The following is a 1,121,332-nucleotide window of genomic DNA, read 5'->3' as shown; positions in this document are numbered from 1 at the left end:
ACACAGCATTCATCTTAAAGAAATAGCACAGAGGCTTAATAAATATCCGAAGCCGTTCAGGCACACCTGGGGCCTCATGTATAACGCCGTGCGTAGAATTCACACTATAATATAGCGTACGGACAAAAGCGGAAATGTGCTTATGCACAAAAAATTCCAGATGCATAAATCTGTGCGTACGCAAACTTCCACGTTCTTCCGCTACATAAATCCCGGTCAGCATGAAAAGTAAAGCCCGTGCATGAACCTGCTGTCCCGTATCTGAAAAAGAAAGGGTAACCACACAGGAACAGTAGCACTGCTTTGACGCTGGGTGCCGCCAGCCTGCAATACCAAGCGGAGAACTTGCGTTCGCCATGGTATGAGGTACTGTGGAAATGTGCGCGGCTTTACGTCAAGTTTAGGTTTTATACATCGCGATTTGAACGTGGAAATCTTCTTACGCAACCGCAACGTTTATACAGGATGCCCCAGGAAACCAGAAAAACGTCAAGTGAACAACAAAATATACACTGAAATATAAGAATTGGTTTAGGATAAATACTGAGATGGTCAAGTACATAAAGAATGAACCAGAAGAAAAGGTCGATGTAACATACAAAATGAACTGAAGGACGACTAAAAGATGACTAAGAAGTCAGCAAATGTCCTACACATTCACAATGGACAGTCGTTAAAGGCACAGAAATTTCAAGGCTCATCACAAAAGGTATAAGAAGAACCAGAATATTAAATAACAGACTGTTATTCTATATAAATCATTTGGGTGTAAACCAATGAACCAATAAGAGTCAAATGTATGCATTGATTGACACTGTGTGTAAATTCAGTAGCTTATAAAATGAACCTCGATTCTTTGATTTCTCTCATCATTCTGACCAGGCTGGTTGCTTTTGATGAATGCTCCCTCTAAGGCATTTTGCCGAGGAGTCATTAAAAGATTCCACAAACAACTTTTCTCCTGCCTGATTACTGAATTGTCCTGTTAGAGGACGTGTCTTTCTTTAATAACATGTTAAATGTTGACCACAGTCTTCAGAGCCCTTCGCTTTTTTCACATTATGTTATTTGGCAGCCTTGTGTTAAAATCATTTAACTTCACCCATCCATCCATCCATTATCCAACCCGCTACTATATATACTAGCTACAGGGTCACGGGGGTCTGCTGGAGCCAATCCCAGCTAACACAGGGCACAAGGCAGGAAAGAAACCCCGAGCAGGGTGCCAGCCCACCGCAGGGCACACACACACACCAAGCACACACACTAGGGACGATTTAGGGTCGCCAATGCATCTAACCTGCATGTCTTTGGACTGTGGGAGGAAACCTGCAGAGCCATTTAACTTCAACTGTCCCCCAAATTGAGTAACACTCAATACCCCAGAATGACAAGCCGAAAACAGGCGTTTAATTAAAAATGAGCCCATCAAAGACAAGTAATAGAATCATTTTTAAATATGTGCCTTCTCTTGCTGTCCATGTACCTTCAGCGCCTTTCCTCGGTATCCACGTGTGTGTTTGAACGTCTCTTCACTGGCGCTTCCTCTCTCTCACACGCGTTCCCCTATGGCCTGCTTATTTTCATGGCACATTTCTTACCTCCTCTCTGGTTTCGTACCTTCTGAATTTGAAGGTGTCTTTTGCAGCCTTCCTCCTACGCCGTCTCTTCACCGCCACTCCATCTCTTGCACACATTCCCCTAAAACCTGCTTATTTTTCGAGGCACCTTTGTCACCTCCAGTTCGACTCAGGCGATTCTCTGCTGTGCCGTTTGTCCTCATGTGTCTCACACTCGCACTTCCACGGTCAGTCGTGTCACCAAAGCCAAACTGACCAATCAGATCACACTGAGGATTAGACACACAGATCTTAGTGTTTTGTTACAGATTAGATCATCACAGTAACTGCTGAGGACAGGTATTAGAATCATTTTTAAATATGTCCCATCTCTTGCTGTCTGTGTACCTTCAGCGCCTTTCCTCGGTATCCACGTGTGTGTCTGAACGTCTCTTCACTGGCGCTCCCTCTCATGAGTGTGTTCCTGTTATTTTTATGGTAAATGGTAAATGGCCTGTATTTGATATAGCGCCTACTAGAGTTCAAGAACCCCCCTAGGCGCTTCACAACACAACAGTCATTCACCCATTCACACACACATTCACACGCTGGTGATGATAAGCTACTTTGTAGCCACAGCTGCCCTGGGGTGCACTGACAGAGGCGAGCCTTTCTCTATGGTGCCTTTCTCACCTCCTGTCCAGTTTTATACTTTCCGTGTTTGAAGGTGAGTTCCTCAGCGTACCTCCTACGCCTTTACTAATGTCTCTTCACATGCACCGCCTGTCTCGAGTGCGTTCCCATTAAGCCTGTTTCTCAGACTCCGTCGTTATTTTTGAGGTGCCTTTCTCGCCTCCTGTCCAGTTGTAAACTTTTCATGTTTAAAGGCGACTCTGCCAGCATGCCTTCCAAGTCTTCACTAACGTCTCTTCACTGGTGCCCCCTCTCTCGAATGTGTTCCCGTGACGCCTGCTTTTCAGATTCTGTCGTTATTTTCGCGTCACCTTTCTCACCTCCTGTCTAGTTGTATACTTTACATGTTTGAAGGCGACTCTCCCAGCATGCCTTCCAAGCCGTTACTAATGACTCTTCACCGGTGCTCCATTTCTTGAGTGCGTTTCCGTAACGCCTGCATCTCAATTTCCGTCATTATTTTCAAGGCCCCTTTGTCCAGTTTCAAACATCCCATCTCTGAAGGCGACTCTCTCAGTGTGCCAACTATAGCCTTACTGACGTCTCTTCACCGGCGCTCCCTCTCTCGACCACATTCCTGTAAAGCCTACTTCTTATTGTCGAGGTGCCTTTCTCACCTCCCGTCTGGTTTTATATTTTCTGTACTCCTCACAGATACACTTCTTCTTTTGATCAAGTTGTCAAAGTCAGATTGCTCTGAGGGACTGGACACACAGACCTTAGTGTTTTGTTATACAGTAGATCATCACGGGTCCAGTCAAAGACATGTGACAGAGTCATTTCAAACTACGTGCCATCTCTTGCCCTACATGTACATTCATCGCCTTTCCTCTGTATCCACGTGTGTCTAAAGTGGCACTTCATCTTATCTCACATCCTGTCCAGTTGTATACTTTCCATCTCTGAAGGCGACTCTCTCAGTGTACCAACTATAGCCTTACTAACGTCTCTTCACCGGCGCTCCCTCTCTCGACCACATTCCCGTAAAGCCTACTTCTTATTGTCGAGGTGCCTTTCTCACCTCCCATCTGATTTTATACTTGTTGTCTCTGAATCTGACTCTCTCAGTGTGCCTACTATGCTTTTACTAATGTCTCTTTACCGGCGCTTCATCTCTCAAACAGGTTCCTGCAATGCCTGCTTTTAAGGACTCGTCCAATTTTTTTCAAGGCATCTTTCTCGTCTCACGTCTGGTGTTAAACTTTTCGTTTTTGATGGAGTTTCTCCTACACCTGTACTCCTCACAGACGCACTTCTTCTTTTGATCGAGTTGCCAAAGTCAAACTGACCAATCAGATTGCTCTGAGGGACTGGACACACAGACCTTAGTGTTTTGTTATACAGTAGATCATCACAGGACCACTCAAAAACACGTAACAGAGTCATTTCAAACTACATGCCATCTCTTGCCCTACATGCACATTCATCGCCTTTCCTCTGTATCCATGTGTGTCTAAACGGGTGCTTCATCTCATCTCACCACCTGTCCAGTTGTATTCTTTCCATGTTTGAAGACGACTCTCTCAGTGTGCCTACTATACCTTTGCTAACGTCTGTTCACCGGTGCTCTGTTTCTTCGGTGCGTTTCAGTTTTGCATGCTTCTCAATCTCCGTCATTACTTTGTCCAGTTTCAAACATCCCATCTCTGAAGGCGACTCTCTCAGTGTGCCAACTATAGCCTTACTGACGTCTCTTCACCAGCGCTCCCTCTCTCGACCACATTCCTGTAAAGCCTACTTCTTATTGTCGAGGTGCCTTTCTCACCTCCCGTCTGGTTTTATATTTTCTGTACTCCTCACAGACGCACTTCTTCTTTTGATCGCGTTTCCAAAGTCAAACTGACCAATCAGATTGCTCTGAGGGACTGGACACACAGACCTTAGTGTTTTGTTATACAGTAGATCGTCACGGGTCCAGTCAAAGACACGTGACAGAGTAATTTCAAACTACGTGCCATCTCTTGCCCTATGTGTACCTTCAGTGCCTATCCTCTGTATCCACGAGTGTCTAAACTGGCACTTCATCTTATCTCACCTCTTGTCCAGTTGTACACTTTCCATGTTTCTGTACTCCTCACAGATACACTTCTTCTTTTGATCAAGTTGTCAAAGTCAAACTGACCAATCGGATTGCTCTGAGGGACTGGACACACAGACCTTAGTGTTTTGTTAATTGGAGATTTCCCATTGGCTCAAGTCTTCAGACTCTTCACTCACTACTCCATTGAAGCCCCCTTTTGGCAACAATTCCAGCCTGGAGTTTTCTTTGGTTTGACGTGACAAGCTTTTCACGCCTGGATTTAAGAACTTTCTGCCATTCTTCTGTGAAGATGCTTAATTAAGCTTTATTAGTTTCATAGGAGGGTGGCACAGTGCCGCAGTGGGTAGCGCTGCTTCCTCACAGTTAGGGGGCCCGGGTTCACTTCCCGGGTCTTCCCTGTGTGGAGTTTGCATGTTCTCCCCGTGTCTGCGTGGGTTTCCTCCGGGTGCTCCAGTTTCCTCCAAAAGTCCAAAGACATGCAGGTTAAGCTCAATAGAAATCCTAAATTGTCCCTAGTGTGTGCTTGGTGTGTGTGCCCTGCAGTGGGTTGTTTCCTGTGTTGGCTGGGATTGGCTCCAGTGGACCCCCGTGACCCTGTAGCTAGGATATAGCGGGTTGGATAAAGGATGGATTTATGGTTTCATAGGAGCAGGTGCAGCTGGAGAGCACTTTGGAGGATCTCCTCCACTGCTACAATGGATTGACCTGCAAGCTTCCAGAAGGATCCTGGTTTGCAGTTAGGAAATATGAGTGCAGATTGCATTTAGCTCTAACACCAGTGTGAGGGCATGAGGTGGAGTCGGTGGTATGAATGTGCAGGTCGATGGTGCATGGAGCCCTGAGGAAGATCTGGAGTGCCGGTCAAGGAGTTTCGGCCACGGAATTACACTGAGGGAGCAATATGTGTAAGTTTCCACCGCAAAAACTTCTTAAAGTCTAAAATAAGTAATTAAATAAATAAATATAGCTTATCTGGGTGACTTTCATTTTTCGCAATTCCAAAATTGCTTGCACAACTAATTTTAGGGCAATTTTGCAGAACTGTTTGTGAAACTCAGCTTGGCTCTTATGCTGATCTCTGCAGGTCATGGTGACGTGATGTCCTGTTTTGTGTGTTGAACTCAAGTTTGTCTCCGCGGCTGTAACACCAAGGGAAACTCAAACATGTCTACGTCACCTGGAAATAAAGTCCAAGATCAAGTTAAGTTTGTTTTGGTTTTGTTGTTGGCTCATATATGTATATACAGTGCCCTCCATGATGTTTGGGACATGGGACAATGACACATTTATCATTGACTAGCAAAATACCCGCACTTCGCGGCGGTGAAGTACTGCATTAAAATTTTTATTAAGAAAAGTAAACCTTTTTTAAACTGAGGGACAATATACCAATAATGATTTGTTAAGGATCTCTTTGTATGCCACGTTGTCAGTTCGGCCCTCCGGTTGTAATATGACCAAGCTGTGCGCTGAGCTTACTCTGAGCATGTAACGTACAGTCGGCCATGTGAACAGTAATCTTGTCTCAAATCTCACAGCTTGGATTGCTGCTGTCGTAATCGGTTTGAGTTTCATGGTTTGTTTCAATTATGTTAGTATTTGCAGGATTTGTTGTGTTGAAGTGACATTCGGCATCTGTCAAGTGTTGTAAGCCCACAACCGGTTTCATCGATAACTTCACATCCAGCTTTTGAGAGTTTAAACATTCATAAACATCAAAGTGTCCACTACTCAAATCGTCACCTGTCAATCTAAGATGTTTAAGAGGCATTGGCGGTTGTCGAAAGGTGTAAAATATTTGGCCATTTCGGTAAGCTTGAAAGCGACAACCAAACAATTCAGCGGCAGCCATCAACTCACATGCAGATCCACAGGTGAAGGGCTTAAGCATTTCACTCTTCTAGTGCTCCTGTGTAGTCTAATTATCTCCTGTACCGTCATCAGTCCACACCTTGAACCTGTCCCAGTCATTCAATACATAAGACACAATGTTCCTCCGGATATCAAGAGTGAGCCTGATATGGCCGTGCAATATGTAACACAGAGAATGGAAAAGGCAGGCGCCATCTCCGGGCATGGAAACCACTCGGTAAGTGACAGTTGTTTGATCGATGGTGATCACCTCAATAGACATGTTAATGGGGGTACAGTTGGAACGATAAAGGAAATGGGGACCTGAACAATGTAAAGTAAGTCTAAAATACCTACACAATAACTATAATCGTAAGAACAATAAAACAGAAGAAGAGAAGCCGTGGATTAAATAAAAAGGCTGCAGTTATCAGCAGGGAGACGTGAATCCCGTGGCGAAGCAAGGAAGGGAATGTAGAGACTGGAGCGACGGACGGCGTTATATAGGCAGGCAGCCAACAACGTGGGAGGCGTGGGGATGGGGGACCCAACGCCGCCTCACACGATGACTGAGCTGCAGGCTATGGACGTATATATGTACGTAAGTAGGATTCAGTTAGCGTTGGGAATCCGCATACCAGATTTCTTGAAGATGGGCCCATAAGTAACAAAGACTGTTGAAAAGTTCAATATGGCGGCCGACAGTGGCATCATACCACCGAAATAAGTATGTACATTGGTTTCGGTTAGCTCAGGGAAGCCACCTACCAAATTTTGTGAAGATGGAGGCGTAAATAAGAAAATTCAACATGGCGGACGTTGTTGACCATTATGACCATTATGCGTAGAATTTCGAAATGAAACCTGCTTAACTGTTATAACAAATTTCAGCCTTCTACCTACACGGGAAGTTGGAGAATTAGTGACGTTGGAAAGTTCAATATGGCGGTTGACAGTGGCGTCATACCACCAAATAAGTATGCGTACATCGGTTTCGGTTAGCGCAGGGAAGCAGCCTACCAAATTTCGTGAAGATGGGGCCATGAATAAGAAAGTTAAACATGGCGGACGTTGTTGACCATTATGACCATTATGCGTAGAATTTCGAAATGAAACCTGCTTAACTTTTGTAAGTAAGCTGTAAGGAATGAGCCTGGCAAATTTCAGCCTTCTACCTACACGGGAAGTTGGAGAATTAGTGACGTTTGGAAAATTCAATATGGCGGCCGACAGCGGCATCATACCACCGAAATAAGTACGGACATCGGTTTCGGTTAGTGCAGGGAAGCCACCTACCAAATTTCGTGAAGATGGGGTCAGCCTTCTACCTACATGGGAAGTTTGAAAATTGGTGACATTGGAAAGTTCAATATGGCGGCCGACAGTGGCGTCATACCATCGAAATAAGTAAGTACAGCGTTTTCGGTTAGCGCAGGGAAGCCGCCTACCAAATTTCGTGAAGATGGGGCCATAAATAAAAAAGTTCAACATGGCGGACGTTGTCGACCGTTATCGACCGTTATGACCGTTACGTGTAGAATTTCGAAATGAAACCTGCCCAACTTTTGTAAGTAAGCTGTAAGGAATGAGCCTGTCAAATGTCAGCCTTCTACCTACACGGGAACTTGGAGAATTAGTGATGAGTCAGTGAGTCAGTCAGTCAGTCAGTCAGTGAGGGCTTTGCCTTTTATTATCATTGATTTCCCTGTCTACTCCAAAATTTTAAATTACAAATCCAACAATTCAGACATCGTCATTAAAGCTCACACTGCACACTTTCATTTCGGTCAGATAATACTTTATCTACACGGTCCCCCCCATTGCAGGGCACCATAACGTTTGGCACACAGCAGTGGCAGGTCTATTAAAGCCGTGGTCATATTTAGGACTTTGTCACATGTCCCTCACATGCAATGACTGTTTGAAGTATGTGATTCATAGATACCACCAGGTGCTGATGGTCTTCTCTAGTGATGCTCTGCCAAGCCGCTCATGCAGCCATCTTCAGCTCCTGCTTGTTTCGGGGGGCTTGTCCCCTTAAGTTTTCTCTTCAGCATATGGAAGGCCTGCTCAGTTGGATTGAAATCTGGTGACTGGTTTGGCCATTCAAGAATTTTCCATTTCTTAGCTTTGTTGTTTGGCCTCAGCAGTGTGTTTAGCTCGTCATCTTGGTGTAGGATGAAGCGCGGTCCAGTGAGCTTGGAGTCATTTACTGGACCTTGAGCAGATCAAATGTTTCTACACACCTCAGAATTTATTGTGCCACTGCCGTCAGCAGAGCCACCATCAAGTGTGCCAGGACCTGTGGCAGCCATACATGCCCAAGCCAGAGCACCCCCAGCACCGCCATATTTAAGGTGGTCTGCTCTGGATCTCAGGCAGTGCCTTTTGGTCTCCTGATATCACTCTGATGGAGGATCATCTTTGGCTCTTCTGTCCACAAGGACTTTTCCCAGAATTCTGCAGGCTCTTTAAAGTCCAGTTTTTGTGGTTTGCACCTTTCAGTGTGGTCTCCGTGTTTCTGTTCATGAAGTCTTCTGCTGACACGTCCACATCGGCCCCCTGAAGTCTGTTTCTGAGGCATTTGGGGCTCTTTCTTGACCATAGTGATGATTCTCCTGTCATCAGCAGTGGAGGGTCTGCCTTGGCCCACCAGTCCCTTTGTGATCACTGAACTCTCCATTGCGTTCTTTCTTCTTCGTGATATTCCAGACAGCTGATTTCGGTCATCCTAAGGTCTTAACGATGTCTCAGATGGTTTTATTCTTATGTGTCAGCCTCCTAATGCCTTCTTGGACTTTCGTTGGCACAGCTCTTGTCCTCATGTTGAACAATCCAAATCAGACAAAAAAAAGATCTCCTTAATATCTTTTTGGCTTCTCCAAGACCACAATGAGGAAAAAAAAACAACAAAATTGAGTCATTTTCTTTTGTCTCATGCTTCTCAGAAATTTTCTTCTGAGAAAAAAAAATCCCTCGGTGTCCTCACAAGGGTCTCCTCGTGAGGTCTCAGTAAAGTCACGCAGTGGGCTCAGGTTCTGCAAGTTGTGTCTTCACATTTCTTTTTTGAAATATGAAAGTACTTTCCTTGCATGCTCAGTAATATATGGTGAACTGTAGGGACAGTTGTTTGTGGTAATAAAACACATGACTGTGGTTGCAAAATTGCACTCCTTGTTTCTGAATAATAAATACTGTGAGCTGCTCTAATTTATATTGATGTTCACCCGTTCGGTCACACTCATTCTTGAAGAGATGGCAGGCAGAGTGGCATAGTGCTTACGTTGTTGGACTGTAAACCTTGAGGTTGTGGGCTTCGCTCGCCAACGCGCCCACCACTTTGCGTCTCTGCCACTCGCGTATGTGGATTTCACTTCCACCAAACAACCAGTCTTTTATTTCTCGCGGATACGCCTCTTCATTGGGAAGAAACACTCCTTTTCCCTGATGGCACCACGAATTAGACAATCTACATTTCTCTGACTTAAAGTTTAAAGCAGATATCTACAATATCTACATACTTCTGTCATATCACCTATGTCCATATATTTGATCTCTTTTTGCTTTTCCATTATTTCACTGAGTAATAATTTCCGCTCATTAGCGCTAATGCGATCTTTACTATCAGTTTTTTTGAGACTTTCGAATTTTAGTACTTTCATTATCTCTGACCTGCTCTGCATATGTATCATGCCAACCTTTTTGAACCTTTTTACGACGTTATACTTTGTCATCTACTCTTTGTCTTTTATTTCCGGCCCTGCTTGGAGCTGAGAGTGCAGGAACTGTGTCTGACAATAGCATTCACATGAATGAGAAGTGAGTGGACCGTGGGCGTGGCTCTAAATGTTTGAGAGGAGGGTGGGACTTGTCAAAATTTCTTGGCAAAAAGTCTCGTCTCACGGGACCTGAAATTATTGATTTCCTTTAATAATATATATATATATATATATACTGTATATACAGTGCATCTGGAAAGTATTCACAGCGCATCACTTTTTCCACATTTTGTTATTTTACAGCCTTATTCCAAAATGGATTAAATTCATTTTTTTCCTCAGAATTCTACACACAACACCCCATAATGACGTGAAAAATGTTTGCTTGGAGGTTTTTGCAAATTTATTAAAAAAAAAAAAACTGAGAAATCACATGTACATAAGTATTCACAGCCTTTTGCCATGAAGCTCCAAATTGAGCTCAGATCCATCCTGTTTCCCCTGATCATCCTTGAGATGTTTCTGCAGCTTCATTGGAGTCCACCTGTGATAAATTCAGTTGACTGGACATGATTTGGAAAAGGCACACACCTGTCTATAGAAGGTCCCACAGTTGACAGTTCATGTCAGAGCACAAACCAAGCATGAAGTCAAAGGAATTGTCTGTAGACCTCCGAGACAGGATTGTTACAGAAAAATTTCTGCTGCTTTGAAGGTCCCAATGAGCACAGTGGCCTCCATCATCCGTAAATTGAAGAAGTTCAAAACCACCAGGACTCTTCCTAGAGCTGGCCGGCCATCTAAACTGAGCTATCAGGGGAGAAGGGCCTTAGTCAGGTAGGTGACCAAGAACCTGATGGTCACTCTGTGAGAGCTCCAGAGGTCCTCTGTGAAGAGAGGAGAACCTTCCCGAAGGACAACCATCTCTGCAGCAATCCACAAATCAGGCCTATATGGTAGAGTGGCCAGACGGAAGCCACTTCTTAGTAAAAGGCACATGGCAGCCCACCTGGAGTTTGCCAAAAGGCACCTGAAGGACTCTCAGACCATGAGAAACAAAATTCTCTGGTCTGATGAGACAAAGATTGAACTCTTTGGTGTGAATGCCAGGCGTCACGTTTGGAGGAAACCAGGCACCGCTCATCACCAGGCCAATACCATCCCTACAGTGAAGCATGGTGGTGGCAACATCAGGAACTGGGAGACTAGTCAAGATAAAGGGAAAGATGACTGCAGCAATGCACAGAGACATCCTGGATGAAAACCTGCTCCAGAGCGCTCTTGACCTCAGACTGGGGCGACGGTTCATCTTTCAGCAGGACAACAACCCTAAGCACACAGCCAAGATATCAAAGGAGTGGCTTCAGGACAACTCTGTCCTTGAGTGGCCCAGACTTGAATCTGATTGAACATCACTGGAGAGATCATAAAATGTCTGTGCAGCGACGCTTCCCATCCAACCTGATGGAGCTTGAGAGGTGCTGCAAAGAGGAATGGGCGAAACTGGCCAAGGATAGGTGTGCCAAGCTTGTGGCATCATATTCAAAAAGACTTGAGGCTGGAATTGCTGCCAAAGGTGCATCGACAAAGTATTGAGCAAAGGCTGTGAATACTTAGGTACATGGGATTTCTCAGTTTTGTTATTTTTAATAAATTTGCAAAAACCTCAAGCAAACTTTTTTCACGTTGTCATTATGGGGTGTTGTGTGTAGAATTCTGAGGAAAAAAAATAATTTAATCCATTTTGGAATAAGGTTGTAACATAACAAAATGTAGAAAAAGTGATGCGCTGTGAATACTCTCCGGTTGCACTGTAGATATAGTGGGGAACAGACCAGACACAGACAGGGAGACATGATTTTTATCACCCAGCACACGTTTATTATACAATTAGTTACAACGGTGATCACGCACAACCCAGTACCGCAGCACCAATCACCCCAAAGTCCAGGCCCTCAACACAATTCCTTGTCTCTCTTCTGACCGCCTGCTCTCCTCTCCTTCCCTCCGAGCTCCGTCCTCTTCCACCCGACTCCAGCCATCAAATGGAGGGAGGCGGCCCCTTTTATAATCACCCAGATATGCTCCAGGTGTCCTCCGATTAGCTTCCGTCGGCACTCCCCAGTGTGGCGGAAGTACCGGCTGTGCGCCCTGAAGCACTCCGGGTGTCCCTGGTCTTCTTCCCCCCAGCACTTCCGGGTGTGGAGAAAGCACTGAGGGCCAGGGCTCCAAAGGCATTGGGGCGCCCCCTGGCAGTGACCATGGGTCCCTACAGGGCTGAGGTTCACAGCTCTGTACCCGTGGTCCCCATAGTCACCAGGGTGGTCACCCCCACGTGGTCTGGGGGAGGCGTAAGCCCTCCTCTGGTCCTCCTGGGCGTCTTAGCCGGGTACCACCCCAGCCACCTGTGACTATATATATATATATATAAATAAATGTATATAAATATATATAAAAAATAACAAAAGACACATACATTGTGTGGTTTTGCTTTGGGTGCAGAACTGAGAGACCTCAATAGTTTAGAAGTTTAGTAAATGTGGAGATAAACAGGCCTCAAAACTACCAAGTCCACTGGTTTGAGGGCAAGAATTAACAAGGCGGTATAATATATGCGTCAATGCCTCGGTGAAACAGGGGAGTGGCTCTTGGAAAGTGGGTGGAGCCAAAAGAGATGCCTCTGACAGAGACATCAGTTTATGGGCCTCAGAATATCAGAGGTTGCTGAATCTGTCCGAGGCTTCAGGCTGTCTCTCCTGCAGCTGGACTCGACTGGACCACATCGATAAACCTCCTCTTTGGCCTTCCTCTGTCCCTTTTGGCTGGCAGTTCCATCCTCAGCATTCTTTTCCCGATGTACCCAACATCTTTCTTCTGCGTGTGCCCAAACCATCTCATTTGATGATTATAAAAGAAATAAACAAAAAATTAAAAATAAGGAAGAAAAGTAGGAAGGCAAATAAAAAGACAGATCACAAAATGAAAATTGAGGCCAGGACCTTAGGAAGCCTTGACAGTTTCCAGCAGGTGTCACTATTGAGCTGGTGGCATCTTTCAGTGCCACATACAAGTAGGATGTGTAATCAAATGACAATTGTGACAATGCCAGTCTTGATTTGGCATGGCCTGGTGGTTCAGTAGTTAGTGGTGCTGCCTTAAGGATCCATTATCATTTTTCGGCCAGGATTCCTCCCCTGATTGGGGATCTAGTGTCTCTTTAACATCTGTTTTTTATGTTAACATTGTTGACTATTTAATTTCTTTATATCTACACATCTTCTTTTATTTGCCTTGTATTTCGTGGGTGGTCACCTGAACATCAACATCAAGGGACTTCCCTCGGCCCTATAATGGATGACTAAAATCCACAGTCCCCTGCAGTTCATTCTCCCGGATTGTGTTGCTCTTTTCAGTTCTTTGCAATTTACTGGATTTTGTGGTCTTTAGTTCTGATTTTTCCAAACATTCTTTAGATCTTGTATTGAGATGCTGATTGCTATTGGGATTACCTAATTAGAAGCACAGTGCTTATTTTTGTTTAACAGAGGCTTTTTGTTAAAATAAATCTTTTTATTTACACTCACTGGCCACTTTATTAGGTACATCTTGCTAGTACCCGGTTGGACACCCTTTTGCCTTCAGAACTGCCCTAATTCTTGGTGGCACAGATTCAACAAGGTGCTGGTAACATTCCTCAGGGATTGTGCTCCATGTTGGCATGATAGCCTCACACAGTTGCTGCGGATTTGTCAGCTGCACATCCATGATGTGAATCTCCTGTCCCACCACATCCCAAAGGTGCTCTACTGGATTGAGGTTTGTTGACTGTGGAGGCCATTTGGAGTCCAGTGAGCTCACTGGCATGTTCAGTAAACCAGTTTGAGATGATCTGAGCTTTGTGACATGGTGGGTTATCCTGCTGGAAGGAGCCTTCGGAAGACGGAGGTCATAAAGGGATGGACATCTTCAGTGACAATACTCAGGTAGGCCGTTGCATTTAAACGATGCTCAGTTTTGTACTAAGGGGCACAAAGTGTGCCAAGAAAATATCCCCCCACACCATTACACCACCAGCACCAGCCTGAACCATTGATATAAGGCAGGATGGATCTTTGCTATCATGTTGCTGACCCTGCCATCTGAATGTCACAGCAGAAATTGAGACACATCAGACCAGGAAACTTTTTTCCAGTTTCCTGTTGTACAAATTTTGCTGAGCCCGTGTGAACTGTAGCCTCAGTTGCCTGTTCTTAGCAGACAGGAGTGGCACCCGGTGGGGTCTCCTGCTGCTGCAGCCCACCTGCTTCAAGGTTTGAAGTGTTGTGTGTTCAGTTTACTTCACTTGTAATGAGTGCTTATTTGGGTTACTGTTGCCTTTCTGTCAGCTTGGACCAGTCTGGCCGTTCTCCTCTCACCTCTGGCATCATCAACAAGGAATTTTCAACCAGAGGACTGTGCTCGCTGGATATTTTCCCTTTTCCTAACCACTCTCTGTAAACCCTAGAGAGATGGTTGTGTGTGAAAATCCCAGTTGACCAGCAGTTTCTGAAATACTCAGACCAGCCTATCTGGCACCAACAACCATGCCACCATGTTCAAAGTCACTTCAGTCCCCTTTCTTCCCCATTCTGAAGCCCGGTTTGAACTTCTGCAGGTCGTCTTGACAATGTATAAAGGCCGAAATGCATGAGATTGGCTGATTAGATATTTGTGATAACAAGCAGTTGAACAGGTTGTTGGTGGGGAGCTTGTGCTGACTTTACAGCGCATTGCCGCACCCACCACACAATAAACCAATGTATTGGGACCCAAGTGCAGCGGGTGACACCTCAGCACCACACTGGAACAGTGGGAGGTTTTTTACGATAACTGGAGTGCCAATCCTGCTACCAACCCCGACGTTTTCCCTGTAAGTTGAAAAACCTGCGCACAGAGCTGAATGCAGATTAACGAAGCAGTTGCAGGGTAAGGGTGTACCTAATAAAGATAGACAGATAGAAGAGAAACTGAAGTGTTACCAGATGTTTACATCGCATTTAATATCAAGTCATCTGTATGTTGACCAGGTATGATGGTGCAGCTCGGGACTGACAACACATTATGGGATGGTCCCTGCCTAGAAAAATAGAAAGAAGGCAAATGTGCCATAGTATGTATAGAAAGATAGATAGATACTTTATTAACCCCAAGGGAAAATTCCCATACTCCAGCAGCAGCATACTGATTAAAAACAATATTAAATTAAAGAGTGATAACAATGCAGGTATAACAGACAATAACTTTGTATAATGTTAACGTTTACCCCCCTGGGTGGAATTGAAGAGTCGCATAGTGTGGGGTCTCCTCAGTCTGTCAGTGGAGCAGGATGGTGACAGCAGTCTGTCGCTGAAGCTGCTCCTCTGTCTGGAGATGATCCTGTTCAGTGGATTCTCCATGATTGACAGGAGTCTACTCAGCGCCCGTCGCTCTGCCACGGATGTCAAACTGTCCAGCTCCGTGCCTACAATACAGCCTGCCTTCCTCACCAGTTTGTCGAGACGTGAGGCATCCTTCTTCTTTATGCTGCCTCCCCAGCACACCACTGCGTAGAAGAGGGCGCTCGCCACAACCGTCTGATAGAACATCTGCAGTATCTTATTGCAGATGTTGAAGGACGCCAGCCTTCTAATGAAGTATAGTTGTCTCTGTCCTTTCTTACACAGGGCATCAGTATTGACAGTCAAGTCCAATTTATCATCCAGCTGCACTCCCAGGTATTTATAGGTCTGTACCCTCTGCTCACATTCACCTCTGATAATCAAGGGGTCCATGAGGGGCCTGGGCCTCCTAAAATCCACCACCAGCTCTTTGGTTTTGCTGGTGTTCAGGTGTAAGTGGTTTGAGTCGCACCATTTAACAAAGTCCTTGATTAGGTTCCTATACTCCTCCTCCTGCCCACTCCTGATGCAGCCCACCATAGCAGTGTCGTCAGTGAACGTTTGCACGTGGCAGGACTCCGAGTTGTATTGGAAGTCTGATGTATGTTGGCTGAACAGGACTGGAGAAAGTCCAGTCCCCTGCGGCACTCCTGTGCTGCTGACCACAATGTCAGACCTGCAGTTCCTGAGACGCACATACTGAGGTCTGTCTGTAAGAGAGTCCGCAATCCGTGCCACCAGGTGTGAATCAATTTCTGTCAGCTTGTCCCTAAGGAGCAGAGGTTGGATGGTGTTGAAGGTGCTAGAGAAGTTCAGAAACATAATTCTAACCGCACCACTGCCCCTGTCCAAGTGGGAGAAGGATCGGTGTAGCATGTAGATGATGGCATCCTCCGTTCCCACCTTCTCCTGGTATGACAACTGCAGAGGGTCGAGGGCGTGGCGGACCTGTGGCCTCAGGTGGTGACGCAGCAGCCGCTCCATGGTCGTCATCACATGTGACGTCAGAGCGACTGGCTGGAAGTCGTTCAGCTCACTAGGTAGGACGTGATACCTTTGGGACTGGGGTGATGAATCAATAAAGTGGCCACTGAGGGTATAAAGATTCTTCGGTTGCCCTTTTTGTGTCTAGCCAGAGTGTGATGGTGTTACCCACGTGTGACCATTTTGGGTATTTTCAAAGCTGTTACTTCTTAGGAACTCTCAAGTATATAACATTCAAAGTCCTGCTTTCTGATCCCATGGTGAGCTGCTGTCCTTTTCAAATTTGTACATTCTATCGGTATCTGCATTGGATTTTCTATTTCTCAACCCAAAGACACATGTGTAACATTAAATTGCAGTGTTAATTATAATTCGTTATTATTACAAATACATTTGGTTCCATTTGAATGGCATGTTTCCTGTGCAGAGCCGAGACCCACTTTCTGCCCTGCGCTGCTACCTTGGACTTCAGGACCCTGATCTTCAGTAAACAGCTTCTAAAACGGAAGTGTGAATGGTGTTAGTCATTTGCCTATGATCTCAACACCTTCATGCCATAATGCCCACACACAGATATTGTCATTCTCACCTTTGCATGTCTGCAGCCTTATTGCAGATGGAGGTGTAAAGACGTACCGGAAATGCTTCGACTCAGAGTAACTTGTGATGCTGCCGCCTGCAAGGACTGAAAAGGTTAACTTGCCGTGGTTCAAGATTTCCATTACGGCTGCCCTTCATCTGCCGCGCTCAATGGATTCCAATGTAGAGTTGAGTGTGCAAAACCTGAGAAGCCTTTCCTTGTAGTCAGCAATGCACTCGATGGACAGAGTTTTGTGAACACCTGACCATCACACCTATATGAGCTCTCGGGTCATTCCATTCCAAAACCATTAATAAGGAGTTGGTTCACCCAATAATGGCCTCCACTCTTCTTTCAGGGCAGCTGATGGAACGGTCCTTATAGATGACACTGCAGTTGTGACCCGCTGGGCTGGCTACTCTGAGCAGTTGTTCAAAGCTGATCCTCCAGCCAGGACGTTGGATATCTCTGAGTCTGCAGTTCTTGAGGCTGATCCTCCAATTAGCTGTGAACCACCCAATCTCACTGAGATGGCACAGGTGGTGAACCAGCTGAAGGGATCTGTGGTATCAGGGGTGAACTTCTCCAGGCTGGTGGTAAGTCTGTCCTCCTGGCATTGCAAGCAATCTTTGCTTCCATTTGGGAGACTGGTATCATCCCAACTGACTTGTCATCCCTATCTGGAAAGGGAAGCGTGATCACCTGGATTGGGGTAACTACAGGGGGATAACACTCTCTCTATGCCGGGTAAGGTCCTTGCTAGGGTCGTCCTCTATAGGATCCGTGAACACAAATAATTGGCAGAGTTCCTTTGCAGCCTTTGTCGATTTTCATAAAGCGCTTGACTCAGATGATCGAGCTGCCCTGTGGGGACATCCTGAGGGTTCGTGGGATCCCCTCGTGGTTGCTGGATATCATGGCCGGCCTGTACACTGGTACTGTGAGTGCTGTGCAGAGTTGAGGCAGACCCTCTGCATTTTTCCCAGTTGATTCTGGGGTTCATCAGGGGTGTGTTCTGGTCCTACTCTGTTCAATGATCACATGGACTGGGTGTTGGGCAAGGTCGTGGCAGGCCCGCCGCCAGAAATATTTGGGCCCCGGACAAATGGGTACGTGTGGGCCCCTCTGACTCCCCCCGGGTCCCCACATGCCAAAACCTTCAAATACAAAATGATCGAAATGTAGTTTATCCGACAGCGACAATGCTGCATTTATGAATACCATACTTGATGAGTTAAGCCTTCTCGCACATCAAAGTCTGACTGTGAGAAGGAAAGCCAGTGCTAATGGAAGCTCGTAGCAGAATTGAAACAATACATTAATGAGATAGGCCTATGTATTATCTAATGTGTAACGGTATACCAATGCAATGAATAGGAGTAACATCTGAACATTTTGATATATACTAACGGTTAGGGTTATCTACTGTACATGGTGTACAATCAGTATGGTAAGATTCTAAGTATTTATACATTAACATAGTTACTATATCAGTAAGGCCAGAGTAAGATCTGAATAATTTAGTATTTGTTTCTTGAAGTCTGACAAGAACAAGTTACTGCGATGAGGAGGGCCACCTTCTTATTTTCAAATTCGCAAAACCACATATGACTTCAATGAAGTTTATCTGACTCGCAAGTTCATGCTCAATTGAAACCATTGACAGTCCATTTAATCTTTCTTTGCTCATGGTAGAACGCAAATAGTTTTTTATAATAGCCAACTTGCTGAACGATCGTTCTCCTTGAGCCACCGACACAGGAAGACAACAGAAGATCCTCAGAGCAATACAGACTTCACTAAACATTCCTTCTAACCCGAGTGAATAAACTGAGTTCAAAATATCAAGTGGATCAGACAACGCAGAGGCAGACGCTTCCTTGACGTTGAACGTCGCACCGTATACATGCTTCAAGTGAGGCAACTCGTCTTTCAAAAGGCTGGTAAGATCACGTGGATATTTACAGTGGTGTGAAAAACTCTTTGCCCCCTTCCTGATTTCTTATTCTTTTGCATGTTTGTCACACAAAATGTTTCTGATCATCAAACACATTTAACAATTAGTCAAATATAACACAAGTAAACACAAAATGCAGTTTTTAAATGATGTTTTTATTATTTAGGAGAAAAAATCCAAACCTACATGGCCCTGTGTGACAAAGTAATTGCCCCCTTGTTCAAAAATAACCTAACTGTGGTGTATCACACCTGAGTTCAATTTCCGTAGCCACCCCAAGGCCTGATTACTGCCACACCTGTTTCAATCAAGAAATCACTTCAATAGGAGCTGCCTGACACAGAGAAGTAGACCAAAAGCACCTCAAAAGCTAGACATCATGCCAAGATCCAAAGAAATTCAGGAACAAATGAGAACAGAAGTCATTGAGATCTATCAGTCTGGTAAAGGTTATAAAGCCATTTCTAAAGCTTTGGGACTCCAGCGAACCACAGTGAGAGCCATTATCCACAAATGGCAAAAACATGGAACAGTGGTGAACCTTCCCAGGAGTTGCCGGCCGACGAAAATTACCCCAAGAGCGCAGAGACGACTCATCCGAGAGGTCACAAAAGACCCCAGGACAACGTCTAAAGAACCGCAGGCCTCACTTGCCTCAATTAAGGTCAGTGTTCACGACTCCACCATACGAAAGAGACTGGGCAAAAACGGCCTGCATGGCAGATTTCCAAGACGCAAACCACTGTTAAGCAAAAGAACATTAGGGCTCGTCTCAATTTTGCTAAGAAACATCTCAATGATTGCCAAGACTTTTGGGAAAATACCTTGTGGACTGATGAGACAGAAGTTGAACTTTTTGGAAGGCAAATGTCCCGTTACATCTGGCGTAAAAGGAACACAGCATTTCAGAAAAAGAACATCATACCAACAGTAAAATATGGTGATGGTAGTGTGATGGTCTGGGGTTGTTTTGCTGCTTCAGGACCTGGAAGGCTTGCTGTGATAGATGGAACCATGAATTCTACTGTCTACCAAAAAATCCTGAAGGAGAATGTCCGGCCATCTGTTCGTCAACTCAAGCTGAAGCGATCTTGGGTGCTGCAACAGGACAATGACCCAAAACACACCAGCAAATCCACCTCTGAATGGCTGAAGAAAAACAAAATGAAGACTCTGGAGTGGCCTAGTCAAAGTCCTGACCTGAATCCAATTGAGATGCTATGGCATGACCTTAAAAAGGCGCTTCATGCTAGAAAACCCTCAAATAAAGCTGAATTACAACAATTCTGCAAAGATGAGTGGGCCAAAATTCCCCCAGAGTGCCGTAAAAGACTCATTGCAAGTTATCGCAAACGCTTGATTGCAGTTATTGCTGCTAAGGGTGGCCAACCAGTTATTAGGTTCAGGGGGCAATTACTTTTACACACAGGGCCATGTAGGTTTGGATTTTTTTTCTCCCTAAATAATAAAAACCATCATTTAAAAACTGCATTTTGTGTTTACTTGTGTTATATTTGACATAATCCAAAATCAAATACAGTCAATTCCTGTTAATCGGACCACATCGGGACGCGATCATTTTGGTCCTAATAACCGGCTGGTCCGATTACACGAACATGCCCTATACATGTGCAACCAAGACGGGACGTGCTATAAGTAACATATTAAAATGTCATTATGACTTTTATTGTGCTGCACACGCGCATGGCGAACGTACAAACAAGAACTACGTACATTCTTCGAAACGATCTACACGACACTCAGCATGCGAAGCACAATAAAAAAGGTTACATTACAAAATTCCAGTCAGCATTTGAAGAACTTGTCTAGTGTGATCTGACACATTCTGTTTACGTACTGCACTTGTTTACGCTCGACTTCATGTCGCCGGCTACTGGGCGGTCCGTTTATAAGAAAGAAAGGGCAGGCAGGTTCACCCCCACTGGTTTGCACTTGGTACAAATTTTCCGACTTTCTGACCTTTGATAAAAGCATACATTTTCCTGGGGAGCCCAGGGATCCTCCCGATGTCGCTGACCCGCTTTACATCCGCTTTGTGCGGGCGACTTGTGGATTCTTTTTCTTATTCTCTGTCACGTTCTTTGGTCCGATTAAACTGAATTTAGGTCTAAATAAGCGAACAATATTAGACTTATGTAATATGATCTGTTTCGGTTCTTTAGGATTCGGTCCGAAAAAGCGGCTGGTCCGATTAACCGGTGGTCCAATTAACCGGAATCAGCTGTACAACACTTCTCTAGTAATCTTTTCTTCTGCTGGTTCCGCGACGCCTGCGGAATCATTGGACGTTTCGAAATCTGAGCGTAAACATCTTGGCCTCTTGCGGCGATGCCGCGCCGTCTTCAGTTCTGCAGGAATTCCTAATTAGAATTAGAACAATCTAGACGAGAACAGGCCAGCCAGTCCTATCAACTTATTTCTTCCAAAAAAACATCAAGTCGAGTTTTGAAAGTCCCTAACATCTTACTGTCTAGCACACTACTTGGTAGTTTATTCCAAGTGTCTATCGTTCTTTGTGTAAAGAAAAAACTTCCTAATATTTGTGAGAAATTTACTCTTAACAAGTTTCCAACTGTGTCCCCATGTTCTTGATGAACTCATTTTAAAGTCACCATCTTGATCCACTGCACTAATTCCCTTCATAATTTTAAACACTTCAATCATGTCTGCTCTTAATCTTCTTTTGCTTAAACTGTAAAGGCTCAGCTCTTTTAATCTTTCCTCATAATTCAACCCCTGTAGACCTGGAATCAGCCTAGTTGCTCTTCTCTGGACCTTCTCTTGTGCTGCTATGTCATCTTTGTAGCCTGGACACCAAAACTGCACACAGTACTCCAGATGAGGCCTCACCAGTGCATTATAAAGGTTGAGCAGAACCTCCTGTGACTTGTACTCCACATGTCAAGGCGCTATATAACCTGACATTCTGTTAGCCTTCTTAATGGCTTCTGAACCCTGTTGGGAAGTTGATAGCTTAGAGTCCACTATGACTCCTAAATCCTTCTCATAAGGTGTACTTTCGATTTTCCAACCGCCCATTGTGTATTCAAACCTAATATTTTTACTTCCTATGTGTAATTCTTTACATTAACTGACATTAAATTTCATCTGCCACAAATCTGCCCAAGCCTGTCTGCTATCCAAGTCCTTCTATAATGATATAACGGATTCCAAATTATCTGCTAATCCACCTATCTTGGTATCAAATGCAAACTTAACCAGCTTGTTACTTATATTCCTATCTAAATCATTTATATATATTAAAAATAGCAGCTGCCCCAGCACTGTCCCCTGCTGGTCACCACTCTTAACATCGGCCAGTTCTCATGAGGTTCCTCTCACCATCACCCTCTGCTTCCTGTGTCTGAGCCAATTCTGCACCCATCTAAAAACATCATCATTTTAACTTGATGCCCAACCTCTCATGTGGCACCTTATCAAATGCTTTCTGAAAGTCCAGATCAATAATCTCATCTGCTCCACTTTGATTGTCTCCTTTTGTTGCCTCATAGAATTCCAGCCTGTTAGTAAAACACGACCTCCCTCTTCTGAACCCATGCTGACTGTTCCTAATAACTCCTGTCCTTGCCATGTTTTGCTCAATCTTATCCTTAATAATTCCTTCCATTAATTTTCCTGTGATGCACATCAAGGTTACTGGCCTATAGTTGCTTGGATCTACCCTGTCACCCTTTTTATATAATGGGATGATATTTGCCATTTTCCAGTCCTTTGGAATCTCTCCAGTGCACAGTGACTTTACGCGTCAAGGGTTTATATCTGCACTCACTAGCCTCCTTAATAAGAAGGATAAATATTATTCTTTGGATGCATTCTGTGTTTCGGTGAAAAACGTGGCAATTTTCTCTTAACTGCAGTAAATCATTTGAGAGATTATTAATGTTACGTGACGCGATTTCAAGTGAGATTGCCTTTGATTGGAGTATCAGATTTCTTTCATTGATGCACGTCAATTTTTTTAGCCAGAATGCTGCCATCAACACTGCGGTGAAGGAGGAGAAATATGCTTTCAGTCCACGTGCTTCGCTTCTAATTTCATTTGTGTACTTTGTTGTGGACATCACTTTCTCTAGTACAGGAAGAATGCTGGCCAACTTCTGAGCAATTGGATGCACGGCATCAACTCTTGAACTCCAGCGTGTGTCACTCAGATTATGCAGAGAGCATTCCTGTTGCTTCCAGCCAGAGATTCCATCTTTCTGGACAAGAGCTGAATAATTTGTAGTATAGAGGCGATTCTTGCTTCCAAAAAATGTTATGGCATCTCTGCAACACGACGCAGCATTTACCCCGATCAGATTCAACGTGTGAGCTGCACACGGAGAGAATAGAGCACCCTCGTTCTTTTGTAGAATCCGCGCGTGAACACCTTTCACTTTTCCTGCCATGTTTGCGCCGTTGTCGAAGCCCTGTCCACGACATTCTGTAAGATCGATTCCATGCTCGTCTAAGCGTGAAAGGAGCGCTTCTGCAGTTTCTTCTCCTGTCTTCTGATTGCACGGGAAGAACTCCACAAATCTCTCCTGTATTGACTATTTGTTCTCATCGTTCTTATGGACGTATCGTAATATAAAAACATTTTGTTCTGTATGAGATACGTCAGATGTAGTATCACATATAATGGAAAAATAAATGGCCTCCCTTCTTTCAAGCAAAATCTTGCCTAGAACATGTTTTCCACATAAAGAAATGAATTCGTTTTGCGTCTGCCATGGCAAATAATGAGTTTGCATTCTTTCGCCACGCTCTTTCTTGTCTTTGACGCACACCAAGTGATGGTGCAGCAAAGGATCATAATGAGATATGAGTTCTAGTAACCCCAAAAAGTTTCCATTGTGAGGGTTTCCTATGTCTTGAGATTGTCCGCGAAAAGCGAGTCTTCTGGAAGCTAGAAACGATGTAACATCCAAGGGTCTACGTAATCAGGCATTGAACTTGTCGCTTTCAGTTTGGATTTGCTGTTGAAAGCTACTATCAACATCAAAAGAACCTGTAACTGATTTTTCCAAAAGCTTCCAAGCGACGTAAGAATCCGTATGCTGAGGATTTTTTTCATGATTCCGTAATCTTTCGTAAAGAAATCTCCACTGTTGTTTCTTTCGATCACAACCTTCTTGTCTTGCCAAAAGGCTAGTACAGACATGGTGGTCCAGACTTTTACCAGAAGAAAAGAGAAGGCACTTAATGCAGTATAGAAATTTTTTTGAGCTGCTCCAGACAAAGCGGCACGGTGGCGCAGTGGGTAGCGCTGCTGCCTCGCAGTAAAGAGACACGGGTTCGCCTCTCGGGTCCTCCCTGCGTGGAGTTTGCATGTTCTCCCCGTGTCTGCGTGGGTTTCCTCCCACAGTCCAAAGACATGCAGGTTAGGTTAATTGGCGATTCTAAACTGGCCCTTGTGTGTGCCCTGCGGTGGGTTGACACCCTGCCCGGGATTGGATTCCTGTGTTGGCTGGGATTGGTTCCCGTGACCCTGTGTTCGGATTTAGCAGGTTGAAGGATGGATGCTCCAGACATTCCAATCTCTAAGTAACTCTTCTCGACTATTGGACAACTGGGAATGTAACAACATTTATTTCTACATTTTCATACAAACAGTAGCTCAAAGTGCTTTACATATTAAAGAATCGAAAAATGAAAGACACAATTATAAAACAAAAAATCAACATTAATTAACATCGAATAAGAGTAAGGTTCAATGGCCAGGGGGGACAGAAAAAACAAAAAAACTCCAGACGGCTGGAGAAATAAATTAAAATCTGTAGGGATTCCAGACCATGAGACCACCCAGTCCCCTCTGGGCATTCTACCTAACATAAATGAAACAGTCCTCTTTGGATTTTGGATTCTCACGGAAGGGCTTGATGATGATGATGGTCACGTAGACTTCTGCCTTTTAATCCGTCCATCATTGTTGGAGCATCATGAAGCTTTGAGTAGGTGGAGGTGGCGCAGGTCACCACCACAAAGAAACCGGAAAAAGAAACAGAAAAGAGAGTAGGGGTCAGTACCGATTTTAGAGCCACCATGAATAGTTATTTTGAGGAAATTGAACATATAGAGTATCAGGATTAAGTTAAATTACGATTAAAATGAAGTTATAAAAAGGCCATGTTAAAGTAATGTGTTTTCAGCAGTGTTTTAAAGTGCTCTACTGTATCAGCCTGGTGAATTCCTACTGGCAGGCTATTCCAGATTTGAGGTGCATAGCAGCAGAAGGCCACCACTTCTTTTAAGTTTAGCTTTTGGAATTCTAAGGAAACACTCATTTGAGGATCTGAGGTTACGATTTGATAACAGACTTTTGGAAAACCTTTTGCCAGTGTAATCTGAAGGCATGTTTTTGATCATGTCTATTAACCGATTTTCAGTTTTTAACTTACATAAAACGATACACTGCCTGTCCCGGTCTTGCAAGTGTTCTGACCATCGCCCAGGATCGCCGCAGTTGCGAAATTCGTTTTCATGTTCGGCAAAATTATCAACATTATCATTTACCTCTCCTAGTCCTATAGCCCCGCTGCTAGTCCTATTGTCTCGACCTCAGTTGGAGTTGAAGATGTTTCATTTCCAGATCTGATATTTGCACAACCGTGTTCTTCATCTGCGGGCCGCAAATCTTCACGTGGCAATTCCTGGCGGGATGTTGATAGGAAAGGAAACATCGTCAGGTTCAGCAGAGGTATTAGGTTTAGGAGCATCACTGTGTTTAAAGAATTGGGCAATTCCATTTTTGCTTTTCAATTCTTTTTCCCATTTCTCCCTCTGTTTTTTTTTTTTTCCCGTCGCTTTTGAGAGCCAGACTTGTGTCGATTCATTGTATGTTCTATTTGATCTGTTTGGCAAATAATGATAACTTTATTATTCAAACGTGGGGATAAATAACAATTTATTTTAAAAAGATGTTAGCTCAACTAACCTTGCTGTATCAAACTTCAAAGTTTTCAAAAAATCCGGGTGATCCAGAATCTTTAGTGATACACGCAAAACCAACGCACACTCGTCACTGCTTTAAAAGTAACAATAAACAGCCAAGCGAATGAATGATCAAACTACGGAGACGGACTTCTGCTACACCATACACGTCAACATCCACCATAGTGCACAACAATATCGCTGTCGTCTGAGACAGAACAGCGCCTGTGTGTGTGAAACGGAAGTATTCAATTACAGCGGCGAAGTCAATCCATTATCCACGTATAACCCTGTACAACAAACATACGACTCAACGTCAAGCTCAAGGACGTCGGCGTCGGCTCTCCTTTGTCTTTGAGAAGCGTGCCGCTGCCGGCCCCCTTTGACAAGCGTGCTTCACACGACACGAGCACGATATCTACTTGCGTGGAGCGTGCGGCTATTAAAACACTCACTTGTATTGTTGTAAGCTAAATGATTTAACTTTTCTATTACATGTATCTTGAATAAGTGTCCTAATATATATCTACGCGCACAACATCAGCATGAAAAAAATCAAGCGTGAAGGGGCCCCCTTCCGTTAGGACCCCGGACCAGAGTCCCGTTTGTACCAAATCCCCCCCTGGCGGCGGACCTGGGGCCTCATGTATAAACAGTGCGTACGCACAGAAATGTTGCGTAAGAACTTTTCCACGTTCAAATCGCGATGTATAAAACCTACACTTGGCGTAAAGCCGCGCACTTTTCCACGGTACCTCATACCTTGTCGTACGCAAGTTCTCCGCTCGGTTTTGCAGACTGGCGGCACCCAGCATCAAAGCAATGCTACTGTTCCTGTGTGGTTACTCTTTATTTACCTGACGCGGCTTTATAAATACACTGAAACTAACCACATATTGTTTATTAGTGTAACGTATTTGATTGTAATTAACTTGTAACAATATAATGGTCCAGGGAATAGCCATAGTATTCCAAATACCAGAACTGCTTTAGCGTTGTTACTCTCACTTCTTCTTCTTCTTTCAGCTCCTCCCGTTACGAGTTGCCACAGCGGATCATCTTTTTCCATATTACTCTCACTGTACCACTCGGAGTATTTATATCACTGTATCTGAGTGTGAATCACAGCAGCAGTTGTTCGGAAAGAGAATTATCGGTATACAGCATCAGGCACACGCTACCTCAGCCACGGCAAAACGTTTTAAAGTCTTTCCTGTACGGACCTCGCGGTTCAGAAACAGTTTCATCCCAAGAACTATAAACGCACTCAATCAATTGCACCTTGTAGAACTGTTAGGACTTATAAGTACAATCACCTCACTGTAAACTTGCACTACAGTTATAATATCGCACAACCTGAGCCACTTTATAAAGCGCGTATTTACATATGATGACGATATCATTTTTAAGATGAAATGCAGCAAAATATGTTTATTATATTATACAGGTTAAACTTTAACTTTATTTAAATAATCTATATTCTTCACAGGGACTGGCGTGAAGGATAGAATAATTAAACATGTACTACAAAAATATTTCAATGTTCCTTAAACTTTTTAAAGAATCAGTGCTCTAAGTTTACAGATGGCTTAACTTCTATTACAGAGCTGATTGTGTGGCAATCGGTTACTTGGAGAAAGAAAAGCAAGGACTGCAGTGACGGCTACGCCAATACATATTGAATATAAAACAGAAAGAGAAAATAACGACACAGCTTAAAATGCAGCGGCAAATTTCGACAAAAGTTAAATGCTTGTGTCATGAGCACGAGGCGGCTATGCAGTGTCTATAACGGACGTGGCCATCCGCCGTGCATAAGCTACCTCACTGACATTGGCGGGCGAAGGAGCCACCGATTCTTTTTCTGCCCAGTGCCACCACAAACCTAGAGCCGCCCCTGATTGTACTGCTGCAATAAATAATTTCACCGATGGTCGTGCACAATCGCTGCGCTGTAAAACCCATGTTTAATAACGTGCTTTAACTCTTAATGATACCACGTATACATCTCAGTATTTTAGTTATTCAGAGAGCTGTAATATCACGAATGTAATGGACTCTGTGTCCAGTTGGAGGAAGAGAGCCGGTTTAAAAGCAAGTAGTGATTCCCACACATAGGCACATAGAAGATCAAATACAAAACAAAGCATTTAACGTGCTACTTTAATTACGATGTGATTTGAGAAACTGGTTAATTAAACGATTTTAAGATGACTGTGCCTTTTTTTTCTCTGTACCCTAAAAAGCTTTCATATGACACTCAGACGGTAGGCTACAGCTCGCCTTTTCACGGCGACTGATATTTGAGCTTTCAAGTTTCTCCAACACGCTATGGCACTCGATCAACTTCCTTTTGTTGACTATACCACGGTTTAATTAAACAAATAGTATATTTTTCCTTTGCCTCCACTTGGTATTCGCTGATATCGTTATATTTTCCCCTGTGCTTTTCCTATTGTCTTTTCACAGAAGGCTGAGCTTAAGGGCGATTTATATTGATTTGCATATTCAAAGAGGCGTAATTCTGGGAGGAGTTGGGCCGTTACATAAAGCGCGTGCACGAGCGTTAGTTTTCACGCTGATCGGGATTTATATAGCGGAAGGACGTGGAAGTTGGAGTACGCACAGATTCCTGCATCTGGATTTTTCTGTGCGTAAGCACATTTCGGCTTTTGTGCTTACGCCATGTTATAGTGCGAGTTCTACGCACGGCGTTATACATGAGGCCCCTGGTCATGGGGTCCAGCGGCTGGGGGGCATCTGTTGGTGAAGAAAGATTCACTGATCTTGACTTTGCTGACGATGCTGTGATCTTCCTGGAGTCAATGGAGGCTCTGATCGGGGCGCTCAAGAGACTGAGTGAGGGGTTTGAGTGTCTGGGGTTGTGAGTTTCCTGATTAAAAACCAATAGCCAGGTCTTTAATGACCTCTTGGGCACGACCATCAGCAGTGTGTCTGTCTGCAGAGAGAGTGCCGACCTCATCAAGAGGTTTACTTGCCTTGGTAGTGACATTCATGTCTCTGGTGACTCTTCCTGTGAAGTTAGTAGACGGATTGGGAGAGCATGGGTGGTCAGGAGGTCACCAGAAAGGGGTGTGTGGCGCGCCTGATATCTCTGCAAAAGGACAAAGGTCCAAGTCTTTAGAGTCCTGGTGCTTCCTGTCTTGCTATATGGTTGTGAGACATGGACGCTATCCAGTGACCTGAGACCAAGACTGGACTCCTTTGGTACTGTGTCTCTCCGGAAAATCCTTGGGTACCACTGGTGTGACTTTGTGTTGCTCATGGAGTCCTGAATGAGGCACATGACCTGCATTGCGAGGGAGCGTCAGTTATGGTGGGGCTATTTAAATAACACCGTTCTCTATTTGTGTGTTAACATAATGCCATTTTGTCTTATCTGTAATTTAGTGCCTTTCATACCCATCTATCATGTATTCAATGCCATTATCTATCTATCTATCTATCTATCTATCTATCTATCTATCTATCTATCTATCAGTTATATAGTGCCTTTCACTCTATATCTATCTATCTATCTATCTATCTATCTATCTATCTATCTATCTATCTATCTATCTATCTATCTATCAGTTATATAGTGCCTTTCACTCTATCTATCTATCTATTCTATCTATCTATCTATCTATCTATCTATCTATCTATCTATCTATCTATCTATCATACAGTGCCTTTCACTCTATCTATCTATCTATCTATCTATCTATCTATCTATCTATCTATCTATCTATCGATCTATCTATCTATCGTGGCAGATGGCCAGAGCCCTTGCCTGGCCAGGATGCCCAAAGTATGGAAGGACCGAGGAAAGGAGTATTGTCGGGACAGTTTCTTACCTGGGCCAATAGAGGGCAGCCCCCTTGGTTTTCAGTGGGGCCACGTGTTATGAGCATGGAGGCTGCCAGGGGGCGCATGGACCTTTCCAGAGTGTGGCCGGAATAAGCTCTCTAGGCACCTGGAGTCCTTACAGGTGGTTGCCCTATAAAGGGAGCCAGTCACCAGCACTCAATGGCCAGAGTCGGGAGGAAGAGGACAAAGCCTGAGGAGGAGTGGAGGCGGATGGACTGGCGACAGAGAAGGGAGTGGATTGTGTTGTGTATTGGTGATTTGTGCACTGTAAGTAAACTGTCTGCCTGTTGGTGTTGGGGTTGGCGTCACAATATATATAATTTTGTTTATGACACCAGGCATGGGCTAGCATTCCAGCTGGGACGGATCAAGGGTCCTTACTCTGCCAGGGGGCCAGTTGGCAGTGTTCCTGCGCTACAGTGCCTAATTGGATACCCTCAAGGCAGACTGAGAGTTGCAGTCCTGTTATACAGCCCTGCTATGTTCCATGGGTGTCACCAGGGGGACAGACCGTCCCTACTTTATGGAACCTCTGCCTGACCTGGAAGTGCTTCCTTACATGTAGTGCGGTAACACCAGAAGTACTCCTGGGTCTAAGATTAAAGAAGCCTCTCGACCTCATCCAGGCAAGTTGGAGTCAGGAGAGGAGCTGGACAACACTCACTTGGGTGGAGTGGAGGAATAAAAGAAGGAAAGTAAGAGTAAGCGAAGGAGTAATGGTGTTTATGCTGTGTTTGAGAATAACCTGTGTACGTATTTGTTAAAATAAATTATTTTTTGACCTCGGGCCTTGTGGTAGTGCCATTGTGTTTGGGGCTTGGGGGCTCAGTGGTGCTTCCTACAGGTCACAGAGGCACAGTCGGCAAGATTTTCCTGGCTGTCAGTTTGGCAGAAATCTTTTGTAGTGTCATGTGATCCTGTTCCTACCTCTCTAAAGAGCCCGGAATGCAAGATGACAATGCCATGATTCTCAGAGCAAATGGGTGAGCCACACTTTCCCTCCTGCTTCCATACACGCAGGGCAAGACCGCTGGTAAAATAAATCAGGTGTCATGACTGCTATAGTCTGTGGCATGGCTGGAGATACTGACCCTAAAAAACGAGTGGTGAAGCCCAGGGTGTAATAACTCTATCTTTTCTGTTGTTAGTAGACAAATTGAATGTTGTGCCCCCCCAGAGTACTTTCAGGATAGGACCCCTCGAGGTCATAAAGAATCGGCGCAACCTCATCGAGGTGACTTGGAGCTGAGAGAGTAGCTGGAGGAATAAAAGAAGGAAAAGAAGAGAAAGAAAAGGAGGAATTGCATTTGTGCTGTGTTTGTGAAGGTATTAAAACAAATTATTATTTGAACCAGGGACTTATGGTAGTCCCGTTATGTTTGGGGCCTGGGGGCTCAGTGGCGCTCCCTACAATTCACAATATAGATAGATTGATATGAGAGGCACTATATAATGGATAGATAGATGTGAAAGGCACTATATAATGGATGCATAGATAGATGAAAGGCACTATATTATAGGTAGATATGAAAGGCACTATATTATAGTTATATTAATTAGTCATTAGTTCCTGATGACAAAGTTCCTGTGGAGGGAAAACCTCTATTGTGTTATCTGTGAAGAATATTATTAGATTTTTATACTAAGCCAAATGTAAAACTACCCCATCTCCCCCACTTTTTTTTTTACATCTTCTGTACTTTAGAACATTAGAACAAATAAATTAACAACATGCCCAGAACTGTTATGACGCTGCTTTATTTGATTTATTTTATTTTATTTTAGGACGGGTCCCCATTTGATTTGCATTGCGCACGCCCTCTCTGCTCTCTAAAAATGACTTCTGATGACTGTCACTACCTGAGCAGCTCCGTAAAGTGTGCAATTAAATCGGCTTTCAATATGCATGCGGGCACAGATTGGGCAGGCAGTGCAGATCGGGTAGTGACAGGAGGGAACAAGAACACCATGCTTCCTGCTGCTGCTCCTACTGCACTCACTTCCTGCTCCTCCTACTTCCTGTCACATGCGGCAGCAGCAGGAGGAAGAGGAGGAGCTGCAGCATTAACTCTTCGTGTACAACCAGAAGAATTTGCCAAACGATTAGAAATGAACTGATGGTGCCAGAACAATTGTTTTAGGTCAAAAAAATGTATATAAGAAAGCAGGAAATTGTCAGTATCCAATCCAAATGGTTCATTTGAGACATAAAGAAAACTACAGAATACAAAAATGAAAAACAGCAGGATGGTTGACTCCTAAGAATCAGAGGCGATCTCAACTGAGGTAATCATCGGGTCAAGTTTTCTGGAATGTGGTGACCCACCTTTATTCACCATTAATTTTACAAGTCCAAAGTTAGTATGCATTTGTGAAAGAGCTTAATAATTAAAGATTAAAAGCTTCCAGCTCAACACCTACAGACCCCCTTGCATCAAGGGGTGTGTATATGATTAGCATATTTAAGACATTCATAATGAGCTGAACGTAAAGCTTCCCATCATCCTCCTCTGCTCCAAAATGGTACACATATTTTAGCAGATTTTGAAGATAATTGATAGAATACAAAGCTTTTCATTCATGAATTCTTGTCCAGCAGTGTTCTAATATTCTGAGCATGTTTTATACATTCATAATAAGCAGAGACCCCCACGGGGTTCATTGTACTTTGGCTGCTTCCTTCAGGTTCTTCTCCTAGAAAAGAAAAGAGACAGATAAAAGAAAAAATCATCTATAAATAGATAGACAGATAGATATGAAAGGCAATATATAATTAATAGATAGAAATGAAAGGCACTATATAATAGATAGGTAGATATGAAAGGCACTATATGATAGATAAATAGATATAGTATAGTAGGCAGGGTTAGATAGATAGATAGATATGAAAGGCACTATATAATAGATAGACAGATATGAAAGGAACCATATAATAGATAGATATGAAAGGCACTATATAATAGATAGGTAGATATGATAGGCACTATATAATAGATAGATATGAAAGGCACTATATGATAGATAAATAGATATAGTATAGTAGGCAGGATTAGATAGATAGATAGATATGAAAGGCACTATATAATAGGTAGATATGAAAGGCACTATATGATAGATAGATATAGTATTGTAGGCACGATTAGATAGATAGTATGGAAGAAAAAAAATGATATATTAGCATATTAGCATAAATAGCCATAAAAGTAATTAACAGCTTCTGAAACATTAGATTTAGCATAAAATAGAATGTCAACCAAATAAGATATGTCAAGAAAATAGTTAAATAAAAAATCAGTCATGTTACATTATTTTTTTAAGCTTGAAGCAGAATTGCTAGTGTGGGAAAGAGAAGACAGGATGACGTGTAGAAACTATCAGGACAGAAGAAGTGTCATGTACAACTGTTGTTTTAAGTCAGCTGAGAAACGATGTCAGTAAAAAATAAGCCCTAGTAGGCATGCAAGAAGCCAGCTGCAATAGAGAATCAGCAAAGATGGCAAAAAAGGCTTTGCTGCCAAGGTCAGAGATGATGTAATGTATGGAAAATAACAAAATATATTCTAGCATAAATAAGTTTAGAAAATTATACTAGCATTTAACCTTATTGCAGAAATTATATGTAAATGAAGCATGCCAAGCAAATGATTAAATAAAGGCATATGCCATATTTCTTTTCAATTAAAGCTTAGCTTTGGGCATCAGACAAACCAGCTTAAAAGTCCGAGAAAGAGGAAGTGACGAGAGGAAAGCCCATAAATAGAAGAAGAACATCTGTATTGGTCTTGGCCAGTGAAAGAAATAAGCAAAGATAGAAACTAAAAATGGACAATAGACAGTGAAAATAACAGAGGCCAGCTGCAGAGAAAGTCAGGAGATAATGATGGTTCCCATAAGAACCCGAGGTATTGGCTGGCCAGGTGCAGAAGGGAGTCAGAGAACAACAGCAAATGAGCTAATTGAGCGAGGTCGGAGTGATAAGAAATGATTATATAAACTTCGATTGCTGGACTGTTCGGGGCAAAGATCAATTTGGCTGTATTGGGTTGAGTCCGTGTTATTATTATTGTTGTTTTACTGAAATAAAGCTTAAAACTCTGTTTGCCTATCCTTAGTCCTAATAGCCTTCATTTTCAGGTAAAAAGCCTTCTGGTGACGATTTTTCACCACGACGATAGATAGATAGATAGATAGATAGATGTGAAAGGCACTATATAATAGATAGATAGATAGATAGATAGATGTGAAAGGCACTATATAATAGATAGGTAGATAGATAGGTATGAAAGGCACTATATAATAGATAGATATGAAAGGCACTATATAATTGATAGATAGATAGATAGGTATGAAAGGCACTATATAATAGATAGATATGAAAGGCACTATATAATTGATAGATAGATAGTGTTATAAGGCGCTATATAATGCCAGACCCGACACAGATTGGACACGGGAGGCACATGTAAAAGAAAAGACTTTTATTACTCTTCCACTGGAGGGCACGTCTTCCCCATACTCCCCCCAGCCACAACACAGTCCCAAACACCATTACAGCACAAGCACTCTTCTCTTCTCTTCCTTGGCACCACCACTCATCCCTCGCAACCTTGTCCTCCTCCTCCCGACTCTGGCCGATGAGTGGTGGTTGCTGGCTTCCTTTTATAGGTCACCTGGAAGTGCTCCACGTGTTTGATCACCAAGATCCGGCGGCACTTCCAGGTGTGATCAATCTGTTGCCCACACGGGCTCAGGAGTCCCAAACACAGCACCCCCTGGCGGTACCTGCGGGACCCAACAGGGCTGCCCCCAACTCCAGCTCCCAGGGAGTCCTGTGGGAAACTGAGGCACTACACCAGCCCAGGGGGCGGCCATCTAGTGTCCAGGGGGAGGTATTGCACTGTCCAGGGCTGAATACAGTGTGCAGGGGCGTCCCGACTGGGCATGGACGCCAGCCGCCTGTCACAACAGATAGATATGAAAGGCACTATATAATAGATAGATAGATAGATATGGATGCTGAAGTTTGCACCATGATTGTTTTATTTGTTTAACACAGTGGTTCTTAACCTGTGGGGCGGGCCCCCCTAAGGAGGCGCAAAGTAACAAAAAGGGGGGCGCGAAGATGTGAAAAAAATAAAACAAAAATCGAAAATATGAAAAATACATCAATTGAAACTAAAACAAATTAACTTAAACTACATTCTAATACTAGAAAAATAAATACAGTATAGAGTTAGATAAATGTCAGTAAAAGTTAAGTAGGTATAATAAAATATGCATCTATGATATATCATTAATTAAAAAAGAACAAATTGATATTAGTGGGCTCCTTTCAAAAAACGTTGGGGGCGATTAAAACTCTTATGAAAACTCGGGTTGCAAATACGTAAAGGTTGAGAAACGCTGGATTAACAGACGGAGAGAAATCATTTATTCCAATTAATTTGTGCCTTGAAGTTCAATTAATGAGAATAGGAAAGACACTATATAAATAAATTGTATTATTATTATTATTTATTATTATATTCAGTGTGTCCCTGTGGTCTGTATATTCAATACCTTTGTTTCCCTATTAATCTGCTCATGAAGTGTTATCCTTTCTGTGCCACCAGCACCCCATAGTATCAGCCATGACAACGCAACTTGTGAGCACTTAGTTACAATTAAAGGACAGACAGACAGTTACTTACTTTTTCAGTTTTAAAATTAGCCTCTTGAATTTCGGATCCAGGCAGTAGCTCTTTTCGTTTTTCAAGCGGACACTGCAACAGAACAATGGCACACATTGAAGTGAGGGTCTGCTGGCAGGCATTTCAACTGATAAATCTTTATTATAGCGCCTTTCAAAGCTCCTTACTGATATCACAAAATGTACAGGGTGACAAATGCGAATAACTAGAGGGCAGACAGGGTGGGTGTTGTCATTTGGGTCAAACAACCCAACTGAAGACATTTGGGCTGCTCAGATTCGGGACCCTGCTTTTCTTTTCTTTTCTTTTCTTTTCTTTTGTTTTCTCCTCTCTCTCTTTCTCTCTCCCTCCTGCTCTCCTGTATCTAGTCAGCCATATTGAGACAGAATAGCACCAGGTTTCAATACTCCATTCTAAGGTCAGATGGTAGCGAAGACAAAGCTGGAAAAACATTTTGTTCAGCACTAACCAGGCTTACATTCTGATGTGCTTGGCAAACAATCGCTACTGACTCTGTGTGCCCGTCTCAGCTGCTCACACTCTTTGTTTTAATATGACCGGGACAAGTTTACGGTCTTATCCCTCATATTAACTTTACAAGATATTTACCACAAAAAGTTTAAGAAGTGTGAAGTAGGAAAAAAAAAAAAGACTTCCTGGTGCTCACATCATTTCAACGTTGTCACAGGTGCTGGATGGTGGCAGGATTTCGATGGCTTTAATCTCCTTCGGTGCCACAAGTTTGTCTGACACATCAATGCACAAACAGCGACTGCGGTGTGTAATGTCTGTGAAGAGAGAAATCAGATGAAAAACAGACCTCTTTTAACTTGGCAGAAGTTCTTCCTTTGTTCTGCACTTAGAACCAGGGCTAAGCCCTGAAATTAATAATAATAATAATAATAATAATAATAATAATAATAATAAATATCAGTTTTGGGTGGCACGGTGGCGCAGTGGTAGAACTGCTACCTCACAGTTAGGAGACCCAGGTTCACTTCCCAGGTCCTCCCTGTGTGGAGTTTGCATGTTCTCCCCGTGTCTGTGTGGGTTTCCTCCCACAGTCCAAAGACATGCAGGTTAGGTGGATTGGCGATCCTAAATTGTCCCTAGTGTGTGTGTGTTTGGTGTGGGTGTGTGTGCCCTGTGGTGGGCTGGCACCCTGCCGGGGATTTGTTCCTGCCTTGTGCCCTGTGTTGGCTGGAATTGGCTCCAGCAGACCCCCGTGACCCTGTAGTTAGCATATAGCGGGCTGAATACTGGATGGATGGATATACAATAGATAGATAGGCACTATATAAAACAGACAGACAGACAGATACAGAAGACACTATAAAATACAAAGATTGATAGATAGGCACTTATAGGAGCACTTTGAGTAATGAGAAAAAACTATGTAAATTAAAGTATTATTATTATTATTATTATAGATAAATCTTTCAGAAAATCTCTATATAATTGATAGATATGAAAAGCACTATACAATAGATAGGAAAGGCACTATAAGAGAACTTTGAGCAATGAGAAAAGGCACTATGTAAATGTAAAATATTATTATTAATAATAATATTAATAGTATTCTATTATTTTATTATTATTTTTATGATTATTATTATTATAGATAGATCAGAAAGACACTATATATTCGATAGATATGAAAAGCATTATACAGTAGGTAGATGTGGAAGGCACTATATAATAGATAGATAGATAGATAGATAGATACAGAAGACCCTGTAAAATACAAAGATTGATATACAGGCACTATAGGAGCACTTTGAGTAATGAGAAAAGGCACTATGTAAATTAAAGTATTACTGTGTTAACTGGGATTGGCTCCAGTAGACTCCCATGATCCTGTAGTTAGGATAAAACGGGTTGGATAATGGATGGATGGATGGATGGATTATTATTATTATTATTATTATTATAGATAAATAGATCAGAAAGGTAGTATATAATCGATAGATATGAAAAGCACTACACAATAGATAGGAAAGGCATAATAGGAGCACTCTGAGTAGTGAGAAAAAGCACTATATAAATGTAAAGTATTATTATTAGGTACTATATAATAGATAGATAGATAGATAGATATGTTATTAATCCTAAAGGATTTTGCAGGGTTTCAGCAGCAGACAAAAAAGGTACAAATATCCATAATACAAAAATAATAATAGTCGTAAGTATGCTAACAAGGTACAAATCCACATACTGTGTAGTATGAATTATATGTACAGTATGTAGATTAAAAAAGTGTATTTCCCAAGTTTAAAGTGATTCGAATTGAACATACTTCTAAATAACATTTTCACAGTAGCAGATGTCACTGGCACAGTATCCTGCACATGGCGTCATTGTCTCTTAAGATGTCTGCTTGACCACCTCAGTAGGTGGCAGAACACAGGGGGCACAGCACTACCTCGGCCGAGGGGTGGCTCATTATTGAGCCTGATAGTTGAGGGTAGGAACGACCCTAATTTGACCTTAATTTATCCTCGGGGCAACACGGTTGTCTCAATCTGTTACTAAATGCAATCCTGAGGGGTGGCTGTCATCGTCCTGCACAGGACTGTCTTTACAGTGGCAAAGGTCCCTGGACAAAGTGGTGCGCTGGTGCCCCTATTTTCTAGACAAAACAGAAACATACATTGGCATCAGCAACATTGTAGGCCCCTACGTTCCTGGAGCCCCCGGCCAGTGCCCATTGTGCCCATACATTAAGATGGCCCTGTGTCGAGGATAGTCAGCAGCTTTCTGAGTGACCTCCGTTGTACCATTTCCATTATAACATACAAGCTAGAAAAATGGTGGTGAAGCAGACGTCGGTATTTCTCATAACTGACTGAGCAAAGTTCTGCATAGTTGAGTAGCCCCTTTGTTTTCTGCTTTTTATTGCAGTAACAAATGTGTCAGGAGTAGAAGTAGTCATTTATGTTTGAAAATGCTATGAAGTTAAAGTGAAAGTAGACGGGGAATTTTATACTCGAGCAGAAATATTCTCAAAGTGCACTGAGTATACACATACAGTAACGAATCATACAACGCTAGAAATGCCAAGCGCACAGGAATACAAGACAAGGCCTGCTAAAGGAGGTCTGAACCATCTAAACACACTTTGACACGTGCTACTCGTTTATTTAGAGCTTCTTCAAAGGCTGTGGCATGTTGTGGGCGCACTGCAAGTCATTCTGAGAGTGCGATAGAGAGAGAGCAATAAGAGCTCGACCGCAAGGAAACAGTAATATTAATAATAATAATAATAATGATAATACAAAGGTGACATCGTGACAGGCAGGTGAGCGGCCAGAGGAATAGTTGAAATTACAAGTTCTACCCGTCTAAGACAGTAACTTACATAGACCTCCGCCAACTCACTGTTAACGTTTGCAGTACACTAGCTGTTGGAATCTACGAGTATTCTGTAATGCATGTGATAAGGAAATACAGTACATTTGTCATTCAACTGCATATAACTGAGACATAGCTGCAGGACGGACACACAGATACACAGAGACACAAACACATGTTCTTTTTATTAAGGTGGTCTAGCTGGGCTACCCATCTAAGACAGGTTGAAATCCAAGACGTCAGCATTAATTTTTGCAGTGCGCCATGCGATGCATATGTCTGTTATTTGTCGTTTGGAATGGGATTTGCAAATGCAGTGCTAATGTTTATGATTAGCCATCTGTTGGAATGACAAATTCTATGCATTTTATTACTACAAATATTTGTGACGTGCCATCTGTTGGAATGACAAATGAGTGTCAAATTTTATGTATTTTATTACTACAAATATTTGCGACATGCCACCTGTTGGAATGAAAAAAACGATGCATTTTATTACTACAAATATTTTTGATGTGCCATCTGTTGGAATGACAAATGCTATTAATTTTATTACTACAAATATTTGTGGCATGCCCCCTGTTGGAATGACAAATGCTATGCATTTCATTACTACAAACATTTGTGACATTCCATCTGTTGGAATGACAAATGCATGACAAACAATATGCATTGTATTACTTATTTGTGATGTGCCACCTGTTGGAATGATAGAGACATAGCAACCTGGAAGGACACACAGTTGCACTGACACTTATCCTTTTATTATGGTGGCTATGTGTGACTATTTAGACTGTTTAATCTGGTTTTATTTTATTTCAGATTTCTGAATGAGGCAAAACAGACAGTTTGGAAAAAAAAAAAGATAGGAAGAGGACGATGATAAGGTATTAAATTTAACGTAATTCATATTCCACATTGATCAAACATCTATAAGTTAAATTAGATTTTGCGCTGTTTATGTATTCACCTTTATCCACTTCCATAACTGCAGTATTTTTAAAATGAGTGTTAAATGGGTACTTTAATTATCCTCCCCTCTTCTTCATCCTGGTCCAATATGTGTAATGGAAGTTTCTAATAAGCATCTCTTAGTCTGTGTGTGTTTGTGTGCCCCTTTAGCTAGGAGTCCATCAATGTTTCATTTAGCCCTACTTATTGCACATTTATGCCAAAGAAACATTTCGATTTCAGGATTAAAGATCCAAGTCAGTACAGACCGGACAGAGGACATCGACTTAAGAAATATCAAACAGTGGAGGACGACGTGTAAGGCAGTCACTGGCTGAGGTTCATGTTGCACATTTTATCAAACCGGATTTTGTTCTTTTGATGTTTTCCTCATTATCCATATTCGTGATTGTAATATTTCTAAAATTTCTGCTAAACTTCAAGTCTTGATTCTTCCTGCGTGATCTGCTTAATACTCACTGGGAACTGCAAGTAAAGCTTCACATAAAGTGGCGGTGTTTTTGATTTATTCTGTGCCCGTTCAAGCCCCCTTTTGACTCCCAGTGCCCGCGCGTTGCCCAGCTCACCTTTCGCGCTCGCCGTCATGCAGAGCACAGCCACAGCCATCAGCAGATTCGTCCCTTTGCTCAGCATCTCGCTACTTGTCACCAACCACTTCCTCCGATACAGAAGGTCGACAGTAAACGTGCCGGATTGTCTTCTCTTTATTTATATCCGAGTCTACCAGGGGGCCACAAAGAAAGGGGATTTTTTTTTTTTTTAACACAAAGAGCAAGTTTCTGATTAGTAATGGAATTTGAACAGTGAACATGCGGAGGATGAAAGGCTGCTTGTTTATTTTGTATTATTTGTTTAGGTTTTTCTTGCCCGGTCTTTACAAATTGCCAAAAATAGCATCACTGGGCAGGTTGGAGGACTTTGATGTTTTACTTGACAAACTGCAGCCCCTTTGTTCACTAACACGTTTCTCCATCTTTGTGTTTGAGCACACTGGGAAGCTTCCATTTATCTGTTTTAGTTGAACTATTACATCCTAACCAGTGGCTCACCAGAGTCCAGGTGGCAATCTGGGCACTCCTGGGGGTCACACTCAATGCCAACCTAAATGCCCAGCTCTATTTGTGAATGTACAGCATTGTCTCAGAGCTTAGGGTGCAATGAGTTTGAAGTCGTCCGGCTGACTCTGAGGGCAGTAGAATTTATTTAACTCACAAATTAAGGAGCTGCGGTGGGCTGGCGCCCTGCCCGGGGTTTGTTTCCTGCCTTGTGCCCTTTGTTGGCTGGGATTGGCTCTGGCAGGTCCCCGTGACCCTCTAGTTAGAATATAGCAGGTTGGATAATGGATGGATGGATGGACAAGGAGTTTCAGTAATGGCCTGCAATGGATTGGCATGCGATGTCGAGGCTGGCACCCACCTGTCCACCTAATGCTACTGAGAATATGACCTGGATAGGCGAGGTTGTATAACATAATGGCTGATCAACCAGTGACGTGTGGTGAGGTTCATGGCTGAGTGAGATTTACAAATATATGAACCCAAAAGAGTAGCATATTCACTATTTAGTTTGCAACGTGCACATTGACTTCTGGTTATGTTTCATATCTCATCAGCATTCTTTACACACACACAGGTAAGGCGCATATTTAGAAAGAACGTTACGTTTATATCGGAGAGAAGGCGCATTTACTCCTCGCCCTCCATGTGTTCTAAACTCACCGTCACAATTCCACAATTCACACTCACTAACTACAAATGAAAGTATAGAGTGGTGTACAAAAAAAAATGGATTTCAGTTTTAACCTTAGTTGAAATATTTAGTTGTTTCGAAAAGCTTTTAATTCTGATGCTTTAATCAGTTTTATTACAGACTGTTCAACAAAAGGATAACAAGAAAAATAAAAGAATATTTAATTTAAGGTCAAAACTTAGTTTTTAAATATTGGATTGTTTTTTTCTTGGTCTGATCCCATTTTTTTATAAGATAGAAAACGCTCTTACCTTTATTTGTGAATGAAGTCCATGCGCCTGTCCTTCTCCACGAAAATCTCCGTCACTCCGTTTCTTGTAAAAGTCCCTCCTCATTTTCCTTCAGTTTTAAAAATCTTAATCTTCCATTTTGGCAGTCAGTGGGAACAAAAAATAGAAATAAACGGACCGCTGCAGTGCACTTGACTTTCTGATCTCGCTAACTTATTGGTGTCTCTGCGTGGAAGAACAGCAGCAACGAGCACCTGTTGGGCTCACATGCGCCCCCTTCAGGGAGGCACGGTACTGTCTGCCTCACCTCGTGCCTTCTCACTGCAGTTATCTGTCCGATCAGCAAGATTAAATCTGTCAAACACATTCATTAAAGATATTAGAAAGTCAGTGTGTATAATAAACGTGTCTGCAAACTTTAGATTGGCGACTTACAGAGAGACAGTGACAGGCACGCGCCAATTACAGGCATCACCTCGGTGTGTGAGGAGAGTGCAGCCCGAGGTGAGGTGAGGCTCGTCACTGCTGCACCTCTTGTTTCTCCCCCGTATTTGAACAGGAAATGCGCAAATTAAGCGATTTTGACTATAAAAATGATCACAATTATTGGACTCATACAGAAAACACATTTATAGCACAGAACAGTGAACATATTTATTTTATGTTATCATTATTAGTTTTTTTTTTTACTTTTCATGGTGACAGCCTCACTTACCTCCCCTGACCGCACGTCCCCGTGATCAACTGATAACCATCCATCAGTTTGCGTAACCTCCTTAACCCTGTTACATGGTCATGGGGGCACTAGAGATGGGCACCGACCCTGAATCACTTTTTCTGCAGGGTCCCCAGTCCCTTTTCAGGGACCCATATTATCTGACAGCTCTATTAAAGTCATTATATTAAGGACTTTGTCACATATCCCTCACATGCAATGACTGCTTGACGTCTGCGATTCAGAAACATCGGCAGGTGCTGAGGGTCTTCTCTGGTGATGCTCTGTCAAGCCTCTAAATGCGACCATCTTCAGCTTCTGCTTGTTTTGGGGGGGCTTGTCCCCTTAAGGTTTCGCTTCAGCATATGGAAGGCCTGCTTGCTCAGTTGGATAGAAATCACGTGACTCGCTTAACCATACCAGAATTTTTAGCTTTGTGTCGCCTCAGCAGTATATTTGGCTCGTTATCTTGTTGTGAGATGAAGTGCCGTCCAAGGAGTTTGGAGGTCTTTACAGGAACCTGAGCAGATCGGATGTTGCTGTTGCTGATTGGTCGTTTGATCGCAATACCCTAACCCTAACCCTAACCCTAATACATTTGGTTTGATTAATGCGTGGTCTTGAATTAAAAATGCAGCCACTAAGCCAGGGGTTGTTAACCTGAGGTCCATGGATGCCTAGGGAGGTCCATGGATGGGTTTTGGGGGTCCGTGAGGATGAGATAAAACTCAATATACAGTATAACATTTACATTCACTATACAGCCTGGTACTGTTGATTTAGGGTAGATGTAATGTAGTAGTAGTAATAGTAGTAGATCTGTTTTAATTTAGTTCATAATTATAATGAGTGGCTGTTACTTTTTGCATAAAAAAGGAGAGTTTTTTTTGAGATTGTTTATTTTAAAGTTTAATAATACTTTGTGTGTGTCGTATATGTATGTGAAAAATCAAATCTTGATAAATAAAGTACATTATATCCATTGCATGCAAAATTGTGTTTATGTGAGTATATCTGGGGAAGGGTCCGTGACTTAAAAAAAGGTTAGAAATCACTGCACTAAGCAAAATGCAATATGTTTGTTTCGCTTTTATTTATGACACACCGATCTATAGATATAAATTATTATATGACACGAAAATTATGTGCTATACTGACCATAATCAGTTGGTCGATGTGCTTTTAATTACGAGACACTAAAACCGATCCAAAATGAAGTGCATTACAAGCATAGGCTGTAAGGGACGACAGGCATGGGCTGAGTTATTATCTGGCCGGGAGGCCAATGTAATTAAGGAACAGGGGCAGACATTGTTTTCGGAGCAGCGGCTCCACTGATATGCTAGATTGCAGCACAACCAGACCGGTACTCCCACACTTGCAAGGCATAATGGGAATTGTAGTCCCTTGTTGCAGCCTGGTTGGGTTCCGTGGGGACTGCCAGAGGGAATCTGTTGGGATTGATAATCTCTTTTGTACAAGATTTCCGATCGGCCTGAAAGTACTTCCATTGGGCTGTGCCCTTCCACAGGAAGTACTCCGGGTCCCAAGTTAAAAGGAGCCACTCTATCACTTCCAAGCGAGTCACAGCCGGGAGAGGATGCAGACAACACTCGCCTGGGTCATGAGAGGAAGAAGAAGAAGAAGAAGAATATATAATTGTGGTGGTTTATATGGATAAAGAACCCCATTGTAAGGTAACTGGGAATAATAAACCTTACGTTTTCACAGAGGACTTGTGTCTGTGCAGCTGTGGTTTGGGGCTCTCTGGCGCCCCCTGTGGTTAACATTGCATTGCAATTTAATTAACACATTGGATTGCATTTCATTTTGACACAAAGTCCATAGTTACCAGCCCGGTACACCACCAGCGCAGAATGTGGCAGAATGTAGTAGAGCAGTACTAAGAAAAAATTGAGTGTCACATGTCGAGAAGAGGGCGGCACGTTGGCGCAGTGGTTGCACTGCTGCCTCGCAGTTAGGAGACTCGGGTTCACTTCCCAGGTCCTCCCTGTGTGGAGTTTGCATGTTCTCCCCGTGTCTGCGTGGGTTTCCTCCCACAGTCCAAAGACATGCAGGTTAGGTGCATTGGTAATCCTAAATTGTCACTTGGTGTGTGGCTGTGTGTGCCCTGCAGTGGTGGGGTTTGTTTCCTGCCTTGTGCCCTGTGTTGGCTGGGATTGGCTCCAGCAGACCCCTGTGTCCCTGTAGTTAGGATATAGCGGGTTGGATAATGGATGGATGGATGGATATCGAGAAAAGGAGTGTTAAGAAATACTCAGTACGGGTTCAGACGGGGAACTGTGTGTCTCTCTAATATGCTGGAATTCTATGCAGAAGTGACAGAAGGAAACGACCAGAGAGGAGTATATGAGATTATTCATCTTGATTTTCAGAAGGGTTTCCTCCTGGTGCTCCAGTTTCCTCCCACAGTCCAAAGACATGCAGGTTAGATGCATTGGCGATTCTAAATTGTCTCTAGTGTGTGCTTGGTGTGTGTGTGCTCACCCTGAGGTGGGCTGGCGCCCTGCCCAGGGGTTTGTTTCCTGCCTTGCGCCCTGTGTTGGCTAGGATTGGCTTCAGCCGACCCACATGACCCTATGGTTGGGATATAGCGGGTTGGATAATGGATGGATGGATGAACTTTGAAAATACAGAGCTTGTCGTTTAATTTATATAACACACAAGGGAGCGCTGTGTTCAGTGCTGATCTCCATATTACAAAAAATAAAAGGCATAGCAGCACTCGAGGAAGTCCAGAGGAGCGCAAATAGGCTGATTCCAGGACAGAGAGGTGCAAGTTATCAGGAACGATTGAACAAGCAAAAGGAGATTTAAATAAATTTGTTAAAATAATGAAGGGAATTAGTCCAGTGGATCCCATCTGTTATTCATCAAGAGCAGCTTGTTTTTCACGCCATTATGAGTAAACTTGGCAAAGCTGAGTAAAGCTTTATTGGGCTGAATAGCCTGGTCTCGTCAGGACTTTTTCTCAGTGTTTCTGATAATCCTGACCGAAACCAACTGGGATGAAGAGGAGCCGTGATTGAAGTGTTTTAAATTATGGAAGGAATTAGTGCAGTGGATCCCAGCCGTTACGTTCAAATGAATTCTGTAACAAGAGTTGGATGTTTTAAGGTCCGATTTCTCACAAACGGTCAAATGTTTTTCTTTCATGCTAAGAATTACAGACACATGGAAGAAATGGCCGCATTGTGTGGTGGAGAGTCAGACTTGACTTGCTGTTATCTTAAACCAGGGGTGCCCACACTTTTTTGGCTTGCAAACTACTTTTAAAATGACCAGCTCGGAATGATCTACCTACATTAAAAATTATTATATATATATATATATATATATATATATATATATATATATATATATATAAACTGCTCAAAAATTAAAGGAACACTTTGAAAACACATCAGATCTCAATGGGAAAAGAAATCCTCCTGGATATCTATACTGATATAGACTGGGTAATGTGTTAGGAACGAAAGGATGCCACATCGTTTGATGGAAATGAAAATGATCAACCTACAGAGCCCTGAATTCAAAGACGCCCCAAAAATCAGAGTGAAAAAATGATGTGGCAGGCTAGTCCATTTTGCCAAAATTTAATTGCAGCAACTCAAATTGTACGCAGCACTTTGTATGGCCCCTGTGTTCTTGTATACATGCCTGACAACATCGGTGCATGCTTCTAATGAGATGACAGATGGTGTTGTGGGGATCTCCTCCCAGATCTGGACCAGGGCATCACTGAGCTCCTGGACAGTCTGAGGTGCAACCTGGTGGCATTGGATGGACCAAAACATAATGTCCCAGAGGTGTTCTATTGGATTTAGGTCAGGAAAGTGTGGTGGCCAGTCAATGGTATCAATTCCTTCATCCTCCAGGAACTGCCTGCATACTCTCACCACATGAGGCCAGGAATTGTCGTGCACCAGGAGCCACTGTACCAGCATAGGGTCTGACAATGGGTCCAAGGATTTCATCCTGATACCTAATGGCAGCCAAGGTGCCTTTGTCAAGCCTGTAGCGGTCTGTGTGACCCTCCATGGATATGCCTCCCCAGACAATCATTAACCCACCACCAAACTGCTCATGCTGAATGATGTTACAGGCAGCATAATGTTCTCCATGGCTTCTCCAGACCCTTTCACTTCTGTCACGTGCTCAGGGTGAACCTGCTCTCATCTGTAAAGCACAGGGCACCAGTGGTGCATCTGCCAATTCTGGTATTCTATGGCGAATGCCAATCGAGCTGCATGCTGCTGGGCAGTGAGCTCAGGGCCCATTAGAGGACATGGGGCCCTTGGGTCACCCTCATGAAGTCTTTCTGGTTGTTTGGTCAGAGACATTCACACCAGTGGCCTGCTGGAGGTCATTTTGTAGGGCTCTGGCAGTGCTCATCCTGTTCCTCCTTGCCCAAAGGAGCAGATACTGGTCCTGCTGATGGGTTATGGACCTTCTATGGCCCTCTCCAGCTCTCCTAGAGTAACTGCTTGTCTCCTAGAATCTCCTCCATGCCCTTGAGACTGTGCAGGGAGACACAGCAAACCTTCTGGCAATGACACGTATTGATGTGCCATCCTGGAGAAGTTGGACTACCTGTGCAACCTCTGTAGGGTCCAGGTATCGCCTCATGCTACCAGTAGTGACACTGACTGTAGCCAAATGCAAAACTAGTGAAGAAACAGTCAGAAAAGATGAGGAGGGAAAATGTCAGTGGCCTCCACCTGTTAAACCATTCCTGTTTTGGGGGTCATCTCATTGTTGCCCCTCCAGTGCATCTGTTGTTAATTTCATTAACACCACAGCAGCTGAAACTGATTAACAACCCCCTCTGCTACTTAACTGACCAGATTAATATCCCAGAAGTTTCATTGACTTTATGCTATACTCTGACTAAAAAGTGTTCCTTTAATTCTTTTGAGCAGTATATATATATCTATATCTATATATACACACACACACACACATAGCATTCAAAGTCTGAATCACAATCTGATTGTATGGGTGGTTACCTACCAGGTAACAGTGTGGTTGGTCTGCAAGTCGGCAGACATCCGCCATGGGTGCCCTCTCATTTGTGAGAAGCAGATCATAGAATGTTACATAGTTAACTGTCAAATAATGCAAAGAGTACGCGACACGTGTTTTGCCCTATTTTGGGCTCATCAGGCGTACACACTCCACTGTGCTCCTCATCGGGGATCGAACCTCGGACGTCAGACAAACGCACTTCAATTGTGACATTGTGAGAGAAAAATCCTCTTCCAATTCCACATCCAGCTCATACCCTCCTCAAACATTTTTTTAAATCCCTTCTTTAGTTGATATAAATTGGAAGGCTAACTCGATCACAGCCGGAGTTTTGCAGTACCTCGCGCGTTTGATTGTGCGTGCGGGATGACCAGTGTGTTAGAAGAAAAGAGATCTCAGACTGGCCTGTATGTCAATCAAGTGGCAAATGCCATAGGGAGGATATTTGATAGACTAACGTTTAAAAAAAATTTTTTTTTAATGCAACGCGATCTACCTGCACTACCTTTGCAATCTACTGGTCAATAGAGATCGACGCATTAGGCACCCCTGTCTTAGACCATCAAGATGAATGCGTTTGGGGGAGCTTGTTGGGCCGAGTGGCCTGTTGTCCTGAAGAGCGTATCCTATGATGTACCACAGCCCCAACCACGCTTGGTTCCTCACCTTATGGTGTGAAGATAGATAGGCTTTAGTCAAGCCTGAAATGGATTTAATGGAGGAATTATCATGTCCCTTCATTTTGGGGGAATGTATCTGTTGTGATGCGTGGCAACGGCCGGAACGCCAACTGTATGGGAGGACCAGGGGAGGGAGCATGGGCAGGGCAATACCTTTCCTGGGATGCTAGAGGGCAGCCCTTCTGGGGCTTCTGTGGCATCATGGATTCCTGCAAGGGCATGCTGGGAGTTGGAGTTTGGCATAGCCCTATCAGGTTCCATGGGGTCCACCAGGGGGAGCTGCACAGCCCTATTCTGGACCTGGGAGTGATTCCAGGTCCTATTAAAGAGCAACCTGGAACACTCCCAGGACCGTCATAAAGGGAGCCACCTCACTCCGTTCGGGGAGCCAGAGTCGGAAGGAGTGGAGAGGGAAGGGCAAAGAGAGGAAGAGAAGAAGTGTGCTGTGCTTTATATACTGCGCTGTGGGGTGCAGACAAAGGCGCTGCCCAGCTGTAAATAATACGTGTGTGCTGGACTTGAACCTGTGTCTGCTTGTCTGTGTCGGGTTACGGCAGCTGAACGTGCCCCCCGGTCGTCCACACTCTCACAGAGTTTATAAGAATGCGAAAATTTAAGATTCTTGCACTCCGGGGTAATTGAGTCCGGGAAAGTTTAGGTTGTGGATTTGCTTAGAATTGGTGAGCCCACGAAGTGCCGTTTTAGGAGTCAATTTTTGCAGCTCAGACACAAAACAGTTACCCACCATGGAGGGGCAACAGTCCATCACAGGGAGCACTTGGGCCAATTTAGTGTCCCTAATTAACCGAACACGCGTGTCTTTCTGACATACAGTAAGTGACATGGGGACAACGCAGAACACCCCTACGGACAGCGTCCAGACTAGGAATTAAACCCCAAGAGACAGCAGGCCCACCCAACATTCTGGCGCCACAGAAATCTCTCTTTTTTTTTTTTTTGTTTTAAATGCATATTGCATCTCTAATTAGAAGAGTTACAACATTTGAGTTGCTGTAGCGGTTAACACTTTGTCGTCTTGTAATTTCCCCAGGCTTTTGAGATGATCTGCTCATTTTCCATTTAACGCTCGCTTTTACGGCCTCCGCCAAAAAGGTGTGAAGTGAAATGAATTCACCTTCTGTGGTTTTCTTTTTTTGTTAGTCTCAAGAAGATAAAGCTCTTCACTTATCACTTCTAAAATGGTGCTATGATTCTAATCAAACTTTGGCTAATGTTACCAAAGAGCTTTCACGTGGGGATTATTTGAAGCGTATATTGAAAATTCCAACAGAATAGTAAGAAAAGTTAGCTCGCCTATGAAGAATGCACGTTCAGAGTCGCGAGCGATGGCTCATTGCCCCGTCGTGTCTTTCGTTATTCACTTCTTTCTGATTCTCGTCATGAATTCTGAAGGGGTGAGTGTAAATTTACAATTCTGAATCTTGAGATGTTTTCTCCTCATTTTGTGAGATTGTTGCAGTTCATACTAACCTCGTAACATCACAAGTAAGGTGAGAGGTGGAGAAAATGTGACACAGGGCAACAAAAAAATCTGGAGAAGAGAATGAAGCTGCTGCCCCTCTGGTCATACCAACACAGGGGGGGTTATTAGGTGGGGTTGGCCCACTTTCTCACCCACCTTGAACTGTTTCGACTCTGTTCTCCGTCTTCAATCGGCCAAAACAAACGCGCATCCTAAACTGACTCCTCACTCTACAGCTTGTCCCTCTCTACGAGACCACTTTAAAACCCACCTAACCCCTGGGAACATTTATGCATCTCGTTGTGAATTCTGAGGGGATTCGTGTAAATTTACAATTTACGAATCTTGAGACGTTTCTGTGCTTCTAACATCGTAACATCACCCATGAAGAGCAAAAACAGTTTTGTTTTTGCTTACAGCTGCATAAGATGGCCGCCATAAAGTTCATCTTGCAAATGTGAAACACGAAACTCACTAAAATAAATGTTTTTGGAGGTTTTTTTTTTTTAAAGTTATTTTGGGGTGGAAGGATAGGAATACCAGTCCACATCTCAAACCAACTGCCCCCTTTCTTGGCCGCCCACAAAAGCTACTGCTGCTGCGTCCTCACTGATTTTTTTTTTTCCATGCATCATTACCCGCCTGCACATTCACACCATTAGATCTTCCACGCACCACTCCTTTGGGGTCAGAAGTAAAAACCGTGGTAGAAATGAAATTGGAAATCTATATTAAAATAAAGAAATGTTGTCCTCAACTAGGACCTCTTTAAATCAGGAATCAGGCAGGAGGAAGCCCACTCAATGCGTCCTTTATTACTCTTCACCCTGTACAACACTCTACTAAGGGGCAATGCCCTGGGCAGAGGTTGGCAGTGAGTGGTCAAAGAATAAGAGCAGAGGTCAATATTTATAAACAAGTGAATTTACATACCGCGGTGGGTTGGCACCCTGCCCAGGATTGGTTCCTGCCTTGTGCCCTGTGTTGGCTGGGATTGGCTCCAGCAGACCCCCGTGGCCCTGTATTCGGATTCAGCGGGTTAGGAAATGGATGGATGGATGGATGAATTTACATAACAGTGCTGACTAATGCATTGTGGTCTATGGCTAGATTGTCATCCCGGCCAATACTCCCAGGCCACCAGATGGAGCTCTCCTTGCAGCATGGAGGTGCCCCCGATACCAGCAGGGAGTCATGGACGATGGAGTTTTCCTTTACAGCACTGCTGGATGCCATAGGGGCCAACAGAGGACTCTGCAGGGAGGCCCAGAGAGTCGTTTGTGCCCTATAACCTGGAAGTGCGTCTTAGTCACAGCGACAGGGGAGATGACGGAAGGGACTGGGCGGTCTCATGGTCTGGAATCCCTGCAGATTTTATTTTTTTCTCCGGCCGTCTGGAGTTTTTTTTGTTTTTTCTGTCCCCCCTGGCCATTGGACCTTACTCTTATTCGATGTTAATTAATGTTGACTTGTTTTATTTTCTTACTGTGTTTCTTATTTTTCTATTCTTCATTATGTAAAGCACTTTGAGCTACTGTTTGTATGAAAATGTGCTATATAAATACACTCACCTAAAGGATTATTAGGACCACCATACTAATACGGTGTTTGACCCCCTTTCGCCTTCAGAACTGCCTTCATTCTACGTGGCATTGATTCAACAAGGTGCTGAAAGCATTCTTTAGAAATGTTGGCCCATATTGATAGGATAGCATCTTGCAGTTGATGGAGATTTGTGGGATGCACATCCAGGGCATGAAGCTCCCGTTCCACCACATCCCAAAGATGCTCTATTGGGTTGAGATCTGGTGACTGTGGGGGCCATTTTAGTACAGTGAACTCATTGTCATGTTCAAGAAACCAATTTGAAATGATTCGAGCTTTGTGACATGGTGCATTATCCTGCTGGAAGTAGCCATCAGAGGATGGGTACATGGTGGTCATGAAGGGATGGACATGGTCAGAAACAATGCTCAGGTAGCCCGTGGCATTTAAACGATGCCCAATTGGCACTAAGGGGCCTAAAGTGTGCCAAGAAAACATCCCCCACACCATTACACCACCACCAGCAGCCTGCACAGTGGTAACAAGGCATGATGGATCCATGTTCTCAAATTCTGACTCTACCATTTGAATGTCTCAACAGAAATCGAGACTCATCAGACCAGGCAACATTTTTCCAGTCTTCAGCTGTCCAATTTTGGTGAGCTCGTGCAAATTGTAGCCTCTTTTTCCTATTTGTAGTGGAGATGAGTGGTACCCGGTGGGGTCTTCTGCTGTTGTAGCCCATCCTCCTCAAGGTTGTGCGTGTTGTGGCTTCACAAATGCTTTGCTGCATACCTCGGTTGTAACGAGTGGTTATTTCAGTCAAAGTTGCTCTTCTATCAGCTTGAATCAGTCGGCCCATTCTCCTCTGACCTCTAGCATCAACAAGGCATTTTCGCCCACAGGACTGCCGCATACTGGATGTTTTTCCCTTTTCACACCATTCTTTGTAAACCCTAGAAATGGTTGTGTGTGAAAATCCCAGTAACTGAGCAGATTGTGAAATACTCAGACCGGCCCGTCTGGCACCAACAACCATGCCACGCTCCAAATTGCTTAAATCACCTTTCTTTGCCATTCTGACATTCAGTTTGGAGTTCAGGAGATTGTCTTGACCAGGACCACACCCCCTGAATTGAAGCAACTGCCATGTGATTGGTTGATTAGATAATTGCATTAATGTGAAATTGAACAGGTCTTCCTAATAATCCTTTAGGTGAGTGTAAATGTTGTTGTTGTTGTTGTACTTCAGGGATTTATCTGACCAGGAAGTGATAAAGAGTCACATGGATGGAAGGATGGGAAACACTTCCGGGTCAGGGACTATAAAAGATTGGGAAAAACACTAGAGTGTTGAGCTGAGCTGGGTGGAAGGGTGGCAACACATCTGGGAGTGTGGAGGATTATTGATTATTGTATTATTGTGTGGATTTATGAGTACTGTGGAGAGGAGGGTGCTTTGTGCACTAATTTGCTTTTAATAAAGTCACCTTTTGGACTTTTACCTGGTGTCTGACGTATTGTCCAAGGGTTCAAGAGGACGATAGCGCCCTCTATCTGTCACAGCATACATTTACTCGTATTGGTTCGTTGGGTTACACACCCAAATAAAAGTCTCCTTTCTACTACACTCTTGGTCTTCTCATATCTCTCAGGTTCGGCTCTTACCCTTGAAATTTCTTCATATGTGAAAACCGTCCATTCTTACTGCGTGTAGGGCATCTGCTCCTTTCTAGTGCAGGGGTCCCCCAACTCTGATCCTGGTGGTCCGCAGTGGCTGCAAGATTTCATTCTAACCCTTTTCTTAATTAGTGACCCATTTTTGCTGCTAATTAACTCCTTTGGGATTCATTTTCAGTGACTCATTTTCAGAAGATTTGTTTCCCTGAATTTCTTCATCATTTCTCTGAATTGCTTCATTTCTTTCCTTAACTCTGTGAGAGCTAAATATTTTTTTCCAAAGAACATAGTCTCTGAAAAGCAGTGCGGTTTCACACAGAAATCAACATGAAACATCTGTTGCTTCATGCTGTGGCTGCCAGTTTGCCAAGAATGTGCGGCAGGCTTGCTGCCAGGCTGTCTTTGCGTGACTGGGGTGGCAGCAGCAGCAGCAGCAGCGGGGGTCACGGTTGCAGTGCCAATGTTAAGTGGCAGTCCTCCTGGTGAACATTGCTGTAGGCATGTCAGCCTACATGAACCTGTTCAGCACCACCACGATTAGCTAGGGGACCAGTCAGCTGAAGCTGGAACTTCATATTCGTTTTCAATCACTTGTATCAAAATCAGAGTCCGGCAAGTCATAGTCCAGTTCAGAGATAATAGGCAAAGCTTCGCCATTAGAGTATTTTGCTTTGCGCATTTGCTTTGATCTCTCGCCATTATGTCGTGCTATTTACATGGGCCCAGGAAATCTCAGTCAAACCAATGAAGCTAACTTTCCTTCTAGCAACGAGAGTCCAACTAAAAGGGTACAGTTGGTTCTGTCACCGTCTGCAGTTCGTCAACTCCTCCTTTTGACAGAAGTCAGCATCAGCCCTGAAAGACTTAAACGGCACCCAAATAGAAAAGAAATGTGAAGTGAGGCAACAAGAGAAGACCAACTGAATCAGGGCCTCAAACTCCAACCCTTATCACTCCAACCAGCTGCTTAATTAGGCGCCGATCCTTGCTAATTAAACCAGTTCTTTAATTCCATGGCTTGTGGCTGCTCTCATTGTCCAGAAGCAGACATTTCTGAAATTGTTGATTTTCTCATTCCTAAGAGCATATGTTAAACTCTTCATGTTTTGGCTCACTTTGTATCTCGTTATTTTTTGGCTGTTAATTAAGGAAAATGAAACAATTAAGGGGTCTGAGTCTACAAGAGCAAATCAAAAAAAATGAATTCAAAAGAAGTTAATTAGCAGCAAAACCAGGTCACTAATTAAGAAAAGGGTTAGAATGAAAACCTGCAGCCTGCAGTTGGGGACCCCTGTCCTAGTGCATCCAGTGTATGACATCAACCATCTTCGAGTAAATTCTTCTTCTTTGTTGTTCACTTGGCCCTTATCTGTTTTCCTGATATGCTTGATTAGGTTTCTGACATTTCTAAACCCTTTTATATGACTTCCAACATAGATTCTATATTTTAGTGTGGAAAGCATATCAAAACACTTTTGAAGAGACCTCATCTTGAGTCCTGGGTGCAGCTTTGGTCTCCATAAAGACATAGCAGCACAAGAGAAGGTCCAGAGAAGAGCGACTCGGCTGATTCCACGGCTACAGGGGATGAGTTAGGAGGAAAAATGAAAAGAGCTGAGTCTTTACAGTTTAAGGAAAAGGAGATGAAGAGGAGACCTGAGTGAAGTGTTTAAAACGATGAAGTGAATCAGTCCAGTGGATCGAGACGGTGACTTTAAAATGAGTTCATCAAGAACACGGGGACACAGTTGGAAACTTGTTAAAGGTACATTTTACACAAACGTTAGGAAGTCTTTCTTTACACAAAGAACACTTGGAATAAGCGACCAAGTACTGTGGTAGACAGGAGGACTTTAGGGACTTTAAAAACTCGACTTGATATTATGTAAGAAGAATTCAGTGGACAGGACTGGTGAGCTTTGTTGGGCTGAATGGCCTGTTCTTGTCTAAACCTTTGTAATATGCTAATAAACCCTGACAGTGTTCAGAAGCCGTTTAGAAGGCTAACAGACTGTCAGGTTATATAGCGCCTTGATGTGTGGAGTACAAGTCACAGGAGGTTCTGCTCAAGCTTTATAACACACTGGTGAGGCCTCATCTGGAGTCCTGGGTGCAGTTTTGGTCTTCATAAAGACATAACAGCACTAGAGAAGGTCCAGAGAAGAGTGACTCGGCTGATTCCACGGCTACAGGGGATGAGTTATAAGGAAAGATTAAAAGAGCTGAGCCTTTACAGTTTAAGGAAAAGGAGATGAAGAGGAGACCTGAGTGAAGTGTTTAAAATTATGAAGGGAATTAGTGCAATGGACTAAGATGGTGACTTTAAAATGAGTTCATCAAGAACATGGGGACACAGTTGGAAACTTGTTAAAGGTACATTTTACACAAACATTAGGAAGTCTTTCTTTACACAAAGAACACTTGGAATAAGCGACCAAGTACTGTGGTAGACAGGAGGACTTTAGGGACTTTCAAAACTCGACTTGATGTTATTTTACAAGACTTTAGTGGACAGGACTGGTGAACTTTGTTGGGCTGAATGGCCTGTTCTCGTCTAAAACTTTGATATCCTTCTATATAAAAGCGGTCGGGATTGTCCTTCCGTCCCGTGAGTGCTACGCAGGCGCCGAGTTTCACACACGCCCCCGTCCATTTTGCAAAGCACGATGGGATTTGTAGTTTCGTTTTTCCAGTTAAAAGATGATTTTCTACTCCAGACTGTGCGATATCTTCTTCTTCTTTCTTACTATATAAAAGCGGTCGGGATTGTCCTTCCGTCCCGTCAGTGGAAAGCGTAGCGGTATTCCAATTATCACAGACTTACTACTTGCAGCTAGCGGTACGACGCGACATGATGTGAGCCGAGTTCTGGTGCTCCCATCGTTCCCTTGCTTTTGTGTGCGATGCGCTGGAAAAATAGACAAAATCATGTCTCTGGAAATAATTAATGTTGATGGAGTACAAATGGGGGGTTTAAAAGGGCGACCTCAATATAGAAAAAAAGTTTAAATTTTATCACAAAAATAACAGAAACTACGAGTATTAAAGTAATACCACTCAAATGCAATATAACCAAATTAATGAGTTTGTATAAAATATCAAATTGATCTACATATTGAATTGCCTTAAGAAGTGGTCAACTTAAAAGTCGGTCGCCTTGAAAGGCGGGTCAGCCTAGTATTCTAATAAACCCTGACAGTGCTCAGAAGTCATTAAGAAGGCTAACAGAAGGTCAGGTTATATAGCGCCTTGATGTGTGGAGTACAAGTCACAGGAGGTTCTGCTCAGGCTTTATAACACACTGGTGAGGCCTCATCTGGAGTCATGTGTGCAGTTTTGGTCTCCATAAAGACATAGCAGCACTAGAGAAGGTCCAGAGAAGAGCAACTAGGCTGATTCAGAGTTACAGGCAATTAATTATGAGGAAGAGCTGAGCCTTTTCAGAGTAAGCATAAGAACAAGTGACCAAGTAGTGTGGTAGACAGCAGTGTTCATAAGACAATAAGAAGGCTAACAGACTGTCAGGTTATATAGCGCCTTGATATGTGCAGTACAAGTCACAGGAGGGTCTGCTCAGGCTTTTTAACACACTGGTGAGGCCTCATCTGGAGTACTGGGGGCAGTTTTGGTCTCCAGGCTACAATAAAGGACATAACAGCACAAGAGAAGGTCCAGAGAGTCCAGGGCTACAGGGGATGAGTTATGAGGAAAGATGAAAAGAGCTGAGCCTTTACAGAGATGAAGAGGTGACATGACTGAAGTGTTTAAAATGATGAAGTGAATTAGTCCAGTGGATCGAGACGGTGACATTAAAATGAGGTCATCAAGAACACGGGGACACAGTTGTGACTGTGAAGGGGAAATGTTCGCACAAACATTAGGAAGTTTTTCTTCATGGAGAATAAGCAACCAAGTAGTGTGGTGGACAGGAGGACCTTAGGGACTTTCAGAGCTCAACTTGATATTATTTTAGAAGAATTAAGTGGACAGGACTGGTGAGCTTTGTTGGGTTGAATGGCCTGTTCTTGTTTAGACTGTTCTAATGTTCTAATAAATCCAGGCAGTGTTCAGAGACCATTAAGAAGGCTAACATAGTGTCAGCTTTTATAGCGCCTTGATGTGTTCAAGGAGATTCTGCTCATGCTTTGTAACACACTGGTGAGGCCTCATCTGGTGTACTGGGTGCAGTTTGGCTCTCCAGTCTTCAAAAAGGACATAACAGCACAAGAGAAGGTCCAGAGAAGAGCGACTAGGCTGAGTCCAGGGCTACAGGGGATGAGTTATGAGGAAAGATTAAAAGAGCTGAGCCTTTACAGGAGATGAAGAGGAGGCCTGACTGAACGGTTTAAAATTATGAAGTGAATTAGTCCAGTGGATCGAGACGGTGACTTTAAAATGAGGTCATTATGAACACTGGGACACAGTTGGAAACTTGTGAAGGGGAAATTTCATACAAACATTAGGAAATTGAGAATCACAGACACATGGAATAAGTGACCAAGTCATGTGGTGGACAGAAGGACTTTAGGGACTTTCAAGACTCGACTTGATGTTATTTTGGAAGAAAAAAGTGGACAGAACTGGCGAGCTTTGTTGGGCTGAATGGCCTGTTCTCGTCTAGAGCTGGGGTAGGCAATGTCGGTCCTGGAGAGCCACAGTGGCTGCAGGTTTTTGTTCCAGCCCAGTTTCTTAATAAGAAGTCACTTATTGCTGATGAAGCACTTATTGATTAAGTGACATTTTAATGCTTCAATTTAGTGGTCTCGCTTGTTAAGGTTCTCCACCCTTAATTGCTTATTTCAATCTTATATTGCTGCATGGAGTGTTTTAATGGCTCCTTATTAGCAATACGATGTAAAAGACAAAGCAGCCAGCAGTTCTCCAGCTAACTCTTTTCAAATTACATCTGTTTGTGTTCATCATGCACTGTTTGATTTAATTAAACACTTAACAGAAAAATGCGATAGACTGAAAATGATCTGTTTTAGACTTCAAATCATTTGGATGTTATCCTTGAAAAGGAAAATATCTACAATATAATACACATTGAGCAAACTATCCATCCAACCCGCTATATCCTAAGGACAGGGTCGCCAGCCCTTTATTACAAAAGTAAAGTTGAGTAAATCGGACTCTAAATCTGCATGAATGAAAGGTAAAATACACTTCCGGTTAGCGGAAACAGAGCAAAAGTTGATAGAAATCTACATTTTGCACCTAATACTTTGTGGTCCCTGGCCGGGAGGACCAGAGGAGGGCTTGTGCCTCCTCCAGACTGCGAGGGGGCGTCCGTCCTGGTTATGTTGGGGACCTCGGGTAAAGGGCTTGGAAGCCCAGCCCTGTAGGGACCCGTGGCCACCGCCAGGTGGCGCCCCAGTGCCTGATTATCCCGGGAGCCCGGCACTTCCGCCACACCAGGAAGTGCCGGGGGGAAGACGACAGGGGACACCTGGACGGCTTCCGGGTGCGCAGCCGGCACTTCCCACACGGGGGTGTGTCCGGGAGATTGCCGGGAAGCAGCTGGAGCCCATCCGGGTTCCTATAAAAGGGGCCGCCTCCCTCCAGTGAGCAGTGGATGTCGGGTGGAAGAGGACAGAGCTGGAGAGAAGACTGGAGGTGGCCGGGAAAGAAAGGCACAGAGACTGTGAGCCCTGGACTTTGGGGAATCAGCGCAAGAGGCACTGGGGTTTTGGGTTGCACGTAATTTGTAAATAGTGTAAATAAATAGTGTGTGGTGGAACTGTGTTGTCCGTCTATGTGTGTCCGGGTCAAAGTTCACAAGTTGTATGCCAAATTTGGTTTACCAAAGTGAAAGAGTACTCAAGTTATCGTGTTTACACACACAGACACACAGACACACACACACAGACAGACATCATTCCAAAAATGGTATTTTCGAACTCAGGGAGGTCTAAAACGTCAAGATTCATCAACATCATGACATTGAATTTTTGGACGATTACGATACTTTACCTGTGCTTTATTTACGAGAAAGTAAAAATAGACAATGTGACTGAAACCCAGAGAAGAGGCTCGAATCAAACTCGAAAAATTAGGCAAGAAGTCAAAACCAGGCAAGACATGAAGACTGAATTAGGAAAAGGAGTTTTTTAAGGATTTACCTGCAGTTCAGATAAAGCCTGGTGAATTACGGTGAGCTTTTGTCTTGTTGTGCTGATTAACTCTAAGGTCACAATCCTGGGAGAGCGCGACCGTAATGTTGGTTATGCAAAATGGCGTTTAATAAGGAAAATGGTAAAAAGGACAAAAACCCTAGGAAAGAACGTGAATATTATGAGGATTCCTTCCTGTTTCCATCGACCTCTTGCTGAACGTCAAGGATGGTAAAAGATGTCTGTGTTATCTTTGGTGAAACGGGTTAATAATAGCGATTACATCAGGCACCCTAATTTTGTTCACTTCTGGCTTTGTTCTGAAAAAGTATTTGTTGTTTGGGGGCCTGACCGAGCTGGGACGCCTGGGAGGACTGGGAGGCAGTTTATACGTTCCCCTGGCCACGAGGAGGCAACCGCACTGGACAAGGAAGGGACCACGGGGACGGAGCAAGGAGGCTCAAATCCATTGGGTCCCGTGGCCGCCGCCATGGGGCGCCCCGAGCATAGTGGAGCCTGGGAGATCTACACTTCCGCCACATCTGGGATGGTGGAAGGAAGGACCTTTCACTTATGCCACACCAGGAAGTGACACCGGAAGAACGTCAGTGAGCACCTGGAGCACATCCGGGTGATTATAAAAGGGGGGCCGCCTTCCTGCAGTCGGGGAGCTGGAGGAAGAAGGGCGGCCCACGGACATTGTAAGGGTGTTTGGTTGCAGAGCAATGTATGCTGTGTGGGACTTTTGAGTTTATTAAACGTGTGTTTTATAAGGTACTGGGGTTTGTCTGATGGTGTTCAGGTGACCTCTCACAGGGGGTTTGTGTTGAAAAGTACACTTACTGGCCACTTTATTAGGTACACCTGCTCAACTGCTTGTTAGCTGAAACATCTAATCAGCCAATCGTATTGCAGCAACTCAATACATTTTGGCCTGTAGACATCGTCAAGATGACCTGCTGAATGTTGTCTTGTTTGTAACGTTGTCAAAACTCAATTTCTTTTCTTTATTGCTGTTCACTGAGTCTTGTTGAGTGGGTTAAACAAGGAACAGATTTTTATTTAGTACTGCTGCAGGTACGATAGCCGTATTCTGATTGTGCAGCTGCTCAGAGCTTAGTCAGACCCCTAGGGTACAGTGAATGGTTAGATTAAAAGAAAATATCCAGTGGATTCTGGGTGGTTGAATTCTTAGGTGCACTTCAGGGGCCTGGTGGCGCAGTGGGTAGCACTGCTGCCTCACAGTTAGGAGACCTGGGTTCGATTCCTGTGTGGAGTTTGTATGTTCTCCCCGTGTCTGCGTGGGTTTCCTCCAGGTGGTCCGGTTTCCTCCCAAACGCAATGACGATCCTAAATTGTCCCTGGTGTGTGTGTGTGTGTGTCCTGCGGGAGGCTGGCGCCCTGCCTGGGATTTGTTTCCTGCCTTGCACCCTGTGTTAGCTGGGATTGGCTCCAGCAGACCCCTGTGACCCTGTAGTTAGGATATAGCGGGTTGGATAATGACTGACTGACTGACTGACTTTATGGGCTTTTCCAACACAATGACTTCTATCTTTGTGTTGGTCTCCCACTCATTTTATTTAAATAGACATGTGGGACTTTTTTTTAATACAAGACTGAAACCAAACCGAGGTGAGCTGTGGTTTTGTTGAGTGGTTGTGTTACATAACTCTTGGGCTGGGGGACCCCCTGACTAAGACGGCGCCTTCTGTTTTTGACAGCCTGCTCTTTCATAAGATGTGTGATAACGAAAGAGTAAACTTGTGGCGATTACTCCTGCTGCTGTCTCTAACTGTATTACTTTTCATCATCGGGATTACGTCAGGGTTTTTCAGGTTCAATAGCCTCGCGCCAGCCACATTTGCATATTCCACCCATCCATCCATTATCCAACCTGCTATATCCTAACTAGCAGGCCAGCACACAGGCACAAGGCAAGAAACAAACCCCGGGCAGCGTGCCAGCCCACCGCAGAAGTCACGGGGTCACGGGCGTCTGCTGGAGCCAATCCCAGCCAGCACAGGGCACAAGGGGTCACGGGGTCTGCTGGAGAAAGCAAACCAAGGGGAAACAAACCCCGGGCAGGGTGCCAGCCCACCGCAGAAGTGATATCATCCATCCATCCATTATCAAACCCGCTATATCCTAATTACAGGGTCACGGGGGGTCTGCTGGAGCCAATCCCAGCCAGCACAGGGCACAAGGCAGGAACCATTTGTATATTTAGTATTATTTTCACAGGTCACTCTATGTGTGCTCTCAAGCGTCTACTGAGGTCGTATGTAACTGTACTATGTTTGGATCTGGATATGAACTTCATTAGAATGACGGACAACAGAGGACCAACTTAAACAAAGAGCCCAGAACTTGTCACGGTGGTTGTCATTGGTGCTTTTCTCTCTCTATAGGCTATTGTAGGCGTAGGTAGAGTTTCTAGCCACAGCTCATAAGGTTACTAAACAGACAGTTGTAATAATAAATATTAAATATTGTAACAATATTTTTTGTACCAGTATTAAATGGAGTTCCATCCATCTATTATCCAACCCGTTATATCCTAACACAGGGTCACGGGGGTCTGCTGGAGCCAATCCCCGCCAACACAGGGCAGAAGGCAGGAACAAACATGGGGCAGGGCACTAACCCACCGTAGGACACACACACACACATCAGGTACAATGTAGGATCACCAATCCACCTAACCTGCATGTCTTTGGACTGTGAGAGGAAACCCACGCAGACACGGGGAGAACATGCAAACTCCACACAGGGAGGACCCGGGAAGAGAACTCAGGGCTACTCACTGTGCCACCGTGCCGCCCATTAAATGGAGTTTTTAAGCAAATTGTTTAATGGAATCTTGGCAAGTGAGAGGATGCCTGAGGAGTGGAGAAAACGTGTACTGGTGCCGGTATTTAAGAATAAGGAGGAGCAGAGCTGCAGTAACTACAAAAGGATAAAATTGATGAGCCACGGCATGAAGTTATGGGAAAGAGTAGTAGAAGAAGGGAGGTGATGATTAGTGAGCAGCAGGATGGTTTTATGACAAGAAAAAGCACCACAGATGTCATGTTTGCTCTGAGGATGTTGATGGAGAAGTTTAGAGAAGGACAGAAGGAGTTGCATTGCGTCTTTGAGGACCTCGAGAAAGCAAATGACAGGGTGACTGAGAGGAGTTGTGGTATTGGATGAGGGAGTCGGGAGTGGCAGAGAAGTACGTAAGAGTTGTACAGGATATGTACAGGGGGAGTGTGACTGTGGTGAGGTCTGCGGTAGGAGTGACGGAGGTGGGATTACATCAGAGATCGGCTCTGAGCCCTTTCTTATTTGCAATGGTGATGGACAGGCTGACAGACGAGATTAGACAGGAGTACAAGTGGACTGTGATGTTTGCTGATGACATTGTGATCTGTAGCGATAGTAGGGAGCAGGTTGAGGAGACCCTGGAGAGGTGGAGATATGATAGGAGAGGAGAGGAATGAAGGTCAGTAGGACCACCAAGACAGAATACATGTGTGTGAATGAGAGGGAGGTCAGTGGAGTGGTGAGGATGAAGGAAATAGGGTTGGTTAAGGTGGAGGAGTTTAAATACTTGGGATCAACAGTACAGAGTGATGGGGAGTGAAGATGAGAGTGCAGGCAGGATGGAGTGATTGGTGACAGACGGGTATCAGCAAGAGTGAAAGGGTAGTGAGACCAGCTATGTTATATGGGCAGGAGACGGTGGCACAGGAGACAGAGCTGGAGGTGGCAGAGTTAAAGATGCTAAGATTTGCATTGGGTGTGATGAGGATGGACAGGATTAGGAATGAGGACATTAGAGGGTCAGCTCAAGTTGGACGGTTTGGAGACAAAGTCAGAGAGGTGAGATTGAGTTGGTCTGGACTTGTGCAGAGGAGAGATGAGGGGTATGTTGGGAGAAGGGTGCTTAGGATAGAGCTGCTAGGGGAAGAGGAGAAGAGGAAGGCCTAAGAGGAGGTTTATGGATGTGGCGAGAAAAGACATGCAGATGATGGGTGTGACAGAACAAGATGACGAAGACAGGAAGAGATGAAAAAGATCTGCTGTGCAAACCCCTAACGGGAGCAGCCAAAAGAAGAAGAAGAAGATCAAATGGGGTGGCCCGGTCATGACATCTGTAACTCGTCCACAAGTAGTTTAACACTTTATAGTTCCAAATTCTTCCATCACATATGGGTTCTGTATATCAGTCGTCTCTAAGCAACAACAGAGGATGGGTGTGGTTTGGGGGGGCCGGACAACTCCTAAGGGGTTGGGTCAGGGGCGGAGCTCATGGTGCCTTCCAGCTCCCATTTCTGCCTCAGAGCTCAGTTCTTCCTCCAACCCATGGATTTGAGCAGGAAAATGAAAAACGGAAACCGCAAGGAAAAATAAAATGACTGAGTAGACAAATTTATATTTGAAATCTTAATCTTCATCCAGCTTTAGTCATACAATGCATAGTGCATTCAACAGAAACCCAGAAAAGAGCAGTCTAGAGCAGACTGCTGGTGCCTCAGCCACCCATTTATACTTCTGTCTTTGAGAAGATTCAAGGGAATGATGTGCTCCGGGCCGACAGGCCCGACATTTACAAAACTAAGCATCGGTTTAACGCTCCACATTGTGCGGTTTGTACTCTTCAGCCTTCATATGAAGCTTCATTTAAAAAGCTTCTCAACTGCGGAATTAATGCTAAACCATAGATGCCTGATAAGGAAAACTGTGGAGATGATATCTCTGTGTTAACCGCAAAAAGGAAGACGGACGGGTTACTGAGAGACGCAAAGCAGCTTTCTAAAATGTAAAGCTTGTTGCCTTTGGCAGCTAAGGGGCGCCTGCTGCTTTGAATTGTTGTAGCCACAGCAGAAGTCATGTCTCGGGCATCAAGTCCAGTGAAGTCCTCACTTTCATGTCCCACCAACATGCAACACTTTTTACCTTTGAGAAGAATGTCCTCTTTGGGATAAAGCACTAATACCCGTTGTAGGTGGCCGTCCAGATTTCTTCAAACGTTCTTAGCCAACAAGAAAAAGTGGCTAGAATGGGTAGTGCCAACACCTCACTTCTTTAGAGCCCTGGGTTCAAATTCAAGCCTAGAGCTCCATGTGAATTTGTTGTTCTTCTTATGTCTCTGTTGTTTTTTTTCCAGAATGCCAGGTTTAATGGCGACTCTTGTTTTGTCCGGCGTTGATGTGCCCTCTCATACACTGAAATCCCCTCCAGTCCTGAACCAGGCATGTCCTGGTTTACATGCAGATATCTGAACTTTTCTTCAGATTCTCATTTCCAAAAGCTGAGGTTCTCATCTTCTTATTATCTGACAAGAGCTTGCTAGGCAAGGCTGCCAATAGGATGGCACAGGCCAGAGTTCACTCCACAGCAAAGTGTGGGCCACAACGGAAGTAGCTGAGGGGCCACTAGGGGACGCTACACTTCAGATCTATGCTGGAGAAAGAGAGAGAGAGAGACAGAAACCCAACTTGGAGGCATTTGTGCAGTTCTTTATCAGGGTCTCTGGCACTTGGCAGGGATGTTTGACCCTCCATCTGTAAAGAGCCTGATGCCAGGAAGGGAGAGTTACAGATGGCACCAACCCCTGGCCTTCAGAAAGCACACATATGGGACCATGCCTGTCCCAACAATCGGCCAGACACAGGAGATGTTGACTTGGCCAATTGAGGGTAACAGGCTATGGACAGGTTGACAGATGAGATTAGACAGGAGTCCCCTTGGACTGTGATGACATTGTGATCTGTAGTGAGAGTTGGGAGCAGGGAGAGGAGACCCTGGAGAGGTGGAGATATGAGAGGAGAGGAATGAAGGTCAGTAGGACCACCAAGACAGAATACATGTGTGTGAATGAGAGGGAGGTCAGTGGAATGGTGAGGATGAGGGAGTAGAGCTGGCGAAGGTGGAGGAGTTTAAATACTTGGGATCAACAGTACAGAGTAATGGGGAGTGTGGAAGAGCAGTGACGAAGAGAGTGCAGGCAGGGTGGAGTGGGTGGAGAAGAGTGTCAGGAGTGATTGGTGACAGACGGGTATCAGCAAGAGTGACAGCAAAGGTGTACAGGACGGTAGTGAGACCAGCTATGTTACATGGGCTGGAGACGGTGGCACAGGAGACACAGCTGGAGGTGGCAGAGTTAATGTCAGTGTCAATGTCAATGTATTTATATAGCACATTTAAAACGACATAGGAATGCTGTGGCCAAAGTGCTTTACAATAATAGAATAAAAGAAAAACATACACTTAACATGAATAACATAAATAGAAATGAAATAAATGAACATAAATAAAATAAATAATAAATAGAAGTAATGTTATATAATCACAATGTGTAAACCATCGGTATTACTGAAGGTCACAGAATGCCAGTGAATAGAAATGAGTCTTTAATCTCGTTTTGAATTGCAGACGACTCCTTTATGTGACGAGGTGAAGAGATTCACAGGCGAGGAGCAGCAGCAGCACAAGTCCTGTCTCTCCCCCTTAGTTTTACAACCAGAGACAACTGACCAGAAGATCTAAGCACTCTAGATGGCTGGTGTAACGCACACAATTCAGATGAATAGGCAGGAGCGAGCCCATGTAGAGATTTAAAAACTAGCAACAAGATTCAAAAACTGACAGGCAGCCAGTGTAAGGAAGCTAATGTTGGAGAAACAGAATCAGAGTTTCTTGCCCCAACCAGAAAGCGAGTGGCATCATTCTGGACCAACTGTAACCTGCGTATCAGCGATGTGCTAATCCCAGAATACAGAGAGTTGCAGTAATCGAGGCGAGAGAAGATAAAAGCATGAGTAGCTTTCTCAAGATCCCTAGAAGATATAAAAGGCTTGATCTTACCTAAAAGACGAAGCTGGAAAAAGCAACTCTTGACTACAGAATTAACGTGTTTCTCAAAAAGAGAGGTTACTGTCAACGATAACACCAAGATTGCAGACTTGAGGTTTGCAAAAGACAAAGAAAGAGCCGAGAAGTCCAAGACCAATTTGGGCTTCAACTGATGGACCGCTATCAGCACCTCCATTTTATTTTGATTCAGATCAAGAAATTTATTAGCCATCCAGGATCTTAGTTCAGACAGACAGCTGTGGAGTTGATTTATTGCAGAGTTTCAGACGGGAATATAAACCTGAGTATCATCAGCATAGCAGTGAAAAGAAATGTTAAATTTCCTAAAAAGTCACTCCAATAGGGTGAAGATATACAGAGAATTAAATAGGACCCAAAATGGATCCCTGAGGATCGCCACATTTAAGAGGAGCAGGAGACGAAAAAGAGGAATTTAAAGTCACTGAAAAGTGTCTACCAGTTAGATATCAACAACATTTATTTCTATAGCACATTTTCATACACACAGTAGCTCAAAGTGCTTTACATATTAAAGAATAGAAAAATGAAAGACACAATTATAAAACAAAATAAATCAACATTAATTAACATCGAATAAGAGTAAGGTTCAATGGCCAGGGGACAGAAAAACAAAAAAACTCCAGACGGCTGGAGAAAAATAAAATCTGTAGGGATTCCAGACCATGAGACCACCTGACCAGTCCCCTCTGGGCATTCTACCTAACATAAATGAAACAGTCCTCTTTGGATTTAGGGTTCTCACGGAAGGGCTTGATGATGATGATGGTCACGTAGACTTCTGCCTTTTAATCCGTCCATCATTGTTGGAGCATCATGAAGCTTTGAGTAGGTGGAGGTGGTGCAGGCCGCCACCACAAAGAAACCGGAAAAAGAAACAGAAAAGAGAGTAGGGTCAGTACGGATTTTAGAGCCACCATGAATAGTTATTATGATGAATTGAACATACAGAGTATCAGGATTAAGTTAAATTAAGATTAAAATGAAGTTATAAAAGGCCATGTTAAAGTAATGTGTTTTCAGCAGTGTTTTAAAGTGCTCTACTGTATCAGCCTGGTGAATTCCTATTGGCAGGCTATTCCAGATTTTAGGTGCATAACAGCAGAAGGCCGCCTCACCACTTCTTTTAAGTTTTGTTCTTGGAATTCTAAGGAGACACTCATTTGAGGATCTGAGGTTACGATTTGGAATATAAGGTGTCAGACATTCCGATATATAAGATGGGGAGATTATTTAAGGCTTTATAAACCATAAGCAGAATTTTAAAGTCAATCCTGAATGACACAGGTAACCAGTGTAGTGACATCAAAACTGGAGAAATGTGTTCTGATTTTCTTTTCCTAGTTAGGATTCTAGCAGCTGCATTCTGCACTGTTGCAAACGATTTATTCTTTTTGGGTAGTCCTGAGAGGAGTGCGTTACAGTAATCTAGTCGACTGAAAACAAACGCGTGAACTAATTTCTCAGCATCTTTCAGTGATATAAGAGGTCTAACTTTACTTATGTTTCTTAAGTGAAAAATGCTGTCCTAGTGATCTGATTAATATGATTTAAAATTCAGATTACAGTCAACAATCACCCCTAAGCTTTTTACCTCCGTCTTGACTTTTAATCCTAATGTATCCAGTTTATTTCTAATAGCCTCATTGTATCCATTATTGCTGATCACTAAGATTTCAGTTTTCTTTATTTAACTTGAGAAAATTACTATTCATCCATTCTGAGATACAAGTCAGACATTGTGTTAGTGAATCAATAGAATCGGGTCATCAGGTGCTATTGATAAGTACAGCTGTGTGTCATCAGCATAGCTGTGGTAGCTCACGTTGTGCCCTGAGATAATCTGACCTAACGGAAGCATGTAGATTGAGAAGAGCAGCGGACCCAGGATAGAGCCTTGTGGAACACCATATTGGATATCATGTGTCTTCGAGTTGTAATTCCCACAACTAACAAAAATTTTCTCCCTGTCAGGTAGGATTCAAACCAATTTAAGACCTGCCAGAGAGGCCCACCCATTGACTAAGGCGATTTCTAAGAATGTTGTGATCAATGGTGTCAAATGCAGCACTCAGATCTAAGAGGATGAGAACAGATAAATGGCCTCTGTCTGCATTTACCCGCAAATCATTTACTACTTTAACGAGTGCAGTTTCTGTGCTGTGATTTGTTCTAAAACCCGACTGAAATTTATCAAGAATAGCATGTTTATTGAGGTGGTCATTTAACTGCATAATGACTGCCTTCTCTAGAACTTTACTTAAGAAAGGCAGGTTAGAGATGGGTCTAAAATTTTCAAGAGCGAGGGTCAAGATTATGTTTCTTAAGTAGGGGTTTAACTACAGCAGTCTTAAGACAGTCTGGGAAGACCCCCGTATCTAATGACAAATTTACTATGTCAAGAACATTATCAATTAGCACGTCTGATACTTCTTTGAAAAACCTTGTTGGTATCGGGTCAAGGACGCAGGTGGAGGGTTTTAATTGAGAGATTATTTTCTTTAAATCAGGTAAATCTATCCTAGTGAAAGAGTTTAATTTGTTTATAACAGGATGCTGGGGTTTAGGAGGATCCTTAGTGTTGGAGGGATATACTATGTTATTTCTAATATCATTAATTTTTAATTATTAATATATGACCTGAACCAGTTAAGAGCGGCCCCTTTAAGCCCAACAAGATGTTCAAGCCATAACAGTAATATCTCATAGTCAATAGTGTCAAAGGCAGCGGACAGGTCAAGGAGGACGAGGACTGCAGTGTCACCGGAGTCACTAATAATAGAGATGTCATTGAATGCTTTAAGGAGGGCCGTCTCAACACCATGACAATGTCTAAAGCCAGATTGGTAGACCTCAAATAAATTATTGGAGTTAAGGTGATCAACCAATTGATTATAAATAATTCTTTCTAATATTTTATCCAGATCCTGCCCCAAGTGGAGGAGTTCAAGTATCTCGGGGTCTTGTTCACGAGTGAGGGAAGAATGGAGCGTGAGATCGACAGGCGGATCGGTGCGGCGTCCACAGTGATGCGGGCTCTGCATCGGTCTGTCGTGGTGAAAAAGTTGCTGAGCCGTAAAGCAAAGCTCTCAATTTACCAGTCGATCTACGTTCCTACCCTCACCTATGGTCATGAGCTATGGGTAGTGCCCGAAAGAACGAGATCGAGAATACAAGCGGCTGGAATGAGTTTCCTCCGCAGGGTGTCTGGGCTTTCCCTTAAAGATAGGGTGAGAAGCTCAGTCATCCGGGAGGGGCTCAGAGTAGAGCATCGAGAGGAGTCAGATGAGGTGGCTCGGGCATCTGATCAGGATGCCTCCTGGACGCCTCCCTCATGAGGTGTTCCGGGCACGTCCAACCGGGAGGATGCCTCAGGGAAGCACGCTGGAGAGGCTATGTCTCCCGGCTGGCCTGGGACCGCCTCGGGATTCCCCTGGAAGGGCTAGAAGAAGTGGCCGGGGAGAGAGAAGTCTGGGCATCTCTGCTCAAGCTGCTGCCTCTGCGATCTCGGATAAGCGGAAGAGGATGGATGGATAAATGGATAGATTTTAGCCAGAAATGGCAATTGGTATATCAGGCAAAAATTGACTAAAACTCCAGGATCTAATTCTGCCTTTTTTAGACAGGTTGGATAGATGACCCCTTAACACGCAGGTGTCGAACTCCGGTCCTAGAGGGCCGCAGCGGCTTCAGGTTTTCATTCTAACCATCTTTTTCATTAGTGAATAGTATTTGCTGCTAATTAACTTCTTTTGCCTTAATTTTAATTAAGTGGACTCTGACCCCTTTGTTGTTTCTTTTTTTTTTATTATTTTCCTTCATAATAGGGAGACACAAGACAAGCCGCTATATGACCAGTTCACCTGTGCCCATCACACAATATCTGAAAGTACAGAGAGCCCCGCCCGCCAACTCTAACAGAGCCCCGCCCACCAACTGTAAGACCATGAGATACTATGGGATACGCATGACAGGGCCAGGCCCGCCCACCAACTCTAACCCTCCTCCTGCGTCATGGGATACGCACGACAGAGCCCCGCCCGTCAACTCCTCTGATGACCAATGAAGAGCATTGCAAGAAGTACTTACTGCGGCAGGTAGGCCAATGTCATGTTCTTGGACGGGAATGGCGGTATCTTCTCGTAAAACTGAATGCGATGACTGTGCATGGGGTTTGCGAGTTGACACTGAAAGGAACTTGAATGAGTTTGTAAGGCTTCTTGAGAGCACGAGTTGTTTTGAAGCATTGCTGGCAATGTACACATTGCATAATTCACATAATGTGCGTTGAGATATCTCTGCAGTCGGAACGTTTTCGAACAAATCGTGCATTGAAAGACTTGTGTGGAATGCGTTTGTTCAGTGGAGTGTGTATTTAAATGTGCTTTGAGATATTTCCAGAGCGTGAAGGTTTTTGAGCAAATGTTGCGTTGAAATTCCGGTGTGAAATGCATTTGTAAACGTTTTTCAGTAAGAGGATAGTGGGAAGGTGACGTCACATCAGCGTGGCTGCAGTCAAATGTTGGTGTTAAATGGATTTGCACGTGGTTGAGGAGATCCGTCTCTGTAATGGCACTAGACTTTCTGTTACCAGCATTCACCGCAATGTACTGGAGTGTAAGACTATCACATCTGCTACCTCACAAACTGTCCTTATTCCCCGGATTTCCCTGACCCCATCAGATTCAAATTTGCCTTTTACTTTTACACGCAGACAACTTCCTGTTAGATTGGCGTTTGCAATGACAATTAATAAAGCACAGGGCAAGATTTTCAAAAAGATATGCCTGTATCTGCAAAAACCAGTTTTCAGTCACGGACAATTGTACGTTGCTCTCTCCAGAGTTCCATCTTTTCATTCACTCACAGTCGTATTCTCAAACCCTCCCTATTTGGACAACTGTGTCCTTCAGGAAGTGTTCACACATCAGTAAATAATTATTTGACGTATGCTGGCTAGTTATTATTATTAACACAGGGTGCAAGGCAGGAAACAAACTCCGGGCAGGGTGCCAGCCCACACACCAAGCCCAATTTAGGATTGCCAGTCCACCTAACCTGCATGTCTTTGGACTGTGGGAGGAAACTCACGGAGACACGGGGAGAACATGCAAACTCCACGCAGGGGAGGACCCGGGAAGTGAACCCGGGTCTCCTAACTGCAAGGCAGCAGCACTACCCACTGCGCCACCAATGAAAATAACAATCTCTTTAAATTGTATATCCGGTAAACAAAACCCGGGGGTGAGTGACCGAAGTAAAATTAAATGAATTAGTTAAATTGAAATTAGTTTTGAAACAGAGAGCAACACAATGTGGGTGTCCGGGGACGTCGCCACAAACCTACCTTTTGCGCATTGTATGATGCGAACGCGAAAAGATTATTGTAGACTCGGATATATTGCAGCTCGCGTATGCGGATTTCTCTTTCACCTAACAACAAATCTTTTAATTCTCGCGGATACGCCTCTTCATTGGGAAGCAACACTACTGTTCCCTGAAGGCAACACGAATTAGACGATCTGCATGTCTCCGACTTAAACTTTTAAGCTATACAATATCTACATACTTCTGTCATATCACCCATGTCCATATATTCGATCTCTTTTTGCTGCTCGTTATTTCACCGAGTAATAATTTCCATTTGTTTGTGCTAATGGGCTCTTTAGTTTCTATTTTTTTTATACTTTCGAATTTTACTACTTTCATTATCTCTAACCTGCACTGCATGTGAATCGCACCAACATCTTTATGAAGTCTTTTATTTCTGACCCCGATCGGACCGTTTTCAGTTCAGCTTGGTCCAGGCTGATTATTACTCTCCTTATTTTCAGAATTTGCACATAGCTGCTCTTTCTTTTTCGCTTAGCCATTGACGTGCCATCTAGAATGTATACAATTTTTAAGAGCTGGGAGCACATGAAGTGTCTCTGCCAAAAGCATTCCAACAACTGCAAGGTTAGATGTCCCTGATCTTGTTCTTGTTCTGTTTTTGTTTTTCGGAGTACTGCACCCTTCACCCATCCTTCTTCTGATACCAGCATAGGAGAGAGTTTCACCCCATCCACAATTACAGCAGCCCAGGTGAGCAGGGAGCTGAGGAGACGCCATGACTGCTGAAGGCCTGTGCGCTGGAGCTGGGGAGTCCTCTACAGCACATCTTCAACCTGAGCCTGGAACAGGGGAGAGTCCCGAGGCTTTGGAAAACATCACCCCAGTCCCAAAGGTATCACGTCCGAGTGAGCTAAATGACTTCCGGCATGTTGCGCTGACGCCACATGTGATGAAGACCATGGAGCGGCTGCTGCTTCACCACCTGAGGCACAGGTCCACCAGGTGGGTGGAGAAGGTGGGAGCGGAGGATGCCATCATCTACATGCTACACCGATCCCTCTCCCACCTGGACAGAGGCAGTGGTGCAGTAAGAATTATGTTTCTGGACTTCTCTAGCACCTTCAACACCATCCAACCTCTGCTCCTTAGAGACAAGCTGACTGAGATGGCAGTAGATTCATACCTGGTGGTATGGATCATTGACTATCTTACAGACAGACCTCAGTATGTGCGTCTCAGGAGCTGCAGGTCTGACATTGTGGTCAGCAACACAGGAGCGCCGCAGGTGACTGGACTTTCTCTGGTCCTGTTCAGCCAACATACATCGGACTTCCAATACAACTCGGAGTCCTGCCACGTGCAAAAGCTCACTGACGACACTGCTATGGTGGGCTGCATCAGGTGTGGGCAGGAGGAGGAGTATAGGAACCTAATCAAGGACTTTGTTAAATGGTGCGACTCAAACCACCTACACCTGAACACCAGCAAAACCAAGGAGCTGGTGGTGGATTTTAGGAGGCCCAGGACCCTCATGGACCCCGTGATCATCAGAGGTGACTGTGCAGAGGGTGCAGACCTATAAATACCTGAGAGTGCAGCTGGATGATAAACTGGACTGGACTGCCAATACTGATGATCTGTGCAAGAAAGGTCAGAGCCGACTATAGTTCATTAGAAGGCTGGCATCCTTCATCATCTGTAATAAGATGCTGCAGATGTTCTACCAGATGGTTGTGGCGAGTGCCCTCTACTATGCAGTGGTGTGCTGGGGAGTCAGCATAGAGAAGAAGGACGCCTCATGCCTGGACAAACTGGTGAAGAAGGCAGGCTCTATTGTAGGCACAGAGCTGGACAGTCTGACATCCGTGGCAGAGCGACGGGCGCTGAGCAGACTCCTGTCAATCATGGAGAATCAACTGCATCCACTGAACAGGATCATCTCCAGACAGAGGAGCAGCTTCAGTGACAGACTGCTGTCACCATCCTGCTCCTCTGACAGACTGAGACCCCACACTATGTGACACTTCAGTTCCACCCGGGAGGGTAAACGTTAAACATTATATAAAGTTATTGTGTGTTATACCTTCATTGTTATCACTCTTTAATATTGTTCTTATCAGTATGCTGCTGCTGGAGTATTGGAATTTCACCTTGGGATTAATAAAGTATCTATCTATCTATCTATCTATCTATCTATCTATCTATCTATCTATCTATCTATCTATCTATCTATCTATCTAAATAGTTTGTAAGTAGGGCATGACGTGCAAAAGTGACTGTCTCACAGGGTTTGCTTCCAAAGGTTGTAAAGTGTCTTTCTGAGAAGATCATGTCTCGACCCAAGATTTTTTATTATAATAAAATATATATATATATATATATATATATATATATATATCAATGTCTGTCTGTCCGCTTTTTACTAGAGAACTACTTAACGGATTTAGATGACGTTTTTTTCTATAATTTGCTTGAACATTCCTGCTGATTTTGCGTCTTCCCTCATCCTGCTGAGAATCACAGTTCGCTTACTGAGTGATATATTCGAGCTAATCCGAGACAGAGGCTGCGGGCCGAGGGGAGGGGGAAGCGTGACGTCAGGTTGGCAGGGCCCTTCTCGTTGTCCTTTATCACTAATATGAGAGCAGACTCGCCGGGGACGGCTAGTTGATATATAAAATCCAAAGTCTATATGTCTATCCTCTTTTCACGAGAGAACTACATAACGGATTTAGATCGGGCTTTTTTTTTCTAGAATTTGCTTGAACATTCCAGTTGGTTTTGTGACTTCTCTCATCCTGCTAAGAACCAGAGTTCGCTTGCACGAGACAGAGGCTGGGGGCCGAGGGGGAGCAGGAAGCGTGACGTCAGGAGTGGGGCGTGTTCTACTTCTTTGTTTTGTGCAACTGGCCTCCGCTTAGCTAGCGATACCTTTTTGTTTATTGATTTTTAAAGCTTGTCCCGTTTCACTACTATGCGGGCGGAGAACATAACATACTGTATACATGTTGTTTAAATAAATAAAAGTAAATTGAAACCTTAGCATAATAACAACATTCAATGAAACTTGGAATATGATTTTCTTTAAATAGGAATCTTTACCCACAATTCCTATCGACTGCATGCTCCTGTATGCAAATAATGCAATCTGCTTATCTAAAAAAACAAACACACAACTGCTTTAGCACGCCCAGAGCAAATCTCACAAATGTTGCTGAGCAATAGAGGACAATATTTGCTAAGTTTTAACTCAAGTTTTAATGGGTGTCCAATTTGGAGATGATCATAGTTTGGGTTAGATCAGCTTTTAGCAATTCACTCAGTGACTACATTCCAGTTGCCTCTTCTATGCTACAGTTTGAGGATTATTATTATTGGCATCGTCATCATTGTCGTTGTTGATCGTGTTATTGTTGGACTGTGTAGGTCGTCAGACGTTAAGACCGAACAACTCTAGTATGCAGAAATAACATAAAACAATATAGTCGGACATTCGCTTTGAGTCCGAGTGTTCGTAGGTCTGTATTGTTTCAAAAAATGTGGTTTCGCCCAAGGCCGTTTCTGGGCCATAGTGCCATGTGCATAGCGCAGACAGTGCAGATGAGGCGCACAACATAAATATTTCTTTGTGTTGGCCTCCGGACAAATATTTCTAAACAAAGTAAAGATAGGAATCTCGACATTGGGGTTGCAGTAGTGTACACTGACCACTAGAGGGCGACATAGACCGCCTATACTGTACCCAGAAACGGCCCTGGCTGCCACTGTCAGACACACCCACCACCACTACGTCATATGCTTCTGACGATAATAATGAAAACTTTTATTTATTTGCGCATTTATTTATTTATTTTATTTTGTCCGAAATATTCCTCCATACACTATGTCCTTCAGCACAAGTGCAAAACAGCCTGTGTATTTTAATATTCCGCAACTCATGAGGCGCTCGTAACAAAATAATGTTTCAATTTGCTGGTGTAAGTGTAGTAAGTTGCCAAGCGGTGTCATCCAAAGACACCAAGCTTTTATCATAGGAACAGCGATAGTCTGCAGATGGATACATGTCAGTGTTTTAAAGTGTTTTGCCCAGAGGGGACTGGGCGGTCTCTTGGTCTGGAACCCCTACAGATTTTATTTTTTTCTCCAGCTTTTGGAGTTTTTTGTTTTTCTGTCCACCCTGGCCATCGGACCTTACTCTTATTCTATGTTAATTAATGTTGACTTATGTTTATCTTTTATTGTGTCTTCTATTACTCTATTCATTTTGTAAAGCACTTTGAGCTACATTTTTTTTGTATGAATATGTGCTATATAAATAAATGTTGATTGATTGATTGATTGATAAACTGGTTGATTTTCGGTGTCTTGCAGAGACAAGAATAAGAGTTTGCGGAGAGCGATTTTTATCAACGATGGATTTCGTTTGGTAGCAACACCCTGAAAGTGGAACTTCGGGTTGTCAGCGTGACTGCGTTCCTAAATTAGCATCACCGAGCGCCGTTTTACGAATGTGAATGAAAGCAGATTAAAAGACGATCTATAGAGATGGATTATTCACGTACTTGTCAGGCATTCAGTTCAGATTGCCATCCATTCTGTCATCAATTTGAATTAGAATTTCAGGACTTTGAGGGCGGGCGGTATTGTGGCGCAGTGGGTAGCGCTGCTGCCTCGCAGTTAGTAGACCTGGGTCCAAAGACGTGCAGGTTGTGTGTGTGTGTGTGTGTGTGTGCGCGCGCGCGCCCTGCCCAGGGATTGGTTCCTGTCTGGGATTGGCTCCAGCAGACCCCGTGACCCTGTAGTTAGGATGTAGTGGGTTGGATAGTTGATGGATGGATGGATGGACTTTGAGGGCCGCGAGACAAAAGTTCCAATTTTGTTTTTCATCTCCTTTAGCTGTTAATGCGGACCACACGCCAAATGCTTTGCAGCTGAAAGTAACTGCACTCCTGGGCAGCAGGACAAATTGGAAAATTCAAAAGATGCTTTCCAAAGTTTCTTTTCATGATTTCTACAGACTGCACATTTCTTTGGATTATTTTTCCCCCAAGGCTTTGCAGACCCACTGGCATGGCATCATAATGAGACATCAAATTCAATTGTGCACAGGTCTTTTAACAAATGAAATTACTTCAAATCGTGTGTAGAAATACTCAAATCAGCAATTAATTAATCAATTAATTAATTAACTTAATTATTATTAGGCGCAGTGGTAGCGCTCCTGCCTCGCAGTAAGGAGACCCGGGTTTGCTTCCCGGGTCCTCCTTGCGTGGAGTTTGGATGTTCTCCCCGTGTCCCACAGTCCACAGACATGCAGGCTAGGTGCATTGGCAATCCTAAATTGTCCCTAGTGTGTGCTTGGTGTGTGGGTGTATGGATGTGCCCTGTGGTGGTCTGGTGCCCTGCCCGGATTTGTTCCTGCCTTGTGCCCTGTGCTGTCTGGGATTGGCTCTAGCAGACCCCTGTGACACTGTTAGGATATAGGACAATGACTGACTGACATTTTTCAATGGGCAGCACGGTGGCGCAGTGGGTAGTGCTGCTGCCTAAGGAGACCCGGGTTCGCTTCCCTGGTCCTCCCTGCGTGGACTTTGCATGTTCTCCCCGTGTCTGAGTGGGTTTCCTCCCACAGTCCAGTGACATGCAGGTCAGGTGCATTGACGATCCTAAATTATCCCGTGGTTGGTGTGTGTGTGTGCCCTGCGGTGGTCTGGCACCCTGCCCGCGGTGTTTCCTGCCTTGTTCCCTGTTTTGGCTGGGATAGGCTCTGGCAGACCCCCGTGACCCTGTAATTAGGATATAGCGTGTTGGATAATGGACGGAAAACAAAGAAAGTAAAATCCAGAACACAATTCCTTTTAATATAAAAACAATTATTTAATTGACCAACATTGGACAGAAGTACAAATTAATTCACATAAGCTAGGTGGAATATTCCAACTTATAAATAATGCCATCCATGTGGGAGAATCCACGCGTGTCAAACCTTTCCCGTCTGAAGGGGCGTCCACGTATCGCATTTCTATAATCACTCCCTTTCATTTCTTCTAGTCTAAGCCAAACCTGCTCACACTTTATTAATCGTTGTCACCACGTCCTCTACACTCAAGGAGTCGGTGGCAGGGATGAGACTCCATGGAGGCTCTTGGTCTTGTCACTACATCCCTGTGGAATTATTTTAAAGTCCTATGTTTGACCATCATGGTGGGAAGTTGATAAGAGGTTATAAACTAATAATAAATAAATAAACTTTCTCTTTGATTACGTCTTTTGCTTTTTTTCGGTCACACTCTGAAGTGCTTGTCTCGCATTCATTCATTCATTCATTCATTTCCAGATCCACTTATTCCAATCCACAAAGCTATGGAGCTCCCTACAAACATTAGACACAAGTCAGGAATCGCTGCCCACTGTTCCAGACCAGTTAAATGAACTGGATGGCAGAAGAAACCCATGCACATTGACTTCAAAGTCCTCCACAACTGGCAGGCCACAATGGCTCACCTTTGTTCTGAAATAAATTGAAATGTGGATGACCCTCCACCCTGATTAGGCACAAAATCATATCAGATGGGTGCCCCTCATGTGCCACGGGCTTCTGCTTAGTAGCACTTAAGTGATGGGTACCTGGTAAAGCACCTTGCGATGGGGTTCACTGCAAAAGGTTTTATATAAAATAAAGATGAATTAACCAGTGGGAGAGCTGAATTAAAACAAGTAAAGGACCCTTCTTGGACAGACTGATAGACAGATAGACAGATAGAGAGAGGGAAGAGTATGAAAAGCAGAAAAACAAGACCATGATGGACGAACAAGAAAGGCACTATATACAAAGGGTGTATGAAGAGCGTGACTAATCTATAGACATGAAAGGTGCTACACAACTATCTATCTGTTATTAGATAGATATGTAAAGCATTACTCACTATATGTAACAAACAGAAGACAATGTTTGACTGATAGATTGTTATGAAATTTGCTATGTAACGGATGTGAAATATATTTTATAATAGCTCTACTCTATACAGGCGATGGCACAGGGGTTGGCAATCTTTCAGTGGTGTTGTGCCGACCCTGTGTTAACAATGGCATTCCGCGTGCCGACATAATTCTACCAATTTTGTTACACTGTATATAGTACTAGCTGCGGCACGGTGGCGCAGTGGGTAGCGCCGCTGCCTCGCCGTTGGGAGACCCGGGTCCTTCGTGCGTGGAGTTTGCTTGTTCTCCCCGTGTCTGCGTTTGTTTTTTCTTAAAGACATGCAGGTTAGGTGTATTGGCAACTCTAAATTGTCCCTAACGCAGCGGTTCTCAAACTTTCGCATTTCGTGCCCCCCTTTTTACCTGGAATAATTTTGCGCCCCCTGCATAATATAAGATAGATGAGAATAACCCAGGATGCGACTAACAGAGGTATGACACTCGTGCGGTGTCGCGGTATCCTATCGTTTTTACTTCCATAAGATTTGCATGCGTTCGGCTAACTTCGATGAAATATTTGCAATTTATTTTTTTTTTTTTACTGTTAAAATGCCTTGTGTGGTTTTTGGTAGTAATTCTAATCCTAAAAAACAAAGAATAAATTATTTATTCTCATTTAATTATTTTTTATGTAAAGAAACGATTAAATATGTTTTAATTTTTAAAAATCTCGTAAACGAGGACACCGATGAAGTCAATCTGCGCAAGACGAACGTATTTTCGTCCGACAAATATTATACCGCTGTTAGTTGTATCATGAAAATAACCGAATACGCAGTAAATTATTGAACTCAATTTGGCAATATTGGCCACGCTGGTGCCGTCGCGCCGCATTATCACCTGACCTATTGTTACCCGAATGCTCGCGACAGACACCGATACGTCTCGAACTTTCTGGATTGAAAATACGCGACTATAAAAGCAGCAGCAGCAGCGTCGCCGCTCGTCATAGAAACAAACTTCAAATAGGAAAGGAGCGCAGAGTGTCAAACCAAACCTGGACAGGCTGTGTAGTTTAAAGCAGGTACATATTGGCCCCCCTTGTACAGCTTCAACAATAACCCCCCTAACACAGGGTGTCGTGCCCCACAGTTTGAGAACCGCTGCCCTAGTGCGTGCTTGGTGTGTGTGTGTCTGCCCTGCGGTGGGCTGGCGCCCTGCCCTGGGTTTGTTTCCTGCCTTGCGCACTGTGTTGGCTGGGATTGGCTCCAGCAGACCCCCGTGACCCTATAGTTAGGGTTGGATAATGGATGGATAGTACTAGCTGAAATACCCAGCATTGCCCGGGAGGAAAATAAAGTGTTTTTTTTAAATTGTTTGAGAAGAATATAATTTAAAAAAAAAACACAACTTTAAAAATAAAAATAAATTAATTAACAATGAAGACTCACGAATGTGCTTGTGTTGCGGTCTTGTATGTATGTTATCATCCAGTTGACACTCAGAACCGGCCAACTCGCTTTAACTTGAAAAGCAACAGGAGCGCAGTAGTGATGGGAAAACGGACCTTTGAGTCTCGTTCAGCAAAACGAACGAATCTTTTTCGAGTCATTTCGTTCAATTCTCTTTTCGGCTCAGACGGCATAGGTTAAGCGTATGAGGCTGTCACGTGATGAACGAACGACTCGAACCCGAAGACTCGAGAGATGAACTAATCAATTCTTTTTCGGCTCAGACTGAGTTGGTTAAGCTTATGGGGCTGTCACGTGATGAACGAACGACTCGAAAACCCGAAGACTCGAAACAGGTGAATCAATTCCAATACAGAAACTCTAGGAAGTTGCGCAAATGCGCATGCGCGACTGAACAAATCACTCCCACGAGACGACTCGTTCTTCCCGAGTCACATTAAAGATTCGTTCAAAATGAACGAATCGTTCAAGAATGACCCATCACTAGAGCGCAGTGCTGCTTAAATATAAAGAATGCTGGCAGTCACTTCCAGTTCGCCCTCTGGTGGTCGTTCAGAGTGTCAACCTTGATGATAACGTGCATACAAGACCGCAAGATTACCCCTCGCCCTACCCAGAAGGGTGTGGGTTAGGGTTGATTTCAGTATTTTTAGTCGACCAGTGAGAAACATGTGTACAAAGTTTCATGAAAATCGCTCCAGCCGTTCGGAAGTGATGCTGGAACACACATACCTGTACATACACACATTGACTTTTATAGATATAGATGAAAATGGGTCCGGTTTTAATGGGTTTCAAAAGTATTGAAGCCCATTATAACCGGATCTTATTTTATTACTCATTCAACATTTTAAAATACTGCAGCGTCCCAGCCAGGTTGAAGGCCTTCTGGAGTGACTGTTTGGTCTGATTGATGGAGGGCGGAGGACTGGCATCGGGGTTATGATTGATGCGGTAACAAGGGTGGGCGGCGGTACCCGGGACGGGAGGGAGAAGGGGCTGGAGGAAGGTTGTGTTGTGGGGTTACGAAGTCGCCGCTTTTGCTTTTCTTTAACGGCGTCTCTCAGGACCGCAAATATGAGAGAAACATAGGAGATTGTAAATGTTCGTTGTTTTGCTGTAACAACCCTTTGTTTTATTGTTCAAGTAAACTGTTTTGTGAGCTTTACTTTGTCCGCCTTTTTTTTTATTATTCTTCTTCGAACCTGACGCGGAGGTCGCTACAATATATAGGATCATATGTGAAAAGAATGTTTTGTCAATTTTTTTTTATAACTACATTCGGTGGCTTTATTTTTAATCATTTGACTAAAATAAGCAGTTTGTTTCTTAAAGCCAGAAAGTTCCCTTTTTATAGCTTCATTTTTCTCATCAGAGTTTTTAAACGTGGACTGCTGTTTGGTTTGATAACGTCTTTGTACACTTGATGTACGACACACACGTCACTTTCACAGCATAACGCACACACAGCACGATTCTTTTGTTGCGCAAATCCATGGAGCGAATATCAAGTTTTTGTCTCTTATGAGTCATTTTAGGGCAGTATATTACTTAGTAATAACGAGGTTCGTTTTAACGTACCACGGCCTGCACTGAACACATGCTTTCTCTACACGTGAGTCGCGTGCGCAAAACGTAGTTAAGGGCGCAAATGTGTGCGCTGAAATTAAAATGTATACAGTCAGTCAGTCAGTCATTATCAAACCCGCTATATCCTAACACAGGGTCACGGGGGTCTGCTGGAGCCAATCCCAGCCAGCACTGGGCGCAAGGCAGGAATAGATCCTGGGCAGGGCGCCAGCCCACCACTGTAAAATGTATTTACTATATTTCAATTCAATCAGTGTGCCATTGAAATCATTCTGCGTGCCACCCCGATAGCAGATGCTCTGAACTTGCGTTTCTGTGAGGTCTTCATGTGGAAGAAGAAGTGGATTACCTCCCCGAGGTAAAAGGGACACATCAGGAGGGACTGAGGTGATTGGGAAATTATAGAGAGAGAAGAGCTGCTCAGATTAAAATAGGCAGAAACTGAACAAATCACATAGAACCAGATAATATTTACCGCAGAGTTTTTACCTTGGTTAGTAAGAATAGATATAAACCCCTTGATGCATATTTTAAAAAGTCACTGCATACTGGGGAAAAAATCATAAATCATGGAGTTCTTAAGGAGGCCAGCGAGTACAGATATAAACCCTTGACACATATTTTTAGGAAGTCACCACGCATTGTGGAAATTGTGAAGGAATGGAAAATGGCAAATATTATAAAAAGGGTGACGCAGGCAGATCCAATAATAATAATAATAATAAAACATTTTATTTATATAGCGCCTTTCCCATTCAAGCATCTTTGGGCCAGTAAGCTTAATGTGCATCACAGATAAATTAATGAAAGGAATATAATTGAGGAAATTATTGAGCAAACGCATGGCAAGAATGGAAGTTTTACTGAATAGTCAGCATGGGGTCAGAAGAGGGAGGTCGTGTTTTACTAACAGGCTGGAATTCTATGAGGAGGCAACAAAAGGATACGATCAGAGTGGAGGAGATGAGATTATTGATCTGGACTTTCAGAAAGTATTTGATAAGGTGCCACATGAGAGGTTGGGCATCAAACTAAAAGAAGTGGTAGTTCAGGGTGATGTTTTTAGATGGGTGCAGAATTGGCTCAGACACAGGAAGTGGAGGGTGATGGTGTGAAGAACCTCATCAGAACTGGCCGATGTTAAGAGTGGTGACCAGCAGGGGGCAGTGCTGGGGGCGCTGCTATTTTTAATATATATAAAAATATATATTAAAAAAATACATAAATATAAAAAATATAAAATATATATATATTTTTATATATAAATGATTTAGATAGGAATATAAAGAACAAGCTGGTTAAGTTTGCAGGTGATACCAAGATAGATGGATGGGCAGATCATCTAGAATCCACTGAATCAAACAGAGGGACTTGGATGGCATACAGGCTTTGGGCACATTTGTGGCAGATTAAACTCAATGTCAGTAAATGTAAAGTATTACAGATAGGAAGTAAAAATGTTAGGTTTGATTACACAATGGGAGGTCTGAAAATTGAGAGTACACATTAGGAGAAGAATTTTGTGGACTTGTCACTATCAACTTCCAGACAGTGTTCAGAAACCATTAAGAAGGCTAACAGACTGTCAGGTTATATAGCGCCTTGATGTGTGGAGTTACAAGTCACAGGAGGTTCTGCTCAAGCTTTATAACACAATAGTGAGGCCTCATCTGGAGTCCTGGGTGCAGTTTTGGTCTCCACGCTACAAAAAAGGACATAACAGCACCAGAGGAGGTCCAGAGGAGAGCGACTCGGCTGATTCCAGGGCTACAGGGGATGAGTTATGAGGAAAGATTAAAAGAGCTGAGCCTTTACAGTTTAAGCAAAAGAAGATGAAGAGGAGACATGACTGAAAGGTTTAAAATGATGAAGGGAATTAGTCCAGTGGATCAAGACGGTGACATTAAAATTAATTCATCAAGAACACGGGGATACAGTTGGAAACTTGTTAAGGGGAAATTTCACACAAACATTAAGAATTTTTTCTTCACACAAAGAGCCACAGACACTTGAAATAAATGACCAAGTAGTGTGGCGGACAGGAGGACTTTAGGGACTTTCAAAACTTGATGTCAATGTGGAAGGATTACGTGGACAGGACTGACGAGCTTTGTTGGGCTGAATAGCCTGTTCTCGTCAAACATTTTTCTGATGTTCTAATATTCTAGCCCTGAATTGTATTCCATATTTGACTTTAAATTTGATTTGGCTTACAAGTTAATATTATACATTTCTTGCAGGTTCTGTAAAGTAGGGCAGCGCGGTGGCGCAGTGGGTAGCGCTGCCGCCTCGCAGTTAGGAGACCTGGGTTTGCTTCCCGGGTCCTTCCTGCGTGGAGTTTTGCATGTTCTCCCCGTGTCCTCCCACAGCCCAAAGAGATGCAGGTTAGGTGTATTGGCGATCCTACATTGTCCCTAGTGAGTGTGTGTGTGCCCTGCGGTGGGCTGGCACCCTACCCGGGGTTTGTTTCCTGCCTTGCGCCCTGTGTTGACTGGGATTGGCTCCAGCAGACCCCCCGTGACCCTGTAGTTAGGATATAGTGGGTTGGATAATGGATGGATGGTTCTGTAAAGTTTGAATTTCCCTTTGCAGACAAATAAAGTCATATCTCTCTTTCTAACTATGAAAATAAATTAAACTGACCGGCATGACAGATGATTTACTTCTATGTTGTAACCACCTTACAGTTTTGCACCCAGTATGCTGACCCTTAAAACACTGGACACTCACTGGTCACACTAAGCTTTTTTTTCCCCCCTAACATCGAGTTGTACCCATGAGGCCCGTCCCTGCCCCCCAAGTTTCTCATTTGATAACCAGTGTCCCAATGCAAGTGTGTCCTGTGATGAACTGGCATCCTTTTGTTCCAGTATGGCTGGGATGGACTGTTGCTCTTAGAATTGGTCTCAGTAAAATCGACAGGTGGGTGAAGGAATATCTTGACCAGATGTCATTACTGTGCTGAGCAGTAGGTGTCACTCTAGTCACACAGCACATTATCTTTATATCGACCAGAAAATCTCGTCTGTTGCCATAAAGTCCTACAAACCCCTTCTGGGACGAGGTCACCAACACAGTTCCTAGAGACAAAACAAAGTCCATCGCATTTGTGTCCATCCTGTTTGCGATGTGACCCAGATCTTCATTCCCTTTTTGGGTCCTTCAATCAGCTCACTGCCTGCAGTTGTCTCAGTTACAGTTCGGCAATGATCGGAAGCATGCAGGTCTGGAATCTTGTAGCCTTCCAGATATTCCTGCACCTCGGCGTCCAGTCAAACAGTACTTTATCCTCATCGGCGCCTGCTAGCGGACAGTCCTCGGTGCTTTCGGACTTACCAGAAGCAGTGCTCCCTTTCTTTATATTGGGAATCTTTAACTTTAGTAGACTCGTCGCAGTTCCAGCCATCACATCTTCAGAATTCCAGAGCTTATCCTTATGGTCGCCGATCTCCGGGCAACTGCTTTTCCGCTGTACGAGTCTGGGAGAGCCAAGCTGAGGGAAACTGTTTGTTCGTGGTAGGCCATCGTGGCTGCTTTTTTCTGACCTTGCTGTATGAGAGTTTAATTGGACTGCAGAAATGCCAACCTCCTGGACGGGGCAGCATCCCACCTCACTTCTCGGCTGTGGCCGTCTGCTCAGTCTGGATTTGCCCTCAACTTCTTTTAGGTGGAGCTTCTCCTGCTGTCCATAAAGCTGTTCCAGTGGGTCGGGATGAAAATGGCTGGAAGCTTTTATACCGTGGCTTACCTTCCCTGGGTGAGGCTCACTGGGACTGATGGACCCATCCTGATGACAGTGAATTATGGGGGTTAACGGTCGAGCCAGAAGAGGTAGCCTGGTTAAGCGCTGGCTGTGCTTTACCTGGTTGGTTTTATTGATGCTCTGCGTGTCCCGCGTGTGGCTCTGGAGGGCCGGAAACGTTGGAGTGGCGAGTTGACAGATGGACTGCAGGTAATCATCAGCAGACAGGGGATCGGGCCGGACGATCGCTGAGCTCGAAATGATTCGGTCCTGGAAAAGCTCCTCATATGCTTCACATATTGTGGGCAGATGCTTCTTGGATAGCAGCTGGGATCGAGGCCGCATGTCTGCAAGAAAAAAAAAATACACACGCAAAATCAAAAAATCTGAGTATCCACTAAAAGAGTGAAGATTTATAAAAGCAGACTTGAAGGAAGACCATGTGCGCATTTATGGTGTGACCACCAGCACCCCAAACTCCCAACACAAAGGCATGGACACAACTTCCAGTAATTGTGCGACACTCTCACACACAAGCGTTTCCCACACCATGAACTATAACTCTAACACTCAGTAACTCTGTCGTCTCTCCTCCGCTCCTCCAGGCAAACTTTGTCTTCGTCTTCCTTCCTCCTCTGGCTCCCCGTATTGAGACAGGCTGATCCTCTTATACAAAACCTGGAAGTACTTCCATTGTCCCGAGAGTCACAAACTAGGGCTCTCTAATCCCCGACCACAGAACCCAACAGGGCTGACTTAAAGAACTATGGTTCCCAATATGCCCTGTGGGTATCTGTAGTGGTAACCTTAACCCAGGGTTAATGCCACCTAGCATGTTGAGGGAGACAATGACCCGAATAATTTGTCTCCTCCTGTCCTTCTGTCATATTGGTGTAAAGGTCCTGCTACAGCTCCAGCTGGGATGCCAGTCCCAGCGTGAGGTCGTTCACAATGCCAACTCCTACCCATGCGTTCGCAACATTTTGGAGAAAGTGGGATTTGGCGACACCTTCAATAAAGTAGGGAAATGCAGCCAATCAAGCAAAATGACATCTCACGCCTATAATAATTCGCATCACCGAGGTATTATTATAATGTGCATTGACGTGACAAACATCAAACCCCAAAAGTGATGAATATGGTGGTACAAACTCTTATTTGACTTCTTTTTTAAGAGGGCCAATGCTGCGTATTTGCACTAATGATTGTCTTTGTTTCTTTGTCAGTTTATATTGGCTAGCCCACCGTGCATTCCTGCTGACCATCGAGGTGCCCCCATGCAGCCACTGCCGACAGAGACGCCGAACATGCACCAACGGCAGCCACAGCACATAGCAACAGATGTTTTATGTTGACTTATGTGTGAAACCGTTGCTTTGTGTGCTTTTCAGAAAACTACGTTATTCAGCCCTCAAAGAGTTAAGCAAAAGAAGATGAAGAGAAGTCCTGACTGAAGAGTTTAAAATTATGAAGGGAATCAGTGCAGTGGATCGAGACGGTGACATTAAAATGAGATCATCAAGAACACGGGGACACAGCTGGAAACTTGTTTGTGGGAAATTTCACACAAACATTAAGAAATTTTTCTTCACACAAACGACCGCAGACATGTGGAATAAGCGACTAAGTAGTGTGGTAGACAGTAGGACTTTAGGGTCCTTCCAAAACTTGATGTTAATGTGGAAGGATTACGTGGACCGGACTGACAAACTTTGTTGGGTTGAATGGCCTGTTCTCGTCAAATGTTTTTCTGATGTTCTAATATTCTAACCCTAAATTGTATTCTATACAATTGTATTCTAATTTACAAACCGGATTCCAAAAAAGTTGGGACACTAAACAAATTGTGAATAAAAACTGAATGCAATGATGTGGAGATGGCAAATGTCAATATTTTATTTGTAATAGAACGTAGATGACAGATCAAACGTTTAATCCAAGTAAATGTATCATTTTAAAGGAAAAATATGCTGATTCAAAATTTCACGGTGTTAACAAATCCCAAAAAAGTTGGGACAAGTAGCAATAAGAGGCTGGAAAAAGTAAATGTGAGCATAACGAAGAGTTGGAAGACCAATAAACACTAATTAGGTCAATTGGCAACATGATTGGGTATAACAAGAGCTTCTCAGAGTGGCAGTGTCTCTCAGAAGCCAAGATGGGTAGAGGATCACCAATTCCCACAATGTTGCGCAGAAAGATAGTGGAGCAATATCAGAAAGGTGTTACCCAGCGAAACATTGAAAAGACTGCATCTATCATCATCAACTGTGCATAACATCATCCGAAGATTCAGAGAATCTGGAACAATCTCTGTGCGTAAGGGTCAAGGCCGTAAAACCATACTGGATGCCCGTGATCTCCGGGCCCTTAAACGACACTGCACCACAAACAGGAATGCTACTGTAAAGGAAATCACAGAATGTGCTCAGGAATACTTCCAGAAACCATTGTCAGTGAACACAATCCACCGTGCCATCCGCCGTTGCCAGCTGAAACTCTACAGTGCAAAGAAGAAGCCATTTCTAAGCAAGATCCACAAGCTCAGGCGTTGTCACTGGGCCAGGGATCATTTAAAATGGAGTGTGGCAAAATGGAAGACTGTTCTGTGGTCAGGCGAGTCACGATTCAAAGTTCTTTTGGAAATCTGGGGCGCCATGTCATCCGGACCAAAGAGGACAAGGACAACCCAAGTTGTTATCAACGCTCAGTTCAGAAGCCTGCATCTCTGATGGTATGGGGTTGCATGAGTGCGCGTGGCATGGGCAGCTTGCATGTCTGGAAAGGCACCATCAATGCAGAAAAATATATTCAGGTTCTAGAACAACATATGCTCCCATCCAGACGTCATCTCTTTCAGGGAAGACCCTGCATTTTTCAACAAGATAATGCCAGACCACATTCTGCATCAATCACAACATCATGGCTGCGTGGGAGAAGGATCCGGGTACTGAAATGGCCAGTCTGCAGTCCAGATCTTTCACCTATAGAGAACATTTGGCGCATCATAAAGAGGAAGGTGCGACAAAGAAGGCCCAAGACGATTGAACAGTTAGAGGCCTGTATTAGACAAGAATGGGAGAGCATTCCTATTTCTAAACTTGAGAAACTGGTCTCCTCGGTCCCCAGACGTCTGTTGAGTGTTGTAAGAAGAAGGGAGATGCCACACAGTGGTGAAAATGGCCTTGTCCCAACTTTTTGGGATTTGTTGACACCATGAAATTCTGAATCAACATATTTTTCCCTTAAAATGATACATTTTCTCAAAACGTTTGTTCCGTGATTTATGTTCTATTCTGAATAAAATATTAGAAGTTGGCACCTCCACATCATTGCATTCAATTTTTATTCACAATTTGTATAGTGTCCCAACTTATAATATTATAAGTTTTAGGTAGTGGCATTTGGACAAGGTGTTTAGATAGATAGATAGATAGATAGATAGATAGATAGATGAAAGGCACTATATAATAGATAGATAGATAGATAGATAGATAGATAGATAGATAGATAGATAGATAGATAGATAGATGAAAGGCACTATATAATAGATAGATGAAAGGCACTATATAATAGATAGATAGATAGATAGATAGATAGATAGATAGATAGATAGATAGATAGATATGAAAGGTGCTATATGATAGATAGGAAATGAGCTATAGAACATAAATATGATAAGCTCCATATATAAAAATAGGCAGATGAGAAAAGAAAGAAATGTGAAATGAATGGCACTACTGTATATACCAAAGGATGGAAATTAAAGGGATGTGCATTTAGGACTGAAGTCAGAAAGCACTTCTTTATGCAAAGAGTTGTGGAAATTTGGAACAAACTACCGAGTTCATGGAGCTAAAGACGGAACCTGGACAACCTTTAAAGAAGGATCTGGATGAGATGTTGGGACAGCGTATCTACAGTATTAGCTAAACAAAAGAGCTACAAATTGACTCTCATTTGTCCAATTTCTTATGTTCTTATGAAGGGTAGCTTTTCCTTATATTGACCTGCTCCTGAAAACCAATGGATCCTCTATATTCCACAATAAATCTGATAAAAAGCCCCCCCCTTCATTCTCCATTTGTCCTCTGTCCACTATAGTTTAAAATAACAGGCGTGGGGCAGCTACACTGCTCTCAGTACCGGGTAAGGTCCTTGCTAGGGTTGTCCTCAATAGGATCCGTGATCACTTGCTCACCTACCAGTGACCGGAACAGTCTGGTTTTATGCCTAAGAAGTCTACCATCGACCGCATCCTGGCACTGAGGGTTCTCATGGGGCACAAACGCAAATATCGGCAGAGTTTCTTTGCAGCCTTTGTCGATTTTCGCAAAGTGTTCGACTCAGTTGATTGAGCTGCCCTGTGGAACATCCTGAGGGTTCACGGGATCCCCTCGAGGTTGCTGGATATCATGTTTTTCCCAGTTGATTCTGGGGTTCATCAGGGGTGTGTTCTGCTCCTACTCTGTTCAATGCTTGTATGGACTGGGTGGTGGGCAAGGTCGTGGGGTCCAGTGGCTGGGGGGTATCTGTTGGTGAAGAAAGATTCACGGATCTTGACTGACGATGCTGTGATCTTCATCTTCGAGTCAATGGAGGCTCTGATCGGGGCACTCGAAAGACTGAGTGAGGGGTTTGAGTGTCTGGGCTTGTGAGGGTCCTGATAAAAACCAACAGCCAGGCCTTTAATGACCCCGTGGGCACGGCCATCAGCAGTGTGTCTGTCTGCGGAGAGAATCTCGACCTCATCATTGAGAGGTTTACTTACCTCGGCAGTGACATTCATGTCTCTGGTGACTCTTCCTATGAAGTCAGTAGAAAGTTTGGGAAAGCATGGGGGGGGTCATGAGGTCACCAGAATGAGGTGTGTGGCGCTCCTGATATCTGCAAAAGGACGAAGGTCCATGTCTTTAGAGTCCTGGTGCTTCCTGTCTTGCTATACGGTTGTGAGACATGGATGCGATCCAGTGACCTGAGACGAAGACTAGACTCCTTTACTACTGTGTCTCTCCAGAAAATCCTTGGGTACCGTTGGTTTGACTTTGTGTTGCTCATGGAGTCCTGAATGAGGCACATGACCTGCATTGTGAGGGAGCGTCAGTTACGGCACTATGGCCATGTGGTGCATTTCCCCGAGGGTGATCCATCTCATAAGATCCTCATTGTTGGGGACCCAATTGGCTGGACCAGGCCAAGGGGTCATCCACATAAACACCTGGCTGCGGCAGATAGAGGGTCACTTCCGGAGAGTGGGACTGGACCATACGTCTGCCTGGGGGGTGAGGATCCCAAATTGTTTTGTCGTGTAGTGGGTGCGGCAACGCACTGTACCGGTGTATGCTCCTCAACTTGACTTGACTTGACTTAAACCATCGAGGTCTCTCAGTTCTGCATCCAAAGCAGTTGTCTTGGTGTCATATATCAGAAACAAATTGAACAAAAAATCTGAACATTTTGTATTTTATAATATACGTTTTATATCTGCGTTTGCCATGCCTCATTCACGCGATGGCACTTTTTAATGCGTTAGTTATATGCTGTACTCCATGGAGCAGTGGCTCTGTGGCTAAGGATCTACACTGGTAATCAGAACGCTGACCCCTTATAAAAATGGGAAATGCTAAGGAATAAGATGAAGAAGAATAAATGATATGCTGTAGTCAGCTACGATTAACATTACATGTTCTTATAGACTCTGAATCCAATAAATCATATCATTTGTGTACACAGTCAATATATGCAATGCTACGCGCCGGACATTAAGGAGCTCTTTAGAGTTCTGTCTTTGTGGTCCTCCTCTCTGTGTCATATCATTTTGTACACCAGTAATAATACAGTACTAATGTTAATACTTATATTAACAATGCATTTATTGTGGCAGAGTTTATGCTCCAGAGGAATGACACACTCGCCCTCAGAAGCACAAAGAAGTATAAAGTAATTGTTTGAGTCTGTTAGCCATTGAGGATGATGGCTCACGACTTCACAGCAAAGTACCAAGAGATGTTTATTACGTTAGCACGACAGTTTATCCTGGTGAAGCTGTTTTTTTTTTATTTATAATAACCCAGCTGTGTACACCCATGCTGTAAAATGCCTGGGCTCCTAGAAACTATTGAAATCGTGCTCACCCCCCTTCGTCATTCAGCGGCTAAGCGAGTTTCTCCCTCCTCAGAGGTTTCATTTTGCCGATGTGCTCACCTCACTTGTCTATCAATGGCTATAGCGAGTTGCTCTCTTTTTGGAGGTTTTGTTTTACTGATGTGCTCACCTCACTTGTCTATCAATGGCTATAGCGAGTTTCTCTCTTTTTGGAGGTTTTGTTTTACTGATGTGCTCACCTCACTTTTCTATCAGCGGCTAAACGAGTTTCTCTGTCCTCAGAGGTTTCTGATGTGCTCACCTCACTTTTCTATCAGGCCGATGTGCTCACCCTCCTTCGTTATTCAGCAGCTAAGCGAGTTTCTCTCTCCTCAGAGGTTTCATTTTACTGATGTGCTCACCTCACTTGTCTATCAGCGGTAAGTGAGTTTCTCTCTCCTGCGAGGTTTCGTTTTGCTGACACACTCACCTCGCTTGTGTATTAGTGACTAAGCGAGTTTGTCTTTCGTTGGCAATGGAGTTGCTTTCTTTCAGCTTTATGCTGTAGCCTCGCACTTTTTTCTTCTTCCAACTCGTTAACTTGGGGCCATCGTGCTGGCTCTTTGAGCTTCACGCTGTAGCCGCGCATTTCCGAGCCGGACAGACACACACTTCCACGCGTAGACGTTTATATATAAAATATTTTTTTGCACACATGTTCAGTTTGCCATCATTGCTATAATAGTACATTTAGCACAAAAGTGTACCGTTAACACTGGGGGTGGAGGGTTGGAAAGTGGGTGGAGTCAAAAGAGATGCAGCTGACAGGGACTTCATCTTAAGGGCCTCAGAATGTCTCAGGTTGCAGAATCTGTCCAAGTCCTAAAACTGTCCTGACTGCAGCTGGCCTCTATTGGGCTTTTTTCTGAAGTTACATAAGTCAACAACACCTCACTCTGCACAGGCACCTTCCCTACTAACAGTCCTGGTAACTCCTCATCAGCGGCCAAATAACGAGTCAAATGTAAAATGATTGACAGCTGGCCAGTAGGCGGAGCCTATCTCTGCCGTGGAATCATTCCTGGCCGGAAAGCCAGCGCATCCCTGGGCCATTCACACGGACAGATCTGGGGTTGTTGTTTATTGGGGAACAAAATCCATAAGCACAAGGGGTCTACGTCACCCGGACCCGACCCTATTCACTTTATTTGTTTTATGCCTGCTTTGCGTTTTCTCCCGTCATCTTTGCCCTTTTTCAGTGTCCACGTGCATTCCGTGTAGATTATTCCGAAAGAGCGCACGTCCCCTCTTATACCAGCTAGATAAATAAAGTCTCCGGGACATCAGACGCTTTCTAACTTTGTGACAGTGAAAGTTCAACCCAGTAACGACAGCGCTGGTGTTCCTCAAGCTCCTCAAGCCAAGGACGCACCAGCAAGCCGATCGCCGTAACGAATGAAAGCAAAAATGCGCTGCGCAGCCCGCTTTGTGAGCCGGGAGAGGGCAAGCGGAGGCGCCGTCCTACTTAATTTGAAGAACCCGCCTCCTGCCCTTACTGGCTTCTCGCATTGAAACGACACCATCCCGGACTGGGTCAAGTGATGATAACTGTCTTCTATTCTGCCTCTCCTTCGTTCTATTAGCAGTTCATTTCTTTGTGTGAAGAGCGCGAAGAAGCTCGCTGAACCAGCGTTTCCGTTGTTTTATTATCAGCGCGAGTCCGCTTATTATTAGTAACACCGGCCCGATTAATCAAATTGCACCGCTGTGAAACATTTCAAAGTACGCCTCACCTGAGTGATCCGTCCTGAAATGGTGCTGAGCGCGTAGCCTCCAGACGAGAAGCTTCTCCTCGGCGACGCTTAGCTACTCGAGTCCTTCAGGCAGCACCCAATCAGCTGCGCAATCACCGTCCTGTCTAAATATAGCCGTCTGGACACTTCCTGGCCGCGACTGCTGTCATTGGGTGATTGGCGTATCGATAGCCGGGAGGAGACGGGGACGAGCATCGCGGGCACGCATCAGCCTGCTGCTGGGGTCTCTGCCGTGTGCGGGGCTTTAAGCGAACAGAAATCTGTGCGAAGCGAGCTGGCGTCCAGATTCTCAACCAGCTTTAATGGGTACTATTATTAGCGGCAGAGTAAAAAAAAAAAATCAAAAGAGACAGAGGACAGGTATTATCTTAAAAGGAGAGCTAGACAGGAAAGGCAGTATATGTTTGATAGCTAGATAGCTAGATGGGAAAGGCACTACATAATATGTAGAAAGATAGGCAGATAGGAAAGGCACTATATAACAGATAAAAAAGCACTATAGCATAGTAGACCGACCTGAAAGGCACTATATAATGATAGATAAATATACAGATAGTTTAGAAAAGCACTTTATCATAGTAAACTGACATGAAAGGCACTATATTATATAAAGACACTGTACAGTAGATTGAGTGACATGAAAGACATTATATTTTATAAAGATGTTGGGGGGGATCAAATTTATATATGGAAATTTCTTTTTTAAATTTATAATTGATTTCCTATTTTTTGAAATCATATAAAAAGTTATCAAAAAAGATACTGCAGATTGATTGACTTGAAAGGAACCATATTATTTATGGTTTGATATCAAAGACAAAGATAGATAGATAGATAGATAGATAGATAGATAGATAACTATATCATAGCAGACAGACTTGAAAGGTACTGTATTATATATAGCTACTGTAGATTTATTGACATGAAAGACAATATATATGATTGATCTGAAATGCACTAATGATGAATAGATACGTATATAGACAGTTAAGAAAAACACTACATTATGTAATAGACTGACATGAAAGGCATTATACTATATATAGCTACTGTAGATTGATTGACATTAAGAGAACTATATTTTATATAGAGACTGTAGATTGATTGACCACAACAAGCTTTAGTTGTTACTGTTATTAGTGGTAGAGTTAATAAAATATCAAAGAGACAGAGGACAGGTATTATCTTTAAAAGAGAGCTAGACAGGAAAAGCACTAGACAGATAGATAGATAAATAGATAGATATGAAAGGCACTATATTATTAGATAGATAAATAAATAGATAGATATGAAAGGCACTATATTATTAGATAGATAGATATGAAAGGCACTATATTATTAGATAGATAAATATACAGTGACTTTCACATGTACCTATCTAACAGTTAGCTAGAACAATATGAAGGACATAGTATAAATGATAACCAGATAGGAAAGGTAGTATATGACTGGTAGAGAAATAGATATGAAAAATACTGTTTAACAGATAAATTAATATAAATAGATAGGTGGAAGGCACTAAAATCATAATAATAATGCATTTAATTTATTTGGTACCTATTATATTATAGATAGGTTGATGTGAAAGGCATTATATGATAGATTTGAAAGACACCCTACAAACAGATCAATAGATGTAAAATCTCTATAATAGATAGATAGGTAAAAGGCACTATATTATGCTAAAAATTAATAGATATAAACTGTATAAGGCATATAGGATGGATGGATATATAGATGGGCATGAAAGGCACTATATAACAGATGGATAGATAGATAGATAAATAGATAGGAACGGCACTCTATGGTCAGTAGATAAATTTTAAATGGTACAGATGAATAGAAATGAAATGTGTATAACAGATGTTTTAGTAAAGGGCACTATATTATAGGTAAATAGGTGGAAGAAGTTGCTATATGAGTGGTAGAAAAAAAAATAGATATTAAAGACACAGATCAATGGATAATAAGCATCTGTAATAGATAGTTAGATAAATAAGAAAGCTACTATATGATTGGAGAAATAGATGTGAAATGTTATAGATTAATAGATGTAAACATGTCTATAATTGTTAGACAGGTGAGAGGCACTATATTACACAAAGATATAAAATAAACTATAAAACAAATAGATACGTAGTTATAAAAGGCACCAAATTAGAGATTAATAGTTTGCAAAGTTCTATAATAGATATAGTTGGTGTAAGGCACTATATGATACATAGATAAGGAGCCATTACTCCACGTGAAAACTGGAAGAGATGCTACTATAGTATGCCAGTGAGCACCGGCCCAGTTCAAGCACTGGTTCGACTCCTTTGAGCCCCCGTGATTTCCACATTCCCCATTACTGTACGTGGTGATAATGTTAACTTTGAGCTCGACGTGTTTAAAGGCAGTGGAACAATAATCACAGTCGGGCAGGAGCGGCGTGGTCAGAGAGAAAATGGACCGATTGGAGAGTGCAACGGGCACGTCAATTCATTCTTACTTTAGGCCCGACACGTGTGATGCTCAAAATGGGCGGTTTGATAAAGGCACCTTGGTATGGGCGTGTCGTGATGTTGTGGGCGTTACGAGAGAGCAGAGGGTCATGACTGGCATTGTGGGCGTGCCTTAGGTGACTGTCATTGTAGGTACTGCAGGCTGCAGTTACAGTCTGTTGGGTTTTTGTCTGCAAGGCGCTACATGTTAGGCAAGTTGGCTGGAAGTGCTGCTTTGCTCCTGGTGAATTATTATTTTTATTTATTTATTTAATTTTTTTTTCTGGATTGATACTTGCATTTCTTTCATTCAGATATTACACAACTTGTGTCATCCGGCTGCACGCTGTGCTTATTACGAAATGCACATTGATGCAAATTTAGGTCTCATCAGAGACGCCTTTGTCGCAGTGCTTTTGCCCACATTTTGACTTAAGTAGCGGCTGATGGCTCCCGCACAAATGTGACTGCTGAAGTAGACAGACATGCGGATTAATGGTGTGTCATCCAACGCTGATTTTGTATTTATTGGCATCGCCATTTATACTTCCCCCTTGCGGTTTTCACACCGTTTTATCCATTTGCAGTTCTTAGTTTAATCTGCACTGATGGAGCTACAAGGGGTGGTCAATAATTTCTCTACCTGATTAGGAAAATAAAATCTGATGGACAAAGCCACCTCAGTCCTTTTCAGGGCCCCTTTGATTTCAACACCCTTGGCCTACTTTGCCTCCTTCTTGATCCACCAGCCAACCCTTTGCCGCCTCCTTGAGGTCAACAAGAAATCGTCATCCATGTAAGAAGTTCTTCAGGTCTAGAAATGAGAAAATAATCTTTGGGGACGGGGTCTGGACTGTACTGTGGGTGGTTAAGATCTATGAGGCCACCTTCCCTGATGGCAGTCTTTCGATTTTTGGGATTTGTGGGACGAGGTGTCATAGTGAAGCAGCAACATGTCCGTTTGTTTCTGTTTCAAGGCCTCATGTGAAAACGTCACTGTGGAAGTTTTGTGGCATGAATTCCAACAGCACCAACACTCTTTGTATCTCAGAAAGCCGTCACCACGACCTTTTAAAGCTGACTGCTGCACACAAAATTCCTTGGGCGATGGTCAGGGACCCCTTATGCTTCTTCTGTTGCATAAACTCTTGGCCATTTTAGGGTCACATTTCAGTGGGATTTTGTCTAAGAAGTTCCAAATTTCTTGTGACTGAATTTCCTGGTGGCAGCATATGGGGAATCCGTTGGGAACAGAGCTTTGATGTCGCCAGTGTATGGATGATTGTGGGAACTTGTGCCAGGTGAAATGCCAAGCTCATGGGTTAGGACGTTAATCTTGACATGACGATCTTCCATAATCATTGCCTCCATTTTATTTTTGTGAGGATGTGTCCACAGGCACAGGTCACCCCGTGTGGAGTGTCATCTTCACATTTCACATCACCTTACTGTATGAAGGTGCATCATCACCATGCACAGCATTCATGACACCCCTTTGGCTTCTTCTCTTTCTTTGCAAGGAGTCTAATGAAGGAACGATGCTCCCGATCTGTCAATTTCTTTGTAGGCTCGCAGGTAGCATACAGGTGTGGCATACCAAGACATGTCCTGATCTCCAGTGACAAGTTCAAATTTGTCACACAAAAATGCGAGGTCAGGTAGTTAAATTATTGAACACCCTTCATAATAAGCACAACAACAATAGAACATTCACCTTAATAAAAGGAAACATTTCTGTGTGTCTCTGTGTCTGTCTGGTTACCATGTCTCTCTGTCAATCCAACAGATGGAGCATCACAAACATTAATCATAATCAAATGCATTGTTCAAATGTTTGTGATGAGCCATCTGTTAGAATTACAAATGCAAAGCATAGTCTCTGTTATACACTAATTTGTATGGGATTCCTAAAGTACTCACACACTTCACACATATACACTAACCTAAAGGATTATTAGGACCACCATACTAATACGGTGTTTGACCCCCTTTCGCCTTCAGAACTGCCTTAATTCTACGTGGCATTGATTCAACAAGGTGCTGAAAGCATTCTTTAGAAATGTTGGCCCATATTGATAGGATAGCATCTTGCAGTTGATGGAGATTTGTGGGATGCACATCCAGGGCACGAAGCTCCCGTTCCACCACATCCCAAAGATGCTCTATTGGGTTGAGATCTGGTGACTGTGGGGGCCATTTTAGTACAGTGAACTCATTGTCATGTTCAAGAAACCAATTTGAAATGATTCGAGCTTTGTGACATGGTGCATTATCCTGCTGGAAGTAGCCATCAGAGGATGGGTACATGGTGGTCATGAAGGGATGGACATGGTCAGAAACAATGCTCAGGTAGCCGATGCCCAATTGGCACTAAGGGGCCTAAAGTGTGCCAACAAAACATCCCCCACACCATTACACCACCACCACCAGCCTGCACAGTGGTAACAAGGCATGATGGATCCATGTTCTCATTCTGTTTACGCCAAATTCTGACTCTACCATTTGAATGTCTCAACAGAAATCGAGACTCATCAGACCAGGCAACATTTTTCCAGTCTTCAACTGTCCAATTTTGGTGAGCTCGTGCAAATTGTAGCCTCTTTTTCCTATTTGTAGTGGAGATGAGTGGTACCCGGTGGGGTCTTCTGCTGTTGTAGCCCATCCGCCTCAAGGTTGTGCGTGTTGTGGCTTCACAAATGCTTTGCTGCATACCTCGGTTGTAACGAGTGGTAATTTCAGTCAAAGTTGCTCTTCTATCAGCTTGAATCAGTTGGCCCATTCATTCTCCTCTGACCTCTAGCATCAACAAGGCATTTTCGCCCACAGGACTGCCGCATACTGGATGTTTTTCCCGTTTCACACCATTCTTTGTAAACCCTAGAAATGGTTGTGCGTGAAAATCCCAGTAACTGAGCAGATTGTGAAATACTCAGACCGGCCCGTCTGGCACCAACAACCATGCCACGCTCAAAATTGTTTAAATCACCTTTCTTTGCCATTCTGACATTCAGTTTGGAGTTCAGGAGATTGTCTTGACCAGGACCACACCCCTAAATGCATTGAAGCAACTGCCATGTGATTGGCTGATTAGATAATTACATTAATGAGAAATTGAACAGGTGTTCCTAATAATCCTTTAGGTGAGTCTATACTGTCATAAAAGGACAAGTGTATGTATAACTGTGTGTCCTTCCGGTAGCTGTATCTCTGTCATTCCAACAGATGGTGCATCACAAACATTAATAATAATAAAAAGCATTGTTAAAAATGTTTGTGATGTGCCATCTGTTGGAATGACAATCAATCAATCAACATTTATTTATATAGCACATATTCATATAAAAAAATGTAGCTCAAAGTGCTTTACAAAATGAATAGAGAAATAGAAGACACAATAAAAAATAAACATAAGTCAACATTAATTAACATAGAATAAGTAAGGTCCGATGGCCAGGGTGGACAGAAAAACAAAAAAAACTCCATAGGCTGGAGAAAAAATAAAATCTGTAGGGGTTCCAGACCAAGAGACCGCCCAGTCCCCTCTGGGCAATCTACCTAACATAAGTCAAACAGTCCTCTTTGTATTTAGGGGTCTCATGGAAGGACCTGATGATGATGGTCACGTAGACTTCTGCAATGCATATGTCTCAGTTATACACTAATTGTTATGGGATTCCTAAAGTAGTCACACACTTGACACAAATACTGTATACTATTATACTATCATAAAAGGATGAATGTCTGTGTAATCGTGAGTCCTTCCAGTTGCTGTATCTCTGTCAATCCAACAGATGGTGCATCACAAACATTAATAATAATAAAATGTATTGTTAAAAATGTTTGTGATGTGCCATCTGTTGGAATGACAAATGCAATGCATATGTCTCAGTTATACACTAATTGGTATGGGATTTCTAAAGTAGTCACACACTTCACACATGTATACCATCATAAAAGGATACGTGTCTGTGTAACTGTGTGCCCTTCTGGTTGCTGTGTCTCTGTCATTCCAACAGATGGTTCATCACAAACATCTTTAGTAATAGAATGCAAGGCATTTTTCATTCCAACAGATGGCGCATCACACAAATTAACAGTGCTTTTGCATATCAATAATTTTAATTTTTTGTTCTGCACATTATGCACTATTTCATGATTACTGTGCTATGAAAAGTACATATTATCAGAAATAATGTTTTGATAATAAAGAATTATGTGCATCTCTACAGCCATCTCTAGTGAAAGATTACAGTTTTTTTTTGTGGCGGTGGGAACCTAATCTCCAGGTTCTCAAAAGTTCTTTGACATTTGCACTGTTTTCTAGTGATGTTACCCCCGTGAAAGTTGAGGATTTGACTGCAATAAGTAAAAACAATGATAATGAAACCCAGCACCCCACACTGGTACCCGCCAAATTTCCCAGAAAGCGACAGAGAGTTTGTTTCTCACGCCAAGGGTCACGTAAGGCATTTTCCCACCGCAGGAACTTTGTTTTCAGGAGTTAATGAGTTTGTGTACGACGTAAGCCACACAACAGGAACTTTATGCAAAATATATGATGTGCAAATAAGAGTGATGCGGCACAAAGTGGAACACTATTGGGATTTCACGGAGTTCCCCACACCCAGTTGCTTTGATGCAATGTATGGCACAGCTTACCAGGGAGGCAGCTATAAGAGTGACGTGGTGAGAAGTGCAGTGGCATACCAGAGTTAATGGGTGACTGCTGCTCCTTATTGCTTCAAAGTGATTGCAGTTTCACCCCTTTGGTGGTGGTGATGGGGGTGTTATTACTGCTTCAATGTGTGCCACACCAGGTGGCCAAAAAGAGTGAGGAAGTACGTCGCAACCCGGAGTTCACAGTGGAACCCCGAACTTATTTATTCCAAGCGATCTCGGTTTTCCATGGGGGGAGATGATTGCTTCAATGCAGTGTATGGCACGGCGCACCAGGGAGGTGGCTTTGAAGAGTGGAGCAATACCAGACATGACTGGGGGGACCCTGTACCTTACTGCTCTGAAGCAACTGTGCTTTCACAGGGTGAAATTAGTGCAGTGATGTGCTGTGTGATGAAGCCCACCAGGGACGAGGCTAGAAAGAATGATGAAGTGCAAAGGGCTCCATCTTTACCAAAAACAAAGCCCAAACTACTAACAGATTTGTAAATTGGCACCAGTACTTGTTTGTGGTGAACCACACAACACAATTCATCGCTCGAGGCCCACCCATGATAGTTCCTGATTGGATGAAAAGTTCATACCCTGGAGGAGGAGGAGCTAAAAGGTGCACTACAAATTCATGCACTGGGAATGGTACAAAAAGTTCCCGAGTTTCTTGAAAGTCCCCAGATCCTGAAAAAAGAGTACACCTATAGGAACTGGAGACACGGGCCATCAGGGTGCCATTTCAAGAAGGAGAGGGAGAAACGGAAAGGGTAAGAAACCCAATTCATGGACCAACCAGCACTCCTCAGTTCTTCACCAGCTGGACTACTTTAGTCCAAGTCTAAATAGTCTGAATATTTTATATGAAACTGGAAAACATAAAACTGGGATGTGCAGATATTGTTGTCAAGAAACAGTAAACCACATAAATAATAATAATAATAATAATAATAATAATAATATGTCTGAAATGTAAAGTGTATGAAAAACAGAGGAAGGAGTTGATGGGACAGAATAGCATAATTTAAGATGAGAGTTAAAAATGATGGGGCACGTTCACTATCTTCACTTCACTCTCCAGTTCAGTAGGTGGCGGTAATGCACCTGAAAGTTGGTCTGCCAACTGCCAAAAATATTGAAGAAGAGGAGGACAGGTGACCTGGTGGAGCTTTGTGTGGGTGCCGCTGCAGGTTGGAGCTGCTTTTTTCTTTTGTTTTTTTTTTCTATTCTTTGAAAGTTTCTGCATCTTTATTCTGTTCTTTTTGTCACTACCCTTATGGAGGGGTGGGGGGATCAGGTACTGAGTGTCTTGAGGGTGCCCGAGCCCCAAAAGGAAGGTCTCAAATTGCTTACTCTGCCGACATGGTGTGTGTGCTGGCTGTGAGCACATTTGATCTGCTTCAGGGATGAGCAATGCAATGGTTGTGTTTTTAGACTCCGCGGAGTTGTGAATGTGCTTGTGTAGCAGGGCATTGTCACCGGTGAATCTCTTGGTAGGTTTTGCTGCAAGGTGTTATATTAATATCATGGGGTGTGTTTTCAAAAGCATCAATGGCCGCCCTTTTTCTTTTGCCGTTCTTTACTGATGGCAAGTGTAATAACCAAAGGTTTTCTTTTATAATACATTTGTGGTTCATTGTAGCTATTGGAACACGACTTCACACCTCTGACTTGCAGGGAAAACTTGGGGGTTGGCGGCAGGATTGGCACTCCATCCACCATAAAAAGCCTCATCACACTGTTCCAGTGTGGTGCTGAGATGTCACCCACTGCACTCGGGTCCCAATCCAGGTTGTTCGTGATGTGCTGGGTGCGGCAACATATTGTAATCAGCGCTTGCTCCCATCCTTCACATCTTTTAAGTGTGTGTTACTTTTAAACTACCTTGTGATACTGCTGAGAGTAGAACTCATAGATGTTTTCATTTTTTAATGACTATATCAGAAATCACAAAAGCAATTCTTTCTTTAGATAGATAGGTAGACATGTGAAAAGCACTATATGATAGCTATATAGGTAATATCAAACAGTCAGATATGAAAGGCACTATAGGATGAATATATGTGAAAGGCACTATATGATAGATAGATAGATAGATAGATAGATAGATAGATAGATAGATAGATAGATAGATAGATAGACAGACAGATAGGAAAGGCACTATATGATAGATATGCAAGACATGCATAAGGCACTCTATCATAGATAATAATAATAATAATAATAATAATAATAATAATAATAATAATAATAATAATAATAATAATAATAATTCTTTGCATTTATATAGAACTTTTCTAGACAGATAGATAGATAGAACATGTCTTGCATTTCTATCTACCTATCATATGGTACCTTTCATATCTATCTATCTACACATGTTCTATCTATCTATCTATCTATCTATCTATCTATCATATAGTGCCTTTCCTATCTATCTATCTATCTATCTATCTATCTATCTATCTATCTATCTATCTATCTATCTATCTATCTATTATATAGTGCCTTTCCTATCTATCTATCTATCTATCTATCTATCTATCTATCTATCTATCTTTGTAATAAATAGATAGGAAAGGCACTATATAATAGATAGATAGATAGGTAATGTCAAAGGCACTATGTGAGGAATAGTTAAATAGGAAATATCAAATAGCTATGAAAGATATTTATACGGCTCTATATGATAGATAGATATGTCAAAGGCACTACATGGCAGATACATGTGAACATTACCAATATGATAGAAATATAGGTAACATCAAAGGTGCTATATGACAGATAGGTATGAATTATCAGATAGATACAAAAGGCACTATATGATAGATAGATATGAAAGCACTATATGATAGATGTGAAAGATATGTATAAGGCTTTATTATGATCGATACAGTATGTTAAAGTCACTATATGATAGATAAATGTGAACAGTGCTATACGATAGGTTGGTAAGAGTTATCAGATAGATATGTAAGGCACTATATGATAGGTAGATATGAAAGATATGTGTAAGGTGCTATATGATAGATAAATATGTGAAAGACATTATATGATAGATATATAGGTAGCAGACAAACAGGCAGGAAATATGAAATAGACAGATTTGAAATGCACTATACGATACTTAGATGTGAGAAACACTGTGTAATAAAGAGATAAGAAAGGCATTAAATACTGGATATAGATTGATAAACAATATGACAGGCACTATATACTAGATAGATAACGCTTTCAATTGCTCCATATCATGGAGAAGAGCTTCTTTAAGGCACCTTATTATACAGTTTGAACTTACACACCTAGGTGTCCTTTCTTTAACCACATGAATCGGTGTCACATGTTAAACTTTGTTCTGCTCATGTCAGTCGAGCTCCTTCACCCCTTGCCCACCCGCACAGTTCATCTTAAATCTGACTTACATTACTTACATTTCTAATCCGCATTCAATACCTGAACGTTCTTGTAGCCAATCTTCTAGTTATTTCATTGTAAAACCATGTACAAATTATTACTGTGACCAAGCAGAAAGTTCACTTTTCAAACACCGTATAGAATCCTTCAATTTTTACCTGAAAAACTTTCTCCAAGGCGCTGGTGCCCGCTGTCAGAAGGGATTGTTCAACAGCAACCCTGCCGGGGCCTCCAGTTGGCGAGCTCTTTTCTAGCTTGTTCAGTGTGAGTCGCTTCCCAGGCTAACAGCTGCCTTTATAGCCTGCGAGCCGAGCCGACCTTAATGAAGAGCCACGGGGGACGAAGGGGCGGAGGTTTGTGGTGGTGGTTTTGTCAGTGAGCCACGCTTTGGAGTTTCCTGGCTATTCTGCAGTCGTTATGAAAACAAAGCCAATCTCATTTGAAAAGAGTACAGGCAGGGCTTGTCCACTAGTGCCATGTCGTCATGTCGAAAGGTCTGTTAATGAATACGAGAAGAGAAAAAGAGCCAACTAGTCTGAGGCTGAACACTTTCACTTCAAGTGCCATCACTGACTGATGACTGGATGACTGGCTTTGAGCAACTCTGAAATAAATCAACTTTACTGGCTTGTGGTGCTCTGTGAGACTTTAAATGTGCTGTCATTGTTAATGATGAAAAGGCCGACCAGCACAGCAGCCACTATGTGAAAGTCAAATAGTCTCGTCTTCTTCTTTTTTGTGGGGTCCATGTGCTTAATTAACCTTCTCCACATACACCTCATTCCTCCCCAGTCAAGCCCGTTTTCCTTCAGATCTTCTTTTACTTTGTCCATCCATCTCTATATTGGCCTCCATTGCTCTCTCTTCCCCTGGACCTCCATTTCCATCACATCTCTGCCCACATATTCCTTGTCTCTCCTCACACCTCAGAACTTAGTAAGCAGCTCTGTGAGGGGAAAGCCCACTACAGAGACAGATCTGAGCACAAGTTACAGCAGAACAACAAAAAGGACGTCGTGGGACTTGACGAGGACTGTCACTGGCTACAAGCCGGGAACAAAGTACAGAGCTAATGATCTGAATGAGATCTTCAAGAGGTTTGACTTATTCTTGGCACTCCACCTGCCGCCAACCCTGCTAGCCTCTGTGTGTAAGCTGGGCAGTTTCTGGAAACCTAACTGCCATCTGCATCCTGCATGACCTTCTCCTCAATGACATCATATCTGTGGTCTCAAACCCCTTTCCACTTCCTGGACTGTTTACAATGATATCACATCTGTGGTCTCCAGCCCCCCTCCACTACCTGAACTGCGTGTCTCTGCTGATCAAGCGAGGAGAGTGCTGGGAAAACTTTGCATGAACAAGAGTGCCAGGCTGGATGGAATCAGCCCCATGGTGCTAAAAACTTGTGCCAGGCAGGTCTGTAGGGTCCTTCAGCAACTGTTCTCCCTTTCCTCGAGTTCGCAGAAGGTTCCCCAGCTGTGTAAAACATCCTGTGTTGTCCCAGTGTCCAATAAACAACATTGAAGTGATCCCAAGGAATTCAGACCAGTTGCTCTTGCTTCATACTTCATGAAGACTTTTGAGAAGGTGGTCCTAAAAAAGCTATGACCTCCTTTTTTCAGAACATCTGGATCCTCAGGCAGTTTGGCTATCAGGCACATATAGGAGTGAAAGATGTTCAGATCTCCATGATCCACAGAGCCACTTGGACTAAGCAGGCACTACAGTCAGGATCATGTTTTTTTTTTTTTTTTTTCCAGTTCCTTTAACACCATTCTGCCTTATTGACTGGAAAAAAAGCTCAAGGATTTGCATCTTGATGCCCCCAAAATCTCCTGGATCATGGAGAACCTGACCAGTTTGTGAGGCTCAGGGACTGTGTGTCAGAAATGGTGGTGTGTACCACTGGAGCATGTCAGGGAACTGTCCTGTTTCCCTTCCTGTTTAACCTCCACTCAACAGACTTCCAGTACAATACCAGTGCTTGCCATCTACAGACTTTTTCAGATTAGTCCTCCATCTTAGTCCGCATCAGTAATGGAGATGAATCAGAGTACAGGAATGCTATGGAGGACTATGTCTTGTGGTGCAGGGATAACAACCTGCAACTCCACATCAGCAAGACAGAAGAGCTGGTGGTGGACTTGTGGTGTGCCAAGAAGCCTCTGAGACCAATCACCATTCAGGGGGAGGACGTGGAATTGGTGCAGAGCCATAGGGACCTTTCACATAAACAACAAACTGGCCTGGTTTGACAACACAGTAACCCTAGGCAAGGAGGCACTTGCTAAGATGACTCAAGTCAGGCTGCTGGAAATGTTCTACCAGTCCATAGTAGCCAGTGTGGTGTTCCACGCTGTGGTCTCCTAGGGAAGCAACCTGAGCTCAAAAAGATGCACAAGTGCCTTCAGCTGGCGTAACTCGAGTTCGTGCCACTCTGGCCGGGGCGGGCCGGTGCTTCAATTTGCTGCCCTCCAACATATCTGAATATGTTAACCTATGTTAAGTGTGTGCCCTGTGGTGGGCTGGCACCCTGCCCAGGGTTTGTTTCCTGCCTTGCACCCTGTGTTGGCTGGGATTGGCTGCAGCAGACCCCTGTGGCCCTGTAGTTAGGATATAGCGGGTTGGATAATGGATGGATGGATGGATGGATGGATGGAAATAGGGCGGCACAGTGGCGCAGTGGTAGCGCTGCTGCCTCGCAGTTAGGAGACCCGGGTTTGCTTCCCGGGTCCTCCCTGCGTGGAGTTTGCATGTTCTCCCCGTGTCTGCGTGGGTTTCCTCCCACAATCCAAAGACATGCAGGTTAGGTGGATTGGCGATTCTAAATTGGCCCTAGTGTGTGCTTGGTGTGTGTCCTGTGGTGGGTTGGCACCCTGCCCAGGTTTGGTTCCTGCCTTGTGCCCTGTGTTGGCTGGGATTGGCTCCGGCAGACCCCTGTGACCCTGTATTCGGATTCAGCGGGTTAGAAAATGGATGGATGGATGGAAATAGAAAATTAAAATGACATATAGAGAAAAATGAAGATAAATTGTGCATAGATTTATTCATATATAGAGAAACCGCAGTAATTTTTCACATATAATTATTTATAAGCATCAACTAGACAAGAATATCGTATAGACGCACTGATAAGCCATGTTCTGATTATTAATTTAATATAATCACGCTGCGAAAACCAGAACCAGTGTGGCGTACGAGTGACAGGTGGGGATGTTTTCTGCGCAGATCAAGAACGCATTCAGATTGATAACAAATTCAAATTTAAAATAGTAAATCAGTGGTGTATCTTCCTAGAAATTATTATCGGTGTAATATTGATGTTTAATTTTTGTTACTGCCTCATAAATTTCAACTGCTGTGTCTGATGTCATCACAGCAGGACAGTCTGAAAATTCTTTTTTAAGCATTTGTGGATAAAAATCAGAGAATTTGACTTTTCTCAATTATGAGTGATATTTTTCCAAACCCTGCTGCTTGAACACGAATTGTACTGAGCCTTTTGGCCAATAATGCCGCCCCCAAAAATGTGCCACCTGGGGTGGAGCGCCCGCCCCTAGCTACGCCACTGAATGCCTGAACAAACTTATCAGGAAAGCCTGCTCCATCATAGGGAGAACCCTGGACACACTGGAAGCTGTTGTGGGAAAGAGGATGGTGGCAAAATTTGGATGCCATTGTGAAAAAAATCCCCTCCAGGAGGCGCTCTATTGCAGCACTTTAAGCCACAGGCTCATTCCACCACAATGTGCTCAGAAGCACCTTTGCGGGGCTTTTCTATCCACTTCTATTGGGTGACGCAATGCTTCCTCTCAATGTCCTAAATCACAGGTGTCAAACTCCGGTGATCATTAGTGATCAGTTTTTGCTGCTAATTAAGTTCTTTTGCTTTAGTTTTAATTAACTTGACTCAGGCCCCTTAGTTGTCTCTTTTTCCTTAAGTAGCAGCCAAACAATAATGAGACATCAAACAAGCCACCATATGAGCAGCTCACCTGCGCCCATCTCACAACATCTGAAAATAAAGAAAGGTGAAGGTCACCAAAGGATTTTGATGGTGTGCTTAGAAAAAAACAGAAAAATCAACAGATTTGGAAATGTCTGCAGATGTGGCAGAATGAGAGCAGCAACAGGCCACAGAATTAAATAACGGGCGTAATTAACAGCGAGAATCAGCTTCTCATTAAGAGACTGGTTGGAGTGAAATTGGTTGGAGTTTGAAATCCCAGTTTAGCTGGTCATCTGTTGGCTCGTTTCACGTCTCATTTCTGTTTGGCTGACATTTAATGAATAAATAAATCAATTCAGAGGACTGAATCCTTAAAACAGGGCTATTAAAATGAAGGGAAAAGAAATTAATTAGCAGTTAAAACTGGTCACTGATTAGGAAAAAGAGTTAGAATGAAAACCTGCAGTCACTGCGGCCCTCCAGGCCCGGAGTTTGACACCCCTGATCTAAATTAAATGCTGATAGGCTTTCAGTTAATTTTGTAATTTCTACACAATTATAGTACATTATTGATCTATTGGTCTTATGTGTCTGCATCCTTGTTTATTTGTGTTTCTGTTTCTGTGTTCATCTGAATTTCCCCTTGAAATTAACAAAGTTGATCTAATCTCGAATTCATGCCCCTTGAACCTACTGCACTTTCCAGTACTTTCTTAGATATCTGTCCCACTATTGTTGCCTCCGCATTGGCCTGATTAAGCGACTCTAGCCTGGTCATGACGGGGCTTTGGTTTCCCCGATGTGTGCGTCAATTTATCGTTGTTTTCACTCACTTCTTGCCCACCAAGTGAAGCTATCAGTCATTAGCATTACAGCACTAAATATCATTCACGTGGCCTGAGTGGGTGCAAGAAGGTCTCTGCCGCTGTTGCCAGTGGATGACAGAATAGGCCAATAACACCAATTTTCTTATTTTGTATTTTTATTATCATTTTTGATTATTTCACCCTTCTTCTTCATGTCCTGCCTATTTCTAATTTTTTCTTTCTAACGGTACCAGCCGGATGGACACACAGACCCTTGTCCTTTTATTAAGGTGGATTCATTTAGACCACATTGCTGATCTGTTTTCACTTTGACATCAACAAGTCTTGCATATCTATCATATAGTGCCTTTCCTATCTATCTATCTATCTATCTATCTATCTATCTATTAATCTATCTATCTATCTATCTATCTATCTTTCATCTATCTATCTATCTATCTATCTATCTATCTATCTATCTATCTATCTATCTATCTATCTATCTATATAGTGCCTTTCCTATCTATCTATCTATCTATCTATCTATCTATCTATCTATCTATCTATCTATCTATCTATCTATCTATCTATCTATATTATATAGTGCCTTTCATATCTATCTATCTATCTATCTATCTATCTATCTATCTATCTATCTATCTATCTATCTATCTATCTTTGTAATAGATAGATAGGAAAGGCACTATATAATAGATAGATAGATAGGTAATGTCAAAGGCACTATGTGAGGGATAGTTAAATAGGAAATACCAAATAGCTATGAAAGATATTTATACAGCTCTATATGATAGATAGATATGTCAAAGGCACTACATGGCAGATACACGTGAACATTACCAATATGATAGAAATATAGGTAACATCAAAGGCACTATATGACAGGTAGGTATGAATTATTCGATAGATATAAAAGGCACTATATGATAGATAGATATGTAAGGCACTATATGATAGGTAGACATGAAAGATATGTGTAAGGTGCTATATGATAGATAAATATGTGAAAGACATTATATGATAGATATATAGGTAGCAGACAAATAGGCAGAAAATATGAAATAGACAGATATGAAATGCACATATGACACTTAGAATGAAAACCTGCAGCCACTGCGGCCCTCCAGGCCCGGAGTTTGACACCCCTGATCTAAATTAAATGCTGATAGGCTTTCAGTTAGTTTTGTAATTTCTACACAATTATAGTACATTATTGATCTATTGGTCTTATGTGTCTGCATCCTTGTTTATTTGTGTTTCTGTTTCTGTGTTCATCTGAATTTCCCCTTGAAATTAACAAAGTTGATCTAATCTCGAATTCATACCCCTTGAACCTACTGCACTTTCCAGTACTTTCTTAGATATCTGTCCCACTATTGTTGCCTCCGCATTGGCCTGATTTAGCGACTCTAGCCTGGTCATGACGGGGCTTTGGTTTCCCCGATGTGTGCGTCAATTTATCGTTGTTTTCACTCATTTCTTGCCCACCAAGTGAAGCTATCAGTCATTAGCATTACAGCACTAAATATCATTCACGTGGCCTGAGTGGGTGCAAGAAGGTCTCTGCCACGCCGCTGTTGCCAGTGGATGACAGAATAGGCCAATAACACCAATTTTCTTATTTTGTATTTTTATTGTCATTTTTGATTATTTCACCCTTCTTCTTCATGTCCTGCCTATTTCTAATTTTTTCTTTCTAACGGTACCAGCCGGGTGGACACACAGACCCTTGTCCTTTTATTAAGGTGGATTCATTTAGACCACATTGCTGATCTGTTTTCACTTTGACATCAACAAGTCGTTTTCTGTTGGTCAGAGTTAAAATGGCCAAATTCAATCGACTGAGATTAATTGTTTTGCAATAATAAATTGTGAAGACTTTTTTCTAGGCACTGTAAGTGAGGTAAATTCATGAAAACGTTCAAGAAGTAGAAGAACATTCTAGCATGGCCCCACTGATCTTTTTTATGCAGGATGTTAAACAATGGTGCATTGCAAAATCGGAGGGACTCTGGCAAAAAAACGAAAGTGAAATCCCCCCAATCAATCGGTCTAATGTTAAACCTGACTGGAGTCATCGGATGATCGCAGGAAAAAACACAGCATCTCTGGTAAGACATTAACAAGCTTTGGAAGCAAATGTGACTGTCGGCCCTGTGCGTGGTTGTTCAGCCTTCATGGACGTGGCACAGGGAATTTCACAATTTGTGAATCATCAGGACTCTGAAAGATGTCTGGAATGCCTGGTGGTGGCATGTAGAGACCTGCTCACATACTTCTGAACTGCTAGACCATCTACCAGGAGAAAAGCTATGGCTCTTATGCTCTTGGTCTCTGACATTTAATAGTTAGTGATAAAGAAACATCACATTCCTGCAGTTCAAGGAGATGGACTTGTAATAAGCAGTGAGGGGTGGACTCACTTTTGTGAGTATCAAAATTAAATGGCATTAATGTTTCTAGCTTGTAAAGTTGAATTTATTTTAAGTGTATTTGGACATATCAAACTTTGCGCCCAATGCCCACTGTGGAGTGCATCCTTTCACCTGGCTGTACATCTCATGGAGGACCGAGTGTCGCTGTAAATGATTCCTCTGTGATCAGGCACATGATCCTCCAGTTGTAGCCTCTCCTGGCAGTGGAGAGTTTAAAACAGGAGATGGCACTGGATGGTGCCCACTCTCTCACATGCCCACATAGGGGTTGATTTGGAGTTGTCATTTATGTCATCTGTATGCTTTTTGCTGACACCGAGAGAACATGTAAACTCCACATACACAACAAACAAGGCAGCTATTTAAACGCAGAATTGTGGATTCATAAAGATTTGGTGCAGGCCTCTGTTCCACCATACTGCCCCTTTGGGAGCGAGGGTCTGTGAAATCAAGCCGGAAACTTGATAAATTAATTTTAAGCAACAAATGTCATTTCATTTTTTTATTTCTTTGCACTTTCTTTGCACAGAAGGCTGGTTTAGGAACCAAAAGCTGCTGAGTGAGAATTTAGGGAGAGGAGCTTGGTGGCTTATTTTCTGAACTTCTGAGAGTCCCAGGAGTTTCCCTTTGTGTGCCGTGGTGTCCATGGTGAGCCTGTGAACAAGCTGGCCTTCCACACTCAACCAATAAATTCCGGACTGACCCGGCTCTCTCAGTCTGCTTCTCCTCGACTCGCTTTGTTGTAGTTACCAGGCTGGATTTTTCTTGTAATTAAATCTGAGTGGCATCTTAATAGCTTTAGATGTTCTATTTTTTATTTTTTTTTCCACCTCAGCGGAAATATGGAGCCACAGCCTAAGATAATGATTAAAGAAAAACCTTTACGACCTCCTACAGTTATCAATCATGCTCCTCATGCACTTCCACTTTAAAATACTGAATTATAGTCCTTAATTAAAAAAACATTTATTTGCTGCTGTATGGCAGGTCAAGCGTTTTATCTCACCGTGGAGCTGCATTGGAGGGTTTTCGACGATGAACTGCCCATTTACACTCCCAAACAACATCTTAATGGGGTTCAAGTCAGGACTTTGCTCTAGGCCACTCCAATACCTTATCTATTGTGTCGGACAGCCGGGTCCCATGGCCAGCCGGGGCGCCTCTTCACTATATATTCAGGGGGAGCAGCCCTGGACGGTGCAATACCACTCCCTGGACGCTGGATTTCCACGGGCTGAGCCTGGCTGGACGAATCTTCAGCCCCACCCAGAAGTTCAACCAGAAACAGGTGATAATAATAATAATAATAATAATAATAATACATTTCATTTATATAGCGCCTTTCCCATGCTCCAGGCACTTACAGAATATAAGAAAGAATGGCAGAGTATACAGGATATAGCATTGTACATCAAGCGCTGGGTGGGCTATAAAAGGGGCCAACAACCACTCCTCCCTTCAAGCTTCGTCCTCCTCCTCCCGACTCAGGCCCCATGCAGCTCCCCCTGGTGGTCACCCCAGATCCCAACAGGGCTTTGGAGAACTCCATCTCACGTGGAGCCCTGCGGGAAGCTGAAGCACAACCCCAACCCTGTGCGGCCATCCAGCGTCCAGGAGGAGGTATTGCACCGTCCAGGGCTGCTCCCCCTGAAAATACAGTGAAGGGACGCCCTGGCTGGGCATATATATATATATATATATATATATATATATATATATATATATATATATATATTTTTTTTCAGCCATTCAGAGGTGGTCTTTCTCTTGTCTCTCCATTATATTAAAAAACCCTGGGGTGAGACGAGATTTTTACCAGGAGACACTTTCACAGTCCGCGAGACGAGACATTGTACCAAGAGATTTAAGCAGGCCCGGGGCCGGAAATAAAAGACAAAGAGTAGATGACAAAGTAGAACGTCATAAATAATTCAAAAACGTTGGCGCGATACACATGCAGAGCAGATTAGTGATAATCTATACTAATAAAAGGCAAAGCCCTCACTCACTCACTCACTAATTCTCCAAGTTCCCGTGTAGGTAGAAGGCTGAAATTTGTCAGGCTCATTCCTTACAGCTTACTTACAAAAGTTGGGCAGGTTTCATTTCGAAATTCATAACTCAAGTCATAACTGGAACCTATTTTTCTCCATATACTGTAATGGACGTTAGCTCGATGGCCGTGGGGGTGGAATTGCGTGTGACATCATCACGCCTCCCACGTAATCGCGTGAACTGACTGTGACCGCAGTACGTAGAAAAGAAGGAAGAGCCCCCAAAGAGCGCTGAAGAAAAACGCCGAATACTTTATTCGCGAGATACAAGTTTAATGAGAAGACACGAGGTATAAACGAGACTTTGGATCACTTTGTAACGGAGTTAAAATTGCTGTAGCGAGAAACTTTTAAGTGCCGGGTCTTAGCTAACATTAAATAAAGCCGTGGACATCGCAACATCACACAAGAGAGCAGCTCACGTGAACTTACTGAACGCAGTACGAGTGATCACTTCCATGCATCAAACCTGTTCAAAAAACGCATTACACAGTTGACAAGGTAGGAAAAGAATGTGCTCTGATCTGAGCTCCACAGCTAATGCGGTCTTGCGAAAGCAACTTCGTCACGCTGCCACCAAATACTCACAGAAAAATCCACAAGTTAATACAGACGCTGTCTCTAGAGTTTCTCCACACTCAATGTATTCCTCGCATCTCCGTTATACCCTCTGATCTCCCATTTCAATTCAAATGCCTCAAATTTCCAGTAAGGCTCTGCTTCGCGATGACAAGTAATAAGTCTCAGGGACAGACCCTACAAAAGGTTGCCATTGATTTGAGGCAACATTGCTTTCCTCCTGGACAAAACTATACGTTGCATTCTTAAAAGTAAGCTCAGTGCACAGCTTGGTCATATTACAACCGGACTGCTGAACTGACAACCTGGCATACAAAGAGGTCCTTAACAGATAGTTATTGGTATATTTTCCCTCAGTTTAAAAAGGTTTACTTTTCTTCTTAATAAAAATTTAAAAGCAGTTCTTCGCAGCACTGCGAGCTTGAGGATTTTGCTATATACAGTATATATATATATATATATATATATATATATGTATGTATGTATGTATGTATGTATGTATGTATGTATGTTTATATATATATGTAGATATGCATATATATGTAGATCTGTATATGTATGTATATATGTGTCTGTGTATATATATATATATATATATATGTATGTGTATGTGTGTTTATATGTATATTTATCTGTATGTATGTGTGTATATACACTCACCTAAAGGATTATTAGGACCACCATACTAATACGGTGTTTGACCCCCTTTCGCCTTCAGAACTGCCTTAATTCTACGTGGCATTGATTCAACAAGGTGCTGAAAGCATTCTTTACAAATATTGGCCTATATTGATAGGATAGCATCTTGCAGTTGATGGAGATTTGTGGGATGCACATCCAGGGCACGAAGCTCCCGTTCCACCACATCCCAAAGATGCTCTATTGGGTTGAGATCTGGTGACTGTGGGGGCCATTTTAGTACAGTGAACTCATTGTCATGTTCAAGAAACCAATCTGAAATGAGTCGAGCTTTGTGACATGGTGCATTATCCTGCTGGAAGTAGCCATCAGAGGATGGGTACATGGTGGTCATGAAGGGATGGACATGGTCAGAAACAATGCTCAGGTAGCCCGTGCCCAATTGGCACTAAGGGGCCTAAAGTGTGCCAAGAAAACATCCCCCACACCATTACACCACCACCACCAGCCTGCACAGTGGTAACAAGGCATGATGGATCCATGTTCTCATTCTGACTCTACCATTTGAATGTCTCAACAGAAATCGAGACTCATCAGACCAGGCAACATTTTTCCAGTCTTCAACTGTCCAATTTTGGTGAGCTCGTGCAAATTGTAGCCTCTTTTTCCTATTTGTAGTGGAGATGAGTGGTACCCGGTGGGGTCTTCTGCTGTTGTAGCCCATCCGCCTCAAGGTTGTGCGTGTTGTGGCTTCACAAATGCTTTGCTGCATACCTCGGTTGTAACGAGTGGTTATTTCAGTCAAAGTTGCTCTTCTATCAGCTTGAATCAGTCGGCCCATTCATTCTCCTCTGACCTCTAGCATCAACAAGGCATTTTAAGCCCACAGGACTGCCGCATACTGGATGTTTTTCCTTTTCACACCATTCTTTGTAAACCCTAGAAATGGTTGTGCGTGAAAATCCCAGTAACTGAGCAGATTGTGAAATACTCAGACCGGCCCGTCTGGCACTAACAACCATGCCACGCTCAAAATTGCTTAAATCCCCTTTCTTTGCCATTCTGACATTCAGTTTGGAGTTCAGGAGATTGTCTTGACCAGGACCACACCCCTAAATGAATTGAAGCAACTGCCATGTGATTGGTTGATTAGATAATTATATTCATGAGAAATTGAACTGGTGTTGCTAATAATCCTTCAGGTGAGTGTCTGTTGATATGTGTATATATATGTATATATATGTAGATGTGTATTTGTGTGTATGTGTAGATATGTGTATATGTAGATATGTATATGTATATATGTTTCTGTGTGTGTGTGTGTGTGTGTATATACAGTATATATATTACAGCAACACTCATAATAGTGACAAAACAATTACATTGACAATCATGTTACGTTACTTTTAAAATGTTTCCTTTTCTTTTTCATTACTTCTTTAACACACTACTTCTCCGCTGTGAAGCGTCAGTATTTTGCTAGTGGAAGTATAAAAAATCAAAAGTCTCAAAAAAATGGTAGTAAAGATCACATTAGTGCTAACAAACGGAAATTATTACTTGGTGAAGTAACGGAACAGTGAAAAGAGATCGAATATATTGTTTGGAATAGTCAGAGACTTGTAGATCGTCTAATTTGTGTCGCCAATGTTGCTTCCCAATGAAGAGGCCTATCTGTGAGAATTTAAAGATTTGTTGTTTGGTGAAAGTAAAAGCTGCAGTAGGCTGGCGCCCTGCCCGGGGTTTGTTTCCTGCCTTGTGCCCTGTGCTGGCTGGGATTGGCTCCAGTAGACCCCCGTGACCCTGTAGTTAGGATATAGCGGGTTGGATAATGGATAGATGGATGAAAGTGAAAGCCAAATACGTGAGCAGCAGAGACGTAAAGTTGCTGGCACGTGGCGCATGCCGGGGGGATGGAGAGTGAAGCGAGCAGGGGGCTAAGCCCCCTAGTCTTTTAGATTGTTGTCCGGTAGCACAACACAACTGTGCTTGAGCTTCAGGTCTCGGACTGATGATGATCCTTCAGTACTTTTCGGAAGAGAGCTGAATTTGTGCTTCCCTCGATTATGGCAAGCAGCAAATCATCCTCACGCCCCCACACTACAACCACCATGTTTGATAAGTGGGCATGGTTTTCTTATTTAGGAAAGTTGAGCTTTATGCCACAGGTCTCATGTCTTCCAAAAACTTCTACTTGAAATAAAGATCTGAAAAAGAAGGTGGGTAAGACTAATAAAACCAAATTGAATCGCAGGACGCAGGAGAACATGAGGGCAACCATTAAGAATGATATTAGGGGGGCTAAAAAAGCAGTTAGAGAGGAGATAAGAAGACCACCCAAAGAATTTTAACAGTAAAAGAACAGTCAATGAGGAGGTGATGTGCATCTGGAATAGTGAAGGGGAATTCAAAATACAGACAGCAGTGCTGTGCATGAACTCATTCAAAAGAGCGCCGCCATTGAACAAGCTCATTTTTCTAAGAACGGTGAACTTAACGCAACGTATTTGCAAGTGAAGAACTTGAACGTGAGCAAGTTCAGTTTTAGGTGACATTCTGGATCTGGTTTCGGTCCAGATGAAACGTTTTGCCTTAACCTGTAATGTAGGGATGGAGCTGAATCTGAATACGGTATTCAGATAAGCACAGATCGTCGATCTTTGCGAATATTTATTTCGTACAACGTTTTTTGTGCCATTTATTTGTATTTTGGAAGCAATAATGTCAGGTCAAATCGGCCCTGTCTGTGTCTGCCTGCTTGTGCTTAAGCTGCACCCCGACTGACACGAGCAGGCGGTGAAGCTCTGCTTTCGCTTTTAGGACAACGTTGGACTTCGCGAGGTCACTTTAGATTTTTCCCCATTGGACATGCGATACATGATGTGAATTTTGAGCGGCAGCGTAATTTGACCGCCATTGTAATCGGTTAGTTCACCTACACGCTGGTCCCACAGTCACCTTTTGTGTCACACAGTTGGAAACAGAGCAGTCATTTATATGGATACATACAACTATTTAATTTGTTTTTTGACAGAGAGATTATTAATATATATCAGCGTTTCTCAACCTTTAAGTATTTGCGACCCGAGTTTTCATAACAGTTTTAATCGCGCCCCCCTAACGTATTTTTGAAACCCTAATAAAATTTATTCCTATATTTTTTGCTGCCGATACACTGCTACAAGTTTTATTATACCTACTGTGGTCCATGGCCGGCTAATACCCCCAGGCCGCCAGTGGGAGCCCTCCCAGCAGCATGGAAGGTCTCCGAATTCCAGCAGAGCCTCATGGACATTGTAGTTTTTATGGACAGCCCTGCTGGATACCATGGGGGCCACCAGGAGCTGCTATAGGGAGGCTTGGGGAGTGTTATTTGCCCTTTTTCCCCCGGAAATACTTCCAAGTCACATGAACGGAAGGAATGATGTACTTCCGGGGTGAGAAAAAAAAAAGGACTTTTATCTGACCCGGAAGTGATTAGGAATTATGGACTGAAGGATGAGAAACACTTCCGGGTCAGGTACTATAAAAGGACCATGGGAACTCCCAGACGATGAGCTGAGTTGGGAGGCAGGGTGGCTAAACGTCTGGGAATTTGGAGGATTGGTTATTATTGAATTATTATTGTGTTATTTATGAGTGGTGTAGAGTGGAGGGTGCTTGGTGCACTTTATTATAATAATAAAAATATGTATTATTGCACTTTTACCTGGTGTTTAGCGTGGTACCTGAGAGTTCAAGGGAGTGATAGTGCCTTAACTTTTTTCGACATTTATCTAACTCTATATTTATTGTTCTAGTATCAGAATGTAGTTTAAGTTAATTTGTTTTGGCTTCAACAGATGTATTTTTCATACTTTCAATTCTTGTTTTCTTTTTTTCACATCTTTGCGAACCCTTTTTTGTTACTTCTGCGCGCCCCACAGGTTGATAACAGCCGGTATATATGGTTATACGTGTTTGTCCATCCATCCATTTTCCAACCCGCTGAATCCGAATACAGGGTCACGGGGGTCTGCTGGAGCCAATCCCAGCCAACACAGGGCACAAGGCAGGAACCAATCCAGGGCAGGGTGCCAACCCACCGCAGGACACACACACACCCACACACCAAGCACACACTAGGGCCAATTTAGAATCGCCAATCCACCTAACCTGCATGTCTTTGGATTGTGGGAGGAAACCCACGCAGACACGGGGAGAACATGCAAACTCCACGCAGGGAGGACCCGGGAAGCGAACCTGGGTCTCCTAACTGCGAGGCAGCAGCGCTACCACTGCGCCACCGTGCCACCCTATACGTGTTTGTTGCTGGGTATAATTCAGTAAAGTGTATTTAAATTTAAAAAAGTCTTCATAATTATGGTATTTTATTCAAGAACACTGTAATAGCCTAATATAAGGCAAGCAAAAGTGAAAAAAGTTAACTCACGGGTCATTTATTTTCACTCCGTAAAAAATACACAATGAACTGAACGTGAACGAGTTCAAAAGTGAAATGGTGAACTATGAAGGTGAATTGATTCATTTGAATCTGTGAGAACTGAACTTTGAGCGAGTCCTTGTGAGGTGTGAACTTGCACAACACTGACAGACAGTGAAGTAGCTGATGCTTTAAACTCATATTTTTTTGAGGTCTTCACGTAGGAGGAAGTGGATACCCCCCAGTGGTAAAAGGAGGTACTGAGGGATTTGGAAATTGTAGAGAGAGAAAAGAGCTGCTCAGATTAAATAGGCTGAAATCAAACAAATCGCCAGGACCAGATTATAGTGACCCTCAAGTTCTTAAGGAGGTTAGCGAGTACAGATATAAACCCTTGACACATATTTTTAGGAAGTCCCCACGCACTGGGGAAATTGCAAAGGACTATAAAATGAGAAATTTTATTTCATTATCTAATAAGTTTGACCGGGCAGATCCAAGTAACCATAGGCCAGTAAACTTAATATGTGTGTCCCAGATCAATTAATGGAAGGAATTATTAAGGAAAAGATTGAGCAGCACATGGCAAGAACAGGAGTTTGACGGAACAGTCAGTAGAAGAGGGAGGTTGTGTTTTACTGACATACTGGGATTCTATGAAGAAGCAACTAAAGAATATGACCAGAGTGGAGCAGATGATCATTTTTGCCAGGACTTGAAGAAAGCTTTTTGATGAGGTGCCACACGAGAGGTTGGGCATCAAACTGAAAGAGGAGGCAGTTCAGGGTGTGGTGTGTCGATGGGTGCAGAATTGGCTCAGACACAGGAAGCAGAGGGTGACGGTGTGACAAACGTCATCAGAGTTGGGTGACATTAAGACTGGTGTCCAGCAGGGGTCAGTATTGGGGCCACCAATACCATTTTTAATATTTTTAAATGACTTAGATAGGAATATGAGTAACAAGCTGGTTAAGTTTGCTGACGATACCAAGATAGGTGGATTGGCAGATAATTTGAAAATCCATTGAATCATCACATGAATCATACATGTCAGTAAATGTAAAGTGGTATATGTAGGAGGTCAAAATGTGAGATTTGATTACATAATGGGAGGTCTGCCTTAGGAGGAGAATTTAGGAGTCATAGTGGACATTAAGCTATCACTTGCCAGACAGTGTGCAGAAGTCATTAAGAAGGCTAACAGAATGTCAGGTTATATAGCGCCTTGATGTGTGGAGTACAAGTCACAGGAGGTTCTGCTCAGCTTTATAACACACTGGTGAGACCTCATCTGGAGTGCTGTGTTCAGGTTTGGTCTCCGTAAAGACATAACAGCACTGGAGAAGGTCCAGAGAAGAGCAACTTGGCTGATTTAGGACTACAGGGGATGAGTTACGAGGAAAGATGAAAACAGCTGAGCCTTTACAGAGATGGAGAGGAGACCTGACTGAAGTGTTTCAAATGATGAAGGGAATTAGACCAGTGGACCGAGACGGTGACTTTAAAACGAGTTCATCAAGAACACAGCTAGGAACTTGTTAAGGGGGAAATTTCGCACAAACATTAGGAAGTTTTCCTTATACAGGTGGTCCTCAGGTTATAACGTTTTGACATATGACATTTTGAGTTTACAACACTCACTCCCATAAAAAACGTAATAAAATTGAGACGTGAGTGGTTCGGCTTACATCGTTAGCTTCGTACTTACCGACTACCTGGGCGAACTACTTTGCCTGCGCGCAGCAGACGAATACGCAGTAACACGGCGGATGAGTGAGGGAGTTGGCAAACTACTGTGGCTGCGCGCGGAGAAAGCGTTCCATTTGTGTTGCTTTGTTTGCCGACTTTGTGACCCTTATCATGGCTCCTAAATGAAAGTCAGAGTCTTCAGAAGGTAGTGCTTCGAAGAAGAGGGAAGCCATCACGATGGACGTGAAATTAGACATTGTAAAGAGATCAGAAGGAATAAAGGTAAGGAATTTTTTTACACTCATTTTTTGTCATTTTTTCGGTTACTACAGTACAGCATGTTTATGTCCTTTTCCTTTTTCTGTGTTTTTATGTTATAGATTATGATTTTGAAAATGTGTTAGGATAGGTAAGTGACTTAGGCTAGGGTGTGTTTCGACTTACACCGAAATTCGGGTTACATCACTGTTGTAGAAACGGAACTGTGTCGTAACCCGAGGACCCCCTGTACAGAGAATCACAGACACAGGGAATAAGTGACCCAGTAGTGTGATGGACAGGAGGACTTTTGGGACCTTCAAAAATCAATCTGATGTTTAGTGGACAGGACTGGTGAGCTTTGTCAGTCTGAATGGCCTGTTCTCATCTTGATTGTTCTCATGATTTGACTCATCCATCCACAGAATATTATCCCAAAACTTTGTAGGCTGTTTTTGGCAAATATTACAAAAGCCATAATGTTCTTCATGTTTAGCAGTGGTTTTCACCTTGCCACTCTCCTTTGGATACCATTTTTGCCCAGTGTCTCTCTAATGGTGGAATCCTAAACACCGATATTAACTGAGCTGATAGAGCCTCGCAGTTACTGAACTGTTTATTAGGATTCTTGTGTGACTTCCCAGATTAATTTTCTATGCACTCTTAATGATATAATTATGTTAGGTCAGCCACTCCTGGGCAGATTTAGCACTCTTCTGAGTTTTCTTCACTTGTAGATGGTTTGCGGGTGTCACAAGGTATTGGAGATTTCCCGACTGATATACAATCGACTTCGTTTAAGTATACGGCCTACGGATGAGATCGCCATGTGCACTTAAGCGGAGCGTGTGCTTAATAGGAGTGCAACATGTCAGTTACCCGACCTGCTAGCCCAGGGGTCCTCAATCCCGGTCCTGGAGAGCCGCAGTGGCTGCAGGTTTTTGCTCCAACCCAGTTGCTTAATAAAAAGCACTTATTGCTAAAGTAACACTTCTGCTTCACTTTAGTGATTTTGAGCCCTTATTGCTTAATTTTGTCTTAAACAGCTATTTTAAATGCTCCTTATTATCGATAACATGCAAATGACAAGAGCGAGCAGCATTTCTCCATTTAGCTTCTTTACATTTACACCTGTGTGTATTTATCTGCACTATTGGGTTTAATGAAATACTTGGAAGAAAAATGAAGAGAAAAAAGTGAAGGACTGAGAACTACTCGTCCATTTTAGCCTTCAAATCATTTGCATGATAGAAAGGGAAAGAAAATCTAGGATATGAGAATGACCTGACATAGCAGAGTTCATTTAATTTAATAGCGTGTTAGTGCTTTATTGGCAAGAATTTCTTTCTAATTAAGCAACCAGGTCAGAACAATAACCTGCAGCCACTGCGGCTCTCTGCGACTGGGATTGAGGACCCCTGTGCTAGCCTAGTCAAACACAATAAAACATTCGTTAAAATAGACTATGGTGAAGAATAGAGTGGATACATGTAAAATACATACATACACATTAACTGTTCCGATATACATGTGCTGTATCTGTACGTCTTCAGCCTTCTCTATTCTTTTTCGTTTTCTGTCCGGATTGCCTTTGTTCTGCCAGTCTTGCAATATCGATTCCTTATTCTTGTAAATTCGGGGAAATCTGGCTAGGATGAATGGTATAATGTTTCACAACAGAGACCCGACTCTCTTTGTTATCAAGTCTGTTTAAGACATCGACACATTCAGCCAGAGACGATTTTTGAGCACGAGACGACAAAGTCGATGCCATAGTGGTGGCTCTGAGGTGAAGGATCTGTGCTGGGATCCAGAAGGTTGCTGGTTCGAATCCCCATTATTGCTAAAAAAGAGATCCTACTCTGCTGGGCCCTTGAGCAAGGCCCTTAACCTGTAATTGATCCAGGGGCACTGTACAATGGCTGACCCCAAGGGGTATGCGAAAACTAACAAATTTCTAATACAAGAAATTGTATAAGGTGAAATAAAGAACGAAAAAAAAAAAAAAAATAGTCAAAAGTCACGGCAGCTAACTTATCACGGTTGAGTTGTAAGGCTAATCCGTAATGTCATTCGTTTCGCTTAACGCGTTGGCAGTTCTGAGACGACATTCACATGTACATAAGAACACGCTGCTCGACTGACTACAGTGTACACTTAGTAACTGCATTGTAAACTGTTAGGCCTCAGTACAGTAGCGGGATTGGACATCAGCTCTTCAGCCGGGCTACTTCCATCATCACATGCTGATCACATATCAATCAGATCACTTGGACAGCACAGAAATACAGTGGTACCTCGGTATACGTCCTTAATCCGTTCCAGATCCTTTGACTTATACCAAACAGGACGTATATCAAACACATTTTTTCCATAAGAAATTAAGGGAAAATGATTAATCCGTTCCCATGAAAAAAAATCCTATTGTTATTGGCATATTATACATTGATGGGGTTGTATAAAATAATTTAAACACTGCTTAATACTAAAATACATAAAAACAAAAGCAATTAGATGAAATAAATGAAAATTTAACCTCAATTTACTTTTTAATAGCGTCTTTGTTTTTCACAATCGTAGATACCGTCGTTCTCGGTATACGGTATGCAGCAGCCGTCCCGGATACGCATGCCACCTTCATACTTTTCAACAATCGATTCCAATTTACGTGAAAAAACGCAAAATCACGTGAGAATTCACAGAGAGTTATAGCGCAGGTTGTTCACTGAATGCTAGCAACTGGCGCACTGATGCTCTTGGGCAGTCGTGGCTTTGTCTCGAGAGGGTAGCACACGAGTCGTATTCCAAACAAAGGTCGTATACCAAGCCAAAATTCTTCATGTCCAAACAGGATGTATATCAAGTTGGACTTATTCCAAAGCGGATGTATACCAAGGTACCACAGTATAGCAAAAGTTGGACCCCTTATAAGATTGCAAGATGCTGAGAAATGAGTTCATGCTTTTGTTTTCAGTCGACTAGATTACTGTAACGCACTCCTGTCAGGACCACCCAAAAAAAGACATCAATAAGTTACGAGAAAAGAAAATCCGAGCACATCACACCAGTCTGAGCATCGCTGCACTAGTTACCTGTGCCATTTAGAATTGACTTTAAAATCCTACTAATGATTTACAAAGTCTTCAATAATCTGCTCCATCCCATATCTCAGAATGTCTTACACCTTACACTCCAAATCGTAACCTTAGATCTTCAAATGAGTGTCTCCTTAGAATTCCAAAAGCTAAACTTAAAAGAAGTGGTGAGGCGGGCGGGCGGCCTTCTGCTGTTATGCACCTAAAATCTGGAATAGCCTGCCAATAGGAATTCGCCAGACTAATGCGTAAGAGCAGGGGTGTCGAACTCCAGGCCTGGAGGGCCGCAGCGGCTACAGGTTTTCATTCAGACCCCTTTCCTAATCAGTGACCTGTTTTCACTGCTAACTCACATTTTAATAGCCCTGTTTTTAAGGATTCAGTCCTCTGAATTGATTCGTTTCCTCATTTAAATGGCAGCCAAACAGAAATGAGACATGAACCGAGCCAACAGATGACCAGCTAAAATGGGGCTTCAAACTCCAACCAGTTTCTCAATGAGAAGGCAATTCTTGCTGTTAATTAAACTCGTTATTTAATTCCACGGCTTGTTGCTGCTCTCGTTCTGCCACAGCTGACATTTCCAAAACTGTTGATTTTCTGTTTTTCATATGAACGTCGTCAAAAGTGTTTTGGTGAGTTGAGAGATCGACCTTACTGAGACCTTCACGTTTCTTTATTTTCAGATATTGTGTGATGTGGCGGCTTGTTTTGTGTCTCATTATTGTTTGGCTGCTAATTAAGGAAAAAGAAACAACTAAAGGGCCTGAGTCAAGTTAATTAAAAGAAGTAATTAGCAGCAAAAACTGATCACTAATTAAGAAGATGGTTAGAATGAAAACCTGCAGCCACTGTGGCCCATCAGGACCGGAATTTGACATCCCTGCGGTAGAGCACTTTAAACAATTGCTGAAAACTCATTACTTTAACATGACTTTCCCATAACTTCATCTTAGTTTAATCCTGATGCTCTGTAAAATCAATTAATTATCATTAGCATTCCCGGTGGCTCCAAAATCCATACTAACCCCTGTTTTCTCTTCTGTTCTTTTTCCAGTTTTCTGTGGTGGTGATCTGCGCCACCACCACCTGATCAAAGCACCGTGATGTCCCTCCATTGATGGATTAGAGGCCAGAAGTTCACGTGACCGTCATCATCATCAAGTCCTTTAATGAGAACCCTGAATACCATGAGGACTGATTGAGGTCATTTATGTGAGGTAGAATGCCTAGAGGGGTCTGGGTGGTCTCGTGGCCTGGAACCCCTGCAGATTTTATTTTTTTCTCCAGCTGTCTGGAGTTTACTTTTTTGTTTTGTTTTTTCTGTCCTCCCTGGCCATCGGACCTGCCTTTTATTCTATGATAATTAATGTTCCCTAATTTTAATTATTTATTCTGTCTTTATCCCTTTCTTCATCATGTAAGGCACTTTGAGCTCCATTGTTTGTATGAAAATGTGCTATAGAAATAGATGTTGCTGTTGATTGCATCATTTGAGAGAGTCAACCAATATCATTGGATGTGAAGAGACCGTGCAGTTACCCGGAGTGAATCTGGCTGGAGAGAATAGCAATGGGATCAACAATGTACGTGCATTTAAGCGGATTGTGCGCTTATCTCTAGTGCGTTTGTCTGAAGTTATTGCCCATTTACTTGACTTTATACAAATAGTGACGCGCAGCTAAGCAGGGCATGCGCTAAACCGACGTGCACTTAAGTGGAGCTGACTGTATTTCAAAAATGTTTCTTCCCCAGATCTTCTGAAATTTCTTCTGATCGAGTCATGGTGTGCGGCTTGTTGGGAGCTGTTAGCCAACTTCACGTGGCTTCACAAGTTCTCTTGAAGTGATGTTTAAATTCAGTAGGGCCGGCAGCGATCAAGCTTGTTTGTTTCGAGTCGACTTTAATGAGTTGTCATTTCAATTTGGCTCAAGTGACCAAGGAGGTGATTACTTTATCACAATGGTGAAACAAGTTGGGTTAAACTTCTTATACTTCGATTAATCAATTGTTTAAAAACTGTGTGTCGAGTTTACTCAGGTTGTTTTTTTCTTCTATTATACTAAATTTGTTGGGAGATCCAAAACAATTAAGTGTTATGAATAAGCAAAAATAGAGGAAAGGGGGCACATACTTTTTCACAACCCTGTATCTTTGAGATGAGGAAATATCATTAGGGTGTCAGCTGAAAATCGCACGTTGGCACAGGGAGGTCATTCACGCTTCACGCTGTGACCGAGCTGAGATTCACGTCTTCATGCAACCCTACTATGAAAAGTAAAAATTCCAAAGCCCTTACAAATCGCTTTCGGCAGCTACAGGTTGTGTTTTTATCTGACTAGCTGGTGCCCCCCACACCTAACTCCACTGAATAGTAAGTTTTGTTTGGAGAAAAAAAAAATGTTATTTCGGCGGACAATTTAAAAACAGACCCTTCCCATAAAAGTTAGCGAACAGGAATGCCACAGAGAGACATTGGAACGGAGAAAGGAGCCGGCCAAAAAGACAGGGTGACATCAGTCAGGCGGTCTACCGCTGCAGACGTGAGTCACAGCTGGCATGGCTCCGAGAAATTACTGGAAATAAAAGGGACCAAGAGTGCCGAGGCGGAGCTCGCTTTTAATGGCTTGTAAAGTTTAGCCTGTAGAAGGTGGAAGCAGATGTCCCTAAGGGTTACTGGGAATGGAGACAAATGTGAATAAGGATTGGAAGGCAAGTGGAGTTTGGTTTCATTGATTCCGCTCCACCACATCTTTAATTTTTATTATCCTCATCATTTATTTTCAGTTTCATTATCCTTTAGCAGGACTACAGGGGATGAGTTATGAAGAAAGATTAAAAGAGCTGAGCCTTTACAGTTTAAGGAAAAGAAGATGAAGAGGAGACCTGACTGAAGTGTTTAAAATTATGAAGGGAATTAGTCCAGTGGATCGAGACGGTGACTTTAAAATGAAGAACACAGGGACACAGTTGGAAACCTGTTAAGGGGAAATTTCACACAAACATTAGGAAGCTTTTCTTCACACAGAGAACCACAGACACTTGGAATAAGCGACCAAGTAGTGTGGTGGACAAGAGGACTTTAGGAACCTTCTAAACCCGACTTGATGCTGTTTTAGAAGAGTTAAGTGGACAGGACTGGCAAGTTTTGCTAGTCTGAATGGCCTGTTCTCATCTTGATTGTTCTCTTGATTTGACTCATCAATCCACAGAATATTATCCCAAAACTTTGTAGGCAGTTTTTGGCCAATATTACACAGGCACATAATGTTATTCATGTTTAGCAGTGGTTTTCACCTTGCCACTCTCCTTTGGATACCATTTTTGCCCAGTGTCTCTCTAATGGTGGAATCCTAAACGCTGATATTAACTGAGCTGAGAGAGCCACACAGTTACTGAACTGTTTATTAGGATCCTTGTGTGACTTCCCAGATTAATTTTCTATGCACTCTTAATGATATAATTATGCTAGGCCAGCCACTCCTGGGCAGATTTAGCACTCTTCCGAGTTTTCTTCACTTGTAGATGGTTTGCGGGTGTCGCAAGGTATTGGAGATTTCCCGACTGATATACAATCGACTTCGTTTAAGTGTACGGCCTACGGATGAGATCGCCATGTGCACTTAAGTGTGTGCTTAATAGGAGTGCAACATGTCAGTCCTGAAAGTTAAACATTCAGTTACCCAACCTGCTAGCCTAGTCAAACACAATAAAACATTCGTTAAAATAGACTACGGTGAAGAATAGAGTGGATACATGTAAAATACATACATACACATTAACTGTTCCGATATACATGTGCTGTATCGGTACGTCTTCAGCCTTCTCTAGATTGTTCTAATGGACAGTGAAGGACACTCCAACCTTGACTACCCTCCAGTAAGTGATCGCTATTCTTCTACCCGGCCCTTTACTCACACATCCAAATGGCCTTTTAACTTTTCCTCTATCCCTTGCAGCTTGGTACATCTCGCCGAGATGCCTTGTCCTGTCCAACCTTGGACGACTCATGTAGTGCTCCACGAGCCCCCACCACAATGCCAAGGATGCACTCAGCTGTCTTGCCATTGCCTTCACCTCTTATTAGGACCACCTTCCAACTCTTAAGGTAAGTGCCACTCGTTACTATTCTACAAAAGAAAAAGGCTATAAATAATGGCATTAATTTGTGAGTATCGCCATCATTAGAGCCCCAAGTCATGTACTCCTGCCTATAAAGTCAGTCGGCCTTGTGCTTTATTAGCACCCGTTGCTCAAAAGCAATCAACACGGTACATGTACAGCAGGGGTCTCCAGCCCCTACTAGTAGCTCACAACCCCCCTCTTTCTAAGTAGCTCGCCAAAGGGTTAATGAATCCTACTTAAATTTGAAAACTTGATTAGTCAAATTAGGGGTCTTTCCAAAAAATCATATCATGATCCTTTTAATGCAAAATCACGATCCACAATCTGAATTGTGATCTATGTTTTCAATGGGGCAGACACTTAAGAGAATATCCGGACTCAAACTCATCAAGACCTAAGTAACACTTTATTTTAAATATCAAACAAAGGTGAATTCAATTGTTCTCCCGTTCGCTAGCTAAGCCGAGTTAAGGCACACGCCCCGAAGCTGACGAGTGAGTGAGGGAGGCCCCACCCCTCGGCCCATTGCGTGGATCTCGGATTCACATAAATAAATCGTAAACTATGATACATAGTGAAATGAGAGAAGTCACAAAATCAGCCGGAATGTTCAAGCAAATTATAGAGAAATCCTGATCTAAATCCGTGAAGTAGTTCTCTTGTGAAAAGCGGACAGACGTACAGACAGACAGACAGACAGTAGATTTTATACGTTTCTTACATAATACGTTACCGTGGCTGATCGTGTTTCTGTCCAGGATTTGAAATCACCTGTTAGCTCACAAACTGCTTGAACGATTGACCTGAAATTTGGTACACTTATACTACATATACTTGCAGCATAAATAAGAAGTACGCCTCACGCCTGGACAAACTGGTGAGGAAGGCAGGCTCTATTGTAGGCACGTAGCTGGACAGTCTGACATCCGTGGCAGAGCGACGGGCGCTGAGCAGACTCCTGTAAATCATGGAGAATCCACTGCATCCACTGAACAGGATCATCTCAAGACAGAGGAGCAGCTTCAGCGACAGACTGCTGTCACCATCCTGCTCCACTAACAGACACACTGAGGAGACCCCACACTATGCGACTCGGGGGGTAAATATTAACATTATACAAAGTTATTGTCTGTTATACCAGCATTGTTATCACTCTTTAATTTAATATTATTCTTTATTAGTATGCTGCTGCTGGAGTATGTGAATTTACTGTTAGGATTAATAAAGTATCTATCTATCTATCTATCTATCTATCTATCTATCTATCTATCTATCTATCTATCTATCTATCTATCTATCTATCTATCTATTTATTATATAGTGCCTTTCACATCTATCTATCTATCATCTATCTATCTATCTATCTATCTATCTATCTATCTATCTATCTATCTATTATGTAGTGTCTCACTATCTATCTATCTATCTATCTATCTATCTATCTATCTATCTATCTATCTATCTATCTATCTATCTATCTATCTATCTATCTATCTATCTACATGATGTCTTCTATTCGCTTTCAGGCTGATGATTGACCTCCAAGGTCATTCCTCTTTTTATTTTATTTTATTGTAGAATGAACTCCCAGCAGTGATCAGCAAGGCGGCCGTGCAGCACATGCGTATGGGCGTCGTTCTCATTCCCTCCCACCTTCGCTGTCACTTCCTCTACCTCTTCATATCTTAAATGATTCTTCAGGCAGATTGAACACTTAAGTGCCAGCTTAAGTGAAAAATGAAGAAAAACATACTAAGTAAGTGCAACACAAGCACTGACTTAATCAGTTTTAACGTGGAAAGAAGAGAAGAAGCGGGACGCTAGGGTGGAGACAAGAAGAGCTGCTCAGGAAACAGCAAACGTGTCAACCTCTGAGCAAATGAATGCTAAACGTACAGAGAAAGAGGAGGAAACTACTAGTCATGTGTTTTCACAGCACATTATCGTTATAGCAGTGCACCGTCACTGGTGTTATATATTAGTAAACCTTCAAAATAATGTGCAGTTAAAGTCTCAACAGCATTCTCAGAATTTCTGAAGCTTAGCAGACCCAGATAACTAGAAGAATCTTCACCAAGCGGCTCTGAAGATGTCTGCTTTGTTTGGGTCTCCATAGCTCTGTGAGTCTGACGTGAATGTCATGAAATCAAAGTTCAGAAGACGACTGACAGACGAACATTGAAACGACTCCAGAAGACTCCACTCCACATGACACCTCAGTGCCAGTCATCTGACTCACTAAAAAACACATCACACATGCAAATGGACTTGTGAATAAAGTGACATGTGACAAAATGACAAATGAATACGTTACATCTGTTGTGACAAACGTTCCAGGGACCTTGCCCCACCGGGATGCCGCAAGAAGGGAAGGACTGGGAGAAGGGCAGAATCTTCCCTGGAATGTAAGGGGACAGCCACCCTGGATTGTATGGGGGCCACACACCTGGGGAACCCAACCCTGTGGAGCGACGTGGCCAGCACCAGGGGACACCTGGACAGCTCCGGAACTGGGGTATGCATCACTTCCACCACACCCAGGTGCTGTATAAAAGAGGCCGCCTCACTCCACTCAGGAGCCGGAGTTGGGTGGAAGAGGACGGAGCTTGTGAGTGAGGAATTGGAGGCGGCAAAAGAGAGAGCGAAAAGAGAGCATTGTTATCGCTATTTTGTGCACTGTGTTGTTAGCCTGTGTGTTTTGGGACATTCTGTGTCTGCTTGTCCGTGTCCGGGTCTGAATCTCCACAATGGCATCCCAGATGGGACTCTCTGCCTGATACAAGGCAGGGGATCGTTGAAAAAATTAATTTTGTGGATGGCCTGACGCTACAGAGTGACACGCACATGCACGGCAACCGCTGCACGCGCTCTGCACGATCACCCTGTTCATCGCCGAACACCTGAGTGACTCAATGTTCTCCCTAATGGCAAAGAAGACATGCCAGGTGACGCCCGAAGACAACGGCCGTTTCCAAAAAGCCCGCCATTGAAAGGGCCGGATGGAGCGGCCGGATGAGAGCAGCAACCTCAGGAAGAAGGGATGCAAGATGAAGGTACCGACTGCAGGGAATGTTTGCCCTGGGGGAGTTTTAGGAGTGTTTAGGGAGACCTTACGGAGGCGTGCTGCTGGCCGTGATTCGGGACATTCTGTGTCTGGGTCCGAATCTCCACACTGTGAATTTGGAATTTCATTGGTTTTTTTTTGACAGCATTCCTGTTTTAATTCAGTAGTGTGGGGTACACTAGAAGATGCATACAGACATACAAAATACACTTGCAGGTAAACTCAATATTTTTTGTGATGTCAGTCAGTCAGACAGTCATCGTCCAACCCGCTATATCCTAACACGGGGTCACGGGGGTCTGCCGGAGCCAATCCCAGCCAGCACAGGGCGCAAGGCAGGAACAAATCCAGGGCAGGGTGCCAGCCCACCGCAGTTTTTTGTGATGTTTAAATGCAAAATGTGAGTTGTGGACACCAACATTTTGTAAATGTTCAGGCAAAACGAGCGTATTCAGTTTGTTTGGGTTGAAATAAGCTTAGAGACTAAACGTTAGAAAACATGAGGAGCTCTCAGCCATTTTCATTTTGTAAAAGTAGCTCTCAGAGGAAAAAAGGTTGGAGACCCCTGACGTACAGACTTCAATCGTAACATTTGTATGGATTTCTGTGAATTTCATTTAGAAGGGGAAAAATGGCAGAAATAGGAGGCTGAAGTCCAATTAAAGACACAGGTTCATGTTGCGTGGCTTTGACAACCAGCTCAAGATCAGAAAAAAACAGCACACCAGCTTACAATTGACTGAGGTTCATGGCTGTTGATGCCAGTCCTGCAAAATGGCTCTTTATTTCCTCTGAAAGAATCTTTTATTTCCCCCTCAACACAGAATGAAGTCTGTGATCACACCCTGGCTTGCCTCTGGCTCTGACATTTTCAGAAGACGCGTTTCATGGAAATGCTCTCAGCTTCAGGTTTCCTTTCTCAGAATTCATACGAACGAGGTGTTGATGAGGTGTCACCGATCGGAACATCCAAGAAACGGCGCAGCAGAAGGGCCTGATGAGTTTGAGAAGGAAACAAAGGGGTCTGCCCAGCTACGTATCTTGCATAAAGCCTTTCATAACTAGCTGTCTATTTTTCTGTTATGTTTCTTTTTTTCTTTCAGCCAGGGTTCTTTTCCTGGCTGGGGTTGAAATTTCTTGTTTTTGTTTGTTTTGTTCATTTTTTTTTTATGTAAGAATGAATGTGAAAAAATGTGGTTGCCCTTAGGTCACTTTAACTCACTATTTTTTCATATCTGTACCTCCTTTATCTAGCGTGTTCCCATAATGCCTGCTTCTCCTACGTGTTCCTTTTAGCTCCTTTTCTCTGTATCTTCACCTCTCTTTTCCAGTTCTCTTTTCTAACTTTCTATGATATAGTGCCTTATCTATCTATCTATCTATCTATCTATCTATCTATCTATCTATCTATCTATCTATCTATCTATTATATAGTGCCTTTCACATCTATCTATCTATCTATCTATCTATCTATCTATCTATCTATCTATCTATCTATCTATCTATCATATAGTGCCTTTCATATCTATCTATCTATCTATCTATCTATCTATCTATCTATCTATTATTCAAATGTGTAAATCAGATCAGGCATAAAGTGTAAGGTACAGTTATGTGTTTTATTTAGTGCCTTTCATATCTACAGTGCATTCTGTAATTGTGCGGAACAAAGACACATTTTTCCCTTGATTTTCTCCCTCTGCTCCACTGTTTGAGATTCCAGTTCAGATGCGATTGCAAACTAGTGCACATTTCAATCTTTAATTTGCATGCACTTCAGTCACACCATGTAGAAATGACAACCCTTTTTCTACACACACACACATATTAATATGTATGTATGTATTGTCGTGGATGCCAGGGGCGATGACCCGGCCGGGATGCCTTGGAAGACCGGAAGTGGGCGTGCGCCCATCTGGGACCACGTGGGGGCTGCCTTCCTGTTGCTTTGGGGGTCACGGGTACAGGGCATGGAAGCTCCACCCTGTAGGGGCCCCGATTCTTTGGGGACCTGTTGCCCCAGCACTTCCGCCACACCAGAAAGTGCTGGGGGGAAGACTTTGGGAGACACCCGAGGAGCTGCCGGAAGGACAGCCGGCACTTCCGCCATGCTGGGGCGTGGCCAAGGGAGGAACGCCGGGAACACCTGGGGCCCATCCAGGGACTGTATAAAAGGGGCCGTCTCCATTCATTCAGCACTAGAGTCGGGTGGAAGAAGGACAAAGCACAGAGGAGGTGTGGCGGCGGCCCGAAGAAAGGCACTTGTGTCCAGGACTTTGTATTGAGGTTTTGTGCACATGACTAGGTCTGAGTGACCATTGACTGAGGTCTTTGTGACCTGTGTAATTTGTAAATATTGCAAGTAATAAACGTGTGGTGGCGATTAAGAACATGTCCGCCTGTCTGTGTCCGGGTTGGCTCCACAGTATGTATGAATGTTCATGGGTTCATGGGAACTGGAGTCTGGATATACAATCCCATTGGGGTTCCAGGGTGCTGCAAGAAGGCACTGCATGGTGATAGGACTGCCCGGGGTCTCAAACAACCTGTAAGTGCTCTCCATAAGTAATGCCGGGCGACCAGAAGCCATTCCAGGTCCAGTATAAAAGGAGCCTGCTGCTTTACCTCACAGTGTCAGAGATGGGAGGAAGTGGGTGACAGTCAGCTGGAGACAGAAGGAGAGGAAAGAGCTTCATTGATTGTTATTGGCTGTGCTTTATTGTACAAAGTGCTTGGTGGATAAAAAATCCATGCTTTGAATCTGTGAGTGTTCTGGGTATTATTGAGTCTGGGATTTGGAGCTTGGTGGAGGCAATATGTATGTATGTATGTATGTATGTAAGTAAATATATATATATATACAGTACAGGCCAAAAGTTTGGACACAGCTCCTCATTCAACGTGTTCTCTTTATTTTCATGGTAGATTCTCACTGAAGGCATCAAAACTATGAATGAACACATGTGGAGTTCTGTACTTGACAGAAAAAGGTGAAATAACTGAAAACATGTTTTATATTCTAGTTTCTTCAAAATGGCCACCCTTTGCTCTGATTACTGCTTTGCACACTCTTGGCATTCTCTCGATGAGCTTCAACAGGTAGTCACCTGAAATGGTTTTCACTTCACAGGTGTGCCTTATCAGGTTATTTAGTGGAATTTCTTGCTTTATCAATGGGGTTGGCACCAGCAGTTGTGTTGTGCAGAAGTCCGGTTAGTTGGACGATCATTTATTTTTCAACAGGACAATGACCCCAAACACACCTCCAGGCTGTGTAAGGGCTATCTGACCAAGAAGGAGAGTGATGGAGTGCTGTAAACGGTCATGAAAATAAAGAAAACACAGGACTGAAGAAGGGTTGACAAGATGGCGGCTTTAAGGGATAGGACAGGAAGTGATGTAAGGGGACCAGACGTGATGTTTCTTCATTAGTCAGCCGTAACTGAAACTGATATTCTTCTAGGCGCCGGAACCGGAAGTGACGTCATCTGTTTTAAATCAGACAGGTTTTCCTGCAGCTGGAATGTAGAGATAACAAGAGAAGGTTTAGTGCGCCCGGCCAGCCCCTGGCCTGGTGTGAAATTACCTTTGCTTGGTCCATACAACATCTTCCTAATCGCATGTGTGTGACTATATATATATATAATATATGCAGAGAGAGGCAAAGCATTACAGTATATCAAGGTCAAAATATTTACCATCCCTGTGCACACTTTGTCGACTGTTACAGTGATGTTTCTGTCTGTGTGTCTTTAATGATGTGATTCTCCAGAGGATCTGATAAATCCAGGAGGAATCACTCACTTCACATCAAACTTAGCATAGTTATTAGCAATGGAAAGTGCTGGAGGCTCACTGACATTTCACCAGTAGATTTGAATGCTCATGTAGTGGTATACAGTATGCCAGGCCAGATTAAGACCCTCGGCTGCTCCTGGGTAAATGAGGTCCTTTATGAAGACACAATCATAAGTTTTAATAACGCTCTGGGTCATGTCATGCAGTGCCGTGTTTCTCACTTTTTTACTAATAGGGGAGCGTGGAGGGTGGTTAATGGAAAGGCCCTTTTCCGTCATGGCCCTGATGGTTGATGGTATGTGTCTACAAGGTGATGCAGTGAAAGTTACTCTTCAACAGGTCTGCACATTGTAGGACCCCCTGACGGCTTTTAGAGTGACGCCTGCTCACAAGGGAGGAAGTGCTAATGTGGATGAAATGTGACATAGTGCTCCACACTTGAAAATTCTACAAGAGACTCAAGTTTCCTAGAAGACTCCATTAGGGTTTTCTTTACAGAAGTGAGGGTCTTCTATTTTGTTTGTGCACATTTGTTTGATGACCGCAGTACAGTTGGATAAGGAGATCACATTTTCTCAACAAGATTTGGTTTTTCAGTTTCTTTCCCCAGGTGGCCTGTTGTATTTTGCAGTGCAGATCCAAAGGTAAAAGTCCCATTCTGGACGTCTCATTTCCTTTCGCAGATGCGCTCTATCTCTCTCTCTATCTCTCTCCCTCTCTCTCTCTCCCTCTCTCTCTCTCTCTCTCTCTCTCCCTCTCTCTCTTTCTCTCCTCTCTCTCTCGCTCTCTCTCTCTCGCTCTCTCTCTCTTTCTCTCTCTCTCTCTCTCTCTCTCTCTCTCTCTCTCTCTCTCTCTCTCTCTCTCTCTCTCTCTCTCTCTCTCTCTCTCTCTCTCTCTCTCTCTCTCTGTCTCTCTCTCTCTCTCTCCTCTCTCTCTCTCTCTCTCTCTCTCTCTCTCTCTCTCTCTCTCTCTCTCTCCCTCTCTCTCTCTCTCTTTCTCTCCCTCTCTCTCTCTCTCTTTCTCTCTCTCCCTCTCTATCTCGGTGTGTCTTTCTTTGCACGCTTTGCAGGTGATTGACGGTACGTTGCGTAAGGCACTTGGGGTGTCGAAATGCTGCAAGTGGCTGCTGCTTCTGCTGTTCGTCTTTTAAAACAAATCCACTTCTGAAGTGAGAAGCCACAACAAAGACCCCGGGGAAGGCCCAGTATAGCTACCCAGACTCCCATTGGAAATATTATTGTACACACGTGTCACGGAAAATTGCTCAGTAGTTTCAGTAAACATGAAAGCCACATTGTAGTCAGGGATTTACGTTTGCATCATTTTTCGACATTACATGCGGAGCTGTAATTTCTCGGGTTGATGTTGCCACTCAACGCCTTTGATTAACGTTCTTCTCCTCAACTGTTTTGTGAAGTCAGAAATTCAACATAAATTCAGTTCTGCCTCTTGTAACATAACTTTAGTAGGAAGAAGAGCCACATGCACTTCACAAGAGGTCACCCACCTGCAGCTAAGCGTGTTCAGGTCCGGCCAGACCTTGGATGGGTAGACCATCTTGGAATAGGCTTGGCTTGCTGCTGGAGGAGGTGTTGGTGAGGCCAGCAGGGGGCGCTTACCCTGTGGTCTGAATGTGGATCCCAGTGACCACCCAGTGCAGTGATAAGACTAAAACCGAGGTCCTGACTCTCTGTGGTCATAAGAGATCCTTGGTCATCCTTTGTAAAGAGGAGGGTGCATCCCGATGTCCTGGCTAAATTGCCCACCATGCCCTAGTCATTCTGGCCAGCTAATCATCCCTTGTCTCTAATTGGCTGACTATCTCTCACCCCCTCACCACAAAACAGCAAAAAAGTGTGTTGAGCATACCTGGTGCAAAAATGGCTGCCATTCCATCATCCAGGTGTATGCTACAGATCAGCGGTGACTCACGGAAGTGCTTCAGAAAGTGAGAAAAGCGCTATAAAATGTGTAGAATTATTATCATTATTGTTGTTGTTGCTTTAGTCATTATTATAATAACACAAGGATCAAACTACAAACCTCTACTGCAGTGGTGGCGAACCTATGGCACGCGTGCCAGATTCAGAGCCCTCTCTGTGGGTACGCACGCCGTCGCCCCCGGCACAGAGTTCGTTACTAGAAAGCCAGAGGGACACGGGGGCCTCCTCTCCACACGCGCCTGAGGACATTTCTCACATCACCCGCCCCTCTGCCCAGCAGCCCAATGGGAGAGCTTCCTCCCTGTCCTGTCTGGGGTAAGGCGGGCGGCTCACAGGCGGCGTGAGGGTGCGGTGCGGACGGCAGCCTGTTGAGTCTGGAGAAGGTGATTCCCGTGGTGGGGTTAGAAGGGATGTGGTGTAGCGCGTCCACTGCTCAAAATTAAAAAGGCCACTTTTAATAAATAATCGCTGCACTCGCAGTTTAGAGGGGCACATGGTGGTGCGGCCGGAGCACTTCCCGGGAGCTTTGTGATGCGGGCCTGTCCTCGCTTAAGTGCACAGGTGAGGAGTCGTCCGCCTCTGTGATTGTTGCTGCTAATTGACACATCCTGATCCACGTCCCCGTAATATATAATAGAAGCGCTAGAGAGAGAGACCGGAAATGGAGGTTAATGGGGAAGACCTGCGTGAAACACTTGAGAAGACAGAAGGGATGACAAAGAAGAGCACAGTTAGTTCGCAAAATGAAATCCTTAAAATGTGGAATTCTCGGCCAAATAGTTTTAAGTCATTGAAAGCACTTGAGATTGCTTTCCTTACTTTGTTTGTAGTACTAGGGTGTTGTACCGTGTTAGCCATTATGAATGTAGTGAAAAGTCAAGCAAAATGACCCCATTTATTGGCCAACTATAAAGATTACAATATGCAGGCTTTCGAGGCAACTCGGCCCCTTCTTCAGGCGAGATGGAATACAGAAACCGGAGTTCCCTGTGTTTATATACACACTAGGACAAGAAACAACAGTGCTAAATCTTTAAGTGAGACATCCATCCATCCATTCTCTAACCCGCTGAATCCAAACACAGGGTCATGGGGGTCTGCTGGAGCCAATCCCAGCCAACACAGGGCACAAGGCAGGAACCAATCCTGGGCAGGGTGCCAACCCACCGCATTAAGTGAGACATCTTAAATGTAAAAAATTAATAGACTCCTTCAGGCTAGGGTTCATTTAACATGAGAGAAGGACAATGTATGGTCAACGTCTTTGGATAAGATAACTGTCCGGCAAAGTCTAAAAGAAACTTAGGAAGAATATTCATCTTAACAATGTTAATTCTTCCAGCTAGAGTGAGATGGAGAGTTGACCATCTATGTAAGTCTTGCTTAATTGTTTCCATACAGACGGCAACATTTTTTTGATAAAGAGCTTTGTGTTTACTTGTGATGTTTACCCCGAGGTATTTAAACTGATCTGCAATGATAAAAGGTAGGGTGTCTAATCTAATATTATATGCTTGAGAATTCACTGGAAAGAGTACACTTTTATTCAGATTAATCCTGAGACCGGAGATCCTTTGAAATTCTGTAAGTGCTGTTAAGACTGAGTCTGATATATACAGTACCAAATCATCGGCATATAAAGAAATGTTCTGTTCCACTCCTTCTCTGATAATCCCCTTTATCTGATCAGCATTTCTACTGTGAACCGCCAGTGGTTCAATGGCTATTGCAAATAGCAGCGGTGACAAGGGGCATCCTTATCTGGTACCATGTTCTAGTTTAAAGTAGTCTGAACAAATGTTGTTAATACAAACTGAAGCTTCTGGATTGGTATACAGTAGTTTGATCCATTCACAAAGGTTCGGGCCAAACCCAAATTTCTCTAATGTAGTGAAAAGGTATTTCCATTCAATCCCGTCAAATGCTTTTTCTGCATCCAATGATAATAACATTTCTGGGGTGTTTGACTTTGTTGGTGAGTATATTACATTAAATAGGCGTCGAAGATTGGAAGGTAAGTGTCGACCCTTGATAAATCCAGTTTGATCTTGTGATATTACCAAAGGCACCACTTTCTCCATCCTTATAGCTGTAATTTTTGAGAGTATCTTAACATCATTATTCAGAAGTGAAATTGGTCTGTATGATGCACATTGTAATAAGTCCTTATTTTGTTTAGGAAAGATGGTGATTAATACTTGGCGAAAAGGTTTGAGGTAGAATTTGATTGTCTCTAGCTTCTGTAAATGCTGCTAAAAGGTGCTGCTAATTTTTATATATGATGAGTTTTTCAATACAATGTGGATCTGTAGACAGGGTGTCTGGGACAGTCCGAGAGATGGAAAACCACATTGTTGTTGTTGTTCTTCTATTGTCTGACCTCCTGGACAAGCCCCTTCCTGCCTAGAGTGAAAAGGGGAGTCATAGCCCACCATCTGAGTGTCATATGAAAGCTTATTAGGGTACAGAGAAAAAAAAAAAATAGGGACACAGTGGGAAAAAGCTCGAAATTTCCACTTCAATCACGTAGTTTATTTTGTCATTAAAGTAGAACATCATAAGCTTCATCTTTAAAGCATTTCATTTACTAGTTTCTCAAATCCCATCGTAGCACGTTAAATGCTTTGTATTGTATTTGTTCTTCTATGTGCTCTATGTGTGTGAATCACTACGTGCTTCTTAAACGGGCTTTCTCTTCCTCCGACAGGACACAGAATCCATTACATTCGTGATATTACAGCTCACTGAATAATTTAAATACTGACATGTATACGTGATATCATTTTCATGATGACAGAAATGAAAGCATGTTGTTAAACATGGGAACACGGTGGCGCAGTGATTGTTCCTGCCTCACGCAAGATGCTTACTGCGCGACCTTTGATGAAATCATTTATTGCAGCAGTCCTGTCTCTTTCAAACGTACTAACCTCAAATTTCTGTCCTTCCTTTTCTTTCTCCAAATACCCAATCGTCACACAATCGGCTCTGTAATAGACGTCAAGCCATCTGTAAGCTGACAACGCTGATTCTTCAAAACGTTTAAGGAACATTGAAATATCTTTGTAGTTCATGTTTAATTATTCTATCCATCCAGGGTCACGCCAGCCCCAGGAAGAATACAGCACGAGGCAGGAACAATCCGTGAATAGGGCACCAGATCGTCGCTACCGCTGTCCACCGTGTCCTCACGTGTTTAATTATTAGCGATAAAGATTATTTAAATTATGTTAACATTTTATCTGTATAATGTGTCAAACATGAGCGCATTGGGAGCAGTTGACGGATCCGACGCACAACGGCAAACAGCCGGCCGGGGGATGAAGGCGACGTACTAACCTTTCTCTCTTTGGTCTCATAGAAAAGACGAAGCGACGCCGCCATAAACTAGCCCGGAGTGAAAACAGAACAGCACTTCTCGGTTCCCTTCTTCCCTTTGGTCCCCCGATGATGACGTCAAGTTCCCATGCACCACCACACCTACCCAGCAGCCATCATGCCTGATTTCCAGTCCCTCCCTTTAAAACTGTCCCTCCAACCCTCCATTTTGTCTTGTAGTTGATTCATGGTTTTTGTTTGTGTGAAACGGCAAAGACCTTTATTTCATTTTGACAGTATACAGGGCTCACAACCCGAAAACTTTATGCGCTCTGTGTTGTCTTTCCTTAATAATAGTAATAAACATATTTTGCTCTGCGGTAAGCTGGCGCCATGCCCACGGTTTGTTTCCTGCCTTGTGCCCTGTTTTGGCTGGGATTGGCTCCAGCAGACCCCCATGACCCTGTAGTTAGGATATAGCGGGTTGGATAATGGATGGATGGACATATATTTTGCTGCATTTCATCTTAAAATGATATCGTCATCATCTGTAAATATGTGCCTTATAAAGTGGCTCAGGTTGTGTAATATTATAACTGTAGTACCAGTTTACTGTGAGGTGATTGTACTTATAAGTACCAACAGGAGCGCTTGATGGACTAATTGAGTGTGTTTAGAGTTCTTGGGATGAAACTGTTTCTGAACCGCGAGGTCCACACAGGAAAGGTTCTGAAGCATTTGTCATATGAGGGCAGTTCAAATAGACTGTGCGCGTGGCTGAGGCAGCGTGTGCTTGATGCTTTATCCCGATAATTCGACCAGCTGCTTGAGAGCTGTGATTCCACACTCTGATACAGTGATATAAATACTTGAGAGTAACAACGCTAAAACAGCTATGGTATTTTTAATAGTCTGGCTATTCCGTGGACCATTGTATTGTTACAGGTTAATTACAATCAGATGCATTAAACTAATAAACAATATGTGGCTAAATTTTAGTGTATCTGATAAAGCCACATCAGGGATGTAGATCTAAATAAGAAAGGGAAACCACACTGGAACAAAAACACTGCTCTGACGTTGGGTGCCGCCAGTCTGCAAAACTGAGCGGAGAACTTGCGTACGCCAAGGATTTAGCTAGCATGAAAAGGTGCGTGGCTTTACGCTAAGTTTAGGTTTTATACATCGCGATTTGAGTGTGGAAACGGGCGTAAGCAACATTTTTGTGTGTACGCATCGCTTATACATGAGGCCCCTGTACACTCATCCCCCTGTCATGCGTATTGTGCACCTTTTAAACCTGGGAGCTATCCGCGTGCGCGCACACGCTCACCTGATCACCAGATGGCGCTAGTTCTCGCCCATGCACACCTCTCAACACCCACACTGGTCCTCCTCAACTGCATCTCCTCAGCGAACAACAAAAGCAACAAAACATAAACCATCCCAAAAACAAATACAGCTTCAGAGACCCATTGTTGTGCCCTGTCTTGCTGCCTGGAATCCCCAGATCGCAAGCAAGCGTCTCCCGAGGACACGGACAAGCGGCCGCCAACAACATTTATTTCTATAGCACATTTTCATACAAACAGTAGCTCAAAGTGCTTTAAATAATGAAGAATAGAAAAATAAAAGACACCGTAAGAAAAATAAAATAAGTCAACATTAATTAACATAGAATAAGAGTAAGGTTCAATGGCCAGGGGGGACAGAAAAAACAAAAAACTCCAGACGGCTGGAGAAAAAATAAAATCTGTAGGGATTCAGACCATGAGACCGCCAAGTCCCCTCTGGACAATCTACCTAACATCAATGAAACAGTCCTCTTTGGATTTAGGGTTCTCACGGAAGGACTTGATGATGATGGTCACGTAGACTTCTGCCTTTTAATCCATCCATCATTGTTGGAGCATCATGAAGCTTTGAGTAGGTGGAGGTGGCGCAGGCCACCACCACAAAGAAACAGAAGAGAGAGTAGAGGTCAGTACGGATTTTAGAGCCACCATGAATAGTTATTATGATGAATTGAACATACAGAGTATCAGGATTAAGTTAAATTGAAGTTATAAAAGGCCATGTTAAAGTAATGTGTTTTCAGCAGTGTTTTAAAGTGCTCTACTGTATCAGCCTGGTGAATTCCTATTGGCAGGCTATTCCAGATTTTAGGTGCATAACAGCAGAAGGCCGCCTCACCACTTCTTTTAAGTTTTGTTCTTGGAATTCTAAGGAGACACTCATTTGAGGATCTGAGGTTACGATTTGGAATATAAGGTGTCAGACATTCCGATATATAAGATGGGGCGAGATTATTTAAGGCTTTATAAACCATAAGCAGAATTTTAAAGTCAATCCTGAATGACACAGGTAACCAGTGTAGTGACATCAAAACTGGAGAAATGTGTTCAGATTTTCTTTTCCTAGTTAGGATTCTAGCAGCTGCATTCTGCACTGTTGCAAGTGATTTATTCTTTTTGGGTAGTCCTGAGAGGAGTGCGTTACAGTAATCTAGTCGACTGAAAACAAAGCGTGAACTAATTTCTCAGCATCTTTCAGTGATATAAGAGGTCTAACTTTACTTATGTTTCTTAAGTGAAAAATGCTGTCCTAGTGATCTGATTAATATGTGATTTAAAATTCAGATTACAGTCAACAATCACCCTAAGCTTTTTCCCTCCGTCTTGACTTTTAATCCTAATGTATCCAGTTTATTTCTAATAGCCTCATTGTATCCATTATTGCTGATCACTAAGATTTCAGTTTTCTCTTTATTTAACTTGAGAAAGTTACTATTCATCCATTCTGAGATACAAGTCAGACATTGTGTTAGTGAATCAATAGAATCGGGGTCATCAGGTGCTATTGATAAGTACAGCTGTGTGTCATCAGCATAGCTGTGGTAGCTCACGTTGTGCCCTGAGATAATCTGACCTAACGGAAGCATGTAGATTGAGAAGAGCAGCGGACCCAGGATAGAGCCTTGTGGAACACCATATGGATATCATGTGTCTTGAGTTGTAATTCCCACAACTAACAAAATTTTCTCCCTGTCAGGTAGGATTCAAACCAATTTAAGACACTGCCAGAGAGGCCCACCCATTGACTAAGGCGATTTCTAAGAATATTGTGATCAATGGTGTCAAATGCAGCACTCAGATCTAAGAGGATGAGAACAGATAAATGGCCTCTGTCTGCATTTACCCGCAAGTCATTTACTACTTTAACGAGTGCAGTTTCTGTGCTGTGATTTGTTCTAAAACCTGACTGAAATTTATCAAGAATAGCAGGTTTATTGAGGTGGTCATTTAACTGCATAATGACTGCCTTCTCTAGAACTTTACTTAAGAAAGGCAGGTTAGAGATGGGTCTAAAATTTTCAAGAGCGAGGGTCAAGATTATGTTTCTTAAGTAGGGGTTTAACTACAGCAGTCTTAAGACAGTCTGGGAAGACCCCGTATCTAATGACAATTTACTATGTCAGAACATTATCAATTAACACGTCCTGATACTTCTTTGAAAAACCTTGTTGGTATCGGGTCAAGGACACAGGTGGAGGGTTTTAATTGAGAGATTATTTTTTGTAAATCAGGTAAATCTATCCTAGTGAAAGAGTTTAATTTGTTTATAACAGGATGCTGGGGTTTAGGAGGATCCTTAGTGTTGGAGGGATATACTATGTTATTTCTAATATCATTAATTTTTTGATTGAAAATACAGCGATAGCCTCACAGGTTTCACTGGAAGTACTTAGGAGGCATTCCTTTGAGTTACCTGGTTTAGTAGGCGATCAATTGTAGAAAATAAGACTCTGGGATTACTAGCATTGTTATTTATAATCTTGGAGAAATAGCAGCGCCTCTTAAGACGGACAGTGTTGTTGTATTCTGTTATTTTAACTTTTAATATTTCATAGAGGATAGTTAGTTTATTCTTCCTCCATTTACGTTCAGCTCTGCGGCATGTTCTCTTTAAATCAGACACTCTTTTGGGTCTGAACTCCCGGAAAGCCCGCCTAGGAGAGACGCCACCAACACCTTCCAAAATCCCCCCAAGACACGCCATCCAGCAACCGCTGACACCACAGCACACCCTCTCACGAGCAGGTATGTGCCATTTCTCCAAGTTTAATTTATAATACCGCGAATAAACCAGAAACTGTCCTGCCTGAAGTTCATAAGGCCTTCTGTATAACTACATTGTGCATCTTCACAGTCCTCTAGAGATTCCCACAGGGTTGCATTTCCAAAGTCCATCTCCCAAACACCACTGAGGTTATCCTGATTGGATTGCTATATAAGGACCACTGCCACCTGCTGTATGGGGAATGGAACAGCTCCCTAGTCTCTTCTTCTGTTTGTCCATTTATTAAAACATACTGGCTGGTGCCAAATTAATTTCTTAGTTTGCATCGTCATGCTGGCATTTCATCCGGGCAATGGAATGGCCTCTGATCTGGCCTGGATGCCCGTTCTCCTCCTATACAGGCCTTTCCTAAGATCTTTTCTGTATTGATCTGACCTGCAGTAACAACAACAACTCATTTCTAAGTACATATTTTTATCATTATATTATTACACCATCCTCATGGCACTGGGTGAATCTGAATCCCCCTGACAGAGAGGCATTCTATCTACTGCTGTTCCATTCCAGAGCCTAATGTGCTTTCCCAAAAGGCCAATTTACTGTAAGTTTGCAAATGTTGCCAGCAGCTTGTCTTTAGACCTGCATGAGAAAAAATGGCTTTCATGGAGACAATCCACACAAACAGGGGGAGAAGGTGCTGCAGAAATATCGATATTTATTTATGTCCGGTGTATTGTGATGTTTGCTTTAAGAGTGTTGATGGACAAGTACAGAGAAGGTCAGAAGGAATTGCATCGCGTGTTTGTGGACTTAGAGAAAGCGTAGGACAAGGTGCCAAGAGAGGAGCTCTGGTACTGTGTGAGGAAGTCGGGAGTAGCAGAAAAGTATGTGAGGGTGGTACAGGACATGCATGAGGACAGTGCGACGGTGGAGAGGTGTGCAATAGGAATGACAGCCTGGTTCAAGGTGACAGTGGGACTGCATCAAGGATCGGCTCTGAGCACTTTCCTGTTTTCAGTGGTGATGGACAGGTTGACAGATGAGGTCAGAGAGGAGTATCTGTGGACGATGATGTTTGCGGATAACATTGTGATCTGTAGTGAGAGCAGACAGCAGATAGATATATAGATAGATAGATAGATAGATAGATAGAAAGTGTTAGGGATGCCAGGGGCGGCAACCCAGCCAGGACGCCTTGGAGGACCAGAAGAGGGCGTGTGCCCACCTCGGACCACGTGGGGACCGCCACCCTGGTTGCTTTGGGGGCCACGGGTAGAGGGCTTGGAAGCCCAGCCCTGTTGGGGCCCGTGGTCACCGCCAGGGGGCGCCCCCATGCCTTTGGAGCCCTGGACCTCAGCACTTATGCCACACCAGGAAGTGCTGGGGGGAAGAGAAGCAAGGACATCCGTAGTGCTTCCGGGAGTACAGCCAGCACTTCCGCCACACTGGGGCGTGTCGGCGAGAGATTTCCGGGAAGCACCTGGAGCACATCCGGGTGAGGATAAAAGGGGCCGCCTCCCTTCATTTGAGGCTGGAGTCAGGTGAGGAGAGGACGAAGCAGGAGAAGCGAGAGTGGAGGCGGCCCAAAGAAGGAGAAAAGGCAAAGTGTGTGAGAGGCCTGGACTTTGGGGACTTGTGGGGTTTGTGGTGCACTTTAATAACTTGTGTAAATACTGTAAATAAACGTGTGGTGGTGGAATTTCAACATGTCTGCCTGTCTGTGTCCAGGGCTCGTTCACAATAGATAGATAGATAAGGCACCATATAATAGATAGATAGTCTCAATAATCAGATCCCAAGAATGGTCAAAAGACACAATACAGAAATCAAAAATCCAAAATCTCAATAATCAAAAAAGAAGAAATAAACACCAAAGAAGTCACAAATGCCAGTATATTCAATGAACCGCAAGGGACTGTGGGTTTTTCAGCCTTTATTGGATAATGATGGGCAGGTTGCGCCATCTCTTGGTGGCAAAGGTAAATAGACACATAGATCCTAAATGATCTACTCTGTAATAAAACACTAAGGTCTCTGTGTGTGTCCAGCCCTTGAAAAAAACTGCATTGGCCATTTTGGCTTTGGTGACACAACTGAAAGAGGAAGTGTGTCGTATCTCAGCCAGGGATTCTCTGCTGCCTGGGGTTCAAATTCATGATTTGTGTCTTTATGTTGATTATACAAATCATTCTTTTATTTTGGATAGATAGATAGATACTTTATTAATCCCAAGGGGAAATTCCCATACTCCAGCAGCAGCATACTGATAAGAACAATATTAAATTAAAGAGTGATAACAATGCAGGTATAACAGACAATAACTTTGTATTATGTTAACGTTTACCCCCCCAGGTGGAACTGAAGAGTCGCATAGTGTGGGGTCTCCTCAGTCTGTCAGTGGAGCAGGACGATGACAGCAGTCTGTCTCTGAAGCTGCTCCTCTGTCTGGAGATGATCCTGTTCAGTGGATGCAGTGGATTCTCCATGAATTACAGGAGTCTGCTCAGCGCCCATCGCTCTGCCACGGATGTCAGACTGTCCAGCTCTGTGCCTACAATAGAGTCTGCCTTCCTCACCAGTTTGTAGAGGTGTGAGGCGTCTTTCATCTTTATGCTGCCTCCCCAGCACACCACCGCGTAGAAGAGGGCGCTCGCCACAACCATCTGGTAGAACATCTGCAGCATCTTATTGCAGATGTTGAAGGACGCCAGCCTTCTAATGAAGTATAGTCGGCTCTGTCCTTTCTTACACAGATCATCAGTATTGGCAGTCCAGTCCAGTTTATCATCCAGCTGCACTCCCAGGTATTTATAGGTCTGCACCCTCTGCACAGTCACCTCCTTGGTTTTGCTGGTGTTCAGGTGTAAGTGGTTTGATTCGCACCATTTAACAAAGTCCTTGATTAGGTTCCTGTACTCCTCCTCCTGCCCACTCCTGATGCAGCCCACGATAGAGCTGAGGCTTACCTGGAGAGGTGGAGGTACACACTGGAGAGAAGGGGATTGAGAGTCAGTAGGAGTAAGATGGAGTACATTGTGTGTGAATGAGAGGGAAGATGGTGGAAGGGTGCGACTGCAAGGAGAAGAGGTGGTGAATGTAGTTGAATAAAATACTTGGGTTCAACAGTTTAAAGCAATGAAGAGTGCATCAGAGAGGTGAAGAAGAGAGTGCAGGCAGGGTGGACTAAGTGGAGAAGAGTGGCGGAGTGATTTATTTATATCTTCGATGGAGATTCCAGGGACGCACCCAGCCTTGGCCCAACCCACATACACTCACAGGCAGAGACACGAAACCAATGAATGAATGAATAAATAATATTTTAGATGGAAAACGCAAAACAAAGCAATAACAATCAGACAAACCTCCCTTTTCTCCTACAGCGATGCAATTATACCATAACAATGAACCACAACAAGAAACACTCACGACAACGTCCTTATACAGGCCAAGGTGGCAAAAGTGGATGAAATGGTTTGGTGTGAAGATGACAATGCTGAGAACAGTTTCTGTAATAACGGAGTGAAACAGTCCTACCGGTAGACCTGAGCGGCGATTTGCAGGATCGCTCCTTTTGAAGACGCACGACGATGAATCCACCACTATAACACACGACAGGGAGGCACGAGACAGTCCATTCATCCTAACGGGAAACGATCCAGGCCCACAATTGACTTTTCAGAGGATACGTCAGACAGGATACACAAAAAACACCGATCTCTCGTTGCTCCGCTAGGGACCCTCTTCCAACTTTCCCACAGGCCTTTCTCGGCCCCAGTAGCCCCTGCTTCCATTTCAATCATCAATGAGGGTAATCCCCCTTGGGGAAGAACTCCATTTCCCAGCAGCCCAAGGGGGATTACCCTCATTGGTTGACTGAAACGGAAGTACTGCTACAATGTGACATGGCGTTGAGTTTTAATTAGCTTTGCGTTAGGAGCCTCAATCAAATCCCGCATTTGTAGTCTGACTTCAGATTTGCTCTTTGGTTTTGTCATTTGGAGCGTTTCGCTCTCCTTGGCATGTGCCCGATGGCATCTTTAGCCTTTTTAATCGCATCCTGGTTATTTACCTCATTGGGCACAGCCCATAATGCTCAAAACAGTCAATTATGTTACCTTCTAAAACGCTAAATTAATTAGCATGTCATCAGATGAATACATTTCCTTCATGTGTTGTCATTATTTCTTAATTTTATAATTAATGTCTTGATTCGTTAATGACATTTTTAATTTTATAATTTCCTAATTACTGATTATGTTCTCGTTGTTTCGTTTGTTATTTTGTTCATTCTCTTTGTTTGCCGTTAATTATCTTATTGTGACTCATATTGAAATAATGACCATGACCCGGATTAATTAAATGCTCTTAGCAGCTGTCATTATTTCTTAATTTCAAAATTAATTACTCGATTTGTTAATTACTCCTTTAATTTTGTAATTTCTTAATTGTTGATTATGTTTCTTTTGTCAGTTTGTTAATTCTCTTCAGGTTGCTGTTGATTATCTAATTCTGATTGTTATTAGCGTGACATGACCCTGATTAATTAATTGTCCCCAGATGCAGTCATTATGTCTTAATTTCATTATTAATTTCTTAATTTTTTAAATACCAGTTATGTGCTCCTTATTTCTTTTTAGTTTGTCTATTCTCTTTTAGTTATTAATAATTATATTATTCTAATTTTTATTAATATGATTAGTGTGACCCTAGTTAATTATTTGCTGTCTTTATTTGTTAAATTCAGGATTATTATTATTATTTTATTTCTTAATCAGTATTTTAAAATTATTAAATGATGTACTCCTTGTTAATTCTTTTAAGATGGAGTTAATTATGCAATTGTGTTCCTTATTAAAGCAGCAGAGTGACCCTCGTTAATTAACTGCACTCTTGTACTGTCATTGTTTCCTGATTTCACAATTAATTTCTTAATTACATTTTTAATTTGATAGTTTAATTACTGTATTTACTGTAATTGCACTGTAATTACGACACTTTGTTTCTTTTATTCATGTGGTAATTCTCTTGTGGTGGTTGTTAATCATGTTATTTTGTTTATTGCTAAAATAATTGCCATGACCACTAATTTATTGCCCTCAGGCGCTGTAATTATTTCTCAATTTGGTCGTTTTTTAAATACTAATTATGAATTCCTTGGTTCTTTTGTTGGCTTGTTTTGTCTTATTGTGTTTTGTATTGAAATAATTAGCAGTGTCACCCTATTTAAATAACTGCCTTTAGATGCTGTCATTATTTCATAATTTCATAATTCATTTCTTGATTTTTAATTACATTTCTAAATGTATTGTTTCTTTAATTATTGATTGTTCACTCCTTGCTTTTTTTGTAAGTTTGTTCATTCTCTTTTGGATGATGCTAACATCTCTTGTCACTTTGTTTCTTATTCAAATCCATCCATCCATCTATTATGCAACCCGCTATATCCTAACTACAGGGTCACGCGGGTCTGCTGGAGCCAATCCCTACCAACACATGGCACAAGGCAGGAAACAAACCCCGGGCAGGGCGCCAGCCCACCGCAGTCTTATTAAAATAATTAGCACAACACTGCAGGTCATTTTGTAATTAAGAATTTAAAATTCTAAAATGTATAATTATTAAAAATATTGATTTTTGTTGTTGTTAGTCTCCATGTTAATTCTCTTTTGATTGTTGCTCTGTGATTTTGTTTCTCAGTAAAATAATGAGTGTGACCCATCAGGTCCTGTCATCATTATTTCTTAATTTCATACTTAATTCATTATAGAACTCCTTGTTTCTTTTGTAAGTTTTTTAAAATTCTCTTTTGGATTTTGTTAACAATCATTCAGTCAGTCATTTTCCAACCCGCTATATCCCAACACGGGGTCATGGGGGTCTGCTGGAGCCAATCCCAGCCAGCACAGGGCGCAAGGCAGGAACAAACCTTGGGCAGGGTGCCAGCCCACCACAGGGCACACACACACACCAAGCACACACTAGGGACAATTTAGGATCACCAATGCACCAAACCTGCATGTCTTTGGACTGTTGGAGGAAAACCACGCAGACACGGGGAGAAGATGCAGACTCCACGCAGGGAGGACCTGGGAAGTGAACCCGGGTCTCCTAACTGCGAGGCAGTGTTTTGCATTAGAACAATCTAGACGAGAACAGGCCATTCAGCCCAACAAAGCTCGCCAGTCCTATCCACTTGCTTCCTCCAAGAAAACATCAAGTCGAGTTTTGAAAGTCCCTAACGTCGTCTTACTGTCTACCACACTACTTGGTCGCTTATTCCAAGTGTCTATCGTTCTTTGTGTAACGAAAAACTTCCTAATGTTTGTGCGAAATTTACCCTTCACAAGTTTCCAACTGTGTCCCCGTGTTCTTGATGACCTCATTTGAAAGTCACCGTCTCGACCCACTGTACTAATTCCCTTCATAATTTTAAACACTTCAGTCATGTCTCCTCTTAATCTTCTTTTGCTTAAACTGTAAAGGCTCAGCTCTTTTAATCTTTCCTCATAATTCATCTCCTGTAGACCTGGAATCAGCCCAGTCGCTCTTCTCTGGACCTTCTCTAGTGCTGCTATGTCCTTTTTGTAGCCTGGAGACCAAAACTGCACACAAGACTCCAGATGAGGCCTCACCAGTGCATTATAAAGGTTGAGCATAACCTCCTGTGACTTGTACTCCACATGTCAAGGCGCTATATAACCTGACAGTCTGTTAGCCTTCTTCATGGCTTCTGAACACTGTTGGGAAGTTGATAGCTTGGAGTCCACTATGACTCCTAAATCCTTCTCATAAGGTGTACTCTCGATTTTCCGACCACCCATTGTGTATTCAAACCTAACATTTTAGCTTCCTATGTATAATTCTTTACATTAAATGACATTAAATTTCATCTTCCACAATCTGCCCAAGCCTGTCTGCTGTCCAAGTCCTTCTGTGTTGATATAACGGATTCCAAATTATCTGCTAATCCACCTATCTTGGTATCATCTGCAAACTTAACCAGCGTGTTACTTATATTCCTATCCAAATCATTTATATATATTAAAAATAGCAGCGGCCCAGCACTGCCCCCTGCTGGTCACCACTCTTAACATCGGCCAGTTCTGATGAGGTTCCTCACACCATCACCCTTTTGCTTCCTGTGTCTGAGCCAATTCTGCACCCATCTAAAAACATCACCCTGAACTCCCACTTCTTTTAACTTGATGCCCAACCTCTCATGTGGCACCTTATCAAATGCTTTCTGAAAGTCCAGATAAATAATCTCATCTGCTCCACTTTGATCGTATCCTTTTGTTGCCTCCTCATAGAATTCCAGCCTGTTAGTAAAACACGACCTCCCTCTTCTGACCCCATGCTGACTGTTCAGAATAACTCCTGTCCTTGCCATGTGTTGCTCAATCTTATCCTTAATAATCCCTTCCATTAATTTTCCTCTGATGCTTGTTAAGCTTACTGGCCTATAGTTGCTCGGATGCCCTGTCACCCTTTTTATATAATGGGATGATATTTGCCATTTTCCAGTCCTTCGGAATCTCTCCAGTGCACAGTGACTTCCTAAAAATATGTGTCAAGGGTTTATATCTGAACTCACTAGCCTCCTTAAGAACACGAGGATAAATATGATCTGGGCCTGGTGATTTGTTTGATTTTAGTAGCACTACCACTGTGCCACTGTGCCACCATAGCTGAATACTGTAATGATAAAATCCAGTGTAGGTTAACATTATTTTTATTAAATTCGCACACAAGTTTCTACAGTCCACACATACCGGCGGTAACAGTGTTTGATGTAACCGGCCCCACGTGGGTTTGGTCAGCCCTATAGGCCACACCCACCCCTAAAGCCGCCTCTGACTGGCTGTCAATCAAACAGTGTATACTGTTATAATGGTAGCCATGGGTGTCTCATCCAGGATGGTGGCTGGTATCTTTCCTGGAAGAGATGGAATAATAATAATAATAATAATAATAATAATCTATACTAGTAAAAGGCAAAGCCCTCACTCACTCTCTCACTGACTGACTCATCACTAATTCTCCAACTTCCCGTGTAGGTAGAAGGCTGAAATTTGGCAGGCTCATTCCTTACAGCTTCCTTACAAAAGTTGGGCAGGTTTCATTTCGAAATTCTACGCGTAACGGTCATAACTGGAACCTATTTTTCTCCATTTACTGTAATGGAGTTGAGCTCGAAAGCCGTGGGGGGCGGAGTTTCGTGTGACATCATCATGCCTCCTACGTAATCACGTGAACTGACTGTCAACGCAGTACATAGAAAACAAGGAAGAGCTCCAAAAAGCGCTGAAGAAAACATGCATTATATAATTGAGAAGGCAGTGAAACAATAAGAAGCGAGCGAATGACACATACAACCATATTCATGAGTGCTGCTACCTCGGAAAGAAAGCACGATGTAAACCTAAACTTTAAATTAAGTTCATAGACAGACTGCCGCTGGCGTTTGTCATGCCCACGGGTAATGCGGGATACAAGTTTAATGAGAGGACGCAGGATATAAACGAGAGTTTTGATCACTTGGTAACTAAGTTAAAATTGCAGGTGAAGGGCTGTGCTTATGAAAATTCTTATATATCGGAATGCCTGACACGTTATATTCCAAATCGTAACCTCAGATCCTCAAATGAGTGTCTCCTTAGAATTCCAAGAACAAAACTTAAAAGAAGTGGTGAGGCAGGCAGGCGGCCTTCTGCTGTTATGCACCTCAAATCTGGAATAGCCTGCCAATAGGAATTCGCCAGGCTGATACAGTAGAGCAGTTTAAAACACGGCTGAAAACACATTACTGTAACATGGCCTTTTTATAACTTCAATTTAATTTAATCCTGATACTCTGTATGTTCAATTCATCATAATAACTATTCATGGTGGCTCTAAAATCCGTACTGACCCCAACTCTCTCTTCTGTTTATTTCTCTGGCCTGCGCCACCACCACCTACTCAAAGCATCATGATGCACCAACAATGATGGACTGAAAGCCAGAAGTCTACGTGACCATCATCATCAAGTCCTTTCATGAAAACCCTAAATACAAAGAGGACAGTTTGACTTATGTTAGGTAGATTGCCCAGAGGGGACTGGGCGGTCTCGTGATCTGGAACCCCTACAGATTTTATTTTTTTCTCCAGCCGTGTGGAGTTTTTTTTTGTTTTTTCTGTCCACCCTGGCCATCGGACCTTACTCTTATTCGATGTTAATTAATGTTGACTTATGTTTATTTTTTATTGTGTCTTCTATTTTCTATTCATTTTGTAAAGCACTTTGAGCTACATTTTTTGTATGAATATGTGCTATATAAATAAATGTTGATTGATTGATTGATTGACTATATAATAGATAGATAGATAGATAGAAAAGGCACTATATGATAAATAGATAGATAGATATGAAAGACACTAAATAATAGATAGATAGATAGAATGAAAGGCACTATATAGTAGATAGATAGATAGAATGAAAGGCACTATATAAATAGATAGATAGATAGATAGATAGATAGATAGAATGAAAGGCACTATATGATAGATAGTGTGGCAGTAGGGGGCAGTAGTGCACCCCCGAACCCTCAGGTACGACTCCTGACACCAGGTAACAGTCCAAGACCTTTTTATTTTTCCCACAGTGCACCAAGCACCTTCCACACTACAAATAGACACACTCTAATAACCACTATCCACACAATAAGCTCTCCTCCTCGCCCAGACACTTTGCTCCTCTCCCACCCAGCACAGCTCAGTGTCTGGACTGAGGCAGCGTCCTTTTATAGCCCCTGACCCGGAGGTGTTCCTGTCCCAGCAGTCCACAGTTCCTTATTCCTTCCGGGTCAGGGCAATCAGTCCATTAGTTCAACCCGGGAGCACGCCATACCTTCCTGTCACGTGACCGTGACGTACTCCCGGGTCATAAGGCACAACAGAGCCCACAAGTCCCCCCACAGCGACTCCTGGTGGCGCCCAAGGTATCCAGCAGGGCTGCGTATAAACACCACAGAGTCCATAAGGCCCTGCTGGACCTCGGAGCACGATCCCGCTGTCTGGAGAGCTCCTCCTGTCGGCCTGGGGTGCGGACCGCCTCGAAGCCGGGCAGTCTTCCACAATAGATAGATAGATAGATAGATAGATAGATAGATAGATAGATAGAATGAAAGGCACTATATAATAGATAGATAGAATGAAAGGCACTATATAATAGATAGATAGATAGATAGATAGATAGAATGAAAGGCACTATATGATAGATAGATAGATAGATAGATAGATAGAATGAAAGGCACTATATGATAGATAGATAGATAGATAGATAGATAGATAGATAGATAGATAGAATGAAAGGCACTATATAATAGATAGATACAGTATATATTAGTAAACCTTCAAAATAATTTACAGTTAAAGTCTCAACAGCATTCTCAGAATTTCTGGAGCTTAGCAGACCCGGATAACTAGAAGAATCTTCACCAAACGGCTCTGAAGATGTCTGCTTTGTTTGGGTCTCCATAGCTCTGTGAGTCTGACGTGAATGTCATGAAATCAAAGTTCAGAAGACGACTGACAGACGAACATTGAAACGACTCCAGAAGACTCCACTCCACCAGACTCCACTCCACCAGACACCTCAGTGCCAGTCATCTGACTCACTAAAAAACACATCACACATGCAACTGGACATGTGAATAAAGTGACACAGTGACATGTGACAAAATGACAAATGAATAAGTCATATCTGTGTATTTGGAATTGCACTGTTTTGTTTTGATAGCATTAATGTTTTATTTCAATGGTGTGAGATACGCTAGAAAATGCATACAGACGTACAAAATGCACTTGCAGGTGAACTCAATATTTTTTGTGATATTTCAATGCAAAATGTGAGTTGTGGACACCAACATTTTATAAATGTTCAGGCAAAACAAGCGTATTCAGTTTGTTTGTGTTGAAATGAGCTATGAGAAGAAACGTTAGAACACATGAGGAGCTCTCGGCCATTTTCATGTTGTAAAAGTAGCTCTCAGGGGAAAACAGGTTGGAGACCCCTGCACTACACTAACGTCACTCTCAGCCATTGCGTTACCTGAGATGAGGTTCATCCAGTTATCTTCTGGGTTTGGGGGTACCAGATGATACAGAGTATATCTTTTGTTTGAACAAATAATAAACATGGGTTCATTTATTAGTATCAAGTTATCTTCCAGTGTTCTTGATGAATTTCTGTCTCCAAACAGCATGTGTGCAAATTCCCGTTTCTCCATTGGTGCAGATCTCCAGGGGTTTGGCCCACAGGACCTCCTTGGTGGCATGCAATGCAGCGCAGCTCCCTTACCATCAGAAGATGAAAAGCCACCAAGCGACTTGTAAACAACACCCGGCGTGGATTCCCCACAGGCGCTGCTCTTACACTCCTTTTTAACTCTTTTTTTGGGGGGGGGCGGGAGGATATTTATACATTTTTTCCTGCCAAGTCTCCTGATTTTTACACTTTGTCTTTCGCTTCATTTAAAAATTTTTTTTTTTTCCTCCGCTTTGGGCCTAACATGTGATTCTAATTCCAGTTGCTAAGAGACCTGAGGCTGAGTTCTTGAAAGCCGTGCTAATTTTAGCTCATCTTCATTGAACTTTCCTTTATTGTCATCAGTAGGGAGTGCAGTGCATGGCAGCCGAGGAACACGGAAAATGACCAACGTGCCCCGCAGCCCCCTGTGCAGACGGGTAAGATTACCCTGTCGCTAATGGCAAGGGGCATGGAAGGGACACGAATGGAGGCAATTTATATGAAGAGGGGTCCACTTAAATATTGTCTTTAGTTGACGTTAGATAGGAAGACAAGAATATAAAGTCAAAGAACATTTAATTCCTTGATTATGTCCTCCACTACCATGGCCATTCTGTTACAGAAGCTTTCCTCTGAAAAGAAAATCAGTACCATACTGGAACTTAAGAAGAGGAATATTGTTATATTGGCATCAGAGGCATACATAGTGTGAGTAATAATAATAATAATAATAATAATACATTTTTATTTATATAGCACCTTCCCCATGCTCACCTTAACAGATGAACTAGTAGATAGATATGAAAGGCACTATATAATAGATAAAAAGGAATTATACTGCTCAAAAGAATTAAAGGAACACTTTTTAATCAGAGTATAGCATAAAGTCAGTGAAACTTATGGGATATTAATCTGGTCAGTTATGTAGCACAGGGGGTTGTTAATCAGTTTCAGCTGCTGTGGTGTTAATGAAATTAACAACAGATGCACTAGAGGGGCAACAATGAGATGACCCCCAAAACAGGAATGAATGGTTTAACAGGTGGAGGCCACTGACATTTTTCCCTCCTCATCTTTTCTGACTGTTTCTTCACTAGTTTTGCATTTGGCTACAGTCAGTGTCACTACTGGTAGCATGAGGCGATACCTGGACCTTACAGAGGTTGCACAGGTAGTCCAACTTCTCCAGGATGGCACATCAATGTGTGTCATTGCCAGAAGGTTTGCTGTGTCTCCCTGCACAGTCTCAAGGGCATGGAGGAGATTCTAGGAGACAAGCAGTTAGTCTAGGAGAGCTGGAGAGGGCCATAGAAGGTCCATAACCCATCAGCAGGACCAGTATCTGCTCCTTTGGACAAGGACAAACAGGATGAGCATTTCCAGAGCCCTACAAAATGACCTCCAGCAGGCCACTGGTGTGAATGTCTCTGACCAAACAATCAGAAACAGACTTCATGAGGGTTGCCTGAGGGCCCAAATGTCTACTGAGCCCTGTGCTCACTGCACAGCACCGGGGAGCTCAATTGGCATTTGCCATAGAATACCAGAATTGGCAGGTCCACCACTGGTGTCCTGTGCTTTTCACAGATGAGAGCAGGTTCACCCTGAGTACATGTGAAAGACGTGAAAGGGTCAGGAGAAGCCGTGGAGAATATTATGCTGCCTGCAACATCGTTTAGCATGACTGGTTTGGTGGTGGGTCAGTGATGATCTTGAAGGCATATCCATGGAGCGACTCACAGACATCTACAGGCTAGACAATGGCATCTTGACTGCCATTAGGTATCAGGATGAAATCCTTGGACCCATTGTCAGACCCTACGCTGGTGCAGTAGGTCCTGGTTTCCTCCTAATGCACGACAATGCCCGGCCTCATGTGGCAAGAGTATGCAGGCAGTACCTGGAGGATGAAGGAATTGAAACAACTGAATGGCCTTCACGATCCCCTGACTTAAACCCAATAGAACATCTGTGGGACATTATGTTTCGGACCATTAGGCGCTGCCAGGTTGCTCCTCAGACTGTACAACAGCTCAGGGATGCCCTCATACAGATCTGGGAGGAAATGCCACAAGACACCATCCGTCGTCTCATTAGGAGCATGCATACAAGCTCGTGGGGGCCACACAAGATACTGAAAAGCATTTTGAGTAGCAGAAATTAAGTTTTTGAAAAAATGGACTAGCCTGCCACATCTTCATTTCTCTCTGATTTTAGGGTGTCTACACAATTGAGCCCTCTGTAGGCAGAAAACTTTTATTTCCATTAAAAGACTTGGCATCCTTTTGCTCCTAAGACATTGCCCTGTCGTTATTTGTATAGATATCCAACTTCATATTGAGATCTGATGTATCTAATGTGTTTCTTTAAAGTGTTCCTTTAATTTTTGTGAGCAGTGTATATAATTAGAATATAGATTGAAATGAAATCCACTATATAATAGATATGAAAGGCACTATATAATAGATACATAGGAATTATATAATAAGTAGATAGATACAGTTAGGTCCATAAATATTTGGACAGAGACAACTTTTTTCTCATTTTGGTTCTGTACATCACCACAATGAATTTTAAATGAAACAACTCAGATGCAGTTGAAGTGCAGACTTTCAGCTTTAATTCAGTGGGTTGAACAAAACGATTGCATAAAAATGTGAGGCAACTAAAGTATTTTTTGAACACAATCCCTTCATTTCAGGGCTCAAAAGTAATTGGACAAATTAAATAACTGGAAATAAAATGTTCATTTCTGATACTTGGTTGAAAACCAATGCCAGCCTGAAGTCTTGCACTCATGGGCATCACCAGATGCTGGGTTTCCTCCTTTTTAATGCTCTGCCAGGCCTTTACTTTCAGTTGCTGTTTGTTTGTCGGCCTTTCTGTCCCAAGTTTAGTCTTCAACAAGTGAAATGCCTGCTCAGTTGGGTGAAGATTAGGTGACTCACTTGGCCGTTCAAGAATTGTCCACTTCTTTACTTTAATAAACTCCTGGGTTGCTTTGGCTGTATGTTTTGGGTCATTGTCCATCTGTATCATGAAACGCCGCCCAATCAATTTGACTGCATTTAGCTGGATTTGAGCAGACAGTATGTCTCTGAACACCTCAGAATTCATTCGGCTGCTTCTGTCCTGTGTCACCTCATCAATAAACACGAGTGTCCCAGTGCCACTGGCAGCCATCACACTGCCTGACTTCACCGTGTTTTACAGATGATGTGCTATGCTGTGGATAATGAGCTGTTCCACGCCTTCTCCATCCTTTTTTCTTGCCATCATTCTGGTAGAGGTTCATCTTGGTTTCATCTGTCCACAGAATGTTTTTCCAGAACTCTGCTGGCTTTTTTAGATGTTCTTTAGCAAAGTCCAATCTAGCCTTTCTGTTCTTGAGGCTTACGAGTGGTTGGCACCTTGCAGTGCACCCTCTGGATTTACTTTCATGCAGTCTTCACTTTATGGTAGACCTGGATATCGATGCGCCGACCAAGCCCTGGAGAGTGTTGTTCACTTGGTTGGCTGTTGTGAAGGGGTTTCTCTTCACCATGGAAATGATTCTGCGATCATCCACCACTGTTGTCTTCTGTGGATGCCCAGGTCTTTTTGCGTTGCTGAGTTCACCAGTGCTGGCTTTCTTTCTCAGGATGTACCAGACTGTAGATTTTGCCACTCGTAATATTGTAGCAATTTCTCAGATGGGTTTTCTGTTTTCGCAGCTTAAAGATGGCTTTCACCTGCATGGAGAGCTCCTTTGGCCGCATGTTGTCTGTTCACAGCAAAATCTTCCACATGAAGCACCACACCTCAAATCAACTCCAGGCCTTTTATCTGTTAATTGATAAGACATAACGACGGACTTGAACACACCTGACCATGAAATAGCCTTTGAGTCAACTGTCCAATTACTTTTGAGAACGTGAAATGAAGGGTTGTGTTAAAAAATACTTTAGTTGCCTCACATTTTTATGCAATCGTTTTGTTCAACCCACTGAATTAAAGCTGAAAGTCTGCACTTCAACTGCATCGGAGTTGTGTCATTTAAAATTCATTGTGGTAACGTACAGAACCAGAATTAGAAAAACGTTGTCTCTGTCCAGATATTTATGGACCTAACTGTAGATAGATAGATAGATAGATAGATAGATAGATAGATAGATAGATAGATAGATAGATATATGTGAAAGGTGCTATATAATAGATAGATAGATAGATAGATAGATAGATAGATAGATAGATAGATAGATAGATAGATAGATAGATAGATAGTGTGAGTGAAAGGCACTATATGATAGATAGATAGATAGATAGATAGATAGATAGATAGATAGATAGATAGATAGTGTGAGTGAAAGGCACTATATGATAGATAGATAGATAGATAGATAGATAGATAGATAGATAGATAGATAGATAGATAGATAGATAGTGTGAGATGTGGCTGGCTTGTCATCCCGGTCAATACCCTCAGGCCGCCAGATGGAGCCCTCCCTGCAGTATGGAGGTGCCCCGAAGACCAGCAGGGAGTCATGGGACATAGTTTTTATACAAGACCCTGCTGGATACCACAGGGGCCACAAGAGGGAGCTGCAGGGATGACGAAAGTCTTATTTGTGCCCTATGACCCGGAAGTTCGTCAAAGGAAGAGCAACAGGCTTCCGGGGTGAAGAAAAGAACTTTTACCTGACCCGGAAGTGATACCTCACCACCTATGGGAGGGGCCAAGGAGGTTGGGTGCAGTGTGAGTTGGGTGGTGGCCGAAGGCGGGACCTTGGCGGTCTGATCCTCGGCTACAGAAACTGGCTCTTGGGACGTGGAATGTCACCTCTCTGAAGGGGAAGGAGCCTGAGCTAGTGCGCAGTTTGGAGTATCCACCCTTTTTGGAGTCTCTGGAGGGGTTGCTAGAGGGCATACCTTCTGGAGATTCCCTCGTTTTGCTGGGAGACTTCAATGCTCACGTGGGCAATGACAGTGAGACCTGGAAGGGCGTGATTGGGAGGAATGGCCCCCCCGATCTGAACCCGAGCTGTATTTTGTTATTGGACTTCTGTGCTCGTCATGGATTGTCCATAACGAACACCATGTTCAAGCATAAGGGTGTTCATATGTGCACTTGGCACCAGGACACCCTAGGCCTCAGGTCGATGATCGACTTTGTGGTCGTGTCGTCGGACTTGCGACCATATGTCTTGGACACTCGGGTGAAGAGAGGGGCGGAGCTGTCAACTGATCACCACCTGGTGGTGAGTTGGCTTCGATGGTGGGGGAAGATGCCGGTCAGACCTGGTAGGCCCAAACGTGTTGTGAGGGTCTGCTGGGAACGGCTGGCAGAGTCCCCTGTCAGAAGTAGCTTCAACTCCCACCTCCGCAGAACTTCAACCACGCCCCGAGGGAGGTGGGGACATTGAGTCCAATGGGCCATGTTCCGTGCCTCTATTGTTGAGGCGGCTGACCGGAGCTGTGGCCGCAAGGTGGTCGGTGCCTGTCGTGGCGGCAATCCCCAACCCGCTGGTGGACACCGGCGTGAGGGATGCCGTCAAGCTGAAGAAGGAGTCCTATAGGACTTTTTGTCCTGTGGGTCTCTGGAGGCAGCTGATAGGTACCGCAGGCCAAGCGAACGCTGCTTCGTTGTTGCTGAGGCAAAACTCGGGCATGGGAGGAGTTTGGAGAGGCCATGGAGAACGACTTTGGACGGCTTCGAGGAGATTCTGGTCCACCGTCCGCCTCAGGAGGGGAAGCAGTGCAGTGTCAACACCGTGATATGGTGGGGATGGTGCGCTGCTGACCTCACTGACGTTAGGGTCGGTGGGAGGAGTACTTCAAGACCTCCTCAATCCCACTAACATGCCTTCCACGAGGAAGCAGAGCCTGGGGACTCTGAGGTGGGCTCTCCCATCTCTGGGACTGAAGTCACCGAGGTGGTCAAAAACTCCTTGGTGGCAGGGCCCCGGGTGGATGAGATACCGAGTTCCTTAAGGCTCTGGATGTTGTAGGACTGTCTTGGTTGACACGCCTCTGCAACATCGCATGGACATCGGGACAGTGCCTCTGGATTGGCAGACCGGGGTGGTGGTCCCCTCTTTAAAAGGGGACCGGAGGGTGTGTTCCAACTATAGAGGGATCACACCTCAGCCTCCCTGGAAAAGTCTATTGGGGTTCTGGAGAGGAGGGTCCGCCGGATAGTCAACCTCGGATTCAGGAGGAACAGTGTGGTTTTAGCCCTGGTCGCTGAACAGTGGACCAGCTCTTCACCCTTAGCAGAGTCCTGAGGGTGCATGGGAGTTTGCCCGACCGGTCTACATGTGTTTTGTGGACTTGGAAAAGGCATTCACCGTGTCCCTCGGGAATCCTGTGGGGGTGCTCGGGAGTATGGGGTACCGGACCCCTGATAAGAGCTGTTCGGTCTCTGTACAACCGTGTCAGAGCTTGGTCCGCATTGCCGCAGTAAGTCGAGCCCGCTTCCAGTGAGAGTTGGACTCGCCAGGGCTGCCCTTTGTCACCATTCTGTTCATAACTTTATGGACAGAATTTCTAGGCGCAGCCAGGGTGTTGAAGGGGTCCGTTTGGTGGACTCAGGATTGGGTCACTGCTTTTGCAGATGATGTTGTCCTGTTTGCTTCATCAGGCCGTGATCTTCAGCTCTCTGGATCGGTTCGCAGCTGAGTGTGAAGCGGCTGGGATGAGAATCAGCACCTCCAAATCCGAGAGCATGGTCCTCAGCCGTCACAGGGTGGAGTGCCCTCTCAGGGTTGGGGGAGAGATCCTGCCCCAAGTGGAGGAGTTCAAGTATCTCTGGGTCTTGTTCACGAGTGAGGGAAGAATGGAGCGTGAGATCGACAGGCGGATCGGTGCGGCATCCGCAGTGATGCGGCTCTGCATCGGTCTGTCGTGGTGAAAAGGAGCTGAGCCGTAAGGCAAAGCTCTCAATTTACCAGTCGATCTACGCCCTACCCTCACCTATGGTCATGAGCTATGGGTAGTGACCAAAGAACGAGATCGAGAATACAAGCGGCTGAAATGAGTTTCCTCCGCAGGGTGTCTGGGCTTTCCCTTAAAGATAGCTTGAGAAGCTCAGTCATCCGGGAGGAGCTCAGAGTAGAGCATCAAGAGGAGTCAGATGAGGTGGCTCGGGCATCTGATCAGGATGCCTCCTGGACGCCTCCCTGGTGAGGTGTTCCAGGCACGTCTAACCGGGAGGAGGCCCCGGGAAGACCCAGGACACGCTGGAGGGACTATGTCTCCCGGCTGGCCTGGGAACGCCTTTGGGGTTCTCCCGGAAGAGCTGGGAGAAGTGGCCGGGAGAGGGAAGTCTGGGCCTCTCTGCTTAAGCTGCTGCTCCCGCGAACCGACCTCGGATAAGCGGAAGAGGATGGATGGATGGATGGATGGATGGAAATGATACCGGATCACATGGACTCAGATTGGGAACACTTCCGGGTCAGGGAATATAAAAGGATTGTGGAAGCTCCAAGACGATGAGCTAAGCTGGGTGGAAGGGTGGCAACGCATCTGGGAGTGGAGGATTGTATTATTGTGTTTATTTGTGATTTGTATGAGAATAGTGGAGGAGAGGGTGCTTTGTACACTGTGGCGATTTAATAAAGTCAAATATTGGACTTTTACCTGGTGTCTGGAGTCGTGGACAGGGGTTCAAGGGAGTGATAGCACCCCCTATCTGTCACAATAAATAGATAGATAGATAGGAAAAGCACTATATGATAGATAGATAGATAGATAGATAGATAGATAGATAGATAGATAGATAGATAGATAGATAGATAGAGATGAAAGACACGCTATAATTGATGATTTTAGTTCAAGACTGCAAGATAACAAAATGTGAAAAATGTGAAGGGATCCTAATACTTTCTGAAGGTGCTGTAAATAACAAGATCATTGGCTGCCTTGATTTAAGAAAGTCTTTGAGTCTCTGAGGATCTCCATAGCCAATACTTCTGCCTCCCTCAGGGTGGCACAGGTGACATTACATTACAGTTTTCGCTGCAATTCACAACATCAGTATGCAGTCTTTACAATAAAGAAAGGAAGGATCACTTTTTAAAAGTGTTGTGTTTGTTAGTGTACTCATTTTTTTGATTAATCAGTAAATTTGATTTCTGTTCTTGACTTTCGTAATGCTACATAATACAGTAATCCCTGAATGGCATTTGATTTTTAGGTTTACAATCGCACTGCTTTGCTGCCCCCTGGTGTTATAGTAACTTTGTGTTCTTATTTCATTATTTTACTTGGAAGGAAATGTCATGTATTATTTTTCAGAATTATGCTTTAAAGGGAACTTTATATTATATTGCTGGTAAATAGTGAATATCGTAAAACATTAAGAAGTATAATTTTTCTGACCACTAGAGGGCGCTCACATTAGTCAAACCTTTCATTCATTCATTCCTCCATTTTCAATCCACTCCTCAAAAATCTTTTCTTTGGATAAAATTAATGGAATCACACTTAAATGTACGCAGACTGTTACACTGTGACCCTCCATAGCCTTCTGTCTCGCTCCTGGCTTTTTCTCCTGTTGTTCAACTGAAAAGAACTCCACTGCTATGGCTTTTTAAAATTTATATGGCACCTTTGGAAAATCTTCAGACTTTTACCGAGAAGCCACTCTTCATAAAGCCCAGAGTGTTGCACTGATGGTTGTCCTTCTGGAAGTTTCTCCTGTCTCCACACAGGTTCTCTTCTCTGGAGCTCAGCCAGAATGACCTTCAGTTCCTGGTCACCTCACTTGACATGGCCCTTTTCTCCTCCAGGTTGCTCAGCTTGGCCAGGTCTAAGGATATTGTGACCAGTGTCATCATCCCTTAGCTGTCCATAATGGCGGTGATCGTCACTCATGTGCAGCTCCGTAGTGCCCTTGCTCCGTTTTTCCTCCTTCAGGGCACTGCCAGCTGCACACTCGTATGCTCATAAATTTTGAGCCGTCTCTCTGTTAAACAGTAAACCAATGGCAAAGAAACCCAGCTGCCCTTCAGAAGCCCCCTCTTACACAGCATTTCAATGAGAGACAAACACACTCTTACCCGTCCCCGTTGTGGGATCAGCTGTAGGCTCATGGTGCGGCACGCTTCTGGCGCGAGGTTTATAACATTTAAAAGATGGAAACCCTGGCCAACCTAAAGGCCCACCCTCCTGTCCTGTCATCCTCAGACTGCGTCTGCTCTGGTCGCTGCTTCCGAGCCGTTGGACCCTCTTGATGAGGAGGACCTTGTGCTTTTTTGACCTGGAGAGGGGAGTTGGGCCTCCATGTTTGACAGCTGCAACCTGTGTGCCTTTATGCTGTTCTTCCGAATAAGATCTTGTGTCTGAACCAGGCCGAGAGGCACATGACCTGCATTGTGAGTGAGCGTCAGTTACGGCACTTCGGCCATGTGGCGTGATTACCCCCAGTGTGATCCTCATTGTTGAGGACCTGAGTATCTGGACCAGGCCAAGGGGACACCCACATAACACGTGGCTGCGGCAGACAGAGGAGGGTGGGACTGGACCACATGTCTGCCTGGGGGGTTGCCAACCAGGATCCGGATCTGTTTCGTCACGTGGTGGGTGCGGCAACACGCTGTACCAGTGCATGCCCCCCAACCTGACCTGAGCTGACCTGGGTTATGATTGGGTAACTCAGTAAGTTAAATGTCTTCAGGATCGCACTCAGATCACCAACGGGGACCACCACTCCGAGAATGAAGCCCGCACCCCTGTGACAAAGCCACAGTGAGCTATAATTTTACACTTAGAAGGGATTGGGTGTTACAGAAACTGGAAAGTCCTTGCTAAACTTTAATTTTGAAAAGACTGCCTGAGGTAATGTGAAGACAGGAAGGACTTTTCTAGTGAAGCAAAGTGTGACAGGAAGTTCATCATCTTGTGGAAAGACAAAAAAAAAAGAAAATGGAGAAGAAGCCACAGGGGAGACGAAGATCCGCCATCTTGGGAAACAGGCCTGTAAAGTAAACCGCTTGAACTGGTATTAAGGATTACAACGCGGGTGTGGAGTCTACGTGGAATGGAGAAGCTTCCGGATAATTCGTGGAATGGATTGTGCCTACTGGATGTCCTCAGACTTTTGAAAAATCACGTTATGCTTCTTCGCTCTGATGCCGGTGCTCATTTCTCCCACTCCGCTCTGATGATGATGATGATGATGCTTGAATCACTAAGGACGAAATCTGACAGCCATGCTTGATTCATCAAGTGAGAAGGTTCCTAAAAACGTGATTTGTGTCAGCACCCCTCTTCACGATTGTGCTCAAATAACCAAGAAAGACCCCTCCCTGTTGATCGTGAAGACACTTGCATGAAAAAAGGGAGTGATGACACCAAAAAGGCGGAGAAATGAAGTGCAGATATACAGATATACAGTCATTGTGTTGCTATGTTTGTTCAATGAATGAGAAAATCATCAGCAACAGCGTTCTCATTCGCCGGCAATGTTTGCGGTCGACATTGAAGGAATCACCAGACAAGTGAACGAGATTCATGAACGAGACAGGCGTGCGTTTAACATCTACCAACGACATGAAAGATGCTGATAACGGGACGCATGTGCTACAGCAATCCTGTTGAGCTCCGCGGAATCAATTTGTTTGCGCTTTGAATCAATTCGTGTGACTCAATGGAAAGAGAGATATGAAATATTCGATCATTTTCCTCAATCAATGAATGACCAGGTATAATATTTCTGTCTCATTTGTTTAACTGGTTTCTCTTTATCTACTTTTAGGACTTGAGTGAACATCTGATGATGTTTTAGGTCATCAGAAATATAGAAAATTCTAAAGGGTTCACAAAGTTTCAAGCCCAACTGTATATAGAGAGTAGATTTGTACGTGTATGTGTATGGACTGTTTAACATCATACCCTTGATTTTAATATTATATAACGGTTAACCAGGGCCACTTTTTAACATCGTTTCCTGGGTTTACTATCTCAAGATTGTTGACGATTATATTTTATGGTTATAGTACAGTATATAGACTTGATTGTCAATGGATATCTCCATTGCTCTTGTTTCGTTTTGGACGTGCTCTCTCTCAAGATATGTCAGAGGATTGGGACTTTGTGAAGTGGGGTCCAGCCTCATGTGGGGGGGCAAGACAGAGAGCCCTAATAATCCCTATAATTTGAAGTGCCAACGTAACAATAGGCTTCATGGCAATAACTCCTGGGAAAATTGGAAATTAAGGTCAAAGCCGTCTTAGGTTAAGACTACAAAATGACAACAAAAAGTTTCTATTCCTTGACTGGGCTGTGGACATCTTCATTATCTGGTTAATTATCAGTACATTAGACTCTGGAGGAGAACAGGCCATTCAGCCCAACAAAGCTCGCCAGTCCTGTCCACTTAATTCTTCTCAAATAACATCAAGTCGAGTTTTGAAAGTCCCTAACGTCTTACTGTCCACCACACCACTTGGTCGCTTATTCCAAGTGTCTATCGTTCTTTGTGCAAAGAAAAACTTCCTAATGTTTGTGCGAAATGTACCCTTAACAAGTTACCAACTGTGTCCCCATGTTCTTGTTGAACTCATTTTAAAATACAAGTCTCGATCCACTGGACTGATTCACTTCATCATTTTAAACACTTCAGTCAGGTCTTCTTTTGCTTAAACTGTAAAGGCTCAGCTCTTTTAATCTTTCCTCATAATTCAACCCTTGTAGCCCTGAATCAGCCTAGTCGCTCTTCTCTGGACCTTTTCTTGTGCTGCTATGTCCTTTTTGTAGCCTGGAGACCAAAACTGCACACAGGACTCCAGATGAGGCCTCACCAGTGTGTTATAAAGCTGAGCAGCACCTCCTGTGACTTGTACTCCACACGTCAAGGCGCTATATAACCTGACAGTCTGTTAGCCTTCTTAATGGCTTCTGAACACTGTCTGGAAGTTGATAGCTTGGAGTCCACTATGACTCCTAAATCCTTCTCATAAGGTGGACTTTCGATTTTCCGACCGTCCATTGTGTATTCAAACCTTACATTTTTACTTCCTATGTGTAATACTTTACATTTACTGACATTAAATTTCATCTGCCACAAATCTGCCCAAGCCTGTCTGCTGTCCAAGTCCGTCTGTGATGATATAACGGATTCCAAATTATCTGCTAATCCACTTATCTTGGTATCATCTGCAAACTTCACCAGCTTGTTCTTTATATTCCTATCAAAATCATTTCTATATATTAAAAATAGCAGCGGCCCTAGCACTGACCCCTGCTGGTCTTAACATCGGCCAGTTCTGATGAGGTTCCTCGCACCATCACCCTCTGCTTCCTGTGTCTGAGCCAATTCTGCACCCATCTAAAAACATCACCCTGAACTCCCACTTCTTTTAACTTGATGCCCAACCTCTCATGTGGCACCTTATCAAATGCTTTCTGAAAGTCCAGATCAATAATCTCATCTCCTCCACTCTGATCGTATCCTTTTGTTGCCTCCTCATAGAATTCCAGCCTGTTAGTAAAACACGACCTCCCTCTTCTGACCCCACACTGACTGTCCTGTCCTTGCCATGTGTTGCTCAATCTTATCCTTAATAATTCCTTCCATTACTTTTCCTGTGATGCACATTAAGCTTACTGGCCTATAGTTGCTCGGATCTGCCCGGTCACCCTTTTTATATAAACGGGTGATATTTGCCATTTTCCAGTCCTTCAGAATCTCTCCAGTGCGCAGTGACTGGAAGAGGAACGGTGAGAGTAAACACCCCTAAGCATTTCGAGTCTTCACTTGCAAGGCATCTGTAAGCCGGACTACTCTGTAGATCATCCCTTCACATATTTTCCTAATGTTGTTGAAAACCTCACACTGTAACCACTCCAAGTGAACTAGTGTGGTGCTGAGGTGTCACCGATTACATGGCTGCACTCGGGTCCTAATCTATATCGTGAGTTGGTTTGTCGTGTGGTGGGTGCAGCAATGCGCTGGATCGGCGCGGTCTCCTAATCTGTCTGTTGATGAGGAGACATTTCCAGAGGGTTTCCCCGTCCACAGTGTTGAATGAAGAGGTCCGTTCCTTCACCTGTTCAATGAGCAGTCTATTCCAACAGCATTAAGCCTAAGGGAGAACCTAACCCTGGACAGGATACCAGTCTATTACTGGACCCACTCACACACACACACACACACTCACAAGACCACATGTAAGGGATGTGGAAGAAAGCCAATCACTTCATGGACATGGAGGTGGAAACTGAAACCAGCCACTTTAGCAGTGCTAAAGGAAATCGCTTACAACTCCCAGCAGCCATTGCAGTATTATGCTATTGATTCAGAGGGTGCAGGGGCTGCTGGGAGTTGTAGGCGATTTTATGCAGCACCGCTACAAAGTGTACAGAAATAAAACCCTTTAGAGGACATCCACATTTGCCGTAACCCGACACGCTTCATTCAGTTAAACAAGAGGCACTCCATCACTGCATAAAGTGACATTTTAATTTCAAAAATTTGTGCAAATACGTGTCGCTTACTGGTGTTAGGGCCCGTGGTCTCCAGTATCAGACTTAGCACCGTGTCAATTACAATATGTGATAAAACGATTCAATCTCTATAAGAGAAATGCCAAGTGTGCTCTGCCATCGCTGATCTTTCTTTAGGTTTTCACCTTCAGAAGTCCATCTTTCTGCTTTTCAGCAATCAGCTGCTGGATTCGTTGGTTCCTCGTTTTTTCATAATACTGCCTTTTCCGGGGGATGATGTTGGGCTGGGGTGTATCGCCGTCCACCCCGTGGATTTTGTAGGGAACATCGATTGCATTGTTCTCTCGGATGTCATCATTATGACTGCTGGCCCCTGTGGTCGTGTCCAAGGCCGGGGTGGGCCACGTTCCGGGAGCCTCGGTAGGAGGGCTCAGCAGTAGTGGGATGATCGAGATTGGTGGAAAGCTGGTGTTTGTTAGCGTGTCGTTGGTTTGATTCATGGAGGAGAAAACACTGGGGTGGATTTCACTGCAAGACTTGCAGCACAATTGCATGTAGCCAGGGATGGAGCAGTAGCGGCTCAGCACCTCCATGCGACAGAACACCGATTTGTCTCCTTGGCAGCGCTGTCCTGAAAGATAAAAAGCAACAGACAATTTACAATGTCAGACAAACTACAGAAAACGGCACAGCTACTCTCCTTCTTGTAAGTCGTGTAAATGTGCCTTTGGAGGATGTAAGGCTGACTACATTCCCATCCGTCTGTTCATCTTTGAAGGGTTTCTCTGTGGCATCTCTTTGACCACACTAATGGAAAAGTCCATGAGATAGACTATTTCCTTATCCAGAATCCATTCTGGCCTCATCCTAGTTGCCGTCAGGAATGGTTTGACAACCTGACAGCCCTTCGGTATGTTACCACTCCATCTTGAGAGTCTCCACGGAATGGATGGCCCACGTGAACACTTTTGGGTTTCTTCATAGCTGCCCTTATGCACCGCTCTCTTTTGACGTGCGGTTTTGCAGATGTTACGGTAAATGTGGTTGGGCTGTTAGCCATCTGTTTATTTTGATTAACTTAAATTAATTGGTTCACATGGAAGGCAAGGCCTATCCCAGTAGTCCATTAGAAGGAGGACTCACACACACAAGGCCAGTTTAGAACCTCCAATTCAGCTAAACTGCATAACTACTTTAGTAGAAAATCTTTAGTTTTTCTTCTTTCGGCTGCTCCCGTTAGGGGTCGCCACAGCGGATCATCTTCTTCCATATCTTCCTGTCCTCATCATCTTGCTCTGTCACACCCATCACCTGCATGTCCTTTCTCACCACATCCATAAATCTTCTTTTAGGCCTCCCTCTTCTCCTCTTCCCTGGCAGCTCTATCCTTAGCACCCTTCTCTCGTTATACCCCTCATCTCTCCTCTACACATGTCCAAACCAACGAAATCTCGCCTCTCTGACTTTGTCTCCCGACCATCCAACTTGAGCTGACCCTCTAATGTCCTCATTTCTAATCCTGTCCATCCTCGTCACACCCAATGCAGATCTTAGCATCTTTAACTCTGCCACCTCCAGCTGTGTCTCCTGTGCCACCGTCTCCAGCCCATATAACATAGCTGGTCTCACCACCGTCCTGTAGACCTTCACTCTCACTCTTGCTGATACCCGTCTGTCACAAATCACTCCTGACACTCTTCTCCACCCACTCCACTCTGCCTGCACTCTCTTCTTCACTTCTCTTCCACAATCCCCATTACTCTGTGCTGTTGATCCCACGTATTTAAACTCCTCCACCTTCGCCAACTCTACTCCGTCATCCTCACCTCATCCTCTGACCTTCTTCTCTTTCACACACAGGTAATTCTCTCATTCCTATCCTCTCCTCTCATATCTCCACCTCGACCTGCTCCCTACTCTTGCAACAGATCACAATGTCTTCAGTTGTTCAGACTTATATGCAGTTTTTCTAATACTTGCCAGTGCTGGTGGGTCATCCATTGAATTTTCTGAAACAGCTTATGTCAAACACGGGTCACATGGAGTATATTCTTTCCTAGTAGCATCAGGCTCAAGGTAAGTCATTGCATTGTTGACTCGTATACAGCAGGCCAGTTTCAAATCTCCAGTTCTGCTAACCTGCATGTCCACTTTCATACCGGTGGTTACTCTCACGGGTCACGCTTAATGTTCTTGCTGGTAACACGTCTTCGATCCTCATACCACAACATTTTGACGTTCATCAGACTGGACTGAACATTTGGGTTTCTTCATAGCTGGCCTGCCGTGTGTAGATCTGCGGATGTTATGATAAATGTGGTTGGATTTTTATAGATCTGTTTATCTTGATTAACCTGCTGATTCCTAAATGGGTCACATGGATGGTAAGGCCTATCCTGGTAGTCTATTAGGAGGAGGACTCACCTTAACACAAGGCCAGTTTAGAATCTCCAGTTCACCTACTCCTTCATAATTACTTTCAAATTTTCAGTTGATCACTCTTTTATATATATATATATATATATTGTGGAGGATTGCCGGCTTTTGGTTCTGGTCCTCACCCCCAGGCCTCCAGGAGGAGCTCTCCCGACAGCAGGATCGTGCCCTGAGGTCCAGAAGGGCCTTATGGACTTTGTAGTGTGTTGGCTCTTTTGTGCCTTATGACCCGGGAGTACATCACGGTCACGTGACGGGAAGGAACAACGTGCTCCCGGGGTGAAGAAAAGGAATAAGGAACTGTGGTCTGATTGGACAGGAACGCCTCTGGGTCAGCGGCTATAAAGGGACTAGAAGCCAGTCCAGACACTGAGCTGAGCTGGGAGGAAGGGTGGCTAAGTGTCTGGGAGCTGGAGGATTGGTTAAGATAGTTGATAATTTATGAGTAGTGTGGAAGGTGCTTGGTGCACATTTGTGTTAAAAAATAAAGAGTCTGGGACTTTTATCCTGTGTCTTGCGTGGAGCACTAGCGCCCCCTACTGCCACAATATATATATATATATATATATATATAGTGTCAGGGATGCAAGGGGCCATGACTTGGCCGGGATGCCATGAGGGACCGGATGTGGGTCTGCGCCCACCCTGGATCACGTGGGGGTTGCCTTACTGGTTGCTCTGGGGGACCACGGGCCCCTACAGGGTGGAGCTTCCATGCCCTGTACCCGTGGCCCGCAGAGCAACCAGGAAGGCGACCCCCACGTGATCCAGGGTGGGCGCATGACCCACATCCGTCCCTCATGGCGCCCGCCGGGTCATGGCCCCTGACATCCCTGACAATATATATATATATATATATATATATATATATATATATATATATATATACTGTATATATTTTATTCTTGCCAGTGCTGGTGGGTGGCCCACATGAGTACTTTTAGGTTTCTTCATAGCTGGCCTCATACACCCTTGTCTGTTGTGGATGAACAGATGTTATGGTAAACGTGATTGGATTTTTATAGATCTGTTCATCTTGATTAACCTGCTGATTCCTAAATGGGTCACATGGAGGGTACGGCCATGGTCAGTAGTCCATTACGAGAAGGACTCACCTCAACACAAGGCCAGTTTAGAATCTCCATTTCACCTACTCCTTCATAATTACTTTCACATTTTCAGTTGCTCACTCTTATATATACAGGGTGTCCACAAAGTTTCTTTACAATTTCAAAAAATGACTCAAAAGGCAACTGATGAGATATGTTAATTAAATTTGTCCGATGTAATCAGTCGTTATCAAAGTTTGTAATCACATTGCATTTGGGTATTTCTGGTACCGCTGGCACCCTGCCCGGGGTTTGTTTCCTGCTTTGTGCCCTGTGTTGGCTGGGATTGGCTCCAGCAGACCTCCAAGACCCTGTAGTTAGGATATAGCGGGTTGGATAATGGATGGATGGATGGATATTTCTGGTACCCTGTTGATGAAAGAGAGGCCATTGAATAAACCCCTAAAAAATGGCTACTCCTCAAGAAAAGGCGCAATGTGTATCGTGGTTTATTGAAACAAAATTGGATACGCAGACTCGGTGAAAGTACAGTACCAAGTATGGGAAACATCCACCGTCATGTCCGTCAATTCATGCATGGCACAAGAAATTTATGGAGACTGGGACAGTGTTGGATAAAGAAAGGAGTGGACGACAAAGAATATCGGAGGAAAACATCAATCATGTAAGCCAATCCTTTGCTCGTTCTCCTGCAAAATCCATCCAGTTACAGCTACCACGTTCAAGAGTGCACAAGGTCCTACACAAGAACTTGCGGTTGTACGCTTATAAAGTGCAACTCTCACAGGCACTCGAGCCAAATGATAAACCAAGACAAAAAAGAGTTTTGCAGTTAACGTGCTGGAACGAATGTCTGAGGATGCAACGTTCCTCTCCCGAGTTTGTTTTAGTGATGAGACAACCTTCCATGTTTCAGGGAAACTGAACAACACATAATGTGAGAATCTGGGGCTCAGAAAACCCCCCTGTGATATCGTGTATCGAACAAAGATACAGGACATTAATGACCTGAAGATGCCATTGCCAGCATTGATGACGCTATGCTGCAGAGGACATGGTAAGAAATCGAGCACCGTCTTGATGGGCTTCATGCAACTAATGGGGTGTAAATAAATGAGGCAAAAAAAAAGCTTCAATAGCTTCTCCTCATTTTGTAATAATTTCTACAGATTTGTCTATCCATTTGTTGTTTTAATAAAATTTTGAAATTGTTGCCTCGCAGTTAGGAGACTCGGGTTCGCTTCCCGGGTCCTCCCTGTGTGGAGTTTGCATGTTCTCCCGTGTCTCCCGTGTGTGGTTTCCTCCCACAGTCCAAAGACATGCAGGTTGGGTGCATTGGCGATCCTAAATTGTCCCTGGTGTGTGCTTGGTGTGTGTGTGTGTGTTTCACTCATTTATGTGAGGTAGAATGCCCAGAGGGGACTGGGTGGTCTCGTGGCCTGGAACCCCTGCAGATTTTTTTTTTTTCTCCGGCCGTCTGGAGTTTTTTTTTTCTGTTTTTTCTGTCCACCCTGGCCATCGGACCTTACTCCTTCTATGTTAACTAATGTTGTCTTATTTTAAGTTCTTATTTTGTCTTTTATTTTTCTTTTCTTCATTATGTAAAGCACTTTGAGCTACTTTTTGCATGAAAATGTGGTATAGAAATAAATGTTATTGTTGTGTGTGCCCTGCGGTGGACTGGCACCCTGCCTGAGGTTTGTTTCCTGCCTTGCGCCCTGTGTTGGCTGGGATTGGCTCTAGCAGACCCCCGTGACCCTGTAGTTAGGATATAGCGGGTTGGATAATGGATGGATGGATTTTGAAATTATAAAGAGACTTTGTGGACACCCTGTATATATTTTTTAATTCTTGCCAGTGCGGTGGGTGGCACTTTTAGGTTTCTTCATAGTTGGCCTCATCCGCCTCTTTCTTTTGACAATCATGGTTGGATTTTTATAAATCCGTCTATTTGGGTGAACCTGCTTATTTCTAAGTGGGTCACAAGGGAGGCAGGGCCCATCTCAGCAGGGTGGGCTCACATGCAGCGGACCAGTTCAGATTTTCCAGTCGGCCTAAACCTTCAGACTGGCATGTAACTTTTTTGCGTTTTTGCTGGCAACAGTTAAGTTGCTGCATTTCAAAATCCCAAAGAGTGGACGGCCTATCTGGGATTTCTTCATAGCTGGCCTTATACACCCCGGTCTTTAGCTGATGAATGCTGCAGATGTCATAGCAAACAAAGTTGGATTTTCCTCCATCAAATTTTCTGAAAACTTCTTATGTCAAAAAGGGATTTCATGGAGTAATTATTTCCCAGCAGCATCAGGCTTAAGGTAAGTCCATCGTAGTGTTGACTCGTATACCAGCAGGCCAGTTTCAAATCTCCAGTTGTCCTAACCTGCATGTCCAATTCTACACTAGTAACTCTTAATGTTCTTGCTGGTAACACGCTCTTGATCCTTACTCCGCTGCATTTCAGTATTCAGCACAGCACATGGCACTTTCAAGCTCATTTGGGTTCCTTCATAGATGGCCTTTTACACCCACCATGTTTTTGGCTGGTCAATGTTGCAGATGTTGCAGCAAACATGGATGGACTTTCAGCCATCTGTTTATTTTCATGAGCCTGTTTATTCAACGATAGCAGCCATCTCTGGACAGGACTCAGGTCTGTCACAAAGTGGAGTTGGATACACCAGGCCTGTTTAGAACCTCGTATTCACCTAACCTGCGCATCTGTTTCCAAACTAGCAGTTTCTCACTCACGTATGAGACGTGTGGTCTACTTCCCGGTGAGCCATCTCTCACCCTCGTCCCCGCTGCATTTCAACATTCAGCACAGCACATGGCACTTTCAAGCTCATTTGGGTTCCTTCATAGATGGCCTTGTACACCCCACTGCGTTTAGGTGAGAAGTTCTGCAGACGTTGCAGCCAATGTGATTAGACTTTTAGCCTTTAGGTGGTCATTTTGGTGAATCCACTTATTTCAAAACAGACGCCACCTCTGGTTGGGACACAAATCTTATCTCAAGGTGGACTCGCGTACCCCTGGCCAGTCGACAATCAATTATTTACCTAACCTGCATGTCCACGTTCAAATTGGCGGTTCCACTCATAGGTAACACTGAATGTTCTTGTTGGTAATGCATCCTTGATCCTTACACCACTCCATTTTGACGTTCATCAGACTGGACTGAACATTTGGGTTTCTTCATAGCTGGCCTGCTGTGTGTAGATCTGCGGATGTTATGGTAAATGCGGTTGGGTTTTTATAGATCTCTTTATCTTGATTAACCTGCTGATTCCTAAATGGGTCACAGACTGGTCTGAAGTTTTGGTTTTCTTCATAGTTGGCCTTTTACACCCACCAAGTCTTTGGCTGGTCAATGCTGCAGATGTTGCAGCAAACATGGATGAACTTTCAGCCATCTGTTTATTTTCATGAGCCTGTTTATTCAACGATAGCAGCCATCTCTGGACAGGACTCAGGTCTGTCACAAAGTGGAGTTGGATACACCAGGCCCGTTTAGAACCTCATATTCACCTAACCTGCACATCTGTTTCCAAACTAGCAGTTTCTCACTCACGTATGAGACGTGTGGTCTACTTGCCGGTGAGCCATCTCTCACCCTCGTCCCCGCTGCATTTCAACATTCAGCACAGCACATGGCACTTTCAAGCTCATTTGGGTTCCTTCATAGATGGCCTTGTACACCCCACTGCGTTTAGGTGAGAAGTTCTGCAGACGTTGCAGCCAACGTGATTAGACTTTTAGCCTTTAGGTGGTCATTTTGTTTGAATCCACTTATTTCAAAACAGACGCCACCTCTGGTTGGGACACAAATCTTATCTCAAGGTGGACTCGCGTACCCCTGGCCAGTCGACAATCAAATCTTCTACAGTTACAGACTGGCAAATGCGCAGTCTCCTCTAACTTTTGATGTTCTCATGCTGAACCCTATACCACTGCATTTGGAGTTTCCAGAGGGGGCAGCCAAGATGAGCAATTGGTGGGCTTCTTCCCAGCTGGCTTTAGCTTCAGAAGTTCTGGCACACATGGTTGGATTTTCAGTCATGTAGCTATGTTGGTAAAGCTGCTTATTCCAAAGCAATAGCCTGCTCTGAGCAGGACTCAAGACCATCACAGGGTGAACGTGTAACCATCAGGCCACGTTAATCATTCATTATGAACCTAAACAGCATTTCTAATCAGTGGTTGCTCCTCTCCTTGATAGCTTTTGGTGTCCTTGCTGGTGACCTATCGGTGGCCCTCACACCACTGCATGTTGCGATCATCATGAGGCCATTAGGGTTTCTTCATAGCTGGCCTTACATACTCCTGCAAATGTTGTGTCAGACATTGGTGGATTTTCACCCATACATGTATTTGTTTGGAACATGAAAGGGGGTTTTATTCAAGGTTATAGGAGAGCAGGTGTCCTGATTCAGGTGAAAAACTTCATACTTTGTTTTGTTATTTTACTCCATGGTGTGCAAGTAACTGTGGTGAGGTGGTAGAGCGGGGTCATCACTGCACACTGGAGGGCATCAGGGGCGTTTGGCTGTCTGTCCCACTCTGTGCTGTCACAGGCGACTGACTCACAGCACACAAACGTGCTACAAACGTGATAAACGTGTTATTAAAAACAGCAGAGCAGTTAGTTAGCAGCAGAGTATCATTCTGGAAAGAGTACAGAAGGTTAATAGAGCGCCATGCATTGGCAGAAAGAGCAGCGTCTTCAAATTTGTGTGATTGAAAACTCTCAGACGTGCAGACGTTCATATGAACTCCGCCGCACACACAACACCTGACATTTAAGAGCTCACTTGAGAAGTGATACGGCGCCACCTTCTGGATCAAAAGCAAAAAGACGGAGCAAATCTCTAAAAGCTCCACAGATTCTGGGCTGTGCTGGAGGCTCCTGGAGACCTGAGGTTTTGGTCTTCCTCTCCTCCACTGGCCCTCTGTCTGCAGCGTCGTTTTACCAAAGTAAATGTCAGACGTTTAAAAAGTGCCGATAGTTTAGTGCTCTAGGATATTTCATTCCATCATTGATTGCATTCATTTATTTTATTTTTTATTGTTTTCATCTGTTTGTTGATTTGTCATATTTATTTGTTTTCTTTATAATGGTAAGTTTCTTTAAATCTTATAAAGCCACTTCAAGGCACACTTGTTTGATAAACATGTACTATACAGTAGAAATAAAAGTTATTGTTCACTTTTTATGTCTTGTATCATGCTTTTCATGGCTACCTATCAGTCTATGATGTGATACATGCAATATAGTAGTAGTGATAATAATAATAATAATAATAATAATAATAATAATAATAATAATAATAATAATACTTTACATTTAAATAGCACTTTCCACAGAGGGAGGACCCAGGAGGCGAAAGCAACAATCTCCTCAGTGCAAAGCAGCAGCACAAGCAGGGCGCCACATACACCTCTCCAGGATATAGCGCCTTTAATATGAATCTATCTATTGGTTCATGAAATAGAGCTTGAAATCCCTCTGTCTTTCAATTATGTACAGTCATTCATATTTACTCATCTATTTATGATTTAGTCATTTTAAAATTGTATAGTGTTTATACATATATATACATATATTAATTAAAGTTTCAAATTGAAAATTAAATTTAAATTTAAAATTAAAGTTGGACAGTTTAACATCTGTGGCAGAGCGACGGGTACTAAGCAAACTCCTGTCAATCGTGAAGAATCCACTGCATCCACTTAACAGGATCATCTCCAGGCAGAGGAGCAGCTTCAGTGACAGACTGACTGAGGAGACCCCACACTATGCGACTCTTCAATTCCACCCGGGGGACTAAATGCTAACATTACTCAAAGTTATTGTCTGCTTTTACATGCATTTTTATTACTATTTAATTTAATATTGTTTTTTGTATCAGTATACTGCTGCTGGATTATGTGAATTTCCCCTTGGGATTAATAAAGTATCTATCTATCTATCTATCTATCTATCTATCTATCTATCTATCTATCTATCTATCTATCTATCATTAATTCGTTTTAAAAAGATTTTTAGTATTTTAACTTTAAATTCAGACTCTTCCCAGAATGTTCTATTAGGTTATGTGGTGTGATTTCAGTCCTGTTCTTACATTTGTTACTTTTATTTAAATGGCTGATGCCTTTTGCTTTTTTCTGTGCCATTCTTTTCCTGATTACTTTAATTGTTGTGGAGAGGCCTCTGTCGCTACTTATTTTCCTTAGTGACTCTGGAGAATTTTAAAGATGTTCAGTATTTTAAATACAGCTATAAGGAATTTCAATTGCTGTTCTGTAAATGACCCTGATTATCAGATTTCGTTTCTGGAGTCGTGTTCTGCTGGTGGCGCCTCCTTTCCTTTTGTATTGCGAGTGCCTGAAGGTGACTGACAGCTCCGCAGCAGGGATGTTCTGTGCCACTTGTGTGTCTTAGCCACTAGATGGCGGCAGAGCCTCATTTGTGTTAAGATTCTTTGAATTATTAAGCACCTTTTTCTTAAAGTGCCAAGAGAGAGACTTTGCTGTGAAAGGCACAATATAAAATAACATGTACATAATCATTTCTTTTTGTACAGACATAATAATTATATTTTAATTCTAATACAGTGTCAGTTCATTTTGGTCAGAATTTCACTGCCTCCTCTATAGGTTACAGTAAGGTTCAGCTTTGTGTCTGCCAGTTGACACAATTATCACACTAAAAACTGAATTTCAAATGTTCAGGCAAAGGCACATGGCGTCAAATGCTGGCAGCCGCCCTCGCCAAAAGAAATCCTCCGCCAGAGGTGTGCTGTGTATTGGTGATGACTCGGATTCTGTACTGTCACATGAGGATTATGAGCCGTGAGAGGAAAGTGACAATGAGATAAACTGTTTTGTTATGTTTTCTTTCACAATCTATGTAATCAAAAAGAGTTTGATGATCCAAAATAAAAAAAATGAAAAATAAAAATGAAGCCCCCAAAGAGTTACATTTCTAATCTTTGTGTTTATATTGTCACACATGTGAAACGCTGGTCTGAATGTATTTCACCCTGACTCGAGGGGTGGCGCTGTTGCCTAATGCTTCTCGTCCTTTCTCTCCTGCAGATCAGATGACCAGCATTCCCAATGATGTCACGGCCCCTTGGCCCCGCCCTTTTCCAGTCGAGCAGCTTCTTAAGGGGTGTGGCCGCCATCTTTGAGTAGGTCGTGATTTGAGTGCTGTCTGAATTAAGACCTTGCATTCGCCTCATTACTTTATAGCCTTTTTTCCCCATTAAATTATTCGGCGTTCGTCTCCACGGTGCCCCAAATTGTTATCTTGTTTTTGCAATATCTAGAGTGACGGACCTGGCATAGGAGAGGCTGACAGAATTCTTTTCCTACAGGGTCATCAGGCTGAGGGGGAACAGTGAGGTTGAAGTAAGACATCATTGTTCGGTAAGTGGCATATGACCAAAGGGTGTATCAGCCTTCATGGCTCCATTGCCATTGTAGACCAGACTACATTGTACGGCACTAAGAAGAGACGATTGGCAGGTCGTGGTGCTCAGTGAACAGCAGAACTCGATCATTAGCACCTTTAACTAAACCACAGATTGTCTTGTTTTGGCCCTGTGTTTCTCCTCGGTATGCTCAGCTGGCCATCTTACAGCGGTGGGCCCGGCGATGAACGTCTAGGCCTCTTCCTCATTGACGGCATGTGGCTTCACATTCCAGAGGGACAGAGCACAAGGAAATAAAGCCTATGCTTGAGTAACGTTCCTAAAAGAATGTCAGTGCTGTTGTTATCGAGCTTATGAACGGGCCCTGAAGTCTGGGGAAAGGGTACAGAAAGTAATGACGACGAGAGGGAATTGTTAGTAGAATCGTTTGAGGGTCAATCAAAAAGTAAAGGCAATTTGAAATTTAGGTGGCAACCGCAACAGATAGAAGCTGATGTCATACAACACGCTTGAGATGGCGCAGCAGCACTCTGCTGCCAGTCTAGTGGAAGTCAAGGTCCAACAAACATGGATGTTCTGCTGCGGGACTGCACCATGGTTGAATAGCGCACCAAGGGGGTGTGAAACCTGTTGAGATTCACCGATGGATGTCGGCTAAGTACGGAAGTGAGAGCAGCAGGACTCAACAAAAAGTTTATGAATGGGTAGAAAGGTTTAAAGGAGCAAGAACCAGTAAAACCGAAAAAGCTTGACCTGGCCGACCGTCAACATCACACACACAAGCCCACATCCACATGGCGAAGAGAAGACCGACGGATTACATTGTCCGCTGTCGCTGCCCATTTGGATATCGGCTATGGATCTGCACGTGGTGTGGCATATGATGACTTAGGGATACCATTGAGTTTGCCCAAGATGGGTACCTAAACGGTTTACTGATCTGCAGAAGTAACAGCGCGTGGAAGTTTTGACCGAATTCCTGAAATGTTATGAAGAACATCTGAGTGTTTTGGAGTAGATTGCCATCAGAGATGAGATTTGGGTACTTCACTGTGAGCCGGAAAGCAAGAGACAAAGTATGCAGTGGAAGCACCCACCCTGAAGAAAGTCCAACGACAGCCCGTCCACCAAGAACATCACGATGATCTTCTTTGAGGACACGTAGGGTCCTATTCTGGTGCATTTTCAGGAACACGGACAATCAGTGACCAACGTAACATACTGCTCTATGCTTAAATGGAAAGAGCAGCAACATTGTCAAAAACGCACTTGCTGTTCGGTAAAATCGCACGTCCCGAATTAGCAGCTGTGATGGTGGAGGCAATGCAACAGCTGCGATTTGAACGTCTTCCACATCCCCCTTAAAGCTCTGACCATCACACCTTTGGTCCACTTAGAAGAGGCTCTACACAGTGACGGGTTCCCCTCTGATGAGGAGGTTTGACACTAGACTTACCAGAGTCTACGAAAAAACTCGTAGAACCAGCCCACCTTAAAACCGTTCGCAGCTCGGACATAAAATTTATAAATTGGTATGCACTGTCAGTTAATGAGATTGTTATATTTTCGTGTGGGATGCCCTTTTTAAAATATTTTTTAACAATTGAGACTCCAATTAACATGAACAATAAAAAAATAAATTTTATGTCCATTTGAGGTTAAAAAGAAAAAAGAAAGTAACAGTTACTCCCCAACGAGGGATTGAACTCGGGTCTCTGAAGCACAGTAAGCCTGCTACTTTCTGAGGCAGCAAACCTTACCACTAAACTACGGAAGCTGTTGTATTGTTCTTGACCCTTTTGTGAAAGTGTTTATTTGATGTTTGGACTTCATGCTTCACACATTCTATAGTTTATGCCTACATTTTGTAATATTTATTACTAAAATATGAAAAAGTTTCTGGTTTAACAATGTGTTTACACAGATTACCGTAGAAATGGAACACACATGAAATGCGTGTGTTCCAAATAACGAGCTATTATTTCCACTCTAAAATGCCAGCACTTCACTCCCAAATAATCAATCAAGGCATGAGCTCGGAGAAGTTCGTGCAAGTTCTTAGTCGGTGGAGGGATGGAGTAGCCAGCTGCTTGCAGATTGTCTTTATCGGCACATTTACAGGACAAAAGACGCTGGCGGAGAGGTGCGAACGGTTTTAAGGTGGGCCGGATCTACGAGTTTTTTCGTAGACTCTGGTAATTCTAGTATTAAGGAAGTGGTGCAGACCTGGACTTGGGAAAAGCTGAAAAGCTTCATTTCCCAAGGAATGAACAAGTTGGTGGAACAATACAAGAAGTGCATCGACCTGTGGGGTGACAATGTGGAGAAGTGATAAAACTGTTAAGTTTATCAGCTAACAGTCACCGGTATTAAGTAAGTTGCCTTTACTTTTTAATTCTCCCTCGTATATAAAGCATACTTGTCTCTCTGTAACTCATTTCTTAATAATGTAGTGTCACACATGTGTGCTTAGGGGACATCTTCAGGGCTTTACAAAAAACGTTACCACCCAGAACAGACAAGGGGGTGCTCTTGCTTGTCCCATCTTACCCTTTACCCGCAGTCCCGAGGCTTGAAGAGTGGGCAACTTGTGCCCCTATAAAGGAGGACTGGTAAGCCCAACTCTTCTTACGTGTAATGTTTCGTTTTCTTACCTCACAGTTGATAACCCAATAAGAGCTGAGGTTGTCCGTGTTATTCATTCTGCACCCATCTTTTCCTAATAATCAAATTAATTCACAGTCAACAAAGTGTACAAAGTGCCTAGTTGGAGGTTGGACAATAGTCGAAAAGAGCAAGCTCCACATAATACGTATTGCGAGAGATCTCATATCAGACCTGGGTGACACCCATGAAAGCAGAATTTCTAATGTGTGTTTGGAGAGGTTGTTGCTTTACATAATATTTACATTTTTCTTTAGCTTGTGCAGAGAAGCATTTCATTACAATTTGCACTCATTCTGTAATGCTATATGACAAATAAAAGTTCATTTGATCTGATATCTCCACGACACTTCGTCAAACTCTGCCAATGTTATGTATCAGTAGGGATGGAGTTTGCTTTTCTGCAAATTTGATGAAATTGTGGAAATGATCATTATCTGTACCGACTTCTGACAAAGTTCTGCATCAGTAGTCATGAGCAAACACTGTGGAGTTCGGCAAAATCGTGGAAATACTCAGTAAATTCATCAAACTCTGTCAATGTTATACAGTATATCAGTAGTGATGAGGAAAAACTATGGCATTCACTTTGGTGTGAGTTCAGCAAAATCGTGGAAATGTCTAATTTTGTCAAATTTTGTCAATGTTATATATCAGTAGTGATGAGCAAACACTGTGGAGTTCGGCGAAATCGTGCAAATGTTCAGTAACTTTGCTAAACTCTGTCAATGTTATGCATTAGTAGTGATGAGCAAACAATGTGGAGATCTGTGAAATTGTGCAAATTTTTGTGAACTTTACCAAACTCAGCAAAATGCGTTAAGGTCAATGAAGAAGGAGGAGCTAAACTAGTTTTGAGTTGATTATAATGGTGCAGTGATAGTGGATTCTGGTGGATAACCTAATCCCATATAATTTATATAATATAATGGTGGCCCTGTCCAGGGTTTGTTCGTGCCTTGTGCCCAAGGTTTTGGTAGACTTGTCAAACTCTGTCAAAGTTACGCATCAGTAGTGATAAGCAAACACTATGGAGTTCGCTTTTTATATGAATTTGGCAACATCATGCAAATGTTCGTTAACTTTGTTGAATGCTGTCAATGTTATCTATCAGTAATGATGAGCAAACACTATGGACTTCGGTAAAATCTTGGAAAAGTTTGTTAACTTTGTCAAATTCTGTCAATATTATGTATCAGTAGTAATGAGCAAACAATGCACAGTTCGGCGAAATTGTGGCAATGTTTGTTATCTTCGTCAAATTTTGTCAATGTTATAAATTAATAGTGATGAGCAAACACTATGGACTTCGGTGAAATCATGGAAAAGTTCGTTAACTTTGTCAAATTCTGTCAATATTATGTATCAGTAGTGATGAGCAAACAATGCGGAGTTTGACGAAATCGTGCAAATGTTTGTTATCTTCATCAAATTTTGACAAAGTTGTGAATCAGTAGTGATGAGCAAACAGTATGGAGTTCATTTTACTGTGAATTCAGCAAAATCGTGAAAATGTTTGTTAACTTTGTTGAACGCTGTCAATGCTATGCATCAGTAGTGATGAGCAAACATTGTGGATGTCGGTAAAATTGTGGAAATGTTTGTTATCTTTGTGATATTTTGTCAAAGTTATATATCAGTAGTGATGAGCAAAAATGCGGAGTTTGGCGAAATTGTGGCAATTTTTGTTATCTTCGTCAAATTTTGTCAATGTTATAAATTAGTAGTGATGAGCAAACACTATGGACTTTGGTGAAATCATGGAAATGTTCGTTAACTTTGTCAAATTCTGTCAATATTATGTATCAGTAGTAATGAGCAAACAATGCACAGTTTGGCGAAATTGTGGCAATGTTTGTAATCTTCATTAAATTTTGTCAAAGTTGTGAATCAGTAGTGATGAGTAACACTATGGAATACACTTTACTGTGAATTCATCAAAATCGTGCAAATGTTTGTTAACTTTGTTGAATGCTGTCAATATTATGCATCAGTAATGATGAGCAAACACTGTGGACTTCGGTAAGATTGTGAAAATGTTTGTTATCTTCGTCATATTTTGTCAAAGTTATATATCAGTAGTGATGAACAAACACTGTGGAGTTTGGCGAAATCGTGGAAATACTCAATAAATTCATCAAACTCTGTCAATGTTATACAGTATATAAGTAGTGATGTGGAAAAACTAGGGGGTCCACTTTGGTGTGAGTTCAGCGAAATCGTGGAAATGTCTAACTTTGTCAAATTTTTTCAATGTTATAAATTAGTAGTGATGAGCAAACATTGTGGACGTCAGTAAAATTGTGGAAATGTTTGTTATTTTTGTGATATTTTGTCAAAGTTATATATCAGAAGTGATGAACAAACAACGTGGAGTTCGGCAAAATCGTGCAAATGTTTGCAAACTTTGTCGAACTCTGTCAATATTATGCATCAGTAGTAATAAGCAAACACTGTGGATATTGGTAAAATTGTGGAAATGTTTGTTATCTTTGTGATATTTTGTCAAAGTTATATATCAGTAGTAATGAGCAAACAATTCGGAGTTCGGCGAAATTGTGGAAATACTCAGTAAATTCATCAAACTCTGTCAATGTTATACAGTATATCAGTAGTGATGTGGAAAAACTAGGGAGTCCACTTTGGTGTGAGTTCAGCGAAATCGGGGAAATGTCTAACTTTGTCAAATTTTGTCAATGTTATAAATTAGTAGTGATGAGCAAACACTATGGGCTTTGGTGAAATCGTGCAAATGTTCGTTAACTTTGTTAAACTCTGTCAATATAATGCATCAGTAGTGATGAGCAAACGATGCGGAGTTCGGCGAAATCGTGGAAATATTTGTTAACCTTGCCAAACTCAGCAAAATATGTTAAAGTCACTGGAGAAGGAGGAGCTAAACTAGTTTTGAGTGGATTATAATGGTGCAGTGATGGTGTATTCTGGTGGATAACCTAATCCCATATAATTTATATAATATAATGGTGGGCCCTTGTGCCCAGTGCCAGCCAGGACAGGCTCCAACACTCCACCCGCGCCCTCTGGATTAAGCGGGTTAGTAAATGACACGACATGACATACTTGCTTTTAACAATAACAGAGAGCTGTCAATGTTCAATTTTTTTTTTTTTTTAGTTTTCATTTTATTTCTACAACTCATTTTTCTTTCATATTTTTTCACTTTTTTTTTTCTTTTATTTGCAGTTGCTCATGACAAAAACCTAAACAATGAGAAGATGCACGCTTTCCAGTTGAATTTGTAAGAAATATACCGTATCTAAAGTTACAGGTTCACAGTCACTTTGGTAAAACACTTCATTGGTCTGAAACAGTTAAATAAGTCGGGAACTCAATAGAAATCGGGGATGTAAAAACAGAAATGGCACGTTATGTGTCTTATTAAATATATACAAAAACATTAATAAATTATCCCTGAAAAAACAAAGTGCATATACATTTAGTGCACGTTGCCCAGATTATCCTTATTGTACCTTCACAGTAGCCACTAGCAGGATGTAATTCAGTGCCTTCAAACAAGGAAAAAAACTTTTTTCTTGTTCAAAATGTAAAGATATAACAGTCATAAACATTGTTAATACAGTCAACACCAATGATATTTACAGTATACTGTATCAGTGCAAGCCGTCCTTAAGATTATTTTCCATTAGATACCTTGTAACATAATCACAGTACAACGATGTGATCACATTATAATGACATATTTGAAGTGCTTAAAGGTGATTTTTCTGGTTTCTGTTCGTTAACCCTGTAAAACGGCAGCGCAGTGGGGGGGGGGTCAATCATCCCCGTCTGTCTGTCCGTCCGTCCGACCGTCAGCAGCAACAACAACAACAACAACAGCAGCAGCAGCAGCTCTCGGAGTTTTCTTTTTTTTAAATACTGAAATCGAGGCAATCAAGCGCATTTTGTTTTGTCCACTTTTGATACGAAATGCCGTTACATTCAATCTTGCATAAGGCATTTTGTCTGACGTGTATTTTATTTTTTTACAGTTGAAAATACGCAAAATATGACACTTTTTTTTTTTTGTTTCTATTCACTGATTTCCTTTAACACGGTGTTGTATGAGGTATTGTATTTTAAGATCATTTTCTGACCAGTATGCTTTGCCAATATGTACACACACGTATAGATACACACACACACACGCACACCCACACACAAACACGCACGTCTACACACAACACGACACATGCATGTGACCCCCCCAGAAAGGGTCCTCCAAACGGAAATCGATAAACCAGTCAATCGAAAAAGGTATAAACAACATTACCCTGGCACTGCCACAAATGCCGTCAGACAGCTTACAACAATTATTTAAAGTTTTTTCTTTTTTTTTTTCCTAACAAAAGGTTATGCAGATTAGCCACAGCTTATTGTATAAAGTTTGCAAGCACAAATAAGCTGCATTAATGAATGTTAGCAATAACAGTCAAGTAAGAGTGGAAATGAAATGAAATGAGCCAGCAGACCACCAGACCGCAAACTACCCTGCTTGAGCAATTAGTCTTGCACAGGTTAGTTACCTCGCTTCTTTCATCTTCCTTTTTTGTTATTAAAATTATTACATGAGCACTTGGACAATGTCATTATTGTGATGTGATCACATTCACAATAAAGTTACCCCAGTGGCTTCTGACACTGATGAAGATCAACCAGTTAACAGCTTGTTTCCAAGGTAACCAAGCAACAGGCAGGCTGAAGACAGCACCCAATCAGATACCTGCAGCTCTGCGGAGCTCCTACTTGAAACAGCCAATTGAAACTCTTTAGCCCTCTAATTGGCCAGTGCTAGAGCAAAGCTCCGGACACACAGGAGAGAGAGAGCGTAGGCACCATCGCCCAGTGGGAGAAAAAAAGCAATCAAACGCCTAGTGCCGTAGCCCCATCAGGCAAACTTGCTTCGTAGCGAAAAGGACAGAGAGAAAGATAAAGTCCATGTCAGAAACGGCATGCACTTAAGGCCAAGGTCAGAGTTATAAAGTGGACGTTTACTTGAAGAAATCTTCTGGATTGGGAAGTCCGAGTTTTGTCGAGAAATCCACTGGATCAGGAAGTTTCCTTTCTTGCTTTGGTCAGAAGCGTTTTCTAGAAACAAAGGAAAGACAAAAAAATGTAAAAAATGTGAACTCGGAGAGGGGTTCAGAAAAAGGATGGCGTGCTCCAGTCGACACTGAGCCCCATCGGTTTAGCAGCCATCCAGTGCTTCATCGTTTATTACAGATATGGGACCAATGGAGGACATGTCACATAGTTTAGCCACCTTAAATCTATTCAGCATTCAGCCTATGGTGTTGTTTGGGTATCACGACATTTACTATTGAAGTGTTACGCTCCAAATTAGATCTTTCAGTGACACACTTAATCTTACAATTTACAAATGAGAACCTCTGTCGGTGTTATGAGCAAACACAGTGAAGTTTGCTTTGCTGTGAGTTCAATGAAATTGTGAAAATATTCAGTAATTTCACCGAAGTGCGCTTTATTAGGAGCTTGTAGAAATGTGAAAATGTACAGTAACTCAGCGAAACTCTGTGTACCAAAAGTGATGAGCAGACGCTATGGAGTTCCTATTCAGCGAAATCGTGGAAATGTTCGGTAAATTTGCTAAGCTCTGTCAGTGTTATGTTTTTAGTAGTGATGAGCAAACACAATGGAGTGCGGTTTGCTTTGAGTTTGGCGAAAATGTGGAAATGTTCGTTAACATCGCCAAAGTCTGTGTACCAATAGGGATGAGCAGACACTGTGCAGTTCACTTTGCCACAAATTTAGCGAAATCGTGGAAATGTTCGGTAAATTTGCTAAGTTCTGTCACTGTTATGTTATCAGTAGTGATGAGCAAACACAATTGGGTGTGGTTTGCTTTGAGTTCGGCGAAATTGAGGAAATATTTGTTATCTTCGCCAATGTCTGTTAATGTTATGGATAAGGAGTGATGAGCAAATACAGTGGAGTTTGCTTGGCCGTGAGTTTGATGAAATTGTGAAAATATTTAGCAACTTTGCCAAACTCTGTCAATGTTATGGATCAGAAGTGATGAGCAAACACAGTAGAGCGAGTGCGCTTTATTAGGAGCTTGTAGAAATCTTGAAAATGTTCAGTAACTCAGCGAAACTCTGTGTACCAAAAGTGATGAGCAGACGCTATGGAGTTCCTATTCAGTGAAATCGTGGAAATGTTCGGTAAATTTGCTAAGCTCTGTCAGTGTTATGTTATCAGTAGTGATGAGCAAACACAATGGAGTGCGGTTTGCTTTGAGTTTGGCGAAAATGTGGAAATGTTCGTTAACATCGCCAAAGTCTGTGTACCAATAGGGATGAGCAGACACTGTGCAGTTCACTTTGCCACAAATTCAGCGAAATCGTGGAAATGTTCGGTAAATTTGCTAAGCTCTGTCACTGTTATGTTATCAGTAGTGATGAGCAAACACAATTGGGTGTGGTTTGCTTTGAGTTCGGCGAAATTGAGGAAATATTAGTTACCTTCGCCAATGTCTGTTAATGTTATGGATAAGGAGTGATGAGTAAACACAGTGGAGTTTGCTTGGCTGTGAGTTCGATGAAATTGTACAAATGTTCGATAACTTCACCGAAGTCTGTCAATGTTACGGATCAGAAGTGATGAGCAAACACAGTAGAGTGAGTGCGCTTTATTAGGAGTTTGTAGAAATCTTGGAAAATGTACAGTAACTCAGTGAAACTCTGTGTACCAAAAGTGATGAGCAGACACTGTGGAGTTTAAATTCAGCAAAATCATGAAAATGTTCGATAAATTTGCTAAGCTCTGTCACTGTTATGTTATCAGTAGTGATGAGCAAACACAATGGAGTGCGGTTTGCTTTGAGTTTGGCGAAATTGAGGAAATGTTTGTTAACTTCGCCAATGTTTGTTAATGTTATGGATAAGGAGTGATGAGTAAACACAGTGTTTTTTTTTTGCAATGAGCTGACGCAACCGTGAAAATATTAAGTAACTTTGCCAAACTCTGTCAGTGATTATTTTGTCAATAGTGAGGAGCAGACACTGTGGAGTTCACTTTACTGTGATTTTGGAGAAATCGTGAAAATCGCAGCTTCGCCAAAGTCTGTGTATCAGTAGTGAGGAGCAGACACTGTGGAGTTCACCTTTGCTACAAATTCAGTAAAATCGTCCAAATGTTTGGTAAATTTGCTAAACTCTGCCGATGTTATATACTAGTCCTGATGTCCCAAATTTGGCAAAATCGTGGGAATGCTCAGTAACTTCGCCAGATTCTGTGAAATGCATTGAAGTCAAAGGAGAATGAGGAACTGGGCTTGTTTCGAGTGCACTGACACAGATATGTTTGAAGATGCCCCTTTTTTATCATGTTTAGGCAATCCATCCAAACTGAATTAGTGTTTTTAACCACCAAACACTTTTCATCGTGCCCTCCAAAGTGTGTCATTTTGAAAACGTCAGCTTTCGTATTTTGAAAATGTCAGCACGTGATGAAGCATTTCCTTCAGGTTTGTAATTCACTCTGTCGGTGGTCCTTTCCAAACTCCTCTACATTAGTCAATGGGTACTGCACCCTGAAACACATGACTAGAACGCTGCAACAGGACCCCCCAGGTCTGTAAGATCCAAGGTCTTACCCACCTGGTGCCGGTTGGTTACCTTTAACAGCAGCTGCACTTCATCGTCCATCCTCACAAAGAAGTCCACTTAGTATCAGTTTGCTTCGATTTTGCCCCTTAAACCAAACCGTGCTCTTGACTGACGAGCTGCGTGTGCTCAGTTTATGTGTAATTGGCGTTTCAGGGTGGAGTGGACTTTTAGAATGCGACCAGAAACAACCAATGTGGGCAGAGAACGTTTAAAACGAAAACGAATTTAAGTATATACTTAAATGATGTTGTGACAATGAACTATTAAAATATAAGAAAAAGAGAACTGAAGCTGACTAAAAGGTTTACTAAACGCGGTTTAAGCTCGAGTACGGGAGGCTTTGGCCTCATCTTAGAGGAGCCATTGACATAATTATTAAGGTTAAAATGAAATAAATGAGCAATGAACACCCCTTTAGAAAGCAAGGAGAAACTACTGGGAAAGCCATAACATCCCAACATGAAGCGGCGATAAGATCAATGGGAAAACCCGAAGGACACCCCTAAGAACAAAGCAAAGTTTAGAATAAGGGAAGAATCGACACGTATACAAATTACTGGTGGCTGTAGTTGATTGGTTAAGATGACACAATTCTGCATATTAAGAGTCAGATGATGTGATGTATTAGATAAGCTTATGGTAATAGAAATGAAGAAAAGGGAATGAATTGTGTTAATGATTGCTCACTCCGTGGAAAGAGACATTTGTGCGTATCTGTGTGCAAATAAAGAATTGTTCAGCCTTCTCCTCTGGTTTCCGTGAACAATTTCTTTGATTTTTTTATATGAAATATACTCAATCATTTATGACGTGGCTTTTAATTACTTGGTTAGAATCGGTTCATGTTCATGCCAAACAGACCCTCGTGTTTTAGGAAAACACCAGCAAGTGATTAAAAACCTGAGTGCATAAACATGAACAGGGAGCACTTGAAATAATGCATTTTAAAAGAAGACATTCATAAACAAAAACAAAAAAACATGGCTGCCCTTTTCAAAAGCACCATGAGCTGACGGCAGAATGCCAGGTGAGAAAAGTAAAAACATACTCGGACAAGGAGGTAGAGTGCAGAACCTGACAATCCCAGGTTTGGCTTCAGTACAGTTGCCGATGGTGTTGCTCTTTGTACGACACAAGACCTGCCTCTCCTGGGTGCCATTGCCACAGCTGACCGAGCACTAAGAGGGAAGGAGAGAAGAGAAAAAACAAAACACAACAAGAAATCGGTGAATTCACATAATGGGCTTGGTAAGACAAACGAACTAAAGGGGCGACTTGAATAAGAAGAGCGCAGAGTGTCAGGTCAGACAATACGAACATCTGTCTGCAACGCGAACATAAAAAGCAGAGACTCAGAGATGGCTCTATCTGCCTGTCTATCTATCTATTATATAGTGCCTTTCATATCTATCTATCTATCTATCTATCTATCTATCTATCTATCTATCTATCTATCTATCTATCTATCTATCTATCTATCTATCTATTATATAGTGCCTTTCATCTATCTATCGATCTATAAATCTATCTATTATATAGTGCCTTTCTATCTATCTATATCTATCTATCTATCTATCTATCTATCTATCTATCTATCTATTATATAGTGCCTTTCATCTATCTATCGATCTATCAATCTATATATTATATAGTGCCTTTCTATCTATCTATCTATCTATTATATAGTGCCTTTCATCTATCTATCTATCTATTGCTATATTGCGCCCGACCCGACACAGATTGGACACAGGAGGCACGAGTAAAACAAACAATCTTTTATTTTTCTTTAGCTGGAGGGCATGTCTTCCTCGTAATCCATCCAGCCACAACACAGTCCCAAGCACAAATAAACACACAATCACTGTCTCTTCCACCACCACTCCTCCTCAGCAAGCTTCATCCTCCTCCTCCTGACTCTGGCCGCTGAGTGGTGGTCGCTGGCTCCCTTTTATTGTGTACTCGGAAGTACTCCAAGTGGTTGTTTACTGTCATCCGGCTGCACTTCTGGGTCAGGTGAAACCAGTGCCCAAAAGGGGCAACCGCTCCTGTTGCGGCACCCCCTGGCGGCAACCTGCGGAACCCCACAGAGCTGCACAGAACTCCAACCCCCATGAAGCCCTGGGAGAGTCCGAGGCACTGCTGCTGCCATCTAGCATCCACTTGGATGCTTCCATCCCCTGGTAGCATCCACTTGGAGATACTGGGCTTCCCATCCCTTGTCCCCTATCTAGATGTGGTGAAGGGTCATATAGTGCCTTATCTATCCAAGCATCTATCCTATCTATCATCCATCTGTCACACTATTATATAATGCCTTTCAAATCTATCTATCTATCTATCTATCTATCTATCTATCTATCTATCTATCTATCTATCTATCTATCTATCTATCTATCTATCATATAGTGCCTTATCTATCTATCTATCTATGATATAGCACCTTTCACACCTGTCTCTCTTATCTATGCACCACAAAGGCAGACATGTCAACCAGATCGTTCATTAAATTTAGTGTAAAGTGCTTTCATTCTTTGATAGAATTATAATAAAGTACTAAACCTGGCATGCTTTGCAAATCTAAACCTGCATATCGATTGTTCAGCATTGCAATGCCATGGCAGTCAGTGTAAAGTCTCTTTAAGGTAAGAGCTGACGTCAGGCTGACTGACCCTGGAGATGACCCGACTAATGCGGGAGGTCCGGCCATTTCACATGGGGACAAATCCAGGCAGACACAGAGAGAATAAGCCACTGCACACTGACAGCAGCCACACACAGGATTCAAAACTAAGATCCACGAGGGAGCAGTGCTAACTGATGTCTCCCTCCATTAAAGACACAATATTTATATGCGTTGATAGACTTTAAATAAAGTTAAGAACTTCTGCTACAGCACACTAGAGTGTAAATTTTAATATATGTGTGCGTATATTTTAAGTGTATATTTGAACCATTTCTTAACCACTGCTCTGTTCATTAACTCACAATTTCTATGAAGATTTACCGCCGCCGTCCTGACCACCTGCTCACTTCCTAACAGGGTGAAGGGCTGCTCAGTGGCCATTGACAATGCACTATTTGTGGCCTTAAGCTTTTTTCCATGCCCATTATTTTCTGTATCTGACAAAATGAAAGATGTTCAGGAAAAGGCAGTTTTGGGTGGGCCCTCTAATCTGACCCCTCACCTGTGACCATGAGCCGACTCTCCACTCTGCAGGGCACAGCTCTCGGTTGCAGGGTCTCTTGGACTCTGGCCTATCGTCATTGCAGTATTTGCTGTGGATGGTGCGGTTGGTCCCGTCGTGAAGGGGCTGGATGCATTGCACCTTACGGGTTTGCTGCCCAGTTTTTCCACATGTCTCGGTGCATGTAGACCACTCACCGCTGACCCATCTGAAAAGACAACAAAAGTGTCAGGCGTGGAGATTTGCTTAAATAGAGTTACTCTGTTATCATGTAAGTCACGTTTACCATTTGTCAGCTGGGGCTGTTGAATGCCAATCGAATGCTACAAAAAGATTTGTTCCCTTGCTTCAGGTTATTTTTACTTTACGTGCTCTCTGCACATGTGACACACATTTATATTTCTATAAGGAGACTTTTCGGCTGTAGACTTGCCATCGTGAACAGACACTTGCTGTCTGTCGCACCGAGTTCATGAGAGCACCGCTGATCTTTGCAGTTCAAAATCCCCGCCCCACCCTACTTCAAGCCCTGCCTTCATGAGGCACTGGATTGGTCCAGCCATCTAATTGTTCCCACCCAGTTTTAAGCATGACTGACTCATGGCTGTGTCCAGGCGTACTGCGCACACATTACACGTCTGGCTGACCCCTGCTGGACACCACGTTGAACATCGCCAAATTCTGAAAAGGTTCCCCTCATCATTATCCTTTGCTTCCTGCAGCTGAGCCAGTTTTATGGCCACCGTGCCTTGAATTCCCACTTCTTGTAGCCTAATCACTAATCTTTCATGTGGAATCGTTAAAAACAAGAAAATCAAGATAAATCATGTCCTATTTCACCCCTCTTATGGATGCCCGTTGTTGCTCCCTCTTATAATTTCAGTATGTTGGTGAAACACGGCCTTCTGCGTCTGAGCTCAAGCTAATGCCTCACTAATATACCTGTTCCTTCCATGTGCTGCATGATCTTTTCCTTAATAATTTCCTCCATTACTTTACCTGGGAGACATGTTAAGCTAACTGGCCTCGAGGTTATTGGATCTGTCCATTCACCTTTTTGTAAAATGAGATCAGACTTTTTAAGAATAAGGGGGATGTGCAGGACTGTAGTAACTACAGGGGGATAAAACTGATGAGCCACAGCATGAAGTCATGGGAAAGAGTAGTGGAAGTAGGGAGGTGATGATTAGTGAGCAGCAGTGTGGTTTCATACCAGGAAACAGCACCACAGATGAGATGTTTGCTCTGAGGGTGTTGATGGAAAAGTAGAGAGAAGGCCAGAAGGAGTTACATCTTTGTGGACCTGGAGAAAGAATATGAGCTGTGGTATTGTATGAGGAAGTTGGTCAGAAGAGGCAGAGAAGTACATAGGAGTTGTACATGATATGTATGCAGGGAGTGTGACAGTGGTGAGGTCTGCGGTAGGAGTGATGGAGGTGGGATTACATCAGAGATCGGCTCTGAGCCCCTTCTTATTTGCAATGGTGATGGACAGGCGGACAGACGAGATTAGACAGGAGTCCCCGTGGATGTTTGCTGATGCTATTGTGATCTGTAGCGAGTGTAGGGAGCAAGTTCAGGAGACCCTGGATAGGTGGAGATATGAGAGGAGAGGAGAGGCATGAAGGTCAGTAGGACCACCAAGACAGAATCCATCCATCCATCTTCTTCCGCTTATCCGAGATTGGGGCGCGGTGGCAGCAGCTTGAGCAGAGATGCCCAGACTTCCCTCTCCCCGGCCACTTCTTCTAGCTCCTCCGGGGGAATCCCGAGGTGTTCTTAGGCCAGCTGAGAGACATAGTCCCTCCAGTGTGTCTTGGGTCCTCCCCACTAGACGTGCCCGGAAAACCTCACTAGGGAGGCATCCAGGAGGCATCCTGATCAGATGCCCGAGCCACCTCATCTGACTCCTCTTGATGCGGAGGATCAGCGGCTCTACTCTGAGCTCCTCCCGGATGACTGAGCTTCTCACCCGATCTTTAAGGGAAAGCCCAGACACCCTGCGGAGGAAACTTATTTCAGCCGATTGTATTCGCGATCTCGTTCTTTCGGTCACTACCCATAGCTCATGACCATAGGTGAGGGTAGGAACGTACTGTACTGTAGATTGAGTGGTAAATTGAGAGCTTTGTCTTACAGCTCAGCTCCTTTTTCACCACAACAAAATACATGTGTGTGAATGAGAGGAAGGTCAGTGGAATGGTGAGGATGAGGGAGTAGAGTTGGCGAAGGTGGATGAGTTTAAATACTTGGGATCAACAGTACGGAGTAACAGGAATTGTGGAAGAGAAGTGAAGAAGAGAGTGCAGGCAGGGTGGAAATGGGTGGAGAAGAGTATCAGGAGTGATTTGTGACAGACGGATATCAGCAAGAGTGAAAGAGAAGGTCTACAGGTCTAGTGAGACCAGCTATGTTATATGGGCTGGAGACGGTGGCACAGGAGACAGAGCTGGAGGTGGCAGAGTTAAAGATGCTAAGATTTGCACTGTGTGTGACGAGGATGAACAGGATTAGAAATGAGGACATTAGAGGGTCAGCTCAAGTTGGATGATTGAGAGACAAAGTCAGAGAGGCGAGATGTGCAGAGGAGAAATGAGGGGTAAAATGAGAGAAGGGTGCTAAGGATAGAGCGGCTAGGTAAGAGGAACAGAGGAAGGCCTTAGAGGTTTATGGGTGTGGTGAGAGAGGACATGCAGGTGATGGGTGTGACAGAACAAGAGGACGAAGACAGGAAGAGATGGAAAAACATGGTCCGTTGTGGAGACCACTAACAGGAGCAAACCAAAAGAAGAAGAAGATCAGACTTTAATCGGGTTTGACAGATTGATTCTCGTCTTTGTCTATTCTTATGATATTCAAAAACAGCGATGTCTTACATTGGCTGGGAACATTCCTGCAGGTTGCATTTTGTGCGTATCGCCTTTGGCTTTTCAATTGTTTCACAGTATCTGCGGTGAACCATTTTGAGGTCTGATTTTCGACGGCATCCATACTTTGAAAAATGAAAACCTATGAAAATGAAAAGAAAAGGTCAGGTTAGCGCAGAGGGTTCACAGTAAGCTGCTGCTCCAATCAGTGTCAGGTTCGTCGCCCTTTGGCTCTCGTGTTCACTCGCTACTGACAGATTTTCACACAACGGCCACAACCGTCTTTTCAGATTACGAGCGAGCGGCTAATAAAGCCATTCAGATGCTACACGGGGGCTGCTAATGAGAGCCCGCCGAGCCGAGCCGAGCCACAGTCAGACTGCATATGCCGAGAAGCTGTCAGGATTCTCACTGTTAATGATTATAGAAGTCAGGAGACATGCAGGACCTCAACGGGCTCAAACAGAAATGTCTCTCTTTTCACGTATAAATGTCATTAAAGGCTCTTTCGCTCTTTTATAAATGTGAGCTAATCGCATATTGCATAGTTCTGAGGGCTTTTTATTTAAAGAAAATGAATTTCACTCCAGGGCTTATTAGATTTGGCTGGGAAAAGACAAGCAGATGCCATGCATCTTGTAAAAATCATAAAACTGTCAGTAACATGCTGCGATAATTGCTGCTACGCAAACAAACTTGGAAGCTTCCCTTGCATTTTGTAGGTTAACAACTGTAAGCATCGATGAAGAAATGTCACCTGAAGAAAATTTATACAATGGCAGTGTCAGCGCTCTGGCGGCATTTTGTAGGGATATTCTGTTTACCTCCGCCACACGGCTTGGAGCAGTGAGACCACTTCATCAAGGCCCACTCGTAAGAAAACTCGGCGTTGTCCTGCACAACGTTGTTATTGTCAGCCGTGGTCATGGTGTCCTCGTGGATCATGTACTTGTATGTCAGGGAGATCCTGGCTTCTCCATTGGGAATGACCTGTGGAGCACAAAGTGACATTAATTAGGAGTGCATGACATCTGAGCAGCAACTGAAGTAGAATTTATCAAAAAATATGAACATGAACAGCGGGGACAACAGCGACCCCTAGCAATCTTACACTGGATAACGATACTTTCAGAATGTGAAAACTTTTTCCATAGATAGATAGATACAAATGAAAAGCACTATATAATAGATAGATAATGTCCTAGAAGACATGGGTTTGGTGTGACCAAGATGGATGGTTCTTTACCAAGCCAGGAAGCCTATATAATGTAAGGGTGAAAGGAGACCTGGAGCCATGTACTCCCTGAGTCTGAGAGGTAGCAGCAGCTCTCAAGAGGGTCTCCCACATACACTCTGAGAGGACCTCATGGGAATTGGACACCATGCTGCGTCTCGTGGGAGCCACCCGAGGGAGCTGTGAGGCAAAGGTGTCCACCTGTTAGAAAAGTTCTGCCTGACCCGAAAGTGCTTCCTGGATGCAATGTGGTGGCACTGGAAGTACAACCAGGGTCCAATATAAAGGAAGTCTTGATCCTCACTTCAGCTGAGTAAGAGTGGGGTGGAGGAGGATGAAGAGAACAGACAGACAGAGATAAGTGTGCTTATGTAACCATTTGAAGAAGTCTGTGAAAGGTATTTGTACACAATAAATGACTTGTTTGAACCCAGGACTTGTGTAGTTGAAGTTGTGTTTGGGGTTTGGCATTCTGCAATGCTCCATACTGGTCACGATAGATAGATAGATAGATAGATAGATAGATAGATAGATAGATAGATAGATAGATAGATAGATAGATAGATAGATAGATAGATAGATAGATAGATAGATAGGCATGGTGGAATACAGCATATATGGAAAACAATTTATAACTGAAAGATAGGAAAGGCGCTATATAAAAGACATTGACTGTGTATTTTTAAGAGTGCTATAATATGTACCTAATATCACCAGTATATCTTTGAACTGTGGGAGTAAAACTGGAGACCGCAGTGCAGATAAGGTGGAGAACAAGCAATACAAACATCATATTAAAATTGAACCCAGGACTCTGAGGCCCAGTAATACCCGGGGCATTGTGTTGACTAATACAGGCTTTATTTTGTGCTTTTCCTTAAACAACAAAGGGTAAATAATATGTTGGGTTGTACAACAAAATAAAATGGGGAGAAAAACCCCAAAAAGTAATAAACATGAATGCGTCATTGTAAAGTTCACTTGCATGCTGGGGGGCTGCCGCACCCCTCGGACCTTCAAAGCACTCACCATGACAACAATCCCGGAACTCAATGGCCCGTTGGTTTGGATGGATTCTTTATCGTCGTCATTGTGGTATTCCCACTCCAAGCCCATCTGAATAAACATTCTGGACTCTGGAAATTCTCCATCTCCATTGAGGACAAACGTTCCCGAGGCTGGGCTCTTGATAGCTAAGAGAAGGTGAATCGTTAACGATACTGAGTTAGTATTGACTTGTGCCCACGCCATGTGGTAAGCAATAGAAAACGGTGGACTACTTGAAATGAAAGACCTCTGACCCAGGATATGTAAAGGAACAGCCAGTCACATTCACCATGACAAAGGAGACAGACAAGAGTAAGACCAGGGTGGCTTAAGGACACAGTCATCACAACCCTGGTAATGGTACGCATGTTAGGCTTCACTGGACAAATGGGCCATGACTGTGTAGACCCACTTTGTACTTGTAAAAGTTTTTGCTCCAGATGATGTATTATGTTAGCACCTTATTAGAAGACATACAGGATCAGATCATGATGGCATCGAATAGATGAGGTTAGATGTCCTTCATTAATCCCCAAAGGGGAAATTCAAATGCATACTGCAGCAAAAACATAAAATGTTTTTGAAACCGATTCCAAGTACAACCGAAGACAGAAGTATGGAAACATAACACAATAAATTCTATGCTAAAATAATTGCAGTACGTCAAGCCTTCACTTGCTTCCTATTGTTTCTGGACGTCAAGAGGAAGCATTGAACTGCCTAATGGCAGCTGGCACCTGGTCTCAGGTTATTACTTCCTGACGCCTTTAAGGCAAAGACGACTTATAACATGACAAAAATAACAATGATTTGCTTGGTGTCAGTAGTGGGATTTCAACCCACATCCTTTTGGTTTGGAGTCCAAAGCTTTAACTACTACACCACGATGCATAAAGGTTTTTATTGGTCTCAGGTTATTACTTCCTGACGCCTTCAAGGCAAAGACGACTTATAACATTTGAGAGTTACAATTACTTACATTTTTTTTCATTTTTCTAATTGAAGCACAGGAAGGTGAAGGTGACTTGCTTGGTGTCAGTAGTGGGATCTGACCTCACAACCTTTTGGTTTGAAGTCCAAAGCCTTAACCAATACACCACACTGCCTAAATGTTTTTTTTATTGGTCTCAGGTTATTACTTGGCTGACACCTTTATCCAAAGCAACTTACAAACATATGAGATTTACAACTGCTTGCGTTTGTTTTATGTTTCTAATTGAAGCACAGGAAGATGAAGTGACTTGCTTGGTGTCAGTAGTGGGATTTTAACCATCAACCTTAGGGTTTGAAGTCCAAAGCTTTAACCACTGCATCATAATGCGTACAGGTGTTTTTGTATTGGTCTGAGGTTATTCCTTCCTGACGCCTTTATATCCAAGATGACTTATAACATTTGAGAGTTACAATTACTTACATTTCTTTTATTTTTCTAATTGAAGTCCAGGAAGTTGAATTGACTTACTTGGTGTCAGTAGTGGGATGTTACCTACAACCTTTGGGTTTAAAGTCCAAAGCTTTAGCGGCTACACCATGATGCATACAGGTGTTTTGTTATTGGTCTGAGGTTATTCCTTCCTGACGCCTTTATATCCAAGACGATTTATATCATAACAAAAATAACAATGATTTGCTTGTTGTGAGTAGTGGGATTTTGACCCACATCCTTTTAGTTTGAAGCCTAAAGTCTTAACCAATACACCACACTGCCTAAATATTTTTTATTGGTTTCAGGTTATTACTTGGCTGACGCCTTTATCCAAAGCAACTTACAAACATATGAGATTTAAAACTGCCTGCGTTTATTTTGTGTTTCTGATTGAAGCACAGGAAGGTGAATTGACTTGCTTGGTGTCAGTAGTGGGATTTTAACCCACAACCATAGGGGTTGAGGCTCAAAGCCTTAGCTGCTGTGCCACATTTCTATACGGAAGTCTATGCAACAATAAAGAGCTCCATCCTGGGCACAAAACTTAGGTCGTGTCTGTCCAGTTCAGACATTTCATTGACTTATCTGTTCAAAATCACTTTACAAAGTTGTCAAGAGCCGTCTAGCTGCTTTCTAGGTCACCTGTTTTTTTTTTTTGCACTTTAGTTCACACTTAGCCGCAACGCAGGAAATGGTATTGTTTCAAACTCGAAAACCTTTTAATGAATTTCTTTTCATTCATCAGCATTCGAATGGCACTGATTACATAAGTCCAACAATGCCAGAATTACGGAGCATTCCTCACTTACCCAGCGTGTGCGGAGAAGCGTCCATTTCTTGAATAGACAGATGTCTCGCTCCTGCAGGAATTTCAAACATCTTTAGGAAGCCTGGGTGATCAAAACATGAGAACAATCGGTTTTTGTATTTGCTTAATGATAAAAAAAAAAAAAAGATAGCCAAACAAAGAGGCCTTCAAGGCTCCGGCGCCAACCTAAAGGCTTTGATTTAGCTGCATTTACACAATAGCAGTAATTCTGAATACTGAATAATTAAGAGTCATTCTGTTTCATTTTAGAATGTCTTGTGTGTGTTATGTCTATTGTTTATTCATTTTAATGTCATTTTATTATATTATTCTTTTAATTTTCCTGTTTGTGCAAGTGATGTCACTACAGTGCCATCTTATGGTGTTTTCAGATGGCCTTGCTGTTTATAGTGATTAGTGCTGATCGGTGAAAGAGCTTTTCATGACAAATATGTTGTGTTCACCAGTGACCTTGTCCACCAAATATTTCCTTGGAAAGTCGTTGTACAGTCAGCTTAGGCAAATATCTCTTTTTCCAGGTACCCCATGATCCTCTGTGAGGCCAGCGTGTCATCACAGAACATTCAGACATGCCTGTCGTAAGATCGTTGCAGATGTGGCCATCTCTGGGCCGCAAGCCCAACGGGAAATGCCATTTGATCAACTCGGATGCACCTCCCTCAAAGCCATACTGAAGTGCTTGATGGTTCCTTCTCATATTTTTCTCTCCAGTACTCACTTCTTCATTTCGCAGTCTTTTCAAAGGGCTCTCCGATTGCTGTATGTGGGTCATCAGTAAACTTAAAAAGGAAAAACTAAACCCAAAGCCACGCAGGCTGAGAAGCACTGCCAGATTTCCATCCTACATGTGTTTAAGAAACAACAGAATAATTCCAGTATTACGAGTACTGCCACCGGATATATACAACTGATCCCTGAAAGCTGGCAGCGCAGCACCACATGGCTAATTATGCATGAAAATCAGCCCTGTGCCCAGGAACGGTCTCAAAACAAGCCATGAAAACCCAGGAATCACTGCGACATGTTAAAAACAGAAGACGTCTTACTATTTACGAGGCGTTTCTTACTTCTTGATGGAAGAAAGAAGTGCAATGCATTTTGAGCTACATTGTTTGTATGAAAATCAATCCATTCATTATCCAACCCGCTGTATCCTAACTACAGGATCACAGGGGTCTGCCAATCCCAGCCAACACAGGGCGCAAGGCAGGAAACAAACCCTGGACAGGGCGCACACACAGACACACACACACCAAGCACACACTAGAGACAATTTAGGATCACCAATGCACCTGACCAGCATGTCTTTGGACTGTGGGAGGAAACCCACGCAGACACAGGGAGAACATGCAAACTCCAGGCAGGGAGGACTTGGGAAGCGAACCCTACTGCGAGGCAGAAGCGCTACTTACTGCGCCACCGTGCCACCCTTGTATGAAAATGTGCTATAGAAATAAATGTTGTTGTTGTTACACAGATACTCTGCTCAGAGCCGCGACTTCAAATGATGGAATGAGCCAATCCCACGCCTGCTTCATGACACGGCCAATGTGTGACCCAAGATTGGAACTCTGTGAGCGCAATGATGTGTATTTTATTTACTTACTGCTAGTTTGTGGCCATTCGTTGGTGGCATTCCTACCGCCTGTGTCTTTTGTTGTTTGAGGTACGTTGGTTAGAACGGCTGCCTCACAGCTCTGATCACATATTTGGCCACAATAATTGGACCAGAATAGCTGTCAGACTTCTCCTGAGCCCACTGGGACACTTAAAAGACCACTGCCCCACCCAAAACTTATTCATTTCCTCCTTCTCCGTTGACGTCAATGAATTTTGCAGAGTTTGGTGACATTTGCAAACGTTTCCATGATTTCACCAAAGTGAAGCAAACTTCATTAATAGTGGCGCTATTCATGGTTGGTCACATGATCGGACATTTTCAGAAAGACTTACGGTTGCTAAATTTGTGCAAAAAATTGTAAAGTGAACGGACTTATGGTTGTTAAATATGTGTAAAAAATCCTAAAATTAATATAGTTGTGGATGCTAAATATGCACAAAAAAAATCATAAAGTGAATAGACATTTGGTTGCTAGACATGCTCAAAAATTTTAAATGAACAGACTTGTGTTTGCTACATAAGCATAAAAAAAACCCCAAGGTGAACAGACTTGCGATAGTTAAATATGCGGCAAAAAATTCTAAAATGAACAGACTTGTGTTTCCTAAATAATGTCATTGCTAAATATGAACAAAGAAATATTAAGGTGACAAGTGTTGTGGCTGTGCGAAAAAAAAATCTCAAAGTGAACAGACTTGCATTGCCTAAATATTCACGAAGAATCCTGAAATGAACAGACTTGCAGTAGTTAAATATGCAGCAAAAAATCCCGAAATGGACAGAGTTACGGTTGCTACGTTTGTGCGAACAAATCCCGACGTGAACAGACTTACATTTCCAAAAAGAATCCTGAAATGGACAGATGCGCAGTTGCTACATATGTGTGAAAAAATCACGATGTGAGCAGACTTATATTTCCTGAAAGAATCCTAAAATGAACAGACTCCCGTTTCTTAAATAATGTAATTGCTAAATATGAACAAAGAAATCTTAAAGTGAAAAGTGTTGTGGCTGTGCGAAAAAAAAATCTCAAAGTGAACAGACTCTCATTGTCTAAATATTCACAAAGAATCCTGAAATGAACAGACTTGCGATGGTTAAATATGTGGCAAAAAACCCAGAAATGGACAGAGTTACGGTTGCTACGTTTGTGCGAACAAATCCCGACGTGAACAGACTTACATTTCCAAAAAGAATCCTGAAATGGACAGACGCGCAGTTGCTAAATATACACAAAAAAACTGAAGTGAAGGAACGGACTTGTGGTAGTTAAATATCCAGAAAAAATCCTGACGTGACAAGACTTGCGGTTGTTAAATTTGTCCAAAAAAAGTTTGAATTGCTAAATTTGCACAAAAATCCCAATGTGAACAGACTGGCAGTAGTTAAATAGGTGGCAAAAAATCCTAACATGGATAAATTTGCCTTTGCTACATATGTGTGAAAAAAATCCCAAAGTAAACAGACTCACGTTTCCTAAATATTGTGGTTGTTAAATATGCACAAATAAACTTCTAAAATGAACAGAGTTGTGGTTAAGAAATATGAACAAAAAACATCCAGACGGGAGCAGACTGGTGGTTGTTAAATATGTGGAAATAAACCCTAAAATTTACAAAGTTTTGGTTGCTAAATATGCACAAAAATCCTGATGTGAACAGACATTCGGTTGCTAAAAATGTGGAAAGAATCCAGAAATGGACAGACCTGCGGTAATTAAATATGCTGCAAAAATCCTAAAATGAACAGAATTGCGTCTCCTAAATATTCCCAAAGAATCCTGAATTTGGTCAGACTTGTGGTTGCTAAATATGTGTGAAAAAATCATGATATGAACAGACTCACGTTTCCTAAATACTGTGGTTGTTAAATATGCACAAATAAATTTCTAAAATGAACAGAGTTGCGATAATTAAATATGCTGCAAAAATCCTAAAATGAACAGAATTACGTCTCCTAAACATTCTCAAAGAATCCTGAAATGGACAGACGCGCAGTTGCTACATATGTGTGAAAAAATCACGATGTGAGCAGACTTATATTTCCTGAAAGAATCCTAAAATGAACAGACTCCCGTTTCTTAAATAATGTAATTGCTAAATATGAACAAAGAAATCTTAAAGTGACAAGTGTTGTGGCTGTGCGAAAAAAAAATCTCAAAGTGAACAGACTCTCATTGTCTAAATATTCACAAAGAATCCTGAAATGAACAGACTTGCGATGGTTAAATATATGGCAAAAAACCCAGAAATGGACAGAGTTACGGTGGCTACATTTGTGCAAACAAATCCTGATGTGAACAGACTTACATTTCTGAAAAGAATCCTGAAATGGACAGACGCGCAGTTGCTAAATATACACAAAAAAACTGAAGTGAACGAACGGACTTGTGGTAGTTAAATATCCAGAAAAAATCCTGACGTGACAAGACTTGCGGTTGTTAAATATGTCCAAAAAAAGTTTTGGTTGCTAAATTTGCACAAAAAAAAATCCCAAAATGAACAGACTGGCAGTAGTTAAATATGCGGCAAAATCCTAACATGAATAAATTTGTCTTTGCTACATATGTGTGAAAAAATCCTGAAGTAAACAGACTCAGGTTTCCTAAATATTGTGGTTGTTAAAAATGCACAAATAAATTTCTAAAATGAACAGAGTTGCGGTTATTAAATATGCACAAAAAACATCCAGATGGGAGCAGACTGGTGGTTGTTAAATATACGTACAAATAAACCAGTTTTGGTTGCTAAATATGCACAAAAATCCTGATGTGAACAGACATTCGGTTGCTAAAATGCGTAGAGAATCCAGAAATGGGCAGACTTGCGGTAATTAAATATGCACCAAAAATCCTAAAATGAACGGACTTGTGTCTCCTACATATTCTCAAAGAACCTTGAAATGGACAGACTTGAGGTTGCTAAATATATGGCAAAAAAAAATTCTGAAATTCCGTTGCTACATATGTGTGAAAAAATCCCGATGTGAACAGACTTACATTTCCTGAAAGAATCCTGAAATGGACAGACTCCTGCTTCCTAAATCTTAAAATGGAAAGTGTTGTGGCTGTGCGCAAAAAAAAAATCTCAAAGTGAACAGACTTGCATTGCCTAAATATTCACAAAGAATCCTGAAATGAACGGACTTGTGGTAGTTATATATGCGGCAAATAATCCTAAAATGAACAGAGTGGATGCAAACTAAATGTGAAAAAAATCTCGAAGTGAACAGACTTGCATTGCGTAAATATTCACAAAGAATCTCAAAATGAACAGATTTATGGTAGTTAAATATGTGGCAAAAAAACCCTGAAATGGACAGAGTTACGGTTTCTGCATTTGTGCAAAACAAAAAAAATCCAGACGTGAACAGACTTGCAGTTGGTACAGTAAATATGTGCAAACAATTTGCAACATCAACAGAATTGCGGTTGATAAATAAGTGCAAAAAATGCCGACATGAGCAGAGTTGCGTTTCTCTGAATACCCGCATAAACATCTCGAAATTCCCAGAGCTGCGGTTACTAACCGTATCCTCAACACAGATTGATACAAACAGAGAAACGTTTGTTCGACATGCCAATCAAAACAGATGCTGGGTTGAATTATAAATCTCACATCGATTAGGAATCCAATAAAGAAATTCTTATCAGGTCCATGAGTGTTAAATGTCCATACTGTTCTGGCTTGAAATAAATGGCTGAATCATGGATGGCATGTATTGCAAAACTGTAAAAATGAAAGGATCACCTTTGGAAGGCTTACCAGAGCCAATTAAAAGTTTAGTACAGTGGTGCCTTGAGATACGAGTTGCCCCAACATACGAGTTTTTTGAGATACGAGCCATCACTAGGTCGATTTTTTGCCTTGAGTTACGAGCCAACATTCAAGATACAAGCCATCAAAGAGCTCTGTCACAGCACATTCCGAGGAACTGACGATGGAGGAGATGATGGAACTACAGACGTGGCAACAAAAGGAGGTTCTGCATGAGATCGGTATCACAGAGGAGCCAGAGGCGGTGGAGGCTATCTCTTCAATTGAGATAAGGGAAGTGTTAGCAATGTGGGAAAAAGTTTCGGACTTCATTAAAGATGATAAGATTTGCATTGGGTGTGACGAGGATGGACAGGATTAGAAATGAGGACATTAGAGGGTCAGCTCAGGTTGGACAGTTGGGAGACAAAGTCAGAGAGACGAGATTGTGTTGGTTTGGACATGTGCAGAGGAGAGATGAGGGGTATACTGAGAGAAGGGTACTAAGGATAGAGCTGCCAGGGAAGAGGAGAAGAGGAAGGCCTAAGAGGATATGGTGAGAGAGGACATGCAGGTGATGGGTGTGACAGAACAAGATGACGAGGACTGGAAAATATGGGAGAAGATGATCCACTGTGGCAACCCTTAACGAGAGCAGCCGAAAAAAGAAGAAGAAGAAGATTGAAAATAAACACCCTGAAAAAGTTGCAACTGGTCGTGCAGCGGCGCTATTTAATCCCACTTGCCTAACTCAGTTCAGAAACATTCTAAAGGGGAGGAAGAAATAAAGCTCCTTGGACAGGTTTCAATTGAAAACGCCCTGCGAATGAAAGTAATGAAAGCGTGGCAAAAAAGAAAAAAAACTAGTGAAGAAGAAAATTAAGCTAAGCAAAAGTGAAGTGAAAAAAAAATTAATACAATACGCTAATCAGCTTTGCCAACATCTGTTTGTTTCTTTAGATTCTCTTTTATGTATTAGGTTTTATTTTGTTTGTACACAATATTTGGGTGGCACAGTGGGTAGTGTTGCTGCCTCGCAGTAAGGGGACCTGCGGTTTGCTTTCCCAGGTCCTCCCTGTGTGGAGTTGGCATGTTCTCCTCATGGTACTCCCACAGTCCAAAGACATGCAGGTTAGGTGCATTGGCGAATCTAAATTGTCTCTAGTGTGTGCCCGGTGTGTGTGTGGCGCCTTGCCCGGGGATTATTTTCTGCCTTGTGCCCTGTGTTGGCTGGGATTGGCTCCAGCAGACCCCCGTGACCCTGTAGTTAGGATATAGCGGCTTGGATAATGGATGGATGGATGGACAATATTTGTTCATTATAAATACGTTTTTTTATGTTGAAAACATTTTAAAAAAAATTGGGGTGGTTTATGGGGGCTGGCACGAATTAATCTCATTTCAATTCATTTCAATGGGGAAAATTGATTTGAGAATACGAGCATTTTGACTTATGAGCTCGGTCACGGAATGAATGAAACTCGTATCTCAAGGTACCACTGTATTTGTTTCATAGCCTGTCACGTATGTGCTCTTGGGAGACAGCTTACAGGCTTTAGTAATTAGAATTTTTTCCATGTGAAGCCTAAAAACCATGAGGACCGATTGAGATCATTTATGTTAGGTAGAATGCCCAGTGGGGGCTTGGCGGGTGGTCTTGTGGCCTCCGAACCCCTGCAGATTTTTTTTTGCTTTTTCTGTCCTCCTGGTCAACAGACCTTACTTTATTCTTTGTTACTTAGTATTGCCTAATCTTATTTTTTTTGTTTCTTCATCTAGTAAAACACTTTGAGCTATGTCCTTGGTATGAAAACGTGCTCTCGAAATACATGGTGTTGTTGTTTAATAAATGTAATTACCCACCAAGCCAGGGGTTGGCGCTGTTCTCTGATCCTTTCACTCTTTTTCTCCCTCTACAGCGTGGCTGATTGACAGCCCTACCGTCACTGACATCATCTCCTGGCCCCGCCCCTTCCTAACAGCTTCCTTCAATCCAGTCACCGACTTCAGCTCTATATGGACTTGAGTCCTGCACTAAATGTGAGTTTATTCTTCTCAGCTGTCAGATTATGCGGGGCTACCAAGGTGGCACCCCAAATCTTTATCTGTGCTCTTTGTTTCATTTTACAATCCAAACATTTTTTGAAGATATAAGAAAATATAACAGTGTGTTGGAAATGACATCATTTGGAGAAAAAAGAAAAATCAAAAGCAATTTCTAAGTACAAGGGTGTGTGAATCCCAATCGTCTTAGGAAATTCCTCGGTCGAAGTCGGGTCATATTAAGAATAAAACAAAGCAACAAAATAACCAGGAGACTACAAAGTGTGACTTTAAAATCCTTAAGGTAATAAATGAAAAAGTTTCAAAAGAAATAGAGTTGAAGCCCGAGGGAAAAAAAATGTAACAAAATCCTAACATGCAGGTTGGACACTTTCAACAGTTTCATGAAACGAGTGGACATTTAACACCAAACATGCCACATTCACATCCAGAAGGTGGTGGCACTGCTGAAGGCAGAAAGCTGCCCAAGAGGAGATGCCAGTTCAGCAGTGGGTACACATGGCACACTCCGGACACTTCACTCTGGCCTGCGAGATGCACATCAGCAGGTAAAGTACTTACGGGGGCCCAAAGTACAGCGAGTGCCATGGGGTGATGACCGCTGCTCATAACACTTCAAATGAGCGCGGGCATCACTACCCAAAGCTGCGTTGGCTCACAGGTCTGCCACTTTAGGTGACTGATTTTTTGGATCATCCCCATTTCTGTCACTCTGCTTAAACACAGCCAATGGAACAATTCAACAAAAAAGTAAACTGAGGACATGTGGATTCCTCTTTTGAGACATCTGGGAAAGTTTAAAAACTGGCATCATTAAATTGTTTTATAGACATCTAATAAAGTTACTAAAATACAGTAAATCTCTTCTGCTCCGTTCCAGGCATTGCAGAGTCTCTTTTGGGAACTCGAGTCTGAAGTTCAGCAAAAAAAGGTTTTTATATAAATCCATTTTATATTGCAGTGACACGGGGTGGCCTACAGGATCTGGGAACGTAGCACGAACCGAGACTTGTGCCAAATGCAGACTCCCTACTCATATATTTATACACAAAAAATGATAATTTTATAACTATAAAAATTTCATTGTTTAATACTATTAGATTTTATTTATATAGCGCCTTTGCCATGCTCAAGGGGCTGTTAATTTTTGCTTAAAAAATTCTAATCTTTCTAGAGTGCCGCTGCGGAGATTTGCATGAGCATCAAATGGCAGGCAGTCATGAAAAGTGGCACCGCACCAAAAATAGTCAAAAATGGAAAGCATTCGACCAGCGGAATTTAAAGAGTTTAGCAGCTCTGCACTCAGCTCTCCAAGTGCTTCCAAGTTTAGAAAGGCCATCCCTGGTAAAATGTGAGGACGTGATGTTTACTACGAAAGGCGCTACATCAATGTAGTAATTGTAATTGCTACAGATATTCTAACAGCTGGTGCACGGGCAGCTTAAGTGTCTCGCTCAGGGTCACACTGTGTGCCAGGGACAGGAATTGGCCTGGACACCACCTGGTTTAGAGTCCACTGCCTTAGCCACTACACCAATGTGTGGTCTAATGAAAATTTAAATTGAGCTCCCCATTTTGGGGGAATTTCTCAGCTATAGCCTGCAAAAAGTAATTGGGAACTTGGGGTATCTAGAATGAGGCTCTTCTGAGCACACCAGATTGCTTTAGGGGTTAGTTTTGCGGGCCTCAATACCCTTCTGCCATGTTTGTGACTCCCAATCATAATGGTTTCTATTTCTAATGTCAGCAGGTAGGCAGTTTGGAACCCAAGTGGTCTGAAAGTCAAAATAAAGTCGCGTGCAAGTTACCTTACCAGCCAGTGTTCACACTGTAAATATCTTTAAATGATTATAATTTGAACAGTCTATCTATCTATCTATCTATCTATCTATCTATCTATCTATCTATCTATCTATCTATCTATCTATCTATCTATCTATCAACAACAACAACAACATTTATTTATATAGCACATTTTCATACAAACAGTAGCTCAAAGTGCTTTACATATTAAAGAATAGAAAAATGAAAGACATAATTATAAAACAAAATAAATCAACATTAACATCGAATAAGAGTAAGGTTCAATGGCCAGGGGGGACAGAAAAACAAAAACTCCAGACGGCTGGAGAAAAAATAAAATCTGTAGGGATTCCAGACCATGAGACCACCCAGTCCCCTCTAGATCTATCTATCTATCTATTGTAATAAGGCGCTATATAAGCACCTGTCCTGGCACAGACTGACGCAGAGGCATGTACAAAATTCACAGGCTTTTTTTTTTCTTCCCCCATGGGCACACGTCTTCCCCATGACCCACAGGAAATACACAGTCCCAAAAACACAATTCAACAACTCCAAAACACTCTCTCGTTTACCACCACTCCTCCTCAAGCTTACTCCTCTTCCTCCTGACTCTGGCCATCGAGTGGTGGTGGCTGGCCCTTTTTATAGCCCACCCGAAAGCATTCCAGGTGCTTGACCACCTGGTCCTAATTGCACTTCCAGGTGGGGCTGAAGACTCATCCAGCCGGGCTGTTGACTCCATGGAGCTCCCCCTACCGGCCACACGAGCTCCCAACCAGGCTGTGGAAGCCACCGGTTGGGGAATTACCGTCGGCCATGCAGGCAGCCACCAAGCATCCTGGGAGAGGTATCGAGCTGCCCATGGTTGCTCCCCCGGAACAGATGCAGTAGGGGTGTCCTGGCCGGGCATGGGACGCAGCTGTCCATCACACTATCTATCTATTAAATGTAGTGCTTTTTTCTATCTATCTATCTATCTATCTATCTATCTATCTATCTATCTATCTATCTATCTATCTATCTATCTATCTATCTATCTATCAGTCTTTATGTATTATATAGTGCCTTTCATATCTATCTATCTATCTATCTATCTATCTATCTATCTATCTATCTATCTATCTATCTATCTATCATATAGTGCTTTTCATCTATCTATCTATCTATCTATCTATCTATCTATCTATCTATCTATCTATCAATTTAATAGTGCCTTTCATATCTATCTATCTATCTATCTATCTATCTATCTATCTATCTATCTATCTATCTATCATATAGTGCCTTTCATATCTATCTATCTATCTATCTATCTATCTATCTATCTATCTATCTATCTATCTATCTATCTATCTATCTATCTATCTATCTATCTATCTATCTATCTATCATGTGGTCCCAGTTGTGATCCAGGGTCTTCTCATCCAACATCAGTACCTGACCTCACAAATGCTCTTTTGGATGAATATAACAATATACGAGATTTTTCCCTTTTATTAACTAATAGCTAAGCTGCCCCAATGTCTCACCCAGACCCTTCTTAAAGTTTGGTCCAGGTTTCTGCCTCAGTATTTTATTCCAGAGTCCCACAACTCTTTGTGTAAAAAAGTGCTTGCTGGCTTCAGTCTTAAATGCTCTTCCATGGGCAATGGGTGTAAATTCCCACAGGAACATTCCAAAATCCAGTGAAAAACCTTCCCAGAAGGGGGAAACTAAATGCTAACGTCCCTGGTTTTGTAATGGGATGTACAAACAATTCCCGTAGGTGTGATGCTCAGGTGTCCTAGAAATGTTGGCATGTAGATGGTGAACGCAGAGTTTGCACTTTCTCTCCAAAACTGTTTTTCTGTGTCTGCTACCGCAATGTCAGAGCTGCCCACGTTTGTCTGACTGGAAACTCTGTGACTGTGGTTGACTGTGACTGTGCCTGGTTTCCCATCTAAGATTGATTGCTGCCTTGTCCCGGATGTTGCTAGGAACGGCTGCACCCTTTGTATCATCATCATCATATTATTATTATTATTAACACTAATACTGCTACTACTAATACTTTTTATATTTAGTTGACACATTTATCCAAAGTAGCTTAAAACATCAGTATACTTTGTGTTACAGCCTTTTACAGATATTTATAACAGTAGAAAAAAAGACAAGTTAAGTGGCCCGGTTAGAGTCACATATCTGGGCAGGGCTGAGAACTAATTGAGCACGTTGGTGACTTAAAGTTCAGTGTCACTGTCCCTTCGTCACTCTGTCTACCAAATGATCCCTTGGTGGATAAGGGCGAGCTTTCCAGAAAACGATGGATAGCCTGCTATGTCCCTTTGGATAAATGTACCAGTTAAATACCAATGTTGATAACACACCAAAAAGAAGACTTGATAATAGAGGACGACCTAAAAATGATCCTCTTTCGGCCCAATGCCAGTGTGGCATGATGTATGCGATACTTACGCTGCCTCTTTGGTGTCCGGTAGAAGGTCCCCTTCACGATTTTGCAGTGCGAGTTATCGCCTCCACAGACGCCACACTTGTCTTCTTGCTTAGGGGAGCCGATCACCTTGTCACAGCCAACTTTCTGGTAAAGACACAAGTTTTTGGGAAATTTATTATAAGGGCCATTTCAGTAGATTGCATTAATCAGATTTTTATAAATAGATTTATTACATTTGTTTTACATGAGGGCATTCACCATGCTTTTTACTTCATTTCATACCAGTCCACAGTCCAATAAAATGGCACTTCTACTGCTTTAACAACTGTCAGGCCTGGGTGCCTGATAATCACCGTTCAAGCTCTTCATTGGTGTTTGTACTACCATCCTGGCACCAGCGATAGGTGGGGGATCACTGTATTGGTTCTGGATTAACAGATATTCTTGTTTGCTTAATTACTTTAATTGTTGGGGTGGTTATTTCCATTTTTAAGTACTGTACATAAAGGACATCTCTATATAAGGGGATCAAATTGGGGCTAAAGTTCTGGTCTGGTTCCGTTCTCGATAGAATGAGTTTTTCCTAAGAGTAGGTATTTCACGTGTGTGCCGGGCTCCTCATCTTACTTTAAGAGGAACTCGCTACATCGTGAAGTATAAACCTCATGAACACTTAAAGCGTGTGTTTCTAGTGTCAAGATTGTCTCTCCTATCCCTAACCCTTATCTTAACCCCTTTAAACAGGGCCCTGAGGTTAAGGATAAATCTATTACTCAGGTCCCTGATGTTGAAGTTTTGTTTCTAGTCGATTGTGTATCTGTACTATTGTGATTTTTGTGTTGGGTTGGGTGTGTGTTTTAGGTATAGGTATTTTTGTTTTTAGTTCAGGGAACCTAAGTAGGGCCACCAGGGATAATTAAGAATGGAACAGTTAATTACTTTTCTAATTATTTTTTTCGTGTTTTGTTTTTTAGAAATATAGTATTATAGTTGTAGGATTTTTTTAGTCTGTTGTTGGTGTTCTTTTAATATCCTGTTTTATTGAAAAACATTTTTTTAAGATCCATATTAATTACTAGATTTAAATATTTTAATTTTGACTAATGGGGGGGATTATCTATTTTTTAACCCTCTGTTAGAAAGTAACAATTTTAGTAATTTATTGGATATATTTAAATTTGTAAATTTGGGATATTTTAGAACAAATAGATAGACTTTTTAATTAAATTATGATTTTACAATTGGTAGGATGGGTGGGGACTGTGAAATAAAAGATTTATAATTTTAGTGAGTGTACCCATGCATTTTGATATAGCCTTCGGGCTAACATCCCCGTGTCCTGCGGTGGGATTGGCTCCAGCAGACCCCCCGTGACCCTGTGTTCGGATTCAGCGGGTTAGAAAATGGATGGCTAATATCCCCTACCCTAATCCTGAACACTCCTGAGGCTGCAGCGGGCACAGGGTCACTACAACCGGACAGTTGAAGACTGGAAAGCCTGCTCTAATGAATCTCGATTTCCTTCGGGGTACACGATGGCAAAGTGGGAATTTGGTGCCGACACCATGAATCCATGCACCCAACCCGCCTTGTGCTGAAAGTCCAGGCTGGTGGTGGTGCATTGGCGTGGGGCATGTTTTCTTGTCACACTTTGGAACCATTAATGCCAATCAATAATCACTTGAATGCCACAGCCTAATTGAGTATCATTGCTGACCGTGGGCATTCCTTCACTGCCACAAGTGACCCCTCTTCTAATGGCCACTTCCAGCAAACTGGTTTCATGAACATGACGATGAGTTCAGGATTCTTCAGTGGGCTTCCCAGTCCAGCAGATCACCTTTGTGATGTGGTAGTACAGGGAGCTGACAAATCTGCAGAAGCGAATGCGTGACGCAGTCAAGTCCACATGGACCAGAATCTTGTGGAATCCACGAAGATCTGAGGCTGTTTGGACTGCAAAGTATCAGGGCCGTCTTTACAGCATTATAGACGTCCGGGCAAAGCAGAGCACTGGGGTCCCTACCTACACAAGTCACAACATACATAGATTAGCATGGGGAACCCTGGGCAGCGTGCCCGTGCATTAAGACAGCCCTGCAAAGTATCAGTACGGTGGTCCTAAGTATTTGTTCACTGAGTGGCAGCGTTTGAATGGCTCCGCATCATATTTAGTTTATTTTTGACCTCTTTTATACATGCCTCTTACTTTTAATTATGAATACGCCTCCCATTTTCATACATTTGCCTTCCCCAGTACCATTTTGGATGAACAGGGCATGATTACCAAGTACTGTAACAGCAAAAATAAAATCAACCAAAATTGACAGAAGCGCAGTAGTTCAGGTTACTTGGCTTACAAATATCAGCATATGGCATTTTATTGCGGCAGTTCCCTTTTTTTTAATCAATTAGTTTAATTTTAATGGCAAAAAAAAAATACAGAAAGAGAAATGACCTTGAGGATAATTATTTTTTTCTTCTTCTCCGAACGGTGGGAATTTCTACTCACCACGCACTCCCCACGGACGCAGATGCTATAGGGATCTTTGTATGAACAGCGCGTCCCATCGTGAGCCATTCTCTTCATGTACACAACATCCTTGGTCTCTTTAGACTGGCAGTACAGTTGGCACCGCTCCTTGGCTGGTGTACAGAAAAACAAACAAACAAACAAACCGAAAGAACGAGACGTTATTAAACAAAGCACACCAAACAGATTCATTAACTTACTGTGTCACATTCTGTGGATAAAGTCACATATTTCAGGTTAACAGTAGGAGTTGTCACCCATCCATTTTCTGAATGTACTTTTTCCCACTACAGGGCCACAGCATACATCGACCCCTATGACGCCCATAAAAGGTCAGAGGGACCCCTTAGGAAAATTCAATTAGTTGAGTCTTGGAAGCTAAACCTGGGTCTAAATTTTGGATCTACTGAGGGGTCCATTTTTTTTTTTTTTTTTTGTTTAACATTGCAATTCCAGGGGTCTTTCAGAGCCCTCTCTGAACTTTGGGCCCCTTGAGGCACCCAGGGCTATGTCCTTCTTTATAATGTCACCAGCTTAACCAAGATAACCCCTTGATTTACTCCTCCATTTGGAAATGGGATGAGACGATTCAACTCTTAGCTTTCGATACAATTCCATCAGGGATCACGGAAGACCTTACTGGAATATGGCCGACAGTCTTCTTTCACTTTAAGACAATTTCTAACCCTACCAGCCAATGTGTATGAGGGGGAGCGACCAATGGGCGTTTTCTCACTGCAGGAACTTCGCTTCCAGGAACTGATTAGTTCCCGTACCATATAGGCCATGGGCCACTTTCGTATGTTTTCTGTTCCCGCCACACACCAGGAACTGGAATCTTTATGCAAAGTACGTGACGTTGTCACACACGTGTGCATGGGAGGCAGCTAAAAGGACCAAAAGAAGGCAATTCTAGGCCAGGCCAGGGGGTTGTGACGACGCGGGTTCACTCCATACTCCCATCTTGCTTCTGGGAGCCCTTGAACCCGTCACATTCGATAATGTTACTGATTAGCTCGGCAGTGAGGCACTACAATGGTGCAAGGGGATGGTGTAAAAGTGGCAAGTGCTTTTGTTTAAAATCCTTATATATAATTTGATACTATCCGTATGTATGGTGTTCGCGTCAATATCCCGTATGTATGGTGTTTGCGTCAATACCTCGACTCAATACAAGTTAGAACTATCCAATGGGACTCTGCCTCTGTAGTTAGAACATCACGTGGCAAACACGGACGCAGTATTGCATGATTGGCTAAGAATGTTCGAATGCTTCAGTGACGCCGCTGGACGGCCGAGTATAAAAAAGTCGGTGTTTGTATTGAGCGGGTTTTTCTCTGTAAAAAGCAAAGGTGAAATAAAGAGAATCAGGAGAGCAGATGGGCATTGGTCGCTCAGTGCAAAAACCAGCTTCAAGAAGAAAATGTACTGGGAAGATGGCCAAAGGGTTATGCTGACTTGTTTTTTCACTTCAAAGGGCTTTTACAGCTCTTATTTTTGTGTGTCTTTTAGTACCAGGTGCCATCTCCAGGACCAAGTGCAAAACAACACCGCGTCCCGTGGAAAGGTGTGTGTGCTGAAACTAATCACTTCTGTATACACTGCTTGCACGTAAGCCGCTTTGGGCAAGGACGCTCTATTAGTATATAAGGGAAGGTTTCGCCCTCCGTTTCTTTGGAAGCTCAACCGTGGGGAATGTGCACACCTGTTTGGTATTTGGGAGTAGGCTAACGAGTTGAACCTCTGACGAGACTGACATGCGGGCTCCCTCAGTCTACTGGTCTAGGATGATAGCTTTGTTTCTTTTGATATACTGTAAGCATAAGTTTGTTTTTATTACTGTAAGCATATATTTGTTTCTATAATCTATCGCTACTGCATTATATGTATTTAAATGTTATAATTGAATAAGTAAATTTTATTGAAGTATCGGACCTCTTCTCTCTGATTTTTGCCCACTTATTCCAAAGAACTCCTTGAACCATTTTCCCAAATCAAAACAGTGTTGGTTTGAGCAGATAACAGTAACTTCAGTTGGTTTTTGGAACGTTGCTATGATGGGGCGTACTTTCCAGGACTAACATCGTCGACTGACTTAAACCCTTCGACATCTGCGGAACCGCAAGTAATTTAGAACGTATCACCATGAAGTGGTGAGGCGGGTGGCCTTCTGCTGTTATGCACCTAAAATCTGGAATAGCCTGCCAATAGGAAATCACCAGGCTGATACGGTGGAGAACTTTAAAAAACTGCTGAAAACACATTACTTTAACATGGCCTTCTCATAACTTTACCTTCATTTAATCCTGATACTCTGTTATCTAATTCATTATAATAACTATTCATAGCGGCTTTAAAATCCATACTGACCCCTACTCTCTCTTCTGTTTCTTTTTCTGGTTTTATGTGGTGGCGATCTGCACCATCACCACCTAATCAAAGCACCGTGATGTTCCTACATTGATGGAGTAAAAGCCAGAAGTCTACATGACCATCATCATCATCAAGTCCTTCCATGAGAACCTCAAATACAAAGAGGACTGTTTCATTTATGTGAGGTAAAATGCCCAGAGGGGGCTGGGTGGTCTCGTGACCTGGAACCCCTGCAGATTTTATTTTTTTCTCCAGCTGTCTGGAGTTTTTTTTGTTTTTTCTGTCCTTCCTGGCCATCAGACCTTACTTATTCTATGTTAATTAATGTTGTCTTATTTTAATTCTTACCTTTTTTTCATGTAAAGCACTTTGAGCTGCATTATTTATATGAAAATGTGCTATAGAAATAAATGTTGTTGTTGTTGTTATTTGCTTGGTACATCAAAATCTGTCTTTGGGTAGTTTGGTTTTGGCATCCGTCCTTCTGACATCTATTGGCAAACTGAGTAATGACGGCTGGGCATTAACAACGGTCATTGCTTAAATTTTAGCCGATCTCAGATCTAAAATGACCACGCCAACATAATTATTACTCCGACTTTGATTAGAGTTGTAAAATACGGTTTATTTTGAAAATTTGTGTGCCGGAAAAAATCAAATGAGGTGCGCCAAAGAGCTGAGTTCACATCTCGCAGCCCCGTTTAAACAGGCAGCTCTTCATTACATCAGCCGAAAAGGCCTATTTTAAGCCGTGATAACAAAATCATTTCAAGGACATAACAAAACAAATAATTCTTTGCAGAGAAAGTATGGATTTCACAAACGTAGAATTTGTAGCCCGATTCGATCAGGCTCCCAGTTGCTAGTCAACAATAAGCAGATACAAAACAAGTGTTCAAATAAAGGTGCAGTGCATCAGATCTTTAAATAAATAATCCATTAAAACAGAAGTGAAGTGGAGGTTAAAAATTCAATAAGTAGAAAAACAAAACCCTTTAAAACGACGAGGTTAAAATAACGCTGGAAGCAGTCCCTTTAAAAATCCAAAGCCCGGTGTCTTTTACCTGGCGGCTCCCCTGCTTCTCCCATCAGACGAGTCGCCCTTCCTGCAGCTGGCCTTCTCACGACTCAGCTGTTCTGGAGGCTTCCCGATCCCTGGCTTCGGTTATGCCCTCTCCAAACTGAGACTTGGCTTTTCACCCAACGGCCAGGACGCTCACGTTGGGGCTTCTACTTCCAAGCCTCCCGACTCCCGCTGCCTTCTCGGCCTTATGCGGCCAGCTGTCCTTCTGCCGGTCACTCCTGTTCCTTCTATAAAATGCTCAGTGGGAGCGACCACTTCCAACTGCCCTAGGTGTTGGCCAAACACCCCTGCTTAGGGCTCAACTGTCCAGCTGCCTGCCTGTGAGCCTTCGCTCGCTCACTCGCTCACACCGGCTCTCTCTCCTCCTCGCTGCTTCCCGCTCTCCTGCAACATCCTGCTCTTCTCTTTCTTTCCTTTTTCTTCCCTAGCCGCCTCGCACTTCTATTTCTGACGGGGACGTGATTCACCTGTGGCAATCAGCGGCTCCTGGGAACAATTACGGATGCGGACGACTCCTCACCTGTGCACTTAAGTGAGACTCGCCCGCACCGCAAATCACCCCAGGAACCACTTCAGCCACACATCACCACGCCCCCTCGCTAAGCCGCGAGTGCGGTGATTATTTATTTCAAAAATGGCCCTTTGACATGAGCTGTGGACCCGCTATACCACAGGGCAGGGTACGCTAATCCTTTCTCCGATATCCCCGAAGATCAAACATGGGAAATTCTGCCTGATTCTGGCCCTGAAGACGTCACTTCCAGTTCAGATGACCCCACTTCCGGTTCCTGTTCTCTGCTTTCAATCCCAGGCCACATCCTGTATCGAGTTAGTTCAACGGTGGTGTCAAATCTGTACACATCAGTGCAACTTATTTTGCCTTTTGTAGCCAGGGCTCAAGTAGATGAGTGGCTGCCCCAAACCTTCTTCTGTGTGTCGAGGCAATTTATTTCACAATGTGTAAAGAAGAGCAATGTGGCGTGGAGTGAGGTGCAATCGTGGATTCCACCGCATCTTATTGCTTCAAATCGATCGTGACTTAATGGCGTACCTTACACCCACCCTCACAAACAGTAAGTGATGTGGTGCATGGCGCGGTGAAGAGCTGCATCTTTACCAGTACCTCTCCAAGTCCATGCTACTTTAAGGAAAGATCTAACTTCTCCTGATTGGATTGAAAGAACTACCAGTTACAAAATCAGATTCTCCTCATAGGCGAGTTGTCATTCCTTGAATTTTTGGTCTTTGCTCTTGCTTCAGTCTATTTGGTGCCTCAAGGAGTTTGCAGAGGGGCGGCTGTAAAGACGTCAGTTCACTCGGATTTACACCTTGGTTATGTGGTGAAGTCCAGGCAGATCCTGGCCCAAGCTGGAGTTCAGTCACTTACAGTAGTTTGGAATGTACGTGGGGGAAAACACCCAGCTAGGCGTCTGCTAAATCTGCTGCCTTCACAGGCCTGGCCTGCCACCGAAGCCTAGCAGAATGGGCAATGCCCACTTTGTGCTACAAAATTCCAAGTGCATTGCACTAAATAAAACTGTTAACCGTTGTAAGAAACACAAGATGGAACAATCAGTGCACATGCAAAGGCCTTTGAGGTTAGGAGCAGGCGCTGATACAGTGCATTGCTGCACCCACCACATGATAAACCAACTCAAGATCCCAGATTAGGACCCAAGTGTAGCCATGCAATGGGTGACACCTCAGCACCACACAAGTTCAGATAGAATGGAACCAGTATGAGGTTTTTTTATGGTGTCAGAAGTGCCAATTCTGCCACCAACCCCCAGGTTTTTCCATGCAGGATGGAGGGCTGGATGAAGATTAATGTCATACCCAGGATAGAGCAATTGCAGGTTAAGGGCCCTTAAGTCACTTTTGTCATTTACGGGATTTGAACCGGCAACCTTCCGTTTACCAGTGCAAATCCATCAGAGCCACCACTCCGCCCCAAAGGCCTTTGCCAGGGCAAAAACATATGGTGTCCCCCAGACAAAGTCTGCTTTCTGACAGATTTCATTTACTCCCATCATAATAAAATAATAGCAATAAGTGGCATTTAAAGAGCGCCTTTCACAAAGTCAAGGTCACTTTACATATAGAGGAAAAAAAAAAGATCACACAGAAGACAAACGTTTGTAGAAAGGAGAAAGTTTTGAATTGAGATTTAAAGCTGGAGGAAGAAGAGCAATCGTGGCGGAGAGACTGAGGAACAAGGGCCATAGCACTGAAGGAGCTGCCTGCCTTCACGGGCCTGGCCTGCCATCGTGGGACAGTAAGGAGATGACTGTGCGAGGACCTGAGAGAGTGACAAGGAGTGTAAGGAGCTAGGGGCTGAGTTTGGGGTGGCAAAGGTTATGTACGGCTCTTGAATTTAATCTTTGATGGAATCGGTAATCTACACTGTCCTAAACAGGAAAATCATGAAATCTGTGAGGAAGATTAGTGAAAGCACAGCAGAAATAAAGAGTGAAATATAACCTTGGGATGAGCCGCGTAGGTGTTTAAAAAGTCATGAGGGAGCAATAAAGGCTGACAATATTATTTTAAAAACTTCCATGTTAAACAGAATTGGCAATTCAGCATTAACCGCTTCCATCCATTCAATCTGCTCAGTTACACCCAGATGGCTTTACTCAACACATTGTGGCTGGCTAGTGCTACCCACATGTCACCTCTCTAGATCTCCCCTCAGCCTTTGTCACAGTCAGCCATCAGATCCTCCTTGTCATCCTCCATTTTAAATAGTGCCTTTCATATCTATCTATCTATCTATCTATCTATCTATCTATCTATCTATCTATCTACAGTTGTGCTTGAAAGTTTGTGAACCCTTTATAATTTTCTATATTTCTGCATAAATATGACCCAAAACATCATCAGATTTTCACTCAAGTCCTAAAAGTAGATAAAGAGAAACCAGTTAAACAAATGAGACAAAAATATTAGACTTGGTCATTCATTTATTGGGCGGCACGGTGGCGCAGTGGTAGCGCTGCTGCCTCGCAGTTAGGAGACCTAGGTTCACTTCCTGTGTCCTCCCTGTGTGGAGTTTGCATGTTCTCCCCGTATCTGCGTGGGTTTCCTCCGGGCGCTCCGGTTTCCTCCCACAGTCCAAAGACATGCAGGTTAGGTGGCTTGGTGGTTCTAAATTGGCCCTAGTGTGTGCTTGGTGTCTGTGTGTGTCTGTGTGTGTCCTGTGGTGGGTTGGCACCCTGCCCGGGATTGGTTCCTACCTTGTGCCCTGGGATTGGCTCCAGCAGACCCCCGTGACCCTGTGTTCGGATTCAGCGGGTTGGAAAATGGATGGATGGATGGATTTATTTATTAAGGAAAATGATCGAATATTACATATTTATGAGTGGCAAAAGTATGTTAACCTTTACTTTCAGTATCTGGTGTGACCCCCAATAACTGCAACTAAACGTTTCTGGTAACTTTTGATCATTCCTTCGCACCGGCTTGGAGGAATTTGAGCCCATTCCTCCGTACAGAACAGCTTCAACTCTGGGATGTTGGTGGCTTTCCTCACATGAACTGCTCGCTTCAGGTCCTTCCACAACATTTTGATTGAATTAAGGTCAGGACTTTGACTTGGCCATTCCAGAACATTCACTTTATTCTTCTTTAACCATTCTTTGGTAGAACAACTTGTGAGCTTAGGGTCGTTGTCTTGCTGCATGACCCACCTTCTCTTGAGATTCAATTCATGGACATTTTCCTTTAGAATTCTCTGATATCATTCAGAATTCATTGTACCATCAGTGAAGTCAAGCCGTCCTGGCCCAGATGCAGCAAAACAGGCCCAAACCATAATACTACCACCATGTTTCACAGATGGGATAAGGTTCTTATGCTGGAATGCAGTGTTTTCCTTTCTCCAAACATAACGCTTTTCATTTAAACCAAAAAGTTCTATTTTGGTCTCATCCGTCCACAAAACATTCTTCCAATAGCCTTCTGGTTTGTCCACATGATCTTTAGCAAACTGCAGACGAGCAGCAATGTTTTTTTTGGAGAGCAGTGGCTTTCTCCTTGCCACCCTGCCATGCACACCATTGTTGTTCAGTGTTCTCCTGATGGTGGACTCATGAACATGAACATTAGCCAATGTGAGAGAGGCCTTCAGTTGGGGTCCTTTGTGACCTCGCCGACTATTACACGCCTTGCTCTTGGAGTGATCTTTGTTGGTCGACCACTCCTGGGGAGGGTAACAATGGTCTTGAATTTCCTCCATTTGTACACAATCTGTCTGACTGTGGATTGGTGGAGTCCAAACTCTTTAGAGATGGTTTTGTAACCTTTGCCAGCCTGATGAGCATCAACAACTCTTTTTCTGAGGTCCTCCTAAATTTCCTTTGTTCGTGCCATGATACACTTCCACAAACATGTGTTGTGAAGAGCAGACTTTGATAGATCCTGTTCTTTAAATACCACAGGGTGCCCACTCACACCTGATTGGCATCTCATTGATTGAAAACACTGGACTCAAATTTCACTTTCAAACTAACTGCTAATCCATGAGGTTCATATAGTTTTGCCACTCACAAATATGTAATATTCGATCATTTTCCTCAATAAATAAATGACCAAGTATAATATTTTTGTCTCATTTGTTTAACTGGTTTCTCTTTATCTACTTTTAGGACTTGAGTGAAAATCTGATGATGTTTTAGGTCATATTTATACAGAAATATAGAAAATTCTAAAGGGTTCATAAACTTGGGACTGTACTTCCTCCGGTCCTGTTCAATCTATATACATCAGACTTCCAATATGACTCGGAGTCCTGCCACGTGCAAAAGTTCGCTGATGACACTGCTATTGTGGGCTGCATCAGGTGTGGGCAGGAGGAGGAGTACAGAAAGTTAATCAAGGACTTTGTTAAATGGTGCGACTCAAACCACTTACACCTTAACACCAGCAAGACCAAGGAGCTGGTGGTGGATTTTAGGAGGCCCAGGCCCCTCATGGACCCTGTGATCATCAGAGGTGACTGTGCAGAGGGTGCATACCTATAAATATCTGGGAGTGCAGCTGGATGACAAATTGGACTGGACTGCCAATACTGATGATCTGTGTAAGAAAACTCATAGCACAATATACTTTCTGAGAAGGTTGGCATCCTTCAACATCTGCAGTAAGATGCTGCAGATGTTCTACCAGACGGTTGTGGCGAGTGCCCTCTTCTATGCGGTGGTGTGCTGGGGTGGCAGCATAAAGATGAAAGACACCTCACGCCTGGACAAACTTGTTAAGAAGGCAGGCTCTATTGTAGGATTAAAGTTGGACAGTTTAACATCTGTGGCAGAGCGACGGGCATTAAGCAAACTCCTGTCAATCATGAAGAATCCACTGAACAGTGTCATCTCCAGACAGAGGAGCAGCTTCAGTGACAGACTGAGGAGATCGTTCCTCCCCCACACTATTCGACTCTTCAATTCCACCCGGGGGAGTAAATGCTAACATTAATTTTATTTATTTATTTTTTTCATTTTTATTACTATTTAATTTAATATTGTTTCTTTGTATCAGTATACTGCTGCTGGATTATGTGAATTTCCCCTTGGGATTAATAAAGTATCTATCTATCTATCTATTATATAGTGCCTTTCACATCTATCTATCTATCTATCTATCTATCTATCTATCTATCTATCTATCTATCTATCTATCTATCTATCTTTCACATCTATCTATCTATCTATCTATCTATCTATCTATTATATAGTGCCTTTCATATCTATCTATCTATCTATCTATCTATTATATAGTGCCTTTCATATCTATCTATCTATCTATCTATTGTCAGAGATGTACGGGGACACTGCCCGGCCGGGACGCCTGGACAGTCCCCAATGGGGACAATACTTCTCCTCGGCCACGAGAGGGCAGCCGCCCGGGTCTATTTGGGGGCCACAGAGACGGAGCTGGGATGCCCGTGTGAGGATGTGGCCACCGCCAGGGGGCGCCCGGTCAGTTGGGGAGTCCTGGATGGCAACATTTCCGCCATACCAGGAAGTGCTCCCGGAAACGGTTCTAAGACGACCCGGAGTGCTTCCAGGGGCTTTCCTGACACTTCCGCCACACCAGGAAGTGACGTCAAGGGAGCACCTGGGACTCATCCGGGTCCTGATAAAAGGAGCCGCCTCCTTCCAGACGGAGAGCCAGAGTTGGGAGGAAGGAGACGAAGCTTGTGAGGAGGAGGAGGAGGAGGTCCAAGAGAAAGAGAGAGAAAGAAAGAGGGAAAGAAGAAAAGAAAGAAGAAGAAGAAAGGAAAGAGTTGGTGAAAGAAGAAGAAAGGAAAGAGTTGATGAGAGAAGGCATTGTGGTGCAGTAAAGGAAAAATAAATAGCGTGTTTCATACATCCTGGTGTCGGTCTGTCTGTGTTGGGGGTACGGTTTCCACACTATCTATTATATAGTGCCTTTCATATCTATCTATCTATCTATCTATCTATCTATCTATCTATCTATCTATCTATCTATCTATAGTGGCTCATCATCTATCTATCTATCTATCTATCTATCTATCTATCTATCTATCTACTTATTCAGTTAGGTTTTTGAGAGTTTCACCATCATTGATAATTCATTGGGCCATCAGTCAAACACACAAAGATGATCAGATACAAATTGCCTGCTAAAAACTTACATTCCGAGTGTTCATAAGGAAGCCAGTGGTGCTTGGAATTCTGGTACTCAAAGTAAGGATCCCACTGCTTGCATTGGTCTTCTCTGAAGTCCTCGTACTCCCTGGGACAGTCCTGTGTGCTGCACAGCTGGAATTCATACGTTGGTCCATAGCATGTGCGACCTCCATTAGCAGGACTAGAAGAAAAAAAAAAGACAATCTGGTTTTAATTTTCTGTATCAATTCCCATCTTGAATGTTATCAACTTGATTAATCCAGAGAGTCTTATAAGGTCTTTTCAGAAATACATTGGATATAGAACGAAGTACGCCGATTACACAGAAAACCATAGACACTTGCAATAAGTGATCAACTAGTGTGGTGTACAGCAGGACTTTAAGGACCTTCAAAACCCGACTTGAAGAAGAATTAAGCGGGCAGGACTGACAAGCTTCGTAGGGCTGAGTGGCCTCCTCTTATCCGGACCGTTCCAATGTTCTAAAGTATTAAGACCCCTTCACTTTCTGGGCGGGGTGGGAGCTCTCTGCTGGCAATCAGAAGTTCGCCTGTTCAATTTCTGTAAACAGCAGAAGTGCCTTCACTCCATTGAGCCCCTGATTAAGCCCCTTGACCTGCTCTGTCCTGAGTATGATGCTAATCTTCATCCAGCCCTGCAAGCATTTCCCACAATTTACAAGGGACACTTGGGGGTTGGTGACACTCCAGCCACTGTAAAAAATGTCACACTGTTCTGTTGAGGTGCTGAGGTGTCACCTGTTGCATGGCTGCACTTGGGTCCTAACTTGGGATCCTGAGGCCTGAGGTGGTTTGTCATGTGGTGGGTGCAGCAAGACGCTGTACCTCCTCCTCCTCCTCACTCCCTGCACAATTTATTGTCTTGCAGATTTAACTTTAATTGGATAAAATTGCCATTTTTTACCTATCAAATTGATGCTCAATTATCCCTAATGACAAAGTGAAAACCTGTTTTCAGAAAGGTCTAAAAAATATTAAAAATCAAAAACTGAAATCTCTCATTCCTCTGTTCAGCCCCTTTTCTGTGGCCTTGCACATTGTGCTCAGGTCCAAACTGTTGGCTTTAATTCTCCTTGAGATGTTTCTAGAACTTGACCAGAGTCCACCTGTGACAAACTGAATTGACTGGATATCATTTAGAAAGCTGTGTATAGAAGGTCTCACAATTCAAACTGCAGGTCAGGACAAAAACTAAACCATGAACTCTATGTAGACCTCCGCCATCAAATTGTGCTGAAGAAAAGATCAGGGCATGAGGATCAAACCAACTCTAAAGCTTGGAGTGATCCCAGCAGCACTGTGGCCTCAATAATTGTGAAATTCTTCCTGGAGTTGGCCATCCAGCCAAGCTGAGTAACCAGGCAGGATAAGCCTTGGCCAGGGAGGTGACCAAAAACCCAATGGCCACTCTAACAGAGTGTCCAAAGATGGGAGAACCTGGAGGAAGGATGACCATTTCAGCTTCACTCCATCTATTAGGTGTTTATGGTAGAGCAGCCCGATGGACGTCACTCTCGATCAAAAGGCATGTGACAATTTAAAGGACTCTGGGAGCACAGGACAAAGATTCTCTGGTCTGGTGAATCAGTCTGGCTGCACTTCTCTGGACATTTTCTTGTGCTGCAACGTCTTTATGGAGACCCAAACTGCACCCAGGACTCCAGATGAGGCCTCACTATTGTGTTATAAAGCTTGAGCAGAACCTCCTGTCACTTAAACTCCACACATCAAGGCGCTATATAACCTGACAGTCTTTTTGCTTTTTTAATGGCTTCTGAACACTGTCTGCCATTTAATAGTGTTGGGCCCATTATGACTCCTAAATCCTTGTCATAAGGCGGACTTTCAATTCTGCTTCATTTTGAAGTCACCATCTTGATCCGCTGCACTAATTCCCTTCATCATTTTGCACACTCAGGTCTCCTCTTCATCTCCTGTAAAGGCTCAGCTCTTTTAATTTTTCCTCATAACTCATCCCCTGTAGCCTTGAAATCAGCCAAGTTGCTCTTCTCTGGACCTTTTCTTGTGCTGCTATGTCCTTTTTGTAGCCTGGAGACCAAAACTGCACACAGAACTCCAGATGAGGCCTCACCAGTGTGTTATAAAGCTTGAGCAGAACCTCCTGTGACTTGTACTTCACACATCAAGGCGCTATATAACCTGACCTTCTGTTAGCCTTCCTAATGGCTTCTGCACACTGTCTGGATTTAATAGAACATTAGAACAATCTAAATGAGAACAAGCCATTCAACCCAACAACGTCCACCAGTACTACCCACTGTTCCTTCTAAAATACCATCAAGTCAAGTGTTGAAAGTCCCTAAAGTCCTCCTGTCCACCACACTACTTGGTCGCTTTTTCCAAGTGTCTGTCATTCTCTGTGTGAAGAAAAACTTTGGAATGTTTGTGTGCATTTTACCACTAACAAGTGTCCAACTGTGTCCCTGTGTTCCTGATGAACTCATTTTAAAGTCACCGTCTCGATTCACTGGACTAATTCCCTTCATGATTTTAAACACTTCAGTAAGTTCTCCACTAAATCTCTGTAAAGGCTCAGCTCTTTTAATCTTTCCTCATAACGCATCCCCTGTAGCCTTGAAATCAGCCAAGTTGCTCTTCTCTGGACCTTTTCTTGTGCTGCTATGTCTTTATGGAGACCAAAACTGCACACAGGACTCCAGATGAGGCCTCCCCAGTGTGTTATAAAGCTGAGCAGAACCTCCTTGGACGAATCAAGGCGCTATAAAACCTGACACAATGTTAGCCTTCTTAATGGTCTCTGAACACTGTCTGGATTTATTAGAACAGTCTAAACAAGAACAGGCCATTCAACCCAACAAAGCTCACCAGTCCTACTCACTTAATTCTTTTAAAATAACATGAAGCTGAGTTTTGAAGGCACCTAAAGTCCTCCTGTCCACCACACTACTTTGTCATGTCTGTGGTTCTCTGTGTAAAGGAAAACTTACTGATGTTTGTGTGACATTTTCCCCTTCACAAGTTTCCAACTGTGTCCCTGTGTTCTCGATTAACTCATTTTAAAGTCACCGTCTCGATCCACTCGACTGATTCCCTTCATCATTTTAAACACTTCACTCAGGTCTCCTCTTCATCTCCTGTAAAGGCTCAGCTCTTTGAATCTTTCCTCAGAACTCATCCCCTGTAGCTCCTGAATCAACCTAATTGCTCTTCTCAGGACCTTCTCTAGCGCTGTTATGGCTTTATGGAGACTAAAACTGCACCCAGGACTCCAGACAGGTGTTAGCTTACCAGCTTGAGCAGAACCTCCTGTGACTTGTACTCCACATGTCAAGGCGCTATAAAACCTGACATTCTCTTAGCCTTTTTAGTGGCTTCTATTTGATAGTTGATAGCGCAGAGTCCACTGCGACTCCTACATCCTTCTCACTAGATGGACTCTCGATTTTCAGACCTCCCTTTGTATATTCAGACTAACAAAGTATGTAATGTCTCATCATAGTTTAATTTTTATTCAGTCCTGCGGTTGGCCGGCCAGCCACTTTCATGCCCTCAATCAGGTTGTTTCACAAACATCAATGCAGTGTTCAGATTAGCAGGAGGTTACTTACAGTGGGTTGTCGCACTGCCTTGTTCGGAAACGCACTCCAGTGCCACAACTTCTTGAACAGGAACCGAATTTGCTCCACATGCCCCAGTTTCCATCCTGCTTTAGGATGTCAGCAGTCAGCCAAATGCAGTGACCTTTAAAGCAGTGCTAAGAATCAAAAGGGAGGGCAGAGTTTAGCACAGGTTGCCAGGTTCTGAACAGCAAAAGAAAGCAAAAGTACATGTGGGGTACGCTGTGTATACTCAGAGAGCAGGCTTAGGGCTTAGAGAGGTGAACATCGATGGCTGTCACATCTTTGTGATGGGCTGATAAACCTACAGTAGGGTCTCCAGTGGAGATTCGGGACACTCTGTTCAGGTTTATGTAATAAAGAGTCTGAGAATGAGAAGAGGGTCACCACAGGACCCTTCAATGATGAAACACTTGGCAAAGTCAGCATCATCAGTACTGTGGATGAGTGGAGTGAAGTGGAGGTGCTGGGCAGAAGGTGAGGGCTGAGTGTGCAGTGGGCTTAGACAGGTGAACATTGATGGCTGTGGACCCTGAAATACAGCACGTTAAGGAAGGGACTGTAAGGTGACTCTTATATATGCAGTGTAGTGACAGAGCAGCCATCAGAATAAGCTCAAGGTCCATCTTTTGTCACTGAGGGCCATTACTGCCAACCACACGTAGAGATCTTCCCTTCGTTACAAATAACAACCAGAATCCCACACATTGTAGTTACGTCTACTTACACCAAAAAAAAGGAATCGTCACGTTATGAATACGGTACATCCCATAATAGGCACGTTACAGCGAAGGAGTAAGGGGTGCCATAATTGCTAAGTTTATTATGTGATCAATTTTCCACAGGAACAGGCCATACAGCTCGACATATGCCATCTATCCCGGCTGTATTTGATTTTTCACACTCATTACTTGGCCTCTGCTTTGTGAACATTTCGCAGCCTGAAGTTGAAGAATTATAATCTGTAATGAATGAATAAAAGTGCAAACCTCCTCTCCTGCTTGTTTTGGTGCTTTAGCTTAGAGTTAGAGATGGAAGAGAAAGGGGACGGGGACATTGGGGGGTGATTTTACAGACAGTGACAATAACCATAAGTGGAGATGAAGATTGTGATGGGCTGATAAACCAACAGTGGGGGCTCCAGTGGGGATTCAGGACACTCTGTTCAGGTTCATGTAGCAAAGAGAATGAGAATGAGAAGAGGGTCACCAGAGGACCCTTCAACGATGAAACACTTTGGCATAGCCAGCATCATCTGTACTATGGACGGATGGAGTGAAGTGCTGGTGCTGGGCAGAAGGTGAGGGCAGAGTGTGCAGTGGGCTTAGAGAGGTGAACATCGATGGCTGTTGCATCTTTGTGATGGGCTGATTAACCTACAGTGGGGTCTCTAGTGGGGATTCAGGACACTCTGTTCAGGTTCAAGTAGCAAAGAGTCTCAGAATGAGAATAGGGTCACCAGAGGACCCTTCAAAGATGAGACACTTGGCATTGTCAGCATCATCAGTACTGTGGATGAGTGAAGTGAAGTGGAGGTGCTGGGCAGAAGGTGAGGGCAGAGTGTGCAGTGGGCTTAGAGAGGTGAACATCGATGGCTGTTGCATCTTTGTGATGGGCTAATTAACCTACAGTGGGGGCTCCAGTGGGGATTCAGGACACTCTGTTCAGGTTTATGTAGCAAAGAGAATTAGAATGAGAAGAGGGTCACCAGAGGACCCTTCAACGATGAAACACTTTGGCATAGCCAGCATCATCTGTACTATGGACGGATGGAGTGAAGTGCTTGTGCTGGGCAGAAGGTGAGGGCAGAGTGTGCAGTGGGCTTAGAGAGGTGAACATCGATGGCTGTTGCATCTTTGTGATGGGCTGATTAACCTACAGTGGGGTCTCTAGTGGGGATTCAGGACACTCTGTTCAGGTTCATGTAGCAAAGAGTCTGAGAATGAGAAGAGGGTCACCAGAGGACCCTTCAACGATGAAACACTTTGGGGTAGTCAGCATCATCTGTACTATGGACAGGTGGAGTGAAGGTGATGGCTGAGTGTGCAGTCCTGGCACACCTGGGCATTGGCGTTTTCTTATTGCTCACCGCCTAGAAGGAACTGCTTCTGGTGGCCTTTGCATTCCAGACATTGTGGCTGACCGGCGGCAGTTCCCAAATTGCGAAATGTGCTGTGACTTCACGAGAAAATGCCGAGGGACAGATGCTGAATTAGTAGCCCTGTTTTAATATAATTTAATTTTTTCAGAAATCCGTTTGCTTCCACATTTCTAGTCAATACCTACACTTGTACGCTCGGGGATGTTTAACTTCTTCCTCAGTTAATGAATAAAGATTTTCAGTTTATGTGTTTGTGATCCTGGGCTGCTTCTCTCTTCATTTCCATTTTTTTTTTCATATTTATATCTGATATAAAAACTGAGAAAGTACAGTCCGTACTGTTTCACAGTTTTCACACTTGCAAATTTTACTAATGATAATTTTTTAAGATATGCCAACAATAAAGCCCAAATAACAAACTGTAATTTTTTTTCCCAGATTTATTACTGATCTGTTCATATTTTCAAATACTTAACATGCATTCAGGGCATTGAAGAAATGTATGTCGCCTATAAAGTGTGCACTTTCCTCTAAGCTGCTTTTCATTTGCTAGAAAAATAATGACAGCCAACATGTTAAAGACTCACCCACAAAAGAGAGCTTAAGAGTTACCCCTCCCGTCCAATCAAATGCCAGGGTAAACTGGGGCTGAGATGGATTCTGGGTAAAGGTAAATGACCCGCAATGGTTATAAGTTCTTCTACACACAGAGAGACTACAAAAAGTATTCCGAAGCCAATGAGTTTCTTACATTTGTTGACTAAGTTTATACATACGAGTACAGGTAAAATTCCGTTACAACGAAGTGCCAGGGACCTAAAAAATATTTCGTAGTAATTAAATTCTGTATTTGTCACTATAGTGCTTTCTTTAACTTGCATCCAGGTGTTTGCAATCATTTCAATGGCTTCTTTTGCGTTAATTTTAATCTCCTCCTGTCTACAAGCTATGCTGATGAGAATTTTTCTTGCCATTTCCTTGCGATAATACACTTATACGTGACCATCATCATCAAGTCCTTCCATGAGAACCCTAAATACAAAGAGGACTGTTTCATTTATGTTAGGAAGAAGGGGCTGGGTGGTCTCGTGGCCTCGGAACCCCTGCAGATTTTATTTTTTCTCTCCAGCCGTCTGGAGTTTTTTTTTTGTTTTTTCTGTCCTCCCTGACCATCGGACCTTACTCTTATTCTATGTTAATTAGTGTTGTCTTATTTTAATTCTTACTTTGTCTTTTATTTCTCTTTTCTTCATCATGTAAAGCTCTTTGAGCTCCATTATTTGTATGAAAATGTGCTATAGAAATAAATGCTGTTGTTTCAGGGTGCAAATGATACCCAGATCCAATGGCTGAAGCACTGCTGTGCAATTCGGCGGGAGGAACATTATCTAAATGAGGAAGCATGTTGTGGGCAGCACAGTTATCGATCACAAGCCGAATCATCTTTTTATCTTTACATATAAAAGGCAAAGCCCTCACTGGCTCCTCACTGACTCTCCCACTTTCTATATTGGTGTGAAGCTGACATTTCGCGTGCTCATTCCTTGCAGTGTACTTAAAAAGTCAGGTATGTTTCATGTCCTATTGCAACACCCAAGGGGGGAAAACGGGTGTACCCCCTAAACTGTATATATATAGATAGGAGAGACCCCTCCTTATTATCCAATAAACGTAAGAAGCCCGCATTTCCCATGCTCATCCTTTACACTGCACTTACAAACGTTAAGTAGGTTTACTTTTGCGCCGTGCCCCGTAGCGAACTTTTTCGAAAATAACATCTTCTTTTTGGCGGTTCTCACCATTATGTCGTAAAGAACTTTCGTAACTGACGTCTCCTTTTGGCGGTTTCATTCCTTATTTCCATTAACAGATGATTTATTTCACGGCAGAGATGCACAATGGCCGCCCCCCCCCGGTCCCCCTTCCTTTTTTCGCATGCCCGCTGTCCGCGCACCTACCACGTGGTTGGCTCCCTGCCTATATACTGTGGTCTATGGCCGGCCAATATCCCCAGGCCGCCAGATGGAGCTCTCCATGCAGCATGGAGGTGCCCCGGATACCAGCAGGGAATCCTGGACGATGGAGTTTTCCTTTACAGCCCTGCTGGATACCACAGGGACCAACAGAGGACGCTGCAGGGAGGCCCAGAGAGTCGTTTGTGCCCTATAACCCAGCAGTGCGTCTTAGACACAGCGACAGGGTAGATGACGTACTTCCGGGATGAAGAGGAGGACTTTTTATCTGACTATAAAAGACTGAGAAAGACACCAGAGCGTTGAGCTGAGCTGAGAGGAAGGGTGGCAACACGTCTGGGAGTGGTGGATTGTGTATTATTGCGGATTACTGTTTATTTAATGAGTATTGTGGAGAGGAGGGAGCTTTGTGCACTTTGTATTAATAAAAAGTCATTATTTTGGACTTTTATCTGGTGTCTGGCGAATAGTCTGAGGGTTCAATAGGACGATGGCGCCCTCTATCTGTCACAATACATTAACGACATCCCGCGCTCATGTGCCCCCTCACTCGCTTCCTGTGATGATGCGGGTTCACTGGATGCTCCCATCGTCCGTCCGGGAACCCTTGAACTCGTCACCGTCGGTAATGTCACCGATGAGCTCAGCAGTGAGGCACAACAAATAAAGCAAGGGGATGGTGCAAAATGTGCAAAAGTGCTTTTATTAAAAACAGCATACAAACCACAACAATGTCCAAATAAATAGTGCAGTGCATCCATAAGTCTTCAAATATCTTCAATAAATAATCCATTTAAACAGAAGTGAAGTGGAGGTTAAAAAACACCATAGAGAAAAAAACAATCCTTTTAAAACAACGAGGTTAAAACAAGGCTGGAAGCAATAATCCTTTAAAAACACAAAGCCCAGTGTCTTTTTACCTGGCGGCTCCCCTGCTTCTCCCATCAGGCTTTGCAACGGCAGAGTCGCCATACCTGCAGCTGACCTTCTTCTCCTACACAACTGATCTGGTGGCCTTCCGATCCCTGGCTCCGGTTCAGCTCACCTAGACCGAGACTTGGGCTCCCCAGAGACCAGGATGCTCACACTGTGGCTCCTCTTCCCAATCTCCGACTCCCACTGCCTGCCTTTGCTCTGGCAAGCCAAACTTCTCCCGGTCACTCCTGCTCCAAACAATCGCTCAGCAGGCCCTCAGGTGCCGGCCAAACACCTCACTCTGGCTCTCCTCTCCCAGCCGCTCGTATACGGAGCCAGCCTGCGCTCGCTCGCTCTCCTTCTTTCTCTCTACCGACTTTCTCCCTCCTGCTTCCTGGCTTCTTCTCTGCAACCTCCGTCTTTCTTTTTCCTTCCTAATTCTTCCCCTCCTAGCCGCCTTGTGCTTCTCTTTATAACGGGGACATGATTCATGTGTCATCAGCGGCTCCTGGGAACAATTACGGATGCGAATGACTACTCACTTGTGCACTTAAGTGAGACTCGCCAGCACTGCAAATCACCCCCGGAACCACTTCAGCCACAGACCACCACGCCCGCGGGTGCGGCTTTGATTATGTATTTAAAACTAGCCCTTTGACATGAGCTGTGGACCCGCTATACCACACTTTCTTACTTTCCTCCGCTGTTTGTCGTGCTCACTGCTCCCTTCTTCTTTACTCCACCGCTTCAAGCCCGTTATTGTTGGCCTTCCTTCATGTCTTCCTGCCTTTTCGTTCAGTTTCTTCAGACTCTTAACCCTCCGGGCAGGCCTCTCCATACTCTACTTTTGAAGGTCGGCACACCAATGATGTTACTACGAAACTTCCAACCACCAAAACTTTGTAACGGTGCCAGGCTTCAGATCACATCTCTGCACAAGAACCTCATTGAGGCGACTGTCTTGACTGGAACTGACTCAGGGGAGACCCTCTCATACCTGCTGACCTCCCATTCCAATTTCCAGTGAGGGTCTGCTTCGCTATGACAATAAATAAGTGACAGGGCCAGACTGTAGAAAAGGTCGCCATTGACTTGACACAAGATGGCTTCTCACACGGCCGACTGTACGTCGCACGCTGAAGAGTAAGCTCAGCACACAGCCTGGTCATTTTGCAGCGCGAGGGCAGAACTGCAAACGTCCGTCCTCTACAAAGAGATCCTTACATCCTAAAAATGTGCATTTCTCATACACCACATTTACACATCATAAATGAAACTCTTCACAATCATCAGATTCACTCTCAATACTAAAATAAGCCTACAACAATTACATTGGCAATCATGTTACATTATTTTTAAAATGTTTCCTTTTCTTTTTCATCACTTCTTTAACACACTACTTCTCTGCTGCAAAGCGCCCGTATTTTGCTTGTTCTTCTTCATATTGTGAGGTTTCTGAAGTCTTTTGTGACCCCAAACGGGACGACATGCCGAAGAGTGTCCCAAAGTGTGATTTCTGCGTATGTGGAAGATTGTTTGTCCGTTGCTGTGGTAACCACAGGCTCACAACGGTGCCGTGAAGCGGCACAGAAGCAAATCCTAAAAGATTGTGTGGTCGCGCTATAAGTCGCTATCTTGCACCTCAAAACACGAAGCTGAGTCTCAGTACTTTAGCAACACCATCTTTATTCAGCTTGAAACAGGAACAGCAAGGTTACTTATTGTAGACACAGCAGTCAGGCAGGCTTGTGGTCAGGTAATCCCGTTCCTTGCATCACCCATCGAGATCTTTTCTGTTTGCTTCGACGGTGAGCCGCTACAGCCCTGTGATCCTGTTGTTGCCCTGACAACGGATAAACAGTCTTCCACAGACGCGGTGATCGCACTTCGGGACGCTCTTCGGCGTGTCGTCCCGCTGTGGGAGGTCCCAAGAGAGTTTAGAAATCTCACAACGGTGACTTTGCTTTTTCTTGAATGAGAGGCACACTAATAGGAATGTTTCTTGAATGAGCATCACTGAACCACATAAAAACGGCTTTTTCGACGTCTTCAAATGCAGCAGTTCACCTACGTTTGCATCCCGAGATTTGTCTTTTTTTTTTGTGTGTCGATGGCAAAATTCCGAATTCAACGGCAACGTCTTTTTTTTTTTTGTCGTAATCAAAAGCCGCAAAAATTTCAAGTTTTAATTTTTTTCCTAATGTGAACTGTTGTGGGCGGCACAGTGGCACAGTGGGTAGAGCTGCTGCCTCGTAGTAAGGAGACCTGGGTTCGCTTCCCGGGTCCTCCCTACGTGGAGCTTGCATGTTCTCCTGCATGGGTTTCCTCCCACAGTCCAAAGACAGGCAGGTTAGGTACATTTGCGATCCTCAATTGTGCTTGGTGTGTGTGTGTGCCCTGCGGTGGGCTGGCACCCTGCCCGGAGTTTGTTTCTTGCCCTGTGCTGGCTGGGATTGGCTCCAGCAGACCCCCGTGACCCTGTGTTAGGATATAGCGGGTTGGATAATGAATGACTGACTGAACTGTTGTCATTTTTGTGTGTCTGCCATTTCTATAGGAGGGTGACAATGAGTTAAATTCCAATGGATGTTTTTCAAATGTTGACAAGCAATAAGCAAAAGGTATCACTAAAAACCACAGAAAACAAACACAGCAAAAAACAAAAACAGTATGAGAAAAGTTTGAAGAAAGAGAGAAATGTACAATGTTTGTGTTTGGGGATCGTTGTGCACAACTGGGCTGCGACCACAGAACAAACTGCTCTGTGGATGATTCACTCAGGCATCTCAAGGTCTTTTAGGCACTTCGTTGTAATGAAAGTATCTGCTGAAAATGGAAATGATGAGGTTATTAGAAATAAACTTGACACGTTAGGATTAAAAGTCAAGGCAAAGTTAAAGAATTTAGGGGTAACTACTGACCTATCGGACCTGAATTTTAAATAACATATTAATCAGATCACTAGGACAGCATTTTTTCACTTAAGAAATATAACAAAAGTTAGACCTCTTATAACATTGAAAGATGCTGAGAAATGAGTTCACACTTTTGTTTTCAGTCGACTAGATTACTGTAACGCAGTCCTGTCAGGACCACCTAACAAAGACATCAATCGATTGCAATGAGTGCAGAATGCAGCTGCCAGAATCTTAACTAGGAAAAGAAAATCCGAGCACATCACGCCAGTCTTAGCGTCACTACACTGGTTACCTGTGTCATTTAGAATTGACTTTAAAATACAGCTGATGGTTTACAAAGCCTTCAATAATCTCACGCTGTCCTATATTTTGGAATGTCTTTCAACTTACACTCCAAATCGTAACCTTAGATCTTCAAATGAGGGATGCACCTGAGCCAGATTTCAAGCGTCATAGCACAGGGTCTGAACACAACATGATATTTCAGTTTTTATTTTTAAAACATTTGCTAAAAAACGTAAAATCCTGTTTTCACTTTGTCATTCTGGGGTATTGAGTGTTGTTTGATGAGGCAAAAAATGAATTGGTTTCAACACAAGGCTGATACATCACAAAATGTGTGAAAAGTGACGGGGTCCGAGCTTTTTCTGAAGGTGTCGTACCTGGAGTACGTTACCCAGCAGTGTGTTCTTCAGGGAGCAAGTGCCAATCGAAGTCCATTTAGAGCCCTAGGCAGAGTAGATGAATGTTGTCTACAGTGGGCACTAGGCATTATTAGACTTCAATAACCTGTTGGACCCTCGGCGTACCCCTTCAGTAGTACAAACAGCGCCCCTCTGCGTGTATACCATGGACTTTAAGGTGTACGGTGTAAAGTGACCAGTGGTGTGCACTTTTACTTTCTTAAATGGTGCCCTGCGGGTAATAGTGCCCACTCGTTATCATCAGTGACCACTGGGTTCCCATCTCCTTACATGACACCACTGGTTCCCCATTGGTGTCCCCTTGATGACAGTGCCCAAGGTGCCCCCCCTATGTCTCCTAATGGATTGACCAGCCCACTCATTATTATCAGAGATGGATGACGACTGCATCCCCATTGGTGTCCACTCAACTTTCATTACTGGTGCCCCTTAGATGATGGTGCCCAAGGCGACCCCCTATGTCTCCTAATAAACTGACCATCTCTGTCAGGGACCCCCAAGTTTTCATCTCATAATATTGTGTAATGGAGTTGAGTTGACAACCTTTGTTGAGCTGTATGGCCTGTTCCTGTGAAAAATTCTTCACAAAATAAAGTTAGCAGTTATGGCACCCCAGAAATGTCCTTTGCTGTAATGTGTTTATTATGGGATGTGCCATATTTAAAATGTGACGTTTCCTCTTTTGTTTTTGTAAATTGACCTAACTACAATGTGTGGGATTCTGGTTGTTATTTGCAGTGAAGAGAAGATTCTCTAGATGTGGTTGGCAGAGGTGGTCCTCAGTGATAAAATACCAGGCCTTGGGCTTATTTTGATGGCTGCTCTGTCACTACACCCACATATTTATGAGTCACCTTACAACCCCTTCCTTAACGTGCTGTATTTTAGGGTCCTCAGCCATCGCTGTTCACCCCTCTATGCCCTAAACCTGCTCTCTGTCGAGCTGTATGGCCCGTTTACAAAATAAACTGAGCAGTTCCAGGGCCCCTGAAATATCTTAGTCCTTCTGATGAATAAAGTCAGTGCAGTGACGTGTGTGGAGAATAACATGGAGCCTTTGAGAATGTGAACTGACCTTCCCAGGAGCACAGAGGGTCCCATCTAATGGAGGGCCCTTCTTGGTCTTGCAGAAGTAAGGATTATCCAGGTGGCTGCACCAAAGCTGCTTGCAAGGATCAAACGTGCGAAACTGGAAGAGAAAAAGAGAAAAAATGTAGTTGTGAGCGTCAGTAGGTTTTGCCCCTAGGAAGCAAGTTACCCAAACTATTCTGTAACATTTCAGTAATTATTTACCACTCTGATCTTTCTGATCATAAAACAGGTCATTATAATAGCAAGTGACGAGAAGGATTGCAGAATCATGGTATTTGAGGGTCCCTCTAGAGCGCCTCTTTATCTTGAACGATTTGGCTCAAAGACTAATCAGCACATCGTCATCTCATAACAGGCTGAAGTTTCGACTTTGGGATTTTTCTGTCCAGCCATTTTAGCTCTTAGACCGTTCCACAAGAAACTGTCATACAGATAGACAGACAGACACACACCCATCATCGACATATCGATGTGTTTGGTATCAGGGAACCCTAAAACGTCGAGATCTGTCGAAAACCGCAGATGGAAATTTTTGACGAATCAAAAGCTTTTCGCGTCTCCCTCACAGACAATTGGTTATGGTGGGGGAGGGTGCAAAGCAAAAATTGTTATAATTTCACTGGTGGGCTTCTCCTCCCCTCATGGCGCTGAGCTGGAAGTGATTTGATACCTCAGGGGCCTGCTCTGCTCTCTTTTCACTAAATGCCCCACTGCAAGTCTTCTACTTGGAGGGGATGTCAAATTTGACGATTGAATTGCTTGTGGCGTCACCGGAGAGTGTCACATGGCACGACTTGAAATTCCAGGGGATGTCAAATTTGAAGACTCTGTAGTGACTTCCAGCACAATTATATCGAGCATCGCAAGCTCACCCCTTTTTCTGACAACCAATAATGTGCTGCCTTATTGAGCTGGCGTCCATGTGAGGACTTCAAATCGTAACCTTAGATCTTCAAATGAGGGTCGGCTGAGAATTCCAAGAGCTAAACTTAAAAGAAGTGGTGAGGCGGACGGCCTTCTGCTGTTAGGCACCTCAAATCTGGAATAGCTGACCGATAGAAATTCACCAGGCTCATACGGTGGAGCACTTTAAAAAAACTGCTTAAAACACATTACTGTAACATGGCTTTCTCACAGCTTCATTTTAGTTTAATCCTCATGCTCTGTATATTCAATTAATTATCATTATCATTCATGGTGGCTCCATAATCTGTACTAACCCCGTGCTGTTCTTTTTCCGGTTTTCTGTGGTGGCGACCTGCAGTTTCTGCTCTTGTTTCTATTATTCTTTGTGCTGTGGTACGGAAAACACCCGACATAAATAGACGAGCCGTACTTCTGTATGTCACTCGTGTCAAACCACCGTGTTCCTTATTCCTCGTAGCCGCATTATATGCGTTAAGCGTCCAAGTGAGCGCCTATGGGTTGTCAGCTTTCATGTGCACACAGACCCCCACGACTTAAGACAACATCAAGCTTGAGGGGAGTCACAGCTTACATCAAACTATGTGAATGGCCATCACAGGAGCACAGCGCAACTATCCTGCAACTTGACTAGGATTACGTAAATGAAGTCTGCGAATGAAAATCACTGGAAGAGTCGCGTCCTGGAATGTGGCCTTTAGGGATCAAACGTGTGGACAGGACGGCTGGATGCCTTAAAAAACTGCCAGAAAAGCTCATTGTCTCTGCTTAAAGCAAGAGGTCTTGCCAATGAACTAAAATTCAGACAGTGACTGGACTGGATAACAGATAGCAGCAATGACTTCATGCTTGCATATTGCACAGATGGGACTTGTCTCTAGCAATGGTGACGTCATGACAGCCAACATTCAAAATGGAGGATCAACGACATCCACAACATGTGACATATTTACAACTATAATACAGAAAGATATGAGCTAGGAAGATATCTAAATCCAGGATCTGCTGCATGACAGCATTCACTCTCCTATGATGGGGGCCTGGGGACAGAAATCTTAAGGTCACAGTTTTTATTGAGTATTTGCAGTGGTACCTTTGTGACAGCTAAATCTTAGGTTTTCTCTTCATTTTAGCTTTAATTTTATTTTGAACAGACCCAGAAGGAGGGGTCCGGAGAGAAAGCCAGGTGAGAGGAAGGGCTAAGGGGTGCAACCTATCACCAGAAATGGTAAAATCACTATCTAAAATCTAATTTACCTCCCTGGTGTTATCCCCAAGTGTGACCGAGACTTGCAATTCCATGCATTCGCGGTTAACCATGAGTCTCGGGGTGACGTGTAACAATCTACTTTTTTGTATCATATTATAGTTGTAAATACACACGTGTGTGTGGCTCCATCTTAAACAGATGGCTCCAATGACCTAATGCTCGCATAATGTGCAGATGGGACTTGTCACTAGTAATGGTGATGTCATGGCAGCCAACATTCAAAATGGAGGAGCAACATCCACAACATGTGACATATTTACAGCTATAATACAGAAAGATATGAGCTAGGAAGATATCTAAATCCAGGATTTGCTGCATGACAGCATTCACTATGCAGTGGTCCTATAATGGGGGGCCTAAGGACAGAAATCTAAGGTCACAGTTTTTGTTGAGTATTTGCAGTGGTACCTTTGTGACAGCTAAATCTTAGATCTTCTCTTGATTTTAGCTTTATTTTTAACAGATCCAGAAGAAGGGGTCCGGAGAGAAAGCCAGGTGAGAGGAAGGGCTAAGGGGAGACACCTATCACTAGAAATGGTAAAATCGTTGGCTTTTCTTATTTACCTCTCTGGCATTAACCCCAAGTGTGACGGAGACACAGAATTCTATGCAGCTACGGTTAACCATGAGTCAGACTCGGGGTGACGTGTGTTGATCTGCTTTTTGTATCGTGTTATAGTTGTACATATGTCACATGTATGTGGCTCCCTCTTAAACAGATGGCTGAAATGATATCATACTTGCATACTGTGCAGATGGGACTTGTCTCTAGTAACAGTGACATCGTAGCGGCCAAGATATCGAGAAGAAATGACATCAACTGCCTGAATAACGCTCAGGACAGTATTCTGCTGCCATCTAGTGGATGAAATAATAGAGTGCTACAAAAAACCATGACTACTTTTATGGATTTTATCACTCCAAGGTAACTTGTCAATATTCATCAGTAGGGCAGAGCCTCCAACTAAAGCCACAATGAGAAATGAAAAGCTGTAAAGACGGTTTTAGAACCAACTGAAGCTGAAGCATTTCTTGAATTGAGAGTTAGTGACAACATGAATTGTTGACACAGAAAGTGAAACTGATGCATGATATGACACTTGTAAAAGATGAGACTGACAAAGATAAAATAATTTGGGTAGCACCTTGGTGACCCTTCATAACTGAATGTAAAAAGCCACACAACAATTGAGTCGATGTCTTCTCAGACGCGAGTTCATTAACAAACTGGAAACAAGATGGCCGGTTCCCAGGTTAAGTAGTCATGTGGCAGGAAAGGGACAGGGACAAGTCCAGGTGGACAAGACGACAGAAGTGGCGGTCAAACTTCCATTCTGCGAGGGGCCAAGGAGGGAAGGCATTAGATCACAGCGTCAACCCCTGGTCCGGCGGCTAACTACCATCATCAAAGCCCTGAAGCTGTCACACATTTTCATGCAAGTGACACACTGTACGAGCAAACCGCCGGGATATGCCTGGCGAGTTTGGCTGCTTGAAGCTTCAGCATTGTGCGACAGCAGCCGAGTGACAAAAAGGCAAAATAATTACAATCTAGCGCAAGTAACAGAAACAAATGTAAGACAAGTTCACCAAGTAACACTCTTCTATTGTCCCGATTTGTAACAAAGGGCTGTGCCTCAATGTATATCAGAAAGCACATGTAATAAATTTGCATCAGTACGGCAGTGGTCACTTAACATGTGTTTTCTAATGTGTATATGTTGACATTTCGGTATTTACTGTACATAGTTTTGTCACACAAGTGTGTCGGAGGACCTCCTCACAGGCTTAGCTGAGGCATGGAGTAACCCGCCGAGACAACAGGGGGCGCCACTGCTAAAGCTGTCATCTGCTTCTTTCCCCATAGTGCAGAGAAGCTGTCTGGTGACGACATTTGACTCCGCTCCCTTACGATCCAGCCTGCCATTAAACTCCGGGGCGTTCTGGCAGAAGGCATCATTACTGACTTGAGTGACCCACTGGACGGACTGCAAACCTGTGACTCTACCATTGCTGAACTCCCACATTCGGGACTTATTCTTTGTTTGTCTGTGGACAATAAAAGGGAGGACTCGTTTGGCGCCCCCAAATTTCCCTAGCTGTCTGGGGATCTGTCATTCCCACACAGGACAACATTTTGTTACATGTAATAATCATTTTTCTTGTTGAAAAGAATTCAATGTTTTTGGTTTGTTTTTTCCAGGGTGTCGCAAATGTGAGCCTGGGAGGCAGTAAATGGGCTTAACTAACTATAATTATACTCCGGACCATGGGGTGATGATGCACACTAACGCTTTCTCACGTTCATCCTCTGCAGACCCCCCAGAATGAAATCCCACCTGATCTCACTTCTGGTTCCAATCCTGACCTCACATCCAGTACCTGTCCTGACATCTCTTGCAGTTCCAACTCTCCAAACACACCCCTTCCTGCAAACCCGCTTTAAAACCGCCATATTGCCTCCTACTCGCCTGCTGAAGGCCTGTGTGCTGGAACTGGGAGTCCTCTACAGCACATCTTCAACCTGAGCCTGGAAAAGCGGAGAGTCCCGAGGCTTTGGAAAACATCTTGTAACACCCCAGTCCCAAAGGTATCACGTCCTAGTGAGCTGAATGACTTCTGGCCTGTTGCTCTGACGTCACATGTGATGAAGACCATGGAGCGGCTGCTGCTTCACCACCTGAGGCCACAGGTCCGCCACACCCTTGACCCTCTTTAGTTCACATACCAGGAGAAGGTGAGAGCGGAGGATACCATCATCTATATGCTACACCGATCCCTCTCCCACTTGGACAGAGGCAGTGGTGCTGTAAGAATTATGTTTCTGGACTTCTCTAGCACCTTCAACACCATCCAACCTCTGCTCCTTAGGGACAAGCTGACAGAGATGGGAGTAGATTCACACCTGGTGACATGGATCGTGGACTATCTTACAGACAGACCTCAGTATGTGCGTCTCAGGAACTGCAGGTCTGACATTGTGTTCAGCAACACAGGAGCACCGCAGCGGACTGGACTTTCTCCGGTCCTGTTCTGCCAACATACATCGGACTTCCACTACACCTCGGAGTCCTGCCACCTGAAAAAGTTCACTGACGACACTGCTATGGTGGGATGCATCAGGAGTGGGCAGGAAGACGAGTATAGGAACCTAATCAAGGACTTTGTTAAATGGTGCGACTCAAACCACCTACACCTGAACACCAGCAAAACTAAGGAGCTGGTGGTGGATTTTAGGAGGCCCAGGCCCCTCATGGACCCCGTGATCATCAGAGGTGACTGTGCAGAGGGTACAGACCTATAAATACCTGGGAGTGCAGCTGGATGATAAACTGGACTGGACTGCCAATACTGATGATCTGTGTAAGAAAGGACAGAGCCGACTATACTTCTGGCTGGCTGGCGTCCTTCAACATCTGCAATAAGATGCTGCAAATGTTCTACAAGTCGGTTGTGGCGAGTGCCCTCTTCTACACGGTGATGTGCTGGGGAGGCAGCATAAAGAAGAAGGACGCCTCATGCCTGGACAAACTGGTGAGGAAGGCAGGCTCTACTGTAGGCACGGAGCTGGACAGTTTGACATCCGTGGCAGAGCGATGGGCGCTGAGCAGACTCCTGTCAATCATGGAGAATCCACTGAACAGGATCATCTCCAGACAGAGGAGCAGCTTCAGTGACAGACTGAGGAGACCCCACACTATGAGACTCTTCTATTCTACCCGGGGGGGTTAACGTTAATATTATATAAAGTTATTGTCTGTTATACCTTCATTGTTATCACTCTTTAATTTAATATTGTTCTTATCAGTATGCTGCTGCTGGAGTATGTGAATTTACTGTTATGATTAATAAAGTATCTATCTATCTATCTATCTATCTATCTATCTATTATATAGTGCCTTTCACATCTATCTATCTATCTATCTATCTATCTATCTATCTATCTATCTATCTATCTATCTATCTATTATATAGTGCCTTTCACACATCTATCTATCTATCTATCTATCATATAGTGCCTTTCACATCTATCTATCTATCTATCTATCTATCTACTCTTCAGTTCTGTTTTGGACCCAGTCTATTAATTTTTCAACCTTCATCTTGTTTTTATGGGATTCTTTCCAAAAGGGGCTAAACACCAAGGAGATAACGAAGACCAAGAGATACTCTGTCATTTTTATGTTCCTTTTTTTTACAGGTCACTGTGTTCGTGTTTTCTGCATTTTTTTTAAGATATTTCTTGGTCAGTTTTGGGTTTATTGCATTCTTTGGCAGAGTTGGACGTGTTCATGGAGCAAAGGTAGAAGGTATGGAAAAGTGTAAGCAGAAACAGTTTTATTAGAAGAAAATTAGACAGCCCGACGTAAATACAATCAGAAATAAAACTGGCGTCACTTACTGCGGTGCACATCATGTAGCCAATCCCAAAGTCGAAGCGGCACTGCTCATTCATGGAGTAATGGATGCCTGGAAGCTGGGGCAGCGTGGGCCAGTCATGGTGGAAAGGATCATCACGGAGGCAATCGTAGGAGCTGCAGAAACGATAAGGCATGACACATTAGAACATCTCTACATTTGTACTTCTTCTGACAAACTTTAAAAACCTAAAAAGAAGTGAAGAAGCAAATAATGTTACTTCACCTGGGGAGTACTGCATGAATATGGTAAGAAATGGGAAGAATTGGAATGTTTGTTTCATTAAGTTATTTAGTTTGTACACTAATAATAAGAATTCTTTACATTTTGTCGCTGCGCAAAGTGCTTCAATGAGTGGGGAGCCACACCAACTACCACTGAGGTGTCACACCCACCTGGATGATACGATGGCAGCCATTTTTGTGCTGTTACACTCACCACACATTAGCTGTTGGGTGGTGAAGCGGTGAGAGCGAGCCAATTAGAGGGCCAGAATGACTAGGCCAGACATTATGATACACCTTACTCTTTACAAAGGATACTCAAGGATGTTTGTGACCACGAGGGAGGCTCCCCAGTGATCTTTTTGGCGTCGTGCATTCTTTGTATAGCCGGAATGAAAAATTTGGCCAATCCAATCCCTTTGCAACCAAAACTGGTCCTTACTTATTATGCAAGTCTCCTGTAAAAAAAATGTTCTTGCTATTTAAATTTGTTAAGTAAGTGAATATTTTCTTTCTCTTTAATTCATGATTGAGACCTTTGACATTCCAGCTCACAAAGTTCTCAGTTTGGTCATAAAAAACACTGCTTCTGAAGTTTTTTTTTTTGACATGTTGTAGTCATATGTTAAGTTTGTACATTTTTAGATATGATAACTTTGAACTAGATTTTACATTATTGGCAGGTGCTATGGCTATGGAGCCTATTGTTGTGTTGGCATAAATGGGTAATGGGGTAAAAAGGATAAATATGAAATGGCAAAGCTCTCTTTCTCTCTGAACCAATGCCCCCCTCCCAACCCAGTGCTTGGCACTTCTATTCATATTCACTGTGAAAAAACTTTGGGCGAATGTTGCCAGTCAACACCACTTGGGATAAACTGGCATTCCATCCAGAGATGAGATCTGCTTTGATAGACGCTGACTCACGGTGCCAGCTGGACAAAGACATTATGACTACGTTGACTTCAGAACACATTAGAACGTTCTAGACGACAACAGGCCATTCAGCCCAACAAAGCTCACCAGTTCTTTCCACTTATTTCTTCTAAAATAATATCAAGTTGAGTTTTGAAAGTCCCTAATGTCTTACTGTCCACCACACTACTTGGTCACTTATTCCAAGTGTCTATCGTTCTTTGTGTAAAGAAAAACTTCCTAATGTTTGTGCGAAATTTACCCTTAATAAGTTTCCAACTGTGTTCCCGTGTTTTTGATGAACCCATTTTGAAGTCACCGTCTCGATCCAGTGGTCTAATTCACTTCATCATTTTAAACCCTTCAGTCAGGTCTCCTCTTCATCACTGTAAAGGCTCAGCTCTTTTAATCTTTCCTCCTAACTCATCCCCTGAATCAGCCTAGTCGCTCTTCTCTAGACCTTCTCTAGTGCTGCTCTGTCTTTATGGAGACCAAACCTGCACCCACGACTCCAGATGAGGCCTCACCAGTGTGTTATAAAGCTGAGCAGAACCTCCTGTGACTTGTACTCCACAGATCAAGGCGCTATATAACCTGACATTCTGTTAGCCTTCTTAATGGCTTCTGAACACTGTCTGGAAGTCGATAGCTTAGAGTCCACTACGACTCCTAAATCTTCTCATAAGGTGGACTCCCGATTTTTCGACTGCCCATTGTGTATTCAAACCTTACATTTTTACTTCCTATGTGTAATACTTTACATTTACTGACATTAAATTTTATTGTCCACAAATCTGCTATCCAAGTCCTTCTGTAATGATATAACGGATTCCAAATTATCTGCCAATCCACCTATCTTGGTATCATCTGCAAACTTAACCAGCTTGTTACTTATATTCCTTTGTTAAGATTCAGTCATCGAGATGCAGAAAGGGACCCAAAGTTTAAATCCAAGAAGGTCTGAGGGCTGCACTGGGAGACGACAATACATCAGGTCAGACATCTGGACAGGAGGTGTCATAAGGCTCCTCGGCAGCCACACAATCTCACCTCCTGTCTGGGTTTGTTCTCATTGTCTGTTGTTGGTCTTGTCCTGCTGTCACTAGTCTGTGTGAGACTCGCAATAAGGAGAATCTCATTGTGGTGTAGTCAAGTCAAGTTGGGGAGCCTGCACTGGTACAATGCGTTGCTGCACCCACTACACGACGAAACAACTTGGGATCCTGGTTTGCAACCCCCCAGGCAGACACGCGGTCCAGTCCCACCCTCCGGAAATGTCCCTCCATCTGCCGCTGCCAGGTGTTACGTGGGCGACCCCTTGGCCTGGTCCAGCCACTTGGGTCCCCAACAATGAGGATCTTACGAGCCGGATCACCCTCAGGTAATGGCGCCACATGGCCGTAGTGCCGTAACTGACGCTCCCTCGCAATGCAGGTCATGTGCCTCATTCGGGACTCCATGAGCAACGCAAAGTCAAACCAGTGGTACCCAAGGATTGTCCGGAGAGCCACAGTACTAAAGGAGTCCAGTCTTCATCTCAGGTCACAGGATAGCGTCCATGTCTCACAAACATATAGCAAGACAGGAAGCGCCAGGAGTCTAAAGACTTGGTCCTTTGTCCTTTTGCAGACATCGGGAGCGCCACACACCCCTTTCCAGCGACCTCATGACCTCCCAAGTTCTCCCAATCCATCTACTGACTTCACAGGAAGAGTCACGAGAGACATGAATGTCACTGCTGAGGTAAGTAAACCTCTCGACGAGGTCGACACTCTCTCTGCAGACAAACACACTGCTGATGACCGTTCCCAAGATGTCATTAAATGCCTGGCTGTTGGTTTTTATCCAGGACCCTCACCAGCCAGACACTCAGACCCCTCACTCAGTCTCTCGAGTGCCCCGATCAGAGCCTCCATTGACTCCGCAAAGATCACAGCATCGCCAGCAAAGTCAAGATCCGTGAATCTTTCTTCACCAACAGATGCCCCCCGGCTGCTGGACCCCATGACCCTGCCCAACACCCAGTCCATGTGATCATTGAACAGAGTAGGAGCAGAACACACCGCTGACGAACCCCAGAATCAACTGGGAAAAACAGAGAAGGTTCGCGGGATCCCCTCGAGGTTGCTGGATATCATGGCTGGCCTGTACACTGGTATTGTGCTGTAGACGCCCAGCATTTGACCAGAACATGAACTGGAACTGAAATTCCTTTTGTGAAAAGCATCACATAGAAACAGAAACACATAATACACAATTTAAGAATAAGAATAACGCCTTTCATATCCTTCCGCTATTGAATAATCCAGTTCAGGCTTGCAGACTTTATACTGGCAGCTTCGGGTTTTCGGAGGGAATTTTTTTCATTAGTTAGTTTCAGACATTGGAGCTCATAGGACTGAAGATCTTATGTAACGTTTGTTGGAGAGAAGAAAGTTAGAGAACAAAGGCTCTCACAGCCAGTTGTTAAAACGTTAAACGTTCAAATTGCAAAGCACTTCCTTTGCAACTTAATAATTACGTAATAAATAGCCTGCAAAGCCTCGGGGCGTGCGCTGTGTGAGGGGCATAAAGAGCTAAAGTGAGGACGCAGCTGATTCAGTGAAGGGGCTCTTCTCTTCTTTTTATTATTTCAACTTCACCTGTTTGTTGTCTGGTACAAATCTTCCTTTTGTCCAAATGACTTGAAATTCTGCACACTTCTGATGACAATATATGAATCAATAATCAGTTTCACTAATTGATCAATTAACCAACCAACCATTGTCTAACCCGCTGAATCCGAATAGGGTCACGGGGGTCTGCTGGAGCCAATCCCAGCCAACACAGGGCACAAGGCAGGAACCAATCCTGGGCAGGGCGCCAACCCACCGCAGGACACACACAAACACACCCACACACCAAGCACACACACGGGCCAATTTAGGATCACCAATCCACCTAACCTGCATGTTTTTGGAATGTGGGAGGAAACCGGAGCGCCCGGAGGAAACCCACAGAACACGGGAGAACATGCAAACTCCATAGCGAGGACCGGGAAGCAAACCCGGGTCTCCTAACTGCGAGGCAGCAGCGCTACCACTGCGTCACCGTGTCGCCCATTGATCAATTAATCCATTTTAATTAACAAATGAAATTTTCATATGAAGAACAGTTCAAGATTTCTAGTAACAGATAGAAATATTAAAAGAAGTGTTAAAATATTGATTAAAAAATTATACTAAAACAAACCCAAAATTAAAAAGTTGAAAATAATATATTTTGGCGGGCAGCCGGGTTGGGTCCCATGCCTGGCCGGGACAACCCCTGCTGTATATGTTCCAGGGGAGCAACCGTGGGCAACTCAATACTTGCCCTGGGACACTTGGTGGCAGCCTCCCTGCCCGGTGGTGATGCCTCAACCTCCCGCAGGGCATCATGGGAGATGATGGAGTCCTCAGCAGACCAGTTGGGAGTTGGGGTGGCCGTCAGGGGTTGCTGCATGGATTCCACAGCCCAGCTGAACACCTGTTGAGCCCCACCTGGAAGTGCAATTGGAACCGGGTGGTCAAGCACCTGGAACACTTCTGGGTGGGCTATAAAAAGGGGCCAGCTGCCACCGCTCAGTGGCCAGAGTCGGGAGGTGGAGGACAAAGCTTGCTGAGGAGGAGTGGTGGAGGAAGAGAAAGTGCTTAGTGCTTGGTGTACTTGTGGACTGTGTTGTGGCTGGAGGGACTACGGGGAAGACGTGCCCTCCAGCTGAAGAAAAATAAATACTTGTTTAATTTAACCCGTGCCTCAATGTCAATGTATTTATATAGCACATTTAAAACGACATAGGAATGCTGTGGCCAAAGTGCTTTACAATAATAGAATAAAAGAAAAACATACACTTAACATGAATAACATAAATAGAAATGAAATAAATGAACATAAATAAAATAAATAATAAATAGAAGTAATGTTATATAATCACAATGTGTAAACCATCGGTATTACTGAAGGTCACAGAATGCCAGTGAATAGAAATGAGTCTTTAATCTCGTTTTGAATTGCAGACGACTCCTTTATGTGACGAGGTGAAGAGATTCACAGGCGAGGAGCAGCAGCAGCACAAGTCCTGTCTGTCCCCCTTAGTTTTACAACCAGAGACAACTGACCAGAAGATCTAAGCACTCTAGATGGCTGGTGTAACGCACACAATTCAGATGAATAGGCAGGAGCGAGCCCATGTAGAGATTTAAAAACTAGCAACAAGATTCAAAAACTGACAGGCAGCCAGTGTAAGGAAGCTAATGTTGGAGAAACAGAGTCAGAGTTTCTTGCCCCAACCAGAAAGCGAGTGGCATCATTCTGGACCAACTGTAACCTGCGTATCAGCGATGTGCTAATCCCAGAATACAGAGAGTTGCAGTAATCGAGGCGAGAGAAGATAAAAGCATGAGTAGCTTTCTCAAGATCCCTAGAAGTTATAAAAGGCTTGATCTTACCTAAAAGACGAAGCTGGAAAAAGCAACTCTTGACTACAGAATTAACGTGTTTCTCAAAAAGAGAGGTTACTGTCAACGATAACACCAAGATTGCAGACTTGAGGTTTGCAAAAGACAAAGAAAGAGCCGAGAAGTCCAAGACCAATTTGGGCTTCAACTGATGGACCGCTATCAGCACCTCCATTTTATTTTGATTCAGATCAAGAAATTTATTAGCCATCCAGGATCTTAGTTCAGACAGACAGCTGTGGAGTTGATTTATTGCAGAGTTGCAGACGGGAATATAAACCTGAGTATCATCAGCATAGCGGTGAAAAGAAATGTTAAATTTCCTAAAAAGTCACTCCAATAGGGTGAAGATATACAGAGAATTAAATAGGACCCAAAATGGATCCCTGAGGATCGCCACATTTAAGAGGAGCAGCAGACGAAAAAGAGGAATTTAAAGTCACTGAAAAGTGTCTACCAGTTAGATCTGACCTGAACCAGTTAAGAGCGGCCCCTTTATGCCCAACAAGATGTTCAAGCCATAACAGTAAGATCTCATAGTCAATAGTGTCAAAGGCAGCGGACACGTCAAGGAGGACAAGGACTGCAGTGTCACCAGAGTCACTAATAATAGAGATGTCATTGAATACTTTAAGGAGGGCCGTCTCAACACCATGATTGGTAGATCTCAAATGAATTATTGGAGTTAAGGTGATCAATCAATTGATAATAAATAATTCTTTCTAAAATTTTTGCCAGAAATGGCAGTTGGGAAATTGGGCGAAAATTGGCTAAAACTCCAGGGTCTAATCCTGCCTTTTTTAGCCTCCCGTGAGAATCTGTGTCGGGTCGGGTGCTATATCGCACCTTTTCTTACAATATATATAAAAAAATACTTTTTAAAAACCACACTTCTATTAAGTTAAAATTGTGTACTAAAAAGTAAATAATAAGTCTCTCATATATCACTCGTAAAATAAAAGCGTGGGCGCTTCTCATCAATCAACATCCAAGAAACACTTCTTAAAAATCTTAGCTAAAGCGCCCACCTTTTATTTTATGAGTGATGTATGAGAGACTTATTTTTACTTTTTAGTACACAATGTTAACTTAATATAAGCGTGGTTTTAAAAAAGTCAGTCATCTTCCAACCCGCTATATCCTAACTACAGGGTCACAGGGGTCTGCTGGAGCCAAACCCAGCCAACACAGGGCGCAAGGCAGGAAACAAACCCTGGGCAGGGCGCCAGCCTACCACAGGGCACACACTGGGGACAATTTAGGATCGCCAGTTCACCTAACCTGCATGTCTGTAGACTGTGGGAGGAAACCCACGCAGACACGGGGAGAACATGCAAACTCCATGCAGGGAGGACCCAGGAAGCGAACTCGGGTCTCTTAACTGCGAGGCATCAGCGCTACCCACTGCGCCACCGTCCCCCCTCATTTTAAAAAGTATTTGTTGTAAACATATTTAGCTATTCCAGTTTGGCTAGTCAGATCACATATTGGCATTGTGAGGTAAAGATAAAAGAAGCCTTAAGTGTAAGGTGTAAGCCACCCCGATGGTCTGATGTTCCATCTTGAAATATGATTAGTTGTACGGTTTAGCTTGCTTGATTAGAAAATTATTCTTATAGTCAACTTACAGTACTGCCTCCTAATACAGGTGAATCTCTGAATGAAAAGTTCAGTTACTTCAGTAATTCAATTCAAAAAGTGAAACTCATATGTTATATAGATTCCTTACACTCAGAGTGATGTATTTCAAGCGTTTATTTCTTTTTATTTTGCTGATTATGGCCTACAGGTAATGAAAACTCAAAATTCAGTATCTCAGAAAATTCAAATATTGTGAATAGGTTCCATATTGTAGACTCGTGGCGTCCCACTCCACTCAGCTAATTAACACCTGCAAAGGGGTCCTGAGCCTTGAAATGGTCTCTCATGGCCACACCATCAGACTGCTGAGCTGACAGTTGTCCAGAAGACAGCCATTGACAGGAGGGGAAGCCACAAAGGTCACTGCTGAAGAGGCTGGCTGTTCACAGAGTGTTGTATCCAAACATATTAATGGACAGTGGAGTGGACGGAAAAAATGTGACAGCAGGAAAAGCTGCACAAGTAACAGGGATAAGCGCAGCAGCCATGAGAGGATTGTGAAGAATTTGGGGGAGAGTCCCAAAGAATGGAGTCAGCACTTCAAGAGCCACCACACACTGACGTATTGGGGACGTGGGCTACAACTGTCACAGCATTCCTTGTGTCAAGCCACTCCTGAGCCAGAGATGACATCAGAATCGTCTTACCTGGAGGCTAAGGAGAAACCAGACAGGACTGTTAACAGCTCAGTGGTCCAAAGTCCTCTTTTCAGATGAAAGTCAGTTTTTACATTTCATTTGGTATTCAAGGTCCCAGAGTGTGGAGGAAGAGTGGAGAGGCCCAGAATCCCAAGTTTCTTGAGGGTCCCGTGTGAAGTTTCCACAGTCAGCGATGATTTGGGGAGCCATGTCATCTACTGGTGTCGGTCCACTGTCAGCGCAGCCAGCCGTCTACCAGGACATTTTAGAGCACTTCATGCTTCCCACTGCTTTCTGGAGATGCTGATTATTGAAAACGTGGCACCTGCCCACACTGCCAAAAGTGCCAATGCCTGGTTTGATGACCGTGATATCACTGTGCTGGATTGGCCAGCAAACTCGCCTGACCTAAACCCCATAGAGAATCTATCAAGAGGAAGATGAGAGACACCAGAGCCATCAAAGGAGACGAGTTGAAGGCCGCGATCAAAGCATCCTGGGCTGATCGCCTCCATGCCTCACCGCACTGATGCAGCCATTCATGCAAAAGGAGCCCCGATCAAGTATTGAGTGCCTACATGGACAGACTTCTCAGCAGGCCAACATTTCTGTATTAAAAATCAATTTTTTCTTTATTGGACTTATGTAATATTGTAATTTTCTGAGATACTGAATTTTGAGTTTTCATTACCTGTAGGCCATAATCAGCACAATGAAAAGATAGAAACGCTTGAAATATATCACTCTGTGTGTAATGAATCTATATAATATGTGGAGTTTCACTTTTTGAATTGAATTACAGTAATCCCTTGCTATATCGTGCTTCGACTTTTGCGGCTTCACTCTATCGCGGATTTTATATGTAAGCATATCTAAATATATAAGACGGATTTTTTGCTTGGACAATGGGTCTTTTTACTTCCGGTACATGCTTCCTCAGTTGATTTCATGCAAGAGACGCTATTGGCAGATGGCTGAGAAGCTACCCAATCAGAACACGCGGTTAAGTTCCTGTGTGCTGATTGGCTCAGAGATGGAGCGCCGAATTTGATTGCACTGCGTTAACCAGGAAGTCTCGTCTCGCTCATTCAGCATCAACGTGTTTCGCTGTGTAGAGAGTTCACTTTTGTGCTCTTTTGTGTTAATCTTTGTGCGTAGTCAAGCTCTTCATTGTGGCTCCTGCTACTGCTTCAGGGGCCGTGCCCAAGAGCCAACAGAAGATGCTAATGATTGCAGAAAAGGTAAAAGTTTTGGATATGTTGAGGGAAGAGAACAGCTACACCACTGGAGGACGCCATTACGGCATCAATGAGTCCATGATTCTTTTTATTTAAAAAGGAGGAAAAGAATATAAGATCTACAGCCACAGAGTCCTTTAACCAGGGCGCAAAACGAGTTGTAAGTGGACGTGATAAGGCGGTAGTACGGATGGAATCTGCTTTAGGGATTTGGATTGAAGAAGAATAACGGCGGTACTACACAGTCGCCTGAAGTGGCTCCTTTAGAAGAGCTGTGACGCTCTCCGTTGTTGTGCAGTAAAATTAAACTCATCGTTATCAGACAAGTCGTCGTGTGAGTAACCATAGTTAATTTTCTACTTACAGTACTTAGTACATGTATGTACGTTTAGTGTCACTGTACACACATTCTTTCTTGCATTGTACGTATTTATTGCCGGTGGCCTGTCTATCGTAACGGCTGTAACATATGTGATATCGGAGACGCTCGATATCTTATCTATAATATTTAGGTTTTACTGTATATAAACAGTGTGTTTACACACATAATTTCAATGAATCGTACCTAATATCTAAGAGAATACAAAGGGTTTATTCTGTATAAATGCGGGAAATGTTTATAAGAGTGTGTGAGAGTTTATAAGGGTTTAAAACATATAAAAATAAACATACAAACATATAGTTTTTACTTCGCGGATTTTCACCTATCGCTGGGGGGTTCTGGAATGCCACCCCTGCGATAGGTGAGGGATGACTGCACTGAAATAAATTAACTTTTCGAAGATATTCTAATTTATTGAGGTGCACCTGTATTTGATTATTCTTAAGGGCGCAAGACAGAAACCAATCTGGACATGGCGCATTCCTGCTTACGCTACTCCTGGCACCCAATGAAAAACAAATGTGTTAATCAGGAGCCCCACCCCTGGCTCAGTTTTTATTTAAAGTATTCACCCCTTTGGAAGTCCAGGAGGTGGGATTGGACCGTGTGTCTGCCTAGGGTTTACCAACCGGGATCCCAAGCTGGTGTGGTGCGTGGGTGGCAATGTGTTGTCCCCAACCTGATCTGACTTGACCTGGCCTGTTTTACCTAACATGAACTTGGTCATTCATCCAACGACTCATTTAAAACCAACCAAGCGTTCTGTGAAAGAAACTTAACTTGCACAAAAGCTTTAAATTCAATTTTCTCTGTCCATTACCATAACAAGGTCACTTGCTTCATTTATAAGATCAAAATGTGCTTTTGTGCAAGTCAGTGAGTGACTAAACACTTTGAGGGCAGACCTCATTACCTGAGGCGGCTCTCAGTGTTGGCACATCGCGTCTTCCAATTTATGAGGTGTTGAAGCGGAGTTCAGCCACGATGGTGCGGGACTAGTGGAAACTGTTCATTTTCTTTCTTTTTGAATCAGAGAGGCACAGCTATTAGAAGTTTTCAGACTCCAAGCGCAATTGAATTAATGGTTGGCTTCCCTGCACCAACAAAGCCCTAATTGCTAATTAAAAAAACATCAGCTCTCTGGTGTCACCGCTGCTCATTACTGTTGCTGCACCGCAGTTTGTAGCCATCCCTCAAGACGGCATACAAGGGCAGAGTGTCCAGTCGCTGCCCCCTTTACTTCACGAATGACACAGCAGTGCGCTCAAGATGGCGGTGGTAATTGAGACCATAATGGGTGGCAGGCCAATCAACCAATCAGTTTTCACATTCAGTCAATTAGATTTACTCGCCTAATCAAATAATCAACCTGTTATTTTTATTCAGTGCCTGGCACAAGGGTCGGACAGTTGAAGTCCAAAGTGTCCACACACTTAGGGTGAATTCTTTCAAGCTCCCTTTCTAAGCCCTCCACAGATTTGATACTAACAAACTCTACATTTGGCACATCGTGCCAGGGCAGCAGTTCTCAAACTTTCGTATTTCGCGCCCCCCCCCTTTCCACCTGGAAAAATTCTGCGCCCCCTGCATAATATAAGATAGATGAGAATAACCCACGATGCAACTAAAAGAGGTATGACACTCGTGCGGTGTCGCGGTATCCTATCACTTTTACTTCCATACGATTTGCATGCGTTCGGCTAACTTCGATGAAATATTTGCAATTTATTTTTTTTAAAGTGCTTTAATAACTGTTAAAATGCCTTATGTGGTTTTTGGTAGTAATTCTAATCCAAAAAACAAAGAATAAATTATTTATTCTTATTTAATTACTTTTTTATGTATAGAAATGATTAAATATGTTTTAATTTTTAAAAATCTCGTAAACGAGGACACCGATGAAGTCAATCCGCACGAGACGAACGTATTTTCGTCCGACAAATATTATACCGCTGTTAGTTGTATCATGAAAATAACTGAATACACAGTGATTTATTGAACTCAATTTGGCAATATTGGCTACGCTGCCAACGTGGTGCCGTCGCGCCGTATTATCACCTGATCTACTGATACCCGAATGTTCGTGACAGATACTGATACGTCTCGAACTTTCTGGATTGAAAGTACTATAAGCTTGCAAATTTAAATTTATTTTGATATCTTGTTAATTTATTTGACGCTACCCCAGGGGGTGCGCACCCCTCAGTTTGAGAACCGCTGTCATAAACCATAAGGCGCATACTAATTCAGCGTGAGCAGGAACACTCAATAAAACTGAATGAGAAAATATCAAGTGACGGTGAGATACGAAGAAGGAAGGCAGATTCACCAGCGCTTGTGTGTCAGCTTTTATCCCTCCAGATCAGTGAATGTCCAGTTCCATTGCCTCAAAACACCAGTCACATCTCCAGTTATTCCCAGTTTCAAATAAAAACTAACAGCGTCAGATCCCCGGTCTATGGGAGGGGTCGGGCGTGGTGGTAGTATGTATCGTGATAGTGACTAAGAGAATAACATATCCTATAAACGTACACCATCTGTTACAGAACCAAATGTATGTGTGTACTGTATAATATTAACAATAAGAGCAACTCACTACTGAAAACGGCAGATATAGGAGGCAGAAGGGATCGAACCGGGGACTCTTGATTACAAGTCAGCAAATCTTACCGCTACGCTACAGAAACTGTTGCCTTTTCCTTGAACCTTTTCTTAAAGTGTTTATTTGATCTTTGGACTTCAGGCATCACACATTATATAGTTTATGCCAACATTTTTCCATTTACTACTAAAATATGAAAACGTTTCTGTTTTAACAATGTGTTTACACAGATTATTGTAGAAACAGAACACACACGAAATGCATGTGTTCCAAATAACGATCGATTATTTCCACTCTGAAACGCCAGCACTTCACTCCCAGATAATCAAGGCATGAGCTGGGAGAACTTTGTGCACGTTCTGCGGTGGTGGAGGGCTGGAATAGCAGGCTGCTTGCTGCTTGTCTTTATCGGCACATTTACAGGACAAAAGACGCTGACGGAGAGGTGTGAAGGGACTTAAGGTAGGCCGGATTTACGAGTTTCTTCGTAGGCTCTGGTAATTCTAGTGTTAAGGGGTTTTCCTTGTTCCAGTCACCTTGGAATTCAGATTGTCAGAGCTGGGAATGACGTCTCACCAGAGTTGACAACGTTGTAGTAAAACATTTGGAAAAACAATATGGACTTTGTTGTGCTTGCACTTTCAGAATGAACATAAGTTGATAGCAATGCATTACGTTGCATTTAGCAAATCCAAGCACCACAGCAACATGTCCACAGATAGAAGTTGGACAGCACTAAGTGTCCGACTGATTTAACGAGACACAAATAGACAGAAGTGCTAATAAATGGTAAAACACTACAACGCTCAGTAAAAATTTGCGGTGTGCATCGCCATTTTGGATTGACGTCACAATCTGACGTCAGATTAAGTCGGACTTGACCAATTTAAGGGGACATTCCAGTTGAAAATTTCGACTTCCCACTTCCAACAGAACGCAACATTAGAAAATAAAGGAGACAAGAAAACAGAAATCGACACGACTTACTGAAGGTAGCGGCTGAGCTCCTGCTGGCTGCATCGAGACCAGTGGAATCGATGGAAGGCGGCCTGCACCAAAGGCGCCATGATGCTCCCCATCCGTACCTCATCTCCGCAACGATTTCCTTGCCCATCGTGCTCCATGCCCAACCTGTTATTAAAAGACAAGTGTTAGACTGTGTTTTTTTTTTTTACCTTTTCTCACTACTGCACTGAATATTTAATAGAAGAATAACACCAGTAGGGGACGCCACTGAGCCCCAAAACCCACTCGCAGATTCAAATAAAGTGATTTTATTTGTAATCTGTACCTTCACAGGTTTCCGCATCCTAATTGTTGGAAACAATTCAACACAGTTATATTTCTCTCCTTCCATGGCCACCTCCTCCTGTCTCATTGAGTGCGGGCAGATGCCCCCTTTAATGTTGGACCTGTGAGTATTTCCGGTGCCACGGCATTGCAAGATGGAAGCATGTCCAGGTCACAGGGAAGCCAAAAAAGAAAGGTACCCAACGACCAAGCCTGCCTTTCCAAACTACAAGTCCAAGGCAAATCTGCGGCTGTCCAAACTTTACCAAGCCAGAGAGTGGCACTGCCACCTATCATACTTAGGGATGAATGGCTCTTGATTGAATGTCTGCTGTAAGTTCACTGATTATCTAGGATGAGAAATGAAAATCATCCCAACCGCGCTGTGCCTCCATTCATGTTGTCCTGTCATTATGGCTCCTTGGCTGGGCAAAGAATTATAATCCATCCCTGTCAGGATGGCAGTTGATGTGTTCTGGTGATCACAATATATATATATTATAAAAGAAAATCTTGAGACGAGGCTATTGCCAAGGTATTTTTCAAATTGGTAGAGGGGGTACCGCCCTCCTCTCCACCATTTCTGGTTTACGGCCCACGCCCGCGGTCCTCTCACCTCTCATTGGTGTGAATGCTTTTGTCAGACTCAGCTCCTACGCTCTCAGCTCTTATAAATTTTTACATTTTCCTCACTTTAAGTTCCCAATTAAAGAAGACGTATTATGTCCAAATCTTAATGAAGAATTTCATCCCGAAGGGTTATCAACAGAAGACATGAGTACACGGGCAATCCTAGCACCGAGAAACGATGAATTTAAACGAATTAACGTGAAAATTGTCGATCGGTTACACGGCAAATTGGTTAAATGCGTATCAATAGACTCTGCAGAAACAGTTGGTGGTGATGGTGAAGAAGATGAAAACATCAACTTACAATATCATGAAGAATATCTACAACCGTTAACACCGCCTGGTCTTCCACCAGCCGAAATACTGATGAATGAAGGACGTATCGTAATGTTACTGCGTCATTTATGTCTGAGTGATGGGCTGTGGAATAGGACAAGATAAGTTGGATTGAAAATTGGTCGAACAATTCTGACATGTCAAATATTAACAGGCGACAAGAAAGGTAATGGAGTACATCTGACATGAGACAACAAAGGAGATCTCGATATGCCAGTCGTATTAAAACCTTTACGGTTTCCCGTTAGAATAGCGTTAACAAAGACAATTAACAAATCACAGGGACAAACATTCGAAAAAGTCGGTTTATTTATTAGAGAGAAAGAAATGAAATTCACTCACGGGCAGTCATATGTTGTGTTGTCACAATGAAAGTCCAAACACGGAATCAAAATTCAATGCGATAGACGAAAAGTTAATTCAAAATATTGTTTTTACTGAAGTCGTACAGTAAAAGTGTAATTTAAAAAGTATTTTGTGTGTTCATTTCAAAGCCAAACAGAACGAAAACGTATAATGCAACATGAAACATAATTTCAATTTATTACATTTGACTATTTTTTACTTTGGTTAATTAATCACTGTAATGTAAAATAGTTAGTTCTATTATGCATATGTAACAATTCTCATGAAAATAGCAATCTGTTTAAATTGTACATCCGTTTCCCCGTACGTGAGCGGTTGAGTCGTGAAGAGGCTAGCGTGTAGCGGGGGATTGGCGAGCAAAGCAAGCAGGGGGCAGAGCCCTCTAGTGTATATATGGTGATAGACGGATGGGGACATTACCCCACCAGGAGACCTGGAGAAGCAGGGGACCAGGAGAGGGGCAATTCCTACCCGGGGACACAAGATGGTAGCCCTCATGGGAACCATGGAGCAGGGAAGCTGAAACCTGTGGGGACCAGTGGCCACCGCCGGGAGCCACCTGGATGGCTCAGAAGCCATGGTATGCAGCACTTGTGCAACACCAGGTGAATATACTAAAATTAGTATCTATCTATCTATCTATCTATCTATCTATCTATCTATCTATCTATCTATCTATCTATCTATCTATCTATCTATTATTATTATATAGAGTGCCTTTCAAATCTATCTATCTATCTATCTATCTATCTATCAATCTATCTATCTATCTATCTATCTATTATATAGTGCCTTTCATATCTATCTATCTATTATTATTATATAGTGCCTTTCATATCTATCTATCTATCTATCTATCTATTATATAGAGCCTTTCACATCTATCTATCTATCTATCTATCTATCTATCTATCTATCTATCTATCTATATAGTGCCTTTCATATCTATCTATCTATTATTATTATATAGTGCCTTTCATATCTATCTATCTATCTATCTATCTATCTATCTATCTATCTATCTATCTATCTATCTAGTGTTCCAGACATTATGGTGCCCTGAAATAAGGGGGGCCGTGTAGAAGAAGTGTTGTTTGACCAAAATGTCTGCAAATCCCCTTAAATGAAAGTCTGCAGTGTGCACTTTCATCATGATGTCTGAATTGTTGGATTTGTAATTTTAAACTGTGGAGCAGACATCCTGGTGGGCACTGTAAATACTGTATCAGTAACAAGAGAAAATGTGTTTTGTTAAGAAGCCAAGTGAACAATGAGAGCAGACAAAGAAGACGAATACACGAATGAGGAGACAATAACAAAGACTAAGCTTTCTGGCCGACCTAAACTCAGATGAGAGGATTAACTGCCTGTGGTGTGGTGTGGGTGGTCCACGGACCCACTGAGACCCCCTTTGCTTTGTTCATTGTATTGTTTCACTGTTTCCTCTCCATATCTCTGGCCTCCCTTCCTTCTACCTATTGACCCCCCATCACCTGATACCTCCAACTCTAAGCTCACTGATCAATGAATGTAAGGAGACTTCAAACCTGGGAGCAGGGACTCTTCTAGTCCATGCATTGCTTTCAGAGCATTTGCTGTACTTACCGTACTTACTGCGTCATTCTCATTTGATCGATTGACTTACATTCTGTTCTAATGTTTTAACTTCACATACCAAAAGTCACTTTAAACATATAAGAGCCGTCACTAGAAAAATACAAATGACACATATGGAGAAAGTGTCCTGAAAGGAACTCGCAAAGCTGAGAAAGGACATTTTTACAAGCGCCAGAAGACACGCAGCTGCCAGGCTAATAAATGAATTTCACAGATCCCATTACTTACACATGGCCTGTTTCGTGTGCCACCACAAAAGCAGATGCAAAGCCGTCCTCATGATTCAGTGTGCAGCTGCGCACTGGGTGACACATGCCGGTCACCGGCGCGTAACCTGAAATAGAAAACACTCTGTGGTCAGTCCACACGACTCTGAAGACTAAGGTGATGGCCGTCACACTGGTGGGCCCACTTAATCTTTGATGGTCATCCAGACATTTGTTGACTGAATCCATTCATCCATCCCTTTTTTTTCAAACCCTATTTGTGGGGTCACAGCCTGTTCCAAGCAGGAGTGTCTTAAGTCCTGCTGGGACCCTTCAGTTCTTATGAAATATTCAATGACTCACTGGAGGCAGTTAAAAGAAAAGGCTTTGGAGAGGAATGGGTGGATGGATGGCTGAGTAAATACATCTGAGAGGCTACAATTCTCAACTTACCTCAGACAGATCCATTTCATTGACAAACTGGCATAAATCTAGCGACTTTAAACGAAAGATATCTTTTCTAGCAGTTAAAAAGATTAATCTGCTCAGCTCTTTTTATTTTTAGGGTGAGACTGCAGGTTGAATGTTTTGTTAAAAAGTCTTAAAGTTGATCAGCCCACGGCCCAGCTTGGACCCGGGACTATCCACATGATAGACAGGAGAAAAGAGAAGTCTTAGTGATTGGCAAAAATGGATATGAGGATATTAGAAATAAACTTGATCCATTAGGCTTAAAAGTCAAGATGGAGGTAAAGAATTTAGGGGTCACTTTTGACTCTGACCTGAATTTTAAATCACATATTAATCAGATTACCAGGACAGCATTTTTTCACTTAAGAAATACAGCAAAAGTTAGAGCGCTTATAGAATTGAAAGATGCCGAGAAATGAGTTCACGCCTTTAGATTACTGTAACGCACTCCTCTCAGGACGACCCAAGAAAGACATCAATCGATTACAACGTGTGCAGAATGGAGCTGCCAGAATCTTCACGCTCATCACGCCAGTCCTAGCGTCGTTACACTGGTTACCTGTGCCATTTAGAATTGACTTTAAAATACTGCTGATGGTTTACAAAGCCTCACAAAAAAAAAACAAAAAAAAACTCACATGGGCAGAGGGAGAAGGTACAACCATCACCCACGTGAACCCATCCTCCTTGAGGTCTGAGGGAGTAGGGCTAACTACAAAGGTGCTATAAAAATACAATATGCTATGCCACAATAATAAAAGGTCAGAAATCATAGCAGGGGTGGCAGATGAGGACTAAGGAAAGCTCAGACTTGCTCAGTCCAGTTCAAAAATAAGACATCAATCGGCTGCAACGAGTGCAGAATGGAGCTGCTAGAATCTTAACTAGGAAAAGAAAATCTGAGCACATCACGCCAGTCCTAGCGTCGTTACACTGGTTACCTGTGCCATTTAGAATTGACAAGAAGATAAAATAAGTGTCATATTTTTGAACAGGCATATAAGCCGGGGTCTGATTTTATAACCGATCTTTTGGGTCTCGACAAATACATGAACATATACCGTAAATTTTTTTTTTTACATCTTCATGCCTCCTCCAATCTCACACCAGTTTCTCAGACACGTCAAATTTTGTTGCAGCAGCGCAGTTACCAATTACTTTCGCCACTTCAACGACTTTTAATTTAAAGCCAGCTTCATATTTTCTTCTGATCGAACACTCCATCGTAGATAAGTGATGCTCTTACGATAAAGGTGTATGAGGGTGTGAGATACAAAAAACACAAAACAGTGCAAACGTCGCTTCGGAATCGTTCGGGCATTACTGTGTGGTCATGTGGGCACAATACACATAAAAAAAGGTTGTGTGCTCCATGGGTACTCTCTTCGGTGGGCGTTAGCATATCATAATCTCTTGGACTAATAGAGTGAGTTTACCGCATTCGACTTATACGACTGTCATTATAAAATGCCATAAATTATACTTTAAAATCAAGCCCTGACTTATCCACGAATATATACGGTACTTTTTCACTTGCTTAGAGTTCATTTTTTGCAGTGTAGGACAGATTTCAAAATCCCCCTTTTAATACATTACACCTTAAATGGCCGAGGCCTTGCTTAGTTATCTGAGCTTCTCATTAGTTACAAACCTGAGCACACGTTAAGATTCAAGATGCCGGCCTGCTTAAGAGTCCAAACAGGAGGCCGAGCTTTAATTACTGGACCCTGAAGCTGGGGAATGCTCTTCCTGGCTCTATAAGAGGTGCCCGTTCAGGCTCAGCTTTTGAAGACTCACGACTTCAGTTTAGCACACCCTGACTAGAGCTGCTGATTAGCTGTGCACACTCTGTTGTTAGTCACTAGCAATAAAATATAAAATATTTATAACCCTCCTCTATTCTGTTTCTCTTCTGGTCATCCTGCCATGTTGTCTGCCTGTCTATGCAAAAGTCATCTGAGATAAAGGAGCACTGGAGTCACTGGGTAGGAGTGTCCTTTCATCTGATTGGCTAGCCCAGCACTGACTCTGCTGTAGAATGGCCAATAGGAAGGAGGTGGCCTGTTGTTCGAGGTGCCAAGAACTCTGGCTGGTCTGATTCCTATTGTACAGGCTGGCCGTGGTTCTAAAATCAGCTGATGGACAGTGTGGCGGACCCCGGCCTGGACTCCCTCTACATTGGAAGGATCTGGGGAAGGAGCGTTTCCGGAGCACTGCCTCCAAGAAACGCAAGAGGACATGCCCACCTTGAATGGTGTGGTATCATGGGAATAGAGCATGGAAGCCGAACCCTGTTGGGGTTCCATAGCCACCACCAGGGGGCGCCTGGACAAACTGTTGAACCCTTTGATACCCGGTAGTGCTGCTGGAAGTAGGTCAACAAGCACCAGGAGCGCCTTATAAAAGAAGCCAGCAGCCACTGTTCTGGGAAGCAGAGTCTGGTGGGAGAAGATGAAGCTCGCCAGGGGGAGAAGAGTCGACAGAAAAGAAGAAAAGGTTTTGTGCTGACCTGTGCTCTACCCGTGGGAAACAGGAAAGAAAGAAAAATAAAAAGTGCGTGTGCTTGCACTTGTGTCTAACGTCTGTCTGTGTCGGTTTGGGGAGGCTGTACGCCCCCTGGTGGTCGACAACAGATATTGTTTTTTTTTTTATGTAATTATTAGTTTGTACTTTGTCTTTTAAGCACTTGAACAAATCTGTACCCTCATATGTGACAGTTCTGTATTTGGTGACTGGCATCATCTATTCTTGGGAGTTGTTAAGGCGCCCACTGTGGTGCCAGTCGTGATATATTTCTGTAGACTGCCTATCTAGCTCTGCAAAGAGGATTACTTGTGTTCTGATTTGTGTGTTGTATTTACCCCATCTTTTGACACCCATTGCATACCCACTCTAAATGGGGGGTTCTCTTTCTGAAATGCCCTTCCTAAGATTTGTTCCATTATCTTTTTTTCTTTGGGAGTTTTTTCCTGTTCTTAGAGAGTCAAGACTGTTGCAGCATCAAGAAATGGGGCCTATTAAAGCCCATAGATGCAAGTGTGATTTTGAGGTGTACAAGAAATAAATTGTACTAGTTGTTGGTGTTCTTGCTTGGCTGCACCTCAGGGCCCGGGCAGCTTGAAGTAATCAAGTCAATTATGAATTTCTTCATCACATCAAAGTGCGCTTGAGGAGAATGTCAGGCCATCTGCACGAAATCTGACGCTAAACTAGAAATAGACCTTTCAATAGGATAAAGAGCCAAAGCACACTAGCAGATCCACCAAGGAATGGCCCAGAAAGAAGAAACGGAGGCTTATGGACTGGCCTGGTGAACGCCCTGCTTTAAATCCCACTGAAATGTCATTGGAGGATTTGAAATGGACGGCACATGCAAGAAAAACCCACAAACATCTTGCAACTTAAGAACTGGAAGAAAATGTCATTGAGTTGGTGGCATGGACTTCTTTGGCAGTTATGCCAAAGCCTACAAGAAGTTGTTTCTGCTAAAGGGAGCAATACCAGCTTCTGAGGACAAGGGTGTGCCTACTGTTTCTGCAGCTGAAAATGACATCTATGAATATTTTTGTCTAATAAATGAGTGGAAAAATAAATAAGAGAAAAATAGAAAACTGTCCTTGTGTTTTTATTCAAGTAGGTCACCTTGGCCTGTAGCCACTGTCTGCATGTTCAGATATGTTGGAAAAAAATCAACAATTTCCATGGGGTGTACTTACTTTTTCACATTTACCTCATTCTTACTTAATTGAATTGCGGGTTGTAGTAACGCAGTGGAACTGGGCACAAAGAAAAAAAAAAAAAACAGCCCTGGACGTAACAGCAGATCACCAGAGCGCCCACTGAAGGTGCCAGTTCAGAGTCGGCAGTTAAGTTAGAGCATTAGAACAATCTGGACAAGAAGAAGCCCAAGAAAGCTCACCAGTCCTATCCAGTTAATATTTCCAAAATAACATCAAGTTACGAAGGTCCATAAAGTCCTCCTGTCTACCACACTACTTGGTCGCTTATTCCAAGTGTCTGTGGCTCCCTGTGTGAAGAAAAACTTCCAAATGTGTGTGTGAAATTTCCCCTTAACAAGTTTCCGACTGTGTCCCCGTGTTCTTGATGAACTCATTTTAAAGTCACTGTCTTGATCCACTGGACTAATTCACTTCGTAAGGTCAGGTCTCCTCTTCATCTTCTTTGCCTTAAACTGTAAAGGCTCAGCTCTTTTCATCTTTCCTCATAACTCATCCCCTGTACTCCTGAATCAGCCTAGTCGCTCTTCTCTGGACTTTCTCTTGTGCTGCTATGTCCATTTTGTAGCCTGGAGACCAAAACTGCACACAGGACCACAGACGAGGCCTCTCCAGTGTGTTATAAAGCTTGAGCAGACCCTCCTGTGACTTGTACTCCACACATCAAGGCGCTATATAACCTGACATACTGTGAGCCTTCTTAATGGCTTCTGAACACTGTCTGGGTTTATTTGAACAAGCCATTCAGCCCAACAAAGCTTGCCAGTCCTGTCCATTGAATTCTAAAATAACATCAAGTTGTGTTTTGAAGATTCCTAAAGTCCTCCTGTCCACCACATTACTCAGTCACTTATGTGTCTGTGATTCTCTGGGTAAAGACAAATTACCTTATGTTTGTGTGAAATTTCCCCTTAACAAGTTTCTGTGTCCCCGTGTTCTTGATGAACTCATTTTGAAGTCACCGTCTCGATCCCCTGGTCTAACTCCCTTCATCATTTTGCACACTTCACTCAGGTCTCCTCTTCATCTCTGTAAAGGCTCAGCTCTTTTCATCTTTCCTCATAACTCATCCCCTGTAGCTCTGGAATCAGCCTAGTTGCTCTTCTTTGTGTGCTGCTATGTCTTTTATGGAGCCTGGAGACCAAACCTGCACCCAGTACTCCAGATGAGCCCTCACCAGTGTGTTATAAAGCTGAGCAGAACCTCCTGTGACTTGTAACTCCACACATCAAGGCGCTATATAACCTGACATTCTGTTAGCCTTCTTAATGGCTTCTGATGACTCTCTGAATTTATTAGAATATTACAAAGGTTTAGACGAGATCAGACCATTCAGCCCAACAAAGCCTGCCAGTTCTCTCCACTTATAATAACATCAAGTCACATGTTGAAGGTCCCTAAAGTCCTCCTGTCCACCACACTACTTGGTTGCTTATTCCATGTGTCTGTGGTTCTCTATTTCCTAATGTTTGTGTAAAGTTTACCTTTAACAAGTTTCCAACTGTGTCCCCGTGTTCTTGATGAACTCATTTTAAAGTCCCAGTCTCGATCCACTGGACTAATTCACTTCGTAATTTTAAACACTTCAGTCAGGTCTCCTCTTTATCTTCTTTTTTTTAAACTGTAAAGGCTCAACTCTTTTAATCTTTCCTCATAATTCATCCCCTGTAGCCCTGAATCAGCCTAGCTACTCTTCTCTGAACCTTCTCTTGTGCTGCTATGTCTGGTGGGCCCAAAACTGCACCCAGTACTCCAGATGAGGCCTCACCAGTGTGTTATAAAGCCTGAGCAGAACCTCCTGTGACTTGTGCTGCACACATTAAGGCGCTATATAACCTGACATTCTGTTAGCCTACTTAATGGCCTCTGAACACTGTCTGGAAGTCGATAGTTTAGAGTCCACTACGACTCCTAAATCCTTCTCATTTTTACTTCCTAGTGTAACACTGACATTAAATTTCATCTGCCACAAATGTGCCCATGTCTATATGCTATCCAAGTCGCTCTGTTTGAGTTAGAGGATTCTAGATGATCTGCAGTACCACCTATTTTGGTATCATCTGCCAACTTAACCGGCTTGTTATTTATATTCCTATTCAAATCATTTACTGTCTGTATATTTAAAATAGCAGTGGCGCCATCACTGACCCCTGCTGGATGCCAATCAACATCACCCAGTTCTAATGAGGTTCCTCACACCATCACCCTCTGCTTCCTGTGTCTGAGCCAATTCAGCACACCCTGAACTCCCACTTCTTTTAGTTTGATGCCCACCCTCTCATGTGGCACCTTATCAAATGCTTTCTGATAGTCCTGATTAATAACATCATCCACTCCACTCCGATCGTATCCTTTTGTTGCTCCCTCATAGAATTCCAGTATGTTGGTAAAACACGACTGCCCTCTTTTGATGCCATGCTGACTGTTCAGTAAAACTCCTGTTCTTGCCATATGTTGCTCAATCTTTTCCTTAATAATTTCTTCCATTAAGGAAACTCCACACAGACACTGAGAGAACATGTGACATTTCGAACCAGGATCAGTTCTAATCAGTGGACCACCAAACCTTCAGTGACACACAAAAGAAAAATATTTAGCTGTGAATTTGAGCAAAATGATGCATTAGACTCGTTAGGGTGGCAGCCTGACAGCACTGGTGGCAAGGAAGCACAACGCCAGTCCAGCATGGGACCCGCTGGCAATGCCCATTCAGGGTGGCCAGTTCACCTAACCTTGTATGTCCTTTGAGGATGTATGTGGAATGGAGAGAACATGCAAAGACCGCAGAGAAAATGGCTGGACAGGGCATTGGAATCCTGCTAGGTGTTGGAGCCATGTTGGCACAGCGCTACTCACCAGGCCGCCTTCCCTTTGGCAGTAAATGACTTCTGAATGTCTAAGTAAAGTGACCCAAATCTGGGTGATGGGAAAGCCGGAGTCAATCCCAACTGGACTATTTGACTACTTCCTCACGTTAACAGTGATAGCGTATCCTTAATTGTATGATTTCTTACAGTTTTTCCACTTTTTAGTTCATACAAATCAAGCCCCTCCTAATTTCTTTTGAGTTTTTCGCCAACAATAAGCCTTCCATATGGGATGTTCTTTAATTTCTGCCGCCCTGAAGCTTTTCAAATCAGTATATTTGCGTAGTCTGCTTATTATACCGTACCTTGCATGCCAGAAGGACCAAACTCTTGCCTGGTTAGGAATATGGCATGGTCGTGGTACTCCTCGTGCTCGGTATCCGGCTTCTGCTGTAAGTAAGCCCAGCGACATACGTTTTCCAGACTCTGGGAGGGATTCCCGACCTGAATTAAACTTGTGGACTGCAAAAAAAGAAAAAAGAAAGAAACAAAAGAAAAACAGGAGTGACTGCTGGGGTCCATATGAAGTAAAGAAGGACTTGTGACATCAGCCCTTCTGCCCCTATTTGGAAGGACATTCCCAGCATTATAACTGCCTTGTTACCTAAATATTTCCATAATTATATCAGTTTAGAAACTTGAAGCTGTCGTGTACAATAGGGGGCAGTCTTGAGCCATCCCAGAACAAAGGATGATGCAATGATAATGCTTTCCCATTCTCTCTAGAAACAGATTTTTGTTCCAACAGGTTCCTCAATCAGTTTGTTATTTTTACCTCGAAGTGAACCAATAGATGCCCTTTTTTCCTTCTCCATCAATCCATCCATCCATCATCTTCTTCCGCTTATCCAAGGTAGGTTAGTGGGGCAGCTGGAGCCTACCTCAACTTTCATTGGCCCACCGCAGGCTGAACATACACCTCCACACATACATTCACACACGAGGGCAAATTTAGCAATGCCAGTCCACCCAACCTGCATGTCTTTGTGGACTGTAGGAGAACTTACTGACTTACTGAAGGTGCGAACCTAGGGTCACCAGTGTTGAATATCCACACAGACACAAGGAGAATGTCCAGTCAACTGAACTGACCACAGGTGGACTCCCACCAAGGTGTAGATACAATGTTAATGAAGAGAAACAGAATGGGATAGGCTTCGGCCAAAGTGAATGGGAAATTTCAGTTTGTTTATCTATAATGAATTTGCAAAGATTTCTAAAATTCTGTTTTTGCTCTGTCATTCTGGGGGTTTTGAGTGTGTCTTAAAAAGGTTTTTAGAAGTAGCATCTCTATACCAAAAGTAACGGAAGAATTTCCATGTCCTACAAGCAAAGTGCTTCCTGGTGACATCAGCCAAGCACTCTGTTACTCATCCCTCACCTTTAATGAATGGCACTGCCACCACACTCCACCTATCTACAGTGAAAATCCTGCTGACTACGCCACGCGTAGGAATTACACCGAAGTCCATCGTAGGTGTCACATTTTTGTGAGAGAAAGACTAAATTGACCACTATGGACTCCCAACAAGGCGCAGAAACCTCTCAGTGATGAGCAATAGAATGGGATGAACCTCAGCCAAAGTGAAAGTTCTGAATATTGTCGCCTATGGGATATTTTTGTTTTTTATTCATAATGAATTTTCAAAAATTTCTAAAATTAAATTTTTGCTTTTTTCATTCTGGGAGTATTGAGTGTTGCTTTAAAGGTCTTAACAAGTAGTGTCTCTACAGCAAAAGCAAAAAAAGAATTTCCACATCCTACAAGAGAAGTGTTGCATGGTGACATCAGCCAAGCACTCACTTACTCGTCCCTCACCTTTAATGTACAGCGCTGCCACTACACTCCACCTATCCACGGTGAAAATCCTGCTGACTACGCCACGCGTTTTTTCATGGTCCATCCTAGGTGTCACATTTTTGTGAGAAAAAGACTGAATTGACCACTATGGGCTCCCAACGAGGTGTAGAAACATCTCAGTGAATGGGATGGACCTCAGCCAAAGTGAAGAATCTGAATACTGACACCAATGCGATATTACAGTTTTTTGTTTATAATTCATTTTCAAAAATTTCGAAAATTCTATTTTTGCTTTGCCATTCTGGGGGTGTTGAGTGTTGCTTAATGAGGGAAAAAAAATGAATTTAAAGGATTTGAACAGAAGACTGCAAAATACAAAAAAAGTGAAGGCTTCTAAAGGCACAGTACATCCAAGAAACGTTCAAGTACAAATGAATTTGGAGGCATAAAGACATCTGCCAGGAATAACTAATAATAATAATAATAAAAACTGGACCACAAAATAAACAAACAAATGAATAAATATATAAACAGATAAACCTGGCTGATCCTGCCCAGATTTAAAAACCACTTCTCGTCTTCGCTAGCTGACATGTAAAGCCGTCTGAGCTCAGTCTGTCAGGCTGCTTGCAGCTTACGTTTATTGCTTTTAAGGCAGGATTTACATCTAAATGCCGTGGCTTTGTCTTCTGTTCAATTGCAACTTCCCAAATATTTGCTTTTAATTTGCATGATGTTTACGGCCCCTCCAATTACCCGTTTCAGTGCCAGGCTGCTTCGTTATGGTGTTCTTTGACACAACGTAGGCTTACACGGAGTTTGTCTTTTCATTGGGTTGGTGTTATTGACAGTTTTTAAGATAAAGTGATGGCATGATTTTGCTCTGCTGGTAAAATGTTATCTAGTGGGCAGCATGATGGCACCGTGATTCGTTCTGCTTTCTCCCGGGGCTTGGATGAGAGTTCGACTCTTGGCTAAAGTGCTTTGGGAGTGGAGTCAGCATGATCTCCCCATATTCACATTGGATTTCTTCCCACAGTCTTAAAACCTGCACTCTTTTTCACTGGGGACTAAAATCGTCCTTATGGTGCCAGAGCAGAGGATATGTGTGTCTGAGACTTGAACAACTCTGATGTGGGGTTGTTGTGCCAGGAAGAATAATCTATAGGGTGGTCCAGATCTAATTATGCAATTTTCATTACGCTATAACTTCTTAAGTTTATTACATAGAGAATTCACAAAAAAATCTTTTTGTTGCAGATAGATGGCAGAACCTGCCCTGCATTCCTAAATGGTGGGGAGATGGTTGTCAATCAAACAGCGGGTGCGATGTGTTCACCTTTTTATAATTGCATAATTAGCTCTGGACTACCCTATAGAATGAGTGTTTTGTCATGGACACACGCCATAATCCATCCCAGGTTGCACATTTTACCACGAGGTAACTGCTGGCGTTGAGCTGCGAACTTATGACAACATGATGCCAAAGGTCTTTAGAAGTAGTTATCCCCACAGCAACAACAATGGAAGAATTTTCATGTCTCTTACTCAACCCCTCACCTTTAATGTACTGCACTGTCGCTACACTCCACCCATCCACGGTGGACATTTTCTTGTAGCCTTCCCCAAATCTTTACCTTGACTCAAAGCTGTCTCTTAGCTCCGCTGGCAATTCTATTGACTTCACTGCTTGGTTTTTACTTCCCTGTGGACCTTCTTTAGAGCCTTTCCTAATCTGTTCGGTCAACTGAACTGACCACAAGTGGACTCCCAACAAGGCGCGGAAGCATCTCAGTGATGAGCAATGGAATGGGATGGCCCTCAGCCAAAGTGAAAGTTCTGAATACTGAGACCAAAGGGATATTCACTTTGTGTATTAATAATGAACTTGCAAAGATTTCGAAAACTCCATTTTTGCTTTGAGTGTTGCTTAAAAGGTCTTCACAAGTAGCATCTCTATAGCAAAACTAAAGGAAGAATTTCAATGTCCTACAAGAAAAGTACTTCCTGGTGACATCAGCCAAGCACTCACTTACTCATCCCTCACCTTTAATGTATAGCGCCGCCACAACACTCCACCCATCCACAGTGAAAATCCTGCTGACTACGCCATGTGTTTTGTCATGGAATCACATCACAGTCCACCCCAGGTGTCACATTTTGTGAGAAAAAGACTGAATTGACAACTGTGGACTCCCAACAAGGTGTAGAAACATCTCAACGATGAGCAATAGAAGGGGATGGACTTCATTGAAAGTGAAAGTTCTGAATACTGACATCAGTGGGATATTTCAGTTTTTTTTATTTACAATGAATTTGCAAAAATTTCTAAAACTCCATTTTGGCTTTGTCATTCTGGGGGTATTGGGTGTTGCATTAAAGGTCACAACAAGTAGTGTCTTTACAACAAAAGCGAAGGAAGAATTTCCACATCCTACAAAGGAAGTGCTTCCTGGTGACATCAGCTGAGCACTCTGTTACTCATCCCTCACCTTTAATGTATAGCGCTGCCACCACACTCCACCTATCCACAGTGAAAATCCTGCCGACTACGCCATGTGTTTTGTAATGGAAACATGCCAAAGTCCATCCTAGGTGTCACATTTGTGCGACACAAAGACTGAATTAACCACTGTGGGCTCTCAACAAGGTGCAGAAACATCTCAATGATAAGCAATAGAATAGGATGGACCTCGGGCAAACTAAAAGTTCTGAATACTGATGCCTATGGGATATTTCAGTTTTTTTATTAATAATGATCTTGCAAAAATTTCTAAAATTCAGTTTTGTTTTGTCATTCTGGGCGTATTGAGCGTTGCTACAGGAAGAATTTCTATGTCATAGAAAAGAAGTGCTTCCTGGTGACATCAGCTGAGCACTGGTGTTACTCATCCCTCACCTTTAATGTATAGCTCTGCCACTATACTCCATGGTGGAAATCCTGCCGACTACGCCATGTGTTTTGTCATAGAATCACACCACAGTCTATCCTAGGTATCACTTATTGCACTGTGGTACTGCAACATATGGATTTCAAAGGTCCTCACAAGCTGTTTCTGTACAGCACGAACAACAGAAGAACTTCCATGTCTGTTATGAACACATAACTCCAGTTCTTAAATCCTTACACTGGCTACCGGTTAAGTTTACAGCTGATTTCAAAGTCCTCCTTTTAACATATCAAGCATTAAATGGCCAAGGTCCGCTTACTTGTCTGACCTTATCATGACTTACAAACCTGAGCGCACATTAAGATCTCAAGATGCCTGTCTGTTTAGGATTCCAAGGATTTATAAAATAACAGTGGGAGGTCGAGGTTTTAGTTACAGGGCCCCTAAACTGTGGGGTGGTCTGCCTGCTATTATAAGAGATGCCCCTTCGGTCTCAGCCTTTAAATCCCAGCTGAAGACTCACAACTTCAGTTTAGCACACCATGAATAGAGCTGCTGATTAACTGAGCAGACTGCATCTCTGTTGTCAGTCATTAGCACTAAAACATAAGTAACATGTGAGTTAGAATTGAATACTAACCCTCACCTATTCTGTTTCTGTTCTCAGTACTTAAATATGACACTTGGTGACACGGCCCACCGCCTGCCTATGGTAAAGTCATCCCTGATGGAGGATCACAGGAATCATGGGAAACAGGGGTCCTTTCATCGGATTGGCTGGCCCAGCACTGTTTCAGCCGTGGAATGACCAAATGGGGGAGGCAGCTTGATGGATGAGGTCTCCAGGACTCTAAAAATATCCAAATCTTATTATGTGATATCATCTACTGTAAAATTCTGCTCCATACTTCTAAAATGTTTATTTTTATGCTGTATTAAGGATTTGTTCTGTTCTGTGTATTGTATTGTATTGACCCCCTTCATTTTGACACCCACTGCACGCCCAGCCTACCTGGAAAGGGGTCTCTCTTTGAACTGCCTTTCCCAAGGTTTCTTCCATTTTTTCCCTACAAGGTTTTTTTTTTGGGAGTTATTCCTTGTCTTCTTAGAGAGTTAAGGCTGGGGGGCTGTCAAGAGGCAGGGCCTGTTAAAGCCCATTGCGGCACTTCCTGTGTGATTTTGGGCTGTACAAAATAAATTGTATTGTATTGTATTGTTAAACTTTGCAAGTGGAGCTCTTACTGGTGACATTAAGTCTCTCTCACTTAGTCCCCTACGTTGTTTGCATAGCACAGTCACTACATTCCAGCTGTCCATTGCGCAAAATCCTGCCTACTATGCCAATTGTTTAGTTGTGGAATCACTCCACCATCCATCCTAGGTCAGACATTTTGCACTGTGCTAACTGCTGGTGGTCAGCTGTGAACCTGTGACATATGGATTACAAAGCTCCTCAGAAGCAGTTTCTCTACAGCCAGATGGATAGAAGGATTTCCATATCCGTTGGCACATGGACTGTTTAAGCACTGCAAGATGAGTGCTTCCTGTTGACATCAGCTGACCTCTCTCTTACTTATCCCTAACCTTCTACGCATTGCCACGCCACTACACTGCGCCCATCTATGGTGGAAATCCTGCTGACTACGCCATGTGTGTTGTCATGGAATCACATCATAGTCCTTCCTAGTTGTCACATTTTGTACTGTGGTAACTGTATGTGGCCAGCCTCGAACCTGCGACATATGGATTACAAAGGTCCTCAAATGCAGTTTCTCTACAGCAAGAGCAACAGAAGGACTTCCATGTCTGTTAAGCATTGAAAGTAGAGCACTTACTGGGGACATCAGTTGACCTCTCTCTTACTAATCCCCCACCTTCCACGCATTGCCACCACCACTACACTGCAGCCATCTATGGTGGAAATCCTGCCGACTACATCATGTGTTTTGTCATGGAATCACACCACAGCCCATCCTAGGTATCACTTTTTGCACTGTGGTACTGCGACATACGGATTTCAAAGTTCATCACAAGCTGTTTCCCTACAGCAAGAGCAACAGAAGAACTTCCATGTCTGTTAAGCATTGCAAGTGGAGTACTTAATGGTGACATCAAGTCTCTGTCACTTAGTCCCCTATGTTTTTTGCATAGTACAGTCACTACATTCCAGCTCTCCATCGTGTACAATATTGCCTATTATGTTAAGTGTTTAGTTGTGGTGAAAATCCTGCCGACTACGCCATGTGTTTTGTCATGGAATCACACCACAGTCCATCCAAGGTATCACTTTTTGCACTGCGGTGTTGCAACAAATGGATTACAGATGTCCTGAAATGCAGTTTCTTGACAGCAAGAGCAACAGAAGACCTTCCATGTCCGTTTGCAAATGGACTGTAACTAAGCACTGTTAAGACGGGTGATTCCTGTTGGTATCAAGTGACTTCTCTCTTACGCATCCCCCCACCTTTCATGTATTGCTACCACGTCTACACTGCACCCATCTATGGTGGAAATCCTGCCAACTACGCCATGTGTGCTGTCGTGGAATCACATCACAGTCCTTCCTAGTTGTCACATTTAGTACTGTGGTAACTGTATGTGGTCAGCCTTGAACCTGCGACACACAGATTACAAAGGTCCTCAAATGCAGTTTCTCTACAGCAAGAGCAGCAGAAGACCTTCCAGGCTGGAGAGGAAGAATCGGTAGCTCTCTCTAACCTCTCTCTCTCTCTCTCATTTCTCCTAGGGCACGAAGTAGAAAATGGCCGACAGTGGGGTAACTCGCGTTGAAATCGTAATTGAGGAACTCCAAGCACTTGATGAAAAGATTCAGAAACTCCTGTCCCGACGGAAATACCTGAGAAATCTGAAGGCCCGGCTGTTGGATAAACCGTCCTTGCCATCTGGAACCGGAAACATCAACCCAGCGTTGTGCCGACCTCACCCCGCCTCGTAGGAGCGCGCTGCTGACCTCGGTGGATTTCAGCTATGCAGGCGGGGGTTCAAGGCCAGAGCACCTCCATCGGTACAGGCGAGCATTTTATCTCAGAACCGGTTTGACCCTCTACGCGTCCCCATTTCGCCTTCAGCACCTGGTGATGTATTAGTGGTAGGTGATTCCATCGTTAGAAACCTTAATGTCGCATGCCCTAATGCAAAATCGTTTGTTTCTTGTTTTCCCGGTGCTCGTGTCCGAGATGTAATGAAACGTGCGCCAGCAGTCTACGAAACACAAGGAGAGGGCAGTTGGATCAATCGTCTTGCATGCGGCGTAAACGATATAAGGCACCGACAATCAGAAATCCTGAAGGCTGACTTCGCAGCTTGATTAGAGACACGAAGGAGAGGACCCCATCGGCAAAGATCTTCGTTTCGGGTCCACTACCTCTCGTCAGACGATCCAACGAGTACTACAGTCGTCTGCTAGGGTTGAACAACTGGCTACAGGGTTTCTGCAAGAAGAAGGATGTCGGTTTCATCAACAATTGGAATCTCTTTTGGAAAGGCGCGTCTCTTCAAGCGTGATGGCCTGCATCCGAACAGTTTCGGCCGGGTCCTCTCCGAAAACATATCGAAGGTAATTCGTTTTTCTTGACTATCTATCTCTGCTCTTAACCCCTTCCGAAATAATACTGCTGTGCCAGGACATGATGAATGTTTAATAGAGTCTTCCGTTAAAGTTCACACCATTAATACTGTAATAAGCAATCTCAATGCACGTAGAAAACCTAGGAAATACGGCATAAACTCCAATAATCTAATTAAAATCACTATTTTAGAGGAACAATGTATTAAAACTATAAAACAGATCACAGATTAAACAAAAATATACACAGAGCGCTAATAATAATAATTTAGTTCCTATTCCAAATAACAATAACGCACATAGTACTCATCTCTGCACCTCCGAAACATTAAATATGGCACTATTAAATGTAGAGCTTTAACTAACAAAACGTTTTTATCAACGATCTTATTAGTGATAAAAAATAGATCTTATTGCACTAAATGAAACATGGCTGAATTCAGATGCGCGTCAGTTTTAATCGAATCTGCCCCGGATTACAGTTTTACTCATTCAAACCGCCAGGGAAAAGGGGCGGATTGGCTAACATTTACTCGAGCGATTAAAATGTAAAGATGTCAGTTTTGGTAAGTTCAAGTCCTTTGAGTATCTCGCCGTTGTTATTCATGGAGATTCTCAAGTTCTAGTACTATCCGTGTATAGACCTCCTAAATATAACGCGCGTTTTTGAGGAATTCTCTGACTTAATGTCAATTTTAATTACTAATATGACACACTCCTAATAGTTGGCGACTTTAATTTTCATATAGATAATCAGTGTGATCTAAAAGTAAAAGAATTTATGAACCTCCTGGATTCTTTTGATTTGAGACAACTCATAAATCAGCCTACACATAAAGCAGGTCATACATTAGACTTAGTGATTACTAAAGGACTGAAAGTTGATATAAAACAGATCATTGATATTGGTCTATCAGACCATTTTCTTCTACTTTTAATATAGAAATAATGATAAAAACACTCATGAGAAGCATATTGTTAAAAACGCTTCTTTGATTCGCAGCAGCTTTAAAACTTACAAACATTTTAAGCAATCAGTCCGTTTATAGTGCCAGCTATAATAGCGAGGACAATGTAAATAGTAAGGTGGAAAGATTTAATTCTAAAGTGAGAGCTGCTGTTGACATAGTTGCACCTGAAAAGACAGTGAAAAAATCTTCTAGCATTGGTATACCATGGAAGACCCAAAGAGTGTCTGATTTAAAGAGAACATGCCGTAGAGCTGAGCGTCAATGGAGGAAGACTAAACTTACTATCCACCACGAAATATTAAAAGTCAAAATAACAGAATACAATAACACTGTCCGTCTTGAGAGACGCTGCTATTTCTCAAGATTATAAATAACAATGCTAGTAATCCTAGAGTCTTATTTTCAACAATTGATCGCCTACTAAACCCAGGTAGCTCAAAGGAATGCCTCCTAAGTGCTTCCAGTGAAACCTGTGAGGCTGTCGCTGTATTTTCAATCAAAAATTAATGATATTAGAAATAACATAGTATATCTCCCCAACACTAAGGATCCCCTAAACCCCAACATCCTGTTATAAACAAATTAAACTCTTTCACTAGGATAGATTTACCTGATTTACAAAAATAATATCTCAATTAAAACCCTCCACCTCGTCCTTGACCCGATACCAACAAGGTTTTTCAAAGAAGTATCAGGCGTGCTAATTGATAATGTTCTTGACATAGTAAATTCGTCACTAGATACTGGGGTCTTCCCAGACTGTCTTAAGACTGCTGTAGTTAAACCCCTACTTAAGAAACATAATCTTGACCCTCGCTCTTGAAAATTTTAGACCCATCTCTAACCTGCCTTCTTAAGTAAAGTTCTAGAGAAGGCAGTCATTATGCAGTTAAATGACCACCTAAATAAACATGCTATTCTTGATAAATTTCAGTCAGGTTTTAGAACAAATCACAGCACAGAAACTGCACTCGTTAAAGTAGTAAATGACTTGCGGTAAATGCAGACAGAGGCCATTTATCTGTTCTCATCCTCTTAGATCTGAGTGCTGCATTTGACACCATTGATCACAACATTCTTAGAAATCGCCTTAGTCAATGGGTGGGCCTCTCTGGCAGTGTCTTAAATTGGTTTGAATCCTACCTGACAGGGAGAAAATATTTTGTTAGTTGTGGGAATTACAACTCAAGACACATGATATCCAATATGGTGTTCCACAAGGCTCTATCCTGGGTCCGCTGTTATTCTCAATCTACATGCTTCCGTTAGGTCAGATTATCTCAGGGCACAACGTGAGCTACCACAGCTATGCTGATGACACACAGCTGTACTTATCAATAGCACCTGATGACCCGATTCTATTGATTCACTAACACAATGTCTGACTAGTATCTCAGAATGGATGAATAGTAATTTTCTCAAGTTAAATAAAGAGAAAACTGAAATTTTAGTGATCAGCAATAATGGATACAATGAGGCTATTAGAAATAAACTGGATACATTAGGATTAAAAGTCAAGACGGAGGTAAAAAGCTTAGGGGTGATTGTTGACTGTAATCTGAATTTTAAATCACATATTAATCAGATCATTAGGACAGCATTTTTCACTTAAGAAACATAAGTAAAGTTAGACCTCTTATATCACTGAAAGATGCTGAGAAATTAGTTCACGCGTTTGTTTTCAGTCGACTAGATTACTGTAACGCACTCCTCTCAGGACTACCCAAAAAGATATAAATCGTTTGCAACTAGTGCAGAATGCAGCTGCTAGAATCCTAACTAGGAAAAGAAAATCAGAACACATTACTCCAGTTTTGATGTCACTACACTGGTTACCTGTGTCATTCAGAATTGACTTTAAAATTCTGCTTATGGTTTATAAAGCCTTAAATAATCTCGCCCCATCTTATATATCGGAATGTCTGACACCTTATATTCCAAATCGTAACCTCAGATCCTCAAATGAGTGTCTCCTTAGAATTCCAAGAACAAAACTTAAAAGAAGTGGTGAGGCGGCCTTCTGCTGTTATGCACCTAAAATCTGGAATAGCCTGCCAATAGGAATTCACCAGGCTGATACAGTAGAGCACTTTAAAACACTGCTGAAAACACATTACTTTAACATGGCCTTTTTATAACTTCATTTTAATCGTAATTTAACTTAATCCTGATACTCTGTATGTTCAATTCATCATAATAACTATTCATGGTGGCTCTAAAATCGGTACTGACCCCTACTCTCTTTTCTGTTTCTTTTTCCGGTTTCTTTGTGGTGGTGGCCTGCGCCACCTCCACCTACTCAAAGCTTCATGATGCTCCAACAATGATGGACGGATTAAAAGGAAGAAGTCTACGTGACCATCATCATCATCAAGCCCTTCCGTGAGAACCCTAAATCCAAAGAGGACTGTTTCATTTATGTTAGGTAGAATGCCCAGAGGGACTGGGCGGTCTCATGGTCTGGAATCCCTACAGATTTTATTTTTCTCCAGCCGTCTGGAGTTTTTGTTTTTCTGTCCCCTGGCCATTGAACCTTACTCTTATTCGATGTTAATGTTGATTTATTTTTTATAATTATGTCTTTCATTTTTCTATTCTTTAATATGTAAAGCACTTTGAGCTACTGTTTGTATGAAAATGTGCTATATAAATAAATGTTGTTGTTGTTGTTGTTAATAGCTTTGTAGGCGGAGCTCTTACTGGTGACATCAAGTCTCCCTCACTTTGTCCCTAATTATTTTTTCATAGCACTGCCCACTACAGTACATTCCATCGGTCAATGGTGCAAAATCCTGCTTACTATGCCAAGTGTTTAGTCGTGGAATCACACCACCATCGTTTCTAGGTCACACATTTTACAATGTGGTACTGCTATGATGTCGAAACTTCTTAATTTTTTTCCTGACATGGACACAGCCTCCTAAAATGACCCACCAGACTCAGTTTTTGACTGATGAGAGCAAACAGATAAATGGGAGCACAGTGGGGCCTTAAGTGAGTCACTTAACCTGCCAGGCTCCTAACGTACACTCAAATGTGTACAAACAGTGGAATACACACTGGCACAATGTTTAGTCTTGAAAGGTGCTAAATAATACAATAGGAAGTGCTGTTTGCTCGTTAGAAAGATACATCATACGGTATTAACTGCCGATAATCATGCTAAGTGTTTACGTGTGACTTTTCACACCTGGCTAAATAGTAAGGAACAACAGCATTTAAACAAAATAATGGAAGACACCATGGGTGCGCCAGAAGAGAAATCTATGTGCGAAAAAGATGTCTTGGTCGAGCAAGGCCCACTGGGCTATTTTTAAACCCGCCTACAGAGACAGAAGAAGGCTCATTAAGAAATGGCTTCAATTAGAAGGCAGCAGCAGTCTCCCACGGAGAGCTCGATTGCAGCCGTCCACAAAAACGTTCGCCGGGAAGCGCACCGTTCTGCCAGTAGGTGGTGCCCTAGTAGTGTAAACAAAGTCACATTCCATTAAAGCAGAGAAAAGCAGACGAGGGGTGTCATTAATCTCTAAATAAGAGCTCACGTCCACGGAGCCATCACAATTAAGACTGGGCTGCTTAATCAGGGGCATGTCAGTAAACAGATGTGCCGGAGAAGGCTGATGTAAAGAAGGATGTAAAGGGTCAATGGGTCACTCACAGCTAATTAGGAACCAGTTGGCTGAGAGTGTCACTGTCAAATTAATTGCTGACAATTGACAACTGTATTGAAGAAATGTTCACATTGCCAGGAACTGCATATCCTGTGGCATTAGATGGAAAAGCAGGATGTACGGTCGGATATAACCTCTAACTGTATATGGAATGGGATTTCAAATGCTGTACGTTTGTACTCTGTACCTGCATAGCATTGCAAAATGTTTACTACAACTTGTGGGGTGTTAAGCATCGCTCATTTGTTTAACTCAAACCATTTCATTATGGCAGCATTGGACACAAGGAAGTGAAATAAACAGTCATATGAAAAATTTTGGGAAGCCCTCTCTGCCTGCATAATAATTGACTATCTTTTCAACACAAAAGATAACAGTGGTATGTCTTTCATTTCCTAGGAACATCTGAGCACTGCGGTGTTAACCAAACAAAGTATTTTAGTGACGCAGTATTTAGTCGTATGAAATTAAATCAAATGTAAATAACTGGCTGTGCACAAATGTGTGTCCCCTTGTCATTGTGCTGATTTGAATGCCTGTCACTGCTCAGTGCTGATTACTTGGCTGGATGAGCTCGTCAAGCCTTGAACTTCATAGACAGGAGTGTCCATCATGAGTGGTCAAAGGTATTTAAGGTGGTCAATTACAAGTTGAGCTTCCTTCCCTTTGACTCTCCTCTGAAGAGTGACAGACAGCATGGGATCCTCAAAGCAACTCTCCAAAGATCTGAAAACTAAGATTGTTGAGTCTCCTGGTTTAGGGGAAGGCTACAAAAAGCCATCTCAGAGGTTTAAACTGTCAGTGTCAACTGTAAGGAATGGAATCAGGAAATGGAAGGCCACAGGCACAGTTGCTGTTAAACCAACCCAGCAGGTCTGGCAGGCCAAGAAAAATACAAGAGCGGCATATGAGCAGGATTGTGAGAATGGTGACAGACAACCACAGATCACCTCCAAAGACCTGCAAGAACATCTCACTGCAGATGGTGTATCTGTACATCGTTCTACAATTCAGCACATCTGTATGGCAGGGTGATGAGTAAGAAGCCCTTTCTGCACTCGCGCCACAAACAGAGTCGCTTGTTGTATCAAATGCTCATTTAAACAAGCCAGAGTCATTTTGGAACAAAGTGCTTTGGACTGATGAGACAGAAATGGAGTTATCTGGTCGTGAGAAAAAGCACTTTGCATGGCGGAAGAAGAACACCGTAAAGAAAAACACCTGCTACCTCCTGTCAGATTTGGTGGAGGTCCCATCATGCTGTGGGGCTGTGTGGCCAGTTCAGGGACTGGGGCCCTTGTTAAAGTCGAGGGTCGCATGAATTCAACTCAATATCAGCAAATTCTTCAGGATAATGTTCAAGCATCAGTCACAAAGTTGAAGTTACGCAGGGGTTGGATGTTCCAACAAGACAATGACCCAAAACACAGTTCATGCAGAGGGAGAAGTACAATGTTCTGGAATGGCCGTCACAGTCCCCTGACTTAAACATCATCGACAATCTATGGGATAATTTGAAGCAGGCTGTCCATCAAATTGAACTGACCTGGAGAGATTTGGTATGAAGAATGGTCAGAAATACCTCCATCCAGACTCCAGACACTCATCACAGGCTACAGGAGGACAGCGTCGAGAGGCCAAAAGGAGGCTCAGCTAAGTATTGATGTCATATCTCTGTTGGGTGCCCACATTTATGCACCTGTCTAATTTTGTTATGATGCATTTTCTGTTAATACACTTAATGTCACTGCTGAAATCCTACTGTCTCCATAAGGCATGTCAGATATTAAAAGGAAGTTGCTACTTTGAAAACTCAGCCAATGAGAAACAAAAATCCACAGAATTAAGAGGGGTTCCCAAACTTTTTCATATGAGTGTATATCTATACAGGGTGGCGCAGGGAAATGGGAAATTTACAACTGATGTTCAATACACGAATAAACACATTCCAAAATATATTTCATGATGAAATGTATTTTACAGAATATGCAATTAACGATGGTAATCAACATTCATTCAATATTCACTTTATGCTTTGAAGAAAACATCATGAAGGTGTTGTCCATTTCTTCTGCACACATTCCTACAGCCTGTTGCGGAAATTCTGCTTTGCTCGATTTCCTCTTCAATCCTCCTTTTTAGTTCAGCAATGGTTGCAGGACATGCGTGGTACACGTGGCTTTAAAGAGTTCAACACAGATAAAAAAAAATCACAAACCGTGAGATCTGGGGATCTCAGAGGCCATGGAATGTCACTGTTGTATGAAATGACGCGTCTTCCAAACAGCAATCCATCGATTGTCGGGCGGTAGGCGAAGTGATGGCTCCACCTGAACCCGTTTCTTCAAAATTATGCACCCATGTTGTAATCGCATGAGCAGACGAGACATGGTCGTGACGTCCTCACTGGTAACGATACTGAAACACTGTCACACTGTCACCATTCTTATTAAAGACTTTCAGAGTGAACGCTCATGGCACACCACTCCACCACTCCATTATAACCTAAAGCAAGGGGTCCTAAACAACTGCTGATGCCTCAGGGTCGCCAACACATAACTCCAAAATGTTCCTTTTCCTTGCACCACCCTGTATATAAATATATAAGGCATGTATAGGGTGGTCCTGATCTAACCATGCAATTTTCATTATGCTATAACTTTTTAAGCTTATTACAAAAAAAATCAGGGACCATCGAGAATTGTACGAACTGACGACATGAAGAATCGTCTTCGCGCCGAACTGGAATAGTCCCCACATAAATCAAATTCTCCAGACGATCTGGATTTCATAATTAGATCTGGACCACCCTGCACAAATAGGAAGCACCCTCAAGGCTCTACGCAGGTAAGCAGTACCACCCTGGGACAAAAGGGGGCACTCATGTTAAAGCAAATGTCTTTTACCATTCACAGTTCTGGCTGAAAATCGTCTGGAAGACGAGTGATGTCACTTCCTGGTCGATGTTATCAGGATCCAGCCCTTCTGGGAATCAGCACCATTAAACTACCTGGGACCAGAAGGAGGCGGTCAGTTTAATGGCCACCAGTAACTGAGATGGGCCGTTCAGAGATATGTGTTAGTTTAGCCCCCTCATGTTCTGTTGTTATTATTTTTTTGGCCACTTTTTACAAACTTCCACCTTAGATTAAATGGGGGGCCCCCCTGACTCCCCAGCACTCTTTGTGGCTCCAAGTCTGCTATCTTTACAATATACATATTATCATACATGTGTGCATTGCAGACAGCTTAAGGCAGAGTTTTCCAACCTTGGGGTCACAACCCCAAGTGGGGTCACGAGAAAATATTTCAAACTAGAAATAAAATAAAAAAAACATTAAAAAATGTATTGAATAGGAAGTGAAAGTTAATATTCTGAACAGCTGAGGTTGTGAAAGAGTTCAGATTTCAAAATGAGGTCACCAACCAAAAACGCTTGGGAATCTCCGGCTTAAGGGCTCAAATGGTAATTTCCAGCCGGAACACAGTATGGCGCTGTTTACTAACACTTTGTCTCTTCCTTCCTCTGCAGACTAGAAGACTGACAGCTTTACCACTCTTGACGTCACTTCCAGTGTGTTGGTCCCAATTCTTTAATATTTGTTTATGATTTTGTTTTTACTTTTATATACAGTATATACTAGCAAAATACCCGCGTGCAAAGTACTGCCTTAAAATTTTTATTAAGAAGAAAATTAAACCTTTTTAAACCGAGGGAAAATATACCAATAATTATTTGTTAAGGATCTCTTTGTATACCACATTGTGAGTTGCCCTCCGGTTGTAATCTGACCAAGCTGTGCGCTGAGCTTACTCTTGAGCATGTAACGTACAGTCGGCCATGTGAACAGTAATCTTGTCTCAAATCTCACAGCTTGGATTGCTGCTGTCATAATCGGTTTGAGTTTCATGGTTTGTTTCAATGACGACAGTATTTGTAGGACTTGTTGTGTTGAAGTGACATTCGGCATCTGTCAAGCGTTGTAAGCACACAACCGGTTTCATCGATAACTTCACATCCAGCTTTTGAGAGTTTAAACATTCATAAACATCAAAGTGTCCACTACTCAAATCGTCACCTGTCAATCTAAGATGTTTAAGAGGCATTGGCGGTTGTCTAAAGGTGTAAAATATTTGGCCATTTCGGTACACTTGAAAGCGACAACCGAACAATTCAGCGGCAGCCATCAACTCACATGCAGATACATAGGTGAAGGGCTTAAGCATTTCACTCTTCTAGTGCTCCTGTGTAGTCTAATTATCTCCTGTACCGTCATCAGTCCACACCTTGAACCTGTCCAGTCATTCAATACATAAGACACAATGGATATCAAGAGTGAGCCTGATATGGCAGTGCAATATGTAACACAGAGAATGGAAAAGGCAGGCGCCATCTCCGGGCATGGAAACCACTCGGTAAGTGACAGTTCTTTGATCGAAGGTGATCACCTCGATAGACATGTTAATGGGGGTACGGTTGGAATGATAAAGGAAATGGGGACCTGAACAATGTAAAGTAAGTCTAAAATACCTACACAATAACTATAATTGTAATAAATGAACAATAAAACAGTGGAGAAGCCGTGGATTAAATAAAAAGGCTGTAGTTATCAGCAGGGAGACGTGAATCTCATGGCGAAGCAAGGAAGGGAATGTAGAGACTGGAGCGACAGACGGCCTTATATAGGCAGGCAGCCAACAACGTGGGAGGCGTTAAGATGGGGGACCCAACGCCGCCTCACATGGTGACCGAGCTGCAAGCTATGGACGTATATATGTACGTAAGTAGGATTCAGTTTGCGTTGGGAACCCGCATACAAAATTTCTTGAAGATGGGCCCATAAGTAACAAAGACTGTTGAAAAGTTCAATATGGCGGCTGACAGTGGCGCCATACCACCAAAATAAGTACGTACATTGGTTTTGGTTAGCACAGGGAAGCTGCCTACCAAATTTCGTGAAGATGGGGCCATGAATAAGAAAGTTCAATATGGCGGACGTTGTCGATCGTTATGACCGTTACGCGTAGAATTTCAAAATGAAACCTGCTTAGCTTTTGTAAGTAAGCTGTAAGGAATTGGCCTGCCAAATTTCAGGTTTCTACCTACATGGGAAGTTTGAGAATTAGTGACGAGTCAGAGAGTGAGTGAGTGAGTGAGTCAGTCAGTGAGGGCTTTGCCTTTTATTATTATAGATATATATAGGGGTGGCACGGTGGCGCAGTGAGTAGCAATGCTGCCTTGCAGTTAGGAGACCCGGGTCCTCCCTGCGTGGAGTTTGCATGTTCTCCCCGTGTCTGCGTGGGTTTCCTCCCACAGTCCAAAGACATGCAGGTTAGGTGCATTGGCGATCCTAAATTGTCCTTAGTGTGTGCTTGGTGTGTGTGTGTGTGTATGTGTGTGTGCCCTGCGGTAGGTTTCTGCCCTGCCTGGGGTTTATTTCTTGCGCCCTGTGTTGGCTGGGGTTGGCTCCAGCAGATCCCCGTGACCCTGTAGTTAGGATATAGCGGGTTGGATAGTGGATGGATATATATATATCTATATATATAATTCACTAAGCAGCCGACCATGGCACACAAGATGGAGACCATGGGATATGCACGACAGAGCCCCGCCCGCCAAGTCTAACCCTCCTCCCGTGTCCACCCTCGCTCTTGAGGCATGCGCACTGCCTGCTCATGTGCCCGCACGCAACACCTCACCAAACACATCCTCAGTCGCTTTGGTCTGTGCTATAGTCCACACGCAGCTGTGAGCCACATTGACTGTTTATTTGCCTACCATGGCCACCGATTCAAATGTATTTCATGGAAACAACACTTCTTTCAATGTTATACAAATTCCTGCATCAGGTAACTGTCTGTTTCTATCAGTCGTTTTTTTCTGGAAAAATGTCATCGACGAAACTGTTGCTCTCGAACTTCGCAACATGGCTCTAACCTTTGTTTGCCAACATTGGGATAACTTTGGCGACGTGCCGTCCGTTGTTCTTAGTCATGGAATGTACTGGAGTGTAAAACTATCGCAGCTGCTACCTCACAAACTGTCCTTATTCCCCAGATTTCTCTGACCCCATCAGATTCAAATTTGCATTTTACTTTTACACGCAGACAACTTCCTGTTAGATTGGCGTTTGCAATGACAATTAATAAAGCACAGGGCCAGACTTTCAAAAAGATATGCCTGTATCTGCCAAAACCAGCTTTCAGTCACGGACAATTGTATGTTGCTCTCTCCAGAGTTCCATCTTTTCATTCACTCACAGTCGTATCCTCAAACCCACCCCATTTGGACAACTGTGTCTTTCAGGAAGTGTTCACACATCAGTAAATAATTATGCGGCGTATGCTACGCCGCGGGTTGGCTAGTATTTATGTATATGTATAGTTGTAGAACAGTAGTGTGCTTGGGAGACAACTTGAGGGCTCATCTAATGCTAACTCCACCCTGAGCTGAGGGCTGGCGCTGTTGCCTACTGCTTCTCCTCCTCTCTCCCTTGCAGATCTGATGAATGAAGGCCCCAGTGACGTCACTTCCGGGCAACTGTCCCTTGGACCCGCCCCTTTCAGATGTCACCTCTATCTTGAGCCAGTCTAATCTGTTGACTTGCTTGTTTTGCAATCTTGTTCATGTTTTCTTTTTTAAAATATACAGGGACCACCTTTAAGGTGCCCCAATGCTTTATCTTTCTCTTGTATTTTGTCTTATCTTATATAAAATATAATATATATATTATATATATACAGTATACAGTATACAGTATACAGTATACATATATATATATATATATATATATATATATACTGTGGCGGATGGCTGGGATGCCCTAGACAGGACTGGAGGAGAAAGTATATTCAAGACAATTTCATAAAGGAGCGACTGACCGGGGCTGCCAGCCTCGAGGATGCCGTTTCATTTCCAAGACCACGCCACATACTTCTGTACATCTCATTGATCAAAGGAAACAGGCGCTTAAGCAAAATGATCTCGGGTCCTTTGTTTGCCGATAAATTACGGAGGCTAATTTGCTCTCATTGCCATCGTCTGTAATGGGCTATTATCTAATACAACCTTTTGTATTTAAGCTTTTAATCAAAATTAAAGCAACAGACCGCGTCTGCTCAACAATAAATTATGTCAGCGGGGGCCCAGTCTGGCTGGCTGGCTGATATTTCTTTGGAACGCGTAGCATTAAGATGAAGAGTAGCTGAACGATGAACACAAGTGAACGGAACCTCTTTGTCTCTTGCAGATCACAGGGTCTTTAGAGTTTACACTGGTGTTGGTCTTTTTGGATTAATTGATATTTTTGGGTTATTGGGTACCACTTTCAAAAATATTAAGTTTAGAAAATTGAACAGAGCTTAGTCACAGACCCCTCCACTATGCCATTGTTACATTATGTGATTTGTAGCCTGTTCTGTGTGAAGGCCATTGAGCCACCACAGGGGTCTTTGTGCTCTGTCTTGTATCTCCATTGTAATTTGCTGTTAAAAGACACACATTTAATGTCACCTACACGTCATTGTATCCTGTTATTTTTAAATATGACTCCATCTATCTATCTATCTATCTATCTATCTATCTATCTATCTATCTATCTATCTATCTATCTATCTATCTATCTATCTATCTATCTATTATATATTGCCATTCCTATCTATCTATCTATCTATCTATCTATCTATCTATCTATCTATCTATCTATCTATCTATTATATATTGCCATTCCTATCTATCTATCTATCTATCTATCTATCTATCTATCTATCTATCTATCTATCGATCTATTATATATTGCCATTCCTATCTATCTATCTATCTATCTATCTATCTATCTATCTATCTATCTATCTATCTATTACATAGTGCCTTTCAAATATATCTATCTATCTATCTATCTATCTATCTATCAATCTATCAATCTATCAATCTATCTATCTATCTATCTATCTATCTATCTATCTATCTATCTATCTATCTATCCACTATCTATCTATCTATCTATCTATCTATCTATCTATCTATCTATCTATCTATCTATCTATACTTTATACAGTGCTCTAGTTTCCTGGACCAAAGTGCCAGAATGCAATTTAAATTATCATTTAAAATAGCACAGCTAACACAGCTGCCTGAAATCTATTTACGCTCATCTTTGTTTCACAAGTGACAATAAATCAAACTCTTGCATTTACCTTTCCACTGCCAAGCAAGATGATCCGCACAAGCACCACATTGACATTAGCTCCTAGCGACTCATCATGATAGATTTCATTAACCTATGGGAAGGAAAAAAAATCTAATTAACCATTGAAAAATCAAATAAAAAAATATTTTATCTACCTGTGCTACACATCTAAGGTGGGTTAAAATCTACATAATCAATGTAGACCTCAGCATTTACTTTTGCATCTATTGGAATGCACCTTGTAAAACAATTAGTAAAAAAAATGTGTTACATTTTCCATTCCCACAGATGGTGCATTACACACTTTTTTAGTAATAAAATATAAATGATAAATGTATAACAAGCAGAACAGTAGCATCCTTACTCTTGGCATTAAAGATGGTGTATCACAAAATATTTATAGTATTACAATGCACTGCATTTCTCATTGAAATAGATGGTGTATCACAAACATTTGTAGCAATAAAATGCATTGCACTTGTCATTCCAACAGATGGTGCATCAGAACCATTAGCAGTAATAAAATGCATTACTTTTGTCATTTCAACAGATGGCACATCACAAACAACTTAATAATAAAATGCATTGGACTTTCCATTCCAACAGATGGCGCATAGGACCCATTTGCCATAATGGCTCTGCTGTCACCGTTTCCTCCACTGACAGACTGTGGAGATCGCTCCTCCCCCACACTCTGTGACTCTTAAATTCCACCCGGTTGGGTTTAAACGTTAATATTATACAAAATTATTGTCTGTCTGTTATACTTTCATTGTTATCAATCTTTAATTTAATATTGTTTTTATCAGTATGCTGCTGCTGGAGTATTTAAATTTCCCTTTGGGATTAATAAAGTATCTATCTATCTATCTATCTATCTAATAAAATGCATTGTATTTGTCATTCCAACAGATGTAGCATTACAACCATTTGTAATAATGAAGCACATTGCATTTGTTATTCCAACAGTTGGCGCATTGCAGACATTTGTAGCAATAGAATGCATTGCTTTTGTCCTATTTACGGTTTTCCTCTGGTTACACGTGTGTTTAGTGGTTTTCAGATTTTTGACTCCTCTACTTGACTATGTTTTTTGTTACACTTTGGTTCTTTGTGTTTTGACTTCCGGCTGCGACTCATCTGCTTGTTGCTTTGGTTGTCATTCGTCTCCTGATCTCTTTTCTAACTGAACTCCGCTCCTGTCCTGTGTTGTCAGCACACTGGCCGATTCATCGACTCATTGAAGTCACCCATGGGGCCGTCAGCGAATACTAAACTGGTGCCCTCATTCTTCAGATTTCAATACAGTAACCACCAGGGAGCGCCACTTTAAATCAAGTGGGGTGTCCATCTTTAAGCCAAAACCAGAAGGTCCCTTCCCTCTGCACATCTGGCCAAAGACCCGCAGACGTTTGCCTAATGACTCTTGTGGCTGAGAGGACCAGCGTGGGACATGACAGGACACTCCTTGTTTCGCAGCTCGTCATGTTCCAAGATGGTTAACCCCCAAGTTTTAACATTTTCAGAAAGACACGAAGAAATGTCTGGGATTTCTATGTGATTACCAACATACTGAAAAGTTCAAGCTGACATTTAACGTCGGATAAGCAAAAGCAGAATTTTAAATGGTAGAACAGAACCCCCCCGAAGCCTCCCTTTAATACCTTCAGAAGTGTGAACTCTCAAGGCCTGCTGTACTCGTGATCGGGACCACCATGTCCTTTTCAAATGAGACTCCAGTTTCCTGCTAAGGTTTGAAAGTGGCTGAAATTACGTGCGTCGTGTCACACGCGTAGTTACCCACTGGACCAGGGGATGGCACTGTATTCTAATGCCTTCTCTATTTCCTCTGACCGATGGCCTTTCTGCCACTGACGTCACTTCCTTTGTCTGCCCGCCTGGGAGCCCTATGACCGGATGTTCGTCCATTTCCTTTATTTTTACTCAGTTTTGCCTTGGACCCTCGTCTAAAGAGACGTAACTAACATCTTCGTAAAAAGAAAATTTTGTTGTCATTTATTTTCAACATACGGGGGGTCATGGATGTCCCCCAAACCTTTTTTTCTGTGTTTGCTTCCATTCCTATATTTGATTAAACGATAGCTGATGATAATACAATCTGAGAAAATCTTTACTGCTTTAACTATGGGCATCTCAACCATTTCACACCAAATATCGACCTCGGACCCCCAGGGCCTACCAACATTGACATCAAGTCCTTTGCTTTTGTGTGCCACAATGGCCTTGACTATCCTGGCCAGAAAGGGGGTGATAATTCCTAACTCGGACGGGAGACTCCCAGTGGGCAGACAGACATCCAGACCGGGGAGGAGAAGGGGAACAGACCTGGAAGGAATGGCCAGAAGGGATGGACGGACAGCCCACGGAATAGGAAAGATGTCGCTGGAGGCTTTTAACTCCCCCAACACGTTAGATGGCAGCGGCTCCGAATATCAGTGCCCAGTGGGAAGCCAGAAGGGCATTCCAGGAGATGTAGTCCAGCACAGCAGCCCTGCTGGGGTCACTGTGGGTCCTGGATTTATGGCAGGTGTGGCACCAGTATAGTGCCCTGGAAGGCCTATGCCCATCTGCTTTGCTCAATTGCCGACCCATTTGTAGCTTATCTTTTAAGAATGATATAACTTTTTATGAATGAAAATTAAAGTTCTACCGAGTACCATCAATCCATCCATTTTCTGCTGCTAATCTGAGTCCAGGCTGGGTCACCAACCTGGCACCTCCACCTCCTCCTTGACACCTCCCTCACGTCCCCTTGGGACATGTGCTGCGGAAATACAGTAATAGTGTAGCATACAGGGGTCTGAATCTGAGAGGGCCAAGCTCAACAGGCGGTCGAGACCAGTCTGAGGAGGACACGACTACCCGGTGAGGCTGGCATAAAAACAGCTCAGAGATCACTACTTCATGTGTGTCTTCTGGCTACTAGACTTCATGTGCCCAGGGTGCGTGGTCGCCAGCGAGCCTCACAGAGCTGGTGCATAGTGGCATACATATAAGCTGCCTTTGAGGCAGAGAGATGCAGGCATAGGGACAAAGATGCCACCTAAGTGCTCACTAAGTGCTGTGTCTGTAAATGCCAATCTAGGAGCTCCTTTTTTTACCGGCTTCTTAGGTAGTCCAACCTCAGTTGAGCGCACGTATGAGATATAATGGGTTAATGGTTAGTAAGTATCGAACAATTATATAGTGCCTTTCATATCTATCTATCTATCTATCTATTATATAGTGTCTTTCATATCTATCTGTCTATCTATCTATCTATGATTATTATTATTATATAGTGCCTTTCAAATCTATCTATCTATCTTTTATTATTATTATATAGCGCCTTTCATATCTATCTATCTAGCTATTATATAGTGTCTTTCATATCTATCTGTCTATCTATCTATGATTATTATTATTATATAGTGCCTTTCATATCTATCTATCTATCTATCATATAGTGCCTTTCATATCTATCTATCTATCTATCTATCTATCTATCTATCTATCTATCTATCTATCTATCTATCTATCTATCTATCTATCTATCTTATATAGCGCCTTTCATAATGGCACTCCTACAGCGAAAGGTAAGATAAACAAAATAAGTGCCTTACCAAATTATTTTCTGTAATTAATTAGCATGATTCCCAAAGATAATTAATTAACCAAAGTTCAATTCTCTCTTTTCCTCGAGTTATTTGTTAGGCGAGTTTAAGCCCACATTACAGATGTCTGCACGTGTAGAGAAGAATTCATCTCAAAAATCCCCTTGGCATGTTCCATACCGTGCCTTAGCCCAGACTCCTGGCAGTGCCACCCTGCTGCCAGCCCTAATGTATTGTCACATAAACTGCACAGTACACTGAAGTCATTTCAGCTTATGCTGGCTGTTCCTTCAAGACTGACGTGACACGGCCTCCCGATGTGAACGATCAAGCGGGTGCGGCCGACACTCGCGATGCGCCGAGGCCCAGAGATCATCACAACGCCGTATGACTTTCTCTAATTAACATCTCTATTGAGAGGCTTATCACAGAAGTGCCCAGAGGACAGCGGCTGGAGAGAAAGTCAATTTGAAATTGAAACGGCACAGGATACTCCGGTGAGACTGAGGTCAAAGGGCATGGGGGATGTGCACAGAATCGGACCCAAACGTGGCTCTGAAGCAGCGACAAGGGGGCCCTCGTTTGAAGTGGGTCAGCATTATCGATCCGACTAAACTTCACACGGATCAAATTATAAGGCTAATCAATTGTTTTGTACTTCATAGAGCCGTCTTTACTTTAAACAGCGAGCTTTTTGATTTTTTTTTTTCTGCGTCTGGGCTTCCAGTTAAAGCCAAGGAAAACAAAACCTTTGGAAAGTTAGGAGTGTTTCTTGAAAATATTTGCTTAATAAAGTAAAACATGAATAGCATTAGCTGCTTGAGTTCCCACCATTTTGCATGTAAAGCTGTCATCTGGCCTTTAGTCCTGTGGATTGGCATGCAGAGAACAGCAGGGGGGTACCAAGGCATACCAGCCTCATTGGCGTATTTATGGGCAGACACCAGACAGAAGGTGACCAGGCTGGGAACCCCACAAATAGCAGATAACCTTGGCATCACGGTGCCAACTTGCGCCCAAGTACAGAGGACTAAAAAAAGCATTCAGACCCGTACACTCTCTGCACGCTTTAATTGTGTTGAAGATTGAACGCCCATCAGTAACCCATAATGACAAAGTGACAGTGGGTTTTTGGAAAGGTTTGTAAATTTCTTAAAATCTCTCCTTCTTAGAAGTATTCGACTGGCAGCTGTGGAGCTCCACCTTGTGCTCTGGTCCATCCTGTGTGCTTTTATTCTAACTGAGTTACGTCCAGAAGTTGACTGCAGCCCACCTGTGGCCAACTGATTTGACTGGACAGCATTTAGAAAAACACACAGACACACGTGGGCCGGAGTATAGAGGGTCCTACAATTCACACCGCATGTCAGGAGAAAAACCAAGTCCTGAAGTCCAAGGAACTCTCGGTATGTATCGTCACACATGTGTGCATGGGGGGGCAGTCTAAGGGCTTAGCTGAAGGGAAATCGAAGAGACGGGGGGCTCATGAACACCACTAATGCAAGTTCTCACTCTTTAATAGACCTTCAGAAGGGAAGACTGGCTAAAGCTCCTCCTACTTCCGGGGCCATGCCACGCCCTCCTACTTCCCTCACTTCCCCTCTTATCCCGCCTTTTCCTGTCAAGAGAATATAAAAAGTCACCCTCCACTCACCAGTTCTGTCAATGATAATGATTCTGTGGGGATCAATATATGGGGTGGAATCCCCAAAACTGTATCTTTTGTCCTCTGTTTTGTTCACAGTAAATATATATTTATTTATAAACTGCTTAAAAAAATGAGGGGAGATTAGACCTCAATGGGAAAACAAATCCTGCTGGCTCTCTCTTCTGCTATGGACTGATATGGTGATATGTGAGGAACGAAAGGATGGAAATGAAAATGATGGACTGACAGGGGGCTGAATTCAAAGAGACCCCGAAAATCAAAGGGAACAAAAATGATGGGGCAGCAGGCAGGCAGATGAGTCCATTTGGCCGAAATTTCATTGCAGGAACTCCAAATCGTACTCAGTAGTTTGTATGAGCCCACCAGCCCCCCCATGCCTGACAACGTCCTAATGAGACGACAGATGGTGTCCTGGAGGATCTCCTCCCAGATCTGGACCAGGGCATCACTGAGCTCCTGGACAGTCTGAGGCACCAGATGGACCCAAACATTATGTCCCACCCAGAGGTGGTCTATTGGATTGAAGTCAGGTGAGTGAACGTGGGTGTGTTGGGCACTCAATGGTATCAATTCCTTCATCCTTCCACCACATGAGGCCAGGCATTGATAGATAGATAGATAGATAGATAGATAGATAGATAGATAGATAGATAGATAGATAGATAGATAGATAGATAGATAGATAGATAGATAGATAGATAGAAATGAAAGGCACTATATAATAATAATGATAGATAGATAGATAGATAGATAGATTATAGTATAGTAGGCAGGATAAGATAGATAGATAGATAGATAGATAGATAGATAGATAGATAGATAGAAATGAAAGGCACTGTATAATAATAATGATAGATAGATAGATAGATAGATAGATAGATAGATAGATAGATAGATACTTTATTAATCCCAAGGGGAATAACATTGTCGTGCACCAGGAGGAACCCAGGAGCCCCTGCACCAGCATAGAGTCTGACAATGGGTCCAAGGATTTCATCCCGATACCCAATGGCAGTCAAGGTGCCCACCGTTGTAGAGGTCTGTGTGTCCCTCCATGGATATGCCTATCCAGAAATGCCATCACTGACCCTCAACCGCTCATGCTGAACAATGTTACAGGCAGCAGAACATTCTCCACGGCTTCTCCAGACCCACACGTGCTCAGGGTGAACCTGCTCTCATCTGTGAAAAGCACAGGGCACCTGCCAGTGGTGGACCTGCCAATTCTGCTATTCTATGGCAAATGCCAATCGAGCTCTACGGTGCCCACTAGAGGACGTTGGGCCCTCAGGCCACTCTCATGAAGTCTGTTTCTGATTGTTTGCTCATAGACATTCACACCAGTGGCCAGCCTGCCTGCTGGAGGTCATTTTGTAGGCTCTGCCAGTGCTCATCCTGTTCCACATTGCCAATAGGAGCAGATACCAGTGGGTCCTGCTGATGGGTTAAGGACCTTCTATGAGGGGTAAGGCAAGTGCAATGCCCATGTCTTTGTTAGATGTCAAGTGTTATGGGATTTATAAAAACAGTGCTGATGTTTGTGATGCACCATCTGTTGGAATGACAAATGCAATTCCTAAATCTCTGTCATGTTTTATTTAGTGTGGGATTTGTAAAAGCAATGATAATGTTTCTGTTGTGCCATCTCTCAGAATGACAGAAGCAATGGCTATGTCACTGTCGTACGTCATTTTATATGGAATTTGTAAAAGGAGTATTAACATTTGTGATGTGCCATCTGTTGGAATGACAAATGCAATGCCTATGTCTCTGCTACATGTCACTTGGTATCGGATTTTTTAAAAGCAATGTTGATGTTTTTGATGCATCATCTGTTGGAATTACAAATGCAATTCCTATGTCTGTTATATTTTATTTATTATGGGATTTGTAAAAGCAATAATAATGTGTTTGTTGTGCCATCTGTTGGAATGACAAATGCATTGCCTGTGTCTCTGTAACATGTCATTTGCTAAGGAGTTTGTATACGCAGTGTTGATGTTTTTGATGTGTTCTGCTGGAGTGACAAATGCAATGTGCTTAATAACTACAAATGTCTGTGATGCTCCATCTGTTGGAGTGACAGAGACAGAACAACTGGATGGACACACAGATATACAGACACAAAGACACTTTTCTTTATATTAGATAGATAATATTTTTGAAAATGTATTTTACAGAACCCCCCTGCCCTCCCAAATATTCTGGCTTTGTACGGTTTATTAAGACCGCCCCACATTTTGCACGATAGTTGTGGTGCCGCTATGTACCACCCACCCTGACTACTCATTAACTCAATCTTATATTTATTTCCACGCACTCTGCTCCTGCATTTCCCTCATGTGCTGGCCGCCCTCTTCAAACAATTCCTTAATCGTCAATAAGCCGGTTGAAGGACACTGAAATATTCATGGAGAAGCTCTAATGCGCCTCCTCTGCTGGGAATCTTTGAGCACAAATTTAAGAGGACAGGTCAGATCAGAGCCTCGGTGACCTTCACTCGGTGTCAGGCCGAAAGCGCTGAGTATGCAAATTATGCAAAGCAGTGAAAGCTTTCCTAGGCGCAGTTTAACAAGATCAAGAGGTGTCTTCCTGTCGGACGACTCAAGATCATTCAATATTAATACGCCAGGCGGGCTGCCTCGAGCGCATCTGCTCCAGGAGGAACTGACCTGACATGTCCTGAAACCTCGCTGGATTGTTATGTGCTGTGACTTGGTTTTGCAATAAAAGGTTCTCACCGTGTGCGCATTTTCAGCTGCTGCTTATGGCTGGAGGGGATTCAGCAGGTATTCAGGCCCCTTTAATTTACTGTGTCCTCCATTTCATTTGCCACGGATAAATTGGTCAGTTTTGCCCATCAAGTAAAACTCACTAACCCGTAATGACAAATACAAAGGTCAGCCAGTCAGCCAGTCAGTCAGTCATTGTCCAACCCACTCTATCCAAACACAGGGTCACGGTGGTCTGCTGGAGCCAATCCCAGCCAACACAGGGCGCAAGGCAGGAGCAAATCCCCGGGCAGGGAGACAGCCCACCGCAGGGCACACATCCACACACCAAGCACACACTAGGGACAATTTAGGATCGCCAAATCACCTAACCTGCATGTCTTTACACTGTGGGAGGAAACCCATGCAGACACAGGGAGAACATGCAAACGCCAAGCAGGGAAGACCGTGCCTCCTCAAAGAAAAAGGTTTTTAAATTTAATAAAAGGCAAAAACCTCACATCTCCTCATCCTAGATATATTCAGACCCTTTGGTGTGGCCCTCCAAACCTGAACCTGAACCTGAACCTGTTAGTTAATGCCTTGTAGATCATGTGTTACCTGGCATTAGTTGATTGATATCAATTGGATCGTTATAGCCTGGCATCAGTCAACTGATGTCATTTAGATCAATTGGAGACTATCAATAATCAGCAAAAATTAATAACAGAATGTCAAGTAATGTCCTTTAGAGTATGGTGCAGGTGCAGAAGCGAGCTGTATGGAGAAGGTTCATCAAGTTCATCGAGCCCACATACTATGTGGGAGAAGAAGAAGAAGAAGAAGAAGAAGAAGAAGAAGAAGAAGAAGAAGAAGAAGAAGAAGAAGAAGAAGCAAAATGTTAATAGAAAAGGGTCTGACTGGGGAGGTCTATGGAGAAGGTTGACCAAGTATATCAAGTCTACTTAGAAGTGTGAGAAGAAGAAGAAGAAGAAACAAATAATGTTAATAGAAAAAGGTCTAAATGGGGAACTGTATGGAGAAGGTTCATCAAGTTCATCGAACCCACATAGAAGTGGGAGAAGAAGAAGAAGAAGAAGAAGAAGAAGAAGAAGAAGAAGAAGAAGAAGAAGAAGAAGAAGAAGAAACAAAATGTTAATAGAAAAAGGTCTAAATGGGGAACTGTATGGAGAAGGTTCATCAAGTATATCAAGTCCACTTAGAAGAAGAAGAAGCAGAAGACAAGCTTTATAAACGAGGCCCCTGACCTCCAAATGAAGTTTGAGGAGTTGACTCAAATCAAACAAGTCCCCAAAACAAAATCCAATGAACAGAATCCTTAAGACCGAATGAGAATAATCAGAAAAAATGCAATAAACAGCAGTACTTACAAACCCCACGGTAAAAGAACGCTTCCCTACTCCTGAGCCTTCTCAGCTAGTTTATATAGACAGGATGATGACTCAGGAGCAGTGATGTCAAGGATGGGCCTGCCTCCTTGGAGCTCCACCCACAAAGAACATATAAAGGGACAGCGCATAATTAAAGAATTGCAAATGAAAGCAGACTTTGGCCACTCTGTGATATAAATCACGACCGTTAGCAGTCTGATATCCCTAAGACATACCCCAAAGTGTCCAAGAAGCAAAACCTTTGCTGTCCAGTGTAATCAGAGCTCAAACACATAAATCAGATTGGAAAATAACTACCGTACAAGGGATAGTTTTAAAACCTGGATATCAGCATTTTAGGAAATATGACGGAAAGCCTCCCTCCCGGATCACTCGTTCCCATTGGACAAGCAGGGGAGAAAAATAAACAAGTAAAGGGAGCAAACATAAAGACAAGTAAGACAAGAAACGGGGTGATAAGCTGCAATTTAAACCAAAGGTAAGCTAATCTGTTCAGTTTGGGCCTTCTGAAGGACTGGCGTCCCCCCCCTGACAGCCTTACGCCCAATGTCACCAGTTTGAGGTTGACACGTGATATTCAAACGCTTTGAAACAACAGATTTTCCCCTTTTTAGAAAAGGACGCCAAAGTTCTAATGAATAAATAAAGTTGCCTGCAGTCTTTTCTTTTATATCCAGTTCTAAAACAATCAAGTCCTCATAATGTTAAGCGTTACGCCGATGGCGGCCGCCAAGATCCTGTCCGAGACACAAACAGTACAGTACGGCAAATAATGTCAATTGAGATAAATGACTTCGGAAAGGTGCGTCACCCCAGACTTGATTAAAGTCATAATCTTACAACCGCTCCTCTTCTGTCTTTGCCAGAAAATATTATTGCTTCTTCTCATTTCATGACAGATTCTGTGCATCCTCCCCACCCTCTGCTCTCATTCTAGCGCAAATAAACAATCCGCTGCCCGCGACGAGCCTCAGGCGGGAATTCGAAAAGATTTTGGGGTAAATGAAGACCTTTCAACAATACAGAGGGTAGGAATGAACATGGCCGCCCGTGTCTCCTTTAAAGCCCCTGGTTGTCCTTCTTGAGAGGGCTCCCCTCTATGCAGTGATGAAATATTCGTCACCTCATCTCACCGAATGGTTGCTCACTGGAGGGAATCACAATTGTGAACAAGTAAGAAAATGTCGGCATGGCATGGTATTCAGGTGTGGACAGAAGCCAGCAGGGACTCAAATTGGTGTTTTATGCCGTTCGTCTTTTCGATCATTTTTGATTTGTTTGTATTGTGACGGATGGCCTGCCAGGGGCCTTTGCCCAGTCGGGATGCCCTTCTGATGGGCACAGGAATATCTCTTCCGGAATACGAGAGGGCAATCCCACTGGATTGCATTGGAGTTTGGAAGTTCAACCCTGCTGGGGCCCATGGCCACCGCCAGGGGGACGACTGGACAGAACCATTCCGCCACACCTGGGAAAAGGATCCGGGTGCACCTGGAGAACTTCGGGGTGCCAATGCAGCACTTCTGCCTCACCCGGGATCACAGAGCTCCTCACTATAAAGGAGGCCGGAGTCGGGAGGTGGAGGACAAGGCTTACCAGGAGAGGAGTGGAGGCAGCAGAGAAGAGAGAGAGAAAGAGAGAAGAAAAGACAGACAAGGGAAGAAGTGTGGTGAAGAAGTGTGTGCATTGTGTGTTGTAAGGGCAACAAAACAGAAGAAAGGGAGTGTTGCTTTTGGACTTGTGTCTCTCCGCCTGTCTGTGTTCAGGTCCCCGATATTCCACAGTGTCAAGTCAAGTCAAGTCAAGTTGGAGAGCATGCACTGATACAGTACGCTGCCGCACCCACCACACGACGAAACAACTCCCCAGGCAGACATGCGGTCCAGTCCCAGCCTCAGGAAATGACCCTCTATCTGCCACAGCCAGGTGTTACGTGGGCGACCCCTTGGCCTGGTCCAGCCACTCGGGTCCCCAGCAATGAGGATCTTACGAGCCGCATCACCCTCGGGTAAACGCGCCACATGGCCGTAGTGCCGTAACTGACGCTCCCTCGCAATGCAGGTCATGTGCCTCATTCGGGACTCCATGAGCAACACAAAGTCACACCAACGGTACCCAAGGATTTTCCGGACAGACACAGGAGTCCAGTCTTCATCTCAGGTCACTGGATAGCGTCCATGTCTCACAAACAGGGAGCACCAGGACTCTAAAGACTTGGACCTTCGTTCTTTTGCACCACACACCCCTTTCTGGTAACCTCATGACCCCCCATGCTCTCCTAATCCGTCTACTGACTTCATAGGAAGAGTCACCAGAGGCATGAATGTCACTGCCGAGGTAAGTAATCCTCTCAATGACGAGGTCGACACTCTCTCCGCAGACAGACACACTGCTGATGGCCGTGCCCAAGAGGTCATTGGTTTCTATCGGGACCCTCACAAGCCCAGACACTCAGACCCCTCACTCAGTCTCTGGAGACCCCCGATCAGAGCCTCCATTGACTCCGTGAAGGTCACAGCATCGTCAGCAAAGTCAAGGTCCGTGAATCTTTCTTCACCAACAGATGCCACCCATCCGCTGGACCCCACGACCTTGCCCAACACCCAGTCCATGTGATCATTGAACAGAGTAGGAGCAGAACACACCCCTGACGAACCCCAGAATTCAACTCGGAAAAACACAGAGGGTCTGCCTCCACTCTGCACAGCACTCACAGTCCCAGTGTACAGGCCGGCCATGATATCCAGCAACCTCGAGGGGATCCCGCGAATCCTCAGGATGTCCCACAGGGCAGTCGACCGCTTTACAAAAATCGTGTTCATTTAATTTATGCTTATTTGCTGTTGATTGTGTTTATGTTTCAATGCCTTAGTGAAGTTCTATGTGTCTTGTGGGTTGTCTCTAAAGGGGGCGGGGCCACCTGCCAAGCAACGGCAGAAACTGCCCACTGCCTATAAATTTGCAGGGTCTCCCGATGTTCCTGGCAGTTCACTGGGAATCCACCCTTGTGTGTTCCTCTGCTTCTGCCTTTTGTATATTTTGGAATTTGGACCCTCTTGTTCTGTTTGTTCTGGCCGCTCCATACTTTGCCAGCAACTCCTTCACACCTTTAGTGCTCTTCGGAGCTTTACGGTATGACAGAGCATTTTGTGAGAATACGTTTTCCTTTTATAAAAATTCTGTGTTTGCCCTGAGCATGTCGATAATCTGGCATCCCGAACAGGTCAAGAACTGATCCCTTGCCAGGAAGGGAGGCCAAAAGGATGAAGAGATCAGAGGAGTTGGCCTTCCCGGAGCCTTTACTCTCCCAATACACTGGAGGGCAGCATTCTTGTGTCACTTCCCCTTCATTTCAGCCCACAGGCATGCTGGGAAGTGTAGTTCTGTGGCGAAGCTCTTTTGCATATCATGCCTAAAGACAGGGGAATCTCCAGGGAGGAACCATCCCTATTTTCTAGAGACTGAAGTCCTTCCGTCAGATTGTGGGCTGACAACGGAAGTAATCTCGGGCATCCTGACCAAGTCAAGAACTGATCCCTTGCCAGGAAGGGAGGCCAAAAGAATAAAGGGATCAGAGGAGTTGGCCTTCCTGGATCCTTTACTCAACCCAATACACTGGAGGGCAGCGTTCTTGTGTCACTGTCCCTTATTTTTAGAACCACAGGCATGCTGGGAAGTGTAGTTTCATGGTACAGCCCTGTTGTATACCATGCCTAACACATGGGGGAACTGCAGGGAGGAACCATCCCTGTCTCCTAGAGACTTCTTCCAGCCCCTGGAAGTACTTCCAATAGACTGTGGGCAGACACCGGAAGTACTCTTGGAGTTTGGTTTAAAGAGGACCACTCAGAGGCGGGAGGCAGAGGACAACAGAGGAGTTGGAAGAGAGAGGACAGAAAAGAAAGGTTGCACCGTCCATTTACATTCTGTATTGTTTGGGAGGTATTTGGAAGATAAAACATCCTTTATTTGAAGCTGTGACTGTTTGCATGTGTCAGTTCTGTCTAGGGTTTCGGGCTCAATAGCGCCCCCTATCTTTCACAGCCCTTATTCTACCAGCATTCGCCCACTTCAGTGGACATTTTTAGAAGTGCTTTTGGGGCTCATATGAGTTGGGACTCCAAGTTCATCACAGCTGGTGTGAACACTAGGGGGTGCCGCTGAGACCCCAAACCCCAGACACACAAGACCCAGGGCAACTCTGGGTTCAAATATAAGACTTTTTCATTCGCACAGCTCTAACAGACAATGAAGACAGTCAATACACAGACTTTAAATGCACTTTTCTTCCCTCCTCCAGTGAGTTTTGCCCTCTTCCAGCTAACTCTGACTCCTTTTAAGCTCTGCCTGGCAGTACTTCTGGTGGCACACCTTGGCTTGTTGGAAGCAATACTGTGTCATCTGGAAACCAGGGATGACCTCCTGCTGACAGTGCCCTCTATTGCTCGCCTACAGGGATGCACATCCGGACTCAAATTCCTATACACCCCTGCAGCTGTCCAAACTAGGACCATTGGTGAGGAAACACTGCCACATATTTATTTGGGGGATAAACTGCACCCGGATTCCAGTTTTCCTCAGTCCATGAGTCCTTCCGGCATCCCAGCCAGGATGGAAATTATAAGGCATCCCGGCCAGGTAATGTCTGTATCCAGACCATCTTTCCATTATGGTAACCAGGCCGAGCAAGAAATTTTCCTCCATCCCGGTCGGGATGCCCGTCTATCCTCTTGGGCACTTACACTGGTTTGTAGGTTAGAGCATTTTTACATTTTGTAGTGAATATTTGATGTCAGGACACATCTTTATAAGGTGGAGGATAATTCTGTGCCCCCATCGACCGAACGAGAGGCCCAATTAGGCACACACTTTGGTTAATGGTCCCTTCAAAAAGTGGCACTTGCATCCTCAGTGAAGCCGCATTCACCGCTTAGGATTCAAAATCTGTCGAGACGCCAAATCGAGAACGAATTTTACCAGAAGACAGAATTAGCCTCCGATATGGCCATGCAGGGAGTTGAGCCGAGAGTGGCCTGTGACAGACTGTGCTGGAAGCCAAGTGACAAGACGGATCTGCGTCTCCGTTAACTGTGAAGACGAGGAATCGCGCCGTTTAAATGCCAAGTCCCATTCATCGCACGGCAGAGACGGCGGAGAAATGCTTATACGGCGGAACAAAGATCAGACATGTCAGCTGTGCTCACAGGGCAACTGGAAGGAAATGCAGGATGAAAATCCGGGAGCGGAGCGGAGCGATGCAAAGAGACGTCCTGCAATATTGAAGTGTCGCTTGGGCGAAAACAAAAGAATAGCCATTGACACTTCCATCTCTTTACCAGGCAGAAAAAGAAAAACGACTCCGCTTTGATTCATAGTGGCACCTGCTCTGTGGTTTCGTATTTTTCATTTTATTTATTTTTTTTTTATTAGAGGACAATACAATAAAATGGCAGCGGCGCTCAGTTTCAGATACGTTATGAAAACTGTACTGTCTTAATGTGAACTTATACATGAAACACGGTGGACAGCCACAAAGATCTTATCTACGGCTCATTATGCTGCAACGCACTTCTAAGTTAGGCGACTGTAATGGAAAGACAGACGACACATTAGAAAGGCTGAGGGTCCCAGATGAGAAAACACCTGGAAAATCCCTCAGGAACAGAAAAACTGACATTTCAAAGGTTGCAGAGGCGATGTGGTGGTCTTCTGCTAGAAGTCTAGAAGGCCCTCACGATGATGTGTTCAAGAGCTCTCCACTCTCCCAAACTTCCTGTTTCACCGTCTCTTAAAATCGGTGATGGAAAGGGGAGGAGTCAAAGTCAGAGCAGGAGTGATGTCATTGATCCTGGGAGGGCTCTTATCGACTTCAAGGGCGGAGGCTGGTACTCTTAAACCGGTCCTTGTAGGGCCCTCAATGGCCTGACATATGTGAGAGTGAAAATAAAATGGGATTAACTAGGGATGGGGTGGAAATGGAGAGGCAAGGGTAGCACAGCAGCGTCTCATGAGCGTTTTACAGCATCAGACGAGAACAACGGAGAATCTACCTGCACTGAAAAAGTAACTAAATCTGTCAATAAAGAAAAGTTACATCGAAGTGGAAGGAGAAACCAACAGTGCAAAGATGGTCACCCAGTTGAACATGAGGGTCTCCCAGCGAACTAGCAGAGCCAGGAAGGCGCTGAAGCTACTTGGAATTAAACGTAGGTTCAGTTTGTTGGCTGCCCGTCTCTGACAACAGAGATAGCTTATCAGCCAAAAACGCACAGTTAACTTAAGAGTTAGTTGGTAAAAATTAGCACTTCAGAAGACCACATTAGGAATCTGATAGCGAAACCAAAAATTGGACCGACTCTGTGGGTTTAGACAATTCAGCCATTTCTCATTCAGCTTCTCTTTCTCAGGGCCACACTGTAGTCAGTGCACGGCTAAAATCAGCCAACAGTGAGATGGTAGTCTAAGAAGTCAGAATTTACTCCATTGGCACAAAGGCTAACATGTCGGATCTAGAACTGGCACTCAGGGTGTTTGTCGAGGCTGAAAACAAAGTGCTCATCATTGGCAACTCTGTAGTGTGGAACATTCGAATTCAAGACAATGGTAATCCAGCAGTTAAAGTTACATGAGAAGGGAGTCAAATGGAGGTCTGTCTATCTATCTATCTATCTATCTATCTATCTATCTATAGTGCCTTTCACATCTATCTATCTATCTATCTATCTATTATATAGTGCCTTTCATATCTATCTATCTATCTATCTATCCATAGTGCCTTTCATATCTATCTACAGTGGTGTGAAAAACTATTTGCCCCCTTCCTGATTTCTTATTCTTTTGCATGTTTGTCACACAAAATGTTTCTGATCATCAAACACATTTAACCATTAGTCAAATATAACACAAGTAAACACAAAATGCAGTTTTTAAATGATGGTTTTTATTATTTAGGGAGAAGAAAAAATCCAAACCTACATGGCCCTGTGTGAAAAAAGTAATTGCCCCCTTGTTAAAAAATCACCTAACTGTGGTGTATCACACCTGAGTTCAATTTCCTGATTACTGCCACACCAGTTTCAATCAAGAAATCACTTCAATAGGAGCTGCCTGACACAGAGAAGTAGACCAAAAGCACCTCAAAAGCTAGACATCATGCCAAGTGCTTCACCCGCAATAACGGACATCTCATGAAGCAACTGGGTTGGAACAAAAAACTGCAACCACTGCGCAGGCCCAGGACCCACAATGTTGCCCACAAGAAAATGTGGAAACTTTCAAAGGGTGAAGAAGCTTTCAGGACCTTCAGAACTCGACTTCATGTTGGTGAATGGGATGGGTGGGCTTGTTGGGCAGAATGGCCCTATTCTCATCATCAGGTTTGAATTACAATAATAATAATAGGGGGCGGCACGGTGGCTGCCTCGCAGTAAGGAGACCTGGGTTCGCTTCCCGGGTCCTCCCTGCGTGGAGTTTTCATGTCCTTCCTGTGTCTGCGTGGGTTTCCTTCCACAGTCCGAAGACATGCAGGTGAGGTGCATTGGCGACCCTACATTGTCTCTGGTGTGTGTGTGTTTGTTTGGTGTGTGGGTGTCCTGCCCGGGGTTTGTTTCCTGCCCTGCGCCCTGTGCTGGCTGGGATTGGCTCCAGCAGACCCCCTGTGACCCTGTAGTTAGGATATAGCGGGTGGATAATGGATGGATGGATGGTGTTGTGATGTAAGATTTGATAAATATTTTGTATTCTTTATTTGTAATTTAGGCAAAACTAAGTCAGGAAAGGGAATTTTACGACAGAGTTGGGGGATCAGTGTTTCCTGTGGCCCCCCTGTGACTGCAGGTTTTCATTCCAACCAGCTTTTGTTTTTAATTGAACCCCTGGGCTAATTAAGTGAACTGTTGTTTCCCAAGTTCTGTGTTTTGGGAACAATATAGAAATTAGAAAACTAATTTTGCTAAAAAAAATATGTATTAAAATGTTCCAAGCAGTCATATGGGAATAATGTTTTTTTTTTTCTTTTTAACTGTATTTTCATCTTGATTTTCATTCTACTTTTCTATCTATTCTAATTGTTTAATTAATCCATTATTTACTAATTAGTGGGTAGTCTGACGCTAAAGTAATGTCAGTGTTGTTCGCCTGGGTGTCTGCTCTGCTCATATTAAATTGTCATTAATAAGATACAACAAAGTGGGAAAACTGCACAGAGAAAGGGCCAAATATAATGAAATCAACATAAGAGAGTTAAGCATTTAAATCTATAGAAAAAGCAGAAATATTTCTACATGTCTTATAAATGTAAAAATCATGCTGCTGTGCTTTTCTGCATGTTGAATAAAAGAAAAAAAAAATACCAGCTAATTAAATGAGCTCAGTGCTATCTGGTGTTGTCACTGATTAGGAATCTGGTTGGAACAAAAACTTGCAGTCACAGGGGGTCCCCAGGACCGAGTTTGGGAAACACAGCACTAGAGTCTCTCTCTCATCCCCCACAGGTACCTTATCTGCCAAGCTTTACCTTAACATATGGGTTGGGGGGGTGGCAGGTGTTAAGATGTTCTATTCACCCCATTGCTCTGAAGTATGGCTGTTTGGAATTGGCTTGTGTCAGAAGCCTTTAAGTACTACGACGCCCTATTGGCTGTAGGGGTTGGACAGAACATCTATAAATGTACACTCTCTCTTACTAACATCTGATGAAGAAGCATCTCTTGCCAAACTGATGAACTGAAAGGACAACACAATGGAGAGCACAGCTCGGCAGCCATATTGAATAGACACATGGCTGAAAGCTGACCACAAATGAACTAGAGACACTTACACTAGAGTAACTAAGTCTGTGTGCCGCCTGAAACTACACATCATCATGTAATCAAGTTGTATGGTTGCCAATATTCAAATGTACTTTGCATATTGTTATTATTAATGAATATTACTAACTAGCCAACCCGCGACGTACCATACGCCACATAATCAGGCCGGTTTTTTAATGATTTTTAAGCACAGGGAGAAAATTAACATTTGAAAAATCTGTAATGTAATAAATCAGCAAGAAAAGCAACATTGTAAGAATGCACGGAACGAACCAACACACAATCGTCCGTGACTGAAAACTGGCGGACCGCAGTCGCGCCTTCTTCTGCTAGACGGAGGGATGGGGGTGCACGGCGCGGAGTCTGGAACGGGAGGAGAGGAGAAGGACGTCCATTGAGCTCCGCCCGTCATGCTAGTCTGCTGATTTCTCGTTCAGTATGCACTGCCCGCTCATGTGCCCACCTTCAACTCGTCACTTGAGTCGTCGTCTTTACACAGTCCAGATGTACCTGTGACTGACGTAGACTTTTCATTGCTCTGTGCGGTTTTGGCTGCTTTTCTATATATAATCCACCAAGACACCCGACCACGGTGGTAGCGAGGTGGGAGGGCGGTGTGCACAAAGGGTTGGGACGTAACCAGTGGGAGCGTATGAGTCGCACTTAGTGGGAATTCCATGGTTTGCAGCCTGAATGGGGTTCAGCGGCTTACCCACGCCGGTTAGACACACGCTGAATGTCATGCATAACTATTTATTGAATGCTAAACACTTCTGGAAAGACGCGATTGTCTAAAACGGGTTGGTGTGAGAATACAACAGTAAGTGAATGAAAAGATGGAACTCTGGAGAGAGCAAAATACAACACAATTGTGAACCCGCGGCATAACAAACGCTGCATAATTATTAATTGATGGTTGAACACTTCTGGAAAGACCGAGTCATCTAAAAAGGGAGGGTTTGAGGATACAACAGAAAGTGAATGAAGAGATGGAACTCTAGACTTTTCATTGCTCTGTGTGGTTTTGGCTGCCTTTGTATATTGTTGTCCCCGGCCGGGACTGGAGCCTGGCCGGGACGCCCAGGAGGACGAGAGGAGGGCTTGTGCCTCCATCCAGACCGCGAGGGGGCGTCCGTCCTGGTTGTATTGGGGGCCACGGGTAGAGGGCTTAGAAGCCAAACCCTGTAGGGACCCGAGGTCACCGCCAGGCGGCACCCCGATGCCGGTTTATCCCGTGTGGTCCCTGGCCGGGGATGGAGCCCGGCCGGGACGCCCAGGAAGACCAGAGGAGGGCTTGTGCCTCCTTAAGACCGCAAGGGGGCGATCGCCTTGGTTGTATTGGGGGCCACGGGTAGAGGGTTTGGAAGCCCAACCCTGTAGGGGCCCGTGGCCACCGCCAGGCAGTGCCCTGGAGCCTGAGGAACCCTGGAGCCCAGCACTTCCGCCACACCAGGAAGTGCTGGGGGGAAGACTTATTGTGGCGCCCGGAGAGCTGCCGGGAGGACAGCTGGCACTTCCGCCACGCTGGGGCGTGGCCAAGGAGGGAATGCCGGAAACACCTGGTGCTCATCCGGGAGCAGTATATAAGGGGCCGCCTCCCTTCAGTCTGGAGCGGAAGTTGGGTGGAAGAGGACGGAGCTAGCGGGAGGACTGGAGGCGGCCAGAAGAGAGAGAGGCATTGTAAGGCCTGAGGGAAAGAGAGGCATTGTAAGGCCTGGACTTGGGGAATCGGTGCAAGAGGCACTGGGGAGTTGAGCGCGGGACTGCTTGTAAATATTGTAAATAAACGGTGTGTGGGTTGAAAATATGTTGTCCGTCTGTCTGTGTCCGGGCCAGCGTTCACAATATATAATCCACCAAGACACCCGACCACGGTAGTAGCGAGGTGGGACGGGGGGGGTGTGTACAAAGTGCAGGAGCATCTAAGAAGACGGATGTTTGTCGCGGATGCGAATTGCTGCATGTAGCGTGTAAAACAGTTTGCTATGGTGCACGCGGTCGTGCGTCGTAACCGAAGACTCGGTTTTTAAAGACTGCTCACTTCATTGTGTTTTAACCTCAGTTGTAAAGGAATGTTTTAAGGACCCCATGGGATACCCCTCGGTTTTGGGTGCTTTTCTATATATAATCCACTAAAATACCCGACCACGGTAGGAGGGGGGTTTGCACAAAGGGTCGGGACGTACTGAGTGGGAGCGTATGAGTCACACTTAGTGGGAATTCCACGTCTTCCAGCCCGAATGGACTTCAACGGCTTACCCACGCCTCTCTGCGCCGGGTAGACACACGCTCAACCTCATGCATAATTATTTATTGAATGCTAAACACTTCTGGAAAGACACGGATGTCTAAAACGGGTTGGTGTGAGAATACAACAGTAAGTGAATAAAAAGATAGAACCCTGGAGAGAGCAAAATACAACACAATAGTGAACCCGCATCATAACAAACGCCGCGTGGCTCAGACGTGCATGTGGACTCTTACCACAGACTAAAGGGACTAACTGGGTTGTCAGTGAGTTTTTGCATCCGGGCAAATGGGCAGGCAGTGTGAATGCCTAGAGAGCGAGGGTAGAACACGGCCGGTGAAAATGGAGTGCTGGTGGGCAGGAAAACGTCTTCCGTGTTCCTGCAGGAGCATCTAAGAAGAGGCATGTTTGTCGCGGATGCGAATTGCTGTATGTAGCGTGTAAAACAGTTTGCTATGGTGCACGCAGTCGTGCGTCGTAACCGAAGACTCTGTTTTTAAAGACTGCTCACTTCATTGTGTTCGAACCTTAATTGTAAAGGATTGTTTTAAAGATCCCATGGGATACCCCTCACAAACCGTTTCACACGCTGCATATGGCGATTCACCTCTGCGAGAAACATGCCTCTATGAACAGTCAACGTAGCTCGGAGGTGCATGACATGCACATGACGTTAACCTGACCTGCACTACATGTGGCCTTTACGACAGACGAATATAAATGACGCCATTTTTTCTGTGTCGTCGCGTCCGAGTTGGTGGGCGTGGCCCTGCGAGTTGTTACCGTATCCAATGGTCTTGGAGTTGGTGGGCGTGGTTCCTTCCTGCGTGCGCCATAGGTGTCTCACTTGTCGGCGGCTTAGTGAATCCACGCCCCTTCCGCCGTGCTTTCCATGGTTGTCTTGCCTTAGTGAATTATATATATAGATAATACATTGTATAAATTATAATTTAATTGCTGCTTGTCTTTTACTATACCTAATTGCCTGAGGTTATAGATATAGTGTAGGCAGACCTATAAATACCTGGGAGTGCAGCTGGATGATAAACTGGACTCGACTGCCAATACTGATGCTCTGTGTAAGAAAGGACAGAGCCGACTATACTTCCTTAGAAGGCTGGCATCCTTCAACATCTGCAATAAGATGCAGCAGATGTTCTATCAGACGGTTTTGGCGAGTGCCTTCTTCTACGCGGTGGTGTGCTGGGGAGGCAGCATAAAGAAGAGGGACGCCACACGCCTGGACAAACTAGTGAGGAAGGCAGACTCTACTGTAGGCATGGAGCTGGACAGTTTGACATCCATGGCAGAGCGACGGGCGCTGAGCAGACTCCTGTCAATCATGGAGAATCCACTGCATCCATTGAACAGGATCATCTCCAGACAGAGGAGCAGCTTCAGCGAGAGACTGCTGTCACCGTCCTGTTCCACTGACAGACTGAGGAGACCCCACACTATGTGACTCTTCAATTCCACCCGGGGGGTAAACATTAACATTATACAAAGTTATTGTCTGTTATACCTGCATTGTTATCACTCGTTAATTTAATATTGTTTATCAGTATGCTGCTGCTGGAGTACTCATTGGGATTAATAAAGTACTCATTGGGATTAATAATCTATCTATCTATCTATCTATCTATCTATCTATCTATCTATCTAAATATCTTATAGTGCCTTTCATATTTATCTATCTATCTATCTATCTATCTATCTATCTATCTATCTATCTATCTATCTATCTATCTATCTATCTATCTATCTATCTATCTATTATATAGTGACCTCCATATCTATCTATCTATCTATCTATCTAGAAGGGAAGGGAGAAGTGATATACTACAATACCTTATAAACAGTGGTAAGTCTGTGGGATTTGAGGCGTTCTGACAAAGGTTACATCTTAATAATACAAAAGGGAAAAGTAGAGCAATATATTACTCTAACAAGACAAAACAGATGGAAAATAATAATAATCAATAATAACAATAATAGATTCTCAAAGTTTTCTGAAATCTGAAATCCCAAGCATGTAATGAAATTCAATTCAAACTAAACAAAGCCAGATGCAGCCGACTCATTTAGGATTGAGACAGACAGGCAACATCATTATGAACAGGAAAGAAAATCCCCGCGATCCTCTCCTTCTTTAACCTTTTCTAATATTTACTGACATGGTTTGTGTTTCGCTGGCCTATTCAGTCAATTGGATTTTACTTTTGTATTTGAGCACCTTATTAAAATAAATCTGATAGTCGCATGAACGGAGACAGCAGTTGTTCCCACACTTCCGAGCGCACACTTGACCTTATGAGGCAGAAGCATCCAAAGCATCTGTCTGATTAGATCTCGGATGATGGTAATGGGCACGAGGGCACCAATTTTTGCAACAAAGGGCAAAGAAAGAAAGAGAATAAAGACGGATCGGCACCGGCGGGTTCTCTGTACACCGTCCCTCACTAATAGAGAGAATTATTTTGAGTGTTTCTGTCATAACGATGAGAAGTGTGGGAAGCCTTTTCCAGCATCAGAGGAGTCGCACTGTTTTCGAAAAGGCTTTTTTTTTTTTGCTCCTCACGTCTTTGTCTGGAACAGACTGTCCAGCCGGAAGCGTCAGACGAAAAACGGAGAAAGTCAGCAATTAAATTCACGAAATGAGAGATGCTGAATGACCTCCGTCACTCATTAAACGAGCTGGAAACGTTCCACGCTTTTTTCGACAGACTCACTTGGTGTGGGGCAGCCAAGAAGTTCAACCAACATTCAACTGGTCTCTGTGGTCTGCATTTTCCGTAAGGTTTGCACTCGTACAGCCGGCTTCTGAAATAGTATGTACCAAGCAGAGTATTTGGAGGAAATAGCAGAGCAGACTCGTTTTAGCTTGGCCTGTTGTTACATAACGATAATACCAGCTAACGCCTGGACACAAGAGATAGTCAGAAAGACACCACGTCCAGTTACCATCACGCTAAGCACTGGGGCCCCCCAGGGCTGTGTACTCAGCCCACTGCTGCCTTGCAATTGCACACCATCATTAAGTCACGTGTTGCCTCATATCTGCCACATCCAACTTCTTCTCCTGCTGTGCTCCTCTTTACTGCCTGTGTCTCGGCTCCATAAATCATCGCTGGTCCTATCACTGTCTTATAAGCATGACCTTTAACCTTCACCTTCACTCTTCAATCACACCACACTCCTGGTACCTTCTTCCAATTGTTTCATCCACACTGCATTCTATGGGTCGTCTCTTCATCTGATTCTCCATCTTGGCCTACCACTGATCTGAGATATAATGTGAAGGAGATATTCACAGAGTCAGTTATACAAACGATAAAATTCACACTGACACAACTTCTACTTGCAACGGATGGAGATTGCAATGGGCTGTCGGTTTGCTCCTCACTATGCAGACCTATTTATGTCAAAATTGGAGGAAGATTTTATGTTAACGTGCGTCTTAAAGCCAACGTTGAATCTCCTTTACATAGATGCCATCTTTATAATCTGGACTGCCAGTGAGGAGGACCTCCTTCATTTTCATCCATTCATCCCATCCATTATCCAACCCACTATATCCTAACTACAGGGTCACGGGGGTCTGATGGAGCCAATCCCAGCCAACACAGGGCGCAGGGGCAGGAAACAAACCCCGGGCAGGGTGCCAGCCAACCACAGGTCACACACACCAAGCACACACTAGAGACAATTTAGGATCACCAATACACCTAACCTACATGTCTTTGGACTGTGGGAGGAAACCCACGCAGACACAGGGAGAACATGCAACGTCCATGCAGGGAGGACCCGGGAAGTGAACTTAGGTCTCCTTACTCCGCCGCCGTGCCGCCCCCTCCATTTTCATAGTGAATAGAATTCTTTCCACCCCAACATAAAGCTGAAGCTCAATTATTCAAAAACAGTAGTCAGCTACCTTGACATCACCACAACTGTACTTATCAATAGCGCCTGATGACCCCGACTCTCTTGATTCACTGACCCCAATGATTTACTTGTGTTTTTGAATGGATGAATTGTAATTTTCTCAAACTAAATAAAGAGAAAACAGAAATCTTAGTGATTGGCAATAATGGACATAATGAGGTTATTAGAAATAAACTTGATGCATTAGGATTAAAAGTCAAGACGGAGGTAAAGAATTTTAGGGGTAACTATTGACTCTGATCTGAATTTTAAATCACATATTAATCAGATTACCAGTACAGCATTTTTCCACTTAAGACAGACTCTATTGTAGGCACAGAGCTGGACAGTTTGACATCTGTGGCAGAGCGACGGGCGCTGAGCAGACTCCTGTCAATCATGGAGAGTCCACTGCATCCACTGAACAGGATCATCTCCAGACAGAGGAGCAGCTTCAGTGACAGACTGAGGAGACCCCACACTATGTGACTCTTCAATTCCACCCGGGGGTTAAACGTTAACATTATACAAAGTTATTGTCTGTTATACCTGCATTGTTATCACTCGTTAATTTAATATTGTTTATCAGTATGCTGCTGCTGGAGTATGGGAATTACTCATTGGGATTAATAAAGTATCTATCTATCTATCTATCTATATATTATATAGCACCTTTCACTCTATCTATCTATCTATCTATCTATCTATCTATCTATCTATCTATCTATCTATCTATCTAAGGTGGGGAGATCTATCTGATATACTACAATACCTTATAAACAGTGGTAAGTCTGTGGATTTGAGGCGTTCTATCTACAATCTATCTATCTATCTACATCTTAATAATCTACAAATCTATCTAGGGGGAAAGTAGAGCAATATATTACTCTAACAAGACAAAGCAGTTTATTACTCTAACAAGACAAAACAGATGGAAAATAATAATAATCAATAATAACAATAATAGATAGAGGTAAAGAATTTAGAGGTAACTATTGACTCTGACCTGAATTTTAAATCACATATTAATCAGATTACCAGTACAGCATTTTTCCACTTAAGAAATATAACAAAAGTTAGACTGGTGTAAATAGAGACATGGGTCTTATGGCCAGGTATGAGGATTGTTTCATCTCTCGGACTGACACAGACACACATTGTATTGAAAAACTCATCAGGAACTTCAAAAGACTTTGCGGGACAGTTATCTTATCCAAAGATCTCGACTAGACATTGTTCTCCTCTCTTGCTTAATGAATCGTAGCCTGGAGAGGTCTATTAATGTTGTATGAATGAATGAATGAATTTGTATGTTAGCATTTTACTTCACCACATCGACCCCGTAGGATCCTCCAAGCGGCTTTCTGTCACGTGTAGATAGTAAACAAAGACCATGACCCTCACATTCTGACTTTTATCACACTGTGCCTCCCCACTTTTTGCTGGTTCTGCACGTGTCTCTTTAATTTCTGAGGACCTGCTCAGCGGACTGCTGGGAACCCGTGGCAGCCATGATGCGTTCTGAGCGTGAAGTATAAAACGAGCCCTAAGAATAGCACAGAACGTTGCACTGGTCACTAATTGTCGCTGTTCCTGAAAATGCACCAGAATAGGACCCATCAAGTCCTAAAATAAGCTCTTCCTGATTTTTTTTTTTTTTTTTTGGTGGAGGTTGGTCAATTCAGATTCTTCTTTACTGGAGAAGACGGCGGTCCCCACTTCTCTCTCACCTAGGCCTTCCTCCCATGATTTTTCAATTGGGATAGTTGGCCGTGTCTGTTATCCACAGGGTAAGCGCCCCCTGCTGGCCTCACCAACACCTCTTCAAGCAGCAACCCAAGCCTTTCCTCAATGGTCTCCTATCCAAGGTCTGGCCGGGCCTGAACACACTTAGAACTTCAGGAAGATGACCTGCTCAGGTGTGTATGTGGCATGACTAATAATACGGCTAATAATTTCTACATTTCCAGTATGAACTCATCCACCAATATAAAATGAACCCCAGAGGTTAGAGTGCCTTCCATGAACACATTTTCCCCAAGAAAACAGCAATACAATCTGTAACTTGGCCCAAACACTACCATGCGGCCAGCATCTCCTACAGTAGGGGGTGAGAAAAATCCGATTATTTGATGCATGAGGCATCTGTCGGTAAATCAAGAAGAGAAGACGATAAAGAAGCCTGAGCCAACGGGAATGTCATCATTTTTAAACACAGAGGAGGTTTAATGAATTCCGTCTGCAGAGGCTGCTGGGCACGGCTGACTTCCCAAAGGGATGATCCAGCGTCTCCATCTGCATGGTAAAAAAAATGGTCAGTGACGTTCAAAAAGGCTTACGTTCAGGCGACTCCTGCTAAACGCTTGGAGATCTCAAGTGAAGAGGGCATCGTGGCATAGAAATACTTACATTCATAGGACTTTAATAGAAATTTATGGATTTGTGCTTTTTGACAAGGACTAAGTAGCTTTTAATAAAAGACTTGGCACCATTTGGGTAGTAGAAACCCGGGCCAACCATCTGTTTGCTGAAACTGCTTTTTCCATTATAGGACTTATCTTGGCAACCTGTGGAGAGAAGGAAAGGAACGAACCCTGCATGGGACGTCAATCTATTATATGGCATGAAAATTTAGATTCACCAATTAATATCTTTGGAATACGAAGTTCTGGCATTGCCGGGCCTCTCACTTTGGGACGTAACATTTTGTTGGTTTTGTTTGCGAAAGGTCCAGGCGCCCTCTGGTGGTGGCCACAGGCCTCAGCAGGGTTGTGCTTCCCTGCTCCAAAACCCCACTGCAATCTAAAGGGGTGGGAGGTTTCCTCTAGCTTTCTGGGGGAGACAGTGTCCGGAATAAGATCCCTCCCCCGGTCCTTCCATGATCAAGGCGTCCCGGCCGGGTCCACCACAATAGTTCAATAGTCCAGAGAGTTGTCGGGTGAATGTTACTTGGTGTAAATCCTGCCTCTAAATCAATCCAGATTTTTGATTTATGTATTATTTTGTTTTCTACCGGGTGCCAAAATTTATGAGACTTGTTGCTAGGCTACAAAGTTGTGTTACTAGGTAACAGTTCCATACGGTTCCATGTCGTCACTTTAATGAAATTTACTTAAAGGGCAACTCGCAGCAAACAAATCCAAAATGAAATTCAACACTCGTGAGCCAAAAGACAGAAGAAAGGAAGGACCCAGAAAACCTCATCACTGCCTCCCCACCATTCGAGTTCCTTGGACTTCATGGTTTGCCCCCGCTGGACTGCAGTCAAGTCCCAGAAACATCTCCAGCTTAACAAATGGCGTTACCCCCTTGCCCTGATCTACTGTACACTTCACCACCATTTGATGGCGGAGCTCTACACAGGGCTCCTTGGACTTCATGGTTTGGTTTTTCTCCTGACCTACAGGGTCAATTGCGGGACCTTTTATGCTCAGCTACACGTGTGCGGCTGTCTAAACGATGAGCAGAAGATTCAGTTGGCCGCAGGTGGAATCCAGTCGAGTTCTAGAAACATCTCAAGAAGAATGAAAGCAAACAGGAGGCACCTGAACACAATTTGGAGGGCCACTGCAAAGGGTTTGAACTATTACTAGGAAGGAGGGATTTCCGTTTTTGATGTATAATACATTTAGAAACCTTTCTGAAAACATGCAGTCACTTTGTCATTATGAATTATTACACGTAGAAAAACAGGCAGATTCATCTAACCACCTCATAGCTGTCTGTATGTCTGTTCAGTTTTCTGTTCCTCTGTTATTCCAACAGATGGATCATCACAAACATTAACACCACTTTTACATATCTCATACCAAATGGCATACAACAGAGACATATGCATTAGTTTTGTCATTCTAACAGATGGCACATTATAAGTAACTACAAATGTTTATGATGCACCACCTGTTGGAATGACAACTACAAAGCATTTCATTACTACAAATGTTTGCGACCCGCCATCTGCTTAAACGACAAATGCAATGCGTTTTACGATTACAATTGTTTGTAATGTGCCATCTATTGGAATGACAAATGCAAAGTTTTTATTACTACAAATGTTTGTGATGAGCATTCTGATGGAATGCCAAAAGCATGGCAATTAATTACTACAAATGTTTGTGATGTGTCTTCTATTGGAATGGTAAATACAAAGATTTTATTATTACAAACGCTGTAGTGTAATTTCTGTTGGAGTGAAAAATGCAATGCATTTTATCACTGCAAATGTTTGTTATGTGCCATCTGTTGGAATGACAAATGCAAGGCATTTTACAACTAGAAATGCATGTGATGCACCATTTGTAGGTATCATAAATGCAAGTATTTTATTATTACAAATGTTTGTGATGCACCTTCTGTTGGAGTGAAAAATGCAATGCATTTTATCGATGCAAATGCTTGTAATGAGTATTCTGTTGGAATACCAAAAGCATGGCATTTAATTACTACAGATGTTTGTGATGCACCACTTGTTGGAATGGTAAATGCAAAGATTTTATTACTACCAATGTTTCTGATGCACCTTCTGTTGGAGTGAAAAATGCAATGCATTACATCACTACCAATATTTGTGAAGAGTATTCTGTTGGAATACCAAAAGCATGGCATTTTATTACTACAAATGTCTGTGATGCACCTTCTGTTGGAGTGAAAAATGCAATGCAGTTTATCACTACAAATGTTTGTCATGAGCATTCTGATGGAATAACAAAAGCAAGGCATTTAATTACTACAAATATCTGTGAGTTGCCATCTGTTGGAATGACAAACGCAATGTTTATTATCACTGCAAGTATTTTTAATGCACCATCTGAGGGAATGAGGATATGTCATGCATTTTATCATTACAAATGTTTGTCATGTGTCATCTGTTGGAATGATAAATGCAAAGATGTTATTATTATAAATATTGTGATGCGGGTGGCACGGTGGCGCAGTGGTAGCGCTGCTGCCTCGCAGTTAGGAGACCTGGGTACGCTTCCCGGGTCCTCCCTGCATGGAGTTTGCATGTTCTCCCAGTGTCTGTGTGGGTTTCCTCCCACAGTCCAAAGACATGCCGGTTAGGTGGAATGGTGATTCTAAATTGGCCTTGGTGTGTGTGTGTGAGTGCCCTGTGGTGGGCTGGCACCCTGCCTGGGATTGGTTCCTGTGTTGGCTAGGATTGGCTCCAGCAGACCCCCGTGACCCTGTGTTCGGATTCAGCGGGTTGGAAAATGGATGGATGTTGTGATGCACCTTCTTATGGAGTAAAAAATTCAATGCATTTTATCAATGCGAATGCTTTTAATGAGTATTCTGTTGGAATACCAAAATCATGGCATTTATTACAGATGTTTGTGATGTGCCATCTGTTGGAATGATAAATGCAAAGATTTTATTATTCCAAATGTTGTGGTGCACTTTCTTTTGGAGTGAAAAACGCAATGCATTTCATCACTACAGTACAAATGTTTGTGATGTGCCATCTATTAGAATTACAGATGCAAGGCATTTTACAACTAGAAATGTCTGTGATGCACCATCTGTTGGAACAACAAACACAATGCTTTTGATTACTACATGCATTACAAATTACATTGCAAGAGATGGTGCACTGCAAACGTCAAGGCTGAGGTCTTTGTCAATTACTGCGATTTCAACCCGTCTCAGAAGGGTAGCACAGCTAGTGTGAAATGAAACCTACAACACAATAAAGTGTGCAGAATTTAAAGGAGTCCAGATTATTTTAAGAATCCACTGACATAAATACCACAAATACCTGAAAAATAATACTTTAAAATAAATGAAGAAAATTCCGTAAAAGGAAAACACACCCTGGCTAAAACGTGTCATGCATCACATGACTGGCAATGGAACTGGCGACACAAGCAACACGGCCATGAAACGATTTCTCCAAAATGGTGACAACCAAAAAAAAAAAACAATTAATACAAAATTGCACAGTGAAGATGTCAGAAACATAACATTATAAACTTCCACTAGAAATAAGCAATGAATAGGGACCAAAAAAAAACAAAAAACAAGACTTCTGGCCCATTTTGTGAGGTGGTCTTCATGTGCTCTACTGTTTCTACCAGGCCCACGACACACACACTGTGTGATTTTTTTAAAAGATGGCCAGCCACGCGACCAGTGAAAAGCACCAGGCGCTCTCACTGCCTGCTCTGCATATTCAGACATTTAGGGAGGTCAGGCCTACTTACGATATTCATAAGCGTCAGCAGATACTTCTGCACGTGTTCCTTTCCGTGGAATTGCACTACAGAGTCGTCCACACCCAGCAGGACCTCGATGTTGTAGTTTTCAAGGCCTGCGTGTCTCCGGGATCTTCTCGTCTGGTTGATGTTCTGCTGCACACCGCGGTACATGGATTCCAAATCAAGAAGGCCAGCCAAGTCACTCCCTGGTAAAACAAAGAACAAAGGGACAATCGCATTACAGACATGTCCAGCGTGGCATACAGGTGAGCAGGAAAGGTGCCTACAATAATGATCATCATAATAATACATTTTATTTATACAGTATATACCTGAAGTATCTTGAAGGACAGAGAAGGGATGGGGAGGACAACGTGGTCAGAAATAACAAATTCTACAGTCAAAACCTCGTTGTGCCCCACATTAACCTGCACTCTATGGGTGACAGCAGGGTCTTCAGCTGTATATAGCGCCCTGACTTTGGAAAGACCTCCCGAAAAGAATGAGGTCAGCTGACTCCACTCATTCTCCACTCCACTCCACTCAGATATGGGGATGGATATTTGAGGAGTAAACTGCAAGACAATGAATCTATTTTTACATCATGAACTTTAAAGTACCAACGACAACAAATCAAATCAAATGAATAATATATTGAACAATTATTATAAAAGAAAAGTTGAATAAATTGGATTTTGCTTCTGTATGAATAAAAGGTACAGTACCACTTCTGGTTAGTGGAAATAGCTCAAAAGTTGATAGAAATCTATGTTTTGTACCGAATACTGTATGAAAAATTTGGTTGACCTAAGTGAAAGCAAACTCAGGTTATTGTGTTTACATACACACACACACAGACAAAATTACAAAAATGTCGAGATTCATCAAAATCTCGAAAATGTATTTTTTGGATGATTGCATTAGTTTCCCTACGAGAAAGTAAATCGGACTCAGGGAGGTCTAAAACGTCGAGATTCATCAAAATCTCGACATCGAAACTTTGGACGATTGCGATACTTTCTCTACCCACAGCCTCTGTCTCTTGGATTAGTGTGAATATATCGCTCCTGCAAGCGAACTCTGATTTTTAGCATGATGGGAGTAGTCACAAAATCAACCAGAATGTTCAAGCAAATTCTAGAAAAAAAAGATCTAATATATATATATCTTTATATATAAAATATATGCAGGTAAAAGCCACACCTTGGCATGCCCATCGTCATATGAGAAATCTTGTTTCTACGTGCAGCTAAGCTAGCGGGTTGAACGTTTGAGTTGTGTGGATTATTCTGGATTGGCACCATACAAAGTGTCACACACATGCACTTGGGAGAAGATTGACAGGCTCAAATAATATTGTTTCTCAGCCGGACCCAGGGTTGGCACTGTCAACTAACAATCTCTTCTTTTGTCGCTATATAGACCAGCAGAAGAACAAACCAAATAGTGATGTCAGCACCGATCCGCCCTCTGATGATTTCAGCACCGATCCGCCCTCTGATGATGTCACTTCTGGCCTTTCCTGATGACATCTTCCCTCTCAGAACCCCCCTATCAAAGACATCACATCCTCTTCTGGCCACCCCGGACCACCACCTTCCTGACTCCACCATATAAATGCCTCAGTTCTGTTTTGAACTCAGTTGTAATCGCGTGTCTTTTTACTGTATTTTTCAGTATACGGGGTGGCCATCCCCAAACATTTTTGAGCCTCCTGCTCTCCTTATTTAAACAGTTTAAGAAATTGTCACCAATTGGCAACAAGTTCATCAGATACTCATGGAAAGCAGAGTCTTTGGTCCTGTAGACATGAGAGTGTCTCACATTGCATTACATTAGTGGAGCAACTCCAGCATACACTCACCGGCCACTTTCTTAGGTGCCCCTGGATAGTACCCAGTTGGACCCCTAATTCCCTATGGCACAGATTCAAGAAGGTTCTGAAGATATTCCTCAGGGATTTAGCTCCATATTGATATGATAGCATCACTCAGATTTGTTGGCTGCACATCCATGATGTGAATCTCCCGCTCCACCACATCCCAAAGGTGATCTACTGGATTGAGATCTGCTGACTGTGGGGGCCATTGGAGTCAAGTGGGCTCATCGTCATGTTCAAGAAACCAGTCTGAGATGATCTGAGGTTGGTGACATGGCACATTATCCTGCTGGAAGGAGCCGTCAGAAGACGGCGGTCATAAAGAGATAGACATGGTCAGTGACAATACTCAGGTAGGCTGTGGCATTTAAACGATGCTCAGTTGGTACTAAGAGGCCCAAAGTGTGCCAGGAAAATATCACAGACACCATCACACCACCAGCACCAGCGTGAAACGTTGATAGAAGGCAGGATGGGTCCATACTGTCATGTTGTTGACCTGACCATCCAAATGTCACAGCAGAAATCGAGACTCATCAGAACAGGCGACGTTTTTCCAATCTCCAATTGTCCAATGTTGGTAAGTCCATGTGAATTGTAGCCTCAGTAGCCTGTTCTTATCTGACAGGAGTGTCGCCCGCTGTGGTCTCTTACTGCTGCAGCTCACCTGCTTCAAGATTCAACGTGTTGCGTGTTCAGAGCTGCTTGTCCGCACACCTCACTTGTAACGAATGCTGATTTGAGTTCCTTTTTATCACTTCAGACCAGTCTGGCTATTCTCCTCTGGCATCAACAGGGCATTTTTACCCAGAGAACTGCCGCTCACTGATATTTACCCTTTATCGGACCACTCTGTGTAAACTCTGAGATGGCTGTGCATGAAAATCCCAGTAGATCAGCAGTTTCTCAAATACTCAGAGCAGCCCATCTGGCACCAACAGCCATGCCACGTTCGAAGTCACTTCAGTCCCCTTTCTTCCCCATCCTGATACTCAGTTTGAACTTCAGCCAGGTGGTCTTGATGGTGTCTACAGGCCGAAATGCATTGAGTTGCTGCCTTGTGATTGGCTGATTAGACATTTGCGTTAATAAGCAGTTGAACAGGTGTACCTAATAAAGTGGCCAGTGAGTGTATGAACCGTGGTGGACTTCTTGTGTTGAAAAGTGTCTCTCGAGGCTTTGATTTTTAGGAAGTGACACACACTTCAATTTGCAGCAAGATTCTGGTCAATGGTGTGGCATAGAGGTTGTGGGAACAAATCCCACTGCTAACACAACGAACAAGTCAGTTCACCTGCCCACACTCCATCTGGAAAAACAAAAAAGATATGGAGACCAATGGTTCTTCAACTTCCCCTTGGATAAAGGCATCAGGAATAGGAATAAGTATGATTGTAAATCAAAAAGCCAAGGCAAGTTTGAAAATGACGCGGTAGACAAGATGGATGAAAGATGACACATTACAACATGTTCGCAATGGCTTATGGGAACTTAGAATATGCACAGCACAGCTACTTGAAGCTAAGGTCAAATGAACATGGACGCTCCACAACAGAATTGTGGCAGTGACCAAAAACCAGGAGACAGAGCTGGAGGTGAAAGAGTTAAAGATGCTAAGATTTGCATTGGGTGTGACGAGGATGGACAGGATTAGAAATGAGGACATTAGAGGGTCACCTTAAGTTAGACAGTTGGGAGACAAAGTCAGAGAGGTGAGATTGTGTTGGTTTGGACATGTGCAGAGGAGAGATGAGGGGTATACTGAGAGAAGGGTGCTAAGGATAGAGCTGCCAGGCAAGAGGAGAAGAGGAAGGCCTAAGAGAAGGTTTATGGATGTGGTGAGGGAGGACATACAGGTGATGGATGTGACAGAACAAAATGACGAGGACAGAAAGATATGGAACATGATGATCTGCTGTGGCAACCCCTAACAGGAGCAGCCTGAAGAAGAAGAAGGGTACCAGCAAGAGTGAAAGGGAAGGTCTACAGGATGGTAGTGAGACCAGCTATGTTATATGGCCTGAGACGGTGGCACAGGAGACAGAGCTAGAGATGGCAGAGTTAAAGATGTTAAGATTTGCATTGGGTGTGACGAGGATGGATAGGATTAGAAATGAGGACATTAGAGGGTCAGCTCAAATTGGACAGTTGGGAGAAAAAGTCAGAGAGGTGAGATTGAGTTGGTCTGGACTTGTGCAGAGGAGAGATGAGGGGTATACTGAGAGAAGGGTACTAAGGATAGAGCTGCCAGGGAAGAGGAGAAGAGGAAGGCCTAAGAGAAGGTTTATAGAAGTGGTGAAAGAAGACATGCAGGTGATGGGGGTAACAGATCAAGATGACGAGGACAGGAAGATCCGCTGTGGCGACCCCTAATGAGAGCAGCCTGAAGAAGAAGAAGAAGAAGAGGAAGAGGAGGAGGAGGAGTACCAGCAACAGCAAAAGGCAAGGTCTATAGGACGGTAGTGAGACCAGCTATGTTATATGGTTTGGAGACGGTGGCACAGGGGACAGAGCTGGAGGTGGCAGAGTTAAAGATTTGCATTGGGTGTGATGAGGATGAACATCATTAGGAATGAGGACATTAGAGGGTGAGCTTAAAGTCAGAAAGGCGAGATTGCGTTGGTTTGTACAGAGAAGAGAGGGTGCTAAGGATAGAGCTGACAGGGGAGAAGAGAAGAGGAAGGGCTAAGAGAAGGTTTATGAATGTGGTGAGAGAGGACATGCAGGTGATGGGTGTGACAGAGCAAGATGACGAGGACAGAAAGATATGGAAGAAGATGATCTGCTGTGGTGACCCCTAACAGGAGCAGCCTGAAGAAGAGGAAGAAGAAGAACCGCCACATCCAGAAATTTTCTAAACCACTCAGGTGTCAATGGAGTCATCGAAAATAAAAGCAAATAACTTCTGACCTAAGTGCTAAAACTGTGTGAACGGGCACATATAGTGACGTTATCAGAGCCCCTGCTATGGATGTTAGGTGGGAGCTAATCAGCCTGATGTGTGATCTGGAATGTCAATGGTTGTACTTCAGCAAGGTGATACACGGCGCTGATCACTTAGCCAAACCATTCAAATTTAATAATTGCTCGGGAATTTTTAAACTGTTATTTTCACATTGATGTTGAGGGCTATCATTTGTAAAAACTACTGGAAAAGGCTAATTCTAATTCATTTTCTTTTCTAAGGGTATAATGTAACAACAAGGTAAGGATTTTAGACAGACAGACTTTTATTAAATTTAGATGCTGAGGTGTGACGTGTTTTTGGGAGTAGTTTAGTTTGAGTTTTAGGTTTTAGATTTTGTTACTTAGCCTGTTGCACAGTGGGTAGCGCTGCTGCCTCGCAGTTAGGAGACTCGGGTTCGCTTCCCAGGTCCTCCCTGTGTGGAGTTTGCATGTTCTCCCCGTGTCTGCGTGAGTTTCCTCCAACAGTCCAAAGACATGCAGGTTAGGTGCATTGGAGAACCTAAATTGTCCCTAGTGTGCGCTTGGTGTGTGTGTGTCCTACGGTGGACTGGCACCCTGCCCGGGGTTTGTTTCCTGCCTTGTGCCCTGTGCTGGCTGGGATTGGCTCCAGCAGACTTCCGTGACTCTGTATTAGGATGTAGCGGGTTGGAAAATGACTGACTGGCTGTCGGTTAAAAAGGAGAGGGGTAAGTTACGAGGAAGTGAAGCAGGAAAGCGAGTACACGCGATATTGAGAGAGAGAGAGAGCGCGGAGCAGTAGGGCGAGAATTGCATACGTGTTATCGTGAGAGAGCAGAGTACGATTCAGTTGAGCGGAGAGGTCAGGATCTGCTGGTCATAATACCCAGTAGGTGCCTCGTGAGGAAGGAAGGAGCGGTCCGGATGGAAGAATACAAAGGTGGATGAAGCTGATGCTGCTGCTGTGGGACTTGGGGCAAAAGTGGGCTTGGGCTCTGAAGTACGTGTGGCACGTCGGTTCAACATCTTTGATTCCATGAGGTCTGGAGGTTCCTTCTGAATGATTTTTAACGTGCTGATTTTAATGGATCTGTCTTGAGAAGTCAAGCAAAATGACGCCTTTGATTGGCAAACTAAAATGATGACAATATGCAAGCTTCTTGTCCGATGAAGGGGCCTCAGTTGCCTCAAAATCTTGCATATCTTTTTAGTTAGCCAATAAAAGGCGTCATTTTGCTTGACTTCTCATTTCATCCATAACGGCGAACACGGTACAACGCCTGAGTACTACTGGATCTGTCTTGAAATTTAAATTTTTCTTTATTGCTTTGTGCCCTCCCCAACCATAACCTATCGTTAATGGGTGAAAAGTGAAAACTTTCAATTCGTGAAAAATTTCAATCTCCGGTTTTAGATGTTTTTTTGGGTCCCCCGATACCGAAAACATCAATATCTCGATGACGGGTGTGTGTCTGTGTGTGTGTCACAGTTTCTTGAGCTAAAATGTCAGGATGTAAAAACACAAAACTTGAAAACATCAGCCTGTTGCGAGAGGACGATGAGCTGATTTGAAGATAAAGAGGCACTCTTCCGGAATTCTGCGATGAATGATGAATTCTTCTCCGCCATTGCTAGCGTAACGACCTGTTTTAAGATCAGAAATACCAGCATCAGAGTGGCAAATGATGATTGAAATGTTAGAGGAGAGTTTGGGTAATTTAGTTCCTATGGTGCAAGGCTGACTGACGCTCACGTACAAATCTTTTTATTAACGGGTTAGAAATGGACGGGACGTGAAGCTGGAAGTATCAGCAAAAATGTGGTGCGGTCAGAGGTGGGTAGTAACGAGTTACATTTACTTGAGTAACGTTTTTAAAAAATTATACTTCTACGAGTAGTTTTACTGCACTATTCTTTTTACTTTTACTTGAGTACATTTGTGAAGAAGAAACGCTACTCTTACTCCGCTACATTGGGCAACACTCGACTCGCTACTTTTTTCCATTTACACATTTATATACGCTGTATTTTAATTGGAGAGAAGTTGCCATTGGATCTACTGAATGACTGTTTCACTAATCAGACATAGCAACAATAATCACATGACTCCATTTCACTAATCATAGCAACAATAATCACATGACTCCGTTTCACTAATCATAGCAACAATAATCACATGACTCTGTTTCAATAATCATAGCAACAATAATCACATGACTCCGTTTCACCAATCAGACGTAGCAATAATCACATGACTCCGTTTCACTAATCATAGCAACAAAAATCACATGACTCTGTTTCACCAAACGGATGTAGCAACAATAATCACATGACTCCGTTTCACTAATCATAGCAACAATAATCACATGACTCCGTTTTACCAAACAGACGTAGCAATAATCACATGACTCTGTTTCACTAATCAGATGTAGCCATGCAGTCACATGACCACACACATGCCTGTGAGAGATGTTTTAGTCATACAGGGCTCCTGGTCACTGCTAAACGGTCACAGCTTCACTGCAGGAACCTTGAGAGCCAACCATCACTTCACTGAGTGAAGAACAAGGACGTTCTAACTAAACATGCACAGACACACACAGTCCTGGTAAAGTGCACAAGCTGCCTTCTTCTGATGTTACTTTCTATCAGCTGTGCTATTTGGAGGGCGAGTGAATCTGCAGTATCCTACTGTCAGTGCTCAGGAGATGTCGTCACTCTAAGTAGTCTGCACTGTTCAGACACACATGTCACCTACTGTAGGCATCGGCTTCAAAAGCTTTGTTGTGAATAACTGTGTTATTTGTGCATCTTTATTTTGTAAAGGTGTTATTCATTTTTACTCATTTTTTATTTTGTTATTTGGAAATAGCAGAATGGTGGGCTGGCGCCTTGCACCCTGTGTTGACTGGGAGTGGCTCCAGCAGACCCCCGTGACCCTGTGTTAGGATATAGCGGGTTGGATAATGGATGGATGAAAGAGCAGAATTTGCACATCTCTCTATTATAAAAAAAAATCCTGTGGGAGAGAATGACTAGGAGACATACGTGATCTTCATGTTAAGATCACGGAAGACAAATAAAAGACATCTGATATTGTTTGTAAGTAGGGCGTGTCTTACAAGAATCTCATGTTTTATATCCCCGCGAGACGCTCCGTGGCCATTCTCTTTCGTCTCGTGGGGATATAAAACATGAGATTCTTGTAAGACACGCCCTACTTACAAGCAATATCAAAGCACAGCCAGCAAAGAAAAATCAGTAGTGTAAAGGCACGCAGCACACACAGATACAGTGCATATAAAGCGTATAAAGGACAATACGTTATAAATGAAACGTCGACGACTAAAAGATTTCATTAGCGCAACCACAGGAAATTAATCATGAGGACCAAATGTAATTGAAAATAAAGCAGGACAAATCGAGGTCAGAAATAAAAGGTAAAGAGTAGACAACAAAGTCTTTTCGCCTTTGCATCATTCAATGCACAAAACGTAGATTTACACAATAATGGACCACACGCTATGAGAATCTGTGGTCCCGCAACAGTTAAAGCAACGACAAGTTTAATTTCAAAGAAAACACAATTCGGTCAGGTGTATATTTAGGATCACGGACAAGCGAGCACAACGTGAGCAGCAGAGACACAAAGTGGCAAAAAGGACAGCAGCTGTACAGGCTTTAAAATGATCGATGGGCAGCTGCCCCTTCACAACGCGAGCGAGAAAGAGATGTAACCACGCCCGGGGCCAGAAATAAAGGACAAGTATTGTTTGTACACGACACGCGAGACAAGGCAGTGAGCCATCATTTAAAACCAGTCAACCGACGTCTAACCTAGCAGTTGTTGGATTGCATTTGGCAGACACGCATCATGTGCTCCCAGCTCTTAAAACAATGACGTGCGACAAGCAGAACAGGCAGCTCGCATGCAGCAGAAAGACAGCAGATGATCCGACGGCATCTCCTTAACGTGCGTTCAGCCGCCCCCCTTCACAACAAGAGCAGCGTTCTACTTCTGGCGAGGAAGAGATGTAACCACGCCCGGGGCCAGAAATAAAGGACAAGTATTGTTTGTTCATGTCACGCGAGACAAGGCAGTGAGCCATCATTTAAAACCAGTCCACAGATGTCTAACCTAGCAGTTGTTGGATTGCATTTGGCAGACAAGCATCATGTGCTCCCAGCTCTTAAAACAACGACAACAGACAAGCAGAACAGGCAGCTCGCATGCAGCAGAAAGACAGCAGATGATCCAACGGCATCTCCTTAGCGTGCGTTCAGCCACCTAACCACCACACAACAAGAGCAGCGTTCTACGTCTGGGGAGAAAGAAATGTAGCCACGCCCGGGGACGGAAATAAAGGACAAGTATTGTTTTTACAAAAGTTTTTAAAGTTAAAGTGAAAATAATGCATATGAAACAATTCCCATGAAAATAACAATCTCTTTAAATTGTATATCAGGTAAACCAAACACGGGGGCGGAGCCCCCTAGATATTTTATATTTTTGTCTGTCTTATTACATTTCTAAAAAATAAATCATGTATTATGACCAAACAGTGAATTGTCTTTTCACCAAATACTTTTTAACTCTTACTTGAGTACAATTTTTGGCTACTCTAGCCACCTCTGGGTGTGGTGCAGTTTCTAAATTTAAACAACCTGAAACAAGTGTGATAAGAAATGATTTGTTTGGTTTGTCCCCTATAGTGGGGGTCCGAAATGATCCCTTCGTAGGGCTCCCCTGTCTTGAAAAGTCTGAGAGCCCCAGCCATAGCCAGTTTAAGTCAAGACAGAAGTGCCTGACAAGCTGACAGGACTACGGAGGGCCGCCACAGAAGCCTTCACGATTTATTGGACTTGTCAGGAGTGACCTTTGCAGTTTTCAAGGTTTTCTTGTCCGGATGAGATACGTCTTCATATTCCCGTGTATCCTGCCGGCATCTCGTACTCGGCTGTCGCCAACATCCATCATATTGATTGGTTGCAGTTCACACAATCAAGACGAAGGGCTGTATTGATTTATCTTACATGGTCGGAATAAACGTTTTCTGCCAGGTATTGACACATAAAATCGGTTAGGTAACTCAAGAGTTAAAGATACCTGCACATACACACATGGCGTGTACACACACACACACACACACCCTGGGTCTGCGGGGACTGCCATAATCAGATGGCATATTGCGAGAGATCCGCAAACAAACAAACAAACAAACAAAAGGGAAAAAACGCTCCGCTGGGCGCCCGTGTAAGACTCATCAGTCATGACTGACAGAGCGGAGCTGGCATCGGCAGACCACCGGGGTTAGAACGGCTCTGCCACGAGACTCCCGGCCCGCAGGAGCAGACGGAGCCGTTTCATCTTCCACTTGTTTTTGCTCATGCAGCCTTCAGGCGGCTGCCCGGGTCACAGCGTGCGCTGCCTTCCCTGGCGCTCCTTTCCTCCTCATTAGCAGTGGCGAACACGGCCGCCATCCGTCGTGGGAACAAAACAAACAGACAGAGTGAGTCCCCGAGCCCGCCGAAGACAGACAGCGACGTGGGCTTATTAACCATGAGGAGCAGGCGTAACAGCAGATCCCTTTGGACAGGCCAGCCCGATGCACAATACAATAACATATCGTCCCTCCATTATATTTAATCAAATCTGAATCCCTACCTGGGAACGTCTTTCATATACAAAGCCGTTTATGTTCATGCCCATCACACACGTAGATACAGTGGATACAGAGGGTCTTCAGACCCCCACACTTGCCATTCTTCTGAATCAACCGACACTCAATGACCCACCATGACAAAGTGAGCACCTGGTTTCAGAAAGGTCTGCAAATTGATGAAAAATTAAAACCTGAAATCTCCCCTTCAGACCCTTTCGCTCTGTCGCTCCATGTTGTGCTCAGGTGCCTCCTGCTTGTTTTAATTCTCCTTGAGATGTCTCTAGAACTTGACTGGAGTCCACCTGTGGTGAACCATGAAGTCCAAGGAACTGTCTATAAACCTCCACTGTGCTGATGTGTACATCATGGCAAGGAGGTAACAACATTTCTTAAGCTTGAGATGTTTCTAGAACCTGAGTGGAGTCCACATGTGGCAAACTGAACTGACTGGACATCATATGGACCTGAGTATAGAAGGTCCCACAATTCGCTCTGCATGTAAGGACAAAAACCAAGCCGTGAAGTCCAAGGAACTCTCTGTAGATCTCCGCTATCAAATTGTGGTGAAGTGTAGATCAGGGCAATGAAATAAAGCCGTTTCTTAAGCTTGAGATGTTTCTAGAACCTGAGTGGAGTCCACATTTGACAAACTGAACTGACTGGACATCATTTGGACCCGAGTATACAAGGTCCTCCTCCTTTAATTCTCCTAGAGATGTTTGTAGAACTTGACTGGAGTCCACCTGTGGTGAACCATGAAGTCCAAGAAACTCTCTGTAGACCTCTGCCACCAATTTGTGGTGAAGCGTACATCAAGGCAAGGGGAGAACAACATTTCTTAAGCTTCAGATGTTTCTAGAACTTGACTGGAGACCACCTGTGGCTGACTGAACTGACTGGACATCATGTGGACCTGAGTATAGAAGATCTCAGAATTCGGTCTGCATGTAAGGACAAAAACCAAGCCGTGAAGTCCAAGGAACTCTTTGTAGATCTCCGCCACCAAATTGTGGTGAAGTCTAGATCAGGGTTAGGTGATAACGTCATTTCTTAAGCTTGAGATGTTTCTAGGACTTGATTTGACTCCACCTGTGGCAAACTGAATAGCAGTGGAACACTTTCAGAGTTGTTTCCAAAGCCGTTTATATCTGTAGGCCCTTGTGAAAGTTGCAAGCAGTTGTGTGACATAAATCAGGACAAGGGGATCAAATCATTTCTAAAGCTCAATAACTGTGAAATGGAAGAAGATTGAAACCACCAGGACTCTTCCAAGAGTTGGCTGTCCAGCCAAACAGAGTACCCAGGGCATGAAGAGCCTTGGCCAGGGAGGTGACAAAGAACCCAAAGATGGTCATGCTAACAGAACAGCACAAGTCTTCTGTAGAGATGGGACAACCTGTTGGAAGGGCAACCATCTCTACAGCACACCATACTAGTACTACTACTACTACTAAAAATAATAATAAAAGAAATAACACCATTTTTTAAGCTTGAGATGTTTCTAGAACTTGATTGGAGTCCACCTGTGGCAAAATGAATTGACTAGACATCATTTGAAAAGCACACGTGGACCTGAGTATAGAAGGTCTCACAATTCACGCTGCCTGTCAGAACGAAAAAACAAGCCCTGAAGTCTTAGGACCTCTCTGTAGACCTTCATGAGCCATAAATCAGGCCAAGGGGATTGTGTGTGGTGTAGCAGTTATATCTTTGGACTTTCAGTCCCTGAGGCTGTTGGTTCAAATCCCACGTCTGACACTGTGTGACCATCAGCAAGTCACTTCACCTGCCTGGGATCCAATTGGAACAACAAAATAATTGGATCTCAAATGTTGTAAGTCACTTGGGATAAAGATGTCAGTCAAATCAGTTAAGGGAGGGCATTTCTGAAGAACTGTGAAATGAAATGAAAGATGTTTAGAACTCCCGGGACTCCATTTAGAGTTGCCCAAACCGAGTAACCGAGCATGAATGGTCCTGGCCAGAGAGGTAACCAAGAACTCAACGGTCACTGTGCGAAAGCCCCAGAAGTTCTCTATTGAGATGACAGAACCTGTCAGAATGATCATCACCTCACCAGCACTCCATTAATCGGATGGACGTCAATCTTGAGTTCAAGGCATTTGACAGCCCGCTTGGAGTTTAAAGGTACCTGAGAACCTGAAAAAAGGAGTTTCTGGTCTGACTGGACAAAGACAATGGAACTCTTTGGGCCGAACTCCAAGCAATACGTCTGGCGAAGACCGGGCACTGCTCATCACCTGCCTAATACCATCGCCGCGGTGAAGCAAGATCAGGGCTGTCTTAACGCATGGGCACACTGGGACAGGCAGATTGGTCAGAACTGAAGGAAGGATTAAGACAGCCAAATACAGAGAGTTCCAGGGTGCATGCCACCTCAGACATGGGCAGCGCTTCACCTTTCAGCATGACAATGATGTGCATGTCACCTCAGACCCCTTGAGATGTTTCCAGAACTTGAAAGGACTCTACCTGTGGCAAACTAATCTGACTGGACATCATTTAGAAAGACATACACGTGGACCCCCCATTGTATAGAAGGTTCAATAATTCACACTTCATGTCAGGACAAAAAAAAAGGAGCTCTCCGCAGTCTTCTGCAATCAAATTGTGATGAAGCAGAGATCAGGACCAGGGGATAAAGTCATTTTTAAAGCATGAAGTGCTCCCAGGAATACAGGGATCTCAATAGTTGTGAAAGGGAGATTGTTTGGAGCCCCTGGGATGTTTCCTAGAGTTGGCTGTCTGGTCAAACTGAGTACCCTGGGAAGAAGAAGGGCCTTGGTCAGAGTGGTGACAAGAAACAAACGACCATTTAAGCAGAGTTTCAGATGTTCTCCTCTGATGTCGATGTGAGAACCTGTCGGAAGGACCACCAGCTCAGCAGCACTCCGTCAATCAGGCGTTTATGGCTGGATGGAAGGCACTAATGAGTTAAAGGCGTATGGATGACAAACAGCCTTTATAAAAGTCTAAACATCAACTTCACATGACCCTTCTTTGCATAAGTGGCTTTGAGAGATGGATGGATGGATAGATGTATGGTTAGATGTATAAATAGATGAATGCATGGATGATGGATGGATGGACAGATGGAGGTATGAACAGATGGATGGATGGATGTATGAATGGATGGATAAATGGATGGAAGGATGGACAGACAGATGGATGTATAAACAGATGGATGGATGTATGGACAGATGGAGGTATGAACAGATGGATGGATGGATGTATGAATGGATGGATAAATGGATGGAAGGATGGACGGACAGATGGAGGTATGAATAGATGGATGGATGGATAGATGGATGGAAGGATGAACGGACAGATGGATGTATGAACAGAAGGATTGATGGATGGACAGATGGAGGTATGAGCAGATGGATGGATGGATGTATGAATAGATGGAAGGATGGACGGACAGATGAAGGTATGAACAGATGGATGGATGGTACAGATGGATGGATGGGGGATGGATGTATGAATGGAATTCTGATGGATCAACTTCATCAATGCTTTTCAGAATTCCCCGATACGGACTGTTCCCTAAGTACCATCAAATAGAAGGTACACATCTCCATTCAAATGTTTAATACTTCTTGCTAAATGACGTATTTTTGACATATGAAGGTAAGAATAGTAAGTCTAACTTCAACTGAAACACACTTAATGAAACTGCCAATAAACAGCCAGTCAGTCAGTCATTATCCAACCAGCTATACCCTAATACAGGGTCACGGGGGCCTGCTGGAGCCAATCCCAGCCAGCACAGGGCGCAAGGCAGGAACAAATCCCGGCCAGGGCGCCAGCCCACTGCAGCTGCCAATAAACAGCTACCACTTATTTGTTGAAGTTAAAAATATATATACTGTATATTAGAATAAAGTAAAGTGCCCATGCACAGCATGTTTAAGGTCTACCCACAGATGTTTAGTGATGTTCAGGTCTGTGGACAGAGGGACGTTCCAAAGCCTTCACCTCGTGTTTCTCCAGAGTCGACTCTGAGGTGTGTTCTGGATTGTTATCTTGTTGTAGAAGCCATGCCTTCTTATTTAGCTTCCATTTCCTCTGACTTTGTCCTGGAGGATTTGTTAATATTTAATGGAATCCATTCTTCCCAGTGTTCCTGTGCCACTAGCTGCTTTTTTCACAACCCCGAAGTATATAAGATCCAAACCCCACTTCCCACTTGACAAGATGTTCTTCTCTTCTAAACATGGATTCTTTTCTCCCCCAGGGTGATTGTGGCCAAAGAGTTCAGTTTGAAGTTCAGGTCTCCACAGCACTTGTCTCCAAAATGCCTCGGTCTGATGCAAGTGTTTGTTTGTGATGAGATCACAGGTAAGGTTTTCTCCTGGTGACCCTTCCATGAAGGCCACGTCCAAGAAACTAATGCATTCATAGTTGTGTTGTGTGCCTTCTATTTAACTTTACTCCTGGTTAACCTTATTGTTTTTTATTCTGTAATTATATATATAATTTAATAGTAGTTAATAGTAGTGTAGTCCTGATAGGCCTGAAAAATATCAGGATAGGCCCAATAAGTTAAACCTGGCCATCAGAATCTCAAGAGCAGACTTTGTGGCCTGTAAGGTGAACATGAGGCTCCAAAACTCTGAAAAGGGCAGGAAAGAAGTGAAAATCCTAGCTGAAAATACTCAAAACAACAAATCCTGCATTCACTTTGTCATTCTGGGGCATTCAGTGTTGCATGGTGAGGGAAGGAAAAAACAAATTGAAAGGTCCACCTTATTAAAAGAATAACTGCCTGTGTATCTGTGTATCTGCAAGTCTATTCAGTCACTACGTCTCTGTCCTCCAACAGATAGCACACCACATTTGTACTGCTTTTACGAATGCCATATCAAATCCCATATAACAGAGACATATGTATTCCATTTGTCATTCCAACAGATGGTGCATCACAAATATTTGTACTAAAGAAATGCAATGCATTTGTCATCCAACAGATTGCAAACTCAAACATCTGTACTATTTTTTTTACAAATGCCATATCAAATGGCATATACCAGAGACATATGTATTGCATTTGCCATTGCAACAGAAGGCGCATCACAAACATTTGTACTAATGAAATGCATTGCATTTGTCATTCCAACAGATAGCGCACCACAAACATTGACGCTGCTTTATTGAATCCTATACCAAATGACACATAATAGAGACTTATGCATTGCATTTGTCATTCCAACAGATGGCACGGTACACACATTGACACTGCTTTTATGAATCCCATACCAAGTGGCTTATAAGAGAGACATATACACTGTATTTGAAATTCCGACAGAAGGTGAATTACAGACACATTTACTAATGAAATGCATTGCATTTGTCATTCCAACATATGATGCACTACAAACATTAACACTGCTTTTACGAATGCTATATAAAATGGAATATAATAAATGCACGTGTATTGCATTTGTTGCTCCAACAGAAGGCGTATCAAAAACATTAACACTGCTTTTATGAATCCCATACCAGATGACACTTAGCAAAGACCTATGCTTTGCATTTGTCATTCCAATACATGGCATACAGTATCACACACACTAAAACACTGCTTTTATGAATCCCACACCAAGTGGCTTATAACAGAGACGTATACATGGTATTTGACATTCTAATAGTTAAAACATCATAACCATTAACATTGCTTTCACGAATCCCATATCAAGTGGCATATAACAGAGTTATATGTATGGCACTTGTCATTCCAACAGATGGAGCATCACAAACATTAACACTGCTTTTATGAATCCCATACCAAATGGCATATGATTTGTCATTCCACAGGTGGGGGCATCACAAGCATTTGTAGTAACGCATTTTATTACTACAAATGCTTGTGATGCACCATCAGTTGGAATGATAATTGCAATACATTTCATTACTACAAGCTGTAAAAATACCTTCCAATAGATGATGAACTGCGGGCGTTAACACATTGATTGCTTATTCTTAAACCCAACGGGTGGCACAGCTCGTTTCTCCATCCATCCATCCATCCATTTTTCAACCCGCTGAATCCGAATACAGGGTCACAGGGGTCTGCTGGAGCCAATCCCAGCCAACACAGGGCACAAGGCAGGAACCAATCCTGGGCAGGGTGCCAACCCACCGCAGGACACACACAAACACACCCACGGGCCAATGTAGAATCGCCAATCCACCTAACCTGCATGTCTTTGGATCGTGGGAGGAAACCCACGCAGACACGGGGAGAACATGCAAACTCCACGCAGGGAGGACCCGGGAAGCGAACCCGAGTCTCCTAACTGTGAGGCAGCAGCGCTACCACTGCGCCACCGTGCCGCCTCAGCTCGTTTATATATGTTAAATATACCAGTGGCTCCAGCACTGACCCCTGCTGTACACCACAGTTAACATCACCCAGTTCTGACACCATAATTCACATCTTCCTGTTTCAGTTCTGCACTCGTCTGCATGGAGTTTCAGTTCATCAAGTACAACTTAACTGTTAACTTACCATTACCATTTCTTTAGAAAGTCTATTGTTGTATTTCCTATTTTTTACTTCTGACATCAAGAACGTATGTAATTTGGCTAGAGGTGCCCAAACGTTTGATCAGAATCATATAGCCACTCCTGTGCCCGTTGAGTGATGCAGTCGGGAGGTCGGAGGTGAGCCAGGACATACCACTAGTAAGGTCGAGCCTAAGGTGTTGGTTAGGTCTGAATCATAAAAAAGTCACATGTTGTGAAGATGTCACAATCACCACGGCAACTAAAAATATTGTAGCTGTACCCATACAGCACGGGCAGCCAAAAAAGTCAAAGATCAAATCCACCATCACAGAAAAACATTCCCAGAAACCCAAAATGAAATGACAACCACACAGAACAGTAAAGCAAAGGCTTCTAAAGGGGTCCGACAACTCAAGACATAACAGCCGGCCTCGACGCGGGACCCAGCGTGCCGCTCTGATTAGTAACTCAACTCGCACCTCTGCCAGCTGTCAGATATAAATGGCCTCTGATGCCAAAGCAGAATTCATAATCACTTAGAAGAGTAAATGCCAATGCGGAGAGGCCCGGACGCTCAGTCTTCCAACCTTTACAAATGTCAAGAATGTCAAAAGGCCGGCCAGAAATCATTCTCATTTGACGTTTAATCAGGCCGAGTCCATAATCCTACATCTCGACGCGCGCAGAGCCGTCCGGGGGTCACCGGCGCAGTGTAAATGATGATTGCTCAAACATTTCTGCATAATTGCATTTGGAGCTCCACTGGACCAGGACTGTCATCTTGAGGAGAAGCCGAGTTGGAGGGGCAGTGCCGCTATTAAACTACAATGGTAACAAGGGAACTGTAAAAATATGAGGTGACCACAATGTGACAAGAGTGTCTTCACAGGGCATTTATTAAAAAGGGACCTGTGCCACCCCCAGCTGACTCAGCTGATTGAGGGGTTGAGTAATCAAGTTGACCCTCCACTACTGACCCCATGAACCCAGCTGTTGACTGAACACGCTTTTCCCAGGAGCCGTCCATTCCCACACAGGGTGCCAGTCCGCTGCAAGACAAAGCCATAATCACTTAGGTGTCTGAAAAAATGGGCAATAAATACAACACAGGAAGTGTGATGGCAGATGACTACAGAGATTTCCTTGGACTTCATGGTTTGTCACAGGTGGACTGCAGTCAAGTTCTAGAAACACCTCAAGGAGAATTAAAGGGAACAGGAGGCACCCGAGTACAACACGGAGTGCCAAGGCCAAAGGGTCCGGCAAAAAGAAAAACCAAAACGCATGGTCACACAGAAAGCCACCTGGGGTGACTCGAACCATGAGCCCTGAGGTACCCCCGACTTGAATCGAATTTGTGTTATGCAGTCATCTCCATGAAAAAGCAAGAGATCAATGTAATAGGACACTGGACTGCAAAGCACAAAGTCCCCCCCCAGCCCAGTGTGACCCTGAGTGTGTCACTTCATCTTCTTCAAAAAGACCTGCTGGCCATTAACTGGTTAACTGAATTAGGCAATGCAGGGACGATCAGTGAGTATTGGAGGACACATTTTGACAACATATTTGGGTGTCACACAGGCACTTCCATACTTTTCCTTTTGTTAGTACCCTGTTGGCAACCCAGAGCTGTGTAGAGTTTGGGCAGTGCCCAGTTAAAATGAGACATCGGCCCACACAATGAAAAATCAGCCAGCTTGTTTTGACATTTAATTGCCCTCTGACCATACCCAATGCCAAGACGACTGTGCCTCCCTGTCTGATGTTCACTTGGTATGTACACTATACCATACCTTACATGTTTCTCTTCTGCATCGCCAGAGGCAATCAACCAGGGGTTACAGCCTGTACCCCAACTCGTCTCATGGCTTTTTGTGTGTTTTTGTTGTACATTTCATGCTTGTAATCAACTCAAACATCAGCTTAACAAACAAAACTGACTGTCTGGGTGGCATCATCATACACACATCATATTGATCATAATAATAATAATATTATGTTTTATTGGGTCAGATGCTAGATATAACAGACTTACTAAGTTTACTAGTCTAGACTCAGTCTCTGCCTATTTTGTAAATAACTTTTTAATTTTTATCAATGAAGATGCTTTTTCTTTTTTTAATATGTAACTGTTTATTTTTTACATGGGGTGGTTTCTGCCCTCTTAATTTATCTTTTAATTAGCTGTGCTACCCATCTAAGATGGGTTGTTTGCAGTGCACCATCTGTTGGAAAATATTCTGTAATGCATGAAGTAATAAAGTCAATCACTCATTCAGTGTCCAACCCACTATATCTGAACACAGGGTCACGGGGGTCTGCTGGAGCCAATCCCAGCCAACACAGGACGCAAGGTAGGAATAAATTCCGGGCAGGGTGCCAGCCCACCGCAGGACACACACACAAACACACCAAGCACACACTAGGGACAATTTAGGATTACCAATAATCCTAACCTGCATGTCTTTGGAGTGTGGGAGGAAACCCATGCAGACATGGGGAGAACATGCAAACTCCACGCAGGGAGGACCTGGGAAGCAAACCCAAGTTTCCTTACTGCGGGGCAGCAGTTCTACCACTGCGCCACTGTGCCGCCCAAGTAATAAAGTGCATAGCATTTATCACTCCAACAGATGGCACAGCAGAAACCTAGATTGACATAAGCTCATGTAATGTCCAAGCAAAGTTATAAGAAACCCCCCTGCCAAACAAGTTGTATACATAATGTCATCACCCCCCCACCCATCATTGCTGTATGCCAAATATTATGGTGCCCTGAAATGGGGGAGGAACATACAGAAGAAGTGTCTTGTGACCGAAATATATGCAAATCCTTGCTAACTGACTTTTCTTTTCCACCTGCAATACTGAGAAGAACAACAGTGAAAACTGATGCCACTTGCAGAGCCCAGAAAATACCCCTGGACCAGACCAAAAGGGGCGTGCCTAGAGGGGCATGTCTTATTTTGAAGATACTGAGATAAAACTGTACTATCTATCTATGATATAGTGCCTTTCATATCTATCTATCTATCTATCTATCTATTATTATTATTATTATATAGTGTCTTTCATATCTATCTATCTATCTATCTATTATTATTATTATTATATAGTGTCATTCATATCTATCTATCTATCTATCTATCTATCTATGATTATTATTGTTATATAGTGCCTTTCAAATCTATCTATCTTTTATTATTATATAGTGCCTTTCATATCTATCTATCTATCTATCTATCTATCTATCTATCTATCTATCTATCATGTTTTTGCCTTTTCAACTCCTTTTGAATGATCTTTAGTTGAGTAAACAATAATTAAACAAATTCAGCTGACCTCATGTGTTTGGGGGGCTGCCAGTTCTTCTTTCTGATCTTTTAACTGGAAAGCCCATCAGATCGGCTCTCCCGCTCCGACACAACGCTGACCCCTGTGTTCCCAGGGACACTGGATTTCCACACACAATCATATATCTCGGATGATTTTACACATCAAGATACTGTTTACAACATGTTTCCTTACTAAAAATAAACCAAAAAAACAAAACACCAAACCGAGAGTGGACCATAATAAATAATGGAGGAGAATGTGTCCAAAGCCTGTAATTAGGTAACATGGCAAGCAGTCATTTCCTCGCTAACTCCTGGGATTTGGGGTTTCGCCGCTCAGACATCTTTGTCTTCTCGATCACAGCTTGAATTTGAGATGCATGGCAGTTGCCAGGCAACCTGCACAACATCTGTCTTAGGTTTCTGAATATTAGCTGATGATTAAAGTCCATCGACTTAAGAAAAAGTTCTGCTTCACTTTTTAAAGAGTATTCCACATAAAAATACAAATAAAATAAAATGACATCCTTGTGTCAATCGATCTGACGGGATGATTCTACTTTGGCTGCTGCATCCCTTCTCTTATCTGGCAGATGTCAGATGGGTGGTGCAGCGGTTAGCGCTGCTGTCTCATTTATTCAGAAGCTACGTTTGTTTGTCACCTGTGTTGGGGGGTCTGCGTGTTCTCCCTGTGTTTGGGTGGTTTAAATGTCCTTTGCCTAAGACCTGAGTGTTGGGTTTGTGAGTGGAATACGGAAGAGGTTGACATAAAATTACCGTTGACTGCTTAGCAGAGTCTCCATTTTTGCTAGCAAACCACTTTCTTTTGGAGTCAAAACCAAGAGGTCTACCACACTTTTACCAAAACTAAGCCCGCTTAATACTGAGCAGGGTCCTGAGGGCTATCCTGGCACAATGCAGGGGCGTGGTGCCAGTCTGTCAGCGGGTGAAGATACTCACACACCTGGGGGATTTTAGTATCACCAGTCCACCTCACCTTCAAGTCTTCAGAGACTGACACGAGGAGAACATGAAAAACACCCACATGGGAGGACCCAGACGTGAACCCTGGTCCTGTTACTGTGAGGCAGCAGTGCTAAGACTGCGCCAGCGTGTTCTTCCAAAAATCAAAAAATCTTTAAAGTTTAGAAAGAAGGTTGATTTACGTCAACATTGTGCCGATTATGTCAGCAGCCACGCCACCGGTAAAACCAGCTGTTGGGGTCCATCTTGGAAAAGCGTGGGTTGCTGCTGGAAGAGCTGTTGGTGAGGCCAGCAGGGGGCACTTATCTTGAGGTCTGTGTGTGGATCCCAATGTCCCAGTGCGGTGATGGGGACACGTGCTGTAAAAATTGGTCCTCGACCCCTGTGGTCATAAAAGATTCCTGGGCACCCTAATTGAAGAGTCGGGGGTACCCAAGTGTCCTGGCTGAAATGCCCACCATGGCTTGGTCATTCTTGTCACCTAATCATCCCCTGTCCCTTATTGCCTAACTGGCACTCTCACCCATTCACCGCCTAATTAACAATATGTGGTGAGCATAGTGGCACAAAATGGCTGCCATTGCGTCATTTAGGTGGATGTGGCACATTAGTGGCAGTTGAAGTGGCACCCCACTGTCTGGGTAATGCGCTTGGAGCGTCCAGAAAAAGCGCAACATAAATGCAATGGCAATATCTTCTAAAAGAACAGTTGCCAAAAAAAATTTTGGAATACGCAAACTCTATCATACAGTGCCTTTCATATCTATCTATCTATCTATCTATCTATCTATCTATCTATCTATCTATCTATTATATAGTGCCTTTCTATCTATCTATTATTATTATATAGTGTCTTTCATATCTATCTGTATTATTATTATTATTTTTATTATTATATAGTGCCTTTCAAATCTATCTATCTATCTTTTATTATTATTATTATTATATAGTGTCTTTCATATCTATCTATCTATCTATCTATCTGCCTGTTGTATAGTGCCTTTCTATCTATCTATTACTCCAGTTCTAACCCGTTCATTACGTTGGTATTTCCCGTTTGCCAAGCTACGTGTGATTTTGCCCTGCCAGCTGACCCTCCCAATCATGATATACAGTTTAGTTTGCATTTTTTTTTTTCAGCTTATATCCACCCGCCCGGCTTGTGCCTTTTATGTAAAGTGCCACCTTAAAGTGACCGCCGTCCCATAGAGCTGACAGGAGGTGCCTGAAGGAGTTTTCTGATCCAACAGGCCCAGACAGTCGTGTTTTATGGTAACCCAAGCAGAAGTTTAACCCTTTGACATTCCAGCTTTGGCACATTTGTGGTGGCATTCAGTGACTTTGTGCCCACCTGAGGCTCAGTCTGTGTTACTAAAGTGACAGCTGAGTCTCTGGGGCCCTGAAGACAAAGTTATGTGAAGCCACTTTCTCTCTTTTTCTTTTTATGGAATTTAATGCCAAAAAGACAGGAAAAGCAAACATTTCAAAGGTCTGAATTAGCGTAAGCCGCTGATGTGGGAGTTTGTAATAAATGCGATGATTTAGTTCATGAGATAGACGTACATACTAAAGAAGAATAATTGGGTCCAATATTTGAAATATTCAATAGCAGAGGGTCTAAACTCAAAGCTGATATTCACAATTGCTGTTATTGCAGTTATTAGGTTCAGGGGCAATTACTTTTCACACAGGGCCATGTAGGTTTGGATTTTTTCTCCTAAATAATAAAAACCATCATTTAAAAACTGCATTTGGTGTTTACTTGTGTTATATTTGACTAATGGTTAAATGTGTTTGATGATCAGAAACATTTTGTGTGACAAACATGCAAAGAATAAGAAATCAGGAAGGGGCAAATAGTTTTCACACCACTGTAAGTAAGGGGTTTCTAGTGCAGATGGCAAGGAAAAAATAAAAAGAACAGAAGGGATTTCAAAGGAATCTCCAGGTAGGTGGTGACCAAGTGACACAGAAAAGGCACGCAAAGAAAGACAACCGGTGACAGTCCCCACCAGCGTTAGCGTGGCACCGTCTGGCCTGTTGTCTCAGAGAGTTGGGGATACTGGGGACACCACTGGGGACAGCGCCAGGTAACAAAGCTGACAATTTGCCCCTTCCTGAGGTTGACTTCCCAGATTTTGGAGCTGATTGAGAAACTCCGGGGTCCTGACAACTCCTCAGGGTCTCTCCAGAGACTCCTAATCATTGCCCTTGATTTATCAAACACCGGGGCCTCATGGTGATTATCGTCAGGGATTACCGTTTCCATGTGTAAAACTAAACTTGACGTAGGCGCCACGCACATTTTCATGCCAGCTCAGTCCCTGGCGTACACAAGTTGTCCTCTCGGTTCTGCAAAATGGCCACCCAGCATCAAAGCAGTGCTACCGTTCCTGTGTGGTTTCCCTTTCTTTTCAGATCCAAATCTCTGACACGGCTTTATAAATACACTGAAATTAACCACATATTGTTTATTAGTTTAAGGCATCTGATTGTAATTAACCAGTAACAATATAATGGTCCACGGAATGGACAAACTATTCTAAGTACCATAGCTGCTTTACTGTTGTTACTCTCACTGCAACTTCTTCTTCTTCTTTCGCTGCTACCGTTAGGGGTTGCCACAGTGGATCATCTTTGTCCATATTACTCTCACTGCACCATTTAGAGTTTTAATTTCACTGTATCTGAGTGGGGAATCACAGATCTACAGCATCTGATCAGAAAGAGAATTATCGGGATACAGCATCAAGCACCGCTGCCTCACCCATCGCACAGTCTATTTGAACAGCACCCATACAGTACAGTAAGCTTCAGAGCCTTCCCTGTATGGACCTCGCTTCACAAACAGTTTCATCCCAAGAGCTCTAAATGCACTCAATCAGTCCATCAAGTGCTCCTGGTAGACCTGTTAGTACTTATTAGTACAATCACCTCACTGCAAACTGGCACTACAGTTATAATATTACACCACCTGAGCCACTTTATAAAGCGTGTATTTACAGATGATGACGACGATTTAGATTTCCAAGCGCTATCTTCTTGGGCTCTTGATATCATTTTAAGATAAAATGCAGTAATGCATGTTTATTACATTATACAGATAAAATGTTAACATCATTTAAATCATCAATATTTTTAATAATTAAACATGAGAGGAGACAGTCTGGTGCCCCATTTTTCCTGCCTCGCTCTGTATTCTTGCTGGATTGGCACGGCGCTGGATGGATAGATGGATAGAATAATTAAAGGCGTACTATGAAGATATTTCAATGTTCCTTAAAAGTTTTGAAGAATCGGCGTTCTCAGATTGCAGATGGCTTCATGTCTATTACAGAGCTGATTGTGTGGCAACTGGGTACTTGGAGAAAGAAAAGGGAGGACATGAATTAGGGGTTTGAAGGTCGTGCATGGAGCAAGAATCCTGTGAGGCAGGAACAATCACTGGATGGGCCAGCTCATCACTATCACTCGCCACCGTGTTCCCATGTTTAATAACATGCTTTAATTCTATCATCATGAAAATTATATCAAGTGTACATGTTAATATTTAAATTGTTCACAGAGCTGTAATATCACAAATGTAATGGAGTGTGTCCTGTCGGAGGAAGACAAAGCCCGTTTAAGAAGCATGTAGTGATTCACACACATAGAGCACATAGAAGAACAATTACAAAACAAGCATTTAACGTGCTACTTTAGTTACGATGGGATTTGAGAAACTAGTAAATTAAATGATTTAAAGATGAAGTTTATGATGTTCTACTTTAATGACAAAATAAACTACGTGATTAAAGTGGAAATTTTTAGATTAAAGTTGACATTTGGATATTTTTTAAACTGTGTCTCTATTTTATTATTCTTGTTTCTGTGCCCTAATAAGCGTCCATATACAGAAGCGTATTAGGGCCATGAATAAAAAATATTCTTGACATTTCACTTTATTTTCGACATTTCACTTTAATCTCGACATGTTGACTTTATTCTCGATAAGTTGATTTTATTCTCGACGTTTCACTTTATGCTTGACATGTTGACTTTATTCTCAACATTTCACTTTATTCTCGACATTTCACTTTATTCTCGACATGTTGACTTTATTCTCGACATTTCACTTTATTCTCGACATGTTGACTTTATTCTCGACATTTCACTTTATTCTTCGACATGTTGACTTTATTCTCGACATGTTGACTTTATTCTAAACATTTCACTTTATTCTCGACATTTCACTTTATTCTTGACATGTTGACTTTATTCTCGACGTTTCACTTTATTCTCGACATTTCACTTTATTCTCGACATGTTGACTTTATTCTCAACATTTCACTTTATTTTCGACATGTTGACTTTATTCTCACTTTACATGTTCACTTTATTCTCGACATTTCACTTTATTCTCGACATGTTGACTTTATTCTCGACATGTTCACTTTATTCTCGACATTTCACTTTATTCTCGATATGTTGACTTTATTCTCGACGTTTCACTTTATGCTTGACATGTTGACTTTATTTTCAACATTTCACTTTATTCTCAACATTTCACTTTATTCTCGACATTTAACTTTATTTTCGACAAGTTGACTTTATTCTCAACATGTTAAATTTATTTTGCTTCATTTCATCTTAAAAATGATATCATCATCATCTGTAAATAGATGCTTCATAAAGTGGCTCAGGTTGTGTAATATTATAACTGTAGTGCAAGTTTACAGTGAGGTGATCTATAATAATAAAAGGCAAAGCCCTCACTGACTCATCACTAATTCTCCAACTTCCCATGTAGGTAGAAAACTGACATTTGGCAGTTTGGCAACAAAAGTTAAGCAGGTTTCATTTCGAAATTCTACACGTAACGGTCATAACGGTCGATAACGGTTGACAAAGTCTGCCATGTTGAACATTCTTATTTATGGCCTCATCTTCACGAAATTTGTGGTAGGCGGCTTTCCTGCACTAACCAAAACTTATGGCTTCCCTGCGCTAACCAAAACTTTTTTTTTGGTGGTATGACGCCACTGTCGGCCGCCATATTGAATTTTCCAAACGTCACTAATTTTCCAACTTCCCGTGTAGGTAGAAGGTTGAAATTTTGTACTTATTTCGGTGGTATGATGCCACTGTCGGCCACCATATTGAACTTTTAATGGAAACCAATGTCCGTACTTATTTCGTTGGTATGACACTACTGTCGGCCGCCATGTTGAACTTTCCAACGTCATTAATTCTCCAACTTCCCATGTAGGTAGAAGGCTGAAATTTGGCAGGCTCATTCCTTACAGCTTACTTACAAAAGTTAAGCAGGTTTCATTTCATAACGGTCAACAACGTCCGCCATGTTGAACTTTCTTATTCATGGCCCCATCTTCTCGAAATTTGGTAGGCGGCTTCCCTGCACTAACCGAAAGTAATGTATGTACTTATTTCGGTGGTATGATGCCACTGTCGGCCGCCATATTGAACTTTTCAACGGTCTTTGTTACTTATGGGCCCATCTTCAAGAAATTTGGTACGCGGGTTCCCAACGCTAACTGAATCCTACTTACGTACATATATACGTCCATAGCCTGCAGCTCGGTCACCGTGTGAGGCGGCGTTGGGTCCCCCATTCCCACGCCTCCCACGTTGTTGGCTGCCTGCCTATATAAGGCCGTCCGCGCTCCAGTCTCTACAGTCCCTTCCTTGCCACGGATTCACGTCTCCCTGCTGATAACTACAGCCTTTTTATTTAATCCACGGCTTCTCCGCTGTTTTATTGTTCATTTATTACGATTATAGTTATTGTGTAGGTATTTTAGACTTACTTTACATTGTTCAGGTACCCATTTCCTTTATCATTCCAACCGTACCCCATTAACATGTCTATCGAGGTGATCACCATCGATCAAAGAACTGTCACTTACCGAGTGGTTTCCATGCCGGAGATGGCGCCTGCCTTTTCCATTCTCTGTGTTACATATTGCACGGCCATATCAGGCTCACTCTTGATATCCATTGTGTCTTATGTATTGAATGACTGGGACAGGTTCAAGGTGTGGACTGATGACGTACAGGAGATAATTAGACTACACAGGAGCACTAGAAGAGTGAAATGCTTAAGCCCTTCACCTATGGTTCTGCATGTGAGTTGATGGCTGCCGCTGAATTGTTCGGTTGTCACTTTCAAGTGTACCGAAATGGCCAAATATTTTACACCTTTGGACAACCGCCAATTTCTCTTAAACATCTTAGATTGACAGGTGACGATTTGAGTAGTGGACACTTTGATGTTTATGAATGTTTAAACTCTCAAAAGCTGGATGTGAAGTTATTGATGAAACCAGTTGTGTGCTTACAACGCTTGACAGATGCCGAATGTCACTTCAACACAACAAGTCCTACAAATACTGTCGTCATTGAAACAAACCATGAAACTCAAACCGATTATGACAGCAGCAATCCAAGCTGTGAGATTTGAGACAAGATTACTGTTCACATGGCCGACTGTACGTTACATGCTCAAGAGTAAGCTCAGCGCACAGCTTGGTCAGATTACAACCAGAGGGCCGAACTCATAATGTGGTATACAAAGAGATCCTTAACAAATAATTATTGGTATATTTTCCCTCAGTTTAAAAAGGTTTAATTTTCTTCTTAATAAAAATTTTAATGCAGTACTTCGCCGCTGCGAAGCGCGGGTATTTTGCTAGTTGTACTAATAAGTACTAACAGTTCTACAAGGAGCACTTGATGGACTGATTGAGTGTGTTTAGAGCTCTTGGGATGAACCTGTTTCTGAACCGTGAGGTCCGTACAGGAAAGGCTCTGAAACGTTTGCCATATGAGAGCAGTTCAAATAGACTGTGCGCATGGCTGAGGCAGCGTGTGCTTGATGCTGTATCCTGATATTTCTCTTTCTCAGCTTCTGTAGATCTTTGATTCCCCACTCAGATACAGTGATATTAATACTCCGAGTGGTGCAGTGAGACTAATATGGAAAAAGATGATCCACTGTGGCAACCGCTATATGGAGCAGCTGAAAGAAGAAGAAGAAGAAGAAGAAGAAGAAGAAGAAGGTGCAGTGAGAGTAACAACGCTAAAGCAGTTACGGTATTTGGAATAGTTTGGCCATTCTGTGGACCATTATATTGTTACTGGTTAATTACAATCACATGCATTAAACTAATAAACAATATGCGGTAAATTTCAGAGTATTTATAAAGCTACGCCACGTTTATACAGGGAAACTACACTGGAACAGTAGCACTGCTTTCTCGTTGGGTGGCGCCAATCTGCAAAACAGAATAGAGAACTTACGTACACCAAGCATTTAGCTGGTACGAAAATGTGCGTGGCTTTACGGCAAGTTTAGGTTTTATACATCGTGGTTTGAACGTGGAAACAGGTTCATGTAACATTTTTGTGCGTACGCACCATTTATACATGATGCTCCTGGATTTTTTGTGCATATGCCATGTTTTAGTGTGAATTCCACACACGGCGTTATGCATGAGGCCCCAGGACTTTACAAGACGTCACCTGTGTTGGTCCTTTCCTTTATCCCATCTCATCTTTTTGCCCCCCCCCTTCTGTCACTGGTGACATGTCCATGTGGATGGGGACAACTGACGAGTTTCAAGTGTCTTTAGAATCATTTTCTGTTTTTATTTACGTGCCGTTCATCAGTAATAACGAAGCCTTTGTCCGCTCTGGCCGGCCGTGCATCTTCCTGAAAGGTCAGCCCTTGTTTATCTGCCAAGAAATCTTTGCTTTGCTGCCACGTTTGAATGTGAAAAGCAGCAAGAAAACTTTCTAGAGGATGCAATATTCATAAAACAACGAGGAACGGGAAGGTGCGGCGGGGGCCTCAGGTTAAAACGCCGATTAGCGCCACGTGGGTCCATTTTGGGAATGACGATTTATGCATTTGGGCCATGGAGAAAGAATCAAAAAAATGAAAATTGTTAAACGTCACCGCTTCAGCCTGCCCCGGGCTCTCACCGGAAAATTAGAGGGGACAACAATCAGGGTCTCCTCCATGTCAGCAAGTGGAGACCTCGACCGCTCAGCTGGCCACGTGGGCTTCTCACAACCCCCAAATCCCGCAAATATGTCTTCAGGTGTGCAAAACTACGGGGTATTCGTCCTCATTGTCACAATTCTCCTCACATTCTCTATTTGGGGACAGGTGAGGCCAGCACCCGAACCCTCTTTTTGTGCAGCCATTGCTTTGTCACATGGGCAGAATGTGGCTTGGCATGAACATTCCCGGAAAAAGATGTCATCTAGAAGGCTGCACATGTTGCTCCCAAATCTCAATGTCATTTTCCTGCATTAATGTGGCCAAAGTATAAATGACTTTTGCCAAGGTCCCTGAGACCACCCCACACCATGAGGGACCCTGCAGGCTTTTGAACTTGTTCCTGATAGCAGTCTGGATGGTCCAGAGCACATGTCGTTCATTTATTCCAAAAAAGATCGGACTCGTCTGACCGCAATACACATTTCAACTGTGTGAGGGTCCAACCCAGAGGACTCCAAGTCAAGGGCAGTCAATAGACGCATGCATTGCAGCTATCATTCCAACAGATGGTGCATCACACACATTAACACTACTTTTGCGAACCCCATACCAAATGTAATATAACAAAGATATATTCATTACTAGCAAAATACCCGCGCATTGCAGTGATGAAGTACTGCCTTAAAATTTTAATTAAGAAGAAAATTAAATCTTTTTAAACTGAGGGAAAATATACCAATAATTATCTGTTAAGGATCTCTTTGTATGCCACGTTGTCAGTTCGGCCCTCCGGTTGTAATATGACCAAGCTGTGCGCTGAGCTTACTCTTGAGCATGTAACGTACAGTCGGCCATGTGAACAGTAATCTTGTCTCAAATCTCACAGCTTGGATTGCTGCTGTCGTAATCGGTTTGAGTTTCATGGTTTGTTTCAATCACGACAGTATTTGTAGGACTTGTTGTGTTGAAGTGACATTCGGCATCTGTCAAGCGTTGTAAGCACACAACCTGTTTCATCGATAACTTCACATCCAGCTTTTGAGAGTTTAAACATTCATAAACATCAAAGTGTCCACTACTGAAATCGTCACCTGTCAATCTAAGATGTTTAAGAGGCATTGGCGGTTGTCCAAAGGTGTAAAATATTCGGCCATTTCTGTACACTTGAAAGCGACAACCGAACAATTCAGCGGCAGCCATCAACTCACATGCAGATCCATAGGTGAAGGGCTTAAGCATTTCACTCTTCTAGTGCTCCTGTGTAGTCTAATTATCTCCTGTACGTCATCAGTCCACACCTTGAACCTGTCCAGTCATTCAATACATAAGACACAATGGATATCAAGAGTGAGCCTGATATGGCCGTGCAATATGTAACACAGAGAATGGAAAAGGCAGGCGCCATCTCCGGGCATGGAAACCACTCGGTAAGTGACAGTTCTTTGATCGATGGTGATCACCTCGATAGACATGTTAATGGGGTACAGTTGGAATGATAAAGGAAATGGGTACCTGAACAATGTAAAGTAAGTCTAAAATACCTACACAATAACTATAATCGTAATAAATGAACAATAAAACAGCGGAGAAGCCGTGGATTAAATAAAAAGGCTGTAGTTATCAACAGGGAGACGTGAATCTCGTGGCAAAGCAAGGAAGGGACTGTAGAGACCGGAGCGACGGACGGCCTTATATAGGCAGGCAGCCAACAATGTGGGAGGCGTTGAGATGGGGACCCACGCCGCCACACGGTGACCGAGCTGCAGGCTATGGACGTATATATGTACGTAAGTAAGATTCAGTTAGCGTTGGGAACCCGTGTATCAAATTTATTGAAGATGGGCCCATAAGTAACAAAGACTGTTGAAAAGTTCAATGTGGTGGCCGACAGTGGCATCATACCACCGAAATAAGTACGTACATCAGTTTTGGTTAGCGCAGGGAAGCCACCTACTAAATTTCGTAAAGATGGGGTCAGCCTTCTACCTACACGGGAAGTTTGAAAATTGGTGACGTTGGAAAGTTCAATATGGCGGCCAACAGTGGCGTCATACCACCGAAATTTCGTGAAGATGGAGCCATAAATAACAAAGTTCAACATGGTGGACGTTGTTGACCGTTATGACCGTTACACGTAGCATTTCAAAATTAAAACCTGCCGAACTTTTGTAAGTAAACTGTAAGGAATGAGCCTGCCAAATGTCTGCCTTCTACCTACACGGAAAGTTGGAGAATTAGTGATGAGTCAGTCAGTGAGGGCTTTGCCTTTTATTAGTATAGATACTTGTCATTCCAACAGTTGGCACATCACAAATATTAGCCCAGCTTTCACAAACTTCATACCAAATGCCATATAACAGAGATATATGCATTACATCTGTCATTCCAACAGATGGTGCATAACAGACATTAACAATGCTTTTACAAATCCCATAGCAAACAGCATATAACAGAGATATATTCATTATACTTGTCATTCCAACAGTTGGCGCATCAAAAACATTAGCACAGCTTTCACACACTTGACACCAAATGCCATATAACAGAGACGTATGCATTGCTCTTTGAACTGTAAACGTTATCAGAGAAGCCGATGTTGATTACTTAGATTTCCACCTGCCTTAGACGGGTAGCACAGCAATTAACTGAATAAATACATAAAAAACAATAAAAATATAGTTTGTGACACTTTCAGTTATTATTACTCATGTTTCATGGTGTTATCATTTGCTTATTGTCAAATTTCACAGTACATATATTTATTTAGATATTTATTTATTTAATTTTGTCCAAAATAGTCCTCCATAAGTGGGTGAGGCCCAATTGTACCCGAGTCCACATCACCGGATTTTAGTGGTCATTTGAAGGCTGCACTTCATGCTTTTACGCTGAAGTTGCTTTTTTCTGTTAATTCACACTTATTGTGTCACTATATAATTCCGCTACAAGCAAAGCTCTTTATTGGAAATGTAAACGGCTTATTAGAATATCGGCAGCATGCAATCGAGCCGGCGGCAATAGGAACGTCCATCACTGTCAGCTGTTTAACACGCGAGGCTTCATTTGGCGGCGCCTTTTAGGGCAAACATAGCCACTGATGAAATTAGCCGAGCAGCTCTTTGGATTATTCTGCCCGCATCCAAGGATAAAACATGCAAACGCAATAATTATGGAAATCTCAGACGCATCTTTAATATGTCGTTTTGTCATAACATGCAAAAAGCATCGCCTACAATGCCTTTTATTGTTTCGATATCCTTTGGAGAAAAATCACGACTGCCTAAAAAACTTGGTGCCCCATCATCCCAAAAGAACAAAAATAAGGATTTCAGGAGTAATTCTGCTTTGAAAACTCGGAAAGTAACATCGGAAAGAAACTCAATAAAGACAAAGGAGGGAGCTCACAGAATCCCGAGGACACCATAAAACAGATACATAGATAGATTATAGTATAGTAGGCAAGATGAGGTCAGTGGAATGGTGAGGATGAAGGAGTAGAGTTGGCGAAGGTGGAGGAGTCTAAATACTTGGGATCAACAGTACAGAGTAACAGGAATTGTGGAAGAGAAGTGAAAAAGAGAGTGCAGGCAGGATGGAGTGGGTGGAGAAGAGTGTCAGGAGTGACTTGTGACAGACGGGTATCAGCAAGAGTGAAAGGGAAGGTCTACAGGACGGTAGTGAGACCAGCTATGGTGATATGGCTTGGAGACGGTGGCACAGGAGACAGAGCTGGAGGTGGCAGAGTTAAAGATGCTAAGATCTGCATTGGGTGTGACGAGGATGGACAGGATTAGAAATGAGGACATTAGAGGGTCAGCTCAAGTGGGATGGTGGGGAGACAAAGTCAGAGAGGTGAGATTGTGTTGGTTTGGACATGTGCAGAGGAGAGATGAGGGGTATAGTGAGAGAAGGGTGCTAAGGATAGAGCTGCCAGGAAGAGGAGAAGAGGAAGGCCTAAGAGGAGGTTTATAGATGTGATGAGAGAGGACATGCAGATGATGGGTGTGACAGAGCAAGATGACGAGGACAGGAAGAGATGGAAGAAGATAATCAGCTGTGGCAACTCCTAACAGGAGCAGCCGATAGATAGATAGATAGATAGATAGATAGATAGATAGATAGATAGATAGATAGATAGATAGATAGATAGATAGATAGATGTGAAAAGCACTATATATTATTGATTGATGTTTACAAAATGCATTATTAACTATAGATTAAGTAAAACTATATAAGAAATAGATGATAGCCACCATACTCAAGAGAGATGAATGGATAGATCAGAAAGGCACTATCTAATAGGCAGACACATAAATGGATGAATATGCAGAAGCTAAAGACAGGTGACCATTTAGAGCAACATCTACTGTGCCTTTCATATCTATCTATCTATCTATATCTATCTATCTATCTATCTATCTATCTATCTATCTATCTATCTATCTATCTATCTATCTATCTATCTATCTATCTATCTATCTATTATTTAGTGCCTTTCATATCTATCTATCTATTATGTAGTGCCTTTCACATCTAACTATCCATCCATCCATTATCCAACCAACTATATCCTAACACAGGGTCACGGTGATCTGCTTGAGCCAATCCCAGCCAACACAGGACTCAAGGTAGGACACAAACTCTGGGCAGGGCGCCAGCCCACCGCAGCACATCTATCTATTATATAGTGCCTTTCATATCTATCTATCTATCTATTATAGTGCCTTTCATATCTATCTATCTATCTATCTATCTATCTATCCTTTCATCTATCTATATCTATCTATTATATAGTGCCTTTCATATCTATCTATCTATCTATCTATCTATCTATCTATTATATAGTGCCTTTCATCTATCTATCTATCTATCTATCTATCTATCTATCTATCTATCTATCTATCTATGCTAGACAATATCTCACACGTCCGCACTCCATGATTATGAACCGGTTTCTTTGTGGTAATGGCCTGCGCCACCACCACCTACTCAAAGTCTCATGATGCTCCAACATTGATGGACTAAAAGCCAGAAGTCTACGTGACCATCATCATCAAGTCCTTCTGTGAGAACCCTAAATACAAAGAGGACAGTTTCATTTATGTGAGGTAGAGGGGACTGGTCAGGTGGTCTCATGGTCTGAATTTCTACAGATTTTATTTTTCTCTCTAGCTGTCTGGAGTTTTTTTTTTTGTTTGTTTTTTCTGTCCTCCCTGGCCATCGGACTTTACTCTTATTCTATGGTAATTAATGTTGACTTATTTTATTTTCTTACTGTCTTTTATTTTTCTATTCTTCATTATATAAAGCGCTTTGAGCTACATGTTTTGTATGAAAATGTGCTATAGAAATAAATGCTGTTGTTGAAAGGCCTGCCTTACTTTTCATTTTTCCAGGAGGATGTTTCTTATTCCTGGTGGTTCCCCACTGTCTTTGCTTTGAATAGTTAGAACAGCACAATGTAAATGTAATTCATTATTAATCACCATAAATGTAATTAATAAAACCTCAATGTATTTGGGATTTGGGAGGAAAAAATGGAATACTGTACTTGGTAAAACCCATCGGTGACACATCCTAGGATGCACAAAACCACAAGAAGACGGCGGGCAGCTCAGTCTTCTGGCGGTATGAAGAAGTGGTGCTCTGTAATTCTAACGCTCCGACACTAACAAGGAGTTTTAATTTTCGTTTCAACTGAACATCAGCATTCCTGGACCTCCCCACAATATTAAGGTGACAATGTGGTCTCGATGAGTGGCTCATTTTTTCCGTGAGCAGCCAGCAGACACCCTTACTGCCTCCTGTTGCTCGAGCCGTTCCTTTGCCCCAGCGTTTCACTCGTATCTTAGATGTAATTATTGCTCGTGGTGTTGACATTCAGAATGCAATTATCGCTCCACTAAGTGAAACAATTTCAGATCATCATTTAATTGCTCTCGAGCCGCTCCTGCCCTTTCCAATACACACACTTGTTAAACTCCGAGCGTGGCGACACGCAGACGATAACCGCACATCAAAATGAATTTCTATTGTGAGGACGTCGGAATGTCTTTCTGAGAACGCGACAGATGAGCTGACATTTCATAAAAACGAATCACCGAAACGGGCTTTTGAAAAATAAACAAAAGTCGCCTTGACACAAAGAAATTTCCGGAGGTTTAACGGACAACTCGTAAATATTAAAATTAGAAGGGTGGAGATGGAAAACAAGTCAATAAGAGGCTGATCCAAAGAGCGAGTATTAAAAGGGACAAGAAAGCTCTCCACAGAGCCTAATAGATTATAAGGTGGGCTTCTACAGTTTGAGCTGGGTTAAGGGGGTCAAAGGTCAGGAAATGGACGCGTCAGCTAGAAGTAAAGTTAAGTCAAATAATTCAAGAAGCACAAAACAAAGGAGGAATGTCCAGGATTCTGAGAATAGTCAATAAAATGAACGTAGCGCTTACATCTATGGGGGCCAGGATGGCATCCCCTCCAGGTTTTCACCCATTTTGTTTTGACTGGACAGTGTGTCTGGCTGGCTTTGCCCACGAGGTTACCCGAGCTGTTCCATCGTGTCGTGAGTACGGGCTGCCCCACCTGACCTGAATCTTTAGCATATACACCAAGGCAGGGGTCTCCAACCTTTATACCCCCGAGAGCTTCTTTTACAACATAAAAATGGCCGAGAGCCCCTCATGTTTTATTCTCATAGCTTATTTCAACCCAAACAAACTGAATGCGCTTGTTTTTGCCTGAACACTGGCAAAATGTTGGTGTCCACAACTCACATTTTGCATTCAAATGTCACAAAAAATGCGATGAGCTGGCACACCCTGCCCTGGATTTGTTCCTGCCTTACACCCTGTGTTGGCTGGGATTGGCTCCAGCAGACCCCCGTGACCTTGTAGTTAGGAGAGAGCGGGTTGGACGATGACTGACTGACTGACATCACAAAAAATATTGAGTTCACCTGCAAGTGCATTTTGTACGTCTGTATGCATCTTCTAGAGCAGGGGTGTCGAACGCCAGTCCTGGAGGGCCGCAGTGGCTGCAGGTTTTCACTCCAACCATCTTCTTAATTAGTGACCAGTTTTTGAAGCTAATTAACTTCTTTTGCCTCAGTTTTAATGAACTTGACTCAGACCCCTTAGTCGTCTCTTTTTCTTTAATTAGCAGCCAAACAATAATGAGACACAAAATGAGCCGCCACATGAGCAGCTCACCTGCGCCCATCACACATTATCTGAAAATAAAGAAAGGTGACGGTCTCTGAAAGGTTGATCTGTCAGGTCACCTAAACATTATGACGACGTTCTTAGAAAAAACAGAAAAATCAACAGTTTTGGAAATGTCTGCTGTGGCAGAATGAGAGCAGCAACAAGCCATGGAATTAAATAACGGGTTTAATTAATACAAAGAATCAGCTTCTCATTAAGAAACGGGTTGGAGTGAAATTGTTTTAGCTGGGGGGCAGCACGGTGGCGCAGTGAGTAGCGTTGCTGTCTTGCAGTAAGGAGACCCAGGTTCGCTTGTGTCTGTGTTTGTGTGCCCTTGTGCCCTGTGTTGCCCATGATTGGCTCCAGCAGACCCTCGTGACCCTGAAATTAGGATATAGCGGGCTGAATAATTGATGGGTGGATGGATGGATGGATATTATATTATAGCATATTATATTACTGTGGTAGGCTGGTGCCCCGCCCAGGGTTTATTTCCTGCCTTGCGCCCTGTGTTGGCAGGAATTGGCTCCAGCAGACCCCTGTGACCCTGTAATTAGGATATATCAAGTTAAATAATGGATAGATGGATATTATATTATATTATATTATATTATATTATATTATATTATATTATATTATATTACTGTGGTAGGCTGGTGCCCGCCAGGGTTTGTTTCCTGCCTTGCACCCTGTGTTGGCAGGATTGGCTCCAGCAGACCCCTGTGACCCTGTAATTAGGATATATCAAGTTAAATAATGGATAGATGGATATTATATTATATTATATTATATTATTATATTATATTTTATTATATTATATTATATTATATTATATTACTGAAGTGGGCTGGTGGCCTGCACAGGGTTTATTTCCTGCCTTGTGCCCTGTGTTGGCAGGGATTGGCTCCAGCAGACCCCCGTGACCCTGTAGTTAGGATATAGCAGGTTGGATAATGGATGGATGAATAAACAAATTGTCACTTGACACTTCCAATGACATGGGCCCAGTTTCTCCTTGATCATATGATTCTGCCTTTCATAGACATCTTCTGGTATATTCTGCGTTCCTGATATGGTGATAAGATTGAGAGTCCTACTTTTTACTTCCATTCCATGATATTGTGCACATTTCAATAAACTTTTTGCTAGTACACACATTGTCACGCTTGGGTTACACAGCTGCACAGATTCATTCAGCGTTTTCAAGAAACAGACACTTTATACGTAAACAGCATAATAAAGCATAAAGAATAAAGCAGAGGATGTCTGGGGGAGAAGAGAGACACAAGGCAATATGACACAAGGACATCTGCTCTACAGGCTTTTAAACGTTCAAAGCGCCGCACAAGACGCAGATCACGCAACAAGCCAGCAGGTAAGCGAGCAAAGAGGAGGTAAACAAACTGTATTTGTTCCAATTGTGTCACCGTTTAAGACAGAGGTTCAGTGGAGCGGCCGTGTCTTCTAGGGGTGCATTCAGCCCACCTCTTCACAATACTATATTAGAACAATCTAGATGAGAACAGGCTATTCAGCCCGACAAAGCCCACCAGTCTTGTGGTCTTAATTCTCTCAAAATAACATCAAGGTCCCTAAAGTCCTTCTGTCCACCACATGACTTGGTCACTTATTCCATGTGTCTGTGATTCTCAATTTCCTAATGTTTGTATGAAATTTCCCCTTCACAAGTTTCCAACTGTGTCCCAGTGTTCATAATGACCTCATTTTAAAGTCACCGTCTTGATCCACTGCACTAATTCCCTTCATCATTTTAAATCCTTCAGTCAGGTCTCCTCTTCATCTCCTGTAAAGGCTCAGCTCTTTTAATCTTTCCTCATAACTCATCCCCTGTAGCCCTGGACTCAGCCTAGTCGCTCTTCTCTGGACCTTCTCTTGTGCTGTTATGTCCTTTTTGAAGACTGGAGAGCCAAACTGCACCCAGTACACCAGATGAGGCCTCACCAGTTTGTTACAAAGCGTGAGCAGAATCTCCTTGAACACATCAAGGCGCTATAAAAGCTGACATTCTGTTAGCCTTCTTAATGGCCTCTGAACACTGCCTGGATTTATTAGAACAGTCTAAACAAGAACAGGCCATTCAACCCAACAAAGCTCACCAGTCCTGTCCACTTAATTCTTCTAAAATAATATCAAGTTGAGCTCTGAAAGTCCCTAAGGTCCTCCTGTCCACCACACTACTTGATTGCTTATTCTCCATGAAGAAGAACTTCCTAATGTTTGTGTGAAATTTCCCCTTCACAGTTCCAACTGTGTCCCCGTGTTCTTGATGACCTCATTTTAATGTCACCGTCTCGATCCACTGGACTAATTCCCTTCATAATTTTAAACCCTTCACTCAGGTCACCTCTTAATCTTCTTTTCCTTAAACTGTAACGGCTCAGCTCTTTGAATCTTTCTTCATAACTCATCCCCCGTAGTTGCTCTTCTCTGGACCTTTTCTAGTGCTGCTATGTCCTTTTTGTAGTCTGGAGACCAAAACTGCACCCAAGACTCCAGATGAGGCATCACCAGTGTGTTATAAAGTTTGAGCAGAACCTCCTGTGACTTGTACTCCACACATCAAGGCGCTATATAACCTGACATTCTGTTAGCCTTCTTAATGGCCTCTGAACACTACTGTCTACCACACTACTTGGTCACTTATTCCATGTGTCTGTGGTTCTGTGTGTGAAGAAAAACTTTTAAATGTTTGTGTAAAATGTACCTTTAACAAGTTTCCAACTGTGTCCCCGTGTTCTTGATGAACTCATTTTAAAGTCACCGTCTCGATCCATTGCACTAATTCCCTTCGTAATTTTAAACTATTCACTCAGGTCTCCTCTTTATCTTCTTTGCCTTAAACTGTAAAGGCTCAGCTCTTCTAATCTTTCCTCATAACTCATCCCCTGTAGCCCTGCAATCAGCCTAGTTGCTCTTCTGTGGACCTTCTCTAGTGCTGCTACGTCTTTATGGAGACCAAAACTGCACCCAGGACTCCAGATGAGGCCTCACCAGTGCATTATAAAGGTTGAGCAGAACCTCCTGTGACTTGTACTGCACACATCAAGGCGCTATATAACCTGACAGTCTGTTAGCCTTCTTAATGGCTTCTGATGACTCTCTGGATTTATTAGAACATCAGAAAGGTTTAGACGAGATCAGACCATTCAGCCCAACAAAGCTCGCCAGTCCTGTCCATTGAATTCTTCTGAAATAACATCAAGTTGTGTTTTGAAGATTCCTAAAGTCCTCCTGTCCACCACATTACTCAGTCACTTATGTGTCTGTGGTTCTCTGGGTGAAGAAAAATTACCTTATGTTTGTGTGAAATTTCCCCTTAACAAGTTTCTGTGTCACTGTGTTCTTGATGAACTCATTTTGAAGTCACCGTCTTGATCCACTGGACAAATTCCCTTCAACATTTTAAATCCTTCAGTCAGGTCTCCTCTTCATCTCTGTAAAGGCTCAGCTCTTTTCATCTTTCTTCATAACTCATCCCCTGTAGCCCTGATATCAGCCTAGTTGCTCTTCTTTGTGTGCTGCTTTAGTGCTGCTATGTCTTTTATGGAGCCTGGAGACCAAACCTGCACCCAGTACTCCAGATGAGCCCTCACCAGTGTGTTATAAAGGTTGAACAGAATCTCCTGTGACTTGTACTCCACACATCAAGGCGCTATATAACCTGACATTCTGTTAGCCTTCTTAATGGCTTCTGATGACTCTCTGGATTTATTAGAACATCAGAAAGGTTTAGACGAGATCAGACCATTCAGCCCAACAAAGCCTGCCAGTTCCCTCCACTTAAAATAACATCAAGTCACGTGTTGAAGGTCCCTAAAGTCCTCCTGTTCACCACACTACTTGGTTACTTATTCCATGTGTCTGTGGCTCTCTGTGTGAAGAAAAACTTCCAAATGTGTGTGTGAAATTTCCCCTCAACAAGTTTCCAACTGTGTCCCCGTGTTCTTGATTAACTCATTTTAAAGTCACCATCTTGACCCACTGGACTATTTACTTCGCAATTTTAAACCCTTCAGTCAGGTCACCTCTTCATCTCTGTAAAGGCTCAGCTCTTTTATTCTTTCCTCATAACTCATCCCCTGTAGCCCTGGACTCAGCTGAGTCGCTCTTCTCTGGACCTTCTCCAGTGCTGCTATGTCCGTTTTGTAGCCTGAAGACCAAAACTGCACACAGGACCACAGACGAGGCCTCTCCAGTGTGTTATAAAGCTGAGCAGACCCTCCTGTGACTTGTAACTCCACACATCAAGGCACTATATAACCTGACAGTCTGTTAGCCTTCTTAATGGCTTCTGACGACTCTCTGGATTTATTAGAACATCAGAAAGGTTTAGACGAGATCAGACCATTCAACCCAACAAAGCCTGCCAGTTCTCTCCACTTAAAATAACATCAAGTCACGTGTTGAAGGTCCCTAAAGTCCTCCTGTCCACCACACTACCTGTTCACTTATTCCAAGTGTCTGTGGTTCTCTGTGTGAAGAACAACTTCCTGATGTTTGTGTGGAAAGTTTTGAGTCTTTCTTTAGTTTTCAAACTTTAAGCTGGTTTTCTCTTCTCGTATTGTTTTTTTTAATTAGATGTTTAGTCGTAGTCCCAGAAAGTCTCCAACTTTAAAATTCCAAATTGGTTTCATCTGGCAAAACACTAAGAGGAAAAACAGTGCTGTGAGAATGGAATGGGACCAAAGCAGCTTTAGTGGAATCTTGGCAACGAATTTGGATTAAAACAGGAAAGAAACAAAAAAAAAAAAATCTAATTTGGGAACTTCTTGGTTCCTCGGGGACTTCGCTCTTAATGATGAACCTGCTGGAAAAGTTAAAAGAGAGTTTGGGTCTTTGCTCTGGAGAACATCAGGAAGGAACGAGGATCAGAAATGAATTACGAGAGATGCTCTCCCAAATGCGTTCTGGCAGAGTCCTGACGGCCCGCAGCAGCTGCTTAAACAATCCTGGTGCGGACGGCGGAGGAGAAGCACAAAGACAAGGCAAGAGCTTCGGCTGAAGAAAACACCTCTCAAGTGGAAGCCAAATCCCACCATACCCGCCTCATAATAAGGAATTCACAATGCAGACTTGACAACAAAACTCCAATGACAGGTGGACAGGGAGAACTCCACACCCCAAAACTTAACTTGTATGTTACTGCGGTGGCATGGTGGCGCAGTGATTAGTGCAGTGGGGGAAATATGCTTTTGATCTCCTGCTGAATTTGTACATTTGCTCACTCAGGAATGAACCGTCTCTCATTGTTATGGTAGTTTCATTTTATGGCAGAGTGACAGAATATCAACCAAAACTCCAATAAAACACACACGACATAAAAGTTAAATAAATTGATTTGCATGTCATGAGAGAGAAATTCGGATTTGATTTCCTACAACCCAGACAAGAATGGCTGTGTGCCCATCAATCAATCAATAAATCATTCAATCAATTCTAGATACTCCTGATGTCAACTCGTGACTTGTCCACAGAATAAATTTCTTCCATTCCAACCAAAGAGCTGTCAAAGGGCGTCAGGGGACAAGGCTGGAATGGGCTACAAGACCACCAGGAAGAAGCTTGGTGAGTAAGGTGACAACTTTCAGAAATGGAAGAAATATAAAATGACGATCCATCGCCCTCGGTCTGGAGCTCATGGGGTGAGGATGATCATGAGGAAGATAAGGGATCAGCCCAGAACTACACAGGAGGAGCTTGTAAATGATCTGAAGGCAGCTGGGACCACCACTGTCACCAAGGACACCACTGGTAACACACTATGCCGTCATGGATTGACATCTTGCAGCGTCTGTGAGGTTCCTCCTGCTCAGGTCGGCACAGGTACAGGTCCATCTTAAGTTTGAACATCCGGGCCTGGGGATTATATCTCTGAGATGGCCTGGGGACACCTTGGGATCCCACAGTATGAGCTGTCAAGTATGGTGGGTGAGAAGAGACATGTGGGCCTCACTGCTAAAACTGATTCAGTTAAGTTAAGCAAGTTTTATCAATTGAGTTCACACTGAGGGATGAGCTAAGGGAGAAAGTACAAGTGCAAAATGAATACACAGAGAAACGCCAGCCCTGCTGTTCATTCATTATTCACCATTTAACTCAGAGGTGTCCAACTCCGGTGCTGGAGGGCCACAGTGGGTGCAGGTTTTCATCCTAACCCTGCTCTTAATCGGTGACTCGTTTTTGTTGCTAATTAACTCCTTTTCCTTTCGTTTTAATGGACTTGTTTCTTAAGATCTGTTCCCCTGAATTTCTTCATCGCTCTTCTGAATTGCTTCTTTCCTTAAACAGAAATGACACGTGAAGTGAGTGAGCCAATATTAGACCACCTACAGTGGTGAGAAAAACTATTTGCCCCCTTCCTGATTTCTTATTCTTTTGGATGTTTGTCACACAGAATGTTTCTGATCATCAAACACATTTAACCATTAGTCAAATATAACACAAGTAAACACAAAATGCAGTTTTTAAACGATGGTTTTTATTATTTAGGGAGAACAAACAATCCAAACCTACATGGCCCTGTGTGAAAAAGTAATTGCCCCCTGAACCTAATAACTGGTTGGGCCACCCTTAGCAGCAATAACTGCAATCAAGCGTTTATATAACTTGCAATGAGTCTTCTACTGCGCTCTGGAGGAATTTTGGCCCACTCATCTTTGCAGAATTGTTGTAATTCAGCTTTATTTGAGGGTTTTCTAGCATGAAGCGCCTTTTTAAGGTCATGCCATAGCATCTCAATTGGATTCAGGTCAGGACTTTGACTAGGCCACTCCAAAGTCTTCATTTTGTTTTTCTTCAGCCATTCAGAGGTGGATTTGCTGGTGTGTTTTGGGTCATTGTCCTGTTGCAGCACCCAAGATCGCTTCAGCTTGAGTTGACGAACAGATGGCCGGACATTCTCCTTCAGGATTTTTTGGTACACAGTAGAATTCATGGTTCCATCTATCACAGCAAGCCTTCCAGGTCCTGAAGCAGCAAAACAAGCCCAGACCATCACACTACCACCACCATATTTTACTGTTGGCATGATGTTCTTTTCTGAAATGCTGTGTTCCTTTTACGCCAGATGTAACGGGACATTTGCCTTCCAAAAGTTCAACTTTTGTCTCATCAGTCCACAAGGTATTTTCCCAAAAGTCTTGGCAATCATTGAGATGTTTCTTAGCAAAATTGAGACGAGCCCTAATGTTCTTTTGCTTAACAGTGGTTTGCGTCTTGGAAATCTGCCATGCAGGCCGTTTTTGCCCAGTCTCTTTCTTATGGTGGAGTCGTGAACACTGACCTTAATTGAGGCAAGTGAGGCCTGCAGTTCTTTAGACGTTGTCCTGGGGTCTTTGTGACCTCTCGGATGAGTCGCCTCTGTGCTCTTGGGGTAATTTTGGTCGGCCGGCCACTCCTGGGAAGGTTCACCACTGTTCCATGTTTTTGCCATTTGTGGATAATGGCTCTCACTGTGGTTCGCTGGAGTCCCAAAGCTTTAGAAATGGCTTTATAACCTTTACCAGACTGATAGATCTCAATTACTTCTGTTCTCATTTATTCCTGAATTTCTTTGGATCTTGGCATGATGTCTACCTTTTGAGGTGCTTTTGGTCTACTTCTCTGTGTCAGGCAGCTCCTATTGAAGTGATTTCTTGATTGAAACAGGTGTGGCAGTAATCAGGAAATTGAACTCAGGTGTGATACACCACAGTTAGGTTCTTTTTTAACAAGGGGGCAATTACTTTTTCACACAGGGCCATGTAGGTTTGGATTTTTTTCTCCTAAATAATAAAAAACCATCATTTAAAAACTGCATTTTGTGCTTACTTGTGTTATATTTGACTAATGGTTAAATGTGTTTGATGATCAGAAACATTTTGTGTGACAAACATGCAAAAGAATAAGAAATCAGGAAGGGGGCAAAGAGTTTTTCACACCACTGTAAGTCAGGGCCTCAAACTTCAACCAATTTCACTCCAAGCAGTTGCTGCATTAGGCGCCAATTCTCGTTGTTAATTAAACCCGCTCTTTCACTCCATGGCTTGTTGCTGCTCTCATTGTCTAAAATTGTCCATTTTCTCTTTTCTAAGAGCTCTGGTCAAATGTTTTGGGGACCTGAGCAGATCAGCATTCCTGAGGCCTTCACCTTTCTTAATTTTCAGACTAGCCGTTCTCCTGCGGCTTCACCCACGTAGTAGCGAAACAGGACAAACTTTAAAAATCAATAAGCAAACAGAGGCAAGGTACGTTCCAAAATGCAGAGGTTAGACCGGGTCCCCACTCCTGACGTCACGCTTCACCATCCCCTCGGCCCGCAGCCTCTGTCTGGGATTAGCGCGAATAAATCGCTGCTGCAAGCGAACTGTGATTCTTAGCGCAAGTCGCAAAATCAACTGGAATGTTGAAGGAAATTCTAGAAGACAGCCCGATCTAAAACCGTGAAGTAGTTCTGTCGTTCGCTAGTCAGTGAAAGGCAACCTTTTTCGAGTTGCGGCGCACCTGAGGGACTGCCCATAAATAAAGTTGTGACGACACAATCTATGGACAATCGCCAATAAAAACAGTTCATTTTACAAGTTGGAAAGCTATTTTATTAATAAAGGAATCAAAGGATAAATCTTAAATTTAATTAATGTGAATGTTGAGATTGTTTTTCAGCACATATGAGATTGACGTGAGGATCACTTTTCGAACGACAGACGCGCATTTCCTTGTCGATCATTTGAAGTCTCTCCCGTTTCTTAGACTTCATTTCTGTAAGTGTTCCGTTATCTGTTTTTCCAACATACATTTTTTTTTTTTCAACATTATCTTTTTAATCAACCAAAAGTTCAAAAACACTAGCAATTTTAAATATTTGACAAAAGTTTTTTACGGTGCCCCTAGAAAATTTCACAATTTAAGTTAAGTTTACACCCCGAAACTGGTGCATGAGTGAGGAGGGCAACCACACCCATGGTACCACAAGCTAACTACGTGTCTTAGCGAGATGAGAGAAGTTGCAAAATCAACCAGAATGTTCAAGCAAATTATGGAAGAAAACCCAATCTCAATCTGTGAAAAGCAGACAGACAGATGTTGGATTTTATATATAAATATTGACTAGCTGTCCCAGACGGCACCGCCCACATGGTAGTGAAACAGGACAAACCTTAAAAATAACTAAAAATGCAACTATATATATATAGCTTTTGTATCCGACGGCCTCTTGAAATAGAATAATTTTGGTTTTGCTATCAGCAGCGAGAAGGTAGCTGTGATCTCTTTGGCAAAATTGTAAAAAGTTGATAAGGTGACTCTGGCCAAGCGGAAGGTCGGTATACTCTAACGTCAAACGTTGGCACTGTATCTGATCATGTTCATCTCTGACGGGGGAGTGTCACCCGCGTGGCCATGATATCTCTGCCAATCAGCAGCTGCCCTCTAACACACATATAGATCTGATCGCTCTCTTAAAAACATCAAATGTTACTCCTTAACAATCTCTAGATGGTAATGTCTGCTGAGCAAAACGGGTATCACTAGTAAAGCAGAGGCAGGGTGCGCTCCAACACGTGGCGAGACGTACAGCGACTCAAACGGAGGCTGCGTGTGAGTGAGTGAGGACGGCCCCGCCTGTTTTCCCCTCCCCTCAGCCTGCAGCCTCTGTCTGTCGGATTCGTGCTAATAAGTCGCTGCCGCATGCACACTATGATACTCAGGGCGATGAGAGAAGTCGCAAATTCAACCGGAACGTTCCAGCAAATTCTAGAAAAAAACCCAGATCTAAATCCGTGAAGTAGTTCTCTCATGAAAAGCGGACAGACAGACAGACCCGACTCAAATGGAGGCTGGCACGTGAGTGAGGATGGCCCCGCCCCATTACCCTACTCCTGTGGTCCCGCCTCCCCCTCCCCTCGGCCTGCTGCATGTCTCAGATTTGCGTGAATAAATCGGTACCTCAACTGACCTATGATACTTAGCACAATGAGAGAAGTCCTAAAATCAACCGGCATTTTCAAGCAAATTATAGAAGAAAAACGATCTAAATCCGTGAAGTAGTTCTCTCATGAAAAGCGGACAGACAGACAGACAGACAGACAGACATTGGATGTTATATATATATAGATGGTCACCAGTTGTTTTGGCTCATTTTGTTTCTCATTATTGTTTGGATGCTACATAAGGAAAAAGAAACAATTAATGGGGGTGGCACGGTGGCGCAGTGGTAGTGCTGCTGCCTCGCAGTAAGGAGACCTGGGTTCGCTCCCCTTGTCCTCCCCCTGGTGGAGTTTGCATGTTCTCCCCGTGTCCCACAGTCCAAAGACATGCAGGTTAGATGCATTGGTGATCCTAAATTGTCCCTAGTGTGTGTGTGTGTGTGTGTGTGTGTGCCCTGCGGTGGGCTAGCGCCCTACCCAGGGTTTTTTTCTGCCTTGTGCCCTCTGGTGTCTGGGATTGGCTCCAGCAGACCCCCGTGACCCTGTAGTTAGGATATAGTGGGTTAGATAATGGATTGATGCATGGAAACAATTCAGGAGAAAGTCAATTTAATTTAATTAGCAGCAAAAACAGAACACTAATTAAGAAAAGGGTTAGAATGAAAACCTGCAGCTGCTGCAGCCCTCCAAGACCGGAGTTGGAGACCACTGGTGTACTGTAAGTGGTAGAAAATCAATGAATGTGTATTCATTTTGCACTTGTAATTTCTCCCTGAGCTCATCCCTCACTTGATAAGACATACTTTATATGACGTTTCATTTTCCTTGCGTCCTCGGCTTGTATTCTGGATGTGGAGCATTCACTACGACGTTCCCCCTTCAGTTCATTCTTTTTGTGGCTGTGAAGGTGGACCAAGAGAGGCTGAAAAGATGTTGTCATCCCATATCTATTTAGCAGGTTTGTGTTCTCCCTTTACTCCTCCCTTCTCAAGTTCACTAGATGACGTGTATTCTGGATATAGAAGCCCCCCTTACCCTTACTGCGTAGACTGCCATTACCGTATTGGTGGAACGATTGATGACGAGCACAAAGGGGTGCTGGAACGTAATTAAGTTGATTTTGAGAAGGTGTGGCAGTCTGAGGGGAAATTCAAACTCCCAATGCGCCACCGGGTGCAAAAGGAACTGCCGACTCGGGATGGGTGATTTCCTGTAAGAGCTGATTGCCGCTGGGCAGTGGGCTTCAATGCAGAAATCAAAGCTGGCAAGCAATTTGAGGCAGAAGACGCCTTCATCCTCTGACAGCGAGGAGGCCACCAGTGTCCTCAAATGATTTATGTGCCCTTCTTCAGAACATTGCTGCAGCCCGCCAACGAACATAAAAGGCCAAAAACAACATCTAGCTGCCGTGACTGAGGGCGCCAGAATCCACAAAAGTTCTGAAGCCGAGGATTTTTTCCCCCTGTTAACATTCACGATGTCCCTCGATCCAAGTTCTGGAACGCCTCATACATGTCAAGATAAGAAGAAGACGACGACAAGCTGGATTTACACCACAAACATAAACTTGGAATCAACGAGAAGAAAGAAAGGCAACGAGGGTCTTGTGATTAGCAAATGGGGGAAGCTGGGTAAACTTTTTCGAGTGTGCTGCAGAATATGAAAGACCGACTGTGATCCGGGGTCCTGACACATCAGGCAGACTGATGAAAAACAAAATGGCAGCCTTCTAATTTTATAGCGCCTTTCATTTGTTTGAAATGGGAGTCCTCAGACTTAACTGGTTTTCAGTCCCACCGACATGGGAAACAAGGGGGCGATACTTGGAAATTAAAGTGAGTGGACAGGGCATGGACGATGCCCAGCTGGCACAAGGATGGAAGTGGGCAGGAAGGGCACCGAGAAGAGCCTCCAGGAAGGCCAGAGAGCCGCATTGCTTGTTGTATTCGAGATTTTTAGGCCAATCATTTTTGTTTTTTCTGTGTCTTTCAATTAACATCGACATTTATTTTTAGAGAACGTTTTCATACAAATGACGTCACTCAAAGTGCTTTACAAGATGAAGAAAGAAAGAAGAAAAAATATAAAAATTAGATTAGGCAATATGAATTTTCAGACAACTTCGCTTCCTGCACACTTTGGGTTGGGCTTTCATGATAAGTGTGACATTTTGCCCATCAATCATCTACACTCAACAACCCATAATGACAAAGTGGAAAAGTGTTCAGAGAGCTCTGCAAATTCATCCCAAATCCACAACTCAAAGCTCTCAGACCTACGCGTATTCAGATCCTTTGCTGTGGCCCACCAGATTGAGCTCTTAGTGCTTCCAGCTTGCATTAAATTCCCCTTGTGATGTTTCCAGTACTTGATTGGAGCCCACCACTGGAAAAACAAATTCACTGGACGTCAATTCAAAAGCCACACGTTTACCTGAGGATGGAAGGTCCCACCATTCACACTGCATATCAGGACAGAAGTCCAAAGAACTCTCTGCAGACCACCACCACCAAATTGTGGTTAGGTACAGATCAGGACAAGGGGGTCTAAACCAATACTTAAGCTTGAGATGTTTCTAGAACTTAATTGGACCACCTGTGGTAAACTGAATTGACTGGACATCATTTAGAAAGGCATACGTGTGGACCATTTGTGTACAGAAGGTCCCAAACTTCACTCTGCATATAAGCCCAAAAACCATCCATAAAGTCCAAGGAACTCTCTGTAGACCTCAACCATCAAATTGTGGTTAGGTACAGATCAGGGCAAGGGGGTCCAAACCATTTCTTAAGCTTGAGATGTTTCTAGAACTTGATTGGACTCCACCTGTGGTAAACTAAATTGATTGGACATCATTAACAAAGGCACACATGGACATGTGACTAGAAGGTCCCACAATTCACTCTGCATATCGGTAGAAAAACTGAGCCATGAGGTCCAAGCAACCCTCTGTAGACCACCACCATAAAATTGCATTGAAGAATAGATCAGGACAAGGGGATCAAACTATTTCTTTTGCTTGAGATGTTTCTAGAACTTGATTGGACTCCACCTGTGGGGAAACCATGAAGTCCAAGAAACTCTCTGTGGACCACCACCATCAAATTGTGGTTAGATATAGATCAGGGCAAGGGGATCAAATCATTTCTTAAGCTTGAGATGTTTCTAGAACTTGATTGGACTCGTGGTAAAGGTAATTGACTGGACATCATTTGGAAAGACACTGATGGGACAGTGTATAGAAGGAACCTGCAATTCACACTGCATGTTAGGACAAAAATCAAGCCATGAACTCTCTGCAGACCTCCACAATCAAATTGTGGTAAGGAGTGGATCAGGACAAAGGGAATCAAACCATTTTTAAGGCTTTCGGATGCTCGCAGGAGCGCAGTGGCCTCAGGAATTGTGAAATGGAAGACGTTTGGAACCACCAGGACTCTTCCTGGAGAGCCGGCTGACCAACTAAGCTTTAGTAACCGGGCCAGAAGAGCATTAATCAAAGTGGTGACAAAAAATGAAATAGTCATTCTAGCAGAGTTTCAGAAGTGCCCGGCTGAGACTGGAAATCCTGTCTCACCAGGGCTCCATTAATCAGGCTTTTATGGTGGAGTGGCTGGCAAACAACAGCATTTAAAGGACTGCGAGTGTGTGTGAGAAAAAAAAGATTCATCGATCTGATGAGACAAACACTGAACTCTGTGGGTACAATGTCTGGCAAAGACCTGGCACTGCTCATCAGCTGCCTAATGCCAGCATGGTGGTGGCAGCATCATGATATGAGGACTGACAACACTGGTCAGGACTGAGGGAAGGATGAATGCTGCTAAAGCCAGAGAGGTCCTTGAGGAAAATCCTGCTCCAGAGGGCACACCGCCTGAGACTGGGGTTGATGGTTCACGTCTCAGTATGACAATGACCCAAAACGTACAGCCAAGACAATGGTGGAGTGGTTTTGGGACAAGTCTCTGAGTGTCCTTGAGTGGCCACAGAACATATGTGGAGAGACCTGAAGATAGCAGTTGCTTCACAGATGCTTCCCATCCGATCTGATGGAGCTGAAGAGTAAGAATGGAATAAATAGGCCAAATTTAGGGGTGCAAAGCTTATAGAGACCTGAAGCTGAAATTACTGCCAAAGGGTGACACCAGCTTCAGTTGTCTCATTTTACTTTCATTTCAACTTACAATGTATGCAGTACGCAATCTGAAACCCCCAAACTCAAAATCGTCCTCTCTGCCCATCGCGAGTGGGCACACAAGCAGATGCTCTCTCCCATGACTCCCACGCTCACACTTCCTGGCACATGTTAGCATCACCAGTTACCTCACCTATTAGAGAGAAGGCTGGAAAACCCAGAGGAAAAAACCCTCAGGAGAACTTGCTAACTCCACGCAGGCAGTGCCCGGGATGGCATTTGATCCAAGTCATCTTAATGATACACTCTATTGCCAAAAGTATTGGGATGCCGGCCTTTACACACACACGGACTGTAATGCCATCCCATTCTTAATACCCAGGTTTTAATATGGAGTCGGCCCACCCTTTGCAGCTCTAACTCTTCTGGGAAGGCTTTCCACAAGGTGTAGAGTGAGTGTGTTTATGGGAATTTGTGACCAGGAGGGAATTGGTGATGTTGGCCGAGAAGGTCTGGCTCACTCGCAGTCTCTCAAAGATGGTCTATCGGGTTGAGGTCAGGGCTCTGTGCAGCCCCACCAAACTCGCTCCTCCATTTCTTTATAGACCTTTGCTGTGTGCACTGGTGTGTGTGCCCAGTCATGTTGCCATCCCCAAACCGTTCCCACAAATTTGGAAGCATGAAATTGTCCAAAACGGCTTTGCTTGCTGAAGCATTAAAAGTTCCTTTCACTGGAACTAAGGGGCCAAACCCAACTCCACACCGTAATCCCCCCTACACCAAACTTTACACTTGAGTCCCGTTCTCCTGGCAGACTTGTCCATCGGATTGCGTGAGTCGTCACTCCAGAGGACACGTCTGCACTGCTCTCGAGTCCAGTGGTGGGCGGTGGGCTTTACACCGCTGCATCCGACACTCTGCATTATACTTGGTGATGTCAGGCTTGGCTGCAGCTGCTCTGCCATGGAGATCCATCCCATGAAGCTCTCTACGCTGCACTGTTTTTGAGCTTTTGGGAGTCTGTAGCTATTGAATCTGCAGAAAGTTGGCTACTTCTGCCCACCTCAGCATGCGCTGTCCCCGCTCTGTGATTTGACGTGGCCTACCACTTTGTGGCTGAGTTGCTGTCATTCCCAATTGCTCCGACATTTGTTATAATACCACTGACAGCTGACCGTGGAATATTTAGTAGCGAGGACATTTCACAAATGGCACAGGTGGCATCCTATGACGGTACCAGGCTTGAATTCACTGAGCTCTTGAAAGCGACCCATTCTGTCACAAATGTTTGTAAAAGCCGTCTGCATGCCGAGGGGCTCAAGTTTATACACCTGTGACCATGGAAGTGATAGGAACACCTGAATTCAATCATTTGGAGGGGGTCCCAATACTTTTGCCAATATAGTGTCTGTCACCATGACACCTTTTCCATTGTTGCCAATTTCAAATTATCAGTCAAGAATAGCAGGAGCAAATTCCTACCAACAAAGAAAATTAAACTGAAGAAGAAAATGAATACAAAGAGGGATGAGACTGTCATGGCATGTGACAAGAAGCAACGCGCACGTATGAAAAGATGTACGGCTTCATTGTCTTTTGTCCTCGTTGTGATGGAGCTCCACAGATGATAAAACTCTCTGGCAATTTTCTTTTTGCCTGGAGCTGCGCTAACCTTCAAGGTTGAAATTGAAAAGAACCGATACATTGTGACGGGCGGCCACGGCCATTGTCTGGCTGGGATGCCAATTGGATGGAAGGACCAGGGGGTGGGGGGAGAGAGAGAGACCACCTGCGAGGCACTACCTCCCCTGGGACACTAGAGGGCACCTCTCCTGGCATCCTGCAGTGCAGACTGGGAGGTGAGAGTTTGACGCGGCCCCCATGGAAACCAACGGGGGAGCTGCAGCGGATATATATATATATATATACCTTTCTCTCTTTCTATCTCTTCCTCTCTCTCTCTCTTTCTTTCTCTTTCTATTTCTCTCTTTGTTTCTCTCTCTCCATCTCTCTCTTTTTCTCTATCTCTCTCTATATATAGAATATATACATTTATATCTTTCTATCTCTCTTTATATTTCTCGTTCTCTCAATTTCTCTTTCTCTCTCTGTGTCTCTATCTCTCCCTCTCTCTCTATTTCTCTTTTTCTTTCTCTCTCTCTGCCTCTCTATCTCTCTCTTTTCTGTCTATTTCTCTCTATCTCTCTCTATATATAGAGTATACATTTAAATCTTTCTATCTCTCTTTTTCTCTCTATCTCTCGTTCTCTATCTCTCTCTGTATATACATTTATATCTTTCTATCTCTCTTTTTCTCTCTATCTCTCGTTCTCTATCTCTCTCTGTATATACATTTATATCTTTCTATCGCTCTTTCTCTCCCTCTCTCTATTTCCCTCTTTCTCTCTCTGTCTCTCTCTCTCTTTCTTTTTCTCTCTATTTCTCTATCTCTCTCTATATATAGAATATATACATTGTGGCAGTAGGGGCAGTAGTGCACCCTCGAACCCTCAGGTACAACTCCGAGACCAGGTAATAGTCCAAGAATCTTTATTTTCTTCCAGTGCACCAAGCACCTACCACACTCCTCACAAATCTCTTTATAACATGCACAATAACCTCTCCTCCTCGCCCAGACACTTTGCTCTCTCCCACCCAGCACAGCTCAGTGTCTGGACTGAGGCACCGTCCTTTATAGGCCCCGACCCGAGGTGTTCCTGTATCAGCAGTCTATTATTCCTTCCGGGTCAGGGCAATCAGTCTATTACTTCAACCCGGAGCACGCCATACCTTCCTGTCACGTGACCGTGGCGTACTCCCGGTCATAAGGCACAACAGAGCCCATAAGTCCCCCACAGCGACTCCTGGTGGCGCCCAAGGTATCCAGCAGGCTGTGTATAAACACTACAGAGTCCATAAGGCCCTGCTGGACCTCGGGCACGATCCCGCTGTCGGGAGAGCTCCTCCTGTCGGCCTGGGGTGTGCGGACGCCTCGAAGCCGCAGTCTTCCACAACATTTATATCTTTCTATCTCTCCCTTTCTCTATCTCTCATTCTCTATCTCTCTCTGTATAAACATTTATATCTTTATATCTCTCCCTCTCTATTTCTCTCTCTTTTTCTCTCTATTTCTCTATCTCTCTCTGTATAAACATTTATATCTTTCTATCTCTTTTTCTCTCTCTCTATATAGAATATATACATTTATATCTTTCTATCTCTCTTTTTCTCTCTTTCTCTCTCTCTGTATATACATTTATATCTTTCTATCGCTCTTTCTATCTCTCCCTCTCCCTCTCTCTCTCTCTTGCAGTTTCTCCATGATGAACAAATCTCAGTCTTGCCAACCATTTTCAGACAGGCATTTTGGAAGTGTTGGTGGGATAACGGGTCATCTTGACATCTTTGCTTAGACTACAGCCTCCATGCCCGAGACCCGGATGAGTGGCAGAAAATGGATGGAGGGCTGGATGGTCATTTTAGCTTTTTACGAAATTTCAAGAACTATTAAAACAGACGACAGCCACCTCCCTCAGATACACACAAGAATTATGAAAAAGAAGAACACTTCTGACACGTGGCTAAGAAGAAAGTGGTCCCAGTGAGGTGCTATAAAGGGGTATCCCCCCACAGGTATGAAGGAGCCCCCATAAGGTTTCTTCACCCACTTCTGTTGGCCTAAAGTCCTCAGGGATGTGTGTGTCACAGGGAGGATGAGCAGCTTCGTCCACGATGGCCTCCATCATGGTCACTTGCATGTGTTAATGAACAGTACGTGTGACACCCCGCCGCTCTCCAGTAAATGACGTCATCGTCCAAAGCTCACCCTGTAAATGTGTAACGTCTGCAATTCAGGATCCACTCTCTTGATTTTATTCTAAACTCCGTGGCGGACAAGTTCAAGTAAACTGTTAAAAGAGACGTGTGTGTGGTGTGTTTAGGGTGGGCTACGGCTGCTCGCTGCACATGTCCCCTCTGATTGTCTTCTGCTGCCTCTGACAATCCAAGGGTGGTCTCCACATTTTAGCTTCTAAATGAACTCTACAGTGCAGTCCGAACTCTCCACCGGGTCTCCATAAAGACGACGTCCATCTCCCTAAGACGTGAGACGTGAGGTCAGCTCTACCAACACGAGGAGGCGTCTTTAAGAATGAGCGCTTCTGCCACTGCAGTGCATTTCCTGCCAGTGTGCTCTTTGTGTTTCTGCTGAGGCCCACAGGCAACTGGGATGGCAACTGGGACGACAGGCAGGCCACAGCATTGGCACACCTCTTTGTTTGCCAAAAAAAGCCAGTTGTTGGCAAAAAAGAGAAACGTTACAGAAAAGACACTCGTGTAAGGGGGCCGCTTCACCGGCTCTCATTCTGACACCTAACTGGTCCCGATGCTTTATTACTCTTCACTGCAGCGCTACGAGTGACATCGCCAAAGGCACTTTTATTGCTTTTTGATCTCTCGCCCGCTGTCTTCATTACTGAGATTGTTTTGTGATGATGGAGAGAACGACAGCTCGGGACGGAGCCCTGCGTGCGGCGTCTGGGCCACGAAGACACGCAGTCTGCCATGTTTAGATCTCCAGGAAATGTCACCGTTATATAAGCACCAGATCTATGGGGGTCTGTGCTCACCGGAGGACGGCGTTGTCAGCTTAGTTACAGTACGATGTCTGCGTAGATTTGTAGGAATTCAGGTTTTGACAGACTTGTCAAGGAGCGGCAGAGTAAAGATGAGGAGAAAGCAAAGTGAGAAAGAAACTCCTAGAGTGCCCTTCATATATAGCGCCTTTCACATCTCTCTACACATCTTATTCAGTTCCTTACGTGATATATTATTAAGTGCTTAAATATCTGCTTAGCTATCACAGCGTACTTAGTGCAGCTTTCTCAAATAGTCATTTTCACATCGATCTTTCTATCTGAGAGTGTCTTTCATGTTTGCCCTGTTATATAGCGCCTTGCATAATTGCCTTTCTGTGATATAAATGATATATTTTTTGGACATTTCCAGGATATCATACATTACATATCTAGTTATTTGTTATATACTGCCTTGTATGAAATAGGCAATATAATGTGTACCCATGAGAGAGATAGATAGATAGATAGGTGAAAGGCACTATATAATAAGTACATGTGATAGATAGATAGATAGATAGATAGATAGATAGATAGATAGATAGATAGATAGATAGATAGATAGATAGATGAAAGGCACTATATGATAGATAGATAGATAAGACGTGAAAGGTTCTATCTATCTATCTATCTATCTATCTATCTATTTATCATATAGTGCCTTTCATATCTATTTATGGGCAGCACGGTGGTGCAGTGATAGCGCTGCTGCCTCGCAGTTAGGAGACCCAGGTTCGCTTCCCGTGTCCTCCCTGCGTAGAGATTGCATATTCTCCCCGTGTCTGCGTGGGTTTCCTCCTACAGTCCAGACATGCCGGTTAGGTGGATTGGAGATTCTAAATTGGCCGTAGTGTGTTTGTATTTGTCCTGCGGTGGGTTGGCACCCTGCCCTGTGTTGGCTGGGATTGGCTCTAGCAGACCCCCGTGACCCTGTGTTCGGATTCAGCGGGTTGGAAAATGGATAGATATCTATCTATCTATCTATCATATAGTGCCTTTCATATCTATCTATCTATTATATAGTGCTTTTCATACCTATCTATCTTTTACTATCATATAGTGCCTTTCATATCTATATATCTATCTATCTATCTATCATATCGTGCCTTTCATATCTATCTATCTATCTATCTTATAGTGCCTTTCATATCTATCTATCTTTTACTATCATATAGTGCCTTTCATATCTATCTATCTATCTAATATATAGTGCCTTTCATATCTATCTATCATATAGTGCATTTCATATCTATCTATCTATTATATAGTGCCTTTCATACCTATCTATCTTTTACTATCATATAGTGCCTTTCATATCTATCTATCTATCTATCAATCAATCTATCTATTATATAGTGCCTTTCATATCTATCTATCTATATAGTGCCTTTCATGATCTATCTATCTATCTATCATATAGTGCCTTTCATATCTATCTATCTAATATATACTGCTTTTCATACCTATCTATCATTATATTTCATCTATCGATGATACAGTGCCTTTCTGATCTATCTGTCCATCTATTTATCTTATATAATGCCTTTCATGTCTATCTATACATTATAAAGTGCTTCTAATATCTATCTGTTTAGCTATGCAAATTTTTGTGATGTGCCATCTGTTGGAATGCAAAATGCAATGCATATGTCTCTTTTATATGCCATTTGGTATAGGATTTGTAAAAGCAGTGCTAATATTTGTGATGCGCCATTTGTTGGAATGACAAATGCACTGCATTTTATTCCTCTATATATCACAAACCACATTCCAACAGGTGGTGCTCTACTAACGTTAACGCAGAGGTCTGCTCTGATTATTTCGATTTCAGCCCGCCTTAGACACGTAGCCCAGTTAGCACACAATGTAATGAATGATGTCCAGTAATGTTGTGTCATGTTACCATTGTATGGCACACCTTGTACAGTTTGTTGTTGGCTTATATGCCCCATTTAGCCTTAATTGCTGTCCTGTATTTCTTATTTTCTTAATCCCTTTTGCATAATTTGACTGGCAAACCAGAATTTGACTGCTGTTTCCACATTTAAAAATGAATGTGACAAATAAAGAAATCCATACATGCCGGTTTTGCATTCTCATTTCGGGGCATTGAGTGTGGCTGCAGTGAACTGACGTGGCTCTACCGTAATGCAGCGAGTAAAGAGTGAGGGGGTCTCAGCACCCCCATTAGTGAGCCTTTGTGAGGTGGCACCATATGCAGGGCATTATATACTGTACAATGAAGCCAACTGGACCGATTGACTTCCGTTCCTAAATATATCCCATAATAAACCCTCCCGAGAAAGAAGCAGCTCCCTGGTCTGACTGTTTCTGCTCAAATGAGCAGCAGCACATACGATCGGCTCCTTTTAAGTGATGTGCTCGTCTTCCCAGTCAGCAGAGGTGTGCATTGACCTCGGCAGCTTTGTGCTGAGGATTAACAAGCCTGCTGGGAGACGTCACCTGACTCCGCAATGAACACAAAGAAAGAAAGAACAAAGAAATAAATAGAATTGGAAAAATGATACACAGCAGAGGTCAGCCTGTTCTACGCACCACCAAACTCCCAGCAGTTTACAAAAAAGAGCGAGTCTCGCGTTCTCTTCTCTTCTCCATTTATCACAGATGTGGTTACCCCGAGAAGAACACTCATCACTGGAAATTACAAAAAAATAAAAACATCCTCTGACCCTCACCTGGATATTCACATCCATACAGACAGACAGCACTCTCTACATACTGTGACCTGTAGGGGCGTTACAGCACCCTAAACCCCTGGCACAACAGTAAAGACACAAGTTCTGCTCAAATGCAAGCCTTAAATACAATAAAGCGCCTCACGAAGCCGCTCTGCTTCTTGTTTTCCTCTCCTTCCACTCCTCCAGGTGAGCTTTGTCCAAACTCCACACCCGGGCTCCAAACTCACCTGGGTGGGGCAGACCCCGGACGTACCTCCGGTGAGCGTAACTCCCTGCAGCACCCTCTGGTGGCACCCATGGAAACTGAAGACGCCTGCACTCCAGCACGACAGCTCCCAACATATCCTGCAGGTGTCCATTTGGGTTACAGGGTAGCAGAGATGCTGCCATCCAGTGAATGGAGTCTTCCTCGATGGCTCCATTGTGTTGTCCTGTCAGCCAGGTGGGGGTCTCCTTTATCCAGTCCTCCTCAGATTGTTGGCTTCTCGTTATCAACCGCATGGCACAGACTGGGAGTGTCCTGTCACCCAGCCAGGTAGTGTATGGACCCAGGTGTGCCACCAATGACAATTAGAAGACTCTGGACGAGAACAGGCCATTCAGCCCAACAAAGCTCGCCAGTCCTCTCCACTTATTTCTTCCAAAGAAACATCAAGTTGAATTTTGAAAGTCCCTAAAGTCCTCCTGTCTACCCCACTACTTAGTCGCTTATTCCAAGTATCTATTGTTCTTTTTGTTTGTGTGAAAGTTTGTGTGAAATTTCCCCCTTAACAAGTTTCCAACTGTGTCCCCGTGTTCTTGATGAACTCATTTTAAAGTCACCGTTTCGATCCACTGGACAGATTCACTTCATCATTTTAAACACTTCAGTCAGGACTCCTCCTCATCTTATTTTGCTTAAACTAATAATACGTGCGTGAGGAGAAAACATACATTTTTAATAATGAAATACATTGTGTTTTTCATTCCAACAAATGGCTCATCACAAACATTTATCAAACATTAATTATATAGTGCCTTTCACATCTATCTATATCTATCTATCTATCTATCTATCTATCTATCTATCTATCTATCTATCTAAGTAGTATATAGTGCCTTTCATATCTATCTATCTAGCTATCTATCTATCTAAAGTAGTATATAGTGCCTTTCACATCTATCTATCTATCTTATATAGTGCCTTTCATCCTATCTATCTATCTAAAGTAGTATATAGTGCCTTTCATCTATCTATCTATCTAAAGTAGTATATAGTGCCTTTCATCATCTATCTATCTATCTATCTATATATAGTGCCTTTCATCTATCTATCTATCTATCTATCTATCTATCTTATATAGTGCCTTTCATATAGGGCCTTTTCTGCTATGTTCCTCACTTACTGTCTTTCAGCCTCCCCTCCCCTTGTATAAAAAAATCCTGGGACAAGATGAGACTGTTGCCAAGAGATGTTTTCAAGCCCCGCCCTCCTCTCCACCATTTCCGGTTCACGCCCCACGCCCGCGGTCCTCTCGCCTCTCATTGGTGTGAATGCTGTTGTCAGGCTCAGTTCGTGCGCTCTCAGCCCTTATGAATTTTAACATTTTTCTCACTTTAAGCTCCCAATAAAAGAAGTCTTATTATGTCCAAACCTTAATGAAGAATTTCATTCTGAAGGGTTATCAACTGATGAAATGAGTACACAGGCAATCCTAACACCGAGAAACGATGAAGTCAAACGAATTAACGTGAAAATCGTCGATGGGTTACACGTCAAATTGGTTAAATGTGTATCAATAGACTCTGCTGAAACAGTTAGTGGTGATGGTGCGGAAGATGAAAACATCAACTTACAATATCATGAAGAATATCTACAACCGTTAACACCATCTGGTCTTTCACCGGCCGGAATACTGATGAATGAAGGACGTATCGTAATGTTACTGCGTCATTTATGTCTGAGTGATGGGCTGTGGAATAGGACAAGATTAGTTGAATTGAAAATTGGTCGAACAATTCTGACATGTCAAATTTAAACTGGCGACAAGAAAGGTAATGGAGTACATCTGACATGAGACACCAAAGGAGATCTCGATATGCCACTCGTATTAAAACATTTACAGTTTCCCGTTAGAAGAGCTTTAGCTGTGACAATTAACAAATCACAGGGACAAACATTCGAAAAAGTCGGTTTATTTATTAGAGAGAAAGAAACAAAATTCACTCACGGGCAGTTATATGTTGTGTTGTCACGATGATAATCCAAACACAGAATAACAGTTCATTGCAATATCCATCCATCCATCCATCCATCCATTTTCTAACCCGCTGAATCCGAATACAGGGTCACGGGGGTCTGCTGGAGCCAATCCCAGCCAACACAGGGCACAAGGCAGGAACCAATCCCGGGCAGGGCACCAACCCACCGCAGGACACACACAAACACACCCACACACCAAGCACACACACGGGCCAATTCAGAGTCGCCAATCCACCTAACCTGCATGTCTTTGGATTGTGGGAGGAAACCGAGCGCCGGAGGAAACCCACGAGACACGGGAGAACATGCAAACTCCACGCAGGGAGGACCCGGGAAGCGAACCCAGACGGGTCTCCTAACTCATTGCAATATACGAAAATGTAATTCAAGAAAAAGTTTTACAGTAAAAGTGTAAGTTTAAAAAGTATTTGTGTGTTCATTTCAAAGCCAAACAGAACGAAAACGTATAACGCAATGAATATCTCAAACGCAACATTAAAACATAATTTACTTTCAATTTATTTTACTATTTATTACTTTGGTTAATTACTCGCTGTAATATAAAATAGTTAGTTCTATTGTAACAATTGCCATGAAAATAACAATCTGTTTAAATTGTACATCCGCTTCACCATATGTGAGCTGCAGAGCCGTGAAATGCCTAGCGGGTTGTGCCCGCCCGGGGGTTGGCAAGCGAAGCCAGCAGGGGGCAGAGCCCCCTAGTAATAATAATAATAATACATTTTCTTTATATAGCGCCTTTCAAATGCTCAAGGTGTGTTTATTTTGCTTTGACGTGTTCGGGACTACACGGCTATTAAACAGGAAGTGGTGGGATGGCGTGGCGCACCATGGAATAAGATGGGGGGTTCGGGGGGCTCTGGAGTTTTCCGTTAATTGTTTCTAAACTGTTCTGGCACTGATACCGAGGTACCGAAGTCAACATGTTAGTACCAATCCCAACACTCTTCCACAAGACCACCCGAAAGGGACGCCACCAGCGACTGACCAATGTCACAGATGACTGGTAGATTGCAAAAAGAGCTAAGCTGTGCCTTTGACTTCATTCCCCGGAATCCTCACGTCAATATTAAATGGGGGCTCATCCAAAAATTAGGACCACCTAACCCCTTATCTATTCTTAATTCTTCTCATCTCACTTCTTCACAAGTGGAACTTATTTTGATATTGGGCTTTTAAAACATTCATGTTAGCAATCTGTCATCCCTCAGGGCTGGTGGGGCATCAGACAGCAGTGCAAACAAAACCAGCGGACGACACCGAGGGGACGTTTAGACAGGAAATTTGACAAAATCCATAGGTCACCTCGGTGGAGGGCATTTAATAAGCGCAATGGAGGAAGACAGCACCTGTGTAGATACGCTTTGCAAACAAACAATGGCACACCACTAAATAAATAAATAAATAGAGCAGCGTCGATAAAGGAGCCGCAGAACTAATTAGGAAGCGCCGGGCCGCCTCACCGAGGAGATTTAGGACTGGCATATCACAAATCGGAAAAAGCTTAGAGAAAATCTTCATTCCTCTCCAGGACGCCGGTTTCTCCGACGCGTTTCCTTTCTTTCTCAAATCATTAAAGCCTGCCAATGCCGTCCAATTGTTCTAGGAGGGATGCCACATGCCACACGGGCGATAATACAAACCTGACTTTGAAAAGAATCAAACCTTGTGGGCGCAGGAATACTTTGAAAAGGGGCTATCATTTCTTTTGGGTGGTACAGGAGCCAGCTCCTGAGGTTCAAAGCCCATGCCAGGTCACCATCACTTTTCTTTATGCTAATGTCATGGATTTTCCTCCACATGCCACAGCCTTGCATCTTGGGTTGACTGAAGATTCAAAATGCGAGTAGGGAGCCAGTCTCGTAGGGCACTATAGCTGATATCTGCTTTGTGTCTAAAGCTGCGGGTACAATTCCCGGACCCCTACAATCCTGATTGGGCGTGAGACGGGGTTGAGTTAGGCTCACAATGCACAACTTTTAACATCTCAAAATTTCTGAACCAGTCACACTGCACCAGGTGGTTTTCCCCTGTTAGGCCAAAGACCTCTAAAATGTTGTACCACCCAGTCAGGACCACCATATGCTTATATACCCAATACAGTGAAGTGGCAACAGCAATGACACAAAATCATGGATGGCAGCAGACCTCCTAATCATGTCAAGTCAAGGGACTTTATTGTCAAACCATCCATATTACAGCAGACAGGGGCATAGAATGATGTTCCCCAGGACCACCGTACAGCAAATAGAAAAACACAAGACAAGTGGAGGAGAAGTATATTAAATTATTAATAATCACAACTGGGGGACACAGTTCTCTGCAGTACAGAGCAGGGTTCACATCCTGGATCCTGACAGCATGGCGCTTGCCTGTTCTCCCCGTATCCAGGTAGGTCCCCCCCACTGTCCAATGACATGCAGATGACAAATGCAAGGCATGTGAACCTGTGACACTAAACTGGCCCTGGTTGGTTGTGTGGGTATGTGTGGTCGCCCTGCCATAGACTGGCATCCTGCCCAGGTGTTGTTCAAAGCTTGGCCCCTATTATTGCTGGGATAGACTCCAGGTTCTACTTGATCCTGCCCTGGGGACACAGATTAGGAGAATGGATGGATGGATTAAAAAACTAATAAAAAAGAAGTCACAGCTATTATTAAAATTAGGATTGAAATTAAAAAAGGCACCACAATTAGGACTAAAATGAAGATTATAATAAGAAACAGAGGGGCAGCTTCTCTCTAAGGAGACCAGGGTTTGCCTCCTGGGTCCCTTCTGTGTGGAGTTTGTCTGCTCTCCCCGTGTCTGGATGGTTTTACTGCCGCTGCCCAATGCCATGCATATGATGTCTCTGTTACATGCCAGTTGGAATGGGATTTGTAAAAGCAGTGTTAATGTTTGTGATGTGCCATCTGTTGAAATAACAAATGCAATGCATTTTAATATTACAAATGTATGCTATTTCACATTTTTTGGAATGACAACTGCAATGCATATTTCTCTTTTATATGCCAAGGGGCATGGGATTTGTAAAAGCAGTGTTATTGCTGGAATAACAAATGAAATGCATTTCATTACTAAAAATGTTTGAAATGCACCATCTGTTGGATAGATAGATAGATAGATAGATAGATAGATAGATAGATATGGAGGTCACTATATAATAGATAGATAGATAGATAGATAGATAGATAGATAGATAGATAGATAGATAGAAAGGCAGTATATAATTGATAGATAGATAGATAGATAGATAGATAGATAGATAGATAGATAGATAGATAGATAGATAGATAGAAAGGCAGTATATAATTGATAGATAGATAGATACTGTAGATAGATAGATAGATAGATAGATAGATAGATAGATAGATAGATAGATAGAAAGGCAGTATATAATTGATAGATAGATAGATAGATAGATAGATAGATAGATAGATAGATAGATAGATAGATAGATAGATAGATAGATAGATAGATAGATAGTACCAATGCATATTTCTCTTTTATATGCTGGGGGTATGGGATTATTGTTATTGCTGGAGTAACAAATGCAATGCATTTCATCACTAAAAATGTTGGAATGACAGAGACATAGGAACCAGTCAGACACCCAAACAGACACACAGACATTGATCTTCTTATTAAGGTGGACAACACTGAAGCACCCGGGCACCGTTGACGGCTGCACAGTCACTCCAATGTGTTCAAATTTAGCTTGGAACTCCTGCAGAGTTCTTTCCGTCATCTACTTGAGTTTGTGTGGAGGGACTGCTCTTGGTGGCTTACAGCTCTGCCTTTTCCATTTCTTCAGGACTAATTAACTTGGATATTTTGGTGTCTTCATCCCCTGACTTGTGCTTTTCATGCAGATGCATGCATGCTCTTTGGTCTTCATTGTGTAGGTTAGGCCACCATATTAACAACACCCTTCCACATACTTGAGTGATTCCAGAGGGGAAATTGTCTTTTCACGTGACCTTTGGGGGTTCAGAGTGCAGGGTCACCCTGAATTTTACATTCAATCCCCAGATTGTGTTGAGAAGGCATTATGTTTATGTTAGGTTTGAGTATTTATTGTCTTTTCCTTATTATTTTAGATGTGACTTTGCATTGGCGTACTTTCTCTTTATAAGTGAGCATGTGCTTTGTGGGTGGAGCCCCAAGAGGCGGGGCCACCTGTCAATCTCCATTGTGGAACTGCCCCCAGCCATATAAAGGCCATGGAGTCAGGCAGCTCAAGTGGGTGTCTTGTCAGCTCCCAGCTGGCATATTTTTTTAATGGGTGCCCATGCACTTTTTTTTTGGTGGGGGGGATTATTTTTATAAAAGCAACACAGCATTTTAGACTATTTTTTCACCCCTCTCATCCATATTATTACCATGTTTTTCATCCATCCAACCCCTCCCTTCCCTGCTATTCATATGTACTGTGATCAGTTGTCTTGTCGTCACAGCGGTGCGGACACTTGACATAGAGGAAATGGAGCCTGTGCTGTCATTTGTCATGTGAAGACTGGCAAAGTAAAGGGCAGGATGTGTCCCCGAGCACCCGCTACTGCCCTGTTAGGTCGGCGCCCTTTACTCCATAATTACAGCAGCAGAAAGTCTACTTTGATTCCTTTCTTCCGCCATTCTGCAGCTGTGCCATAATTACAACTTTGTGAAACGACCCACTTTGCTCCCTGACAGAATCACTTTTAAAGTGTGTAGCAAATGTAATGATTGATATAAGACAACATGCTTTACTCTTCTTTAAAGTATGTAATGTAAAAATAGAATCCTTGTCTTGTGGTTTACTCCTCAAATATCCATCCCCATATCTGAGTATACGAGAAAGTCGAGAGGAGACCACTCCCGATTTTTTTTCCCATCAGGAACATCAAATGCTAAGAGCAGATGTCTAATCACAGCACATCCTTCACACCTCCGCCAGCCTTCACCTTCACTCCACGCCTGAGACTGAAGTTTAGAAGGCTGTCCAGTGTATCGACATTCCAGACGGGGAAAATTAGCACCTTCACTGCACAAAATTACACATCCGAATAAATCTGGGGGTCCGGCCAAGTGTGCCTTCTCAAGAAAGACTCGACCAGGATTTGCAAAGCTTGCGGCCAGGTTGTTAAGAAAGTTTTATTAATTAGCAGGATAGCATTTTATTTTTTATCATGTTTGCTCTGAAAGGCACAATATGGAAGTATAATGCCCTGGCTTACAAAGTTTAAAGTATAAAAGAGCATACAGCCAGCTCCCATGGGAAGGGCGCTATAAAAATAAAATGTATTATTCTAAACATAAAATGCATCATCATCATCAATAATAATAATAATAATACTAAATTCATTACAAGTCAGAATGCCTTGTGTTACATTTAGGATGAGGCGCTCACCAAGGTGAGCCCTTACATCACACATCATGAAGAACTTCAAGAAGCTCATCCTGGACCATATCAGTCCTCTAATGAAAGACCACTTCATCCTGCTGCAGTTTGCCAGGATACAGATGGTGCCAAATGGTTGATTTGCCCACTCCTGGTGTTTCAGCTCTTTCTCAGATGGGTGTGTTTTGTTTTCTCTGCCTAATGATTGGCTGTTTTTACTCACATGGACACCTCAGTGGACCTCATATTGGGAGCTCACAGTCACAGCTTCCAAATGTAAATTACAGCCTTGGAATCAACTGCAGACCTTCTACAGTACCTGATCAATAGTTAATGAAATAACCAGGGACCTTGTCAGTCAAGTGTCGCAAATACTTTTGAGCCTCTAGATAGACAGATAGATATGAAAGGCACTATAAAAGTAATAGATAGATAGATAGATAGATAGATAGATAGATAGATAGATAGATAGATGTAAAAGGCACTATATAATAGATAGATAGATAGATAGATAGATAGATAGATAGATAGATAGAAATAAATAGGATAGATATAGATAGATAGATATGATAGATAGATAGATAGATAGATAGATAGAAAGATAGATAGGTATATATGAAAGGCACTATATAATAGATAGATAGATATAAAAGGAACTATATGATAGATAGATAGATAGATAGATAGATAGATAGATAGATAGATAGATAGATATGAAAGGCACTATATAATACTGTAGATAGATAGATAGATAGATAGATAGATAGATAGATAGATAGATAGATAGATAGATAGATAGATGTTAAAGGCACTATATAATAGATAGATAGATAGATAGATAGATAGATAGATAGATAGATAGATAGATAGATAGATGAAAGTGCTCTTTCTTTCACGCAAGTGTTGGCTTCCCGACTCCGACTCCCTGAGTTGAGGCAGAGAGTATTTTTTAAGCTGGACCCTGGAAGTACTTCTGGAGTTTGGAGAAATGTCCGGAGGAAGTCCTAACATGTCAGCCAGATGTGTTATAAAGCCTGAAGCTCCCCTATGACACCCAGCAGGACTGACCCACGGGACTACAATTCCCAGCATGCCCTGTGGTCTTTAATAATGGAAACAACCACCCAAGAAGTCGGCTTTGTAGCGTGCCAGGGTCCCGTTCTCCGTGAAGATGACTACATAGATGATTTAATGTGCTTAACCGTGGCAGTGCCCCGCCAGTAAGTAATCGGAGACATCTGGACAATGCAGAGACAAACAAAGGGAAGAGGATGGGCAGACAGAGTCTGTGTTTTATGCAGCTGTATAAAATATTTTATTATGGGTAATTTACTTTTTGCTCTCAAATTCCATGCATGCATATTACTCGAAAATCAAATTGCCATCAGGGAAATATGGACACGGCAGAAGAGCTAATGGGACATCACGTCCACAGTTCAAGTACATATAATGCAAAGAGGACTGTTCATCGTTTGTTTGTTATTTGTTATCAGTCTTTTGTCAGTTCAGATCTACTTAGCTAAACAAAACCCTATATGCTATTTCATTTTTGTTTGTAGGAAAGTCTATTTTATGCGCTGCTCAAGCTTGTCTGCGCCTCCGTCTAATATGAAGAGCACCACAGACCCCCCAGTCACACTGATTTTGCTTTTTATTTTATTAGTCGGCTCATCCTGCGGGAATCTCCAGTGCTACTTTGATTGTTTAAATATAGACAGTCTGCTGTAGAAACCACTTCAGCTGAATAAGCCGAGAAAATCAATACAGGAAAACTTGGCAAATCAATGTCATCTTTTGTGTATTATACTGAAACATCGTCGACATGCAACACGCTTTCAATTTAACAGCAATAATCTCTCATCAAAACTGGGGAAACGAAAGTTTGGAGGGGAAACGTCCAACATGACGAGCCAGTCCACTGCCATTTATCATGTGACCAGCTGGATCAAGCAAAGACATCTTGTCCTCAGTAAGAAAATTCTGCACATGGAGCAGCAGTTGGGAATTATCAAAATACACCGAGTGGCCAGTTTATTAGGTACAACTCGCTGGAAAAGCTGGTAGAGAAAAGTCTCCGCCCACAGGATTTCTTCCTAAAACTCCACCCCCAATTCCCACCAGTCTGTAGAACTTGAAACGTGCGGGATTGCAGCGCAGTATTTGTACTCATATATTAGTCGAGTATATTTAATCAGATTGGCAGGCCCAGTCAATAGGGGGAGGCAGCTTGATTGCTGAGGTATCTAATAGTCTGAACAAATGCAAATCTTATTATGGGATATCATCTACTGTGGAATTCTGCTCAGTACTTGTAACATTTCTTTTGCACCATCAAATTGTATTGAGGTTTACTTGTGTTCTGTTCTGTGTATTGTATTGTGTTGACCCACCCCCTTTTTTTTGACACCCACTGCACGCCCGACCTACCTGATAAGGGGCCTCTCTTTGAACTGCCTTTCCCAAGGTTTCTTCTATTTTTATCCCCTACAAGTTTTTTTTTGGAGTTTTTCCTTGTGTTCATAGAGAGTCAAGGTGGGTGTGTATCAAAAGGCAGGGCCTGTTAAAGCCCATTGTGGCACTCCTTGTGAGATTTTGTGCTATACAACAATAAATTGTATTGTATGTGAAATAAGCATAGAAAGGCACTATATAATAGACAGATAGATAGATGTGAAAGGCACTTTATAATAGATAGATAGATAGATAGATAGATAGATATGATAGGCATATATAGATAGATAGATAGATAGATAGATAGATAGATAGATAGATAGATAGATAGATAGATAGATAGATAGATAGATAGGAAAGGCACTATATAATAGATAGATAGATAGATATGAAAGGCACTATATAATAGATAGATAGATAGATAGATAGATAGATAGATAGATAGATAGATAGATAGATATGAAAGGCACTATATAATAGATAGATATGAAGGCATATATAATAGATAGATAGATAGATAGATAGATAGATAGATAGATAGATAGATAGATAGATAGATAGATAGGAAAGGCACTATATAAAGATAGATAGATAGAGATAGATAGATAGATAGATAGACAGATAGATAGATAAGAAAGGCACTATATAATAGATGTTTGATAAATGTTTGTGATGACCCATTTGTTGGAATGAAAAACACAATGCATTTTATTTTTATCACTCTTTAATATTGTTTTTTATCAGTATGCTGCTGCTGGAGTATATGATTTTCCCTTGGGATTAATAAAGTATCTATCTATCTTTCTATCTATCTATCTATCAAAAATGTATGTGATGTGGCATTTGCTGGAATGGCAAATGCAATGCATATTTCTATTTTATAAGCCAATTAGTATGGAATTTATAAAAAAATAGTGTTAATATTTGTGATGCGCCATCTGCTGGAATGACAAATGTAATGCATATGTCTCTGTTACATGCCAGTTGGTATGGAATTTGTAAAAGCAAATGTTTGTGATGTGTAATTTGTTGGAATGCCAACTGCAATGCATATTCCTCTTTTATATGCCAGCTGGCTTGGGATTTGTTAAAGCAGCTTAATTGCTGAAATAACAAATGCAATGCATTTCATTACTAAAAATGACAAGAAGAGAGCGTTCAAAGGCGGCACTGAAGGACTCCAAGCAAGTGTTAAAGAAAAAGCGGAGTGAAGGAAAGGAAACTTAGAAAGCTAAAACTGAAAACAAAGTCACTCAGAAGGGGGTCTGGCATGGATCGGCTTTTATTACTGGACTCAGGCCATTCCAGGTCTCAGGCTCTACGGGTGAATCGGACAAAGCGAACACCCTAAACCCTTTTTTTCATTGACTGCCCAGTCCCACCAGACCCTCCCTACTACATCAACAGATCCTAACACCTCAACTGGAATGGCCAGTGATGAGTCCACGTCTGACCATCAGTACGGCTGTCCATAATTGAAGACCACGTGAGGAGTCAGCTGAGTTAGCCCCACACACAGCTTGCCACGTGAAATCCAGAGAGGAAGTGAAGTGGTGTGCTTGAGGAGGATTGCGCTACCCTCACTGCCACCAATCCTTGAGCAGGCTCTTCCTTCCACCCATTTTTAGTACAAGAGTCCTTCGGTGACGGGCAACAGACGGAGAGAACTACCATGGGGTGATGGAACCCGCAAGTATGATGGCTTTAGAAACGAGACTTGAGGTGGAGTGTCAGAGATGTCCTAATGGATGTTCAGTGCCAACATCGGATGACGTGACTTATCTTGACCTGCCTCCATTTGTAGAAATGACAAGACAATGGCCAGCAGAGTCACCTTGAAAGAGGAGAATGTAATTAGAAAAGCAGGCAGGCGTGAGCAGCGACCGCTGGGCTCCAGTATGCTGTGCCATCACAAAACTTGGCTGCAATTGGCAATGAGTCCCGGGTGAGACGCTACGCCACTCATGCAGCGGTAATGCAATTTCAGGCCAGGCGCAGTTTGTTTGTATGTATTTTTTGCCTCTTCTTCTCGATTTGGCTTTAAAAAGCTGTTAAAAGTTAGGATGTGCTATCTTTGCTACTCTTGTTCTCTCTCTTCCATCTTCATTTTTTTACAGTGTCTGGTACACAAATATCCACGTGTGAGCCAGACATGGAGAGACAGAGAGTGTGAATCCACTGCCAGAGCCGAATTCAGCTCTCACATTAATGGTGTCAAGAAATGTGTGAGTTTGTGCTGCCAAGGAGCTACCTTGAAGAGAGAGGAGGCATGAAGGTGTCTGAGCCTTTTTTTAAAATATATTTTACAAACCGCAGTGCCTCAGAATAAACCTTACAAGCCTTTGGCTTCACTTTGGCGAGGCAACGAGTAAGGAGGGGTCCAGAAGTAAAGACCCCCTGAAGTGTAAACCACTGAACATCTCAAAGTCATCAACCCCATCAAACAGTGGAGTCAGAAAAGTCTCCAGACACCTCCACTTTCTGCACACTCGATTGTGCTGGAGACTTCTTCTGAAATGGACACGTCTGCCTGCAGCGCCCATCGACGTAGGCTCGATAACTCATGACGACAAGGTGATGACAAGGTTTAAAGAAAGGTCTGGAAATGAACTAAAACTCAAAAATGGAAATCATTCATTGCGAGAAGAATCAAGACTCTTTACTATGGAACTCCAAAATGCGATCGGGACCATCCTGTTTGCTTTTAGACTCCACCTGTGGCCAGAAGAATTGATTGGCACAGGCGTCTAATGCTCTTCCTAATTTTGCACACTTCACTCAGGTCTCCTCTTCATCTCCTGTGAAGGCTCAGCTCTTTTAATTTGTCCTGATAACTCATCCTCTGTACTCAGCCTAGTCGCTCTTCTGTGGACCTTCTCTAGTGCTGTTATGTCCTTATGAAGACCAAAACTGCACCCAGGACTCCAGATGAGGCCTCCCCAGTGTGTTATAAAGCCTGAGCAGACCCTCCTGTGACTTGTACTCCACACATCAAGGCGCTATATAACCTGACAGCCTTCTTAATGGCTTCTGACGACTCTCTGGATTTATTAGAACATCAGAAAGGTTTAGACGAGATCAGACCATTCAGCCCAACAAAGCCTGCCAGTTCCCTCCACTTAAAATAACATCAAGTCACGTGTTGAAGGTCCCTAAAGTCCTCCTGTCCACCACACTACCTTCTTAATGGTTTCTTAACACTGTTGGAATGTATTAGAATATTACAAAGGTTTAGACGAGAACAGGCCATTCAGCCCAACAAAGCTCACCAGTCCTGTCCACTGAATTCTTCTTAAATAATATCAAGTCGAGTTTTTAAAGTCCCTAAAGTCCTCCTGTCTACCACAGTACTTGGTCGCTTATTCCAAGTGTTCTTTGTGTAAAGAAAGACTTCCTAATGTTTGTAAGAAATTTCCCCTTCACAAGTTTCCAACTGTGTCCCTGTGTTCTTGATGACCTCATTTGAAAGTCACCGTCTCGATCCATTGCACTAATTCCCTAAACACATTTTAAACCCTTCAGTCAGGCCTCTTCTTCATCTCCTGTAAAGGCTCAGCTCTTTTAATCTTTCCTCATAACTCATCCCCTGTAGCCCTGGACTCAGCCAAGTCGCTCTTCTCTGGACCGTTTCTTGTGCTGCTATGTCCTTTTTGTAGCCTGGAGACCCAAACTGCAAACAGGACTTCAGATGAGGCCTCCCCAGTGTGTTATAAAGCTGAGCAGAACCTCCGGTGACTTGTACTCCACACATCAAGGCGCTATATAACCTGACATTCTGTTAGCCTTCCTAATGGCTTCTCAACATTGCCTCGGTTTATTAGAGGATTAGAACAATCTAGACAAGGACAGGCCATTCAGCCCAACAACGCTCACCAGTCATGTCCACTAAAATAACATCAAGTCGAGTTTTGAAGGTCCCTAAAGTCCTCCTGTCCACCACACTACTGGGTCACTTATTCCATGTGTCTGTTTGTGTGAAATTTCCCCTTCACAAGTTTCCAACTGTGTCACCGTGTTCTTGATGACCTCATTTGAAAGTCACCGTCTCGATCCACTGGTCTAATTCCCTTCATCATTTTAAACCCTTCAGTCAGGCCTCCTCTTCATCTCCTGTAAAGGCTCAGCTTTTTTAATCTCTCCTCATAACTCATTCCCTGTAGTCCTGGACTCAGCCGAGTCGCTCTTCTCTGGACCGTTTCTTGTGCTGCTATGTCCTTTTTGTAGCCTGGAGACCCAAACTGCACACAGGACTTCAGATGAGGCCTCCCCAGTGTGTTATAAAGCTGAGCAGAACCTCCTGTGATTTGTACTCCATACATCAAGGCGCTATATAACCTGACATTCTGTTAGCCATCTTAATGACTTCTGAACTCTGTCTGCCAGGTGATAGTGACAAGTTCACAATGACTTCTTCATCCTTCACATAAGATGTACTTTCAAATTTTAGACCTTCCATTATGTATTCCAATCTAACATTTTTACTTCCTATGTGCAATTCTTTCCATTTACTTATAATCAACAGTTAAAAGTCTGAACTCCTTAATCTTTCCTCATAACTCATCCCCTGTAGCCCTGGAATCAGCTGAGTTGCTCTTCTCAAGACTTTCTCTTGTGCTGCTATGTCTTTATGGAGACCAAAACTGCACCCAGTATTCCAGATGAGACCTCACCAGTGTGTTATAAAGCTGAGCAGAACCTCCTGTGACTTGTACTCCACACATCAAGGCGCTATATAACCTGACATTCTGTTAGCCTTCCTAATGGCTTCTCAACATTGCCTCGGTTTATTAGAGGATTAGAACAATCTAGACAAGGACAGGCCATTCAGCCCAACAACGCTCACCAGTCATGTCCACTAAAATAACATCAAGTCGAGTTTTGAAGGTCCCTAAAGTCCTCCTGTCCACCACACTACTTGGTCACTTATTCCATGTGTCTGTTTGTGTGAAATTTCCCCTTCACAAGTTTCCAACTGTGTCACCGTGTTCTTGATGACCTCATTTTAAAATACAAGTCTCGATCCACTGGTCTAATTCCCTTCATAATTTTAAACACTTCAGTCATGTCACCTCTTAATCTTCTTTTACTTAAACTCTAAAGGCTCAGCTCTTTTAATCTGTCCTCATAATTCAACCCCTGTAGCCGTGGAATCAGCCTAGTCGCTCTTCTCTGGACCTTCTCTTGTGCTGCTATGTCTTTAAGGAGACCAAACCTGCACACAGGACTCCAGATGAAGCCTCACCAGTGTGTTATAAAGTTTGAGCAGAACCTCCTGTGACTTGTACTCCACACATCAAGGCGCTATATAACCTGACATTCTCTTAGCCTTCTTAGTGGCATCTGAACAGTGTCTGACAGTTGACAGTGTCGAGTCCACTATGACTCCTAAATCCTTTGCTTCGCTCGTGGACTTAGAATACGAATTCTCACAATGACGTTGCGGCGTATGGCTGGGGGCCCTTGACTGGCCGGGACACCTCTATGCTGGAAGGATGGGTAGCTGAGGACGGCCATGAGCATTACCCTCTCCCGGAGCACTAGGTGACATCATCCGCAGGTTGCAGCCATATCTTGCACTCCCGCAGGCCTCGACGGGAGCTGGATTTGGGTGGATGCAGCCCTGTTGGGTTTCCGTGGGCACTGCCAGGGGGTACTGCAGTCTGCTGCGGAGCCCTTGATTGCAGCACTTCCGCCACACTCGGAAGCAAACACCTGGAGAACTTCCCTAGGCCTTATAAAAGGAGCCTGAGTCGGGTGGGAAAAGACAAAGCCTGTCAGGAGGAGTGAAGGCAAAGAAAGAGAAAGAAAAGAAGGAAGAAGAAAGAAGGGAAGTGGCTGTGCTGTACACTTGGGAGATTTGGGGGGCATTACCCACCAGAGGAAAAATAAATAAATAAAAGCGTGTGCTTGCACTTGTGTCCCACGTCTGCCTGTCTGCGTCGGGTTGGGGTGGCGGTGCGCCCCCTGGTGGGCCACAGACGTTAGCAAATGAATACACTCTGCTGCAAGATCAGCAGTCATGTGGCACACCAGAAGTGCAGACGTTCCTAAGAAATGAAATATTTTGCAGCAAAACCCTTGGATTCCGATTCGGCTTCAAAGCTTTCGGACTTGGCAGCAAGAGGAGCAGCGCACGGCATGTTGTCAGTGGACTTCGAATTCCAACGCTGTCTGGTCCAAACTGCAGCAAGATGAACTACGAGACGTCAAGAGGGTCGCTCTGCTAGTCCAACAAAATGGAAAGATGGCAATGAACATAAACGAAAAAAGGGGCTTCCCAACAAAAAAAAAAAGAGTGTACAAGTGTAGGGAGAGGCTCCAACTGAAATATTAATCCTAAAGGCTGAAAGTAAAATATTTAAGAAATAACTGTGGAACGCTTTCCCAGAATCTGTCATTTTATAGAAACAAATTCGTAATGAATGCCATACACGGGGTGAAGCTAATTACGGCTCGGTACACTAAAGCTTTTCTTTCCCCGAGGAAATGAACCAAAATTTCCCTTTCTAAAAAAGCAAAGACCGCAGGTTGGACGTCAATTAAATAACACACCCTGGTAGGCAGTGATGGTCCCTCTCCAGGCTCACGTTTAAGGGGCTTCTTTGCTCTTCTCTTATTGTCATTCATCATTTTCCATTGTGAGGAAAGCGTCAAGTCAAGTCAAGTTGGGGAGCATGCACTGGTACACCAACTCAGGATCCCGGTTGGCAACCCCCCAGGCAGACACGCAGACCAGTCCTACCCTCCAGAAATGACCCTTTATCTGCCGCAGCCAGGTGTTATGTGGGCGACCCCTTGGCCTGGTCCAGCCACTTGGGTCCCCAACAATGAGGATCTTACGAGCCGGATCACCCTCGGGGAAACGCGCCACATGGCCGTAGTGCCGTAACTGACGCTCCGTCACTATTCAGGTCATGTACCTCATTCGGGACACAAAGAGCAACACAAAGTCAAACCAACGGTACCCAAGAATTTTCCGGAGAGACACAGGAGTCCGGTCTTCGTCTCAGGTCACTGGATAGCGTCCATGTCTCACAACCATATAGCAAGACAGGAAGCACCAGGACTTTAAATACTTGACCCTGTGAAATACACACACACAGGCGGACGCCGTTTCAGACATCACCACACGTATATTCACTGTTCTGCTATTTACAAAGTCCTACGTGCACCGCCACCAAGCCCCACAGTCTCCCAAAGTCCAGGCCCTCAATAGCCACTTTCTTCTTCCACAAATCACACTTGGGCCTCTCCTCGCCTCCTCTGCACCGACCTCGTCTTCCTCCTCACCCGACTCCAGCCTTGATTGCAGGGCGGCGGCTCCTTAAATAGACGGCTGATTGCTGACCGCACCCAGCCACCTGTGACAACCCTTAATCCTTCTGCATAAATATCAGGAGCGCCACTCACCCCTTTCCAGCGATCTCACGACCCCCCATGCTCTCCTAATCCATCTACTGACCTCATATGAAGAGTCACCAGAGGCATGAATGTCACTGCCAAGGTAAGTAATCCTCTCAATGACGAGGTCGACGCTCTCTCCACAGACAGACACACTGCTGATGGCCGTGCCCAAGAGTCATTAAAGGCCTGGATGTTGGTTTTTATCAGGACCGTCGCAAGCCCAGACACTCGGACTCCTCACTCAGTCCTCAAGCACCCCGATCAGAGCGTCCATTGACTCCATGAAGATCACAGCATCGTCAGCAAAGTCAAGATCTGTAAATCTTTCTTCACCAACAGATGCCCCCCAAGCAGCTGGACCCCACGACCTTGCCCACCACCCAGTCCATACAAGCATTGAACAGAGTAGGAGCAGGACACAACCCTGACGGAGCCCAGAATCAACTGAGGAAAGGGACGTACACTTTAAAAGTATTGGGATCTCCAAATCCTTGAATTCCAATCACTTCCATGGCCACAGGTATATAACATCGAGCCCCTCGACATGCAGACGGCTTCTACAAACATTTGTGAAAGAATGGGTGGCCCTCAGGAGATCAGGGAATTTAAGACTGGTACCGTCATAGGATGTCACCTGTGCCATTTGTGAAGTGTCCTCACTACTAAATATTCCACAGTCAACTGTTACTGGAATTATATTGGGAACAACAGCAACTCCGCCATGAAGTGGTAGGCCACGTCAAATTACAGAGCGGGGACAGCGCATGCTGAGGTGGGCAGAAGTCGCCAACTTTCTGCAGAGTCAATAGCTACAGGCCTCCAAATGCTTGAGAACAGTGCAGTGTTAGAGAGAAAGAGAGCTTCATGGAATGAATGGGTCTCCATGGCCGAGCAGCTGCAGCCAAGCCTGACATCACCAAGTGCAATGCAGTGGTATAAAGCCCACCGCCCGCCACTGGACTCTCGAGCAGTGCAGACGTGTCCTCTGGAGTGACGACTCACGCAATCCGATCGACGAGTCTTTCTGGAGAACGGGACTCGCCTGACTGCACTGTGCCAAGTGTAAACTTTGGTGGAGGTGGTGTGGGGTTGGGCTCGGCCCCTTAGTTCCAGTGAAAGGAACTCTTAATGCTTCAGCATGCAAAGCCATTTTGAACAACTTTATGCTTCCAACTTTGTGGTAACAGTTTGGGGATGGCAGCATGACTGGGCACACACACCAGTGCACACAGCAATGGTCTATAAAGAAATGCAGGGGCGAATTTGGTGGGGCTGCACAGAACGCTGACTTCAACCTGATAGACCACCTTTGGGAGACTGCGAGTGAGCCAGACCTTCTCGTCCAACATCACCAATCCTCTCCTCTTCACAAATTCCCATAAAGGCATTCACGCTACACCTTGTGGAAAGCCTTCCCAGAAGAGTTGGAGCTGCAAAGGTTGAGCCGACTCCATATTAAAAACCAGTGTATTAAGAATGGAAGCAGGTCGAGGAGACCCTGAAGAGTTGGAGGTTTGCTCTAGAAAGGAGAGGAATGAAGGTCAGTAGGACCACCAAGACAGAACACATGTGTGTGAATGAGAGGGAGGTCATTGGAGTGGTGAGGATGAGGGGAGTAGAGTTGGCGAAGGTGAATGACTTTAAATACTTGGGATCAACAGCACAGAGTAATGGGGAGTGAAGATGAGAGTGCAGGCAGGGGTGGAGTGGGTGGAGAAGAGTGTCAGGAGTGATTGGTGACACCAGCGAGAGTGAAAGGGAAGGTCTACAGGACGGTAGTAAGACCAGCTATGTGATATGGCTTGGAGACGGTGGCACAGAACACAGAGCTGGAGGTGGCAGAGTTAAAGATGCTAAGATTTGCATTGGGTGTGACAAGGATGGACAGGATTAGAAATGAGGACATTAGAGGGTCAGCTCAAGTGGGACGGTTTGAAGACAAAGTCAGAGAGGTGAGATTGAGTTGGTCTGGACTTGTGCAGAGGAGAGATGAGGGGTATGTTGGGAGAAGGGTGCTAAGGATAGAGCTGCCAGGCAAGAGGAGAAGAGGAAGGCCTAAGAGGATATGGTGAGAGAGGACATGCAGGTGATGGGTGTGACAGAGAAAGATGACGAGGACAGAAAGATATGGAAGAAGATGATCCACTGTGTCAACCCCTAACAGGAGCAGCCGAAAGTAGAAGAAGATTAAGAATGGGACGTCATTAAAGTTCATGTGTGTATAGAGGCAGGTGTCACAATACTTTTGGGCAATAGAGTGTAACAACAACAACAACATTTATTTATATAGCACATTTTCATACAAACAGTAGCTCAAAGTGCTTAACATATTAAAGAATAGAAACATGAAAGACATAATTATAAAAAATAAATCAACATTAACATCGAATAAGAGTAAGGTTCAATGGCCAGGGGGGACAGAAAAAAAAAAAAACTCCAGACGGCTGGAGAAAAAATAAAATCTGTAGGGATTCCAGACCATGATACCGCCTGACCAGTCCCCTCTGGGCCGAGTGTAGATAGATAGATAGATAGATAGATAGATATGAAAGGCAATATATAATAGATAGATAGATAGATAGATAGATATGAAAGGCAATATAATAGATAGATAGATAGATAGATAGATAGATAGACAGATGTGAAAGGCACTATAAGATAGATAGATAGATAGATAGATAGATAGATAGATAGATAGACAGATACTTTATTAATCCCAAGTGTACATGTAACGGATCTCTTGCTAAGACTGTTGCCCCTGCAATCTGGCCCTGGATAAGCGGTGCAAAATGAATCCATTGTTTTTTAACCTGCATTTGCATACAAAGCTCGAGGCACCTATTGCAATAGTCACATCTGCCCGTCTGTCTGTCTGTCCGCATGAAACACCTCAGCCCCTCGTGCATCAATTTTACTGAAATGTGGTTCACTTAACCTTCGAGGAAATTTATCAAGACAATTCAGTTATCTCTGAGATATCTCGAACAGATCGTGCTGTACAAAGTTGTAAAGTGTCAAAATCTCCTATCGAAATGCATTGGCAAATTTGCGGACTCGTGTCACTTAAAACAGAGAAACATTTTGTGCAACTTAAGTTAGTCCACTGTGGTTACACCAACTGATATATTTTCCTCATTTACGTCTCCAATTGTCCTGACTAGGCAGGAAAACAGAAAAACGATTTTAGGAGTTTAACCTGGAGATGCGTGCAAAAGGACAAAACAAACAAATATAAAATAAGACGAAGCAACCGAAACCCAGACGAGAGGCAAAAATCACAGCCAAAATGAAGGCAAGAATTTGAAAAACCAAGGAAGGTACAAAAATAAGCAGCAAAGAGAATACAATAAAGGTTCGGGAGGATTTATCCGCAAAATGCTGACCTTTTTATCTCGTCTGCTAATGAACTTGAGGTCACGCCCCCAGAGACCACACCCCTTAAAAATGTGGGACACAACCTGAACAACAGTAAGAAAAATGGACTCCACTATTGGAAAAGACTATACGACCCCAAAATTCTGCTCTGATCATGACACCGATAGGTGCTACTGACAGCAAACAGATCCCCGACACAAGTTAATGAAACACCAGCGGACTGCATGTACAGAGTAGGAAGTTCCAACAGAGCTACTGGCGGGACTGGAGATCTTCACAAACTCCCATCTGGCGGGACTGGGTACCCTCACAAGTTTCCATCTGGTTGAACTGGGGACCCTCACAAGTTTCCATCTGGTTGCACTGGGGACCCTCACAAGCTCCCATCTAATGGGACTGCAGAACATCACAAGTTTCCATCTGGTGGCGCTGGTGACCCTCACAAGCTTCCAGCTGGTGGCACTGGGGACCCTTACAAGCTCCCATCTAGTGGGACTGCAGAAAATCACAGTCTCCCTTTTGGTGGCACCGGTGACCCTCACAAGTTTCCATCTGGTGGGACTGGGGATCCTCACAAGCTCCTATCTGGCAGGACTGGTAACCCTCACAAGTTTCCATCTGGGTGGCACTGGGGACCCTCAGAAGCTCCCATCTGGCAGGATTGGAGAACATCACAGTCTCCCTTCTGGTGGTCCTGGTGACCCTCACAAGTTTCCATCTGGTGGCACTGGTGACCTTCACAAGCTTCCATCAGGTGGAACTGGGGACCCTCATAAACACTCATCTGATGGGACTGGGGACATTCACAAGCTCCCAGCTGGCAGGACGGGAGAACATCACAGTCTCCCTTCTGGTGACACTGGTGACCCACACAAGCTCTCATCTGGTGGCACTGGTGACCCTCACAAGCTTCCCTTGGGTGCCACTGGGGACCCTCACAAGCTCTCATCTGGTGGGACTGGGGATCTTCACAAAGCTCCCATCTGGTGGGACTCCCAATTGTGTGCTAACAGTTTGCAATTAATTCTGGTAGACACTTCAATAAGTTCAAGTGGATATTGAAAAGTGAAATCTGGCACGTGTAACGCCTTTGTACAGACTTTGGATTTTGCATTCAAGAGGATGTCATTTGCCACCAAAAAATTGATTTAAAGTCGGGTAGGACGACTGAATTGAACTGCCAGGCTCTGTGTGGAGCGATGCCCATTTTACTGAGTCTCCGCTGCACTGGGCCCACCCAATTGGCATTTCCCCAAGTGTATGCCACTGCACTTCCATTTGTAATCCCAGAGGGTACCAGAAATAGAACACATTCATAAACTGTATTACATTATATCTATTATCATGAGCATTAGACTTAGAAATGATGCCAGCTTACATTGGCTCTGCACAATGAAATGAACATCCAGCTTTATGACTTTGAGTGGCACAGATGGAAGCCTGTGGTGCTGAAGGGTGTCCCATTAGAGGGGGTCTTTTGCTCACAGGGTCCGTCACAGTGGCACAGATTCAACATCCTGAGTCTGTGTGGAGTCTGCATGTTCTCCCAGTGCCCATGTGGCTGGCTTTCCCCATCCCGGCAAAGGCATGCGAGGTTGGGTTGGCAGTCAGCTCCAGTGAGTGAATGACTGTGGCAGGGAGCCCAGCAGTGAACTGGCTGATGCCTGCCTTGTGTCCCATGTTGCCAGGATAGATACCAGCATCCAGAACACCTGATTTTATTTGCCAAGTCAAAGCAATGCACCCCAAAGTGCAGCCCTATTGTGCCCACAACTAAAAATCTCCTCACCCATATGCAAGATGTCGATTTTGTGCAGCACATCACCTGCGAAGGGAAAAAAACTCGAGCACAAACAATTGCATCATCATCAGTCCATAACACGAGCGCGCTTTGTAACATCAGCAGCAGGAAATGGTCTCAGCCTGGAGACACGCACTGGAAATACTGACTGGAGCTTTGTACTTGAAGGCAGCAGCTGAATTTAAGCCGTGGGGAGTGCTGATTTAAAAAATAAATACAATAAAATAAATAAAACTTACAGCGAGCAGAGCCACACCACTTGAGGAGTCCCGTCAGGGAACTGCTTGTTTGTTTTATTGTCACTGTAATTGAGAACAATGGCGCTGATGTAAGCAGGAGAAATAAAGCAGAACTCCCACAGTCCTAGGGAAAGGCGCGGGCACAAAGCAGAGCCTTCTGTCCGCTGGCACGAGGGCTTCAAGTCAGAACTTGGCTGCTGTCCTGATTGCAACTCGCTGTGTGCTTCCCTTTACGTTTGAACTCTAATTAAGGGGAACCTTTTGAAACTGAATGCTGATTCTAATTCTAAGTGTGGGATCTTCCTTCACTTTAGCTCTAAATGTAACTCTAATTCTGGTTCCTGTCTAGCGGGCCAAACTGTAATCCCAATTGGAGCTTCTTTAATAGTTATAATCCTAATTCTAATTCTAATCATAGCTTCTTTATTAATTCTAATCCCAATTTTAATTCTAAATATGGCTTCTTTTTAAATTTTAAGGATCATTTTAAATTCTAATTGTTGCCTCTTGTTTACATTTTAATTCTTAGTTTGGATTCATCTTTAATTTTAGTTCAAAATTTGATTCTAATTGGGGTTCCAGTCAAATGTGAATCTCAGTTTGAATTCCAAATGGGGCTTCTTCTTAATTCAAAACCAAATTGTTATTCTAATGAGGTCTTCTTTTGTAATTCTATCTTAATTGTATTCTAATTAGGGCTTCTTTTGTAATTCTAATCTTAATTGTATTCTAATTAGGGCTTCTTTTGTAATTCTAATCTTAATTGTATTCTAATTAGGGCTTCTTTTTAAATTTGACTAAGAATTGTAATTCTAATTGAGGTTCCTGTCTAGAGTGTCATATCATTAATTCAAATCCAAACTGTAATCTCAATTGTGGCTTCTTTTAATAATTTTAATCCTAATTCTAATTCTAATCATGGCTCCTTTGTTCATTTTAATCCCAATTTTAATACTAAATATGGCTTCTTTTAAATTTTAAGGATTATATTAAATTCTAATTGTTGCCTCTTGTTTAAATTTCTTAGTTTGGATTCCTCTTTAATTTTAGTTCAACATTTGATTCTAATTGGGGTTCCAGTCAAATGTAAACTTCAGTTTGAATTCTAAATGTGGCTTCTTCTTAATTCAAAACCAAATTGCTATTCTAATGAGATCTTCTTTAGTAATTCTAATCTTAATTGTATTCTAATTAGGGCTTTTTTTAAAATTTGACGGAGAATTTTAATTCTAATTGTGGCATCTTTTTAAAATTTTTATTCTAATTTTAATGCTCTGCGGTGGGCTGGCACCCTGCCCGGGGTTTGTTTCCTGCCTTGTGCCCTGTGTTAGCTGGGATTGGCTCCAGCAGATCTCCGTGACCCTGTGTTTGGATTCAGCGGGTTGGAAATTGGATGGATTTTAATTCTTAGTCTGGATTCTTCTTCAGTTTTAATTCCAATTGGGGTTCCAGTCTAATGTGAATTCTAGTTTTAATTCCAAGTGTGGCTTCTTATTAATCTGAAATCAAATTTCACTTCTAATTGTTGCTTCTTAATTCTAACTCTAATTTTGGCTTCTTTTAAAATTATAATAATTTTAATTGTGGTGCCTTTTTTATTATTATTGCTAATTTTAATGATTTTTATTGTGGCATCTTCATTTTTAAATTTTAATTCTAAATATGGATTCTTCTTTCATTTTAGTCCAAAATTTAATTCTATTTGTGGTTCCTGTCTAATGTGAATCCCAATTTTAACTCTAAGTGTAGCTTCTTATTACTTTTAATCAATTTATAATTCAAATTGTGACATCTTTTTTAAATTCTAACTCTAATTTTAATTCTAATTCTAATTATGGCTTCCTTTAAAATTGTAACAATTTTAATTGTAGTGCCTTTTATATTACTAATGCTTATTTTAATATTTTTTATTGTGCTGTCTTTTTTTAAATTTTATTTCTAAATATGGATTCTTCTTTTATTTTAGTCAAAACTTTTATTCTAATTGTTGTTCCTGTCTAATGTGAATCTCAGTTTGAATTCTAATATTAATTCAAATTCAAGTTGTAATTCTAATTATATTTTCTTTTTTAAATCTAATCTTAATTGTATTCTAATTAGGGCTTCTTTTTAAATTTGACTAAGAATTTTAATTCTAATTGTGGCATCTTTTTTATTTTAATGCTAATTTTAATTCTTAGTCTGGATTCTTCTTCAATTTTAATTCCAATTGGGGTTCCAGTCTAATGTGAATTCTAGTTTTAATTCCAAGTGTGGCTTCTTATTAATCTGAAATCAAATTTCACTTCTAATTGTTGCTTCTTAATTCTAACTCAAATTTTGGCTTCTTGTAAAATTGTAATAATTTTAATTGTGGTGCCTTGTTTTATTATTATTGTTAATTTTAATCATTTTTATTGTGGCATTCTTTTTTTTTTATCATTTTAATTCTAAATATGGATTCTTTTGTCATTTCGGTCCAAAATTGAATTCTAATTGTGGCTTCTGTCTAATGCGAATCCCAATTTTAACTCTTTTAATCAATTTGTAATTCTAATTGTGGCTTCTTTTTTTAATTCTAACTCAAATTTTAATTCTAATTATGGCTAAATTTAAAATTTGAATAATCTTAATTGTGCTGTCTTTGTATTATTAATTTTAATTGTAAATCTGGAGTCTTCTTCAATTTTAGTTAACAATGTACCTTTAATCGTGAATCCCAATTTGAACTCTAAGTGTGGCTCCTTATTAATTTAAAATCAAAATGCAATGCTGTGGGATAGCGGGGGGCTCTCCAGCCGACCCAAGCCCACCACAGGCAGACGGAGGCACAAGTGCAGCACACAACGCTCTTCATTTTCGAGGTGGGCCGCACTTTTTCTCACTCCCAAGAGCAGAGCCCATTGCAGTGCCAATGGCAGTCCTTTTCTTTTCCTTCCTTTTCGCAGTCCTTCCTCCTCCACTCCTCTTCATAAGCTTCGTCCTTCTTCCACCCGACTCTGGCCCCTGAGTAGTGCCGGCTGGCTGGCCCCTTTTATACGACATCCCGATGGGACTCAAGGTGTCTGACGTCCTTCTTCAGGTGGCACTACTGGGTGTGGTGGAATTGCTGCCAAGCAGAGGCTCAGTAAACGTCCAGGCACCCCCTGGTGGTGGCTACGGACCTTCCATGCTCCAAATCCGTGGCCCCACTGCAAACCAGGGGGTCCGATGGGGAGATGATGTCCTAGACAAACTCTCTGTCTGCCGCAGTACAATGAAGAGGACTGAAGTTTGAAAGTGTAAATTTTAGTACACTATTTATTATAAACAAAGTCCATTTTTTTGGGGTCCCCCCTCCTGTTTTGTCTTCTTCTTTCTATTTTTCTATTTATCTTCAAAGCACTATTTTCATCCTTCTCCATTCTTCCATCTTCCTCTTTTCTGGTGCCACACAACACAACATCAGTCAGTCATCGTCCAACCCGCTATATCCTAACTACAGGGTCATGGGGGTCTGCTGGAGCCAATCCCAGCCAGCACAGGGCGCAAGGCAGGAAACAAACACCGGGCAGGGTGCCAGTCCACCACAGGGCACACACAACGACCTCAGCACAAAGCCTGCACCAGGGGGGACTGAACACCTCCATAACCAGATCACTTCAAGAAGACCCCTGGTGCAGATCTCCTCTAACTGGGATCTCGTCTGTTACCCCAAGCCGAGTCCTCACTCATATCCTGGAAAGTCCTCACACACACACACTTCTCTGGTCTTCCTCACCCTCATCTGCACCCGGCCCCTTCTCCAAATCAAACTCCATATGCAGACCTTTCTGTTCTTCTCAATGCTCCTCTGTCAGTTGTCTCACTGCAGAGACTCCATCGGTTACTCCTCTCCCTGGCATCAAACCAAAGTGCTCCACCTCTATGGTGGTCTCTTCCTTAAGTCTCCGCTCTTTAATTTTAATTACAGGTGACATCAGCTTCATCCCCCTCAAGTTTCCACAATCCTATCATTAATATAAATTAGAAAAAAAAAACAACGACAGACCCCTGAGGGACTCCACTGATGACCTCACTCCATTGTCCTCTTCTCTCTACCCTTCTGCTCCAGATTTGTAGGTTACCTCTGATGCCCACAGAATGAATCTCCGGTGCCGGAGGGTGTCAAAGGCTTTTTAAAAGTCCAACTGCTTTGCAGTTGTTATCATTCTCATACCAGTCCATATTTTCTCTCTAATTTCCGATTAGATACTTGAAAGACAAAATGCTTTGTAATTGAGATGCTGCCAGCAAAAGAGAAACACTCCTTGTAAAAACTGGCAAGCACGGTCTGGCACTCGGACGGAGGATTGGCCTGCAGATGTTTTGTGGCTTCATTCACTGCAGAAAAAAAGTCAGTTTGGTTTCAACGGCTCTGCAGGATCATCCATGGCGTGCCAATCCTTCAGGATCCGATGGATGAGGGCAACTTTGGATTGCTAGTTGTAGATGGCATTTCCTGACAACTAGAGAATTGCAAAAACCAACTTCAGATGTAATTCGTTGAAGCCGTGCACAGCCAAGTCAACCGACAGGAGCAAACGGTTTACACGTATGTGTCCACTGAAACGGCCACGCCAGAGGCTGACAGGTCTCTCCCTTTGTGAGTTACATTTTGGGAGTTTCTTTATAGTTTGAAAATTTAAAGCCCGCATCTCCATTTTTGGCTGTGGTGGGTTGGCACCCTGCCCCAGATTTGTTTCCTGCCTTATGCCCTGTATTGGCTGGGATTGGCTCCAGCAGACCCCCGTGACCCTGTAGTTAGGTTATAGCGGGTTGGATAATGGATGGATGGATGGATCTCCTTATTGGGTCCGTGTAGGCCGAAGCCCTCAGGTAATTGTTAATGTCTAGCTGGATTGGGGTGAGGCCTTAATGGGATGGACAGTGAAGGTCCAGGCCTGCTTTTGCACCCTTTTGTTATGCCTGCCAATGTCCTTTATGCCATGTGAGAGGCTCCAGCTCACAACACTGCTGTTTCTCCAAGTCCATAAAAATGTTCATGCCGGAGTTTGACAGTTCCTTCCTTTTATGAGTTACATTTTGTCAATATCTTTGTATGTTTATAATTTAAAGCCAGTTCTCTTTTTTTGGTCCGTGTAGGCCGAAGCCCTCAGGTAATTGTTAATGTCTAGCTGGATTGGGGTGAACCCTTTATGCGCTGGACAGGCCTGCTTTTGCACCTTTTCTGGAAGGCCTCACAACTCCTTTGTGCCATATTTGAGATTCCAACTCACAAAATCTGTTGTTTCGCCAACTCCATTAAAATGTTCATGCTGGAGTTTGACAGTTCCTTCCCTTTATGAGTTAAATTTTGGGAGTTTCTTAATATTTTTAAAATTTAAAGCCAGCTGTCATTTCTGGGCCCGAGTAGGCCGAAGCCACCAGGTAGTTGTTCGATGTCTAGCTGGATTGGGGTGAGCCCTTTATGGGATGGACAGTGAAGGTCTGGCCTGCATTTGCACCTTTTTTGGAAGGCCTGCCAACTTCTTTTTTGTCATGCGTGAGGCTCCAGATAACAACACTGTTGCTTCTCCAAGTCCACAAAAATGTTCATGCCAGAGGCTGACACTTCTCTCCCTTTGTAAGTTAAATTTTAGGAGTTTCTTTATAGTTTTAAAATCTAAAGCCAGCTCTCATTTTTGGGCCTGTGTAGGCCGAAGTCCCCAGGTCATTGTTCGATGTCTAGCTGGATTGAGGTGAGCCCTGTACGGGATGGACAGTGGAGGCCCAAGCCTGCTTTTGTGCCTCTTTTTAAAAGACTTGACAACCCCTTTACATTTTGTCAATATCTTTGTATTTTTACAATTTAAAGGCCAGCTCTCTTTTTTAGGCGTGTGTAGGCCGAAGCCATCAGGTAGTTGTTTTAGGGACTAGCTGGATTTGGGGTAAGCCTGTTTTGGACTGGCCAATGAAGGTCCAGGCTTATGTTGTGCCTCTTTTTGGAAGGCCTCACAACTCCTTTTTGCCATATTTGAGATTTTAACTCATAATACCGTTGCTTCTCTGAGTCCAAAAAAATTGGTCATGCCAGAGGTTGACAGTTCCTTCCCTTTATGAGTTACATTTTGGGAGTTTCTTTATAGTTTTAAAATTTTAAGCCAGGTCTCATTTCTGGGCCTGAGTAGGCCGAATCCCTCAGGCAGTTGTTTGAGGTCTAGCTGGATTGGGGTGAGCCCTTTATGGGCTCGATAGTGGAGGCCCGGGCCTGCTTTTGCACCTTTTCTGGAAGGCTTGACAACCCCTCTTTGTCAAGCGTGAGGCTCCAACTCATAACACTGTTGTTTCTCCAAGTCCATAAAACTGTAATCACAGAATTTGACAAGTCTCTCCCTTTGTGTGTTAAATTTTGGGAGTTTCTTTATGGTTTTAAAATTTAAAACCAGCTATCATTTTTGGGCCCGTGTAGGCCGAAGCCACCAGGTCGTTGTTCGATGTCAAGCTGGATTGAGGTGAGCCCTGTATGGGCTGGACAGTGAAATCCCAGGCCTGCTTTTGTGCCTCTTTCTGGAAGGCTTGACAACCCCTTTACATTTTGTCCATAGCTTTGTATTTTTACAATTTAAAGGCCAACTCTCTTTTTTAGGCGTGTGTAGGCCGAAGCCATCAAGTAGTTGTTTTAGGGACTAGCTGGATTTGGGGTAAGGGTTTTGGACTGGCCAATGAAGGTCCAGGCTTATGTTTGTGCCTCTTTTTGGAAGGCCGCACAACTCCTTTTTGCCATATTTGAGATTTTAACTCATAATACCGTTGCTTCTCTGAGTCCAAAAAAAATGGTCATGCCAGAGGCTGACACTTCTCTCCCTTTGTAAGTTAAATTTTGGGATTTTCTTTATAGTTTTAAATTTTAAAGCCGGCTCTCATTTTTGGGCCTGTGTAGGCCGAATCCCTCAGGCAGTTGTTTGATGTCTAGCTGGATTGGGGTGAGCCCTTTATGGGCTCGATAGTGGAGGCCCGGGCCTGCTTTTGCACCTTTTCTGGAAGGCTTGACAACCCCTCTTTGTCAAGCGTGAGGCTCCAACTCATAACACTGTTGTTTCTCCAAGTCCATAAAACTGTAATCACAGAATTTGACAAGTCTCTCCCTTTGTGTGTTAAATTTTGGGAGTTTCTTTATGGTTTTAAAATTTAAAACCAGCTCTCATTTTTGGGCCCGTGTAGGCCGAAGCCACTAGGTCGTTGTTCGATGTCTAGCTGGATTGGGGTGAGCCCTGTATGGGCTGGACAGTGAAATCCCAGGCCTGCTTTTGTGCCTCTTTCTGGAAGGCTTGACAACCCCTTTACATTTTGTCCATAGATTTGTGTGTTTACAATTTACAGCCAGCTCTCTTTTTTTAGGCATGTGTAGGCCGAAGCCACCAGGTAGTTGTTGGGGATGGCGGAGGGACTAGCTGGATTAAGGGGAGCTTTTTATTCAGGCTGGCCAGTGAAGGTGTAGGCCTGCTTTTGTGCCCGACAGTCCCCTTTGTGCCACTATTCTGCTGGCTTACTTGTGTGGTTTTTCACCTTTGATTTTGTATTATTAAGATTAGATGATTTGGCTTCTTGCTTTTTTTGGATTGGACTCGTTTAGTGTTTTGATTCTTCATGTCTTGTCCTGGTCCTGTGCTTTTATGCTTTGCCTTTCTAAGTCCTGGACAAACAATGTTGTTTCAGCCTCCTCTGCCATCCATTCTACAGTATTTTATTTCTACTGTGAGCCACTTGACGTGGATTTCACATTTAGTTAGGATGCCCTCTGGGAGAAAACCAAGGGGCTGACTCGGGACATGCTGGAGGTAATTCCAGCTCTCTTGCTTGACCATGGAACATCTGGGAATTCCAGAATTCCAGCTGAACGCGTTGTCACCGTGACCCTAATCAGGATGAGCGGAGTGAGAACAATGACACAGAGCACTAAAGCAGGTCTGTTCATTAGTGGTCCAGAAGGGGCAGGGGCTTCCAGCTGTCTGAAGGATATGGCTGGGCTTTCAAGTTGCATGTCCCCCCGATATAATTGTGCATCTGCCTTGTAATTATTGGCTTACTGGTTTGAGCCCAGGTTTTCCTAATTATTAAAATTGCGCAGATATGTAATTATTGGCCTTGCTGATGCCGCCTCCTTGATTTACTGGGTTCTTACTTTATAATTTGCGCCATGCCTTGAAAACGGGCTCGAAATAAGTAATTGGGAGTGGAAATGCCATTTACAGGACAGCCCCCACTGCGGGGCTGACAAGACGAGCAGAATCACACCTTTGGAGAAAGTGTGACAAGCAAGTGACGGCCAGATCTGTGTGACATATTAAGACTGCGCCAGGGGGTGTGAGGGGACCGGCTTTGTCGTTTCTTTCTTGGCGATGGATGACATGATGTGAATGGAGACACTTGTGGTGTTCTTCTAGGTGGGGTTTTGTTACGACGCTCCCTACACGCTACATCACAGAGCCTGAAAAATGTGCAACCCACTTTGATTACTTGTCTTTTCTTCCATTCATCCATTATTCTACCCGCTATATCCTAACTACAGGGTCACGGGGGTCTGCCGGAGCCAATCCCAGCCAACACAGGGCGCAAGGCAGGAAACAAACCCCGGGCAGGGCGCCAGGCCACCGAAGGGCACACACTCACCCACACTAGGGACAATTTAAGTTCACCAATGCACCTAACCTGCATGTCTTTGGACTGTGGGAGGAAACGCACGCAGACACGGGGAGAACATGCAAACTCAACGCAGGGAATAGCCGGGAAGCGAACCCAAGTCTCCTAACTACAAGGCAGTTGGTGTGTGGGTATGTGTGTGTGTATCCTGCGGTGGGCGGGCACCCTGCCCAGGGTTTGTTTCCTGCCTTGTGCCCTGTGTTGGCTGGGATTGGCTCTGGCAGACCCCTATGACCCTGTAGTTTGGATGTAGCAGGTTGGACAATGGATGGATGGATGGAAATTAAATCAAATGTGAAAAACTGGCTGTGCACAAATGTGGGTCCCCTTGTCACTGTGCTGATTTGAATGCCTGTCACTGCTCAATGCTGATTACTTGGTTGGATGAGCTCGTTAAGCCTTGAACTTCATAGACAGGAGTGTCCAATCATGAGTGGTCAAAGGTATTTAAGGTGGTCAATTACAAGTTGTGCTTCCTTCCCTTTGACTCTCCTCTGAAGAGTGACAGACAGCATGGGATCCTCAAAGCAACTCTCCAAAGATCTGAAAACTAAGATTGTTGAGTCTCCTGGTTTAGGGGAAGGCTACAAAAAGCCATCTCAGAGGTTTAAACTGTCAGTTTCAACTGTAAGGAATGGAATCAGAAAATGGAAGGCCACAGGCACAGTTGCTGTTAAACCAACCCAGCAGGTCTGGCAGGCCAAGAAAAATACAGGAGCGTCATATGAGCAGGATTGTGAGAATGGTGACAGACAACCCACAGATCACCTCCAAAGACCTGCAAGAACATCTCGCTGCAGATGGTGTATCTGTACATCGTTCTACAATTCAGCACATCTGTATGGCAGGGTGATGAGAAAGAAGCCCTTTCTGCACTCACGCCACAAACAGAGTCGCTTGTTGTATCAAATGCTCATTTAGACAAGCCAGATTCATTTTGGAACAAAGTGCTTTGGACTGATGAGACAAGAATTGAGTTATTTGGTCAGAACAAAAAGCGCTTTGCATGGCGGAAGAAGAACACCGCGGTCCAAGAAAGGCACCTGCTACCTCCTGTCAGATTTGGTGGAGGTCCATCATGCTGTTGGGCTGTGTGGCCAGTTCAGGGACTGGGGCCCTTGTTAAAGTCGAGGGTCGGATGAATTCAACCCAATATCAACAAATTCTTCAGGATAATGTTCAAGCATCAGTCACAAAGTTGAAGTTACTTAAGCAGGGGTTGGATATTCCAACAAGACAATGACCCAAAACACAGTTGAAATCTACAAAGGCATTCATGCAGAGGGAGAAGTACAATGTTCTGGAATGGCCGTCACAGTCCCCTGACTTGAATATCATTGAAAATCTATGGGATGATTTGAAGCAGGCTGTCCATCAAATTGAACTGAACTGGAGAGACTTTGTATGAAGAATGGTCAGAAATACCTCCATCAGACTCCAGACACTCATCACAGGCTATAGGAGGACAGCGTCTGAGGCTCAAAGGAGCAAAAGGAGGCTCAACTAAGTATTGATGTCATATCTCTGTTGGGTGCCCACATTTATGCACCTGTCTAATTTTGTTATTATGGATATTTTCTGTTAATCCAATAAACTTAATGTCACTGCTGAAATCCTACTGTCTCCATAAGGCATGCCAGATATTAAAAGGAAGTTGCTGCTTTGAAAGCTCAGCCAATGAGAAACAAAAATCCAAAGAATTAAGAGGGGTTCCCAAACTTTTTCATATGACTGTATAGTGTGACATATAAATAAGAATGCTGATACTTTTTACCACAACACATAACAAGTAATAAAGCAGGTTAGAATTGCTCTATGATACTGTATATTCATTTCTAATAACTCACAGAAAGCCATTTTTAATGGTAGGCTCTCGTTGCTCCAGCGCGTCAACTGCCTCATATCAGACCCTCCTTCCTACAGTCCAGTGATCTGACAAGACACGTGATGAATGTTATGTAAAGATTGGCAGTAGACAAGATCATATTTTGTGTGCGGGCACATAAAGTCTGGAAAAAGATAAAACTGAGAAAGCAAACTCATAACGAAGTGCCCAGTGGCAGAATTTAAACAAGCGTTTACAGTAATAATACATCCTAATTTTACATAAAAGTGCTGCTCTTCACCATTAATATCCCTCAAATACTGTGGTGGACAAATTGAAGGTCGCTTCTGATGCAGAAGAAACGGAGCCTCTGGCCACACGTTTAATGGGATTTTACGAGGTGAATATTCTACTGAAGAACAACTAAAAATCTTGCAATAAAAAAGACTGACCAAGGACATTCGTCTGCTTCTCTGCAGGCTACGTGTCTGTTAATGTGACAGAGCAGCTCGGGCCAAAGTTGTCACAAATCACACTAAAGTGTCTTCTACAACATCTGTCATAGAACACTTGAATTTGATATATTTTATACAATTTAAATATACACATGGCATGGATGGACTGGCATCTCCACAGGGCTGAATAGGAGACCCATTATATATATATACTGTATATATATAAACTGCTCAAACAAATGAAAGGAACACTCAGAAAACACATGAGATCTCAATAGGAAACAAATCCTGCTGGCTCTCTCTACTGCTATGGACTGATATGGTGATGTGTGAGGAACGAAAGGATGGCAGCCACATCGTCTGATGGAAATGAAAATGATGAACCGACAGAGGGCTGAATTTAAAGACACCCCGAAAATCAAAGGGAAAAAATGACGGGGCAGGCGGGCAGGCAGGTGAGTCCATTTCGCTGAAATGTCATTGCAGGAAAATTTAGAGCTCTTGTAAATTAACAAACAATGAAGACTCACTAATGTGCTTGTCTTGCAGTCTCTTATATGTACTGTATATATAATTATATATTTGTAGTTGGAGATCCACAAAGGGAGAGAATCAATCACGTATCATAGAGTAGTTTTAATTCCTGAGCTTTCATATATATATGAATATATATACTATTATTAATAATAATATTAAAATATATACATGCAGGTCTGCGGTGGGCTGGCGCTCTGCCCAGGGTTTGTTTCCTGCCTTGCGCCCTGTGTTGGCAAAATTGGCTCCAGCAAACCCCCGTGACCATGTGGTTGGGATATAGCGGGTTGAATAATAGATGGATGGAAGGATATATACAGGTCGTCCCCAATTTACGGACTTACAAACTGGGCCACAGCTGCGACGTATGCGCCTCAGTAGCTCCATCATCTTCAGCCTGGACGGAGGCTGATTTTGGCTTTCGCGTGTAGTGTCGCAACTCCCGTGGCAAGCGGTGAGCCGTGGTCCATAGTCACCAGGGCCACATCTATCGCTCTTGTGCAAGACGGAGGCTTGATGGGGCAGTTCGATGCCCGCCCACCACGCCGCCGTAGCTAGTGCTCCTGACTGGATGCAGGCAGGATGGAGCGGAGGGGGGCGTTTCTCTGCCCACCCACCAGACATGGCTGCCCCATTCGTTTCTCGGTGGACGGCTGGTGATGTTGCAAGCGGTGACCCGGTTGTGGCTGAACGGAGGCGATTGAGGGTGAACGGGCCGGCGGGGAGCAGCATTGTAGTGTGCTTCCTATTGAATAGGGGCGATTCACTACCTGCCTTTTGGCCACACCGTGTTCGTTCTCGGTGGGCGGACGCTGCAGGCAGCATACTGTAGTTGAGGTGACTGTGTGGTGGGCAGGTGATGAACCCCCCCAACCCCCGCTGCCCCCATTCATTCTCAATAGCAAGCCTACTTGTACCGTTACGCAGATAGCAGGAAGTTGTCTCTGGTCAGTACATCAGACGTGTTGTTGATGGGTGCCTTCCTGCTGTGATAGCGTGTATGGAGCTGTGCAGAAGAGCTCATCTTAACCTTTTGTCTTCACCCTTCAACAGTGTCTCTGAAACACAAATCTGATGCAAGTGCTGGTGATACAGTAAAGAAGAGAAAAACCATCACCATTGAAAATAAAGTTAGAAATAAAAAGGTCAGAGAGGTGAAACTGCATCATTCATTGGCAGAGCACTTGGTTACAGTCGGTCAACAATAGCATTTATTAAAATAATGTACCTGTTCCGACTTACATACAAATTCAACTTAAGTACAAACCTACTGTCCCTATCTCGTATGTAATCCGGGGGCGGCCTTATATATATATATATATATATATATATATATATATATATATATTGTGATAGACGCCTGGAGGAAGAACAGGCTGGAAGAGCAGCACTTCTCTTCCCTGGGTGCCTGGACAGTCTAAGAGCCCGGGAGGACAGCACTTCCACCACACCAGGAAGTGCTGCTGGGCCAGGGATGGCGTACACCCCGGGCTGCCTCCGGGTGCAAGGGCAGCACTTACGCCACACTGGGGAGTGCTGCCGGACGTTTGTCATCGTCCACCTGGAGCACATCCAGGGCAGGATAAAAGGGGCCGCCTCACTCCATTTGAAGAGCCAGAGTCGGGTGGAAGAGGACGGAGCTTAAAACACAGGAGTGGAGTCGGCCAAGGACCAAGGACTGAGTAAACTGTAAATAGTTATTGTAAACAGTAGTGTACTAAGGTCTGAATTGTGTCTGTCTGTGGCCAGGCTATCTTTTACAACATATATATATATATATATAGTGACAGGCAGCCGGGTCCCATGCCCGGCCGGGACGCCTCTTCTGTATATGTTCCGGGGGAGCAGCTATGGACATCTCACTACCTCTCCCAGGATGCTTGGTGGCAGCCTCCCTGGCTGACGATGGAGCCTCAGTTTCCCGCAGGGTTTCATGTGAGATGGAGTTCTCCACAACCCTGTGGGGAGCTGGGGTGGCCGCCAGGGGGTGCTGCATGGAGCCAGGAACCCACCTGAACATCTCTGCAGCCCCACCCGGAGGTGCAATTAGCCACAGGTGATCAAGCACCTGGAGAACTTCCAGGTGGGCTATAGAAAGGGCCAGCATCCACCACTCAGGAGCCAGAATTGGGAGGAAGAGGACGGGGTTGCCTGGGAGGAGTGGTGGTGCCAAGAGGGGACTGGGTGGTCTCGTGGTCTGGAACCCCTACAGATTTAATTTTTTTCTCCAGTTTTTTTTTTGTTTTTTCTGTCCACCCTGGCCATCGGACCTTACTTATTCTATGTTAATTAATGTTGACTTATGTTTATTTTTTATTGTGTCTTTTATTTTTCTATTCTTCATTTTGTAAAGCACTTTGAGCTACATTTTTTTGTATGAATATGTGCTATATAAATAAATGTTGATTGATTAATTGAAGGTGGAGAGAAAAGAGTGTTTGTTTGTGCTGTACTAAGTGCTTATGGGACTGTGTTGTGGCTGGAGGGATTACGGGGAAGACGTGCCCTCCCGCTGAAGAAAAATAAAAAGACGCTTTCTTTTACACGTGCCTCTGCGTAAGTCTGTGCCGGGTCGGGTGCTATATAGCGCATTTCACTATATATATATATATATATACACACATCTGCCATGGGCTGGCGCCCTGCCCGGGGTTTGTTTCTTGCCTTGTGCCCTGTGTTGGCTGGGTTTGGCACCAGCAGACCCCCCGTGACCCTGTAGTTAGGATATAGCGAGTTGGATATAAACACATATGGCCAATGTACAGTAGTTTTACAGTTGTAGATTTACAGACTTTATTCTCGTATTATAATTTATCTGTTTATTTATTACTGTTGTGGGACACAGACAGGCAGACATCGTAGGTACAAAACCCAACACATGTTAATTCACACAGTCCATATTTACAAGCGCCCACAACCCACTTTCACCCCAAAGTCCAGGCCTTTACAAAGCCTCTCTCTTTCTCTCTCTTCAGGTCCGCCGCCACTCCTCTCCTCCGAGCTCTGGCCTTCTCCTCTCACCGACTCCAGCCATCAAATGGAGGGAGGCGGCCCCTTTTATAATCACCCGGATGTGCCCCAGGATGTCTCCCGATGACACCAGTACCGGCTGCGCACCCAGAAGCACTCTGGGTGTCCCTGGTCTTCAAGCACTTCTGGGTGTGGTGGAAGTGCTGAGGGCCAGGGCTCCATAGGCATTGGGGCACCCCACTGGCGGTGACCACGGGCCCCTATAGGGTTGAGCTTCTAAGCTCCTCTCCCGTGGTCCCCAAAGCCACCAGGGCAGTCGCCCCCTCGTGGTCTGGAGAAGGCATAAGCCCTCCTCCGGCCCTCCTGGGTGTCCCAGCTGGGTACCACCCCAATCCACTCGCCACAGTGTATTATTTGTCTTGTTCTTATTATTATTAAAATGTGCTCGAGTGTAGCAATCCCAACTTGCATGTCATTTTCCATACAAACAACCGTAAAGCTCCTTTTGCCCACCCCTGTATCTGTATATTAAAAATACAATTTTATATATCAGGTCAGGTCAGGTTGGGGAGCAGGCACAGAGTAGAGTGCATTACTGCACCCACCACACAATAAAACACCTCGGCATCCCAGTTGGCAAACCCCCAGGCAGACACGCAGTCCAGTCTCTCCCTCTGGAAACGACCCACTATCTGCCGCAGCCAGGGGTTACGTGGGTGTCCCCTTGGCCTGGTCAAGCCACTCGGGTCCTCGAAAATGAGGATTGCCCTCAGGTAATCGTGCCACATGGCTGTATTGCCGTCACAATGCTGGTCATGGGCATCATTCGGGACTCCGTGACCAACAGCATTATCAGACAGCGCCACCTCCTGGATTGGTGGAGAATTACCATCACCTGGGCCCTTTAACTGTCTTCCAATGACGACTTTGTTCATTTCAAACTGAAACAGGTTTGTGTTGGGGAGCAGGCACTGACAGAGTAGAGTGTATTACTGCACCCACCACACGATGAAACAGCTCAAGATCCTGGTTGGTAACCCTTCAGGCCGACGCTTCAGAAATGACCCTCTATCTGCCGTAGTCAGGTGTCATGTGGGTGTCACCATGGTCTGGTTCAGCCACTCAGGACCTCAGTAATGAGGATCACCCTCGGGTATTGGCGCCACATGGCTGTAGTGCTGTTACTGACCTCACAATGCCGGTCATGTGCCTCATTTGGGACTCCATGAGCAACACAAAGCCAAACCAGCAGTACAATATATTTATATATATTTATATGTATGTCTCAAATCAAGTCAAATTGAATTACAAAAGCACATCTATAAACAACAGAAATTGTACCAAAGTGCCACCCAAAAGTACATTCAAGACTGAAATAAAGCAAACAATTATGTCAAACAGGTAACTCATGACTTTTTCATTTCCATCTTCCCCATCTTGCCGACCTCACCCACAGGTTCTTTAAGCAAGTCTTCAAAACCTCAATAGAAGGAGAAGATCTGATGTGGCGGGGCGGCAGCTCATTTCAAAGCCGAGGAGCTACAAGTGAAAAGCCCCGTCACTCCAGAACTTCAGCCGTCATCTTGGAATTGCAAGGAGGAGTTGAGCAGATGACCTCCAAGCCCTCGTTCCCAAGATGGGATGAAGGAGATCACAGATGTATTTTTGGGGTGAACCCATACAAATCCTTAAAACCAAACAATAAACTTTTAAAATCAATCCAAAATCTCACCGGTAGCGAGTGGAGAGACGCCAGTGCAGGTGACATGTGCTCTCTTTTTTTTTTTCTAACTGCTGCACTTTGAAACAATTGAAGGCGCAAATGAGCAGATCCGGACAATCCGACAAATAGGGAATTGCAGTAATCTCATTTTTCTCCAAATTGAATAAGAAATTGAAGAAACTTTAAAGTGGGCAACAATGTGATCTCTACGAGAAACCGAAACATCCTCACTTGCATATACAGCGGAAAGTTCAGCCTTTAATTCTACTGACTTCATTAACCAAACAAATCGCAGCACAGACAACAAATGTTTTAAAAATCAAAATGGCGGATTGGCATCCATGCAGTCACCGACCTTTGGATTGAAAATCCTCTGTATTGTTGGCTGGAATCTCCTTAATTGCAGACTTTCGGTACACGATGTGGGGTCGGCCTCCAGCCTCCTCCTCGATGAGCTGGATGTTCTTCTCCAGGGGCTCAATAAAATATTCTTCCTGCTCCGTTCGAATGATGCCAGCCTGAAATTCAAACAAACATGAGACTTGAGTTACGAGGTACCAAAAAAAAAAAACAAAAGCAAGAGCTGCGCACCGCGTGTAATGCTAACTCACTTCTGTTCATCCATAAGGGATAAGGTCTCAGCTCAATTCTGGAACGGTAATGCCATAAAAGTCTTGGTGAGAGACGAACAAGCAATTATCACATGAAAATGGGAATGCAAATTGCAAACAATTTCTCTGAAACTTCAGTACATCACATCTGAATCCAGAAATAAATAATGAATAATATAAAAAAATACTTTGACAGGAACAGGCCAGTCAAGCTCATCCATCCTATTCACCCCGATTGTCCAAAGTAACATCACATCGAGATTTGAAGGGTCTTAAGGTCTATTAGACAGACAGAAAGATAGGAAAGGCACTATATGATAGATAGATAGATAGATAGATAGATAGATAGATAGATAGATAGATAGATAGATAGATAGATAGATAGATAGATAGATAGATAGATATGAAAGGCACTATATAAAGATAGATAGATAGATAGATAGATAGATAGATAGATAGATAGATAGATAGATAGATAGATAGATAGATATGAAAGGCACTATATAAAGATAGATAGATAGATAGATAGATAGATAGATAGATAGATAGATAGATAGATAGATAGATAGAAAGATAGATATAGAAAGATAGATAGATAGATAGATAGATAGATAGATAGATAGATAGATAGATAGATAGATAGATAGATAGATAGATAGATAGATAGATAGATAGATAGATAGATAGATAGATAGATAGATAAGGCACTATATAATAGATAGATAGATAGATAGATAGATAGATAGATAGATAGATATATAATAGGCACTATATGATTGATAGATAGATAGATAGATGGATAGATAGATAGATGTTGAAAGACTCAATATAAAGATAGATAGATAGATGGAAATGGCGTCACGGGCCCTTGACATTCAGAGCCTCTGGTCTGAAGATCTCACCAACTATAGAAGAACCCAGTAAGTCAGATCTTTCAAGTTTTCATTAAATTGAGAAAATGATGCTCCCCTATAATTATCGATCTCTAGATTTCATTTTTCCTGAGCTTTCCATACACCATATTGTTTTTTTTTTCACAAACCAACAATACCTGCCATTTAAATCTCGCAGTCGCAGCATTTATATCACGTCATCTGAAGTTCTCATTGGTCAGTGGAGTTGCTAGCTTTTTGTCTTTCAGTATGTAAAAAATATGAGCTTCTTCCATTGTGCTATACTGTAATGAAGACATAGTTGGCCATCACCGCTACCTTGTAACATCAGGAAAGACCCAGTAACTCCAAAAACTAAAAGAAAAAACCCTCAATTTTGAAAAATAAAATGGCAGTTCATGTGAGAGATGAAGGAGATCAAGATATGAATAATGGCGCCCCCTCTTGACTCGGGGTGGAACTACAGTCGAACGTCTTCAATTCACACGAACGCGACGACAGTTAAAGACATGGGTGTGAAGGCTGTGAATCCTTAAACGTCCAAAGATCGAAACAAGCACAGACAGTTCCATGAAGGTGCTTTAAATAACTTTATTGATAAAAATAGCCTTCCTAGAAAATAACCCATTGGGCAAAGTGCAGGAGAATGTGTGGGTTTGGATTATTTATTTATTTATTTTCCGAATGAGTGTATCAGGCAAGGTGACAGAGGAGTGCAGAATGGAATTCCTTAAGTCAGCAGAGCGGGAGAGAAGTCCCCCCCGATGGAATCCCACTAAATAGGCTTATAGATCAGCGACAGTGGAGAAGCTTCATGTCTGCCTCGATGAGTCACCTTGGGGATTCTCTCAACATCCGTTTCTCTCTCTCTCTCTCTCTCTCTCTCTCGCTCCTTGGCAAGCGCAGAAAGAAAATAAGACGGCACTTTATGGAGGCTGAGTCATTCATTCTGAATAGAGACGAAGGGCTTCTCCGGTCGGCATGCAAGCCCTGCACTGACTCACCAGCAGAGATTACCTGACTCTTGATGGAATTTCTTCTGTCCCTTTTTTTTTTTTTTTTACGGGCGAAGGCTGCATACAGAACAGGCCGCTTTGTGAACTACCGGCTTAAGTGACCCTGCAGCTAGCCATGTGTGAGCCACGTGACTCGGCCCAATAGCCAGGACGAGAGAAGGTGACGCGCTTAGTGACGCGGTGATTGCTGTGTGTCACAAAGTGGCAGTTTTTAGGCGACTAGATTACTGTAACGCACTCCTCTCGGGATCGCCCAACAAAGACATCAGTCGTCTGCAAGAATGTGCAGAATGCAGCTGTCAGAATCTTAACTAGGAAAAGAAAATCCGAGCACATCACACCAATCCTAGCGTCACTACACTGGTTACCTGTGCTATTCAGAAATGACTTTAAAATCATGCTGATGGTTTACAAAGCTTTAAATAATCTGCTCCATCCTATATCTCAGAATGTCTGTCACCTTACACTCCAAATCGCTGCTACTTCGGTCTCAGGTTTCAAATCCCAACTTCAGTTTAGTACACCCTGACTAGAGCTGCTGATTAACTGTGCAGACTGCATCGCTTTTGTTAGTCAGTAGCACTGAAAGATAAGGAATATGAGAGTTTGAATTTGTTAGTAACCCTCACCTGGTCCTCAGACAGCCGTACCGTTTACCTGACCACAGTCCAGAGAAGTGGCCATCGTTGAGGTGGCTGGCATCTCTTATTATTTTCTTTGCCCTGGTCTTGGACATTAGGCGTGCACAGCCATTGATGCGTCGAGCTGACCGTACCGCTCTCTCTGCAGAGCCTTGTGGTCCCCTTGCGTGCTCATCCCAAACCAAGCAGTGATGCTTTCTGTCAGGAAACGTTCAGGTGAGGTCAGGTTGGGGAGCAGCCATTGGTAGAGCCTGTTGTCGCACCTGCCACACGACGAAAACCCAGTTGGCAACCCACCCCCAGGCAGACACAGCTTATGAGCGAATCGCAGACTCGAGGACATCAGTGGAAATGAAGGGGAAGTGCATTTAAGACTTAAGTCCTACAAAGAGTTGTGGGCCTCTGGGACAAACCACCGAAATGTGGCGTTGAACCAGAAGTCTTTAAGACGGACCTGAATGAGCCATAGGGGCAGCTAAACAAACCCACTTCATGGACTGAATGGTCTCCTCTGGTCTGTCAAATTTCTGCTACTATAAGAGATGCCCCTTCGGTCTCAGCTTTCAAATCCCTGCTGAAGACTCGCGATTTCAGTTCAGCACACCCTGACTAGAGCTGCTGATTAACTGTACAGACTGTTATTGGCACTAAAACAGAAGTAACATGATAGTTTGAATTTGTTACTAACCCTCACCTGCTCTGTTACTCTTCTCGGTACTAAAATGTGGCACTTGGTTGTCCACCTGCCAAGTTGTTTTGCCAGCCTAAGGTAAAGTCATCCCTGATGGAGGATTGCAGGAATCGTTGTGTAGAGGGATCCGTTCATCTGATTGGCTGGCCCAGAGCTGTTTCAGCTGTGGAATGGCCAATGGGGGTGGCAGCTTGGCTGAGATCTCCAGGACTCTAAACAAATCCAAATCACATTATGGGATATCATCTACTTTTAAATTCTACTCCGTACTTCTAAAATTTTTATTTTTATACTGTATTGAGGATTTGTTCTGTTCTGTGTATTGTATTGTGTTGTATTGACCCCCTTCTTTTTGACACCCACTGCACGCCCAACCTACCTGGAAAGGGGTCTCTCTCTCTGAACTGCCTTTCTTCCATTTTTTTGGGAGTTTTTTCTTGTCTTCTTAGAGAGTCAAGGCCGGGGGTCTGTCAAGAGGCAGGGCCCGTTAAAGCCCACTGCGCCACTCCTTGCGTGATTTTGGGTGACACAAAAAATAAATTGTATTGTAACCTTAGGTCGTCAAATGAGTGTCTGCTTAGAATTCCAACAGCCAAACTTAAAAGAAATGGTGAGGCAGCATCCTACTGTGATGCTTCACGGGGTTCCCCCCACCCAATCATCAATCATGTCATCTAGGATCGTCGATTGTGTGTAGGACCCCCCTGGTGTGAAAGAATAAATCTGTCTTGAATGCGGACTTGCGTTTTTTCCACACTCATTTTCACACTTGGATCCTGGCAACGTTTTATGGCCTCACATCGATTTCCGACTTTCCGTCTCGCGAATACCCTGTCCACTCTTCCCAAAAAATGTCCAACACACCGCAGAGTCGGCGGCCAAAGAGTAACTGGAAAGGACTAAACCCGGTAAGATGCTGCACCCCATGAGGTTGGGTTCTCATTGGGCGACTCGTCGAATCATCGGTTTTTATAAAAATGTTTCATTCAGGCCATTCGTTTGTGGATGATAAACCGTGGAGTGTAACTGCTCAATGGCAAAACTTTCACACAATTGCTTCACGACGCGAGAGACAAACGGCCTGCCCTGAGCAGTCAAACTCTCACGAGGGATGCCAATGCGCATGAAGACTTCTGAGGGCACTTTTACCTTAGTCCGGGCATCTGCCCGTCACAGAACTGATGCGCTTCAGAGTCGGGATACAAAATTTGTAATATTGGTTTATAGAGTTACTAGCTGAAATACCCAGGAGGAAAATAACGATTTTTTTTTTAGTTGTTTGAGAAAAATATCTCTCTATTATAAAAGGAAATCTTGAGCCATCACAAAAGTGTTGTATTGCACCCTGCTTCTATCTATTACCGCATTATTTTTAAATTACTTTTCCTTTAATCAATCCATTATATAGCACCTTTCATATCTACCTACCTATCTAACTATCTATCTTATAGTGCGTTTCACATCTATCTATATATCTATCTTACTGTATAGTGCCTTTCATATCTATCTATCTATTTATCTTACTGTATAGTGCCTTTCATATCTATCTATCTACTGTAGATTATAAAAGAAAATCTTGAGACAAGAAGAGACTATTGCCAAGAGATTTTTTTCAAGCCCCGCCCTCCTCTCCACCATTTCCGGTTCACGGCCCACGCCCGCGGTCCTCTCACCTCTCATTGGGGTTAATACTTTTGTCAGACTCAATTCCTGCGCTCTCAGCTCTTATAATTTTTTTACATTTTCCTCACTTTAAGTTCCCAATAAAAGAAGACGTATTATGTCCAAACCTTATTGAAGAATTTCATCCCGAAGGGTTATCAACAGAAAAGATGAGTACGCGGGCAATCCTAGCAGTGAGAAATGATGAAGTCAAACGAATTAACGTGAAAATCGTCGATGGGTTACACGTCAAATTGGTTAAATGCGTATCAATAGACTCTGCAGAAACAGTTGGTGATGATGGTGCGGAAGATGAAAACATCAACTTACAATATCATGAAGAATATCTACAACCGTTAACACCATCTGGTCTTCCATCGGCCGAAATTACTGTAGAAAGAAGGACGTATCGTAATGTTACTGCGTCATTTCTGTCTGAGTGATGGGCTGTGACGAGAGGACGAGATTAGTTGGATTCAACATTGGTCAAACAATTCTGACATGTCAAATATTAACAGGTGACAAGAAAGGTAATAGAGTACATCTAACATAAGACAACAAAGGAGATCTCGATATGCTAGTCATATTAAAACGTTTACAGTTTCTCGTTAGAAGAGCTTTTGTTGTGACAATTAACAAATCACAGGGACAAACATTCGAAAAAGTCGGTTTATTTATTAGAAACAAAAAAATGATATTCACTCACAGTTATATGTTGTGTTGTCACGATGAAAGTCCAAACACGGAATAAAAGTTCAATGCGATGGATGAAAATGTAATTCAAGAAAAAGTTTTACAGCAAAAGTGTAAGTTTAAAAAGTATTTGTGTGTTCATTTCAAAGCCAAACAGAACGAAAACGTATAATGCAACGAATACCTCTAAGGCAACATGAAACACAATTTACTTTCAATTTATTACGTTTTACTATTTTTTAATATAGTTAATTGCTTGCTGTAATGTAAAATAGTCGCAGTCATATGAAAAAGTTTTTTTGAACCCCTCTTAATTCTTTGGATTTTTGTTCCTCATTGGCTGAGCTTTCAAAGTAGCAACTTCCTTTTAATATGTGACATGCCTTATGGAGACAGTAGGATTTCAGCAGTGACATTAAGTTTACTGGATTAACAGAAAATATGCATCATAACAAAATTAGACAGGTGCATAAATGTGGGCACCCAACAGAGATATGACATCAATACTTAGCTGAGCCTACTTTTGGCTTCTAGACGCTGTCCTCCTATAGCCTCTGATGAGTGTCTGGAGTCTGCATGGAGGTATTTCTGACCATTCTTCATACCAAGTCTCTCCAGTTCAGTTCAATTTGATGGACAGCCTGCTTCAAATCATCCCATAGACTGTTGATGATCTTCAAGTCAGAGGACTGTGATGGCCATTCCAGAACATTGTACTTCTCCCTCTGCATGAATGCCTTTGTGGATTTTGAACTTTGTTTTTTGCGTCATTGTCTTGTTGGAGTATCCAACCCCTACTTAAGTAACTTCAACTTTGTGACTGATGCTTGAACATTATCCTGAAGAATTTGTTGATATTGGGTTGAATTCATGCGACCCTCGACTTTAACAAGGGCCCCAGTCCCTGAACTGGCCACACAGCCCCACAGCATGATGGACTCTCCACCAAATTTGACAGCAGGTAGCAGGTGTGTTTCTTGGACTGCGGTGTTCTTCTTCCGCCATGCAAAGCGCTTTTTGTTCTGACCAAATAACTTCATTTGTGTCTCATCAGTCCAAAGCATTTTGTTCCAGAATGACTCTGACTTGTCTAAATGAGCATTTGATACAACAAGCGACTCTGTTTGTGGCGCGAGTGCAGAAAGGGCTTCTTTCTCATCACCCTGCCATACAGATGTGCTGAATTGTAGAACGATGTACAGATACACCATCTGCAGCGAGATGTTCTTGCAGGTCTTTGGAGGTGATCTGTGGTTGTCTGTCACCATTCTCACAATCCTGCTCATATGTCGCTCCTGTATTTTTCTTGGCCTGCCAGACCTGCTGAGTTGGTTTAACAGCAACTGTGCCTGTGGCCTTCCATTTCCTGATTCCAATCCTTACAGTTGAAACTGACAGTTTAAACCTCTGAGATGGCTTTTTGTAGCCTTCCCCTAAACCATGAGACTCAGCCATCTTTGTTTTCAGATCTATGGAGAGTTGCTTTGAGGATCCCATGCTGTCTGTCACTCTTCAGAGGAGAGTCAAAGGGAAGGAAGCACAACTTGCAATTGACCACCTTAAATACCTTTGACCACTCATGATTGGACACTCCTGTCTATGAAGGTCAAGGGTTAACAAGCTCATCGAACCAAGTAATCAGCACTGAGCAGTGACAGGCATTCAAATCAGCACAATGACAAGGGGACCCATTTGTGCACAGCCAGTTTTTTACATTTGATTTAATTTCATACGACTAAATACGGCTTCACTAAAAATCTTTGTTCGTATAACAGATACTCAGATGTTCCTAGGAAATGAAAGACATACCACTGTTATCTTTTGTGTTGAAAGTCGAGTCAATTATTATGCAGGCTGAGAGGGGGTCCCTGACTTTTTCATAGGACTGTATTTCTATTATGCATAAGAAACAATTCCCACGAAAATAACAATCTGTTTAAATTGTACATTCGCTTCACCCTACACGGGCGGCAGAGCTGAGAGAGCAGGAACTGTGTCTGTCAAAAGCATTCACACCAATGAGAGGTGAGAGGACCGCGGGCGAGGTTGAATACGGTTGAGAGGAGGGCGAGACTTGGAAACATCTCTTGAAATAGTCTCGTCTCGTCGCAGGATTTTTTTTACATAATAGGGAGATATAACTGTGAACCTAAAGTTTGGGGTCAGCGGGGAAAGAAAAGCACTTTCCATTCTAATACTGTGAATGCTGGGCGGGTATTGCCACCCTAACTTCGACGCAGACAGGCAGATCACAGGTTCAGCACACGACACGCATCTTTCCTTTTTCTCCTCAGACCCACACAGTACAGCAAAGCACTAAAGCCCAGTACCTTCGTTGCCACCATGCAGGCTTTGTCCTCTTCCTCCCGACTCTGGCCATTGGATGCTGGCGACTGGCCCCTTTTTTATAGGGCACCCAGAAGGAGTCCAGGTGCCCAATAAGCTTCTTCTGGCAGCACTTATGTGTGCCCTATAAAAAGGGGCCAGTCGCCATCATCCAACGGGTGTGGCGGAAGTGCTGCCAAACAGGACCCTGCAAATGCCCTGCTGCTGCCATGCTCATGACCCGTGGCCCCGCTGCAAGCCAAGGGGGCTGCCCTCTGTCAGATAAACAGCCTTGAAAATACTCCAAGGTCCCAGTCCTTCCATGGTCAGGGCATCTGCCACAATACATACGGCAGGCTTGCTGGGCTGAATGGCCTGTTCTCATCAAACTTGTTCTAATATGCGAATGGCTACCAGTCAGTTGCAATCACCCCCCTTTTACGAGACGACACTGGACTCACATCAGTCGGCCTGCCGCACAAACAGATCGATGAAGGACTTGATCTTCAAAGCCGTCCATGCAGCACTAACCCACCTTGACAATGCCGCTTATTGACTCTTGAATGTACAACGGTAATGAAGCTCAGGGTCCTGGAAAATGAGCCCCCACCTCGTTTAACTGGGCAAGGACGTTGTGAATGGCCAACCTCGGGCACACTGCAGGTTCTCCCTGTTAACACACAATCGTGATGCCAAGCATAACGGAGAACAAGCGGCCTCCATCTACAGACATGCTGAACATGCCGGATTAGCCATTTAAGACTGCAAAGAGTTCAAAGGACAGCATCCTCATTACACTCGACGACAAAGGCTTTGATCCCCGCACACCTTTTGACGTCTCCTATGCATTTTGGGCCGCTGATCGCAAAAATCTCCTTTAACGTCTCCAACCACGTGACATTTTATTTGCAAATCACCTGTTATTGTGATTTTCTCCCATCTTCTAAGTACAAGGGAGAATGAAAAAGTAAAGGTGACCTACCCGTGGGCACCACGTTGGCGTAGCGGTAGCACTGCTGCCTCACAGTAAGGAGAACTGAGTTCGCTTCCTGGGTCCTCCCTGCGTGGAATTTGCATGTTCTCCCTGTGTCTGCGTGTGTTTCAGTTCCGGTAGAGGGTTCAAGTAGAATGCCCCCTATTGGTCAAACTTAAAACTGCATTAAAAATTGAAATAAATATGTAATATACGGGTGCTCCGGTTTCCTCCCACAGTCCAAAGACATGAAGGTTAGGCGTGCATTGGCGATCCTAAATTGTCCCTAGTGTGTGCTTGGTGTGTGTGTGGGTTTGCTGGCTGAGACTGGCTCCAGCAGACCCCCGTGACCCTGTGTTAGGATATAGCGGGCTGGATAATGGATGGTGTGATGGATGGCCGGAGGTTCAGTCTGGCCGGGACGTCCCAGATCGGGAAGAATTGAGAAGAGCAGCCTTTTCGGGACACTGCCTCACCCGGGATACTAGGTGGCAGCTCCCCTGGACAACAATGGCTCCCCGGATTCCCTCAGGGCATCCTGGGAAATGGAGTCTGTTTCTTCAGCTCTGTTGGGTGCCGTGGGTGCCGCCAGGGGGAGCTCACAAAGAACTCCTACTGTTACTACAACCCGGAAGCACTTCGGAGGCACGAGGACGGAAGCCTGCTGTACTTCCGGGCTATTTGAGAACTGAGGATGTGGTATTGACCCGGAAGAAGAGAAGGAGCACTTCCGGGTCATGGACTATTTAAAGCAAGGAGAGCCGGAGATGGGAAGTTGGGTGACTAAGCTGCTGGGAGTGGAGGATTGATTCTTGTATTGATTATTGGGATTATTATTGGAGAATTGTGCGAGTGTGGTGTGGAGTGTTTGTGCACTTTATTTGAAGAAATTATTAAACAGTTCTTCTGGGTACTTTTACAAGTGTGTCCTGGACGTCTGTGTGGTGGGTTTCACGGGACAACAGCGACCCCTAGTGTCCACAATGGCTGGAGTATTATGATTTCCTCCCATCTTCTAAGTACAAGGGAGAATGAAAACATACTTACTCATTAATACTCGTAATTGTGAGCAGTCCTATCACTTTTCCAGATCGTCTTCTCTGCAGGTCGATGCACTTCTTGTAACGTTCATTCCTTTGGAGGTGGACCCCCATTAGAAATGAATCGAAGCGTTTATTTTGTAATGTGGTCAACTGCTGTCCGATCAGGAGGCTGAATCAGGTCCTAGGATTGGTCTGACCGAACACTTGGGCGAGGTGTCCAATGCAAACTCGACTGTATGCGTGGACGCAGAGATTGGCTATTTTCCGGTAGAAAAGCTTCCCATAATGCACAGTGTTTCCAGGAGTTTGATCAGTGCCGTATCAGTGAGGCAACTGGAACCAATCGCGCCCTCATGTGCCAGAGTGATCAAACATCCCTAACCCTAACCTTCAATTTTTAAGTCTTATTTAAGTGTCTTATGAAAAAATATATGATTTTCTATTCATGGTGCAATTTTAAATTTTGGTCAATAAGTGTCAGTCTTTTTGAACCCCTTGTTGTTTTACATTATTTTTATTGCATTTTTATTTTTTTTATTTAAGGCCACTTTAGGACACATTTTATTGAATAATATTTAAATTTAAAAGCTTAATTATTGTTAGTTGCTAGGGATATATATTTAATAGAAATAAAAGTCTATAAGCAGGATTAGTGTACCAGCGCATGGCCAGTCTAGGCTGGCATCACCTACACTATCCCTAAACCCAAAGACCCTGAGTCACGCCTTTTTAAAAAAAAGACCTGCCAGTAGCCACAGACTTTAACTTGCTTCAACCCAAAGCCCAGGAGGTGGAGCCACCGTGATGTCACAGCTTCTGGGACCGCCTCCTGCCTTCATAAATACAGTTTGGCAGAAAGAGAAGAGCCAGCAGTGGAGCACTGAATTTGTGCACAGGTCACTAGGGGGCACTGCTGCTGTCCTTTGCCTTTACTGTCTCGGTCGATGCGCTTCTTGTAACGTTCTTTTCTTTGGAGAAGAAGCTTTTCAGCAAAGAGATGTTTCCCATAATGCACAGTGTTTCCAGTCGTTTGATTGGTCCTGTATCAGATCACATTTTTACTTTATGTGGACTGTTCCAGGGCTTTCAATGAGACCACTGTTTCTAAAGGGTCTTAGTCTTGTTGCGTTCACATCTACCTAAACAAACGGGATTTATCGGGGAAATCGCGCCAGCGTTCATAAACAAAGGCTTCAAATGAACCAGGGAGTGGAAATGCCTTTAAAGTCACAGGTGAGGTGCCACATGAGAGGTTGGGCATCACATTAAAAGAGGTGGCAGTTCAGGGTGTGGTGTGTAAATTGAGGCAGAACTGGTAAACATATGGGAGGCAGAGAGTGATGGTGTGAGGAACCGCAGCAGAATTGGGTGATGTTAAGAGAGGTGACCAGCAGGGGGCAGTGCTGGGGCCGCCACTGCTATTTTTAATAAATATAAATGATTTTGTTAGGAATATAAGTAACGAGCTGGTGAGGTCTGCAGATGATACCAAGATAGGTGGATTAGCAGATAATTTGGAATCCATTAATTCATTACAGAAGGACTTGGACAGCAGACAGGCTTGAGCAGATTTGTGGACGATGAAATTTAATGTTAGTAAATGTAAAGAATTACACATAGGAAGTTTAAATGTGAGGTTTGAATACACAATGGGCGGTCGGAAAATCGAGAGTCCACCTCATGAGAAGGATTTAGGAGTCGTAGTGGACTCTAAGCTATCAACTGCCAGACAGTGTTCAGAAGCCATTAAGAAGGCTAACAGGTTATATAGCGCCTTGATGTGTGCAGCACAAGTCACAGGAAGTTCTGCTCACCTTTATAACACACTGGTGAGGTCTCATCTGGTGTACTGGGTGCAGTTTTAGACTCCAGGCTACAAAAAGGACATAACAGCACAAGAAAAAGTCCAGAGAACAGCAACTAGGCTGATATCAGAACTCCAGGGGATACATTATGAGGAAAGATTAAAAGAGCTGAGCCTTCACAGGAGATGAAGAGGAGACCTGACTGAAGGGTTTAACATTATGAAGGGAATTAGTGCAGTGGATCGAGACGGTGACTTTAAAATGAGATCATCAAAAACACGGGGACACAGTTGGAAACTTGTGAAGGGGAAATTTCACACGAGAGAGAACCACAGACACCTGGAATAAGCAACCAAGTAGTGTGGTGGACAGGAGGACTTTAGTGGCCTTCAACACTCGACTTGATGTTATTTTAGAGGAATTAAGTGGACAGGACTGGCTCTGAATGGCTGGCCCTCGTCCAGACTGTTCTGATGTTCTCGTGTGTCTTGAGATACACAGAGATAGAGATATGAAAGGCGCTATATCATACAGAGACAGACAGAGATGTGAAAGGCGCTATATCAGAGACAGATAGACAGAGATAGGAAAGGCACTATATCATATCTCGTGTGTCTTGTAGTAGTCAGGTTGTCCTTATCTTTCTTTCTTGTGCAGAACTCTTTTTTCTTTCTTATGACGTCACAGCAGATAGACAGAGATGGAAAGGCACTATATCATATCTCGTGTGTCTTGTAGTAGTCGCTCTCATCTTGGGTGGCGCTCTCATCTTGGTGGACCCTTCAGTAGTTCATTAAGCAGTTGATATCATGCCTGTTGATTTTTTTTTGGATTCTGGATATTTTTGCTCAGTTAATGTTCAGCTCAGATAATTTGGGGCCACCTGCTCGGATTTAACACACCCTTTGGGTTTGCCACACGCGCCGCCCCATTCTAACACCCTAGGAATGGAGGATTCTTTCTGTGCTTGCGTGTAGACGTGTGCCACGCACGGCCGTATCCTCTCTAAATGTAGATGACTTCTGCAGTCTCCTAAGGAAAGTAATCTGAGACAGGAAATTAATAAAATCAGATTAGCCATTTTATATGAAAGCTTCTCCGACAGACTGGATAGCCCGGGGTCTCTTTATCTTCTGAAACGGGGGAAACAAACATCACCACTTGAAAGCACTGGAGAGACACAAAAGCCACCATGGAACCGTAACGCGGCTACTGTAGGCGATGGCCAGATGGACTCGTTACTAAACTGCTGGACTGTCACCGGTCCCCTTTGTCACCTCTCCTGCCACACTTCGTATTGTGAAGTGCATTAGGATGGTGCTATCGGATGAGGCACAGTCAGCTCAATAATACATAGGACTTCTAATGCCTTATTGCCATTGTGACACAATAAAATAAACGCGTAAACAGTGTGACAGGAAGGAGGAGACAGGCATTCAAGCCATCGGGGTCATCGGAAGATTTCAAAATATGTTTCGACAGCATGGTGGTGCAGTGGTTAATAAAATCATCTCACAAATCATACACACTAAGTTTGAAGCTCTACCTTTACGCGGATTCATCCTCCAGGACCTCCAACACTTCACTGTTCTGTGTCAGCCATGGCAGCTTGCGAGAGCGTTCTGATTTACTGTTGCTTTTATTGTTTTCAAGTGAAAATTTTTTTGTTTTTATAGTTGTACTAGCTGTCCCACCACTGCTCCGCTTGTGTAGTAATGAAACAGGAGAAATTTTTTAAAAATGCAATTCTGGATATGAATGGCGCTATATCATAGACTGAGATATGAATGGCGCTATATCATAGACTGAGATATGAAAGGCGCTATATTATAGATAGATAGATTGAGAAACGAAAGGCACTATATTATAGATAGATAGACCGAGATATGAAAGGCGCTATATCATAGATCGAGATATGAAAGGCACTATATCATAGATAGACCAAGATATCAAAGGCGCGATATCATAGATAGATAGACTGAGATATGAAAGGCGCTATATCATAGACCGAGATATGAAAGGCGCGATATCATAGATAGATAGACTGAGATATGAAAGGCGCTATATCATAGACCGAGGTATGAAAGGCGCTATATCATAGATAGACTGAGATATGAAAGGCGCTATATCAGAGTTTAGTGTGGCGATCGCTGCTTGCCACTGCTGTCAGCCCCAGAAGTTCAAAGCGATTAACAACTGGCACAGTTTTAAGATTACATTTACGATGGTCTACTTTAATGATAAAGTAAACTACAACTTTAAAGAGAACATTTCGAGATTTTAGCCGAAATTTCCAATTTAATCACAAAATAGACCTTTTCACTGTTTTCCTTATTTTTTTTCAAATACGGCGTGTCTCAAATATGCCGCTGGACATGCTGATGATGTTGTGAAGGTGCAAAAAAAACCAGACAGCACAGAAATTGGTATGTGAGACCTTTAAAATGAATCGTGTCATTACAATGGGGAATATGCGACGCTTGAATATTAAAGCACCACGAATGCATCTGTATGTCGCCATTTTGCTTCACCACATCCCACCATTCGTCAAACATTGAAGCACACACATCGATCTTCAAAGCAGCTTTCTATCACAACGGAGACCCTGACGTCACATTCCGACTAGATCACACTGCGCCCCCAACACCTTTTTTTGCTGGTACTGCAACTTGCGAATGCGTCGCGTTAATTTCTGTAGGACCTGCTCAGAGGAACGGCCAGATGAATGCGTGGCAGCCATGATGAGTCCTCAGCATGAAGTATAAAGCGATTCTAAGGAGTTTCTGTACATTGCTATTTCCGATTTTTGCGATTACCAGTGGAACCTCAGTCTGCGAGGATAATTCATTCCGGAAACGTGCTCGCAATCCAAAAAACTCGTATATCAAAGCAAATTTCCCCATAAGAAATAATAGAAACTCTGATGATTCATTCCACAACCCAAAACTATTCATATAAAAATGATTAATACAAAAATATAAAGTAAAAATACATGAAACAAATTAACCTGCACTTTACCTTTGAAAAGAATCGTGGCTGGTGTGAGGGAGTTTCTCAACTCCGGTCCTGGAGGGCTGCAGTGGCTGCAGGTTTTCATTCTAACCCTTTACTTAATTAGTGATCTGTTTTTGCTGCTAATTAACTTGGTCCGCAGTTTTTTCATTCTAACCCTTTACTTAATTTGAATTAATTTTAATTGATGGGATTCAGAGTCCTTAGTTCAGGGGTCCCCAACACCGGCCCTGGTGGTCCGCAGTGGCTGCAGGCTTTCATTCTAACCCTTTACTTAATTAGCGATCTGTTTTTGCTGCTAATTAACTTCTTTTGAATTCATTTTATTTGACTTGCTCTTGAAGACTCAGACCCCTCAATTGTTTCTTTTTCCTTCATTAGCAGCCAAACAATAACGAGATACAAAGTGAGCCAAAACAAATGGTGACCATCATATGATATCAGAAAATAAAGAAAGAAAGTCCCCAAAACATTTTAACATGTGCTCTTAGAAAAGAGAAAATTGACAGTATTGTACAATGAGAGCAGCAACGAGCCATGGAATTAAAGAACGGGTTTAATTAACAACAAGAATCGGCGCCTCATTAAGCAGCTGGTTGGAGTGAAAGGGGTTGGAGTTTGAGGCCCTGACTTAGGTGGTCTTCTCTTGGCACCCTCACTTCACATTTCAGTTCTGTTTGGGGGCCATTTAAGGAAAGAAATGAAGCAAATCAGAGGAACGTTGGAAGAAATTCAGGGGAACAAATCTTAAAAAATAAGAGTTAATTAGCAGCAAAAAAAGGTCACTCATTAAGAAAAGGGTTAGAATGAAAAACTGCAGCCACGGTGGACCTCCAGAACCGGAGTTGTGGACCCCTGCTTTAGGCAACTCTCCTCTGCTTTCTGTTACCTTTTCCTATTTCCTTGCCTTCCTTTAATAAATATCTTCACTAATAAAGATACTCTGTGTGCTTTGGGTGACGAGCTGGAGTTTTTAGAGTTTCTCTCCCTTGTAAACCTTTTTTTTTTGGGGGAATTTTGGGACTTCAGTGTATTTTTTTTTTTAACCTTTAAAGCAGGGGTCGCCAAGTCCAGTCCTGGAGGACCACCGTGGCTGCAGGTTTTCATTCTAACCCTTTTCTTAATGAGTGCCCTGTTTGTGCTGCTAATTAACTTCTTGTGAATTCATTTTAATTGATTTGCGCCCCTGAATTTCTTCATCGTTCCTCTGAATTTTTTTATTTCTTTACTTCAGTGGCCCCCAGACAGAACTGAAATGCGAAGTGAGGAAGCCAAGAGAAGACCACCTAAGTCAGGGTCTCAAATTCCAACCACTTTCACTCCAACCAGCCGCTTAATGAGGCGCCGATTCTTGTCTTTAATTAAACTTGCTCTTTAATTTCATGGCTTGTTGCTGCTCTCGTGCTACATTAGCAGACATTTCCCGAAATTGTTGATTTTCTCTTTTCTAAGAGCAGCTCTGTTAAAATGTTTTGTGGACCTGAGCAGATCAACATTCCTGAGACCTTCACCTTTCTTTATTTTCAGATGTTGTATGATGGTCACCAGTTGTTTTGGCTCATTTTGTATCTCGTTATTGTTTGGCTGCTAATTAAGGGGTCCGAGTCTTCAAGAGCAAATCAGTTAAGATGAATTCAAAAGAAGTTAATTAGCAGCACAAACAGGTCGCTCATTAAGATAAGGGTAAGAATGAAAACCTGCAGCCACGGTGGACCTCCAGGACCGGACTTGGCGACCCCTGCTTTAAGCCCAGGTCCTCACTTTGAGACCCGTGAAGGCCGAAGCCTGTAGGTGGCAGTAAGTGTCTGGCTGACTTGAGCTAAGCCTCTTTCTGAGGTCCCAGCCTGCTTTGGGGGTCTTTTGGGGGGCATCATTTCTCCTTCTTACCAAATTTGAGACTCTGATTCACAACAACTGTGAATTCTGTGTGTTCAGGTTTTTTTCAAGGGGAGACTCAAACCCACACCCCCCCGCTCCATCAAACAGACCAGACGGACACAGTCAGCCCAGTAGGACATCTTTTTCAACTTTTGTGTTTTGCTGATCCTGATATTCTGATGTGTACTTGCTGCAGCACTTTAAACTTTGGAGAAGCGGGTGATGGATGTTGGCCAGATGGCTAAATTCATAAAACAATTAAAATGCACACCAGCTGATCCTGCTGGAGGGCATTCGGCCAAGCGCAGAAGCTCATTTTAACATTGTCACCGGCTCTCTTTACTTGGGTGAGATGAATTCTTACCTGAGGGCCCCATCTGAGCCCCGATCCCCTGCACTGCCAAAGGGGCAGCAGTTTCAGTGAATGAAGCAGGCGATAAATCAGAGCTGCTGGGGATTTCAGTGTACGGGGGGATCATGTCTTCATTTTGGTAAATAATAAGAAAAAAAAAAAAAAATCAAATGACCCGCCGTGTCTGCCAAAGAAGTCACAAGGTATAAAATAAGAGGAGGCCATGGCGCTGCTTCTCAGTCCCCGGATTGACACCCTGAGACTCCACCGTGCCACCTGCACAGTTACTGGGACAGAACTGGACTTTCGCCCCAACCGTCTCCCACAAACTCATTCGCCTCCTTTTGTTCTCAAGGCCCTCGTCCTCTGCCAGGCCAGCAAGTCATTTGCCTCTGCCTCGCAAAATTGACAAAGACACGCAGTAACAATTTATATGGCATACAAGTGTCACTTTTAGGACTTTATTGAAAGAAACTCTGGGTTTGTGAGGCTGCATCACCCCTTGAGCCAGCAGCATGCCCTTCAGTATGGGTTCAAATGTGGCATCTGATGCTGCCAGTTTGGAGTATTCAAGGGTGGAGTTGATCTGTCCATCCAACGATTCATTTATGTGTCTATGATAGACTTCCTGTCCTAGCTCAGCCTACCTATCGATTATATACTGCCTATCACATCTATCTATTGTCACACATGTGCGCTTAGGGGGCACTTTTGATAGAACAACAGAATAAAAACCTTTATGTACTACTGCCATCCCACCCAGACGACGTCACTTCCGCCCCTCCTCAGATAACACAACTTTTGGCTCCAACCAATGATGTCACTTCCACCCCCTTCAGATGACATCACTTCTGTTTCCTTCAATAATGTCATTTCCACTTCCTCTAATTTCTCAACTCCCTTCCTCCTGTTTCAAGATAAAAACTCTCTTTCTTTTGGTGGTCTACTGCAATCACTACAAAGAGACCACCACCAGTCGCTACTCAGTGCTCCAGACATTATATGGGGAGGCTTTATGCTTGTTTTGTCTGCTAATTTATTGTCACTATCTATCTATTATATAGCGCCTTTCATATCTAACTATCTATCATATAGTGCTTTTCACATCAATCTATCTATTTATCTATATAGTGCCTTTCATATCTATCTATCTATCTATCTATCTATCTATTATATAGTGCTTTTCACATCAATCTATCTATCATCTATCTGTTATATAGTGCCTTTCATCTATCTATCTATCTATCTATTTTTCTATCTATCTATCTATCTATCTATCTATCTACCATATAGTGCTATTCTATCTATCTATTGTATAGTGCCTTACATATTGTAGATATCTATTTATTATATAGTGACTTACATATCTATCTATCTATCTATCATATAGTGCCTTTCACATCTATCTATCTTAATTTGTTATAGAATGACTGTCATGTCTGTCTTCAGGGCCATTCATAGCTGTCTATCTATCATGTAGTGCATTTCACATGTCTTATTTTATAGTGCCTTTCATCTATCTATCTATCTATCTATCTATCTATTATATAGTGCCTTTCATATCTCTATCTATCTATCTATTATATAGTGCCTTTCATATCTATCTATCTATCTATCTATCATATAGTGCCTTTCATATCTATCTATCTATCTATCTATTATATAGTGCATTTCATATCTATCTATCTATCTATTATATAGTCTATCTATCTATCTATCTATCTATCTATCTATCTATCTATTTATCATATAGTGCCTTTCATATCTATCTATCTATCTATCTATCTATCTATCTATCTATCTATCATATAGTGCCTTACATACTGTAGATATCTATTTATTATATAGTGCCTTAAATATCTATCTATCTATCTATCTATCTATCTATCTATATAGTGCCTTTCACATCTATCTATCTTAATCTGTTATAGAATGACTGTCATGTCTGTCTTCAGGACCATTCATAGCTGTCTATCTATCATGTAGTGCATTTCACATGTCTTATTTTATAGTGCCTTTCATATCTCGGTACATGTGTATTATTAATGTATTCCACATGTCTCTCTCTCTGAATATTACAAGAAACTTCTCAGATCGATTCCAACAATTGTTCCACCCGTCAGTCTCTGTATGTTCCCGCGTTTGAGCTGTTAGCGTCTTTGCCCCCATTTGCCCGTCGCCACTGGCTCTGCCAGCAGCTCGCTCTCATTATTAGCTGTCATCTCACTCGCTAAGACAGTCCGCACATGACACGGCGGCCCTTTCATCGTCTCTTTTACCGTCGGGATGATCGCGCCATATGGGATTTCTCGCTCATGTAACATTTGCCTGGCACTCGTCTTGCATAACAGGTGAAGGTGACAACGGCGCTCCGTCTCTGTTTCCATGGGCAACCAGCTGTTTGTCCACTCGGCAAGTCAGGGCTGACAGCGATACACGGCACAAAAAAAGAAAAAGAAAAAGAGAAAACAAAACTCCGACATTTCTGCCCATTAATTGTAACTTGAATGTGAAGCGGAGCGGCGCTGAAACAACAACACTGCCAGGATTTCAAATGAAGAGAACATACAAATAACGCGTTACACGTTAAACACAGAAGGAGCGGCTACTATGACTTTTTTCTCTTTGATTTACATAATTATGTTAAACCGAAAAAAGAAACAAAAAACAGTTTCTACAAAAGAAAAAGTTCACTCAAATCACAAACAAAAACTCCAAAAAACGAAGGGCGGCGTTTCTACACTCAATCCAAAAAGCTGAAGCCCACCTTGAGCATGTGGGTCAGATTTTGAAGCTGGAATCAGTCGGACCCCCTGCGATGCATCCAAAGCCACTACCATGCTTGACAGCGTCTGTCACCAACTACTCCATTGCAAGAATACAACCCTAAAGTCGAGGGCGCAGCACAGAATTCTGGGACCTCCATGTAAGCCGTCTCTGTGGGCCCTTTGTCTCCATCCGTGTCTGTCAAGAAAGCTTTGAGGGGCGCTCCACCTCACCCACCCAGCGGGTAATCAGTAACCTTTATCCTTCCACTACAACACCCGTGCAAAACCTAAATTAGGTTTCTTCCATCTTAAAATGTTGAGAAGTGAAGGTGTTTTCTAAATCAGTGGGCTCATGAGAAATGAATTCCTGCCTTTCGCTCTAGTAGGATTTTGCCTACCTAAGATAAAGTCCTCTGATGGAGGATCACAGGAATCGTCAGGTTAGAGGGTCCTTTCATCGGATTGGCTGGTCCAGCTCTGACACAGCTGTGGAACGGACAATAGGGGAGGCAGCTGGATGGCGAGGTCTCCAGGACTCTGAACAAATCCAAATCTTATTAAGGACATCATCTACTGCACTTTTGGACTGCATTGAGGATGACTTATGTTCTGTTCTCTTCTTTGCATTGTGTTGTATTGACTCCCTTCTTTTGACACCCACTGCACACCCAGCCTACCTGGAAAGGGGTCTCTCTTGAACTGTCTTTCCCAAGGTTTCTTCCATTTTTCCCCTACAAGGGTTTTGTGTCTTCTTAGAGACTCCAGCGACTGGACCAGGCCAAGGGATGTCCGCTATCACCTGGCTACAGCAGACAGATGGCTGTTTCTGGAGGGTGGGACTGGACGCGCGGTCTGGCTGGGGTGTTGCTAACCAGGATCCTGAGCTGTTTAGTCATGTGGTGGGTGCGGCAACACGCTGTACCAGTGCATGCTCCCCAATCCAGCATGACCTGACCTGAGCTCATCACACCCATCACCTGCATGTCCTCTCATCACATCCATAAACCTTCTCTTAGGCCTTCCTCTTCTCCTCTTCCCTGGCAGCTCTATCCTTAGCACCCTTCTCTTAGTATACCCCTCATCTCTCCTCTGCACATGTCCAAACCAACGCAATCTCACCTCTGACTTTGTCTTCCAACCATCCAACCTGAGCTGACCCTCTAATGTCCTCATTTCTAATCCTGTCCATCCTCGCCACATCCAATGTAAATCTTAACATATTTAACTCTGCCACCTCCAGCTCTGTCTCCTGCCCATATACCATAGCTTGTTTCTCACTACTGTCCTGTAGACCTTCCCTTTCACTCTTGCTAACACAAATTACTCCCAACATTCTTCTCCTCCCTGCCTGCATTCTCCTTGTTCACTTCTCTTCCACAATCCCTGCTAATCTGTACTGTTGATCCCAAGTATTTAAACTCCTCCACCTTCACCAACTCTACTCCCTCCGTCCTCACCATTCCACTGTCCTCCCTCTCATTTACACACATGTATTCTGTCTTGGTGGTCCTACTGACCTTCATTCCTCTCCTCTCATATATCCACCTCTCCAGGGTCTTCTCAACCTGCTTGCTACTCTCACTACTGATCACAATCCATCCATCCATCCATTATCCACCGCTTATCCGAGGTCAGCAGCCTAAGCAGGGAAGCCCAGACCTCCCTCTCCCCGCCACGCCCTCCAGCTCCTCTGGGAGGACCCGGCGCTACCAGGCCTGCCGGGAGATATAATCCCACCAGCGTGTCCTGGGTCTGCTCTGTGGCCTTCACCTAATGGGACATGCCCGAACACCCCACCGGGAGAGATCCAGGGGCATCCTGACCAGATGCCCAAACCACCTCAACTGACTCCTCTCAATGCGGAGGAGCAGCAACTCTCTCACGGATCTCTAAGGGAAAGTCCAGCCAACCTGCGGAGAAAACTCATTTCAGCCGCTTTGTATCCGCGATCTTGCTCTTCGGTCATTACCCAAAGCTCGTGGCCATAGGTAAGGGTAGGAACGTAGATCGACTGGTAAATCGACAGCCTTGCCATTTGGCTCAGCTCTCTTCACCACGAAGGACCGCTGCAGAGCCTGCATTACTGCGGATGGCGACCGATTCGTCCTGTCAACCGCCTGCTCCATTCTTCCCTCACTTGTGAGCAAGACCCCGAGATACTTGAACTCCTCCACTCGAGGCAGTAATGTGCTCCCAATCCGGAGAGAACATTCCACCCTTTTCCGGCTGAGAACCACGGCCTCGGATTTAGAGTTGCTGAATCTAATCCCTGTCGCTTCACACTGGCTGCGAACCGATCCAGTGAGAGCTGGAGGTCACTGTCCGATGAAGCAAATAGCAGACGAGATTCTGAGGTCACCGAACCAGACCCTCCGCTTTGGCTGCACCTAGAATTTCTGTCCATAAAAGTTATGAACAGAATCGGTGACAAAGGGCAGCCCTGGCGGAGTCCGACTTATTACTGGCAATGCGGACCAACCTCCTGCTCCTCCCGTACAGGGACTGAATGGTTCGTAATAACGCGTGCTTGTACCCCGTACTCTTGGAGCGCACCCACGCTGAATGCCTTCTCCAAATCCACAAAACACATGTTGACTGGTTGGGCAAACTCCCAAGCCCCTCCAGGATCCTGGCCAGAGTGTAAAGCTGGTCCAGTGTTCCACAGCTGAGACGGAATCCACATTGTTCCTCTTGAATCCGAGATTTGACCATCAACCAAACTCTCTCTCCAGCACCCCTGAATAGACCTTACGGGAGGCTGAGGAGTGTGATTCCCTTATAGTTGGAGCACATCCTTCGGTCAGCCTTCATAAAAAGGGGGACCACCACCCCGGTTTGCCAATCCAGAGGTACTGCCGTGACGTCCATGCGATGTTGCAGATCACAATATCATCAGCAAACATCACAGTCCACGGGGACTCCTGTCTAATCTCGTGTGTCAACCTGTCCGTCACCATTGCAGATAAGAAAGGGCGCAGAGGAGAGCTCACCACTGTCACACTTCCCTCGTACATATCCTGTACAATTCTTACATACTTCTCTGCCACTCCTAACTTCTTCATACAATACCACACCTCAAATGCTTTCTCCAGGTCCACAAAGACGCAATGCAACTCCTTCTGTCCTTCTATCTAAACTCCATCAACACCCTCAGAGCAAACATGACATCTGTGGTGCTCTTTCTTGGCATGAAACCATCCTGCTGCTCACTAATCATCACCTCACTTCTTAACTGAGCTTCCACTACTCTTTCTCATAACTTCATGCTGTGGCTCATCAATTTTATTCCCCTGTAGTTACTACAGTCCTGCACGTCCCTTTTATTCTTAAATATTGGCACCAGTTCACTTCTTCTCCACTTCTCAGGCATCCTCTCACTTTCCAAGATTCCATTAAACAATCTGATTAAAAACTCCACTGCCATCTCTCCTAAACATCTCCAGGCTTTCACAGGTATGTCATTTGGATCTTCATCACTATCCTCACTTCCTCCTTGCTAATCCGTTGCACTTCCTGATTCACATCTCCACATCATCCAACCTCTTCTCTCTTTCATTCATTCATTCAGCCTGAAGGGTTTTAACTGGGGAAGATTGATCAAACACACGGACCTAACAGAGAAGAAGAAGAAGAAGAAGAAGAAGAAGAAGAAGAAAACAACAACAAAAAACAAGAAGAAGGAGCAGATTAAGAAGAACAATGAAAAACAAGAAGAACAAAAACAAGAAGAAGTAGATTAAGAAGAAGAGCAAAAAACAGATTAAGAAAAAGAAGAACAAAAACAAGAAGAAGCAGATTAAAAAGAGGAACGAAAAACAAGATGAAGAAGGTTAATCAGACAAATGGACCCCACTTAGAAGAAGAAGAAGAAGAAGAAGAAGAACAACAACAACAACAACAACAAAACAACAACAAGAAAAACAAGAAGAAGACGAAGAAGCTAAATGCTGTTAACAGAGAAGGGTCTGACTGGGGAGCTGTATGAAGAAGGTTAATCAGACAAATGGACCCCACTTAGAAGAAGAAGAAGAAAAAAAAGAAGCAGATTAAGAAGAAGAAGAATGAAAAACAAGAAGCAGATTAAGAAGAAGAAGAAGAAAAAGATAAAATGATGTTAACAGAAAAGGGTCTGACTGGAGAAATGTATGAAGAAGGTTAATCAGACAAATGGACCCCACTTAGAAGAAAAAGAAGAAGAAGAAGAAGAACAACAACAAGAAAAACAAGAAGAAGATGAAGAAGCTAAATGCTGTTAACAGAAAAGGGTCTGACTGGGGAGCTGTATGAAGAAGGTTCATTAAACCATCAGAGCATCATGTTCCTGTTTGGCGATTGCTCTGCTGAAGACTGCAAAGCCCTGCAATGGGCGGTCCGAGCAGCAGAATGGAGGGGTCCATGACATCTGCCCATTTGTCCATGACATCTGAGGACTCCTACCTCTGAAGTCTTATGGCCAGAACAGAGACTCGGGAGGAGCCACTCTCCTCGGGCCATCAGAGTTCTCAGCTAGGAGAAGCCCCAGGAGATCTCATGAACATTACCTACACTCTGGTCTGCCTCATACGTCTCATTGTGTTATTGATTTCAATATATAGCTACACTGGCGGTGTTACCTGGATTGAGGTGTGTCAGCTACAGTGCCGTTGTTTTCTCATCGGTATCAGAAGAACCATGACATTAACAAGCCCGTATGAATTGTAACCTCAGTTGCCTGTTCTTAGCTGACAGGAGTGTCACCCAGTGGGGTCTTCTGCTGCTGTAGCCCACCTGCTTCAAGATTTTGACGTGTTGTGTGTTCAGAGATGCTCTTCTGCACACCTAAGTGGTAACGGGTGCTTATTTGAGTTCCTGATGCCCTTCTCTCAGTTTGGCCATTCCCCTCTGACCTCTGGCATCAACAGAGTATTTTCACCCAGAGAACTGCCATTCATTTGATATTTTCCCTTTTCCGGACCACTCGCTGCAAACCCTACAGATGACTGTGCGTGGAAATCCCAGTAGATCAGCAGTTGCCTGTCCAGCACCAACACAACCATGACACCACATTCAAAGTCACTTCCGTCCCCTTTCTTGCCCATTCTGATGCTCGGTTTGACCTTCATCAGGTGGTCTTGATGATGTCTACAGGCCGAAATGCATTGCGTTGCTGCCTTGTGATTGGCTGATTTGATATTTGTGTAAACAAGCAGATGAACAGTCGTGCCTAATAAAGTGGCCGGCGAGTGTCCATTACGTGCTGATCAAATGATCAGAGGCCTCCACATCCCTCAGGGTCTGCCACATCTTGTTGTGATCAGCCACAGTCACACACATGAATATGCAGGAATTCCGCTCCAGCGCCACCGAGTCAGTTTAACACGTAATAAAACTTACATTTACAAGAAATTTCTCCTTCATTCATCTTAAACCTATTAGTGTAAAAACAAACGAAATCCATCAAATGTTTTCCCACTTTCATCATTGACTCATTTGCTCTGAGTGATGCGGTGCGCTCGAGAATCCCTCTAGGAAATACGCAACGCGTTTAGGACAAAAAGAGACAAAAATCATCAAAGGTGATTTCCACGTACATTCGATTTCCATTTTAACCAAGAAACTCGACTATAAAATAAACTCATCCCGCTTTTATTTTTATAGAAGTGATACGGGATACTTGAAAACAAACACCATGTGTTTTAGATAACCTAGAAAGCAATAAAAAGAACCTTCAAACGGCTCAAACACAAGAAGTCGTCTCAGCAAACGCAGACATAAAAAGAGCACCAGATGCTCCAAAATGAAAGACTTCAGGTAGAAACGGAAAAAAAAAAAAAAAAAGGGTTTAGGGAATTTTAAAGAGATGCCGGCATCATAAAGCCGTTTCATTGGCTGCTGCCTCTTAAATTCGCTCTAAAAAGGCAAATCCCAGCTGAGGTGGCAGAAGTGGCCCCCCCGGACAATCTGTGACCTCGTAAAGCAGGACCTGCGGCGAAAATTCACGCTTTTGATTTGTGAGGGCCGGGATACGCTGCCGGAAGAAGTCCTGTGAGTCGTGTAAAATAATTTGTACTTGTTTTAAGACATATCTATTATTCAACAAGGCTCTAACCGGGGTCCACTGCTCTTTTCGATCTACATGCTTCCGTCAGGTTAGATTATCTTGGAGTATAACGTGACCTACCAGAGCTATGCTGATGACACACAACTGTACTTATCAATAGCGCCTGATGACCCCGACTCTCTTAATTCACTGACACAATGTCTTACTTGTGTTTTCAATTGGATGAATAGTAATTTTCTCAAACTAAATAAAGAGAAAACAGAAATCTTAGTGATTGGCAAATAATGGATACAATGAGGTTATTAGAAATAAACTTGATGCATTAGGATTAAAAGTCAAGACGGAGGTAAAGAATTTAGAGGTAACTATTTACTCTGATCTGAATTTTTAATCACATATTAATCAGATTACTAGGACAGCATTTTTTTCACTTAAGAAATATAACAAAAGTTAGAGCGCTTATAACATTGCAAGATGCTGAGAAATGAGTTCACGTTTTTGCTTTCAGTCGACTAGATTACTGTAACGCACTCCTCTCAGGACCACCCAAAAAAAGACATCAATCAGTTACAACGAGTGAAGAATGGACCTGCTAGAATCTTAACTAAAATCTGAGCACCAGTTTTGATGTCACTACACTGGTCACCTGTGTCATTCAGAATTGACTTTAAAATACTGCTGATGGTTTACAATGCCTTTAATAATCTGCTCCATCTTATATCTCAGAATGTCTGTCAACTTACACTCCAAATCGCTGCTACTTCGGTCTCAGGCTTTTATCCCAAATCGTAACCTCAGATCTTTAAATGAGGGTCTGCTTAAAATTCCAAGAGCTAAACTTAAAAGAAGTGGTGAGGCAGACGGCCTTCTGCTGTTATGCACCTCAAATCTGGAATAGCTGACCGACACAGGTGGGTAGAGTAGCCAAAAATTGTACTCAAGTAAGAGTAGCGTTACTTCAAAATAATATGACTCAAGTAGAAGTAAAAAGTAGTCATCCAAAAAATGACTCAAGTAAGAGTAAAAAAGTATTTGGTGAAACGACTACTCAAGTATTGAGTAACTGCTTGATCACAATACATGATTTATTTTCTAGAAATGTAATAAGACACACAAAAATATAAAATAATATGCAAACTCTGCTATTTCCAAATAACAAAATAAAATATGAGTAAAAATGAATAACACCTTTACAAAATAAAGATGCACAAATAACACAGTTATTCACAACAAAGCTTTTGAAGCCGATGCCTACAGTAGGTGACACGTGTGTCTGAACAGTGCAGACTACTTAGAGTGACGAGATCTCCTGAGCACTGACAGTAGGATACTGCAGATTCACTCGCCCTCCAAATAGCACAGCTGATAGAAAGTAACATCAGAAGAAGGCAGCTTGTGCACTTTACCAGGACTGTGTGTGTCTGTGCATGTTTAGTTAGAACGTCCTTGTTCTTCACTCAGTGAAGTGATGGTTGGCTCTCAAGGTTCCTGCAGTGAAGCTGTGACCGTTTAGCAGTGACCAGGAGCCCTGTATGACTAAAACATCTCTCACAGGCATGTGTGTGGTCATGTGACTGCATGGCTACGTCTGATTAGTGAAACAGAGTCATGTGATTATTGTTGCTATGTCTGATTGGTGAAACTGAGTCATGTAATTATTGCTACGTCTGTTTGGTAAAACGGAGTCATGTGATTATTGTTGCTATGATTAGTGAAATGGAGTCATGTGATTATTGTTGCTATGTCTGATTAGTGAAACAGAGTCATGTGATTATTGTTGCTATGTCTGATTAGTGAAAATGGAGTCATGTGATTATTGTTGCTGTCTGATTAGTGAAATGGAGTCATGTGATTATTGTTGCTATGTCTGATTAGTGAAATGGAGTCATGTGATTATTGTTGCTATGTCTGATTAGTGAAACGGAGTCATGTGATTATTGTTGCTATGATTAGTGAAACGGAGTCATGTGATTATTGTTGCTGCGTCTGATTGGTGAAACAGTCATTCAGTATATCCACTGGCGACTTCTCGCGAACTAAAATATAGCGCATATAAATGTGTAAATGGAATAAAGTAGCGAGTCGAGTGTTGCCCAATGTAGCGGAGTAAGAGTAGCGTTTCTTCTTCACAAATGTACTCAAGTAAAAGTAAAAAGTATGGTGCAGTAAAACTACTCGTAGAAGTATAATTTTTTTAAACACTTACCCAGGTAAATGTAACTCATTACTACCCACCTCTGCTGACTGATAGGAATCACCAGGCTGATATGGTGGAGCACTTTAAAACACTGCTAACAACACATTACTGTAACATGGCTTTCTCAGAGCTTCATCTTAGGTTAATCCTGATGCTCTGTATATTCAATCAATTATTATTATCATTAATGGTGGCTCCACAATCCCTACTAACCCCTACTTTCTCTTCTGTTCTTTTTCCGGTTCTTTTGCGCCACCACCACCTGATCAAAGCTCCATGATGTCCCTACATTGATGAATTAAAGGCCAGAAGTCCACATGACCATCATCATCAAGTTCTTCCATGTGAACCCTGAATACCATGAGGACTGATTGAAGTCATTTATGTTCGGGGGGCTGGATGGTCTTGTGGCCTTAGAACCCCTGCAGATTTTATTTTTGTCTCCAGCCATCTTTTTTCTGTCCTCCCTGGCCAACGGACCTTACTCTTATTCTATGTTAATTAGTATTCCCTAATTTTAATTATTTATTTTGTCTTTTTTATCTTTCTTCATCATGTAAAGCACTTTGAGTTGCATAATTTGCATGAAAATGTGCTATAGAAATAAATGTTGTTGTTGTATGCTCTGAGATTTAATATTAGACGACCTGTCTCAAGTTGAGCTGATTTATTGATTTATTCACTTGTCCCTTGGCCTTCATTTTTCAGTGTGCTAAAATCAAGAATGCAAAATAACTGAATTCAAAATTGTTTTCTAATATTCCGTGAATTTCCACCGTAGAATGTCTAATCTCGAATTATTTGTTCTTAAAAAAACAGCCTTTTCTACTTATTTCAGACCTTTGAACGCTGATTAGAGTCTTTCTTATTTCTAGACTGCAATGAACTTAACTAACAAGTAAAATGAACTTGCTGCATGGACAAATAATTTTGCTAATATTAAGTCATTTTCGCCTGAAATTCAGTTTTTATATCTTATTTTTTTAGCTACGCTTTTTTGCAGTGTACTAGAAGGAACGGACGACTGTTAACATTAATGGGTAAAAAAATGACTCAGGCTGCATCTTAAAAATGGGAGATTAAGATACTAAGAAATGAATTCCTGCGTTTACTTCTAGTAGGACTGACAACTGCAATGTGCTCTTCACTGGCTGCTCAAATCGTTCTTTCTACAGCTTTCAGGTCATTCAAAATGCGGCTGCAAGAATCTTTACAAGAACTAGAAAGTGCAAACACATAACCCCAGTCCTCGAGTCCTTACACTGGCTCCCGGTTACGTTTAGGGCCGATTTAGAACTTCAGACTTATAAAGCCTTAAATGAGAAGTGTTGAGAACGCTGCAGTCAGGGCAGTTTTAGGCCTCCCACCACTTCAGACGCCCGGAATCTGTTTATATTCATGTGAGAAACATGGCAGCATTTATTGTTCCCTCTTCTTTAGCTCTGCAATTAAATCATTTACTAACTGGATTCAATGGACACTTTTAATGCTGTGTGTTGCTTTACCTAGAAAAATAATTCATTTTAGTTTTTTCACATAAAAAAGCTGACATCTGAAAGTATACATACTCACATATACAGTATATATATAAATATAATATAAAAAAATATAAAATAACAAAACCATCATTTAAAAACTGCATTTTGTGTTTACTTGTGTTATATTTGACTAATGGTTAAATGTGTTTGATGATCAGAAACATTTTGTGTGACAAACATGCAAAAGAATAAGAAATCAGGAAGGGGCAAATAGTTTTTCACACCACTGTATATATAAATATATATATATATATATATATATATATAAACCTGTATATATATAGCAAATAAAGAAACGTCCTCTGACTTTCAACTGTTTTTACTTTCAGTAAACGTAATGTGTAAATATTTGTATGAACACTAAAAGAGTCATAAGACATAAACTAAAAATGTTTCACAATGTGTCCCTGAATGAAGGGAGGCTCAAAATCAAAAGTACCAGTCAGTATGTGGTGTGGCCACCAGCTGCTTGAAGTACTGCAGTGCATCTCCTCCTCATGGACTGGACCAGATTTGTCAGGTCTTGCTGTGAGATGTTACCCCACTCTTCCACCAAGGCACCTGCAAGTTCCTGGACATTTCTGGGGGGAATGGCCCTAGCCATCGATTCAAATCGATCCCGCTCCAGGGTACAGGCCTCGGTGTAACGCTCATTCCTTCGACGATAAACACGAATCCGTCCATCACCCCTGGTGAGACAAAACCAGGACTCATCAGTGAAGAGCACTTTTTGCCACTCCTGTCTGGTCCAGCGAAGGTGGGTTTGTGCCCATAGGTGGCGTTGTTGCTGGTGATGTCTGGTAAGGGCCTGCCTTACAACAGGCCTACAAGCCCTCAGTCCAGCCTCTCTCAGCCTATTGTGGACAGTCTGAGCACTGATGGAGGGATTGTGTGTTCCTGGTGTGACTCGGGCAGTTGTTGTGGCCATCCTGTACCTGTCACACAGGTGTGATATTCAGATGTACCGATCCTGTGCAGGTGTTGTTACACGTGGTCTTCCACTGCGAGGATGATCAGCTGTCCTTCCTGTCTCCCTGTAGCGCTGTCTTAGGCGTCTCACAGTACGGACATGGCAATTTATTCAGCAGTCCTCATGCCTCCCTGCAGCATGCCTAATGCACGTTCACGCAGATGAGCAGGGACCCTGGGCATCTTTCACAGTCTCGGTAGACAAGTCTCTTTAGTGTCCTGCGTTTTTAGAACTGTGACCTTAAATGTCTACTTTCTGTAAGCTGTTATGGTCTTAACGACCATTCCACAGGTGCATGTTAATTAATTGATTATGGGTAATTGAACATGCATGGAAAACATTGTTTAAACCCTTTACAATGAAGATCTGAAAAGTTATTTGGATTTTTAAAACATTATTGTTGAAATACACAGTCCTGGAAAAGGGACGTTTCTTTTTTTGCTGAGTGTATATATATATATATTGTCGCACACATCTGCTTGGGATGCAGCCAAAGGGTCCAAATGGGAATGAAATTACGTCAGATAGGGGGTTGGTAACAAGCACTAATGCCTTTTTCCCTTTTTGACATAACAATGGAAGAATAACCTTTCTTTCCCACTTCAGTCCCAACCAGACGACATCACTTCCAGCTCCACTCTGATGACATCACTTTCTGGCATCCAAAGATGACATAATTTCAGGCTCCACTTTGATGACACCACTTCCAACTCCCAATGGTGACACCACTTCCAGCTCTACTTTGATGACATCACTTCCAACTCCCAATGGTGACACCACTTCCGGCTCCACTCTGATGACATCACTTTTCAGCCTCCAATGATGGACATCACTTTCAGCTCCACTCCTATGACATCACATCCAGCTTCCAATGGTGACATCATTTCCAACTCCCAATGGTGACACCACTTCTGGCTCCCCTATGGTGACATCATTTCCGGCTCCACTCTGATGACGTCACTTTTCGGCCACCAATGATGACATCACTTCCAGCTCCACTCTTATGATGTCACTTCCAGCTCCCAATGGTGACATCACTTCCGGCTCCACTCCTATGATATCACTTTCTGGCTCCCAATGATGATGTCACTTCCGTTTCCTCCGCTAGATGACATAATTTCCACTTCCCCCAATTGCCATTTTCTGCCATTTGTATATAAAAGCTCTGCTGAATTGTCGAATGTATCGTTACAAAAAGACTTTTTTTCATTCAATTTTTTCACGCATCTCTCTAGACATTATACAGGGTGGGTTCCCCAAATCTTTACATTTGTTTTGTCTCTTTATTCCTTGACAATATATATGTATATATATATATATATAAACCCAATAACAAAAGACACATACATTCTGTGGATGGAGAGAGACCTCAAAAGCTTGGAAATGTAATAAATACAGAGATAGGCAGGCCTCAAAACTACCGAGTCAACTGGTTTGAGAGCAGGAACTAAGAGGGCCGTGTAATATACGCGTCAGTTACCCTGGCAAAACAGAGGAGAGACCCCTGGGAAGTGGGCGGAGTCAAAAGAGATGCCTCTGACAGGGGCGTTGGCTTATGGGCCTCGAAATGTCTAAGGTCTCCAAATCTGTCAGGGGCTTCAGGCTGTCTCTTCTGCAGCTGGACTAGATTGCCATAAATGGCTGAGGTCCGGCTTACTTATCTGAGGTGCTCATTACTTACAAATCTGAGTGCACATTAAGATCTCAAGATGCCGGCCTGCTTAAGATTCCAAGGATTAATAATACAGCAGTAGGAGGTTGAGTGTTTAGTTATAGGACCCCAGAAAGCTGTGGAATGGTCTGCCTACCACTATAAAAGGTGCCCCTTCTGTCTCAGCGTCTAAAAACTCACTACTTGAGTTTGGCACACCCCGACTAGAGCTGCTGATTAGCTGTACACACTGCATCTCTGTTTTGTAAGTCATTAGTACTAAAATATAAAATGTCTATAAACCGTTACTAACCCTCCTCTGTTCTGTTTCTCTTCTTGTTATGTGGGTGTGGTCCTTGGTGGCACTGCTCCACTGCCAGGCTGCTCTCCTGCATATGTAAAAGTCATCTTGAAAGGAGAAAAGGAGTGTTGAAATCATCGGCTAGAAAGATTCTCTCATCAGACTGGATGGCCAGCACAGACTCCACAATAGAAAACCCAGGATGGGGTCAGGCGGCCAGTTGGCCGAGCTCTCCAGGGCTCCGACTTTATTTTGAATGTTCGCTCGTATGATTTTCATCTGGCCATAATTCATTAATGATTTAATTGGAAGACATTGTTGGTTCCCGTTTATGTTTTATCAATTCTACGTTGCTCTTTGTGTGTTTTAACAAATCTGTATTAAGATGTATACTCCTTTTCATATTGCAATACACAGAAGCAGCACACCATGTTGACCGGATAAGTCAAGTTAAGTTCTGGTCACTTTGTCCGCTTGCCTGGAAACAGTTTGTTTGGATGATTCACTTGCTTGGAGCCAGCAGGTGGCACTGGTGGGAAAACTGTAGCACACAGAAAAAAAAAGAAAAATACGGGAACCCCCAGGGTCGATATTTTGGGTTCCAAAGTAGTCTGCCTTCTCTGTATGTACCTTGAGAGCAACTATGCAACTAAATCTGGTCCAGATTGGTTCAAAGTGTGTTGGATTATAAAATTTGCTCTAAGCTAGTGGGTGGCAATGGTGTGAAAACTGTGGTACAAAAAGGGACCCCCGGTTAAAATCTTGGGTTCCAGAGTGATCTGTCTTTTCTCAATGACCTTGAAATAGTCTGAACCGATACCCAATACGTGTATGTTTGAAATTTGTCATTTTGAACCTTCTGGGGCCCCCCATCCTTAAGAGGGCTAGGACCACCGGTAAAGAATCAAATACCAAAAATATGATCATATTCGCGATCAGCAACCTTGAAACAGCATAAAATGATCCCCTCACACTTATATTTGAAATTTGTCATTTTGAACCTTCAAGGTGGTGGTCTTAAGAGGACTAGGACCACCAGTGAAGAATCAAGTATCAAAAATTTGATCAGAAAGCTCAAAAAAGCACTCCACATGCTTATGTTTGAAATTTGTCAATTCTGACCTGGGGGTCTTAAGAGGATTAGGACCACCAGTAAAGAATCAAATATCAAAAATATGACAACACCATTTTATTACATCTGAATCCATGTCTGGTTGTGTTGTGTCTGGGGTTTGGGGTGCCCCCTAGTGTCACCAGAGATATTGTTGTTGTATTGCTGTACTGATGGTGCCATAAAGGTTTTGTATTTCTTAATATTTTAATTGAACTTTTACGCTTATGTCAAGGGTGGGACATGTAAGATTCTTTTCATTTTGTAGCAAAAGTTTGCTCATACCAAAAAAAGAAAAAAAAAAAAAGAAGATTTCTTGTCGAATCCCCCCGCCGTCCCCCCGCCCCAGCTACAGAATTTGTAATCAATAAACAAAGCATTTAGTGAGTTGATGACAGCAAACTGCTGCGCTGTAGAGAATTCACTTCCCGCCTAGGAAATATGAAAATAAATATTCTGAAATGACTTGAATGTCATATGTGGGGCTTTTAATTTGATTACTTTGGGGTGGGGGGGTGCACATAACAAGAGGCCACTGTACTCCATAAGTTCAATATCCCTGTGATTACAAAACATTATCAGGCAATGTCGAGGAAGCGAAAGCAGGCTGCCAGCTTAGCGAGCCCTCCAATTAATCAAGAATGGATTTGTTTAGAGCCGTGCTCGTGATATCGGCTGAGTGCGGAAAACATGCCAATAAGGGGGGCGGGGGGGGGGCATCAAAATAAAAAGCAAAAATAAATACATAAATAAACTCAAATGCCGAGACTTCGGTCCCCAGGGATGGCAAAATGACTGAAAGCCGGGCCAATTAAAGCTCCCAGGATTGTTTCCTCAGTTGGCCGTGAAGCCAATCACCACAGAAGAGTTTTAATTAGCTGTTTTAACTCGAATGGAAGTCCTCAGAAGGCAGTCAAACACGTTTGGAAATAAACAAAGGCATCCGCAGCCAACGGCAAATAACTCCCCTTGCAACTGGCATCAATCATTCCTGCAGAACCATTTAGTGGGCATCCAGACTTTTATTTCGTGCTTGTTTAATTACCAAAGTGAGGATGAATTGCCTGCTTAATGTCTGATTTACTGGCACAGCAAAAGTGAAGTTCTGCTCTTTTCAGGTCGGGGTCATCCAAACCTGTGGAGCTTCTTCCGAGGAAAACGAAATCAATCCGTAGGCAGGCAGTGGGGGTCTCCTGTCTGCAACACGCCGACAGTCTGTGCCGCTGACCACCAGTGAGTCGCACTTAAACTTATGGTTAGGCTCAGGATGGGGAAAAAACTCGGAGTTAGCGTAAGCTGCCTGTGGCTCGGGGTCTTCATACAACGTGTAACAGTTTACTTACTTAGGGTGTTCATACAACGTGAAACGATTTACTCATTCTGGGTATTCATACAATGTGTAACAATTTACTTACTCTCGGGGTCTTTTTATGACTTGTAACGATTTACTTACTCCTGGTCTTCATACAACTTATAACAATTTACTTACTCGGGGTTTTCATATGATATGTAACAATTTACTTATTTGGGGTCTTCCTACGACGTGTAACGATTTACTTACACGGGGACTTCATATGACGTGAAACGATTTACTTACTCGGGGTCTTCATACAACGTGTAACAATTTACTTACTCTGGGTTTTCATATGATATGAAACGATTAACTTACTCGGGGACTTCATACGACGGTGTTCATACAACGTGTAACAGTTTACTTACTTGGGGTGTTCATACAACGTGAAACGATTTACTCACTCTGGGTGTTCATACAATGTATAACAATATACTTACTCTTGGGGTCTTTTTACGACATGAAACGATTTACTTACTCGGGGTGTTCATACAACGTGTAATGGTTTACTTCATGAGGTCGAAGAGCATAACACACAAGAAGAGCTGCGTCAAAAATCAGAAATATTAAAATGTGGGCCTTGTTGTTTCAAATGCTTAAAGTCTAAATTGTCTCAATTGTAAAGAACTTTGTCATTTGTTTCACCCACTGATGGAGGTCTGCAGGAGGCTAGAAGCTTAACAAAAGATCCAAACTCAAAAATAACATCATTTTTGTAATCAATGACCTTGAAATAGTCTGAAATGACACCTCACAAGTGTATGTTTGATATTTGTCATTTTGAACCTTCTGGGGCCCCCCATTCTTAAGAGGTCTAGGACCACTGGTAAAAAATCAAATATCAAATATATTATCGTATTTATGATCAAAAACTTTGAAACAGCACAAAATGACCCCCACATGCTTATATCTAAAATTTGTCATTTTCAACTTTCTCTGGGGTCTTAAGTAGGCTAGGCCCACCAGTAAAGAATCAAGTATGAAAAATGTCATCATATTCAAACTCAAAAGTACTCAAAATGTTGTTTGAAATTTGTCATTTTGAGCCTTCTTGGGGGGAGGCAAGTGGTCTTAAGAGGGCTAGGACCAACAGTAAAGAATCAAATAGCAAAAATATGATCATATTTGTGATCAGCAACTTTGAAACAGCATAAAATGACCTCCCCACATGCTTACATTTGAAATTTGTCATTTTGAACCTTCGGGAAGGGGAGGTGGGGGCTCTTAAGAGGCCTAGGACCACCAGTAAAGAATTAAATATGAAAAATATCATCATATTCGTGATCAGCAAACTCAAAACTGCACAAAATGATATCTGAAATTTGTCATTTTGAGCCTTCTGGCTGGGGGGCAGTCTTAAGAGGGCTAGGACCACCGGTAAAGAATCAAGGATCAGAAATATTATATTTGTGATTAGCAACCTTGAAACAGCACAAAATGACACCCCACATGCTTATGTTTGAAATTTGTCATTTTGAACCTTTTGGGAGTGTGTTGTTCTGTCAGCGGACTGGCTGATAAACTTTTGGGCAAAATCCAGGACATGTGCGTAAAAAACAAAACAAAGTGAAAAAAACAGGATATAAAGTGAAACGAAGCCAAAACCCAATGGAGAGACAAATAATTGTGGCTGAGAGAACAAGAGGATCAAAGCTGAAAATACACAAAGAAAAACTTTGACAACAACAGAGATTTGGCATCTGCAGATCAGATAAGGATTTATATTCATAGCCGTCCTTTTATCCAATCATGGTGATTATGCATGGGTCCCAACCTCAGTGGCCACGCCCCTAGCAACGCTGGAAGCGAACCAAACAATGGAAAAAAACACTGGCGGCCTTTGAGGACCCAAAATCACATCAACTCATGACATGGGCCGTTTGCGGCCTTGAGTTATGACTTGGAATCCCGAGGCACATCAAGTCCCAAAAAGCAATTCCAAAATGCCAATTGGGGGGTATACTGCCAAACACCAAGGTTGGGGGCGTGCACTGATACAGCCCATTGCTGCACCCACCACATGACAAACCACCTCAGATTAGGACAGGGTGACACTTTGGCCCCTCACTGTTTGGAATGGAACAGAACAGTGTGAGGATTTTTAGAGTTGCTAAAGTGCCAATCCTGCCACGTACCCCTCAAGTTTTCCCAGCAAGTTGGAGGGCTGGTTGCAGATTAACATCATAGCCAACATCAAATTCTTATAAAAATGAAAAGGTTGATTTAGTAATGGGTGGCACGGTGGCGCAGTGGTAGCACTGCTGCCTCGCAGTAAGGTTCGTTTCCCGGGTCCTCCCTGTGTGGAGTTTGCATGTTCTCCCCGTGTCTGCGTGGGTTTCCTCCCACAGTCCAAAGACATGCAGGTTAGGTGCATTGGTGATCTTAAATTGTCCCTGGTGTGTGCTTGGTGGGTGGTTGTGTGTGTGTGTTTGCGCCCAGAGTTTGTTCCTGCCTTGCACCCTGTGTTGGCTGGGATTGGCTCCAGCAGACCCCCGTGACCCTGTAGTTAGGATATAGTGGGTTGGATAATGGATGGATGGCAGAACCACACTAGGAAGAAGAAGACCAGGAAATAAAAAATCCAGCCGGAAAACAAAACAAAATTCATTACTGGCGGACAAAGAGAGACTAAGTGACTAACGGCATCCACAGCCTTCCTTCTGAGGGCCTTAGAGAACTTTTTTGTGATGTTGGCATGATGACACCACACACGTCCAGACCCTCGAAATCTGCAGGCCTACCTGCAGACTCTACATCATTGGCAACTCCTCTGATGGATCTGAAGTGGTGACCAACGGAGAGGTGGGCTTGTGTCAAATCTGCCTTTTGATCACCTTAGATTACAAGGTTTCAGGTGTCACCTGTCCAAGTAGGTCGGTGTCACCTGAAGGCACGTCTTGCGTGAAGATCTGATGTTTGCCAGCTCTACTATTGCCATAGAGCTGCTTAGTGTAAATGTACATTAATTGTAAATTGAAATCACGTGCCAATTAAACTCCTTGAGAGAAGCTCAGATTAGATGTTTGAATTCAGCCTTGTGAGGTCCACCAGCACTGATTGAAGTGACAAAAAGGCTCATTTTTGGTTGCCCAGCGTTATTATTGAATGTCCCTTGCTTTATGCTTATTAAATGAAGTCTCACTAAAGTAACTTGAAGGTATCAATATGTGGTTCTGGCCTTCCCTTTAGGGATAAATCACGACACCTTCGAGGCCGATGGGCTCTTAAGAACATCTGGATGCAGTGTGGAGCTTGGAAATGTCACTCAGTCCTAGACGTGAACGTCATTATTTATTCAATAAATGCATGTGGCCATTTGTAACGCAGAAGGTACACTAAAGCCTTGCCAGTTGGCTTTAAGGGGTCTGCCACACCTCCTCCAGAGCCACCGTGGACATACGAGACCACTCGACCCTTCAGGCTCATTTGTTCTTCCAACAGACATGCCATCCCCAAAAATCCCGCGCAGATTTGTTCTGTTAAGATATTTAGGTTTCTGCACCACTCAAACCAATTGGAACTTCTTCAGAGAAAATCTGCTCTTAGAAACACCGCAGACTGATTTACAGTAAAGAGAATTAAAAGAATGAACAGAAATTTAAAAAGAAGACATTAGCAGAAGAACTGCTCAACTTACAAAGATGGACCTTCTTGTTATGCCAGTTTGCCCGTCTGCTCAGAGCCCCATTCTCTTGTTCAACTTTGTTTTGTTCTCAAGAACGCCCACCAAGTTGGGATGCCACCTTGGCATGGTGATCGATGCCCAGTTGTCCTTCCTGGACCGTGTTGCTGTGGTCCTTTGGTCTTGTACCATAAATGCAGGATCGGTGAGTATCTAACAGCACAATGGCTGGTACAGGCTTTGTTCTTGTCACGTGTCGACTACTGCACCTCTCTGCTCGCATATAACAGAGACGTATGCATTGCATATGTCATTGCAACAGATGGCGCATCACAAATATTTGTATTACTGAAGTGCTTTGCAATTGTCATTCTAACAGATGGTGCAACACCAAGATCTGCCATAATAAAATGCATTGCTTTTGTCGTTCCAACAGATTGTGTATTACAAATCTTAACACTGCTTTCACAAATCCCATACCAAATGGCATATAACAGAGAAATATGCATTGCATATGTCATTCTAACAGATGATACAAAACAAAAATCTTGCATAATAAAATGCATTGCTCTTGTCGTTCCAACAGATTGTGTATTACAAATCTTAACATTGCTTTCACAAATCCCATACCAAATGGCATATAACAGAGACATATGCATTGCATATGTCATTACAACAGATGGCACATCACAAATATTTGTATTACTGAAGTGCTTTGCATTTATCATTCTAACAGATGGTGCAACACCAAGATCTGCAGTACTAAAATGCATTGCGCTTGTCGTTTCAACAGATTGTGTATTACAAATCTTAACACTGCTTTCACAAATCCCATACCAAATGGCATATAACATAGACATATGCATTGCATATGTCATTGCAACAGATGGCGCATCACAAATATTTGTATTACTGAAGTGCTTTGCATTTGTCATTCTAACAGATGGTGCAACACCAAGATCTGCAGTACTAAAATGCATTGCGCTTGTCCTTCCAACAGATTGTGCATTACAAACCTTAACACTGCTTTCACAAATCCCATACCAAATGGCATATAACAGAGAAATATGCATTGCATATGTCATTCTAACAGATGATACAAAACAAAAATCTGCCATAATAAAATGCATTGCTCTTGTCGTTCCAACAGATTGTGTATTACAAATCTTAACATTGCTTTCACAAATCCCATACCAAATGGCATATAACAGAGACATATATGTCATTGCAACAGATGGCACATCACAAATATTTGTATTACTGAAGTGCTTTGCATTTGTCATTCTAACAGATGGTGCAACACCAAGATCTGCAGTACTAAAATGCATTGCGCTTGTCGTTTCAACAGATTGTGCATTACAAACCTTAACACTGCTTTCACAAATCCCATACCAAATGGCATATAACAGAGAAATATGCATTGCATATGTCATTCTAACAGATGGTTAGTATTTAATTAATCACATGCCACCCCTCTCCTCAGACTACTTCACTGGCTCCCTGTAGCAGCATGTATCAAGCACAAAATCCTTCATGCTTGCCCTATGGAGCAGGACCTGCATACTGTATATGGAGACCCTTCTGATGTCCCGTGCTCCTTCTTGACCCCTCAGGACTGCCGATGAGCCCCATCTTGTGATGCCGCCTCTTCATGGCATCAAATCTCAGTTAAGACTCCCTTCACAGGCAGGTCCTAGCTGGTGGGATGAGCTGCCCACCTCCATTTAAAGTACTGACTCCCTCCAAGTGCTTAAGGAGCATTTGAAGACCCTCGTGTTTGGTGAATTTCTGTCTACCTGATTAGCTGGTAGATTATGTAAATCTAGGAATTGTAACTCACTTGTATTTTTTTCCAAGCTTCTCACTTGTTATGTCAACTTTGTGCCCTTGTCCTGTAATGCTTGTTCCTAAAACGTCCACCCCCACCCAAGACGGTTGTCAGTCGATTATGTTGACCTCTTCTGGATAAAAGTGTCCGCTATGAAAATAAATGGAAACGTCAAAGTCAATGAAATTAGAAACATGCCAGTATGCCGAGCAGCAGGAACAGAGACTGGCATTTAGAGCTGGGCACGCCCCCTAGCGGTCAGACTGTGAATGACCAGTACTTTTATGTAAAATGCTACTTTTGTGCTATTTAGCAGTGCGGTAATCTTTGTAGCCCAGCGACCCTGACTAGGATAAAGCAGCTTTAAAAAGCGGATGAATGGAAAGATAATCTGTGTGGCACTACTGTGAAGAAATCCACACAGAGACAAATTCAAGTGAATGGAAGACATTTGTAGATCTCTGACACACAATGACCAAGGACTTCAAATCAGATCATGCAGAGAGCAGACACACACAGACATGGAGGGCCACAGTGGCTTGAAACTTTCACAGCAGCTACTCTGGGGCTAAGCGCACTCCACAGTCAGTTACTGCTGCCCACTGGCACAAGTCACTTAGATTTTATTTCTGATTTTTAATTTGATTTGAGCTTACAAACACCCTGTGGGTATATTAAATATACATGTATATATACACTTTTATACACACACAAGTGAGCCTTTGGTTTTTAACAAGCTCTGTTCCTGCAAAGGTTCATAAATCAGTTTTGTAAGTTCGAAAACATGTATTTAAAATGTCCAATAATGGAAAAACTGGCAAAAAGACGCAATGCTTTATTACTAATCCACCTCAAGATAAAGATAACCGCCTGTGGGTCTGTCTCTGTCTCCATCCAGGTGCTACATCTCTTTCATTCCAAAAGATGGTGCGTCACAAATATCTTTACTGATCAAATGTCCTGCATTTGTTATTCCAACAGATGGCGCATTACAAACATCAACACTACTTTTATTAACCCCACACCATATTGGCATATAACTGAGACATGTGCATGGCACATGTCATTGCAATAGATTCCAAAGATTTGTAGTAATAAAATTCATTGTGTTTTTCATTCCAACAGATGGCACAGCACAAACATTAACACTGTTTCAGAAATCCCATACCAAACGGCTTATAATGGAGACAAACTGTATGCAATTGCAACATATGGCGCATCACAAAGATAAGTAGAAATTAAATGCATTGCGTTTGTCATTCCAACAGATGCCGCATTACAAAGATTTGTAGTAATGAAATGCATTACATATGTCAATGCAACAGATGGCACATCACAAAGATTTGTTGCACTAAAATGCAACGTGTTTGTCATTCCAACAGATGGCACATCACAGACATTAACACTGTTTCACAAATCCTATACCAAAAGGCTTATAATGGAGACACATGCAATTGTAACATATGGCACATCACAAAGATTTCTAGTAACAAAATGAATTGCAACAAATAGCACATCACACACCTTAACACTGCTTTCACAAATCCAGTACCGAATGGCATATAACAGAGACATACGCATTGCATATGTCATTACAACAGATGGCACATCACAGATATTTGTATTACTGAAATGCTTTTCATTTGTCATTCCAACAGATGGTGCAACACAAAGATTTGTAGTTATAAAATGCATTGCGTTTGTCATTCCAACAAATAGCGCATCACACACCTTAACACTGCTTTCACAAATCCCATGCCGAATGGCATATAACATACGTATGCATTGCATATTTCATTACAACAGACGGTGGGTGCATCACAAATATTTGTATTACTGAAATGCTTTTCATTTGTCATTCTAACAGATGCCGCATCACAGACATTTGTAGTAATGAATTGCATTGTATTTGCAATTCCACCAGATGGCACATCACAAACATTAACACTGAATCCCATACTAATTGGCATATAACAGAGACAATAGCGTTGCATGATGTGCTGGAAACATTAATGTTGGTTATTTAGATTTCAACACATCTTAGACTTTTTTGATAAAAGGATAAGTGTCTGTGTGCCTGCCTGCGTGTCCAACATGTTGCAGAATATCTGTCATTCCAACACACGGTGCATCACAAACATTTGTAGCAATGAAACACATTGCAATTGTCATTCCAACCAATGGTGCCTAATATACTGTATACTGACACTGCTTTCACAAATCCCATAACAAGTGGCATGTAACAGAGACATACGAATTGCATGGTGCACTACAAACATAAATACCGAGATTGATGTTGACAACCTGGATTTCAAACCGTCTTACGGTGGGGCAGCACAGCTAATCTTGCTTAGAAATGTTTCAGACTTATTCATAAAATGTTTGTGAGGCAATACTGGCGCACTTTACATCACAAACCCCAATTAATTTAGTCTCAACTGAAGCAGAGGTGCTGTGGATCAAGAACGTATTGAGACGCCTTCCCTTTTTTCACACACAGTCACGCCTCATTCACTCTGATGGTCACCACAAGTGGAGCTGCAGCCCCACCACAGGCTGATAAGTTTTTATACAGAGAACTGGAGTCAAATGGTTTGGGATATTCAGATCTACAGTGAAAAACATCCGGAAGTGATAAGGGGGTTCATCTGAAATCCATTCCACAAAAAACCTGCCTCGACTGAAGGAACAGTTTTCAGGTAGTGGTAGGCGTTTATGCCATTATTGTGATGCTCCCTATCTTTCACACCGTTAAGAAGAGTGTAGTCAAGAGTGGCAAAATCTGCCGTTGCAAAGGCTATACACACAGGCCTTCTTCCTAAAAACCCTCCAGCTGTCACACACACACGCGTGCATCGGAGACACTCAAGGGGCTCAACTGAGACAGGTGACAAAGTGCACTGACCTCTCTTCTCCTAAATCAACAGATGGCAAAACCAGTTAAATCAGCACCAAGCTCCGCCCTCCTATCCAGACCACGCCCCTCCCGCCCCTGCATGGACCCGCCTCTTCCTGCACAGCAACTATAAAAACCCTTTTTGTCCTCAGGTAGTTGATTGGGACTCAGTCATTTGTGACCACTCGTCATGTTACTTAGCTGATTCCTGTCAGTATACAGGGTGGACCCCCAAACTTTTTACTTCCCTTGTCTTTTTGTTTACACAGCATTATAAATTGCCGTGGGTTTCAGGGAGACTGCAAAAGGAAACTGAAGAAAAGACGAGATACCGAGAGGAAATAAAAAGCTAAAATTGCTATGATCCATACAGGAGCTCAACAGCTCAATCTTGAGTTTGTATGTTGTGAGGGGCGATGAGGCAGAGTGGACAGACGATCACACACACACAGAAATACACACACATGCACACACACACACACGGACACACACAGACACACACGTGTGCAAACACACACACACAGACGTGCACACACACACAGGCACACACACACACACACAAACTCACACAGACAAACACACACGCTCTCAAGCACACACACACATGCATAGACCACTGTAGTCTCATGGATTTTAAATTTTATTTATTTATTTATTTATCCATCCATTATCCAACCCGCTATATACTAACTACAGGGTCACAGGGGTCTGCTGGAGCCAATCTCAGTCAACACAGGGCGCAAGGCTATTTATTTATTTATTTATCTATCTATCTATCTATTGTATAGTGCCTTTCACTCTATCTATCTATCTATTATATAGTGCCTTTCACTCTATCTATCTATCTATTATATAGTGCCTTTCACTCTATCTATCTATCTATCTATCTATCTATCTATCTATCTATCTATCTATCTATCTATTATATAGTGCCTTTCACTCTATCTATCTATCTATCTATCTATCTATCTATCTATTATATAGTGCCTTTCATCTATCTATCTATCTATCTATTATATAGTGCCTTTCACTCTATCTATCTATCTATCTATTATATAGTGCCTTTCACTCTATCTATCTATCTATCTATTATATAGTGCCTTTCACTCTATCTATCTATCTATATAGTGCCTTTCACTCTATCTATCTATCTATCTATCTATCTATCTATCTATCTATTGCCCACACAAACAAAAATGAACTTAAATCTTACAAGGACAGTCAATGACTCATATCACCTTAAAGTAAATATTTTGCTCAAATGGACACAACAAATTTAAAATTTAAGTAGGCAATTGAACATCAAAGCATGTCCTCTTCCCAAACTTTAAGCCCCCTGTTCACGGGTCCGAGGCCTTCGGCTGCACTGATTACTTTTTTAACCTGAGAACAAGTGGCCGTCTGGAACGACAACAGCCAAATTGGTTTACAGCTTGGGAGAGGAAAGGGGAAAATGAATACACTTGAAAAAAGAGCAAAGAGTCTGAACAAAGGACAGCCATCATACTGACAGCCAGTCAATCAACTGTGTGTAACATCACACGGTCCGGAAGCCCAGGTGGAATTTTAAAATAAATAGTCCTCATCCGAGGGGCACACCTGAGCGACGACAAGAAGAAAAGACAAAGAGAGAGAGCGACTTCAGGAGAGGGCGAGAGGCGTACGACTGCTTCATCGAATCATCAGCGTGAGCAACACGGACCACTAAACCAACCAGCCGCCCAGTGACATTCACCTTTGACACTTTGGTCGTAAGCTTTTACTAAAGTCTATAAAATGAATATCCGGGCTTTACCATCAATCTCATTCTCTACTAGATGCCCCCCCCACAGCTCTGCCCACCTACAACAACAACAACAATATTTATTTCTGTCGCACATTTTCATACAAATAATGGAGCTCAAAGTGCTTTACATGATGAAGAAAGAGAAAAAAGACAAAATAAATAAGAATTAAAATAAAGGAACACTAATTAACACAGAATAAAAGTAAGGTCCAATGGCCAGGGAGGACAGAAAAAACCAAAAACTCCAGATGGCTGGAGAAAAAATAAAATCTGCAGGGGCTCCAAGGCCTCAAGACCACCCAGCCCCCTCTAGGCATTCTACCTAACTTTAATGATCAGTCGTCATGGTATTCTGGGTTCTCATGGAAGAACTTGATGATGACAGTCATGTGGACCTCTGGCCTTTAATCCATCAATGTAGGAACATCACGGTGCCCTGATCAGGTGGTGTTGGCGCAGGTCACCACACCAGAAAACCGGGAAAAGGAACTAAAGAGAGAGAAGGGGAAGTAGGACAGAAACAGGACAAACTTTAAAAATCAATTAATAAAATGTAATGTGCATCGAGAAGATTTTCTATTGATAGCATTCGTATCCGAGAGCCTCTTGATAGAGAATATTTTTGGTTTTGCAATCAGGGGCGAGGGCACAAAAGTTTCTTGGGGAACTAACCCGGGAGAAAGCGACGTAAGGCTGACCATGCGAGAAGCCTGGAGAGGGAAGATAAACCCCTGCCAACCTGAGTGTCTACCCCTGGGACACGTTAATGAAAAGGGCAAAGCAAAGCTTCTCCAGCAACTGTAACCTCTTGAATTGAAAGGGCACATCCGTCGCAATTAGAGGAATGTGAGGGATTAAAACCCTCACGCCAATGCAATATCAGAGCGATCTCGAACGGAGGTGGGCGCGAGAGTGAGTGAAGAGGGCCCCGCCCACCTACCCCTTAAACCTCGGCCCGCCCCGCCCACTTCATCCTCCCCTCGGCCCACAGCCCCTCTCTCGAAAGAGAGCGACTCGAACGGAGACTGGCGCGTGACTGATGTGATGTGTGAGGGCCCCGCCCCTTCAGAGGTCCCGCCTTCCCCTCCCCTCGGCCCGCAGTCGCTCTTCTCAGATTCGTGCAAATAAATCAATGCCACACGTGAACCGTGATTCTTAGCGCAATGAGAGAAGTCGCAAAAGCAACCGGAATGTTCAAACAAATTATAGAAATAAACCCGATCTAAATTCATGAAGTAGTTCAGACAGATGTTGGATTTTATATATCTATTTAGGGTGGACCAGATTTAATTATGCAATTTTCATTACGCTATAACTTATTAAGTTTATTACATAGAAAATCACCCGAAAAATCCTGGACCATCGAGAAGTGTGCGAACTGACGACATGACGATTCGTCTTCGCGCCCAACTGAAATCGTCCCCGCGTAACTCAAAGTCATCCAGACGATCTGGATCTGCATGATTAGATGTGGACCACCCTGTAGTTACAGACTAGCTGTCCGACGCAGCTCCGCCCACATAGTAGGGACAAAGGACAAACTTTAAATATCACTAAAAAAATGTCATTTCAATTGAGAAGAATTTCTATTGCTAGCATTCATATCCGAGGGCCTGTTGATAAACAATATTTTTGGTTTTGTTATCGGGGTTTGCGAATGTAGCTGTGATCTCTAAAAATGTGAACAGTTGGGAAGGTATGTCTGGCCAAGCAGAAGGTAGGTACGCTCCCACGTTAAACGCTGCCACTGTATCTGATCGTGTTGAGCTCTGACGGGAGAGTGCCACCCAAGCGTGGGTATAAAGAGAACATGGCGGTGATATCTCTGCCAATCAGCAGCTACCCTCTAAAACACACGGAGCTCTGATCTCTCTCTCTCAAAAACGTCAAACGTTACTCCTTAACAATCTGCAGATGATAATGTCTGATGAGCAAACAGGTATCGCTAGATAAGCAGAGGCAAGGTGCCCTCCAACACGTGGCGGGAGGTACAGCGACTCAAACAGAAGCTGGCACGTGAGTGAGAGAGGATGCCCCCCATGCTTCTCCCTTTCCTTCAGCCCGCAGCTTGTCTCTGGGATTCGTGCTAATAAATCGCTTCTGCAAGCGCACTGTGGCACTTTGCATGATGAGAGAAGTCGCAAAATCAACCGGAATGTTCAAGCAAATTATGGAAAAAGAACCCGATCTAAATCCGTGAAAAGCGGACAGACAGACAGACAATCAGACGGACAGACATTCGATTTTATATCTACTCTCTATATATAAAAATCCTAAGCCTAAAAGTGTAACGATTTTGTGTAACAATTTTATGGTGGCGCAATGGGTAGCGTTGCTGCCTCACAGTAAGGAGACCCGGGTGCGCTTCCCAGGACATCCCTGTGTGGAGTTTGCATGTTCTCCCCGTGTCTGTGTGGGTTTCCTCCCACAGTCCAAAGACATGCATGTTAGGTGCATTGGCGATTCTAAATTGTCCCTGATGTGTGTGCTTGGTGTGTGTGCTCGCGCCTTTCCCGGGGTTTGTTTCCTGCCTTGTGCCCTGTGCTGGCTGGGATTGGCTACAGCAGACCCCTGTGAATAAAGAAACAATTCTCTTGCACACTTCCCAAAAGTTAAATGTGAAGTTTTGCAACCGGACACTGTAGCTCATTATTCAGACAATCCAGACTTTGTACATTAAACTATGTTGGCCATTTTATACTCGAGAGTTGGACATCAAAGTACACAAATGTATACTTCAGTTATTCATCAGGAACATCACAATGCAGACGAGCCGAGTGTGTGATGTGTCATTCCGTGGCTCACCATCTCAAAGTTTACTCTGTACATTTGCTCTTCTGTCTACTGAAGTCAAACATCTGTTTTGTTGAAATGTACCAGATACTTTATTTCCATGTGAAACTCCCTGCCAGCACTACGCCCTTCTGCTGCCAAAAAAAACATATGTGCGGTAGTGGAGGGATGAACTTCACATAAACAACACGCCATTGAAGAGTGTCTCACACAGCATCCTGTGCGATAAGTGCCATCGAGGGCAGAGCGGGGACGGCTCCCTACAGTGTCCCGTGTCGCTCACAGGGGGCGGACGGAAAAAGTCACCCTGTGCCGCCCGGGCTCTCGAATTTACACATCGCTTTTATTCTCTAATTATCATCCAAACAGAATGCTATTCCACTCAGATTTACTGGCAGAGGTGTTGAGAAATGATTTACGAGCTGAAATAACTCGGCTCAACGCAAAGAAAAAAAAAAGAAAAAAATCCAGATGTATTGATTCTAATTTAAAGAGCGGAGAGACTGCGAGCTGCCAATCTGAGCCGAGGCCTGCAGACTTCCTGGCCAAGGAATCCACCATCAGGTCTGTCAGTCATACAGTATATAGTGCCTTCAAATGTGTGTGTCTGTCTATGATATAGCGCCTTTCATATCTATCTATCTATATTATATAGTGCCTTTCATCTATCTATCTATCTATCTATCTATCTATCTATCTATCTATCTATCTATCAGTTAAATAGTGCCTTTCATATCTATCTATCTATCTATCTATCTATCTATCTATCTATCTATCTATCTATATTATATAGTGCATTTCATCTATCTATCTATCTATCCATCTATCTATATTATATAGTGCCTTTCATCTATCTATTATAAAGTGCCATTTATCTATCTATCTATCTATCTATCTATCTATCTATCTATCTATATTCTATAGTGAGGCACTCATCTATCTATCTATATAATATAGTGCCTTTCATCTATCTATTATATAGTGCCTTTCATCTATCTATCTATCTATCTATTATATAGTGCCTTTCATCTATCTATCTATCTATCTATATTACATAGTTCATTTCATCTATCTACCTACAGCTAGATACAGGATGTAGACCGGGGCACTGGTTCACTTTTTAGCTCTACAATGACCTGTACAACCAAGACTATGCTGGAGTGGTTTCATGCCAAGTCTTTGAATGTCCTTGAATGACTCAGCCAAATCCCAGACTTAAAACCCCTTAGAACATTTATGGAGAAACCTGAAGATGGCACTTTGCAGATGCTTCCCATCCAGTCTAATAAAACAAGATCTATCAGGAAGAATGGTATAAGCTGCCCATGTCCAAGTGTGCAAAGCTTGTAGGACTAGTGAGGCAGTGAGTCATAGTGGTTAAGACCTTGGACTTCAAACCCAGAGGTTGTGGGGTCAAATCCTGCTACTAACAAGGCACTTTACCTACCTGAGCTCAAACATAAAAGAATCAGCAATGTAAATTATAACACCCAAGAAGACTCAAGTCTGCAATTGCTGCCAAATGGGCTTCTACAATACAGTATAATTTTTTTTTATTTTTATACCATATTGAGGATTTGTTCTGTTCTGTGTATTGTATTGACCCTCTTCATTTTGACACCCATTGCACACCCAACCTACTTGGAAAGGGGTCTCTCTTTGAACAGCCTTTCCTGAGGTTTTTTCCCTACAAGGCTTTTTTTGGGAATTTTTTCTTTATCTTCTTAGGGAGTTAAGGCTGGGGGGCTGTCAAGAGGTGGGGCCTGTTAAAGCCCACTGCGGCACTTCTTGTGTGATTTTAGGCTATACACAAATTAATTGTATTGTATTCTGTTGTACAAAGTACTGAATTAATGGTCTGAATACTTCTAGGAATGAGAGTTTCTGATTTTAAGAAATCTGCAAGCTTTTCTGAAAACAACATGTTTTCACCTTGTCATTGTGGATTATGGAGTGTAGGCTTATGGGCAAAAATGGCAAATGTGCAAAAAGTGAAGGAGTCTAAATTCTATGTGAACCCACTGTAGATAGATAGAGGTGAAAGGCACTATATAATACAAGTAGTGATAGATAGATAGATAGATAGATAGATAGATAGATAGATAGATAGATAGATAGATAGATAGATAGATAGATAGATAGACATGAAAGACACCATATAATATGTTGAGGTGAAAGGCACTATATAATAGACAGACAGACAGACAGATGGATGGACTTCTAGCTAAAGCCACAGTCTGCCCAGAGCCCCACTGGTTTTCCTTGACACAATTCTGCTGCCCTCAATGCCAGGGTGTCAGAGAGAGGATGTGCAGCGTTGTTTACGATGGCCGTCAGTTTGTCTTCATTCTCTCCTGTCCTTCGCTACCTTCTTCATCACTTTGTTGATTCGGTGGGCCTCTCCTGAAGTGATGTTAGTGTCTCAGTGCTCCACATTGGCCATCACAGAGATGCAGAATGTGTATGATAGAAGTGTGTGCTCTGCTGTCTCTTGTGTCACTATTCTCAGTGTTATTGTCACAGGTGTCACTCTGTACACTATGTACCATAAGAATGATGGCAAACTTGAACTGGGATGTCCTAACACGTCACTATCCTTAAGCGGCACATCAGGTGGGTACTGTGATTTCTAGCTAATGACTTGATGTGGGTGGAAAGAGCTTTTCTTTTCAGACTGCGTATAATGCGTTATACCTTGAGACCTGTGAGCAATGCTAGAAGAAGGACAGAGCAGCATTTGATGCTGCGCAGAGGAAAGTGGCCAAGTGCATCCCAGGACTTAGGGACATGTCCATCCTACAGTGACAAAGTCGTAGTTGATCCTGAGGAGACTGTGCTTGGACTCATCCAGCTTTTCAAAATCCTCCGAAGACATTGATAAAGCAGATCCCGCGGAGATCTTTTCAATTAACGGTGAACGGCGTACTCAAAGACACCAGTGGAAATGCATTTAGGACTGAAGCCAGGGTGCGCGTCTTTATGCAAAGATTTGTGGGGACAAACCACAGAGCCGTGGAGTTCAAGCAGAAGCCTAAGAAGGCTCAGAATGAGATACGGGGATGGCTTAGCTAAACAAGTGGACAGAAAGGTCCCCACTCGTCTGTCAGATTTCTTCTGATAGGCACAGATAGGCAGACATCAGGTGTGACTACGAGTGCCTGAAAAACCTGGCAATTCACAGAATCCTGCTTTCTAATATGCCGTGTAAACCCTTAATCCAGTAAGAGAAACTGGTTTAGTGGCTTCTAAGACACCAGATTAACAAAGGGTAGCATAAGCCGATTCTGTGGCCATGTAAACCCTTAACCAGGTTACTTATAAGGAGCTTGTAGTCTCCGCATGCGCTTTTAGCAGAATCTCTAAAATACATTTCCAGAGAAAACATTTCAGGCAGTCACATTACCTCTGCCCTGGTTGACATAATCTGTCTCAGTATTTCAGATATTGCTAAATTTTTGTCGATGACCTGAACATTCAGAGTTACACTCAGGAACACAATGTCAAGGGCCGTAGGGTAACGTGTTAAAGCGTTAAACGCGTGATGTGTCTTATGTAGTCTGATTACTTTTTAAAGTAACGAGTAACGTCACACATGAAGATAATGATCATTATCCCAGCAGAGATGGATGTAAAACAAGAAAAATACGTATCGATAGATAAATAGAGGAGCTATATAAATATAATATAATACAGGATGGCCCCGAGTATGATGCATTACTGTCTTAATAATGAAGCAATCCAAATGAAATAAAGAGCACAGTCAGTCAGTCATCGTCCAGCCTGCTATATCCTAACACAGGCTCACGGGGGTCTGCTGGAGCCAATCCCAGCCAACACAGGGTACAAGGCAGGAACAAATCCCGGGCAGAACGGCAGCCCACCACAGAGCACACACACACACACCAAACTCACACTGGGTGTGTGATTCGTTCCTGCCTTGCACCCTGTATTGGCTGGGACTGGCTCCAGCAGACCCCCGTGACCCTGTAGTTAGGATAGAGCGGGTTGGATAATGACTGATTGTTAGAATCAACAGGCCACGGAATTAAATAACGGGTTTAATTAACAGCAAGAATCATCTTCTCATTAAAAAAACTGGTTGGAGTTTGAAGCCCCAGTTTAGCTGGTCGTCTGTCGGCTCGTTTCACATCTCATTTCTGTTTGGCTGCCATTTAACGAAGAAAAGAATAAGTTCACAGGACTGAATTCTTAAAAACAGGGCGATTAAAAGGAAGGGGAAAAGGAGTTAATTAGCAGTGAAAACTGGTCACTGGTTAGGAAACGGGTTAGAATGAAAACCTGCACGAACTGCGACCCACCATGCCTGGAGTTCGACACCCCCTGCTCTAGAAGATAAAGCTAAGCAGAGGCGAGGTGCGCTCCAACACGTGGCGAGAGGTGCAGGAGACTGGCACGGGAGTGAGTGAGGATGGCCCCGCCCAGCTCCCTACTCCTGAGGTCCTGCCTCCTCCTCCTCCACTTGGCCTGCATCCTTTGTCTCGGATTCGTGCGGATAAATCAGTGCCGCAACCAAACTATGATACTTATAAATCATTTCTGGAAGCGCGCTGTGGTACTTTGCATGACGAGACAAGTCGCAAAATCAACCAGAATGTTCAAGCAAAGTGTAGGAAAAAAAAAAAACGATCTAAATCTGTTAGGCGGTTCTCTCATGAAAAGCGGACAGACATACAGACAGACAGACGTTGCATTTCGATATATATAATATAATACTAGCTGACTCGCGGCGTAGCATAATTATTCATTGATGGGTGAACACTTCCTGAAAGACACAGTTCAGCAATCCCCTATTCACCATCGCGATAGGGCGACGGCCATCACTCCGGGTTCGGTGTCGGTCTAACAAGGAAAAAAAGAAGGGGCACAGAAACAACAGGGAGAACAGAAGCTTGCGGGGACAAACAAAGACCTGTTAGCAAAGCAAAGTAGGCCGAACCGAGAAGAACAATGAAAAGTCAACGTGGGTCAGAGGTGCATGTGGACTGTAGCAGAGACCAAAGCGACTGAGGATGCGTTTGGAGAGGTGTTGGGTACATGCGGGTACATGAGCTGGCAGTGCACATGTCTCGAGAGCGAGGGTGGACGGGGCTCCATCATGCGTACCCCATGGTCGGGCGACTTGGTCGATTATATATATATATATAGATGATATAATATGTTTTATTATTTTATTTATAACCTTATGCTTAAATTAAACTGCTCAAAAAAATGAAAGGAACACTCAGAAAACACATCTGATCTCAATGGGAAGAAAATCCTGCTGATATGGACTGGTGATGTGTGAGGAACAAAAGGATGGCAGAGACATCATGTGATGGAAATGAAAATGATGAACCGACAGATGGCTGAATTCAAAGACACCCCTGAAAATCAAAGGGAAAAAATGATGGGGCAGGCAGGCAGGCAGGAGAGTCCATTTGGCCGAAATGTCATTGCAGGAACTCCACATCGTACTCAGTAGTTTGTACAGTACAGGCCAAAAGTTTGGACACAGCTCCTCATTCAATGTGTTTTCTTTATTTTCATGGTAGATTCTCACTGAAGGCATCAAAACTATGAATGAACACATGTGGAGTTCTGTACTTGACAGAAAAAGGTGAAATAACTGAAAACATGTTTTATATTCTAGTTTCTTCAAAATGGCCACCCTTTGCTCTGATTACTGCTTTGCACACTCTTGGCATTCTCTCGATGAGCTTCAACAGGTAGTCACCTGAAATGGTTTTCACTTCACAGGTGTGCCTTATCAGGTTATTTAGTGGAATTTCTTGCTTTATCAATGGGGTTGGGACCAGCAGTTGTGTTGTGCAGAAGTCCGGTTAGCTGGATGATCATTTATTTTTCAGCAGGACAATGACCCCAAACACACCTCCAGGCTGTGTAAGGGCTATCTGACCAAGAAGGAGAGTGATGGAGTGCTGTAAACGGTCATGAAAATAAAGAAAACACATTGAATGAGGAGGTGTGTCCAAACTTTTGGCTCGTACTGTATGTCCCCTTGACCCCAACTCACGCCTGACAATGTCCTAATGAGACGACGGATGGTGTCGTGGGGGATCTCCTCCCAGATGTGGACCAGGGCATCACTGAGCTACTGGACAGTCTGAGGCATCGAATGGACCGAAACATAATGTCCCACCCAGAAGGGTTCTATTGGATTGAGGTCAGGCGAGTTAGCGTGTCGGGCAGTCAGTGGTATCAATTCCTTCATCTTCTCGCCACATGAGGCCTGGCATTGTTGTGCACCTGGGTCTGACAATGAGTCCAAGGATTTCATCTCGATACCTAATGGCAGTCAAGGTGCCCACCGTTGTCTAGCCTGTAGAGGTCTGTGTGTCCCTCCATGGATATGCCTCCCAAGATATACCATCACTGACCTCTCCACCAAACCGGTCATGCCGAACGATTTCACAGGCAGCATAAAATTCCCCATGGCTTCTCCAGACCCACATGTGCTCAGCGTGAACCTGCTCTCATCTGTGAAAAGCACAGGGCTCCCGCCAGAGGTGGACCTGCCAATTCTGGTATTCTATGGCAAATGCCAACTGAGCTCCACGGTGCCCACTAGAGGACACTGGGCCCTCAGGCCACCCTCACGAAGTCTGTTTCTGATTGTTTGGTCAGAGACATTCACACCAGTGGGCAGCCGGCCAGCTAGAGGTCGCTTTGTGGGCTCTGCCTGTGCTCATCCTGTTCCTCCTTGAACGAAGGAGCAGATACCGGTGGGTCCTGCTGATGGGTTAAGGACCTTCTACGAGGGGTCCTGTCCAGCTCTCCTAGAGGAACTGCCTGTCTGTCTCCTGGAATCTCCTCCATGCCCTGGAGACTGTGCTGGGAGACGCAGCAAACCTTCTGGTAATGTCACGTATTGATAAGCCATCCTGGAGAAGATGGACTACCAGTGCCACCTCTGTAGGGTCCAGGTATGTCCTCATGCTATCAATAGTGACGCTGACCGTAGCCAAATGGAAAACGAGTCACAAAACAGATGAGGAGGGAAAAACGTCAGTGGCCTCCCTCCAGCTGTTAAACCATTCATTCCTGTTTTGGGGGTCGTCTCAGTGTTGCCCCTCTAGTGCACCAAAGCAGTTTAAACTGATGAGCAAGCCCCCCCGTTACTTCACGGACCAGATCAACAGCCCACAAGTGTCACTGACTTGATGCTGTACTCAAATTAAAAAGGGCTCCTTTCATTTTTTTTTGAGCAGTATATTTTGAAATACTAAGGGGTCCGCGAAGCCCTTGTCAAAACAACACTACTTTATGACATAAAGATGACTTTCATCTCTTGTGACGTTAAATAATGTGAATAAAATGGCAGGGGTCTTCTACAGGTTTCAAGACCCCCTTTATGATGTATAAATTCAATTTGGAAGCTGCGTTGTTGCAGAATGTTTGCCTGACGTGACTGATAAAGTAAGAATCTGCTGCTAATGCTGATTTCATTCCCCTGCCCGAAGCCCCCCCACCAATGTAATGATAATGACCGTGTAGAACACGGATATTATGGGATGAATTTATGACTGGCTGCACAACACACACAGGCAACTGCAGCAAAATAATTACCGAGTACATACAGTAATAACACGATAAACCTCTCCAGACGACTCCACGTTGCCAAGCCCCTTCCATTTCCACTCAGGATTCCGTCCAGGAAACTGTTGAACACGGCATTTGATCTGATTTTGGTTCATTTTATTTTTTTTTTTGCTCCTGCTTTCTAGCCGAATGGAGCTTCTCCAGCTACAGTGCACTGGGATTCTTCAGACTTCCTCTGTTGTCGGGAGACTAAGGGAGTCACGGAGGTCAGGGAATCAGAGTGATGTAAAAAAGGCAACGGGCGACGACAACAAACATTCACTTCCATACAGCGCAGGGTCGGCACTGGTGAGCAGAAAGACCCCTCGCCGCACCAGCATCAGGACAAGAGGGGCCTCACACTGCTCAAGGGGCTTTGCTTCCATTACTGTCTGGAAGGTTTATCTCAATGCTTTAGACAGATTTACCAAAAAAATAAAATACAATGTGGTAAAAGCACAGAGGCCTGCTTGAAAGTGTCCATCAGAAACAAAAGGGCCAACTAAGTAGAGGAAAGGAAACCAGCGAGGCGCAAGATATGGCGTTGAGGGGGCTGAGGTCTCCTGCTGTGGCCAAGGGCTTTGTGACACGGAAACAGGGACCACACCTGGAAAAGGCCTGACTGAGAGATCGAGCCATCGAACGGGCGCACGACACGGACCAACAGGGGAGCGGCTTTGTGTGAACCGTGAAATAAACTCTGACTGAGCGGCCGAAGAGTCGGACGAGTTCTTCAGCAATTTGACCTGCCCTGTCGGAAAGGCGCTATATAACATGAAGACAGATCGGCTGACTCTGCACAGCCACGGCATTTTACCATCTCATGTAATAATGTGAGTCGCTACGCGAAGGCAACACAACACGGAAACACCTGACGCTGCAAACACCACACTCCGCTGTGAGGACTTCTGTGGTGTTAAAGTGCTCACAGTGTCAGGCGAAACTCAGCTCAGAGGAACACACGCCTGAGGAGCAAAACCAGAGACGTTCATGCAGACAGATAGAGGGGGTCTCCAAATGACACACAACATGGGGATTATTGAAAAAAAAATCATAATATAAGATATGGGATTAATAACACAAAACTGGGGATTAATAAAGTGTATCTATCTGTCCATCTGTCTGTTAGATAGATAGATGTGAAAGGCACTATCTATCTATCTATCTATCTATCTATCTATTATATAGTGCTTTTCATTTCTATCTATTGTGAACGGTACCCGGGCACAGACAGGCGGACATGTTGTTTTTCAACCACCACACGTTTATTTACAATATTTACAGGAATTATAAGGTCACCAAGACCCCCAAATAATGGTCACAGAGACCCAGTCACGTGCACAAATACCCCAAACACTCAAACACAAAGTCCTGGCCACAATGCCTTTCTTGGGCCGCCTCCACTCTCCACTGCTTCGTCCTCCTTCCACCGACTCCAGCTCTGAATGACGGGAGCGGCCCTTTATGGAGGACCGGATGAGCCCAGGTGTTCCGGCAATCTTGTGGCCACGCCCCAGCGTGGCGGAAGTGTCGGTTGTCCTCCCGGCTGCTCCCCGGGCACCGTCCCAAGTCTTCCCCCCAGCACTTCCTGGTGTGGCAGGAGTGCTGGGGAAAAATCCCAAGGCATTGGGCCTCCTGGCGGTGGCCACGGCCCCTACAGGGGAAGAGCTTCCAAGCCCTTGACCCGTGGCTCCCAAAACAACCGGGCGCACCCCGTGATCAGGCCGGGCTCTGACCCTCTTCCGGTCCCTCCAGGCGTCCCGGCCGGGTCATAGCCCCTGGCATCCCTGACACTATCTATCTATCTATTATATAGTGCCTTTCCTATCTATCTATCTATCTATCTATTATATAGTGCCTTTCATTTCTATCTATCTATCTATCTATCTATCTATCTATCTATCTATCTATCTATCTATCTATCTATCTATCTATCTATAGTGCCTTTCCAATCTATTTATCTATCTATTATATAGTACCTTTATTGCATAACATATCCATTTTTATTATGTAGAGTGGAGACAGCTCAGAGTATCAGATTCTTCGGACCCCACATCAGCCAGGACCTGCCATTGATGAAAAACACGATATCAGTGGCCATGAAAGGTCTTCAGGGGATTCACGTTCTCTCCCTCAACAGCTGCCCTTTAACTCCTACAGGGGCACCACAGAGTCTGTCACCACATACTGCATTACAGTGTGGTACGCCACCTGTGGCTGCACAGTCTAAGAACAGGAAGACCCTTCACAGTGTATCATGAAAATGGCTCAAAGAATTACTGGCGTTCAGCTACCATCACTTGTTGACACGTATCTTCACTACCCACCGCGGCAGAAAAACAAAGCACACAGGTGAAGATCCAACCCACCTTGGCCATAGCATTTTCACCCCTCTGCCCTCTGGCAGGTGCATCATAGCCCTGTATGCCCGCACTACCAAGCAGAAGAGCAGCTTTGACCCCAAAGCAATCAGGCAATTAAAAGCCCAAGAATTGCTGCCCCTTCCTATTACAGAGACCACCGGTGATTGAACTGAACTTCTGCACCGACAACACATAGTTAGACCATTACGCTGACTGTAATCTTCAGTGTGACTTCATTTATTATTTCTCTAATTATGCTTACACCTTAACTTTATATATATATATATATATATATATAGATATATATATATGCTGCCTTTAGGAGACCCAGGTTTTCCCGGGTCCTCCTGCGTGGAGTTTGCATGTTCTCCCGTGTCTGCGTGGGTTTCCTCCGGCGCTCGGTTTCCTCCCACAATCAAAGACATGCAGGTTAGGTGGATTGGCGATTCTAAATTGGCCCTAGTGTGTGGGTGTGTTTGTGTGTGTCCTGCGTGGGTTGGCACCCTGCCCAGGATTGGTTCCTGCCTTGTGCCCTGTGTTGGCTGGGATTGGCTCCAGAGACCCCGTGACCCTATTCGGATTCAGCGGGTTAGACAATGGATGGATGGATGGATATATATATATATATATATATATATATATATATATATATATATATATATATATATATATATATATATATATCTAGATAGATAGATAGATAGATAGATAGATAGATAGATAGATAGATAGATAGATAGATATGCCAGTAATGGTGTACTGCAATAATGATAACGTGCAGTGAATACACTTGACTTGGCTTTCCTAGTTTTCCTCCTCTTTTTCTGTACGTTTTCCATTCGTTTGCTCAGAGGTTGATGCGCTTGCTGATTCCTGAGCAGCTCTTCTTTTCTCCACCCTAGTGGCCCGCTGCTTCTCTTCTCTCATCGGCATCTTTTCGTGTTAAAACTGATTAAGTCAGTGATTGTGTTGCAATTAGCTAGTATGTTTTCTTTCATTTTTCACTTAAGCTGGCACTTAATTCTTTAATCTGCCTCAAGAATGATTAAAGATACGAAGAAATAGGCGCCCATACACATGCACCACACGGCCGCCCTGCTGGCCGCTGCTGAGAGTTGATTCTACAATAAAATAAAATAAAAATAAAAAGAGGAATAAAAATCATCACCATGAAAGCAAATAGTAGACGTCATGTAGTATATGTGTACCAAATTGCAAGTCAAAAGGTGAAATGGTTTGCGAGTTACAGGTGATTTAAAATTCTGGACAGACAAACGAACAGCCACTGTAGCAAATTATATAAGAAGATAGATAGATATATAAAGATAGATATATACATACTATATATATAGATAGACACATACATATATATAGATAGATATATACATATATATTGAGACAGATACATACATATATATATATATAAATAGATATAAACATATATACATAGACACATACATATATATAGATAGATACATACATATATATATATATATATATATATATATATATATATATATATATATATATATATATACAGGGTGGTCCAGATCTAATTATGCAGATCCAGATCGTCAGGCGCAAAGATGATTGTTCATGTTGTCAGTTCGCACACTTCTCGATGGTCTGGGATTTTTCATGTAATTTTCTATGTAATAAACATAATAAGTTATAGTGTAATGAAAATTGCATAATTAGATCTGGACCACCCTATAATATATTATATATATATATATACACACACACATATATATGGGGGCAGAGTGGTGGCTCTGAGAGATCTGTACTACTAACTGAAAGGTTGCCAGTTCGAATCCTGTAAATGCCGAAAGTGACTCTACTCATTTGGGCCCTTAACCTGCAACTGCTCCATCCTGGTTATGACTTAATCTTCATCCAGCCCTGCATGAAGGCTCTCCAACCTGCAGGGAAAAACCTGGGGGTTGGTGGCAGAATTGACACTCTGGCCACCATATTAAACCTCACACTGGTTCCATTCCATCTGAACTAGTGTGGTGCTAAGGTGTCTGTCACCTGCTGCATGGCTACACTCGGGTCCTAATCTGGGATCCTGACTTGGTATGTCATGTGGTGGGTGCGGCCATACGCTGTATCAGCGTCTGCTCTTAAGCTCTCTCTCTCTCTGTATGTATATACAGTACAGGTATATATACTGGCTGTCCCCTGTGGCTCTGTCCATGTAGTAGTGAAACAGGAAAAACTTTAAAAATTAATTAACAAAACAAAAAAATAAACGTAATTCTGGCCGAGCATAAGGTCGGTATGCCCGCATGTCAAACATTGGTACTGAATCTGATCGTGTTCAGCTTTGATGGAGAGCGTCACCCTTGTGGGGAGAAAAGCATGTGGCTGTGATAACTCTTGCAGTCAGCAGCTACCCTCTACAACAAACCTAGCCCTGACTTCTCTCTCAAAACGTTCCACAAAGGTGTTCTCCAGAGCTCAGCCAGAGTGACCTTTGGGTTCCTGGTCACCTCTCTCTTGCTCAGGCCTCCCTCCCGATGATTTCTCAGGTGGGCTGGGTGGCCAGGTCTATTATCCACAGGGTAGATCTCCCCTGCTGGCTCCACCAACACCTCTTTCAATAAGAACCCAAGCATTTTCCTCAACGGTCTCCCATCCAAGTACTGGCTAGGCCTGAACCTGCTTAGCTTCTTCTGAAGTGTTTTGGTTTCATTCCACCAGGGCCTCTTGTTTCTCTCACTCTTAGTTGCCTCTCTGACAACTCCAAGTGGGCTTTCATGTGTCTTGAACTGAGGAGGCCTTTTCTGTCGCCATTCTGTCATAAACCCCAGATAAGTGGAGGACTGCAGTGATGGATGTCCTCCTACTTGTAGAAGTTCTACAAAGGTGTTCTCCGGAGCTCAGCCTGAGTGACCATTGAGTTCCTGGTCACCTCTCTCCTGCTAAGGCCTTCCTCCTACGATTTCTCAGGTGGGCTGGGTGGCCAGGACTATTATCCACAGGGTAGGCGCCCCCCTGCTGGCCTCACCAACACCTCTTTCAATAAGAATCTATCCAAGTACGGGCCGGGCCTGAACACACTTTGAGCTTCAGGTGGACGACCTCTTCTGAAGTGCAGCTGGGATGGCTGCTGACCACCTATAACCTTTGATGCCCTCCATTAAGCCAATTAGTGGCTTTCACATCAGTTTTTATTTTTCTTCTTTGTGTTCAAATCTTCCATACATTTCTATGCTTGAATGGCACCACATTCCATGCCACAGGGCAGTGCCATTCTGTGTTTATAGAGAAATAACACAAATGATATTAAAAGATTAACCGCTAAGTGGTCTTTTATTTTAATTTGCCGAAGACTGCAAAGAATAATTGTTTTCCACATACACTTGTCGGGTGAAACTGTGCGGCTTGTATGGGAATCGAGAACAGAGAGAGAGAGAGAGAGAAGCTGCCCGCTTCCACCCTCATTATAACGCGTCCCTCAGGAAACAAGCATTTTGTAAGCGATAATGAGGTCCACATGATAATGAAGGTCAACCGAAGACAATTACATTCCGTTAAGAGCCGAGCCACTGTGACCTTATATCATGGAGGAGAAGGAAAAAAAGATAATGAGGGTAAAGTGCTATTTGGGGTGGTAAGCGGCCATTTTCTGTTAATGACAGATGCCATTTAAAGGCCGGGGCTCAGTCCACACGTACTGGAGAACTGGGCAGCCATTTACAGGACGACATCAGATGAATGCAATCTGTAAAGATGTTCCATTTCTGGATGAGTTGGGGCTTTGGGGGACGAGCTTGTAATTCTCGGCACACAATTGCCCATTTTTTAATTTGTGAAATGAAGATAAAAGAGCAGTGCGGGTTTATGATGAAAGGCACTATATAATCGAAAGATCGATAGCTCTGGCCTCACACCTTATGATGACCTTGGACATTTGCTTATGTGGTTGACATCTTCAGCCACGGTGACTTTAGAACAATCGGGACGAGAACAGGACATTCGGCCCAACCGTCCAATCCATGCAATTCCTCCAAAATAACATCAAGACAAGGTTTGGAAGGTCCCTAAAGTCCTACTGTCTACCACACTACTTGGTTGCTTAGTCCACGAGTCTGTGCCTCTCTATGTGAAGATAAACTTCCTAACGTTTGTGTGAAATTTACCCTTCATAAGTTTCAATAACCTTTGACGGATCCAATTGGTTGCATTTCCTTTGTTTTTTTTTTTCCTATTGGAGCACCAGCCGGTGAAGTGAATCTCTCAGGGTCACACCAGCTCCGTAATGACACTTGAATCTACAACCTCAGGGCATAAAGTCCAAAGCCTCGACCACCGCAATACACTCCCAGCTTTGGTAAGGCCTGCACAGACACACATGGTAACAACAGCACTGGACCTCCTCTGCACTTTTTCTGCCAGGACCACAGAGAGGGGTGGACAACGTTATCACCGCACAACCATCTGGAGAGACAGGGCAGCAGAGGGAGGCCAGGTGGGTGTGTAGTGTATACTCCAATGCCATTCTGAAAATAGGACTGAAATGATAAGGCCTTTACTCTGACTCCATAATGAAGATCACCGGGAAAGGCGCTATATACAATGAAAAATGATCAAAAACGTATTCTCCCATTCCATGGTGCAACATCAACTGCTTTATTAAGCCATTTCATATGACAAGAAATGCACTAAAAAATAACCCGATCCATGCCACTCTGCTCTATGACTTGCCTGATGAAGTCCCTTCTGACACCATAGAGGTGACAACTGAGAAAAGCACCGGACACAGTGCCCACCCCCAGTATTTGGGGCAAAGACACTTTCTTCCTTGATTTCAACCTCTCCTTCACAGTTTAAAATTATAAATCAAACTTCAGACATCGCCATTAAAGTGCAAATTGCAGACTTTCATTTAAAGGGATTTGCAGACATTATAGTCACAACACTAAAAGAAAAGACGACACTTTGATTCGAGGCTGACTTCTTATACTGAGAAAAGGCAACTGATAAGAATGTAAGTGCGATTCTAATCACTTCACACTTGTTACATATGTGTCTACCAATCATATAGTGCCTTTCATATCTATCTATCTATTTATCTGTTATATAGTGCCTTTCATATCATCTATCTATCTATCTATCTATCTATCTATCTATCTATCTATCTATCTATCTATCTATCTATCTATCTATCTGTTATATAGTTCCTTTCATATTTATCTATCTATTTATCTGTTATATAGTGCCTTTCACATCTATCTATCTATCTATGGACAATTATTTATATTTATGTGTGGATTAGGAGGTGTATATAAGGAAGTAGTAGTATAATGAACGAATTATGAATTACTTATTTATTACGAACAATTCTATAACTTTATGTGTGGAGTAGGAGGCTTGTACGGGGCAATAGTAGTGGAGTAATGCAGTCATTAGCTTTCTTGTGAAATTCTTACATTTTATTAACAGCATATTACTGCTGTGTTCATGTTTTTTTATTATTGTGCAAAAAAATTTTATTTTAAAATTTAAAAAATATCTATCTATCTATCTATCTATCTATCTATCTATCTATCTATCTATCTATCTATCTATTATAGAGCACACTTCATCCATCTACAGTATCTATCTATCTATGGTTCAATCAGTTCAGATCAGTGGCTCCCCCGATATGCTAGGATGGCAGCTTACTTACCCAGGTTAGGATTCCCAAATGGACACCCGCAGGGCATACTGGGAGCTGTAGTCCCATGGGGCAGCCCTATGATGGGGATCCCTGCTTTTTTGTCCCAAAAAAGTGTGAACCGTGAAATAAACTGAGCGGCCGAAGAGTCGGACAAGATCTTCAGCAATTTGACCTGCCCTGTCGGAAAGGTGCTATATAACATGAAGACAGATCGGCTGACTCTGCAAAGCCACGCAATTTTACCATCTCATGTAATAATGTGAGGCAACACAACACGGAAACACCTGACGCTGCAAACACCACACTCCGCTGTGAGGCCTTCTGTGGTGTTAAAGTGCTCACAGTGTCAGGCGAAACTCAGCTCAGAGGAACACACGCCTGAGGAGCAAAACCAGAGACGTTCATGCAGACAGATAGAGGAGGTCTCCAAATGACACACAACATGGGGATTATTGAAAAAAAAATCATAATACAAGATATGGGATTAATAACACAAAACTGGGGATTAATAAAGTGTATCTATCTGTCCATCTCTCTATTGTATAGTGCCTTTCATTTCTATCTATCTATCATATAGTGCCTTTCACATCTATCTATCTATCTATCTATCTATCTATCTATCTATCTATCTATCTATCTATCTATCTATCTATCTATCTATCTATCTATCATATAGTGCCTTTCACATCTATCTATCTATCTATCTATCTATCTATCATGCATGGTCCTCTAAGGACCACCTTCATGGCTCTATCGAGATATTCTAAACTACGTCAGGGCAGTAGACGATTGCACAAATGTGACCAGCCTTCAAGGTGAGCCAAGATAAAGTCCTTGCTGTCCAACATTACAGCAGCAAGACGAGAGTTGCCATTACACGTCTAGGCCTTCTAGAACAGCGTGCTCTGGACAGACGACTCAGAGACAGAGTTTCTTGGCCACAGTAACAGTAGACATGTTTGGTGCAAACTGCAGATGGCGTTTCAAGAGAAGTATAAACACTGTGTGATATCAAAGGCGTCTTTGTGAAGGCATCTGTCTGAAAGTTGATGTCGAACCAGACCTGGATGTCTCAGGAGATGAACCTCATAACGACTGTGATGTATGGTGTCGGAAGCTTTCTGGTTTGGGTTTTTCTTTGCTGTTTGGCCTGTGCAGCTCACAGTCATCGTGTCAACTGGGAATTCTTCATCATATTAATGTGTGCTTAAGGAGAAGGTGAAGCTACAAGACTGAAAGTTGAATTTGAAACTGAAGTGGACCTTTTAAGTCAGTAATGATCCGAAGTACGCTAGCAAATCCACAAATAAATGGCTCCAAAAGAAGCAGCGCAGGGGTTATGGACTGGCTGAGTCAGAGCCCCGACTGGAATGTTTTGGGAGGATTTGAAGAGGACAGGATATGCAAGGAACCCCACAAACATCTGGCAACTGAAGGAACCCTGCATGGAGGAGCTGTCCAAAGTGTCACCGAGTCGATGTGAAAGACTGCGGAACGCCTCCATACTTCTGCTTAAGGGAGCCACGCTAGCTTCACAGGCCAAGGCGGGACTGACTTTTTGCCCAGCAGACCCTCACATCAGTTGATATTTTCTTTGAATAAATGATTGAAAAGGCAAACCTACCTTGTCTTTTTATTCCAGTCAACCACCTGTACAGTATCTGTTTGTGATGTCTGCACAGACACCTACTGTTTGCTTGTTAAAAGAGTCAACGCTATCCATGGGGTGCACTTACTTTTTCACATGGCTGAACTTAAGGAGTGACGTATTGACAGATTGTGTTAAACTCTCTCATTCATCTTGTCCTGTGGTCAGAATATGCAGGCTCTATAAACAGTGCCATCAAGACAATAGAACAATAAACTGAAAATGTAGCTGTAAACAACAGAGCCGAGTTATTATGTAACCTGAAGTCGAGTTCTAAACCTGACTGTATTTGATGTCACCTCATTGCTATTCTTCACTGGGATATCCAGTACCATGTAAGTCACACGGGGTCTGCCAAATGCAGTATAAAATATCAATAACCATAACACAAACCCCGTTTTTTAGCAACATTTCAATATTTAAAGATTCATAGTCTAAGCACGTTGGGATAGATCGTCCAGCACTGACAAGTCTGACGCAGATCGATACGCTTTTTAAAGAGCAGTAAGATCAGCCCTCAAATTTTATGGACCTTGGGATTCATTTAAGTAAGAAAAAAAAATGAATTTCAGTGTTTCCAAAGGAGCCGCTCATTTACTGTTAGAAAACATGCAGTTAATTTTAATGTAGAAAATAATCTCCAGTTACCTACTGTCACAAATGGCCAGGACCCTTACCTGGCCAGAACACCTTAATAATGGAAGGATCAGGGGAGAAAACAGGCGCAGGGCACTACCTCCTCGAATCACTAGATGGCAGCCCTCCTGGATTGGATTCTCACAGGGTATCATGGGATTTGGAGTTCTGTGACTCAGACATATTGGGTACTGTGGGTGACACCAGTGGGTACTGAAGGGACTGAGAAGCCATACTTCGAGGTGCTCCTGGGCTAAACCTTTGGGATTACTTAAAAAGAGCTGCCTGTACACCCTCTCTCCCCCCTGGTCCTTCCAATACATAGGCATCCTGGCCAGGTAAGGGCCCAAGCCATCCCTAACACTACAAATGCTTGGAAATATAAATACTCAACGTGCTATATATAAAAAATAAAAGAGGTATAATACAGTGTGCATTAAAAGTCTTCAAACACTATTATATAGTGCCTTTCACTTCTATCTATCTATCTATTATATAGAGCCTTTCACATCGATCTATCTATCTATCTATCTATCTATCTATCTATCTATCTATCTATCTGTCTATCTATCTATCTATCTATCTATCTATCTATCTATCTATCTATCTATCTATCTATTATATAGTGTCTTTTTCTATCTTCTATCTATCTATCTATCTATCTATCTATCTATCACATCGTTCCTTGTTATCTATCATTTATATGATGGTGTCTTTCATATTGTTCTGTCTGTATGCTCATCTCTTCGTCTGACTGGTCTTATCTCTCACTTCCTCTGCTCATCCTTCTCTTTTTTTTGTTATGTAACTAAATTTGGTATCAATCGCTTTTCTTTACCAAGCAAACCACAATGGGCCTCACAGGAAACTCTGCCATTGATACAGAAATGCCAGCCGTAACCCGATATTTCCCTCTGGCCGAAGCAGCGCAGCACCAAGGCAGGTCGAGTCGACGGAGCTCCACTGGGTTAACGCCGGGCCGGTGACAGCAGCAGGTCACCCAGTGAGTGGATGTGCGTCTGGTGGTCTGTTGTTTTATACAGTAAGCCCTCCACACACACACACACACACACACACACACACACACAGAGTCTCTAAATGTTTGCCAGAGCTGAGTCAGTGTGAATGAACTTAGCCTAAGAAATCCTGAACCAAAGAAATGAACCCTTTCTAGGGAATGTGCTGCTTCTCAAGCCCAGGACCACACCTGAACCAAATCCACAGTTTCAAGAAAGGAATTTTATCATAACCTATGGAGTTTTGTCATTTCTATAAATGTTCCCAACAGCATAGAGAAAGATGATTAATGTAAAACTCACAATTACATTATATAAAGCTACACCGTTGAGCCTTCCAAGTGAGATAAAAGGCAGAGCTTGTGACCTGATGGGGTCTTTGCAGGTCCCCCATGGTCGACAGACCCCATCAGATGGCCACAAACTGTTTTAGTTTTTTTTTTATTTCCCTGATCCATCTGGATCTTTTGTTGCTGGAGGCCTTTTGGCTCAGCGGTTAGCACTGCCATCTCAAAGCTCAGCTCACATTTATGGTCTTAATAATCGATCCAGCTGATATGCTGATGTCCCGGCAGGAATGGATCAAAGTTCCTTACCTAGCTGGGAAGCCAATGTAATTGAGTAACAGGGTGGGGGAGACGATGTATTCAGATCAGTGGCTCCCCTGATATGCTAGGATGGCAGCTTACCTACCCAGGTTAGGATTCCCAAATGGACACCCGCAGGGCATACTGGGAGCTGTAGTCCGGTGGGGCAGCCCTATGATGGGGATCCTTACTTTTTTGTCCCAAAGTGTTTCTGTACATCCTGGCACTAGAACTACCCCAAAATTTAAGATAAAAGGAGCCACTCGACCCTCATCTAGGAGTCGGGTGCGGAGGACGGACGAAACTCGCCTGGATGAGGTGTGTGGAGGAGAAGCAAGAAAAGAAGAGAGGGAGGAAAGAATTGCAATTTGTGTTGGTGTCTGTTAAAAGAAGCCTTCCTGTCAGATCATTTATAATAATGAACCCTATAGGACTTGTGTCTGTGTGGTCGTGTCTGGGGTTTTGGGGTGCGGCAACACCCCCTAGAGGTCAGAGGAGGCTAGAAAAAAAACAACAACGAAGCTACAGAGTTAAATGAGAAAAGCCGTCTAATTCGTTTTAGATCAGTTTTCTCGGAGCAAAGTGATTAAATTAAGCCAAGGATATTACATTAGCAAAGCAGCTTAAAATAAAAGCTTTCCGAGTGAGTGAGTGAGTGAGCGAGCAGGATATTTTCTGCATTACGGCTCCTCTAACGGTATAATATGCCTGTTCATAGCCAGGCTTTGTTTCATTATTACTTTTAAATAATTTAAATTCTATTAATTATTCACATTTAATTAGCTCAGCTGTGGAATGTGTGTCTTTGGGGTTTACTGAAATTACACTCCCTCGTAGCTCTACCTGGCCTTCCGAGATTCCTACGTTGTTGTTGTTTTTTTTTTTTCTCACAAGCTGCTAAATGGCGTTCGTGTGTGCCTCTCAGGAATTCCGACTCTCTGGAGTACAATCGAGGAGCAGCTCCACGCGGTTTGGATTTGGAGTTACTTTTGCCCTCCTGGCTGAGCTTTGGTGGCAGACACGATACTCGAGGAGAACAAACTCGTCACAGACATTCCAGCAGCTACCCGAATGCTCCGGCTTCTCCCCTCGGATGTACGGAATCTGATAAAATGTGGGGGTTTTTAGGTCAATGAGGTTGGGCGGCACGGTGGCTCAGCAGTTGGGGTGGAGGCCTCTCAGTTTCGGCTTGAACCCTTAGCCTTTGAAAAGGGCGTCTGCGTGGGGTCCGCACATTTTTGACACTGTCCACGTGGGCCTTACTAGGCTCCTTCAGATTCCTTTCATATTTTCAAGGTATTCCCACCCCTTCCGTTTTCACGTAGCCTGATGTTAAAATCATTGAAATTCATTTGGTCTCAATTAGAACCCGGAATGACAGAAGTGGAAACGCTGGAAGATGATTTGTGGCAAAACGAAAAGCAATCCAGCATGTTAAGTGTTTTGCAATGTAGTGCATCCACGCACAGGAGGTATTTAATGTTTGGCACTGTCCGGTAGTTTAACCCAGCCGGGACGCCCAGAGAATGGAGGGGTGGGGGGGGCAACTATTTTGGTATATCCCTCCCCCACCCAAAACTCTAGATGGCAGCTTCCTTACAGTGTAGCGGTGCCCCAGATTCCCACAGGGCACCATGGGATATGGAGTTTGGCATCACAGGCCCTGCTGGGTACCCTTGGTGCCACCAGGGGATCGCTGTTGGAAGCTGGTGGGAGATGAGGTTCTCACCTAGCCCGGAAGTACTAGTGGATCACGAGGTCGGAAGCCCCGAAGTACTTCTGGCGCTGACTAAAATCTTGAATTCTCCATCTGACCCGGAAGTGCTGACAAGTCACGTGGACAGAAGAGCAGAAGCATTTCCAGGTCGGACACTATAAAAAAAAGGACTGCTGGGAACCCAGCCAGGGAGGGAGCCAGAGTCTGGTGGAGGTGGACAAAGCTTAATGGGAGATACAGAGGAGAGAAAGATATAGAAGAAGAGAAGAAGAGAGAAAAAGAGAAAAGAGAAGTGTTTGTGCTTGCGGATTTGCCTGTTAATGGTGTCTGTGGTGCTAAGAGAGCACTGTGCAAGGAAGAAAAATGTTCTTAGTGCTCTTACCTTGTGTCCCGTCTGTCTGTCTGTTAGCTTTAAGGGTCGACAATGACCCCTAGTGTCCACACTGTACGGTAATTAGAAACGTATCGACCAAACTATCGACTGCTTTTTTGCTAGGTCATGCGATTTTTAGACTGCCACTGCCCTCCATACTTCTTCTGAAACAAACACAACTCTTCATAGAGCTGGCCGAGCGGCAAAACTGAGCAATGGGTGGGAGTAGAGCCTTAGGGAAGAGAGGTGAACACGAATCCGATGGTCGACTCTGGTTGAACTCTAGAAAACCTGCGTAGAGATGGAAGAAACTTCCAGAAGGACAACCATCACTGCGGCCCTCTACTATTCTGGGCCTTATGGCAGATTGACAGGGCTACCAACCAATGAGAAGCAAGGTTGTAATGTGTTGTGGGGTACAAAATCTGTACATTTTGGTCAATATTTTAATTATATTTTGCACTAGATAGAGGACACATCAATGCATATCCTCATCCCAAATTGTACCTCGCTTTTAAAACATCTATTCAGACAAAAAGAGGAAGACATGGTGATGCCTCAGGCGATCAATTACTTTCTAACCTGAAACAAGAAGGGTTGATAAATGGGTTTACAGCCTGGGAAAGGGAGACATGCTAGTAGCTACTAAAAAAATGTTATTGTTTGGGAAAATGGATGAGTGAATTTAATTGTCCTATTGACATGCAACCAATCAGAATATCTAACAAATCACATGTTGTGAAACCTACAGATAGAATTTTATAATAAACTAGCCGTCCCGCACGGCTCCGCCCGCATAGTAGTGAAACAGGACAGTAAGGAGGCCCAGCCTGGCTCCCCACTCCTGACGTCACGCTTCCCCCTCACGCAGCCTCTGTCTCGGATTAACGCGAATATATGCTAGCGAACTCTGATTCTTAGCGTGAAGAGAGAAGTCGCAAATTCAACTGGAATGCTCAAGCAAATTCTAGAAAAGAACCCAATCTAAATCTGTTAAGTAGTTCTGTCGTTCGCAAGCTGAGCGGAGGTAAGGTAGACGCCCCGAGGCAGAGGTGTGAGTGAGGAGGTTTACCCCCCTCCCCTCGGCCCACTGCGTGTCTCTCAGAATTGCGCAAATAAATCGGTACCATCAGCAAACTATGATACTTAGCGTAATGAGAGAAGTCGCAAAATCAACCAGAATGTTCAAGCAAATTCTAGAAAAAAAAACACGATCTAAGTCTGTTAAGAACATAATGACGTCAAAGGAGGGCGCCGTTTCCATCTGATCATCGGTAAAGCACCTCATGAACAACTTCGAGTGCGAGATTACAAGTCGCCTGGGAACATTCATCCTTATAATCTTTACGTTTTTGCAAGCTTTTTCTAAAGACCATATGTATCCAGACTTTACTATTACTCTTATTGTCGATTATTCTTTGCTCTATTATTCTTTGCACACTATGTGACTCTTCAAACGTTAACATTATACAAATTTATTGCCTGTTATGCCTGCATTTTTATCACTCTTTAATTTAGTATTGTTTTTTATCAGTATGCCGCTGCTGGTGTATGTGAATTACCCCTTGGGATTAATAAAGTATCTATCTATCTATCTATCTATCTATCTATCTATCTATCTATCTATCTATCTATCTATCTATCTATCTGTCTATCTATCTATCTATCTATCTATCTATCTATCTATCTATCTATCTATCTATCTATCTATCTATTATATAGTAGTATATATAGTGCCTTTCACTCTATCTATCTATCTATCTATCTATCTATCTATATATCTATTTATTATATGGTGCCTTTCATATCTATCTATCTATCTATCTATACACCTTAATGCTGAACTTCATGGAGATAGAACCTTCTTATAAACACCGGTATAAGGCAAGAATCCCACCCTGTGCAGGAAGCCAGTCCATGACAAACCACTCACATTTTGATACCGATGTCTTTCACATTCATATCTGCTAATATTGGGAGTAGTGGACGTGATTGCATGGCGCTATGGTCCCCATGGGAGTTTGTAGTGTTGCGTAAGAGGTCTTTAGTGCCCACTCATTCCATGTTAAATACCTAATTTTTATTTATTTCATTTTTTTGCTCCACATTTACCAATATTATGCCTTCCTGACAGTAATGAATTAAAGTGTCACAAAATAGGTTGTGGTCTCCAAAAAGATCATCAAGACAATTTCAGGACTTTCTCAGAAGAGGCTAACCCATTCCAGTTTACTCCCAACTACCACTAACCCTTAAAAAGGGAGAACTAGATGAAGAAATTATCTACCTATCTATCTACTGTATCTATCTATGATTGCTACATCTGTGGAGGACTGCTTGTCAGATTGCCTCGGCGTGTCACCCTGTTGGAGGAGGTCTCAAAAGAGTTCAGAAATCTCACCTCAAACTTAGCTTTGTCCAGACCGGTATGGCCAAAGCGATTGTCCAAGCAGGGCACAAACAGGCAGGAGATAGCGTCAGCACTGGTGTGTGCAGCCCCGGGATGTCAGCGAATGTCAAACGCCTAAAAGCTCTTTTGAGTGGGCAGGACATTTGTATCCTTCTGTTTGCACAGCCACTGAAGCGGGGCACTGGAAGTCACCAGGGTAAACCGCTGTCCCCCAATTGCAAATGTTTATTTTGCACAATTTTATATAAGTTCTGGTATCGCTATCGCAACTTTGAAAAATAATAAGTCGAACCATCGTAGGTTGAGGACCATCTGTATTTCTAGAGACCGAAGTAATATACATCTGAGATATATTTTAAACATGATGTTGTTCGTGACGACGATAAGTACCGTATATACACATGGATAAGTTCTCCTGCAGATAAGTCGAGACTTGATTTTACCGTATTATTTCCGGTATTTAATAATGTTGGTCGTAAAATAAGCCCGACATAAAAACATCACATAAAATCGTTGCACTTTTAGGTTTAGGATTTTATACATATATATATATATAAATATATATTTATATATATATATATATATAGTAGATTGTATACACACACATTATATATAGGGCAGCACGGTGGCACAGTGGTAACGCTGCTGCCTCGCAGTAAGGAGAGCCGGGTTTGCTTCCTGCAACCTCCCTGTGTGGAGTTTGCAAGTTCTCCCCGTATCTGTCTGTGTTTCCTTCCACAGTCCAAAGAAATGTAGGTTCGATGAATTGGCGATCCTAAATTGTCCCTGGTGTGTGCTTGGTGTGTGGGTGTGTGTGCCCTGCCTGGGATTTGTTCTTGCCTTGCGCCCTGTGTTGGCTGGGATTAGCTCCCGTGACCCTGTGTAAGGATATAGGGGGTTGGATAATGACTGACTGACTGACAAAGGTGATGGAAAACCGATATCAGAGAAAATTTACTCCGAGCATGATGAGTGACTACTGTTGGTTCATGCAAAGAGAGATGAATGTGCAGTACAAGCGTAAAAGCAATTGCCTCAGACAATTTTGAGCACGCTGACCTCGCTTTTATATTGAGGTAAATTGACATAAACGTGTGTCTGGTAGCCCTGCGGTACTAGCGCCCTGCCTGGGGTTTGTTTCCTGCCTTGCGCCCTGTGTTGGCTGGGATTGGCTCAAGCTGACCACCGTGACCCTGTAGTTAGGATATAGCGGGTTGGATAATGGATGGATGGATGTCTCTGGTATCGTCTTCTGGTTTGTTTTGAGAATAAACACATTCAAACAATTTTGGTGGGACAGAGTTCAAACTCTAGATATCGTGCCGATATATTATATTGATATTCAAAAGTGTCAAAACGGCAAAGATGTGTATTTCAGAAATCTGACGTGCTGGCTTAATTCCGATTTCATATATGAAATCAGCATAAAAAATTTAATAGAGGGCTTCTCTGAAGTTCCCAGTAGCAAACAAAAAATATTTTTTTGTAGACCAGTGTTAATGGAACCAAGATTGAACTGCTTGGCCTCATTTCTGGAGGAAACCAAACAGCACTCATCACCTGCATAATACCACACTGCAATGGTGAAGTTGCATCAGGGACTGGGAGATTGGGCAGCTGTTGTGGTGTGAAATTTTGCATATAAGTTGATACATACTTTATATGAATTTATTTGTAACTTATAGAACGAATGTCTGACAATGATAAGAACAGCAATGGTTAGATGGTTAAGGTTAATGACACCCCCCCCTTTCAGGAATAAGTCTTTGTAATTTTACGACAGGGTTGTGGGAGAAGTGCCTCAAACCAGTTTGGCCATTGATTCTCTGCTGGACCCTCTCAATCAATTCTCACAGGAAAGCCAGACTGCCCAGCTGGCAAACATCACCTTAACACTGGGGCCTCAGAAATGTTGAGTAAGAACTTTTCCACGTTCACATCGCGATGTATAAAACCTACACTTGGCGTAAATCCACGCACTTTTCCACGGTACCTCATACCTTGTCGTACGCAAGTTCTCCGCTCGGTTTTTCAGACTGGCGGCACCCAGCGTCAAAGCAATGCTACTGTTCCTGTGTGGTTACTCATTATTTTCCTGACGCGGCTTTATAAATACACTGAAACTAACCGCATATTGTTTATTAGTGTAACGCATCTGATTGTAATTAACTTGTAACAATATAATAGTCCAGGGAATAGCCATAGTATACCAAATACCAGAACTGCTTTAGCGTCGTTACTCTCACTGCACCTTCTTCTTCTTCTTCTTTCAGCTGCTCCCGTTAGGAGTTGCCACAGCGGATCATTTTTTTCCATATTATTATATTATTTACAAGATGGCGTCGACTGTTGAGGCACGCCGTCAGCCGCTCTGGCTTTTTTGTTTCTTATTAGTCCTGCTTTTTCCTCGGCTTACCTGTTCCTGTGATGCTCTTCTTGACTCGATCATTTCTTATGATCGCCTCACCCTTCTGGCTCTTCGAACGAGTGTGGGGATTTCTCAACATCTGACCCCTGAGTTCAGTCAAGCCTTTGGCCGACTGTTTGAGGAAGTCCCAGCTTTCCTCATCACTGCCTACGGCTTGGCCGGTCGCCGATGGAAACGCCGCCGCCGGGTAAGCGCTGTGGCATCAGGGCTCGCCCGAAGCTTCCCGGATCCTCTCTAGGAACAACTCTCCAGGCTCCCAACATGAGGTAATGTTGCCGGAATGCCATTTGCCCTCGGACGCTCCGATGTACCTCCCTGCCTCGCTCCGTCACCGCCGGGGTGAACTTTAACAACCTACGCCGTATCATGACAATATCAACCGCCACGGCTGGTACGTCTCTGTTGACGTCCTCCCAGCCGGTTCGTTTCGCTGATAAATGCCAGATCGGTCGTGAACAAAACTTTCATCCTGAAAGACTTTTTTCTTTCTAATGGCCTGGATTTTTTATGTACCGCTGAAACCTGGTTTTACCGGCGAGACGCCCCACTCACTGAAGTTTTGCCTCCGGGATGTTCCTTTATCAACACGCCGAGCGCGCCGCGGGCGGTGGCTTATTGACCTTATTTAAATCTGATTTTATTTGCAACCGCCCTTCCTTTCCCCTTTCATTTTCCCCTTCAACTTTTGAGCTCAGTATGTTTGAACTAGTCTGCTCACCACCGCTGCTGTGCACACTCATTTATCGCCTCCAAAATACAATAAGAACTTTTTAGATGAATTTGCAGCTTTCCTGGCTGATATTACCTGCAGATATGATCGCTTCCTTTGTTTGGGTGATTTTAATGTCCATGTCTGCTGTCCCCTTAATCCTCTAGCAAAAGACTTTCTGGACATTATTGACTCCTTTGGTCTCTCTCAACTAGTGAACAGACCAACACATGGACAGGTTCACACACTGGACCTGGTTCTTTCTCGCGGTCTCAGAATCAGTGACTTGGACATTCTACCTCCCAGCTTTTCTGATCACTCGCCTGTTCTGTTTAATCTGGATTTGGTCTCTGTTGAGCATGGTAAATCCACCACCACTCGTCCCTCCCGTGTCATTCCCCCCTCTGCTGCTGAAGATTTTACAGCTGCTTTTTCACCAATCTCCACATCATGTGAATCCACGGATGCTGATGTTTTATTGCAAACTTTCCACACTTCCTGCTGTTCTGTGATGGATGTCGTAGCCCCACTCAAACGGAGACAATCCAAAGTCAAGCATGACCCATGGCTAAATGAACAAACTCGCTCCATCAGGCAAAACTGTAGGCGGCTAGAACGTAAATGGAGGAAAGATGGTCTCACTGTTACCTTCGACTGCATGAGAGACGCGTGGTCCCAATACCAGAGAGGGTCAGAGGTGCAAGGAACCGTTTTTCGCTGACATCATCTCAAAAACTCTGGCATCAACGTGTCTTATACAAAACACTAAATGCTGCCCTCTCCCCAGCCGTAACTGTTTTCTCTGCTGCCTCCACTGCTCTTTGTAATCAGATCCTCACGTTTTTCTGGATAAGGTCACAACATTAGATCCCAGATCTCCATTTCTTCTTCTGGCTCTGTTGATTTAGCCGCTCCTGCACGGTTCCCTCACCAGCTTTGAACCTATTTCGCCCCCATCTGGAAAAATCGTTGCCTCAATGAAGCCTTCGGGCTCTCCGGACGATGTGGTGCCGTCCAGACTGCTGAAAGATGTGTTTCCTGTGATTCGATATGATGTCCTAAAGATCATAACTAGTAGTCTATCCTCGGCTATAGTTCCTCATGCTTTCAAACACGCAGTTGTACATCCAATTGTGAAAAAACCTGATCTTGACCCTGCCATTCTTTCCAATCTTCGTCCAATCTCCAAACTACCTTTCTTGTCAAAAATACTAGAAAAGTAGTTTATGAGCAATTAACTCATCACCTACAGGACCATCAGGTAATGGATCTTTTCAGTCAGGCTTTAGGCCCCAACACAGCACAGAAACCGCGATTTACGTGTCCTAAATGACGTCCTTTTGGCATTGGACTCAGGATTCCACGTGGTTATGGTTCTTCTCGACTTATCTGCTGCTTTCGACACAATCGACCACGACATCATGATCTCCGACTCAATCCTGGGCTGGTGTATCTGGCTTAGCCCTCGACTGGTTCAGGTCATATTTCTGCAACAGGACTCTCAGAGTCATGCTAGACGATTTTTCATCTGAATCAGTCCCACTCCCATGTGGGTCCCCAGGGTTCCATTTTAGGGCCACTACTTTTTCAATCTACATCCTGCCTTTAGGTGCAATTTTTAGAAAGCATGCAATTTCATATCACCTATATGCTGACGACTGCCAAATTTATTTCTCCCTCAAGCCAACTGACTCCACCAAACCTCTCCTCGACTGCCTATCTGACATTAAGGACTGGCTGGCTGTAAACTTCCTTCACCTGAACGATTCAAAACCGAGGTCATTGTTTTTAGTCCCGACTTCAAACAGGCTCCCCCCCTTTGCCTCGTTTCTCTTCCCATTCCAGTAACTTCGCCTGTCTCCAATCTTGGAATCAAAATGGATACGTCCTGAAAATGGATGCTCAAGTCAACAGCACAGTAAAATCCTGCTTTTTCCATCTAAGGCGAATCGCCAAACTCAAGCCTATTCTTTCTAACCACCTCCTGGAATCAGTAATTCATGCATTCATTACGTCCCGGCTTGACTACTCTAATTCCTGTCTTTTTGGTATCAGTAAAGCCACACTTTCTAGACTCCAACTGGCTCAAAATGCGGCTGCAAGGCTTCTAACTGGAAGTAGCAGAATCCAACACATTTCACCAATTTTGAAAACCCTTCACTGGCTGCCGGTTTAAGATTCTCCTCCTAACCTATAAGGCATTAAACGGTCTAGCCCCCGCCTATTTGAGTGTCTTGCTCCATTGTCACAATCCCCCTCGTGTTCTTAGATCCACAGATCAGCTGCTCCTAACCGTTCCCAAGGCACGTTTTAAAGCTCGTGGTGAAAGGGCTTTCTCCGTCTGTGCACCCAGGCTCTGGAACTCCCTGCCCTTAGTGGTTAGGCAAGCCGCTTCAGTCGCCACATTCAAATCTCCTAAAACGCACTTCTTCACATTGGCTTTTAATTCTTAACCTGTTTCATTTTCCACTTGTCTTTTGCTATTTTCTCTATTTTATTTGGTCCCTTGACCTGTTTTAGTATCTCTGTTTTAATTCTCTCTTAATGTTTATTTTTAATATTTTGCTTTTAGTCCTGCTTGTTGTAACTGTACAGCGCTTTGGTCAGTTGTAATGCTGTGTTTTTAAGCGCTCAACAAATAAATATGGTATGGTATGGTATGGTATATTACTCTCACTGCACCACTCGGAGTATTTATATCACTGTATCTGAGTGTGAATCACAGCAGCAGCTGATCGGAAAGAGAATTATTGGTATACAGCATTAGGCACACTCTACCTCAGCCACTGCAAAACATTTTAAAGCCTTTCCTGTACGGACCTCGTGGTTCAGAAACAGTTTAATCCCAAGAACTTTAAACGAACTCAATCAAGTGCTCCTTGTAGAACTGTCTGTACTTATAAGTACAATCACCTCACTGTAAACTTGCACTACAGTTATAATATCTATCTATCTATCTATTATATAGTCTTTTATCTATCTATCTATCTATCTATCTATCTATCTATCTATCTAATATCGCACAACCTGAGCCACTTTATAAAACGCGTATTTACATATGATGACGATATCATTTTTAAGGTGAAATGCAACAAAATACGTTGATTATATTATACAGATAAAACTTTAACTTCATTTAAATAATCTGTATTCTTTACTGGGAGTGTCGTGAAGGATAGAATAATTAAATATGTACTACGAAGATATTTCAATATTCCTTAAACGTTTTGAAGAATCGGCGCTCTAAGCTTACAGATGGCTTAACGTCTATTACAGAGCTGATTGTGTGGCGATCGGTTACTTGGAGAAAGAAAAGCAAGGACTGTAGGGGCGGCTACGCCAATATATATCTATATTAATAAAAGGCAAAGCCCTCACTGACTCACTCGTCACTAATTCTCCAACTTCCCGTGTAGGTAGAAGGCTGAAATTTGCAAGCTTATTCCTTACAGCTTACTTACAAAAGCTAAGCAGGTTTCATTTCAAATTCTACGACGGTCATAACATGCGACAACGTAACTTTCTTATTTATGGCCCCATCTTCACAAAATTTGGTAGGCTGCTTCCCTGCGCTAACTGAAACCGATGTACTTATTTGGTATGACTGTCCGCCGCCATATTGAACTTTCCAACGCACTAATTCTCCAACTTCCCGTGTAGGTAGAAGGCTGAAATTTGGCAGGCTCATTCCTTACAGCTTACTTACAACAGTTAAGCAGGTTTCATTATGAAATTCTACGCGTAACGGTCATAACAGTCGACAATGTCTGCCATGTTGAACTTTCTTATTTATGGCCCCACCTTCACGAGATTTGATAGGCGGCTTCCCTGCACTAACCAAAACCAATGTACGTACTTATTTCGGTGGTACTGTCGGCCGCCATATTGAACTTTCCAACGGTCTTTGTTACTTATGGACCCATCTTCAAGAAATTTGGTACGCGGGTTCCCAACTGACTGAATCTTACTTGCGTACATGTATACGTCCATAGCCTGCAGCTCGGTCACCGTGTGAGGTGGCGTTGGGTGCCCCCATCTCCACGCCTCCCACTTTGTTGGCTGCCTGCCTAAATATTCTGAAGGTATTCTGTGCCCCCATTGGTCTGAAGTATGGCTGTTTGGAATTGGCTTGAATCAGAAGCCTTTAAGTACCATGACCCCCTATTGGCTGTAGGGGTTGAACAGAAAATCAATAAATTTGCAATTTGCTTGCTTTAACAAACACCATCATCGTGAAGAAGCGTCTCACACACCATGGACTGAAAAGGACAACGCAATGAAGAGCACAGCTCAGCAGCCTTATTGAGACAGGTGTGCAGCCTGCTCTGAAGAAAGCTGACCACATATGAGGACTTAACTGGAGACATTTTAAGTACCTAAATGGCAGTGTGCGAAACTACACACCAGCATTTATCAGGTTGCATTGTTGCCAGTATTCAAATGTACTTTGCAAATTGTTATTATTTATGACTATTATCAATAATACATTGTTTAAAGGGTAACTTCACTCCTGCTCTTCACCTAATTGATTGAGGTTATAAATGTAGAAGGGAAGGTGAGGAGACGTTTTAAAGTACAATATCTGACCTAGAGTGGTGAGTCTGTGAGATTTAAGGCATTCTGACAAAAGGCTACACATTAATAATACAAAAGGGGAAAGGAGAGAAATAGAGAACTCTACCAAGACCAAACATATGCCATGTAATGGACAGTGAGGGGTGCCATTTTGATTACTCAAGGGGTGCCCCTACCCAAGGGTCCTTGAAGTCTTCTAATATTGGATGTATGCATTGGACACCATGGGGTATCATTTGTGCTACTACAGAGGTGTGTGCCCTGGACCACTAAGCCCCCCAATACACGCAATGCACACCTAGCTGGTAAGCGTCACGTTAACACTTGGTTTTGTGGGGTGGCAGGAGTGAAGGTATTCTGTACCCCCATTGATCTGAAGTACGGCTGTTTGGAATTGGCTTGTACCAGAAGCCTTTAAGTAGCATGACGCCCTATTGGCTGTAGGTGTTTGGACAGAGAGTCTATGAATTTGTTTGCTTTACCCCTCCCTCTCTCTCTCTCTCTCTCTCTCTCTCTGACCAACTGATGAAGAAGCATCTCACACACCATGGACTGAAAAGAACACCACAATGAAGATCACAGCTCAGCAGCCATATTGAGACAGGCATGCGGCCTATGCTGAAGAAAGCTGATCATAAATGAGGACTTAACTGGAGACATTTAAAGTAACTAACAAGTCAGTGTGCCGCCTGAAACTACACACCAGTATTTATCAGGTTTTGTGTTGCCAGTATTCAAATGTACTTTGCTTATTATTATTAATGACTGTCTTCTTCTATAATACGCTACTGTGGCTGTTTGTTTGTCTGTCCAGGATTTTAAATCACCTGTAGCTCGCAAACCGTTTCACGTATTGACTTGAAATTTGGTAGACATATACTACGTGCCGTCTACTATCCGATATCGGGGAGATGATTTTTAATACTCTTTTTATATTTATTTTATTTTATTGTAGAATCAACTCTCTGCAGCGCGCAGCAGGGCGGCTGTGCGGCGCATGCGTATGGCCGTCATTCTCATCTCTACCACCTTCGCCATCACTTCCCCTACCTCTTCATATCTTAAATCATTCTTGAGGCAGACTGAAGACTTAAGTTCCAGCTTAAGTGAAAAATTAAATAAAACGTAATTGCAACACAAAAACTTACTTAATCAGTTTTAACTGGAAAAGATGCCGACGAAACAAAAGAAGCAGCGGGCTGCTAGGGTGAAGAAAAGAAGAACCTCTGAGCAAACAAATGGAAAACGTACAGAGAAAGAGGATGGAAACTAGGAATGCTCAAGTCAAGAGTATTCACTGCACGTTATCGTGCAGTACGCCGTTACTGGTAATGAAATATACAGGGTGGGTCATTTATATGGATACACCTTAATAAAACGGGAATGATTGGTGATATTAACTTCCTGCTTGTGGCACATTAGTATATGTGAGGGGGAAAACTTTTCAAGATGGGTGGTGACCATAGTGGCCATTTGTGGATCCAACTTTTGTTTTTCAATAGGAAGAGGGTCATGTGACACATCAAACTTATTGGGAATTTCACAAGAAAAACAATGGTGTGCTTGATTTTAACGTAACTTTATTCTTTCATGAGTTATTTACAAGTTTCTGACCACTTCTAAAATGTGTTCAATGTGCTGCCCATTGTGTTGGATTGTCAATGCAACCCTCTTCTCCCACTCTTCACACACTGATAGCAACACCGCAGGAGAAATGCTAGCACAGGCTTCCAGTATCCGTAGTTTCAGATGCTGCACATCTCGTATCTTCACAGCATAGACAATTGCCTTCAGATGACCACAAAGATAAAAGTCTAAGGGGGTCAGATCGGGAGACCTTGGGGGCCATTCAACTGGCCCACGGCGACCAATCCACTTTCCAGGAAACTGTTCATCTAGGAATGCTCGGACCTGACACCCATAATGTGGTGGTGCACCATCTTGCTGGAAAAACTCAGGGAACGTGCCAGCTTCAGTACATAAAGAGGGAATCACATCATCATGTAGCAATTTCGCATATCCAGTGGCCTTGAGGTTTCCATTGATGAAGAATGGCCCCACTATCTTTGTACCCCATATACCACACCATACCATCAATTTTTTGTTCCAACAGTCTTGGAGGGATCTATCCAATGTGGGTTAGTGTCAGACCAATAGCGGTGGTTTTGTTTGTTAACTTCACCATTCACATAAAAGTTTGCCTCATCACTGAACAAAATCTTTTGTGTAAACTGAGGGTCCTGTTCCAATTTTTGTTTTGCCCATTCTGCAAATTCAGTGCGCCGATCTGGGTCATCCTCGTGGAGATGCTGCAGTAGCTGGAGTTTGTAAGGGTGCCATTTGTGAGTAGCTAATATCCGCCGAAGGGATGTTCGACTAATGCCACTCTCCAGTGACATGCGGCGAGTGCTACGCTGTGGGCTCTTGCTGAATGAAGCTAGGACAGCCACTGATGTTTCTTCATTAGTGACAGTTTTCATGCGTCCACATTTTGGCAAATCCAACACTGAACCAGTTTCACGAAACTTAGCAAGCAGTTTGCTAACTGTAGCATGGGAGATGGGTGGTCTCGTAGGGTGTCTTGCATTGAAATCTGCTGCAATGACCTGGTTACTGCGTTCACCAGACATCAACACAATTTCTATCCGCTCCTCACGTGTTAACCTCTGCGACATGTCAATGGCTGTAAACAAAGAGAAACTTGTAAATAACTCATGAAAGAATAAAGTTACGTTAAAACCAAGCACACCATTGTTTTTCTTGTGAAATTCCCAATAAGTCTGATGTGTCACATGACCCTCTTCCTATTGAAAAACAAAAGTTGGATCCAAAATGGCCGAAAATGGCCACCATGGTCACCACCCATCTTGAAAAGTTTTCCCCCCCACATATACTAATGTGCCACAAGCAGGAAGTTAATATCACCAACCATTCCCATTGTATTAAGGTGTATCCATATAAATGGCCCACCCTGTATATTATTTAAAGTGTAACTTACCTCGTGCTTGTCTTTTACTACACCTAATTGCCTAAGGTTATCAATTTAGAAGGGAAGGTGGGGAGACGTTATAAAGTACAATATCTGATAAAGAGTGGCGAGTCTGTGAGATTTGAGGCATTCTGACAAAAGGCTACACATTAATAATACAAAAGGGAAAGGAGAGGAATAAAGAACTCTACCAAGACCAAACATATGCCATGTAATGGGCACCGAGGGGTGCCATTTTGATAACTCAAGGGGTGCCTCTACCCAAGGGTCCTTAAAGTCTTTTAATATTGAATATATGCATTGGACACCAGAGGGCGTCATTTGTGCTACTACAGAGGTGTGTGCTTTGGACCATTAAGCCCCCCAATATGCACAATGCACACCTAGCTGGCATGTTTCACCTTAACACCTTGGTTTAGGGGGGTGACAGGAGTGAAGGTATTCTGTCCCCCCATTGGTATGGCTGTTTGGAATTGGCTTGCATCAGAAGCCTTTAAGTACAATGACGCCCTATTGGCTGTAGGGGTTGGACAGAAAATCAATAAATTTGCAATTTGCTTGCTTTAACAAACACCATCATCATGAAGAAGCATCTCACACACCATGGACTGAAAAGGACAACACAATGAAGAGCACAGCTCGGCAGCCATATTGAGACAGGCATGTGGCCTGTTCTGAAGGAAGCTGACCACAAATGAGGACTTAACTGGAGACATTTTAAGTAACTAACAAGTCCGTGTGCTGCCTGAAAGTACACATCACCATTTATCAGGTTGTATGGTTGCCAATATTCAAATGTACTTTGCATATTGTTACTATCAATGACTATTGTAAGAACGTTTAATAAGGTGACTCCCTCGATCGTAAGTGTTTACGTGTTCACGACAGACTTTTCTTTCCACCATATTGGTTTATCTACAGCTTGTTTGTTTGTTTATTTTTTTGGTTTTTTACATTAAATAAATATAAAATACTGGAATTCAACGGTCTCATATTGCCTGTCATCTGACTGTGACTCCTGCGATCAGCTTTCTGTTAGCTAAACCCTGTGAATTAGTGCCTTTCCGGAGGTCCCTGACACCCCTCTTTTACAACTGTTATCAATAATACATGATTTAATGTGTAACTTACCTCCTGCTTGTCTTTTACTACACCTAATTGCCTGAGGTTATAAATGTAGAAGGGAAGGTGGGGAGAAGTTATAAAGTACAATGCCTGATAAAGAATGGCGAGTCTGTGAGATTTGAGACATTCTGACAAAAGGCTACACGTTAATAATACAAAAGGAGAAAGGAGAGGAATAGAGAACTCTACCAAGACCAAACATATGCCATGTAATGGGCACGAGGGTGCCATTTTGGTAACTCAAGGGAACCCAAGGGTCCTTAAAGTCTTCTAATATTGAATATATGCATTGGACACCAGAGGGCGTCATTTGTGCTACTACAGAGGTGTTTGCTTTGGACCATTAAGCCCCCAATATGCACAATGCACACCTAATAATACAAAAGGAGAAAGGAGAGGAATAGAGAACTCTACCAAGACCAAACAATAGGGTTGAGGGAAAGCTGAATGATGATGGAGACATCCTTGATGAAAACCTGCTCCAGAGCGCTCTGACCACCAGATTGGGCTAAAGGTTCATCTTCCGCCAGCACCAAGCAAAGGCAACACAGAAAAGTGGCTTAGGGACAACTCTGGGAATGTCCTTGGACAATGAGCCCAATGTGAATGGCTCTAAAGGAGACCAGAGAGTATAGTTGACCACCAGTGGCCACAAGAACCTGAGAAGAATGGTAGAAAAATCTCAAAATCCAGGCATGTGAAGCTTTCTCCAAGAAGACCCCAGGATGGAACGGGGCTTCAATGAAGTTCTGACTAAAGGGGTCTGAATGTCATCATTCATGTTTATTTGTCACAGTTGGGAATTTGTTAGGGAGAAGTTTGAATTTATTTTTTTAATTTATTTTCATTTACACAATGTGAATTACGGGTCATGACTCTTGTGATGTAAGCAGAGGTTTCAGAGGGGACTGGTCAGGCGGTCTCATGGCCTGGAATCCCTGCAGATTTTATTTTTTTTCTCCGGCCGTCTGGAGTTTTTTTGTTTTTCTGTCCCCCCTGGCCATTGGACCTTACTCTTATTCTATGTTAATTAATGTTGACTTATTTTATTTTCTTACTGTGTCTCTTATTTTTCTATTCTTCATTATGTAAAGCACTTTGAGCTACTGTTTGTATGAAAATGTGCTATAGAAATAAATGTTGTTGTTGTTGTTCAGTATCAATCAGCAAGTGTTTCTGGGATTGAGTCAGCTGCCTATCACTGCTGGACCGTAGCTAACAGCTAAACAGAATATACTGCGCTCGCTTAAGATTATCATTATTTTGATTTGTCCACATTGCTTTATTAATGCTTGTTAAGTGTGTTCAGTTTATTTAAAGCCTCATCTACAAGATTAACTTTCATTCTCTTTTCTTTTCTTTGCATATCCTTCTAGCTGAACAGAGATGGCCTTTTGTTTCTCACATACGACTGTGGTGGCAGAGATCTCCTCCCAGGCTCTGTCTTCTGAGCGCACAGTAAATCAACTTTATTTTTAAATCCTATGCTGCAGATGTTTAAACTTCATTTAGCCAGAAGTCTTTCGTATTCTTCCACTCGGGCTTCTTTGATTCTCTGCATTGAATGGAGATGAGAGGAGACCTGATGAATCTCAGGGTACAGCGAGTCAGCGAAGACGGCGCCACAGCGCAAGTGTGGGAGGAAGAATTCAATTCGGGTAACACGAATGACACGGTTTCTTTCTTTTTTTTTAATTAATTTACTCTGTTATTGCCGTGCTGATCATTTAGAGGAAGACAGAAGGCAGAAAGGACAACATCTGTGGTTTATTTATAGGGAGAGGTGACATCGAGTCAGTTTGTGAGGCTGCATTCGGCTAAAAGGCGACTCGCTCCCTCTTTTACTGACATACGTTTTTCTTAAATTTCCTTCTTTGGAAATAAAAACGTTTTATGTAAACAGATACTGTTAATCAAAAAAAAGAAAACCAAATGAACTCTTTTCTGTGTCCTGACCTTCAAGTTGGCTCAAAGTTACTGTCCTGTGTACCGAGTTCAAGGAAAGCCACATCTGCATGGCTTATTTTAAAACCTACATATATATGTTGGGTATCATTCTTTTTCAGAATTTATCAGACTTTAATGTGATGTTCTTAGATTTTCAGATTCTTATTTTGTTTTTAAATTATAGACTAAAAAATATCAATAACTCATGTCCCACAAGACGAGACTTTGTGCCAAGAAATTTAACCATGCCCGCGGCCAGGAAATGAAAGACAAAGAGTAGATGACAAAGCAGAACTTCGTAAAAAATTCAAAAACGTTGTCACAGTACACATGCAGAGCAGGTTAAAGATAATGGAAGTCCAAAAATTCAAAAGTCTCAAAAAAATAATGGTAAAGATCGCATTAGCGCAAACAAACAGAAATTATTACTAATCGGTGAAATAACGGAACAGTGAAAAGAGATCGAATATATTGTTCAGATTTAAACTTTAAGCCGGAGACTTGCAGATCGTCTAATTCGTGTTGTCATCAGGGAACAGTAGTGTTTCTTTCCAATGAAGAGGCGAATCCGCGACAATTAAAAGATTTGTTGTTTGTTGAAAGTGAAATCACGCGAGAGAAAATTTCAAGCCCCGCGAGACAAGAGTTTATGCAAAGAGATTTGGAAAAGACCCATCCACATCTAAAACATTTACAGCAACGCACACAGTTCAGTCATTTCTCATTTGTGTGAATGCTATTGTCAGGCACAGTTTGTGTAGAGAGAAAGAAATGATATTCACACGGGCAGTTATACGTTGTGTGTTGGCGAGCAAAGTACAGTGGTGTGAAAAACTATTTGCCCCCTTCCTGATTTCTAATTCTTTTGCATGTTTGTCACACAAAATGTTTCTGATCATCAAACACATTTAACCATTAGTCAAATATAACACAAGTAAACACAAAATGCAGTTTTAAATGATGGTTTTATTATTTAGGGAGAAAAAAAATGCAAACCTACATGGCCCTGTGTGAAAAAGTAATTGCCCCCTAGTTCAAAAATCACCTAACTGTGGTGTATCACACCTGAGTTCAATTTCCGTAGCCACCCCAGGCCTGATTACTGCCACACCTGTTTCAATCAAGAAATCACTTCAATAGGAGCTGCCTGACACAGAGAAGTAGACCAAAAGCACCTCAAAAGCTAGACATCATGCCAAGATCCAAAGAAATTCAGGAACAAATGAGAACAGAAGTAATTGAGATCTATCAGTCTGGTAAAGGTTATAAAGCCATTTCTAAAGCTTTGGGACTCCAGTGAACCACAGTGAGAGCCATTATCCACAAATGGCAAAACATGGAACAGTGGTGAACCTTCCCAGGAGTGGCCGGCCACCAAAATTACCCCAAGAGCGCAGAGACGACTTATCCGAGAGGTCACAAAGACCCCAGGACAACGTCTAAAGAACTGCAGGCCTCACTTGCCTCAATTAAGGTCAGTGTTCACAACTCCACCATAAGAAAGAGACTGGGCAAAACGGCCTGCATGGCAGATTTCCAAGACGCAAACCACTGTTAAGCAAAAAGAACATTAGGGCTCGTCTCAATTGTGCTAAGAAACATCTCAATGATTGCCAAGACTTTTGGGAAAATACCTTGTGGACTGATGAGACAAAAGTTGAACTTTTTGGAAGGCAAATGTCCCATTACATCTGGCGTAAAAGGAACACAGCATTTCAGAAAAGAACATCATACCAACAGTAAAATATGGTGGTGGTAGTGTGATGGTCTGGGGTTGTTTTGCTGCTTCAGGACCCGGAAGGCTTGCTGTGATAGATGGAACCATGAATTCTACTGTCTACCAAAAAATCCTGAAGGAGAATGTCCGCCATCTGTTCACAACTCAAGCTGAAGCGATCTTGGGTGCTGCAACAGGACAATGACCCAAAACACACCAGCAAATCCACCTCTGAATGGCTGAAGAAAACAAAATGAAGACTTTGGAGTGGCCTAGTCAAAGTCCTGACCTGAATTCAATTGAGATGCTATGACCTGCATGACCTTAAAAGGCGGTTCATGCTAGAAAACCCTCAAATAAAGCTGAATTACAACAATTCTGCAAAGATGAGTGGGCCAAAATTCCTCCAGAGCGCTGTAAAAGACTCATTGCAAGTTATCGCAAGCTTGATTGCAGTTATTGCTGCTAAGGGTGGCCCAACCAGTTATTAGGTTCAGGGGGCAATTACTTTTCACACAGGGCCATGTAGGTTTGGATTTTTATTCTCCTAAGTAATAAAACCATCATTTAAAACTGCATTTTGTGTTTACTTGTGTTATATTTGACTAATGGTTAAATGTGTTTGATGATCAGAAACATTTTGTGTGACAAACATGCAAAAGAATAAGAAATCAGGAAGGGGCAAAGAGTTTTCACACCACTGTATGTTTGTGTGTATATATGTATATATATATATATATATATATATACTAATAAAAGGCAAAGCCCTCACTCACTCACTCACTCATCACTAATTCTCCAACTTCCCGTGTGGGTGGAAGGCTGAAATTTGGCAGGTTCATTCCTTACAGCTTCCTTACAAAAGTTGGGCAGGTTTTATATCGAAATTCTACGCGTAATGGTCATAACTGGAAGCAGTTTTTCCATTTACTGTAATGGAGATGAGCTTAACGCCGTGGGGAGTTTCGTGTGACATCATCACGCCTCCCACGTAATCACGCAGTACATAGAAAACCAGGAAGACCTCAAAAAGCGCTGAAGAAAACATGCATTATATAATTGAGAAGGCAGCTAAACAATAAGAAGCGGCGAGTGACATATACAACCATATTCATGAGTTCTGCTACTGAAACAAAGCACGATGTAAACCTACACTTTAAATTAAGTTCATAGACAGGCTGCGCTGGCGCTTGTAATTTAGTGCCTGCCCATATAAGGCCGTCCGTCAGCGGCAATCCAATAGCAAACTGCCACTAAATATTCACGGGTGAAGGACTGTGCTTATGGAGAGGAAGATGAGATGGTCAGGGTGGTGTTTGACACAAACTCAGCTAAACTGCGAGAGAAAGTTTTAAGTGCCAGGACTAAGGTAACATTAAATACAGCCATGGACATAGCAGAGATGGCACCAGCACAGCTGGGAACCTTCGATGCATGTACACCGAGCTCACGGAACTGACGCAGTGCACAGATAAAAGCAACAGTTCCAAAGAGCGCTGAACAAAACCGAATTACACAATTGAAAAGGCAGCAAAAATATGAAGCGTCTGATAAGCATATTCATAAATCCAGCTACTGGGAAACAAAGCACACGTGGAAAAAGTCAATGTCCCGCTAAAGGAAGACAGTGTAAAAAACCCGTGCATGCAGTGTGTCAGGTCTCAGATAAAGAAGAAGACGAGCTGTTTATTGATGCAGTAAGAAACGAATCGATGAATGAAACCTGTCATCTTTACAACGATTGACAAACACGGAATGTAACTTGAACACAACACATCCTACAAATACGAACCTGATTGAAAGAAATAATGATAATCAAATCCTTGATGACAGCAACACTCAGTAACACTCACAAAACAAATACTGTATATTGACAGTCATGTTACGTTATTTTTAAAATGTTCCCTTTTCTTTTCTAGCTTTTTAACACACTACTTCTCGCTGCGATACGCGGGTATATATATATCCCGATCTACATACTCGAATAATGGATACTTTATTCGCCATCAATGATTGTTTTGGTAAAGCCATACTCAGTGTATTCATTAGATGAGCGGTAAAAAGTAAGAGCGAGGGAGGATGACTTATTGAGGCATGCAGGCTGTAGTCTTGCGTCAACTCTATCTGAATTGCCGATCACATTTGAAAAATATATCTTTTCAAGTTCTATTTAGTCCATATGTGTCAAACTCAAGGGCCGGGCCACATCCGCCCGTGTAATTATATCCGCCCCAGATCATTTTATATACTGTATTATTGTTATTAATGGCCGGGTATATGAAGCGCTGGTAACACAATAAACTACAGATCCCATAATGCAGCGCTTCAGCTGCCTTGCCAACACTTACGCGTTAATCAAGTCTACCTTATGATGCTGCAAGTTATTGCGAAGCTAGCTCACACGATGCTGAAGAGAAAAGTTGATTCTGAAAATAGAGCCTTTAAAACCGATGGGAGGCTGAGTATATGTTTACTGAACCCGTGTGTCTCATTTGTGGAGCTAATGTGGCTGTAATTACAGAATTTAATCTAAGACGGCACTATGAGACAAAACATCAGGGTAACCTGAATGCAATGCAGAAGATACAGAAAGCAGAAGAATTAAATAAGAATCTGACACTTCAGCGGACGTTTTACCGTGCACAATCACAAAGTGATTTCAAGTGAAGCTGCTTTTATGGGAGACACAAATGCACCAGTGCACCTTGCCCCACTTTCCCTGTTGCCAAGTAATGTTAAACCAAGTCGTCACTACGGTGTTCCCAAATCGCACTTTGCTGATAAACTGAGCGCACTGAGTTTGCACGGCGCTTTGGTGACTTTGAAGAACAAAAAGTCCGTCTACATGCGGCTCGAACCTTGTGCATGTTTGGTAGCACATATCTGTGTGAGAAGCTCTTCTCAGTGATAAAGACTAACAAAACAGCACACAGGAGTCGCCTCACTGATGAGCACCTGCAATCCATCCTGAGAATCTCCACAACACAGAACCTCACACCAAACAGAAACGAACTGTGCCAAAAAGATGCCAGGCGTCCAGCTCTAAAATGACATATGAGCAAAGACAACTGAATGATTTGATTTGTTATTGCTGAAAGGAACACATTTTATTTATATTTCCAGGTTTTGTTATGCAGCATGTTCATATTTGAATTTGTATAATTTTGACAGGATATATTTTTATGGAGAGCAAAATCTTTTGGGATATTTAAAATCTAAGTTTATTTTTATATAAAATTACATAAGAGTAAAGAAATTTGAATGTTTGTTCTTTTAACGTTTACTTTATTTCTAACTTGTATAATTTAGACAGGATATATTTTTATGGAGAGCAAAATATTATAAGTTGTTTAAGGTTTGAGTTGATTTATTCAGGAATAATATTCCTGTCTGTTTTTACCATTCCTACCAAAGATATTTCTGTCGACTAAATAAAAATTCCTTCTATTTAAAATTTAAATAGAACTTGAACAAATCGATAGTTCATAATATCCACACAGACTTGCACGTAAGAGCGGGAGTTATCCGTTTTAACAAGCAGTGTATTGCACTGATCTGAAATAGCTGTGTGTGTATATATGTAGATATGTATATATATGTATGTATGTATGTGTGTGTGTGTGTATGTATATATATATATGTATTTGTGTGTATATATGTGTGTGTATGTATGTATGTGTGTATGTATTTATGTGTGTGTGTATATATATATATATATATATATATATATATATATATATATATGACAACAACACTCATCACTCACAACAGTGACAAAACAATTACATTGACAATCATGTTACGTTATTTTCAAAATGTTTCCTTTTCTTTTCATTGCTTCTTTAACACACTACTTCTCCTCTTGAGCTGGTATTTTACTAGTATATATATATATATATATATATATATATATCACATATATAAATAAATATAAAATAAATATATATAAAAATGAAAAAATATATATTTATGTATACTAGGGGTATCCGCCCACTGCTCACTTTGCGCATCGACCCCCAGGCTGCGTCAGGGCGCCCCTCCCATACAATTCAGGTCGGGATTCAGACTACAAATGTTATGAATCTACCTGTAAGCTAATAAAAGGCAAAGCCCTCACCTACTCACTCGTCACTAATTCTCCAACTTCCCGTGTAGGTAGAAGGCTGAAATTTGACAGGCTTATTCCTTACAGCTTACTTACAAAAGCTAAGCAGGTTTCATTTCAAAATTCTACGCGTAACGGTCATAACGGTCATCAACGTCCTCCATGTTGAACTTTCTTATTTATGGCCCCATCTTCACAAAATTTGGTAGTCGGCTTCCCTGCGCTAATTGAAACCAATGTACATACTTATTTCGGTGGTATGACGCCACTGTCGGCCGCCATTTTGAATTTTTCAACAGTCTTTGTTACTTATGGGCCCATCTTCAAGAAATTTGGTACGCAGGTTCCCAACGCTAACTGAATCCTACTTACGTACATATATACCTCCATAGCCTGCAGCTCAGTCACCGTGTGAGGCCACGTTGTTGGCTGCCTGCCTATATAAGGCCGTCCGTCCCTCTGGTCTCTACATTCCCTTCCTTGTTTCACCATGGGATTCACGTCTCCCTGCTGATAACAACAGCCTTTTTATTTAATCCACGGCTTCTCCGCTGTTTTATTGTTCGTTTATTACGATTATAGTTATTTTTTAGGTATTTTAGACTTACTTTACATTGTTCAGGTACCCATTTCCTTTATCATTCCAACCGTACCCCCATTAACATGTCTATCGAGGTGATCACCATCGATCAAAGAACTGTCACTTACCGAGTGGTTTCCATGCGCGGAGATGGCGCCTGCCTTTTCCATTCTCTTTGTTACATATTGCACGGCCATATCAGGCTCACTCTTGATATCCATTGTGTCTTATGTATTGAATGACTGGACAGGTTCAAGGTGTGGACTGATGACGGTACAGGAGATAATTAGACTTCACAGGAGCACTAGAAGAGTCAAATGCTTAAGCCCTTCACCTGTGAATCTGCATGTGAGTTGATGGCTGCGCTGAATTGTTCGGTTGTCGCTTTCAAGCTTACGAAATGGCCAAATATTTTACACCTTTCGACAACCGCCAATGCCTCTTAAACATCTTAGATTGGCAGGTGACGATTTGAGTAGTGGACACTTTGATGTTTATGAATGTTTAAACTCTCAAAAGCTGGATGTGAAGTTATCGATGAAGCCGGTTGTGTGCTTACAACGCTTGACAGATGCGAATGTCACTTCAACACAACAAGTCCTACAAATACTGTCGTCATTGAAACAAACCATGAAACTCAAACCGATTACGACAGCAGCAATCCAAGCTGTGAGATTTGAGACAAGATTACTGTTCACATGGCCGACTGTATGCGTTACATGCTCAAGAGTAAGCTCAGCGCACAGCTTGGTCATCTTACAACCGAGGGCCGAACTCACAATGTGGCATACAAAGAGATCCTTAACCAATAATTAGTGGTATATTTTCCCTCAGTTTAAAAAGGTTTAATTTTCTTCTTAATAAAAATTTTAATGCAGTACTTTGCCGCTGCGAAGCATGGGTATTTTGCTAGTTAATATAAAAATATATATATTTTTTCTATGAATGAACTATGAATGAAAACATTTATAATAAAACCATTTCAGGTGACTACCTGTTGAAGCTCATCGAGAGAATGTCAAGAGTGTGCAAAGCAGTAATCAGAGCAAAGGGTGGCCATTTTGAAGAAACTATAATATAAAACATGTTTTCAGTTATTTCACCTTTTTCTGTCAAGTACAGAACTCCATGTGTTCATTCATATTTTTGATGCCTTCAGTGAGAATCTACCATGAAAATAAAGAAAACACATTGAATGAGGAGCTGTGTCCAACCTTTTGACCTGTACTGTATATATATATATATATATATATATATATATATATATATATATATATATATATATATATATATATATATACAGTATTTATATCTATATACTAGCAAAATACCCAGCTTAGCAGCGAGAAGTAGTGTGTTAAAGAAGTAATGAAAAGAAAAGGAAACATTGTAATAATAACGTAACATTATTGACACTATGAGTGTTGCTGTCATATATATATATATATATATATATATATATATATATATATATATATATATATACACACACAAACATATATACAGTATATATACATATACATCCACATATATATACATATATATATGTGCACAAAACCACGCTTTTATCAAGGCTTCCGTCGTGTAGTCTTTTCAAATAAAATTTTCCTCCAATCAGTCCTAGTAATGCACTTTCTTCTGACTTACATTTTTGTAGCTCTGATGTGTGCATCAATGTAATTGGTGTACCAGGAAATCATGCATTGAGAGAAGTTCCCCTTTGCTTGTAATGCAAAGTGTGAATAAATGCGTTATTTTTTAACGTGTTATGGAGCACATGCATCGAAGCTTCTCAGCTGTGCTTGTGCTAAGAAAAGGAAACATTTTTAAAAAAACGTAACACGATTGTGAATGTAACCTTTTGTAAGTAGTGCCTGGAGGATTCAGTGTGGAGAAACTCTAGAGACAGCGTGTGTATTAACTTGTGGATTTTTCTGTGAGTATTTGGTGGCAGCATCACAAAGTCGGTTCCGCAAGACTGCGTTAGCCGTGGAGCTCAGCTCAGAGCAAAATGAGGTGAATGGGAGGGGAGATGATGACGTGACTCTCCCACCCACCTCAACTGTCAATCCCCCCACAAACACAGTGTCTCGGAATTTGCATAAGCACAGCCTCTCACCATCAATTTTAACTTAGTTACCAAAAACTCTCGTTTATACCCTGCGTCCTCTCATTAAACTTATATCCCGCATTACCTGTGGGCATGACAAACGCCAGCGGCAGCCTGTCTATGAACTTAATTCAAACTTTAGGTTTACACCGTGCTTTGTTTCCAAAGTAGCAGCACTCATGAATATGGTAGTATATGTCACTCACTCGCTTCTTATTGTTTCGCTGCCTTCTCAATTATATAATGCATGTTTTCTTCAGCGCTTTTTGGAGCTCTTCCTTGTTTTCTACGTACGAAACTCCGCCCCCACGGCCATTCAACTCAACTCCATTACAGTATATGGGGAAATATAGCTTCCAGTTATGACCGTTACGCGTAGAATTTCGAAATAAAATCTGCCCAACTTTTGTAAGCAAGCTGTAAGGAATGAGCCTGACAAATTTCAGCCTTCTACCCACACGGGAACTTGGAGAATTAGTGATGAGTCAGTGAGTGAGTGAGAGGGGGATTTGCCTTTTATTAGTATAGATATACTGTATCTATATATAAAATACAAAGCCCTCACTGGCTCCTCACTGACTCTCCCAAATTCCATATTGGTGGGAAGCTGACATTTCGTGTGCTCATTCCTTGCAGTGTACTTACAACAGTCAGGTATGTTTCATGTCCTATTGCAACACCCAAGGGGGGGAAACGGGTATACCCCCTAAACTGTATATATAGATAGGGGAGACCCCTCCTCACTATTTCTGTGACTTCCGATATACGCAAGAAGCCCACATTCCCATTGCTCATCCTTTACACTGTATTTATAAACGTTAAGCAAGTTTCATTTCGCGCCGTGCCCCATAACGAACTTTTGAAAACAACGTCTTCTTTTTGGCGGTTCTCACCATTATGTCGTGAGGAACCTTAGGAACTGACATCTCCTTTTGGTGGTTTCATTCCTTATTTCTGTTAACAGAGGATTTATTTCACGGCAGAGACGCACAACGGCCGCCCCCAGTCCCCTTTTTCTTTTTTTGCACCTACCACGTGGTTGGCTCCCTGCCTCTATACATTAACGACATCCCGCGCTCATGTGCCTCCTCACTCACTTCCATACTTTCCTCCGCTGTTTGTCGTGCTCACTGCTCCCTTCTTCTTTACTCCACCGCTTCAAGCCCGTTATTGGTGGCCTTCCTTCACGTCTTCCTGCCTTTTCGTTCAGTTTCTTCAGACTCTTAACCCTCCGGGCAGGCCACCCCATACTCTACTTTTGAAGGTCGGCACACCAATGAAGTTACTACGACACTTCCAACCACCAAAACTTTGTAACGGCACCAGGCTTCAGATCACATCTCTGCACAAGAACCTCATTGAGGTGACAGTCTTGACTGGAACTGACTCAGGGGAGACCCTCTCATACCTGCTGACCTCCCATTCCAATTTCCAGTGAGGGTCTGCTTCGCTATGACAATAAATAAGTGACAGGGCCAGACTGTAGAAAAGGTCGCCATTGAATTGACACAAGATGGCTTCTCACACGGCCGACTGTACGTTGCATGCTGAAGAGTAAGCTCAGCACACAGCCTGGTCATTTTACAGCGCGAGGGCAGAACTGCAAACGTCCGTCCTTTACAAAGAGATCCTTACATGGCATGAGTGAGAACTTTCTTAGCTCTGTCTATAATACTGAGTGTTAGTTAAGTCAGTGAGGAAACACCATGGACTGCTAGCCTGGACTGTTCAATACGTTTGCAAACAGAGTATAATACAATATCATTTATTTTTGTGTAGGCCAAAATCACACAAGGAGGGCCACAATGGGCTTTAAGAGACCCTGCCTTTTGACAGCCCCCCAGCCTTGACTCTCCAAGATGACAAGAAAAAACTCCCAAAAAAATGGCAGTTCAAAGAGAGACCCCTTGTGTGCAGTGGGTGTCAAAAAAAGGGGGGGTCAATACAACACAATGCAAAGAACAGAACACAAGTCATCCTCAATACAATAGTGCAATCAAAATAGAAATAGAAAGGACAGAAGATGGCATTCAGTTTTCTGACCGTGACTAACGTGCTTAAGGGCTACATCACTACAAATTTTGAGATGCACCATCTGTTGGAATGTTAAATGCAATGCATTTTATTCCTACAAATGATTGGGATGCGCCATCTGTAAGAATGACAACTGCAATACATTTTATTCAGTTCTAAGTCTGAGATGTTGCTGTTTCCATTTTAGGAGTTCACAGCCTGTCGATTTTCCTCAGCAGCAGGCAACTGAAGCACTATCATTTTACTTAGCGTTTAAAACTCTATGGCAGTATTTTGTCAGACGACGATGATGTCAGCGGGTATCAAAATGATATGATGCCAATCGAGACAGACCTGGCACAGGTTTGTCCGATGTTTTGCGAATGTGTCACGAGTCTAGAGACAGAGGGTCAGACGTGATTATTGAGGATTGGAGGAGTCTCGTATGGCCCATCGCGATTACTGCGGGTTAACAAAGGGTTTTGAATCTTAAAAAGTAAGGCAAAACATAAGACATTTAATTGATAGAAGTTACTGGTTCCTAATGAAGACGCTGGCTGGAATGAAACGCTGCAACCACTGAGTGTTAGGAGCCCCCCGCTGTCGATACGTCATTTGTCTTTTATAACAGACCACTGGAATTCCTTCCCATAAAGTATATAAAATGCTAAATACTCGGCCAGGACACATAATCAGACTGGACACACTGGTGACGCAGGCCCGAGAGCCTTTCAGCCCTGTGGTTTGCTCTGTTTTGTAGCGCAGTGGAGGGCTGACATGTTCATCAGAAGCTCCCAGATGTTTTTCCAGGCCACAGAACAGCTGGCATCATTTTCCCCGTCCTCATTTTTTGTGGTCTCTTGCCGGCATACTCACGAGACTTCTTCAAGTCTGAAACGTATAAATTGTCTCCCCCAACACTCCTCAGAGCACATCGTTGTTTTGCTTATACTGTAGGAATAGCCCACCCAAAACAGAATCCTTTCGTTCTGTATTGATGACTGATCCCGTGTTGTGTGTAGTGAGGAAAAAAATTGTGATTTCATGGATGTCAAAGTTTCTGGTACAGTGCAGTTCAACGGGGGGACCATTAACTCTAAACAACAGCAAGCAATGGAAACGTGTATATGAAAAAAATGTCAAGTTACTTGTGTCGCATTAGCCCATGATATGCTCACAATGTCCAAAATGCAGGCATTTGTTGTTAAAATATAAACACATAAGATGGGAGTAGTGCATAAGGGTGAAGTAGTAAATTCCAACTGATGATACATCACAAAATTTGTAGTAATAAAATGCATTGCATTGGTTATTTCAACAGATGGCTCCTCACAAACATTTGCAGGAATAAAAAGCATTGCATTTTCCGTTTTACAGATGGCGGATCAAACACATCAGTAGGAATAAAATGCATTGAAGTTGCCATCCTAACAGATGATATATCTTAATATTTGCAGTAATAAAATGCATTGCATTTGTCATCCCAACAGATGGCGCATTACAAACATTTGCAGGGATAAAATGCATTGCAGTTGTTATTCCAGCAAGTGGAGTATCACAAACATTTGTAGTAATACAATGCATGGCATTTATCATTCCAACAGATAATGCATCACATATTTTTGCAGTAATAAAATGTATCGCAGATGTCATTCTCACCGATGAAACATCCCAGTCATTTGTAAGAATAAAATGCATTGCATTTAACACTCCAACTGATGGTGCATCAAAAAATGTGTAGTGAATAAAATGCATTGAGGGTATCATTCTAACAGATGGTCCATCAGAAATATTTGGGTAATAGGATGCATTGAAGTTGTCTTTATAACAGATGGCGCATCACAAACATTTGAGCAATAAAATAAATTGAATTTGTCATTCCAACAGATACATCACACAATTTCTAACAATAAAATGCTTTGCAGTAGTCATTTTAACAGTCGGCGCATTACAAACATTTGTAGTAATAAAATGCAATGCCTTTATCATTCCAACAGATGGAGCCTTCCAATCATTTGTAGGAATAAAATGTATTGCGGTTGTCATTCCAACATATGGTGCGTCACAAAAATTTGAGCGATGTTGTGTGTAGAGATGGCTAAGAAAAACAATGTTAATGTTGTGTTTTCATGGATAACAATGCACTGCAATGGGGTCCCATTAAATGTGTATGAATATAAAAGAGAACCGTTTACATTTTTTTAAAGAAAAAGATACTTTAATTCAAAGTGAAAGCAGGTCCCTGCAAAGTGGTCCAAATTAATTATAAATATAAAACAAAATAATTGATGGCATAAGTACAGCCAATTAGACGGCTCACCGAGCCTAACCAATACCATGCCTCCTGAAGGCGGAGCTTAATGTAGGAGGCGGGGATTTTGAACCGCAAAGATCAGAGGTGCTCACGTTAACCCGGTCTGAAAGACTGCAAAAAAATAAAAAAGTCGAAAGAAGACGAAAAGTGTCTCCTAAAGAGACTCTATTGGACGGGGGACTTGTCATGATGGCATTCAATTTTGCCCACAACAGCGTCCAGTGAGTCCAGGGTTCGCCCTGAGATAGTGCAGGCTTCCCTGATAATTTGGTTCAGGCATTGTGTGTCTTGTGAAGACCGCAGAGTAGAACGCCACACTGGCTACTATGGACTGGTAGAACATTTCCAGCAGCTTGCTGCACACACATCAAAAGACGGAGTCTACTAAGGAAGCCCATCCTGCTTTGGTCCTTCTTGTCCAGTGCCACTGTTTTGTCAGACCAGGCCAGTTTGCTCTGCACCACTACCATGCCAGAACAACAGGATGGTCACAGACGCTCCTTGTGTTGCTGATGTTCAATTGCAGGTGCAGCAAAAGACAAAGTCCTCCACAAGCCTCCCTCCATCCCCACTATTAATGCAGCCCGTGACGGAGGAGCCATTAATACATTCCTGCAGGTGGCAAGCGCTGGTATTGTAGTGGAGGTCTACTGTGTGGCGCCAAAGCAGGACAGTTTCCTGAGGCACACCTCCATATCTGACATACAGAGCCCCCTCAGCCTCACAAAGTGCCATCTGTTGGATCCAGGAGACTGTGGGGGGCATCAAGACACCAAGCCTTGTGCTCCCCACCCCAGTCAGAGCCGGACTGGTGGCTCTGAGGCTAGGGATCTATACTGGAAATCGGAAGGTTGCCAGTTCAAATCCCGTAAATGCCAACAGCGACTCTGCTCTGTTGGGCCCCTGAGCAACGCCCTTAACCTGCAATTGCTGAGTGCTTTGAGTAGTGAGAAAAGCGCTATATAAATGTAAAGAATTATTATTATTAAGGGTGTGAAAGGCACTAGAGACCTAACAAAGAACATCCTCCTGACTGGGGGGGCACTTAACGCTGGCCATGCTGCTACAGTACGTGATGATTTGAAAGTTGCTTTGGAGAAACGAAAAACGTTTAAATCTGGAAAATATCCGCCGAAATTTCACCTTGTCACATAGTATTGCACTTAGTGCAGGCATTTGGGGTGACGTATTTGTGAAAGTATTTTGCCTTCAAGGCATCCGTTGGTTGCAGCTGAAGTGGTCTTAAGTTACAAATAAAAAAAAAAAAAAATGAAAGGGGGCTAAGGGGGGCTTAGCTTAATTCCAAACCGCCGCCTCATGCAGTGCACTGTGTGTGTGCGGACAGCCGGCAGACGGACGTTAGCTTTGTCACCTGCACTGTCTGTTTGGTGCCATTGGGGAAAAGCCAGGCATTTGACGGGTTAGACCTGCACGTGTTAGACCTGCACCCAAAAAGTTGGGTGTTTGAACAAACGCTTATGTAAAGAATAATAATAATATTAATAATAATAATAATGGGGGGGGGGGGCACATTGTAGTGGTTAACACTTGTGCCTCACAGCTCAGTCCTCTTTTCTTCCTGCAGGCCTCTTGACTTTCTTTAGGCACATTCTCTCTGTAGCTGGGTGGGCTTTTCTCATTCCCACCCTCCCTAATAAAAATATGTGTGAGTCGATTCGGTGTGTTTAAACATGTGTGTGTGAGTGAAAGCGTGAGAGTGGTCCATGATGGACAGGCACCCCATCTTAGTTCATTTCCAGCCATGGATGGAGAAAAAGGTGGATGGGTGACAATGACAATCACGAGAGGAAATCAAAAGGAAAAGGCGATTTGAACAGGTAACCACACCCGACGCCATGCAACACGTTTGCAAAGGCTTATGGGTAGGTGGAAGACGCACCGCACAGGGCAGGGGCTTTGCCGTTAGTCAAGTTGAACATGGATGCTCCACTCTGTGATTGCGCCATTTGTTGGACAACATGCCGTAGTGAGATTTCTATGGGCGGAAGGACTGGAACCCGCTGAAATTCCATCCATCCATCCGTTGTCCAACCCGCTACATCCTAAGACAGGGTCACGGGGGTCTGCTGGAGCCAATCCCAGCCAACACAGGGTGCAAGGCAGGAACAAATCCCCGGGCAGGGCCAGCAACATCGCAGGGCACACACAACCACACACCAAGCACAAACTTGGGACAATTTAGAATCGCCATTGCACCTAACCTGCATGTCTTTGGACTGTGGGAGGAAACCCACACAGACACGGGGAGAACACGCAAACTCCACATAGAGAGGACCTGGGAAGTGAACCACAGGTCTCCATACTGCGAGGCAGCAGCGTTACTCACTGCGCCACCATGCCACCCCGTGCTGAAATTCACACGTCGATATAGTATGGGAGTGAAAGCAGAAGGACTCGATGAAAAGGCTAAAAGCAGGAAGAGCGAGAGTAAGCGACAAACCCTGACCTGGTCACCCATCAACGTCTCACACATACACACAGGCCCACAAACCTTCAACTTCTTCATAATATTTACTAGCGGGCTCTGCCCCCTCCTCGCTTCACTCGCCAACCCTCTACCCGGCACTACACGCTAGCCACACTGCGTTTCTGCTGCTTGCGTATGCGGAATCGGATGTTAGGGTTGCCAGATGTCCCTTATATACGGGACATGTCCCATATTTGATTATTTTGTCCCCTGTCCTTTACTGACCTTTCAGGGACACCAAAATGTCCCATATTCTATCCATCCATCTATAATCCAACCTGCTACAGTGGTGTGAAAAACCATTTGCCCCCTTCCTGATTTCTTATTCTTTTGCATGTTTGTCACACAAAATGTTTCTGATCATCAAACACATTTAACTATTAGTCAAATATAACACAAGTAAACACAAAATGCAGTTTTTAAATGATGGTTTTTATTATTTAGGGAGAAAAAATCCAAACCTACATGGCCCTGTGTGAAAAAGTAATTGCCCCCTGAACCTAATAACTGGTTGGGCCACCCTTAGCAGCAATAACTGCAATCAAGCGTTTGCGATAACTTGCAGTGAGTCTTTTACAGCGCTCTGGAGGAATTTTGGCCCACTCATCTTTGCAGAATTGTTGTAATTCAGCTTTATTTGAGGGTTTTCTAGCATGAACCGCCTTTTTAAGGTCATGCCATAGCATCTCAATTGGATTCAGGTCAGGACTTTGACTAGGCCACTCCAAAGTCTTCATTTTGTTTTTCTTCAGCCATTCAGAGGTGGATTTGCTGGTGTGTTTTGGGTCATTGTCCTGTTGCAGCACCCAAGATCGCTTCAGCTTGAGTTGACGAACAGATGGCCGGACATTCTCCTTCAGGATTTTTTGGTAGACAGTAGAATTCATGGTTCCATCCATCACAGCAAGCCTTCCAGGTCCTGAAGCAGCAAAACAACCCCAGACCATCACACTACCACCACCATATTTTACTGTTGGTATGATGTTCCTTTTCTGAAATGCTGTGTTCCTTTTACGCCAGATGTAACGGACATTTGCCTTCCAAAAGTTCAACTTTTGTCTCATCAGTCCACAAGGTATTTTCCCAAAAGTCTTGGCAATCATTGAGATGTTTCTTAGCAAAATTGAGACGAGCCCTAATGTTCTTTTGCTTAACAGTGGTTTGCGTCTTGGAAATCTGCCATGCAGGCCGTTTTTGCCCAGTCTCTTTCTTATGGTGGAGTCGTGAACACTGACCTTAATTGAGGCAAGTGAGGCCTGCAGTTCTTTAGACGTTGTCCTGGGGTCTTTTGTGACCTCTCGCATGAGTCGTCTCTGCGCTTGGGGTCATTTTGGTCGGCCGGCCACTCCTGGGAAGGTTCACCACTGTTCCATGTTTTTGCCATTTGTGGATAATGGCTCTCACTGTGGTTCGCTGGAGTCCCAAAGCTTTAGAAATGGCTTTATAACCTTTACCAGACTGATAGATCTCAATTACTTCTGTTCTCATTTGTTCCTGAATTTCTTTGGATCTTGGCATGATGTCTAGCTTTTGAGGTGCTTTTGGTCTACTTCTCTGTGTCAGGCAGCTCCTATTGAAGTGATTTCTTGATTGAAACAGGTGTGGCAGTAATCAGGCCTGGTGGCTAAATTGAACTCAGGTGTGATACACCACAGTTAGGTTATTTTTTAACAAGGGGCAATTACTTTTTCACACAGGGCCATGTAGGTTTGGATTTTTTCTCCTAAATAATAAAACCATCCTTTAAAACTGCATTTTGTGTTTACTTGTGTTATATTTGACTAATGGTTAAATGTGTTTGATGATCAGAAACATTTTGTGTGACAAACATGCAAAAGAATAAGAAATCAGGAAGGGGGCAAATAGTTTTTCACACCACTGTATATCCGAACACAGGGTCATGGGGGTCTGCAGGAGCGAATCCAAGCAGGCACAGTGCGCAAGGCAGGAAACAACCCCCGGGCAGGGTGCGCACACACACACACCAAGAACACATTAGGGAAAATTTAGGATCGGCAGTCCACCTAACCTGCATGTCTTTGGACTGTGGGAGGAAACCTACGCAGACACGGGGAGAACATGCAAAATGCACGCAGGGAGGACCCGGGAAGCGAACCTGCATTACGTTCATTTTCAAATTTCCTAATAAAAATATATATTTTACTACCTTCTTACGGTACTTAGTTGTAACTTTATGAATAATTATACTTAATTTTCTACGATTCTCTTGATGAAAATAACCCAAACGTAACGAGGAAACGAGTGTCTGCTGCCTGTTTGCAGCTTGTTCAGTTGCTCTGGATGGTGGAGGACGGCGACACTCTCACCGTTTGGCTCTCCAGCCGCGCTGCCATGCAGTTCTGGATCAGCATTGCCACATACAGTGACTGTCGACAAAGGGTGGTGTTACTACTTGCCACGGTTCACTTATTTTCTAACCGCCTGTATTAAATTATAATAATATTTCTCTGTTGTACATCCATCCATCCTCTTTATTTTTCATTTAAGCCTAACCAAATTAATACTTTGGTCACACTGGTCGATTGTCTGGCTCAGCAGTAATTACCTGCAGTTGAATTCAGGAGAAAACTGAGGCACTAATTGTTGCTCCTCCTGTTCTTCATTCTGAGATCAGTTTAAAATGATCTTCTGTCTCTCCTGTTATTAAGTCGAGTCTACGTAACCTTGGGGTTATTTCTGACCAGTCCCTGATGCTTGATGAATATGTAAGGTCAGTCAGCCGTTCGTCTTTCTTTCATTTAAGAAATTTCTCAAAACTAAGAAATGTTTCAAAATCAGAATTGGAGATGCTTGTTCATTCTGTTATTTCCTCACAGCTTGATTACTGTAATGCTCTCTTTACGGGTTTGAGCAGGTCCTCTCTATCTCACACCTTCAGTTAGTTCAAAATGCAGCTGCCAGGCTCCTAACTCGCGCCAGCAGGAGTGATCATAGCACCCCCCCCATCCTGGACACACTGCACTGGCTCCCAGTGTTTTATAGAATTCATTTTAAAGTTCTGCAGTGAGCTGGCACCCTGCCCGGGATTGGATTCCTGCCTTGTGCCCTGTGTTGGCTGGGACTGGCTCCAGCAGACCCCCGTGACCCTGTGTTCGGATTCAGCGGGTTGGAAAATGGATGGATGGATGGATTTTAAACTTTTGGTGCTTACTTTCAGAGTTTTGCATGGACGAGCTCCGGAGTACCTAACCAGCCTGCTCCAACGCCATACAGCTTGACGGACTCTAAATACAGCTTGACGGACTCTAAGATCTGGGCAGCACACTTGGTCATAAACCCGTGGGGATCGTGCCATTCAGTCTGTGGCACTGAGACTGTGGAATAGCCTGCCTTGTGCTCTGCATCGAGCTGAGTCTGTTGATTCTTTTAACAAACAACTAAAAACTTTTCTTATTAAACAAGCTTTTAATCAGAGCTGAATAGTTCCAGTTTGTTTATTTATTGTTTTTATTAGTTTGTTTATGTCTTGTTTTAAGTGTTGTATTTGTACTGTATTTGCTGTTCAGCGCTCTGTGACCTTTTGTTTGTGAAGGGTGCTATATAAATAAACTACTACTACTATTACTCTTCCGCTTATCCGAGGTCGGGTCGCGGTGGCAGCAGCTCGAGCAGAGATGCCCAGACTTCCCTCTCCCCGGCCACTTCTTCTGGCTCTTCAGGGGGAATCCCAAGGCGTTCCCAGGCCAGCTGTGAGACATAGTCCCTCCAGCGTGTCCTTGATCTTCCCCGTGCCCGGAACACCTCGCCAGGGAGGCATCCTGATCAGATGCCCGAGCCACCTCATCTGACTCCTCTTGAGCAGCGGCTCTTCTCTGAACTTCTCACCCTATCTTTAAGGGAAAGCCCAGACACCCTGCGGAGGAAACTCATTTCAGCCGCTTGTATTCGCGATCTCGTTCTTTCGGTCACTACCCATAGCTCATGACCATAGGTGAGGGTAGGAACGTAGATCGACTGGTAAATTGAGAGCTTTGCCTTACGGCTCAGCTCCTTTTTCACCACGACAGACCGATGCAGGGCCCGTGTCACTGTGGATGCCGCACCGATCTGCCTGTCGATCTCACGCTCCATTCTCCCCTCACTTGTGAACAAGACGCCGAGATACTTGAACTCCTCCACTCGGGGCAGGATTTCGCTCCCAACCCTGAGAGGGCACTCCACCCTTTTCCGACTGAGGACCATGGTCTCGGATTTGGTGGTGCTGATTCTCATCCCAGCCGCTTCACACTGCGCGAACCGATCCAGAGAGAGCTGAAGATCACGGCCTGATAAAGCAAACAGGACAACATCATCTGCAAAAAGCAGTGACCCAATCCTGAGTCCACCAAACCGGACCCCCTCAACGCCCTGGGTGCGCCTAGAAATTCTGTCCATAAAAGTTATGAACAGAATCGGTGACAAAGGGCCGCCCTGGCGGAGTCCAACTCTCACTGAAAACGGGCTCGACTTACTGCCGGCAATGCGAACCAAGCTCTGACACCGGTTGTACAGGGACCGAACAGCTCTTATCAGGGGGTCGGTACCCCATACTCCCAGAGCACCCCCCACAGGATTCCCTGAGGGACACGGTCGAATGCCTTTTCCAAGTCCACAAAGCACATGTAGACCGGTCGGGCAAACTCCCATGCACCCTCCAGAACTCTGCTAAGGGTGTAGAGCTGGTCTACTGTTCCTCCTGAATCCAAGGTTTGACTATCTGACGGACCCTCTTTGCCAGGACCCCCGAATACACTTTTTCAGGGAGGCTGAGGAGTATCTTTCTCTCTGTTGTCTGCATTAAATAAATATTTTCAAATGATTTCACTTTTACAGATTTGTTTTTTACCTTAGCTCTTATATATATTTCTCTTCTGGTTCGTCCTGCTTCCTCTTCAAAACGGGTCCCGCCCACACGCAGCCCACATGGCATTTCTCAATTCCTATTCGTCCTCTTCCAAACCCTTCCCCACGCTGCCTGCAGGATCCCATACACCCCCACGCCCACAGACATAGAATTACTAGACGCCGCATGACCAGCAGCATCGTACGTCAACGTTGCCACCATATTGAGTGGCACTGCTGCAGAGTGAAGTAATGGATAAAGACGCCTCACACATGTGCTGCTTGGGATTGTGCAAACCGCTGTACGCTCCAAACCAGATCCCGGGGGATTACATTTCATAGGTAAGGCTGAACAATTACTTTGGTTATATTTGGCCATTAGAAAATTCCGTTTTATAATCTTAGCACTCAAGGTCACCTTACAATAAAATGAAACAACATTAGTAAAATTAAAACAAGAGAATGATAAATCAAAAAGCAATAATTAGCAAACAATCAAAGATAACTGGCAGTAACAGTGCAAAATTCACAATTGGTATGCCAGTTTGAAAAGATAAGTTTTGAGGGCAGTTTTAAAATGTGTTATTGAATCGAGCTGACGGATATGAGAGGGAAGAGAATTCTGAGTTGAGGAGCACAAGGAGAGACGCTCGACCTCCCATAGCACTGAGTCTGATGTGCGGTACAGAAAGTCGAGCTGCAGATGAGGATCTGAATGAGCGAGAGGAGTGCCAGTCTGGAGGAGATCAGTGAGGTTATGGAGAGCTTTAAATGTTCAGAGCGGGATTGTGGATTGTATTCAGTAGTGAACAGGGAGCCAGTGAAGCTGAGAGAGAATCGGTGTGAGATGTTCAGTGGATTTAGAACAGCAGGTTATTATCCTGGCAGCAGAATTTGGAAGAAGTTGTATGCGATGGATACGTTTTTGTGGGATGCCAGATAGAATAGCATTACAGAAATGTACACGTGATTTGACTCGGGCATTAACTGATACTTCAGTACTGTGTTACGTAAGAACAGGACGAAGTCTAGAAATGTTTCGGAGATTGAAGAAGGCAGTCCGAGAAATGTTACTTAAATGGGAGGAATTATTTAATAATAATAATTATTATTATTATTTAATAATTGCCATTATTAGTGTATAAATGGATATAAATAATTACATGTAAACGATTCGCCAAAATCTGTTGTATGTAAACGATACTGTTTTAAACGTTATTGTTTTTTCATCAGAAAACCCGGTTTCCACGTCCTTCTTCAGTACTACCGCGTTCCCCGCTCCACGGTTCGTCCTGCTTCCTCTTCAAAACCAGTCCCATCCACAGGCAGCGGAATCAACATTTCTCGATTCCTACTCATCCTCTTCCAGAACCTTCCCCACGCTGCCTGCGACGCTGTTGGACTCCATGTCCCATAGTGGCCTGCGTGAATACGGGGCACCGCTGCAGTCCAGGGAAGCTGCCATCTTGCACTTTAGGGGAGGCAGTGTCCTGGAAAAGCGGCCTTCCGCCATCCTTTTATTCTTTGGGCATCCTGGCCGGGTTGAGCTTCCAGCCATCCATCACACCTCACAAGATATTTTTTATTCTTGTTTCTTGTGCTACCAGTTTTTGTTTATCTCTTTCTTGTGTAAAATCCATTACTCAAAACATGACACACCAATGAATCGAATTCCCAGGCAGACATGGCACTTAAAATATGGCACTTCAGGACTGGTCATCTCAACTGCAGCCAAGCGTGTAGCGTGTTTAGGCCCGGCCAGGACTTGGATCTAGGAAAAGGATTGCTGCTGGTGCAGCCAGCAGGGGGCGCATACCCTGTGGTCTGTGTGTGGATTCCCCAATGCCACCAGTGATGTGCCAGGTAGACACTGTGCTGTAAAATTGGCACCATGCTTTGGATGAGACCTAAAAGCAGATTCTCTGTGGTCATAAAAGTTCTCTGGGCATCCTTCATAAAGAGTAGGGGGCCTCCGGATGTCCTGGCTATCATGGTTTGGTCATTCTGATCCCCTCGAATTGGCTGATTCTCTCTCTCTCTCTCTCACCCCCTTACCACCTAACATCTCATGTGTGGTGAACATAATGGCGCAAAAATGGAAAGCGATCTGAGGGTCTTGAAAAGCGCTATGTAACATGCAACGTCGTCGTCGTCTTCTTCTTCTAAAGACATCACAGTCCTGTTTGCTCATTTTTTACACACACATAGATGAAGAGCACGTTTTACAGTGACGTCCATTCGTTTATATGTTTTGCTCTGAGCAGCGCGAGTTTGCCGACCCATCCACTTAATCGCGCTTTTTGTGGGATGCGATGTTGTCCAGAGACAAGCCTGCTCAGCTAAAATGCCACTCCTTTATGTCTGGATGGGCCAGTTGACCCCGCGGCCATCGCTGTCATCGCCCCCCTTGTAAGTGGCTCACACCACCGAGGGTCTTGTTTTATTATGAAACGGCCTCTGGCAGTAAAGGGCTTTTCAGGCAGGGCCAAAGGTGGGGTGGCTTTTCTCCTCGTCTTCACCACATCCGCTGTTCCTGCGGCAACCAGGCTGGCTTTTTGTTTTGTGTTTTTTGTTTAAAAAGAGGATTCCTTTAACCCTGAGGGTCTTGACGGCCCTGAGTGGCAGAGACGGTCGAGTCACCCGCCACACACGGGGCTCGGTGAGAAGGAATTTGAGATCTGCCCCCATAACCCACCTCTGTGCTTCAGTGGCAGTCGGGCGTCACGTTACCTTTGCAGGTGTCATGGCTTGCGGCCTTCGGCGGCAACATCAGAAACGGGCCGCGCTTTACGGGGGAAAACAGGCGGCTCTGTGGCATCTGATAACGAGAACCGAGCGGCGCGGGCGTAAAACATCCAGGCGGAAAGGGGATTCAGAAAGGAACAGATGTGAGTGTGCGTGTGTATTCGTGTGCGTGCGTGTGTATTTATGTGCATGTGTGCGAGAGCGTGTGTGTGTGTTCACATGTGTGTATTTCTGTCTTAGTGTGTGTGTGTATTCATGTGTGTGTGTGCATGTGTGTGTTCACATGTGTGTGTACTCATGTGCGTGTGTATTTGTGTGCATGTGTGTGAGTGCGTGTGTATTCGTGTGTGTGTGTGTTCACATGTGTGTGTATTCATGTGTGTGTATTTTGTGCCCATGTGTGAGTGTGTGTGCATGTGAGTTCACGCGTATGTGTTTGTGTCTGCATGTGAAATAATAAAAAGCATCTTTGCCAGCCATGTATGCCAACCCCCATATGCCCGTACTATGCAGGACAACACGTATTGCGAGAAGGTGCATTCTCTGAATGTCAGATAAAAAGAAAAATATTATTTCTGTCAAAAATATGTAAAAAAAAAAAATTTTTATATTTAAAGAAATAAAACACCAAAGAGACATTACAAACAATAGAAATGTACAGCGGGCACCTGAATGGGAAACAAAACCTGGCTGCCTTGCTCCTTCTGTCAGCACCTTGGCGGCTTCTAACTCGGTCCTGCAAGTGAAAAGGCGACTGGCCTTGTTAACTAAATACACAGACAGACAGACAGACAGACAGACAGGGCGAATGCTAGGAGACTATTTAACAGACATGACGACATTTTGGAATGTAACAAAATATTACAAAGTGTGACAATCAGTAAAAATGAAATGTGATATCGTAACAAAGTGTGAGGGGGCAAAAAAATAAAAACATACACGCTACAACATGATAATAACCCAGAAACAACGACAACAAAAATAAAAACAATTACAATAATAATAATAATAATAATAATCCTGAAACTGGCACGGCACACGAGACACCGACATGTCAAACTAAAATGAAACGACGAACACGGCAACAGAACTGCAGCTGAAGATTTTATATCCACTGCTGAAGAAGTTTCAGCAGCTGTCAAACAGTCTTACATTAAAACTTACATTCGACCTCCTCAAAGCCCATCCTCTGTTGGTCAGTGTGCAGAGTCGGCACGAAAGAGACAACTCACAGGAGTCGAATCGGGAGATGAGCAAAACAAATAAAATATAAACAGAGAGACGGAAAACCAGACGAGAGGCAAGAATCACCGTCAAAATTCGGGTCAGAAATCAAGAAAGACACGGAAATCAACAAAAAGAAAGAATCAAAGAGTTTGAAAGGATTCAACTGCAGAATCTTACTGATGAACTCAAGGTCACGACCCTAGAAATAATAAGAACAATTAGAATAAAATAAATGCAGCATGTGACCCTAACAACAGATATGCAAAATGGCATCTCCAATAGAAAAAGGCTATGAGACCCCATAATTCAGCCCTGATCAGGACAGTCACCACAAATAATAACTTGATGATCTTCAAAATTCACTCCACCTCCTGGGAGGCTACAAAGGCTCTCCATGGCCATAAAAACTGACAGCATGCATTGATTGGCTGGTGTGTTGCATTATTTGCATACATTAATGAGGATATGCTAAACAGGAATTGAGAGTAAATATTCAGAGATATCATTATACTAGGATTTATCGCAATTTTGTGGTTATATTAAGCTGCTCAATTTAGTTCCTTTTATGTGACTGCACACAAAATTAGAATAGTACAGTGACTGTCACCATAAGCTGCATGACAATCTGAAGGTTTAAATAAGGAGCTGCCCAAACTAATCACTATTTACACGAACACTCAAAGACAAGTTACTCTTTAACTGAGGTGAGAAAAAGTCAAACTTTATATAGAAGTGTGAAATGTGAAAACAAAAAAAAGAGCACACCAATACAATCCAATAGTAAGTGTTTTTTATGATAATATGTATTCACTTTTTTGTCATTTATACTGCTTTTCATATCTATCAATCTATTACATAGTGTCTTTCTTATCTATTTATGTATCTATTAATTATATAATGCCTTTCTTATCTATTTATGTATCTATTATATTGTGCCTTTCATATCTATCATCTATATTATATACTGCCCTTCATATCTATCTATCTATTACATAGTACCTTTTTATCTGTTATATAGTGTCTTACTTAGGTCTATCTATCTATCCATCCATCCATCCATTGTCTAACCCGCTGAATCCGATATAGGGTCATTCTATCTATCTATCTATCTATTATATATTATGCCTTTCATATCTATCTATCTATCTATCTATCTATCTATCTCTTATATAGTACCTTTTTATCTATTTATTTATGTATCTATTATATAGTGTCTTACTTATGTCTATCTATCTATCTATCTATCATATATTATATAGTGTCTTTCATATCTATCATATAGTGCCTTTCATATCTATCTATCTATCTATCTATCTATCTATCTATCTATCTATCTATCTATCTATCTATCTATCTATCATATATTATATAGTGTCTTTCATATCTATTATATAGTGCCTTTCATATCTATCTATCTATTGCTGTTTGGAGAAGGTTGATCAAATACACTGACCCCACACAGAAGTGGGAACAGATGAAGAGGAAGATGAAAAGTGAGTAGAAAAAGAAGAAGACGAAGAAGAAGCCAAAGATGGCTTAAAAGCAAAACCAGCGTTTCACTTTGATTTCTATTTAAAGATAAGTTTGGTATTTTATAAGTCAAAGTTATTTCCTACACATGGTGTAAATGCATTCACCGTGTGAGATTGTGTTCCAAAGTCCACCATTTTCTAACAACATTTTTCAAATCTCTTGCCCACATTGGCATTTCACAATGGAGACAACGGAGCCTGAATCATCACCAGAAAATAAAAGCCTACAACATACTGAGTACGTCCCTTTCTCAAGTGAGTGCAGTTAGATGCCTAAGCAGGGTGTCACGGTGGCACAGTGGTAGTGCTGGTGCCTTGCAGTAAGGAGACCAGGCTTTGATTCCTGTGATGTTTGCATGTTCTGCCCGTGTCTGCGGGTGGTCCGGTTTACTCCCACTGTCCACAGATATGCAGGTTAGGTGTATTAGTGATGCTGACCCCAGAGTTTGTTTGGTGTGTGTGTGTGTGTGTTCACCCTGCGATGGAGTGGCATTCTCTCCAGGGTTTGTTTCTGCCTTGCCCCCAATGCTGGCAGTGTAGCCTCCAGCCCCCCTAAAACACCCCCAATTGTAACCCCGGTCTGGATTAAGCCGGTTAGAAAATGACATGCAGCGCATCTACCTATCCGTGGCTTTTGAAGAAAACCATCACCCCGTGCAGTTCATAAAAGGTATCAAAATTCCATCCCAGCAACACGCAAAAACACAATCAGCAGCTCAATTGTCTTCAGAGGATCAGGAACAACACTTAATCAAAAACTGGGGATAGAAAATATCAAAGTAAATGAAGACATTCTATGCCAGCTTTGTACAGGGCACTTGAGATTTGATTTCTCTTTCTTGAAAAAGGACGCCAGAGAACGGCTCGTGCAGCGTGGCCTTTTAGACCTGATGGCTCCAATATCACCTTTGGACAGAACATTTAGAAATATCTTTGTTCTTTTTTTAAATCATCCTAAGGAATTCACTGGGAAGACTCGGATCCTCGGGCAGATCTTTCCTTTTGCATTTATTTGCTTAGCAGGTACTTTTACCCAAAGCGAGTTACAAAAGTAGTCTACATAATCAAGTAAGCATCAGCCAGGGGGACGGTTTGGGAACAAGTGTGACAGGACAAGGGGAACAAAATGGCAGCGAGTTACAGCGAGTATTGTTACCTACAGAAATCCACCAAACGAGAAGGCTTTGTACCGCCAGTGAGGGAGTCAGAATTCTTAAAGGAGGTGGACAGCTGACTCCACCAGCCTGGAGCTACACATGAAAAGAGTCAGGACTGAGACTGGAATACCAGGCAGAGGTGGCACCAGCAGGCCTGAGTAGTCGAGAAGGAGCAGAGGGCCTCACAAGTGTCTCTCTCTCTATATATATATCTATATATCCATCCAACCATCCATCCATTATCCAACCCGCTATATCCTAACTACAGGGTCACGGGGGTCTGCTGGAGCCAATCCCAGCCAACACAGGGCACAAAGCAGGAGCAAACCCTGGGCAGGGTGCCAGCCCACAGCAGTATCTATCATATATATTTATATATAAAACCCAACGTCTGTCTGTCTATATATCTGCCTGCCCCCGGATGGCATGCCTGACAATGGGATCCGGCCATTTGGGATCCAAAAGTGAAGAAGTCTTAAAAACCTGAATCAGAACTGGACATACTGGTCTAAAAGCAACATTATATAAAATGGGCGAGCAGGGGAAATGTAGATGGTGACGACGTCCAGAGACATTTTCGCGCGTATTATCGGAATGTATAAACTGACTATCTATATACTGTACATAGGCCTATACATATATATTGTGGTGGGTGGCGGGAATCCTTACCCGGCCAGGATGCCCAGAGTGTGGAAGGACTGGGGGAAGATGGTATTTGTGGAAGAGTTTCTCCCCTGGGCCGACAGTGGGCCGCCCCCTTGGTTTCCAGTGGGGCCATGGGTAATAAGCATGGGAGCTCAACCCTGTTGGAACGCATGGCCACCACCAGGGGTCGCATGGACCTTTCCAGGGCCTTATTTGGCCACACTTTTGCCACACACGGAAGTGTGGCCAGAAGAAGCTCGTTAGGCACCTGGAGTCTATCCAGTTGCCCTATTAAAAGGGGCCAGTCCCCAGCATTCGGGGGCCAGAGTCAGGAGGAAAGAGTTGACAAAGCCTGAGGAGGAGTGGAGGGAGAAGGACTGGCAGCCAGGAAGAGAATGGACTGTGCACTGTGGTGTTGTTATTGTGTGCACAAACTGGAAATAAACACGGGTGTTGAGTGAACCCGTGTCCTGCCTGTCTGTGTTGGGGGTTAGGGTGGCAGTATGCCCCCTAGAGGCTTGCAATATATACAGTATATATATTGTCCCAGATGGTTGGGGACCCTACCCAGCCGGCAAGCCTCGACGGTCCACGAGAGGGACGATATCTTCCCTGGGCCACGACAGGGCAGCTACCTAGGTCTGCTTGGGGGCCACTAGAACAGAGCTGGGAAGCTCATCCCTATGGGAGGACGTGGCCACCGCCAAGGGGTACCCGGACGGTTATGGAACCCTGGATGGCAGACTTCCGCCACACCACGATGTGTCGTCGGACGGAGTACCTGGAGCCCATCTGGGTTATTATAAAAGGTGCCGCCTCCCTCCAGTAGAGGAGCCGGAGTTGGGAGGAAGGAGGCGGGGCTTGTGAGGAGGGGAGTGGAGGTCATAGAGAAAGAGAGAGTGAGAGAAGAGAAAGAGACTGTTGGAGAAAATGGCATTGTGGTGCTTAAATAAAATAAAAGAGTGTGTTTTGGACATTCTGGTGCCTGTGTGTCTGTGTCCAGGGGCTATCTTTCCACAATATATACACGTATATATATATATATAGTGGAGAACAGCCACGACACAGACAGGCAGACACCAATGGTTCAAACACCACCATACGTTAATTTACAGTATATACAAAGTATTCAGTCCCGCACACAACCCAGTGCCCCTGCACCACACACCCTCAGTTTGGGCCTCTCCAAATCCTGTCCTCTCTTTGCCGCCTCCACTCCTCTCCTCCGATCTTCGTCCTCTTCCACCCGACTCCATCTGACGACTGGAGGGAGGTGGCCCCTTTTATGTCCCCACCCGGAAGTGCTCCAGGTGCCATCTGATTAGCTTCCTGTGGCACTTCCTGGTGTGGCGGAAGTGCTGACGTCCAGGGCTTCAGAGTCTTCGGGGAACCCCCTGGCGGTGGCCATGGGCCACTATAGGGTTCAGCTTCCATGCTCAATTTCCGTTGCCCCCCCCCCCACACAAACCAGGGTGGCTGCTCTCTCGTGGTCTGGGGGAGGTATAGTCCCTGTCCCAGTAGCTTCCAGCCACCTGCCACTATATACAGTGGGATGCAAAAGTTTGGGCAACCTTGTTAATAGTCATTACTTTCCTGTATAAATCGTTGGTTGTTACGATAAAAAATGTCAGTTAAATCTATCATATAGGAGACACACAGAGTGATATTTGAGAAGTGAAATGAAGTTTATTGGATTTACAGAAAGTGTGCAATAATTGTTCAAACAAAATCAGGCAGGTGCATAAATTTGGGCACCACAAAAAAGAAATGCAATCAATATTTAGTAGATCCGCCTTTTGCAGAAATTCCAGCCTCTAAACGCTTCCTGTAGGTTCCAATGAGAGTCTGGATTGTGGTTGAAGGTATTTTGGACCATTCCTCTTTACAAAACATCTCTAGTTCATTCAGGTTTGATGGCTTCCGAGCATGGACAGCTCTCTTTAACTCACACCACAGATTTTCAATTATATTCAGGTCTGGGGACTGAGATGGCCATTCCAGAACGTTGTACTTGTTCCTCTGCATGAATGCCTTAGTGGATTTTGAGCAGTGTTTCGGTCGTTGTCTTGTTGAAAGATCCAGCCCCGCGCAGCTTCAGCTTTGTCACTGATTCCTGGACATTGGTCTCCAGAATCTGCTGATACTGAGTGGAATCCATGCGTCCCTCAACTTTGACAAGATTCCCAGTCCCTGCACTGGCCACACAGCCCCACAGCATGATGGAACCACCACCATATTTTACTGTAGGTAGCAGGTGTTTTTCTTGGAATGCTGTGTTCTTTTTCCTCCATGCATAACGCCCTTGTTATGCCCAAATAACTCAATTTTAGTTTCATCAGTCCACAGCACCTTATTCCAAAATGAAGCTGGCTTGTCCAAATGTGCTTGAGCAGACCTCAAGCGGCTCTGTTTGTGCTTCCTCTGCATCACTCTCGCATACAGCATCTCCTTGTGTAAAGTGCCAATGGTTGAACGATGCCCAGTGACTCCATCTGCTGCAAGATGATGTTGTAGGTCTTTGGTGCTGGTCTGTGGGTTGACTCTGACTGTTCTCACCATTCGCGCTTCTGTCTATCCGAAATCTTTCTTGGTCTGCCACTTCGAGCCTTAACTTGAACTGAGCCTGTGGTCTTCCATTTCCTCAATATGTTCCTAACTGTGGAAACAGACAGCTTAAATCTCTGGGACAGCTTTCTGTATCCTTCCCCTAAACCATGATGGTGAACAATCTTTGTCTTCAGGTCATTTGAGAGTTGTTTTGTGACCCCATGTTGCTACTCTTCAGAGACAATGAAAGGAGGAGGGAAACTTACAATTGCCCCCCTTAAATACTCGGATTCACCTGTGTATGTAGGTCAGGGGTCACTGAGCTTACCAAGCCAATTTGAGTTCCAATAATTAGTTCTAAAAGTTTGGGAATCAATAAAATGACAACGGTGCCCACATTTAGGCACCTGCCTGATTTTGTTTGAACAATTATTGCACACTTTCTGTAAATCCAATAAACTTCATTTCACTTCTCTGATATCACTGTGTGTGTCTCCTATATGATATATTTAACTGACATTTTTTATCGTGACAACCAACGATTTATACAGGAAAATAAGGACTATTAACAAGGTTGCCCAAACTTTTGCATCCCACTGTATATATATATATATATGCTCACTTTGCTCACCAACCCCCTAACTGCCCGTGACTGAATTTTGTTTCTTTCTTTCTAATAAATAAACCGACTTTTTCGAATATTTGTCCCTGTGATTTCTTAATTGTCATAGCTAAAGCTATTCTCATGGGAAACTGGAAACGTTTTAATAGAAGTGGCATATCAAGATCTCCTTTGGTGTCGCATGTTACCCCCTGAAGGTGTACTCCATTACCTTTCTTAGATACGTCCTTCATGCATCAGTAATTCGTACGGTGGAAGACCAGGCGGTGTTAACGGTTGTAGATATTCTTCGTGATATTGTAAGTTGATGTTTTCACCTTCCGCACCATCATCACCAACTGTTTCAGCAGAGTCTATTGGTACGCATTTCACCAATTTGACGTGTAACCCATCGACAATTTTCACGTTAATTCGTTTGACTTCCTCATTTCTCAGTGCTAGTACTGCCCGTGTACTCATTTCTTCTGTTGATAACCCTCTAGGATGAAATTCTTCATTAAGATTTGGACATAATACGTTTTCTTTTATTGGGAGATTAAAGTGAGGAAAACGTTAAAATTTATAAGAGGTGAGAGCGCAGGAACTGAGTCAAAAGTACTCACACCAATGAGAGGTGAGAGGACCGCGGGTGTGGGACGTGAACCGGAAATGGTGGAGAGGAGGACGGGACTTGAACAAAATCTCTTGAAAAAACTCTCGTCTTGTCCCAGGATTTTTTTATATTATATAAATATATATATATATATATATATATATATATATATATATAATCCAACACCCCAGGCTGCTCTTCTTCCCTCGACCACAACACACATCAGCTCTCACGTTCACAATTCAGTGCCAAGCCAGACCCACCGTGTGTTAATCTAACATCACCAGACAATGAGAAAAGCCCACACAGACACAAGGAGAACACGCAATCCTACCTAACATCAGGCATCGGCTGGAAAAAAAGAAATCTAAAATAAAAGGTGCACAAAACAGAAAATCAGCGGTGGGCTGGCGTCCTGCCCAGGGTTTGTTTCCTGCCTTGCACCCTGTGCTGTCAGGGATCGACTGACTGACTGACAAAATAGAAAAACTGGCCAGGAATGGGGGAGTTGAGGTGGGTGGAGTAGTTCGGGGGGCTTAAACAAGCCAACTTGTGTTGCTTCTCATCAAATGGCAGGTAAAGCCTCTACATGTAAGCACTCGATTTATTTCTAGCCCCGAGCTATGCTCAGGCCTGGAAAGTAGCCTTGTAAAACATGAGATCTGAAAGCCAGAGCAAAAGAGAAAGAAAGAAAGAAAGAAAGAAAGAAAGAAAGAAAGAGCTCTAAAAACACGAGATCTGAAAGCCAGAGCGGAAAAATGAATGAAAGAAAGAAAGAAAGAAAGAAAGAAAGAGCTCTAAAAACACGAGATCTGAAAGCCAGAACGGAAAAATGAATGAAAGAAAGAAAGAAAGAAAGAAAGAGCTCTAAAAACATGAGATCTGAAAGCTAGAGCGTAAAAATGAATGAAAGAAAGAAAGAAAGAACGCTCTAAAAAGGCAAAGACGTCCGTGTTTTAAAGTGAGAACGTTCGTCCAAAGGTCCGGATTAAAAGTACGATCTGCACGGGCTTCTGGATGCAAACCTTCAAATTTGATGATCAAAGAACGGATTCTAATGAGAAGCTCTGAAGCATTTAATGAATGAGTGGGACACAACTGGGGGTCTCCTATCTGTGACGTACAACCAGACTGCTGCATGGTAGGGTGAAGGGTAAGAATGTTGTGTCATGTCATTCGCTAACCCGCTTTTTATCCAGACCAGGGTGATAGGAGTTGGGGTTGGGAGCCTATCCCAGGTGGCATAGGGCACAAGGCAGGAACAAATTCTGGAAAGGATGCCAGTCCATCACAGGGCGAACACCAATACACACCAATCTCACCCTAGAGCCCATTCACCTAACCTGCATGTCTTTGGACAATAGGAGGAAGCCGGACCACCGAGACGAAACCCACGCAGACATGGAGAGAACATGCAAACTCCACCAGGATGCGGACCTTAGGTCTCCTTACTGCGAGGCAGAGGTGCTACCATTGTGACACCGTGCCGCCTGGGAGCGAGGATACTTTCCAATATTTTTCAGTTTCAGATCATTCTAATATGGAGAGCTGCAGCGCAGTCACATAAGTAACGTCATTCATTTTCTGCACTGGCCGTTTCCCTGAGAGCACAAATTTGACAAACGAGAGAACATTCAATCCATCAAACTTGTTTGTTTAGCTAATAGCTCCCCATAAAGACTCGATATCTCCTCCAGATTCTTCTCAAAGCATCTCGAGGTTTCTAATCCAACTCCATGTCTCTGAGTTTGTTCCCACTTCCCGCAGTCCTACAGTCAACGCTCGAAACGCCATCCACTGTTAAGCTGGAGCCGCCTTCTCAATGTCTTTGAGGATTTTGAAGACCTGGATAAGGTTCCCATGACAGGTTTCCTTCTCGGAGTCCCCGTGGACTGTGATGTTTGCTGATGACATTGTGATCTGTAGTGAGAGTAGGGAGCAGTTTGAGGAGACCCTGGAGAATTGAAGATATGAGAGGAGAGGAATGAAGGTCAGTAGGACCACCAAGACAGAATATATGTGTGTGAGAGGAAGGTCAGTGGAGTGGTGAGGATGAGGGAGTAGAGTTGGCGAAGGTGGATGAGTTTAAATACTTGGGATCAACAGTACAGAGTAATGGGGATTGTGGAAGAGAAGTGAAGAAGAGAGTGCAGGCAGGGTGAAGTGGGTGGAGAAGAGTGTCAGGAGTGATTTGTGACAGACGGGTATCTGCGAGAGTGACAGTGAAGGTCTACAGGACAGTGGTGAGACCAGCTATGTTATATGGGCTGGAGACGGTGGCACAGGAGACAGAGCTGGAGGTGGCAGAGTTAAAGATGCTAGATTTGCATTGATTGTGACGAGGATGAACAGGATTAGAAATGAGGACATTAGAGGGTCAGCTCAAGTGGGGCGGTGGGGAGACAAAGTCAGAGAGGTGAGATTGTGTTGATTTGGACATGTGCAGAGGAGAGATGCTGGGTATATTGGGAGAAGGTGCGAAGGATAGAGCTGCCAGGTAAGAGGAACAGAGGAAGGCCTAAGAGAAGGTTTATGGATGTGGTGAGAGAGGACATGCAGGTGATGGGTGTGACAGAACAAGATGACCAGGACAGGAAGAGATGGAAAAGAAGAAGAAGAAGAAGTGGTCATGTTGGCTTCATCAGGCTGTGAACTCACTGGGAGGCCGAGTGTGAAGCAGCAGGGATGAGGATCGGCACCTCCAAAACTGAGGCCATGATCCTTAGTAGGAAAAAAAGCGGATTGTCCTCTCCGAGTTAATGCTCCAAGTACAGGAGATTTAGGACCTCGGAGTACCAGTTCATGCTCCCCAACTTGACTTGACTTGACACTGGTCCCATAAGTAGACACTGTGGCCAGGTGCAGGAATGACAGGCCACCAAAAGGTAAAAGTTGCCAAGCAGGTCTTCCATTCAACAGACAGAAAAGTCCTTCAAAAAGGAAGACCCGTTACGCTTCTAACCCGCAGGCACAATGCAAACAAAAAAAAAAAATGATTCATCTCTAGCCGCAGAATTTGAGCTCCACACGACGGGTCGCCCTGATCGCCTCCTTCCAGCCAGTCGGGTTTATAATAAGTGATGAACCGCAAGGGGCGGAGCTAAACTCCTTCACTGAGTGGGATGTCAGCACTTTGTGGAGAGGAAGAGAAGTGAATGTTAGCAACAGCACCTCCTCTCGCCCCGGCGGGTTATTACAAACCTCGAATTGAGCCCGTGAGGAGATCTTATATGCGTGAACGAGACGTGTGAAAATTGAAATATTGAAAGTGCTTTGGGGAACACGGGGGATGAGGTCTTCATGTGATGGGCCTGGAAGTGGAGCTCTAAATTCAGGCAGTCATATCCACTGAGCCACCATGCTGCTCCAACTTTATTACAGTGAAGGTGAACGCCCCATCGGGGTCTCACACACTCACTTACACCCTCTATGGAAGCAGCCAGTGATAAATGAACATAAAGTTCTGTGTCATCAAATCAAAGCAAGAAAAGATCAAAGAAGATATCAGTCCAGCCACCACGACAAGGCCACTTAGAAGAGGCGAGCTGCCACGCAGCATTTAACGGACCAGTGACTAACAGCAAGTTCATATGCTGATTTATTCCGTCTGAGCAAAGCCGTTCTGTGGTTTTGTGGTTTTAAAATCACTTTTTTAAATAATGGACCCCTTGGAGGATATAAACCAGCAGTTCAATTGGCGTTAGTTCAAATGAAAGTATTTTAGAGTTCTGCCCGTGTTATTGCAGAAAAGCAACAGCTTTTTCTTTGTTACTCACAGACCCTCCGGGAACTGGACCCTCCTGCAGCAATGTCGGGTTAACCCTTCATGGGATAGGCACTCACAGTCACACCATGCCAATTTAGGGTCTCCGATCAACCTAACCAGCCCATCCTTGGCATGTGATAGGAAACCAAGATTACATGCCAACCCGGATAAACAGGTCAAATCAAATAAGGGGTCTTCTATCCTCTCAGGGTGGTGTGGCATACTGAAGACCAACCAGTGCAATTCCGGCCTTTGACCCACGGCGTGACTTGTGCCTGCCTGGGCTCCATCTGATAGCAACTGTAGCACTGAGCACCTTTAGAGAGAAAACCTTCAGACCCCACGACGCTCTTCATATTTTGTTACATTTGCAGCCATGTGCTCAAATCACTCAACATCCCGGGAATGACAAAGCAACAACAGGATTTTAGAAATTATTGTACATTTATTACAGACTAGCTGTCCCCCACGGCTCTGCCAACGTAGTAGTGAAACAGGACAAACTTTAAAAATCAATGTTTAAAAAAAAATGTGAAATTTCCCTCAACAAGTTTCCAACTGTGTCCCCGTGTTTTGTTGAACTCATTTTAAAGAAACAGTCTCGATCCACTGGACTAATTCCACGTCATCATTTTAAAACACTTCACTCAGGACTCCTCTTAATCTCTGTAAAGGCTCACCTCTTTTAATTTTCCCCTCGTAACTCATCCCCTGTAGCACTGGAATCAGCCCAGCTGCTCTTTCCTGGACATTCTCTGATGCTGCTATGTCCTTTTGTACTCTGGAGACCAAAACTGCAATACCAGGACTCCAGATGAGGCCTCACCAGTGTGTTATAAAGCTTGAGCAGAACCTCATGTGTGACTTGTACTACACATCAAGGCGCTTATATAACCCGACATTCTGTTAGCCTTCCTAATGGCTTCTGAACATTCTCTGGCAGTTGATAGTCCACTGTTTACTCCTAAATCCTCCTCATGAGGTGGACTCTCGATTTTCAGACCATCCATTGTGTATTCAAACCTCACATTTTTACTTCCTATGTGTAATACTTTTACATTTACTGACATTAAATTTCATCTGCTCCAAATCTGCCCAAGCCGTTCTGCGTGTCCAAGTCCTTCTGTGACGATATAACGGATTCCAAATTATCTGCTAATCCACTTCTATCTTGGTATCATCTGATAACTTAACCAGCTTTACATAATACTATCTAAATCATTTATATATATTAAAATAGCAGCGCTAGAACTGACCCTAATGGAACACAACTCTTAACATTTTTTCTATCGAGTTCTCGACTATAACAGTCTGGCACTCCTCGCTATTGCCCTGAATCTGACTCCACAGTGTCCCAGTTACAGGTTTATTTGCTGTATTATTTATTCATTCATTTTGTCTTTCTTCTTCTCATTTGTTTTCTTCTCTAAAGCTATTGAGCGTGAAAGTACTATATATATCAACCTCTCATGCTTTATCTGAAATCTACTTTTGTCCAACCAGTATATGTATATACGCATTTCTATATATATATATTATATCTATATATATATATATATATATATATATATTATTTCAGATGCACTTCACCTCCTCCTTGACTGTTCTTTTCACAGTGGTCTTGAGTTCTGACAGGAGAGTGTCCCACGTGGTGAGAAGAGCACGTGGCTGTGATATCTCGCCAATGAGCATCTACCCTCTAAAACACACGCAGCTCTGATCTCTCTCTCAAAAGCGTCAAGCGTTACTCCTTAACAATCTGCAGATGATAGCGTCTGCTAAACAAACAGGCATCGCTAACTAAGTAGAGGCAAGGTGCGCTCCAACACGTGGCGAGAGGTAGACCAACTCGAACAGAGGCTGGCGTGTGAGTGTGTGAGGAGGGCCAGCATGCTTCTCCCTCCCATCAGGGATTTAGATCGGGTATTTTTATAGAATTTGCTTGAACATTCGGTTGATTTTGCAACTTCTCTCGTCGCACTGAGTATCAGAGTTCAGTTCGGCACCAATATATTCACGCAAATCTGAGAGAGAGGCTGCGGGCAGAGGGGAGAGGAAGGAGGAACCTCAGTAGTAGGGAGCTGGGCAGAGCCATCCTCACTCACGCACCCGCCTCGGGTGTTCCTTGCCTCCGCTTAGCGATCGAGCAGAGAACTACTTCACGATTTAGATCGGGTTTTTCTAGAATTTGCTTGAACATTCCAGTTGATTTTGTGAGTTCTCTAGTATCAAAGTTCGCTTGGGGTACCGATTTATTTGTGCGAATCCAAGAGGCGAGGAGGGCCCTCCTCACTCACGTGGCATCCTCCGTTCTAGTCTCTCTACCTCTCGCCACGTGTTGGAAAGGAATTCTAAAATCTATGCTAAACTAAAAGTTTGATTTGATTACATGGATTGTTTTTACTTTTAATTACAATCAATGAAATTACAAAAGATGAGTGGGGTTGAATTTTGGTTTTGTTAAGTTTGATTTGATGGTATAGATTGTTATTTGCTTTTAATTAAAAAAAAAATAAAAAATAAAAAAAAAATGAGAAAAATCCATAATTAACAACAAAATTCGGTATTTGAGGGTTCCTCTCGTCTGCCTCCTTCTCTTGCATGATTTGGCTCAAAAACTAATCGGCACATCGTCATCTCATGAGCTTGCTATTTTTCCGGTCAGCTGTTTTCGTTCTGGAGCGTCCTCAAGAAACTTCGACACTCAGACACACACAGGGAGACACACGCCGTCATCGAGATATCAATGTTTTCAGTATCAGGGGACCCCTTAAAATGTCAAAAACTGGAGATCAACATTTTTGGTGAATCTAAAGCTTTCACTCCTCCTTAGATGATGTGGGTAGGTGCTGGGTTATTGGTTGCATAAAGCAAAAATTCAAAAATCGTGTGCCCACTTTGTCATTTTTCTGAGTGTTACTAGATATGGAGAGGAAAAAAATGAATTAATTAGTTTAGATGATTTTAGTAAAAGGCTGAGAGGAAAGTGAATGGGGTCTTGAAAATCTCCTGAAGGCAAAACTGAATGTTGTCCATTCTGAATTTTATGACAGATAATAAGATGTGAAATGATCGAAAATCATACCTTCAATCCCAGACCGCCACATCTTGAAGCTTCTGGTTTTCAACTGCACACCACAAAAGGCACAATACAGACGCGTGTAACAGCAGATTGAGCTATTAGGTGGTGAAGGGGTGCAGAAAGAGAGATGATTAGGGGTCCAGAGTGGATGAGGTCATGATGAGCAATTTAGCCAGGGCATCAGGATACACCCTGCACTTATGGAAAGATACCCAGGGACCTTTAATGACCACAGAGAGTTGGGACCTCTGTCATTTTCAGGCAAATGGACAAAGTGTCACTTAATGGCTGTTGGCCCTTCAGGTGTCTGAAACGCACACACACAAACCACAAACACACACACACACACACACTACAGGAATTCCAGAATGGGACTGCAAACAGTCACAGACAGACAAGACAGGCCAGTAAGCACACATGCATGCTAAACAATACCTTCCTGTTCAATAGCTCTTCCATTCTTAGGTGCTAGACAGAAAATGTCTTGTCAGGTTAACAAATATTTTAAAGGAAAATGGAAGGAGATAACGATCTCTTTTGTCAGCCGAGTTTAATCCGAGTTCTGCTTCATCCAGGTTTTAATTTCACTAAGGCAGTTACACCAGCATGAGAGCTCCTTTTAAAGAGAGCCACGGTGAAGCCTTTCTTCAATGATGCTATGGAAGATCCACTCGCCAAATGTTCTGTGGACTCTGAATACAGAAGAGAAGAGGGCAATCACAGAGCAATGAGGAACATTTGTCATGGCCTCTCTGAGCTGGATCAAAATGCTTAGACAGATAACAACCACTTCAACCACCAGCAATGTGACTTGAGCCACTGGGTGACAGTGCACAGAAAGGTACCCAGCATCGTTCACCATTCTGGACTTTGGAAGGTGTGGGTCATGTCTGACTTTGTTAAATGCTGCACTGAGGTTAAAAACCTCCATACGCTGGGTTCAAGTCCAAGTGTCTTTCATTAGAGAGCCTCGGTTCAGCCAGCTGTCTGAGCACTCCTGCTATTGGCCTTGAATCTGACTTTCACAGTGTCCCAGTTACAGAGTTTATTCTGCTAGTATTATTTATTCATTCATTTTTGTGCTATTTATTTCTTCTTATTTGTTTTCTTCTTCTTAAAGCTATTGAGGTAGTAAAGCTACTATAATAATCATAACCTACTTATCTTTATCTGAAATCTACTTTTGTCCACACCTGTAAGTATATGTATATTATTTCACTATATATATATATATTTATATTTATATTTATATTGTTATATATATTATATATTTTTATATTTATATTGTGGCAAAGGCGCTATATAGGTATCGACCTGACACAGACTGACAATGGAGGCACGTAAAAATGAAACAAAAAGATTTCTTTTCTTCAGCTGGGAGCCACGTCTTCCCTGTGTCCCTCAGCCCTAACACAGTCCCAAAACACACAAAAGCACAAAGCCAAACTCCACCACAAAACACTCTTCTTTCTCCTCCACTCCTCCAAGGCAGCTTCATCTTCCTCCTCCCGACTCTGGTGCCCGGAGTGGTGACTGTCGGCTCCATTTATAGCCCACCTAGAACTGCTGCAGGTGCTCGTTAACCTACTTCCAGCTCCACCTCCGGGTGTGGCTGCATTCCCGTCCAGACAGCTTGTTAGGCCGTGCAGCTCCCCCAGGCGGTGGCCACGGAGCCCAACAGGAATGACCTCCGGTGTTCCAAAATATCGGCCCCGAAGCAACCCAGGGGGGCTGCCACCAAGTGTTCTGGTGGACATATGGCGCTTTTCCACTGCATAGTACGGCACAGCACGGTTCAGTACAGCTCACCTTGGTTCGGCTCAGTTTGCGTTTCGACTGCAGTTTAGTACCGCTTTAGAGTGGGCGGGATTATTCCCGTGTTGTTATAGTTGCGCTGCCTCTACTGCCGTGACACCGTGGAACTTTTACAACAACACGCAGACAACGACAACACTTTAGCTCGACGACGCGCAAGGGTAAGCATCTAAAAAAAAGCACATCACTAGCTAACTTTTATCACTGTTGCAAAGCATAAAATGAACTTAACTGCCAATGTAACATTAAAATGCTGATTCTGTATATCACAGATCATCCACATTTTGCAAAAAAGTCGCCGCAACAGACCATCTGTTTGGACATTTAACCGTGCCTCAGAGTGGTGGGATGTGATTGTTCCCGGTTTTACAAACACTCAGTGGCTGGAGAACTTTCGAATGTCTGAGGAAACATTCATCCACTTATGCAACAAACTGCGTCCAGCGATGGAGAGACGGGACACAAACTTCCGAAGTTCCGCGTGTGTGTACCTTTAAAGAAAAGAATAGCCAGTGACGCAGTAATGACGATTTTCTCCAGCCAATCAGTGACCAGCAGAGTTTACACGTCACGTTTTGGTAACGGTTCGGCGCGCTTGGAACCTCGGCTGAGGTGGTACTAAAAAAAGGACCAGGTACCAGGTACTGTTCCCAGTGGAAAACCCCCCAAAAGTGAGCTGAACTGAACCGTGTCGTGCCGTACTATGCAGTGGAAAAGCGCCAATAGTGTGCATCCCATGGCTGATCACCCGGTACCAGTGTCAAAGGAGCGTCCTGATCAGGCATGAGTTCCGGTCATCTGCCACTATATATATATATATATATATATATATATATATATATATATATATATATATAAAATAAAAGAACATCTTGAAACAAGACTTGGGCTCATGAGATGTTTTCAAGCCCTGCCCTCCTCTCCACCATTTCCGGTTCACGGCCCACGCCCGCGGTCCTCTCACCTCTCATTGGTGTTAATACTTTTGTCAGACTCAGTTCCTGTGCTCTCAGCTCTTATGAATTTTAACCTTTCCCTCACTTTAAGATCCCAATTAAAGAAGACATATTACTGTATGTCCAAATCTTATTGAAGAATTTCATTCTGAAGGGTTATCAACAGAAGAAATGAGTACAAGGGCAATTCTAGCACCGAGAAACAATGATTAACGTGAAAATTGTCGATGGGTTACACAGCAGATTGGTTAAATGCGTATCAATAGACTCTGCTGAAATAGCTGGTGGTGATGGTGAGGAAGATGAAAACATCAACTTACAATATCACGAAGAACATCTACAACTGTTAACACCATCTGGTCTTCCACCGGCTGAATTACTGCTTAAAGAAGGACGTATCGTAATGTTTCTGTGTAATTTCTGTCTGAGTGATGGGCTGTGCAACAGGACAAGATAAGTTGAATTCAAAATTGGTCAAACAATTCTGACATGTAAAATATTAACAGGCGACAAGAAAGGTAATGTAGTACATCTAACATGAGACACCAAAGGAGATCTCGATATGCCATTCGTATTAAAACATTTAACAGTTTCCCATTAGAAGAGCTTTAGCTATGACAATTAACAAATCACAGGAACAAACATTCGAAAAAGTTGGTTTATTTATTAGAGAGAAAGAAACGAAATTCACTCACAGGCAGTTGTACATTGTGTTGTCACGATGAAAGTCCAAACACGGAATAAAAGTTCAATGCGATAGACGAAAATGTATTCAAAAAAGTGTTTTTACTGAAGTTTTACAGTAAAAGTGTGAGTTTAAAAAGTATTTGCGGGTTAATTTTCAATGAAAACATATAACGTAATGAATACCTCTAACGTAACACGAAACATAATTTACTTTCAATTTATTACGTTTTACTATTTTTTACTAGGGTTAATTACTCGCTGTAATGTAAAATAGTTAGTTCTGTTGTGCATAAGTAACAATTCCCATGAAAATAACAATGTGTTTAAATTGTACATCTGTTTCACCATACGCAAGTGGCAGAGCCGTGAAGTGGCTAGCGTGTAGTGCCCACCTGCGGGTTGGTGAATGAAGCACAGTCCCCTAGTGTATATATATATATTGTGAACCCGGCCCGGACACAGACAGGCGGACATGTTGTAAGTCACCACCACACGTTTATTTACAAATATATTTACAAATAATATGGTCACTAAGACCCACAGTCCATAAGTGCACAAACCCCAACACAGTCCTGGCCACTCAAATGCCTTTCTTCCCTTTTATGGGAACCCGGATGGGCTCCAGCTGCTTCCCGGCAATCAGTCCCAGCCACACCCCAGTGTGGCAGAAGTGCCGGCTGCGCACCCGGAAGCCATCCGGGTGTCCCCTGTCGTCTTCCCCCCAGCACTTCCTGGTGTGGTGGAAGTGCTGGGCTCCAGGGTTCCTCAGGCACCTGGGCGCCGCCTGGCGGTGGCCACGGGCCCGTACAGAGTTGGGCTTCCAAGCCCTCTACCCAGCATAACCAGGACGGACGTCCCATCGCAGTCTGGAGGAGGCACAAGCCCTCCTCTGGTCCTCCTGGACCACAGTGTATATATATATATATATATATATATATATATATATATATATATATATATATATATAAAAACATAAATATGTATATATATTTAAACATATATATATATATATATGTATAGATATAGAAATATATATATATATATATATATATACACACACACATGCATATACAGTCAATGTAAAAAGTATGTGAACCCCTAGGAATTCTCTCTGTTTCTGTCTAATTCCCATATAAAGCCTGGTCATATCTTCATGTCAGTCTCAATAATGAACAAACACCGTCTCCTATAACTAAAGACACACAGATTTTCAGAGAACTGTTGACCATATTGAATAAATTATTCAAACTATGAAAATGAAGGTTGGAAAAAGTAAGTGAACCCTAAGCTAAGGACTTTTTAAAAAGCTCATTGCAGTCCGAATTTAGCACACCTGGAGTCCATTTAATGAAATGAGTTCAGAGGTGTGGTGGCCCAGAATGACTTTGATTGATCAAAAACGCTCTAAAGTTTGAGTTTGAGTTTTTGACAAGAAGCACATCCAGATGGGAGTCACGCCTCGCACTAAAGAGCTGTCTGAAGAGCTACGATGGAGAATTGTTCATCTACAGAAGGCTGGAAAGGGTTACAGAGTCATCTCCAAGATTTGAGATATTCATCAGTCTACAGTTAGGTAAGTTGTCTATAAATGGAGACCAGTTGGTATTGTGGCTACTCTGCCTAGAAGTGGGCGCCCTGCCAAGATGACCCCAAGAGCACAACACAAAGTCAGCCATGAGGTCAAGAAGAACCCTAGAGTGACAGCAAAGGACTTGAAGAAGTCATCAGAACTGGCTGACATCTCTGTTCATGAGTCAACTATACGCAAAACATTGAACAAGAAAGGAGTCCATGGCAGGACACCAAGAAGGAAGCCACTGCTATCAAAAAAGAACATTGCTGAACGAGCACTTGGACACTCCACAACAGTACTGGGAAAATGTTTTGTGGAGTGATGACACCGAAATTGACCTATTTGGGAGGATCAAGCAAAACTTCATTTGGTTTGAAAAGGGCACCGCATATCAACATCGAAACATCATCACTACAGTAAAGTATGGTGGGGGGAACAACATGATTTTGGCCTGCTTTGCTGCATCAGGGCCTGGACAGCTTGCCATCATGGGAGGGAAAATGAATTCACAAGTTTATCAAAACATTCTACAGGATAATGTGAGGGTGTCTGTCTGTCAACTAAAGCTCAGAAGAGGCTGGGTGATGCAACAGGACAACGAGCCCAAACATCGCAGCAAATCCACAGCACAACAGCTTCAGAAGAACAAACTCGGCCTTTTGGAGTGGCCCAGACTGAGCCCAAATCTCAAATCTATTGAATGACTTGAAGAGAGAGAGACGTACACAAACATTGCAAACTGCAGTCGAAACGCAAACCGAGCCAAACCAAGGTGAGCTGTACTGAACCGAGCTGTGCCGTACTATGCAGTGGAAAAGCGCCAATAGAGAGAGTTAACTATAATCCTAATCATATTTGCAAATACTTTAAAATACAGAACGAATAAGATGTGTAAAATATCTATTCACTAAATCTAAAGTTTAAATATTGCCTTTCTATTTCATTTGGCAGGCTTTAGAACGAGAAGTATTAAGAGTGCTGCGATTTGGAGTTCCAGAGCTCCAGCAGCCAATTTAGGCCTCGTTTGCTTCTCTCCTGCACCAGACCTGCCCGTTCAGGATTTAAGCTTTCCAGCACTTTGGCTTCTCCCAGGAGACCTCGAGCTCAGATCAGAGTAGGGGGTTACGGGGGATTCTGTCCGACATAAACTGCTCCAGGTGTTTCCTTTGAGTGTGAAACCGAGGAATGTTGAGGGAGGACCTTTTCCATAAAAGCAGATCTTGTGCAGTAGTGACAACGGGTTTGTTTGGCTTGCTGACAGAATGGTGAGGCTTTGTTAAATATTAATAGTAGGGCTGCTCTCAGTAGCGTCTGAGGAAACACCACATTACATTTAACTTCATTCAAAACCAAAATAAGCTTACTGGGACTCCCAGAGTCCAGGAATGAATACGTCAAAAAGGGTACAGTTGTGGGTATATGGCGACTTTTAGAAAAGATAAGAAGGACATGAAAGAGTTAAAATCCTCAAAAAAGTGCAAGCGTCTAGAAATGCATGAAAACATAAATACAGTGCATGCAGGCTCGAGAATAAGTGACTTTGTTCAACATGCAGTAATACATTTGCCGAGTCGGTAAGCAGAATGAGAGAGTTGCTTTAAAAAGACAGGCATGCGGTAACCCACCCTAATGGATCAGCCAGGACCCCCTTCACAGTGGCAACTCAACAGCAAGAGGAAGAAATGTTATGGAGGTACTAAATCATTTAAAAAAAAATAAAACTCAAACCTTAAGAAATTGGATCTGCTCTGAGCCCAAGACCACCCGCCAGCAGAGACTCTGCCTTAGTTGGACGGTGAAAGCAAATGAAATACACTGAGTGAGTGGAACGGCGAGTGGCTGCACTAACGACACTGGACTGGAATTGTTACACGCCTTGCCAGGTGGTGGCCAACGCTGCTAGGACTGGCCTACACTCCCCCTGCCCACCAAAAAAACACGTTAGGCAAACTGTTTAAATTAAGTGTGGACATTATGACAATATTATTAAGGCAATGTGTTGGCCTGTTACCACAGGAATAATGTGCATCTACAAGAGCAAATCTCAAAGTTCACACACCTTTCATTTAAAATATAAGTGGCCACACAGATATGGAACATCATAAAAGGATGTGTCTGTCCGGCTGCTGTGTCTCATTCTAACAGATGGCGCATCACACTCGTTTGTAGTAAAGAAATGCATTGCATTTGCCATTCCAACAGATGGTGCACCACAACCAATTGTAGTAATGAAATACATTGTATTTGTGACTCCAACAGATGGAGCATCACACTCATTTGAAGTAAAGAAATTCATTGCATTTGTTATTCCAACAGATGGCGCATCATAAACATTAACTCTGCTTTTATGAATCCCATACCAAATGGCACATAACATTGATATACTATTGACGCCTTTAAACGGAGTAGTGCGAGCGTTAACACCGAGATTACTTAGAAATCAATTCACCTTACATGGTTAGCACAGCTAGATAAATATAATTATCCTGCCTGCTATCTGGAAGGTGTACTTTTTAGGTAGTACAGAGAGATGTGTATAAAAGAAGAACAAAAAAAAAGAAAGTAAAGGCCAACACATGAGGCAAAAGTCAAAGTCAATAGAAAAACTCACATGTCAAAACCAAAACGAAACCCAGGAGACAAAACACAGCAAAGTGTTTTTGTAGATTTTCATTATCCATAGATCAGATTAGAAAAATAATCACCCAGCTGACCTTTTATCTCTTCACACCAATTATGAACAGGTCATGACCTCCAAGGTCACGCGCCTAGAAACACTGGATGTGGACCTCATGACGAAAACTCAAACATGACAGCAACTTGGGCACCCAAGATGGCGTCAAAGACTTTACAAAAAAAGAAAATAACACTAAATCACTAAGAACATGGAGTGAATAATAATAGGATCCTTGACCTCAAAAACCCTGAATTCAGTCAGTCAGTCATTGTCCAACCTGCTATATCTGAACACAGGGTCACGGGGGTCTGCTGGAGCCAATCCCAGACAGCACAGGGCACAAGGCAGGAACAAACTCCGGGCAGGGCACCAGCCCACTACAGGGCGCACATACAAACCCACATACCATGAACACACTAGGGACAATTCAGTAACGCCAATGCACCTAACCTGCATGTCTTTGGACTGTGGGAGGAAACCCACGCAGACACGCGGAGAACAAGCAAACTCCACACAGGGAGGACACGGGAAACGAACCTTACTGTGAGGCAGCAGCACTACCACTGTGCCACCATGCCGCCCACCCTGAATTCAATTACATAATATAAATGTTTATATGCAAATGAGCCAAAAAAACCAACAAAACCAGTTCTTGACATGAATGATGTCACTAAAGGCCATACAAGTAGATAGATAGATAGATAGATAGATAGATAGATAGATATGAAAGGCACTATACAGTATAATAGATAAATAGATAGAGTGAAAGGCACTATATAATAGATAGATAGATAGATAGATAGATAGATAGATAGATAGATAGATAGATAGATATGAAAGGCAATATATAATATACAGATAGATAGATATGAAAGGCACTCTACAGTATAATAGATAAATAGATAGATAGAGTGAAAGGCACTATATAATAGATAGATAGATAGATAGATAGATAGATAGATAGACAGACAGACAGACAGCACAGTGCTCTCCACCCTAAACTCATTTCTTTCCAAGGTGAACACCTCGACTGCCATGAGGCAGACACTTAGAGCGCACTGAATTTTTAAACACATCCAATACAATGACAAGGTTTCCCAGAGAGCCAATATAGTTGTCAGATCTGACAAGGTTATCCAGCCTGAAGACTAATGCTTCTTGTACTGTCATGATGAAAGGTAGCGGTCTGACTGGTACGCAGACATTTGTCTTGTTTGCCAGTTTTCAGAACAGTAATTCCATCTACTGAAGCTCTAGCTAGATACGTATTTTCCTGAATGCACTTGGGCATTAAGCTGGCTCAGTCATTAGTGATGGCGCTGCCACACAACAGAGAGTCGGTGTGACTCCCAGCCTGACCACAGCAGTCTGTCTGGAGTTTTCATGCTCTCCTTGTGCTCACATTAATTTTCTCGGTGAAGCTCCTCTGAAAGCCAAAGAAAATGCAGGTTGGCTCAACTGACATCCCTAAACTGATCAGGTATGTGTGAGTCCCCTTGAATAAACTGGCATAGCTTTCAAAGGTGGTGCCATGCACCCTGTCTATTCTGCTCAGATGACCACTTATTTTCCCGAGGATCATATAATGAGAATGCAGAAAAGACCATCCATCAATGTTGAAACCCACTTAACTTCAGCAGGGAACAATCCCTGGACGTGGTGCCAGTCCATGGTCAGGATACACAAACACACACAAAGGCAAAAACAGCAATGCCAATTCACCTAAACTGCATGTGGCAGAAAACCTACATGACCACAGGAAGAACATGCAAACCCCATGCAGGGAACATTTGGGATGCAAACCCCAGGGTCATTATTGTCAGGAACTCTGATGCCCTCATGAATGGAGAATAAACCAGGACAAAAGGACAGAAAAGCGGGAGTTTAAAATAAACACAATGACAGTTTACTGAACCAGGAAGAATTAAAAGTGTAAAGAAATGTGCAGGATGGTGCATTTTCAAAACTCAAATAAACAGTTCAATACAAAAATACAATAAAATTGAGGTCTTGAGATGTAAACAAACAGCAAATCCACATAAACAGGTTAAAATCACACAAGTGGACAAGTAAACCCCTTTTTGCTCTTTCCAAAATCTTTCTTATCTTCATCAGGTCATTGGGGTCTCAAGCCCGCAGCCCACCAAAGAACGCTAACCCCGGTCACCACACAGACCCAAACGGCCACCATCATTGGTCATCCGCAGGTCCCAGAGTGCTTTGCACTTTTTGTCCCCCCAGCATCTCCTCATTCCCACAGTCTCTCTGTATCCTGTCTTCTCTACTGCTCAGCAGACGGGATCAATCCATGCAGACCCCGCCTCATTCTCTCTTATTCAGCTGCAGTCAAACTCCTATCTCTCGGTCCTGTGATAGTTTTCATTTCACTTTCACAAACTTCTCTACCTCAATCCAAAGAAAACTCTCTATCTCACTGGACAAACTCAACCACCATAAACTACCTCTTCCCCCAGATGGTGCCTGCTGAATACCACATGATACTCATTTTGACCAACTAGCACCCATGAATGGGCACCAGCCTGACCTAAACCGAGGGAGTGCAGCTAACAACGCTAAAATCATTAAATAAATGGGCACAAATAAAATACCTGCCACCCTGGAATTGTGTTTCAACAAGTGGCAACACATACCACTGCACCACCATACCACTCTGAGAAAAGAAAAGCAGGAATTACAAAATATGAATTGTTTGCTCATACAGATTTGATGGAATGGATTAAAAAAATCACACACACACAAGCAAAGCAAAATGGAACACCAGAAAAATTCCAGTCTTCAGCTCAGTGCTGTAATATGCCCCTCACTCCTACTTAACGATGTCTCACCCCCAGTGCACCAGCAGACCATAAATTACCATAGTCAGACTTACATAAGACACTATTGATCGCCTCCCAAACAGACAGGATGGATGATCCTTTAACTCAGCATGCTAATCAGCTGCTGCTGTGAAGGCCAGCGAAATGACAGACACTGGACTTTGGAAGCTGAACACAAGCGGGCACAATGAACATCTTCAGGGTATTCTTCAGGGTGCAGAAATCTGTTACTAGGGACCAACCCAAGCACAATATACAGTGGCAAGGAAAGGAATGGGAAGCCTTTGGAAATCAGCGTGTTTATGGATAAGTGTGGCTTTTACAATATGGTCTAATCTTCATCTTTGATCTCTTTAATATCTATTTATCTATTATATGTGTTAGTGGCAATAAAAGTGCGTTTTCTAATAGTCTATCTATCTATTATATGTGTTATATAGCATCTTTAATATCTATTTAGTGCCTATTATATGTCTAACTATATGTAGTGCTTTTCTATCTATCTATTATGTGTTATATAGTGCCCTTTATATCTATCTATCTATCTATCTATCTATATAGTGTTATTAGTGCCTATCACATCTATCTATATAGTGCCATCTATCTATCTATCTATCTATCTATCTATCTATCTATCTATCTATCTATCTATCTATCTATTTATCTATCCATTATATAGTGCCTTTCATATCTATCTATCTTATAGCACCTATAGTGCCTTTCATATCTAGTCTATCTATCTATCTATCTATTATGTGTTATATAGTGCCTTTCATATCTATCTATCTATCTATCTATCTATCTATCTATCTATATATAGCACCTTTCATATATATCTATTTATTATATAGCACCTTTCATATATATCTATTTTTATATGGTGCCTTTCATCTATCTATCTATCTATCTATCTATCTATCTATACACCTTAATGCTGAACTTCATGGAGATAGAACCTTCTAGTAAACACCGGTATAAGGCAAGAATCCCACCCTGTGCAGGAAGCCAGTCCATGACAAACCACTCACATTTTGATACTGATGTCTTTCACATTCATATCTGCTAATATTGGGAGTAATGGACGTGATTGCATGGCGCTATGGTCCCCATGGGAGTTTGTAGTGTAGTGGAAGAGGTCTTTAGCATCCACTCATTCCATTTTAAATACTTAATTTTTATTTATTTCATTTTTTTGCTCCACATTTATGCCTTCCTGACAGTAATGAATTAAAGTGTCACAAAATAGGTTGTGGTCTCCAAAAAGATCATCAAGACAATCCAGGACTTTCTCAGAAGAGGCTAACCCATTCCAGTTTACTCCCAACTACCACAAACCCTTAAAAAGGGAGAACTAGATGAAGAAATTATCTATCTATCTATCTATCTATCTATCTATCTATCTATCTATCTATCTATCTATCTATCTATCTATCTATCTATCTATCTATCTATCTATCTTTCATTGTATATAGTGCCTTTCATATCTCTCTCTTTAGACCAATACCACAGAGCAGAGCTCTTTCAACTCTGCCTCTTGATCGCTGGTTGCCACCATTTGGGTTACATAAGGTTGTGCGTCACTGTTATCTTTAATAGGAATGGATCATGTGTGGTTTGAACACCCCGCCTGCCCATCCTCATAAACTTTGATGATCAATGCCAATTCTTCAAGGGGGATTTTCCCCACATTCTTTGTCGGGCATCCTGGGTCTTGAAGAGGTGGGTCATCTCAGATAAAGGATCATTGCAATCATCAGATGGAAAGATTCTCTCATCAGATTAGACGGCTAGCACAGACTCCATTATAGAAACCCCAGGAGTGAGTGGCCGAGATCCCCACATCTCTCACTTTGTCTTTTACTTTCTCTGATGATTTTATTCTCACCATTCCTGATGAGATGTGCCCAGAAATGCTGAAAGCTCTGGAAATTGTGGGGCTATCATGGTTGACGCGCCTTTTCAATGTTTGCGTGGTCTTTAGTTGTTGTGTCTCTGGAGAGGCAGATCAGGGTGGAGGTCCCCATTATAAAAAAGAAGGGTGTGGTCCAGCTATAGTGGGGGATCACATTCCTCAACTTCGCCTGGAAAGCCTATGCCAGTGACAACCCTTAGTGTGAAAAGCAGTAAACGTAGCAACAATCGACTGCCCAAGCCAATCACACAAGAAGCACAAAAGAATTATCAACACGTAAAGACGGCGGGATTAGCATTTCTATGCTTGCGTCTGTGACGTCCTTTAAATGAGGGACAAATGTCAGCCCTGTAATTGAAAAGGGAAACACCGCAGAGAGCGGAGACACGAGTGAAAAGCGATGCAAACAGATTGTAACGGGAATTGGCAGTCACTGCCTTTAAAATCTAAAACGGCCGCCGTAATCACAACAGCAGTGACCCTCTAGAGTGAAACCCCTAATCTGCAGCAATTTTCCTCTCAGCTGAAGTGCATTAGAAACTCTCAGCAGCCTCACCTTCGCCGCCCAGGCTGGCAGTGATAGCTGTAATATAGCAGCGGGAAGACAGTGCCGAAAAAAGTAAAAAAAGAAAAGACAAGAAAAGAAAAGGCTCACGGGAGCGCCACAGTTCTACAAGTTCTATTGGATAAAAAGAGAGCAGGTTATGCAATGTGATACGCTGGCGGCGAATAACACCTGTAAGTCACACTTGCTGGCGAGAGCTTTCATAACAATTAACAAACACTGAAGGTAAAGGAGACGATGATAACCAAAGCAAAGGGGGGCTGGCAGCTTCCAGCTCAAAAGTAACGGGGTCCCCTCTCTCGAACGGCTTACGGTTAGGGGTGCTCAACTCCGCTCTCGGAGGGCCGCAGCGGGTGCAGGTTTTTAACATCAGTCTTGTCGTTAACTGAGTTGGAATGGATGGCACACAATACAATACAATATTTAGCCTAAAATCACACAAGGAGTGCCGCAATGGGCTTTAACAGGTCCTGTCTTCTGACAGCCCCCCAGCCTTGACTCTCTAAGAAAACAAGGAAAAACTCCCAAAGAAAATGGAAGAAACCTTGGGAGGTACCAGGTAGGTTTGGCATGCAGTGGGTGTCAAAAAGAAGGGGGGCAATACAATACAATACACAGAACAGAAGTAATCATCAATACATCCATCCATCCATCCATTTTCTAACCCGCTGAATCCGAATACAGGGTCACAGGGTCTGCGGAGCCAATCCCAGCCAATACAGGAACCAATCCTGGGTAGGGTGCCAACCCACCGCAGGACACACACAAACACACACTAGGGCCAATTTAGAATCGCCAATCCACCTAACCTGCATGTCTTTGGATTGTGGGAGGAAACCGGAGTGCCCGGAGGAAACCCACGCAGACACGTGGAGAACATGCAAACTCCACGCAGGGAGGACCGGGAAGCGAACCCGGGTCCCCTACTGCGAGGCAGCAGCGCTACCACTGCGCCGCCGTGCCGCCCTAATCATCATCAATACAGTATAACAATAAAACTTTTACAAGGATGGAGCAGAATTTGACAGTAGATGATATCCCATAATAAGATTGGGATTTCTTTAGAGTCCTGGAGACCTCGACCATCAAGCTGCCTCCCCCTACTGGCCATTTCACAGCTGGGCCAGCCAATCAGATGAAAGAACCCCTCTACCCCACGATTCCTGCGTTCCTCCATCAGGGATGACTTTACCTTAGGCAGGCAAAACAACTTGGCAGGTGGGATGTGGGCACCAAGATGCCACATTTGAGTATCGGATAGAGAAACAGAATAGGTGAGGGTTAGTAACAAGTTCTAACTGTCATGTTCTTTATGCTGCGGTGGGCTGGCGCCCTGCCCGGGGTTTGTTTTCCTGCCTTGCTCCCTGTGTTAGCTGGGATTGACTCCAGCAGACCCCCGTGACCCTGTGGTTAGGATATAGCGGGCTGGATAATGGATGGATGGATGGATGTTCCTTATTTTTTAGTGCTAGTGACTAATAACGGAGATGCAGTCTGTACAGTTAATCAGCAGCTCTAGTCAGGGTGTGCTGAACTGATGTTGTGAGTCTTCAGCCTGAGAGTGAAGGGCATCTCACCTCTCACTGCCGAAGTGGACAGACAGACACACCCACTTCCATGCATAGACGTTTATATATATATATAAGACAACAATTTATGTGATTCAAGGCATTATCAGTATTGTTAATATACATAGACTCGCCTGCCACTTTATTAGGCACACCCGTTCAGCTGCTTGTTGATGCAAATATCTAACCAGCCAATCACAGGGAAGCAAATCTGAATAAAATTGTAGGTCTCGACTCTGCACAAACCCAAAATCAGGCAACCCACCACCCAAAAATGGGTTTCAAGCCACAGTTTAAGAAGCTATGGTCGAGAGAACACTCACCGGCCACTTTATTAGGTATCAACAGTTCAGGCTGGTGCTGGTGGTGTGATGGTGTGGGGGATATTATTGTGGCACACTATGGGCCCCTTAGTACCAACTGAGCATCGTTTAAATGCCACAGCCTACCGGAGTATTGTCACTGACCGTGTCCATCCCTTTATGACCGCCATCTTCTGATGGCTCCTTCCAGCGGGATAAGGTGCCATGTCACAAAGCTCAGATCATCTCAGACTGGTCTCTTGAACATGACGATGAGCTCCCTGGACTCTAATGGCCTCCACAGTCCATCCATCCATCCATCCATCCATTTTCTAACCCGCTGAATCCGAATACAGGGTCATGGGGTCTGCGAGCCAATCCCAGCCAACACAGGGCACAAGGCAGGAACCAATCCTGGGTAGGGTGCCAACCCACCGCAGGACACACACAAACACACCCACACACCAAGCACACACTAGGGCCAATTCAGAATCGCCAATCCACCTAACCAGCATGTCTTTGGATTGTGGGAGGAAACCGGAGTGCCCGGAGGAAACCCACGCAGACACGGGAGAACATGCAAACTCCACGCAGGGAGGACCCGGGAAGCGAACCCGGGTCTCCTAACTGCGAGGCAGCAGCGCTACCACTGCGCCACCGTGCCGCCCGCCTCCACAGTCAGCAGATCTCAATCCGGTAGAGCACCTTTGGGATGTGGTGGAGCGGGAGATTCACGTCACGGATGTGCAGCTGACAAATCTGCAGCAACTGTGTGATGCTATCATGTCAACATGGACCACAATCCCTGAGGAATGTTACCAGAACTTTGTTGAATCTGTGCCATGGAGAACTGGGGCAGTTCTGAAGGCAAAAGGGGGTCCAACCGGGTACTAGCAAGATGTACCTAATAAAGTGGCCGGTGAATGTATCTTTGGCTTCTGCGAAGTTTCAGCAAGCTCCAAAAATATTGCGATTTAATCGTTTACGGCCAACTCATGAATAACAGAAACCATGAATGTTACGTTTTTGTAAATCGCTAGGGGCGACAGCACTTGTTTTGTATTTGAGGAAATTTGGCTTTAAACTCTGCAAAGAATTATTTAAGTTTAGGAAATATAAATTCTCAATGATCCTGAACTAGGTAATCAAGTTAATGTATAAATAAACCTTTGGATCATCTAAAATAGAATTTCCTCTGCCAAGAACATGCAGTAGTTCAGCACCAATGACATTTTCATATATGGCTGTCAAACTGCATTTTATTGTTCACTAGCTGTGCCACTCAATGATACCTAACTGCAGAGCCGCAGAATCACAAGTCACCGCAGTTTTTGACCGCAGTTTCTTGGCGGAAGTCACGGAATATAATGAAGTTGGAGTTGCCAGAGGAGCAGACGCCACTACAGGTGTAGAGCAGCAGTTATAGGCCAACAGATGTAGGAGGGAAGTTAAAGTTATGGGCTGGTATGGTTGGCGTGGAGGTTAGATGGTTAAGATTAGGGATTTCTTAAAGTTAGGGGGTCAGTATTGTTAAGGTTAGAGGACAGTATGGTTAGCGTGTACTATAGACGTGAGCCAACGTCAGTTGGGACCTGAAACTGCTGGTCTAGAACTGCTGCTGTAGACCTGCAGTGACGTATGGCTCTGCGACTATGAAATGGGATGCTTCTCGTGATACCCACCTAAGATGAGTTGAAATCTAAGTAATCAATATAGCCGTTACTGTTCACATCTGCAGTGCACCATTTACTGGAATGTATTAAGCAATGTATGTAGGAAATAAATGCATTGCATTTGTCATTCCAACAGATGGTGCTTCACAAATGCTTGTCATAAAACAAAATGCATTGCATTTGCAATTCCAACAGATGGTGCATCACAAATGCTTGCCGTAAAACAAAATCATTGCCTTTGTCATTCCAACAGATTGTGCATTGCAAATGCTTGCCGTAAAACAAAATCATTGCCTTTGTCATTCCAACAGATTGTGCATTGCAAATGTTTGTCGTAAAACAAAATAATTGCATTTGCAATTCCAACAGATGGTGCATCACAAATACTTGTCATAAACAAAATGCATCACATTTGTCATTCCAGCAGATGGTGCATCACAAACATTTGTAGCAAAAAAATGTATTACTATTAATGTTTGTGAGGCACCATCTTTTGGAACGACAGAGACATAACAACCAGATGGACACGCAGATACACAGACACTTTTATCTAGGTGAATTTTTTTAATTTTCCTTCCTGAATGTGAATGTTTTTTATTCTCAAATGATGAGAGTGACATTTTTTAGCACAAAGACAGTGGCCAGGCAACACATTCCCTGCCATGTCGCATTACACCTGATTTAATTATTACCAAAAGAACACAAAAATGGACAAAATCATAAATGGATGGCCACCCCTTCATGTTAAGACCATCCATAAGAATGGCAGAAAAAGTCATTTCTGGTCACCGAATTTCTGTTTTATGAATTGTTTTTACAAATATTGTCACTCATGCGTGTTCCAGAACATCCTCACGGGCTCCATCGAGGTATGTGACAACCCCCTGGGGCCGAGAGGAGGGCAGGGCAGGCCACTGTGTCTAACATTCTCTCTTCTCCTTCCCTCCCTGCATCACCAAGAAACTGCCCAGCGAGGGCACTTAGCCCTGCCCTTTCCTGTTTCTGTTTAGGAAGGCGTCATTTGCAAACAGAGTGAACCACTAGAGGGAGCTCTAATGACTGACACCTGATTTCCACGGCCGAGAGCCGAATTTCTTTGGTTGTGTATTTGCCCACGTGGGCTGCTTATTTCATGTATTAAAAATGGGGCGACCCGGATGGTGTCCCCAACTATTCATCCATGTGGCGACCTGTCATTCCATAGTATAAAGCCAGAAATGAGAAACGTATGCAATGACATGTCTAGTGGCTCGGTGACCTCCAAAGAAGCACACGTGGAGTCTCAGCATCTATTTGGTGCGCAGCACACGTCCCGAAGAAGCCTCATCAGGAATAAACCGAAAATAACTGCTTCCTCTATCCAAGCTTTGCCTATTTAATTCAGTTTACACAATTGTACAGAGGACCCTCTTCCAGTGATCACAATTCAGTGTGGCATCCTGAAGACAAATATTAATCAAAACGAGCAGACTGTGTACTGAAGTGCTTGGCAGAATGTGGCGCCTGTGATTCGACTGGACTTAAACTTGTTTGGTCTCGAGATCCCAGCGGCACATCCATGCTGTGTCTTTGTATAGACGCGCAGAATACCAAAATCTGTGTTTTCTGCAGAGGGTGCGCCACGGTCTCCGTTTCACATTTGCATGCCTGTGAATTATAGCTGCAGCTGTCAGCATGGCAGAAATCCTGTAAGAAAGTAATAACTCTCAGTAGGCAGAGCGCAAAGGAAATATACAGGTGACAGTTTTAGGAGCGATTCACCTTGAAACTTCTCCTCAGTTTAGCAACTTCCACCGCTTTGTACTGTCTCCCCATCAGATCTGCCGGAGTGCCTGCCATCCCTAATATGTTAAGAAGAAAAAAAAAAAACAATCTCAAAATCACAACTCTGCGTACTGGAAAGACTGGCAGGGAGGTGGGACAATAAAGAGGATGAGGGGCTATCAAGGGGCTATCAAGAGGCCATTGGCAGCGCAGAACTGTCAGGTGCTCCAAAAATCAATGGATCCGTCACTCACGCTTTGTTTTACAGGAATACGCATAAAATTCAGATTGACGAGGAAACCTTCTTCCTGTTAGCCAGCCAAGCAGTTATTGGGTTACAGGAGTCATGGTTGGCAAAACTCTGACTCCGACTAAACGTAAATTGTAATATAAAATGTCCAGTATTGATTATACTAATTCAATTAGACTATTTTCTTCTTCTAATGTTTGATAAAAATATAGTCTCTTTATTATTTAATAAAGTCTAAAGCCAGAAACACATTGACGGATGACGTCACGTGCCCCAAAATTTCTGGGCAAGGGGTTGGGGGTGGGTTGATGGATCATCATAGCAACAACCGATACTAGCTCATCAAAATGCCACCGTTCAACAAACAAAACAAAATGGCAACCCAACAAGACAGTACAAAACTCCATTCTCATAAGATTTTCCAAAAGTCAATGTGAAATTCTCATTCCTCGGGGTTCAAAGCGCCAACATCCACGTGTGCCTGTGTATCTGTGTGTCGGTCCGGTTGCTACGTCTATGTGCTGTGTCATTCCAACAGATGGCGCATCACATTTACAATAATCTATTTTATTACTTTTTTATGGAAGCTCTTTAAATAAATGAATACATAAATACGTAGATAAGAAAGAAAGAAAGAAAGAAAGAAAGAAAGAAAGAAAGAAAGAAAGAAATGTCCTTGGGCGTGAGATTCATTCAAGTAGTGCTAGAATTTATGATGCACCATCTGTTGGAAAGACAAATGCAATGCATATGTCTGTGATATTTGCCATTTGCTATGGGATTTGTAAAAGCAGTGTTAATATTTGTGATGTGTCTTCTGTTGGAATGACGAATGCTATGCATTTTATTATTACAAATATTTGTGATGTGCCACCTGTTGGAATGATAAATGCAATGCATTTTAATAACATAAATGTCTGTTATGTGCCACCTGTTGGAATGAAAGAGACATAGCAACAGGGAAGGACACACAGTTGCACTGACACTTATCCTTTTATTATGGTGGCTATGTGTGACTATTTAGACTGTTTAATCAGATTTTATTTTATTTCAGATTTCTGAATGAGGCAAAACAGACAGCTTGGAAAGGAAAGATAAAAAGAGGACAACAATAAGGTATTAAATTTAATTTAATTCATATTCCACATTGATCAAACATCTATAAGTTAAATTAGATTTTGCTCTGTTTATGTATTCACCTTTATCCACTTCCATAACTGCAGTATTTTTAAAATGAGTGTTAAATGGGTACTTTAATTATCCTCCCCTCTTCTTCATCCTGGTCCAATATGTGTAATGGAAGTTTCTAATAAGCATCTCTTAGTCTGTGTGTGTTTGTGTGCCCCTTTAGCTAGGAGTCCATCAATGTTTCATTTAGCCCTACTTATTGCACATTTATGCCAAAGAAACATTTCGATTTCAGGATTAAAGATCCAAGTCAGTACAGACCGGACAGAGGACATCGACTTAAGAAGGAAAGAAAGAAAGAAAGAAAGAAAGAAAGAAAGAAAGAAAGAAAGAAAGAAAGAAAGAAAGAAAGAAAGGCAAATTTTATTACAACATGCATCACAAAATGCATTCCAACAGATGATGCACTGTAATCGTTAATTCTGAGGTCTACGTCGATTACTTGCATTTCTTTGACAGATAACACAGTCAAAAATAAAGAATGTATAGGAACTCAACATATCAAAAGACAAAAAATAAAAACACAATAAAAATGAATCTGGTAATCGACGCAGATTCTCCTATCAGGCTTCAGTTGCCAATTATCTCTATAAAAGTTTGCTTTGCCCAGTCTGTTCCCCTCCACCCGAGTTTCTCCGTGTGTCTCCTTATCTCCAGGTTTTCCAGCCAAAATCATTTTAAACGACACATAACACCCATGTTTCTGGATTGTGTGTAAAGCATCCAAACACATTTGCCCTCCTTTCCTTTTGACCATCCGTTGACCTCTGAGTCAATCCATGTTGCTGCATCACCTGCACGCCAAATGTCCTCCAGAGGTTTGACTTTCACCACAACTCCTCCCTTTATACTTTCTGTTACCGCAGCCTTTGTTTTATGACCCACATCTAAGTGTTACTCAGAAACGAATAAGACGAGATCTCTAATTTCCAGTCCCAAAGTAGTCCCTACATAGTTGGCTAAGAGTGTATTGACACTTGCGGAGGTGGGAATCATGTCCGTTGAAAATGACGGCATTGATTAAAAATCTGTACAGATGCTATATAAAACACCAAAACAGCTGGCATTTGTTGGAAACTAGTGCAAAATTTAATAATTAGGCAATGAAAAGATCAAAATGGGGTGGAGTGACCTTCTCTGATGAAAACAGAACAATAGTCCATAGCACGTTTAAATGTTAACCATCTGTGCTACCAGTCAAAGACAGTTGAAATCTAAATAATCAACGTTTGTGTTCTATTGGAATATGTTTTGTAGTGCATGGAATAATAACATGTATTACATTCGTCATTTCAACAGTTGGCGCATCACAAACATTTGTAGGAATAAAATGCCTTACTACAAATGTTTGTGATGCACCATGTGTTGGAACGACAGAGACATAACAACCAGATGGACACAAAGAAACACAGACACTTTTATTTAGGTGAATTTTTCGGTTAAAATGACAAATGCAATACATATGCTTCCATTACATGCCATTCATAATAGGATTTGCAAAAAAAGTGTTAAGGTTTATGATGCGCCAATTTTTGGAACAAAAAATCCATTGCAAATGGCTCTGATATATATGCCATTTAGTATGGGATTTGTATAAGCAGTGTTAATGTATAAGATGTGCCATCTTTTGGAATGACAAATGCAGTTAATATGTCTCCATTATATTTCATTTGGTATGGGATTTGTATAAGCAGTTTCATTTTTGTGAGGTGCCATCTGTTGGAAAGACAAATGCAACACAAATGTCTCCATTATATGCCATTTGGGTTTGGGATTTGTATAAGCATCGTTAATGCATGTGATGTGCCATCTATTGGAACAACAAATACATTGCATATGTCTCTGTTATATGCCATTTGGTTTGGGATTTGTAGGAGGAGATTCATTTTTGTGATGTGCCATCTATTGGGATGACATATATATATATATATATATATATATATATATATATATATAGATAGATATATATATATCTATATCTATATATATATATCTATATATATATATATATATATATATATATATATATATATATATATATATATATATATATATATATATATATATATTGTCAGGGATGCCAGGGGCATCCTCTATAAAAGGGGCCGTCTCCATTCATTCGAGGCGAGAGTCGGGTGGAAGAAGGACGGGGCAGGAGAGAGTGGAGGCGGCCAAGAAAGGCATTGTGGCCAGGACTTTGTGTGTGATTTGGGGTTTTGTGCACGTGATTAAGGTCTGTGTGACCATTGGACTGGGTCTTTGTGACCTTTATTGTAAAATATTGTGTTTAATAAACGTGTGGTGGTTTTAAGACAACATGTCCGCCTGTCTGTGTCCGGGCAAAGTTCACAATATATATATATATATATCTATATCTATATCTATATCTATATCTATATCTATATCTTTATCTATATCTATATCTATATATATATGTACCCAGCCGGGATGCCCAGAATGACTGGAGTAGGGCTTATGCCTCCTCCAGACCATAAGGGGGCGACTGCTCTGGTGGCTTTGGGGACCACGGGAACGGAGCTTAGAAGCTCAACCCTACAGGGGCCCGTGGTCACCGCCAGGGGGTGCCCAGATGCCTGAGGAGCCCTGGACATCAGCACTTCCGCCACACCTGTAAGTGCTGGGGGGAAGAAGACCAGGGACAACCAGAGTGCTTCTGGGTGCACGGCCGGCACTTCCGCCACAACTGGGAGGGCTGGCGGAAGGTTATCGGGAGGCACCTGGAGCTCGTCCGGGGGAGGATAAAAGGGGCTGCCTCCCTCCATTCGATGGCTGGAGTCAGGAGAGGAGCAGACGAAGTCTAGGAGGACAAGAGTGGAGGTGGGCCTGAAGAAAAGAGAGGCATTGTGAGGCCTGGACTTTGAGGGAGGTTTGGGGTTGTATGTGGCACTTTATTCTGTATATATTGTAAATAAACGTGTGTTGGGTGATTTAACGATGTCTGCCTGTCTGTGTCTGGGCAAGTTTCCACTATATATATATATATATATATATATACAGTAGAACCCCGGTTCACAAAAGTCTCTGAACACGTATATAAGTCAAATACCACTGACTCACTCATCATGAACTCTACCTACCATGAGGTCTTGGGACTTGAAATTCGGAATTTAGGTTACCTTTGGCTCATATGTGCTCGCTAAGAAACGGTTTGAAAAATTTCGTGGTCCAAGTGCGTCCTGTCTGTATGTCTGTCTGCTTTCCACAAGAGAATTACTTAACAGATTTAGATCGGGTTGTTTTTTATAATTTGCTTTCCGGTTGATTTTGCGACTTCTCTCATCGCGCTAAGTGCCACATTTCACTTACGGTACCGATGTATTTATGCAAATCCAAGAGAGTGACTGTGGGCTAGGAACAGGGGGGCGGGGCCTTCCTCATTCACTCACCAGCCTCCATTCAAGTTGGTCTACGTCTCGCCACGTGTTGGAGCGCACCTTGCCACTGCTTAACTAGCGATACCTGTTTTTAGGCAGACATTATCATCTACAGATTGTGAAGGAGTAACGTTTAACGTTTTTGAAAGATCAGAGCTCCGTGTGTTTTAGAGGGTAGCTGCTGATTGCCAGTGGTATCACGGCCACGTGCGTTTTTTGTCACGTGGGGGATGCTCTCCTGTCAGAGCTGAACACGATCAGATACAGTGCCAGCGTCTATTGATGTTTAAAGTTTGTCCTGTTTCATTTCTATGTGGGCACAGCCATGGGGTACAGCTAGTATATATATATTTATATATATATATATATATATATAGAGAGAGGGAGAGCAAATGAGGTCTTGAAGGGTTAAAGGAAGTTTAAAGGACCCCCTGACTTGCAGAGAACAGCACACAGAAACAGGCAAGGACGTCAGCTGCCTTGTGTGGTTATTAGTCTTACTTACGAGGCAATGTGGTTCAGCAGCTTAGGCATTAAACTTTAAACTACAAGGCTGCCAGATCAGTTCCCACTCTGAATTCACGTTGTGACCTTGAGTAAGACACAATTGTAAAAAATGAAGATAAGCCGTAGTGCTGCATCCTGCTTTTATCACCCTGCATAAGACATCAGCCAAACATATTGTAACAGGGGCTGCATGATTTGTCTCACTTATTGCGTCTGTTCATTGTTGCTGTAAGAGTTTTGCCTTTTACATTGTGACACATGAACCGGCATGCCAGCCAGTATGGACCCTGCTCCCTTACCTGGCCAGGAGGCCTTGATGATGGATGCCAGGGAGCGAGGGATATTCCCTTTCCATGTCACTAAGAGGATGTGAAAGGGTGTTGGGAGTGGCGCACTTACAACCACTGAGGGGCATCGGAATAGACTCGGGGACCTGGAAGGTCAGCACAGTGGTCAGCTGCCTGCCATGGGCAGAGCATTCCGTCTGGACACTGGGTGGCACCATCCTGGCTGGCAAGCCCCAGTACGGACAACAACAACACCATTTATTTCTAGAGCACGTTTTCATACAAATGATGAGCTCAAAGTGTTTTACAAGATGAAACAAAAATATAAAAATAAAATTAGGCAATAATAATTAATAAAGAATAAAAAGTAAGGTCCGATGGCCAGGGAGGACAGGAAAAAAAAAAAAAAAGCTGCAGGAGTTCTGAGACCACAAGACCACCCAGCCCCATTGGACATTCTACCTAACATAACACCAGCAGGGCAGCATGGGAGTTGTGGTCCTGTACAAGGACCGTGGTGGTCCTGCCTGGTGCTCCCACTTCCAGAGTTAAAAGAGAGGCCTACACTCGCAGTCGGGTGTGGAAGAGAGAGTGCAGGTGGAGAAAAACAAAAGGAAGAAAAAGAAGAGGAAACAAAGAGACCACTAGGTAGGTATTGTTTAAATGAAAAGTGCAACTGTGTCTGGGGAGTTTGGGGCTCAGTGGCACCCCCTATAGGCCACAACATATGAAGACATTCTTCTGTTTATAAAAGTAACCTCCCATTAATAGATGGCAGTGGACTGACCTGTTTCAGCAAGGCGCTATATATAAGGAATATGAGAGCTCAGTTTTTTTTTCCCCCTTTATCTTCAAACTCCACCGTTTTTGACATCAATAATCAGTCACCTCATTTTAAAGTCCCAGTCTCGATCCTCTGCACTAATTCTCTTCATAATTTTAAACACTTCACTCATGTCTCCTCTTCATCTTCTTTTCCTTAAACTGTAAAGGCTCAGCTCTTTTCATCTTTCCTCATAACTCATCGCTTGTAGCCTTGGAATCAGCCGAGTTGCTCTTCTCTGGACTTTCTCAAGTGTTGTTATGTCTTTTTTAAAGACCACAACTTCACCCAGTACTCCAGATGAGGCCTCACCAGCGTGTTATAAAGCTGAGCAGAACCTCCTGTGACTTGTACTCCACACATTAAGGCTATATAACCTGATACTCTGTTAGTCTTCTTAATGGCTTCTGAACACTGTCGGGGTTTATTAGAGCATTAGAACAATGTAGATGAGAACAGGCCATTCAGCCAAACAAAGCTTGCCAGTCCCGTCCACTTAATTCTTTTAAAATAACATCAACTCATCTGTTGAAGGACCCTAAAGTCCTACTGTCCACCACACTACTTGGTCACTTATTCCATGTGTCTGTGGTTCTCTATTTCCTAAAGTTTGTGTGAAATTTACCCTTAACAAATTTCCAGTTGTGTCCCTGTTTTCTTGATGAACTCATTTTAAACACCCATCACTGGCGGATAATATAAAATTCTACTAATAACCTACAAGACCTTAAATGACTTTGCGCCAAACTACATCGGTGACCTTCTCCATCACTATGTGCCTGCCCGCCACTAAGGTCCTCTGATTCTGGCCATCTTGTTGTGCCCCACACTAATCTACACTCCATGGGTGACAGCAGGGCCTTCAGCTGTATATCGAGCGCCCAGACTCTGGAATGACCTCCCGAAATGAATCAGGTCAGCTGACTCCATGAATTCTTTTAAAAAACAACTCCAAACTCATCTGTTCAGGAAGGCTTTTAGCTCTACTTGACTTTACTATCCTTCTCTCAGTTCACCTCCATGTCAAGATGCTCATGTAACCTGTGTGTGTGTGTGCTAGACCATCAATTATGTTGTCTGTTAGGCTTTTCTCTGAATTTACTGTCTCACTCTCTTCTTTATTTATTTACCTGGTTTAGTACAATGCTATATACTGTATCCCCTGCCATTCTTTCCTAACCTCTGTGAAGTGCCTTGAGCGTGGGAAAGGCCTAATAAAGTGGCAGGCGACTCTATGTATATTAACAATACTGATAATGTCTTGAATCACATAAATTGTTGTCTTATATATATATATATATATATATATATATATAAACGTCTATGCATGGAAGTGGGTGTGTCTGTCTGTCCACTTCGGCAGTGAGAGGTGGAGTCGGGGTGAGGGCTCCACCTCTGAGGAAACAGAAAACTCGCTTAGCCGCTAATAACACAAGCTAGGCGAGCACGTCGGCAAAACAAAACCTCCGAAGAAAGACAAAGTCACTTAGCCGCTAATATCGGCCAAACGGTATCCCTTTTACTTTTGTGAAAAGATGAGCCATAATCATCCCACAGGGTCCTTCCCTTGTACTGGCCTCCAGGCCAGGTAAGGATCCCCAATCCTGGTTGGAATGCCAGCCCCTAAACTGTGGAGTGGTCTGCCTGCTACTATAAGAGATGCCCCTTCACTCTCAGGCTGAAGACTCACAACATCAGTTCAGCACACCCTGACTAGAGCTGCTGATTAACTGTACAGACTGCATCTCCGTTATTAGTCATTAGCACTAAAACATAAGGAACATCCATCCATCCATCCATTATCCAACACACTATATCCAACCACAGGGTCACGGGGGTCCACTGGAGCCAATCCCAGCCAACACAGGGCAAGGCGAGAAACAAACCCGGCAGGGCGCCAGCCCACCACAGGGCACTATATAAATAAAATGTATTATTATTATTATTATTAAAGTCACTGACTCGATCCACTGGACTAATTCACATCATCATTTTAAACCCTTCATTCAAGTCTCCTCTTACTTTCTGTAAAGGCTCAGCTCTTTAATCTTTCCTCATAACTCACACCCTGTAGCCCAGGACTCAGCCTAGTCGCTCTTCTCTGGACTTTCTCTAGTGCTGCTATGTCTTTTAAAACCAAATCTGTACTCAGTCGTGTTGATCCCGCCATGTATACGATGCTCCCAATCATACCGTCTAGTAAAGGCAGAGCAAAAAGTCGCAAAGTCAAAATAACAAGTCAGCCAAAATTTGAAACTGTGAAGACATGAAATAAATAAGAAAAACCTCAGGGTGTGAATAAAAATTGAATTTGGGATCGAGTGTAGAATTTTGTAGCAAAAAGGATACATATAACCAGAGTCAAATCAAGAAAACATTAAACAAAACCAAAGAACAGAAGAGGAATTCATAACTGGAATATACAAGTAGAATGACCACTAACGGTTTTTCTTGAGAGGAATCTGAAACCTCTGATGACTGTGGGAGCCCAAGTTGAGCTTAACACAGTCGTGCTGATGCCGCAATGTATACAAAGCTTCCAATGGGATTGCCTGGGAAAGGCGGAGCAAAAAGTCACAAAGTCCAAATAACAAGCCATTGAGCAAACCGAGAAGACGTGAAACAAATAGACAAAACACTGGAACATAAATTTAAAAATCTAATTCAGATACAGTGTGGAATTTCTTAGCCAAAAGGGTAAACATAACCAAAGCCAAACTGAACAAACGTTAAACAAAATCAAGAATTTGTAACCAGAACAGACTAATAGGATGATAACTAAAGGCTTTTCTTACAAAGAATGTTGGGAAAATGCACAAGTTGAGCTTTAAACACTCACATTCATGACGTCATGCATCACACACTCCCGATTGTCTTGCATGGTAACAGCATAGTAACCATCAACAAAATTGTCGGTGCCCATAAGAAAACAATAAAGCACTACAGGAGAATGAAAAGTATTCATTCTTAACATTGTTAAAAACACTTTTAAATAAAAATAGGTACAGCTGTGCCACATGATGTCCCTTCATCCAAATGCACATATGTCTGTAATCCCATAAGGTTATAACATCCATCCATTATCCAACCCGCTATATCCTAACTACAGGGTCACGGGGTTTGCTGGAGCCAATCCCAGCCAGCACAGGGCACAAGGCAGGAAACAAACCCGGCAGGGCGCCAGCCCACTGCAGGGCTCACACACACCAAGCAAATACTAGGGACAATTTAGAATCGCCAATGCACCTAACGTGCATGTCTTTGGACTGTGGGAGGAAACCCACGCAGACACGGGAGAACATGCAAACTCCACGCAGGGAGGACCCGGAAGCGCACCGGTCTCCTTACTGTGAGTCAGCAGCACTACCCACTGCGCCACCGTGCCGCCCAAGGTTATAACAGAGTTCATAAATTCAAACTGGAGAACGGGGACTTTGTGGATGTAACTGGATGTAAAAAACGCAACAGCTCTCTGCACACAACACATGTATCTCTTACATACAAAGCGAATACACTGCCAGGATTGTACCGTATTATTCTTATTTTCTTGTGAACGTTCCCTACTTTCAAATAAAACATTTACAGTTGTCACACACTTGCGAGTAGGAGGCAGCTAAAGGGCTTAAATAATTGTAATAACACATCTGACCAGGGGGTGGCGGGGTGCACTGACTGCACTGTCTTATTCAGTTCCCCTTCAGACCTTTCCTGGGAAATTCTGCAAGGTTCCGGCGCCCCCAAAGATGCCACTTCCGATGACGTTAATTTCCGTTTTTTGTCCCCCCGACCACTTTGATGACGTCTCTTTCCGGTCCAGACGATGTCACTTCTGGTTCTGACCCCTTTGATGATGTCATTTCCGGCCCAGACGACGCCACTTCCTGTTTCCAACCCTTTTTTTTTGACGATGCCACTTCCGGTTATGACCCCTTTGATGACGTCACTTCCTATAAGGGCCTTTAAAACCGCCATCTTACTTACAATGAATCAGTTCTGTTTTGGACTCAGTCTGGTGAACATCTCTGTTAATTTAAAAGCCTTTTGCAGCCGGGGATATTATACGGGTGGCTGCCCCAAACCATTTTTTGATGTCTGGACTCAATTATTGTCACAAGTATAATAGGCAGCAGCACCCAATCTTGTTTTTCATTGGAGCCCTGCACTGTTATCTCTCTGTATTTACTCAAAATGGGTACCCTACAGTGTACCATATTGTTCTGCTAAGAACTGGATAAAACACGGTGTTCGCAAAACATCCAAATCTCACAATGTTCTATTTCACAGAACGTATCGTGAACATTAACCACCACATACCGCAAAATTTTCAAATCGCACAACCACTTATTTCACAGAAAGTATCGTGGACGTTAAGTGGAACAATACTGCATAATGTCAAAATCACACACAAACGTCTTGTTTCACAGAACGTATCGTGGACTTTCCAGTGCATGTTGTACAATTTACTATGTCACAGAACATATTGTGAACATTAAGTGGCGAATACCGCAAAACATTCAAATCACACAACAAGCTATTTCACCCAATGTTCACAAAGTCTAAATCGCTCGATGTCCTATTCCAGAGAACGTATTGTGGGGATTAAGCGGTGCACACTGCATACTGCACAATGTCAAAATCACAAAAACAAACTATTTCATCAAATTTTCACAAAGTCCAAATCACTCGATGTCCTATTCTACAGAACGTATTGTGGAGATTAAGTGGCGCATACTGCATACTGCACAATGTCAAAATCACACAACAAACTATTTCACCAAATTTTCACAAAGTCCAAATCGCTCGATGTCCTATTCCACAGAACGTATTGTGTACATTAAATTCAGAATATCACACAACAAGCTGTTTTACAGCATGATTTGTGAACTATCACAAAGTCACAATCATTCAATGTTCTATTATACAGAACGTATCGTGGACATTAAGCGGCATATACCGCACAACATTCAAATCGCACAACAAGCTATTTCACAGAATGTATCGTGGACATTCACAAAGTCTAAATCACCAATTTGCAATCTGGCACTTACTGCCCATATTTTAATATTTAAAAATTAAAATAATTAATTGATTTCTTCTCATATTGGACATTCACTCCCCATTTCCTCCTTGGTGCTAAAGCTGCTCCTGTCACATGAAATGCTTGCCATGGCACACGGGGTTTGAACTCATCTTGAAGTCCCTTACAACTCCTGTGTCAAGAGGTTGTCCCATCTAACTGGCATAATGATCCCAGCACGCCTCCTGAATGTGGAAGATTTATAAAATCGAAAGGAAAAAAAAAATGAAATAATCAATAAAAGTAATTAATGTAAAGACAGCAGCCCTTCAGATGTGCCCCTGTGACACGGGCTAAGAATAGACGCCTTCACTTTATTGAATAGTGATGAGCCGAGTCACACGCACATCACTACATCTTAAAATACATGTTGTATTTATTATCACTGGAACTGTAAACTACTACAGCAGAATCCAAAGGCTGCCTCTACTAAGGAATAACGGGAAAGCAATTAATTCCAGGCTTAAAAGGCCGACAGTACGATTCCTCCTTCGGAATATTCACAGGTAGCGTAGTAAGCCTGGCACGTCTCATTTGAAGCTCAATATATTCCTGAATTTTCAAACCGAGAGGTGAAAAGTTGCTGTTAGCCTGACGCTTTTGGCAGCTCCAGTCAGCAGACAGTGCAAATGAGATGACAGACTGCAACCCGCTGCCTCCACAAGCTGGGAGGAAGAAAACCCCACCAAAAAAAAAATTAAATAAATAAATAAAAGGAAAGAAATTAAACTTCAGCCATCACCACGTTTACAAGACAGCTCTGACAGATCTTCCCTCCTCACCCCGATTCGTACTCTGCATCTCTGATTCACTTGAGCGGTACGGCGATTCCTTTTCCTTCCACATTGCCAACCTTTGACAGCTTTGGCATATTCTCGAAAAGAAAAATAAAATAAAAACCTTGTGAAGTAGATGGTCCAAAACAAATGCAAAAGAGATATAAAAAAAAAGGGTTCTGCCATTACAAGCAGGAAGGATGGAACATGAAAAGGACAGAAGATGGCAGAAAGGGCCTTCATCGCCTGGGCGGTCAAACTTTTTAAGCAGATGCCATTCTATTCATACATAGAAGGGTGCTTGGCCTCACATCTGGACAGAGGAAGGAGGAAAAGGAAACCTGGTGGTGGAATGGGGAAATACAGGAGAGTATACAGAGGAAGAGGATGGCAAAGAAGAAGTGGGATAGTCAGAGAGATGTGGAAAGTAGACAAGAGTACAAGGAGATAAGGCACAAGGTGAAGAGAGAGCTGGCGAAGGCTAAAGAAAAGGAGTATGATGAGTTGTATGAGAGGTTGGACACTAAGGAGGGAGAAAAGGACAAGTGGGCTACAGAGAGGGGCCGAGCTGGGAAAGATGAGCAGAAGGTTAGCGTGATAAAAGATAAAGATGGAAAGGTACTCACAAGTGAGGAGAGTGTGCTGAGAAGACGGAAAGAGGCTTTGAGTGGCTGATGAATGAAGAGAGAGAGAGAAGGTTGGATGAGTGCAATGGATTATCAAGGAGGAAGCAAGGACAGCGATGAAGAGGATGAAGAATGGAAAAGCCGTTGCTCTAGAGGACATACCTGCGGAAGCATGGAGGTGTTTAGGAGAGATGGCAGTGGAGTTTTTAAGCAGATTGTTTAATGGAATCTTGGAAAGTGAGAGGATGCCTGAGGCATGGAGGAGAAGTTCACTGGTGCTGATACTGAAGAATAAGGGGGATGTGCAGGACGCAGTAACTACATGGGGATAAAATTGATGAGCCACAGCATGAAGTTATGGGAAAGAGTAGTGGAAGGGAGGTGATGATTAGTGAGCAGCAGGATGGTTTCATGCCAAGAAAGAGCACCACAGATGTGGTGTTTGCTCTGAGGATGTTGATGGAGAAGTTTAGAGAGAAGGACAGAAGGAGTTGCATTGCGTCTTTGTGGGCCTGGAGGAAGCAGATGACAGGGGGCCGCGAGTGGAGTTGTGGTATTGAATGAGGAAGTCGGGAGTGGCAGAGAAGTATGTAAGAGTGATACAGGATATGTACAAGGGGAGTGTGACCGTGGTGAGGTCTGTGGTAGGAATGACGGAGGTGGGATTACATCAGGGATCGGGTCTGAGTTCATTCTTATTTGCAATGGTGATGGACAGATGGACAGATTGACAGACGAGACTATACAGGAGTCCCCGTGGACTGTGATGTTTGCTGATGACATTGTGATCTGTAGTGAGAGTAGGGAGCAGTTTGAGGAGACCCTAGAGAAGTGAAGAAATGAGAGGAGAGGAATGAAGGTCAGTAGGACCACCACCATACATGTGTGTGAATGAGAGGGCGGTAAGAAGACTGGTGAAGATGCAAGGAGTAGAGTTGGTGAAGGCGGGGGATTTTAAATACTTGGGATCAACAGTACAGAGTAACGGGAAGTGAAGATGAGAGTGCAGGCAGGGTGGAGTGGGTGGAGATGAGTATCGGGAGTAATTTGTGACAGAAGGGTATCAGCAAGAGTGACAGGGAAGGTCTACAGGTCTAGTGAGACCAGCTATGTTATATGGGCTGGAGACGGTGGCACAGGAGACAGAGCTCGAGGTGGCAGAATTAAAGATGTTAAGATTTGCATTCTGTGTGATGAGGATGGATAGGATTAGGAATGAGGACATTAGAGGGTCAGCTCAAGTTAGACAGTTAAGAGACAAAGTCAGAGAGGTGAGATTGCATTGGTTTGGACATGTGCAGTGGAGAGATGAGGGGTATACTGGGAGAAGGATGCTAAGGATAGAGCTGCCAGGAAAGAGGAAAAGAGGAAGGTCCAAGAGAAGGTTTATGGATGTGGTGAGAGAAGACATGCAGGTGATGGGTGTGACAGAACAAGATGCAGAGGACAGGAAGATATGGAAGAAGATGATCCACTGAGGCAACCCCTAACAGGAGCAGCCGAAAGAAGAAGAAGAAGAATTGTGGTGTGTAACACCAGAAAGGTGGATGTGCAGTTGAAGTTGGAAGAATGGAGAAGGGCTTTAGAAGACAGAGGACTGAAGATAAACAGGAGGAACTCGGAATATCTGAGGTTTAATGATGGATCAGGATCCACAAGTAAGCCTGCAAGGAAAGCTAGACGAGTGGAGGAGCTGAAACATCTCAGATCAGTGGTAGGCTAAGTTGGAGAATTAGATGCAGAGATGACCCATAGAGTGAAGTGTGGATGGAACAACTGGAAGAAGGAATCAGGAGTGTTGTGTGGTCACAAAAATGAAGGTGAAGGTTAAAGGTCAGTCTTTAAACCCAGAAATTTTGTATGGAGATGAGACACAGGCAGCAAAAGGGAAAACAGGAGAAGAAGTTGGATATGGCAGAAATGAGAATGTGGATATGGACGTGTGGAGTTACAAAAAAATAAGGACAGGATAAGAAATGACACAATACAACAAAAGTAGGACAGACATCTAAGAAAGTGCTGGAAAGTATGGGATTCTTATGAAGAGAGACAAGGAATGTATTGGCAAAAGAGTGATGGGAATGGAAGTCCAGGGGAAGAAACAGTGACGGAGACCAAAGTGGAGGTGGATGGATGAAGTAAAAGAAGATCTGAAGGAAAAGGGGATGAGTGAGGAGGAGGTGCAGAACCTAGCTGTTTTAAGGAGGTTGATCAGGCACATGGACCACACATGGAAGTGGGAAAAGATGAAGAGGAAGAAGAAGGTGATGATGGTGATGATTATCACTTTCAGGAGACAAAATGGAGATGTGAAAAGAAGAAAAAGATGATGATGATTTCCATTTCAAGAAGACAATATAGAAGTGTGCAAAGAAGTAGAAGAAGTTGAAGATGAAGTACAACAACAAGAAGAGAAGATTACCATTTTCAGAAGAGTATATTGAAGCGTGAAAAGATGTAGAAGAAGAAGAAGATGATGATTACCATTTTCAGAAGACAATGGAAGAAGATGATGATGATGATTACCACTTTCAGAAAACAATATAGTGATGTGAAATGAAGAAGATTGCCATTTCAAGAAGACAATATAGAAGTGTGCAAAGAAGTAGAAGAAGAATATAGATGAAGAAGAAGAAGAAAAGATTACCATTTTCAGGGGACTATATTGAAGTCTGAAAAGATATAGAAGAAGATGATGATGATAAAGAAGAAGAGCAAGAAGAATAAGATTACCATTTTCAGGGGACTATATTGAAGTCTGAAAAGATGCAGAAGAAGAAGATGATGATGATGAAGAAAAAGAAGAAAAAGATTGCCATTTTCAGTGGACAATAGATAAAAACGCATTTGCTCTGGGTTAAGTTGGCTCTTTACAGAAGCCCTTTAAATAAATACATAAATACACAAACAGGTAAAATACTATGGTCTGAACACACACCAGAATGGCTGAAAAAAAGGATGAAATTAAAACAAAAAAACAAAACCTTCTGGCTTGTTTGTCCCAGTCCCTGTGAGGCGCTATATTGCCATTGTTAGAACGGACCCCCAGCAGTGTTTCTTGACGCACTTGTCCTGAATAATTCATTGGCTGAAAGTCCTCGGTGTTAGCATGTTAAAGAGAAGATGTGCAGCACTGTTCACAATGGCACTGTTTTGCTTTGATTGTCTCCTTTGCTATGACCTACCGGGAGCCAAAGTATGTCCCATGCCCATCACCTGAAGTGATGTGACCAGCCCAGCACACCACGCTGGCCATCACAGAGTTGTGGAGGATGTCACTCCCTACGTTAATGGAATGCAGTCACCTAAAGGTGAAGACTCTGCTCTGCCCTTTCTTTTCTAGCTCCCCTGTACTCTGAGACAAAACCAACCTGTGATTAATGTGGACCCCCAAGTACTTGTAGGCGTGGACCACCTCCACATTCACTCCCAGGACACTGACCGAGTGCGGTGAAAGTCAATAAGCAGTTCCTTGGTTTTGCTGATGCTTAGTTGCAGACGATTCTCAAATTTCTCCCCCTGACTCCTCTCCTCTGTCTCAGCCCCCTTATTGATGCCCCAAATAAGTGCAGAATCATCTAAGAATTTCTTCAAGTGATCTGATCTGCTCTTAAATGTCTAGTTGGAGGTGCACAGAGTGAAGAGTAAAGCAGACAGGCCTGTTCCTTGTGGTGCTCTAGTGTTGTTCACACAGTACTTGAGTCTCACACACTGGTGGTCTGCCTGACAGAGTGTCCATCATCCAGGACACCACAGGTTCATCCACCTGCATTCCTCTGAGTTTACCCCTAAACAGGGATGGCTGGATGGTATTGAAGACACTGGAGAATTCAAAAAACTCTGGAATGGCACAGGTCCCAAAGACTGCTGGCAACAATCTTTTTAGCAGACCTGACTAATCGCTGTGGCCGGCTACGTCTCGTTTAGTTGCTGATTCAAACCACACAGTGATGGATGAGCTGAGAATGGTCTCAAGGATTGCTGCGCAGAACTGAATCAGCAACTCCAGTGGTAGATTGAGCTCCCTCAGCTGTCGTAGGAAGTCCATCTGCCGATGTGCATTTCTTATTACGGAGTCTACTGTATGTTGGTCTCCTACAGTATATAAAGTCCCGGGTCATAACAGAGCCTAAATGTGTGAAGATGTCCACAAATGAAACCTCATTGTTAAATGTGGAGAAGGGAGATTATAATTAGGCTTGTGAAGTCCATTTTCACCTCTGCAGTTTTGAGGGTGTTTAGCTCAGAGGGTCAGCTGATCTAACTCCAATTCTGTATGCAGATCCATCACCAGTCCAATAATGGTCTGCATATTGGAGGTGCCTGACAGAGGGGTCCTTAGAGGTGGCATCATTAGTATATTGTAGTGACTGGAGAGTCCCAAAAGCACTAAAGCTCCTAAAGCACATCCAAAAGTAGGCCTTTTTGCTAAATACCATCAAATCCCGACTAGATACAAGAAAGGGTCTTGAAAAATCTTTCAGAATAAAAGGTTCATTTTAATCAAAAGGCTCTGCAATACAAGAAGCTCCAAAGAGCTCAAAGGAGTTGCCAGAAAAAGGAAGACAATCACTGCAAACGAGTCCCAAATCAGAATCCAAATACATAATAAAAAGCAGAGCACAGGTTCGAAAATCCATAAACAGAGTTCCACCAGGAACTTAGGAAGGCCCTCCCATAAATAGGGTGGAGGGTTGTTCCTGGCGGTGATTGGCAGGTGGCCCCACCCCTTAGGGATACATCCACAAAACACATGGGACATAATCTAGGCCAGTTGCACTTACAAATAAGCACAAAGAAAAACATCTATGATAAACAAAAGAAACATTAATACAAGTAAAGGATACAAAATTTGACAAAGCAAACAAGAAACACCCCTGTGAAATGTGACATATACAGGAAGAAGAACACACGCACCCCTGGGGTGGCACCAGTGCTGATCGTATTGGAGCTAGAGGTGAGTTTCGCCTGCTGTTTCCTAAGTGTCAGGAATTCGGTAGTCCACAGGGGCAAAAAGCCGAGTGGTGGGGTTTCTGTTACAGTGTATTTTACCGTAAAAATCTTTTGTTAAGCTAATATACAACTCCAGTAGCTTAATAGCATTAGAATTCAAAGGGTTCAAGAAGCACAGGCCATGTATTTGCAGTACCACCTAACATTTGGCGAGCAACTCATCTAAAGCAAAGGGGATTATACAAATAATGTATTCATTTTTTCTTTTCTTACTGATTTGCAGTTTTCAAGTAATAAATCCGTCAGATGCAGATGTGATCAATTTTCTACCCTGCAGGCTCTAACCCCAAAAGGGTTCTTTACACCTCATTAAAGTAATAAACTGTTGAGGAGGTAAAATGCTGACAGCCGTTTACACCATTCCTCCAATACTGTTGATCAGGCATAATAAACCAATTAATCACACTTCACCCGACCCTGGGCCTGCTGTGGAGGATACTGGGCCCATGGGATGAATTGAAGTTCTAAAGTACGTGGCTTCTAACTCCTTATTCATTAGTGAGTGCACTTTGGTTTGGCATGCTGCTCCGACTTGGTATACACGCTTTTGTAAAAATGCAGAGCTCAGTAAGCCTAAGTACCAATGCAGTAATGTCTACACGCAGATAACTGAGGATATACCATTTGTTTTTCTTTTGATATGCTTTGGTAATCCCCAAGTTGAAGCTGAGTGGTCAGAGAGCAGGTCAGCCATTGTACAGGACCTCCGGAGCACTTTTCAAGTTAAGGACCCAACAGAGTAGGATCCCTTCTGGCATTTCCCCTTGGGGATTAATAAAGTATCTATCTATCTATCTATCTATCTATCTATCTATCTATCTATCTATCTATCTATCTACTAACAGAATTTGAACCTGCAACCTTCCAGATTGCAGCACACCTTAACCACAGAGCCACCAATGTGCACTGTAGACAGGTTACAGCATACACATACTCAGGGCTGCATAATCCAAGGCACAAACACTTGGGGGGGTTGCTGAGTGCCAGACCACTCACACAATCCAAATTTCAAATCGGTACTTATTCTAACCTGTCTGTCTTTACCTCACAAGGAATCCTTATAAATTAAAATATTTATTGACAACAAAAATAACAAATAGCAAAAGGTTCAAAAACAAGGGAGTTGCATTGAAAGGCAATCCAGAGAAAGCAACTCCCAAAATACTTATAATCTTGACGAATAACCCAAAAACCAGAAACAAAAGATCAGAAACCCAGCAAAAACAAAGAGCAACACTCACACAACCCGCCTCCAAAAGCGCATTCAGTGAACCACAAGGAACTCCGTTTCCCAGACTGCTTTGAAAGGCTGAGGGGCGGTCCCTTACCGATGAGGTAAGTAAGGGTAGTCCCGCCTCTTGATAAGGTTAACCCCACCTCTCACAAACCCAATACTACAGTACATTGGCAAACCTTGTCTTGCCTTGCACACACGACTTTAGTCATTATAATTTGGTAGCACAACAGGACGTCTAAACTTTACCGTATATACTTGTGGAAAAGTTCTCCCGCTGATAAGTGGGGACTTGATTTTTCTGTATAATTTCTGTTATTTTATAATGTCAGTTGTATAAGTCGAATGCAGAAAACTCACGCTATTGGTCCAAGAGATTATGATATGCTAAAGCCCATCTGAGAGAGGCACCACAGAGCACACGGCCTTTGGGTGCGGCAATGCGCTGTATCAGCGGGTGCTCCTAAACTTTCTCTCTATTGTCCCAACAGGACCACACGGTAATACCCAAACTATTACAAAGCGACGTTAGCACTGCTTTGTGTTTTTTGTATCTCACACCCTCATTCACCTTTATCGTAAGAGCATCCCTTATCTACGATGGAGCGTTCGATCAGAAGAAAATAGGAAGCTGGTTTTAAATTAAACGTCATTGAAGTAGCGAAAGAAATTGGTAACTGTGCTGCTGCTGCAACAAAATTCGACGTGTCTGAGAAACTGATGTGAGATTGGAGGAGGCAAGAAGACGTAAAAAAAAATGTAAGTGTCGCAGTTTTGAACGGGCGTATAAGTCGGGATCTGATTTTTATGATCGATTTTTTGGGTTTCAACATCCATTTTATACGTGAGTATACGGTAAATTCTAAAATCCAGCCTATTAAGTAATTCCAGCATTTCCCAACCTTTTTTTTCCTGTACTGGGACACTTTTGATAACCAAAAATATCCTAAAGCACATCGCTATTGTACTAACCACAAACACGTGACATCTCAAAGATGTGGTCAACTGTCCAAAGGGGGCGGGACTACTGGATAGCAGCTCCGAGATCAGAATTCACAGACACAGCACTCAGTGAGCAGTTTGCTGGCATCTCCTGGCTGCTTTATCCCTTTGCCCACCCCTCTCTGCCTCAGAGTATGCCCCACTATGCCACCAGCCCTGTCAGAATCACTGGCGACCACACACACCCGACAAATTGGACTCCAGCAGCCTGGTGACACGTCCTAAGTGCTCTAACTTGGCGATCATGGAGCTGCTTTTATGCCATCTTCTCCAGGTGTGCTACACTATTATTTCAAATGCACACCCGGGTAGCTCTCATGGCACACCACTCTGCCATGTCGCCCTGGTTGAAAAACTCTGACTTATTCCTTAGACCCAGTCCCAACTCAGCTACTATAAAAAGCATAATGGATTGTGGATGTCCCAGAAGGAGAAAAGGCATCCTGCCTGGGAAGGAGGATAGAGTCGTACCCCGATGGGAGGCCAATATGGAAAAACAGACAGGCTGGCCAGCTGAATGAAGAAACAAGTTTATGCCAGGCCAAAATAATAACGATGGTTGGACCAGTGGAAGCAGTTTCATTTCCCATACAGCAGGTGGCAGTCAGCAGTCTTCACCAACAGGGGTGTGATTGAGAATCGGGGTCGGGAAGTGCAACCCTGTCATGGTCCCTGGGTGCCAATTCAGGGCACTGTTGGGTGAGGATCTCCCTGCTTTCCATATGCTTCCAAGAAGACACATTGAGGCATCAGAAGGATTCCTGGGACTGGCTTGAGAAGGAGTCCGCCACCTCACATCGGGAAGTCAGAGTTGGGAGACAATGGGCAACACTCAGAAGGAGGAAGAATTGGTTTTGTATCATGGATGTGGCAAAATTTTACACCCGATGCACTTCCTGACATAACCCTCCCCATTTATCTGGGCTTGGGATTTGGAAGATATGGAACAAGATGATCCGCTGTGGCAACCCATAACTGGAGCAGCCGAACGAAGTTTGCTGATTAATCTTTGCACGTGTGATTGTTAAAAGTTGTCTTGAGTGAATAATTACCTTGATTTGATTCCAATATTGTGTTGGGCATTATTGTGTCTGAGGTTAGGGGCTCCGTGATGCCCCCTGGTGGTTACATGACGTTCTGGCAGCAGCCATTCCTAGCCTTATGAATCAAAACTAATTTGCTTTGTTCATAAGTAAGTAATGAAATGTGAATTTCCCCTTGGGATTAATAAACCTATCTATCTAATGGAAATGGCCAAATGAAAAATTCATTCAAATTCATTCAAAAAGAAAAATCTGGACATTTCCTAGGCTTGTTCAGAGACCTGCCTGTATCTGAAAAGAGACCAAACGTCAGGGACGGAGCTCCTGGAAGAACCATGACACCATTAACAGAAGATGCACATGAGGTGACCGTATATTTGCTCTTCATTTTTTAGCTTTAACTGCTTGTTCATTGGACCATACGTGGCAATGGGAAACGAGGAGTGATTTAGGGTGGTGTTGCCCATCTTAGACGTACCTAACGGTGCTCAAAACCAGAATAGCTAAATCAGCAGACAGGCATGTCATCCCCACAGCTCGCTTACAAAGGGGTCACCTGATAAGACCGTGGCTGTGCAGGCCGACGGATTTCTTTTCAAAATCCTCAATATAATTCCTCATAAAAGCGCTCCACGTGTTTAGAAGGCACGGCGCACACACACTGATCAGCAGTGACGTTCATTAGCTCACTGGCTCGATCGCGACAGCTGTCTAAACATTTTATCACCTTCACATTTCGCTTAGCAAAACGTTTTGACATAAGCTTTGTAGCAAGTGAGTAGTGTGAACGGGAACTATTAAGCTTATGGAGTGATTCCATAAATATCAGGGGAAGACCAGAGGATTTGTTGAACGATATTATTATTATTAAATGTCTGCATGTAAAGATGCGATTGTCAGCAGCCATCCCACCTGCACTACAAAGCAGCTCACCCGTCTGTAGCTAAGCATGTTTGGGCCCAGTCAGTACTTGGATGGGAGACCATCTAGGAAACGCTTGGGTAACTGGTGGAAGAGGTGTGGGTGAGGCCAGCAGGGGGCGCTTACCCCAGTGGTCTGTGTGTGGATCCCAATGCACCAGTGCTGTGACAGGGAACACTGTGCTGTTAAAATGGCAATGACCATTCAGACGAGGTGTCAAACCAAAGTCCTGACCCTCTGTCATCATCCCTGGGTATCTTTCATTAACAGCAAGGTGTACCCCAATGTCCTCGTTAAATTCTCCACCTTGGGCTGGTCATTCTAGTCCCCTAAATCACCTCCTCTAACTAGCTCTCGCACCTGTTCACCACCTAACCGCAAATATGTGGTGAGCATATTGGCACAATAATGGCTGTCGCCCATCATCCAGGTGGATGTGGCTGGTTAAAGTGGTGTCCCTCTGTCTATGTACAGTAAGCCATTTCTTTTTTTTTTCTCTCCCCCTTAGAAATTCTAGAGTTGTATGACACTTTTTCATAAGGGGACAAAAGTAATGTAACGAGTAACATAACTAATTAGTTTTGATACAGAGTAAAGTAATATTATGACTTTTTAATAGCTCATAAGTTATTATACTTACTGAGTAATTTGCCCAGCACTGGTTTGATTCGATTAAACTACTTTTTCTTCTAGACTTTTGATAAATATATAGCTCCTTATTAATTGTGTAAATGCAGTTTTATGTTTAATGTTACTCAAAGCTTGCAAGCCTCAGTGGCATTGCTATAGCCTTTAACCCCGACTTTATTAAAAGGTTAGCGTGCTAAAGACTAACTTGATGATTCATGATGGCAGTGATGAAGTGTCTTTTATCATGTATGTTGTGTGCTTTCAATCAACATAGTAAATGAATGAGTTTAATTACAAATAGAGAAGTCGAAGGTGCCATAAATTGTGGAGTTGAAATTGGTGGTACCATAAATTAAGGAGTTAGAGCCAATGGTACAATAAAATGAGGAGTCGGAGTTGAAGTCAGGGTTGGTGGTACCATAAATTGTGGAGTTCGAGTAGATTTTACCGTAAATTAAGAAGTCAGAGTCAAAGTCAGTGGCAATATGAATTAAGAATATGAGTCGGAGTCAGAATCTGTGGTACCATAAATTGAGTCAGAGTCGGTATTACCATAAATTAAGAAATCGGAGTTGGAGCTGGAGTCAGAATCGGTGGTACCACACATTGAGAAAGATGTTGGAGTCAGCGTAGGCACCATAAATGAAAAAGTCGGAGCTGATGGTACCATAAATTGTGGAGCTGGAGTAGATTTTACCATAAATTAAGTAGTCAGAGTCAAAGTCAGTGGCAATATAAATTAAGAATCTGAGTCGGAGTCAGAATCTGTGGTACCATAAATTGAGTCAGAGTCGGTATTACCATAAATTAAGAAATCGGAGTTGGAGCTGGAGTCAGAATCGGTGGTACCACACATTGAGAAAGATGTTGGAGTCAGCTGATGGTACCATAAATTGTGGAACTGGAGTAGATTTTACCATAAATTAAGTAGTCAGAGTCAAAGTCAGTGGCAATATAAATTAAGAATCTGAGTCGGAGTCAGAATCTGTGGTACCATAAATTGAGGAATCGGAGTTGGAGTCGATGGTAACATGAGTTACCATATATTATGAAGGTGGAATCAGTGGTACCATAAATTAAAGAGCTGGAGTCAAAGTAGGTAATTCCTTAAGTTGAGAAAAAGTCAGAATGGTACCATAAATTGAGGAGTCAGAGTTGGAGACGGGGTTGGTGATACCATAAATTGAGAATTTAGGAGTCAGTGGTACAAAAAATTAAGGAGTTGAGGTTAGAGTCAGAACTGGTGGTGCCACACATTGAAAAAGCTGTTGGAGTCAGTGTAGGTACCATAAATTAAGAAGTCGGAGCTGATGGTAGCATAAATTGTGGAGCTGGAGTCGGTTAGTCAGTGGTACCATAAATTGAGGAGTCAGAGTTGGAGTCGGGGTTGCTGATACTATAAATTGAGAATTTAGGAGTCGATGATACCAGAAATTAAGGAGTCTGAGTCGAAGTCAGTGGTACCACAAATTTAGGAGTCAGAGTCGGTGGTACAATAAATTTAGGAATCAGAGTTGAAGTGGAGGTCGGTGGTACTATAAATTGAGACATTGATAGTCGGTAGTAGCGTAAATGGAGGAGTCAGAGTCAATGGTATCATAAATTAAGGAGTTGAAGTCCATGGTACCATAAATTGAGGTCCCGGATTCAGAGATGGAGTCGAAGGTTTTTTGTACCGACTGCACAGCCCTGGCAATAACAAATAAGCTTCAAATCAACTTCAGATATTAAATACAATTTCAGATGACATATCTAAGAAACATGCATTATATTCGCTCAGGACACTGACCCATGAGACAGCAGCACTACCCACTAAGCCACAGTGCCACCCAGCACACTTAACACACTGACGCCATTCTTGATAAGCAATAATGCACCACTGCAAGCACACTGGGCTGAACTAAAGCTAGCAGAGTCTCAGCTTTTCTTTGCTCCTGTTGAGTTCACCCTGACCCAGCTGAGTGAGATGGCTTGACCTTGAAGTGATTTCTCTTCTCAGAGTTTCAACTACACTTACATTCTTTCACACTTACTTGATCATTCTGGACAACTCAGCGAAGTGCTAAGACAGTCAGGACTGCCTAATTGGTGCATAATGATAGCGTCGCCTTCCACTTTAGCCCGGGGGTCCTTTCCTGGTGTTTTAGCAGAGCCGAAGTATTGAACAGTCATGTAGAAGAGAAACCCCCTCTTTCTCTCTCCCTCTCTCCATCTCTCAAGGCAGTTTCCACAGAGAGGGAATTGCAGGATTGTAAAATTGCTCCTTGAAGTGGAAAGACCCTCAAATGTCTGCCAGTTGTAGTGCTGAAAGGGCGTTGCAGTTTAATTGATGGGAGGCAGAGAACCTGCTTCTTATTAATGGATATCCCACTTAAGCATTCCCAGCATGTCACCATATGTTTGCTTAAGCAAAAGGAGAGTTAAAACTGTCTAGTAGCACAAAATTAAACATTATGTATGTCATATTATTTATGATGGCTCTAATAGTTTGCACATGGCAATTACTGAACAATAAGAATCTTATAGTAAGGTTCACAGGTGGAAGGCAGTGGGAATATATAGTCTACTCGGGTGATATCTTCAGAAGGAAGACAGCTCACAGCTATTAATATGATCCCAAATGAACATAAAATTGTCAAACCGGCTTTATCGATTCAGGGCCCTCAGGGACCCACGTCTATCACAGACACAAGGCTAGTCTAGAGGGGGCCACATGTGATTCTCAAACGAGAATGCACATCTGGGGACAACCTGTTATAAAGTTAGTAGCAAATAGCGGAGAAATCCAGAGCTGCCAAGGCTCCGCCCACAAGGCTTCTTCCAATCACCGCCAGGATTTGCCCTATAAATCCAGAAGGGTCTCCAAAAGTTCCTGGCGGTTCATTTTGAATGCTGTAGGGAGTCGGTAAGTTTACCTATGTTTTGTTGTGCTTGGGCTTTTTAATCATACTGGAAATTTTCGACCATTTTTCCGCTGACTTTTTGACTTCACCATTGGGATTGTGTTTTAGGACTTGCTCGCTTTGGGCTCCTAAAACTGGCAGCTACATTTTAGGCCTTGTGTGTTATACAGAACTTCTTGTAATTACACAGGATTTTTGTGATGATAAAGCTTTTATTTTATAAAGAGTCTACGTGGCTCTTTATGTCTCGAGCCGGGTTTTTTGATGGGATTTCCCCCTCTAGTAGGTATTCTTGCAGGGCTTCTTTATAAGCCCCAACCCAGAATTACTTCTGGTCCCAATCTCCTGAAAGCACTTCTAGTGCTTTGGGACTCTCAGTCACACCATTAAGATATGCATATCTTAATTTGATAGATAGATACACTGTGTGCACAATTATTAGGCAAGTTGTATTTTTGAGGATTAATTTTAATATGGAACAAACACAGTGCTATCAGTCAATCCAAAATGTTAATAAACCTGAAACCTGAATGTTTCACAACGGAAATGTGAGTGTGAACATCATCAGGGGAATACATATGTGCACAATTATTAGGCAACTATTAGTGTGCAGATTTATTATGCAACTAAAGGAAAATGAAAATTTTCCCATCTCACTTGTTTATTTTCATCTGTTATAGTGAGAATAATAAACAAACACCTCAAAATTTACAAATAAACATCTCTGACATTTCAAAAAATCAATCAATCAATCAATGACCAATATAGCCACCCTTCTTTCCAATAACAGTCATAAGCCTTTCCATTCATGGAGTCTGTCAGTTTCTTGATCTGTTGACGATCAGCTTTTGTGGAGCAGTGACTACAGCCTCCCAGACACTCTTCAGAGAGGTGTATTGTTTTTCTCCCCGTAAATCTAGCGTTTAAGAAGTGCCCACAAGTTCTCGATAGGGTTTAGGTCAGATGAGGAAGGGGCCATGTCATTATTCCTTCATCTTTAAGGCCTTTACTGGCTGGCCACGCAGTGGAGAACTTCGATGCAAGTGATGGAGCATTGGCCTGCATAAAAATCATGGTCTTTTCCTGTATCACTGTTTGAAGAAAGTGTCTTCGAAAAACTGGCAGTAGGTTTGGGAGTTGATTTTGAGTTCATCTTCAATGCAAAAAGGTCCAACTAGCTCATCTTTAAAATTACCAGCTCATACCAGTACCCCACCTCCACGTTGGAGTGGAGCTCTGTGCCCATTACTGATCCACAGGTCCATCCATCTGGTCCATCAAGAGTCACTCTCATCTCATCGGTCCATAAAACCTTTGAAAAAATCTGTCTTCAGATATTTCTTGGCCCAGTTTTGACGTTTCAACTTATGTTTCTTGTTCAGTGGTGGTTGGGTTTCAGCCCTCCTTACCTTGGCCATGTCTTTGAGCACTGAACACCTTGTACTTCTGGGCACTCCAGGTAGGTTGCAGCTCTGGAATATGAAAGTACTGGAGGATAATGGGTTCCTGGTAGCTTCACGCTTGATTCTTCTCAAATCTTTGGCAGCTAATTTGCGTCTTTTGTTCTCAACACGCTTTCTTGCGACCCTGTTGACTATTTGCAACAAAATGTTTGATGGTTCTGTGATCACACACCAATATCTTAGCAATTCCAAAAGTGCTGCATCCCTCTGAAAGACTTTTTACAATTTTTGACTTTTCAGAGTCAGTTAAATCTCTTTTTGGCCCATTTTGCCTGAGGAAAACTAGCTGCCTAATAATTCTGCACACCTTGATATAGGGTGTTGATCTCCTTAGGCCACACCCTCCCTCATTACACAAATACACATCACCTGACGTGCTTAAATCCAATAAGCATTCAAGTTAATACAGCTTGGAGTTGGAATATACGCATTAAAAATGATGATATGGTCAAAATACTCACTTGCCTAATAATTGTGCACACAGTGTAGATAGATAGATAGATAGATAGATAGATAGATAGATAGATAGATAGATAGATAGATAGATAGATAGATTGATAGATAGATAGATTAATCCCAAGGGGAAATTCACATACAATAAATAACATCACATACGGATACACAATCAGCAATCAAAATATTCACTTTACTGACTTACAAGAGATAGTAATGAGCACGAAACACGTAGTGCACATCAAGCTGAACTGGTTAAACCAACTAGGCATTTGTAGCAACACTACTTAACAGGGACTTCAATTCCCAGCATCCCCCCTGGAGAAAACTACACCATCGGGCGGCTTGGGCTGTTTCCTCAGAGGCTGCTGGGAGAAAGAAATTTAAAGGGGAGTCATAAGTTGTCGTCAGGATTGCGAATGATTTCTGCCTTTTTTTCGCTCCACAATTATATTAACCCTGAGGTCTGGCATTATCGCCGGATTTGTGTTCTTGTCCTGTACCTAACTTGTTTGTATGGTTTCATTTGGGTTGGAGAACGTCCCAACTTCTACAAATGCATCACGGCAAGACAAAGCTTTACATAACATGTATGGAGGCTGTTCAATGGGGGCGTCATTTCATTCTTCACTGTCACCTGTATCTGAGAAATTGGACCGTGCTTGGGTTTTGTTGTTGATTGTTTTGTACCTAGTGCTTTGTCGGGTTTCTTTTGCATCTGCGTTAGTTAAATAATCATCTCCATCAGGATTATTCAAGAGGGTTCCAGCATTTGTGCTATTTGTTTAATTGTTTTGACATTTAATATAATATATTCATTCCCCTTTATCACTTCTGGGTTATGTGTCGTTGTGTGTGAGTCGAGAGAGAGCTGGATACGTCCCTGGGGTGTCTCTACGTTCCTCAGCGATAAGCACAACGCTGCATTCATGGGGACGGTTTACAGGAAGAAGCCTCTGCTGTTGAACCAAACTGCTAGCCCCAAGCCTCACACAACACACCGGGTTCAAAACAGGTGATTTTTCACACTCCACAATCCTTTTTTTCTCCTTCTACCTTCCACTCCTCCCAGGTGAGTGTCGTTCATCTCCCCTCCTGACTCCAACCTCATAGGTGAAGCAGAGGGCTTCTTTATAAGCCCCAACCCAGAAGTACTTCTGGTCCCAATCTCCTGAAAGCACCTCCGGGTCAGGCAGATCCTGGGCCTTCACTTCTCAACAGCTCCCTCTGGTGGTCCCCCATGAAACCCTAGAGGACAGTCTTACAGGACCATAATTCCCATGCTGCACTGCGGGTGTCCATACTGGGGTTCGTGATAAGGGGTGCTACCATCCAGTGTATGAAGGAACAAACTGCATATGGGAGAGGCAGTCGCCTCTCACTGTCCCATATATGTGGTCTCCTGACCGTGAAAGAATCCATTACTTATCCTGGCCGGGATGTTTCACACATTTCGTCCTTTGACATCCCAGATGGGACGCCAGTGCTTTAGCTCTTCCTTTCTATATAATTCATTATGTTAGAGGCAGAGGAAGATAATCCATACTGGCTGGCATGCTGGTCCATCTGTTACACCATCTCCCACTTTGCCAGAGAGCAACATGACCAACCTGACATATTTTGTAAGTTCGTTTTCTGGAAAGATGAGTCCATAATCGATATTTATGGTCACACATAAAACCTCTGTGTTTGGATACACATTGCCAACCACAAACCTCACTCAAGCAATCAAGCTTTGTGGAGGGGACAGTCAAGATTTGGGGCTGCTTTTCATCATTATAATAATAATAATAATAATAATAATAATAATATAATACTAATAATAATCTCGATTATATAAAAAAAATCCTGTGAAGAGACGTGACTTTTTCAGGGAGACTTTTCTCAAGTCCTGTGAGATGAGACTCTGTGCCAAGAGATTTAACCTAACCACGCCTGGGGCCGGAAATAAAAGACATAAAGAGTAGACGACAAAGTAGAACATCGTAAAGAATTCAAAAAACGTTGGTGCGATGGACATGAAGAGCAGGTTAGAGATAATGGAAGTACGAAAATTCAAAAGTCTTAAAAAAATGATAGTAAAGATCACATTAGCGCAAACAAACGGAAATTATTACTCAGTGAAATAGCAGAACAGCGAAAAGAGATCAAATATATTGTTCAGATTTAAACTTTAAGTTGGAGACTTGTAGATCGTCTAATTTGTGTTGCCATCAGGGAAAAGGAGTGTTTCTTCCCAATGAAAAGGCGTATCCGCGAGAATTAAAAGATTTGTCATTTGGTGAAAGTGAAATCCACAAATGTGAGCGGCAGAGACGCAAAGAGGCTGGCATGTAGCACAAGCCGAGGGGTTAGCAAGCAAAGTAAGCAGGGGACAAAGCCCCCTAGTAATAATAGTAATCATCATCATCATCATATTTTACATTTAAATAGCACTTTTCTTGCTACGTTAAGTACATTATGAGTGGGGAGCCACTTCAACCACCACTAATGTGCAGCATCCACTTGACTGATGCGATGGCAGGCATTTGTGTGCCAGTCCACTCACCACACGTTAGCTATTAGGTGGGGAAGAAGTGAGAGAGATAGCCAATTAGAGACAGGGGATGATTAAGGGGCCAGAATGACTAGGCTGTGGTGGGCAATTTAGCCAAGACATCAGGATACACCCGACTCTTTTTGAAAGGTATGACCACAGAGAGTCAGGACCTCATTTTTTAACATCTCATCCAAGGGACAGTGCCATATTTACAGCACTGTGTCCCCCTGTCACTGCACTGGGGCACTGGGATCCGCATTCAGAGCACAGGGTAAGCGCCAACTGGCCTCACCAACATCTCTTCCAGCAGCAGCCCAAGCTTTTTCCTAGATGGTCTCCCATCCAAGGGCTGACGGGACCTGAATGTGCTTGGCTGCAGGTGGATGCGCATGAGGTGTGACTGCAGGCAGGATGACAGGATACGATGGAATTCTGAGATATAAAAGAGGATTCTTGAATAGCACCTCAAACCATCAGTCAAGAAGCTTATGCTGAGCCTAAAGGGGGTCTTCCGGTAGGACAAGAACCTAAAGAATTCAAGCCAAATCACCAAACAATGGCTTAGAAAAAAGAAGGCTTTTCTTTATATTGGCCATGTCTTAGTTCTGAGTGAAATCCAACTGAGATGCTATGGCAGGACTTGAACCCAACTGACTATATGTGGCACCCCTCAAAACTCACCCACTGTCAGAAGAAGTGGGCAAAACAAAAATCGCCAAAGGTAGACGTCAAAGACTGTGGCAATGGGAGACATTTACTCCAAGTTATTGGGACTAATGAAGGTACCACAAGCTGCTGACTTAAGGGGTTCACACATTTTTAGAAATCAAGGATTCTGGAAAAAAAAAAACAGTTATTTGTTCAAGGACGATCAAAGCAAGACGATTATGCAGAGACCCCCGTCTTTGTTTAGTTATGGGCACCGTCATTTTTGGAGCTCATGCATCGGGTGTTTCCATCGTACAAAATAAAGTACCCAGAACATGCAATACCTGTGTCGTCCCTGGCGTGGCCATATAAAGGTTGGTACAGTGCAGCCGAGATTACAGATAAATAATGTCTAGCATGTGCAAATACACTTTTTCTATAGTTGTCTTCCTGGTTTAGAAGTTAGTTCTGGTTACAGATTGAATTCTGATGACATTCATCTCCCGGTTGTCGGCAGATCAGAGAAACATGAGGTTCCAACACTGGATGGGATTCCCACCACAGGACCTTTCTAGAATAACCAATTAACCCCAACATTCACATCTTTGGGAGTGCGGAAAGAAAAGAAAAGTATCCTTAGAAAAGCCGTCACAAACACTGGGAGGACATGAGCGTCAGTAGATGTAGACCTCAAACCCTAGACACGATCGTCACTGCGTCCCCATGCTGCCCTTATAGCTGAAAACAAACGAAAATATCAATCCATGTTAATGGAGATCTAAAGGCAGCCCCCATGAAGGTTTTATTTTTATTCACTTTTCTTGTCCATTTTTGCAAATTCAATGTTTTTTTATTATTAATTTTTATTCTAATACATTAGAACACTCTAGACGAGAACAGGCCATTAAGCACAACAAAGCTCGCCAGTCCTGTCCACTTATTTCTTCCAAAAAAACATCAAGTCGAGTGTTGAAGGTCCCTAAAATCCTCTTGTCCATCACACTACTTGGTCACTTATTCCATGTGTCTGTGGTTCTCTATTTCCTAATGTTTGTGTAAAATTTACCTTTTATCAAGTTTCCAACTGTGTCCCCATGTTCTTGATGAACTCATTTTAAAGTCACCGTCTCGATCCACTGGTCTAATTCCCTTCATCATTTTAAACACTTCAGTCAGGACTCCTCTTCATCTCTGAAAGGCTCAGCTCTTTTAATCTTTCCTCATAACTCATTCCCGGTAGAACTCAAATCAGCCTCGTCGCTCTTCTCTGGACTTTCTCTAGTGCTGCTATGTCTTTATGGAGACCCAAACTGCACACAGAACTCCAGATGAGGCCTCACCAGTGTGTTATAAAGGTTGAACAGAACCTCCTGTGACTCGTACTCCACATATCAAGGTGATATATAGCCTGACCTTCTGTTAGCCTTCTTTATAGCTTCTGAAAACTACTGTCCACCACACCACTTGGTCAATTATTCCAAGTGTCCATCGTTCTCTGTGTAAAGAAAAACGTACTGATGTTTCTGTGAAATTTCCACTTCACAAGTTTCCAAATGAGTCCTCGTGTTCTTGATGAACTTATTTTAAAGTCACCATCTTGATCCACAAGATTAATTCCCTTCATCATTTTAAACACTTCACTCAGGTCTGCTCTTAATCTTTTACTTAAACTGTGAAGGCTCAGCTCTTTTAATTTTTCCTCATAACTCAAACCCTGTAGCCCTGGACTCAGCCTAGTTGCTCTTCTCTGGACCTTCTCTTGTGCTGTTATGTCCTTTTTGTAGCCTGGAGACCAAAACTGCACCCAGTACTCCAGATGAGGACTCACCAGTGTGTTAAAAAGCCTGAGCAGACCCTCCTGTGACTTGTACTGCACACATCAAGGCTATATAACCTGACAGTCTGTTAGCCTTCTTAATGGCATCTCAAAACTGTCGGGAAGTCGATAGCTTTGAGTCCACTAGGACTCCTAAATCCTTCTCATAAGATGTACCCTCGATTTTCCGACCTCCCGTTGTGTATTCAAAACATGATCAACAGGCACAGAGTAAGGAGCCCAACATAGACAGATGTCACAAATTACTTTCCAACCACAAATGGCTGCATGAGCAGAACAGCCAGGCCAAGGATCTTCTGTGAAATCTTGTAGGAAGCCAAGTTACCACTAATAGCAGGCCACACTGTAAAATCTTTTAATACGCCAAACCCTAGCATACCTCACCGAGTCTTTGACTTTTGATTAGTTGCTTGTAGTTTTAGTCACAATGCTGCTGAGTTCCAAAAAGACTTGTCTCATTGACTCAAGTCAGATGGAGAAAATCACCGTTACTACCTCATATGTGTGAACGTGCTACAAAAAGGGCCTTTGGTCATTCGGGAAAATAGTAAGAGGTGTGATGCCCCATTGTAGAGGGGCTACATAATAGTATATTCTATGTATGTGCTGAGTGCGTTTTGTTTCATCGTCCCATTCACTGTCTGTTATGTGTGCGTCAGTGAATGTAGTCCCCATAAGTGCAGAGGTGGAGGATAATGAAGAGAGACCACAGCCCCAAGAAGGGAATCACCTGTTTATGCACCAGATACATACGGGACATTTTATACTTAAAAAAGAGGAGCGAAAGAAAGAAGGAGGCGAAAGGCGAGGAGAGAGAGAGGAAAAGAAGACAATTTAACCATCCATCTACAAACTCATCACTGCTATTTATTGCTTTATTCCACTGCCTGCTTTTTCAACTACCGATCCTGCATCACGACAGCCAGAGCCGAGAAACTGGTTCAAATTCATTCCAACCATTGCCAGGACTTTTACATTGAGATTGTTTTGTTGACAGCAGGAGGAGGCACAATATCACTACAGCCAGTTTGAATACCAACTCAAATTGAGGAGCATGCACTGGTACAACGGGTCATGAATCTGGTGGGCAACCAAGGGCAGACACATGGTCCAGTTCCACCCCCTGGAAATGACCCTCTCAAGGGGCAAGTACTCAAGGACTGTGTGAGCAACACTCGAGCACCACAAGGAACAGGCCTGTCTGCTTTACTCTTCACTCTGTGCACCTCAGACTAGAAAACCAACAGCTGGTCAGTCAATTGCAGAAATTCTCAGGTGATTGTGCAATTATGGGATGTATTAATAAGGGGGATGAGACAAAGGACGGGAGTCAGGGGGAGAACTTTGTTTTGTGGTGCAAGGAGAATTGTCTGCACCTTAACCTCAGCAAAACCCAGGGGCTGCTTATGGACTTTCACTGCACCAAACAGCCTCCTTGTCCAGTCACTATTCACAGAGTGGATGTAGAGGTGGTCCACTCCTACAAGCAGTTCAGGGTCCACATTAATGACAGGTTGGACTGGTCCTTGAACACAGAGGAAATAGAGAAGAAAGGGCAGAAAAGACTCCTTTTTTTCCTTAGGACACTGCATTCCTTTAATGTGAGAAGTGACATCCGTCACATCGTCTACAACTCTGGTGATGGCCACTGTGGTGTGCTGGCCTGGAAACATCACTTCAAGAGAGGACCACGGAATCATCAAGTTAATTAAAAGGGGAGGTTCAGTTATGGTATGCACTTTGGACCCCTGTAGGTTGTAGCAAAGGAGAGAGTGAAAACAAAACTGAGTGCCATTATGAACAATGCTGCACATCCTGTCTGTGACACACCAAGACTAAGGACCTTCAGACAATGAATCGTTCAGCAGAGGTGTGTCAAGAAAAGTGACTGGGGGTCCTTAATAGCAACGGCAATACGCCTGTAGAGTGCATCAGTTGGGCTGGGGCTGCCAGGTCAAAACTTTTATTGATTTTCAATTTTCTTCCTTTTTAGTCATTCTGGTGTGTGTTTAGACCATATTGTGTGTGTACCACTTATTGATTTATTAAAGATGCTTCTGTAAAAGCATCAGTTATCCAAACATCCGTTATCCAACCTGCTATATCCTAACTACAGGGTCACGGGGGTCTGATGGAGCCAATCCCAGCCAACACTGGGAGCAAGGCAGGAAACAAACCCTGGGAAGGGTGCCAGCCCACTGCAGGGCACGCACACACACACACACACACCAAGCACACTCTAGGGACAATTTAGGACGGCCAATGCACCTAACCTGCATGTCTTTGGACTTTGGGATGAAACTCTCTTCAGTCAGAGTTACAAATAAACTGTGTTCTATCAATCTATCTGTCATATACTGTATAGTGCCTTTCATATGTATCTACCTATCTATCTGTCTGTTATATAGTGCCTTTCATATCTATCTATCAATCTATCTGTTATATAGCACCTTTCATATCTATCTATCTACCTATCTACTGTATCAATCTACCTATCTGTTATATAGTGTCTTTCATATCTATCTATCTGTTATATAGTGCCTTTCATATCTATCTATCTATTATATAGTGCCTTTCATATCTGTCTATCTATCTATCTAGCTATCTGTTATATAGTGCTCTATCTATTTACCTGTCTATAATATCTAGTGCCTTTCCAATCTATCCATTAACCTGGAGGACAACTAACATTCCTTCCATCCAGGATGACAGTCGCTCCGCCCCTTTTGCTTCCACCCCGCTACTTAATATCTACTTATCTGTTATATAATGTCATTCATATCTATCTATCTGTTATATAGTGTCTTTCATATCTATCTATCTGTTATATAGTGCCTTTCATATCTATCTATCTATCTATCTATCTATTATATAGTGCCTTTAATATCTATCTATCTATCTATTATATAGTGCCTTTCATATCTATCTAATTATCTATAGTGCCTTTCATATCTATCTATCTATCTATCTAACTATTTATAGTGCCTTTCATATCTATCTATCTATCTATCTATCTGTTATATAGTGCCTTTCATCTCTATCTATTTACCTGTCTATCATATGTTGTGCCTTTCCAATCTATCCATTAACCTGGAGGACAACTAACATCCCTTCCATCCAGGATGACAGTCGCTCCGCCCCTTCTGCTTCCACCCCGCTACTTAAGCCCCACCCCGACTCACTAAGTCCTTGTCATTCTGATCCCAGCCTTCACCGAGCATGGATGTCTCTGAAGTGCCAGCACATCATTTCTGACGTCTCCCTCTTTTTGTTTTTCTGTATTTCCCTAATCAACAACAGACATTAAGTGTGGATCACCTGCTGGTGCCCCGAGCCTCCTTTTCTTTGTCTTTATTTAATTTACAGCATCCTTCTGAATGAATTGACATGGGTGATTCAGTCTGATACCGTACACAGACAGCCATGTAATAACAGAAGATAATCTGATTAACTTCAGTAATTACTTTTAGATGAAGAAACTACTGGCAATGAACACCAATAAGCCAAGGTCGCTTTACAAGAACAAAGGTCTCAAACCTGCTTTGGAGGTAACAGTTGCTAAGATAACGAAAGCCATTGTACGATGGCTCCTGTTTTATTTTATCGCATTTTTTTTTTTTTTTTTTACCAGTTTTACCTTTGCCCTTTTTACACTATAGTGATCCCCTAAAAGTTCTTCCTTTTTATATAACGTTATCTGCTGGCTCGAATACGAGTAGGATTCCTTTTGTACGCATTTTCAATGTGGTCTTAGCAGGGGGGCATTACTCCTTTTGTATAGCACTTTCTACAGGCTATATTTCCCGATTTCTGGGGGTGGAACTCATTCTATGGCTTCACTTTAGAGCCCATCGCATTACTTTATTATATTAATATCTTTTCTCCGTGGGTCCTCTCAGTCAGATTCCTAGCTTTTAGCCATTTTTGCCCCCACTGTTAAATGGCGATAATTCAAACAAAAAAAGATGAAATGCTGGTTTCTAGCTGGCTGCCATAATGCAAAGTAAAGCCCGACTTCATTCTGTGGCACTTTAAGTGAGTTAAGCAACCTAAAGTACAACCCACCCCTCCAAAACCCCCCACTGATCTTTTACATCAAAGGGCGCAATCAGACTTCTAGAGCTGCGTACAATTTTATTTCTGAGGTGTAACCAAAACTCATTGAAATACGGAGTTGCAATGTGAAAGTTATAATTGGTTATGAGGAATACGTACTGTATGTCTCATGAAGAGACGCTTCAGTCGAATAACAGAATCAGAAACGGAACAAGAAAATAAAAAAAGAGAAAAGCACTTGCAATATTTCCTATTAGCGTGACAAATAAAGGCTGCCAAGAGCGGCTAGGCAATTATGTGGATGTTTAAAACGTAGTCCTGCTTCCATCGAATGACACCAGCAAGGCGCCACCTGTTATAAATCAGGGGGGCACCGTAAACTTGGCATTGCTGGAACCGTTCACTGATCCTTAAAAGAAGGAAAATATCAGCACAGCCGCTTGGCCTAATTAGCGCACGAGAGCGACACGGCCACAAACTCGCCGTAAAAACAAATGAGAGATCAAGTCATCGTAACGCATTCCTTCACAGATCTCCCCTGTTGCTTTACGATATCTCTTAAAGACCCTCTGCACTCTGTGGATTGGTTTTCAGAAATGTGCCGCATTCGTGTTCTCACTCCAGTAGAGGAAACCCAAATGACCTCGTGCAGGGCCTGTGGAAGTCACCTGCCACTTGTCACCGTAGACATATGTAGGTAGCCGCCGCATTCACTGTGTTGCCCAGTCGACAAGATACGTCAGCGTGTCCGCCATATTGCGAGTGGCAAAAGTGCCATTTAAATTAATACAGGTAGACGTGGAAACCGGGTTTTCTGATGAAAAAACAATATCGTTTAAAACGGTATCATTTACATACAACAGATTTTGGCTAATTGTTTAAATGCAATTATTTATACCCATTCATACACTAATAATGGAATCATTAAATAATAATAATTATAATTATTAAATAATTCCTCCCGTATAATGTCAATGTCAATTTATTCATATAGCACATTTAAAACAACATAGTAATGTAAAGTCCTTTACAAAAATAGAATAAAAGAAAAAATAATAAACAATAAAACATAAATACACTGCTCACAAAAATTAAAGGAACACTTTAAAGAAACACATTAGATACATCAGATCTCAATATGAAGTTGGATATCTATACAAATAACGACAGGGCAATGTCTTAGGAACAAAAGGATGCCAAGTCTTTTAATGGAAATAAAAGTTTTCTGCCTACAGAGGGCTCAATTGTGTAGACACCCTAAAATCAGAGTGAAATGAAGATGTGGCAGGCTAGTCCATTTTTTCAAAAACTTAATTTCTGCTACTCAAAATGCTTTTCAGTATCTTGTGTGGCCCCCACGAGCTTGTATGCATGCTCCTAATGAGACGACGGATGGTGTCTTGTGGCATTTCCTCCCAGATCTGTATGAGGGCATCCCTGAGCTGTTGTACAGTCTGAGGAGCAACCTGGCGGCGCCTAATGGACCGAAACATAATGTCCCACAGATGTTCTATTGGGTTTAAGTCAGGGGATCGTGAAGGCCATTCAATTGTTTCAATTCCTTCATCCTCCAGGTACTGCCTGCATACTCTTGCCACATGAGGCCGGGCATTGTCGTGCATTAGGAGGAAACCAGGACCTACTGCACCAGCGTAGGGTCTGACAATGGGTCCAAGGATTTCATCCTGATACCTAATGGCAGTCAAGGTGTCTTTGTCTAGCTTGTAGAAGTCTGTGCGTCCCTCCATGGATATGCCTCCCCAGACCATCACTGACCCACCACCAAACTGGTCATGCCGAATGATGTTACAGACAGCATAACATTCTCCATGGCTTCTGCAGACCCTTCAACGTCTGTCACATGTGCTCAGGGTGAACCTGCTCTCATCTGTGAAAACACAGGGTGCCATTGGTGGACCTGACAATTCTGGTATTCTATGGTAAATGCAGATTGAGCTCCACTGCGCTGGGTTGTGAGCACAGGGCCTACTAGAGGGTGTTGGGCCCTCAGACCACCCTCAAGAAGTCTGTTTCTGATTGTTTGGTCAGAGACATTCACACCAGTGGCCTGCTGGAGGTCATTTTGTAGAGCTCTGGAAATGCTCATCCTGTTTGTCCTTGTCCAAAGGAGCAGATACCAGTCCTGCTGATGGGTTATGGACCTTCTATGGTCCTGTCCAGCTCTCCTAGACTAACTGCTTGTCTCCTAGAATCTCCTCCATGCCCTTGAGACAGTGCTGGGAGACACAGCAAACCTTCTGGCAATGACACGTATTGATGTGCCATCCTGGACAAGTTGGATTTCCTGTGCAACCTCTGTAGGGTCCAGGTATCGTCTCATGCTACCAGTAGTGACACTGACTGTAGCAAAATGCAAAACTAGTGAAAAAAACAGTCAGAGAAGATGAGGAGGGAAAATGTCAGTGGCTTCCACCTGTTAAACCATTCCTGTTTTGGGGGTCATCTCATTGTTGCCCCTCTAGTGCATCTGTTGTTAATTTCATTAACACCACAGCAGCTGAAACTGATTAACAACCCCTCTGCTACTTAACTGACCAGATTAATATCCCATAAGTTTCATTGACTTGATGCTATACTCTGATTAAAAAGTGTTCCTTTAATTCTTTTGAGCAGTATAGTAATAAAATATATGAACATAAAATAAGATAGATAATAAATAGAAATAATGTTATATGATCACAAAGAGGAAAACCATCAGTATTACTGAAGGTCACTGAATGCAAGTGAAAAGAAGTCAGTTTTTAATCTTGTTTTAAACTGTTCAGTTGTAGACGACTCCTTAATATGATGGGGTAGAGAGTCCCACAGGCGAGGGGCAGCAGCTCTCAAAGTCCAGTCTGTCCCCCTTGGTTTTACATTCGGTACGAGGGACAACAAGAGACAACTGACCAGAAGATCTAAGCACTCTGGATGGCTGGTGTAAAACACACAGTTCAGATAAATAAGCAGGAGCGAGCCCATGTAACGATTTAAAAACTAGCAGCAAGATTTTAAAATCAATTCGAAAACTGACAGGCAGCCAGTGTAAAGAAGCTAAAATAGGAGAAACACAGTCATGTATAAGAAACATTTCTCAGACTGCTTTCTTCCATCTACGAAACATTTCTAGACTTCGTCCTGTTCTTACGTAACACAGTACTGAAGTATCAGTTAATGCCCGAGTCACCTCACGTGTAGATTACTGTAATGCTATTCTATCTGGCATCCCACAAAAACGTATCCATCGCTTACAACTTCTTCAAAATTCTGCTGCCAGGATAATAACCTGCTGTTCTAAATCCACTGAACATCTCACACCGACTCTCTCTCAACTTTACTGGCTCCCTGTTCACTACAGAATACAATACTAAATACCGCTCTGAACACTTTAAGCTCTCCATAACCTCACTGATCTCCTCCAGACTGGCACTCCTCTCGCTCACTGAGATCCTGTAATTTGAGAGGATTCAGTCTGTCAATACGGTGCAGCCTTAGTTTGTGGAAGACAGACACAACTAAAGACATGAGCATGAAATGATGGTTGTCAATTTCAAACTGTGTTTCCTCGATGTCTGAACTAATCTCAGCCTGAACAAACTGACTGATCAAAAATACACTGACAGCTTGCCCTAAAGTCGACTGTCGGATAACACGCTCGGCGACTTTGACCACCTTGACTGGACCCTCAGAAGGAATCGGCAGACCTCCTTTGTTTTTTAATGTGAGCGAGTGGTAGCTTTGATCATATGATGGCGGTACAGCGTCTGTTACCAAACTAGCACGGCACACGTCACAGGACAGCTTTCTCCAAATCCCGTCTAAGGCCTACCTGACCTCCCACTGCTTCCTGAGGTGGATTTCTTTGAGAAATGTTAACAGTTAACAACAATCTACATAGTTAGTGACTAAATACGTTTAGCCATAACGGTGTTTGGAGGCTCACTTGAGCACATAAATGCATAGCTTTGTTATCTTAGCCTGGCGTAGCTAAAGTTAAGATTATAAAACGGAATTTTCTAATGGCCAAATATAACCAAAGTAATTGTTCAGCCTTACCTATCAAATGTAATCCCCCGGGATCTGGTTTGGAGCGTACAGCGGTTTGTACAATCCCAAGCAGCACATAATTCATTACTTCACGCCACAGCTGTGCCACTCGCAATATGGCGGCGACGCTGACGTACGATGCTGCTGGTCATGCGGCGTCTAGTAATTCTATGTCTATTTTTCAGGGTCTGTGGAAGTCACCTGCCGCTTGTCACAGCCTCGACTTCCTCATTTACTGAGATAAAAGGAGAAGGTCATAAGAACCTCTGCCTGCAGTCGCTCAATATTTCTCCAGTGTTATGCAGATTCACACCTCACAAGAACTCGCTCAAAGTTCAGTTCAAACAGATTGAATCAATTCACTTTGATAGTTCACCATTTCAGTTTTGAACTAGTTCACGTTCAGTTCATTTTATATCTTGTAAGGAGTGAGAATAAATGACCCGTGAGTTTACTTTTTTCACTTTTGCTTGCCTTATATTAGGCTACTAGCAAAATACCCGCGCATCGCATCGGAGAAGTAGTGTGTTAAAGAAGTTATGAAAAAGAAAAGGAAACATTTTAAAAATAACGTAATATGATTGTCAAAGTAATTGTTTTGTCATTGTTATGAGTGTTGCTGTCATCAAGGATTTGATTATCACTATTTCTTTCAATCAGGTTCGTATTTGGAGGACGTGTTGTGTTCAAGTTACATTCTGTGTTTGTCAACCGTTGTAAAGATAACAGGTTTCATTCATCGAAGTGTTCACTACCCAAATCAGTACTCGTGAATCTAAGATGTTTAACAGGCATTCCCAGTATTAACTTGTGGCTTTGCCTGCGAGTATTTGGCGGCAGCGTCACGAAGTTGTTTCCGTCTCGCTGCATCAGAAAATGTACCACGATGTCTGACATGCCTCCTTTTTACTGTTTTCTCACAGCTTGGATTGCTGCTGTCATAATCGGTTTGAGTTTCATGGTTTGTTTCAATGACGACAGTATTTGCAGGACTTGTTGTGTTGAAGTGACATTCGGCACCTGTCAAGCGTTGTAAGCACACAACCGGTTTCATCGATAACTTCACATCCAGCTTTTGAGAGTTTAAACATTCATAAACATCAAAGTGTCCACTACTGAAATCGTCACCTGTGAATCTAAGATGTTTAAGAGGCATTGGCGGTTGTCCAAAGGTGTAAAATATTTGGCCATTTCGGTAAACTTGAAAGCGACAACCGAACAATTCAGCGGCTGCCATCAACTCACATGCAGATTCACAGGTGAAGGGCTTAAGCATTTCACTCTTCTAGTGCTCCTGTGTAGTCTAATTATCTCCTGTACCGTCATCAGTCCACACCTTGAACCTGTCCAGTCATTCAATACATAAGACACAATGGATATCAACAGTGAGCCTGATATGGCCGTGCAATATGTAACAAAGAGAATGGAAAAGGCAGGCGCCATCTACGGGCATGGAAACCACTCGGTAAGTGACAGTTCTTTGATCGATGGTGATCACCTCGATAGACATGTTAATGGGGGTACGGTTGGAATGATAAAGGAAATGGGTACCTGAACAATATAAAGTAAGTCTAAAATACCTACACAATAACTATAATTGTAATAAATGAACAGTAAAACAGCGGAGAAGCCGTGGATTAAATAAAAAGGCTTTAGTTATCAGCAGGGAGACGTGAATCTCGTGGCGAAGCAAGGAAGGGAATGTAGAGACTGGAGCGACGGACGGCCTTATATAGGCAGGCAGCCAACTACGTGGGAGGCGTTGGGATGGGGGACCCAACGCTGCCTCACACGGTGACCGAGCTGCAGGCTATGGACGTATAGATGTACGTAAGTAGGATTCAGTTATGACCATTGCGCGTAGAGTTTCGAAATGAAACCTGCCTAACTTTTGTAAGTAAGCTGTAAGGAATGAGCCTGCCAAATTTCAGCCTTCTACCTACACGGGAAGTTGGAGAATTAGTGACGAGTGAGTAAGTCAGTGATGGCTTTACCTTTTATTAGTATAGATTACAGTGTTCTTGAATAAAATACAATAATTATGAAGACTTGTTTTATTGAAGTACGCTTTGAGTTATACCCAGCAACAAACACTATCACCATATATACTAATATATGCTTAATACCCAAGCGAGCGAGCGCGTCGGCAAAACGAAACCTCCTTGGAGAGAGAAACTCGCTTAGCCACTTAATACACAAGTGAAGCGAGCACGTCGGCAAAACAAAACCTCCAAAAGAGAGAGAAACTCACTTAGCCGCTTTCTTTCTGTGTAATTAATTAGTTCAGACACCGTTTAGCCAGACGTTGTCACACACGTGCGCATGGGAGGCAGCTAAAGGGCTTGAGTAAGGGCAGTTCCGAGTCAGACTGCAATGTGGCAGAGTGCACGGATTCTTTTTCTCCTTGACCTGCAGACCAACCACAGGAGATTCCACCTGCCCCTGTTGACGTCACTTCCAGGTCCGAGCCTATGGAGGAAGACCTTGTCAGCTCCGGACTCTTTGATGTCACATCTCGTCTTGAGCCTATGGTGAAGACCCTTAGGAGCCCGACCCCTCTGACTTCACTTCCTGTCTTCCTCTTTCAAAGCCTCCACCTTTTCCTTATTCCCACAGTTCTGTTTTGTGCACATCAGTACTGTATAAACATTTTACGACTTTGCAGCCAGGAGACCAAATATACGGGTGGCTGCCCCAAACCTTGCTACGGCTCTGTGTGGAATTTCTGACAACGTTGATAACTTCAGTTCTTTACAATAACGATCCTCAGATAATGTTGTTCAATCAATTCAATCTTATATATGCTCACACAATTGCTTTCCTTCTCCTTTTCCGACCAGAGAAGTGACCTCTTTTATTCTTCTATTAGTTAACTTCCCCAAAGCACCAGGAGAGGGCGCTGCAGTGTGAGCCGTTTGCCCACAACAACAACAACAATAACAAACATTTATTTATATAGCACATATTCATACAAAAAATGTAGCTCAAAGTGCTTTACAAAATGAATAGAAAAATAGAAGACACAATAAAAAATAAACATAAGTCAACATTAATTAACATAGAATAAGTAAGGTCCGAAAAAAAAAAAAACTCCAAAACCTGGAGAGAAAAAATAAAATCTGTAGGGGTTCCAGACCACGAGACCGCCCGTGTCCCCTCTGGACAATCTACCTAACATTAGTCAAACAGTCCTCTTTGTATTTAGGGTTCTCATGGAAGGACCTGATGATGATGGTCACGTAGACTTCTGGCTTTCAGTCCATCAATGTTGGTGCATCAGGATGCTTTGGGCACCTGAGCCAACTTTCAGATGAGTAAAAGACAAAGAAATAAACTAAATATACAACTTCAAGGCACCACGCTCAAGGTCAGATTGAAACAGTAAACTGGCTCTTAGTTGAGGTTGCACCCAACGTTTCTCTATTTTAAGTTTTACAAATTCTCCAATGCTTTTTAATGGAAACTTTAGAAATTTGGAAACTGTGATCTGTTTGAGACATCTGAATGAAAATGTCCGTGATGAGTGATGAGTCAACGGATTCTCGATTATCTGCTCACCCTCGTAACTTGGTATCGTCTGCAAACGTAAAAACTCGATTACTTTGAATGTCATAGATGCCATATTTTATTTAAATATTGTTTTTCATCCATCCATCCATCCATTATCCAACCCGCTACAAGGGTCTGCTGGAGCCAATTCCAGCCAACACAGGGTGCAAGGCAGGAAACAAACCCCGGGCAGAGTGCCAGCCTACCACAGAGCACACACACACACCCGGGCCAATGTAGGATCGCCAATGCACCTAACCTGCATGTCTTTGGACTGTGGGAGGAAACCCACGCAGACACGGGGAGAACATGCAAACTCCACGCAGGGAGGACCCGGGAAGCAAACCAGGGTCTCCTTACTGCGAGGCAGCAGTGCTACCCACCGCGCCACCATGCCACCCATATTGTTTTTCATGAAATGAAACTAAAGGATTTCCTTTTATTATATTAACCCTGCTGATCTTATTTGTTTATCTCGAAATATGATTTTAGGTATACACCAAGGTCATGGGTTGCTGCCGGTGGGTCGAGAGACTCGACAAATTTGAGGTATTAGCACGCCACATCTCAACAAAACTAGCCAATGGGGGGCTGAGTTGTTTGATGTGGACAGACGGACATGGGCTTTTCCAATTGGTTTATCACGCATTATATGCAAGCAAATCTAAAAATAACACTGCAGTTTTAGTGAGCTCAGCGGAGAGCGTGCACAAGTCAATAGACATTAGGTGGGTTACGTTAAAGAGTCAAAAAATGCAAGACATCAGATCTAAAATGGAAAAGATAAACGGACTGGGGTATCGTTCAAGATGGCACCCCACCAGAGCTAATTGTGGGGATGAACATACGGCCATCAGAAAAGCTAAACACAGAGACTAGAAAGTTGCAGTCTAAAACCCGGCTAAGTGTCACACCTCCTGACGACGGTGTTTCATTTATCTTTTTGGTGGGGAGCCCAGGAACGCACCCAGCCTTGGCCCGACTCCCTCACAGAGACAAAGAAGCAAAAGGAATTTAAACAGAAATTGAAGAACGTTTTAAACAATAATAAGGGAAATCTAACCATACAAACTTAAACGATCCCACCCCAGTTCCCTTTCTGGCGATAACACAATAAAGATGAACTCAGAAACAACTAAACAAAAAACCACACCCGTCCATAAGAAACGGCAACCAGTGTAGTGAAACGATGAAGTCTGAATAATCCAGAGGTCCGCTCACTGTAAGTAAATGTAAAGAACGGTCCTACTGGCACGTCCAGATGAGGAAGAGTGATGGGATCGGGAGCGCTCCTTCTCCAAAGGTCGACAAACAGTCCAATTCAGACAAACAGGAGATAATGCAGGGCAGACATGAACGGGAAGACAAAACAGACGAGTAACTCCAGACACAAACAATATACGAGATGCGATCCAACAGTTCCCAGAATGCATTTATTTAAAAGCATACACACCAAGTAACAATTAATGGTGAACAGTTCCTTCAAAATAGTCACCCGCTGAATTGATCCACCAATCCCGGCGAGAGTTCAACCTTTTGAAGCACCTCTGGAAGTCGTTTTTTGTCACTGTGGTCAAGACGTCGTTCGTTACCGCTTGGATCTCCTCCACCGTCTCAAATCTGCGTCCCTTGAGCCTCATATTCATCTTAGGAAATAAAAAAATTTAGACGGTGCTAAGTCAGGGGAGTACGGAGAGTGGCAGTAAACTTTGTAGAAGCCAAAAATGTGCGCACAATCAGAGATGTGTGAGCTGGTGCATTGTCGTGATGCATACTAAATGACCTGTCAGCCCACATCTGAGGACGTGTTCGGCGAATTCGATTTCGCAAACGCCTTAGAACATCCCTGTCGAATGCTCCATTCACCGTCTGTCCTTGTGGCACAAATTCCTTGTGGATGACACCCTTCACATCAAAGAAGCAAAGGAACATTGGTTTGGTGTTGCTGTGAACTTGTCGAGCTTTTTTGGGTCTTTCACATCACTCATTTTCACGAACAACCCTTCACAGACACAACCAAAGTTTAAATGAGAACTGCGACTTGAAAAACAACTGTGCTGACGTGATAACGCATGATAACAGCTCTCAAGGATAACTTGAACTGCTGTCTAGTGGCGATTGATATAACCAAACCCTTCTGGCTGCAGAATAAGTGCATTCCGGGAACTTTTGGTTCGCACCTCGTAACTGGGCTCCTTTTAAAACTCGCTCTGGCCTTCTTGTCCCAAGCAGCCCCTGCACCCTTAGCAGGCGTCCAATCAGATCAACTGGAGGGACTGCTGTGAGTTGAACTGTTTACCAACTGGGAGCACTGCTACAAAGTTATGATTCCTGAAAGAAAAGATCCAGAGTTTCATAAAGCAGGAGTCGTAAAGATGAAAGTTAGGTAGTGGACCTTTCGGTTAATTATAACAAATTCTCAGATATAATAACAGCTCATGTCCCTGAATCACGAAGCACTGCACACCAATGGAAGGCTACAATTGGCACACAGGGTAAGATTGCTTGCACTGCCTCAGCTTAGAATTACATTGTTATGAATTGGCGCTTATACTCGAACGACCATAAAGGAATAATTCACTTGATTTAGCATTCCAAAAAAGGCACTTCTTTCACATAATCAAGACATTCCCTCTCAAAACTACATGTACAGTATGTGGACCTTCTTTTTTGGACACAAGATGTAAAAGCCTAATGGCTAAAAAGGCCACCAAAAATGTATGCGCATTTGGGCATCCCCTGCAGAGCTCTAGCAAAGTAAGCAATACCACCCCAAACCGAGAGGTGGCGCTGTCAATAACTCTCCTTTCTCTTCCATCTGCAGCTCTGGGAGGAACCCCAACAAAGACCAATCCCTCCCACAATGCACAGAGATAGCCCCTCCCCTTCTAGTCGGGCCAAAATAAAAAGGGTCGAGTCAAAGGGAAGAACTCTCAATCTGGCTCTTCAGATGAATGAGAATGCTGCTGTCAAGAGGCTAGATTATTCCAAATGTCTGCTCTTTGAGCCAACGGGCTAATATTTTTTGTGCTTTTTAAACTAAACGGGGTTAACAACCATTCCTTTGGACTCCACGTAACCTTCGGGAATTGACAATTCATGTACAAAAAACAAAACGTCATTCAAAACTCAAACCAGATTTGTTAACTAACTAAACCTATTATGCTTGTTTTCAGATGAGAAGCGTCACCCATTGTGAGTTCGGACACTAGTTATCTTTGATACTGTCTATACCCGGGTTTCCGAATTTTTTTTTTGTTTTTGTCATGACCCAATCTTACCCATCTTACTGTCTTCAAGACAATCATTAGACTGAAGGGGGTCCCCCTTGGAGAATAACCTCTGATTTGATGGATTGAGGATCATCAAATGCCATGTCAATTGCTTAAAAAACCGGGGGCAAGTCACTTCACAAACCATACGCAGCCCATTCACATCAAACCCAACAGTGACTCTCGACCCACTGATATTTTTTGATATAGACAATTTTATTTTGACGGCTAGGACCTGGCAAGCGTATTGACTTCAAAGGGAACTTTCAATCAGAGATCCCTGTAAACATTAACACACTTCTTTTACAAATCCCATATCAAATGGCACATAACAGAGGAGGTCTACGTTGATAATGTAGAATTCAAACTGTCTTAAGCAAGTAGCACAGTTCACCTTGAGAAAAGTATAAGTGTCTGTTTTTGTGTCCATCCGGTTGCACTGCCTCTGTCATTCCAACAGATCGAACATCAAAGACATTAACACTGCTCTCATGAATCTCATACCAAATGGCATATAACAGAGCTATATGCAATGAATTTGTCATTCCAGCAGATGGCACATCACAAATGTTAACACACTTCTTTTACGAATCCCAAACCAACTGGAATGTAACAGAGACATATACATTTTTCTGTCCCCCCTGGCCATTGGACCTTACTCTTATTCAATGTTAAATTAATGTTGATTTATTTTGTTTTTCTTATTGTGTCATTTATTTTTCTATTCTTTATTATGTAAGGCAGTTTGAGCTACTGTTTGTATGAAAATGTGCTATATAAATAAATGTTGTTGTTGTATATACATTGCATTTGTCATTCCAACAGATGGCACATCACAAATATTAATACTGATTTTTTGAATCCAATGCCAAATGGCATGTAACAGAGCTGTATATGCATTGCATTTATCATTCCAACAGATGGCACATCACAAGTGTTAATACATTTCTTTTACAAATCCCAAACCAACTGGCATGTAACAGAGACATATACATTGCATTTGTCATTCCAACAGATGGTGCATCACACACATTAACACTGCATTTACAAATCCCATACCAAATGGCGTATAATGCAAACGTTAACACAGAGGTCTTTGTTGACTACTTAGAATTTAACCCGTCTTAGACAGGTAGCACAACTAGCTCTGTTTAATAAATCTGTTTGTCTATCTGTCTGGTTGCAATATCTGTGTCATTCAAACACATTCTGGCACATCACAAACATTTTTAGTAATAAAATGCATTGCATTTGTCATTCCAACAGATGGCACACCACAAACATTAACACTGCTTTTACAAATCCAATACCAAATGGCATGTAACAGAGCTGTATATGCATTGCATTTATCATTCCAACAGATGGTGCATCACAAACATTAGCCTGTTTCTTTTTCAAATTCCATACCAAATGGTATTGTAGGAGACGGCCAGTAGCTCAACCTGGCCAGGATGCACCTGAAGTGGAAGGATGGGGGAAACACTGCCTCCCCAAGGACACTAGTTGGCAGCTTCTCTGCAGCATAGTGGTGCCCCGGATTCACGCAGAGCACCATGGGATCTGGAGTTCAGCCTCACAGCCCGGCTGGATGCCGTGGGTGCCGCCAGGAGACGCTGCAGGGAGACTGGGGAATCCCAACTGTCTACATAAGTCACAGAGACGGAAGCACAGAAGTACTTCCGGGCTGAAGAAATTTCAATTCTCCATCTGACCCAGTAGTGCTTGCCGGTGAGGAATGTAGGAGATACAGAGAAGAAAAGTATTGTGTGTGTGCTTAGTGCTTGTTGGGACTGTGTTGTGCTTGTGGGAAACGGGGAAAGCAATGCCCAAAAATAAAAATAAAAATGTGTGTTTTTATAAGTGTGCCTCCCGTGTCTGTCTGTGTCGGGTCAAGCGCTGGTATAGCGTCATCTACTGTCACATATAACAGAATATAACAGAAATGTATGCATTGCACGGTGCACTGCAAACTTTAACACCAAGGTTTGCATTGATTACTTAGAATTCAACCTGTCTTAGACAGATAGCACAGCTAGCTGACCTTAATAAAAGTGTCTCTATGTCGGTCTGTGTGTCCGTCTAGTTGCAATGCTTCTGTCATTCCAACAGATGGCACATCACAAACATTTTTAGTAATAAAATACATTACATTTTTTCATTACAACAGATGGCACATCACAAACAGTAGCACTGCTTTTATGAATCCCATACCTAATGGCATGTAACAAGGCTTCATATGCATTGCATTTATCATTGCACAAATCCCACACCAAATGTAATATATCACAGACATATGCGTGGCATGGTACACTGCAAATATTAACGCTGAGGTCTGCATCGATTACTTAGAATTCAACCTGTCTTAGGCAGGTAGCACAACTAGTTCACCTTAATAAAAGGATACGTTTTAGTGTGTCTGTCCAGTTGCAATGTCTCTGCCATTTCAACAGATGGCGCATCACCAACATTAACACAGCTTTTATGAATTCCATAACAAATGGCATGTAACAGAGCTTAATAGGCATTGCATTTATCGTTCCCACAGGTGGTGCATCACAAATGTTAACACACTTCTTTTACGAATCCCATACCAAATGACACGTAACAGAGATGTGTTGTATGGTGCAGTACAAACATTAATGCTGATGTCTACATTGATTACTTAGTATTCAAAACTTCTTAGGCAGGTAGCACAGCTAGTTTACATAAAAGAGGCTAATTTCATAACCGTTAGGTGTTGCTTCCACCAGAATTTCAATATCCATTTAGGCATACAGTGAGTTCTTCCAGGACTGATTTCTGTGCCAAGTTTCATTTTAAAGGATGTTGTGAGACTCAACAAATGTGCTTATTCTGAAAGAATTTAGATTAGTCGTATGAAGCTGCTATTGTGGCTGCTTTCAGCACATCCCTGAAAACTGACAGCCATAGCACAAAACAAGAAGGTGTCTTTTATCTGTGAATGGCTGCCTCACACAGAGACGTGTGAGAGAGAGAGAAAATGAGAACAGAATGTTATGCAACGCGATGTACCAGAAAAACAGATAAAAACCTCCCCAGCTCGGGTGAAGAAACCTGATATGTGATAATAGAACTGAGGTGTGGCGACTCCACACACACCCTTCTCTGATTTTAATTTATGGTATCTTTGCACTTCTGGGCACTGCGCCATGTGGCACCCTTTTTACAGAAGCTCTCTCTTTCCTTTTTTACTTATTAATTATTAATGTTAAGATTTGTCCTCTGGTTTGTTACTATGAGCTATTATATACTCTATTGTCACTCACGCTTGCTTGGGAGACATCTTCAGATAAGCCGACTTACAATTCCAAACCCAGTCTGGGGTTGACGCTGCCTCCTCCTAACGCCTCCCCTCTCCCTCCCTCTGCATATCCGGAGATATCCTGGACAGGCAACGCATGACGTCACTTCTGGTTTTCAGACACCTGAGCCCATCCTTTCCACCTCACGAACCTCATAACTGTCACCAGCACCATTTTCCCCCAGTCTGGACGTCTTTTTTATTGGCGAGAGTCCTTTCTTCAAACATCACGACATGCGGAGAACACCATTTGGTGCCCCAACCCTTTATCGTTGTTTGTGTTTTCTTATATGTTTTATTTGAATGGATTTTTAAATTGACGACAGGCTGCTGTGATCGTTGACCTGAGCTTTCGCTCATTTCAACTGCCCTCTCAACTGCGAACTTGAGAGATGTCACAACGGTGAGCACTGAGGATCCAAAGGCTACCTTACATCCACAAAATCTGCTAATGGTGTCCATCATACAATATCTAAAAATAAAGAAAGACGAAGGTCTCAGGAACATTGACCTGAACAGGTCCACAAAACATTTTACCAGTTCTCTGACAAAACAGAACATAGACAGTGTCAGAAAAGTCTGCTATTGCATGATGAGAGCAGCAACAAGCCACGAAATTAAAGAACGGGTTTAATTAACAACAAGAATCGGCACCTGATTAAGCAGCTGGACGGAGTGAAAGTGGTTGGAGTTTGAGGCCCTGACTTAGCTGGTCTTCTCTTGGCTCACTCACTTCACATTTCATTTGTGTTTGGGTGTCATTTAAGAAAGGAAATGAAGCAATTCAGAGGAACGATGAAGATATTCAGGGGAATAAATCTTAACATAGAGGTCAATTAAAATGAATTCAAAAGAAGTTAATTAGCGGCACAAACTAAGCACTCATTAAAAAAGGGTCAGAATGCAAACCTGCAGCCACTGGGGCCCTCCGGGACTGGAGTTTGAGATCTCTGTTCTGTCTTGAAGGATTGAGAAAGTGCTTCCTTCAGTAATGTCACAAGACCAAACCGGATTTATTTAGAGGCAGACACTTCCAAAATTCGACACCTGAAAAATGTAACATACACAACACAACAAACACCCTAGAGATCTGCCTACTGATTAATAGTGCCTTTCATATCTACCATATAGTGCCTTTCATATCTATCTATCCATACAGTGCCTTTCCAATATATGTATGACATATAAATAACATATCATTTACATATAGATGACATTTCATTTCATATCTCTCTATTATACAGTGCATTTCATATATATCTGTATGTTATATAGTGCCTTTCATGTCAATCTATCTGCCTATCCAGCCTTTGTGATCTATTTGTCTATTAATTATATAGCACTTTTCATATCTATCAGATAGATAGATAGACAGATAGATAGATAGATAGATAGATAGATAGATAGATAGATAGATAGAGTGAAAGGCACTAAATAATTGACTTATCTATCTATCTATAAATTATATAGTGCCTTTCACTCTGTCTGTCTATCTATCTATCTATCTTATAGTGCCTGTCATGTCTATCTATTACATTATGCCTTTCACTCTATCTATTATATACTGCCTTTCAAATCTATCTATGTCTATCTATCTGTCTGTCTATCAATCTTTCTATCTGTCTATCCATGTATCTATTATATTGTGACTTTGTGATGTATTTATCGATTAATTTTATAGTGCCTTTCATATCTATCTATCTATCTATCTATCTATCTATTGTACTGTATAGTGCCTGTCATATCTATATATCTATATTTCTATTATATAGTACCTTTCACTCTATCTATCTGTCTATCGATCTATCTATCTATTATATTGTGCCTTTGTGATATATCTGTCTATTAATTATATAGTGCCATTCATATCTATCAAATAGTGCATTTTTTTAACAATCTAGCAATCTATCTATTATATAGTGCCTTTCACATCTATCTAGCCATCTATCTATCTGTCTATCCATTTATCTATTATATTGTGCCTTTGTGATGTATTTGTCTTTTAATTATATAGTGCCTTTCATTTCTATCTATCTATTATATTGTATTGTGCCTTTGTGATGCATTTGTCTATTAAATATATAGTGCCTTTCTTATCTATATATTCATCTGTTTATAGCACTTTTCATATCTATCTATCTATCTATCTATCTATCTATCTATCTATCTATCTATCTATCTATTATATTGTGCCTTTGTGATGTATTTGTCTTTTAATTATATAGTGCCTTTCATTTCTATCTATCTATCTATCTATCTATCTATCTATCTATCTATCTATCTATCTATCTATCTATCTATCTATCTATCTATCTATGTTTTCATCACAGGGCCCTTGTATAAGATCTGCCACTAACTGCTTGCACACACTTTACAAAAACAAATTCTTCTTTGAATCAAAGCTCTTTCTGTGGCCATCTTTCTCTCAAACAAATGTCAGAGTATTGTTCGTTAATGTCAACACCGAGCGCTTTCTTCTGATCTGTTTTTCGTAATCCTGCATGCAGGACAGGCAGCAGGCAGGCACCACAACGTTAGGCGGAACAGCACGACTGGATCTCATTGTGATTCTCAGACATCTGCAACGCATAGAAAGCAAGCCAGCATCTGGTATGGGTGTGTGGTAATTCGTTCCAGATGGGACAGATATTACTTTGATGTCACTGAGAGTCTAATTCCAAAAGAATACAATTATATGACTTTCTGTTTTGTAATGGATATGAGAATTAAGTAGGACACATGATTTCAGAGCTTATTTAATGTGTTATTCACCCACAGTTGCGCTATTTCTTGGGAGTAATGATTCAAACTAGAAGCAGAGGTGCAGCTTTGACCTGGTCAGGGTCATGGGGAGTGTAAAATTTGATGTTTTCGCTTAAATACTCCTTCCATGTTACTTGAGGAAGTGCTTTCTGGATTATATACAGAATGTGTCATTTCAACTTTGCTTATATATTCTCATAAAATAAAGCAAATATTTTGAAAAGAGGGAGACAATGTGACGCAGCGGTTAGTCTCAGATCCAACATCCTGGGTTGAAATTACGCACACAGCTGCTTATTGTCCCTCGTGCAGTCCATGTGCAGTTTACCTTAATCTGTCTGCATTTCGGTTGCGTTTTCCCGCATTACTCTTAGTATCCTCACATATTTCTCAAAATTGAGCAGGTTAGATTAATTGGAGATTAAAAATTGCTCCTGTTGATGTGTGTGTGTGTGTGTGAATGGGCACTGCAATGGACTGGCATCCTGTAGAGGGCTGATTCTTGTCTTCTGTCCAGTGATGCCAAACTGACTCCACTACTCCCCACAATCCTGAAGTGAGTTTCAAAATGTTACGTACAGAGGTGCAGTGTGGGTGTTCAGGCGGCAGACATTTGGTTTCCATCACAGTACAAATTCAAGCTCTGTAACGCCGCCACTGTGTAGGAATGTGTCTGTGCACCTGGCATTCTATTGATGGCTGTCAAAACCCCATATTGGATGAACTTGACAACATTTTGTGCTGCCTTTATTAAGATCACCTTCAGCATTTCAGATGTGTACGGCCAGGCAGATAGGTCAGTTTACATCGTCTGTTAAATCAATGAATCATTCAGGAAAGATGCAAAATCCAGACAATCCTGACCACAACTAAACAAACTGTAGGAAAGGCGCTATATCAGCGCCGAACTGACACAGACTGCCACCAGAGGCACGTGAAAATGAAAAAAATATATATTTTTCTTCACCCGTGGGGCACGTCTTCCCCTTGTCTCACAGGCACTACACAGTCCCACAGCCACAAAAGTAACACAAGCACAAACACCAAATTCTCTTCTTCCTCCCGACTCTGGCTCCCGAGTAGTGAGTTGCCGGCTCCATTTCATAAGGCACCCGGAAGTGCTCCAGGTGCTTGATTGCCGAGTTCCAGCTGCACTTCTGGGTGTGGTGAAAACACTGCCCATAAGGGCTCAGGAGCTCCCGCTGCAGCACCCCCTGAGGGCACCTGCGGAACACAACAGGGCTGCGCCAAACTCCAACTCCCATGAAGCCCAGCTGGAGTCCAAGGCACTGCTGCAACCCAGTAGGGTGGCCATCTAGCGTACAGGGAGAGGTATTGAATAGCCCATGGCTTCTCCCCCAGAACACATCCTGAAGGGGCGTCCCGGCCAGGCATGGGCCCCAGCGATGCACCACAATACAATCACCGGCCTTTTTATAAGGTACAGTCAAATGAAAAAGTTTGGGAACCCCTCTTAATTCTTTGGATTTATGTTTCTCATTGGCTGAGCTTTCAAAGTAGCAACTTCCTTTTAATATGTGACATGCCTTATGGAGACAGTAGGATTTCAGCAGTGACATTAAGTTTACTGGATTAACAGAAAATATGCATCATAACAAAATTAGACAGGTGCATAAATGTGGGCACCCCAACAGAGATATGACATCAATACTTAGTTGAGCCTCCTTTTGGCCTCTAGACGCTGTCCTCCTGTAGCCTGTGATGAGTGTCTGGAGTTTGGATGTTGGTATTTCTGACCATTCTTCATACCAAATCTCTCCAGTTCAGTTACATTTGATGGACAGCCTGCTTCAAATCATCCCATAGATTTTCAATGATATTCAAGTCAGGGGACTGTGACGGCCATTCCAGAACATTGTACTTCTCCCTCTGCATGAATGCCTTTGTAGATTTCCAACTGTGTTTTGAGTCATCGTCTTGTTGGAATATCCAACCCTTACTTAAGTAACTTCAACTTTGTGACTGATGCTTGAACATTATCCTGAAGGATTTGTTGATATTGGGTTGAATTCATCTGACCCTCGACTTTAACAAGGGCCCAAGTCCCTGAACTGGCCACACAGCCACACAGCATGATGGAACCTCCACTAAATTTGACAGCAGGTAGCAGGTGCCTTTCTTCGACTGCGGTGTTCTTCTTCCGCCATGCAAAGCGGTTTTTCTCACGACCAGATAACTCCATTTTTGTCTCTTCAGTCCAAAGCACTTTGTTCCAAAATGAATCTGGCTTGTCTGAATGAGCATTTGATACAACAAGCGACTCTGTTTGTGGTGTGAGTGCAGAAAGGGCTTCTTTCTCATCACCCTGCCATACAGATGTGCTGAATTGTAGAACGATGTACAGATACACCATCTGCAGCGAGATGTTCTTGCAGGTCTTTGGAGGTGATCTGTGGGTTGTCTGTCACCATTCTCACAATCCTGTTCATATGCCGCTCCTGTATTTTTCTTGGCCTGCCAGACCTGCTGTGTTGGTTTAACAGCAACTGTGCCTGTGGCCTTCCATTTCCTGATTCCATTCCTTACACTTGAAACTGACAGTTTAAACCTCTGAGATGGCTTTTTGTAGCCTTCCCCTAAACCAGGAGACTCAACAATCTTTGTTTTCAGATCTTTGTAGAGTTGCTTTGAGGATCCCATGCTGTCTGTCACTCTTCAGAGGAGAGTCAAAGGGAAGGAAGCACAACTTGCAATTGACCACCTTAAATACCTTTGACCACTCATGATTGGACACTCCTGTCTATGAAGTTCAAGGCTTAATGAGCTCATCCAACCAATTTGGTGTTGCAAGTAATCAGCATTGAGCAGTGACAGGCATTCAAATCAGCAGAATGACAAGGGGACCCCCATTTTTGCACAGCCAGTTTTTCACATTTGGTTTAATTTCACACAACTAAATACGGCTTCACTAAAATCTTTGTTCGGAAAACACCGCAGTACTCCGATGTTCCTAGGAAATGAAAGACATAGCACTGTTTTATCTTTATTGTTGAAAGGAGAGTCAATTATTATGCAGGCTGAGAGGGTTCCCCTAACTTTTTCATAGGACTATACACCGGTTCAACTGCTTGTTAACAGAAAATATCTAATCAGCCAACCACAAGCTAGCAACTCAATGCATTTCGGCCTGTAGACATCGTTAGACGACCTGCCGAAGTTCAAACTGAGCATCAGAATGGCAAAGAAGAAAGTGGACTGAAGTAACTCTGAACCTGGCATGGTTGTTGGTGCCAGATGGGCTGCTCTGAGTGTTTCAGAAACTGCTGATCTACTGGGATTTTCACGCACAGCCATCTAGTGGTTTTAGAGAACGGTCTGAAAAAGGGAAAATATCCAGAAAGCGGCAGTTTTCTGGGCAAAAATGCCTTGTTGATGCCAGAGGAGAATGGCCAGACTGGCGTGAGCTGATAGAAAGGCAACAGGAACTCAAATCAGCACTCGTTACCACTGAGGTGTGCAGAAGAGCATCTCTAAACATACAAACACATCAAACATTGAAGCAGGTGGGCTACAGCAGCAGGAGACCACACCGGGTGACACTCCTGTCAGCTAAGAACAGGCAACCGAGGCTACAATTCACACGGGCTCACCACAATTGGACAATAGAAAACTGGAAAAAATGTCACCTGGTCTGACGAGTTTCAGCTTCTGCTGTGACATTCAGATGGTCAGGTCAGAATTTCGCATCAATAACATGAAAGCATTGTATCAGCGGTCCAGGAGGATATTTTCTTAGCACACTTTGGGTCCCTTAGTGCCAACTAAGCCCACCTTGTTTTGATCTCTTTGTATGTGTGGATTACTTGGGTGGTTAGCGACATCTGGTGTAAATTTCATGTCAATAACCCCATTAGAAATAAATATATTGGCTGAGAAAAACATTGACGTGTTCAATACTTATTTTCCCCGCTCAAGGCTAGTTCCACCAATGGTTACGTAGCATATTGGTCAATGAGTTGTTTCTAGCGAATGCAATCCGCCACAATTTCCTCCGCCTCTGCCCAGGACATATCAAGTCTTTTCAGATCATGTCCCTTGCCAGGTTATTCATGGTGGTTCCCTCCCTCGCTGACCGCCTGATGATTTCCACGTCACGGACGTTTACGCGATCCAGTTAGCTACCAAAAGAAAGACATGGCCGACGAAGCACAGCCGACAGTGAAGTGATGCTATGGAGAGTTTTCAAGCTACTTCATCGAAGCGCTTCCTCGGATTGGAGAAGAACCCGTTGATCTGATGGTTAATCCAGGACTGTTGATTTCCAGGTCTTTAAACCATACAGTGGAACTTCAGGTCACGACTGTAAGTGGTTCTCAAAACTCTGGTCGTAACCCAAACTAATTTCCCCGATAGGATTGTATGTATATAGAATTAGTCCATTCCAGATCATACTATATGTAAATATATATTTTTTTAAAGATTTTTAAGCACAAAAATAGTTAATTATATCATAGAATGCACAGTATAATAGTAAACTAAATGTAAAAACATTGAATAACGCTGAGAAAACCTTGAACAGAAAAAACTAACATTGCAGGAGTTCACGCTACAGCCTTACGAACCGCTCGCTGTAAACACTTTCTTTTAATGAGTTTTAAGCACAGGGAAAAAAATGAAAATTTGAAAACTCCGTAAATTATACAAAAACTAACCATACGAGGTGTGGCAGAAAAGTAATGAGACTGGCAACACTGCAAGCGATCTGGCAATGCTGCGCTGTTGTCCTTGATAGAGCCCGTGTATCCGTGCCCTCCCATAGCTCAGTGCGAGTTTCAACTCCTTCTGTTAACTACATGATTTTTGTGACTGCTATTAGCGAAGTTGTGTTTTTGGTTGTGTGTCACGTAAAATGGAACAGCGGAATTTGGAGCAACGTTGTGCCATTAAACGGCAAGTGTGACGTTTGAAAAGTTAAAACAGGCCTATGGGGAACATTCTTTATCCCGAGCTCAAGTTTTTCGCTGGCACAAATCATTTTTGGAAGGCAGAAAACACGTTCAAGATGAACAGGACTTCAACTTCGAAAACCAATGAAAACATCCAACGTGTGAACACTCTTGTGAGATCAGACCGTCGTTTAACATTAAGAATGTTGAGTGAACAATTAAATTTGAACAGATTTACCGTTCATCAAATTTTGACTGAACATTTGCACATGCGAAAGGTCTGTGCCAAAATGGTGCCGAAAAACTGCCCTCTCCATAACAGAATTTTTGACCTCAATAGGCATTCCTGTGGTTCCCCAGCCCCCTTATTCACCTGACCTCAGTCCGTGTGACTTTTTCCTTTTTCCTAAACTGAAAAATGTCCTCAAAGGACATCATTTCGGGACTTTAGAAAACATCCAAAAGAGTGTAACGGACATGCTGAAGACCATACCGGTTGAAGACTTCCAGCGCTGCTACCAACAACGTCTCCATCGGTGTGTAGCTGACCAAGGGAACTACTTTGAAGGGGATAACATTGATGTTTGAAAAAAATAAAAACTCTGGTAAATAAAAAATCAGTCTCATTACTTTTCTGCTACACCTCGTAAACAACCAAGAAAACTAACCTTGCTTGAGTCACGTTCTAGCATGAAGGAAGTGAGGAAGAAGAACTAGTCACTCGTAGACGGATAGTTTTGCAACAAATCGCCACGAATCTTCTTTGCTTTCTCGCGTAACATCGCCTCGCTTACGCAATCCCCTGCAGGTTGCTTCTCGTTCAGCCACACTAGCAACAGTTTTTCCACCTCTTCCAGCACTTGAGGCCTCTGTCTGGTTAGCACTGTATCTCCTTTTGCAACATTAGCTGCTTTAATGGCTTCTTTCTGCTTTAGAATAGTCGAAATCGTAGATTTTGACTTCTTGTACTCGGCGGCGAGATCAGTAACACGAACGCCACGCTCATACTTTTCAATAATTTCTTTATTTCAATTTCAATTTTCTTCGAACCTTTCTTTTCACCAACATTACCACTATTCACTTGCTTAGAGGCCATGGTTAATTGCAAAATTAACGCAAAAGCTCACGAAACAGAGCACAAAGAGTTCACAGCGAACGCACGCACGTCTGACCGAGAACAATGTACATGGGGAGAGACTGAACTGAACTTTCTTGAACTGAAAGGAAACTGGCTTCTTTGTCACCTGTGTGTGTGGTCGTGAACAGATGCAAAAGTTTGGCAAACTTTTTGGTTGTAACCCGATTTGTACGTGGTCCGAGATGTTCGTGACCCGAGGTTCCACTGTATATTGGTGTGGGTATAATGGCGCTGGTATAGAGGCGCATCCATCCACCAATCCATTATCCAATCCACTATATCCTAACTACAGGATCACGGGGGTCTGCTGGAGCCAATCCCAGCTAACACAGGACGCAAGGCAGGAAACAAACCCCAGGCAGGGTGCCAGCCCACCACAGTATAGAGGCGCATCTTGATGTTAATTGCAATGGGCTTTGAGGACCAAATGCGACATATCCTCTAAAAAAAAACTGCTTGGCCAGTTTGACAGCGTACTTCTGTATCCTCTGTATCCCCATTGCCCAAGTACGTAAACCTGGCAACCCCTTCATGCTTATCTTGTTTGACCCGTATCCTGGTTCTGCCACATCCACTTCCAACTTGCATCATTTTCGACTTTCTGGTGCTAATATATAAACCGCTCAAAAAAATGAAAGGAACACTTTGAAAACAAATCAGATCTCAATGGGAAAAAAAAATCCTGCTGGATATCTTTATTGGTATGGACTGGTATGGTGATGATGTGTGAGGAACGAAAAGATGGCAGCCACGTCATTTGATGGAAATGAAAATGATCAAAATATAGAGGGCTGAATTCAAAGAGACCCCGAAAATCAAAGGGAAAAAATGATGCAGCAGGCAGGCAGGCGAGGCCATTTGGCCGAAATTTCATTGCAGCAACTCCAAATGGTACCGAGTAGTTTGTATGCCCACCCCCACTACTCACGCTTGACAACGTCCTAATGAGATAACGCATGGTGTCCTGGGGGATCTCCTCCCAGATCTGGACCAGGGTATCACTGAGCTCCTGGACAGGCTGAGGTGTCGGATGGACCCAAACATAATGTCCCACCCAGAGGTGGTCTATTGAATTGAGGTCAGGCGAGTGAGCATATGGGAACCAGTCAATGGTATCAGTTCCTTCATCCTCTCACCACATGAGGCTGGGCATTGTCGTATACCAAGAGGAACCAGCATAGGGTGTGACAATGGGTCCAAGGATTTCATCCCTATAGCTAATGTCAGTCAAGGTGCCCAGCATTGTCTAGCCTGTAGAGGTCTGTGTGTCCCTCAATGGATATGCCTACACAGCTATACCATCACTGACCCATCACCAAACTGTTCATGCTGAAAGATGTTACAGGCAGCAGAACATTCTCCAAGGCTTCTCCAGACCCTTTCATGTCTGTCACATGTGCTCAGGGTGAACCTGCTCTCATCTGTGAAAAGCACAGGGTGCCTGCCAGTGGTGGACCTGCCAATTCTGGTATTCAATGGCAAATGCCAACCGAGCTCCACTAGAGGACATCGGGCCCTCAGGCCACCCTCATGAAGTCTGTTACTGATTTTTTGGTCTGAGACATTCACACCAGTGGCCAGCCTGCCTGCTGGAGGTCATTTAGTAGGCTCTGGAAGTGCTCATCCTGTTCCTCATTGGCTTAAAGGAGCAGATACCGGTGGGTCCTGCTGATGGGTTAAGGACCTTCTACAAGGGGTCCTGTCCAGCTCTCCTAGAGGAACTGTCTGGCTGTCTCCTGGAATCTCCTCCATGCCCTTGAGACTGTGCTGGAAAATACTACATAAAACCTTCTGGCCATGGGAGGCACGTATTGATGTGCCATCCTGAAGAAGTTGGACTACCTGTGCCACCTCTGTAAGGTCCAGGTATGGCCTCATGCTACCAGTAGTGACACTGACCACAGCCAAATGCAAAACGAGTGACAAAACAGATGAGGAGGGGAAAATGTCAGTGGCCTCCCTCCACCTTTTAAACCATTCATTGCTGTTTAGGGGGCCATCTCTGTGTCGCCCCTCTAGTGCACCAAAGCAGCTGAAACTGATCAACAAGCCCCTCTGCTACTTCACTGAGCAGATCAATAGCCCACAAGTGTCATTGACTTGATGCTATACACAAATTAAAAAGACTTCCTTTCATTTTTTTGACCAGTATATATATGTAGAGTTCTAAACTGTCTATATTTTTTCCTGACTTTCATCTTTTAGCCTTCTGGCTAATAAATGGGGTCTTCACGTAAAGACACAGACTTTTGTTATGTATGTGAGGTGCAAATGTGGAGATGAGAACAAAGAAAAGATGGGGTGCCAACCAGACCACCCTGTTAACTGGTAAAAAACCCAAACAAAAAGAAACAAAAATGGGTGGCACCACAGAGATAAGGCGTAAGTAACGGTTGCCTTCCTAGCCACTGAGGCTTCAGAAATAAATTAGCACTCTGAAGCAGGTCTGGATTGGGGAGCTCCATTATGCAGGACTTCGCTCCACAGACTGATACTCCATCTTTTTGGGGAGCTCACAAATTTATATTGGGCCGACTCAAAGAGGTATGGTTTAGCTGACAGTGGCCGTGGCTTAGGTTCCCTCACTTGAAGCTGCAGAGTTGAACAGAGATGGTATTGTTAGCGATGGTGGCCCCTTTTACCCAGCTGGGGTATTGCATACCTTGTCTGAACCTGGAATGTGATCCTCAGACGCCCATGCGTGACATACGACTAGTTCAAAATTTCAGTTGTTGTTATTATGAGCACAGAATGTGTCCATTTTAAAGTGACGTTGGTTAGTCTTTCTCCACACGAGTGTCAGGATGTGCGTCTGTGTCCACGATAAACAACAAATCACTCATCATAAAAATCGAACTTGGAACCCCAGTGACCACCTTGTATAATCGGAACAGATTACAGAATACTGAGAAAATGCTGAATGTTTTTTGCCCAGATTGCCCTGCGATAATTTACTTTACTGTCATAATCACATTTGTATGTATGGAAAGTTGTCTGCTGGACACATTACATTTTTTTACTTTTTCTGCATAAACCACAGGGAATGTACGTGACCAGGTCACAGTCTGAACTGTAAGCGTTCGATGGATTTACCTGCTTTTGGCATTCCTGAAGAAAATGTGGATTCATTGTATATGTCTTTTTTCATTTTTTTTTTTTCAGGATGTGAATCTATGGACGCGATAACTCAAAAACAAATCACTCAACGTGAAAGACACTTGGCACCGTTGTTAGCATTCAGAAGTGCTTGCGGCCTATTGATTTTGAGAAAAAGAAAAAAAAAAAATCTCCCTAGCATGGTTTTGCTTTTTTAGACAGAATGAGTTCTTATTTCGGTGCACATTTGCGTCCCGACGGCAGCACAATTTGGGAATAAGAAAATGAAGATACAGTGCCCCTCCATAAGTGTTTTGAACAAAGACCCAGTCAGTCAGTCATTTCCCAACCCGCTATATCCTAACTACACGGTCATGGGGGTCTGCTGGTGCCAATCCCAGCCAGCACAGAGCGCAAGGCAGGAACAAATTTCCGGGCAGGGTGCCAACCCACCGCAGGGCACACACACACACCCACAACACCAAACACATACTATGGATAATTTAGGATCGCCAATGCACCTAACCTGCATGTCTTTGGATTGTGGGAGGAAACCCACCAAGACACGGGGAGAACAGGCAAACTCCACACAGGGAGGACCCGGGAAGCGAACCCAGACGGGTCTCCTAAGTGCGAGGCAGCAGCTCTGCCACTGTGCCACCCGATAAAGACCCATTTTCCCTTAATTTGCTCCACAGTTTAAGATGACAAATCAAACACTTCAGACATTGTGATTAAAGTGCACTCTGCAGACTTTCATTACAAGGGGCTTTGCAGACATTTTGGTCACACAGCACGTTTTCTACATCAGGGGTCGCCAACTCCAGTCCCGGAGGAACACTGTGGTTGCAGGTTTTCATTCTAGCCCTTGATGGAATAACGCCACGACTGCTGAAGGCCTGTGCGTTGGAGCTGGGGAGTCCTCTACACCGCATCTTCAACCTGAGCCTGGAACAGGGGAGAGTCCCGAGGCTTTGGAAAACATCTTGTATCACCCCAGTCCCAAAGGTGTCACGTCCTAGTGAGCTGAACGACTTCCAGCATGTCACTCTGACGTCACATGTGATGAAGACCATGGAGCGGCTGCTGCTTCACCACCTGAGGCCACAGGTCCACCACTCCCTCGACCCTCTGCAGTTTGCATACCAGGAGAAGGTGAGAGCGGAGGATGCCATCATCTACATGCTACACCGATCCCTCTCCCATTTGGACAGAGGCAGTGGTGCAGTAAGAATTGTGTTTCTGGACTTCTCTAGCACCTTCAACACCATCCAACCTCTGCTCCTGAGTGACAAGCTGACAGAGATGGGAGTAGATTCACACCTGGTGGTATGGATCGTGGACTATCTTACAGACAGGCCTCAGTATGTGCGTCTCGGGAACTGCAGGTCTGACAATGTGGTCAGCAGCACAGGAGCGCCGCAGGGGACTGGACTTTCTCCGGTCCTGTTCAGCCAACATACATCGGAGTCCTGCCACATGCAAAAGTTCACTGACGACACTGCTATTGTGGGCTGCATCAGGAGTGGGCAGGAGGAGGAGTATAGGAAATGAATCAAGGACTTTGTTAAATGGTGCGACTCAAACCACCTACACCTGAACACCAGCAAAACCAAGGAGCTGGTGGTGGATTTTAAGAGGCCCAGGCCCCTCATGGACCCCGTGATCATCAGAGGTGACTGTGCAGAGGGTGCAGACCTATAAATAACCTGGGAGTGCAGCTGGATGATAAATTGGACTGGACTGCCAATACTGATGATCTGTGCAAAAGAAGACAGAGCCGATTATACTTCATTAGAAGGCTGGCGTCCTTCAACATCTGCAATAAGATGCGGCAGATGTTCAATCAGACGGTTGTGGCGATCGCCCTCTTCTACGCGGTGGTGTGCTGGGGAGGCAGCATAAAGATGAAAGACGCCTCACACCTCTACAAACTGGTGAGGAAGGCAGACTCTATTGTAGGCACAGAGCTGGACAGTCTGACATCCGTGGCAGAGTGACGGGCGCTGAGCAGACTCCTGTCAGTCATGGAGAATCCACTGCATCCACTGAACAGGATCATCTCCAGACAAAGGAGCAGCTTCAGTGACAGACTGCTGTCACCGTCCTGCTCCACTGACAGACTGAGGAGACCCCACACTATGCGACTCTTCAGTTCCACTGGGGGGGTGGGGGTAAACGTTAACATTATACAAAGTTATTGTCTGTTATACCTGCATTGTTATCACTTTTTAATTTAATATTGTTTATTATCAGTATGCTGCTGCTGGAGTATGGGAATTTCCCCTTGGGATTAATAAAGTATCTATCTATCTATCTATCTATCTATCTATCTATCTATCTATCTATCTATCTATCTATCTATCTATCTATCTATCTATCTATCTATCTATCTATCTGTCTGTGCTGCTAATTAACTTTCAGTTTTAATTGATTTGTTCCTCTGAATTACTTTCCTTAATGGCACCCAAACAGAAATGAAATGTGAAGTGAGTGAGCCAACAGAAGACCAACTAAGTCAGGGCCTCAAACTCCAACCAATTTCACTCCAACCATTTGCTTAATGAGGTGCCGAGTCTTGTTGTTAATTAAATGTGCTCTTTAATTCTGTGGCTTGTTGCTGCTCTCATAGTGCATTAACAGACATCTCTGAAATTGTTGCTCTTCTTTTATCTAAAAGCACTGGTCAAATGTTTTGGGGACCTAAGCAGATCAACATTTCTGAGACCTTCATCTTTCTTTATTTTCAGATATTCTATGATGGACACCAGTTGTTTTGACTCACTTTGTATCTCATTATTGTTTGGCTGCAAATTAAGGAAGGTAATTAGCAGAAAAAACAGGTCATTCATTAGGAAAAGGGTTAGAATGAAAACCTGCAGCCATGGTGGTCCTCCAGGACCGGAGTTGGCAACCCCTGTTCTACACATTTCCCCCTATTTCAGGGCACCATAATGTTTGGACACAGCAGTGGCAGGTCTATTAAAGCCGTGGTCATATTTAGGACTTTGTCGCATGTCCTTCACATGCAATGACTGCTTGAATTCTGCGATTCATAGACATCACCAGGTGCTGAGGGTTTTCTCCAGTGATGCTCTGCCAAGCCGTCTTCAGCTCCTTCTTATTTCAAGGAGGCTTGTCCCCTTAGGTTTTCTCTTCAGCACATGGAAGGCCTGCTCAGTTGAGTTTAAATCAGATGTCTGGTTTGGCCATTCCAGAATTTTCCATTTTTTAGCTATGATAATGTCACCTCAGCGGTGTGTTTGGATCATCATCTTCTTGTTGGATGAAGTGCCGGCTGAGTTTGTAAGGCATTTTCTTGCAGCTTGAGCAGATCAGATGTTTCTGTACACCTCAGAATTCATTGTGTCACTACTATCAGCAGTTCCATTAAAAGAGAATTGCAGGCATTTTGGTCACACAGCACTGTTTCTACACTGACCCCCATTTCAGGACACCATAATGTTTGGAACAATTGGCGTACCAGGTGTTTGTGATTCTTCATGTGGGTTTCTTTGCTTCATAAGACCCCTCGATTTGCCTCTACCCTTTGGAGTCTAGAGTTGCCATTGCTCAACAAAAGGATAAGAGTTGTGACAGTGAAAGTCAGAGAAGCCATCATGAGGCTGAAACACAGGAATCAAACCATTGGAGACCACAGTAAAACCTTATAATGATCAAAATCAACTGTTTGGAATATCATGAAGAAGAAAGATCACACTGGTGGGCTCAGTAATCACAAAGGGACTGGTAGGCCACTGCTGACAACAGAAGAATCCTCACTAATGTCAAGAAAAAGCCTCAAATTCCTGTCAGACAGATCAGAAGCAGACTTCGGGGGGCCGATGTGTATGTGTGTGTGTGTGAGTGACGACCATCAGCAGAAGAGTTCAAAAACAGAAACACAGAGGCCACACTGCAAGATGGAGACCACAAAAACAGGATGGCCACATGGCAGTTTGTGAAAAAAGACTTCAAAGAGGCTTCAGAATTCTGGAAAAAGGTCTGGTGGACAGACGGGACAAAGATGAACCTCAGCAGAGTGACGACAAGAGCAAAGTGTGGAGATGAAAAGGAACTGCCCAAAGCGGTACTGGGGTTGTGACGTCTTGGGCATGTATGGCTGCCACAGGCCCTGGCACAACTTCTCTTCAATGTCAATGTAACTTCTGATGGCAGCAGCACAAGGAATTCTGAGGTGTGGAGAAACATCTGATCTACTCAAGTTCCAGTAAGGGCCTCCAAACTCAATGGACAGCACTTCATCCATGGCTCTGAGGTTACGGATCCGCACTGGCAATCGGAAGGTTGCCGGTTCGAATCCCGTAAATGCCAAAAGGGACTCTGCTCTGTTGGGCCCTTGAGCAAGGCCCTTAACCTGCAATTGCTGAGCGCTTTGAGTAGTGAGAAAAGCGCTCAATAAATGCAAAGAATAATTATTATTACTACTCGCTTTGCTCGCCAACCAACCTGTGTTTGGTTATTCGGATATAAAACTTTATTTGATTTTGGTTGTAAGTAGGGCATGTCTTGCAAGAATCACATGTTCCACGTCCCCGTGAGATGGCCCTGGGACAATCTCTTGGCACCAAGTCTCATGTTCACGGTCCCCGCAAGACGCTCCTTGGCCAGTCTCTTTTGTCTCGCAGGTCTTTTAAGCGTCTTCCGAGAAGATCACGTCTCGTCGTCCTGCTTTTCCTTTCCAAGATTTTTTTTTTTTAATTTAAAACATTATGGTGCCCTGAAATAAGGGGGGGGAATGTGTAGAACAGGGGTTGCCAACTCCGGTCAGTCCTGGAGGACTACAATGGCTGCAGGTTTTCATTCTAACCCTTTTCCTAATGAGTGACCTGTTTTTACTGCTAATGAATTTCTTTTGAACTAATTTTATTTGATTTGCTCCTGAAGACTCAGACCCCTTAGTGTTTTGTAACCGAAATGTCTGCAAATCCCCTTAAATGAAAGTCTGCAATGTGCACTTTCATCACGATGTCTCAATTGTTAAATGTATCATTTTAAGCTGTGGAGCAGAGGGGCAAATCAAGGACAAATGTGACTTTGTCCCAAACATTACAGAGGGCACGTCTGTTTAAACGCCGACCTGCACTATTGGACTGATAAAATAAGAGCTTTATTTACGTACAGTCTTGTGCCGGACACATCAGACATTTCAAGAAAGCTGCCCCCTTCCTAACAGCCACACACACACACAAACACCCGTCAATGTTGGACTCTGACACGTCGAGGCCAGCACACCGAAGCTGGAAAAGCAAAAACTGAGCACTTCAACGGCAGGATCCTATTTCACTGAAACTGACAGAAAACGAAAACAAAGAGTCGGCTTTATCTGCATAAACTGCATTTCCTGTGAGTACAAATCAAAGGAGAAAAATACGCGCATCCCAGAAAGGCAACTGAGCTACGAGAATGAAAGGAATCAGCAGGCAAGTTGCAATAAAAAAAAAAAACAGAACCGTTACCGACGGCTGAGCACTCGAGCAACGCTTGTGAAATTAAAAAGAGAAAAAGCGAGAAAAGGAGAACACGGCGACTTATCACATCCTTCATATCCAAGTTCCTCACGTCTCTCACGTGCTGCTTTACATACAATTAAAGAAGCGTTCAAATTGTTTTAGTTTGTTTGTTTTTTTTTTTTTTTAAAGATCAACACAACTTCCTCAACCCAATAAGTTGAACTAACAGCCATTAAAAATCATAAGCAAAGCTCCTAATTGATTGCATACGTTCTCTCAAAAGATGACCTGATTCCTAATTAAAAGCCATTTCTCAGTTGGATGGTGCCAGCTCTACCCTTTCCTCTTGGCACACTCGTTCAAATGTTTTCAGCTTGGCTGGGATGACCTGTGGTTTGCCTCCTACCAGCCACTGGTTTAAGGACCTCATCTTTGACTGGGCAGCTCAAAGTCACTCAGGCCTTTGTTGTTGTCTTGGCTTGGTGATTTTCTCCTCGTTCACTTGTAGTCAACATGGGGTCTGCATGACACCCTGCAACAGGGACATACACAGGGATTCTATTTGTGGACTTCAATGAAACAACCCTGGAGCTCCTCCACTCGAAACTCACCAAGCGCTCGGTCCCTACCACCACCTGCCGATGGATCACCAATTTTCTGACCAATACAAAACAGCAAGTGAAACTGGGGAAACTCGGAGCTAGCCATCAAGTGATCGACACAGGGGGCCCCCCAGGGATGTGTGCTCTCCCCTCTTTACTTCTCTTCTCCCTCTACACTAATAACTGTACCTCTAAGGACAACTCTATCAGACTTAAAAAATACAATCATGGCTGTCTGCTAATTTTCTTAAATTAAAAAATCGGGAGTGGTCTTCCCTCGACTTTCTCGTATACTCAGATATAGAGATGGATATTTGAGGAGTAAACCACAAGACAATGACTCTATTTTTATATTATGAACATTATAGTCCATCAATAACAAATCAAATCAAATTAATAATATATTGAACAATTATTATAAAAGTAAAGTTGAATAATAATAATATTAACAATAGTAATAATAAAATCGGGAGTGGTCTCCCCTCAACTTTATCATTTACTCAAACATGGGGATGGATATTTGAGAAATAAACCTCAAGACAATGATTATATTTTTATATTATGTACATTAAAGAACTATCAATTACAAATCAAATTAATAATATATTGAACAATTATTATAAAAGTAAAGTTGAATAATAATAATAAAATTGGGAGTGGTCTCCCCTCGACTTTCTCGTATACTTAGATATGGGAATGGATATTTGAGAAGTAAACTGCAAGACAAAGATTATATTGTTATATTATGTACATTAAAAAACTATCAATTACAAATCAAATTAATAATATATTGAACAATTATTATAAAAGTAAAGTTGAATAATAATAATAATAATAATAATAATAACTTTCTCGTAACTTAGATATGGGAATGGATATTTGAGAAGTAAACTGCAAGAGTGTTATATTATGTCTCCAATTACAAATCGACTTAATAATATATTGAACAATCTCCCTCGACTATACTTAGATATGGGAATGGATATTTGAGAAGTAAACTGCAAGACAATGATTACAATTTTAGATTATGTACATTAAAGAACTATCAATGACAAATGAAATCAAATTAATATATGTTGAACAATTATTATAAAAGTAAAGTTGAATAATAATAATAATAATAATAATAAAATCGGGAGTGGTCTCCCCTCGACTTTCTCATATACTCAGATAGGGGGATAGATATTAGAGGAGAAAACCACAAGACAATGATTCTATTTTTATATCATTTACATTAAAGATCCATCAACAACAAATCAAGTCAAATTAATAATATATTGAACAATTATTATAAAGTGAAATTGAATAAAAAATTCACTATGATAATTTTATTTTAGTGAACAATTCAGGTAAATTACCACTTTCGAAAAACAGAAGTGGGCCAAAAGCTGCAAGAGACTAATGTGTGTAATGTAATACTTGTACAACAAATTTTGTTTACGTAAAGCAAAAACGTTCCATTTGAACGTCAAACGGAAAATTGCAATTATCTCGAAAACTGGTCGTTTTTCGAAAAAATGCAAAGCCTCAAAAAATGCCTAGAAAGTGCTGCTTTGCCATAATGTGATTTGAAGTTTAGCAAATGTTTAATATTTTTGGGGAAACGTTTCAGGTAAAGTACCACTTCCGGTTAGCGGGAATAGCCCAAAAGTTGAAAGAAATCTACGTTTTATACCTAATACTAGTATGCAAAATTTGGTTGACCTAAGTGAAAGCAAACTCAAGTTATTGTGTTTACACACACACACACACACACACACAGACATAATTCTAAATATGGTATTTTCGGACTCAGGGAGGTTTAAAACATCAAGATTCTTCAAAATCTTGAAATCAAATTTTTGGACGTTTCCAATACTTCCTCTGCACTTTATATATGAGAAAGTATACACTGATAAAATAGAGGTTCTTCTGGTAGGAACTAAATCGGTTTTGGAACAGATGTGATCATATTTCATTGACTATTGATAATTCTCTAATCTATTCTTCCTCCCAGGTTAAGAGCTTGTAGTTGTGCTACTACTAGAATGACTCCAATTCCCAGCAGCCCCGAAGGGGTTTGCTATCATTAGATGTCTAAAACGGGAGCGCGGCAGCTGGGGATAAGAAGAGCCAGCAGGAAACATGAAAAGGGGCCGACAAAGCAGCAAGGAGAGAGGTCTGTGTTTCTATATATTTCGTGTGTCCCGTCCAACATAACCACTGTAAAGTCATTTATACCTTGGATTGTTTCTTGCAGGGATGAATGGACTGTCTCGTGCTTTCCTGTCGTGTGAAAAGTGTTGGATTAGTCGTCGTGCGTCTTTGGAGGGCCGCTCAGGACTACTGGTAGGACTGTTTAATTCATTTATTACGGAAGCTTTCCCCTGGATCGTCATCGGCATCTTAACTCCATACCATTTCATCCGTTTCTACCACATTGGAACTGTGATAAGGACAATATTGTGAGTGTACAGAGTAAAGTACAGAGATATCCTTAATGAAAACCTGGTCCAAGTAACTCTGGACCAAAGACTGAGAAACAGGTTCACCTTCCAATAGGGCAAAGACAACACAGGAGTGACTTGGGACAATTCTGAGGGTGTTCGTAAGTTGTCCAGCCAGAGCAAAGGCATGAATTTAATTGAACATCTCTGGTGAGAAATGAAAATAGTCGTCCACCGACTGTCTGCAGAGGATCTGTTGAGATGACTGGAAGAAAATTCCCAAATCGCACCCAACCCAAGAAGACTCCACGAAGGAATGGCTGCCAAAGAGGCTTCAAAGGAGTACTGAGTAGAGAGTGTGAATATTTGTGTCAATGTGATATTTCAGTTTTTTAGGTGTGTTTGCATTAAATGCACCTATTGCGATAGCCCAAATCTGTCTGCTTGTCTCTCTGTCCGTATGAAACAACTCATCAACATATGGACAAATTTTGTTGAAATGTGACATGCTTATTCTTCGGATAAATTTGTTGGGACAGTTCATTTTTGTTGCAATATCTCAAACAGATGCAACCTATGCAAGGTTTTGAAATTTCAGAACCTCCCATGGAAGAGCACTGGTCGAACTTGCAGACTTGTCCATCTTAAAATGGAGAAACATTCAGTGCAACCTCAACAAGGACTTGGTTTACTGTTTCAGTTCTACCTTGAGAGCGGTTGCTTGAACTTTGAATATTTTCTCTTGTCTTGACGGGCTACTTGGATGCCCGATGCCAGGCAGAGTGCGCGGGTGCATACAGCTCACAGAGCAGTGTCCTCTCCCGGTACTTTAGGGAAGTTAACTAATAGAGGACAAAAAGAGTCAATTCTTTGGTAATAAATGGAGGGGGGAAGCATATGTGTAAGCATATATAAGACTGAACAATATTATCTGTGGATCATAATTGTAAAAAAACGATGTTATCAACGTGTAGCTAAATGGTGTTAAAACTAATTAATAAAACGGGAAAGGCGCAATTGCACTAAGTGATAGAAACACGGGACAGGTTTATAAACGGACGTGGTATCAGGAAGTAAGGGGGCTGCAGTGCTTTAAGCCACTGATCTCTGGTGCTCTATAATCTTGGAATACCCCTGATCTTCTTGCCCAATGTATGCCATTCATATTCTCATTATACAAGAAGTCAGTTATTTGCAAGTTCCAAATGGTGTTTGAACTAATTAATAACACGGGGAAGGTGCAGCTGGTATCTGGTAAATTCTGATATCCTCTGATGAAGGAAACTCCACTGTAATGATGTTGGTAGACTTAAGTAATGAACACCATTGACCATTCGATTTTACTGCACAGGCTAGAAAATGATGTTGGGGTCACAGGCACTGTGCTCGCTTGGTTTAGTTCTTATTTATCAAATCGATTCCAATACGTACAGAAATGTGCTGACAGGACTCCATCATTAAACACAGAAGTTCAATATGGTGTCCCGCAGGGCTCAGTACTGGGACCTTCACTGTGTCCACCTTACATGCTTCAACCTGGATCTCTCATTAGGAGACATCATGTTAATTTTTACTCGAATGCAGATAACACCCAGTTATACCTTTCATTTAAATCAAATGAAGTTTCTCCGATGTTGTCTTTTAATTAGTTGTGTTAGTGAATTAAAGGAGTGGATGAATGAGAACTACTTGTCTTTAAATACAAATAAAACAGAGATGTTAATTATTGTAGGGAATGACGCCGATCACAACAATATTCTGTCATCATTTAACTCAGTTGGAATCCCAATTAATTTTACTGAATCAGCCCGCAATCTGGCAGTTATCTTTGACTCTAGCAGGTCATTTAAAGCGCACATTACAAAGTTGTCCAAATTCTGTTTCTTCCATCTTAAAAATGTTGGGAAATTAAGGCGCTTTCTAAATAAGCAGGATTCTGAGGAATTAATTCCTGAATTTATTTCTAGTAGGATTGACTACTGCAATGCGGTGTTCACTGGATGTTCAAACTGTTCTTTATTCAGCCTCCAGTTAATCCAAAATGCTGCTGCAAGAATCATTACAAGAACAAGAAAATACGAACACATAACTCCAGTTCTTAAATCCTTACACTGGCTACCGGTTAAGTTTAGGACTGATTTCTAAATCATCCTTTTAACATATAAAGCATTAAATGGCCGAGGTCTGGCTTACTTGTCTCAATTTATCAAGACTTACAAACCTGAGCGCACATTAAAATCTCAAGGTGCCGGTCAGCTTAGGATTCCAAGGATTAATAAAATAACAGCGGGAGGTCGAGCTTTTAGTTACAGGGACCCTAAACTGTGGAGTGGTCTGCCTGCTACTATAAGAGATGGCCCTTCGGTCTCAGCTTTTAAATCCCGGCTAAAGACTCACGACTTCAGTTTAGCACACCCTGACTAGAGCTGCTGATTAACTGTACAGACTGCATCTCCGTTGTCAGTCATTAGCACTAAAACATAAGTAACATGAGAGTTCTAATTTGTTACTAACCCTCATCTATTCTGTTTCTCTTCTCGGTACTCAAATGTGCCACTTGGTGCCCACGGCCCGCCTGCCATGTTGTTTTACCTGCCTAAGGTAAAGTCATCCCTGATGGAGGATCGCAGGAATCTTGGGGTAGAGGGGTCCTTTCATTGGATTGGCTGGCCCAGCGCTGACTCAGCTGTGGAATGACCAATAGGGGGAAGGCAGCTTGATGGCTGAGGTTTCCAGGACTCTAAACATATCCAAATCATATTATGGGATATCATCTACTGTTAAATTCTCCTCTGTACTTGTAAAATTTTTATTTTTATACTGTATTGAAGATTTGTTCTGTTTTGTATATTGTATTGTATGGACCCCCTTCCTTTTGACACCCACTGCACGCCCAACCTACCTAGAAAGGGGTCTCTCTTTGAACTGCCTTTCCCGAGGTTTCTTCCAAGGGTTTTTTTTGGGAGTTTTTCCATGTCTTCCTAGAGAGTCCAGGCTTGGGCTATCAAGAGCCTGTTATAGCCCATTGTTGCACTTCTTGTGTGATTTTGGGCTATATAAAAATAAATTGTATCGTATTGTATCTGGTATAAACACAGGAGGGGTTTAGAAACGGACAGTGGCGTCTGACGTCCAGCCTCAGATATACAACAACCATCATGACAAGGCTTCAAAATAAATAATGCATCAATTACTAATTGTTTTCCTCATTTGCAAGCGCTTAAGAGAAAATCACTTGCGAGGTCCCTTCTGTTAAGAAAATAACGAGAGATAAAACACTTTTCTTTGTTCAATTAACCTGTTGGTCTGCTTCGTGGAACAAAAGCAAACGCGGGCCTGACTCTTAATAAACAGCTGCCCAGCCATCCCGGCCATGCAATCTATCATTATACGATACCTACTGTGGCGGAGGAATTTTTTTCTCCCAAGTGCTTACCACTCTGTCTTCTTGGCAGCCTCTTTAGTTATCCTGAACCATTTTTTGCAAAGGCTGCCTATAACAGGGCTTGGCGCAACTCCCTTTAAAATAACACGAGAAGAAAGCACATAAGGGGTGGCCATGAAGTAAGTTCACCACATCAGTGTCCTGCAAATGGTAGGGTAGAGGAAGGTGAAATTGTCTGCAGCTGTTAAAGGGAGCAAAGGGATATGAAAAATACCAGGATGATTAATTGCTGTCACACAAGGTGCTGCCATAAACCCCACACTAATAACCAGAAATGTTCAAGACGAGCCAGGATTAATTGCATGTGGTCGCCGTACATTAAAGCGGAATTACATTTCTCATCGGGTCAGCTGGAGACAATCCAGAATGTACTAGCATTTCTTTGTGAGAGCAGCTCAATGCTGGGCCACTCGTGCACTTGTCATTCACTTATACAACATACGTCAGCTGCCCAAATTGAGCGAAAGCGTTTGTGGCATCTGTGTAAAGGAATAAGTGGATAGTGCAGCAAATGAAGGCACTATGGGACAAGAACGGTACTTTAACAAATCCCTGTTTCTATATATGAAGGCCAAATACCCCTGACTCACTCATCATGAAATCTCCCAAACCACGAGGACTTGGGACTTGAAATTTAAAATATAGGTTACCCTTGGCCCATAGGTGCTCGCTAAGAAACGGTTTTAAAAATTTCGTAGTCCAAGCGCGAAATTTCTTATACTTTTTTAGACCCATTTGTATGTCTGTCCGCTTTCATGAGAGAACTACTTAACGGATTTTCTATAATTTGCATGAATATTTCGGTTGATTTTGCGAATTTCTCATCATATCATAGTTCGCTTGTGATATCGATTTTTTAGCACGAATCCAAGAGAGACTCATCGGGTTGCGGTTCCCTCCTGATTCACGCATCTGCCTCTGGGCGTAACCTTAACTCGGCTTAACTAGCGAACGAGAGAACTACATAACGGATTTAGATCTTTTTTTTTTCTAGAATGTGCTTGAACATTCCAGTTGATTTGGTGAAAACCTGGACGTTGGTGGCAGGATTAGAACTCTTCTCAGTGTGGTGCTGATGTGTCACCCGTTGCACGGCTGCACTTGGCTCCAAATCCGGTTATTACAACACAGACACTGACTTAAATCAGTTTTAATGTGAAAAGATGACGACAGAAGAAGAGAAGAAGTGGGCAGCTAGGGTGGAGAAAAGAAGAGCTGCTCAGGAAACAGCAAGCGCATCAACCTCTGAGCAAATGAATGCTAAACGTACAGAGAAACAGGAGGAAAACCCGACCCTCTGCAGTTTGCATACCAGGAGAAGGTGAGAGCGGAGGATGCCATCATCTTCATGCTACACTAATCCCTCTCCCACTTGGACAGAGGCAGTGGTGCTGTAAGAATTATGTTTCTGGACTTCTCTAGCACCTTCAACACCATCCAACCTCTGCTCCTTAGGGACAAGCTGACAGAGATGGGAGTAGATTTATACCTGGTGGCACGGATTGTGGACTATCTTACAGACAGACCTCGGTATGTGTGTCTCAGGAACTGCAGGTCTGACATTGTGGTCAGCAGCACAGGAGCGCCGCAGGGGACTGGACTTTCTCCGGTCCTGTTCAGCCAACATGCATCAGACTTCCAATACAACTCTGAGTCCTGCCACGTGCAAAAGTTCACTGACGACGCTGCTATGGTGGGCTGCATCAGGAGTGGGCAGGAGGAGGAGTATAGGAACCTAATCAAGGACTTTGTTAAATGGTGCGACTCAAACCACCTACAACTGAACACCAGCAAAACCAAGAAGCTGGTGGTGGATTTTAGGAGGCCCAGGCCCCTCATGGACCCCGTGATCATCAGAGGTGACTGTGCAGAGGGTGCAGACCTATAAATACCTGGGAGTGCAGCTGGATGATAAATTGGACTGGACTGCCAATACTGATGGTCTGTGTAAGTGAGGACAGAGCTGACTATACTTCATTAGAAGGCTGGCGTCCTTCAACATCTGCAATAAGATGCTGCAGATGTTCTATCAGACGGTTGTGGCGAGCACCCTCTTCTATGCAGTGGTGTGCTGGGGTGGCAGCTTAAAGAAGAGGGACACCTCACATCTGGAAAAATTGGTGAGGAAGGCAGGCTATGTTGTAGGCACGGAGCTGGACAGTTTGACATCCGTGGCAGAGCTACGGGCGCTGAGCAGACTCCTGTCAGTCATGGAGAATCCACTGCATCCACTGAACAGGATCATCTCCAGATAGAGGAGCAGCTTCAGCGACAGACTGCCATCCTGCTCCACTTACAGACTGAGGAGACCCCACACTATGAGACTCTTCATTTCCACCCGGGGGGGGTAAACGTTAACATTATACAAAGTTATTGTCTGTTATACCTGCATTGTTATCACTCTTTAATTTAATATTGTTCTTTATCAGTATGCTGCTGCTGGAGTATGTGTATCTATCTATCTATCTATCATATAGTGCCTTTCATATCTATCTATCTATCTATCTAAGAGCGCACTCAGCATTTACAACTGGCTGACGCAGAGCAAAACAGAATTGCTCGAGCAAGTGAAAGCAAAGAATAGACCATACAACGAAGAAAAGCCCGACACTGAGCGAAAGAGAATCGCAGCAGCAAATGAGACTGAGGAAGAGGCTAATTGACGTCAGCACTCGGTAGTCAAATGTGTCAGAATCGCAAAGGCAAATGAGACAGCACCAAACGGCATCCGGCGACGACAAAGAGACGCGGATCATGTAACAATAGCTAGACCGAATAAGACAGATGACCAGAGAGTATGTCGTTTAAGACAAAACGCAGCAAATAGCCGCAGCTTGCTGTGTGCCGTTACAGTCACCTGCAGCTCCCAAACCATTTGACCTGCTGACCTGAAATTTGGTACACATATATGGTCAACAAAGGTCAAGCTCAAGGGTCAATGGAGTATGGTCAAGTCGAGTGTATTCGTGCAGTGTGCCATTACTGGTTGGAGAATAATGCAATCCGTCAAGAATGCAAATCATTGTATCAGAGTGTTCGAAGATGATGCCATGTGATGCCCCAGGTGCTGGCAGCCATGGCCATCTTCCATTTCATTGGACACTGATAGTCATAAATACGACAGTTCAGACAGTGTTTCCCAACCTTTGATGTTGCACTGTTTTTCACATGTCATGATGATGGCATCAGGTTTTCCCCCTGTACTTTGCTGCATCGGTGGAACATTGGTGCAGTGGTAGCGCTGCTGCCCCGCAGTAAGGAGACCTGGGTTCGCCTCCCGGGTGCTCCCTGTGTGGAGTTTGCCTGTTCTCCCCATGTCTGCTTGGGTTTCCTCCCACAGTCCAAAGACATGCAGGTTAGGTGCATTGACGATCCTGAATTGTGTCTGGTGTGTGTGTGCCCTGCCCGGGGTTTGTTTCCTGCCCTGTGCTGGCTGGGATTGGCTCCAGCAGACCTCCGTGACCCTGTATTTTGGATATAGCAGATTGGATAATAGATGGATGGGCTTTGCTGCGTCCATTTTACCCTCACAAGCTTTCTGAGGCCTGCTCCGGACAGGCATCCCCACAGCCTGACGCTTCACTGTGGGGATGGCATGTTCTTGATAACATGGTTTTTAGTATGATGGCTAAAAAGCTCAAAATTGGTCTTCATCAGACCTCAGAACCTTCTTCCAGTTGATTTCAGAGTGTCCCATATCCCTTCTGCCAAGATGTCCTGTGTGTTTTAGTCTGATGGCTAAACAGCTTCTATTCTAGTCTTCATCAGATCACACAGCCTTCTTCCAGCTGATACTAGAGTCTCCCATGAGTCTTCTGCCAAGATGTCCTCTGTGTTTTTTTTTTTCTTTTCCACTCTTGGATAAAGCTGCAACTGGTGAAGCACCCGGGCACACATTACTAATCTGAGCCACTGCAGCTTGTCACTCCTTTATAGTTTTTGTAGGTCTCCTGGTGGCCCCCCTTATTTATTACATAAAGTTCTTCGATACAGATTGACGCATATATAAAACCATCACTGACACACTCAATCACTAAGTCAGCACCTGCATTCGTTTCCTTGTTGTTTCCCTGGCTTGTTTATTTAAAAGTTAAACTACACCCACTTACCCAGCAGTCCTTGCAACTGAGCCGTGACAAGTTACGAACCAAAGTACAATCTGGAACGGTTTCAGACGACTACAAACACAAAACACATTGAACACCGCCGATTCAATTCACGCAATGAGGAAAGAACAGAACCTGAACTTGAATTCTGGATGAAAGGAAAGAACGAGCACGCAGCACCCTGATCGGTTGGTTCGTCTTCCTTCCAACAAAAGGCACAAACACAGGAGCTTAATTAGGAGGGAAGACAATAGAAAAAATACTATTTAAGACATCTGTCATTCTCTGTCATTCTCCTGAGCCTTCCTTCTCTTAAAGGAGGACCTCCATACTGCATACAAAGCTGCCAAGACCATTTTTCTGCAGCACAATGTGATTGGGTAATGTGCAGGTACTTGCGAGTTACGGAGATCCCAGAGGATGGCACCAAGACTACAGACTGTTAAGTCATCCCATTTTTCTTCTTTTGCAGACACTAATATTGCTAAAAAGAGCATCGCTACCCACCAGCGTCTGCAGCCCAACTTTAGTGGTCACAATAACAAGATGAGGACCAAACCTCAGGATCACGGAGAGTCAAGTGCTTGTTATTAAAGGCGGCTGGCACTGCACAAAGATGCAAGTCAACACACACACACACACACACACAAGAAAATTATTCAGCATTCGTTAATTACGGAATTAAAAATTGTTAAGAAGATCCAGCAAATCTTCAGCAGGGGGCAGCAGAGGGGAGAAGTTAACAGCACTACTGCCCTGCAATAAGGAGACCGGGGTTCACATTGCCCTGTGCTCGCTCTGTGGAGTTTGCATGTTGTCCCCGTGTCCGTGACCGTGTTTGTGTGCGTGTGAGTGTGTTTACTCCAACAGTCCAAAGACAAGCGAGTTAGGAGAACTGACATTGTCAATTTGGGCCGTGTGTGTGTGTGTTTCACTTGTGATGGGCTCGTGCCCTCTCTAGGGACAGCTCCTGCCTTGTGCCTGACACTTACTGGAATGAACACCAGCTTCCCCACCATAAGCGTGTAAGGAAAATGGACGAGCAGATCTTCAGTGGGTTGAGGGCTCCAGGAACCCCGAAAGCAGGATGGAAAAATGAAATAAGCAAAATGACAAAGAAGAATATAGCAATAGTAAACTGAAAAGACCGAGACAGACATGTAGGGAAATTAAACCAGGCAATGAGAGATGGAGATCTTATAAACTTAATGAAGCAAAAGTTAATGAAGGAAAAACACAAACACATACGGTAGGAGCGAACTTCAGGACAGATGGACAGAAGTTGGACATCAACAAAAACACATAAATAAATAAATAAATAAACCAATGTTCAACAGTTCTGGCAAAAACTTCTGTTAAGAATATCCTGAGGTTCCAGGCCTAAATACACACTGTGCTAAATTACCTGTACATCAGACCAGGACCCTAAACTTCAGATAAAAAAAAAGAAACGGGCACAAACAAAGACAGACAAAATGTCAAACAAGGACACGGTAAATATAGGAATACAAATGAATGGACCAAGGCAGATATTAAGAGAAATAAAATTAGTCAATGAGAGAAGCACATTTTATAAAATGAATAAAGCAAAGGGCCGCCAGTGACAGAGACAGAGAAAGAGTTGGGTGTGAACGTCTAGAAAGGTAGATAAGACGCTATATAATAGATAGATAGATAGATAGATAGATAGATAGATAGATAGATAGATAGATAGATAGATAGATAGATGTGAAAGGCACTATATAATAGATAGATAGATAGATAGATAGATAGATAGATAGATAGATAGATAGATAGATAGATAGATATGAAAGGCACTATATAATAGATAGATAGATAGATAGATAGATAGATAGATAGATAGATAGATAGATAGATAGATGTGAAAGGCACTATATAATAGATAGATAGATAGATAGATAGATAGATAGATAGATAGATAGATAGATATGCTTGATATAATTCACCATTCTTTGGAGGCTTTGGGTTAGGAGGCGTAAACAAAGGGTTAACAGACATCCTTCAGCTTCTTTCTTCTGTGTTTTAATATGTGCTGAGTAGACTAATTGGCTGTTTAACTTGCATCCTGTAGGCTGCCAGGCTGTCACGTTGAAGAGCAGTAGCTCAGTACCACAATTAAGAAGTGATCAGTGCAGTAGCTTTCTGCAATGCTGTTTTATCAATCACTGCACTGTAGGGAGTAATGAAGTTTTTAAACATCTTTGAACATGATCTATCTATCTATCTATTATTATTATTATTATTATTATTATTATTATTATTATTATTATTATTATTTCAGTACTCAGGAGAAGCAGGAGAAGAGTAAAAGCTCAGAAGAACATGGAGAGAGTTCTGTTAAACTACTTAAAGATCTTCACACGTGTCAGGAATAAGAGTAAATGGCAGAATGCAATCTTATTGAATCCCCACCATAAGAAGTGAATTGAAGACAATAGCAGGATTTAGCAGCTTTTACTGTTTACATTTTAATTCCTATATATATATATATATATATATATATATATATATATATATATATACACACACACACATACATACCCTTTTTAATCAGTAAACCTCAACTTGACTCTTTTATACAGCATCAACAAGTGATGTCTGATAACTGCAAATGTCTTTCCTCTCATTTAGTTTTTTGAAATGTGCATGTTGAAGCAGATGTCACACTGTGTAGCCCTTCATTGTTGCGATGTGCTGCAATTGTACCATTCTACACTAAATAGCAAGGATTTGGCCAATAGAAGAGCCACTAGATACACCCATCACTTCATTAATTTTCCATGTTGCTTATTCAGTTGAGAGTCTCTGGGAACTGTTTATTTAATCTTTCCAGCACTGGGCACAAGAAGGGCACCATTAAGTGTTTCCCTTTACACCAGTCCAGTGTCACTTTAGAAGTACTCTACATTTAGCTTCATTTATTGTCCTGCTGGAAGGTGAATCTTCGTCCCAGTCTCAAATCTCTAGAAGACTGAAACAGGTTTTCTTCGAGCATTGCCTTGTATTTAGTGCCATCCATCTTTCCTTCAAACCTGACGAGTTTTCCTGTTCCCACCGCCATTCTACACTGTGGCACTTGTGTCCTTGGGGTGATGGGAAGTGCTGTGTTTACGCTACTCAACAGCCAAAAAGCACTCATCACTCAACAGCCAAAAAGTTTAATTTATTCTCATCTGATCAGAGAACCTCCTTCCATGTGTTTAGGGAGTCCGCCACATGCTGTTAGACAAACTCCAAGCACATGGGAAAGGCGATACTGTATATAAATAAATTGCAAAATTGTTATAATTATTATCATTATTACTTTCTTATTTTTTTATTATTGTTGTTAGTATTATCATTATTACTTTTATATTTTTCTGGCCACTCTTCCATAAAGCCCCTCTCCATGTGGAGTGTATGGCTTAAAGTGGTCCTATGGATATACTGTATATACTCCATTCTCCTCTGTGGCGCTCCTTCAGTGTTGTTATCCTTGGTGTCTTTGCTGCATCTCTGATGAATGCCCTCCTTGTCAGTTTTGGTGGGCGGCCTTCTCTTGTCAGGTTGGTAGTGACGCCGTATTCTTTCCATTTTGTTTTAATGATTTTAATGGTGCTCCATGGGGTATTCAAACTTTGGGATATTTGGTTTATAACCCCACCCTAATTTCTACTTCTCCATAAGGCTGTCCCTGACCTGTTTGGTGTGCTCCTTGGTCTTAATTTGACTTGATTAGTGGTGTTAGCAAACGCACCCACACTTTTATTTTACGAGTGATATATGAGAGACTTATTTTTGAGTTTGTTATACACTTTTTAACTTGATATAAGCATTGTTTTTAAAAAGTATATATATATATATATTATTTTCAACTTTTTAGTCTTGGGTTTGTTTTAGTATCATTTTCTAATCAATATTTTAACACTTCCTTTAATATTTCTATCCGTTACTAGCGCCATCTATTGGTGAAATCTTCATATGAAAAGGTCATTTCTTAATTAACATGGATTAATTGATCAATTAGTGAAACTGATTATTGATTCATGTATTGTCATCAGAAGTGAGTAAGTGTGCAAAATTTCAAGTCATTTGGACAAAAGGAAGTGGGTTAAATATCGATTATAAGATTTGTACCAGACAACAAACAGGCGAAGTTAAAATAAGCGTGGTAATAATAAAAAGAAATGTAGATGACATGATGGCAAAGATTTTTTTCTTAATGATATGAATGCAGAGCTGCTGTGCTTCACTTCAAATAACACACATGAAGGTGCAAGCAGCGAATCCCGACAGAATCTCTAAAATCAGATTTTACACGATGATCCCATTCTCCGGCACTAATGTCCTCATCACTTTGTCTTAAATGAACAGCCGAGGTACAAGTGAGATGACAATTAATCCTCCCTAATAACTGCATCCAAAAAAAAGCAGACAATTAAAAGGAATGAATAATGCGCTTTAGCCTGATGGTTTAGAGGCTTATTAGCCGTGAGCGCGCTTTGTGCGATATGTCGTTCATCCAGTTAATGAAGAGGAGCGGCGAGCTTCTCGCTCAGCAATGCTGTTGTTTCATAACTCGCTGTCCTGAGTTTCAGGGTAATTTAGGCTATAAAATCATCATCTGGATGCCTCGCGGACTGTGCCTTCCCTCTCGTCCCTTGGTAACTCTCCTTCACCTGGTCTGTCATACCAGCGTGCTTTTAAAGAGCCACCATAGTCCCCGTACCTAACCTAAGTCCCACGTGTCTGAATGACTAGAGCCCTGTCGTCCTAATGCCTTTAACAGTGCCATGTTTTGAGAGACCAATCAATAATCACACATGCTCTTCAGTGTGCATATCGCTCCAGTAGATCCACAGAGGATGCCATCACCTTGATCCTTCATGCATCGATATCTTGATGTTGGGTGCTTGTCTGAGTGTCACAGTTCCTTGAGGACGGTCTACAGCTAAAATGATTGGATGGAAAAATACCAAACTCAAACCTTCAGCCTGTTATGAGATGACTGATGTGCTGATTAGTGCAAGAGCAAGAGGCGCTTATAGAGGAACCCTCCAATATTGGAATTCTACAATTAATGATGAATTCTTCATGGCTATTGCGATCGTGATGACCAATTTTATGATCTGAAAGATCAGCATCAGAGCGGTAAATAATGACTGAAATGTTAGAGAAGAGTTTGGGTAACTTGGTTCTGGGGGCGCAAAGCCTACTGACGCTCACATCCGAATTTTAATCTTTAGAAAGTCTTCCATTAAAGAGGGTCACAAAATCCCAAATTTCCTTCGGTTAAAGAAGCACAGGAGAATATTTCACTCGTTCTTCCCTCTTGCAGACCCGTAACATGGGCAGCAGTCATAGTGGAAATCTTCCAATATGCAATCCGCAGTTTCTACAATAACATACCATATTAAAAGTCAATGAAAATGATAATGTTTATGAATAGATGGTAATTTCCAGCAGAGCGAAACACAAACAAGGTGAGAGAGATTTGACACAGCAGATAGTAAATAAGGTGAACATGGAAGCAGATATCTGAGTCATGCATTAGGCTGATTTCTGTTTTAAAAACAAGAGTCGCTAATTAAAACATAAAGGAACCATTTAACAACCTGCCACTTGCCAGAGACACATTCTCCACCTCTTCTTAATTATCAGTGGCAAATTGTTCTCGGAAGGGGCTTTGTCTCGTAAAGACCGCCTTGTGTGTCGCTCAAGCAGTCTATTACCTGCAGTCTCATTCTGGACAAGAAGAACTGGAGGTGCCTTAGGGAGGTCAGGCCCGGACCCTCTGCATCTCTGGAGAACCTTTACTATGAAGTTAGCTGTTCTAAGGGCAAAAAAAATTTAATTCACAGCTCCTTAGCTTTCTTTCTTTGTCATTTTAATTTTTAAAAAAATGGGAAACATACTGTGCCCTCCATAATATTTGGGACAACAGGTGCATTTTTCCTTGATTTCCCCCTCTTGTCCAGAGTTTAAAATTACAAATCAAACAATTCAGACATTGTGATTAAAGTGCACACGGCAGACTTTCATTTAAGGGGATTTCTTGCCTTACGTTGCTCAATTTTACCCTTAAAAATTTTGATTTTAATTAATTTTCTTGTGATGCATGTTTAGCTTACTGGCCTATAGTTACTTGAATCTGCTGGATCAGCCTTTTTAATATAACAGGGTAATATTTCTTCAGAATTTACCCAGTGCACAGTGACTTTCTAAAATTGTGTACCAAGGGTTTATATCTAATCTCGCTAACTTCCTTAAGCACCCTTTGACAAATATTACCTGTTCCTGGTGATTTGTTTGATTTCAGCCTGTTTAGTCCATACAGCTCTTCTCTCTCTAAAATTTCCAAATCCCTCAGTAACCCCATGGTAGGCCCTCTTAGCGTGAGGAAGTTATCCACTTCCTCATGTGAAGACCTCAGAAAAATGTAAGTTTAGAGCGTCCACCACTTGACAGTTTGTATCTTTTAATTCCCCTTTACTATTCCTGATTTTACTACTAAAATCCCAAAATCTGAATCTCTTTGGCTCGTCTTTCGCCTTTTCTGCTATGTTCCTCACTTACTGCTTCCCTAAAATTCTTCTTAATGGTTGCCCACATGTTCTCATCTACATACCGGAGTCCAAAAAAGTTGGGACACTAAACAAATTGTGAATAAAAACTGAATGCAATGATGTGGAGATGGCAAATGTCAATATTTTATTTGTAATAGAACGTAGATGACAGATCAAACGTTTAATCCAAGTAAATGTATCATTTTAAAGGAAAAATATGTCGATTCAAAATTTCACGGTGTCAACAAATCCCAAAAAAGTTGGGACAAGTAGCAATAATAATAATAATAAATTTGAGCATAACGAAGAGCTGGAAGACCAATAAACACTAATTAGGTCAATTGGGAACATGATTGGGTATAAAAAGAGCTTCTCAGAGTGGCAGTGTCTCTCAGAAGCCAAGATGGGTAGAGGATCACCAATTCCCACAATGTTGCGCAGAAAGATAGTGGAGCAATATCAGAAAGGTGTTACCCAGCGAAACATTGCGAAGACATTGCATCTATCATCATCAACTGTGCATAACATCATCCGAAGATTCAGAGAATCTGGAACAATCTCTGTGCGTAAGGGTCAAGGCCGTAAAACCATACTGGATGCCCGTGATCTCCGGGCCCTTAAACGACACTGCACCACAAACAGGAATGCTACTGTAAAGGAAATCACAGAATGGGCTCAGGAATACTTCCAGAAACCATTGTCAGTGAACACAATCCACCGTGCCATCCGCCGTTGCCAGCTGAAACTCTACAGTGCAAAGAAGAAGCCATTTCTAAGCAAGATCCACAAGCTCAGGCGTTGTCACTGGGCCAGGGATCATTTAAAATGGAGTGTGGCAAAATGGAAGACTGTTCTGTGGTCAGACGAGTCACGATTCAAGTTCTTTTGGAAATCTGGGACGCCATGTCATCCGGACCAAAGAGGACAAGGACAACCCAAGTTGTTATCAACGCTCAGTTCAGAAGCCTGCATCTCTGATGGTATGGGGTTGCATGAGTGCATGTGGCATGGGCAGCTTGCATGTCTGGAAAGGCACCATCAATGCAGAAAAATATATTCAGGTTCTAGAACAACATATGCTCCCATCCAGACGTCATCTCTTTCAGGGAAGACCCTGCATTTTTCAACAAGATAATGCCAGACCACATTCTGCATCAATCACAACATCATGGCTGCGTAGGAGAAGGATCCGGGTACTGAAATGGCCAGTCTGCAGTCCAGATCTTTCACCTATAGAGAACATTTGGCGCATCATAAAGAGGAAGGTGCGACAAAGAAGGCCCAAGACGATTGAACAGTTAGAGGCCTGTATTAGACAAGAATGGGAGAGCATTCCTATTTCTAAACTTGAGAAACTGGTCTCCTCGGTCCCCAGACGTCTGTTGAGTGTTGTAAGAAGAAGGGGAGATGCCACACAGTGGTGAAAATGGCCTTGTCCCAACTTTTTTGGGATTTGTTGACACCATGAAATTCTGAATCAACATATTTTTCCCTTAAAATGATACATTTTCTCAGTTTAAACTTTTGTTCCGTGATTTATGTTCTATTCTGAATAAAATATTAGAAGTTGGCACCTCCACATCATTGCATTCAGTTTTTATTCACGATTTGTATAGTGTCCCAACTTTTTGGAATCCGGTTTGTATATATATATATATATATATATATATATATATATATATATATATATATATATATATATATATATATAAGGTCAATGTGTGTGTGTATGTACGTATGTTCCAGCATCACGTCGGAATGGCTGGAGTGATCTTCATGAAACTTCTTACACATGTTTCTCAATGGTCGACTTAAAATACTGTAGGGTGAAATCATCCCTAACTCACCCCCTTCTGCAGTCTTGATTGCACGTTATCATTCAGTTGACACTTGGAACGACCACCTGAGGGTGAACTGGAGGTGACTGCCAGCATTCTTTATGTTTGAGCGCCACTACCGCGCCCCAGTTGCTTTTGAAATTAAATAGAGTTGGCCAGGTTGGTATCCCAACTATTTTTGGGACTCATTCTGTCTTTGTGACTCGAACAGCCATATATACTGTATATCTTTTAAATAAACATCTATGTGTGGAAGTGTGTGTGTCTGTCTGACCCGGAAGTGAGACATAGAGTCAGGGTGAGGGCTTCAGCTCCAAGGATATGCAAGCAAGGCCAGCACACCAGCAAAAGGAAACCTCCTAAGAAAGACAGTTGCTTAGCTGCTAATGCACAAATGATGCAAGCACGTCGGCAACACGAATCCTCATACTTAGAGATACCCAGAGTAGTTCTGACAATTTCAATACTTTCTACTTTCTGCTTACACAGTTAGTATATAGCAGGCGGCTGCTAGCATTCTTTATGTTTGAGCACCACCACTCACCCCTGTTGCTTTTCAAATTAAATAGAGTTGGCCGGTTCCGAGTGTTAATCTTCTAAACTTTATACAGGGTGGCGCAGGGAAACGTGAAATTTGCAGTTGATATTCAATGCATGAATAAACACATTCCAAAATACATTTAATGATGAAATGTTTTGTACTGGGTATGCAATTAATGATGGTGATCAATATTCATTTTATGTCTTGAAGAAAACATCATGAAGGTGTTGTCCATTTCTCCGTATACATTCTGATAGCCTGTTGTGGAAATTCTGCATTACTCAATGTAACACTTCAAGAAGAATGGCAGCGATTTCCTCTTCAATCCTCCTTTTTACTTCCTTGTATACGAAGTATTGGAATCATCCAAATATTGAATGTCGAAATTTTCATGAATCACGACGTTTTAGATCTCCCTGACTTTATTGTATACAAAGTTATAGGTAAAGCATTGGAATCCGTCCAAAAATTCAGTTTCGAGATTTTAATGAATCTCGGTGTTTTAGACCTCCCTGACTTTATCGTATATAAAGTATAGGGAAAGTATTGGAATCGTCCAAATATTCGATGTCGAGATTTTCATGAATCTCAAAGTTTTAGACCTCCCTGACTTTATTGTATACAAAGTTATAGGTAAAGCATTGGAATCCTCCAAAAATTCAGTTTCGAGATTTTAATGAATCTCGGTGTTTTAGACCTCCCTGAGTCCGAAAATTCCATTTTTGGAATTATGTCTGTGTGTCTGTCTGTGTGTGAGTGTATGTAAACATGATAACTTGAGTACACTTTAACTGAGGTCAGCCAAGTTTTGCATACAAGTATTAGGTACAAAACGTATATTTTTATCAACTTTTGGGCTATTTCTACTAACCGGAAGTGGTACTTTACCTTTTATGCATGCAGCTGCAGAGTCCGATTTGTTCAGCTTTACTTATTGTCATACATGTGCAAATAGGAGGCAGCTGAAGGGCTTAGAGAATAATGTTAACTCATCCACCCAGGGGCCAGCAGGGTACGCTGATTCTCTTGCTAAGTCTCCTGTAGACCTTTCCCGAGAAATCCCACCAGGAGCCGGTACCTCAGCTCAGAGCACGTCACCTCCGGCTCCGTACCCCGGGAACGACATCACTTCCGGTCCCAGCCCCGAGAACGACATCACTTCCCCCAGACTCCCTATAAAGCCTCTCTCCCCTCCTCTGGATTTTAGTTCTGTTTTGGACTCAGTCTTGTAAGCTTCTCTGCTCATACAATTCTTTATTTTTGCAGCCAGGAACATATTATGGTGACTGCCCCAAACTTTTATCATGTCTGGAGTCTCGTTTTGTCACATTATATAATAATTGTTCAATATATTATTAATTTGATTTAATTGATCTGTACAGCTGATATGTACATAATATAAAAATATAATCATTGTCTTGTGGTTTTCTTCTCAAATATCCATCCCCATATACTGTATAAGTATACGAGAAAGTCGAGGAGAGACCACTCACGATTTTTTTGTTCAGCAATGGCTGTAGGACGTAAACGGTATGCTTGACTTTTAAGATGTCCCCACAGAAAAAAAAAATCACAAACGGTGACATCTGTGGATCTCAGAGGCTATGGAATGTCACCGTTGCACGAAATGGCGTGCCCTGCAAACAATCGTCGAAAGAGCTGCCATCATCGATTGTCAGGCAGTAGCTCCACCTGGGGACTTCTTTTTTAAGGTTGAACCCGTTTCCTGGAAATCACACACCCATGAGCAGACGGGACACAATCGTGACATCCTAACTGGTAATGACGTCGAAATTCTCTCTGCATTAACACTATCACTATTCTTATCAAACGACTCCACTGCTCCGCTATAACTAATGGAGGTCACCTTGGACCTAAACAACTGCCAACGCCCCAGGGTCACCAACTCCTAGTTCTAAAATTTCCCTTTTCCCTGTGCCACCCTGTACAACAATTTAGTTTTTTTCTTTGCAGCTTCTTTTTTAACTCCTTGTTAACATACCACGGAACTACATTTTACATGAAATGTTTCCAACACTTGTACTTACACAAAGAGCTCAGAGCTCTGAAGTGACCACGTCACGTACAAGATTTGCTATGCATACTACTCCATCTCTGTCAAATCTATATCTTTTCACAAGTTCATTGTTGTCCAGTATTTCCATAAAGATTCCGCCTTTCCCAGGATGCACATACTAATCTCTGCCTGAACGCCATGTCCTGTCAGTTCTGCCAGCTCCCGAGCTATCCTAAACCCTGACGAACTTTTGAATAGTTTCCTAAATGAGGAAAATCAATCAAACGCTTTGACTTCTAATAGTCAGACCAAATTTGGGCCCGTCTGAGATGTTTGAGCCAGTTAGGACCCGTTTTCCCACTTTGAGATGCTTGATAACTGTGGGCACAGAACTGTACACAGCACCCTACGAGAAGGTCCACTAGACTATTATGGGCACCGCAGGCCTCACAGCCTGCCTGCCTGCGTTCTTCAACATTGTTAGCAGACCAAACAGCAATGTCACAAAGAAAAAGTCTCAAGCCCACCGCCAACCCACCGGTCCACAGGAATTATTTTTTCCAAAATGATCAGCTTCAGGTAAAATGCAACCTGTAAAATGTAAAATCTGCAGCCAGCCCAGGCAGAAATCAGCAAGCTCTAGTTTGTAATTGAAGCCACTGCAGACACATCTTCTCACACTGCATGAAATTGTGAATTTTAATTTGCAAGTTTGTAAGATATGCTTAGTATCTCTCACAATGAGAACAGGTTGCATACCGCACAGCATGAAATAAAATCTGTTATTTTAAATGTCACGGCTTATTTAAATTAATAATGCATCTGCTTAAGGCCTGCACCTCTTCAGAAGGACTGGGACATGCAAGTGACATGTTGTGCTGTGGACAAAGGACAACGCTTACTGCGTCCAAAGTCTGATCCGTCGGTTAGAGAGCATCCGGTCAGTCTTGAGCACGGCACAAAGATTTCATTTTTAAAATGGATGAAACAGCCAAAGATGGGCCGTGTGTCATCAGGGTTTTAATATTGAGCATATCAGGCAACCGAAAACAATAAAAATGTCACCAGACAGGCCACGGTCAGGACATGACTGTGCAAAATAAACTGCAATAAACGCCGAGTAAAAGGCCTCCTATCTTACATTAGTACCAAAAGTTGCATCTCATTTCATTTTATTCTTTCTGTGTGTAGCTTTAAACAGTACACTCACCGGCCACTTTATTAGGTACGCATGGCCGTAAGGCAAAGCTCTCAATTTACCAGTCGGTCTATGTTCCTACCCTCAACTATGGTCATGAGCTATGGGTAGTGCCCTAAAGAACGAGATTGTGAATACAAAAGACTGAAATGAGTTTCCAGTGCAGGGTGTCTGGCCTTTACCTTAAAGATAAGGTGAGAAGCTCAGTCATCCGGGAGGGGCTCAGAGTAGAGCCGCTGCTCCTCCGCATCGAGAGGAGTCAGATGAGGTGGCATGGGCATCGGATCAGGATGCCACCTGGACGCCTCCCTGGTGAGGTGTTCCGGGCATGTCTAACCGGGAGGAGGCCCCGGGGAAGACCCAGGACACGCTGGATGGACTATGTCTCCCGGCTGGCCTGCTAACGTCTCGGGATTCCCCTGGAAGAGCTAGAAGAGGTGGCTGGGAAGAGGGTTAGGGTTAGGGTTAGTCTGGGTATCTGTGCTCAAGTTGCTGACCCCGTAACCCGATCTCAGATGAGCAAAAGAGGATGGATGGCCTGGCCAGTACCCAGTTGGACCCCCTTTTACCTTCAGAACAGACCTAATTCTCCACGGCGTAAATTCAACAGGGTACTGAAGACATTCCTCAGGTGTTGTGGTCCATATTGACATGATAGCATCACACAGTTCCTGCAGATTTGTCGGCTGCATATCCATGATGCAAATCTCCTGTTCCACCACATCCCAAAGGTGCTCTACTGGATTGAGATCTGCTGACTGTGGAGGCCATTTAAGTCCAGTGAGCTCATTGTCATGTTCAGTAAACCAGTCTGAGATGATCTGAGCTTTATGACATGGCACGATATCCTGCTGGTTGTTCTGGGGGCCACGGGTTGAGGGCATGGAAGCTCTACCCGGTAGGGCCCGTGGTCACCACCAGGAGGCGCCCCAATGCCTTGGGGACCTGTTGCCCCAGCACTTCTGCCACACCAGGAAGTGCTGGGGGGAAGACTTTGAGAGACACCCGGAGAGCTGCCGGGAGGACAGCCGGCACTTCCGCCACGCTGGGGCGTGGCCAAGCGAGGACTGCCGGGAACACCTGGTGCTCATCCGGGGACAGGATAAAATGGGCCGTCTCCATTCATTCGAGGCTGGAGTCGGGAGGAGGCAGGACGAAGCACAGAGGAGGTGTGGAGGCGGCCCGAAGAGAGGCATTTGTGGCCAGGACTGTGTATTTGGGGATTGTGCACTGAATTGGGTCTGTGTGACCATTGTAAATATTGTAAATAAACGTGTGGTGGTTGAGAAACAACATGTTTGCCTGTCTGTGTCCGGGCCAAGTCCACTATATATATATATATATATATATATATATATATATATATATATATATATATATATATATATATATATATATATATATATATTTTGTCACACACGTGTGCATAGGAGGCAACTGAAGGGCTTAGAGAGGACTGATTATACATCTGCCCCATATGCTGACGCTCTTTCTAAGTTCCCTGCAGGTCTTTCCCGGGAAATCCCACCAGGAGCCACCACCTCGAATCGGGACACATCACTTCCGGTCCCGGCCCTGAGGACGACATCACTTCCGGTCCCGGCCCTGAGGATGACATCACTTCTGGTCCCGGCCCCGAGGACGACGTCACTTCCGCCCAACGTCTTATAAAGCCTCCCGCCTTTTCTCTGGGAGGCAGTTCTGTTTTGGACTCTGTCGTGTAAACTTCACTCTCATGAATCATTTGCTTTTGCAGCCAGGAAACCGCATTAAAAGGGTGGCTGCCCCAAACCTTGCCATGCCTCGTGTTTCTTCTTGTCACAATATATATATACACAGCATATAAATACAATAAAAATACATATATACAGGGAGAGCCAAAGAGATTCTTTCAGTATTTTATTAGAGAAAAACCAAGCAAAATGACACATTTTATTGGCTAACTAAAAAGATTACAATATGCAAGCTTTCAAGGCAGTTGAGTTGCCTCTAAAGCTTGCATATTGTAATCTTTTTAGTTAGCCAATAAAATGTGTCATTTTGCTTGACTTCTTACTACATTCATAATGGTTAACACGGTACAACACCCTAGTACTACAGTATTTTAGTAGTAAAAGAACAGTCAAGGAGGAGGTCAAGTGCATCAGGAATAGTAAAGCGGAATTAAAAGATACAGACAGTGAAAAAGCGGATGCCCTAAACTTACATTTTTCTGATGTGCTCACAAGTGAGCAAGTGGATAACCTCAGAGCAGTAACAGGGACTACTAAGGAGGTACTGAGGGATTTGGAAATTGTAGAGGGAGAAGTGCTGCTCAGATTAAATAAGATGAAATCAAACAAATCACCAGGACCAGATCATATTTACCCTCGTGTTCTTAAGGAGGCTAGTGAGTACATATATAAACCCTTGACACATATTTTTAGAAAGTTACTGCGCACTGGAGAGATTCCGAAGGACTGGAAAATGGCAAATATCATCCCATTATATAAAAAGGGTGACAGGGCAGATCCGAGCAACTATAGGCCAGTAAGCTTAACATGCATCACAGGAAAATTAATGGAAGGAATTATTAAGGATAAGATTGAGCAACACATGGCAAAGACAGGAGTTATTCTGAACAGTCAGCATGGGTTCAGAAGAGGAAGGTCGTGTTTTACTAAGATGCTGGAATTCTATGAGGAGGCAACAAAAGGATACGACCAGAGAGGAGCAGATAAGATTATTTATCTTGACTTTCAGAAAGCATTTGATAAGGTGCCACATGAGAGGGTGGGCATCAAACTAAGAGAAGTGGGAGTTCAGGGTGATGTTTTTAGATGGGTGCAGAATTGGCTCAGACACAGGAAGCAAAAGGGTGATGGTGTGAGGAACCTCATCAGAATTGGACGATGTTAAGAGTGGTGACTAGCAGGGGGCAGTGCTGGGGCAGCTGCTATTTTTAATATATAGAAGTGATTTAGATAGGAATATAAGTAACAAGCTGGTTAAGTTTGCAGATGACACCAAGATATGTGGATTAGCAGATAATTTGGAATCCGTTATATCATTACAGAAGGACTTGGATAGCATACAGGCTTGGGCAGATTGTGGCAGATGACATTTAATGTCAGTAAATGTAAAGAATTACACATAGAAAGTAAAAATGTTAGGTTTGAATACACAATGGGCGGTTGGAAAATCGAGAGTCCACCTCATGAGAAGGATTTAGGAGTCGTAGTGGACTCAAAGCTATCAACTTCCAGCCAGTGTTCAGAAGCCATTAAGAAGGCTAACAGACAGTCAGGTTATATAGCGCCTTGATAAGCGCCTTTATAACAAACTGGTGTGGCCTCATCTGGAGTGGCGTGTGCAGTTTTGGTCTCCAGCCTACAAAAAGGACATAACATCATCAAAGAAGGTCCAGAGAAGAGCGACTAGGCTGATTCAGGGCTACAGGGGATGAGTTATGAGGACAGATTAAAAGAGCTGAGCCTTTACAGTTTAAGCAAAAGAAGATTAAGATCATTTCGTTACAACACAAGAAAGGGTATACAAAATAGATTTTTTTCACTTCAAGGTGGTGGCCATCATTAGCGATACACTCTTCGATTTCTGAAGGCTCACGTGACTCATTCGGCCATTGCAAGGGGAATAGCGATTTCATGGTGAATGGCATCCTTGAGGGCTTCAAGGTTTTGAGGTCGGTGTGTGTATATCTGCGACTCGAGAGCGCCCCACATGGAGCGAGATCAGGTGAACGTGAAGGTCACCCACCTGACATCACCACGCAGGGAGATCAGCTTCCCCGGAAACATCTCCTGCAAAACTTGCATGGATCTCCGCACGGGCCGTATGAGCTGTTGCTCCATTCTGTTTAAAGCAGGCATCCACCACAACCATTTCTTCCAGTTGGGGGGGCTGCAAAAAGTTCTGTAGCATTTCAACGTAGCATACTGAAGTGATGGTGACCGTTGCTCCCCCCTCCTCAAAAAAGTAAAGACCTACGATGCCAAATTCTGTAATGGCGCACCAAACTGTAACACGCTCACTGTGCAGGGGTCTCTGATGAAGTTCACGAGGGTTGGTTTCAGCTTGATAGTGAAAGGTTTGCTTATTTACTCAACTATTCAAATGAAAATGTGCCTCGTGGCTGCACATGACGATGGCATCTCGATGACCGGATTGCAGAATGTTGGTACACAACTCTCTACGGCTCTCCCCATCTCTATCAGAATGTTCCTGCACTGCCATCATTTTGTATAGTTGGAAATTAAGGTATCCGTGCAAAATCAATGACGAGTTGGAAATGCCTACGGTAGAAGCAGGTTTGCCTGCTGAACGTCTAGCAGACTGCAAAATGGTTGCTCTTATATCTTGGATGTTTTCGGGCATTCGTACAGTCCGTCCTCGATCACGGGGATTACGTTCCAGACCCCCCTGCGATAGGTGAAAATCCGTGAAGTAGAAACCATATGTTTGTATGGTTATTTTTATATATTTTAAGCCCTTATAAACTCTCCCACACTGTTTATAAATATTCCCCGCAGAGTTATACAGCATAAACCCTTTGTATTCTCTTAGATATTAGGTAAGATTCATTGAAATTATGTATGTAAACACACTGTTTATATACAGTAAAACCTAAATATTATTTTAAAGATATTGAGTGTCTCCGATAGCACATATGTTACAGCCATTACGATAGACAGGCCACCAGCAATAAATACGTACAATGCAAGAAAAGTAGTATACAGTAAATGTGTGCACAGTGACACTAAATGTACTACATGTACTAAGTACTGTAATTAGAAAATTAATTATGGTTACTCACCAACAATGACACGATGACTTGTCCGATAACAATAATTTTAATTTTACTGCACAACAAAGGAGAACGTTACAGCTCTTCCAAGGAGCCACTTCAGGCGATTGTGTAGCACTGCCGTTGTTCTTCAATCCAAATCCCTAAAGCAGATTCAATCCAGACTACTGCTTTATTACATCCACTTACAACTCATTTTGCACCCTGGTTAAAAGGACACTGCGGCCGTAGATCTTATATTCCTTTCCTACTTTTTAAATAAAAAGAATCGTAGCCTTCAACAAATGCAAAACGTTTACCTTTTCAGCAATCGTTAACATCTTCTTCTTGTGCTTGGGCACGGCCCCTGAAACAGTAGCAGATCTTTTTGGAGCCATAATGAAGGGCTTGACTACGCACAAAGATAAACACAAACGAGCACAACTCTACACAGCGAAACACGTTGATACTGAATGAGCGAGACGAGACTTCCTGGTTAACACTGCATTCAGCACACAGGAACTTAACTGCGTGCTCTGATTGGTTAGCTTCTCAGTCAGGAGAACTTAACTGCGTGCTCTGATTGGTTAGCTTCTCAGTCATCCGCCAATAGCGTCCCTTGTATGAAATCAACTGGGCAAACCAACTGAGGAAGCATGTACAGGAAGTAAAAAGACACATTGTCCGCAGAACCCGCGAAGCAGCGAAAAATACACGTTATATATTTAGTTATGCTTTCATATAAAATCCGCGATAGAGTGAAGCCGCGAAAGTCAAAGCGCGATATAGCGAGGGATTACTGTACTTCATTTTGGCTCACCCTGTATATATAGTGACAGCCTGCTTAGACTCTGAGGGAAAAAGATTCTCTGGCATGGTAAGACACAAATCAAACTCTTTGGGCCGAATTCCAAGCACCAGGCACTGCCACTCACCTGCCAAAGACCATTGTTTGTGAAGTATGGTGGTGACAGCATCACTACGGGGGTGCACGGGCAAGGAGATTGGTCAGAACTGAGGTTCACCTTGCAGCAGGTCAATGATGTCAGCCAAGACAACGCTAGAGTGGCTTTGGGACGAGTCTCTGAGTGGCCTTGAGTGGCCCGGACTGAAGCTCCATAGAAGATGTGTGGAGAGACCTGCAGATGGCACTTTACAGATGCTTCCCATCCATTCTAATGGAATAAAAATGCCCAAATCCAGGCGTGCAAAGCTTTTAGAGACTTTATGAAGGAACGACGTATTAAAATTCAATGCATATTTCTCTATTATATGACATTTGGTATGGAATATGTAAAAGCACTGTCATTGTTTGTGATGCACCATCTGTTAGAATGACAAATGCAATGCATTTTATTAGAAAAAATGTCTGTGATGAGCCATCTGTTGGAATGATAAATGAAACACAAATGTCTCTGTTATGTGCCAATTGGTACTGTACTTGTAAAAGCAGTGCTAATGTTTGTGATTTGTAAAAGAATTGTTAGTGTATGTGATGCTCCATCTGTTGGAATGAGAAATGCAATACAGTTTTATTACATGAAAAGTCTGCAGTGTACCACATGGCATATCACAAATATTAACACTGCTTTTAGAAATTCCATACCAAATGTCATATAACAGAGTCATATGCATTTCACTTGTCATTCCAACAAATTTGTAGTAAAAAAAAAAACGCATTACATTTATTCCAACAGATGGAGCATCACATACATTAACAGCTTTTTTACATATCCCATTCCAAATAGCACCGAGGCTTGTAGAGACAAACCCAAGGTGACTCGAAGCTGGAACTGCTGCCAAAGTACTAAATTAGGGTCGGAATAACTTTATGAAGGAGAGAATTCAGTTTTTGGTCTTCAATAAATTTGCAAAGCCCTTACTGAAAACACGTTTTTCACATTGCCATTATAAGCTATCGAGTGCAGACTGAATGACATGGATGGCAAGTTTATCAATAAAGGGTGAAGAAAGTGAACGGGTTCTGAAGACTTTCTGAATCCTCTATAGTGAATCTCCATTCCGCTATGGCCCCTGCACAATTGTCATGGCAGAAACACGACCGACATTGCGGTACAGGCAGTGTGAACCCCCTGAGGGTTGTGGGTTCCAATCCTGCCCCCTAATACTGCATGACCACAAGCAACTCACTTCACCTACGTGTGATCCAAATGAAAAAAAAAAAAACAGATACGCATCCAATTGTATCTCAAAAGTTGTAAGTTACCTTGGATAAAGACGTCAACCCAATAATAAGTTAAAACATGACACCTTTTCTCCAATTCAGAGCTAAAAGATCAATCAAACTCTGTTCATGTCTTTCAGAGACGTTGCTTGCACAAGGAGGCAGATTTACATGCCGGTAAAACAAGCTACTTTTCTCAAGACGGCATTCAAACAATAATAAAACTGACACCTTTATGAAACCAAAATGAATGGAAATGCGGTGAAGGAATACAAAATAAAACCCAGATGATGCCAGTCGTGCCTTGTTTTAACAGATCTCATGCTACCGCTGCAAGGTCATAACTTTCAAAAAAAGCCTTGATGAGCAGCAGAGTGCTTAACTTTTATGCACGACTCGGGTGTCCTTGGATTTTTAACAAAAAGTTTCCGCAGCCGTCTACCCATAAGCCCTGTGGAGAGTGTCGAGCCTACCACCTTGCTGCGTTTTATTTTGACACCCTGCAATTAATTTAATGTACGCGTGTACTGCGGCCGCCTCAGCAGCAATAATAACCACAGAGTCTTCTTAATAGAAGCAGCTTGCGCAAAAAATTAGAACTGCACTTGTCAATTTTACTCACTAGTAGCTAATTATATCACATTCTACATATGAAAAGTACGCTGTACCATTTTTCTGGCAACACTGTAAGCAAACCCCAGGTGCCACGACCAATGATTTAATTCATTAGGCCTAATTCACTTTTGGGAAGCGAGTATACAGAAACTGGGGCCAATCAGGTAGCAGCCATTAAAAGAAGTTTAGACTTTGTGCCGCTCCAATGACATTAACCACTGCATGTACAAGTGACAATGACAAGGACATCTTTATTTTAATTGTCACTTTTTTTTGGATGAATGTTAAAAATTCCACTAGCTATTATATATATACCGAAACGAATAACTGCGTAGTTTTAAAGCACTGCATAACTGAGTGACCAGCCAGGGCCAGTAAGGTGGGCATCAGTGGGCGCTGGGTCAAAATGGAAGACAGGCAACAGTAGGAAATTTCAAGATCCTAGGAGACAAAGGATTCAAAATACTGTATACTCAATGTTCAGGCCCTCTATGACAGTACTAGCTGTGCTGCCCATCTAAGGACAGGCTGAAATCTAACAAAAAATCAACATACACCTCAGCGTTAATGTTATACCTTATAATGTTATATGCTATGTGGTATAGGATTCATAACAGATGACATTGTGCCATCTGTAGGAATGATAAATGCAATGAATTTTATTACCACAAATATTTGTGTGTGCCATCTGTTGGAACGAGAAATGCAATGCATACAGTATATTGTATTTGTCTTGTCTTGTTTGTGTTTTAATTTTTATTTTAAATTTTAATTTATATTTCAATTCTATTTTTAATTTAATTTTGTTTTTTTTTTGCACTTCATGTTGTTACACTGTGGACCCTGAGCTTCGCAATTTCGTCTGTCTGTATACTTGTATATGATTGAGATGACAATAAAGTTTGCTTTGATATATCTTTGTTATATGCCATTTGGTATGGGATTCATAAGAGCAGTGTTACTTTTTGTGATGTGTCATCTGTTGGAATAATGAATGTAATACATATCCATCCATCCATTTTCCAACCCACTGAATCTGAACACAGGGGTCTGCTGGAGCCAATCCCAGCCAACACAGGGCAGGAAACAATCCCGGGCAGGGTGCCAGCCTACCGCAGGACACACACAAACACACACTAGGGCCAATTTAGAATCGCCAATCCACCAAACCTGCATGTCTTTGGACTGTGGGAGGAAACCCACGCAGACACGGGGAGAAAAAGCAAACTCCACACGGGGAGGACCCGGGAAGCGAACCTGAGTCTCCTAACTGCGAGGCAGCAGAACTACCACTGTGCCACCGTGCCGCCCTGTAATACATATGTCTCCACTATATGCCATTGAGTTTGGGATTCATAAAAACAATGTTAATATTAGTGATGCGCCATTTATTGGAATGACAAATGCAACAAAAACCTTTGTGGTCAACAAATGAACTTCAGTATCTGTTAAAATAACAAATTAAATGCATTACTACAAATGTTTCATATGAGCCATCTGTTGCAATGACAAATGCAATGCATATGTCTCAGTTTAATGTCATTTGGTATGAGGTTATTAAAAGCTGTGTTAATGTTTTTGAAGCGCCATCTGTTGGAATGACAAATGCAACCCATTTTATCACCACAAATGTGTGCCATGTGCATCTGTTGGAACAACATATCAGAATTCAATGCACAAGTCTCTGTTATATGACATTTGGTATGGGACATGCAAAAGTACTGTCATTGTTTGTGATGCACCATCTGTTGGAATGACAAATGAAACGCAACTATCTGTGCTATGTGTCATTTGGTACTGAATTTGTAAAATCAGTGCTAATATTTGTGATTTGTAATCTTTTGGAATGACAAATACAATGCATTGCATTTCTACAAATGTCTGTGATTCACCACCTGTTGGACTAACAAATGCAATGCAAATGTCTCTGTTATGAGCCATTTGGTACTGAACTTGTAAAATCAGTGCTAATATTTGTGATTTATAAAAGAATTGTTAATGTATGTGAGGCGCCATCTCTTGGAATGAGAAATGCAATGGATTATTTTAAGTACAAATCTATTGGAATGACAAATGCAATACATTTTATTACATCAAATGTCTGCAGCGTACCACAAACATTAACACTGCTTTAAGAAATTCCATACCAAATGTCATATAACAGAGTCAAATGCATGTCACTTGTCATTCCAACAGATCTGTAGTAAAAAAAAAAATGCATTGCATTTCTCACTCCAGCAGATGGAGCATCACGCACATTAAGAGTTCTTTTACAAATCCCATTCCAAATAGCACCAAGGCATGTGCATTGTATGGCGCACTGCAAACTTTAACGCTGAGGTCCGCTTTGGTTACTTAGATTTCAATCCATCTTAGATGGGTAGCATAGTTGCTGACCACATAAACCTATAAAAAGGAAGCATACTATATACAGAAAAATTTAAGAGATTGGAATACAACGCAACACACCTGACTGCATCTCCATTTTCATGATATCTTTATAGAGCCATTCAAAGTCACAGGCTAAATCACAAGATCGCTCTTTACTTGTGCCATCGGTTCCTTCAGCACTCACAGTGGAAAGAAGCCAAAGGGATTTGTCAGCGTTTTTGGCTCTTTTCCCATCTTTGATGTGGTATGTGTAATATTCCAGCATCTTGAAAATGTTACAGTTGTTTCATTCACATAATAAAGAGTCATTTAAGAAAATTAAGAACCTGCAAAAACATCTTTTACATTATTTTCAGAAGCATCACTTTAAGCAATCTGATCTGATCCAGCTACATTACTGACACTGCTTGACAGAGCAACACAAATGTGCAATAAGTGAAAGTGTTCTATTATTATTATTGTTGTTATTATTATTACAACAGGTTGAGTATCCCTAATCTGACATTCCAAAAGCTGAAATGCTTCAAAATCTGTGACTTTCTCAGCGCCTATCTGTCACAAGTGGAAAATTTCACACTGGGGTTCCCGTTTATAAAACTTTATTTGGTTTTGAGAGACAGAGAAAATACGCATACGTCACAAAGTGGATGTGAATAGATAGGTGCAGATTCAAAATGGACTTACTCTGTGAGAGTACGGGGGCTTGTGAAGTAACCAGTGAAGCTCAGAGTGCCATGAAGCAACAACACACAACTGACTATCCGGGGAGTGTTGTGAGGGATCTCCAGAAAAGCATCGACGCATCATCAAAGACACTTGGGGGGGCCTATGGGGTCAGGGTTACACTGTGAAGTATCGAGCTCTAATAAGCAACGAAACATAATCACAAGTGCCAGAACCTATAGGTCACATTGGTGACAACATGCGTCACACGCTCCCTGCAAAACCCCGGAAACGCTGCTTAGGCAATGCCTGATGCTAATGCCACAAAACAGCAGCAACCATGGGCAATCCAAAATAGATAGATAGATAGATAGATAGATAGATAGATAGATAGATAGATAGATAGATAGATAGATAGATAGATAGATAGATAGATAGATAGATAGATAGATGTGAAAGGCACTATATAATAGATAGATAGATAGATAGATAGATAGATAGATAGATAGATAGATAGATAGATAGATAGATAGATAGATGAAAGGCACTATATAATAGATAGATAGATAGATAGATAGATAGATAGATAGATAGATAGATAGATAGATAGATAGATAGATAGATAGATAGATAGATAGATAGATAGATACTATATAATAGATAGATAGATAGATAGATAGATAGATAGATAGATAGATAGATAGATAGATAGATAGATAGATAGATGTGAAAGGCACTATATAATAGATAGATAGATAGATAGATAGATAGATAGATAGATAGATAGATAGATAGATAGATAGATAGATAGATCCTCCCTGTGTGGAGTTTGTATGTTCTCCCCGTGTCTATGTGGGTTTCCTCTGGGTGGCCTGATGTCCAAAGACATGCAGGGTTAGGTGAACTGGCAACCCTAACATGGTCCTGATGTGTAATTGCCCTGCGATGGACTGGCAGGCCTGTCTAGGGTTTGTTCCTGCCTTGCGCCCTATTCTAAAAGCCTGACCTTTAACCTTCACCTTAATTTTTCGATCACATGACACTCCTGATACCTTCTTCCAGTTGTTCATCTCGGCATCTAACTGTCCATCTTGGGCTACCACTGATCTGAGATATTTCAACTTTTTCACTCTTTTCAATGTCTCTCTCCCTGCAGGCTCACTTCTGAATCCTGACTATCATGAGACCTCAGATATTCTGTTGTCTTCCTATTTATCTAACTTCCAAGGCCCCTCTCCATTCTTCTATACGATGTCATCGGCAAACCGTGCTCTGGACGACCAGGGGAATATTTAACAACACACATAACTTGTCGACGCTGACTGCTGGAGGGGATTTTTGCAGTCTTTGTCTCGTATCCGTCCAGCGTAACAACACTCCGTGCGCCAATTTCCCAGAAGCTACGTTGAATTTCCCCTGTGTGCCGTGCTAGAGTGTTTGTGAATTGGGTAATAATTTTTCAGACCTGTTTGCCTTTTCAGGGAGCTACTGAGAAGAGTCAAGAACAGCTAATGCTTTTTCTCTTTTGTGGGTTTCTTTTTGTTTTTCTTAAAGTCTCCAGTTTTATGAGATTGTAAAATATACGGTAATGCAGAGTTTATTATGAAGAGTGCAATATGCACATGTTGTGATGTGGCCAGGGGGCCATGTATTGTACTATAAATTATAATGCTGCTTGATTAATCCCCTTAGAAAATCCATTCATTCATTTTCCACTACTTATTTCTGATATAAAGCAGGTGTCCAAAATCTCATTGACCGAGAGCAAAGCATTTTCGAGTTATCGTATTTACACACAAACTGAGGTGCAGGGGGCAATCGTCTTAGCAATGAGGCCCAAATGTCTCTTTCCCCAGCCAAGGTGTTACAAGACCATCTGGAATATTGTAATCCTGCCAGGGTCTCTTCCCAGCTGGTCATGCCCGTAAAACCCCCACAGGGTTGCTTCCAGGAGTCATCCATGTCAGATACCCGAACCACCTCATTTGTCCCCTCTCGATACAGAGGGTCAGCAGCTTTACCCTGAGCCTCTCCTGGATGTCTGCGCTTATCACCCAATCTCTAAGGGAGCAGAGTGGAGAAAGCTCATTTCAGCCACTTGAACCCAAAATCTCATCCTTTCAGTCGTTACCCAAAGCTCGTAACCATAATTGAGGGTAGGGACGTAAATTGACGACTAAATCAAGAGCTTTGCTTACTGGTTCAGCTCCTTCTTCACCACTACGGACCCTATAATTGAGCTTGTCGCCCCGTTCTGTCTGTCGATCTCACCATCCCTTTACCCTTCATTTGTGAGCAAGACCCTGAGGTCCAAAAACTGCTCCATTTGATGCAGTAACTCACTTCACACTCAGAGAGGACAGTCCACCATTTTCCTACTGAGGACCAAGGCCTCAGATTTGGGGGTCCAGCCACTAGGAGTATCCTGTGAGCCGGATCACCATCAGGTAATTATGCCACATGGCCATAAGTGCCGTACCTGACGCTCCCTCACAATACAGGTCATGTGTCTCTTTCGGGACTCTATGAGCAACACAAAGTCAAACCAGCGGGACCCAAGGATTCTCCCCAAAGAGGAGTCCAGTCTTCATCTCAGGTCACTGGAGAGCATCCATATCTCACAAACAGGGAGCACCACAACTCTAAAGACTTGGACCTTCGTCCTTTTGCATAGATATCGGGAGCACCACACACCCCTTTCCCAGCGACCTCATGACTCCTTCATACTCTCCCAATCCGTCTACTGACTTCATAGGAAGAGTCACCAGAGAAGTGAATGCCACTGAAGAGGTACCGTATATACTCGCGTGTAAGTTAAGTCGGGGCTTGATTTTACTGTATAATTTCTGATATTTTATAATGTCGGTCGTAGAAGTCGAATTTGGAAAACTCGGTCTAGGAGATTACAATATGTTAACGCCCACCTGAGAGAGTAACCACTATATATTGTGTCTACGTGACCACGCGGTAATACCCAAACTATTTTAAAGCGACGTTTGCACTGTTTTGTGTTTTTTGTATCTCACGCCCTCATACACCTTTATCGTAACAGCACCCCTTATCTACGATGGAGCGTTCGTTCAGAAGAAAATATCAAGCTGGTTTTAAATTAAACGTTGTTGAAGTAGCGAAAGAAATTGGTAACTGCGCTGCTGCAACAAAATTCGACGTGTCTGAGAAACTGTGCGATGTGTCGCATTTTTGAACGGGCATATAAGTCGATTTTATGATCGATTTTTTTCAGGTTTCAAGACCCGATTTATACACACGTGTATACAGTAAGTAAACCTAGACATTCTCTCTGTAGACAATAAAAATCAAAAAGACAAATAAAAAGAGCACCAAAGTCAAAAAAAATGAAACAATTTATAAATAAGAATGATTAAAAAAATCATGAGTGTGCGCTCCTCGACTTTCTCATATACTGAGATGAGAGGAAAAGGCCATCAGAACCACTTCCAGTTGCGCAATATTTCTCACATATCATGTGTCTTTGTTTCTCATGATAACTAATTGATAATCTCGATACCCAGTCATTTATCTCTATTTATAATCAAACTTTATGTTAAAATGATATTTTCGAAAAACGGTGGTGGAATTTTTTCATGATTACATACGCATTTACCTCGATTACAGACAAAGTAAAAAGAGTTATAGTCCCCTAAAAACATGTTAGCATTATATAATATAGCATTTTCGAGTAATTGTGCTTACACACAGACAGACACACAATTTCGAAAAAAGGTATTTTCGGACTCAGGAAGGTCTAATCCTGTCATGATTCATCAAAATCTCGAGGTCAATTTTTTTTTTCCACGATTCCTATACCTTGTCTATACTATGAATACGACAAAGTGAAAAATAAGATAGAATATTCTAAAAAGTGCAGTTTCTGAAAGGTTGGCAGTGAAGTGCAAATCTATAGGGACAGAGGCAGTGTCACCAGGATGGAGGTTTACAAAGAAGTTGTGCTCCAGAGGACTCGAATGTAGCGACAGAGAAGGTTATGGAGATACAAAGATGCCAAATCATGGCGAGATCTGAATACAAGTAAAGCCTTGGATTGAGAGTAACTTGGTCTGCGTGTGTTTTGCAAAACAAGCAAAAAATTTTCATGAATTTTAACTTGATAAACGAGCGAGGTCTTGCAATACGAGTAGTCCGTGTACGCTCTGTCTGCCAGGCGTCACGTTATAACAACTGAATCAATGGTTCTTCTCTCTCTCTCGCTGTGGGATTGTGGGTAATCATCTCCCATGCTCGGTCTCAGTCACCATGCCTCACTCGCATAGTCAACATCCATACGAGTTCTGTCATGCGGCAAGGGGTGGAGCCCAGCCGGGACGCCCAGGAGGACCGGAGGAAGGCTTGTAACTCCTCCAGACCACGAGGGGGCGACCGCCCTGGTTGTGTTGGGGCCACCACCAGGGGCCCAGGTGCCTGAAGAACCCTGGACCTCAGCACTTCCCTCACACCAGGAAGTGCTGGGGAAGAAGACTGGGGACACCCAGATGGCTTCCGGGTGCCCAGCCGGCACTTCCACCACATGGGGTGTTCACGGAGGGCTGCCGGGAAGCAGCTGGACCCCATCCGGGTTGCTATATAAGAGGCTGCCTCCCTTCATTCGGAAGCAAGAGTTGGGTGGAAGAGGACGGAGCTGGAGAGAGGAGTGGAGGCGGCCAGAAGGAAGGCATCGGTGAGGCCTGGACTTTGGGGGATCGGTGCTGGAGGCACTGGGTTGTGCACTATTGACTTAAAATGAGTGTGTTGGGTGCGAAACCGTTGTCCGCCTGTTTGTGTCCTGGTCCCGTTCCACAGAGTGTATACTGTTTACTACAGCATTGTGACCACGTGTGAGTGTGCGTAAAGCATTTTTTATTTTGTGTGCGAGCGATGGATCTGTTTAATGACAATTCAATGTCACATTACCGTGAAATCCTCAAAAGGAGGCAAAAGTGACTGTCATTAGATGGGTTCCTTGTTAAAGTCGCAAAAAAAGAAAAAGATTCTGTTAGTTAGAGTGAAAGTCGTCCCACACAATAACCCTCCTCCTCCTCCTCTCGTCTCCCTCACACCAGCCAATTAATTCAGGCTTTTGATTAGAGTCGACAAGATTATTGTAATGCGCTCCTAACTGATCTACCTAAGAAAGTCATCAACCGGTTATAGTTAGTGCAGAAAACAGCAGCAAGAATCTTCACCAGAAAAAGAAAATCTGAACACATCACACCAGTCTTAGCATCACTGCATTGGTTACCAGTGTCTTTTAGAACTAACTACTGTACAAATGGTATGTAAAGCTCTAAGTAATCTGCTCCTTCTCATATTTTGAAATGTCTGCTACCCTAGACTACAAGTCATAACCTTGGATCTTCTAATGGTGGTCTGCTTATTATTCCAAGAGCTAAGCATAAAGGAAGTGGTGCTGTTACACACCAAAAATCTTGAAAAGTTACAAATAGAGAGTAGAGTTCGCAAAGGTGGATGAGTTTAAATACTTGAGATCAACAGTACAGAGTAATGGGGAGTGTGGAAGAGAAGTGAAGAAGAGAGTGCAGGCAGGATGGAGTGGGTGGAGAAGAGTGTCAGGATTGATCTGTGACAAACGGGTATCAGCAAAAGTGAAAGGGAAGGTCTACAGGACAGTAGTGAGACCAGCTATGTTATATGGGCTGGAGACAGTGGCACAGGAGACAGAGGTGGAGGTGGCAGTTAAAGATGCTAAGATTTGCATTGGGTGTGACAAGGATGGACAGGATTAGAAATGAGGAAATTAGAGGGTCAGCTCAGGTGGGACGGTTTGGAGACAAAGTCAGAGATGCGAGATTGTGTTGGTTTGGACATGTGCAGAGGAGAGATGAGGGGTATACTGAGAGAAGGGTGCTAAGGATAGAGCTGCCAGGCAAGAGGAACAGAGGAAGGCCTAAGAGGAGGTTTATAGATGTGGTAAGACAGGACAAGGTGATAGGTGTAACAGAACAAGATGCAGAGGACACAAAGATATGGAAGAAGATGATCCGCTGTGGCAACCCCTAACACGAGCAGCCGAAGGAAGAAGAAGAGATACACCAGGCTAACACCGAAGATCATTTTACAACATTCCTAATAAACCACTTTTTTAATCTCGTGGTGCATTAGCAGACATGTCTGAAATTGTTCATTTTCTATTTTCTAAGAGCACACTGTTAAAATGTTTTGGGGTCTTGAGCAGATCAACATTTCTGAGTTCTTCACCTTTCTTTATTTTCAGATATTGCATGATGGGACACCAGTTGTTTTGGCTCATTTTGTATCTCATTATTGTTTGGCTGCTAATTAAGGAAAAAGAAACAATTAAGGGGTCTGAATCTTCAAGAGCAAGTCAAATATAATTAGTTCAGTAGAAGTTAATTAGCAGCAAAAACAGGTCAAACGTTCAGAAAAGGGTTAGAATAAAAACCTGCAGCCACCGTGGTCCTACAGGACTGGACATGGCGACCCCTGATTTAGAGACTGAAGGGGTGACTGTTACAAAACTTCCCAATAAATTAAATGATTGAATAATCTGTAGTTGTATCATTCAGATAATATTTTCTAATTTGTTGTTTTTGAAGCAAACACAATTCTTCATAGAAATCCGGTTGTGACCTCTATCTGTTTGTGTGCGTGTTTCCTTTATGTTTTCTAGTTAAAGGCGCGCAAATTAGCTCGCTGCATGAGACAGAAAAGTCGAAGCAAGCAGTATCAGATACCCTAATTACATCAAAAAAAAAAAAAAACTAAGAAACACAAGCTTAACTGCAAAATTTAGGGTACAACAATATCCCGTCCACTTTTACGAAGTTTTGCCATCATACCATAGACTGGACATGAAAAGATACTTGCAATGACCACGTGAAATATAAAACCCATCTCAAGAACAAGGAGAAATTAAGATCAAAAAAGCGCTCCCCTTCAGGTAACAACAAAGGAAAAAAAACAAAATCGTCAGATGCAAGATGCCAGTTTGTGCCCATGCGAGTCAGACATACCGCTCAAAAAAATAATAAAGATGCGTCCTTTCTCTGTTAAGCACTGTAAACAAGGAGGCGCGCTGCCAGAAAATGAGAGCCGGCTTCGTCAAACTCACTTGCCCCGTGTCTTTGAACAAAATATGGACGGCTTTCTTCGAAAGATTTGTGGCAAGAAAATAAATGTATGCTGTAGCTGATGAAATCACAGATAGCCGAGACCACATAATTCTCATCATAGTGATAGGTGAGTAAACATTTGGCTGTATGGTAATTCTCTGCGGTGGGTTGGCACCCTGCCTGGGATTAGTTCCTGCCTTGTGCCCTGTGTTGGCTGGCATTCGCTCCAGCAAACCCCTGTGACCCTGTGTTCGGATTCAGCGGTTTGGGTAATGGATGGATGGATGGATGGTAATTCTTTTATGTAGGCAGTTCTAATTGTATGTGATGTATTTACTGTGAATCATTTAACCGATTTAATTACAGTAAAACCTTGGATTGCGAGTAACTGGGTCTACGAGTGTTTTGCAAGACAAGCTAAAATTTTTAATACATTTTAACTTGCTAAACGAGCGAGAGGTCTTGCAATACGAGTAGTATGAATACACTTTGTCTGCCGAGCGTTACGTGACCACAACTGAGCCGATGGTAGTTCTCTCTCTCTCTCTCTCGCTGCGGGATTGTGGGTAATCGTCTCCCATTCTCGGTCTCAGTCGGCGTGCCTCACTCGTATAGTCAACATCCATACGAGTGTATACTGTTTACTATAGCATTGTGACCACGTGAAAAACTATCGAGCGTGCTAATTGATAGTATTCTTGACATAGGAAACTCGTCATTAGATACGGGGGTCTTCCCAGACTATCTTAAGACAGCTGTAGTTAAACTCCTTCCTACGAAAAATAATCTCGACTCCTCTGCTTTTGAAAATTTTAGCCCTATTTCCAACCTGCCTTTCTTAAGTAAAATTCTAGAGAAGGCAGCCATTATGCAGCTAAATGACCACCTCAATAAACCTGCTATGCTTGATACATTTCAGTCTTGGTTTCAGAACAGTACAGAAACTGCACTCGTTAAAGTAGTAAATGACTTGCGGGTAAATGCAGACAGAGGCCATTTATCTGTTCTCATCCTCTTAGATCTGAGTGCTGCATTTGATACCATCGATCATAATATTCTTAGAAATGGCTGGGCCTATCTGGCAGGGTCTTAAATTGGTGTGAATTCTACCTGGCAGGTAGAAATTTTTTTGTTAGTTGTGGTAATTATACTTCAAAGACACATAATATACTATATGGTGTTCCACAAGGCTCTATCCTGGGTCCGCTGCTCTTTTCGATCTACATGCTTCCATTAGGTCAGATTATCTCGAGGCATAACGTGAACAACCTCAGCTATGCTGATGACACACAACCGTATTTATCAATTGCACCTGAAGACCCAGACTCTGCTGTTTCACTAAGACAATGTCTTACTTGTGTTTCTGAGTGGATAAGTAGTAATTTTCTCAAGCTAAATAAAGAAAAAACTGAAATTTGATTGATTGATTGGCAATAATGGATATAATGAGGTTATTAGAAATAAACTTAATGCATTAGGATTAAAAGTCAAGATGGAGGTAAAGAATTTAGGGGTAACTGTTGACTGTGACCTGAATTCTAAATCACATATTAATCAGATCACTAGGACAACATTTTTCACTTAAGAAATATAACAGTAGTTAGACTTCTTATATCATTGCAAGACGCTGAGAAATTAGTTCACACTTTTGTTTTCAGTCGACTAGGTTACTGTAATGCACTCCTCTCAGGACTACCCAAAAAAGACATAAATTGTTTGCAACGAGTGCAGAATACAGCAGCTAGAATCCTAACTAGGAAACGAAAATCTGAGCACATCTCTCCAGTTTTGATGTCACTACACTGGTTACCTGTGCCATTCAGAACTGACTTTAAAATACAGCTTATGGTTTACAAAGCCTTAAATAATCTCGCCCCATCTTATATATCGGAGTGTCTGACATCTTATATTCCAAATCGTAACCTCAGATCTTCAAATGGGGGCCTGCTTAGAATTCCAAGAACAAAACTTAAAAGAAGTGGTGAGGCGGGCGGCTTTCTGCTGTTATGCACCTCAAATCTGGAACAGCCTGCCAATAGGAATTCACCAGGCTGATACAATGGAGCACTTTAAAACACTGCTGAAAACACATTACTGTAACATGACCTTCTCATAACTTCATTTTAATTTAATCCTGATGCTCTGCATATTCAATTACTTATCACGGTTATTCATGGTGGCTCCAAAATCCGTACTAACCCCTACTCTCTCTCTTCTGTTCTTTTTCCAGTTTTCTGTGGTGGCGACCTGCACCACCACCACCTAATCAAAGCACCGTCATGTCCCTCCATTGATGGATTAAAAGGCCAGAAGTCCACTTGACCGTCATCATCAAGTCCTTCCATGAGAACCCTGAATGCCATGAGGACTGATCATTTATGTTAGGTAGAATTCCTAGAGGGGGCTGGGTGGTCTCGTGGCCTCGGAACCCCTGCAGATTTAATTTTTTCTCCAGCCGCCTGGAGATTTTTTCATTTTTTCTGTCCTCCCTGGCTATCGGACCTTACTCTTATTCTATGTTAATTAGTGTTCTCTATTTTTAATTCTTACTTTGTCTTTTTTTTTATTTCTTCATCATGTAAAGCACTTTGAGCTGCATTATTTGTATGAAAATGTGCTATAGAAATAAAAGTTGTTGTTGTTGTAACGTGTGACTCTCTGTCTTGCACCCCAAAACACGAAGCTGAGTCTCAGTACTTTAGCAACACCAGTGTTTATTTAGCTTGAAACAGGAACAGCACAGTTATTTATTGGAGTGGGATCTGCCACTCTCTCCTATACAGAGACACAGCAGTCAGGCAGGGTCAGGGCCAGGTTAGTGGCCAAGTAATACTGTGCCCTGCATTTATAATGTTCCTTGTATCACCCATCAACGGCAGGCGCTTATAGCACGTCCGCGATCTTTTTGGATTCGCTTTTGCGGCAAACTGCTACAGCACAGTTGAGAGTTTAGAAACCTTACAGTGCGTAAAGCATTTTTTTATTTTGTGTCCAAGTGTAGTGACTCTTCAGGCAAAAGCGACTGTCATTGGAGAGGTTCCTTGTTAAAGTCGCAAAAAAAGAAAAAGATTCCAGTGAGGCAACAGATATCAGGGATCCCGTTAGTTAGAGTGAAAGACGTCCTACACAATAACCCTCTTCTCTCTCGTCTCCCTCACACCAGCCACAATTCTTTTCAAAGGTAAAGTGCAGGTTAATTTGTTTTATGTATTTTGACTTTATATTTTGTATTAATCATTGTTATATGAATAGTTTTGGGTTGTGGAGCGGCACGGTGGCGCAGTGGTAGCTCTGCTGCCTCACATTTAGGAGATCCAGGTTCACTTCCCGGGTCCTCCCTGCATGGAGTTTGCATGTTTTCCCCATGTCCTCTGGGTACTCTGGTTTCCTCCCACAGTGCAAAGACATGCAGGTTAGATGCAATTCTAAATTGTGGTGGGTGTGTGTGCCCTGCGGTGGGCTGGCACCCTGTCTGGGGTTTGTTTCCTGCCTTGTGCCCTGTGTTGGCTGGGATTGGCTCCAGCAGACCCTCGTGACCTTGTAGTTAGGATATACCGGGTTGGATAATGGATGGATGGATAGTTTTGGGATGTGGAATGAATCACCCGAGTTTCCATTATTTCTTATGGGGAGATTCGCTTTGATATACGAGTGCTTTGGATTACAAGCACGTTTCCTGAATGAATAATGCCCGCAAACCAATGCACCACTGTATACAGGTATTTAGCCGGTATTAACAGTCTTTCCCCTAGAAAATGTTATTTGTGAATGCCACTGGTTGCTAACGGGTTCCCTTTTAAAAATTAACAATGATGTTTCAGGATTTAATAAATGTTTGGCCTTTCGGTGACGAGGCACGCAAGGTCCACATTTGACTCTTCCGTTATAAACTCGGCACCTACAAACCTGGGCAGAAAAGCAGGCGTCTCCTCAAATGCCATGAGCCCTTAAAAGCGGGTCACGCTTTCTTTCTTTTTTCTAAAAGTGAAGTTCACCTTCATCTCAGAAGGATGCATCAAACTAGTAAGAGCTCTTACAATTCTGGGGGGCACTCGCCGTCCTACTGCAGTCTCAGCATACAGCATCATGGAGGGTCTGGGCTCCTACCTGATGAATGGAACGGCAGAATAAGGTTCAGTTGTGCTAATGCGCCGTTTCATTAAAAGGAATGTAAAGTGCCATTTCATTATTGTTTGTTTTGTTGTAGCTGTTGCTATTTTCTTACAGTAAAACAAAATTGTAAAAACCCTAAAATCCAAATCAAGGTAAAATAAAACAGTGAAAACAGAAAATCAAATTCACAGAATTTGTGAAAAAATAAAACACATTTCATAGGGCCCTAGTAATGGGAGTGTCACAAAGGAAGCAAAAAGAACAATCCAATTTAAGCAAACAGTTCCATAGAGATGTCCCATAACTAGCACAGAGATTCCACTCATGCTGATGACAGCACTTCTGTTGTCCTTATGCCAACATGATACCCTTCAATACCTCCATGTTTGTGTTTTGAAGGAGCTCTCCTTGTACTTCCATGCGTCAACAGCCTTGAGCACCTCACGCCAAGCTCAATTACTGTAACCTCTAGTCATCTTGCCAGTCCAGGAGATGCTCCACAAAGAAAGGTCATTGCCAGTAATCCCTGCTGCCGTGCAGTGGCAACGTCACTTGATTTGCTTCTGAGCTAAAACCGAGATAGCCATGGACTTTACTGAGCTTCCTTTTAAAGTCAATCTCTATAGGGTGGTCAAGATTTAATTATGCAGTTTTCATTACGCTATAACTTATTAAGTTTATTACATAGAAAATCACCCGAAAAATCCTGGACCATTGAGAAGTGTGCAAACTGACGATATGAAGAATCGTCTCCGAGCCGAACTGGAATCGTCCCCGCATAAATCAAAGTCATCCAGATGATCTGGGATCTGTATAATTAGATCTGGACCACCCTGTAGATAATATTCACATACTTTGCACCAGGTCATCTTCAAAATGCCTCCAAACACCACATAAGATCCGCTGATGCTTGAAAGATAGAACCAGACTCGATTTCCTTTCCCTAATTATAAAATACGTTAGGAGCTTTCCCACCACAGGAACTTTTAACAGGATTCCCACTCCAGGAATTCAGGCCATATGTAGTTCCTGGAACTTTCTTTTAGCTCATATTTCAGTGTATGTACTGTTCGTCCAAACAAGGAGGGGCTCAGGCGATGAGTCGTGCTGATTGGTTGACCATAAGCACTGGCACCATCTTACAAATCTGTCAGTAGTTTGGAAGTGACGCATAACACTTCACACCACATCACTCTTTATAACCGTCTCTCTGGTGCGCCGTGCCATGCATCACATCAAGGCAATAATTGGGGAGGGCTGTCGGGGTGGTACCCCGTGAACTCCCAATCTCTTCTTTGCACAACACATATTTTGCACAAAGGTTACATGTCCTGTTGTGTGGTAGAAATGCAACACACAAAAAGCGGTCAGGGCCTACAACATACAGGAGCTCATTTGTTCCAGCAGTGGGAAAGCACCTAACGTGAAACTTACTGTAAGTTCCACTAACAGGTCTACTCTCCCATAATATTTTGCAGTGCTGATCGTGTGACCACAAGCACTGATGCCATCTTACAAATCTATTAGTAGTTTGAACTTTTGAAGAATTATCAGTGAAGACGGTGAAGATGAACTACCTCTCTGGTGCACCCATACACCCCATACATCCCATACACCAGATCACATCAAAGCCATAAGTAATGGCGGTGGTGGGGTGCCGCACCCCCCCTTGAACTCCCAAACTCTTCTTTTCGCATCACGTATTTTGCATAAGGGTCATATATTCTGTTCTGTGGTGGGAATGGAACACACAAAACCGGCCGGGGCCATAAGTTGCCCACGGCCCACACTGTAAAAGAACTCATGGGTTTCTGTGATAGGAATTTACCTAACGTGAACCTACTTTAAGCTCCACCAACAGATCTATTATCTCATAATGTTTTGCAGTGCTGATCAGTTGACCACAAGCACTGGTGCCATCTTATAAATTTGTAAGTAGTTTGGACTTTGTAGAGTTATCAGTGAAGAATGAGCATCACATCACTCTTCATAGCCTCCTCTCTGGTGCACCACGCCATGCACTGCATTGCATCAAATGGTGGTGGTGGTGGGGTGGCCACCCCCATTGAACTCCCATACTCTTCTTTTCGCATCACATATTTTGCATAAGGGCCACATATCCTGTTGTGTGGTGGGAATGCAACACACAAAACCGGCCAAGGCCCACATTGGAAAAGAACTCATTGGTTCCCACAGTGGGAATTTACCTATTGTGACCCTACTTTAAGCTCCTCCAACAGATCATCTATCCCATAATATTCTGCAGTGCTGATCGTCTGACCACAAGCAGTCGTGCCCTCTTACAAATATGTAAGTAGTTTGGACTTTGGAGAATTATCAGTGAAGATGGAGTAGTGAAGATGAACTACCTCCCACCACATCACATCAAAGCCTTAAGTGGTGGTGGTGGTGGGGGGGGTGTCTGTGAACTCCCAAACTCTTTTTTTTTTGCACATCACACATTTTGCATGAAAGTTACATGTCCTGTTGTGGTGTAGTGGGAAGGCAACACACAAAAGCGGCCAGGGGCCACAGAAGGTCCAGGGCCTACAGCGTGCTGGATCTCGGACAGATTCCAGCGGTGGGAAAGCATCTGTCGTGATCCTACTTTAAGCTCCACCAAACGATCTACTATCCCGCAATATTTTGCAGTGCTGATCATACGACCACAAGCACAGGTGCCATTTTACAAATCTATTAGTAGTCTGAACTTTGGAGAATTATCAGTGAAGATGCAGTGGTGAAGATGAACCACCTCTCTGGTGCACCATCCCATACACCGCATCTCAATGAAGCCATAAGTGGTGTTGGGAGGATTCTCCATGAACTCTCAAAATCTTCTTTGCATATCACATATTTTGCATGAAAGTTACATGTCCTGATGTGGTGCGGTGGGAACACAACCCACGAAAGCAGCCAGGGGCCACAAGTGGTCCAGGGCCTACAGCGTACAGGAACTCATTGGTCGCCATGGTGGGAAAGCATCTGTGGTACACCTACTTTAAGCTCCATCGTCAGATCGTCTCTCTCTTAAGATTCTGCAGTGTCTCAGTACAGATAATAGAACTGACAAGTTCACCAGAACCTCTGCCTCAATGAGGCCTACACACCTTCATCTGATTGCACCTTACTGGTAACTTCAGCAGCTTCAAAGTGAACACATTGTCATCTGAAACTTCATGTTCATTATAGTCTTACTATGTAATGCAAAACAATCTTCACCAAAAAGAGAAATACAGATAGCTGAGAGTGAAGCCTTCCCAACAGAAATAACGGTCATAAATCGACCGCTGACATGTGGAAAGCTGTTAAACGATATTCCAGAAACAATGACAGCTGCGAGGCTTTGACGTTGACAATACTGTTCAAGCATCTTCAACGGAAGCAATAACCAGCGCTACTGATTTGAAAAGGGACTTACCAGACCATCGCAGTTGCTTAAAGCAACGGAGGCTCCCTGCACATCTGTGATATCTCCAACATAAAGGCAGTCTCCAACCAAGGGCTCTGAGTGCGTCACATTAGAATCCTCCTGCCACTCCATCTTAGCTCCAGGTGCCACCAAGCGAGAGTTTAATCGCAGCCTCAGGTGAAATTCTTTGCCAAACACTGTCACATTGAAGAACATTCTTTCATTGTCATGGCTGGCACGAGAACCTTCTGTGTCCCTACGACTGCGTCTCTCGGCAGGAGCTGCAGACACAGAGTGGGACACAAATCTGCCCTCCGAGTCGGTTCTGACTGGACTGACAACTCCATACTCTTGTATGATGTCCCTCAGAGAATCTGAAAAGAGAGAAAAATGACCACATGACATCAGCCACTTCGAACATTGTCACCAGCAATGGTGCACCTCATATTAACAGAGCATTTACAGCCGTGCCAACATCCACTTCCACAAAAATACGCTTTTGCTTAATATGCCTGAGTGTAGCAAAGTGGCATGAAAACACAATAACTGGCACAAGCGTCTCACAGAGTTGGCATGTTCTCCCCAAGTGTGTGTTGAGGATATTCCAATCTCCTCCCATATGTACAATGAAATTACAGAGTATTCAGACCCTTTCACTGTCTTCTCACATCATTGTGTCATAGATTTAATGTTAAATGGATACATAGGCCATTTTTTGCCCACCACCCTACACTCAAAAAAAACCCATAATGACAAAATGACAACAAATCAATAACTGAAATCTCTCATTCCTGGACCCTTCATTCAGTACTTGGTTGAAGCCCCTTAACAATTCCAGCTTCATGCTTTCTTGGGTAAGTCTCTAGAAACTTGACGCACCTGCACTTGGGAATTTGATCCCACTCCTCCTGGCAGATCCTTTCAAGCCCTATTACACTGCATGGGAAGTGTCTGTAAACTGCCATCATCAGGTCTCTCCACTGTCACGTGTCTGTGCAAGAGGGACAGTTTAACGGCTTGGGTGACAGTAATTCTCCACCAAGACAGGAGGTGACGCGATGTAATAACGATTTCTCTTTTCCTCCCCCTGCACAAAAAAAGACTGACGGCTTTTCCGCTTTTGACATCACTTCTGGACCCACCTCGTTCCCCCCCAGAATGCCTCATAAAGCAGAAGAGCCAACGTTTTGGGCCATCGACCTGAACTACACTGAAGACTCATTCTGCGTTTTACACACATTTTTTATTTAAAATCATTTTTTCAGTTAAAAGAGGGTTGGCTGCAAGGAGCCCCATTGTCTGGCTTTCCCTTTACACCACACATAGTCTATGAGATTTAAGTTTAGGGCACTCCAGAACACTCAGACTTGTCCAAAAGCCACTCCAGGTCATTGTCATGCTGAAGGGTGAACCTTTGTCCCAGTCTGATGGTGGGTGTACTCTGGAGCAGGTTCTCTTCAAAGTCCTTCTGCATTTGGCTTCATTCATCTTTCTCCATCCAGCAGTCCCTGCACTCCCATAACACCATGCTGCCACCACAATGCTTCACCGTCGTGATGGTATTAGGAACTGATGGTATTAGGACTGAATTTCTGCCCAAAGAGTTCAAAGTTTGACTCATCAGATTGGAGAATCTTTCTCCTCGTGCTATCAGGATCCTTTAAATGCCATTTGGCAAACTCCAACAACCGCCATAAATACCTGATTGAACGGAGAACCAATGAGATGGTTATCCTTTCAGCAGGTTCTCCCATCTCAGTAGAGGATATCTGAAGCTCTGTTAGAATGAGGACTGGGTGATCGTTGGGTTTATTGGTCCCCACTTGGACTAAGGCTCTTTTTGCCTGGTTACTCAGTTTGGCCAGATAGTCAGCTCTAAGAAGGGGAGTCCTGGTGTTTCCAAACTTCCCCCATTTCACAATTATTGAGCCACTATGCCCCTGGAAGAACTCAAAGAAAATGCTCGATTCCCCCTTGCCCTGATCTCTGACCCACCAGGTCTACAGAGAGTTCCTTGGACTTTGTGGCTATTTTTTATGAATTGTGGTACCTTCGATGCAGAGGTAGACATCCAATCACTTCAGTTTGCCACAGGTGGACATCAATCCTTAGAAGAATTCCTTAGAAGGTTGGCGTCTTTCAACATCTGCAATAAGATGCTACAGATGTTCTACCAGACGGTTGTGGAGAGTACCCTCTTCTATGCGGTGGTGTGCTGGGGAGGCAGTATAAAGAAGAAGGACGCCTCACACCTGGACAAACTGGTGAGGAAAGCAGGCTCTTCTGAAGGCACGGGGCTGGGCAGTTTGATATCCGTGGCAGAGCGATGGGCACTGGGCAGACTCCTGTCAATCATGGAGAATCCACTGCATCCAATGAACAGGATCATCTCCACACAGAGGAGCAGCTTCAGCAACAGACAGACTGCTGTCACCATCCTGCTCCACTGACAGACTGAGGATACCCCACACTATGCGACTCTTCAATTCCACCCCAGGGGGGTAATCGCTAACATTATTCAAATACATTATCTGTTTTTAAATGCATTTTTATTACTCTTTAATTTAATGTTGTTTTTTTGCTGCTGGAGTATGTGAATTTCCCCTTGGGATTAATAAAGTATCTATCTATCTATCTATCTATCTATCTATCTATCTATCTATCTATCTATCTATCTATCTATATACTATCTTTATCTATCTATCTGCCTTTCTATCTGTCTGTCTATCTATCTATCTATCTATCTATCTATCTATCTATCTATCTATCTATCTATCTATCTATCAAGTTCTAGAAACATCTCAACGAGAATCAAAGCAAACAGGAGGCACGTGAACAAAATTTGGAGTAACAAGGCAAAGGGTCCCTAATTCTTCTAGGAAGGAGAGATTTCAGTTTTTGATGTTTAATACATTTGCAAACCTTTTCTGAAAACCTGTTTTCACTTTATCATTATGGGCCATTGAGTCTAGTGTTATGGGTAAAAATGGAAAATTTCTCTATTTCAAATGAAATCTAAGACAGAATTAAGTGGAGAGACAGCAAAAGGGTCTGAAAATATTCTGAATACTCAGTAGAAGTTGTGTGATAAACTTAGAGAGCGATTCTAAAGAGTGAGTGCTGGGCCAGTAAAGGCTTCTACTGCGCAACCAGTGCTGCTGGGATGATCTCCACAAAGCCTGTAATGGACAAAGCAGCCTCATAATATGAGTGAAAGCACTACTTTGGACTTTTCTGTTTTTTAAATTGCAAAAGAAAAACCAATTTGCATTTTTCTTCTTTCTTTTTGCTGAATGCTAACACAGCAAAATGCAGAGGAAGAATTGGAAGTTCCTACCTAATGTCACACAAATAGAAATTTCCAAGCGAAAGCCACATGAGAACAGTCTGATCAATAAAGACACTGCTTTAATAAGAGGGAGGGTCCTGCTCTCACTTGAAGAGTGCCCACCTTGCTAAATTAAGGCAAATGAATGCTATGGTAGACAAAACATTGAAATAACGTGATTATTTCACTAATAATATACATCGTAATATATCCGCTAAATGTCTGCAAGAATACAATTAATACTGCAAGCTCATGGCAAGTATGGGGAGTCTGGCAGAATCTTCATCTGTCTGGTGGAAGGCAAACTTCAATTAAATTAGAGCTGAGGACAGCAGTGAGACAGCAGCTTCACACTCGGCTCTGATGAAAGGAAGGAAAACAAAAGACAACCAATTGGGCAGACAGATCAACATGAAAGATACTATAAGTATAGATAGATAGATTTGAAAGGCACTATATAATACAAATATAGATAGATAGATAGATAGATAGATAGATAGATAGATAAGCAAGGCACTATATAATACAACTATAGCTATAGATATGAAAGGCACTATATAATAGATAGATAGATAGATAGATAGATAGATAGATAGATAGATAGATAGATAGGAAAGGCACTATATAATAGATAGATAGATAGATAGATAGATAGATAGATAGGAAAGGCACTATATGATAGATAAATAGATAGATAGATAGATAGATAGATAGATAGATAGATAGATAGATAGATAGATAGATAGATAGATAGATAGATAAGGATAGGCACTACTTGATAGATAGATATGAAAGGCACTATATAATACAAATATAGCTATAGATATGAAAGGCACTATATAATACAAATATAGCTATAGATATGAAAGGCAGTATATGATAGATAGATAGATAGATAGATAGATAGATAGATAGATAGATAGATAGATAGATAAGGATAGGCACTATATAGAGACAGATCTGATTGGCACTATATAAACAGACTGAAACCTGCAAAACGCTGTATGTCATAGATTGATAAATACTACTTTTAGAAATTTTTATTAAATTAAACAATAACACAAAAATAATACATTTAAATATATTCAATTTACATCTACTCATAGATAGATAGATAGATAGATAGATAGACTAGTATATATGGCACTTCTCATACAGCGACTTAACCATTCATATAATAAAGAAGGTTTTGTCGAGTGTAGAATTTGTCTGACAGTAAATCCTCATACTTTTCGAGTTGCTCAGGTAGAAGAGGATGCTGACGAGCTACCAAGATGTCTGCAGGCTAATGCAGCTGCTCCCCCCCTTCTAAGCACTTTCCCCAGCCCTTGTCCCGCTGCAGACATGTGTGTGCGTGTGTAAGTACTGTGTGGAGTTGTGCCTCCCACCGCCTAATGGGTAATTAAACGCTGTCAAAACAGACATAAACACAGGTGTAGCGTCCTGACGTTTTTTTGTGATGGAATAGAAACTCAACTGGCAGCAGGATATAAGGTCAACAAGGTTTATTGTGTAAATGTAATGGATGTGATGTCCTGGCCTTCACTCACTGCTGCTGGGACAGACTCCAGAACTCTGCGGTGACATTCCGGAGGAGCCCACTTCGACAATGGATGGACAGACTTTATCCTTTGACTGGCCCTGAGCTTCTCGCGTGTCCTATTGTGCAGCTCCTTTGAACTGAATGGCTCTCGTTCAGAAAAGCAGCACCGCAGCCTCCCCTCCAAAAGACACTGCAGTGACTCTGAGCACATCTTGTGTGCAATGGAACACACACTTGACTTTATTTTTGATTTGTGCATATTCTTTACTTAATGATACATCTGACTGAACTGAATCAAAATCACAATGAATGCTAAAATGAAACGAAAGCCCTCAAGCTGACAGAGTGTCTGGGTGTAAAATACAACAATCATTTATTTCCCCAGTATTATGACAGGAAGGCAGCCTGCCTCAGCAAGCTCACTATCCGCCCTTTGAATGACATGGACATCTGTTATGAAAAAGAGACAATGTTCAATAAAATATGAATTTAAACAGGTATCAGGGGTATAAAAATATTTGAATCAAATTAATTATTGCTGTAATATGATTATGAGGACTGATGAGGTGTCTTGTGACATATGTAAAAGCTTCTTCTTTATCTTTTCCCATGTCTATGTGTGATCAGCCTTCTCCATACATCTCAGTCCTGCATCCCCCCCAGACACTCTTTTCCTTCAGATCTTCTTTTCCTTTATCCATCCACTTCAGCTTTGCAAACACACACTTTCTCTCCCCCTGGACTTCCATTCCCATCACTCGTTTGCCCACATCTTCATTGTCTGTCTTCATGACACACTCATACTACCTCAATCTACCATCCTGTAGTCTCTACAAATTCTCTCCCACTTTTGCAGTACCCCTGATGGTCTCATGTCTTATTCTGTCATTTTTTCCATCTCCGCCTTCTCACTTCTGCCACATTCAACTTCTTCTCCTGCTGTACTCCCCTTTACTTCCCGTGTCTCGGCTCCACACATCATTGATGGTCTTAACCTTCGCCTTCATTCTTCGATCACACAACACTCATGATACCTTTTTCCAATTGATCCATCCACACCACACTCTACGGGTCATTTCTTCATCTAATTCTCCATCTTGGGCTAAAACTGATCTGAGATATTTCAGCTTCTACACTCTTTTCAATGGCTCTCTCTGCAGGCTGACTTTTGAATCTTGATCACCTATAAACCTCAGATAGTCTGTCTTGTTCCTCCTATTTATCTTCAATCCTCCATCTTCCAAAGCCCTTTTCCCTTCTTCCAACTTTCTCTCCACTTCCTCTCTTTTATGGCATTTCACAACACAATGTCCTCAGCACAAAGTCTGCACCGGGGGGACTAGTCTTTTATCCCATAAGTCAACACATCCATAAGCAGACCAAAGAGGTAAGGACTTCAAGCAGAACCCCTGGTGTAGACCTCCTCTAACTGAGATCTTGTCTTTCACTCCTAACTGAGTCCTCACTCCCTCATACATATCCTGGACAAGCCTCACACTCCACTCTGGTCCTCCTTTCTCTCTCATGCACCTCCAGACCTCTTGATGTGGCACCTTCTCCAAATCAATGATCACCATATGTAAACCTTTCCGTTTTCCTTGATGCTTCTCTATCAGCTGTCTCAATGCAAAGACTCCATCAGTCATTCCTCTCCATTGGCATAAAACCCAACTGCTCCTCACCTATGGTGGTCTCTTCCCTAAAGTTTCTCTCATGGTATGTGACATCAGCTTTTTCTTTCTGTTGTTTCCACAATCCTGATTATCATCTTTCTCCTTATAGATGGGTTCAATCCCACTGTTCCTCCACTCATCTGCCGTTCTCTCCTGTTCGTAGATCTTCTGCATTTGATCCCACAACACATCTACTCTCTCTTCTCCTAAACTCTTCCACAATTCTGCTGGTATTTCATCCGGTCCTGTTGACTTTCCATTTTTCATTCTTTTCAGTGCCTCTTTTACTTCCTCCCTCCTTATTCTTAGTAATAGCCCTTCATCTGGGGCTCCATCCCTCAAATACTCTCCTTGAATTTATTTCATTCAACAGCTTTTCAAAATACCTAAAAATTATTTTTATAATATACTAGCTCTGCCCATGTAGTAGTAAAACAAAACAAACTTTAAAAATCAATAAAAAAAAATGTTAAAATATAATTTGCATTGAGAGGAATTAAAATTGATAGCTTTCGTATCCGAGGGACTCTTGATATACAATATTTTTGGTTTCGCTATCGGAGCGAGGACACTTAGGTTTCTTGGGGAAATAACCCAGGAGAAAGCGAGGTAAAGCTGACCATTCAAGAAGCATGCTGAGAAAAGATCAACCCCTGCCAACTTGAGGGTCTGTCCCTGGGCCTTGTTAATTGACATTGCAAAGCAAACCTTCACTGGGAACTGTAATGTCTTGAGTTGAAAGGGCACATCCGTCGTGATTAGAGGATTACTAGCGATTAAAACCCTCAGACTGACTCGAACGGAGGCTGGCGCGTGAGTGAGGAAGGCCTCAACTGCTTCCCCCTCCCCTCGGCCCGTAGCCTCTATCTCGGATTCATGCAAGCGAACTATGATTCTTAGCACAATGAGAGAAGTCACAAAATCAACCGGAATGTTCAAGCAAATTATAGAAAAAACCCGATCTAAATCCGTTAGGTAGTTCTCTCGTTCACCAGCTAAGCAGAAGTAAGGTAAGCTCCAAGGCTGGCACGAGAGTAAGGAGTGCCCCGCTCGGGTCCCCACCCCTGACATCATGCTTCTCCCTCCTCTCGGCCTGCAGCCTCTATCTCAGATTAGCGCAAAATAATTGCTCCTGTATCCTATGATACTAAGTTCGATGAGAAAATCAACCCGGAATGTTCAAGCAAATTATAGAAAGAAACCTGATCTAAATTATCTAAATTAAGTAGTCACTCTATTAAAAAGCAGACAGACAGAAAGACGTATGTTGGATTATATATATATATATATATATATATATATATATATATATATATATATACATATATATATATATATACACATATATACAGTGGTGTGAAAAACTATTTGCCCCCTTCCTGATTTCTTATTCTTTTGCATGTTTGTCACACAAAATGTTTCTGATCATCAAACACATTTAACCATTAGTCAAATATAACAGAAGTAAACACAAAATGCAGTTTTTAAATGATGTTTTATTATTTAGGGAGAAAAAATCCAAACCTACATGGCCCTATGTGAAAAGTAATTGCCCCTGAACCTAATAACTGGTTGGGCCACCCTTAGCACCAATAACTGCAATAACTTTGCTTATGATAACTTGCAATGAGTCTTTTACGCTCTGGAGGAATTTTGGCCCACTCATCTTTGCAGAATTGTTGTAATTCAGCTTTATTTGAGGGTTTTCTAGCATGAACCGCCTTTTAAGATCATGTCATAGCATCTCAATTGGATTCAGGTCAGGACTTTGACTAGGCCACTCCAAAGTCTTCATTTTGTTTTTCTTCAGCCATTCAGAGGTGGATTTGCTGGTGTGTTTTGGGTCATTGTCCTGTTGCAGCACCCAAGATCGCTTCAGCTTGAGTTGACGAACAGATGGCGGACATTCTCCTTCAGGATTTTTGGTAGACAGTAGAATTCATGGTTCCATCTATCACAGCAAGCCTTCCAGGTCCTGAAGCAGCAAAACAAGCCCAGACCATCACACTACCACCACCATATTTTACTGTTGGTATGATGTTCTTTTCTGAAATGCTGTGTTCCTTTTACGCCAGATGTAACGGACATTTGCCTTCCAAAAGTTCAACTTTTGTCTCATCAGTCCACAAGGTATTTTCCCAAAAGTCTTGGCAATCATTGAGATGTTTCTTAGCAAAACTGAGACGAGCCCTAATGTTCTTTTGCTTAACAGTGGTTTGCGCCTTGGAAATCTGCCATGCAGGCCGTTTTGCCCAGTCTCTTTCTTATGGTGGAGTCGTGAACACTGACCTTAATTGAGGCAAGTGAGGCCTGCAGTTCTTTAGACGTTGTCCTGGGGTCTTTGTGACCTCTCGGATGAGTCGCCTCTGCACTCTTGGGGTCATTTTGGTCGGCCGCCACTCCTGGGAAGGTTCACCACTGTTCCATGATTTTGCCATTTGTGGATAATGGCTCTCACTGTGGTTCGCTGGAGTCCCAAAGCTTTAGAAATGGCTTTATAACCTTTACCAGACTGATAGATCTCAATTACTTCTGTTCTCATTTGTTCCTGAATTTCTTTGGATCTTGGCATGATGTCTAGCTTTTGAGGTGCTTTTGGTCTACTTCTCTGTGTCAGGCAGCTCCTATTGAAGTGATTTCTTGATTGAAACAGGTGTGGCAGTAATCAGGCCTGGGGTGGCTACGAAATTGAACTCAGGTGTGATACACTACAGTTAGGTTATTTTTAACAAGGGGCAATTACTTTTTCACACAGGGCCATGTAGGTTTGGGTTTTTTCTCCCTAAATAATAAAACCATCATTTAAAAACTGCATTTTGTGTTTACTTGTGTTATATTTGACTAATGGTTAAATGTGTTTGATGATCAGAAACATTTTGTGTGACAAACATGCAAAAGAATAAAAATCAGGAAGGGGGCAAATAGTTTTTCACACCACTCTATGTATATATATATATATATATATATATGTATATATATATATATATACATATATATATATACATATAGTAATCCCTCGCTATATCACGCTTCGACTTTCGCGGCTTCACTCTATCGCGGATTTTATATGTAAGCATAACTAAATATATAACACGGATTTTTCGCTGCTCCGCGGGTTCTGCGGACAATGTATCTTTTCACTTCCTTGTACATGCTTCCTCAGTTGGTTTGCCCAGTTGATTTCATACCAGTGACGCTATTGACGGATGACTGAGAAGCTAACCAATCAGAGCATGCAGTTAAGTTCCTGTGTGCTGAATGCAGTGTTAACCAGGAAGTCTTGTCTCGCTCATTCAGCATCAACGTGTTTCGCTGTGTAAAGAGTTAACTTTTGTGCTCTTTTGTGTTTATCTTTGTGCATAGTCAAGCACTTCATTATGGCTCCAAAATGATCTGCTCCTGTTACTTCTTTAGGGGCCATGCCCAAGCGGCAATGGAAGATGTTAACGAAAAGGTAAATGTTTTGCATTTGTTGAAGGAAGGGAAAATCTACACCGCTGAAGGACGCCATTGCAGCATCAATGAGACTACGATTCTTTTTATTTAAAAAGTAGGAAAGGAATATAAGATCTATGGCCGCAGTGTCCTTTTAACCAGGGCGCAAAACGAGTTGTAAGTGGATGTAATAAGGCAGTAGTCTGGATGGAATCTGCTTTAGGGATTTGGATTGAAGACTGCCAGAAGAAGAACAATGGCAGTGCTACACAATCGCCTGAAGTGGCTCCTTTAGAAGAGCTGTAACGCTCTCCTTTGTTGTGCAGTAAAATTAAACTCATTGTTATCGGACAAGTCATCGTGTCATTGTTGGTGAGTAACCATAATTAATTTTTTACTTACAGTACTTAGTTCATGTACGTACGTTTAGTGTCACTGTACACACATTTACTGTATGCTATTTTTCTTGCATTGTACGTATTTATTGCTGGTGGCCTGTCTATCGTAATGGCTGTAACATATGTGATATCGGAGACACTCGATATCTTTAAAATAATATTTAGGTTTTACTGTATATAAACAGTGTGTTTACATACATAATTTCAATGAATCTTACCTAATATCTAAGAGAATACAAAGGGTTTATGCTGTATAACTGTGCAGGGAATATTTATAAACAGCGTGGGAGATTTTATAAGGGATTAAAATATATAAAAATAACCATACAAACATATAGTTTTCACTTCGCGGATTTTCACCTATCGCGGGGGGGTCTGGAACGCAACCCCCGCAATCGAGGAGGGATTACTGTATACTGTATACCTACTCTATATACAGTATATATATATTGTGGCCCCGGCCGGGGCGGGAGCCCGGCCGGGACGCCCAGGAGGACGTGAGGAGGGCTTGTGCCTCCTCCAGACCGCGAGGGGCGCCCGTCCTGGTTCTGTTGGGGCCACGGGTTGAGGGCATGGAAGCCCTTCCCTGTAGGGGCCCGTGGTCACCGCCAGGCGGCGCCGATGCCGGTTTATCCCGGCGGTTGCCGGTCGGGCAGGAGCCCGGCCGGGGCTTGGAGGACCGGAGGAGGGCGAGTGCCTCCTCCAGACAGAGTGGGGGCGTCCGTCATGGTTAGGCAAGGGGCCTCGGGTACAGGGCTTTGAAGCCCAGCCCTGTAGGGACCCGTGGCCACCGCCAGGCGGCGCCCGTGCCTGATTATCCGGGAACCCGACACTTCCGCCACACCAGGAAGTGCCGGGGAAGACATTGTGGCGCCGGGAGAGCGCCCAGGAAGGCAGCCGACACTTCCGCCACGCTGTGGCGTGGCCAAGGATGGAGGAAGCACCTGGGGCTCATCCGGGGCATTATTTAAGGGGCCGCCTCCCTCCAGTCATTGGTGGAAGTCGGGAGGAAGCAGACGGAGCTGGAGAGAGAGGACGGGAGGCGGCCAGGACAAAGGCAAAGAGACTGTGGGCCCTGGACTTTGGGGAAATCAGTGCAAGAGGCACTGGGGTTCGTGAGTGCACGTGATTTATATGATTGTAAATAGTGTAAATAAACGGTGTGTGTGGTGAGCAAAATATGCTGTCCGTCTGTCTGTGCCGGGCCAGGTTTCACAGTGGTGTAGCCGGCAGGATGATCCGCCTGGTACAAGACGGGACCTGCTTCAAAATCAAATATTTCTGTGAACGGCCCGCGCAGCAGCGACCCACACACTGGCCGCAGGAGCGGCCCGTGCACGGCCCCGCGGGAGCGTTTTACCCCGGAAACCGCCGCCGGACCCGAGAAAGGCCATCCCCGGTGCGGAGGAGGAACGGACCTCGCTGGGCGCAGCGGCCCGGAGCCGCTTGTTGAGACGGACAGCCAGGCCGGGCGTGGCTTCGATGAAGGCCACACCGCAGGCAGGGGCCTCAGCACGACGGGATTCGGGAGGTGAGTACCCTGCCCCGCGGGTTGGATGTACCTTGTTCTCCGCAGGGAGGGACGAACCGGATCCGCCTGTGGCAGGAGCACGCTGGCCACGGGTTGTCGGCAGCGCGACGGCCGCTGAGAAGACCGCGAAGTCGGCCGCAGCTGCGGTGCGGCGAAGAGGCACGCCTCGCAGCCAAAACAGGGGAGACAAGATGGCCGCTGGCTGGAAGTCCCGCCGCTGACAGGCACGGGATTGGCCGGTGTGTCTTGGCGTGCCCGCCGATGATTGGATAGAGGCGGGCCCAAGGAACGCCAGTCTCGCGCCAAACCGAGACCCATTGGGCCAGAGGGAGTGGCCCAGAGGAGGCAGGCGCGCGGGAGCTGATGGACAGGTAAGCCCACCGACGCCTGTCTCTCTTTCCACCAGCGGCTCGGCGCGGCGCCGGAGGAGTCCCTTCGCCCCGCCAAGCCGTCTTTAGAGGAGCTGCTACGTGTTCTCGCCGCGCAGTGTGAGCAGCTGATGGAGAAGGCGGTCGCGCTGGACTGACACCGAAAGTGAGACGGAGGATCGGCGCGCGCTGGAACCGGAGGCCGGCAGAACACGGCGGGGTGGTGAGTAGTACCGCCCCGTAAAGCAAGCGGGAGGTTTGCCAACATGGCTGTGACCGCTTACGGACGATCAGCTCCAAGTAAGCAACCTCCCGACAGCAGACGCCGCGGTGCAGACAGCTAGCGAGGCGAGGAGCTCAATATGCAGGGGCGGTAGGATCGGGCTGCTGAGTGCCCTGGGTCCTAGCGCCCTGCGCCCAAGCCTGCAACTGTCTCCCCGTCGCTCTGCCTGGACGCAGACGGGCTGGATTTGAGCTGCTGTGCTCAGACCCAGACCGCCAGCGTCCAAGAAAAGAAGGAGGAACCGGCGGGTGAATGCCGGTTCCTCCGATAGGGAGAGGACGCGGCGCTGGGTGCGCGCCCGAGAAAGGCCGTCTCTGTGCGGGCAGAGGAGATCCTGGGCGGCTGGGCGAGCCGCCTGCGAGCGTGCCGCGGACGCAGCGGGCGGGCATGGAACCTGCGGCGGAGGACTTCAGCAGGCAAGTTGGGGGCTGTCGGAGGGGGGCAGAGGCACGGTCGATACGGAGACCGACGGAGCGCTCGGGATGAGTGTCCTGGCTGTGCTTCTGGCCCTCCTTTTCTTTATTTTACAGGCCCGGCCCCGACGAGCGCTGAGGCCGACGCCGGCGGGACCTGCCCGCTTGAACGGAGCGCCCCGGGAGTGCTCCACGCCGGGAGGTTTACAGTGACCCGCTGGGGAACAGCGAAGGGTAGAGCGGCGCAGACCACAGGGGACGCTTTGCGCGGGCGAGGGTGCCGAAGACAGATGTCCCAGGGTGCCGTGTTGGACCCTGGGGACATAGTAGGACCCTCGCTGGGGACGTGCTGCCCGCTCGGTTGTGCCGCTCGACCCACGCGTCCTCGCTAGCGGTGGGGCATCTGTGGCCCCGCCGGGCGGAGCCCGCCGGGACGCCCAGGAGGACGTGAGGAGGGCTTGTGCCTCCTCCAGACCGCGAGGGGCGCCTGTCCTGGTTCTGTTGGGGCCACGGGTTGAGGGCATGGAAGCCCTTCCTGTAGGGGCCCGTGGTCACCGCCAGGCGGCGCCCGATGCCGGTTTATCCCGGCGGTTGCCGGTCGGGCAGGAGCCCGCCGGACGCTTGGAGGACCGGAGGAGGGCGAGTGCCTCCTCCAGACAGAGTGGGGCGTCCGTCATGGTTAGGCAGGGGCCTCGGTACAGGGCTTTGAAGCCCAGCCCTGTAGGGACCCGTGGCCACCGCCAGGCGGCGCCGGTGCCTGATTATCCCGGAACTCGACACTTCCGCCACACCAGGAAGTGCCGGGGAAGACATTGTGTGGCGCCGGAGAGCGCCAGGAAGGCAGCCGACACTTCCGCCACGCTGGGGCGTGGCTAAGGATGGAGGAAGCACCTGGGGCTCATCGGGGCATTATTTAAGGGGCCGCCTCCCTCCAGTCATTGGTGGAAGTCGGGAGGAAGCAGACGGAGCTGGAGAGAGAGGACGGAGGCGCCAGGACAAAGGCAAAGAGACTGTGGGCCCTGGACTTTGGGGAAATCAGTGCAAGAGGCACTGGGGTTCGTGGAGTGCACGTGATTTATATGATTGTAAATAGTGTAAATGAGCGGTGTGTGTGGTGAGCAAAATATGCTGTCCGCCTGTCTGTGCCGGGCCAGGTTTCACATATATATATATATATATATATATATATATATATATATATATATATATATATATATATACACTAGCAAAATACCCACGCTTCACAGCGGAGAAGTGAGTTAAAGAAGTTATGAAAAAGAAAAGAAAACATTTAAAAATAACGTAGCATATGCATATCCCATTATGTGGAAGGCGTGATAATGCGGGACGCAACTCCGCCTCACACGGCGACCGAGCTGCAGGCTATGGCCGTAAATATGGTCGAAAGTAGGTTCCAGTTATGACCGTTACACGTAGAATTTTGAAATGAAACCTGCTTAACTTTTGAAAGTAAGCTGTAAGGAATGAGCTGCCAAATTTCAGCCTTCTACCTCCACGGGAAGTTGGAGAATTAGTGACGAGTGAGTCAGTGAGGGCTTTGCCTTTTATTAGTATAGATAAAATCCTAAGCCTAAAAGTGCAATGATTTTGTGCAACGATTTAATTTGACATTTTTACTGAATGTCACGCTTTAAATCTGGCCTATTTTAAAACCTACATATATATGTTTGGTATCATTCTTTTCAGAGTTTATCGAACTTTAATGTGGTGTTGTTATATTTTCAGATTCTTATTTCGTTTTTAAATTATAAACTAAAAAATATCAAGAACTCACGTCCTGCGAGACAAAACTTTATGCCAAGAGATTTAACCATGTCCAGGGCCAGAAATAAAAGACAAAGAGTAGGGCAGCTGCTGTACAGGCTTTTCAATGTTTGAAGCGCCGCACGAGATGCAGATCACACAGCATGGCAGCACAGCAGCAAGCCAGCAGCTGATTGAGCAAAGAGGAGGTTAAAAAAAAAACTGTTTCCCATTGTATCAACGTTTAACAGTCTCCTTGGCGTGCGTTCAGCCCCCTCTTCACAATGCGAGCGGCAGAGGCGCAAAGTAGCTGGTGCGTAGCGCAGGCCGGATGGGTTGGCGAGCAAATGGAGCAGGGGGCAAACCACAAAAGTGGTTAATTAACAACAAGACGGCCCTTAATTTGGCACACCAAACATTTCATTTGGACTTGGGCATTCAACTCAGTTCAACGACAGTATGCTGCAGGTCATATACAGAGCGATGTTCCTCAGTCGAGGGGTTGTGACCCCCACCGGTGGGTCGTGTGCTGCTATTGAGCTACAATCATTGTATGAAAATGTGCAGGAATGACATGTTGTGGCTAAAGTCAAAAGCTAGGACACCAACACGGTCATCCTGTTTAATTAAAGTAGTCCAACAAAGAAAAACATGGCTCTTGGTGTTAAAATAATCAGCTTCTTGGGCAAAACAACACAAGTATTTGTCTCTTTGCCACCGAAAAGAAGGTCACCTGGTAGGTCGCTCTGAGCGCAAATGACTAATCCTTCCTGGCTGCTAGGCTTTTTATATCACACAAACCAGAAGAGGTGAAGCTAAACTCCCTGACTGAGCGGTTCCTCAGTGCTGCGTGGAGCAGAAGGAGAAGAGAATGTTAGCGACAGCGCCCCCTGTCACCCTGGCGGGTATCCCATCCCTCGATTGAGCCCATGAGGAGATCCTCCGATGTGCATGCATTAACAGCGCTATAGAAATAAATGTTATTGTTCTGATTGCTTGTAATCTTTATGGGATAAAGTGGGTCGTGAAGTGGGGGTCACACTCGATTTCGCTATTGTGCTAGAATCAAAAGGGGTTAAGGAACACTGATATACGGTACGAGAAGTACAAGGAGAGCATCTGTGATGATCCACAAGTAGCAACACTGCAGCTCGGATACACCAAGTTCTGGGAATGGGACAAATGTGCTAAAGAGTCTCATTAGAAAGAGCTGGCCCCGCAAGCATTTGGTTCCAGGATTGAAAAGATTTTTTTGCCTCCTCTTCATGGAAAACTTGGACCGATGCAAAATTTTGCGAAAGTGATGAGCAAGGAAGTTGAAGAATTTCAATATTTGAAGCAGATGTTCCCACAAATGAGTGATGGCCAAGATTAAGGAAGGCATTTTTTGTTGGTCCACAAAACAGGCACATCCTCCATGACAAAGGGGTTTGGAAAAGCCACTAGTGGGGCTGGGAGGAAATCGCAAAGTAGACATTCAAGGACGATGCTGAGAATCTTCTTGGCAACTCCAGAGCACCAAACTGTATCCAGCTGGCTGGCAACATGCGACAGGCGTTCAAAACCATAAAGTGGAACATGACGCTAAAGATTTATTTTCTGCCTTCACACTCAGATTTCTTCCCAGATGTTCTTGACAAACAGGGTCAAAGGTTTTCCCAGGACGTTGCAACAATGGAGCGGAATCCATAAATGGACGCTGAAACGAGAAGCGGCAAATGCTGTGTACAAACGAAAATCAGCAGCAAAATATCTTTTACACGGTTGGAGTACTGCAACGGGTCACCATCATTAAGGGTGTCATGTGTGTATGTTGCAGGACCTCGTCACAGACTCAGTCGAGATATTAATACTGTTACTTGCAGAGACAAGAGTGGGGGCACTGCCACTAACGCTGTCATCTCCTTTTCCCATAGTGCCGAGAAGCCGCCCGGTGAAGGCATTTGGCAGCACCCACTTTGGTCTCGATGCTATAAAATCCCCAACATCCCAGAAGGAGGCGTCACTTTTGGCCTGTGAGACGGAGCTCCATTAAAGACCAACAGATCCTTACCAAAATCTTATTTTGGATTCCCTGCAGGAAGAATGTGCGCCAACGCACGCCATTTTCAGTTCTTTTTTCTCTTCATTTTCACATCTTCGGACAAATTATTGAGACGACCCTGTTAGCACGCCAAAATTTCTTATTGCAGTCCTGAGCTGTCATTACCACACCTGGCCACAAGGGACTAACCACGGTAAATTCCAAATTCTTCTGTGATTCATTCAACCCGAAATGATAATTTGTGCTCAGCTTGAAGTTGTCTGTCACAATCAACACGAAAAAAAATGTGCTGTCCAGTTTTACACAAGTGCTGTAGAGACTGACTTGGTCGCAAATGGCCATCGGCCAGTGACGACTCTGGAAACTGCACCCTTCTGTGACAACTCCTGTGCAATGAACAGGGGCCATTAATTTCAATCTGTTTTTAAATTGGTTTGAATCCTACCTGGCAGGTAGAAAATTCTTTCTTAGTTGTGGCAATTCTACTTCAAAGATACCTGATATTCTATATATGGTGGTCCACAAGGCTCTATCCTGGGTCCGCTGCTCTTTTCAATTTACATGCTTCCATTAGGTCAGATCATCTCGGGGTATAACATGAGCCACCACAGCTATGCTAATGACACACAACTGTACTTATCAACAGCTGATGACCCCAACTCTCTTGTCTCACTGACCCTAATGTCTTACTCGTGTTTCTGAATGGATAAGTAGTAATTTTCTCAATAAATAAGGAGAAAACAGAAATCTTAGTGATTGGCAATAATGGATATAATGAGGTTATTAGAAATAAACTTGATGCATTAGGATTAAAAGTCAAGACGGAGGTAAAGAATTTAGGGGTAACTATTGACTCTGACCTGAATTTTAAATCACATATGAATCAGATCACTAGGATAGCATTTTTTCACTTAAGAAATATAACAAAATTTAGACCTCTTATAACATTGCAAGATGCTAGGAAATGAGTTCACGCTTTTATTTTCAGTCGACTAGATTACTGTAACGCAGTCCTGTCAGGACCACCCAAAAAAGGCATCAATCAGTTACAATGAGTGCAGAATGGAGTTGCCAGATTCTTAACTAGGAAAAGAAAATCCGAGCACATCACACCAGTCTGAGCGTCACTACATTGGTTACCTGTGTCATTTAGAATTGACTTTAAAATACTTCTTATGATTTACAAAGCCTTCAATAATCTGCTCCATCCTGTATTTCAGAATGTCTTACACCTTACACTCCAAATCGTAACCTTAGATCTTCACATGAGGGTCTGCTTAGAATTCCAAGAGCTAAACTTAAAAGAAGTGGTGAGGCGGCCTTCTGCTGTTATGCACCTCAAATCTAGAATACGAGTTTACCGATAGGAATTCGCCAGGCTAATACAATGGAGCACTTTACAAAAATGATAAAAACTCATTATTTTTACATGGCTTTCTCTCAGCTTCATTTCAGTTAAATCCTGATGCTCTGTATATTCAATTAATTATCATTATTATTCATAGTGGCTCCAAAATCCGTACCAACCCCTATTCTCTCTTCTGATCTTTTTCTGATTTTCTGTGGTGGTGATCTGCTTCTCCGCCACCCGATCAAAGCACCGTGATGTCCTTACATTGATGAATTAAAGGCCAGAAGTCCGCATGACCATCATCATCAAGTTCTTCCATGAGAACCCTGAATACCATGAGGACTGATTGAGGTCATTTATGTTAGGTAGAATGCCTAGAGGGGGCAGGGTGGTCTCGTGGCCTCAGAAACCCCTGCAGATTTTATTTTTTCTCCAGCCGTCTGGAGTTTACTTTTGCTTTTTCTGTCCTCCCTGGCCATCGGACCTTACTTTTATTCTATGTTAATTAGTGTTTCTCTAATTTTATTTTCTCATTTATTTTGTCTTTTTTCTCTTTCTTTATCATGTAAAGCACTTTGAGCACCATCATATGTATAAAAATGTCCTATAGAAATAAATGTTGTTGTTATAGCAGAGGTGATTTAAAAGTAAGGATGGCACAGTGGTTAGTGTTTCAGTCTAACAGCTCCAGGGTTCAAATCTCTACCCAAGCACTCTCTAGATGGAGCCTGCCTCTGCATTTTTCTCCAGGTTCTCTTGCTTTCCTCCCATACCCCAAAAATATGTGCCAGGTTAATTAAGGACTCTAAATTGGCGAGTGAGTATGAGTGTGCGCCAGAGTTGGGTGGTATACTGATATTGGAAAAGTATCAAAAAAAAAATAAAAACAAACTTTAAAATGGCACGGTTACCTGCAAGTTAGGATTTTCAGTATCGGAAGTGAACTCCACATTTCATCTCAATCCCCCCAACCCAATGATATTCGCTTTTGCAGTTGTGGAAAAACATCCATTTATTAGACTTCACGAAACAAAACTTCAAGCTTCGAAGCAGTCTGAACTTTTGATGTGATCAGGACTTGGGGGGACAATGTGCTTCCACACAATGTGGACTTCACGGAGACCCACCCCTTATTGCTTCGATGAGATTGGGTCTTCATGAGGGGCACTTCTTGTTTCAGCACTATCGGGACTTCACGGGGGCTATTGCTTCAACATGATCTGGACTTCACTTGGGAACCTTATTGTCTCAAAGTTATTGGGTCTCCATGGGGACAATTTGCTTTGCTGCAATAGGGTATTCATGAGAAAAATTGTTACCACATGATTGGGACCTTCAAGGAGACCCCCAGACCTTATTGCTTCAAATCAATTTGGTTTACAAAAGGGAAACTACCTGCTTTGGCGTGATCGGGACTTCACAAGAACTATTGCTTCAGAGCTAATGGGACTTCATTGGGACAACTGCTTTGACATGATCTGGACTTCACTGGGCAACCTTATGGCCTTAACACAATCGGGACTTCATGGGGGAAAATTGCTTTGACATGTTCAGAACTTCATGGGGGACCTTGTTGCTTCAATGTGATCGGGACTTCACGGGGTTAACTGATTTGATGTCTTCGGAAAGTCATTGGGACCTTCCCTAACTGCTTATTTCACTCGGAAACAACCCCAAACCCCATTTGACACAATCGCACCTTCAGGAGGGATCCTTATTGCTTCGATGCTATCAGGAATTCATGAGGACCATTCTTTTGATGCGTTCAGAAGTTCATGGGGGTCCTTGTTGCTTTAACGTGATGGGGACTTCACAGGGACTATTGTGTCGTCAATATTGTGACTTCTCAGGGACAATTTCTTTAACACAATTTGGATTTCATGTTGGACCATTGCTTTGATGTGATAGGATATTCATGGTCAGGACTTCTCAGAGACCTGGGAAACTTACTGCTACACTTGCTGCTACACCGCTAACGGACTTCATGGAGACATCTGCCTCGACACGATCTGGACTTAACAGGGCGACCTTATGGCTTTCACGTAATTGGGACTTCACAGGGGCACTTGCTTTGAGGCGATAGGATATTGTTTCCACATGATCGGGACTTCATGAAGATCCCACCACCTTATCAATCGGGAATTAAACGAGAGTGGGACTACATGGGGTTTACTCCTTCGCCGCTAACAACACTTCATGGGCACATTATTCGGCACCTTATTGCTTCAATGCAATTGGGATCTTCACATGGGAAAATTGCTTTGACGTGTTCAGGACTTCATGCGGGCAATTGCTTCAATGTGATCAGTACATCACGGGGTCATGTAATTTGGTGTGATCAGAACTTATTGGGGACCTTCCCTTATTGCTTATTTTGCTCTATAAACACATGCCCCCCCACAACCATTACTGCTTTGAAAACAATGGGGACTTCACAGGGGATCCTTATTGCTTCGACACGATCAGGACGTCATGGATATAGAGAGGGAAGCGTTGCACGAAGAAGGACAGCAATTTCTTTGGAACGGGAATTGAGGTCCGAAAGCTGGTATCGATTCCGAACTCAAAACCTTAGCACTGATCCAACACTGGTGTGTGCGTAAATGTGCCCTGCAAAGAGACTGGCACTCTATTTGGAGCTGGCTCCCATCTCGGTAAAACAGACAGATGGATAGTTTGAAACTGCTGCGGGTGGCCAAGTGCGGTGTGTTCAACCCTTTGTGTCGAGTGGTTGGGGTGGTACCCAGCCAGGATGCCCAGGAGGATTAGATGAAGGCTTACGCCTCCTCCAGACCATGAGGGGGTGACCACCCTGGTGGCTTTGGGTACCACGGGAACAGAGCTTAGAAGCTCAACCCTTTAGGGGCCCATGGTCACCGCCAGGTGATACCCCAATGCCTATGGAGCCCTGGCCCTCAGCACTTCCACCACACCCGGAAGTGCTGGGGGAAGAAGACCAGGGACACCCAGGTGTGGAGACAATACTTCCGCCACGCCAGGAAGGGGCGGCGGAAACTCATTGTGAGACACCTGGAGCACGTCTGGATGTGTATAAAAGGGGCTGCCTCCCTTCATTCGATGACTGGAGTCGAGAAGAATAGAGTCTTGGAGGAGAGGAGTGGAGGTGAACCTGAGAAAGGCAGTGTGAAGGAAGGCCTGGACTTTGGTGGAGCATTGGGTTGTGTGTGTTACTTTGTAAAGAGAATATGTGCAATAAATGTGTGTTGGGTGTTCAAGGTGTCAAGGGTGTCCCACACCTTCTCATCCAACCTGAGTGGACTGTCATTGTGCAGCTATTTCCAAATAACTGAAACTTACATGTAATAGCGAGAGACACACAGACTCTCTGCCTGTTGCCTTTCTGCAGGTTTAGTTACTGCTGTGGACTACCAGGGGGGCGCACCAGCCACCCAAACACCCGACACGACAGACACAGAAACAAGCCCCGTAAAATAGAAGACTTTTATTCTGTGGGAAACGCTTTCCAAGTTGTTTCCCACAAGCACGAATCACAGTACATCCCAGGAATACAGCACCCAGCACTTCTTCTTCTTCTTCTCTCCCTTTCCTTCGCCTCAACTCCTCCACCGGCAAGCTTCGACCCTCTTCCTCCCAACTCTGGCTCCCCCTGGAGGCATCTACGGATCCCAACAGGGCTGTGCCGAAAATTAGTAATTCCCACGCAGCCCTGTGATAATCCGAGGTGCCATTGCAATCCATTGGGGGGCTGCCAAGTACCAGGACGGGGAAGACAGCGCCCTTCAAAAATCAATCTCCCCCTGTTCTTCCTTTAAGGAGGCGTCCCAGCCGGGTAAAGATGCCGGCCGTCCCTCACACTGCATATTTTCTGAACAACTGAGCTTCATCTCCAAATCGCACTTGACATGGAGGCACTGGATGGCTTAACACAGATACATATTGCCAAACGTATTGGGAAAATCACTAAATTCAATCACTCCCATAGCCACAGTTGTATAACATCGATTTCCTCATCATGCAGACGGCTTCTACAAACATTTGTGAAAGAATGGGTCGCTCTCAGGAGCTCAGTCAATTCAAGCCTGGTACCGTCATAGGATGCCACCTGTGCCATTTGTGAAATGTCCTCGTTACTAAATAGTCAGTGGTATAATAACAAAGTGGAAGCAATTGGGAACAACAGCAACTCAGCCAACAAGTGGTAGGCCACGTCAAATCACAGATTTGTATGTTGAGGTGGGCAAAAGGCGCCAACTTTCGGCAGAGTCAATAGCTACAGACCTCCAAAACCTCAAGAACAGTGCAGCATAGAGAGAGAAAGCTTCATGGGATGAATGGGTCTCCATGGCCGAGCAGCTGCAGCCATGCCTGACATCACCAAATGCAATGCAAAAGCGTAGTTCCAGTGAAAGGAACTCTTAATGCTTCAGCATACAAAGCCATTTTGGACAATTTTATGCTCCCAACTTTGTGGGAACAGTTTGGGGATGGCAACACGACTGGGCACACACACCAGTGCACATAGGAAGGTCTATAAAGAAATGGAGGAGCGAGTTTGGTGGGGCTGCACAGAGCCCTGACCTCAACCTGATAGACCACCTTTGGGTGACTGTGAGCGAGCCAGACCTTCTCGTCCAACATCACCGATGCTCTCCTGGTCACAAATTCCCATAAACGCACTCACCCTACACCTTGTGGAAAGCCTTTCCAGAGGAGTTAGAGCTGCAAAGGGTGGGCCAACTCCATATTAAAGCCTGGGTATTAAAGATGGGATGGCATTACAGTTCATGTGTCTGTAGAGTCAGGCATCCTTATACTTTTGACAATAGAGTGCATATAAAACTTCAGTCAATAGTCCTTTGATAACTTTACTTGAGGTGAATCTAAGAAATGGCCATAGTCTTCAAAAGGAAAAAGACGTTAGTGCCACATAATCAAAAGAATGAAAATGTTTAAAAGAGTTACATTTGTCACAGGGGCGTCACCCCTGAAAAGCTCGACTGAGGTAAGCGATATCTACTCCGGGGCGAGAGAGGGCGCTGTCACTAATGGTATCCCAAAGAAGATGCCCACTCAACCAGGATGTGATGTCATTAATAAGTCCCACCCCCTCCCAGCCGCTCCGCTGTAGAAAATTAACGAGCCAGAAAAGTGGTGGCATCGTCCCGATGAGGCGCAGAGCATGGCGTGACGGGTAAACAATAGAAAAGCCACAGCAGGGTGACATGGCTTCAGCCGTCTTTTGTGTTCAATTTTATTTGTATTATTTTGCAACTGGGATCTTGGATTTGATTAAACGAGGGTGGCACCTAACTTTTTTTTCCCTCTTCCCGACTGCCACCTTGCTGTCGGTCATCGCGCGGTCAGTTTACTTTGAGGTATCCAGATTGGTGATGTGACGTGACTGCGTGTCAACTACAGTTAAGAAGTTCCAAAACAGACCGTTTTTCTTTTACATAAACGGAACGCTGAATTCTGTAGATTCTCCATTTGTCTGTTTTGCCGAGTGTCCCATCATTCAGCCTGATCTGTGGTTTTGGAAACCCGCAGCTCGATGTGAGCGGAAACTGCAACCGCGTGTGTAAAAGAGCACAGCAGACCACCTGACTGGGGTCGATCAAACAGCACCATGCAGACCTCTTCTTTACAAACTCTGATCCTTAAAGATTCTGCTTATCATCGGCAGGATAAAAATCTGCTTCAGCACTCTGACAAGTCATGGAATCCTGCAATGCAGAATAAAGCAGAGTGGCACCTTCTGCAATTAGGCTGTTTAATGACAAACAAACAAAAAAAACACAACACAATTTTCCATCCATCCATCCATCCATTGTCCAGCCCGCTATATCCTAACTACAGAGTCACGGGAGTCTGCCTGAGCAAATCCCAGCCAACATAGGGAGCAAGGCAGGAAACAAAACCCAGGCAGGGCGCCACCCCACCGTAGGGCACACACATCCACACACCAAGCACAATTTAGGATCGCCAATGCACCTAACCTGCATGTCTTTGGACTGTGGGAGGACACGGGAACACCCGGAGGAAACCCACAGAGACGCGGGGAGAACAGGTGTTCAGGTTTCTGGGCATTGAGCTGGAAGATGACCTGACCTGGAGCGCCAACACCAAGGGGCTGCTGAAGAAGGCGCAGCAGAGACTGTATCCTCAGAATGAACCATCTCCCCAAAAAATCTGCTCCTTGCCTTTTATCTATTGAGAGTGTGCTTACGTACGGACTGTGTGTGTGACGCGGCAGCTGCACTTCCTCAGAAACTAAAGCGCTCCACAGGGTCGTCAGGACAGCGGAGAGAACAATTGGTTGTACCGTCCCCACTCTGGAACAAATCTACACCTCCCGATGCCGCAAAAAAGCAATACACATTTTACAGGATTCATCACATCCCGGTCATTGCCTCTTCCAGCTTTTGCCATCGGGCAAGAGACACAGAGCAATGAAAACCAGGACAAACCGTCTTAAAAACAGTTTTTATCCAAAAGCAATCATGGCGCTGAACTCAGAATAAGACTATCATTCTCCCAATGTGCAATATAGACAACCAGTGCAATCTGTATATTTTGTAAAGTACTTTTATTACTATTCGGTTTGTTATTATTTTCTCTCTTCTTGCCTTTTTAACTCTTATGCCTCACACTGAGTCGACTGCACCTTCAATTTCGTTATTCCTTTGTAAAAGTGACAATATAGATCTATCTATCTAACATGCAAACTCCATGCAGGGAGGACCCAGGAAGCGAACCCGGGTCTCCTTACAGTGAGGCAACAGCGTCACTACCACTGCGCCATCGTGCCGCCAACACAAACTTTCCTCACTTAAATTAATTCAGTTGTCCATTTTCATGAAAGCCTATTCACAAAATATGTTTTACTTTTAGTTATTACGAAGGAGGGCGGCATGGTGGCGCAGTGGTAGTGCTGCTGCCTCGCAGTTAGGAGACCTGGATTCACTTCCCGGGTCCTCCCTGTGTGGAGTTTGGATGTTCTCCCTGTGTCTGCGTGGGTTTCCTCCCACAGTCAAAAGACATGCAGGTTAGGTGGATTGGCGATTCTAAATTGTCCTGTGTGTGTGTGTGTGTGTGTGTGCCCTGCGGTGGGCTGGCACCCTGCCCGGGGTTTGTTTCCTGCCTTGTGCCCTGTGTTGGCTGGGATTGTCTCCAGCAGACCCCCATGACCCTGTAGTTAGGATATAGCAGGTTGCATAATGGATGGATGGATATTATATTATCATATTATATCATATTATACTATATTATATTACTGCAGTGGGCTGGCGCCCTGCCTGGAGTTTGCTTCCTGCCTTGCGCCCTGTGTTGGCTGAGATTGGCTCCAGCAGACCCCCATGACCCTGTAGTTAGGATATAGCGGCCTGGATAATGGATGGATGGATAATACGAAGGACAAAGACAAACAAGAAAACAACTTACACAATAGTGACTGTAATAGAATACATCTCAAAAATTCATCCATCCATCCATCCATCCTCTTCCGCTTATCGGGGGTCGGGTCGCGGGGGCAGCAGCTTGAGCAGAGAGGCACAGACTTCCCTCTCCCCGGCCACTTCTTCTGGCTCTTAAGAGGGAACCCCAAGGCGTTCCCATGCCAGCCGGGAGACATAGTCCCTCCAGCGTGTCCTGGGTCTTCTCCGGGGCCTCCGCCCTTTTGGATGTGCCCGGAACACCTCACCAGGGAGGCGTCCAGGTGGCATCCTGATCAGATGCCCGAGCCACCTCATCTGACTCCTCTCGATGCTCTACTTTGAGCTCCTCCCGGATGACTGAGCTTCTCACCTTATCTTTAAGAGAAAAGCCCAGACACCCTGCGGAGGAAACTCATTTCAGCCGCTTGTATTCGTGATCTCGTTCTTTCGGTCACTACCCATAGCTCATGACCATAGGTGAGGGTAGGAACGTAGATCGACTGGTAAATTTAGAGCTTTGCCTTACGGCTCAGCTCCCTTTTCACCACGACAGACCGATGCAGAGCCCGTGTCACTGTGGACGCCGCACCGATCCGCCTGTCGATCTCACGCTCCATTCTTCCCTCACTCGTGAACAAGACACCGAGATACTTGAACTCCTCCACTTGGGGCAGGATCTCTCCCCCAACCCTGAGAGGGCACTCCACCCTTTTCCGGCTGAGGACCATGGTCTCGGATTTGGAGGTGCTGATTCCCATCCCAGCCGCTTCACACTCAGCTGAGAACCGATCCAGAGAGAGCTGAAGATCACGGCTTGATGAAGCAAACAGGACAACATCATCTGCAAAAAGCAGTGACCCAATCCTGAGTCCACCAAACTGGACCCCTTCAACACCCTGGTTGCGCCTAGAAATTCTGTCCATAAAATTATGAACAGAATCGGTGACAAAAGGCAGCCCTGGCGGAGTCCAACTCTCACTGGAAACGGGCTCAACTTACTGCCGGCAATGCGGACCAAGCTCTGACACCGGTGGTAGAGGGACCAAACAGTTCTTATCAGGGGGTCTGGTACCCCATACTCCCGGAGCACCCCCCACAGGATTCCCCAAGGAATTTCAAAAATTCAGCCCAAAAACAATGTGTTGCAATAACACTGTGCTTCAGAAAATCAAAAAGTTTAAGTAGGAACGGCAAAGCTCAGAATGTGCGTTGTCTAATGCCCAGACCTGGTACATGTCTCACGGGGACTGATTTAAAGGGAACACCAGAGATCTCAACGAGGCACCGCCGCTCAGCAGCCTATCCGTACTCCCTTAGCTTAAGCTTACGTGTGACAAATTTATAACTAGTTTTGAATAAATGTCCCAAGAGCCAGTTTCTGTACTTCGTACACAGTTTGAGTACTTCGAAGACCTCCTCAATCCCACTAACATGCCTTCCAATGAGGAAGCAGAGCCTGGGGACTCTGAGGTGGGCTTTACCAGTTTACCAGTCGATCTATGTTCCTACCCTCACCTATGGTCATGAGCTATGGGTAGTGACCGAAAGAACAAGATCGCGAATACAAGCGGCTGAAATGAGTTTCCTCCGCAGGGTGTCTGGGCTTTCTCTTAAAGATAGGGTGAGAAGCTCAGTCATCCGAGAGGGGCTCAGAGTAGAGCCGCTGCTCCTCCGCATCGAGAGGAGTCAGATGAGGTGGCTCGGGCATCTGATCAGGATGCCTCCTGGATGCCTCCCTGGTGAGGTGTTCCGGTCACGTCCAACCGGGAGGAGGCCCCGGGGACACGCTGGAGGGACTATGTCTCCCGACTGGCCTGGGAACGCCTTGGGATTCTCCCGGAAGAGCTGGAAAAAGTGGCCGACCTCGGATAAGCGGAAGAGGATGGAGGATGGTTTTGAATGCTAATTAGTCATTAAAGAAACCTTTGTCATTGCACTGGCACTGCTGAAGCCTGTTGCTGTGCTCAGTCTGATTGCATGGCATTTTACAGTTCAATTCTGGGCTCAAAAATGGCTAAAATGAAACAGGATTGTCAAGAAATGTGTTAACACGTGACTAGTTAAGGATAAGCTAAGAGACTGTCGAACATTGGGACACTGAAGGAATGGCAGCTGAAAATGAGGCTTTGCCATCATATATGAATAATAAATTAAAGAGCAGTCATTTCAATCAGCAATAGCCAATAGAAACACTAGGAATACACTTTAATAAAAATACATGAAAGGTGTTGTCCCAGCTTTTGACTGTTTGTGTACTTATCATGTCACGCGCACAAAAAACAAAAGTGGAGGTTTAATTAAAGATATGGGGTAGGTTTTTGGTGTGACACTGCCTGTGGAGTGGAGAACTCTCCAGAAGACTACTGATGTCACTTCCTGTCAGGACAGCACCAGCTCCGCCTCTTCCACTTCCTCCACTACTTCATCAACTCCATACAGGAAACCGCAATTCACTGTAAGTCTTACTTCTCACCTGCCCGCCATTGTGCCATCTAAAGAAGTCATTTGCAGGCTGATGGCGCCAGTGATACATCACATGTCACATATCTCTTTAAAAATCTTATTACTTTTTCATTTAACATTTTGAACACTAAACGGGGTTCACTTTGGAGCCCCAGCCTTTCTTTTGTTTCCTTTCTATTTCATATATATACTAGCAGGCTTCGCCCCCTGCTCACTTTGCTCACCAACCCCCCTGCCTGCGCTACGTGCCAGCAACTTCCGGTCTTCTGCCGCTCACAAACAACAAAACTTTTAATTCTCGCGGATTCGCCTCTTCATTGTGAAGTATCTCTACTTTTCTCCGATGGCAACACGAATTAGACAATCTACAAGTCTCCGACTTAAAGTTTAAAGCCAAACAATATCTCCAAACTTCTGTCATATCACTTCTGTCCATATATTCGATCTCTTTTCGCGTTTACCTTTTTATCAATATTGCATTGAATTTTGATTCCGCGTTTGGACTGACATCATGACAACGCAACATATAACTGCCCGTGAGTGAATATCATTTCTTTCTCTCTATATGAACTGTGTCTGACAATAGCATTCACACAAATGAGAAATGATTAAACCGTGTGTGTGTGTGGCTGTAAATGTTTTAGATGTGGGCGGGGCTTTTCCAAATCTCTTTGCATAAAGTCTTGTCTCGCGGGGCTTGAAATTTTCTCTCGCAGGAATTTGCTTTCACCAAACAACCAGTCTTTTAATTCTCGCGGAAACGCCTCTTCGTTGTGAAGAAACACTACTTTTCCCTGATGGCAACACGAATTAGATGATCTACAAGTCTCTGACTTAAAGTTTAAAGCAAAACAATATATTTGATCTCTTTTCGCTCTTCCGTTATTTCACCGAGTATTAATTTCCATTTGTTTGCGCTAATGCAATCTTTACTATCATTTTTTGAGACTTTCAAATTTTCATACTTTCATTATCCCTAACCTGTTCTGCATGTGTATCTCGCCAACGTTTTTGAATTTATTACGATGTTCTACTTTGTCATCTACTCTTTGTCTTTTATTTCCGGCCCCGGGTGTGGTCAAATTTCTTGGCACAAAGTCTTGCCTCTTCTTTTAATATTTTTCTTCCTTTTTAGTCATGCTGGTGTGTGTTCAGGCCATAATATGTGTATATCTATTTATTTATCTATTTATGTATTTAATTTTTTGTTAAAGGACTTCTATAAAAAGCCAAATTTCCCCCTGGGAACAAATAAAGTTCTATCTACAGTATCTATATAACTTTTGCTGCAATCTGCAATGCCTGCGTCTCTGTTATATACCATTTGACATGAGACGTGTAAATGTATGTGATGCCCCATCTGTTTCGAATGACAAATGCAATGCATTTGCCTCTGTTATATGCCATTTGGTATGGGATTCATAAAAGAAATACTAATGTTTGTGGTGCGCCATCTGTTGGAATAAAAGTTGCAATACATTTTATTACTAAACATGCTTGTGATGTACCATCTTTTGGAATGACAGAGACATTTCAACTGGACTGACATACAGACGCTTATCTTTTTATTAAGATGGACTAGCTGTGCTACCCATCTAAGCAATTAACGTAGACCTCGGCATTAACATTTGCAGTGCCTAATGCAGTACATATGTCTCTGTTATTTGCCACTTGGTGTGTGATTCACAATAGCAGTGTTAACATTTGTGATGTGCCACCTATTGGTATGACAAATGCAATGCATTTCATTTCTAAAACATTTTGTGATTCACCTTCTGTTAGGAAGACAGACACATAGCAACCGAATGGATACACATACACTCTTCCTTTTATTAAGGTGGAGATCATATTGAAATATGACAAGGGCAGCTACTTTATGAAGAACTAGCTGTGCTACCCGTGAGTAATCAACGTAGACCTCAGCGTTGACATTTGCAGTGCACCATGCAACACATATGTCTCTGTTAAATGCCATTTGGTATGGAATTTGTAAAAGCAGTTTTAATGTTTGTGATGTGCCATCTGTCGGAATGACAAATGCAAAGCATTTTATTACTAAAAATGTTTGTGATGAACCATCTGTTGGAATGACAGAGACATTGCAACCAGACACACAGACCTTCATCATTTTAATAAGGTGGATAGACATAAAGAAATTTCTAGAATTGAATCCGTGAACCTCGCATGCCCAGTACTGATCAAATATGCAGCTACCTAAAATCATTGCCAGTCACACACACCAACCTAAAGGTAAATGGAGGTCTCCCTCCTCTTCATCATCACCAGTGCCACAGTAATTTTCTAGGTTTACCCAGAGTAGCACCCCCACCCCCCGAAAATTATTGCCCTCTCTGTGGTTCTGAGCCTCCTTAGGGGATTCCATTTCCACCATACCTTCTTCATCCCCTTCCACCCCTTCACCCAATCAGCCTTTCGCCCCACGTGTCCCCAACCCCTACAGCCCAACACCTCCCCACCAAGTCTCTCTTGTACCTCAGCATTCATCTTCTTGTCACTCCACACATCCTTCTGATTAGAATTCATTTCTAACAATGGTCCCTTTGCACCTTGAATTTCATAAATCTGTCTCTTTCATAGCTTTTTAGGTTTCTTGCAATATTTTTAATGCCCTCCCCAACTTTCCTACAAGGACCCGTTTCACATTTTATGGAATCAAACAAATGGCACTGGAGGGGCGACAGACCAGTATGAATGCTCATAAACTGCATCCTTAATTTTCATTACTCTGTTTTTATATCAACAAGGATATATAAGCCTGACTTGCTGTCTATTCCTATTGTTTTATTCCTAAATACTACCAATGAGTATCATAGACATATTTTTTTCTAAAACAGATTTAGTATTAGCATGGGAAAGGCACTATATTAATAAAATGCATTAATAATAATAATATTTTATAGTGTGAACATACATCCATCCATTTTCTAACCCGCTGAATCCGAATACAGGGTCACGGGGGTCTGCTGGAGCCAATCCCAGCCAACACAGGGCACAAGGCAGGAACCTATCCTGGGCAGGGTGCCAACCCACCGCAGGACACACACACAAACACATCCACACACCAAGCACACACTAGGGCCAATTGAGAATCTCCAATCCACCTAACCTGCATGTCTTTGGATTGTGGGAGGAAACCCACGCAGACACGGGAGAACATGCAAACTCCACGCAGGGAGGACCAGGGAAGCGAACCCGGGTCACCTAACTGCGAGGCAGCAGCGCTACCACTGCACCACCGTGCTGCCCCTGTGAACATACATTAATATGAAAAAGTTTGGCAATCCCTCTTAATTCTTTGGATTTTTGTTCCTCATTAGCTGAGCTTTCAAAGTAGCAACTTCCTTTTAATATGTGACATACCTTATGGAGACAGTAGGATTTCAGCAGTGACATTAAGTGTATTGGATTAACAGAAAATATGCAATATGCACCATAACAAAATTAGACAGGTGCATAAATGTGGGCACCCCAACAGAGATATGACATCAATACTTAGTTGAGCCTCCTTTTGGCCTCTCGACGCTGTCCTCCTATAGCCTCTGATGAGTGTCTGGAGTCTGCATGGAGGTATTTCTGACCATTCTTCATACAAAATCTCTCCAGGTCAGTTCAATTTGATGGACAGCCTGCTTCAAATCATCCCATAGACTGTTGATGATCTTCAAGTCAGGGGACTGTGATGGCCATTCCAGAACTTACTTCTCCCTCTGCATGAACGCCTTTGTAGATTTTGAACTGTGTTTTGGGTCATTGTCTTGTTGAAATATCCAACCCCTGCTAAAGTAACTTCAACTTTGTGACTGATGCTTGAACATTATCCTGAAGAATCTGTTGATATTGGGTTGAATTCATCTGACCCTCGACTTTAACAAGGGCCCAAGTCCCTGAACTAGCCACACAGCCCCACAGCATGATGGAACCTCCACTAAATTTGACAGCAGGTAGCAGGTGTTTTTCTTGGACTGTGGTGTTCTTCTTCCGCCATGCAAAGTGCTTTTTGTTATGACCAAATAACTCAATTTTTGTCTCATCAGTCCAAAGCACTTTGTTCCAAAATTAATCTGGCTTGTCTAAATGAGCATTTGATACAACAAGCGACTCTGTTTGTGTTGTGAGTGCAGAAAGGGCTTCTTTCTCATCACCCTGCCATACAGATGTGCTGAATTGTAGAACGATGTACAGATACACCATCTGCAGCGAGATGTTCTTGCAGGTCTTTGGAGGTGATCTGTGTGTTGTCTGTCACCATTCTCACAATCCTGCTCATATGCCGCTCTTGTATTTTTCTTGGCCTGCCAGACCTGCTGTGTTGGTTTAACAGCAACTGTGCCTGTGGCCTTCCATTTCCTGATTCCATCCCTTACAGTTTAAACCTCTGAGATGGCTTTTTGTAGCCTTCCCCTAAACCAGGGACTCGACAATCTTTGTTTTCACATCTTTTGAGAGTTGCTTTGAGGATCCCATGCTGTCTGTCACTCTAAAGAGGAGAGTCAAAGGGAAGGAAGCACAACTTGCAATTGACCACCATAAATACCTTTTACCACTCATGATGGACACTCCTGTCTGTGAAGTTCAAGGGTTAACGAGCTCATCCAACCAAGTAATCAGCACTGAGCAGTGACAGGCATTCAAATCAGCAAAATGACAAGGGGACCCACATTTTTGCACAGCCAGTTTTTAACATTTGGTTTAATTTCATACAACTAAATACTGCGTCACTAAAGATCTTTGTTCAGAAAACACCCCATTACTCCGATGTTCCTAGGAAATGAAAGACATACCACTGTTATCTTTTGTGTTGAAAGGAGAGTCAATTATTATGCAAGCTGAGAGGGGTTCCCAAACTTTTTCATATGACTGTATTTAGGGTTTTCTGCCATCAAACCTAGGAACCTGTGTGATTAACACTATCACAGTCAATGTATTCATATTAGGTGAAGGATTCATTTAAATATCTGCATATAAATATCAGAAACTTAAAGTATCTTACAGGAGACGATGTGCAAACAAGCACTGAGGACGCAATGTAAGCCACATGAATGAATGCGCCCCTCACCTCTGAGACATATGTGGCTGGATGTAAATTACTTTACGCTTCTGTGGATTTTAAAATTTGTCTCAATGCTTTTCTTATGGAAAAAAATAAATAAGTACAACTTCAAAAATTTCTGCAGTTAAACCCGGAGCTTGCTGATGGGAATTGTACATTTTTCCAGGTGGCTTCAGCTTATGTGCCATACGGCCTAGAGATTTGTGACTTCCTATATATTCTAGGTGAGAGGTGCTCATATATAAGAGATATCCAGTATAGAGAGCTCTGCCTTTTAGTGGACCCATCATCCCATATGACGGACCTTTCTGCAGATGTCTTCTATCCAAATGAAATCTGCTTTTTTTTCCCCCAAAGGGATGGTCCTGAGTCTGGCATACGGCTGGCTGACTGATGTGTATATTTTGTTCCTTTTATGTATATTGCGTTATTTCTCTGAATCTGTTTCAACCTTGTCTTGCATTACGTTGTATATGTAATCATTATACAGCATGCCAGGTTCATACAGTAACTGGAAGTGCAGCTTTGTGTCAAAGTAATAAGCTCTGCTGTCTGAAAGCTCCAGGGACCCACCTTCAAATACCAGCTCAGTCAATGTCTGCGTGGAGATGGCACATTCTCCCATGTCTGCAGGAGTTGTTGTTTTTTTTTTTATTATTTTATTTTATTTTTTTCCTAGGCGCTCTAATATCTTCCTAAAGCATGAGGCTTAAATGGATTATGAACTCCATTTTGGCCAAATGTGGATGTGGATGTAGCGGTGTCCTGCATTCACCTGGCATTTGACCCAGGGTTAGGAGCTGCTGGGACTGGCAGAGCTCTCCTAAGTAGTTAACTATGGCGGGATTTATTTATTCCAAAACAAAACAAATTGTTACCTTTCATTATCTTATTAACATATACTGTACATGTCTAAATATACAGTCACTGGGAGCCAAACATAAAACCGTTTAAAGGAAATTATACATCCATGTATGTCCTAATCCAGAGCAGGATGCTGCAGCCCATCTCAGCAAGCAACGGGCACAAGGCAGGACCAACCCCTGGACGGTGCCTCATCTCAGCTGTGTGAGTACGAGTGGCAGCGCGAGCGAGAAACTGGCACCCTGGGCAGACGCCAGTGCAGCCTGGGTGGGCTCTGGTTATCTGTGAGCCTAAACTACATCAGGCGGGTGGGATAATGCTAGATAACAGCATAACTTCTCCAAGGTAAACTGTGAGAATGACAGAAAGATGACACGAATGACAACGGAATAAAAAAAAACAGGAAAAAGCGGGACTGGGAAACAAAAAAAAAAACTTTAATGAAAAGTGTGTACGGCTGTATTCATAAGACACCCGGTGACCGTAAGTGTGTAATGGGGACGGACAGACACACACACAGACAGACAGACAGACAGATAGATAGATAGATAGATAGATAGATAGATAGATAGATAGATAGATAGATAGATATGAAAGGCACTATATAATAGATAGATAGATAGATAGATAGATAGATAGATAGATAGATAGATAGATAGATAGATATAATAGGCACTAGATAGATAGATAGATAGATAGATAGATAGATAGATAGATAGATAGATTTGAAAAGCACTAGATATGATAGATAGATAGATAGATAGATAGATAGATAGATAGATAGATAGATAGATAGATATAGATTTGAAAGACACTATATGATAGATATACAGTATACTGTACACTACATAGATATTAACTATATAACAGATTTAATAAATAGAAGATGAAAGACAGATATTATAAATTATATATCAAGACAGATAGGAAAGGTCTATAGAATAGACCTGTAGATAGATAGGCAAGGTGTTAAAGAATACATGCGAATAGATGTGAGAGGAACTATGTAATTAATAGATAGGAAAGGCTACAGATCTTCAGCTACAGTATACAGGAAAAGCACTACGTTAGATATGTAGATATGCAGAACTATATAATAGATATAAAGATAGTAAAGACCACAAAATAGACAGTGTGAAATAAATGTATGTTTTGTGTTTTCTAATTACTTTTAGAGTATATAAATTTGTACACATGCTGTACATAGACTCAGAACACACACACTGAGTGCATTTGCAAATACACAAACCAAGGAATGTCCAAAAGACAATAAAGTGTCTCATGAAAAATTTAAATGGGCTCCACTTAATATATGTCCCAAAGGCACACGATGAAAATATATTATAATTTGAAAATACAAACATGCATTCACAAACACACACACAAAGCTCTTTTTTCTACTTTTTTGTATGCTTTAGCAAAAACACGAAACGTGACAGATATCAGTGACTAATGATGGATAGATAAATTCTTTGCAATTATATAGCGCTTTTCTCACTACTCAAAGCACTCAGCAATTGCAGGTTAAGGGCATTTCTCAAGGGCCCAACAGAGCAGAGTCCCTTTTTTGGCATTTACCAGATTCGAACCGGCAACCTTCCGATTGCCAGTGCAGATCCCTATAGCCTCAGAGCCACCACTCCGCCACATAGATAGATAGATAGATAGATAGATAGATAGATAGATAGATAGATAGATAGATAGATAGATAGATAGATAGATAGATATTACACTATGAATGGCATTATATAAAAAGACTAAGAAAGATAAAAGCAAAAGGCAGTACACCACAGTTAAATAAATGTGAAAAAGATTGAGAGATGAAAAGTGCAATATGTTTTATATAGACAGACAGATTGATACTTTTAGTTCACCAATAAAAGGTGTCATTTTGCTTGACTTCTCACTAAATTCATAATGGCTAACACAGTACAACACCCTAGTACTAAAATCTTTATAAAATCAAATAAGAAGAAAAAATATAAAACTTCACTAAGCACAATTAAAAGATAGATAGATAGATAGATAGATAGATAGATAGATAGATAGATAGATAGATAGATAGATAGATAGATAGAAGATAGATAGCTATAGATAGATAGATAGATGAAAGGCGCTATAAGATAGATAGATAGATAGATAGATAGATAGATAGATAGATAGATAGATAGATAGATTTACCACTCTATTTTTAAAAAAGCACCGGACGGTTCCATTCAGCGCTGCCATGAAACTTACTCGAGTATCTCAATTCCAGATTAAAGCACGTCAACTCATTTCCTGTTCTCTTACGTTTCTGAGCGCGTTAGCCCATCATGACAAAGTTTATTTTTATTTGTATTTTTTTAGGAATGTGCCCTCTTCACGAGAGTGGCTGGTCTTCGACAGACAAGACGCCTGTGTGCACGTGTGATTCGCATTAAGAAGCTGCCCGTAATGACTGATCAATAGCTGGAATGCGCCCAGTAAATCGCCAATAGCTGTCAATACGCGCCATGCAGGCAGGACTATCCATCTCCATCACCACCTCCACTGACAAGTTTACACATTAACGTACGCGCGAGGAGCCGGGATATTCCGGCAGTTTACATGATACATTAGGATTCTTTTCTAAAGAATGAGAAAAATGCAGACATAATAATTATGAAAACACTGCTGACTTGGCATCGTATTTAGAACCAGCGCTATCTAAAGTACTGAGGAGCTGGGGAGAAAAAGAAAGAAAGAAAGAAAGAAAGTAAATCAGAAAGAAGTGCCGGCGCCAAAAAGTTAAGACATTAGATGCAGATTATAACAAAAACTGAACAGAAGGGGAGACCGATAAGGAGAAAAGGGAGACTTGGAACAACTGTAACGCTTAAGGAAAAAGAGGCACGTACCTATGTTACTGGCAATATAAAGGCAGTTCGCGGACAGACACAACGCTAACAAGATTAAGAAGGCAAGTCTGGCTCCGGGATCCATGGCAGCTCCGGACTGCGCACGAGACAGCAACCGACTTTGGGATCCAGTGTGTTAAAGTTGGCCCCGACCGGAGATCCAGCGCGCCGACACGAGCAGCAGCCCTGCAACTTACTGCAAAGTGCACCGGAGGGCTCGCGCTCGCTCGCTCGCTCGCTCGTTCTCTCTCGGCTTCTGATCGGAGAAGCGCGCGCGCGCGCACACACACACACACACACACATCAACAGCAGCCCGCCCGCCCGTCCGCAAGTCTCCCGCTCACTCGCTCGCTCGCTCGCTCGCTCGCACACTCCCTCACTCTCTCGCTCACGCTGTGCTCTTACACAGCAAATCAGGGGCATCGGAGACGACGGGAGAGAAGAGGACTAAAAACACAAGGGCGTGATGCCGCCAGGCTGAAGTCACGCTGATTGACGGCCCATCCCCGGCCGAAACCTCGCGCCTGCAGGGGCTTAGGAGGAAGGGAAGCGGGTGCGGCGCGGCTGGGTGCTGCGTTGCGACGAGCCGAAGGAAAAGTTGTGCCTATCGTCAGCGGCTCGCGTTTCTCCACGAAGCGATCGCCAGGCTCACCGAGGTTTACGATGTTTTTCGTGTAGTAGAGTGCTGGGGACGTTGTGTGGGTAAAAGATAAGCACACGTACAGGAATTGTGCTTGAAGATGGAATTCTCAAAAGTTCCAGAAGCGCTAACGTGTGCAGCCGAGAACGGCTGAAACAGCTGGAGCACGAGCTCCCTCTATGCCCGGACCAACCTGTCGTTAGCGTGCACCCGCTAGACTGGGACTGGGACTGAGACTGGGCCGACTGATTGTGTGATGTGCTCAGCCAGTAGCCGTATAAACGGTAGCAGGCACGAATCTCCCGGCCGTCCGTCGGTCGTTATTCCGAAGTAACTTGAAAAGCGCAAGGCAAAAGGAAACGCTGGCCGGGGCGCCATTTCCTCGCAGGGTCGTCCCAAATACACATTTTGGAGTCGACAGTTAGCCTAACGTGCATGGCATTGGCAGTGGGATGCGGGATGGAACCTGATATTTTAGGATAAAAACCTACAAATACGGCTAGTAAATTGAACCTACACAGCCAACGACATGACACGGAATACAAACCCAAGACTGTAGATATGAAACGCAGCTTCGCTAAGTGCTGCGCCACAGTGACACCTAAAAGTAAACCATCTATAAAAATAAGTCAGTAACTACTGCGGCCACATGACTCCTAAAAGCCAAAGATCTTTAAACATAAGTAACCAATTACTACGCCACCCTGAATCCTAAAACTAACAATCTACTGTATAAAAATCAGTCACTTATTACTGCGCCACTGTGACCCCTAAAATAAACCATCTATAAAAATTAGTCGCTAATTACTGCAACCCTGACTCCTAAAAATAAACAATCTACTGTATAAAAATTGATTGCTAACTACTGCGCCACCGTGACTCCTGAAAGTAAACAATCTATAAAAATAAGTCACCACTGCACCACCGTGATTGCTAAAAGTGCACTATCTTTAAAAATAAGTCGCTATCTACTGCGCCACCATGACTTCTGAATGCAAAAGATCTACTAAAATAAGTCGCTAACTACTGTGCCACCTTGACTCCTGAAAGTAAACAAACTATACAAATAAGTTGCTAATTACCGTGACCCCATGACTCCAAAAAATAAACAGTTTGTAAAAATAAGTCACTAATTACTGTGCCACCATGACACCTAAAAATAAACAATCTACTGTATAAAAATAAGTCGCTATCTACTGTGCCACCCTGACTCCTAAAGATATACAATCTACTTTATAAAAATAAATCGCTAACTATTGCACCATCTTGAGTCCTAAAAGTAAATGATCAATAAAAATAAATCAGTAACACTAAGACTGCTAACAGTACACACTCTATAAAACTAAGTTGCTAATTACTGCGCCACTTTGACTCCTGAAAGTAAACAAACTATAAACATGAGTTGCTAATTAGTATGACCCCCATGAATCCAAAAAAAAAATAAGTTTCTAATTATTGTGCCACCATGACACCTAACTACATGACAAACTAAACAATCTAGTGTATAAAAATAAGTTGCTAAGTGCTGTGCCACCATGACTCCTAAAAGTAAACAATCTATAGAAATAAAATTTTAAAATCCCATTAGTAGCAGAAAGATACATTTTACTGTAATTTAAAAAGTTAAATCCTGGCAGCTGAATTCATCACTTGTGAATGCACATACACGTACACACACTCACACACAGACAAAAAGGCCAATTTGGCAATGCCGACCTGCATGTCTTTTTGGAATGTAGGAGCAAACCGAAACCCTTGGAAGGAAACCCACACAGACACAAAGAGAACATGCAAACTCCACCCAGGGAGGACCCGGGACACAAACCCTGGTCTCCTTACTGTGTGGCAACAGCGCCACCCTCTGTACTGTTTTTAAAATGAATGCATTAATAAACTGTTTATAACATTCTTTAATTCCTAGTACCCCTTTATTAAAATAAAGAAACATTTTCAGTGTTAGGATTATCTCTAAAATGTAAAAAAACATAAAATAAATATTAGGAGACAGGGGTTCACATCCCTGCGTGAGGTTTGTATGTTCTCGTTGTGTCTGTGTGGGTTTCCTCCTGGTGCTCCAGTTACCTTGCACTGTCCAAAGACTAGCCAGGTTTGGTGCATTGGCAACGCTAAATTGGCTGGTGTGTGTGTGTGTGTGTGTTATGTTTGTCCTGTCCAGGGTTTGTTCCTGCCATTGGCCTCAGCATCTGTGATAGGCTCCAGCACCCCAAAACAACCACCTAACCTAAATCAGGTAGGTTATAAAATGACACATTGTTAAATAGATATCGAGCGGCACGGTGGTGCAGTGGGTAGCACTGCTGCCTTGCAGCTAGGAGACCCGGCTTTGCTTCCCGGGTCCTCCCTGCGTGGAGTTTGCATGTTCTCCCCATGTCTGCGTGGGTTTGCTCCGGGTGCTCCGGTTTCCTCCCACAATCCAAAGACATGCAGGTTAGGTGAATTGGCGCTCCTAAATTGTCCCTAGTGTGTGATTGGTGTGTGGATGTGTGTGTGTGTGCCCTGTGGTGGGCTGGCGCCTTGCCTGGGGTTTGTTTCCTGCTTTGCGCCCTGTGTTGGCTGGGATTGGCTCCGGCAGATCCCCGTGAACCTGTAGTTAGGATATAGTGGGTTGGATAATGGATGGATGGATAAATAGATATCAGTGCACATTATAAACAGGAAAAATCATTAACATAATAGGGTGCTTTTGAGTTGAAGACACACACTTGACCAGTGAATGAGGTGGGGAGGCGGAGCTTCAATGGACTGTTGACCAATGAACGAGGGGGAGTGGTGCATCTTCAACTCATAATAATGCATTGTGTTGAAATGTAACATTTTTCAATAATAATAATAATAATAACTGTTTACATTTATATTGCACTTTTCTCACTACTTAAAGAGCTTTACACAGAGAGGGCGGAGCCACTACAACCACCACCAATGTGCAGCACCCACCTGGATGATGTGCTGGCAGCCATTTTTGCACCAGTGACGCTCACCACACATTAGCTGTTAGGTGGTGAGGGAGTAAGGGTGAAAGCCAGTATGAGACAGGGGATGGTTTGGAGTCCAGAATGGCTTGGCTGAGGTGGGCGATTTAGCCAGGGTATCGTGGTACACCCGACACTTTACATTTACATTTGTGAATGCAGAGAATCAGGACCTCAGTTTTACGACTCATCTGAAGGATGGTGCCATTTTGGCAGCTCAGTGTCCCCGTCACTTCACTGGGTTCCATACCTAGATCACCGGGTAGACGCCCCCTGCTGGCCTCACCAACCCCTCTTACAGTAGCAAACCTAGCCTTTGCTAGATCAGGAGTGGGTGGACAGCATCGATCCTGGAGGGCTACAGTAGCTGCAGGTTATTTTGCTCCAACCCAGTTTCTTAATGAGAAGTCAATTATTGCCAATGAAGCACTTATTGCTCAAGTGACATTTTGATGCTTCATTTTAGGGGTCTCGTTTGTTCAAGTTCCCCACCCTTAATCACGTATTTCAGTCTTAAACGGCTGCATTCTCTGTTTTAATGGCTCCTTAATACGCAATAAGATATAAAATGACAAAGGAGCCATCAGTTCTCCATCTGACTTGTTTCCATTTACACTTGTGTGGATTCATCCTACACTTATCTGGTTTAATAAAACTCTCAAGAGACAAATGTAACGTAATGAAAATTGTCTGTTTTAGGCTTCAAATCATTTGGACGATTTCATTAGAAAGGACACAAATCTGCACTAAGAAGCACCTAACATGGCAGACTTAACACATTAACTAAGGTCTGGGATTGGCTTCTAATTAAGCAACAGGATTGGAACGACAAAACTGCAGCCATTGCGGCCCTCCAGGGCTGACATTGCCCAGCCCCGTCCAAGTAGTGGCCAGTCGTAAACATTCTCAGCTTCGGGTGGTTGACCTGTTCTAAAGGGCAGGTGGCATGGATGGTGGCATAGCCAGCTCTAACTGCAGCCCTCCAGAACTCCCCTCTGTTCAGGAGGGTCCAGCTAGTGATGTTACTTGTTACTCTGTATACCCAGGATACACCATACTTGTGAGAGAGCATCAGGTATGGCACTACGACCGTGTGGCGTGATTACCCGAGAGTGATCCTCATTTTTGAGGACCTGAGCGGCTGGACCAGGCCAAGGGGATGCCCACATGACATCTGGCTGCAGCAGATAATAGGGTCTTTTCTGGAGGGTGGGACTGGACTACGTGTCTGCCAACCAGGATCCCGAGCTGTTTAGTCATGAGGTGGGTGTGGCAACACACTGTACCAGTATCTGCTCCCCAACCAGACCTGACCTGATCTGTGCCATCTGTTGAGTTAGGCCAGCTTTTATCAACATACTTCAGCAGTGCTATGGTGTTAGTTATCCATGAAGGGTCCCTAATGATATACAGTATACGGTACAGTATACGGTACGGAAAGTATTCAGACCCCCTTCAATTTTTCACTCTTTGTTATATTGCAGCCATTTGCTAAAATCATTTAAATTAATTACCCCATATTGACAGACAAAAAAAAAAAGAATTATTGAAATTGTTGCAGATTTATTAAAAAACAAAAACTGAAATATCACCTGGTCCTAAGTATTCAGACCCTTTGCTGTGACACTCATATATTTAACTCGGGTGCTTTCCATTTCTTCTGATCATCCTTGAGATCACCTTCATTTGAGTCCAGCTGTGTTTGATTCTACTGATTGGACTTGATTAGGAAAGCCACACACCTGTCTATATGAGACCTTACAGCTCACAATGCATGTCAGAACAAATGAGAATCATGAGGTCAAAGGAACTACCTGAAGAGCTCAGAGACAGAATTGTGGCAAGGCACAGATCTGGCCAAGGTTACAAAAAAATTTCTGCTGCACTTAAGGTTCCCAAGAGCACAGTGGCCTCCATAATCCTTATATGGAAGACGTTTGGGACAACCTGAACCCTTCCTAGAGCTGGCCTGGCCTGGGGAGAAGAGCCTTGGTGAGAGAGGTAAAGAAGAACCCAAAGATCACTTTGGCTGAGCTCCATAGATGCAGTCAGGAGATGGGAGAAAGTTGTATAAAGTCAACCATCACTGCAGCCCTCCACCAGTCAGGGCTTTATGGCAGAGTGGCCTGTCGGAAGCCTCTCCTCAGTGCAAGACACATGACAGCCCGCATGGAGTTTGCTAACAGACACCTGAAGGACTCTGAGATGGTGAGAAATAAGATTCTCTGGTCTGATGAGACGAAGATTGAACTTTATGGCCTTAATTCTAAGCGGTATGTGTGGAGACAACCAGGCACTGCTCATCACTTGTCCAATACAGTCCCCACAGTGAAGCATGGCGGTGGCAGCATCATGCTGTTGGGGTGTTTGTCAGCTGCAGGGACAGGCCGACTGGTTGCAATCGAGAGAAAGATGAATGCGGCCAAGTACAGGGATATCCTGGACAAAAACCTTCTCCAGAGTGCTAAGGACCTCAGACTGGGCCCAGGAACCTAAAGCATAATACACACTCCACCCTGTCCCCATTGATGAAAATTGAAGCATTATGTGATCTTCCAAAATCGATGATCTTCTCTGTGTTGAGGGTTAAGTTGTTCCCTAAGCACCACCTCACCAGATTTTTGGGCTTATTTTGCTTAGTGGTGAATTCGTGGCTGAGCCCAACAATAAAGAGAGGAAAAGCAAAAACTAACAGACGACCAGCTAACTCAGGGGTTTCAAGTTCAGATCCTGTAGACCACCAAACTATTTCTTCATTAGAAGCCAATTCTTGCTGTTCATGAAACCCGGCATTTAATTCTATGGCTTGTTATTGCTCTCTGTCTGGCACGCCAGACATTTGTAAAACTATTGATTTTCTTTTTTTTTTTTTCTGAGAACACCGCTACAGTGTTTTGTAAGTCAGTGTATATCGATATTTCTCAGGCCTTCACTTTATCATTCCAAATATTTTATTGAAACAGATATTGTAGGTTGGACACAGAGGTGCAAATGGGATCAAGTTAGCTGATCATCAATTGGCCTGCTTGACATTTCATTATTCCTTGACTGCTGCTTAAGGAAGAATGAAAAAAAAAATAAAATAAAATAAAAGAGTTTTGAATCTTAAAAAGCAAGTTGGTTAAAATTATGGGGTAGAAAAAAAAAGCCTGTACTTTTAACAGCAGTTAAAGTGCATTAAGATAGAATTCAGACCCCCTCTCTTTCTGCACACATTATTGTATTGAAGATGTAATTTTAAAGGGATATATTTGCCATTTTGCCCATCAATATCCACTCAAACAACCCATAATGCCAACATGTTATCACAAAATTTATTAAAAATCTTAATTTGGTACTTTGTAGAAGCCCGTTTGACAGAAATTCCAATCTACTCTACAAGCTTTGCACACTTGGATTTGAGCAGTTTGCCCCATTCATGGGGCATTTAACTATGCAAAAAGCAGTGCAAAGATGCACGAGAAGTGGCGATGGGTGGTATAGTGTAGAATTTCAATAAACATGGGTGGGGCAAAGCCCTGGAAGGCGTGGCCATGAGAAGAGACAATGGATATGTTTAACTGGGAAAAGCCAATGAAAACATACAGGAGGAGTGGAAATGGTTTGCATAGTGTTTAATTTAACTAAACATGGGCGGGGCAAGACCCTGGAAGGCGTGGCCATGGGTGAAGACAATGGATACGTTTAACTGGGAAAAGCCAATGAAAACATACAGGAGGAGTGGAAATGGTTTGCATTGTGTTTAATTTAATAAACAAAGACCCTGGAAGGCGTATGGGTGATGGATGTAACTGGGAGCCAATGTGGAGGAGCAGAGATGGATGGTATAGTGCAGATTTTATATAAACATGGGTGGGGTAAAGACCTTTGTTATATTGATTAGAAAGTGATGAGGGAAGTCAAATAATACAAACTGTAGTATTGTATAGCAGTGGTTCTCAACCTGTTGTGAAGTAACAAAAAGAAGATGTGAAAAAAGAAAACAAGAATCAAAAACATAAAAAATACATCAATTGAAACCAAAACAAATTAACTTAAACTACATTCTGATGCTAGAAAAATAAATTTAGAGTTTGATAAATGTCGATAAAAGTTAAGTAGGTATAATAAAATATGCATCTATGATATATCATTAATTAAAAAAGAACAAATTGGTATAAGTGGGCTCCTTTCAAAAAAACATTGGGGGGCGAGATTAAAAATGTTATGAAAACTCGGGTCGCAAATACGTAAAGGTTGAGAAACGCTGTTGTATAGTATTGTAGATTTAATTTTCAATAGATAAATTTGCCATTTTGCCCATCACTATGCACTCAATAACCCACAATGCCAAAGTGAGCACAGGTTTTCCGAAAGGTTTGCAAATTTATTAAAAAATAAAACATTGAAATTTCTCATTCATGTAACTTTTGAGATGTTTTATTTGGTACTATATAGAAGCCCTTTTAGCAGCAATTCTAGCAATTCCAGCTCCTTGAAAGTCTCTGCAAACTTTGCACAACTGGATTTGGGTAGTTTATCCCATTCTTCCTGGAAGCACACACACTTAACTAGGAAACGTTAACAGCAGTAAGAGGAACAGTTCAACTTATCCATTGTCTCCTCCCATGGCCACTCCTCCCGGGTCTTTATCCCACCCACGTTTATTTGAAGTATGCACTATACAACCCGGGAGGCACGGTGGCGCAGTGGTAGTGCTGGGTTCAATTCCCGGGTCCTCCCTGCGTGGAGTTTGCATGTTCTCCCCTTGTCTGCGTGGGTTTCCTCCCACAGTCCAAAAACATGCAGGTTAGGTGCATTGGCAATCCTAAATTGTCCCTAGTGTGTGCGTGGTGTGTGTGAGCGTGTACCCTGCCCAGGGATTTGTTCCTGCTTTGCACCCTGTGTTGGCTGGGATTGGCTCCAGCAGACCCCCGTGACCCTGTGTTAGGATATAGTGGGTTGGACAATGACTGATTGACTGACTGACTATACCACCCAATGCCACTCCTCCTGTATGTTCTCATTGGCTTTTCTGAGTTAAACTTATCCATTGTCTCCTTCCATTGCCACTCCTCCCGGGTCTTTATCCCATCCATGTTTATATAAAGCCTCCACTGTACCATCCATTCCCACTCCTCTTGTATGTTCTCATTGGATTTTCCCAGTTAAACTCATCCATTGTCTCCTCCCATTGCCACCCTTTCCAGGTTTTTATCCCACCCATGTTTATATAAAGCCTGCACTGTACCACCCATTGCCACTCCTCCTGTATATTTGCATTGCCTTTTTCCAGTTAAACTTAGGCTCTTTCAGGAAGAATGGAATAAGCTGCCCATGTCCAGGTGTGCGATGTTTGTAGAGACCTTCTAAAAAGAGTCAAAGCTGGAATTCCTGCCAGAGGGGCTTCTACAAAGTACTGAATTGTAGATCTGAATGATTATTTGAATGAAGGATTTCAGTTTTTGATTTTGAATAAACTTGCAGACTTTTCTGAAAACACATTTTCCTGTTGTCATTATGGGTTACTGTGTGCATACTGGCTGGAAAAGTGGCACGTTTATCCCTATAAAATTAAATCTACAATAAAATAACCCGAGTACAGTTTGAAGGAGTCTGAATACATTCTGAAACCGCTGAAACGGTTTATAAACTAGTAAAATGGCTGTAATGGAGCCTGCAGGCACGTTTCACACTTTTGTTTTATTGATTAGAAAAGTGAAGAGGGCAGTCAAATAATACAAACTAAGCAAAGTATAACAAGGATATGTGAAAAATGAAGATACAATTTAACAGCTTTAGGAATGGAGGAGGAGAGGAAATGCACTTGTTTGTTCTTCAAAATGATTAAAGAAAAGCAATGAAGGGGACACATAAATAAATGAAAAGACCAGGAAGGCAATCTCAGACAATTCCTGCCACATGCCCACAGTACAGTGACAGTCTCTCTTGCACATCTCCCAAATACTAATGACATTGACGGTCATAAAATTAAGTGAAGACTACAACATCATATATTAAATATGAAATCAAATGATATTTAAAAGAAACTCACATCAGGTTCAGTCATCCAGAACAGTCAACAACAACAGCAACAGTTTATTAGATTAGAGACATTTTATTAAAGGCAGCACGGTGGCGCAGTGGTAGTGCTGTTGCCTCGCAGTAAGGAGGCCTGAGTTCGCTTCCCGGGTCCTCACTGTGTGGAGTTTGCATGTTCTCCTGGTATCTTCATGGGTTTCCTCCCACAATACAAAGACATGTAAGTTAGGTGCATTGGTGATCCTAAATGGTGCGTGTGCCCTGCGATGGGCTGGCACCCTGCCCAGGATTTGTTCCTGCCTTGCATGCTGGGATTGGCTCCAACAGACCCCTGTGTTAGGATATCACGGGTTGGACAATGACTGACTGACATTTTATCAACCCATTGAGGAAATGCAAAATGGCTTGTATAGCTCAAGATCACACAAGGAAGGGTTCCATGGGCTTTAACAGGCCCTGTTATTTGACAGCCTTCTCAGCATTGACTGTCTAAAAAGACAAGAAAAACTTCCCAATGTAATAGAATTGTAAGCCAGAAAATAAGTCAGAAAACCATGAGTGACAAAAGTGAGAAGCGCACTTCATAATCATTAATAAAGGCATACATAGTTGTAGAAGATGTGAAGGATGTCAATACCCACCATCATGCATGCGGGTCACCCTCCAAGTTCTTCACAGGTAGCTGAGAGGTGGCGCTGCCTTCACTAACTTCCTTGTCTTCTCTTTGCTCCATAGCACAGAAGGTCTGCTCGGTCAGAGCAACTAACTCCGCCCCTTCTGGTCCCTGGGATTTAAAAACAAGATTGCCGGATGGGGAGCGTCACTTATGGCTTAAGTGACTTGAAGAGTGGAGCCGAAAGAATCTTGCTAAAGACTTTGCTTAGCCCGATTACTAAAGAGCAACCATTGTGCGTTAGTTTTGTTTGAAGATCCTGCAAGGAAACCGGGACAGCTGGGTTGGCACCCCAAAATTCTGCACTTGTACCAACCTGTTATCACTCGGATGACCACAACACACTAAGAAAGACGAGCCTGCTCTACCATTTCTACTCTAGTTCCTGTGTATTACAAAGCCAGTCAAACCAGTCATTAATGTAGACCCCCAAGTACCTGTAGGAGTGGACCACCTCGACATTCACTCCTTGAATAGCGTCTGGACAGCAGAGACTCTTTGGTGTGGTGAAAGTCAATAACCCCTTATATGATGTTGCTAATGTTACGTTGCAGACTTTTCTCAAAGTTCTCCAACTGACTCCTCTTGTCTGTCTAATCCCCCTAATTAATACATTGAATCATGTTACATAGAAGGGTCTCACTGCCCCACGGAACAGAACAACCAAAAGGATCTAAGATAGGTTGTGTAAGGATGCCTCTTGTCAGCAATACTGTTTATCCCCTGGAGGTCATAGCAAAGGGAAGAATGGAAACAAAACTGAGTGCCATTATGAACAAAGCTGGATATCCCCTCTGTGACACACCAACAATCGTTCAGCAGAAGTGTGCCAAGAAAAATGACTGGGGGTCTGTTATACCAACAGCAATACATCTGTAAAGCACCTCACTGGGACGGGGGCTGAGAAAGCAGAAAGTTTTCCTTCTTCTTAGTCATGCTGATGTGTGTTCAGAACAAAGTATGCATTTATTTATTGATTGATTGATTGATTTACTATTATATAGTGTCTTTCATATCTATCTATCTATCTATCTATTATATAGTGTCTTTCATATTATCTATCTATCTATCTATCTATCTATCTATTCTATAGTATCTATCTATCTATCTATCTATCTATCTATCTATCTATCTATCTATCTATCTATCTATCTATCTATCTATCTATTATATAGTGTCTTTCATATTATCTATCTATCTATCTATCTATCTATCTATCTATCTATCTATCTATTATATAGTGTCTTTCATATTATCTATCTATCTATCTATCTATCTATCTATCTATCTATCTATCTATCTATCTATCTATCTATCTATCTATTATATAGTGTCTTTCATATTATCTATCTATCTATCTATCTATCTATCTATCTATCTATCTATCTATCTATCTATCTATCTATTATATAGTGTCTTTCATATTATCTATCTATCTATCTATCTATCTATCTATCTATCTATCTATCTATCTATCTATCTATTATATAGTGTCTTTCATATTATCTATCTATCTATCTATCTATCTATCTATCTATCTATCTATCTATCTATCTATCTATCTATCTATTATATAGTGTCTTTCATATTATCTATCTATCTATCTATCTATCTATCTATCTATCTATTGTTGTAAAAAGTAAACAGCAGACAGAAAAAGGTTTGGGTTTGGCCATTGACTGAGGTCAGGTCCTGCTCTATTGCCATATTTTGAGCAAAAAAAATCCTACGCCAATGTAGTAAATAATACGCAGCAGACAGAAAAAGGTTTGGGGATGGCCACCCTGTAAACTGAAATATCAGTAAAATAAAAGAAACACGAGTATAGAGAAAAAAGAAAGTAAATGGCAAAGAAAATAGACAGAAGACATACAGAGCCCTCTGTAATGTATGGGACAAAGAAACATTTTTCTTTGATTTGCCCCTCTGCTTCACAGTTTAAAATGACAAAACCAACAATTCAGACATTGTGATTAAAGTGCACATTGCAGGCTTTTATTTAAGGGGATTTGCTGACATTTTGGTCACACAACACATTTTCTACACACCCATCACCCCCATCCCCATTTCAGGGCACCATAATGTTTGGAATACAGCAATGGCAGGTTTTAGAAATTACCTTAATCAATGGGTAGGCCTCTCTTGCAGTGTCCTAAATTGGTTTGTCAGTTGTGGTAGTTACAACTCAAAGACACCTGATATTGTATATGGTGTTTCACAAGGCTCTATCCTTGGTCCGCTGCTCTTTTCAATTTACATACTTCCATCAGGTCAGATTATCTCGGGGCATAACGGGAGCCACCACAGCTATGCTGATGACAAACAACTGTATTTATCAACAGCGCCTGATTGATTCACTAACCCCAATGTCTTACTTGTGTTTCTGAATGGATGAGTAGTAATTTTCTTGATGCATTAGGATTAAAAGTCAAAAGTAAAGAGTTTACGGGTAACTATTGACTCTGACTTGAATTTTAAATCACATATTAATCAGATTACTAGGAGAGCATTTTTTTCACGTAAGAAATATAACAAAAGTTAGACCTCTTATAACACTGCTGAAAAATGAGTTCACGCTTTTGTTTTCAGTCAACTCCATCTTTTATCTCTGAATGCCTGTCACCTTACACTCCAAATCGTAACCTTAGGTCTTCAAATGAGGGTCTGCTTTAATTACAAGGCTAAACTTAAAAGAAGTGGTGAGTCGGCCTTATGCACCTCAAATCTGGAATAGCTGACCGACAGAAATTCACCAGGCTCATACGGTTTAGCACTTTAAAAAACCAGCTAAAAACTCATTATTTTAATATGGTTTTCTCATAGCTTCATTTTAGTTTAATCCTGATTTGCATTTAATTATCATTATCATTCATGATGGCTCCACAATCCGTACTAACCACTACGTTCTCTTCTGTTCTATTTCTGGTTTTCTTTGGTGATGATCTGCACCTCTGCCACCCGATCAAAGCACCGTGATGTCCTTACATTGATGGATTAAAGGCCAGAAGTTCACGTGACCGTCATCATCAAGTTCTTCCATGAGAACCCTGAATACCATGAGGACTGATTGAGGTCATTGATGTGAGGTAGAATGTCTAGAGGGGGCTGGGTGGTCTCGTGGCCTTGGAACCCCTGCAGATTTAAATTTTTTCTTCAGCTGTCTTGGGTTTTTCTTTTTTTGTTTCTTCTGTCCTCCCTGGCCATCGATCCTTACTTTTATTCTATGCTAATTAATACTGCCTAACTTTATTTTTTTAATGTATTTTGTCTTTTTTTCTCTGTCTTCATCCTGTAAAGCACTTTGAGCTCCATCATTTGTATGAAAACGTGCTCTAGAAATAAATGTTGTTCTTGTTGTCTGTTAAGCCGTGGACATATTTAGTTCTTTGTCACATGTCTTTCACATGCAATGACTGCTTCAGTTCTGCGATTCATAGACTTCAGCAGGTGCTGAGGGTCTTCTCTGGTGTTGCTCTCTCAATCCTCTCATGCAGTCATCATCAGCTTCTGCTTGTTTTCGGGGTCTTTATCCGTTAAGTTTTCTCTTCACTATATGGAAGGCTTGCTCAATTGGATTTAAATCGGGTGACTGGATTGGCCATTCCAGAATTTTCCCTTTTTTATCTTTGATAAGCTCCTGTGTGGCCTCAGCAGTGTGTTTGGATCATTATCTTGTAGGATGAAGCACCATCCATTGAGTTTGGAGGCATCTACTGGAAACTGAGCAGATCAGATGTTTCTACTGTGACGGATGGCCTGGACGCCCCTTTGACACTGGATTCGGCGGAGCAGCTATGGGATGCACACTACGTCCCCCGGAATGCGTGGTGGCAGCCCAAATGGGTTACATCAGCGCCACAGTGCGTGGGACTTCAGGGCTCAGCCCTGTTTGGCTCCGTGGACACCACCCGGGAGTGCAGCCTGAATTAGGTTAATTATCACCTGAAACACTTCCGAGTGGGCTATAAGAAGAGCCTGCAGCCACAACACAGGGCAAACCAGAGCTGCCTGGAAGGAGTGGAGGAAGAAGAGAGTGATTTTTGTGGGTGTTTTTGTTTGGTTGTGTGTTTTGGGACTGTGTAGGGCTTGTGGGACACGGGGAAGATGTGCTCCACAGCCGAAGAACAGATAAATCTTTTATTTTCATTTCCACGTGCCTCCGGTCTGTGTCAGGTCGGCACCAACCAAGCGCTTCTGCCACACTACACACATCAGAATTCATTGTGCCGCTGCCATCAGCAGTGCCGTCATCAATGAAGAGAAGTGTGCCAGGGCCTGTGACAGCCATACACACCCAAGACATAACACCCCCGACACCACCATGTTTAACAGATGAGGTGGTCTGTTATGGATCTGTTTTTGGTCTCCACACTTTGCTCTCGCCATCACTCTGATGAGGTTCATCAAGTCCTTTTCCCAGAATTCTGCAGGCTCTTGGACGTCCGTTGCCACAAACTGTCATCTGGTCATCCTGTTTTTGTGGTACATTAGAACATTAGAACAATCTAGACGAGAACAGGCCATTCAGCCCAACAAAGCTCGCCAGTCCTGTCCACTTGTTTCCTCCAAGAAAACACCAAGTCGAGTTTTGAAAGTCCCTAACGTTTTACTGTCTACCACACTACTTGGTAGCTTATCCCAACTGTCTATCGTTCTTTGTGTAAAGAAAAACTTCCTAATGTTTGTGCGAAATTTACCCTTAACAAGTTTCCAACTGTGTCCCCGTGTTCTTGATGAACTCATTTTAAAATACAAGTCTCGATCCACTGGACTAATTCCCTTCAGAATTTTAAACACTTCAATCATGTCACCTCTTAATCTTCTTTTGCTTAAACTGTAAAGGCTCAGCTCTTTTAATCTTTCCTCATAACTCATCCCCTGTAGCCCTCAATCAGCCGAGTCGCTCTTCTCTGGACCTTTTCTTGTGCTGCTATGTCCGTTTTGTAGCCTGGAGACCAAAACTGCACACAGTACTCAAGATGAGGCCTCACCAGTGTGTTATAAAGCTCGAGCATAACCTCCTGTGACTTGTACTCCACACATCAAGGCGCTATATAACCTGACATTCTGTTAGCCTTCTTAATGGCTTCTGAAAACTGTTGGGAAGTTGATAGCTTTGAGTCCACTACGACTCCTAAATCCTTCTCATAAGGTGTACTCTTGATTTTCTGACCGCCCATTGTGTATTCAAACCTAATATTTTTACTTCCTATGTGTAATACTTTACATTTACTGACATTAAATTTCATCTGCCACAAATCTGCCCAGGCCTGTATGCTGTCCAAGTCCTTCTGTGATGATATAACGGATTCCAAATTATCTGCTAATCCACCTATCTTGGTATCATCTGCAAACTTAACCAGCTTATTCCTTATATTCCTATCTAAATCATTTCTATATATTAAAAATAGCAGCGGCCCTAAGCACTGCCCCCTGCTGGTCACCACTCTTAACATCGGTCAGTTCTGATGAGGTTCCTCACACCATCACCCTCTGCTTCCTGTGTCTGAGCCAATTCTGCACCCATCGAAAAACATCACCCTGAACTCCCACTTCTTTTAACTTGATGCCCATCCTCTCATGTGGCACCTTATCAAATGCTTTCTGAAAGTCCAGATAAATAATATCATCTGCTCCACTTTGATCGTATCCTTTTGTTGCCTCCTCATAGAATTCCAGCATCTTAGTAAAACACGACCTCCCTCTTCTGACCCCATGCTGACTGTTCCTAATAACTCCTGTCTTTGCCATGTGTTGCTCAATCTTATTCTTAATAATTCCTTCCATTAATTTTCCTGTGATGCACATTAAGGTTACTGGCCTATAGTTGCTTGGATCTGCCCTGTCACCCTTTTTATATAATGGGATTATTTTTGCCATTTTCCAGTCCTTTGGAATCTCTCCAGTGCACAGTGACTTCCTAAAAATATGTGTCCATACGTGGTGTTCATCTTGCAGTGTGGCTTCCTTTGTGTTTCAGTTCATGAAGTCTTCTGTCTCTGACACGTCCACATCAGCCCCCTGAAGACTGTTTCTGGTCTGTCATGCAGGCGTTGAGGGCTTTCCCTTGACCATAGTGAGGATTCTTCTGTCGTCAGCAGTTTGAGGTCTTCCTTGGCCCACCAGTTCCATTGAGATTGCTGAGCTCACCAGTGTGTTTTTTCTTCATCATGATATCCCAGAGTGTTGATTTTGGTCATCCTAAGGCAGCGTTTCTCAACCTTTACGTATTTGTGACCCGAGTTTTCATAACAGTTTTAATTGCGCCCCCCCTAGCATTTTTTTGAAATGTAGATGCATATTTTATTATACCTACTTAACTTTTTTATCTAACTCTATATTTATTGTTCTAGTATCAGAATGTAGTTTAAGGTAATTTGTTTTGGTTTCAACAGATGTTTTTTTCATATTTTAATTGTTGTTTTCTTTTTTTCACATCTTCGCGCCCCCCTTTTTGTTACTTCGCGCCCCTCTAGGGGGGCCCGCCCCACAGGTTGAGAACCACTTTCCTAAAGGTTTACTGAGGTCTCCAATGGTTTGATCCTTGTGTTTCAGCCTCATGATGGCTTCTTTGACTTTTCACTGCCACAGCTCTTGTCCTCATGTTAAACAATGGCGATGTGACAGATTGAGGGCACTGTCGTCCACTTGAACCCTCAGACTATACGCCAGACACCAGGTAAAAGTCCAATATGTTGACTTTTTATTAATTAACAGTGCACAAAGCACCCTCCTCTCCACAATACTCATACAAATACAAATCAATAATCAATAAACCACTCCCACTTCCCATCATCCTTTGATATTGCCTGACCCAGAAGTGTTTCCAATCCTTCAGTCCATGACTTCCTATCACTTCCGGGTCAGATAAAAAGTCCTCGTCTTCATCCCGGAAGTAAGTCATTTCCCCTGTCACTGTGACTAAGACGTACAGTGGTGTGAAAAACTATTTGCCCCCTTCCTGATTTCTTATTCTTTTGCATGTTTGTCACACAAAATGTTTCTGATCATCAAACACATTTAACCATTAGTCAAATATAACACAAGTAAACACAAAACTCAGTTTTTAAATTATGTTTTTTATTATTTAGGGAGAAAAAAAATACAAACCTACATGGCCCTGTGTGAAAAAGTAATTGCCCCCTGAACCTAATAACTGGTTGGGCTACCCTTAGCAGCAATAACTGCAATCAAGCGTTTGCGATAACTTGCAATGAGTCTTTACAGCTCTGGGGGAATTTTGGCCCACTCATCTTTGCAGAATTGTTGTAATTCAGCTTTATTTGAGGGTTTTCTAGCATGAAGCGCCTTTTTAAGGTCATGCCATAGCATCTCAATTGGATTCAGGTCAGGACTTTGACTAGGCCACTCCAAAGTCTTCATTTTGTTTTTCTTCAGCCATTCAGAGGTGGATTTGCTGGTGTGTTTTGGGTCATTGTCCTGTTGCAGCACCCAAGATCGCTTCAGCTTGAGTTGACGAACAGATGGCCGGACATTCTCTTTCAGGATTTTTTGGTAGACAGTAGAATTCATGGTTCCATCTATCACAGCAAGCCTTCCAGGTCCTGAAGCAGCAAAACAACCCCAGACCATCACACTACCACCACCATATTTTACTGTTGGTATGATGTTCTTTTCTGAAATGCTGTGTTCCTTTTACGCCAGATGTAACGGGACATTTGCCTTCCAAAAAGTTCAACTTTTGTCTCTTTAGTCCACAAGGTATTTTCCCAAAAGTCTTGGCAATCATTGAGATGTTTCTTAGCAAAATTGAGCCCTAATGTGATTTGCGTCTTGGAAATCTGCCATGAAGGCCGTTTTTGTCCAGTCTCTTTCTTATGGTGGAGTCGTGAACACTGACCTTAATTGAGGCAAATTAGGCCTGCAGTTCTTTAGACGTTGTCCTGGGGTCTTTTGTGACCTCTCGGATGAGTCATCTGTGCGCTCTTGGGGTAATTTTGGTCGGCCGGCCACTCCTGGGAAGGTTCACCACTGTTCCATGTTTTTGCCATTTGTGGATAATGGCTCTCACTGTGGTTCGCTGGAGTCCCAAAGCTTTAGAAATGGCTTTATAACCTTTACCAGACCGATAGATCTCAATGACTTCTGTTCTCATTTGTTCCTGAATTTCTTTGGATCTTGGCATGATGTCTAGCTTTTGAGGTGCTTTTGGTCTACTTCTCTGTGTCAGGCAGCTCCTATTGAAGTGATTTCTTGATTGAAACAGGGGTGGCAGTAATCAGGCCTGGGGGTGGCTACGGAAATTGAACTCAGGTGTGATACACCACAGTTAGGTTATTTTTAACAAGGGGGCAATTACTTTTTCACACAGGGCCATGTAGGTTTGGATTTTTTTTCTCCCTAAATAATAAAAACTATCGTTTAAAAACTGCATTTTGTGTTTACTTGTGTTATATTTGACTAATGGTTAAATGTGTTTGATGATCAGAAACATTTTGTGTGACAAACATGCAAAAGAATAAGAAATCAGGAAGGGGGCAAAGAGTTTTTCACACCACTGTACTTCCGGGTTATAGGGTACATGGGATTCTCTATGGACCCCTGTGGTATCCAGCAGGTCTGTGAATAGAAACTCCAATGTCCAGAATTCCCTGCTGGCATTCGGGGCACCTCCATGCTGCAGGGAGAGCTCCTCCTGGGGGTATTGGCCGGGATGACTGGCCGGCCATAGTCCACAGCGACTACAGACACTCCGAAGGGTAGAAGCAAGCTGAGGTATCTTATGAATCCATGAAACCCACCTGAGGAATCACAAACATTATGGTTCCTTGAATTAGGGGGCCGTATAGAAGAAGCGTTGTGTGACCAAAATGTCTGCAAATCCCCTTAAATGAACGTCTGCAGTGTGCACTTTAATCACAATGCCTGAATTCTTTGATTTGTAATTTTTAAACGGTGGAGCGAAGGAGTGTAATAAGTGTTGTGAAGACAACACAGAAACAATGTTTAAGGGTTGGAGAATCCGTTCCCGTACACTGTAAACACTGATTTCCAGTCATGAAATTATCGAACACAGACACCAATGCATTGAAGCACTGACATTTTATGGAGTGGGAACAGAAATGGAAATGGAATGCTGGGAAAGGAGGCGCTGAGGTTCATGGGATGTAGTGACATCATCATTGGGGGACCGGAGGGGATGAAGGAGCCTGGAAGTGGCTCGGCGGTGTTTTCTCGTCTTCCTGTTGAAACAAAGAGATAGTGGTTAGTATACTGCCATCGTCCCCTGTCTTGCGGTTTTATGGTGCTTGTCAGGTCCTTTAGCTGCTCCCTAATTGCTTGTGCGTGACACAGTTTAATCTGTCACTGTGCTTTGTGCAAAATATATTTTTTAAATCTGCCTTTTTCTACTCACTCGCACAGCTGACACAGAGCCAGATTTAGCACAGGGGTTCACTATATAAGAACTGCTAGGCAAGCATTTTAAAACAAGACAGTTAGGGACAACTGCGAAACGGGCAGTCACACTGAGGGCCATTGTATACTATTTTTATGTGTCAAAGTCAGCATGAAACTGTCTCGTCTTTGCCTTGTTTGGAATGGCATGATTCACCTAAGTGGGGGCCTGCACGTGAAGAAAGAGTATAAAGCCTCGGAACGTTGCCTGGCACACCTTTGAAGCCGATGGGTGGATGGGAAATAATGTCATCCGATCCTGAAAATCCCTTCACTGCATTACGAAAATGGCAGACTCTACACTTTGGGCCCCCACTGGGTACTTGCCATGGCTTCCTTCATCTGTTATGCCGCTTTTTAATGAAAGCGAAGTTATTTCTCCTATGTGATTACTTAAAGCCGTATCACCAAGGAAGGGGAATTTTTATATCATATCTATATAGTTTCGGGCTATGTAACATACCACAATCACAAAAGAACATTACATTTTTCTGTGATGTTTACAAGTGAGGAAGTGACAGTAACAGGGACTACTAAGGAGGTACTGATGGATTTGGAAATTGTGGAGAGAGAAGAGCTGCTCAGATTAAATAGGCTGAAATCAAACAAATCACCAGGACCAGATCATATTCATCCTTGTTTTCTTAAGGACGCCAGTGAGTACAGATATAAACCCTTGACACATATTTTTAGGAAGTCATTGCGCACTGGAGAGATTCTTTAGGACTGGAAAATGGCAAATATCATCCCATTATATAAAAAGGATGACCGGGCAGATCAGAGCAAGTACAGGCCAGTAAGCTTAACACGCATCATAGGAAAATTAATGGAAGGAATTATTAAGGACTCGCAAAATACCCGCTTCGCAGCGGCAAAGTACTGCCTTAAAATTTTTATTAAGAAGAAAATTAAACCTTTTTAAACCGAGGGAAAATATACCAATAATTATTTGTTAAGGATCTCTTTGTATACCACGTTGTCAGTTCGGCCCTCCGGTTGTAATATGACCAAGCTGTGCGCTGAGCTTACTCTTGAGCATGTAACGTACAGTCGGCCATGTGAACAGTAATCTTGTCTCAAATCTCACAGCTTGGATTGCTGCTGTCGTAATCGGTTTGAGTTTCATGTTTGTTTCAATGACGACAGTATTTGTAGGACTTGTTGTGTTGAAGTGACATTCGGCATCTGTCAAGTGTTGTAAGCCCACAACCGGTTTCATCGATAACTTCACATCCAGCTTTTGAGAGTTTAAACATTCATAAACATCAAAGTGTCCACTACTCAAATCGTCACCTGTGAGTCTAAGATGTTTAAGAGGCATTGGCGGTTGTCGAAAGGTGTAAAATATTTGGCCATTTCGTAAACTTGAAGCGACAACCGAACAATTCAGCGGCAGCCATCAACTCACATGCAGATCCATAGGTGAAGGGCTTAAGCATTTCACTCTTCTAGTGCTCCTGTGTAGTCTAATTATCTCCTGTACGTCATCAGTCCACACCTTGAACCTGTCCAGTCATTCAATACATAAGACACAATGGATATCAAGAGTGAGCCTGATATGGCCGTGCAATATGTAACACAGAGAATGGAAAAGGCAGGCGCCATCTCCGGGCATGGAAACCACTCGGTAAGTGACAGTTCTTTGATCGATGGTGATCACCTCGATAGACATGTTAATGGGGGTACAGTTGGAACGATAAAGGAAATGGGTACCTGAACAATGTAAAGTAAGTCTAAAATACCTACACAATAACTATAATCGTAATAAATGAACAATAAAACAGCAGAGAAGCCGTGGATTAAATAAAAAGGCTGTAGTTATCAGCAGGGAGACGTGAATCCCGTGGCGAAGCAAGGAAGGGAATGTAGAGACTGGAGCGATGGACGGCCTTATATAGGCAGGCAGCCAACAACGTGGGAGACATGGGGATGGGGGACCCAACGCCACCTCACACGGTGACCGAGCTGCAGGCTATGGACGTATATATGTACGTAAGTAGGATTCAGTTAGTGTTGGGAATCCGCATACCAAATTTCTTGAAGATGGGCCCATAAGTAACAAAGACCATTGAAAAGTTCAATATGGCGGCTGACAGTGACATCATACCACCGAAATAAGTACCAAATTTCAGCATTCTACCTACACAGGAAGTTGGAGAATTACTGACGTTGGAAAGTTCAATATGGCGGCTGACAGTGGCGTCATACCACCGAAATAAGTACATACATTGGTTTTGGTTAGCGCAGTTCAATATGTTGAACATTGTCGACCGTTATAACCGTTATGCGTAGAATTTCAAAATGAAACCTACTTAACTTTTGTAAGTAAGCTGTAAGGAATGAGCCTGCCAAATTTCAGCCTTCTACCTCCACGGGAAGTTGGAGGATTAGTGACATTGGAAAGTTCAATATGGGGGCCGACAGTGGTGTCATACCAACGAAATAAGTACGTACATCGGTTTCGGTTAGCGCAGGGAAGTTGCCTACCAAATTTCATGAAGCTGGGGCCATAAATAAGAAAGTTCAACATGGCGGACGTTGTCGACCGTTATGACCGTTACCCGTAGAATTTCTAAATGAAACCTGCTTAACTTTTGTAAGTGAGTTGTAAGGAATGAGCCTGTCAAATGTCAGCCTTCTACCTACACGGGAAGTTGGAGAATTAGTGACGAGTGAGTGAGTCAGTGAGTCAGTCAATGAGGGCTTTGCCTTTTATTAGTATAGATAAGATTGAGCAGCACATGGCAAGGGCAGGAATTATTCTGAACAGTCAGCATGGGGTCAAAAGAGGGAGGTCGTGTTTTACTAAGATGCTGGAATTCTATGAGGAGGCAACAAAAGGATACGATCAAAGTGGAGCAGATGATATTATTTATCTGGACTTTCAGAAAGCATTTGATAAGGTGCCACATGAGAGGGTGGGCATCAAACTAAGAGAAGTAGGAGTTCAGGGTGATGTTTTTCGATGGGTGCAGAATTGGCTCAGACACAGGAAGCAGAGGGTGATGGTGTGAGGAACCTCATCAGAATTGGACGGTGTTAAGTGTGGTGACCAGCAGGGGGCAGTGCTAGTCAGCTGCCATTTTTAATATATAGAAATGATTTAGACAGGAAAATAAGTAACAAGCTGGTTAAGTTTGCAGATGACACCAAGATATGTGGATTAGCAGATAATTTTGAATCCGTTATATCATCACAGACGGACTTGGACAGCAGACAGGCTTGGGCAGATTGTGGAAGATGAAATTTAATGTCAGTAAATGTAAAGTATTACACATAGGAAGTAAAAATGTGAGGTTTGAATACACAATGGGCGGTCAGAAAATCAAGAGTACACCTTATGAGAAGGATTTAGGAGTGGACTCAAAGCTAGCGACTTCCAGACAGTGTTCAGAAGCCATTAAGAAGGTTAACAGACTGTCAGGTTATATAGCGCCTTGATGTGTGAAGTCACAGGAGGTTCTGCTCAAGCTTTATAACACACTGGTGAGGCCTCATCTTGAGTCCTGTGTGCAGTTTTGGTCTCCATGCTACAAAAAGGACATAGCAGCACAAGAAAAGGTCCAGAGAAGAGCGACTAGGCTGATTCCAGGTCTACAGGGGTTGAGTTATGAGGAAAGATTAAAAGAGCTGAGCCTTTACAGTTTAAGCAAAAGAAGATTAAGAGGTGACATGATTGAAGTGTTTAAAATTATGAAGTGAATTAGTCCAGTGGATCGAGATGTTGACTTTAAAATGAGTTCATCAAGAACACGGGGACACAGTTGGAAACTTGTTAAGGAGAAATTTCATACAAACATTAGGAAGTTTGTCTTAACCCAGTGGTTCTCAAACTGTGGGGCGGGCCCCCCTAGGGGGGCGTGAAGTAACAAAAAGGGGGGCGCGAAGATGTGAAAAAAAGAAAACAAGAATCGAAAATATGAAAAGAACATCTATTGAAACCAAAACAAATTAACTTAAACTACATTCTGATGCTAGAAAAATAAATTTAGAGTTAGATAAATGTCGATAAAAGTTAAGTAGGTATAATAAAATATGCATCTATGATATATCATTAATTAAAAAAGAACAAATTGGTATTAGTGGGCTCCTTTCAAAAAAACATTGAGGGGGCGTGATTAAAACTGTTATGAAAACTTGGGTCACAAATACATAAAGGTTGAGAAACACTGCCTTAACACAAAGAACGATAAACACTTGTGGTAGACAATAAGACGTTAGGGACTTTCAAAAGTCGACTTGATGTTTTTTGGAAGAAATAAGTGAATAGGACTGGTGAGCTTTGTTGGGCTGAATGGCCTGTGCTAGACTATTCTAATGTTGTAAAGAACTTATTCCAACAAGGGAGCTAACGCCTCCTGCTGGACACCGGGGTACATCAAGGAGAAAATGGGTCTTTCTCCCAAACGTTATGGAGGACACTGTGACAGAGTGTCAAAGAGAAGAATCAACAGAAAGCATATAGGAGACTCACAGGTCAGCTGGAAGGATTGTTTTGTGGTCTGATGAGACCAAAATGGAGCTTTCTGACCAACTCCGCCTCTCTAAACCCAGTTCAGACTATTCAGGGGGTCCTAATCCTATGCCAGCAGCATCAGGCACTTGGCAGGAATAAACCAAGGACAGGACGCCAGTCTGCCGGAGTGAACGTGACCTCAAAAATTAACGTCCTGTACATCAGAACCCCATTAAAATGCTGACTGGTGACAAGAAGTGACTTGGAATAAAGGGACGGGATAGAAATAATGAAGGAGAAGGGAATACGACCTACGAATCACCGGAAAAGAAGGCACTGCCACCCAGAAAGAAAGACGCGACTTTTATAAACTTTTCACCAGTGCTGTATTTACTCTCACAATTTTTTAAAGAGACTGAAATACAAGAAACGACTTTTAAGAGGTACAGTTAGAAAAAAAAAAAAGAAACAACAAAGGACAAAAAAAGATTTCCCAAATTTAAATGTATTACTAAAGTTAAAATATGCAGCGAATCACATCAGGTGTGACTGAGAAAGGGAATGGAGGAAAAGTGGAGACGGCCGAATGTATTCGAGGAGAAATTGTTTAAGAAAATAAAGAATGTGTGAATACTGGGAAAGCGCAAGTTCAAGTTAAGGTTTCTTGTCACATTTTCTTAGTATAAGTGGCATTCTAACTGTCGTGTCTCCAAGAGACTTGTGACAGTAGGACGGTACCAATGACAGACAAGGAATGCAAGCACAAATGATAAAAGCCAAATCATACACTGAATGTGACACTTAGATACGGTGTCTGTTTATATTAGTACTGTATATACACTTCTTCTTTCAGCTGCTCCTGTTAGGGGTCGCCACAGCGGATGACCTTCTTCCATATCTTTCTGTCCTTGTCATCTTCCTTTGTCACACCCATCACCTGCATGTCCTCTCCCACCACATCCATAAACCTTCTCTTAGGCCTTCCTCTTCTCCTTTTGCCTGACAGCTCTATCCTTAGCACTCTTCTCCCATTATTCCCCTCATCTCTCCTCTGCACATGTCCAAACAAACACAATCTCACCTCTCTGACTTTGAGCTCACCCTCCAATGTCCTCATTCCTAATGATGTCCATCCTCGTCACACCCAATGCAAATCTTTAACTCTGCCCCCTCCAGCTCTGTCTCTTGTGCCACTGTATCCAAACCATATAACATAGCTGGTCTCACTACCGTCCTGTAGACCTTCCTTTTCACTCTTGCTGGTACCCTTCTTCTTCTTCTTCTTTTTCAGGCTTCTCCCGTTAGGGGTTGCCACAGCGGATCTTCTTGTGCTCGAGATCTTGCTCTGTCACACCCATCACCTGCATGTCTTCTTTGACCACATCTATAAACCTCCTCTTAGGCCTTCCTCTTCTCCTCTTGCCTAGCTGCTCTATCCTTAGCATCCTTCTCCCAATATACCCCTCATCTCTCCACTGCACATGTCCAAACCAACACAATCACGCCTCTCTGCCTTTGTCTCCCAACCGTCCAACTTCAGCTGAACCTCTAATGTCCTCATTTCTAATCCTGTTCATCCTCGTCACCCTCAATGCAAATCTTAGCATCTTTAACTCTGCCACCTCCAGCTCTGTCTCCTGTGCCACCGTCTCCAGCCCATATAACATAGCTGGTCTCACTACTGTCCTCTAGACCTTCCCTTTCACTCTTGCTGATACCCGTCTGTCACAAATCACTCCTGACACTCTTCTCCACCCATTCCACCCTGCCTGCACTCTCTTCTTCACTTCTCTTCCACACTCTCCATTTCTCTGTACTGTTGATTCCAAGTATTTAAACTCATCCACCTTCACCAACTCTACTCCTTACATCCTCACCATTCCACTCCCTTCCCTCTCAATTACACACATGTATTCTGTCTTGGTGGTCCTACTGAACTTCATTCCTCTCTCCTCTCATATCTCCACCTCCCCAGGGTCTCCTCAACCTGCTCTCTACTCTCGCTACAGATCACAATGTCATCAGCAAACGGGGACTCCTGTCTAATCTCGTCTGTCCATCTGTCCATCACCATTTCAGATAAGAAAGGACTCAGAGCCGATCCCTGATGTAAGCCCACCTCCGTCACTCCTACCGCAGACCTCACCACTGTCACACTCCCCTCGTTCATATCCTGTACCACTCTTACGTACTTCTCTGCCACTCCCGACTTCCTCATACAATACCACAGCTCCTCTCAGTCACCCTGTCATATGCTTTCTTCAGGTCCACAAAGACACAATGCAACTTCTTCTGCCCTTCTCTAAACTTCTCCATCAACATCCTCAGAACAAACATCACGTCTGTGGTGCTGCTTCTTGGCATGAAGCCACACTGCTGCTCACTGATCATCACCTCACTTCTTAACTGAGCTTCCACTCCTCTTTCCCATAACTTCATATATTAGCAGTACTGTAAATACACTGCTCAAGAAAATAAAGGGGACACTTAATCACCCCAGTCTAACACCAAGCCAGTGACGCTTCAGGGAGATCAGTCTATCCAGTTAGGAAGTGGAAGTCATTGTGAATCAACGTCACCTGCTTTGGTGCCATTGAAAGTGACAACAGGTGACCTGGAGAAGCAACAGAAAGACACCCCTAAAAAAGGAAATGGTGGCCACAGACAGTTTCTCTCTCCTTGTCCTTCCTGACTGATTCTGATCTAGTTGTGCATTTTGCTAGTGTCCTTGTGACTACTGGTAGCAATCAGCTGATTCAGGTTACACAGGTAGTCCGGCTCCTACAGGTTGTCACATCCACCAACCATTGTGTTTCCCAAGCACAATCTCAAGAACATGGAGGTGATACCAGGAGACAGGCCGTTGCACAAGAAGAGCTGGACAGGGCCATAGAAGGGCATCAACCCAGCAGCAGGACTGGCATCTGCTCCTTTGTGCCAGGAGGAACAGGAGAAGGACAGCCAGAGACCTACAAAGTGACCTCCAGCTGGCTACCAGTGTCCATGTCTCTGACCACACTCCATGAGAGTGGCATGACAGCCCGATATCCTGTACTGTAGAGCAGGGGGTCCTTAATCATAGTCCTGGAGGGCCGCAGTGGCTGCAGGTTATTGTTCTAACCCACTTGCTTAATTAGAAAGCAATTCTTGCCAATAATTTAATTTCAAGGCCCATTAGTGCTTTAACTCTGCTATGTCAGGTCATTCTCATATCCTAGATTTTCTTCCCTTTTCTAAGGATATCATCCAAAGGATATGAAGCTTAAAATGGATAATTCTCAGTCCTTCACTTTTTTCTCTTCACTTTCCTTCCAAGTATTTAATTAAACCCAATAGTGCATGATAAATACACACGGATATAAATAGTAACAAGCTAAATGGAGAAATGCTGGTCTCTTTTGTCATTTGCATGTTATTGCTGTTTAGGAGCTATTAAAAACCAAGAATACAGCTGTTTAAGACTAAAATAAGCAATGAGGGTTCAAAATCTTAACGAGTGAGACAACTAAAGTGAAGCAGGAGTGTTACTGGAGCAATTACTGCTTCTTATTAAGCAAATGGGTTGGAACAAAAACCTGCAGCCTCTGCGGCCCTCCAGGACCGTGACTGAGGACCCCTGCTGTAGAGGGACCTGTATTCGCAGCCCATCAATGTGCAACTCGATTGGCATTCGCCAGAGAATATACAATTGGCACCTTGGTCTCTTCACAGATGGCAGCAGGTTCATACTGAGCATATGTGACAGATGTGACAGGGTCTGGAGACGCTGGGGTGAATGTTATGCAGGGTGCAACATCATCCATAATGGCAGGTGTGGCAGTGGGGCATATCCTTGTAGTGCCACACAGACCTCCACGTGCTAGGCAATGGTACCCTGACTGCTGATGTAATCCTTCCTTCTTCATACACACACACACACACACACATACCCCTTTAGCAGTGAGAACTGCAAAGCATGCAAGCGCCATCTAGATGCTGTGGTTGAGCGTAAGCAGAGCGGACTGCTCCATACACACACACACTCACACACATACCCCTTTAGCTGTGAGAACTTCAGTACTAAAAAATGTAAAAGTGCATGCATGCCCATCTAGTGGCTGTGGTTGAGCATGAGTAGAGCGGACTGCTCCATATGCACACACACACACCGACACACACACAGGTCTTTCGCTTATGTGTCTAATGCTGGCTGGGATTGGCTCCAGTACACTCTTGCAACCCTGTTGAGGATTAAGGTTAGACAATGACTGACTGTCTGACTGACCCATCAATCTAAACTCAATAGTCACAAGTGTTTTCAGAAAGGATCTGGTCAGGTGTGACACAAGAGGCTGGGCATCAGGCTAAAAGAAGTGGCAGTTGAAGGTGTGGAGTGTAGATGAGTGCAGATTTGACTCAGACACAGGAAGCAGAGGGTGATGACGTGGGGAACCTCATCATCAATTATGTCATATCATCTACTGTTAAACCGTACTTCTAAAATTTTTATTATTATGCTGTATTAAGGAATTGTTCTGTTCTGTGTATTGTATTGTATTGACCCCCAACTTTTGACACCCACTGCACGCCCAACCTACCTGGAAAGGGGTCTCTCTTTGAACTGCCTTTCCCGAGGTTTCTTCCATTTTTCCCTACAAGGTTTTTATTGGGAGTTTTTCCTTGTCTTCTCAGAGAGTCAAGGCTGGGGGGCTGTCAAAAGGCAGGGCCTGTTAAAGCCCATTGCGGCACTTCCTGTGTGATTTTGGGCTATACAAAAATAAACTGTATTGTGTATTGTATTGTATCAGAATTGGCTGATGTTAAGAGTGGTGATTTGAATAAAAATATAAAGAACATGCTTTAGGCCTGGAAGTACTGGAAGTAGCAGAATCCAACACATTTCACCGATTTTAAAAACCCTACACTGGCTGCCAGTTAGATTCAGAATCGATTTTAAGATTCTCCTCCTAACCTATAAGGCATTAAATGGTCTAGCCCCCGCCTATTTGAGTGTCTTGCTCCATTGTCACAATCCCCCTCGTGTTCTTAGATCCGCAGATTAGCTGCTCCTAACCGTTCCCAAGGCACGTTTTAAAGCTTGTGGTGAAAGGGCTTTCTCCGTCTGTGCACCCAGGCTCTGGAACTCCCTGCCCTTAGTGGTTAGGCAAGCGCTTCAGTCGCCACATTCAAATCTCGCCTAAAAACGCACTTCTTCACATTGGCTTTTAATTCTTAACCTGTTTCATTTTCCACTTGCCTTTTGCTATTTTCTCTATTTTATTTGGTCCCCTGACCTGTTTTTAGTATCTGTTTTAATTCTCTCTTAATGTTTGTTTTTAATATTTTGCTTTTAGTTCTGCTTGTTGTAACTGTACACCGCTTCGGTCAGTTGTAATGCTATGTTTTTAAGCGCTCAACAAATAAATATGGTATGGTATGGTATGCTGGTTAAGTTTGTAGATGATACCAAGATAGGTGGACTTGCAGATAATCTCATCTCCACTGAATCAAACAGAGGACAATGAAGTTTAGAAGACATCATTAAATGTAAAATGTTACACACAAGAAGTCAAAATGTGAGTTTTGCATACACAACGGGAGGTCTGAAAAACTAAAGTCCAGCTTCTGAGAAGGAATCATAGTGGACTCATCACTATTCACATCCCAAAAGTGTTCAGAAGTCATTAAGAAGGCTAACAGACTGTCAGGTTATATAGCGCCTTGATGTGCGGAGTACAAGTCACAGGAGGTTCTGCTCAGCTTTATAACACACCGGTGAGGCCTCATCTGGAGTCCTCTGTGGAGTTTGGGCCTCCATAAAGACATAACAGCACAAGAGAAAGTCCAGAGAAGAGCGACTGGGCTGATTCAGGGCTACAGGGGGTGAGTTACGAGGAAAGATTAAAAGAGCTGAGCCTTTAGAACAAACAAAGATGAAGAGGAGACATGATTGGAGTGTTTAAAATTATGAAGTGAATCAGTCCAGTGGATCGAGACCGGGAGTTTAAAATGAGTTCATCAAGAACACGGGGACACAGTTGTAAACTTGTTAAGGGGAAATTTCACACAAACATGAGGTAATAGAGAACCACAGACACATGGAATAAGTAGTGTGGTGGACAGGAGGACTTTAAGGACCTTCAAAACTCGACTTGATGTTCTTTTATAAGAATTAATTGGACAGGACTGGTGCACTTTGTTGGCCTGAAAGGCCTTGTTCTCGTCTAAATCTTTCTTATGTTCTACGAAATCCAGACAGTGTTCAGATGGCTAACAAAATGTCAGGTTATATAGCGCCTTGATGTGTGGAGTACAAGTCACAGGAGGTTCTTCTCAGCTTTATAACACACTGGTGAGGCCTCATCTGGAGTTCTTACCACTAGGTGCAGTTTTGGTCTCCATAAGGACATACCAGCACTAGAGAAAGTCCAGAGAAGAGCAACACGGCTGATCCAGGGCTACAGAGGATGAGTTATGAGGAAAGATTAATAGAGCTGAGCCTTAAGGTGATGAAGAAGAGACCTGACTGAAGTGTTTAAAATGATGAAAGGAATTAGTACAGTGGATCGAGATGGTGACTTTAAAATGAAGAACATTGGGACACAGTTGGAAACTTGTTAAGGGTAAATTTCGCACAGACATTAGGAAACAGAGAACCACAGATACATGGAATAAGTGGCCAAATCGTGTGGTAAACAGGAGAACTTTAGGGACCTTCAACACTTGATGTTATTTTAGAAGAATTAAGTGGACAAGACTGGCAGGCTTTGTTGGGCTCAATGGCCTGTTCTCGTCTAAATCCTTCTAAAGTTCTAAGCAACCCAGAGAGTGTTCAGAAGGCTAACACAATATCAGGTTATATAGCGCCTTGATGTGTGGAGTACAAGTCACAGGAGGTTCTTCTCAGTCTTTATAACACACTGGTGAGGCCTCATCTGGAGTACTGGGTGCAGTTTTGGTCTCCATAAAGACACAGCATCACAAGAGAAAGGCCAGAGAAGAGCAACTAGGCTGATTCCAGGGCTATTGGCAATTCATTTTGAGGAAGAGCCGAGCCTTTTCAGAGTAAGCATAAGAATAAGTGACCAAGTAGTGTGGTAGACAGCAGTGTTTAGAAGCTACTAAGAAGTCTAACAGAACGTCAGGTTATATAGTGCCTTGATGTGTGGAGCACAAGGCCAAGGAGGTCCTGCTGAAGCTTTATATTACAATGGTGAGGCCTCATCTGTAGTCCTGTGTCCAGTTTTGGTCTTCAGGCTACAAAAAGGACATAACAGCACTAGAGAAAGTCCAGAGAAGAGCGACTAGGCTGATTCCAGGGATACAGGGGATGAGTTATGAGGAAAGATTAAAAGAGCTGAGCCTTTACAGAGATTTAGTGGAGAACTTACTGAAGTGTTTAAAATCATGAAGTGAATCAGTCCAGTGGATCGAGACCGGGAGTTTAAAATGAGTTCATCAAGAACACGGGGACACAGAAACTTGTTAAGGGGAATTTTCACACAATCATTTGAAAGTTTTTCTTCATACAGAAAGCCACAGACATTTGGACCAAGTAGTGTGTTAGACAGACAGTGTTCAGAAGCCATTAAGAAGGCTAACAGAATGTCAGGTTATATAGCGCCTTGATGTGTGGAGTTACAAGTCACAGGAGGGTCTGCTCAGGCTTTATAACACACTGGTGAGGCCTCATCTGGAGTCCTGTGTGCAGCTTTGATCTCCAGGCTACAAAAAGGACATAGCAGCACAAGAGAAAGTCCAGAGAAGAGCGACTAGGCTGATTTAGGAGTACAGGGGATGAGTTATGAAGAAAAATTAAAGAGCTGAGCCTTTACAGTTTAAGGCAAAGAAGATGAAGAGGAGACCTGACTGAAGTGTTTAAAATGATGAATTGAATTAGTCCAGTGGATCGACTTTAAAATAAGTTCATCAAGAACATGGGGACACAGTTGGAAACTTGTTAAGAGGAAATTTCACACAAACAGGAAGTTTTTCTTCATGGAGAATAAGCAACCAAGTAGTGTGGTGGACAGGAGGACCTTAGGGACTTTCAGAGCTCAACTTGATATTATTTTAGAAGAATTAAGTGGACAGGACTGGTGAGCTTTGTTGGACTGAATGGCCTGTTCTTGTCTAAATCTTTCTAATGTTCTAATAAATCCACACAGTGTTCAGAAGCCATTAAGAAGGCTAACAGACTGTCAGGTTATATAGCACCTTGATGTGTGGAATACAAGTCACAGGAGGTTCTGTTCAAGCTTTATAACACACTGGTGAGGCCTCATCTGGAGTCCTGTTTGGCAGTCTACAAAAAAGACATAACAGCGCAAGAGAAGGTCCAGAGAAGAGCAACTAGGCTGATTCAGGAGTACAGAGGATGAGTTATGAGGAAAGAATAATAGAGCTGAGCCTTTACATTTTAAGGAAAAGAAGATGAAGAGGAGACCTGAGTGAAGTGTTTAAAATGATGAAGTGAATCAGTCCAGTGGATCGAGATGTTGACTTTAAAATGAGTTCATCAAGAACACGGGGACACAGAAACTTGTTAAGGGGAAATGTCACACAAACATTTCCCCAGAGAACCATAGACACGTGGAATAAGCAGCCAAGTAATGTAGTAGACAGTAGGACTATAGGGACCCTCAACACTCGACTTGATGTTATTTTAGAAGAATGAATTGGACAGGACTTGTTGGGCTGAATGTTTCCAACGTTCTGATGTTCCAATGTAAGGTGCGTTCTGACGAGTGAGAAGAAGACGTTACCTGTACGGAGCTGGCAGTGCAGAGCTTTGGTTTTTATGGAAAGAAAACAGAAGGACGACAGGAGAAATAAGTCATCTGGCATAGGGTTAGAAGATTAAACTAATTGTTATTTTGTGGTGTTTCACAAAGGAAAGATAAAGCTTAACAAATCAGTAAACCCCCTACGGTTGAAAGGGAATTCATTAAGGAAAGTAACTGACAAAGCAAAGCGTCATTGATTTCTATAGACCAAGGGAAATGAAAGGATGAGTACAAAGAAAGGCCCGGCTTATGACCTGAGTGTGCGGGACTTGCAGTTTCAAATGCAGACAGGGGGGGTCTTTTTTACGTACGGTGCCTTCTCAAAGTCTACAGACCCCCCCCCCCTTCCCTTTTTTTTCACATTTTGTCGTGTTGCAGCCTTGTCTTAAAATCATTTCAATCCATTTTTCCCCTCATCAAGCAACACTCAACACCCCAGGAATGACAAAACAAAAACTGGATTTTAAGAAATTATTAGGAATGGAAAAATTGAAATACCACACGGACACGAGTATCAGGCACTTTACTCAGCACCTCATTGAAGCCCCTTTTGGCAAACATTCCAGCCTGAAATCTTCTGGGGGTCTTACCTGATCAGCTTCACACACCTGGATTAAGGGATTGCCTGCCATTCTTCTGTGCAGACCCCTCGCAACACTGAAAAAAGTATAACATTGATGTCGTTCATTCAACGTAAATTTTCTCTTTCAAGCAACTTAAGATTTGTCATTTAGTGTCGTAGCTTGAAATATTTGGTTTCAGATCTCAATCAAAGTAAAAAAAAAATTGTTTGTTTGCTTCATCAGGCCGTGATCTTCAGTTCTCTCTGGATCAGTTCGCAGCTGAGTGTGAAGCGTCTGGGATGAGAATCAGCACCTCCAAATCCGAGAGCATGGTCCTCAGCCGGAAAAGGGTGGAGTGCCCTCTCAGGGTTGGGGGAGAGATCCTGCCCCAAGTGGAGGAGTTCAAGTATCTCGAGGTCTTGTTCACGAGTGAGGGAAGAATGGAGCGTGAGATCGACAGGCGGATCGGTGCGGCATCCACAGTGACACGGGCCCTGCATCGGTCTGTCGTGGTGAAAAAGGAGCTGAGCCGTAAGGCAAAGCTCTCAATTTACCAGTCGATCTACGCTCCTACCCTCACCTATGGTCATGAGCTATGGGTAGTGACTGAAAGAACGAGATCGCGAATACAAGCGGCTGAAATGAGTTTCCTCCGCAGGGTGTCTGGGCTTTCCCTTAAAGACAGGGTGAGAAGATCAGTCATCTGGGAGGACTCAGAGTAGAGCATCGAGAGGAGTCAGATGAGGTGGCTCAGGCATCTGATCAGGATGCCTCCTGGACGCCTCCCTGGTGAGGTGTTCCGGGCACGTCCAACCGGGAGGAGGCCCCGGGGAAGACCCAGGACATGCTGGAGGGACTATGTCTCCCGGCTGGTCTGGGAACGCCTTTGGGATTCTCCCGAAGAGCTGGAAGAAGTGGCCGGGGAGAGGGAAGTCTGGGCCTCTCTGCTTAAGCTGCTGCCCCCGCGACCCGACCTCAGATAAGCGGAAGAGGATGGATGGATGGATGGATGGATTGTACCAAAGTAAGTTATGGTGGAGGAAATAAACATAAAAATCCTATTTCACTTAACTTAATATTTTAGTGTCTTTGTGTGCTGTGTGGGAGCGACCGTTTGTATTTTCTTCCGGTCGAACTTTCCAGCGTGATGGCTTTCCAACTGTCAAAAAAGAAGAAGACTTGAAGTGGAGTGGACGTGGATATCCAGGTCTGGTCATTTTCAGCAGCAGACTTTTATAACGGAGGATTTCTGGTAAGTAATCCTGTTTCTCAACTGTTAAGTTTAAGTATAGGAACTCGTAATAAAACATAATTTCAAAAAAGATGTAGAAAAGTTTAATAATTTTTTGTTGTTTATTTAAGACTAGCAAAATACCCGCGCTTCGCAGCGGAGAAGAAGTGTGTTAAAGAAGTTATGAAAAAGAAAAGGAAACATTTAAAAAATAATGCAACATTTGCATATGCATAAGCACAGTCCTTCACCAGCAATTTTAACTCCGTCACAAAGTGATCAAAAGTGATCTCGTTTATACCCTGGGTGCTCTCAGTAAACTTGAATATCGTATTCGTCGTACGCATGACAAACGCCAGTGGCAGCCTGTCTATGAACTTAATTTAAACTTAAGGTTTACACCGTGTGCTTTATTTCCGCAGTAGCTGCACTTATGAATATGTCGCTTCATATTCTTTTGCTGCCTTCTCAATTGTGTAATGCATTTTTTGTTCAGCGCTCTTTGGAGCTCTTCCTTGTTCTCTACGTACTGTGTTCACAGTCAGTTCACGTGAGCTGCTCTCTTGTGTGATCTTGCGATGTCCACGGCTTTATTTAATGTTAGCTAAGACCCGGCACTTAAAAGTTTCTCTCACACTTTCGCTGAGTTTGTGCCAAACACCACCCTGACCATCTCATCTTTGTTTGCATAAGCAGAGACCTTCACCCGCGAATATTTAGTGGCAGAGTGTTTCTATTGGATTGACGCTGATGGACGGCCTTATATGGGCAGGCACTCAATTACGTGGGAGGCGTGACGATGAGGGGCGCAACTCCGCCTCACACGGTGACCGAGCTGCAGGCTATGGCTGTATATACTGTATGTACATAAGTAGGTTCCAGTTATGACCGTTACGCATAGAATTTCGAAATGAAACCTGCTTAACTTTTGTAAGTAAGCTGTAAGGAATGAACCTGCGAAATGTCAGCCTTCTACCTACACGGGAAGTTGGAGAATTAGTGACGAGTCAGTGAGTGAGTGAGGGCTTTGCCTTTTATTAGTACACTAGCAAAATACCGGCAAAGTACTGCCTTAAAATTTTTATTAAGAAGAAAATTAAACCTTTTTAAACTGAGGGAAAATATACCAATAATTATTTGTTAAGGATCTCTTTGTATTCCACGTTGTCAGTTCGGCCCTCAGGTTGTAATATGACCAAGCTGTGCGCTGAGCTTACTCTTGAGCATGTAACGTACAGTCGGCCATGTGAACAGTAATCTTGTCTCAAATCTCACAGCTTGGATTGCTGCTGTCGTAATCGGTTTGAGTTTCATGGTTTGTTTCAATTACGACAGTATTTGCAGGACTTGTTGTGTTGAAGTGACATTCGGCATCTGTCAAGCATTGTAAGCACACAACCGGTTTCATCGATAAAATCACATCCAGCTATTGAGAGTTTAAACATTAATAAACATCAAAGTGTCCAATACTGAAATCGTCACCTGTCAATCTAAGATGTTTAAGAGGCATTGGCGGTTGTCTAAAGGTGTAAAATATTCGGCCATTTCGGTACACTTGAGAGCGACAACCGAACAATTCAGCGGCAGCCATCAACTCACATGCAGATCCACAGGTGAAGGACTTAAGCATTTGACTCTTCTAGTGCTCCTGTGTAGTCTAATTATCTCCTGTACCGTCATCAGTCCACACCTTGAACCTGTCCAGTCATTCAATACATAAGACACAATGGATATCAAGAGTGAGCCTGATATGGCCGTGCAATATGTAACACAGAGAATGGAAAAGGCAGGTGCCATCTCCGGGCATGGAAACCACTCGGTAAGTGACAGTTACCCAGAAGATCGATGGTGATCACCTCGATAGACATGTACGGTTGGAATGATAAAGGAAATGTGTACCTGAATAATGTAAAGTAAGTCTAAAATACCTACACAATAACTATAATCATAATAAATGAACAATAAAACAGCGGAGAAGCCGCTAAATAAAAAGGCTGTAGTTATCAGCAGGGAGACGTGAATCTCGTGGCGAAGTAAGGAAGGGAATGTAGAGACCGGAGCGACAGACGGCCTTATATAGGCAGGCAGCCAACAACGTGGGAGGCGATGGTATGGGGGACCCAACGCCGCCTCACACGGTGACCGAGCTGCAGGCTATGGACGTATATATGTACGTAAGTAGTATCAAATTTCTTGAAGATGGGCCCATAAGTAACAAAGACCATTGAAAAGTTCAGTATGGCGGCTGACAGTGGCATCATAGACACCGAAATAAGTACCAAATTTCAGCATTCTACCTACACGGGAAGTTGGAGAATTACTGACGTTGGAAAGTTCAATATGGCGGCTGACAGTGGTGTCATACCTCCGAAATAAGTATGTATGTTGGCTTCGGTTAGCGCAGGGAAGCCGCCTACCAAATTTCGTGAAGATTGGGCTATGAATAAGAAAGTTCAACATGGTGGACGTTGTTGACCGTTATGACCGTTACTTGTAGAATTTCGAAATGAAACTTGCCTAACTTTTGTAAGTAAGCTGTAAGGAATGAGCCTGCAAAATTTGAGCCTTCTACCTACACGGGAAGTTGGAGAATTAGTGACAAGTGAATCAGTGAGTCAGTGAGGGCTTTGCCTTTTATTAGTATAGACTAGCGACTTGGCGCACACTACGCTGCGCGTTGGATGACCACAGTTGACGGACTCCCTGTTTAAACGCGGCTGCCAGTCGTGAACTGGGCCCTTCATCGCACCACATTTGATTTTTTGTCTATTACGGTTGTTTTGCAATCGTAAGGACCTCTCGTCGGGTGTCTCATTGGCACGCCTTTGCCTCTTTCTTTGGCGATCATGGCGTAATCTGTCTTCTCTTTCTGTAGGGGTTTCAGTTGCCTTTCGTTGTGTGGCAGAGACGCGTCGTTGAGCTAATCTGTGTGAATGCTGAGTGTCTGTTTCTTGCGAGCGACTGTCACGCCTTTGCCTCTTTGCTTCGTGATCACGCTGTAATGTGTCCTCTCTCTCAGCAGCAGGTTTAGTTGCATTTCATTTCGGCATTGTTCCGTAAGGTCTCCTCCGTACAAGTGCACATGGGTAGCTGGAGATGGAAAGGCATAGTGGGCATAGTGAAACACATGAATTGGTGACCAGGGGAACCATCCGACTCAGACGCGGGGCTCGAAATACTCAAGTGCACATGTTATTTATAATTAATTTTTTTTTTTTTGTTATGAACTTCCCCAAAAGAGTTAATCTCTGTAAATAGTTAATAGTACATGAACAATATAATCTGTTGTAGTACGGGCGTTAATTAGCGTCACACCTCATAACCTGCCTACACCACGTGTTTGGCTGTAACGCCAGAAGTGCGGTGGACGCTGTAAGGGTAGGTTGTGCTTTCTGTTTCTTTCGTGATTTTTTAATTTCATTTCATTTAATTATTTAATAGGCAGAGGGGAGAAGACGTTAATGTGACGCTCTGCCTATTTCTTTACTTTTCTTTTGAAAAGATTTTCGGGAACAGGGAAAATAAAAGCAAAGGGGAAAGAACGTAGTGGGGTAAGCAGGAATTCTGAGAGGGGACGGACTGGCGGCTATACAGCCAAAAGGAACGCAGACCCGGACACGGACACCGCGCTGGGCTTTTATTATATAGATAACTAGCTGTCCCCTGCGTAGTAGTGAAACAAGACAAACTTTAAAATGCATACAAAAAAATTAATTTGTATTGAGAAGAATTTATATTATCTTATCCTTCATATGTAATATTTTTGGTTTTGCTATTGGGGGCAAGAATGTAGCTGTGATCTCTTTGGCAAAAATGTAAAATGTTGGGAAGGTAACTCTGGCCAAGCGAAAGGTTGGTACCCTCCAATGTCCAACGTCGCCACTGTATCTGATCGTGTTGAACCCTGACTGGAGAGCATGGGGAGAAGAGCACGTGGTCGTGATATCTCTGCCAATGAGCATGGACCGTCTAAAACACACGGAGCTCTGATCTCTCTCTTTTATGAATGTTACTCCTTAACAATTTCTAGACGATAATGTCTGCTAAACAAACATCGCTAGCTAAGTGGAGGCGAGGTGCGCTCCAACACATGGTGACAGGCATAGTGACTCAAACAGTGGCTGACGCGTGACTGAGGAGGGCACTACCCTGTTGCCCACTCCTGACGTCATTGCTTTCCCCACCCCTCGGCCCAGAGCCTCTCTGTCATATTCGTGCAAATAAATTGCGGCCACAAGCGAACTATGATACTCAGCGCGATGACAGAAGTCACAAAATCAACCAGAATGTACAAGCAAATTATAGAAAAAAACCCCAATCTAAATCAGTGAAAAGTGGACATACAGACAGACAGACAGACAGGCAGACAGATGTTGGGTTTTATATATAGTTATAGACTAGCGGTCCCACGCAGCTCCGCCCACATAGTAGTGAAACAGGACGAACCTTAAAAATCACTAAAAAATGTAATTTGTATTGAGAAGAATTTATATTGATAGCTTTCTTATCTCAGGGCCTCTTGATAGAGAATAGTTTTGTTTTTGCTAGCAGGGGCGAGAATGTAGTTGTGATCTCTTTGCCAAAAAGTTGGGAAGGTATGCCTGGTCCTGCAGCCTATTTCTTTAAAAAGCGGCATAACAGACGAAGGAAGCCATGGCAAGTACCCAGTGGGGGCCCGATGTGTAGAGTCTGCCATTTTCGTAATGCAGTGAAGGGATTTTCAGGATCGGATGACATTATTTCCCATCCACCCATCGGCTTCAAAGGTGTGCCGGGCAACGTTCCGAGGCTTTATACTCTTTCTTCACGTGCAGGCCCCCACTTAGGTGAATCATGCCATTCCAAACAAGGCAAAGACGAGACAGTTTCATGCTGACTTTGACACAAAAAAATAGTATACAATGGCCCTCAGTGTGACTGCCCGTTTCGCAGTCGTCCCTAACTGTCTTGTCTTAAAATGCCTGCCTAGCAGTTCTTATATAGTGAAGCCCTGTGCTAAATCTGGCTCTGTGTCAGCTGTGCGAGTGAGTAGAAAAAGGCAGATTTAAAAAATATATCTGCAAAGAGCACAGTGACATGTTAAACTTATACACTGTCATGCACGAGCGATTAGGGAGCAGCTAAAGGACACGACGAGCAGCACGAAACCGCAAGACAGGGGACGATGGCAGTGTACTAACCACTATCTCTTTATTTCAACAGGAAAGACGAGAAAACACCACCGTGAATCTTTAGCCATCCCCTTCGGTCCCTCAATGATGACGTCACTACATCCCATGAACCTCAGCGCCTCCTTTCCCAGCATTCCATTTCCATTGCCGTTCCCGCTCCATAAAATGTCCGTGCTTCAATGTATTGGTGTCTGTGCTTGATATTTCATGACTGGAAACCAGTGTTTACAGCATATGGGGACGGATTCCCCAACCCTTAAACATTGTTTCTGTGTTGTCTTCACAATGCTTATTACACTCCTCCGCTCCACAGTTTAAAAATTACAAATCAAAGAATTCAGGCATTGTGAATAAAGTGCACACTGCAGACGTTCAGAGAACCCATTTGCATACTGTTGTCAGGGTCACGCCCCTCATCTCTAGGGGCGGGGTCTCCGGGGTCTTGACCTTGACTCGATCATCAACCGGCACCTCATCCGATCTGCGGATGGAATTGCTAACTTTCATTTTGATATCGTGTGCTTTCTTTTCTTGTCTTGCCTGCTTACGACTTGTTGCCTGTCCTTTTGTCTTTGATTTTGCGTCTTGTCTGGGTTACGGTCGCTTCAGTTTATTTTTATTTTCTGTTGTTTTGGCCTTTTGCCACTTCTCCTGTTTTTCTCACAAATTCAGCGCTCCTGTTTTCCCTGCTAATTCAGGTCAGGCACCTCCTGGTGTTGTTGTTGCTGCTGGGCAGCCTTTCGATGCTATGGGTTGTGGCCGGGCGGTGGAAGGACAGACTGGAATCAGTCAGAAGTTTGGGTCGCAAAACTGTGCCGTCTCTTTTATTCATTGCCAGACGAAGTAAACAACAAAAGGAAATAAAGAATTGAAAAACAGGCAAATGTGCTTCTCTCCGATCTGGGGTTCCTCTGACTCGGGAATCAGTCTCGTGCTCTGCTCGACAGCTTGCTCAGGCCTTCCAAAAAAAAAGACGCCTCTCTTTAGGCTGCCTGTCCTATATGGTGAAACCCCCGGAAAGGGCAGGCTATGTGCCCTTATTGGGCTGTGAGGGAAGAACATCAGCGGTAGTCCCCCCAATCCCCTCCTCTCATCTCAGTGGGTTATTACATACCTGTACCATGACAGGTTGAAGGATTTGTAAAAGCAGTGTTAATGTTTGTGATGTACCACCTGTTGGAAGGAGGAACGCAATGCATATGTTTGTGTTTTAAGCCATTTTTATGGGATTCACAAAGGCAGTGCAATGCATGTCATGCACCATTTGTTGGAATGATAAATGCAATGCATACGTCTCTGTTATATACCATTTGGTATGGGATTTGTAAACAGTGTTAATGTTTGTGATGTACCTCCTGTTGGAAGGAGAAATGCAATGCATATGTTTGAGTTATAAGCCATTTTATGGAATTCACATAGGCAGTGTTATGTATGTGATGCACCATTTGTTGGAATGAAAAATGCAATGCATATGTCTCTGTTATATCCCATTTGGTATGGGATTGGGCTGTGAGGGAAGAAGAGAAAAGGGACAAAGTCAGTGGTAGCTCCCCCAATCCCCTCCTTTCATCTCACCAGGTTATTACATACCTTTACCATGACAGGGTGAAGGATTTATAAAGGCAGTGTTAGTGTTTGTGATGTACCACCTGTTGGAAGGCAAAACGCAATGCATATGTTTGTGTTTTAAGCCATTTTTATGGGATTCACAAAGGCAGTGCAATGTATGTCATGCACCATTTGTTAGAATGAAAAATGCAATGCATACGTCTCTGTTATCTGCCATTTGTATGGGATTTGTAAAAGCAGTGTTAATGTTTGTGATGTACCACCTGTTGGAAGGAGGAACGCAATGCATATGTTTGTGTTTTAAGCCATTTTTATGGGATTCACAAAGGCAGTGCAATGTATGTCATGCACCATTTATTAGAATGAAAAATGCAATGCATATGTCTCTGTTATATGCCATTTGTATGGGATTTGTAAAAGCAGTGTTAATGTTTGTGATGTACCACCTGTTGGAAGGAGGAACGCAATGCATATGTTTGTGTTATAAGCCATTTTTATGGGATTCACAAAGGCAGTGCAATGTATGTCATGCACCATTTGTTGGAATGATAAATGCAATGCATACGTCTCTGTTATATACCATTTGGTATGGGATTTGTAAACAGTGTTAATGTTTGTGATGTACCACCTGTTGGAATGAAAAATGCAATGCATATGTCTCTGTTATATCCCATTTGGTATGGGATTGGGCTGTGAGGGAAGAAGAGAAACTGAACAAAGTCAGTGGTAGCTCCCCCAATCCCCTCCTTTCATCTCACCAGGTTATTACATACCTTTACCATGACAGGGTGAAGGATTTATAAAGGCAGTGTTAGTGTTTGTGATGTACCACCTGTTGGAAGGCGAAACGCAATGCATATGTTTGTGTTTTAAGCCATTTTTATGGGATTCACAAAGGCAGCGCAATGTATGTCATGCACCATTTGTTAGAATGAAAAATGCAATGCATATGTCTCTGCTATATGTCATTTGGGATTGGGCTGTAAGAGAAGAAGAGAAACAGGATAAAGTCAGAGGTAGTAACCCTAATCCCCTCCTCTCATATCGGTGAGTTATTACATACCTTTACCATGACAGGGTGAAGGATTTATAAAGGCAGTGTTAGTGTTTGTGATGTACCGCCTGTTGGAAGGAGAAATGCAATGCATATGTTTGTGTTATAAGCCATTTTTATGGGATTCACAAATACAGTGCTCTGTACATGATGTATCATTTGTTGGAATGAGAAATGTAATGCATATGCCTCTGCTATATACCATTTGGTTTGGGATTGAGCTGTGAGGGAAGAAGAGAAATAGGACAAAGTTAGCTGTACCCCCCCAATAACCCCCTCCTCTCATCTTGATGGGTTATGTATTACATACCTTAACCATGATAGGGTGAAGGAGAAGACACTGTTAGTGTCAGGGCCCTCCACTGCTTCCCTAAACAGAGCCAGGAAGGTGGTCCCCAGGCACACATGTGTCACACTGTACTGTATAATATATAGCCCCTATTAGAGTGCCGCCTTATTTTTACATTTTATGGTCACCCATCCTCATCTTCCAGTTTATTAAAGTTTTCTAGATGACCTACAACACAGTAGCCATCATGTCAAATCAGAAGAAACTGATTGAAAACTTTTCAACAATTTGATTGCTCAGTGCCGTGTATCACCTGACCACCACAGTTTGTCGGTGGTCTCCACCTGGTGGTTCACCCGTTCTGATTTTATGGACACATCTCCCCTCGGGGGCTCAGTATAGCATTAAAATGGAAAAATGTCTTAACTTTTCATCCACGTGGCAGTATATTGGCACACTGGGAGGCACTGCCGCCTGACAGATGCAGTACCTTGGCCTGACAATCCCTCCTCTATAGAGTTTTCATGTTTTCCATGTGCCTGCATGTAATTCAGCTGTTGATTCCCAATCGGCCAAGTGTGGGTCTGCATTTGAGTGAAGTCTGTGATCGACTGGCCAGCCTTGCTACCAGGGTGGGCTCTGACCCCGAGTGGCTCTGCAGGTTTCAGATTGTTATGCCTGCATGTTATGGTGGACTGGTTATGCCATTGCCTCAAGGATACAACATTCAGAATTCAGATCCCGTGCCAGGGGCTTTGTCTGTTAGGAGTTTACACTTGACTCTGTGTGCATTTTTCTTCTAGGATTTCGATCTTCTTCGCACATTCCCAAGATCCTGCAATCCTATGAATTCTAAATGAGCTCCGCCTTTGTGAGTGGACCCAGTAATGGACTGGGCAGTCTTTCCAAGGTTGGTTCCTCCTTTGCACTCAGTGCTACTAGGATAGGCTCTGTCTTCCCACAATTTGAAACCAGAGAAAACGGGCTTGAGAATGTCACCTTTTACATTCATGTGAATATCCACATCAGACCCAATTAAACATCACAGAGCATGCAGGCTGGAGGAGAGAATGGAAGGCACCACATTGTGCTCTCTTCATAGCCTCAACTGTGGAGTCTCAGACTTCAGTAAAGGAACAATTAGATGGAAACACTGAGCAAATGGCATCAATGGATCGTGATAATGAAGGTCATTCTCTGGGCTCCTCTTTCAGTGCAGCTTAATGAAGATCAGGGCAAATTGCTACAGTATGTCCGGAGCATTAATTATAAATGCGTGAGCAGAAGCACCGACCTTCTGAAAAGCAATTTACGTTGAGACTAAATTGTCATGGGGATGAGAAATAAAGAAGGCAAAGGAAGTACTGGGTTACATCCTGTAGTAGGAAAGCATTGAGTACAAATACAGGGGGGATTCTGAAGGGAAGAACAGCCAAGAACAACCCTGGACTAATGAGGAAGTGCCATGGTACAGTCTGGGTAGCCATCATGGCTCAAGTTTATTTGTTGTTTATTTAAAGTTTCTCTTATTTATGACAAAAATCATATCACGTTATTAATTCTGTTATTGGTCTTGTTTCATTTTTGCATTTATAATTGCTGTGCCACCTGTTTAAGATGAGCTGAAATCTAAATAATCAAAGTAGACATCAGTGATCACATTTGCAGTCAACCCTGCAATGCATATGTCTCTGTTATATGTTATTTGGTATGGGATTTGTAAAAGCAGTTTTAATTTTTGTGATGCACCACCTGTTGGAAGGAAAAATGCAGTACATATGTCCGTGTTATAAGCCATTTTAATGGGATTCACAAAGTCAGTGCTATGTATGTGATGCACCATTTGTTGGAATGAAAAATGCAATGCATATGTCTCTGCTATATAATATGACATTTGGTATGGGATTTGTAAAAGCAGTTTTAATTTTTGTGATGCACCACCTGTTGGAAGGAAAAATGGAATACATATGTCTGTGTTATAAGCCATTTTAATGGGATTCACAAAGTCAGTGCTATGTATGTGATGCACCATTTGTTGGAATGAAAAATGCAATGCATATGTTTCTGCTATATAATATGACATTTGGTATGAGATTTGTAAAAGCAGTTTTAAGTTTTGTGATGCACCACCTGTTGGAAGGAAAAATGCAGTACATATGTCCGTGTTATAAGCCATTTTAATGGGATTCACAAAGTCAGTGCTATGTATGTGATGCACCATTTGTTGGAATGAAAAATGCAATGCATATGTCTCTGCTATATAATATGACATTTGGTATGGGATTTGTAAAAGCAGTGTTAATGTTTGTGATACACCACCTGTGGGAATGTCAAATGCCATGGGTTTTATTGCAATCAAGGTTTATGATGCAAAATATGTTGGAATGACAGAGAGATACGAAATGGAGATACAGGCAGGCTCACAGATCTTTATCCTTTTATTAAGTAGCAGTGCCAGATGTCTAAATACAGGTAAAATCTAAATAATAAACATAGACCTCAGCATTAACATTTGCAGTGCACCATGGAATGCATATGTCTCTGTTATATGTCATTGGTATGAGATTTTTCAAAGCAATGCTAATATTTGTGATGTGCCTATCTGTTGGAATGATAAGTTGAATGCATACATCTCTGCTCTATTCCATTTGGTATGGGATTCATAAAATCAGTCTTAGTGGGGGCTGCCAGTCTTTTGGTTACCTTACCTTTTTCTTTGTTACATACTGTATAATATTATTGCCTAATCTTGTTTGTTTATATTTTATATTAAATTCCTTTTTATTTCGTCTTGTAAAGCACTTTGAGTAACATTGCTTGTATGAAAATGTGCTATATAAATAAATGTTGTTGTAGTGTTTATGATATGCAATGCACACATCTCTGTTATATGTATGTCATTTGGTTTGGAATTTTTAAAAGAAATGTTACTGTTTCTGATGCGCCATCTGTTGAAATGACAAGTGCAAAGCATTTTATTCCTGTAAATGTTTGTGGTGTGCCATCTGTGGGAATGACAAATGCATTTGTCTCTGTTATATGCCATTTGTATGGGATTCATTAAAGCAGTGTTAATGCATGTGATGCTCCATCTTTTGGAATGACAGAGACATAGCAGCCGGGCAGACACACAGACACTTATCCTTTTATTAAGGTGAACAAACTGAGGTGTATATGCATCATTTTAGCAAAATAAATTTGACAATAAGAAAATTCCATCATGCACCCGATCTCACATGTTGTCTTTGCGCTCAGAGACAAACAGGGTCTGCCCTTTTCAAGCTTTAACTCTCACTGGTCCATCTTATATTTATGAGGTGATTATGAAATCCAATGTCTCCAGAAACTCTCTTGAGCCGGCACCAGCAGCACTTCTGTACAGCTCTTTCAGGACTCATCTCTCAGACTGTTAAAAGTTCTTGCTCCTCTGGTTTAGTTCTTCTCTGTTTGAAAACTGCAATTGGCACTCCAGATTCTTTAAAAAAAACATCTTTTGATTCTTCAGTTCTTAGCAATTACAGACGACTTTCCAGCTTTCTGTCTCCAAGATGGTGGTTGCCTCCCAGTGTCAGACACATAAGCTCAATAACAACCTTCTTGAGCCTTTCCAGTCAGGTCTTCACAGTCATCACGGTTCTTAGAGTAGTCAATGATCTTCTCCGTTCTGTTGATCCCCTTCTTGTCAATATGAGGGTAAATCAAAAATGTGAAGGCAATCCGAAAACTACGCGGCAGCCACAGCCGATAGAAGCTGACAGAATACGACACATTTGCAATGGCTTATGGGTAGTTTGTCTCATTGAAGCCAGGAATAAATGAACATGGACGTTCAACATTGTTGAACAAGGCACCATCGTGAGATTTCTGTGGGAGATGGGAGTGAAATTGTCTGAAATTCACCAAGGGATGTCGGCAATAATAATAATTAGTATTAATAATTAATTAATAATTAATTATAATAATTAATAATGATTTTTATTATTAATAATAATACATTTTATGTATATAGTACCTTTCCCATGCTCATAACTCCTTGAAGGTAATGAAGTTGACCAAGTGGATGTATTCATAATTGTCCTTTTACTGATCTGTACAAGCGCTTTGAACATGGGAAAGGCGCTATATAAATAAAATGTATTATTATTATTATTACTACAACTATAATAACAGGAAACACTAATTTAGTGTACACTAAAAGCAAAAACTAATTGTACTCCTTGAGTTCTAAAGCCCCTTAGATCAATGTATAGATTGTGTAAATCCATCCAGGAAATCCCATAAAAAATTAATAAAGGCACAAATGACAAGAAGAATGAAATGTGACTTTTTTAGCAGATTCCAAGTTGCTGTTCAAATTATGGCAGAAGGTCAGGGTCGGGTCTACCATCAGGGTGTTCTGGGTGTGCAGCCAGGGGCCTGTGACAGCAGGCTGCATTTTTACCCAAAACCTGGCTTTATGAGACTTTGAATGACCTGAGGGGACTTGGTGGGGGCGGGAATCCCACCCGGGAATCCCACCCGGGAATCCCACCCAGGAATCCCACCCAGATCCACCAGTGAAACAATCAAGTATCCACATGCTGAAATGACCAAGGTTGGACCCCTCAATGAAAAGAACGAGTAGCCGCGCAGCAAAATGACGAGGGGAATCCTGATGAGGCAATGGAGTCTAGTGCAGAAAACACAACTGAGAAATACTGAGCTGTGTTAAACACTGGGGTGTCCACTCATTTACAGTCCTGTGAAAAAGTTTGGGACCCCCTCTCAGCCTGCATAATAATTGACTCGACTTTAAACACAAAAGATAACAGTGGTGTGTCTTTCATTTCCTAGGCACATCTGAGCACTGTGGTGTTTTCCGAACAAAGTATTTTAGTGACGCAGAATTTAGTTGTATGAAATTAAATCAAATATGAAGAACTGGCTGTGCACAAATGTGGGTCCCGTTGTCATTGTGCTGATTTGAATGCCTGTCGCTGCTCAATGCTGATTACTTGGTATGATGAGCTCATTAAGCCTTGAACTTCATAGACAGGAGTGTCCATCATGAGTGGTCAAAGGTATTTCAGGTGGTCAATTACAAGTTGTGCTTCCTTCCCTTTGACTCTCCTCTGAAGAGTGACAGACAGCATGGGATCCTCAAAACAACTCTCAAAAGATCTGAAAACAAAGATTGTTGAGTCTCCTGGTTTAGGGGAAGGCTACAAAAAGCAATCTCAGAGGTTTAAACTGTCAGTTTCAAGTGTAAGGAATGGAATCAGGAAATGGAAGGCCACAGGCACAGTTGCTGTTAAACCAACCCAGCAGGTCTGGCAGGCCAAGAGAAATACAGGAGCGTCATATGAGCAGGATTGTGAGAATGGTGACAGACAACCCACAAATTACCTCCAAAGACCTGCAAGAACATCTCGCTGCAGATGGTGTATCTGTACATCGTTCTACAATTCAGCACATCAGTATGGCAGGGTGATGAGAGAGAAGCCCTTTCTGCACTCACACCACAAACAGAGTCGCTTGTTGTATCAAATGCTCATTTAGACAAGACAGAGTCATTCTGGAACAAAATGCTTTGGACTGATGAGACAAAAATGGAGTTATTTGGTCAGAACAAAAAGTGATTTGCATGACGGAAGAAGAGCAACGCAGTCCAAGAAAAACACCTGCTACCTACTGTCACATTTGGTGGAGGTCCCATCATGCTGTGGGGCTGTGTGGCCAGTTCAGGGACTGGGGCCTTGTTAAAGTCGAAGGTCGCATGAATTCAACCCAATATCAACAAAATCTTCAGGATAATGTTCAGGCATCAGTCACAAAGTTGAAGTTACTTAAGCAGGGGTTGGATATTCCAACAAGACAATGACGCAAAACACAGTTCAAAATCTACAAAGGCATTCATGCAGAGGGAGAAGTACAATGTTCTGGAATGGCCGTCACAGTCCCCTGACTTGAAGATCATCGACAATCTATGGGATGATTTGAAGCAGGCTGTCCATCAAATTGAACTGAACTGGAAAGATTTTGTATGGAAGAATGGTCAGAAATACCTCCGTCCAGAATCCAGACACTCATCAGAGGCTATAGGAGGACAGCGTCTAGAGGGTCAAAGGAGCAAAAGGAGGCTCAACTAAGTATTGATGTCATATCTCTGTTGGGTGCCCACATTTATACACCTGTCTAATTTTGTTATGATGCATATTTTCTGTTAATCCAGTAAACTTAATGTCACTGCTGAAATCCTACTGTCTCCATAAGGCATGTCAGATATTAAAAGGAAGTTGCTACTTTGAAAGCTCAGCCAATGAGAAACACAAATCCAAAGAGGGGTCCCCAAACTTTTTCATATGAGTCTATAACAGCAGAAGAGGGAGTGAAGGGCAAGTACAGTAAAGCTACTTATATAGAGAATTCAGAACTATATAAAGTAACACATATTCATACAGTATGTCAGATATGAGACAAGAGAGACCAAAAAAAGGTTTGGGGCAGCCTCCTGTATAATTGACCCTGGCTGCAAAAGAATTGAATTTTGGATACAAGTATGTACAGGTTGGAGTCCAAAACAGAATTAAGTAGCGAGGTTGAGATGGTGGGGTTTGAAAGTGTGACAGAGGAAGTGAGGTAATTATGACTGGAACCAGAAGTGATGTCATCAGGTTCGTGATGGGCAGAGGAACATCTTCTGGACTGCAGGTGACGTGATCGGGATCCTGACCAGAAATGATGTCGTGCAGGCCAGGCAGAATTACCCACAATGGTTCTGCAGTGGAATAAGAGAAAGGATCAGGGCACCTCGCTACCCGCTGGTGTCTGGTCTGGAATTTCCTTCCTTTGAGCCCTTTAGCTGCCTCCCATGCACACGTGTGACAATACACATCGTAACTGATGGCTTCAGGCCAGGGCCGGATTAAGACGAAATTGGGCCTGATGCTGCAAAGGTCTGTTTTTTCTCGGCATTGGTGCCTGTGCATTCGACACTCACCGTACATGCGCACTCAGACCGACCAAGGAGCCTTAATTGCTTGCGACGCAACCAGCCAGCTTTTATTGAACATGAATAATAATAACAACGTAGTATCGTAACAACTGGAGATTAACATCAAACTGTGTAACATCAACATTCAATAGCAGTTGTCTGAAAAGTGCACTTAATGCAGAAAACGTAACAATGAAATACACAACATTTTGCAACTCTCTTACGAAACGGAGTAAGAAAAAATGAATTTACAGAGACATTGGTTCAAAGTGACTCAGCTCAGGCTCTTGAGGGTAAAAATTTGTCCACGATTTAAATTTCATAATAGACCAGAATCCCGTCGAGGATTTTAAAAATTCTAAACATCCATGCCAGGCCCACAGGCCGGGTTTTAGTTTTACCTTTACAGATAACCATTTAAATAGCCATCGGTTTTTACTGTACAACTAACTTTCAAGGTAGAAAATTTACTACGTGGCACTTACCGAACAATAATGAAGTGGCAAGAATCCCCAAGATATTGCAAAAAATGCAGCTAAATTACTAAGTAAACTGTTTAATGTAAAATTGATAGCATTAACTTGAAATCTTCGGTTAACAATAAACACTACGATGTTATAGTTACGTCACAGTGCAAAGAACAATAGTAACTGTATAATAAGTAACGCTGTGTCTAGGCGTCCGAAAGTCGGACTCCAAATTTCATTCTAAGAATTATTTTGAGGTTAATATAGCAAAGGAAAACTGTTCAGCTTCCGGAAAATTCTCGCCTGTTTTCATCTGGGCCTGTTTCAGGAATGGGCCTAATGCTGCAGCATCAATAGCACCCACCTTAATCCGGCCCTGAGTCAGGCGAAGTAAGGGTTAAGTAAGTTAAATATTAAAGGCTTATGCCTGTACTTGTTATTCTGTAAGTAATTGGGGATGTCACCAATATTTGCATACCAAAGGTTAAGAATGTGATCGGTAATTAAGAAGTGGTCTTAATTGGCAAAATGCCTCTCAGGTCAAGATAATGGTGGCAGATGATGGGTAGAAAGCAATTTTTCATGCCCATTAAGTACAGGAAAATATTGGTGGTGTAAGCAAAAGAAGAGAAATGGAGGAAGTGGATACCGGGAGTCAGAGAATGATGAAAAATATGCAGAATGAAGTAATCTTGTGATGATAAATACGAGGTTCCGACAGACTAAAGGCGCTCACTTTGTTGAACTGAGTCTGCTCTCTGCTCTGTGCAGTAAAGTCTTCTTCTGATTGCTCATCCAGAAACGCCCTGCGTTTCCTTCCAAGTGAGAATGAGTTTTTCTCCACAACACTTATGTTTTCAGACACAGTATTTGAATAGCAAGGGAGCGCATCCGTGAATATTTTAAATCTACTTTCCCTGGTGGGACGCGAGTGTCCAGGTACTCAGGAAAGTTTTACACAGGCCTATGGAATAATAGCGAATAATAAGAATAATTCTTTACTTTTATATAGCACTTTTTTCACTACTCTTGCTCTCCACACAAGGAGGACTCATAACTTTATGTGTCACCCGGGCTAAGCGATGGCATCTTTGTATCCAGCCGCTGCTGTGGTGAAAGAAGTGCAGAGCATTAATTTTAATGTTGGCATTTTTGTTTTTTTTGGTAAGGCATCCAACGTGTGGGGGACAGCCAGGGGTCCGGCCAGGTGGGGATACCCTCAAGGTGGAAGGACAGGGGGAGACAGCTTACACAGGGCTTTGTCTTCCCCAGGATGTTAGATGGCAGCAAGCTCAGGTTCAGTGCCCAAAAAGCATGCTGGGTATTGTAGTCCAGGAGGACAGTCTTGCTGTGTCCCTTCGGAGCAACCAGGGGGAGCTTCAGGATTTGGGAATCACTATTTCATAGGGCTCCAACCTCCTAATCCTGGAAGTACTTTGGAGATGAAAGGTCATGTCACCGGAAGTACTGCCGAGGATTGGATTAAAGGAGCTGCCTGCCTCACATCAAGGAGCCAGAGTTGGGAGGAAGAAAGATGAAGCTAATGTGGTGGTGTGGAAGAGGCAGAAAGACGAAAACAGAGAGAGAGAGAAAGAGACAGCAGAGTTGCAGACTGCTTTATTATTGTGTGCTGCTTTGTGGTGGGAAACTCACTAGGGAAGTGTTTCACACAAATAAATCCTCTCGTTTCTTTTATACTTGTGCCTGTGCATGTGTGTTTGGGGACCTGAAGCGCCCCCTGGTGGCCACACATATAAAAAAATAAAAAGGTAAATCTTGTCAGTTTACTTGAGTTTGGCACTCTGTGATTGTAATTAACAGAGGCCTGGAAGAGGTGTGACGTGTTGTGTTCTCCTCAGTGAGCTTTATCCACATCCACCCGACTCCAACTCATCTTGAGGAGGTCGAACAGATCATTTTAATCTTGGACTCTGGAGTAACCTCCAGTGCCAGAGCATAGCCCAATGGAAGTACTTCCACATCAGTTGAAAGTCCCATTAAGTTGGGATTGTACATCCCATCAACCCTGACACCCAGGCCTGTCCCATGGGACTAGTGGTCCCAGAATGCCCTGCAGGCAGCAGTGTGGGAATCCTAACCCAAGGAGACCGCCATGTAGTGTATTGGGGGTGGTAGTGCTTATCACCCCCAGTCCTTCCACTACAGAGGTCACCCAGCCGGGTAAGGATCCTTGTTCAGTTCTGGCCAGGATGCCAGTACCTTAAAACATTCTCCATTTTTCTTCTTTATTAGTTTTTGTGTGTTACAAAGCCTGCATGGCACTGTTGTTTGTCTTTACACCTGTAAATACATTATCAACCCAAAATATTTTTGGTCTAAGGCTCTAAATGTCTTATGTTACTCCAGCTGGTCCTGTTTGGTCCCAAATTGCTGCTCACATTCACACTACACGGGGTGTCAAATCTTTAAATCAGTTTGTTTCTCCTTCATATATTTTAATTTCTGGGCATTTTTAATCTCCATTACAGAAGGTTATGCCACAATGCCAACTTTGTTGCCTATAGCACTGCTATTACAGGGTTTTTGGCATCTCCTGTTGCCATAGCAATTCTTCCACAATTCTGCGAGGACATGTGCTGCCTGTGATGTCATTGAAGTGCCAGTTTAAAAGTCACCTTGAACATCTCTGTAGCGTCGCAGTTTTATGCATATAACTTGCGCTCAGATCTTTTGTAACCTTTTATGCCTTATGACCACTTTTGTTTTTTTTTCTTGATCGCTTGCTCTTTGATCTGATTTTGGATTACGTTTGTTTGAAGGTGCCACGTGTTGGTGCCTAAAGATCACCTTTCTGGCACAGTCAAGGTATGCAATAACCCACCAGGACAGGAAGGGGGCACCAACGCTAACAATACCATCTGTTTTCTCCTCTCTGTAGCTCAGAGAAGCCACGCCCCAGCCACGCCCATTGGACTAAACCACGCCTCCATGTGGATGGGACTGGCAAGCTTTGTTGGACTGAAAGGCTTCTTCTCATCCGGATTGTTCTACTGTTGTAATGTGCAGTACCTTCCGACAGATGGAAGTGGGACAGAGAGACCATGTGAACGGTGGGATGCTTTTGTTGTTGTGGATGTAATTCTTTATAAACAGATGTTTTCAACAGAGAGCAGGGAGGTCCCGGAAATGTACTCACAAGTGAGGAGGGTTTGTCAAGCAGATAGAAGGAGGCTGATGAATGAAGAGAATGAGAGAAAAAGAAGGTTGGATGATGTGGAGATAGTGAATCAGGAAGTGCGACGGATTAGCAAAGAGGAAGTAAGGACAGCGATGAAGAGGATGAAGAACGGAAAGGCTGTTGGTCTAGATGACATACCTGTGGAAGCCTGGAGGTGTTTAGGAGAGATGGCAGTGGAGTTTTTAACCTGATTGTTTAATGGAATCTTGGAAAGTGAGAGGATGCCTGAGGAGTGGAGAAGAAGTTTACTTTTGCTGATATTTAAGAGTCAGGGAGATGTGCAGGACTGCAGTAACTACAGGGGGATAAAACTGATGAGCCACAGCATGAAGTTATGGGAAAGAGTAGTGGAAGTTCAGATAAGAAGTGAGGTGATGATTAGTGAGCAGCAGGATGGTTTCATGCCAAGAAAGAGCACCACAGATGAGATGTTTGCTCTGAGGATGTTGATGGAGAAGTAGAGAGAAGGTCAGAAGGAGTTGCATTGCATCTTTGTGGACCTCGAGAAAGCATAAGGAGCTGTGGTATTGTATGAAGAAGTCGAGAGTGACAGTGAAGTACGTAAGAGTAGTACAGGATATGAACGAGGGGAGTGTGACAGTGGTGAGGTCTGCGGTAGGAGTGACGGAGGTGGGATTACATCAGGGATCGGCTCTGAGCCCTTTCTGAATTGCAATGGTGGTTGACAGATTGACAGACGAGATTAGACAGGAGTCCCAGTGAACTGTGATGTTTGCTGATAACATTGTGATCTGTAGTGAGAGTAGGGAGCAGGTTGAGGAGACCCTGGAGAGGTGGAGATATGAGAGGATGAGGAGTGAAGGTCAGTAGGACCACAAAGACAGAATTCATGTGTGTGAATGAGAGGAAGGTCAGAAGAATGGTGAGGATGAGGGGAGTAGAGTTGGTGAAGGTGGATGAGTTTAAATACTTGGGATCAACAGTACAGAGTAATGGGGAGTGAGGAAGAGAAGTGCAGAAGAGAGTGCAGGCAGGGTGGAGTGGGTGGAGAAGAGTGTCAGGAGTGATTTGTGACAGACGGGTATCAGCAAGAGTGAAAGGGAAGGTCTACAGGACGGTAGTGAGACCAGCTATGTTATATGGGCCTGAGATGGTGGCATAGGAGACAGAGCTGGAGGTGGCAGAGTTAAAGATGCTAAGACTTGCATTGGGTGTGACGAGGATGGGCAGGATTTAAAATGAGGACATTAGAGGGTCAGCTCAGGTTGGACATTTGGGAGTCAGAGAGGCGAGATTGTGTTGGTTTTGTGTGGAGAGGAGAGATGCTGGGTATATTGGGAGAAGGGTGCTAAGGATAGAGCTGCCAGGGAAGAGGAAAAGAGGAAGGCCTAAGAGAAGGTTTATGGATGTGGTGAGACAGGACATGCAGGTGATGGGTGTGACAGAGCAAGATGATGAGGTCAGGAAGATATTGAAGAAGATGATCTGCTGTAGTAACCCCTAAAGGGAGCAGCCAAAAGAAGAAGAAGAAAAGAGGTCCCAATGAGCTTTTCTGCTATCATATGTAGGACCTTGCAATAAGAGACACTGCAGTTCCCAAACGCGATGGTGATGCAGCCTGTCAGAAGGCTCTCTATGGTGGCCCCTGGGGTGAGAATAGGAAGAGGTAGGCTTACCTTCTTCAGCCAAAGAAAGTGGAGATGCTGATGCACCTTCTTGGCAATAAAGGTGGTCCTACTTGACCAAGTAAGGTCATCTGCCAAATGCTCATGATCAATTCTACCACAGAGACATTGATGTGCAGCGGGTGTGTGGACAGCATGAACCTTCCTGAAGATAACAATCATCTCTTTCATCTTCTCCACATTAAGAGACAGATTGTTTCACTTGCAACAGTCTGCCATTCTGTAGGCTAACTCATCCGTATTGTTGATGAGAAACACCACCGTTGTGTTATCCACCGACTTAATGATGGTGTTGGACAGAAATGGGCTGAGTACACAGCCCTGGGGGGCACCAATGCTCAGCATGATTGTACAGGAGAGTACAGGAGATTGTACAGGAGTTTCCGACACGGGCTGTCTGGGGTCACCCAGTCTTGAAGTCCAGGATCCAGTGGCATAGGGAGAGACTAGCAGACTCAAATTCCCTATGAGCTTCTGAGAAATGATGGTGATGAAAGCTGAACTGAAGTCAATCAAAAGCAATCCTAACACCCAGTAAGTGCCTGTTTTGTCCGGATGCAACTGGCCGAAATTCCCAAACATTTCCGTATTTTTGCTGAACTTGAGGTGAAGCGAATCCCAATAGTGGCACCTTCATTATAACAGCTGTCACACACGTGTGCTTAGGGGGCAGCCAAAGGGTCCAAATGAGCGGGATTGAATCAGAGCACTAATACCTTTCTCCCTCCTTTAACAGAACAACAGAAGATTAACCATTCTTTTCCGCTCCAGTCGCACTTGGTACCATCTTTTCCAGCTCATCATAAAAACGCCACATCCGGTCCACCTTTGATGACGTCACTTTTCCGGCCAGACATGATGATGTCACTTCCGGACCACCCTCAATGATCCCACTGCCAGCCAGCCATGATGACATCATTTCCGGTCAATCTTCAACGACATCACTTACGGCCAGCCTTGATGACGTCACATCCTGTCTGCCCTCGACTTCCTTCCTGCCGCCATTATTTAAATAACACCCACTGTCTGTTTTGCTCTGTTGAATGTTTTTCAAATTTTTGACCACAATTCAGTCCTTGCTGGCTACTCTGAATGCTGGATGTTATACGGGGAAGCTAAACAAATCTTTTTCTTGGTTTTTGCCTCTCCACACAGCACAGCCACTTAAGCCACCATTGTCAGCTGGGGTCCTGCAGGAGACATACAGTGGGTATAGAAAAGAATCCTTTGAGATATTCCCATTTTTTTTTGCTTTACAGCCTTAAATGAAAACACACAAAAAATATTTCTTCCCAGCTTTACTTACTCAATGCAACCGATAACATCCAAGTGAAAGATATCACAGCTTCAGTTCAGACAAATTATAAAAAATCAAAAACAAGACCTACTGAGATTAATAAAGGATCACCCCCCCAATGTCAGTGTCATTTTGTTGACCCACCTTTTGCTTTAATGCCAGCCTTGAGTCTGTTGATTCTTCTCTATCAGCTTTGCCCATCTAGATTAAGCCCACTCAATATTTGCCCCCCACTCTTCTTTACAGTTTAACTGTTCAAGTTCGGTCAGATTGGATGCGTTGGTGGTCTGCTGTCTTCAGATCTTTCCACAGATTTTCAGTGTGATTTACGTCTGGGCTCTGACTGGCCACACCAGGACATTCACTTTTTTCTCCTTCAGCCACTGTGTGCTCAATTTTGTGTTGTGCTTCGGGTCGTTGTCGTGTTGAAAGGTGAACATTCTGCCCATCTTCAACTTTCCGGGAGAGTGTAGCAGGTTTTCCTCAAGAACTTCACGGTATTTTGCCCCACCCATTTTTCATTCTACCCTAACGAGAGCCCCAGGCCCCCCACAACAGGATGCTGCCCCCTCCATGCTTTACTGTAGGTATGGTGTGTTGTGGATGGTGAGATGCATTGGTGTACCATTTGGTATTGAGGCCACATAGTTTGATTTTGGTCTCATCTGACCAGAAGACCTTTTTCCACTTGGCATCAGAATATTCAAAGGTACATTCTGGCAAAGCTCAAACAAGACTTAATGTGGCCTTTCTTGAGAAGTGGCTTTTTCCTTGCGACCCTCCCGAAGAAGCCACAATTGTGGAGCATTTGTTAAATTGTTGTCACCTGCACACCATTAATGACCACTCTTTGCCATCAAATCCTGTAACTCCTTCAAAGTGGCCATTGGCCTCTCGGTAGCCTCTCTTACCAGTTTCCTCCTTGCTCTTCCATCCAGTTTGGAGAGTCCTAGTAGTACCAAACACTTCTTTATTATGGACTTTACTGGAAGCTCTTGAGATTTTTTTGTCTCCATCTCCTGCCTCATGTCTGTCCACAACTCTGTCCCTGAGATCTTTTGAAGGTGGCCGGCCACTCATAATCTCTACCAAGCAAGGGAATGAATGGACCAGGAACAGCTTCACTAATCACACTCATTACAACTGATCACAGGTGGAAGGAAGCCACTAACCGCAATGGAAATGAGGGGCACTGAAACCTGATTGAGTTTTGGGGTGTCCTTTATTAATTTCAGGATTTCTTGTTTTTTATTTATTTTTTTATTTTTCTGAACTGTAGCTGTGATATCTTTCTATCTTTCACTTGAATGTTAAATTTTGCATTCAGTAAGTAAAGCTGGGAAGTTTGTGTGTTTTCATTTAAGGCTGTCAAGCAAAAAAAATGGGAATATTTCAAAGGGGGGGATTCTTTTCTATACCCGCTGAATATCCCAAATATCCAACAAGTGTCTGCAGCCCTGGTCCCAACTTTGCCATCTTTGTAAAATGTTTACTGTAAATTCATTAGTGTTGTAAATAGATGGAATTGCTCTGAGCCGATATCCAGTGAAGTGTGTAATCCAAAAAATGAAATCAGCCTTTATTTCTGTAGCTGAAGTAGCTTTAATTAAAAGAGCTGACCCTTTCATTGAATTCTTTGTTAATTTAACAGGCAACTAAGTCTTTTATTTTTAACACATTTAAGCTTGCTATTTTTAATTCAATGCAGTGTGCAGTGTTTAACGTTCTCTGCCTCGCAGATCCAGTATCCTGGATTTGAACCTCTTGCCCACTCGTTGCCTGTGTGGAGTTTGCACGTTCTTACCGTGTCTGAGACTTTGTATTTTTGTATCACGTTTGTGCGCCCGGGGATCACCTTCAGGGCCTAATCAAGGTAAGCGATTCCACCCCCAAGCCAAAAGGAGGCGCTGCTGCATCTGCTCCATCTTGAGTACGGAGAAGATCCTCTGCAACTGACGCCTCCCTCGGAGAAGGCTCCACCCCTTCTAGTCGGGACAGAATGAAAGGGGGTGTGCCCAGAATAGCACGTCCTATTTGGATCCTGAACTTGGAAACGGAAGGACTTCCCAAGCGGCTTCAATTATTGTTTGATTTAGAAGCTGCTGTGGCTCTTTTGTTTTGTTTTATTAATTAACAGTCTGGATTGGACAACTTTTCGTTCAGTCGCAAGCCACAATTCGTTTGTGTTTCTTTCGCTAAACGGGGTCGCCCGACTGGATCCGGAACGATTACCGTGGGCTCCTTGAGTTTTCCTGATTGTGGGACACTTTCTAAGTTCAAATACTGTGACGACCAACGGGATTGCATTAACGACACACGTACACAAGCACACCAACTTGAAGGAAACCAATAAAGCAACAACTCCAGATACAAGCTAAACCATCTTGTTGTTTAGGCCACAGGAACTGCCTGCTAAACCCCTTAACCCTTCTTCACTCCTCACTCCTTCAGAAGAAGAAGATCCTTTCCTGCACCGGATCCCACTGAACTCCCACTGCAATCAGACTCCGCCCTCCTTCCTTCATCTTCCCAAAGGATTCCCGAAGGGCGGTTCCTTTGCTTGCACGTCTCACAACTCCCAATCCTGTCCCTAGACCTGTCTACCAATCTCATGGGCCAACTACAATACATTGATGGAAAGTCTAGTGGTTGAGCCTTAGATACAGGAGGAATGAGATGGATTCCGTTGAGGATGTAGAAGCTCTTTTCTCTGGTGCAGGAGCTGGAGGCTGCATGGGAGTTTGCGAACCCAGTGTTGTAGATTTAGACTCTTGTCGCACACGTGCGAATGGGAGGAAGCTAAAGGGCTTGAATAATGACAATTCCATGCCAGTCCAGAGGGTGGCGAGGTGCATTGACTGTCTCTCTCGATCCTCTGCATTCATTCACAGTGCTCCAGTGCCCATGAAGACATCACTTTCCGGCGCCCATGATGACATCACTTCCAGCCACAATGACGTCACTTCCAGTTCCGGCACACTTGAACGTAGACATAGAATGACGCCGCATGACCAGCAGAATCATACATTAACGTTGCCGCCATATTGCGAGTGGCACAGCTGTGGAGTGAAGTAAACGGATAAAGATGCCTCACGCATGTGCTGCTTGGGATTGTGCAAACCGCTGTACGCTCCAAACCAGATCCCGGGGGATAACATTTCATAGGTAAGGCTGAACAATTGTTTTGGTTATATCTGGCCATTAGAAAATCCTGCTTTATAATCTTAGCACTCAAGGTCACCTTACAATAAAATGAAACAACATTAGTAAAATTAAAACAAGAGAATGATAAATCAAAAAGCAATAATTAGCAAACAATCAAAGATAGCTGGCAGTAACAGTGCAAAATTCACAATTGGTATGCCAGTTTGAAAAGATAAGTTTTGAGGGCCGTTTTAAAATGTGTTATTGAATCGAGCTGACGGATATGAGAGGGAAGAGAATTCCCGCATTGAGGAGCACAAGGAGAGACGCTCGAGCTCCCATAGCGCTGAGTCTGACGTGTGGTACAGAAAATTGAGCTGCAGAATAAAACGTCTTCTTTTATTGGGCACTTAAAGTGAGGAAAACGTAAATATTTATAAGAGCTGAGAGCACAGGAACTGAGTCTGACAAAAGCATTCACACCAATGAGAGGTGAGAGGACCGCGGGCGTGGGCCGTGAACCGGAAATGGTGGAGAGGCCAAAAAAATCTCTTGGCAATAGTCTCGCCTCATCTCAAGATTTCCATTTATAATAGAGAGACATATTCAACCCACAGTTGGTTGAATCTGCAGTTGTGGAACACATGATGATGCACACCCTATTTAGGCATTAGATTAAGCGGAGTGTTGCAGTCTGTCACTGATGTGGACCCCCAAATACTTGTAGCAGTGGACCACCTTTATATCAACCCCAAATAGTGACCTGGTCTTTTGAAAGTTAATAAGTGGCACCTGGGATTTGCTGATCTTAACCCTTAAAGCACTGTAACCGGGTATAGTCGGTTGCCAGTGCAATTTGCCAGCACGCCGTCCATTCGTTGAGCAGCCAGCTCATGACCACTGGCGCCCCCTAGCGAATCACCATCGCTATCCCTGGGATTCAGCCAATGCACTAGACTAGCCTCAGATTAGCATCAGCATTGGCCTCTCTGTATGTTTGTGTGCCGCCAGTTCAAGTGCAGTTGGCTCAGTAATTGGCTGAATTTCATCAATGGCGTCAGTGGCACCTTGTAAATTTAATAGGAGTACTCAAACGGCGGACCGCCAAGACATTTTGGGCGGACCGCGACTGTCTTCGGCGTAAGTCAAAAGTCCGAATATAAAAGCACTACTCTTGTGAAATGAGTGAATTTTTTACGATGTAATTCGTCTCTGCAGCATCGCCTGTTTCGTTCTTTTCTTGAAGAGATGTCTGCAGAATTTGGAGATTTGCTGCTTCACAGTGACGTCAGATGGTTAAGCAAGGGCCGTGTATTGGAAAGGTTCTGGAATCTCCGTGAAGATGTAGCTGCCTTCCTGCGGTCCTTAAATACAAAGAAAGCTGCCGAATTTTTAACATTTATTCAAGACAGTGACAAGGTCGCACTGCTGGCATTTCTTGTTGATATCATGGGACATTTAAATACACTGAATTTGTCACTTCAGGGTGCAGACAAAACCGAATTGCAAGAAAAATGTTGTGCCTTTGAAACAAAACCGAGCATTTTCATCGATGACGTGGAAGGTGGCAAGATGCTGCATTTCCCAAACCTGAAGAGCTGCATGACAGCTGATCAACAGGCAAGTTTTCAGTTGATTTCCACATTTCTACATCATTTGAAGGTCGAGTTTGATGAACGTTTTAAGGATTTCAGAAAACTGAAGACTGCATTTTTGCTTGTTGCTGATCCTTTCATATTCCAGCCTGACGGTGAATGGACATCTGTGGCTGCCTCAATTTTTCCGAACTCAAACCTGTCACTGTTGCAAATGGAAGCAGCTGATTTGCAAGTTTCTCACGTTTTGAAAGCAAAATTGAACGAAGTCAGCGTAACAATTTTTTGGTCAAAGTTTGTTCCAGATTCTCAGTATCCTGCTGCAAAGAAACTGGCGATTTCCGTGCTCACTATGTTTGCTTCGACATATTTTTGTGAGTGTGCGTTCTCCACTATGAACGCTATCAAGACGAAACATCGAAGTGTAATTGCCGACCAGAACCTCAGGAATGCAATGAGAATTGCACTGACTGGTTACTCACCGAACTATGCTGCCATTATGAAATCGAAAGAACACTTTCACACTTCACACTGAGTGGCAATCATTTACGTTCCAACTGTTGTAATTGGTGTGTTAATTGCATTGTTAATTGAATTGTTTTCCTTGTTTTGTGCATGTCTTGGTCTTCTGTAAAAATTTTATCATTTGCGTTGAATCTATTCCTAGACTCCTACAGACCTACACCTACAGTCCTACAGACCTACACAGTAAACCTGGCTATAGCGGACCCCGATGGCTGGTGGCGAACTGAATGTGGACCTGCATTCAAAAACTTTGAGTACCCCTGACATATAATATTTGATTGTTGCAGTAGTTTTTTAAAATAGTTTTCACAGTTCATTGGCAATGTGTATAAAATGATCAGCTTTGCAGTAATTGTGATGCTCTTTGCATGAAAAAAAATATGTGGCCCATTAAAATTTCACCTTTTCTTGTTAAATTATGACGTTTCTTTAAAAAGTGAAGCAAAAAATTATTTGCCGTCAAAGGGGTGCATTAAAGTATGTGGCAGTTTAAGGGTGAAGTTACAGACAATTCCCAAAGTTCTCCCACCTTATTCCCCTACACATGATATCCAATATGATGTTCCACAAGGCTCTATCCTGGTCCGCTGCTCTTCTCAATCTACATGCTGCCGTTAGGTCAGATTATCTCAGGGCACAACGTGAGCTACCACAGCTATGCTGATGACACACAGCTGTACTTATCAATAGCACCTGATGACCCCGACTCTCTCGATTCACTAACACAATGTCTGACTTGTATCTCAGAATGGATGAATAGTAACTTTCTCAAGTTAAATAAAGAGAAAACTGAAATCTTAGTGATCAGCAATAATGGATACAATGAGGCTATTAGAAATAAACTGGATACATTAGGATTAAAAGTCAAGACGGAGGTAAAAAGCTTTGGGGTGATTGTTGACTGTAATCTGAATTTTAAATTGCATATTAATCAGATCACTAGGACAGCATTTTTTCACCTAAGAAACATAAGTTAAAGTTAGACCTCTTATATCACTGAAAGATGCTGAGAAATTAGTTCACGCGTTTGTTTTCAGTCGACTAGATTACTGTAACGCACTCCTCTCAGGACCACCCAAAAAAGACATCAATCGATTGCAACGAGTGCAGAATGGAGCTGCTAGAATCCTAACTAGGAAAAGAAAATCCGAGCACATTTCTCCAGTTTTGATGTCACTACACTGGTTGCCTGTGTCATTCAGGATTGACTTTAAAATTCTGCTTATGGTTTATAAAGCCTTAAATAATCTCGCACACTCGTATATATATCGGAATGTCTGACGCGTTATATTCCAAATCGTAACCTCAGATCCTCAAATGAGTGTCTCCTTAGAATTCCAAGAGCTAAACTTAAAAGAAGTGGTGAGGGCAGGCCTTCTGCTGTTATGCACCTAAAATCTGGAATAGCCTGCCAATAGGAATTCACCAGGCTGATACAGTAGAGCACTTTAAAACACTGCTGACAACTCATTACTGTAACATGGCCTTCTCCTAACTTCACTTTAATTTAATCCTGATACTCTGTATGTTCAATTCATCACAATAACTATTCATAGTGGCTCCAAAATCTGTACTGACCCCAACTCTCTCTTCTGTTTATTTTTCAGGCCTGCGCCACCACCACCTACTCAAAGCATCATGGTGCTCCAACATTGATGGACTGAAAGCCAGAAGTCTACGTGACCATCATCATCAAGTCCTTCCATGAGAACCCTAAATACAAAGAGGACTGTTTCATTTATATTAGGTAGAATGCCCAGAGGGGACTGGTCAGGTGGTCTCTTGGTCTGGAATCCCTGCAGATTTTATTTTTTCTCCAGCCGTCTGGAGTTTTTTTTGTTTTTTCTGTCCACCCTGGTCATCGGACCTTACTTATTCTATGTTAATTAATGATTGACTTATTTTTATTTTTTACTGTGTCTTCTATTTTTCTATTCTCCATTTTGTAAAGCACTTTGAGCTACATTTTGTTGTATGAAAATGTGCTATATAAATACATGTTGTTGTTGTTGCTTTATCTTCTCCCCCATAAGTGCAGAATCCCCTGACCTGCTCTGCCGTTCTACTGTGTCACACACACACACACACACACACGCCAATAGGGGACAGCCAAAGAACAGAAGATTGGGGACTGGAATGGTGCACTAGTGCTTTTTGTCCCCTTTCATTGACAGAAAAACAGAAGAAGAAAACCCAACGCTCCCGCGTCCGCCTCCATAGAGCTCAGTACAGAAGACTCCACTGAATTGCCTCACTGCCGGTGAAAATCCCGATGACTTGTCAATGTCATCTATGGCTTCTTTAATCAACCTCACATTCCCTTTTTGATGTCATTTCCTCCTTGCTGATTGTACTTCCTGATACACCTCCATAAAATCTCCGAGAACCCATTTTGTTGTGGTCAGATGTTTGTTTTGCTTCATTTTGACCTTTACTTGGACAGCTGGAACCTTCAGCCAGAAGCTCCCCAATTCTGTGTCTTTGTGTTCTTTTCTTATCACAACTGATATTTGGAGGAGTTCAGAGTGAAGACAAAAGTAGACGGGCCTGTTCCTTGCATGGACTCCAGTCTCACAAACCACAGACAGTTAGTCCATTATCTAGGACACCACAACTGCAGACCTCTGATGTGACCCCTTAACAGCGATGGCTGGGTGGTATTGAAGGCACCAGAGAAATCAAAGAACAAAACCGTCACTTTGTAGCCAGCTTTGTCCAGCCTTGTGGTGCCTCCTCCACACCAATCTTTGTCCAAAAGGCAAACTGCGGGGGGGTCCAGGGTGTATTGGGCTGAAAAACCCAGCTGAAATTCACACCGCCTGTTGACGGCAATTTGTTTATTTGTTTGGTGGGGACCCCAGGAATTGACCCAGCCTTGGCCCGACTCAGACACACTCCCTCAGAGCGGCAAAGAAGCAAACGGCATTAAAACAGAAATGGACGAAGGTATTAAACAATAAATAACAACAACATTTATTTCTACAACACGTTTTCATACAAATGATGGAGCTCAAAATGTTTTACAAGATGAAGAAAGAAAAAAGATAAAATATAAAAAAAGTAGATAATACTAATTAACAAAGATTAAAGTAAGGTCCGATGGCTAGGAAAGACAGAAAGAAACAAAAAGAAATAATAAAAAACCTAGAGGGCTGGAGAAAAAACTAAATAAAATCTGCAGGGGATCCAAGGCCATAAGACCACCCAACCTCCCTAACATAAATGATCTCAATCAGTCCTCATGGCTTTCAGGCTTCACGAGGAAGAATTAGATCAGCGGTTCTCAAACTGTGGGGCGCGCCCTCCTGGGGGTTCTAAAGCTGTACAAGGGGGGTGTCGAATAAAAGAAGAAGACATCAAAATTCATTTTTTACATTTTCATTTCAAATTTAAATTTGCAAGCATATAATCACAATGAATGCATTATAACTAAAATTAAAATAAAACATTTCTAAGGCACAGATCTAATGACTAATATGTGCCCGCTTTATAATACACAGCCTGTCCAGGTTTGGTTTGACACTCTGCGCTCCTTTCCTATTTGAAGTTTGTTTCTATGACGAGCGGCGCTGCTGCTGCTTTTATAGTCGCGTATTTTCAATCCAGAAAGTTCGAGACGTATCGGTGTCTGTCGCGAGGATTCGGGTAACAATAGATCAGGTGATAATGCAGCGCGACGGCACCACGTTGGCAGCGTAGCCAATATTGCCAAATTGAGTTCAATAATTTACTGCGTATTCGGTTATTTTCATGATACAACTAACAGCGGTATAATATTTGTCGGACGAAAATACAGATTGACTTCATCGGTGTCCTCGTTTAAGAGATTTTTAAAAATTAAAAGATATTTAATTGCTTCTTTACTTAAAAAATTAATTAAACAAAAATAAATAATGTATTCTTTGTTTTTGGGATTAGAATTACTACCAAAAACCACACAAGGTATTTTAACAGTTATTAAAACACTTAAATAAATAATAATTTGCAAATATTTCATCGGTTAGCCTAACACATGCAAATCTTATGGAAGTAAAAATGATAGGATATGGCGACACCGCACGAGTGTCATACCTATGTTAGTTGCATCCTGGGTTATTCTCATCTATCTTATATTATGCAGGGGGCGCAAAATTATTCCAGGTAGAAAAGGGTGGCACGAAATACGAAAAAGTTTGAGAACCGCTGAATCAGATGATGATGCTGGTCATGTGGACCTCTGGCATTTTAGGGACTGCATGGTGCCCTGATCAGGGGGTGGGGGCGCAGATTGGCACCACAGAAAACCAGAAAAAGAACAGCAGAGAAAGTAGGGGTTAGTACGGATTGTGGAGCCTTGATAAAAATGATAACTTAATGCATATACAGAATATTGGGGTTGCACTAAAATGAAGAAAGCCATGTTACAATAAGGGGTTTATAGCAGTTTGTTAAAGTGCTCCACCTTATTAGCCTGGAGAATTTCTGTCGGTCAGCCACTCCAGACTTTAGGTGCATAACAGCAGAAAAACAATTCTTTTAAGTTTAGCTCTTGGAATTCTAAGCAGACCATCATTTGAAGATCTAAGGTTACGATTTGAAGTGTAAGGTGAGAGGCATTCCACCATATAGGGTGGGCAGGCTTTGTAAACCATCATCAGTCTTTTAAAGAAAATTCTAAATGGCAAAGGTAACCAGTGTAATGATGCTAGCACTGGTGTGATGTGCTCGGATTTTCTTTTCCTAGTTAAGATTCTGTCAGCTCCATTCTGCACTCGTTGCAAACGATTTATGTCTTTTTTTGGGTGGTCCTGAGAGGATTTTGTTACAGTAATCTATCCCACTGAAAACAAAAGCGTGAACTCATTTCTTAGCATCTTGCAATGCTATAAGAGGTCTAACTTTAGTTATATTTCCGAAAAAATGCTGTCCTGGTAATCTGATTAATATGTGATTTAAAATTCAGGTCACAGTCAACAGTTACCCTTAAATTCTTTACCTGTGTCTTGACTTTTAATTCTAATGCATCAAGTTTATTTCTAATAACCTCATTATATCCATTACTAGCAAAATACCCGCGCTTCGCAGCGATGTCATGTGTTAAAGAAGTTATGAAAAAGAAAAGGAAACATTTTAAAAATAACGTAACCTGATTGTCAATATAATTGTTTTGTCACTGTTATGAGTGTTGCTGTCATCAAGGATTTGATTATCATTATTTCTTTCAGTCATATATATACACACACATGCATACACACACACACGCACAAATATATTAGAATTAGAATTAGAACAATCTAGACGAGAACAGGCCATTCAGCCCAACAAAGCTCGCCAGTCCTATCCACTTGTTTCCTCCAAGAAAACATCAAGTCGAGTTTTGAAAGTCCCTAACGTCTTACTGTCTACCACACTACTTGGTCGTTTATTCCAAGTGTCTATCGTTCTTTGTGTAAAGAAAAACTTCCTAATGTTTGTGCGAAATTTACCCTTAACAAGTTTCCAACTGTGTCCCCGTGTTCTTGATGAGCTCATTTTAAAATACAAGTCTCGATCCACTGTACTAATTCCCTTCATAATTTTAAACACTTCAATCATGTCACCTCTTAATCTTCTTTTGCTTAAACTGTAAAGGCTCAGCTCTTTTAATCTTTCCTCATAATTCAACCCCTGTAGACCTGGAATCAGCCTAGTCGCTCTTCTCTGGACCTTCTCTAGTGCTGCTATGTCCTTTTTGTAGCCTGGAGACCAAAACTGCACACAGTACTCAAGATGAGGCCTCACCAGTGCATTATAAAGGTTGAGCATAACCTCCTTGGACTTGTACTCCACAGATCGGCGCTATATAACCTAACATTCTGTTAGCCTTCTTAATGGCTTCTGAACACTGTTGGGAAGTTGATAGCTTGGAGTCCACTATGACTCCTAAATCCTTCTCATAAGGTGTACTCTCGATTTTCCGACCGCCCATTGTGTATTCAAACCTAATATTTTTACTTCCTATGTGTAATACTTTACATTTACTGACATTAAATTTCATCTGCCACAAATCTGCCCAAGCCTGTATGCTATCCAAGTCCTTCTGTAATGATATAACGGATTCCAAATTATCTGCTAATCCACCTATCTTGGTATCATCTGCAAACTTAACCAGCTTGTTACTTATATTCCTATCTAAATCATTTATATATATTAAAAATAGCAGCGGCCCTAGCACTGACCCCTGTGGAACACCACTCTTAACATCGGCCAGTTCTGATGAGGTTCCTCGCACCATCACCCTCTGCTTCCTGTGTCTGAGCCAATTCTGCACCCATCTAAAAACATCACCCTGAACTCCCACTTCTTTTAACTTGATGCCCAACCTCTCATGTGGCACCTTATCAAATGCTTTCTGAAAGTCCAGATAAATAATATCATAAGCTCCACTTTGATCGTATCCTTTTGTTGCCTCCTCATAGAATTCCAACATGTTAGTAAAACACGACCTCCCTCTTCTGAACCCATGCTGACTGTTCAGAATAACTCCTGTCCTTGCCATGTGTTGCTCAATCTTATCCTTAATAATTCCTTCCATTAATTTTCCTGTGATGCTTGTTAAGCTTACTGGCCTATAGTTGCTTGGATCTGCCCTGTCACCCTTTTTATATAATGGGATGATATTTGCCATTTTCCAGTCCTTTGGAATCTCTCCAGTGCACAGTGACTTCCTAAAATATGTGTCAAGGGTTTATATATGTACTCACTAGCCTCCTTAAGAACACGAGGATAAATATTATCTGGGCCTGGTGATTTGTTTGATTTCATCTTATTTAATCTGAGCAGCACTTCTCCCTCTACAATTTCCAAATCCCTCAGTACCTCCTTAGTAGTTGCGTTTACCTCTGGCAGGTTATCCACTTGCTCACTTGTAAACACCTCAGAAAAATGTAAGTTTAGGGCATCTGCTATTTCATTGTCTGTATCTTTTAATTCCCTTTACTATTCCTGATGAACTTGACCTCCTCCTTAACTGTTCTTTTACTACTAAAATACTGAAAGAATCTCTTGGGGTCTTCTTTCCCTTATCTGCTCTATTCCTCTCCAACTGTCTTTTAGCCTCTCTGATATCCTTCTTAATGGTTGCCCTCATTTTCTCATACGCGCTACGGTTCTCTTTGCAGTCATTAGTCTTATATGCCTTATACAGCAGTTTTTCCTTTGCAACTTCTTTTTAAATCTTTATTAATCCATCGTGGAGATTTTTTAGTTTCCTATTACTTCCAAATTTAGGTATGTATCTGTCCTGCATTACATGTAAAACATTTTTAAACCTGTTCCACTGCTCCTCGACTGTCTCCACATTTAAAAGCTTATCCCAGTCTATCCTACTTAGACTTTGTCGCATCTGCTCAAAATTAGCCCTACTAAAGTTCAACTTAACAATTTTAGTCTTTGGTCTTTAATTTTAGTATAAGCATATATACTGTATATATATATGTGTGTGTGTGTGTATGTATGTATGTATGGATGTGTGTATATACTGTATAATGTAGATAGGTGTGTGTATATATATATATATATATATATATATATATATATATATATATATATATATATATATACACAGGTATATATAGGTATATATGTGTATATATATATGTATGTGCCTATGTGTGTGTGTGTATATATATATATATATATATATACTAGCCATGTGCGCCCAACTACGCTGCGCGTGTTAAAGTTGTCTGTGAAGGGCTCACTGTTTAAACGCGGCTGCCAGTCGTGAACTGGGCCCTTCGTCGCACAGCATTATGATTTTTTATAAGGGAAACAAAATTAAAAGAAAACCCTTGGACATTGATTCAATAGGAACGGCCTACTCGGAATCACTGTCCGAATCGTAATTATGTGGTGGTGTAGGAGCATTTTTGTTTCTGTCCGTTCACAGTCCGTCTCGTTTTCATGACGCTATCATTTCCTCTCACGATGTCTTCTCAACCTTTCTCCAGTCTCACAGGTTGCTCTGTGGCAATCCAAAGAGTAAGGCAATATACACGGAGCAATGGTTATAAAAGGGGGACACATAGGTATCCAGGCTCTTTACAGCATGAATAGGGATCACTTCACTGACATGTGAGCAAGCCACAGTACAACTGTCAGACACGCAGCACTCGCCGGCTACAACGTAACAATAATAAATTCCGGAACGTGTTGTTACGTTGTCATTCATTTTACCCACTGTCTTTCTTTCATTCATATGTTACGTAGGCACGTACCTCTTATCTTCGGTAATCTCATTCTCTAAGCAGGCCTCAGGAGCTAACCAGCGTAACACTGTCCACCACCCCTTTCGTTATTCCGGCACATTGTTGACATCCGTGAGTAACAACAACGTACTAAACTGGACGGTGGTCTACGCATGCGTGGAATTCGCGGACAAACAAGATTATATATTAAGATTAGTTAATTTAGAGCACAACAATTTGTTTAGTTTGAATGTCTGTGTTTTGAGGTGTGACTGGAGTACTACAGTCTTCAGTAGTATAAGCCTGGAGGAGATTCTTAATGCAATGCCTATGTTTTAGCTGTCTCTCTACTGCCATCTAGTGCTTCTTCTTCTAATTCAATCGCGGACAAATAAAGATCAAGATCCAAATGAAGATTATATATAGAGATATACTGTATATAGCTGATTACCCATTGGCTTTGGTCACTGAGTGCAAGAGAAAAAAAATAAAATGTAGTCTATAAGTTATTAAACAGTAAAACATTAACGTTTTAAGAAGTAAAGATACATTGAGCACTACTGGAGTGGTTTTGGGTAAACACAACAGGTAAGTAGTCCTAACAGCAGCTAAAATGTATATGGATCATCTCTCGGCAGTTGATCCCTTCTGAAAGGCGCTACACGACGGCTGTGATATAGAAATTACATTTTCTATGTGAACGTCCACATTTCTGCCTGTGGTAATGTGCCTTACCGGTATTATCAGCAATTAAAGAAAATGCAGTGTTAAGAGAGAAACGCTTTGGTTTGGGATAAAAGGAAAAAAAGGTGTAAAGAAAGGAAATTTGCCTTTTTCTTTTATATAGTGTAGAGAGACGTCTTCACTGACAATATGAGCGCCTTTTGGGAAGCGTTGCGGCGGGTCTCGTGTAGACTGGAGAGACGGCCCTGTTATTAACTGGCCGGGATGGCACTGTCGGTCCTCCACTCCTGTGCGTGTCTTCATAATCCGACCTGGCGACCTGATAATCGTATACGTTCAAAAGAAAGTGCGAAGCGCCTTAATATTAGTTTGCCGCGGTCTAGAAATGGGATCCCGTGTTTGCAGTTGTCTAGGCTATAGCCCAGGGAAAGGAGTAAAAAATGAAGTGTTTACCTTATATGGGCAGGCACTCGATTACGTGGGAGGCGTGATGACATTAGACGCAACTCCGCCTCCCACGGCCATCGAGCTGCAGTCTATTACAGTATATGGAGAAAAAAATAGGTTCCAGTTATGACCGTTGCGTGTAGAATTTCGAAATGAAACCTGCTTAACTTTTGTAAGTAAGCTGTAAGGAATGAGCCTGCCAAATTTCAGTCTTCTACCTACACGGGAAGTTGGAGAATTAGTGAGTCAGTGAGTCAGTCAGTGAGGGCTTTGCCTTTTATTAATATAGATTGCTAATCACTAAAATTTCTGTTTTCTCTTAATTTAGCTTAAGAAAATTCCTACTCATTCATTTGGAAACACAAGTAAGACATTGTGTCAGTGAATCATCAGGTGCTATTGATAAGTACAGCTGTGTGTCATCAGCATAGCTGTGGTAGCTCACGTTATGCCCTGAGATAATCTGATCTAATGGAAGCATGTAAATCGAAAAGAGCAGTGAATGACCAATGAATGAATTGCGCTCGAGCCACATGTGAATGCATAACCTGTTCGATGAGCTTCTATGGGGATCAACGCTGGACAGCAGCAAATGATATCAACAATGTGCCTCATTATATCCATTTTTGCCAATCACTAAGATTTTTGATTTCTTCTTATTTAATTTGAATGAATGAAATCTAATGACACAAACTAAAACAATCCCACCCCAGTTCCCTTTCTGGTGAATATACAATAAACACGCACTCAGACACAATGACCAACTAACAAAAACTACCCACGGTGAAGTCCATAACAAGAGTTCACAGGAAACGGCAACCAGTGTAGTGAAATGATGAAGTTTGAATAATCCAGAGATCAGCTCGCTGTTAGTAAATGTAAAGTACAGTCCTACCGGCATGTCCTGATGAGGAAGAGTGATGAGATTGGGAGCGCTCCTTCTAAGAAGGTCAACAAACAGTCCAATACAGTCCTCATGTAGCAGACAGACACCAGACACGAATAGGAGATAATCCAGGACAAGAACAAGAATCCAAAGGCAAGATATGGGAAGACAAAATAGACATGGAACTCCTGACACAACTCTATAACCGGCCTTCTTTTTAAAACTTGCGCTGGCCTTCTTGTCCTCAGCAGCCCCTGCACCCTTGGCAGGCTTCCAGTCAGGGCCACTTCAGGGACTGTTGAGAGATGAAGATTTTACTCCCCGGTGGTCTGCCACAAGAGGACCCATGGAGTCCAGCCCCTCAAAGGTCTTGAGATGTAAGTGCCACTGTTCTGTAGCCATTAGGTCATAGAGGTACTTGCCTTCACCATGCTGGATATTTTCCACAGCAACAGAAGCCTTTGGAGGCCTAGGGACAGGCTGAGCAGGTGACAGAGGACACCACCAAGTTGGTCAACACAGTTCCTTAAGAACTCAAGGACTCAACCCATTTGATTCCACAGCCTTCTTATGTGTAGCTTCCTCAGTTTCTTCTTATTTACTGGCCATACCACGTGAAGTAGTAGGTTGGTGTTAAGGGAATTGGTCATTTGGCAGAAGGTGATGGTCGGTTCTGGTTTGTTCACATCCCTTTCTAGCACCTGAGCCCTGGATTGCTTGATGTCCAGTCCATTGATGGAGGGTCATGACACCTGAATCATGTGGATAGCAACAAGCAGAGCGACCACAAACAATGTGGCCGTGGCCACACAGAAACACATAAATTGGCACTGACTGCCATTCTGCACACACAACTAAATGATGCCACAACCAAGGTGAAATATCCCAGTAGTCAAAAACAAATCCCAAAATTTAAAAAAAAATGGATGCATGGGATTTCTTTGACAGAATAAATAAACCCAAAATCACGACGGATGCCAGATGGACCTCTTATGTGCCAGGGTGGGGATGTGCCTGTGAGATCTGGCATATCGCAGGTGTAGAAAAGGAAATAAACGCCTGGAATTGACACCCTGAAAACACACAACATCTGATCACAGAGAGCAGGCCCACCAATTTGGTAAAATGGCACCAAGAAATGAATACACTAAGTGCCTTTAAGCAGTCTGCGGGAAAAGACTCCAATACCCTGAGCACCTTTCTAGGTTTAATAATCCTCTTTCTTACAAAGTGCATTGCTGCCAGGGAGGCTTTTACATCCCACTGAAAAGGTGAAGTCTATCGCTGAGCTTGTGTACTAAAGCCTTAGGATTTAATAAAACCGCCTTGCAACCGACAAGCAATTTCAAAGAAAAGAAAAAAAGAAAAAAAGCTGCAGATTTCTGTCTCTCTTGCCAGTCATTTTGTAGAATTTGTGAACACCTCTGCTAAGCTGCCGTCAAGGAAATGCAGGCAACCTGAAAACAACGGGAACTCCTGCGCCTGCCATCCGCTAAATGCTCCAATCACAAAGAGGTTTCTGGGGGCTGAACCTGCGCGTGAGTCACCTCCCGTGCCAGGCCTCCCTCAGTAGACTCCTGCCAACCAGTAAACACTTCAATTTGAAAGAATTTACAGGGACTGAACATGCACCTGACCCTGAGTGAGACACCTCACCTGCCAGTAAACTCCAGTCACAGGGACTGAACCCGCGCTTGAGGTGGCCCACCACTCGCAAAGCACCAGTGACCTGAACTGACGGCTACTGTCCTACACTTCACCTATTAGAAGATGTCTCCTCTTTATTCATTTGGCTGTGTAAGACAATGGGCATTGGTTAACAAGAGTGGTGTTTGGGGGTGGCAAGTGGGGCGACCGCCCCATGCCCCGTGTCTAAGGGGGCCCTGATTTTGAGGTCCGTGTGTCCCATTCAGCCAGATTTGTCAAGTATATATATACTAGCAGATTACCCAGTGGCTTCACTCACTGAGTGGAAGGGAAAAATTTGTGGCTCTCATGAGGCAACAGCATTAACGCTGTCTGCACAACACATCCCACGTGATTCAAATGTAACCCTCTGTGCTTGGCAGGGCTCACACATGATGTCCATTTCTCCTATTGTAACTTTTGGATGTAGGCAATAATCTTTTTCAATGTTATAATTGAATCCCTCCATATACAGACCCTGACGCCTGTGTGACGTGGTAGCCTGTGAATATTGTATCCGTCAAATTCGATCCTGTTCAGCACGTTGTTTGGCTTTTTGTGAGGTCCTCAATTGTGATTGTTGTATACGCTGATCAGCGAGCCTTCTCTCTCGATCTGCTTCTGTCTCACGTTCTGTTTGTAATCTGACTCCTGTGGTCATACATAAGCACGTTGTTTCGGGTGTTTGTGAGGCCCTCAATTGTGATTGTCGTATACGCTGATCAGCGAGCCTGCGAGCCTTCTCTCTTGATCTGCTTCTGTCTCACTTTCTCTGTGTAACCTGACTGTTGTGGTCATACGTAATTTAGATTTCAAACGCGAAAAGAATTTTATATATATAGATATTTGAAATGCTTCTAAGTTGAACCCTCTTAAAATCCCCCTTCAAGGGAGTTCAAATTCTGTTCATTTGATTTAATTTCACACAAATAAATTCTGCTTCACTAAAACTCTTTGTTCAGAAAACACCCCAGTACTCCTAGGAAATGAAAGGCATACCACTGTTATCTTTCTTGTTGAAAGGAGAGTCAATTATTACGCAGGCTGAGAGATCTTCCTAAAACATTTCATATGACTGTCTACAGTATGTTACGGCTAGTTCCTGAATTTCGCATTTTGGCCGAGAGGTGTGGCCAAAGTTTGAATTACTAGAAATGACCAGTGTATACTACTACTACTACTACTGCTACTACTACTACTGCTACTACTACTGCTACTACTACTGCTACTACTACTACTGCTACTACTACTACTACTACTACTACTACTGCTACTACTGCTACTACTACTACTACTACTACTACTGCTACTACTGCTACTACTACTACTGCTACTACTACTACTACTACTACTACGGCCATTTCACGAAGTGCCAAGAACTCCCTGGCCAAACTTCGATGTGCTGATGTAAGACTGCCCCCTGAAGGTGTGAAGATGCTTAAAAACTTTCAGATGAAGATTTAGAAGTGAGTTTTCCATTCTGTACAAGAAACTGCTCAAGGCCCTCACCTATTCTGTTTCTTTTCTCGGTACCCAAATGTGGCAATTGGTGCCAGGGCCCACCTGCCAAGTTGTTTGCCTACCTATGGTAAAGTCATCCCTGATGGAGGATCACAGAAATCATGGGAAAGAGGGGTCCTCTCATCGGAGCAACGTTTCAGCCGTGGCATGGCCAAATGGGGAGGCAGCTTGATGGATGAGGACTCTAAAAATATCCAAACCTAATTATGTCATATCATCTACTGTTAAACCGTACTTCTAAAATTTTTATTATTATGCTGTATTAAGGATTTGTTCTGTTGTGTATATTGTATTGTATTGACCCCCTACTTTGACACCCACTGCATGACCAGCCTACCTGGAAAGGGGTCTCTCTTTGAACTGCCTTTCCCGAGGTTTCTTCCATTTTTCCCTACAAGGTTTTAATTGGGAGTTTTTCCTTGTCTTCTCAGAGAGTCAAGGCTGGGGGGCTGTCAAAAGGCAGGGCCTGTTAAAGCCCATTGCAGCACTTCCTGTGTGATTTTGGGCTATACAAAAATAAACTGTATTGTATTGTATTGTATTGTATTGTATTGTATTGTTCAGAAAGCGGACGCCACTTGAGACAGCCTTCCTCTCGCCCAAACACTAACCTTAAGGTCAAATCCTAGAAAAAAAAAACAGAATTAAATCCGTTAAGTTGTTCTCTCGTTCGCTAGATAAGCGGATGTCAGATACACCCCTCGGCCCACAGTGTCTCTCTCGAATTTGCAAGCGAACTATGATTGTTAGCGCGATGAGAGAAGTCGCAAAATCAACCGGAATGTTCAAGCAAATTATACAGGGGGGTCCAGATCTAATTATGCATGATACGTGATTAAAGCGGACATTTCGAGATTAAAGTTGACTTTTCGAGGTTTTTTCCCACCGTGTTCCTATTTTTGTTTCTTTTCTCTGTACCCTAATAAGCTTCCATATGACACTCAAGACGGTGGGCTACGACTCGCCTTTGATATCTGACAACTTCTTTTTTATTTCAGGCACTGTGCGATTTTCTGAACTTGACATTCGATTAACTGCCTTTTGTTGTTTATACCGCTGCTTAAACCAACAAATAGTATGTTTTTCTTTGCCTCCACTCCACATTCGCTGACATTCTTCTTTTTTCAAGTGCTTTTGCTATTGTCTTTTCACAGAATGCTGAAGTTAAGGGAATATTTATTTTATTATTAAAATATTTATTTTAATATTGAATTGAATATTTATATTGATTTGCATATTCAAAGAGGTGCAATTCTGGGAGGAGTCTGGGAGGGGCGGCAGGCACATGCATGAGCGTTACATTCCACTTAAACTGGGATTTATGTAGCAGAAGTGTGTGGAAGTTGGCTTACGCACAGTTTTGTGCATGTGAAGTTTTTTGTGCGTGCGCACACTTTGACTTTTGTCTGTACGCCATGTTTTAGTATGAATTCTACACATGGCATTATGCATGAGGCCCCAAGTCTTTAGTTTTGCGTGCGCTAAGTGAAAGATTGTTTCCGGAACACCACACTGACGACATCTGCACTTCGTCTCTGTATGCTGACTCATCATCACCGGTTATGAGACCTACCATGTTGGAGTCATCAGCAAACTTGATGATAGAGTTGCTGGAGTAATTAGATTGTAAGAGATGGCTGGAAGCTCAGCCCGGCTGGGACACCCCTGAGAGGCAGCTTTTTTAGGACACTGCCTCTCCCAAGACACTTGATGGCAGCTTCCCTGGTATGCAGCGGTGCCCTGGATTCCCGCAGGGCACTATGGGACATGGAGTTCGGCAACACAGCCCTGTTGGGTACCGTGGGTGCCGCCAGGAGATGCTGTGGGAAGATGGTGGGAGATGAAGTTCTCACCAAGCCTGGAAGTATTCGTAGATCACAAGGACGGAAACCCTGAACTATTTCCGGGCTGTTTAAAAACTTTTCATTTCCACCTGAAATGAACTGCTGGCAAGTCACATGGATGGAAGAGCAGAAGCACTTTCGGGTCAGACAATATATAAAGGACTGCAGAACACCCAGCAAGCAAGCCAGAGTCGGAGGTGAACAAAGCTTGCTGTGAGTTGTGGAGGAGAAAGGAGAGAGAAAAATAGTGAGAATTATAATTATTATGGTGCTACTTAATTGTTTATTGTGGTTGTGATGCTTGGTGGGCACTGTAGAAGAAAGAAAGGAACTAAAAATACTTCTTGGTGCTTTTACTCTGTGTCCTTTGTTGTCTGTCTGTTGGGTTTAAGTGGCAACAGTGACCCCTAGTGTCCGCAAGACGTACAGTTATAAGTGTACATCAGCGTTTCTCAACCTTTAAGTATTTGCCACCCGAGTTTTCATAACAGTTTTAATCGCGCCCCCCCCCTAACATTTTTTTTGAAATTAGGGTTAGGATGCATATTTTATTATACCTACTTAACTTTTATCGACATTTATCTAACTCTATATTTATTGTTCTAGTATCAGAATGTAGTTTAAGTTCATTTGTTTTGGTTTCAACAGATGTTTTTCTTTTTTTTCACATCTTCTTTTTGTTACTTCACGTCCCCCTAGGGGGGCCCACCTCACAGGTTGAGAACCACTGGTGTACATGACAGAGAGAAGTGGGCTCAGCACACAGCCCTGAGGGGAGCCGGTGGTAAGCGTGAGGCTGGAGGAGCTGTGGGGACCAATACTACCAGTTTGTGGGCAGCCAGTGAGAAAATCCTTTATGCAAGGGCAGAAGGAGGGGGAGAGGTTGAAGTCATGCAGCTTATTGATTAGTGCGCTAGGGATGATTGTATTAAACGACGAGCTGTAATCGACAAATAGCATCCTTACATGGGTCGCTGAGTGTCCCAGATGGCTCGTGTCTGTATGGAGGACTGTATTGATGGCGTCTCCTGCGCATCTCTTGGATCTATAAGCAAACTGGTGAGGGTCAAAGGTGGGAGGGAGGCTGGCTTTAATGTGCTGAGCAGTAAGTCTTTCAAAGCATTCCATGATAGTTGACGCCAATGCAATCGGCCTGTAATCATTAAGGTTATTGATGACTGACTTTTTTAGGGACAGGGATGTTAATAGCTGACGTAAGTCAGGTGGGAAATGGAGGTCTGCATCAGTGACAGATGAAATAGTTTAGCAAGGACTCCTACCAACTGGTCAGCACAAGCTTTAAGTACCTTGCCAAGTATGCCGTCTGGTCCAGCGACTTTCCTCAGATTCACTCTGTTGAGCACCCGTCTCACCTGAAGTTCCTGAAAGCTGGGAGATGGCAGGGGTAGAATTTGTTTGCTGCAATACCAGCCTTCTTTCTTTTGGGTATATAAGTACGCCCCACTTTTGCATATTGCTCACGAGGGAGTCTTTCCCATTCTTCTTGGCAGAATTTTAAGAGATCCTCAAGGTTGGGGGGTTGGCACCTCTGGTTGGCAGTTTTCAAACAGTGCCAATAGGGTTAAGATCAGAGCTTTGACTTGGCCATTACAAAACATTAACCTTTCTGTTTTCTGAGCCATTCCTGTGATTCTTTGGTCTTCTGCTTAGGATCAAGATAAACCTTCTCACGCTGGACAGTACGTTCATACAATACATCCATCCATCATCCAACCCGCTATATCCTAACTACAGGGTCATGGTGGTCTGCTGGAGCCAATCACAGACAACACAGGGTGCAAGGCAGGAAACAAACCCTGGGCTGGGAGCCAGCCCGCCGCATCATACAATACAATACAATACAATTTATTTTTATAGAGCCCAAAATCACACATGAAGTGTCACAATGGGCTGTAACAAGCCCTGCCTTTTGACAGCCTCCCAGCCTTGACTCTCTAAGAAGACAAAAAAACAACCCTTGAAGGGGGGAAAATAGAAGAAACCTTGGGAAAGGCAGTTCAAAGAGAGACCCCTTTCCAGGTGGGTTAGGCGTGCAGCAGGTGTCAAAAAAAGGGGGGCAATATAATACAATACACAGAACAGAACACAAGTCATCCTCAATACAATGTGAAAGTGAAATAGAAATATTACAAGAGCAGAATTTAGCAGTAGATGATATCCCATAATACAATTTGGATTTGTTCAGAGTCCTGGAGACCTTGGCCATCGAGCTGCCTCCCACTATTGGCTGTTCCACAGCTGAGTCAGTACTGGGCCAGCCAATCCGATGATAGGACCCCTCTACCCGACGATTCCTGCGATCCTCCATCACAGATGACTTTACCTTTGGCAGGCAAAACAACTTGGCAGGTGGGCAGTGGGCCCCAAGTGCCACAATTGAGTACAATTAGTAACAAATTCTAACTATCATATTGTTTTAGTGCTAATGACTAACAACAGAGATGCAGTCTGTATAGTTAATCAGCAGCTCTAGTCAGGGTGTGCTAAATTGAAGTCGTGAGGATTTGAAAGCTGAGACCGAAGGGGCATCTCTTATAGCAGCAGGCAGACCATTCCACAGTTTAGGGGGTTCCTGTAACTAAAAGCTCAACCTCCCACTGTTATTTTATTAATCCTTGGAATTATAAGAAGACTGAAATCTTGGGATCTTAATGTACATTCAGGTTTGTAAGTCATGATAAGTTCAGACAAGTAGGCCAGACCATTTAAGGCTTTAAATGTTAAAAGGAGGATTTTGAAAAATGCCCTAAGCTTAAGTGCACCAAATACTCCAGATGTGGTCCTACCTCTATAATGCACTGGTAAGTCCACATCTGGAGGAGTCCTGTGTGCAGTTCTGGTCACTGCAGTACAAGAAAGACATACCAGCATCATGGGACTAAAGAACATGCCTTGCTGTGACAGATTCAGAGAAATAAACCTGTTCAATGTCAACTCATCATCAATATAATACAATAGTATAGGGTGGTCCAGATCTAATTATGTAATTTTCATTATGCTATAACTTATTAAGTTTATTACATAGAGAAGTCACAAAAAATTCTTTTTGTTGCCGATAGATGGCAGCACCTGCCCTGCATTCCAAAATGGCGGGGAGATGGTTGTCAGCCGAACAGCGGATGCGATGTGTTCACCTTTTCATAATTGCATAATTAGATCTGGACCACCCTGTAGAACAGAAAAATTACAAGTATAGAGCAGAATCCAACAGTAGATGATATCCCATCATAAGATTTGGGTTTGTTCAGAGTCCTGCCTCCCCCTATTGGCCATTCTACAGCTGAGTCAGCGCTGGGCAGACTGGAGCTTCTACAATATTTGAGTCCATCTATTGTTCTTTCAACTCTTACAAGTTTCCCAGTCCCAGCACATGAAAAATATCTCCATAGCCTGATGCTGCCAACTACCATATGTCACCGTAGCCTGAAGCCACTGTGGCCCTCCAGGACCGGAGTTGGGGACTCTTGGCCTATATAAACACAGAGAACTCCAGTCTCTGTATTACATTTTGCCTGAAGAAGGGGCCTGAGTTACCTCGAAAGCCTGCGTGTTGTCATCTCTTTAGTTAGCCAATAAAAGGGTTCATTTTGCTTGACTTCTGACTACATTCATAATGGCTACCACGGTACAACACCTTAGTACTGTGTGACCCTAAGATAGAGACACTTCTTCTTCTATGTTTCCTACTTTTCAGCTCACATTACAGATTCACTGAGATGCTTGTAAAGTTCTCTGTATCGGTAAAGTGCCTTGAGACTGCTGTAAGATGCTATATGAAACCTCCAGGCCACGGGTTCAAGCCTCACCACTCTCAAACGGAGCTGCTCTCCATCTTTCTGTTCTCCCTTTGAAGCAACATGGCAACTGCTGCAACATTTTTAACCTGTGAAGTTGTTGCTGAGATTTTCTTTCAGTACAGTAAGGCACTATACACAGGTGCATCACAATAAATTAGAACATCATCACAAAGTTCATTTATTTCAGTAATTCAATTCAAAAAGTGAAACTCCACATATTATATAGATTCATTACGCACAGAGTGATATAGTTCAAGCGTTTATTTCTTTTTCATTTTGCTGATTATGGCCTGGGCGGCACGGTGGCGCAGTGGTAGAGCTGCTGCCTTGCTTCCCGGGTCCTCCCTGCGTGGAGTTTGCATGTTCGCCCCGTGTCTGCGTGGGTTTCCTCCCACAGTCCAAAGACATGCAGGTTAGGTGCATTGGTGATCCTAATTTGTCCTTGGTGTGTGGGTGGGTGTGTGTGTGTGTGTGTGTGCCCTGTGGTGGGCTTGCACCCTGCCTGGGGTTTCTTGCCTTACGCCTTGTATTGGCTGGGATTGGCTCCAGCAGACCCCCATAGTTAGGATATAGTGGGTTGGATAATGGATAGATGGATGATTATGGCCTACAGGTAATGAAAACTCAAAATGAAGTATCTCAGAAAATTTGAATATTACATAAGATCAATAAAAATTGATTTTTAATACAGAAATGTTGGCCTGCCTGAGAATTATGTCCATGTAGGCACTCAATACTTGATCGGGGCTCCTTTTGCATGAATGACTGCATCAGTGTGGCATGGATAATAATAATAATAATTTAGTTCCTATTCCAAATAACAATAGCACATAGCAAATAGGCTGTGGCACTGCTGAGGTGTTATAGAAGCCCAGGATGCTTTGATCGTCTGCATTGATGGCTCTGGTGTCTCTCATCTTCCTCTTGATAGATTCTCTATGGGGTTTCGCCTACACATAAAGCAGGTCATACATTAGACTTAGTGATTACTAAAGGACTGAAAGTCAGACCATTTTCTTCTACTTTTAATATAGAAATAATGATAAAAACACTCAGTTTGCTGGCCATGTCTGATTTAAAGAGAACATGCCGTAGAGCCAGCACAGTGATACTATGGTCATTACCCTCGCTCTTGAACCATGCTATTCTTGGAACAAATCACAGCACAGAAACTGCACTCGTGTTGGTACTTTTGGCAGTGTGGGCACTAACACAATGTCTGGTGCCAAGTCCTGCTGGAAAATGAAATCAGCATCTCCATAAAGTAGAGGAAAGCATGAAGTGCTCTAAAATGTCCTGGCAGACGGCTGGCTGAATTTGATGAAACACAGTGGAATGTCTGACACCTTATATTCCAAATCGTAACCGACACCAGCAGATGACATGGCTCCCCTTACTCTTATTGATGTTAATGTTGATTTATTTTTTATAATTATGTCTTTCATTTTTCTATTCTTTAATATGTAAAGCAAATCATCACTGACTCTGATTATGTGATATCATCTACTGTTAAATTATACTCCGTACTTCTAAAATTTTTATTTTTATACTGTATTGAGGATTTGTTCTGTTCCTTGTATTGTGTTGTATTGCCCCCCTTCTTTTTGACACCCACTGCACGCCCAAACTACCTAGAAAGGGTCTCTCTTTGAATTGCCTTTCCCAAGGTTTCTTCCATTTTTTCAGGGGGGCTGTCAAGAGGCAGCACCTGTTAAAGCCCATTGCGGCACTTCTTGTGCTATACAACAAATAAATTGTATTGTATTGTATTGTGGAAACTTCACACGGGACCCTCAAGCAACTTGGGATTCTGGGCCTCTCCACTCTTCCTCCACACTCTGGGACCTTGAATACCAAATGAAATGCAAAACTGACTTTTATCTGAAAAGAGGACTTTGGACCACTGAGCTGTTAACAGTCCTGTCTGGTTTCTCCTTAGCCTCCAGGTAAGACGATTCTGATGTCATCTAAGGTTCAGGAGTGGCTTGACACAAGGAATGCTGTGACAGTTGTAGCCCACGTCCCCAATACGTCAGTGTGTGGTGGCTTTTGAAGTGCTGACTCCACTCTTTGGGACTCTCCCCCAAATTCTTCACAGTCCTCTCATGGCTGCTGTGCTTATCCCTGTTGCTTGTGCAGCTTTTCCTGCTGTCACATTTTTTCCGTCCACTCCAATGTCCATTAATATGTTTAGATACAACACTCTGTGCACAGCCAGCCTCTTCAGCAGTGACCTTTTGTGGCTTCCCCTCCTGTCAATGGCTGTCTTGTGGACAACTGCCAGGTCAGCAGTCTGATGGTGTGGCCATGAGAGACCATTTCAAGGCTCAGGACCCCTTTGCAGGTGTTAATTAGCTGAGTGGAGTGGGACGCCACGAGTCTACAATATGGAACCTATTCACAATATTTGAATTTTGTGAGATACTGAATTTTGGGTTTTCATTACCTGTAGGCCATAATCATCAAAATGAAAAGAAATAAACGCTTGAAATATATCACCCTGTGTGTAAGGAATCTATCCATCCATCCAGTATCCAACCTGCTATATCCTAACTACCGGGTCACGGGGGTCTGTTGGAGCCAATCCCAGCCAACACAGGGTGTAAGGCAGGAAACAAACCCCGGGCAGGGCACCCACACACACACACACACACACACACACTAAGCACACACACGGGACAATTTAGGAGCACCAGTGCACCTAACCTGCATGTCTTTGGACTGTGGGATTAAACCGGAGTACCCGGAGGAAACCCATGCAGACATGGGGAGAACATGCTGTCGGAGATGGCTGTATGTGGGGCGACCCGGCCGGGACACCCAGGAGGACCGGAGGAGGGCTTACGCCTTACCCAGACCATGTGGGGGCGACCTCCCTGGTACCTTTAGGGGCTCAACCCTGTAGGGGCCCGTGGTCACCGCCAGGGGTGCCCCATGCCTTTGGAGCCCTGGACCTCAGCACTTCCGCCACACCCAGAAGTGCTGGGTGAAAGAGGAACAGGGACACCCAGAGTGGTTCCGGGGATGCACTGGGGCGAGTCGGTGGGAGATTGCCTGAACACACCTGGAGCACATCTGGGGTAATATAAAAGGGGCTGCCTCCCTTCATACAATGACTAGAGTCGGGTGGAAGAGGACGAGGTCTCTGGAGGAGGCAAGGAGGCGGCCTGAAGAGAAAGGGAGGCATTATTGTGTTGGCCAGGACTTTGGGGACTTTTGGGGTTTTGAGTGCACTCATTGTTAAATTCTAATGTATAATAAATGTGTTGTGGGTGAACCAATGATGTCCGCCTGTCTGTGTCCGGGTCGGCTACCACAGTGCAAACTCCATGCAGGGAGGACCTGGGAAGTGAACCCGGGTCTCCTACCAGCGAGGCTACCCACTGCGCCACCGTGCCACTGCCGTAATTAATCTATATAATATATATTGTAAGAAAGGCACTATACCCGGCGCAGACTTTTATTTTTCTTTAGCAGGAGGGCACGTCTTCCCCGTAATCCTTTGAGCCACAACACAGTCCCAAGCACTGAAACAACACCACAAAATCACTCTCTTCTTCCACCACTCCTCCTAAGGAAGCTTTGTCCTCTACCTTCCGATTCTGGCTTCCGAGTGGTTGTCGCTGGCTCTCTTTGATTGGTTACCCAGAAGTACTCCAGGTGGTTGATTGCCGACATCCGGGTAAGGCGAAACCAGTGTCCAAAAGGGGCCAGCCGCAGCACCCCCTAGCAGCACCTGCGGAACCCCACAGAGCTGCACAGAACTCCAACTCCCATGAAGCCCTGGGGGAGTCCGAGGTACCACTGCAACCCAAGGAGGCTGCAGTGGTGAAGGGGCGTCCCGGCCATCCGTCACAATATATAAAAGCCAAATACCACTGACTCACTCATCACGAAATCTCTCGAAGCACGAGGACTTGAAATTTGGAATGTAGGTTACCCTCGGCCCATAGGTGCTCGCTAAGAAACGGTCTGAGAAATTTCGTGGTCCAAGCATGAAATTTGTTTTTTTTTTTTATTTATTAATTTTATTACAATCAATACATAGCAATCAAGTTTTTACAAAAAAAAAGAATTATGCTAAGAACAGATCGATCCCCACCCTTGAGAGAGAGCAAGCCAAATGGTGTAAAATTTAAGGCTTGTAAAAATACCTAAATCAACAAATTCTCTGTGCTTTATAAACTCATTTCAAAATATTACTGATTAGATCCTGCCATGTTTTGAAAAAGGTCTGCACAGATCCTCTAACTGAGTATTTGATTTTTTCCAATTTTAAATAGTATAACACATCAGTTTCCCACTGACTTAAAGAGGAGAGTTTGGGTTCTTCCAGTTTATCAGAATAAGTCTGCGTGCCAACAGTGTAGTGAATGCAATCACAATTTGTTTGTCTTTCTCCACTTTAAGACCCTCTGGAAGAACCCCAAACACAGCTGTTAATGGGTTAGGAGGGATTGTGAGTCCAAGGCTGTCTGAGAGGTAATTAAAAATTTTTGTCCAGAATAATGTTAATTTGGTGCAGGCCCAGAACATGTGACCTAGTGAGGCTGGGGCTTGGTTGCAACGTTCGCAGGTTGGATCATGCCCTGGAAACATTTTGAGAGTTTTAGTGAGACAGATGTGCTCGATATATAATTTTGAGTTGTATAATTGTATGCTTTGCATATGGAGCTTGAGTGAATTCTCTGCATTGCTACTTTCCACTCCTTTTCTGATATATTAATTGAGAGGTCATTTTCCCAGTGTCCTCTTGGATCTTTGAAAGGAAGGGATTGTAAAAGGATTTTATATATTGTAGAGATGGAGTCTAACTCCTTGAAATTGAGCAATAATTTTTCCAGCGTGGATGAGGGTGCAAGATGAGGAAAATCTGGAAGGTTCTGTTTAACAAAGTTCCTGATTTGAAGATAGTGAAAGAAATTTGTAGCTGGAATGTTAAATTTGGAATGTAATTGTTCATAGGATGCAAAGACGTTGTCTATATAAAGATCTCTAAGCAAGTTAATTCCAAATTTTTCCAGATATTAAAAACTGCATATGTTTGTGAGGGTTGAAAGAGGTGGTTCTCTGCAGGGTGCCACAGAAGTAAGCTTCTCCGTCTTAAAATGCTTTCTACATTGGTTCCAGATTCTAAGTGAGTGGAGCACAATTGGGTTATTAGTGTATTGCCGATAACGTGTGTTTATTGGAGCGCAGAGCAAGGAATACAAAGAAGTACTGCAGGATTTTACTTCTATTGCGGTCCATGCCTGTGTATGTTCTTCTATTTGTGTCCAGGTTCTTATCGCCTGTATATTTGCCGCCCAGTAATAAAACTGGAAGTTAGGTAGAGCCATGCCGCTTCTGCCTTTTGTCTTTGTAGGGTCTCTTTTGATGCGTGGATGTTTAGAATTCCAAATAAATGAGGTTATTGTTGAATCTAATTGCTTAAAGAACGATTTATTAATGTATATTGGTATGTTTTGAAATAAAAAGGAGTTTAGGAAGAATATTCATCTTAACAGTGTTAATTCTTCCAGCTAGTGTGAGATGAAGGGTTGACCATCTATGCAAGTCTTGTTTAATTTTTTCCATGCAGACGACGAAATTTTGTTGATAAAGAGCTTTATGTTTAAACTGTTCTGCAATGATAAAAGGTAGGGTGTCTAATCTAATATTATATGCTTGAATTCACCGGAAAGAGTACACTTTTATTCAGATTAATTCTGAGACCAGGGAGCTTTTGAAATTCTGTGAGTGCTGCTAAGACTGCAGGCACAGAATTTTCTGGGTCCGATATATACAGTACCATGTCATCTGCATATAATGAGATTTTCTGTTCCAGTCCTTCTCTGCTAATCCCCTTTATCTGATCAGTATTTCGACAATGTATTGCCAGTGGTTCAATGGCAATTGCAAACAGCAGCGGTGACAAAGGGCATCCTTGTCTTGTGCCACGTTCTAGTTTAAAGTAGTCTGAGCAAATGTTATTGATGCAAACTGAAGCTTCTGGGTTAGTATACAGTAATTTAATCCATGCACAAATGTTCGGGCCAAACCCAAACTTCTCCAATATAGTAAAAAGGTATTTCCATTCAATCATGTCGAAAGCTTTTTCTGCATCCAATGATAATAATATAAGCATGAAATTTCTTATAGTTTTTTAGACCCGTTTGTATGTCTTTTCAAAAGAGAATTCCTTACCGGATTTAGATTTTTTTTTTTTTTGTATAACTTGCTTGAACATTCCAGTTGATTTTGCGACTTCTCTCATCACACTAAGTATCATAGTTCGCTTGCAGTACCGATTCATTAGCGCAAATCCGAGAGAGACTCATTGAGCTGCGGTTCCCTCCTCACTCACGTGTCTGCCTCGGGGAGTAACCTTAACTCCACTTAGCTAGCGAACAAGAGGACTACTTAACAGATTTAGATCTTTTTTTTTCTAAAAGTTGCTTGAACATTCTGGTTGACTTTGCGACTTCTCTCATCACGCTAAGTATTATAGTTTGCCTGCAGGGTTGATATATTCGTGCTAATCCGAGACAGAGGGGCTTGCAGGCTGAGGCAAGGGGGAAGAGTGACGTGAGGAGTGGGGAGCCGGGCAGGTCCCTCCTCACTGTCCTGTTTCACTAATACACGGGTGGATGGCTAGTATAATATATAAAATCCAACGTCTGTCTGTCTGTCTGTCCTCTTTTCACGAGAGAACTACTTCACAGATTTAGATTGGGCTTTTTTCTAGAGTTTGCTTGAACATTCTGGTTGATTTTGCGACTTTTCTCCTAGTATCCTAGTTCGCTTATTAGCATGGACCCGAGAGAGACTCATCGAGCTGTGGTTCCCTCCTCACTCACGCATCTGCCTTGGGACTGTTGGAAGCCGGCCCGGACCCAGACAGGCGGACATCATTGGTTCACCCACAACATGTTTATTATACATCCAAGCTATTTATACATCCAAGCTATTTACAAAAGTGCACACAAGTCCAGGCCAACTACACAAATGCCTTTTCTTCTTCAGGCCGCCTCCTACCCTAGTCCTCCAAGACCTCGTCTCCTTCTCTCCCGACTCCAGCCAACGTATGGAGGGAGAAAGCCCCTTTTATAATCACCCGGATGTGCTCCAGGTGCATTCCGACAATCTTCCTCCGGCACTCCCCAGTGTGACGGAAGTGCCAACTGCGCAACCGGAAGCACTCCGGGTGTTCCCGGTCCTCTTCCCCCCAGCACTTCTGCCACACCCGGAGGTCCAGGGCTCCAAAGGCACTGGAGCGCCCCCTGGCGGTGACCACGGGCCCCTACAGGGCTGAGCTTCAAAGCTCTGTACCTGTGGTCCCCAAAGCCACCAGGGCGGTCGCCCCCTCGTGGTCTGGAGGAGGCGCAAGCCCTCCTCCGGTTCTCCTGGGCGGTCCGGCCACTCGCCACAGGATGTAACCTTAACTCCGCTTAGTTAGCGAACGAGAGAACGACTTAACGGATTTAGACCTTTTTTTTTTTTCTAGAATTTGCTTGAATATTTTGTGACTTCTCTCATTGCGCTAAGAGTCACAGTTCACTTGCAGGAGCGACATAACAACTCGAGACAGAGGCTGAGGGGAGACGGAAGAGTGACGTCAGGAGTGTGGAGCCGGGCAGGGCCTCCTCACTGTCCTGTTTCACTAATACGCGGGCGAAGCTGCAGGGGATGACTAGTATAATACATGAGTTTCACTTTTTGAATTGAATTACTGAAATAAATGAACTTGTTGATGATGTTCTAATTTATTGAGATGCACCTGTAAATTCTCAAAACTTGTTAGGTCACACCAAGCATGACCATTCATCTGCAGGTAAATCTGTAGATTTATAGTGCCTGTGGATCGAGGCTGTTATTTTAAAATGAGTTCATCAAGAACACGGGGACACAGTTGGAAATTTATTAAGGGTAAATTTCGCACAAACATTAAGATGTTTTTCTTTACACAAAGAACGATAGACACTTGGAATAAGCGACCAAGTAGTGTGGTAGACAGTAAGACGTTAGGGACTTTCAAAACTCGACTTGATGTTTTCTTGGAAGAAATAAGTGGATAGGACTGGCGAGCTTTGTTGGGCTGACTGGCCTGTTCTCGTCTCGAGTGTTCTAATGTTCTAATGGAGACTGTCTTCATTACTGTAAGACGCTATATAAAACCTCCAGGCCGCGGGTTCAAGCCTCTCCGTTCACACAAATCCACAATCCTAAATGTTTATCTGCTTGTTTCTGCTATTGAAGAAGTGCACCTTTCACATGTGTGCTGAGATGGTGTTTAATGCACGAGGGCGCTATATAACATCACTACACTCCTTTGGTCAAGCGGGACTCGTTGTGTAACCCTGAGCCAGAGAGTTCATCGATTACTAAATTAGCTGAGACCATTCTCATATTCACTATACAGCTGAAGTGCCTTGAGATGGACTTTGCTACGTAAGATGATACAGTTAGGTCCATAAATATTTGGACAGAGACAACTTTTTTTCTCATTTTGGTTCTGTACATCACCATTATGAATTTTAAATGAAACAACTCCGATGCAGTTGAAGTGCAGACTTTCAGCTTTAATTCAGTGGGCTGAACAAAACGATTGCATAAAAATGTGAGGCAACTAAAGTATTTTTTAAACACAATCCATTCATTTCAGGGGCTCAAAAGTAATTGGACAAATTAAATAACTGGAAATAAAATGTTCATTTCTGATACTTGGTTGAAAACCAATGCCAGCCTGAAGTCTTGAACTCATGGGCATCACCAGATGCTGGGTCTCCTCGTTTTTAATGTTCTGCCAGGCCTTTACTTTCAGTTGCTGTTTGTTTGTCGGCCTTTCTGTCCCAAGTTTAGTCTTCAACAAGTGAAATGTCTGCTCAGTTGGGTGAAGATTAGGTGACTCACTTGGCCGTTCAAGAATTCTCCACTTCTTTGCTTTAATAAACTCCTGGGTTGCTTTGGCTGTATGTTTTGGGTCATTGTCCATCTGTATCATGAAACGCCACCCAATCAATTTGACGTCATTTAGCTGGATTTGAGCAGACAGTATGTCTCTGAACACCTCAGAATTCATTCGGCTGCTTCTGTCCTGTGTCACCTCATCAATAAACACGAGTGTCCCAGTGCCACTGGCAGCCATCACACTGCCTGACTCCACCGTGTTTTACAGATGATGTGCTATGCTGTGGATAATGAGCTGTTCCACATCTTCTCCATCCTTTTTTCTTGCCTTTATAATTCTGGTAGAGGTTGATCTTGGTTTCATCTGTCCAAAGAAAGTTTTTCCAGAACTGTGCTGGCTTTTTTAGATGTTCTTTAGCAAAGTCCAATCTAGCCTTTCTATTCTTGAGGCTTACGAGTGGTTGGCACCTTGCAGGTCACCCTCTGGATTTACCTTCATGCAGTCTTCACTTTATGGTAGATTTGGATATCCATACGCCGACCAAGCCTTGGAGAGTGTTGTTCACTTGGTGGGCTGTTGTGAAGGGGTTTCTCTTCACCATGGAAATGATTCTGCGATCATCCACCACTGTTGTCTTCTGTGGACGTCCAGGTCTTTTTGTGTTGTTGAGTTCACCAGTGCTGGCTCTCTTTCTCAGGATGTCCCAAACTGTAGATTTTGCCACTCGTAATATTGTAGCAATTTCTCAGATGGGTTTTTTCTGTTTTCGCAGCTTAAGGATGGCTTCTGTCACCTGCATGGAGAGCTCCTTTGACCGCATGTTGTCTGTTCACAGCAAAATCTTCCACATGAAGCACCGCACCTCAAATCAACTCCAGGCCTTTTATCTGTTAATTGATAAGACATAACGACGGACTTGAACACACCTGACCATGAAATAGCCTTTGAGTCAATTGTCCAATTACTTTTGAGCCCCTGAAATGAAGGGTTGTGTTAAAAAATACTTTAGTTGCCTCACATTTTTATGCAATCGTTTTGTTCAACCCACTGAATTAAAGCTGAAAGTCTGCACTTCAACTGCATCGGAGTTGTGTCATTTAAAATTCATTGTAGTAACGTACAGAACCAGAATTAGAAAAACGTTGTCTTTGTCCAGATATTTATGGACCTAACTGTATATAAACCCTCGAGGCCAATGGCTAAAGCCCCCGCATTAACACATATACTGTATATTAATACAATCCACCCTTCCATTTTCTCAATCCGCTTATGCAGAGTAAATGATGGGGACACCAGTTAATCCAACATGAGAAGACCTGAATTTTTATTGCCCACAATTTGTAAATCAATGAGTCTTTTTGGTGGTATATAGCGCCTTTCACCGTCTGCCTCATTATGAAACAACTTACCTACCAATATTAAAAAGAGACGAGGATCCTTCTTAGCCAACAATCCCAGACATGGAGGAGTCCGGCAGCCCTGGGAAGCTGCAGATTGCTGGGCCGTGCAGAGGAGATGCACAAAGGAGATCAGCAAAGTCAAAGAGAAAAATAAAAATAAAAAAGCAAACATAAAACACAACTTCATCCCAGTGGGATGAACATCAAAAACATACAAGAGAATAAAAGATGGATGGGAAGGCAGGCAAACATCCATATTTACAAAATCATTGAATTTGAGGGGCCCTAGTAAAAAAAGGAGAGACAAAAAAGAATTATATTTGAAATCAAATAAATTAAACCACGACCTCCATCAAGCGTGTAAGTTACTAAAAAGGGCTCAATGGGGTGGTGGGAATGATAACACCAGTAACCTTTTCAATCTGATGTGAAGTAGGCAAGCGTGTCAAGAATAAATAAAGCCATGCAGTCAGCATGGGCCCCACCTGCATGTGCCTGTACAGTGTCAAGAAGAAGTGTTCACCTCCTTGGAAGTTTTCACATGTTAATGTTACACTAGCTGTGCTACCCGACATTTGACATCTAAACATCAGCGTATTAAGCATTAAAATTTTCAGTACACCATTTATTGGAATGCATTTTGTAATGCATATACTAGTAAAATGCATTTGGCATTTTTCATTCCAACAGATGGTTTATCACAAATATTTCAAATAATAAAATACTTTAGATTTGTCATTCCAACAGATGGCGCATCACAAACATTTCAAGCACTAAAATACTTTAGATTTGTCATTCCAACAGATGGTGCATCACAAACATTTCAAGCAATAAAATACTTTAGATTTGTCATTCCAACTGATTGTGCATCACAAACATTTGTAGTAATACAACACATTTGTCATTCCAACAGATGGCGCATCACAAACATTTTCTGGTAATCAAATGCATTTGTCATTCCAACAGATGGCACATCACAAACATTTCAAGCAATAAAATACTTTAGATTTGTCATTCCAACAGATGGCGCATCACAAACATTTTCTGGTAATCAAATGCATTTGTCATTCCAACAGATGTTACATCACAAATATGTCAGTCAGTCAGTCATTTTCCAACCCGCTATATCCTAACACAGGGTCATGGAGGTCTGCTGGAACCAATCCTGGCCAGTACATTGCGCAAGGCAGAAACAAATCCCAGGCAGGATGCCAGCCCACCACAGGGCACACACACACCCACACACCAAGCACACACTAGGGACAATATAGAATCGCCAGTCCACCTAACCTGCATGTCTTTGGACTGTGGGAGGAAACCCACATAGACATGGGTAGAACATGCAAACTCCACGCATGGAAGACCCGGGAAGCAAACCCAGGTCTCCTAACTGTGAGGCAGCAGCGCTACCACTGCACCATTGTGCTGCCCCTCACAAATATGTGTAGTATTAAAATATATTTGACATATGTCATTCCTACAGATGGCGCATCACAAACATTTGTAGTAATCAAATCCAGTTGTCATACCAGCAGATGGCACTACACAAACATTTGCAATAATACAATGCATTTTGCATTTGTCATTCAAACAGATTGTGCATCATAAACATTTGCAGTAACACAAATCACAATTATATAAATTATTGTAAATGTTTGTGATGCCCCATCTGTTGGAATGATACATGCAAGAAGAACCTCCTAACAATTGTGAAATCTGATTGTGGAAATGTTTTGATATAGGATAGCTTTGGGCAGGTTGCAGTCTTCAAGGGTTATGGACTGTCCTAATCAAAGCCCTGTTATGTGGCAGGAGAACTTGGGATTTTAAATTGTTGGGACATGTAAGAAAACCCACAGACATCTTGTAACTGAAGGGATTTTGCATGGAGGACCGATAATAAAATGCCACCAAGTTCATGCCAGAGACAGGTGGAAAGTTCTGGAAAATGCCTACAGGAAGTCATTTGTGCTTGGGGAGGGCAATACTAACTTCAGGGGCAAAGTGTGGTCTTACATTTTCCCTAGTAGGCCAGCACATCTATTGGTATTTTTGTTGAATAAATGATTGAAAAGCTAAGTGTTCCTTGTGTTTTAATTCAAGTAGTTCACCTTTATTTGTAGGCTTTGTTTGCCTACTTCACATTCAAATAAATCGAAAAAGTCAACAGTTTCCATGGGGTGCATTTACTTTATCACATAACTGTGGATGACATGACAACAAAGCCCACTCGACTTGAAATTCCCTGTTTAATTTGCTATTGGCAAAGATCAAAAAGCATAACATCAACATGCCCCCTTCATCAGTCATTTAACAACTGGCACCCTCTTGAAGGGCAGAAGAGAAGTTAGGGGTAGAAAAGGTGATGCCAGAGGTGGGCGTAGGGTGAGGTCATTGGCCCGCTGCAGGGTCCGGGTCTAACTGGCCCAGGCAAGAACAGAAAACCATCTAAAGGACAGCATGACACCCAAAGCCTCCACTGGCGTTCTTATTATAATCAAGCATATGGCACCATTCTGATTTTAACAGCCGCAGCGGCCTTCTCAGTTTGAATTTACTGAAATAAGAATGCAGCGCAGTGAATTTGGAAAAGAGCCACAAATTCAGTAGGGCCCTATTAATGACACAATGAATAAATGATGGCTGGTGCAGGACGGCTCGCTGGCATTTAACTTTCACTTGTATTACCACGTTAATGGCAAAATGGATCAGAAATTAATGTTTAGTTTTGATCCTTCACATAAGCATAAATCAGTGGCAGAGCCTCTTAACAAGAAACAAGTCTACAGAACTATAAAAACTGCAGCAGGAGAAGTTCTCTTTCATTGGCAATTTGGTAAATTTGCTAAATAAAACATCTCATTATGTCTAACGCTCTAGTAAAACTTAATTACATTTAAGGCATTTTTTGAAACACTTTATTAAGAGAATTATTTTAGAAAAGTAACAGATTTCTTACTAATTTTGTATTTGATTTTAAGAATGTAAAGTGAATTTCTGGCAGAAAGATGAGCATCTCCTTTATGATAATAAAATATATCTATACTATAGTGCCTTTCATATCTATCTATCTATCTATCTATCTATCTATCTATCTATCTATCTATCTATCTATCTATCTATCTATCTATTATATAGTGCCTTTCATCTATCTATCTATCTATCTATCTATCTATCTATCTATCTATCTATCTATCTATCTATCTATTATATAGTGCCTTTCATCTATCTATCTATCTATTATATAGTACCTTTCATATCTATCTATCTATCTATCTATCTATCTATCTATCTATCTATCTATCTATCTATTATATAGTGCCTTTCATCTATCTATCTATCTATCTATCTATCTATCTATCTATCTATCTATCTATCTATCTATCTATCTATCTATCTATCTATCTATCTATTAATAGATTGGTTGTCTCCACACATACCACTTAGAATTAAGGCCAAAAAGTTCTATCTTGGAGTTTGCTAAAAGACACCTGAAGGACTCTGAGATGGTGAGAAATAAGATTCTCTGGTCTGATGAGACCAAGATACAACTTTTTGGCCTTAATTCTAAGCGGTATGTGTGGAGACAACCAGGCACTGCTCATCACTTGTCCAATACAGTCCCCACAGTGAAGCATGGCGGTGGCAGCATCATGCTGTGGGGGTGTTTTTCAGCTGCAGGGACAGGACGACTGGTTGCAATCGAGGGAAAGATGAATGCGGCCAAGTACAGGGATATCCTGGACAAAAACCTTCTCCAGAGTGCTAAGGACCTCAGACTGGGCCGAAGGTTGACCTTCCAACAAGACAATGACCCTAAGCACACAGCTAAAATAACGAAGGAGTGGCTTCACAACAACTCTGTGACTGTTCTTGAATGGCCCAGCCAGAGCCCTGACTTAAACCCAATTGAGCATCTCTGGAGAGACCTCAAAATGGCCGTCCACCAACGTTTACCATCCAACCTGACAGAACTGGAGAGGATCTGCAAGGAGGAATGGCAGAGGATCCCCAAATCCAGGTGTGAAAAACTTGTTGCATCTTTCCCAAGAAGACTCCTGGCTGTATGAGCTCAAAAGGGGGCTTCTACTAAATACTGAGCAAAGGGTCTGAATACTTAGGACCAGGTGAGATTTCAGTTTTTCTTTTTTAATAAATCTGCAACAATTTCAAAAATTTTTTTTTTGTCTGTCAATATGAGGTGCTGTGTGTACATTAATGAGAATAAAAATTAATTTAAATGATTTTAGCAAATGGCTGCAATATAACAAAGAGTAACAAATTGAAGGGGGTCTAAATACTTTCCGTACCCACTGTAGATAGATAGATAGATAGATAGATAGAAATGAAAGGCACTATATGATAGATAGATAGATAGATAGATAGATAGATAGATAGATAGATAGATAGATAGATAGATAGATAGAAATGAAAGGCACTATATGATAGATAGATAGATAGATAGATAGATAGATAGATAGATAGATAGATAAAAAGGAACAGCACTAAAAAACAGATAGATAGATAGACAGATAAGGCACTATATACCAGATAGACAGATTCATTGAAGGACGTGTTCTCTTCTTCAACAGTAAGTTTTGACTTTTGGTTTATGCCCAGTGACGGACTGGCATCTTATCGAGTGTTGCTGGGATCGCCCACAGCTCCTTGTAACCCTGACCTGCTTTAAGTGGGTTGAGAAGTGAGTGGAAGCTCCACAGGAGCTCAGGGAGGACCTGCACGCTCCACAAGGACAGCAGCCCAGTCACAAGCAGAGTGGGAGGCTCAAACCCAGTACATCCTCATCATGCCACCTCCTTCTATTTCTATGTATTTGTAGCCCGTATCGTCCTTATCAATATTTTATAGTAATTAAGCCATTCCTATCCATCCCACATATTGTGGTGTCCCATATTGTAGCTGTCATTTACTGCGTTTGAGAATTAAATTGTCTTTTTTTGCCTGATGTCTGGAGCTGCTAATCGTAGATCCACAGATTTTTCTGGCAGTAACCATTTGTGGCTGCATTTAATAAAGAAAGAACAAAGAGATATAAAGCAAAGTAATCGTGAATGCATGTGGATATTTTGACAGCAACGATAAAGCAAAAAGCTACCTATTGGAACCAGATTGGCTCTGCTCCGTGTAGCACACAATGTTTTTTCAATCTAAGGGCCATTACGCGATTTTCGATCGCCGTTGTGCCAATTATACAATCACGCTGATGGTTTCCAATGACTTCCACATGGCTAATCATAACACGGCCTCGCAGAGAGACGACTGTAAATAGCAGATTACGGTCAGAGTTACGGGGTAGTGACTCTCGATGGACTCTTTTTTTTTTTATCACAACAAAGCGGTTACCCTGATCAGCCAATTCCTCAACTCATAGCACAAAACGGTGAGATCTGACCTTAAACACACGGACACAATTAGGCACAGAAATGGCAAGTGAGAGTGTCAGATATCTGGGGAGGCTGAATGAATTAACTTGAATTCCTTCCTACCTTGTAATCAGTTTTTGGTGGTGATGACAAACAGTTCCTGTTCTTTTACAGATGTCTTATTGCTTGCTTGCCTGGAAAAGGAGGTCTTCTTGGAGATTTTCCTGCACAGGTAAAGACCCTCCACTCTTTCCTTGAATTTCGTACCCTGCAGTCTATTCCTATTGTTCACGGCCATTGCCCCCCATCGGTGGGATGAAGAATAAGTTGATGTCAAGCTTAGAGTATTGTAAGTGCTTCTTGTCCAAACTCCTGCGTAATGCAAGAAGTTTGCATTTATAAAGAACTGAAGCCCCCTTCACTTTCTGCACATTGCACTGTAGTTTTAAGTTTACTGTAAGTCTACCAGTTTTGCCCACCAGTCTACACTCAGTAACCACTTGTACTCTCCTATTATATTTTACATTACCTATGGCACTTGATTCGCCGCCCCTCCATGTGTTTCTCTGTGTAGGAGGGATAAAGTATTACGAGCTCGCATCTTCTGTCTGGCTGGAATTTGAGTTGGCGTGCCAAGGTGCCAGAGGGAAGCCTACCACGCTGTCTAATTATCACAACTTTACTAAAAATATATCTGCAGGAAAGTACAATGGCAGTGAGAGGCCGGGGCTACTGAAGCATTTGAAGTGTAGGGCAGCAGAATGCAAAGACCCTCATAAGAGGCGTCCCGGCAGCCAGTAACAGAAAAATCTCTGCATCCCACCGAGAAGGTAACGCCCTCCACACTGCCCCTCTTCCCTCAGGATTCCATGCCAGGGTACAGCACCAGGATCGGACCCGGGGTGGGCCGAGGCCATTCCACTTTCCTGTAACTTCAAATGAAAACGACCCCATACTGCATCCATGTCTAATAATTCCACATCTCCCTTTAATAAAATAAGTCGATTAAAAAGTCACACAGCAAAGCCACCCATCTTAGCTTTATCACTAGAAAAGTTTAACTCTTTAAAGGAATTTGGAAACACATATCTGGATGGCGATTATACGGCGTACACCCGCGTAACAAGGGTCATGAAATCGAAGAGGGAAAGTGACACGACGTTCATGTCTGTCAGAGTGAAAAATGAAGGCAACTTAATGCAATGAAATGTATAAAAGATGGCCTGATGGCACTTCGTACTACGGGGACCAAACCCCTGCTCCGTATTTCTGTTACGCTTACAGCGGCCCACCGGTGCATCACCTGAAGATTATAACGACTCACTGTGTCTACGACGAAGCGACCCAGCTACCCGCTACCTGATATATTCAGACGCAGCCAACGATGAGGGCGCGAGACTTTGACGCAGGTTTGACATTTCCATCGGGAACTCCAATTAGCGCCAGAGACCCCACAGCCAATAAGAGCAGCGGAATCTGCGAATTTGAATTTAGCCCTCTTTTTGTATTTTTAGTGCCTTGTATTGGATGACCATTAAGTACTGCGCGACTTATTTAATACTTTTTGGGTTTTGTATCGCATACCTGGTAAGGAATGCTTTGTATTGTTGCTGATTTGTATCGCTTGACCTTTAAGTGCGGCCTGACTTTTTTTGTACGTGCGCCATTTTGTGTTTCTTCATCTTTAAGAATTATTGGGCCAATCTGGTATTTTGGTTTTGTTCTTCTTTAAGAATTGTTTCCCCTATTTGGTACTTTCAGTGTTTTGTACTGTTTGCCGTTTTGTATTACTTGATCTTTAAGAATTATTTGGCCTTTTTTTGTGTCATTTTATCTTAGTTTTAACTTTAACACTTATTTTTTCTATTTTGTATTGCATAACCGTTAGGTAATGTTTAACGTATTTGTACTTTTAGTGTTTTGTATTGCTTTACCTTTTAGTACTGCTTGATTTATTTTGTATGTTTGTCATTTGTATTATTCAATCTTTAAGAATTATTTGGCCTTTTTTGTGTTTTTTTATCTTACTTTTTGTTATTCTATAAGAATTGTTTTCCCTATTTTGGACTTTTGGTGTCTTGTTTTGCATTAATGTTAAGTAACATTTGACTTATTTTGTATGTTTGTCATTTGTATTATTCAATCTTTAAGAATTATTTAGCCTTTTTTTGTTCTTTAATGCTTATTTTTTCTATTTTGTATTTTTGGTATTTTATATTGCATAACCGTTAGGTAATGTTTAATTTATTTGTACTTTTAGTGTTTTGAATTGCTTGGCCTTTAAACACTGCTTAATATATTTTGCATCTTTGACATTTTTGTATTACTCAATCTTTAAGAATCTTTTTATCTTAGTTTTTTTGTTGTTCTTTAAAGCTTATTTTTTTTTATTTTGTATTTTTGGTATCCTGCATTGCATGACTGTTAAGTAACATTTGACTTACTTTGTGTTTTTGTCATTTTGTATTACTTGATCTTTAAACATTACAATGGTGCCTCGGTAAACGTCCTCAATCCGTTCCAGGTCCTTGGATTCATACCAAACAGGACGTATACCAAACTAATTTTCCCATAAGAAATAATGGAAAAATGATTAATCCGTTCCCCTGAAAAAAAATCCTATTGTTATTGGCATATTATACATTGATGGGGTTGTATAAAATAATTTAAACACTGCTTAATACTAAAATACATAAATACAAAAGCAATTAGGTGAAATAAATGAAAATGTAACCTCACTTTACTTTTTAATAACGTCTTTGTTTTTCACAATCGTAGCAACCGTCGTTCTCGGCATACGGTATGCAGCAGTCAAGTCCCGGATAAGCATGCCACCTTCATACTTTTCAACAATCAATTCAAATTTATGTAAAAAAACACAAAATCACGTTGTGATGATGCGGGTTTGCTGTGTACTCCCATCTGCTATCGGGGAGCCCTTTGAACCCTACACCGAGCTTAGCAGTAAGGCTAAGCACGAATAAAAGTGCTTTTATTAAAACAATCAGCTAAACAAGGTGTTCAAATTAAAGTGCAGTCTCCAAAGTTCCAATAAATAAATCCATAAAATCAGAAGTGAAAGGGGAAGGTTAAAAACAATAGAAAAAAGATCTTCATAAAAACGGGGTTAAAATACAGCAGGACGCATTCCTTAAAAAAAAAACACAACAAGAAGCCGGTGCCTTTTTACCTGGCGGACCCCCTCTGGGCTTCTCAACAGGGGAGTCGCCCTACTTGCAGCTGACCTTCACTCTGCCTAATTCAGCTGTTCAGTTCACCTCTCCGATTCCTGGCTCCGGTCGGCTCCTCCTGACAGTGACTTGGGATCCACAGTGACCTCCTTCCGGTCAGTCCCTCTCCATGATCACTCAGCAGGAGTGACCACTACTACTATTGCCCGGGTGTCGGCCCAACACCCAGACTCCCTGTTCAGCTGCCTCTCTCTCTCTCTCTCTCTCCTGCAACCTGCCGTCCGTTCTTTCTTTCTTTTTCCTCCCCTTGTAGCCGACTCGCGCTTCTGTTTATCAAGAGGGCATGGCAGCCGAAATCCGCAGCCCCAGGAACAATCACGAATGCGGATGGTCTGTCACCTGTGCACTTAGGTGAGAAACGGCACTGAGAACCGCTTCAGCCCAGCACTATCCACTTGCAGGGCCAGCACGCCCCGTCACCAAGCCGCGAGTGCGGTGATTATTTATGTTAAAACTGGCCTTTGACAGGAGCTGTGGACCCGCTATGCCACACACGTGAAAATTCACAGAGTTATAGCGCCGGTTGTTCACTGAATGCTAGCAACTGGCGCACTGACACTCGTGGGCAGTCGTGGCTTTGACTCGAGAGAGGTACACAAGGGTAGCACGCGAGTCGTATACCGAGCAAAATGTTTTGTGTCCAGACAAGACGTATACCAAGTTGGACTTATTAAAAAAAAGCAGACGTATACCGATTTGGCCTATTTTACATTTTTTGTTGTTCTTTAAGAATTGTTGTTCCTAGTTTGTATTTTTGGTGTTTTGTATTCCATAACCATTAAGTATTGTTTGACTTATTTTGTAATTTTGCTGTTTTGTATTGGTTGACCTTTAACTGATGCTTGACTTATTTTGCTTGTGTGCCATTTTGTATTACTCCATCTTTATGAATTATTGGGTCAATTTTGTATTTTTATCTTAGTTGTTTTTTGTTTCTCTTTGATTTATATTGTTTTGTAATTTGTTTGTTTAACTCCAGTAATGTGTTGTATTTATATTGTTTTGTATTGTATAATTGTTAAGGAATGTTTAACTAATTAAGGAATGTCAGTAATGTGTGACTAGTAAAGGAATGTTTGACTTATTTTGTACCTTTGGTGTTTTGCAGGGTGGCACAGTGGGTAGCGCTGCTGCCCCACAGTTAGGAGACCTGAGTTCGCTTCCCGGGTCCTCCCTGCGTGGAGTTTGCATGTTCTCTGCGTGGATTTCCTCCTCCAGTCCAAAGACATGCAGGTGAGGTGCATTGGCGATCCCACATAGTCCTTAGTGTGCGTGTGTGTGTGTGCCCTGTGGTGGGCTGGCACCCTGCCCGGGGTTTGTTTCTTGCCTTGCGCCCTGTGTTGGCTGGGATTGGCTCCAGCAGACCCCCGTGACCCTGTAGTTAAGATATAGCAGGTTGGATAATGGATGGATGGATGATAGATTGTATTGCATAACCATTAAGTGCTGCTTGATTTATTTTGTATGTTTGCCACTTTGCTTTACTTGATCTTTAAAGATTATTTGTGTCTTTTTTTCCTTAGTTTTACTGTTGTTATATTCCCTATTTCGTATTTTTAGCATGTTGTACTACATAGCTCATAAGGGATGTTTAACTTATTTCTACTTTCAGTGTTTTGTATTGCATGCCCTTTCAGTAATGTTTGACTTATTTTGTGCTTGTCATTTTATATTATATGATCTTGAAGAATTAATGGCCTATTTTGTGTATTTTTCTCTTATTTTTTTGTCGTTCTTTAACACTTATTTTTCCACTTTTGTATTTTCAGCGTTTTGTATTGCTTGACCTTTAAGTGCTGTTTCATTTATTTTGTATGTTTGCCATTTTTGGATTACTTGATGGTTAAGAATTATTAGCCTATTTTGTGTCTTATTATCTTAGCTTTATTGTTGTTCTTTAAGAATTACTTTCCCTATTTTGTATTGCATATTGACTTATTTTGTACTTGTTAGTGTTTTGTATTGCTTGACTTCTAAGTGCTGCTTGACTTATTTAAGATGCGTGCCGTTTTGAATTATTTGAGCCTTAAGAATTATTTGGTGCATTTTGTATTTTTTAATCTCAGTTTTTTTTCCTTTGTAGTGTTTTGCATGGCATGACTCCTAAGTATCGTTTGACTTATTTTGTATTTTTGCCACTTTCTATTACTTGATCATCAAGAATTAATTGACCCATTTTTAATCCGTCCATCCATCCATTATCCAACCCGCTATATCTTAACTACAGGGTCACGGGGGTCTGATGGAGCCAATCGCAGCTAACACAGGGCACACAAGGCAGGAAACAAACCCCAGGCAGGGTGCCAGCCCACCGCAGGGCTCACACACACCAAGCACACACAATTTAGGATCGCCAATCCACCTAACCTGCATGTCTTTGGACTGTCGGAGGAAACCCACACAGACACGAGGAGAACATGCAGACTCCACGCAGTTAGGACCTGGGAAGCGAACTCGGGTCTCCTAACTGCATTGCAGCAGCGCTACCCACTGCGCCACCGTGCCGCCGCCCCATTTTTGAATTTTTTGTAAAGTCAGTTTCTTCTTGGTTTTTTTTCAGAATCCTTTGGCCCTTTTTATATTTTTGCCATTGCGTATTGCTTGACCTCTAAGTTTTGTTGTGCTGCACGGAAAGAAAAGCAGCAAGGAGATAAAAGATCAGGAAATGATATGCAAAGGTCAAAACCAATCATTTAAACCATAATTTCTGCGGTGGGCTGGCGCCCTGACCGGGGTTTGTTTCCTGCCTTGCGCCCTGTGTTGGCTGGGATTGGCTCCAGAAGACCCCCGTGACCCTGTAGTTAGGATTTTGAGGGTTGGATAATGGATGAATGGATGGATGGATAAACCATAATTTAGCATCAAATCTGAAACAAGAATCGTTTGTGACCGGGTGCAGGAATGACAGCTCCACTACCTGAGGAAATTTTGGGGCACCAATCAGGTCGTCCCATTTATTGCCCACAGACAGGACAGAATGAAACAACAGAAAGGCTCTTTGACATGGCTCCCTTCTTGTGAGGTATTCAAAGCAAGCAACAAAAAGGGACTTGCTGGGCTGGATTGCCAAAGTCAGCTCCATCCGGTGGGTCACTTGAGTCCAGTAATGACGCCTCCTGGGTTTTTTTTTTTTTTTATGGTAGCTAAACCAGTAGGGTCGTCCCACACTAGGCAGCTTCTCGGTACTGTGGAGAAAGAAGGAGGTGACAGTGTAAAGTGACGGCGCCCCCTCTCAGCCCGGTGGGTTTATGTACCTCGACTGAGCCTGTGAGGCGGTCCTCTGACACAAATGTGCGACACAGCAAACATAAGTCAAAAGCTCAAAGAAGCAGAAACAGCAGCTTAAACAGAAAAGGTGCAATCTCGGATGGCAAACCAACGAAACTGGTGACCTTTCATCCTGCCACTTCAGTTACGCTGCACAGACCGAATTGCACCGGAGTTTCCTTGACGACCTGTAAAAAATGGCAGTGCCCACACCAAAACAAAATAACGCTGAAAATGTTTAAAATAGCGGTGGCACAGTGAGGAGGCCCAGGCTCACTTCCCGAGTTTGCATGTTCTCCCCGCGTCTGCGTGGGTTTCCTCCCACAGTCCAAAGACATGCAGGTTAGGTGGATTGGCAATCCTAAATTGTCCCTGGTGTGTGTGTTTGCCCTGCAGTGGGCTGGCACCCTGCCCGGGGTTTGTTTCCTGCCTGGCACCCTGTGTTGGCTGGGATTGGCTCCAGCAGACCCCCGTGACCCTGTTGTTTGGATATAGCGGGTTGGATAATGGATGTTTTGCATGGCATGACTCCTAAGTATCGTTTGACTTATTTAGTATTTTTGCCACTTTCTATTACTTGATCATCAAGAATTATTTGACCCATTTTTAATCCGTCCATCCATCCATTATCCAACCCGCTATATCTTAACTACAGGGTCACGGGGGTCTGCTGGAGCCAATCGCAGCCAACACAGGGCACACAAGGCAGGAAACAAACCCCGGGCAGGGCGCCAGCCCACCACAGAAATTATGGTTTAAATGATTGGTTTTGATCTTTGCATATCAGTTCCTGATCTTTTATCTCCTTGCTGCTTTTCTTTCCATGCAGCACAGCAAAACTTAGAGGTCAAGCAATACGCAATGGCAAAAATATAAAATGGGCCAAAGGATTCTGAAAAAAAACAAGAGGAAACTGACTTTACAAAAAATTTAAAAATGGAGTGGCGGCACGGTGGCGCGGTGGGTAGCGCTGCTGCAGTGCAGTTAGGAGACCCGAGTTCGCTTCCCAGGTCCTAACTGCGTGGAGTCTGCATGTTCTCCTCGTGTCTGTGTGGGTTTCCTCCGACAGTCCAAAGACATGCAGGTGGATTGGCGATCCTAAATTGTGTGTGCTTGGTGTTTGTGTGTGGCGCCTGCCTGGGGTTTGTTTCCTGCCTTGCACCCTGTGTTAGCTGCGATTGGCTCCAGCAGACCCCCGTGACCCTGTTGTTTGGATATAGCGGGTTGGATAATGGATGTTTTGCATGGCATGACTCCTAAGTATCGTTTGACTTATTTTGTATTTTTGCCACTTTCTATTACTTGATCTTTAAGAATTATTTGCCCCATTTTTTAAATTTTTTGTAAAGTCGATTTCTTTTGGCCCTTTTTATATTTTTATACCTCTACCTTTTCACCTCTAAGTTTTCTTGTGCTCCGTGGAAAGAAAAGCAACAAAGAGATAAAAGATCAGGGGGATGTTTTTTGCACGTGGATTACTCGTTTAGCCGGATGTAATTGTTGACGATTTGGCATGAGAGTGAGCAATAAGCGTAAATACTGTACATCCAATTGGCGCCAAAGAAAAGAAACAGAAAATGGCACTCAACATAAAGCAGCAGTGCTCACACTAAAACAAAATAACCTTGAAAATGTTTAAAATAATTTTCGAGAAATGTAAATGCATGAATAAAAAAAATAAACTACCGAGAGTGAACAATAAACGTAAAAACTGTACACCCAATTTGCACCAAACAGAAACTGGCAATCGACACAAAGCAGCAAGTGGCTCCTAACAACTGGTTGGCCTGTTTTGTGTTTTTGGGCAATTTGGAATGTTGGCCGTTGGCATGACTTGGCCTTTATTTTGTTATTTTTCCCTTTGTAATTACAGGACTCGTTTCTTTCCATGTGATTGTATCCACGGGGGGTCTGCTGGAGCCAATCCCAGCCAACACAGGGCACAAGGCAGGAACCAATCCTGGGCAGGGTGCCAACCCACCACAGGACACACACAAACACACCCACACACCAAGGCCAATTTAGAATCGCCAATCCACCTAACCTGCATGTCTTTGGATTGTGGGAGGAAACCCACGCAGACACGGGGAGAACATGCAAACTCCACGCAGGGAGGACCCGGTGATTGTATCTTTGCCATTATATTTGTTTACCATTTTTTCTTGTATTATTGTATGTTTGCCTTTAATGATCTTTAAGTGATTTGTTTGCGTAAATCATAACAAAACCAATGACGCTAATGTCACTCAATGCCACCAAAACAAGTCTGCCAACGTCCGTCGTGGCTTTTCTTCTGGTGTGCCATGACATGTTGAAGCCTCCATTAAAATTCTCACTCACTTTATAACCCTGACAGAGGAGCCCAAAAGTCCAGCAGGCCCTCCCTTTGTTTCCTAACCAATTATTCGGTTCTCCGGAGCCTTGGATCCGAAGCATTCAATGTTTTCAATCGTCTTTTATATTCTGTATTTTTTGCTGTGCTGCCGTGGCAGCGTCGTTATTTATAGTTAGCAGAAACGGATGAAAAGAAATTGTGAAGGGGTTTTGAGTGTGAAAAAGAATCACCATTTCTTCACAAGGCTGAATGTTCCCCTCAAAAGGAATCCGTTTCATTGCTGTCATAATTTGCTGCCAAGTCTTATCATTAAAAATAAATTAACAAAACGAATGTAGGCAACAAGCCATCTGAGTAAAGCAGCCATCTGAGACCTTTCACCTCCTGCTGGTAAGAAAACGACTGCGTGCTTCAGAGCGAAGAAAGGGGACCGGGCTTAAAAACAGGAAAGAAAGAGACGTGGACTCGTGGAAATATGTGCTCATGTGAGACGCAGCTCTGATTGAAGGCCTTTCTGGCATTTCAGAAGGTCAGCATGGGGCAATCTCAAGAATATTAGGGCCATAACAATCTTCAGGAGTCTGGTGAGCACTGAGCTTTTGTGTAACCTGAAGTTCTTTGGGAGCATCGGGAACAAACAGCAAGTTGTATGGCACCCAGTCAGGGGTAGTGATGAACAAAACAATTGGCACAAAAACAATAAGCTCCGTTCGATTGGCTAGGAAGCGTCTCTAAATTGGATCTTCATGCCTCTCCATACATGGTCTACTCCAGGGGTCTCCAACCTTTTTTTTTCCCCTGAGAGCTACTTTTACGAAATGAAAATGGCCGAGAGCTACTCATGTTTTCTAACATTTCTTCTCATAGCTTATTTCAACCCAAACAAGCTGAATACGCTTGTTTTACCGGAACATTGTGGAACGTGGCCCGGACACAGACAGAAGGACATCGTTTTGTCACCCAACACACACATTTATTATGTACGATTATTTACAGTTTAGTCAAGTGCACAACCCAGTGCCTCCAGCACCGATCCCCCAAAGTCCAGACCTCACAGTCCAGTGCCTGCCTTCCGGCCGCCTCCACTCCTCTCTCTCCAGACTCCCGTCCACTTCCACCCGACTCCAGCCTTTGAATGAAGGAAGGCGGCCCCTTTTATACCAGTCCGGAAGGGGCTCCAGCTGCTTCCCGACACTCCGCAGACACGTGCCAGCTGCGCACCCGGAAGCCCTCCGGGTGTCCCCAGTCTTCTTCCCCCCAGCACTTCCTGGTGTGGTGGAAGTTCTGAGGCTCTTCAGGCACCGGGGCACCCCCTGGCGGTGACCACGGGCCCCTGCAGGTTTGAGCTTACAAGTGCAACCACGGCGGTCGCCCCCTCATGGTCTGGAGAAGGCGCAAGCCCTCCTCCGGTCCTCCTGGGCGTCCCGGCTGGGTACCACCCCCAGCCGTCCGCCACAACATTTACAAAATGTCAGTGTCCACAGCTCACATTCATCCATTATCCAACCCGCTATATCCTAACTACAGGGTCACGGGGGTCTGCTGGAGCCAATCCCAGCCAACACAGGGCATGAGGCAGGAAAGAAACCCCGGGCAGGGAGCCAGCCCACCGCAGGGCACACACCTACGCACACCAAGCACACACTCGGGACAATTTAGTATCACTAATGCACCTAACCTGCATGTCTTTGGACTGTGGGAGGAAACTGGAGTACCCTGAGGAAACCCACACAGACACAGGGAGAACATGCAAACTCCACGCAGCGAGGACCCAGGTCTCCTTACTGCGAGGCAGCAGCACTACTACTGCGCCACCATGCCACCCACAACTCACATTTTGCATTAAAATATATAAAAAAAAAAAATTGAGTTCACCTGCAAGTGCATAGATATCGGGATCGCCTTTCCAGTGACCTCATGGTCCCCCATGCTCTCCTAATCCGTCTACTGACTTTATAGGAAGAGTCACCGGAGACATGAATGCCACTGCCAAGGTAAGTAAGCCTCTCAATGACGAGGTCGACGCTCTCTCCACAGACAGACACACTGCTGATGACCGTTCCCAAGAGGTCATTAAAGGCCTGGATGTTGGTTTTTAGCAGGACCCTCACAAGCCCAGACACTCAGACCCCTCACTCAGTCTCTCGAGTGCCGCAATCAGAGCCTCCATTGACTCTGCGAAGATCACAGCATCGTCAACAAAGTCAAGATCTGTGAGCCTTTCTTCACCAACTGATGCCCCACAGCCACTGGACACCATGAACCTGCCCAACACCCAGTCCATACAAACACTGAACAGAGTAAGAGCAGAACACACCGCTGATGGACCCCAGAATCAACTGGGGAAAACGCAGAGGTCCTGCCTCCACTCACTCAATCGTAAAGGACGAAGGTCGAAGTCTTCAGAGTCCTGGTGCTTCCTGTCTTGCTATATGGTTGTGAGACATGGACGCTATCCAGTGACCTGAGACAAAGACTGGACTCCTTTGATACTGTGTCTCTCCTTGGGTACCACTGGTTTGACTTTGCGTTGCTCATGGAGTCCCGAATGAAGCACATGACCTGCATTGTGAGGGAGCGTCAGTTACAGCACTACGGCCATGTGGCGTGATTACCCGAGGGTGATCCAGCTCGTAAGATCCTCATTGCTAGGGACCCAAGTGGCTGGACCAGGCCAAGGGTTCGCCTACGTAACACCTGGCTGTGGCTGATAGAGGGTCATTTCCAGAGGGTGGGACTGGACCGCGTGTCTGCCTGCGGGGTTGCAAGTTGCAAGGGGATCCCAAGTTGTTTCATTGTGTAGTGGGTGCAGCAACCCGCTGTACCAGTGCATGCTTCCCAAATTGACTTGACTTGCAAGTGCATTTTGTACGTCTGTATGCATTTCCTTGTGTATCTCACACTATTGAATTAAAACAGGAATGCTGTCAAAACAAAACAGTCCAATTCCAAATCCACAGATATGACTTATCCCTATGTCATTTTTTCACATGTCACTGTGTCACTTTATTCACAGGTCCAGTCACATGTGTGATGTGTTTTTAGTGAGTCAGATGACTGGCACTGAGAGGTCTGGTGGAGTGGAGCCCCCTTAGGTTCACTCTTACGGAGTCGTTTCAATGATCGTCTGTCAGTCGTGTTCTGAACTTTGATTTCATGAGTTTCATGTCACAGAGTCACAGAGGTATGGAGACCCAAACAAAGCAGACATTTTCAGAGCTGCTTGGTGAAGATTCTTCTAGTTATCTGGCTCTGCTAAGCTCCAGAAATGCTGAGAATGCTGTTGGGACTTTAACTGCACATTATTTTGAAGGTTTACTAATATATAAAATATAAAATCCAATGTCTGTCTGTCTGTCCGCTTTTCACGAGAGAACTAGCTCACGGATTTAGATCGTTTTTTTTTCTATAATTTGCTTGAACATTCCGGTTGATGGGGCGGCACGGTGGTGCAGTGGTAGCACTGCTGCCTCGCAGTTAGGAGACCCGGGTTCGCTTCCCGGGTCCTCCCTGCGTGGAGTTTGCATGTTCTCCCCGTGTCTGCGTGGGTTTCCTCCCACAGTCCAAAGACATGCAGGTTAGGTGGATTGGCGGTTCTAAATTGACCCTAGTGTGGGTGTGTTTGTGTGTGTCCTGCGGTGGGTTGGCATCCTGCCCAGGATTGGTTCCTGCCTTGTGCCCTGTGTTGGCTGGGATTGGCTCCAGCAGACCCCCGTGACCCTGTATTTGGATTCAGCGGGTTAGAAAATGGATGGATGGATTCCGGTTGATTTTACGACTTCTCTCATTTCTCTATGTATCACAGTTCGCTTGCGGTACCGATTTATTTGCGCGAATCCGAGAAACACGCAGCAGGCCGGGGGGCACGGCCTTCCTCACTCACTCGCCAACTTCGGTGTGTGTTCCTTAACTCTGCTTAGCTAGCGAATGAGAGAACAATTGAATTAAACTTTGTTTGATATTTAAAATAAAATCTTACTTAGGTCTTGATGAGTATGAGTCCGGATATTCTCTTAAGTGTCTGCCACATTGAAAAGAGTCAGATTGTGGATCGCGATTTTGTGTTCAAAGGATCGTGATATGATTTTTTGGAAAGACCCCTAATTTGACTAATCAGGTTTTCAAATTTATGTAGGATTCATTAACCCTTTGGCGGGCTACTTGGAAAGGGGTGGCGAGCTACCGGTAGCAACGTGTTGGTGTCAGAGGATCACTTTGCAGTATCACTCTGGGACAAGACAAGGTGCTTTCACTAACAGTATTGTCCGTTTTGTGTCCCACAGTGCCAAGAAGACACCCAATCAGGGCATATAGGCTAGAGAAGTCCCGCCCCTTCCAGTCTACACAGTATTAAATCTGGCGTTCCCTGAAGGAGGCGTTGCATTTTGGTCCTAAGCAGCCAAGGGTTTGGAGCTCTGCTAACGGGCAGACCCCTGGACTCAGAAGCCCCAGCGAGGCCTTTACTTAGGCAGTTGTCTGTTCCTCCAAAGAGCGCCGGTTGAATTTTATTCTTTCTTTGCCAGCATTAAACTTGGTGGCCCAGTTGACACCCCAACATTCTATAGCACGCATTCCCAAATGTCACTCAATCCTGCAAGGGTTTCGGTCTGGGCTTTATTTAGGTGGACATCTCAAGGACACTGAGAGACTTTTCCTGAAGCCACTTAAGCATTGTCTTGGTTGTATGCTGGTCTGAAGATTTTATTCAGCCAATCAGTTTAGACAAACAGGCAACTCTAGAAAGAGTCCTAAAGGGACCTAAAGGTTTCAGACTTAATCATTTCACAAATAGTGAAGTCCCTCTGTGATGATTTCCCTTCCAATAGGTCCTCTCATCTCATTAGGTTGTTGGTCACCACTCTTACTAAGGTCCTTCCTGTCTCCGGTTACTTAGCTTGGCTGATCAACCAACAATAGGAAGTGTCCCAGTAGTTCCAAACTTTTTCCATTTCACAATTAATGGAGTGCCACTGAGATGATTTCCTTTCCAATAGGTCCTCCCATCTTAGAGGTCTTCTGAAGCTCAATAGAGAGACCATTACAGGTGGTTGGGCACCACTCATACTATGGACCTTCTTGTCCGGTTACTGAATAGTCAACAATAGGACGAATCCTGTTAATGCCAAACTTTTTCCATTTCACAATTAACGGATTGCCACTGAGATGATTTCCTTTCCAATAGGTCCTTACATCTCAGCAGAGGACCACTGATGTTCTGTTAGAGAGACAATTAGGTTGTTGGTCATCACTCTTACTAAGGACCGTCTTGTCTCCGGTTACTCAGCTTGGCTGATCAGCCAGCAATAGGTAGTTTTTCCATTTCACAATGAAGGTTAATCATCTCAGCAGTGATCTTCTGAAGTACTATTAGACAATTAGGTTCTTGGTCACCACTCTTACTAAGGACCTCCTTCTCCAGTTACTCAGTTTAGCCAGACAGCTAGCTCTAGGAAGAGTACTGGTAGTTCCAAACTTTTTTCCATTTCACAATTAACGGAGTGCCACTGAAATGGTTTCCTCTAAAACAGGTCCTTCCATCTCAGCAGAGGACCTCTGAAGTTCTGTTAGAGAGGCCATTAGGTTGTTGGTTAGAGGATCTTCTTGTCTGGTTACTCAGTTTGGATGGACAGCCAACTCTAGAAAGAGGGTCCTAAAGGTTTGAAACTTCATGCATTTTACAAATAATGGAGTGCAGCTGAGATGATTTCCCTTCCAATAGGTCCTCCCATCTCAGCAGAAGACTGCCCCAGCTCTAGAAAGAGTCCTAAAGGGTCCTAAAGGTTTCAAGCTTTATCCATTTGAGAAAATAATGGAGCACTCCTGAGAGGGCGGTATTTCCAACATGTTAATTATCTCAGCAGAGGTCTTCTGAAGCTATGTTAGAGAGATCATTATGTTCTTCATCACCACTCTTACTGAGGACCTTCTTGTCTGGTTATTCAGTTTGGCCAGACAGCTAACTGTAGGAAGAGTCCTGGTATTTCCAAAGTTTTTCCATTTAACAATTAACGGAGTGTCGCTGAGATGATTTCCTTTCCAATAGGTCCTCCTCCCATCTCAGCAGAGGTCTTCTGAAGCTCAATAGAGAGACCATTACGGATTGTTGGTCTCACTCTTACTATGGATTTTCTTGTCCGGTTACAGAACAGCCAACACTAGGAAGTATCCTGGTAGTTCCAAACTTTTTCCATTTCACAATTAATGGAGGATTTCCTTTCCAATAGGTCCTTTCATCTCAGCAGAGGACCTCTGAAGTTCTCTTAGAGAGACCATTAGGTTGTTGGACACCTCTATTACTAAGGACCCTCTTGTCTCCGGTTACTCAGCTTGGTTGATCAGCCAACACTAGGAAATGTCCTGGTAGTACCAGACTTTTTCCATTTCACAATTAATAGAGTATTGCTGAGATGATTTCCCTTCCAATAGGTCCTCTCATCTCAGCAGAGGTCTTCTGAAGCTCAGTAGAGAGACCATTAAGTTGTTGGTCGGAAGATCTTCTTATTCAGTTACTCAGTTTGGATGGACAGCCAACTCTATAAAGAGTCCTAAAGGGCCCTAAAGGTTTCAGACTTAATCCATTTCACAAATAGTGAGACCACTAGGTTGTTGGTCACCTCTCTTACTAAGGACCTTATTGTCTGGTTATTCATTTTGGGCAGATAGCCAAATCTAGAAAGAATCCTTGTAGTTCCAAACGTTTTCCATTTCACAATTAATGGAGATGATTTCCTTTCCAGTAGGTCCTCCCATCTCAGCAGAAGACAGCCAGCTCTAGAAAGAGTCCTAAAGCTTTATACATTTCAGAAAATAATGGAATCACTCCTGAGAGGGCTGCTTTTCCAACAGGTTAATTATTTTAGCAGAGATCTTCTGAAGCTCTATTAGAAAGAAAATTTAGGGTCCTTAAGGCTTCAGACTTCATCCATTTCACAAATAGGTCCTTCCATCTCGGCGGAGGACCTCTGAAGTTCTCTTAGAAAGACCATTATGTTGTTGGTCACCTCTGTTAGTAAGGACCTTCTTGTCTCCAGTTATTCAGTTTGGCTGATCAGCCAACAATATAGGAAGTGTCCCAGTAGTTCCAAACTTTTCCCATTTCACAATTAATGGAGTCCCACTGAGATGATTTCCCTTCCTATAGGTCCTCCCATCTCAGCAGAGGTCTTCTGAAGCTCATTAGAAAGACCATTACAGGTTGTTGGTCACCCCTCTTACTAATTACCTTCTTACCCGGTTATTCAGTTTAGCCAGAGATCCAACTCCATGAAGAGCCCTGGTGCTTCCAAATGTCTTCCATTTCATAAGTCTTGCTGCTCCTGGGAACACTTAATGCTTTGGGAATGGTTTGACCCCGTTAGCCTGGTCTTCGCATTACACCACAAATTTGATGGCAGAGGTCTACAGAGAATTCCTTGGACTTCATGGCTTGGTTTTTGTCCTGAGATGTCACCTTCTATTACTGAATCATGGCATCATCTCTACACAGGTCCACATGTACCTTTCTAAATGATATCCAACCAGTTCAGAGGGGGGGGGCTGAATCAGTTGGTCATAATGGACAGGTGGACACCAATCAAGGAGACACCTGAGCACAATTTGGAGTGCCACAAGCGGGTGTGTTTCATGTTGAGTGTGGTGCCACGGAGATAAGTCAATGGAGAATGATTTCAATTAATACTCACATAAAGAAATAAGCACCATAACAGAGATTTCATAACGCTTGTAATCATTTGTGTTCATGCATCATTGTATTTTTATTTATTGTCACATTTCACAATATGTTTGATTTGTTTCATTTTGTTGGACAGATTCCTCCATGACATCTCGGTCGTCTCCGTACTCCTTCTCTCTCTCTTTCTCTCAGCTGAAGTGGCCATTTTTGTTGAATGCTCCCTCAGCAAGGAGAGAAAGCAGAAGCTTCTGGACTGGGACACCATTGCCAATTAATTGCTGAGCTGTCTGTCAATAACGGCTCACACACACACACACACACACACACACACAGCGAACAGGAAGACTCGGGATTGGATTGTGTCCCGTAACCATGGAAACAGTCGTAGCGCCTGCTTGTTTGCTGTACCTTTTTTAGGTCTTGAGAATCTCGTGTCTTTCAAAAGATGCCTTAAATATTGAAATCTTGGCGTTGTTTTGTTACATCTCCGTTCTTTGTAAACTGTATTGAAATTGATTTCTTTTAACCAAATTGAAGGACAGATCTAATAATATCTAATATGGTGTTTCTTTTATTTCAGTCTTTTTCCACACACATCCCCAAAGAATTGCAGGTTAAGTTAATTGGCATCTATCAACTGGCATGGGCATCGCACCGACACCCCATCCAGGTCTGGTTCCAGGCTTCTACTTGATGCTGCTGGGGTGTTTAATTGGGTTAAGGGAGTCTGAAGATAATATGCTAGATGACAAGACACTGACCCTTTTTACTCATAAACCAGGGGTTGATGGTTATCCTCCCTCTTATGGGTCTTTTTCACAGATTTATGGACATTTCAAGCTCTTTTGCCAGTTTTTGGGGCCTGCTTTAGCCAGCAGGTCGTATTTAGGACCTGGCTGAGTTAAGGTGAACCTATTCTGAGCAGGCTAGTGAGGATCCTGGCCTGCTTTTCTTGTCCTGTTTTTGAAGGCCTCACACCCACTTTAGTTGCTATATGTCAATGTCTGGTTAAATCTTTTATTTTTATTTTTGTATCATGATGTTTAACATATGTTTATGATATTTAAGCTGATTTTGTTTAGAATTGATTAATTACGTACTGTTTCTTTAAGTTGATGGATCTCAGAGGTGAGATAGAATGAAAACAATCCAGAAACTTGTACAAGAAACAGGAGCCACACACAGAAAACTCCAACAAATGAATGATTCCCCAATTTAAATAGCCTGACGGAGGACTCTGGAGGGATCAGGTCAAGGTGGCCCTGCCTCCTGTGGCTCCACTCACAAAGAATAAGGAATATAAGAACACTTAAGGAGTCAGGAAACATTATTAAAAATAAGAGAGATGTGAAAAATGATAACTTAAAATTCAGAAAAGCAACAATAAAACATAAAGTATGAATATCTTTAAGCAATTACACAACAACAGCGAAAAGTTTAGGTTTTTGGTTTGCAAAAGAATTTGCAAAGTTGTTTTACAACCAGTGAAGTTTGTGTGATTAGTATGTGGATCTCATCTGTCATCTTTCTCTCCATGTCCAACGACATGAAGAAATGTATGAAGGTGCAGGGTGAGAAAATGGTGACCCTGGCCTGAGAGCTTTTACCTGCAAGCACTTTGATGGACGCTCCTCCACTGCTAAAATCTACTGAAATGGGTGTGTGTGTTTGTTGGTGTGTCTATGGAAGGATCCTGGCTTGGATCAGCTTATGGAACTGAGGAATGTGAGCATTCGTTGTATTACCTCTGGCCTTGTACTGTCCATATCTTTGTGGAGTAATACAATAATATACTGTAACACATTAATTATTACAAGATAATGTAATTCTGTTCCCGAATAGTGCAGTTGTCATGACCTAGGAGTCCTAAAACATGTAAGTCCCAAAAGCATTTCCAAAAATACCCACAAGAGGGGGAAATCTTGACAAAAACCCCAGCTTGAAATAAAAAGGGCAATGTAGAATCTTTATTTAAAAAAAAAAAACAAAAAAGTTTGTTTCTCTTCACAAACTGCAAGGAGGCACAAAAGGCAAAATGGAATTAATTGCCTGAAACACAAGGGCAATCCAAAGCAAACAAGTCAAAAAACAGCTTCCAACAGCGTGGTCGAACCTCAAAGAACCACCAGAATTTTAACGAACAAAAAAAGCTCAGAAAAAATACACACAAACTCACCACCTTCTGAGCGCATTCACAATGAACCGCAAGGGACGGTGAGTGACCCTCCTAAAGGAACATCAGTTATAAATACAAGATGGGAGGCGCTGTCTTACACGAAGCATCCTGTGAAAAGGATTGTTGGGTTTATGTTGACACAAAAATTTTCAGCAATTTGTAATGAATGGCCTGGTGCCGCTAAGATTCAAACCGTCGAAGAGACGGTGATTTATTTATTTTTTTGGTGGAGAGTCCAAGGACGCACCCAGCCTTGGCCCGACCCGCACACACTCACAAACAGAGACAAAAAGCAACCGATAAGAAAACAACAACTAAAGAATGTATTAAACACTAATAAACGAAATATAATTACACACTATAAAATCCCACCCCAGTCTCTTTACGGCGATGTACAATAAACACCAACAACCCACAACAATACACACTCAGTATAAAGTCCATGGAAAATGGCAACGGATGAGATAGTCCAGAGATCAGCCCGTTCAATAGTGTGCCCGGCCAGGATACCCCTTCGACGTACAGTGGTGTGAAAAACTATTTGCCCCCTTCCTGATTTCTTATTCTTTTGCATGTTTGTCACACAAAATGTTTCTCATCATCAAACACATTTAACCATTAGTCAAATATAACACAAGTAAACACAAAATGCAGTTTTTAAATGATGGTTTTATTATTTAGGGAGAAAAAATCCAAACCTACATGGCCCTGTGTGAAAAAGTAATTGCCCCCTGAACCTAATAACTGGTTGGGCCACCCTTAGCAGCAATAACTGCAATCAAGCGTTTGCGATAACTTGCAATGAGTCTTTTACAGCGCTCTGGAGGAATTTTGGCCCACTCATCTTTGCAGAATTGTTGTAATTCAGCTTTATTTGAGGGTTTTCTAGCATGAAGCGCCTTTTTAAGGTCATGCCATAGCATCTCAATTGGATTCAGGTCAGGACTTTGACTAGGCCACTCCAAAGTCTTCATTTTGTTTTTCTTCAGCCATTCAGAGGTGGATTTGCTGGTGTGTTTTGGGTCATTGTCCTGTTTCAGCACCCAAGATCGCTTCAGCTTGAGTTGACGAACAGATGGCCGGACATTCTCCTTCAGGATTTTTGGTAGACAGTAGAATTCATGGTTCCATCTATCACAGCAAGCCTTCCAGGTCCTGAAGCAGCAAAACAACCCCAGACCATCACACTACCACCACCATATTTTACTGTTGGTATGATGTTCTTTTCTGAAATGCTGTGTTCCTTTTACGCCAGATGTAACGGACATTTGCCTTCCAAAAGTTCAACTTTTGTCTCATCAGTCCACAAGGTATTTTCCCAAAAGTCTTGGCAATCATTGAGATGTTTCTTAGCAAAATTGAGACGAGCCCTAATGTTCTTTTGCTTAACAGTGGTTTGCGTCTTGGAAATCTGCCATGCAGGCCGTTTTGCCCAGTCTCTTTCTTATGGTGGAGTCGTGAACACTGACCTTAATTGAGGCAAGTGAGGCCTGCAGTTCTTTAGACGTTGTCCTGGGGTCTTTGTGACCTCTCGGATGAGTCGCCTCTGCGCTCTTGGGGTAATTTTGGTCGGCCGCCACTCCTGGGAAGGTTCACCACTGTTCCATGTTTTTGCCATTTGTGGATAATGGCTCTCACTGTGGTTCGCTGGAGTCCCAAAGCTTTAGAAATGGCTTTATAACCTTTACCAGACTGATAGATCTCAATTACTTCTGTTCTCATTTGTTCCTGAATTTCTTTGGATCTTGGCATGATGTCTAGCTTTTGAGGTGCTTTTGGTCTACTTCTCTGTGTCAGGCAGCTCCTATTGAAGTGATTTCTTGATTGAAACAGGGGTGGCAGTAATCAGGCCTGGGGGTGGCTACGGAAATTGAACTCAGGTGTGATACACCACAGTTAGGTTCTTTTTTAACAAGGGGCAATTACTTTTTCACACAGGGCCATGTAGGTTTGGATTTATTTTCTCCCTAAATAATAAAAACCATCATTTAAAAACTGCATTTTGTGTTTACTTGTGTTATATTTGACTAATGGTTAAATGTGTTTGATGATCAGAAACATTTTGTGTGACAAACATGCAAAAGAATAAGAAATCAGGAAGGGGGCAAATAGTTTTTCACACCACTGTATGTTCCGGGGGAGCAACCATGGACTGCTCAATACCTCCCCCTGGACGCTTGGTGGCAGCCTCCCTGCCTGACAGTGGTGCCTCAGCTTCCCGCAGGGCTTCATGGGAATGGAGTTCTCCACAGCCCTTTTGGGATCTCGGGTGGCCACCAGGGGGTGCTACATGGGTCCCAGAGCCTGGCTGGACGAGTCTTCAACCCCGTTTTTCTGGATGGGCTATAAAAGGGGCCAGCAACCACCACTCAGTGGAGTTTTTCTTTGTCTTCTTAGGGAGTCAAGGCTGGGGGGCTGTCAAGAGGCAGGGTCTGTTAATTAAAAACCCATCGCGGCACTTCTTGTGTGATTGTATTGTATTGTACTGTATTGTCTTGTTTGTCAAATGTTTTTATGTCCAGATTTACAGACAAAGGGCAGTGCCTTACAGTGATTGGCAGGTCGCCCCGCCCACAAAATACATAGAACACCACCAAGGCTTTGAAACATAAAGACAATCAATAGCAAATAAACATAAATAAAAGAAGTACATACAAAAGAATCAAAAAATGAATGAATGTGCCATAAAATGTGAATTTGAACCCCAGACAGAGGAGGAACCCTGGCAGAGATGTAGCAACAATACTTTGGTGAAATGAAGAATCTTTTATTTTTGTTTTATTTGAGTGGCAGATATAAGCTTCTCTATAAAGGAGCAGAGCACAAGAAAAGAAAAAGTCGCCATTTTTTTCAACCTTATTGCACATAATTGGAAACCCAGCATTAAATGACTGTTGTTGGCAGGTGTATTGTAAAAGTACTGTAAATATTGACTTTGGGGCTTATGAAATTCTCTTATCGTTACTATTATCATTTCTATTGCACTATTATTTTGTACCAGTAACGGCACACTACACGATGTCGTGCAGTGAGTAGACTTGACTTATAGTTTTGCTCCTCTTTCTCTGTCTCTGTTTATCATTCATTTGCTCAGAGGGAGTGCAGCTGGATGATAAACTGGACTGGACTGTCAATACTGATGTTCTGTACAAGAGAGGACAGAGCCGACTGTACTTCATTAGAAGGCTGGCGTCCTTCAACATCTGCAATAAGATACTACAGATGTTCTACCAGACGGTTGTGGCGAGCGCCCTCTTCTAAGCGGTGGTGTGCTGGGGAGGCAGCATAAAGAAGAAGGACGCCTCACACCTGGACAAACTGGTGAGGAAGGCAGGCTCTATTGTGGGCACGGAGCTGGACAGTTTGACATGCGTGGCAGAGCGACGGGCGCTGAGCAGACTCCTGTCAGTCATGGAGAATCCACTGCATCCACTGAACAGGATCATCTCCAGACAGAGGAGCAGCTTCAGTGACAGACTGAGGAGATCGTTGTATTTGAGGACTCCTCTAGAGGGTCTTTTTCTCTTGATTTTGATTTGGCTCAAGAACTAATTGGCACATCATCATCATCATACAACAGGCTTAAGGTTTGAGTTTGGTGTTTTTTTTCTGTCCAGCCATTTTAGCCCAAGAAGCTGTGATACTCAGTCAGACACAGACTGACACACACCCATCATCGAGATATTGATGTTTTCGACCATAAAACGTCAAGATCCGTAGAAAACCAGAGATCGAAATGTAAGACAAATCTAAAGCTTTTCGTTCCTCCCCCATAAACGATAGGGTGAGGGTGGAAAGCAAAAAATATAAGAGATTAGACAAATGAGAGGAGACCATTCGGTCCATTTGTCGCCCGTTTCTTTAGCTAATCGCTAAGCTCTCCCAATGTCTCATCCAGATTCTTCTTAAAGGTTCTCAAGGTTTCTTGGTAGTTTGTTCCAGAGTCTCACACATCTTTGCATAAAGAAGTTCTTCCCGGCTTCAGTCCTAAATGCACTTTCCTTTTAATTTCCACTGATGTCCTGGAGTACATGATCCACCTTTAGGCCGAAAGACTTGCTGGTTGAACTTAATCAATGCCTCTGAGGATTTTATAGACCTGGATGAGGTCTCCATGTAGACACCTCTGCTCGGGACTAACCAGGTTTACTTATCAGAATCTGTCACAGTAGGACAAGTGCTTAAGTCCCAGGATGCTCTTGGTTGCTCTCCTATGCACAGCTTCAAGTACTGCTATGTCTTTACTGTAGCGTGGTGACCACAACTACACATGATAAGAGCTCAGCCCTCCTAATATCTCATCCAGATCCTTCTTAGAGGTTCTTCAGGTGTCTGCTTCAACTCCAAGTCTTGGTAGTTTGTTGTTTGTGTAAAGAAAGTGCTTCCTGACATCAGTCCTCAATGTCTACTCTGGTGTCCTAGAGTATGTGATTCACCCTTAAGCCAAACAATTTGAAATAAGGTAGGTATTAGAATCATATCTTAAGTATCGCTGCCTCCTTTGTTACCCTTTCTAACTTAATTTCATATTATTTAGTATTACTATACTGTAGGTAATACAGAAGCTGGACCTGGGAGGACTTCCGGCACATCCACTTGAACAGGCGGCCTGCCTCCAGCAGCTCCCTTCGGTGGCATTCATGGAGCCCAACAGGTGTGCCCATCAGAGTTACAACTCATATGCAGCCATGCAGGTGTCCAAATCGGGTTCTTTAACTACTTAAATTATCAAAGCATCTTTTTGGGTCATCTTTCACCTAGAAACTGCCTTATAGCCATCCTAATATCCTTTTTAACTATGGCTCTCATGCCTTCAAATACTGTATTGTCTGGCCTTGATGATTTGTTTCATTGCAACCTATTTAATCTCAGCCGCTCTTCTCCCTCTACAATTTCCAAATTATTTAGTATCGCCTTAGTAGTCCCTGTTAACGCTGGGGAGTTTAGTGCATCTGCAATTTCATTGTCTATATCATTTAATTCCCCTTTACTATTACTGGTGCACTTCACCTCCTCCTTGACTGTTGTTTTACGACTAAAACACTGAAAGAATCTCTTTGGGTCGGCTTTCACTTTATCTGCTATGTTCCTTTCTAGCTACCTTTTAGCCTCCCTAATATCTTTCTTAACCTCCTTAGTGTTATACACAAGTGTCACTCGGGCTGTAAAAGCAGTGCTAAAAGCGTTACTCCCGAGCGTCACTCGGGCGGCTATATAGACGCGTCTCGTATAAGCGTTAGACCCGAGGATTACTCAGGCTGTAAAATAGCTAAGAGCGATAGTGCAGAGCATGGCTCTAGAAAGGATGTAGGTGTGCGTAAATGACAGGCCCGAGTGTTACCCAGTGCAACAGTGAAGACACATCTTCTCCTAGCCTCATAATGGCGTCTCGTAAGAAACATTTTTCAGCAGCGCAATGTTGAGTGTTGCAAGCTCTTGACAGTGATATGAGTCTTGATGATGAAGCGAATCTCTTCAGGCAGTGAAATTGGAACGGACTTTCACTTTATCTGCTATGTTCCTTTCTAACTACCTTTTAGCCTCCCTAATATCTTTCTTAACCTCCTTAGTGTTATACCCAAGTGTCACACGATTCTGATGAATCCAAAGTGACACTCATGTCAGTCGCACATGTGCAATGGGCTCTTTAAAAGCTGATCAGTCTGGTAAGAAAATCCACAAAGAATCACGTTACTATTGTCCCGACTGTAACGTTAAATTGTGTATTTCACCGTGCTTCAAGATATACCACACAAATGACACATTTTGACAATATACGGTATTAACATTATTATTATCATTCATGATTATTATTATTTGTATTATATTGGGAAAGGGATGCTAAGGATAGAGCTGCCAGGCAAGAGCAAACGAGAAAGGCCTAAGAGAAGGTTTATGGATGTGTAACACAGCAAGATGACGAGGTCAGGAAGAGATGGAAGAAGATGATCCACTGTGGCGACTCCTAACGGGAGCAGCTGAACAAAGAAGAATATTATTATTACCGTATATACTCCCGTATAAGTCGGGTCTTGAAACCCGAAAAATCGATCATAAAATCAGACCCCGACTTATGCGCCTTTTTAAAAATGCGACGCTTAATTTTTTTTTTTTTTACATCTTCTTCCCTCCAATCTCGTACCAGTTTCTCAGACACATCGAATTTTGTTGCAGCAGAGCAGTTACCGATTTCTTTCACCAGTTCAACGACTTTTCATTTAAAACCAGCTTCCTATTTTCTGCCGATCGAACATGCCATCGTAGATAAGGGATGCTCTTACGATAAAAGGTGTATGAGGGTGTGAGATACAAAAAACACAAAAGAGTGTAAATGTCACTTCGGAATAGTTCGGGTATTACCGTGTGGTCACGTACACAGAAACAAAATGGCTGTGTGCTCCGTGGTGACTCTCTCTCAGGTGGGCGGGCGTTAGCATATCAGAATCTCTTGGACTAATAGCACGAGTTTTCTGCATTCAACTTATACAACCGACATTATAAAATACCAGAAGTTATACGACAAAATCAAGCCCCAACTTATCTGCGAGTATATAAAGTATTTGTATCATTATACTTTCTACTCTTCTGACTTTGGAATTTTAGTGTTTTGACCAGATTTAATAAACATTTAATTTTTCAAGCCAAAACATGCAACGCTTTTTACACATTTGTTCGAGAAAAAATGTAATGCTAAAGAGGCTACTGGTTTCCCTCAAGTTCTCATACGCCCTACAATTCGTACGGCAGTTATCGGTCTTATGCACATTTTTAAAAGAAAATGAATGAAAAGCAAGAGAGACTAGAGGGTCATGATTAATATTTTCAAGATTCTAGGTGGACCCTGTAGGGGGGCACTGTAACATATAGTTAACTATTAGAAGGGCTCTTCCATTTAGGGTACTAAAGTTTATAAAACTCCAGAATACGGCCTGTTGCAGACTCTAAACCTACCTCATGCCCTTTGTGTGCCCTTTTTCCAGCCAGCTGTACCGTCTTGGCCTTTCTCTCTGCCCTCTTCCTTTATATGTAATTACAGGCTGAGCATTCTACATCTTCATTAAATCAAAAAAAGTAGTTTGTTAGACTGTGTGTTCATGCAGGCACAGTTTCACCAATGCGGTATAACAAATCGGAAATACAAAAATAGCTTAAAATGGCCAAAAACAAAATGCACGAAGGACAGAATTCATTTGAGTGCACAATAAGTGCCACATCAGAGGATTATGGAGTATGCCTCATACTAACAAAACTAAAGTGGCTCCAAAACAAAACATAAAGGCGAGTGGCAGTGTGGCAGAAGGGTTCATTGAGCTGAAGGGGTGCCTCACTTTAGCAAACAAAGTTCAATTGTGATTTAGGCAACAAAAGCCTTAGGTGTTTTGATGTAATCTTACAAATGGAACAAAAATGATGTGAGGCCTACAAAAATACCAGGGGATGCAAGCCTGAAACACACCAATCTGCTAGAGGATGGCACACTAAAATTCAACCTAGCTTACACCTGATTGGCAGGCCAAAACACGCCAGCTGTTAAAGTTGAAACAAAAAATATATTCTGTAACCCACTCAAAATGCCTTACAAGAGAGAGGAAAACCATCAACCCCTGGCAAGTCTTGCTTAGCCAGACACATAATACATACATCTGGAGACAAATGTGAGTGAATTTTGCTTAAAAAAGGGTGGGGACAATTAGACGGCTCACTGAGTGTCACATTTGTAAAGTCCGATGCCTTGAGAATGTGGCTCTCAAAGTAGGGGCGTTGATTTTGAACTACAAAGAGTAATGGTGCTCTTATTAACCAGATCTGACAGACAGCAAGCTTCTGATTAGGATGAGCTATCTACAGCCAAAAAATCTCCTAAAAAGACAATTCAACACATAAATGCGTGTCACATAACCTGTTGCAAAGAAAAAACCTTTCTATAGCATCAGATTCAAGTTCAAGCACTTTATTGTCATTGTGTAACACAACGAAATTACTTTTTGTGACAGCACCAAGGTGCATTTAAAGAAATAGATAGATAGATAGATAGATAGATAGATAGATAGATAGGAAAGGCACTATAGATAGATAGATAGATAGATAGATAGATAGATAGATAGGAAAGGCACTATAGATAGATAGATAGATAGATAGATGTGAAGATAGGCACTATATAATAGATAGATAGATAGATAGATAGATATGAAAGGCACTATATAATAGATAGATAGATAGATAGATAGATAGATAGATGTGAAAGGCACTATATAATAGATAGATAGATAGATAGATAGATACTTTATAAATCCCAAGGGGAAATTCCCATACTCCAGCAGCAGCATACTGATAAAGAACAATATTAAATTAAAGAGTGATAACAATGCAGGTATAACAGACAATAACTTTGTATAATGTTAAATGTCAAATAATTCCAAATATGTCATATACAGTGTTAAGTGATCAAGAAACCAGAGCAAATTATTATTGCTCAAAGTACAGCAGCATAAATTGTTATTGCACCTGTTAATGAATAGTACATTCCATGTCTTATATATATTTCTCTTCTGGTTCATCCTGCTTCCACTTCCAACCCGGTCACATCATGTCACGTCACCACCCTATATCTAGCCTGACTGCATGACCTTTCACTTCAGCGGTGACGTGACACCAATGGGGTCAGGAGAGATAAGCGGGGAATGCGGTAGTCCGAAGGAGGAATAGGAATTGAGAAAAGCGGCGTGGTGGTGTATGGGAGGCCGCAGCCAGTGTGGGAAAGGGTTTGGAAGAGGAGGAATAGGAATCGAGAAAGGCCGTGTTGGGGAGGGTTTGAAAAGGAAGCAGGACAAACCAGAAGAGAAATATATATAAATAAGAGATTATTGAGTGCAAACTGATCGCTATCCAAAATTCTGAAACAATCTTCATTCCCAGAATCTCTCTCCTTCCTTCCGACACCAATCTCCCTGTTAAATTTAAACACACACAATTCCCACTCAGACTCGCCTTCTCCATGACTATCAACAAGTCCCAAGGACAAACGTTTGCAAAGATTTGCGTTAATGTACAACAACCAGTCTTCAGCCACGGTCAGTTGTACGTGCCTCTTTCTAGGGTTAGATCTTTCGACTCATTATTTGCCGTCTCCAGCAAAACACCTGTTCACAACTGCGTCTTTCAAGAACTATTTCTTTCTTCTTGATTTCTGAATTCCTTTCTCACCATTTTCCGTTCCTATTCTTACATCGCCGTATGCTACAGTGGGCGTCGGCTAGTATTCGATATTGTATTACATTAGTATATTGCACTTTACTAATACAACTTATGGCACATGTTCAATTAAAAATTATCTCAGACTGAGGAGGTTCAGAGTTCAGAAAGTTCATGGCAGATGAGAAAAAACTATTTTTTAGTCTGTTTGTGCATCCACGGATTGACCTAAAGCGTCTTCCTGACGGGAGGAGCTCAAGCAAAGAATTTCCAGGATGAGTTTTGTCCTTGAGAATGTTTTAGGCCCTTCTCACACAGCGAGTCTTATACCAGAGTTCGAGTGATGGCGGTTCAGTCCCAATAATGGACGCTGCTGTTTTTACGACCCGCTGCAGGGCTTCTTTAGCAGCCTTGGTGAAGCTGTTGTACCTGCAGGCCATCATGCAGTTAGTTAAGATTCTCTCTAGAGAAATGAACCAGCAGCTTCTGGGAGAGGTCAGCTCTCCTTAGCTTCCTAATAAAATCGAGGCGTTGTTGTGCTTTGCCTATTCTAGCTCAGGACAGGTCCTCTGAGATGGTGACTCCTAGAAACTTAGAGCTGGAGACTCTCTCCACAGCATCTGCATTGATTGTTATCGGACTGTGATTGGTCTTGTTAGTGGTCCTGAAGGCCAGAATAACTTCTTTGGTCTTTTTGGTATTTAAGACCAGGTTGTTGCACTCTGGCCTTCAAAACCATAAATGGACTAGTGGTAAAAATAAACGATACGGTGTCTGAGGGGCTGTATACACTCTCTGCTATTCATTTACGATGAAAGAGTCAGAGTTGAAAGAATTGGCAGCAACGTTTGTGAAAAAGTGAATCGAATGATCGGCATTTGAAGTAAGCGAAGTGTCACAACCTGTCAAGGAAAGGACTGCCATTTAAAGAGAGCGGATAACAAAGAACCACAGGAGGTGCAGATTTCAGGACTCAAAACACCCAGATTGACAAATCTGCCCAACAACACCAGTAAAGGCATGGATGAGGTTGAAATATGTACACCCTTCTGACTGCACATCTAAACTAACATTGGAATTGGAAACGCAAACACGCTCTGATAAAATAGCCACAGCGTTTTAACACATAGCACGATATCGACAGACCACAATGCTTATCTAAACTCTATTGGCTGCTGTTATGTCATGTAGTGATGCAATCGTCAAAATGGCAGAAAGATATCATAACAGACAGACCCTACATTGGCATAGCTAGAGTTTGTGTTGCTCTGGGCGGCGCAGTACTTCAGTTTGCAGCCCTCCAACATATCTGAATATGTTAACCTATTTAAATAAAAAATTAAAATGACATTGTGGCAGACGACCAGGGATCCTGCCCCACCGGGATGCCTGGAAGAAGGACAGACTGGGAGAGGGGCACTATCTTTCCCTGGGGCAAGAGAGCAGCCCCCCCCGGATTCCATCATGGAGCTGGGAAGCTCAACCCAGTGGGGATCCATGGCCATCACCAGGGGGTGCCTGGACAGTCCTGGAGCCCTGGAGGACAGCACTTTCCGCCACATCAGGAAGTGCTGCCAAACCACGAACTATGTACGGCATACAGAGAGCTTGCGGGTGCAAGGGCAGCACTTCTGGCACACTAGGAAGAGAGCACCTGGGGCGAGATAAAAGGGGCCGCCTCACTCCGTTCGGGAAGCCGGAGTCGGGAGGAAGGAGACGGAGCTTACGAGAGAGGAGTGGAGGAGAGAGAAGAGAGACTGTGCACTATATTGTGGGTGCAGACGTATTTAAAAAAAAGAAACGTGTGTGTTTCTGGACATCTGTCTGTGTCCACAATGAATAGAGAAAAATTAAGATAAATTGCGCATAGATTTATTCATATATAGAGAAACCGCAATCATTTTTCGCATATAATTATTTATAAGCATCAACTAGATAAGAATATCGTATAGACGCACTGATAAGCCGTGTTCTGATTATTCGTTTAATATAATCACGCTGCGAAAACCAGAACCAGCGTGGCGTGCGAGTGACAGGTGGGGATGTTTTCTGCGCAGATCAAGAACGCATTCGGATTGATAACGAAGCAAAATTATTAATTGTAAATTAGTGGTTTATCTTCCTAGAAATCATTATCGGTGTAATGTTTCTGTTTATTTTTGTTATTGTCCCATAAATCTGTCTGATGCCATCACAGCAGGACAGTCTGAAAATTCTTTTTGAAGCATTTGTGGATAGAAATCCGAGAATTTGACTTTTTTCATTCATGAGTGATATTTTTCCGAACCCTGCTGCTTACACACGAATTATACTGAGCCTGTTGGCCAATAATGCCGCCCCCAAAAATGTGTCCGCCACCTCCGCCCACCCCTACCTGTGCCACTGCTTCTCTAACACGTTGAGCCAAGTAGCTGTAGTGGTCTACGTTTGTGTGTGCGGGCATCTGTCTCCTCTGTTGACGCGCTCATTACAACGTGAAAAATGAATCCTTAAGATTAAGATTACCTTGACCTAGCGAGCTTCTGAAATGAGAACACATTTTTTTTTTATTTTCTGCCTTCTGTTCAGTTTTTAAGAGGTTGAAGGGAATATCAGGGCACCTGGTGAGGGGCGATTGCTGCTTTCTTGCCCACAGGGTTATGAAGGTTGAGAGGTGGCATCGGAATAGAAGAACAAGTATGGCAGGGGTTGAGGGCTAAAGCTGCTTGGGTTTTTCTCAGGTTAAATAAAATTTGGATGTGAGCGTCAGTAGCCTTTGCTCCCTAGGGACCAAGTCAACTGAACTCCATCCATCCATTTTCCAACCCGCTGAATCTGAACACAGGGCCACGGGGGTCTGCTGGAGCCAATCCCAGCCAACACAGGGCACAAGGCAGGAACCAATCCTGGGCAGGGTGCCAACCCACCACAGTCAACTGAACATTTCAGGAATTATTTATCGCTCTGATGCTGAACTTTCTGACAATAAAATAGGTCATTACGATAGCAGGTGACGAGAAGAATTCATAATGAATTGCAGAATCACTGTATTTGTGGGTTCCTCTAGAGCAGGGGTCCTCAATCACAGTCCTGGGGGGCCGCAGTAGCTGCAGGTTTTTTGTTCGAACTCAGTTGCTTAATTAGAAAGCAATTCTTGCCAATAATTTAATTTCATGGCTTGTTGGTGCTTTAACTCTGCTATGCCAGGTAATTCCAATAGATTGTCTTCCTCTTTCTAAGGATATCATCCTAATGATTTGAAGGCTAAAATGGAGGAGTAATTCTCAGTCCTTCACTTTTTTCTCTTTATATTCCTTCCAAGTATTTAATTAAACCCAATAGTGCATGATAAATACACACAGAGGTGTAAATGGTAACAAGCTAAATGGAGAAATGCTGGTCTTTTTTGTCATTTGCATGTTATTGCTAATTAGAAAACTTAAAATTAAAAACTGAGACTACAGCTGTTTAAGACTAAAATAAGCAATAAGGGTTCAAAATTTTAACGAGCGAGACAACCAAAGTGAAGCAGGAGTGTTACTTGAGCAATTGGGTTGGAGCAAAAACCTGCAGCCACTGTGGCCCTCCAGGACTGGGATTGAGGACCCCTACACTAGAGCACGGGTGTCGCAGTGGCTGCAGGTTTTTTGTTCCAACCAGATTTATAATCAGTGACGACTGCGAACACTGATCTCAATTAGTTAGTTGGTATTTTTTTTCCTCTTCTCTTATTCAGTATCTATCTATCTATCTATCTATCTATCTATCTATCTATCTATCTATCTATCTATCTATCTATCTATCTATCTATCTATCTATCTATCTATCTATCTATCTATCTATTGTATTATATAGTGACTTTCATATCTATCTATCTATCTATCTATCTATCTATCTATCTATCTATCTATCTATCTATCTATCTATCTATCTATCTATCTATTCCACGTTAACAAAGCACAGACGCATGATTTTTACATTTAGAAATATGTATGCTTTTGCTATAGATTTAAATGCTTAACTCCCTTTTGTTGCTTTCATTATATTTCACCCTTTCTCTGTAAAGTTTGCTTCTTTCATTGCATCTTATTAATGACAATTAAAAACGAGCAGAGCAGAGCAGACACCCAGGCAAACGACACTGCAAAGGCTGGACAGTTTGACATCCGTGGCAGAGCGACGGGCGCTGAGCAGACTCCTGTCAGTCATGGAGAATCCACTGCATCCACTGAACAGGATCATCTCCAGACAGAGGAGCAGCTTCAGTGACAGACAGACTGAGGTGACCTCATTTTAACAAGGGAGCTAGCACCCCCTGCTGGATACACCTTCTCGCACCCGTCGCATGGCTGTACTTGGGACATAATGTAGGACCCTGAAGTGGTTTGTCATGTGGTGGGTGCGACAATGCGCTGTATCAGTGCCTGCTCCTAACCTCATAGGCATTTAAAACATTAACTAAACAGAAGAGAGAAGAGGCCTGTCTCCTCCACTTAGGCCGTGTTCAGCAAGCCTGTCCTAACAGCATTATAGACCCCCGGGTAAGGCAGTGCACCAGGACCACTCAGCAAGTAACAACATACACAGGTTAGCATGGGACCCCTATGCCTGTGGGGTCCCCGGGCAACTGCCCGGAATGCCCATATATTAAGATGGCCCTGGGTCCTGTCTGTATAGAATTTGAATCCATTTTTTTTTAATCAATGCCTGGTGATTTTTACAGTTTAATTTAAGCATCTACGTAAATGAAGGATTATTAAAAGCATAAGGAAAGTGACTGGAGGTGACTACAGGGCTAACTGAACGCGGCTTTAAGCTCAAGCACAGGAGGCTTTTGGCCTCATCTTAGAGGAACCCCCAAGATAGTTGCTAAGGTTAAAATGAAGTAAATGTGTAATGACTGCCCCCCCCCTTAAAAAGTTAGGGCAATCTACTTAGAAAGCTTAAAGACCCCCGTCATGAAGTGGAGATAACATCAATAGGACACCCCCTAAGAATGAAGTGATGTTTAGAATAATGTAATGGAAGAAATGACATGTATACAAAATTACTGGTGCCTGCTGTTGATTGGTTGAGATGACACAATTCTGCATATTAAGGATCAGATGACATGATGTTTTAGATAAGCTAATGGTAGCAGAAAAGCAAAAAAGGGAATGAATTGTCTTAATGGTTGCTCACTCCATGGACTGAGACACTTGTGTGTATCTGTGTGCAAATTAAGAACTGTTCTGCATTCTCATCTAGTCTCCATGAATGATTTCTTTGAAAACAGAGGGAAGCGTTTTCCACGACATCTGCAGTGTCACTTTGTGCTGTTTGTGTCTCTCCTGATCAGCCCAAACAACAGAAATGACTGCAGGGCTACATAAAGGTCAGCAAAGATCCAGCAAAGCCCCCCCTGCTGCAGCCGCCCCTCCGCAAGACTTGCCAGATCAACAATTTCATCCCTGCGAAAGTCTGAGCGGAGGAGTCAAAGGGCGTGGCGGGCTCTCTCTGGCCCCTCGTGTCTAATTACAGTCCTGCACCAAGTAGGACAGGAGCCAGGGAAGCATGTGAGGAGAACTCTAAAATTAGACGTGACCACAAGAAGAACTCAGAGGTAGGAGGAGAAGACGGGTGTGAGAGAGAAAGAGACAGAAAGGAGTGTTCATGACAAGTGCCAGCTGCACAGCGCTTCACCGAGCTTCACCCCGCATGGCATCCAACGCTGCTGAAAAAGAAAGAAATGTAGCCCGCATACAAAGATTAGAGAATATAGAACCACAGGGGGCCAACGGACCACTGAGAAAGAGGAATAGACTAGCTGGCAGCCCCACAGAAACCCAGAGAAGTGCAGGATGGCAAGAGACAATCCGAAACTGTTGAGTCTAGGGCTTGTGACTCTGCTGGCATGGGTGCCATACTAATGCTCATCCAATGCCAGGCTTAGTCTGTGATCAACCAGACTGTCAGTGCCATCAAGAAGGCAAAGGTCCAAAGGCTTGAGCTGGGGTAGGTGAGAAGCACTAAAGAGCAGATACACCGATAGAAGGATAGATGTGAAAGGCACTATATAATAGATAGATAGATAGATAGATAGATAGATAGATAGATAGATAGATAGATAGATAGATAGATAGATAGATAGATAGATAGATACTAATTTTAGCATAGTCGTCGGGATCACAAAATTAGAGAGGAAATTAAAGAATGCACCAGGCTTGTTTTAAAGAGACAGATCCGAGCATTGATTTAACCTCATTATATTTAATGAAGACTTTTTCTATTGGATTTTAACCTCCACTTCACTTCTGTTTACAGCGATCGGTTCAGTAGCGTGCATTGTTGCAATGTTACTTTTCTTGGTGGTTTATTAAATTATGGATTTTTCAAATGTTCATTTTTTCCTGTGCTTAAAACTTATTAAAAAAAGTGTTTTTAGCGGCGGTTTGTAACGCTATAGCGAACTCTTGCAGTGTTAGTTTTCTCAGTGTTATTCAATGTTTTACATTTAGTTTACTATTACACTGTGCATTCTATGGTTTAATTAACTGCTTAAAATCTTTAAAAATATATTAACATACAATTTAAATGCGGTCTGGAACAGATTCATTGTATTTACATACAATCCTATGGGGGAAATTACTTCGGTTCACGACCAAATCGGTATCGACCAGAGTTTTGGAGCAATTATGGTCGTGGAACCGAGGTTCCATTGTAGATAGATAGATAGATAGATAGATAGATAGTGTGAAATAGAAAAATACAGATACTGAAGTATGAGATTGGAAAATAGGAATTAATGATCAGAACTGAAGTGCGTGCTAAGCAAAATGTACATTCTAATTAGTCAATCAATCTGTGTATGTAACAAAAGCCACACAGGCCTTGTTTTGCCTATAAGTGCAAGTGCAACTTCCTGTTTTTCCTAACAGACAAAAAACCACAAGTGACCAACTGATGAACTTTAAAACCAATTGATGAACTTTAAAAATGTTGATCCAAGCAAATTGTTGTAAAGATGTAATGTCTCAAAATTCTTGTGCAACTAAAGTCATAAGACAAAGCTTTGCCCTATAAAAGATTTAGGACGCCGACTTCTCGGGGCAGATGAAGGGCAGGTGTCCTAGGACTGTGCTTCTCTGTCATTCTTACCTTTGCCTGGTGTGTATTAATAAAAGATTTTTTACTAACTTTAATTATATCTCTCTGTCTTCAGTCACAAGAAACGACACTAGAGAAAAAGTGTCCACAATAGATAGATAGATAGATAGATAGATAGATAGATAGATAGATAGATAGATAGATAGATAGATAGATAGATAGATAGAACGAACTAAAAGGCACTATATAATAATAGATAGATAGATAGATAGATAGATAGATAGATAGATAGATAGATAGATAGATAGATAGATAGATAGATAGATAGATAGATAGATACTTTATTAATCCCAAGGGGAAATTCACATACTCCAGCAGCAGCATACTGATAAAAAAAAAACAATATTAAATTAAAGAGTGATAACAGACAATAACTTTGTATAATGTCAATGTTTAACCCCTTGGGTGGAATTGAAGAGTCACATAGTGTGGGGTCTCCTCAGTCTGTCAGTGGAGCAGGACGGTGACAGCAGTCTGTCTGTCGCTGAAGCTGCTCCTCTGTCTGGAGATGATCCTGTTCAGTGGATTCTCCATGATTGACAGGAGTCTGCTCAGCGCCCGTCGCTCTGCCACAGATGTCAAACTGTCCAGCTCCGTGCCTACAATAGAGCCTGCCTTCCTCACCAGTTTGTCCAGACGTGAGGCGTCCTTCTTTTTTATGCTCCCTATAGATAGATAGATAGATAGATAGATAGATAGATAGATAGATAGATAGATAGATAGATAGATAGAGTGTCATATATGCACATATGTGAAAGGCAATACATAAAATAGTTAGAGGGAAAGATAGATAAATGAAAGGCACTACATAACACATAGATAGATGTGAAAGGCACTATATAAAATAAAGTTATGTAGATAAAAAGAAATGAAAAGTACTAAATGCGAGAAAGTGAGTCATGGAGGCAGCTAAAAGGCCCTGGTGGTAGTAATTCCTCCCCAGTCCACAGGGTGGCACTGCATACTATCGCCTCTTCTCTTCCTCCGTCTACAGACCAGATGATTGTCATCCTCACCACCTCTGATGTCACTTCTGGTGTCCATCTGCCTGGACCCTCCTCTTCCTGCCTATCTGGCATTTAACAAGAAATGTCGCCATCTTGGAGAGTCTGATCTTAGACTTGCATCCTTATGGAGGTCCTTTTTTGCTGAAAAGCTCATTTATTACTTTTCCTTAACAATATGTGGGGTCGCTGAGATGCCCTAAGTCTTTATCTTTGTCTTGTCCTTTTTTTTAGAATAGGTAGATGGTAAAGGACATGAATGGTTACTGTTAGTTTCTTCTGTCGAAATGCACGTGTCATGTAACTTTTATGTGGAGGATATCCATTTGTTAAAGACCTGAATTGTTAACTGTTTTGTGGCCTGAGCTCTCCAACTTTCATTCACTCATAATAAACTGATGTGAGTATTTTGAGGGCCTCTGGTGGCACAGTGACTGGTGCTGCTGCCACGTAGTTCCGTGTGACCGGGTGTGATTCCCAGTCTGGTTATTGCAGGTTAGATTAAGGGGACTCTGTAAATTGTCCCAGCATGTGTGCGTCAGTGTGCCCTGTGGTAAGCAGGGGTCCAGTCCAGTCTCGGTTCCTTCCAAGTTCCCAGTGCTTACAGGACAAGTTTCCAATGTTTCTGTGTCCCGTGGCCCAGGACTTTTCATTTCCATATAGATTGCGTGTTACATGCACAGTCAATGAGACAGACCAGACTCCTCGTCAACATCCTGCTCATTTCCTCTGAAGGTGATGGCACAGATAAGCTTTGACCGCACTCCCCCTGCACTCTGAGGTACCCAGTGGCAGTCTGGCTCTGCACCACTAAATAATTACAGAGGTGTTAAGGGGAGCAGATGAGCAAACATCATGAGGAAGGATGTCTTCAGGCTGCGATGGCCTCACGTGTTTGAGAGCTTTGCACTCTGCTGAACTCTATTTAAAGGATTCATTCCCAGAGGGACATTCACGGCTGGAGGAGAAACTCTGAAAATCATCAAGGGACTTTGCAATTAGAGGTACTTTAGGATTTGAAAAATTTTTATAAGTTTAAAGGGAGATGCAGAAGCAAAACCATTAAGAAGGGAGGTGTGGAGATTTTATATATAAACGCCTGATTGGTGCAATGCTGTTGAGCTGATGGTCCTTCTCACAGGTTCTCTCAACCCTGCAGAAGACTTCTGAAGCTCTGTTAGAGTGACCATTGGGCCCTTCCTGCCCGGTTACTCAGTTTGGACAGTCGGCCAACTCTGTGAAGGGTCCTGGAGGTCCCAAACTTCTTCCCTTTCACGATTCTTGAGGCTGCTGCGCTCCTGGGAACACTCTAAGCTTTAGAACGGGTTTGCACCCCTTGGCCTGACTGAAGTTGACGGTGGTCTACAGAAGAGAGTTCCTTGGACTTGGTTTTTGTTTTAGACATACAGTGTGAATTATGGGATGTTCTATACACAGGTGGTCCACATATACCTTTCTAAATGATGTTCATTCCAGGCCAAGATCCAACCTACGAACTTTGCAATCAAGCTCCAGCCTCACTGGGCCACATGTTTTGATTGTGCACGAAAATTAACATTTTGGACTAGAATTTTAAAATGCCTATCAGACAGCCTTGGCATCACAGTCTCTTCTAATCCATTAACATTATCTCAGAGTGGCTTAAACTGGAGACGGACAAACAAACTGGAATTGCCTTTACTTCTCTCTTGGCACGTAGACTTGTCTTGCTCAACTGGAAGAATCCTAACCCACCTCCTTTACATCAGGAGGTTACTGATATATTATTTACTAGCCGACGCCCGCCGTAGCATATGCCAGTGTAAGAATAGGAACGTAAAATGGTGAGAAAGGGATTCAGAAATCAAGAAGAAAGAAATACTTCTTGAAAGACGCAGTTGTGAATCGGTGTTTTGCTGGAGACGACAGATAACGAGTCAAAAGATCTAACCCTAGAAAAAGCCTCGTACAACTGACCGTGGCTGAAGACTGGTTGTTGTAGATTAACGCAAATCTGTGCAAACGTAATGCAAGGTAGGATGTTGGGGTCGTGTTTGAAGTAAATGACAATGGTAGCATGGGGAATCTCGGAAAGAGCTTGAATTTCAGCTTCACCACCATAAACTCCAGATGTTGCCATGTATTGATAGTACTTGTTGTGATAACTCGACTTGTGTTGGAAAGAACAACAGGAAGAACATCTTCAAATCCGTCCCAGTGTGATGCAACAAAATCTACTGCACTATGTCGTAGTGAGAGTGCATTGCCTTCATCAACCATTTGTGTCAAGAAATAACCCACTGATAGGAACAGGCCATTGCCGGATCCTGGAATAGAGATGACATTGTACAAAAACCCGTCGACAGAGAAGATACTGTCGTTCATTTTATAACAAAGGCTTAGGAAATGACCGTCGCAGTATAACGAAAATAGCAAGGAGCGAAACCAATGGCAATGGTCGAGAGAGTACCTTCCTGTAGCAGGCTATGGAAAAGACTCCCAGTCGCACACATGGCCGAAGTGAAAGGTTACGCGGTCGGGCTAGATATCGGGCGGTGACGTGACACCAATGGGGTCATGAGAGAGGAGCGGGGAACGCGGTAGTCCGAAGGAGGAATAGGAATTGAGAAAAGCGGCGTGGGGGTGTATGGGAGGCCGCGGGCAGAGTGGGGAAGGGTTTGGAAGAGGAGGAATAGGAATCGAGAAATGCCGTGTGGGCTGCGTGTAGGGGAGACGGGTTTGAAGAGGAAGCAGGACGAACCAGGAGAGAAATATATATAAGAGATATATTATTTGAAATTCTCATTTAGAGGATCTGCTCAAAACTTTTTTATGAAACCCGGCAGGACCTAATCAGTAACATTTTAGATTAAGCTTTTATATTGGGGGGAAAAGACTCCACTCTCTCTACTACTCTCAAGAGTTTTACACGGGCTGTCGGCCTTCCTCTCTTTCTCATGGGTGGCGGAGGTGGATTTGTGTTTAGTTTTGTTAAGTTTAACTTGATTATATGGAGTGTTAATATGCCTTTAATAAATTCAATACAAGATCCAAACCAAAAGGAAGAATAAAGTTTTCCATCGTGTCTGCATTATTCGGCCTTGACCACGCCCCTCCATATGGCTCACCCAATCGTTACTCCTCCTGCGTGTGTCTGTGACGATGGGGGTTCTGCTCCATGCTCCCATCTGGAGGTTAAAATCCAAAAATAATTCCTTTAAAGCGAGGTTAAAAACAATGGCCTGAAGCAGACCTTTTAAAAACAAAGCCCGGTGCCTTCTTTCTACTGGTGACTCCCCTGCTTCTCCCATCCAGGCTATGCACCAGAGGAGTCACCCTACCTGCAGCTGACCTTCTCTGCCTTCTGCTGGTCTGTTCGCATTTCCGATCCCTGACTCTGGTGGGCTCCACCAGACCATAACTTGGGCTCCCCAGCGACCAGGGCATTCATGCTGGGGCTTTCACTTCCCAATACTCCGACTCCCGCTGACTTCTTGGCCTTATGCGGTGAGCCATCCTCCTTCCGGTCACTCCAGGCTCCTCACTAACACTCAGTAAGAGCGACCACTACCAACTGCCCCCAGGTGCTGGCCAAACACCCCTCTAGGGCTCACTGCTCAGCTGCCATCTGCTCTCCACAACGAGCGAGTTCGCTCACTCACACACCGGCTTTATTCCTTCTGGCATCCTGGCTCCTTCTTCTTCTTCTTCTTCTTCTCACACTTCTAAGTGGACTTGATATACTTGAGCAACCTTCTCCATAGACGTCCCCAGTCAGACCCTTTTCTATTAAAATTATTTTCTTCTTCTTCTTCTAAGTGGGATCAATGTGCTTGATGAACCTTCTTCATACAGTTCCCCATTTACACCCTTTTCTATTAAAATGATTTGTGTCTTCTTCTTCTTCTTCTTCTTCTTCTTCTTCTTCTTCTTCTCACACTTCTAAGTGGACTTGATATAATTGATCAACCTTCTCCATAGAATTCCCCAGTCAGAACCTTTTAAATTAATATTATTTCTTCTTCTTCTTCCAAGTGCAATCAGTGTGCTTGATGAACCTTCTCCATACAGTTCCCCATTTACACCCTTTTCTATTAATATTATTTGTGTCTTTTTCTTCTTCTTCTTCTAAGTGGACTTGATATACTTGATCAACCTTCTCCTTAGACTTCCCCAGTCAGACCCTTTTCTATTAACATTAGTTTCTTCTTCTTCTTCTTCTTCTTCTTCTTCTTCTTCTTCTTCTTCTTCTTCTTCTTCTTCTTCTTCTTCTTCTTCTTCTTCTAAGTGGGATCAATGTGCTTGATGAACCTTCTTCATACAGTTCCCCATTTACACCCTTTTCTATTAATATTATTTGTGTCTTATTTTTCTTCTTCTTCTTCTTCTTCTAAGTGGGATCAATGTGCTTGATGAACCTTCTCCTTAGACTCCCCAGTCTGACCCTTTTCTATTAACATTACTTTCTTCTTCTTCTTCTTCTCACACTTCCAAGTGGGATCAATGTGCTTGATGAACCTTTTCAATACAGTTCCCCATTTAGACCCTTTTCTATTAATGTTATTTGTTTCTTCTTCTTCTTCTTCATCTCACACTTTTAAGTGGACTTGATATACTTGACCAACCTTCTCCATAGACTTCCCCAATCAGAACCTTTTCAAATTAATATTGTTTCTTCTTCTTCTTCTTCTTCTTCTTCTTCCAAGTGGAATCAATGTGCTTGATGAATCTTCTTCTAGCTTAACCTCCACTCACGTTCTTTTTCTTTCTCCTTTCCGCACTCACGCTCCTACTATATATAATGGGGATGTGGTTCAGGTGTGGCGATTAGCAGTTCCCGGCATCAATTAGAGATGCAGACAATTCCTCACCTGTGCACTTAAGTAAGGAAACGCCCGCATCACAAAGTGCCCGAGAATCGCTCCTACCACACTACCATGCCCCTCTTTAAACCGCGAGTGTGCCGATTAAAAACTGGCCTTTCATCTGAGCCGTGGACCCGCTATATCACAGCGTCCTCTCTCCGTCCCACCCCGTGACCCTCGAAGTGCTGCTGACTCGCCCTTCAACGCAGTTGGTTATAACGGTAAGGCAGGAAAGAAAATGATCTATTCAAGAATGGCAAATTTTAGATAATGAACATCTGAATAAAGAAAATTAACAAACAAGCGCTGCATGTAATAAAAGTCAAGAATAAAGAGAATCATCCAATAAATGAGAAAGAGAAAAATATTCCAAAAAATATGAGAACAGAAATGCGAAAAAGTAACATTTATAGAATATAAGTTAGAGGATAAAATCATTGATAATGTTGTTTTTGACAAGGCTTTAATGTAATTCAATTTTTTATTTACTTTTTATTACGTTTTATTACATTTTACATTTTTACATCTACCTTTTACTTTTTACTACGTTTTATTATTCATTGCTATTTAAAATAGACAGTTGTAGTGAAACACTCAAGTAACTGATTTTCTATCTGTAATAACTGAGGAGCAAATCGTCTTCCTCCTGCACCCCACATACTCGTCTATTTACCAGCTCTGCTTTCTCTAATGGGGATGGGCGCCCTGACCCCCTTTCAGTGGTTCAACAATGATATATTTGGTGCCCAGTGCCCTCCCAGGGGATTGGCGAGTGAAGCGAGCAGGGGCCAGAGCCCCCCTAGTTATTATTATTATTTTGTCCTGATGGATCATTGAGTGTAGGCTGATGAAGTCAGAGACATATGGACTCTGAGCACATGAGGACAAACATTTTCTGGTCTAATGAGACACAAATTAAACTCCAAGTGTTGTGCCAGGAGGAGATTGTCATATCTGCCTAATGCCATCTCTAGGGTGAAGCTTGGTTGTGGCAGCATCCTGCTACGGGACAGGGTGACTGGTCAGAACTGAGGGACGGAAGAATACATCCCAATACAGAGAGAGGGGTCTTCGAAGAAAACTTGCTCTAAAGTGGATTGCACCTCAGATAATGGGGAGTGACATTGACCCAAAGCACACAGCCAAGACAACGCTGGAGTGGCTTCATGACAAGTCTCTGAGTGTCCCAGACTCCTATGGAGTGACCTGAAAATGGCAGTTCACAGCAGCCTGAGAGGATCTGACAGGAAGAATAGGATAAAGTGTCCAAATGCAGGTGTGCAAAGCTTGAGGAGACTGATCCAGAATAACCCTTAAGCTGGAATTGCTTCCAAAATGGCTTCCACAAAGTACTTCAATGAATGAGAGATTTCGGCTTTTGGTTTTGAGTGCATTTACAAACCTTTCTGACAACATGTCTTCACTTTGTCATTATGGGTTATTGAGTGTACTGTAGATTGAGGGTCAAAAATGGCAATTGTATCCATGTCAGATTAAATATACAACACCATGAAGAGTGAAAGTATAGAGGTCTGAATCCACTGTAATGGCATCAGAGATAACACCCAAGGTATGTGCTGTAAGAGAAGAATGGGCATCCCGGCCAGGGAGATGCATGGGTTATTATTACGTGGATGGGAGGCCAAAGCGGAATAACACAGGGATTGGCCAACTGGACGAAGGGATGACTTTGTGCCCGGCTGGTGTAGAATAATGGATAGACCAACAGAAGCTGTAACATGAGAGTGCTTCAATTCCTCATACGCTAAGTGGCAGTGTCGGGACACCTGCGGGGGCACTAGGGAAATGGAGGCCAGAAAGAGGAAGAATTAGTGATTTATTGTATTCATTAATTGTATAATTGTGGCACGTTATGAGGAGGAGGTCTGTGAAGGTGAATTGAGGAATACATATTCTTAATTTTATTCTATTAACGTCTAGTGCATTGCTGTCTGTGGTTTGAGGCTCTCTGGCGCCCCCTTGTGGTCACAGTGCTCATTCAGTGAAATTAATAGTCCAACAGGCTTAAAGACTGACAGAATATTCTAGAAGAATGCATCATCTCCACTCAAGAAGGAACTTTTTTTTTCTGTATTCAGAAACAACTCGTCATCATCCATCCACTCTTTTAATTGCTATTTTCAAATGTTACAAAACTGAATTTTAATGCTGTTCATAAAAGAACAGTATGTAATCTTTATTTATATAGCACCTTTAATAGGCATAACATATACAATAAACACATTGTCACATACAATACATGTTGGGGTGCCACTATGTCATAACATGGAACAGTGGTGAACCTTCCCAGGAGTGGCTGGCCGACCAAAATTACCCCAAGAGCGCAGAGACGACTCATCCGAGAGGTCACAAAAGACCCCAGGACAACGTCTAAAGAACTGCAGGCCTCACTTAAGGTCAGTGTTCACGACTCCACCATAAGAAAGAGACTGGGCAAAAACGGCCTGCATGGCAGATTTCCAAGACGCAAACCACTGTTAAGCAAAAAGAACATTAGGGCTCGTCTCAATTTTGCTAAGAAACATCTCAATGATTGCCAAGACTTTTGGGAAAATACCTTGTGGACTGATGAGACAAAAGTTGAACTTTTTGGAAGGCAAATGTCCCGTTACATCTGGCGTAAAAGGAACACAGCATTTCAGAAAAAGAACATCATACCAACAGTAAAATATGGTGGTGGTAGTGTGATGGTCTGGGGTTGTTTTGCTGCTTCAGGACCTGGAAGGCTTGCTGTGATAGATGGAACCATGAATTCTACTGTCTACCAAAAAATCCTGAAGGAGAATGTCCGGCCATCTGTTTGTCAACTCAAGCTGAAGCGATCTTGGATGCTGCAACAGGACAATGACCCAAAACACACCAGAAAATCCACCTCTGAATGGCTGAAGAAAAACAAAATGAAGACTTTGGAGTGGCCTAGTCAAAGTCCTGACCTGAATCCAATTGAGATGCTATGGCATGACCTTAAAAAGGCGGTTCATGCTAGAAAACCCTCAAATAAAGCTGAATTACAACAATTCTGCAAAGATGAGTGGGCCAGAATTCCTCCAGAGCTGTAAAACTCATTGCAAGTTATAAGCGCTCAGTTATTGCTGCTAAGGGTGGCCTAACCAGTTATTAGGTTCAGGGGCAATTACTTTTTCACACAGGGCCATGTAGGTTTGGATTTTTTCTCCCTAAATAATAAAACCATCATTTAAAAACTGCATTTTGTGTTTACTTGTGTTATATTTGACTAATGGTTAAATGTGTTTGATGATCAGAAACATTTTGTGTGACAAACATGCAAAAGAATAAGAAATCAGGAAAGGGGCAAATAGTTTTTCACACCACTTTATATATTATTAAGCACTTTGAGCTACATTTTTTTTGTATGAAAATGTGCTATATAAATAAATGTTGTTGTTGTTGTTGTGTGTATATATATATATACAGTGGTGTGAAAAACTATTTGCCCCCTTCCTGATTTCTTATTCTTTTGCATGTTTGTCACACAAAATGTTTCTGATCATCAAACACATTTAACCATTAGTCAAATATAACACAAGTAAACACAAAATGCAGTTTTTAAATGATGGTTTTATTATTTAGGAGAAAAAATACAAACCTACATGGCCCTGTGTGAAAAAGTAATTGCCCCTGAACCTAATAACTGGTTGGGCCACCCTTAGCAGCAATAACTGCAATCAAGCTGCATTTATAACTTGCAATGAGTCTTTTACAGCTCTGGAGGAATTTTGGCACACTCATCTTTGCAGAATTGTTGAAATTCAGCTTTATTTGAGTGTTTTCTAGCATGAACCGCCTTTTTAAGGTCATTTAAGCATCTCAATTGGATTCAGGTCAGGACTTTGACTAGGCCACTCCAAAGTCTTCATTTTGTTTTTCTTCAGCCATTCAGAGGTGGATTTGCTGGTGTGTTTTGGGTCATTGTCCTGTTGCAGCACCCAAGATCGCTTCAGCTTGAGTTGACGAACAGATGGCCGGACATTCTCCTTCAGGATTTTTTGATAGACAGTAGAATTCATGGTTCCATCTATCACAGCAAGCCTTCCAGGTCCTGAAGCAGCAAAACAACCCCAGACCATCACACTACCACCACCATATTTTACTGTTGGTATGATGTTCTTTTTCTGAAATGCTGTGTTCCTTTTACGCCAGATGTAACGGACATTTGCCTTCCAAAAGTTCAACTTTTGTCTCATCAGTCCACAAGGTATTTTCCCAAAAGTCTTGGCAATCATTGAGATGTTTCTTAGCAACATTGAGATGAGCCCTAATGTTCTTTTGCTTAACAGTGGTTTGCGTCTTGCAAATCTGCCATGCAGGCCGTTTTGCCCAGTCTCTTTCTTATGGTGGAGTCGTGAACACTGACCTTAATTGAGGCAAGTGAGGCCTGCAGTTCTTTAGACGTTGTCCTGGGGTCTTTGTGACCTCTCGGATGAGTCGCCTCTGCGCCTTGGGGTAATTTTGGTCCGCCGCCACTCCTGTGAAGGTTCACCACTGTTCCATGTTTTGCCAATTGTGGATAATGGCTCTCACTGTGGTTCGCTGGAGTCCCAAAGCTTTAGAAATGGCTTTATAACCTTTACCAGACTGATAGATCTCAATTACTTCTGTTCTCATTTGTTCCTGAATTTCTTTGGATCTTGGCATGATGTCTAGCTTTTGAGGTGCTTTTGGTCTACTTTTCTGTGTCAGGCAGCTCCTATTTAAGTGATTTCTTGATTGAAACAGGTGTGGCAGTAATCAGGCCTGGGGTGGCTACGGAAATTGAACTCAGGTGTGATACACCACAGTTAGGTTCTTTTTTAACAAGGGGCAATTACTTTTCACACAGGGCCATGTAGGTTTGGATTTTTTCTCCCTAAATAATAAAAACCATCATTTAAAAACTGCATTTTGTGTTTACTTGTGTTATATTTGACTAATGGTTAAATGTGTTTGATGATCAGAAACATTTTGTGTGACAAACTTGCAAAAGAATAAGAAATCAGGAAGGGGGCAAATAGTTTTTCACACCACTGTATATATATATATATTATAAAAAAAAACGAGACGTGATTTTCTCGGAGAGACACTTATACATCCCGCGAGACGAGTCCATGCCCAGGGCAGGAAATAAAGGAGGAAGAGTAGATGAAAAAGTAGAAAGTCGTAAAGAAGTCAAAAACGTTGGTGTGGTACACATGCAGAGCAGGTTAGAGACAATGAAAAAAAAAAACTATAAAAAAAATGATAGTAAAGATCAAATTAGCACAAACAAACGGAAATTATTACTCTGTGAAATAACGGAACAGCGAAAAGAGATCAAAACCATTGTTCAGATTTAAACTTTAAGTCGGAAACTTGTAGATCGTGTAATTTGTGTTGTCAGCGAGAATTAAAAGATTCCAAAAACTTTGGCACAGTATGATGTCCCATGAGACGAAGACTTTTACCAAGAGATTCTTTCAAGTCACATCCTACTTACATCTATTTTCAAACAAGACCACGGACGTCTAACTTCAGTCGTGTGAATGCTTTTGTCAGACACAATTCCTGCACTCTCAGCTCATAAATTTTATCAGGACAATAAAATGTATATGTTCTACATGACACGTCAACGACAACGCGAAGAAGAAAGAGCATGGACAAACATTCGAGAAAGTCATTTCATTTATTAGAGAGAAAGAAACGATATTCACTCACGGGCAATTATACGTTGCGTTGTCACAATGCAAGTCCAAACACGGAATCAAAATTCAATGCGATGTTGAAGAAAAGTTAATTCCAAACATTGTTTTCACTGAAGTTTTAAAGTAAAAATGAAAATAATGCATACGTAACAATTCCCATGAAAATAACAATCTCTTAAAATTGTACAGTATATCCGGTGTGATGGGCGGCTGGTCCCATGCCCGGCCAGGACGCCCCTGTTGCATATGTTTCAGGGGAGCAACCATGGGCAACACAATACTTCCCCTGGGATGCTTGGTAGCAACCTCCCTGGCCAACAGTGATTCCCCAACCTCCTGCAGGGCTCCATGGGTGATGGTGTCCTCCACAGCCTGTTTGGGAGCTGCAGTGGCCACTAGGGGGTGCTGCCTGGATTTCACAGCCCAGCTGGACAAATCTTCAGCTCCACCCAGAAGTTCAATTGGGACCAGGTGCTCAAGCGCCTGGAACACTTCCAGGTGGGCTATAAAAGGGGCCAGCCACCACCACTCAGTGGCCAGAGTCGGGAGGAGAGGACGAAGCTTCAAGGGAGGAGTGGTGGTGCCAGAAGGCAGCATTTTGGTTGTGGTCAGTGCTTGTTTGGGACTGTGTATTGCCTGTGGGGTTCACGGGGAAGACGTGCCCCACAGGTGAAGAAACATAAATCTTTATTTTGATTTTTATATGTGCCTCCGTGTGAGTCTGTGCCAGGATGGGCTCAAGAAGGTGCTATTGTTACACCGGCTAACCAAACCTGGGGATGGAGCACCTTAGTGTGTGTATATATCTATTGTGGTGTATGGCCGGCTGTTCATCCCAGCCAATACCCCTAAGCCACCAGACGGAGCCCTCCCTGCAGTATGGAGGTGGCCCGAAGACCAGCAGGGCATCATGGACATTGGAGTCTTTATGCACAACCCTGCTGGATACCATGGGACCCACTAGGAGACGCTGCAGGGAGGAACGATGTTTATTTGCCATACACCCCGGAAGTACCTCCGAGTCACATGGACAAGGGGAATGACGTGCTTCCGGGGTGCAGAAAAGGACTTTTGATCTGAGCCGGAAGTGATAGGAGATCACATGGACTGGGGATTGGAACACTTCCGGGTCAGGGATAATAAAAGGATTGTGGGAGCTCCCAGACGGCGAGCTGAGCTGGGAGGAAGGGTGGCAACGCGTCTGGGAGTGTGGAGGATTGATTTATTGTAGTGATTTGTCTATTTATGAGTATTGCGGAGAGGAGGGTGCTTGGTGCACTGTGCAGTTTGAATAAAGTCAACTTTTGGCCTTTTACTTCGTGTCTGGCGTCTTGGACAAGGGTTCAAGGCAGCGACAGCGCCCCCTATCTGTCACACTATATATATATATACATTGTGATCTTAACACACTCCACAATGACTAAAAAGGGAGAAAATTAAAAAGAAATATATCTACAGTATATATACATATTTATGGTGGTTGAGTGAGGAATGACAAGCTGGAGTGAATAAATGTTGGGGTGCCAACCCGGTTGCCCCTGTTTAATTCTCAAAATCTTTTCTTTAGGACAAAAGTAAGCAGGCATTTGATGGCGCAGATATAAGCACTAAATTAGATCTCCCCTAAGGGCTGAAGTGTAAGGATTTTCCATGGTGGGTCATGAAAATGGAGCTCCAGCCTGCAGGGTGCTCTGATCGCAGAATGGCACCTCCTTCTGGTATCCTTGGATTTTACAAGTGGAGAATCAGAAGGGGCGGAGTCAGCTGCCCTCACTGGGCGTTTTCTCAGCACTGTGGAGGGAAAGGAAAAGGAACATGCTTAGCAGCAGCGCCCCTACATTTTTAGGCAGGTTTTTAAAATGATTTTAAACATATTTAAAGTATTTATTTATTTATAAAAAAAAACAATTTTAGGTGAATGTTTTGAGGGGTTTAATATTTATAGGAATATTTGTTTTGGATGGGTTACAAAAAAATGTAAATCAGTGTTGATTTTACAGATTAGTGTACCAGTACCTGCTTTTGTGGCTCTCATCCCTTACCCTAAACCAGTGGTTCTCAATCTGTGGGGAGGACCCCCCTAGGGGGGCGCAAAGTAACAAAAATGGGGAGCAAAGACATGAAAAAAAGAAAACAAGAATCGAAAATATGAAAAATACATCTATTGAAACCAATACAAATGAACTTAAACTACATTCTGATACTAGAAAAATAAATATAGAGTTAGAGAAATGTCGATAAAAGTTAAGTAGGTATAATAAAATATGCATCTATGATATATCATTAATTAAAAAAGAACAAATTGGTATTAGTGGGCTCCTTTCCAAAAAGCCTTAGGGGGGGCGCGATTAAAACTGTTATGAATACACGGGTCGCAAATACTTAAAGGTTGAAAAACGCTGCCCTAAGCCTAAGCCTAACCCCGACCAGAAGACCTAAGTGGTCAACTTGGAAAGCAAAGATGGAGACGTTTCATCACATATTCAGGCATGATATGTGAGAGCAAGAATTTTATAAACCGGATGCCAATGTAATGCCATTAAAAATGGAGTACTATGAGACCTTTTGATTGCTTGACGCAAGACCTTTGCAGCACCATTCAGACTGACTGAAGGAGGTCCAAAAATGAATTGTTCTGAAATGTAAAAAAGTCCATCACAAAGGTCGAAACGAGAGGAAATAAAAAAGTGAATACGCATCTCCATCTCGGCCCTGAGCACAAGACTCCTCAAATTGGCAACATTTTATAAATGAAGAATGCCCGAATGAACGTGTGGTAAAATGCTTTTGGGGTCTGTTGGCATTGCCTCTGTTTTTTTTTTAAAACATTGTGCCCAGGCTGCAGCTGGGCGTAGGTGAACACAAAAGCGTGGACCAGGGTGTTGATGTGGGAATTGGCGGAGCCCACATTCACATGTAGACATCTCATTAGCGCTCTGGGGTGTGTAATTAGGCAACTGTGACTACTAAGGTATAAAAGAGCCCGAGCAGGACAAATGGGGAGATCAAAAAACGAAAGAATGAAAGAAAAAGTGAATGAATAAAGAGTACTGATGTTAAAAGGAAGGAGGGGAGGACGGAAAGACAGATAAGTGATAAGATGGGTTTTAGGAAGTTCAAGTTCTTATCTTTTTAGGGAGTCAAAGCTTGGAGGGGGCTGTCAAAAAACAGGGCCTGTTAAAGCCCATCAAGGTGTTCCTTGTGTGATTTTGGGCTATACAAGAAAGAAATTGTTATTGTTGTTGTTGATGTTGAAGTGAAGAGCAGCAGGACCGTGGCTGAGCAGGTGTGATAGCGTGGAGGCAAGCAGTCGGGAATTGGTCGCCCGGAGAGGAGCAGGTGGCGGCACCCACAAGGCAGGGTCACTCCTATCTGAGCATCCAAGGAGCAGAAGCGGCCAACTGTTCCAAGGGGGTTCCCGCTGAAGATTGAGGGATGCTGGTGGGAGTTAAAGGAGCAGGGCCTGCTGGGTTCCCTGCTGAAGTCCTTGGGATGGGAATGGAAGTGTCTCCCAAGAGGAGCAAACAGACGGCACCCATGGGTTAGGGTCGAAACCTAATGAGCACCCAAGGCGCGGGAGCAGCCAGTCACTCTAAATGTGCATTAAAACTCAGGGACTGGTCAAAAATAACACCTAAAATTAATAACTATAAGAAGAGAAAGTTTCCAAATAAGGTGCAGGGCCCCAGACCCCAAGTACAGACCCCCAGGTCAATGAAGAGCACAGCTCGGCAGCCATATTGAGACAGGCATGCCTCCTGCTTTGAAGAAAGCTGACCACAAATGACTAACTAACTAACAGGTCCGTGTGCCGCCTGACACTACACACCAGCATTTATCAGGTTGTATGGTTGCCAATATTCAATTGTACTTTGCTTATTGTTATTATTTATGACTATTATCAATAATCTGTGGTGGGCTGGCGCCCTGCCCAGGGTTTGTTTCCTGCCTTGCGTCCTGTGTTGGCTGGGATTGGCTCCAGCAGATGCCCATGACCCTGTGTTAGGATATAGCGGGTTGGATATTGGATGGATGGATTATCAATAATACATTATTTAAAGTGTAACTTCACTCCTGCTTGTCTTTTACTACACCTAATTGCCTGAGGTTATAAATGTAGAAGAGAAGGTGGGGAGACGTTATAAAGTACAATATCTGATAAAGAGAGGCAAGTCTGTGAGATTTGAGGCATTCTGACAAAAGGCTACACATTAATAATACAAAAAAAGGAAAGGAGAGGAATAGAGAACTCTACCAAGACAAAACAAGTGCCATGTAATGGACACCGAGGGGTGCCATTTTGGTAACTCAAGGGGTGCCCCTACCCAAAGGGTCCTTGAAGTCTTCTAATATTGAATGTATGCATTGGACACCAGAGGGCGTCATTTATGCTACTACAGAGGTGTGTGCCCTGGACCACTAAGCCCCCCAATACACACAATGCACACCTAGCTGGCAAGCGTCACCTTAAAACTTGGTTTTAGGGGGTGGCAGGAGTGAAGGTATTCTGCCCTCCCATTGGTCTGAAGTATGGCTGTTTAGAATTGGCTTGCATCAAAAGCCTTTAACCCCTTGTAGACGATTGTCGTGAATTCGCATCAAACCGTTTGCAGGCTGAATGCAGCCGAGGTGGCATGCGTATCCCGCTAATGCCGGTTGCTGCGTATTCGATACGTTCCAAGGATTGAATTGAAAGTGCTTCTGCTCCCATCTAGCGGTCTTAGTGGAAACTACAACCACCTGAATGAAGCGAGGCGTTGGCGTTTCCATGCACGTGGATTTTGGCTGCTTACTTCGCGAAATTCTCCATATCTGAGGTAAATTGCGCTAAGATAAAAATACATATAAGCTTATAGTTTTCTTCTATTGCTGATATTTCAGAATAGACTACATGTGACGAAAATTCGGAAGTTAGGCGCGTTTGCTATGTCGCTTTTTCGCTACATTCGGCAATAATGGCTGCATATGAAAAATATTGTATTTAGATGCAATATCATAGAAATTCGAATTCCTGTGCATAGATTTCAAATGCTTTGCATTTTTATCCTAGTTTATTTCTAGAATTAATGTAAAAATAGCATACTGAGATATAAATGTGATTTCTGCCGTTCATTTTGAGGCAGAACAAAATGAACACATCAACTTTCTATGGGAAGCGAGCTGGTGGACTTCAAATCAGGGTTCCACCAGTTGAAAGTGATGACAGCTCTCTCAGTGACAGTGAGGAGAGCGATGAAGTCTACATACCTACACCATTATCACAAGGTGATGTTTCTGAAAATGAAAGCAGCAGTAATGAGAGTACTGACAAAGAAAGCAACAGTAATGAAGACTCTGACAGCAATCATGAAGCACCTGCTAGCACCAGTGCTACTAGTGCAAGAAGGCGACCAGCTGCTACTGCAAGGAGAACACAGCAAAAGGTAGTGTGGAAGACGGTGCAACAACAGAATTCTGCAAAAGACATTTCAATTTGGCAAGCTGCTCTTCCAGATGCTGATGAAATCAGACTGCCAATTCAGTACTCCTGAGACTTTTTTGATGCTGATCTTTTGGATAGTATTGCACAACAAAGTTATCTGTATTGCACACAAAAATCCAAATAGTGCCCTCAAATTGGATCAAAATGAATTGGAGCAGTTTACTGTAGTGTACATGAGTGTTGTACATTTACCAAAGTCAAGAATGTACTGGTCCAGTGAATGTCGAGTAGCACAGGTGGCTGATGTGATATCCAGAGACAGATGGGAACAAATTAAAAAATTCATTCATTTCAATGACAACAGCAACATGCCAGGCAACAATGATGGAAATTACGATAAGCTTTTCAAAATCAGGCCAATTATTGATTCACTTCTCCCAAAATTTCAGGTTCTCCCACAAGATCAAATGTTGTCTATTGATGAGCAAATGGTGCCATTCAAAGGTAGAGCTAGTCTAAAGCAATATATCCCCAAGAAGTCAAACAAATGGGGATACAAAATCTTTGTGCTTTGTGACACAAAAGGACTGGTGCATTCATTTGATATATTTGCAGGGAAAATAGATCCTGTGCCTGGAGAACCTAACATTGGTGCAAGTGGAAACATTGTGCTGAAGCTTGCACAAGTTATTCGTGGTGCTCTCAATCACTTACTGTATTTTGACAACTGGTTTTCTTCCTTGGACTTGTTTGTTGCCCTTACAAACAAGGGAATACCAGCCCTTGGGACCGTGCAGCAAAGTCGCCTGCAAGGGTGCAATTTCAGCGTGACACCGATATGAAGAAGAAGGAAGAGGGACATTTGAAGAGAAAAAGGTTGTTGTAGTCAATGTAGAAATAAGAGCAGTAAAATGGTTTGATAATAGAGGGGTGATTGTTGCCAGCACTTTTGCCAGTGCCCAGCCTGCTTCTAATGTAGAAAGATGGGATAGAAAGTCGAAAAAGAAAGTGTCGATAGAATGTCCAAACATCATCAGCCTGTACAACAAGTTCATGAGTGGCGTTGATGCTCTTGATGCACTAATTGCATATTATCGCATCCACATAAGGTCAAAAAAGTACCATCATAGGTTCTTTTTCATTTTGTTGATATGGCCATTGTAAACAGCTGGTTGTTGTATTGATGTGATTGTGATTCACTGGATGTTCCAAGAAAGAAGCAGAAGGATTTGCTTGCTTTTAGAACATCAATTGCACAGGCACTCTGCATGCAAGGCAAGGATATGTCAAGGAAGAAGAGGGGGCGGCCTTCATCTGATGTTGAAAGGGATTTCGAAAAGAAGAAACATCGAGGTCCAGCTAAGGCTATTCCAACAATGGAAGTCCGTTCAGATGCTGTGGGTCACTGGCCAGTGGTTGAAAGTGAACGGCAACGCTGCAAACGCCAAATTGTAAGGGCCAGACTGTAATAAAATGTTCAAAGTGCAATGTTCACCTGTGCCTCAACAAGAACAACAACTGCTTTCGAGAATTCCATGAGTAAGACTGTTTCTCCTCATATGACTTGTTAATTTCATGACATTCTACTGATTTTTGGAAAATTTTTGTAATTTGGATTGTTGACTGGAGGAACTGATCAATAACAGCATCAATAAAATAATCTACATACCTGAGAGTGGAAAATTTGTTTAATTACTATTATTCCCAATTATGCCTAATGTCGCTAATTTGCATCATACCTAAATTTATATCTAATATATGTGCTACATTCAAATTAACAATCTCCACTTAATTTAGCATCTATTTGACAGCAAAAACACAAATAATTTATTTTTTTATACAATTGAAAATAAATTCAGGCAACAAGGGGTTAAGTAACATGACACCCTATTGGCTGTAGGGGTTGGACAGAAAATCAATAGATTTGCTTGCTTTACCTCCCCGCCCTCTGACCAATTGATGAAGGAGCATCACACACACACACACCATGAACTGAAATAAACGGGTTACGAAATGGATGAGTGACTTTGGTATAGTAAAGCACAGTGGCATCAAGCTGGATGTGATTACTTCACCCAAAGCATTACTTTCAACTGACAAACATTTGTCTGTGAAAGACCGAATGCTGTAATAAGAGCGGGAATCAAACAGGCAAATAAAAGAAGGCGGAAACGACTTCCCCCTGCATTAGTCGCCATTGTTCGTGTACTCCCAGGAGTTTGTGTTTTGTGTGCGTCCCGCTTTGCAACATCAAAGCCACTTTAGCAGCTACATTAGAAAAAAAAGTGTCAAAATCTAAAAGTCTCTTTATAGTCTGCCCATCGGTAAAGAGATGAGCTGTTAATGGACCTGTCATCGTTTAATTTCCCTCAGGCTCTGATGTAGAAAAAGAATTTAGGCATCCGATTGAAGAATCTGAACAGTGCAATAAAAACAAACACGCACTCCTCACGGGACGCCTTCATTTGATCATCCGGACCCCAGCGTGAATGACCAGGTCAGATTACAGTCTGGGGGCTCCTCACAAGTGTCACTTTCCTCTCCAAAGCCACATTCTCACTGAAATTATTTAACATTGAGAAATGCAGGATCTTCAACTCATATGATATTTATATGGAAGAAGATGATCCGCTGTGGCAACCCCTAACGGGAGCAGCCGAAAGAAGAAGAAGAATTCAGGATCTTCAACAAGTGTGGGACTACGGGGTGACCTGAAGTGCAATACATCCATCCATCTGTCCATTATCCAGCCAGCTAGATCCTAACTACAGGGTCACTGAGCTAATCCCAGGGCACAAGGCAGGAAACAAACCCCGGGCAGGGCGCCAGCCCACCACAGGGCACACACATACACCAAGCACACACTAGGGACAATTTAGGATCACCAATGCACCTAGCCTGCATGTCTGTGGGAGGAAATCCACGCAGATACGGGGAGAACATGCAAACTCCACTCCTTGGAGGACCTGGGAAGCGAACCCAGGTCTCCTAACTGTGAGGCAGCAGTGCTACCCACTGCGCCACCGTGCCACCAAGTACAATACAATACAAGACAATTTATTTTTTGTAAAGCCCAAAATCACACAAGAAGTGCCGCAATGGGCTTTAACAGACCCTGCCTTTTGACAGCCCCCCATGAGCCTTGACTCTCTCTCTACCCCTTTCCAGGTAGGTTGGACGTGCAGTGGGTGTCAAACAAGGGGAGTAAATACAACACAATACACAGAACAGAACAATACAATATAATAGTACAATACAAAGAAATACTACAAGTGCAGAGCAGAATTCAGCAGTAGATGATATCCCATAATAGGATTTGGATTTGTTCAGAGTCCTGGAGACCTCAGCCATCAAGCTGCCTCCCCCTGTTGGCCCTTCCATAGCTGAGTCATTGCTGGGCCAGCCAATCAGATGAAAGGACCTTTCTACCCAACGATTCCAGTGCTCCTCCATCAAAGATGACTTTTTCTTAGACAGGCAAACAACTTGGCAGATGGGCAGTGGCACCAAGTCACCAGTCACTTCAATGGTTATGGGGTGGGCAGGGCTAGTCACTTGAGTGGCAGTAAGCTGGGCAGGGCTTCATGCTTGAGTGGCAGCTGATTAGATGGGGCTCCATGCAAGAACAAAGTACTGAAGTGAGTACTGTGAAGTGAGTGAGCCAACAGAAGACCAAGTCAGTCAGGGCCTCAAACTCCAACCAATTTCACTCCAACCAGTTGCTTAGTTAGGTGCAGAGTCTTGGTGTTAATTAAACTTGTTCTTTAATTCCATGGCTTGTTGCTGAAATTATTAATTTTCTCTTTTCTAAGAGCTCTTTTAAAATGTTTTGGGGTCCTGAGTGGATCAACATTCCTGGGACCTTCATCTTTCTTTATTTTCAGATATTGTATGATGGGCACTGTTTGCTGGTCACGTTTTGGCTCATTTTATAACTCTTTATTGTTTGACTGTTAATTAAGGAGAAAGAAACAATTGAGGGATCCGAGTCTTCAAGAACAAGTCAATTAATTCAAGCGACGTTCATTAGCAGCAAAAACTGATCACTAATTAAGAAAAGGGTTAGAATTAAAACCTGCAGCCACTGCAGCCCTCCAGGACCGGATTTTGAAACCACTGGGTTATATCATAAGGACTGCTGAATATAAAGGACACTATGCTTAGACCATATAAGGTATCATCTGGAGTACTGTGTGCAGTTCTGGTCACCATGCAACAAAAACGACATAGCAGCTGTGCAGAGGAGAGTAACCAGGTGCATCATGGGATTTAAGAATGGACCCTGCACAGTAGACTGTGTGTGGACCTTATCCAGGTCTTCAAAATCCTCAAATTCATTGATAATGAGGATCCAGTGGAATTCTTTCAACTTAACAGTGAATAACATACTGGAGGACACCTAGTGGCGATTAAGGTGAAGTGCGCTTAGGAATTAAGCCAGGGGTAAATTATTTAGGCAAAGACTTGTGGAAATCTGGACAAAAATACCAAGACATGGAACGGAAGCAGAAACCTTGAGAATCTTTAAGAAGAATTTGGAGGAGACATTGGGACAGCTGAGCTATGAGCTAAACAAACGGGCTTGATGGACTGAATGGTCTCCTCTCGTTTGTCAGATTTCTTATGTTCTGCAGACTGGATGGGACTAAATGATAGAATATACAATACAATATAATTTATTTTTGTATAGCCCATAAGGAGTGCCACAATGGGCTTTAACAGGCCCTGTCTTTTGACAGCCCCCCAGCCCTGACTCACTAAGAAGACAAGAAAAAAACTCCTTGACAGTGAAAAAATCTTCTAGCATTGTTATACCATGGAAGACCCAAAGAGTGTCTGATTTAAAGAGAACATGTCGTAGAGCTGAGCGTCAATGGAGGAAGACTAAACTTACTATCCACTATGAAATATTAAAAGTCAAAATAACAGAATACAATAACACAGTCCGTCTTGAGAGGCGCTGCTATTTCTCCAAGATTATAAATAACAATGCTAGTAATCCCAGAGTCCTATTTTCTACAATTGATCGCCTACTAAACCCAGGTAACTCAAAGGAATGCCTCCTAAGTACTTCCAGTAAAACCTGTGAGGCTGTCGCTGTATTTTTCAATCAAAAAATTAATGATATAAGAAATAACATAGTATATCCCTCCAACACTAAGGATCCTCCTAAACCCCAGCATCCTGTTATAAACAAATTAAACTCTTTCACTAGGATAGATTTACCTGATTTACAAAAAATAATCTCTCAATTAAAACCCTCCACCTGCGTCCTTGACCCGATACCAACAAGGTTTTTCAAAGAAGTATCAGGCGTGCTAATTGATAATGTTCTGACATAGTAAATTCATCATTAGATACGGGGTCTTCCCAGACTGTCTTAAGACTGCTGTAGTTAAACCCCTACTTAAGAAACATAATCTTGACCCCTCGGCTCTTGAAAATTTTAGACCCATCTCTAACCTGCCTTTCTTAAGTAAAGTTCTAGAGAAGGCAGTCATTATGCAGTTAAATGACCACCTCAATAAACATGCTATTCTTGATAAATTTCAGTCAGGTTTTAGAACAAATCACAGCACAGAAACTGCACTCGTTAAAGTAGTAAATGACTTATGGTGAATGCAGACAGAGGCCATTTATCTGTTCTCATCCTCTTAGATCTGAGTGCTGCATTTGACACCATTGATCACAACATTCTTAGAAATCGCCTTAGTCAATGGGTGGGCCTCTCTGGCAGTGTCTTAAATTGGTTTGAATCCTACCTGACAGGGAGAAAATTTTTGTTAGTTGTGGGAATTACAACTCAAGACACATGATATCCATATGGTGTTCCACAAGGCTCTATCCTGGGTCCGCTGTTATTCTCAATCTACATGCTTCCGTTAGGTCAGATTATCTCAGGGCACAACGTGAGCTACCACAGCTATGCTGATGACACACAGCTGTACTTATCAATAGCACCTGATGACCCTGATTCTATTGATTCACTAACACAATGTCTGACTTGTATCTCAGAATGGATGAATAGTAACTTTCTCAAGTTAAATAAAGAGAAAACTGAAATCTTAGTGATTAGCAATAATGGATACAATGAGGCTATTAGAAATAAACTGGATACATTAGGATTAAAAGTCAAGACGGAGGTAAAAAGCTTAGGGTGATTGTTGACTGTAATCTGAATTTTAAATCACATATTAATCAGATCACTAGGACAGCATTTTTCACTTAAGAAACATAAGTAAAGTTAGACCTCTTATATCACTGAAAGATGCTGAGAAATTAGTTCACGCGTTTGTTTTCAGTCGACTAGATTACTGTAACGCACTCCTCTCAGGACTACCCAAAAAGACATAAATCGTTTGCAACTAGTGCAGAATGCAGCTGCTAGAATCCTAACTAGGAAAAGAAAATCGAACACATTTCTCCAGTTTTGATGTCACTACACTGGTTACCTGTGTCATTCAGGATTGACTTTAAAATTCTGCTTATGGTTTATAAAGCCTTAAATAATCTGCCATCTTATATATCGGAATGTCTGACACCTTATATTCCAAATCGTAACCTCAGATCCTCAAATGAGTGTCTCCTTAGAATTCCAAGAACAAAACTTAAAAGAAGTGGTGAGGCGGCCTTCTGCTGCTATGCACCTAAAATCTGGAATAGCCTGCCAATAGGAATTCGCCAGGCTGATACAGTAGAGCACTTTAAAACACTGCTGAAAACACATTACTTTAACATGGCCTTTTATAACTTCATTTAACTTAATCCTGATACTCTGTATGTTCAATTCATCATAATAACTATTCATGGTGGCTCTAAAATCGTACTGACCCCTACTCTCTTTTCTGTTTCTTTTTCCGGTTTCTTTGTGGTGGTGGCCTGCGCCACCTCCACCTACTCAAAGCTTCATGATGCTCCAACAATGATGGATGGATTAAAAGGCAGAAGTCTACGTGACCATCATCATCATCAAGCCCTTCCGTGAGAACCCTAAATCCAAAGAGGACTGTTTCATTTATGTTAGGTAGAATGCCCAGAGGGACTGGGGTGGTCTCATGGTCTGGAATCCCTACAGATTTTATTTTTTCTCCAGCCGTCTGGAGTTTTTTTGTTTTTTCTGTCCCCCCTGGCCATTGAACCTTACTCTTATTCTATGTTAATTAATGTTGATTTATTTTGTTTTTTATTGTGTCTTTATTTTTCTATTCTTTATTATGTAAAGCACTTTGAGCTACTGTTTGTATGAAAATGTGCTATAGAAATAAATGTTGTTGTTGTTGAAAAAAAAAATGAAAGACGCCTTAAGAAAGGCAATTCAAAGAGAGACCCCTTTCCTGGTAGGTTGGTAGCAAAATTCAGCAGTAAATGATATTACATAATAGGATTCAGATTTGTTCAGAGTCCTGGAGACCTCGGCCATCAAGCTGCCTCCTCCTATTTGCCATTCCACAGTTGAGTCATTGCTGGACCAGCCAATCAGATGAAAGGACCCTTCTACCTGACGATTCCAGTGCTCATCCATCAGAGATGACTTTACCTTAGACAGGCAAAACAACTTGGCAGGTGGGCAGTGGGCACCAAGTCACCAATCACTTCAATGGCAGTGGGGTAGGTGGGGCTAATCACTTGAGTGACAGCAAGCTGGGCAGGGCTTCATGCTTGAGTGACTGCTGATTAGATGGCGCTAAATGCATGAGCAAAGTACTGAATCATGGAGCTGAAGCAAAAATTCTGAGAACCTTTAAGAAGAATCTGGCGGAGACACTGGGACAGCTGAGCTATGAGCTAAACAAATAGGTGACAAATGGACTCAATGGTCTTCTCTCATTTATTAAAGTTCTAGAGAGGCAGCAGGCTAGATGAGACTAAACACTTCAATGGCAGTGGGGTAGGCGGGTCTAGTCTCTTGAGTGGCAGCAAGCTGGGCAGGGCTTCATGCTTGAGTGGCATCTGACTGGATGGGGCTCCATGCATGAGCAAAGTACCGAGTCATGTAGCTGAAGCACAAACCTTGAGAACCTTTAAGAAGAATCTGGCGGAGACATTGGGAGAGCTGCGCTATGAGCTAAACAAACAGGCTTGATAGACTGAATGATCGCCTCTTGTTTGTCAAATTTCTTATATATTCTTATGTACCTGCCACCGGACAAGACGAAACCAGATGATATAGTGACACAACTGGCACTCACACCAACATACAAATGGAGGTTCATCATGTGGTTTAGAGATCTTAGGCTCAAGGCAAGCTGAGTCGATGCATCCAATAAGGAGGATTCACCATTTAACAGCCCTTGTCTGAGGACAAAAGAGCCACGTCTGAACTGAGAAGACACCGTCCCCAATTTGAATTTGTTTCTGCCTGCGAATGCTCAGACAGTGTCATCACTTTTTATCACCGTCACCTCTGTGTTGGCCCTGCGGCAGACGTACTGAACATTCTCAAATGCTCCTAATCCAGTTCAGGGTTGCGCCGTACTGGAGCCTAAAGGCAAGGAGGGTGCCGTCCCAAATCAAAACTGTGATTAGTCACATGAAAAGATGACAACTGTAAGTTTTTGTCCCCAGCGTGGCAGTGTCTGTCTGACAAAGAAAGAAAAATGAAAAGGAAAACACGATGCTGGTAAATGTGGAATCTCGCTAGCCGCTCAGTGTTTGTGATCTTGTCAAAAGTTCTTACTTTGCTATGAAGTCTCTCTGTGACTCATGGGGCTTGTCTTTGGCCAATTGACTACGGGAAGGTTTTGCAAAGCCCCCGTATTACAGCTTAAGTGGAATGTTCGTCATTATTTCATTTTTGGTTCATAATGGCATCTTTTGGGAATTTGAGTAATGGGATGATGTGATGCTGAGGAAATCACTCAGGGAGTTGCGTCCGCTCCTCCCTGAGACAGCAGGAGTCGGTTTGCTGGTATTACAAGCAGTGAGGGTGAAGCAAAACAGCAGAGTTCTGTTTACAGTACATGTTGCTCCATAAATTTGATTCACTGTGATTTTGTATCTTCAAAACACATGCAATGTATTTTTTTGAGGTAGAACGTCAGTAATATTGCTCCCTGAGGGAGCTGTGACCTCCTTCCTCAGCCGCTCTCCAGTACTGCCCTGATCTTCCACAGCTCCTTCCATGCAACTCCATGAGCTCTCATCTGCCTCAGGCATTGCCTGTCTGCACGTTCACACCACCACTTCCAATTTGCACCACTCCTTTGAGGTCAGAGGTAACCTCGTCAGCTCTCACTTTTCCCCAACTCCATAAAACGTTCCAAGCCGGTAACCCTATTCTCAGGTTGGATCACGTCAGGTCAGGTTGGGAAGCATGCACTGGTACAACGTGTTGCTGCACCCACCACACAACGAAGTAGCTCGAGATCCCACTTGGCAAACCCCCAAGCAGACACCCGTTTAAGTCCCACCCTCCAGAAATGACCATCTATCTGCCGCAGCCGGGTGTTACCTGGGTATCCCCTTGGCCTGGAAAAGAAGGATCACCCTCGAGGAATCGCGCCGTAGTGCCGTAACTGACTCTCCCTCACAATGCCGGTCATGTGCCTCATTCGGGACTCCGTGAGCAACACAAAGTCAAACTAGTGGTACCCAAGGATTCTCCGAAGAGACACACATGAAGGAGTCCAGTCTTCATCTCAGGTCACTTAATGGCGGCCATGTCTCACAAACAGGGAGCACCAGGACTCTAAAGACTTGGACCTTCGTCCTTTTGCCGAGATATCACCCCTTTCCAGTGACCTCATGAACCCCATGTTCTCCCAATCTGTCTACTGACATCACTAGAGACATGAATGTCACTGCTGACATAAGTAAACCTCTCAACAAGGTCAATACTCTCTCCGCAGACAGGCACGCTGCTGTGCCCAAGAGGTCCTTAAAGGCCTGGATGTTGGTTTTTATCAGGACACTCACAAGCCCAGACACTCAGACCCTCACTCAGTCTCTCAAGAGCCCCCATCAGAGCCTCCATTGACTCCGTAAAGATCACAGCATCATCAGCAAAGTCAAGATCTGTGAATCTTTCTTCACCAACAGATACCCCACAACCTTTCCCACCACCCAGTCCATGTGATCACTGAACAGAGTAGGAGCAGAACACCCCCCCTGACGAACCTCAGAATCAACTGGGAAAAACACACAGAGGTTCTGCCTCCACTCTGCACAGCACTCCCAGTCCCAGTGAACAGGCCGGCTATGATATCCAGTAACCTCAAGGGGATCCCGCGAACCCTAAGGATGTCCCACAGGGCAGCTCGATCAACTGAGTCGAACGCTTTACGAAAATCAACAAAGGCTGCAAAGAAACTCTGCCGATATTTGCATTTGCTCTCCATGAGAACCCTCAGCTCCAGGATGTGGTCGATGGTCGACCTCTTAGGCATAAAACCAGACTGATCCAGTCTAGAGGGGGCTGGGTGGTCTCGTGGCCTTGGAACCCATGCAGATTTTTTTTTTCCCCAGCTGTCTGGAGTTGTTTTTTGCTTTTTCTGTCAGACCTTACTTTTATTCTATGTTTATTTTTTAATATATTTTGTCCTTTTTCTCTTTCTTCATCCCGTAAAGCACTTCGAGCTCCATCATTTGTATGAAAATGGGCTATAGAAATAAATATTGTTGTCGTTGTTGTCGCTGGTAGGTGAGCAAGTGATCACATATCCTACTGAGGATGACCCTAGCAAGGACCTTACATTGACACAGAGAGCAGTGTTATCCCCCTGTAGTTGTCACAATCTAGTTGATCCTCCTTCCCTATCCAGATAGGGCCAACAAATCCCATTTTCCAGTTAGGGCGATATCTCCCAAATTGAACTAAAGATTGCTTGCAATGCCAGGAGGGCAGCCTGATCACCAGCCTGGAGAAATTCACCTGAAAACCACAATTCCTTGCAACCTTCCCTACCCTCAGCTGGTTCACCACCTGTGCCATCTCAGTGAGACTGGGGGGTTCACAACTAATTGGAGGATCAGCCTCAAGAACTGTGAACCCAGAGATGTCCAACATCCTGGCCGAAGAATCAGCTTTAATCAGCAGCTCAAAGTAGCCAGCCCAGCGGGTCACAACTGCAGTGTCATCAAGGACCGTTTCATCAGCCGCCCTGACTGCGACTTTCTGAGGAACAGATTTGGATACGTGTAATGCTTTGATTCCTCTGTAAGCAGAACGTGGGTCCCCACGGTGGCGTGTCACCTGCTCACAGATTCCTCTAACAGACACCTCTGTATCTGCCCTCAGAGCCCTCACAGTCGTCCTTCTCAGTTTCTGGTACAGACCAGAGTTGCCATCTCAAAGATATCCAGGGTGCCCTATGAGATGAAACTCCTCCTTCTGGCCACACTGGTAACACAAATACAACCCTCAGCAACCTTTTGGGTCTTGTCACGGATGATCTCAACATTAATGTGGATCTGCAGTCGCACACAAGTCTGCAAGTTCCTCACACAAGCTGCATGCAAACTCGTCAGAAATAGCCTGATCTTGGAGGCTAGCCCAGTCCAGCCTCATTCTCCAAGTAGGTGGTTGCCTACTGGACCTCAGCTGGATCTTCCGAGTAGCAGCAACAAGTCTGTGGTCAGAATTCACAAACTGGGCACTTCTGTAGACCCTTCAGTTTTGTAGAAGCCTCGAGGATGTGATCAATCTCCTTCACCACTCCACCAATATTGGAGTACCAAGTCCAACGATGAGGCTCAGGGTGCTGAAACCAGGATCCAGTGATCTTCAGCCCCTGACCTATTGCAAAGACAAGGGACATGGAGCCACTTTCACCACCGTCATCAGACATGTGGGGACTGACACAATCCTCATAGCCAGCACTGTCATTGCCAGCCATATCACCCATGACTAGTGGAGTGTCACATCGTGAGCCCTTCCAAGTGAAGTTGTGAATAAAATGTCTCCCTCACAGAGACATCACTCACCGTGGTTGGAGCAGACGCTGAAACAACAGCCAAGGGACCCAGAGAGTCTTAATCTGAGTCTCATAGCAGGAAGGAGACGATTCTCAGGCCAACAGATATTTGCAATGCCTCTCGAGCACTTCCAAGTAGGGTGATGTTCAGACATGGAACCTTTCCTTGCTCTGAACCTTGTAAATTTGGCCATGCTTTTGTATGGGGAGTGAAAGGTTCTACATGACATGGAAATACAATACATGTGCATATGACGTGAATTACGCTTGTGGTGTGACACCATTTGTCTCACAGTTTTCATGCAAATTGCTTTACTTATCACTAAAAAGAAGCAAATTTGACTGCTAAGATAAACCAAATAAAGACCCAAAAACTCTATTATTGAAACTAAAAATCAAAAATTCAAAATAAGAATAATACTTGCAGATTAATGTACAATATGAACAGAAGAGACTGTGCACATACAGCGAGGTGCTGTTTGGAAGAATCCACCTCTGCCTCTTTATCCAAATCCATTTCACCTGCTCAGGTCAGCTTAAGGAAACCTTCACAACCCCACGATGAAACTCCACAGGACGAAGACCTACTGTGGGACCACCAGGACCACCGACTGTCTGTCTGCAGAAGGGCCTCTTCCGTTAAATCCACAACTTTAATAATTTTGAAACTGATTTATGCAGGACTCTTAATTATCTATCTACAAATTCTATATAAAAATGGTTTCTGTCACATATTTTAGCAGCTTCTTCTTTTCCATCTGTCAAGGATGCATTTTCTTCCAATGTTTTTGCTCTTCTGATGCTCTTTTCTAAATTAGAACTTACAATATGTGGCTATAGCCATTTAAAATTGAAAGAAAGAGATAGATAGATAGATAGATAGATAGATAGATAGATAGATAGATAGATAGATAGATAGATAGATAGATAGATAGATAGATAAGAAAGGCACTATATAATAGATAGATAGATAGATAGATAGATAGATAGATAGATAGATAGATAGATAGATAGATAGATAGATAGATAGATAGATAGATAAGAAAGGCACTATATAATAGATAGATAGATAGATAGATAGATAGATAGATAGATAGATAGATAGTGTGGTCTTTGGCCGGCTTGTTATCCTGACCAATACCCCAGGCCGCCAGATGGAGCCCTCCCTGCAGTATGAAGGTGCCCCGAAGACCAGCAGGGAGTCATGGATTATGTAGTTTTTATACACGACCCTGCTGGATACCACAGGGGCAGCAAGAGGGAGCTGCAGGGAGGACTGAAGACTCATTTGTGCCCTATAACCCGGAAGTGCGTCAAAGGAAGAGCGACGTGCTTCCGGGGTGAGAAGAAGGACTTGTACCTGACCCGGAAGTGATAAAGAATCACGTGGACTGGGGATTGGAAACACTTCTGGGTCAGGGAGGATAAAAGGACTGTGGGAGCTCCCAGACGGCAAGCTGAGCTGGGTGGTAGGAGGGCAACGCATCCGGGAGTGGAGGATTGGTTATTGTGATTGTTTTGAGTATATGTATGAGTATTGTGGAGGAGAGGGTGCTTTGTGCACTGTGGCTTATGAATAAAGTCAACATTTGGACTTTTATCTGGTGTCTGGCGTATTGGACAAGGGTTCAAGGGAGCGATACAGCCCTAATCTGTCACTATAGATAGATAGATAGATAGATAGATAGATAGATAGATAGATATGAAAGGCACTATTTAATAAATAGATAGATAGATAGATAGATAGATAGATAGATAGATAGATAGATAGATAGATAGATAGATAGATAGATAGATAGATAGATAGATAGATAGATAGATAGATAGATAAAGGTACAATATATAACGGATTGAAGTAAAGGTGCCATATTGAAGCACATATATATGAAAGGCTTTATATAACAGCTATCATAGAGACATAGACTGGCAGTATGTGTGTGTCTGTGTGTTTTTTGCTGTTCCCATGTTCTCAGTATTGGCACTTTCACAGCTCCTCCACACAGCAGCTTTTTCTCCTCACTCCATATGGGTGATGCCATTCATTTTAAAAACATTCCTGCCGTCTGCTGCCAGGAACATTCCCAGAATTCCCAGTTCTCTTCAAGCTTTGCTGCCACGGCGACCCTGCCAAGCGATATGAACAGAGTGGCCTTGTGGTGTGTGAGGTCCCCTCTTTGATGGGTGATGCTGGTTGCACTCTCACTCTCACTCTGATGTTCATTTGATTGGCTCGTGTTTTTACTTTTATTGATTGTTTGCGGAGTCCATTCTTACACAATTCTGGCAGGAAGCATATCCTCATTTTATAAAGTTCTTAGCTTTTTTCCCCCTTTTTTTTTTAGAATAAACTGGTTGTTTAAACTGTTTGTTGCTTTCAGTAATGAGTCTTGCTGGTGAAACTCCTTCCTCATATTGGTGTCACCCTTCCACAGTTGCACTCATAGTGTACTCTGGAGCCATTGATGAAACCACAAGTCAAAGGCACAGACCCACAACAGTGATGACTCTCTGGTTTGTGGTTCAAGTAACCAAAGAGCCTCCACGTCTCCAAACCGAAATCTGTTGCTACGCAACTCACTGAGAAGTGTTGTGGCCCCTTCAGGCTGTCAGTGATGGTGACTCCAAGAAACTTAAAGCTGCTGTCCACAGGCTGGTTGCTATAAATCTTTGACACTGATGACCTCTTCCTAGGATTTGATGGCAATAATTACCAGATTATTAGGAATACAAGCATTTCCAGCCTCTTCGGCTGCCATGCAGTCCGTCCCACAAAACTCAAAACAAGCCTGAAAACATAAGCTAGACCCGACTCCGAACCTCAAAAGCAGGCTTGTGGCCTACACAGGCAAGCAAAGGCCAAAGCCAATAAATCCAAAGTGTCACTGTGCTTTGAGACACATAGAGTGTTTAGGATTATTGTGAGAAATTGAAAGAAAAGGAAGAGATTTCTTAGCTGAAAATGTCGAAGGCAGGAAAAGGTCAAACCTCAAAATTAATCAGGCAACAACAAATCAAAGAGTGAAACGCTAATCCTGACATGGAGCTTGAAGTAGAAACCCTGGCAACCTTTAGGAGGAAACTGGTGGAAATTCTGGGATAGAATAGGATAGGAGCTAAACAAACAGTGGACGATGGACTGAATGGCCTCCTCTCATTTGTCACATTACGTATGTTCTTATGTTTTTATCAGAAGATGAAGGCAAAGTGGGAGTCAGAAACCCAAACAAACCAAACCCTGGGGTCTACTGCATTAAGGTGTAAGATGTGGAATGTTCCCTGAAGGAGAACACACTGCAAAGTCGTCACACTTTCATTCTGGTCACCTAATGTTGTATTCATTTCCTGGACAATTCTCAGGTTTTCTTGTGAAGACCTCAGAAAAAAGCGAGGTTAGGTACATCCACTATGTCATTGTCTGTATCTTTTAATTCCCCTTAACTATTGATGATGCACTTCACCTCCTCCTTGATTGTTCTTTTACTACTAAAATACTGAAAGAGTCTCTTATGCAATACAATACAAGACAATTTATTTTTGTATAGCAGCCCAAAATCAAACAAGATGTGCTTTAACAGGTCCTGCCTCTTGACAGCCTCCCAGCCTTGACTCTCTAAGAAGACAAGGAAAAAATTCCCAAAAAAAAAAACCCTTGCAGGGAAAAAAACAGAAAAAACCTTGGGAAAGGCAGTTCAAAGAGAGACCCCTTTCCAGGTAGGTTGGGTGTGCAGTGGGTGTTAAAAAGAAGGGGGTCAATACAATACAATACACAGAACAAATCTTCAATACAGTATAAGAATACAAATATGACAAGTACAGAGTAGAATTTAACAGTAGATGATATCCCATAATACAATTTGGATTTGTTCAGAGTCCAGGAGACCTCAGCCATTAAGCTGACTCCCACTATTGGTCATTCCACAGCTGAGTCAGTGCTGGGCCAGCCAATACGATGAAAGGACCCTTCTACCCGACGATTCCTGCGATCCTCCATCAGGGATGACTGTACCTTAGGCAGGCAAAACAACTTGGCAGGTGGGCTGTGGCACCAAGTGCCACATTTGAGTGCAGAGAAGAGAAACAGAATAAGTTAGGGTTAGTAACAAATTCTAAATCTTATGTTACTTCTGTTTTAGTGCTAATGACTAACAACAGAGATGCAGTCTACTCAGTTAATCAGCAGCTCTAGTCAGGGTGTGCTAAACTGAAGTCGTGAGTCTTCAGCCGGGATTTAAAAGCTGAGACTAAAGGGGCATCTCTTATAGTAGCAGGCAGACCACTCCACAGTTTAGATAGATAGATAGATAGATAGATAGATAGATAGATAGATAGATAGATAGATAGATAGATAGATAGATAGATAGATAGATAGATATGAAAGGCACTATATAATAGATAGATAGATAGATAGATAGATAGATAGATAGATAGATAGATAGATAGATAGATAGATAGATAGATATGAAAAGCACTATATAATAGATAGATAGATAGATAGATAGATAGATAGATAGATAGATAGATAGATAGATAGATAGATAGATACTTTATTAATCCCAAGGGGAAATTCACAAATAAAATAAGTTTACATTTCACAGGATCGCAGAAGGCACCGACGGTTTATAACGCCATTTTCTCTCAAGTTGTCTCGATTTAATCTTATTTTTATCTTTATACTGCTCGGCTGCCCCAATATCGTCTTCTTACCTCGTCAGGTAAATAAGGAACCACACCGGCATAAGCATTTCTTCTCAGTGCTTTAAGCTGACTACTTGAATAGGCGATTCTCGGAGTGTAAAAATCCATGTCAAATAGTAAAATAGTAAAAATGTGTAAAAAGTGTCCAGGGAGCAATTCCACATAAAAGAAAGTGGTAGAAGTGATCAGTGAAATAGAGAAAGGGGCCCTGTAACTAAAAGCTCGAACTCCCACTGTTATTTTATTAATCTTTGGAATCCTAAACAGACCGGCATCTTGAGATCTTAATGTGCGCTCTGGTTTGTAAGTCTTGATAAATTGAGACAAGTAAGCCGGACCTCGGCCATTTAAGGGTATATGTTAAAAGGATTTGGAAATCTGCCCTAAACTTAACCGGGAGCCAGTGTAAGGATTTAAGAACTGGAGTTATGTGTTCGTATTTTCTTGTTCTTGTAATAATTCTTGCAGCCGCATTTTGGATTAACTGGAGGCTGAATAAAGAACAGTTTGAACATCCAGTGAACACCGCATTGCAGTAGTCAATCCTACTAGAGGTAAATGCATGAATTAATTTCTCAGAATCCTGCTGATATAGAAAGCACCTTAATATCCCAACATTTTTAAAATGGAAGAAACACGACTTAGACAACTTTGTAATGTGCGCTTTAAATGACATGCTAGAATCAAAGAGAACTCCTAGATTGAGGGCTGATTCAGTAAAATTAATTGGGATTCCAACTGAGTTAAATGATGACAGAATATTGTTGTGATCGGCGTCATTCCCTACAATAATTAACATCTCTGTTTTATTGTTGTGTTTAAAGACAAGTAGTTCTCATTCATCCGCTCCTTTAATTCACTAACACAACTAATTAAAGACAACATCGGAGAAACTTCATTTGATCTAAAAGAACAGTAGAACTGGGTGTCATCTGCATTACGAGTGAAACTTAACATGATGTCTCCTAATGCGAGATCCCAGCTGAAGCATGTAAAGCAGCGTTTCTCAACCTTTAAGTATTTGCGACCCGAGTTTTCATAACAGTTTTAATCGCGCCCCCTAATGTTTTTTGAAACCCTAATAAAATTTCTTTCTTTATTTTTTTTTTTAAGTTTTATTATACCTACTTAACTTTTTTCAACATTTATCTAACTCTATATTTATTTTTCTAGTATCAGAATGTAGTTTAAGTTCATTTGTTTTGATTTCAATACGTGTATTTTCATATTGTTTTCTTTTTTGCATCTTCGCACCCCCTTTTTTTGTTACGTGCCCCACAGGTTGAGAACCACCGATGTAAAGTGAACAGAGTGAAGGTCCCAGTACTGAGCCTTACGGGATACAATATCTCACTTCTGTGTATAATGATGGAGTCCTGTCAGCACATTTCTGTACGTATTGGAATCGATTTGATAAATAAGAACTAAACCAAGCGAGCACAGTCACTGCCTGTGACCCTAACATCGTTTTCTAGCGTGTGCAGAAAAATCGAATGGTCAATGGTGTCAAACGCTGTGCTTAAGTCTAACAACATCATTACAGTGGAGTTTCCTTCATCAGAGGAGATCAGAATGTCGTTTACAACCCGCGTCAGTGCTGTTTCTGTACTATGACCAGTGCGAAAGCCAGACTGGAATTTCTCCAATGAATTGTAATGCGTAAGGCGTGACTGATTGGCGACTACTTTTTCTAGTATTTTAGAGAGAAAGGATACATTTGAAATAAGCCTATAATTATTTAGTAGGTGTGGGTCTAGGTCTGACTTTTTAAGTAATGGTTTAATGACTGACACTTTTAGTGCATAAGGTACTGTGCCATGCAGTAATGAACTATCGATAACGGTTAGAATAGGCGCTGCAAGAATATCCATTGCACTTTTTACTAGCTTTGTTGGCACTGGATCTAAGGAACAAATACAGTGGAACCTTCGATTGTGAGTAACTTGGTTTGCGAGTGTTTTGCGAGACGAGCTAAACTTTTTGATAAATTTTGACTTGATAAACGAGCGAGGTCTTGCAATATGAGTAGTACGTATAGGCTTTGTCTGCCGAGCGTCACAACTGAGCTGATGTTTCTTCTCTCTCTCGCTGCGGGATTGTGGGCATTCTTGGGCTCAGTCCCGCGTGCCTCACTCGTATAGTCAACATCCATACGAGCGTATACTGTTTACTAAAGCATTGTGACCATGTGTGTGTGTTGTGACGTGCGAGTCTCTGTCTTGCACCCCAAAACATAAAGCTGAGTCTCAGTACTTTAGCAACACCAGCTTTATTCAGCTTGAAACAGGAATAGCACGGTTATTTATTGTAGCAGGATCTGCCGCTCTCCTATACTCAGACACAGCAGTCAGGCAGGGTCATGGCCAGGTTAGTGGCCAAGTAATACTGTGCCCTGCACATTTATAATGTTCCTTGTTCCTTGTATCACCCCTCAACGGCAGGCACTCATAGGATGACCGTGATCTTTTCGGATTCGTTTTTACTGCGAACTGCTACAGCGCTGGGTGCCTGCAGTTGCTTCGGGATGCTCTTCCACGTGTCGTCCCGTCCCACAAGAGTTTAGAAACTCCCTCACACCAGCCATGATTCTTTTCAAAGGTAAAATGCAGGTTAATTTGTTTTATGTATTTTTACTTTATATTTTGTATTAGTCATTTTTATATGAATAGTTTTGGGTTGTGGAATGATTCATCGGAGTTTCCATTATTTCTTATGGGGAAATTCACTTTGAAATACGAGTGATTTGGATTGCGAGCACGCTTCCGGAACAAATTATGCTCGCAAACCAAGGTTCCACTGTAGTGGGTTTCATTTTAGAAACTGAAGTTAAGACTTCCTGTTCAGTTACAGGATTAAAATTACTAAAGTGCTGAATGCGATGTGAGGCAGGGTCTGCTAAGCTAGTATGCAGTTTGTACTGTAATGCTGAGATCTTGGATCTTATATTTTTAATTTTATCATTGAAGAAGATCATAAAGTCTGTACTGCTAATGTCTGTTGGTATTTTGCACTGTAGCTCTGAATTGCCATTTGTTAATTTAGCCACTGCTCTAAACAGTATCCAAGGAATCTTTATTATTGCTATTTATTATTGTAGAATAGTATTCTGAGCGAGCATTTAAGAGAGCTTTTTTATATTTTTTAACACTCTCTGTCCATGCAATTTGAAAGACATGTAGCTTTGTTGTTCTCCATCTGCACTCCAGTTTTCGACACTCTAATTTAAGAGCGTGAGTGTTTTCATTAAACCAAGGAGAGTTTCTATGTGCTTTGATCACTTTTGTTTTAAGGGGAGCCATTGCGTCCAGAGCATCTCTCAAGGTCACATTATAATGTGATGTTAGCTGATCTAAATTGTTTTCCACGTTTACATTTGATGTTGACTGATCTAAACGGTTTTCCACAATAACATTCGACTTACTCAAGGTATCTATAAATTTTGAAGCAGAATTACAGTCTAGATGTCGCACTGTCTTTGTTTTAATCTGTGAGTGACTTGATTTAATGGAGTAATATTTAAATTTTGAATTTCAACTTTGTAAGTTATAATTAAATCTAATGTGTAGTTATGATTATGAGTTGGACCTTTGACAACCTGACAAAATCCTACTGAATTTAATAAATAAGTAAAACATTTGCTAAAAGTGTTAGTTTCCACATCAGTGTGTACATTAAAATCCCCCATCAGTACTACGTGATCATAATTTATAGCCAAATCAGATAAAAGGTTGCTAAATTCAGTCATGAACAATGAATATGGCCCTAGTGGTCTGTAGACTAGCACTATAATTGTGTTGGGATCTGTTTTAATATTTAAAATGAATGCCTCAAAGGATGTAAAGTTGCCTAAATTTTTAGAGTGATTTGCATTTTGTTACAATGAATTATTCCAAGGCCTCCTCCTCGATCAGAATCTCTAGACTGATGAAGGAACGAGTATCCATCTGGTGACGCCTCAGTTAGGGGAACAGTGTCACATTTACTAAGCCAGGTTTCAGTGAGAAGACACAGATCAGATTTTGTACTTAATATGATATCATTTACCAAAACAGCTTTACTGCCAAGAGAGCGAATATTCAATAAACAGCATTTAAAACTGCATGCTTCTTTCTGAACTGCTGATATATTTTTTGTTTTACTTTGAAGTAAATTACAGATGCCCCTGGTGGAGTGTCTGGTTTTATCCCTTGGTCTAATTATACACCTTATTTTTTGGTTATATAAGTAATTTAAGGTTTGTATCAAGACTAAATTTACTGGATGCCCCACAACAGGGATTATGGGTAACAGCTTCAGGAAAATAACAGGTGGGATAAACAACAGCCTGTGATTTAAGATCACATGACTGGGGCCTGGATGGTGCTCTCATCAGTCAACCAGGCAGTTTTGCTGCCATATTTTGGGATAATACATAAGATCCTCTCTAGTTAGGATGAAGACCATCTCTTTTGAAACATCCAAGCCTTTCCCAAAAATCATCCCAATTGTTCACAAACGCTATGCTTTTATTTGCACACCAGGTTTCTAGCCAGCAGTGAAGGGAATGCAATCTGCTATAAATCACATCCCCTCTATATAATCTTGGTAAGGGGCCAGACACAACTAAATTCCGACATTTTCTTTTAGCTTTGGCGCATAGAGAGATGATGATGATTAGCGAGCAGCAGTGTGGTTTCATGCAAAGAACGAGCACCACGGATGAGATGTTTGCGCTAAAGATGTTGATGGAGAAGGCCAGAAGGAGTTGCATTGCGTCTTTGTGGACCTGGAGAAAGCATATGACAGGGGGCCTAGAGAGGATTTGTGGTATCATATGAGGAAGTCGGGAGGGGCAGAGAAGTACGTAAGAGTTGTACAGGATATGAACAAGGGGAGTGTGACCGTGGTGAGTTCTGCGGTAGGAGTGACGGAGGTGGGATTACCTCAAGGATCGGCTCTGAGCCCTTTCTTATTGGCAATGGTGATGGACAGGCTGACAGACAAGATTGGACAGGAGTCCCCATGGACTGTGATGTTTGCTGATGATATTGTGATCTGTTGCAATAGTAGGGAGCAGGTTGAGGAAAATCAGAAGGAGATATGCTCTGGAGAGGAGAGGAATGAAGGTCAGTAGGACCACCAAGACAGAATACATGTGTGTGAATGAGAGGGAGGTCAGTGAAATGGTGAGGATGCAGGGAGTAGAGTTGGCGAAGATGGAGGAGTTTAAATACTTGGGATCAACAGTACAGAGTAATGGGGAGTGTGGAAGAGCAGTGAAGAAGAGAGTGCAGGCAGGGTGGAGTGGGTGGAGAAGAGTGTCAGGAGTGATTTGCAACAGTGAAAGGAAAGGTCTACGGGACGGTGGTGAGACCACCTATGTTATATGGGTTAGAGATGGTGGCACTGACCAGAAAGCAGGAGACAGAGCTGGAGGTGGCAGAGTGAAAGATTTGCATTGGGTGTGACGAGAATGGACAGGATTAGAAACAAGAACATTAGAAGGTCAGCTCAGGTTGGACTGTTGGGAGACAAACTCAGAGAGGCGAGATTGTGTTGGTTTGTGCGGAGGAGAGATGAGGGGTATATTGGGAGAAGGATGCTAAGGATAGAGCTGCCAGGGATGAGGAAAAAAGGAAGGCCTAAGAGAAGGTTTATGGAAGTGGTGAGAGAGGACATGCAGGTGATGGGTCTGACAGAGCAAAATGACGAGAACAGAAAGATATGGAAGAAGATGATGCGCTGTGGCAACTCCTAATGTAAGCAGCTGAAAGAAGATGATTGAAGGTTCCCCTAGAGCAGCGGTGGGCAATGTCGGTCCTGGAGAGCCGCAGTGGCTGCAGGTTCTCATTCCAACCCAACTGCTTAATTAGAAAGCAATACTTACCAATCTCAGATCTTATTTAATTTTATGGCTTGTTAGTCTGCAATGTAAGGTTCTTATATCGTAATTTTTTTCTTTTCCAAGGATATCATCCAAATGCTTTTTGAGCCTAAAACATATACTTTTCAGTCTGTCACATTTTCTATTAAGTGTTTTATTAAATTAAACAGTGCATGATAAACACACACAGGTATAAATGGAAACAAGCTAGATGGAGAACTTCTGGTTGCTTTGTCATTTAAATCTTATTTCTAATAAGGAGCCATTAAAACACTGAATGCAGTAGGTTAAGATTGAAATAAGCAATTAAGGGTGGGAAACCTTAACAAGCGAGACCACTAAAATGAAGCATCAAAATGTAACTTAAGCAATAAAGGCTTCATCAGCAATAATTGACTTCTCATTAAGAAACTGGGCTGGAACAAAAACCTGCAGCCACTGCGGCTCTCCAGGACCAACATCGCCCATCCCTGCCCTAGAGTGGCCTCCATAGTTCTTAAAAGGGAGAAGACTGGAGAAGCCACAATTAGAACAGTGGAGACCAAAACAGACCATTCAGTCCAACAGATTCCTCCTAGAGCTGGTCAGTTGGCCAAACTGAACAGAAGTGGGAGAAGGACATTAGAAAGAAAGGTGACTAAGAGCCAGAGGGGCCTTATGGCTGAGCTCCAGTGATCCTGTGCGGAGATGAAGCAAAATGGCACTCCACTCATCAGGTGTTTATGGCAGAGTGGCCAGTTGACACGTGAAAGCCTGCTGGGAGTTTCCATAAAGGCACCTTAACTTGTGAAATAAGATTTTCAGGTCTGATGAAACCCAGACTGAAACTGCCCGGCCTCAATTCTAAGCATCATGTGTGCTGGAAAGCAGACATCGCTCCTCACCTGGACGGTGAGGCATAGTGGTGCCCAGTGTTGTGCAAGTTCACACCTCACAGGGACTCGCTCAAAGTTCAGTTCTCACAGATTCAAATGAATCAATTCACCTTCATAGTTCACCATTTCAGTTTTGAACTCGTTCACGTTCAGTTCATTTTGTAGTTTTTAAGGCGTGAGAATAAATGACCCGTGAGTTTACTTTTTCCAATTTTGCATGCCTTATATTAGGCTATTACAGTGTTCTTGAATATAATGCAATAATTATGAAGACTTTTTTTATTGAAACACACTTTACTGAGTTATACCCAGCAACAAAAACTATCACCATATATGCTAATATCCTCCCGGTCAAAAAAGAAATTAAACAGATGCGAGAATCCATATAAATTACCTCTCTGTTTCCAACTGCGTGACACAAAAGGTGACTGTGGGACCAGCGTGTAGGTGAACTAACCGAATACAGTGCTGGTCAAAATTAACGTCACATATCGCATGTCCAACGGGTAAAAATCGAAAGTGGCCTCACGAAGTCCAACGTTGTCCTAAAAATCAAAAGCAGTGCTTCACCGCATGCTCGTGTCAGTGGTGGTGCAGCATAAGCACACGCAGGCAGACACAGACAGGGCCGATTTGATTTGACGTTATTTGGTCCGAATACAATTAAATGGGGGCAGCGCGGTGGTGCAGTGGTAGCGCTCCTGCATCACAGTAAGGAGACCTGGGTTTGCTTCCTGGGTCCTCCCTGCGTGGAGTTTGCATGTTCTCCCCATGTCTGTGTGGGTTTCAGTTCCGGTAGAGGGTTCAAGTAGAATGCCCCCTACTTGTCAAACTTAAAATTGCATTATAAAGTGAAATAAATATACAGGGTGGGCCATTTATATGGATACACCTTAATAAAATGTGAATGGTTGGTGATATTAACTTCCTGCTTGTGGCACATTAGTATATGTGAGGGGAAACTTTTCAAGATGGGTGGTGACCATGGTGGCCATTTGGAAGTCGGCCATTTTGGATCCAACTTTTGTTTTTTCAATAGGAAGAGGGTCATGTGACACATCAAACTTATTGGGAATTTCACAAGAAAAACAATGGTGTGCTTGGTTTTAACGTAACTTTATTCTTTCATGAGTTATTTACAAGTTTCTCTTTGTTTACAGCCATTGACATGTCGCAGAGGTTAACACGTGAGGAGCGGATAGAAATTGTGTTGATGTCTGGTGAACGCAGTAACCGGGTCATTGCAGCAGATTTCAATGCAAGACACCCTACGAGACCACCCATCTCCCATGCTACAGTTAGCAAACTGCTTGCTAAGTTTCGTGAAACTGGTTCAGTGTTGGATTTGCCAAAATGTGGACGCATGAAAACTGTCACTAATGAAGAAACATCAGTGGCTGTCCTAGCTTCATTCAGCAAGAGCCCACAGCGTAGCACTCCGCATGTCACTGGAGAGTGGCATTAGTCGAACATCCCTTCGGCGGATATTAGCTACTCACAAATGGCACCCTTACAAACTCCAGCTACTGCAGCATCTCAACGAGGATGACCCAGATTGGCGCTGAATTTGCAGAATGGGCAAAACAAAAATTGGAACAGGACCCTCAGTTTACGCGGAAGATTTTGTTCAGTGATGAGGCAAACTTTTATGTGAATGGTGAAGTTAACAAACAAAACCACCGCTATTGGTCTGACACTAACCCACATTGGATAGATCCCTCCAAGACTGTTGGAACAAAAAATTGATGGTATGGTGTGGTATATGGGGTACAAAGATAGTGGGGCCATTCTTCATCAATGGAAACCTCAAGGCCACTGGATATGTGAAATTGCTACATGATGATGTGTTTCCCTCTTTATGCACTGAAGCTGGCACGTTCCCTGAGTTTTTCCAGCAAGATGGTGCACCACCACATTATGGGTGTCAGGTCCGAGCATTCCTAGATGAACAGTTTCCTGGAAAGTGGATTGGTCATCGTGGGCCAGTTGAATGGCCCCCAAGGTCTCCCGATCTGACCCCCTTAGACTTTTATCTTTGTGGTCATCTGAAGTCAATTGTCTATGCTGTGAAGATACGAGATGTGCAGCATCTGAAACTACGGATACTGGAAGCCTGTGCTAGCATTTCTCCTGCGGTGTTGCTATCAGTGTGTGAAGAGTGGGAGAAGACAATCCAACACAATGGGCAGCACATTGAACACATTTTATAAGTGGTCAGAAACTTGTAAATAACTCATGAAAGAATAAAGTTACGTTAAAACCAAGCACACCATTGTTTTTCTTGTGAAATTCCCAATAAGTTTGATGTGTCACATGACCCTCTTCCTATTGAAAAAACAAAAGTTGGATCTAAAATGGCCACCATGGTCACCACCCATCTTGCAAAGTTTTCCCCCTCACATATACTAATGTGCCACAAACAGGAAGTTAATATCACCAACCATTCCCATTTTATTAAGGTGTATCCATATAAATGGCCCACCCTGTATAATATCCGGGTGCTCCGGTTTCCTCCCACAGTCCAAAGACATGCAGGTTAGGTGTATTGGTGATCCTAAATTGTCCCTGATGTGTGGGTGTGCCCTATGGTGGGCTTGCACCCTGCCCAGGGGTTTGTTCCTGCCTTGTCCTGCCTCCAGCAGACCCCGTGATCCTCTAGTTAGGATATAGCGGATTGGAAAATGACTGACTGACAAATAAATGGCAAAAACATTTGTATGAAATAAATATTCTTAAAAATCCACTATTTGTGCTTATCAGAATACCGTATTCAGATTCGGCTCCATCCCTACATTATGAGGTAAGGCAAAACGTTTAATCTGGAATGAAACCAGATCGAGAATGTCACCTAAAATTGAACTAAGCTCACATTCAACTTCTTCACTTGCAAATACGTTCTTAGAAAAATGAGCTTGTTCAACGAAGGCGCTCTTTTGAACGAGTTCATGCACAACACTGGTGGTGGCAGCATCAGGGACTGGGAGACTAGATGGGGTTGAGGGACATCTCAGTGGAGAAAAGCACAGAGATATATCCGTAATGGGAACCTGCTCCAGAGTGCGCTGGACCTTAGACTGGGCCGAAGGTTCAACTTCCAGCCGCTTAGGGACAACTCAGTAATGTCCTTGAGTGGCCCAGCCAGAGAGCCAGATTGCGAACATCTCTGGACAGACTTGACGGTCCACTGACGGTCTTCATTCAGCCTGACAGAGCTTGAGAGGGACTTCTTCTTCTTCTTTTTCCTCTTCATCTTTTCCCACTTCTATCTGGGGTCGATGTGCTTGATAAACCTTCTCCAAACCGCTCAGCCCAGCACTTCCTCACCAGTCTGAGGGTAGCTTGAGAGGATCTTCAGAGAAGAGAAGGATGGTTTAACAATAACAATGACATTTATTTCTATTGCACATTTTCATACAAATGATGGAGCCCAAAAGGCTCAAAGAATGAAAAGTTTATAAAAAATAAAACATAACATTAGGTAATACTAAATAACAAAGAATAAAATAAGGTTTGATGGCCGAGAGGACAGAAGAAAAACAAAACAAACAAACAAAAAAAAAACTCCAGAGGGCTGGAGAAAAAAAAAATCTGCAGGGGGTTCTGAGGCCACGAGACCACCCAGCCCCCCTAACCTAAGTGATCTCAATCAGTCCTCCTGGTTTCCAGACTTCACATGGAAGAATTAGATGATGCTGGTCATGTGGACATCTGGCCTTCTATCCATCAATGAGGCGGCTGAAATGAGCAAGTCTTCTCCCTTCCATCCTCGCCATGTTCTACAGAGGCACCATGGAGTGTGTCCTGACCAGCGGCATCACTGTCTGGTATGGCAACTGCAACATATCCGACCACAAAGGATAGTGAAGACAGCAGAGAACATTATTGGGGTGCCTCTCCCTTCACTACAGGACACATTTTACAAACGCAGTGCAGCATTGAGCTGGACCCCCTTACACCCCTCACATGGACTTGTCACACTTCTGCCATCCAAGACAAGACACTGCAGCATCAGAGCCCGACCTGCCAGGCTGCAGGAGAGTTTTTACCCCCAAGTTGTCAGACTCCTTAACACTATGCTGCCCCCTGGGGTCTTCCACACGACCTCAACCACCTCGAAAAACAGAACTTTTATACATGCGAGCCGCTGTCCTGTAAAGACGAGTGTGCAGGTAGAGAAGAACTGAAGATCTCATACTGACCTTTAAGGATTTAAGATTCTTGATATCCTCCTGCTGTGAAACATTCTGACCTGTCACTGTTTACACGTCTTAAACAACTATCATCATACACTGATCGCTTCTGTATTATCTATATCAATTATTTATTTATTATATTACATAGTATATTTATGTATCTAGATTGCAAATACCATACATTGCATCAATGTTCATATTGCTAACTACACGTCAATATCGCTGCTACTTGTTTGTCTTGTCTTTGCACAATGTTTTGTCTTGTTTGTGTTCTAATGTTAATTTAAAATCTTCATTTTAGGGTGGCACTGTGGCACAGTGGGTAGTGCAGTAAGGAGACCTGGGTTCGCTTCCCTGGTCCTCCACGCGTGGAGCCTGCATGTTCTCCCCGTGTCTGCGTAGGTTTTTTCCCACAGTCCAAGGACATGCAGGTTTTTTTGCATTGGAAATCCTAAATTGTCTCTAGTGTGTGTGCTTGGTGTGTGTGCCCTGCGGTGGGCTGGCGCCCTGCCCGGGGTTTGTTTCCTGCCTTTCGCCCTGTGCTGGCTGGGATTGGCCCCAGCAGAACCCTGTGAGGGGAGCGCTGCTGCCTCACAGTTAGGAGACCCCGGTTCGCTTCCCGGGTCCTTCCTGCGTGGAGTTTGCATGTTCTCCCTGTGTCTGCGTGGGTTTCCTCCCACAGTCCAAAGACATGCAGGTTAGGTGCATTGGCGATCCTAAATTGTCCCATGTGTGTGGGCTTGGTGTGTGTGTGTATGTGTGTGCGCCCTGCCCAGGGTTTGTTTCCTGCCTTGCGCCCTGTGTTGGCTGGGATTGGCTCCAGCAGACCCCCATGACCCTGTAGTTGGGATATAGTGGGTTGGATAATGGATGGATGGATGGTTGGAATCTTCATTTTAATTTTTAATTTTCATTTTCATTTTCATTTTTTATTTGCACTTCATGTTGTTACACTGTGTACCCTGAGCTTCGCAATTTCATCTGTCTGTATGCTTGTATGTGTTTGAGATGACAATAAAATTCGCTTTGACTTTGACTGCATGGTGCTTTAATGAGGAGGTGGGGGCACAGAGCGGCACCACAGAAAACAGAAAAAAGAACAGCAGAGAAAGTAGGGGCTAGTACGGATTGTGGAGCCATGGAAAAACGAGAATTCAATGCATATACAGAATAGGAGTGTTACACCAAAATGAAGCTGTGAGAAAGCCATGTTACAATAATAGGTTTATAGCAGTTTTTTAAAGTGCTCCATCATATTAGCCTGGTGAGTTTCTATAGGTCAGCTATTCCAGATTTGAGGTGCATAACAGCAGAAGGCCGCCCGCCCGCCTCACCACTTCTTTTAAGTTTAGCTCTTGGAATTCTAAGCAGATCCCTCATTTGAAGATCTAAGGATACGGTTTGGAGTGTAAGGTGTAAGATGGAGCAGATTATTGAAGGTTTTGTAAACCATCAACAGTATTTTAAAGTCAATTCTAAATGGCACGGGTAACCAGTGTAGCGATGCTAGGACTGGTGTGATGTCCTCGGATTTTCTTCTCCTAGTTAAGATTCTAGCAGCTGCATTCTTCACTCGTTGCAACTGATTGATGTCTTTTTTGGGTGGCCTTGAAAGGAGTGCGTTGCAGTAATCTAAAGGCATGAACTCATTTCTCAGCATCTTGCAATGTTATAAGAGATCTAACTTTTGTTATATTTTGTAAGTGAAAAAATGCTGTCCTGGTAATCTGATTAATATGTGATTTAAAACTGAGGTCCGAGTCAATGATTACCTCTAAATTCTTTACCTCCATCTTGACTTTTAAGCCTAATGGAGCAAATTTATTTCTAATACCCTCATTATATCAATTTTTGCCAATCACTAAGATTTCCAATTTCTCCTTATTTAGGTTGAAATAATGACTACTCATCCACTTAGAAACACAAGAAAGACATTAGGGGTCAATGAACCAAAAGGATGGGGTCCTCAGACGCTGTTGATCATAGACATACAGTATACAGATAGACACCACATTCAGTGTTACCCAGTCGACACAATACGTCAGCGCGTCCGCCATATTGCGAGTGGCAAAAGTGGCATTTAAACTAATACAGGTAGACGTGGAAACTGGGTTTTCTGATGAAAAAACAATAACGTTTAAAACAGTAGCGTTTACATGCAACAGATTTTGGCGAATCGTTTAAATGTAATTATTTATATCCATTTATACACTAATAAAGGCAATTATTAAATAATACTAATAATAGTAATAATAATAATTATTATTATTATTATTAAATAATTCCTCTCATATAAGTAACATTTCTCGGACTGCCTTCTTCCATCTCTGAAACATTTCTAGACTTCGTCCTGTTCTTACGTAACACAGTAGTGAAGTATCAGTTAATGCCCGAGTCACCTCACGTGTAGATTTCTGTAATGCTGTTCTATCTGGCATCCCACAAAAACGTATCCATCGCATACAACTTCTTCAAAATTCTGCTGCCAGGATAATAACCTGCTGTTCTAAATCCACTGAACACGTCACACCGATTCTCTCTCAGCTTCACTGGCTCCCTGTTAACTACAGAATACAAAGTTAAATCCCGCTCTGAACATGTAAAGCTCTCCCCTACCTCACTGATCTCCTCCAGAATTAGGCCGGGTTTATACTTCTTGTGATGCGACGCACGCTGCAGTGGACGTTCCTGCTGCGCTAGCGTTTTACTCTTTATACTTGTGTGGGTACTTTACGTAAATCTGGAGGAATCCACCAGGTGGCAGTGCGAGATATCATCACAGTGAGAACAGGTTCGGCTTCACTGTGTTGTGAATTGCCTGGAACAGCCATTAAATTTCGATGACACCTTACCGCAATATCTCTGAAAAGGATGTTAAATGATTAAATCCATCAATCCAGGGATGTGCCCATTCCAGCTAGAATTGGTCACGAGGCAGAAACAATCCCTGGACAAGGCATCAGCTCATTGTGAGGTGAATACAAGCACACACACACACACACACACACACACACACTGGCGTCATTTTAGTGTCACCAAATCTGCAAATCTTTTGAAGGACACCGGAGCAAACTGTGGAATCCCAGCAGGAAAACATGCAAACTCCAGGCAGGGAATACCAGCGACGTGACTCCCTGCGAGACAGCAGTGCTACCGCCCGCCACTGTGTCACCCCCATGTGTGTAATTATTAACAGTATTCATTATTTAAACGAAATTAACAGTTTATCTGTAACATGTAACATACATTAATGCATTTCATCATGAAAGTGATATCAAGTATAAATCTAAGGATTCCAAATGTGCAGAGAGTTGGAATATCATACATTTAATGTGCTCGATGTGGCGATCTGCTGCTGTCAGGACGGGATGGAAGCACTAGAAAAAAAGACGGCACAGAAGACGGTATGTGAGACTTTTAAAATGTATTGTGTCATTGCGATCGGGAATATGCGACTCCTGAATATGAAAGCACCACGAATACATCTGTATGTCGGCATTTTGCTTCACCACATCGAACCATTCATCAAACATCGAAGCGCACACACCGATCTCGTAGGATCCACAAAGCGGCTTTCTGTCACAAGTAGGTAGTAAACAGAGACTCTGACGTCACATTCCAACCTTTAGCACACTGAGCCCCTCGACTTTTTGCTGGTACTGCAACTCTTGCACGCATTGCGTTCATTTCTGAGGACCTGCTCAGCGGACGCATCAAATGAACGCTGAGAACGTGTGGCAGCCATGATGTGCGTTCTGAGCGTGAAATATAAACGAGCCCTTACACTCCCTCTCGCTCACTCAGATCCTGTAGTTTGAGAGGATTCAGTCAGTCAATGTGGTGCAGCCTTAGTTTGTGGAAGACAGACACAACTAAAGACATGAGCACGAAATGATGGTTGTTGTAAGAAGAAGAGACATGAGGCATGGCAAGGTTTGGGGCAGCCACCCGTTTAATCCGGTTTCCTGGCTGCAAAAGTAACCGATTCATCACAGTCAAGTTTACTCAACAGAGTCCAAAACAGAACTGCCTGCCAGAGCAAAAGCAGGAGGCTTTATAGGACGGAGGGCGGAAGTGATGTCGTCCTCGGTGCCGGAACCGGAAGGGATGTCGTCCTCGGTGCCGGAACCGGAAGGGATGTGTCCCTCTTCGAGGTGTCGGCTCCTGGTGGGATTTCCCGGGAAAGACCTGTAGAGAACTCAGAAAGAGCGTTAGCGTATGGGCAGATGTATAATCAGTCCTCTCTAAGCCCTTCAGCTGCCTCCCATGCACACGTGTGTGACATTGTCGATTTCAAACTGTGTTTCCTCGATGTCTGAACCAATCTCAGCACGGACACACTGATTGATCAAAGATACATGGACAGCTTGCCCTAAAGTCGACTGTCACGCTCAGCGACTCTGACCACCTTGACTGGACCCTCAGAAGGAATCATCAAACCTCCTTTGTTTGTTAATGTGAGCGAGTGGTAGCTTTGATCATATGACGCCGGTACAGCATCTGTTACCAAACTAGCACGGCACACGTCACAGGACAGCTTTCTCAAAATCCCATCTAAGAGCTACCTGACCTCCCACTGCTTCCTGAGGTGGATTTCTTTGGGAAACTTTCAGAGTTTGACAAATGTTAACAGCTAACAACAATCTACATAGTCAGTGACAAAATAATTTTAGCCAAAACGTTGTTTGGAGGCTCACTTGAGCACATAAATGCATAGCTTTGCTAGCTTAGCCTGGCGTAGCTAAAGTTAAGATTATAAAATGGTATTTTCTAATGGCCAAATATAATAAAAAAACAATTGTTCAGCCTTACCTATGAAATGTAATCCCCCGGGATCTGGTTTGGAGCGTACAGCGGTTTGCACAATCCAAGCAGCACATGCGTGAGGCATCTTTATCCATTACTTCACTCCGCAGCAGTGCCACTCGCAATATGGCGGCGTTGCCGTACGATGCTGCTGGTCATGCGGCGTCTAGTAATTCTATGTCTATAGTGTTGATAAATTCAGTTGTGTGTCATCAGTGTAGCTGTGGTGGCTCACGTTAAGCCTTGAGATAATCTGACCTCATGTTAGCATTGAGATCGAGAAGAGCAGAGGACCCTGGAGAGATCCTTGTGGACCACCATATAGAATGCCAGGTGTCTTCAAAGTATAATAGAATAGAATGCCTTTTATTGTCACTATACACATGTACAATGAGATTAAAGGCATCTCCTTCAGTGCAGACTTATATGTAGAACACAACAAGTAAATAAACAAATAAACAAACGGTGCAAAAAGTTGCAAAAAGGTTCTGTGACGCCATATACATATGAAAAGAATAATAACTATTTGACTATTTGGTTATTGCACACTAGTGACTGGGAGCCCAATCGAATCGGGCTACAAATTCTACGTTTGTGAAATCCATACTTTCTCTGCAAAGAATTATTTGTTTTTTTAAGTCCTTGAAATGATTTTGTTATCATGGCACTGATTTGTGCCTAAAATAGACCTTTTCAGTCGATGTAATGAAGTGCTTCCTGTTTAACGTGAACTCAGCTCTTCGGCGCACCTCGTTTGATTTTTTTCCGACAAACAAACCGTATTTTACGTCTCTAATCAGAGTCGGAGTAATAATGATGTTGGTGTGTTCATTTTAGATCTGAGATCGGCTAAAATTTAAACAATGACCGTTGTCAATACCCAGCCATCATTACTTAGTTTGCCAATAAGATGTCAGAAGGACGGATGCCAAAACCGAACTGCCCATAGACAGATTTCGACTTACCAAGCAAATGGCGACACGTTCTAAATTACTTGCGGTTCCGGAGCTGTCGAAGGGTTTAAGTCAGTCAACGATGTTAGTCCTGGAAAGTACGCCCCACCAAAGCAACGTTCCAAAAACCAACCGAACTTACTGTTATCTGCTCGAACCAACACCGACTTACTATACTCGGCCGTCCAGCGGCGTCACTGAAGCATTCAAACATTCTTAGCCAATCATGCAATACTGCGTCCGCGTGTGCCACGTGATGTTCTAACTACAGAGGCAGAGTCCCATTGGATAGTACTAACTTGTATTGAGTCGAGGTATTGATGCCAACACCATACATACGGGGTATTGACAACAACATTTATTTCTATAGCACATTTTCATACAAACAGTAGCTCAAAGTGCTTTACATACTGAAGAAAATAAAAATAAAAGACAAAATAAGAAATTAAAATAAGACAACATTAGTTAACATAGAAAAAGAGTAAGGTCCGATGGCCAGGGTGGACAGAAAAAACAGAAAACTCCAGACGGCTGGAGAAAAAAAAAAATCTGCAGGGGTTCCAGGCCACGAGACCACCCAGTCCCCTCTGGGCATTCTACCTCACATAAATGAAACAGTCCTCTTTGTAGTTAGGGTTCTCATGGAGTCACTTGATGTTGATGGTCATACAGACTTCTAGTTTTTAATCCATCCATCACTGTTGGAACATCACGGTGCTTGCGCCACCACCAAAAGGATACCGGAAAGGGAAACAGAAGAGAGAGTAGAGGTTAGTACAGATTTTAGAGCCACCATGAATAGTTATTATGATGAGTTGGAGATACAGAGTGTCAGGATTTTGATTACAGTGAAATTACGAGAAAGCCATGTTAAAATAATGTAGTTTTTTAAAGTTCTCACCCGTATCAGCCTGGTGAATTCCTATTGGCAGGCTATTTCAGATTTTAGGTGCATAGCAGCAGAAGGCCGCCTGCCCGCCTCACCACTTCTTTTAAGTTTTGTTCTTGGTATTCTAAGGAGACACATTTGGAGATCTAAGGTTACAATTTGGAATATAACGCGTGTCAGACACTCCGATATATAAGATGGGGTGAGATTATTTAAGGCTTTACAGTGGTGTGAAAAACTCTTTGACATTCTTTTGCATGATATATCAAACACATTTAACCATTAGATGGCAGTGAGATTATTTAAGGCTTTATAAACCATAAGCAGAGTTCATTTTAAAGTCAATCCTGAATGACACAGGTAACCAGTGTAGTGACATCAAAACTGAGATCTATCAGAGATGTTTCTAAAGCTTTGGGACTCCAGATTTTCTGGCAAAAACATGGAACAGTGGTGAACCTAGTTAGGATTCTAGCAGCTGCACTCTTGCACTGTTCACGACTCCACCATAAGAAAGAGACTGGGCAAAACGGCCTGCATGGCAGATTTCACCATACATAGTATCAAATTATATAAGACTTTTGGGAAAATACCTTGGACTTATTTAAATACTGGAAAGAATAAATATCTATTGCACTATTGGGTTGAAACCATGAATTCTACTGCACAAAAATAATTGAAATCATGAAGCGATCTTGCAACAGGACAATGAATGATGATCATGTGCAGTGAGTCCAGTGCTCTGGCATGTTGGATGCTAGATGCTGTGCAGAGCTCTGTCACCTGACCTGAAGGCAACCAGTTATTAGGTTCAGGGGCAATTACTTTTCACACAGGGCCATGTCTCCCTAAATAATAAAACCATCATTTAAAACTGAGTGTTTACTTGTGTTATATTTGACTAATGGTTACAGAAACATGGCTGGTCAGGAAGGGGCAAATAGTTTTTCACACCACTGGGTTCAATCCTGGTTTGGGAAATGTGTTCGGATTTTCCGTTAGGATGTTTTTAGTCCTGGACTATTGCACTATTGGGTTATTGCACATAATTGAAATATTGCACAGTAATCACATTTCCGATGCAGAACCTGATATAGTCCAGTTCTGTTCCTGTGAATGTCTCCAGCTCTTGGTGTTCAAATATGTCCCAGTCCATCTGTCCGAAGCAGTCCTGTAGTTTGGAGAGTGCATTTTCAGGCCAGGTTGTAACAGTCTTTATGGTGGGCCTGGCACTGCGTCTGAGGGGGGTGTAGGCTGGGGAGAGCAGGAGAGAAAGATGGTCGGACTGTCCGAGTTCGGGGAGGGGTATAGCTCTGTACGCGTGCTTGATGTTGGAGTAAACATGCTCCAGAGGTTACCACGATTAACAAAGAATTTTCTACCTCCAGGCGGTGCCTTGTGTATATCTGCTCCCCCGGTCATTTCCACTACGATGGCCTCCCAGCCATCCATCACACCACCCAAAAACACTTCCAGGTCACCTTGGCTCCAAAAGTGACTACAATTCCCAAGAGGCTCTCTGAGAACCTGAATCATTGCAGCAAGATTTCTTTGTTTCTGTTCAATTGTACAGTCTGTATATTTTATTGTTCATTGTTTTTGTTCATTTTCAGCTCTTTGGAGTTATTTTCCACTCTATGTTACTTTTCTCAATGTGATGAACTGCTGCCCTGTCCAGAGTTTGCTCCTGCCTTGTGCCCACAGCAGGTTGGGATGGGCCCTCCCAGAGACTCTGTTCAGGATTAAGTGAGTTATACAATAACATGTTCTAGTAATATTCAATCATTTTCCTCAATCAATAAATGACCAAGTCTAATATTTTTGTCTCATTTGTTTAACTGGTTTCTCTTTATCTACTTTTTCGGACTTGAGTGAAAATCTGATGATGTTTTAGGTCTTATTTATGCAGAACATTCTAAGGGGTTCACAAACTTTCAAGCACAACTGTACGTGTTAAGTAAGACTCAGACCAATTGAAGACCCTGCCAGAGAGGCCCACCCACTGACGAAGGGGATTTATAAGACTGTATGTGACCGATGGTATCAAAGTCCTCAAACCCCGGTGTGCAAAGCTTGACACGTCAAACCCAAGAAGACTCAGGGCTTTAATCAACTAAGTTTCAACTAGAGGGTCTGAGTATGCGTTTCAATGGGATCATTCAGTTTTTATTTATAAGAAATTTGCCAAACCAATTCTAAAATTCTCTTTGCTTTGATTTTAGGACAAGACTGCAACACCACAAAATGTGAAAAACGTGAAGGCACAGAATGTATTTCCACCAGCAGTTGCCAGCTTTTCACTCTCCCCGGGTACAGACAGGTGCCCATCTCTACGTGATTTTCTCTTTTCCACTCGTCCTCTGCCTCTTCTCCCCTCACTTGCTCGCTCTCTCTCTCTCTCTCTCTCTCTCGTTTCCGTGCCAAATCAAAGGCATTCCTCCTGAAACGTCCTGCGGCCTCCGCCTGAACACCGGGGTTTGAAGTCCTCCCAACTCACGTATTCATTACATTGATCATTAAAAACGCTTCCTGCTGCTCAACGCATCTGTCAGGAAACACAAAGTCACACACTCCTCTGATAAAGCTTTCTTTATAGCAAGTGCATCCTTTGTATGTTTATGACTTCAATTAATCAGCTCATTTTTCAGGAGTGAATTTCCTAAACTGGCACAAGGTTCTCTGCTAACGTTTCAGATGAAATGAGGTTTTTTTTTTGGTCATCTGATTAATTTCCTTTAGTATGAATGATTCTTTCCATTCACTGTGGCTAAATAATGAACTGAAATACACTGAGACAAACATGCTGGATTAGCCTGGGGAAAAAGGCTAAGAAAGAAAGAAAGAAAGAAAGAAAGAAAGAAAGAAAGAAAGAAAGTGTTATATAGCTCCTTTCATGATGAGTAATAATTAAGCATTTAATTTTATTAAGAATGGAATAAAAAATAAAAGAAAGAAAGAAAGAAAGAAAGTGTTATATAGCTCCTTTCATGATGAGTAATAATTAAGCATTTCATTTTATTTAGAATGGAAGAAAAAATAAAAGAAAGAAAGAAAGAAAGAAAGAAAGTGTTCTGTAATGCCTTTCATGATGAATAATAATTAAACATTTAGTTTTATTAAGAAAGAAAGAAAGAAAGAAAGAAAGAAAGAAAGAAAGTGTCATATAACACATTTCATGATGAATAACAAATAATAATTTAGTTTTATTAAGAAAGAAAGAAAGAAAGAAAGTGTTATATACTGTACCGCCTTTGATGATGAGTAATAATTAAGCAATTCATTTTATTAAGAATGGAAGAAAAAATAAACAGAAAGAAAGAAAGAAAAAAAGTGTTCTATAACGCATTTCATGATGAATAATAATTAAGCATTTAGTTTTATAAAGAAAGAAAGAAAGTAAAAAAGAAAGAAAGAAAGAACCCGTGCTCCCATACCACATTGTGATATTTACTAGTTGACCGTTCAGTCCACTTCTTGGCTCTCCATGTGGTAACCACACCAGTCCACCTGAAGTCCTCAAAGACACCTGACTGAAGCTGCCTGTTGACACAGCTTGTGGACTCCATGAGTGAATCTTCAGACAAGAGACATGAAAAGGCGTCACCAGCTTCGGGTTTGTGCTTCTTTGTTTCAGTCCTCCATCGATCCTGCAAACACAATTTACGGTGCTGTCGTTTATCACTTGGACTGAAGACTCTGATCAGATTTTCCTGTGCCGCCCTCGTCACCTCACATATTTTCTTATTTTTCTTCTTCTTCTTTTTCAGGATCTTAGCTTTATCTGATTGATTATATCTGGCTGGCAATGAGATGTTCCTTTTTTCTATTAATTACCAGTTTGTTTTTGCTCACTGTTTATTGAAGTGTGTCCTGACATTCAGTAAATAATTAAGGGAAAGAAGGCCAGCATAGTGTGGGACTAAAAAGAAGGAACAAGAAAATCCACAAGGGTCTTTATATGTTGAGGTTTGAGTTCTGATGAATCTGAGCAGTTAGGGTGGTCATTATGAAAAGCACTACCTAACACACACTGAGAGAAGAAAGAAAGAAAGAAAGAAAGAAAGAAAGAAAGAAAGAAAGAAAGAAAATAAGAAAGAATTTTGTAATAACAATCATAATGAAAAGTGCTATACAATATATATTACAGGAAAGAAAGAAAGAAAGAAAGAAAGAAAGAAAGAAAGAAAGAAAGAATGAATTTTGTAATATCAATCATGATGAAAGGCACCATATAATACTCACTGAAACAAAGAAAGAGAATTTGGAATAAGTTGTAGTGACTTTGGTTTCATTTCGATGGTCTGATTAGTAATTCTGAACTGACCCTGACGGTGTGTCACTCTGCCCAGGAATGGACTGGTTTCCCAGTCAGGTCTGGTCACCGACTTGCACCAAACACTGGAGTGATGGGCTCTGTCCTCCAACCACACCAGGCTGGATTAAGCAGATTAATTGAAGGGCTGAATGGCGCTATAGGAATCAGTGCTTCTTACCCACAATTCCAGAGTCAAGGCTTCAAATCCTGTCTTGTAACTGGTCTGATATGCACTGCTCTTTCAGTGTTGAGTAATCTGCCTCTCATTGAGTGCGTTCACATGCGCACACAAAACCAGAATAAGGTGAGAAACCCAGTTAAGGTAGAAACCTATTTTTGTTAAAAATCCTACCAGTGGGTGCAAGAGGTGAATGCAAAGCTAACACATGTGCAGGCCGACAGAGGGCATCGGCCATGTGCAAACTACATAATCTATAACAGCAACCCAGTTAAGGGTTTACATGGCCAAATAACAGTTTTTCTTGGAGAAATCCTCATAAGGCTTCTCATAGACCAACATCTCAGTTCCTCTAGCCAGAAAAAGGTTACACATGGCATGTAAATGTACTCAGTGACTCACATTCACACACACACACACACACACACTCACCTGCATCTTTCTCTCTTTCCCAGGCCTCTCCCTCTTCTTTTAGGATCTCTCTTCCTTGCTCCACCCTTTTCCAAGTGTCTATCTCTCCCAGACTCCACCCTTATCACTCTCTCTCCCTCTCTCTCTCTCCCCCTTCTCCCAGGCCCCACCCTCTTTTTCAGGTGTCTCTGTCCCTGGCTCCACCCATCTGAATGTGTCTATTCTCTTTTGTGCATCTCTCTCTCTTTCTCTCTCTCTCTGTCTCTCTCTCTCTCTCTCTCCCCCCATCTTTCCTTCCCAGGCCCCACCTCTTTCTCTATGCATCTCTTATCCTGGCTGCACCCTTATGTCTATCAATCTCTCTCTCTCTCTCTCTCTCTCTCTCTCTTTCTCTCATTCTCCCAGGCTTCACCCTCTTCTTCAGGCGTCCTTGTCCCTGGCTCCTCCCTTCTGCAGGCCTCTCTCTTTCTCTCTCTCTCTCTCAATTCCAGGCTACGCCCATCTAGATTTTAAGCCAAAAATGTCTCTGATTGGGTGTAGGGCTAACATGGATGTTTATTGCAATACAGAGTCAAGCATGCAACCAAAGTCACTCATATGGAGTGAATTTAAAAGTGCCAATCAAATCAAATAGCACTGCGTGTGTGTGGGATGCAGGTGAAAAAAGCGGAGTATGTGGAGAAAATATTCAGCATGCCTGCCAAAGCTTTTCCACGTTCTTTGCACGGCTCCAGAATCTGCAATGTGCTGCCGAATCAAAGAGCAAATAAAGCAAACAGCAGGGGGGTATAAAACAAGGGAGAGAAGAGGCCGAAGCTGTCAGATGGGTGTAAATATGACCCTTCAAGTATTCTGTCACAGACATGAAGGTTAATCACATCAATCATCTCTGGTCTGTGCGCTGTGCGAGACGCCGAATGCCTACGCCGGCTGATGAGCCGCATTCTCAATCTGCCTAAAATGTCTCTTTTAATCCGATAATTCCTTTCTGTCATCACCAGGTTTGCACAGCCCTTCTGAAAATGTTCATCTTGTGGTTATCCTGTCTGAAATGAGGCCCACCGAACACACAGGGCGACTCTGCAATGCCCTGCGCTTCACTTTGGATGGCGGGGTCATTCATGTTTTGAATGTACAGGTGAGCGGCGGTGGTCTCGATTTTTTTACATTTTTATTTTAAATTCTGATTTGGAACCCCACAGTGGATCACCAAGTAACAACAGATGGCCACCTTCAGTAACCTAACTGCACAAATATGTGCCTCTTTGTGTTATATTAGATTCTACAATTAGGATGGTCTTCTCCATTCAAGTAGTTGTTCCCTATGTTTTATTATTCTGTGTTAATTAATGTTGACTTATTTTAATTTTTTATTGTGTCTTCTATTTTTCTATTCATTTTGTAAAGCACTTTGAGCTACATTTTTTGTATGAAAATGTGCTATATAAATAAATGTTGTTGTTGTTACTTACCCCCCATGCAGGAAAGTCATAAATGCAGATAAATACCAAAGAACTACACAGAGTATGCTGAAAAAGGAAGAGGAAAAAATGGATACATAAGGAAGCCCATAATCCACTTTAAAGAAAAAAAAGTGTTTATTTGTCTGCATTTGTATACTTCTGGTTGCTATGTTTCTGTCATTCCAACAGATGGAGCATCACAAAAGTTTGCAGTAATAAAATGCATTGCATTTGTCATTCCAACAAATGGCACATCATAAACATCAACATTGCTTTAACAAATCCCATAACAAATGGTGGAGAGATAAGCATTGCATTTGTCATTTCAACAGATGGTGCATTGCAAACATCAACACTGCTTTTACAAATCCCATAACAAATGGTGGCGACATATGCATTGCATTTGTCATTCCAACAGATGGTGCGTCATAAATATCAACACTGCTTTTACAAATACTATAACAGATGGTGACGAGATAAGCATTGAATTTGTCATTCCAACAGATGGTGCGTCATAAACATCAGCACTGCTTTTACAAATCCCATAACAAATGGTGGCGAGATATGCATTGCATTTATCATTCCAACAGATGGTGTGTCATAAACATTAACACAGCTTTTAGAAATTCCATAAGAGATGGCAAAGACATAAGCATTGCATTTGTCATTCCAACAGATGGTGCATCATAAACATCAGCATTGCTTTTACAAATACTATAACAGATGGTGACGAGATAAGCATTGCATTTGTCATTCCAACAGATGGTGTGTCATAAACATCAACACTGCTTTTACAAATCCCATAACAAATGGTGGCGACATATGCATTGCATTTGTCATTCCAACAGATGGTGTGTCACAAACATTAACACAGCTTTTACAAATTCCATAAGAGATGGCAAAGACATATGCATTGCATTTGTCATTCCAACAGATGGTACGTCATAAACATCAACACTACTTTCTCGGGAGAAAATGCCTTGTTGAAGAGGATGGCCAGACTGGTCCGAGCTGAAACAAAGGCAACACGGACTCAAATCAGCACTCATTACAACTGAGGTGTGCAGAAGAGCATCTCTGAACACACAACATGTCAAACCTTGAAGGAGATGGGGGGCTACAGCAGCATTAGACCCCATCGGGAGACACTCCTGTCAGCTAAGAGCAGGCAACTAAGGCCACATTTCACACGGGCCCACCAAAATTGGACAATAGAAGACTGAAAAACGTCACCTGGTCTGACGAGTCTCGGTTTCTGCTGTGACATTTCAATTGTTGGGTCAGAATTTCAAGTTCAAGCTGGTGCTGTAATGGTGTGGGGGATATTAACCTGGCACACCTTGGGCCTCTTAGTGCCAACTGAGCATCATTTAAATGCCACAGTCTACCTGAGTATTGTTGCTGATCATGACCACCCCTTTATTACCGCAGTGTCCCCATCTTCTAATGGCTCCTTCCAGCAGGATACCACACCATGTCACAAAGCACAGATCATCTCAGACTGGTTTACTGAACATGGCAATGAGCTCACTGGACTCTAATGGCCTCCACAGTCAGCAGATCTCAATCCAGCAGAGCACCTTTAGGATGTGGAGGAGCGGGGGATTCGCATCACGGATGTGCAGCTGACAAATCCGCAACCACAGAGTGATGCTATCATGTCAATGTGGACCGGAATCCCTGAGGAATGCTTTCAGCACCCTGTTGAATCAACTCCATGAAGAATTAGGGCAGTTCTGAAGGCTAAAGGGGGTCCAACCGGGTACTAGCAGGGTGTACCTAATAAAGTGGCCAGTGAGGCATTAAATTCCAAAGTTGCACATTTCCAGCCTCTTTTTTGGCGTATGCAGGCTTTATAAACGAGTCCTCAGGTTTCTCGCCTTATCCTGGTTTTGCGACGCTCTCTCGTGGCACGGTGGCCTGACGCCTGATGCCAGTTCTTTTCGTGTTATAAAGAAATTCTTTTTTTTTTGGCTTCGATTTTTGTCACTTGTACTGTGGCTTGATGAAAGGTCATTTTTGGTGGTGAGCTAATGAACTTTGCAGAGCTTTATTTACTTCTCTTCTCGTTACAAATTCCTTCCTGCCTCTCGAGATGGTGCAAAAATGTAATCTGAAACACAAAAGCAACGGCAATTATGTGTAAAGCAAAGAGTGCTGAAAAGAGAAGCAAATGAAAAAAAATATAAATTTGAAATCAAATCATCACAAGAGTGAACTTTAAATACCACAAAGCTGGAAAAACAAAAGTGACAAACAGCACAGGAACACACAAGGACGAAACAGACGACGAGGGGTTGGACCAGGAGGGCTTGGGGTGTCACCTCATTGGCACCTGTCTTTTCTAATGCTATCCACTTCAATTACAGCAAAGCAACACAGGGTGGCAGCACCAATGCCAAAGCTGATAAGATGCCATTTTCCGGACACCCGACACCCCAGACATTTCTGACTGCATGTTCAGTAATTGAGGGCAACGCTCCTGAGGGTCTTGTCTGCCCAAATTGGTCACTAGGCATTCAAATATTTTGGAATGCTTCAAGTTTTTTAACAGGGATCACAGGGGCTCACCTCTGGCAAAGCCATCACTTGGCCGCTGCTCTGCTGGGAACGACTCTTCTTGACAGAGCTATGAATCACGGGATGTTTGGGTGTAGAAACCTTGAACTGAGAAGGCGGGAGACGAGGGCATCCCACTCATGTACAAAAAAAAAAAAAAAGACAAAAGGATTCAAAGAATGTGGAGAGTCTCGCTAAAATGGAAAGAATTTGGGAGGGTCTGCGTCAGGCAGCCATCACGGTGAGGGAATTGACACCCAGCGCCCACACGTCATTAGAAGATTACATTTTTTTAAAATTGTGCTTTTAATGCCAGATGCTTTTATTATTAATTTGCAATAAGCTGCCAGCCATTGTTACCAAATATTTAAATTAAACAAATTACCGTTGCAGCCTACTCTGTGTTGTCCTGGGAGGGAAAAGAAAAAAGAAAAGCAACTCAGCCCGTTAATTACGACGTTTGAAATCTCATCAGAATTCAGAGAAAATCAAGCCTGGGAGCGTAAATACAGTTCTTATTTTTATAAGAATGGAAAACATTGGAATTTCTTATTTGTTTGATAAAAACATGCAAAGTACAATGAGAGTGAGACGGTAAAAAAAAAACAAAAAGTAAATCAGCAACAACGCAAAAAAGAAAAGAAGAACTTCAGTTCTGTCAAACAAAGGGGTCACCAAATTCTCATAAAGGACGTCGATTTGAAATTCACATCCGGAGAAGTTTGTTCATCGTTGGTGCTCTTTAAACACATTTCAGGAACAAACTGCCTTTCAAAATATTGCAGTGGATGATGCCACTGAATAAGCTCTGTGGCTTGCTTATTTATTTATTTATTTATCAGACAACAGTTAAGAGCTCTCTATCTGTCTCTTATATAGTGCCATTCACATCTATCTATCTATCTATCATATAGTGCCTTTCATATCTATCTATCTATCTATCTATCTATCTATCTATCTATCTATCTATCTATCTATCTATCTATCTTTTTTTGTTCTTTATTTCGCCTAATACAATTTCTTGTATTAGGAATTGTTAATTTTCGCATACCCCTTGGGGTCAGAGCGCAGGGTCAGCCATTGTACAGCGCCCATGGAGCAATTTTTAAGTTTAAGGGCCCAGCAGAGTAGGATCTCTTTTTGGAAGTGACAGGGATTCAAACTGCCAACCTTTGGGATACCAGCGCAGATCCTTAGCCTCAGAGCCATGTTTTATATGGTCCATTTCCTATCTATCTATCGATTATATAGTGCCTTTCATATCTATCTATCTATTATATAGTCCCTTTCCTTCCTATCTATCTATCTATCTATCTATCTATCTATCTATCTATCTATCTATCTATCTATCTGTCTATTATATAGTGCCTTTCTTATCTATCTATCTATCTATCTATCTATCTATCTATCTATCTATCTATCTATCTATCTATCTAGTATATACTGCTTTTCACATCTATCTATCTATCTATCTATCTATCTATCTATCTATCTATCTATTATATAGCCTTTCTATCTATCTATCTATCTATCTATCTATCTATCTATCTATCTATCTATCTATCTATCTATCTATCTATCTATTATATAGTGCCTTTCTATCTATCTATCTATCTATCTATCTATCTATCTATCTATCTATCTATCTATCTATCTATCTATCTATCTATCTATCTATCTATCTATCTATATAGTGCCTTTCTTATCTATCTATCTATCTATCTATCTCCTTCCTGTTCTTGCTGTCGCTGTGCATGCTGGGTGGTTGTCTTGAGTGTGAGCGAGTGGAACTGGTGGTGGACGCTGAGGTGAGTGTGGTGATTCTTTTTCTTCTAATTTTCTAGTTTCTTATTTCTATCTTTTCTTTGGTGAAAACAGCTACACTTGTTTTTGTACTGAGTGGCTTAGGCCACGGCAGCCGCAATGGCTGCTAATCTTGAGCGTTTGAGCCGCCGCCATGGGATTAAACTTATATCGGAGGAGTTTGTTCCTTTAGAGGCGGGGTTTTGGCGGTAGGCGAAGTGGTCGGATGTGACAATATTAAGTCAGCTTCACGAATGAGCGGGAATATCGTGGTTTTTTTGAGCTCTGTGGATTTAGTTCCGACAGTGGTTGAGAAGGGGGTGGTTATTAATGGCTCCTTTGTACAGGTTTCCCCTTTAGCCGTCCCGTCCCGTAGAGTAACAATTTCAAATGCGCCGCCTTTTCTCAAAAATGAAACTATAGCGAAAGAGTTGGAGCGGCATGGGCGTCTGGTATCGAAAATTCGGCACATTCCTTTAGGTTGTAAATCGCCTGATTTAAAACATGTCTTGTCATTTAGGAGACAAGTTTTTATGGTTTTAAATAGAATGGATGACGAATTAAATGTGGCAATGAAGTTTAGAGTGGACGGTTTCGATTATGTGATTTTCGTCACTTCTAACGAAATGAAATGTTTTGGGTGCGGGAGTGAAGCACATTTAATTAAACAGTGTCCTGAGAAACAGCAGGGAACAAGAAAACTAGCCGTACAAATACAGAAATAGAGGGGCAGAAAGTGGAAGATCACGAAATTGTGGCTGATGGCGCAGAGGCGCAAGGTGATAAGAATAAAAATGCTACTAGAGCTGAAGGGCAGGAGAATCAAGTGCCGCCCAGAGATGAGCCGAATGAAGGCGGTAGTGAAACGGTAGATCAAACAGCGACTGCAGCAGAAAGTGTGTGGGGAGAAATTGATATGGATGAGGGAGGCAGCAACGAGACAGAGGAAAAAAGTGAATTTAAACGTCCTGCTCAAAAAGGCAAGGAGAAAGAGAAGATCGGGCACGAAAGAAAATTGTTTTAAGTCAGGGCTCGGGGGTCGTTGGAGAGGATCCCGCCTATGGTCCTTGTCAGGAGGATTTTCCGTCTTCGCGGAGACGGCCGATAACGTCTCAAATGCGGGAGTGTCGGGGAAGAAACGACGACGGTAATATCTCCGATGGGTCTGCTGCCTCGGAGCCCCCAGAGTTAAAAGCCAGGGGGGGTTACAGCGCTCAAAGTGTGAAAGAGTTTTTGGTGAATACCGCCGGAAAAAAGGGGGTGGATGTGGCCGAATTTTTCCCTGACATTGACCTCTTTCTATCGTCTGTCCGCGGGTTGCGACGAGACAAAGCAGTCTCCGCAATGTTTGATGTTAAAGAGCTCGTGAGGCTAAAGAATTTTACAAGTAAACTGGGAAAACAGTCCAATCTAAACACCACCTAATGGCTAAGCCCCTGTTAAATCTACTCCACAGTCTTTGTGGTGGTCCCTGTGTTTCATTGTGTGTTCATCTATCTATTCTGTTACCATGGCAAGTGTACACATAGGAACCCTAAATATTAACGGTGGGAGAAGTCCAGATAAGAGGGTCGCATTGTTTGATTTTATCAGACAAAAAGACTTGAATGTCACCTTTCTACAAGAAACCCACATTGATGAGCAAAATCAGTGGGAGTGGAGCAGAGATTGGAAGGGGGACATTTTATTTAGTAATGGGACAAATGTTAGTGCTGGAGTGGCCATTTTATTTCTTGGAGGACTTCAAGTAGAAGTTTGCAGCACTGATGAGCTGGTGAAAGGAGACTCCTGAAAGTGACGGTGAAACTTCAAGGCAGTGTCGTCACTTTCATTAATGTGTACGCGAATGAGGGTGAGGAGAGGCTCCACTTCTTTAACAAGTTAGGAGATCTTTTATCCAAGTGTGACCCTGAGGAAGTGGTGGTGTTAGGAGGGGATTTTAATTGTACACTTGATACCAGAATAGACAGAAATAATGGGCTGGAACCGCACCCTCGCTCAGCACGAGCTTTAGGTAAAATAATTAAGGACATTGGGCTGGAAGATGTATGGAGGGCAAAATGGGGCCTGTCGGCAATACACCTGGGGCGGACGAGTGGAAATACGATCTCAATGGCAGACTCGATCATTTTATAGTTTTAAGCACCTGTTAGGTTTATTTAAGGTGTGCTCTATTGTGCCTACTGGATTCTCTGATCACAGTTTGGTGTGTTGTACACTTATTTGTAACACTTACAGACCCCGTAGTCCATACTGGCATTTTAACACACTCCTCCTTAAAGATCAGAACTTTAAAGAGTTATTTGTTCATTTCTGGGGAGGCTGGAAGGCTATGAAGAAGGAGTTCACCAGCTTACAACAGTGGTGGGAGGTTGGGAAGAGTCACATCCGGGCCTTGTGTCAGGAGTATACCAGAAATGTCACCCAAGTATTGCGGTCAGAAATGGCAGCTTTAGAAATTAAAATAGCTGAATTTCAACAGCTTCTAGAGAAGGGTCCAAATGAGCAGCTTCAGGCGAGCCTGACTTCTGCTAAACTGGGGTTGGCTCACCTGCTTGAGACCAGAGCTCAGGGGGCTTTAGTGAGGGCCCGTTTCAACGACTGACTGAGATGGATGCACCAACTCAATATTTTTTTGGTTTAGAGAAAAAAAACTCGCAGAGTAAAATCTTACATTGCATAAGAACACCCGATGGCAGTGAGACACAAGAGCCCAGTGAAATAAGGCAGGTGGTCCGCGAATTTTATGAACTTCTGTTTGCTGCAGATGGAGATGGTGGCAGTGAAGACCAACAGGCCTTTTTGCAGGACTTACGCAGCTGCCCAATGCAGATGTGGCACAGCTAAATAGAGAGGTGACCTTTGCAGAACTCACCACAGCCCTGGGACAGCTGAAAACAGGGAAGGTCCCGGGATCGATGGAATACCAGTGGAGTTTTATAAAGAGTTCTGGGATGTCATCGGCCTGGACTTATTGGAAGTGTTCCATGGAGTTTTAAACTGGCTTGTTACCAGAGCTGCCGTAGAGCCGTGATCACGCTGCTGCGAAGAAGGGAGACTTGTGTCTCATTAAGAACTGGCGGCCTGTGTCTCTCTTATGCGCTGATTATAAAGTTCTCTCTAAAGCCTTAGCCAACAGGATGGTCCAAGTTTTAGGGAGAGTGGTGCATCCTGATCAGAATTACTGCGTGGCTGGCAGGTCCATCTTTAATAACATTTTTTTAATTCGGGACATTTTGGCTGCTGCAGAACTGTTTGGTTTTCAGACTGGTCTTATTTTTCTTGACCAGGAAAAAGCTTTTGACAGGGTCAGTCACTCATTTTATGGAATGCCATGAAGGCGTTTGGGTTTGGGGGTCTTTTATTAAACATATTCGCTTACTTTATAGTGACATTTCTGGTATCATAAAGGTCAATGGTGGCTTGTGTGCACCTTTCAGTGTCAGAAGAGGAGTCAGACAGGGATGTTCTTTGTCCGGCATGTTATATGCTCTGGCGCTGGAGCCTTTCCTGGTGCACCTGAGGAAGGTGCTGACTGGTCTCTCCATCCCCAACTGCAACATGGACCCTGTGAAAGTCACTGCTTATGCAGATGATCTTGCTGTGGTCATCACAAGCCAGAAGGATTTGGACAAATTAACTGATTGTCTGAGGAATTACAGCAAAGCATCTTCGGCTAAAGTGAATTGGAACAAAAGTAGTGCAGTGTTGGTTGGGAACTGGAAGGATGTAGTCCTCCTCGACTGAAGGGGGGTCTGCAGTGGACAACTGGAGGCTTCCTGTACCTGGGAGTCCATCTTGGAGATGACCACTACATCCAAAAGAACTGGGAGGGTCTGTTGGACAAGGTTACAGCTCGGCTTGCCAAGTGGAAGTGGATACTCCCTCAGTTATCCTATAGAGGACGGATGCTGGTCATTAATAACCTGGTGACCTCCAGCCTGTGGCATAAGTGTATTTGTCTACAACCTCCACCTTTGCTTGTTCAGCAGATACAGAAGGCGATCATGGATTTTTTTTGGACTGGTACCCATTGGATACAGAAGGGCGTTCTATTTTACCATTGGATGAAGGCGGACAAGGACTTATTGACATTACCAGCAGGATTGCTGCTTTCCGCCTTCAGACCATTCAAATCTGCTGTATCCTGTCGAGCAGAGCCAGTGGATGAACTTAGCCGTACTCTTCTTTAAACAAGCCAGGCATATGGGACTTGGGAAAAGTTTACTGCTGTGCCACTTAGATAAGATCAAGACTTTACAGGTGCCAGGTTTTTATAAAAGCCTTCTAGCAGCGTGGCAACTGCTGTTGATAAAAAAGGACTGTGATGACCTCTCCACATTTTGGGTCCTTCATGAACCACTGTTCTACAATCCTGCTGTTGGCACTGCTACAGGACTTTCTGAAAATTGTATTAATCATTTCATAATACATGGAATAACCACAATAAAGGACATAATTGACTGGGAAAATTACACTTGGAAAAGTGCACAAGTGGTAGCAGTGGAGACAGGGGTACACTCAGTCCGCCTAATGGAGAAGTTTCTGTGGCAGGTACAATCATCAATGGACAGGGAATCCATGACACTCCTGCACGGAATTTTCTCATCACAATTGAAGCCAACTGACGAAACACCTTTTCCAACGCTTACTGTGTCTCCGGCTGTTGAACTGAGGGATGGTGAGACTAATGTTTTAGCCTTAAGTTCTCTAGAGGCGTTATCTCTACCTACAGTGCCGGGGAAACAGCTGTACAGGATTTGTGTGAAGGTGAACAACCTGGAGCAGCTGAGGACACGAAGACACGACACACCATGGAGAGACAAGCTTGGAGCCCCTCAGGACTGAACCCGCATGGAGGTCGTTGTACAAGCCGCCATTGGCCAGTAGGGTGGGAGACCTGCAGTGGAGGTTGGTACATGGGATACTAGCGGTGAACTCCTTCTTATCGATTATATGTCCGGGGTCTCAGATTGCTGCCCTTTTGTGGTCTGAGGGAAAGTGTCTTTCATGCATTTATGTATTGTGAGAGGCTCCAGACCTTTTTTAGTGAAATTGAAAGAATAGTAGAAGGGCTGGGGTCCCGTATAATGGCACGGTGTTTGTGTTTGGGGTTAGAATTACAAAACACACCAGAGAAAATATGAACTTAATTAATTTTATTATCGGGCAAGCAAAACTGTCAATATGGAAGACCCGTAAAAACAAGATTACTGGGAGTGGAAATGAAAATGTTGTTGTATTTTTTAGAAAAGTATGTGAAAGTAGGATATTAGTGGATTTTAATTTTTATAAGTCCACAAATAATTTAGCAAAGTTTAAGGAAATGTGGTGTGAATAATGTGCTTTGTGTATGTGATGAAGATAATTTGCAATTTGTGCTTTGACTTTGGTGTTTCATTCCTTTATAAATTGGGTGGATAAATTGAGAATAAGTGGGATTGGAGGGTGGAAACAATGGGGGATTAGATAAATATATACTCCAAGAACAATATGAATATGTAATGGTTTAAAATGAATATTCATCATTAGGAAAGTGTGTACGTGTTTTTGTAAGACTTAAGATTTTGAGTTTTACTGTGTTTTTTTTGTATTTATTCCTGTGTTTATTTAATAAAGTTTGCTTTTAAAAATAAAATAAAATATCTATCTATCTATCTATCTATCTATCTATCTATTATATAGTGCCTTCTCTATCTATCTATCTATCTATCTATCTATCTATCTATCTATCTATCTATCTATCTATCTATCTATCTATCTATCTATTATATAGTGCCTTTCTATCTATCTATCTATCTATCTATCTATCTATCTATTATATAGTGCCTTTCTTATCTATCTATCTATCTAGTATATAGTGCTTTTCACATCTATCTATCTATCTATCTATCGATATATTATATAGTGCCTTTCATATCTATCTTATCTATCTCATTAGCGCATTGGGGTGCGTAATCAGGCATCATCATGTGCTGGAGAATAAAAGGAGTCTGAGAAGGACAGAAAAGGAGGAGATCCACAGAGCAGATGAGAAAGAATGAGAGTTGGAATCTGTAAGTGTGTCTTGTTGTGTGTGTGTGTGTGCCCTCAGTGATTGGTCCATCCCTGGTACAGGACTATCGAAGCCACAGGTTCAAAGAGGAAGATATCAGTTTCAAATAACCCTCACATCTACCTCATCTGTAGACGACTGTGCAAATGAAAATGTATTCAGTTGTACAACAAATGTTATCTCCATTTTGATTTTTGTGGCCCGGCTATTTTTCGTCACGTTTGTTGCCATAAACTCTCGCTAACTGATAGTGATGGGTGATTCACAAATGAAGTGTTGTTTGTTCTTCATCAAATCGATTCAGTGGAGCAGGTAGGTCTTTAAAGTGTGTGTGCAAGTATCGCTGGCCTGCTTCACGATTCCCCCATTCCCCCCATTCTTCTCATTCCCTTCATTCTCATTCACTTCTAATTCTTTTAGATTTCACCTGAATATTTACCAGTCATCGAGGACTCACTCAATGATGATTGTCTCATTCATAATTCAAGTGCAACAGAGCAACAACACTACATCACGGAGTCATGGAGCCCACATTAAATATTGGGAAGCCAGCCAGAAAATCCTGTTTAATATCAATTAAAGAAAAGTATTGTTGCTTGCAAACGAACAAAAACTCAGCCAATCCAGCCTCTGAACAACAGCAAATCAATAGAAAGAACAGATCTGGGATTCTAGCAGCTTGGGAGCTCCTTCTGCTTCCATGTCTTTAGTCAGACTGAGCCCTGACACTCTGGACGCGCCTTCTTTTATTCAAACACAGACTAGAAGGGGTGGGGCCTTCTCTAGGCTCCGTGGGAGGGGTCAGTTGCCGTTGCCATTGCTGTTGCCGTGGCTCACCTCAGTACTGAGGATGGAAGAAAGAGAGAACAGTTAGCAGCAGCGCCTCCTCTCAGTGTGGCGTGGTATCATTTACCTTGTGCACTGGTGAGGCCTCATCTGGAGTCCTGTATGCAGATTTGGTTTCCAGGCTACAAAAAGGACATGGCAGCACAAGAAAAGGTCCAGAGATGAGCGACTAGGCTGAGTCCAGGACTACAGGGGACGAATTATGAGGAGAGATTAAAAAAAGCTGAGCCTTTACAGTTTGAGCAAAAGAAGATGAAGAGTAGACCTGACTAAAGAGTTTAAAATCATAAAGGGAATTAGTTCAGTGGACCAAAAGGGTGACATCAAGAACATGGGGACACAATTGGAAACTTGTTAAGGGGACATTTTGCACAAACAATTTTCTTTACACAAGGAACGATAGACACTTGGAATAAGAGACCAAGTAGTGTGGTGGACAGTAAGACATTAGGGACTTTCAAAACTTGACTTGATGTGTTTTTGGAAGAAATAAGTGGATAGGACTGTCGAGCTTTGTGGGGCTAAATGGCCTGTTGTCGTCTAAAGTGTTCTAATGTTGCAATGTTCTTATGTAAGCCCTGAAGGCGGACATGAGTGGCACTCTACGTTCAACAAATTAAAGTCACACAAAGATGATCCTGATTTTTAATGGTTATGAATGCTCAACTTTACATTCTTCCGATGGACCCCAGCACAGACTTCACTGATTCACTGCAGGTGCCCTTCCCTGATTCTTTTGTGCTGAAAACTGTGGACGCTGAAGTCGGAAACAACGGGAGACAAACACCAATTTAAAGTATTCTTGGGGAGTCAAAGGGACTGCAGCCCCTCTCAGCTCAGTGCCACTGACTGGTCAGATCAGACAGCCTGCAGCCTAACGTGGGGCCTTCCTCAATATACCTAGTTTGTATATTAATAAAATATATATATATATATACGGCAGTTCATTTTGAGGTTATACGTAAATTATAATAGCTTACGACTCCCTGAATTGGAATGTGTACATTGCTTCTTTCAGATAAAGAGGCTATCAGGGCACCCACAATTTTAAGAAATATGCTCAAATAGTTTACAGCAAGAATTCAGAAACTGTCATAATTCATGTATAATATCACAGGGTGTGCTGTTAGTCAGCATGGTCAGCATTTTCTCATAAAAGAATCCAAGTTAGTCCCTTATTCTGTGCACAAGCTTAATTCTTTTTCTACCTAAATGAAGAACAAATCATATAAAAGTAATAAATCATATAGCTCTCTGCAGCATGATTAATACAAAATACAGTCCTTGGTATCGTGAGGTAACTACAGGTCACATTCTGTTATAACGAACTCCCAGGGACGTAAAAAATATTTCGTTCTAACAAAAATTACATTGTAATGAGATTCTGAATTTGTTACTATAGTGCTTTCTTTAACTTGCACCCAGGCGTTTGCAATGATTTTAATAGCTTCTTCTGTGTTCATTTTAATCTTCTGCCTACATGTTATGCTGACGAGAAATTTTCTCAGCATTCCCTTGCAACAATACACTTTCCCGAAACGCGATTGTAGCGTCTGTGGAAGATTGTTTGTCCGTTGCCTGTGCGGCGCAAAAACAGGCTCATAGCGCTGCAGTGAAGTGACACAGAAGCAAATCATAAAAGATCGGGGGCGCGCTATAAGTCCCTGTCCTGCACCCCAAAACACGAGGCTGAGTCTCAGTACTTTAGGAAAACCAGCTTTATTCAGCTTGAAACAGGAACAGCACAGTTATGTATTGTAGCGTGATCTGCCACTCTGCAATACACAGACACAGCAGTCAGGCTGCATCACCCATCGATATCTTTTCTGTTTGCTTTGGTGGAAAGACGCAGCATAGCTAAGAGGTGCAGAATATCTTTAAGCCAGCTGGCAACAGATAAACAGTCTTCCATAGACGCGGAGATCGCACTTTGGGACGCTCTTCGACTTGTTGTCCAGTTAGGGGAGGTCCCAAGAGAGTTTACAAACCTCACATTTTCTTGAATGAGTGCCGCATTAATAGGAATGTTTCTTGAACGAGCATCTCTGAACCACATAAAAACTGCTCTTTCGACATCTTCAAATGCAGCAGTTCACATACGTTTGCAACCCGAGATTTTTTTTCTTTTTTTGCTCGGTCTTTCAAGAAAGTTGACAGCGTCAATGGCGAAATTCCGAATTCATTGGCAACGTCTTTTTTTTTTTTTTGCAATCGAGAGCTGCAAAAATGTAAAGTTTTTTTTTCTAATATGAACTGTTATCGTTTTTGCGTGTCTGCTGTTTCTGTTGGAGAGTGACATTGAGTTAAATTCCAATGGATGTTTTGACGAGCAATAAGCAAAAGGTATCACTGAAAACCGCAGGAAACAAAAAGGACCAAACAAAAAAAACAGCACGAGGAAAGTTTGAAGAAAGAAAAAAAAATTACAATGTTTCTGATAAATAGATAGATAGATAGATAGATACTTTATTAATCCCAAGGGGAAATTCACATAATTTTTATAATAAATAAATAAACATTATTTAATTTAAATAAATATTTAATTTATTTAATAAATAAATAATTTTATAATAAATTTGGGGATCGTTGTGCACAACTGAGCTGTGGCCACAGAACTAGCTGCTCTGCGGATGATTCATTCAGGCATTTCAAAGTCTTTTGGGCACTTCGTTGTAATGAAAGTATCTGTTGAATGTACAGTAACGAGATTTCTATATACTTGCGTCACATGGGGAAATTGTTGGGACCATAAAAATACTTTGTTGTAATGAAAATTTCGTTATAAAGATATTCGTTATAACGGAATTTGACCTGTACTTATAATCATTACAGTTAATAATGTTTTTTCTTTCTCAAAACCCAAACTAGTGAACGAGTCACATGACTTTTGATTCTTGAACTGAAACAGACTCGAGACACTCGGAATGGCTGGCAATCTGCCCGGCCAATGCCCCAAAAGCCACCATGAGAGATTTGTTCAGCACGGTGAGATTACCGAGGATTCAGAAAGTCTTGAGGCCTCCTTTTCACTTTTTTACAGTTTACTGTGTTGCGAAAATCATGGTAATTCCCCCAACACCATCAATACCTGGTATCTCTGAAAGAGGATGAAGGTCTGAGTCTTTAGAGTCCTGGTAGGGCTGCCAACTCTCTTTCTTTGGAAATGAGGGCATTTGGTTGAAAAATGAGGACTTTGGAGGACGCCTTTCCTTAATGACGCCATAATATGCCTTTATACGGTCTTATGGTTTTTAAAAAGATGTAAACCTTTAGTAGCAGTTGATCACTATAATGATGATATGATGACGACGATCACAGTCACTGACAGACTAATAACCCATTAAATATTTTCAATACATCAAGCCTCTTAAATGAACAGACGTCATTCTTTCCGTTCTTATGTGGAGATCTTAACTGTCGTAAATCTGTAGAAAAATGACAGACGTGGTAAATTCACTTCTAGTAAAATAAAACTCATTGCACTCTTTTCAATTTAACTTATTTGCATTTTTCTACATTCTTTATATTTTTCCACTGAAGCTATTTTTCTCATAAAATCTGTGTTCTTGGATAAATGGGAGTAGATTCATACCTGGTGGCATGGATCGTGGACTATCTTACAGACAGACCTCAGTATGTGCGTCTCGGGAACTGCAGGTCTGACATTGTGGTCAGCAACACAGGAGCGCCGCAGGGGACTGGACTTTCTCTGGTCCTGTTCAGCCAACATACATCAGACTTCCAATACAACTGGTGGAATCTTCCAGATTTACTCAAAGTTCAACGCTTGTGTAGCGGTAGCGTCCATAGGTGCGAGTACCGAGTCGTGTGAAGTATAAACCCGGCCTTAGAGTGACTTTGAGACCCAGTCCATGATACTCCCTATTTGAATACAGATTGATGACAGTATTGGTGGGGGGACCCCCTATTGGAGAATCACCACCATCCATAATTGCCTTAATTGATTCAAGTTTTAGAACCTGGAAATGGAGGCTCTTCATTGCTGTAAAAGTCATTCAACAGTTTTTTGGTTTTGTGGATGTTAAGTTGCAGACACTTCTCAAAGTTGTACCCCCTGACTCCACTCCCTTGTCTCGTCGCCCCCACCCTTTATTAACACACCCATTAAGTGCAGAAGCGTCTGAGAACTTCTCCAAGTGACCTGTCCTGCTGTTATATTTCTAGTCGGAGATGTGCAGAGTGAAAGGAGAAGTGGAGTAAACACTTTTCTGTCAAAAGTTGTAGCCTTCCAGCTCACCAATTACTTAACCTCTAATAACTTGATGGAACCCTTTCAGTCTGGTTTCAGGGTGCAGCACAGCTGTGAAACTGCTCTGCTATGGGTAACCAATGATTTGCTTATGGCAGAAGACTCTGGACAAACCAGCATATTAATTCTGTTAGACCTCAGTGCGGCATTTGATACTCAGGTCAGACATGACATTCTACTGTCCAGAATGGAGAGCATGCTGGGTATCTCTGGCACTGCCCCCCAGTGGTTCAAGTCCTATCTGACGGATAGGCAAGAGTTTATTAGTCTTGGCAACATCAGATCCAGCTCAGCGCCAGTCATACAAGGTGCTCCTCAGGGCTCTGTCCTTCTCTTCTGTATTTACTGTCATATAAAAGAGTTTGGGACACCCTCTCAACCTGCATAATAATTGACTCTCCTTTCAACACAAAAGATAACAGTGGTATGTCTTTCATTTCCTAGGAGTACTGTGGGTGTTTTCCCAAACAAAGATCTTTAGTGACGCAGTATTTAGTTGTATGAAATTAAATCAAATTTGAAAAACTGGCTGTGCACAAATGTGGGTCCCCTTGTCATTGTGCTGATTTGAATGCCTGTCACTGCTCAATGCTGATTACTTGGTTGGATGAGCTCGTCAAGCCTTGACCTTCATAGACAGGAGTGTCCAGTCATGAGTGGTCAAAGGTATTTAAGGTGGTCAATTGCAAGTTGTGCTTCCTTCCCTTTGACTCTCGTCTGAAGAGTGACATACAGCATGGGATCCTCAAAGCAACTCTCCAAAGATCTGAAAACAAAGATTGTTGAGTCTCCTGGTTTAGGGGAAGGCTACAAAAAGCCATCTCAGAGGTTTAAACTGTCAGTTTCAGCTGTAAGGAATGGAATCAGGAAATGGAAGGCCACAGGCACAGTTGCTGTTAAACCAACACAGCATGTCTGGCAGGTCAAGAAAAATACAGGAGCGGCATATGAGCAGGATTGTGAGAATGGTGACAGACAACCACAGATCACCTCCAAAGACCTGCAAGAACATCTCTCTGCAGATGGTGTATCTGTACATCGTTCTACAATTCAGCACATCTGTATGGCAGGGCAATGAGAAAGAAGCCCTTTCTGCACTCACACCACAAACAGAGTCGCTTGTTGTATCAAATGCTCATTTAGACAAGCCAGAGTCATTTTGGAACAAAGTGCTTTGGACTGATGAGACAGAAATGGAGTTATCTGGTCAGAACAAAAAGCGCTTTGCATGGCGGAAGAAGAACACCGCAGTCCAAGAAAAACACCTGCTACCTACTGTCAGATTTGGTGGAGGTTCCATCATGCTGTGGGGCTGTGTGGCCAGTTCAGGGACTGGGGCCCTTGTTAAAGTCGAGGGTCGCATGAATTCAACCCGATATCAACAAATTCTTCAGGATAATGTTCAGGCATCAGTCACAAAGTTGAAGTTACGCAGCGGTTGGATGTTACAACAAGACAATGACCCAAAACACAGTTGGAAATCTACAAAGGCATTCATGCAGAGGGAGAAGTAAGTTCTGGAATGGCCGTCACAGTCCCCTGACTTGAATATCATCAACAGACTATGGGATAATTTGAAGCAGGCTGTCCATCAAATTGAACTGAACTGGAGAGAATTGGTATGAAGAATGGTCAGAAATACCTCCATCCAGACTCCAGACACTCATCAGAGGCTATAGGAGGACAGCGTCTGGAGGCCAAAAGGAGGCTCAGCTAAGTATTGATGTCATATCTCTGTTGGGTGCCCACATTTACGCACCTGTCTAATTTTGTTATGATGCATATTTTCTGTTAATCCAATAAACTTAATGTCACTGCTGAAATCCTACTATCTCCATAAGGCATGTCATATATTAAAAGGAAGTTGCTACTTTGAAAGTTCAGCCAATGAGAAACAAAAATCCAAAGAGGGGTTCCCAGCTTTATCATATGACTGTATATTCTTCCCCTTGGCCATATTATTCGTAACTATGGACCGGGTTATCATTTTCATGCAGATGACACTCAACTCTGTTTCAATGTCAAAAGTGCAACTTCATCAGAGTTTTCTCAGCTCACAACTTGCCTCAGTGAAATTAAAACCTGGATAGAGCAGCACTCTTAAATTGCAAATAAACTGAACTCCTGCAAATTGGCACTAAAGCGCTACCTAAGAAAATGGGCTCCTTTTCAGTCACTCTTGACGGTGGTCTCAACAGACCTTCTTCTGATGCAAGGAATCTCTGTGTCATTTTTGATTCCTCCCTCTCTTATTCCGTCCACATAAACCACATGAAGAAACTTTCTTACTTTCACCTCCGTCATATCCTGCGTTCACTCATTCCTCTCCTTTTCTAATGCTGAGAAACTTGTCCCTGCTTTTATCACATCCCACATCGATTATTGTAACTCGCTACTGGCAGGTGCCCCTTCTGATCTTCTATCACAGCTCCAGTTGATTCAAAACTCGGCTGCAAGAGTCCTGACTCGAACCAGCACCGAGGACATCACACCCATCCTACTTCGCCTTCACTGGCTCCCTGTGTCTTACGGGATTGAATATAAAATTCTATTAATAACCTACAATGCTTTAAATGGCCTCGCACCGGACTACGTCAGTGACCTTCTCCATCACTATGTGCCTGTCTGCCTTCTAAGGTCCTCTGATTCTGGTAATCTTGTTGTGCCCTCACACTAACCTGCACTTTATGGGTGACAGCAGGGCCTTCAACTCCATAGCACCCAGACTCTGGAATGACCTCCCGAAATTAATTAGATCAGCTGACTCCATTCATCCTTTTAAAAAACAACTTAAAACTCATCTATTTAACTTTTAACTTAACTTAACATTCTTCCCTCTTTCAGTTTACCTCTCTGTCCAGGTGCTTAGGATAATCTGTGTGTCTGTTATATCACAAATGAAGTTATTTGTTAGGTTTTCCTTTTAGTATTGAATTTAGTATTTTACTCTGGTTTATTGTCCTTTATTCTATTTAATGCTTTGTTATCTGTTTCATTGTTCTATAGGGTGGGCCAAATCTAATTATGCAATCGTCATTACGCTATAACTTGTCAAGTTTATTACATAGAAAATCACCCGAAAAATTCTGGACCATCGAGAAGTGAGCGAACTGACGACATGAAGAATCGTCTTTGCGTCGAACTGGAATCGTCCCTGCAAAAAATCAAAGTCATCCAGACGATCTGGGTCTGCATAATTAGATCCGGACCACCCTGTATTCAGCAAAACATTTGTATCCAATGTTACATAATACCCTGCTGGTTTGACTCTGTGAAGCGCCTTAAGCATGGGAAAGGCGCAATATAAATAAAATGTATTATTATTATTATTATTATTATTATTAAGTCTTATGATATTCCATTTTTTGATTTAATTTTTTTTATTAATTTGATAGTAGGCGGCACGGTGGCGTAGTGGGTAGCGCTGCTGCCTCGCATTTAGGAGACCCGGTTTGCTTCCCGGGTCCTCCCTGTGTGGAGTTTTCATGTTCTCCCTGTGTCTGCGTGGGTTTCCTCTCACAGTCCAAAGACATGCAAGTTAGGAGCATTGGCGACCCTACATTGTCCTGTGTGTGTGCTTGGGGTGTGTGTGTGCATCCTGCGGTGGGCTGGCGCGCCCTGCCTTGCGCCCTGTGTTGGCTGGGATTGGCTCCAGCAGACCCCGTGACCCTGTAGTTAGGATATAGCGGGTTGGATAATGGATGGATAGATTTTGAAATTGTAAAGAGAAATGGTATGGATAATGGATGGATGGATAATTTGATAGTAATGAGACTTCAGACATCATAAAGGTTTGTGGCAGCCACCCGTATTTTATTGCCCAGCTACAAAAGTTTAGTATTATTTGTTCACAAGCCAGAGTCCAAAACAGAACAGATTATTTGGAGGTAAGATGGCAGTTTTAAGGGCTGGAAAAGGAAATGATGTCATCTAGTCCAGAGCCGGAAGTGACATCATCAGAGGCGCCGGAACCTGGTGAGATTTCCCGGGAATGGTCTGCAAGGAACTGAGAGAGACAGTCAGCACACTCTGCCACCCCCTGGTTGGGTGTAGTATTACAGTTCCTCAAGCCCTTTAGCTGTCTCCTAAATGCACGTGTGTGACATCAATTTGCAGAAAGTTCTGTTGTCGCTTTGTCGTTTTGGGGTATCAAGTGATGTTGGGTAAGGGAAAAATTGACTGACGTGAAATGATTTTAGCCCAAGATGGCGCCGTAACCAAGCATGACAAAGCAAAGGGGCCTGAAGAGTTTCTGATGGCGCCGTACGAGAAACTAGCAGCACAGGAGGACTCACCATAGGAGGTGAAGGTCAGAAGGTTCGGCTTGTTGATGATTATTGATTGAAATGTCTGACTTGTTGCTGTAAATCACATGAAGGATCCATTTGGAGGACCTAAGCTATTGTTTGGCCAGGTGTCTCTTTATTTATTATGTGTGTTCACCTCTAATATGACAGCCAAGTCTACCTGTAAGGTTATCAGTCGACGTTCAAACAGGGGGTGCAACGCTCTCCGCGACCCGCTTGTAGAGTTGGAGGCTGCAGATCAGCCACGGCGACGACTTGCCGGTGGAGAGCAATGTGAAAGTAAATGATATTTGGCCAAAAATTTTCTAGAAACAGGAAAAGGCTGAATAAACCATCTAATAAAAAGAAGAAGAAGGTCACAATCGATATCCCTCTCTTCGGGGTCTTCTTCTGACCATTTTGCTACAAGTTATTCAGTTTTAACCATCTGCCATTTAAGAATATGAAATTTCAGGAATTTGACCTTTAGTTAATTTTGAGATGGTGACTTGGAGCCAGAGAGATGTAATCAATCCATCTCACACATCTCAAAATTGAACTTTTTCCTAAGCAAGTTTCAGATAATTAACTGAACTGAAAGTGATTGGAAACTCCAGAGGAGAAAGTTGGACATGAAAAGAAAAGTCTGTTTAGTCGATTCGCAATAAACGAAGGAGCTCGGGGAGCTCCGTGCAGATCAGTCCATGACGACCCGTGATAACAGCCCCCTGCGTGTTTAACAAGGAACAGAATAAAATGGCCACACGGCGATGTCGACAACCATGAAATAAAACCCAAGAGCAGATTTGATTGATTTAAGTGCCTTAGGGACTCACTTGGAGCTGAAGGATTGCAGGGCCGGCACACTAGATCAGCACTCAGGCCGGTGGGGCTGCTGGAGCGTGGCGAGAACATCACCCGATTATGCAGAAGTGGGCAATTACAGTGAAGTTGTTGGTGCTTTTAATCTAGTTTGTGTAATCTGCGTCTTAGACGTGACAAACAGCACAATAACACGAACAGACAGGCACTGCCAGCCAGGGAAGAGGAATGGCGCAGTTAGACACGGCAAAATGACAGCCAGCGCCTGGTGCATTTAGCGAGGAGGATCAAGATGGAAGGGCAATTACACAAGGCAGGTACACGAAAAGAAACAGCAACACAGAGGGTGAGAACACTAACAGCAGAGGGGTGAAAGGCGCTATATAACTGCTAGCTACCTAGACACACAGATAGATAGATAGATAGATAGATAGAAGGCACTATATGATAGATAGATAGATAGATAGGAAAGGCACTATATAACTGATAGATAGATAGATAGATATAGATAGAAAAGCACTATATACATGATTGATAGATAGATAGATATGTAAGGCACTATATGATAGATAGATAGATAGATAGGAAAGGCACAATATAACTGATAGATAGATAGATAGATAGATAGATAGGAAAGGCACTATATGATAGATAGATAGATAGATAGGAAAGGCACTATATAACTGATAGATATAGATAGATAGATAGATAGATAGATAGGAAAGGCACTATATAACTGATAGATAGATAGATAGATATGAAAGGCACTATATGATAGATAGATAGATAGATAGATAGATAGCCCTCATCTTAATGAATAACTCTGATGTCCATCTGCTTTTCACGTTCCTTCATTATAGAAGATGCAGACCCTTTTAACAGGACCCTTGAGGGCTCAGTCGTCCATTTTCAAAGCGCTGATCAAGTCAGATCTCATTTCTCCTGCTAACTGGCATACATTTAGTTGACATGCGGTGTGATTGCCAGTTCAGCTGGATGAGATTTATTAGCCGTATAGGAAATTAAAAGGCGTGAGAGAAAAGAAAATGAACAATTAGACTGACACCCAGGAATATTTTCACAACAGCCAAAGATGTAAAGTGCAGTGAAATGCAACCAGAAATCGTACAGTGGTGACTGCAAAAGACAGCAAGACCTGCGAGGAGTGAGACGTGTCTGCTTTCACAGGGGTGCCGTTCTCACAGGGCCTGTTATTTGTACCGTAGGCAGGAAAGGAATAATCACCTTTGAGGAACAAACCTTCTTCAGCCTTTGTTGAATATGCAGCTTGATTACACAGGAATGACACCAACTCTTCATTAAAGTGTTCATCTAAATCAAGAGAAAGAAGAGTCTGCCACTTTTTAGAGCAGGTTAAAGTTACCCCCCTCCCTTGCCTCCATTTTCTTTCTCTTTACTCTGGTGTGGGTCTCAGTGGCCCATCCTTGAGCTGGACAGACGAGGCCAACTTAGCTCTGCTAATTTTTCCAGTTCCTCGTCAGGAATTCCCATCTTGTCTGATTTTTTGAAATTGAATTTCCTGGTGGGGGGTCACAGCAGCAGCAGGCTTCTCTGTTCCCGCTACAGATTCACGCTCTTCCTTGGGAATTCCCTGGAATTCTCATGCCAGCCAAGGGATATACAGTAAATCCATCCATCCATCCATTATCCAACCCGCTATATCCTAACTACAGGGTCACGGGGGTCTGCTGGAGCCAATCCCAGCCAGCACAGGGCACAAGGCAGGAAACAAACCCCGCAGATACAGTAAATCTCTCCAGCATTTCATGGGTCTGACCCAAGGTTTCTTTCAAATGGATCATATCTACCAGCTCTAAGGAGAACTGCCCAGGTGGAATCCATGTGAGATGCCCAAACCACCCCGGGTGGATCCTGTCCATCCATCTAGAGGAGCAGTGACTTCGCTCTGAGGCCCTACAGAACCGCTGAGCTTCTCACCCTATAATGGAGTTTCAGCTCTGCCACCCTGCAGAAGCTGTCACATGAGCACGCCATCTCACTCTTTCAGCCATTAGCCACAGCTCATGAGCACAGATGAGGACAGGGATGTAGAGTTGACGGCTGGACTGAAAGCGTTGTCTATGGACTCAGCTCCCTCTTCTCCACCTTGGACCAGTGTAGCACCCAATGGTAAATGGTAAATGGCCTGTATTTGATATAGCGCCTAACTAGAGTTCAAGAACCCCCCTAGGCGCTTTACAACACAACAGTCATTCACCCATTCACACACACATTCATACGCTGGTGATGATAAGCTACTATGTAGCCACAGCTGCCCTGGGGCACACTGACAGAAGTGAGGCTGCCGAACACTGGCGCCACCAATCCTTCCGACCACCACCAGCAGGCAAGGTAGGTTAAGTGTCTTGCCCAAGGACACAACAGCTGCATTCTCATGCCGGGAGCCAGGATCGAACCTGCGACCCTCCGATTGCTGGACCACCCGCTCTACCGACTGAGCTACACCCAGGGAAAAGCTAGTGCTGCTCCAATCCCCCTTCGGTCTCACGTTCTCTTCTTCCATCATTCTTGAACAAGATCTCGAGATGATTGCACTTCTACACTAAGGGCAGTTCTCCCTTACCTCTCGGAGAGAGCAATCCACAGAGAACAATGACCTCAGACTTGGAGATGCTGATCCTCATCTCAGACGTTTCACACTTAGCAGTGTATCACTCCCATTCATCCCAAAGGTGACAGTCAGATGAGGCAAAGAGGACCACATCATCTGCATAAACCAACGATCCTACCCCTGGCCTCCACAACTGGACACCATCACATCCTCAGTTGCACATTGATATCCTATCCATGAAAACCACAAACTGGATTGGTGAGAAGACATGGTCCGACACCCACAGTGAACGAATTTGAACTTACGTGGCTCTAGTGGTGTTGAGGTTTTTAGATCAAGGATCGATATACCTTGTTATTGGTTTGAGAATTGTTGACTATTAAAAGGAGGACATCTTTTTAAGTGGCTTGGACAGGCACTATTATTTAACAGGCCTCTACTTTGATTTTTAGTATGGCCTGCTTGCTTTTCGTTTATTTTTAAGGACCAAGGACGCTGTGTTTTGGAGGCGACTGAGGAACACGTTTTTGCTTTGGGACATGGTGGCTCTACTGGGCCTTTTGACTCGCCAAAATCTAAACAACATTTTGGAAAAACCTTCAATGCCCCCCAAACTTAAAGGAAACTAAGTTAACTTGCACGCTAGTGCATAAACACTTTAACCCTTAAACCGCCGCAACCTGCTAAAGTCAGTTCCCAGTGAAATTTGCCAGCACGCTGGAGTTGATCAGTCCATGCCGTACATTCGTTGAGTGGCCAGCTCATGACCACTGGCGCCCCCTAGCGAATCAGCATCACTGTCTCTGGGATTCAGCCGCTGCACTAGACAAGCCTGCTGGGATCAGCGTTAGCCTCTGTGTGCAGCCAGTTCAAGCGCAGTTGACTTAATGGCTGAGTTCCATCAATGGCATCAGTGGCACCTTGTACATACAGATTTCTTTATAGTTTTTACAGTACATTGGCAGTGTGTAAAATGATCAGTGTTGCAGTTATTGTGATGCTCTTTGCATGAGAAAAATATGCGTTCCATTAAGGTGTCACTTTTTCTTGGTGAATTGTGACGTTTCCTTAAAAAGTGGAGTAAAAAAGTATTTGGCATCCAGGAAGTGCATTAGGCTGGCACCCTGCCCGGGGTTTGTTTCCTGCCTTATGCCCTGTGTTGGCTGGGATTGGCTCTGGCAGACCCCTGTGACCTTGTAGTTAGGATATAGCGGGATGGATGGATGGATGGATGGGTGTGCATTAACATCCCCCCCCCCAAGTATGCGGCAGTTTAAGGGTTAAATATATAAGCATGTTAGCATTTAAATTGATACTGTAAGGCTTATGAACATTTCAGATGATCTGATTAAAAGTAAGCTGTATTGTATTAGTTAGGTTGAATTATACAGGAGTTTTAAGAATTGATTATCAAGGTCACCCCCTGTATTGGTAAGTCAGACCGTATGTGACTACACGTCACTCGCTGATGACGCAGCCGCCTTTGCTCTCAGGCTGTAACATTGGCATGTATACGTACATTCTAGATAGCATTTAAGTTCCTATGTCAATGCTTCCTCATGATTCAATATCTTAATTAAAACAACACATATTATATCAGCTGGCTTTGAGCAATTTCAAAATGTAAGGGTTCATTAATAAAGGCTTTAGCACTGTGCTTGCTGACTGAAGGCCACTCACCTGCTTCCAGCTCCAGCAGCTTAGTCCTTATCAGTGAAGCTGTGTGCTGCTCTTACCAGCACAGTGGCCTCTGATGGACAGGTCGGACCACAAGGGTGACAATAAAGGAGCAACAGCACAAACTCCAAAATGTGTGATGGTGCCACGAGGAATTCTCAGACACTTTATATAATCCCTCCAGCATGTCCTCTTGCTCTTCTCCCAGTCAGTTCTGTTTTGTACGCCTTCCAATGGAGGGGTGAAAAGAGCATCAAAGATACATGCCGAGACCACCTCAGCTGGCCCCTCTCAATCAGGTGAAGCCACGGTGTTACTCCAAGGCCTTCCAACATTTCTGAGCTCATGGTGGGTGAGTCTGGGAGCACCACATCAGCCTCTTATACTCGCAATCTCATTCTTTCACTCTCTGCTCAGCCTTAGCTGAGGATGGGGATGTTGACCTACCCGCAAAAGGAAGACATTTTGTCTGAGGGCTTAGCGTACTCCTCACCATCCTAGTCCAAGACAACATCCTTAAAAGTATTACAGTGGAAAGCGGCACCTCACACCACAGGTTTGTTGCTCCATTTAATGATCTGCCTCCTCTGTCACTCCTCCAAAGGTCCCAAGACACTTTGAAGTCCTCCATGGGAAGAGGGGTAAAGCCAAGTTGAAAAATGGCAATTAAAAGGAAATACAAACAAAGGTTCGCTTGAGGGAAACACCAAGAGTGAAGTCTGACGTCAGGCGGGGGTCCAAATCCAAATGGAACCCACCAAAATTCAAACACGTTAATGAAGATTCAAAGTCAAGAATCCACTGCTGGAAGAAGAAGAAGAACAAGAAGGAGGAGGAGGAGGAGGATGAGGAGAAGAAGAAGAAAGAGGAGGAGGAGAAGATGAAGTAGAAGAAGACATTACATTTATAAAGTGTTACTCAAAGCGCTTTATACAGTGACTTGGAAAGTACATCAACCACCACCAATGTGTAGCACCCACCTGAAATGTGTAATGGCAGCCATTTTGCAACAGTATGCTCACCACACATTAGCTATTAGATGGTGAAAGGGTGACAGAGATAGTTAGCCAAATTGGGACAGAGGATGGTTAGAGGGTAGGAATAACCAGGACATGGTGCGTAATTTAGCCAGGACATCAGGATACACCCAACTCTGTAACGAAGGATGCCCAGGGATGTTTAATGATGACGGAGAGTCAGGATCTCGCTTTTACAACCTTTTACAATCCTTAATTTGACCAAGGGATATATAAATAAATGATAAATAACCAAAGAAGTATAGATCCCAAAATTAACTATAACTTTTTGATTTGTTTCCTTTATATATGAAGGCCTATTTGGTAATAATAATCCATCCATTCATCCGTTATTGGACTGTTGGAGGAAACCCATGCAAGACACGGGGAGAACATGCAAAATCCACGCAGGGAGGATACAGGAAGCAAACCCAGGTCTCCCAACTGCGAGGCCTCCATCCATCATTTATCCAACCCGCTATATCCTAACTACTGGGTCACATGGGTCTGCTGGAGCCAATCCCAGCCAACATAGGGTGCAAGGCAGGAAACAAACCTCGGGCAGGGCGCCAGCCCACCACAGGGAACACACACGCACACCCACACACCAAGCACACACTAGGGACAATTTAAGATCGTCAGTGCACCTAACCTGCATGTCTTTGGACCGTGGGAGGAAACCCACGCAGACACGGGGAGAACATGCAAACTCCATGCAGGAAGGACCCGGGAAGCGAACCCGGGTCTCCTAACTGCGAGGCAGCAGCGCCACCATGCCGCCCTAATAATAATAATAGTATCATTGTGCTAATTGTTTCTTGCTATACCCAACAGTTTTGCTTATGACATGTGATACACTAAAAAAACAGCAATTGTTATACTAGTACTACTACTACTACTACTAATAATAATAAATCTACTATATAATGAAACAGTAAGGTCTCTGTATCCAATCCCTCTGATCAATCTGATTGGTCAGTTTGGCTTTGATGTGATTGGTCACTTTGTCTTTGGTGAAACAATCAGAAGAGGGAGTGCAAATGTGAAATGCTCCTCAGCACCACACAAGTTCAGGTGGAATGGAACCAGTGTAAGGTTTTATATGATGGCAGGAGTGCCAATTCTGCCACCAACCCCCAGGTTTTTCTCTGAAGGCCTCAGGGCTGGATGAAGATTAATGTTATACCCAGGATAGACAAATTTCACGTTGAGGGCCTTGTTCAAGGTCCCAACGGAGTAGAGTCACTTTTGGCATTTACGGGATTCAAACTCTGATTGCTCGTGCAGACCCCCAGCCTCAGAGCCACCACTCTGCCCTAACAGAGTAGCAGGCTTTATGGGGGACGCACTCGAGAAAGAGAGCGCCAGCAAAGAGACGTTAGTAAAGGTGTAAGACGTGCGCTGAGGACAAAGTAGATGAGAAGAGGCCATTCAGCCCAACAAAGCTCGCCAGTCCTGTCCACTTAACTCCTCCAAAATAACATCAGGCTGACATTTGAAGGCCCCTAAAGTCTTCCTGTCCAGCACACTCCTTGGTCTTATTCCATGTGTCTGTTCTTCTCTGTGTGCAGAAAAACTTCCCAGCGTTTGTGCAAAATTTAATTTCAAATAAATCTGATTTGTAAATCAGTGCATTTCGTTTTTACTTGCATGGCATTACAACTTTTTTTTTTTTTTGTAGAGAAAAGCCAAGCAAAATGACCGCTTTTATTGGCTAACTAACAAGATTACAATATGCAAGCAACTCAGGCCCCTTCTTCAGGAAATGAAGGAGATGAAAGTACCCCCACCTGGAAAACATGTGAACTCCACGGGGACTGAACTCCAACACCTGTAATTGTGAGGCACTCATATAAGGTAAAGTCAGAAGGCAGAAAATAAAAATGGACTTTGATTTCAAGGTAAAGGCACAGCTTGTGGTTACGACGGAGTGATCTGGATGGCCGCTTCATTTACACTGACTGGAAGGAGCTGCATGGCCGGCTTCAGCGCTGAGTTCAAGGAGAACCACGCGAAGGGCCAACCCACGAGGAACATAATGCTATTATAGGATTTTCCTCAGGATTCAGTCATTTCTCAAAGGTGGTAAAAACTAACCAATAATCGTATATGTAGCGGCTTCAGTTATTTTTATTAATAAAACCCAATAAGCGTTTCCAATGAGCCCTCTAATCCTTTACCTGCCTTTGCTTGGGAACGTTACAGGATGCCATAGATTTGCATGAGATGAGAAAGTGACCTCTTACTTAAAACCTCCCACACACCATCTGTTCCTCATAAACATGTAATTCCATTTGCAGCCAAACGTCTTTATCCCTGTGGCTTTTACTGATTTATTATTATTATTTTTTTTTTAAACTCTGCATTCATGCGAAAGTGCGTAATTTTTACTGGAATACAAAGCAAGGCCCAGGGATTGCATCCGAAAGAAAGTCCGATTCGGTGTGTGATATGATCACAAGGTGAACGCTTTTCAAAAATAAACAAAACTTCTCTCGTTTGATGACTTTAGACACCGGTTTAACGTCTTGTGTCCTGATTTGTGTCATTCATTTTTTTATTCTTTAACATGATGTGGTGAATAATCAGCCCATACATAATTTGAACTGTCGAATGGCTGGCCTATGCAGGGATTCAGTCACATCCTCCTGTCATGTCCTCCTCGTGCTCACATGAGTGCTCTTTAGCTTCTTCCTTCCCACCAAATAAAAGCATCCGAACATCAAAATGCAGAAGATCTCATAAAATATCCGGACCCCTTCATTTGCCACACACTTCAATGTTTTGTAGCTTTTTATTTAAAACGGGTACAGTTTTGCCCATCAGTCTACACTCAATAACCCTTAACAACCAAGAGAAAAGATTTGGTCAGTAAGGAGACCAGGGTTCATGTCCCAGGTCCACCCTTCATGGGGCCTGCATGTTCTCCTCGTGAATATTTGGGTTTCCTCCAGGTGGTCCAGTGTTCTCACACTGTCCGAAGACATGCAGGTTAGGGGGATTGGCCCTGTCCCTGGTGTGTGGAGGGTGTATCACAAACATTAACGCTACTTTTACATATCCCATACCAAATGGAATTGAACAGAAACATATGCACTTAACTTGTCATTCCAACAGATGGTGCATCACCAACACTTGTAGTAATAAAATGCAATGCATTTGACATTCCAACCGACGGCACATCACAAACATTAACATTGCTTTTATGAATCCCATACTCAAATAGCATATAACAAATGCATTTAATTTGTCATTCCAACAGATGGTGCATCTGAAACATTTGTAGCAATAAAATTCATTTATTTTTACATTTACTTGCTTTTATGAATCCCATACTCAAATAGTATATAACAGACACATGTCTATTTATGAATATCACGTCTCTTAGGGTGGCACAGTGATAGCACTGCTGCCTCGCAGTAAAGAGACCTGGGTTCGCTTCCCAGGTCCTCCCTGTGTGGAGTTTGCATGTCCTCCCTGTGTCCCACAGTCCAAAGACATGCAAGTTAGGTGCATTGGCGACCCTACATTGTCCCTAGTGTGTGCTTGGTGTGTGTGTGTGTTTGTGTGTGTGTGCCCTGCCTGTGATTTGTTCCTGCCTTGCGCCCTGTGTTGGCTGGGATTGGCTCCAGCAGACCCCCGCGATCCTGTGTTAGGATATAGCGGGTTGGATAATGAATGGATGGGTGTCTATTTATGAATATCACGTCTCTTAGGTTGGCACAGTGGCACAGTGGTAGTGCTGCTGCCTCGCAGTAAGGTGACCTGGGTTCGCTTCCCAGGTCCTCCCTGTGTGGAGTTTGCATGTCCTCCCTGTGTCTGTGTGGGTTTCCTCCCACAGTCCAAAGACATGCAAGTTAAGTGCATTGGCGACCCTAAATTGTCCTTGGTGTGTGTGTGTGTGTGCCCTGCCTGTGATTTGTTCCTGCCTTGTGCCCTGTGTTGGCTGGGATTGGCTCCAGCAGACCCTCGCGATCCTGTGTTAGGATATAGCGGGTTGAATAATGAATGGATGGCTGTCTATTTATGAATATCACGTCTCTTAGGGTGGCACAGTGATAGCACTGCTGCCTCGCAGTAAAGAGACCTGGGTTTGCTTCCCAGGTCCTCCCTGTGTGGAGTTTGCAGGTCCTCCCTGTGTCCCACAGTCCAAAGACATGCAAGTTAGATGCATTGGCGACCCTACATTGTCCCTAATGTGTGCTTGGTGTGTGTGTGTGCCCTGGCTGTGATTTGTTCCTGCCTTGCGCCCTGTGTTGGCTGGGATTGGCTCCAGCAGACCCCCGCGATCCTGTGTTAGGATATAGCGGGTTGGATAATGAATGGATGGGTGTCTATTTATGAATATCATGTCTCTTAGGTTGGCACAGTGGCACAGTGGTAGTGCTGCTGCCTCGCAGTAAAGAGACCTGGGTTCGCTTCCCAGGTCCTCCCTGTGTGGAGTTTGCATGTCCTCCCCGTGTCTGCGTTGGTTTCCTTCCACAGTCCAAAGAGATGCAGGTTAGGTGCATTGGCGACCCTACATTGTCCCTGGTGTGTGCTTGGTGTGTGTGTGTGTCCTGCGGTGGGCTGGCACCCTGCCCGGGATTTGTTCCTGCCTTGCACCCTGTGTTGACTGGGATTGGCTCCAGCAGACCCCCGTGACCCTGTGTTTGGATAGAGTGGGTTGGATAATGACTGACAGACGTCTCTCATTATATGTTTTCAAAACTGTATTTGCTGTATTTTCATATTATTTCATATTATATTTTTTTAACAATTTCTTAGTGATTTCTTTGTCAGTTCTTCAACTATCCTTTCCCTCTTTTGTTTCCATGTTCTTTAGAAGCTTGTTTAGACCAAATGAATGACATTATGGGCTTCCTCCACGTGAACAGGAGTTCACTTTTTGAATAAGCAATAATAAGAATAAAGTATATGTGACAGTGGGGGACATGATGATTTTAGAGAGGCCTAGGTAGGGCATGGCCAAAAAAGGGTTGGGAACCACTGCCTTAGAGAAAGCATGGAGGGACTGCTGTAATGGTAGGATGTTTAAGCAAGCACATTAGGAAACAAAATGAGGGTTGTGGAAAAGCTGCAACAGTTGTTCTAAAATGGCAACTGTAAGACTTGATCGTTGTCCCCTACACAGAAATTCCATAAAAGGATAAGAGCTGAACTTAAGAAATATCAAGAAGGACAAGATAGCAGTACAATGCGCCTTGTATTTAGGTGTATAAGCTAATGAACCAATCAGAGTAAAAGTCCAATGTTGTTTCAGCATTAATTCAGCACTGTTATATGAGACTCTGACTTTGCTCTGGGGCCATTACCTTGGCAGAGCACTGTGACGGGGCGCTCCCTCTTTATGAAGAAAAATGAAGGATAGATGAGAAGGCTTCCTCCTGCCTGATTTCTGACTCAGTTCTTCCACACCTGGGTGATCTTTAAGGATGTTTTAGTGAAGAGAAAAGGCTCCGTAATCTTTACTGACATGTGAATGTGCAGTCCATGAGAATGTTACTGACAGGATTAAAATTATCGACGTCCTCTGGGAAAAATGCCTTTGCTACACCACCTTGGGTAGAACTAATCTCATCCGAATGAGGCCTTAGTTATCCCTGATGTAGTTATTCCTCATCCCTTTAGCCTTTAAAATTAACCGATGAGGGATTTAAGGGTTTGAGGAAAGTGAGGTTCTCTGCTACTGAAAACTACCAAGAATGAAAAAGACGTTGAATGAACCAAAAAAAAAAGGTGAAAAACTAGGGAGACGGCCGCACTGCTACCAAAGACAAATCAAAGAAAAAAAAAAATAAGCACAACTCCAGAATGTGAAAAAGCTTTCGATAAAATGTTTTTAAATGGCACAAGAACAATCGACAGAATCCATAAACTTGGACTGGAAGGATGAATCGTTTAAACCCATCAGATGGTGAACTAAAGGTGGTGGCCACTAACAATGCAGGAGGAAGTCCTAACATCGGCAATAACAGAATAGCCAAAAAGACAGCAGCAACAACAACAACAACATCCCAAATGAACTAAAAAAACCCACAGTAAAACTCCCAAATCTCTCAATATAAATCGGCCAAAAGCTCAGCCTTCTGTGAAAAGACAATGGGAAAAGTATGGGGGAAAATATAAGAATTTCAGCGAATACCAAGTGGAGGCAAAGGAAAAACATACTATTTGTTCAAATAAACCGTGGTATAATCAACAAAAGAAAGTTGATCGAGTGACATAGCGTGTTAGAGAAACTTGAAAGCTCACGTTCACAAAATCGCACGGGGCCGGAAATAAAAAAGAAGTCACATATCAAAGTTGCCGTGAAAAGAAGAGTTGTAGCCCACTGTCTGAGTGTCATATGAAAGCTTATTAGGGTACAGAGAAAAAAGGCACACGGTGGGGAAAAAGCACGAAATGTCAACTTCAATCTCGACATTTCCACTTTAATCACGTAGTTTATTTTGTCATTTAGTAGAACATCATAAACTTCATCTTAAAATCGTTTAATTAACCAGTTTCTCAAATCACATCTTAATTAAAGTAGCACGTTAAATGCTTTGTTTTGTATTTGATCTTCTATGTGCTCTGTGTGTGTGAATCACTACTTGCTTCTTAAACCGCTCTCTTCCTCCAACTGGTCACAGAGTCCATTACATTCGTGATATTACAGCTCTCTGAATAACTAAATTACTGAGATGTATACGTGATGTCATTTTCATGAGGATAGGAGTTAAAGCACGTTATTAAACATGTGTTTCACTTGATGAAATAATTTATTGCAGCAGTACTCAGGGGCGGCTCTAGGCTTGTGGTGGCACTGGGCAGAGGAAGAATCGGTGGCTCCTTCGCCCGCCAATGTCAGTAAGGTAGCTTATGCACGGTGGATGGCCTCGTCCGTTATAGACACTGCATAGCCGCCTCGTGCTCATGACACAAGCATTTAACTTTTCCCGAAATTTGTCGCTGCGTTTTCAGCTGTGTTGTTATTTTCTCTTTCTGTTTTATATTCAATATGTATTGGCGTAGCCGTCACTGCAGTCCTTGCTTTTCTCTCCCCAAGTAACCGATCGCCACACAATCAGCTCTGTAATAGAAGTTAAGCCACCTGTAAGCTTAGCCGATTCTTCAAAACGTTTAAAGAACATTGAAATATCTTCGTAGTACATGTTTAATTATTCTATCCTTCACGACACTCCCAGTGAAGAATATAGATTATTTAAATGAAGTTAAAGTTTTATCTGTATAATTTAATAAACATATTTTGCTGCATTTCACCTTAAAAATGATATCGTCATCATATGTAAATACGCTTTATAAAGTGGCTCAGGTTGTGAGATATTATAACTGTAGTGCAAGTTTACAGTGAGGTGATTGTACTTATAAGTCCTAACAGTTCTACAAGGAGCAATTGATTGAGTGCATTTAAAGTTCTTGGGATGAAACTGTTTCTGAACCGCGAGGTCCGTACAGGAAAGGCTTTGAAACGTTTTGCTGTGGCTGAGGCAGCGTGTCCTTAAAGCTGTATCCCGATAATTCTCTTTCCGATCAGCTGCTGCTGTGATTCACACTCAGATACAGTGATATAAATACTCCGAGTGGTGCAGTGAGAGTAATATGGAAAAAGATGATCCGCTGTGGCAACTCCTAACGGGAAGAGCTGAAAGAAGAAGAAGAAGAAGAAGGTGCAGTGAGAGTAACAACGCTAAAGAAGTTCTGGTATTTGGAATACTATGGCTGTTCCCTGGACCATTATATTGTTACAAGTTAGTTACAATCAGATACGTTACACTAATAAACAATATGCGGTTAGTTTCAGTGTATTTATAAAGCCACGTCAGTTAAATAAAGAGTAACCACACAGGAACAGTAGCACTGCTTTGATGCTGGGTGCCGCCAGTCTGCAAAACCGAGCGGAGAACTTACGTACGACAAGGCATGAGGTACCGTGGAAAAGTGCGTGGCTTTACGCCAAGTGTAGGTTTTATACATCGTGATTTGAACGTGGAAAAGTTCTTACGCAACATTTATACATGAGGCCCCTGGTCCATGGTGATTATTTTCCCTTTTTCGAGTAATAATTTCCGTTTGTTTGTGCTCCTGCGACCTTTACTTTCTTTTTTTTATACTTTCTAATTTTCCTACTTTCATATCCTTTAACTTTGTCCACATGTGTATCACGCCAACTTTTTTTTTTATTGAGCCTTTCGAATTCCACTGCTTTCATAATCTCTAACCTGCTCTGCATGTGTATAGTGCTAACGTTTGTGAACATCTTTGTGAAGTTCTACTTTGTCTTTTAATTCTGAGCCCGATTGGACCTGCTTTTTTTTCAATTCCACTTGTTCCGGGCTGATGATTACTTTCCTTATTTTCTGAATTTGCACCTAGATTCTTCTTTTGCTCTTTTGTCTCTCCAACACTTTTGAGTCTCTTTTCTCCGCGCTGCTTTTTTCTTCGCTTAGTCGTCTGCGTTTCATTTATAACCTATTGTCCTTATACGCTTTATATGTGCTGAGAGCCCAGGATGTGTGTGTGCTCAAATCCTTCACACGACTGAGTGGTGTTGCTGCCCGTGCTCTTATTTGGTCGTAAGTAGGGGGTGTCTTGGAAGAATCTCATGTTGTACGTCATCGCGAGACGGTCCTGAGTCAATGTCTAGGTACAAAGTCTCATGTTTAAGTTCCCCGCGAGATGCTCTGTGGCCAATCTCTTTAGTCTCGTGGGTCTTTTAAGTGTCTTCCGTGATCTTAGCGTGAAGATCACGTCTCGTCGCCCTTGTGTTTCTCTCCAGGATTTTTTTTTTTTATAATAGGGAGATAATAGAGAGATATTAATATAAATGCTTGCTTTTCCCAAAGGCATTAAGAACAGGTGGAGTGGTGGCTCTGAGGCTATGGATTGGCCGGTTGAATCCCCAGAAGAGATCCTATTCTGCTGGGCCCTTGAGCGAGGCCTTTAACCTTCACTTACACCAGGGGCACAATACAATGGCTGACCCTGAACTCTGACCCCAAGGGGCATGCGAAAACTCCTAATACAAGAAATTGTATAAAGTGAAATAAAGAACAAATGTAACTGCTTCACCATGTCAGTCATCATGTTAAATCCTGCTGGCACCCAGCGGAGTCACGCCACTTGAAGACGAACGTTTGGGTAATTTCCACGCTGACATGTGTGCATGTGTGAGGCATGCAACCGATTACAGTCAGATTCCGCTTTTAATTATTTCCATTAGAGTAAAAATTCTGTTTGTTTTTTGTACCAAAAGTGACCCAAAAAGTTCCCTTTATCAAAAAAAAGGAAATGTTTCAAATAAAAAGTTGTAGAGCATTTGGAGGTTTACGAATCCCACTCTCTTTGATCCCAGCTGCTTCTAGTTGGACATCATTGTTTTTATTTAACACGTGTTTTTCGTTCTACGGCAGTGCAGATAAATTGAAAATGAAATGGACTAGACGTAAAAATATCCAACACGTGTTTTTGAAATGTTTTGTGAAAATCTTGGGCAAAACAACAAGTGTATGTGACGCACTTTCACTTTTGAAGTATAGGGAAAATATTGTAATCGTCCAAAGATACAATGTCGAGATTTTAATGAAACTCGAAGTTTTAGACCTCCCTGACTTTCTCGTATACGAAGCGCAGGGAAAGTGTTCCATTTTCTATTTTGAGATTTTGATGAATCGCAACGTTTTAGACATCCCTGAGTCCCAAAATACCATTTTTGGAATTATGTGTATGTGTGTGTAAACACGATAACTTGAACATGTTTTCACTTTGGTCGACCAAATTCTGCATACAAGTATTAGGATGCAACACATGGATTTCTATCAACCTTTGAGCTAGATAGATGGAATTCCTAAAATTGACAGGGCTGCACGTGTGCGAGTAAGGGGGCATTGAATGTTATACCACCCCAGGACTTGGGAGGGCGCTGTCATTTACACATTCTCCTCTTTTATTTGCAGACCTGAGGATCCAAAAGTTGAGGACAAGGGAAGACACGCCCATTTCTGCACCCAGCACCTCCCCCTTTCTGGGGTAAAACCTCCATTTTTAACGTCTCATATGAAGGATGGCAACAATTTTTATAACACTGTGTCCCTGTCACTGCACTGCAGCACTGGGCTCCAGGCCATAGTGAGCAGCCACTGCTGTGCTCACCAACACCTCTTTCAGGAGCAACCCAAGGTTTTTCTAGTTGGTCTCCTGTCCAAACATGCTTAGCTTCAGGTGGATTAACTCTCCTGAAGTGTATGTGGTATGGCTGCTGTCTATAGATAGATAGATAGATAGATAGATAGATACTTTATTAATCCCAAGGGGAAATTCACATAGAATATCACTTCTAGAATTGCATTGATTGGTCATTAACATTTTACAAAATTGTAAAATAGTAACTACATCCTGGCAATTGTGCCCTACATGGTGACACTGTAGTCTGTGACCTGGTCATTTTGTATAGTACCATTTAAGGCCACTAGAAAATCGTTTACGGATACTGTGCTTCCATATTTGTCCAACATGAGCACTGGAAGGTGAAAAGACTTTAGCAGCTCAGGAGGGCCTTCCAATGCCTTAGCCACTAGATAGATAGATAGATAGATAGATAGATAGATAGATAGATAGATAGATAGATAGATAGATAGATAGATAGATAGATAGATAATTAATCCCAAGGGGAAATTCACACACTCCAGCAGCAGCATAAACAAGCAGTGATAACAATGCAGGTATAACAGACAATAACTTTATATAATGTTAATGCCCCCCAGGTGGAATTGAAGAGTCACATAGTGTGGGGTCTCCTCAGTCTGTCACTGAAATTGCTCCTCTGTCTGGAGATGATCCTGTTCAGTGGATGCAGTGGATTCTCCATGATTGACAGGAGTCTGCTCAGCGCCCGTTGCTCTGCCATGGATGTCAAACTGTCCAGCTCCATGCCTACAGTAGAGTCTGCCTTCCTCACCAGTTTGTCCAGGCGTGAGGCGTCCTTCTTCTTTATGCTGCCTCCCTAGCACATCACCGCGTAGACGAGGGCACTCGCCACAACCGTCTGATAGAACATCTGCAGCATCTTATTGCAGATGTTGAAGGACGCCAGTCTTCTAATGAAGTATAGTCGGCTCTGTCCTCTCTTCACAGAGCATCAGTATTGGCAGTCCAGTCCAATTTATCATCCAGCTGCACTCCCAGGTATTTATAGGTCTGCACCCTCTGCACAGTCACCTCTGATGATCACGGGGTCCATGAGGGTCCTGGGCCTCCTAAAATCCACCACCAGCTCTTTGGTTTTGCTGGTGTTCAGGTGTAGGTGGTTTGAGCCTTGATTAGGTTCCTATACTCCTCCTTCTGCCCACTCCTGATGCAGCCCACCATTGCAGTGTCGTCAGTGAACTTTTGCGCGTGGCAGGACTCCGAGTTGTATTGGAAGTCTGATGTATGTTGGCTGAACAGGACCAGAGAAAGTCCAGTCACCTGCGGCGCTCCTGTGCTGCTGACCACAATGTCAGCCCTGCAGTTCCCGAGACGCACATACTAAGGTCTGTCTGTAAGATAGTCCACAATCCATGCCACCAGTTGTGAATCTACTCCCATCTCTGGTAGCTTGTCTCTAAGGAGCAGAGGTTGGATGGTGTTGAAGGTGCTAGAGAGGTCCAGAAACATAATTCTAACAGCACCACTGCCTCTGTCCAGGTGGGAGAGGGATTGGTGTAGCATGAAGATGATGACATCCTCCGCTCTCACCTTCTCCTGGTATGCGAACTGCAGAGGGTCGAGGGCGTGGCAGACCTGTGGCCTCAGGTGGTGAAGCAGCAGGAACAAAGATGGCGTGCGAGTGTGCAAATGGAGCCTTCCAACGGCCCTGTTTGTAAATGCAGATTGGGTTTAAGAGCAATATTTCAAACAGGTATCAGCATGGCCATGTTAACATATATTTTTAACTTAATTGTATTTTCCCTCATCTGCTTTTTTAAAAGAAGAAAGTCCTGATTTATTTGGCTTGGCCAGTTAAGGTCTGTGCACCACTTTACTCAGGAGAATTTTTTTTTAATTCTCCAGGAGAGATTGAAAGTCGAGAAAAGAGGATTATGGGATATAGAATATCAACAGCTATGAAAGGTCATTGTTCTTAAGAAGTTAATATGCAGGATGAGAATAAAAATAAACCCACCTAATCATGGCACTGTATCGCCTACATGTTGTGGGAAGGACATGGTGAGATTAAACTGGGAATTGTTAATAGGGAACACCAGGGAGCCCACTGACGTCCTGTTAGCCATCACAATGGAGTGCTAGTGACCAGCATACAGTAAAGAGGTGATAGGCAGCTGCTGGACAACAAGTCCCATTGTTAACTTGTTAATTTTGAGAGGTGAACCTTTAAAAACCTGCACACTCCTCCACACCCACACTCTGTTATACTGGGCCAGTTTAGAATTACTCCAGCGTGGACAAGCATGGGGTTTAGGGGGGAGATCTAGCAAACTCTCTTGTGACTGGGAGTCCCAGAGTACATAAATCCCAAACTGTTCTTCTAAAAATGTCCACTAGAGGGGGAAACCTCATCAAAACCCCCGTCTAGACACCAAAAGGTCCTCGCAGAATCTTTATAAAGTAAAAGTTTTAAGGATAAGTGTCACAACTTGGGAGTCCTAAAAGCACAGAAGTCCCAAAATACTTTCAAAAATTGCCCTTCTTTGGTGTTGTTGGGGGGGAATTACCATCCAAACCCCGATTGGAAACTAATGGGGCCAAAAGAAATGTTATAAAATAAAGATTTATTTTAACAAAAGGCTCTGTAATCCAAGAAGCTCCAAAGAGCACAAAAGGAACTGCCTGAGAAGGCGAGGCACTCCAAAGCAAACAAAGTCCCACTTGAGAATCCTAAAAAACAGAGCACAGGTTCAAAAATCCATAAAATCACGAAAAGCAATCAGGGACGACCAAACGCTAGAAGCACTCCACTCGCTAGTGGACCGCCAGGAACTATGGGAGCCCCTCCAGTATAAAGGGTGGAGGGTGGTTCCTGGCAGTGATTGGCAGGTGGCCACGCCTCTTGGAGAACCACCCACAAAACACATGGGACATCATCAAATTAATTCAAATAATAATGTATGTAATAAATAAAAAAAAGTTAAAATAAATACAGGGCACAACATTGGACAAAGCAGACAACAACTTTGAACCCCAGCGACAGAAGAAATGCTGGCTGAGACATGACAATAAGTCAAAGTTTTTCCTTCACAAACATGCTGTATATGCATTTTTCCAGGCAAAATTGTGTTCGAAAGATAAGTTAAAAAAATATATTTTGTACATTGTGGGCTATGGGGCACGAAGAAAAGCTGAAAAACGTAACAAATACGTCCATTTTTCAAGGCGTGATAGTTGTCGAGTATTGATCTGCGTCTTGCCCTTGCACACACCTTGTAAAATAGCTGACACACGTCATTTTTGAATGAAAAAAACATGAGATTTGGCCATTTTAAAATGACCACCACCCGTACAAGGTATCTCAGTACTTAGTCTTCCAGCACGACAAACTTTCACGCCCTTTCATGCCGGGGTGTCCTCTCAAAAGACCAAACCGCAATAAAGTGTCAGTGCCACGTGGTTGGTTTATGTTCGACTTTCGTATTTATGTGAGAACTTGTACAAGTGAATAGAAAGCGTCTCCTTACCACGACAAAAATATGTGATAAAATGGTTATTTCCAGAGCCCTTTTGTTGGCACAGATCAGTTCTCAACGGCTTGAAAAAACTTGACATGTTTGGTAAGTTTTTTTAGCTTTTCCTTTGTGCCCCCTACCTCCATTGTAAAGCTCCAGTGCTTAATTTTATAGAAAGTGCTTAACTTTAGAAGCCAGAATGACAAAAGCGTCTATCGAATGTTTGTGAAGAAATACCTTTGACTTGAAAAATGGTAAACTTATCCTTTAATATAACAAAAAAATGCTCTTCAATAACAAAGAAGATCCAGGGAGCAGAAAGACAAAAGAAATTGCACTAAACAATAAGACAATGCAGTGCAATCAGTGCCCCAATACAGCAAGCCGAAAACAAAGTTAAAAAAACAGACAAATAAAATAAAATAAAACATTTTAAGTGACACGTTTTTATTCAAAAATGCACTCAAAAGTAAAAATTTGGTTGGTCATATGTGGCTAAAAATAAAATCATGGGGTGCCCATAAAATAGTTAATTTAATTTCATAAAAATGCATAGATTTGTTAAAGTGAAATTTCTAACCAGCTTAACTATGGAAAGGAAATGACACAACATGTAAAAGCTGATTAAAGTTAGTAGTATAATGGTTATAACTGGGGAAATTGTCAAATTGTAAGAGTTTTTTTTAATCATTTAAGGAATCTAATCCTTAAATCCTTAATAATTGGTATAATTAAACAAAAAAACTAATTTGTTTGCGTACGTTGGTCTCGAACCTTCAACCATTTGATTAAACGCCCAAAATGCTAAGCGCTTGACCAGTGCTGCTTAACTGTCATATTGAAGTCATTTGACAAAATCTCATTATCTATTACCGTATATACTCACGTATAACCCGAAACCCAAAAAATTGATCATAAAATCAGGCCCTGACTTATACGCCCGTTCAAAAATCCGACATTTTTTTTTCTTCACATCTTCTTGCCTCCTCCAATCTCGCACCAGTTACCAATTTACTTTCGCTACTTCAAAGACGTTTAATTTAAAGCAAGCTCCATATTTCCTTCTGATCGAACGCTCCATCATAGTAGATACGGGATGTTCTTGCAATAAAGGTGTATGAGGGTGTGAGATACACAGAATAGTGAAAATGACACTTTGGAATAGGTAGGGTCTTACCATGTGGTCACGTAGGCACAACAGAGATAGAGAGAGAAAGAGGTTAGGAGCACACGCTGATACACCCACAAAGACAAAAAAAAAAGGCCGTGGGCTCCGTGGTGCCTCTCTCAGGTGAGCATTAGCATATCAGAATCTCTTGGACCAATAGCATGAGTTTTACGCATTTGACTTATACAACCGACATTATGAAATACCAGAAATTATACGGTAAAATCAAGTCCCAACTTATCTTATCGTGAGTATATATGGTAATCAAAATTATTTTTATTTTATTTTATTTTTTTTATTAATTTGTCTACTTTGGTCTTGGACCTTTGACCGTTTCCTCGAAAGTCCAACACGCTAACCATTTGACCACCATCTCTAATTTTGCATATATATGTGTGCTGGCTAAAAGCACTCTATATATGCGTAAAATCCCGTTATAGCGAATACTGAAGTAACAAAATTATCTGAATCCTTTTTGTGGGCCCGGTCAAACATTCATAGAACATCATGTTATACAAATCTCATTTTAACAAAATGTAAATCTCAGTATAAATAACTAAAAATGGCCACCGAAGATAATAATGCAATGCAAAAAATACTTAATGCCACTCCTACACTTTCCATGCTGAGTCTCAGGAAACCTGCAACAGAGAGAGAGACAGTCTCTTGCAAAATTTCTGGTCTCGGGCAGTCTCGGCAAGCGTATAGGTGCGACATCATGCACACAGCCGAATTATGAGTCAGTGCTCCACCGAGTGTTCGCATGGGTAGTTGTGATACCGTACTGTTTGAGTTTCATAACACCTCTCAAAATTTTCTTTGAGATGAACAAAAAACTTGTGAGAAATGGCGTCAGTTTATGCTGAAAGAAAAATGAACAATCGTGGAAAAAGTTGATTCCGGAAAAGACGTGGCAAAAGGATTTGGGAATCGCTCCTCATCTAACGTCTCATTCTAAAAAAAAATATTGTTTGCAGTTTAACAAGTGCTGTTTTTTCTTTTTTCTCTTTTATTACCGGTATTGTCAAGCTTGGGTCACAGAATTGCACGAGAGACAGAGTCCCAGTTTCCAAGGAAAATACAAGTACTTTATTACCGTATAGAGAAGGCAGGACCAGTCTCAAGACTTCACTCAGAATAGGAGCTGTTAGGTGCCGCGACAGGGTCGATCGTCCTGCTTTAGCACCCATCTTCAGATTAAAAGAACATCAGCGGCTCAGAATCACCGCTGTGGCAGACACGGTCTGGAGAAGACAGATCAGGAGAGTGTGAGGAAGAGGAGAGCAAATCCCGGTGTTAAATGGTAAACATTGTGTGACAAGCATGGTATGCGGCAACCCTGATCCTGCAGAGGACAACCAATTGATTTGCCTTTGGTTTGCTGTTGACCAGAAGAGCAGCTACGGGGCTGTCCTTGCTGTTAGGCATGGCGAATCGCCGGTGGCCCCATTAATGATACTACACGGATTTTCCCCATATTCTTTATAACAATATTTCCATTATAACAAAATATTTTTACAGTTTCGCTATAACAGGATTACACCTGTATAAGGAAATAAGAAATTTAAATTTGACGTAATTAATGTACAGATCCCAGATCAAAACTGATAAAATACTGCATTGTCACTGGAGATCAGCATGAACCCAAAGTTTGAAGGAAATCGGTTTTGCAAAAGTGGGTAAGAAATTGATTGCGAAATCTGACCCAGACAAACAGAGAAGGCAAGTTGAATAAAATCATGTAATAAGAATAATAAAAGTCCAAAGAGTCAAAAAAAAGTGCAGTATAACACGAAGCACAAGAACTCACCACTCCCCGGTACATTCAAAATGAACCACCAGGAGCTGTGGGAGACCCTCTGGATTTATAAAACAGAGGGCAGTCCCTAAGAGTGATTGGCAGGTGGCCCCATCTCCTATGCGACCACCCACTAAACATGTGGATATAACACAGACAGAAAAAAGAGCAGAAAATAAACAAAAGAAACATTAACATAAATAAAAAAGAATAAAATAAAATAACAAATAAATAAAAAAACAAAATGGACAGAAAAAGAGACTTTGAACCCCAGACAAGGGAGGAACTGAGGCTGAAATATAACAAATGCCACCCAGACAGGGGATTTGAACCTGGAGTGAATTGGTCTTAAAAGTGGGCGGGAACAATTAGACGGTTCACTCGGTTTGAAATTTCTAAGCCAATCCAATGCCTCGTAAAGGTGGAGCTCAGAGTAGGAGCAGAGATTTAAACAACAAAGAGTGAAGGTGCGCTTCTTAAACAAGGTGTCTGACAAGCAGTAAAGCCTAAGGTCAATATGAAATAACTTCTATGGCTGAAAAAAATTCCTAAAACAAGAATTCAAATTCGAAATGTTTGCTGTGTGTGCGGAGAAGACTTCACATGTGTTAAAATAAACATACCCAGTGTAACAAAGGCACATATTGTGCCCGACCCGACACAGATTGACACAGAGGCACGTGTATAAAATAATGAAAGTTTTATTTTTCTTCAGCTGGAGCGCACGTCTTCCTTGTGTCCTCGAGCCACAACACAGTCCAAAAACACCACACATTTCTTCTCCTGCACCACCACTCCTCCCAGGCAACCTCATCCTCCTCCACCCGACTCTGGTCCCTGAGTGGTGGTTCCTGGCCCTTATATTGGTCACCCAAAAGTTCTCCAGGTGTTTGATTGCTGACATCCGGCTGCACTTCTGGGTGTGGTGAAACTAGTGCTCAGAAGGGTCCAGCAGCTCCTGCTGCATCACCCCAGTCCTAAAGTGAGCTGAATGACTTCCGGCCCGTCGCTCTGACATCACATGTGATGAAGACCATGGAGCAGCTGCTGCTTTACCACCTGAGGCCACAGGTCCACCACGCCCTCGACCCTCTGCAGTTTGCATGCTAGGAGAAGGTGGGAGCGGAGGATGCCATCATCTATATGCTACACTAATCCCTCTCCCACCTGGACAGAAGCAGTGGTGCTGTAAGAATTATATTCCTGGACTTCTCTAGCACCTTCAACACCATCCAACCTCTGCTCCTTAGAGACAAGCTGACAGAGATGGGAGTAGATTCATACCTGGTGGCATAGATCGTGGACTATCTTACAGACAGACCTCAATATGTGCGTCTCGGGAACTGCAGGTCTGACATTGTGGTCAGCAATACAGGAGCGCCACAGGGGACTGGACTTTCTCCAGTCCTGTTCAGCCAACATACAACGGACTTCCACTACAACTCGGAGTCCTGCCACGTGCAAAAGTTCACTGACGACACTGCTATCATGGGCTGAATCAGGACTGTTTTACCTGCATTGTTATCACTCTTTAATTTAATATTGTTCTTTATCAGTATGCTGCTGCTGGAGTATGGGAATTTCCCCTTGGGATTAATAAAGTATCTATCTATCTATCTATCTATCTATCTATCTATCTATCTATCTATCTATCTATCTATCTATCTATCTTATAGTGCCTTTTCTATCTATCTATCTATCTATCTATCTATCTATCTATCTATCTATCTATCTATCTATCTATCTATCTATCTAACTATTACCAGACTTTATTAGATTTTGGACTCATTTGTCACTTTCATTTCAGTTGCCGTTTATCATTCATCTGTGCTTGTGTTTCGTGTTTATTCATTTATTATTTGGGAGCAAGGGAGGGTTTTTGCAAATATTGTGCATTTGTGTTTTTATATAGTTAATAATTATTCACTGGTGTCATTGGGATTGTATGCACATATATATAATTGAATATTTGCCAGTCCTCGTGTGTATTTATATTTAGCACTGTCAATATATACGTATTTGGTTTTACATATCTGTCTACTCTTTGCTTGTTATTTCGTCCTGTTGGGAAAAATAGGACTATCTGTAAGGAGTAAGGCTTGTTAGCCTCTCGAGAGTCTTCAGGCTAGTCCAAGGAAATAGTCTTAGTAGTGTAGCAGCCGGTCTGGGTAAGGGGTCAGCCGTTACTAGTTATGATCCTACTGCCAAAGGTCAATGTGAGCTTGAAAATAATGGCAACTGCTTCTGCAAAAAGATGAAGTGTAAGACATGCATTCAGACTGAGCGGTGTTATTAGCACCCTCTCCAGGAGCCTCATGCATAACGCCACACGTAAAATTCACACTAAAACATGGTGTACGGACAAAAGTGGACATGTGCGTAAGCACAAAAAAATCCGGATGCATGAATCTATGCGTACGCCAACTTCCACGTTCTTCTGCTCCATAAATCCCAGTCAGTGTGAAAAGTAACGCTCGTGCACGCGCCTGCTGCCCCACCACAACTCCTCCCAGAATTACGCCTCTTTGAATATGCAAATCAATATACTGTAAATAGCCCTTAAGCTCAGCCTTCTTTGAAAAGACAATGGCAAAAGCACAGGGAAAACAAGAAGAGTTTCAGTGAATACCAAGTGGAGGCAAAGGAAAAGCATACTATTTGTCGGTTTAAACAGCGGTAGAAACAACAAAGGGAAGTTGATCGAGTGACATAGAGTGTCGGAGAAACTTGAAAGCTCAAGTTCACAAAGTCACACAGTGCCCAAAATAAAAAAGTCAGATATCAAAGTCGCTGTGAAAAGGCGAGTCGTAGCCCACCATCCGAGTGTCATATGAAAGCTTATTAGGGTACAGAGAAAAAAAGGGACACAGTGAGAAAAAACTTAAAAAAAAACTTTAATGTTGAAATTTCCACTTTACTCACGTAGTTTATTTTGTCAAGTAGAACATCATAAACTTCATCTTAAAATCGTTTAATTTACTAGTTTCTCAAATCCCATCATAACTAAAGTAGCACGTTAAATGCTTTGTTTTGTATTTGTTTTTCTATGTTCTCTATGTGTGTGAATCACTACGTGCTTCTTAAATGGGCTCTCTTGCTCCGACAGGACAAAGAATCCATTACATTCGTATATTACAGCTCTCTGAATAATTAAAATACTGAGATGTATACTTGATATCATTTTCATGATGACAAAAATTAAAGCATGTTATTAAACATGGGAACACGGTGGTGCAGTGATAATGACAAACTGGCACCCCGTCCTGTGATTGTTCCTGCCTCCAACAAGATGCTTGCTGCGCCGTGCACGACCTTCAATGAAATAATTTATTGTAGCAGTCCTGTCTCTTTCAAACATACTAACCCCCAATTCCTGTCCAATTACCACACGATCAGCACCGTAATAGATGTCCAGCCATCTGTAAGGTTAGAACTCCAATTCTTCAAAACCTTTACGAAACATCTTCATAGTACATGTTTAATTATTCTATCCATCTATCCTTCCAGTGTCATGTCAGCCCCAGCAAGAATACAGCAAAAGGCAGGATCAATCCCTGAACGGAGCGCTAGCTCGTCGATAGCACTGTGACACCGTGTCCTCATGTTTAACTATTAACTATTGTTTAGCCGACCCGGACACAGACAGGCGGACATGTTGTTGAATCACCACCACACGTATTTATTTACAATATTTACAAATCAAAGTCCAAAAGTGCACAAACAAACCCCAATACACACAGTCCTGGCCACTCAATGCTTTCTTCTCGGGCCGCCTCCACTCTCCTCTCTTGCCTCGTCCTGCTTCCACCCGACTCCAGCGCTGAATGAATGGAGACGGCCCCTTTTATGCAGTCCCCGGATGAGCCCCAGGTGTTCTCGGCATTCCTCCCTTGGCCATGCCCCAGTGTGGCGGAAGTGCCGGCTGTCCTCCCGGCAGCTCTCCGGGTGCCGTCCTAAATCTTCCCCCCAGCACTTCCTGGTGTGCCGGAAGTGCTGGGGTAACAGGTCCCCAAGGCATTGGGGCGCCTCCTGGCGGTGACCACGGGCCCCTTAAGGGTGGAGCTTCCATGCCCTGTACCCGTGGCCCCCAGAGCAACCAGGAAGGCGGCCCCCACGTGATCCAGGGTGGGCTTTGACCCTCTTCCGGTCCCTCACTCCGTCCCGGCCGGGTCGTTGCCCCTGGCATCCCTGACACTATTTAGATTATTTAAATGATTTTAACATTTTATCTGTATAATATAATAAACATATTTTGCTGCATTTCATGTTAAAAATGATATCATCATCATATGTAAATACGCACTTTATAAAGTGGCTCAGGTTTTGCAATATTATAACTGTAATACAAGTTTACAGTGATTGAACTAACAAGTACAGACAGTTCTACAAGGAGCACTTGATGGACTGACTGAGTGTGTTTAGAGTTCTTGGGATGAAACTGTTTGTGAACCGCGATTTCCGTACAGGAAAGGCTCTGAAGCGTTTACCGTATGGGGGCAGTTCTAATAGACTGTGCGCATGGCTGAGGCAGCATGTGCTTGATGTTGTATACCGATAATGCGATCAGCTGCTGTAGAGCTGTGATTTCCCACTCAGATACAGTGGGATAAATACTTGAGAGTAACAATGTTAAAGTAGCTGTGGTATTTGGAATAGTTTGGCCATTCTGTGGACCATTATATTGTTACAGGTTAATTACAATCAGATGCCTTAAACTAATAAACAATATGCGGTTAATTTCAGTGCATTTGATAAAGCCCGGGAAGGGATGTGGATCTGAAAAAAGAAAGGGAAACCACACTGGAACAAAAGCATTGCTTTAACGCTGGGCGCCGCCAGTTTGCAAAACATGAGCGGAGAACTTGCGTACACCAGGGATTGAGCTTGTGTGAAAATGTGCGTGGTTTTACGCCAAGTTTAGTTTTTATACATCGCGATGTAAGCGTGGAAATGGGCATACGCAACATTTTTGTGCGTACGCACAGTTTATACATGAAGCCCCTGGTGTTGTTCTTCTCTTGTGGACAATAATTGCCTGGCTATGCTCTAGCTGCCTAGCAAACCTGCTCTGAATAAGAGTGTTAAGATAATGGATAATGTGCCTAATGATGCTGGCGTGACTCCAGCAGTACCACGGGTGAGGTGGCAAATCAACCAACTTCTCATTGCACATCTAAACAAATAAGTAAAGTAACTTGGAAATGCCAAACATGTCACATCTGAATATGGCTGGAGTGTTTTAACATGTTATATATGATTGGTGTAACCCCCTTTCCATACGGGACCTTGTCTATAGAAGCACAGCCGGCAGCAGCCATACCACCTACACTTCAGATCAGGTCATCCACCTGAAGCTAAGCAAATTCAGACCCAGCCACTACTTGGATGGGAGACCATCTAGGAAACAGTTTGGGTTGTTTCTGGAAGAGGTGTTGGTGAGGCCAGCAGGGTGCGCTTAGATCCAAAGAAAAGAGGTGTATCCTGATGTCCTGGCAAAAAGGATAGACATGGATGGGCATCCCAGCCTGGATGAGTCTTTGTACCTTTCCCGGAAGGGAGGCTTGTTTGGATTTACAAATGGTGGCTGCTTCCTGGGATCATGGTTTCCCCCAGTACACACAATGGCAGTATCCCACTGTTGAAATCCCCATATGGTTACCTACAGGGCAGGATGGGAATTGTAGTCCTGTGGGACAGCCCTGATGGGGATCTTGGAGAAGCTGCAGGGGGACCACTAGTCCTTCTTTAATGGGCTACTGCTGTGGCACTAGAAGCATTCCTTGGTCCAGCATAAAATAAGCCGGTTGTCCAGCCTCAGGTTTCAGAGTTGGAAGGAGGTTGATAAGACTATGTAGGTGGCAGGGAAGGAGAAAAGAAACATTGTTCTATCATCTGAAAAGCAGGAGAGTGGACATTAGTGAAGGTATTGGCTTAAATAAAGCTCATTGTGTTTGTAATTATGACTGTGTTATGTAGTTGTGTAGTTGTGTCTGGTGTTTGGAGCTCAGTGGCGCCCCTACTGGCCACTATATATACAAATGAATCATTATGCTGCAGGTACTGAGCTCTTGAATTGAACTTTTATTCAATTTCTTTTTCTCACTCTTATTAGTGTATAGAGAAGGCAGGTCCAATCTCAAGACTTCACTCAGAATAGGAGCTGTTAGGAGCTGCAGAATAGGGCAATCATTCTCCATTATCGTCCTTTTCACAGTTATATGTCTAATACATGAGGGGTGTTTGAGTGCCGCCAGGGGCCGCTGTGGAGAAGAGAACCTCCTTGGTCCATGCAATTTCCATGTTGCTGCAAGTCCCACATAAAAGGAATCACTTTGCCTCATTCAGTATGTTGGAGTCAGGAGGTGGAAGACAACACTCAACAAGGAGGAGTGGAAGGAGAGAGGTTAGTTGCTGCAATTGTACTATCCAGTGTTTGACTGCGATTGCCAAATAAACATTTTTATTTTAACCTAGGACTGTGCTTTGTGGAGTTTTGTGCTGTGTTTGGGGACCAGTGGCACCCACTATTGGTAACATTTGCAATGCATGTAGTAATAAAATGCATTACTTCAAATGTTTGTGAGTCACCATCTGTTGGAATGACACATGCAATGCATTTTTCTCAGTTATATGCCTTTTAGATAGATAGATAGATAGATAGATAGATAGATAGATAGATAGATAGATAGATAGATAGATAGATAGATGTGAAAGGCACTATAATAGATAGATATAGATAGATAGATAGATAGATAGATAGATAGATGTGAAAGGCACTATATAATAGATAGATAGATAGATGTGAAAGGCACTATATAATAGATAGATAGATAGATAGATAGATGAAAGGCACTATATAATAGATAGATAGATAGATAGATGTGAAAGGCACTATATAATAGATAGATAGATACGAAAACACACACTTCCACATGAATAAAACGATAAGTGTCTGTGTGTCTGTTTATCTGGGTGTCTGTCCAGTTGCTGTGTCTCTTATCATTCCAATAGATGGTACATTATAAACATCTGGAGTAATAAAATGCATCTACATCTGTCATTCTAAAGTTCTAAACTTTAACAATCCTTTTACATACCCCATAGCAAAAGACACATAATATAATAGAGACATATGCATTGCATATGTCACTTACAGAAATTCTCAGATGATTCTGTACCAGTGGGGTGGATGAAATGGTCAGGTTCAGAACTTTTGTTTCATAATTCAAAGAGAATTATCTGCACCAAAAAGCCTCTACATCGGGTCATTATTCAAGAAGTGGATGTGGAGGTGGTCCACCCCTACAAGTATGGGGGGGGTCCACATCAATGACAGGCTGACTGGCCTCAAAACACAGAGGAACTATTGAAGAAAAGGCAGAGCAGGCTCTTCTTCCTTAGAAGATTTTGCTCCTTTAATGTGTGTGGAGTGACATTCTTCACATCTTCTACAACTCTGTGATGTGCTGAGCTGGTCACCTTACTTCAAGAGATGCGCACTGAATCAACAAGCAAATTAAAAGGGAGGGAGCAGTTATGGGATGCACTCCGGACCCCCCGGAAGTTGTAGAGGAGTAACAAATGAAAATTAAATGGAGTGCCATAATGAACAGAGTTGCACATCCCCTCTGTGACATTCCAACACTAAGGACTTTCAGCCAATGAATCGTTCAACAGAAGTGTGTCAAGAAACGTGACTGGGGGTCCTTTAAAGCAACAGCAATACGTTTGTATAACACCTCACTGGGGCTGGAACTGCTAAGTCAGAAGTTTTTTTCTTTTCTGGTCATTCTGCTGTGTGTTCTGCGATGCCAGCAGCCACTCCTGAAGGTGATATCCAGGTGACAATAATCACATTCTTTTTTTTCTATATGTTCTAGTGGAGAAACAGTGTAACAAACCCAATGTGCAAAGAAGAAGATTTGGCAACCAGCCTCAATGAGTGAGTTAGTAGGTCCAAAGAGGGATGGTTATTAGAAAGTACCTCCATAATTTATGACCTCCGCTAAACTTCTGGAAGGAGTCCTAAGACAAACGACATAAAAAACAACCCAAACAAAACTCTTTCAGACTTGAACTGCTCCTTGGCCTCTTTTGAGGTCGCAATCTAAATCATCTACTGCTGCTTTATGAGCGACCGTGCTGGCCTGGGGTACAGAAATGGAGTGATGTAGAAATCAAAGATGTCATCAAATGCCATTACTGTCGTGATCAGTGTTTTAAAGCCGTTTCATTTCTCAGCAAAACGTTCTTCTAAGAAAGATGACTAGAGCATCCCACGGACCACCTAACATGCTCATGGACCACCCTGAGCATGGGAAAGGTGCTATATAAATAAAATGTATTAGTATTGTTATGGGTGGCATGGTGGCACAGTGAGTAGCGCTGCTGCCTCGCAGTTAGGAGACCCGGGTTCGCTCCCCTGGTCCTCTCTGCGTGGAGTTTGCATATTCTCTCTGTGTCTGCGTGGGTTTCCTCCCACAGTCCAAAGACATGCAGGTTAGGATCCTAAATTGTCCCTAGTGTGTGCCATGTGTGTGTGTGTGTGTGTGCGCCCTGCGGTGGGCTGGAGCCCCACCTGGGGTTTGTTTCCTGCCTTGCACCCTGTGTTGGCTGGGATTGGCTCCAGCAGACCCCCGTGACCCTGTAGTTAGAATATAGCAAGTTTGATGGATGGATAGTGTTATTATTAGTTTTTTTAGCAGTGGTCTTGGGGGCAATTACTTTATCACCGGGGACATTCTGAGAACCCTTGCAGAACTGGGTGGCATAAAATGCACCAAGGGGTGTGAGAGGCAGAGAGAGAGGAAGAGAGAGACAACTCGGTAAAGACGGGGTTAAAAAGCATATACAGCAAGTGCCACCACATCCCCTTTCGCCACCTTGCCAGCCTTGCCACGTGAGGTCAAGTATGAAAACAATTTCAGCAGTCATTTTTTTTTTTGTTTTTTTTCTCTCTTGTTTAAACCTTAAAAACGAATCCCCTTTCTACAAAGTTTCCAGTCTGTGCCTCATCCAATTGCCTCTCGTCAGCCTCGGAGATCATCGGCTTTGTCCCGGTCCTTCAAAGTGCCGACGGTGGCCCTCGCTGTCAGAGCAGTTCACAGCTGACGCTCGCTGTTTTCTTCAAACTTTTTCTTTGCCGTTTTATTCCATTGTTTTTTTCTTCTTTTCCTAATCAGTCCCATTAGCTTGCTGTGGAGCGGAAATATCTGGCATGGCTTCCAGCCTGATTTAGTTGTGCATTCCATTTCAGTGATCCAGAGACAGACACTCACAAGAATGGAGTCTCTCTGCCAAGACAATGAGGAGTACCAGAGATTGCCGAGGAACCCAGCAGACCATCTGTAATGAAGCTCCGCTTGAAATGCATAATTACTTTGAAGCTGGCTGGAAGGACGGCTTGCTGCTTAGGGAACGTCTTGATGGAAAACTGGAAAAAATAAATTAATAATAATAACAATCCTATATAAATATATTTATACACATATAGAGCCGGCAGAATGTTCCAGAAACAGTCAGTGCAGCAAACATCTGTGCGTTTATTAATCCTGACTGCCAAGTTTAACCTTTCAGTCATTCCTCACGGCTAAATAAAAGCAGACGGAAATCAACACACGCCTTTATATAGCGCCTTTCAGTGTGGAACGCCACCCCCGGCAAAAAAAAAAAAAACAAACAATTTGAAGAGGTGGAGAAAATGTGTTTGTCCCCATCTGACATTTTCTTCATTGGCAGATTTTAACCATAGCCTGATATCACATTAAAGGGACACACAGTCAGGACGTGTCACCTGTTATTTTTTTGTCCTTATCTCCTTTAGTCCCCGTGACCCTGTAGTTAGGATATAGCGGGTTGGATAATGGATGGATGGATGGATGGATGGATCGAAAAAGTTTTGAAAAGCTCAGTGTGAAAAAGTAAATGCCCCCATCCCTGCAATGCATTCAAAAGGGACAATAAGTGAATCCTTTGTTAATTCAAGAAAGCCTTCAAATGGCCAGTGCGAAAAACTAATTGCACCCATACTGGACCAAGGAAGGTAATTAAATCAAAAACTCGTTTTATTTAAATGTCATTTATTGATTCAACAAAGCTTCAAAAGTGAAAAAGTACTTGCCCCCTGAACTCAGAAAGGGACAATTAATAAATAAATGAAATACTGAAAAGCCTTTTTTTCCAATTTAATTATTTTTTTCCAGACAGTTCTGAAATGGTCAGTGTGAAATAGTAATTGCCCCCTTGAATTCAGAAGAGATACCATTGAATAAATTACACTATTTCTGTTATATTCTTATTTCATTCAAGAAAGTTTGAAATACTCAATCTGAAAACGTACTTGCCCCCAAACTTAAAAGAAAAAAGAGAAAAAATCAAAACAGAAACTCATTTAATTCCTTATTTCATTTATGCAATCTGGAAAGTTTAAAATTTCTTTTTGTAAGTCACTTTGGATAAAAACATCTGCCAAGCAAATAAATTTAAATCTAAATGTAAAATGGTCAATGTGAAAAAGTACTTGATCCTCAAGACAGAACCATATTTAATTTATTTTATCAAGAAAATGTTGAAATGGTCAATGTGAAAAAGTATTTGCCCCCTTAGATTCAGAAGGGATGGATTTGGATAAATTACATTTTCTCTTATTTTATTTATTCATTCAAGACAGTTGTAAAGTACTTGATGTGAAAAATGTAATTGCACCCATACTAAAACAAGGGAAGGAATCAAATCAGAAATTCATTTGACATCTTGTTTCATTTATTAATATAAAAGTATAATTTATCAATGTAAAAGTTTCAAAATGGTCGATGTGAAAAAGTAATTGCCCCCAAATTAAGAAGAAACCATTATTGAATAACTGAAAAACATATGTTCTGCCTGATGTATTTATTTTATTGATTTCAAGCAAGTTTAGGAATTGTCAATGTGAAAAAGTAATTGCCCACCTTGGATTCAGTAGGGTTGCACTGAATAAATTACATGAATGATTTTCTCCTTTTTATTTATTCATTCAAGAATTAAAAGTAATTTTTGATGTGAAAAAGTAATTACCCCCATGAAAAAGGAGGGAAAAAAACAAAACTCATTTCATTCCTTTTTTTCATTTATTCATTCAGGAAAGTCATAAATGGTTAGTGTGAAAAAGTAATTGCCCCCAATTCAAAAGGAGATTCAAATTGAATAAATGGCACAAAATATGTATTCCTGTTTTATTGATGCATTTAAGAATTTTTTTTTGAAAAATGCAATGTGAAAAAGTAATTGCCCCCACACTGGAAAAAAATGGAAACAAATCAAAAACTCATTTCATTCCTTATTTCATTTATTGATTCAGGAATGTTTAAAATGGTTAATGTAAACTGGTAACTGGTCCCTTGGGTTCAAAATGGATATCAGTTCAATAAACGACACAAAACATTTATTCTTGTTTTTTTTTTTATTCTTTCAAGAATGTTTTGAAATACTTGATGTGAAAAAGTAATTTGCACCCAGACTGAAACAAGGGAAATAATCAAATTAAAAGCTCATTCTATTCCTTACTTTATTTATTGATTCAAGAAAGTTTCCAAATGGACAATGTGAAAATGTAATTGCCTTCTGATCTCAGAAGGCACAATAAATGAAAAACAAAAAGCCAATTTTCTTCCCCATTTAATTTATTCTTTCAAAAAAGTTTTTTAAAATAAGTTCATGAAGCACAGAGAATTTATTAATTTAGGTATGTTTACAAGCCTTAAATTATACGCCGTTTGGCTTGCTCTCTCTCTCAGGGGTGGGGATCGATCTGTTCTTAACATAACTCTTTTTTTTTGTAAAAACTTGATTGCTTTGTATGGATTCCAATAAAATTAATAAAATAAAATAAAAAAAAGTTTTAAAATGGCCCCTGTGAAAAAGTAATTGTTCTCATTGGATTCAAAAGGGTGGCAATTGACTACAAAACATAGAAAAAGTTATTATTTTATGTTTTTTTTTTTGTTTTTCCAGAGGATTTTAAAACACTTGATGTTAAAAAGTAATTGCCCCCGACTGAAAAAAGGGGGGAAAAATTAAGAAAAACCTATTCAGTCAGGAATGTTCTAATGTTCCCAATGTGAAAAATGTAATTCAAAACTATATACAACATATTATAAGTTTGTAGCGGGGCCTCATAGTTAGTGTTAAGTGTCAGTTCTGAGTGCGTCTCGTTTCATTGTCCCGTTTGCTGTTTGTATGTATGTGTAGCAGTTAATGCCGTCCCCGTAAAGGAGGAAGGATGATGGAAGGAGACCACAGCCACAAACCTGGAAAACACCTGTTCTTAATTAGTCCATCACAGCCGTCACATAGACTATTTAAGTAATCAGGAGAGAGAAGAAGAAGAAGAAGAAGATGATGATGATGATGATGATGATGATGATGATGATGATGATGATGATGATGATGATGATGATGATGATGATGTTTCAACCTACTTGCTGGTTTTTCACATCGCGCCTTTTCACCAGTTTGCTTTTCATTTTACCGGACTGTCTTTCAACTACTGAGACGCCGGGGTCGATTCACCATCCATCATACGCCGAGGAATCACGGTGAGGTTGCTTCAATCGCCGGGAAAATCAAACACCGCATTTCCCGCTAGTTCAGTCCTCCGTTTTCAGGACATTTTTATAATCGGACTCAAGTTTACAATCATTCAGTTTATCAGTCATTTTGTTATTCGTGTTATGTTACAGGGGCAAAGGAGGGTTTTTATATTTGGTGGTGTCTTCTTGTTGCTGGGGTGGAGGGATATTTATATTTATATCTGTTTTGTTTTTTGCATGTCTTGTTTAATACATTTTAATCCGTTTAATTTTACATCCTGCTTTTGTGTACTTGCATTTACACCGTCGAATGTGGGGAAAAGTTTAATTGGTTAGAAGTACGGCTTGATAAGTAGATTATTTCTCAGTAAATTATCCAGGCCACGGGTCTTGGAGGTGTAGCTGCCGGCTGGGTAAAGGGGTCTATATATAGCTGTGTATGTATTAGTATAATGTAAATAAAAACATTTTGTTTCGTGTTTTATATTCCTTCAATAAAGCTCTGAAATAGTCAATGACGAGCTGCCGTGACTCCCACGGTGTCCTGCACATCTCCTGAAAGAGGACTTCTAGAACTTCTTCTGAAAGTGGCAAGAACGAGGAGTTATGTATGTTCGAAGGCAGAGACAGTATTTTGAGGGGGGTCAATGAAAATGTCTATTTTTAAATATTCGCTGTAATTTTTTTTTTAAATTGCACATCATATCGTATCTGATCTGCTTCTTGCAACTGAGAGGAGGCGGCGGATGTTTGCCGACTGGCTGACCAGCTACACGCGTTTACTGGTAGGTTACCATCCAAAATAATCGGATTCAGAACTAGGAATGTGATACTCCGGTCTTCACGCTGTCAAGTAAGCAAATCAGCCGTCGTGGCGGAGCGCCAGAGGCTTCGCTTCACGCGCTGATGTCAGAGCTTCGATCCCCGTGAGCGGATGCTAAAGTGCGCACACCTGACGAAACTTGTGTTGTGTACCCTTTGTATTTGGCAGATACTGTATCACCCACCGGCACGGTGGCGCAGGGGGTATCATTGTTGCCTTGCAGTTAGGAGACCCAGGCGCTCCGGTTTCCTCCCACAGTCCAAAGACATGCAGGTTAGGTGCATTGGAGATCTTGGTGGGTGGGTGTGCCCTGCCCGGGGTTTGTTTCCTGCCTTGCGCCCTGTGTTGGCTGGGATTGGCTCCAGCAGACCCCCTGTGACCCCGTAGTTAGGATATAGCGGGTTGCATAATTAATTAATGGATGGATGGGTTCTTTAATTTACATAAAATAAAAAGAGAATCATTGTCTTGTGATGTACTCTCGAGATAGAGAGACTTTACTAATCCCAAGGGGAAATTCAAACATCTCTCAAGGAGAGACCACTCCCCTTTTTTTTTTTGCCGGCGTCTCCGAAAGTTGCACCCCTTTGGATAATGTAAGCACATCTAAGATATTTAATGCTTTTGTGGTTGGTACAATCGTGGTGTGCTTTGGCATTTTTGAGTTACCAAAAGTGTGCCACCACTTCAGAAAAATGCCGTTGTATGGACGCCTTGGCTCCAGGTACGCTAATAAACAAGTTCTCTGTAGCAGCTGTCCCCGTTAAAAACTGACACCGTGCTGGGTGGTTATGTTGCGTTCTTTGCATAATTTAGCGAAGATCCTGCAAACTGGAATCATGGGAAAGGATCAACATTAGACTTCTGTATGTCGTATCGTGTCATTCTGTTTGGGCAGTCAGCAGTGTCAGCTACCTGGCCGACCTGTGAGGCACTAGAGACTTCTTGTGCCTTTAGTGTCACTCAAAGATAACGTATATTTACACGTATGTGATATGACATTGATTCGATCTCTTTATAGAAACGTGAAATGAAAAAGCGAGCGCGAGCAAGTGTCATTTTCACCGTGGGTACTTTTTGCTCAGCGTTGCTTCAGGACCACCATAAAGCCCCCCTTCCTGTATAAATCAAAGCAATGAATACCTGCAACACGTACTGACATATGACAAGGTGTTTTGAAACTTTGCAATATTTTATTTCACGACATTTTTAAAGGTAAATATATAAATCCGGCACTGGATGTGTATGGAATTCTTTAGGTTCACGCTTAAATTTTGTTTCGTAATATAAAAAAAAAAAAACGTGATAATGCCATCCTGAGCAAAGCGCTGCCTAAGGCAATGGTTCTCAAACTGTAGGGCAGACCCCCTTAAGGGAGTGTGAAGTAACAAAAAAGGGGGCGTGAAGATGTGAAAAGAAAAACGCACTGAGGAGAGGCAAGACACATGACAGCCCGCATGGAGTTTGCTAAAAGACACCTGAAGGACTCCGAGATGGTGAGAAATAAGATTCTCTGGTCTGATGAGACCAAGATAGAACTTTTTGGCCTTAATTCTAAGCGGTATGTGTGGAGACAACCAGGCACTGCTCATCACTTGTCCAGTACAGTCCCCACAGTGAAGCATGGCGGTGGCAGCATCATGCTGTGGGGGTGTTTTTCAGCTGCAGGGACAGGACGACTGGTTGCAATCGAGGGAAAGATGAATGCGGCCAAGTACTGGGATATCCTGGACAAAAACCTTCTCCAGAGTGCTAAGGACCTCAGACTGGGCCGAAGGTTGACCTTCCAACAAGACAATGACCCTAAGCACACAGCTAAAATAACGAAGGAGTGGCTTCACAACAACTCTGTGACTGTTCTTGAATGGCCCAGCCAGAGCCCTGACTTAAACCCAATTGAGCATTTCGGGAGAGACCTCAAAATGGCCGTCCAACGTTTACCATCCAACCTGACAGAACTGGAGAGGATCTGCAAGGAGGAATGGCAGAGGATCCCCAAATCCAGGTGTGAAAAACTTGTTGCATCTTTCCCAGGAAGACTCCTCGCTGTATGAGCTCAAAAGGGAGCTTCTACTAAATACTGAGCAAAGGGTCTGAATACTTAGGACCAGGTGAGATTTCAGTTTTTCTTTTTTAATAAATCTGCAACAATTTCAAAAATTCCATTTTTTGTCTGTCAATATGGGGTGCTGTGTATATTAATGAGGAAAAAAATTTAAATGATTTTAGCAAATGGCTGCAATATAACAAAGTGAAGGTCTGAATACTTTCCATACCCACTGTACTTTAATTTTAATGCTTGCGCGACAGCATAACTTTACTCCCTCCCTCAGGAAAGAAACGTCCACATTTCCGGCCTTGTAAATCTACAACTTAGAAAATACATCATCAAGTTTAACAATGTAATATTTTAACCCATTACAAAGTCTTTAAAACGTTTTGGTATAATAGTAGGATGACAAAATCGTTGCCGATTTGGCTCCTGTGGAACATCTTCAACAGGAGAAAGTGCTCCCTGATTTGTCCCAGATTCCAGCTGAACGGCAGGATTAGTATTTGTGTCGGGTCCAAATTGAGTCAAGTTCTCTTTACCCAACTGAACCTCCGCTTCCTGTTGCATCCGAGTAGCTGGTACAAAGGGGAGCGAGCCACATAGTGCAGTCAGTTTAGGTAACTTTCCATGAGGAGGTCTTGGAATGAGTGGCATAGTGGGTGAGGTGGTGGGGAGTGGAGAAGTATATCTCTTCAGACGATTATAATGGACAACTTGTAACTTGGTAGGTTCAAAAGTTACACCCGAGGCATCCCCAGAAGAACCCATGCGCTCCACACTTTCAAATGGTCCTTTCCAGTGATGGGACAGTTTCTGACGTGTAGAAGTAGGGTCATGCAGCCAAACAAGATCTCCTGGGGAGTATGGTTCATGTCTGACAAGGCGATCATAAAAATGCTTCTGTTGCTAGGAATAACCAGTTGGCTCACAAACAGTCTGGAAAGCCACTTGCAATTTATTTCTCAGTTGGTTAACATAGTCCACAGGGGTCCCGGAAGCAATTGTAGTGGTTGTTGGACCTGATAAAAATAGAAGGTCCGCAGGCGTTCGAGCTCCTCTACCATGCAAAAGAAAGGCGTATAGCCTGTGCTAGAGTGTGCACTGGATTGAGGCTCCCGTCTCTTCCAGAGGTGTGGGTTCGAATCCCACCGCTGCCACCAAATGCAATAAGGTTTCTCTTCTGGAATCCTTTTTGGGAAGAAAAAAAACTGGATGGAGGCAGATTTCTGTTCCAAATACTGCAGCTGCTAGCACACGGTCAGGCCAAAACAAAACCAGTTAACAATCTTTCTTCCTCTCACATAACCTCCCAGATCTTGAATGCTTAACTTTATAAACACTACTTCCTAACACATTACAACTTAATAGAGAAATGAACATTGGGAATCTAAATGTAAGTATATTCCTATTCCCATTCTAATATAATGAACATTTACTTCTCTAATGTTTAAGTGACAACATAACTTTACACTCAGAACGCGTGCCCACGCGCATCATGGCTGCCCAGCACTCTTTTGATGTATCTTCTGAGCACGTTGTCAAAAATTAACGCAACACATCTGTAGGAGTTGCAGTAGCAGCATAAAATATGGGTGCCGTGTGTGTGTGTGTGTTCAAGTTTCCATACGTGAAGTCAGCATTGTTGTTTAGCACCACATGACGGCAGGCCTGCAGCTCCAGCAGGATCCACGTGCCGCCTTTGATGGTTGACGATTACACAAGACCCCCCCATACCGTCGGCTGGAGTGGTGGCTCTGCGGCTGATCCTTAACCTGCACTGGCAATCGGAAGGCTCTCGTAAAAATGCCAAAAGGGACTCTGCCATGTTGGGCCCTTGAGCAAGGCCCTTAACCTGCAATTGCTGAGCGCCTCAAGTAGTGAGAAAAGCGCAATATAAATGCAAAGAATTATTATTATGAATGGTTCCAATGCGTGAAGCAAATCATCTAACTTAAATGCGGACATGTGAATGTCTTTATGGTGCTTTTCTTCGCCCATTTCTCACACAGGCAATACAAACGTTGTATATCCCACATCAAAATGACACAATATATTAAAATGGTCTCAAAACAGCATCAGAATGCAAATAATTTTGATCTTTGACATCTTTCTTCTCTCAACTCGGCGAAACCAAACATTGTTTTCTCACCGTGATGATTTCTCACACTGCCACCTGGTGGAATTCTCCAGATTAACTTAACCTCCTTAGCGTTAGTCCTGAGTGTCGAGTACCGATTGTTACCTGGGCAACGGTATGGGCGTGTCTTGAGCAAGTGTCACACACACGTGATTAGGCATGTCAATGTATTTATATAGCACATTTAAAACAACATAGGAATGCTGTGGCCAAAGTGCTTCACAATAATAGAATAAAAGAAAAAAAACATAGTCAACATAAATAGAAATAAAATAAATGTACATAAATAAAATATAAGTAATGTTATATAATTACATAGAGGAAACCATTAGTATTAGTGAAGGTCACGGAATGCCAGTGAATAGAAATGAGTCTTTAATCTCGTTTTGAATTGCAGACGACTCCTTTATGTGACGAGGTGAAGAGATTCACAGGCGAGGAGCCGCAGCAGCACAAGTCCTGTCTCTCCCCCTTAGTTTTACAGCCAGAGACAACTGACCAGAAGATCTAAGCACTCTGAATGAATAGGCAGGAGCGAGCCCATGTAAAGATTTAAAAACTAGCAACAAGATTCAAAAACTGACAGGCAGCCAGTATAAAGAAGCTAATATTGGAGAAACAGAATCAGAGTTTCTTGCCCCAACCAGTGGCAGCACTCTGGACCAACTGTAACCTGCGTATCAGCGATGTGCTAATCTCAGAATACAGCGAGTTGCAGTAATTGAGGCGAGAGAAGATAAAAGCATTAACGACTTTCTCAAGATCCCTAGAAGATATAAAAGGCTTGATCTTACCTAAAAGTCGAAGCGGGAAAAAGCAACTCTTGACTACAGAATTAACGTGTTTCTCCAAAGAGAGTTACTGGTAAAGATAACACCAAGATTGCAGACTTGAGGTTTGCAAAAGACAGAGAAAGAGCCGAGAAGTCCAAGACCAGTTTGGGCTTCAGCTAATGGACCCTCTATAAGCTCCTCCATTTTATTTTCATTCAGATCAAGAAAATTATTAGCCATCCAGGATCTTAGTTCAGAAAGAAAGGAAGCAGCCATCAAGTCCTATGGTGAGTGTTACTTCGCGAGGTGAGGAGTTGGTTGTGTGCACTGATGTCTCTCTCTCTCTTTGCCTACAGAAATAACGAAGAAAAATGAGAATTCACCTACCTTGCTTCTGGGTTCACAAAATGGCTGCGACATCACCACACGCAACATCTGTGACGTAACTTCCGGTTCCTGCACAGTGACGGCACTTCCGGCCATTTCCGATAACAGCACATCCGGCTCTGCCATGACATCACTTCCTGCCATTCCCGATGACATCATTTCCATCATATCACTTCCTTCCACGATTTTGTTTGATTGCATATTAAAACGCCGTAAAAACGAACGTACTTTGTCTTCTGTGATCAATTTTTTCATTATTTTGACCTCAACTTTCATCTTTTGTCTGTCGGACAATATACGGGGACATTCCCCAACTCTTTTTGAGCATTTTCTCGTGGCTTATTTTTCCACGCCGAGCAGCAGTGTAGACACGTCTTCCCCTAGCCTCACAATGACGTCTCACAAGAAACGCCTCTCATCAGCAGTGACATCGAGGTAACTCTGTCTTCAGGCAGTGAAATTGAAATGGTCAGTGAAACAGAAAGGCATTCTGGGAATCCGAAAGTGACACTTGCATTACTCACACATGTGCAGTGTGCTCTTCTTATTATTGTTATTATGCTTTCTACACTTCTGACTTTGTGCTTTTTGTGTTTTGTATGTTTTACAGTAGGAAGATGAGATTTAATACAAATATTATTTTTCAAACCAAAAAAATGCAGTACACAGCATCCTCAAGTGCACATGACGTGTAGTGTTAAGTATATCACTGGCCTGACATGATCTCCTCATTGCTAGCCCTGGATGCAACAATATATTTTAACACAATAAACAGACCACATTAATCACAAAAATTAACACGGTGACTTTCCCAGGCCTAATATATATATATACTAGCAGAATACCCGCGCTTCGCAGCGGAGAAGTAGTGTTTTAAAGAAGGTACGAAAAAGAAAAGGAAAAATTTTAAAAATAACGTAACATGATTGTTAATGTAATTGTTTTGTCATTGATATGAGTGTTGTTCTCATATCTATATATATCTATCTATCTATCTATCTATGTTGTTCTCATATCTATCTATATATATATATCTATCTATCTATCTATCTGTCTATATATATATATATATATATATATAAATATATAAAAATACCAGCTTGTGATGTAATGTGTTAAAGAAGTTATGAAAAGAAAAGGAAACATTTTAAAAATAATGTAACATGATTGTCAAAGTAATTGTTTTGTGTATTTGGTGGCAGCGTCACAAAGTTGTTTTCGGTAGCTGCATCAGAAAATGTACCACGACGTCTGACATGCCTCCTTTTTACTGTTTTCTCACAGCTTGGATTGCTGCTGTCATATATATATATATATATATATATATATGTATATATATATATATACACATACATATCTTCATATCTACATATCTATATATATCTACACACACAAATTATATATATATATGTGTGTATGTGTGTGTGTGTGTATATATATATATATATATATATCTAGATATATATGTGTGTATATATATATATATATATATATATATACATATACTTGTGTGTATGTTTGTATGTGTCTATATGTGTGTGTATAGCTTTGGTCACTGAGTGCAAGGGAAAAATAATAAAATATAGTCTATAAGTTATTAAACAGTAAAACATTAACGTTTTAAGAAGTACAGGTACATTGAGCACTACTGGAGTGGTTGGGTAAACTACATTTTAAAGACTGTGTAACACAACAGGTAAGTAACTAACAGCAGCTAAAATGTATATGGATCATCTCTCGGTAGTAGATTCCTTTTGAAAGGCGCTACACGACGGCTGTGGTATAGAAATTACATTTTCTATGTGAACGTTCAAATTTGTGCCTCTGGTAATGTGCCTTACCGGCAATTAAAGAAAATTATTTTTGTGTCCTCTGCCGTGTTAAGAGAGAAAGGCTTTGGTTTGGGATAAAAGGAAAAAAGGTGTAAAGAAAGGAAAGTTGCCTTTTTCTTTTATATAGTATAGAGATGTGTTAAGCTGACATTATGATCGCCTTTTGAGGACAGTCGCGGTGGGTCTTGTGTAGACTGGTGAGACGTCCCCGCCATTAATCGGCTGTGATGGCACTGTGAGTCCTCCACTCGTATGCGTGTGTTCATAATCCGAGCTAAGGACCTGATAATCGTATACGTGCAAAAGAAAGTGTGAATCGCCTAAATATTATTTTGCCGTGGTGTAGAAAAGGGGTCCCGTGTTTGCACTTGTCTGGGCTATAGCGCAGGGGAGGATGAAAAAAATTAAAAGTGCTCACTTTGACTTAAGGCAGAAGCGCAGTCAGCGTCTCAAAGGCCGGCACAGCTATGCACGCGCGCTGGCTGCTCGACTTTTGCTGGGCAGGAGACCCCAGTTTGCAGACACGTTCATGATATCAAAAGTCTCAGTGCTCTTTGGAGGTCATATATATATATATATATATATATATATATATATATATATATATATATATATATATATATATATATATATATATATATATATATATATATATATATATAAAATACCCCTACGCAGGAGAAGTAGTGTGTTAAAGAAGTAATGAAAAAGAAAAGGAAACATTTTAATAATAACGTAACATGATTGACATTGTCATGAGTGTTGCTGTCATATATATGCCTGCCTAAATAAGTCACCCTCGCGCTCTTACTTTTTACCGTTCATTTAATCATGGCTAGTGGCGGAAAAATTATAAAATGGAAGGAGGATGGCTTTACCAAAACAATTATTGATGGCGAATCGATTATTCATAAAGCTTGAATTGGTGATCTGTTTTTCTGTGTTAACCTCATATTTTTCATACTTCTTCTCAAACTAAGGTGGTGCGAGGGTAAAATGAATCGGGATGCGCTGATCAATGTAATCGGTGTACCAGGAAATCATGCATTGACAAAAGCTCCCCTTTGCTTGTAATGCAAAGTGTGATTAAATGCATTATTTTTCAACGCGTTATGGAGCACATGCATCGAAGCTTCTCAGCTGTGCTTGTGCTAAGAAAAGGAAAGATTTTAAAAATAGCGTAACACGATTGCCAATGTGACCTTTTGTAAGTAGTGCCTGGAGGATTCAGTATGTTGAAACTCTAGAGACAGCGTGTGTATTAACTTGAGGTAAATGGGAGGGGAGATGATGACTTGACTCCCCCACCCGCCTTAACTGTCAATCCCCCACAAACACAGTCTCTCGGAATTTGCATAAGCACACCCCATCACCTACAATTTTAACTTAGTTACAAAGTGATCAAAACTCTCGTTTATATCCTCGTCCTCTCATTAAACTTGTATCCCGCATTACCTGTGGGCATGTGAAACGCCAGCGGTAGCCTGTCTATGAACTTAATTTAAAGTTTAGGTTTACACCTTGCTTTCTTTCCGAGGTAGCAGCACTCATGAATATGGTAGTATATGCCACTCGCTCGCTTCTTATTGTTTCACTGCCTTCTCAATTATATAATGCATGTTTTCTTAAGCGCTTTTTGTAGGTCTTCCTGGTTTTCTACGTACTGCGTTGACAGTCAGTTCACGTGATTACGTGGGAGGCGTGATGATGTCACACGAAACTCCGCCACCTCGTCTTTGCAGCTCTACTCCATTACAGTTAATGGAGAAAATACCTTCCAGTTATGACCATTAGGCGTAGAATTTCGAAATGAAACCTGCCCAACTTTTGTAAGTAAGCTGTAAGGAATAAGCCTGCCAAATTTCAGCCTTCTACCTACACGGGAAGTTGGAGAATTAGTGATGAGTGAGTGAGTGAGTGAGTGAGTGAGTGAGGGCTTTGCCTTTTATTAGTATAGATATATATATATATATATATAATATACAAAGTATATAGTGGATCACCAGGCTGGCACCACCACCTCAACCCAACACAGACAGGCATGGGACACAAGTTCAAGGCACACACTGATTTTCTTTTTTACCTCATGGGAAATGCATTTCCTCATTTGCCACAAGTATAACACCGTCCCAGCACAAACACAAAACAATTCTCTTCCACTCCTCGAGTCAAGCTTCATCGTCCTCCTTCCAACTCTGGCCTTTTAAGTAGTGGCTGCTGGCTCCTTTTATAAGGCACCCAGAAGTGCTCCAGGTGCTTGATGACTCATTTCCAGCAGCACTTCCAGGTGTGCCAGAAGAACCGCCTATAAGGGCTCAAAGGTTGCTGTAGCACCCCCTGGTGGCGCCCATGGATCCGAACAGGACTGCACCAAACTCCAACTCCCATGAAGCCCTGCGGGCGTCCTTGGCACTACTGCAACCCAGAGGGGCTGCCACCTACCGCCTTCTAGAGGTAACGCTTTGGCCACGCCCCAGGCTACTATATATATATATATATATATATATATATACATTAAACTAAAGGATTATTAGGACCACCATACTAATACGGTGTTTGACCCCCTTTCGCCTTCAGAACTGCCTTAATTCTACGTGGCATTGATTCAGCAAGGTATTGAAAGCATTCTTTAGAAATGTTGGCCCATATTGATAGGATAGCATCTTGCAGTTGATGGAGATTTGTGGGATGCACATCCAGGGCACGAGCTCCGTTCCACCACATCCCAAAGATGCTCTATTGGGTTGAGATCTGGTGACTGTGGGGGCCATTTTAGTACAGTGAACTCATTGTCATGTTCAAGAAACCAATTTGAAATGATTCGAGCTTTGTGACATGGTGCATTATCCTGCTGGAAGTAGCCATCAGAGGATGGGTACATGGTGGTCATGAAGGGATGGACATGGTCAGAAACAATGCTCAGGTAGCCCGTGGCATTTAAGCGATGTCCAATTGGCACTAAGGGGCCTAAAGTGTGCCAAGAAAACATCCCCACACCATTACACCACCACCACCAGCCTGCACAGTGGTAACAAGGCATGATGGATCCATGTTCTCATTCTGTTTACGCCAAATTCTGACTCCACCATTTGAATGTCTCAACAGAAATCGAGACTCATCAGACCAGGCAACATTTTTCCAGTCTTCAACTGCCCAATTTTGGTGAGCTAGTGCAAATTGTAGCCTCTTTTTCCTATTTGCAGTGGAGATGAGTGGTACCCGGTGGGGTCTTCTGCTGTTGTAGCCCATCCGCCTCAAGGTTGTGCGTGTTGTGGCTTCACAAATGCTTTGCTGCATACCTCGGTTGTAACGAGTGGTTATTTCAGTCAAAGTTGCTCTTCTATCAGCTTGAATCAGTCGGCCCATTCATTCTCCTCTGACCTCTAGCATCAACAAGGCATTTTAGCCCACAGGACTGCCGCATACTGGATGTTTTTCCCTTTTCACACCATTCTTTGTAAACCCTAGAAATGGTTGTGCGTGAAAATCCCAGTAACTGAGCAGACTGTGAAATACTCAGACCGGCCCGTCTGGCACCAACAACCATGCCACGCTCAAAATTGCTTAAATCACCTTTCTTTGCCATTCTGACGTTCAGTTTGGAGTTCAGGAGATTGTCTTGACCAGGACCACACCCCTAAATGCACTGAAGCAACTGCCATGTGATTGGTTGATTAGATAATTGCATTAATGAGAAATTGAACAGGTGTTCCTAATAATCCTTTAGGTGAGTGTGTATATATATATATATATATATATACTGTATGGCACTCGTAGTCGGAATCACAATCTGATTGTATGGGTGGTTATCTGCTAGGTAACGCTTGTGGTTGTTCAGCAAGAGTTGCGAGAAGCAGATCATAGAATGCTTGAAATAGTTTTACTGTCAAATAATGCAAAAAGTATGTGACATGTGTGTGTGTGTGTATATATAGAGAGAGAGAGAGAGAGAGAGTCACATGCTTGTGCAAGGGACACAGCTGAAAGTTCCAGGTGATGGTAATTCTCCATCAATCCAAAGGGTGGCACTGTGTGATAACGCTCTCTCTCTCTTCCTCTCTTTGCATACCGGGGCCTCATGTATAACGCCATGAGTAGAATTCACACTATAACATGGCGTGTGGACAAAAGCGGAAATGTGTTTACGCACAAAAAAATCTAGATGCAAAAATCTGCGAACGCCAGCTTCCACGTCCTTCCACTCCATAAATCCCGGTCCGCATGAAAATTAACAGACGTGCACGCGCCTGCTGTCCCACCCCAACTCCTCCCAGAATTACGCCTCTTTGAATATGCAAATCAATTTAAATAGCCCTTAAGCTCAGCGTTCTGTGAAAGGGCAATGGCAAAAGCACGAGACAAAAATAGAAGAATTTCAGTGAATACAAAGTGGAGGCAAAGGAAAAAGGTACTATTTGTTGGTCTAAACAGTGGTAGAAACAACAAAAGGAAGTTGATCGAGTGACATAGCGTGTCAGAGAAACTCGAAAGCTCACGTTCACAAAGTCGCACAGTGCCGGAAATAAAAAAGAAGTTGTCAGATATCAAAGTCGCCGTGAAAAGGGGAGTTGTAGCCCACCGTCTGAGTGTCATATGAAAGCTTATTAGGGTACAGAGAAAAAAAAATAGAGATGCAGTAGGGAAAAAAGTATGAAATGTCAACTTTAATCTCGAAATGTCCAATTTAATCGCGTAGTTTATTTTGTCATTAAAGAAGAACATCATGAACTTCTTCTTAAAATTGTTTAATTTACTAGTTTCTCAAATCCCATCATAACTAAAGTAGCACGTTAAATGCTTTGTTTTGTATTTGTTCTTCTATGTGCTCTATGTGTGTGAGTCACTACGTGCTTCTTTAACGCGCTTTCTCTTCCACCGAAAGGACACAGAATCCATTACGTTTGTGATATCACAGCTCTCTGAATAATTAAAATACTGAGATGTATGCTTGATATCATTTTCATTTTCATGATGATTGGAATGAAAGCATGTTATTAAACATGGGAACACGGTGGCACAGTGATTGTTCCTGCCTCACGCAAGATGCTTGCTGTGCCGTGCGCAACTTTCGATGAAATACTTTATTGTAGCAGTCCTGTCTCTCTCAAACATACTAACCTCCAATTCCTGTCCTTACTTTTCTTTCTCCAAATACCCGATTGCCACACAATCAGCTCTGTAATAGATCTTAAGTCATCTGTAAGCTTAGAACGGCAATTCTTCAAAACCTTTAAGGAACATTGAAATATCTTCGTAGTACGTGTTTAATTATTCTATCCATCTGTCCTTCCAGTGTCGCGTCAGCCCCAGGAAGAATACAGCATGAGGCAGGAACGATCTGTGAATGGAGCGCCAGATCCTCGCTAGCGCTGCCCACCGTGTCCTCACAAGTTTAATTATTAACAATACAGATTATTTAAATGAAGTTAAAGTTTTTTCTGTATAATATAATAAACATATTTAGCTGCATTTCATCTTAAAAATTATATTGTCATCATATGTAAATACGCGCTTTATAAAGTGGCTCAGGTTGTGTAATATTATAACTGTTGTCAAGGTTGCCAGGGGCGACGACCCGGCCGGGACGCCTTGGAGGACCCGAAGAGGGCATCCTCCCACCTTGGACCACGTGGGGGCTGCCATCCTGGTTGCTTTGGGGGCCATGGGTAGAGGGCTTGAAAGCCCAACCCTGTAAGGGGGCGCCCCGATGCCTTGGGAACCCTTGACCTCAGCACTTCCGCCACACCAGGAAGTGCTGGGGGGAAGAGGAGCAGGGACACCCGGAGTGCTTCCGGGTATACAGCCAGCACTTCCGCCACACGGGGGCTTGTCGGTGGGAGATTGCCGGGAATCACCTGGAGCACATCCGGTGTGAATAAAGGGGCGCCTCCCTTCATTTGAGGCTGGAGTCAGGTGGAAGTAGGGCGAAGCAGGAGAAGCAATAGTGGAGGCGGCCCAAAGAAAGGCAGTGTGTGAGAGAGGCCTGGACTTTGGGGGACTTATGGGATTTGTGGTGCACTTTAATTTACTTTGTATATAGTGTAAATAAACGTGTGGTGGTGGAAAAACAACATGTCTGCCTGTCTGTGCCCGGGTTCCGTTCACACTGTAGTGCCTGTTTACAGTGAGGTGATTGTACTAATAAGTACTAACAGTTCTACAAGGAGCACTTGATGGACTGATTGAGTGCGTTTAGAGCTCTTGTGATGAAACTGTTTCTGAACCGCGAGGTCCGTACAGGAAAGGCTCTGAAGCGTTTGCCGTATGAGGGCAGTTCAAATAGACTGTGTGCATGGCTGAGGCAGCGTGTGCTTGATGCTGTATACCGATAGTTCTCTTTCTCAGCTTCTGTAGATCTTTAATTCCTCACTCAGATACAGTGATATAAATACTCTGAGTGGTGCAGTGAGAGGAATATGGAAAAAGATGATCCGCTGTGGCAACCCCTAACGGGAGCAGCTGAAAGAAGGAGAAGAAGGTGAAGTAAGAGTAGCAACAGTAAAGCAGCTATGGTACTTGGAATAGTTTGTCCATTTCGTGGACCATTATATTGTTACTGGTTAATTACAATCAGATGCCTTAAACTAATAAACAATATGTGGTTAATTTCAGTGTATTTATATGAAGGATATCCACACAGGAATAATAGCACTGCTTTGATGCTGGGTGCCGTCAGTCTGTAAAACCGAGCGGAGAACTTGCATACGACAAGGTATGAGGTACCGTGGAAAAGTGTGTGGCTTTACTCCAAGTGTAGGTTTTATACATCGTGATTTGAACGTGGAAACGTTCTTATGCAACATTTTTTTGCGTACACACTTTTTATATATGAGGCCCCAGGTCACTCTGGGAATGTCCTCAAAGTGGTCAACCAGAGCCCAACATTTTAATCCAATCAAACATCTCTGGATAGACCTAAAAATAGATGTAAGCTTGTTAAAACCGCCATAGTTCATATTCTAAGTAGGCAATGAAACAAATGCCAGTGATGCCTGCTCATGTTAATTATCGAATGAATCCACTGTGACCACATGGGGGCGCCACTAAGCCCCCAGCCCCAGGCACAGATAAAGTCTTTATTATTCACAATACCTTGAGCAAGTGGGCAATAGACAAAACAGCACATTGGACGGTTCTGCAAGTTCCCTTCTTGTTCTCCTTCCGCTCCTCCAAGTGAGTTTTGCCCACTGACCTGGGAGTACTTCCTTTACTAGGACATGAGGTCAGGCAGAAACTGCTCAAAATAGGAAAAACTTCTCATGGCAGTGCCCTCTGGTGGCATCCAGGGACCCAGATAAGGTTGCCCTTCCAGATTGCATGTCCCATGATGTCCTGCAGATGATCCAACTGGAACAGTTTAAGTGGAATGGACTGGCGAGCTTTGATGGGCTGAATGGCCTGTTCTCGTCTAGAGTGTTCTAATGTTCTAATGACAGTATCAGAGAATCACTCCCACCTTCCGTGTTCGGGGATAAACTGTCCCATTCCATCCATTATGGCCTAAATGCCCTGCCTGGAATAGGAAGCATTAGCCATCCTGGCCAGGTTGCTTCTCCCGTTGTGTTACCCATCCATTATGGCTTCCCGGCTGGGTAAAGCATCACTCCCAGTCGCAGTATGTATGCCAGTCAATCCACTCCAGCACATACACTGTCCAAAGAGAAGGGTGTCATTCATTTTAATTAGGCTTCTAAAAATTGTCTCTGTATTGATGAGAGATCTTCAAGTTGCCTTCAAAGCCTCAGACTTCGACTTCCCCAGTCAAAATTCACAGGGGATCTCAGCAAGCAAATAATTTACTATAAGGCACTGAAGTGAACTAATGTCCCCTAAAGCCAAAGGGACAGGCAGCACACAACGGAGTTGATCCAGTCACGCAATGCCCTGAATAAATAAGTGGCTTCAGGTCAAGCCACCAGCCACTGTCCTCTAAATTATTTACAAAAAAGTTTTACTTTTTTGGTGTACAGAAATAAAATTTGCATTTTGCACATAAGACAACTGAATGAGTGCCCCCTAGGGAGTTACAAGGCAATACGGTGTTATTGTTCGTAATGGTCCATAGTGAAGTTTGTTGATCTGCAATAAACAGAGTCAGAGACTAACAGGCATTACAGGCTGAAATTCTAGATGCATTATTTCTACAGTAAAAGTAATCTCTTCTTCATTAGTTAGTCAAAATCATGCAGGGCTAATGACATCTTTGATCTTATTATTTCTCAGTTTACATAAAGACTGTGTCTATCCATCTCTATGTCTATCCGATTGCTATGTCTTTGTCATTCCTGCAGGTGGCGCTTTACAAGCATTAGCCCCGCTTTTACGAATTTCATATCAAATGGCATATAATTGAGACATATTCATTGGATTTATCATTCTAACAGATGGCACATCACAAACATTAGCACTGCTTTTATGAATCCCTTACCAAATAGCATATAATGGAGACATATGCATTGCAATTATTATTCTAACAGAAGGCGTATTGCAACCCTTTCGTAATAAAATGCAACGCATTTGTCCTTCAAATCAATAGTGCATCACAAATATTAGCACTGCTTTTATTAATTCCTTACCAAATGGCATGTAACTGAGACATAGGCATTGCATTTGTCATTCCAACAGATGGTGTTTAGCAAATATTAGCACTGCTTTTACACATTTGTTATTCCAACAGATGGCACATCACAAACATTAGCACTGCTTTAAAAAATCTCATGCCAAATGGCTTATAACAGAGACATATGTACAGCATTTGTCATTCCAACAGATGGCACATCATAAACATTAACACTGCTTTTACAAACACCATACTACATACCATATACTTAGGCATCACATGTCTTATATATGCTGAATTCTTTACTAAATGGCATGTAACTGAGACATATGCATTGCATGTATCATTCCAACAGAAATATTAGCAGTGCTTCTACACATCTTATACCAATTGGCATATAACAAAGACAAATATATTGCATTTGTCATTCCAACAGATGGCACATCACAAACATTTGTAGAATAAAATGCAATGCATTTACCATTCCAACAGATGGTGCTTAACAAATATTATCACTGCTTTTTCAAATCTTATACCAAATAGCACATAACAGAGACATATGCATTGCATTTTCCATTCCAAGAAATGGCGCGTCGCAAAAAATAGTACTGCTTTTACAAATCCCTTACCAAATAGCATATAACAGAGACATATGTACTGAATTTGTCATTCCAGCAGATGGTGCATCACAAACATTAGCACTGCTTTTACAAACACCATACCACATACCATATATTTAGGCATCACATGTCTTACATAGGCTGGGGGCAGCTGTGGCATCACAGGGAAACATAAAGTAGAGGGCCCACCCCCTTAGGCTCAGTGTACAAGACACAAGGAAAGTAACACTAACCTTCTTAACAGCTTAGACGAGTGTTTTCTACTCTATAGTTTCCAACCCTCTTTTGGCCCCGTGATGTCTGAATTGAGCCATGAATTACAATAGTACTGAATGAGAAAAGGTTGTGAAAGGTGAGCGGGATGTATTTCCATGGATTGCCACTTTCAAGGAGAAAACAATTTCCATGAATGATGATAGGCAGCGATTTTCAACAGGGGACAAGGATGACAATTGGTGGCAGTTCCACAAGGGGCAACGGATCCCCTGGATAATGCTCTGCAGAGAAAGCAAATAGTGAAGGCACGCAAAAGGCAGAACTGGGTTGCAAGAAAAATACGTTTAAGAAATCACGGATGCCAGCTAACACAGAGAGTGAGATTATGTACAGCTGAGACAAAATATAACTTACTATAAATTTGTGTGTACAGTGAACCACAAGGGGGCTTATAGCTCACCAACCTGGACACAACAGACACAGAGCCCAGTCGTGCCACACAGCATCCATTTATTTTAAGTGGGGAAGCGCTTTTCCTTTGCTCCCCACTGCACAGTGTAGTACAAAGCACCAATACACTGTCCTTTTCTTCTTTCTTTTCCTTTCCTTCCCTCGCTTCGTCCACCTACTCCTGACTCTGGCTCCCCGAATTGTGGCAGTTGACCCCTGTAATAGAGCACCCAGAATTGCTCCAGGTGTTCAACAATCTCCTTCCGGCTGCACTTCTGGGTGTGGTGGCATCCCTGTAGAGTAGGGCTCAGCCATTCTCCACACACTCCCTGGCAGTTTGCCACGGACCCCAGCAGGGTTGAGCTTCCATGCTCCAAACCCGTGGCTGCCCTCTGTCATCCCGGGGAAGGCTTTGCACCATGCAAGCTCCTTCTCCGGTCCTTCCGTTATGGAGGCGTCCCAGCCAGGTAAGAATCCTGGCTCTCCGTTGCAGCACACTTATGATAGTAAATGATAAAATTAATTAATATCACATGCATTTTATGCCATTACAAGTTTTTTTTCACATATTCAAGCCTACGTGTGTCATTTGTGGTTCTCCACAGCTGGTCACAAAACTTTCAAAAATAATTTTAATTGAGTTGTTGATGACAAACCCTACGAATAGGCAAATCATAAACACCTAAATCGCAAGAGCTGACTATTCAACCAACAGCAGAAAAAACACAATAAAAAAAAAAAATAATAATAAATGAACAGTAACAAAGAAAGACAACAATAAATAACGGCAGGAATAACAAAAGAACATAATAGCATTCATCCACTTCCTGAGCCTGGCACCCTGGCAGCATTGGCAGAAAATTACCGTGGGCAGGGTGCTAGTCCACCGTAGAGCACAGCAATGTCTGGATTTGTTTAGATTGGCCTAATCTGCACATCTTCGACATGTGAAGGTAGCATCAGAGCCTCTGATGCAGATTCTCCAGGGAGACCGTGACGGCCTGGATTTGCACCATTTTCCCACCTCTAACCAGTCTGTATTTCAGCACAGTCTCATTCACTTTATAGGTGGGTTCAAGTCCATCTCAAGTCCCGGAGAGCACACCATTTAAATAGACCGTGATAGACCTGCTTCAAGGCTCATATGCTTTGGCTGCTCGTGTGGCCATCTGCTGAATCGACCACACAGCACTGGGAATGAAGCCCCCTGCAGAACTTGATTAAGCACCAGTAGCGAGGAATCTGCGAGCAGTCATTGGATCACAAGGGACAGCTGGATGTGGAAACAGAAGCAGGCGTTTGAAAAACAAAATAAAAAAGCTTAGGCTGGCCCGGCGCACAACTCACATTAGCAGTAAACAGCAGACTGCTCTGCTAAAAATGCGGCGGGGTAACAGGCTGAGATTCCAGCCACACCCGAGCAGGTCTGGTGTCGGTAGAAAAACAAGCATTAAAGCTTTGAAATCACAGCTTATACTTAATTGACGTTAATTGAGAGCAGCCAAGCTACTTGACTAAACAGGCAAACTCTTTAGCTAATTAACAAAAGAAAAAAAAATACTTAACGAGAAAAGAGAAGTAAAATGTCCTAATTGCCTTGTGTAGTGTTACTTTATCCCCCTGGAAGGCTTCAGTTGGAATATAAGGCACTCCTCGAGGTCCCACTGCAACGCTTCTTACACATGGTTTTTACCTTTAAAGCAAAACAAATTAAGAAAGACAAGTTTGTTTGCTGCTTATCTCTTCTATCATCACCATCATCATCATCATCATCACCATCATAATACATTTCAATTGACCAGCTTTGTTATATGGACTGGAGACGGTGGCACAGGAGACAGAGTTGGTGGTGGCAGAGTTAAAGATGTGAAGATTTGCACTGGCCGTGACGAGGATAGACAGGATTCGAAATGAGGACATTAGAGGGTCAGCTCAGGTTGGATGGTTGGAAGACAAAGTCAGAGAGGCGAGATTGCGTTGGTTTGGACTTGTGCAGAGGAGAGATGAGGGGTATAATGGGAGAAGGGTGCTAAGGATAGAGCTGTCAGGGAAGAGGAGAAGAGGAAGGCCTAAGAGGAGATTTATGGATGTGGTGAGAGGGGACATGCAGGTGGTGGGTGTGACAGACCAAGATGACAAGGACAGGAAGATATGGAATAAGATGATCCGCTGTGGCAACCCCTAACGGGAGCAGCCAAAAGAAGAAAAAGAAGATGCGCCTTTCCCAAGCTCAAAGTGCTCGCAAAATTAAACTTCAAGAGATATCCGAGTATGAATGCCAAGGCAAGAATCCTCTTTAAATGCACTACATGGACGCCCCTCCAAATGACTGAGGTCAGATGTTTCATCGCTTAACAGATGCTTCAGACACAGCCATGCAATCTCCACTGGAAGATGTTAGCAGTAGAATGAAAACTTTAAAAGTGCCACTGTTAAAGGATGCCACCTTTGCCCCAAGTCCGGAGATTTCTGCTCTGCTAGATACAATACAATACAATTTATTTTTTTGCATAGCCCAAAATCACACAAGGAGTGTCACAATGGGCTTTCACAGGCCTTGTTTTTTGACAGACCCCCAGCCTTGACTCTCTGAGAAGTCAAGAAAGATTTCTTAAAAAAAAAAAACCTTATAGGGAAAAAAAATGGAAGAAATCTCAGGAAAGGCAGTTCAAAGAGAGACCCCTTTCCAGGTAGGTTGAGCGTGCAGTGGGTGTCGAAAAAAGGGGGATAAATACAAAGCAATGCACCGAACAGAACAGAAGTCATCCTCAATACAATATTACAAGAACAGAGCAGAATTCAACAGTAGATGATATCCCATATGAGGATTCAGATTGATAGATAGATCGATAGATAGATAGGAATGGCACTATATAATAGATAGATAGATAGATAGGAATGGCACTATATAATAATAGATAGATAGATAGATAGGAATGGCACTATATGATAGATAGATAGATAGATATGAATGGCACTATATGATAGATAGATAGATAGATAGATACTTTATTAATCCCAAGGGGAAATTCACAGGTCCTGGAGACCTCAGCCATTAAGCTGCACCCCCTATTGGCCATTCCACAGTCGGTGCTGGGCTGGCCAATCAGATGAAAGGACCCTTCTACCTGATGATTTCAGTGCTGCTTTGCCAGAGATGACTCCTCCAAAGGCAGGCAAGCAACTTGGCAGTAGGGCAGTGGCACCAAGTGCCACATGTGAGTATTGAGAGGAGACACAGAATAGGTGAGTGTTTAGTAACAAGTTATAACTATCATATTACTTTTGTTTTAGTGCTAATGACTAACAACTGAGAGGCAGGGCCGGATTAAGGTGGGTGCTATTGATGCTGCAGCATTAGGCCCATTCCTGAAACAGGCCCAGATGAAAACAGACGAGAATTTTCCGGAAGCTGAACAGTTTTCCTTTGCTATATTAACCTCAAAATAATTCTTAGAATGAAATTTGGAGTCCGACTTTCAGACGCCTAGACACAGCGTTACTTATTATACAGTTACTATTGTTCTTTGCGCTGTGACATAACTATAACGTCGTAGTGTTTATTGTTAACTGAAGATTTCAAGTTAATGCTATCAATTTTATGTTAAACAGTTTACTTAGTAATTGCAATATCTTGGGGATTCTCGCCACTTTATTATTGTTCGGTAAGTACCACGTAGTCAATTTTTCACCTTGAAAGTTAGTTGTACAGTAAAAACCGATGGCTATTTAAATGGTTATCTGTAAAGGTAAAACTAAAAGCCAGCCAGCGGGCCCGGCATGGATGTTTAGAATTTTTAAAATCCTCAACAGGATTCTGGTTTATTATGAAATTTAAATCGTGGACAAATTTTTACCCTCAAGAGCCTGAGCTGAGTCACTTTGAACCAATGTCTCTGCAAAGTCATTTTTTCTTACTTTTCCGTAAGAGAATTGCGAAATTTTGTGTATTTTATTGTTAGGTTTTCTGCATTAAGTGCACTTTTCAGACAACTGCTATTGAATGTTGATGTTACACAGTTTGATGTCAGAATGGATGAATAGTAATTTTCTCAAGTTAAATAAAGAGAAAACTGAATTCTTAGTGATTAGCAATAATGGATACAATGAGGCTATTAGAAATAAACTGGATACGTTAGGATTAAAAATCAAGATGGAGGTAAAAAGCTTAGGGGTGATTGTTGACTGTAATCTGAATTTTAAATCGCATATTAATCAGATCACTAGGACAGCATTTTTTCACTTAAGAAACATAAGTAAAGTTAAACATCTTATATCACTGAAAGATGCTGAGAAATTAGTTCACGTGTTTGTTTTCAGTCGACTAGATTACTGTAACGCACTCCTCTCAGGACCACCCAAAAAAGACAGAAATCACTTGCAACAAGTGCAGAATGCAGCTGCTAGAATCCTAACTAGGAAAAGAAAATCCGAACACATTACTCCAGTTTTGATGTCACTACACTGGTCACCTGTGTCATTCAGGATTGACTTTAAAATTCTGCTTATGGTTTATAAAGCCTTAAATAATCTCGCCCCATCTTATATATCGGAATGTCTGACACGTTATATTCCAAATCGTAACCTCAGATCCTCAAATGAGTGTCTCCTTAGAATTCCAAGAGCTAAACTTAAAAGAAGTGGTGAGGCGGTCGGCCTTCTGCTGTTATGCACCTAAAATCTGGAATAGCCTGCCAATAGGAATTCACCAGGCTGATACAGTAGAGCAGTTTAAAACACTGCTGAAAACACATTACTGTAACATGGCCTTTTTATAACTTCAATTTAATTTAATCCTGATACTCTGTATGTTCAATTTCCTCATAATAATTACTCATGGTGGCTCTAAAATCCGTACTGACCCCTACTCTCTTTTTCTGGTTTCTTTGTGGTGGTGACCTGCGCCACCTCCACCTACTCAAAGCTTCATGATGCTCCAACAATGATGGATGGATTTAAAGGCAGAACTCTACGTGACCATCATCTTCATCAAGTCCTTCCGTGAGAACCCTAAATCCAAAGAGGACTGTTTCATTTATGTGAGGTAGAATGCCCAGAGGGGACTGGTCAGGTGGTCTCATGGTCTGGAATCCCTACAGATTTTATTTTTTCTCCAGCCGTCTGGAGTTTTTTTTTTTCTGTCCCCCCTGGCCATTGGACCTTACTCTTATTCGATGTTAATTAATGTTGACTTATTTTGTTTTCTTATTGTGTCTTTTATTTTTCTATTCTTTATTATGTAAAGCACTTTGAGCTACTGTGTGTATGAAAATGTGCTATAGAAATAAATGTTGTCGTTGTTGTTAATCTCCAGTTGTTACGATACTCATTATCATTCATGTTCAATAAAGGCTGGCTGGTTGCGTCGCAAGCAATTAAGGCTCCTTGTTCGGTCTGATTGCGCATCTACGGTGAGTGTCGAATGCACAGGCACCAATGCCGAGAAAAAACAGGCCTTTTTTACGCTGCAGCATCAGGCCCAATTTCATCTTAATCCGGCCCTGGTGAGATGCAGTATGCACGCCTAATGAGCAGCTCAAGTCAGGGTGTGCTAAACTGAATTTGTGAGTCTTCAGTCGGGATTTGAAAGCTGAGACCGAAGGGGCATCTCTTACAGTAGCAGGCAAACCACTCCACAGTTTAGGGATCCTGTAACTAAAAACTCAAACTCATGCTATTATTTTATTAACCCTTGCAATCGTAAGCAGGACGGCATCTTGAGATCCTAGTGTACATTCTGGTTTGTAAGTCATGATAAGTTCAGACAAGTAAGCCTGACTTTGGCCATTAAAGGCTTTATATTAAGGGGAGGATTATGAAATCAACGGCATGGTGGCGCAGTGGTAGTGCTGCTTCCTCACAGTTAGGAGACCCGGGTTCGCTTCCCGGGTCCTCCCTGCGTGGAGTTTGCATGTTCTTCCCGTGTCTGCATGGGTTTCCTCCCACAGTCCAAAGATATGCAGGTTAGATGTATTGGCGATTCTAAATTGTCCCTAGTGTGTGCCCTGTGGTGGGCTGCCACCCTGCCCAGGGTTTGTTTCCTGCCTTGTGCCCTGTGTTGGCTGGGATTGACTCCAGCAGACCACCGTGACCCTGTAGTTAGGATATAGCAGGTTGGATAATGGATGGATAGATGGATGAAATCTGCCCTAAACTTAATTGAGAGCCAGTGTAACGTAATGTGGTCGTATTTTTCTGTTTGTAATGATTCTTGCAGCAGCATTTTGGATTAACTGGAAACTGTATAAAGACCAGCTTGAACATCCAGTGAACACCGCACTGCAGCAGTCAATCCTACTAGAAAGAAATGCATGAATTAGTAGTAGTGGTAGACCACACAAACTCTCATAAAAATGGCCTCTCCTCTGTGGGATCACTCACAACTAACTATCCAAACTTTCCTCTTGAAGAAACATCAGAACAAGAACGGAGCACCAGAAGCTTCATTAACTGTGCAGATGAGGCGATTACGTAAATCTTGGTGAAATCGATATCTTTTAACAAGTTTTTTATTGTCCAGCAAAATATTTCAAAGGGTCTGAAAGAATATCATCTTCAGGCAGCTCCTAGTGAGTCAAGACAGTTCATGAGTTTTCCTAATTCCTGGTTAAGTGAGGGGTAGTTTCCTAAATTTAGGACCTTCATTCACTCGTAATAGTCAGACCGTATTAGCATCACTGCGAGGTTTTCCGTTTTCCTGCTCTTCATATGCTTGATAAATGAGGGACACTGATTAGCGTCACATCAATTGGAACCCCCCCGACTTCAAATCAACTCATAATCCTGTAAAGTTTACAGACATTTTCATACACAAACACATTATCCTCTATGAGTAAATGAACACGCGTCATGTTTTTGTGCCATTGGTTTAATTGTGTTCTCCTTATCTAGGTTTAGAACTCACGTAAAAATCAGATCCTGTTGAAGGTCAAATTTACGCACAAAGCGAGACTTTCTAGCACCCACTGTAAGCAACAGTAAATTGTCCAGAAGATCAATCTGCATCCAGTAACCCATAATGACAAGATGACAACCTGAAAGGTTGCAAATTCATTAAAAATCAAAAACTGAAGTACTTGGACCAGGGGTCCCCGATTCTGGCCCTGGAGGTCCCCAGTGGCTGCAGGGTTTCATTCTAACCCTTTTCTTAATGAGTGACCTGTTTTTGCCGCTCATTAACTTCTTGTGAATTCATTTTAATTGATTTGTTCCCCTGAATTTGTTCATCATTCCTCTGAATTGCTTCAATACTTTCCTTAAACAGAAATGAAATGTGAAGTGAGGGAGCCAACAGAAGACCACCTAAGTCAGGGCCTCAAACTCCAACCAATTTCACTCCAGGCAGTTGCTTAATGATGCGCAGAGTCTTGTCATTAATTAAACCCGTTCTTTAATTCCATGGCTGGTTGCTGCTCTCATTGTGCGATAGTAGACATGTCCGAAATTGTTGATTTTCTCTTTTCTAAGAGTGCTGTTATGGTGGGCCTGAACAGATCAACATTCCTGAGACCTTCTTCTTTCTTTATATTCAGATATTGTATGATGGGCACCAGTTATTTTGGCTCATTTTATATCTTGTTATTGTTTGGCTGCCAATTAAGAAAAAAGAAACAATTAAGGGGTCTGAGTCTTCAAGAGCAAGTCAATTAAAATGAATCCAAAAGAAGGTAATTAGCAGCAAAAACAGGTCACTCATTAAGAAAAGGGTTAGAATGAAAACCTGCAGCCACTGGGGTCCTGTAGGACCGGAGTTGCGGACAGCCGATTTTGACTCTTTGCTGTGGAACTCCAGATGGTGTTCAGTTCCAATTCTGTTTGCTTTAATTCTCCTTGAGATGGTTCAAGAACTTGACCGGAGTCCACTTGTGGCAAATTGAATTGATTGGACGGCTTAGAAAAGCACACATGTCTACTTGTGCATAGAAGGCTCCCCAATTCACACTGCATGTCAGGACGAAACCCAAACCATGAAGTCCAAGGAACTCTCTGTAGGCCTCCATGAACATATTGTGGTGAGGCAAAGGTTAAGGTAAGGGGATCAAACCAAAGCTAAACCTTCCAGTGTTTCCAGGAGTACAGTGGCCTCAAGAACTGTCAAATGGAAGAAGTTTGGAACCAATTGGTGATGACCATGGACAACAACAGAAGTGAGCTTCCAAGTTCCAAGCCTGTGACACTGTACCAAGACAGGGAGGCTGCCTTCTGCTGTTCCAGGGTGAGATAATGTCCCATACAAGCTCTCTCCCCCTATCCTTCCATCAGTAAGCTGCCCCAGCCAGGTAAGACCCCCAGCCTTTCACCACACAGTGTATAGACGGTCAAACAATTCACACTGTGTGTCAGGACCAAAAACAATCCATGAAGTCCAAGGAACTCTCTGTAGACCTCCAAAATCAAAAATAGTAAGAAACAGATCTGAACAAGGAGATCAAACCATTCCCACAGTTCCCAAACAGCCTCAAGAACTGTGAAATAGATAGATAGATACTTTATTAATCCCAAGGGGAAATTCACATAATCCAGCAGCAGTATACTGATACAAAGAAACAATATTAAATTAAATAGTAATAAAAATGAAAAGAATTAAAATAAAATTAATGTTAGCATTTACTCCCCCGGGTGGAATTGAAGAGTCGCATAGTGTTGGGGAGGAACGATCTCCTCAGTCTGTCAATGGAGCAGGACGGTGACAAACGTCTGTCACTGAAGCTACTCCTCTTCCTGGAGATGATCCTGTTAAGTGGATGCAGTGGATTCTTCATGATTGACAGGAGTTTGCTTAGTGCCCGTCGCTTTCTTCGCCTTCTTAACAAGTTTGTCCAGGCGTGAGGCGTCTTTCATCTTTATGCTGCCACCCCAGCACACCACCGCGTAGAAGAGGGCACTCGCCACAACCGTCTGGGAAGTTCAGAACCACTAGGGCTTTTCCTGGAATTGTCTGTCTGTCTATGCAAACTATGTAACCCTAGGCAAGCAGGGCCTCGGACAGAGAGGTGAACAAGAACTCAGTGGTCACTCTAACAGAGCATTAACAGTCCTTGTCTGAGATGGGAGAACATGTTTGAAGGACAGCCATCTAGGTAGCACTCCATCAAACGGGCATTTGTGGTGGAGTGGCTCGACAGAAGACACTCTTGAATTAAAGGCATAAGACAGCCTGCTCGGACCCTGAGAGGATGAGGAAAAATAATCTCTGGTCTGATGATACAAAAGCTGAACTTTTTGCAGTGAACACCAAGCATTTAGTCTAGCGAAGACCAGGCATTGTCTAATATCATCCCTGCTTTCAGAACACACTAGATGGCACTGAACTGCAGTGCCCATACACACATCCTCAGGGCATGCTGGGAGCTGTAGTCCTCTGGGGTAGCCTCCTCTGTGTCTTTGATATAGGAATTAGTAATTCCCTACTTTGTGGGGCTTCCATCTGTCCTGGTGGTGTCACCAGACTCCTGCACGGAGGCGTCATCACACCGCTAGATGGACCGTCTTGAATGACTCTCGAAGAGAGTTCTGTTTTCCTGACTCAACTCCAGGCACCGCCTGATGCCACGACGGGTGTTGATTTTGCTTATTTTGCCCTCACATGAAACGGGACGGCCCCCAAATTATTATACAGCAGTCTGTCATTCCTGTACTCTGCCAAAAACACACACATACGTAGAACTGACATCTTTGAAGTGGTTTCCACCTTAAGCACGCATGCTGTCAGCCCCTTTTTGAGTGAGAGAAGTCAAGCAGGTGTAACAAATGAGGGAGTAAAACAAAGCCGAAACATTCAAACTCCCATTCTCTTTGGTGTGGTAATTTTACTGTGTGCTACTTTTAAAGTGGAAAATCAATGAGGCAGTTGGCAGCATCCAAACTGTGTTGACAAGGAGACAGAGTGCTCTATTCAGACCCCACGTACATCGACAGAATATTCAATTAGCCGACCCGCTGAGCAAACAGCTCCGCTTACCAAGCAGCCTTTAATGTAGCTCTGTCTTTGCCCCCATGTAAATTAGCCACCAGTATTATCCGTAATTAATTACACACAGGCCTAAGTACTCTTAAAAACCAAAGGAGCTTTATTTTTTAATTACTCTGCTTTTCGAAAATAGATCATTTAAACATTAGTAACGAGGGTATCATAATGAGGTGCCTCTGTGAAAGTTAATAAATGCTCCGGTGTCCGGTGTCGAGACTGACAGGGGCGGCTTAAACGTCTGTACTCCTGGGATGCATGTCTGTTTCCAACACACGTGTCAGACGTGGAAGACGAGAATAATATTTAACAGCAAGGACACAGGGCACAGCCTAAAAGGAAAACTTGGGACGCCATTGATGGGCTTCATGCCCTCCTGACTCCCACATCCAACAGGCCAGTCCAAGACTGATGTTTGAAACACTGTTCAAGCAAAACAGGCAATTAATAAAAAGAATGGGACCACCAGCCTCCACCTCAAGCACATGTGAGACCTTTCCAGTTGGTATGGTTTTAGGGGGCTTCTTGCACTCTTGACTCCACACCCAGCAGGCCAGTCCAAGACTCAGGTGTGAAACACCTTTCACACAAAACAGGCAATTTATGATAAGACTGTGGCCACTGTTTTGACCACCTCCTCAAGCACAGGTGAGACCTTTCCAGTTGGGATGGTTTTAGGGGGCTTCTTGCACACCTGACCCCACATCCATCAGGTCTGTCCAAGACTCAAAAACACAGTTCAAACAGAACAGGCATTTAATAATAAGACTGGAAACACCAGTATCCTCTTCAAGCACATGTGAGACCTTTCCAGTTGGGACGGTTTTAGGGGGCTTCTTACACTTCTGAAACCATGTTGATCAGGACTGTCCAAGACTTGGGTCCAAAACACCAATCAAACAAAACAGGCAATTTATGATAAGATGGTGGTCACTATCTTCACCACCTCCTCAAGCACTGGTGAGACCTTTCCAGTTCGAATGGTTTTAGGGGGGCTTCTTGCATTCTTGACCCCACACCCAACAAACCAGTCCAAGACTCAGGTTCAAAACACCATTCAAATGAAACAGGCAATTTATGATAAGACAGTGGTCATTATCCTGACCACCTCCTCAAGCACAGGTGAGACCTTTCCAGTTGGGACGGTTTGGGGGTCTTCTTGCTCACCCAATCCCACACACAATAGTCCAGGTCAAACAAAACAGGCAACTCATGATAAGATTGCAATAACCAATTTGACCATATCCTCAAGCACTGGTGAGACCTATCCAGTTTGGATGGTTTGGGGGTCTTCTTATACTCTTGGCTCCACACCCAACAGGCCAGTCCAAGACTCAGGTCCAAAACACTATTCACTCAAAACAGGCAATTTATGATAAGACTGTGGCCACTATCTTGACCACTTCCTCAATCACAGATGAGACCTTTCCAGTTGGGTGAATTTTAGGAGGCCTCTTGCACACCCAATAGGCCAGTCCAAGACTCAGGTCCAAAACACCATTCAGACAAAATAGGCAGTTAATGATAAGATTGCAAGCACCCTCTCAACCACCTTCTCAAGCCCAGGTAAGACCTTTCCTATTCATCTCTCCCAAATCCAAGTTCTCCTGACAATGGAGAAGGAACGTCTTGTAAAGCTGGACCTGGGAAAACTTTTGGAATGTCAGAAGTGTACTACTGAAGCACTTCCAGGTCAGATGGACGACAGCGAGGCAGCTTCCACCATTGGTTCTGGCGGTCCTCAACTTTAGTGTTTGTCAACTGTTTTAGATTAGATGAGATGAGATTAGATAAACTTTATTAATCACATGGGGAAATTCATATTGTGACATGTGAGTCACTGTCTTGCCCCCACAGGCTTCAGGAAAACCAGCTTTATTCAATCTAAAACAGGAACAGCAACGGTATACATTGAAACAGGAGATACCACTTCAATACACACAGACACAGCACACAAGCAGGGACGTTATCACTAATCCTGCCTTGGCTCCCTTCTTCAGTTCAGGAACAGATAGTCCTCCTCATCAGGTCAGTGCAGTGGCTGAGGATCAGCAACAGGATTGGGTCATCCTGTTTCAGGGACAAAACAGAAAAAGTGGGCTTAAATTAAATTACTCCTCGCATCATCCCTGGGCTGACACACGTGTTGTATGGCAAGGCTGAGGACTCATGGTTGCCTCATGATGCCTCATGGAAGACAAAACAACCCTCGCCAGACACGTCATGTGTATTTTGGCACTGGGTGGTCTTAATGGGTATGACAAAATCATGTCTGGTCAGGTTGGGGAGCATTCACTGGTACAGTTTGTTGCCATTAAGCACCACAGCTCAGGATCCTGATTGGAAACCCCCCAGGCAGACACGTGGTTCATTCCCACCCTCCGGAAATGACCACCTATCTTCCAGCAGCCACTTGTTATGTGGGGTCCCCTTGGCCTGGTCTAGCCACTTCAACAATGAGGATCACCCTCGGGTAATCGTGCCTGTTATGGTGTGTAAAATCTGTACATTTTGGTTTAATTTTCCATTGTATTTTGTCCAAGACAAGACAACAGATGAACTACATTTAGGACAAATCAAGGCATATCCTTTTCCCTTACACCTCACTTTCATAACAGTTGTTCATAGCATAGTGCTAAAATGTTTTATACATCCTGGGAAAGAATGCTGAGCCATGCCTCAGGCTATTGATTACTTTATGGATGGACATCTGGGACAACAATTTGGATTACAGCCTGAGAAAGACGGACATGGCGATGGTTTAGGCAACATCAAAAAACTTAATTATCTGGGAAAAGATAGATTAAAGAGTTTGAGCAAAATTCATCAATCATATTGACAGCCAGCCAATCAGGTGCATGTGTTGTGAAACCATGGCATGACATTTCACACAATAAATATGCCTCATTTTGAAAGCAACATCAGAAGAAAGTAGGGACGTAAGGAAATAAGGAAGGAGGGAGGAAGAAGAAGGGACAAAGACGTCACTGGTTGTCAGAAAAGCATCATGAACATCGATTGCTAACTCAGAAGCCACCTGTGTTATCCATCCTTGTCATCTGTAACTTTTTCATAAGCTTTTTCTAAAGACTATATATATTCAGACTTTCCTATCAGTACCTATTTTCTATTATTCTCTGTTCCAGTGGTATCATTATTCTTGGAATAAATGCCATGCTGCTTTTAACTTTCTATGCTTTGTCTTAATGTCTAGAGTGACTGAAGTAATAAGTTAGATTTCTTTGAGCACCTAGCGCAGTGGAGATTTGCCATTACCTCTGTGCTGCAAGGTTTATTAAGGCTGCGAGTGAGAGCTCCACTCAATGGACGGGAACAATAAGTAAAGAAGGTATTCTTGTCTGATAAATAGCCTATAGTCAAGATTGCTGAGTCTTTGTATGTTTAAATGTATTCTTCCATCCATCCATTATCCAACCCACTATATCCAAACTACAGGGTCACGGGAGCCAATCCCAGCCAACACAGGGCGCAAGGCAGGAAACAAACCCCAGGCAGGGCACCAGCCCACCGCATGGTGCACACACATGCACACACTAGGGACAATTTAGGATCGCCAATGCACCCAGCCTTTTCAGTCTTTGGACTGTGGGAGGAAACCCACGCAGACACAGGGTGAACATGCAAACTCCACGCAGGGAGGACCCGGGTCTCCTAACTGTGAGGCAGCAGCGCTACTACGACGCCACCGTGCCATCCTTAAATGTATTCCTGTAGACCAAAAGTAATATTTAGGTCTGAGATAGCATTAAAAAAATCGTATGTTGTTCATGCCGATAATAAGTAAGTCTCTTGAAGTGCTGAGTGACAGGCTGCTGTCACACATGTGCGATTAGGAGGCAGTCAAAGAGCCTAAAGGTGAGTGAAACATCGCGAGATAGAGGGTTGTCACGTGGTACTTACCTGTATCTCTTTTGCCCGACAGAAAACTGGAAGAAAAATAACTCCTCCACTTCCGGATTCCAAAATGGCCGCGACGACGTCACTTCCGGTTCCACCATGATGACGTCACTTCCGGCTCCATCAATTCACATCACCTCCGTCCCATCCTGATGACGTCACTTCCGGTTCCTGTTTTCAAATGTCACTTACTGCCAACCATTTCCTGTCCCATAATCCTTCCCTCTATAAAGTCGCCATTTTTTCTCAGGAAGATTGTTCATTGTTTTATTTTTAAGACTTTGAGTCGTGTTTTCTTTGATTGTCTGGACGACAATAGATGGGGACGGTCCCCAAAACTTTTTCTTTGTTTGAGTATTATTCTTTTGAAGAAGAAACCTTATCACATTGGCGTAGTCGACAAGGATTGTTTTTCGTCGAGTTTTCTGTCGGGCAAAAGAGATTCAGGTAAGTACCACGTGACAACCCTCTATCTCGCGATGTTTCACTCACCTTTAGGCTCTCTGACTGCCTCCTAATCGCACATGTGTGACACTGCGTTATTCCTAAAGCACTTGTGTGTTTGAAGTGCTAAGGGCTAATCAGTGTGTGTGTGTCATTCATGGCGTACCGTTGTGGTTAGGGTCAGTGTGTATGTGTGTGTTCATCCTAAAGTGCAACAGTAGACCAACCCAATAATGAACTCGATAAGAACACTTACCTTTGAGAAAACAGGTAAAGGGTAAGTACAGGGAAATACTATGATAATAACAACAACATTTATTTCTATAGCACGTTTTCATACAAAAAATGTAGCTCAAAGTGCTTTACAAAATGAAGAATAGAAAAATAAAAGAGTAAAAAATAAAATAAGTCAACATTAATTAACATAGAATAAGTACGGTCCGATGGCCAGGGTGGACAGAAAAAACAAAAACAAAAAAACTGGAGAAAAAAATAAAATGTGCAGGGATTCCAGACCATGAGAGCGCCCAGTCCCCTCTGGTATACAGTTCCACATGGCCGTATGTTACTTAGCGTTTCCTAATTTTAAATTTATCTTGTCTTCTTTCTCTTTCTTCATCGTGTAAAGCACTTTGAGCTACATTGTTTGCATGAAAATGTGCTATAGAAATAAATGTTGTTGTTGATGTTGTAACTGAGGCTCCCTCACAATGCAGGTCATGTGTCTCATTCGGGACTCCATTAGGAACACAAAGTCAAACCAGTGGATTTTCCAAAGAGACACAGAACTGAGTAGTCCAGCCTTCATCGCATGTCGCTAGATAGCGTCCATGTCTCACCAGGACTCTAAAGACTTGGACCTTCATTCTTTTGCAGAGATATCAGGAGCACCACAAAGGTAAACCTCTCAATGATGAGGTCAACACTCTCACCATCAGACAGACACACTGCTGATGGCCGTGCCCAAGAGGTCATTAAAGGCCTGGGTGTTGGTGTTTCTCAGGACCCTCACAAGCCAGACACTCAGACTCCTCACTCAGACTCTCAAGACCCCCGATCAGAGCCTCCATTGACTCCGTGAAGATCACAAAATCATCAGCAAAGTCAAGATCAGTGAATCTCTCTTCACCAAGAGATGCCCCACAGCCATCCTGTGCAGCACCCAGTCCATGCGGGCACTGAACAGAGTAGGAGCAGAACACACCTCATGGAGCACAAACACAAATATCAGCAGAGTTTCTTTGCAGTCTCACTCTTCCCCCATGACCTCTGTCTCTCTGCAGGCCTTTGAGTTGCAGAAGCGTGAGACGACAAATTAATATTCAAATGCACACTCTGACAGATGGCAATAAATCTTCACACGTGTCTTTCGGTAAAGATGCCACCAGGAAAAAAAAAAGCTAGCAGAGCCCGTCAAGAGGAAAAACATTGACACGTCTGGAATGGCGAGAAATCCAAAATTGACTGCAATGTCGTCCTCTGAGTCCCGACAGCTTGGAGTTCAAGTAGCGATTGTGCCTGGCTGAAAACAGATTTCTCTTCTAATCCCTTTTCATCAAGCTAAGTCAACACCACGTCCACAACGAAGTGTGTTATCTAATTAAGCAAAGACACCCCTTTGTGTTTGCAGAGATTGCATTCCTGCGCCTTTCCTTTCCATCTTATGATTAAACGAACAACGGCGCCTCCAAAAAGCCATATTGGCACCAGTGTACAAGTAATTAGAGGGACAGCTGCTAAAGTGCACTGCCAGGATATAAAAGATGCCCCATCTTGTGTCACTTTTAGCCAGGGAACCCAGAAGAAGCAGACGTCCTCAGACTGTCATGGACGTTGGTGGACTTGCCAAGCCTTCTATGGGGATGAAGGAGCTTTGGGAACTGAACTTCAGCAGTATACTTTGTCATTTGTAGTGCCTTTCACTATTGGAGCCTGTGCAGTCTTGGCACTCTGGATAGCCTGGGATGCATTAAGATCAGCACTCTGATGTTTCCATATTCTAATATTTTAATAATAGATAGCGTTTCGGGGGGCATTTTTATTTCATGTTTACCCAACCAACCCTCAGTTTTTAGGACTGACTCAGGATGAGAAATTTATGGTGAAGGGGATGGAGCATCAGACCAGCTTGGCAAGAGTGGCAGTTGTCACACACGGGTGCATGAGAGGCAGGTAAAAAGCTCAAATGAAGGTAATTCCAGACGAGACCAGGGGATGGCAGTGTGTAGTGATCCTTCCTCTTTATCGTTGGCAGACCGACCACAAGAAATTTCGCTTGGATTCGATGACGTCACTTCCGGTACCAGGCCCAAAGACATCATTTCTGGTCCATTCCCCCAATCAGAGGTCGTCACTTCTGTTTCTGACCCAGAGGACATCACTTCTGGTTTCCAGGCCCAAAAACGTCACTTCCGGACCCATGAAAGGGGGGGTTTGAGGAGGTAGGATATTTGTTTGGGGGATTTTGGACCAATTACATTACTTCCGGTTCCGGGCCCGATGATGTCACTTCTGGTTCTACGCCTGATGACATCACTTCCCCTGCCTGACGTTAAAGCTGCCATGTTTGCCAGTATGTTTCTTCTTGTTTTGGACTGAAGTTTGCACAAAGTTGAACCACAACCTTCATTTTTTGGCAGCCTATTTCAAGTATATGGGCAGCTGTCTCCAACATCTTTTTCTTTTTGAATTATTTCACACAGTGTTTGGACTTCAAGCCTATGAGACATTCCCCGCTTCATGAAGGCCATAAAATTATCTACAGTAACTTGCATGTTTCGGCTGAACAGATGGTATCCACTACTTAAGGGCAGGTGTGAAATGACCATTGGTCTGAAGTATGGCTGTTTGGGGTTGGTTCTGAATCAGAGGCCATTCTGTATCACGACGCCCTATTGGCCTACAGATTTGAACAGGAATGTATAACGTTGGTCACTTTAACATTACCTCCCTCTCTCTCTCTCTCTCACACCATAACAATGAAGAGAACACAATGAGGAGCACAACTCGGCAGCCATATTGAGACAGGCATGCACCTGAAGATAGCCGACTAGGTATGATGACTTGACCAGAGACATTGGAGTAACTACAGGTCTGTGTGCCCCCTGAAATGACACATCTGCCATTTATCGGGTTGTATGGTTGCCAATATTCACATGTACTCTGCTTCATTATTATTATTATTATCTTATGAATAATATCAATAGTGTATTATTAGAATTAGTGCCTTTTTATCTATTTATGATCTCAAAAAAGCAGCTCACACCCTTATAACCTCTAGGGTTAGATTACTGTAATTGTCTGTACCTAGGGGCTGATCAGGCACTTTTACATTTCCTACAGATGGAGCAGAATGCTGCGGCCCCTTTTGTTTTAACTCGCACTCACAAACGTGACCATATTTCTCAAATGTTTGCTATTGGTCTCGTCACACACGTGCGCTTGGGGAGGCAGGCTAAGGGTTTTACTGAGGAGCGGACGAAGTGCGCCAACCTGTCTTCTTCCTCTTCAGCAGATCACCTGACCAGAAACCTGCCTAAAACTACTCCAGTTCCTGCTGCACTCCCTTCCTAGCCACGCCTCCTACCGACCTCACTTCCAGTTTTGAACCCCATGGAACCGCCTCTTCCTTCCCTGCCACTATAACAGCCTAGCACCTTCCCTTCCTAGTTGGTTCCTTTCTGGATGCTGAAGCAGACAGATCTCTGGGGCTTTCGATTACTTTACATTGCTCTTGTGTACATTACTGTAAACGGGGTGGATCCCCAACTCTTCTTCTGCTTTCTGTGTTCTTCTGCCTTAGTCTTTAAATGCAAAAACGGACTGGCAATCGAAAGGTTGCCGGTTTGAATCCCTTAAATGCCAAAAGGGACTCTGCTCTGTTGGGTCCTTGAGCAAGGCCCTTAACCTGCAATTGCTGAGCTCTTTGAGTAGTGAGAAAAGCGCTATATAAATGCAAAGAATTATTATTATTATTATTATTATTATGAACTTCTATTATTATTAATATGAACTTCTTCAATGAGAAAATTAAAAATATAAGATCCCAGATCTCAGCATCACAGTACAAACCAAATACTAGCTTAGCAGACCCTGCCGCACATTGCATTCAGCACTTTAGTAATTTTAATCCTGTAACTCACCAGGAAGTCTTAACTTTAATTACTAAAATGAAGCCCACTACTTGTTCCCTAGATCTGGTGCCAACAAAACTAGTAAAAAGTGCAATGGATGTTCTTGCAGCACCTATTCTAAACATTATCAATAGTTCTTTACTGCATGGCACTGTACCTGATGCACTAAAAGTGTCAGTCATTAAACCTTTACTTAAAAAGTCAGACCTAGACCCACACATACTAAATAATTATAGGCCTATTTCAAATTTACCGCTTCTCTCTAAAATACTAGAAAAAGTAGTCGCCAGTCAGCTTCAGTCACACCTTACGCATTACAATTTATTTGAGAAATTCCAGTCTGGTTTCGCACTGGTCATAGTACAGAAACGGCACTAACACGGGTTGTAAATGACATTCTGATATCCTCTGATGAAGGAAACTCCACTGTAATTATGTTGTTAGACTTAAGTGCAGCATTTGACACCATTGACCACTCGATTTTACTGCACAGGCTAGAAAACGATGTTGGGCTTACAGGCCCCGTGCTCGCTTGGTTCAGTTCTTATTTATCAAATCGATTCTAATACGTACAGAAATGTGCTGACAGTACTCCATCATTATACACAGAAGTTCAATATGGTGTCCCGCAGGGCTCAGTACTGGGACCTTTACTGTTTTCACTTTACATGCTTCCACTGGGATCTCTCATTAGGAAACATAATGTTAATTTTCACTCGTATGCAGATGACACCCAGTTATACCTTTCATTTAAATCAAATGAAGTTTCTCCGATGTTGTCTTTAATTAGTTGTGTTAGTGAATTAAAGGAGTGGATGAATGAGAACTACTTGTCTTTAAATACAGATAAAACAGAGATGTTAATTATTGTAGGGAATGACGCTGATCACAGCAATATTCTGTCATCATTTAACTCAGTTGGAATCACCATTAATTTTACTAAATCAGCCCTCAATCTAGGAGTTATCTTTGACTCTAGCATGTCATTTAAAGCACATATTACAAAGTTGTCCAAAACATGTTTCTTCCATCTTAAAACTGTTAGGAAATTAAGGCGCTTTCTAAATAAACAGGATTCTAAGAAATTAATTCATGCATTTATTTCTAGTAGGATTGACTACTGCAATGTGGTGTTCACTGGCTGTTCAAACTGTTCTTTATTCAGCCTCCAGTTAATCAAAAATGCTGCTGCAAGAATTATTACAAGAACAAGAAAATACGAACACATAACTCCAGTTCTTAAATCCTTACACTGGCTCCCAGTTAAGTTTAGGGCAGATTTCAAAATCCTCCTTTTAACATATAAAGCATTAAATGGCCAAGGTCCGCTTACTTGTCTGAACTTATCATGACTTACAAACCTGAGCGCACATTAAGATCTCAAGATGCCGGTCTGCTTAGGATTCCAAGGATTAATAAAATAACAGTGGGAGGTCGAGCTTTTAGTTACAGGGCCCCTAAACTGTGGAATGGTCTGCCTGCTACTATAAGAGATGCCCCTTCGGTCTCAGCCTTTAAATCCCAGCTGAAGACTCACTACTTCAGTTTAGCATATCCTGACTAGAGCTGCTGATTAACTGTACAGACTGCATCTCTGTTGTTAGTCATTAGCACTATAACATAAGTAACATGATAATTATATTTGAATACTAACCCTCACCTATTCTGTTTCTGTTCTCGGTACTCAAATGTGGCAATTGGTGCCACGGCCACCTGCCAAGTTGTTTGCCTGCCTGTGGTAAAGTCATCCCTGATGGAGGATCACAGGAATCATGGGAAAGAGGGGGTCCTTTCATCGGAGCAACGTTTTAGCCGTGGAATGGCCAAATGGGGAGGCAGCTTGATGGATGAGGTCTCCAGGACTCTAAAAATATCCAAATCTTATTATGTGATATCATCTACTGTTAAATTCTGCTCCGTACTTCTAAAATTTTTATTATTATGCTGTATTAAGGATTTGTTCTGTTCTGTATATTGTATTGTATTGACCCCCTTCATTTTGACACCCACTGCACGCCCAACCTACCTGGAAAGGGGTCTCTCTTTGAACTTCCTTTCCCGAGGTTTCTTCCATTTTTCCCTACAAGGTTTTTTTGGGAGTTTTTCCTTGTCTTCTCAGAGAGTCAAGGCTGGGGGGCTGTCAAGAGGCAGGGCCTGTTAAAGCCCATTGCGGCCCTTCCTGTGTGATTTTGGGCTATACAAAAATAAACTGAATTGTATTGTATTGTATTGTATTACCACTCAGATATTTTAAAAAATGTACACCCCTAAAGAGGGCAATTAGGTCGTCTAGCCAGTTGCTCCTAGTGGTGCCTAAATCAAGGTATTAACGGAGTGGTGACCGGGCTTTTTCAGTAGCTGCTCCCTCTCTATGGAACAGTTTACCAGAATGTATCAGAACGGCGCCCTCTTTAGTCACATTTAAGTCATTACTGAAGACTCTGGCTTTTGAATCAGTGGTGTGAGTGAGACATCTTTGTCCTTTCTTTTATTATCACCTTGCTGCTAATATTTGAATGTATTTTATTTTACTTTATTTTAGTTTATTTTATTTAAATTGCATGTGATTGATATTTACGTGATAAATTTCATTTATTTATTTATTTATGACTTGATATCTCCCGCAGCTCTGCCCACGTAGTAGTGAGACCGGACAAACATGTAAAGCGGAAGGTAGTTACTCTCCCTCGTTAAACGTTGGCACTGTATCCTGGCTCGGCCTTAGGTATTATGGGGCCCTAGGCGAAAGGGGGGTCCAGGAGCCCCCCTGGAAGCTCTGCGAAATGTGTGAAAATTAGACCAAGGAGACGTTTTCTTGTAACGTTACGAGATCATCACCCTGCGTCCCTTTCTCGCCCGGAGCAGTTAGCTGCTACAATTTAGCCAGTTTGAACTGTTTCCATTGGGCACCACGTGGCGGTATGTAGCTAAGCCCAGCTTATTTTTTTTGTATTTTTTCTTTTTTTAGTTTTTTTGTCCTTTTTTATTTTTTGGGATGTTTAAAACTTTTGGAATGTTTGAGAAATGATCATTTTCGGGGTTAATACTTAATTCTTATTTTATTTTACTGAAGTAATTATGAGTCTTGGGATATATTTCAAACTTCCTGTTTCTGGAACACTTTATGATGAACGAAGCAACAATTAGATTACAACAAGTGAGCAGGCGTAGCAGCAGTGATTGGAAAAAAAATCGAAAAACCGCGTACTGTAACCAAAATGTTATTGCTACTCCGCTACTACTGAGCTACATGCGATTTAAAATTGATTTTGCGTGCTTTCTTTGAGGCAAAGTCATGAAGCAACTCAGAGTAATCCAAAGTTTGAACAATGTTTTGTTCTATTGAAATCAGTGCTAAGCTATTTAAGAGTTCTTGCGTTGTTGTTGTTCTCAAATAATTCTTTATTATCTTCAGTTTGGAGAAGCTCCTCTCCCCAGAAGCAACTGTTACTGGAATTGTGAGTGCTATCCGCAAAGCAATAGCTAAATTTGGCATTGCGGTAGCTAATCTATTTTGATGCAGATATTGAAACGCCCCCAGAGCAGTACAATTACTTGCGACTAAGCCAGCAAACATACGTATTTCACTACACAAATCAACTGGATCAATGTCTGAACCTTCACATGGATCCGTCAAAATATTTGAAAGATCCATGCAGAATTTCATCAGCACCAACTCTCACAAAATTGAGCAAAGCTCCTCTCTGAGACGCAATGAAAGCATCAGTATCGGCTTTTTTCTTTCGCCTAGCTGCTCCAGATTTGTATTTATGCTTTGAGGACATACTGACAGACAGGGGTTTTATTCGTTCTCGCAACTCAAATTGCCGTTCTGCCTTCCCGCTCCCGTGCCACCTGCTGCCACTGACGAGGTGGAAGGATTTATGAGATCTTGACTTCCTCTTTCTTCTTCGACTAGTGATTATGAGGGATGATTCACTGATGTGAACGTTCGACCCATAGAGATCTTGACTCAAACCGCTCCGCTTTTATAGACAGCCGCCACGCTGACACGCCCCCGCTGGCCCACGTGATTTAAACATGCAAGGGGAGGGGCGGGCCGGGGGCCTGGCCGCCGTCGATCCAGGGCCCCTCGGACGCTACTTCGCCTATGCCTAAGGCCGGGCCTGCTGTATCTGACCGTGTTCAGCCACGCCGGGAGAGCGTCCCTCGCGTAGGCAGAAGAGCACATGGCTGTGATATCTCTGGCAATCAGCAGCTACCCTCTAAAACACACGGAGTGCTGATCTCTCTCTTCAAACTTCAAACGTTACTCCTTAACAATCTCTAGATGATAATGTCTGCTGAACAAACAGGTAACGGCAGCTAAGTGGAGGCAAGGTGTGCTCCAACATGTGGCGACAGGTAGAGCGACTCGAACGGAAGCTGAGTGAGTGAGTGAGTGAGTGAGTGAGTGAGGAGGAGGAGGAGGAGGAGGAGGAGGAGGAGGAGGAGGAGGAGGGCCCCACCCCACCCCACCCCACCCCACCCCACCCCAGGAGGGCTCCACAGATCACCATGAGTGAAGAGTGAAAAGGCCGAATTTCAATTTGTATACAGTTTCATTGCAATTCATTTTGCGTAACTTACTAAAGGGTTTTTGTTTGGTTTGTCATCAACAAAGGGAATGCACAGTCCACAAAATGAAGGGCACAAACTGGGACGCCCCTTTTAATATACAATATCCCCTAAATCAGGGATGTCAAACTCCAGTCCTGGAGAGCCACAGTGGCTGCAGGTTTTCATTCTAACCATCTTCTTAATTAGTGATCAGCTTTTGCTGCTAATTACTTCTTTTAATTAACTTGACTCAGGCCCTTTAGTTGTTTCTTTTTCCTTAATTAGCAGCCAAACAATAATGAGACACAAAACAAGCCGCCACATCACACAATATCTGAAAATAAAGAAACGTGAAGGTCTCAGTAAGGTCGATCTCTCAACTCACCAAAACACTTTGACAACGTTCTTATGAAAAACAGAAAATCAACAGTTTTGGAAATGTCAGCTGTGGCAGAACGAGAGCAGCAACAATCCATGGAATTAAATAACGAGCTTAATTAACAGCAAGAATTGGTTTCTCATTAAGAAACTGGTTGGAGATTGAAGCCCCAGTTTTGCTGGTCATCTGTTGGCTCGTTTCATGTCTCATTTCTGTTTGGCCGCCATTTAAATGAGGAAACGAATCAATTCAGAGGACTGAATCCTTAAAAACAGGGCTATTAAAATGTGAATTAGCAGTGAAAACAGGTCACTGATTAGGAAAGGGGTCTGAATGAAAACCTGTAGCCGCTGCGGCCCTCCAGGCCTGGTGTTCAGCACCCGTGCCCTAAATAAACAAGCGCTTGATGGCGCGATAAGGTGCAAGAAAGTAAAGCGCAGTAAAGTCAAACAAACTTGGACAGGAGCTTCATTCAGCAGTCAGCTCTCTCCAGAATGAGATGCACTGTGTTGGGAGCATCTCAGTTTTATAGAGGAGGGGCTGGAAAGGGGTGGAGTCAGTTTCTCAGGACTGTGATAGAAAAGAAGAGACTATTGTCAGCAAACAGTGCCCCCTCGTGTCCCAAAGTGGTAGTGCTTACCTCAGATGAGCCCAGAAGGCAAACGTCAGACATGCATGCGTGACAAGATAAAGCATTTTTGCTTTTGAGGAGGAAAACAAGGAATTATGTTGGCTAAAGTCTCATTAATGCTTTCGGATTTACCTTTTGTCATCGACTGAGAGGAATGCATGCAAGTCCGAATAAAATGTTGGGGCAGCAATTGAGTCACACCATTTACTGAAATCATAAGTTCAACCAAAATAGCAGGTGCACGGTGGCACAAAATTGAACAGAAAGCAGCTGCCGCTGTTGACTACAATGATAAGGCTCTGAAGCTTTCACAATGAAGCTCCATCTGGTGGGTGGCTCGTACCCAAATGAGACCCCTCCTTCACGGGGTGTGCTCTTCTTGTAGTCCATGAGACTGGAAGGGTTGGAGTCACCGCTGCCCTCACTGGGAGTGTTCTTGAAGTTGTGGGTGGAAACAGAGACAAGATAGATGCGACAATGCCCTCGTGTGTTCTGGAGTGGTAGTGCTTACCTCAGAGACACTTGGAAGGTGACCCACTGATGTGCATGCGTGACACTGTGTTCCTTTCTGCACCTGCTAAACGTATGCCATCTTTACCACACCAGTAAACTCAGCTTTATTTATGCCATTTATTCCCATCACCATAGAGGAGTGCAATACATTCATTTAATTTTTATAATAAGACAGCCTCTGTAATTTCCACATGAAGGCATGCTAAAACACACCATTGTGCTACTCACTGTGTTTCCTCCACTGGAAAATCTCACTATACAGAAAGTCACTGCATCCAGACCCCTCCCACCCCTGGTGTTGCCTAGCAACCACATTACCCTGATTGAGGATTTGAACAGTCCGGTGTTTTGCTGTTTCCACGAGAGATCTTTTAAATGATAGGCAGATGCACGTGGAATCCATGTAGGAAATGCATCTGAACAGGAGTTAAATCCGTTTCTTCTAGCGTTAATAGCACACAAAGTAAAACATAATTTATTTTGTAAAATTTTTTGTAAAGCAAAGCACCGAGTATTTTTTTGCAAATTCGATTTTGTTATGCTGCATATTATTTTTCCCATGAATCGCTATTAGTGATAAACTTGACTTTTGGGGGACCAAACAGTCTCCTCTCGCGAGTCAAATTTCTTCTTATTATAGCTAAGTCAAAGAAGAGAAAAGAAGAGAGGTTTGAGACCAGGAAATGAAAACAGGTCGAAGAGTGAAGCAAAAAATCATTACCGGGAGGATAGAGAGATCAAAAATTACAAAGCCAGAATCGTTAAGCAAATTCTTTGTTGGCTCAAGCTAATTTATAGTGTGTTTCACAATTAACAAAGGACACGCAAGAAAATCAAAACCAGAAAATCAGAATTAAATGTTTCCAAGGTTGTTTTTTTTTTTTTATATCCAAAGTCGGATAATGAAGTACATATAGTGCGGGTGTATAACATGTCAGACTAATGACACCACATGTCAAATTCACACAAAAATACACCCCTGGCAATAAGAGGCTAGCATCTTGAAAACGAATCCACAAAATAGTGGAACACGCCAAAAAACAAAATAACGATGCAATAAATAAGGTACATAACAGAACATAATATACTAGATTGAAAACACTGCCAGACCCTCAGCCTAAAGGTTTTTCATAGAACAAGTACCATTTCCAAAAGAGCAAAAAATGTAAATAAGTCCAGAAAAAAATTTTAATAGTGACTTTCACATCTCTTCTGTTCTTATATCCTTAGTTATTATTGGTCTGTCTCCAAAGAACTGGAAACAAGATGTAGTCCCCCGGGGAATTCTGGGTAAGATCTCTATGGAAATGGCAAAAATATGAACTTAACGTAAAAATGCCTAAACATGAAAGAAAAATAGTGTTGCTGTAAGAATATGTGTTAACCTTAATGACACTCTGGGGCATCCGTATAAAGGGATATTTAAGTCATTTCTTGCATTGATAAAATTGTTAAGTTACTACATGGTACCAGAAGTTGGGTTGGAATGGCAATCTGATTATCTTTCAAAAGAACCCCCTTTTCTTCAATACAGGAACTGTCTTTATTCAGTTAATGCCTTTAATTAACACTAGAATTACCAGAGTCTACACAAAAACTCATAGATCTGGCCCACCTTAAAACCATTCCCACCTCTCCGCCAGCGTCCTTTGTCCTGTAAATGTGCCGATAAAGACTAGCTGCAAGCAGCCAGCTATTCCATCCCCTCACCGACTTAGAATGCACACAAACTTCTCCCAGCTCATGCCTTGATTGATTATCTGGGAGTGAGGTAGAAATAATAGATCGTTATTTGGAACACACGCATTTCATGTGTGTTCCGTTTCTACAGTAATCTGTGTAAACACATTGTTAAAACAGAAACTTTTTCATATTTTAATAATAAATGTTACAAAATGTAGGCATAAACTATAGAATGTGTGAAGTCCAAAGATCAAATAAACACTTTCCTGTGCCTCAGAGACCCGAGTTCGATCCCCCGTTGGAGAGAAAGTGTTTCTTTTTTTTTAACCTCAAACGGACATAAAATTTATAAATTAGTATGCACTGTCAGTTGTATCCTTTGTGACAGATTAAGGGTATGCTCGCACCCTTGCACCCTCAGACACCACGTCAGACACCAGATAAAAGTCCAAATAGTTATTTATTATAATAATAAAGTGCACAAAGCACCCTCCACTCCCAAATACTCAATAAACAATAACCAAATCCTCCAATCTCCCAGACGCTTAGCCACCCTGCCTCCCAACTCAGCTCCCCGTCTGGGAGCTCCCACAGTCCTTTTATATTCCTTGACCCGGAAGTGTTCTCAATCTCCAGTCCATGTGATTCTCAATCACTTCCGGGTCAGGTAAAAGTTCTTTTCTTCAACCCGGAAGTCCGCTGTTCTTCCTATGACGAACCTCCGGATCACAGGGCACGAAAAGGCCCTCGGTCCTCCCTGCAGCTCCCTCCTGTGGCCCCCATGGCATCCAGCAGGGCTGTGCATAAAAACCACATTGTCCATGATGCCCTGCTGGTCTTCTGGGGACCTCCATGCTGCAAGGAGGGCTCCACCTGGCGGCTTGGGGGTATTGGCTGGGATGAATGGACGGCCATATCTTACACCTTATAACTGTTATTTTTAAGATCCATAACACACAGACAGACGGAGCACTGCGTAACAGAGAGACAGACAGGCAGAGAAGTCACTAGATATATAAATAAACAGGGAAGGCACATCTACTGAAAGAAGAAAAAGATTAACATGTGCGTTGATCCTGCTGCACTGAATAAGCTCACGCGCTCTAAACCCCCCTCCATCTCACTTTAAGTAACAGCGCAAGTACATACTATAGTGGATGGCCGGCTTCATATTCCGGCCCTCACCCCCAGGCCGCCAGGAGGAGCTCTCTCGAGAGCATGGACGGGCCCCGAATTCCAGCAGGGCCTCATGGACTATGTAGTTTTGATGCACAGCCCTGCTGGATACCTTGGGGACCACTGGGAGTCGCTGTCGGGAGGCCAGTGGACTCATTTGCACACTAGGAACCGGAAGTTCGTCACAGGAAGAGCGACGGGCTTCCGGGTTGAAGAAAAGCATTATTTACCCTGACCCGGAAGGATTAAGGACTTGTGGACTGTTGGATTGGGAACACTTCCGGGTCAGAGAATATAAAAGGACTGAGGGAGCTCCCAGACGGCGAGCTGAGCTGGGTGGTAGGAGGGCAACGCGTCTGGGAGTGGAGGATTGATTATTGTTATTGGAGTAGATAGATAGATAGATAGATAGATATGAAAGGCACTATGTGATAGATATACTGGTGTGAAAGGCACTAGATAGAAAGATAGATAGATAGACAGCGTAGTTGGCAGGATTAGTTAGATAGATTGATAGAGATAGATAGATATGAAAGGCACTATATGATAGATAGATAGATAGATAGATAGATAGATACAGTGGTGTGAAAAAATATTTGCCCCCTTCCTGATTTCTTATTCTTTTGCATGTTTGTCACACAAAATGTTTCTGATCATCAAACACATTTAACCATTAGTCAAATATAACACAAGTAAACACAAAATGCAGTTTTTAAATGATGGTTTTAATTATTAAGGGAGAAAAAAAATCCAATCCTACATGGCCCTGTGTGAAAAAGTAATTGCCCCCTGAACCTAATAACTGGTTGGGCCACCCTTAGCAGCAATAACTGCCATCAAGTGTTTGCGATAACTTCAATGAGTCTTTTACAGCGCTCTGGAGGAATTTTGGCCCACTCATCTTTGCAGAATTGTTGTAATTCAGCTTTATTTGAGGGTTTTCTAGCATGAACCGCCTTTTTAAGGTCATGCCATAGCATCTCAATTGATTCAGGTCAGGACTTTGACTAGGCCACTCCAAAGTCTTCATTTTGTTTTTCTTCAGCCATTCAGAGGTGGATTTGCTGGTGTGTTTTGGGTCATTGTCCTGTTGCAGCACCCAAGATCGCTTCAGCTTGAGTTGACGAACAGATGGCCGGACATTCTCCTTCAGGATTTTTTGGTAGACAGTAGAATTCATGGTTCCATCTATCACAGCAAGCCTTCCAGGTCCTGAAGCAGCAAAACAACCCCAGACCATCACACTACCACCACCATATTTTACTGTTGGTATGATGTTCTTTTTCTGAAATGCTGTGTTCCTTTTACGCCAGATGTAACGGGACATTTGCCTTCCAAAAGTTCAACTTTTGTCTCATCAGTCCACAAGGTATTTTCCCAAAAGTCTTGGCAATCATTGAGATGTTTCTTAGCAAAATTGAGACGAGCCCTAATGTTCTTTTGCTTAACAGTGGTTTGCGCTTTGGAAATCTGCCATGCAGGCCGCTTTTGCCCAGTCTCTTTCTTATGGTGGAGTCGTGAACACTGACCTTAATTGAGGCAAGTGAGGCCTGCAGTTCTTTAGACGTTGTCCTGGGGTCTTTGTGACCTCTCGGATGAGTCGCCTCTGCGCCTTGGGGTAATTTTGGTCGGCCGCCACTCCTGGGAAGGTTCACCACTGTTCCATGTTTTTGCCAATTGTGGATAATGGCTCTCACTGTGGTTCGCTGGAGTCCCAAAGCTTTAGAAATGGCTTTATAACCTTTACCAGACTGATAGATCTCAATTACTTCTGTTCTCATTTGTTCCTGAATTTCTTTGGATCTTGGCATGATGTCTAGCTTTTGAGGTGCTTTTGGTCTACTTCTCTGTGTCAGGCAGCTCCTATTTAAGTGATTTCTTGATTGAAACAGGTGTGGCAGTAATCAGGCCTGGGGGTGGCTACGGAAATTGAACTCAGGTGTGATACACCACACAGTTAGGTTATTTTTAACAAGGGGCAATTACTTTTTCACACAGGGCCATGTAGGTTTGGATTTTTTTCCCCCTAAATAATAAAAACCATCATTTAAAAACTGGATTTTGTGTTTACTTGTGTTATATTTGACTAATGGTTAAATGTGTTTGATGATCAGAAACATTTTGTGTGACAAACATGCAAAAGAACAAGAAATCAGGAAGGGGGCAAATAGTTTTTCACACCACTGTAGATATGAAAGGCACTATGTGATAGATATACTGGTGTGAAAGGCACTAGATAGAAAGATAGATAGATAGACAGCGTAGTTGGCAGGATTAGTTAGATAGATTGATAGAGATAGATAGATATGAAAGGCACTATATGATAGATAGACAGATAGATAGATAGATAGATACTTTATTAATCCTAAGGGGAAATTCACATAATCCAGCAGCAGTATGCTGATACAAAGAAACATTATTAAATTAAATAGTAATAAAAATGAAAAAATGAAAAAGCAGACAATAACTTTGAGTAATGTTAGCATTTACTTCCCCGGGTTGAATTGAAGAGTCGCATAGTGTGGGGGAGTATTGTGGTTATTTATGAGTTGTGTGGAGTGGAGGGTGCTTAGTGCACGTAATTATTATAATAAAAAGAATTATTGTGGCACTTTTACCTGGTGTTTGGTGGGGTACCTGAGGGTTCAAGGGAGCGCTATTGCCCCCTACTGTCACAATACGCCAACCAAGTTTATGTGTGTACTGTATAATATTAACAAAAAAGAGCAGCTTACTACTGAAAACAACAAATATAGGAGTGAGTGGGGATCGAACCGGGGACTCTTGATTACACTTGGTTTGTGTCTGTACTTGCGCTGTTATTTAGAGTCAGATTTTAGAGCGCGTGAGCTTATTCAGTGCAGCAGGATCAATGCACATGTTGATCTTTTTTTTCTTTCAGTACGTGTGCCTTCCCTGTTTATTTATATATCTAGTGACTTCTCTGCATGTCTGTCTCTCTATTACGCAGTGCTCCGTCTGTCTGTGTGTTATGGATCTTAAAAATAACACTTATAAGGACACTTGTTCATATTAATATTTTAAAAGGAGCATCCCACATGAAAATATAACGATCTCATTAACTGACCAGTTTATAAATTTTATGTCCGTTTGAGGTTAAAAAGTAAAAAACACTTTCTCCTTAAAGGGGAGTCAAACTTGGGTCTCTGAGGCACGGGAAGCCCGCTGCTGTCTGAGTCAGCAAATCTTACCGCTAAGCCACAGAAGCTGTTGTATGTTTATGCCTACATTTTGTCATCTACTACTAGAATATAAAAAACGTTTCTGTTTTAACAATGTGTTTGCACAGATTACTGTAGAAACGGAACAGACATGAAATGCGTGTGTTCCACATAACGATCTATTATTTCCACTCTAAAACTCCACTTCACTCCCAGATAATCAATCAAGGCATGAGCTAAGAGAGGTTCGTGTACGTGGGTAAGGAATAGTTGGCTGCTTGCAGTTTGTCTTTATCGGCACATTTACAGGACAAAGGACACTGGCGGAGAGGTGTGATGGAATTTAAGGTGGGCCGGATCTACGAGTTTTTTCGTAGGCTCTGGTAATTCTAGTGTTAAATGTCCCTTTATATGGAAACCCTAGAGAGTTATTAAGGTTAACACATATTCTTACAGTTGCAACAGAACTGGATAAAATAATAAACTTTCTCAAAAGAAGTTCTACACAAGATCAGAGATTACATTTTAATTCAAAGTCACATAAACCCTGTACAGATTAATAGGAACTGCGTAGGATCTCGAAACAGGAAAAGCAAGGTAATTTATTGCAGCGGAATCTACCACTCTAATATACGCACAGACACAGCAAACGGGCAGAGTCGGGGCCAGGTCTGTGGCCAAGTTATAATGTACCTTGCATCATCCAGCGGGTGACAGACGCATTGTCCGGTGGTGGCAGTGAGCTTGCAGTTGCCTCTATTGACGATGCGAACCTGCGAGGTGCTGTGAACCTGCAGTTGCCTCGGCGACAGACAAGCAGCCCTTGACGGACGCATCAGTCGCATGTCGGCATGTCGCCCCATTTCGGCCTGTTTCAGAGGGTCCCAAAACAGTTAAAAAATTTCACAATGTGTATATCTATCTTTAGATATATCTATCGATCTATCTTTAAAAAGCTTACTGAAAATTTGCAGCAGGGTGAGAAGAGAACGACGCTGTGCGTGTCTTTTAGATTCAGCAGTCAGTTTGATGCATGAATCGCAATCTCTGACATCCAGATGAAATGGTGTGTTCTTCTCCAATGTTTCTCTGTGTTTATCATCGCTCATTTTTTATTTTTGGTCCCTCGGTCAGGCCGATATTTATGTTAAAAATCCACGTGGGAACTCTGGACCACATGACATTACAGAGGTGTGATTGGCTAGCTTATCCTAGTGATGGATGGCTCTGCCTAAAAGCTGTTACCCTTGTACTTAGCTGCGCAATCGCTGGTTTGTCCCCAGTTCTTTTACTATTAAGTTGTAAATTGTCTGTTGCTTTTAAATTAATATAAATTACAAGAAAGAAAGAATGTACAGATAACAATAAAATAAATTACTGGTCACAAAGAAGAAAGAAAGCAGATATCATTTGGTGAAATGTCTTCAAGTGTCCTGGAAATTGACTTTGTAAATTGAAAAATCTCCCTTTATACTTCATAATATAAGAAATCTGACAAACGAGAGGAGATCAATAAAATCAAATCAAATTGTATTTGTCACAAAAAAATTCAGAATCAGAATCATAATATCTTTATTGCCATTGTAACAAATACAACGAAATTAGGTGCAGTCCCTGCGGTGTCAAAATATAAATAAAATAACTATATATATAATTCACTAAGGCAAGACACCCATGGAAAGCATGGCGGAAGGGGCGTGGATTCACTAAGCCGCCGACAAGTGAGACACCTATGACGCACGCAGGAAGGAGCCACGCCCACCAACTCCAAGACCATTGGATACGACGACAACTCACCGAGCCACGCCCACCAACTCCAAGACCATTGGATACAACGACAACTAACAGAGCCACGCCCACCAATTCGGACGCGACGACACAAAACGGAGTAATTTATATTCGTCTGTTGTAGAGGCCTCATGTACCTCCGAGCCACCTTGACCGTTCATAGAGGCGTGTTTCTCGCGGAGGTGAATCTCCATATGCAGCGTGTAAAACGGTTTGCGAGGGGTATCCCATGGGATCCTTAAAACAATCCTTTACAAATGAGGGTAAAACACAATGAAGTAAGCAGTCTTTAAAAACCGGGTTTTCGGTTATGACGCATGACCTTGTGCACCATAGCAAACTGTTTTACACGCTACATACTGTAACAAGAAGAGACTCAAGGCAGGGCAAGGTTTGGGGCAGCCACCCTTTTAATGCGGTTTCCTGGCTGCAAAAGCAAATTTCATGTAGTCAAGTTTACACGACAGAGTCCAAAACAGAACTGCCTCCCAGAGCAAAGGCGAGAGGCGTTGTAGGACGTTGGGCGGAAGTGACGTCGTCCTCGGGGCCGGAAGTGATGTCATCCTCGGGGCTGGAAGTGATGTGTCCCACTTCAAGGTGGTGGCTCCTGGTGGGATTTCCCGGGAAAGACCTGTAGGGAACTTAGAAAGAGCGTCAGTGTACCTCGCCCCCAAGGCAGATGTAAAATCAGTCCTTTCTAAGCCCTTCAGCTGCGTCCAATGCACACGTGTGTGACAATACATACAATTTGCATCGGCGACAAACATGCGTCTTCTTCACTCACGGACAATTGTATGTTGCTCTCTCCAGAGTTCCATCTCTTCATTCACTTTCTGTTGTATCCTCAAATCCTCCCTTTTTAGACAACTGTGTCTGTCCAGAAGTGTTCAACCATCAATTAATAATTATGCGGCGTTTGTTATGCTGCGGGTTCACTATTGTGTTGTATTTTGCTCTCTCCAGAGTTCCATCTTTTCATTCATTTACTGTTGTATTCTCACACCAACCCGTTTTAGACAACCGTGTCTTTCCAGAAGTGTTTAGCATTCAATAAATAATTATGCATGAGATTGAGCGTGTGTCTACCCGGCGCAGAGAGGCGTGGGTAGGCCGTTGAACCCCATTCAGGCTGCAAACCATGGAATTCCCACTAAGTGCGACTCATACGCTCCCACTGGTTACGTCCCTACCCTTTGTACGCACCCCCCTCCAACCTCGCTACTACCGTGGTCGGGTTTCTTGGTGGATTATATATAGAAAAGCAGCCAAAACCTCACAGAGCAATGAAAAGTCTACGTGAGTCACAGGTGCATCGAGACTGTGTAAAGACGACAACGACTCAAGTGACAAGTTGAAGGTGGGTACATGAGCGGGCAGTGCATACTGAACGAGAAATCAGCAGACTAGCATGACGGGCGGAGCTCAATGGACGTCCTTCTCCTCTCCTTCCGTTCCACACTCCGCGCCTGAGCGCACCCCCATCCTTCCGTCTGGCAGGAGAAGGCGCGACTGCGGTCCGCCAGTTTTCAGTCACGGACGATTGTGTGTTCGTTCGTTCCGTGCATTGTTACAATGTTGCTTTTCTTGCTGATTTATTACATTACCGATTTTTCAAATGTTAATTTTCTCCCTGTGCTTAAAAATCATTAAAAAACCAGCCTGATTATGCGGCGTATGGTACGCCGCGGGTTTGCTAGTAATTAAAAAAAAGATAAGAAAGGATAAGAAGAAATAAGGTAGAACACAAACATTCAACATAAGACCTTAATTGCACATGAACACTATTGCACAAGATGTCATCTATTGCACTGCTGCATTGGAGGTGATTAGGTGGCATTCAGTGCCCTAATAGCAACAGGGTAGAAACTGTTATTCAGTTTGTTATACCTACAGTACAACGTACAGTGAAATGCTTAGCCGTTCAACTCAAATGACTGTGTCTTGAGATGATTATAAAAGTACATCTCTAATATATATTTCTCTTCTGGTTCCTCCTGCTTCCTCTTCAAACCAGGTCCCGCCCACACGCAGCCCACACCGTATTTCTCGATTCCTATTCGTCCTCTTCCATACCCTTCCCCACGCAGCCTGCAACCTCTCATACACCCCCATGTCGCTTTTCTCGAGTCCTATTCCTCCTTCAGGCTACCGCGTTCCCACCAATGGGGTCATGTCACCACCCGATATCTAGCCTCACCGGGCGACCTTTCACTTCGGCCATGTCGACGCCTGGGAGTCCTTTCCATAGCCTGCTACAGGAAGGTACTCTCTCGACCATTGCCATTGGTTTCGCTCCTTGCTATTTTCGTTATACAGGTAACCAACATCAAGCTGACATCAAAACTGGAGAAATATGCTTGGATTTTCTTTTCCAAGTTAGGATTCTAGCAGCTCCATTCTGCACTCATTGCAATTGATTGATGTCTTTTTTGGGAGTGTATTATAGTAATTTAGTCGACTAGAAACAAAAGCGTGAACTAATTTCTCAGCATCTTTCAATGATATTACAACTAAATATTTTTTAGGTCCCTGTCAGTTCGTTGTAACGGAATTTTACCTGTATTTATTTTCAATTGTGGTGACTATCTCTTGGATTCAGTCTTGACGTGTTTGCTGGTGTGTGGCATTTGGGTGACAGCAAGTGTCTCCTGCATTCATACCTACTAACTCCAGTGTTGTATGGCCAGAGAGAGCTCCAGCATAGCAGCGTGTGACGCAAGAGATTGGAAGATGCACTTTCGCTGCCTGCACAAATCTTCCGGGGTGACGTTGATTTCACCTGAACGATGTTGTGGCATTTTTGTTTTCTGTATACTTTGTGCCTCTCACTTGATGAGGAAGAAGATGACGACAAGAAGACAGATGAAGAAAACTTTGCAATCTAGAGGAGAGCGGAAACGAGGACTTCTTTGGACAACTTTGGATGCGCGCACCTGAACATCATCAGAAATGTTGTCACTTTTTTTGTACTTTTGTAGTGTTTGCGTTCCGTTTGTTCTGTTTTAATTGTCACATCCATGAATGTACTGCACACTCTTTCTTTTGAGTTTTCTCGTCTCCATTCAATTCAAACTTCATTTTTAGCAATAACTGTGTTATTGATGGGCTTCTAATACTCATTTTAAACATTTATATGTACTTTTGGAGTGAAACACTGAAAAATATACTTGACATTTAATGTTTCGATCGTTTAGTTCTCAACTGGCAATGCAGGGCAGGAGTCAACAAAGAAGCATTTTAAAGAAATACTCCATCCAAAAGTTATAAAATTTTTATTTAACCCTCTGTTGTTTAAAAAGTTTAATCTCATGTTCTGCGGTGGGCTGGCGCCCTGCCCAGGGTTTATTTCCTGCCTTGCGCCCTGTGAGACCCCCGTGACCCTGTAGTTAGGATATAGCGGGTTGGATAATGGATGGATAATCTGATGTTGTCCTGGTGTAACAACTGCACTCACACTTGGATGGTGATAAGCAGGGCCGTTTCTGGGCCTAGGCCTTCGAGGCAGCCCCCTCTAGTGGTCAGGGCGCATTACTGCAGCCCAATGTAGAGACTCCTATTGTGGTGAACAGCCAGGTCCCATGCCCGGCCAGGACGCCCCTTTGACACTGGATCTGGGGGAGCTGGCATGTGATGCACGCTACGTCCCCCAGAACTCGTGGTGGCAGCCCTCCTGGGTTACATCGAGGACACAGATGTGGGGCTTCAGGGCTCCGTGGCCGCCACCCGGGAGGAGCTGCATGGCTTAATGAGCCCGTGTGGGCTGGAATGCAGCCATACCTGGAAGTGCAGCATGAATTAGGTTAATTAGCACCTGAAGCACGTCCGGGTGGGCTATAAGAAGAGCCTGCAGCCACTACTCGAGGTGCCAGAGTTGGGAGGAGGAGGATGAAGCTGCCTGGGAGGAGTGGAGGAAGAAGAATATTTTTGATTTCTTTTGTGTGCTGATTTGTGGGATTGTGCTGTAGCTGAGGGATACAGGGAAGACATGACCCAAACCCCAGCGGAAGTAAATAAATTTTTTGTTTTTATTTTTACCTGTGCCTCCGTTATCAGTCTGTGTAGGGCAGTGCTTCTCAATTATTTTCTGTCATGCCCCCCCTAGGAAGAAGAAAACATCTCGCCCCCCGCGCGACTATAAATAGTATCATTTGTCTATAAAATTGTTATAAGTACACCTCTGCATAACACTGTATCCTTATTAACGTATAAGAGAATAAAAAAAGAAAGAAATATGGACCAATTTACAACAAAGAATAGCTTTATTAAATGTAACAGAAAAGATTTAAAGTGCATTCTAAATTCAAAAAAAATTTAAAAGAAAAATAAAAAAGCATGTTCCCCGAGGTCAAACGCGACCCCCTTGACGGAGCCAAATATGTAATATTCAATGATTTTCCTCAATAAATAAATGACCAAGTCTAATATTTCTGTCTCATTTGTTTAACTGGTTTCTCTTTATCTACTTTTAGGACTTGAGTGAAAATCTGATAATGTTTTAGGTCATATTTATGCAGAAATATAGAAAATTCTAAAGGGTTCACAAACCTTCAAGCACAACTGTAGCACCTTTCACACTATCTTTATTTTGTTTAGAAAAATTTCTACCCGACCGAACAGGAACACAAAGAAATGTTTATGTTGTGCTCCTCTGCTGCACGATGTGGCCCAGAAACGGCCCTGGGTGACACTATATTATTTTATTGATATATTATTTTAACAGTTGACTCTGGTGAGTGTGTACTACTTATGCTTTTGGATCTAACAGCTGCCTTTGACACAATAGACCATGAGATCCTCATCTCCAGGCTGGAGCAGTAGGTGGGCATCACAGGTTCAGCTCTCCAATGATTTAGGTCCCATCTCTCAGGTAGAAGTTTTTGTGTCAGCATTAATGATTTTACTTCCACCTCTGTTGCCCTCCCCGGGCGGGTACCACAGGGACCTCTTCTGTTCTCCATGTACCTGCTGCCACTCGGTGCTGTTTTTCAGAAACGTTCCTTTCATCTTTATGCAGATGACTGTCAGGTTTATTTCTCTCTGAAGCGCCAAGGTCCATGTTCTGTCCAGCCCCTGCTTGATTGCCTTATTGGATGGCATTACATTTTCTAAATTTTAATGAGAACAAAACAGAAATCATGCTATTTAGACCCCCTGCATCGACCTTTCCACTGTGGCTCAATTTGAGAAATTCATGATCACAAATTTAGGTGTGAAAATGGATTCCACTTTAAAACTTGATAGCCATGTGAATGCAGTGGTAAAATCTCGCTTTTTCCAGTTGAGGCGGCTGTCAAAAATCGAGTCTGTTTTGTCTAAACGCACTCTTGAAACAGTGAGACGTGCTTTTATAACCTCTCATCTAAATTACTGCAATGCGCTTCTTTTCGGAATTATCCGGGCCTCCATTGCTCGCCTACAGCTGGTGCAAAACGCCGCTGCTCGATTTTTAACTGGCACAAGAAAGCATGAGCACGTTACCTCGATTTTGGCTTCCCTTCACTGGCTTCCAATTCGTTTTCGAATCCATTTTAAGATCCTTGTATTCGTTTTTAGAATCTTTTAATGGTTGTGCCCCACTTTATTTGTCGGAACTGCTGCCCCCTAACGTCCCATCTCGCTCTCTCAGGTCAGCAGAGTAGACGCTTTTACGTGTTCCCAAGGCATGATGCAAACTCCAAGGTGATCGAGCTTTTTCATTTGCAGCCCCAAAATTCAGGAACAATTTGCCGTTGCACGTTAGGCCGGCTCCTTCACTAGCTGTCTTTAATCTTATTTAAAAACACATTTTAACTCTCTGGCTTTTAACCCAGTATGATATGTTGGCTATCTGTAGACTTTTTATTAAGAATCTCTTCAGCTCGTATGTGTTTATGTGTTTCTGTTTCATTTACCCTTTGGTTTTGTGTGTCTGATATGTTGGGTTTTCTTTTTTTATTGTACAGCACTTTGGTCAGGCCTTGATGTTGTTTTTAAAGTGCTTTATAAATAAATACATTTTAAACAATACAGACCTATAGGTGGCGCAGTGGTAGCGCTGCTGCCTCGCAGTTAGGAGACCTGAGTTCACTTCCCGGGTCCTCCCTGTGTGGAGTTTGCTTGTTCTCTACGTGTCTGCGTGGGTTTCCTCCCACAGTCCAAAGACATGCAGGTTAGGTGGACTGGCGATTCTAAATTGGCCTTGGTGTGTGTGTATGTCCTGCGGTGGGTTGGATTCCTGTGTTGGTTGGGATTGGCTCCAGCAGACCCCCGTGACTCTGTGTTCGGATTCAGCGGGTTGGAAAATAGATGGATGGATGGAATACAGACCTACGAACACTCAAAGGGAATGTCCGATTATATTGTTTTATGTTATTTTTGCATATTAGCGATATTCGGTCTTAACGTCTGACGACCTACACAGTCCAACAATAAGGTGAACAACAACGACAACGATGATGACGATGCCAATTATAATAATCCTCAAACTGTAGCATAGAAGAGGCAGACATGGCGAGATACAATTAAACGATCAAAACGGCGACAGCACTGTAGCTCTTGAACGAATTGCTAAAGGGTGACCCAAACTATGATCGTCTCCCAAATGGACATACTGTACATTAAAAGTTGAGTTAAAACTTAACAAATATTGTTCTCTGTTGCTCACCACTGTACAAAAGTGTGAGCACACTGTCGGTGGCGTCATCACACTCACAGGTTATGCGTGAGAATGTGTGCACGTGTTATTTCTGTATCTGATATGCAGAAAACGCTGTACTTCCAGGAGTCTCCATCGTAGCCGCATTTATCCAATTGCTTCTTGACTTTGTGTGCGTCCGTTTGATGTACGTTATACATTTTGCTGTTAATTTCATTAGAAATTAGTGCTGGGCAGTATGACCAAAATTCTATATCACGGCATTTTTGAAAATTATACCGGTTTCACGGTATTCAATGGTATTTTTTTCCCATGCATGAGTGGATGTTAACCACATTTTCCACCGCAGCAGACTGGCTAAGAATAACCTATTCCACTGTCATGAGAATTGTACAAAAAAACATTTTAATGTGCACTCAAATATTAATACAGCAAGTGGCGGTTTTTGATATAGGCGACAGGGTGGCATCGTGGTAGGGGCGGCATCTTGGGCATCGGCAAAAAAAAATTTTTTTTTTTTTTTTTCGTGCGCCCATGCTGCCCCAACATCATGGCAGTGGATTTTTGGGATTGCATGGGCACCGATTGGTTTTCTATTGCCCTCCATTTGCGCGGTGCGCCTGCTGCTTGCTACTTGCCGCTCAGGGAGGAGAGGGCGGGCGGGCGGGCGGGTGGGCCGGCAGGGGATTCTCCTGTGTGAAGCTGATGCCAGCTCAAGGCGTGTGCTCTCTCTATTCTTTATCACAGGTTGGTAAATTCGCCATAATTGGAGTGCACTACAGGTTTTAAAACAGTAAAATATCGTCAATGAGATTTTAAACATGTTGATAAAATGATTTGAGTTAGTAGGAGTTTTTTTTGTATATGTATATATATTTGCGTGCTAACTTACTAATGCAAATGACTTGCGTAGTGGAGAGTGGCAGGCAGGGAAAGTTAACCCGAAATAATAAACTGACTGCAGCTCTGAGAGAGAAGGTTTATGTAGTTGTTAGTGACCTGGTGAATTAGTGTCTGGAGAGGGTACTAAAGGGAAAATTCTTTACACTATAACGAAATATTTTGGTGCTGTATAAATGTAAAATTTGATTTCGTCTCTGTTAGACATTACATTTTATTGCACTGATTTTGTTCATTGTTTATTAGAACGCTGGGGGGGGCACCAGAGGGTGTGTTCGCCCCGGGCACCAAACAGGCTAGGACCGCCCCTGAATACAGGTTTGCATGGCCCCATAAAGTGAAAGTTTTCAAGGGGGTGGCACTAACGACGAGAAGGAATCACACTGCATGACAGGTGCAGTCAAAATATCGAACCTTTTGATTGAACAAATTTTGCAAACAACTTAACTCTTTGAGGGCTGAATATTTTTTCCAAAAAAACATTTTCTGACCAGCAATGGTTTCACACAGAAATCAACATCAAACGTCTGTTGCTGCTGCATGCTGCGGCTGCCAGTTTACCAAGAATGTATGACAGGCTGTTATTGCATGGCTGGGTCACGGTCACAGTGCATTGCAATCGGTTTTCTACCTCTTATCATTGTTAAGTGGCAGTCCTCCCTGGTGAACATTGCCAGTACAACAATGAACTGGGGACCAAACAGCTGAAGCTGGAACCCCACGTTTGTTTTCAGTCACTTGTATCAAAATCTGAGTCTGACAATTCAGAGAAAAAAGGCAAAACGTCGTCCACGGAGTGGTTTTCTTTAGGCATTTGTTTTGGTCCTATGCCAGATGTCAGTGCCATTTTTGCTGTTGTTTGTGCCTTGCTACTCATGCGAGTGCAGGAAATCACGCTCAGACCAATGAATTCAACTTTCCTCCTAGCAACGAGAGTCCAACTAAAACATAGCGGTTGCTTTTGTCACAGTTTACAGTCGATTGCCATCGTCAACTCCTCCTTTTGACAAAAGTCGACATCAGCCCTCAAAGGTATAATTTTGATAACATATTTTCAACCATCCAAAGAGGCATTTAGACGTAGTCAAATATTTAGAGGTGCTTGTCAAAAGTTGTATTGCACTGAACATGTCTTAGAAAAGGAATAAATAGTAAATATTTTTTTGCAAACCAACTACACTTAACAATCTGGGTCCACTGACACGTTAGCTGTATGGATTGTAATGGCATTGGTTATCTCGACCCACCGCTTGTTTTTTTTGTCATAGGCAGTACCTCGAGCAAACGTGTCTACAAGTGACGTCCGACTCAAGTGTCCGCTAGCTTTTTCAGTTTTCCCTGAGGACATGGAGGGTGCCAATCTTAGTTTCATACATTCAAGGCACTCCAGAGCATGTTTGCGGCTAAGGTGGTGCAGCAAGTTGCTCGTGTTGACAACTTTAGCTCGACAGCATCGGCAGTGAATAGGGGTTTGGTCCACATCCGACCTTTTAAAACCAAAGTATCTCCAGACAACAGACACGGCTCCTTTTTTTCGGCAAAAGTTCTTCTGTGTCATCGTGTTCAACTTTATCGTCTGCTGCAGCTTCAGTTTCAGAATGTTCTCTGTCCATTTTCACTGCTCAATACCTCCACTAATGCATGTACTCCGCGGTGTAGCAGCGAAAAAATGCCCCCTCTTAAACAGTTTCCCGCTGTGCCATGTTCCTCGTTCAAAAAACGGTTATACCCCCCAGCACTATTAGAAATATAATCACTTTTCTGCAAGTAATGAAAAAGCAATTAACTTTGTTTTACTAACATGTGCAGTGTGGTCCCCGGCCGGGGCTGGAGCCTGGCCGGGACGCCCAGGAGGACGTGAGGAGGGCTTGTGCCTCCTCCAGACCATGAGGGGGCGTCCGTCCTGGTTCTGTTGCGAGCCACGGGTCGAGGGCATGGAAGCCCTACCCTGTAGGGGCCCGTGGCCACCGCCAGGCGGCGCCCCGATGCCGGTTTACCCCGTGTGGTCTTTGGCCGGGGATGGAGCCCGGCCGGGACGCCTTGGAGGACCAGAGGAGGGCGTGTGCCTCCTCCAGACAGAGTGGGGGCGTCCGTCCTGGTTATGCAGGGGGCCTCGGTAGGGGCTTTGAAGCCCAGCCCTGTAGGGACCCGTGGCCACTGCCAGGCGGCGCCCCAGTGCCTGTTTATCCCGGGAGCCCGGCACTTCCGCCACACCAGGAAGTGCCGGGGAAGACGAAGGGGAGACACGGACGGCTTCCGAGTGCGTAGCCAGCACTTCCGCCACACAGGGGTGTGGCCACCGCTAAGTGCCGGGAAGCAGCTGGAACCCGTGCGGGTTCCCATAGGCGCCTCCAGTCGGTGGTGGACGCCGGGAGGTAGCAGGACTGAACTGGAGAGAGAGAGGACGGGAGGCGGCCAGGAAGGCACAAAGACTGTGGGCCCTGGACTTTGGGGAAATCGGTGCAAGAGGCACTGGGGTTTGTGAGTGTGCACTGGACTTTTATATTTGTATATAGTGTAAATAAACAGTGTGTTGGGTGCAAAAATGTTGTCTGTCTGTCTGTGCCGGGGCCAGCGTTCAGAGCAGACAACCCTTTATATCAAATTGTGTTCAGTTTAGCGTTTAAAACTGTATAAGTACACTCAGAAATGTTGTTTCTTTACTAATATATAAGAGCTTCTGGAAAATAGACTTTGCAATGGTTGTTTAAGTAGCAATTTGTTTCAGTCTTTTGGCGAGTTTCATTTAGTGTCTTTTTCCAACGACAGTACGTCATAGCGCTCTGTTCATTTCTGCTGTCATCTACTAACCTTTGTGGGCATTACCTGTTTTAGCGTTTTGTGAGCCTTTACAGTCATATGAAAAAGTATGGGAACCCCTCTTAACTCTTTGGATTTTGGTTTCTCATTGGCTGAGCTTTCAAAGTAGCAACTTCCTTTTAATATACGACATGCCTTATGGAGACAGTAATAACAACAACAACATTTATTTATTTACAAACAGTAGCTCAAAGTGCTTTACATAATGAAGAATAGAAAAATGAGACACAGTAAGAAAAATAAAATAAGTCAACATTAATTAACATAGAATAAGAGTAAGGTCCGATGGCCAGGGTGGACAGAAAAAACAAAACAAAACTCCAGACGGCTGGAGAAAAAAAATAAAATCTGTAGGGATTCCAGACCATTAGACTGCCCAGTCCCCTCTGGTCATTAGTAGGATTTCAGCAGTGACATTAAGTTTATTGGATTAACTGAACATATAAAATATGCGTCATAACAAAATTAGACAGTTGCGTAAATGTGGGCACCCAACAGAGATATGACATCAATACTTAGCTGAGCCTCCTTTTGGCCTCTCGACGCTGTCCTCCTGTAGCCTGTGATGAGTGTCTGGATTCTGGATGGAGGTATTTCTGACCATTCTTCATACCAAATCTCTCCAGTTCAGTTCAATTTGATGGACAGCCTGCTTCAAATCATCCCATAGATTGTCGATGATCTTCAAGTCAGAGGACTGTGACAGCCATTCCAGAACATTGTACTTCTCACTCTGCATGAATGCCTTTGTAGATTTCCAGCTGTGTTTTGGGTCACCGCCTTGTTGGAATATCCAACCCCTGCTTAAGTAACTTCAACTTTGTGACTGATGCTTGAACATTATCCTGAAGAATTTGTTGATATTGAGTTGAATTCATCCGACCTTCGACTTTAACAAGGGTCCCTGTCCCTGAACTGGTCACACAGCTCCACAGCATGATGGGACCTCCACCAAATTTGACAGGAGGTAGCAGGTGTTTTTCTTAGAATGCGATGTTCTTCTTCCGCCATGCAAAGCGGTTTTTGTTCTGACCAAATAACTCCATTTGTGTCTCATCAGTCCAAAGCACTTTGTTCCAGAATGACTCTGTCTTGTCTAAATGAACATTTGATACAACAAGCGACTCTGTGGCGTGAGTGCAGAAAGGGCTTCTTTCTCATCTCCCTCATCAGCTGTTTAACAGCAACTGTGCCTGTGGCCTTCCATTATCTGATTCCATTGCTTACAGTTGAAACTGACAGTTTAAACCTCTGAGATGACTTTTTGTAGCCTTCACCTAAACCAGGAGACTCAACAATCTTTGTTTTCAGATCTTTGGAGAGTTGCTTTGAGGATCCCATGCTGTCTGTCGCTCTTCAGAGGAGAGTCAAAGGGAAGGAAGCACAACTTGCAATTGACCACCTTAAATACCTTTTCTCGTGATTGGACACTCCTGTCTGTGAAGGTCAAGGCTTAACGTGCTAATCCAACCAATTACCATGTGCAAACTCTACTTGCGTGTTACTGTCGCTTTTCACTTCTTTGGTTGTTCTCTCAAAATCAAATTTTGTTTCTTGTTTTGGTGTCAGTTTCCTTTTGTTCTCTGCCCTTTTTTGTTATTTTATACCTATCTTATGGTTGTGCTCAAAAAAGCTTATCTGCTACTTGGCTGATGGAACAACACAAAAAAGGCATAAAAAAGGGAACTTAAGGAGGATCCCTGGAAAAAAATATAACAAATACTTGTGTTATTAATAAATTGCATAATTTTATTTCTTAACACTTTGGAGGCAGGAGTCAACTTACAGTGAGTATAGAAAAGAATCCACCCCTTTGAAATATTCTCATTTTCTTTGCTTTACATCCTTAAATGAAAACACATACAAAAAATATTTCTTCCCAGCTTTACTTACTCAATGCAACCGATAACATCCAAGTGAAAGATATCACAGCTTCAGTTCAGAAAAATTATAAAAAATCAAAAACAAGACCTACTGAGATTAATAAAGGATCACCCCCATGTCAATGTCATTTTGTTGACCCACCTTTTGCTTTAATGCCAGCCTTGAGTCTGTTGATTCTTCTCCATCAGCTTTGCTCATCTAGATTAAGCCCACTCAATATTTGCCCCCCACTCTCCTTTACAGTTTAACTGTTCAAGTTCGGTCAGATTGGATGCTGAGTGTTGGTGGTCTGCTATCTTCAGATCTTTCCACAGATTTTCAGTGTGATTTAGGTCTGGGCTCTGACTGGTCCACAACAGGACATTCACTTTTTTATCCTTTAGCCACTGTGTGCTTCGGGTCATTGTCGTGTTGAAAGGTGATCTTCAACTTTCCGGGAGAGTGTAGCAGGTTTTCCTCAAGAACTTGACGGTATTTTGCCCCATCCATTTTTCCTTCTACACTAACGAGAGCCCCAGGCCCCCCACAACAGGATGCTGCCCCCTCCATACTTTACTGTAGGTATGGTGTGTTGTGGATGGTGAGCTGCATTGGGTGTACCATTTGGTATTGAGGCCAAATAGTTTGATTTTGGTCTCATCTGACCAGAAGACCTTTTTCCACGTAAAAGGTGCATTCTGGGAAAGCTCAAATGAGCCTAAATGTGGCCTTTCTTGAGAAGTGGGTTTTTCCTTGCAACCCTCCCAAACAAGCCACAATTGTGGAGCGTTTGTGAAATTGTTGTCACCTGCACACCATTAATGACCACTCTTTGCCATCAAATCCTGTAACTCCTTCAAAGTGGCCATTGGTCTCTCGGTAGCCTCTCTTACCAGTTTTCCTTCCTGCACTTTCATCCAGTTTGGAGGATCCAGGGAGGGTCCTAGTAGTACCAAACACTTACCACTTCTTTATTATGGACTTTACTGTGCTCCTCAGGGTCGAAGAAGCCTTTGAGATTTTTTTGTCTCCATCTCCTGCCTTATGTTTGTCCACAACTCTATCCCTGAGATCTCAGTATGTGTGTCTCGGGAACTGCAGGTCTGACATTGTGGTCAGCAGCACAGGAGCGCCGCAGGGGACTGGACTTTCTCCGGTCCTGTTCAGTCAACATACATCGGACTTCCAATACAACTTGGAGTCCTGCCACCTGCAAAAATTCACTGATGACACTGCTATGGTGGGCTGCATCAGGAGTGGACAAGAGGAGGAGTATAGGAACCTAATCAAGGACTTTGTTAAATGGTGCGACTCAAACCACTTACACCTGAACACCAGCAAAACTAAGGAGCTGGTGGTGGATTTTAGGAGGACCAGGCCCCTCATGGACCCTGTGATCATCAGAGGTGACTGTGCAGAGGGTGCAGACCTATAAATACCTGGGAGTGCAGCTGGATGATAAATTGGACTGGACTGCCAATACTGATGCTCTATGTAAGAGAGGGCAGAGCCGACTATACTTCATTAGAAGGCTGGCGTCCTTCAACATCAGCAATAAGATGCTGCAGATGTTCTATCAGACAGTTGTGGCGAGCACCCTCTTCTACGCAGTGGTGTGCTGGGGAGGCAGCATAAAGAAGAAGGACGCCTCATGCCTGGACAAACTGGTGAGGAAGGCAGGCTCTGTTGTAGGCATGGAGCAGGACAGTTTAACATCCGTGGCAGAGCGACGGGCGCTGAGCAGACTCCTGTCAATCATGGAGAATCCACTGCATCCACTGAACAGGATCATCTCCAGACAGAGGAGCAGCTTCAGCGACAGACTGCTGTCATCATCCTGCTCACTGACAGACTGAGGAGACCGCACACTATGTGACTCTTCAATTCCACCCGGGGGGTAAACGTTAACATTATACAAAGTTATTGTCTGTTATACCTACATTGTTATCACTCTTTAATTTAATATTGTTCTTTATCAGTATGCTGCTGCTGGAGTATGGGAATTTACTGTTATGATTAATAAAGTATCTATCTATCTATCTATCTATCTATCTATCTATCTATCTATCTATCTATCTATACGGGTGAAGGCTAATGTCAACGTCTAGGGGTAGAAGACGGTAATCAGCTGAAAATGTCGACAAAACTCGTCATTACGTTATAGGTTAACTCTCTTTGCCAGAAGGAAAGTTAGCTTCATTGATTTGACCTCAAATCCCTGAGCGTGAGTGAGTAGCGTTAACAACGTCTAAAATGGCATCAACATCTGGCAAGACACCAACGCGAGTGCAGAAAGCAAAACAGATAACATTCTGAGTATTATTGCTGAATTGGACTCTGACTTATCAGACTCCGATTTTCATGCAAGTGATCTGGAAATCGAAAATGAAAGTCAGGTACCTGCATCAGGCCAGCTGATCGCAGTACTGAAAACATTTGTGTACCTGATGCGTCTACGGCTAACGTTTGCCCTGGGAGGATTGCCCAGACATCAATCTGTGGGATGGGGGAGGCAAGCTGGCTACCAGCCTTCACCAAACGACGCACCGTACTAGTGGACGCTATGGATTACCAGCCATTTGACTACTTCAAGCTGTTTTTTTCCAGGAAGTGCCTTTCAGCTTATGAGTGATAAGACAAACATGTATGTAATAAGTATGTGAATTCCCATACTGCAGAGGCTCATGGAACATAAACCAGAGGGACATTTGTCATAATGAAATGTTTTAGGTTGATTTACAGTATGTGTGAAACCATCGCTTTATGTGGTTTTTCAGAAAACTGAATTTTTTGGAAAAAATATTCAGCCCTGGGCCAAAACGGAAAAAAAACAAAAATAATAATAAACCCGGAAAGAGTTAAAACTGATCACTATGGGACACTCTCTGAAAGAAAGGACTGACAGCCAAAGGCCTTAAGCCAACAATTTCCTAAATGAATTTGCCACAATGTGTTCCAGTTGGGCCTAATGTTATTTTAAATATTGCTAAATATATAATTAGTCATTCAAAAAAAATTGAGTATGAGTTGCTAACAGATACTACTGCTACTAATAAAAGGCAAAGCCCTCACTGACTCATTCACTGACTCGTCACTAATTCTCCAACTTCCCGTGTAGGTAGAAGGCTGAAATTTGGCAGGCTCATTCCTTACAGCTTACTTACAAAAGTTAAGCAGGTTTCATTTCGAAATTCTACGTGTAACGGTCATAACGGTCCACAACGTCCGCCATGTTGAACTTTCTTATTTATGGTCCCATCTTCACGAAATTTGGTAGGCGGCTTCCCTACACTAACCAAAACCAATGTACGTACTTATTTCAGTGGTATGATGCCACTGTCGGCCGCCATATTGAACTTTCCAATGGTCTTTGTTAGTTATGGGCCCATCTTCAAGAAATTTGGTACGCGGGTTCCCAACGCTAACTGAATCCTACTTACATACATATATACGTCCATAGCCTGCAGCTCGGTCACCGTGTGAGGCGGCGTTGGGTCCCCTTATCCCAACGCCTCCCACGTTGTTGGCTGCCTGCCTATATAAGGCCGTCCGTCGCTCCAGTCTCTACATTCCCTTCTTTGCTTCGCCACGGGATTCACGTCTCCCTGCTATTAAATGCTGCCTTTTTATTTAATCCGCGAAGTCTCCACTGTTTTATTGTTCGTTTATTACGATTATAGTTATTGTGTAGGTATTTTAGACTTACTTTACACTGTTTAGGTACCCATTTCCTTTATCGTTCCAACTGTACCCCCATTAACATGTCTATCGAGTTGATCACCATTGATCAAAGAACTGTCACTTACCGAGTGGTTTCCATGCCCCGAGATGGCACCTGCCTTTCCCATTCTCTGTGTTACATATTGCACGGCCATATCAGGCTCACTCTTGATATCCATTGTGTCTTATGTATTGAATGACTGGGACAGGTTCAAGGTGTGGACTGATGACGGTACAGGAGATAATTAGACTACACAGGAGCACTAGAAGAGTGAAATGCTTAAGCCCTTCACCTATGGATCTGCATGTGAGTTGATGGCTGCCGCTGAATTGTTCGGTTGTCGCTTTCAAGTGTACCAAAATTGCCAAATATTTTACACCTTTCGACAACCGCCAATGCCTCTTGTGTGCTTACAACGCTTGACAGATGCCGAATGTCACTTCAACACAACAAGTCCTACAAATACTGTCGTAATTGAAACAAACCATGAAACTCAAACCGATTATGACAGCAGCAATCCAAGCTGTGAAATTTGAGACAAGATTACTGTTCACATGGCCGACTGTACGTTACATGCTCAAGAGTAAGATCAGCGCACAGCTTGGTCATATTACAACCGGAGGGCCGAACTGACAACGTGGTATACAAAGAGATCCTTAACCAATAATTATTGGTATATTTTCCCTCAGTTTAAAAAGGTTTAATTTTCTTCTTAATAAAAATTTTAAGGCAGTACTTCGCCACTGTGAAGCGTGGGTATTTTGCTAGTATATTATAAAATAGATAAATAAATCAAGTCTGGTATCACAGCCCCAATTCATACATATTTGAAATGGCACCTCTGTTTTTCTGAGACTGCCTTCTAAATAGATGATGCTGTAAGTACAGTAATCAAATGTTCCCCTTGACATTCTCAAATTGTTAATTCACTGATTTGCATCCAAACCCTCCAGGTTTCTATGTACAGGTCTGACAATAATAATTCCCCTCAAAGCAAAATGCATCCTTCCTTTAGCTGGAAAGACTGCTAGAGCTGGCCCTGGTGGATACAGGAGCCTAATTCTGCATCCCAGAGCATTAATGATGAAATTGTCTGGATGTTAGCAAGGCTTTCACTAATTCCTCCACCAACACCCCAGGGTCTCTTGTCCACGCTACCGTGTACACCATGCATGCCTCTCTGAAACTGCACATTTCCACGGACCCCCATCTCAACTTACCACAGTGATATGAAATGCTCCACGACTTATCTCACGTTCTTGAAGCCCTGGCAGCCACAGGTTGCTTATCCATTAGACTCAAGCTGCAGACCTCCAGAGCTCCACTCCATTGTCACTTTGTATTATTGTGACAGTGCGGGTCCTGCTTCATGATCCCTGTTCCAGATTTGGGAGCACTTGAACCCAACACCATCGGTAATGTAACTGGATGAGCTGGCAGATGGGGACAAATCACACTCAGAGCAAGGGGATGGTGTAAAAAGTGTACAGTGCTTTGATTCAAAACAAACCAAACAGTGTCCACAGTGCAGTGCTTCAAAGTTAATGAATAATTCATAAAAAGTAAAAAAATATCCAAATGTTTAAAACCAGGCAAAAAGTGAAAATAAAAAATACCAGACACGATACCAAAGAAGTCTTCTTCCTCACCTACTGCTTGTTCAGCTGGTGAGAGACTTCATCAGCCGCAGTCCTTTCAGACCGCCAGACCGCTCGCGGTTGGATGTCCTCTCGTCATCCTTTCATGTATGCGCAGTTGTTCCTCAGATCCCTGGAGAGGATGCCACCTCGATCACAGGCACAATCAGTGGCTAGGGTCGCCTAGGGCGCCCACCCCTGACCGTGCTGCCTTCTCTCCCTCTGTAGCTGGTTCACTCTCTTTGCCCCAATGCCACACTCTCGCTCTACATGTCTTTCTCTTTTTCGTTTTCATTTTCCTCCCTTCCTTTTTCCTCTTTCATTTCTTTTTTTTTTCTTTCTCCGGAACATACTTATACAGCACCGCTCCATGGGTGCAGCGTCTCAATCACATACAGCAGGAAACCGATGAAGCGATTGGGAAAGATCACACCTTCATTTGCAGGTGCGCCTCGCCCTAATTACCTCATCAACTCCTCGAACTTGCACAAGTGCACCCACGGAGAATGACACAGCCAACAGATTATTGAAAAAAACGCCATTCTTTCGGGGGCCGCAGACCCGCTATATCACAATTATACGTCAGTGATAATGCCAGATGACACTATGGTTATGATGAGGGTTGGGGTGGTGAGGTATCTGACTCAAGTCGAGTACACCAAGTGCCACAAATCTGCAATCCAATTAGATGTCCAGTAGAGATACTGAATGGTGGAGCTGTGGAGATCTCCACTTATCAGGGAGTTTCTATGTTTGTCTTTCTTTTTTCTTGGTTTATGCAAAGTCAGTGGGGTCAGTTTGTGCTCCAGGTGTGACACAGTGGTGCAGCCAGAAATTACAAAGAGGATGGGCCTGGAAAAATCAGTAATAAGACGATCCGGAGGTGGAGGTGGAGGTTAGGGTGGGTGTCTCCATTGAAGTTTTGAGCTGCTAGTTTTAATGACAATTGAACTAAGGTCTTGGGAGTTGGTGGGCTCACTTTGGAAATGATTTTATATAGAGGCCTTACTTTCAGTCGGGTTTCAGAACAAATCACAGTGCAGAAACTGCACTCGTTAAAGTAGTAAATGACTTGCGGGTAAATGCAGGCAGAGGCCGTGTATCTGTTCTCATCCTCTTAGATCTGAGTGCTGAATTTGATACCATTGATCACAATATTCTTAGAAATCGCCTTAGTCAATGGGTGGGCCTCTCTGGCAGGGTCTTAAATTGGTTTGAATCCTACCTGGCAGGTAGAAAATTCTTTGTAAGTTGTGGTAATTATACTTCAAAGACACATGATATTCTATATGGTGGTCTTCAATGCTCTATCCTGGGTCCGCTGCTCTTTTTGATTTACATGCTTCCGTTAGTTCAGATTATCTCAAGGTATAATGTGAGCTACCATAGCTATGCTGATGACACACAACTGTATTTATCAATTGCACCTGATGACCCAGACTCTGTTGTTTCACTAAGACAATGTCTTACTTGTGTTTCTAAATGGATGAGTAGTAATTTTCTCAAACTAAATAAAGAGAAAACAGAAATTTTAGTGATTGGCAATAATGGATATAATGAGGTTATCTATACAAATAAAAGGCAAAGCCCTCACTGACTGGCTGACTGACTGACTCATCACTAATGCCGCTGGAGTTTGTCATGCCTAAGACGAATACGATATTTGTGAGATACAAGTTTAATGAGAGGACGCAGGGTATAAATGAGACTTTTCATTACTTTGTAACGGAGTTAAAATTGCTGGTGAAGGACTGTGCTTATGCCAACGAAGATGAGATGGTCAGGGATAGACTAGTGTTTGGCACAAACTCAGCAAAAGTGCGAGAGAAACTTTGAAGTGCCGGGTCTGAGCTAACATTAAATAAAACTGTGGACATCGCGAGATCGCACGAGATAGCACAAGCACAGCTGAGAAGCTTCGATGCACGGCTCACGTGAACTGACTTTACAGGACTCGGAAAGGTAAACCCATGCATGCAGTGTGTGATGTCTCAGATGAAGAGGAAGACGAGCTGTTTATTGATGCAGTAAGAAAGGAACAACTCTCTGAAGCTGAACAAGCCTTTGTAGACATATCAATAGGAAAGCAAGGTGTAAAGCTTAAGTTTAAATTAAGTTCATAGACACGCTACCGCTAAATATTCGCAGGCAAATCCACAACTTAATACCGGGAATGCCTGTTAAACATCTTAGATTCCCAAATACTGATTTGGGTAGTGAAGACTTCGATGAATGAAACCTGTTATCTTTACAATGGTTGATAAATACGGAATGTAACTTGAACACAACACATCCTCCAAATACGAACCTGATTGAAAGAAATAATGATAATCAAATCCTTGATGACAGCAACACTCATAACACTCACAAAACAATTACATTGACGATCATGTTACGTTATTTTAAAAATGTTTCCTTTTCTTTTTCATAACTTCTTTAACACACTACTTCTCTGCTGCGAAGCACGGGTATTTTGCTAGTTAGAAATAAACTTGATGCATTAGGATTAAAAGTCAAAATGGAAGTAAGGAATTTAGGGGTAACTATTGACTATGACTTGAATTTTAAATCACATATTACTCAGATTACTAGGACAGCATTTTTCCACTTAAGAAATATAGCAAAAGTTAGACCCCTTATAACACTGCAAGAAGCTGAGAAATTAATTCACGCTTTTGTTTTCAGTCGACTAAATTACTGTAATGTTCTCCTCTCAGGACCACCGAAAAAAGGCATAAATCGATTGCAACGAGTGCAAAATGCAACTGCTAGAATCTTAACTAGAAAAAGAAAATCCGAGCACATCACCCCAGTTTTGATGTCACTACACTGGTTACCTGCGTCATTTAGAATTGACTTTAAAATCCTGCTTATGGTTTACAAAGCCTTCAATAATCTGCTCCATCTTATATTTCGGAATGTCTTACACCTTACACTCCAAATTGTAACCTCCATCCATCCATCCATTTTCCAACCCGCTGAATCCGAATAGGGTCACGGGGGTCTGCTGGAGCCAATCCCAGCCAACACAGGGCACAAGGCAGGAACCAATCCTGGGCAGGGTGCCAACCCACCGCAGGACAAATTGTAACCTTAGATCTTCAAATGAGTGTCTGCTTAGAATTCCAAGAGCTAAACTTGAAAGAAGTGGTGCACCTCAAATCTGGAATAGCTTGCCAATAGGAATTTGCCAGGCTAATACAGTGGAGCACTTTAAACAACTGCTGAAAACTCATTACTATAACATGGCTTTCTTGTAGCTTCAACTTAGTTAAATCCTGATGCTCTGTATATTCAATTACTTATCATGGTTATTCATGGTGGCTCCAAAATCCATACTAACCCCTACTTTCTCTTCTGTTCTTTATCCGGTTTTCTGGGGTGGTGACCTGCGCCATCACCACCTAATCAAAGCACCGTGATGTCCCTCCATTGATGGATTAAAGGCCAGAAGTCCACGTGACCGTCATCATCAAGTTCTTCCATGAGAACCCTGAATACCATGAGGACTGATTGAGGTCATTTATGTTAGGTAGAATGCCTAAAGGGGGATGGACAGTCTCATGGCCTGGTACCCCTGCAGATTTTATGTTTTTCTCAAGGCATCTGGAGGTTTTTTTTGTTTTTTTCTGTCCTCCCTGGCCATCGGACCTGACTTTTTTTCTATGATAATAAGTGTTCTTTTATTATAATTTTTATTTATTTTGTCTTTTTTCTCTTTATTCATCATGTAAAGCACTTTGAGCTGCATAATTTGTATAAAAATGTGCTATAGAAGTAAATGTTGTTGTTGTTGTTGCTTCTGAATGGGAGGCTGGCTTCAGAAGCTTCTCCGCTTAGCCTGACACATCATGCCAAGTGGACGTTGAAAAATATTCTTTTTTTTGTGATCAACTGCTTACTGTACATGAATCCAAAATCATCACAGATTTTTGCTTGATTTAATGCATTCAAGGTGGAGGTGGGATTACATCAGGGATCGACTTTGAGCCCTTTCTTATTTGCAATGGTGATGGACAGGCTGACAGACGAGATTAGACAGGAGTCCCCGTGGATTATGATGTTTGCTGATGACACTGTGATCTGTAGTCAGAGTAGGGAGTAGGTTGTGGAGACCCTGCAGAGATGGAAATATGCTCTAGAGAGGAATGATGGTCAGTAGGACCACCAAGACAGAATACACGTGTGTAAATGAGAAGGAGGTCAGTGGAATGGTGAGGATGAGGGAGTAGAGTTGGCAAAGGTTGATGAATTTAAATACTTAGGATCAACAGTACAGAGTAATGAGGATTGTGGAAGAGAAGTGAAGGAGAGAGTGCAGGCAGGGTGGAGTGGGTGGAGAAGAGTGTCAGGAGTGATTTGTGACAGACGGGTATCAGTAAGAGTGACAGGGAAGGTCTACAGGACAGTAGTGAGACCAGCTATGTTATATGGGATGGAGACGGTGGCACAGGAGACAGAGCTGGAGGTGGCAGAGTTAAAGATGCTAAGACTTGCATTGGGTGTGACAAGGATGAATAGGATTAGAAACGAGGACATTAGAGTGTCAGATCAGGTGGGACAGTTAGGAGACAAAGTCATAGAGGTAAAATTGCGTTGGTTTGGACATGAGCAGAGGAGAGATGAGGGGTATATTGAGAGAAGGGTGCTAAGGATAGAGCTGTCAGGGAAGAGGAGAAGAAGAAGGCCTAAGAGAAGGTTTATAGATGTGGTGAGAGAGGACATGCAGGTGATGGGTGTGACAGAGCAAGATGGAGAGGATAGAAAGATAAGGAAGAAGATGATCTGCTGTGGCAACCCCTAACGGGAGCAGCTGAAAGAAGAAGATGAAGAATCGATATCAGGCAAGCGCTATTTGCAATCTGAGCTCCTCTCGATGACATCGAGCTTTGATCAGTTCTTAAGGGTTACCCAAACCAGGCTGTGGCCGGTAATGTATATGCAGCATTTGTCAAGGCACCTCTGGTTTTTGTATGAACATGTGACAGGCTTGGAGACACCATAGAAACAAAGGAAAAGAGAGTGCAAAGCCTACAGAGGCCACCGTCACCAGACATTCCCCGACGTCTTACACTGACAAATGAATCTGAACAGCTGAAGTTGGACGATCTGTTAACATGAAAAGCAACATCCGTCTGTGACGTCCTTATGGAAGAACGCAAAGAACGGTCTCAGTCGTCAATCAAGAAACCACCAGAGCAGTAGACAGATGATCCCACCTTCAGCAAAATTTATGAACTGTTGTTGTGTATTGATGGTATTGAACGACGCAGCTGAAGGAAAAAGTAGTCTCTTCGAAAAGAACGACATAATGACAAAAGATGAGGAACACAAACAGTTTATCTTTCGACTGGTCGCAAACCATCACTACGATTTTACGACTTGTGCTGATGTTGTAGACCAACAAGTGTGGAGAACTTGTCTGCTGTTCAATTTCAGATAAAATAAAACTGCTAAATAGAGTGACCTCTCAATGTTGTTAATTTCATTAAAATTTTATGTTTTTGTTATAAACCCATCATCACCTTGTGAAAAACGTGAATTGGTTAGTTTTATATTTGGCCCACCCTACTCTCACACACACGTAGGGCCAGCTTAGAACAATATTAAGTATTAATGACGATCTGCTTACAAATTCAGTATGCCTACCCAATGCTATGTGTGTTCCCACTGCTCACGTTTCCATATTAACTCCATTCTCAGGCTTCAGTTCAGTTTAGATGCAGTTGTTATGAAGATGGACTTTCAGACAGCCGAGTGCTGTTTTGGACCTCACCACTCAGTCAGTGTGACCCTCTGCCTGGACTCCAATGAGAAAAAAAAAACAAAACGAAACTCCAGAAAGGCGCTTTATGAAGTAAAGAGTGTACAGACCCTCAAGTGTTTTAAATTAAAGCTCACTGTGCCTACCACTTTATGTAGGCACATTCTGTGAAAGCTCAAAATACGAAGATTGTTTATCAAGACATGAAACATAAAGAAACTTTACAAGTCACTTTAATGCAGTGGATATCCAAGATTACACCTCGCCTCTGTTCTTACTGTTTAGGGGCTTCGAGAACTTTCATTTTCCCACTAATGTAAAGGAAAGAAATAAATTAAATACATGCACTTTTCTTTTTAATTGTGCCATTTACTTCAGATTATAATTTCCTAGGTGGTATTCGCTGGAGGGCGAGGCACCCCCTGTGTTCACTGTATTTTAATTTAAGTGTTAATTATCATTCTGCTGGTGTGGAGACACAAAGTGTTCTCTATCGTTCTGTCTTTTTCTTTAATGTATTCCTAAGCACATCTCCACTATTTGTAATTCATATCTTTTTTTTCTTCCATTGCACAGAGTAGCGAGCAGAGTCAGCTCTGAAGGTGAGAAAGCTTAAGGACCTCAAGGGGAAACAGGGGGCACAGAGCACCATTAGCAGACTGTAGGCCGAAAAAGAGACCTCAGCACCTATCGATCTATGTAATGTGGAGATCCTGCTGACTATACTAAAATTGGTATCTATCTATCTATCTATCTATCTATCTATCTATCTATCTATCTATCTATCTATCTATCTATCTATCTATCTATCTATCTATCTATCTATCTATCTATCTATCTATCATTTTATCTATCTATCTATCTATCTATCTATCTATCTTCTCTATCTCTCTGTCCATTTGCCTCTTGATTGGTGTGGTCTGGGGTGGGCGTGTCTGTGTTTTCGGTCGTCGACGGCGGTGCGTGTTGTGAGTATCTCTCTTCTTTTTGTTTGTTTGTTTTAGTTTTATGAATACTTTTCAGTTTTAAAGAGGACGCGATGGCGGCGCTATGGCGGCGTCTAAAGTGGTACGAGATGGCTTATCTCCAGATAGTTTTTCAGGTCTTTCCAGAAGGCACGCCGTAAGGTTGCTTGTTGATCCGGCGGTCTCGGTGGAGGCCTGCGTTATGGAGGTCAGTAGGGTGGTGGGGTGTAAGAATGTACGGTCAGCCTCCCGTATGAATAAAGCTGTGGTAATTTTTGTGGACGATGAAGCGCTGGTGCCCCGACTGGTCGAGCAGGGTGTTGTGCTTAATGGCGCGCTGATCTCCGTGTTGCCGCTGTCGACTCCTGCTCGTAAGGTTATCATTTCCAATGTACCTCCTTTCTTGAGTAATGAAATCTTGCAGCGTGAACTGCGCAGATATGGTGAAGTGATGTCTACCATTACTATGATTCCACTGGGCTGCAGATCCCCTGATTTAAAGCATGTCGTGTCTTTTCGGCGACAGCTTTATATGATTTTAAAAACTGCAAATGATGAACTTAACGTGGCCTTAAAGTTCCGAGTGGAGGGTGTGGATTACGTGGTGTTTGTGAGTTCAGAATCAATGAAATGTTTCAGTTGTGGTAGAGCAGGCCATAAAGCGATTGACTGCAAAAGAGAGAATGTTTATTTAAGTGATGAAGAAAGTGGAGAGAGTGAGCCAGAGTCTGAAGAGGAGGAGGAGGAGTTTGAAGAAGGTGAGCTGACTGATAGTGTGAGTGAATTAGATGAGAAGGAAACTGAGGAGCAACTGGAGCCTGCTGACAAAGGTGATGCTGCAATAGACACTAAAAAAGAGCAAGACAAAAATAACAAAGGTGTGCTGGCTGAGGCTGGTGATACACCTGTAGATGAGCCCAGTGTCCCAGGTGAAGGAGCCTCCGTCCTTATAGAAGGGCACACAGCTGAGACTGAGGAGGCCCTCGCTGGTCAGGCTGCAGAAGTCTGCAGTAATGAGAATGTCACCCTGCTTCAGGATGAAGGGGGCTGTAATGATACAGCAAGAGATGATCTTTCTCCAAGTGGTGCAACACTGCCCACAAATAATGAGACAAATGTAGTCATGCCTAATGTAGTTACTACTGAGGGCAATCTTGAGTTGGACCTGGGCACTGAACAAAATGCAAGCAGCAGCAGCAGTAGGAAGGAAGTCAAAGGTGTAAGGAGAGCAGCAGTGAGTGAGGCAGACAAGATGGATGTGAGTGTGGAGTCGAGTGAGTGTAAGGAGACCTCACAAATCACCACTAGGAAAAGAAAGGAAGCAGTGGAGTCCACCACAGGCGCAAAAAAGATTTTAATGTCAGACAATCGGTCCAAAAAACAAATGGTATCAGTTAAAAGAAGGATATTGCAGATAGTGGTGAAGGTGTGGAGGGTGAAGGAGAGAATACCTCCGACATTTCTGATAACACCTTCTCAGTGTTTGGTTTGGAGCCTAAAGGGGGTTACAGCACTAAGAGCATCAGAAAGTTCTTGGAATATTTAGAGGGAAAGAGGGGTGTTCAAGTGCAGGATTATTTTCCAGACCTTGAACTCTTTTGAGCTCAGCAAAAAATATAAAGCGCAATGCAGCTAATTTAGGGTTGGACCAAAAGGAGACCACCAGGTTAAAAAATGTAATGAGCAGAGTGCGCAAGATCCTTCAAAATAAGTCCTGATGGATACTGCAGTCATGAAAGTGAATCTCTTGGTTTTCTGGTGTGTTTTGTGTTTCTTTTGTGTTGTACCTATGGCTGAGTTACACGTGGGTACCCTAAATGTCAATGGCTGTCGAGATAATTTAAAGAGGACCTTGGTCTGTGATTTTTTAAAACAAAAGCACTTGGATGTGAGTTTTCTACAAGAGACCCACTCAGATCCACAGAGTCAGGCTGCCTGGGTGCAGGACTGGGGAGGGACAGGCTTTTTCAGTCATGGCACCAGTGTGAGCGCAGGGGTGGCGGTGCTGATTAGTAAGACCTCCTTGTTAAAAATCACAAAGGTGACTGAGGTTATGGCTGGCAGACTTTTAGTTGTGAAGGCAGAGGAGGGCCCCCACTCGTTGGTTTTTATTAATGTTTATGCCCCCAATAACGGCACTGCCAGGGTGGATTTTTTTGAATTATTAAGGAAGGTTTTGGATGAATTTACAAATAATGAGATCGTCGTGCTGGGGATTTTAATTGTACAGAGGACTGGTTTATGGATAGAAATGGGGCCGAGCCGCACTTGGGGTCAGTTAAGAAACTCAAGGAAATCGTCGAGACCTATGACTTGGTCGATGTGTGGCGCTCTCACTTTCCAGCTGACAGACAGTTCACATGGCTCAAAGGGAGCAGAGGGCACCTCTCGTTTGCTCGCTTAGATCGCTTTTACAGTTCAAAACGGCACCTCAATTTATTAACTAACACTCTCATCACTCCTGTCGCTTTTTCCGATCACTCTCTGGTTTCTGTTACTTTTCTCCTCCCATCTCCACAAAAATATAAATCTTACTGGCACTTCAACACAACTCTCCTTCAGGACAATCACTTTGTGGAATGTTTTAATTTCTTCTGGAAGCAGTGGAGTTCCACCAAACTGCAGTTCGATCCCTGAGACAGTGGTGGGACGTGTCCAAGGTGCAGATTCGTCAGTTCTGTCAACAGTACACTGAACACGTCACCAAGGCCTGTATTTTAAAAATGAAGAAACTCGAGGAGGAGATCACCGAGATCCATCAGACTCTGCTAAATGGCTACTCTGAAGATCTGCTGAACAACCTGAGCACAAAGAAAACAACACTACGGGATTTATTGGAACTTCGAGCTCACGGAGCTTTAATACGTTCTCGATTTCAAAAATTTAACCACCTCGATGCACCTACAAAATTTTTCTTTGCTTTGGAAAAGAAGGAAGCCCAAGGAAAAGTTATTCATGTCCTCCAAAAAGACACTGGAGAAGAGCTGAGAGAGCCTGAGGACATCCGGGACTTTGCTGTGTCTTTTTACGAGACTTTGTTTTCAAAGGAGCCGCTCAGTTTCTCTTCTTCAGCCACTTTGCTACAAGGACTGCCTCACATTTCTGATGATTTAGCCGAGTTTATGGACAATGACCTCACTTTTCAAGAACTCACAATTGCACTCGAGGGTCTAAATACTGGGAAGACGCCGGGAATTGACGGCTTACCGGTTGAATTTATAAACATTTTTGGCGTTATTAGGTTTGGACTTCTTCGAGGTGGTACAGGACAGTTTGCAAGCAGGGAGCTTCCGGTCAGCTGTCGCCGAGCTGTAGTCACGTTGCTACCTAAGAAAGGCAACCTTGCCTTCTGAAGAACTGGCGGCCCGTGAGCTTACTCTGCTCAGATTATAAAATCATCTCGAAGGGATTAGCGACGAGGCTGAGAAAAGTGATGGGCAGCATCATCAACCCCTACCAGTCCTACTGCGTGCGGACAGACAAATCCACGACAATATATTTGTGCTGAGGGACATCATTTCTGCATCGAAAGCTCTCAATATCGATGTTGGCGTTCTGTCGTTAGATCAAGAAAAGGCTTTTGATCGGGTCGATCACAAATATTTATTTACAACTTTAAGAGCGTTTGGTTTTGGTTTACATTTTATAAGGTATATCAAACTGTTGTATTCCAACGTGTTTGGAGTATTAAAAATCAATGGGGTGTTACGCGGCCATTCGCTGTGACCAGGGGGATTCGTCAGGGTGTCCTTTGTCAGGGATGTTATATGCCATCTCCATTGAACCTTTTCTTAGGCAGCTTGATAAACACCTGCAGGGATTCACAATTCCGCTGTCTAAAAATTTAACGCTTAAATTTCTGGCCTATGCAGATGACATCGTGGTGTTTGTGGATTCTGATGCAGACGTCTCCGCTGTATGTAAATGTTTAACACTTTTTGAAGGAGCATCTTCTGCTAAAGTTAACTGGGAGAAGGGAATGCATATTTATCAGGGGACTGGGCACATCGTCCTCCACCAGTCTTGCCATCAGGGCTGGGCTGGAGTAGGAAAGCTTTCCGTTATCTCGGGGTTGTGCTGGGTGGTGAGGATACTGAAAAGGACAACTGGGAGGGCTTTTTACAACAGATTGACTTGAGGTTAAAGAAATGGCAGTGGATTGCACCTAAACTCTCTTTTAGAGGAAGAGTTCTCATTATTAACAATCTCGTGGCCTCCATGCTGTGGCACAGACTGAGGAGTGTTGACCCGCCAGCAGGCCTCTTACACTCCATACAAACATTATTAGTTGACTTTTTTTGGAATGGCATGCACTGGCTCAAGAAAGGACTCATCAGTTTACCGGTGGAGGAAGGAGGACAAGGGCTGATTGATGTCTGCTGCAAGGCCGCTAGTTTCAGGTTGATGGTCTTACAACGCCTGTTTTTTTCTTTGGAACCATTAATTTGGAAAAAAGTGGCTCTTTCATTTTTCCATAAGATTGAAAATTTGAGTTTTGATGTGCAGTTATTGCTAATGGACTTGAGCAGGTTTGATCTCACTCCGTTACCCAAATTTTATAAGGGAGTTTTACGTACTTGGAGCTCCTTTCTTCAGAGAGTGCCATCCAAATCACCTTCGCTTTCAATGAACCCCTCATTTTTAATTCTTTATTCACATGTCCACTACTTTTTAAAATTAGTTTTGTAAAGACTTTGATTAAAAGTGGAATTGTGGTTTGTTCTCAATTATTGGAGGAAGACAACAAGAGTTTTAAAGATTCAACTGTGTTGGCTTCAAGGATGGGTATACGATCAATAAGAACGGTCAATTATTTACTGTCCTTTATGGCAAAAGACCTCATTAGGCTTAGAGAAAATCAGGGTAACTCGACTTCAGTACATCCAAAAACGGAGGAGGAGGAGGAGGAGGAGGACTGTTTTTCTGATCTGGAGGTGGAACCTAAATTAGACATGAATGGTGTGAGGGAGGACTCGATTTTAAGGTTTGATAGACAAGAAAAATGTTTTTTTCGATCTTTAACTAAAAAAGATATGTATGTGTACTGCATTAAAGTTTTCATTTTCCAAATCTAAAAAACACCATCATGACGCCCTGGACTGAAAAATTAAATGTAAAGGCGGAGGTCAGCCCAGCATGGAGAGAATTTTATAAACCACCTAATAATAAGAGAGCAGGCGATCTCCAATGGAGAATCGTACACGGGGTCATCGCAACTAATGTGTTTTTAAGTAAAATTCAAAGTGATGTGAGCGATAAATGTGCCTTCTGTGGGGAGAGAGAGACAGTATATCATTTATTCTTGTATTGTACGAGACTGCAAACTCTGTTTATGTACTTTCAAAAAATATGTGAAAAATTTAATGTTTCTTTTGATGATCAGAAATTTATTTGGGGCATGAAATACAACAAAAAATCAAAATCAAAACTTCAACTTTTAAATTATTTATTTGGGCAGGCAAAATTATCCATTTTAAAAAGCCGTAATAATAAACAGAGTAGTTTGTTACCAGATGATGTACTGTTTATTTTCAAATTTTATGTAATTTCAAGAATTAGGCTGGAATTTACTTATTATAAAACAATGTGTAATATTGAAGAATTTGAAAAGTGTGGGGAGTGAAGGGGGTGCTGTGCTCTATTGAGGAGGGGCAACGAAAAATTAATTTGGAATAACAAAGAAGAATAGCGGGTGAGCGATTGTTATGTTAAACATTAGAAGGATTAGACAGAGTACTGAATACTAAATACAGACTTGTGTACTTAACTTAATGTGTGGGGACTGGGGAGTAGTGGAGGAGTAAAAAAAATAATAACTGGGAATGAAAAGTATTGGTAGGCATCAACAATATGTTTTAATGTGCGGAGTAGGAGGAGTTTAAAGGGGGAGTGGTGGTGGGCTTTGTATTATAATGAATTGTTAAACTTTTTGATTATATTATTCATGTGCGGAGTAGGAGGAGTGTAAAGGGGGAAGTAGTGGTGGGCTTTGTATTATAATGAATTGTTAAACTTTTGATTATATTATTTATGTGCGGAGTAGGAGGAGTGTAAAGAGGGAAGTAGTGGTGGTTGGCTGATATATAACTTTTTGTTTTATCTTGAATATTGGGATTGTTTGTCTTATGACTGTATATATTGTTAATGTTCAAAATAAAGGTCTTTTTAAAAAATAAAAAAAAATCTATCTATCTATCTATCTATCTATCTATCTATCTATCTATCTATCTATCTCTCTGTCTTCCTTCCTGTTTCGCTGTCGCAGTGCTTGTTGGGAGTTTGTGTTGGCGGATGGCGGTTGTGGGGTGTGAGAGTGGATCCTGAGGTATGTGTTGTTTTGTTTAAACTTTAAATCAATATTCTTTTCTTTTCTAATTTTCTTACTTTTCTTTCTAAGTATTGGTGGAAAAGTTTTAAAAGTACTTATTGTTTGGCTTTAGGCCACTGCAGCCACAATGGCTGCAGGTTTAGAAATGTTGACTCGCCGGCATGGCGTTAAACTTGTGTCGGAGGATTTTATTCCTCTAGAGAGTGGGGTTTTGGCCGTGGGTAAGAAGTTATAGGATGTGCAAACATTAAATCAGCGTCTCGTATGAATGGATCATTAGTATTATTTTTAAGTTCTGTTGATTTGGTGTCGACGCTTGTCGAAAAAGGAGTCATAGTCGATGGTGTTTTTGTGCAGGTGTATCCGCTGGCGGCTCCGGCCCGTAAAGTTATTTTGTCAAATGTACCGCCATTTTTAAGAAATGAAGTACTAGAAAGAGAATTGGAGCGTCACGGTCGCCTGGTATCAAAGATCCAATATATTCCCCTTGGGTGCAAAGCTCCTGCAATAAAACACGTATTGTCTTTTCGAAGGCAGGTGTATATGGTGCTTAACCAGATGGATGTGGATCTTAACATTACTATGCGGTTTAGGCTTGACGGTCACGATTACGTTATTTTTGTTATTTCTGACGAGATGAAATGTTTAGTGTGTGGCAGTGGGGGGCATTTAATTAAACAGTGCCCCGAAAAGGGGAATCGAAAAGTGGCACATAAAGGGGGAGAAGACGAACAAGGTGTACAGCAGGCTGGACCCTCATCAGCCCTAGAAAGTGCAGCGCAGGGGGTGTCCTCAGTGCCGGTAAGATCAGCCAGTGAGGGGGCTTCTGTTAGTGCGCTGGGGGAGAAGGGCGCGAGTGTTGATGAGACTGTGAACAGTGAGGAGGGGAGCAGTGGGGTTACAGTAGAACTACCTGCTGGTGTGGATGACAGTGTTTGGGGATCGATCGAAATGGAAGAAATTAAAGATCCTGAAAACAATGACGGTTTTAAACGACCGGCTCAAAAGCGCCATTACAGTACAGTAGAAGGAGGTTCTGTGAAAAGCTGCAACGCTTCGGCGGAATCGCCTGTTGCTGACCGAGAGCAGTGCGGCCGCCTTTCCCGTCACTGAGAGCAGCTTTGCAGTTTTAGCAGCTGTGACGGAGGAAGACGCCGCGGTAGCTAGTGAAAGTGAGGAAGAGGAAGGCAGTATTTCTGATTCATCCACGGTGTCTGAAGCACAAGATCTAAAAGACAGGGGGGGTTACAGTGCCCAGAGTATAAAAAACTTTTTATTAGAGACCGCTGGGCGAAAAGGAGTCGATGAGTCCGAATTCTTTCCTGACATTGATCTGTTTGTCTCTTCAGTTCGCAGTTTAAGAAAATGTCTTCGTCCGCAATGTTCACCTCACAAGAGCTGGTGAGATTAAAGAACATACTAAGTAAACTGAAGAGAAAGTCCAAAATGAATAGTCAAAATGAATAAGAATTGTAGGATTCACCCCTTTCTGAACTGGGGTCTTCTCGTGAATTGTTTTTTTATATCATCTGTGATTATGGCCAGTATAAAAATTGGGAGCATAAATATCAATGGGGGTAGAAATACTGGCAAGAGATGGGCTCTTTTTGAGTTTTTAAAACAGAAAATGTGGATGTAACCTTCTTACAAGAAACTCACATTGATAAGGAAAACCAGTGGGAGTGGAGCCGGGACTGGAATGGTGGGATATTTTATAGTAATGGGTCCAATGTCAGTGCCGGGGTGGCTGTGCTGTTGACTAATAATATCAATGCGGACATCTGTGGGGTGGATAACATACTGGAGGGGAGATTATTGAGAGTGAAGGCACAGATCCAGGGAAAGGTTTTTAACTTCATAAATGTCTACACTCCGAATGATGGCAATGAGAGAGTACAATTTATTAAGAAAGTTGAAGATCTTTTAGAGCAGTGCAGTTCGGAAGAACTCGTGGTGCTGGGAGGCGATTTTAACTGTACCATTGACTCACCATTAGATAGAAATAACGGGATTGAGCCTCATCCTCGCTCTGCCCAAGAACTGCTGAGGATACTGAGGGGAATGGAGATGGTGGATGTATGGAGGAGGAAGAATGGGGAGTGCAGGCAATACACGTGGGGAGAGTAAGTGGTGGGAGGTGTCACTGGCCAGACTGGACCGTTTTACACATTCAAACATCACCTTGGACTGTTCAAATCGAGCTCCATCACACCCACTGGGCTGTCAGATCACAGTTTGTTAACCTGCAGTGTGCTGCTTACAGCCTACACACCTAAAAGTGCTTATTGGCACTTCAATTCTACTTTACTTCAAGATCAGAATTTCAAAGAAATATTCAGGTTTTTTTGGAATACATGGAAACTGAAAAAAGGGAGTTCATCAGCCTGCAACAATGGTGGGATTTAGGGAAGGTGCAGATTCGAGGGTTGTGTCAGCAATACACTAGAAATGTCACTAAATGTTTAAAATCTGAGATGGCTGAATTAGAAGCTGAGGTCACAGAGATCCAGAGGCTTCTCGATTTGGGCCCAACCACACAGCTTACAGAGAGCCTCAAAGATAAAAAGAGGGTCTGGCCCAGCTGTTGGACACCAGAGTTAAAGGGGCTCTGGTGAGATCACGATTTCAGAGCCTAAATGAAATGGATGCACCAACAAAGTATTTTTTTAGTCTTGAAAGAAAGAACTCACAAAGTAAAGTTTTATATTGGTTGCGGGCAGCAGATGGGACAGAGAAACAGCAGCCAGTGGAGATCAGGGAGATGGTGAGGGACTTCTATAAGACTTTGTATGCTGCAGAGACGGCTCAAGATGACAAGGACTGCCATCAGTTGTTACAGAATCTTCCTCAGCTTCCTAAAGGAGATGTCACAAACCTGGAAACAGCTGTGACTTTATCAGAACTTTCAGATGCTTTAAGGGGGCTTAATGTGGGAAAGGTTCCGGGTATTGATGGGATCCCAGTTGAATTTTATAAAGAATTTTGGGATCTCATTGGTCCAGACTTACTAGAAGTGTTCACAGAGAGCATCAGGACGGGTGTCTTACCCCAGAGCTGTCGGAGAGCAGTGATAACCCTCCTTCCTAAAAAGGGAGATTTGTGTGAAATTCGAAACTGGCGGCGTGTCACTGCTGTGCAGACTATAAGGTTTTTCTAAAGGCTGGCCAACAGACTCCGGACTGTTCTGACTAAAGTGGTGCATCCAGATCAGAGCTACTGTGTCCCTGACAGAACTATTTTTAATAATATATTTTTAATTTGGGATATTTTGGCTTCCTCAGAGCTTAATTTCAAAGTTGGCTTGCTCTCCTTAGATCAAGAGAAACCATTTGATCGGGTCAGTCATTCCTACTTATGGGATGTGATGAGGGCTTTTGGTTTTGGGGAGAAATTTGTTAAAATATTCAGTTACTCTATAGTGACATTTCTAGTGTAGTGAAAGTCAATGGTGGCTTGTGCGGCCTTTCACAGTTCAAAGAGGAGTTCGTCAGGGCTGCTGTCTTTCTGGAATGCTGTACGCACTGGCATTGGAGCCATTTTTAAAGGAGTTGCAAAGAGTGCTGAGTGGTTTGTCTATCCCAGAATATACAGTGGAGCCATTTAAAGTTACGGCTTATGCGGATGACATTGTGGTTCTCATCAAGAATCAGGAGGATGTGGATAAGCTGACAGCTTGTCAAAGGATTTATGAGAAAATGTCATCGGCAAAAATAAACTGGGCCAAAAGCAGTGCTCTGCTAGTGGGAGACTGGGCCGGAATAAGTCCACCCCAGCTTGAGGGGTGTCTGCAGTGGAGCACTGGAGGATTATTGTACCTGGGAGTCTACCTTGGCAATGGACACTTTGTAAGTAAGAACTGGGAGGGATTACTACAAAAGGTTCAAGATCGACTGGCAAAATGGCGCTGGATCCTCCCCCAGATGTCCTATAGGGGCAGGATGCTGGTTGTTAATAACTTGGTGACCTCCAGCCTGTGGCACAAGTGCATCTGTTTGGAGCCCCCATCACAGCTGATCAAGCAGGTACAGGAGGCTATTGTGAACTTTTTTTGGGACGGTATGCACTGGCTGAGACGGAGTGTGCTGTACTTACCACTGGAGGAAGGCGGTCAAGGACTTATGGATGTTGGGAGTCGAGTGGCTGCTTTCCGTCTACAAACAGTACAAAAACTGTTATATTCACAGGAGCAGCACCCATGGACTTTTTTAGCTCGGTTCTTTCTTGACCAGGTTGGACAGATGAGACTGGGGAAGAACATAGTGCTGTGTGAAGTGGACAAGATCAATACCTCACAGTTACCGGACTTTTATAAAAGTTTATTAAGTGCTTGGTCTCTACTGAAGGTCACAAGGGATTTTGAAAGTACTTCCTTGTTTTGGGTACTGGAGGAACTGCTGCTATTTAACCATCATGTCAGTTGCTCTTTTTACAACATTTTGCTCATAATTTTGCACAGTGCCATATTACTAAACTTCGTCACTTAATTGATTGGGATTTGGTTGGAAGGACACAACAACAATAGCAGAGGAGACAGGAGTGCACTCTCTGTGATTATTAGGAAAATTCTTAAATAGACTGAGAACATCATTGATCAAGAACTATGTAACACAAATAGAAGACCTGTTTGTTACAAAGATTTGCCCTTCCAGTGACTGTGATTTTCCTGCACTTGTGGTGTCCCGGCATGTCAGTGGACTGACAGTAAAACTAATGGATCACTGTCCATAAGTAACCTGCTGGACTTGCCACTGCAGTGTGTGACTGGAAAACAACTTTACAGAATGTGTGTGACTGTCAACCATCAAACTCAGCTGAAGACGCATCCTGATACACCATGGAGAGAGAAACTTACTGTTCTAGAGGGAGCAAAGCCGGCCTGGAGGTCGCTGTACAGGCCACCATTGGCTCATCGGGTGGGAGATCTGCAGTGGAGGCTGTTGCATGGCATTTTAGCGGTGAACTCCTTTTTAGCAATAATTAGTCCTGGGGTTACTGATACTTGTCCTTTTTGTGATGAAAGAGAAACTGTGTTTCATTGTTTTATGTTTTGTATGAGGCTTCAGCCTCTTTTTACTGTCATCAGAAATCTGACCGTTAGATTGGGTTTTGTTTATAACGAGGCGGGCTTCTTATTTGGGTGGAAGGCAACAAAACGAACAGCAAATAATGTGAACCTGGTGAACTTCATCATAGGTCCAGCAAAACTAACAATATGGAGAACCCGCAAAAATAAGATCAGTGGGGCTGGGCTTCAGGATACCATTGGGTTCTTCAAACAGTTATGTAAGAGTAGAATCTTAGTGGAGTTTAATTTTTATAAATGTACAAAGAATTTGGAAAGGTTTAGAGATATATGGTGTGTAAATAGTGTGCTATGTGAATGTGAAGAAGATGAGTTAATCTTGACGGTATAATATCTCCACACATGCTTAATTAGAGTGTGGTAGGACAGCTTGGTTTGGAAATGTTTTCTTCATTTGTTATATTGAATACGATTATTTTTATTTTTCTGTATATATGTGGTTTTTTTTGCCTGTTGGGTGGTGTTATATACTGTTTTTTAACAATTATATCAATAAACGTTGTTTTTTAAAAAAAATCTATCTATCTATCTATCTATCTGTCATTTTGTGATCCTGCCGACTATACTAAAATTGCTATCTATCTATCTATCTATCTATCTATCTATCTATCTATCTATCTATCTATCTATCTATCTGTCATTTTTGTTAACCCTGCCGACTATACTAAAATTGCTATCTATCTATCTATCTATCTATCTATCTATCTATCTATCTATCTATCTATCTATCTATCTATCTATCTATCTATCTATCTATCTTTCTGTCATTTTCTGATCCTGCCGACTATGCTAAAATTGCTATCTATCTCTCTCTCTCTCTCTCTCTCTCTTCTTCTATCTATCTAAAAGCGTTTTAGTGTGGTTTTAATACAGTTTGTGTAGATGTCTCTGCACGGCTTAGAATGGACTGTTATCTCACCCTGAAGACCCTCAGATAATAAAGCTGTTCTTCCTCATCCATTGACTCCATCATCTGTTCATTTCTTATGAATTTAGGCATCAAACATTCCAGAAAGGCCTACAAAGAAGGCCCAAGGCCTTAAATAAGGGAAAGGGAGAACTGCCAATACCCCAAGCCAAAATAAGCAAGACTTTTCTATTTTTTTTTTAGAATGGCCCCACAGAGCAGACGCCAGCCGTCCGATGAGATTTAACCCTCCCCGGCCCCCCCTCCCTCCCCATAGTGCATCACACGTCAGAGGATGGACTCGGGCACTGACAGCGTGTTTTAGCCTACAGAGTCTTCTAAACTTGCAGTGACCTCCTGCTCCCCTCTCCAGCTGTGGTTGGACCGTATCTTTGTTGCTACAGTAGATGGCAGCCGGCACTCCTCACATTTTAAACAATTTCACAATGAGTGTAATTGCAAATGTTGCTTCACAGCCTTTATTATTCCATACTTCATTTGACCTCAAACAAAGATAAAGCTGAACGGCTGAGTTGAGGCAGCTGTGGCCCACACAATGAACTTCAAAGCACAGGCATGGCTGTCAGCATCTCAGCCCTGGTCTAGCCTACACCTTACTTACCGAGAGTCAAGCTGGAGGGCATTGAAGGTGAAAGGCGCTATATGGAACACAAAAAATAGAATCAGGATGCCTTGCCAGAGAAAAGATGTCAGCATATTCAGAAGGAGGACTCGTGCCAAAACCCTCCTCACCACCCCATTCTCTCACTTTATAAATCTGACAAGTAAACATTTTAAGACAAGGAAAAAAAACAGCGTCTCCACATTTTTGGAAAGAACAAAGAAAATCAGGAAAAAGTCAAATATGCTGACCTTTAAGTAACCGAAGGGTTCATGTGTCATCACAGCTCAGATCTTCAGGATCACCCTCCACCCCACAGATGCCCGCCAGATCTGTTTGGATTAACATCTTCCTCAACTGCCATGGGGTGAAGGAACGTTCAGCCAGACCACCCCCATGAAGCGGAACCTTCCTTCAGGTTTTCATCTTTTTCTTTAGCTTGGGGGTGGTTTTTAATATACTCATCTTTATTTATTTACCAATTTATTTATTTTGCTTTTTCACTTCACAGCTGCAGAGTCCAGGGTTCAAATCCCTGATCGCTTGCTCACTGTCTGCACATCTTCAATGCACCTGTGTGCATTGGTTACACCAGGTTACACCAGGCTTCCTCTAACAGGAGTGTGTGTGTGTACATTAGGTTAATTGGCAACTCCAACCTGACCTACACAGAATTTGGCTGAGGAGGCTCTGAGCCCAAAATCCTTGACAGTGTGAGACAGAAGAATAAACCAGCAAACCATAACACGACTTTATGGGCAGAAGGTGAGCACTCGCTGCCTCTGTCTAAGCTGCTGCTTTTCTGCCATATTTGTGTTTGTGATTGGCATCCCAGCCAGGGTGACTTGTATCTGTTGTGGCCATGTTACACTTCAGGACTAAGCTGGATTAAATGGGTTTCGTAATGGAGGGATTTGCGTCTGCTGACAGGCCGGTAGCGCATACAGCACCTTCAAAAAGAATTCAGCTGTTTTCACATGTTATTGTGTGCTTATTGTTTAGAGTCGTTAGAATTTAGAGTCTGTTTATTTACATCTATCAGCCCGTATAGCATCATTTATGTTTATCAGTGTGTTTATATACTGAGTGGTCATGTGAGGTGTGACACCACTCCAAATAATAAATGATGGACTGTCTTCTGGGTTATAACTTTAAATAACGGATTGGAAACAAAAGAAATAGCACTTAGAATGGTTATAAAACTAAACAAAGTTAAGGCTGCAGTGCCTCTACAAGCACAATAAATGGTCAACTGAGAAGTCAGTCTGGGGTAGAGACGACACCTCTGAGACATCTACAAGCAAAAGAGATGACCCCTTTAGTGAGTGCCTCGAATGTACAGTCCTCTGACTGGGAGGGGTGGAGTCATTTGTCCTTATTGGGCATCTCCTTGGAGCTATGGGCAGGAACAGAGATGACACCATTAGAGACCACGCCTCCTTGAGTCCTAGGATGGTACTGTTATCTATCTATCTACAGTATTATATAGTGCCTTTCATATCTATCTATCTATCTATCTATCTATCTATCTATCTATTTTAGAGTACTTCTAATATCTATCTATCTCTATCTATCTATTATATAGTGCCTTTCACATCTATCTATCTATTTTAGAGTACTTCTAATATTTTAGAGTACTTCTAATATCTATCTATCTATTCTATAGTGCCTTTCACATTTATCTATCTATCTATCTATCTATCTATCTATCTATCTATCATATAGTGCCTTTCATATCTACCTATCATATAGTGCCTTTCATATCTATCTATCTATCTATCTATCTATCTATCTATCTATTATATAGTGCCTTTCACATCTATCTATTCACATCTATCTATCTATCTATCTATCTATCTATCTATCTATCTATCTATCTATCTATTATATAGTGCCTTTCACATCTATCTATCTATCTATTTTAGAGTACTTCTAATATCTATCTATCTATTATATAGTGCCTTTCACATCTATCTATCTATTTATCTATCTATCTGTTTATCTGTTATTCTGATGTTCCTCATGAGATGTCGAGTTGTCAATTGCCATTTTGAGTGACTGTCATTTTTGGACAAGGGCTGATGTCATCAAACGGTGCCCAGTGCTCTTTGGGTGTTCCTTCCCTTCACTGTAACACACTTCAGTTGGCCAAATCACAGCCCATCCACTCCCAGCACCCAGCAAGAGTCCTGTTTTGCTGCCTCACCAGCCAGCGAGATGCTGTCTTCCTCTCCTGCCCTGATGATCCCAAGACCATAAGCACATTGGGAATCCTCTGTATCCAACCTTGATTGGGTTTAGTCATATCTGCCAACTTTGTCCCTGCAATCTTCGACCAGGTTCTGGTCCTTGGTGATTTTCTATTCATCGGCTTCATCACTTAATTCTTCCCATGGGACAATTCATTCAACAAGGATGATCTTCCTCATCTGCAGTGACTGGCTGGGAGTGGGGACCGAGATGAGGGTCTGTTCGCTCGAAGTGAGCACTGAGGAGGAGGTGTTGGCAGGGCCAGTACCTTTAAAGTTTATTTTGCAGGCATAACATGGACATTCGTCAAACAGAAGAGTAAAAGCCCCAAATAAATACTGATGAGGGTGACAGACCACGTGTCACAGGTCAGCCTCAATTCTCCAGTGAGTTCAGTGACAATTAAAACTCAACTGCCGGGGACATCAGAAAAAAAAAATAGTTAAGCCTGTAGCGAAAGTGAACGGCAGGAGAGAATTGGCTCGTTGGGCGTCTGACGCAGATTTGCACAAAATTATCTGCAGGTTTTAAGTCTTAATAGCCAAGAGATGGCCGTTTATGATTGCTTTGCAGGAATTGCAATCCGTCTGATCTCCCTCCGTAATCCATTTGAACTGCGCACATCTGCTCTGAGAAGTTGGAGTTTGCATTCCGAGCGGTGCTGTTTGCGGCTTGTCGGCAGCATCTGCCGCTTTGAACTCTCCTCGTGAGACCCCGGAGACTTTAAATGAGGTGATCAGTGAGAGGGAGCTGCAGTTTTAGGACTTGCCTTCTTTTTAAGTAACCCCCACCCCCAATCCCCCCATAACACTTATTTGAATAACAACACTAATTCGTGGAAATCCTCGATTTGAGATGAAGGGGTGAGAGGACCCCCCATTTTAGTGAGTCTAATTTCACAAACACAGAGGGGCGCAGAGTGCAGCCACTGCCTTTCGACAGGAGGTGTCTTCCAGATTGACGCTTTTTGTTTTTACCTGTCAAAGCGAATCTTCAGGCAGGCAGAAAAATCAGCGGCTAGGAAATCAGCGCATCACCCCAAATCACAGCAAACCCCCCCCCACGCAAAGGCTGCCGGTAGCCTGTCAGTACCTTCTCCCTGCTACGCTGTCAACTGCTGTGGAAAGTGTCACTTATCACACAGGCACTTAAGACAGTGTGGCCCCCTAGTGGCTAAGGGGAAAGTAACATGGCTCACCTGCCATCAGTCCACGTGGAAACAAGACAGCTTGGCGGGACATCCAAACGTGTGTCAAAAACGAGATACCTTCTCTCTTCGACATCCATGCGTGTGCACATTGAGACTCTATATTAAGCTGGCATCAAAGTGGCACAGTGCCCCACATCTTTAGGTTTGGTCCCCTTCATGGTCATTATCTTTGTGACATTTGCTTGTTCCCCGTATATCACCAACTCCTACCTTCTTCCATGTTCAGATTACGTTGGTGGACATTCAGTCCAAAATGGATCCTGTTCAAGACCTCAGTTGTGGAAGCGGCTGCAAAAGGAAGTCGGGGCATTTGGGACCTTATGGTGGACACCAGAAGTGAGTGAAGCTGTCAGACTCAAGGAGGTGACCTTCGGAGAAATCTTCTCCATGGGATCTCCTGAAAAGACTAAGAGGACTGCTGGAGAAGTGACTGTGGAAGCAAAACCTCAAGCATGGGAGACGTGTGGAGGGGCCATGAGGAAAGACTATGGGGTGGTCTCGAGGCTGACTTGGCAAACTGTTTGAGAGGACGGTACAACCTTGTCCACATTGTGTTAAGCGAGGGATGGAGAGGTGCTGAACTCTTCTGGGGGAAATTGTTGAGCGGTGGAAGGAACGTTTTGTGCAAGTCCTCCAACTTGTGGATGTGACCCTTCTACCAACGGGACACATTCCTGTCCTGTCACTGTTGCTGGTGTCACTGTGGTGGTCCAGGAACTCATCATAGTGATGAGGTATTGCTGGGAGAACGTGGTAAACACATCTAGTAAATGTTGTACGAAAGGCTGGTAAATCCCCCTTGGAGTGTCACACTGGTGTGGTGGTCCCCCATGTTTAAGAAAGGTGACCAGAGGGTGTGTTCCAACTACAGAGGGGTCACACTCCTCAGCCTGCCTGTTAAGGCTTATACAAGAGTGCTGGATGGATGCCTCCGTCCAGTGGTTGAGCCAAAGATGGAGGAGGAAGAGTATGGGTCTTGTCCTGGTCGTGGAACAGTAGAGCAGCTTTTCTCCGTGGCACTGTTGCTGGAGAGTGAGTGGGATTACGATCACCCAGCCTACAATATGATTTGTAGATGTGGAAGAAGCATAGGACCACGTCCCTTAGTGAGTGTTCTGAGTGGTGCTCAGGGGCGGACGGGCCATTAAGGCATTTGGGAAATGCCCGGTGGGCCGCGGACTCTGGTCTGGTCATTGGCCGGCTGTTTCATGAAATAAATTTTATGTACTGGTTACTGTTTGACATTAATTTTCTAAACTACTAAACATTATCTGTCCGGTACTGTGATTTCTATAGTCCTATATAATACACCGTATTACATCATCAAGTTCAAGCACTTCATTGTTATTGTGCAACACAACAAAATTACTTTTTGTGACAGCCCCAAGGTGCATTTAAAGAAAAGTCAAATAATTCCAAATATGTCGTATACAGTGTTAAGTGATCACGTAACCATAGCAAATTATTATTGCTCAAAGTACAGCAGCATAAATTGTTATTGCACCTGTTAATGAATAGTACATTACATACTACAGTCATATGAAAAAGTTTGGGAACCCCTCTTAATTCTTTGGATTTATGTTCCTCATTGGCTGAGCTTTCAAAGTAGCAACTTCCTTTTAATATCTGACATGCCTTATGGAGACAGTAGGATTTCAGCAGTGACATTAAGTTTATTGGATTAACAGAAAATATGCATCATAGCAAAATTAGACAGGTGCATAAATGTGGGCAGAGATATGACATCAATACTTAGTTGAGCCTCCTTTTGGCCTCTAGACGCTGTCCTCCTGTAGCCTGTGATGAGTGTCTGGAGTCTGGACGGAGGTATTTCTGACCATTCTTCATACAAAGTCTCTCCAGTTCAGTTCAATTTGATGGACAGCCTGCTTCAAATCATCCCATAGATTGTCGATGATATTCAAGTCAGAGGACTGTGATGGCCATTCCAGAACATTGTACTTCTCCCTCTGCATGAATGCCTTTGTGTTTTGGGTCATCGTCTTGTTGTAACATCCAACCCCTGCTTAAGTAACTTCACCTTTGTGACTGATGCCTGAACATTATCCTGAAGAATCTGTTGATATTGAGTTGAATTCATGCGACCCTCGACTTTAACAAGGGCCCCAGTCCCTGAACTGGCCACACAGCCCCACAGCATGATGGGACCTCCACCAAATCTGACAGGAGGTAGCAGGTGTGTTTCTTGGACTGCGGTGTTCTTCTTCCGTCATGCAAAGCGCTTTTTGTTCTGACCAAATAACTCCATTTGTATCTCATCAGTCCAAAGCACTTTGTTCCAGAATGACTCTGTCTTGTCTAAATGAGCATTTGATACAACAAGCGACTCTGTTTGTGGTGTGAGTGCAGAAAGGGCTTCTTTCTCATCACCCTGCCATACAGATGTGCTGAATTGTAGAACGATGTACAGATACACCATCTGCAGCGAGATGCTCTTGCAGGTCTTTGGAGGTGATCTGTGGGTTGTCTGTCACCATTCTCACAATCCTGTTCATATGATGCTCCTGTATTTTTCTTGGCCTGCCAGACCTAAGGTTGGTTTAACAGCAACTGTGCCTGTGGCCTTCCATTTCCTGATTCCATTCCTTACAGTTGACACTGACAGTTTAAACCTCTGAGATGACTTTTTGTAGCCTTCCCCTAAACCAGGCGACTAAACAATCTTTGTTTTCAGATCTTTTGAGAGTTGCTTTGAGGATCCCATGCTGTCTGTCACTCTTCAGAGGAGAATCAAAGGGAAGGAAGCACAACTTGTAATTGACCACCTTAAATGCCTTTGACCACTCATGATTGGACACTCCGGTCTATGAAGTTCAAGGCTTAATGAGCTCATCCAGCCAAGTAATCAGCACTGAGCAGTGACAGGCATTCAAATCAGCACAACGACAAGGGGACCCACATTTGTGCACAGCCAGTTTTTCACATTTGATTTAATTTCATACAACTAAATACGGCATCACTAAAAATCTTTGTTCGGAAAACACCGCAGTTCTCAGATGTGCCTTATTATGCAGGCTGAGAGGGGTTCCCAAAGTTTTTCATATGACTTGTAGAAGATGGGCCCCCGGCACAGACAGACAGACAGACACCGCATGTCCAAAACACGCACGTTTTATTCACTAAAGTCCTGCACACAACACAGTGCTCCAACCACAGTTCTCAGTCCTTCTCTTCTTTCTCGCCTCCTCTGCTCCTTTCTTCCCAAGCTTCGTCCTCCTCCTCCCGACTCTGGCCTAGGAATGGTGTGAGATGGCCTCCTTTATAGTGCACCCGGAAGTGCTCCAGGTGTCCCTTGATTAACATCCGGCAGCACTTTCGGGTTTGGCAGAAGTGCTGCATGTTCAGACTCTGGAGCTGTCCAGGTGCCCCCTGGCGGTGGCCACAGACCCCCACCGGGTTGAGCTTCTGCGCTCCAATTCCTTGGCCCCGATATAAACCCAGGGTGCTGCCCTCTCATATCCCGGGCGGAGGTACTCCTGGCAGTATGCCCATTCCCCTGGTCTTCTCCTGAAAAGGGCGTCCCATCCGGGCAAGATCCCCAGCTGTCCATTACAGACTGTATACAGTATTTTGTATGACATTAGTATATATAATACAGCTTGTTGCACATGTTCAATTAAAAATGATCTCAGACTGAGGAGATTCAGAGTTCAGAAAGTTTATGGCAGATGGGAAAAAGCTATTTTTTAGTCTGTTTGTGCATCCACGGATTGACCTAAAGCATCTTCCTGACGGTAGGAGCTCAAGCAAAGAATTTCCAGGATGAGTTTTGTCCTTGAGAATGTTTTAGGCCCTTCTCACACAGCGAGTCTTATACAAGAGTTCGAGTGATGGCGGTTCAGTCCCAATAATGGACGCTGCTGTTTTTACGACCCGCTGCAGGGCTTCTTTAGCAGCCTTGGTGCCGCTGTTGTACCTGCAGGCCATCATGCAGTTAGTTAAGATTCTCTCTGTACTTTAGTGTATCTATAGAAATGAACCAGCAGCTTCTGGAGGAGGTCAGCTCTCCTTAGCTTCCTGATAAAATCGAGGCGTTGTTGTGCTTTGCCTATTCTAGCTCAGGACAGGTCCTCTGAGATGGTGACTCCTAGAAACTTAGAGCTGGAGACTCTCTCCACAGCATCTGCATTGATTGTTATGGGACTGTGATTGGTCTTGTTAGTGGTCCTGAAGGCCAGAATAACTTCTTTGGTCTTTTTGGTATTTAAGACCAGGTTGTTGGTGTTGCACCGTGCTGTCAGATTCTGAACCTCTTCCTTATATGCAGCTTCATTGTTGTCTGTTACAAGCCCAATGGCAGTCGTATCATCCGCAAATTTAACAATAATGTTAGATTGGTGGATGGGTTGGCAGTCATGGGTGAAGAGTGCATAGAGAAGGGGACTTAGTACACATCCTTGTGGCACACCAGTGCTCAGGGTAAGGGTTGAGGATGTGTGTTTGCCCATCCTGACAGACTGGGGGCGGTTGGTGAGAAAGTCCAGTGACCAGTTGCATATGGACAGAGCAAGTCCTAGTGCATAGCGTTTCTTGATCAGCTGGTTAGGTATGATGGTATTAAATGCAGAGCTGTAGTCAATGAAGAGCATCCTAACATACAGTAGATGTTGGGCTTTTCCATGTGCGAGAGGGCAGCATGTAGAGCCTCACAGATGGCATCCTCACTTGATCAAGTTGTTTTAGTTGTCAGTGATGTTGAAGCAAAAAATTTGGTCAAAACTGCCTTTTACCGATTTCAGTTTCAATTCCGCTACATGTACATTATTGCAGTTTATTTTATGTCATATCTGGTATGGGCAGCACGGTGACGCAGTGGGTAGCACTGCTGCCTCTCAGCTAGGAGACCCGTCTGGGTTTGCTTCCCGGGTCCCCCTTGTGTGGAGTTTGCGTGTTCTCCCCGTGTCTGCGTGGGTTTCCTCCCACAGTCCAAAGACATGCAGGTTAGGTGCATTGGTGATCCTAAATTGTCCCTGGCGTGTGTGCACCCTGCGGTGGACTGGCGCCCTGCCCAGGGTTTGTTTCCTTTTGTCTTATGAACACGTGAAGTGTGTATGTGGTAGAGGACAGCAGGCTCAACTAGTCAATAATGGCCACAATCGCTTAGCTTAGCCAGGACATGCTGGGTCTGCCACTTATGCATTTTGGTTATTTTCTGAGGCTTTCATGTTGCCACTCAGTTTGCTGAACAGCAGATGGTTTGGGCAGCAAAAGTCCCAGACCATGAGGGACCACCTGGAGTGGCTGGCAACTTGGTCCTCGTCCTGAACTCTCAGAGCCTTCCAAATGAAGCTGGAGTAACGGACTGAAGGAGAGATGAAAGGTCCGACGTTTCAGTTATCTCTACCTGATTAACAATAAAAAGAAATGCTAATGGGCGGCACGGTGGCTCAGTGGGTAGTGCCGCTGCCTCGCAGTTAGGGTTCACTTCCTGGGTCCTCCCTGTGTGGAGTTTGCATGTTCTCCCCGTGTCTGCTTTGGTTTCCTGCCACAGTCCAAAGATATGCAGGTTAGGTGTGTGCCCTGTGGTGGGCTGGCGCCCTGCCCGGGGTTTGTTTCCTGCCTTGCGCCCTGTGTTGGCTGGGATTGGCTCCAGCAGACCCCCGTGACCCCATAGTTAGGATATAGCGGGTTGGATAATGGATGGATATCTGGTATTTAAATTCTTTGGCACTAATAATTAGTGTAAGAGCCATTTTCCTAGTTATATAAGATTCATAAATATTTTACTAGATGACAAAGCGTAATCTATGGGAGGTTCCTATAACCCCCATGAGTTGAGTAAAATTGGTATATTCTAGTTCTTTCTATCTGCTTTGACTAAACATTATTCTCAGTTAGTGACCAGCCTTGCCATGTGTGAGGTGTAGGGGCACAAGGTTTTACACCGCACACGTGCCTATGTGCCTACGGGCCTATGGACCTTTTGAGTGTGTGAAGAAAACAGCGCTAATTTAAGTGCTGTGCCATACGCTTAAGGCGTACAGAAGAAGAAGTTAAGAACTTTTAAGTACAGAAATAACTAAAGTTTCTCAAGAAAATTTAAGTTTAGAGAAGATACATTTTTTCTTTTTTTTTTTTGCCTTTTATTCTACGTGTGTAACAACTTTTTTCTTTTATTCTTGTGTGGATTATTTGCTTTTAACTTTCACTAAATATTTTTAAAACAAACTTTTGGACTGAGAGATTTCTTTCGGAACGCGTTTAACCCGTCCTTGATCTCACCTTATACTTCGTCTGCCACAATTAGTTTAGATGATGTATTGTGTATTTTATTGTTCTCTGGGCGTCAGCATGAGTGATAATTAGTGGTTTTCAGCTGCGATTATTAGTATGAGGACAGGCTATGCATTTTTCATATTAGGATGGGACATTTATAGTTTATCATCGTTAAGTTAATGGAACATTTCAGTCGTGTCAGGTTTTTATTATAACCTCGGTTATCATTTATTCCATTGTAAATGAGCAGCTTTTAGCCTACTAGGGTGCTGGCACTTGGACATGACATTGACATTTGACGTGGACTCTAATAACGTGTAAGCCGTGTTACTAAATTTTTATCCATCCATTATCCAACCTGCTGTATCGTAACTGCAAGGTCACGGGGGTCTGCTGGTGCCAATCCCAGCCAACAAAGGGTTCAAGGCAGGAAACAAACTCCGGACAGGGTGCCAGCCCACCGCAGGGTGCGCATTTACACACACACACCAAGCGCACACCAATTTGGAATCTCCAATGCACCTAACCTGCATGTCTTTGGACTGTGGGATGAAACCGGAGTACCCGAAGGAAACCCACGCAGACACGGGGAGAACATGCAAACTCCACGGTGCCACCGTGCCGCCCCTAAATTTTTATTTTTCATTACATTTTATTTCTAAGCATGTGGTCAAATTTTAAGTTGTGTCTAAACAGCAGTGTGCAGATTAAGTCTAGCAAAAGATTGGACAGAGTTCATATCATAGGCTCATAGCAAGTAGTGAGCCGCGTACTCATCACAAATTTTAAGAAACTTACAATGAATAACGGGCCGAGTGGGCCGACCTCGTCACCTCACTCGTTGAAGGATGCCCGGGCCGATTTTGAGACCCAATCCGCTCCTGGTGGTGCTGCACAATAGTTAGTAATGGGACCATTCCTCGTGCTATTCATTCCCTATACAAATGAAGTGGGAGCTGCTTGCCGATCAGTCGAATTCGTTCACTGTCATGACTGTGTCTTGCCACCACTCCCATTTGTGGTTTTCATGGACTGGATATCAGAGTGTCGCTAAGGATGTCCAGTTGTGGAGGCTAGGGGTCCGATCGCTGCCTTATGTAGGTGATGTTGTCTTCTTGGCGTCATTTGACTGTGACCTTCGGCACAAACTCAAGGGATTCACTGCCAAGAGATGAACGCCTCCAAGTCTGAGGTCCTGGTTCTCTCTCGGAAAGGAGTGGATCGTAGATGTGGGTTTACAAGCACCCTTAGTGGAGGAGTGCAAGTATCTCAGGATCTGGTTCACCAGCGAGATCTGTCAAGTTATATTCTCCAGTATATACAGTTAGGTCCATAAATATTTGGACAGAGACAACTTTTTTTCTCATTTTGGTTCTGTACATCACCACAATGAATTTTAAATGAAACAAGTCAGGCGCAGTTGAAGTGCAGACTTTCAGCTTTAATTCAGTGGTTTGAACAAAACGATTGCATAAAAATGTGAGGCAACTAAAGTATTTTTTTAACACAATCCATTCATTTCAGGGGCTCAAAAGTAATTGGACAAATTAAATAACTGGAAATAAAATGTTCATTTCTGATACTTGGTTGAAAACCAATGCCAGCCTGAAGTCTTGAACTCATGGGCATCACTAGATGCTGGGTCTCCTCCTTTTTAATGCTCTGCCAGGCCTTTACTTTCAGTTGCTGTTTGTTTGTCGGCCTTTCTGTCCCAAGTTTAGTCTTCAACAAGTGAAATGTCTGCTCAGTTGGGTTACGATCAGGTGACTGACTTGGCCGTTCAAGAATTCTCCACTTCTTTACTTTAATAAACTCCTGGGTTGCTTTGGCTGTATGTTTTGGGTCATTGTCCATCTGTATCATGAAACGCCCGCCGCCCAATCAGTTTGACTGCATTTAGCTGATTTGAGCAGACAGTATGTCTCTGAACACCTCAGAATTCATTCGGCTGCTTCTGTCCTGTGTCACCTCATCAATAAACACGAGTGTCCCAGTGCCACTGGCAGCCATCACACTGCCTGACTCCACCGTGTTTTACAGATGATGTGCTATGCTGTGGATAATGAGCTGTTCCACGCCTTCTCCATCCTTTTTTCTTGCCCTCATTCTGGTAGAGGTTCATCTTGGTTTCATCTGTCCACAGAATGTTTTTTCAGAACTGTGCTGGCTTTTTTAGATGTTCTTTAGCAAAGTCCAATCTAGCCTTTCTATTCTTGAGGCTTACGAGTGGTTGGCACCTTGCAGGTCACCCTCTGGATTTACCTTCATGCAGTCTTCACTTTATGGTACACTTGGATATCGATGCGCCGACCAAGCCCTGGAGAGTGTTGTTCACTTGGATGGCTGTTGTGAAGGGGTTTCTCTTCACCATGGAAATGATTCTGCGATCATCCACCACTGTTGTCTTCTGTGGACGTCCAGGTCTTTTTGTGTTGTTGAGTTCACCAGTGCTGGCTTTCTTTCTCAGGATGTACCAGACTGTAGATTTTGCCACTCGTAATATTGTAGCAATTTCTCAGATGGGTTTTCTGTTTTCGCAACTTAAAGATGGCTTCTGTCACCTGCATGGAGAGCTCCTTTGACCGCATGTTGTCTGTTCACAGCAAAATCTTCCACATGAAGCACCACACCTCAAATCAACTCCAGCCTTTTATCTGTTAATTGATAAGACATAACGACGGACTTGAACACACCTGACCATGAAATAGCCTTTGAGTCAATTGTCCAATTACTTTTGAGAACCTGAAATGAAGGGTTGTGTTAAAAAATACTTTAGTTGCCTCACATTTTTATGCAATCGTTTTGTTCAACCCACTGAATTAAAGCTGAAAGTCTGCACTTCAACTGCATCGGAGTTGTGTCATTTAAAATTCATTGTAGTAACGTACAGAACCAGAATTAGAAAAACGTTGTCTCTGTCCAGATATTTATAGACCTAACTGCATATATAAATATTTGAAATGCTTCTAAGGGGAACCCTTTTAAAATCCTTCTTCAAGGTCAAATTCCACACATGGACGTCTTTGAAAACATTCCATAGCCCACCTGCATCACCCAAAAAGGGTCACCAGTATAATCCCTTCCTAAAATAGGTAGAGCCCATTTAGTCACTGGGTTGGCTTCTGTTTTGACTTGGGAACAACTGATGGCTTGTCGCTTAGGACCCCTTCGTGTCCAGAGAGTCTGCCATCGTTTCTTAGTCAAGTCTTTGGTTCAGTTTGCTACAGTAGGCCTCATTGAAACAGTGCAGGAAGTGCTTGGTAGAGGAATGCGCAGCAACGTTTTGTTACTGGTTTAGCCGTATCGCTGTCGACGCCATCAGTGGAAGAGATCGTGGTGCACTTTTCAAAAAGATGATATCGTTACTAGAGGGCTTACCCCCCTGCTTGCTTCGCTTGCCAACCCTGCTTGCCTGCGCTATGCGCCAGCCACTTTACGTCTCTTCCGCTCTTGTTGTGAAGAGGGGGCCTGAACGCACCTGAAGGAAACACAGTCACTCCTCTAAAAACCCTCTCTTAAACGGAGATACAATGGGAAACAAATACCATTTTATTTTTTACCTCCTCTTTGCTCGATCAGTTGCTGGCTTGCTGCTGCCTAGCCACGTGATCTGCATCTCACACGGCGCTTCGAACATTTAAAAGCCTGTACAGCACCCGTTCTACTCTTTATCTTTTATTTCCGGCCGTGGTTAAATCTCTTGGCACAAAGTTTCGTCTCGCGGGACATGAGTTCTTGATATTTTTATAATTTAAAAATGGAATAAGAATCTGAAAATCTAACAACATCACATTAAAATCGATAAACCCTGGAAAGAATGATGCCAAACATATATATGTAGGTTTTAAAATAAGCCTGATTTAAAGTCAAGTGAAGTCAAGTTGCATGCACTGGTACAATGCGTTGCTGCACCCAATACATGACGAAACAACTCGGGATCCTGGTTGGCAACCCCCCAGGCAGACACGCGGTCCAGTCCCACCCTCCAGAAATGACCCTCTATCTGCTGCAGCCAGGTCTTATGTGGGCGACCCCTTGGCCTGGTTCAGCCACTCAGGTCTCCAACAATGAGGATCTTACAAGCCAGATCACCCTCGGGTAATCGCGCCACATGACCGTAGTGCCGTAACTGACGCTCCCTCACAATGCAGGTCATGTGCCTCATTCGGGACTCCATGAGCAACACAAAGTCAAACCAGCGGTACCCAATGTCTGAAAGAAACCAGGCATCACTCATCACCTGGGCACCGCCATTCCAAGGATGATGCATGATGGCGGCAGCATCAGGTAGTGGATGACTAGACAGGGTTGAGGGAAAGCTAAACAGACCAAAGTACGGAGACATCCTTAGTGAAAACCTGCTGCAGAGCCCCCTGGACCTCAGACTGGCCTGAAGGTTCACAAAGCAATGACAATACAGTCATACCCTGGGGTCAACTCTAGCAATGGCCTTGAGTGGTCTAGCCATCACCTGGCTCAGAATCCAATCAAACATCTCTGCAGAGACCTGAAAATCACCGTCCGCTGATGGTCTCCATCCAACCTGACAGAGCTTGAGAGGATCGACAGTGAAGAATGGCAGAAAATCCCCAAATCCAGGTGTGTAAAGCTCGTTACATTACACCCAAGGAGACTGCGAGTACCGAGTAAAGGGTCTGAGCTCTTGTGTCAATGGGACATTTTCATTTTAAATCTGCAAAAGTTTCAAAAACCCTGTGCTGCTTTTGTCATTGAGGGGAATTGAGTGCTGCTTGATGTGGGGAAAAAAATTTAAGGAAATTAACATGTGAAGGGGTCTGAAGACTTTCTGAATCCACCGTATATAAGAATTTTACTAATCCTAATTTGCCATTTAATCTAAGCCATATTACGCTCCAATGGAAATGTCAGTGTCGGTCACTCCTGCCTTTCCAACAAGTGGCGCACCAGTAGGCTGCTTCACTGCAGGATGCAAGTCCACCATTGTTAAATGTTGTCCTGCCTATCATAACATTCTCAAACCTGCTTAATCCAGTTTGTAGTGCACATTGGGGGGTTTGTAACAGAAAACACACACACACACACACACACCTACACAGACATGGAGAGAACATGCAAAGGTCCCACACATACTGGGAAGAGGCCAGGGTTCAAACCCAGGCTGTCAGAGTAACACTTAGTAGTTTGCCACCCTTGCTGCCTGTAGTTTTTATAACACAAAACTCAAATCCTTGCCCACGCAATGCATGAGAATATTCCCGCTGTTTATGAATATGATTAAAGACGCTGTAAGTTAAATGTATAAATTGAACAGAAATGAAATTTTCAAAGGATTACAAGGGCTCCCAAATCCATTTCAGCTGCTAAGCACTTGTAATGCCATTATGCCAGCATAACAAAGTCGCCCTTCCATTCTCACAGCCTTTCTGTCACTAATGTAGAAAACAACAATGTGGCATTATTCGTCAAGGGCACAGGGTCGCCGTGATTCCCAGAGTTGGCACTTCACCCGCATTCATCGGCTGCTGCTGTTTCACATCTCCGGTTGCTTTAAGATTTTTCCTTTTTTTTTTCTTTTGTCTTATGAACACGTGAAGTGTGTATGCGGTGGAGGACAGCAGGCTCAGCTAGTCAATAATGACCACAATCGCTTAGGTTAGCTTAGCCAGGACACGCTGGGTCTGCCACTTATGCCTTTTGGCTATTTTCTGAGGTTTTCATGTTGCCACTCAGTTTTGCTGAACAGCAGATGGTTTGGGCAGCAAAAGTCCCAGACCATCAGGGACCACCTGGAGTGGCTGGCAACTTGGTCCTCTTCCTGAACTTTCAGAGCCTTCCAAATGAAGATGGAGTAACGGACTGAAGAAGGGATGAAGGGTCCGGCGTTTCAGTTATCTCTACCTGATTAACAATAAAAAGAAATGCTAATAGGCGGCAAGGTGGTGCAGTTGGTAGCACTGCTGCCTCACAGTTAGGAGACCCGGGTTCGCTTCCTGGGTCCTCCCTGCGTGGAGTTTGCGTGTTCTCCCTGTGTCTCCTTGGGTTTCCTCCCACAGTCCAAAGACATGCAGGTTAGGTGGACTGGAGATTCCAAATTGGCCCTAGTGTGTGCTTGGTGTGTGAGTGAGAGCCCTGCGGTGGGCTGGCACACTGTCCGGGGTTTCTTTCCTGCCTTGCGCCCTCTGTTGGCTGCGATTACGTCCAGCAGACCCCCATGACCCTGTAGAAAAAATACTAATAATATCAATTTTACAACTCTAATGAAAGTAGTGATTTCAAAATGAATTTTTGTAATGCATCACAAACTGTATGGGTGGCACGGTGGAGCAGTGGGTAGCACTGCCGCCTCACAGTTATGAGACCCAGGTTCGCTTCCCGGGTCCTCCCTATGTGGAGTTTGCATGTTCTCTGCGTGGGTTTCCTCCTGGTACTCCGGTTTCCTCCCACAGTCCAAAGACATGTAGGTTAGGTGCATTGGCGATCCTAAATTGTCCCTGTGTTGGGTTGGCGCCCTGCCCGGGGTTTGTTTCCTGCCTTGCACCCTGTGTTAGCTGGGATTGGCTCCAGCAGACCCCCGTGACCCTGTAGTTAGGATATAGCTGGTTGGATAATGGATGGATCACAAACAGTATAAAGATAAACTATTTACAACAACATGCATTCCTATAGCACATTTTCATACAGCAGTGTAGCTCAAAGGGCCTTACAAGACGTCAAAGAGAAAGATTAGGTAATCATTTTAAACTGTGTCACACATGGGCGATTAGGGAGCAGCGTGAAACCGCAAGACAGGGGACTTTGACGGTGTACTAACCGATCTCTCTTTATTTTAACAGGAAAGACAAGAAAACAACCCCTTGAATTCATCTCCAAAACCTTCACTTCCGGGTTCCTCTGTTTCCTCTGGTCCTCCAGTGATGGCATCACCATCCCATAACCCTCAGCGCACTGTTTCCCCATTTCCGTTCCTGCAGCATAAATTGTCTGCATTGCCTCAACTGGTTGTCTGTTGTAAATCCTTTCATGACTTGTCGTTTGCTTATCTGCTTGAGAAAACCACAGTGTACAGGGATGAAATCCCCAACACTTAACTTTGGTTTTTGTGTTTTCCTTTTACAACAGTCAGTAGTACAACAAGGTAAGGTCAGATAGCTGGGAGGACAGAAAAAAATAAAATAAAACTCCAGGTAGGGTGGAGAAAAAAAAAATCTGCAGGGGTTCAAGGTGGGGCCAAAAGACCACCCAGCCCCTACTGGGCATTCCACTCAACATAAATGTTCTTAACACTAGAATTACCAGAGCCTACGATAAAACACGTAGATCCGTCCCACCTTAAAATGCTTCGCACCTCTCTGTCAGCGTCTTTTGTCCTTTAAATGTGTGGATAAGCAGCAAACAGCAAGCAGCCTGCTATCACATCCCAAACCCCACACAGTTTTCTCAGCTCAGGTCTGCTTACCTGCGTGTCAGTTGCTTAGAGTTGTATAGAGTGAGAAGTCAAGCAAAATGACACCTTTTATAAATACTAAATCGTTATTTGGAACACTTACATTTCGTGTGTGTTCTGTGTCTACAACAATCTATGTAAACACATCGTTAAAAAAGAAATGTTTTTCATGTTTTGGTAATAATTGACAAAATGTAGACATGAAGTGTATAATGTGTGGAGCCTGAATTCCAAATATCAAAGAAACACTTTCACAAAAGGTACAAATATAACAGAACAAATGCGCTTTTATTCAAAAATATAACTGCAGAAAAAGAACCCACGTTAGGGTGTGACATTGACATGCATTTACTACAGCAGCTTCGGTGGCGCAACGGTATCAACTGTTGACTGTTAATCAAAAATTCACGGGTTTGATCCCCGACGAGTCTATTTTTGAGAAGTGAGCTGCTCATATTCTTACTATTTTAGAATAAAAACTTACATTTGATTTCAGTCTTTGACAGCCGGTGTGATTTATGATACTCGTAAAGGGTAGCTTTGTTTATTTTTTCTGTTATTCTCTCTGCCGGCGCTCACGATCCCAACTCCCCAACGCATTTGACCCTGCTGTTTTCACATGGACGCTCTATAACAGAGGTAAACTCAACTCATGCCGATGATTCTACATCGGATCAAGAATGCACTTTTGCCATCGCTGTACTTTGTTTATGTACACGGGAAACTCTGCAATCGCGACTTTACGCTGTAAATCAGGCTCTTACTGTACATACAAAGGATGGTGCATGGGCCCAAAGCATTAACATTTATAGGTTACTTACATAAAAGCCAGATCCGATGTGGGGGGAAGTTTGAATGGCGGAAGAAGAACACCGCAGTCCAAGAAAAACACCTGCTACCTGCTGTCAGATTTGGTGGAGGTCCCATCATGCTGTGGGGCTGTGTGGCCAGTTCAGGGACTGGGGCCCTTGTTAAAGTCGAGGGTCGCATGAATTCAACCCAATATCAACAAATCCTTCAGGATAATGTTCAGGCATCAGTCACAAAGGTGAAGTTACACAGGGGTTGGATACTCCAACAAGACAATGACCCAAAACACAGTTGGAAATCTACAAAGGCATTCATGCAGAGGGAGAAGTACAATGTTCTGGAATGGCCGTCACAGTCCTCTGACTTGAAGATCATCGACAATCTATGGGATGATTTGAAGCAGGTTGTCCATCAAATTGAACTGAACTGGAGAGACTTTGTATGAAGAATGGTCAGAAATACCTCCGTCCAGACTCCAGACACTCATCACAGGCTACAGGAGGACAGCGTCGAGAGGCCAAACGGAGGCTCAGCTAAGTATTGATGTCATATCTCTGTTGGGGTGCCCACATTTATACACCTGTCTAATTTTGTTATGACGCATATTGCATATTTTCTGTTAATCCAATACACTTAATGTCACTGCTGAAATCCTACTGTCTCCATAAGGCATGTCAGATATTAAAAGGAAGTTGCTACTTTGAAAGCTCAGCTAATGAGAAACAAAAATCCAAAGAATTAAGAGGGATTGCCAAACATTTTCATATGAGTGTACCAAAAAGTACACGGACTCATGTGAAACATACCAGAATTGACTTTGGCAATACAAGACAATACCAACTCAAGACGACATCATTTCAACAATACAAAATAATAAAGATATTAAATAGTACCACCGATAGTAGTAGTCGTGCAACTACCGACACTGTGTGGCCCTGAGTAAGTCACTTCACCTGCCTGCGCTCCAATAGGAAAAATTAAAGAAATGTAACCAAGTGGACCTCAGATGTTGTAAGTTGCCTATAACAAAGCGTACTATAACATAAAATAACCTTATACAGTATAACGTAACATAATGTGATGCAATGTAGCATAATGTAATTTAAAATGCCACAGCAATGCATAATTTAATATAACATAAAATAATGTAACATAGCACTAATGTAATGTAACATACCATAATAGATCATAAAATAAAAAACATAATTTAACATAGCAAAATGTAATGAAATGTAGCATAACATAATAGCATAAAGTAACACAGCATAGGGCGGCACGGTGGCGCAGTGGGTAGTGCTGCTGCCTTGCAGTTAGGAGACCCGGGTTTGCTTCCCGGGTCCTCCCTGCGTGGAGTTTGCGTGTTCTCCCCGTGTCTGCGTGGGTTTCCTCCCAAAGTCCAAAGACATGCAGGTTAGGTGGATTGGCGATTCTAAAAATTGGCCCTAGTGTGTGGGTGTGTTTGTGTGTGTCCTGCGGTGGGTTGGCACCCTGCCCAGGATTGGTTCCTGCCTTGTGCCCTGTGTTGGCTGGGATTGGCTCCAGCAGACCCCCGTGACCCTGTATTCGGATTCAGCAGGTTAGAAAATGGATGGATGGATGGAACACAGCATAACAAAATGTAGCAAACCATATAAAAAAAAAAAACATACTATACTGTAACATAACATAAATAAGATAAAATAACACACTATACTGTAATATAAAATAAAATATAATGTGATGTGGAATAACATAACGTAATCTTATGTAACCTAACATTAAATAAAATAGCATTATATAAGAAAACATGACACAGTATACTGTAATATAACATACCGTAAAATAAAACATAATGTGATTGTGGAATAGGCGCTCTGTTGGCGCAGACCCGACACAGACTGACAACAGGATTGTGGCCCCGATGCAACCCAGGGGGGCTACCACCAAGCGTTCTGGGGGATGTGGTGTGCATCCCACGGCTGCTCCCCTAGATTCAGTACTAAAAGGGGCGTCCCGTCCGTCCGTCTCAGTGATGAAGAATAACATAACAGAACTGAGCATAATTTTGTAACATACATAAAATAACATTATATGACATAACATAATAAGATGTCACTATGTTACTATACTGTAGCAAACATAAAGTAACAACATAACCATATGTAACATAACATTAGATAAAATAACATTATATAAAAAAGTGACACACTATACTGTCATATAACATACTGTAAAATAAAACAATGTGATGTAGTATAACATAATATAACATAGCATAATATAACTGAGAATAAAGAATAATATCATAATCTTATATAACATAACATAATAGGATGTCACCATGTTACTATACTATAGCATAACATAAAGTAACAACATAATCATATGTAACATAACATAACTGTTTATCTGTTCAGGATTTTAAATCGATTGTACCTCGCAAACAATTTGACTGATTGGCCTGACATTTGGTACACATATACTGCATGATGTCTACTATCTGCCTTTGGGGTGATGATTTTTATCCCTCTTTTTATTTTATTGTAGAATCAATTCTCGGCAGCGGCCAGCAAGGTGGCAGTGCGGCGCATGCATATGGGCACCGTTCTCATTCCCTGCCACCTTCGCCGTCACTTCCTCTACCTCTTCATATCTTAAGTCATTCTTGAGGCAGATTGAAGACTTAAGTGCCAGCTTAAGTGAAAAATGAAGGAAAATGTACAAAGTAATCGCAACACAAACACTGACTTAATCAGTTTTAACGTGAAAAGATGCCGACAACAGAAGAGAAGAAGCGGACCGCTAGGGTGGAGAAAAGAAAAACTGCTCAGGAAACAGCAAGCCCATCAACCTCTGAGCCAACGAATGCTAAACGTACAGAGAAAGAGGATGGAAACTACAAGTCAAGGGTGTTCACTACACACCACCGTTACTGGTAAACAATATATAACAAAATGTGACACACTATACTATGATGTAACATATCATAAAATAACATTGTGCTATGGCCCTCTGCCCCCTGTTCACTTTGCTCGCCAACCTCCAGAGGTGGGTGCTGGGTGCCTGCTATCTCATGGCTGAGCTGCTCAAAGTGCGTTGGGGTGCCCCTCCGTTAGAGAAAGTGATTGAATTTAAAGAGAAGAGTATGCGGGGTGCAGGAGGAAAGCGATTTGGTCCTTAGTTATTATACATAGAAAGTCAGTTACTTGAGTGTTTCAATATAACTGTCCATTTTAAATACCAATGAAAAATAAAACATAGTAAAAAAGTAAAATTTAATAAAAAGTAAATAAAAAATTAAATTACATTAACACCGCAGCAAAAACAATATTATGAATTACTTTATCCTCTAACTTATATTCCATAAACGTTGCTGTTTCGGCATTTCTGTTTGAATATTGTTCGGAATATTTTCTCTTTCTTGTTTATTGGACGATTCCCTTTGTTCTTGATTTTTATTATATGCAGGTCTTTTTTGTTCGTTTTCTTTTTTTCGATGTTCATTATCAGCTCTTGCCACTCTTTTTCTATCGTGATCTGAAATTCGACGTTCTCGAATAGATCATTTGCTTTTGAGCCTCGCCATTATAACTGACTGCATTGAAGGTCGAGTCACGGGGTGGGACGGAGAGAGGAAGTGCGCTGTAGGAGTAACGATTGGGTGAGTGGTGTGGAGGGGCGTGGTCAAGGCTGAACAATGTGGTCATGGCGGAAAAGATTTTTAATATAATAGAGAGACAACATAACATAATGCAGCAGTTCTCAAACTTTCGTATTTCGCGGCCCCCCCCTTTTCTACCTGGAATAATTCTGTGCCCCCTGTATAATATAAGATGAGAATAACCCATCATACAACTAACAAAGGTATGATACTCTTGCGGTGTCGCGGTATCCTATTATTTTTACTTCCATAAGATTTGCATGTGTTCGGCTAACTTCGATGTAATATTTGCAATTAATTTTTTTTTTGAAGTGCTTTAATAACTGTTAAAATGCCTTGTGTGGTTTTTGGTAGTAAATCTAATCCCAAAAACAAAGAATACATTATTTATTCTTATTTGTTTTTTTATGTAAAGAAACGATTAAATATGTTTTAATTTTTAAAATATCTCGTAAAAACGAGGACACAGATGAAGTCAATCTGCACAAGACGAACGTATTTTCGTCCGACAAATCTTATGCCGCTGTTAGTTGTATCATGAAAATAACCCAAAGCGCAGTAAATTATTTAACTCAATTTGACAATACTGTATTTGCTACGCTGCCAATGTGGTGTAGTCACGCCGCCTTATCACCTGATCTACTGTTACCTAAATGTTCACGACAGATACCGATACATCTCGAACTTTCTGGATTGAAAATACGTGACGACAAAAGCAGCAGCAGGGGCGCCACTCATCAGTTAGTCATTAGATCTATGCCTTAGAAATGTTTAATTTTAATTTTAGTTATAATGCATTCATTGTGATTATATGCTTGCAAATTTAAATTTGAAATAAAAATGTAAAAAACAATTTTTGATGTTCATTTGCTTGACGACCCCCTTGTACAGCTTCAGCGCCCCCCCAGGAGGGCGCGCCCCACAGTACCACAATGTGAAGTAACGTAACGTAACGTAACATAATCTATATAAATCAAAGCCAAATACCACTGACTCACTCATCACGAAATCTCCTGAGCCATGAGGTCTTGGGACTTGAAATTTGGAATGAAGGTTACCCTCGGCCCATAGGTGCTCGCTAAAAATGGTTTGAAAAATTTCGTGGTCTAAACGCAAATTTTCTTATAGTGCTTTAGACCCATTTGTATATCTGTCCACTTACACGAGAGAACTACTTAACGTATTTAGATCATTTTTTTCTTTCTAGAATTTGCTTGAACATTCCGGTTGATTTTGTGACTCTCATCGCGCTAAGTATCATAGTTCGCTTGCTGTACCGATTTATTAGCGCATGTCCGAGAGAGACTCATTGGGTTGCGGGGGCCCTCCTCACTCACGTGTCTGTCTCGGGGCATAACCTTAACTCCACTTTGTTAGTGAACGAGAGAACTACTTAACGGATTTAGATCGTTTTTTCTTTCTAGAATTTGCTTGAACATTCCGGTTGATTTTGCGACTTCTCTCATTGTGCTAAGTATCATAGTTCGCTTGCAGGAGCGATATAATCCAAGACAGAGGCTGCGGGCTGAGGGGAGCAGGAAGCGTGACATCAAGAGTAGGACTCTCCTCACTGTCCTGTTTCACTTCTACACGGGCGAAGCTGCAGGGGGATGGCTAGTGTAGCATAAAATAAAAAAATATAACATAAAGTAACTTTACGTGACATAGCCCTAACAGTACATGATGTAACACGACAGAATAGAATGTAACTCCTCTTGACATTTACGTAATAGAATATTCTCAAAGCTGCTTAGTCTGATTCAGGGTTGCCTGTCCCCCTGTGAACTGCCATTCCATTCGTAATTAACATAACACAATGCATTTTCATTCAATGTGTTAGAGATTTTTTTTAAGGGCGCACTCATCACTATCCCACTAAAGGGATCATTGAGGCTCCCGCCCAATTCCACTGTGTGCTTCACAGAAGTGACATGAGATCAACGGCTTGTCCACCCACATTATGGCCCATTTCAATACAAAAAAGACAAAACAGTCCACCTGTGCTTCCAACCTCCTGGTCACTTCTCAGGTTTATGATAAAATGAAATTGGGCATGGTGGTAGCACTGCAGCCTCTCAGTAAGGAGACTGCGAGGGTTCACTTCCCAGGTTTATGATAAAATGAAATTGGGCATGGTGGTGCAGTGGTAGCGCTGCTGCCTCTCAGTAAGGAGACTGCAAGGGTTCAAACTTCCCAGGTCCTCCCTGCATGGAGTTGGCATGTTCTCCCCGTGTCTGTGTGGGTTTCCTCTCACAGTCCAAAGACATGCAGGTTAGGTGGATTGGCGATACTGAATTGTCCCTAGTGTGTGCGTGCCCTGCGGTGGGCTGGCACCCTGCCCGGGGTTTGTTCCTGCCTTGTGCCCTGTGCTGGCTGGGATTGGCTCCAGCAGACCCCCGTGACCCTGTAGTTAGGATGTAGTGAGTTGGAAAATAACTGGCTGACTCACTCACATTATTATCAATCGAATTGCCGACTCTAAACTGGAATCTTGCTATCTGATTGGTACAGTAAAAGTCCAAAAATCCGGATGCTAGAATCCAGACTTTCTATTAATTCCAACTTTTTAAAGTCTCTGGACTTGTATTTGAGGGAGCACATGTATCTCACGTCATCAGAGCGTGCAGCACAATGTCTGGTCCAGGCTTTGGCCTTGTCACGTCTCGACTACTGCAACACAGTTCTGGCAGGAGTACCTGCATGTGCTACCAAGCTACTACAGATGAACCAGAATGCAGCGGCCCATCTTGTGTTTAACCAGCCAAGACGGGCATGAGTGGCTTCAGGTGGCAAAATTGGCTCCCGGTAGCAGCAGCCATTAAGTTCAGATCCTTGATGCTCACCTACAGCAAAGTCAGTCGGACACATTCCTTTTATGGTGGACCTGAGACACGGCGAGCTGGAAATGCCACTGGGTCATATGAGAGCCAGGGGGGTCCTCCCCCAGTAGCGCCCTCTGTTGTCCACTGGAGACCCTAACAGGGCTGCACCTTTGGACTCCAACTCCCATGCAGCTCTGCGAATGTCCAAACTGGGACTCTATAGGAGGGGCACTGCCACCTTTTATAGTCTGGGATGAGCTTCTCCCTGCCATCCTCTCTTACTAGTTTCTGTAACCTTCGGGCATCCTAATCAGAATGGGAATCATAACGTTTGCCAGCTGGGTATTGCCCCATTCCATTTTTTAGTACCATTCCACCTCCATCCAGGACAGGATGCTCAACCATTCTCTGGGACATCTACACAGTGAATTGTGTATTAGAGGGCACCAGAGGAAATTACAGGGAAATTATGGGAGTGCTTCTTTATACCAAGAGGTGTTGGTATCCGAAACAAACTACTGAGACAGCGTGGGGACCTCATCCGGGTCTTTGAAATTCTCAAAGGCACCAAACCACCTACAACTACAACTACAACTAAACACCAGCAAAACCAAGGAGCTGGTGGTGGATTTTAGGAGTACCAGGCTCCTCATGGACCCCGTGATCATCAGAGGTGACTGTGCAGAGGGTGCAGACCTATAAATACCTGGGAGTGCAGCTGGATGAAAAATTGGACTTGACTGCCAATACTGAGGATCTGTGCAAGAAAGGACAGAGCTGACTATACTTTCTTAGAAGGCTGGCGTTTTTCAACATCTGCAATAAGATGCTGCAGATGTTCTACCAGACGGTTGTGACGAGCGCCCTCTTCTACGCAGTGGTGTGCTGGGGAGGCAGCATAAAGAAGAGGGACGCCTCACACCTCTACAAACTGGTGAGGAAGGCAGGCTCTATTGTAGGCATGGAGCTGGACAGTTTGACATCCGTGGCAGAGCGACGGGCGCTGAGCAGACTCCTGTCAATCATGGAGAATCCACTGCATCCACTGAACAGGATCATCTCCAGACAGAGGAGCAGCTTCAGCGACAGACTGCTGTCACCATCCTGCTTCACTGACAGACTGAGGAGACCCCACACTATGCGACTCTTCAGTTCCACCAAGGGGGGTAAACGTTAACATTATAAAAAGTTATTGTCTGTCTGTTATACCTGCATTGTTATCACTCTTTAATTTAATATTGTTTTTTATCAGTATGCTGCTGCTGGAGTGTGGGAATTTCCCCTTGGGATTAATAAAGTATCTATCTATCTATCTATCTATCTATCTATCTATCTATCTATCTATCTATCTATTATATAGTGCCTTTCATATCTATCTATCTATCTATCTATCTATCTATCAATAAGGTAGAACAGAATTCTATTGAGTGAATTTCGTGCTCGAGGACACCTAGTGGAAATTAAGAGGAAGGGCATTTTGGGCTGAAGCCAGGTGGCTTCAGCTGGTGAAATTGGCTCCTTGTAGCAGCAGCCATTAAGTTCAGATCCTTGATGCTCACCTACAGCGTAGTCAGTGGGACACATTCCTTTTATGGTGGACCCAAGACATGGGCAGATGGAAATGCCATTGGGCCATAAGAGAGCCAGGGAGGTCCTCCCCAGGCAGCACCCTCTATTGTCCACTGGAGACCCCAACAGGGCTGCACCTTAGGACTCCAACTCCCATGCAGCCCTGCAGATGTCCAAACTGGGACACTATAGGAGGGGCACTGCCACCTATTATAGTTTGGGATGAACTTTAGTTCTGAGTATATGGAGACACTGGTGAGGTCCTCTGCTCCTTCCCGTCCATTTAGGTCTGCCAGTGAACACCAGCTGGCAAAGCCACCTCTGCGTGGCTTCAGATCCCAGCTTAGACTCTTTTCATGTTCCAAATTGGTGGATTGGGCTTCCCATCTTCATCTGTACTGCTGACTCCCTCAATGCATTTGAGAAGCGATTGAAGACCCAACTGTTCTGTGAATATCTTTCGACGTGAAAAGAAGAGAAAAAACAAAAAAACTTTGCCCTGTGATACTTTATATTCTTGGTTATTTATGTGTAATTGCTTTATTGATTGTAAATGTATGAGTTATTACATCTTTTCACTTGTGGAAACCAACTTTTGTTATCTGTCCTATTACACTTGCAGGCAGCGCCCTCTATTGTCCAGTGGAGACGCCAACAGGGCTGACTGAAAATGACTGACTGACTGAAATTGTGCATCCTCCGTAAAGACAAAATGCTCATTAATTAATTGTTGTTCATCAAACACTGCATGCTTTCTACATTTTTCTCTATTATAAAAAAAAAAATCTTGGAAGGCATGGAAGGAGACGATACGTGAGTTTCTCGGAGACACTTTAACGACCTGCGAGACAAAAGGACAGCTGCTGTACAGGCTTTTAAATGATCAACGCACAGTGCGACAGGCAGAACACGCAGCGCCAGCAGCTGATCCAACCACATCTCCTTAGCGTGCGCTCAGCCCCCTGCCCCCCAATTCACAACGAGAGCAGCAGAGACGTGAAGTGGCTGGCACATAGCGTACCCCGGGTGGGGGGAGTTATTCAAGGGGTGGGCGAGCCAAGTATTAAATAAGAACACACCGCATGACCTGAACATTCACTAAATTCATTCACACAAAGCCAGAAATCAAGTGCAGTGAACTCAAAGCCGTGTCCTCCTGCGTAATCTGAGCTGCAGATGGCGCTCTATTTACTGGCCCCTTCATTAATCTCCTCCAGTGCAGGGTCTGCTCTTGTTTGTGGTACACTACCTAACCATTAAGTCCGAGTTCCTGTGATTTCCAATTCTCAGCAGTTTTTGATTCTTTTCCACAACCCCATCTTAGTTCCCACTGGGCCCCCCATATTCTTGTGGGTCCTCTCCCACCGTTCAATGGCACATTTCTCGACTGATCGCAGACACCCAATTCCCCCTGATGCGGGGTCATACTGGCTTTCTTCTTTCCTTGCGTCAGTGTATTCAAGAGAATAAACGTCTGGTCCCAGAGGACCCATAATGGAAAAGCAGGCTTCCAAAATGGATGGGCCTGCAAAGATTCCAGTCAGAGAGGTCCTAATAAAGACCAATCTACGGCTCAACACATAAGAGGATTGGTGAGGATTTGAAAATAAGAAGAGTTTTATTAAAAAGGTTTTGTTTCTGTCAGATGTTCAGAAGTAATTCATTTTTCTGTGTAAGCTGGATATACAGTACAGCTGTTACATAAAACACCAGCAGCACACACACACAAAAAAATGAAACTCCTAACATCTTCAGGGTGGCTTTGAAGGCTGGCGAGGAGACGTGGCGCTGAGGCCCACAGAAGTAGTACTGCACTGTTTCCCTGCAATGGAGGCAACTCTCTGAAATGGAAATGTGCTGGCTTTTACCAAGCGCAGGTTTGTCATCTAGCAGCATCAAGCAGCCTTGACATGGTGTACAATCCCCATAAAGTAGCGTGAAGAAAAAATAAAAAGCTGCAAATTACTGACAGCCTCCCATTTTGCATACCCGCTTTCTCATAAGCTGGGTTACGGGGGGCCATGGGCTGCAGCTGACACCATTCCATCAAATGTACCGAGGTAAAAGAGGCCGACATTATTGTGGAATTTTATTGGATTTATTAGATCGGGCCTCCTTCTGAGGATATAAGGCTTGGAAAGGTCTTCGTTTTTTTCTGCTTCCTTATTGCTGCATTTTCTCTCTGACTAAAGGAGCTGACCCTTTAAAGCCTAAATTTTCTCTTCACCTCCAATCCTACTTGAAACTGCACACAAACAAGCCTACTGAAAGGGTGTGACCTCCTAAAATGGCTCATAAAGCAAGCCAGGACCTACACAGATAGCAACTCACCCCAGGCAACCAGACCCCAATCACCAGAGGCAGGATTTGGCCTCCAAGGGCCTAAAATGAGGTCCTGGCTTGTAAAGTTCAAAATATACTTTAAATGACCAAAAATATAACAAAATGCCCCTCAAGGGAGAGGGACCATAAAACCTCTGTCTTGGCAGACAAATCCAGAGGAAATCCTTAGAATTAGATAGAACTGACACAATTCTGTGTGATAATTTGTAGTCTGAAAGTGCACAGGTCACTAATAGGTGGACAGCGGTTCCGGGTCCAGACCCAGACTCTGTTTTGTCCAAACCCAGACCATACAGTCAAAGTAAAAAGTATGTGAACCCCTAGGAATTCTCTCTGTTTCTGTCTAATTCCCATATAAAGTCTGGTTGTATCTTCATGTCAGCACCAATAATGAACAAACACCGTCTCCTATAACTAAAGACACACAGATTTTCAGAGAACTGTTGACCATATTGAATAAATCATTCAAACTGTGAAACTGAAGGTTGGAAAAAGTAAGTGAACCCTAAGCTGAGGACTTTTTAAAAAGCTCATTGCAGTCCGAATTTAGCACACCTGGAGTCCACTTCATGAAATGAGTTCAGAGGTGTGGTGGCCCAGAATGACTTTGATTGATCAAAAACGCTCTAAAATTTGAGTTTGAGCTTTTGACAAGAAGCACATACAGATGGGAATCACGCCTCGCACTAAAGAGCTGTCTGAAGAGCTACGATGGAGAATTGTTCATCTACAGAAGGCTGGAAAGGGTTACAGAGTCATCTCCAAGATTTGAGATATTCATCAGTCTACTGTTAGGTAAGTTGTCTATAAATGGAGACCAGTTGGTATTGTGGCTACTCTGCCTAGAAGTGGGCGCCCTGCCAAGATGACCCCAAGAGCACAACGCAAAGTCAGCAATGAGGTCAAGAAGAACCCTAGAGTGACAGCAAAGGTCTTGAAGAAGTCATCAGAACTGGTTGACATCTCTGTTCATGAGTCAACTATACGCAAAACATTGAACAAGAAAGGAGTCCATGGCAGGATACCAAGAAGGAAGCCATTGCTATCAAAAAAGAACATCGCTGAACGAGCACTTGGGCACTGCACAACGGTACTGGGACAATGTTTTGTGGAGTGATAAAACCAAAATTGAACTATTTGGGAGGATCAAACAAAACTTCATTTGGTGTAAAAAGGGCACCGCATATCAACATCAGTAAAGTATGGTGGAGGGAACATCATGATTTGGGCCTGCTTTGCTGCATCAGGGCCTGGACAGCTTGCCATCATGGAGGGGAAAATGAATTCACAAGTTTATCAAAACATTCTCCGGGATAATGTGAGGGTGTCTGTCCGTCAACTAAAGCTCAGAAGAGGCTGGGTGATGCAACAGGACAACGAGCCCAAACATCGCAGCAAATCCACAGCACAATGGCTTCAGAAGAACAAACTCGGCCTTTTGGAGTGGCCCAGTCTGAGTCCAGATCTCAATTCTATGGAATGACTTGAAGAGAGAGAGACGTACACAGAAGACAACCAAAGAATATGGAAGAGTTAAGGCAGCTCTGCAGGGAAGAATGGACTCAAATTCCCCCCACATGATGTGCAGGTCTGATCTGCAGTTACAGGAAGCGCCTGCCAAAGGAGGGTCAAGTTATTAAATCCCAAGGTTCACTTACCTTTTCCACGACCACTGTGAACGTTGAATGTGTTTGTAAAATAAAGACATGAAAGAGTAGAATTTTTTGTATGTCATTGGCTTAAGCTCATTGTGTATATCAGGACCTGGGACTTAGATGAAGATCAGAACAATTTTTATGACCGATTCATGCAGTAAACAAGATCATTCCAAAGGGTTCACATACTTTTTACTTTGACTGTATCATTGAGTTTTATTTAGTTTACATTTTTACCTCCTACATGTCTCTGATTGGCCAGTGCACGTTGCCTTTGTGGATTCGAGTTGGTTGGATTTAAGCATGAAGACTGAGATTGGTCAAAGTGAAGGCAAGAACGTCAGCCAATCACAAGCAGAGTAGGGCGGGCCTTTACTGAATAGAGGCGCAGAAAACCTGCATTCTGAGTGAAAACAGCTGGCAGCGGCAGTGACACGGAGAGCAAAATATAAAGGAGTGAGAAGACAAGAGAGAGAGAAAAGTGGCTAAATAGTGGGTCAGTGTGCCATGGCTTTTGCTAAATGGTGGAAACTTGACACTGAAAACTGGGCTTTTGATCTGGAAGGGACTGAGGCGTTTATGTTCATACTTCCCATAAGAAGCTCGAAACCGCTGTGTCTCATCTGCTCTGAGACGGTGGCAGTTGTTAAAAGTGGGAATGTGAAACACCACCATGAAACTAAGCACAAAATGACATTTGAGAAAAGTTACCCACTAAATTCACCAGTTAGGCTATAGAAAATAAACGATCTTAAAGCCAACTAATGATCGGTCAACGAGGATTTAAACACATTCATTTACTGGCCAACAACTCGCTAACGCGTGTTCCCTCAGAGATGTGTGGATTTTGGGACGTCACAAAAAAACATTCAGTGATGACAATCTTCACACATGCATGAGGATGGCACTGACACCATTCCAACCCAGATTTAAAATCCTGGCAGACCAAGCAAGCGCTCACTTCTCTCACTGAACAAGAGAAAGTAGGCAGAGGGATATGAGGGAAAGAAAGAGGGTACGCCAGTCAGTCAGTCATCGTCCAACCCGCTATATCCTAACACAGGGTCACGGGGGTCTGCTGGTGCCAATCCCAGCCAGCATAGGGCGCAGGGCAGGAGTAAACCCTGGGCAGGGCGCCAGCTCACCGCAGGGGAAGATACATTCAGTAATTTAAAGCTGTTCAGATTTACTGTGAAACTGGTTAAGTCTGTTCAGTTGTGCACATATTAAAAACTCTTATATTGTATATTTTATTTTTATATGAGGCCAAGTCTTTTCTTTGTTAAAATGTTAAAACTTGATATTATTATTGTTCTGAAAATGCTTATTATTTATCATTCTCAGCTGAATGTCAAATTTACCTTGCTTTTACTTTTGTTATTTTTTTTATTTATTATTTATTATTGTATGTAGCCCTCCAGAGTCCAGAGTTGCACTGAAAATAAATATTGTTGAAATGGCATTGAATTATAGCTTTCTTCATTTGATGTGAGTCATTGACTTCACACAGTGCAGATGTTAATACAATGGCAATGCTACTTCAATATATATATAGAACTTAATTGTAATGTATAACTAAATGATAATGCAACTTAAACATGATGATGCTGCAGACCTGTACATGAGGAAATATTCCCTATCCGGACCTCCTTAAATCATAATTGACTACAGCGGAACCTCACGTCATGACCGTAATTCATTCCAAAACTCTGGTTGCAACCCGATTTGGTTGTGACCCGAACTAATTTCCCCCATAGGATTATATGTAAATACAATTAATCCGTTCCAGATCGTACAAACTGTATGTAAATATATTTTTAAAGACAAAATTAGTTAATTATACCATAGAATGCACAGTGTAATAGTAAACTAAATGTAAAAACATTGAATAACACTGAGAAAATTAACATTGCAAGAGTTCACACTACATCCTTACAAACTGCTCGCTGTAAACACTTTTTTTTTTCCTACTCCCTGCCCCTTAACTTCACCCAACATATACTACACTCTGAATATCAGCAATCAGTAGTTTCTGTTTTGAGGTCTTTCTCCCCTCACCATTACCAAGTACCGACTTCTCCTTAACTATAACTCGATCAATACCATATACTTCAGTCTTTATCTTAATAACCTTAGTCAGCACATACTACCCTCCAACTGTAACTACAACGATCAAAATTCTCCGCCTCTAGGTCTGTTTCCTGTGCTCTACCACAAAGCTATTAAAGTACCGACTGCTCCCTAAATATAAGTTGATCAGTACCCCCTCCCGCCTACCTCTAGGCCTATCTCCTACTCCCTACTTCTTATAATTACCCATTACCTTCTACCTTTTAACACTAAGACAACCAACACTCCCTTCATTGCTCCTACCTCTGCCAAGTACCCACAATCCTCTCACTGTACCGCAGTTCATACCAGAAACCTCTAACCATATCACCTACTGCTAGTCTTATAGTAAGTGCTTCTATTTCTCTTATTCTGGCTTTCAGCCTTTGGCTTTATTTTTTGATTCAGAATTTTGGGATTGTGGATTGGGTTTGTTGATCCGAGGTTTACCTTTTAGGCATAATTTCCTTTTCCTCTTTTGTGAATATATATTTTTTTCTGAATAAGTCTTCAAAGTTTCAATTTGAGAAATCGTTAATTTTGGTATTGGGAGGCCAGGGGCTTCTCAGCACTTCTCTCCCTATCTCCTACTCTCTTCCTCTTCACCTTACCCAGTATATACTATCCTCTGACTATAGCAATCAACAGTTTCTGCTTTGAGGTCTTTCTCCTGCTCTCCACCCACCACCATTACCAAGTCCCAACTTCTCCTTAACTATAAGTCGATCAATACTCTATACTTCAGTGTTTATCTCTATAACCTCAGCCAGCACATAGTACACTCCAACTATCAAAAGTCCATCCATCCATCCATTTTCTAACCTGCTGAATCCGAACACAGGGTCACGGGGGTCTGCTGGAGCCAATCCCAGCCAACACAGGGCACAAGGCAGGAACCAATCCTGGGCAGGGTGCCAACCCACCGCAGCTATCAAAAGTCTCTGTCTCTTGGTCTGTCTCCAGCACTCTGCCACTCACCCTTACAAAGTACTGACTGCTCCCTAAATATCAGTTGACCAATATCCCCTACCACCTACCACTAGGCTTATCTCCTAGTCCCTACTTCTTACAATTACCCATTATCATCTACCTTTTAACTCTAAGACAATCAAGAATCCCACCTCTGTTCCTACCTTCTTCTCCTTACCACCGACCACTACAGAGTACCCACAATCCTCTCACTGTAAGGCAGACAATTCCAGAAACCTCTAACCATATCACCTACTGCTATCTTATAGTAAGTGCTTCCATTTCTCTTATTCTTGGATTCAGACTTTGGCTTTGTTTTTTGATTCAGAATTTTGGGATTGCAGAATGTTTTTGTTCCTCTGAGGTTTGCCTTTTAAGCATAACCTCGTTTTCCATCTTTTGTGAGTAATAAATATTTTTTCCTGAATAAATCTTCAAATTTTCAATTTGAGAAATTGTTATTTTTGGGATTGTGGGGCCAGGGGCTTCTCAACTGTTCTCTCCCTATCTCCTGCTCTCTGCCTCTTCACCTTACCCAGTATATACTATCCTTTGACTATAGCAATCAACAGTTTCTACTTTGAGGTCTTTCTCCTGCTCTCCACCCACCACCATTACCAAGTACCGACTTCTCCTTAACTATGAGTCAATCAATACTCTATACTTAAGTGTTTACCTCTTTGACCTCAGCCAGGACATAGTATGCTCCAGCTATAACTACAACTATCAAAAGTCTCTGTCTCTAGGTCTGTCTCTTGCTCTCTACCACTCACCTTTATGAAGTACCGACCGCTCCCTAAATATAAGTTAACCAACACCCCCTAACTGCCTAACACTAGGCTTATCTCCTAGTACCTACTTCTTACAATTACCTTCTACCTTTTAACACTAAGACAATCAACTCTCCCTCCATTGATCCTACATCTACCAAGTTCCCACAATCCTCTCACTGTAAGGCAGTCCATACCAGAAACCTCTAACCATATCACCTACTGCTAATCTTATAGTAAGTGCTTCGATTTCTGTTATTATGGATTGAAGACTTTGGTTTTGTTTTTTGATTCAGGATTTTGGGATTGTGGGTTGGCTTTGTTGATCCAAGGTGTGCCTTTTAGGCATAACTTCCTTTTACCTCTTTTGTGAATAATGGATATTTTTTCCTTGAATAATCTTCAAGATCTGAATTTTTGGAAATTGTTACTTTTGGTATGTGGAGCCAGGGGCTTCTCAACACTTATTTCCGTATCACCTCCTCTCTACCTCTTCACCTTACCCAGTATATACTATTCTCTGACTATGAAAATCAACAGTTTCTACTTTGATGCCTATCTCCTGTTCTATGTCACCCACTATTACTAAGTACAGACCACCTCCTAATTATAAGTCGATCAATACCCTATGCTTCAGTCTTTATCTCTTTAACATTAGCCAGCACATGGTACCCTCCAACTGTAACTACAACTATCAAAAGTCTCTTCCTCTAGGTCTGTCTCCTGCGCTCTGCCACTAAGCTTTATCAAGTGCTGACTGCTCCCTAAATATAAGTTGATCAATACCCCCTACCGCTAGGCTTATCTCCTAGTCGCTATTTTTTACAGTTACCCATTACTTTCTACCTTTTAACTCTAAGACATTCAACACTCCCACCTCTTCTCCTTTCTCTTCACTACGTCCTACCAGTATTGAGTACCCATAATCCTCTCACTGTAATGCAGTTCATACCAGAAACCTCTAACCGTATCACCTACTGCTATTCTTATAGTGAGTGCTTCTATTTCTTTTATTCTGGATTGAAGACTTTGGCTTTGTTTTTTGATTCAGAATTTTGGGATTGTCGATTGGTTTTGTTGCTCTGAGGTTTGCCCTTTAGAGATAACCGCCTTTTGCTTCTCTTGTGAGTAAGAGTTATTTATTTTATTTCTGGCTAAATCTTCAACCTTTGGGTTAGAAGAAGTGTTGATTCTGGTATTTGTGCTTCCAGAGCTTTTTCAAAGGTTCTCCTCTTCCTTTTTCGAAGAAATGTTTCTGAAGTTGAAAGGTTAGCTTTTTATTGGGCCTGTGCAGGCTGGAAGCCTGATTCTTGAGTTTGGGGCCATGTCAACTACTGCTAATCTATACGTCATGGTCAACACTTACTGTCTCTATCCCTGTGACAGCCGGTATCTTTTTCTTCTACTCTCACCTGTTTATTGTACCCTTTATTTAGAGAACAAAGAAAGTACGGAAAATGTTGGGAAACCCACAATGCTCTGGAATTTGAACATTTTCTGATTTTCTTGGACAGTACTTTTATCATTCAGATTAAAAGAGAATAAAGAAGAGATGAACAGGAACAATTTGTTGGTTTATTCATTAACAAACACAGAATGCCTTTATTAAAAAGAGTGTATTTAATCTTTTATTCTAACGACTTCATTTGCGTCTGCTACACTGTTTTTGATGGATCAGCATTCGCTATTACTGTCTTCATAAGAAGTACTTCTGAATGCTTTGAAATCACTTCAGTTACTTTTGTCTGGTGCCTGGTTGTCCAGAGGGGACTGGGCAGTCTAATGGTCTGGAATCCCTACAGATTTTATTTTTTTCTCCAGCCGTGTGGAGATTTTTTTTTGTTTTTTCTGTCCACCCTGGCCATCGGACCTTACTCTTATTCTATGTTAATTAATGTTCCCTAATTTTATTTTTTTACTGTGTCTTTTATTTTTCTATTCTTCGTTATGTAAAGCACTTTGAGCTACTTTTTGTATGAAAATGTGCTATAGAAATAAATGTTGTTGTTGTCCTGACTCACTGGTAGTACCAGAAAAACCCCAGTTATGGTTAACCAGTTATGCAAGACATCAAGTTTTTTGGGGTTCCCCCCCTTTTTTGGTCATCTAATCTAAAAAAAACTAATATTTAGGCCATTTTGGGGACCATAATTTGTGCAGGTAATTACACCCCTATGATAAAGAGTAAAATGGCGCAGTGGGTAGCGCTGCTGCCTCGCAGTTAGGAGACCCAGGTTCGCTTCCCGGTTCCTCCCCCCATTTCTGCGTGGGTTTCCTCCCACAGTCCAAAGACATGCAGGTTAAGTGCATTGGCAATTCTAAATTGTCCTTGGTGTGTGTGTGTGTGCATGTGTGTGAGCCCTGCAGTGGGCTGGCGCCCTGCCCAGGGTTTGTTTCCTGCCTTGCGCCCTGTGTTGGCTGCGATTGGCTCCAGCAGACCCCCGTGACCCTGTAGTTAGGATATCGCAGGTTGGATAATGGATGGATGATAAAGAGTAAACTAATAGGTGTCTTCAGCAACAGGTGCCTCATCTACCGATCATAGGAGTTCACTATCTACAGGGAAACATGGAGTCAAACTTACTCCTTTTTGGCAAACTTCAAAAAAATGAGGACTGGTAATATAACCATGTGGAGTCCTGTTTGATGTTATTTCAAGTTTGTTGATCATGAACATGATCTTATTTCTGATATTAGATTCTTTATTGATGGTCCTAAGAGCCACTCCAAAATATTTAAAATGACCAATTTTAAATGTAAGAATCTGGGGTATCGTTTTATACATTTAGCTCAAGATCTTTAACAAGCTGGTTAAGTTTTCAGATGATGTCAAGCGAGATGGATTGACAGATAATCGAGAATCCATTGAGTCATCACGGAGGAATTGGGACAGCAGACAGGCTTGGGCAGATTTGTGGATAATGAAATTTCATGTCAGTAAATGTAAAGAGTTACAAGTAGGAGGTGAAAATGTGAGGTTTGAATACACAATGGGAGATCTGAAAATTGAAAGTCCACCTCATGAGAAGGACTTAGGAGTCACAGTGGACTCCAAGCTATCGATTTCCAGACAGTGTTCAGAAGCCATTAAGAAGGCTAACAGAATGTCAGATTATATAGCGCCTTGATGTGTGGAGTACAAGTCACAGGAGGTTCTGCTCAGGCTTTATAACACACTGGTGAGGCCTCATCTGGAGTACTGGGTGCAGTTTTGGTCTTCAGGCTACAAAACGGACATAGCAGCACAAGAAAAGATCCAGAGAAGAGCGACTGGGCTGACTCCAGGGTTACAGGGGATGAGTTATGAGGAAAGATTAAAAGAGCTGAGCCTTTACAGTTTAAGGAAAAGAAGATGAAGAGGAGACATAAGTGAAGTGTTTAAAATTATGAAGGGAATTAGTCCAGTGGATCGAGACGGTGACTTTCAAATGAGGTCATCAAGAACACGGGATGACGGGGGACACAGCTGAAAACTTGTTAAGGGGAAATTTTGCACAAGCATTGGGATTCATTCATTCATTCACCTTGGGATTCATTTTTTTCTTGGAAGTTTTTCTTCATACAGAGGACCACAAACACATGTAATAAGTGACCAAGTAGTGTGGTGGACAGGAGGACTTTAGGGACCTTCAAAACTGGACTTGATGTTATTTTAGAAGGATTAAGTGCATAGGACTGGCGAGCTTTGCTCAGCTAAATGGCCTGTTCTCATCCAGATTGTTCTAATGTTCTAATGTCATTGATTACGAATATGGCTTGTTACACACGTGTGCGTGGGAGGCAGCTAAAGGGCCTGAATGAGAGTAATTCCATGCCAGACTAGGGAGTGGCAGAGTGCATTAACTCTTTCTCTCACTTCTCTGCAGACCAGTTACAAGACATTCTGACTGGCCCCTACTGATGACGTCACTTCCGGTTCCGGGCCCAATAACATCACTTTCGTTTTCCGCCCCTACTGATGACATCACTGCGGGTCCCTGGGCCCAACACCACTTCTGACGTCACTTCCGCTCCCGACCCCAACGATGCCACTTCCAGTTCTGGCCCCAATGATGATGTCACTTCCTCTGCTCTCCATTAAAGCCGCCATCTTTGTGCCTGTAAGTCAGTTCTGTTGTGGACTCTAACCTGTACTACCACTATTCAACCAATATTGCAGCCAGGAAAACAATATATATATATGGGTGGCTGCCCCAAACCTTTTTTGTGTCTTTTTGTCACGTTTGTGACAGACTTTATTTTTGATTTTTGATGCTTTTCTGGGGATCTAACCCATTATGAACCTGAATCGGGGGCTGAAAAATGGCAAATTTCTATTACAATCGAGAATATGTTTCAAACTGAAACACACATTTTAATATTTCAAATATCTGATGTGACTCTCTTTGTTTATTATGTAAAGTAAATCATTACATTACTCATGAACATCCCGAATTATGATGACTTACGATGACTTTTGTTTTCTTTAAATACTTTCATATATCACTTTGTTTATAACTTTATTATTTCCTTGTGTCCGTGTTGTCACTTGTGTTGTTTTTCAGTCAGGGTTTTCTTTCCCTGGCTGGGGTTCAAATTCATTTTCTAGGTCTGTTTTCTTCATTTTTGTTTGTTCTTTTTTATTTTGTTGTTGTTGTTCATTTTTGATTTTTTAATTAATGTTAATGTTCCTGTTGTTGATTATTTGCATGATTCTTTGTTTCCGATTGTGTCTCTGCATGTGCTGTATGTTTCCTGGGTTATGTTCCATGTATTTTGTAGGTGGTGTCCTAGGAGGCGGGGCCACCTGCCAATCATCACCAGGCTCTGCCCTCCACCCTACAAGTTCAGAGGGTCTCCCACAGTTCCTGCTGGTTCATTGTGAATGTGTGGAGGAGCTCTAGTAAGTTTTGTGTTTTTGCTGTGCCCTGTGCTTATTGTGATTTCTTAGATTTTCTTGACTTCACCTTGGGATTCATTTTTTTTTTTTTGGATTGCTTCACATTCTTAGGTAACTCCATTTTTCCTTTGTGTTCCTCAGAGCTTCAGCGTCTTTCAGAGTATTTTTTGTAAAGAATAAAACCTTTCTATATTTATGAAGTTTCTGTGTTTGCCTTTTTATCTAGCCTGGGTTTGGCGGTATATCCCCCTCTAGTGGAGAATACTGGAAGTGCTTTTGCAATGTTTGGTATTTATGTGCTTTGGAACTCCTAGTTATAACAACTTGTTGGCACTTTATTGAATTATATTTACATTTATTTGCTTAGCCGACACTTTTATCCAAAGCAGCTTATAACAATCAAGTAACTGTAGGCTGGGGTCTGTTTTTGCAGCAAGTGTAATAGGACAGGTAACAAGAGTTGATTGCCACAAGTAAAAAGATGTAATAACTCATACATTTACAATCAATAAAGCAATTACACATAAATGACCAAGAGTATAAAGTATCACAGGGCAAAGGTTTTTTGTTTTTTCTCTTCTTGTCACGTCGACAGATATTCGCAGAACATGCGGGTCATCAATCGCTTCTTAAATGCATTGAGGGAGTCAGCAGTACAGATGAAGATGGGAAGCCCAATCCACCAATTTGGAACACAAAAAGAGTCTAAGCTGGGATCTGAAGCCACGCAGAGGTGGCTTTGCCAGCTGGTGTTCACTGGCAGACCTAAATGGACGAGAAGGAGCAGAGGACCTCACCAGTGTCTCCATATACTCAGAACTAAAGTTCATCCCAAACTATAATAGGTGGCAGTGCCCCTCCTGTAGTGTCCCAGTTTGGACACCCGAAGGCTTGCATAGGAGTTGGAGTCCTAAGGTGCAGCCCTGTTGGGGTCTCCAGTGGACAATAGAGGGTGCTGCCTGGGGAGGACCTCCCTGGCTCTCTTATGGCCCGATGGCATTTCCATCTGCCCATGTCTTGGGTCCACCATAAAAGGAGTGTGTCCCACTGACTACGCTGTAGGTGAGCGTCAAGGATCTGAACTTAATGGCTGCTGCTTCCTCTTAATTTCCACTAGGTGTCCTCCAGTACGTAATTCACTTCATAGAATTCTGTTCTACTTTATCGTTGCCTTTGACAATTTCAAAGACCCGGATGAGGTCCCCACGCTGTCTCAGCAGTTTGTTTCAGATACCAACACTTCTTGTCATAAAGAATCTCTCCCATAATTTCCTCTGCTGCCCTCAAATACATGATTCACTGTGTAGATGGTCCAGAAAACATTTGAGCATCCTGTCCTGGATGGAGGTGGAATGGTACTAAAAAATGGGGCGGGGCAATACCCAGCTGGCACACCTTATGATTCCCATCCTGATTGAGATGCCTGATGGTTACAGTAACCGGCAAGAGAGGACGGCAGGGAGCAGCTCATCCTAAACTATAATAGGTGGAAGTGCCCCTCCTATAGAGTCCCAGTTTGGACACCCGTAGGACTGCATGGGAGTTGGAGTCCAAAGGTGCAGCCCTGTTGGGGTCTCCAGTGGACAACAGAGGGCCCTGCCTGGGGAGGACCTCCCTGGCTCTCTTATGGCACAATGGCATTTCCAGCTGGCCGTGTCTCGGGTCCACCATAAAAGGAGTGTGTCCCACTGACTACGCTGTAGGTGAGCATCAAGGATCTGAACTTAATGGCTGCTGCTACCGGGAGCCAATGTCGCCATCTGAAGCCACCTGTGCCCGTCTAGGCTGGTTAAATACAAGATGGGCCGCTGCATTCTGGATCATCTGTAGTAGCTTGATAGCACATGCAGGTAGTAGTCGAGACGTGACAAGGCCAAAGCCTGGACCAGACATTGTGCTGCACGCTCTGATGATGTGAGATACATGTGCTCCCTTCAAATACAAGCCCAGAGACTTTAAAAAGTTGGAATTCACGGAAAGTCTGGATTCTAGCATCCGGATTTTTGGACTTTTACTGTACCAATCAGATAGCAAGATTCCTATTCAGAGCCGGCAATTCGATTGATAATAATGTCAGTCGGTCAGTTATTTTCCAACCCACTATATCCTAATGCAGGGTCACAGGGGTCTGCTGGAGCCAATCCCAGCCAGCACAGGACGCAAGGCAGGAACACACCCCGGGCAGGGTGCCAGTCCACCGCAGGGCTGATAATAATGTCTTAAAATGAAATTATTATATTGTCGTATTTCTATCCCCTCATTTCAGACATGAGGGAGAGAAGGCAGTGGGTGAGTAGAGAGAAAGTCGCTGAGGACCCAAAAACATCACTTTACATTTATATTGAATCATGGTAACCTCTGCTCGGGTGTTCTCCATAATATTGAAGAGACTGAATAATTTAGCAAGAGAAAAATAATAAGAAATAAATCTTCAGAATGGGAGGTATGAGTAACAGCAACCCGACCTCGCCTTATCACTTCAGGATGCCGGCACGCTGCGGCCTCCTTCCTCTAGAATATTGCCGTCAGTCTGCTGGGCGAGTATCTTCCCTTATGCCCCCCTTTTCAAGTGACCTTCAAAGTTCGATATCTCATATTTATCTTCAGACTGCTTTTGCAGGCAGACGTGTGGATTTATTGTTATTGTCGTAATTTTGTTTCGCAGGCCGCCATTTCCATGCCGTGTTACATTTGTTTTTTTTCTGCTAAACTCTTACTGCTTTTCTGAGTGTACTCAGTCTGAAGTCCCCAAGGCGGGACCCTCTTTAGCATGCCGAAATATGTATCTTTTTCTGCAATCCTTAGAAAAAAATGATCATTTTAAGCAGCCCAGCACATGGCCACTCGCCATAAATCAGGCACCTTGCTGTGTGCGCTCAGAAGCTGAAGACACAAAGGGAGCCCCTTTGTAATGACAAGTGACAGCGCAGCTGACACTGCGTTGGCACTTAGCTAATATTAGACACCTGCTCAGCCTGGCGACAGGGCCGTTTGATTGATGTCTCTCCTAACCAATGGCAGGCTTGCTCATTTGTCACAGAATGTTCCAAGATGAAAGAGACGCTTATTGTTGAGAGGGCCGGATTAAGACCCTTAGATGCCCTAAGCACTAAGTCATTTTGGTGCCCCCTTACACTAGTAATTCAAAATATTAAAACAATAACAAGCTAGAAAATAAAATTTTATTTTATTATCGAAAATTCGAAATTAAACAAAACATTTTGACATGAAAACCGTAGATTTACCATTTTGATTATTTAATTTATTTATGGCTTTTGTGTCAATTTAGCAAATCTATTTACACATATTCTTAGTACAAGATTTGAAGAATATTTTGTGAAAATTTTGTTAATAAATCTTTATTAGTATAAAAGTTATAAACAATTTTATCCAATAGTAATCAGCTGTACGATTTTCACATTTACATAATGTAAATGAATTTAAAAATAGAATAGAATTAAATAGACTCACCAGAATATTTTCTCCTCAAACTGGGACAATTTTTAGTTTTTGCTTAAAAAAGAAAATAACGCTTTCTACGCACTAGAAATTTATTTTAAGTTAAATAACAGATAATTCATGAAACACAACAATTACATGATAATAATATTTAATCAAATATTAACTATTATTTAAAAATATAAAAACATATTATTTTGAATCAAATTATTTTCACAATATTTTGACATAACAAGGCATTTAAGGGAATCACCATGAAGTGGGAATTCCCCATTGTAGATGGCACCAAAATGCAGAACACTGGTGCCCCCTTTACCTTTGATGCCCTAAGCATGTGCTTACTTTGCTTATATGGTTAATCCAGCACTGTTGTTGAGCAGATATCTGCGCACTACGCCTACGAGTCGTACACCTGGGTAGGACATGGCCTTAATTAATGGTGGATCTGATCACGTCCGGTTGCTGATGTTCCTGGTTATTACTCAGGCTTAATTTTGTTTCTTCTATATTTAATACTTTTGCATCATTACAGAAGAAATTCGACAGACAATACAATACAATACAATACAATTTATTGTTGTATCAACCAAAACCACACAAGAAGTGCCACAATGGGTTTTAACGGGCCCTGCCTCTTGACAGCCCCCTAGCCTCGACTCTCTAAGACACGGGTGTCAAACTTCGAGCCACAGTGGCTGCAGGTTTTCATTCTAACCCTTTTCCTACTCAGTGACCAGTTTCCACTTCTAATTAAATTTGTTTTCTCTTCATTTTAATATAGATAGATAGATAGATAGATAGATAGATAGATAGATAGATAGATAGATAGATAGATAGATAGATAGATAGAGTGAAAGGCACTATATAGATAGATAGATAGATAGATAGATAGATAGATAGATAGATAGATATGAAAGGCACTATATAATAGATAGATAGATAGATGTGAAAGGCACTATATAATAGATAGATAGATAGATAGATGTGAAAGGCACTATATAATAGATAGATAGATAGATAGATAGATAGATAGATAGATAGATAGATAGATAGATAGATAGTGTGGAGGACTGCCTGCTTCGTGCTCCGGCCCTCACCCCCAGGCCAACAGGAGGATCTCTCCCGACAGCAGGATCGTGCCCTGAGTTCCAGCAGGGCATCATGGACTATGTAGTGTTTATACACAGCCCTGCTGGATACCTTGAAGGCCACCGGGAGTCGCTGTGTTGGGGCTCGTGGGCTCTTATGTGCCCTATAACCCGGGAGTACGTCACGGTCACGTGACAGGAAAGAAACGACGTGCTCCCGGGTTGAAGAAAAGGACTGTTTACCCTGATTCGGAAGGAATAAGGAACTATGGACTGATTGGGCAGGAACACCTCCGGGTCAGGGTGTATAAAAGGATTGTGGGGAAGCCCTGACACTGAGCTGAGCTGGGAGGTAGAGGGGTGAAGTGTCTAGGCGAGGAGGAGAGAGAATAGTGTTGTTGTTGTTGATTTCATTTATGAGTAGTGTGGAGGGTGCTTTGTGCACATTATTCTTAATTAGTAAAAAGTCTTGGACTTGTATCCAGTGTCTGGAGTCGTACCTGAGGGTTGGAGAGGTGGAAAAGAGCCTCACCGTCACAATAGATAGATACTTTATTAATCCCAAGGGGAAATTCACATACTCCAGCAGCAGTATACTGATACAAAAAACAATATTAAATTAAAGAGTAATAAAAATGCAGGTATAACACACAATAACTTTGTATATGTTAACGTTTACCCCCCCATAGGGCGGAATTGAAGAGTCGCATAGTGTGGGGTCTCCTCAGTCTGTCAGTGGAGCAGGACGGTGACAGCAGTCTGTCACTGAAGCTGCTCCTCTGTCTGGAGATGATCCTGTTCAGTGGATTCTCCATGATTGACAGGAGTCTGCTCAGCGCCCGTCGCTCTGCCACAGATGTCAAACTGCCCAGCTCCGTGCCTACAATCGAGCCTGCCTTCCTCACCAGTTTGTCCAGGCGTCTGGCGTCCTTCTTCTTTATGCTGCCTCCCCAGCACACCACCGCATAGAAGAGGGCGCTCGCCACAACCGTCTGATAGAACAGCTGCAGCATCTTATTGCAGATGTTGAAGTACGCCAGCCTTCTAATGAAGTATAGTCGGCTCTGTCCTCTCTTACACAGAGCATCAGTATTGACAGTCCAGTCCAGTTTATCATCCAGCTGCACTCCCAGGTATTTATATGTCTTCACCCTCTGCACAGTCACCTCTGATGATCACGGGGTCCATGAGGGGCCTGGGCCTCCTAAAATCCACCACCAGCTCTTTGGTTTTGCTGGTGTTCAGTTGTAAGTGGTTTGAGTCGCACCATTTAACAAAGTCCTTGATGAGGTTCCTATACTCGTCTTCCTGCCCACTCCTGATGCAGCCCACCATAGCAGTGTCATCAGTGAACTTTTGCACGTGGCAGGACTCCGAGTTATATTGGAAGTCTGATGTATGTTGGCTGAACAGGACTGGAGAAAAGTCCAGTCCCCTGCGGCGCTCCTGTGCTGCTAACCACAATGTCAGACCTGCAGTTCCCGAGACGCACATACTGAGGTCTGTCTGTAAGATAGTCCACGATCCATGGCACCAGGTATGAATCTACTGCCATCTCAGTCAGCTTGTCCCTAAGGAGCAGAGGTTGGATGGTGTTGAAGGTGCTAGAGAAGTCCAGAAACATAATTCTTACAGCACCACTGCCTCTGTCCAGGTGGGAGAAGGATCGGTGTAGCATATAGATGATGGCATCCTCCGCTCCCACCTTCTCCTGGTATGCAAACTGCAGAGGGTCGAGGGCGTGGCGGACCTGTGGCCTCAGGTGGTGAAGCAGCAGCCGCTCCATGGTCTTCATCACATGTGACGTCAGAGCAACAGGCCAGAAGTCATTCAGCTCACTAGGACGTGATACCTTTGGGACTGTGGTGATGCAAGATGTTTTCCAAAGCCTCGGGTCTCTCCGCTTTTCCAGGCTTAACTGGAGGCTGAATAAAGACCAGTTTGAATAGCACTTCTTTTTTTAAAAAACTTCTCAAACCATCCCCTGCTCGCTTTAAATGATTCCACTTCTGAACCGCTTGTTCCAGGGGTTTTCCTAATGAGATCAGCATGCAACTCCCTTACTTTTTCACATATGATCGCCTCGGATGTGTTGTCACCTGCTAACTGTTTCTGGTTTTATCCACACGAGTAACAGCTTTTCAACATCTTCGATTGCTTTAGGTCTTTGTTTCGTTAACACTTTAACACCTTCTGCCACATCAGCACTCTTGAATCTTTCTTTCTCTTTAAGAATGGTACATATTATCGACGTTGCTTTGCCGTATTGGCGTGCCAGATCAGCCACACGAACACCGTCATTTGGAATTGTCAGCTGTGGCAGAATGAGAGCTGCAACAAGCCACGGAATTAAATAACGAGTTTAATTAACAGCAAGAATTGGCTTCTCGTTAAGAAAGTGATTGGAGTGAAATTGGTTGGAGTTTGAAGCCCCAGTTTAGTTGGTCATCTGTCAGCTCGTTTCACATCTCATTTCTGTTTGGCTGCAATTTAATGAAGAAAAGAATCAATTTAGAGGGTGGGTTTCTTAAATACAAGGATATTAAAATGAAGGGAAAAGAAATTAATTAGCACTGAAAGGAAGCAGAGGGTGATAGTGCGAGGAACCTCATCAGAACTGGCCGATGTTAAGAGTGGTGACCAGCAGGGGGCAGTTGTAGGGCCGCTGCTATTTTTAATATCTAGAAATGATTTAGATAGGAATATAAGTAACAAGCTGGTTAAGTTTGCAGATGATACCAAGATAGGTGGATTAGCAGATAATTTGGAATCCATTAAATCATCACAGAGAAACTTGGACAGAAGGTAAACGCTTGGGCAGATTTGTGGACGATGAAATTTAATGTCAGTAAATGTACAGAATTACACATAGGAAGTAAAAATCTGAGGTCTGAATACACAATGGACAGCCCAAAAATCAAAAGTACACCTTATGAGAAGGATTTAGGAGTCGTAGTGGACTCTAAGCTATCAACTTCTAGCCAGTGTTCAGAAGCCATTGACTTCCAGCCAGTGTTCAGAAGCCATTAAGAAGGCTAACAGGTTATATAGTGCCTTGATGTGTGGAGTGCAAGTCACAGGAGGTTCTGCTCAACTTTTATAACACACTGGTGAGGGCTCATCTGGAGTCCTGGTGCAGTTTTGGTCTTAAAAAAGGACATAGCAGTGCTAGAAAAACTCCAGAGAAGAGCAAAGAGCAACAAGGCTGAGTCCAGGGCTACAGGGGATGAGTTATGAGGAGAGATTAAAAGAGCTGAGCTTTTACAGAGATTGAGAGGATACCTGACTGAAGTGTTTAAAATGATGAAGGGAATTAGTGCAGTGGGTCAAGGCGGTGACTTTAAAATGAGTTCATCAAGGACACAGGGACACAGCTGGAAACTTGTGAAGGGGAAGTTTGCAGATGATACCAAGATAGGTGGATTAGCAGATAATTTGGAATCCGTTATATCATTACAGAAGGACTTGGACAGCAGACAGGTTTAGGCAGATTTGTGGCAGATGAAATTTAATGTCAGTAAATGTAAAGAATTACACATAGGAAGTAAAAATATTAGGTTTGAATACACAATGGGCGGTCTGAAAATCGAGAGTCCACTTTATGAGAAGGATTTAGGAGTCGTAGTGGACTCTATGCTATCAACTTCCCGACAGTGTTCAGAAGCCATTAAGAAGACTAACAGACTGTCAGGCTATATAGCGCCTTGAGGTGTGCAGTACAAGTCACAGGAGGTTCTGCTCAACCTTTATAATGCACTGGTGAGGCCTCATCTGGAGTCCTGTGTGCAGTTTTGGTCTCCAGGCTACAAAAAGGACATAACAGCACAAGAAACGGTCCAGAGAAGAGCGACTAGGCTGATTCCAGGTCTACAGGGGATGAGTTATGAGGAAAGATTAAAAGAGCTGAGCCTTTACAGTTTAAGCAAAAGAAGATTAAGAGGTGACCTGAGTGAAGGGTTTAAAATTCTGAAGGGAATTAGTCCAGTGGATCGAGACTTGTATTTTAAAATGAGGTCATCAAGAACACGGGGGACACAGTTGGAAACTTAAGGGTAAATCTCGCACAGACATTAGGAAGTTTTTCTTTACACAAAGAACGATAGACACTTGGAATAAGCGACCAAGTAGTGTGGTAGACAGTAAGACGTTAGGGACTTTCAAAACTCGACCTGATGTTTTCTTGGAGGAAACAAGTGGATAGGACTGGCGAGCTTTGATGGGCTGACTGGCCTGTTCTCTAATGTTCTTATGAAAACTGGTCACTGATTAGGAAAAGAGTTAGAATGAAAACCTGCAGCCACTGCGGCCCACCAGGCTCGGAGTTTGACACCCCTGTTCTAGATGGCATGTCAATGACTAAGCAAAGAAGAAAAAGCAGCGCATCGGAAAGGAACACGAGATCGTTGGAGGGAAAAGAATGCAAAAAAGGATGCACAAGAGAGCAATAATAATCCATGTGCAAATTCTGAAAACAAGGAAAGTAATAATCGGCCCGGACCAAGTGGAATTGAAAAGCTTGTATGTCCAATCAGGGTCAGAAATAACAGACTTCATAAAGACGTTCAAAAACGTTGGCGTGATACACATGCAGAGCAGGTTAGAGATTATGAAAGCAGTGGAATTCGAAAGGCTCTAAAAAAAACTTTGGCGCCATACACACGCAGAGCAATTTAAAGAATATGAAAGTAGTAAGATTCAAAAGTATCAAAATTAAGATAATAAAGATCGCATTAGCACAAACAAACAGAAATTATTACATAATGGACCATACACTATGAGTATCTGTGGTCCCGCAACAATTAAAGCTACGACAAGTTTCATTTTGAAGAAACCACAATTCGGTCAGGTGTGTATTTGTGAACACGGACAAGCGATGCAACACAGAATCGAAAGAGTAGGTAACAATTCCCATGAAAATAACAATCTCTTTAAATTGTATATCCAGATAATCAAACCCGGGGTGGGCGAGCGACGCGAGCAGGGGGCGGAGCCCACTAGTAATAATAATAATAATAATAATAAAAATAATTCTAATACCGCATACACTGTTACATTGTGTGGTACATCTTAAAATACACAATCCAACGTCACTGCAGGACAGTTGGGACAATAGTAGCGTGGCTCCTTGCGGATTTTCTTTCCAGCTTTTGAACAGCCCACTGCACATGTGCGATTGACTCGAGCGTCACTTTTGGATTCATCAGAATCACTTTCAGTTTCACTGTCCCATTCAATTTCATCACGTGAAGACTTCGTCTTCACTGCTCGTCTCAGTGTAAAGAGTGTGCAACGCCTGGGCTGCTGAAAAACGTTTCTTACGAGACCTCATTATGTGAGACAAAAGCGTAACTTCATTTTCCAGCATCTTATAAAATTATAATAGCTCTAAGTGTTGCTATTAGATACATATAAACGAAAGACCTGTGTGTGTGTGTGTGTGTGTGTATGGAGCAGTCCGCTCTGCTCACGCTCAGCCACAGCCACTAGATGGCGCATGCATGCACTTTTACATTTTTTTCAGCGCTTACTTGCACCTCATTCCTCACTACGAAAAACGTGTGTGCAGCAAACACCGCCGTGCTGATGAAGGGCACAACGCTGAAACGAAGCAAACGTCGCAGCTCAACAACGTGCAAGTGGAACACCTCAGCAACGGAGGGCAAGGCTTGAACTTTTCACTAAACACATTGTCGATCTGGAAGTATTCTCTCAGGACAAAGACTAATAGGACTTGTATGCCAGTGATACGGCTAAGATATGGCATCGCCAGGGTCTTCTTATGAAAGCCAGCAAGCACAGGTGGGTTAACATCCTCTGCCCGGGGTCATTCTTAAGAGTCAGCTGACTCCTCTGTAAGTTCACGAATATAGTAGAACTGCTAAGGAGTCTTTGGGTTGTTTTTTTGTCCTGAAGGCCACACGCAGTTGTGACCCGACATTTGCGCGATAGACACATGAGGGGCGACAAAATAGAGCCGATTAAAACGCGGCGTCAAAATCGCGCCGACAAAGTCGCGAAAGTTTCATTAAATATGAATTACTAGTTTAAAACATATACTGTATAATAATGTTTATTCTAGAAGTCAATATTATGAGACGCGGCATGCCATCAGCACGGCGCGCAGATAGTCCTTAAGATCACGCCCTGCATATGTAGGAAGAATTGGAGCAAGACGTCTTGATGGTTGAGCGTATTTAGACTTGCTGGCTGCCTGACTGCTGGTAATTCCGCTTTGTATACGACGCGTTATGCCAACCCTCGACTGAGTTATTTGTTCGTGGCATGCCATCAGCAGTTATAACAGTTATAACCTAGCACATAATGTGTACATAATGCGCACGTACGCATCCCACTCTCTTGGCTTCTCTCGCGATTTTGTCGAAAACCAGTTAGCGGGTTTGTCTGCGCTCATTTGTCCGTCGCGGTTTTGTCGGGGCTCATATGTCTATCGCGCTTTTGTCGGTGAACCCACGCAGTCCTAGTAATCTGATTAATATGTGATTTAAACATTTAGATCAGAGTTAATGATTGCCATCAAATTCTTTACCACTGCCTTGACTTTTAATCTAAGGAATCCAGTTTATTTTTGATACCCTCGCGATTTTGATGTTTGCCAATCACTAAAATTTCTGTTTTGTTCCTTATTTAGTTTGAGAAAGTTGTTACTCACCCACTTAGAAACACTGCTAAGACACAGGATCAGAGAGCCAAGAGCATCAGGGTAATCAGGCGCTGTAGATAAGTAAAGCTCTATGTCATCTGTGAAGATGTGGTAGCTCAGCTTGTGCTTTGAGATAATCTGGGCTGATGGAAGCATTTAGAAAATAACAGCAGGTCCAGAATAGACCCTCGTGGTGCGCCGTATGCAGTGTCATGGATCGCTGAACTACAATCACCACAGCTAACAAAGAATTTCCTATCTGCTAAATAAGTCTTTCTGAACTGTTTTTGCTGCCTCCTCAGCATCTGCCATTCTTTCAGTTTTAGTATCATTTGCAGATTTCACTAACTACACCAAAACTGTCATTAATATAAATTACAAAAAGTAATGAGGGTCCAAGATCAGACCCCCACTGGTGATCTCATTCCATTCATCTGAACTCCTTCAATCCTGCTGGTTAACCAACTTGAGCTTCAGTTTTGTGGGTTACCTCTGATTCCTTCAACTTTTATTTTTAGAATTCACTGAAGGCCGCTGGTGGAGTTAGTGAGTTTGTTGTGTGACTAGTTCTGTGCTTTTGTGGATTTACCATATTTTTAACCTTTATGCTCTGTTTCTATGACTTTGCCTTCAGGATTTCTGTTTTTGGGACTTTGTTTGTTAAGGCAGCTCCTTCTGGGCATTTTTGTACTCTTTTCAGCTTGAAAATAAATCTTTTATTTACAAAGATAATTCATTTGCTCTTTATGTTTTACAAGCCAAAGGCTGACAGATTTTTCCGCTTGTGGGGCTTCTTGCAACAGTTCTTTTGACTTTTGTGCTTAGGAATTCCTTGTTCATGACAATACATAATTGAAATAACCAACAATAATAACATACTATTACATAACAATGTAAAATAATGAATACAAAATAATATTAATAAGACAATCATATGTTCAGTAATCTGAAAATGTTTAAAGGACAACAAAAAGAGAAAATGGAAAGAAAAAACATTTGAGTCAGGGACAAAACCCTGGCTAATCCATAACAGACATAACAATTCACATGAGTTGTATGTGAAAAACAAAATGTTCTTGTGAAAATAAGAAAAAACTGAATAATTACAATAATATATGTTTTAACAGAAAAATATACAAATTTTACAAAAAAACAGATAGAAAACTGAGATACAATAATAAGATGAGGCCTGAGTCAACAGTCAACTTCATTGTGAACACCTCACTTGTTTAATACACACAAAAAATATTAAACACAAAACTAAGAGCAGGTGCCTTGGAAGATACGCTTACTTATTGTTTCCGTGTTTTATTGACTCTTTTTGGAAATTCACACCAATGTCTATTTGACTATCTATCTATTATATAGTGCCTTTCACGTCTATCTATCTATCTATCTATCTTTCTATCTATCAGTAATATAGTGCCTTTCATGTCTATCTATCTATCTATCTGTCTATCAGTAATATAGTGCCTTTCATATCTATCTATCAGTAATATAGTGCCTTTCACATCTATCTATCTATCTGTCTATCAGTAATATAGTGCCTTTCATATCTATCTATCTATCAGTAATATAGTGTCTTTCACGTCTATCTATCTATCTATCTATCTATCTATCTATCTATCTATCAGTAATATAGTGCCTTTCATATCTATCTATCTATCTATCAGTAATATAGTGCCTTTCATGTCTATCTATCTATCTATCTATCTATCAGTAATATAGTGCCTTTCATGTCTATCTATCTATCTATCTATCTATCAGTTATATAGTGCCTTTCACGTCTATCATTTTTTTTTTTTGTATCAGTATGCTGCTGCTGGATTATGTGAATTTCCCCTTGGGATTAATAAAGTATCTATCTATCTATTATATTGGGCCTTTTATGTCTGTCTATCTATCTATTGTATTGGGCCTTTCATGTCTGTCTATCTATCTATTTATCTATCTATCTATTAGTTATATAGTGCCTTTCACATCTATCTATCTATGTGTTATATAGTGCCTTTCACGTCTATCTATCTATCTATCTATCTATCTATCTATTATATTGGGCCTTTCATGTCTATCTGTCTATCTATCTACAGTATGTGCTACACAGTTCCTTTTATATTTATCTATATGTACTGTATATTCTATATATCTTATATAGTGCCTTTACATGCACTTCATTCCATTACCAGCTGTTTATTTCATTCTGATGTTCTCCATGTTTAATGAACTAATCTCATCCAGTCCCTTATTCGAAACTAGCAAATGATCAAATCATCATTCTAACTGATCAAGTCTGCACTTGACTCGACGGAGTTATAATCAATACATGTGAGGCAGTCCTCCATCTAGTTTGTCAGTAATGAAGCCAGAAAGCCCCTCCGATGTGCCCAAGTCTGCTGCACCATGGACATGACTAATGGTGGCTGTTGAGCACTCAGCGGCCTCCTCTCACGCCCAGTCAGTGACCTCAAGTTGGTGTCAACATCGCTAGCTGGCTGGCTCTTCTTCTCTTCCCTGAGCCTGGCTGCCATTGTGAGCTCTCCTCTCCTCTTCAGTTGGTACTGTTGTCTTCAGGTCATTAAGTTCCTTTCTCAGTGAGCTTATTTCTGGTGTTCTGATATGTTCACAGTACACATCAGGCCTGCTTCTTCTCAGGGCTCACTCAACTTCCCATTAGAACTTTCCCCATTTAATTTCTTTTCTTTTTTTGCCATTTTCAGGATGAAAGCCGCCTCACACTTGCCGAGTCAGGTGTTGTGCTTTCCTGTCAACTTTAATGGTCGCCTCAATTCCTTTACCCCAGCTCTCTTGTGTTCTCATCAGGGAAAGGTGCTGTTGCCGAGCAACATCTCATTTCTTTTTTTCTCCCTTTGAATCGAGCTGATGTTTTCATGTGGAGTGATCTGTTGGAAATCAGCCTTGTAAAGCTCAAATTGGTAAGCGGTAAATATAAACCTGAACGGTTTTAAATCAATACCACACACCACCTAAATACCTTCTCCTCCTGCCACCCCATGCTGGTGCACTGATAAATTGAGGTGGTCTGTGCCTGCAGTCTTTGTTAACAGGAACGACGCCCGGAGGGGCCGCGCTGCCTTTACTGTCCGCTGTCAGTCACTCTTCTCGCCTGAGAATTGATGCTTTCTCATTTCAAGGCTCAGGAAATACAGTAAAGTCTCAATTTGATCTCGAGGATGTCACCGGCGCTCGCTAAATGAGTTATTGGCATTCATGACAGGCTCAGGCAGTTCCCAGTTATTTACGAGTGCGGGGTCATCTCCAAATAGATGCTGCTTGTTTCACCCCGTCCCGTATCAATAATTAAGAGGCCATGACCCTGCACACATTTAAATGTGAGAGCTACAGCTGGAACTGCCTCCTCTGCTCCTTGCCTCCTGACATTAATGGATGAAATTTGCCGGTTGATCCATTTTCTTTTCTATACCTCCTTTACATTGTTCACATTGGTCTTATAAATCTCCTTCTCCTTTCATGTCTATCTATCTATTTATCTATCTATCAGTTATATAGTGCCTTTCACATCTATCTATCTATCTATCTATCAGTTATATAGTGCCTTTCACATCTATCTTTCTATCTATTTATCATATTGGGCCTTTCACATCTATCTATCTATCTATCTACCCCTGCTTTACATTGTTCACATTGGTCTTATAAATCTCCTTCTTTTCCCCATTTCTATCTGCTTGTTCAGCCCTCTCTATACATCTCAGTCCTGCACCTCCTCGACAGTCTACCCCTTTTCCTTTATCCATCCCACCTTCACTTTGGCCTCTGTCGCTTTCTTTCCCTCTGGACTTCCAATCCCATCACTCCTTTGCCCATATATTCCTTGTCTCTCCTCGTCACATGTCCATAACACTTCAACCTCCTTTCCTATCCTTTCTTAGGTGTCTCTCCCACAACCTCCGATTGTCTAATTTCTTATTCCGTCCTTTGTTGTAACTTCATACATCCATTACAACCTTCTCGTTTCCACCACACCCAGCTTCTTATCTTGCTGTGCTCCATTTTATTGTCTATGCTTCAGCTCCACACATCATTGCTGGTCTTAACACTGTCTTAATACCTTTACCTTTACCCATCATCATAATTCTTCAATCACATGATACTCCTGATACCTTCTCCAATTGCTCCATCTACACTTCACTCTTCATCTCATTGTCCATCTTAAGCTACCACTGATCTGAGATATTTCAACTTCTCCAGTCTTCTCAGTAGCTTTCCCTTTAGGCTCACTTCTTAATCCTGATCATCGTTAGACCTCAGATATTCTTCCTATTTAACTTCAACCCTCTATCTTCCAAAGCCCTTCTCCATTCTTCAAACTTTCTCTCCACTTCATCCTTATTTGGCACTTCACAACACAATGTCATTAGCACAAAGCCTCCACCAGGGGGACTGGTCTTTTATCCCGTAAGTCAACATATCCGTAAGCAGATCAAACAGGTGAGGACATCAAACTGACTCCTGGTGCAGACCTCCTCTAACTGAGATCTCATCTGTTACCCCAACCCTAGTGCTCACTCCATTATACATATCCTGAACAATCCTCACACACTTCTCTAGTCCTTCTTTCTCTCTATTGCACCTCCAGACCTCTTGATGTGGCACCTTCTCCAAATCAATGACCACCATAAGCTTCTCTCTATTACCTTCTCATGGTGTGTGACATGAGCTTTATACCTCCTAGATATTTCAGCTTCTCCACTCTTTTCAGTAGCTCTCCCTGCAGGCTAACTTATGAATTCTGATCATCATTAGACCGCAGCTATTCTTTCTATTTATCTTTAACCCTCTGTCTTCCAAAGCCCTTCTCCTTTCTTCCAACCTTCTCTCCGCTTCCTCTTATTTGGCACTTCACAACACAATGTCATCAGCACAAAGCCTATGCCAGGGGGTACTGGGCTTTTATCCCGTAAGTCAACATATCCATAATCAAATCAAAAAGGTGATAACATCAATCGGACACCTGGTGCAGACCTCCTCTAACTGAGATTTCATCTGTTTCCCCAACCCGAGTCCTCACTTCCTCATACATATCCTGGACAATCCTCACACACTTCTCTGATCATTCTTTTTCTCTCTCATGCACCTCCAGACCTCTTGATGTGGCACCTTCTCCAAATCAATGACCACCATATGCAAACCTTTCTGTTTTCCTTGATGCTTCTCTATCAGCTGTCTCAATGCAAAAACTCCATCAGTCAATCCTCTTCCTGGCGTTAAACCACACTGCTCCTCACCTATGGTGGTCATCTTCACCAAGGCTTCTCTCCATAACCCTCTCATGGTGTGTGACATCAGCTTTATCCTTCCCAGATATTTCAACTTCTCCACTCTTCTTAGTAGCTCTCCCTGCAGACTAACTTATGAATTCTGATCATCGTTAGATCTCAGATATTTTTTTCCTATTTATCTTCATTCCTCGATCTTCTTCCAAAGCCCTTCCAACTTCTTGTCCACTTCCTCTTTTCTGGTGTTACAAAATACAATGTCATCAGCACAAAGTCTGCACCGGGGTGACAATTAGTCAACACATCCATAAACAGATCAAAGAGGTGAGAACTTTAAGAAGATCCCTGGTGCAGACCTATTCGAACTGCGTTCTTGTCTGTTACCCTAACCTGAGTCTTCAGTCCCTCCTACAAAAATGACATGAACTGTAAATGTCCTGACTTGGCAGGATAACAGATAATTCATTTCTTGAGTTTAGTCAGAAGATGTGTGTAAAAGAAACAAAAATGAAATAAAATGGAAACAAAATCCAGACAAGAAGCAAAAATCGTAGTCAAAATTCAGGCAAGAACTCGTAAAACAGGCAAGACACGAAAATTAATCACAAAGAGAATTCAATAAAGGCTTAGAAGAATTTATCTGCAGATCGGATAAAGCTCAATGCAAATGATGACCTTTTATCAACGTCTGCAGAGGAACTCAAGGTCATGACCCTGGAGACCATGCCCCTAGAAACACAGGACACAAACCTTAACAACGGTACGCAAAATGGCTCCCACTATAGGAAAAGACTATAAGACCCCACATTTCATGCCAGATCATGATAGTATAAGCTATTTTACAATGTGTGTGTAATTGCGCAGATCCATACTCAACAACTGTCTTTGCTTGGGACTTGGACGTATTTGATACGTTTTTAAGTTTTCACTCCATGCCCCATAGCCTCCATTGTGAAGCACCAGTGCAGGCAAGATAGTTTTTTAAATTTAGAGAAAACAATTAACTTTAGAACACAATTTTGCACGGGAAATTCATGCATTCCATGTTTGTGAAGAAATACCTTTGACTTGTTAAATACCAAACTTATCCTTTCAGCAACAGGACGTGTATTTTCAAGAAGATAAGGCATAAACATAAAATATAGAACCCATTACAATAACCTGTAATTAGTAGGTCAGTTGTGGCAGCACGTGTTATGATTCTGTTATGCTTTTAATTTTATAGATCGATGACTTGGGATTTTTGAGGTTTTCAAGGGTGACGTTTACAGTACAATACAATACAGTTTATTGTTGTATTGCCCAAAATCACACAAGAAGTGCCACAATGGGCTTAAACAGGTCCTGTTTTTTGACAGCCCCCCAGCCTTGACTCTAAGAAGACAAGAAAAAAAATCCCAAAAAAAAGGGAAAAGATGGAAGAAACCTTGGGAAAGGTGGTTCAAAAAGAGACCCCTTTCCAGGTAGGTTGGGCGTGCAGTGAGTGTCAAAAAGAAGGGGGTCAATACAATACAATACACAGAACAGAACAAATCCTCAATACCGTATAAAAATAAAAATTTTAGAAGTATGGAGTAAAATTTAACAGTGGATGATATACCATAATACGATTTGGATTTGTTCAGAGTCCTGAAGACCTCGGCCATTCCACAGCTGAGTCAGTGCTGAGCCAGCCAATCCGATGAAAGGATCCCAGCACGAGATGATTCCTGTGATCCTCCATCAGAGATGACTTTATCTTAGACAGGCAAAATAACTTATATATTAAACTGGGTGTTGCTGGGATAGGGAAAGAAAACTGCAGGACTCCTCCACGTGCAAACTCGGCCAGCCAATCTGATGAAAGGACCCACCTACCCCACGATTCCTGGGATCCTCCATCAGCAGGCCGAGGCAGGCAAAACAACTTGGCAGGTGGGCAGTGGGCACCAAGTGTCACATTTGATTCCTGAGAAGAGAAACAGAAATGGTGAGGGTTAGTAACAAATTCTAACTATCATATTCCTTATGTTTTAGTGCTAATGACTAACAACAGAGATGCAGTCTGTACAGTTAATCAGCAGCTCTAGTCAGGGTGTGCTAAACTGAAGTAGTGAGTCTTCAGCCGGGATTTGAAAGACTGAAGGGGCACCTCTTATAGTAGCAGGCAGACCATTTGTCACATTTATTTTAAGATCCAAAGTGTAGTTACGGAGGTATCACTTCTAACGTCATTTGGCCCCATCTATAGAAAGTGCTATTTTGGCGTCCTGTTGTTGTGTTGCAGGCTGGGTTGCTATGGGCATGGCTTAGTTGTCACAGCCTCAGCCTCGATCACAGAAAAGGGTTATACTGTCTACAGAGATGGCTATTTTCTATCTGAGTCTGATGGATAATTTGCTACAAGACTTTCTTGAGATTTTTTTGTACTCCTCTTTTCTGGCAACAACACTTTGACTTTGATTCTTGTAATTTGTTTTTAGTTTTCGATCCTAGCACACCTTGTTTCTCGGTCAGATCTTTACGATTATGTTAACACTGCAGCTAATTTTGATTTGTGGGTCAAATCTGATGTTTTGTTTGGCTTGTCACCCATGTTCATCTGTGGATCTCTTCATGGGCTCTGTCAAAATCTGCAATGACCCATCAGACCATGAGGGAGCGCTGCTGCTAACTCTTTCTTCCCCTTCTCTCCCCGCAGCGCTGAGAATCCATCCCTTTGAGGACACTTTGCCCCGCCCCTTCCAGTCCCATGAGAACAAAGCCACCGGACATTTCCGAGAACAAAGTTCCGCTGGACAGACCTCTTGATGAGTGACTGAAAACCCTTTCAGTTTATTATTTCCTTTAGCCCAAAGCTGGTCCAAGGCTATGCCAAGACGGGCATTATTCTTATTTTCGCATTTGCATTAAGTGTTTGCCGGCCCAAATCATCATGAGGTTAGCCACACGCTGCTCAACTTAATTTTGCATGCAAACCAATCCAATTTGAGTGTCTATGGATATCTGCCTGGAATGTGGTCCACCTGCACAAAATAAATACCAACAAATTTGATGTGGGCAGCGCTGTTTTGGCAGAGGGAGTTGCCAGGTGGCATGGAAAAGAAATAGGAAGAAGAAGATTGTGGTAGTAAGTTTGAGTACAAGTGAAGAAACCTATGGACAGGAGAGTGGCTCTGCTCAGCTCACAAGGACATCATTTATTACATTTGTTTGTGTTTTCTGCATTGTGAGAGAATTTGCTGATTGCATTAGTTTGGTGTTTAAAGGCTACTAAGAAAAGTTATCCTTTTATATCGTTATTTCATGGCGCCATATTGAGTGTTTTCTTCTGTTCAGCGTTGTGGTTTCCATGGGGATTTTACCCTCAAGATATTTGGGGATGTTGTCCCGGGTCAATGTCTGGGTGGTCTACCCATCATTAAATCATCCATATGACCTCCTAGTAGTTTGTAACCGAGACTGGCACAGCAGAGGGTGATAGACAATAAACAGGACTTTTTATTGAAAGGTGCAAAAAAGGGTACAAAGCAAAAAAAAAAAACAAAAAAGGCAGGTCAATAAATCGTCAAGCATTCGCCTTACAATAACAGAAAATAAATTCACAAAATAAGAGTCTTTTTCTTTAAAATGAGTCTCCTTTGAAAAATGAGCTGCCCATCACAGGAGAGGACACACACCACCAGACACCAGGAGACGCACCACCTAATGAACATTACTAGCACTTCAGCTCCTATGTAAGGCACAAGCTATGCCCGTTCCAATGCTCTAACTGGCACTGCTTCACTTTCCATTCCAGCACTCACAGGGACCCTCCCCCAAAGAGTCATTCCCAGGTGCCAATTTCCACTCTAATCTGTGGCATCAGAGTACACACCAACTCACCTCGCCACACGCTACCAACAAAGCAGCCATCCCTTCCACCAATACCAGCTCTCAGTGGCCATCACTGACTATCGTATTCCGGTGGGTTTCGTACATCCCACCTCATGACTGCTCAGACGTATTCCTAGTGTGAACCTGCTGTCTCACCCTCACCCTCACCCTCACTTGTTCTCCTTCTCTCAATGATTGTAAGCCCATTAACAGCCACAACTCCATCTTTTCTTCTTCACTGATCTACGGTCATTCAACTCCACAATCAGACACCCTCAATTCTTTCTCTTCTTCTCAACAAGGTTGTCTTTTTTTTCTAAAGGTTGACCCCATCTTCACTACACCTGTTGCAATTAAAAGCACTTCAGACCCCTTTACCCAGCGGTTCTCAAACTGTGGGGCGCGCTGAAGCTGTAAAAGGTGGGCGTCGAATAAATGAACAAGACATCAAAATTAACTTTTATTACATTTTTATTTCAAATTTAAATTTGCAAGCATATAATCACAACGAATGCATTATAACTAAAATTAAAATAAAACATTTTTTTTTTTTTTTTTTAATTTTATTACAATCAATACATAGCAATCAAGTTTTTACAAAAAAAATTATGTAAGAACAGATCGATCCCCACCCTTGAGAGAGAGAGCAAGCCAAACGTGTAAAATTTAAGGCTTGTAAAATACCTAAATCAACAAATTCTCTGTGCTTTATAAACTTATTTTAAAATATTACTGATTAGATCCTGCCATGTTTTGAAGAAAGTCTGTACAGATCCTCTAACTGAGTATTTGATTTTTCCAATTTTAAATAATATAACACATCAGTTTCCCACTGACTTAAAGAGGAGAGTTTGGGTTCTTCCAGTTTATCAGAATAAGTCTGCGTGCCAACAGTGTAGTGAATGCAATCACAATTTGTTTGTCTTTCTCCACTTTAAGCCCCTCTGGAAGAACCCCAAACACAGCTGTTAATGGGTTAGGAGGGATTGTGAGTCCAAGACTGTCTGAGAGGTAATTAAAATTTTTTGTCCAGAATAATGTTAATTTGGTGCAGGCCCAGAACATGTGACCTAGTGAGGCTGGGGCTTGGTTGCAACGTTCGCAGGTTGGATCATGCCCTGGAAACATTTTGGAGAGTTTTAGTCGAGACAGATGTGCTCGATATATAATTTTGAGTTGTATAATTGTATGCTTTGCATATGGAGCTTGAGTGAATTCTCTGCATTGCTACTTTCCACTCCTTTTCTGATATATTAATTGAGAGGTCATTTTCCCAGTGTCCTCTTGGATCTTTGAAAGGAAGGGATTGTAAATGATTTTATATATTGTAGAGATGGAGTCTAACTCCTTGAAATTGAGCAATATTTTTCCAGCGTGGATGAGGGTGCAAGATGAGGAAAATCTGGAAGGTTCTGTTTAACAAAGTTCCTGATTTGAAGATAGTGAAAGAAATTTGTAGCTGGAATGTTAAATTTGGAATGTAATTGTTCATAGGATGCAAAGACGTTGTCTATATAAAGATCTCTAAGCAAGTTAATTCCAAATTTTTCCAGATATTAAAACTGCATATGTTTGTGAGGTTGAAAGAGGTGGTTCTTTGCAGGGTGCCACAGAAAGAAGCTTCTCCGTCTTAAAATGCTTTCTACATTGGTTCCAGATTCTAAGTGAGTGGAGCACAATTGGGTTATTAGTGTATTGCCGATAACGTGTGTTTATTGGAGCACAGAGCAAGGAATACAAAGAAGTACTGCAGGATTTTACTTCTATTGCGGTCCATGCCTGTGTATGTTCTTCTATTTGTGTCCAGGTTCTTATCGCTGTATATTTGCGCCCAGTAATAAAACTGGAAGTTAGGTAGAGCCATGCCACCTTCTGCCTTTTGTCTTTGTAGGGTCGCTCTTTTGATGCGTGGATGTTTAGAATTCCAAATAAATGAGGTTATTGTTGAATCTAATTGCTTAAAGAATGATTTATTAATGTATATTGGTATGTTTTGAAATAAAAAGGAGCTTAGGAAGAATATTCATCTTAACAGTGTTAATTCTTCCAGCTAGTGTGAGATGAAGGGTTGACCATCTATGCAAGTCTTGTTTAATTTTTTCCATGCAGACGTGAAATTTTGTTGATAAAGAGCTTTATGTTTACTTGTGATGTTTACCCCGAGGTATTTAAACTGTTCTGCAATGATAAAAGGAAGGGTGTCTAATCTAATATTATATGCTTGAGAATTCACGGAAAGAGTACACTTTTATTCAGATTAATTCTGAGACCAGAGAGCTTTTGAAATTCTGTGAGTGCTGCTAAGACTGCAGGCACAGAATTTTCTGGGTCCGATATATACAGTACCATGTCATCTGCATATAATGAGATTTTCTGTTCCAGTCCTTCTCTGCTAATCCCCTTTATCTGATCAGTATTTCGACAATGTATTGCCAGTGGTTCAATGGCAATTGCAAACAGCAGTGGTGACAAAGGGCATCCTTGTCTTGTGCCACGTTCTAGTTTAAAGTAGTCTGAGCAAATGTTATTGATGCAAACTGAAGCTTCTGGGTTAGTATACAGTAATTTAATCCATGCACAAATGTTGGGCCAAACCCAAACTTCTCCAAAATAGTAAAAGGTATTTCCATTCAATCATGTCGAATGCTTTTCTGCATCCAATGATAATAATATTTCTGGGGTGTTTGATTTAGTTGGTGAGTATATTACATTAAACAGGCGTCGAGATTTGAAGATAAGTGTCGGCCCCTAATAAATCCAGTTTGGTCTTGTGATATTACGAGGGAGCACTTTCTCCATCCTTCTAGCTATGATTTTAGAGAGTATTTTAACGTCGTTATTCAGAAGTGAAATTGGTCTGTATGATGCACATTGTAATAAGTCCTTATTTTGTTTTGGAAAGACAGTGATTAGTGCTTGGCGAAAGGTTTGTGGAAGAGATTGGTTATCTCTGGCTTCTGTAAATGTTGCTAATAGGAGGGAGCTAGCTGAGCGAGAATTTCTTGTAAAACTCTGCAGGGTAGCCGTCAGGGCCTGCTGCTTTTCCACCTTGGAGTGACTTTATAGCATCCAGTAATTCTGATAATGACAGAGGTTTATCGAGTTCCTCCACACTAAAAGCGTCAATTTGTGGTATCTGTAATGTATCCAGAAATGCATTAGATTGTATATTGTCTTCTTTAAACTCAGTAGTATATAGGGATTTATAGTAGTCTCTAAAAGTGTACATTATATTTTTGTGTTCGATGATTTTATCTCCGTTAGTGTTAGTAATTACGAGATTGCGTTGCATATCTTGCTTGTGAATTTGTTGCGCTAAAAGCTTATTAGCTTTCTCTCCATGTTCATAATAATGATGTCTGGATTTGTAAATTAGTTGTTCAGTTTCTTTAGTTGTCAAGAGGTTTAATTCTGAATGTAGAGCCTGCCTCCTCTTATGTAGAGTCTCGCTTGGTAGTCTGGCATGTTCTTCATCTATTTTAGTAATTTCGCTTTTTATCTCTGCTACTTTCTTCGCTTCGGATTTATTTCTGTGGGAAAGATATGAGATAATCTGTCCTCTTAAGAAGGCCTTAAGAGTTTCCCAGAGTATTCCTGCAGAGATCTCAGGGGATGTATTTGTCTCTAGAAAGAATTTCATTTGTTTGGATATAAATTCAGTACAATTCTCGTCAGCTAATAGAAGCGGATTGAGGCCATCTGGGGTGAGTGTATGGGGCTTAGTAATTTCAGCTCCAAGATCATGGAGCATGGTCTGAAATAACAATAGCATCGTATTTACAAGATTTAATCTTAGGCAAGAAGTTATTATCTATAAAGAAGTAATCAATCCTTGAGTAGCAATGATGTACTGGTGAGTAGAAAGAATATGTTCTTGAATTTGGGTTTAAAAACCTCCAGGGATCTGATAAGTTGTGATCAGTTATAAACTTTGTAATTATCTTTGCGGTGTTAGTTGCGTTCCCCTGTGGAGGAAGTCTTATCTAAAAGTGGATTTAGAACACAATTAAAGTCCCCAGCCATTATAAGTTTATGAGTGTTCAGATTGGGAATGGATGCAAATAAATTTTGTATAAATTCCTTATCATCAACATTAGGTGCATAAACATTTATCAAAATCATTTTACAGTTAGATAAGTCTCCCATGACCATCACATATCTCCCTTCAGGATCCAATACTACATCTGATGCTACAAATGGTACTGTTCTATGTATGAGAATTCCCACCCTCTAGTTTTCTTTGTAAAACTAGAATGGAACATTTGGCCAGTCCAGTCTTTTTGCTGCCGGAACTGATCCTTACTTAGTAAGTGGGTTTCCTGTAAAAATACTATTTTAGCATTTAGACCTGTTAGGTGAGAAAGTACTTTCTTTCTCTTTAATTCGTGATTCAGGCCTTTAACATTCCAGCTTACGAAGTTAACTGTCCCATCATGGAGACACTGATTCTGAGTTTTTGGTGTCATATTATAGTCTTAACTGGAAGTGAAATAGTTTAGGTCTTAATTTCCTATTCCCCCAAGAGTTGTTGCCATGCAGCTTATTATTACGTTGATAGTTATAATTATAAAGATTGAGATGATAGATTAGGTATAGATCAAGCCTGCTCTCTTTCTCTTCCCCCCTTAACCCCCCACCCTCCCTTTTTGCCTCCCCAGGTGAGGCTAAAACCCACTTCATGCAGTCCCAGTCCTCTGACATACCCAGAGACAGAGCACGTCCAAAGCACATCAAGCCCCCATGCAGTGGCGCTTTAGGGTTAAAAGATAGAGATATCTACTACCAATATAGTCTTTAAAAGAGGAAAAAAAAAAAAGAATTTTGCACTTAAAATATATATATAGTCTTCAGCAATTTTAGTGCATTAAGATGATACCCCCAGATAATAAACCCGGGTGATGGTGATAAAGATGTGTCCAAAACAAGCATAACAAGTCTTAATGCAGTAATAGCAATAACAGTAAACCAAGGGTATGATATTTTTTAGGCATAGATCTAATGACTAATATGTGCCTGCTTTATAATACACAGCCTGTCCAGGTTTGGTTTGATATTCGAGATATCGAGACACTCTGAGCTCCTTTTCTATTTGAAGTTTGTTTCTATGACGAGCGGCGCCGCTGCTGCTGCTTTTCTAGTCGCGTATTTTCAATCCAGAAAGTTCGAGAAGTATCGGTATCTGTCGCAAACATTTGGGTAACAGTAGATCAGGTGATAATGCGGCGTGACTGCACCACATTGGCAGCATAGCCAATATTGCTAAAATGAGTTAAATAATTTACTGTGTTTTGTGTTATTTTCATACTAACAGCGGTATAATATTTGTCGGATCAAAATACGTTCGTCTTGCGCCGATTGACTTCATCGATGTCCTCGTTTACGAGATTTTTAAAAATTAAAACATATTTAATCGTTTCTTTACATAAAAAAATAATTAAATAAGAATAAATAATTTATTCTTTGTTTTTGGGATTAGAATTACTACCAAAAACCACAAAAGGTATTTTAACAGTTATTAAAACACTTAAAAAAAATAAATTGCAAATATTTCATCGAAGTTAGCCGAACACGTGTAAATCTTATGGAAGTAAAAATGACAGGATACCGCGACACCGCATGAGTATCATACCTCTGTTAGTCGCATCATTGGTTATTCTCATCTATCTTATATTATGCAGGAGGCGCAGAATTCTTCCAGGTAGAAAAGGGGGGGGCGCAAAATACGAAAGTTTGAAAACCGCTGCCTTTACCCCTACGAGCTCCACCTTCTCCCGCCACACAGTAATTATTGAATCAATCGTTTAATCCGAAACCAGTAGGGGAATTAAGCCTGCAGTGCAACACAAATTTCAATAAATAAATCGGGAGTGGTGTCCCCTCGACTCTGTCGTATACTCAGATATGGGGATGGATATTTGAAGAGTAAACCGCAAGACAAAGATTATATACTGCTCAAAAAAAAAAAAGTATAGTATAAAGTCAATGACTCTTCTGGGCTGTTGATCTGCTCAGTTCAGTAGCAGAGGGGCTTATTCATCAGCTTCAGCTGCTTTGGTGCACTAGAGGGGCAACACTGAGACGACCTCCAAAACAGGAATGAATGGTTTAACAGCTGGAGGGAGGCCACTGACGTTTTTCCCTCCTCATCTGTTTTGTCACTTGTTTTGCATTTGGCTTGATGTTATCTAGTGGGCACCGTGGAGCTCGATTGGCATTTGCCATAGAATACCAGAATTGACAGGTCCACCACTGGCGGGCGCCCTGTGCTTTTCACAGATGAGAGCAGGTTCACATGTGGGTCTGGAGAAGCCGTGGAGAACATTATGCTGCCTGTAACATCATTCAGCATGAGTGGTTTGGTGGTGGGTCAGTGATGGTCTTGGGGGAGAGGCATATCCATGGAGGGTTACACAGACCTCTACATGCTAGACAACGGTGGATCTTTGGACCCATTGTCAGACCCTATGCTGGTTCCTCCTGGTGCATGACAATGCTCGGCCTCATGTGGCAAGAGGATGAAGGAATTGATACCACTGACTGGCCCCCACGCTCACTCACCTGACCTCAATCCAATAGAACATCTCTGGGTGGAACATTATGTTTTGGTCCATCTGATGACTCAGCCTGTCCAGGAGCTCAGTGATAGATACCCTGGTCCAGATCTGGAAGGAGATCCCCCAGGACACCATCCGTTGTCTCATTAGGACATTGTCAGGCATGAGTTGGGGTCAGGGGGATATGCAAACTGCTGAGTACGATTTGAAGTTCCTGCAATGACATTTTGGCCAAATGGACTCACCTGCCTGCCTGTCTGCCGCATCATGTTTGTTCCCTTTGATTTTCGGGGTGTCTTTGAATTCAGCCCTCTCTCTGTCAGTTCATCATTTTCATTTCCATCCTTTCGTTCCTCACACATCACCGTATCAGTCCATAGCAGTAGAGAGAGCCAGCAGGATTGGTTTTCTCCATTGAGATCTGATGTGTTTTCAAAGTGTTCCTTTCATTTTTTTGAGCAGTTTATTTTTACATCATGTACATTAAAGAGCCATCAACAATAAATCAAATCAAATTAATAATATATTGAACAATTATTATAAAAGTAAAGTTGAATAAATTGGACTCTGCAGCTCCATGAATTAAAGGTACAGTACCACATCCGGTTAGCAGAAATAGCTCAAAGGCTAGAAATCTATATTTTGTACCTTAATACTTGTATGAAAAATTTGGTTGACCAAAGAGAAAGCGTACTCAAGTTATTGTGTTTATACACACACAGACATAATTCCAAAAATGGTATTTTTGGACACAGGGAGTTCTAAAATGTTGAGATTCATCAAAATCTCAACATCGAATTTCTGGACGATTACAACACTTTCCCTATACTTCATATACGAGAACATAAAAACACAGTTAAAACACCACATTGTCGCCCCTGGTGTCAACACAAATGCACCATATGTGACATTACCAGAGCATCCATTTAAGTGTCAGTGCACTGTAAGTGCTATGGTGGATCCTCACCCAGCCAGGAAATCATAACTGAAGCTAGGGGTGGAGCCTCATCAAACAATAGACACTTTGTTCTTGTAAAAGTCAGCTGGCTCGGTCAAAGGGAAAGATTAATGGATGGACTTGTTCATCAAGAGCAGTTCCTCCCCCAGTACAATAGATGGCAGTACTCCACTAGCATGGATCCAGTATGGACACCCACAGGGACACATGGGATTCATAGGCCTGAGGGACAACCCTGTCGGGGTCCTTGGGTGCCACCAGAGGGTCCTGCAGGGAGGAGGACTCCCTGTTTCTGGTGGCTTCCGCTTGACCCAGAAGTGTTTCCATCAGGCTATGCCCTGGCACCAGAAGTACTCATGGGTCCAAAATTAAAGGAAGCTGTCCAACCTCCTCCAGATGAGTCAGAGTTGGTAGGCAGTAGGCACAGCTCAACTGGAGGAGGATAAGGAGGATTGGGAATTGGAGATTGTGGAGTGGACTGTAAAAAGGTATTTTCTGAATAAATAACATCTATTTTCCACCTGGGACTGTCTTGCTATTGTTTTGTCTGGGGATAGAGGGCTAGGTAAAGCCACCTGGTGGTCACAGCATGCACATTTTTGCACAGTGTGTTATAGTGTGTTTTTTTCTGAGATGATTCTGGTAGTAACAGACTAGTGATTAGCATGCAAAAACAGAGGCTAGGGTGGGAGTCCCATCCAAAAAAAGAGGCTGGGGCAGAGCCACATGCAAAAATAGAGACTAGGGGTGTAGCCTCATCCAATAATAGACACTAGGGGTGAAGCCTCATCCAATAATAGAGGCTAGAGGTGGAACCACATCCAAAAAAAAGAGGCTGGGTGGAATCACATGCAAAAATAAAGGCTAGGGATGGATCCTTACCCAAAAATAGATACGAGAGGTGAAGCCACATCCAATAATAGAAACTGGGGTGGAGTCGTATCCAAAAATAAAGGCTAGGGGTGGATCCTTATCCAAAAATAGATACTAGGTGTGGTGTCTCATCCAATTATAGAGACTGGGGCAGAGCCACATCCAAAAAAAGAGACTAGTTGCAGAGACACATGCAAAAATAGAGACTAGGGGTGGAGCCACATCCAATAATAGAGGCTAGGGGTGTATCCTTATCCAAAAATAGAGACTAGGGGTGGAGCCTCATCCAATAATAGAGACTGGGGCAAAGCCACATCCAAAAATAGAGCCTGGGGTGGAGCTACATCCTAACAGTAACAGAATTCTTTCTTCGTTTTTACTCAGTAAAGCAAACAGATTAATAATACAATAGGTCCCACAATACATTCTCCTGTATAATAGCTAAATCCCAATATGTCAACCATGAGTCAAAGTCAAACATTTTCTTGACCTGATTTTGATGAACTTATAGCACACAAATTTGTATTCCAGAATCCGAAAACTTGGACGACCTCTGTTAGGGTGCTAACTGCTGATTGGCAGTTGCTTGATGTTGTTGGAACTTCTGATGGTAGTAACAGGCTTCTCTGCAAAATGATTACAAATTTGTCAGGAGGATTTGGTCTTATAGACCACCATGAATGCCAACAGCATGCTGGCTGCTGTGCTTCTCTGTATTATTTTCAAAGCAAGATGTCTGAGAATTTGACGGATGGCAAGGGATTGAAATAGGAAAGAGATGGTTGTAGTTGTTGGTTTAAACGTATGAAGAAACCTATAGACAGGAGAGAAGATTGGAGCTTGGACTGCTGTCTGTGAGATGTGGAGGTCTTTGATACACATCTGTATTTCACAATACCTGGATAAATAGATTCACTATTTCATTTTTGCGGTTATTCTCTGTTACAACATCTATCACTCGTTTATAGAATCAGAATCTGCAAATAGTTTTCCAAATTAAAGATTTGGTTTTTGTCATTTATTTTGGGCTGTTTACACCATCAGTTTTAGTTATTCATTATCTTTTGCCATCCCATCGTTAGGGCCACCTGTCTTGTTGTTAGGGGCGTGTCCTCAGAGGGTGTGGTTAATGACATGACCGATTAAAAGGTCACCTTTGCAAGCACTTTGCTTTCTGAGTCTGCAAATTCATAACAATCCTTTCCATGCTGTGAGTTCTATTACTTTTGCTTATCTGGCTTTTGTCTTAGCGCAAACTTGTCATTGGTGTCACTGCGACTAACTTCTCGGTTTTGGTTTTTTTTTTGTCAGTTTTTGACAGTTGCTACTTACATATTCATGCCAGCTTATCTAACATAATAACACCATATTGAGTACAGCTATTTTCATTTATTCAGTGTTATTCACCCAGAAGGCTACAGTAAATGTGCCACATGTGACATTGATGGAGTGACCAATTACAGATTAGCATACATATCCCTTAAAGGATAACTTTGGCATTGTTCAAGTCAAAATTATTTCTCCACAAAAATATTTCCTATGTGAAATTGTGCTCTAAAGTTAAGCATTTTCTATAAATTTAAAAAACATCTTGCCCTCACTGGCACTTTACAATGGAAACTATGGGGCATGGGGCACCACCAGAAAATAAAAGCCTAACAACTTACCAATGAAGCAACAAAAATTTTATTACTGAAAAACACACATTTTGTATTTCTGCCAAATGTTCGTGACTAAAAAAAGGATCAGGAAAAAATCATTTTATCGTAATATTCCCAGTACTATTTCTCTCATGGTAAGGACAAGTTTTCTATCTGCTTGTGCAAATTCTCACATAAATATGGAAGTAAATCAAAACAAAACCAATCACATGGCACAGAAAGTTTACTGTGATTTGGTCTTGTGAGAGGAAACCACAAGGTTAATGCACAGGAAGAGGAAGTGCTGATCTATTGTGGAGAGCTGGTCTTCCTTTAAAATGAGCGAATCTCATAATACAGTCATCCCTTGTTTAGCGCGGGGATTGCGTTCCAACCCTGTGTGCGTTACGTGCCTTTACACGACTGAATGTTTTTTGCTGGCTGTGCTCTTATATGATATCCATTGTAAGTAGGGCGTGTCTTGCAAGAATCTCATGTTCCACGTCCCCGCGAGACGGCACTGGCACAATCTTTTGGAACCAAGTCTCATGTTTACGGTCCCGTGAGACGCTCCGTGGGCAGTCTCTTTTGTCTCGTGGGTCTTTTAAGTGTCTTCCGAGAACTTCCAAGAAGATCACATCTCATCACCCTGCTTTTCCTTTCCAGGATTTTTTTTTATAATAGAGAGATAACCAACAATACAATAAAGTGTACAGAAAGTGAAGGGGCCTGACGACTTTCAGAAGCCACTGTGTGTGACACAAGGACAAGTATGACGCAGTCACTAACCCTCTGCCGTCCTAAAGTGGATGACATGTCCAGTCCACCTCAGACTCCATTAAACACAGATAAGGCTGAAGTTGACTGCTGTGGCACAGGCTGTTTCGGGGGTCTTGGTTTTGATAAATGATGTGTGAGTGTGCAGGAGAAAGATGGGCGGCCATGGAGTGCATCATGGGGGAATGGGCTGACAACACATTCACGTGCCTGGCAGAAATCGAGGCAGCCATCCCTTATTAGCACTCAGAGGTTCTTTTAAGGGAAGCAACAACTCTTCAAAGGAAGAAGAGCATGAGAAAGGTGATATATAAATAAAATGTATTATTATTATTATTATTATTAGAAAGTAGATACAACAACAATATTTATTTCTAGAGCACATTTTTATACAAATGGCGTAGCTCAAAGTGCTTTACAAGATGAAGAAAGAAAGAAGAAAAATATAAAACAAAATAAGGCAATACTAATTAACAAAGAACAAAGTAAGGTCAGATGACCAGGGAAGACAGAAAAAACTAAATCTGCAGGGGTTCCAAGGCCACGAGACCACCCAGCCCCCCTAACATCAATGATCTCAATCAGTACTCCTACTTTTCAAGGTTTCACGTGGAATAATTAGATGATGATGATGGTCATGTGGACCTCTGGCCTTTAATCCATCAATGTGGTGTCTGCATGGTGCCCTGATCAAGTGGTGGGGGTGCAGGACGCTACCACAGAAATCCAGAAAAAGAACAGCAGAGAAAGTAGGGATTAGTAAGATTTTGGATCCATGAAAAAAAAATGAAAATTAAATGCATATACAGAATATCAGGGTTACACTACAATGAAGCTGTGAGAAAGCCATTTTACAAAAATAGGCTTTTAGCAGTTTGTTAAAAGTGCTCCACCATATCAGCCTGGTGAATTTCTGTCGGTAAGCAATTCCAATTTTGAGGTGCATAACAACAGAAGGCCGTCCGCCTCACCACATCTTTTAAGTTTAGACGTTGGAATTCTAAGCAGACACTCATTTGAAGATCTAAGGTCACGACTTGGAGTGTAAGGTGACAGACATTTCAAAATATAGAACAGAGTGAGGTTATTTCAAATTGCATGGACAGAGAGTGTTAATAAATATAAAAAAGCTCTCTTTAAAGCTCGCTCAGAATACTATTCTACATTAATAGATAGCAATAATAAAAATCCTCGGGTACTGTTTAGAACAGCTGCTAAATTAACAAATGGGAATTCAGATCAACAGTGCAAAATGCCAACAGATATTAGCAGTACAGACTTTATGAACTTCTTCAATGAGAAAATTAAAAATATAAGATCCCAGATCTCAGCATCACAGTACAAACCAAACACTAGCTTAGCAGACCCTGCCGCACATTGCATTCAGCACTTTAGTCATTTTAATCCTGTAACTCACCAGGAAGTCTTAACTTTAATTACTAAAATGAAGCCCACTACTTGTTCCCTAGATCCTGTGCCAACAAAACTAGTAAAAAGTGCAATGGATGTTCTTGCAGCGCCTATTCTAACCGTTATCAATAGTTCATTACTGCATGGCACCGTACCTGATGCACTAAAAGTGTCAGTCATTAAACCTTTACTTAAAAAGTCAGACCTAGACCCACACATACTAAATAATTATAGGCCTATTTCAAATTTACCATTTCTCTCTAAAATACTAGAAAAAGTAGTCGCCAGTCAGCTTCAGTCACACCTTACGCGTTACAATTTATTTGAGAAATTCCAGTCTGGTTTCCGCACTGGTCATAGTACAGAAACGGCACTAACACGGGTTGTAAATGACATTCTGATATCCTCTGATGAAGGAAACTCCACTGTAATTATGTTGTTGGACTTAAGTGCAGCATTTGACACCATTGACCATTCTATTTTACTGCACAGGCTAGAAAACGATGTTGGGCTTACAGGCCCCGTGCTCGCTTTAGTTTAGTTCTTATTTATCAAATCAATTCCAGTATGTACAGAAATGTGCTGACAGGACTCCATCATTATACACAGAAGTTCAATATGGTGTCCCGCAGGGCTCAGTACTGGGACCTTCACTGTTTTCACTTTACATGCTTCCGCTGGGATCTCTCATTAGGAAACATCATGTTAATTTTCACTCGTATGCAGATGACACCCAGTTATACCTTTCATTTAAATCAAATGAAGTTTCTCCGATGTTGTCTTTAATTAGTTGTGTTAGTGAATTAAAGGAGTGGATGAATGAGAACTACTTGTCTTTAAATACAGATAAAACAGAGATGTTAATTATTGTAGGGAATGACGCTGATCACAGCAATATTTTGTCATCATTTAACTCAGTTGGAATGACCATTAATTTTACTGAATCAGCCCACAATCTAGGAGTTCTCTTTGATTCTAGCATGTCATTTAACGCACACATTACAAAGTTGTCCAAAACATGTTTCTTCCATCTTAAAAATGTTAGGAAATTAAGGCGCTTTCTAAATAAACAGGATTCTGAGAAATTAATTCATGCATTTATCTCTAGTAGGATTGACTACTGCAATGCGGTGTTCACTGGCTGTTCAAACTGTTCTCTATACAGCCTCCAGTTAATCCAAAATGCGGCTGCAATCATTATTACAAGAACAAGAAAATATGAACACATAACTCCAGTTCTTAATTCCTTACACTGGCTACCGGTTAAGTTTAGGGCAGATTTCAAAATCCTCCTTTTAACATATAAAGCATTAAATGGCCGAGGTCCGGCTTACTTGTCTGAACTTATCATGACTTACAAACCTGAGCGCACATTAAGATCTCAAGATGCCAGTCTGCTTAGGATTCCAAGTATTAATAAAAATAACGGTGGGAGGTCGAGCTTTTAGTTACAGGACCCCTAAACTGTGGAGTGGTCTGCCTGCTACTATAAGAGATGCCACTTTGGTCTCAGCTTTCAAAATCCCGGCTGAAGACCACGACTTCAGTTTAGCACACCCTGACTAGAGCTGCTGATTAACTGTACAGACTGCATCTCTGTTGTTAGTCATTAGCACTAAAACATAAGTAACATGATTGTTAGAATTGAATACTAACCCTCACCTATTGTGTTTCTGTTCTCGGTACTCAAATATGACAATTGATGCCACGGCCCACCTGCCAAGTTGTTTGCCTGCCTATGGTAAAGTCATCCCTGATGGAGGATAACAGGAATCATGGGAAAGAGGGGTCCTTTCATCGGATTGGCTGGCCGAGCAACGTTTCAGTCGTGGAATGGCCAAATGGGGAGGCAGCTTGATGGATGAGGTCTCCAGGACTCTAAAAATATCCAAATCTTATTATGTGATATCATCTACTGTTAAATTCTGCTCCGTACTTCTAAAATTTTTATTATTATGCTGTATTAAGGATTTGTTCTGTTCTGTGTATTGTGTTGTATTGACCTCCTTTTCTTTTGACACCCACTGCACGCCCAACCTACCTGGAAAGGGGTCTCTCTTTGAACTGCCTTTCCCGAGGTTTCTTCCATTTTTCCCTACAAGTTTTTTTTGGGAGTTTTTCCTTGTCTTCTCAGAGAGTCAATGCTGGGGGGCTGTCAAGAGGTAGGGTCTGTTAAAGCCCATTGCGGCACTTCCTGTGTGATTTTGGGCTATACAAAAATAAACTGTATTGTATTGTATTATTGAAGGCTTTGTAAACCATCAGCAGTATTTTAACACTAGAATTACCAGAGCCTACGAAAAAACTCGTAATTCCGTCCCACCTTAAACTGCTTCTTAAATCCCTTCACACCTCTCCGCCAGCGTCTTTTGTCCTCTAAATGTGCTGATAAAGAGAAGCTGGAGCAGCCGGCTATTCCATCCCCCCACCAATTTAGAACGTGCACGAGCTTCTCTCAGCTCATGCCTTGATTGAGTATCTGGGAGTGAAGTGGACTTTTAGAGTGGAAATAATAGATCGTTATTTGGAACACACGCATTTCATGTCTGTTCCGTTTCTACAGTAATCTGTGTCAACACATTGTTAAAACAGAAACGTTTTTTATATTCTAGTAGTAGATGACAAAATGTAGGCATAAACTATATAGTGTATGAAGCCTGAAGTCCAAATAGCAAAGAAACATTTTCACAAGAATAACAATTGCGCTTTTATTCAAAAATATAACTGCAGAAACAAAAAGCCGCCTTAACATGTGACATTGACAGCACTTTATTGTAACTGCCTCTGTGGTGCAATAGAATCAGTTCCTGCTTGGGAATCAAAAGGTCACGAGTTTGATCCTGCGCCACTCCGTTTTGAGAAGTAAACTGCTCTTAGTCTTACTGTTTTAGAATAAAAGTATACATTTGATTTCAGTCTGTAACAGCCGGTGCAATTTATGATCCTTGTAAAGGTTAGCTTTTTTTTTAATTCACTTTTCATTCTCTCAGTCGCGTTCAGAATCAATCCATACAACCCCATCTGACACGGCTGTTTTCACTAAAGACGCGCTATAGCTCTGCAGTGTACCACGATGCATACTAACCCGAACCTCCACGACCCACCGACCGGGTTCTGACGCACAAACGTTGGCGAAGCTGCCTTCTTCGTATCTCACCGTCACTTGCTTTTCTTTTTATTCAGTTTTATTGAGTGTTCCTGCCAGTACCCGCATTTTATTCAAGTGCACTTTTTCCATCGCCTTTTCCTGTAAGAAGCAATGTACACACTTCTCTCTATGCTGTGGTTTCTATTACACACCTGAAAGAAAGAGACAATACATGTGAAAATATAATCGCACTAATGCAATATTATTTGAAAACGAACAGCGTCAGATCGGGTGTGAATTTATGCAGGAACTGGAAATTCTCTGATGCGGGACCTTCCCCCAGGGAAGAAAGTACAGTGTCAGGTGCTCATTCAGTGTAATAGGAACCATAGCACAGAGAGGTGTGTACACGGCAACAAGTACACGTGTCGTAAATGTAGGAAGGACGGTCCTTGGGTGTGTGGGAACTGTTAATATTTGAATGTGATGATTTTATATAGCATGGAATGAAAATCTGCACTTCTTAGCATTGCACCATGCAAGATGTCGTATCAATCGCCTACTGTAACTTGCTTTCTTTTTTCTTCAGTTATACAGGTAGTCTTGAATAAAAGTGCACTTGTTTTGTTTTGAAATGAAGTGTCTGCGTGCACTTTTCGTGGCATTACACGTGTATTTTTGAGCATGCCCGTTTGAGCAGTATAAAAAGTATTGAAAAGTATAACAAAACAACGGGCAGATGGGGAGTGTCTGATGATTGCATATAGCGCAGAAGTTACTGCTCTTTACTATTCTCTCCTCTGCATGCCCTGGAGTACAAAAGAAACAGAATACAGACGTGCTATAGCTCTGCGTTGTACCACGATGCATACTAACGCAAAACCGGGTTCTGACACACAGACGCTGGCGAAGCTGCCTTCTTCGTATCTCACCGTCACTTGATTTTCTTTTTATTCAGTTTTATTGAGTGTTCCTGCCAGTCCCGCATGTTGCTGTATGCTGGATATGTTCACATGTATTGTCTCTTTCTTTCAGGTGTGTAATAGAAACCACAGCATAGAGAGAAGTGTGTACATTGCTTCTTACAGGAAAAGGCGATGGAAAAAGTGCACTTGAATAAAACTTTTACACCAATATATGTTCCTGTGTTTGAACGACACGGGCAGATGGGGAGTGTCTGATTATTGCATATAGCGCCGAAGTTACTGCTCTTTACCATTCTTTCCTCTGCATGTCCTGGAGTACAAAAGAAACAGCATACAGCAACATGCGGGGACTGGCAGGAACACTCAATAAAACTGAATAAAAAGAAAAGCAAGTGATGGTGAGATACGAAGATGGCAGCTTCGCCAGCGGTTGTGTGTCAGAACCCGGTCGGTGGGTCGGGCGGGGGAGGTTCGGGTTAGTATGCATCGTGGTACACTGCAGAGCTATAGTGCGTCTTTAGTGAAAACAGCCGTGTCAGATGGGGTTGTATGGATTGATTCTGAACGCGACTGAGAGAATGAAAAGTGAATTAAAAAAAAGCTAACCTTTACAAGGATCATAAATTGCACCGGCTGTTACAGACTGAAATCAAATGTATGCTTTTATTCTAAAACAGTAAGACTAAGAGCAGTTTACTTCTCAAAACAGAGTGGCGCAGGATCAAACTCGTGACCTTTTGATTCCCAAGTGGGAACTGATTCTATTGCACCACAGAGGCAGTTACAATAAACTGCTGTCAATGTCGCATGTTAAGGCGGCTTTTTGTTTCTGCAGTTATATTTTTGAATAAAAGCGCAATTGTTGTGTTATTCTTGTGAAAATGTTTCTTTGCTATTTGGACTTCAAGCTTTATACATTATATAGTTTATGCCTACATTTTGTCATCTACTACTAGAATATAAAAAACGTTTCTGTTTAAACAATGTGTTGACACAGATTACTGTAGAAACGGAACAGACATGAAATGCGTGTGTTCCAGATAACGATCTATTATTTCCACTCTAAAACTCCACTTCACTTCCAGATACTCAATCAAGGCGTGAGCTGGGAGAAGTTCGTGCACGTTCTAAATTGGTGGGGGGATGGAATAGCCGGCTGCTCCAGCTTCTCTTTATCAGCACATTTAGAAGACAAAGGACGCTGGCGGAGAGGTGTGAAGGGATTTAAGAAGCAGTTTAAGGTGGGACGGAATTACGAGTTTTTTCGTAGGCTCTGGTAATTCTAGTGTTAAACTCAATTCTAAATGGCACAGGTAACCAGTGTAACGACGCGCAGGCTGGTGTGATGTGCTCAAAACTTCTTTTCCTAGTTAAGATTCTGGCAGCTCCATTCTGCACTTGTTTGTAACCGATTGATGTCTTTCTTGGGTGGTCCTGAGAGGAGTGCGTTACAGTAATCTAAAAGCGTGAATTCATTTTTCAACATCTTGCAAAGTTATAAGGGATCTAACGTTTACTATATTCCTTAAGTGAAAAAAATTCTGTCCTGGTAATCCGATTAATATGTGATTTTAAATTTAGGTCCGAGTCAATAATTAGCCCTAAATTCTTTGTCTGTCTTAACTTTCAAGCCTAATGGATCAAGTTTATTTCTAACATCCTTATTATATCTATTTTTGCCAATCACTAACATTTCCAATTTCTCCTCATTTAGTTTGAGAGAGTGACCACTCATCCACTCAGAAACACAAGTGAGACATTGGGGTCGGTGAGACAAGAGAGTCGGGGTCATCAGGCGCTATTTAAAAATACAGTTGTATGTCATCAACATGGCTGTGGTCACTCACATTATGCCTTGAGATAATCTGACCTCATGGAAGCCTGGAGATCGAGAAGACCCTTTGTGGACCACCATATAGAATATCAGGTGTTTTATTGTGATCAATGGTATCATTGACCACTTTAATGAGTGCAGTTTCTGTACTGTGATTTGTTCTAAATGTCCTAGATGAAGAAAAAAATGATGGAAAAGAAAGAACAGAATCTGGTGGTTAGTCCTGAGAAAGAGAAAGAATGGATTAGGGTCGGATGCCATGCACCGGAGCGACAGTCGGTGGTG

The 1,121,332-nt window shown here is 42.8% G+C and overlaps 3 protein-coding genes across 4 annotated transcripts; all 3 read right to left on the bottom strand.

Moving 5' to 3' along the window:
- Positions 1–31,769: 31,769 nt before the first annotated feature.
- On the bottom strand, positions 31,770–40,339 carry LOC120543049 (C-X-C motif chemokine 11-like). Its single transcript, XM_039775881.1, has 4 exons — positions 40,205–40,339; positions 35,983–36,103; positions 35,316–35,387; positions 31,770–32,319 (listed from the first exon to the last, which is right to left on the bottom strand). Exons 1-4 carry the CDS (start codon positions 40,269–40,271, stop codon positions 32,307–32,309), a joined length of 273 nt encoding a protein of 90 aa, XP_039631815.1. The 5' UTR covers positions 40,272–40,339; the 3' UTR covers positions 31,770–32,306.
- A 43,383-nt stretch (positions 40,340–83,722) lies between these two features.
- si:dkeyp-72g9.4 lies at positions 83,723–103,553 on the bottom strand. Of its 2 annotated transcripts, none has more exons than XM_039775750.1 (2): positions 103,439–103,553; positions 83,723–85,167 (listed from the first exon to the last, which is right to left on the bottom strand). In XM_039775750.1, exon 2 carries the CDS (start codon positions 85,163–85,165, stop codon positions 84,272–84,274), a length of 894 nt encoding a protein of 297 aa, XP_039631684.1. In that variant the 5' UTR covers positions 85,166–85,167; positions 103,439–103,553; the 3' UTR covers positions 83,723–84,271. The 2 variants fall into 2 exon arrangements, with proteins under 2 accessions (XP_039631684.1, XP_039631685.1); XM_039775751.1 differs by lacking the exon at positions 103,439–103,553 and adding an exon at positions 92,698–92,820.
- A 64,712-nt stretch (positions 103,554–168,265) lies between these two features.
- LOC120542905 (A disintegrin and metalloproteinase with thrombospondin motifs 2-like) lies at positions 168,266–712,658 on the bottom strand. Its single transcript, XM_039775628.1, has 22 exons — positions 712,393–712,658; positions 675,579–675,943; positions 417,026–417,188; positions 319,702–319,901; positions 289,124–289,207; positions 268,313–268,469; positions 260,955–261,060; positions 257,475–257,618; positions 244,353–244,485; positions 237,740–237,853; positions 228,045–228,190; positions 224,440–224,615; positions 214,307–214,440; positions 211,815–211,938; positions 200,095–200,175; positions 197,842–198,005; positions 196,403–196,568; positions 195,588–195,720; positions 192,712–192,919; positions 190,575–190,704; positions 186,894–186,986; positions 168,266–168,902 (listed from the first exon to the last, which is right to left on the bottom strand). Exons 1-22 carry the CDS (start codon positions 712,475–712,477, stop codon positions 168,445–168,447), a joined length of 3,564 nt encoding a protein of 1,187 aa, XP_039631562.1. The 5' UTR covers positions 712,478–712,658; the 3' UTR covers positions 168,266–168,444.
- Between the last annotated feature and the right edge of the window lie 408,674 nt (positions 712,659–1,121,332).

This window comes from Polypterus senegalus, chromosome 13 (genome assembly GCF_016835505.1).
Source record: "Polypterus senegalus isolate Bchr_013 chromosome 13, ASM1683550v1, whole genome shotgun sequence".
Taxonomy (NCBI): domain Eukaryota; kingdom Metazoa; phylum Chordata; class Cladistia; order Polypteriformes; family Polypteridae; genus Polypterus; species Polypterus senegalus.
Note: the sequence above shows the minus strand (reverse complement) of the source record. Positions and strands in the feature narration are given on the sequence as shown.

Coding starts and splice junctions, on each gene's coding strand:
- LOC120542905 (XM_039775628.1), bottom strand. CDS start 712,477: ATGGATCCCGGAGCCAGACTTGCCTTCTTAATCTTGTTAGCGTTGTGT. Junction 268,470..289,123: donor TCTTGCTTGGCAGTGGAAAG/GTAAATGCAAGA, acceptor CTTTTTTTGCAG/TCCACAAGTTTAATTCAGGT. Junction 211,939..214,306: donor GCGTCCGTGGGGAGTGCGTG/GTGAGTAGAAAT, acceptor TGTCTTTACCAG/AAAGTTGGCTGTGACAAGGT.
- LOC120543049 (XM_039775881.1), bottom strand. CDS start 40,271: ATGCTGAGCAAAGGGACGAATCTGCTGATGGCTGTGGCTGTGCTCTGC. Junction 36,104..40,204: donor CATGACGGCGAGCGCGAAAG/GTGAGCTGGGCA, acceptor CTCTCTTCACAG/ACATTACACACCGCAGTCGC. Junction 35,388..35,982: donor TGTGACAACGTTGAAATGAT/GTGAGCACCAGG, acceptor GTTCTGTTGCAG/TGTCCGCTTGAAAAACGAAA.
- si:dkeyp-72g9.4 (XM_039775750.1), bottom strand. CDS start 85,165: ATGCGGCCTCGATCCCAGCTGCTATCCAAGAAGCATCTGCCCACAATA.